At 44.1% G+C, this 1,144,198-nt stretch overlaps 1 protein-coding gene and 2 pseudogenes across 3 annotated transcripts; 2 read left to right on the forward strand and 1 right to left on the reverse strand.

The window, feature by feature from the left end:
* The first annotated feature begins 136,489 nt into the window (after positions 1-136,489).
* Positions 136,490-136,607, forward strand: LOC126293773 (5S ribosomal RNA; annotated as a pseudogene).
* Positions 136,608-162,634: 26,027 nt separating this feature from the next.
* LOC126293524 (acetylcholine receptor subunit alpha-like) lies at positions 162,635-760,534 on the reverse strand. Of its 3 annotated transcripts, none has more exons than XM_049986782.1 (12): positions 760,284-760,534; positions 522,083-522,127; positions 439,529-439,638; positions 361,791-361,971; positions 247,268-247,383; positions 233,125-233,293; positions 221,902-222,038; positions 208,931-209,077; positions 197,981-198,226; positions 175,496-175,784; positions 167,853-168,023; positions 162,635-164,933 (listed from the first exon to the last, which is right to left on the reverse strand). In XM_049986782.1, the coding sequence occupies exons 1-12, from the start codon at positions 760,515-760,517 to the stop codon at positions 164,901-164,903; spliced, it is 1,878 nt and encodes a 625-aa protein (XP_049842739.1). In that variant the 5' UTR covers positions 760,518-760,534; the 3' UTR covers positions 162,635-164,900. The 3 variants fall into 3 exon arrangements, with proteins under 3 accessions (XP_049842739.1, XP_049842740.1, XP_049842741.1); XM_049986783.1 differs by lacking the exon at positions 361,791-361,971 and adding an exon at positions 384,763-384,943; XM_049986784.1 differs by lacking the exons at positions 197,981-198,226; positions 361,791-361,971 and adding an exon at positions 384,763-384,943.
* Positions 505,918-506,035, forward strand: LOC126293882 (5S ribosomal RNA; annotated as a pseudogene).
* Positions 760,535-1,144,198: the final 383,664 nt, after the last annotated feature.

Below are 1,144,198 nucleotides of genomic sequence, written 5' to 3' on the forward strand. Positions count from 1 at the left end.
CATTTGTCTATAGCACCACATCTCAAATGCTTTGATTCTCTTCTGTTCTGGTTTTCCTACAGTCCATGTTTCACTACCATACAATGCTGTACTCCAGACGTACATCCTCAGAAATTTCTTCCTCAAATTAAGGCCGGTATTTGACATTAGTAGACTTCTCTTGGCCAGAAATGCCTTTTTTGCCATAGCGAGTCTGCTTTTGATGTCCTCATTGCTCCGTCCGTCATTGGTTATTTTACTGCCTAGGTAGCAGAATTCCTTAACTTCATTGACTTCATGACCATCAATCCTGATGTTAAGTTTCTCGCTGTTCTCATTTCTACTACTTCTCATTACCTTCATCTTTCTCCAATTTACTCTCAAACCATACTGTGTACTCATTAGACTGTTCATTCCGTTCAGCAGATCATTTAATTCTTCTTCACTTTCACTCAGGATAGCAATGTCATCAGCGAATCGTATCATTGATATCCTTTCACCTTGTATTTTAATTCCACTCCTGAACCATTCTTTTATTTCCATCATCGCTTCCTCGATGTACAGATTGAAGAGTAGGGGCGAAAGTCTACAGCCTTGTCTTACACCCTTCTAAATACGAGCACTTTGTTCTTGATTGTCCACTCTTATTATTCCCTATTGGTTGTTGTACATATTGTATATGACCCGTCTCTCCCTATAGCTTAACCCTACTTTTTTCAGAATCTCGAAAAGCTTGCACCATTTTATATTGTTGAACGCTTTTTCCAGGTCAACAAATCCTATGAAAGTGTCTTGATTTTTCTTTAGCCTTGCTTCCATTATTAGCCGTAACGTCAGAATTGCCTCTCTCGTCCCTTTACTTTTCCTAAAGCCAAACTGATTGTCACCTAGCGCATTCTCAATTTTCTTTTCCATTCTTCTGTTTATTATTCTTGCAAGCAGCTTTGATGCATGAGGTGTTAAGCTGATTATGCGATAATTCTCGCACTTGTCAGCTCTTGCCGTCTTCGGAATTGTGTGGATGATGCTTTTCCGAAAGTCAGATGGTATGTCGCCAGACTCATATATTCTACACACCAACATGAATAGTCATTTTGTTGCCACTTCCCCTAATGATTTTAGAAATTCTGATGGAATGTTATCCAACCCTTCTGCCTTATTTGACCGTAAGTCCTCCAAAGCTCTTTTAAATTCCGATTCTAATACTGTATCCCCTATCTCTTCTACATCAACTCCTGTTTCTTCTTCTATCACATCAGACAAATCTTCACCCTCATAGAGGCTTTCAATATATTCCTTCCACCTATCTGCTCTCTCCTCTGCATTTAACGGTGGAATTCCTGTTGCACTCTTAATGTTACCACCGTTGCTTTTAATGTCACCAAAGGTTGTTTTGACTTTCCTGTATGCTGTGTCTGTCCTTCTAACAATCATATCTTTTTCGATGTCTTCACTATTTTCGTGCCGCCATTTCATCTTAGCTTCCCTGCACTTCCTATTTATTTCATTCCTCAGCGACTTGTATTTCTGTATTCCTGATTTTCCTGGAACATGTTTGTACTTCCTCCTTTCATCAATCAACTGAAGTATTTCTTCTGTTACCCATGGTTTCTTCGCAGCTACCTTCTTTGTACCTATGTTTTCCTTCCCAACTTCTGTGATGGACATTTTTAGAGATGTCCGTTCCTCTTCAACTGCACTGCCTACTGCGCTATTCCATATTGCTGTATCTATAGCGTTAGAGAACTTCAAATGTATCTCGTCATTCCTTAGAACTTCCGTATCCCACTTCTTTGCGTATTGATTCTTCCTGACTAATGTCTTGAACTTCAACCTACTCTTCATCACTACTATATTGTGATCTGAGTCTATATCTGCTCCTGGGTATGCCTTACAATCCAGTATCCAATTTCGGAATCTCTGTCTGACCATGATGTAACCTAATTGAAATCTTCCCGTATCTCCCAGCCTTATCCAAGTATACCTCCTCCTCTTGTGATTCTTGAACAGGGTATTCGCTATTACTGGTTGAAACTTGTTACAGAACTCAATTAGTCTTTCTCCTCTTTCATTCCTTGTCCCAAGCCCATATTCTCCTATAACCTTTTCTTCTACTCCTTCCCCTACAACTGCATTCCAGTCGCCCATGACTATTAGATTTTTGTCCTCCTTTACATACTGCATTACCCGTTCAGTATCCTCATACACTTTCTCTATCTGTTCATCTTCAGCTTGCGACGTCGGCATATATACCTGAACTATTGTTGTCGGTGTTGGTCTGCTGTCGATTCTAATTAGAACAACCCGGTCACTGAACTGTTCACAGTAACACACCCTCTGCCCTACCTTTCTATTCATAATGAATCCTACACCTATTACACCATTTTCTGCTGCTGTTGATATTATCCGATACTCATCTGACCAGAAATCCTTGTCTTCCTTCCACTTCACTTCACTGACCCCTACTATGTCTAGATTGAGCCTTTGCATTTCCCTTTTCAGATTTTCTAGTTTCCCTATCACATTCAAGCTTCTGACATTCCATGCCCCAACTCTTAGAACGTTATCCTTTTGTTGATTATTCAATCGTCTTCACATGGTAACCTCCCTCTTGGCAGTCCCATCCCAGAGATCAGAATGGGGGACTATTCCGGAATCTTTTGCCAATGGAGAGATCATCATGACACTTCTTCAGTTACAGGTCACATGTCCTGTGGATACACCTTACATGTCTTTAATGCAGTGGTTTCCATTGCCTTCTGCATCCTCATGTTGTTGATCATTGCTGATTCTTCCGCCTTTAGGGGCAATTTCCGACCCCTAGGACAAGAGATTGCCCTGAACCTCTATCCGCTCCTCTGCCCTCTTTGACAAGGCCATTGGCAGAATGATGCTGACTTCTTATGCCGGAAGTCTTTGGCCGTCAATGCTGATTACCACTTAATAAAGAACAATAAAAATAGGAACCAAAGTAAATTTGAAATACAGTAAATATAAATAAAAACAAAATACAAATAATGAAATAAGATGCAAAACCCAAATCCCCCAACTTTTCTTCACTATTTGTTCAAAATATCTTGAACTATGTGTCCCTTGTTCTGGATAAGCTGAAATCTGTAAATGTTTGTCCACTTTATACTAAATCTCTTTTATATCCATCTGGCCACCCAAAATTGGCGCTCGAATGCCATGCCAAAGCAAATGCACAGACTTTGTGAGGAAGCACAAACGTTCCTCCTGAAGATCCATTCTCCAGCCACTGTCAACATATTGGGTTTCAGTGAGTGGAACAGAAAGATGATCAAAATGCTGTGAAACAAAGCAAATCCAGCTTACATAATAGTGCAACCATCTGCACTACATTAAAAAAAATAAGATTGCTAACATTCATTTCGTGCATAACAAGTGTCACAGAAGTTTTGTAACAAAGATAATAGATTAACATCACCTCACTCCACACACTAGACTGACCTCCACAAATTGTCACAGTGACATCTTCACATATCACCATCGAATGACGGCTTTGAAAAAATTTTGGTAGGTGCATATTGTTCCCACAGATACAACATTTACAGGATTCCCCAGTTACACTACACATCAACAATAGTTTTACAGTTGACTTGAGCCTTTATCTCTTGCCATAGTAAGAGAAGGAGTATGGTACAGAAGCACATTCAAGGTTAACAATTACACGTCTATGAGACAAATTCGAAATTAACGGAACAGTGTGTTATGTGCATAAAGGTTGATCAGGGCAACCTCGTACAGTTACAAGTGACGATTCCACAACTGCTGTCTTGGAACTGTTTCAGCGCTTGCGTCACAAATCTTCGAGGCAAGCGGCATGTGAGAGTAATGTAAGTGCTAGTAGTGTGCTACGCATTCTGAAGCAAGTCAAGTTTCATGTGTACATTCCAAGGCTGGTGCAACAGCTGAGTGACGATGATCCAGATCAAAGGTTAGAATTTTGTGAATGGGTTCAGGAGATGGTGACATGTGAACCGGGTTCTATGCGTAGCATAAGTTGGTCGGATGAATCCCAATTCAAATTCCATGGAACTGTCAATACACACAATTGTGTGAATTGGGCTGAAGATAATCCTCACATTACAGTTGCAAAGGCTGTGAATTTGCCAGGTGTAAATGTGTGGTGTGGTTTGTCTGCAAGGAGACTCATTGGGCCTTTTCACATTGCACGTACTGTTTCTGGAGTAACATACCTAACAATGCTTGCTGACTCCATATTCCCTGACATTCCTACATTATACGGTAATGATGTGTTTTATTTCCAACAAGATGGTGCCCTGTCGCACTATCATAGGGACGTACGAACATACCTGGATCATAATGTGCCAGGCTACTGGATAGGATGCAGAGGATCAATCGAGTTTCCTGCATGCTCTCCAGACCTCACACCACTGGATTTCTTCTTATGAGGCACAGTAAAAGATGAGGTGTACAAACGTAAACCACATAACCTGGACACACTTTGGCATGAGATTCAGGCAATGTGCACAGAAATCTCATTGGACACTTTGGTGCAATGTACAGAATCAGTGGTGACTCGTACTCAGAAATGTACTGATGCTGAAGGCCACCAGTTCGAACATCAATCACATTTGCAAAGTACATTTATTTTTCCAATTGGACTTTAAGCTTTCCATTTCCAGAAATTTAACATTGTAGAATGGGAAACAAATTTTCTACGATGCTTCAAAGTGTGTATACAATTTTTTGATGCACCCTGTATCTCTCGCATGTATAAAATCATTGCCACAAGTTCCCAAAGTGAAATTCCATGATGTCCAGAGAGAGCTTCAGTATTTTTCCCTATCAAATTTTGAGGACTGAGGGATAAGTAAACAGATACATTGACAAAAAAATGTAGGGACTTTATGAATGTGTTGATGACTCTCATTATGGATGAACAGCAAATTGTTGTCTCCTTTACAGGATTTATTATCTGAAAGGTACATAAACCAGTAAGGTGTGTAAATAAAAGGTATTTTTAGTTAAAGGATTTCTGTGTTTATTAATGAGTTAACTCAAACTTCAAATTAGCAGCAAGTTTTTGCCCCTCCCTCACACAGGATTAATGAACTTTCTAGGTGAGATAATATGTCAGACTGGAATAGACACACAAAAGGAATATTTTGTATAACATAACGTTACAAATCCAAAAATAAAAGGATGACACTGGAATACATATAATGACATGCCAAACAATACTAAGTATTTGCCAAACAATAAGGAGTCCAATAAACAATTAAAACCAATAAATGAAAACTCATTAGTGAAAGAAGCAATCTCTTCATCAATTCCACTCAGTTCAGTGGCCTTCTTGACCAGTATCCATGACTTTTTGGTCTTCCATTCGTTAAGTTGCTGAGCCATGGACCTTTGTTAAGCCCTCTTGGTTTCTTCATCACCTTCACATTGCGACTGCTTTAAAGCCTCACCATATCGAACTCGAGTGTTACGATAGTCAAGAATCAGTCTTTAAAATCTTTAACATGGTGGCACTCAGCAACTGTAGAATTATGGATACAATGGGAATCATACAGGTAACTAGTTGTGAGTCAAAAGTTTATTCAAATTGTTACCTAGGTTTCGACAGGTGTACACCTATTTTTCTCAGAAGAAGGTAATATGAGTCATATATTGTGTAGAAAGAGAACTAAGTCATAAGGATTCATCAACAATGAAATGATCGATATAAATGTTATGGCATGACAATAAGGCTTAGTCACCAGTAAAAATGATCCATGTAAAATCAAAGGCAGACATGCAGCATACACACAAATTTACCTATTTGTATTATTACTTCTTCCAAAGACAGTCGAAAACAAGGTAAAAGTTTGAATAAACTTTTGATATACAGCTGGTCAGCTCTACCATAAAAAGAGTATGATCCTGGATAGAATGGGAATCAATTTTGAAGACACTGCATTGACAGACCTGGCCTGCGGACAGATCAGGGAAACTACATCTCATGGTCGGGGCCGACACCTTAGTGAGAAACAACAAGCCTCAGACCATCGAGCCCAGTCACCAGAGATAACTACAGGACTGGGAAACAGTTCAGGCCTGTTGTGGAAATCCACAAATGTGTGGCCAGCTATTCATGCCCACTGTCATGAGTCACCCAGTGTGTTGATGAAATGAGACTGTGCACATCAGTCCATCCATCAGATAACTTTGAAAATACTATTGAGATCCAAAACTAATCCTCACACCTCCATGCCACTCTGACAAAAGCTGCCAAGTGGTAGGAAGGATGGAATAGGGATGGGGTTCATTGCATCCACCAGCTACTCAGCTGAATTCAGCCAGCGAGGATGCATGGAGTCTCCACAAGCAAACCAGTTCATCAGTGGAGCCAAAAATCAGATTTTTCACCATTTCCTGACACATTTGATATTCCCTGAGTTCCAGGAATTTGTGGCAGGTCTGATTTTCAGACTGGGAAAGCAAATTTTGTAATTTTGTGTCTGCTTCAAGTGCCAAAATTGCTCCTATTTTACTGAAAGCTTTAGGCAAAATACAAATGTGGCTTTTACGTTGTGTGTCCATGATTTCTTCTATTATATCACTATGGTCTATGTCCACGTAAAGAAGAAAATGTCTGGTCTGTAGCAAAAGTCTGTGTCAGGGCTACTGGCCTGCCTGCCACAGCACTAGGATGGGGTGGGTGGCTGGTTCATTGTCCTAGCCACCTTTTAGAAAGGAAATGCCAGTACTCATTTAATATCAGGCTGAGTGAGTCTGGACCCACATTGGAGGGATTGGAATAAGGAAGAACTCTTAATCTTATCTGTGGACCTTTTTGGCCAGAAACGAGCACCCTACTAGCTACTGCATCACAGCCATTTATGTCCCTGTATAAAATGAAACCAGTATTTTTTTATTTTGTTGTTTTATTTTTTAGTAGTTGTACCCAGCCACATGTTGACATGGCATAGTCTGGTTAAATGAAGAAATTGCTAGATATTTATGGGAATTGGATATACATCCTAATCTCTCCCTGTCCCCCCTCAGAGTTCATCTCCTCTCCCCCTCTCTCTGTCTATCTCATCCTGCTACCCCCCACCCCCCTCTTTCCGTTCGTCTCCTCCTGTCCTCCCCCTCTGCCCATCTCCTCAGCCCCCTCTTTCTGCCTATCTCCTCCTGCCCCCCCCCCCCCATTCATTTCCTCCTTTCCATTCCCTAGGTCCATTACCTCCCACCCCTCTGTCCATCTCCCCTCCCCCACCTCTCACTACTTTCTCTCTGACAGAGCCTTGTTTTTGTTACTGCAAATTCATGTTCTGCAGTAGTAGTCTAATCATATACCAATAAGCCATAAATACAGATTTCCTGTATGCTAACAATATTTCACTATTACATATCTGAACTCATGGGTTCAGCAGTAGAGGGTAGGAGGAGTCGGGGTAGACCAAGGAGAAGGTACCTGGATTCGGTTAAGAATGATTTTGAAGTAATAGGTTTAACATCAGAAGAGGCACCAATGTTAGCACTGAATAGGGGATCATGGAGGAATTTTATAAGGGGGACTATGCTCCAGACTCAACGCTGAAAGGCATAATAAGTCTTAAATGTTGATGATGATATCTGAAATACATAATGTAAGTGTGTCTAAATAGTTATTACAGTAACATGTAAAAATATGACATTTCTGGTAACAATGTTCCCCCTTTATATATTACATCAAAACATTTGCATATTATAAAGGTATATAATAAAGAATATATAGTGCATGTCCATGTGAATGTTCAAAATTTTTTAGTAAATCTGTCAAGAATATATGTATATACACAACATATATTCAAATGTGTTGCATCAAAACTTCAAATTCATCGACCAACTTTTTTTTTAGTTTTGCAGGCATGAAAGTACACACGCTGAATTTCTATGAATGAATGTTTTTAAACATCTGGTTTCGTAGGATGATATTCAGGAGCAGATCTCCATGATCTTGGAACAAGTCAGTACATAAAATTAACATCAGAAAAGCTAATAGCAAATAAAATAAAATGTACTCATATCCTATGCAGACAACCTGCTAAATATATGCTAGCAGAATAAACAATGTGACACAGGAATTTCATTTATTTTTTTTCCTGGAACTCCCCAACAGAGTAGAACTCATGAGCCATGAGGAAAGTTTTCAGGTTACACATGATTACTGGTAACATATAGCCCACTGAAAGTGTGTGCAGCAGAATATGCCTTTCTGCATGAGAGTTAAGGAGGTATGATCCAAATGAGAACCAGTTCTCTGGCTACTTTTAACTGTGGAAAAGCTGCTAAATTTATTCATTTATTGCAGATACTTTTCTAATGGTAAATATAGTGTCATTCAATTTTTGAACATGATCTTTCTATAACAGTTCATCATCTACCTCACCACCCAGGAATTTTAATTTTTCGGTCACACTAATTGTATACTCATTCTATACAATCTAAATGTCTGTTTTATTGAACTGTGTGGTAGAAACTGTAAAACTAAGGTTTATTGTGATTTAGCATCAATTTATTTTATAAAGGCCATTAACTGCTAAATTTGATGCACTGCCTAAGGTGCACTCACCTCCTTCAATATCAAGCTAGTGTCAACAGCAAACAGAAATATTTTACAGTCATCTGTCATATTAGAAGGCATATCATTTTTGTGCCAGCACTGACCTCAGGCACCATCCTCCCCACCCCCTATCAATCATACCCCCAATTAGACTGTTCCACATCATATCCATCCTCATGATGGTGAAGAAATACTTTTCCTGTCTGTTCACAAAGTATGAGATGAACCACTTGTGCACTACTCCTGTTATTCCATAGTAGTCAACTTCTGCAGTAATATTTTGTGACCACCAGCATGAAATGCCTTAGATAAGTTAAAGGAGACACACAGCATATGTAATTTTTTGTTTAAATCATCCAGAGCCTAAAAAATGAAAGACAATACAGCTTACTGAGGACAAATGCCAATGAAACAGTGAACCATATCCTATTAATCCTGTCTGTATCTACGTACAAGCTCTGCATCCCAACATGTGGTGTGTTGAGAGGGTACCTTTTACCACAACAAGTCCTTTCTTTTCCTGTTCTACTGGCAAACAGAGCAAAAGGGAAAATGACTATCTACATGTCTCTGTACAGGCCCGAAGCTTACTAATCCTCATCTTCATAGTGCTTACACAACATGTACAGTGGCAGCAGTAGAATTGCTTTGCAATCACAGCCTCAATTTCTGGTTTTCTAACTTTCTCAACAGCACAGCTCGAAAAGAATGTCACCTTCCATTTGAGTCCCTGAAGCATCTCCATAATACAGTACCTGCATACTGTCTGAACCCAATGGTAATAAATCTAGCAGACCACCCTTGAACTGTTTCAATGTCTTCCTTTAATCCACCCTGGTGCAGATCACAAACACTCTAACAGTACTCAACAGTGGATCACACTAGTGTCCTATGTGCACTTTCCTTTACAGATGAACCACACTTCCCTTAAATTATCCCAATAAACGAATGTTGACTACATACTTCATTGACGTGATTGTGCCAAGCAGCATAGTAGTAATGCTATAGTCGAACATATTGGTTTTGTTTTTCCTACTGACCTGCATTAACTTACAGTATTATACAGGGTGAAAAGTATTTAAACTGACAAACTCTGGGAGGTTGTAGGGGACATCAAAACAAATATTTTTTCCTAATGTCAATTTTTCCTATGAGGATTATTTAAACTGGTGGAGGCCGTATTACGGTCTTCAGTTGTTAGAGGCCGTATTATGATCTTCAATTGTTAGAGGGCATACTATGTTCTTCAGTTGTAGGCAGATGCTGTCCACCAGTGTAGTAGTACAGAGTACACTGATATGGTTGGTGCATACTACGTAGCACACCACAATGCATGAGCTGCATAGCGGGTTTATCAACAAAAATATCCTAATCGCCGTATCCCGCATCATACGACCTTTGCTGCTGTGTACCGTCTGTGTGGGACTGGGAAATTTAGCAGATTACCTGGACAGGGACGCTGTCACACGGTAAGAATGCTGCAATTTGAGGAAGCTGTCTTGCAGCATGTGGAGTGGGATCCTTCAATCAAAACTCGTGCAATTGTATGTAACATGGGGACGAATCAGATGAATGTAAGAACAGTCCTTCGAGAGCAGTTGTTACGTCCATTTCACTTACAGCGTGTCTACAACCTGGAACCAGTTGATTATCAACCGAGAGCACAGTTTTCGCAGTGGTACCTGCAACAGTGTGAAAAACATCCTACATTTCCATCCTCTGTGTTGTTTACTGATGAAGCAACATTCAGGCGTGATGTAGTCTTCAACATGCACAATTAACATGTTTGGAGTGAGGATAACTCACATACCACAGTTACTAGCACTCATCAAGTGTGGTTCTTTGTTAATGTGTGGGTCGGTATTGTTGGGGACTGTTTACTTGGGCCGTATCTGCTACCTAGGCAATTAAATGGCAGGCACTATTACAATATTCTCGCCAGAGCACTGCCAGAAATGCTGGATGACGTCCCACTCCCTACAATACCACACATGTGGTTCCAACATGACGGGGCGCCGGCACGTTTCAGTCATCGTGCGCATCAATTCCTGGAGCACAGTTCCCAGGAACGTGAATTGGCAGAGGTGGTCCTGTCCCGTGGCCTGCTCGATCCCCAGATATGTCCCCTCTGGACTTTGTGTGGGGAGAGATGCACAACCTTGTTTACACAACTTCTTTTGCATCAGAAGAGGATCTGGTTGCCTGGATAGTAGCAGCAACAGGAACAATTCACGATACTCCTGGGGTTTCTTGCCCGTGTCAGACAGAACATGATCTGATGGTGTAAACTTTGTTTACATGTCAATGGAGGCATTTTTGAAAATCTACTGTAATTGAAATTGGGTTGTTACTCCTCATACTCCTCATAGGAAAAAATGACATTAGGGAAAAATATTTGTTTTGATGCCCCCCACAACCTCCCAGAGTTTGTCAGTTTAAATACTTTTCACCCCGTACATTTAGAGCTAGGTGCCATTCATCACACCAACTATAAATTTTGTCTGAGTCATCTTTTATTGTCCTACAATCATTCAACAACAACAGCTACACATACACCACAGCATCATGAGCAAGTAATTGCAGACTGCTACTTATTCTGCCTGCCAGATCACTTATGTATATAGAAAATAGCAGCAGCCCTATCACACTTCCTTGGGGCACTCTTGACGATACCTTTGTCACTGACAAATACTCTCTCTCTCTCTCTAACTACTACAATTGAGTCAGTGTAAGACGATCCCAGACAGCTGCAGTGGGCTCAGTGTGCCTGCTTTGCATGTCTGTCTCAGCCAATCATGTAATGGACTTTGTATACATCTCTGTGGGAATGCCTCGGTGCTACTGAGCTCTACTACAGTCTTCTACTGTTTTCACATGCAGCTATCTGTGCTTCACAGATGAAAGCTGGAAACAGTGCAGCTGTCTCTTCATCCAATGACTCCACTATGAATCACATTTCTCTTGTCGCAAAGTATGTATCATGTTACTGATTGAAAACTATGGAAATCAAAGTGTGCACACCACACCGTTCACAACTACATACTCATAAACTGACAAGAGAAGCTTGGAGTAGGCAGAATGTGGGAGGAAATCCACTGAATACTGGACATGACACATTGCAAAGCAAACCATTCAATTCAGATACAAACCCAACAATTAAGGCCTACAAGAGACAGCAGAAATCAAGATCTATTAATTCAATGGCACAACCTGTGACTGTACACAAAGGTGACAACTATATTTGACATGATAAGGTTATATATAAAAAAAAACAAAGATGCTGTAACTTACCAAACGAGAAAGCATTGGTATGTTGATAGACAATAAAAAACACACAAATACACACACAAATTTCAAGCTTTCACAACCCAAGGTTGCTTCATCAGGAAAGAGGGAAGGAGAGGAAAAGACGAAAGGATGAGAGTTTTAAGGGAGAGGGTAAGGAGTCATTCCAATCCCGGGAGTGGAATGACTTACCTTAGGGGCAAATCACTCGCGCGCACACACACACACATATATATCCATCCGCACATATAAAGCCACAGGCAGACATATGTAAATGCAAAGAGGTTGGACAGAGATGTCAAAAGTTGGAGAGGAACCTCAACTCCTTTGGTTCCATCAGATTCACCTGCTCCTACTGCAAATCCCATGCTACTTTCCTTGGCGTTGACCTCCATCTGTCCAATGGCCAGCTTCACACATCCATCCACATCAAACCCACCAACAAGCAACATTACCTCCATTATGACTGCTGCCACCCATTCCATATCAAATGATCCCTTCACTACAACTTAGGTCTTTGTGTTAAACGAATCTGCTCCAGTCCTGAATCCCTGAACCATTACACCAATAACCTGAAAACAGATTTCACATCCTGCAACTACCCTCCTGACCTGGTACAGAAGCAAACAACCAGAGCCACTTCCTCATCCCCTCGAACCCAGAACCTCCCGCAGAAGAACTCCAAAAGTGCCCCACTTGTGACAGGATACTTTCCGGGACTGGATCAGACTCTGAATGTGGCTCTCCAGCAGGGATACAACTTTCTCAAATTCTGCCCTGAAATGAGATCCAGCCTTCATGAAATCCTCCCCACTCCACCAATAGTGTCTTTTCACCATCCACCTCACCTTCGTAACCTCTTGGTTCATCCCTATGAAATCGCCAAACCATCTTCCCTACCCTTTGGCTCCTACCCCTGTAACTGCCACTGGTGTAAAACCTGTCCCATGCACCCTCCCACCACCACCTATTACAGTCCTGTAACCCGGAAGGTGTACATGATCAAAGGCAGAGCCACGTGTGAAAGCACCCACGTAATTTACCAACTGACCTGCCTACACTGTGAAGCTTTCTATGTGGGAATGACCAGCACCAAACTGTCCATTCGCATGAACGAACACAGGCAGACAGTGCTTGTTGGTAATGAGGGTCACCCTGTGGCTAAACATGCCTTGGTGCACGGACAGCACATCTTGGCACAGTGTTACACTGTCCGGGTTATCTGGATACTTCCCACTGACGCCAACCTATCAGAACTCACGAGATGGGAACTTGCTCTTCAATATATTCTCTCTTCCCATTACCCACTAGGCCTCAAACTCCTCTAATTTCAAGTTGCCGCCCCTTGTACCTCACCTGCCATTCAACATCTTTGCCTCTGTACTTCCACCTCGACTGACATCTCTGACCAATGTCTTTGCATTTACATGTGTGTGCCTGTGTCTGTATATGTGCAGATGGATGTGTGTGTGTGTGTGTGTGTGTGTGTGTGTGTGTGTGTGTGTGTGTGTGTGTGTGTGTGTGTGTGTGTGTGTGTGTGTGTGTGCCGTTGTATGCCTGTCCTTTTTTTAACCCTAAGGCAAGTCCTTCTGCTCCCGGGATTGGAATTACTCCTTACCCTCTCCCTTAAAACCGTCATCCTTTCGTCTTTCCCTCTCCTTCCCTCTTTCCTGATGAAGCAACCTTGGGTTGTGAAAGCTCGAAATTTGTGTGTGTATTTGTGTGTTTTTTATTGTGTCTATCACAATACCAATGCTTTCTTGTTTGGTAAGTTACAGCATCATTGTTTTTTATATACATTTTTCCCACGGTGAATGTTTCCCTCTGTTATATACAGAATATAGTTATTTGCTCAATGAGCAAGTTAACAGTAGAAAGCAAACCTCTTTTTGAACATACTGATTGGATAATACCAGATTTAGTGAATCAGTGATAAATATTAGTTGCCAAGGTTAGCTAGGAAGAAACAGAAAAAGTTATCAAAGAACTAAAGAATACATATTGAGCAAGATATTACAGCTTGTGACAAGGGTGTACAATCAACCCCCACACCTATGAAGAAAATCTTCGCAAACTGAACACATGTCATGGCCCAGCAGACAGGCAGAGGCATCACTTTGAAGAAAGCAACATAAAATGGATATTAATTAGTAACAATGGTTTTGCCATGAAAGGGATTAATTGACTATCTTGATTGCCCCAAAACAGCAAGGCAGATTTTGTAGCTACTTCCACTTGTTCTTTCAATGTCCACTGACTTCTACTCTCTCCTAACCACTTTGAAAACCTCATTTCAAGTGCCATAGTTTAATATAGGAGAAAGGAAGGAGCAACACGGAAATAAATAAGTGGGGGTGATGAGGAAAAGCACTGCAGCAGAATGTTAGAATACTGTTACGGACGAAGATGTCCCTTGAAACAGCACAAGTCTGATGTCTGATGTTCAAGATCTTATCATATGCCTGAAGAACACAGTAATGAAGGGATGATGATGATGATGATGATGATGATGATGAGGTTCCATACTCAGAGGAGCATAGGGGACGATGCGAGAGACCCGCACCGCCGTACTAGGCAAGGTCCTAATGGAGGTGATTTGCCATTGCCTTCCTCCGACCGTAATGGGAATGATTGATGATGATGATGCAGACAACACTACACCCAGTCATCTCGAGGCAGGAAAAATCCCTGACCCCATTGGGAATCAAACTCGGGACCCTGTGCGCAGGAAATGAGAATGCTACCGCAAGACCATGAGCTGCGGATGTAATGAAAGGAAGAGAGAAGAAAAATACAAGACAGGGGGAAGAAATTGCTGAGAAATAGTATTGGAATGAAGAAGATAAAACGGTTAATTAGGGAATTAGTGAAGGCGAATGATTACCAGACAGGACAGAAGAATTGAGACTTAAATGGTATGAACATAACAAGCAAATGGAGAGGAGGATCCCCTGGAAGATAAATGAAATGAAATGCAAGGGAAGAAAGACCAAGAGACATGTGGCAGAAAGTTGTGATGGGCTGTATGTGAAATAATGGCGAAACTGGATCTGAGTGAAGACAGAGAGGTGGAAAGACAGAAGTTGATGGAGAGTGCTGTGTTCCAGACAGACACAACCAGTGGCTGGAAACTAAAAGAAGATGATGATTTCAGCTTCCATCAGACACTTCTTACATTTTAGACGAATCTCGGCAGGAAGTGGACTCGTCAAGATTGTGAAAACATTTTTATCACCTTTTACACAAGTCTCTCCATTACATCTTTCACCAACTCATAAAAGCTGTAAATTGTGAATGGATTGTTCATGACCCCTCTTATAGTTTGCTGTAAGTGCCCATTAAAATTGATATAATTCCGTTCATGTATGATTCAAATAAATCAAGGTGTCTTCTCGATCTTAAAATACACTAATAAACATAATAAGTGATACATATAATAAGAAAGTGATACATATAATAAGAAAAAGTTAAGAGAAACTTTCCTCTGGAATAGTGAGAGGACATAATTTTTTGTGATTTCTTTTCTTGCTTTAAAATCTTCGAAACTCCTCATTCAAATATAATATTTTTATCTTAAAGTTACTTCTGGGAATTTGGCATGGTTTTTCGTATACGCTGTTTTTGAAAGCAGGTTGGGTTGCGATGCAATATACACACAGAACTCTTCCCTACTTTTGGTAGAATCTGATATTTTTATGATGGGCAGAGGTTTCCCTTCAGCTAATTAATGGAATTTCATTTTGTTCTAGGGTACGGAATTGAGTGTGGGTGTAAAAAGCCATCAGGAGTAATGGAATTAAGGGGAAGTCCCTGTGATGGTTACCATCTTTTGTCGAGTACAGTTCCATACATCTTTAATACTGGTGCACACAAAAAACGATATTATTATTCATCTATTAACTTCAAATGGTTCAAATAGCTCTCAGCACTATGGGACTTAACTTTTGAGGTCATCAGTCTCCTAGAACTAAGAACTACTTAAACCTAACTAACCTAAGGACATCACACACATCCATGCCCGAGGCAGGACTCGAACCTGCGACCATAGCGGTCGCGCGGTTCCAGACTGTGGCGCCTTGAACCGCTCGGCCACTACGGCCGGCTGATACGGTAACTCTGATACGTCTAGATATGACTGACAGGTAACACATATATAAACATCCTGTCTGATCACCTGTATCCATTCATGTCCAGCGTGAGTTTCAACGGACTTGCGCGATTTCAACACGACAATGCGACACCCTACACGTCCAGAATTAATTCAGGAATATTCTTCCGATTTCAAACACTTCTGCTGGCAACCAAACTTCCGCATATTAAACTGGCAAACTGTAGTGGAAAACCTTACAGCACGCATCATGCTTTTAAGATACTAGTCATTAACTCTGTCGAATGGCTTTGCAAAATCGATTGTGGTTTAGTATCACTTGATCTTACAAGCATCTGCAGTGGCAATGACATCTCTGTCCTGAAAGAAGTTGTGAATGACGTTTCTGGCAATAGCGACGCTTGTTTAGCACCGACCGATTACTGTATGCTATAGCGTTTAAGGTCTGTGGCGAATGACTCGTGCCATTATTTTATAGTCATTGTTCAGTAACGTAAGAGGTCTAAAATCATCAATAAAACTGCTTGCTGGGAATTTTAATCCCTGAACAGCGGTACCTGCGATGAGCTCTCGAGGCACATTAAAATTCTGTTGCAGTAATTCACTATACGTAGGCTTACATAGTAACTTGGGCTTCAGTTGATCTTGAGAGACATAATAAAATTCTGCAGCGAGGTCGTCGGGTCCTGGTGATTTCTTTTTGGGGCTTAGTGATAAAGCACATTCAGGGTACTCTTCATCGATTCCCTGCAAGAGGTCTTCGACTTCAGCAGCGCTTGACTTTCTGCGGCTGCTTTGCAGCAACTCTTGCTGTGTTCCGTCTTCGGTATGTTTCAGCGCCAGCAGTTCTTCTAGATGTTGATGGATGGCGATTTTGATTTCGTTTTGCTGCAAGAGCGTGGTGCCATCACTTAGCTTGATGTGCGTCATAATTTTCCTCTTCCTCTCTTATATTCACGGATTACGTGGAACGTAATTGATTCTTCTTGCCAATAATAAGCAGATTTCACTCAGTTAATACTCGGCAAACATCAAACCTGCATCTGAATCGGACTTCCTTAACTCTTGTGCAGAAAGTAGGCTGTATATTGCTGCATCCACTTTCAGTAAATTACCACTTGAATTCAAAAATCTTAGCAGTAATCCACGCGCTTTCAAATCGAAACTGAAGAGTTTCCTAATGGGTCACTCCTATTCTGTCGAGGAGTTCCTTGAAAAAGTAAGCTGATTCCTGTATTGTTGATTGCGTTTACGTATGGCTTGACTTTTTTCGGGTTCATAAACATTTTATTTTTATCTGTTACCACTTTTATGTTGTAGTTTCATGTACTGATGCGTTCCATGATCTTGGAGATTTATTCCTCAATTTGGGCCTACAGAACTTGACGTGTAAATAATATAAATAAATAATAATAAATGTCGCAGTAAATTCGGATCTCCGGGCGGGGACTACTCAAGAGGATGTCGTTATCAGGAGAAAGAAAACTGGCATTCTACGGGTCGGAGCGTGGAATGTCAGATCCCTTAAACGGGCAGGTAGGTTAGAAAATTTAAAAAGGGAAATGGATAGGTTAAAGTTAGATATAGTGGGAATTAGTGAAGTTCGGTGGCAGGAGGAACAAGACTTCTGGTCAGGTGAATGCAGGGTTATAAATACAAAATCAAATAGGGGTAATGCAGGAGTAGGTTTAATAAGCAATAAAATAATAGGAATGCGGGTAAGCTACTACAAACAGCATAGTGAACGGATTATTGTGGCCAAGATAGATACGAAGCCCACACCTACTACAGTAGTACAAGTTTATTTGCCAACTAGCTCTGCAGATGACGAAGAGATTGATGAAATGTGTGATGAGATAAAAGAAAATATTCAGATAGTGAAGGGTGATGAAAATTTAAGAGTCATGGGTGACTGGAATTCGGCAGTAGGAAAAGGCAGAGAAGGAAACATAGTAGGTGATTATGGATTGGGGCTAAGAAATGAAAGAGGAATCCGCCTGGTAGAATTTTGCACAGAGCACAACTTAATCATAGCTAATACTTGGTTTACGAATAATGAAAGAAGGTTATATACATGGAAGAACCTTGGAGATACTGAAATGTATCAGATAGATTATATAATGGTAAGACAGAGATTTAGGAACCAGGTTTTAAATTGTAAGACGTTTCCAGGGGCAGATGTGGACTCTGACCACAATCTATTGGTTATGACCTGTAGATTAAAACTGAAGAAATTGCAAAAATGTGGGAAATTAAGGAGATGGAACCTGGATAAACTGAAAGAACCAGAGATTGTACAGAGTTTCAGGGAGAGCATAAGGGAACAATTGACAGGAATAGGGGAAAGAAATACAGTAGAAGAAGAATGGGTAGCTCTGAGGGATGAAGTAGTGAAGGCAGCAGAGGATAAAGTAGGTAAAAAGACGAGGGCTGCTAGAAATCCTTGGGTAACAGAAGAAATATTGAATTTAATTGATGAAAGGAGAAAATATAAAAATGCAGTAAATGAAGCAGGCAAAAAGGAATACAAACGTCTCAAAAATGAGATCGACAGGAAGTGCAAAATGGCTAAGCAGGGATGGCTAGAGGACAAATGTAAGGATGTAGAAGCTTATCTCACTAGGGGTAAGATAGATACTGCCTACAGGAAAATTAAAGAGACCTTTGGAGAGAAGAGCACCACGTGTATGAATATCAAGAGCTCAGATGGCAACCCAGTTCTCAGCAAAGAAGGGAAGGCAGAAAGGTGGAAGGAGTATATAGAAGGTTTATACAAGAGCGATGTACTTGAGAACAATATTATGGAAATGGAAGAGGATGTAGATGAAGACGAAATGGGAGATTCGATACGGCGTGAAGAGTTTGACAGAGCACTGAAAGACCTGAGTCGAAACAAGGCCCCCGGAGTAGACAACATTCCATTAGAACTACTGACGGCCTTGGGAGAGCCAGTAATGACAAAACTCTACCACCTCGTGAGCAAGATGTATGAGACAGGCGAAATACCCTCAGACTTCGAGAAGAATATAATAATTCCAATCCCAAAGAAAGCAGGTGCTAACAGATGTGAAAATTACCGAACTATCAGTTTAATAAGTCACAGCTGCAAAATACTAACGCGAATTCTTTACAGACGAATGGAAAAACTGGTAGATGCGGACCTCGGGGAGGATCAGTTTGGATTCCGTAGAAATGTTGGAACACGTGAGGCAATACTGACCTTACGACTAATCTTAGAAGAAAGATTAAGAATAGGCAAATCTACGTTTCTAGCATTTGTAGAATTGGAAAAGCTTTCTGGAATACTCTCTTTCAAATTCTAAAGGTGGCAGGGGTAAAATACAGGGAGCGGAAGCTATTTACAATTTGTACAGAAACCAGATGGCAGTCATAAGAGTCGAGGGGCATGAAAGGGAAGCAGTGGTTGGGAAAGGAGTGAGACAGGGTTGTAGCCTCTCCCCGATGTTATTCAATCTATATATTGAGCAAGCAGTAAAGAAAACAAAAGAAAAATTTGGAGTAGGTATTAAAATTCATGGAGAAGAAGTAAAAACTTTGAGGTTCGCCGATGACATTGTAATTCTTTCAGAGACGGCAGAGGACTTGGAAGAGCAGTTGAACGGAATGGACAGTGTCTTGAAAGGAGAATATAAGATGAACATCAACAAAAGCAAAACGAGGATAATGGAATGTAGTCAAATTAAATCCGGTGATGCTGAGGGAATTAGATTAGGAAATGAGACACTTAAAGTAGTAAAGGAATTTTGCTATTTAGGAAGTAAAATAACTGATGATGGTCGAAGTAGAGAGGATATAAAATGTAGACTGGCAATGGCAAGGAAAGCGTTTCTGAAGAAGAGAAATTTGTTAACATCGAATATAGATTTATGTATCAGGAAGTCGTTTCTGAAAGTATTTGTTTGGAGTGTAGCCATGTATGGAAGTGAAACATGGACGATAACTAGTTTGGACAAGAAGAGAATAGAAGCTTTCGAAATGTGGTGCTACAGAAGAATGCTGGAGATTAGATGGGTAGATCGCATAACTAATGAGGAAGTGTTGAATAGGACTGGGGAGAAGAGAAGTTTGTGGCACAACTTGACTAGAAGAAGGGATCTGTTGGTAGGACATGTTGTGAGGCATCAAGGGATCACAAATTTAGCATTGGAGGGCAGTGTGGAAGGTAAAAATCGTAAAGGGAGACCGAGAGATGAGTACACTAAGCAGATTCAGAAGGATGTAGGTTGCAGTAGGTACTGGGAGATGAAGAAGCTTGCACAGGATAGAGTAGCATGGAGAGCTGCATCAAACCAGTCTCAGGACTGAGGACAACAACAACAATTATTACTATTAACGAAATGGTGGGCACTTCATTATGACATGTAAGCTGTAAGTAAAGCAAATATATATATATATATATATATATATATATATATATATATATATATATATATATATATATTTACCGAATAGTTTCTGTAAAATCGTTTGAGAAAGATTGCAGGGCTTGCACCTCGGTTCCGTCATCATTGACAGGCCGATGGGTGGAACACACTTGTCATCTCCCCTTCCGAACAAACGAATGAACTCAGCCAGCGCTTTGGACAGAAACTGATCTGTGCGCATCAGCCACCGTATACTGCGTGGACTCTATCAGGAATTTTCCTTGGTGTGAGGGCCGGGTTGGGTTGGGTTGGGTTGTTTGTGGGAAGAGACCAAACAGCGAGGTCATCGGTCTCATCGGATTAGGAAGGAAGTCGGCCGTGCCCTTTCAAAAGAACCATCCCGGCTTTTACCTGAAGCGATTTAGGGAAATTCACGGAAAACCTAAATCAGGACGGGGATTGAATCGGCGTCCTCCCGAATGCGATTCCAGGGAGGGCTGGTACGAGCTGCATTCAGCCCCCGGGAGGGCAAATGAGGAGCTGCTGGACCGATGAGTTGCGGTTCCGACGCGAAGAAACCCGACAATGGACGGGAGAGTGCGGTGTGCTAACCAAAAGCATTCCGTACTCATCGAATTACGTCATTGGCTTATAGTGACACGGCGATCTGTCGGAGTTTCCGGAACTTTACCTGTGACAATAAGGTAATGAGACTGATGTGTAAAAAACTGTTGCTTACCATTTTAGTCAAGTTTAGTGTTGTCTCCTTCAAAGTAATTCCCTTCTGATTGCACACACTTCTTCCAGCGCTTCTTCCACTGATGGTTAGATTTCTGGAACTCATCTTCTGGAATTTCACTGACTTCCTTAAAGCGTTTGACTCGGTGCCCTACTGCAGACTCATAACTAAGGTACGAGCACCTGAGATTCGTTCCCAAATATATGAATGGCTCGAAGACTTCTTAAGTAATAGAACCCAGTACGTTGTCCTCGATAGTGATTGTTCATCGGAGGTGAGGATATCATTTGGAGTGCCCCAGCGAAGTGTGATAGGTCCGCTGTAGTTTTCTATCATCATAAATGATCTTTTGGGTACGGTGGCTAACAATGTGCGACTGTTTGCTGATGATACTGTGGTGTACGGGAAGGTGTCGGTTTTGAGTGACTGTAGGAGGATACAAGGTGACTTGGACAGGATTTGTGATTGGTGTAAAGAATGGCAGCTAAGTTAATGCAGATACATAGGAAAAAGAATCCTGTAATGTTTGAATACTCCATTAGTAGTGTAGCGCTTGACACAGTCGCGTCGATTAAATATTTGGGCGTAACATTGCAGGGTGATATGAAGTGGGAAAAGCATGTAATGGCAGTTGTGGGAAAGGCGGATAGTCGTCTTCGGTTCATTGGTAGAATTTTGGGAAGATGTGGTTCATCTGTAAAGGAGACCGCTTATAGAACACTAATACGACCTATTCTAGAGTACTGATCGAGCGTTTGGGATCCCTATCAGGTCGAATTGAGGGAGGACACAGAAGCAATTCAGAGGCGGGCTGCTAGATTTGTTATTGGTAGGTTTGATCATCACGCGAGTGTTACGGAAATGCTTCAGGAACTCGGGTGGGAGTCTCTGGAGGAAAGGAGGCGTTCTTTTCGTGAATCGCTACCGAGGAAATTTAGAGAACCAGCACTTGAGGCTGACTGCAGTACAATTTTACTGCCGCCAACTTACATTTCGCGGAAAGACTACAAAGATAAGATAAGAGAGATTAGGGCTCGTACAGAGGCATATAGACAGTCATTTTCCCCTCGTTCTGTCTAGGAGTGGAACAGGGAGAGAAGATGCTAGTTGTGGTACGAGGTACCCTCCGCCACGCACCGCATGCTGGATTGCGGAGTATGTATGTAGATGTAGATGTAAATATCCTCCAAGACCCTCCTCACAGCTCTTTAGACATCTTGTGTTGTTTGAAAATGGTGTCCCTCGACCCCATTTTGACTCTTGGAAATAGAAAAAAATCGCACAGAGCGATATCTGGTGCATAAGGTAGCTGCGGTAGTACTAAAATTTGTTTTGAGATTAAAAATTGCTGTACTAACAGAGCAGTATGGGGTGGCGCATTATCGTGATGCAGAATACAAATATCAATAATGTTGGGAAGGACACTAATAACTCTTTCACCAAGTCTTTCTAAAATATTTTTGTAGTAATATTGGCTAACTGTTTGTCCAGGAGGCACCCACTCTTATGAATAATTCCCTAGGAATCAAAGAAGCACAGAAGCATGCATTTCACTGAGCTTTTTTTTTGGTCTGGGTGACCCTTCTAAGCACCATTGCGAACTCTGGCGTTTTGTTTCTGGATTGTACTGAAAAAGCAACTTTCATCACCAGTGATAACACGGCTCAACAATTCTCGATTGATTTCCGTTTGCTCTAACAGATCGGCTGCCACATTTTTCCGTGTTTCTCGCTGTTGTGGTGTGAGATTATTGGGGACCATTTTTGCACAAATCTTCCTCATACCAAGATCTTTAGTTATTATTAGACAAACCGTTGCTGGATTGATCTTCAGTTCTTCTGCAATCATTTCCATGGATAATCGTCTATCAGATCGTACGAGTTCACGCACCCTGGCCAAGTTGACATCTGTCAGTGAGGTTGATGGTCGTCCACTGCGGTCTTCATTTTCAACATTCGTTCTGCCTTCACTAAACATTTTATGCGAACAAAAAACTAGAGATCTTGACATAACCTCCTCTCCAAAGCCTTCTGAAGCTTACTGTATGTTGTCGTCGCGTTTTAACCCAATTTAATGCAAAAAGAAATGGCATACTGTTGCACTATATGATGCGGTTTCATTTCCGAGACGAGAGACACAAACACGTGTTAACTTATTACAGCACAACTGACGACTGAGCAGTTGCATCGATGTGCCGCTTGGACTAGAAGCAGCTTATAGACCAAGGTCAAAGATATTGTGCCTACACAAGCCTGTATGGTTTCCACATCTTGCAAAGAATATCAGTCTCATTACTTTACTGTCGCACCTCGTACACCTCCTGAAGAGTAGATTATGACAACATTTAAAGTTTTTAAAATTTGATAAATAATTATAAAAGGCTTTGAAAATATTTTTTTTTTTTGTAGTTTCTGGAAACCGTTAGATTGTTAACCTCCAACTGGGACCATGCACCATGCACTGGGTTAACCGTTTGGTACTGTAGATGTTCCATGTTGCACATCTGCAGAAAGCCATAGCTTTTGTTTTCTCGATGTTTGTGTCCATTCTTATATCTCGGATATAGTGTGCGTAAGTAGCCTGTATATACCCTCCTGGAAATGGAAAAAAGAACACATTGACACCGGTGTGTCAGACCCACCATACTTGCTCCGGACACTGCGAGAGGGCTGTACAAGCAATGATCACACGCACGGCACAGCGGACACACCAGGAACCGCGGTGTTGGCCGTCGAATGGCGCTAGCTGCGCAGCATTTGTGCACCGCCGCCGTCAGTGTCAGCCAGTTTGCCGTGGCATACGGAGCTCCATCGCAGTCTTCAACACTGGTAGCATGCCGCGACAGCGTGGACTTGAACCGTATGTGCAGTTGACGGACTTTGAGCGAGGGCGTATAGTGGGCACGCGGGAGGCCGGGTGGACGTACCGCCGAATTGCTAAACACGTGGGGCGTGAGGTCTCCACAGTACATCGATGTTGTCGCCAGTGGTCGGCGGAAGGTGCACGTGCCCGTCGACCTGGGACCGGACCGCAGCGACGCACGTATGCACGCCAAGACCGTAGGATCCTACGTAGTGCCGTAGGGGACTGCACCGCCACTTCCCAGCAAATTAGGGACACTGTTGCTCCTGGGGTATCGGCGAGGACCATTGGCAACCGTCTCCATGAAGCTGGGCTACGGTCCCGCACACCGGTAGGCCGTCTTCCGCTCACGCCCCAACATCGTGCAGCCCGCCTCCAGTGGTGTCTCGACAGGCGTGGATGGAGGGACGAATGGAGACGTGTCGTCTTCAGCGATGAGAGTCGCTTCTGCCTTGGTGCCAATGATGGTCGTATGCGTGTTTGGCGCCGTGCAGGTGAGCGCCACAATCAGGACTGCATACGACCGAGGCACACAGGGTCAACACCCGGCATCATGGTGTGGGGAGCGATCTCCTACACTGGCCGTACACCTCTGGTGATCGTCGAGGGGACACTGAATAGTGCACGGTACATCCAAACCGTCATCGAACCCATCGTTCTACCATTCCTAGACCGGCAAGGGAACTTGCTGTTCCAACAGGACAATGCACGTCCGCATGTATCCCGTGCCACCCAACGTGCTCTAGAAGATGCAAGTCAGCTACCCTGGCCAGCAAGATCTCCGGATCTGTCCCCCATTGAGCATGTTTGGGACTGGATGAAGCGTCGTCTCACGCGGTCTGCACGTCCAGCACGATCGCTGGTCCAACTGAGGCGCCAGGTGGAAATGGCATGGCAAGCCGTTCCACAGGACTACATCCAGCATCTCTACGATCGTCTCCATGGGAGACGAAAGGTGGATATACACTGTACTAGTGCCGACATTGTGCATGCTCTGTTGCCTGTGTCTATGTGCCTGTGGTTCTGTCAGTGTGATCATGTGATGTATCTGACCCCAGGAATGTATCAATAAAGTTTCCCCTTCCTGGGACAATGAATTCACGGTGTTCTTATTTCAATTTCCAGGAGTATATTTTGAAGGCTCTCATGATAACCGTGGAGAGTTGCATCATACAAGTCTTCAAGCTGGCGACCACAACAACAACTACTGACTGCTCTAAATAAAACGAAGAAAAAATATTTCATGAAGTTGTGTGGCTACGAAACCTCGCTGCAACACGAAGGAATTAAACAGTAGCAGAGGTCATATGTAAAGGAATCGCATAAAATACACATGGACAATTGAAATTTTTTGTCGGCGTTACTATTGTTCCTTCGTTATGTTTCCGAAAACCGATGCGTGTTTCATGTAAATGAACGTTTGTGGGATGAAGAATTGAAATGCTAATTCGTTATTCGTGCGGCAAGAAAAAATGTAAAATGTGGGAGGGTAAAAGTGACGTATATATAGAGAGACGGCTTTTCATGCGAGGAATAATTACGAGCGACAACGCACTGATTTAAAAATGGAAATAACACGACAACGAAGCTGGCCGGATTATTTACATTAGATGCAACGCGCAAGAAAATGCTTGCGTACCAGACAGGAACACGGCTGGCGCTAACAGGAGATTTACATGTTGGGAAATCTATTACATCATAAACTTGAGCCTGGATTTAATTTTATTGAATTTGAAACGTCCCCTTTGGAAAATTAATGAATTACTGTGGTGATAAACATCTTACGTTATTTAATTTTCAAATAGCTGAGCAGAACTGAACGTACTCAGACATTTCTCTCTTCACTTATTCTGATCAACACTAAATTGACACACAATATTTTTAGCGCAACGCAATCTGACTTTCAATAATCCTTACAAAAGAATGGCGCTGACTAACATTAACCTATACCTTTCACGAATCACTTACCTCACAAAAATCTTCGTTAATCGAAGTACTGCAATATAGCGAGCGCCACTACTGCCAGCTAAATAAAAGATTCTAACTACTAAAGGCACTAACTAATGATAGGCATAGTTACCAAATGAAAGATTTTGATAGAGAACAAACAATATATTTACCTTAATAGTGTTCAAAAGTCATTATATATGTTCATGATATCCAGTATTACAAATTTACTCTTTCTGGCGGACACACGTCCAAATCATCCACTCTCAAAACCCCGCTATCTCTCTCCCCATATCCACCACTGCTGGCGGCTCACCTCCAACTGCGCAACGCTACATGCTGTTCACATCCAACTGCCCAATACTACAGTAGCGAATATTACAACAATGCCAACCAACCACAGACTTCACACAGCACAGTCAGTTATTTTCACATAGAGCCCTACGTGGCGTTATCAACATAAAAACCTAAACAGTCTACTTTCTCCGCACTTTTTGTGAATCAGAGTTCGATTGAGAGGGCGCGATCAATAGCAAACCGATTGCTTCAAAACCGAAGCACATTATTAATCACAACCAACTTTTTTGTTGTTGTAAAAGTCGATTTTGGAGTAACATTTGACCACTGTAGTGTACGAAGTTGCGTCAAACTAAACGTCTCTTTCCAAATATATCTTTTTTCATACGTTTATCAACTTTATTCGTAGGATTCAAGTTTTCATATTTGGTTTCTGTTTAAAAAATATCCGCAGCATTACTGGCATTTATTGCAAGTCAGCCATTGACGGATCCACAACCATGCTCTTGCACTTCCTCATGACTGAAATCGACGTCATCGCATACCTTTCTTCAGGCCTCCAAAGATACAAACACCAAATGGTCAAAGACCTTGGCTGTATGGAAGATGCTGCAACGTTTCCCAACCAAATCGCCAAAGTGTAGCCTTCGTCCAACTGGCAGTGTGGGATGATTCCATCAGACAGCATTCCTGGAAGTTTTGTTTTTATGGAAGGTCGCAGTTTCTGCAAAGTGTTTTGGCAGTATTGGACATTGGTTGTGGTTCAATGCTCCAGGAACTCCGAAGAGCAGAGGTCCACTGCAGTCGAAAAAGGTCAACATGACCTTACCGGAACTTGGGTGAAGAGCTTTGTATTCCTTTGGCAAGAGATATGTGAGATGTTTCCCCTGTTGGCTTTGCCGTTTGATCTCAGGTGGGTGGAATGCTGTTAGACTGAATCACCCAGTTGCACGATAACGCACGCTCCAGCACTGCTAATTGGATGAAGGCTATGCCTCAGCGATTTGATTGGGAAACGTTGCCTGGAATGGGAAGGTGGACAGGTCACACCAATATTGAAGAAAGGTAGTAGGAGTAATCCACTAAACTACAGGCCCATATCGTTAACGTCAATATGCGGCAGGATTTTGGAACATATATTGTGTTCGAACGTAATGAATTACCTCGAAGAAAACGGTCTATTGACACACAGCCAACATGGGTTTAGAAAACATCGTTCTTGTGAAACACAACTAGCTCTTTATTCACATGAAGTGCTGAGTGCTATTGACAAGGAATTTCAGATCGATTCCGTATTTCTGGATTTCCGGAAGGCTTTTGAAACTGTACCTCACAAGCGGCTCGTAGTGAAATTGCGTGCTTATGGAATTTCGTCTCAGTTATGTGACTGAATCTGTGATTTCCTGTCAGAGAGGTCACAGTTCGTTGTAATTGACGGAAAGTCATCGAGTAAAACCGAAGTGATTTCTGGCGTTCCCCAAGGTAGTGTTAAAGGCCCTTTGCTGTTCCTTATGTATATAAACGATTTGGGAGACAACCTGAGCAGCCGTCTTTCGTTGTTTACAGATGACGCTGTCGTTTATCGACTAATAAAGTCATCAGAAGATCAAAACAAACTGCAAAACGATTTAGAAGAAATATCTAAATGGTGAGAAAAGTGGCTGTTGACCTTAAATAACGAAAAGCGTGAGGTCATCAACATGAGTACTAGAAGGAACGCGTTAAATTTCGGTTACACGATAAATCAGTCTAATCAAAAAGCCGTAAATTCATCTAAATACCAAGAAATTACAATTACGAACGAAGTAAATTGGAAGGAACACATAGAAACTGCTGTGGGGAGGGCTAACCAAAGACTGTGTTTCATTGGCAGGACACGTAGAAAATGTAACAGACCTACTAAGGAGACTGCGTACACTACGCTTGTCTGTCCTCTTTCAGAATACTGTTGCTCGGTGTGGGATACTTACGGTATAGGACTGAGTACATCGAAAAAGTTCAAAGAAAGGCAGCACGTTTTGTATCATCGCGAAATATGGGAGAGAGTGTCACAGAAACGATGCAGGATTTGGGATGGACGTCATTAAAAGAAAGGCGTTTTCCGTTGCAACGGAATCTTCTCACGAAATTCCAGTCACCAAATTTCTCCTCCGAATGCGAAAATATTTTGTTGACTCCGACTTACATAGGGAGGAACGATCACAAAGATAAAATAAGCGAAATCAGAGCTCGTACGGAAGATATAGGTATTCATTCTTCCCGCGCACTGTCCGAGACTGGAATAATAGAGAATTGTGAAGGTGGTACGATGAACCCTCTGACAGGCACTTAAATGTGATTTGCAGAGTATCTATGCAGATAAAGATGTAGATGTAGAACGTACAGATCTTCCAGTGTGTGATTTTCACATCTTTCGTGATCCGAAGAAAGACAGGCGTTAATGTTGGTTTCAACCAGGAGAGGAAGTGAGGTTGTGAAGGTGTCAGTGGGTGACTGCATTCTGCGAAACATGAATTGATCTTGTCTCCCAGGGAGATAATTGGCTCAACGTGTGTGGTGATTACTTTTGAATGGAACCATTCCACGGCGCTGTTGTGGCTGCTGTCCATTTCTCATTTGACTGCCCTTCATAAACAACTAAACTACGTACCCTGCAGTAAAGAAAATGCGTAACGTTCAGTTCACCCTAGGAGAGGCGAGTGCTGTTGTTTTGACCATCGTGTTCGCCTCACATGTTCTGAACCAAACAATCACGAAAGTTGATAGATACCGCTTGCCATCTTTGATACATGTGACGTCAAAATGGTGTCATGGTTACCTCAAGTGCTGTGAACTGTGGCCTATGTGAAATATGGGCCCCGTAAGGAACTTGTGGCGTCACACTAATTGCCATGCCCGAGGTACATTGCGAACACACTACTCCTGTTGGAGCCAAGAGGGAAATTAGTATATGAATTAAAAGATACCCACTAATGTGCTTAACTTTTTCATTTGCTATCGCGAGCTTGTCTGTATTTAAACAAGTGGCTACAAAATTTTAAATTGTTGTGAAACAGTAACTTGTTCCCCTGAAGAAATAGGCACCACAGCTCGTAAGACCTGTTGTGTCACGTGCTATGACACACGCCACTTGGCTTGTATATCTCGTTCGCCCCATTGTTAACCTGGCTCAGACTGTCGCCACACGGGACGAGATAGTGAATGCTGAAGTGCACACAGACGGATTTCGAGCTACAGGACACACTGCAATGTCGGCACACAGCATGAGCTGGTTAACGTGATTTTGCGCTCTCAGCGCTCTCCAGTGGCAGTTGTCTGCTCGATTTGCCTCCCAAACCACACAGTTCATTCACAGAAACCAACACTCAAAGATTTCCTGTGCTGGCTCTGTTAAAGCACACATTTCCTGTCTTGACCATATGCTAGTCATGTTGTGCTGCCCGTGGTATAAACGCACTCCGTCTTCAGGCCACGAGTGGCCTACTGGCACCATCCGACCGTCGTGTCATCCTCAGTGGAAGATACGGATAGGACGGGTGTGGGATCATCACACCACTCTCCCGGCCGTTATGGCGATATTCTTGATCGAAGCCGCTACTATTCGGTCCAGTAGCTCCTCAATTGGTATCACGAGGCTGAGTGCACACCAAAAAATGGCAACAGCGCATGGCGGCCTGGATGGTTTCCCCATCCAAGTGCCGACCACGTCCGACAGGGCTTAACTTCGGTGATCTCACGGGGGACCCTTTGTAGCCACTGCGGCAACGCCGTTGCCCGCCTGTGGTATGCATAAACAAAATTAAATATAAGTGAAAGTGTAATAAGACAAAAATGAAAGGAACATATACACTATGCACGGGCATGAGCTTATAAAAGTTCAGCAGATCAAGCAAACTCTTTTCTGACAGAGTACACACTTATATTTACGTAACATCAAATATTACAGAAATTATTTCTATTAATTTTATAGACAACTCCTACAATATATTGGAAAACGCGAAGTTGGAAAAATAGCTTTACAACAACATGCAAACTTTCGACCCTCTGACCCTCAGTTCTGCAAAGCCTCAACGAACTATGCTGTGCTGAAGCTGAGCTAACAATCTCATGTTGTATACAGTCTTCTAAAGACTTTAATCGCAGAATGTTATAGACATTTATTCATAAAAAATCCTAATAAGAAAGACACGCTTTCATGAATCTTCAATGAGTCGTTGCCTTAAACGGCCTACTCTCATAACACGTGAAGTAACGCGAAAATAACAAAATGCAAAAATTCTTTAACCACGAGTATGACGTTACGTCATTTTATTACAACAGATCCTACCGACAGCGATTCGTTCTTCTCAAGACATTCAATATGCTGGTGCTTAGAAACAGTTTATATTCATAGGGTGTAACATATAACATAAAACTTACTAAATACAGAATGGCGCCTTGTTTCCTGCTTGTGTCGCAGGGAGTGTTCCCGCTGCCTTTTGGTTCTACTTTACGTTAGGGATGGCAGTTCTCGCTGAAAGAATATGTTTTCGGTTGCATCTTTTTCTTCTACACCATTTTAACCCGAGTGTTAAAACTGCTCGCAATGAACAGTTCCCGAAATATCTGACTTCCGACTTTTTAAAGTCCTACTGTTCACTGTAATAAACGTAGAAATGGACCAAAAATTTAATAAACGTAGAAATCGAACAAAAATTGAAAAATTTTAACTCACCTCCAAGACAAATAGAATCAAAATATTAAATTAAGTAGGTGAAAAAAGCTTAGTCCATCCACCATTTGCTGTTTTTCTGGAAGAGTGGTAAGTCGTTGAATACTACAAAAAAATCACCACTATTCTAATGTTGATTAAAATCTTTCGAAACTGCTCAAATATCACTTTGTAATCGGGGATCGTACCACTATTTGGACACTGCTAAAGAGTGAAAGCTGAGGTTAAAGACTATTTTTTTTTAGCCAATTTGTACGTTTTCATGGACCACAAGGAGATAAAGACATGTTATGCAGACACAGGAAGCAGATCAGTTACTATCTATTATACAGTACACTAAAACTGTTCGAAATAAGCGGTTTCTGAAATAACCGATTTACAGTTTTTGTTATGTTTATAACGTCTCACTGTTACCATCGTTTCAAATGGCTCAAATGGCTCTGAGCACTATGGGACTTAACATCTGTGGTCATCAGTCCCCTAGAACTTAGAACTACTTAAACCTAACTAACCTAAGGACATCTCACAACACCCAGTCATAACGAGGCAGAGAAAATCGCTGATCCCGCAGGGAATCGAACCCGGAAACCCGGTCTACCATAGTTTCCTTCCTCATTTTTATTTCATAGAAATGACAGTCCAGCTCTCCACCCCCCTCCTCCCTCCCCCTCCCCCCTCCCCCCTCCCCTCTCCCCCCTCCCCCCTCCCCCCCTGTCCTGCACCGTTGGTGGGGAGGCTTGGGTGCCTCAGCGATACAGATAGCTGTACCGTAGGTGCAACCACAACGGAGGGGTATCTGCTGAGAGGCCAGACAAACGTGTCGTCCCAGAAGAGGGGCAGCGGCCTTTTCCGTAGTTGCTGGGGCAACAGGCTGGATGACTGACTGATCTGGTCTTGTAAGACTAACCAAAACGGCCTTGCTGTTGTGCTACTGCGAACGGCTGAAAGCAAGGGGAAACTACAACAGTAATTTTTCCCGAGGTAATGCAGCTTTACTGTATGGTTAAATGATGGTGGCGTCCTCTTGGGTAAAATATTCCGGAGGTAAAATAGTCCCCCATTCGGATTTCTGGGGGGGACTACTCAAGAGGACGTCGTTATAAGGAGAAAGAAAACTGGCGTTCTAGGGATAGGAGCGTGGAATGTCAGATCCCTTAATCGGGCATGTAGATTAGAAAAATTACAAGGGAAATTTATAGGTTAAAGTTATAAGTAGTGGGAATTAGTGAAGTTCGGTGGCAGGAGGAAAAAGACTTCATAAGAACATAATAATTACAATCTCAATGAAAGCAGGTGTTGACAGATGTCAAAATTACAGAACTATCAGTTTAATAAGCCACGGCTGCAAAATTCTAACACGAATTCCATACAGACGAATGGAAAAACTGGTAGAAGCCGACCTCGGCGAAGATCAGTTTGCATTCCGTAGAAAAGGTGGAGCACAAGAAACTGTACTGTCCCTACGACGTATCTTGGAAAATAGGTTAAGGAAAGGTAAACCTTTGTTTATAGGATTGGTAGAGGCAATGTGGACTGGAATACTCTCTTTCAAATTCTAAAGGTGGCAGGGGTAAAACAAAGGGAGGGAAAGGCTGTTTACAATTTGTACAGAAACCAGATGGCAGTTATAAGAGTCGAGGGGCATTAAAGGGAAGCAGTGGTTGAGAAGGAAGTGAGACAGGATTGTAGCCTACCCCGACGTTATGGCAGGTACATTAAGCAAGCAGTAAAGGAAACAAAACAAAAATTTGGAGGGGGAGTTAAAATCCACAGAGAAGAAATAAATGAGGTTTGCCGACGACATTGTAATTCTTTCAGAGACAGCAAAGGACCTGGAAGAGCAGTTGAACAGAATGGACAGTGTCTTAAAAGGAGCATATAAGATGAACATCACCAAAAGCAAAACCAGGATAATGGAATGTAGTCGAATTGCATCAGGTGATGCTGAGGGAATTAGATTAGGAAATGAGACATTGAAGTAGTAGTTGAGTTTTGCTTTTTGGGGAGCAAAATAACTGGTGGTGGTCGAAGTAGAGAGGATATAAAATGTAGACTGGCTATGGAAAAGAAAGTGTTTCTGAAGACGTTTGTTAACATCGAGTATAGATCTAATTGTGAGGAAGTCTCTTCTGAAACTTTTTGAATGGAGTGAAGCCATGTATGGAAGTGAAACGTGGACGATAAATAGTTTAGGCAATAGAAACTTATGAAACGTGGTGCTACCGAAGAATGCCGAAGATTAGATTGGTAGTTCACGTATGTAAAGAAGTAGTACTGAATAGAATTGGGGAGAAGAGGAATTTGTGGCACAGCTTGACTAGAAGAAGGGATCGGTTGGTAGGACATGTTCTGAGGCATCAAGGGATCACCAGTTTAGTATCTGGAGGAAGCATGGAGGGTAAATATCGTGGAGGGAGACCAAGAGATGAATACACCAAGCAGATTCAGAAGGATGCAGCTTGCAGTAGGTACTGGGAGAAGAAGAAGCTTGCATTAGATAGAGTAGCATGGAGAGCTGCACCAAACCAGTCTCTGGACTGAAGACCACAACAACAAAAACGATTCACCTCCAGACATTCAAGGTATTGATGCTTAGAAGCAAAACCCATCGAGCATGGGTTTCTGTTGAACACGACAAATACAGTTTAACATCTTAGCTTTTGCTTGTGACGTCGGGAGCGTTTTTACATTCTATTGGTTGTACTTTACGTGGGACGTTGCAAAAATATCGCAGAATTTGCTTCAGCTGCCAGAGGCTGTTATCATGTGTGTGAGTTGCGTTTGCTTCAGCGTGTGTGTCTGTCGTCTATTTTTGAAGAAGGCCGAATATTTTGTGTCAGTCTTTTTGTTGTGCTTATCATCGACTCAGCATCTCCGCTATATGGTGTGTAGCTACTATACTATGCACAATATTGTTACATTCCAGCCTGGATTTTCCATTCTTTGAATTTGCAGAGCCCATTTTGTGTTTCACGTGACGAAATGGCTGCTCAAAGAGAAATAGCAGGAAGTGACGTCACAAAACTCGAGCGCCTCTACATCTTTAGCTAACAATTCCCGTGTGCAGACCATGGAGGTAAAAATAAGAGGAGTTGTCATGATGTCACAAACTTGAAGCCGGCCCAAGTGAAGATCCGCCATGTTAGCTACCCCAAAACATTCGTTTCTGGTGTTTTGATTCCGTGTAGTCGTGAAGTGTTTTGATAAAAAAATGCCGGCTTGCTTCGCTTATGTGTGCACTAATTGTTCTGATTGTAGTCTAAAGTTTAAACAAGTCACATTTCATTCGTAAGTGGACTTATTTAAGCGCTATTTTCTAATATATACTTGAAATTTTGATGCACTGTGAAGTTTTACAGTATGGTTTTTGTGGTGGGCGTACTGTAAGACATTCGGTACACACACCATCAGATTATTTGACTTGTCGCTCTAACGAAGTAGGTGAGTGTCAGCAATATGTCTCGTGGTCTTATCGTGGCGTGTTTATCTTCTGCTGTTAGGTCAGGCGATAGAAATGCCACTTGCACCCTTAGAGTAGCAGATTGACGGTGACCAACTTTAAACAGAACCTGATTAATTTTCACAAACATTTATTAAAATAATAAAAATCCTAGATATCACGTAACGGATTCTGGATGCTGTTTACATTTGACAATCTGACGTTCTTTTGGTCTTGGGACGTTAATCTTATACTCACATATCTCTGTTACTTCACAAAGTGTCTATACATTTCTCTTCATGGCTATGTACAGGAATATGATAATCTTATTAGGTGCAGACTGAATGTAGACTATAGACTGGTACAGACTAATGCAGACTGGTACAGAGTGGTGCAGACAAATGCAGACTGACTAATCGGAGTTCTGTACACTCGTTATAATACCTCGCGCGTTCAGGTATCACTGCGCGAGTGTGATCCGCGAGGAGAAAAGGTTCTACATTAGCAGCAATCTCATTGGCTGCATTACATATTAATACGCGGATTGGCGGAAGCAGAATTTGGTCCGTCTCTATGGCAGCGCCATCTCATAGTGCGGAGATGGACGAGCGCTGCACCTGCGCTGTTGTGCTTAGCAGGGTGCGCTCTAGTGGGAAAGTTGTGTACGCACTGACTACAAGGAACTATGTACACAACAGTTTTGTTTCTGTGATTTGACTTTAGATTTCCTATCAATGCGAAGAGCTCTCTGGAGGTGAGCAATACTCTTGGTTTTCACTGTTTGTAACTGAAAAGTTCTGGTAAGAAATATCCTGGAAATGGAGACTAATGTTTTAAAATGCTATAATGTAATATAGAAGTAATGTAACTGCATGTTGTAAACTAAATCTTCAGTAAAATTTGTGGAACACCTGTTATAGTGGTTAAATTATAAGTACTTAAAGGGTTAAATATTTGTTAAAACAAAGTTACCTAAGTCCACACTATTTAGATCATTACATTAATTACTGTGTTGTCGTGTTACCCTGTAAATTGCTGTTATTTGCCACACTGAATGTTTATTGGTAGGTACGATTTAAAAACAAAGCAGATGTGTAAACTACAATGGGCCTGACAATCTTAAATTCAGTTCTTTTCCTTCGTAATTTAACGAATCTTTCACTTTGTTGACATAACCGCTGGCTTGTTTATATCATCCCTGCATACATCTATGGGACACCAAAGGAAATAAGGTAAGTTTCTTGCAGACTTGAACATTTAAAATTTGCATTTCACTTGAGAATGCCACAAATACAAATCGGTGCCTCTAAACTATCAATCATTGCTTTTGGAGTTGTGACTTTATCAATTATCGACACAAATACAATGAAAGTGATAATTGATTACGAAAGCACGCTTTTCATAGCACATACTTCTCGGTTATTCGAAGTGTATAAACAGAAAGGAATTACAGTACTGATGCAAGAAGCGTCATATATTCGTGTCGTATTACTGTATCGAATACGCGTTTAAGATCAGAAAAACGTTTGAAGATGTCTTCCTTTTGCTGTGTTGTTCACCAAAACATTTACTATATTAAAATTTACTATATAAAAGAAATATCGCGTGCAACGACAGAAATATTTTGTGTGCAGACATGATGACCTTTCTAGACTCTGAGAAGCTCATCTTGAACCAGCATGGTTTTAGGAAACAGCGGTCATGCGAGACACAGCCGGCCCTCTTTGTGCATCATTTACAACAGGCTCTAGATACCGGCTCCCAGGTTGATGCCATATTTCTCGACTTTCCGAAGGCGTTCGACTCAGTTCCGCGCTGTCGCTTGCTTCAAAAAGTGCGCTCTGAAGATCTATCCAATGACATATGCGCTTGGATAGAAAGTTTTCTAACAGACGTGCAGCAGTATGTCGTCCTGAACGGGGTGATTCAAATGAAACAAGCGTAATTTCAGGTGTGTCCCAGGGCAGTGTAATAGGTCCTCTGCTTTTTAGGATTTACATAAATGATCTGATTGATGGTGTTGACAACGGCCTTATACTGTTTGCCGATGATGCTGTAGTCTGTAGGAAAGTAGTATCACACAGTTGTGAACAAATCAACGAGGATTTGCAGAAAATAAATGTGTGGTGTAATGACTGGCAGTTATCTCTCAATATCAGTAAGTGTAACCTAATGCATATACCATGGCGAAAATCCCCATTAATGTACGAGTACAAATTAAATGATCAGTCTTCGGAAACGGTAACGTCCCTCAAGTACCTGGCTGCGACTATTCGAAATGATCTCAAATGGAATGATCAAGTTACATAAGTAACAGGTAAGGCGAACTCTAGATTACGGTTTATTGGTAGAATTCTGAAGTGATGCAGTCCTTTAACAAAGGAAATATCTTACAATATGTTAGTTCGTACAGTCTTATTGTTCGTCTGTATGGGACCCTTACCAGTAGGGTCTGATTCAAGAAATTGAGGAGGTCCACAGAAGAGCGGCAAGATTCGTGACTGTTACATTTAGACATCGCGAGAGAGTTACAAATCTCATATAAAGTTTGAAGTGGGACACACTTGCAGATAGACGACGCGCTAAACAGAATGGGCTGCTCAATAAATTCCGAAATCCAATCTTCACTGAGGATGTAGAGCATATATTATTACCACCAACAAAATAACTGATAATGGTCGAAGTAGAGAGGATATAACATGTAGACTGGCAATGGCAAGGAAAGAGTTTCTGAAGAAGAGAAATTTGTTAACATCGAGTATAGATTTAAGTGTCAGGAAGTCATTTCTGAAAGTATTTGTATGGAGTGTAGTCATGTATGGAAGTGAAACATGGACGATAAATAGTTTGGACAAGAAGAGAATAGAAGTTTTCGAAATGTGGTGCTACAGAAGAATGCTAAAGATTAGATGGGTAGATCATGTAACTAATGAGGAGGTAGTGAATAGGATTGGGGAGGAGTTTGTGGCACAACTTGACTAGAAGAATGGATCGGTTGATAGGACATGTTCTGAGGCATCAAGGGATCACCAATTTAGTATTGGAGGGCAGCGTGGAGGGTAAAAATCGTAGAGGCAGACCAAGAGATGAATACACTAAGCAGATTCAAAAGGATGTAGGCTGCAGTAGGTACTGGGAGATGAAGTGATATCAGGTGTTCCCCAGGGAAGCGTCCTGGGACCTCTGCTGTTCCTGATCTATATAAATGACCTGGGTGACAATCTGAGCAGTTCTCTTAGATTGTTCGCAGATGATGCTGTAATTTACCGTCTAGTAAGGTCATCCGAAGACCAGTATCAGTTGCAAAGCGATTTAGAAAAGATTGCTGTATGGTGTGTCAGGTGGCAGTTGACGCTAAATAACGAAAAGTGTGAGATGATCCACATGAGTTCCAAAAGAAATCCGTTGGAATTCGATTACTCGATAAATAGTACAATTCTCAAGGCTGTCAATTCAACTAAGTACCTGGGTGTTAAAATTACGAACAACTTCAGTTGGAAGGACCACATAGATAATATTGTCGGGAAGGCGAGCCAAAGGTAGCGTTTCATTGGCAGGATACTTAGAAGATGCAACAAGTCCACTAAAGAGACAGCTTACACTACACTCGTTCGTCCTCTGTTAGAATATTGCTGCGCGGTGTGGGATCCTTACCAGGTGGGAATGACGGAGGACATCGAAAGGGTGCAAGAAAGGGCACTTCGTTTTGTATCATCACGTAATATGTGAGAGAGTGTGGCAGATACACGAGTTGGGATGGAAGTCATTACAGCATAGATGTTTTTCGTCGCGGCGAGACCTTTTTACTAAATTTCAGTCACCAACTTTCTCTTCCGAATGCGAAAATATTTTGTTGAGCCCAACCTACATAGGTAGGAATGATCATCAAAATAAAATAAGAGAAATCAGAGCTCGAACAGAAAGGTTTAGGTGTTCGTTTTTCCCGCTCGCTGTTCGGGAGTGGAATAGTAGAGAGATAGTATGATTGTGGTTCGATGAACCCTCTGCCAAGCACTTAAATGTGAATTGCAGAGTAGTCATGTAGATGTAGATGTAGATGAAGAAGCTTGCACAGGATAGAGTAGCATGGAGAGCTGCAACAACAACAACAACAACAACTGAGGAGTACAGACAGTCGTTTTTCCCCTCTCGCTATCCTTGAGTGGAGCAGATGACTTTGACGCGAAATGTGCCCTCCTCCACACACCGCTTGGTGGCTAGCGGAGTATATAGTAGATGTAGAAATAACGAAGAAGAAGCAATTGTAAACACGGGTCTGCTAATGTTTTGGGAGGATCCAAGATGGCGGCATGCGCCGCCCACTTGCTGGAAAACAACGTACAGCGTCTGTCTGTAGCGCCATCTCACCTTTTTCTACCTCCATGGTGCAGACGGCACTGCCCGCAGCCGTCACTGCGAACAGCTGAGCGCCGAACAAGACAGGTGACGGTGCGATGCGACGCCCGCGCCCCTGGCGGCCGCCGGCGAAAGCGCATCGGCGCGCGCTCCGCATGGCAGGCTGTGTAGCGAGCCAGCGCTGGTGCTGCTGGGAACAGCTGCTGCTGCCGCTGCTGCGACAGGACGCAGCCTCGCTCCCCTCTGCTCGACTATCGATCCAGGGCGACGCCGCAGCATCCGCCGGTCCCTGACCCACATACAGAGGCTCGCCACACTGTGCCAGTACGCGGCATTACTCTCCCTTCACTGCCTGTCTCACTGGGCTCCCAAACTCCTCGGCATACCGTCCGTGGAGATTAATTATTCTACACTGCTGGCTATTAAAATTGACGTGCTACAGACGCGAAATTTAACCGACTGGACGAAGAAGCTGTGATATGTAAATGATTAGCTTTTCAGGGCATTCACACAAGGTTAGCGCCGGTGGTGACACCTACAACGTGATGGCATGAGGAAAGTTTCGAACAGATTTCTCATACACAAACAGCAGTTGACCGGCGTTGCCTGGTGAAACGTTGTTGTGATGTCTCGTGTAAGGAGGAGAAATGCGTACCATCAGGTTTCCGACTTCGTTAAAGGTCGGATTGTAGCCTATCGCGATTGCGGTTTCTCGCGTTGGTCGAGATCCAATGTTAGCACAATATGGAATCGGTGGGTTCAGGAGGGTAATACGGAACGCCGTGCTGGATCCCAACGGCCTCGTATCACTAGCAGTCGAGATGACAGGCATCTTATCCGCATGGCTGTAACGGATCGTGCAGCCACGTCTCGATCCCTGAGAGTCAGAAGATGGGGACGTTTGCAAGACGACAACCATCTGCACGAACAGTTCAATGACCCTTGCAGCAGTATGGACTATCAGCTCGGAGACCATGGCTGCGGTTACCCTTGACGCTGCATCACAGACAGGAGCGCCTACGACGGTGTACTCAATGTCGAACCTGGGTGCAAGAATGCAAAACGTCATTTTTTCGGATGAATCCACGTTCTGTTTACAGCATCATGATGGTCGCATCCGTGGTTGGCGATATCGCGGTGAACGCACATTGGAAGCGTGTATTCGTCACCGCCATACTGGCGTATCACCCGACGTGATGGTATGTGGTGCCATTGGTTACACGACTCGGTCACCTCTTGTTCGTACTGACGGCACTTTGAACAGTGGACGTTACATTTAAGAAGTGGCTCTAACCTTCATTCGATCTCTGCGAAACCCTACATTTCAGCAGGATAATGCATGAGCTCATGTTGCAGGTCCTGTACGGGCCTTTCTGGATACAGAAAAAGTTCGACTGCTGCCCTGGCCAGCACATTCTCCAGATCTCTCACCAACTGAAAACGTCTGGTCAGTAGTGGCCAAGCAAGTGGCTCGTCACAATACGCCAGTCACTACTCTTGATGAACTGTGGTATCGTGTTGAAGCTGCATGGGCAGCTGTACCTGGACACGCCATCCAAGCTCTGTTTGACTCAGTGCCCAGGCGTATCAAGACCGTTATTACGACCAGAGTTGGTTGTTCTGGGTACTGATTTCTCAGGGTGTACGCACCCAAATTGCGTGAAAATGTAATCACATGCCAGTTCTAGTGTAATATATTTGTCCAATGGATACCGGTTTATCATCTGCATTTCTTCTTGGCGTAGCAATTTTAATGGTCACTAGTGTAGGTTTACCTAAGCAAAGAAGAAGCACTCAAGAATTACTGCAACAACTGTGAAAAGAACGTGTTTTGGAGACTGAAGAAAGGGGGTATTTAAGAGGAAGATCGAATCGATAAAATGATGAGATGCATGAAACGCAAAATGCTGATTCAAGAAAAGTTTGCAAGTGTGGAGAAAGGAGCGAAGAAACTACGTTGTGATTCCTGCAAGAACTAAGATACGGAATATTTCCTGAACTTAGAGTAATACGAATCTCTAAGTTCAAGGAATTAGTTCATAGCTGTGGTACAAATTGTGCACCCATTGGTACAATACAGGCAAGCAGATTCCTAATTTTTACCACTTGCAGTATATCACACTTCTCCTGGGTGCAACGAACGAATATATCTTTCCGACTATTTTTGCGATTTTATGTAAAATTTTGGTCTCCATTGTTCTCCGCTAGTACCCTTCATTATCCATTAGATGTACAGGAGTATTATCTCTGCCGCAGTCTCATTTCCATCTGTCCTGAAATAAATAAAAACACTGAGAGGCAAATGCTATTTGCCTCCTCCTGGGAGTTGTAAAGCTAATGGACCCAAAGAGAGGCGCGATATCGCGTTTGTAATAGATATGCTAAAATAAAAGGTGAGTCGTATTTATGTTCAAGAAGGAGGGACAAACAGGCCGTATTCAACAGAGCAAGGAAAAGATTTCTTCCGCCTGTCTCAGTCGCAAGTACTATAAGAGGCAGTCAAATGAAAACGAGACAGATGGTAAAGAAGTACATAAACTGTTATTTCAAAACTAATCGCCGTAACAGTTAATATATTTATCCCTCTGTGAGATTAGACGGTCAGTGCCTCCAAGAAGAAATGTTTGCGGTTGTTTACTTAATCATGACTGTAGGCAGCTGTGTGAAACGCCCGCTAAACCTGCTGGACAGAACAGGTGATTAGGATTGTGGAAAGGGCCAAATAAGGTTGGGGTCAGTTTAACCTTAAAATGATAATTTATTGAAATTTAATAACACATTTGCAACCAAAGCGGCACCTAGCCGAACTTTTACAACTAAGAGTTTCAAGCTCCAAATCTTTCATGGCTGAAAGCCTGCAAACAAGAAATCTTAAAAATCAACAAGGTAAATTTCAAGTGACTGAAGACGGGAAGTTACAATTACAAATAAAATAATATATCACAGCTAGGGTGAAAGTTTCAAGGCAAGTCTGGATAGACAAACATAAACAAGATGTAATAGAAACGGCTGAAGACCCACAGTAAAATTTTCAAGATTTACCATAACCTTTCAAAGGCAGAAGGCTGCAGTGTTTAAGCTTGAAAGGTAATTTTAAGAATGAGATGCCAAGGCTGAAAGCCGACAATTAATTTTCCAAAATAAAAAAAAATAACCATAAGCCATAAGTTTTAAGCAGGTAAATCTGGACTAAAAGAAAAGACAAAAACAGCAACAACCTTTCAGCAGATATCCATTTGCAGCAATTCGAATTTACTTACATAAAACACAATAAAACCAAGAAATTTTTTATCATTGGCTATGATAGATTATAAACAGACAATTTTTTAAAAAAATTGCTCTAATCACTATGGGACTTAATATATGAGGTCTTCAGTCCCCTAGAACTTAGAACCACTTGAACCTAACTAACCTAAGGACATCACACACATCCATGCCCGAGGCAGGAATCGAACCTGCGACCGTAGCGGTCGCGCGGTTCCACACCGAAGCGCCTAGAACCGCTCGGCCACACCGGCCGGCAGCCAATTAAACACCGGCGAGAAAGACAACAGGCACTCAGAAGCCTCCAGAGCGGGGGGGGGGGGGGGGGGGGGCGGTGTCTGTCTCGTTCACTTAGGCGAGACAGGTGGTGAACCCAACTATAATTGGTCCATTGGAACCCAACCAGGGGGCAGCCACGGACCGACCGACAAACGACTTGCTTGCCACCAATCGGTACAGGAGAATTCAAACACAATATGTTACAGGCGTGATCAGATATGTATATGTATTAAGCTGTCAAAACTACACACCATGTTGGACAGCGACAACAGGTGAGGAAAGGACACTGCCTGAAATTACGTTAGTGGCCAGGGCAGGTAACCGGAACACTAACGGCCACTAGGCAGAAAATTCCGCTGGTGCACTCGTAGTCAACCAATATAAATTCCGCCGCATGGCGGCTAAATTTCAGCAATGCTCGGTGTTGCTCACAGGAAAAGCTCCCCAACAGCGAACCACAGAAACGAACCCCACAACATGAACGGACGTGGCTTGGGTACTTAACACACCACTCATCTGTGACGTCCTGGGTCGGTGAGCCACGAAGCTCGTAGCGATCGGACAGCTCCACACACGCTCCGTCACAGCGCAGCGACAGCCAGCGGACCCAGCCGACTGCACCGCGCGAAGATAACTTCCCTGGTTCGCAGCAACCGACCGATCACCTCGGAACGCCGAGAACCTCTAAAATAGTCGTCAGTGGAAATAACGTCAACTGCACACACAACCTGACAAACACTTGCACGAAGCTCCTGAATGATACCCAACAGTAACTAAGCACACACGAATGCAAATCGGGAGTCGACGCGCGCGCGCGCGCGCGCGCGCCCACACACACACACACACACACACACACACACACACAGTCGACTCATGAGCGATCGGCGAGCCAAAACGCGTCGTCCGGCAGGACAACCGACCGACGATCCACCAAGACCGTGGCCTGGCTCAAGTGAAGCGTGGCGGCAATGGTGGGGCGAGCCATGTCGGTGCAGACCTCACTGCTGCTCCAACCCGACTGCACTGGTGCCGCATTGCAACTCCCCGACTGGCAGGTCCAGACTGCGCTCCAGATGAGTTCCAACTGGCTGGCAAACCCGACTCGCAACCCGAACTGGCTTGGCAAATGGTTCAAATGGGTCTGAGCACTACGGGACTCAACTGCTGTGGTCATCAGTCCCCTAGAACTTAGAACTACTTAAACCTAACTAACCTAAGGACACCACACACATCCATGCCCGAGGCAGGATTCGAAAATGCGACCGTAGCAGTCGCGCGGTTCCGGACTGCGCGCCTAGAACCGCGAGACCACCGCGGCCGGTCCGAACTGGCTTACGACAGACAACGACCGGGGAGACTCAAAGGTTCATAACGGGTGGCAGGGACAAAGAATCCAGTGAAATATTTTTAAGTGCTTTATCTGGAAACTACCTTTAGCAGTTAAATAGAGAACCGACGCGTGGCGATAACATAAAAGACCTTCTGGTGACAAACAGACTCGAACTATTTGAATCAGTTAATGCAGAACAGGGAATCAGCGATCATAAAGCGGTTACTGCATCAATGATTTCAGCCGTAAATAGAAATATTAAAAAAGGGTAGGAAGATTTTTCTGTTTAGCAAAAGTGACAAAAAGTAGATTTCAGAGTACTTGACGGATCAACACAAAAGTTTTGTCTCAAGTACAGATAGTGTTGAGGATCAGTGGACAAAGTTCAAAACCATCGTACAATATGCGTTAGTTGAGTATGTGCCAAGCAAGATCGTAAGAGATGGAAAAGAGCCACCGTGGTACAACAACCGAGTTAGAAAACTGCTGCGGAAGCAAGGAGGAGGGCTATGCGAGAGGCTTCCAATGAATTCGAAAGTAAAGTTCTATGTGCTGACTTGGCAGAAAATCCTAAGAAATTTTGGTCCTATGTCAAAGCGGTAGGTGGATCAAAACAAAATGTCCATACACTCTGTGACCAAAATGGTACTGAAACAGAGGATGACAGACTGAAGGCCGAAATACTAAATGTCTTCTTCCAAAGCTGTTTCACAGAGGAAGACTGCACTGTGCATCCTTCTCTAGATTGTCGCACAGTTGACAAAATGGTAGATATCGAAATAGACGACAGAGGGATAGAGAAACAATTAAAATCGCTCACAAGAGGAAAGGCCGCTGGTCCTGATGGGATACCAGTTCGATTTTACACAGAGTACGCGAAGGAACTTGCCCCCCTTCTTGGAGCGGTGTACCGTAGGTCTCTAGAAGAGCGAAGCGTTCCAAAAGATTGGAAAAGGGCACAGGTCATCCCCGTTTTCAAGAAGGGACGTCGAACAGATGTGCAGAACTATAGACCTATATCTCTAACGTCGATCAGTTGCAGAATTTTGGAACATGTATTATGTTCGAGTATAATGTCTTTTCTGGAGGCTAGAAATCTACTCTGTAGGAATCAGCATGGGTTTCGAAAAAGACGGTCGTGTGAAACCCAGCTCGCGCTATTCGTCCACGAGACTCAGAGGGTCTTAGACACGGGTTCACAGGTAGATGCCGTGTTTCTTGACTTCCGCAAGGCGTTTGAAACAGTTCCCCACAGTCGTTTAATGAACAAAGTAAGAGCATACGGACTATCAGATCAATTGTGTGATTGGATTGAGGAGTTCCTAGATAACAGAACGCAGCATGTTATTCTCAATGGAGAGAAGTCTTCCGAAGTAAGAGTGATTTCAGGTGTGCCGCAGGGGAGTGTCGTAGGACCTTTGCTATTCACAATATACATAAATGACCTGGTGGATGACATCGGAAGTTCACTGAGGCTTTTTGCAGATGATGCTGTTGTGTATCGAGAGGTTGCAACAATGGAAAATTGTCCTGAAACGCAGGAGGATCTGCAGCGAATTGACGCATGGTGCGGGGAATGGCAATTGAATCTCAATGTAGACAAGTGTAATGTGATGCGAATTCATAGAAAGATAGGCCCTTTATCATTTAGCTACAAAATAGCATGTGAGCAACTGGAAGCAGTTAATTCCACAGATTATCTGGGAGTACGCATTAGGAGTGATTTAAAATGGAATGATCATATAAAGTTGATCGTCGGTAAAGCAGATGCCAGACTGAGATTCATTGGAAGAATCCTAAGGAAATGCAATCCGACAACAAAGGAAGTAGGTTACAGTACGCTTGTTCGCCCACTGCTTGAATACTGCTCAGCAGTGTGGGATCCGCACCAGATAGGGTTGATAGAAGAGATAGAGAAGATCCAACGGAGAGCAGCGCGCTTCGTTACAGGATCATTTAGTAATCGCGAAAGCGTTACGGAGATGATAGATAAACTCCAGTGGAAGACTCTGCAGGAGAGACGCTCAGTAGCTCGGTACGGGTTTTTGTTAAAGCTCCGAGAACATACCTTCACCGAAGAGTCAAGCAGTATATTGCTCCCTCCTACGTATATCTCGCGAAGAGACCATGAGGATAAAATTAGAGATATTAGAGCCCACACAGAAGCATACCGACAATCCTTCTTTCTACGTACAATACGAGACTGGAATAGAAGGGAGAACCGATAGAGGTACCCTCTGCCACACACCGTCAGGTGGCTTGCGGAGTATGGATGTAGATGTAGAAGTAATAGCAATCGAGCAAAGATACTACGAGAGGGGATATATCGATACACGCTGATAACGGCGTTCACGGTCAGGCAAAGAAGCAACTCAGTGACAGTTTAAAGTAACGTAGTGAGGTGAAAGTACGTTAAAAACAGGGTGTAAAATACATGGTGGCGGGAACACGAGCCACTCACGGCTGAGCGTGCCTCTCTTCTTCCGAAGCAAATCGACGGCCACGAATGTCTTTCTCCAGAGCTCCAAAAATATGGAAAAGGCATGGGGAGAGATCGGGACTGTATGGAGGATGTGTTAAGGGGTTCTGCAGAGTAGGCGAAACCACCATAGTGACATGTTGGCGGGCATTTCAATATACCCGAATGGTGCCCCCGTCAACATTCCCGGGCGTTAGGATTTGATGGCGCGCTTCAGTTTTTCCGAAGTGTCCCCGAGCCGCTGTGCGTTAGTCGTGGCGTCGTGTTCCAGTATATCAACCAGCAGCGAGTTTCGCCAGTTAAAGTGAAAGGCCATAATGACTTATCCGGAGCTGGCGTGTCTACCGTCTCGACTACGCTGCAGCAGATTGCATCCTCCTTACCGTGCCGATTTCTGCCCATGCGGTTTCCATATTTTTGGAGCCCTGACGAAAGACATTCGGTGCCGTCGATTTGCTTCTGACTAAGAGGTGCTCGCTTGGGTACAATAACGGTTTCGTAGTCAGCCGAAAAGTTTTTCCACGATTACACTGAGCGTCTTGTCTCACTGAGGGATAAATATATTAACAATTATGGTGTTTACTTTTGAAATGACCTGTTTATTTTCTTTATCCCCATCTGTCTTGTTTTCATTTGACTGCCCCTAATGCAGAATGTGTGTTACAGCTTGAGACAACTAAATGTCTGGTAAACAACGCATTGTACGAAAAACAAAGTAAATAAATAAATGTGTAGGTAAAAAGTTAATATTAATAAGAGGCACATCTGTATGTGCTACAATTGGTCACCTCCTAACTACCGCTCTTGCATGGGCGGAGTCAACTTTGTGTTTCCAAATGTGAATGCCACATTTTCTCTATAATGCCGCCCTGAAGAAGGGGATAAGAAACTCAAACTTTCTGAAAAGGGGAACGATCTTCTATTTATCAGTCCAGATACTGGCCTACGCGTATGACATAGATGTAATAGCAAGACCGAAAAGGCAATAGAAGAGACATTAGCAGCTCTCGAACAGGCTAGTAGTGAAACGTCCCCTTAGAAAAATTATACACGACTGTGCTTAAACTGACACACAAAATCTTTAGCGCAACGCAATCTGACTTCCAAAAATCCCTACGAAAGAATGGCCCTGACTAGCATTAACCTATACCTTTCACAAATCACTTACCTCACAAAAATCTTCGTAACTCAAGCTACTGCAATACAGCGAGCGCCACTACTGCCAGCTAAGTAAAATATTCAAACTACTGAAGGCACTAACTACTGATAGGCATAGTTAGCAAATGAAAGATTTTAATAGAGAACAAACAATGTATTTACCTCACTAGTCATAATATATATAGCAGTTCATGACACCAATTCTTACAAATTTCAAAACTCCGCCATCTCTCTCCCCACGTTCACCACTGCTGGCGGCTCACCTCCAACTGCGCAACGCTACGCGCTGTTAGCATCCAGCTGCCGCTGCCCAACACTACAATGGCAGACAACAATGCAAACTAGCCACAGACTGCGCACAGCACAGCCAGTAATTTTTCATACAGAGCGCTATGTGGCGTTACCAATAAGAAAACCTAAACAGCCTACTTACAGTAGGAACATGGGATTAATTTTTAAGGAACAAATACAAAGTATATGGCAGCTAGAAAAGCACATAGAGAAAATGTGCCAAATGCAATAACAATGGGCAATTATACGTTTGAGAGAGTCTAACATTTCAAGTACCTGGGCTCGACAGTTATGTATCTAAATGTACCTCCTATGAAATCAAGCAGAGATTAATACTAGCCAATAGAGCCTATTTTACCCTAACAAGACTTCTATCCTCAAGGTTCATGACTCGTACAACTAAATCAACTCACTATAAAAAATCTTATACGACCAGCGCTTACATATGCCTCTGAAGCCTGGACATTAACAGCTAAAGATATTGAAACACTGGATGCATTTGAAAGAAAGGTACCTAGACGAATTATCGGCCCAACTGTGAAAGAGGAAGATGGCGGAGGAGATACAATCATGAGTTGTACATCATATACAAAGACCAACCCATCAGAAGGATAGTGAAATCAAACAGACTGAGGTGGGCAGGACATGTGGCTGGCATGAATGATAGAGAAGTACCAAAAAATAATAGTACAAGGAAAGCCAGGAGGGCAGAGAGGACGTAGTCGACCAAGAGCCGGATGGGAAGATGGAGTAATCGAAGATCTTAGAGAAGATGGGCTATAGAACCTGGAGAGTATGGGAAAAGGACAGAGAGAGATGGAAAGAAATTGTAGAAGAGGCCAAGGCTCATATTGAGCTGTAGAGCCAAGAAAGAAGAAGAATGTGAATGCCACATTTTTGTTGCATATTCGGATTCTGCACCAAAAAATATGTACGCTGTACTCGAAAGAATGTTCTCTATTCCTGGTACAGGGCGCTGTAATCGAGAGTTATTAAGAGTGCCTGTTTTTGCAGTTTGATTCTACACTTCATTTACAATATAAATGTAAAAATTATCTTCTTACTGTTGATATTTATGTTCGAAATATGCTTTAGCGCTGCAAATTTTATTGTACAGTACAATATCTTTAGAAATTTCAATGTTTAGCTTGACCTAGGAAGTACAACGTAATTTTAATAGTTTTCTGTTCCCATCGTGATGTCTGATTTTGGTGAGTCCCCTTACCTCTCGCTCTGGGTGTGCTTGATTTTGGCGAGTCCTTGCCTCCCGCTCTTGGTGTGCTTGATTTTGACGAGTCGCCTTCCCTCTCACGAGTGATGTGCTTGATTTCAGTGAGTCCCCTTGCTCTCACCGTTTGTGTGCTTGATGTCGGTGAGTCCCCTTCCTCTTACCGTTTGTGTGCTTGATGTCAGTGATTCCCCTTGCTCTCACCGTCTGTGTGCTTGATGTCGGTGAGTCCCCTTGCTCTCACCGTCTGTGTGCTTGATGTCGGTGAGTCCCCTTGCTCTCACCGTCTGTGTGCTTGATGTCGGTGAGTCCCCTTGCTCTCACCGTCTGTGTGCTTGATGTCGGTGAGTCCCCTTGCTCTCACCGTCTGTGTGCTTGATGTCGGTGAGTCCCCTTGCTCTCACCGTCTGTGTGCTTGATGTCGGTGAGTCCCCTTGCTCTCACCGTCTGTGTGCTTGATGTCGGTGAGTCCCCTTGCTCTCACCGTCTGTGTGCTTGATGTCGGTGAGTCCCCTTGCTCTCACCGTCTGTGTGCTTGATGTCGGTGAGTCCCCTTGCTCTCACCGTCTGTGTGCTTGATGTCAGTGATTCCCCTTGCTCTCACCGTCTGTGTGCTTGATGTCGGTGAGTCCCCTTGCTCTCACCGTCTGTGTGCTAGATGTCAGTGAGTCCCCTTGCTCTCACCGTTTGTGTGCTTGATGTCGGTGATTCCCCTTGCTCTCACCGTCTGTGTGCTTGATGTCCGTGAGTCCCCTTGCTCTCACCGTTTGTGTGCTTGATGTCGGTGATTCCCCTTGCTCTCACCGTTTTTGTGCTTGATGTCGGTGATTCCCCTTGCTCTCACCATTTGTGTGCTTGATGTCGGTGATTCCCCTTGCTCTCACCGTCTGTGTGCTTGATGTCCGTGATTCCTCTTGCTCTCACCGTCTGTGTGCTTGATGTCGGTGAGTTCCCTTGCTCTCACCCTTTGTGTGCTTGATGTCGGTGAGTCCCCTTGCTCTCACCGTTTTTGTGCTTTATGTCGGTGAGTCCCCTTGCTCTCACCGTTTGTGTGCTTGATGTCGGTGAGTCCCCTTGCTCTCACCACTGTATGCCATGGGTGTGGTTGATTTTGTTAAGTCCCTTGTCGACTCAACACTAATGTGCTTCATTTTGGTGGTTATTCATGGCAGTTACACCTGTCACGCCTTGGACATTTTACCTTATTACAATCGTCGTGATTTGTATTACACCAGTACCCACGCAGCGGCCAGGGCAAGTTGGATTGAGAAACACACCGAATTGAGTCACCCAGTTGGCGGGGTTCGAGGGTGGCCACTGAAATCAAGCATTCTGCTGGTTTGGGGACTCACCACTATCAAACCCACAGGTAACAGTCAACTACATTACCACACAACGAGTTTATTTGCCAGAAATATCGGTAGTCTGGCCATATTGTGTGCACTGTACAATATCATTTCCGACACTCAAGTAACATTGAAACATTAGTGTCCACCGTAACAACACAAAGATTTTCATTCCATCATAAATGAAATGTAGAATCAAATGAATCGTGTCTTAACTGCAGAAACAGGGACACTTGGTATTTGTCAATAACAAAACTATCTGCAGGAAAATGCTGGAGCTGCGATGGGGAGATCGAGTAAGTAATCAGGAGATACTGATTTAATCTGGGGAAAAAAATATGGGAAACATGATTACAATAAAACTTCCTGGCAGATTAAAACTGTGTGCCGGACCGAGACTCGAACTCGGGACCTTTGCCATTCTGGATGATTACAATAAGTGATCGGTTGACAGAAGAATCGTCTATTTGGTAATGAAAGGAAGAATGTGGGGGGGGGGGGGGGGGTAGATTAAAATTGTAGAAGAGACAAGGGATGAATATAGTAAGCTGGTTCATATGGATGTGGGTTGCAGTAGCTATGCAGATATGAAGTGGTTTGCACAGGACAGACTACCGTTGACAGCTACAGCAAAGCAGGCTTACCACTGTAGACCGTAACAGCAACATCTCGTTACATAAACAGAAGTGCATGGTAGTTACTATGGTATGTCATGTGAAGCTTTTTTCCCGTTCCATCTGTGTACAGATCGCAGGAAGAATGATTCCTTGAAGGCCCCTGTGAGTGTTCTAATTAGACCAATACTTTCTTTGTGACCGCTACATGAGTGATACATAAGACGTTCAGTAACCCTTTTAAATTCTACTTTTTTCACAGCATAACTGGCGTCTACCATTAGGTGTCTCCTGCTGTGGCTGTTCGGATTTTTCAACATTTGCCTGACCTTCTCCTGCAATCCAAACCACCCTGTTTGTGCCGTCGTTCTTTGTATACGTTCCTTACGCGCCGTTAATTGATACGTGACACACACTGTGTGATAAGCTAATATGAGACGCCCAACTGATTTGCAGTCAGCTTCCTTTGTAGGCATCTGGCATTTTACCAGTATCCAACAAATGAACCAAAGTCTATCACATGCATTACCTACGTCTGAACCTATGTACGGTAATCATTCCGTTTGATATACCCCACAAATTATTACACCTACGTGTTTATATTCGTTGTCTGATTCCAGTGGCGACTCATCGATGCTGCAGTAATAAAAAGTAATGGGGCAATGTAGTAGTGGCCGAGCGGTTCTAGGCGCTTCAGTCTGGAACCGCGCGACCGCTACAGTCGCAGGTTAGAATCCTGCCTCGGGCATGGATGTGTGTGATGTCCTTAGGTTTGTTAGGTTTAAGTAGTTCTCAGTTCTAGGGGACTGATGACCTCAGAAGTTGAGTCCCATAGTTCTCAGATTCATTTGAGCAATGTAGTATGAGTGCAGTTAGAGGTCAAGATCTAAGATCAGATGAGATTCAAATGGCTCTGAGCACTATGGGACTTAAAATCTGAGGTCATCAGTCTCCTAGAACTTAGAACTACTTAGACCTAAATAACCTAAGGACGTCACATACAGCCATGCCCCAGGCAGGATTCGAAACTGCGACCGCAGCAGTCGCGCAGTTCTGGACTGAAGCGCCTAGAACCGCTCGGCCACCGCGGTCGGCTGATCAGCAGGGGTCAGCATCTGGAGGCCATTGTCCTCTTTCAAGGTCACAGGTGAATGTCCTCCTCGGTCAAACATGTGGGACGGTTGTCCTTATCTTCAAGATCATGGACCAATGTCCTCTGTGAGAAAAGAGCTCTATTGTTCTCCACAAGCCAGTCACCTGGCTCAGCTTCTTTCTCATATAAAAATTCACTGATAGAAAAAAAATCACAACACTAAAAAAAATAATGTAGAGTAATGAAATTGTGGGAGGACAATTGTGTAGCTAATAGATTTACGTGATTAACATTGCAAGATCGCAGGTGAATGTGAGAGATAAGACATTACAAATGTGAAATGCTGGTACATTAATAAACTGTGTAACTGCCAAAACATTCAATGAAAACGTTCAAATGTGCATCCATTGTGTTTTACAAATGCTGGATGTCAGCTTGTGGGATGGAGTTCCATCCTTACTGGACGTGGTCGGTCAACACATGACGTCCCTATGTGCTCGGTTGGGGAGTGATCTAGTGATCGAGCAGGTAAAGGCAACATGTCATCATTCCGTAGAGCGTGTTGACTTATAACAGCGGCATGTGGGCGTGCGTTATTTTGTTGAAAAACACCCCCTTGAATGCTGTTTATGATTGGCAGCACAACATATCGGATAGTAAATCGAAGTACAGATTTGCAGTCAGTGTGTCTGGGATACCGACGAGACTGATCCTGCTGTCACACGAAATCGAAACGCAGGTGTATGTCCTGCGCGTGTAGCAAGCAGGCAGGCTGGTTGCAAGCTCACAACTGGCTTGCTCCCTACACACACTGTTACTTGGGGCCACTCTTATGAAGGGCGCGAATTTTGAAGACATTATTTTTCAGATGCAAAAACAAGTCTACCAATTTTCATGTAAGTCGGACGACTCGTTCTTGGTGTTACGACTTTTTTTCCGTCAGTTTCTATCAGTTAGAATTATTTATTACCAACCACTCTTATCATAGTTATTTACGTGTTAATGAATGACCTGTCATTATTTGTTGTTGTTGTTGTTGTTGTTGTTGTTATGGTCTTCAGTCCAGAGACTGGTTTGAAGCAGCTCTCCATGCTACTCTATCCTGTGCAAGCTTCTTTATCTCCCAGTACCCACAGCATCATTCTGAATCTGTTTAGTGTATTCATCTCATGCTCTCCCTCTACGATTTTTACCCCCACGCTGCCCTCCAATACTAAATTGGTGATCTCTTGATGCCTCTGAATATGTCCTACCAGCCGATCCCTTCTTCTAGTCAAGTTGTGCCGCAAATTTCTCTTCTCCCTAATTCTATTCAATATCTTTTCATTAGTTATGTGATCTACCCATCTATTGTCCAGCATTCTTCTGTAGCACCACATTTCGAAAGCTTCTATTCTCTTCTTGTCTAAGCTATTTATCGTCCATGTTTCACTTCCATACATGGCTACACTCCGTACAAATACTTTCAGTAACGACTTCCCGACACTTAAATCTATACTCGATGTTAAAAATTTCTCTTCTTCAGAAACGCTTTCCTTGCCATTGCCAGTCAACATTTTCATATTCTCTCTACTTCGACCTGCAGCAGGTATTTTGCTCCCCAAATAGGAAAACTCCTTTACTACTTTAAGTGTCTCATTTCCTAATCTAATTCCCTCAGCATCACCCGACTTAATTCGACTACATTCCATTATCCTCGTTTTGCTTTTGTTGATGTTCATCTTATATCCTCCTTTCAAGACACTGTCCACTCCGTTCAGCTGTTCTTCCAGGTCCTTTGCTGTCTCTGACAGAATTAGAATGTCATCGGCGAACCTCAACGTTTTTATTTCTTCTTCATGGATTTTAATTCCAACTCCGAATTTTTCCTTTTGTTTCCAGTAGTTCCTGCTCAATATACAGATTGAACAACATCGAGGATAAGTTACAACCCTGACTCATTCCCTTCCCAACCACTGCTTCCCTCTCATGCCCTTCGACTCGTATGACTGCCATCTGCTTTCTGTACAAATTGTAGATAGCCTTTCGCTCCCTGTATTTTACCCCTGCCACATTCAGATTTGAATGACTATTCCAGTCAACATTGTCAAAAGCTTTCTCTAAGTCTACAAATGCTAGAAACGTAGGTTTGCCTTTCCTTAATCTACTTTCTAAGATAAGTCGTAGGGTCAGTATTGCCACACGTGTTCTAACATTTCTACGGAATCTAAACTGATCTTCCCCGTGGTCGGCTGGTATCAGTTTTTCCATTCGTCTGTAAAGAATTCGTGTTAGTATTTTGCAGCCGTGGCTTAATAAACTGATATTTCGGTAATTTTCACATCTCTCTACACCTGCTTTCTTTGGGATTCGAATAATTATATTCTTCTTGAAGTCTGAGGGTATTTCGCCTGTCTCATACATCTTACTCACCAGATGGTAGAGTCTTGTTAGGCCTGGCTCTCCCAAGGCTGTCAGTAGTTCTAATGGATTGTTGTCTACTCCCGGGGTCTTGTTTCGACTCAGGTCTTTCAGTGCTCTGTCAAATTCTTCACGTAGTATCATATCTTCCATTTCATCTTCATCTACATTCTCTTCCATTTCCATAATATTGTGCTCAAGAACACTCCCTATAGTCTATATGCTCCTTCCACCTTCCTGCTTTCCCTTCTTTGCTTAGAACTGGGTTTCCATCATTATTTATAAACCAATTATATAGATTTATTACTCAAAAGAACAATTTATCCCAGTCACTCCAATCATGAAGGTGGCTCTTCACGTATGTTCAGTACACCACAATCTCGCTAGGGGTTCTGGATATGTGCACACCTGACATGTGTCTCAACCTTTTATTCTCTTTTCTTGCGAATTTGCGCGTCAGAGTGATGGGAAATTCAAAGCCACTGTCCTATTGTTTGGGGAAATGAGTACAGATTACAGATCTTAGTATTTATCGCATCCTTTCTACAAATTATATTCCAATTACAATGATTTATATCTCAGAAACGACAGCAGTCCAGAAGAGTTACTACCACCAACTCAGTTCAGACGTAATAGTCAAGTGATGGTTCAAATGGCTCTGAGCACTATGGGACTCAACTGCTGTGGTCATTAGTCCCCTAGCACTTAGAACTACTTAAACGTAACTAACCTAAGGACATCACACACATCCATGCCTGAGGCAGGATTCGAACCTGCGACCGTAGCAGTCGCACTGTTCCGGACTGCGCGCCTAGAACCGCGAGACCGTCGCGGCCGGCAATAGTCAAGTGACTTTCGTGCTGTGTGCACCATAGACTGTACACCATACGGAGACAGTCTCTTGAAGCACCATCGGCAGATATCTATCCTCGACACAGGCAATATAAAAAGAAACTAGCTGAATCTAAGTATTATTAGTCCTTACCAATCGCTCATTATTATTGTTATTATTCTATATGTTTTAACAAATACTTAACGGTTATTGTTTCCATAGACCACAGTGTCTGGTATGTTCCCTTTACTATCACTCCTCAAGCTACAGTGCGTGGTTGGAATACTTGGTATTCTGAGGAGGAGACGCAATTGCTTCCACCAGAATAAGAAAGAACTGACATGCAGGTGTCGCTAACTCATTCCTCTTGTAGGTGGGCTGCTTCTGTGTTGACAGTACTGTGTAGCTCTTTGCATTGGATCTCTGACTGCGCTTTCTTTGTAAGAGACTCTGTGGCCGGTCGGACTCGTTGATGGAAGTTAATCGCCAGTAGTGTTGGGCAGTTGTATGTTAGTCGCCAGCAGTGATGGATGCTAGATGTGAGAAGTTAGCACTGATGGAGGGTAGAGGTCTGAAGTGTTAGCGTAAGCTAACTATCTGTACATGCTCGACTTGGAGATTGAATATTATTCATGATTATATACCTTTGTACTAGATGTCAATGACTATTTATATTCGTGTTTGAAATGGATGTCACATAATTAAGGTCATAAATACATTATCTGGTTTGCAACAAAATCTTCTCTAACCACATGCCTATCAGTAGTTAGTGGCTTTAGTAGTTCGAATCATTTATTTAATTGGCAGTATTGACGCTCGCTGTATTGTAGTAGCTTGCGTAATTAAGATTTTTGTGAGGTAAGTGCTTAATGATATGTATAGGTTTAGTCGGGGTATTCTTTTGAATTAATTATTTGAAGTTAGGTTGTAATTTTTTTGAGCAGTCAGATTGCGTTGCGTTAGAATATTGTAGGTCAGTGTTGACATGATAAGAAAAAGTAAAGGGAAAGTAGACTCAGTACGTTCAGTGTTACTCAGCTGTTTCAGAATCAAATAATGTAGAAGTTTCATCTTCTCAGTCATTCAGCAAATTTAATTACAGACAGACTTATTTAAATAAAGGAGTTCCAATCTCTCACAATGACTGTAAGAGGTCCATGACTAAGGAACTTATTGCTAGCGCACTCGAAAAGATGTAATTTCGATGGATTGCTCACACACTGCCTGCGATATATAAGCTATAAGAGAATCTCAGACCAGAGAGTAGTGTTGACTGCAGTAGGAACTGTGTGGCTGTAGGAGTTAGTAGTAGCTAGCAGTCTGGTGTATCGAGTTGGATGGGCCTGTCGTGGGGAGCGATGGCGGTGCATGAGCGATGTAATATAAGGTAAAAGCAGCCTCGCGCATATGTACTATTGTTATATAAAGTCCCATGTAAAATGTTTTAAGAAAATCTCTTAATAATAATCTTTCTTACAAAAAACTAACTTTTGACAATCATTCATCTCAATTTAAAGAATTTACTAATTCTCCAATCCATAGTCATCCCGATTATTGTAAAGAAAAATCAGTTGTTTCCTTTTATACATGAAAAATCTATCGGCCAGCATTGCACTGGGCTGTGCTACAAAAATTTCTTATAGGAGCAGATATATATGCGTTATCCGGCGACCTTATTGAGGTAAAAATTTTCAATTTATTCAGTATGATCTTTCAGGGCCATGACGCAGAACTGCTGACTTCCAAATTTATCAGCTTAGATTCACAGTCAGTTAATTATTGAAAGGTTATATATGAGTCACATTTTTTATTAGGAGGTTAGTCACGTTGTGTTATTGGTATGATACGGAATTTATCTGTTGGTAGGTTACGCTAAATATATATTAGGTCAGTGTTGACATGATAAGAAAAAGTAAATAATTTACTGTTGGGAGGTTACACTTGGCAACAACCGGCCAGGATCGTATATTTTGTGAATTTCTGGGTAGTCAGTTATATATCTGCTCTTATTTACCAAATGTTAAATGTTGTTTTCGTCTGGCGCAACGCGTTTACTAATTTGTCACTCTTTCTTTCACAGATCATCGGCAATTCATTACTCTTTGTTGTTATTGTATTTGCTCCGTTTTGCTTTGTCTTTGATTTTGTGCCTGATTTTGAGTTGTGAAAATTGCTGCGAAAAACTGCTAACAGTAAGTACATCGCGATGCGCAATGAGTGAAAAAGCCGACTCGAGTAAGTTGACCGATAATACTAGCGACACTGAAGTGTCCTAATGATAATCCTCTAATTATAGAAAATCAGTGCGTGCCGACCACCAGTAATGATTTTATTTCAAATGACGAATAAACAAATTCGATTATGTCCACACTACAATAACAACAATTGATGACGCGGTCCATTCCGATACAATGAACGCTGCTCAGTTTGACACACCTGGCTTGCAAAATTTGCACAGTGAACAGATAAATGTTTCTCACGAAGATGAACAATGTACTCAAAACACGTCAGATTTATTTGATTCCGGTGTAGTAACCAACAGTGCACATGTCATTGGCAAACCTTTTTGTGAAGCAGACAATGACCAAATGGTTACACAAAACGTGACACATGCACATACACCATCATACAGCACGGAAAACAGAGTCGCTAATTTTGGCATGGATTAAGTTATGGCAGTATTGCTACAACTTAATGAAAATTTCGAACAACTTAGTGAATCGTACAAACAACTTAGTGAATCGTACAAACAACTTAGTGAATCGAACAAACAACTTATTGAATCGAACAAACAACTTAGTGAATCGAACAAACAACTTAATTAATCGAACAAACAACTTAATCAAAGTTTCAAACAGTCGAATGAAAAACACGACAATCTTAATGAACAGAACAAAAAACTTAGTGAACAGATTACAGCCGTTGCCATGCAACGTCATGATACTAAAGAACAATTACGTGATGAAATTAAGGCTTGTGCTAGGAACAGTAGTGAAGGAATTAGATCTGTTGCACAAGAATTAAGTAATACACATGAAGCCACAACGAAATTACTTAGAGATGAAATTAGTGCAGTCACTAAACAATGTTCTGAAAACGTAACACAATTACGCGACGAGTTTAAATTAATGTCAGCAGAACTTTCACGCACTCTGGATGCGAAAGTCGATAAGAAATTTGAACAACAGAACAGCCGAATTGACGAACGTTTTAAAGTGACAGAAATAAAAAATGTTTCAGCCTTTAACTCATCACAGCATACGCGACTTTCCGAACATTTCTCACACTCACATAGCCAGTATGATCTAAGTAATTTACAGAGAGTACGTGACTTGGATTCCGAACAGTCACAGACAAACGGATTATCATACAATCCTGAATCTGCTCAGACATACAGAGAGGATAATTTTGATTATAAATACTTGCTATCGCTGAGAAAATTTAAGGTATTTAAGTATGACAGAACACAGATACACTCTTTGGACTGCATACAACAATTTGCTTTTGAATTTTCACCGGCATCGCCTGTAATGCAGAAACTAAAATTTATTTGCAGCGCGTGAGAGACCTCAGGGGATTCACTACACTTCGCTTGATATGTGCCGTAGCGTGCACAGGGCCCCGAGCCGTAGTAGTGCTATTTCGTCTTTAGTTTTCTGCACTGCTGCCTACTATTTTACTATCCTTTACCTCTATCAAAACAGCTCTTCAGCTATCGATCTATCTAGGATTAAGAATGAGTAAAGAAACCTGATATGACGAGTTTTACCTGAAAGTGACAGTTTTCATTAGAAACTCCCGAAATGATAAGAACTACCACCATAATTTTAATAACAGACAAAATTTTCCATCAGCAATATCCTCATAATTATCAGCAATCGCAGACACATTTAGGCAACAATAGAGGCTTTCCGCACTAGAGCAACAAAACCAGCCGGTTCGCATACGTAACCAACAATGTAATGTACAAGGTCAACCAAGCTTTAATGTTTCGCCGCCTACACGTATAGCGTCGGCCCCACCAAATAGTAACGCACAGAAACAAGGAAATCACTACGTACAGAAAACACATCATTTCAACTCATATCGCAATGCGCCGTATAGCAATGATTATTATGACAGACGCAAAAGTAATGAGCACAGTTTTCAGCGTACATTTAATAACAGTACGTCTTAACAGCAGCAAACTCAACCACAACAGATTTTTATGAATGAACCAAACAGTCGGTATCATCCCGAACCTAATGCGTCAGGAAGAAATAACAGAGCAGTACAAATAGTCGAAATGCCAATGCATCCTCCCACAAACAACAGCACGTCAGAAAAAAATTGACTATATACAGCACAGGTTGCATGCTCCGGCAGTGTAAGCAATACTTGTGATACACAGAATCTTGTTCACGAAAATATTATTACTTTTGACGACATCAGAGACACACGTTTACATGAAAAACCAGTTATACAAAGAAACAATTTCCCACCCTGTCATTGAAGTAAAGATTGGATCATACACATTTTCAGCAATAATCGATTTTGGATCACCTATGTCAGTTATAAATGAAGAAACCTTCAACGAATGTAACCCTACGTTACCATTAGGCAAAACTAAAGTAAAAGGAGCAGTTTCTGGTAAAGGAGTAGATGTAAAATTACAGACACACTTATTTTGTATCGCAGGTCATACGTTCCACTCAAATTTTTGGATTGTTCCATTATTGACAACACACGTTATTTTAGGTACGAGTTTTCTGGTACAACATGACGTAATTATTGACTTTTAAAACTAATTTTGAATTTTCAAAGGATGAAAAAGTATAACTGGCATTAGAATTTCAGCACGCTTTATCTGCAGATGAACAGGCAATTAATCGGACAGAGGTCATTTCCACATCGCTTAACACGGACTGTCATTCCACATTGTTCACAGATACGCACGTACACAACTACAATACACCAGACGAATCAGACTATGACGTTATGCAAATGATTTCTGATAAAGTAAAACATAGCAGTGCAAATACAGACGACCAACGTACAGAGCTACGCAAAATTCTTTTACAGCAAGCTCCAGTTTTTGACATCATTCCTGGAACTACGTCCGATTTTATATATGAATTTCAAATTAAACAGCACGACATAATTTAATTTTACAGTTGTTTACTTTCACGGTACACAAAATATTGTAGCAGACACACAATCCCGTTCTCTCAGGAACAATCAGCAAGACATCGCAACGAACTTCTGCCAAGTAAATTCTAGCCTCATGTATATTCAACAAGTTGCATTTGAAAATTTCATTTCATCGTCATTACGAGACATAGCATAAGAGCAGAGCAAAGACAACGTATGGAATGAAATTAAACAGCTTTGGCAAGATAGGAATAACGTTACCATTAGAAACCATTATATTGTACGCAAGAACATTCTGTTTCGGCGCTCTCACCCTGACAGCAACAACTGGTTATTATGTATTCCTGACAAACTTGTTAACAAATTAATTTGGTATACTCATTTAAGTTACGCACATTATGGATTCTGAAAATGTTTTCTTATACTGAGACAGAACTGTTATTTTGCGAACATGGAGAAACGTATTCGACGAGTTTTAGCGTTATGTAAAATCTGCCAGGAAGCCAAATCAGACAAGACTTCATATATTCCTCCATTACATCCCATTGTACCAGTTAAATTGAGACACACGGCTGCTGTAGACATTTTTGGTCCGACTCCCAGGTCTAATAGAAGTTTTTGTTACATCTTCGTCGCTGTTGAACTCACTTCGAAATTTGTTACCTTCACTCCGTTACGCAAAGCTACTGCTAAATCTATTTCGAATGCATTTGTAAAACATTTTTTATTTCATGTAGGGTATGTATTGAAAGTAATTTCCAACAATGGGCCACAATTTCGATCTGCGATATGGACACGTATGTTACGAGGTAGAAACATTTCTCCGAGCTATATATCCAAGTATCACGCTTCCTCGAACCCTTCTGAACTACTCATGAAAGAAATTGGTAAACTATGTAGAATATACTGCCATAAAAAACATATTGATTGGGATATACACGTACTCTCATTCCACGATGTAATTAATTCCTACCAAATAAATCTACTATCGATCTCCGAATGTTACATTGAAAAATGTTGAACAACCTAACAAAATTAAGGAATTAGTGTCCTTTCCTACATCTCGTCGACTATGCCACCATGAAATAACTTACATTGCGCTCACCAACATCAAACGTGCCGTAGAGCGCCGGAGAAGACAGCAAAAACAGGTTTGTACACGCCGTGACTTTCACATAGAACACAAGATATTAGTACGCACACATTATTTATCCAACAGAGGAAAAGTAGATGCAGTAAATTTGAGCTCCTATACGCAGGTCCATGATGAATTCGATTCGTATCATTCCTCACTCCGATGTAGTACACATCGAAACTTTGAGAACCAGAAAAAGCAAGTGCAATCGCCGTATTTCCAATATTAAACCCTTTATTGAATGAACATACTTTATGATTCATCACACTGTAATGCCATTTCCAGATATTTATATGAACACTTACTGATGATGATTATATTTTTACTTGGCAAGTGCCCGGTAAGGTAAGGTAAGGTTAGCAGCTTTTCTTGTCGTTACACATCAGACTGTGCACATTTTTCATTTTTTTTTGGTGTACGTATGATAGTTTTCCTATCGAAAGTAGAATTTTTCTCTGTATGCACTATTAAATCTTAAAGATGTAACAAACATCAGTTCACTTTAACATTTTTGCCTTATGATATCTCAATATCTTGACTGTTCTACATTTTTTTGCTACTACATTATGATATTGTGTGTACACTTTTTGCACTCTAAAACTGTCTATGGTTTTGACTTAATACCTTTTCTGTCATGCTATGTTGTATGCTTAGTCATATCACTAGAAACAAGTTTTATTTAATGGGTATATGATTTAAATGCAAGATATTAATCCTTATTCATCATTTTCAGAAAGAAATACTGTGTAAAGAAAATAAATTACACAACCACAGTGGTTTGCTATGAAAGAAAATGCAATACTTTGTCATGTAGAGTAAATGGATCAGAATTAACAAGCATTAACAAGAATATACTATACACACTGTATAATAACAGTCTTGACTAATTATTTTTCTTTCAGAATACGAGGCGATTGATGTTAATTTTAGTGATCAAATATGCTAGAAGTAAGAAACTCTATAATATTTGAAGTAATGAATGATAATGAATAGTTGTATGAGGAGAATGGTAATATGAATATGAATAATGAAGTGTCTATTTTTTGCAGATCATAATGAATGATGAATAGTTATATGAAGAATATGGTAATATGAATAATGAAATTTTTCTTTGCTGATGATGTATGATGAAGTTTATATATTTTCTGTTATTTAAGAAATGCTATGTAGTTATTTAAGTATTTGTTGCAGTTCCTTTTGACAGTAGGTCTTATGTCGCATAGTATAATGACTTAATGTTTTGGGAAAGACGGCTAGAGTGCATACATATTAAGTACACGTTTCATTACCTGCTAATTCGAAGTTTACTACTTTTCAGCATAATATACATTCTTTCTTTCAGGCCAATAATCCATTTTGTATTTTTTCCAGGAGAAGCTTTTCATGACAGTAAAATGATTTCTGAAATATGTCGTTATGTTGTGTGCTGCAAACGCTTAGTTATTAAATCTGTTCTAGTACTTGCATTTATTTTTTACCCAGTTGTCTATCATTCATGAATGTGATCACATGCACTACTTGTTTCATTACCTTACTACAGCTGACTCATGACGAATGACGTTATTAATCCTTATATCCAGCAATAAGTGAAAAGCAAATATTTTCATGCCCCAACAATTGACTATAGATCCAAATGCAATGCATTGCCAGCACAAAAAATTATTATTACCAGTCCCAACTATTACCAGTATACAACTAAATACTGCTACCAGTTTAAGATATATTTATAGTCCTAAATATAATGCAAATTTTTCTGAAGTATTGATTCCATTACGTTTATGTATTATTGGGCTAAACACCTTGAACACTAGTTCCAATGTCTTACATTTTAAATGTGTGTTATGTCACTTGCATGATATATATAAACACTAGCACCTTGATGCTACATTCAGTAACTCCTTTTTTGAATGAAGACGTCTGAATAATGCATAATAAATGCCTTGTAACTGGACAATGAATGCCAATGATTACTGTAACGAGATGACTTTTGCATAAATGCTATGCCAATGATTACTGTAATGAGATGACTTTTGAATGATGTTTTGTAATACTCCATACATACTACATAAATGTTTAGAAACCAGCCAAAGAGTGCCAATAGTTATTCAAATCGATTGATACACTAGTCTAACTCTGAATGATGACTAGCTTAAGACTTAATGTCCTTCACCTTCTGACCTAATTACCAGCAATTACTGCAATATCCGTATGTCCTGTCCATCCTCATGATCATGGAGCACTATGTTTGGTTTCTGCACTAATACTACGTTGATGTAGGAGTATGGATTCTACAAGAATGTGGTGTTGACATATCAAGCTGTCCACTACTCTGACCGATGGAAATGTCATTATGGACCTACTGTTTGGAGTACCTAATGTAGTACCAAAATAATAACATATAATATTAATACAACATTTCAGTGTCTTGGCTACACTGATAAATACTTCAGAGAAGAGACCTTAACATTGTCTCACTTGGTGTTGTGCTTCTGTAGAAAGATATCGACTTTCAGTGCAGCTACGTGCAACCCACTATGCTGCAACCATGATGCTATCCTTCCCATTCCTTTCATAATTCATGTAAAAATGCTAAAGACTTATACAGTGCATATGCACTTTATTTCATCTCTTAACGTGATCAGTTCATGTAAAAAATGTTAAAGACTTATACAGTGCGTGTGCACTCTATTTCATTTCTTAATATGTTCTATACATATACACTCCTGGAAATGGAAAAAAGAACACATTGACACCGGTGTGTCCGACCCACCATACTTGCTCCGGACACTGCCAGAGGGCTGCACAAGCAATGATCACACGCACGGCACAGCGGACACACCAGGAACCGTGGTGTTGGCCGTCGAATGGCGCTAGCTGCGCAGCATTTGTGCACCGCCGCCGTCAGTGTCAGCCAGTTTGCCGTGGCATACGGAGCTCCATCGCAGTCTTTAACACTGGTAGCATGCCGCGACAGCATGGACGTGAACCGTATGTGCAGCTGACGGACTTTGAGCGAGGGCGTATAGTGGGCATGCGGGAGGCCGGGTGGACGTACCGCCGAATTGCTCAACACGTGGGGCGTGAGGTCTCCACAGTACATCGATGTTGTCGCCAGTGGTCGGCGGAAGGTGCACGTGCCCGTCGACCTGGGACCGGACCGCAGCGACGCACGGATGCACGCCAAGACCGTAGGATCCTACGCAGTGCTGTAGGGGACCGCACCGCCACTTCCCAGCAAATCAGGGACACTGTTGCTCCTGGGGTATCGGCGAGGACCATTATCAATCGTCTCCGTGAAGCTGGGCTACGGTCCCGCACACCGTTAGGCCGTCTTCCGCTCACGCCCCGACATCGTGCAGCCTGCCTCCAGTGGTGTCGCGACAGGCGTGAATGGAGGGACGAATGGAGACGTGTCGTCTTCAGCGATGAGAGTCGCTTCTGCCTTGGTGCCAATGATGGTCGTATGCGTGTTTGGCGCCGTGCAGGTGAGCGCCACAATCAGGACTGCATACGACCGAGGCACACAGGGCCAACACCCGGCATCATGGTGTGGGGAGCGATCTCCTACACTGGCCGTACACCTCTGGTGATCGTCGAGGGGACACTGAATAGTGCACGGTACATCCAAACCGTCATCGAAGCCATCGTTCTACCATTCCTAGACCGGCAAGGGAACTTGCTGTTCCAACAGGACAATGCACGTCCGCATGTATCCCGTGCCACCCAAACGTGCTCTAGAAGGTGTAAGTCAACTACCCTGGCCAGCAAGATCTTCGGATCTGTCCCCCATTGAGCATGTTTGGGACTGGATGAAGCGTCGTCTCACACGGTCTGCACGTCCAGCACGAACGCTGGTCCAACTGAGGCGCCAGGTGGAAATGGCATGGCAAGCCGTTCCACAGGACTACATCCAGCATCTCTACGATCGTCTCCATGGGAGAATAGCAGCCTGCATTGCTGCGAAAGGTGGATATACACTGTACTAGTGCCGACATTGTGCATGCTCTGTTGCCTGTGTCTATGTGCCTGTGGTTCTGTCAGTGTGATCATGTGATGTATCTGACCCCAGGAATGTGTCAATAAAGTTTCCCCTTCCTGGGACAGTGAATTCACGGTGTTCTTATTTCAATTTCCAGGAGTGTATTATTTATCAATAATGTGACAGTGGACTTAGTAAACTAAATAGATGACAGAAAGATTACGTAAGAGGTCCATGACTAAGAAATTTATTGCTAGTGCACTCAAGCAGATGTAATTTCGATGGGTTGCTCACACACTGCCTGCGATATGTAAGCTTTAAGAGAATCTCAGACCAGAGAGCAGTGTTGACTGCAGTAGGAACTGTGTGGCAGTAGGAGTTAGTAGTAGCTCGCAGTCTGCTGTATCGAGTTGGATGGGCCTGTCGTGGGGAGCGACTGCGGTGCCTGAGCGATGTAATATATGGTAAAAGCAACCTCGCGCATATGTACTATTGTTATATCAAGTTCCATGTAAAATGTTTTAAGAAAATCTCTTAATAATAATCTTTCTTACAAAAAACTAACTTTTGACAATCATTCATCTCAATTTAAAGAATTTACTAATTCTCCAATCAATGGTCATCCCGATTATTGTAAAGAAAAATCAGTTGTTTCTTTTTATAAATGACAAATCTATCGACCAGAATTGTACTGGGCTGTGCCAGGAATAATTCTTATAGGAGCAGATATATATATGCGTTATCTGGCGACCTTATTGAGGTAAGAATTTTCAATTTATTCAGCAGGAATTTTCAGGGCTATGACGCAGCACTGCTGATGTGCAAAATTTACCAGTTTAAATTCACAGTCAATTATTGAGAGGTTATAAGTGAGCCACAATTTTACTGAGAGGTTAGTCACATTTTATTATTGATAGGTTACGAAGTTTCTCTGTTAGGAGGTTACACTAAATGTGAATGCAATATATATATTTCTTTTTTATCTGTGGGTAGGTTGCATGACCGTTACTATTATTTATGTTTTTGCAGATATATTTGATCTTGATTTTCAACAGCCATTCTTGGAATAGCATGGCAGGACATGAAATTGTTCCAGTTTGCACTAACTTCAAATGCCAACCCACAATGGGCGGATGGACTGTCTGATATTTCTGAGCAGGAGACGCTATTGTTTCGGAAGAGGTATACCATCACTCTCCCGCACTCCATCCCCCAGACAAAACGAAAGAGGAAAACTGAAATATGGGTATTAACCTCCCCCCCCCTCTCTCTCTCTATCTGGTGTGTGTGTGTGTGTGTGTGTTTGTGTGTGTGTGTGTGTGTGTGTGTGTGTGTATCTATCTGTCTTCCTCTCTCTGCCCCTCTCTGTGCCCCTCTCTCTGCCTCTCTCCATCATTAGTTATTATGTATGTTTCTGTGTGTGTAATTTCGCAAATAATTCTGATATTCCTTTTCAACAACACAACAGCCCTCTGATGTGGTTCTGACTAATATGCTCACTGCACCATCACTCGTTGAACAGCGGCGTCATGCGCGTCCTTCAGCGCAGGACACACACAACTTGCCGGTACGCAAATAGGTGGTTCTAATGTACTATGTGGAATTTGACCACCACCAGATTCGAACCTGCAAACATACATACAGAAGCAGACAGTGACCATGTAGTAATGGCAATTCAGAATGTGGAACATGGATTTGAAGTGAATTTTATGGACATGGAGTGGGATGAGGGCAATGGCCTTGCCGCAGTGGATACACCGGTTCCCATCAGATCACTAAAGTTAAGTGCTGTCGGGTGTGGCCAGCACTTGGATGGGTGACCATCCGGGCCGCCATGTGCTGTTGGTATTTTTCGGGGTGCATTCAGCCTCGTGGTGCCAATTGAGGAGCTACTCGACCGAACAGTAGCGGCTCCAGTCACAGAAACCCGTCATAACGACCGGGAGACCGGTGTGCTGACCATGCGCCCCTCCTATCCGCATCGTGAGCTGAGGATGACATGGCGGTCGGATGGTCCCGATGAGGCACTTGTGGCCTGAAGACGGAGTAACAGTGAGTGCGTGGGATGAGCTATGTCATGTAATGTCTCACATCGATGCTCATACTGTGTGATAAGTCATGGTATATTGATGTGCACAAATACAGATGGTGTTAATATCGGGTATACGTGGTGTAAAAGGGCAGTGCATTGACGGAGCTGCCATTTGTACTTAGGTGACTCATGTGAAACGGTTTCCTGCGTGATTATGGGCCCAAGTCGGGACTTTATAGACTTTGAATGCAGTGTGGTAGTTGGAGCTAGACACATGGGCCATTCCATATCGCAGATCGTTAAGGAATGAAATATTCAGAGATTCAAAGTAGCACCACTCTGTCGAGAATTCCAAATTTCAGGCGTTACCTCTCACTTAACGACAGAGAACAGGGGTGTTGCGTAGATTTGTCAGTGATGACAAACAAGCAAAACGGCATGAAATAACCGCCCAACTCAATGTCTGGCGTACGACCAACCCATACGACAGTGCGGCAAAATTTGCCGCCATGGCAGCAGACGATCAACGCGAGTGGCTTTGCTAGAAGTACGATATCGGCTGCAGCGCCTCTCCTGGGCTCTTGACCATATTGGTTGGGCTCTAGGTGATTGGCTAAAGGTCTTGCCGCAGTGGTAATACCGGTCTCCGTCCGATCACCGAAGTTAAGGGCTGTCGGGCTGGGCTAGCACTTGGATGGGTGACCATCCGGTCTGCCGAGCGCTTTTGGCAAGCGGGGTGCACTCAGCCCTTGTGAGGCAACCTGAGGAGCTGCTTGACTGAGAAGTGGCGGCTCAGGTCTCGGAAACTGACATACGGTCTGGAGAGCGGTGTGCTGACCACGTGCCCCTCCATATCCAGTGACGCCTGTGGGCTGAGGATGACACGGTGGCCGCCGGTGCCTTTGAGCCTTCATGACCTGTGCAGGAGAAGTTCTACATGACTGGAGAACTCAGGCTTTGTCAGATGAGTCCCGATATCATGTGGTAACAGGATTCGAGTGTGGTGCAGACTCCACGAAACCGTGGGCGCCAGTTGTCAAAAAGGCACTGTGCAACCTCGTGGTGGCTGCATTGTGGTGTGGGCTGTGCTTACATGGAATGGACTGGGTCCTTTGATCCAACTGAACTGATCATTGACTGGAAATGGTTATGTTCGGCCAATTGGAGACTATTTGCAGCTAGTCAGGGACATCGTGTTTCCAAACAACGATGCGCTGTCACTGGGCCACAATTATTCGCGATTCGTTTGAAGAACACACTGTACAACTGGAGCGAATTATTTGGCTGGTCGTCGTATGTTTATGAGTCCAATCGAGAGGTGCGTTCGTGCACAACAACCTGGAGGACACTTCCGTTATTATGGCTGCTACAGAGGCATTACACTGCTTAGGGTTTTAATTTTTTATGCCATTTGTAGTTCGAATTTCAAGGAAAAAATTTGGGATAGTAATCTCAATTACATTTACTATCAAATAAGCAAATAAAAATAATTTTTAAATTTTTCATTATTTTTTCCACCATCTCCCCTTATGCCTTGTCACGTCACTGTGGATGAAACATAGACACATTACTATACTCCTGAGACCAAACAACAATCTAAACAATGGGTTGCCATGGGAGAATGTACACTAAAAAAGGCAAAGACCATTACTTCGGCCGGAAAGGTTATGGCGACTGTCTTTTGGGATTCTCAAGGGATAATCCCCATCGACTATCTGGAAAAGGGTAAAACTATTACAGGTGCATAGTATTCTTCGTTATTGGACCGTTTGAAAACCGAGCTGCAAGAAAAATGCCTGCCAGTGGACAGCAAAAATGTCCTTTTCCATCACGACAATGCACCAGCCAACACCTTAGCAGTTTTGGTCACAAAATTAATGGAAATAAGATTGCCACTCGCTTCTCATCTCCCCTATTCTCCAGACTTGGCTCCCTCGGACTACTGATGGCTTCCCCAATTTGCAGAAATGGCTGACGAGACAAAGATTTCATTCAGCTAATAGCTATTTTGCAGACTTTGACAATTCCTACTATTCGGAAGGGACCAACAAATTAGAACAGCTTTCGACGAAGTGTCTAAGTCCAGAAGGGGACTATGTGGAAAAATAAAAAAAAGGTTTACCCCAAACACGTAAGTAGTTTTTATTTTTGCACGAACCTTTCAGACGCCCCTCGTACGTAGTCTATGCAATGCATTATGGACTGCGACAGACAGAGTGAATCGGTAGCGGCTGTATGTGAAAGCTGTCTACATGGACGTGTATTGTTCGTGTGAGCGTAATGTAATTGTAAATGGTTTTGTTGTGGTAGTGTTTGCTAGCGGCGGTTGCTGGTAACTGGTTGGAAGTGGTCCATTGATCTGTTAGTGGTTCCAGTCCAGTGGTATGAGCTCAGAATGTTCCTTGAAAGTACTGCGATGCGGCAGTCACATTTTGCTAAGCGACATGTTTTTTTTTCTTATTTGTTGGCTGAGTGGAGTTCAGGGCTCGATAGTGGGAAGAAGAGGTCAAATTATCTTGTTAAGAAACTAGCAGGCCCAGCTGTTCCTCTTCTGGTCTGGCTGGACCACAGGAGGTCAGTCGCAGAGGCTCTATAGAAGGGTCTCTAGGACACTCCAGCTCACTGAAGTGGTTGCAGTAAGTCCCCGATCCACACTTTGGCGGAAGACGCCATTTTCTCCTTCCATGGCAGCTGCGGCCGTGCCACTTCAAGCCCCTAGAGCAAGTCTGGCCAAACAGCACTCTGAGAGCGCTGCGACCGCGCTCCTGCCTAGCACTCTGAATGCAGTGGCGAATGGCTTTGAGGGGTGAGGAGGAAGAGGGAAGCGAAGGCCGCACCCGGACGCCGTTAGAACGAAGCATTCATCTTGTCAGACGTCAAGCATTTCCCTGGCAGTACTGCTTGCGTTAAATTCGATTTTCGTTCCGCATTAGGACTACCTCGATGTCTACGTTTCTGACAAGAAAAGAAAAAATGTACAAGAAACATCGTTCAATGCCAAACGAATATTACCTCATTTTTTCCTATCATTTAAAGGCCATGCAAAGTGCTTAATAAGCCATCGCACTATTGTTGTTGTTGTTGTTGTTGTTGTTGTCGTCTTCAATCCTGAGACTGGTTTAATGCAGCTTTCCATGCTACTCTATCCTGTGCAACCTTCTTCCTCTCCCAATACCTACTGCAACCTACATCCTTCTGAATCTGCTTAGTGTATTCATCACTTGGTCTCTCTCTACGATTTTTACCCTCCACGCTGCCCTCCAGTACTAAATTGGTGATCCCTTGATGCCTCAGAACATGTCCTACCAAGCGATCCTTTCTTCTTGTCAAGTTGTGTCACAGACTCCTCTTCTCCTCAATTCTGTTCAATACCTCCTCATTAGTTATGTGATCTACCCTTCTAATCTTCAGCATTCTTCAGGTTAAAGTTCATGATGTGGAACATTTCCCGTAATCATTTGAGGACGAAACAAGTTTTAGGAATTGAAATATTTCATCACGAGTTCTTAAGGTGAGGTTTACTATCTTTTGGTTAAAAAAATCGGTTTTTTAAATTGCACTTTTGGATCCATAAAAGTGTTTAGAATCCACCCCTGAAACTGTTTTTCCGAATACGAAACGGAAATGTTTGTTATTCGGGGTTGAACAAAAAAATGCATCTGCCTGAAATCGGCCTTTCTGACGCACCAGTTTTTTACGGGGATTTCCACTTTGTAGAGGCGAAAAATTATTCTATGTGCTTGCCCATGATTAAACCTGATAAAGTGATCAAGGAGCTTACGACGTACTACGGCTTGGCAATCCGACGGCATTCCAATTCGGTGGAACAGATGAAGAAGGCAATTTAAGCAACGTATTTCCAGTGGTGTTCGACGGATGACCACCCACAACACCAAAATTGTCCGGCTGCGGAAACTAGCTGGCGCGAGTGGCGCGATGCAGAGGCTACCGGACGTCTGGACGAATATCAACACGACCAGCCGCTCTCCAAATAAATTCAAACAGTGATTCATCCGATCTACGGGTCCCTTTCGGAGGACGCGTTATTGTACCGGTGCTTCGGAGGGAATACACAAAATTAAAAACGAGAGTTTGGACGCGCGTGTTTGGAAGTTAGCCCACAAACATTTACATTCTGGTATGAAGACTGTTGAGATTGCGACTTTCCTGGCAGTGAGCAGCTTCAACGAAGGGTATTCAGCAGTTCTGAAGACCATAACGATGGACGTCACCCTGGGACTCTATTCGACGCAGTTCGCCAAGCATTCGGACGACCACCGGATTCAAGCGGCCGAAAACCGCTTGTCACAGGATGTACGAGCGGCTCTGGAGCAGCGCAGGATGGCCCAGATGGAGCAGAACGCCCTCTGTGAGGAAGAGGAAAGGCTAGTTTATGGACCCGGAATAGCAGATTGAACGTACGTTGCATAATATTGCATTTATATGTGGTCAAAACTTCAAACGCGTTTATCTCGAAATTACTTTTTTATCGCGCGGTATGGTAACTACAAATCTACTGAACCGCTTGGCATGATTCTTTGTTTCCGACGAAGCTAATTAAACTGTCTAGGAGTTGTACCGCTTTTATTCCGATCCATCAACTATAAATATTTTTACTTAAAAATCGATGAAAAAATCCTATTTTTTCCAATGGCCGCCATTTTGTTTCCTATGGTCCAAATAACTTAAGCGAGGTACAACGCCTAAAGAATCTTGTATACTTCAGTAGCGTCAACTCAATTTTTATTTCAGACTAGCCGGCTGACCTGTGACATACCGCGTGTGGAGGTCTACATCGAAAGTTTGTTTCGTTCCGACGGCACTTCCGCCTTTGCTCTTCGACATTTCCGGTCGAAAAAATTCCAGTTTGTAGAGGAAATATCAATAAACATTTTGACCAAATTTGAGATTGATATCTACAACATGTCACGAGAAAAAAATTCTAAAAAAACATGTTTTTTTCGGGCCAAAGATAGGAAACCTCCCCTTAAAGAGATTCCAGGACTTTGGTTGAATGAAGAGAGATTTCGATTTAGCCATCAGACTGTTCTCGCTTTTGATTGTTAATACACCTCACTAACTCCCACTTGAGCTGATAGATATATCCAGCCCAGCGACCTCCAATCCAAAGACTTACAAGAATTTAGTGAAATGTTACCCCAAGAGCTCAGACAAGACGCTAAGGTTGTTTCAGAATTTTGCTCGATACGTGTGTGAATGTCCTGTCCTTCTGTTATGAAAATGTCTCATCAGTGTTCAAGTTTAACGGATTTTAATCTACATAAATCCATGTGTTTGTGTCACAAACCATATGGCCAGATATATAAAGTATTTTCAAAATCTAAATACACTCCTGGAAATGGAAAAAAGAACACATTGGCACCGGTGTGTCAGACCCACCATACTTGCTCCGGACACTGCGAGAGGGCGGTACAAGCAATGATCACACGCACGGCACAGCGGACACACCAGGAACCGCGGTGTTGGCCGTTGAATGGCGCTAACTGCGCATCATTTGTGCACCGCCGCCGTCAGTGTCAGCCAGTTTGCCGTGGCATACGGAGCTCCATCGCAGTCTAACAATGGTAGCATGCCGCGACAGCGTGGGCGTGAACCGTATGTGCAGTTGACGGACTTTGAGCGAGGGCGTATAGTGGGCATGCGGGAGGCCGGGTGGACGTACCGCCGAATTGCTCAACACGTGGGGCGTGAGGTCTCCACAGTACATCGATGTTGTCGCCAGTGGTCGGCGGAAGGTGCACGTGCCCGTCGACCTGGGACCGGACCGCAGCGACGCACGGATGCACGCCAAGACCGTAGGATCGTACGCAGTGCCGTAGGGGACCGCACCGCCACTTCCCAGCAAATTAGGGACACTGTTGCTCCTGGGGTATCGGCGAGGACCATTCGCAACCGTCTCCATGAAGCTGGGCTACGGTCCCGCACACCGTTAGGCCGTCTTCCGCTCACGCCCCAACATCGTGCAGCACGCCTCCAGTGGTGTCGCGACAGGCGTGAATGGAGGGACGAATGGAGACGTGTCGTCTTCAGCGATGAGAGTCGCTTCTGCCTTGGTGCCAGTGATGGTCGTATGCGTGTTTGGCGCCGTGCAGGTGAGCGCCACAATCAGGACTGCATACGACCGAGGCACACAGGGCCAACACCCGGCATCATGGTGTGGGGAGCGATCTCCTACACTGGCCGTACACCTCTGGTGATCGTTGAGGGGACACTGAATAGTGCACGGTACATCCAAACCGTCATCGAACCCATCGTTCTACGATTCCTAGACCGGCAAGGGAACTTGCTGTTCCAACAGGACAATGCACGTCCGCATGTATCCCGTGCCACCCAACGTGCTCTAGAAGGTGTAAGTCAACTACCCTGGCCAGCAAGATCTCCGGATCTGTCCCCCATTGAGCATGTTTGGGACTGGATGAAGCGTCGTCTCACGCGGTCTGCACGTCCAGCACGAACGCTGGTCCAACTGAGACGCCAGGTGGAAATGGCATGGCAAGCCGTTTTACAGGACTGCATCCAGCATCTCTACGATCGTCTCCATGGGAGAATAGCAGCCTGCATTGCTGCGAAAGGTGGATATACACTGTAATAGTGCCGACATTGTGCATGCTCTGTTGCCTGTGTGTATGTGCCTGTGGTTCTGTCAGTGTGATCATGTGATGTATCTGACCCCAGGAATGTGTCAATAAAGTTTCCCCTTCCTGGGACAATGAATTCACGGTGTTCTTATTTCAATTTCCAGGAGTGTATGTGTGAATGTATGAACATCACAAATGACTGTTGAATGCGTTTATTGTAGTTCTGCTCACTGTATTAGCACCGTCTAATATACCTCTTTACTAAAGTAATAAAAGCTATAGCATTGGCAAAAAATGAGTGGTTAAAAAGTTATTGTATACCAGTGAGGTTCCTCTCAGAGTACGCTGATAAAATAGCTCCATTTTTAGCACTTATATACAACTACTCACTCACAGAAAGATCCGTACCTAAAGACTGGAAAAAAAGGGAAGTAGGAGTAATCCGCTGAATTACAGGCCTGTATCACTAACGTCGATTTGCAGTAGGGTTTTGGAACATATACTGTATTCGAGCATTATGAAGTTCCTCGAAGAAAACGATTTATTGACACATTGTCAGCATGGTTTCAGAACATATCGTTCTTGTGAAACACAACTAGCTCTTTATACTCATGAAGTAATAAGTGGTATCGACAGAGGATGTCAAATTGATTCCATATTTTTAGATTTCCAGAAGGCTTTCGACACCGTTCCTCACAAGCGTCTTCTAACCAAACTGCGTGCCTACGGAGTATCGCCTCAGTTGTGCGACTGGATTCGTGATTTACTATCAGAAAGGTCACAGTTCGTAGTAATAGACGGAAAGTCTTCGAGTAAAACAGAAGTAATATCCGGCGTCTCCCAAGGAAGTGTTGTAGGCCCTCTATTGTTCCTGATCTATATTAACGACATAGGAGACAACCTCAATAGCCGTCTTAGATTCTTTGCAGATGATGCTGTGATTTACCGTCTTGTAAAGTCATCAGATGACTAAAACGAATTGCAAAATGATTAAGATATCTGTATGTGCGTGAAGTAGCAATTGACCCTGAATAAAGGAAAATGTGAAGTTACTCACATGAGTACTAAAAGAAATCCACTAATTTTCGATTACACAAATCTGAAGGCTGTAAAATCAACTTAATACTTAAGGATTACAATTACAAATAACCTAATTTGGAACGATCACATAGATAATATTGTGGGTAGAGCGAACCAAAGACTGCGATTCATTGGCGGAACACTTAGAAGGTGCAACAGGTCTACTAAAGAGACTGCTTACACAACGCTTGTCCGTCCTATTCTGGAGTACTGTTGTGCGGTGTGGGATCCGCATCAGGTGGGACTGACGGATGACATTGAAAAAGTACAAAGGAGGGCAGCTCGTTTTGAATTATCTCGAAATAGGGGAGATAGTGTCACAGACATGATACGTGGGGTTGCAATCATTAAAACAAAGGCGTTTTTCGTTGCGACAGGATGTTGTTACGAAATTTCGATCACCAGTTTTCTCCGTCGATTGCGAGAACGTTCTTCTGGCACCCACCCACATAGGGAGAAATGATCATCACGGTAAAATAAGAGAAATCAGGGGTCGCAAAGAAAAAATTATGTGCTCGTTTTTCCCGCGTGCCGTTCGAGAGTGGAACGGTAGAGAGACAGCTTGAAGATGGTTCATTGAACCCTCTGTCAGGCCCTTTATTGTGAATAGCACAGTAATCAAGTAGATGTAGAACACCTATGATAAAAGCCTGCAATTATCGCCTCTTAGAAGTAGTTGCACTCTGCTGCAAACACGTCTTCCTGTGTTTCCTGGCCGGCCGGTGTGGCCGAGCGGTTTTAGGCGCTACAGTCTGGAACCGCGCGACCACTGTGGTTGCAGGTTCGAATCTTGCCTCGGGCATGGATGTGTGTGATGTACTTAGGTTAGTTAGGTTTAAGTAGTTCTAAGTTCTAGAGGACTGATGACTTCAGAAGTTGAGTCCCATAGTGTTCAGAGCCATTTGAAACCATTTTTGTGTTTCCTGCACGTATAGTCTTTGGCATTAGTCGTCTCACTTACACACTTGCTTATAATAGTGTAATGGTGGGGGAAGCCAGAGGCTAAGTAGAGTCGACAGTGCTTGCAGAGAGTGCTCCAGGAATGCAAATCTTTACCGGCCTGCGCTAGTGTTTACGTGTGTGTGACGAATCCACCTCCCTCTTTGCAGATCTAAGAACGAGCCAAAGAGTGCTGCTTGGCCACGGTGAGGAAATTAGTCACATGACCCCTCCTCCCCGATATTGTTATGCAGACAAATGATTCTTACTGCTACCTTACTTAGGCAGGGAGGGCGCGACCAGTAATTGGGACATTGATGGCAGCTGATAGCTGATACCAAGGCCTTGCACATTAATGTGTGTTCTGTAACCCACAATTATGAAACATTTGAGCTGGGCTCCTCTGTATTCATGTAATGTTCTGGCAATGGATGAGTGTCATCGCTTCCATGCAGAGTTTGGTAACAGTGGGAAGATAGGTTCAATGAAATACAATTGCTGTCCTGCAGTAGTGACAGAGAGACTTCTTATCTAAACTGAAGGTGGATGGGGAGAAAGGAAAGAAAAGGGCCAGATCTGAAAGGACAGACACCATGCAGTCACACAATTTATTCACTTCGCAACTGCCTAGTTAGCAGGAGATACCGGCTTCGAGTCCCTGTTCACCCCACATTTTGACTCTTTGTTACTGATTCCGCGTGAAGTCCCGATGCCGCGGATATAATTAACTCCTTTCCTTTCTCCCCCTCCAGCTTCAATTTGCATAAATCTAATCACATCTGCGGATTTCGCGTGGTGTCTGTTTTTATCGGACATGTTCACATAAAAGAGAAACTTCTGGTTCCTGACACGGATCGGGGGCGCACCTTTGATGAGTAAGTTTCGCGTTTCACCTTACTGCACTTTCTGAGAAGCTCAGTTTTCGGGATTTGCGACGCAACTCGTGTTGCCTGGTAAATTGTTTCGTGGGTCTTGGACTCTTTTACTTTGCATTTGCGAGCTGTAGAGATTAGGAAAGCTGGTAACGTTTCCCAGGCAGTCTTCCATGTAATTGAGACACTTCTCCCAGCGCCAGCGTGGCATTCACGATTAAACTGAGTTCTAGAGAGCTTTCGTGGTTCAGTGTTCTATGTGACTCTGCTCTCATTGTGTTGGAGCGGCTCTTCAGCCAGTATTACGAGACTTTATGTTAATTTCATTCGAAACTTATTCTACGTCATTTCAACGTGATACGTGTCGAGATCTTAGAGTAAATAGTCTTACTAATCTCGCACTTGATCTGAATCTCAAACCCAACCATTGTCCTACAATTGATCCTGGCTAGCCGAACCTCTAAAAACAAATAAAACCCCTGCATTTCTATTTGTTTGTCTCACTTTGATGGCGTTCTACTGCAAACCAGGAGCTGACCCTTTCTGTATAAGTATTACACATAAGAGTATTTTGATCCGTGGTAATGACTTATGATTGACAAGCATTGTACTAACCTTGTCACAGATTTGGCAAAGACAGGTTAGAGAGACCAAGTACGATACCTCCTTCCGTGTTTAGGACATCATGGTTTAATGCAAATGCTCTACTACTAAATGAGCAAAAGACGCAGAATATGTGGTTCGGTCTATCAACGACTACAAAAATAGAAAAACGAAAGGCAAAGTTTTTAGGCATCATACTTGACAACAGACTAACATGGAACTCTCATGTTGATCACATAGTGGTTAGGTTGTCAAGAGTTATATATTTGCTGAAGAGACTGATGTGAGGTGTGGCATTTGAGTGCGTAAGGACAGCGTACTTTGCCTTTTTCAATCTGTTTTAAGGAATGTGTTAATACTCTGGGGAAACGGCAGAAAAAATGAAATTATGGTGATCCAGAAGAAAACAATCAGAGTAATGGCTAAGGTAGATAATAGGAAACATTGTACACCATTGTTCATTAAATATAGAATTTTAACAGTTATTAATTTATATATATTTGACAGCGTTAACTACATACTTGCTGAGCTACCCAGTTTAAGTGTAACAAATTAAAGGCATGACTACTATACAAGAACCTGTACTTCTCTGCTGTCGCTACAAAATAAATTAGCTAAAAAGAACAATTATCATAAGTATATGACAATTAAAATGTATAACAAATTGTCTAATAATGCGTCAATCAAGCCTGACAAATTATTTAAAGAAAATGTACATAACTTCTTGTTAACTAATCCATTCTATTCATTAGAAGAATTTTTAGAAATGTCCAATATCAACTTAAGTATGTAAAAATTTATTTTGTAAAATTAATAGGTTAAAAGAAGTGACGAAGTCTATTGCATGCAATAATGCTGAATGACCAATAAAGAATCAGTATCTGAAAACCATCCCTAAAGTTAAAGACGGGCAATTCACTCAAAATTGACGACTTTAACTGAGCATTTTTCATCATCATGTATGGATTCGACAAACGCATACTTTCTTAGAAACCGAAGAAAGCAACAGTAACAACAAGAGGGTCAATAAGCTAAGTAAATCAATAAGGAATAATAATAAGGTAGGCAAATAAATTTCTCAAACGACTTGGATTAGAAAAAGAATTAAAAGTTTGATCCTCATTGCATGGAAATAATCCCAGGTAGAGTGCTGGGAAAGATAGCACTCGGTGTACAGTAGCGCATGACAAACAAAAACGAACCTTTATCAAATCTGGTTGTATACATAAAATAATGCACTCGTATACGGCGAGCTGTTTAATCACAGCGCATGGATAATCGTTGCCTAAAGTTTTCCCGTGATTGCAAAAAACTAATGTTTAATTTGGCCATGGGATATAGAAGAGACCAATCGCTTAACCGCCTCGTTAAGAAATGTTCACATCCCTTGCTCCAAGCCTGGTAAATCGATAAACTTACGAAACATACGAGGGTGAGTCAAATGAAAACCTTAAATTTGTAATAACAAATCGAAATTTCGCGCCGTTATCCTGTAAGTTGGTAAGCGTGCTTCAAACAGCGTGCAGAATGGCCTGTAGGTGGCAGCATAGTGCAGATGCACACATACCGTCGCAGTATCAGTATAAAGATGGCCGCCCCACTTGCGTTTTGCACCAGGGAAGAACAGCTTTCTGTTATTCGGATTTTGCGTAGTGAATGCGTGAAACCTATTGAAATTCATCGACGAATGAAGTTTCAGTACGGTGATGCATGTTTGCCACAGCAGCAAGTCTACGACTGGAGTAGGAAGTTCGGAAATGGTGTGACTTCAGTAGAAGATGCTCCTCGTCCAGGCCAGGCACAACGAGCCATGACTCCACAGAACATTGCGGCAGTTGAAGCCATAGTGAAGGAAAACCGCCGAGTGCCACAGAATGACATTGCAGCATGTTTACGGATTAGTCATGGGTCAGCACACCACATTGTGCATGATGTGCTCCAGTTCCACAAAGTGTCTGTAAGATGGGTGCCTCGTCAGCTGACTCCTGAAATGAAAGAACGACGTGTTGACTCGTGTGAAGAACTTTTTCGACCCTTTGAACGAGAAGGTGATGGCTTCCTTGCAAGAATCGTTACTGGGGACGAAACTTGGGTTTACTTCCACCAACCTGAAACAAAGAGAGCGAGCAAGGAATGGTGCTTTTCCTCATCACCTAAACCAAAGAAGTTTCGAACAGAACCATCAGAGGGGAAGGTAATGCCGACTCTCTTTTGGGACGAAAAAGGCGTCATTTTGGAGCATTAGGTGCCTAGAGGGACCACTGTCACCAGTGCATCATACAGAGATCTCCTAAAAAATCATCTGCGGCCTGCAATCAAATGAAAGCGACGTGGATTGCTGTCAGCAGGTGTCCTTTTGCAACATAACAATGCAAGGCCCCACACTGCCCGTACAACAGTTGCAACAATCACAGACCTGCATTTTGAGTGTCTTCGTCATCCACCATACTAACCAGACCTTGCCCCAAGTGATGTCCGTATGTCCGGACCACTCACAGACGCAATGGGAGGAAAGAAGTTCCGCTATGATGAAGAGGTACGCTACGCGGTGCATGAGTGGTTGTGCGGACTACCAAAAAAAATTTTTAATGATTGAATGTATGCACTTTTCTACGCGCTGGAGTACTTGCATTGAGGATGGGGCAGATTATGTTGAAAAGTCATACAGCTTTGTACCACTTCTGTACAATAATTTTTTAAAAAAATATTTCAGGTTTTCATTTGACTCACCCTCGTATCTTGAGAACGTTTTAAAAACATATTTCGCTGATACTGGTTTTCTGGCATGGAAGAACTAATACCATCATGTATTATACCATGTTTACAGATGATGGAGGTCAACCGAGTTGCATGGTAGAAGTAATATCGCCGGATTGTACACCTGTGTGCCAGCCATATGATGTTTATTTTGATCGCCACGTTAAAAACTTGAAATCAAGTCTTCGAAATTGCAATCTGTTTCTGGATATTCCGGGGGTGATCGGAAAGTGAGCGGCTGCAATAACGATTCACAGCATAATTCATGATCTTCTTTAAGCATCGGTTTTCCAGACAATGTTATCGTTTGCTTGGTATGCATCACAATTAATTCTTGAAAAAAAAATTTTTTTTCAATGTAAACCAAGTGTACTTACCCCCAAATCTTCGAAAGCAACGATATAACTGCGAAGATGGCATTAATTAGGTGATCTGTGTGCTGCGAGTGTATTTGAATCGAATGTTTATATGGAAAGTACCACATGTCAGTCGTTCTCAAGAAATGGAGGACAGGTAGCAGAACGTGTGAAAGAGCCACTGTAAAGCAATCAGGATTACATTTTTATTTCTTTATTAATCAAAGTAATTTGAGAAATATATCTTTTTATTATTCCTTTTTCATTTACTTACCATATTAACCCTCGTATTCCTACCAGTCTCGAAATCGATAAAATGCAAATTAAAAAATGCATTTCGGAATTGAACACAGGTTCTGTCCTCCCTAGCTAGACCCTAGGTCGCTATGGCAGCGGCGTTTTCGTTGCACAGCGTTTAGTTCATGGGTACATAATATGCAATCAAAATTTCTGTCCTCGCTTTATAGAAAAACTAGCTTAGCACCCCGTGCTTCACTCGCGTGGGCTGTACAGCCTGCAGAGATATTTTTGCTTTTTTTAATAGGATTTTCATGTTGTTCACAAACTGCGACACATTCTAAACTTTTCACGCTAACAAAGCCCATACAAGCATGGTTTTTGCCGAACGCACTTCTGATAAAGAAGCGATTCTGGTAGCCGGAGCCCAAGGTTTTTGTTAATCATGGCTTTTGCGTTCTTGTGGTGATGTCTCCATAGAAAATTGTATCCCCGGACATATTTTTTCGTTTCTAACCCAGAAGTAAGACATAAAGTTTCATAGATTTATCTTTAAAATTTTTTTCAGTGTAGTCAAATATTTTCTGAAAAATTTTCCATACCCTTTTTCAGTCTGTTAGGTGTTGAACTTGGAATAAGAGTGAAAACCGTATTTTTTATTTCTAAGAGAGAAATCAAAGCATAGGTTTAGCTTTGTAAATGATTTCATAATGAAATAATTTTATAAAACTTTTCATTCCCTATTTAATTCCGTTAGGAGTGAAATTATCCTCGTTTTGCTTTTGTCGATGTTCATCTTATATCCTCCTTTCAAGACACTGTCAATTCCGTTCAACTGCTCTTCCAAGTCCTTTGGCGTCTCTGACAGAATTACAATGTCATCGGCGAACCTCAAAGTTTTTACTTCTTCTCCATGAATTTTAATACTTACTCCAAATTTTTCTTTTGTTTCCTTTACTGCTTGCTCAATATACAGATTGAATAACATCGGGGAGAGGCTACAACCCTGTCTCACTCCTTTCCCAACCACTGCTTCCCTTTCACGCCCCTCGACTCTTATGAGTGCCATCTGGTTTCTGTACAAATTGTAAATAGCCTTTCGCTCCCTGTATTTTACCCCTGCCACCTTCAGAATTTGAAAGAGAGTATTCCAGTCAACATTGTCAAAAGCTTTCTCTAAGTCTACAAATGCTAGAAGCGTAGGTTTGCCTTTTCTTAATCTTTCTTCTAAGATAAGTCGTAAGGTCAGTATCGCCTCACGTGTTCCAAAATTTCTACGGAATCCAAACTGATCCTCCCCGAGGTCCGCATCTACCAGTTTTTCCATTCGTCTGTAAAGAATTCGCGTTAGTATTTTGCAGCTGTGACTTATTAAACTGATAGTTCGGTGCTTTCTTTGGGATTTGAATTATTATATTCTTCTTGAAGTCTGAGGGTATTTCGCCTGTCTCATACATCTTGCTCACCAGCTGGTAGAGTGGATAGATCACGTAACTAATGAGGAGGTATTGAATAGGATTGGGGAGAAGAGAAGTTTGTGGCACAACTTGACTAGAAGTAGGCATCGGTTGGTAGGGCATATTCTGAGGCATCAAGGGATCACCAATCTAGTATTGGAGTTCAGCGTGGAGGGTAAAAATCGTAGAGGGAGACCAAGAGATGAATACACTAAGCAGATTCGGAAGGATGTAGGTTGCAGTAGGTACTGGGAGATGAAGAAGCTTACACAGGATTGAGTAGCATGGACAGCTGCATCAAACCAGTCTCAGGACTGAAGACCACAACAACAACAACAACAACAACAACAACAGGAGTGAAATTTCGAACAATCCCTTCTGAAGGTGCCTACATAATATGATCGACTCCCTCTCCAATTTTTTAAGTTTTTATCCTTGGCTGAGCAATGATGAGTCCTGAATCATTTCGGCCCTATTTCATTTGAAATTCCAAAAACTGTAAAGCACGTTTTTTTTCGCAGCTGAGAATACAAATACTAGTATTCATAGATTTGGCTTTAAAAGTGCTTTCACACTGAAATACCTTCATAAAATATTTCACCACCATTTTACCACCTTAGGACTGAATGTCGTAATACAATGCAATGTGTATTTTTATTACTTCTAACAGAGAAGCCAAACTTAAATTTTCGTATATTTAGGTTTAAAAATGATTCCATACTGAAATACTTAAATGGTTTCGTCCGCTATTTCACTCACTTATGGGCAGACTTCCGGAAAAACACAGGAACACGTATTATTTTGGTTGTAACCGAGAAGTGAAATACCACTTTTCATGCATGTAGCTTTAAAAGTACATTAATAGTTTTTTAAATATTGATTCGGAAAAAGCTTTCACCCACTGTTTCACCCCCCGAAGGGGTAATATGTCCAAAAATGCTGAAATTGCATATTCCTGACCGAGAATACCAATTTCCTAGCTTCGAAACTGCCTTAATGGCGACCTACTTTCAAAAAGCCTTTCATCCCCTATTTCATCCCTAAGGGTGAGGTTTCGATTAGTTGCTTCTTAAACGATGTCTGCAGTGTAAGTATGACGCACTCTCCAAATTTTAAGTTTCTTTTTTACCGAACTGCCTAGGTTATCGGTCCCTAGACTTACACACTACTGAAACTAATCTGTTCTGAGAGCAACCCCCCCTCCACACACACACACACACACACACACACACACACACACACACACACACACAGACACACACACACACACAGACCCATGCCCGAGGGGGGACTCGAACTTCCGGCGGGAAGGACCGCGCAGTCCGTGACATGACGCCTCAAACTGCGCGGCCAATCTGCGCGGATTCAAGTTTCTATCCTTAGCGTTTTTGACTGGATGAGTCAGAACATTGCCGCCTATATACATAAACCTATGGGTTTGCGCACCCCATACACGTTATCAAATGGTCTTCTATCGATCCTGTCAAACCTAATTCGATGAATTTTAGAGAAGGTTTCCTCAAAAACGGAAGAATGTTGAGCTGAAGTACTTTCCACTTTACCCTTGACGCTGCATCACAGACAGGAGCACCTGCGATGGTGTACTCAACGACGAACCTGGCTGCACGAATGGCAAAACGTCATTTTTTCGGATGAATCCAGGTTCTGTTTACAGCATCATGAAGGTCCCATCCGTGTTTGGCGACATCGCGGTGATCGCACACTGGAAGCCTGTATTCGTCATCGCCATACTGGCATATCTCCCGGCCTGATGATATGGGGTGCCATTGGTTACACGTCTCGGTGACCTCTTGTTCCCATGGACGACACTTTGAACAGTGGACGTTACATTTCAGTCGTGTTACGACCCGGGGCTCTACCCTTCATTCGATCCCTGCGAAACGCTACATTTTAGCAGGATAATGCATTACCCCATGTTGCAGGTCCTGTACGGGCCATTCTAGGTACAGAAAACGTTCGATTGCTGCCCTGGCCAGCATATTCTCCATATCTCTCACCAATTGAAAACGTTGGTCAATGGTGGCCGAGCAACTGGCTCGCCACAATACGCCATAATTCCAATTGGCGGTTACAATCACGTCGGAAACCTTTTCACATGAATCACCTGTGTACAAATGACAACCCCGGGGTACCACCACCATCTGTACGTGGGTATATTGGTATCCGATGTCTCTTGCCGCCTCAGTGTACAGCATCTTTGTCCGAATTGTCAGTTAAAGTTTTATTAATTGAGCGACTTCTACCTCATATTGAGAAGGAGAGGCCACTACTTTGGGATCACAAATTGATTTCAAACTTTGCACACATTCAGTAGGCCATTAAAACAACGTAATGTGCAAGTAGTGAGGTGTACTACTCTGGCAGTCCCAAGAAAATCGCAAGAGACGTTTTACGCGTCTATTGCTTAATCGCTGCGTAGGAGCCGGACGTTAAAGGTTAGCTGTGGTCAAGTTGTTAGCATCGAGATACGCAAGAGAAACGGTAAGAGGCGAACGTTCGGCTCCCGCTCAAACCTTCAGTTTTGTACTACAAGTGTAAATTCTGTAACATTCCAAAAAAATTGCACTTATACTATTCGTTCTTGCTTCACACAGGTTGACTGCCAAATGGGGCCTGCTGATGAGTCTGCAACGTGAAGCTTCGATGTGCAAAGTAGTTCCGGATACCTTACCAGACTGCATGTACAAGGGATTTCACAAATCACGACAGCAACATATTTTCAGGAAAGCTCTATGCGTTTCTTCATTTACTTGTCCTCCATCATCATCATCATCATCAGCATCATCATCATCAGCATCATCATCATCGTTCCGCCAAAAAGGCAGGTTTTCACATGGTAGTTAGTCAGGCTGTCCTGTCTTCTGCCATCCTCTTCAGGTCTGCATAATCTCCTCTTCCCTTTATGTCGTCTATCGTCTTGTATCTCCTCCTTCCCCTCAGTCTTCTCCCACAAACCGATCCTTCCAAAGCATCTGCTAGCAAGCAGTCCCTTCTCAGTGAACGTTCCAACCAGTTCTTTTTCCTTTCTGTTAAACCTTCAGCAGATATCTTCTCTCACCAACCCCTTCCAGTACTCTTTCATTAGTCACTCTTTCCATCCAGCTTATTCTCTCCATTCTCCTCCACATCCACATCTCAAATGCTTCTAACCTTTTTTCATCCTTTCGTCTCAGTGTCCATGTTTCTGAGCCATATAGTGCCACACTGCAGACAAAACATTTGCCAAGCCTTTTCCTTAGACCTCTATCTAATTTGCCACATAAGAGTCTCCTCTTCTGTTGAATTCCTCCTTCGCTATTGAAATTCGAGTTCTCACCTCCTGGTGACATTTCAAGTCTTGAGTTATTGTGCTTCTAGGATATTTAAATGCACTTACTTGGTTAATGGTAGAGTTTCCTATGTTAATACTGGACAGTCTCCGTCTTGTACTGATGACCATACTCTTTGTTTTTGCTGTGTTTATTTGCATCCCATACTCCACACAAGCTTCATTCAGATCTTTGAGCATGTTATTCACTGTCCGCTCACTTTCTGCCACTAATACCATGTCATCAGGAAATCTTATACATTCTATTCTCTTTCCACCAATACATATTCCTCTTTTCCCATATAAGCCTTTCGCAATAATCTCTTCAAGGTATACGTTAAACAACAGTGGGGGAAGGCAACAACCTTGACTAACACCTTGTCCAATGCTGCTTCCTTCTGACATTTCATTTCCTCTCCTTATCTCTCTGGTGTAAATATAGATTCTGTATCAGTCGTCTCTCTTTCCAATTTACTCCCTTCAAAATATCCACCAGCTTGTTCCATTGAACTCTGTCAAAAGCCTTTTCTAAATCTACAAAAACAGCAAAGATTACTCTACCTATTTCCATATATCTTTCCCCTATAGTTCTTAAGAGGCGAATAGCATCTCTTGTTCCTTTTCCTCTTCTAAATCCGAACTGCTCCTCTGCAATCCCTCTATCCAGCTTGCCATATAGCCTTCTACTTAACACTCTCAGCAAGACTTTAGCTGGTTGAGAAATTAGTCATAGTCCGGTGCTCTTCACATTTTTAATGTGTCTCTTTCTCTCTATTTCTCTGTTGGTATCATAACTGCTGCAAGGAAGTCCTCAGGCCATTACCCTTTGTCGTATATCTCGTTACAGAGGCAGACTATTTCTTTTCTTGCCTTGTTTCCCAGAATCTTCAACAGTTCTGCTGCCATATCATCAATATGTGCCGGAAGATGGAAAGGGATTCACCATCTTTGAAGCAGAAGTAGAAGTAGAAAAGGCGCTGAAGGAGATGAAGAATAGGAAGATATGTGGAATTGATGATACTTGTCGGTAGTTACAAAAATGTTTGATCTAAGAATTAAATTTAATTAAAAACAGTAAGTAGTGAATTAACAATAATTCACGAACACTTTGTGGAAATACGAATGATTTTTTAATTCTATTACCTGTCAAGTGTCATCTAAATTAAATAATATGACCAGCGATGAAAAACATACAGATTGGAACTTAATTTTTAGCACGTGTCGAACCGTCGCCTCATACATATTCGTTTTACGCAGCTCGAACGCTAACCACTCTTTTTTTTCCATTTTGTACGTTATTGTTTCGTTGTATTTGTTCGGAGCCGACGTACCATGACGCTTGCTCAAGTTGATCGTTGATCCAGTCACTCAGTTTTTTTGTTAGAGAGGGCAGCTAACCCTCTGACTGAACACGCAGAGCTATCGTGCCGGCAACCGCTTCAGCACTGTGAATTCTAAACGTCCGGCAGCTACACACAGATACACCTGTTACATAACACACGCGTAAAACTTCGCAGTTTTCTCAGAATTGCCAGAGTAAATTACAATGAAATGAATACCCTTAGCTGTATACAGGCGTTGACTTATATCAACGGGGACAGTTGAAAACGTATGCCCCGACCGGGACTCGAACCCGACATCTCCTGCTCACATGGCAGACGCTCTATCCATCTGAACCACCGAGGACACACAGGATGGTACGGCTGCAGCGACGTACCTCTCGCACGCCTCCCGTGAGACCCACATTCGCAACTTATTGTCCCGCACTATATTCGTACTGCCCCTGCCCATCATACTTTACCGCCGACTCCCGTAAGAGTTCGGGCACCGTTTGTGCATCCGCACAGAAGAAGATGGTCAATTAATATACAGGGTGTTACAAAAAGGTACGGCCAAACTATCAGGAAACGTTCCTCACACACACATGAAAGAAAATATGTTATGAGGACATGTGTCCGGAAACGCTTACTTTCCATGTTAGAGCTCAATTTATTACTTCTCTACAAATCACTTTAATCATGGAATGGAAATACACAGCAATAGAACGTACCAGCGTGACTTCAAACAGTTTGTTACAAGAAATGTTCAAAATGTCCTCCGTTAGCGAGGATACATGCATCCATCCTCCGTCGCATGGAATCCCTCATGCGCTGATGCAGCCCTGGAGAATGTCGTATTGTATCAAAGCCGTCCACAATACGAGCACGAAGAGTCTCTACATTTGGTATCGGGGTTGCGTAGACAAGAGCTTTCAAATGCCCCCATAAACGAAAGTGAAGAGGGTTGAGGTCAGGAGAGCATGGAGGCCTACCTCTACCAATCCATCCGTCACCGAATCTGTTGTTGAGAAGCGTACGAACACTTCGACTGAAATGTGCAGGAGCTCCATCGTGCATGAACCACATGTTGTGCCGTACTTGTAAAGGCACATATTCTAGCAGCACACGTAGAGTATCCCGTATGAAATCACGACAACGTGCTCCATCGAGCGTAGGTGGAAAAACATGGGGCTCAATCAAGACATCACCAATAATGCCTGCCCAAACGTTCACAGAAAATCTGTGTTGATGACGCGATTGCACAATTGCGTGCGGATTCTCGTCAGCCCACACATGTTGATTGTGAAAATTTACAATTTGATCACGTTGGAATGAAGCCTCATCCGTAAAGAGAACATTTGCACTGAAATGAGGATTGACACATTGTTGGATGAACCATTCGCGGAAGTGTACCAGTGGAGGCCAATCAGCTGCTGATAGTGCCTGCACACGCTGCACATGGTACGGAAACAACTGGTTATGCCGTAGCACTCTCCATACAGTGACGTGGTCAACGTTACCTTGTACAGCAGCAACTTCTCTGACGCTGACATTAGGGTTATCGTCAACTGCACGAAGAATTGCTTCGTCCATTGCAGGTGTCCTCGTCGTTCTAGGTCTTCCCCAGTCGCGAGTCATAGGCTGGAATGTTGCGTGCTCCCTAAGACGCCGATCAATTGCCTCGAACTTCTTCCTGTCGGGACACCTTCGTTCTGGAAATCTGTCTCATTACAAACGTACCGCGCCACGGCTATTGCCCCGTGCTAATCCATACATCAAATGGGCATCTGCCAACTCCGCATTTGTAAACATTGCACTGACTGCAAAACCACTTTCGTGATGAACACTAACCTGTTGATGCTACGTCATAATGTGCTTGATGCTAGTACTGTAGAGCAATGAGTCGCATGTCAACATGAACTTCCTTCAATTGGGCCAACTGGCGGTGAATCGAGGAAGTACAGTACATACTGACGAAACTAAAATGAGCTCTAACATGGAAATTAAGCGTTTCCGGACACATGTCCACATAACATCTTTTCTTTATTTGTGAGTGAGGAATGTTTCCTGAAAATTTGGCCGTACCTTTTTGTACATATATATATATATATAATATAAATATATAATATAAATATATAATTGCCAGAGCAGTGCACCTTACTTCTTGACCTTATGTTGTTTTGATGGCCTGCCCGTCAGTTGTTTTCTTCGGCACATTCTTCACTGAAGCGCCAAAGAGTTGGTATAGGCACACATATTCAAATACAGAGATATGTAAAGATGCAGAATAAGGCGCTACGGTCGGCAATGCCAATGTACGGCAACAGGTCTCTGGCGCAGTTGGTAGATCGCTTACTGCTGTTACAATGGCAGGTTATCAAGATTTCAGTTTGAATGTCGTGTTATAGTCGGCGCACAGTGAAACCTAACAATAGTAAGCAATGGATAACTAAAGGCACAAAAATTTCCAGTTAGAGAAACAGATTTCTGCAGTACTGCTGTAAGAAATATAGAGTAACCCAAGAATTCGCAGATTGTTCAAAAGCCTACAAAAAGTCTATGGTAGAGTGGTCAAAGAGGCAAAAATTATGTGGAATGACAATTTGATAAGAAACTCATGTAACAAAATGTGATCCACATGGAGAGTTATAAAGAAATAAACTTGTGGTTCAGTGTCGAAGGAAAAGAACGTACCATTAACACTAGAAGGCTCAAAAGTCACAGATCCAAATTCAGTTGTGGAAAAATTCAATGAATACTTCACCTCACTAGCTGAAGACCTCATTGAAGTACACTGTCAAGAACTAGTCCCAAGTTTCTCCAGCAAGTCGGTGATCTCGACTGCTTCTGTGTATGTTTATAAAACAAACCACAATGAAATTACAAGTAAAATTAAATCATTAAGCAATAAAATATGAAGTGGTCTTGATGAAGTGCCTGATTTCATATTAAAAGCATGCGCTCACCACATAGCAAACGAGTTGGCAAAAATTTTCAACCTCTCTTTAAAAACTGGTGTATTTCCAGATATTTTTAAAATAGCAAATGTTTCACCACTGCTAAAAAAAGGTTCTGAAAAAAAATATCAAACTACCGACCCATGTCAGAATTAAGCTCCTTCTCAAAAATTCAAGAAAAACTCTTCTATGACAGGCTTTTAAGTTTCATAAATAAATACGCACCTCTTACAGTACAATAACATAGTTTTAGAAAGTCTAAATCTACACATACAGCAATTTCCGAATTCTTATACTGCATTTTAAAATCCCTTGATCAACATGAATTTTCTAGATCTATCAAAAGCCTTTGATGTCCTCGACCATAACATTCTGCTCGAAAAATTAGAAAGACGAGGAGTAAGAGGTGAAGCAACTAACTGGTTGCATTCATACCTAAAAAACCGCAGGCAGAAAGTATCACTTCAGTATGAATTCAACAAAATGAATAAAACAAGAAACAACTACGTTCTAGCGAATTACCAATAAAATATGGTATACCACAGGGCTCAACCGTAGGTGCACTACTCTTCTTGATTTATGTGGACGACTTAGTTGAATATATGAGTCCCACAAAAATATCCTGTTTGCTGATGACACCAGCATATTGCTCACTGGATCCAAGCCAGAAGCTTTGCAGCCCACAGTAGAAAGTACTATGAAAAGACTTCCTGAATGGTTCACAAAAAGCAAACACATTATAAATACTGAAAAAACTGCGTGTTTATTTTCATTTAATTCTTCCAACTAATCGAATGTCTATTCAAGTACAATTTAAAAAAAAAATCCCCTAGAAAATGCGTCACAAAATTTTTGGGTCTATGGGTTCAGCAACACTTAAAGTGGGAAACACATATACATAACTTGTCTACAAACTATCGTCTGTGTGATATGGCCTAAGAATTTCGAAGGCTACAACAAGCAAAACAACAGTACTGCAGGCATGCTATGCACAGTTCCACTAACTAGTCCGGTATGGGATCGTTTTCTGAGGATACTCAACTCACAGCGTAAAGGTTTCTAGAATGCAAAAAAGGGCTCTAAGAATAATTTGTGGCCGTAAAAAGATGGAGTCATGTAAATCCTATTTTACTGAGCTTGGTGCTCTAAATGTTCCTCTTTTATTCATTTATGACACTATCTTGTTCACTTGGGACTACCTCCTGAAAACAGGCAAACTACTACAGAACAAAAATGTATACAACTGTAGTACCGGAGGGAAATCAAATATACATCAATAATATTACAGAACAACACCTATCAGAGGAGCATAATTCACACTGGTGTAATACTACACAATATGATATCATAGGAAATAAAAAATGCTACTCATCCAGTATTTAAAGCTAAACAAAAGGCATTTCTAATAAAGCACTGTTTCTATTCTGCCAGAGAATTTCCGAATACGTAACAAAATTAATTGTAATAGGTACCTATTTTTAATTTGCCTACTATTTTGATAATACTGTGTATTTCTGTAACTTATCTTTGACCTGTCAAATATCAATTGCACAATTTGTGCTGTATGATAAAACTGGATTAATAAAAAAAATCAAATCAAAACGATGGGACACGGCACCTCCGAGGTAGCGATGAAATGGGGATCACAGCAAATCTCCGACATCGCTGCTGTCGGAGAAAATATCCTCCAAGAACAACGCCGACTGCAGAGAATCGATCAACGTGACAGAAGTGCAACCCTTCGTTCAATGGAACATCATGGATATGTGCTTTCGTAGCCGAAGGCCCAGTCGTTTACCCTTGATGACTGCACGGCACAAAGCTTTATACTTCGCCTGGGCCCGTCAACACCGACAATGAACTGTTAATGTCTGGAAACATGTTGCCTGGTCGGTCGATTCTCGTTTCCAATTGGATCGAGCAGATGGACATGTACGGGTATGGAGACAACCTCATGAATCCATGGATCGTACATGTCAGCAGGTGACTGTTGAAGCTGGTGGAGCATCTGTAATGGTGTGGGGAGTGTGCAGTTGGTGTCTAGATACGACTCTGAAAGGTGATTCAATATGTGATCAAAAGTATCCGGACACGATAAAAAAACACACGTTTTATATATTGCGTGCATTATGCTCCCACCTTCTGCCAGGTACTCCATATCAGAGACCTCAGTAGTCATTAGACATCGTGGGGGAGCGGGATGGGGCGGTCTGCGGAACTCACGGACTTCGAACGTTGCCAGGTGACTTGTTGTGTCATACATCTGTACGCGAGATTTCCACACTCCTAAACATCCCTAGGTACAGTGTTTCCGATGTGATAGTGAAGTGGAAATGTGAAGGTACACGTACAGCACAAAAACGTACAGGCCGACCTCGTCTGTTGACTGACAGTGACGGCCGACAGTTTAAGAGCTTCGCACTGTGGAACAGACTGATATCTGTCTAGACCATCAGACAGGAATTCAAAACTGCATGAGGATTCACTGCAAGTACTGTGACAGTTAGGCGGGAGGTGAGAACAGTTGGATATCATGGTCGAGCGGCTGCTCATAAGTCACATGTCACGCCCGTAAATGCCAAACGACGTCTCGCTTGGTGCAAGGAGCGTAAACATTGGACGATTGAACAGTGGAGAAACGTTGTGTGGAGTGACGAATCACGGTACACAATGTGGCGACTCGATGGCAGGGTGTGGGTATGGCGAATGCCCGGTGAACGTCATCTGGTAGCGTGTGTGGTGCCAACAGTAACATTCGGATGTGGTGGTGTTTTGGTGTGGTTTGTTTTTTCACGGAAAGGGCTTGCACCCCTTGTTTGCGTGGCACTATCATAGCACAGGCCTACATTTATATTTTATGCACCTTCTTCCTCCCCACTGTTGAAGACTTCAATGCGATATGCTTACAATAGTTTCCACAACGAAACTTGGTCTCGAAACCTGGCAGAAAATCCAAATAGATTCTGGTCGTATGTGAAGTACGTTAACAGCAAGAAGCAACCAACACTTCCTCTGCGTTATAGCAATGGAGATGCTATCGAAGACAGTGCTGCCAAAGCAGAGTTACTAAACATACCGTTCCGGATTGCCTTCAGAAAAGAAGACGATATAAATATTCCATAATTCGAATCACGAACAGCCGCCAACACGAGTAACGTAGAAGTAAATGCGTCGGAGTACTGAAGCAACTTAAATCACTTAATAAAAGCAAGTCTTCTGGTCCAGACTGTATACCGATTAGATTCCTTTCAGAGTATGCTGATGCTGATGCATACTTAACACTCATATACAACCGTTTGCTCAACGAAAGATCCTTACACAAAGACTGGAAAGTTGCACAGGTCACACCGATATTCAAGAAAAGCAGTTGGAGTAACTGACTAAATTACAGGACTAAATCATTAACGTCGATATGCAGCAGAATTTTGGAACATACATTGTGTTCCAACATTATGAATTACCTCCAAGAAAACGGTCTATTGACATACAGACAACATCGATTTAGGGAACGTTGTTCTTGTGAAACACAACTAGCTTTTCTTTCGCGTGAAGTGTTCAGTGCTACTGACAAGGGATTTCAGATGGAGTCTGCAATTCCGGAAGGCTTTTGACTCTGTGCCACACAAGCAGCTCGTAGTGAAATTGCGTGCTCATGGAGTACCGTCTCAGTTCTGTGACTGGATTTGTGGTTTCCTGTCAGAGAGGTCACAGTTCGTAGTAATTGACGGAAAGTCATCGAGTAAAACCGAAGTGATTTCTGGCGTTCCCCAAGGTAGTGTCAGCCGTGCGGTCTAGGGTGCCTTGTCACGGTTCGCGCGGCTCTCCCCGCCCCCCCCCCGCCCACCCCCCCCCCCCCCCCGGAGGTTCGAGTCCTCCCTCGGCGATGGGTGTGTGTTGTCCTTAGCGTAAGTTACATTAATTAGTGTGTAAGCCTAGGGACCGATGACCTCAGCAGTTTGGTCCCATAGTCCTTACCACAAATTTCCAATTTGCAAGGTAAGGTTATAGGCCCTTTCCTGTTCCGTATCTGTTGTTGTGGTCTTTAGTCCTGAGACTGGTTTGATGCACCTCTCCATGCTGCTCTATCCTGTGCAAGCTGCTTTATCTCCCAATACGTACTGCAGCCTACACCCTTCTGAATCTGCTTAGTGTATTCATCTCTAGCGCAGTACAGTGTTCAATGTACATAGCAAATTTCTCTCAAACACGCACTATGTTTGACAAACTCGTCAAACAGCGCCGTACATTCTCAAATGTACGTAGCAAGTCTGTCGCCTTCGCAGACGGCAGAAATCCCTTTCCCCCACCCGTCCCCTCTCGACGCTCTCTTCGCTCGTCAGCTGTTCCGCGGTGTCAGCAGACGTTTCCGCCAGCACTTCCCCCGCTACACATCCGCCGGCCACAGGCGGAATGGATAGGCAACTGGGTCAGCGCCCCGGGATATTCTCACCCCCCCCCCCCCCCGCCAGCGGCCTTCGCTCCTCACCCCCCCCCCCCTCCCGCCGCTCTCCCACCCCCACCCCGTTCAGAGTCGCACGTCTCCAGGGATCGATCCCAGAGCCTCAGACCGCCGCCCACAGACGATGTCTGCCCCCATCGAAAGTAATGTGGTGCCCGCTCGACACCCAGCTACACGGCTCTCGTCTCTCCTATCCAACACAGTGATCAATTATTTTTGGAAAAAAACACAGCTCTTCAGGAGATTCTTCTTTGTACACTTAATATATTCATTGACGCAGTGGCTAAGATAGTCTTTTTGCAATCGTCTGACCCATGACATATGACACCTCTGGGCCGTAGTAAAGTTAGCTTTGAAAAGCGCGCCGCAGCGCGTAGCGTGAAGCAGTCGCCCTCCGTTTTCTGGCGGTGGCGCCGTTGTCGCAATTGAAGTAGAGAGCCTGTAAACAGACAGAGTGGCCATAGGTGAAGTTGCCCGTGATTGGTTGATTACCGGTAGCTTTGGCAGAAAAATGGCGCCAAACGTCTCTCGCGCTTCCTATGTTCGCCGAGCTTTTGAGTTGAACTGAAGTTCAGAGGTCTTTTGGAAACGATTAAAACGTATTTGAATTACTGAGATTTTTTATGCCTTACGCATGCATGTTAGATTTAGCTGTATATCGTTTTTAGTACGTAATTAGCGTTTGTTGATCTTAAATACGAGTTGAAAAAATGAAGCGTTTTGTGATGAAAGTAGGTAGCCCTACATGTCTAAGTGAACACGTTAGTAATTGTACAGTATTGTTTTTTACATCTGTAATTCGTTCTGCCGACGTTCGTAAACGATGCCAGGTTGTGCTGCATTTGGTTGTTCCAATAGAGGCGAAGGTGGATTTCGAATGTTAGCATATCCACGCAATGAAGAAAGACGAAAGCAGTGGGCCGTCGCAGTCAACGGGCTGACATAAATCAAACAGGAGCCTTGTGGAAAACAACCAAGTACTCTTACCTAATGCGAAGTAAGTCATTTTTGCTTTTTACTACATATAAAACAACTTGCAATATAGATACTTAAATTTTAAAACAGACCTGTAAATTGGCTGTGTGAAAATTATTATAACACATTATTCTTATAAACAAAGCCATTTAACGAATGATTTCACAATATTGTATTATTCATTCGGAGAGTGTGTACTCCTCTATGTTGTTGTTGTTGTTGTTGTTGTGGTCTTCAGTCCTGAGACTGGTTTGATGCAGCTCTCCATGCTACTCTATCCTGTGCAAGCTTCTTCATCTCCCAGTATCTACTGCAACCTACATCCTTCTGAATCTGCTTGGTGTACTCATCTCTTCGTCTCCCTCTACGTTTTTTACCCTCCACGCTGCCCTCCAATACTAAATTGGTGATCCCTTGCTGTCTCAGAACATGTCCTACCAACCGATCCCTTCTTCTGGTCAAGTTGTGCCACGAACTTCTCTTTTCTCCAATTCTATTCAATACCTCTTCATTAGTTATGTGATGTACCCATCTAATCTTCAGCATTCTTCTGTAGCACCACATTTCGAAAGCTTTAATTCTCTTCTTGTCTAAATTTTTTATCGTCCATGTTTCACTTCCATACATGCCTACACTCCATACAAATACTTTCAGAAACGACTTCATGACACTTAAATCTATACTCGATGTTAACAAATTTCTCCTCTTCAGAAACACTTTCCTCGCCATTGCCAGTCTATATTTTATACCCTCTCTTCTTCGGCCATCATCAGTTATTTTGCTCCCCAAATAACAAAACTCCTTTACTACTTTAAGTGTCTCATTTCCTCATCTAATTCCCTCAGCATCACCCGACTTAGTTCGACTACATTCCATTATCCTCGTTTTGCTTTTGTTGATGTTCATCTTATATACTCCTTTCAAGACACTATCCATTCCGTTCAACTGCTCTTCCAATTCCTTTGCTGTCTCTGACAGAATTACGATGTCATCAACGAACCTCAAAGTTTTTATTTCTTCTCCATGGATTTTAATACCTACTTCGAATTTTTCTTTTGTTTCCTTCACTGCTTGCTCGATATACAGATTGAATAACATCGGGGAGAGGCTACAACCCTGTCTCACTCCCTTCCCAACCACTGCTTCACTTTCATGTCCCTCGACCCTTATAACAGCCATCTGGTTTCTGTACATATTGTAAATAGCTTTTCGCTCCCTGTATTTTACCCCTGCCACTTTTCGAATTTGAAAGAGCGTATTCCAGTCAACATTGTCAAAAGCTTTCTCTAAGTCTACAAATGCTAGATACGTAGGTTTGCCTTTCCTTAATCTATTTTCTAAGATAAGTCGTAGGGTCAGTATTGCTCACGTGTTCAAACAGTTCCAACTGATCTTCCCCGAGGTCGGCTTCTACCAGTTTTTCCATTCGTCCGTAAAGAATCTGCGGTAGTATTTTGCAGCAGTGACTTATTAAACTGATAGTTCAGTAATTTTCACATCTGTCAACACCTGCTTTCTTTGGGATTGGAATTATTATATTCTGCTTGAAGTCTGAGGGTATTTCGCCTGTCCCATATATCTTGCTCACCAGATGGTAGAGTTTTGTCAGGACTGGCTCTTCAAAGGCCGTCAGTAGCTCTAATGGAATGTTGTCTACACCCAGGGCCTTGTTTCGACTCAGGTCTTTCAGTGCTCTGTTAAACTCTTGACGCAGTATCATATCTCCCATTTTATCTTCATCTACATCCTCTTCCATTTCCATGATATTGTCCTCAAGTACATCGCCCTTGTGTAGAACCTCTATATACTCCTTCCATCTTTCTGCTTTCCAATCTTTGCTTAGAACTGGGTTTCCATCTGAGCTCTTGATATTCATACTCATACCCCAGTCATACTCCACTACTGCCCATTCAAGAGTCCCACCCGCAGTTTGGGAGAAAATGTGGCCGCCGTATCGTCCAGTTGGCCACTCTCTCTCTATGCAGGCTTCGGTGTCTCTCTAGCGGGAAAGGGGAAAAGTGGGCTGTTCACGTGGGTTTAAGAAGTTGCTGTATGGGCTCTCGGGGAGAGCCGGCAGTCGGGGCATCAAGAAGCAACCTCTCTGCCGGTGCTAGAGGGACAGCACGCAGACCACGGCCTCAGCGTAAGCGACGCGAGCAGCGGCTCGGTGATATGGGGCGTTAACTGCTCGTCGCGAAAGGAATCTTCCTGAGCGTGGGTCCGCGAGGGGCCTAATCTGCAGTTCGGCCGTATGCTGTCGATGGATGTTCTGAAAATCGGCGCGCCTTCCTGCGTCCGCTGAAACGGCTGGCAGCGGCCGGCTCGGCAGAGCATTTGCAGGTGCTGCGTTGGTTCAGGCCTGGGAGTCGAAACGCACCAGAAGTTCAGTCTTGATTGTTAACAGATTTTATGAAGTTTAACTGAACTCAATTTACTTATTCTTGTTAATTATACGAGCCGCATATTATGGAGGTTTCCCGCCATTCATTCTCGTCTGCTCACCTGCGGGAAGGTGGTAATATTAGAAAGGGTGGTCCGTTTGTCCCCTTTTGAGGACGAAAGGGGGCGAGTCAGAGTAAATCTGTGGTTCGGACTGCTTCTTTCCCTTCCCAGCTTACCTTTGGGGTTTATTCGCCTGTTGGCCTCTGCCATGTCTGTGAAAGTCTAAGGCACCAATGGCTGTGCTGTTTAAATCTCTCGCCTGCTGTAACTCGTGTTACTAGACTCACGTGTAAAAGGTACTCTAAGAAAGAAGAAAAAATCCTTTTGCCTCGTGGTAAGAACTAGTCAATTGCATAACGAATTCCTGCTCATCTGGAAGCTGTAACTTACGTAAGTTTGTGTTTATGTATATTTGGCTATAATGAAGCAAGGTTGTTAATGTACGCCGTAGTGGATTTTTTAAATATTGTTTCTAATATATACGCCGTCCGCGGATGGCAAAACTTCAGAGTGTGAGTTATAGGGTTTTATTTAAACTAAAATCTCTCTTCGAAAGTTACAAAACAATATTCATGAGGTAGGACTGATCCTCCAATCCTACCAATAACTAAATCAGAGATTCTTCCAAACGTAAACTGTCTGTAGTAACCATACAACTTCACCAAACCAAGCCCTGGGTGTCTCGTGAGGAGCGGCGCGGAGTCCACGTTGCCGTCACCTGAGTCCGAGTACAAGCCCTGCGAGGAATGCTCCGGTACGCTGGCGGCGGTGGACGCGGCGACTACGATAACACCACTGGGCTCGCTCGGCGTGAACTGCCTCTCCAGGCTCCTGCGCCAGCCTAAATACTGCTCGGCGCATGGATATGGCTGGCTCTGTTTGCAGTCACGTGTCGAGCGGAAGGAAAGAGGTCAGCGGCTGTAGCGACCACTTGCGGCGCCGTGGACGCCTCCTGGTGGTTTCTGGGAAGAGTCTGTGTTCCCGGGGCGACCAACCAGGCTGACCCCTACTGTGTCCGGCGCTCGCTGTACCGTCCTGCTTCGCGGGAAGCGAGTGTTGCAGGCGCTTAGTCTCGATACAGTAGTTTCTAGTCAGCAAAACTGTTGTGTGTTTTTCCAATTGAATACCTGTTAATGCGATTACTCAACGTGCTTATGTGCTTTATACAGGTAGTTGGATATTACTGTGTTTTCTTGCCATGCAAAAGTTTGCCATTTCATTACTGGTAGAAACTGTTGCCTTGAAAGGAGAATGTTGTAAAACTTCGCAAGTCCGAAATTGCGAGCGTGTGTGTTTGCCGTAAGTTAACTGACAGAAATTTGTAAAATTTGTTTTTTATATATTTTGGAAATGTTTATGTTATTAACTGTCCCCCCCCCCCGTGTACATGACTCAGTGCTTTTTTGGGTTTTATATTTTGAGAACCTTTGTAAACAGGATTGTCTTTATATGTTGCAGACAAGTTAGATTCTGCGCTGTTTAATGAATGGAGTGAGGCTGTTGTGGACGGCCGTAGCTACGGCTGTTGTAAGCAAATGGGAAATGTGTCTGCCCAAAAGTGAAGTCATCTATTCAAATTGTATTCATTTATTAACGGAATAAAATTCACCTGTAATTTAGCTGAGCTTCAAATATAATACAGCGTCGCGCTGTGTACGTTAAATTGCTTGCGTGTACTTGCCTTTTACTGGCGTGAAATTTTTTTATAATAATTTAATAATTTAAAAGTCCTTTCGTATCGTAAATTATGATTTATTTGTTAAATGATTCTTTTTTTGAAATTTGAATAAGGAGTGTTACTGCAAATTGTGTGTAATTTCACCAGTTATTCCTTGGTACCTACTTGCACTTTACATTTTGTGTATTAATTGTGATTAATAACCTTTGAGGAACAAGTAATAATTTTACGGTTCAACCTGTGCCACTTATAACGCACCAGAAGTATGGGATTCATATGTCAAATATAATTTGTGATGTCAGTTTAATAAAAACTACAGTACAATCTTCTTGGTTTACAAGCCGCATCACTTCAAACAAAACACGTGAGCTTTCGATAGGTGTCTTTCCCTCTGTCATCAAGAGTTAAAATCACCGATTCTCGCCGCTGGGGCTGTGTTGACCTTGTATACTTGTAGATGCTACTGCAGTGTCTGGAACCTTCCAGAGAGGATTGGGATGATGCATGGGTAAATAATACACTCAATCTTTCGATAAAGCTGTCTCTGCCATCATCATTGAAACGCCTGCTAAATCACACAGGGCTAACAGGTAATTAATATTGTGGAAAGGGCCAAGGGAGTTGCCGTCTGATTCATTTCACAATTGTAATTTATCATCATTTAGTTCATAAATACACTTTTGAAAGAATTAAATTTGCTTTGCAGCTGAAGGCCTCCAAACACATGCTTTAGAATAAGTTCAATTTTGTAAATTATGAATAAGATAAATCGTATACATGTATGAGATCAGCATGCAGAGCAGCTGAAGGCCACCGTATTAAATGTTCAAAATTTAAATAAGTGTTGTGTACATAGTTCCGTGTAGTCAGTGCGTACACAACTTTCCCACTAGAGCGCACCCTGCTAAGCACAACAGCGCAGGCGCAGCGCTCGTCCGTCTCCGCACTACGAGATGGCGCTGCCTCAGAGACGGACCAAATTCTGCTTCCGGCGATCCGCGTATTAATATGTAACGAAGCCAATGAGATTGCTGCTAATGTAGAACCTTTTCTCCTCGCGGATTACACTCGTGCAGTGATACCTGAATGCACGAGGTATTATAACGAGTGTACAGACCTCCGATGAGTCTGTCTGCATTAGTCTATAGTCAAGTTTCAGTCTGCACCTTAGAAGATTATCATATTCCTGTACATAGCCATGAAGATAAACGTATAGACACTTTGTCAAGTATCAGAGATATGTGAGAATAAGATTAATGTACTGAGACCAAAGGAACTTCAGATTGTCAATTGTAAACAGCATCCAGAATCAAGTTACGTAATGTCCATGCTTTTTATTATTTTAATAAACGTGTGTGAAAATTAATCAAGTCCTGTTTAAAGTTGGTCCCCGTCAATCTGCTACTCTAAGCGTGCAAGTGGCATTTCTATCGCCTGACCAAACGGCAGAAGATAAACACGTCACGATAAGACAATAAGACATATTGCTAACACTCGCCTACTACGTTAGAGTGACAAGTCAAATAATCTGATAGTGTGTGTAACGAAGGTCTTACAGTACGCACAGCACACTATGATGATTACTGAAGACAGAAGGCCACAATGTTTTAAGATGCTAACAGGGCTGATGGCCCACAAGGTGCACAGAAAGAGATAAAGAAATGCAGTAAGATGTCTGAAGGCCGCAAAGTTAAATTCTGAAAATTAAGGAAATATATATTGTAACAATCGGTAAAACAATACATTAAGTGTAAATATTTCCTTTTGCAACACCAACGGCGGAACGCCCACAATAACTTGTAAAATCTTTCAGAGGAAATTACAGTTACCTTTCAGGAGCAGAAGACGATAATGTTTCGACTTGAAGGGAACTCTGAGAACATGTTTCCACAGCTGGAGGCCCACAACTAACCTTGCCAAATTAAAAATATAAAATACAGTTACATTACAACAATATTAAGACTGCCAAAAGGAAATTAAGAGAACGGGACTCAGGAGTCTCCATTGGATCGGTCTGCCGTCGTTCACTTAGGCGAGACAGGTGGCGAGTCCAGCTACACTTAATTCGTGCAGAGCCAATCAGCGGACAGTCACGGACCGACCTACCAACCGCTTGCTTGCCACGACGGAGAACACGAGAATTCAAGGCATCCCAAAAAAATTACAAGTATCACTATCCCCAAACAAACGCGTATGTGAACTGAGCTATCAAACCTACACACCAAGCTGGACAGCAGCAACAGGTGAGGAAAAGACGCTGCCTAAGAACTACGTTAGCGGCCAGGGCAGGTAACCAGAACACTAACGGCCATAAGGCAGAGAATTCGGCTGGTGCACTTGACTTTTTTTTTTTTTTTTTTTTTTTTTTTTGGGTCATCAGTCTACGGACTGGTTTGATGCGGCCCGCCACGAATTCCTTTCCTGTGCTAACCTCTTCATCGCAGAGTTTCACTTGCAACCTACGTCCTCAATTATTTGCTTGATGTATTCCAATCTCTGTCTTCCTCTACAGCTCCCTCTAGTACCATGGAAGTCATTCCCTCATGTCTTAGCAGATGTCCTGTCATCCTGTCCCTTCTCCTTATCAGTGTTTTCCACATATTCCTTTCCTCTCCGATACTGCGTAGAACCTCCTCATTCCTTACCTTATCAGTCCACCTAATTTTCAACATTCGTCTATAGCACCACATCTCAAATGCTTCGATTCTCTTCTGTTCCGGTTTTCCCATAGTTTCACTACCATGTACTCCAGACGTACATCCTTAGAAATTTCTTCCTCAAATTAAGGCCGGTATTTGATATCAGTAGACTTCTCATGGCCAGAAATGCCTTTTTTGCCATAGCGAGTCTGCTTTTGATGCCCTCCTTGCTCCGTCCGTCATTGGTTATTTTACTGCCTAGGTAGCAGAATTCCTTAACTTCATTGACTTCATGACCATCAATCCTGAGGTTAAGTTTCTCGCTGTTCTCATTTCTACTACTTCTCATTACCTTCGTCTTTCTCCGATTTACTCTCAAACCATACTGTGTACTCATTAGACTGTGCATTCCGTTCAGCAGATCATTTAATTCTTCTTCACTTTCACTCAGGATAGCAATGTCATCAGCGAATCGTATCATTGATATCCTTTCACCTTGTATTTTAATTCCACTCCTGAACCTTTCTTTTATTTCCATCATTGCTTCCTCGATGTACAGATTGAAGAGTAGGGGCGAAAGGCAACAGCCTTGTCTTACACCCTTCTTAGTACGAGCACTTCATTCTTGATCGTCCACTCTTATTATTCCCTCTTGGTTGTTGTACATATTGTATATGACCCGTCTCTCCCTTTAGCTTACCCCTACTTTTTTCAGAATCTCGAACAGCTTGCACCATTTTATATTGTCGAACGCTTTTTCCAGGTCGACAAATCCTATGAACGTGTCTTGATTTTTCTGTAGCCTTGCTTCCATTATTAGCCGTAACGTCAGAATTACCTCTCTCGTGCCTTTAGTTTTCCTAAAGCCAAACTGATCGTCACCTAGCGCATTCTGAATTTTCTATTCCATTCTTCTGTATATTATTCTTGTAAGCAGCTTCGATGCATGAGGTGTTAAGCTGATTGTGCGATAATTCTCGCACTTGTCAGCTTTTGCCGTCTTTGGAGTTGTGTGGATGATGCTTTTCCGAAAGTCAGATGGTATGTCGCCAGACTCATATATTCTACACACCAACGTGAATAGTCGTTTTGTTGCCACTTCCCCTAATGATTTTAGAAATTCTGATGGAATGTTATCTATCCCTTCTGCCTTATTTGACCGTAAGTCCTCCAAAGCTCTTTTAAATTCCGATTCTAATACTGGATCCTCTATCTCTTCTAAATCGACTCCTGTTTCTTCTTCTTTCACATCAGACAAATCTTCACCCTCATAGAGGCTTTCAATGTATTCTTTCCACCAATCTGCTCTCTCCTCTGCATTTAACAGTGGAATTCCCGTTGCACTCTTAATGTTACCACCGTTGCTTTTAATGTCATCAAAGTTTGTTTTGACTTTCCTGTATGCTGAGTCTGTCCTTCCGACAATCATATCCTTTTCGTTGTCTTCACATTTTTCCTGCAGCCATTTCGTCTTAGCTTCCCTGCACTTCCTATTTATTTCATTCCTCAGGGACTTGTATTTCTGTATTCCTGATTTTCCCGGAACATGTTTGCACTTCCTCCTTTCATCAATCAACTGAAGTATTTCTTCTGTTACCCACGGTTTCTTCGCAGCTACCTTCTTTTTACCTATGTTTTCTTTCCCAACTTCTGTGATGGCCCTTTTTAGAGATGTCCATTCCTCTTCAACTGTACTGCCTACTGCGCTATTCCATATTGCTGTATCTATAGCGTTAGAGAACTTCCATTCCTCTTCAACTGTGTTGCCTACTGCGCTATTCCTTATTGCTGTATCTATAGCGTTAGAGAACTTCAAACATATCTCGTCATTCCTTAGAACTTCCGTATCCCACTTCTTTTCGTATTGATTCTTCCTGACTAATGTCTTGAACTTCAGCCTACTCTTCATCACTACTATATTGTGATCTGAGTCTATATCTGCTCCTGGGTATGCCTTACAATCCAGTATCTGATTTCGGAATCTCTGTCTGACCATAATGTAATCTAATTGAAATCTTCCCGCATCTCCCGGCCTTTTCTAAGTATACCTCCTACTCTTGTGATTCTTGAATAGGGTATTCGCTATTACTAGTTGAAACTTGTTACAGAACTCAATTAGTCTTTCTCCTCTTTCATTCCTTGTCCCAAGCTCATATTTTCCTGTAACCTTTTCTTCTGCTCCTTCCCCTACAACTGCATTCCAGTCGCCCATGACTATTAGATTTTCGTCCCCCTTTACATACTGCATTACCCTTTCAATATCCTCATACACTTTCTCTGTCTGTTCATCTCCAGCTTGCGACGTCGGCATGTATACCTGAACTACCGTTGTCGGTGTTGGTCTGCTGTCGATTCTGATTAGAACAACACGGTCACTGAACTGTTCACAGTAACACATCCTCTGCCCTACCTTCCTATTCATAACGAAACCTACACCTGTTATACCATTTTCTGCTGCTGTTGATATTACCCCATACTCATCTGACCAGAAATCCTTGTCTTCCTTCCACTTCACTTCACTGACCCCTACTATATCTAGATTGAGCCTTTGCTTTTCCCTTTTCAGATTTTCTAGTTTCGCTACCACGTTCAAGCTTCTGACATTCCACGACCCGACTCGTTGATTATTCAATCTTTTTCTCATGGTAACCTCCCCCTTGGCAGTCCCCTCCCGGAGATCCGAATGGGGGACTATTCCGGAATCTCTTGCCAATGGAGAGATCATCATGACACTTCTTCAACTACAGGCCACATGTCCTGTGGATACACGTTACGTGTCTTTAATGCAGTGGTTTCCATTGCCTTCTGCATCCTCATGTCGTTGATAATTGCTGATTCTTCCGCCTTTAGGGGCAATTTCCCACCCCTAGGAGAAGAGAGTGCCCTGACCCTCTATCCGCTCCTCCGCCCTCTTTGACAAGGCCTTTGGCTGAATGAGGCTGACTTCTTACGCCGGAAGCCTTCAACCGCCAGTGCTGATTATTTATCAAAATTTAGGCAGTGGCGGGGATCGAACCCGTGACTGAAGGCGTTTTGATTATGAATCAAAGACGCTACCCCCCCTTTTTTTTGCTGATCTCATTTTGTTCGTAATTGTTTGTTGGATATGTTCGGGATGGACGTCCCATGACGCTTGTTAAAGTTCATCGTTGATCCGTTAGCTCAGTTCTTTATTACAGAGGGCAGCTAACCCTCTGACCAAACACGCTGAGCTACCGCGCCGGCACCCCTAGACCACGGGGTGATTATGGGAAAATTAATTTGAATTTCGAATTTCACTCCTTGTTGCTCACAGGAAAACCACCACAACAGTAACGCCGCAACCGACAACGTAATGCTCAAAACAACACAACTTTCACGCCCTGGGTCGGCGAGTGACGATGCTCGTACCGATTGTACAGCTCCAGAGAGACTCCGACACTGCGGCAGAGACCGTCAGCGGCCCAGTCGACAACGCCGCACGGAGATGTCCTTGGACCAACCGACCGACCAACAACCCAACCAAGGTCAGGCCCGGCTTACGTGATGTGTGGCGGCAACTGTCGGGTGGGCGATGTCCACGCAGGGCTCACTGCTGCTGCGAGCCGAGACTGGCTGGCCCGGGCTGAACTCCAGACGCGTTGCAACTGACTGCCAGGGCCCAACTCACCACCCCAACTGCAGCCCTCAACTCTCCTCCTCGCACGTTCGGACTCAGTCCACGACAGATGACAACGGGGAAGTAACAGCAGCGGAGCAAAGGGCCTGTCAGAGGGGATATATCAATACGCTCTACTAGCGCCGGTGACGGCCAGGAAAAACAGCAACTCATTAACGCTAGAAAGAACTGATAACACAGCTCTTCAACAAAATGATACATGGAGAGCCAATACCCAACGAGATGAAGCTAGGTTACATTAATACAATACTTAAGAAAGGGAATCGCAAAATTTGTTCAAACTATCGAGGAATTTGTGTTACAAACACATTAATGAGAATTTATGCGAAAGTAATTAAAAAGAAACTGGAAAAAATTTTAGAACCCAAGAAGAACAATGTGGATTCACGGCTGGGGGATCATGTGTAGACCATATTTTCACATTACGACAGATTTTGGAGAAACATAGGGAAAAATAATAAAAATATAGGATTAATTTTCATAGATCTAGAAAAAGCGTATGATACTGTTCCAAGAAAATTACTTTGGAGAGCACTACATATGGCAAACATAAACCCATCCTTGATTAAAATAATACAACCGATGTATAAAGATAAAATTTGCCAAGTGAAAGTTGGTAACAAACTTTCACAGAAATTTAGAACAAGCAAAGGCCACTTACAGGGCTGTCCCATGTTACCATCATTATTTAAAATCTATATAGATATATTAGCCTTAGAACATGGTCTCGTAAATGTAACAGTATGGGATTAGAAATAAGAGATGGAGTTTACCTACATCATTTATTGTTTGCTGATGATCAAGTAGTCGTAGCACAAGATGAGGAGGATGCTAACTATATGTGCAATCAACTAGCAATCGCATACAAAACTTGGAGTTTGAAGATTAATTACCAAAAAACAGAATACTTGACTAATGATTCAGATGAGCTATACATTGAAGGAATGAAAAACAAAAAGATAAACATTTTCTGTTATTTGGGATACATTTTAGAAATCATAGTCATAAATCAATAAAAGAATTAGTAGCGGATGGAGGGTCATGGGATGCTTAACGCAGTCTTATGGAGCAGGAATGTAATGAGCAGAACTAAAAAATTAATATACAGATCCATATTAGAGAGCAGTTGAACGGAATGGACAGTGTCTTGAAAGGAGGATATAAGATGAACATCAACAAAAGCAAAACGAGGATAATGGAATCTAGTCGAATTAAGTCGGGTGATGCTGAGGGAATTAGATTAGGAAGTGAGACACTTAAAGTAGTAAAGGAGTTTTGCTATTTGGGGAGCAAAATAACTGATGATGGCCGAAGAAGAGAGGGTATAAAATATAGACTGGCAATGGCGAGGAAAGTGTTTCTGAAGAGGAGAAATTTGTTAACATCGAGTATAGATTTAAGTGTCATGAAGTCGTTTCTGAAAGTATTTGTATGGAGTGTAGCCATGTATGGGAGTGAAACATGGACGATAAATAGTTTGGACAAGAAGAGAATAGAAGCTTTCGCAATGTGGTGCTACAGAAGAATGCTGAAGATTAGATGGGTAGATCACATAACTAATGAGGAAGTATTGAATAGGATTGTGGAGAAGAGAAGTTTGTGGCACAACCTGACCAGAAGAAGGGATCGGTTGGTAGGACATGTTCTGAGGCATCGAAGGATCACCAATTTAGTACTGGAGGGCAGCTTGGAGGGTAAAAATCGTAGTGGGAGACCAAGAGATGAATACACTAAGCAGGTTCAGAAGGATGTAGGTTGCAGTAGGTACTGGGAGATGAAGAAGCTTGCACAGGATTGAGTAGCACGGAGAGCTGCATCAAACCAGTCTCATGACTGAAGACAACGACAACAACATTAGAGAGTGTGGTTCTGTATGGATCGGAGACCTGGACAATTAACATGAAGCACATTAAAAAATTATAAGCTCTAGTGATGGACTTTTGGAGAAGATCGGCAAGAATCTCCAGGATAGAAAAGATAAGGAACACCGAAGTAATAAGGAGAATGGAAATAAAAGAAAGAAGATATGACGTAAGGGATAGGAAGAAATTACAGTGGTACGGGCATGTACGACGAATGGAGAAAACCAGAATACCAAAATTGATACTGGAGTGGGAACCGGAGGGGAGAAGAAGAAGAGGACGCCCTATGACCACCTGGATCCAAAATGTACAGCACACAATGAGGAGAATGGGTGCAGAGAAAGAAGACACACAGGATCGAAACATCTGGAGAAATATTTTGAGAATATAGTTTAAGAACGGTTATTGTTTGTATTGTAATTTCCAAGTAAATTATTATGTTGGAGATAAGCCTCTGTAATAAGGAAAAGCTCAAAATAATAATAATAGTAACGCCAGTAATTTAAATCAACGTGGTGAGATGGAACAAGGTGTAAAATACCAAATGGTGGGACGGCGAAACACGCACGGCTCAATCATCAGGAGATAAAATCACTCACATCCTTGGGTGACAGTGTTCTGATTATTAAGATGCAGTGGCAATGTCTGGAATCTGTTAGAGAGGGCTGGGATGCTGCATGTGCATAAGTTGGGCAGTTTCTAGCAGCTTCGTTTCACAGTGGGACTGGGTACTGCAGCTGTTACGAGTAACAGCAGCCGTCTCTGACAGGGAACAAGTAACTATTTCAAACGAGTTAAATAATTCTTAACTTCACATTTAAATACATGTACACTGACGACAACACACGACAAGAGCTCGCCAGAGTGGCCGAGCGGTTCTAAGCGCCACAGTCTGGAACCGTGCGACCGCTATGTTTGCACGTTCGAATCCTGCCTCGGGCATGGATGTGTGTGATGTCCTTAGGTTCGTTAGGTTTAAGTAGTTCTACGTTCTAGGGGACTGATGACCTCAGCTCTTAAGTACAATAGTGCTTAGAGCCATTTGAACCATTTGAAAAGCCTACTTTATGACAAAAAGGTACGGCCAAACTTTCAGGGAACATTCCTCACACACAAAGAAAGAAAAATATGTTATGTAGACATGTGACCGGAAACGCGTACTTTCCATGTTAGAGCTCAATTTATTATTTCTCTACAAATCACATTAATCATGGAATGGAAACACACAGCAACAGAACGTACCAGCGTGACTTCAAACATTTTGTTACAGGAAATGTTCAAAATGTCCTCCGTTAGCGAGGATACATGTATCCACCCTCCGTCGCATGGAATCCCTGATGTGCTGATGCAGCCCTGGAGAATGGCGTATTGTATCACAGCCGTCCACAATACGAGCACGAAGAGTCTCTACATTTGGTACCGGGGTTGCGTAGACAAGAGCTTTCAAATGCCCCCATAAATGAAAGTCAAGAGGGTTGAGGTCAGAAGAGCGTGGAGGCCATGGAATTGGTTCGCCTCTACCAATCCATCGGTCACCGAATCTGTTGTTGAGAAGCGTACGAACACTTTGACTGAAATGTGCAGGAGCTCCATCGTGCATGAACCACATGTTGTGTTGTACTTATAAAGGCACAGGTTGAGTATCCTGTATGAAATCATGATAACGTTATCCATTGAGCGTAGGTGGAAGAACATGGGGCCCAATCAAGACATCACCAACAATGCCTGTTCAAACGTTCACAGAAAATCTGTGTTGTATACGTGATTGCACAATTGCGTGCGGATTCTCGTCAGCCCACACATGTTGATTGTGAAAATTTAGAATTTGATCACGTTGGAATGAGGAAGTACAGTACATATTGACGAAACTAAAATGAGCTCTAACATGGAAATTAAGCGTTTCCGGACAGTTGTCCACATGACATCTTTTCTTTATTTGTGTGTGAGGAGTGTTTCCTGAATGTTTGGCCGTACCTCTTTGTAACACCCTGTATATTAAAATATCTAGCTATGTCAAAGATAACGTCATACTCGGTATCTCAACTAGTGTTTAGAAGTCGTCGAGGCACTAAAAGCTTCCTCACTAGTTCTTTTTGTCTTTCGTCCGTCTTACTGTAATGACGCATTTCTTTGTTAATTTTAACTTTAGTAACAGTAATGGTAATATGTAAGTTTTGTTATGGTTTTATTTGGTACACATTTGGTTAAAATTCCGTTACTGATGACGTATTCATAATCTGTTTCAGCTATTTAATTACGCTGGGCCGTGATTGGTTTGGCCACGTGTCGATTTGGCGCCATCGTATGCATATTTGTGTTCCCTATTGTTCGGAACTTGTAATCTAATTTTATCATTATGAACTCCGGTCACTGTTCTGTGTGACACAAACCATTGTGTGTATTATATTCCTGAACCGATATTGAGTACAGAATAAAAAATTCGGAGGCATTACGTTTAAGCGTGTTCTCGCATTTTTACATTAATAATTCAAAGTAAATTGTACAAATGTTACGTTCCTAACCGTGAAGTGATCCATTTATAGGTGCATAAATGGTTATTTTCTGATATACCGAGTTGTGAAGGCGAGAAATAGTCGACTGCACCAGCTAAGAGCTATGGGAAAAGTCAAATGGCTGGATAGAAAGAAGTATATTATATGGGCTGGGGTAACTAATACGTACAGGGATAGAGGCAGACATACTTGATTTACTATTGCTCAACAGAAATTAGGAAAAGAATTTCAATGGCAAAATTGAGGATTCAAGAGGAAACAGAAATTACTTTATGGGCCACTAAAGAAAGATCTGAGGAAAAGACTGGCCAAATGTTACATCTGGAGCGTTGCACTATATGGTGCGGAGACCTGGACATTGAAGACGGAAGATGAAAGAAGACTGGAACCACTTGAGGTGTGGATATGGAGAAGAATGGGGAAAGTGAAATGGGATGGAACGAAGAAGTATTAAGAAGAGTTAGAGAGGGAGGAAACATCCCGAAGGTTATGAGAAAGAGAAAACGGGACTGGATATTGTTTGGTGAGGGACTTTTTATTGAAGGAAGGAATAGAAAGAATGGTGGAGGGAAAAAGGGGAAGAGGAAAAAAGAAGATATCGAATGCTTGAAAATATAAAAGGAGACAAATACTCAGAAATGAAAAGACTGGCTATGGACATACAAAAGTGGAAGAGGCGTAACCCATGACAGGACCTGTCGTAAGGCAGAATACCATACTGCTACTACTAGATAAGGTAGCTGTAGCTGTTATTTAGTTTGATGTTATGAAAAATGTCTTTCCAGACACGTGTTTCTGCTAATGGAAAGGAATTACAGAAGGCGGCTGAAGATGGCGTGAGAAAGAAAGATTTTTATTCATATAAGCAAGAGAGTATCTGTTTTGTTGTTCAGACGAGGACGTTAGAGTCGAGGAGACATATGTTTGTTGATAAGACGGAGGAGGTGGAGTTTTGACAGAATATCTGCGCTTGTAGACGGGATACTGAGCATAAGGCGGTGGGAGAATGTGATCCAAAAGTTGAACCTGGCAAGTACACCGACGAACCTACGCACCGTGACCACATTTAGAACGCAATTCATCAGTGGAGTCGGTCGACAAGTTTGCGGTAGTTTTCCGGGGATATTTGGCGCCAGAAGTCAACACATGCGGCACACCATACCCGTAAATTAAGGGCCAGTGGACTGTGAGTGCAGAAGTGATGTACGTCAGTGAAACCCAGTGGTCAAGGGAAGGAAGGATTCGGTTACGATTGTCGACGGGCCGTAATCAGTTACTATTGCTTGCCTTTTACAGTTACACACAATTTATTTTAAACAAGTAATTCCACACTCAACAATAAATTAAAAATACCACACGTTATTGGTTCAAATGGCTCTGAGCACTATGGGACTTAACCTCTGAGGACATCAGTCCCCTAGAACTTAGAACTACTTAAACCTAACTAACCTAAGGACATCACACACATCCATGCCCGAGGCAGGACTCGAACCTGCGACCGTAGCGGTCTCGCGGCTCCAGAATGTAGCGCCTAGAACCGCTCGGCTACCCCAGCCGGCCCACATTAATGAAGGAATAAACAACTGTGCAAATAATAGTGTTTTCAGTGAGTTACAATTCAGCAAATCACTGTTAAATACCAGCAAAACAGATAATGTTTTAAAAACAAGCCACTCTGACCTTACACGCCAGGAATGGCAATAATTAAGAATTGTTTAAGAACTCGCTGCAGTTTACAACTTACAGCAGAAGGCATCTGTCCCCAGGAATGGCAGTAAATGAGGTTTTACGGCTTACGGATAAAATACAAATACCAAACTTGAATTTTAAGGTAAATGACCACAATCACGGCTGAAGGCCATACACACCAGGAACGGCAATAATATAAAATTTTTTTTGAAACCTGCTCTAAAACAACCAGTCATGGACTGTGCGGCTGGTCCCGGCGGATGTTTGAGTCCTCCCTCGGGCACGGGTGTGTGTGTTTGTCCTTAGGATAATTTAGGTTAAGTAGTGTGTAAGCTTAAGGACTGATGACCCTAGCAGTTAAGTCCCATAAGATTTCACACACATTTGAACATTTTTGTAAAACAGCAAACACAATAGCAAAAGTGAATTAAAGAAAAAAAACAGACGGTGCTCCAGGAATCGACCTCTGAGAAGGTCCACCAACAAACACTTCCGCGAGCGACGAGATATGCAGCCGAGAGTTGCATTCACTTCACAAGATGGTAACTCAGACTAGTGGCAGTCTAATGAATGACTATTGATAATATTGCCGAAGCTACCTGAAGTACGATAAACCAAATGCAACGATAGGAAAATACGCCAAAGCCGGAACCGGCGGTCTGCACTGCGTCCCCAGAATACTGTGTTTAGAGCGCCCGAGAAAGGAACCACCAGCAGATTTCCGTCCGATTGCACAAACCCAAAAATCTGAACAAATAAGTCAAAGTTCAGAACACCAGACGAACTAACAGTAACTAAAACCCCACTCGACTTGCGTGCGAGGGAAAGCCGAAATGTAACCAAAAAGAATCAGTAACCACACGTCACTGCGGAAACAATCGCAAAGCGATCAAAAACCAAGTACCAAATGAGTGACATCAAATTGATTAGGCACACAAACGCACACTCAACTCACTGTGACAACTCTGACGACAGTTGGCAGAAGGAACCAAATCTCTTCACTGCTTTATTAATTCACAGTTGAGTAACCACAACGTCTTGTCACTGAGCCAAGTGACACAGTAGGGTCTTCAAGTACTAAGCGGCAAGCAGACCCACCAAAAAGCACGTGGCGGCACGACATTAATCTGTCACAACATCACTTACGTACTACAGAGCCCACACGGGCGACTGATTCCACCCTACTTGGACAGAAATGCACTCATCTTCAAGCTTGCTGGATCCGGTTTACGACGAGGCCGTGCACCCTCGTGACCACAGGCCTTCCATCCAGCAGTCCATGAGTGCCGCCAGCGGTCCCGGCGCGTTCTGGCACTCAATGGACCTGGCTCCTCCTGAGTCCCCAACCGAACTGCTCCACTCATGCGACATGGAAAAACAACGACGTCGCCCCAAAAATATTATTGTTGTTGTTGAGACTGGTTTGATGCAGCTCTCCATGCTACTCTACCCTGAGCTAGCTTCTTCATCTCCCAGCACCTACTGCAACCTACATCCTTCTGAACCAGCTTAGTGTATTCATCTCTTGGTCTCCCTCTACGATTTTTACTCTCCATGCTGCCTCCAGTGCTAAATTTGTGATCCCTTGTATGAATATCAAGAGCTCAGATGGAAACCAAGCTCTAACCAAAGAAGGGAAGCAGAGGATAAAGCAGGTAAAAAGACGAGGGCTGCTAGAAATCCGTGGGTAACAGAAGAAATCTTGAATTTAATTGATGAAAGGAGAAAATATAAAAATGGAGTAAATGACGGAGGTAAAAAGGAATGCAAGCGTCTCAAAAATGAGATCGACAGGAAGTGCAAAATGGCTAAGCAGGGATGGCTAGAGGGCAAATGTAAGGATGTAGAGGCTTATCTCACTAGGGGTAAGATAGATACTGCCTACAGGAAAATTAAAGAGACCTTTGGAGAAAAGAGAACCACTTGTATGAATATCAAGAGCTCAGATGGAAACCCAGTTCTAAGCAAATAAGGTAAGGCAGAAAGGTGGAAGGAGTATATAGAGGGTCTACACAAGGGCGATGTACTTGAGGACAATATTATAGAGATGGAAGAGAATGTAGATGAAGATGAAATGGGAGATACGATACTGCGTGAGAATTTTGACAGAGCACTGAAAGACCTGAGCCGAAACAAGGCCCCCGGAGTAGACAACATTCCATTGGAACTACTGAAACCCAGTTCTAAGCAAATAAGGTAAGGCAGAAAGGTGGAAGGAGTATATAGAGGGTCTACACAAGGGCGATGTACTTGAGGACAATATTATAGAGATGGAAGAGAATGTAGATGAAGATGAAATGGGAGATACGATACTGCGTGAGAATTTTGACAGAGCACTGAAAGACCTGAGCCGAAACAAGGCCCCCGGAGTAGACAACATTCCATTGGAACTACTGACAGCCTTGGGAGAGCCAGTCCTGACAAAACTCTACCATATGGTGAGGAAGATGTATGAGACAGGTGAAGTACCCTCAGACTTCAAGAAGAATATAATAAATCCAATCTCAAAGAAAGCAGGTGTTGACAGATGTAAAATTACCGAACTATCAGTTTAATAAGTCAGAGCTCCAAAATACGCGAATTATTTACAGACGAATGGAAAAACTGGTAGAAGCCGACCTGGGGGAAGATCAGTTTGGATTCCGTAGAAATATTGGAACACGTGAGGCAATACTGACCTTACGACTTAACTTAGAAGAAAGATCAAGGAAAGGCAAAGCTACGTTTCTAGCATTTGTAGACTTACAGAAAGCTTTTGACAATGTTGACTGGAATACTCTCTTCCAAATTCTAAAGGTGACAGGGGTAAAATACAGGGAGCGAAAGGCTATTTACAATTTGTACAGGAACCAGATGGCAGTTATAAAGAGTCGAGGGACATGAAAGGGAAGCAGTGGTTGGGAAGGGAGTGAGACAGGGTTGTAGCCTCTCCCCGATGCTATTCAATCTGTATATTGAGCAAGCAGTAAAGGAAACAAAAGAAAAATTCGGAGTAGGTATTAAAATACATGGAGAAGAAATAAAAATTTTGAGGTTTACCGACGACATTGTAATTGTGTCAGAGACAGCAAATGACTTGGAAGAGCAGTTGAATGGAATGGACAGTGTCTTGAAAAGAGGGTGTAAGATGAACATCAACAAAAGCAAAACGAGGATAACGGAATTTAGTCGAATTAAATCGGGTGATGGTGCGGGAATTAGATTAGGAAATGAGACGCTTAAAGTAGTAAAGGAGTTTTGCTATCTAGGGAGCAAAATAACTGACGATGGTGGAAGTAGAGGATATAAAATGTAGACTGGCAATGGCAAGGAAAGCGTTTCTGAAGAAGATAAATTTGTTAACATCAGGTATAGATCTAAGTGTCAGGAAGTCGTTTCTGAAAGTATTTGTATGCAGTGTAGCCACGTATGGAAGTGAAATATGGAAGATATGTAGTCTGGACAAGGAGAGAATAGAAACTTTCGAAATGTGGTGCTACAGAAGAATGCTGAAGATTAGATGGGTAGATCACATAACTAATGAGGAGGTATTGAATAGAATTGGAGAGAAGAGAATTTTGTGGATCAAATTGAGTAGAAGTAGGGATCGATTGGTAGGACATATTCTCAGGCATCAAGGGACCACCAATTTAGTATTGAAGGGCCGCGTGGATGGTAAAAATCGTAGAGGGAGACCAAAAGATGAATACACCAAACAGATTCAGTAGGATGTAGGTTGCAGTAAGTACTGGGAGACGAAGAATCTTGCGCAGGATGTCATGGAGAGCTGCATTATACCAGCCCCTGGACTGAAGGCCACAACAGCATGCGTGTTGAACCCTTTGAATTTTGTCGTCTACATGTTGGTCGTATTCTGCTTGATTTTTGCTCTCATCCGTAATATTGGATGCCGTAAATTGTTCCATATTTGTTTCTGTTTCGTATGAAATAAGATCTGCATCCTTTGGTATTATGTGGACTGCTGTCTGTTATCTCTACCCTTAGCGCCTGCATCTTCGGTCACCCGCGAAGCAGGCCTGTAAGGCGGGTCCCGGACCAAGTAGGGGCTAACTTTTCCGGTCCCCCCGGTCTACGCAAACTCTCGTCGGCGGCCCCTAGGCGGACATGCGCCGCCAGAGGTCGCAGTATCTACGGTTCTACTTTCTTCTGCACACGACGTGACGAGACACAGTCAGCAATGTATCCTGGAGCCGGCACCGAGGCAGGAGAAGTGTTCACATCGAGTGATCTGCTCCTGGTAGCAGCCGAGCCGCTGTCCACGGCCTGCCGATTGCCGACGCGTCGACCTCTGGAAGTCTTCACATCACCGGTTATCCCAGACGGTTACGTGGTTAATTTTTACGGCAACGTCTTGCACAGTGATAATGTGTTTGAACTTCTAACAATCCAACCACAACAAAGGTCAGCATTTTGTAAAGATTGTGGTGTTGCTCACGCTGCTAAATACTGCATTTTCGGGCAACAACAGTCATATTATGTGGTAGGTGTCATTAGAGCACAGATAATAAAGTCATTTCACGTAATACTCAAAAAACTAGGCACTAATCTTTTTGTGTTTCCCACGCTGGTCTCGTCGTAAAATCATGGCTCAATCGTTGAAAATCTAGGTGGTTATGATTCCAGGCACGGATGCAAAGACGCCTAGGTTTTATCCTGCTATATTCAAAAGTTTTGTAGATGCGTTTCACAAATCGTTCTTGAAGATTACACTTTTGCAGGACAATGGTGATGCGAAAAAAGCAATCAGCACTCTGAATTTAAGTTACACTTCCTTTTAATTGCATTTATTGCAATATCACATAAACATAAAACATCACTTCACAATACAAAACATACCTGAAAACATCTCTCTCACAGTCACTGTTAAAGTTCACATTTTATTAGCAGACTACGTTATGCGTCTTTCCAACATGACGTCCAAGACTTGACTTTTTCAAGGTCAGACTCTATAACAAATTAACAACTAGCTTACGCGCCCAAAACTCAGAGTTACAAGTACGCCAAAGATCATGGTGACAAAAGAAATAATACACATAAGAATAATATCATTGCAATATAAACATACCGATGTATCACAAATGAAATCAGATCTGAATGTTGTCTCAGAAATATGTCAACTACTTTGCAGAAACACAGTAGAATATTACTGGTATTGAGAGGTTCAGGTGAGGTAACGTAATGGTTGTGTAATTCAAGTACCATTACAAACTGGAACAATTTTCTGATTGAAATTCTTTATTGTGGGCCACATAATTGGCACCAGAATGGTTACTTTCTGTCTTTGAAGAATCTTTTTAATATTAAGTTATAATAAAATCCTTAAAAGTGGCTTGGAACGTTGTTTTTCTGCGGTGTCACCGCGAGACACCACACTTGCTAGGTGGTAGCCTTTAAATCGGCCGCGGTCCGTTAGTATACGTCGGACCCGCGTGTCGCCACTACCAGTGATTGCAGACCGAGCGCCGCCACACGGCAGGTCTAGTCTAGAGAGACTCCTTAGCACTCGCCCCAGTTGTACAGCCGACTTTGCTAGCGATGGTTCACTGTCTACATACGCTCTCATTTGGCGAGACGACAGTTTAGCATAGCCTCCAGCTACGTCATTTGCTGCGGCCTAGTAAGGCCCCATATTCAGTTACTATAATATTGTGAATCATGTACCGTCAAGAGCGACGTTCATCATTAATGGATTAAAGTTAAGAATCAAACTACACTCCTGGAAATGGAAAAAAGAACACATTGACACCGGTGTGTCAGACCCACCATACTTGCTCCGGACACTGCGAGAGGGCTGTACAAGCAATGATCACACGCACGGCACAGCGGACACACCAGGAACCGCGGTGTTGGCCGTCGAATGGCGCTAGCTGCGCAGCATTTGTGCACCACCGCCGTCAGTGTCAGCCAGTTTGCCGTGGCATACGGAGCTCCATCGCAGTCTTTAACAATGGTAGCATGCCGCGACAGCGTGGGCGTGAACCGTATGTGCAGTTGACTGACTTTGAGCGAGGGCGTATAGTGGGCATGCGGGAGGCCGGGTGGACGTACCGCTGAATTGCTCAACACGTGGGGCGTGAGGTCTCCACAGTACATCGATGTTGTCGCCAGTGGTCGGCGGAAGGTGCACGTGCCCGTCGACCTGGGACCGGACCGCAGCGACGCACGGATGCACGCCAAGACCGTAGGATCCTACGCAGTGCCGTAGGGGACCGCACCGCCACTTCCCAGCAAATTAGGGACACTGTTGCTCCTGGGGTATCGGCGAGGACCATTCGCAACCGTCTCCATGAAGCTGGGCTACGGTCCCGCACACCGTTAGGCCGTCTTCCGCTCACGCCCCAACATCGTGCAGCCCGCCTCCAGTGGTGTCGCGACAGGCGTGAATGGAGGGACGAATGGAGACGTGTCGTCTTCAGCGATGAGAGTCGCTTCTGCCTTGGTGCCAAAGATGGTCGTATGCGTGTTTGGCGCCGTGCAGGTGAGCGCCACAATCAGGACTGCATACGACCGAGGCACACAGGGCCAACACCCGGCATCATGGTGTGGGGAGCGATCTCCTACACTGGCCGTACACCTCTGGTGATCGTCGAGGGGACACTGATTAGTGCACGGTACATCCAAACCGTCATCGAACCCATCGTTCTACCATTCCTAGACCGGCAAGGGAACTTGCTGTTCCAACAGGACAATGCACGTCCGCATGTATCCCGTGCCACCCAACGTGCTCTAGAAGGTGTAAGTCAACTACCCTGGCCAGCAAGATCTTCGGATCTGTCCCCCATTGAGCATGTTTGGGACTGGATGAAGCGTCGTCTCACGCGGTCTGCACGTCCAGCACGAACGCTGGTCCAACTGAGGCGCCAGGTGGAAATGGCATGGCAAGCCGTTCCACAGGACTACATCCAGCATGTCTACGATCGTCTCCATGGGAGAATAGCAGCCTGCATTGCTGCGAAAGGTGGATATACACTGTACTAGTGCCGACATTGTGCATGCTCTGTTGCCTGTGTCTATGTGCCTGTGGTTCTGTCAGTGTGATCATGTGATGTATCTGACCCCAGGAATGTGTCAATAAAGTTTCCCCTTCCTGGGACAATGAATTCACGGTGTTCTTATTTCAATTTCCAGGAGTGTAATTACATCCGCTTTCTGAATTCTCATTCCTTGTCTTGTTCCAGACCTCACGTCAGTATAGTTCTTCCCTCCTCACGCCAGCCTGCGTGAGCTAAAGCGCGTGCATTTCGGCCTCCTCTAGTAACACGGTGTTGGCTCTTCTGCCATCACATTTTCTGTCCATAGCCAGTGGACATAGCACTGTATGTTTCTTAGTGCTTACAAATCCATGTGTGAACTGCTCGATTTAAGTGACCTTTAAGTATATTGCTCTTATTCTTCACTATTTTTGTGAACACCCATGTAAAGGGTGAGCCAGTTGGTAGGAAAATTTTAATTTATTTTATTAGCTCCCAGAGGTAACTTCATGTTTCCATTACGGCCAAGCCACGGCCGGCAGTGTTGGCTGCCTGTAAATTCTTTCGTCCCACGATCTAGCAACAAGAAGTCAGCAACGAGGAAGCGAACATTGACCATGCGCTTCCCTCTTGTGCTGACAAGGGTATGCTATGCGGAGGTGTTACTGAGCAGGCGACGCCTGGAAAATCCCATCTACCCATCCTGTACATCCGTTTTCATACTCTCGCATTTAACGCAGGTCTCCGAAATTTTCATTGACTTCTGCTAAGATGTACTGTTTGTAGTTTCTGTTAATAATGTGCAGATACATTTGGGTAACTGCTGTCGCATTTTTACCATCTGCAACAAAGAATGCTCAAGTCATGAAGATCATAGTGATAGGGCCTACCGATCTACATCCATACTCTGCAAGACCCTGTGAAATGCATGGCACTCAGTGGAAGTAAGCAATACCATTCAAAGCAGATGGTTCAAATGGCATTAAGCACTATGGGACAAAATATCTGAGGTCATCAGTCCCCTAGACTTGGAACTAAGTAAATCTAACTAACCTAAGGACATCACACACATCCATGTCCGAGGCAGGACTGAAGCGCCTAGAGCCGATCGGCCACCGCGGCCGGCTAGTGGCTCACAGCTGTGACTCCTGCAGTGTATTAACGTGCGGACACTCATCGAAGGTGGGTGGCGGATCGCAATCAAAAACCTCACTGCACAATTAGACTCATCTGTTGGTAGTGCTGATACACTCATCCACCATCTGGAGTACCCTAAGGCGATTACCCGCTGTGTCCCTCACCCCCTAAGAAAGGACCATAAAGAGCAGCAAAAGACCGTGAGGATTTACTTTGGGACCACGAGGCTCACAGTGACAGTATTTTGTTGTACATTGTCACAGGGGATGAAACATGGGTTCGTCACTTCTATGTGCAAACAAAACAGGAGTCAAAGGAGTGATGCCACACCAGCTCTCCTTCAAAGCCGGTAAAGTCATGGCGACGATCTTCTGAGAATCTGAAGGAGTTATTTTTGATGTCCTCCTTCACGGTGCAACGATGAACTCTGAGGCTTGTTGTGCTATCCTCAGGAATCTGACGAAACGACTTCAGCGACTTCGTTACCACAAAAATGCGAACGTAAGGGATCACACAAGCCCACTCTGAGCCGTGCGTGGCTCATGTTCCCACCAAGATCTATTTTACACCCTGTTTCTAACGTTCTTCCACCTCTCCACGTTAAAAAATTTTTTATTGTGTTTTATGAAAATCAATTTAAGTAAATCAATTGTGGGCCTTCAGCAGCTTAAAGCCTTATTCTGAAAATTTCTTCTATGTTTGTTCTATCCGCTTTTGCCTTGAGGCTTTCCGCATAGCTTCGATTATATATATATGTATACTCCTGGAAATTGAAATAATAACACCGTGAATTCATTGTCCCAGGAAGGGGAAACTTTATTGACACATTCCTGGGGTCAGATACATCACATGATCACACTGACAGAACCACAGGCACATAGACACAGGCAACAGAGCATGCGCAATGTCGGCACTAGTACAGTGTATATCCACCTTTCGCAGCAATGCAGGCTGCTATTCTCCCATGGAGACGATCGTAGACATGCTGGATGTAGTCCTGTGGAACGGCTTGCCATGCCATTTCCACCTGGCGCCTCAGTTGGACCAGCGTTCGTGCTGGACGTGCAGACCGCGTGAGACGACGCTTCATCCAGTCCCAAACATGCTCAATGGGGAACAGATCCGGAGATCTTGCTGGCCAGAGTAGTTGACTTAAACCTACTAGAGCACGTTGGGTGGCACGGGTTACAAGCGGACGTGCATTGTCCTGTTCGAAAAGCAAGTTCCCTTGCCGGTCTAGGAATGGTAGAACGATGGGTTCGATGACGGTTTGGATGTACCGTGCACTATTCAGTGTCCCCTCGACGATCACCAGAGGTGTACGGCCAGTGTAGGAGATCGCTCCCCACACAATGATGCCGGGTGTTGGCCCTGTGTGCCTCGGTCATATGCAGTCCTGATTGTGGCGCTCACCTGCACGGCGCCAAACACGCATACGACCATCATTGGCACCAAGGCAGAAGCGACTCTCATCGCTGAAGACGACACGTCTCCATTCGTCCCTCCATTCACGCCTGTCGCGACACCACTGGAGGCGGGATGCACGATGTTGGGGCATGAGCGGAAGACGGCCTAACGGTGTGCTGGACCGTAGCCCAGCTTCATGGAGACGGTTGCGAATGGTCCTTGCCGATACCCCAGGAGCAACAGTGTCCCTAATTTGCTGGGAAGTGGCGGTGCGGTCCCCTACGGCACTGCGTAGGATCCTACGGTCTTGGCGTGCATCCGTGCGTCGCTGCGGTCCGGTCCCAGGTCGACGGGCACGTGCACCTTCCGCCGACCACTGGCGACAACATCGATGTACTGTGGAGACCTCACGCCCCACGTGTTGAGCAATTCGGCGGTACGTCCACCCGGCCTCCCGCATGCCCACTATACGCCCTCGCTCAAAGTCCGTCAACTGCACATACGGTTCACGTCCACGCTGTCGCGGCATGCTACCAGTGTTAAAGACTGCGATGGAGCTCCGTATGCCACGGCAAACTGGCTGACACTGACGGCGGCGGTGCACAAATGCTGCGCAGCTAGCGCCATTCGACGGCCAACACCGCGGTTCCTGATGTGTCCGCTGTGCCGTGCGTGTGATCATTGCTTGTACAGCCCTCTCGCAGAGTCCGGAGCAAGTATGGTGGGTCTGACACACCGGTGTCAATGTGTTCTTTTTTCCATTTCCAGGAGTAATGCAGTTTTAACTGCATATCTTCAACCACTTGAAATTTATCTTGTTGCTTATTAAGATTTCTTGTTTGGAGGCCTTCAGCCATGAAAGAATTGGATTTTAAAACTCGTAGTTGTAAAGGGTTGGCTATGTGCCGTTTTGGTTTACAGGTGTTATTAAATTACAATAAATTAAAATTTTAAAGTGAAACTGACCGACACCTTATTTGGCCCCTTCCACAAACCTAATTACCTGTTTTGCCCAGCGGGTTTGGCGGGCGTTTCACACTCTGCAGCCCGGATGTCGCACATTCCGACTTCCATCAGTGTGGCTCAACGAAGCATGCACTCTGTTGGAAGTGGTATGTGGATGATGGGCAGGTTATCGATGCAGCGAGATGTTAGCTCCAACAGCGGCCAGTAGAGTGGTACCATGTGGGACTACAGGCCCTGCCAGTAATGTGGCTTAAGTCCGTCCTGTTGACTGGAGATTATGTTGAATCATAGGGAAAATAATATGGTGTGTCGGAAACCTGAAAAAAACCTGCTTTCAGAAAAAAAATATTGCATTACTCATAGAACGCGCCTCATATTCTAAACGAAAGTATTGATTCTCATTCCAGCAGCATACTTATGGCTCAATTTTGTATATATTCAAAAATCACCAAGCTCTGCAAGGAAAGTTCACAAGCCAGATGATCCACAAATAGATAATCAGAATCTTGCTGTGTCTTGTTTCTAACATGACAAATGCATTTCCCACATTAATATAGTGATAGCTTCATAATTGAGCATCTAATTCTTTTTTCCACCCCTGTAGTCGAGTGGTGAGTGCGTCTGGCTACAATGTGGGGGAAATGGGTTCGATTCCCGGTTCTGCCATGAATTTTTCCTCTGCACTCAGTTTCATGGTGCCAATTGAGGAGGTACTCGACAGGCTGTAGTAGTCGATTGTTCAAGAAACCTGACAATTACTGGGAGAGGGGTATGCTGACAATATGCCCTCCATACCACATCCGACGAAACTGTTGACAAGTTGGTAGTGGTCCATTGGTCAAGATACCCGACAATGACTGGGAGAGCAGTATGCTGACCACATGACCTCCATACCACATCCGATGAAACTACTAATAGGTTGGTAGCACTCCATCGGTCAAGATACCTGACAAAAACTGGGAGAACAGTATGCTGACCACATGTCCTCCCTACCACATCTAATGAAACTATTGACATATGATGACAGATGTTGCGCCCAGATTGGCTCATCTGGGGTCAGAATGCGGAACTTCTTTTCAAGAACTCGTTTACAGTTGAGGAGAAGTTGCCAAGAAGAAACAACATAATTCAACTTTGAAGATGGAAATCACTGCAATACTGCTCAGAGTAGCAGCATCTTTAGAGTATGACGTAACCATATTCGGAAAGGCGGCTGTTCACGTCTGTATCTGGACATCCAGATTTAGGGATTCTGTGATTTCCTTGAATAGCTCCAGGCAAATGATGGGTTGGTATTGAAAGAGCCATTCCTTCTCCTTCCTTTAAACAGTCCAAGCTGGTGGTCTGTTTCTAATGACATTAACTCCAATCTTCCTCCCTTCTTCGTTTGGAATATCATAGAATGTAGAGAGGCAGGTAATGTTATTGCACTCAACTCTTGTAGCAGCCGATACATTGAAACAAAGCTTCGTTTCAATGGAATGGAAGCTGTAAGACAGACAAGTACACTGGTGTAACTCTTCTTAATGTTAACTTTGAACACATCCGAGAAACGAGCTAAAATCGACAGCGGTGGCGGTCAGAACAGGATGTTCTGGTGTAAACAAGGCTAAGTAGGGCTCTTATGCAACTCACAATATTCTCCCAGATAAGCAGATTTTAGAGGATTGATGATATAAACAACCAATCGATAACATCAGAGCTAGTCAAAGGAATGCAGGAAGTTGTAAATAATTCAACAAATGTAGCTCGGGGACAGTATGGGATTCCTCAAGGCTCAATCTTAGGTCTGCTATTGTTCCTCATATATGTAAACGATCTTCCGTCTATTGTACAACAAACAGAATCCATTCTTTTTACGTATGACACTACTACTGTAATCAACTCAGTCACACATACAGCAACTTAAGAAATAGCTAAGAATGATCTTAAAAGTGTAACTGACTGGTCCCAACATTCCGCAAACATTTCTGGGAAACTGGAGTAAGTACGTGTCGGATGTGGATTTTTACTAGCCAATGTACCATGGCACTTACCGGCTCATTCTAAAATCTGTATTTAACGACGCCAAGAAGATATTTTATTGAGCATGTTGCATCAAGAGCCATGACTGCATAACACGACTTTACACTAACGCGTTAGAAGATCGCCACTGTTGCCACCCTCGGGCACAGTAATAATTAATTTTGTAATGCATGGATGAACGAGTGTTTGCTGAAGTTTTCAAATAAGAAATGCTTAAGACTAACATTGTATTATGAAGCCTATTTTGTCCTGCGATCGCAAATAAGTGTGCTACATCATATCAATTTTCTCGAGACTGGTGACAGCACTACCAAAGTCTGAAGGAAAATGCAATCTGCGAGCTAAATTTCATATGCAGCAACATACTAAGTAACATGCACCAAACCCAAAATCATACTGACCTCTATTTCCGAATTTCGGGCAGTGTCTTACTTTCACGTGAATATCGCAATAATTACGACCATTAACGAAATCATGGGAACATTATCATGAACCTGACATATAAATGTATAAGTAAAGCAAAAATTAATTTTGTACCGAATAGTTTCTGTAAAATTGATTGAAAAAGATTGTGGAGTGCGCGCCCCGATTCTGTCATAGCTGACTGGCCGAAAGGTGGGAACACGTATCGGCCTCCCTTCCGAACGAACTAATGAACTCGCTCAGCGCTTTGGACGAAAACTGCTCACTGCGCATTGGCGACCGTATCTTGCGCGACTATGCTTTCCGAACTTCAAGGAATGACCTCAATATTAGTAAGTGTTTTGTCACAATGCTTGGGCAACGGCCTTGCCGCAGTGAATACACCGGTTCCCGTCAGATAACTGTAGTTAAGCGCTGTCGGGCGTGGTTGGCTCTTGGATGGGTGACCATTAGCTGTCGGCATTTTTCGGGGTGCACTCAGTCTCGTGAAGACAATTGAGGAGCTACTCGACCGAATAGTAGCGGCTCCAGTCAAAGAAAACCACCGTAACGTCCGGGAGAGCGTTATGCTGACCCCACGCCCCTCCTATCGCATCCTCCATGAGGATGACACGGCGGTCGGATGGTCCCGATAGGCCACTCGTGGCCTGAAGACGGAGTGCTTTTTTTACCACAACACTTGTCATATCAAGAGCTTTACACTGGACTCGCATTCGGGAGGACGACGGTTCGATCCCGTTTCTGGCCATCCTTATTTAGGTTTTCCTTGATTTCCCTAAATCGCTCCAGGTAAATGCCGGAATGGCTCCTTTGAAAGGGCACAACTGACGTCCTTCCCCAATTCGATGAGACCGATGACCTCGCTGTCTGGTCTCCTCCCCCAAACAACCGAAACTCCAACCCAAACCGCTCTCAACGTCGATATGCAGTAGGATTTTGGAACATATATTGTATTCGAACATTAAAAATCACCTCGACGAAAACTGCCTATTGACACACAGGCAACATGGGTTTAGAAAACATCGTTCCTGTGAAACACAACTAGTTTTTCATATACACGAAATGCTGAGTGCTATTGACAAGGGATTTCAGATCGGTTCCAGATTTCTGGATTTCCGGAAGGCTTTTGACACTGTACCACACAAGCGGCTCGTAGTGAAATTGCGTGCTAATGGAATATCGTCTCAGTTATGTGACTGGATTTGCGATTTCCTGTCAGAGAGTCACAGGTCGTAGTAACTGACGGAAAGTCTTCGAGTGAAACAGAAGTGATTTCTGGCATTCCCCAAGGTAGTGTTATAGGCCATTTGCTGTTACTTATCTATACAAACGATTTAGGAGACAATATGAGCAGCCGTCATCGGTTGTTTGCAGATGAAACAATCCTTTATCGACTAATGAAGCTGTGCGGTTGGTCCCGGTGGACGTTCGAGTTCTCCCTCTGGCATGGGTGTGTGTGTTTGTCCTGAGGATAATTTAGGTCAAGTAGTGTGTAAGCTTTGGGATTAATGACTTTAGCAGTTAAGTCCAACAGGATTTCATACACATTTGAGCATTTTTTGACTAATACAGTCATCAGAAGATCAAATCAACTGAAAAACGATTTAGGCAAATATCTGAATGGTACGAAAAGTGGGAGTAGACCCTAAATAACGAAAAGTGTGAGGTCATCCACATGAGTGCTAAAAGGATCTCGTTAAACTGCGGTTACACGATAAATGTCTAATCTAAAAGCCGTAAATTCAACTGAATGCCTAGGTATTACAATAACGAACAACTAAAATTGGAAGGAATATATTGAAAATGTTGTGGGGAAGGCTAACCAAAGACTGCGATTTATGGACAGGACACTTAGAAGATGTAACAGACCTACTAAGGAGACTGCCTACATTACGCTTGTCCGTCCTCTTTTAAAATACTGCTGCGCTGTGTGGGATCCTTACCAGATAGAACTGAAGGAGTATATCGAAAAAGTTCAAAGAAAGGCAGCACGTTTCGTATTATCGCGAAATGTGGGAGAGAGTGTCGCAGAAATGATACAGAATTTGGGCTGGAAATCATTAAAAGAAAGGCGTTTTTCGTTGCGACGGAATCTTCTCACGAAATTCCAATCACTAACTTGTTCCTCCGAATGCGAAAACATTTTGTTGACACCGATCTACATAGGGAGAAACGATCACCACGATAAAATAAGGGAAATCAGAGCTCGTGAGGAAAGATATAGGTGTTCATTCTTTCCGCGCGCTATACGAGATTGGAATAACAGAGAATTGTGAAGGTGGTTATATGAACCCTCTGCCAGGCACTTAAATCTGATTTGCGGAGTATCCATGTAGGTGTAGAAGAGCTTTAACACTATGTTATTTCATTCCTTTAAGAAACACACTTCCTTCAATATTTCGGTTTATACGAGCGGTAGATGGATTAAACATGTTACAAAATTACCTGCCGCCACCGAAAACTTCGTTTCTGTTCCACGAAATGAAAGGGATGTAACTCTTACATGGTCTTTCCTGTGTAGCCCACGAGTTGCGTGTGTCTTGTCCGGCAGGGGATATGAAGACGTAAGCAAAGCCTGTACCGGAGTGAATATGCAAATAAACTCGACATATGGTGCGAAAAAGAGAAGCGCTCAGAGTCCGAAATTAAAGTCCCTCAAAGTAGAGGGGAAGCAGCGTATGAATATTTTGAGAGAACCGCACTCTATCAAAGCGGGGAACATCGGGAGTTGTGTGCTGTGGTGGGCACTCTTTGACCGTCAATGGCATCAAACGGCCAAAGTAATTAACACTCGAGTTTTGCCTTACAGGGAAACGCTGAAGAGGCACTGGTGTGGGGAGCGTTAGATGGGCAGTGTCCGCGATGTTATTCTGTCTGTATACTGAACAAATAGCAAAGGCAACCAAGGACAAATTTAGAAAGGGAGTTGAAGTTATGAGAGAAGAAATTAAAAAAAAGAGAGAGACAGAGAGAGAGAGAGAGAGAGAGAGAGAGAGAGAGAGAGAGAGAGAGAGAGATATAGAAGTTTGTAGCTGTCTCAATTCTATCACAGATGGTCTCTGAGGTTCAGCTAAACGGAATGGATGGTGATTTGGAAACACGTGTGTCCTCGGAATATTTCGCAGCGAGATATTTGAATCTGTATATTGAGGAAGCAGTAGAGGAAACAAAAGAAAAATTATATTATCCGCAATACTCTTCTATGGTGATTGTGCACCGGCGCAGTCGCAACGGATGGTTGCTAGCAATCACTACAAGTACAACAGTGGGACTGCACCTCTGGTGGCCCACTAATACCGTAATCTCTACCAGGACTACAGTAGGTCTGCTCTGTGATGAACTACTATCAATATTCTTCAAAACTTCGACTCACTCTGCTGTGGGTTTGCCTGTCTGCATGTCTTTCTGTTGGAAGGACAACACTACTTCTCCAAGACTGCGTGGAAATCCACTACTTCCGTGTCCATTTTCTTTTACTACATCTACATCTACATGACTACTCTGCAATTCACATTTAAGTGCTTGGCAGAGGGTTCATCGAACCACAATCATACTATCTCTCTACTATTCCACTCCCGAACAGCGAGCGGGAAAAACGAACACCTAAACCTTTCTGTTCGAGCTCTGATTTCTCTTATTTTATTTTGATGATCATTCCTACCTATGTAGGTTGGGCTCAACAAAATATTTTCGCATTCGGAAGAGAAAGTTGGTGACTGAAATTTCGTAAAAAGCTCTCGCCGCGACGAAAAACGTCTATGCTGTAATGACTTCCATCCCAACTCGTGTATCATATCTGCCACACTCTCTCCCCTATAACGCGATAATACAAAACGAGCTGCCCTTCTTTGCACCCTCTCGATGTCCTCCGTCAATACCACCTGGTAAGGATCCCACACCGCGCAGCAATATTCTAACAGAGGCCGAACGAGTGTAGTGTAAGCTATCTCTTTAGTGGACTTGTTGCATCTTCTAAGTGTCCTGCCAATGAAACGCAAACCTTTGGCTCGCCTTTCCACAATATTGAGAATTGTACTATTTATCGAGTAATCGAATTCCAACGGATTTCTTTTGGAACTCATGTGGATCACCTCACACTTTTCGTTATTTAGCGTCAACTGCCACCTGACACACCATACAGCAATCTTTTCTAAATCGACTGCTCAGACTTTGTGCATAAAATTGTAATTAATACTGTGATGAATGATCAGGACTGTCTTCATGGACTGTAAGAAAATTTTAGCTTTTGACCAACATTATAGCCGGCCGCGGTGGTCTCGCGGTTCTAGGCGCGCAGTCCGGAACCGTGCGACTGCTACGGTCGCAGGTTCGAATCCTGCCTCGGGCATGGATGTGTGTGATGTCCTTAGGTTAGTTAGGTTTAAGTAGTTCTAAGTTCTAGGGGACTGATGACCTCAGCAGTTGAGTCCCATAGTGCTCAGAGCCATTTGAACCATTTTTGATCCAACATTATATCGATAAGTGCCGCATTTGATATATTTGTTAGTGTTAATATAAAAAAAATTAACAAATATGTCTTGGCCACTGCCCAAAACAATTTGTAAAATCTTTGTGGGAAGCATGGGAGCTATTTAAGTCGGCTGTTTAGGTCTTTATGTTGGTAACGTCACGTAGCGCTCTGTATGAAAATGACTGTGCTGTGTGCAGTCTGTCGCATAGCGTTGCGCAGTTGGAGGTGAGCCGCCAGCAGTGGTGGATGTGGGGAGAGAGATGGCGGAGTTTTGAGACCGGATGATCTGGACGTGTGTCCATTAGCGAGAGTAAATTTGTAAGACAGGATGTCATGAACTGATATATACATTATGACTTTTGAACAATATTAAGGTAAAAACATTGTTTCTTCTCTATCAAAATCTTTCATTTGCTAACTATTCCTGTCAGAAGTTAATGCCTTCAGTAGTTTGAATTTTTTATTTAGCTGGCAGTAGTGGCGCTCGCTGTATTGCAGTAGTTCGAGTAACGAAGATTTTTGTGAGGTAAGTGATTCATGAAAGGTATAGGTTATTGTTAATCAGGGCCATTCTTTTGTAGTGATTTTTGAAAGTGAGATTGCGTTGCGCTAAAAATATTGTGTGTCAGTTTAGTGTTGATCAGAATAAGTAAAGAGAGAAATGTTTGAGTACGCTCAGTTTTGCTCAGCTGCTTGAAAATCAAATAACGTAGAGGTTTATCAGCAGAGTCATTCATTAATTTTTCTAAGGGGACGTTTCAGTATTAAAGTCTATGGAGAAGACATAAAAATTTTGAGGTTCGCCGATGACATTGTAATTCTGTCAGAGACTTAGAAAGAGCAGTTGAACTGAATCGACAGTGTCTTGAAAGGAGGATATAAGATGAACATCAACAAAAGCAAAACGAGGATAATGGAATGTAGTCGGATTAAGTCGGGTGATTAGATTAGGAAATGAGACACTTAAAGTAGCAGATGAGTTTTGATATTTGGGGAGCAAAATAACTGATGATGGTTGAAGTAAAGTGGATGGCAAGGAAAGGGTTTCTGAAGAAGGGAAGTTTGTTAACATCGAGTATAGATTTAAGGGTCAGGAAGTCGTTTCTGAAGTATTTGTATGAAGTGTAGCCATGTATGGAAGTGAAACACTGACGATAAGTAGATTGGACAAGAAGAGAATAGAGGCTTTCGAAGTGTGGTGCTACAGAAGAATGCTGAAGATTAGAGGGGTAGATCAAATAACTAATGAGGAGGTATTGAACAGAATTGGGAAGAAGAGAAATTTGTGGCACAACTTGACTAGAAGAAGGGATCGGTTGGAAGGACATGTTGTAAGGCATGAAGAGATTAACAATTTAGTATAGGAGGGCAGCATGTAGGATAAAAATCGTAGAGGGAGAGCAAGATGTGAATACACCAAGCAGATTCAGAAGGATGTAGGTTGCAGTAGGTAGTGGGAGATGAAGAAGCTTGCGCAGGATAGAGTAGCATGGAGAGCTCCATCAAACCAATCTCTGGACTGAAGACCACAACAACAACATGTATGAATAAATGTTTATACTGTAGGGCAGCGAGCAGCAAGTTAGGACGTGTGCTGCAGAAACATGGATTGAGATCAGCGCTCCGGACCGCCACCAAGATCGGAGATATGCTGCGCCCTGTTAAAGACGACATAGCTCTCCGTGCACCCAGCGTGCATGGTGTCCCTTGCATCTGTATGGGCCATACAATTCGCACAGTTGCAGAGCGTTGATAGAGCACAAGAGACATATTAAACAAATGGAGCCCGACAAATCGGCCGTAGTCTGAGAACACGAGAGTCTTGCTTGGCTCATGCGTCAACATATTGGGACTCTGTTATAAAAGAGGTGGCTGAGATTAGAATAAACAGCAACGATTTTTTCAGAGACCAGAGCTACACACTGCGTAGGCCGTGAGGGCGGGATTTGGATCGCGAAAGGAAGCAATGGCGGATCCTTGATGCGTGTAAGGAGGCGGAAGCGGCAGTTTCAAACATGGCGCCGGACCCTTGCGCCACCTGACGTCATTCGGTCCCGCGACGGGCCGGAGCTACTGAGTCGCCAAACTCACGGGCACCCGTCGTTTCGGCCCTCTCTGATTAGTGCTGCGGCCGTAATCGTGGGTATATAGCGTGGTCCACTGATAGTGACCGAGCCAAATATCTCACAAAATAAGCATCAAACGAAAAATCTACTAAGAACGAAACTTGTCTTGCTTGCAGGGGGAAACCAGATGGCGCTATTGCTGGCACGCTAGATGGCGCTTCCATAGGTCAAACGGATATCAACTGCGTTTTTTTTTTTAAATAGGAACCCACATTTTTCATTACATATTCGTGTAGTATGTAAAGAAATATGAATGTTTTAGTTGGACCACATTTTTCGCTTTGTGATAGATGACGCTGTAATAGTCACAAACATATGGCTCACAATTTTAGACGGACAGTTGGTAACAGGTACGTTTTTTTTTAAATTAAAACACAGAACGTAGATACGCTTCAACTTTTCATTTCGGTTGTTCCAAAAACTGATACATGTAACTTTGTGAACTTATCATTTCGGAGAAAGCATGCTGTTACAGCGTGATTGCCTGTAAATACCACATTAATGCAATAAATCCTCAAAATGATGTCCGTCAACCTCAACGCATTTGGCAATACGTGAACCGACATTCCTCTCAACAGCGAGTAGTTCGCCTTCCGTAATGATCGCATATGCATTGACAATGCGCTGTCGCATGTTGTCAGGCGTTGTCGGTGGATCACGGTAGCAAATATCGCTCAACTTTCCCTGCAGAAAGAAATCGGGGGACGTCAGATCCGGTGAACGTGCGGGCCACGGTATGGTGATTCGATGACCAATCCACCTGTCATGAAATATGCTATTCAATACAACTTCAATCGCATGCGAGCGATGTGCCGGTCATCCATCATGTTGGAAGTACATCGCCATTCTGTCATGCAGTGAAACATCTTGTAGTGACATCGACAGAACATTACGTAGGAAATCAGCCTACACTGCACCATTTAGATTGTCATCGATAAAATGGGGGCCAATTATCCTTCCTCCCATAATGCCGCACCATACTTTAACCCGCCAAGTTCGCTAACGTTCCACTTGTCGCAGCCATCTTGGATTTTCCCTTGCCCAATAGTGGATATTATGCCGGTTTACGTTACCGCTGTTGGTGAATGATGCTTCGTCGCTAAATAGAACGCGTGCAAAAAACCTGTCATCGTCCCGTAATTTCTCTTGTGCCCAGTGGCAGAACTGTACACGACGTTCAAAGTCGTCGCCATGCAGTTCCTGGTTTATAGAAATATGGTACGGCTACAACCGATGTTGATGTAGCATTCTAAACACCAACGTATTTGAGATTACCTACTCTTGCGCAATTTGTCTGCTACTAGATAACAGAACGCAGAATGTCATTCTAAATGGAGAGAAGTCTTCCGAAAAAAAGAGTGATTTCAGGTGTGCCGCAGGGGAGTGTCATAGGACCGCTGCTATTCACAATATACATAAATGACCTTGTGGATGACATCGGAAGTTCACTGAGGCTTTTTGCAGATGATGCTATGGTGTATCGAGAGGTTGCAACGATGGAAAATTGTATTGAAATGTTGGAGGATCTGCAGCGAATTGACGCATGGTGCACGGAATGGCAATTGAATCTCAATGTAGACAAGTGTAATGTGATGCGAATTCATAGAAAGATAGATCCCTTATCATTTAGCTACAAAATAGCAGGTCAGCAACTGGAAGCAGTTAATTCCATAAATTATCTGGGAGTACGCATTAGGAGTGATTTAAAATGGAATGATCATATAAAGTTGATCGTCGGTAAAGCAGATGCCAGACTGAGATTCATTGGAAGAATCCTAAGGAAATGCAATTCGAAAACAAAGGAAATAGGTTACAGTGCGCTTGTTCGCCCATTGCTCGAATACTGCTCAGCAGTGTGGGATCCGAACCAGATAGGGTTGATAGAAGAGATAGAGAAGATCCAACGGAGAGCAGCGCGCTTCCTTACAGGATCATTTAGTAATCGCGAAAGCGTTGTGGAGATGATAGATAAACTCCAGTGGAAGACTCTGCAGGAGAGACGCTCAGGAGCTCGGTACGGGCTTTTGTTAAAGTTTCGAGAACATACCTTCACCGAAGAGTCAAGCTGTATATTGCTCCCTCCTACGTATATCTCGCGAAGAGACCCCTTCAAGCTAGATGAGTTTCGTTCTTTGTAGTTTTTTCGTTTGATGCTTATTTCCTGAGATATTTGGCACGGTCACTATCAATGGACCACCGTGTATAGTTCTGGCAACACCGGCCATGACCTCCTCCCCCTATGCGGATGCACACATATTACCCGAACTCCTACGGAACTTGCTAAGAATGTCTTCCACAAGTAATGAGTGTGTTGGGGTGGGAGACTACGAATGTAGTGTGTGGACTTTTTTTTGGTCATCAGTCTACTGACTGGTTTGATGCGGTCCGCCACGAATTCCTTTCCTGTGCTAACCTCTTGCAACCTACGTCCTCAATTATTTGCTGGACGTATTCAAATATCTGTCTTCCTCTACAGTTTTTGCCCTCTACAGCTCCCTCTAGTACCATGGAAGTCATTCCCTCATGTCTTAGCAGATGTCCTATCATCTTGTCCCTTCTCCTTATCAGTATTTTCCACATATTCCTTTCCTCTCCGATTCTGCGTAGAATCTCCTCATTCCATACCTTATCAGTCCACCTAATTTTCAACATTCGTCTAAAGCACCACATCTCAAATGCTTCGATTCTCTTCTGTTCCGGTTTTCCCACAGTCCATGTTTCACTACCATACAATGCTGTACTCCAGACGTACATCCTCAGAAATTTCTTTCTCAAATTAAGGCCGGTATTTGATATTACTAGACTTCTCTTGGCCAAAAATGCCTTTTTTGCCATAGCGAGTCTGCTTTTGATGTCCTCCTTGCTCCGTCCGTCATTGGTTATTTTACTGCCTAGGTAGCAGAATTCCTTAACTTCACTGACTTCGTGACCATCAATCCTGGTGTTAAGTTTCTCGCTGTTGTCATTTCTACTACTTCTCATTACCTTCGTCTTTCTCCGATTTACTATTAAACCATACTGTGTACCCATTAGACTGTTCATTCCGTTCAGCAGATCATTTAATTCTTCTTCACTTTCACTCAGGATAGCAATGTCATCAGCGTATCGTATCATTGATATCCTTTCACCTTGTATTTTAATTCCACTCCTGAACCTTTCTTCTATTTCCATCATTGCTTCCTCGATGTACAGATTGAAGAGTAGGGGCGAAAGGCTACAGCCTGGTCTTACTCCCTTCTTAATACGAGCACTTCGTTCTTGATCGTCCACTCTTATTATTCCCTCTTGGTTGTTGTACATATTGTATATGACCCGTCTCTCCCTATAGCTTACCCCTATTTTTTTCAGAATCTTGAACAGCTTGCACATTTTTATATTGTCGAACGCTTTTTCGAGGTCGACAAATCCTATGAACGTGTCTTGATTTTTCTTTAGCTTTGCTTCCATTATTAGCCGTAACGTCAGAATTGCCTCTCTCGTGCCTTTACTTTTCCTAAAGCCAAATTGATCGTCACCTAGCGCATTCTCAATTTTCTTTTCCATTATTCTGTATATTATTCTTGTAAGCAGCTTCAATGTATGAGCCGTCAAGCTGATTGTGCGATAATTCTCACACTTGTCAGCTCTTGCCGTCTTCGGAAATGTGTGGATGATGCTTTTCCGAAAGTCAGATGGTAAGTCGCCAGACTCGTATATTCTACACCCCAACGTGAATATCCGTTTTGTTGCCACTTCATACACGGTGAGAATGTGGACCTCGCGGGAGGTGTGCGCGAGATAGTCCCTGCAGTCGCGCTATTCTGTGCCCTCGGTGGCTCGGATGGATAAACCGTCTGCCACGTAAGCAGGAGATCGGGGGTTCGAGTCCCGGTTGTGGGCACACATTTTCACCTGTCCCCACTGACATATATCAACGCCCATTAGCAGCCGAAGGTATTAATATAATTCTAATTTCGGATAAAGAACTGCTCTTCCATCGACATGCAGAATACTGCAGAAGCTGATAAAAGCGTTGTACCCAGTGCTCAACACCTGGGAACTGAACCTGGAAACCAAGATCCGACTACCCTCCCATATGGCTCCACTGCGTGAGTTACGATTAGTGCCTCCTGGATGCAGACCCTCCAGCGCATCCAGAATAAGATGCTTCTGTGGAGCCTGTATGCCCTTCCCATCACGAGGGCAGTTACCTTCCACGAGGAAACAAACACGGTAACTCTGAAAACGTCCATTCGACAGAAGGCAAGGCGTCTCTGTGACAAAGTGGATGCCCTGCACGACACTATGATATGGCACCACGACCCCCCGGCACTGGATCCGCCACCCTGTACCTCTCACCATCCTCGAGGAATCAGATTCAGAACATGGCTAACGATAGCCCTGTTACGACCACTAATGAAGTGTCAGTTTTGATACGACCACTCGATATGTGTCGCCCACCAAGACCAGTATGGTGTACTTGTGTTACCTATTGCCTGCCATCTTGAACGTCCACTGTCGGAGGGTGGTATGGGACTTCAAGTCCCACCGCCACACCTTCGACATGCGCTCCAATGATGTCATTGGAATGACGTCATTGCCCGCATCTCGTGGTCGTGCGGTAGCGTTCTCGCTTCCCACGCCCCGGTTCCTGGGTCAGGGATTTTCTCTGCCTCGTGATGGCTGGGTGTTGTGTGATGTCCTTAGGTTAGTTAGGTTTAAGTAGTTCTAAGTTCTAGGGGACTGATGACCATAGATGTTAAGTCCCATAGTGTTTAGAGCCATTTGAACCAATGACGTCATTGTAGGATAGAACACTTTTTCCCTGAACACCAAAACAGTAAGCCCGAGATCCACCAGTGATGCTCTACTTCAACCTACCACAAAAAAAAAAGACCCAGCAATCAGTAGTTTTACTCTTCACAACGATGGCGGAGATAGCTGTCGAAAGCTTGCTAATTTTATTCGAATTGGCCCTGCTTGAAAACCGAGAAGATTTCATTCAGTTTTGGAAAGATATTATAAGATGCAAGTAAAATGAGGACATTTAGAATTAAATTATGCGAGGCTGAGTGAAACAGACTAGGAAATGTGACACGAAGTCGTATGTGAATTTTGTCACGCGATCGTTAAAATAAGTGGCGGTGGCTGGAGTAGATGAGATAAAACGTGCAGACTGATCAGAGGAAAAACGCATCTGCGGAAAGATATTGTTAACATAGAATAAAAATTTGTATCTTGGGAAGTATTCTCTGAAGGTATTTGTCTAGTGTAGCATTATAGGAGGGCAACGGCCCTGCCGAAGTGGATACACCGGTTCCCGTGAGATCACCGAAGTTAAGCGCTGTCGGGCGTGGTTGGCACTTGGATGGGTGACCATCCAGGCTTCCATGCGCTGCTGCCATTTTTCGGGGTGCACTCAGCCTCGTGATGCCAATTGAGGAGCTACCCGACCAAATAGTATCGGCTTCGGTGAAGAATACCATCTTAGGACCGGAGAGCGGTGTGCTGACCCCACGCCCCCCCTGTCCGCATCCTCCACTGAGGATGACACGGCGGTCGGATGGTCCCGGTAGGCCACTCGTGGTCTGAAGACGGAGTAGCATTATAGGGAAATGAAAGGTGAACAACACGTGGTTCAGACAAGCAAAGAACAGAAGCTTTGAAATGTTGTGCCATAAAAGAATGCTCAAGATTCGAGGGGTAGATCAAATAACTGATGAAGAGATACGGAATTTAATTAGAGAGAAGGATTTTGTCACATATCTCAACTAAAAGTGAATTGAGGCATTGTAAATGTGGTAATGCGGAGAAGTGTGGAAGGTAACAATATTGTAGAGGGAGATAAATGCCTGACTGCTGCAAGCAGGTTCTCATGGATGTTGGCTGCAGAAGCTGTGCAGACATGAAGAGGCTTTCAGAGAGTAGATGAGTTTGGAGAGTTGCACCAGAGCTCACTTCGGACTGATAACAACAACAGCAGCAGCAGGAACAGCTGTGCATAGCGTTGCAGAGCTATGTGAAAGGGAACGATCATGTGAGGATTGTGGTACGGGAGGCGAATGGTTGATTTCGATTTATTTTGGGAAAGAGTGATTCATCTGTAAAGGAGGCCGCTCATACCACTGTAGTACGATCTATTCTTGAGTACTGCTCGTGAGTTTGCGGTCCAGGTCGGATTAAGGGAGGACATCGAAGCTGAGGCGTGGCTGGCTCATGTGATGCGCAGGATTAAACCTTCATTGCAATTCTGTCTTTAGTCGTGATTACGCTGTTATCCTCTCCTTCCGCGGGTGGCAGCAGCGGTGTATATAGATATTCGCACCTTGGACTATCTTCGACCTGGCTCATATAGTTTCCGGCTGGGCGGTGTGCGAAGGGTCTGAGCACCGAGGAATTCTCGGCGGGGCGTAGTTTGACCGGGCCCGCTGGCGGTGTCTATGCGGTGTCGGAGGGTGTGGCGCTGTTCCCATTGCTACGAGGTCCGTGGCTCACCGACCCTGGACACGAAACTTGAGTTTTGACTTAATCTGACTGTACACATTGTGTCATTTGGAATTCGTTATTGGTTGTTGGGACATTCCCACGAGCAACAAAGTGGTTTTCAAGTTGGAAAATTCTAGCCACCCTCTGGTGGAGTTACACTGTATTTGGTTATTTGAATTGGAGTGCACCAGCGGAATCATCTGCCTTGTGGCCGTTAACTTTCCAGTTACCTGCTCTGGGCGTGGACGTAAATTTCAGGCAATGTAGTTTCCTTATTGTGTTGTTGCTGTCCAGCACAGTGTGTACTTTGACAGCTCCGTGTATGATCGGTTGTGGGCGCCAATATCTTCTACGTTGTTCGGTTGAACTCCCTGTTGTGGCGCGGACGGGTGAAGTGGAAGTTATCTTGTCGGTGGGTCCGTTTACTGTCGGTCGGGTAAGTTGTGGTCGGATCGTGAATGGCTGGCCCGACTGCCTGTCTCATCTAAGCGAGCGCTAGTGTTTGGTTTCCAGGCCGACCATCGAACATCTGGGCGCCCTTGTGTGTACTGCCTTATTTTTGTTAATTTGTTCTTGTTGTTGGTTCTTGTATGGCTTCTAGCCGGTTTTGTGTTTTAAATTAGAGTTGTTTTACTCTTAAGGCCTTCAGCCTAGTCTAAAATACTGTTTCACTTAAGCCCTTTGCCATTTAAAATTTTTTCTTCGGTCCTCAGCCGATTGGAATTTATCGTGTTTACTTCAGCCTAACTAAAGCACTGTTGTAAGATAAGGCTTGCCTTTTAAATTTCTGATTATGCTTGCGTTTTAAGTTATTGGCTTCAGCCGTTTTTAAATTAAAGTGGCTTTCAGTCGGCAACTAAGCCCCAAAGATTAAAGCTGTGTGTTTAAAAATTTTTTTTGGGCGCTTGCAATGTTTGACAGCCCCTTATTTTGGCCCCTTTCTACCATTTATTCTATCTGTCCTGTCCTGCGGGTTAAGCAGGGCATTTCAGAAGCAATTCTGAGGAGGGCTGCTATATTTATTACCTGTAGGTTCGAACGAGACGCAAGTGTTACGGAAATTCTTCGCGAACTCAAATGAGAATCCGTGGAGGGAAGGCGGCGTTTGTTTCGAGGAACACCATTGAGAAAATTTATAGAACCGGCATTTGAAGCTGGCTGCACAGCGATCCAAGTGCTGTTGATATACATTTCACTGATATAGGAATGGAATGTTTGTTTCTTCCAGGTACTACGACAGAACACTAACCAAAGAAGAACGAATCACTGTTGTTTCTGCTCGTCTTCGTGGAATGACGTATGAACAGGAGCGTACCGACTTTGCCCGTCGATTCCAGAAAACAGGCCCCACCAGGCTTGGTATCAAGACCCTCGTCAACAAATTACTGCCTACTGTTAGTGTTGCAGATGAAGAACGTCCAGAGAGGCCGGCCGTAACGCCAGACACAGTGCAAAGTGTGCAGGATGCAATCACACGTAGCCCTTCCGCATCTACCAGGGGACTTAGTAGGGAACTCGGTATTCCTCAAACCACTGTGTGGAGAGTTCTTCGTTACAAGCTGCACGAACTTGTGTACCATATCCAAGTCGTATATAAGCTTGAAGCGGAGGACTACGCAGCCAGACAAGCTATGTGTCATGACCTGCTACAAGCTGTGGAAACTGATAATTTGGTGCAAAGTGTCTTGTTCAGTGATGAAGCTACATTTCCTACCTGTGGACATGTGAACAGACACAACTGCAGGATCTGGGCAGACGAACAACCAAGTGTGCTGCAGGAGTGGCAAAGGGACGCAGCAAAAGTGAACGTTTGGTTAGGGATGACGAGATCAACAGTGTAGGGGCCCTTCGTCTTCGCAGAAGAACCACATACCTAGATATGTTGGAACAGTTTTTGGAGCCCCAGTTGATATCTGATAGGATTATGGATACAGTGTTTTTTTCTTCAACAGGATGGTGCACCACCCCATTTTGCCCTCGTTGTTTGGGATTATCTGAACCAAGCGTTTCCCGGCAGATGGCTTGGTCGTGCCTCTCCACGGATGTGGGCACCCCACTCTCCTCACTTTACACCCTTAGACTTTTTTGCGTGGGGGTTTATCAAATGGTTCAAATGGCTCTAAGCAGTATGGGACTTAACATCTGAGGCCATCAGTCCTCTAGAAATGGTTCAAATGGCTCTGAGCACTATGGGACTTAACATCTGAGGTCGTCAGTCCCCTAGAAATGGTTCAAATGGCTCTGAGCACTATGGGACTTAACATCTGAGGTCATCAGTCCCCTAGAAATGGTTCAAATGGCTCTGAGCAGTATGGGACTTAACATCTGAGGCCATCAGTCCCCTAGAAATGGTCCAAATGGCTCTGAGCACTATGGGACTTAACATCTGAGGTCATCAGTCCCCTAGAAATGGTTCAAATGGCTCTGAGCAGTATGAGAACATCTGAGGTCATCAGTCCCCTAGAAATGGTTCAAATGGCTCTGAGCAGTATGAGACTTAACATCTGAGGTCATCAGTCCCCTAGAAATGGTTCAAATGGCTCTGAGCAGTATGAGACTTAACATCTGAGGTCATCAGTCCCCTAGAAATGGTTCAAATGGCTCTGAGCAGCATGGGACAACATCTGAGGTCATCAGTTCCCTAGAACTTAGAACTGCTTAAACCTAACTAACCGAAGGACATCACACACATCCATTCCCGACGCAGGATTCGAACCTGCGATCGTAGCGGTCGCGCTGTTCCAGACTGAACCACCTAGAACCGCTCGGCCACATCGGCCGGCGGGGTTTATCAAGTCTAAGGTATAGTAGGTGAAGATCTGCAACACTGAACACTTACAACGGATTCGAGCCGCAGCTGCTGAGATTACACCAGATATGCTTGGGCAGGTTTTTCGGTCCACAGTGGAGGGCTGGGGAGTGTGCCTAGACATGCAAGTTGGTCACATTCAAATGTGCTGAAATTATGTCCTATTTTAACCTACGTTGCAGTGCCATTAGATACTGGTTAATAAAATTTGTTTAAGTTACAAAATGTATAGTGACTTTAGAATCACCCTGTACATTTAGCGTAAGGACCACGAAAATAAGATACTACAAATTAGGTCACACGAGGAGCCTTATAGACAGTCTTTTTCTGCGACTGCAACAGAAAGGAAACTAAAAACAGTGGTCATCACTTAACATTTCCGGGCTGAGATGCCGTGGTCCATACATAAGACTCTCCCCTGACGTTTCGCCTTCGACTGCGGAAGGCATCCTCCGAGGACAATCGGCCAACTGCAACGAGAGCACGAGTGAGCGCCGTATGTATAAGCCATCCAGAGGGCGCCGCTGTCAATCACGTGACGCCGGCTGAGCTATGATCTCTGACATTGCCAACTTTCTCAGTTGGAATTAATCGATTGTCAAGCTGTTGCTGCAATGTTGACATCCATATCTTATCCAGCTCAATGCCTTCATCTTTTCTATTAAAATTATTGCAGTGTTTGGCAGTCTCAATGGCCTCTCTGTACATTCGTGTATAATAATGCGACGTCTTTGCTATAGCGGTCGTCTCACTAAACTATTTCATGATCACCTTCCTGAAACACATGTTCCGCTGCAGCCGGTTTATCAATACGCCCGAGGCGGCAGTTACTTTTATGTTCACCCAGACAGGTGTTGTCGCTTCTTTTTGTTGTGCCTATATAGACCTTTCCACAACTGCACGCAATTTTATAGACACCTGGTGTAGCTAGAGGATGTCGTTTATCTTTTGCGGATTTTTAACATTCTTTTATTTTCGTGGTGGGTCTGAAAACAGTTTCCACATCGTACTTGCTTAAATTTTTTCCAGTGCGATCAGTGACCTCACTGATGAATGGCAAGAACACTTTCCCCTTGGGTTGGTGCCGATCCTGGTCCGTCCTTGTTGTCAGTCTAGGACGGTATTTCCTGCCAGTCGCGTAATGGTGCTAACAGCGCTACTAAGAGAATGCAAATCAGGTTTGCTTTAAATACACGCTGCAACGGTCATAAGGTTAGTTACTTTCGAGACTAGAAATTACTGAGTTGATGCTATTCAAGAACGTCTGTAAGGCTACAAAGATGCCATTAGTCAACACCTTGCACAGTTCGAACGACGGCGTTTAATAGGGCTACGAAAAGCTGTATGTCTCTTATGGCAGAAATGCAGCCTCTGTGTGTGGTTACTGGTAGCGGTGCTCACGAGAATGTGAGGTGGCTAGAAGACCAGGCTCCTGACGTCACGTTGGTTTTGGTTTGCTTTCGGGGGGGAGGGGGAGGGGGGGTGGCTGGGGGGTGTCGGGGGGGGGGGGGGGGCGGCGGGACGGGCAAAAGCAACTGGGGTCATACGCGCCCAGGTCAAAACTATACAACACGAAGACAGAGAGGAGTTAAAGTGTTACTATACGTGTCCCAACTGACATAATACACTCATGCTCATAAATTAAGGATAATGCTGATACACGGTGAAGCAACACTCTGGTGGACGGTTTGCGGTTTCAAATCACCTCGGGGTATGACCATGCGGTGCATCTGACTTGAGGTCGTCGCACGGTGGCGCTGGCAGCAGTCCATATACACAGAGGTGTGCATGTCAGAGTACGGTGCAGCGAGTAAGTGTGCAGACGTTTTCGGACGTGCTAATGGTGACTGTGTGTTGAAAATGGCTCAAAGAACACATATTGATGACTTTATCAGGGGTAGAATACTAGGGCGACTGGAGGTTGGTCAAACACAGCAGGTCGTAGCACGGATCCGTGTGTTACAACGTGTGATCTCAAGATTGTGGCAACGATTCTAGCAGGCAGGCAACGTGTCCAGGCGCCACAGTACGGTACGTCCACAGAGTACAACACCACAAGAAGATCGATATCTCACCATCAGTGACCGCAGACTCCCACGGAGTACTGCAGGTAGCCTTGCTCGGGACCTTACCGCAGCCACTCGAACAGTTGTCTCCAGAAACACAGACTACAGACGACTGAACAGAGATAGTTTATTCGCCCGGAGACCTGCAAGGTGCATTCCACAGACCCCTGGTCACAGGAGAGCCCGTAAAGTCTGGTGTCAAGAACACAGTACATGGTCATTGGAACAATGGTACCAGGTTATGTTGACGGATAAGTCCATTTATAGTCTGAACAGTGATTGTCGCCGGTTTTTCATCTGGCGTGAACCAGGAACCAGGTACCAACCCCTTAATGTCCTTCAAAGGGACCTGTATGGTGGTTGTGGTTTGATGGTGTGGGGTGGGATTATGATTTGTGCATGTACACCCATGCATGTCTTTGACAGAGGAACTGTAACAGGTCAGGTGTATCGGGACGTCATTTTGCGCCAGTATGTCCGCCTTTTCAGGGGTGCAGTGGGTCCCACCTTCCTCTTCATGGATGCTAACGCACGGCCCCAACGAGCTGGGATCGTGGAGGAGTACCTTGAAATAGAAGATATCAGGCGAATGGAAAGGCCTCCCTGTTCTCTCAATCGAGACGGTCTGGGATGCTCTCGATCGACGTGTCGCTGCACGTCTTCAAACTCCTAGGACACTTCAGGAGCTCCGACAGGCACTGGTGCAAGAATGGGGTCTGTACCCCAGCAGCTGCTCGACCACCTGATCCAGAGTAGGTCAACCAGCTGTGCGGCCTGTGTAAGTGTGCATGATGATCATATGCCATACTGACGTCGGGGTACGTGTGCAGGAAACAGTGGTGTTCTGTGGCACATGTGTTTCGGGACAGTTTTCTCAACTTATCACTATACTGTGGACTTACAGAGCTGTGTCGTGTGTGTTACCTATGCGCCTATGCGGCAGCTGCAATTACCCGTAATTTATGAGCATGAGTGTAGAAGACAGCTAAAAACAGGCATGTGGAGAAAGGGCTAAAAAGGGCAATACAAAAACGGAGATCGAAAATTAAAATTAAATGGCCTTCGCCATATTGCTTTGGCGGATAAAAGGCAAGACGCTGTCGACAGCCCGCGCGTCATTTGCTAAAACGGCCGGTAACTCAGACGGCAAACGCAAGCGGCAACGGTAAACGTTAAAAAATCGACATTCAATCAGGAAGTGGCGCACAGTTAACACTTGAGTGCAATGTGGACAACGTGGTGGGGTAGCGTCACTTAGGAAATGACGATGGCTAAAAAGGGCAGTGCTCAATACGCAGTCGAGTTAAAATAACCTCCTCCCGGTAGGAGGGCCGAGAGGAGGTCGTCCAAGCCCCTGGGAGAGGCCTAATAAGCCGGAACGTATTCCCTCGAAGGGAGGACCATTGGCGTTGCCAAAGGACACCTTCTTGACAGACGCAACACAGAAATCATCGAAGGAAATGTAGGTACTCGCGGGCTGAGGGAGGACTGCAGCTTTGGCAGCAGCGTCAGCAGCCTCGTTTCCTTGCAGACCGACTTGACCAGGGACCCACAGAAACATCACACTGTCTCCACCAACAGTGAGGAGTTGACAGTTTCCCTGAACCCATTGCACTAAGAGATGGGCGGTATACAGCGCATGTAGACTTTGAAGGGCACTGAGTGAGTCTGAAAATGGTTCAAATGGCTCTGAGCACTATGGGACTCAACTGCTGTGGTCATCAGTCCCCTAGAACTTAGAACTAATTAAACCTAACTAACCTAAGGACATCACACACATCCATGCCCGAGGCAGGATTCGAAACTGCGACCGTAGCAGTCGCGCGGTTCCGGACTGAGCGCCTGAACCGCTAGACCACTGCGGCCGGCGAGTGAGTCTGAGCAGAGGACACAATTGAAAGGGCTGTGTCGCCGGATGTACTCCGTGGCCTGATACAAGGCGAAGAGGTCGGCTCTAAGTAGGAGTGTGCTGGAAGCCGATATCAAAAGACATGGGTGCCAATGACAGAGGCAGAGCCGACCCCACGGTCAGTCCGAGAGCCTTGAGTGTATAGAAAAGTACTATCCAGAAGTCCCATGCGAAGGTAATGAAGGGATAGACCGAGGCTGGAGCAGTGTCCTTAGCAAGAGGGCTGTTGTAAAAGGCGCCGGTGGCCAAACGGATGCCACGATGGTGAATAGTGTTGAGACGGCGTAAGACGGATGGGCGTGCAGAAGCATAGACAAAGCACCCATATGCAGGTCTGCAAAGCACCCGTAGTCGAGTTTGGAACGCACAATGGACTGGTACAAACAAAGGACGGTGGCACCTCAGGAAGTACGATTGAGGATACGTAGGACATTGAGGAACCGCAACAACGAACTGTAAGGTAAGATACATGGGAGGACCAAGAGAGTGTCCTATCGAGCATGAGCTCAAGGAATTTCGTAGGTGTAACGAAGGGAAGGGCAACAGGCCCAAGATGTTAAGATGGTGTGAGAAACCACTTGCATGGCCAGAAATTCATACACACGGTTTTGTCACTGGAAAACCGAAAGCCAATGTCGATGCTCCAGGACTAAGAGGATCAAGACACCACTCAGTGAGACTGGTCCGTGGAGAACTGCAATAGATGGCAAGTCGTCAACAGAAAGGGAGCCAGAGATCCCCAGTGGGAGACAGGGCATGATACTGTTAATGGCGCTAGCAAAGAAGACGACACTCAGTACGGAACCCTGACGCACACCGTTTTCCTGGATAAAGGTGTTCGAAAAGGCAGAACCTGCACGCACCTTCAATACTCCATCTTGTAAAAACGCCTGAAGGGAACAGAGCAGGGGGCCACGGAAGCCCAACGTGTAAAGAGTACAGACGATACCAGTTCACCAGCAGGTGTCGTAGGCCTTCTCCAAACTGAGAAAAACGGCCACAGTCTGGATTTCCGCAGAAAACCATTCATGACATGGGTGGACAAAGTAACGAGATGGTCAACTGTAGAACGCCTTGCTCTAAATCCACACCGTGCATTCGTCAGTAAATTGGAAACTCGAGCTACCATACCAGCAAGGCATGAATCATACGTTCCATCAGCTTGCAGATGCAACTGGTAAGAGAGATGGGGCGGTAGCTAGAAGGAAGGTTTTTGTCCTTACCATGCTTAGGTATGGATATGACAGTAGTTTCACGTCAGCATCCCTGTGCCCTATGCCCAGAGGCGGTTGTATGTGTTAAGCAGAACGTGCTTGCCCGCAAGAGAAGGGTGCTGCAGCATTTGAATGTGGATGGCGCCCTAGGGTGGAGGCGTTCGATACAGTTCCGCACTGTCGCCTGATAAACAGAGTAAGAGCCTACGGAATATCAGACCAGCTGTGTGGCTGGATTGAAGAGTTTTTAGCAAACAGAACACAGCATGTTGTTCTCAAAGGAGAGACGTCTACAGACGTTAAAGTAACATCTGGCGTGCCACAGGGGAGTGTTACGGGACCATTGCTTTTCACAATATATATAAATGACCTAGTAGACAGTGTCGGAAGTTCCATGTGGGTTTTCGCGGATGATGCTGTAGTATACAGAGAAGTTGCAGCATTAGAAAATTGCAGCGAAATGCAGGAAGATCTGCAGCGGGTAGGCACTTGGTGGATGGAGTGGCAACTGAACCTTAACATAGACAAATGTAATGTATTGCGAATACATAGAAAGAAGGATCCTTTATTGTGTGATTATATGATAGCGGAACAAACACTGGTAGCAGTAACTTCTGTAAAATATCTGGGAGTATGCGTACGGAACGATTTGAAGTGGAATGATCACATAAAATTAATTGTTGGTAAGTGGGTGCCAGGTCGAGATTCATTGGGAGAGTCCTTAGAAAATGTAGTCCATCAACAAAGGAGGTGGCTTACAAAACACTCTTTCCTCCTATACTTGAGTATTGCTGATCAGTGTGTGATCCGTACCAGATTGGGTTGACAGAGGAGAGGGAGAAGATCCAAAGAAGAGCTGTGCGTTTCGTCACAGGGTTATTTGGAAACCGTGATAGCGTTACGGAGATGTTTAGCAAACTCAAGTGGCAGACTCTGCAAGAGAGGCGCTCTGCATCGCGGTGTAGCTTGCTCGCCAGGTTTTGAGAGGGTGCGTTTCTGGATGAGGTATCGAATATACTGCTTCCCCCTACTTATACCTCCCGTGGAGATCACGAATGTAAAATTAGAGAGATTCGAGCGCGCACGGAGGCTTTCAGACAGTCGTTCTTCCCGAGAACCATACGCGACGGGAACAGGAAAGGGAGGTAATGAAAGTGGCACGTAAAGTGCCCTCCGACACAAACCGTTGGGTGGCATGCGGAGTATAAATGTAGATGTAGATGTGGATCGGGATGAACTGAGAGCATGATCGAGCTCCCTCGTAGTGAAGGCGCCATTGTGGCACTCACGATTCGGAGAAGAGTTGGGTATCACCCAAGCTTCCTCCATTCTTTTCCGATGGAGGAAGGCAGGGTGATAGTGGGAAGAGCTTGAAAATGGTGGCCCAAGCTGTTGGAGATAGCAATAGGGTCTATTATAACATCGTCTGCTGCTATGAGTCCGAAAATGTGGGAATGGATCTTCGTCCCAGAGAGCCGTCGGAAGTTGGCCCACACGACAAAGGAAGTGGTGCGACTGGTAAAAAAAAACTACTGAATGAAATCTAGCTATCTCGTTTGCTATCCCGAAGAATGCGACGACACTTTGCACGCATCTGTTTATAATGAATGCAGTTTGCCGTTGTACTATGACGGTTATAAACGTGGAGAGTATGTCCTCCGTGTGCGAAATGCATCGCGGTATGTCTCAGTCCACCAAGGGACTGCGATGCGATGTGGTAAAGAGGAAGTGCGAGGAATGGAACGTTCTGCAGCAGCAAGGGTAACGCTGGTGGGATAGTCCATCTGGTCATCACAATGGGAAATCTCGTTCTTTGAAGGTCGCCAGGGAGGAGTAACGCTGCCGTTAAGTCTTAGTGAGTTGTCATTTTGGCCTCCACATGGATGGGGTACGAGTCAGCAAAGGGACAGAACATGGGAAATGGTTCCTCGAGTAGCTGTCAGAAAGAACGGACCCCTCACGACGATGGGATAGCTGGGCAGTGGAAAGGGATAGGTCCTAATGGGAATAGGTGGATTATCCTGCTCCATGGGATCCACAGAAGCATCGGCTTGCTTGTGCGGTCAGTCCGTGGAGTCCAACGGTTGGTGGTGCACACAGGCGAGACAGAGGCCAGCCGGGCTAAGGTACCACGTGGAGACAGCATGGAACAGGATCTTCGAGTTGGCGAAGGAGAAGACCACTTGCCTTTGGTGGACTTCTTTGAGCGTTTCCGGTTAGAGGAAGACCAGAGTGTTGTTTGGCTGGAGGGATGGAGTCCAAATGGTTCAAATGGCTCTGAGCACTATGGGACTTAACATCTATGGTCATCAGTCCCCTAGAACGTAGACCTGCTGAAACCTAACTAACCTAAGGACAGCACACAACACGCAGTCATCACGACCAGGATGGCCGGACGTGGATTTGAACCGTCGTCCTGCCAAAAGAGAGTCCAGTGTGCCAACGACTGCGCTACCTCCCCCTGTTCGGTTTTTAGGATTCCCATTTCCGATATGTAATGGAAGTAAATCTTAAAAACCGAAATACACGAAATCAATAGAAGGCGTTTATTCACAAATCTTACTTGCTTCACTGTTACAAGTTTTAAAACAAAAGTCCAACCTATATCCAAGCTTTCTGCTGTGAAGAGAAAAGCGTGGACTTTGTTTTCTTTTTACAGCTCTAACAGGCTATGAATGCTTTATTTCATATATATCTGTTGTATTTACTAGATGATGAGCATCATAATTTGTAGTCCTCCTTCTTCTCATTTGAAATGAGTTTCTTAAATTTACAGAGCCATCTATTATGCTGCGTACATAAAAAAGTTAATAAGGTGTTCATGAACATCTTTTGTTTCATTTATTTTGATTTCCTACGACGTATTTCCTCAGACAACTGTAAATTTTTACACTTCGTAAATTTGTGGTAAGTTCCTGTTGGACCAAACTGCTGAGATCATCGGTTTCTAAGCTTAGACAGTACTTAATCTAACTTAAACTAACCTACGGTCAGGACGACACACACACATCCATGCCGGAGGGAGGACTCGAACCTCCGACGGGGGGAGCCGCGCGAACCGTGGCAAGATGCCTAAGACCGCACGGCTACCCCGCGCGGCGGCAACTGTAAATCACGTTGCAAATATCAGGAATCATTTTAATTAATTGTTGAGATACAACAGCACTGATTTTCAGGTCCTCCTAACTTCTGCCAGTGGTTGCAAACCGTAAAGATTCTAACAACCTCTTCTCGCAGCTTACAGTCCCTCTCATGACTGCATTGTTTTTCGTTAAGAACGTTTTGATGATGCTCAGCAGTTCCGAAAAGCGCGTTTCATCTGTTATTAGATTATTAAGCAAATCATCGGCTCCCGGCTACTTCGGTAAGAGAATATGCACGAATTTCTTTCCTCGTTTTTTTTTTTGTGTCATCAGTCTACTGACTGGTTTGATGCGGCCCGCCACGAATTCCTTTCCTGTGCTAAACTCTTCATCTCAGAGTAGCCCTTGCAGCCTGCGTCCTCAATTATTTGCTTGACGTATTCCAATCTCTGTCTTCCTCTACAGTTTTTGCCCTCTACAGCTCCCTCTAGTACCATGGAAGTCAATTCCTCGTATTGCCCACAGCTTACTCTCAGCTTTTATTGGCCTTGTTACCTCTAAAACAGCCAAAGCAAATACGTAAGAATTTTTGTTTCTGTGTAAAATCAAAGGGGATTTCCTACAACGTAAACACATCATCATCATCATCCTCATCATCATCATTTAAGACTGATTATGCCTTTCAGCGTTCAGTCTGGAGCTGAGACCCCTTATAAAATTCCTCCATGATCCCCTATTCAGTGCTAACATTGGTGCCTCTTCTGATGTTAAACTTATTACTTCAAAATCATTCTTAACCGAATCCAGGTACCTTCTCCTTGGTCTACCCCGACTCCTCCTACCCTCTACTGCCGAACCCATGAGTCTCTTGGGTAACCTTGCTTCTCCCATGCGTGTAACATGACCCCACCATCTAAGTTAGTCCTGACTGCTACATGTATAGAGTTCATTCCGAGTGTTTCCTTGATTTCCTCATTGTGGACACCCTCCTGCCATTGTTCCCATCTACTAGTTCCTGCAATCATCCTAGCTACTTTCATATCCGTAACCTCAACCGTGTTGATAAGGTAACCTGAATCCACCCAGCTTTCACTCCCATACAACAAATGTGGTCGAAAGATTGAAAGGTCCACAGATAACTCAGTCTTGGTGCTGACTTCCTTCTTGCAGAAGAGAGTAGATCGTAGTTCAGCGCTCACTGCATTAGCTTTGCTACATCTCGCTTCCAGTTCTTTCACTATGTTGCCATCCTGTGAGAATATGCATCCTAAGTACTTGAAACCGTCCACCTATTCTAACTTTGTTCCTCCTATTTGGCACTCAATCCGTTTATATCTCTTTCCCACTGACATTACTTTCGTTTTGGAGATGGTAATCTTCATACCATAGTCTTTACAGTTTTGATCGAGCTCTGAAATATTACTTTGCAAACTTTCAATCGAATCTGCCATCACAACTAAGTCATCTGCATATGCGAGACTGATTATTTTGCTTTCACATATCTTAATCTCACCCAGCCAGTCTATTGTTTTCAACATATGATCCATAAATAATATGAACAACAGTGGAGACAGGCTGTAACCTTGTCTTAGCCCTCAAACAACTCTGAACCATGAACTCAATTTACCGTTAACTCTAACTGCTGCCTAACTATCCATGTAAAGACCTTTAATTGCTTGCAAAAGTTTGCCTCCTATTCCATTATCTCGTAAAACAGACAATTACTTCCTCATAGGAACCCGGTCATATGCCTTTTCTAGATCTATAAAGCATAGATACAATTCCGTGTTCCACTCGTAACACTTCTCCATTATTTGCCGTAAGCTAAAGATCTGGTCCTGACTACCTCTAAGAGGCCTGGCAACAATCAAGTAAACATAATGAATTTAAAATAAACAAGTAACAACAACAACAGGGTGGAGCTGTAATCAGAGAGTGTTGACACGAAAATAGTCGGTCGATCGGTCGGTAAACTAATACATCTGTAGCGGCTTTAACTGAACTTACGTAGGAAGTAGAGAGGTGATCGAACATCCATCCTCTAATGTCAGAGTATGGAATTAATACAAGACTCACAACGAAACATCGTCCTATCGCCATTAGGAGAATAAAAGTATAAGGCACCTGAAACTCGGTATAAAGTACCAGGGTGTAACTACGGTACCTAGTGGAAAGACAAACTATGGAAAACCAAGAAAAAATATTTAATAGCTTACATAAGACAGAGCCAACCGCCAGCCGGCGTACACAGCATAAAGCGTTGCGTGCAGCGGACGAATGTAATGCGGTCGAGAACACGAGATCAGACCTCGCAGCCGGCCACACAAACATAGAGGCGTAGAGACAAGGTCATACAACCGTAATAACAGACATCAAGGGTAGATGGCGTTGCTTAACCAGCTAACATAAGAAAAGCGTTTTCACGGCTAAATTATATATGAGGAAAAAATAAATTAGGTAAACAGTAAAATTATTAAAATTAAATTAGTGCAGCTTGTGTCTTGGCACTTATTTTATCACTGTATCTGCACTAATTTAATTTTAATAATTTGAATGTTTACCTAACATGTTTTCCCCATATGTAATTTAACTGTGTAACCGTTTTTCTTAAGTGCTCATGCCTCTCAATGTTATTTTACAACCCTAGCTTAATATGAAGATGCCCCACAATGGTGAAACGCGACATTGCCGAAATACAGACAACACAATTTGCAACCGAGGCCGTTATAACGCCGCTTATTTTGGACGCTAAATTGAAAATATAAAATAGTACCCGAAACCCAATGAAAGTCCAGAACCCAAGATCCAAATTTCAAGTCCCACTGGAATAGCATCACTTGAATAGTAGCAAGTACATAGAAAAGAAATCCACTATAAACTGACTTAATGTGTTGAAAAGGGAAAGAAATGAAGTAGAATCCATTAGTTTCAAATTAAAATAATAGTAGATCGCAAAGTAGTGTACTTATAGATCACGGAATAGAACGAGTGAACTCAAACAATACTCTTTGTGAGTACTGTTTGATGACACAGCGTAATACAGAAGAAAAAAAATCATACATTGTTAATGTGCTGCCAGCGGTTGCTGGATCAGTTCGTATCTCAACGTATGCTCTTGTACGTAGGCGCGACGAGATTGTTTTTGTGCATTTTTGGAAATTTTGCGATCTGTAGCAATCTTGAAGTAGGTAGATCAGCAACCTTGAGTATATCACTACGTAAAGCCAAGAGAGGAAAAGATCCGGACTTGTCTTAAATTGATTATCATACAGGGAAGACTGAACTTTACCCCAGAGTAATAGACTGTTAGCAATTTACGGACATAGGAAGTGAACACTCGTATTGAATTCTGAGAAAGTACTGAAGTTTCGTTAAAGTAGCAAATGGAATCTGGATCTTCTTACTTACTCTTTGACGGAAAAGTTACTAATTCCACCCAGCTTAGGGAAAAGTTACTTCCTTAATACAATAACAGAACGGGAATAGTATAGAATAAACCAGCATGAAGTGGATTTACTGTGTGACCTTTCTTTGAACCCATTTTAATATCGTGGGTTTATGAAATATTTAATTGTGCGACGACATAGATTAATATCAGAGCGCAGCATGTATAAATATTCTTTGCCGCGTCAGACAGTTATTGTACCTATTCGAACTATTAAGCTTAAGTAAACTGAAAACTTTAGGGGAGAAACTATTGCCGTATACGGACTTTAGCCATAATTAGTACAAGGATAGCCATTGGTGTGCAACTACGTGTAGTTGTGCTCGTACACGTAGGAGAGCATATAATTATTTGAACTGGTCGGTATCATTGATACGCACTCGGCGTGAATACAGTGCTGCAGGACGATTTTTTTGTGTAATGTTCCTCATAAGACAATATTACCGCTATTTAGTCGGAGCACCAATTTCACCTATCAACATTTCCAATATAGCTTAAGAGGAGCAGTAACACCGCCTTATTTAAAGACATTCATAACCGTTTACTGTACCAGGCGTCCAGCCTGAAACTGAACCATTTTTATTCATTTATTTGTTTCTGATTGTAAACTTTACCTCGATGACTGTAATAGTGTCTTGAAGCAGGGACCTCAGATCAGCACAACACTCCAATATTTTACTAGAAGACGCCTTAATTACCACTGTATATCCTTCATCCGCATAAACTACGACTTTCACAATCTCTCATGTGGATGTTCCCCAGCAAAGGTAAAAGAAACGATACTATTCCAGAAATACACTCTAAGGGGGAAAAAAGACGCACCGCGAACGAAATTATCCGACTGGGACGGAAATCAGTAGATGTGTTATACACGTACAGACGAGCTAACAATTACAATTTCATGTTAACATAATCTTACGTCGGTTCTTGATAGAACATTATAATAATAAAGATACAATAAAGTAGATAGACACAATAAAATAATAAAGATACAATAAAACTGATTGCCACAGCCAATGGCTACAATCCAGTTCCTATTGACCACATCTTGCACAGGAAACAAAAACGGAAAATTATATCCCTCCTCTATGCCCCACCCGCTTTCCCATCCTCCGCCTGCAAGAAATGGTGTACACTACCATTTATAGGTGAGGTATCACAGATTGTAGCCAAAGCACTGAAATCCTGCAAGTACAGGCTTTTCTACTATGTCAGCAACACGACAGCACAGTGTGTTTTTAATAGCGAAGATAAGATCCAGTTGTTAGCCAACAGTGGGATATACAAAATCACCTGTTCTGATGGTGACAAATTTTACATTGGTCAGTCAGGCAGAGACATATCAACTAGGTTGGCTGAACATGAACGCAGCTGGAGGTAGCAGAATTCAGACTCTGCATTTGCTGAGCATGTACTGAGTGAGGGCCACAACTACCAGCCAGTGTCCCGTGTACTTCACTTAGCAAACAGGCCATAAACTCGCCCTGCTGGAAGCCCTGGAAATTAACAAACATCTAGCTCACAGTCCAGATCTAATCCTAAATGAGCAAACACTACTCAACACTTCCCCTCTCCTAAACTTCATACAATAATCTCTGTTGTTCTTTACTTCCCACACTATCTGTCCATATATATTCCCATTTTCCTATATTCATTAAGTTCTTTCGTTTGTTGAAGTTGTCTTTGTATCCCATATAGACTGTAGTTTCAATAGTTAAGGCTTTCTTTTAACTGGTACTTGTATTACTGTCCAGGTTTAACACCCCTTTGTAGTTGTCTCATCAAATACTGTTCATATTTTACTTTGTTCATTTATTTAATGCGAATTGTTACAGTGGCACTGTTTCGATTATAATGTTAATGTTAACATGCAGTACCACCTCACTGTCAAAGATCACATTTACTGTACGTTCTCCCAAACGCCTCCATTTTCCTGCATTTATTTATTCCTGTTTATGTTACTGATATTGCTTAAGTTCCTTGTGTGTTCTGTAGCTACATTGATAATTGTCTCTTCTTTTAATTGGTTTGTGTATCACTCTCCATGTTTCATACCTCCTGATGTGGCCTTGTATAGTACTAATTTTATTTTATTTTATTAGTTTTGTTTATGAATAGAAACTGTTATGCAAGCGAGCTATTCCTATTTTGTGTCAAAGGTTTTCATGTCTACTACATTGTTATTGATGTACTGTTCAATTTTTACTTTTTCATTGCATTGCCACCACAATGTCAAAGATGTTACTTTATGTATGTTTCTACGTCAATCTAGATGTGTTACTTCTCTTCTAATGTTGTTTGCAAACATTGTAACTTCTTTGGTGATAATACGCAGTAGATATAATTGCGTGGGCTCAATAGATGTCAGAAGATGCCCTTGTAAGCCGAAAACCGGTTAACAATAAAAGTAATATCGTAGAACAAAAGCAAACTGATGCTTTCAATTTATAATTACAATTGCAGAAAAACTGGTGATGTATTCAAGTGAAGGTGCTTAACAAATTGAGCAAGTAAATAACGTGTTGGTCGACATTTGGATCTTGTGTAATCAGCTATTCGGCTTGTCACCGGTTGATGGAGTTGTTGGATGTCCTTGTGAGGGATACTTCGCCAAATTCTGTCCAACTGGCGCTTTGGGTCGTCAAAATCCCTAACGGGTTGGAGGGCCATGTCCTTAATGCTCCAAACGTTCCCTAGCGGTGTGAGAACTGGCGACCTTCCTGGACAAGGTAGGGTCTGCTAAGCACGAGGACAAGCAATAGAAACTCTCGCTGTGCGCGAGCGGACATTATCTTGCTGAAATGTAAGGCCAGGATGACTTGCTATAAAGGGTAGCTAAACGGGGCGATGTGTTGAGCAGCTCCTATTAGATGGAGGGGGTCCGACAGCCGATCAGTTCCAGTCATTACACCAGGAGGGAGGTAAACGGCTCGTGTTGTCTGTAGTTCAACCATGCCTAGACGGTCAATACCGCGGTTCGATCGCGTCCACATTATTACTTTGTGACACGAAGGACTCTCAACAAAGGAAGTGTCCAGGCGTCTCGGAGTGAACCAAAGTGATATTTTTTGGACATGGAGGAATACAGAGAGACAGGAGCTGTCGATGACATGCCTCGCTCAGGCTACCCAGGGGCTACTACTGCAGTGGACGACCGCTACCTACGGATTATGGCTCGGAGGAACCCTGACAGCAACGCCACCATCTTGAATAATGCATTTTGTGCATCCACAGGACGTCGTGTTACGACTCAAAGTGTGCGCAATATGCTGCATGGTGCGCAACTTCACTCCTGATGTCCATGGCGAGGTCTATTTTTGAACCACGACACCATGCAGCGCAGTACAGATGGGCCCAACAAGATGCCAAATGGACCACTCAGAATTGGCATCAAATTCTCCTCACTGATGAGTGTCACATATGCCTTCAACGCCGGCTTGTGTGGCCGTGCGGTTCTAGGCACTTCAGTCTGGAACTGCGTGACCGCTGCGGTCGCAGGTTCGTATCCTGCCTCAGGCATGGGTGTGTGTGATGTCCTTAGGTTAGTTAGGTTTAAGTAGTTCTAAATTCTAGGGGACTGATGACCACAGATGTTAAGTCCCATAGTGCTCATAGCCATTTTTCTATGCCTTCAACCAGACAATCGTCAGAGACGTGTTTGAGTGCAACCCACTCAGACTGAACGCCTTAGACACACTGTCCAGCGAGCGCAGCAAAGTGGAGGTTCACTGCTGCTTTGGGGTGGCTTTATATGGGGCCGATGTACGCCACTGGTGGCCATGGAAGGTGCCGTAATGGTTCTACGATACGTGAATGCCATACTCTGGCTGATTGTAAGAGTGCCGTGGATGGCAGCTACAGGAGCACTGCTGTAAAAAGACGTGGCACCCACGGCACCCCAGACCATCACAACTGGTTGTCGGAACATATGGCAGGTGACAGTGAGCTTGCTGTCCCACTACTCTCTGGAGAGTCTCAAGACAAGTCTTCGCTGATCGTCAGGGTGGAAATCAAGGGGGGCTCATCACTGAAGACAATTCTACTCCCATCAACGAGATTTCAGGCCGAATGAGCGTGTAAGGGGTTGCGTGAACCCCTATCTGTGAGCCGACTATTAATGATCCACGTGGTCGCTGAAGCATACGATGCACGTCGGGTTGATAACAATGACAAACCGAGGGCTTCTAGTGCCTCTCTGACGATTGCTCGGTTCTCATGTTCTGTCACCTCTCTAGGTCGGCCGTTTCCATCTCGACACTGTCTTCGGCCATGTTCCACCCATTGCTGCCAGCACCGTCAAATGCTTCGATCGCTCCTACTCGAATGTCGAGCGATTCGCCGGTTACTCCAACCGGCTTCTTTGAGCCCAACTACACGTCCTCTCTCAAATGCTCACATCTGCATATATTGTTCATGCGGCAGTTGGCATGGCAAAGCTGCTGTCGAACTGAATACACCGAATGAACTTCACGAAGACTTTATGCACAGGTATGGACACGTCCACTATTTACAGTCCTCGCCAGCTGCCCGATGAAACTGCGCTGCAGTGTCACACATTCATCTATCGCCTATCAAAGTTTGCATGCTTGCATTCAAATTCTGGAGTTTACAACTGCTTTTCATGTACCAGTACTTCACATCTGCAATTATTCATGACATACTTACAAAAACTAGTGATCTTGCAATGTTTATCACATCAGTATGTTACTTAGACAAATGTATTCCAGAAATTTGATTACTATACTTTACTTCTTTTTGTTGATTTTCTCCGTCAGTATATATATATGATGGATGTCCGGCACATAGCTCACGTGAGGTTGAAGCGGTATTGAATAGCATATTTCATGACAGCTGGATTGGTCGTCGAAGCACCATACCATAGCCCGCACATTCACCATATCTGACGTCCACGGATTTCTTTCTGTGGGGAAAGTTGAAGGATATTTCCCATCGTGATCCACCGACAACCCCTGAAAACATGCGTCAGCGCATTGTCAATGCAGGTGCGAACATTACGGAAAGCGAACTACTCGTTGTTCAGAGGAATGTCGTTACACGTATTGCCAAATGCATTGAGGATGACAGACATAAATTTGAGCTTTTATTGCATTAATGTGGTATTTACAGGTAATCACGATGTAACAACATACGTTCTCAGAAATGATAAGTTCACAAAGGTACATGTATCACATTCGAACAACCGAAATAAAATGTTCAAACGTATATACGTTCTGTATTTTAATTTAAAAACCTGCCTGTTACCAACTGTTCGTCTAAAATTGTGAGCCATATGTTTGTGACTATTACAGCGCCATCTATCACAAAGCGAAAAAAGTGGTCCAACTAAAACATTCATATTTATGTACGTACTACACGAACATATAATAAAAAGTGGGGGTTCCTATTTAAAAAAAAAACGCAGTTGATATCCGTTTGACCTACAGCAGCGCCATCTACCGGGCCAACCATAACGCCATCTGGTTTCCCCATTCACGCTAGACGAGTTTCGTTCTTTGTAGTTTTTTCATCTGACGCTTATTTTGTGAGATATTTGGCCCGCTCAGGATCAATGGACCACCCTGTATATATATACTCGTCTAGCTCATCTAGCTGGAAGGGGGAAACCAGATGGCAGAAGTAAAGCTGCTGGGACCGGGCGCGAGTCGCGCTTCGGTAGCTCAGATGGTAGAGCACTTGCCCGCGAAAGGCAAAGGTCCTGAGTTCGAGTCTCGGTCGGGCACACAGTTTTAATCTGCCAGGAAGTGTCATATCAGCGCACACTCCGCTGCAGAGTGAAAATCTCATTGTGGATCCTTCAACTTTCCCCACAGAAAGAAATCCGTGAACGTCAGATACGGTGAACGTGCGGGCCATGGTATGGTGCTTCGACGACCAATCCACCTGTCGTGAAATATGCTATTCAATACCGCTTCAACCGCACGCCAGCTATGTGCCGAACATCCATCATCTTGGAAGTGCATCGCCATTATGTCTTGCAGTGAAACATCTTCTAGTAAGAACGGTAGAACATTACGTAGGAAATTGCCATTTAGATTGCCATCGATAAAATGGTGGCCAATTATCCTTCCTCCCATAATGCCGCACCATACATTAAGTCGCAAAGGTCGCTGATGTTCCACTTGTCGCAGCCATCGTGCATTTTCCGTTCCTCAATAGTGCATATTATGCCGGTTAACGTTACCGCTGTTGGTGAATAACGCTTCGTCGCTAAATAGAACGCGTGCAAAAAATCTATCATCCCGTAATTTCTCTTGTGCCCAGTGGATGAACTGTACACGACGGTCAAAGTCGCCACCATGCAATTCCTGGTGCATAGAAATATGGTAAGGGTGCAATCGATGTTGATGTAGCATTCTCAACACCGACGTTTTTGAGATTCCCGATTCTCGCGCAATTTGTCTGCTACTGATGTGCGGATTAGCCGCGACAGCAGCTAAAACACCTACCTGTGCACCATCATTTGTTGCAGGTCGTGGTTGACGTTTGACATGCGGCTGAACACTTACTGTTTCCTTAAATAACGTAACCAACCGGCGAACGGTCCGGACACTTGGATGATGTCGTCCAGGATACCGAGCAGCATACATAGCACAAGCCCGTTGGGCATTTTGACCACAATAACCATACATCAACACGATATCGACCTTTTCCACAATTGGTAAACGGTCCGTTTTAACACGGGTAATGTATCATGAAGCAAATACCGTGCGCACTGGCGGAATGTTACGTGATACCACGTACTTATACGTTTGTGACTATTACAGCGCCATCTACCACAAAGCGAAAGAAGTGGTCCAACTAAAACATTCATATTTCTTTAGGTACTACACGAATATGTAATAAAAATGAGGGTTCCTATTTACAAAACCGCAGTTGATATCCGTTTGACCTATGGCATCGCCATCTAGCTGGTCACCCATAGCACCATCTGGTTTCCTCCTTCAAGTTAGACGTGTTTCGTTCTTTGTAGTTTTTTCGATTGACGCTTATTTCGTGAGATATTTGGCCTGGTCACTATCAATATAGGTGTGTGTGTGTGTGTGTGTGTGTGTGTGTGTGTGTGTGTGTGTGTGTGTGTGTGTGTGTGTGTGTGTATGATGTATATCGCTAATCAGCTAACATGAGACGTGCTCCTACGAGCTGAAATTTATTGTAGAACTCAATCTTTCTAGTATCAAGCCCATACTCTCCCGTAATCCTTTCTTACAGTCCTTCTCACTCATTCGCACTACAGTCCCCCTTGACTGTTAGATTGTTCTCATTTTACACACTGAATTACCCTTTCAGTATCGTCATATAATTCCTCTATCCCTTCATGTTCGGCTTATGACGTCGGCATCTATATTTGAACTACCGCTGTAGGTGTTGCTTTGCTGTGGATTTTGATGAGACCAATCATATCACTGTACTGTTCACAGTAACTCTCTCTCTGCTTTACCTTCATATTCATAACCAATCCTACTCCTGTTATACTATTTTTTGGTGCTGTTGATATTATCCTGTACTCATCTGACCAGAAATCCTTATCTTTTTTTCCATTTCACTTCACTGACTCCTAATTTATCTAGGCTGAGCCTCAGCATTTCCCCATTCAGTTTTCTAACTTACCTATCCCAGTCAAACTTCTGACATGCCACGCACCGACTCATAGAACGTTAATCTTTCGTTGAGTATTCAATCTTTTTCTCATGGTCACCTCCCACTTGGCAGTGTCCTCACAGGGATATGAATGGGTATAGTCCAGAGTCTTTTGCCAGTGGATAGATCATCGTAACACATTTTTCATTTGCAGGCCACTTGAGGATGAACATTACAATGTCTTTAATGAAGTGATTTCCATTGTCTTCTGCATACACACCGTTGATCATCACTGATTCTTCAGCCTTTGGGGTCAGTTTCCCACTACAAGGGCAAAGAGTGCCCTAAACCTCTTTCCACTCATCCGCTCTCTTTGACAAGGCTGTTTGGTGAATGAGGGTGACTACGCCGGAAGTCTTTGCCCATCACTGCTGATGATTCTTATTCAAAATTTAAGCAGTGGTGGGGTTCGAACCAAGGACTGAGGACGTTTTGGTTACTAATGAAAGGGCTGCTCCTAGACCATAGGTGCAAGCGAAATAATGAACTTAAATTTCCACAAAGCTCTAGACAAGAGTGGTATAATAATAATAATAATAATAATAATAATAATAATAATAATAATAATAATCGACCAGTGCACAAGAACTTTCTTCATTCCAACAAGAAACTATGGGAAGTTGATCTGCCCCATAGGACATGGATTACATGAGACAGGATTCAGTGACCTGTTATACAGTTGGGCTTTTCAAGGCAGGCACATTGTGGAAGACTGCCCCAAAATTATTACTCTGGAAACTCCTCAGACTTCATGGATACTACAGCAGATGTGATAAATTACACATATAAAAAAAAGTTTTGCATCATCTCCGTTCCGAGAGTTCCGGAACCTCTACAGAAAATTGGAATAGAGAGCAACATAAACAACATTTCCGCCCATTTAATTGCTCATAAGAACCACATTGCATGTTGTACCACCATACAGCGAGATCAAGCTCCACGTCCCCCTGCATTGATGCACGCCTGTATTCGTCGTGGCATACCATCCAAAAGTTCATCAAGGTACTGTTGGTCCAGATAGTAGATCCCTCAGATTGGTTGGAGGGTCACGTCATTCATTAACAGACCTTTTCAGTCTATACCAAGCATGTTCGTTAGGGTTCAAACCTGGAGAACATGCTGGCCACTCTAGTCGAGCGGTATCGCTTGTCTTGACGGATATCATCCACAAGATGTGCACGGTGGGCGCGCGAATTGAATTGTCGTCCTTGGAGACAAGTGACTCGCCAGTATACTGCCGATATGATTGCCCTATCAGCTAGAATATGGCATTCACGTATTGTACAGCAATTACGGCATCTTCCACGGCCACCAGTGGTGTACATCGGTCCCACATAATGCCACCCTACAGCAGCAGGGAACCTGCACATTGCTGCACTCGCTGGACAGTGTATCTAAGGCGTTCTGTCTGACCGGGTTGCCCTCAAACACGTCTCTGGCGATTGTCCTGGACACTTCCATTGTTGAGAGCCCTTCCTGTCACAAAGTAACAATGTGTACGCGATCGAATCGCGGTATTGACCGTCTAGGCATGGTTGAACTACAGATAACACGAGCCATGTACCTCCTTCCTAGTGGAATGACTGGAACTGATCGGCTGTCAGCCCCCCGTCCATCTAAGAGGCGCTGCTCATGCATGGTTGTTTGCATCTTAGCGACATCTCTGAATAGTCAAAAGGACTGTGTCTGTGATACAATATCCACAGTCAAAGTCTATCTTCAGTAGTTCTGGGAACTGGGGCGATGCAAAACATTTGTTGTATGTATATAAATAATATGTGTGAAAATTTGTAAATTATGTATGTATTCTATTTGTATTTCTAAAGTGATGTGTTATCGTCATACAATTCGTAATAATGTGGCACCCAACATGTGGTGCACTGTTGGTATTAATCAACGTATGTTTCAGAAATTGTGGTCTGTGCAACAGAATATGACTTCATAATCTTCATGTGCCATCTTTTATTGTAGTGAATGCTATCTAGATGAAAGGAGTATAGCACAATCCTGCTGTCATATTTAGAGTGAGGTGAAACATTTTTGCATTATTTTCTGGACTCTTCACAGATCAGTTCGCACTAACCTATAATATAGTACAGTATTATAATGAGATTGTACTTTCTACTCAGTTTCAAAACTAAGATGACTAAGAACGATGAATTTAGTCGCAACTGTTTTACTGTAGATGTTTTGTTTTCATTGTTTATTCATTTTGTTTGTCCACTGTTAGTACTACCAAAAGGCTCCACGAGCACATCTGAAAAATATTTCGTCACTTGACTGGTTGGTAACAGTGGAAATATCATGTAATGTGGACCACTGTCATATGTGAGAAATTAACAATAAAAGGTAGTAAGTATGAAGTATGAAAATAATTTCCTAGTAACACTTTGATAAAAACAGGAAACAGAAAGAAATGAGTCATCATTAAAATTTTTTGAACATTGTTTGCTTAAAATAGTGACCTTCTCATACCTAGCAGATGTCAAAAGCCACATAACCTGTTGTCAGATTGAATCTACCTTATGGAACGCTATGGTAGAAAGAATGCTGTTTTAATTGTATATGTTGAAAGGTAAACATATCAGGATAAGAATAAGTTTCAACACCTCCCTCTGATGTATCACCAGACTAGATCTTCATGCTTGACACAAAGCAACAGACTGAATAATTTTACACAGCCTTTGTTACAGTATAAATTAGGTATTTAAATAATTTAGTTTATTTTACAGAAATGGTATGATTTAAACAAAATTTAAGTATATTTAATCATAATTTTATTGTGAATTATTTATTTGCATGTTTATACTTCTACATTCTAATACAAGCCACACAGACACCAATAGAGTTAACCATAATTATTTTTCAACATTTTATTACTGAAATGTAATATTATAAAATCAAGCAACAATAACAATTACATCTATCACTTCGCCTGCTTCATAAAATCCTTAACAAATATTATTGTGAACTATTATTTGAACAAAATTCAGTTTTTTGTTCTATGAGTAAATACATCTTGCTTAAAATTATTTTGTTCCACTCTAAATGTTCTCTTACTTCAAAATAACGAATTTCTGTTTTATGAAGTGAATGTTATGTTGAGGTTGCACTTCAAAATAAATGTAATGAAAGACCATACCAATAACAAAATTTAAAATGATAAATTTTCTGTAATGTAATTTTGGAAAACACTAGCTTAATTAATGAAACACTATTTAATCAGTAACAAATTGCATTCATTACTATAAAATGTAGTTCAAATTACACTGAATGTGTTTATGGGAAAATAACAGCTGCACACATGAAGCAAGATTTATTTATTCAGTAAACTTTAATGTCAGTAATTATGTTATTTTCTTTAGTGTGCTACTAATTTTAACTAAATACTATCTCATAGACTATACAATCATGATTCCAAATGAAACAACATATTATATCATACAAAGTTTTCTTTTATCTTGACATGTAAACAAGTTGGAATTCTATATTACTTGTATAAATATCTGTTTGCTCCCTAGACATTTGTATGTACAAATATATAAACAATATAATTTGTATCTGACTCTGTCTTCATACCAGTAACATATATAAAGTAGTAAACAAATCTTATTTTTGTGCTTGAACTGTGCTATTCTTAGAAGTATATGTTTAAAAAATGCTTTCTTGGTTGGAATAAAATGGCAGATGTCTGTTACTCTATTCACACATAACAGATACTGAATTCCTGTGCTTCAGTGTCATTTCTTTGCTGATTTTGTGTATTTAACTCATTGAATAGAAACTCAACATGAGAAATAATTTTAAGTGAACCTGCTCACAGCTAAAATTTACACGAAATCTACGAAAGATGTACTTATTCATAAACGAGATAACATGTTCATTTTATCATGTAACATAAATAGTTCGCACTAACATTCATGAGTCTTTATAAAACTATAGTTAGTTGACATCAAAAATGAAAGAATACAAATTTTTGATTAACAAAATTCCATTCACAAGTCATTCACCTTCCTAGTTTTGTTTATAAGTTTATGACAGTTTTATCACAGTATGAATCTACTACAAATTCCTCATTACATATGTTCATTTTCTTTGTAATTTCATACTTAATGACTTTAACCAGTGTGATGTTGCATTTTCCAGTGTTCGATTTTAGGACTCTGTTATTTCAGAGCAAATGGAGGTCTGTTTTTTGTAAACAAAATTTGTTCATTGGATTATCATATCCAGTACAAAAGTAATGGTCCTGAATTACTAACCACTATGGAATTAGACTCAGTTCAAATAACAAAAACTTAATCGAAAATACGCTAGTTATTCCTGTATTTTATTGCATATTTTCAAAATGAAACTGCTTTTGTAGGGAAATGGCATATGGGGAAATATTTAAAGTTTAACACCCATAAGATAAATGTCACACAGAAATTTACAGAATGTTTTGAGATGTAGAAAATTCTGACAGAAGCGAATTTTTTAAACTCATCACCATTGTTAATTTTAGATGCCATTGTGTATTACTAAGCCAGTTGGAAAAAAAGAAAGAAAATCTAAACACTAAATGAATTTTTAACAGTTATAAGCATGAGTACATTACACATGCTTCACAATGTGTGTAAAACTATAAGGAATTTATTTCTGTTACTTCTAAACATTTAAACGTTTCGTCACATGCACAATGGGCATCTGCTGGTCTACCATTCACACTTAACTGAAGCTGAGCAAACTGAGAGGTCAGAACTTTGATGCTGGATCCAGGAATTTACTAGCTGCAAAGATCCATTCTCCATCAGAGGAAACGCTATCCAATTCTCGGTAGATATTAGGCCATTATTGAGAAATTTTCTTCTTTTCCTCTAAATCATTTGCCAAATACAAGCCTCAGAGGAACAACTACGCCAGAAGAAAGAAGTCAGTTTTGAAGACTGTGTTCACTCATCTGTTGCAGGGATAGAGATCTCACAGTCATACTCGTTAATATCCTTAGCTGTACCATGAAATGTGTGCAATTTCACCAATAGTGCCTTTAGTTAAGGTATTCCATAACAGACACTTTCCCCTGCAAGAAAATATCGTATTTTAGTTCAGCATCATTCAATTCATTCCATAACATGCACATTTTTCTATGCACTGTTTTCCTTTGTTGCCTTTCAATTTTGCATGCCAAATTCGTTATTTTAGTGCTACGCATTGCTGACTAGGTCATGCAATGGCTCAGCAAAATGTCCTGTTGCTTGTTCTTTTCCAGCACACTACATGCTCAGCTATAGTCATAGAAAGCACAGTGCAAAATATTAATAAGCTCAAGAATGAAAATAATGATACAGCCAATGACAATCACATACCAATATTAATATTCTTTTAATGACTGTTATTATTAAGTACATAAAACCAATTTGGTAAATACTTTTGGGAGTTAGAAAAATTTTTTAGTGCTAACCAAACTGATTAGTAATACATTTTATTTTGTTCACTTACTCATTGTTGTCATTTTAAACCCATTTTGTTGCTGAATTGAGTTTAGTAGCTACATCTGTTCATGCATATTAAAATTTTACATCACCAGTAACTGGGGTGGTATTTTGGTAACAGATTTCCACAAATCAGCATTTCGTATTTTGCTTTGTTTTATGTATGATGCTTCAAAAGTCATGTCTTTAGTTGTATTTATTTAATTAGTTTTTATGTCATAATTTATTCACATATTTGGTATACATTCTATTTCTTTTACTTCTTTCTGGTTTTACAGTGGAATCAGAAATTATTCATAAAATAATCACATAGAATTTTACGTGCACAAACTGACTACATTAACATAATATTTAATTTATGTTGTCTATATGTTGTTATTTAATGGAAATTATTAGACAAATTGTATGACGTCTAAACCAGAAGACAATGTTCATTTTAGTACATAATTATTGCTTGAATAGTTAAAATATTTGTATTTCTCTCTAATTATGCATTTTTATATTATTGCTTTAAGAGTAACACACAAATCATACTAAAATATAGGCTTAGTTGCCCAATGGAAGACACATGCTCAAAAAATTGGAAGTAAATATCTGTATATGATAACAATAGAACAACTGTACAACTAATATTACATAATTGACTAGAACACTAATGAATGTATAATTTCTGATGACTGACATTGTTGAATGTTAGTGGTTTCTATGAATATAATGTTCTTATATTTCTCATGTCATTTCACCTGATCACATGTAACATACCCTGAACCAGTGTGAATTAATATTTTAATCCTACTTTAGAGTGTCAGGTAACAAGCAAGAAATTTTAGAACGCATTACTTCAAACTTGTGTTCATTTCTTATGCAGATAGCTGTGTTACATACATGAAGAATGGTGTAAAAGCTTGCAGCTATCAAATATTTGGAAATAAAGGCACATTTTAAATATATCTTGTAATGCTAACCAAACGGAGACGTGGGTAAATTTAACAGGCGCTAGTAATTGCTATAAACTGAATATGATCTTGTTGAAGTTGGCATCAAAATAAGAAATCTTATGGTAATGAGGATTCCTGTACCTCTTTTCTATGTAAAATTCACCAATGATTGTTTGCAAATACTTGTGATTATTTCTGAATGTAGTCTGCATAAATGTCTAATTAGTTTGAATTATGCTATGTAAAAAGGAAATTTTTGGTTTTAATATTTGTAACTTAATCGTGCATACATTCCTCCACTGTCACTGTTACTAAACAGCTCTATTACTACAAATCTAAATACCATGGCTAAGGATGATTATTACATAGATCACAGATTCACTAAAACAGCACATCACTTTCAACAATGCTCACTACATAAAACTAAGACACACAATAATTTGCCTACTTATCAACCCAGATAGCCAATAAATTATCTAGTATTTTGAGACTTGTCACTGAAATAACCTTGTATATTTTTTTGTAACTTTGATTTGACCCTGAGTTACAAGCGATATTTTCTTATTAAATGTGTCTTTATGTTAAGTAGCTGATGCAAGTTAAAGAAGCTGCAGAACAGTATGGTATTTTGAATTTTATGTGTGATTAAAGAGTGCAACACAACGGGAATTGATAAAGGGCATGGATACATGCCCTTTTTGTGTGTGAGCGCTCTGACTGATACTGTACACAAATAAGCTTTGACAGGTATGTGGAGTAAGTCAGAAAAAAAATGTCAGGTAAAGATCATATATTTGGATACTGAATATAAAATATATGAAAATATATGTAAGATATTGTGTTAGTGAGAGGAAAATTAACTAAAGATTTAATTTTCAGAAAAATAAAAGGTAATATATTTAGCAGAGTATTTTAATCAGTTTCTTGCAATCTAGAAAAATTTTGTTCCAGAAATATATAGCATGAAATAGTTAAGTGTTGTCGACTGTGTTGTTCATAATGGAATGAAAGCAGGGTATGAATTTGTAAAAAAGAGGTGAATGAGGGGAAATATTGGAAGAATATTGGACTGGTTGACGGTATTTAAGGTGGAGTATTGTGTCATTTTCTTAAAATATCTGAGTACTGACAGTATACATATTTTTGTGTCAGCACCCATGACTTTCTGATGAGCCTGCCAGTTGTGAATTTGGAGGAAGGTATGACATTTAAAGCATAGTGACCCACATCCCAGAAACTTGTCTTCAGTTGGAGGTTCTAATAAACTGTTAAACTTATAGGAATATGGAGGCTGCTTTCAGACCCCTAACGAGCTGTAGTCTTTGAATAAACCTAATAGCCGATAACAATGCCGATAAAGGACACGGGGGCGTTAGTGATGCTACTAAAAACTCGTCTGCAGAGTCAAGTAGACCGTTGGAGCTCTGTGCGTTGCACCTGTATGTCGAGAGCAGGGATCGGGTACAATGCACGAGCCCAGCTGGCACAGCGTTCCGTGGCCATCATGGACGGGAGTATCGCAGGGAGAGGTAGGAGGGAGGCGGCCACCTACTGAGGAGGGCAGCGTACCACGGTGGTCGTGGCGAACTCGCTGAACTTCTTGTCGATGGGCACTCGGTCGTCGTAGAGTGTGGGAGCCTGCAGGATGATGCCCGCCGTGCCGACCAGCACGGCCAGTGTGAAGATCCACAGGAACAGCCGGTCGAGCACCATCGCCACGTACTTCCAGTCCTCCTTCACCTGTAACCAGTGGTAAACCACATGCTCCTTAGCTGGAAGTTAATGACACGGCCATTAAGGGGGGGGTTGGACGTGAAACGGGTCGACTTGGAGCAGGAGAGGCACCGCAGGACGTTTTAATTTGCACTGTCTAGGTTCAAAATGGCTGTGAGCACTATGGAACTTAACATCTATGGTCATCAATCCCCCAGAACTTAGAACTACTTAAACCTAACTAACCTCAGGACTGCACACAACACCTAGTCATCACGAGGCAGAGAAAATCCCTGACTCCCACCGGGAATCGAGCCCGGGAACCCGGGCACGGGGCACTGTCTAGCATGACCAGGAAGGATTCAGGATTCACACTCATAGCAGAGGACGTTCAAAAACATAACAGAACAATTTTTTTTACCTGTGAAATTTCATAATTTTCTCACTTGGTATTGGCTGCACTTGTTGCTGTAGGTACACTTTTCTTCATAAGTAAGAGAGACTCTTTGATGAATTTTGCACAGCATACTAACAACACTTACAGGTATACGAAACTCTAGAATCTCCCAAATCTGTTAAAAACTGTGGTAAAAATTGAGATGATTAACTATAAAATTCGAGTTTTCTCTAAACACAAAGTTTAAAACGTAACAGCCCATTCATTTTTACAGAGGTTAAATAAATTCTAGAGTTTCATACACCTGTAAGTATGGTTTGTAAGCTGTGCAAAATTCATCGAATAATCACTCTTACTTATGATGAAAAGTGTACCTCTAGCAACAAATGCACCCAACGCTAAGCGAAAAAAAATCATGAAATTTAACATTTAAAAAATATTATTTTTTCGTGTTTTTGAACTTCCATTGGTATGAGTGTGAATCCTGAATGCTTCCTGGTCATGCTGACAAAGTTTTATGAATTTGTTTGTAGAAGTATAGACAGTGCAAATTAAAATGTCCTGTGGTGCCTCTCCTTTCTCGAAGTCGGCCCGTTTGACGTCCTACCCCCCTTAGCGTGGCAAGGATGAAAACACATAGAAACTATCACTCCTGTACCACTGTCACTCACTTCCAATCCTCCATCACCTGCAACCCCCAGCAGGCCACATTTAGCTGCCTAAGTGAGAGTTCATTGGCAAGAACAGATGGAGGCAAAGAAAATGACCATCAATGTGAAAGGAATGAAGACTACCACAACTACTACTACTACTACTACTACTACTACTACTACGTGATCAGGCCCAGTGGACCACTAATCTACAAGTTTCCTCCTCCACTGTATTCTGTCCATTGCTGCTATCCGCCATTCGTCCTCGTCTATTGACACTTTGTTTAAATCTTCATGGAGTCCATCCCTCCAACGCTTCTTAGGTCTACATCGCGGTCTCTTTCCTGTAGGTGTGAAATCCAGGAGCTTCCGAGGCCATCTGTGATCCTCCATCCGGGCCACATGGGCGGCCCACTACATTCGTTTGGCTTTGACAGCTCCTGCTATTATGGGCTGCTGGTATAGTTCCTCAAGCTCTTGGTTGTGTCTGATCCTCCATTCCCCTGTATCTGCATCCAAAATCGGACCGAAGATCTTCTGAAGCACTTTTCTCTCAAAAACAAGGAGCTTATGGAAGTCCTGTTTCCGGATACTCCATGTTTCACAGCCATATAGAAGAACAGGCTGGATCGGGGTTTTGTACAGTCGAATCTTGAACTGTCTGGAGAGATATTTGGACTGAAGCAGTTGTGCTAGGCTGTGGTAAGATCGGTTTCCTGCTTGTATTCTGGCATTGATCTCTGCTTCACATGACGAGTTCTCAGTGAAAAGTGCCCTTAGTATTTCAGTTCTTGCACACTCTTGTAGGAATGGTCCCCAACCTGCAATGATTGTAGATGATCAGCAGTCTGACAATGACCACGTGTCATAACGAGGTACTCTGTCTTGGCTTCGTTTATATTTGAAATGGATCTGAGCACTATGGTACTTGACATCTGAGGTCATCAGTCGCCTAGAACTTAAAACTACTTAAACCTAACTAACCTAAGGACATCACACACGTCCATGCCTTCCAAATCATACTACTTTTGTGGGCAGCCTACATCTCAAGGGCAAGAAATAGTTTATTGGGCTCTAACATGTAGGCTGCTTGCATACAAGTGTGTTATGCTAGAGTAGTATTGATCTTCTTTAACGGTCTGCTTTGCATGGCACCCTATATATCAGGGGTAAATAAATGAGTTTCAAGCCCATGATGTGTGGCATTATATGTATGTTGTGGGATTAGTATCAGCATCAGCTTGCTTCACTGGACTGCCTTGCATGGCCTACATGTGGAGATGGGCATGTCTATGGAGGAGAGAGGTGGAGATGGATAGATAAGGAGATGAACAGAGTGAGGAGGGAAGTGGACAGAGAGAGGAGAAGAGGGGGAGGTGTGTGTGGCAGATGTCGGGTGTAGAGGGGTAGTGGGCAGGTGGATAAGAAAGAGGACGAGGCGGAGATGGAAAGAGAGAAGGGGAGGAGGATATGGTCAGAGGGGGGGGGGGGCTAGACAGACATGGAAAAAGATTATTTTTCGATTTCTTCAGATTTTTTAATCCAGCCATTTCGTCTAGTTTCCCTGCACTTCCTATTTATTTCATTCCTGAGTGACTAATATTTCAGTATTATTGAATTTCCCTGAACATTTTTGTACTTCCTTCTTTCATCGATCAACTTTAGTATTTCTTCTGTTACAGCTGGTTTGTTTGCATTTACCTTCTCTATACCTATATCTTTTTTCCAACTTCTACGACTGTCCTCTTTAGAGATCACTGAGGCTTTAGGAAAACTGAAGGCACTGGGGAAGCAGTTATGACGTTCTAGTTGATAATGGAAGCAAGATCAAAGAAAAATCAAAACATGTTCATCGGATTTGTCGACCTGGTAAAAGCGTTCGACTGTTTAAAGTGGTACAAGATGTTCTGAGAAAGGTGGGGGTAAGCTATGGGGAAATACGAATAATATGCAATATTTACAAGAACAGAGAGGGCATAATAAGAGTGGAAGACCAAGTTCGAAGTTCTTGGATTAAAAATGGTGTGAAACAGGGATGTAGTCTTTCACTCCTACTGTTGAATTTATACATCGAGTAAGCAATAGAAATAAAAGAAATATTCAAGAGTGGAATCAAAATTCAAGATGAAATGGTATCAATGATAAAATTCGTTGATGACATTGCTATCCTCAGTGAAAGTGAAGAAGAATTACAGACTATGCTGAATGGAATCAACAGTCTAATGAGTACATAATATGGAGTGAGAGTAAATCGAAGAAAGACGAAGGCAGTGAGAAGTAGGAGACATGAGAACAGCGAGAAACATAACATAAAAGCTGGCGATCGCGAAGTAGATGAAGTTAATGAATAGAGCAATGATGGACGGAGCAAGGAGGGCATAAAAAGGACACTATCACTGGCAAAAAGGGCGTTCCTGGCCAAGAGAAGTCTACTACTATCGAAAATAGCCATATATTTCAGGAAGAAATTTCTGAGAAAGTATGTTTCAAGCACAGCATTGTACGGTAGTGGAACATGGACTGTGGGGAAACCGGAACAGAAGGGAATCAAAGAATTTGAGAAGTGGTGCTGCAGAAGGATGCCGACTTGCAAAGTAGGGAATAAGGAGGATATCCGTATAATCGGCGAAGAAATTTATATTATGGAAAATATTGACAAGAAGAATGGACAGGATGGTAGATCATGTGTTACAACATCAGGAAAAAATCTCCATGCTACTAGATGGAGCTGTAGAGGGCAAAAACTGTATAGAAAGACTGAGATTGGAAGATATCCAGCAAATAACTGAAGACGTAGGTTGCGAGAGCTACTGTGAGATGATGAGGTTGGTATGGGAGAAAACTTCGTGGCAGGCTGCGTCATCTCAGCCAGAAGAGTGACATCAGAAAAAGCTGTACATTGCTCATATACAATATTTAATGTTTTTAAAAAAGTGGGCAGGCTCCATGCAGTGTGTACCTTCCGTTCAAATGGTTCAAATGGCTCTGAGCACTATGGGACTGAACATCTGAGGTCACCAGTCCTCTAGAACTTAGAGCTACTTAAACCTAATTAACCTAAGGACACCACACTCATCCATGCCAGAGGCAAGATTCGTACCTGCGACCGTAGCAGTCGCGCAGTTCCGGACTGAAGCGCCTAGAACCGGTTGGCCATCACGGCCGGCGTACCTTCCGTGTCAGAACTTACGTTAGCACATGATTTGGACCTTTTACAGGCTGTTTGTCTCCTGATTCCTTTTCCATCTTCTTCCACATCTCTTCCATCAATTTGCACACAAAATACCTCATTACTCCTGCATTACACATAAATACTGAACTTTGGTGGACATACACTTTTCTGAACTCGAATGTTATGAAGTATCTCGAAATGCAGAAATTGCTCCACACCAACCAAAATGAATTCTGCATACAGTGTCCAATTCGAGCATCTCTCAAATGGCGCATTGAAGGCGTCGGCAGTCAGTTGGACGCAATATTTCTTGACTCCCGAAAAGCATTTGCGTCGGCAACACATCCACTTCTACTAACGAAAGTACAGTCATATCGGTTAACAGAAGAAATTTGTGACTAAACTGAGGACGTCTTCGTAGCGAGCATGCTGCGTGTTATCTCTGCTAGAGAGTCATCTACAGATGTAGAAATAACTGTAGCAGTGATTCAGGAAAGTGTGTCAGGCCCTCGCTGTTCCTGCTGTATATTAATAATCTAGCAGACACTATTAATGATAAATTCAGGATGATGCTTTAATCTATAAAGAATTACTCTCTGAAAACAGCTGGAGGTTTGTCCACTTAGATCTTGATGAAACCACAGGAATTAATTTAAAAAATCATCTTTATATGCATTCTAACTGCTGGAAAGAATGATAACTTTCTATAAATATACAAGAATGTAAAATTATGCTCCACTCAAAGTACACTCCTGGAAATGGAAAAAAGAACACATTGACACCGGTGTGTCAGACCCACCATACTTGCTCCGGACACTGCGAGAGGGCTGTACAAGCAATGATCACACGCACGGCACAGCGGACACACCAGGAACCGCGGTGTTGGCCGTCGAATGGCGCTAGCTGCGCAGCATTTGTGCACCGCCGCCGTCAGTGTCAGCCAGTTTGCCATGGCATACGGAGCTCCATCGCTGTCCTTAACACTGGTAGCATGCCGCGACAGCGTGGACGTGAACCGTATGTGCAGTTGACGGACTTTGAGCGAGGGCGTATAGTGGGCATACGGGAGGCCGGGTGGACGTACCGCCGAATTGCTCAACACGTGGGGCGTGAGGTCTCCACAGTACATCGATGTTGTCGCCAGTGGTCGGCGGAAGGTGCACGTGCCCGTCGACCTGGGACCGGACCGCAGCGACGCACGGATGCACGCCAAGACCGTAGGATCCTACGCAGTGCCGTAGGGGACCGCACCGCCACTTCCCAGCAAATTAGGGACACTGTTGCTCCTGGGGTATCGGCGAGGACCATTCGCAACCGTCTCCATGAAGCTAGGCTACGGTCCCGCACACCGTTAGGCCGTCTTCCGCTCACGCCCCAACATCGTGCAGCCCGCCTCCAGTGGTGTCGCGACAGGCTTGAATGGAGGGACGAATGGAGACCTGTCGTCTTCAGCGATGAGAGTCGCTTCTGCCTTGGTGCCAATGATGGTCGTATGCGTGTTTGGCGCCGTGCAGGTGAGAGCCACAATCAGGACTGCATACGACCGAGGCACACAGGGCCAACACCCGGCATCATGGTGTGGGGAACGATCTCCTACACTGGCCGTACACCTCTGGTGATCGTCGAGGGGACACTGAATAGTGCGCGGTACATCCAAACTGTCATCGAACCCATCGTTCTACCATTCCTAGACCGGCAAGGGAACTTGCTGTTCCAACAGGACAATGCACGTCCGCATGTATCCCGTGCCACCCAACGTGCTCTAGAAGGTGTAAGTCAACTATCCTCGCCAGCAGGATCTCCGGATCTGTCCCCCATTGAGCATGTTTGGGACTGGATGAAGCGTCGTCTCATGCGGTCTGCACGTCCAGCACTAACGCTGGTCCAACTGAGGCGCCAGGTGGAAATGGCATGGCAAGCCGTTCCACAGGACTACATCCAGCATCTCTACGATCGTCTCCATGGGAGAATAGCAGCGTGCATTGCTGCGAAAGGTGGATATACACTGTACTAGTGCCGACATTGTGCATGCTCTGTTGCCTGTGTCTATGTGCCTGTGGTTCTGTCAGTGTGATAATGTGATGTATCTGACCCCAGGAATGTGTCAATAAAGTTTCCCCTTCCTGGGATAATGAATTCCCGGTGTTCTTATTTCAATTTCCAGGAGTGTAGTTAGAAACAGTTATTGTGACTACAATATCCATGGTATGAAAGTGAGGTCATCCACCACATAGAAATATCTGGGTGGAACAGGTAAGGTAAAGCAAGTGGTAGACTTCCGCTTAGTGGTACAATACAACACAAATACTCTAAGTCTGCAAAGGAAATTGCTTTAAGCACTAGTATGTTGCACAAATGTTGGGGGACCGACACCAAATATAACTAGCAGGAGATATCCAGATATCCACCAAGTATTAAGAAGGCAAGCACAATTGGTCATAGGTTTGAAACTTACTGGCAGATTAAAATTGTGTGCCGGACCGAGACTCGAACTCGAGACCTTTGCCTTTCGTGGGCAAGTGCTCTACCAACTGAGCTACCCAAGTACGACTCACGCCCCGTCCTCGGAGCTTTATTTCTGCCAGTACCTCGTCTCCTACCTTCCAAACTAAGGTAGGAGACGAGGTACTGGTAGAAATGAAGATGTGACGACGGGGCGTGAGTCGTGCTTGGGTAGCTCAGTTGATAGAGCACTTGGCCGCCAAAGGCAAAGGTCCCGAGTTCGAGTTTCGGTCCGGCACACAGTTTTAATCTGCCAGGAAGTTTCATATCAGCGTACACTCCGCTGCAGAGTGAAAATCTCATTTTGGGTCATAGGTTTGTTTGACTCACTGGAGAGCATCAGCGAGAACCTCAAAATCCTGTTCCGGCAGATATCATGTGGAAACCTACATGTAAGCTTTAAAGGACCAGTATTAATTGAAGGATCTAGCAGTACTTGAACTTGCTATGTATTGGTCTCATAGGACTGTAAATACAAAATTAGATTAACTGTTGCAAATACATAAGATCACCAGTCGCCAGAAAACCACTGAGGGTAATGTAGCATAGAATTTACTGAAAGGCTGCTGACAATGATGTGGTCATAGAGTGTTTACTGACATTGGCAGAGTCTTCAAGTATGTGCATGTACTCGGCGATGAAGAGTGTGCTGTAAGGTTAATAAATTATCTAATTTATTAACCTTACTGTAGGTCTGCTGTAGACGATGTAACAGAGGCAGACAGTAACTATACTGGAGTGCTACTATTATTGCGGTTATCAAAGACTGGTGGCTCACCTTGGTGGAGTCCTCGAGCATGCGAGTGTGCTCAGCGATGAAGCGCACACAGAAGCAGGAGCGGTGCACCTCCGGGGGACAGCGAGAGTGGGGGAAGGCTGGGGGGCTCCTCAGCGCCCCCTGGGGGTGTGGGGGCGCCGCCAGCCCCAGGCCCAGTGGAGGCAGTGGTGGCAGCGGAGGCGGGCTCTTGCACGCCTCCTCTGCGTCGGATAGTCTCTCTGCCTCCAGCGCCGCTCCCAGGGGGCCGTGCACCTGGCAGCTGCCGCCCAGCAGCCCGCCGTCCAGCAGGCTGTGCAACACACCAGCACACTCACCACACTCCGCATATTCTCCATTTCTACACCACACATCAACACATTCATCACACTCCAAATCTCTTACAGCACTACAGCACACACCAACATAATCACCACACTCCACATCTCCTCCATTCCTACACATACAGCAACATACTCACCACATTCCATATCTTCTCCATTTCCACACAGCATAGCGACACACTCACCACAGTTCGAATTTACATACCCACTTCACACACCAACACATGCACCGCCATCCACATCATAATCAACATACTCCACATCTCCTCCATTCCCACACATACAGAAACATACTCACCATAGTCCACATCTTTTCCATTTCCACACAGCATAGCAACACACCACAATCCAAATCTACATATCCACTTCACACACCAACACATGCATCACCCTCCAAACCATCTTCATCTTCACACTATACACCAACAGGTTCGTCACATGTCACATATCCTGCATTTCCATACCACACACCAAGACACCACAGTCCAGGTCTCCTCCATTCCCACACAACACATCAACACATTCATCACACTCCAAATCTCTAACAGCGCTAAAGCACACACCAACATAATCACCGTACTCCACATCTCCTCCATTCCCACACAACACACCATCATACCACATTACACATCTTCTCCATTTCCACACAGCATAGCAAAACACTCACCACAAATCGATTGTACATATCCACATATCAAGACATGCACCACCCTCCACATCATCTTTGTCTTCACACTACACACCAACAGGTTCGTCACATGTCACATATCCTACATCTCTATACCACACACCAAGACACCACACTCCAGGTCTCCTTCATTTCCACACAACTCATCAATAAATTCACCACACTCAACATCTATTCCAATCCTACACCTCATGTACAAACCCTGATCACACTCCACATTTCACCACACGCCAATACACTCACCAAACTCCACAGCCCATCCACTTCTACACGACAGAGCACCACAGACACCAGACTGGATACCTTCTCCACCCACACATCACTGACCAACACACTCAACACACTGAGAATGGCTATAGTTATCAAGCCGTTTGAATTAAAAATAATATAATCATACCATCATCATTTGAAGTCTGGGTAAACAGTAACTAATGCCATGAGATGCATCATAGAAACAAATGAAACAGTATGTTTCCCACATTACACACAGAATGTGGAGCAATGTTTTGTACTTGTGAGTTTTCTCCCCAACTGGTTCTATTGGGAAACAGGCATCGTTAACATTACATGAGAACTCTTCCCATAATCACAGTGGCAAAACATATAATTTATGTAACAAACTCCACTGGCACATAGTGCATGTACCAGGGGCACAGTAACTCGTCCACCTGCCGAAGCGATAGTTTCTCAGTAAACAAATGGACACATAGGGACAATGCATGTCAGTGAGTCAGTCAATGGTCTTCAGCCGGCAGCGGTGGTTTCGCGGTTCTAGGCGCTCAGTCTGGAACCGCGCGACTGCTACGGTTGCAGGTTCGAATCCTGCCTTGGGCATGGACGTGTGTGATGTCCTTAGGTTAGTTAGGTTTAAGTAGTTCTAAGTTCTAGGGGACTGATGACCACAGATATTAAGTCCCATAGTGCTCAGAGCCATTTGAACCAATGGTCTTCAGTTGAAGATGGTGTGGGTGGAGTGCACATCACTGAAGAGAAAGTAAAAATTCTACTTATCTATGAAGAATGTAAGCTAAAAGAGCAGTAATTGCAATAATGTTTCCTTCTCTTCAACAGAGGTACATACAATGCAGTACTGTAATGCATTTAAACGCTATGTGATGTACATTAAAGGCAGCCCTTGATTAAAAACTGCATCATCATATGATACACAGGCGGACGGTGAACTCTACTGAGAGTGGTATCCTCACCAGTGTGGCATTTTCTTATGTTTCCATTTTTGTTTACTGTCAGCTTCAGTGAGGTGAACGAATTGCATTTATGCGAGCAACTGAATTGTGTGCTAGTACAGAGAGCGAAATTCAGTTTTGTCTCACATTCTTAGCAGCGTCATGTTTACGTGAATGGTACACCGTGATAGGTTTTTAAATAGGTCTTGGAGACGAAGTGGATTGCGAATAAAAAATATAGGGTTTTTCCTTTTAATATATTTTTTTAAATAAGGTACTTTCGTTTATATTTTCGGAACGAACAATGTTACAAGAAAGACAACTATGCAAGTTAACGCTCCACTGGTACCTAAACAAAATGTGCTTGATATGTTGTTTATCTTGCTTCTGGTCAAAAAGTTGTTTGGCGTGGGCAAGATAAACTGAACATACACCCTTATGTTACTGTCCGTTTTAGTTTCATCTGCTGTCATAGTCGATGATATCAGAAACGTTTTCATTAGCTGAAAACTTGTCTGTTAAGTGCATTGCAAATGACTGTTAACCAGTTGGCAAAGTCTTTTTCGAAAAGAGTTGACATTCATTGACAACGCCAGATACGCTGCTGCTGTTGTTGTGGTCTTCAGCCCAGATACTGGTTTGAAGCAGCTCTCCACGCTACTCTATCCAGCGCAAGCTTCTTCATCTCCCAGTACCTACTGCAACCTACATCCTTCTGAATCTGCTTAGTGTATTCATCTCTTAGTCTCCCTCTACGATATTTACCCTCCACGCTGGCCTCCAGTACTAAATTGGTGATCCCTTGATGCTGATGGCAGGCCCGATAAGTCAATCATCCAGACTGTTGCCCCTGAAAAGGCTGCTCCCTCCCTTCAGGAACCATACTTTGTCTGTCTTCTCAACAGATATACCTCTATTGTGGTTGCACCTACAGTGTGGCTATCTGTATCTCTGAGGCACGCAAGCCCCCCCCCCCCCCCACCAACGGCAAGGTCCATGGTTCATGGGGGGGGGGGGGGGGGATATGCTCACGGAGAGCATTGCAACACCAAGCAGGAGTTGTGTACCATTAACGAAAGTTGGTAGACGTATTTCTTCATTTGAAAGATGACGTCCGAGGAGTGTTTGAAAAGTCCATGTAAAAATAAAAACTACTTAGGTATTTGGGGTAAACCTTTTTTATTTTTGGACATAGTTTCCTTTTAGACTTACACACTTCGTCCAACGCGGTTCTAATTTGTTGACCCCTTCCCAGTAACAGGAACTGTCCAAGTCTGCAAAATAGGTATTAGTTGCTGCAATCACCTACTCGTTTGAATAAAATCTTTGTCCCGCCATCCATTTCTTCAAACTTGGGAAGAAATGGTATTCCGAGGGAGCCAAGTGTAGAGAATAGGGGGGATGTGAAACGAGATGGAATCCTAATTCGAATAATTTTGCGACCACAACTGCTGAGGTGTGCGCTAATGCATTGTCGCGATGGGAAAGGACTTTTTTGCGGTCAAACCGCCGGCGTTTTTTTTGCAGCTCGGTTTTCAAACGGTCCAATAACGATGAATAATATGCACCTGTAATAGTTTTACCCTTTTACAGATAGTAGATGAGGATTATCCTTTTGTGAATTTCAAAAGACAGTCGACATAACCTTTCTTAGCAAAGGAATGGTCTTTGCCTTTTTTGGTGCAGTTTTCCTTTGGTAACCCACTGTTTCGATTCTTGTTATGTATCCACGTTTCATCCACAGTGACGAAACAACGCTTGAAGTACTGTGGATTCTCCCTGAACAGCTGCAAACAATCGTCGCAACACTTCACACGATTCCGTTTTTGGTCAAGCGTGAGCAATCGCGGAACCCATCTTGCAGATAGCTCTCTCATGTCCAAATGTTTATGCAAAATATTATGTACCCGTTCATTCGGGATGCCCACAGCACTAGCAATCTCACGCAACTTAACTCTTCTGTCATCCATCACCATATCATGGATTTTATCAATGATTTCCGGAGTCGTAACCTCCACAGGGCGTCGAGAACATTCAGCATTACTTATGCCCATATGGCCACTCCCAATCGAAGGCTCAGAGTCACCGTAATATTTATCAAGCTTCTCTTTAGTCTCCTGAGGTGTTTTGCCTTTCATAAAGTAATGTTTAATCACCACACGAAATTCTTTTTCGCCAATTTTTTGACCATCAGTCGACTTCCTTGATTCACGCGAATACCAAACACATAGAAATAGACCAATATGGCTGAAACTTGGTGTGCGTTCTTTCGAAAGATGCTACCAACTAAATATGACCTAGATACGCGCCGGTAGTGCCATATCTCTGCACGGACTTTTCAAACGCCCCTCGTATATTCACATTTCGTGCCAGTCACGTAAGAGTGGGAACATTAGTGTCACTATGAGGATGAAAATCAAGTTTAGTTTAAATACACGCTGTAACGGTCGAGAGACTGGACTGGAAGTTTTGAGTTGGTCAAGAATGTCTTTAAGGCGATATTAGTGCCTCACTGAGTTCGATCAAGCTCGTGTGATAGGGCTGCGAGAAGTTGGATATTCCTTCTGCGAAAGTGGAGAAAGACTTGGCAGGAATGTAGCCACTGTGCATGATTGTTGCCAGCAGTGGTCACGAGAATGCATGGTAGCAAGAAGAATGGACCCTGGACGGCTACGGGGCACTACCTAGAGGGAAGACTATCGAGTCGGGCATACAGCTCTGGCGTATCGTACGGCATCTGCTGCAGCAATACGAGCACCAGTTAGTACCACAGCGCCACAACGAATTATTACTTCAAGCCAGATGCTCCGCAAGCGTGCATTCCACTGACCCCAAACCACCGCCATTTTCGAGATCTGTTATGTTTTCTGATGAAATCTGGATCTGGATCGGTGTCCGTGATGACCGCGTACTGGTTAGGAGGAGGGAAACTGAGGGCGTGCAACCAACCTGTCTGCGTGCCAGACACACGGACCTACATATGTCCTTACGGTCTACATCTACATCTACATGACTACTCTGCAATTCACATTTAAGTGCTTGGCAGAGAGTTCATCGAACCACAATCATACTATCTCTCTACTATTCCACTCCCGAACAGCGAGCGGGAAAAACGAACACCTAAACCTTTCTGTTCGAGCTCTGATTTCTCTTATTTTATTTTGATGATCATTTTCGCATTCGGAAGAGAAAGTTGGTGACTGAAATTTCGTAAAAAGGTCTCGCCGCGACGAAAAACGTCGATGCTGTAATGACTTCCATCCCAACTCGTGTATCATATCTGCCACTCTCTCTCCCCTATAACGCGATAATACAAAACGAGCTGCCCTTTTTTGCACCCTTTCGATGTCCTCCGTCAATCCAACCTGGTAAGGATCCCACACCGCGCGGCAATATTCTAACAGAGGACGAACGAGTGTAGTGTAAGCTGTCTCTTTAGTGGACTTGTTGCATCTTCTAAGTGTCCTGCCAATGAAACGCAACCTTTGGCTCGCCTTCCCGACAATATTATCTATGTGGTCCTTCCACCTGAAGTTGTTCGTAATTTTAACACCCAGGTACTTAGTTGAATTGACAGCCTTGAGAATTGTACTATTTTTCGAGTAATCGAATTCCAACGGATTTCTTTTGGAACTCATGTGGATCATCTCACACTTTTCGTTATTTAGCGTCAACTGCCACCTGACACACCATACAGCAATCTTTTCTAAATCGCTTTGCAGCTGATACTGGTCTTCGGATGACCTTACTAGACGGTAAATTACAGCATCATCTGCGAACAGTCTAAGAGAACTGCTCAGATTGTCACCCAGGTCATTTATATAGATCAGGAACAGTAGAGGTCCCAGGTCGCTTCCCTGGGGAACACCTGATATCACTTCAGTTTTACTCGATGATTTGCCGTCTATTACCACGAACTGCGACCTTCCTGACAGGAAATCACAAATCCAGTCGCACAACTGAGACGATACCCCATAGCTCCGCAGCTTGATTAGAAGTCGCTTGTGAGGAACGGTGTCAAAAGCTTTCCGGAAATCTAGAAATACGGAATCAACTTGAGATCCCCTATCGATAGCGGCCATTACTTCGTGTGAATAAAGAGCTAGCTGCGTTGCACAAGAGCGATGTTTTCTGAAGCCATGCTGATTACGTGTCAATAGATCGTTCCCTTCGAGGTGATTCATAATGTTTGAATACAGTATATGCTCCAAAACCCTACTGTAAACCGACGTCAATGATATAGGTCTGTAGTTAAATGGATTACTCCTACTACCCTTCTTGAACACTGGTGCGACCTGCGCAATTTTCCAATCTGTAGGTACAGATCTATAGGTGAGCGAGCGGTTGTATATGAGTTCTAAGTAGGGAGCTATAGTATCAGCGTAATCTGAAAGGAACCTAATCGGTATACAATCTGGACCTGAAGACTTGCCCGTATCAAGCGATTTGAGTTGCTTCGCAACCCCTAAGGTATCTACTTCTAAGAAACTCATGCTAGCAGATGTTCGTGTTTCAAATTCTGGAATGTTCCATTCGTCTTCCCTGGTGAAGGAATTTCGGAAAACTGCGTTCAATAACTCCGCTTTAGCGGCACAGTCGTCGATAACAGTACCATCGGCACTGCGCAGCGAAGGTATTGACTGCGTCTTGCCGCTTGTGTACTTTACATACGACCAGAATTTCTTCGGATTTTCTATCAAATTTCGAGACAATGTTTCGTTGTGGAACCTATTAAAGGCATCTCGCATCGAAGTACGTGCCAAATTTCGCGCGTCTGTAAATTTTAGCCCATCTTCGGGATTTCGCGTTCTTCTGAACTTCGCATGCTTTTTCCGTTGCCTCTGCAACAGCGTTCGGACCTTTTTTGTGTAACACGGGGGATCCGTTCCATCTCTTACCAATTTATGAGGTATGAATCTCTCAATTGCTGTTGCTACTATATCTTTGAATTTGAGCCACATCTCGTCTACATTCGCATAGTCAGTTCGGAAGGAATGGAAATTGTCTTTTAGGAAGGCTTCTAGTGGCACTTTATCCGCTTTTTTAAATAAAATTATTTTGCGTTTGTTTCTGATGGATTTGGAAGAAATGGTATTGAGCCTAGCTACAATGACCTTGTGATCACTAATCCCTGTATCAGTCATGATGCTCTCTATCAGCTCTGGATTGTTTGTGGCCAAGAGGTCAAGTGTGTTTTCGCAACCATTTACAATTCGCGTGGGTTCGTGGACTAACTGCTCGAAATAATTTTCGGAGAATGCATTTAGGACAATCTCGGAAGACGTTTTCTGCCTACCACCGGTTTTGAACAAGTATTTTTGCCAACATACCGAGGGTAGGTTGAAGTCCCCACCAACTATAACCGTATGAGTGGGGTATTTATTTGTTACGAGACTCAAACTTTCTCTGAACTGTTCCGCAACTGTATCATCGGAGTCTGGGGGTCGGTAGAAGGAGCCAATTATTAACTTAATTCGGCTGTTAAGTATAACCTCCACCCACACCAATTCGCACAGAGTATCTACTTCGACTTCACTACAAGATAAATCACTACTGACAGACACAAACACTCCACCACCAATTCTGCCTAATCTATCTTTCCTGAACACCGTCTGAGACTTCGTAAAAATGTCTGCAGAACTTATTTCAGGCTTTAGCCAGCTTTCTGTACCTATAACGATATCAGATTCTGTGCTTTCTATTAGCGCTTGAAGCTCAGGGACTTTTCCAGCGCAACTACAACAATTTACAACTATAATTCCGACTGTTCCTTGATCCAAGCACGTCCTGTAAGTGCCAAGCACCCTTTGACATTGCAGCCCATCCCGCACTTTCCCGAGGCCTTCTAACCTAAAAAACCGCCCAGTCCACGCCACACAGCCTCCGCTACCCGTGTAGCCGCCAGCTGAGTGTAGTGAACTCCTGACCTATTCAGCGGAACCCGAAACCCCACCACCCTATGGCGCAAGTCAAGGAATCTGCACCCAATACGGTCGCAAAACCGTCTGAGCCTCTGATTCAGACCCTCCACCCGGCTCTGCACCAAAGGTCCGCAGTCGGTTCTGTCAACGATGCTGCAGATGGTGAGCTCTGCCTTCATCTCGTAAGCAAGACCGGCAGCCTTCACCAAATCAGATAGCCGCTGGAATCCAGAGAGAATTTCCTCAGATCCAAAGCGACACACGTCATTAGTGCCGACGTGTGCCACCACCTGCAGCTGGCTGCACCCTGTGCTCTTCATGGCATCCGGAAGGACCCTTTCCACATCAGGAACGACTCCTCCCGGAATGCACACGGAGTGCACACTGGATTTCTTCCCCTCCTTAGCCGCCGTTTCCCAAAGGGGCCCCATTACGCGCCTAACATTGGAGCTCCCAACTACCAGTAAGCCCACCCTCTGCGATTGCCCGGACCTTGAATGCTGAGAGTGATCCTCTGAAACAGGACAGGCAGCTGCATCTGGCTCAGCCAGAGACAGTGCCTGAAACCGGTTTGCAGACGCACCGGGGAGGCTTTCTGGTCAGCCTCAGGGGACGCCTTTCGCTGCCTGCCACGCCTTGGAACGACCTCCCAATCAACCACAGGCGAGGGCTCAGCCCCACTGCGGGCAGCAACCGGGGCAACCACAGCGGCAGACCGATCTGGGGACAGACGGGACGAGGTTGACATCCCCGTGATACCCGAGTCCGGCTCCCCACAGTGGTGCCCATTGGCAACAGCCTCAAGCTGCGCGACCGAAGTCAGCGCCGATTGCAGCTGAGAGCGAAGGGATGCCAAGTCAGCCCTCATCCGAACACAGCAATCGCAGTCCCTGTCCATTCTAATCGATGTTTAACAACAGTTACCGAAACACGAGTCCGTGCCTAGATAACGCAAGCGGAACACGAAAAGAATGTATCAACTAACCTGTACAAATGCCTAACGACTGCGCTACAATCTGCTGAATTTACGATTACAGTAACTAAAACTCGAAATTGCACCTCCTATACGAAACTCACACGCAATTTAAATAAGAATCTACGAAGTAAACACTAAAGCGCGATGCTAGAACTGTCTGGGGTGGATTTTCCGATGACACTCTAATGGTTACCCTACGCACCCTGACTGCAGATCTGTAAGTCCATCTGGTCATGTCACTAGGGCCTCCCATCGGAGCCGGCCTGTACGGCCGAGCGGTTCTAGGCGCTACAGTCTGAAACCGCACGACCGCTACGCCCGCGGGTTCGAATCCTGCCTCGGAGATGGATGTGTGTGATGTCCTTAGGTTAGTTAGGTTTAAGTAGTTCTAAGTTCTAGGGGACTGATGACCTCAGGTGTTAAGTCCCATAGTGCTCAGAGCCATTTGAACCTCCCGTCAGGTAGACCGTTCGCCAGGTGCAAGTCTTTCGATCTGACGCCACTTCCGCGATTTGCGCGTCGGTGGGGACGAAATGATGATTAGGACAACACAATACCCAGTCCCTGAACGGATAAAATCTCCTACCCAGCTGGGAATCGAACCCGGGCCCTTAGGATTGATATATTGCCGCGCTGACCACTCAGCTACCGGGGGCGGCAGTCCATCCGGTGATTCGATGTGTTGTGCTGCCATTCATGAACAGCGTTGTTTCCAAACATGATAACTCTCGCCCACACGCCGATGTTGCAGCACAGTACGTTTTACAGAGCGTCGACATATTGCGTTAGCCTGTTAGATCGCCAGATCTGTTTCTAATCGACCACCTCTGGGACCTCATAGGACAACAACTCTAACATCACCCACAAGCATCATTAACTATCCCCCCCCCCCCCCCCCCCGTATTGTTTGACCAAAACCAAAGGCATGGAAATCCGTTCCACCAACTGACGTCTGTCACCTGTGCAACGCAAAGTATACACGTTCGCATGCTTACATTCAGCATTCTGACCGTCACACCTGTTATTAATGTACCAGCATTTCACATTTGCAGTAGCTTATCTCGCTCTTAACAATCATATACAACCGTTCGCTCGACGAAAGATCCGTACCCAAAGACTGGAAATTTGCACCAACATTCAAGAAAGGCTGAGCATGTTTTTCGAGATGGGAACCACGAAATTAAATTTAGTGAGACAAGCGTTCTAGCACGAACATCCCATTATCATGCTCGCATGTATATAGAAACAATAAAGATTTACAAACACGATAATAACTTTAGTAAAAATGAGGAAGTTATAAAGTTGGACAAAATATGGATGTACATGTTGCGTCAGCAGAATGACAATTGATTACTCTTAATCGAGAATTTTATAGATCGAACACGGCCACTTATCCCGGAAGTTTCCACTGAAGACAACACCGGCCGTGAAAGCCTACAATGTATGATACTCTTAATTTATTAATGAACGCTAGGAAAACTTTTCCAGTAGGTAACCGTTGTTGCTCTTGACTTCTGGCTTCTTTTCTTCTCTGATGGAGGGCGCGATCAATTTCCATGCCGGTATATCCGTTTTTCATGAAGGCTGACCGTAAGTGATTTAATTCATCTTGCAAGTAAGCATGCTCGCAGATTTTATTGGCTGTGATCTTTAAGAAAGTTCACAAGGTTTGTGTAAACGTCGTTCTTAACATTGTCAAAACCTCCAAGATACCGTTCCCGTCAAAATATTGGTTTCAGGTGTTGTTCTCCATATTTGATCCATTTCGTTTCAGATTCATTATCAGCACCCCCTTGAGCTGACTTCCGTTCATAACAACAGAGGTTTTGATTGTTTACCATGTTTCCTGAATTTTGGCTCATTGTGTGCGGGGTCATGCGAGACGGATGGGGGGGGGGGGGGGGAAAGGGACAAATGGCTGCAGTTTTTCTCATGCACAGCGTTCACGTTCACCTACACTTCCTCCGCGCAGTTCCAGACAGCCCCGTGCACGTTAGGCAGTCTCTGTGGAGCCTGTTGTATTGCCCGCCACCTTCCCTCCCTCCCTCTTTCTCTCCCTCTCGCCGCGCTCGGTACCGAAAATTGATGGTGAGTGCAGAGAGAGACAGGGAGAGAGAGAGGAACTCACCCTCCCTCTCTCCCTCTCTCCCTTTCACCCTCTCTTCCCCCTCTCTCCCCCTCCCCCCACCCCCTCTCTCCCTCTCTTACTGTCCCTCTCTCTCTCTGTCCCTCTCTCTCTCTCTGTCCCTCTCTCTCTCTCTCTGTCCCCCTCTCTCTCTCTGTCCCTCTCTCTCTCTCTGTCCCTCTCTGCACTCACCATCAGTCTACACTCCTGGAAATGGAAAAAAGAACACATTGACACCGGTGTGTCAGACCCACCATACTTGCTCCGGACACTGCGAGAGGGCTGTACAAGCAATGATCACACGCACGGCACAGCGGACACACCAGGAACCGCAGTGTTGGCCGTCGAATGGCGCTAGCTGCGCAGCATTTGTGCACCGCCGCCGTCAGAGTCAGCCAGTTTGCCGTGGCATACGGAGCTCCATCGCAGTCTTTAACATTGGTAGCATGCCGCGACAGCGTGGACGTGAACCTTATGTGCAGTTGACGGACTTTGAGCGAGGGGGTATAGTGGGCATGTGGGAGGCCGGGCGGACGTACCGCCGAATTGCTCAACACGTGGGGCGTGAGGTCTCCACAGTACATCGACGTTGTCGCCAGTGGTCGGCGGAAGGTGCATGTGCCCGTCGACCTGGGACCGGACCGCAGCGACGCACGGATGCACGCCAAGACCGTAGGATCCTACGCAGTGCCGTAGGGGACCGCACCGCCACTTCCCAGCAAATTAGGGACACTGTTGCTCCTGGAGTATCGGCGAGGACCATTCGCAACCGTCTCCATGAAGCTGGGCTACGGTCCCGCACACCGTTAGGCCGTCTTCCGCTCACGCCCCAACATCGTGCAGCCCGCCTCCAGTGGTGTCGCGACAGGCGTGAATGGAGGGACGAATGGAGACGTGTCGTCTTCAGCGATGAGAGTCGCTTCTGCCTTGGTGCCAATGATGGTCGTATGCGTGTTTGGCGCCGTGCAGGTGAGCGCCACAATCAGGACTGCATACGACCGAGGCACATAGGGCCAACACCCGGCATCCTGGTGTGGGGAGCGATCTCCTACACTGGCCGTACACCTCTGGTGATCGTCGAGGGGACCCTGAATAGTGCATGGTACATCCAAACCGTCATCGAACCCATCGTTCTACCATTTCTAGACCGGCAAGGGAACTTGCTGTTCCAACAGGACAATGCACGTCCGCATGTATCCCGTGCCACGCAACGTGCTCTAGAAGGTGTAAGTCAACTACCCTGGCCAGCAAGATCTCCGGATCTGTCCCCCATTGAGAATGTTTGGGACTGGATGAAGCGTCGTCTCACGCGGTCTGCACGTCCACCACGAACGCTGGTCCAACTGAGGCGCCAGGTGGAAATGGCATGGTAAGCCGTTCCACAGGACTACATCCAGCATCTCTACGATCGTCTCCATGGGAGAATAGCAGCCTGCATTGCTGCGAAAGGTGGATATACACTGTACTAGTGCCGACATTGTGCATGCTCTGTTGCCTGTGTCTATGTGCCTGTGGTTCTGTCAGTGTGATCATGTGATGTATCTGAACCCAGGAATGTGTCAATAAAGTTTCCCCTTCCTGGGACAATGAATTCACGGTGTTCTTATTTCAATTTCCAGGAGTGTATTTTCGGTACCGAGCGCGGCGATCCACTGGCCAGGACACTGGACTCGCGTTCGGGAGGACGACGGTCCATATCCACGTCCCACCATCCTGGATAGGGGTTCCATTATTTCCCTAAAGCACTCCAGGCGAATGTGGGAATGGTTCCTTTGACGTCGATGCTACGTTAAGCCCTAATATTCCTTTCTTCCATTTTCGATAACAGGCGGCATATTATAGTGCAGTAAATAACTCGCAACTCTGGATGTGTATCGTGGCGTCTTACATACTTACACAAAGGCCCTCACATTGTAGTTTACTGTTACTGACCTGGTTGCATGTACGAACGGTTCTCCTCCTCTGCATGTTAGCAATGGAAGCCAGCTCTCTTTCCAAATCTTACGAGGGGCGTTTGACTAGTCCGTGCGAAGCCCGAGAGATGGCACCACTGGCGCGTATCTGTGTCATGTTTAGTTAGTAGCACACCAAGTTTCAGCATTTTGGTCTTAAACATTACTTTATGAAAGGCTAAACGCCTTAAGAGACCAAAGAGAAGCTTAATAAACTTTTCGGTGGCTCTGCACCCTCGATTAGAACAGTTTAAAAGTGGTTTCAAAGTTTTCAGAGTGGCCATATGGGCACAAGTGATGCTGAACTGTCTGGACTCCCTGCGGAGGTTACGATTCCAGTAATCATTCATGAAATTCATGATATTGTGATGGATGACAGAATAGTTAAGGGGCGTGAAATTGCTACTGCTGTGGGCATCTCGAATGAACGGGTACATAATATTTTGCACAAACATTTGGACATGAGAAAGCTATCCGCAAGATGGGTTGCGCGATTGCTCACGCTTGACGAAAAACGGAATCATGTGAATTGTTGCAAGGATGGTTTGCAGCTGTTCAGGAAGAAAGCGCAGGACTATAAGCGTCGTTTCGTCACTGTGGATGAAACATGACTATTCTCCTGAGACCGAAAAAACAATCTAAACAATGGGTCACCAAGGGAGAATCTGCACCAAAAAAGGCGAAGACCAGTCCTTCGGCCGTAAATGTTATGGGGACTGTCTTTTGGGATTCGCAAGGGATAATCCTCATCCACTATGTGCAAAAGGGTAAAACTATTACAGGTGCATATTAGTCATCGTTATTGGACCGTTTGAAAAAAAAGCCGAGGTGCAAGAAAAACGCCGGCGATTGGAGCGCAAAAGAGTCCTTTTCCATCACAATTCACCAGCACACACCTCAGTAGTCGTGGTCGGAAAACTAATGGAAATAGGATTCCAACTCGTTACACATCCTCCATTTTCTCCAGACTTGGCTCCCTCGGACTACAATTTGTTCTCCAATTTGAAGAAATGGCTGGCGGGACATAGATTTTATTCAAACAAGGTGGTGATTGCAGCAACTAATAGCTACTTTGCAGACTTGGACAATTCCTATTATTCGGAAGAGATCAACAAATTAGAACACCGTTGGACGAAGTGTACAAGTCTAAAAGGAGAGTTTGTCGAAAAATAAAAAATGGCTTACCCCGAAACACGTAGTAGTTTTCATTTTTGCACGGACTTTTCAAACGGCCCTCGTACTTACCATCCCCCATACAAATTTTGTATCTCTTCAGAAACTTGCAAAACATTCACACCTCCTATTTATCCCACAAATTAGACACCATACACGCAATCGCTTCAGCACTTATCTCTAATTACAATAATTTGCCAACTTGTAGCAACACGTCTTCCAAACCTCACAACTAAATACATTCCACATCTTATTCAAATTAAGCATTAATTACCCCAAGCCCCCTCAGAAACATTCATCCCCTACGTCAACAGAAAACTGCTTTGCCTTTCCATTTAAGACATCTCTTATTTACATCTACATCTACACCCATACTCCGCAAGCCACCTGACGGTGTGTGGTGGAGGGTACCCTGAGTACCTCTATCGGTTCTGCCTTCTATTCCAGTCTCACATTGTTTGTGGAAAGAAGGATTGTCGGTATGCTTCTGTGTGGGCTCTAATCTATCTGATTTTATTCTCGTGGTCTCTTCGCGAGATATACGTAGGAGGGAGCAATATACTGCTTAACTCTTCGGTGAAGGTATGTTCTCTAAACCTTAACAAAGGCCCGTATCGAGCTACGGAGCGTCTCTCCTGCAGAGTCTTCCACTGGAGTTTATCTATTATCTCCGTAACGCTTTCGCGATTACTAAATCATCCTGTAACGAAGCGCGCTGCTCTCCGTTGGATCTTCTCTATCTCTTCTATCAACCCTATCTGGTACGGATCCCACACTGTTGAGCAGTATTCAAGCAGTGGGCGAACTAGCGTACTGTAACCTACTTCCTTGGTTATCGAATTGCATTTCCTTAGGAGTCTTCCAATGAATCTCAGTCTGGCATCTGCTTTACCGACGATAAACTTTATATGATCATTCCATTTTAAATCACTCCTAATGCGTATTCCCAGATAATTTATGGAATTAACTGCTTCCAGTTGCTGACTTCCTATATTGTAGTTAAATGCTAAAGGATCTTTCTTTCTATGTATTCGCACCACATTACACTTGTCTACATTGAGATTCAATTCCCATTCCCTGCACCATGCGTCAATTCGCTGCAGATCCTCCTGCAATTCAGTACAATTTTTCATTGTTGCAACCTCTCGATACACCACAGCATCATCTGCAAAAAGCCTCAGTGAACTTCCGATGTCATCCACCCGGTCATTTATATATATTGTGAATAGCAACGGTCCTATGACACTACCCTGTGGCACACCTGAAATCACTCTTACTTCGGAAGACGTTTCTCCATTGAGAATGACATGCTGCGTTCTGTTATCTAGGAACTCCTCAATCCAATCACACAATTTGTCTGATAGTCCATATGCTCTTACTTTGTTCATTAAACGACTGTGAGGAACTGTATCGAACGCCTTGCGGAAGACAAGTAACACGGCATCTACCTGGGAACCCATGTCTATGGCCCTCTGAGTGTCGTGGACGAATAGCGCGAAACCCATGCTGATTCCTACAGAGTTGATTTCTAGTCTCCAGAAAAGTCATTATACTCTAACATAATACGTGTTCCAAAATTCTACAACTGATTGACGTTAGAGATATAGGTCTATAGTTCTGCACATCTGTTCGACGTGCCTTGTTGAAAAGGGGGATGACCTGTGCCCTTTTCCAATCCTTTGGAACGCTACGCTCTTCTAGAGACCTACGGTACACCGGTGCAAGAAGGGGGGCAAGTTCCTTCGCGTTCTCTGTGTAAAATCGAACTGTTATCCCATCAGGTCCCAGCGAATTTTAGTGAATTAGCAGTCTAGTTAAAGTTGATTAACTCTCTTCAGTAAATTGATTCCTTAGTATGGATTGGATGTGTGACTGCTGTGTACGGACGCAGGAGGAGCTGTCCACTGTTCGCGAACAGCTGAGCGTGTTGATGGCCGCGGTCAGCCGTCTTCAGGCTGCTGCCTCGGAGTGTAGCGGCAGTGGGGAGTCTGGTGCGTCGCAAGGTACACCCAAGGTGTTACATGCTTCACCCACTGTCCCTGCAGTCGAGACATCTTCGCGGGTACCGGGCGCGGTTGGGCCACCCTCTCCCCAAGGGGAGTGGCGGGTTCAGCAGCGTTCGCGGCTCACGAGGCGGAGGGTCAATGTGGAGGCTGGCCGTGTGGCATCGCCCGCTCTGCCTGTGAGTGGACATGTGGCCGCTCCTTCAGCAAGGTCCGAGCAGGCACACGGGGGGGAGGGGTTTATTAGTTATTGGGAGCTCCAACGTTAGGCGGGTGATGGAGCCCCTTAGGGAAATAGCGGAAAGATCGGGGAATGACATGGGCATGCAAAAACTGCCACAGCGTGTACAAAAATGCATCGACAGAAATGGAGATTATGTCGAAAACTAGCCAAATATTGAAGCTGTAAATTGATGTAAACCACTGTAGAAATAAACAGGTCTATGTACGTATATAAAAGTAGGAGACCTTACTTTTGGGATTAACCTCGTGATAGTAAGATGAATAATGTAACAAAAGAATTAATGCTAACAGATTTACAGAGCGAGCTTAAGAAAATGCTCTCTAAATGAATTGGCTTCACAAATTGTGGCCCGACTTACTGCACATTACAGCGTCTGTAAGTTGGCTAGTGAGAGTGTTGAAAGGTGATGTTTAAGAAGTTATCATACACGACAGTGAACGGACATCTCTGTTTCGGCCATCACTATTAGAAGTCAGCAGTTTAATTTTATCTTATGATGCACCTACCAGTAGCCTGGACCATGGCTCACTTTCATTTATTGGATAACTACCACTTTAAGTAAAAATTACGCGTTATTGGATGCTTGGATTACTTCTGTGTCCATCCTTTGCTCAGTTACTGTGCTTCAAAAAAGCGTTTGAAATTGTCAACAACTGATTTGTCTCTCAGATTTAATTCAATCTGTTATAGTCACACAAATCCCAATGAAAGGAAAAGGGATAGATCCGCTGAATTACAGAGCCATATCACAAATACCTGCAGCGCCGTCCGATGTCGTTTCTGAACACTGATTCCTATATTCCATTTCTTCCTCGAGACACCCTCTACAACTTCTCAGAGTTTGTCACAATATTTCTGGGGCACCTGACATACACCTTCCACATTATGTACCAATATTTGCTCGAGTATTGACAAGCACTTGCATGTGTCAGAGAATGCACAGCTACTCTTCCATCTACTAGAGTAGCTTTGTCTTTAGCTGAGAACATAGAGCATAGCCTACTGCGCGTGTTCTCACATCAAACAGGGAAACGTGGAAGTGCGATGTCGCTGCCTGTCTACAATTTGTGGCAACACTATAACTTTAATTACACGTATTCAGCTGTTTTTACATACGTTTGAACACGTTTTAGTAGTAATAACAGCCATAGTGCAGTTTTGTTGTTGCTACGGATGTGAAGAGAAGTACGTGAAAGCAGGGCCAGTTACTTTTAAGTGGTACGTACAAGAAGTCTCTAATGGTGAATATCATATTGACGTGAGGCGCTTTATGTTTCAAAATATCGAGACGCGGTATTATAATGTATTGTATGGTAGAGCAAGTTTCAGCGATTTTTTTTTTTTTTTTGCTCATGTGTTTATGAGAGAAATGCGAGATAAATTTGCAAGTGTGTATAAGCTGCCTACATATTCGTGCTATGTCCGTCTGCAGATAAAATTTATACGAGTCAGTGTGATTAATTTCCTCCAGTTTATTCAGGTGAATAGGTGGAATAGAAAACCTAAAAAATATGGTTGGCTGTCAAACAAAGCAGGTGGTGTTAATTGCTTATTTACAGCAAGAATTTCATTGCTACAAATGCGTTTTCCCCCTCCTTCCTGTGATGCACCTTGTCGCTGTGACGTAATTAATTAGAATAGAGATTCGACAACACGAATAAGTGCAATACAAAACCTAAAAAGGTATTCTTGGCTGTCACTTCTTTTCTCGCATCCGAAAAAAACGTAAGTAAAATGTAACTGAGCTATGATACTGTGGCGAAAAATAACAATACCCTTGTCCCTCACAGCTTTAAAACTATTTCAGTTGCAGGTATAAAATCGTTGAGATGTCTATAAAATGCATATACAAAGCTGCAGGATGCTATCTGTCTGTTCTGGCGAAGTACAAGGTGCATTCAAGTTCTAAGGCCTCCGAATTTTTTTCTCCGCACTGGAAAGAGATAGAAACATGCGCATTGTTTTAAAATGAGGCTGCGTTCATTGTCAATACGTCCCAGAGATGGCACCACCGTACGGCAGATGGAATATTACCGCCAGCGGCGAGAAAGAGAACTGTTTTAAATACTTAAAATGGCGACGTTTTCCTTACTTGAACAACGTGCAATCATTCGTTTTCTGATTTTGTGTGGTGTGAAACCAACTGAAATTCATCGACAGTTGAAGGAGACGTGTGGTGATGGAGTTATGGATGCGTTGAAAGTGCATTCGTGGGTGCGACAGTTTAATGAAGGCAGAACATCGTGTGACAACAAACCGAAACAACCTCGGGCTCGCAGCAGCCGGTCTGACGACATGATCGAGAAAGTGGAGAGAATTGTTTTGGGGGATCGCCGAATGACTGTTGAACAGATCGCCTCCAGAGTTGGCATTTCTGTGGATTCTGTGCACACAATCCTGCATGACGACCTGAAAATGCGAGAAGTGTCATCCAGGTGGGTGCCACGAATGCTGACGGACGACCACATGGCTGCCCGTGTGGCATGTTGCCAAGCAATGTTGACGCGCAACGACAGCATTAATGGGACTTTCTTTTCGTCGGTTGTGACAGTGGATGAGAGGTGGATGCCATTTTTCAATCCAGAAACAAAGCGCCAGTCAGCTCAATGTAAGCACACAGATTCACCGCCACCAAAAAAATTTCGGGTGCTGAAAAAATGATGGTGTCCATGTTCTGGGACAGCAAGGGCGTAATCCTTACCCATTGCGTTCCAAAGGGCACTACGGTAACAGGTGCATCCTACGAAAATGTTTTGAAGAACAAATTCCTTCCTTCACTGCAACAAAAACGTCCGGGAAGGGCTGTGCGTGTGCTATATCACCAAGACAACGCACCCGCACATCGGGCTAACGTTACGCAACAGTTTCTTCGTGATAACAACTTTGATGTGATTCCTCATGCTCCCTACTCACCTGACCTGGCTCCTAGTCACTTTTGACTTTTTCCAACAATGAAAGACACTCTCCGTGGCCGCACATTCATCAGCCGTGCTGCCATTGGCCCAGCGATTTTCCAGAGGTCAAAACAGACTCCTAAAGAAGCCTTTGCCGCTGCCATGGAATCATGGCGTCAGCGTTGTGAAAAATGTGTACGTCTGTAGGACGATTACGTCGAGACGTAACGCCAGTTTCATCGAGTTCGGGTGAGTAGTTAATTAGAAAAAAAATCGGAGGCCTTAGAACTTGAATGCACCTCGTAATAACATTCAAAATAAGCCAAACTCTATAAGGAATAACATCGCCGTCCCAATAACACGTGACTTGAGCAGCAGAAGAGGTTTCGGATAGCTTTCTTGTTCTGCGCATCCGAATGTTCAATCCGTATTTATACGCTATGGATAAGAACCACAAAAACACGTCTTGAGCAGGTCGCTCTAACAGATTATCCAGCCAATTGTATAGCATGACACGGAGGGTCAGTCAGAAAAGGTCCATGGCTTTTGGACAAAGACACGCCTGTTCTCTTCCCTGTTTCGAGGTGCCAGACTCAATAGTACGAACGCTTTGCCCTGTGATACTGAAGTGGGCACACTGAACTGGCGTCGTCCAGTACTAGGGTGGCATGGTTACTTACTTCAGCAGTCTTCGCTTAATTATATGGTGAGTGGTTTTTCAGATTTATTCACGCGAGGTACTTTGAAATCGCAACCTATGTGAGGATGGTAGTTCTTTGCCTGGTTTCACAATTTAGTTGTTGTTGTCTTCAGTCCTGAGACTGGTTTGATGCATCCCCTCCATGCTACTCTATCCTGTGCAAGCTTCTTCATCTCCCAGTACCTACTGCAACCTACATCCCTCTGAATCTGCTTGGTGTATTCATCTCTTGGTCTCCCTCTGCGATTTTTACCCCCCACGCTGCCCTCCAATACTAAATTGGTGATCCCTTGATGCCTCAGAACACGTCCTACCAACCGATCCCTTCTAGTCAAGTTGTGTCACAAACGTCTCCCCCAATCCTATTCAATACTTCCTCATTAGTTATGTGATCTACCCATCTAATCTTAAGCATTCTTCTGTAGCACCACATTTCGAAAGATTCTATTTTCTTCTTGTCCAAACTATTTATTGTCCATGTTTCACTTCATTAAATGGCTACACTCCATTAAAATACTTTCAGAAGCGAGTTCCTGACACTTAAATATATACTCGAAGTTAACAAATTTCTCTTCTTCAGAAACGTTTTCCTTGCCATTGCCAGTCTACATTTTATATCCTCTCTACCTCGACCATCATCAGTTATTTTGCTCCCCAAATAGCAAAACTCCTTTACTACTTTAAGTGTCTCATTTCCTAATCTAATTCCCTCAGCATCACCCGACTTAATCCGACTACATTCCATTATCCTTGTTTTGCTTTCGTTGATGTTCATCTTATACCCTCCTTTCAAGACACTGTCCCTTCCGTTCAACTGCTCTTCCAAGCCCTTTGCTGTCTCTGACAGAATTACGATGTCATCGGCGAACCTCAAAGTTTTTATTTCTTCTCCATGGATTTTAATTTTTAATTTAGTTTTAACTCATGGGAATCAATATCCATTTTCTGTTCAGTCATACGGGTCTGTAAGTTGTTTATCCAGTTGTTTTTCCTCTTATTAAATAATTTTACTGCCATTACAATAAATATAGCGTTATTTTTCTGCCCTTTTGTAAATATGGGGTAATGTAAGGTCACGAGTTCATTGAAGGGCAATTTTCCCAAAGGTAACATTTATTCACGCACGGTAGTTTGAATATGCAATCTATGTGAGGATGCTAGGTCTTTGCCTGGTTTCACAACTTAGTTGGAACTCATGGGAATCAATATCCATTTTCTGTTCAGTCATACAGGTCTGCAAGTTGTTTATCCAGTTGTTTTTCCTCTAATTTTACTGGCGATACAATAAATATAGTGTTAAAATGGTTCAAATGGCTCTGAGCACTATGGGACTTAACATCTTAGGTCATCAGTCCTCTAGAAGTTAGAACTACTTAAACCTAACTAACCTAAGGACATCACACACATCCATACCCGAGGCAGGGTTCGAACCTGCGACCGTAGCGGTCGCGCGGTTCCAGACTGAAGCTCCTAGAACCGCTCGGCCACAACGGCCGGCTCCCAGTACTTACTGCAACCTTCTGAATCTACTTTGTGTATTCTTCTCTTGGTCTCCATTTCGATTTTTACCCTCCACGCTGCCCTCCAATGCTAAATTTGTGATCCCTTGATGCCTCAGAACATGCCCTACCAACCGGTCCCTTCTTCTTGTCAAGTTGTGCCAAAAACTCCTCTTCTCCCCTTTTCTATTCAATACCTCCTCATTGTTACGTGATCTTACTACCTAATCTGCAGCATTCTTCTGTAGCACCTCTCTACATTATTTCGTGATTTATTCAGTTTTCTAATTTATACTCACTTTTTGATCACCCGGTATATTAATTTTTAATATCCACAAACTTGGCACACTGTATACTATTCTTTACCACGTAGGTTGCACCTGATGATGATGTCATCGAAACCGGTTGTGCACCAACGAAACGAGAATTTTACCAGCTGTCAGTGGAATTTTTGTTAACATCATGCACGGCTTCTCGTCCTGACCGAGCGAGGTGGCGCAGTGTTTAGCACACTGGACTCGCATTCGGGAGGACGACGGTTCAATCCCGTCTCCGGCCATCCTGATTTACATTTTCCGTGATTTCCCTAAATCGCTTCAGGCAAATTCCGGGATGGTTCCTTTGAAAGGGTACGGCCGATTTCCTTCCCAATCCTTCCCCAACCCGAGCTTGCGCTCCGTCTCTATTGACCTCGTTGTCGACGGTACGTTAAACATTAACCACCACGACCACCATCGTCTTCCTGAATATCTCGTACGCTGCAGCGCCGCCGCCCACCCCTGTGCTGGTGGGAGCCGCTCACTGACCTGCCGGGGGAGAGGTCGTCCTTGGAGGTGGGCGTGCGCAGGCTGTCGCTGGAGGAGGCGCGCAGACGCGCCAGCCCGCCCACGCCTACGCCCACGCCGCCCCCGGCGCCGCCCCCGCCGCCCCCGCCGGGGTCGTCGCCGCAGGGCGCGCGCTCCTGGTAGGGGTAGAAGCAGGCGTGCGCCTGGCCCACCCCCTCCTTCCGCAGCGCCCCTATCGGCCGCACCAGCACGCGACCGCACGCGAATCTGCAACACGACAAAGCGCCGGTCACCACACCGCCTTCACGTCACACCTCGCTGGCAGACACCACCACTACGTTGCTTGCCACTTGCTGAGGAAGACTGCAGCCGAACACCCGACCAGTGATGCACTACTGGCCATTAAAATTGCTATATCAAGAAGAAATGCAGATGATAAACCGGTATTCATTGGACAAATATAACATACTAGCACTGACATACGATTACGTTTTCACGCAATTTGGGTGCATAGATCCTGAGAAATCAGTACCCAGAACAACCACCTCTGGCCGCAATGACGGCCTTGATACGCCTGGGCATTGAGTCAGAGATTGGATGGCGTGTACACGTACAGCTGCCCATGCAGCTTCAACACGATAGCACAGTTCAGCAAGAGTGGTGACTGGCGTATTGTGACGAGCCAGTTGCTCGGCCACCGATGACCAGACGTTTTCAGTTGGTGAGAGATCTGGAGAATGTGCTGGCCAGGGCAGCAGTCGAAGATTTTCTGTATCCAGAAAGGCCCTTACAGGACCTGCAACATGCTGTAGTGCATTATCCTGCTGAAATGTAGGGATCGAATGAAGGGTAGTGCCAAGGTCGTAACACATCTGAAATGTAACGTAAACTGTTAAAAGTGCCATCAATGGGAACAAGAGGTGACCGAGACGTGTAACCAGTGGCACCCCATACGATCGCGCCGGGTGATACGCCAGTATGGCGGTGATGAATGCACGCTTCCAATGTGCGTTCACCGCGATGTCGCCAAACACGGATGCGACCATCATGTGCTGTAAACAGAACATGGATTCATCCGAAAAATGATGTTTCGCCATTCGTGCCATCAATGGGAACAAGAGGTGACCGAGACGTGTAACCAGTGGCACCCCATACGATCGCGCCGGGTGATACGCCAGTATGGCGGTGATGAATGCACGCTTCCAATGTGCGTTCACCGCGATGTCGCCAAACACGGATGCGACCATCATGTGCTGTAAACAGAACATGGATTCATCCGAAAAATGATGTTTCGCCATTCGTGCACCTAGTTTCGTCATCGAGTACACCATCGCAGGTGCTCCTGTCTGTGATGCAGTGTCAAGGGTAACGGCAGCCATGGTATCCGATATGCAAACATCGTCGAACTGTTCGTCTAGATGGTTGTTCTCTTGCAAACGCCCCCATCTGTTGACTCAGGGATCGAGACGTGGCTGCACGATCCGTTACAGCCATGCGGATAAGATGTCTGTCATCTGGACTGCTAGTGATACGAGGCTCTTAGGTTTCACCACGGCGTTCTGTATTACCCTCTGAACCCACCGATTCCACATTCTGCTAACAGTCATTGGATCTCGACCAACGCGAGCAGCAATCTCGCGATACGATAAACCTCAATCGCGATAGGCTACAATCCGACGTTTATCAAAGTCGGAAACGTGATGGTAAGCGTTTCTCCTCCTTACGCGAGACCTCACAACAACGTTTCACCAGGCAACGCCGGTCAACAGCTGTTTGTGTATGAGAAATCGGTTGGAAACTTTTCTCATGACAGCACGTTGTAGGTGTCGCCACCGGCGCCAACCTTGTGTGAATGCTCTGAAAAGCTAATCATTTGCATATCACAGCATCTTCTTCCTGTCGGCACCGTAACCTTATGAGGTTGTTTCGAACGAGACGGGTCTGTATTATTAAATGTGTAGCGATACTGCTATCGCGGTTCCTTGACAATAAATTGCCTGAAAAAATGGAACTCCCTTGACGTCAACATCATTTTACAAGATACTGCAGTGAATGCCTTTCGAAGGAATAGGCACTGCTGCGATTACAGTTGTTATGAAATGCATGAAACGTATTTGCACTTGCCGATATGGACAACCTTCATCTGCATAATGGAATGAGGACATTGATATTTTATGTAGATCATTTTACAGACAAGCGATGTGACAGGTAATCCATCATTGTAGGCGTATAGCATAACAAATTCAGTCGTGTTGCGGTAAAGCCTGTCCAAACAGACGCATTAATACGCAGCACCCCTCCCTGTGGCGGCAACACACGCGTGTGTTCTCTCATTCAAACGATCACAAAAGTGTGATTCTTGTAGTTTTGCCGGCGTACTGAATATTCTATGAGGTTTCGGAATCGCAGACTATTCATGTTGACTTCTTGCTTCAATGTTTCGGCTGGTAGCCGTCCAGCCATCTTCAGGTGAGTCTCCGTCACCGTAGACTAGCAGTCTACTGTGGCGGACACTCGCCTGAACTGTTGTCACTGAGTCGCGGAGAAGCCTACGCAACACAGGAGCCCTACCACCTCGGCTGTATGGGTGATTACCTACGATCCATAACAACAACACTCCACTAAGATCGATTGTTAGCGCCCCTGGCTCAGCAACGTATGACAAAACACTTGGCCCCTTTGCTCCAACCACAAGACGGGAAGAACGACACATACATAAAGGGCTCAGGACACTTCATTGGGAAGCTGAAGAAACTAAAACTTACACCACACGACATCCTGGTCAGCTTTGATGTTGTGTCTTTGTTTACGAAAGTGCCACTCCGTGACGCTCTGGAGCACATCGGTTCCATTTTCCAGCAAGACATCACGAAGCTCTTCCATGCTTGCCTCACCACGAGTTATTTCACGTGGAATGGCAATTTCTACGAAAAGCCGGACGGCGTTGCCATGGGTAGTCCTCTTAGTCCAGTGGTGGCCAACTTCTTCATGGAAAATTTCGAAGAACAGGCACTGGACTCAGCGACTTGTAAACCTGAGGAGTGGTACAGGTACGTCGATGATACTTTCGTTGTGTGGAGCCACACATCTCGGTCTCTTCCTAACACACTTCAACAGCTACAAGACCAACATAGAATTTACCATAGAAGCGGGAGGGTGAGTCAAATGAAAACCTTAAATTTGTAATAACAAATTTAAAATTTCGCGCCGTTATCCTCTAAGTTGGTAAGCGTGCTACAAACAGCGTGCAGAATGGCCTGTAGGTGGCAGCATAGTGCAGATGCACACATACCGTCGCAGTATCAGTATAAAGATGGCCGCCGTACTTGCGACTTGCACCAGGAAAGAACAGCGATCTGTTATTCGGTTTCTGCGTAGTGAAGGTGTGAAACCTACTGAAATTAATCGATAAATGAGGGTTCAGTATGGTAATGCATGTCTGTCACAGCATCAAGTCTACGAATGGAGCAAGAAGTTCGCAAAAGGTGTGACTTCAAGGGAAGATGCTCCTCGTCCAGTTGTGACTCTACCGAACATTGCAGCAGTTGAAGTCATAGTGAAGGAAAATCGGTGAGTGACACTGAATGACATTGCAGCATGTTTACAGATTAGTCATGGGTCAGCACACCACATTGTTCATGATGTGCTCCAGTTTCACAAAGTGTGTGCAAGATGGGTGCCACGGCAGCTAACTCCTGAAATGAGAGAACGACGTGTTGATGGTTGTGAAGAACTTCTTCGGCACTTTGAACGAGAAGGTGATGGCTTCCATGCAAGAATAGTTACTGGGGACGAAACCTGGGTTCACTTCAACCAACCGGAAACGAAGAAAGCGAGCAAGGAATGGCGCCATTCCTCATCACCAAAACCAAAGAAGTTTCGAACACAACCATCAGCAGGGAAGGTTATACTGACTCTTTTGGGACGAAAAAGGCGTCATTTTGGAGCATTATATGCCTAGAGGGACCACTGTCACCAGTGCATCATACACAGATCTCCTAAAAAATCATCTGCGGCCTGCAATCAAATGAAAGCGACGTGGATTGCTGTCAGCAGGTGTCCTTTTGCAACATGACAATGCAAGGCCCCACACTGCCCGTACAACAATTGAAACAATCACAGACCTGCATTTTGAGTGTCTTCCTTATCCACCATACTCAGCAGGCGTTGCCCCAAGTGATTTCCATATGTTTGGACCACTCAAAGAGGCAATGGGAGGAAAGAAGTTCCGTTCTGATGAAGAGGTACGCCACGCGGTGCATGAGTGGTTGCTCGGACTACCAAAAGAATTTTTTTCGAAAGGAATTTATGCACTTTGTAAGCGCTGGATGACTTGCATTGACTGTGGGGGAGATTATGTTGAAAAGTGATACACCTTTGTACCACTTCTGTACAATAAATAATATTTAAAAAAAGTATTTAACGTTTTCATTTGACTCACCCTCATAGAAAAGGACAAAAAAAACTACCATTTCTAGATCTGCTGGTTACAAGGGACGGCGAAAATTTGGTATATAGCGAAAACCGACACACACGGACCGATACCTGCACAAACTATCAAACAACCACCCGAGCCATCAAAGAGGCACCATGAATACGCTCGTAACGCGAGCAGGAAGAAAATGTGAGCCGCAGCACCTCAAACGCGAAATATAACAAATGGAAAGTCTTCTGACGACGAATGGGTACTCCAAAAATTATATTTGAAGCCTAACAGAGCCAAACACTCGGCAAAGTAAGGGATCAGGAAAAGAAATGCAATTTTGTCATATGTTGACATAATGGAGACCGTGGCTGTTGTTTGAAGACAAATGTTGATGGTGTTAGGACAGCAACCAGCCACAAGTTTATTTTCAGTTCCTTTGAATAAAGGATACCGATACCGGTTTCGAATCGTTGCGATTCATCCTCAGACGGTTTACACGCTTTCTTTATGACATGTGGTGTGTTTTTACAGATTAATTGTCCTAAAATATAAATAATATATAATTATAAACACGCTACACACAGATGGCTGCGTTACAGATTTTCGTTGCACGTGACTTACGTGAAACGTCGGTTTCGAGTGTTTGTTTTCATAACATTCGTCCAACAGATGTAAACGCATTCCCACTGCATCCTCGTTCTTGCAGCGACAAATCTAAAGTGTTCAGTGAGAACTATTTACGTGTGTAACAACGAGGATGCAGTGGGAATGCATTTACATCTGTTGGACGAATGTTATGAAAACAAACACTCGAAACCGACGTTTCACGTAAGTCACATGCAACGAAAATCTGTAACGCAGCCATCTGTGTGTGGCGTGTTTATAATTATGTATTATTTATATTTTAGGACAATTAATCTGTAAAAACACACCAGATGTCAAAAAGAAAGCGTGTAAACCGTCTGAGGATGAATCGCAAAGATTCGAAACCTGTAACGGTATCCTTTGAATAAAGGAACTGAAAATAAATTTGTGGCTGGTTGCTGTCCTAATACCATCAAGAAAAAGAAATGTCGGGTACTGCCTTTCTGCCATACGTTCCCAGAGAGTCTGACAGAATCGGCCGTATATTGCGTAAAGAACATTTGCAAACCGACAAGGAAGATCAAAGTGTCTTAGATTGGCAAAGGATAAAAGGGACGCACTTGCAATGTCGGGAATATACCGTATACCATGCACATTTGGAAAAGTTTACGTCGGAATGACTGGGCGATCAATCAACACCAGCATCAAAGAAAATAAGCGACATTCAGATTGGGACAGGTGGAGAAATCGGCCGTGGCAGAGCACGCACTGAGTGAGACCGACCACGTAATAAAATTCGCCGACACGGAAGTCCTGGCTGTAGAAAAGCAATATCACACGCGATTGTTGAGCGAAGCTGTGGAAATACACTCCTGGAAATTGAAATAAGAACACCGTGAATTCATTGTCCCAGGAAGGGGAAACTTTATTGACACATTCCTGGGGTCAGATACATCACATGATCACACTGACAGAACCACAGGCACATAGACACAGGCAACAGAGCATGCACAATGTCGGCACTAGTACAGTGTATATCCACCTTTCGCAGCAATGCAGGTTGCTATTCTCCCATGGAGACGATCGTATTGATGCTGGATGTACTCCTGTGGAACGGCTTGCCATGCCATTTTCCACCTGGCGCCTCAGTTGGACCAGCGTTCGTGCTGGACGTGCAGACCGCGTGAGACGACGCTTCATCCAGTCCCAAACATGCTCAATGGGGGACAGATCCGGAGATCTTGCTGGCCAGGGTAGTTGACTTACACCTTCTAGAGCACGTTGGGTGGCACGGGATACATGCGGACGTGCATTGTCCTGTTGGAACAGCAAGTTCCCTTGCCGGTCTAGGAATGGTAGAACGATGGGTTCGATGACGGTTTGTATGTACCGTGCACTATTCAGTGTCCTCTCGACGATCACCAGAGGTGTACGGCCAGTGTAGGAGATCGCTCCCCACACCATGATGCCGGGTGTTGGCCCTGTGTGCCTCGGTCGTATGCAGTCCTGATTGTGGCGCTCACCTGCACGGCGCCAAACACGCATACGACCATCATTGGCACCAAGGCAGAAGCGACTCTCATCGCTGAAGACGACACGTCTCCATTCGTCCCTCCATTCACGCCTGTCGCGACACCACTGGAGGTGGGCTGCACGATGTTGGGGCGTGAGCGGAAGACGGCCTAACGGTGTGCGGGACCGTAGCCCAGCTTCATGGAGATGGTTGCGAATGGTCCTCGCCGATAGCCCAGGAGCAACAGTGTCCCTAATTTGCTGGGAAGTGGCGGTGCGGTCCCCTACGGCACTGCGTAGGATCCTACGGTCTTGGCGTGCATCCGTGCGTCGCTGCGGTCCGGTCCCAGGTCGACGGGCACGTGCACCTTCCGCCGACCACTGGCGACAACATCGATGTACTGTGCAGACCTCACGCCCCACGTGTTGAGCAATTCGGCGGTACGTCCACCCGGCCTCCCGCATGCCCACTATACGCCCTCGCTCAAAGTCCGTCAACTGCACATACGGTTCACGTCCACGCTGTCGCGGCATGCTACCAGTGTTAAAGACTGCGATGGAGCTCCGTATGCCACGGCAAACTGGCTGATACTGACGGTGGCGGTGCACAAATGCTGCGCATCTAGCGCCATTGGACGGCCAACACCGCGGTTCCTGGTGTGTCCGCTGTGCCGTGCGTGTGATCATTGCTTGTACAGCCCTCTCGCAGTGTCCGGAGCAAGTATGGTGGGTCTGACACACCGGTGTCAATGTGTTCTTTTTTCCATTTCCAGGAGTGTACAAAACCACGGGAACAGATTCAGTAAGAAAGAGGAAAGCCTTAAGGTAAACGGATCCTGGCTTCCCGTACTGCAGCCAACGACCGTCGCAGGTAGCAAGAGGAGAACGGCACCGGAAATGACCGCGGAGAAGCCCTCGGACGTTGTCGCGCCAGGTACATACAGTCTGCGGCCGCGAGCTCGGCTCCAGTTCACCACCGGCAATGGAGGGTGGAGCTTTGACAATGCCAGCCACTCGTGCTGGCGAAACGTCAGTAAAATCATCAGACAAACGTCGGCCAAAGAACCAGAGACGGAAACAAATCTACATCTACATCTACATACATGCTCCGCAATCCACCATACGGTGTGAGGCGGAGGGTACCTCGTACCACAACTAGCATCTTCTCTCCCTGTTCCACTCCCAAACAGAACGAGGGAAAAATGACTGCCTATATGCCTCTGTACGAGCCTTAATCTCTCTTATCTTTGTGGTCTTTCCGCGAAATGTAAGTTGGCGGCAGTAAAATTGTACTGCAGTCAGCCTCAAATGCTGGTTCTCTAAATTTCCTCAGTAGCGATTCACGAAAAGAACGCCTCCTTTCCTCCAGAGACTCCCACCCGAGTTCCTGTTGCATTTCCGTAACACTCGCGTGATGATCAAACCTACCAGTAACAAATCTAGCAGCCCGCCTCTGAATTGCTTCTATGTTCTCCCTCAATACGACCTGAAACGGATCCCAAACGCTCGAGCAGTACTCAAGAATAGGTCGTATTAGTGTTTTATAAGCGGTCTCCTTTACAGATGAACCACATCTTCCCAAAATTCTACCAATGAACCGAAGACGACTATCCACCTTCCCCACAACTGCCATTACATGCTTGTCCCACTTCATATCGCTCTGCAATGTTACGCCCAAATATTTAATCGACGTGACTGTGTCAACCGTTACACTACTAATGGAATATTCAAACATTACGGGATTATTTTTCCTATTCATCTGCATTAATTTACGTTTATCTATATTTAGAGTTAGCTGCCATTCTATACACCAATCACAAATCCTGTCCAAGTCATCTTGTATCCTCCTACAGTCACTCAGCGACGACACCTTCCCGTACACCACAGCATCATCAGGAAACAGTCGCACATTGGTAGCCACCCTATACAAAAGATCATTCATGTAGACAGAAAACAACAGCGGATCTACGACACTTCCCTGGGGCACTCCATGTGATACCCTCACCTCCGATGAACACTCACCATCGAGGACGACGTACTGGGTTCTATTACTTAAGAAGTCTTCGAACCATTCAAACATTTGGGAAGCAATCCCATATGCTCGTACCTTAGTTAGGAGTCTGGAAATAAGCAAAACTATAAAACTGTATCTTGTATCAGGCGGAATTGGTCTCCAAGAAAACTTTTGTTTATTGTCTGGTGTTGAGATGAAAAAACGAAGTGGGGGGGGGGGGGGGGGGAGGAAAAGGTTGACGACAGTATTGTAGGTCATGAGAACCCAGGAGGAAAATGGCTTGGACGGTATTAATATAGAACTGATTAAACTTGGTGCACAAGTTGAACACAAACCTCTGTTACACTTTTAAAGTATACAGGGTGGTGCATTGACCGTGATCGGGCCAAATATCTCACGAAATAAGCGTCAAACGAAAAAACTACAAAGAACGAAACTTGTCTAGCTTGAAGTAGGAAGCCAGATGGCGCTATGGTTGGCCGGCTAGATGACGCTGCCATAGGTCAAGCGGTTATCAAATGCATTTTTACAAAATAGGAACCCACATTTTTATCACAAACTCGTGTAGTACGTAAAGAAATATGAATGTTTTAGTTGGACCACGTTTTTCGCTTTGTGATAGATTGCGCTATAATAGTCACAAACATATGGCTCACAAGTTTAGACGAACAATTGGTAACAGATAGGTCTTTTAAATTAAAATACAAAACGTAGGTACGTTCGAACATTTTATTTCGGTTGTTCCAATGTGATACATGTACCTTTGCGAACTTACCATTTCTCACAGCGTGATTACCTGTAAATACCACAGTAATCCAATAAATGCTCAAAATTATGTTCGTCAACCTCAATGCATTTGAAATACGTGTAACAACATTCCTCTCAACAGCGTGTAATTCCCTTCCGCAATGTTCGCACATTCAATGGCAATGCACTGACGCATGTTGTCAGGCGTTGTCGGTGGATCACGATATCAAATATCCTTCACCTTTTCCTACAGAAAGAAATCCGGGCACGTCAGATCCTGTGAACATGCGTGCTATTCAGTACGGCTACAACCGCACGCGAGCTATGTGCCGGACATCCATCATGCTGGAAGTACATCGCCATTCTCTCATGCAGTGAAAGATCTTGTAGTAACATCGGTAGAACATTACGTAGGAAATTGGCATACATTGCACCCTTTAGATTGCCATCGATAAACTGTCGGCCAATTATCCTTCTTCCCATAATGCTGCACCATACATTAACCCGCCAAGGTCGCCGATGTTCCACTTGTCGCAGCCATCATGGATTTTCCGTTACCCAATAGTGCACATTACGCCGGTTTACGTTACCGCTGTTGGTGAATGACGCTTCGTCGCTAAGTAGAACGCGTGCAAAAAATCTGTCATCGTCACGTAATTTCTTTTGTGTCCAGTGGCAGAACTGTACACGACGTTCAAAGTCGTCACCATGCAATTCCTGGTCTATAGAAATATGGTATGTGTGCAATCGACGTTTTTGAGATTCCCGATTCTCGCGCAATTTGCCTGCTACTGATGACCGGATTAGCCGCGACAGCAGATAAAACACCTACTTGGGCATCGTCGTCTGTTGCAGGTCGTGGTTGACGTTTGACATGCGGCTGAACACTTCCTGTTTCCTTAAATAACGTAACTATCCGGCGAGCGCTCCGGACACTTGGATGATGTCGTCGAGGATACCGAGCAGCGTACATAGCACACGCCGGTTGGGCATTTTGATCACAATAGCCATGCATCAACACGATATCGACCTTTTCCGCAATTGGTAAACGGTCCATTTAGCAAAACAAATACCGTCCGCACTGGAAGAATGTTACGTGATACCACGTACTTATTCGTTTGTGTCTATCACAGCGCCATCTATCACAAAGCGAAAAAAGTGGTCCAACCAAAAACATTCATATTTCCTTACGTACTACACGAATATCTAATAAGAACCGGGGGTTCCTATTTTAAGAAACACAACTGATACCCGTTTGACCTATGGTACCGCCATCTAGCGGGCCAACCACAGCGCCATGTGATTCCCCTCTTAAAGCTAGACGAGTTTCATTCTTTGTAATTTTTTCGTTCGATGCTTATTTCGTGAGATATTTGGCCCAGTCACTAACAATGGAGCTCCCTGTATGCTTGGAACTGAACAGGGTGCACAGCACTTGTCTTTCATAGAGTACCTCAGCAATGGAGGGACCAGTGGCCACCTGGTCCCACACTGTATGCTATCTACAGCTATCCACGGCGTCCAATGACCTCACTTAAGACGCTAACCAATATTTCGTAAATTTAGACCGGAAACACCGTGAAGGAAGCAGTGGGACAGGTGTTGGAGTGTGGGAACTGTGGCTCATGGGAGTATAGTGTAGGGTAAGACAGAAGGATGGCTGGAATGGCCAGCGGCGCTCGCTCACCTGGTGGCCTCGAACTGGTACTGCGGCCGGCGCATCACCAGCAGGCGGGGCAGGATGTGGATGAAGACGCGCTTCACCCAGGGCGCCATCTTGTGCGTCTGCGGCGACCGGAAGTGCACGTTGAGCACCACCACCGTCACGCAGATGCTGCGGCACACACACAGGCACGGGAGGCCGCCATTAGTCGCCGGTCCTGCAACGCAGTCTCACTTCGGGAGTAATGAGTTAGGGGAAACACACCTTCCAATGGCAGTAGTCACCAACTGGCCTGATGTCAGTCACTCAACAAAATGTCCAGAATCTACACCATCTGACCAGAACTATCAATGGACATTAATATGGGGTATGTCCATTCTTCACCTTTATGGTGGCTTAAATTGTCTGAGTGTCTGGACGGATGGCAGCACATTTCTCCTCAAGAGCCGAAAACAGATAATGTTGGACGCTAGGGCCTCATGTCAGTCACTGAACGAAATGCCCAGAATCTACACCATCTGACCAGAAGTATCAATGGACATTAAGATGGGGTATGTCCCTTCTGGTATGTCCCTTCTTCACCTTTATAGTGGCTTGAATTGTCTGAATGTCTGGACGGATAGCAGCCCATTTCTCCTCAAGAGCCGAAAACAGATAATGTTGGGCGCTGGGGCCTGATGTCAGTCACTGAACGAAATGCCCAGAATTTACACTATCTGCCCAGAAGTATCAATGGACATTAAGAGGGGGTATGTCCATTATTCACCTTAATGGTGGCTTAAATTGTCTGAATGTCTGGATGGATGGCAGCCCATTTTCCTCAAGGGCTGAAAACAGATAATGTAGACGCTGGGGCCTGATGTCAGTCACTGAACGAAATGCCCAGAATCTACACTATCTGACCAGAAGTATCAATGGACATTAATATGGGGTATGTCCATTCTTCACGTTTATGGTGACTTAAATTGTCTGAATGTCTGGATGGATGGCAGCCCATTTTCCTCAAGAGCCAAAAACAGATAATGTTGGACGCTGTGGTCTGGAGTGGTCGAGATTTTAACTCATCATGAAGGTCTTCCATTGGGATCAGGTCGGCACTCTGGACAGGTCAGTCCATTTGAGGAATGTTACTGTCCACGAACCATTACCCCACACATGCTGCTCTATGACAGGGTCCTGATACAGTCATCATCTCTGAGGTGTTCCCCTACAGCACTCAGTACATAACCCTGCAAAATGTATTTATACTTTTATATGAGTGGGAGTTCAAAATAAGTGTGGGCAGAGTTATGTGATATGAACGAAAGACGACACGGCAGAGGAACGCGCACTTGCAAGACACCGGTACACCATTGAAACAGGTCAACCGCAATCAAGCAGATGGCACTGTCGCAGAGCCTGCGCACAAAGTGGAGGCCAGCCGCTTGGTCTTTACCTGGAGCTATGGAGAAAAGGTTGTTTTTGGAATCGTGGTCAAAGGCGGAAGTGGGAGGTGTTATCCGCTACGAATGATGGTTCAAATGGCTCTGAGCACTACGAGACTCAATATCTGAGGTCACCAGTCGCCTAGAACTTGGGGAACTACTTAAATCTAACTAACCTAAGGACATCACACACATCCATGCCCGAGGCAGGATCCGAACCTGTGACCGTAGCGGTCGCGCGGTTCCAGACTGAAGCGCCTAGAACCGCTCGGCCACAACGGCCGGCTCCGCTATGAATGGGCACATGGAGTATCAGGCACAGTAATTCGTAACAGCCTTGTTGGTGTAGAGGTCAGGTGTGACGTCGAGGCAGATGGTGTGGAGATGGTGCCAGCAATTCAGTGATGGACGTCAGCAAGTGCAGGGCATACCGATACCTGGACGGACGAGCACAGCCACTGCAGATGCAAATTTCAGGAAGGTGGATGATATGATTAAACCGAACCGGCGTATCACCATCGATGGAGTAGCGACAGAACTTGGAATCGGACATGAGCGAACGCACAAGATCATACACTACGTTCTTCGATACAGGAAGGTGTCAGCATGATCTGTGCCCCACCAGCTGACCCCGACACACATGGAACAACGCATGGAGTCCAGCCTGGAACAGCTCGTGCGTTACCACGAATCTGGCAATGACCTTCTGTTTCGGATTGTGATGGGCGATGAAACGAATCGAAGGCCGCATCCACGGAGTAGAAAGAAGTTCAAAAGCACTCTGTCTGCAAGTAAAGTGCTACTCGCCGTTTTCTGGGACGCCAAAGGAGTTTTGCTACTGGACTTTCTGGAGGATGCAACCATCAATGCTGCTTTGTACTGTGCCACTCTGTCGAAATTGAAAGAGGTGATTCGGAAAAAGCGGCCTGGCCTTCACAGGACTGGCGTTCTGCTGTTGGACGACAATGCGAGACCAGACACGGCGACGGCAACGCCAAACCATATTGCAACTCTTAGTTGGGAGCGGCTATACCATCAGTCCGGATCACGCACCAAGTGACTTCAAATGGTTCATATGGCTCTGAGCACTATGGGACTTAACTTCTGAGGTTATCAGTCCCCTAGAACTTAGAACTACTTAAACCTAACTAACCCAATGACATAACACACATTCATGCCCGCGTCACGATTCGAACCTGCGACCGTAGCGATGGCGCGGTTCCGGTCTGTAGCGCCTAGAACCGCTCGGCCAATCCGGCCGGCCAAGTGACTTCCATCTGTTTCCTGCTTTAAAGAAGAGTTTCGCTGGAAGGCGCTTTGACAGCTATTCTGACGTCAAACAAGCCGTTCAACGCTTCTTACGTATGCAACGCCCTGATCTTTTCCTGGAAGGTTTTCTGAAGCTTATAAAGCGGTATCACAAATGTCTCAATGTACTTGGAAATGATGTAGAAAAATGAAGATATATCTTACCTTTAATGTCTGATTCTCTTTTTTTACCTTTCACACACAACTCTGACCACAGTCGACACGAGAAACGTATTTTCCAACTCCCCCACGTACTTTATGCTTTCCTTAAGCACAGTAAGACGAAGACATCCTAACCGAGAAAACTGGACCCCAATACCGACCCTACCTCCCTCAAATTTCACTGTTGGCACTAGACATGATGGTAGGTACTATTCTCCAAGCATTAGCCAATCTAAACCTTGTCATCGGATTTTCACAGCCTATAGCGTGATTCATCACTCCAAACCACTCCTTTCCAGTAATCCACTGTCCAGTGATGTAGCTCTTTACATCACCTTATCGGCACTTACCACTGAGTACAGAAACGTATAGCCTATGACCTCGACCATTGTACACATCTCATTTTGGCTCCCTAGTCACAGTCACTGTGCAACCTGCACTGGTGCCACAACTTTCGAACTCACGAATGATTCCTTCACACGATTTAATACGATTTTTTTACAACCATCCTCCACAATTCTAAACGGTGCCTGTCCATCGTATTGGTTTAGCCGAAGCTACAGGAGCTACAGGAGCTTCTTCGATTCGCAATCAAATCACTAACTGTCGACTTAGGCAGCTGTAGAAGGGTAGAAATGTGCCAGATGGATTTGCTTCTGAGATGACATCTGGTCAGTGAGCTCTGTTGACTTATTCCTATGTTACAGCTTGTCTACTGACAACGTTGGGTCTGCCTCTCATGGCATCAGATTGCATTGCCATGGAGGTGTCCAGACACTTTTGGTCAGATAATGTAGATCTAAACCCATATTCTGCAAGCCTCTGTCATCTACTTGGCACTGTATGATGTCAACCGCCGTTCGCGGATGGATTACAAGAAAGCTGATCGCCTGTTTGTGGTGGAGTGAGTCCAGCTTTGTCTTTGTTGTATCTACAGGAGCCGTATGTAGGGGACGCCAAAATGTTCCTTCATGCCTCATTCAATATCGCTGTTTCAAACTTTGTAAGTAGGAATGGGATTTTCACTTTGCAGCGGAGTGTGCGCTGATATGAAACTTCCTAACAGATCAAAACTGTGTGCCGGACCGAGACCCGAACTCGGGATCTTTGCCTTTCGAGAGAAAGTGCTCTACCAACTGAGCTACCCAAGCACGGCCCACGCCCCGGCCTCACAGCTTTACTTCAGCCAGTATCTCGTCTCCTACCTTCCAAACTTTACAGAAGCTCTCCTGCGAAACTTGCTGACCTAGCACTCCTGATGGAAAGGATATTGCGGAGACATGGCTTAGCCACAGCCTGGGGGATGTTTCCAGAACGAGATTTTCACTCTGCAGCGGAGTGTGCTCTTTTGATCTGGTCAGGAAGTTTCATACCAGTAGTCGCACGGGCAACAGTCTGGATGATTGATTGATCTGGCCTTGTAACACTAACCAAAACGTCCTTGCTGTGGTGGTACTGCGAACGGCTGAAAGCAAGGGGAAACTACAACCATAATTTTTCCCGAGGGCATGCAGCTTTACTGTATGATTACATGATGATGGCGTCCTCTTGGGTAAAATATTCCGGAGGTAAAATAGTCCACCATTCGGATCTCCGGGCGGGGACTACTCAAGAGGACGTTGTTATCAGGAGAAAGAAAACTGGCGTTATACGGATCGGAGCGTGAAATGTCAGATCACTTAATGGGGCAGGTAGGTTAGAAAATTTAAAAAGGAAAATCGATAGGTTACACTTAGATATAGTGGGAATTAGTGAAGTTCGGTGGCAGTAGGAACAAGACTTCTGGTCAGGTGATTACAGGGCTATAAATACAAAATCAAACAGAGGTAATGCAGGAGTAGGTTTAATAATGAATAGGAAAATAGGAATACGGGTAAGCTACTACAAACAGCATAGTTACGCATTATTGTGGCCAAGATAGATATGAAACCCACGCCTACCACAGTAGTACAAGTTTATATGCCAGCTAGCTCCGCAGATGACGAAGAGTTTAATGAAATGTATGATGAAATAAAAGAAATTATTCAGATACTGAAGGCAGACGAAAATTTAATGGTCATGGGTGACTTGAACTCGATAGTAGGAAAAGGAAGAGAAGGAAACGTAGTAGGTGAATATGGAATGAGAGTAAGGAATGAAAGAGGAAGCCACCTGCTAGAATTTTCCACAGAGCATAACTTAATCATAGCTAATACTTGATCCAAGAATCATGAGAGAAGGTTGTATACATGAAAGAAGCCTGGAGATACCGGAAGGTCTCAGATAGATTATATAATGGTAAGACAGAGATAATGGAACGAGGTTTTAATTTCCAGAAACAGATGTGGGCTCTGACCACAATCTATTGGTTATGAACTGTAGATTAAAACTGAAGAAAATTGCAAAAAGGTAGGACGTAGATAGACTGAAAGAATCAGAGGTTGCAGAGAGCTTCAGGGAGAGCATTAGGGAACTATTGACAAGAATGGGGGAAAGAAATACAGTAGAAGAAGAATGGGTAGCTTTGAGAGATGAAATAGTGAAGACAGCAGAGGATCAAGTAGGCAAAAATATGAGGGCTAATAGAAATCTTTGGGTAACAGAAGAGATATCGAATTTAATTGATAAAATGAGAAAATACAAAAATGCAGTAAAAGAAGAAGTCAAAAAGAAATAAAAACGTCTCAGAAATGAGATCGACAGGAAGTGCAAAATGGCTAGAAAACAAATATAAGGATGTAGAGGCTTATCTTACTAGGGGTAAGATAGATACTGCCTCCAGGAAAATTAAAGAGACCTTTGGAGAAAACAGAACTACCTGAACGAATATCAAGAGCTGAGATGGAAAACCAGATCTAAGCAAAGAAGGGAAAGGAGAAAGGTGGAAGGAGTATATAGAGGGTCTATCAAAGGGCAATGTTCTGGAGGACAATATTATAGAAATGGAACAGAATGTAGATGAAGATGAAATAGGAGATATGATACTGCGTGAAGAGTTTCGCAGAGCACTGAAAGACCTGAGTCGAAACAAGGCCCCGGGAGTAGACAACATTTCATTAGAACTACTGATGGCCTTGGGAGACCCAGTCCTGACAAAACTCTACCATCTGGTGAGCTATATTTATGAGGCGAAATACTCTCAGACTTCAAGAAGAATATAATAATTCCAATCTCAAAGAAAGCAGGTGTTGACAGATGTGAAAATTACCGAACTATCAGTTTAATAAGCAATGGCTGCAAAATATTAACACGAATTCTTTACAGACAAATGGAAAAACTGGTAGAAGCCGACCTTGGGGAAGATCAGTTTGGATTCAGTAGAAATGTTGGAACACATGAGGCAAAACTGACCCTACGACTTATCTTAGAAGCCAGATTAAGGAAAGGCAAACCTACGTTTTCTAGCATTTGTAGACTTGGAGATAGCTTTTGACAATGTTGACTGGAATACTCTCTTTCAAATTCTGAAGGTGGCAGGGGTAAAATACAGGGAGCGAAAGGCTATTTACAATTTGTACAGAAACCAGATGGCAGTCACAAGAGTCGAGGGGCATGAAAGGGAAGCGGTGGTTGGGAAGGGAGTGAGACAGGGTTGTAGCCTATCCCCGATCTGTACAATTAGCAAGCAGTAAAGGAAACAAAAGAAAAATTCGGAGCAGGAATTAAAATCCATGGAGAAGAAATAAAAATGTTGAGGTTCGCCGATGACATTGTAATTCTGTCAGAGACAGCAAAGGGCTTGGAAGAGCAGTTGAACGGAATGGACAGTGTATTGAAAGGAGGATATAAGATTAACATCAACAAAAGCAAAACGAGGATAATGGAATGTAGTCGAATTAAATAGGGTGATGCTGTGGGAATTAGATTAGGAAATGAGACACTTAAAGTAGTAAATGAGTTTTGCTGTTTGGGGAGCAAAATATCTGATGATGGTTGAAGTAGAGAGGATATGAAATATATACTGGCAATGGCAAGGAAAACGTTTCTGAAGAAGGGAAAGTTGTTACCATCGAGTATATAAGTGTCAGGAAGTCGTTTCTGAAAGCATTTGTATGGAGTGTCGCAATGTATGGAAGTGGAACGTGAACGATAAATAGTTTAGAGAATAGAAGCTTTCGAAATGTGGTGCTACAGAAGAATGCTGAGGATTAGATGGGTCGATCACGTAACTAATGAGGAGGTATTGAATAGAACTGGAGAGAAGAGATATTTGTGGCACTATTTGACTAGAAGAAGTGATCAGTTGGTAGGACATGTTCTGCGGCATAAAGGGATCTCCAATATAGTATTGGACGGCAGCGTGGAGGAAAAGAAAATCGTAGAGGAAGACCAAGAGATGAATAGACCAAACAGATTCAGAAGGATGTAGGTTGCAGTAGGTACTGGGAGATGAAGAAGCTTGCACAAGATAGAGTAGCATGGAGAGCTGCATCAAACCAGTCTCTGGACTGAAGACCACAACAACAACTACAACAACAACATATTTATTGAACAAGCATATTTTGGCTCATGAATGCGGTCGTCGAGGGACACCGAAGGCAAGATATTCACAGGTACTTTAACCATTTTTAACTACTTACTAACCGGTGGGACGTTACACTGTGCTTTCACTCGATATTGCTTATTGTTTCTTGTTTAAAGATATCTCAGATGAAGCAAGTTTTACCACATGCAGCGAAAGTTTTACAATGAATCATTGATTTTTTCCAGATCCACGAAATTTGTCGTAATTACAGAATATTCGGCGTCATTGTAAAACATCACAATGCTGATTCCAAAACATTTTCGGGCTTTTTAGGCATTTCCGGGATATCCGAGGGCATTTGGAAACAGTTCTATAAATAGTAGAATATCCGAAAACGTACAATAAACATTCTTGAACATTCAAAATCGATTCTACATTTTAGATAACATTACCGAACAACATCAGACCATTTCGGTATAATGTGTTTCGGTTAATACATTCTCACAGTTCAATTTTGTATGAGTTAAAGACTACGCTGTGATTTCGGATGGTTATCAATGCCATAGCTACAAAACGCACCACAGTCAGACGTGGGATATAAGATCTCGCACTGCGGGCATACACAGGTGTTTTTCGGCGTTTGTTAAGATATCCGAGTACACAGGGTTGTAGACCTTTATTTTTGTTTATATGTAGACTTTAATCACTCTGTCAGGGCGGTGGGGGGGGGGGGGGGGGGAAGGGAAGGGGAGGGGAGGGGAAAAATGGCTCTGAGCACTATGGGAGGTCACCAGTCCCCTAGAACTTAGAACTACTTAAACTTGACTAACCTAAGGACATCAAACACATCCATGCCCGAGGCACGATTCGAACCTGCGACCGTATCGGTCGGGAGAGGAGAGTGGCGGGCGGGGGTGGGGGAGGGGAGAAGAACTGGCACCAACCCTATTGTTGTTTTTTGGCATAATACAATCTTACATTTATACAATTAATATAACGAAAAAGACAAATATGTAAAATATATGTAGAGCTTCAAATATAAAATTTAAAATCATACTTGTAAATAAAATAATTATGCGTATAAAAATACAAAATATAACAAATATAAATATAAAAACTCCATACCCGAAAACATAAACAACGTAATGTAATATAATATACGTTGCCATCCGGAAACAATGAAGCACCGAGAAACCATCTGCGACTGCTACAGGTACGTGTCATTCGCGGATATGTGAGTGTTAAGAACTGCAATTCTCTGTGACTGATCGAATGTCCAGCACAGATAATGATATCTCTGTACGTCCAACCTTGTAATGGTTTCAAGGACTTCGGCAGTTCAATATTAAATGACAAAACACCTGCAGCCGTCCTGTTGTATTTAACTTTTTTTTTTACGCAATCCGTTTGGGACGGTGGGATGATAGGGATAACGTCATGTAAACCAGAGATATACGGACTAGTTATGTAATATGGCTCCTGTCCTGACTGCACACCAGACTGGGTTCCTCCCAGTTTACGTTGGTCAATGATATGCAAGATTGTGTAGTGGAACATCGAAACGGGATGTGTAAACAAATTAAACGCAAAAGTGACGGCTGGAAGTATTTGATTTTCATTTCAGAGTTCATTAGTGTTCCCCGGACGGGTAGGATACATAAGGGGTATGAACAGCGTTCAGTGATTGCTATGGAGGATACGGAAATGTCACGTACTCGTACGAGACAGTCTTATCAGCACATCAAAATTTTAAGTGACCTACCTTATACTGGGTCTCCATTTCTCCGACTGATGGAATCGTGAAATATTTGCATCATGGGGCATTCGAATTGCGCAGTGGCCCGATTTTGGACGTAACTGATACGTGAGAGTATGCCTAAGATTTTGGTCTGACCAACAGAATGGAGGATGGCCATATTGTGCCCACAAGCTGACCCCTTCACATTTGAGCCTGCCACCCGAGGACAAGTAATGGACTCCTTAATCTAGTCTGCATCGTTCCATACAACTGGAGACTAGCAGCATATGGACCGGGGAATTCCCATCCAGCGCTTGAGTGATACTGGGACAGAAAAGCACGGAGTACTGATGAATAGCGTTCCATCGTAGTTCAAACCTTGTGGGTTATTAGGCAGCGTCATGTTTCTTCTAAATTGATCGACGACCCCTCTGCTGGGATCATCCTCAGGAAGCAGTAGTGGCCACCAGAAGATCCTGAGGAAGATCCCAGCAGAAGGGTCGAAACGTCGATCATTCTAGAAGACACATGACGCTGCCTAATAACCCAGAAGATTTTAACTTCAGTGACAACGGCCACGGAAGCCTGCACACTTACAGCTTTGCATCGTGTTCAGCGATGAATCGAAGCTGTGCACTACCCCGGATGACAATCATTGCGGCTACCTGGGGACAGATCCCATCCTACTAACAATACTTTGAAGAGGCGCAGTGATGTTACTCCTGGGATCACGGTGGAAATTGACATCAGCTATGACTTCAGATAATATGTTGTAGTATTAGAGGGAATTCTGGCAGCACAGTGTAGCGTCACGGACAAACTATGTCCTAGCGTGTCACCTCTCATGCTACACTATTCTGGTGCCAGTTTTCAACATGACAACTCTCGCCACAAATATCATATATCTCTATGAATTAACGGCGTGATCATCAGGTACTCTTACGGCCAGCATAGTCTCCGACGTTACATGTGCACTCCAGAGCTGACGTCAACTCCGTCTTAGAGTCAGTAGCCTGAATATCAAGGAAGAGTTAAAACAATAGTGTAACGATTTAGCTCAGGAGAAGATACGATGGCTTTATGGCTGAAATACATTCATGTTCAGAAAAAAACAGAACACTTTGAATGATTAGAGATAATACATTCATGTTCACAGGACGAGTACATTAGTATGTTCTGAAGAAATAATTACCATTTCTGTTTGCTTGAAAATAATGGCCGCATTTCGGTTCGGCACAAACAGTAGCAACTTGAGGCCTTATGGTATGACGTGATATTGTGCACAACCGCAAATCACGGCTGCTGCGTGTGCAGGGCACTGAAACCTGAATGATCTACATGTAAGACATCCTGCGATCTGTAGCCGTACCCTTTCCCAGCCGCCACTTTCCAGCATGACAATGCACGACCACTTCTTGTTGCACGAATACGTGCCTTATTGGTATCACCACATGGCAGCCTTTTGCGCTGGCCAGCCAGATCAGCAGACCACTACCAGTCACTACGGATGAACTTTGGAACCACGTGACTGCAGCATGGATGACTATACCACAGGACGGCGTTCACACCTTATACGCGTCGTGCCATCACGCATCGAGCAGCTTATCAGGGTTGATGGCAGAAGTTGCGTCTACTAGGCAAGAGAACACATGTGGAACCAAGGTGACTGAAATGCTACTTATTTCTGAAGAACATAGCAAAGTACATGTCTTGTGAATACGAACGTCCTATGTCATTCAAGGTGTTTAGTGCTTTCTGTGCATGAGTGTGGTATGTCATATCTCTCCACCTGAGAAGTATTCTGGAACCTCGCGATCGCTATGGTCGCAGGTTCGAATCCTGACTCGGGAATGGATGTGTGTTATGTCCTTAGGTTAGTTAGGTTTAAGTAGTTCTAAGTTCTAGGGGACTGATGACCTCATAAGTTAAGTCCTAGAGTACGTCGAGCAATTATTTTGTGAAGTTTAACTTTGTTCCCTCCTTCTTTTCTGGGTGCCTCACTTTTTCCGCCAGGCAGTGTAAAAATAACATATAGAAAATATTTGTATTGAAGACGTTTCTATACGGAATACAGCTGAGAAGTGTTGAGATGGAGGTGATGGGTTCAAATGGCTCTGAGCACTATGGGACTTAACATCTGAGGTCATCAGTCCCATAGAACTTAGAACTGCTTAAACCTAACTAACCTAAGGACATCACACACATCAATGCCCGAGGCAGGATTCGAACCTGTGACCATAGCAGTCTACCGGTTCCAGACTGAAGCGCCTACAACCGCTCGGCCACACCACTCAGCTGGAGGTGATGATTTTTCTTCTGGCTGATACGAAGTGGACATGGTTCTGCATGAAGGTCAGCTCAGTGAACTGTGGCAGGGGTGGGAACAGAGGTTGGATAGATTTGGACCAATGCGGATGTGTCAATACACGGGGTGCGTCAGGATGCCGATGGGTGTTGAGTAGAAAGAACGTGAGGATCATACACCAGATGGCAGAAAGAACAAGGCGGTGCAGTGGTTGGCTGTGCTCAGCGAAACGTCTCAAGGGCTGTGCTTTGTGGCGCACCATCAACATGAAGAGAGAGTTGCTGTCAGCAACTCAGTTACTATGGTCACTCCATAAGAAATGCACACTATTTTTTTTTAAATCCATCTCTTATTCTACATGTTTGAAAGTTTTACAGTGTGTAGATATGCCCTTTAGGAACAGTATTTTCATTCCTCCACATAATTTCCATCCCTCTCAACTGCCTTACTCCTGTATACCCAAACGGTAGTATTCTGAACCAACCTGTTGGAGCCACTGTTTGGCAGCGTGCACAAGGGAGTCATCATCTTCAAATCTTGTTCCACGAAGAGAGTCTTTCAGGTTCCCAAAGAGATGATACTCACATGGAGCCAGGTCAGGACTGTAAAGCGGGTGTTTCAGTGTTGTCCATCCGAGTTTTGTGATCGCTTCCATGGTTTTCTGACTGACATGTGGCCGTGCATTATCGTGCAACAGCAAAACACCCTGCTGAAGTTTCTTTAGCGTCGTCACATATGCATAAGAATTTATGGTGGTTCCACTTGGCATGATGTCCACAAGCAAGAGTCCTTCAGAATCTAAAAACACTGTAGCCATAACTTTTACTGCAGAAGGTGTGGTTTTGAATTATTTTCTTGGGTGAATTTGCATGATGCCATTCCATTGTTTCTGGTGAAAAGTGATGGAGCCATGTTTCATAATCTGTCACAATTCTTCGAAGAAATTCAACTCCACCATTCTCATACTGTTCCAAAAGTTCGCTGCATACTGTTGTTCTTGTTTCTTTGTGAGCCACTGTCAATATCCTGGGAAACCACCTGGCACATACCTTTTTTAACGCCAACACTTTGAGTCTTCTACAAACTCTTCCTTCCCCTATCCCAACGTTGCGTGACAATTCGTTCACAGCGGTCACCAGTTCGTTAACTCTCTGCACATTGTCTGGAGTGTATGCAGTATGAGGCCTGCCGATGCGAGGATATTCCTCAATACTGCCGTCCCCTCTTTCATCACGTAACCTGCTTGCCCACCGACTAACTACTGCGATCGACAGCAGCGTCTCCATACACCTTTTTCAACCTCTTGTGGATGTTCCCCACTGTCTCGTTTTCACAGGACAGTAATTCTAGGACAGCACGGTGACGCTGACGAACGTCAAGTGTAGCAGCCATCTTGAAGACATGCTGTGACGGCGCCACTCACGGGAACAGGTTGAACTAAGTTTGAAAACAAGCGGGAAGGATGTATCTACACACTGTAAAATTGTCACACATGCAGAATGAAAACTGTATTTTTTAAAAATAGTGTGCATTTCTTTTGGAGTGACCCTCGTACGTGGGGCAGGTGCGCCCAAACCGTGGGACAAAGAAAGCAAGCGCGCGCGGCGTACCCACCTGATGGAGACGAGGATCATGGCGAAGATGAGGTACTTGCCGAGTAGCGGCACCACCAGCGACGTGGGCGGGATGATCTCGACCACCAGCAGGAAGAACACGTGCAGGCTAATCAGGATCGAGATGGACAGCGTCACCTGCGGCACGTGACCACACTTGTCAACTTCCCAGCGAGACGTGGGAAGGGACTGTTCTTAGCCAAAGCTATTTGGCTCCAGAACAGACACCATGTGCAGAATTAGGATCAATATTCAGATCACAAAACGTAATGTTTTGCAAACAAGGCGTGTATGAAAATCCAATGTTTGACAACGTAACCAGAAAACCGACAATGTAAAACATTAACTTTTACAGTTCAGGTATGTTGCCTTATGGACAGACAGTGACCATTTCGTAAAAAATACACTCCTGGAAATGGAAAAAAGAACACATTGACACCGGTGTGTCAGACCCACCATACTTGCTCCGGACACTGCGAGAGGGCTGTACAAGCAATGATCACAAGCACGGCACAGCGGACACACCAGGAACCGCGGTGTTGGCCGTCGAATGGCGCTAGCTGCGCAGCATTTGTGCACCGCCGCCGTCAGTGTCAGCCAGTTTGCCGTGGCATACGGAGCTCAATCGCAGTCTTTAACACTGGTAGCATGCCGCGACAGCGTGGACGTGAACCGTATGTGCAGTTGACGGACTTTGAGCGAGGGCGTATAGTGGGCATGCGGGAGGCCGGGTGGACGTACCGCCGAATTGCTCAACACGTGGGGCGTGAGGTCTCCACAGTACATTGATGTTGTCGCCAGAGGTCGCGGAAGGTGCACGTGCCCGTCGACCTGGGACCGGACCGCAGCGACGCACGGATGCACGCCAAGACCGTAGGATCCTAAGCAGTGCCGTAGGGGACAGCACCGCCACTTCCCAGCAAATTAGGGACACTGTTGCTCCTGGGGTATCGGCGAGGACCATTCGTAACCGTCTCCATGAAGCTGGGCTACGGTCCCGCACAGCGTTAGGCCGTCTTCCGCTCACGCCCCAACATCGTGCAGCCCGCCTCCAGTGGTGTCGCGACAGGCGTGAATGGAGGGACGAATGGAGACGTGTCGTCTTCAGCGATGAGAGTCGCTTCTGCCTTGGTGCCAATGATGGTCGTATGCGTGTTTGGCGCCGTGCAGGTGAGTGACACAATCAGGACTGCATACGACCGAGGCACGCAGGGCCAACACCCGGCATCATGGTGTGGGGAGCGATCTCCTACACTGGCCGTACACCTCTGGTGATCGTCGAGGGGACACTGAATAGTGCACGGTACATCCAAACCGTCATCGAACCCATCGTTCTACCATTCCTAGACTGGCAAGGAACTTGCTGTTCTAACAGGACAATGCACGTCCGATTGTATCCCGTGCCACCCAACGTGCTCTAGAAGGTGTAAGTCAACTACCCTAGCCAGCAAGATCTCCGGATCTGTCCCCCATTGAGCATGTTTGGGACTGGATGAAGTGTCGTCTCACGCGGTCTGCACGTCCAGCACGAACGCTGGTCCAACTGAGGCGCCAGGTGGAAATGGCATGGCAAGCCGTTCCACAGGACTACATCCAGCATCTCTACCATCGTCTCCATGGGAGAACAGCAGCCTGCATTGCTGCGAAAGGTGGATATACACTGTACTAGTGCCGACATTGTGCATGCTCTGTTTCCTGTGTCTATGTGCCTGTGGTTCTGTCAGTGTGATCATGTGATGTATCTGACCCCAGGAATGTGTGAATAAAGTTTCCCCTTCCTGGGACAATGAATTCACGGTGTTCTTATTTCAATTTCCAGGAACGTATTTATGTCCAGTGTGAGCCCAAATTTTTTTTCTTTCTAACAAAAATTTGTGTTTAAAGAACTATGCTGCAACCATGCATGCAGCTTGTTGCAAATGGTGGCTTAACTGATGAACTTTCTACGTGGACATTTCGTAACCACGTTGCACATCAGTAAGAGTAACTTCAAGCATGGGTAGTGGTTCTAACAAGTTGCTGTATGCACCATCACATAGGGGTTTACTTGTTTATAAATTCTTGAATAGAGCTTTTCTGGACACATGGATAGCTAAAGACCTCTTGGATTCTCGTTCATCCATCATAAGCTGTCTTGACCTTGTTTTACTGAGTTGCTCGGTTCATCAGTTGCAGGCTACATTACACAGCAACTCGCCAACTGACGACCGAACATCCTGATACTATTTAGCTCATAAACCATTGGTGAAACTGAATATGTGCAGGTTGATCTGGAGGGTTAACCTGGTGTATCAGGATGAAGCTACAGGCCTTTTTTCATATCTTTTAATGACTAACTGCACAGTAATTGTAATTCTATCTATCTGTCTATCTATCTATATCCAAATCCCGCTCCAGCTACTGCCAGGTCTGGGTGCTGACGGGTCCTCTCCATTTGGCTCGGTCCTCCCACCCCTTTTCTTCCTCTCCTTTCCACAGATATTCTCACTCCCATTTTCCACCGAGTTCTTGTGCGTCCTCTAGGTCTTTTTCCATCCATCTTTAGTTCTTCCATAATTTTGGGGAGTCTCTGCCAATGCTTCCTCTTAACATGCCCATACCATCTTAATCTCTTTTTTCAACTTCGTCTCTCAGACTTTCTTCTTTAAACTCCTTTTACTAGTCCCTAACCAGAAGCGAATTTTATAATACCATCTGTGTGCCTCAATAGTTTACTTTCTTGATTCTGCATCTTAATTAAATATCTAATAGTCACAGTTCTCACATTTTCGTTTGCCTCAGAAAGTAAACCGATTTTGTGACATATTAAAAGTTCCTAAGCAGGGGCGAATTATCTAGTTTCACCTGAATTCTTCTGTAGTAAGGTTTTTAAATTTCTGTACATTAATCTAGTTTATTAGACACAGCTGCTGCGTTATTATCAGTGTCTACAGTAAAGTTCCACAGCACTTGGCGATAGTCCATTTATTTGGATAGTTTATTATCCACCCTCTGTAGTATGGGCAGGGACTGTGGTTATTGTGTGCAGATGATGACGCTTCACTCTCAGCTCCAGGCTGTGATGGCTTCGGTTACATAGCTTGAAGCTGCAGTGGAAGGGGCACCACTGTTGTGGGCCTGCCATAGGGATCCAACAGACGTCCAGTACATCCGAGCTCTCCAATAAGTTCTCCCCAGTGGCCAGCCCAGTTACTGCTCATACTGAGTTTGACCCCTTACCTATGGTCGAGTGGGTGGTCGCCCCGGGCCATGGCAGGTGGCGAAAGACTTTCCAGGTAGCCACATGTGAGGCCTCCCTGGTTAGTGTGACAAACAGGTTCCGGATGTTCCAGGTGCTGTCTGTGGCTGACACTGTTGCTGAGCCAGATGCTGTCGCCTGTCCTGTTTAGAGGAAACATCTCAGCCTGTAAGATCCGGACAGTCACAGAGGGTGGGATTGTTGAAAGTTGGGAGCTCCTATGTTAGGCGCATTATAGGGCTCCTTAGGGACATGGCTATCAAGAAAGGAAAGAAAAGTAGTGTACACTCTGTGTGCATACCGGGAGGTGTAGTTCAAGATGTGACGGGTCCTCACGGATGCCATGAAGAGCATAGGTGCTGCCAAATGCAGGTTGTGGCTCACGTCGGTACCAATGATGTGTCTCACTTTGGATCGGAAGAGATTTTCTCTGGTTTCGAGGGGCTAACAGAAGTGGTAAAGGCTGCTAGTCTTCCTTAACAGATGGAAGCAGAGATGACCAATTGTAGCATAGTCGACAGGTCCGATTGCGGACCTCTGGTACAGAGCCGAATGGAAGACATTCCAGGCGGTTCTGCGACCGCGTAGGCTGCTGATTCCTCGACTTGCGCCAAAAGTTGGTTGGGTTTTGGGTTCTGCTGAATAGGTCAGATGTCCACTATACGCAGGAGGCGGCTACACGGGTAGCAGGGGCTGTGTGGTATGGACTGGGCGGGGTTTTTAGGTTCGAGGATCTTGGGAAAACACAAAGGGTGCAGGCCGAACACAAGAAGAAAGTAGATATAGAGACCATCGGTATAACAGTTGTAAACTGTCGTAGCTGTGTTGGGAAAGTACCAGAGCTCTAAGCGCTAATAGAAAGCACTGATGCTCAAATCGTTATAGGCACTGAAAACTGGCTAAAGCCGGATATAAGCTTAGCCGAAATTTTACGAAGAACCTAACGGTGTTCCGAAAGGATAGACTAAACACGGGTGGCGGTGTTTGTTGCTGTTACAAATAGTTTAGCTTGTCACGAAATTGAAGTAGATACTTCCTGTCAGTTAGTATGGGCAGAGGTCACTGTTGGCAACCGAAAGAAAATAATAATTGGATCCTGTTACCAACCTCCCAATCAGATGATACAATTTCTGAAAGGTTCAAAGAAAACTTGAGTTTGATTTCAAACACATACCTGACTCATACGATTATAGTTGGTGGTGACTTTAATTTACCCTCGATATGTTGGCGAAAATACATGTTTAATTAAGGAGGTACACATAAAACATCATCCGAAATTGTTTTAAACGCATTCTCTGAAATTATTTCGAGCAGTTAGTTCACGAGCCCACGCGAATAGTAAACGGTTGTGAAAACACATTTGACCTCTTATCAACAAATAATCCTGAGTTAAAAACAAGCGTCAAAACCAATTCAGTGGTTAGTGAACACAGGGCTGTCGTAGCGAGAATGAATATTGTAACCCAAATATCCTCCAGAAATAAAGGAAAAACATACCTATTCAAAAAATCAGATAACAATTCACTTGACACCTTTCTGAGAAACCATCTCCACTTCTTCCAAATGAACAATATAAGTGTAGACCAGATGTGCCTTGAATTCAAAGTAGTAGTATCGGCAGCAATTGAGAGGTTTATACCAAATAAATGAACAGACGACGGAGCTGATTCTCCTTGGTACACAAAACGGGTCGGAACACTGTTGCAGAAACAACGAAACAAACAGGCCAAATTTAAACAGACGCAAAATCCCCAAGACTAGTGATGTTTAACAGAAACTTGAAATTTGGCACGGACTTCAATGCGAGATGCTTATAAGAGTTTCCACAACGAAACTTTGTCTCCAAACCTTGCAGAAAATTCAAAGAGATTCTGGTCGTATGTGAAGTATGCTAGCGGCAAGACACAATCAATGCCTTCTCTGCGCGATAGCAATGGGGATACTATCGAAAACAGTGCTGCCAAAGTAGAGTTACTGAAGTCTTCCGAAATGCCTTCACAAAAGAAGGCGAAGTAAATATTCCAGAATTCGAATCAAGAACAGCTGCCAACATGAGTAATGTAGAAGTAAATGTCCTCGGAGTAGTGAAGCAACATAAATCACTTAATAAAGCAAGTTTTCAGGCCCAGACTGTATACCATTTAGGTTCCTTTCAGAGTATGCTGATGCAATAGCTCCATAAGTAAGAACCATTTACAACCGTTCTCCCGATGAAAGATCCGTATCCAAAGAAAGGAAAGTTGCACAGGTCACACCAATATTCAAGAAAGGTAGTAGGAGTAAATTACAGGCTTATATAATTGATGTCGATATGCAGAAGGATTTTGGAACAGATACTGTGCGAACATTATGAATTGCTGCCAAAAAAACGGTGTATTGACACACAGTCAACACGGATTTAGAAAAAATAGTTCTTGTGAAACACATCTAGCTCTTTACTCGCATGAAGTGTTGAGTGCTACTGACGGGGGATTTCAGATTGATTCCGTATTTCTGGATTTCCGGACACTGTACCACACAAGCGGCTTGTAGTGAAATTGCGTGCTTATGGAATATTGTCGCAGGTATGTGACTGGATTCGTGGTTTCCTGTCAGAGAGGTCACAGTTCGTAGTAACTGACGAAAAGTCATCGAGTAAGAGAGAAGTGCTTTCTGGCGTTCCCCAAGGTAATGCTACAGGCCCTTTGCTGTTCGTTATCTATATAAACGATTTGGGAGACAATCTGAGCAGCCGTCTTAGGTTGTTTGCAGATGACGCTGTCATTTATCGACTAACAAAGTCATCAGAACAGCAAAAAATTGGAAAACCATTTAGAAAAGATATCCGTATGGTGAAAATTTGGCAGTTGACCCTAAATAACGAAAAGTGTGAGGTCATCCACATGAGTGCTAAAAGGAATCCGTTAAACTTCGGTTACGCGAAAAATCAGTGTGTTCTAAAGGCCGTAAATTCAACTCAATACCTAGGAATTACAATTACGAAAAACTTAAATTGGAATGAACACATAAAAAATGTTGTGGGAAAGGCTAACCAAAGAGTGCGTTTCGTTGGCAGGACACTTAGAGAATGTAACAGACCTACTAAGGAGACTGCCTACACTACGCTTGTCCGTCATCTTTTAGAATACTGCTGCGCGGTGTGGGATCCTTACCAGATATGATTGACGGAGTACATCGAAAAAGTTCAAAGAAGGGTAGCATGTTTTGTATTATCGTGAAATAGGGGAGAGCATGTCACTGAAATGATACAGGATTTGAGGTGGACAAAGGCTTTTTTTATTGCGGCGGAATCTTCTCACGAAATTCCAATCACGAACTTTGTCGTCCGAATGCGATAACATTTTGTAGACACCGACCGACATAGGGAGAAATGATTACCATGACAAAATAAGGCAAATCAGAGCTCATACGAAAAGATACAGGTGTTCGTTTTTTACGCTCGCTACACGAGACTGACATAATAGAGAATTCTGAAGATGGTTCGATGAACACTCTCCTAGGCACTTAAATGTGATTTGCAGAGTATCCATGTAGATGTAGATGTGTACTTGAATTAATGCGTTAGAGAACCATAATTTTGTGTGTTCCTTGTTCTGTAGTTGTGTAGTTTTCAAATATTGGTATTGAGTTATTGCACCTTAGTAAGCACGGCCTGAGGATAGCGGTAATGTGTCGTCGAAACTAGTTGTGTGATATAGTAAAGGCATTCACAAGATACAGCTGTAACGATACTTTCTCTCGTATATATCATCAGCTGAAGTCCCTTGTCCATTCAAGAAGAAAGACAGCTAGAAGTTGGAATTATGGTTGAACTGTTCTGGACGCTATCTCGTTGCAGGTAGATTTCGAATGATATACCTGTATTTTTCATAATAATCACTTTTGTAATGACGTACAGGAAATATTCGTCTGGCCATTCGACATAAAAAATTTTGAGAATCGTAGAGCGTCATATTGTAAAAAACTATGCTGGGCAAACCAACGTTTCGGCGACGCTGTAGGCGTTGTCAAAACGTTGGTTTGTCCAGTACAGTATTTTACATTATGACGCGGTCCAATATTCAAACTTTTATGTCTACATAATCTGGCTGCGGAAGCCTATATAAATTATACCTCTTTGGCCAGTTTTATTTTGGAGATCGCTTGGAATACCTATTCCAGCAGCACAAGTTGGGATTCGCATCACCAGTTTTCAAAACTCATGCTGCTCTCCATGACCAAGACAACATCTTTTTCGGGTGGGTCGTTATTTTTACTCTCCTTGTATAGCTACGATTTTGATTCTCCTCGAAAAGCACGAAGTTGCATGACGACTTTCATACAGCACCCAACTGACGAATCGTTGCCGGAAGTGTCTTATACAGGGTGGTCCATTGATCGTCACCAGGACAAATATCTCACGAAATAAGCGTCAAACGAAAAACCTACAAAGAACGACACTTATCTAGATTGAAGGGGTAGATGGCGCTATAGTTGGTCCGCTAGATGGCGCTGCCATAGGCCAAACGGATATCAACTGCGTTTTTAAAAATAGGAACCCCCATTTTTATTACATATTCGTGTAGTACCTAAAGGAACATGAATGTATTATTTGGACCATTTTTTTCGCTTTGTGAGTGATGGCACTGTAATAGTCACAAACATATGGCTCACAATTTTACACGAACAATTGGTAACAGGCAGGTTTTTTAAATTAAAATACAGAACGTAGGTACGTTTGAACATTTTATTTCGGTTGTGCCAATGTGATACATGTACCTTTGTGAACTTATCATTTCTAAGAACGCATGCTGTTACGGCGTGATTACCTCTAAATACCACATTAATGCAATAAATGCTCAAAATGATGTCCGTCAACCTCACTGCATTTGGCAATACGTGTAACGACATTCCACTCAACAGCGAGTGGTTCGCCTTCCGCAATGTTCGCACATGCAGTGGCAATGCGCTGACTCATGTTGTCAGGCGTTGTCGGTGGATCACGATAGCAAATTTCCTTCAAATATCCCTACAGAAAGAAATCCGGGGACGTCGGATCCGGTGAACGTGCGAGCCATCCATCATGTTGGAAGTACATCGCCATTCTGTCATGGAGTGAAACATCTCGTAGTAAGATTGATAGAACATTACGTAGGAAATCAGCACACATTGCACGATTTAGATTGCCATAGGTAAAATGGTGGCCAAGTATCTTTCCTCAGCAGCATACATAGTAAACGTGCGTTGGGCATTTTGATCACAATAGCTATACACCAACACGATATCGACCCTTTTCCGCAATTGGTAAACGGTCCATTTTAACGCGGGTAATGTATCACGAAGCAAATATCATCCGCATTGAAGGAATGTTACGTGATACCACGTACTTATACGTTTGTGACTATTAATTGCCAACTATCACAAAGCGAAAAAGTCGTCCAACTAAAACATTCATATTTCTTTACGTACTACACGAATATGTAATAAAAACTGGGGGTTCCTATTTTTAAAAATCGCAGTTGATATGCATTTGACCTATGGGAGCGCCATCTAGCGGGCCAACCATAGCGCCATCAAGTTTACCCCTGCAAGCTAGACGAGTTTCGTTCTTTGTAGGTTTTTCGTTTGACGCTTATTTCGTGAGATATTTGGCCCGGTCACGATCAGTGGACCACCCTGTATACGGCCAATTTCAATTTGGAGCTGCGGCTGGACCTGAACTCAGGTCCTCCTGCCATGACAGCCAAGCGCACCAACCACTCAGTTACGAAGACGGTGAGGTTTAGTATCTGAGACAGTTTCTGCGCTGTAAAGCAACTCTCCTCCCTCGACTTGCCGAATTTGTTTAACTACGGGGATTTAAATCAATTACCCCGCAGTAACACTGCACTGTTTCATCCCGATCTGACGACCTTAAACACCTACACGGTCGCCTATCTGTATATAGAGCAATTTCCTTTCCTTTCCGAAAGAGAAAGCAAATCACATGACGCTCTAAGGAATGCATATAGGTCATTTATATTCATGGAACCTATCTCAAAGCAATTTGCAGCTAAATCTCACCCCACGATGGGAACGTCATAAAGCAAACTAAAAGTCTCCAGACCCACCCTATACGAACAGTACAATTTTGTGTTTTAGAAGTGCTGGCATGGGATAAGGTGGAAACGTGATTGGATTTTGTGTAACTTTTAAAGAAACGTTAAAAGGATCGCTGGTGGTGCTACATACACTACAGGCCATTAAAATCGCTACACCACGAAGATCTAGTGACGCAAAATTTAACCGACAGGAAGAAGATGCTGTGATATGCAAATGATTAGCTTTTCAGAGCATTCACACAAGGTTGGCGCCGGTGGCGACACCTACGACGTGCTGATATTAGGAATGTTTCCAAGCCATTTCTCATAAACGAACAGCAGCTGACCGGCGTTGCCTGGTGAAACGTTATTGTGATGCCTCGTGTAAGGAGGAGAAATGCGTTTCCGAGTTTGATAAAGGTCGGATTGTAGCCTATCGCGATTGCGGTTTATCGAATCGTGACACTGCTGCTCGCGTTGGTCGAGATCCAATGACTGTTAGCAGAATATGGAATCGGTGGGTTCAGGAGGGTAATACGGAACGTTTGCAAGATAACAACCATCTGCACGAACAGTTCGACGACGTTTGCAGCAACACGGACTATCAGCTCGGAGACCACGGCTGCGGTCACCCTTGACGCTGCATCACAGACAGGAGCGCCTGCGATGGTGCACTCAACGACGAACCTGGGTGCACGAATGGCAAAACGTCATTTTTTTAGGACCGATCCAGGTTCTGTTTACAGCATCATGATGGTCGCATCCGTGTTAGGCGACGTCGCGGTGAACGCACATTGGAAGCGTGTATTCGTCATCGCCATACTGGCGTATCACCCAAAGTGATGGTATGGGGTGCAATTGGTTACACGTCTCGGTCGCCTCTTGTTCGCACTGACGGCACTTTGAACAGCGGATGTTACATTTCAGATGTGTTACGAGCTGTGGCTCTACGCTTCATTCGATCCCTGCGTAACCCTACATTTCAGGAGGATAATGCACGACCGCATGTTGCAGGTCCGTATACGGGCCCTTCTGGATACAGAAAATGTTCGAGTGCTGCCCTGGCCAGCACATTCTCCAGATCTATCATCAATTCAAAACGTATCGTCAGTGGTGGACGAGCAACTGGCTCGGTACAATAAGCCAGTCACTACTCTTCATGAACTGTGGTATCGTGTTGAAGCTGCATGGGCAGCTGTATCTGTACACGCCTACCAAGCTCTGTTCGACTCAATGCCGAGACATTTCAAGGCCGTTATTACGGCCAGAGGTGGTTTTTCTGGGTACTTAATTCTCAGGATCTATGCACCCAAATTGCGTGAAAATTTAATATATGTCAGTTCTAGTATAATATATTTGCCCAATGGATACCCGTTTATCATCTGCATTTCTTCTTGGTGAAGCAATTTTAATGGCCAGTGCACGTGAGTGGTGCCTATTCGCTCGGACATGTCGGAAAGAATAAGACACCACTCCGATAGCTGTGCCGGATGCCGGATGTTGTGTGACGTCACAGCAGTAGCTGTCTGGGCACCCTGCATCGCTTTGCAACACCGGACTATGCTCGCCCTTCCTCCTCTAGGGGGACGAATCCATTTTGCTACGGTGCTGACGTCCACCGTAACGTCTCCAAACACCTTCTTCAGCCTTTCGAGAAAAAGATCGACCGTTTCACCTTCTGAAGTAAGAAATTCTTTTGCTGAACGCTGTTTTATACATACATCAATGTTGGCTATTTTTTAAACATAAACAGTGCTGTCATCTGTTGATGTAGGCTGCTGTTACAAGAGCGGATTGTGGAAGAAAGTTTCCGGAAGTGCGCCAAATTCATTAATCCTGGATTACCATGACGGAGAGAAAGGGTAGGGGGAATTACTTTCTGACTAGCGCTGGCTGCTGCTGTTACTTTTTTTTTTTTAACACTTACCTTCTCCCCGCTGTCGGAGGGCAGGTAGAATGTGAGCACGGTGAGGAACGAGATGCCCATGCAGGGGATGATGATGTTCACCGTGTAGAAGAGCGTCTTGCGGCGCATCGTGATGTTGAACGTGATGTCGAGGTACGGTTCGTCGCAGCACGTGTAGAACTTCTCGTTCCTGGAAGCGAACAGTCGATGTCACGATCAGCAGTGAACGGGACGCAGCAGTTGGGAGGTGCCCATTTCGTGGCGCTGAAACTACTGCTAATATTCGCAACAAATCTTAGTTGTGGGATGGCCGAGAATGACTGCACAGAGTAAATGGGACAAGATGTTGCATGCGCATCATAATATGACGACTGGAACGTTACTTGTGGCAACACTGCCATACAAAATGGTTCAAATGGCTGTGAGCCCTATGGGACTTAACTTATGAGGTCGTCAGTCCCCTAGAACTTAGAACTACTTAAACCTAACTAACCTAAGGACATCACACACATCCGTGCCCCAGACAGGATTCGAACCTGCGACCGTGGCGGTCGCGCGTTTCCAGACTGTAGCGCCTAGAACCGCTCGGCCAACCACCGGCTGGCTGCACTGCCATACAGACGTAAGGCAAATGTCGCTTACATTATAAATTAATTTCATGTCCCTACCTTATCTCTGTGCAAATGGGTCTTCGCACATCAGCCGCGCGGAGTGGCCGAGCGGTCTATGGCGCCATGTAACGGTTTGCGTGGCCCCTCCCGCCAGAGGTTCGAGTCCTTCCTCGGGCATGGGCGTGTGTATTGTTGTTAGCATAAGTTACTTTAAGTAGTGTGTGAGTCTAGGGACCAATGACTTCAGCAGTTGGTACCTTAGGAATTCACACATATATCGTCCCACATTAGGCTCGTGTGAAGTTATGACTTTATTTTACTATACTGGTGTACAAAGTGAAAGCAGCGAACCGAAATTTTGCAAGGTTGGGTTTATTTTGCCACAAAACAGGTGATAGTAACGTAGAAATAATGTGAAGAATACAGAACGTAAGCAACTGCAACATGCATAACGGTAGACAAAACTGTTCTTCGCTTTTTCCCGGATTAAAGGGTTTACATACACATTTCGGCAACTGGTTAAAGTTCTTAGTATGGGGTGTGACCACCTCTGACAGAAGTACAGCCGGCCGCGGTGATCTCGCGGTTAAGGCGCTCAGTCCGGAACCGCGCGACTGCTACGGTCGCAGGTTCGAATCCTGCCTCGGGCATGGATGTGTGTGATGTCCTTAGGTTAGTTAGCTTTACGTAGTTCTAAGTTCTAGGGGACTGATGACCACAGATGTTAAGTCCCATAGTACTCAGAGCCATTTGAACCATTTGAACAGAAGTACAGGCCTCTATCGACGGGGGATGCTATGAACGGTATCATCACTCTCACATTGAGCAGATAGCGCCCATTCTTCCTACAGAACTGCTTGCAGTTCTTGAAGTGTGATTGGTGGATGTCGACGTGATGCAACCCCTCTCACTAGTGCATACCAGACATACTTGATGGTATCCAAATCGAGAGAGCGAGCAGGCCACGCCATGCGTGCAATATCTTTCGTGTCCAGGAAAACATCATCCAACCGTCCTCTCTGAGGTCGAACATCATCGTCCAGCAATACGAAGTCTGGGCGCAGAGCACCTAGAACTAACCTCACACGAGGTCCCAAGGTCTCCTCACGATACCTGACAGCAGATAAACCTTGCCGATTTAACCGTACAGCCTCATGAAGAGGTGTTCATGTGATCAACATAATCCTTGCCCGCACCATTAGGGATCATCCACGACATCAGACTCCTTCCACAACGCTAGGTCCCGAAATCGTATTGTACGTTCCCTACAGATGCAAGTTCGTCGAGAATCACTGTCGAGACCAAATTGGGGTTCAAATCGCTCTGAGCACTATGGGACTTAACATCAGAGGTCATCAGTCCGTTAGAACTTTTTTTTTTGTCATCAGACTACTGACTGGTTTGATGCGGCCCGCCACGAATTCCTTTCCTGTGCTAACCTCTTGCAACCTACGTCCTCAATTATTTGCTTGACGTATTCCAATCTCTGTCTTCCTCTACAGTTTTTGCCCTCTACAGCTCCCTCTAGTACCATGGAAGTCATTCCCTCATGTCTTAGCAGATGTCCTATCATCCTGTCCCTTCTCCTTATCAGTGTTTTCCACTTATTCATTTCCTCTCCGATTCTGCGTAGAACCTCCTCATGCCTTACCTTATCAGTCCACCTAATTTTCAACATTCGTCTATAGCACCACATCTCAAATGCTTCGATTCTCTTCTGTTCCGGTTTTCCCACTACCATACAATGCTGTACTCCAGACGTACATCCTCAGCAATTTCTTCCTCCAATTAAGGCCGGTATTTGATATTAGTAGACTTTTCTTGGCCAGAAATGCCTTTTTTGGCATAGCGAGTCTGCTTTTGATGTCCTCCTTGCTCCGTTCGTCATTGGTTATTTACTGCCTAGGTAGCAGAATTCCTTAACTTCATTGACTTCGTGACCATCAATCCTGATGTTAAGTTTGTCGCTGTTCTCATTTCTACTATTTCTCATTACCTTCGTCTTTCTCCGATTTACTCTCAAACCATTCTGTGTACTCATTAGCCTGTTCATTCCCTTCAGCAGATCATTTAATTCTTGTTCACTTTCACTCAGGATAGCAATGTCATCAGCGAATCGTATCATTGATATCCTTTCACCTTGTATTTTAATTCCACTCCTGAACCTTTGTTTTATTTCCATCATTGCTTCCTCGATGTACAGATTGAAGAGTGGGGGCGAAAGGATACAGCCTTGTCTTACTCCCTTCTTAATACGAGCACTTCGTTCTTGATCGTCCACTCTTATTATTAGAACTTAGAACTACTTAAACCTAACTAACCTAAGGACATCACAAACATCCATGCCCGAGACAGCATTCGAACCTGCGACCGGTTAGCGCCTACAACCGCTCGGCCACAGCGGCCGGCCCAAATCGGGGCTCATCTGTGAAAAGGACATTGGCCCTCTGTTCGACTGTCCATGTGGCATGTAGACGGAGCCAGTCTAGACTTTCCCTTCTGGCAAGAGCCGTCAGAGGTACACACGCAGCAGGCCTCTGACAATAAAGGCCACTTTCCCGAAGCCTTCTGTATACTACTTGGTAGGCCCCGACTTGGTATTCGGGACACAGTTTCCACCTCCATCAGCTGTCACCACATCCGAAAAACAACAGAATGACTCACATTAAGCCATCGGGCCACACCATTTTCCTACTGTCCTGCTTCCATTCTTCCGACGGCCTGCCACCGCAGAAAGCCTGGCAGGCGTGCCATACTGCACCGCCTGTGACTGTGTACAAAGCGATTGTGGTTGTGGGACTACCCAACAAACACCATCCCGTAGTCATACTTGGCGTCGTTGTCCATGGACCAGAATGCCATCTTCCTTGCAGGACGCAATCGTACGGACATCTGTTGACAGTTTATACGATTGTATCTTCCAGGAAACAGGACATGACAGGGAAACAGAGGTTTGTTGCTTCAACTTTGGACACCAGTATGTGTAGTCCATACGGGGATCTGTCCGGTGGCCAAATGACGGAACGTTTGTACGATCCTCCTGTGTGTACGTTTTCTTGAACATGAAATATAAAACTTTGGGATTCGCTTTGCTATCTTCAACTACACACCAGACTGGTCGACAAGGAACTAGATGGAAGCCTTAGGCCCGCTTGGCGATTTTACGCAGGCCCAGAGTTCCTATGGAATGGTCACGCGCAACAATGTCACACATGAATTGTCTGAATAATTTGGTTTGATTAGAAGCTGAAAGTATTACGTTGGATCATACGACAAAAGTGCTTTATGATTTGGTTTATTTGTGAAAAGGCGCTTGGGATTACTTAACAAATATGTGGACAAAACAGTATCATATTTGTTAATCAGCAATGTCCGTGGCGAAACATATTATTGTAAGTACATAATTGACAAAGGCTTCTGTGATCAGTGATTACCTGTTAAATTTATGTGCAAATGGATTACAGCAATAGTTTGTTCAGTATGAATGTGAAATGTGCCCGACTGTTAACACAAGAGTTTGTGAATTAATTTCGTAGAGAATCGGGTTTACTCTGTGCACCTTCAATATTCGACAGCGGTAGTCGAAAAATAACCGAGATAACGAAGAAAGATCCTTACATCAGAATTATATTAGTACCTTCAGCTGCTGACGGGCGTTGATATATATCAACGGGGAGAGGTGAAAATATGTGCCCCGAACGGGAGTCGAACCCGGGATCTCCTGCTTACAGGGCAGACGCTCCATCCAGCCTTTTTTTTTTAAAAATCTCATTATGTTCGCTTTTAATCGTTTCATCTGGTCATGGCGGACGTCGTAAGACACCCTTTTAAGTTCGATGTTGATCGATGAACTGAGTTTATTTTATTACAGAGGGCAGCTAACCCTCTGACCGAACACGCTGAACTACCGTGCCGGCGTCCAGCTGATTCACCGAGGGCACAGAGGATAGCGCGTCTGTAGGGACTATCACGCGCACGGCTCCCGAGAGACGCACATTCTCACCTTGTATGTCCACACACTACATTCTTAGTGTCCCACCCCAACACACTCATTATTCGTGGAAGACATTCTTACCGAGTCCCGTAAGAGTTCGTGTAATGTATGTGCATCCGCACACAAGAAGGAGGTCACGATCGGTATTGCCAGAAATATATACTTACATGGATATGGTGACTGTTCTTTCGGAACAGCTGCTGACGGTCGGGGCACACATTTTCACCTGTCCTCGTTGACATATATCAACGCCAGTCAGCAGGTGAAGGTATTAATATAGTTCTAATTTCGTTCTAGATGGCAGGATGTCATTAATGGCGTCTCTTCTTTCGGACATGTCTGAAAGAACAGACACCATATCCACATAAGTATATAGGTCTTTACATAGTTCAATGTGCCATTGCAGATGACCTTTGAATGGTACGTAAGAGAAAAATACACTTTTGAGTGACTTTTATAGCACAATTGGCCAGTCTCAGTGACGTTTGGTGCATCTATCGAGGCTCACGAGGAAGTCAGGCCGTGTGACGTACGTCACAGAACTTGGCTTCACGGGTCTTACCAATGCCAGCAGCCGTCTCTTCCTGGGAGGGAGTAACTATTTCAGACGAATTTATTAATTCTTGACTGCGTGTTCAAATGCTTTCCCAAGCACCCGACAAACCTGGCCTCCGGTTATATCCAGCCACTGACTTCACACGACTTTGCATTTATGACATAGAATGACAAGCCCTTGGTCGCTGCAGCCGTGGGGAGGTCTACATCTGTATCTACTTATACATGAGTACTTTGAAATTCACTCACACTGGCAGAGGGTTCTTCGAATCTGCATCACAGTATTTCTCTACTATTACGCCGCGCGGGGTAGCCGAGCGGTGTGAGGCGTCTTATCACGGCCTACGCGGCTTCCTCCGGCGGAGGTTCGAGTCCTCCCTCAGCCATAGGTGTGTGTGTGTGTGTGTGTGTGTGTGTGTGTCTGTCTGTCCTATGTGTGTGTGTGTGTGTGTGTGTGTGTGTGTGTGTGTTTGTGTGTGTGTGTGTGTGTCGTCCTTAGCGTAAGATAGTTTAAGTTAGATTAAGTAGTGTGTAAGCTGAGAGACCGATGACCTCGGCAGTTTTGGTCCCATAGGACCTTACCACAAATTTCCAATTTTGTACTATTCCGCTCTCGAACAGCGCGAGCGAGAAATGAACCATTAAATCTTTCTGTAAGAGCTATAATTTTTCTTATTTTACTATGATTATGATTTCCACCTATGTAGGTTGGTGACATTAAAACATTTTCACATTTATAGCAGAAAGTTAGGTGATTAAATTTTTCGTGAGCTCACTGCAGCGAAAAACGTCTTTGTTTTAATGATTGCCATCCCATGCCGTGTAGTGTATCAATAGCACTCTCTCCGCTATTTCGCGGTAATAGAAAACGGGCTGCCATACTTCGAACTCTTTCGATGCCCGGCGCCAGTCCAATCTGGTAAGGATCCCGAACAGCACAGCTGTACTCCAGCAGAGGACGGACAAGCGTAATGTGGGCTGTCTCTAACTTCCGCCTCATCAAAACTGAGATCATTACCTTCGATTCCCCGTGGCGACTGTCTAATGGAAAGTCTGATTTCGCTCATAGACTCCACTGGAAGCTCTAGCAGCTTCCTGTCCTCGTCAGTCAGTTATTGAGCTGAAAACGGACGGAATTAAGCTAGAAACAGGGAATTGGAAGTTGTAACAACTGGTTGGACTTCAGACAGATGTATCGAGCAAAACAGCTCTATTTCAATATAGAGACACTTTGATGCAGAGCCATGTTTTATATGTAAGTATCAAGTCGATTTTGTTGAAGGGGAGTTAGAACGAAAAAATTATTCTTTTACGCTTCTGATTTTTATCTCATAATAAAAGTTGGAATTTTCCGAATGAAATGGTAAATATATCACTTCTTAACTCCTACGGGAAGTGTTTTATTTCATTTTTTTAAATACAGTCTACACCGGTTGAAAATGTTAGCCGGCCGTTGTGGCCGAGCGGTTCTAGGCTCTTCAACCAGGTATCGGGCGACCGCTACGGTCGCAGGTTCGAATCCTGCCTCGGGCATGTATGCGTACGGTGTCCTTAGGTTCTCCAGTGCGGATGCACTCACATTGCCCGAACTCTTATGGGAATCGGTAGATTGACTGCCGTGAGTAATAAGTATTGTGGGCAGGAGCACTACAAATGTAGTGTGTGGACAGAAAGTTGGAAAGTGTGGGTCTCACGGGGAGCGTGAAAAAGATAAGTCCCTTTCAGTCTCACTATCCTCTGCGCTCTCGGTGGCTCTGGTGTGTAGAACGTCTGCCATGTAAACAGGAGATGTCGGGCTCGAGTCCCGGTCGGGGCACACATTTTCAACTGTCCCTGTTGATATTTGTCAACGCCTGTAAGCAGTTAAAGGTGTGGATTTCATTACAACTTCATTCTTCGAGAGCTGCAACATCATCAGTCTTCATACAGAATCTTAGGAATTTGATAGTTTGATGAAAATATTGCATTAACATAATAATTACAAACTGTACTGGGAGGTGGAACCAGGAAGAGTGGCAGGAAGATAATAATGCTGTTTTACTGACACATATGCAGACCGGACAATAAGACAGAGGAGAACGAATTAGAATGTAAAAAAAATGACAGAAAATCCTAAGTGGTCGATGCAGTCATCTATAGGAATGTGCAACGCTACAAAACTGTAGCGAATTGCAGGATGACCTGCGGGGGATAGACGGTTGGTGCAGTAATTCCCGGTTGACCCTAAACGTAAAGAAATGTAGCATACGAGGTGCATTCAAGTTCTAAGGCATCCGATTTTTTTTCTCCGCACTGGAAAGAGATAGAAACATGCGCATTGTTTTAAAATGAGGCCGCGTTCATTGTCAATACGTCCCAGAGATGGCAGCACCGTACGGCAGATGGAATTTTACCGCCAGCGGCGAGAAAGAGAACTGTTTTAAATACTTAAAATGGCGACGTTTTCCTTACTTGAACAACGTGCAATCATTCGTTTTCTGATTTTGTGTGGTGTGAAACCAATCGAAATTCATCGACAGTTGAAGGAGACGTGTGGTGATGGAGTTATGGATGCGTCGAAAGTGCATTCGTGGGTGCGACAGTTTAATGAAGGCAGAACATTGTGTGACAACAAACCGAAACAACCTCGGGCTCGCAAAAGCCAGTCTGACAACATGATCGAGAAAGTGGAGAGAATTGTTTTGCGGGCTAGCCGAATGACTGTTGAACAGATCGCCTCCAGAGTTGGCATTTCTGTAGGTTCTGTGCACACAACCCTGCATGACGACCTGAAAATGCGAAAAGTGTCATTCAGGTGGGTGCCACGAAAGCTGACGGACGACCACATGGCTGCCCGTGTGGCATGTTGCCAAGCAATGTTGACGCTCAACGACAGCAGGAATGGGACTTTCTTTTCGTCGGTTGTGACAGTGGATGAGACGTGGATGCCATTTTTCAATCCAGAAACAAAGCGCCAGTCAGCTCAATGGAAGCACACAGATTCACTGCTACCAAAAGATTTCGGGTAACCGCCAGTGCTGAAAAAATGATGGTGTCCATGTTCTGGGACAGCGAGGGCGTAATCCTTACCCATTGCGTTCCAAAGGGCACTACGGTAACAGGTGCATCCTACGAAAATGTTTTGAAGAACAAATTCCTTCGTGCACTGCAACAAAAACGTTCGGGAAGGGCTGCGCGTGTGCTGTTTCACCAAGACAACGCACCCGCACATCGAGCTAAAGTTACGCAACAGTTTCTTCGTGATAACAACTTTGAAGTGATTCCTCATGCTCCCTACTCACCTGACCTGGCTCCTAGTGACTTTTGGCTTTTTCCAAGAATGAAAGACACTCTCTGTGGCCGCACATTCACCAGCAGTGCTGCTATTGTCTCGGCGATTTTCCAGTGGTCAAAACAGACTCCTAAAGAATCCTTCGGCGCTGCCATGGAATCATGGCGTCAGCGTTGTAAAAAATGTGTACGTCTGCAGGGCGATTACGTCGAGAAGTAACGCCAGTTTCATCGATTTCGGGTGAGTAGTTAATTAGAAAAAAAAATCGGAGGCCTTAGAACTTGAATGCACCTCGTATTGTGTCTAAATAGGTGAAAATACCGAGTGCTATTCGATTACTAAAAACCGTCCGAACAGGCCTTGGATGGCCCAATAGTACCGACGGACCGCCGGGTCGTTCACAGCATATTTGCGTCACTGGACGTGGATGTGGAAGGGAATGTAATCAGCACACTGATCTCCCTGCCGTATGTCAGTTTACGACACCGGAGCCGCTACTTCTCAATCGAGTAGTTCCTCAATTTGCCCCACAAGGGCTGAGTGCACCCCGTTTCTCTGTCGATAGTCAAGCTTAGAAGTTGCGCTGTAATGTTTGGACAACTAAATAAAGTGTTATGTTTGGAGTGTAACTGACACCCGTTCATTCTGGTCCCCTTGCACAATTCCTAGTACCTGTTCTGCCCTGCGGGCTTAGCAGGGCGTTTCATAGCCGGACACTGTACTATCACAACCGCCTAAACTAAACAGAGTGGCCACAACTGAGATCTTTTCTTCGTAAATGACAGCTTGAAATCACGGCCTCCGCTCATATTAACTTGCAGCAAGTTTGTTGATCCACCAATAGTCTTCTACAGCCGAGCGGTTCTAGGCGCTACAGCATGGAACCGTGCAACCGCTACGGTCGCAGGTTCGAATCCTGCCTCGGGCATGGATGTGTGTGTTGTCCTTAGGTTAGTTAGGTTTAGGTACTTCTAAGTTCTAGGGTACTGACAACCTCAGATGTTAAGTCCCATAGTGCTCAGAGCCATTTTTTTTACTCTTTTACACAAGCGTTTCCTCTCTCCTAACAGTGATACTTCAGTGCCGATAAATTTTAAGATATATGACGTTAGTGATCTATAGACACAGTTAAAAATGCAACATACTGAAGCACCAATCCTCACCTACATTATCTATACCCCCAAGAAGGTTGCTGCAACAGGGCGAAACATTGGTCTATTGTGGTGTTTTAAGTAGTCTGAGTGCTTTGTAAGATGATGTGATTGTACGTAAGGAAGGCTTTAAATTACACTGACACCGCCAACGGAAGCATGCGTATTTATAATCTCCCCCACATCGATTTTTTATACTTTCTTTTTTTTTCTTTTATGAAATCGGGGAGTAAGAAACGGCGGAGAGGCTTCGTCTCGCCGTAGCACTCAGTGGTTCACAATCCCACAACAGGCCACAGAAGTCCCCTCACCCTACCCCACGCCAAACCCAGGGTTGTTGTGCGGCAGTGGAAAGAAGATAACTTTGCTGTTCTCTGGTAAAACTAGCAACTGCAGCTGGATGCTGTACAGGCGATACTATGAACTACAATTAGTGATCGATGCATTTACAAACAAAATGCGCCAGATTGTTTATCAGATATACGGGGTGTTACAAAAAGGTACGGCCAAACTTTCAGGAAACATTCCTCACATACAAAGAAAGAAAGTATGTTATGTGGACATGTGTCCGGAAACGCTTACTTTCCATGTTAGAGCTAATTTTATTACTTCTTTTCAAATCACATTAATTATGGAATGGAAACACTCAGCAACAGAACGTACCAGCGTGACTTCAAACACTTTGTTACAGGAAATGTTCAAAATGTCCTCCGTTGGCGAGGATACATGCATCCACCCTCCGTCGCATGGAATCCCTGATGCGCTGATGCAGTCCTGGAGAATGGCGTATTGTATCACAGCCGTCCACAATACGAACACGAAGAGTCTCTACGTTTGGTACCGGGGTTGCGTAGACAAGAGCTTTCAAATGCCCCCATAAATGAAAGTCAAGAGGGTTGAGGTCAGGAGAGCGTGGAGGCCATGGAATTGGTACGCCTCTACCAATCCATCGGTCACTGAATCTGGTGTTGAGAAGCGTACGAACACTTCGACTGAAATGTGCAGGAGCTCCATCGTGCATGAACCACATGTTGTGTTGTACTTGTAAAGGCACATGTTCTAGCAGCACAGGTAGAGTACCCCGCATGAAATCATGATAACGTGCTCGGGCATGGATGTGTGTGGTGTCCTTATGTTAGTTAGGTTTAAGCACTTCTACGTTCTAGGGGACTGATGACCACAGATGTTAAGTCCCATAGTGCTCAGAGCCATTTGAACCATTTGATTCTCCTCGGCCCACACATGTTGATTGTGAAAATTTACAATGTGATCACGTTGGAATGAAGCCTCATCCGTAAAGAGAGCATTTGCACTGAAATTAGGATTGACACATTGTTGGATGAACCATTCGCAGAAGTGTACCCATAAAGGCCAATCAGCTGCTGATAGTGCCTGCACACGCTGTACATGGTACGGAAACAACTGGTTCTCCCGTAGCAATCTCCATACATTGACGTGGTCAACGTTACCTTGTACAGCAGCAACTTCTATGACGCTGACATTAGGGTTATCGTCAACTGCACGAAGAATTGCCTCGTCCATTGCAGGTGTCCTCGTCGTTCTAGGTCTTCCCCAGTCGCGAGTCTTAGGCTGGAATGTTCCGTGCTCCCTAAGACGCCGATGAATTGCTTCGAACGTCTTCCTGTCGGGACACCTTCGTTCTGGAAATGTGTCTCGATACAAACGTACCGCGCCACGGCTATTGCCCCGTGCTAATCTGTACATCAAATGGGCATCTTTCAACTCCGCATTTGTAAACATTGCACTGACTGCAAAACCACGTTCGTGATGAGCATTAACCTGTTGATGCTACGTACTGATGTGCTTGATGCTAGTACTGTAGAGCAATGAGTCGCATGTCAACACAAGCACCGAAGTCAACATTACCTTCCTTCAACTGGGGCAACTGGCGGTGAATCGAGGAATTAAAGTACATGCTGACGAAACTGAAATGAGCTCTAACATGGAAATTAAGCGTTTCCGGACACATTTCCACATAACATCTTTTCTTTATTTGTGTGTGAGTAATGTTTCCTGAAAGTTCGGCCTTACCTTTTTGTAACACCCTGTGTAGGGGGCCCAAATAACTCGCAGGGTCCCACGATATCAGGGTCACATATCACAAATATGTGTTCTTCGTTTTAATTGTAACTGAAGTTACACTTTTTCTCCGAATTGGCCACATTTTCGTGAACCGGAAAGCTGCCAATGGCGACTAATTCAAAGCAGGAGCATGAAGGAGGACGGATACCCATAAAATTTTAATTATTATCTTGAGAAGATAGCTATGCCAGATTGAATTTTTCTTGTCTTGTTGGTAGGTGTCTCCAGCCCTCTTAAACACTGAAATCCTCCCGCCGCAGTACCTCACCATGCCGCTGAGTGTGCAAAACACAACGGGGCAGCCCATTGGTAAAATGGAGTTGAAATGAAAGGTCTGTGAAATATTGTGGGACTTGACTGCTAAGGTCATCAGTCCCTAAGCTTACACACGACTTAACCTAAATTATCCTAAGGACACACACACACCCATGCCCGAGGGAGGGCTTGAACCTCCGCCGGGACCGTAAAATGGAGTACCACGCAGTACAACGTTTTGTTAGTTTGAAAGACAGCAACGCTGCAGCGATCTGTGGTGAGCTGGTCAAAGTCTACAGCAATAATGCACTGTGAAATGAAACATTGTTGAGGTGCTGCAGTAGCTAAGGGCCAACTCGGGTTTGCGCCAAACCGGGTTCAACTCAGCTGAGACGAAACATCTGAGAGAACATTCAACGTCGTTCTCTCTCTCTGGCCGCGTGAGATTAGCCGAGCGGTCTTAGGCGCTGCAGGTATGGACTATGCTGCTGGTCCCGGCGGAGGTTCGAGTCTTCCCTCGGGCATGGGTGCGTGTGTGTTTGTCCTTAGGATAATTTAGGTTAACTGGTGTGTAAGCTTAGGGACTGATGACCTTAGCAGCTAAGTCTCATAAGATTTCACACACATTTGAACATTTTTTTTCTCTCTGTCTCTCGCTCAGCTTACGATTCAGTTCAGTTATCCAACTCGAACTTCGCGGTTCCCCAATCGGTGATTGCTTATACAGAGACGCGCGTGAGGGGTACTACGTAAGGAGCAGTTTTTGGCTTTTTGGTTTGAATTTCTGAAGATAGACTTGTGAAAAATCTGAAATATGCAATATAGATTTTGAATGCTGTCAGGCGATCGTAAAATAGCCTGAGTTGTTCTCGATTATGACTGAATACTGCAATACAGGCCGCGGTATCGGGCCTTTCGGCTTGAAACTTTGAAAATATAGTTATGATTAGGCGAAATGCAAAGTATAAATTTTGGCATCAAGTGGTCCATCGTAGTCTACCCGCAAATTTAGCCAAGAGCGCTAAAGTGCTGCATCCTGGACTCGGGTTGGCGCGCCAGCCCCAGATCGAATCCACCCGTCGGATTAATGACGAGGGTCCGTGACACGGTCAGTCTGGATGTGGTATTTAGGCGGTTTTCCTCATTACACTAATTGAATACCGGGCTAGTCCCCATGTCCCACCTCAGTTACACGCCTCGCAGATATTTGAAACACCTTCTCCCTATTTCATGATTTACACTAGACGCAGACAGTTGGGATACACTGATTCCATGAGGGGGGGGGGAGGGGGGGTGTTCGGTGTGGCGGCAGGAAGAGTATCCGGCGTCCCATTCCAATCAACCTTGCCAAATTCGATTGTAATCACGCCGACCCTGCGAAAACTGCGCGACAAAGGCGTAATCAAAAGAAAGATTGGTCATTGTAAGGTAGCCAAAGCACGATCACGAGCATGATTGCATACCTTGCCACAGGCCGCAAACATGGGTCTTTTCTTTTGAAATTTTCAAAGTAGACTTGTTAACTATCCGAAGGTTGCTGTATAGATTTTTGACAGCTATCAGGCGATCGTGAGGTGGCAAAATTTCTGTTCAGGAGTATGACTGCACCTCACGGAACAGACCACAGTGTTAGATCTTTCACCTTGGAATTTTGAAAACATCCAAAGTTTACAATCCTGCCTTTACTGAGAAAAATAATGCTACAAAAATCATACTCAGCCACCCGGCAGTCACAACCAATGATGTCATCGACTCGCCAAATGTCGTGTGCAGTCACAGGTCTGCCGCTCCATATTTCGTCAGCCAACGATGTTCGTCCTTCAGCTTCGTTACATCAACGAACCCATCTCCTAACAGTGCTGATATCATTGCTGCAACTTACACATGTTTCAGTATTTCACGTACAAGGCATTTCACCTTCTGCTTTCAAGAATTCTATCACATATCGCTGTCCAGTACGAATACTGATGTAGGCCATCTGGACGTGACAGTGGTACTGGAATTTGTTGATGCAGAAGGTTACCACTGCAGTGGTCTGGAGAAAAAAATTTGCCCAATAACGTCAAATTGAAATTTTTCACTTTTTCAATTAAGGAGAAAAAACTAGAGGCCTCGCTTTTTGACTGACCCTCATACTACCCCTCCTAAGTTGTGGTAAAAGAATGAATGTGCAGCAGAGCAGAGTAATGTGTGCGGAACGACTGTAATGCAGCAACTTACTGACCTGACCGCAGGCACCTCCAGGATGTCCCACTCGACGGACATGTAGAACTCGGAGAGGTCGACGCCCACTTCCACGACGTTGGAGCCCGCCTGCTCGTCCATGTGCCGCAGATCCACCTGCGGAAGGGAAGGAGTCAGGCCGTCAGCACAATGGTCGCTACTCACACTGGTGCAGACGCCGCGCGGGCTGGCGCAGCCGCCCGGGACCCTGGGATGCCCAGCTGGTGCACAGCAGACCTCTCGCTGGTTTCACTGGAACGCGTCTGTGGAAATCTCCAAGCCTCGTGGAGAGGTGGTAGGTGGAACCTCCAATACTGTACTCTGGTTGGGGTTGGGTTGTTTGGGGGAAAAGACCAAACGGCGAGGTCATCGGTCTCATCGGATTAGGGAAGGATGGGGAAGGAAGTCGGCCGTGCCCTTTCAAAGGAACCATCCCGGCATTTACCTGGAGCGATTTAGGGAAGTCAAGGAAATCCTGTATATTGAGCAAGCAGTAAAGGAAACGAAAGAAAAGTTCGGGGTAGGTATTAAAATCCATGGAGAAGAAATAAAAACTTTGAGGTTCGCTGACGACATTGTAATTCTGTCAGCAAAGGACTTGGAACAGCAGTTGAACAGAATGGACAGTGTCTTGAAACGAGGGTATAAGATGAACATTAACAAAAGCAAAACGAGGATAATGGAATGTATTCGAATTAAGTCGGGTGATGCTTCGGGATTTAGATTGGGAAATTAGACACATAAAGTAGTAAAGGAGTTTTGCTATTTGGGGAGAAAAATAACTGATGATGGTCGAAGTAGAGAGGATATAAAATGTAGACTGGCAATGGCAAGGAAAGCGTTTCTGAAGAAGAGAAATTTGTTAACATCGAATATAGATTTATGTATCAGGAAGTCATTTCTGAAGGTATTTGTATTGAAGTGAAACATGGACAATAAATAGTTTAGACAAAAAGAGAATAGAAGCTTTCGAAATGTGGTGCTACAGAAGAATGCGGAAGATTAGATGGGTAGATCACATAACTAATGAGGAGGTATTGAATAGAATTGGGGAGAAGAGGAGTTTGTGACACAACTTGACTAGAGGAAGGGATCGATTGGGAGGACATGTTCTGAGGCATCAAGAGATCACCAATTTAGTTTTGGAGGGCAGCATGGAAGGTAAAAATCGAAGTGGGAGACCAAGAGATGAATACACTAAGCAGATTGAGAAGGATGTAGGTTATAGTAGGGGAGATGATGAGGCTTGCACAGGATAGAGTAGCATGGAGAGCTGCATCAAGCCTGTCTCAGGACTAAAGACCACAACAACAACAAGAACAACAACAACGGAAAACCTAAATCAGGATGGGCAGACGCGGGATTGAACTATCGGAATCCCGAATGCGAGTCCAGTGTGCTAACCACTGCGCCATCTCGGTCGGTCGCTGCGCTCTGATCGAGGCCTACTTCACACAGACCCAATATTGCCAAACTACGACTTCTGATGCGCTTTCGACTAGCTTGCAGCAACCTAATCGAAGACACATTGTTTACAACTCGTTGGTATCCCAGCAAATATTTGCAATTTTCTTTTGTACTGTGAAACTTCCTGGCAGATTAAAAATGTGTGCCTGATCGAGAATCGAACTCGGGACCTTTGCCTTTCGCAGGCAAGTGCTCTACCAACTGATCTACCCAAGCACGACTCACGCCCCGTCCTCACAGCTTTACTTCTGCCAGTACCTCGTCTCCTACATTTCCAAACTTTACAGAAGCTCTCCTGCGAACCTTGCAGAACTAGCACCTCTGAAAGATAGGATAGTGTGGAGACATGGCTTAGCCTCAGACTGGAGGATGTTTCCAGAATGAGATTTTCACTCTGCAGCGGAGTGTGCGCTGATATGAAACTTCCTGGCAGATTTAAACTGCGTGGCGGACCGAGACTCGAACTCGGGACCTTTGTCTTTCGCTGGAAAGTACTCTACCAAGGAGGAGCTTCTGTAACGTTTGGAAAGTAGGAGAAGAGATACTGGCAGAAGTAAAGCTGTGAGGACGGGGCGTGAGTCCTGCTTGGGTAGCTCGGGTGGTAAAGCACTTACCCACGAAAGGCAAAGGTCCCGAGTTCGAGTCTGGGTCCGCCACACAGTTTTAATCTTCCAGGAAGTTTCATATGAGCGCACACTCCGCTGAAGAGTGAAAATCTCATTCTGGAATCATTTGAACTGTATTAGCCTTTTTCAGGTGTACAAATAAATGAAAGTGTAAAATCTCTGAAATTGCTATCATGTCCTCAATTTTATTCTTGGTCAGTGTCTCACTGCCAGATAAAAGAAGTGCATCACCATGAAGAAGCAGTCAAGTGATAATGTCAGTACACAAACTCATCTTTGGTGGCAATGTAAATGATTAAACCTGCAAATCTCTGCAACAGGTAGAAGGGCCACTGGAGTGCATTCGTGATCACTCTGAAGGACTTGGATTTGCCGCATAATTCTATGAGATAGAGTTATCAACACTTGACAGCATCTGAAATGGGCATCATTGTTGCTCTCAATTATGCTCCCTACTCAAATCGTGGAATATCCAGATCGGACTGCATGAGAACGTGAGCGCAGCCATACTTGTTGTCAACGTTCCAGCCAACCACTTCTGTGCACCACAAGGGAGGGTCATCATATTGTACCATAAGCACGTCATAACCCCTTCACGTCCAAGAACAAGTAATGAACTGCATACCACATTCTGTCTCATCCTGCACCATTGTTCAAATACTATCTGCAGCCAATTACTGTCCTATGTCCAGCCTGCCGTTGACACCACAAAACAGATGGCTGTGTTTGGAGTGAGTGTTTAGTGACGAATCGCGGTTTTCACCACCCAAGATGACCATCGGTGACGAGTCTAGTCTTGTTCCGACCTTGGGAGAGGTAATGGTGTTACTCCTGGCGACGTGTGGGGAGCCATTGGGTATTAACTCACATTACAGGTGGTGATTTTTTAACAGGACAATGCTCGTCCACACATAGGTCTTGTGTCTATGAACTCTCTGCATGATATTGAGGTACTCTGGTGTTCCCATTAGAAGACGTGTGGTACCACCTCTGACATGGTCAGTACTGGCACTGGAGATGGGTTGACGTCTAACACAGTTACAACACCAGTGGGCCACCTTGCCTCAGGAGAGGAAACAATGGCGTTATGACAGCCTACCCAACCAGTCAATGCCTGCATCCAGAGGAGAGGGGGTGCAACTCCATGCTGATGAGTGGGTCCACACTGCCTTATTCTTTGTAAATTTGACCCACCTTTGAAAACACTGAAATAACATCATACAGCCATATAATACATGACATTTCAATTCGTTTTCTCCTCCCCTGGTGCTACACATGTTTTGAAAGGCAGTGTATATCTCTGCACAGCCGTTTTCTTCCATACGTTATGGTCGCGTTTTGTCTTGGTATGGTAGCGTCTTCATTATACAGATAAACTCCTGAGAATGGCTGTATAAATCTGAGCTAGTTGCATAGCTAAGAGTAGTTCAAATAATTCCACCAGGAAGGAGGTACAAGGCTCATGTTGTTTAAACATGTGGTTTAAACATGCCTAGATGTTCAATACAGCGGTTCTATCGCGTCCGCATTGTTACTTTGTTTCAGGAAGGGCTCTCAATGAGGGAAGTGTCCAGGCACATCGGAGTGAACCAGAGCTATGTTGTTGGGAGATGGAGGAGATACAGAGATACAGGAACTGTCGATGACGTGCCTCTCTCAGGCCACTCAAGGGCTACTACTGCGGTGGATGACCGCTACCTACGGATTATGGCTCGGAGGAACTCTGACAGCAACGCCGCCCTGTGGAATAATGTTTTTTGTGCAGCCATAGGACGTCGTGATACAACTGAAATGTGTGCAATGGGCTGCATGACGCGCAACTTCACTCCCGACGTCCATGGAGAGGTCCATCTTTGCAACCACAACACCATGCGGTGTGGTACAGATGGGCCCAACAACATGCCGGATGGACCGCTCAGTACTGACATCACGTTCTCTTCACCGATGAGTGTCGCATATGTCTTCAACCAGACAATCGTCGGAGACGTGTTTGGAGGCAGCGCAGTCACGCTGTATGTCTTAGACACAGTGTGCAGCGAGTGCAGCAAGGTGGAGGTTCTCTGTTGTTTTTGGGTGGCTTTATGTGGGCTGCTGTACGCTGGTGGTGGTTGTGGAACGCGCTGTAATGGCTGTACGATACTTGAATGCAATCCTCCGACAGATAGTGCAATCATTTCGGGAGCATATTGTCGTGGCATTCGTCTTCGTGGACGACAATTCGCGCTCAGATAGTCCACATCTTGTGAATGACTTCCTTCAGGATAATAACATCTCTCGACTGGAGTGGCCAGTATGTTCTCCAGACATGAACCCTATCGAACATGCCTGGGATAGACTGAAAAGGGCTGTTTATGGACGACGTGACCCACCAAACACTCTGAGGGATCTACGCCGAAATCACCATTGAGGAATGGGACCATTTGGATCCACAGTGCCTTGATGAACTTGCGGATAGTATGCCATGACGAATACAGGCGTGCGTGAATACAAGAGGACGTACTACTTGGTATTAGAGGTACTGGTGTGTACAGCAGTCTGGACCACCACCTCTGAAGGTCTCGCAGTAAGGTGGTACAACATGCAGTGCGTGGATTTCATAAGCGGTAAACTCTCGGAACCGAGGTGATGAAAAACTTTTTTGTGTGTGTAATCGAAATGGAAAAATGTTTTCCGTTTCCAAAATATTTAATTCTGCTGCAGTTTCTTGTCAATTTTTAAAAGTTTGTTTGTGGAGATATATTATGCCACTTAATTAATGTAAGAATAAAGTTTGTGTGATTTCGTATCAGTTATTTTACGTAGAATTATCGTTCTATCCAACGGACAGCTTTCTACGAGAAGTCGTCACCAGAAATCAGGTAGTAAGGACTGGCAGTCATCGAATGGAAGCAAACGCATTTCCAAAACTGGTTAAAAATGCACCCAACGACATTCAACATTATGGCTTCGCATGCTGGCCACACTGGTCCATGGTGATACACTCAAAATCGCCCATACAATGTGGGGAGTACACCTCAGAAGCGACTGCATCCCACTTCCTAGGTTTCGCCACTACCGACTTGCTCTATATAAAAGAGAGACAGCGTAGGTCAATACAAACACAGACGCTTCTAATGTCAAAAATTCTGAACTCATGTCCTTGATTATTTTATGCGCTTATCAACTTCAGCTGAACCCAAAGGAATTCAGTTTTTGTTTCAGGGTGTGACCATTAATGACCAGTACTTGTGCTAGCAGGTCAGTTTGCCTAGTTCAGAACTACATAATCTGAGTTTTTGTGAAATAAGCTGTGCTTGGACCCTTCACTCTTATGCTTGTGCCATATTCAGTATTTACAGGTTAAAAATGAGAATGGACCCAGTACTGATCCCTGTGGGACCTCACATGCCGCATTCCCCTATTCTGAGGTCAATTAACGCCAGGAGACCCTCAGATTACTGTTCCGAAAGAGGGATGGCACCAATGTTGTAATATTTTAGTTTCCCATAAAGAATTTGAGTCATACTATCAAGAGTTTGACATGGTCACAAAATACACAAACAGGATAATTTCTCTTGCTTACTCTTCCATAGCTTCGTTTTTAAGGTCTTATATTGATTTTTTTGAAGATAATGCTTTACGAAAAAGGAACGAAGAGGCAGCTACCAATTTTTGCTTAATTAAATGCCTTAATTATGAAGGTTTATGAGAATTATACTGACAAATTTTCAAACAATGGTGAAGGTACTTTTGTAAATATTTCACTGTTGACAACTCTTGGTGTCCGACCATCCATTCAAGAAGAAGTGGTTGTTGGAAGCCACAAAAAGGAACGATCAGGTACTCCCCATCACTTTTCTAGTGCGTGACCCTGTGACATGATTATCCACATAACTTGTGATAATGAGAATGAATGTCTGGAACTCCACGATCTGAATTTGAACAGAAGTAAGGCAAGGGGAATTTCGTTGCACAAGCCCATGAATGGGCTATTAGTGTTACTATAGATGGAGCACAGCCTTTTGTCACCACCTCACTAGGATATGGATGGTGGCGGGTCTTCTGCCCATGGGAAATGTCCCTACTACCCATGTGATAGTAGGCTGAATGCACGTGGGGTGATTGGGAAGTGCCTGGAACGAGGAAAAGTCTTTATCCGATATTGACCCCAGGACCACCAGCGCTCCCGGTCTAATGCCCTGCCTGCTGGACCACCATGGCCACCGAATCTAAATATATAGGTGTGTGCATCCCATCATGACTCAGCAACTGATAATAAAATTTGTTTCGCATATCGGCTAATACCAGCAAAACATCACAATAGGGTGAGACACACTTAGCACCTTTTTGGTGGGAACATTGGTGGGAAATTGTTGACACATTAGCGTATGGCTGGTAAGTTATAACGTACTATCTGAGGAAAGAATCTTAGAGGGTTTCTGGAGCATGATTGAGGTGGATGCGTAAATAATTGAACATGGACCATATTAGGATCGAATCCACTGTTTGCAGGGGTTACTGGTTTGATTGGTGACAGTCACGAAGACATTTTACTCTAAGAGATGGGTTGGGGTTGGATTGGGTTGAACTAAACCACAGATGGGAGATGTGCTGGTTAAATGGATACCTCGAGTTAGCCGCAGGGAGAAGGAGTGTGGCCACATGTAGATGGCGGAGCAAAGAGTGTAAGCAGCGTAGGAAATGTATTTTTAGGCTGAAGCCGAGAAAAGAAGCTGAATAACCGATGAAGATCAAGCTTTATTGTCTTACAAGCGATTTTCTGTCTTTCAAAACTGAGAAATAGGCTAGAGAAGATTGGTGTCTTTCAGCTACTCTATTTAATACTGACATAATTTAGTTCAAAATTTCTTCCAACGTAAGAGTGGTACGACAGTAGGATTAAGGACAATAAAATGTATAAGGCTTGCTGATGACATGGTATGACGCTGCGAGGAATCTGGAAGGATGGTAAATATTAAAAACCTATGATTTTTTCAAGGCAGTCAAGGAAGATAAGGGAAAATTTGTGATTGGTTAGTGGGGCAGTGCAAAATAATCATCAATATTACATTAAATCAAGAAACAGTGTCGAAAAAATATTGTTTTACAGAGAGCATGTCATTTTCAATGGTTTATTAAATAAAAAATTGAAGAGGAGACTGGTGTTTAGCATGGGGTGTGGATCCGAAGAAGAATAGAAGACCAAAGGGGCACACAAAACAAGGAGTGAGGTTTGGTTGTACAAGATGAACGAAAAAAGACAAATACTGGAAGCAGTTAAGGCAGAGGAAAAGAAATTGGTTAAGAAACTGATTGAGAAGAGACTGCATAATGAAGACGCACAAGAAGGAATCGTGACTGACTAGAGGACTACAGGAGAAACCATGATTTTGGATTTAGGTTTACACGTTAAACTCTCTGTATTTTTTAAATCTCTTTGACGGCATGGTTGTAGAGCATTCTACCATTTAGTTAGCTTAAATAGATCGCACACTGATGTCACTAATATTAGATTTTGATTTGTTGTAGGAAACTCGATAAAAGATGCTCCCCACCCGAAACTGATCGGTGTGCACAAGAGACTATGTAGAAGATATTACAATCTGCCTAACTGCTGTTGTTCGGTATCTAATATCATTATGAAAGTAATCTAAGTGAAAACTTGCTGCCTAGATTGTGGCAACACTTAATATATAACAACCAACTCCGACCTCTATCCACGTGACAGTGATCCCGTCAACTGAGCGAAAGACGTTTCTCGATGGACACTGAGAAGGCGCCACGGACTGATCTGTTCAAAAGTTCACTCGAAATCCTATGAAACGTCTTTCAGTTGTTCTGCGGCCAGCATCTTTTAACACCCAGAAAATGGGCATTATCCATACACAATGCATCTGGTACAGCGGAAACAGCATTCATAGAGAAACTGTTCCCCAACGAAGTCTGCCGATGAAGGATCTTTTTTTCTAGCTATCAGCCTTATGACTGGTTTGATGCTACCCCATGAATTAGTCACCAATGCCAACTTTTTCGTCTCAGAATTGCGCTTGCAACCTACGTCCGCAATTAGTGGCTGGATGTATTCCAATCTCTCTCTGCCACTACCGTTTTCGACCTCTACAACTCCCTCTAGTACCATGGAAGTGATTCTGTGATGTTTTAGGAGATGTCGCATCACCCTGTCCTTTTTTCTTGTTATTGGTGTTTTGCATACATTCCTTTCCTCGCATAGTTCTGCGGAGAACATCTTCATCCTCATCCTTTCTCAGTTTACCTAATTTTCAACATTCTCCTGTAGTACAGGAGAATGTTGCGAGAGCTGTTCTGCTCTTTACGTCCTCCTTGCTCTATCCATTGCCGGTTAGTTTGCTGCCTAGGTAGCAGAGTTCTATTTCGTGTTCATCGATTCTGACAAGTTTCTCGCTATTATGATCTCTACTACTTTTCATTATCTTCGTCTTTCTTCGATTTACTCACAAAACATATTCTTCATCCAATAGACTGTCCATTCCATTCAACAGATGCTGTAATTCTTCTTCACTTTTGCCGGCCGCGGTGGTCTCGCGGTTCTATGCGCGCAGTCCGGAACCGTGGGACTGCAACGGTCGCAGGTTCGAATCCTGCCTCGGGCATGGATGTGTGTGATGTCCTTAGGTTAGTTAGGTTTAAGTAGTTCTAAGTTCTAGGGGACTAATGACCACAGCAGTTGAGTCCCATAGTGCTCAGAGCCATTTGAACCATCTTCTTCACTTTCATTGAGGATAAAAATGTTATCAGCAAATCTTATCATTCATATTCTTTCACCTTGAATTTTATTTCCACTCTTAAACCTTTCTTTTATTTCCGTCGTTGCTTCTTCGATGTATAGGCTGAGCACTTCATTCCTGGTCTTCAAGTCTTATTGTTCCGTCTTGGTTCACGTATGTATTGTGTATTACCCGTCTTTCCCTATAGGTTATCTGCTCTAGACAGCCGCGGCAACCGAGCGGTTGTAGGCGCAGCAGTCCGGAACCGAGTGATTGCTACGGTCGCAGGTTCGAATCCTGCGTCGGGAATGGATGTGTGTGATGTCCTTAGGTTAGTTAGGTTTAGGTAGTTAAGTTCTAGGGGACTGATGACCTCAGATGTTAAGTCCCATAGTGCTCAGAGCCATTTGAACCGTTTTTGTAATTGTCTCAGGATTTCGAGCATCTTGCACCGTTTTACATTGTCAAATATTTCTTCCACGTCGACAAATGTTATGAAGATGTCTTGATTTTTCTTCAGTGTCGCTTCCACCATAAACCGCAACGTAAGAGCTACCTCTCTGGTGCCTTTACCTTTCATAAAGCCAAATCGACTGTCGTACAGTAATTCTCAATTTTATTTTCCATTCTTCTCCACACCGATCAGCCAGAACATTATGACCACCGACGTACTATCGATATAAAGCCACGCGATAGCAGCGTCATCTGGTGAGGAATGACTGCTAGCCAGAAACAACGGTGCATATAGTACCACTGAGCGTGCTGTCCGTGTGTAGAATGGGGAAGGCACGCGCTCTATCTGAGTTTGATCGAGGGCAGATTCTAATGGCACGGGGGCTCGACAAGAGCATTTCGGAAATTTCGCGATCTGTCGGGTGCTGTGACGACTATCTTCAGCGTGGCGAAACCAATGTGGAACGATTCCCAGGCGTAGTTGAGTTGGACGGCCGCCCTTCATTACAGATGTAGGACGTCGTAGGCTGGGCAGACTGATAAAACTGGACAGGAGGCAAATTGTGGCGGAGTTAACATCAAAATTTAATGTTGGATAGAGTACAAGTGTGTCTGAATACACAGTGCAACGAACACTCATAACGTTGGGAGTCCCCAGCCTAAAATCCATGCATGCGTCAATGTTCACAGGACGTCACAGGTAACTGCTAAGACTGAAATACATTGACGTCCGGAAAGCGTTTGACTCGGTGCCCCACTGCAGACTCCTAACTAAGGTACGAACATATGGAATTGCTTCCCAAATATGTGAATGGTTCGAAGACTTCTTAAGTAATAGAACCCAGTACGTCGTCCTCGATGGTGAGTGTTCACCGGAGGTGAGGGTATCACATGGAGTGCCCCAGGGAAGTGTGGTAGGTCCGCTGTAGTTTTCTATCTACATAGATGATCTTTTGGATAGGGTGGATAGCAATGTGCGGCTGTTTGCTGATGATGCTGTGGTGTACGGGAAGGTGTCGTCGTTGAGTGACTGTAGGAGGATGCAAGATGACCTGGACAGGATTTTTGATTGGTGCAAAGAATGCCAGCTAACTCTAAGTATAGATAAATGTAAGTTAATGCAGATGAATAGGAGAAAGAATCCCGTTATGTTTGAATACTCCATTAGCAATGTAGCGCTTGACACAGTCACATCGATTAAATATTTGGGCGTAACACTGCAGAGCGATATGAAGTGGGACAAGCATGTAATGGCAGTTGTGAGGAAGGCGGATAGTCGTCTTCGGTTCATTGGTCGAATTTTGGGAAGATGTGGTTCATCTGTAAAGGAGACCGCTTATAAAACACTAATACGACCTACTCCTGAGTACTGCTCGAGCGTTTGGGATTCGTATCAGGTCGGATTGAGGGAGGAAGCAATTGAGAGCCGGGCTGCTCGATTTGTTACCGGTAGGTTTGATCATCACGCGAGTGTTACGGAAATGCTTCAGGAACTCGGGTGGGAGTCTCTGGAGGAAAGGAGGCATTCTTTTCGTGAATCGCTACTGAGGAAATGTAGAGAACCGGCATTTGAGGCTGACTGCACTACAATTTTACTGCCGCCAACTTATATTTCGCGGAAAGACCACAAAGATAAGATAAGAGAGATTAGGGCTCACACAGAGGCAGTCATTTTACCCTCGTTCTGTTTGGGAGTGGAACAGGGAGAGGAGATGCTAGTTGCGGTACGAGGTACCCTCCGCCACGCACCGTATGGTGGATTGCGGAGTATGTATGTAGATGTAGATGAAATGAGAACGTGACTTCGCACAGGACGTTGGTGCAGTGTCAGAGCATTGCAAGGTCTGTTGAATACCGATACCTTCTTCATCACGCCAATGAGAGGGTGCGAATCAATTTTCTTTCAGGGGAACAGCTGCTTTTCATGTGTGCTGCGAGATGGAGGCAGCTGGCGGCTGCTCTGTTATGCTCCGGGGAACATTCATGTGGGCATCCATGGTCTCAGTGGAGCCCATGCAAGGCACATGTCGGCCAAGAAGACTCGTACACTGGTTGTAGACCACGCATATCGTTTCATGAGTGTCGCCTTTCCCGACGGCAGTTGCATTTTTCAACAAGATAATGCACCGTGTCACAAGGCCAGGAGTGTGATGGAGTGGTTCGAAGAACACAGTGGCGAGTTCCATATGATGTGCTGGCCACCCAGCTCGGCAGATCTGAACACGATCGAAAACATCTGGAATGAGACTGAACTTAGCGTTAGATCTCATGGACCCCCTACCCATAATTTACGGGAATTAGGCGAGTCATGTGTGTAGGAGTGGTGCCAATTCCCTCCAGCGACGTAACAGCGCTTTATTGCTTACATGGCATGATTCGTTGCTCTTGTTATCCGTGCCGAAGATAGACATACCGGTTATTAGGTGGATGGTCATAATATTCTGGCTGACCAGTGTATATTATTCTTGTCAGCATATTACATGCATGAGCTGTTAAGCTGATAGCACGATATTTGTCGCGACTTGTCGGCTCTTGCAATCTTCGAAATTGTGTGGATGATGGCTGCCTGTTAAGTGTTAATTATCACTTCCGAAAAATACAGTTCGGGAATAATTTTTTGTTTGAAACTTCCTGGCAGATTAAATCAGTGTGCCTGACCGAGACTCGAACTCGGGACCTTTACCTTTCGCGGGCAAGTGCTCTAGGAGACTGGGTACTGGCAGAAGTAAAGCTGTGAGGAGGGGGCGTGAGTCGTGTTTGGGTAGCTCTGTTGGTAGAGCACTTGCCCGCGAAAGGCAAAGGTCCCGAGTTCGAGTCTCGGTCCGGCATACAGTTTTAATCTGCCAGGAAGTTTCAAATCAGCGCACATTCCGCTCAAGATGAAAATCTCATTCTTGAAAGAATTTTTTGTTTGCTTGGAGGTACATGCCTGTAATCCCGTTACAAATCGAATTCCGCACGCTAAAGTACCTCAGTACGCCGCTAGAAGAGCCAAATCAAAGTGGTACAACACGTTATACCTTCTGGTATTTCGTCTCGTGCATTTGGACGAGAACAACGCAGCAATAATCCGTCCCGAGTGAGTGCGAGTGTACGCTGACGGTGCACCACTAAGTGACATAGTGGTTAGGGTGCATAGAGGCTTCCAGGGTGGCCAGACAGATTTACAAAGAACGACGTGGCAAACCTTGTCTCTTCCGAATGACGAGGTATCTTAAGAGCAGTGGAGGTAGTGCTGCTCCATGCCTGGCGAATGACAATCGAGGCGGTAGTAGAGAAATTGGAGAAGTTTCACAGTATTTTGAATGTGACCGCCTACTGTGTTCTGCAGCAACGCACATCTCTTTAGTTAGCCTGCCGGACTAAGACTGCAATGGAAATAGTGTCGCTATATTAGCTTAATCCAGATGACCTCTTTAGTCGCCTCACAACAGACGAGTATTGAGTGGATGACTACAACCCCGAGACAGAGGAGCGAAGCAAGCTGTTCAGTCAGACGAATTCACCACTACAGCCACCCTCTGGCCATATGATGGTGAGCATTTTTTGAGTCTGCTGCGGTTTGGGGTGCGATATTACAAGTTTACGCTCATAAGAGGAAAACAGTCACAGGATCATACTACCAAAATCTCTTGATGAAGTTACGTGAAACTGTAGAGACTAAGCTTCCCGGAAGCTGTCTGGTAGTGTGTTTTTGATCCACGAAACTGATCCAGCCTATTGTGCACTGGGTAGAGTCACACAGGGTGCTTCTTTAGGCTGTGAAATTTTGACTCAACCCTGTATTTTTCTGACATTGCACCCATTTGCAAAAGATTGGAAAAGGGAGCAGATCATCCCCTTTTTCAAGAAGGGACGTCGAACAGATGTGCAGAATTATAGACTAGGTCTATACGTCGATCTATTGTACAATTTTGGAACCTGTATTATGTTCGAGTATAATGAGTTTTCTGGAGACTAGAAATCTACTCTGTAGGAGTCAGAATAGGTTTCGAAAAAGACGATCATGTGGAACCCAGATCGCACTATTTGTCCACGAGACTCAGAGGGCCATAGACCAGAGTTCCCAGATAGATGTCGTGTTTCTTGACTTCCGCAAGGCGTTTGATACAGTTCCCCACAGCCGTTTAATGAACAAAGTAAGAACATATGGACTATCAGACTAATTGTGTGATTGGATTGAAGAGTTCCTAGATAACAGAACGCAGCATGTCATTCTTAATTTCGAAGTAAGAGTGATTTTAGGTGTGCTGCAGGGGAATGTCGTAGGACCGTTCCTATTCAAAAAATATATAACTGACCTTGTGGATAACATCGGAAGTTCACTAAGGCTTTTCGCGGATGATACTGAAGTATATCGAGAGGTTGTAACAATGGAACATTGTACTGAAATGCAGGAGTATCTGCAACGAATTGCCGCATGATGCAGTGAATGGCAATTGAATCTCAATGTAGACAAGTGTAATGTGCTGCGAATACACAGAAAGAAAGATCCTTTATCACTTAGCTACAATATAGCAGGTCAGCAACAGGAGGCAGTTAATTCCATAAATTATCTGGGAGTAGGCATTAGGGGTGATCTAAAATGGAATGACCATCTAAAATTAATCGTCGGTAAAGCAGATGCCACAGATTCGTTGGAATAATCGTAAGGAAATGCAATCCGGAAACAAAGGAAGTAGGTCACAGTACACTTGTTCGCCCACTGCTTGAATAGTGCTCAACGGTGTGGGATCCGTACCAGATAGGGTTGATAGAACAGATAGAGAAGATCCAACGGAGAGCAGCGGCCTTCGTTACAGGATCATTCAGTGATCGTGAAAGTGTTACTGAGATGATAGATGAACTCCAGTGGAAGACTCCGCAGGAGAGACGCTCAGTAGCTCGGTTTGGGCTTTTGTTGAAGTTCCGAGAACAAACCTTCACCGAGGAGTCAAGCAGTATATTGCTCCACCCTACGCATACCTCGCGAAGACAGCATGAGGATACAATCAGAGTGATTAGAGCCCACACAGAGGCACACCGACAATCTTTCTTCCCATGAATAATGCGAGTCTGGAATAGAAGGGAGAACCGATAGGGGTACTCAAGGTACCCTCCGCCACACACCGTCAGGTGGCTTGCGGAATATGGCTGTAGATGTAGATGTAGTTGCTTCTTTCTCTTTCGTTTTTGCATTTCCAGAATGACTAAACGGTGGTCTTAGGGGTGGGATGTGTTGTCAACAGCCAAAATGCAGAATTCCACAATCAAGTTCTCTGCGTAGTCATCCATAATTAGGAAAGACGTGGCGGCTTCAAGAGTGAAAACGACGGGAGTGACAAACACCATGACCAAGTTTGACAATTGCAGCTTGACTTTTTAGACGTGAATAATTAATACAAGGGGCAGTCAAATGAAAACCGAAAGCCCACCACAATGGGATCATGGAATACTTCCAGACAAAAGTATCCCAGCGGGACAAGAGGCTGTAAGTTCCTGATTCGTAGAACAGTTGATGTGTCCACAACCACTCCCTCACATGTTTTTCCTCATCCGACCGAAACCGACTTACAGGCACCTCTTTCTTCGGGTCACCAAAAGTGTGAAAATCACTCATTAAAAGATCCAGGCTGTATGGAGGATGCTGCAGTGTTTCACAACCAAATTACTGCCGCGAACTCTTCGTGTGAGTGGCAGCTTTGCGGCGGGCGTTATCGTGCAAGAAAATGATTCCGTCCAAAAGCATTCCTACGAGCTTTAAGTTCATGGCGCGCAATACTTTCTGCAAAGTGTCTTCATGGTGTTGCGCATTGATTGTGGACCCACACTCGACGAACTCGACGAGCAAAGGGCCCCTGCACCTAAGGGAGGTCATTGTGACCTTATCGGTACCTGTGTGAACAGCTTTGGATTTCTTTGGCAATGGAGATGTGGGACGGTTCCACTGTTGGGTTTGACATCTTCGCTCGGCTGTCAGAGGGAATGAGCCTGTGGCACGATAACGTCTGCACGCCCCCACATTGCCAACCAGACAAATGCTACCCTGGATGGATTTGGTTCACAATCACTGCAACATCCTCCATACAGCCTGGATTTCACACTGTGTGACTTTCACACTGTTGGCCACCTGAAGGAAGACGTGCATGGATGTCAGTTTCATCTGGATGAGGAAGCGCAATAGTGAGTGCGGTTGTGGATCCGTCAGTGACTGACAGAGTTCGACGAAACAGGAACTGATCGCCTTCTTTTCCAGTGGGATACCTGTCTTAATGTGTTTAGTGATTAATTTTGATTGGAACCATTCAATGATCCAGTTGTGGCGAGTGTTTTGTTTTCATGCGACTGCCCTTCGTACTATAGAACTACACCCATCATAATGGCAGGAGAAGACGTCCTGTATGCTACTAGTTACATGTTTGATGTCCATGGAATGAACGTAAGTTGGTATCTGAACATAAATGAATTCGAAGTGTTTATCTGGCGATTACAATGCGTTAGTTCTGTAAAGATGTCGCTGTGCTCCAGCCGGTGCGAGGTAGGGTCCCGGACAGCTGAGCGCATTTTGGAGACATACGGTACTTACCAGCAAGTGCATCCAGAACATGAGTCAGATAGTAGCTGCTGGGTGTTCTTCCTTGAGCAGGATGAGTCCTCGCCACCTTACCATATATGTCGCAGACGACGAGTTGGCGTGACATTCACCACATGAGCTAAATTAAGCCTTGAATACAATTTCTGTCATTCACAGAACATGACATAGAACGCCACATAGACGTTCAGTTTAACCGCACACACGCACGCGCATACACACACAAACACACACACACACACTCGCGCGCATACACACACACACACACACACACACACACACACACACACACACACACACACACACACACACACTCACACACCCACCCACACATACACCTTCGAGTCTTCAGGGAATCATATCATTTTCGTAAAACCGATCTTTATCGCACTTGTAGATTACTTTAATTATTTAAAATGAACGGTTTCGGTTCAGCATGTAACATCCTCGGATTCCTAGATATAAGTAAAGTAATTAATCAAGAGATAATCTAAGAAATTCATTCTTGCTATTACACAACACCATCAAATATCAAATACAACAGAACAGCCAGCCGGTGTGGCCGTGCGGTTCTATGCGCTTCAGTCTGGAACCGCGTGACTGCTACGGTCGCAGGTTCGAATCCTGCCTCAGGAATGGATGTGTGTGATGTCCTTAGGTTAGTTAGGCGACTGATGACCTCAGAAGTTAAGTCGCATAGTGCTCAGAGCCATTTGAACAACAGAACATAGCTCATTGCAAGGATTACATCAGTAATCTACCAAACTTACTGGTCGGAAATTTTACATTCTACATCATAGTGAAAATAGTAAGTGAAGTAATCCACAACGTTGATATAGCCCACTATCCATATGCCAACAGGTCCATGTCGTACATGTGTCACATACAAATGAAAAACATATGCCCAACAGGAATTAATAATAATTTTTCTTTGTTTGTTGAGAATGAATTTTGGAACACTTGACTAAAATTTGTGGTTTGTTAGGGCTAAAAAATATGAATGGTAGAGTTCGCCTGTACAGGACAGAATTCTCTACGAACTAGCAAAGATTATTATTAATTCAGTTTGGACACATATTTTTCATCCATATGTGACAAATATACGAGACGTCATCTGTTGGAAATTACCTTGTGGGCTGCATGAACAATGGGGAATTTACCAAATCACTATTTTAGCCTGTGACATAGCATGCAAATTTTTCTGATAAACTGGACGGATTACTGTTGTAACCAATACTATAAGGTACGTTCTGGTTCATTTGATGTTCGCTGGTAATAACAACGTCGTAATTCATGTTGAATAGTTATTTTACTTTTATCTGTGGATTCGACACTTGATACTGAACCGAATCGGAGCATTTTTATAATTAAAGTAATCAAAAACGACAATAAAAAAATGTGTTTTACAACAAGTGACAGCGGATCATCTGCGAGAACATTATGCCAAGTTTTGGAAAATCCTTTTCGCTTCAGCGTTCGCTGTCGGCAACCCACCTTCCTCCAGCAACTCCGTCGATTTCTTCGCATCTCTTGGAATCCAGCAGAACAATTTCCTGCAACTCAATAACCTCACTCCGTTAGCCACCCATATGCATTACATTTCCGTTGAAGTCGTAACTACTTCTTCCACTGTAGCCGGTTCCCAGCTCTGCATGTTTATTCTTCTCTCTTACCCAGTAGTTCCCACCGTACATCACTCCATTTCTCGGGGTCTAACCATTAGTACATCAGATGTTCATCTTTGACCGTCGTAAGTTACACTCCTGGAAATGGAAAAAAGAACACATTGACACCGGTGTGTCAGACCCACCATACTTGCTCCGGACACTGCGAGATGGCTGTACAACCAATGATCACACGCACGGCACAGCGGACACACCAGGAACCGCGGTGTTGGCCGTCGAATAGCGCTAGCTGCGCAGCATTTGTGCATCGCCGCCGTCATGTCAGCCAGTTTGCCGTGGCATACGGAGCTTCATCGCAGTCTTTAACACTGGTAGCATGCCGCGACAGCGTGGACGTGAACCGTATGTGCAGTTGACGGACTTTGAGCGAGGGCGTATAGTGGGCATGCGGGAGGCCGGGTGGACGTACCACCGAATTGCTCAACACGTGGGGCGTGAGGTCTCCACAGTACATCGATGTTGTCGCCAGTGGTCGGCGGAAGGTGCACGTGCCCGTCGACCTGGGACCGGACCGCAGCGAGGCACGGATGCACGCCAAGACCGTAGGATCCTACGCACTGCCGTAGGGGACCGCACCGCCACTTCCCAGCAAATTAGGGACACTGTTGCTCCTGGGGTATCGGCGAGGACCATTCGCAACCGTCTCCATGAAGCTGGGCTACGGTCCTGCACACCGTTAGGCCGTCTTCCGCTCACGCCCCAACATCGTGCAGCCCGCCTCCAGTGGTGTCGCGACAGGTGTGAATGGAGGGACGAATGGAGATGTGTCGTCTTCAGCGATGAGAGTCGCTTCAGCCTTGGTGCCAATGATGGTCGTATGCGTGTTTGGCGCCGTGCAGGTGAGCGCCACAATCAGGACTGCATACGACCGAGGCACACAGGGCCAACACCCGGCATTATGGTGTGGGAGCGATCTCCTACACTGGCCGTACACCTCTGGCGATCGTCGAGGGGACACTGAATAGTGCATGGTACATCCAAACCGTCATCGAACCCATCGTTCTACCATTCCTAGACCGGCAAGGGAACTTGCTGTTCCAACAGGACAATGCACGTCCGCATGTATCCCGTGCCACCCAACGTGCTCTAGAAGGTGTAAGTCAACTACCCTGGCCAGCAAGATCTCCGGATCTGTCCCCCATTGAGCATGTTTGGGACAGGATGAAGCGTTGTCTCACGCGGTCTGCACGTCCAGCACGAACGCTGGTCCAACTGAGGCGCTAGGTGGAAATGGCATGGCAAGCCGTTTCACAGGACTACAACCAGCATCTCTACGATCGTCTCCATGGGAGAATAGCAGCCTGCATTGCTGCGAAAGGTGGATATACACTGTACTAGTGCCGACATTGTGCATGCTCTGTTGCCTGTGTCTATGTGCCTGTGATTCTGTCAGTGTGATCATGTGATGTATCTGACCCCAGGAATGTGTGAATAAAGTTTCCCCTTCCTGGGACAATGAATTCACGGTGTTCTTATTTCAATTTCCAGGAGTGTAGATGCACAAGCGTTGGCGACGATACTCCACCTTTTTCGGAACAAGACAGTCACACAAGCCGCTTCTTCTGGCTACCGAATTTTGAATGTTATGAACCGCACTGGCTGAAATATACATTCGATTAAAAGTCACGACCACTTTCGTGTCAGCTGCAGACACTTCCTCAGTAATGTATAACATTAGTAAAGAAAAATTTCTTTTACCATAATCCTCAACAATCCCCCGAAGAATAAAGGGATACGGAAAAGTAATATAATATAGAAGTACTTGAAGAGTACTCACAGCGATTGTTTTTAATAAATCAAAGCGGCAAAGTAACTGCTTTAGAACCGTTACTCATCATTCACGTCACCTGAGGATACGTTTTCAGTTGACGCGAAACCGGTCGTGATTTTAATGAGAAGGAATTTACAGCCAGCGCGGTTCACATCTCTCGAAATGTGGAAATTTGGCTGCTGTTGCCCTCAACTTAAAACAACATTTCTGATTTTGCCTCAGCGCCTGTATGCTTCTGATACGGCGCCCAGCGACTTCTTCCTCTTTCCTCAGATGAAGAAACTGTTGGGTGCTAAGCATTCCCGAATGAAAACGACGTATTTTAGGGGGGGACGTAATCTCAACAGCAAAAATGCGGACTTCTGCAGTCGAGGTTTTTGCCACGTCGCTCGCCGTTGGACCAATGAAACTCATTGAAGGGTGAAGATGTACAGAATAACTAACGGCATCACTAAATTTCAAGATCACAGGTTGATCCTTTTCGAGGTGACAGTTCAAATTTTAGGTCTACCCTACGTAAAATTTTCTTTGCGGTATATTGATTGTGTATTCGGTTTACTCTTATTCTAATTTTCAAGTTCCGAGATTTAAAAAAAAGAGTGTTGGACGAAAGAGGCAAGCATTTCTCTGGCGTTGCGAGGAGACCCAAAATCCTAGCAGTCAGGTTGCCAACATGGCAACATTTGACCACATCAAGGTAGGATCGCCATACGGTGCAACGAGCACATCGTAGTACCTGCCTATCTGCAACTGCCATTCAGGAACAAGTAAGGGACTCCATAAAACGGTCTGTGTCAACTCACATCATTGGTTGGACACCAACAGCAACGCGACTAGGGAATTACCATCTCACGCACAGGCTGCCATTAACACAAAACAGATGCTGTGCCATGACTGGGAATCATGGACTGCTGTTGAATGTCATCGTACTGTTTTTGATGCTAACTTGTAGTTCTGTTCTATCTTGGATGATCATCGTTGGCGAGTATGATGGCGATCTATGGACTCGTTTCATCCTTACATTGTATTAAACGGCACGGACTTTTTACTTCTTCGTCATGATGTGGGAAACCATCGGGTATGACTCCAACCAGCGTCGGAAGCCACTGAGTATGACTTCAGACCACAACAACTAGTGACAGAGATCTCAGACGGTACATCACATGGATACTGCGTCCTCGTGCTTTACCCCCATACGAAAGTGACACAATACCATTTTTCAAGCTGCATGATGTTAAGATGACCAGCAAGATTCCCACATTTGTTGGCAGTAGAGCATATGTGAGACTAGCTCGCGCATCTTCTCTGTGTGAATGCCGTTATCCAGGATGTCTCGGACCTGTTACATCAGTTGTGGACCAGGTTGCCTCAGGAAAAGATATGACGACTCTCTGACGTCCTTCTGAATAGAACCAGTTCTTGCAGAGGGAGTGCAACACTGTACCAATAAGTAGTCTCCTACAGCCAAGTTCATGGTACATTTGCCTGATTTTTGTAATCACTGAAATAACATCGCGTATCCTCTCAATGTGTGAAGTTCCATTTCCTTTCCGCCCCCTCCCCCCATTCTAGCTGCTTCAGTCTCCTGCTCAGGCAGTGTAATTTCATAATTTCATGGCATACCGTCATTATTTATTAAATTTACGTTGACTGCATTCGTTTCACTTGAGAGAATTTAATAAATTTAGTGAAAAGGTGGTTTCACTAGCAGCTTCCTTTCAGCTAAGAGACTATGTACCTGACCAAGACTTGAACCCAGTACCTTTGCCTTTCCTGGATTGTGCCCGTACAGACTGAGCTATCCAGGCAGGTCTCACACTCCACTCGCACAGCCCTACTTCCCCTGTACATCGTCGCCCAGCATCCAAAACTTACTGGATTAGCATTCTTGGAAGAAAGAGTATGGTGGACAAACCATTTGCAGAATTAATCTTTCACCATGTAGTGAAGTCGTGCATATTACTGATGAGCTAAAAAATTATAAATAGTGTGTTGATGCTTCTTTTGAACATAAGACAGCAAAGATTCTGCGTGGCATAGATTGGATAAGTCATTGTATGTTATGAGAGACATATACGTGTATGACAACGGATGTCTACAGACTGGATAAGTCATGTGTATGTTATCAGAGAGAAATACGTGTATTGAACTGGATGTCTACAGATTGGATAAGTCATGTGTATGTTATGAGAGAGACAAACGTGTATGGCACTGGATAAGAAATGTGTATGTTATGAGAGAGACATATGTGTATGGCACTGGATGCTTGTACATTGGATAAGTCATGTTTATGTTATGAGAGAGAAATATGTGTATTGCACCTGATGTCTACAGACAGGTCACAGTATTCCCGTACATTCAGACCTGGTACTTAGTTGTTGGAAAGGTGGTGACTGATAACATAAAAATGCCCAACATTAGGCCAATCTGGTGGCCAAGACATGAACGTGAGTTTTCTTGTATGCTTCTACAAACATGTTTAGCGCGATCATTGCCCAATGACACAGTTATCCTGATGGAAGATGTCACTCCGCTGCATAAAGCATGAACAGATGTAAATGGTTCAAAAAATGGTTCAAATGGCTCTGAGCACTATGGGACTTAACTTCTAAGGTCATCAGTCCCCTAGAACTTAGAACTACTTAAACCTAACTAACCTAAGGACATCACACACATCCATGCCCGAGCCAGGATTCGAACCTGCGACCGTAGCGGTCGCGCGTTTCCAGACTGTAGCGCCTAGAACCGGTCGGCCACTTCGGCAGGCTGCAAGTGGTTCCCTGAATTTCGCTTTAGTGCCCAGCTGTCGTGGTGTCTTCGACTACTACAACAAGTCCAATGGAAGCTATGGTGACTGTCGAACGTAGCATAATGGTGCCTCCATCGGCATGCGTGACGATGAAAGTTTCAAACAGCCATTTGCCTGGACAACGGCATATTCAGACACGATCATCGATCTGGTGCAACAAGAGACACGATTCATCCATCCAGGCGACATGCTCCCATTGATCAGACCTCGATAACCCTGTACCCACTGGAATCATAATTTACGATATCACTAGGTCAGCATGGGAACGCTTAACAGTCGTCTGCTGTGGAGACCCTTATTCTGTGATGCGCGCTGAAGGACGTGGTCTGAAACATTTCTGCCTGCAACAGCGCTGAACATTGTCATCAGATTTGCTACAAATCGCCGCCTAATTACTAGGGTCCTCCAAAAGAAATGCACACTATTTTTGTAAAAATACAGTTTTCATTCTGCATGTGTGAAAGTTTAGCAGTGTGTAGATACATCCTTCCCGCTTGTTTTCAAACTTAGTTCAACCTGTTCCCGTGAGTGGGCCCGTCACAGTATGTCTTCGAGATGGCTCCTACACTTGACGTTCGTCAGAAGCAACGTGCTGTCATAGAATTCCTGTGCTGTGAAAACGAAACAGTGTGTAACATCCACAAGAGATTGAAAAAGGTGTATGGAGATGGTGCTGTCGATTGCAGTACAGTTATTCGGTGGGTAAGCAGGTTACGTGATGAAAGCGGGCACGGCAATATTGAGGATTGTCCTCGCAGCGGCACGCCTCGTACTGCACACACTCCAGACAATGTGCAGAGAGTTAACGAATTGGTGACTGCTGACAGACGCATCACAGTGAACTAATTGTCATGCTACGTTGGGATAGGGGAAGGAAATGTATGCAGAATACTGAAAGTGTTGGCGTTAAAAAAGGTTTGTGGCAGGTGGGTTCCCAGGATGTTGACAGTGGCTCACAAAGAAGCAAGAAAAACGGTATGCAGCGAACTTTTGGAACAGTACAAGAATGGTGGAGATGAATGTTTTGGAAGAACTGTGACAGGCCGGCCGCGGTGGTCTCGCGGTTCTAGGCGCTCAATCCGGAACCGCGTGACTGCTACGGTCGCAGGTTCGAATCCTGCCTCGGGCATGGATGTGTGTGATGTCCTTAGGCTAGTTAGGTTTAATTAGTTCTAAGTTCTAGGCGACTGATGACCACAGATGTCAAGTCGCATAGTGCTCAGAGCCATTTGAATTGTGACAGGTGGTGAAACATAGCCCCATCATTTTTCACCAGAGACGAAGAGGCAATCAATGGAGTGGCACCATGCAAATTCACCCAAGAAAAAAAAAATTCAAAACCACACCTTCTGTTGGAAAAGTTATGGCTACGATGTTTTTCCATTCCGAAGGACTCTTGCTTGTGGACACCGTGCCAAGTGGAACAACCATAAATTCTGATGCATATATGACGACACTAAAGAAACTTCAAACTCGACTGAGTCGTGTTTGACCACATCGGCAAAAGCAGGATGTTTTACTGTTGCACGACAATGCATGGCCATATTTTAGTCTAAAAACCATGGAAGAGATCACAAAACTCGGATGGAGAACATTGAAACACCTGCCTTACAGTCCTGACCTGGCTCCACGTGACTATCATCTCTCTGCGAAACTGAAAGACTCGCTTCGTGGAACAAGGTTTGAAGACAATTACTCCCTTGTGCACGCCAAACAGTGGCTCCAAGAGGTTGGTCCAGAATTTTACTGTGGGGGTATAAACGCGCTGGCTCCAAGATGGCGTAATGCAGTTGAGAGGAATGGAAATGATGTGGAGAATTGAAAATATTGTTCCTAAAGGATGTATCTACGCCCTGTAAAACTTTCAAACATATAGAATAAAAGATGGATTAAAAAAATAGTGCGCATTTCTTTTAGAGTGACCCTTGTAGGTTACAGACAGAACAAGCTTCTGGCCTTCAAGTTGCGTAATGAGGACTGGACCCCCAACTCCCTGTCGGCTGTTCTTTGTTTCACCATGTTTGAACCACTTTATGTAGATCCTAAACGCAGTGGCACACAAACAGCCGAACAGGTCGCCGCTTCCGAAGTGTTGTATTCCAGGCGCCCTATCGTCGCTGAAATAGTCTTCCTCTTTGGTGCACTCATATGTTTCCTGTACCTTGCCACGTGTCTGTAACGTAACCAGGCGGTATTCAGTATTGTGGTGGGCAGTGGCCATTGTGTGTACTCTGCAGTTGGTTTTCTGTTTCGTTCCATTTGTGGTACCTTTCAACCCTTCAGAGACGCCTTGATGTTTGTCATCTAGTGGTTTGGGGGATTCTTCATGCCTGTTGATACTTTGTTCTGCAGCAGATAATGTTGCTTTTTCCACAGTGGCAAGGGATTTTCTAGACGTAAGATGTACTTTGACAGGTAGCTAGAAGCTTACTAACTTTTCGTCGCATCTGGAAAGGCATTAAGGTTTTACATAAATTCCCTAGTGACAGGCTCTTAAAACGAAAAGACAGCAAGTCCAATAGTTCGCAACTCATTGACGACACGAATCTTCTGCAGTGAGAATCAAAGGAACATCGCCAACACTTGGCTGTTGCACAAGGTGCGGTTTTATTTACACTACTGGCCAATAAAATTGCTACACCAAGACGAAATGCACATGATACACGGGTATTCATTGGACAAATATATTATACTAGAACTGTCATGTGATTACATTTTCACGCAATTTGGGTGCATACATCGTGAGAAATCAGTACCCAGAACAACCACCTCTGACCGTAATAACGGCCTTGATACGCCTGGGCATTGAGCCAAACAGAGCTTGGATGGCGAGTACAGGTACAGCGGCCCATGCAGCTTCAACACGGTACCACAGTTCTTCAAGAGTAGAACTGACATATTGTGACGAGCCAGTTGCTCGACCACCATTGACCAGACGTTTTCAGTTGGTGAGAGATCTGGAGAATGTGCTAGCCAGGGCAGCAGTCTAAAATTTTCTGTATCCAGAAAGGCCCGTACAGGACATGCAACATGCGGTCGTGCATTATCCTGCTGAAATGTAGGGTTTCGCAGCGATCGAATGAAGGGTAGAGCCACGTGTCGTAACACATCTGAAATGTAACATCACTGCGAACAAGAGGTGACCGAGACGTATAACCATTGGCACCCCATACCATGACCTTAGGTAATACGCCAGTATGGCGATGACGAATACACGCTTCAAATGTGTGTCCACCGCGCTGTCGCCAAACACGGATGCAACCATCATGATGTTGTAAACAGAACCTGGATTCATAGGAAAAAAAATGACGTTTTGCCATTCTTGCACCCAGGTTCGTCGTGGAGTACACCATCACAGGAGCTCCTGTCTGTCATATAGCGTCAAGGGTAACCGCAGACAGTGTCTCCGAGCTGATAATCCATGCTGCTGCAAACGTCGTCGAACTGTTCGTACAGATGGTTGTTGTCTTGCAAACGTTCCCATCTGTTGACTCAGGGATCGAGACGTGACTGCACGATCCGTTACAGCCATGCGGATAAGATGCCTGTCATCTCTACTGCTAGTGATACGAGGCTGTTGGGATCCAGCACGGCGTTCCCTATTACCCTCCTGAACCCACTGATTCCATATTCTGCTAAAGTCATTGGATCTCGACCAATAGGAGCAGCATTATCATGATACGATAAATCGCAATCGTGATAGGCTACAATCCGACCTTTATCAAAGCGGAAACGTGAAGGTACGCATTTCTCCTCCTTCACGAGGCATCACAACAACGTTTCACCAGGCAACGCCGGTCAGCTGCTGTATGTGTATGAGAAATCGATTGGAAACTTTCCTCATGTCAGCACCTTGCAGGTGTCGCCACCGGCGCCAACCTTGTGTGAATGCTCTGAAAATGTTGATCCGTGATGACAGCATGAAAGCGGCTTTCTTTTCATCGATTGTGAGAATGGATGAGACATGGGTGCCACGTTTTCAATCCTGAAACGAAGCAACAGACAGCTCACCATTGGTATAGCAATTTTAATGGCCAGTAGTGTAGTTCCTCTACCCTGTAGAAAAGCTTGCAAGACTGTTCTGAATATACCCCACAGACAGTACTTTTAAGGCATGACGGGTCTACCACACTATCAGCATAATTGTACGCCATATCTCAAGCTTCTGCCGCTGCTCGCCAAGCAGCACATTGCTGCCCAGACTACAAGGAGCCAAAGTAAACCACGAATTCCTTTAACAAAAACAGAAAATATCTCTGTCCAGGCTCAAACTTTGTTAGTGGAGAGAACCAAGCATTGTTACTTGGCTGTCATGTCATCCTGTGCCACGTAGTGTCATTCAGACGCAGCGTGAAAGCGCATATCGTCATCTGCTCTTTCCATCGCCGTCGTTTTTCAAGAGACTGGACCCTCTACTCCATATTGCAGTACCTCTTCAGAATTAGAATCACTAAATTTACTGCTTCCGAAAAAAGGGGAACCCCCAGAAGAGGAGCAGTAAACGACACGAAACTTTCTCAGGCTGAGACAATATGTGATGATGATTTAGGGATTACAAATCCAGTCAAATTTACAGAGAACTTTCAGTCCCTCTGGCCTGCATACATGCTTTCACCAGCTGACAAGGGTATCGTAAGGTCATTGTATCCGCCGTGGTGCTAAACAGGCCCGCAGCTGTTGTTAATGGCCCTTTCTGCCCTGGATAAAGACACTGCAATGGAGTCGACATCCGAGCTGGTCTCACAGATGTCTTATCAGGGACTGATCTGAGCATGTCGCAGGCCCATAGAGTACCTCAAACTCACTCAGACTGTTCATAGTCATGCTTGCCACGTGTGGACGAGTATTGTTCTGTTGAAAAATGGCACTACGATGCTGTCACATGAGACATGACTTGTAAGACACAGGCTGTCAATGATGGACCGTTAAGGGGGATAGGACGTCAAACGGGCCGACTTGGAGCAGGAAAGGGATCACAGGACATTTTAATTTCCACTGTCTATACTTTTACAAATAAATTCATAAAACGTTGTCAGCATGACCAGGAAGGATTCAGAATTTACATTCACAGCAGTAGAAGTTCGAAAACATAACAAAATAATTTTTTTTTTTTGCATGTGAAATTTCATCAGTTTTTTCACTTACTACTGGCAGCATTTGTTGCTATAGATACACTTTTGTTCACAAGTAAGAGAGATTCTTCGATGAATTTTGCACAGCATACAAACCATACTGAAAGGTGTATGAAACTCCAGAATTTTACAAATCTATTAAAAACAGTGGTAAAACATGAGGTAATTAACTGGAAAATGTGTGTTTTTTCTAAACATGAAGTTTAAAATATAACAGCTCATTCGTTTTTTCATAAATTAAATACGCTGTGCAAAATTCATCGAAGAATCTCTCTAACTTATGAAGGAAAGTGTACCTACAGCAACAAACGCAGCCACTAGTAAGTGAAAAAATGATGAAATTTCTCAAGTAAAAAAAATTTGTTATGTTTTCGAACTTCCACTGCAATAGGTGTGAATCCTGAATCCTTCCTGGTGATGCTGACAAAGTTTTATGAATTTATTTGTAAAAGTATAGACACTGGAAATTAAAATGTCCTGAGATGCCACTCCTGCTCCAAGTCGGCCTGTTTGACGTCCTACCCCCCCCCCCCCCCCCCCCTAAGCCACCTGAGTTCCGTAAAACAGTCAGCACCGGGTCATAAGTCATAACTGACGGCTGTACAACACAGGACAAGAGGAATAACACAGCTGCACCTCTCTAGAACACTGGAGAATGAAATATCTTTCCAGATTTCCACCATACTCGTAACGATGGTCATCCAGAGTTGTGAAGAAGTGTGATCGATTACTGAACGTAATGCAACACCTTTCACCAGCAGCCCATTCAACCTTGTCACGGTTCCATTCCAAATGCAGCTGTTTGTGTTATGATGTTAAAATCATCCTGTGCATGGGACGGTAATTCCCTGGTTCCATTGCTGCTAGTATTCAACCAATGGTGTGGGCTGACACAGAATATTGAAGGGTGCCTGGTACTTGTTCTCAAATGGCAAGCATCGATACGAAATGTTTACAGTGTTTGGTGCCATATATTGTGATCTTTGTGGTTATCAGACATAATCGACAAGAACCTTGACGAGGAGTATCCCTGCCCCCACACTGTCACATCCGAATGACACACAGATGTGGATATCACGTGATTAAATCAGGTGGCCAATAGAAGACCCAGAATAAGATCCCTTTCAAGCTCTGTCAGGTGTTGGTAATACTGTCTCACACGAGTTCATCATAGCATCTAAGTGTCTGCCACAGTGATCAGTCAACATCTGAAGCTCTTCACGCCCTGTTCATACCTTTCCAGATCTGGAAACGACATTAAACATGAACAACACAAATGCACTCTGGTGGTCTGGTGGATAATTGTAATGCTAATCATTTACATCGCTGTGTACATGTACAAGGATACATTGACATCCAAACATATCTTCTAGGTGCTTCAATTTTTTTGCCAAATAGAACAGGCGAAGCAATTCTGCAACCTCGGAAAGCAGAAGAAGAAGACTACCATGAGCAAAGAGCCAATTCCTCGCAAGAAGAAGTTTACTGCTATCTAACGTAGTTTTGAATTTGGAAAAGAATTTTCTGAGTTAGAGTTGTGTGGTTGTGATTCATAGATTATAGGAAAATCAGAAAAGAAGAGATGTGGCGATACAGAAGGATTGTAAAAATTAGGTGGACTGATAAGAAATGAAGAGGAAATCCACAGAATTAGCGAGAGCAGAAACATGTGGGAAACACTGACAACAAAGACGGTCAAGTGATAGGACATGTATTAAGGCTTCAGTGAATAACTGCCATGGTACTGGAGGGAGCCATATACAGCAAATCTGTAGGGGAACTCAGAGATTGGGATGACGATGATGACGAGGTCCCACACTCCTAGAAGCGTAGGGGACTATGCGGGAGACCTGCACTGCCGATTAGGCAAGGTCGTAGAGGAGGTGGTTTGCCATTGCCTTAGATTGGGATAGATCCAACAAATAATTGAGGATGCTGGATATTTATGCTACTGCAAGATGAGTAGCAAATCGTGGCAGATCGCATGGAACCAGTCAGATGATGATGGAGAGGGTTGTATGGGTGCACGACGGCAAGGTCTTCAGCGCCCACTCAGTAACAGATTGATATGGGTGTCAAGAAAATACACAGAACAGTAAGATAAAACAGAAGGTAAAACACAGGTAACAGCAGGTACAGCAGTAAAACACGGACAACACAAGAAGAAAGTGGTAGAGGGAGCTAAAACAATATAGCTGATGGAAGTGGCTGGCTGACCCCAAGGAAAAAGGGAGGTGCCAGCCACTGTGCAATACACTAAAACCTCCAGCCTAAAAGTTTAGACCAGAGTTCAGACACAGTTACTTGTCTTGTAAATCAGTTACGAAAGACTGCATGGTACAAGGGGGAAAACTTAAAACCTCCACGTCCCAGTTACATGACGATATAAGCCATAAAGTAGTGGAATGTTGACTTACATTTTCAGTTGCTCATATTTTTATGAAATTAACAGCATACACACTGACTTGTGCACCAAGGTCAAACGTCTTCATCTTGCAGAAGTGATTTCTGATTGTACAGATCCAAAGTCCTCAATACATCTTTCCGTTTACGTCGTGATTCTACACTAATGGGTGTAGTTCAGCGCCAAGCAAGCACGATCTTGTAAACAGCTTATATAGTTAGTTTACTTTACCTGCACTCTCACTCGCTAGCTCCCTCTTTTGTAAATAAGAGCTACTTTTTAGAGCATCTGTCTGCTAACTGGTTTGTTACTGCCAGCCAGGACTTTCCTGTGCTGCTCTTTCACCTCAGAGTAGCAATTGCAACCAACAACCTCAGTTATCTACTGAATATATTTGAAACTCTATGGAAAAATCTTCTTGGTTTGACAGACGAATCAATGCGTTATTCTCCAGCAACGTTTCAGCAAGTTTCTTTCTTGCCATCTTCAGGCGAAGTGTATCCTTGATGTCTCAACACACATCCTATCATTATGTCCCTCTTTCTTCTAAGTGATTCCCGCATAATATTTTCCTCAACAATTCTGTGCGGACCTAACTTTCAACATCCTTCTACAGAAATACAACTCAAGCACTACCATTCTCTTCTTCACTGGATCACTTAAAGTCAATTATTCACTAAACCATGCAATGCTGTGCCCAAAACCTACATTCTGGGAAATTTATAATTTATTTCTTGAATTAAAGCCTATACTTGGTAGCAGTAGACTTCTGTTGAACAGGGATTCCCTCTCTGCCTGTACTAGATTCCTTTCTATATCCTCTTGGCGTCAACTTTCATGCATAATTTTGATTCCAAGGTTGCAAAGCGCCTTCAATTTGTGTACATGGTAGGTCCCAGTTGTTTTGTTAAGTTTATTTCTAATCTCATTTCTGCTCCTCCTCACTACTTTCGTCTCCTTTCGGTTTATTCTCAATCTGTAGGGCGTGTTCATTAGACTGTCCTTTAACTCTTCCTCACTTTCGCCGAGGACAGCAAATTTTACCACTGATGTCACTTCACCCTGAATCTGAATCTCCCTGCTGAACCTTTCTGTCATTTCCATCTTTGATTCTTTAATGTATAGATTGAACAGTGGGGGCGAAAGGCTGTATTGCTGCCTTAAACCTTTCTCTATCCGAACACTTCGTTCGTTCTTATTTCAGTCTTATTTTCACCTTTTGGATCTCATGCATGCATGCATGTTACACGAATTTCCCTATAGCTCACACGTATATTTCTCATAATGTCGAAGACTCTCCATCATTTTAATTTGTCTAAGAATTTTCTAGGCGATAAATTCTCTGAACGTTTCTCGACGAAGCGCATGGTCAGAATTGACTCCCAAGTGCCTTTAACTTCGTAAAGCGAAACTGATCGTCATATAACACGTCATCGATTTACAAATATCCACAGAATAATTAAATAAAACGTGTCAGATTCAAATGTGTTTGCTATCATTTCCAATAATCGTCATGAGACTGTCGCAGTGTTCTGGATATTTGAGAACGTACATGTATGTAAACTGTGGCTAAGATAGAAGCTGTTCTTTGGTCGTTATAACACAGTACCGAGACAGGCACATAAGTAATTTCGGGTATGCATCTGTAAACGAAACACAAAAAATCGCATTATGGCCAGTGTTCTTTGCATGAGTGGGTGCAACATTTCAATGCACACTATTAGTCTTGATGAATGGAACTTTGTCGACAGGTGAACTAAAAAGTAACTGAATTCATAGTATCTGCTGATGAAGCTATTTTAAAGCTCAGTCTCATCAAGAACAATAATTGCTCATGTTGGTGATGTGACAGAGAGCACTGTGAGATGCTATATTTTAAGTGTAACTTATCCACAGATGCGATCGACTGCCTCCCACAAATTATAAAACCGTCATCATAACAAAACGGCAATGTGAAGTACTTTATTAATTTTTGTCAAGCCTTTGCTTACCCCCTAAAGTTTAGTATTTAGCTCGCTCCCAGTACACTTCAAACAAGGTGCAAATTTCTCTCGCTGATTTCTGCATCAGATAGATGGCTGGTTGTCCATGTCATGGTCATTATTAAATACACTGCAGCTTCACCTGCATATGCATTTGTTGCATATATTGTACACATCTCCTCCTCCCACTCACTACGACTACCTCTTCCTCCCTTTGTCTGTCCACCTCATCCTTCCACCTCTATTTGTCTCTTCATCTCGCATCACATCCTCTAACCTCTATCTGTCGGTCTACCTCATCCTCCAACCTCTATCTGTCTTTTCACCTCATCTGTCGTCCTCTATCTGCTATCTGCTTCCTCTACACTCTCTGTCTCTCCTCCTCCTCCTCTTCCTCTTCCTTCTCCTCCTCTCTGTCCATGTTCTCTGCTCCCTGTCTCATCACATCTTGTTTCCCCTCTCTCTGACCATATTGTCCTCTCCCTTTCCCTTTCCTTCTCTATCTCCCCTCTCCTTTATCCATATGCCCACTACCTCTCCACACTTGCCTCATGCATCTCCCATTTCTCCCCACTTTTATATCCATTACCTCCTCACTTTTCCTCTGTGAACCCCTCCTCAATCCATTTCAGGCGACTCCCAATCATGCTCACTGCCACATATAGCATCTGCAATACAGTTCAATAAATCAAGCTGATACTACTCCTACAACACACCTGTCATCCCAGCAAACTTTCTTGCACCTGACATGGAGGCTGCCCTGCAAAACAGGTTTAGTTGGCCGTTTGATTCTGTTCCTGCACAACATTGTTGTTACGCAAGATAGCCTATGCAGCAGGGGTCGGAAAAACACGTTTTGCCTGCATCTCTACTCCTCTTCAAGCTAGGAGACTGTAAACACCACAGTGCTGTTAATCTCGAGGCCTGCTGTTTTTCTGACATATTTGGTTAAAATCAGTTTGGGAGGTAATCGTGAACACTGCTTTATACATATGTATTTCTCTCTCTCTCTCTCTCTCTCTCTCTCTCTCTCTCTCTCTCTCTCTGTGTGTGTGTGTGTGTGTGTGTGTGTGTGTGTGTGTGTGTGTGTGTGTGTGTGTGTGTGTGTGGTGACGAAAATACAGACAGCACTATGTGATATTACATTTTTAGTGCAGCGTATCCATAGATACACGATATGATGTGATCAACACTCACAAAAAAATGTCATCACACTGGAACTGCACTGTGAAGTATTCTATTACGTTTGTCAAGTCTCTCGTAACCTCTCTCCAATTATGTATGTAGCCCAATGCCTGTACACTGCAGACAAGTTGGAGATATTGGAATTTTCCTACATGGAGACAAAGTGCAGGAAAAGATTCTTGAGGAAGAAATAGCAAAGGAAGTGATATGGCCATTTGGATCAAAATGTACCCAAGGGAGGTACAAACACTTCACGATGGAGATAAAATATATTTGAGCGTGACTCCAATATCAGCACCAAGCAGGTGGCCCACTAGCAAGGAGTAAGCCACTGGCCACTTGGAACATTCTCCATGACAACTGGTGCTATCCGTGTCATTTAAACATGTACAGGTCTTACTACTAGCGACTTGCTGCTACAATGACAGTTTTGTCGATGGTTCGTCGAAAACGTCACTATAGCACTGGCAGTTCTGCCATGTATCCTATTCACAGATGATGCTACCTTTATGAGGGGTGGCATCATGACAATTCACAATACTGACGCGTGGGCTATGGAGAATCCCCATTCAATTGTGACAGAACCTGTCCAGCCTCTGTGTGGATGGGGATTATTAGCAACTGCCTCGTGGGATCAGTCATCCTTCAATACATCTCTCAGGTGAGGACTATCTGCACTTTTTATGGGTGAACCCTCCTTCCCTGCTGGAAGACGTGCCTTTGATGGTACAAAGGTCAATGTGGATGCTGCATGATGCTGCTCCAGTTCACTTGCCACTCGAATGTGGAACTAAAACATGTACAAAAGAGACAATCCCACTTGTCTGGAATTTTCTCACATGTGCTTTCAATCACTGAAGCCTGCATTGTCAATTTTATCTCCTCCTTCAAGTGGGTGTACTTCGCTTGGAAAGCCTTTCTGGGCATATGCCCATATGATATTTTTTACTCTTTATACTCTGAGCGATGGTTTCCTGGTGTTTGTTCCAACTTAGCAAAATCACCATATATACACTCCTGGAAATTAAAATACGAACACCGTGAATTCATTGTCCCAGGAAGGGGAAACTTTATTGACACATTCCTGGGGTCAGATACATCACATGATCACACTGACAGAACCACAGGCACATAGACACAGGCAACACAGCATGCACAATGTCGGCACTAGTACAGTGTATATCCACCTTTCGCAGCAATGCAGGTTGCTATTCTCCCATGGAGACGATCGTATTGATGCTGGATGTACTCCTGTGGAACGGCTTGCCATGCCATTTCCACCTGGCGCCTCAGTTGGACCAGCGTTCGTGCTGGACGTGCAGACCGAGTGAGACGACGCTTCATCCAGTCGCAAACATGCTCAATGGGGGACAGATCCGGAGATCTTGCTGGCCAGGGTAGTTGACTTACACCTTCTAGAGCACGTTGGGTGGCACGGGATACATGCGGACGTGCATTGTCCTGTTGGAACAGCAAGTTCCCTTGCCGGTCTAGGAATGGTAGAACGATGGGTTCGATGACGGTTTGGATGTACCGTGCACTATTCAGTGTCCCCTCGACGATCACCAGAGGTGTACAGCCAGTGTAGGAGATCGCTCCCCACACCATGATGCCTGGTGTTGGCCCTGTGTGCCTCGGTCGTATGCAGTCCTGTTTGTGGCGCTCACCTGCACGGCGACAAACACGCATACGACCATCTTTGGCACCAAGGCAGAAGCTACTCTCATCGCTGAAGACGACACGTCTCAATTCGTCCCTCCATTCACGCCTGTCGCGACACCACTGGAGGCGGGCTGCACGATGTTGGGGCGTGAGCGGTAGATGGCCTAACGGTGTGCGGGACCGTAGCCCAGCTTCATGGAGACGGTTGCGAATGGTCCTCGCCGATACCCCAGGAGCAACAGTGTCCCTAATTCGCTGGGAAGTGGCGGTGTGGTCCCCTACGGCACTGTTTTGGATCCTACGGTCTTGGCGTGCATCCGTGCGTCGCTGCGGTCCGGTCCCAGGTCGACGGGCACGTGCACCATCCGCCGACCACTGGCGACAACATCGATGTACTGTGGAGACCTCACGCCCCACGTGTTGAGCAATTCGGCGGTACGTCCATCCGGCCTCCCGCATGCCCACTATATGCCCTCGCTCAAAGTCCGTCAACTACACATACGGTTCACGTCCACGCTGTCGCGGCATGCTACCAGTGTTAAAGAATGCGATGGAGCTCCGTATGCCACGGCAAACTGGCTGACACTGACGGTGGCGGTGCACAAATGCTGCGCAGCTAGCGCCATTCGACGGCCAACACCGCGGTTCCTGGTGTGTCCGCTGTGCCGTGCGTGTGATCATTGCTTGTACAGCCCTCTCGCAGTGTCCAGAGCAAGTATGGTGGGTCTGACACACCGGTGTCAATGTGTTCTTTTTTCCATTTCCAGGAGTGTATATATATATATCAGGGTGTAAAATACCTATGTATACATAATCTTAAATTGCTCTGAGCAGATAAAAACAAACTTTTCTGATGTGACAAAAATGTCACAGGTGCTGCGTTTCACCACTAGAGGAAAATGGACGTTTTGATGGTAATGATGTTCAGTTACAGTGTTCAAACAGCTGTGTGATGAATATTGTTTCAGAGATGTTGCTGAAAATAACTGTCATCTGTGAGCTAATGATTGTCTAACCTACACAAAAGAGCCAGGTGTTTTATGAATAAGGTGGCAGTTTCAGTCGGAAAGCAGTTCTTCTAGAGTATCTGTTAGCGTCACATACATCAAACACTTCATCTCCCCAACCCTCCACCCACAGAAACCAATCCATAGGAGTGGGACTGGAAGAAACCCGTGGCCACACTTCTGACTCACCCCTCCATTGCATCTTTTGGGGAAAACATTGCCTAAATGTCCTCTTACATCAATGGCAATTTGTGGTGGGTCCCAACCACGCTGGAACCATATTCATTGCCTGACTACTAGAGAGACATTCTCCAAGATCTCCAGTAGTTCATTGCTGTAAGGTTAATTCCTTCAAGAAGAGTGTTGGGCAGGAGATATAGTCCAGTCAGGTGGTGGTGAACTATATCCATCCACACATTATGATAAATGGTGTAACACGCGAGTTTTCTTAGGATTTTCAACCTCTCAGAAATGGTTATTGTGGCTGTGGAATATTTCTTCTCATTGTCAAGACAGCCTTGTCGTTGAACAAAGCACACGAAACACACTTTTGGAAATCAGATATGTTTATAATTCCGTGTAGATACCATTGGCTGTACACTATGTGTTGGAAAAAGCCATCAGATGATAAGTCTTATGCCTTTTGATACCTGAGTGGATGCATGCCCATCTTTTGTTGGAGGACATTCGACACATTGGCACTGGAGGGTTGTGGGCTGATGCTGGATTTGTTCTCAATTTGTTGTGACATACGTTTCTCAAACTGAACAGTTCACACTCTGTGTGGTCTACCAGCTACCCACTGGTGTGGTCTAAGGGATCGTGTTTCACAGCTATGGTCACCAACTCTTTCGATACGACATGATGTGGTAACCTCCACTGTGGAAATCGTTTTGCGTACAGATGCCTCGCTGCTCGACTAATCAGCCATCAAAAACCTGCGAACATTAGTAGAAACTGTGATGTAAAGACAACATAACATGAACAATAATAATGTCAATGTTTATCCATGGACGTGAAGAGTGCTAGCAGTGATGAAAACTTACCCTTCCAAGCAGTATGATGTAAATGAATGGCAAATCACATTCCAGTGTCAAAAGTGTTGCACACGAAGCAGTCGAAATAACAGTGAACTTCGCCTAAAGGAAGTTCAGACTCAAAGCCTTGAAGAACTCGTATCAAAGAAATCCTGCACCTGAGACATTTGTGTCGCATAACAAAAGAGTTTCTTTTATTATGACCTACAAAAACACATTTTTGTACACCTAGCTTTTTATACCCTGTACAAAGAGGTGTATAATAATGAATACAAAAAAATGATATATGCGAAAATATAGGATAACAGAAGAAAATACATTCAAGTAAACAAGTGTTGACAACAGAAACTTTTGTCAGATAACTGCGTTTGTTTGGTTATGAACGCCACTGACTTCAGTATGAAATGTTGCCCTAGCAAGTGTATTTGAAATGGAAATTTTCGATTAAGACCTCGTATCTTCAGGCTCAGATTTCAGCCATGACCTACCTTATCTTCGACATGTTACACTGTTATGAGTTACCGTACATTTTTATTTGTTAGGAGGTGTCCTCCCGTTTAAATGCAATACTTACAAATTCTTTCAGACAGCTCCAGATCACCTTATATAGCTTGACAATGCTCTACAATTCGCTGCTTTGGTTGATCAATCATATCAACACAAGTTTTTCTGCTTCACATTTGATATCTACTCTGTCAGTAAAATACAGAGAACTGAGGTCAGGTGACCCTGTAAGCTGTGGTACAGGCCCTGCTTGACCTGTCCATGATGGACTCCCAAATTACATATTAATTTACATCAGCAACAAAATGTGCGAATGCCCCATCATCAGTCATGCATCTATCACATTCTGCGACCGTGAGTTAAGTGCAAAATTTGAATGCAGTTAGACGAGAACTTGACCCAGCCAGATGTGGCATGGAAACAGCAGACTTCACGAGTATCAGCACTGCATTCTATAACCTCCAATAAGAGCAGAGATACAGGCAAAAACGTGTTTTTTTTTCATCCCCTGGTATATAGTCTGCCCTGCATAACTGGTGGATTGTATGGGAATAGTTTCAGCCTACCTTATCGACCTGATTTGCATGGCAGCCTGTATGTTAGGAGGAAAAAGCTGTTTTCAAACCCCTGAAGTGTATGCTGCTCTGTGCAACAAGTGTATTGTAATGGTGTAGTATTGGCCAACTTTATCGACCAGTTTTTCAGGAGCTACATGTATGGATGGGTATGGCTAGGTAAATGCTGAGATGGCGAAATGAGGGATGGACAGAGAAAGGGTTGGGGAAGGGATGGACAGAGAGAGAGAGAGAGAGAGAGAGAGAGAGAGAGAGAGAGAGAGAGAGAGAGAGAGAGAGAGAGAGATAGAGGAGGAGAAGATGCAAAGAGAAAGGTGGAGATGTACAAGAGTGGTAGGAGATGGAGATGCAGGATGAAGGTGTAGGCGGTCAGTGGGCATGTAGGAAAAGGGCCAGGAGATGAACAGAGAGAGGGAAGGGGGAGGAAGTTATGGTGATTTCTGTTATGCGTGTCATGCACACAAAGCAGACAAAAATATGAAAACTGCACAAACGCAACGCTTCACAAAGCTTAACATGGTATAGGGAAACCACTGGCATTCAAACAGCTTCCAGTCATCTCAGAATGGATGAATACAGGCCCTCCACGGTTTTGAAGGGAATCTTAAATCGTTATTCCTCCAAAATAATGGCTAGTTCAGGTTACACTGAAGGAGGTGGGTAGCAATGGCGTACACTTCTCTCGATAGTAGGTCAGGAAGGTTCAATGATGTTGAGATCTGGTGACTATGCAGGCAAGGGGAGATGCGACAATACATCCCTGCGCTCACAAATCCAGTGAGACCCGTGAACAGAGGTTCTGCCGTCTCGGAACACAGCATCAACATTGGGGAACAAACACTGTAGTGCAAGAAGGACCTACCCAGCCAAAATTGTTACATAATCGTTGCCAGTAATGTGGCCTCACAGGCTAACCATGGCACCAAACTTCCTTATGTGACGTAAACCTGGCCAGAAGTTGGAAAAAATGTGCAGCGAGAGTAATCCTATCAAATTAATTCCTCACATGCCTGCAAAGTCCAGGTTTTGTGTCGTCAGCACCAGGTATTCCAGTTACAGGCGTTTGCATCACTGATGACATGTTTAGGATATCGATTTCGCCCTGTAATTAACAGCATATGAAGCTCCCTTCGTCTTGCTTTGGTGCTGATAGTTTTCTCGTGTGAGACATTCAGTTGTGCAGTTACTTGTGCTTTCGTCGCGTTATGTTTCGTCCAAACCCTCTTCAATGACTGTCCACTACGACCACACACATCCGTCCGCGTTACGACATAACCGATGGTGTTCTCCCGATTTCCCAGTATGCGGTATAAATCTTCGATAAGGTGTCTCTCGAAACACCAAAAACTACGACTACCTTGTTACAGAAGCACTCACCATACGAGTACCACCAATTTACCTATGTTCGAAGACACTTGGCTCCCACATACTGCACTCGCAAATACACTACTTCCCATTAAAATTGTTACATCACGGAGATGACGTGCTACAAACGCGAAATTTAACCGACAGGAAGAAGATGCTGTGATATGCAAATGAAGCATTTACACAAGTCTGGCGCCAGAGGCGACACCTACAACGTGCTGACATGAGGGAAGTTTCCAACGCATTTCTCATACACACACAGCAGATGACCGGCGTTGTCTGGTGAAACGTTGTTGTGATGCCTCGTGCAAGGAGGAGAAATGTGTACCATCACGTTTCCGACTTTGATAAAGGTCGGATTGTAGCCTATCGCGATTGCGGTTTATCGTATCGCGACATTGCTGCTCGCGTTAGTCGAAATCCAATGACTGTTAGCAGAATATGGAATCGGTAGGTTCAGGAGGGTAATACGGACCGCCGAGCTGGATCCCAATGGCCTCGTATCACTAGCAGTCGAGATGACAGGTATCTTATCCTCATGGCTGTAACGGATCGTGCAGCCATATCTCGATCCCTGACTCAACAGATTGGGACGTTTGCAAGACGACAACCATCTGCACGAACAGTTCGACGACGTTTACAGCAGCATGGACTATCAGCTCGAAGACCATGGCTGTGGTTACCGTTGACGATGCATCACAGAAAGGAGCGCCTGGGATTGTGTACTCGACGACGAACCTGGGTGCACGAATGGCAAAACGTCATTCTTTCGGATGAATCCAGGTTCTGTTTATAGCATCATGGCGGTCGCATCCGTGTTTGGCGACATCGCGGTGAACGCACATTGGAAGCGCGTATTCGTCATCGCCATACTGGCATGTCACCCGGCGTGATGGTATGGGGTGTCATTGGTTACCTATTGTTCGCATCGACGGCACTTTGAACAGTGGACGTTACATTTCAGATGTATTACGACCCGTGGCTCTACCCTTCATTCGATCCCTGCGAATCAACACATTTCAGCACGATAATGCTCGACCGTATGTTGCAGGCCATGTACGGGCCTTCTTGGATACAGAAAATGTTCGACTGCTGCCCTGGCCAGCACATTCTCCATATCTCTCACCAATTAAAAACGTCTGGTCAATGGTGGCCAAGAAACTGGCTCGTCACAATACGCCAATCACTACTCTCGATGAACTGTGGTATCGTGTTGAAGCTGCATGGGCAGCTGTACCTGTACACGCCATCCAAGCTCTGTTTGACAATGCCCAGGTGTATCAAGGCCGTTACTATGGCCAGAGGTGGTTGTTCTGGGTACTGATTTCTCAGGATCTATGCACCCAAATTGCGCGAAAATGTAATCACATGTGAGTTCTAGTATAATATATGTGTCCAATGAATACCCGTTTATCATTTTTTCTTGGTGTAGCAATTTTAATGGCTAGTAGTGTACATAGCACACTGCTCTGGCCATGACTTAGTCTTACAACGTGTTTATGGCATTTCATACATGGCGTCTGTGGTCGAATAAAGCAGCGCAACCAGCAGCCGTGGCTATCATCTGCATCTATATTCACGCATGCAGTTCCTGTGGGGTGGCCAGATTTTTGTCCAACTCCTGCAGACGGCAGGATCGATGCATCCGCTGATAATTGGACGCCTGTTTACACAAACTTTTATCCACATTACCACCTCCTGAAATACTTACCAGTCCTTACCAAAACACAGTGTGTATTATGGCTTCGAAGTTTCTCCACAGCGGCATCGATGCACAAATTTTTCTCCATTGTTCAAGTCACATCATATTTTAATTAAAACTAGCTCTCAATGGTATCTATCGTCTCCTTCGTCAGGAGGCCGACTGGCAAAATGTTGGGACCAATGTGTGTGTCTCTCATGTGGTAGAGGTCCAGCCTAGTAATGATGGAGAGTTTGTAATCTCTTTTTTCACCTAGACGAAGAATGATTTGGGATTCTGTAGACCATAGTATTTTCTTTAGCTCATTATCAAACTGCAGGCATCAATTATGCTTTAAATAGAATAGCAGAACTGAATAGAAAATATTAGTGACGAAACTTCCTGGCAGATTGAAAGTGTGTGCTGGACTGAGACATGAAATCAGGACCTTTGTCTTTCTCAGTTGGGTGCTATACCAACTGGAGGACAACAAAACGAGCTATAGAATACCGTCGACGAATCGCTGTGGTGTAAGAGTTCCATGGGTGACAACCAAAGTGGTCCTGCTACGAAGTGAAATGGCAACCCAGGCCAACATTCTTGGTTGTCAGGTTGTATGGCAGGGTCATGTCGAAATCCCACTGCTGTCCCGACATGTCCATGCTGGTCATCTGGCCCCAGTTCGAAGCAGGTTTCATCAGTGATGACGATTCTATTCCAGTCTATGCGATTCCATTCAATGATGACTGGTGAAGTAGACACATGGTTCGTTGACGATATTCAACCCTCATTTTCTTGCCCTTCATGGTGATCCACCCTGGGCTGATATTTCAGCAATATAATGCCAACCCGCAAACGGCGAGAGTTTCTGATGCTTGTCCATGCTTGGCCAACGAGGTAGCAAGATTTCTGGCCAACTGAGAACGCTTTGAGCATTATGGGCAGGACCCTCCAACATGCTCGGGATTTTCATGATCTAACTCTCCAATTGGACATAATTTGAAACGATATCGCTCAGGAGGACGTCAATAACTCCATCCATGAATGCCAAGCCGTATAGCTACTTGTGTATTGGGCAGAGGCGAACCCACGCGCTATTGACTTGCTGAACTTGAGAAGCTGTGTCTCTTGGTCTCTTGGAGTCTCTCTTTCTTTTGCTACTGCCTTGATCCCGCATTGTGCACAGGGTTGACAGGGTTAAGTACGAAATTGGCGTGGTTAATTTTAAGGGGTGGCTGGATACCCTTCTTGCCACCACCACATACCCTCTGGGAAGGAAGCAGTGTACCTCAGCTGTCTGTGTCTAGTGTAAATTGTGAAGTAGTGTGAATGTGTCGCAAATCTCTGCGAGTCGTGTAACTGAGGCGGGAAGTGGGGACCAGCTGGGTATTCACCTAGTAGGATGCGGAACACCGCCTAAAACCACATCCAGGCTGGCTGGCACACCGGACATCATCGTTAATCCACCGGGTTGATTCGAATCCGGAGCTGGCGCGTATACCCGAGTACAGGAAGCAGCGCATTAGTGCTCTCGGCTATCTTGGTGGGTAAACTGTTTCTCTTGGATAAATCATCCAATTTTTCTGAAACAGTTATCATTTATTTATCTGTAAATCTACAGATTCCTGACCCTGTCAGGTAATTCCTCCGTGGTGTGCTTTTTCCTTGGAGTGTGATTTAACTTGTCAAAAGTTACATGAAGTGAAAAAGCTAGGCACATCGTCATGTACAATCGCTTCACCAACACCAGTCTTCTACTATACGAGGGACACACATCCATCCTGGAAGGCAGTCAGTGTCTAGACGAAGAAGAAGGAGAATATCCTGGATAGTTCGAATATTAAACATGATGTGGCTTGGAGATAGAGATTATATTACACACATTGTGCGCTGCTGATGGGAAAAGGAGCCAATGGTGGGTCAGCTAGGCTGCCACTGTCGAGCACCAGTGAGGCAGCACTTCAGCCTACAACACTTTGCAAAATCGTATGAAAAACGAAGGAAAAAAAAGCTGCAGTTTCTCACAAGCTGCCCAATCTAGTCGTCCCTGGAACTTGAATCAATGAATAAGGTAAGTTTTAAAAATTGGAAATCAGGGTGAAATGATTACCCAAATCCGAGGCAGCACCTGTAATCTGGAGCAGTGGTACGTTCTTCGGCGCTGCAGTGTGTGGAGTACAGGGAGGAACACGTCTCCAGAGACTTTTCCAGGGTGGTACCTGTAGCTATGTGGTCGCAGCGAGAAGGTCCCTGTGGGGCAGCTACTCAACTGACCGTGGCATCTCCACATAACAACACCACAACACGTCAACAGCGACCGCACGGTCTCGCATCGTGCTCGATACACCTTCGCGAGAAGTAATGACGGCAGAGTGTGGAGAACAAGTCAAAAATCACCGGGGGGGCGCAAGAACGTCTGGGAATAGCCTCGTCTCTAGACACGAGAGACTTTTTTTTATATCTTCTGCCAAAAGCTGCTGTTAAACACAACTTCATTTTTCTGCGATTAATTTCGACTATGTTTGATCATCTAGCAAACTTTACAACTTAAGCTGGTAAAATCCAGAAGTTCCGGTTTGCATTGAGTTTAACTCAGTTATATAATCGCTACTGTGGACGCAAATGGGCCGGGTGTATAGCATGACATCGTCCAACATCCAAAGATATGTCAACTGAGGCTCAATGCTCAGATTACTAAGATCTTGGACAGATTATGAAGAACTGCCAATGTACATATCATGGAGCATTGTAGTTCATAGGCTGAACATTAAACATATGTCGTTGTTTATATTACTACGAAATCTTAGTATGGCACAATATATCAGAACAGAAATTAGAGTGTCATAAAACATCATATAATTTATGCTGTTAAATAAAACGAACCATACTAATAGTTGCTCATAAAGTCTTGAATGTCACACTATAAAACCTACCAGCTACATGTTTTCTTATGAGAACCTTCTTCAGAAAAAGCTGGACACAACAACTAGTTTGTGGTAACGCAAACACAAAATTACATGACGTAACAAGCATGATATTTTCGTCTGTCCAGTCTTATCGCACATGGCCAGCGTTAATGTTATCATAAGGACTTGCAGACAATAATTAACAGTGCAAGGTATTATGATAATGCCAACACCAGACATGTATTGTAGTGGCGACCTTATCAAGATAAAATGCTTCTTACCTAATATGGTATCACATTTTGACACAGTCTACTAATACACAGTTGGATAAAGTAATTATAGGTTTTATAGCAGCATATTTTAAATTCCATGCCAAACTGCTTTTAAACGCATGTTTTATTTAAAATCATAAATATTACAAGAAGACAGGTGGCTAAAAGGTTTTACAACGTGATATTTCAAATTATATGTCAAACTGTTTTTACTGTAATTATTTTGAAATCATTCATTGTATCATATAATAGAGCAGTCTAATCTCCATTCTGAAATATTACACAGTGAAACTATGCTGATATGAACAACGAAATATGTTTAGTATTGAGCATGTGACCTTCAGTGGTGCATGTAGTACACACCAGTAGTTCTATATAATCTGTCCCAGACATAAATAGGCGGAACATCGAGCCCCAATTCACTTTTATTTTGTTGGTGCATGATATGGTGCCATACACCACGCCAACTTGCTTCTACTGTGATAATTCTATAACTGAGGCACATTGTAATCATGCACACATTGTCGGCACCATTTTGATCTGTGAAGTCTGCCAGATGATCACGATAACTCGAAACGGGTCGGAGGAGGACACTGCTTCAATTAACAGCAGCTTTTGAAGGCATGTATGAAGAAATTCTTTCGTACAACATATCAAATTATATATTTAAGATAGTATGCTATCCTTATCGGAGACAAATCTTGAGATATAAAAGTAACTCCAGGATTACATAAAGGGAGTCTTACAGGAGCATTGATGTTCACAAAATGGAAGGTTTCCCATTTACCTTGACCTCTCCAAAAACCATTTTACCCAAAGCAAAATAAAAAAAATGTATCAACTAATTGTTGTTTAGCTACCACGGGAACATTAACTAGTTTGACTGCCATTCCTGTCACATTGTTTCATTACGAATATACGAACACCGGTAAGCCTTCTGAAACATCACCCTATATTTTTTTACTCTGTAATCCACTTCCGCTCCTGAAGACCTGTTCAAAAACGAATCACAGTGTAGCATCGAGGAAATCATGACATTGTTAGTAACGTAACGCAGAACTGATTTTCACTTTCTTGTACACAAGGCAGGCAGCCGGTGTAAAGTAACTTGTCCACATGCTGAAGCTGACAGTAAACAAATGAAAACACAAGAGAAGACCACAACGGTCATTCAGTCAACTTCATGATCGCGTGAAATAGAGTATATTCACTGTACCTTTACGAAATTTCAACAAGTTCTTAGTAATAGGGACTGCAACATGATTCTGAGTCCGATTCATAAAATGGTCCTTCGTTCCGTATAGAATGGGAGGTTGAAAGTTAACATGCGGTGTCAGCAAAAATATGCGGGTATTTCAAAAGTGCAGCTATTGTCTTTCCCTCAAGATCGTATGGACAGAGCTGCTGGCGAGAGAAGAATATAAAAACAACCAGTCTTGGTTGCGGGGATGTATTTACTATTTATTTACCAACGACGCGTTTCGCCTGATTCAGGCATCTTCGTGGTTTTAGGTACATGTGATACAGAGCATAGAGATTGTCCCATATGCATAACACCATCTAATATTCAGCCAATATGAAGATGCCTGAATCAGGCGAAAAGCGTCATCGGTAAGTAAATAATAAACACATCCCTACAACCAAGACTGTCTGTTTGTTTCTTCATCGTATTATTGTACCATCCCTACCATGTGCCGGAAAATATTTTACAGATGAAGAATTTCTGTGCCACCTACACAAAACTCTGAATAGTCAATTGCATTCAGAATGAGAAAAATTACTCTTTGGTTCATCTACTGACAAATTCGAAGTATCAACGACTGCATCTGATCGTTGAAGGGACAATAAAATAAAAATCCTGAAGAAACAAAAGAAAAAAAAAGTTGTGTCCTAAGACATAAGGCAATGGAGAGGGTGTTTGCTACTGTCAAGCAATGGATAGGCATCAAAAAGGAAGAAGAAGAAGAAGAAGAAGAAGAAGAAGAAGAAGAAGAAGAAGTAGGAGAAGGAGAAGAAATTGAAACTTGTAGCTGAAGTATAAAAGAAATGAGCTAAAATTCAAAAGTAAGGCAACAGGAATTTGCTGTTTCATCTATATCTACGCAATTTAACTCACCTTACGGTGTGTGGTGGAGGGTATTTCGAGTAACGCTACATTTTTTCCCCCGCCTTTTCTTTTCCGGTCGCGAGTAAGTCGCTGGGAGGAGGATTGCCGGCAAGACCCGTAGTGGGCTCGAATCTCTCTGATTTTATCTTCACTGTCTTCTCGTGAGCTATAGGTACGAGGAAGCAATATACAGGGTGTTACAAAAAGGTACGGCCAAACTTTCAGGAAACATTCCCCACACACAAATAAAGAAAATATGTTACGTGGACAAGTGTCCGGAAACGCTTAATTTCCATGTTAGAGCTCATTTTAGTTTCGTCAGTATGTACTGTACTTCCTCGATTCACCGCCAGTTGGCCCAATTGAAGGAAGGTAATGTTGACTTCGGTGCTTGTGTTGCTCTACAGAACTAGCATCAAGCACATTAGTACGTAGCATCAACAGGTTAGTGTTCATCACGAACGTGGTTTTACAGTCAGTGCAGTGTTTACAAATGCGGAGTTGGCAGATGCCCATTTGATGTATGGATTAGCAAGGGGCAATAGCCGTGGCGCGGTACGTTTGTATCGAGACAGATTTCCAGAACGAAGGTGTCCCGACAGGAAGACGTTCGAAGCAATTGATCGGCGTCTTAGGGAGCACGGAACATTCCAGCCTATGACTCGCGACTGGGGAAGACCTAGAACGACGGGGACACCTGCAATGGACGAGGCGATTCTTCGTGCAGTTGACGATAATCCTGAAGTCAGTGTCAGAGAGACTGCTGCTGTACAAGCTAACATTGACAACGTCACTGTATGGAGAGTGCTACGGGAGAACTAGTTGTTTCCGTACCATGTACAGCATGTTCAGGCACTATCAGCAGCTGATTGGCCTCCACGGGTACACTTCTGCGAATGGTTCATCCAACAATGTGTCAATCTTCGTTTCAGTGCAAGTGCTCTTTACGGATGAGGCTTCATTCCAATGTGATCAAATTGTAAATTTTCACAATTAACATGTGTGGGTTGACGAGAATCCGCATGCAATTGTGCAATCACGTAATCAACACAGATTTTCTGTGAACGTTTGGGCAGGCATTGTTGGTGATGTCTTGATTGTGCCCCATGTTCTTCCACCTACGCTCAATGGAGCACGTTATCATGATTTCATACTGGATACTCAACCTGTGCTGCTAGAATATGTGCCTTTACAAGTACAAAGCAACATGTGGTTCATGCACGATGGAGCTCCTGCACATTTCAGTCGAAGTGTCCGTACGCTTCTCAACAACAGATTCGGTGACCGATGGCCTCCACGCTCTCCTGAACTCAACACTCTTGACTTCCATTTATGAGGGCATTTGAAAGCTCTTGTCTACGCAACCCCGATACCAAATGTAGAGACTCTTCGTGCTCGTATTGTGGACGGCTGTGATACAATACGCCATTCTCCAGGGCTGCATCAGCGCATCAGGAATTCCATGCGACTGAGGGTGGGTGCACGTATCCTCGCTAACGGAGGACATTTTGAACATTTCCTGTAACAAAGTGTTTGAAGTCAAGCTGGTACGTTCTGTTTCTGTGTGTTTCCATTCCATGATTAATGTGATTTGAAGAGACGTAATAAAATGAGCTCTAACACGGAAAGTAAGCGTTTCCGGACAGATGTCCACATAACATATTTTCTTTCTTTGTGTGTGTGTGTGAGGAATGCTTCCTGAAAGTTTGACCGTACCTTTTTGTAACACCCTCTATTGATTTACGGTTCTCCAAATATATGCTTTCACAATGTTTATTGTAAATCAGGCTCTTTCGCAGCGTCTGACACTGAACTTCGCTAAGCACCTCCTTTCGCTTGCGTTCTTCCTAAGCAGACCTGTAAAGAAATGAGCTGCTCTTCTTTGGATCTCTTCTATTTCCTCTATCAGTTGTATCTGTTAAGGATCCCAGATTGACGACCAATACTCACGAACTGCTCGAACGAGTGTTTTGGAAGCTGCCTTCTCTGCGGATCGTCTGCGTTTTATGAAGATCTTCCAGTGGATCTCAGCGCGCAATGTATCTTGCTGTGATTAGCTCTGTGTGGTCGTTCCACTGTAACTCGCTCTGCACACGTATGTTAGATATTTTTATGAATGTGACTGCTCCCAGTGATTGTTCTGAAATCGACTAAACTGTCTCCTCCCACTCATGGCCTTGAAGGCCCAAAGGTACCGACCGGCCGCCGTGTCATCCTCAGCCCACAGGCGCCACTGGATGTGGACACGAAGGGGCATATGGTCAGCACACCGCTCTCCCGGTCGTATGTCAGTTTCCGAGACCGGAGCCGCTGCTTCTCAATCAAGTAGCTCCTCAGTTTGCCTCACAAGGAATGAGTGTACCCCGCTTGCCAACAGCGTTCGGCAGACCGGATGGTCACCCATCCAAGTGCTAGCCCCAACCCGACAGCGCTTAACTTCGGTGATCTGACGGGAACCGGTGTTACCACAGCGCCAAGGCCGTTGGCTGAAATCGAGTAATCATACAATAATTAGTCTTCCTGCTTATTTATGCACAACATATTGATTTCTTTACGCTGAAGATCAACTGCCAATCATCGCAACAGGCGTCGATCCGGTGCAGGTCTACGCTGCACTTTGCTACAATTCTCTATCCTTGTGACTTCTCTGCTTATAACAACAGCATCAACGAAAATCTTCATCGAAATGGCGACGTTAACCACTAGATCATTTAAGAGGGGTAGGACGTTGGAGCAAGAGAGACACCACAGAACATTTTAATTTCTACTGTCTATACTATTGCGAATAAATTCATACAACTTTGTGAGCATGACCAAGAAGGGTTCAGGATTCACAATCATAGAGGTGGAAGTTTAGAAACATAACAAAATAAATTGTTTTTACATGTGAAAGTTCATCATTTTTTCCATTTCTATTGGCTGCGTTTTTTGCTATAGGTACACGTATCTTCATAAGTAAGAGAGATTCTTCGATGAATTTTGCACAGCATACAAACCATACTTACAGGTGTACGAAACTGTAGAAATTATTTAATTTACGAAAAAAATGAATGTGCTGTTATATTTTAAACTTCATGTTTAGAAAAAACTCAAATTTAATAGTTAATTATCTCAATTTTTACCACAGTTTTTAATAGATTTGGAAAATTCTAGAGTTTCATACACCTGTAAGTATGGTTTGTATGCTGTGCAAAATTCGTCGAAGAATCTCTCTTACTTATGAAGAAAAGTGTACCTATAGTAACAAAAGCTGCCAATGGTAAGTGAAAAAAAGGGTGATATACACATGTAAAAAAATAAATTATTTTCTTATATTTTTGAACTTCCACCACTATAAGTGTAAATCCTGAATCCTTTCTGGTCATTCTGACAAAGTTTTATGAATTTATTTTTAAAAATGTAGAGAGTGGAAATTAAAATCCCCTTTGATGTCTCTCCTGCTCCAAGATGGCCCGTTTGACGTCCTACCCCCCTTAAATACATCATGGAAAGTAATGACCCTCTAACACTGTTTTGGGGTACACCCAAAGATAATTTTGCGTCTGAAGACTGCGCTCTGTTAAAAATGAGATGACGGGTTCTTTCTGCTGGAAACTCTCCAGCTGAATCACACAGTTTCTATAATATTCCGTGCGCTCGTATTCTGATCATTAAGCCGAAGTGCGGAACCTTATAGAACGCAACTGGAATTCAAGCAACACAACATTAACTTGCAAAAAGCGCTTTTGGAGGTCTCATGCTGGTATTCGTCGTTCTTATGCGGCGTACCTCAAGTATAAGGGCGTTCATGCACGTTAAATAATTTTTAGCGATCCCCATCCGATATGGTACACGTTAATATACAGGGTGTGGGGGATATAAATACAGATGTTTCCATTGGTGTACTAAACAACATTATATCAGTTCAAAAGGGTTCAAATAGCTCTGAGCACTATGGGACTCAACTGCTGAGGTCATCAGTCCCCTAGAACCTAGAACTACTTAAACCTAACTAACCTAAGGACATCACACACATCCATGCCCGAGGCAGGATTCGAACCTGCGACCGTAGCGGTCTCGCGGTTCCAGACTGCAGCGCCTAGAACCGCACGGCCACTTCGGCCGGGATTATATCAGTATTTACGTCATTTGCGCAGCTATTACAAGTCACGTGGTCAGAATGACGTCAAACTGCAACGGAATATTATCGGAGAAGGGGGAAAACGCATTGCGGAATAAAAATAAATAGTGTAAGAATTGATTAATAGATGGAGATGTGTCAAACATTGGGGTTACACTCGTCTGGTGTGAGACGTTCCCTGGCGCGCGGGGGAGGTGGGGGGGGGGGGGGAGGGTGGGAGGGGGGTGGTTCACAGGGAGCCCGGGCCCAAACCTTACAATAAACCTGGGTGTCCGAGCGGTTCTAGGCGCTACAGTCTGGAACCGCGCGACCGCTACGGTCTCAGTTTTGAATCCTGCCTCGGGCATGGATGTGTGTGATGTCCTTAGGTTAGTTAGGTTTAAGTAGTTCTAAGTTCTAGGCGTACCCATGAGCAGATATAGACTCAGATCACAATATAGTAGTGATGAAGAGTAGGCTGAAGTTCAAGACATTAGTCAGGAAGAATCAGAACGCAAAGAAGGGGGACACGGAAGTTCTAAGGAACGACAATATACGTTTGAAGTTCTCTAACGCTAAAGATACAGCAATAAGGAATAAAGCGGTAGGCAGCACAGTTGAAGAGGAATGGACATCTCTAAAAAGGGCCATCGCAGAAGTTGGGAAGGAAAACATAGGTACAAAGAAGATAGCTGCAAAGAAACCATGGGTAACAGAAGAAATACTTCAGTTGATTGATGAAAGGAGGAAGTACAAACATGTTCCGGGAAAATCAGGAATACAGAAATACAAGTCGCTGAGGAATGAAATAAATAGGAAGTGCAGGGAAGCTAAGACGAAATGGCTGCAGGAAAAATGTTAAGACATCGAAAAAGATATGACTGTCGGAAGGACAGACTCAGCATACAGGAAAGTCAAAACAACATTTGGTGACATTAAAAAAAGCAACGGTGGTAACATTAAGAGTGCAACGGGAATTGCACTGTTAAATGCAGAGGAGAGAGCACATAGGTGGAAAGAATACATTGAAAGCCTCTACGAGGGTGAAGATTTATCTGATGTGATAGAAGAAGAAACAGGAGTCGATTTAGAAGAGATAGGGGATCCAGTATTAGAATCGGAATTTAAAAGAGCTTTGGAGGACTTACGATCAAATAAGGCAGAAGGGATGGATAACTATCCATCAGAATTTCTAGAGTCATTAGGGGAAGTGGCAACAAAACGACTATTCACGTTGCTGTGTAGAATATATGAGTCTGGCGACATACCATCTGACTTTCGGAAAAGCATCATCCACACAATTCCGAAGGCGGCAAGAGCTGACAAGTCAGATAATTATGGCACAATCAGCTTAACAGCTCATGCATCGAAGCTGCTTACAAGAATAATATACAGAAGAATGGAAAAGAAAATTGACAATGTGCTGGGTGACGATCAGTTCGGCTTTAGGAAAAGTAAAGGCACGAGAGAGGCAATTCTGACGTTACGGCTAATAATGGAAGCAAGGCTAAAGAAAAATCAAGACACGTTCATAGGATGTCGACCTGGAAAATGCGTTAGACAATATAAAATGTTGCAAGCAGTTCGAGATTCTGAAAAAAGTAGGGGTAAGCTTTAGGGAGAGACGGGTCATAGACAATATGTACAACAACCAAGAGGGAATAATAAGAGTGGACGATCAAGAACGAAGTGCTCGTATTAAGAAAGGTGTATGACAAGGCTGTAGCCTTTCGCCCCTACCCTTCAAGCTGTACATCGAGGAAGCAATGATGGAAATAAAAGAAAGGTTCAGGAGTGGAATTAAAATACAAGGTGAAAGGATATCATTGATACGATTCGCTGATGACATTGCTATCTTGAGTGAAAGTGAAGAAGAATTAAATGATCTGCTGAACGGAATGAACAGTCTAATGAGTACACAGTATGGTTTGAGAGTAAATCGGGGAAAGACGAAGGTAATGAGAAGTAGTAGAAATGAGAACAACGAGAAACTTAATATCAGTATTGATGGTCACGAAGTCAATGAAGTTAAGGGATTCTGCTACCTAGGCAGTAAAATAACTAATGACGGACGGAGCAAGGAGGACATCAAAAGCAGAATCGCTATGGCAAAAAAAGCATTTCTAGCCAAGAGAAATCTACTAATATCAAATACCGGCCTTAATTTGAGGAAGAAATTTCTGAGGATGTACGTCTGGAGTACAGCATTGTATGGTAGTTGTTAGGAGAAGAAGCAGCTTGCGCAGAATAGACTAGGATGAAGAGGTGCCTCAAACCAGTCTTCAGACTGAAGTCAACAACAACAACAACAACAAGTTTACATTTATCTACGCTTGGGGGTCAAATGTCAGTCCCTGTAGTAATTGTCGAATCTCTATTTTTCAGATTCTTTCTTTAATGCGCTAACTATTCTCACAGGCATTGGAAGTATATGTGAGTTATCCTCATAAATATCCTTTTAACGTGCTCACCGACCTGTGCTGACGTTAGATTTCACAAGTACAATCCCTTGTCCATTTATTAAATGTTCACTTGGTTATCTCGGTGAGAATTCATTTGTTTATGCTTTATTGTAATAAACCTGATTGTTACAGTGACCACTTGTTTTTGGTATAGATGGATGATCTCTCCTCTTATTAATAAATCCATATTTTCTTGCTTGATTGGGCCACTCCTATCAGTTATCACTCAATAATACATTTCCATTTATGCGAAAATATTACTTCCTTAAAATTTCTATGATCTTATGGGGAGTTTCCCTGTAGGTCACCAGAGATTGGAGTCAAAGCATCCTAGCGGTATGCTAAACAGCTCAATCAGCACGCCAAAATAACGAGCAATTGTTGCATTATGCGAACATGTGTTCTCAGGTTAACATACACGGAAATAATTATCCCATTATCTTATTAGATTAGTACCTATCGACTTAGTATTTTCTGGATCAGAGCCCGGTATCTGTAGGATCTCCCTTCTCCAGATATCCTTGATTGGGTTGTTTGGGGGAAGAGACCAAACTGCGACGTCATCGGTCTCATCGGATTAGGGAAGGACAGGGAAGGAAGCCGGCCGTGCCCTTTCAAAGAAACCATCCAGACATTTGCTTGTAGTGATTTAGGGAAATCACGGAAAACCTCAATAAGTATGGCCGGACTCGGCATTGAACCGTCGTCCTCCCGAATGCGAGTCCAGTGTGCTAACCACTGCGCCACCGCGCCCGGTCCAGATCTCCTGAAACTGTGTGATCTTCACAGAAAGGCACTGGATAAGTATATTGATGCGCAAAGAAAAAGAAAAACCTAAAGCACAGGGGAGAACGTGAAGCTGTGTACAACTCGTTGTACTACTCCCACAAAGCAAAAATGTCTGGCAATACTAGGAACGGAACCTAGGTACTCCATATGATGATGGGCAGGCAGTCTGGTTGCTCAGCTACAGAGGGCCTGAATTAATGAATGTACGGATTTTACTATCAGACTGAGTGTTGTGCACGTGGTCTCTCGATCCCCCTTACCCAAAGCTGAAACAACCTCCAGTGCCGTCCACTGTCTAGTTCGCTACCATCTCCGTATTGTACACTAGTAGCGAGTTCTCTCACGTCGAGACATGGTTTTAAACTACGCAAACCTGTATTATGTGCGGGGATGCCTCTGTTTGGTGGAAGTGTGCCCTTCCATTAGTGTCTACCACACTGATCATCACAGATCTACACTCCTGGAAATGGAAAAAAGAACACATTGACACCGTTGTGTCATACCCACCATACTTGCTCCGGACACTGCGAGAGGGCTGTACAAGCAATGATCACACGCACGGCACAGCGGACACATCAGGAACCGCGGTGTTGGCCGTCGAATGGCGATAGCTGCGCAGTATTTGTGCACCACCCCCGTCAGTGTCAGCCAGTTTGCCGTGGCATACGGAGCTCCATCGCAGTCTTTAACACTGGTAGCATGCCGCGACAGCGTGGACGTGAACCGTATGTGCAGTTCACGGACTTTGAGCGAGGGCGTATAGTGGGCATGCGGGAAGCCGGGTGGACGTACCGCCGAATTGCTCAACACGTGGGGCGTGAGGTCTCCACAGTACATCGATGTTGTCGCCAGTGGTCGGCGGAAGGTGCACGTGCCCGTCGACCTGGGACCGGACCGCAGGGTGGCACGGATGCACGCCAAGACCGTAGGATCCTACGCAGTGCCGTAGGGGACCGCACCGCCACTTCCCAGCAAATTACGGACACTGTTGTTCCTGGGGTATCGGCGAGGACCATTCGCAACCGTCTCCATGAAGCTGGGCTACGGTCCCGCACACCGTTAGGCCGTCTTCCGCTCACGCCCCAACATCGTGCAGCCTGCCTCCAGTGGTGTCGCGACAGGCGTGAATGGAGGGACGAATGGAGACGTGTCGTCTTCAGCGATGAGAGTCGCTTCTGCCTTGGTGCCAGTGATGGTCGTATGCGTGTTTAGCGCCGTGCAGGTGAGCGCCACAATCAGGACTGCATACGACCGAGGCACACAGGGCCAACACCCGGCATCATGGTGTGGGGAGCGATCTGCTACACTGGCCGTACACCTCTGGTGATCGTCGAGGGGACACTGAATAGTGCATGGTACATCCAAACCGTCATCGAACCCATCGTTCTACCATTCCTAGACCGGCAAGGGAACTTGCTGTTCCAACAGGACAATGCACGTCCGCATGTATCTCGTGCCACCCAACGTGCTCTAGAAGGTGTAAGTCAACTACCCTGGCCAGCAAGATCTCCGGATCTGTCCCCCATTGAGCATGTTCGGGACTGGATGAAGCGTCGTCTCACGCGGTCTGCACGTTCAGCACGAACGCTGGTCCAACTGAGGCGCCAGGTGGAAATGGCATGGCAAGCCGTTCCACAGGACTACATCCAGCATCTCTACGATCGTCTCCATGGGAGAATAGCACCCTGCATTGCTGCGAAAGGTGGATATACACTGTACTAGTGCTGACATGGTGCATGCTCTGTTGCCTGTGTCTATGAGCCGGTGGTTCTGTCAGTGTGATCATGTGATGTATCTGACCCCAGGAATGTGTCAATAAAGTTTCCCCTTCCTGGGACAATGAATTCACGGTGTTCTTATTTCAATTTCCAGGAGTGTATATAGCTGTTGGAAACCGACATTTTACAGTTCACCCGTCATCTCAATGAAGAACACAACAGAAGCATCTCTTTCTTCCAAAATGAACAATGACTGCGACAGCGATCAATTCTGTTGAGGAATACTGAGGAACGATCACACTGAACTTGCCCGCGAAGTACGTTGAACTGAAGGCATTAAATTATCACTAGACCTGTCTCAGAACGGTACTGAATGCTAGAGACAGTATGTAAGTATCATATCGAATAATTGTGACTTGCTGTGACAAGAGCACCTGTATGTTTATGAACACATTATGCCACCAAGTTATACAGACCTTAACGTAGTGATTTCGAGGCGTTAAAAATCTTTGTGGAGTTGCATGTGGCAGACTGACAAGTTCGGAGTTCTTGTCTACCTAAACACGTACAGGGTTTGGCACAATTATATGAACACCTATCCTGATAGGATGAAAAACTTTCCCATTTACCTAACAAACCGATTTCATTAACTTATCAACGCATGAAAGTCCTGAATAATCCTCAATAGAATATTATGACCATGATATATGATCACCTATCATTCATGGTATTCACTCCGTACATTCAGCATTCAGGAAAGTAAGCTAAGGAGAAATTCGGGAAGGTAATTACAGTTCGTCGAGTAGAAGTAAAAATATTTTAAGGTTTGTCGATGAGATAGTAATTCTGTCATCGACAATGGCAAAGGACTTTTAAGAAACTTGAACGGAATCAAGCATCATCTGCAGAAACCAGCACGATTTTAGGAAACAGCGGTCATGCGAGACACAGCTGGCCCTCCTTGTGCATGATATACAAGAGGCTCTAGATACCGACTCCCAGGTTGATGACATATTTCTCGACTTTCGAAAGGACTTCGACTCAGTTCCGCACTGTTGCTTGCTACAAGAAGTGCGCGCTTACGGTCTATCCGATGACATATGCGTTTGGAAAGAAAGTTTTCTAACAGACAGGGAGCAGTATGTGACGTCATGAACGGAGTGACTTCAACAGAAACAAGCGTAACTTCAGGTGTGCCCCAGGGCAGCGTAATAGGTTCTCCGCTTTTTACTATTTACATAAACGATTGCACCCGTGGTCTAGGGGAAGCGTCTTTGATTAATAATCAAAACGTCTTCGGTCCCGGGTTCGATCCCCGCCACTGCCTAAATTTTGATAAATAATCAGCATTGGCGGCCGAAGACTTCCGGCATAAGAAGTCAGCCTCATTCTGCCAACGGCCTTGTCAAAGAGGGCGGAGGAGCGGATAGAGGTTCAGTGCACTCTCTTGTCCTAGGGGTGGGAAAATTGCCCCTAAAGGCGGAAGAATCAGCAATGATCAACGACATGAGGATGCACAAGGCAATGGAAACCACTGAATTAAAGACACGTAACGTGTATCCACAGGACATGTGGCCTGTAGTTGAAGAAGTGTCATGATGATCTCTCCATTGGCAAAAGATTCCGGAATACTACCCCATTCGGATCTCCAGGAGGGGACTGCCAAGGGGGAGGTTACCATGAGAAGAAGATTCAATAATCAAAGAAAGGATAATGTTCTACGAGTCGGGGCGTCGAAGGTCAGAAGCTTGAACGTGGTAGGGAAACTAGAAAATCTGAAAAGGGAAATGCAAAGGCACAATCTAGATATAGTAGGGGTCAATGAAGTGAAGTGGAAGGAAGACAAGGATTTCCGGTCAGATGAGTATCGGATAATATCAAAAGCAGCAGAAAATGGTATAACAGGTGTAGGATTCGTTATGAATAGGAAGGTAGGGCAGAGGGTCTGTTACTGTGAACAGTTCAGTGACCGGGTTGTTCTAATCAGAATCGACAGCAGACCAACACCGACAACGATAGTTCAGGTATACATGCCGACGTCGCAAGCTGAAGATGAACAGATAGAGAAAGTCTATGAGGATATTGAAAGGGTAATGCAGTATGTGAAGGGGGACGAAAATCTAATAGTCATGGGCGACAGGAATGCTGTTGTAGGGGAAGGAGTAGAGGAAAAGGTTACAGGAGAATATGGGCTTGGGGCAAGGAATAAAAGAGGAGAAAGACTAATTGAGTTCTGTAACAAGTTTTAGTTAGTAATAGCGAATACCCTGTTCAAGAGTCACAAGAGGGAGGTATACTTGGAAAAGGCCAGGAGATACGGGAAGATTTCAATTAGATTACATCATGGTCCGAAATAAGATACTGGATTGTAAGCCGTACCCAGGAGCAGATATTGACTCAGATCACAATATAGTAGTGATGAAGAGTAGGCTGAAGTTCAAGACATTATTCAGGAAGAATCAATACGCTAAGAAGTGGGATACGGAAGTACTGAGGAATGACGAGATACGTTTGAAGTTCTCTAACGCTATAGATGCAGCAATAAGGAATAGCGCAGTAGGAAACACAGTTGAAGAGGAATGGACGTCTCTAAAAAGGGCCATCACAGAAGTTGGGAAGGAAAACATAGATACAAAGAAGGTAGCTGCGAAGAAACCATGGGTAACAGAAGAAAAACTTCAGTTGATTGATGAAAGGAGGAACTACAAACATGTTCCGGGAAAATCAGGAATACAGAAATGCAAGTGGCTGAGGAATGAAATAAAGAGGAAGTGCAGGGAAGCTAAGACGAAATGGCTGCAGGAAAAATGACATCGAAAAAGATATGATTGTAGGAAGGACAGACTCAGCATACAGGAAAGTAAAAACAACCTTTGGTGACATTAAAAGCAACGTTGGTAACATTAAGAGTGCAACGGGAATTCCACTATTAAATGCAGAGGAGAGAGCAGATAGGTGGAAAGAATACATTGAAAGCCTCTATGAGGGTGAAGATTTGTCTGATGTGATAGAAGAAGAAACAGGAGTCGATTTAGGAGAGATAGGGGATCCAGTATTAGAATCGGAATTTAAAAGAGCTTTGGAGGACTTACGGTCAAATAAGGCAGAAGGGATAGATAACATCCAATTAGAATTTCTAAAATCATTAGGGGAAGTGGCAACAAAACGACTATTCACGTTGGTGTGTTGAATATATGAGTCTGGCGACATACCATCTGACTTTCGGAAAAGCATTATCCACACAATTCCGAAGACGGCAAGAGCTGACAAGTGCGAGAATTATCGCACAATCAGCTTGACAGCTCATGCATCGAAGCTGCTTACAAGAATAATATACAGAAGAATGGAAAAGAAAAGTGAGAATGCGCTAGGTGACGATCCGTTTGGCTTTAGGAAAAGTAAAGGCACGAGAGAGGCAATTCTGATGTTACGGCTAATAACGGAAGCAAGGCTAAAGAAAAATCAAGACAAGTTCATAGAATTTGTCGACCTGGAAAAAGCGTTCGACAATATAAAATGGTGCAAGCTGTTCGAGATACTGAAAAAGTAGGGGTAAGCTATAGGGAGAGACGGGTCACATTCAATATGTACAACAACCAAGAGGGAATAATAAGAGTGGACGATCAAGAACGAAGTGCTCGTGTTAAGAAGGGAGTAAGACAAGGCTGTAGCCTTTCGCACCTACTCTTCAATCTGTGCATCGAGGAAGCAATGATGGAAATAAAAGAAAGGTTCAGGAGTGGAATTAAAATACAAGGTGAAAGGATATCAATGATACGATTTGCTAATGACATTGCTATCCTGAGTGAAAGTGAAGAAGAATTAAATGATCTGCTGAACGGAATGAACAGTCTAATGAGTACACAGTATGGTTTGAGAGTAAATCGGAGAAAGACGAAGGTAATGAGAAGTAGCAGAAATGAGAACAGCGAGAAACTTAACATCAGGATTGATGGTCACGAAGTCAGTGAAGTTAAGGAATTCTGCTACCTAGGCAGTAAAATAACCAATGACGGACGGAGCAAGGAGGACATCAAAAGCAGACTCGCTAAGACAAAAAAGGCATTTCTGGCCAAGAGAAGTCTACTAATATCAAATACCGGCCTTAATTTGCGGAAGAAATTTCTGAGGCTGTACGTCTGGAGTACAGCATTCTATGGTAGTGAAACATGGAGATGCCACAGATGACCATCTGTCCTACTTCACAGAGCAGACAATCCTCCGAACCCCAAGTTCTGTGAAGAGTCGTGGACGACCAACCATTTAGCGCCTAGTGCTAGTTTCACTGTCCTACCTCTTTCCGGAGATGCCCACGACAGTAGCAAGAGGATATTCCACCATGTTCGCCATTTTCGAAATATTCGCTCGCAAGCTCTGTGCAATAATAATCTGCCCTTTGCCAAAGTCGCTCATTTCAATGAATTGTCCCATTTGCAGTCCGTATCTTCGCTAGGGTGGTCCCCCGTCTGTGACTGGACCGCTTACATACTTTTGTTACCGCGTCACGTGCGCGAAAGGCCACCAGGCGACAAGCAACATCGCTGTGGGCAGTGGTCATAATGTTTACGCTTATCAATGTACATTCAATGAAGAACTTTGTGCTAGTGGTTTACGCCCTGTGTAATTAAGAAAAATATGTGTTATGTGTACTGACCCTACGACTTATCTTAGAAAATAGATTAAGGAAAGGCAAACCTACGTTTCTAGCATTTGTAGACTTAGAGAAAGCTTTTGACGATGTTGACTGGAATATTCTCTTTCATATTCTGAAGGTGGCACGGGTAAACAGAGGGAGGGAAAGGCTATTTATAATTTGTACAGAAACCAGATGGCAGTTACAAGAGTTGAGGGGCATGAAAGGGAAGCAGTGGTTGGAAGGGAGTGAGACAGAGTTGTAGCCTCTACCCGATGTTATTCGATCTGTATATTGAGCATCTGAAGTCATCAGTCGCCTAGAACTTGGAATTACTTAAACCTAACTAACCTAAGCACATCACACACATCCATGCCCGAGGCAGGATCCGAACCTGCGACCGTAGCGGTCGCGCGGTTCCAGACCGAAGCGCCTAGAACCGCTCGGCCACACCGGTCGTCGGAACTGAGATGATAATGTTCTGGAAGGTAGCGATGGAAATGTGGAGTCATGCTTACATCCCTGCTACGGCCAGCTGTGCATTTCCGCAGCGGGCCGTGTGATATGCTGTGGTGTCCTTTTGGTAGACACCGTCATACCCAGGAAAAACTAACGGAATGTAGCGGTGTTGACAAATGAACACTTCTGTACATCCACTGTGCCTTCCAGAATGACGAAAGCACCCATAGAGTGCCACGAAAACATTCCCCAGACGTATTGCTCCCTTCTCCAGCCTGGATCCTTCCACCGATTGTTGTGGGATGTGTACTTGCAGACGTTTAATGATCTGCGCATCAATGGTTATCATTTTTTTTTGTTATAAGCAGATTCAGAAGGATGTAGGTTGCAGCAAGTACTGGGAGATGAAGAAGCTTGCACAGGATAGAGTGGCATGGAGAGCTGCATCAAACCAGTCTCATGACTGAAGACCACAACAACAACAACAACAACATGGCTTTAGGGCGCAAAACTGCTACGGTCATTAGCGTCCGGTCTGTGACTTAGGAAAAGGTAAAAAAACGAAACTGGAAACCATCAGCAATGGGAGAGAAACTCAAAAAAGTGGGGAAACCAAAAACAGAAGGAAAGCTTAAAAAACCACTATAGAAGGGGGGTTGTTTGTCCCCAAAAAGAGCATAAAAAACTGACGTCATCTCACTGGCACTAATGGATTCGAGAACACGATCGGCTGATCGCGTGTCATCTGCTAAAATGGAAGATATATCAGGAGACAGCTGTAGACGGGCGCGTAGCGGAGTAAAATAGGGGCACTCAAGTAAAAGGTGTCTTACCGCCCACAGCTGAGAGCAGTGGGGACAGAGTGGGGGAGGATCGCCACTTAAAAGGTGTCGATGCTAAAAAGACAGTGCCCTATCCGGGGTCTAGTTAAAATTACCTCCTCCCGACGACGAGTTCAGGAGGAAGAAGTCCAAGGACAGGGAAGAGCTTTCACGTACCACAATTTATTATTGGGAAGTGTCAACCAATGTGCGTGACATAAAAGAGCAACACGACGACACAAAACACTCCACAGATCGGCGAAGGGAATCATGCGAATAGCAGGCTGAAGAAGGGAGACTGCAGCCTTGACCGCTATGTCGGCCGCCCCATTTCCACAGATACCAACATCCAGAATGAGATATTGACTCTGCAGCGGAGTGTGCGCTGATATCAAACTACCTGGTAGATTAAAACTGTGTGCCGGACCGAGACTCGAACTCGGGACCTTTGCCTTTCGCGGGGAAGTGCTCTACCAGCTAAGCTACTCAAGCACGACTCGCGCCCCCTCCTCACAGCTTTACTTCTGCCAGTACCTCGTATCCTACCTTCCAAACTTTACAGAAGCTCTCCTGCGAACCTTGCAGAACTACAATCCTGAAAGAAAGGATATTGCGGAGACATGGCTTAGCCACAGCCTGGGGGATGTTTCCAGAATGAGAGCTGCTGTAAAGTTTAGAAGGTAGGAGACGAGGTACTGACAGAAGTCAAGCTGTGAGGACGGGGCGTGAGCCGTGCTTGGGTAGCTCAGCTGGTAGAGCACTTGCCCGCGAAAGGCAAAGGTCCCGAGTTCGAGTCTCGGTCCGGAACACACTTCTAATCTGCCATGAAGTTTCAGATACCAACATGTCCTGGTATCAGAGGAACGCCACAGAACGCCCTCCAAGTGGAGCAAGTGGAGGCAGTCCTGAATCCGGTGGACCAGAGGGTGGACAGGGTAGAGAGCTTGGAAACTGAGGAGAGAGCTGAGAGAATCTAAGCAGATAACATGCTGCATCCGCTGATGGCGACGGATGGATTGGATAGCCTGGAGAACAGCGTAAAGCTCCGCAGTATAAACCGAGCACTGATCGGGAAGCCGAAATCCATTTGGGTTATCGCCAACGATAGAGGCACTCCCAAAACTAAACAACGTTTTTGACCCATCAGTGTAAATAAATGTGGCTTCCTTCATTTTTGCGCATAGAGCAGCAAATGCCCGACAAGAGAAGGGGTACCACCCTTAGGAAACTGACAAAGGTCACGGAGCAGGCAGGTCCGGGGATGGAGCCAAGGCGGTGCTGTACCTCAAGTTGTCAAGAAGGTTTTAGGAAAGCGGAAGGAAAGAGAATGGAGCAGTCGACGGAAGCGGACTCCCGGTGTTAGTAGGGAGGAAGGGAGGCCTGCGTACCCTAAGTCCAAGCAGGCGTCGAAAAAAATGTCATGGGTCGGAATAGCAGGCATGGAAGACTGATGGCTAGCGTAACGACTCAGAAGGACAGCTCGCCGATTGCACAGCGGAGGTTCAGCAGTCTCAGCATAAAGGCTATACACAGAGGGATCATAAAACGTGATTCATCTGAAAAGGCCACCCGTCACCACCACTCAGTGGATGTTCAATTGTGGTATCTGGCATGCGAAGTCCAGCCTTCATCGCAGAGGAACAGCAGTCAGCACTGGTGTAAGAACCAGACGCCCGCTGCAGAGGGCCATACAAGCAACGTGTGCTGAACGATCATTCAATAGGCACTGTAGCCCATCGGTTCATCTGCGTGCTCAGTTGCTCAACTGTAGCAAATCGCTACTCCACGAAGATGACGCGCTACAGACGCTAAATTTAACCGACAGCAAGAAGATGCTGTGATATGCAAATGATAAGTTTTTCACAGCATTCACACAAGGTTAGCGCTGGTGGCGACACCTACAACGTGCTGACATGAGGAAAGTGCCTGGTGAAACGTTATTGTGATGCCTCGTGTAAGGAGGAGAAATGCGTACCATCACGTTTCCGACTTTGATAAAGGTCAGATTGTAGCCTATCGTGATTCCGGTTTATTGTGTCGTGACATTGCTGCTCGCGTTGGTCGAGATCCAATGACTGTTAGCAGAATATGGAATCGGTGGGCTCAGTAGGGTAATACGGAACGCCGTGCTGGATCCCAATGGCCTCGTATCACTAGCAGTCGAGATGACAGGCATCTTATCCGCATGGCTGTAACGGATCATGCAGCCGCGTCTCGATCCCTGAGTCAACAGATGGGGACGTTTGCAAGACGACAACCATCTGCACGAACAGTTCGACGATGCAGCAGCATGGACTATCAGCTCGGATACCATGGCTGTGGTTACCCTTGACGCTGCATCACAGACAGGAGCGCCTGCGATGGTGTACTCGACGACGAACCTGGGTGCACGAATGGCAAAACGTCACTTTTTCGGATGAATCCAGGTTCTGTTTACAGCATCATCATGGTCGCATCCGTGTTTGGCGACATCGCGGTGAACGCACATTGGAAGCGTGTATTAGTCATCGCCATACTGGCGTTTCACGCAGCATGATGGTATGGGGTGCCATTGGTTACACGTCTCGGGCACGTCTTGTTCGCATTGACGCAACTTTGAACAGTGGACGTTACATTTCAGATGTGTTACGACCCGTGGCTTTACCCTTCATTCGATCCCTGCGAAACCCTACATTTCAGAAGGATAATGCACAACCGTATGATACAGGTACTGTACCGGCCTTTCTGGATACAGAAAATGTTCGACTGCTACCCTCGCAGCACATTCTCCAGATCTCTCCCCAACTGAAAACGTCTGGTCAATGGTGGCCGAGCAACTGGCTCGGCACAATCCTCCAGTCACTACTCTTGATGAACTGTGGTATCGTGTTGAAACTGAATTGGCAGCTGTACCTGTACACGCCGTCCAAGCTCTGTTTGACCCAATGCCCAGGCGTATCAAGGCCGTTATTACGGCCAGAGGTGGTTATTCTGGATACTGATTTCTCGGGATCTATGCACCCAAATTGCGTGAAAGTGTAATCATATGTCATTTCTAGTGTAATATATTTGTCCAATGAATACCTATTTATCATCTGCATTTCTTCTTGGTGTAGTAATTCTAATGGCCGGTACTGTACTTTTGGATCTTTCATTACGTAGATCAGATAGTTGTGAAGTCTCACGGATGAAGGAGTGAGTGGTTATGCCTTGACTGCAGCAGGGTTCATGGAAATGTACTGTAGATACATCACACATGCCATTGTTGAAGTGGTGCTCAAGTGATTGTTGAGTAGTGGCTCTCTTCAAAAATGTGTGAACGAAAGACACGGCCATAACAAAAAGAAAGGAAGAAGTGAGAAGTTACAAGAACAGTGGTAAGATTTTGGAGTCCTGCGTATTGTTTAAGTATTACACCTAACAAGTGACATGAAGTGGGAGGAAAGCATAAGGTCAGCAATAGAGCGAATAGAGGATTGTTGGAGGGTTCTAGTAAAGTGCAGTGAATTTGTAAAAGAGATCGCACAGAAGGCGTGTGGTCATGTCACGAGTTTAGGTCTTCCATCATCCACGAATCGCGTAAGAATCCTTTTGACAGGACAGGGCGATTTCCGTCTCTGGTCTTTCACTGTTTTGACTCTAACGACTTCCTCGTCGACAAGACGCTAAACTCTTGACCTCCCTTTGTTTGGAATAGGTCGCCCACTCTGCGATGTGAAACACCTTACTTGTAGCTTTACTAACGGAACCTTTGTGACAAAATGTACAACTCTTCTTTGGATTTTCTCTAGCTTCCCCATCTGTCCTGCTTATTGGGGATTGCAGACTGACGAGAAATATGAATTACATTTACGTATGAATTGCATTTCCTTAATCTTTTTCCGAGCAATGCCTTCATTACAACTAGTTATGAGGTGCGACAATAAAGTAATGAGACTGATTTTCTTTGCAAGATGTGAAAACCCTGCAGGCACGATGTCTTTGACCTTGGTCTATGAGCTGCTTCTAGTCCAAGCGGCACATCGGTGCAACTGCTCAGTCGTGAGTTGTGCTGTAATAAGTTAACACGTGTTTGTCTCTCGTCACGGAAATGGAACGGCATAATATTGCACAACGGTATGCCATTTGTTTTTACGTTAAATTGGCTGAAAACGTGACTACAACTTACAGTAAGCTTCAGAAGGCGTTTGGTGAGGAGATTATGTCAAGAGCTCAAGTTTTTCGTTGGCATAAAATGTTTAGTGAAGGCAGAACGAATGTTGAAGATGAAGACTGCAGTGGACGACCATCAACCTCACGGACAGATGTCAACTTCGCCAGCGTGTGTGAACCAGTACGATGTGATCGAAGACTATTGCAGAAGAACTGAACATCAATCGAGAAACGGTTTGTCTAATAATAACTGAAGATCTTGGTACGAGGAAGATTTGTGCAGAAATGGTCCCCAAAAATCTTACATAACAACAGCGAGAAATACGGGAAAATGTGGCAGCCGATCTGTTAGAGCAAACGGAAATCAATCCAGAATTGTTGAGCCGTGTTATTCTGGTGATGAAAGTTGGTTTTTTCAGTACAATCCAGAGACAAAACGCCAAAGTGCGCAATGGTGCTCAAAGGGATCACACAGAACAAAGAAAAGCTCATTGAAATGCATGCTTGCGTGCTTCTTTGATTCCAAGGGAATTGTTCATAAAGAGTGGGTGCCTCCAGGACAAACCAGTTAACCAATATTACTACAAAGAAATTTTAGAAAGACTTCGTAAAAGAGTTCTTCGTGTCGGTGTCAACATTGCTGATAATTGGATTCTGCATCACGATAATGCGCCATCCCATACTGCTCTGTCAGTACAGCATTTTTTTAACCTGAAAACAAATTTCAGTACTGGAATGAGATTTTCACTCTGCAGCGGAGTGTGTGCTGATATGAAACTTCCTGGCGGATTAAAACTGTGTGCCCGACCGAGACTCCAACTCGGGGCCTATGCCTTTCGCGGGCAAATAAAACTGTGAGTACCGGGCGTGAGTCGTGCTTCGGTAGCTCAGTTGGTAGAGCACTTGCCCGCGAAAGGCATAGGTCCCGAGTTCGAGTCTTGGTCTGGCACACAATTTTAATCCGCCAGGAAGTTTCAAATTTCAGTACTACGACTGCTACCTTATTTACCAGATATAGCTCCGTGCGACTTTTTTCTGTTTCCAAGAGTCAAAACGGCGGTCAACGGACACCATTTTCAAACAACACAAGATGTCCAAAAAGCTATGACGAGGGTCTTGGAGGATATTACAGAAGGTATCTTCCAGAAACGTTGCCATCAATGGCAGATGCGCTTGAAAAAGTGTGTGCAATCAGAAAGAAACTACTTGGAAGGAAGCAACACTAAACGTGAGTAAAACGTTAAGCAACAATTTTTTTCACATCAGTCTCATTACTTTATTGTCTCACCTCGTATATGTACTTGTATTTTAGATACCTCTGGACACATGATTGTTTCTAGCGGAAGAGTACCAGTTGCTAAAAATAGTAACAACGGAATTTTTCGCCCTTTTGTGTGTGCAATGTACTGCATTGGTTTATGGTTAGAATGTACTTTCAGCCCGAAGTGTGGTCATCTTGCACTACGCTACAGTTCTCTGCCATTGAAACTGCCCTATACACGGTAGAGTCATCAGTCAACAGCTCCACGTAGATAATTTTTATACTTTGCCTACCTGGGGGTATTACCGAAGCCGCTTTTACATTTGACAGTTTCGCGCCATTAAGGGGTTTACTATCTTTTGCTTCAAAAAATCGATTTTTTAAAATTGCATTTTTGGATCCATTAAAGTGTTTAGAATCCACCCCTGAAACGGTTTTTCCGAATACGAAACTCAAATGTTTGTTATTCAGTGTTGAACATAAAAATGCACCAGCCTTCAATTGACCTTTTTCACGCACCAGTTTTTTTCTTTTTTTTGGGGGGGGGGGGGAATTTCGACTTTGTAGCCGCGAAAAATTATTCTGTGTGCTTGCCCAAGGATCAAGTGATGAAGGAGCTTACGACGTACTACGGCTTGGCACTCCGACGGAATTCTAATTCGGTGGAACAGATGAAGAAGGCTATTTGGGCAACGTATTTCCACAAGTGTTCGACGGATGACCACCCACAACACCAAAATTGTCTGGTTGGGGAAACTAGTTGGTGTAAGTGGCGCATTGCAGACGCTACCGTACATCTGGACGAATATCAACACGTCCAGCCGCACTCCAAAGAAGTTCAAAAAGTGATTCCTCCGATCTACGAGGACCTTTCATGTGACGAGTTATTGTACCGGTGCTTGGGAGGAAACACACAAAATTCAAATGAAAGTTCGAACGCGTGTGTTTGGAAGTTAGCCCCCAAAGCATTTGCATTCTGGTGCGAAGACTGTTGAGATTGCGACTTTCCTGGCAGTGAGCAGCTTCTACGAAGGGTATTCAGCAATTCTGAAGACCATGACAACGATGGACGTCACCCTGGGACTCTATTCGACGCAGTTCGCCAAGCATTCGGACGACCACCGGATTCAAGCGGCCGAAAACCGCTTCTCACCGGCCGTACGAGCGGCTCTGGAGCAGCGCAGGATGGCCCAGATCGAGCAGAACGCCCTCTGTGAGGAAGAGGAAGGACTAGTTTATGGACCCGAAATAGCAGATGATCGCAAGTTGCGTATGTAGTCAAATCTTCAAACGCGTTTTTCTCGAAATGACTTTTATTTATCGCGCTGTTTGGTAACTTCAAATCTACTGAACCGATTAGCATGATTCTTTGTTTCGACGAAGGTAACTAAATGTATAGGAGTTTCACCACTAATTCCGATCCATCAACTATAAATATTTTTACCTGGCCGACGAAGTCGAAAAATCGATGAAAAAACCCTATTTTCTTTCAAATGGCCGCTATTTTGTTTCCTATGGTCCAAATAACTTATACGAGGTGCATCTCCTAAGGAATCCTATATACTTCGCTAAGGTCAACTCAATTTTTATTTCAGACGTGCCAGCTGACCTGTGACATACCGAGCGTGGTCTAAATCGAAATTTTGTTTCGTTCCGAAGGCACTTTCGTCTTTGTTCTTCGACATTTCCGGTCGCAAAAATTCCAGTTTGTAGAGAAAATATCAATAAACGTTTTGACCAAATCTGACACTGGTATCCCTAACACATCCCGAGAACAAAATTCTCAAAGAACATGCTTTTTTCGGGCCAAACATAGTAAACCTCCCCTTAAGAACAATTCGCTGTGTTCTACCTCCAAAGTATTCCTGAAGCTAGTCACAAAACTGGTTCCATATGTTTCGTTAACTGAGTTTGTGAAATGACTGGCTTCCTGTTCCCCCGACATAAATCCCATTGAGGGCATGTGGGTATATTAGCGAGACTTATTGCAGCTCGTTCACATACACCAGCAAGAGCAGTTGTAAACCGCGCGGGTGCATGAATGAAGCGCCCTACCACAACAGTCCATTAACAACCATGTGGTCGGTATGGAAGCATGCTGCAGACCACGCATTTAGGTCCGTAGTGATCACACACCCCATTAAGAACCATTTCCTGCCTTTTGTGATGTCCAGGGACCATCACGAATCTCGGTGGTGCTCGGTAAAATAATGTCTTTGAATAAACCTGTAATTTCTGTTAGCCTAATGGCGTTATTGTTTCATTTATCTTCTGTACTATATAGGAGCAGTTCTTTCTGCATACAGCTCACGTTTCTTGGCAGTGATGCAAAAGTTAATTTATGTCATTAAGTTTTTCACACCAATGTAGATTTCTTTTACTTACTGTTAACCACACGCAGTCATAGCCTACACAAAATCGAATGTAAAACCTTTGTGCTGAGTTGCAACAGAATATCAGATTTGCATACTACAAGGGTAGAAGAAGCCTGTAGTCAGTATCACATATCACACTGATTGTAAACTTGTCACTGCTCCACGTTGGAAATGTGGTACTGCTTGCTCAGTGGATTTCCTCTGAACCCACCAGTGCTAAGCCCCTGTTAACTGCTGTCCAAGGGCCAATCAGAGTACATTCCTCTCATTAAGAAGGGTAGTAGGAGTAATCCATCGAACTACGGACCAATATCATTGATGTCGGTTTGCAGTAGGGTTTTGGAGCGTACACTGTATTCAAATATAATGAATCACCTCTAAGGGGACGATCTATTGATACGTAATCAGCATGGTTTCAGAAAACATCACTCTTGTGCAATGCAGCTAGCTCTTTATTCGCACGAAGTAATGGCCGCTATCCACAGGGGATCTCAAGTTTCCGTATTTCTGGATTTCCGGAAAGCTTTTGACACCGTTTCTCACAAGCGACTTGAAATCAAGCTGCGGGCCTATGGGGTATCGTCTCAGTTGTGCGACTGGATTCGTGATTTCCTGTCAGGAAGGTCGCAGTTCGTAGTAACAGACGGCAAATCATCGAGGAAAACTGAAGTGATATCAGGTGTTCCCCAGGTAAGCGTCCTGGGACCTCTGCTGTTCATGATCTATATAAATGAGGTGGGTGACAATGTGAGCAGTTCTCTTAGGTTGTTCGCAGATGATGCTGTAATTTACCGTCTTGTAAGGTCATCTGAAGACCAGTATCAGTTGCAAAGCGATTTAGAAAAGATTTCTGTATGGTGTGGCAGGTGGCAGTTGATGCTAAATAACGAAAAGTGTGAGGCGATCCACATGAGTTCCAAAAAAATCCGTTGGCATTCAATTACTCGATAAATAGTACAATTCTCAAGGCTGTCAATTCAACTAAGTACCTGGGTGTTAAAATTACGAACTACTTCAGTTGAAAAGACTACATAGATGATATTGTGGGGAAGGCGGGCTAAAGGTTGCGATTCATTGGCAGGACAATTAGAAGATGCAACAAGTCCACTAAAGACACAGCTTACACTACACTCGTTCGTCCTCTGTTAGAATACTGCTGCGCGGTGTGGGATCCTTACCAGGTGGGATTGACGGAGGACATCGAAAGGGTGCAAAAAAGGGCAGCTCGTTTTGTATTATCACGTAATAGGGGAAGAGTGTGGCAGATACGATACGCGAGCTGGGATGGAAGTCATTACAGCAAAGACGTTTTCCGTCGCGGCGAGATCTATTTACAAAATTTCAGTCACCAACTTTCTCTTCCGAATGCGAAAATATTTTGTTGAGCCCAACCTACATAGGAAGGAATGATCATCAAAATAAAATGAGAGAAATCAGAGCTCGAAAAGAAAGGTATAGGTGTTCGTTTTTCCCTCGCGCTGTTCGGGAGTGGAATGATAGAGAGATAGTAAGATTGTGGTTCGCTGAACCCTCTGCCAAGCACTTAAATGTGAATTGCAGAGTAATCATGTAGATTTAGATGTAGATAGACACGTTACTGTCTGATTACACCGAGTTCCGGCTGCAGCACAGAACATCTGCCATGCAATATTCTGAATGAACAAAGATGTCGCAGGTGTGCGAGTAAAATCCTTACCATACATGGAGCTTTCTGTGGCTAGATTAGGCAACTAGACAAAACACTGGCTATCTATTACAGTGTTTCGATGTTATGGTGATTTTTTTTTCAAGCCACTGGAATTGTAACTGCAAGAAGAAAGGCACTAAAAAAATCTCAACAGGTCCATTACTGATACACAAAAAGAAGGTGAGGGAGAAACTCTTATTTCTGTAAGGGAGTCCTGCCCTAATAAAAATTTAGTTTGATACAGCATCGGACATATTATTTGTATAGTAGGCACAATGCAATAATGTCTTGTATCAATACGAGGGTAATCCCAAAAGTAAAGTCTCCTATTTTTTTTGTTAGTACATAGACCCGTTTATTTCTACAATTGTTTACATCAGTTTACAGCTTGAACATTTACCTATTTTCCAACATAAGCAGCATTTCTGTCGATGCATTTTTGTAGACTCTGTGGCAATTTTTGTATGCCCATGTCATACCAGCTCTCCGCCAAGCTGTTTAGAAAGTTATGAACCTTTTCTTTCACCTCTTCGTCGGAGCTAAATCCCTGGAACCACAATTAACGCTGACAGATGCTGTGAGACTCTAAAAAAACTCAAACGGGCAATTCAGAACCGGAGAAGAGGAATGTTGAGCAAGGGCGTACACATTCTCCATGACAACGCTCGCCCACACATCACTCGGCAAACCGTTGCTCTCCTGCAACAGTTTCAGTCGAACATAATCACCCACCCACCCTATAGTCCTAACTTGGCGCCCAGTGACTATCACTTGTCCCCTAGGTTAAAAGAACATTTGGCCGGAAAGCGATTCAGCTCCGACGACGATGTGAAAGAAGAGGTTCATAACTTTCTGAACAGCATGGTTGCGAGCTGGTATGAGCATACAAAAACTGCCACAGCGTCTACCAAAATGCTTCGACAGAAATGGTGATTCTATCGAAAAAAAGCTAAACGTTCAAGCTGTGAACTGATGTAGACTATTGTAGAAATAAACAGGTCTACGTATTTATTAAAAAAATGAGGCCTTACTTTTGGGATTACCCTCATAGTTAGTTGAAGTAGTGCTCAACCATAAACTGAATATTGTTTTCTCTTTCCATGGAGTCCCAGTGACAACTGCTGTTGGATGGAAACCACTTTGATCACATGCAGAACTAACGTTGAGATGCTTTTTTATATTTTGTGAATCATTTATTGATCCGGATCTGAGTTAACAGACACTGTACGGCCTTAAAATCGTGATATTCTTCTTCTAAAACACACATTTCGGCACAAGGTAGGAATATTATTGTGTATACAGTGTCTAGGACACGAGAAGATCCGTGACAGGTGGACTGAGACTGGCACGGCTCCTTCACATGCCTGCCACTTAACTGCAGTTTGTTTACGTTTCGACGCACTTATGTGGCCTTGAGCCAATGCCTGCAGCAACCGTTTGCTCTCTAAGACTGAAATCTGGCAACAGCGCTGGTAGCTGCCACGGACCTTCTTTAGCCCCGCAGAGAATAGATTCTTTAGAGAAGGCTTTTACCAGCCTTGCGCCCAGTGAATGTTGACAGTTCTTTTCCACTCTGCTCTGCTAAAGGAGGCAACACTACGTGAGACTGTACCTCGGCATGGTGAGAGAAACATCTAGGGTAAGCTTGGATGGGCAGCAGGTCATCAGAGGGCAAGCGACTTTTTCAGCAGCACCAGGGAATCGGTTTCCACCAGATACCACACTGCGCTCATCTAAAGTAATCATGACAAACGACACGCTAGGAGTAAAATGTGGTGCACCAAAGTCAAAAGTAATAAACAGCTTAGTTATTAAAAGAGATATTTCAACAAATTACTATAAAATGGATGTGAATATATATACATATGGTTTTATAAGCTTCTCATCAAACAAGCTCTACAGAGGTCAGTCACTGTCTTTCCACAATGTGCTTTACAGTCATTCGACAACAACAATGAGGCCTTACTTCAATCATATTCTTTGTTGACAGCGTGGGACTGCTGAAAATCAACACAAACGTTACCTGACTTAATTTTATAGTGTGAATATCTATTGTGAAACCCCTGAACATTCATCTCGGGAAGTTATGCAAAGCATATTAGTTAATTTATAATATGAATTCTAATGAAAATTACTGAAGGTGGGGGTCTGGATCTGCATCTAGCCTCAGTGCTTGTCAGGAAGCAGCTGGAATAAATCTTTAAGTTTGTCTCGCGAAAAGATGTAATATCTGCAATCCCGAGCTTCAAAGGATCTTCCACCTGTGAACCTGAAAGGTCCTCGTACCTTAGTGACAACCAATGTGCCTCTAGAAACGTTCTCAGGTATTCACCTAGGTGGTGCAATATTTGGGCAAAGTGACTGTTACCATCACATTTCTCTTCTGCAGAGTGCCGTCTTATATATCGCCTCTCTCCCATTGTTGAGATCTGGTTGGTCTGCGGTTTGTGTCATCAGCTGCACTGTCAAGGTGGAGGGGGAAGTTTGCTGTCAGGATACGAGTTGCAGTCCTCAACCTCCATGCCACCACCGTGGGGGTTGGAAGCCCTCAAGCGTGGAGGAGGTGCGCGAACATGGTGTGGTCTTAACTATTTGGTACCATGAACATAGCTCGCTGCTGTTGTCCTTTGAGCATGTTGAAGGTTGGGTCCCAAAGCTTACTTAATTGGAAAGCGCTGGCGTTATTTATCAACACATCATGTATCTGGATCTTTACTAGCGTGCTCAAAGCACAATGTCAGTCTGTGGTAAGATCCATTAACTGCACGGCAGATGTAGAGCCCATCAGGGCTCCTCGTCAGCTGGCTATCTTTGATTCTGTTTCCACTTGTAGGGTTTGAAGTTCAATGTCCCGACATGAGTTTCGTAAACAAGCACAACAAATTACTTAAAAACTCGAAAAATTCTCCTTTTAAAATTTTCAAACACTGACAAGTAGGTTTGCCATTTAGTATCATAAAGAAATGCGTAGCAAAATTGTGTTGTAATTATGAAGTTGCTGGTTTGAATCTTGCGAGGAGCATTTTTTTAAAATTCTGTATTTATTAAGGAATGAAAATGTTAATTAATCAATATTATACCATATTTTTCAATACAGATAATGTGTTTTAATTTTGAATTACTGCTTGTATGAAAATAAACTAGTATTTGATATAACATGCTAAATAATATTTTTGTTACATGAAAAAATATTAAATACATTGCTTATACTGTCCAATCCCTAGAAATCTCTAAAAAAAATTGATTTTCTATTTGATGTTTTGCATTTTTCAAAGAAATATCAATTTCCTGCAGATTCTCAAATTTGCATGCAAAAATAGTAATTAAAAATAAAAAATTTACTTTTATTGATAGTTATCATACTGTATTTTTTAATTAACATTACTTATTGCTTGAAATGATGCTATTAGCAAGATTAGAACCAGTAACATTATAATTACAAATGTCACATTCTTTTGCACTGTCTTGTATTGCAATAGGAAACTGACATTCGTGCACTGATCTGTAAATGCTACGACATTGAAAAAAGTCGAATATGTAATGTTCCATTCTAAGTCAGTTGGGATACAGTGTACATATCTCCTGACACACTTTTTTTGAGCTTTGACTATGATGGAAAGAATCTGTAGATATCTGCCTACGTGAGGAGACGATGAGCTGGTAAATAAGGACAACAGCTTCCAACTAATTTGGGAACCAGTCTTAAGCACCCTCAAAGCATTACAGGCGCCTGTTGGGACATCAGTTCATGGTCCACCAACTGAAGAGCTGAGATCGCACACACAGGTGCGCTCGCTCCACATAGGCGGAGTCCCGACTGCCACAGTCGCAGTACAGAAGCTGAGGACTGTGAGTCATGTCTCAGCAGCACAGTACCGTTCCCCATCCACCTCACCAGTGGAGTTGTCTCCTGGGACCCGCAGACCAACCAGAGCCTGGCAGTGGGGGGGAGAAGTTATATAAGACGGCGCTCAGTAGGAGACAAATCAGTCACCAGGAGCGCCTGATGATAACAACAATTCAGTTTGCAGAAATATTGCACCATTTGGACATTATCAGTCTCAATACCCGAGGACATTCCAAAGCCCTTACATGGGGAAGAAGTGTGAAATCAGGTTGTTGACACACACAATTTACCTATAACTGAAAAAAAGCTAATGGTAGATTCCCCACTTAATAGCAAAGTGAATTGGACCGCATGTCTAGGCTCCAAAAAGACACCTGAGTGATACAGAGATCAATTGTGAGAGAAGCAAAGATGCATTTTATCTCTACAAATTGATAAGTTAGTACGTATTGTAAAGAGTGATTGCGGACTGGACACACATTCCTATTTTTCAAACACAATGTCCATTATGGACTATGCTGTGATGAGTGCGACTGCTAACAGACAGGGCGACCATACGTTAGATGAGCTGATAGAGGAGTCGAAACACAACTTTTTCAGTAAGAATGAATCGTCTTGGAAGTAATACGGAGCCAATGGAAGCTTGAGAATGTTAGGAACGAAAAGGACAATCAATGGACGTGCACCTTAAGTTCAGTAAAGATAATGTACTATTGTAGAGGCACATCAAAAACCTTGAGTATGTGATGACAGTTAAAAGGAAAACTTGTAGCCAGGATACTTCAAGCATCTGATGAGGTTCATGCTACATCTGGTGCACTTGTTTGATTGCTCCAAAATTCTCTACAAAGATGGTATGCCTTTATTGAATGTTGTGGTCGTCATTTTGATCACCTTCTGTCATTCACAGTATTGTTGAGAAAACGGTAGAGCATCTTTTCTGATCTTGAGGCGCCTTTGCATACATTGCTCTTGTTGTTCTTGCCATTCCAAAGCACTCACTGGCTGAAGATCATTTACAAGACCATAACTTTCTCTTCCAAAGTTGTTGCACTTAGATTTGTCTATCAGCTCCAATCTGTGAGCTTTGTTTTGGAGGACCCTACATAATTAAAAAAAAACAATTATTCATCGTTAATCACGAAGTTTTATTTTATTAGGTAATAGATTAAATGATTAATCATCATCATCATCGTTAATTGGAAGACATATTTGCATAGCTGTTCTTTTTGTAAGCTGTATAAGAGGTGGCCTTTTGAACTCTGAATGATTTAATGCAAACCAAATAGCTTATACAGGAGGGACACAATAAAACTGACCTTTTAGAGATATCATACAGATTTAGATAGGAAACCCATCTTACTTCGTCTGTCCTGGGTGTGAATGATGTAGGGAACCCAACTCACTTCATCTGACCTAGATACACATGCTATAGGGAGCCCAACTTACTTCATCTGTCCCTGGTATGGATGATACAGGAAGCCCAACTCACTTCATTTGCCCTGGATACAGATGCTTTAGGGAATTATTTCATCTGTCCTATATATGGAAGATATAGAGAGCTTAACTTACATACTTAATCTGCTCTGTGTATGGAGGGTATAGAGAACCTAACTTACTTCATCTGCCCTGTATATGGAGGGTATAGGTAGCCCAATTTACTTCAGCTGTCCAGTATATGGAGGATATACAGAGCTCAACTTATGTACTTCATCTGCCCTGTATATGGACGAGATATCTCTAAAAGGTCAGTTTTATTGTGTCCCTCCTGTATAAGCTATTTGGTTTGCATTAAATCATTCAGAGTTCAAAAGGCCACCTCCTATACAGCTTACAAAAAGAACAGCTATGCAAATATGTCTTCCAATTAACGATGATGATGATGATTAATCATTTAATCTATTACCTAATAAAATAAAACTTCGTGATTAACGATGAATAATTGTTTTTTTTTTTTAATTATGTAGGGTCCTCCAAAACAAAGCTCACAGATTGGAGCTGATAGACAAATCTAAGTGCAACAACTTTGGAAGAGAAAGTTATGGTCTTGTAAATGATCTTCAGCCAGTGAGTGCTTTGGAATGGCAAGAACAACAAGAGCAATGTATGCAAAGGCGCCTCAAGATCAGCAAAGATGCTCTACCGTTTTCTCAACAATACTGTGAATGACAGAAGGTGATCAAAATGACGACCACAACATTCAATAAAGGCATACCATCTTTGTAGAGAATTTTGGAGCAATCAAACAAGTGCACCAGATGTAGCATGAACCTCATCAGATGCTTGAAGTATCCTGGCTACAAGTTTTCCTTTTAACTGTCATCACATACTCAAGGTTTTTGATGTGCCTCTACAATAGTACATTATCTTTACTGAACTTAAGGTGCACGTCCATTGATTGAGATAGAGAGCCCAACTTACTTCATCTGCCCTTACATGGAGGGTACAGAGAGCCCAGTTTACATTCTTCATCTGCCCTTACATGGAGGGTACAGAGAGCTCAGTTTACATTCTTCATCTGCCCTGTATATAGAGGGTATAGGGAACACAATTTACTTCATCTGCCCTGTATATGGAGGATATAGAGAGTCCTACTTACATACTTCATCTGCCCTGTATATGGACGATATAGAGAGCCCAACTTACTTCATCTGCCCTACATATGGAGGATATAGAGAACCCAACATACTTCATCTGCCCTATGTATGGAGGATATAGAGAACCCAACTAACTTCATCTGTCCTCAGTTTGGACAATGTTAAATTGGGCTACCTGTCATAAGATGCATGAAATGTTTTCTGAGCCAATATTATTTTGACTGCATTATAGGTGTGACTTAGCTGATGGTTTAAAGATACAAAAGATACTAAGAGTGCAAGAACATGTGATAAAAATATTCCATTACTGGAATCATAATAAACCACACACTTCTCCTTCGACTGAAAGCACTTTTTTTATCTTAAAACTGTCTACTACATCACCTCTACAAGTTAAGTGACAAAGTCACCTAATTATTAACAATGCAAGACAGAACATAGCCTTTCAGCCACTCATGTGCTGTTGATGCACGGAGTCACCTCTTCTTAACACTAAGAGCATCTCTGTAAATATGTATTCCACACCACAATGATGGTTAACCTTCAAATTGCCTATTGGAGGCAATAGTACCTCATGCCTGAGGCAGCGTTATAGTACTTCTGTATTTTCGTTAAAATGAGATTCTGCAGTTATAATTAAGATTCCTGGCATCAGTTAGTATATACACACTACTCTGTCTTGTTTGATGTAATGGCTACTACATATGTAAAGTCTTCCCCCCCCCCCCCCCCCCAACATTTTATAGCCTTTGCAGTGATTGCATCCATGCCCTTTTACAGTATTTGATTTGGATGTCTGGTCTCCTTCAAACCAGAACACATAACAATTAATTTTTTTCTTTTTAATGTGGTACATTATGTCCTGCAGACATCGTATTGACATCACGGAACATTCTGAACTTTGTTTTGATATTTTTAAGATTCTCTCTGTTTCGCTGGAGCCATTCCCAAAGTAACCAAGACACATTGTGGAAAGCCTTCCTCTCTTCATTTCATACAGAAATAAATAAACCTGAAATGAATGTCATCAATGTACAGTTGCTTTAATAGGTAATAACAATGGTTCAAGTTGACAGCTTAATATGGTACAGGAATAAGCGATTTATGATACTGGTGTAGGGCTGAGAATTCTGTAGACACGGCGATTGCTTGCATAGCAGGAGCAAAGTTTGAACGGATTATCGTACACAGAAAACCTGTGTTACACACAGAATTGCTGAGACGCGATGGAGAGACAGACGGTACAGAATGCTCAGCCAAAGCTAAGTCTATAAAGCTCTGGAGAAATTATACATGGTGAACACAAGTACTTATATAACGGTACAAGTTCGCAGCGCGTTGCAAAAAAAGACAATTGGATTTTACTGGAACAAGAAGTGGGTCTTATGAACCTCTCTGGTTTATGTGGAATCAAGAAGCATTTAATTACTTTGCTCAAAACTAGAGATGGTCTTTGGAGTGGATGTTTGTTGAACAATTTGTACACTGTTTTTTATTTGCATTCACTGCACATATTTTGTAATAGCATGGTTATGAGATTTAGTATTTTCGCTCTCAGAGCATTGTAGATGAAACCCAGTTGTCATTTTTTGCATATAGTGCATTAGAAAAGATTCGCCATTCCACATGTTATGTTATTGAACGAAAAGTGGTCAAGTATACATATCTACATTGAAAAATGCATTACAAAGTAAGAGAGACTCGAAAGAGTACACAGGAAAGACACATACGAGCGTGCAGTCCAAAACACTCAGATGTATGCAATCGCAGGCAATAGAAGGCAGGGAGGCCATTAACAAGGGTTCGGATGTGACGTCATGCGCAGGCGAACAGACGGCGCATGCGCGAAGGTGACTGAGCAGCCGCTAGTGGTACACTGAGCTACTCTACACTACACTACACTACACTACACTAAGCTACAGTACTTACTCTTGCAAGCCACACAGCAGGAATTGCTTCCACCAAAATCGAACCGCACTAAAATTTGCAGCTCAGGTTGGCAACAATAGAACCATAAACAATAGTTAGTTGCACTAGCTGATTAGAAGAACAGGCATAAAAAAAAGAAAGGAAAGAGATAGAGAGAGATTTTTTTTCATACTGATTTAGAGAAAAAAATTTTTTAGTAACCTCTCGACGGTTTATATTTATATTTTTAATTCTGTTGACGTATTGTAGTGTTGTATGCACATCGCTTTAGAGATGCCAGATTTATCTCCGTTATAATTGGTTATTCATTTAAATCATTTACAAAATGTATTGGCTTAGAATGTGAGAGTCATCAACAGACGGATTAATCGGCGTCCAGGAAGGCTCCACACTTTGTCTAACTTTGGGCTAGTACATCACTTTTTTTCCCCTCCAAAAACAATTCCTGCCTTTTTCCACTAGTCTAGAAATCTAAGCACCTAACACAGTCGACAGTATCTCCTAGCTCGGCTAAAGTAGAAACTGAGCTAGATGATTGTACTCGCAGCGTTTGACAGCTGGAGTGGCGAATCTAGGCTAGTTTTGAGCGACGTCTCCTGAGCGCTCATAACCGCACGGAAAGCCACTGGCACTGCACCCACGCACATGGTTCAACGTCCGAGAAACATAAACAACTACAACTATCAACTCTACAGACTGTCTCCCACTAAGAGGCGTTTGTATCAGTGGTGTGGTTTTAGTGTGAATGTTACTGCTCCCAGCATTAAAGGACTGTGGTCGAAGGTCCAAATGACACGTGGGAAGGTCTCGTGTGGTTTTTCTTTTTCCATTTACTGTCCGTTTAGTTTGTGTTGCTGTTTATGGGGAGAATAAACTGATCTACGCTCTCCACAGCTTTCGAACACCTAAGCCACACTGTCACAACGCCCCAACATCGCAACACTGCTCACAGCCGACTACTTTCACTGCACCTGCAACAAAAGTGGAGTCGAATCCTCATTATTTCCAATGAAAGCATCTTATTAATTCTACAACTAATTTTCTGAACAATGTCTTGCGACATATCCATCTTTAACCGCTCCTTACTGGGAAAATTTGTTGCTGCGAATTTCATCTCCGCAAATATTTGTGAAGATTCCCTCCTGCTTGCTACACCCACGCTTCAATAGTCAATTTCTTCTTAGGTCTGTTTATGTTATGAAGAAGACTGTTAATGGCTTCATCTGTTCCGTTTTGAACGGACGATTTTCTTAATGGAACTCTACTCATCTTGGTTCTATGAGTGCGCTCATATAAAATATCTCTGAGTTCACAGCGACAAGTTTCCAAAAATTAGGCGAGGCATGGTCTATATGCGATTCCTATAAAAAAATTAGATCACGTCTATCGTGCTCAATAATTTAACAAGCTACAACAGTTTTTGAGCACGTGCGTCACAAAGATTCCTTTTATTTTCTACGGCCAGTTTGGTTTCGCTTCGAAAAACCATCGTCAGATCTGCAGTAGAAAAAGTACCGTAAATCATTCGGAAAATTTTACATAATTTAATGCTTCACCGTGCATAATATACATTAAAATATGCCTATTACGTATTTGTACCATGGTATTACCGCTAACTCTTTTAATTCGAACTAAAATTATACTTAATGACTTCCCGCGCACGGGGTCCCGGGTTCGATTCCCGGGGCGGTCAGGGATTTCCCCTGCCTCGAGATGATTGGGTGTTGTTGTGTCGTCTTCATCATCATCGTTCATCCCCATTACGGTCGGAGGAAGATAATGGCAAACCACCTCCGCTAGGATCTTGCCTAGTACAATGGTGCGTCCCCTACGCTCCTCGGAGTATGGGACATCATCATCATCATCATCATCATCATCATCATCATCATCATAATATGTAGTACATTTTCGGGCATGGTCAGTTACTGTAACTTTTAAATTCGCCAACTTTCGGTAAAAAACAATCCAGTGTATTCGTATTTTATGGACAAAATTTGAAATGACATTATGATCCTCCCTAATGTCATGCTACTGTTCCATGTAATGACTAAAGTGTAACTGAAGGGTGCCATAAAGCTTGTCGACAATAAAATTTATTACTTACGTTTGACTGGACACTACTCGCGTCAGCTGAATGAATGTTGCACCGTTTGCTATAGACGTATTTTAATGTATATTGTAATTGATGACACATTTGAGTTACGTAAAATTTTCTGAACGATTATAGTATTTTACCTGCTGCAGATATGATGATGGTTAGCGAAGAGCACCGAAATCGGTCATAATAAATAAAAGGAACCTTTGTGATCCATAGATTGAAAAAACTGTTATCAATTAAGAAGACTGCAGATCTTAAAAGCACTAAACAGGTCGTAAGGTTTCTCGATACAGTCAAACGTGCCACTTTTGCGTTTTTATCGTTTCTTTCGAAACTTGTTTCTGTACCTGGGCCATTCCTGTCATATTAGTAGCGTCAAAGCTATGTGCTTACGTTTCCTTTATTTTCGCAGAGAAATTACTCAGAAAATTTGGACTGTCAACAAGGGTGAAAATAGTAGTTAAATAATCAGAGAACATAGTTGCAAAAACGTCGTCTCTAGACTGTAGACTGTTCGGTAGTTTTCGAAAGAGTAATAATTCGTTTGATCATATCACTGAAATAATTGTAGTATTTAAAAATCTTTTCTCAATGCACAACAGCGTTCAAAATACAATGACTAAAGTATCAAAAGACTAAGTGATTTTTCTTTCTTCCATACAACGTTCCCGTCTTGTATTTCACCTACCCTCGAGGGATGTAAATTTCTGCCAGATAAATGAGCAGCCAAATATATATTTATAAACAGTTGCAGTGGAAATCGATTGTTTCTTTCCATATTTTTTCTCAATCTCCAACGAGCTACACCTATGCTTCTGTTGGTGGAGTACAAAGTGATGCGCATGTACTAACAATGACGACAGCTTACTATTTTCTGAAAATATCAAATTCATCGTAAAAATTTTGATAATAATTTTGTAAATATGTTACAAATCTTTACGAGATTGTGTTTAGTTTAGATTTTGTATAGCAGTAAGTGTCTAAAAAAACGATATTTTCTTTGTATGTCAATTTAAAAAAATGGCCAAGTAGTGAAAAGTAAGTTAACAGCGACAAGGTTTGATTCGCAGTTCAACAAGAGTGATATGGGCTGCCGCAATGCCTTGTTCGTTCAGCTTTGTTTTAATTTCTACAACAAAATTAGGAGTACTTACCATTCCAACTCCACGTTTCTGTGGTAATATACCGGAAACTGTAATTCATCTTCCAAATTTTTTTTAGGAAGGAGGGAACCGTAGCACAAATATTTGGGCGATGAATACTCGTTTTATTGAAATTGCTAAATGTCTTGTTAATAAAAATAAATTACGTATTCCCTCGACTCTTCTCACAAAGAATATAAGTGAAATTTACTTGCAGCTCTGGGTAAAGATACAACTATTGAAGTGTTCTGATAGATACTTTCGAATTTGAGTTTCCATCAAAATTTTCACCTTTTATTCTGTAGAAGTGACGGCAGATCACCACGCCAATATTCGTAACACTTGCTTAAAGGTTGGGTTAGAATTTATACTTTGAAATTTACTGAATATTTTAAGTAGGTTAAAATTGTGTTGCGCATTGAAGTTAGATGTAAGTTTTGCCGAATTACTTCGGAAGACAGTGTTTTTAAATAAACGGCTAGTTAAAATTGTTGTTTATTGATGTCTTTGACAGTTTCACTGTGAAAATGTTGGTAGCAATTAAACAGAGATAAAATTTTACAGTCATAGGTAACCATAAATAATGAGCACTTATTTAGTTCCTTGAAGAGACCATTTGTTTTCCTCGCCTAGTGCTGAAATGATTGCAGAAGATACGTGGTCCGATGACGATGAACTCATTCTGGGTTATTCGTTTCTTAGTACGGTGGATTATTCACAGGTATGAGTTGATATTGTTTTGTGTGGGAGTATGGAAACTTTCGTGAAGACAATTTTAGGTAACACTGCAGTATGATTCACAATTGTTTCTACAATTTAGGTTATTATAGTAACGATCAAATATTTTTGATGTGGAATGTGGATATTTAATTTTTGAGATAATTTTGGTTTTGATGTGTGTCGTGGGGTGTGGTGAGGTGGCAAAGAATTTCGACGTTAGAAAACTGCGAATTCCCGTCATTTGGTAAAGGTGCAATAATTTTATACGGATTTAGACGTAAATAAAAAGGGCAGGAATTTATTGTAATGACGGCACAGTTTAACTTTTAATGGTTAGTGTTGAAGGAGAGAGTCTTTTTAATTGGAAAGGATTTACTATTAGGATTGAGATATCGATTTGCTGTCAGCATTTAAGAGGAAGAGAAACGTTTGAGGATTGAAAGCTCACAGAACGCATCGGCGGGGAAATTTTGTTTTCCTGGCGCCGATGAGAAAGGAACATAAAGAACACAAAAAAAGAACACTCATGATAAAACAGTCGACAGTCAGGTGAGCTTATGGAGAAAGCTGTGGCCAACACCAACAGGCAGGGCGATCCAGGGAGTCGGGTGTGGGAGGGTGAGACACACAGAACAGCCGGAAATCTACGACATCGACAACCCAGGCGCTCGGCAAACCTCGTCAGCAAATTGTGGCGCCAACAAAAAAACACAACACACACGTTCACGAAAATTACTGGTCAGTAACGACTACAAAAAAAGCGCAATCTGCTCGAGACGTGTGAAGCTGTTTCATGTGGTGCCGTGTGGAGGCGTATCATCTGGAGTCCAAGCTGTGTGTTCTGTGTGGACGTCTGGTGTTGGGATGCTGCAATACAGTCCCCGTGTCTGTCCAGTTATTCACAAGAACGAGTTGACCAGAGGGACTAAATCAAAAATACTTGACAGAACCACTTTTCGCACTTGTTTCTATGTATGAGCAAGGAATCTATATGTGTGCTGGTAGTGTTTTTGAACCCGCCTCTATATAATCACGTAATCACTTTGATGCAGGAATGGGTAATGTTGTCCTTTTGTTTCCAGCTGCTGACCACAAAACTTTAACAGGTAATTAATTTTGATCAGTAATCTCCATCTTCAGGACGGAAATAAAACAAAAGACCCTTGTTTATAGAATACTTGTCGCTGTGGCCAGGTATGGAGGTGTCTCGCTTGCGTATAATAATGACTTCACATGTTATGTTTTGTAATCTGGTGTACAATATACACGCTTCTGTTCTTTTCCCAGAAACCTCTGTTCTATTTTAGGTCTGAAGATGGCTATTAGAGAACGAAATTAATTGCCTCATTAAATTTTCGTGATCAATGGCTGATAATCAAAAGAAAAATACAATTTATGTCCTTCCATTCACACTCTGCTTCAGTCTGTTTTAAAGTATGTCCAGTGATCTGAAATATAAACACATTTACATATAGCGTGTTCTGCCTATGGGATGATTAAAAAAAACACGTTTTTTCTAGCTGTAAACAGTTCTCTAGCTTTCTAGCTTCATAAGTACTTTTAACTTTACCAGGACTCACGTATGGTTAGGTCTGACAATTTGTACACTTGTCAAAGCATTAAACAAATTTATTTACTTTTATAGACTGTGTTATAGTGTTCTGCTTGTGACAAAAATTCGTCCCCCTGCCTTACTAAAGGTCCGCCACTGATGTCGCCTAAAAATATCACAGTTTAATCTTGACCCTATCCCACTATGAAAGTGCGTGAGCCAGCAATCTCATGGTTTCAAATTAGTTGATCAAGTTGCAACAATTTGAACCGCTGTCAGACCCACACACTCACCAGGGAAGCGAAGCACTCCAACTCAAACGCTTCTAATCGAATACAAATGATTTTAGAGTACGGAGCTGTGTCTTTTCTACCAGTCATAAAGGTCATTTATCTGGAAAACTTTGCACTCGTGAATAAGCGATATTTGAAAGTTAATAAGAGTGTGATCCAAAAGTAGTTGAAGTAAGAGTATTTATACGTGAGAGACTATTTGGCGAAAAGCTGAACATCAAACAAAGTAAACACTTGCAGTACTTCTACAGTCACTTTTCCCCAAGTAGAAATAGCTGTGTTGTATTTCTTTCCTTATTCGCCATCGACGTACAAAAGAAGTGATCAGAAAAAGCAGTAGCTAATGGCACAATATGTACACGTTGCTAGGGCACTATATGAAAGTGCTATGTAATTTCTGGTGCTTCAGTACTGCAGTAGGCCAATATCAAAAGCCACAGTTATCACATTGTCCAAATCTTTGCCACGAGCTGATCGATTCCACTGTCTATATATCACTGCAGTGTAGCTACATATTTACAGGTGGATGACGAATACGGGAGTAACGCAGAACAGTTCAGCAACATGTATGTTAGAAAATACGATTCTGTGTGTATTGCGTACGTTAACATATGTTGTTCAAAGGATTAAATGGCGTCGATCATATATGGGCTTTCAGATATATCTATAGTATCAATTTGTGCCGGTTTGGGACTCTAACCCCATCTGTCTGCATCGAGAGTGAATTTCATGTTCAAGTGCGAAACTGTTTCCCGAATGTTTGTACAGAGTGTATCTGATGTGGTTCAAAGGGCTCTGAGCACTATGGGACTTAACTGCTTAGGTCATCAGTCCCTTTGAACTTAGAAATATTTAAACCTAACTAACCTAAGGACAACACACACACATCCATTTCCGAGGCAGTATTCGAACCTGCGACCGCAGCGGTCGCGCGGTTCCAGACTGTAGCGCCTAGAACCGCTCGGCCACTCCGGCCGGCATCTGATGTGGGATGTGGCCAGTATTTACATAGTGGGCGTGTGGGAAGTCGCCTAAAAACTACATCTAGTCTTAACAGCTCATCAGCATTCGTCACTAATCTGTGAGATGGATTGGATTCGAGGCTGTTTCGCCTCCCTAAATACTGCTAAATGTTTGGCTATCCGTGTGTTTTGCCTTTGTGCCAAGTAACTCCTCTTTTATGACTCCGTGGGTTCGATGGTATTGTTTCTTAAGCGGCTTGTGCTATGTCGTGTTCACATTCGTTAACTTTCAAACATCGATTGTCCACAGATGGAGAGCTTCACAGGTAACTGACCCTGAAGAGGTCAAGAACAGCAATATTTAAGTGTTTTAAAATATTTTTCTTTTAGTACTTCCATTGCTAGTTAGGTTTTAGGCTCTACATGGAAACAGGATGCGTGGCGGTTATAGGGAGCAGCAGTCTGAAATATGTCGCCAGCCCATCCCACAATGGCGAACCTGAGTTACCGGAAGCCTTTCTCCCTTCCCACGCATGAGTCACTTCGGCCGGTGTAAACACCAGTCAACAGTTTCAATCCTGAAGACGACGGCAATGCAGCTGCCGAAAGCTTTCGAATGTTATTCGAAGTAGCTCTGCTTTTTATGGAGCAAGCGATCTTCCTTCACTATACATATACATAACAGTAGTGACCTCACAATTTAATTACTCAAAAAGTATGTACTATCAATATGTAACGAATTTTGACTATTTTTTATCTGTTACGCTCCACTACGCGCTTTTCATCATGTGGTGTACCAAAATGAAAAATGACGAAATTAAGATGAAGCTTGCCCGAAATGTTTACAGCCAAAGAAAATCTGGTTAAAACATGTCAATATGCCTATAAATCAGGTCACTGGAGGCATCTCACACAAACTGACGCAATGGTGACAGACGACAATTTGCACTTATTCAGTTGCACATAGAGGTATTCCAAAATTAACGCTGACAAAATGCCGCATAGAGTAAACAGAGACCTACATACTCTAAACAAAAATAGCCGTCCGAAAAACAGGGTGGGTCAGGAAAGACGACACACGGGTTCGGATAAAAGGGGTACAAGGTGGATGGCCACATTATGGTCTAAGTACTGGCCTTATAAGCCATGGATGGTGGAGATGAAGTTCTTCTGTGGTTTCGAAGGTCCCTGACCTGTCCTCTCCTCATATAATACTGACAGTGCTGGGAATTTGATACAGGGCCGCTGTGTGAAAGTCACGCAAACTTAAACATCAGTTGGAAGATGGACAACCTAAATGTAAAGAAATGGTGTATCCCTCAAATCAGTGCAATCATTTGACTACCACATATTTAATATCTGGAAAGAATAGGGATTACTCAGTGTGTGGTCGGACAATGGTCTACCGCAACGCAGTAGGAGTTGTGGAGACAGCCAACAAACAAACAACCCAATGATTTCACTTTCTTATCTGTAGATGCACGTTCAAGCTATAACACTGGTCTATGAGAGGACATGTGAGCTTATTTCGTGTGCTTGGAATGTAGCACAGGTAGAAAGTGGACAAGTGAAATTTTTTCACTGATTGAAATTTCTGATCTATGAAACTGCGCTAATGGAGTTAAATGAGAAATACGAGTGAGTGAAGGTGATGCAAGATGTCTGTCTGGGTGTTAGTCTTGATGAAATCCGATGCTACTGGTAGACTGAACGAAAGCACATTGACATGTGCGCTTGTGTTTTTCTAATGTTTTTTGTTAGGAGTGCTAGTATTAAAAAGCATTAGATACTGTTGTTGTCACATACTGCACACCAGAAAAGGACAGCCATTCGAGTACTCTGAGGATCTAAAATATCTGATGAATTTTAAATTTGAAGTGTAAGCTCATGAACAAGGACGAGAGCATCTGAAGTGTTTAAGAAGACTATAGAATTGTGTTTGACTGGAAAAATACTCTGTCACATGGGATCTATTTTCAACTATTACCGAGTTGTAGTTACTTCGAACTTGCAGCGTTCACAGACACCATCACACGAGGTGTGTTCAGAATGCAATGGTAATTTTTCTTTTTTGGAAGAAAGTTTATTTATTTGTCTACATCAATCATATTCCATTTAGACAGCATCAGTTAGATTCTACATAATTATGTGAGCTCTTGCACTAATCCCCGAAACAGATTTCGAACTGTCTTTGGGAAAGCTTTTAACCCCCTCTGAGATGCGCTTTTAGCTTCATCAGTGCTTGTGAAACGATGGCCCTTTAATGTTTACCTTATCTTTGGGAAAAGAGAGAAGTCATGTGAGACCATATCTGTCGACTATGGAGGCTGAGGTGACATTACAGTGGTGCTTTCGCCAAAAATTCACGTAACAGAAATGAAGTGTGAGCACGTGGATTTTCGCACTGCAAAAGCCAGGAATTGTTTCTCCACAAACCCAGGCGTCTTATTTTTTGAGATTCTTTCACGCAAACGGTGGTGAACTGACTACGAAGGCATTCCCGGCGTAATAATTCATAATATTCTTCTCGGGTATGCAGCCTGATCGTAACGTCTTCAAGACACAATATTTCCGCGGTCCAACTGTCCGCCATCTTCAGGTGAGAGTGCTGGTGCACGATCTCGCCAGAACTGACTTCCCAGCGCAAGCGGCGGCCTCTATATAGGCCGCAGAAGACCCACAACGCGTGCGCTAGAAGGTACCGTAACCGCCCTCTAGCGCAGTAGACATACCCCGCCGCCAGTGATGGAAAGAGGCGAAATCGAGATATCGCTGTCAGAAATTAAAAAAAATAAAATAAAAATAAAGTAAAATGTTATTCCGACGATAGAACCACAGACCGCTGTTTTTTAATGTCAGACAACACTGGGTCCCAAGTCTTACTTAAAAGAAAACCCTTGTCTCTATTAATAAGATTGTCAGATAACCGAATCTCTATGGATTCTTTTAAAATACAGTCCCAATAGCGAGATGCAGGGGCAACCATTTGTGTCTCGTCATATAGTATTCTGTGTCCCTCGGTGAGACAGTGTTCCGCCACTGCAGACTTCTCAGGTTGAAGCAGCCTTGTGTGCCGCTGATGCTCAACACATCGCTCCTGAATGGTCCGGATTGTCTGACCAATATAAGTCTTTCCACAGTGGTAAGGGATCTTGTAAACACCGGGCTTCCTCAAACCCAAGTCATCCTTAACAGAGCCAAGGAGCGCTCTAATCTTGGCTGGTGGACGAAAAATACTTTTGATGTGATATCTTTTCAGAATCCTTCCTATCTTCGAGGAAATGCTCCCAGCAAAAGGCAGAAAAGCTACCGATTTGCAGGTATCTTCTGGTGGTTCAGGCGAAGGTCCAAACTGGAAAGCACGACGGATCTGTTTATCTGTATAGCCATTCTGCTTGAACACAATCTTAAGATGGTCCAATTCTTGTGTCAAGCTTTCTCCATCTGAAATGGCATATTGCATAAGCTCTTCTCGCCAACGTCCGCAGGACCCCCGTACGCTGGAACGATGGATGACAGCTAGAAGCATGTAAGTAACGGTCCGTGTGCGTAGGCTTTCGATAAACGCTGTGTCCCAGTGTCCCATCATCCTTTCTGTACACCAGAACATCCAGAAACGGAAGCTTTCCATCATTTTCCACCTCCATGGTAAATTTGATGCTAGGATGCAGGGAACTGAAATGATCTAGGAGGCGGTCCAGAGCTTCTCTCCCGTGAGGCCACACCATAAACGTATCGTCAACGTACCTCCAGAAACAGGTTGGTTTTAAGGACGCCGTCTTCAGCGCCATGTCCTCAAAATCTTCCATAAAAAGATTGGCGACTATTGGGGACAAAGGGCTCCCCATAGCCACTTCGTCAGTCTGTTCAAAATATTTGTCATTGAATAAAAAGTACGTCGACGTTAACACGTGGCGACAAAGCCTGGTTGTTTCCTCATCCAGTTTCTCACCAATTAATTGCAAGGATTCTTCCAGAGGAACCCGGGTAAAAAGCGACACGACATCAAAGCTCACAAGCAAATCCCAGGGACTAAGAGACAAGGACTTCAATCTCTGAATAAACACCATAGAATTGGAACTGTGATGTTCGCATTTACCGACGTGAGGGCCAAGAACAGATGCTAAATACTTGGCTAGATTGTAGGTAGGAGCACCCAAATTACTCACGATCGGACGAAGCGGGACCCCTTTCTTATGAATCTTGGGTAGACCGTATAATCTCGGTGGCACGGCAGCACCAGGACGAAGTTTTTTGAGAACGTCGTCAGGTAAAGAACTCTTCTTCAACAGTCAAAGCGTCTTCCGTTTTATCCGTTCAGTTGGGTCGCCCTGCAATGTTCTGTATGCTGAGTCTTCAAGTAAGAGGTCCATCTTTCCCAGATAGTCATCACGTGACAGAAGAACAGTTGCGTTGCCTTTGTCCGCTGGTAGAACTATCAGATCTTCGTCTTCTCTAATGGACCGGACGGCTGCCCTTTCGAGAGAGGAGATGTTACTCCGTGGAGGCGGCGCCCGCCGCAATGTATGTGAGACCTCTTGCCTAATCTCTTCAGCTTGATCCTGCGAAAAGCTGGACACTGCTTGTTCGGTGAACTCTTTAGGAACTCGCAGTGCACTAGTGAGTTAAAATCTAACGCACATTTCACGTCACTTGTTGAGCTTCTTTCGCTATTGGCAACTCAGAGTACTTCCATTGTACGTACTGAGCTTCATTTTCGACGTAATTCCCGTAAATAAATGTTCATTAATTGTTATGACGTGTTTCAGTGGTCCCGTATCGTCGCTGAGTTCATCAATTTCGCTGCTGTTTCTGCTCTAAATTCAGAAATTTGGAAATCTGTATCTAATTCGGCATTAGGTCATAACCATTTGTTGCACTTTTCCCATCCGCGAATTCAACCGTTGATGAAATACTAGGATGTCGAGGGCACTCATCACTTTCAACCTCTTCAGGGTCTGCATCAAAACATTTAAACCACTGATAAACTCCTGTTTTACACATAGAAGGCTCTCCAAAAGCGATGTTTAATATTTCTGAAGCACTGATGCACTTTTTCATGTTTTTTTTTTTTTTTTTTTTTTTTTTGACTTATCAGTCTTGTGACTGGTATGATATGGCCCCCTGCGAATTCTTCTAGAGTACCAACATCATCTCGTAGTAGCACGTGAATTGTACTCCCTCAGTTATACGGGATGGTCCATTGATCGTGACCGCGCCAAATATGTCACGAAATAAGCGTCAAACGAAAAAAACTACAAACAACGAAACTTGTCTAGCTTGAAGGGGGAAACCAGATGGCACTATGGTTGGCCCGCTAGATGGCGCTGCCATACGTCAACCGGATATCAACTGCGTTTTTTTAAAAATAGGAACCCCTCTTTTTTATTACATATTCGTTTAGTACGTAAAGAAAAAGAATGTTTTAGTTGGACCACTTTTTTTGGTTTGTGATAGATGGTGCTGTAATAGTCAAAAACATAAGGCTCATTATTTTAGACGAACAGTTGGTAACAGGTAGGTTTTTTAAATTAAAATACGGAAGGTATGTACGTTTGAACATATTATTTCGGTTGTTCCAATGTGATGCATGTACTTTTGTGAACTTATCATTTCTGAGAACGCATGCTGTTACAGCGTGATTACCTGTAAATACCATATTAATGCAATAAATGCTAAAAATGATGTCCGTCAACCTCAATGCATGTGGCAGTACGTGTAACGACATTCCTCTCAACAGCAAGTAGTTCGGCTTCCGTAATGGTCGCACATGCATTGACAATGCTCTGACGCATGTTGTCCGGCGTTGTCTGTGGATCACGATAGCAAATATCCTGCAACTTTCCCCACAGAAAGAAATCCGGGGTCGTAAGTTCCGGTGAACGTGCGGGCCATGGTATTGTACTTCGACGACCAATCCACCTGTCATGAAATATGCTATTCAATACCGCATCAACCGCACGCGAGCTATGTGCCGGACATCCATAATGTTGGAAGTACATCGCCATTCTGTCATGCAGTGAAACATATTGTAGTAAAATCGGTAGAACATTACGTAGGAAATCAGCATACATTGCACCATTTTGGTTGCCATAGATAAAATAGGGGCCAATTATCCTTCCTCCCATAATGCCGCACCATACATTAACCAGTCAAGGTCGCTGATGTTCCACTTATCGCAGCCATCGTGGATTGTCCGTTGCCCAATATTGCATATTATGGCGGTTTACGTTACCGCTGTTGGTGAATGACACTTCGTCGCTAAATAGAATGTGTGCAAAAAATCTGTCATCGTCCCGTAATTTCTGTTGTGCTCAGTGACAGAACTGTACACGACGTTCAAAGTTGTCGCCATGCAATTCCTGGTGCATAGAAATCTGGTACGGGTGCAATCGATGTTGATGTAGCATTCTCAACACGTAAGGTTTCGAGATTCTCGCGCAATTTGTCTGCTACTGATGTGTGGGTTAGCCGCGACAGCAGCTAAAACACCTACTTGGGCATCATCATTTGTTGCAGGTCGTGACTGACGTTTCACATGTGTCTGAACACTTCCTGTTTCCTTAAATAACGTAACTATCCGGCGAACGGTCCGGACACTCGGATGACGTCGTCCAGGATACCGATCAGCATACATAGCAAACGCCCGCTGGGCATTTTGATCACAATAGTCATACATCAACACGATATCCACCTTTTCCGCAATTGGTAAACGGTCCACTTTTAAACGGGTAATGTATCACGAAGCAAATTCCGTCCGCACTGGCGGAATGTCACGCTATATCACGTACTTATACGTTTGTGAGTATTACAGCGCGATCTATCACAAAGCGAAAAAAGTTGTCCAACTAAAACATTCATATTTCTTTACGTACTACCAGAATATGTAATAAAAATGGGGGTTCCTATTTTCAAAAACGCAGTAGAAATCCGTTTGACCTATGACAGTGCCACCTAGGCGACCAGCCATAGTGCCATTTGGTTTCCCCCTTCAAGGTAGACAAGTTTCGTCCTTTGTAGTTTTTTCGTTTGAGGCTTATTTCGTCGGATGTTTCGCCCGGTCACGATCAATGAACACCCTGTATACTGGATGTATTCGAGTCTCTGTCAGCCTCTACAGTTTTTACTCTCTACAGCTGCCTCTAGTAGCAACGAAGTTATTCATTGATGTCTTAATAATTTTACATTACCCTGTTTCTTCTTGTCACTGCTTTCCACATATTCGTTTCTTCCCCGATTCTGCAGCGAAACTCTTCATTTATTATCTCATTAATTCAACAACTATTTAACGTCATTCTGTAGAAGCACATCCCAAACCCTTCGACTCCCTTCTTTGCCGACTGCTTCATTACCAAACTACGCTGAGCTCCAATATACATTCTCAGAAATTGCTTCCTCAGATTAAGGCCGTTGTTCGACACTAATAGACTACGCCTGGCTGTTCTAATAGCAAATTCTATGTTACATTTTTACAAAAAAATTAATAATCGCCGATACTATCAAATCAGACGTAACTTTTTTTGACAGATGACAAAATGCTAACACAATAAAGTTTATTTTTTCAGACGTATTTACCAGAGCAATAACGAAAACATCCTGCAAGTCGGATTAATATAACACATTAAATTACAACATTCCCGCTGCTATTTAAAAGCATCTTGTACACTACTGGTCATTAAAATTATTACACCACAAAGATGACGTGCTACAGACGCGAAAGTAAACCGACAGGAAGAGGATGCTGTGATATGCAAATGATTAGCTTTTCAAACCATTCACACAACGTAGGCGCCGGTGACGACACCTACAACGTGCTGACATGAGGAAAGTTTCCAACCGATTTGTCATAAATAGCAGTTGACCGGCGTTGCCTGGTGAAACGTTGATGTGATGCGTCGTATAATGAGGAGAAATGGGTATCATCACGTTTCCGACTTTGATAAAGGTCGGAATGGAGCCTGTCGCGACTGTTGTTTATCGTATCGCGACATTGCTGCTCGCATTGGTCGAGATCCAATGACTGTTAGCAGAATATGGAATGGGTGGGTTCCAGAGGGTAATACGGAACGCCGTGCTGAATCCCAAAGGCTTCGTATCACTAGCAGTTGAGGTGACAGGCATCTTATCCGCATGGCTGTAACGGATCGTGCACCAACGTCTCGATACCTGAGTCAACAGATGGGTCGTTTGCAACACAACAACGATCTGCACCAACAGTTCGACGACGACTGCAGCAGCATGGACTATCAGCTCGGAGACCGTGGCTGCGGTCACCCTTGACGCTGCATCACAGACAGGAGCGCCTGCGATGCTGTACTCAACGGCGAACTTGGGCGCACGAATGGCAAAACGTCATTTTTTCGGATGAATCCAGGTTCTGTTTACAGCATCATGATGGTCGCATCCGTGTTTGGTGACATCGCGTTGGACGCACATTGGAAGCATGTATTCGTCGTCGCCATACTGTCGTATCAACCGGCGTGATGGTATGGGATGCCATTGGTTACACGTCTCGGTCACCTCTTTTTCGCATTGGCGGCACTTTGGACAGTGGACGTTACATTTCAGATGTGTTACGACCCGTGGCTCTACCCTTCATTCGATCCCTGCGAAACCGTACATTTCAGCAGGATAATGCACGACCGCATGATGCAGGTCCTGTATGGGTCTTTCTGGATACAGAAAATGTTCGACTGCTACCCTGGCCAGCACATTCTCCAGATCTCTCACCAATTGCAAATGTCTGGTCAATGGTGGCCGAGCAACTGGCTGGTCACAATACGCCAGTCACTACTCTCGATGAACTGTGGTATCGTGTTGAAGCTGCGTGGGCAGCTGTACTTGTACACTCCATCCAAGCTGTGTTTGACTCAATGCCCAGGCGTATCAAGGCCGTTATTACGGCCAGAGGTGGTAGTTCTGGGTACTGATTTCTTAGGATCTATGCACCCAAATTACGTGAAAATGTGACCACATGTCAGTTCTAGTATAATATATTTGTCCAATGAATACCCGTTTATCATCTGCATTTCTTCTTGGTGTAGCAATTTTAATAGCCAGTAGTGTATAATGTGCCTACCACTTTAGTACGCAGGCTGTAACAAAATCACTCCGACAGACTTAGAGGGTTCGCAGAGGAGTTCTTGAGGAACATGTTCCGGAAGCGTTACTCAACGATTCTACAGAAGTTATAGGCCCAGGGAACAGGGCGCTATCAGCGTACAAACACACAGCTACTGCTGAAGGTGTGAGCTAGCAGCAGCCATTAACATTTCTAATTCCGATGATGTGTAGTATCATTGGATTACATTTCTGAACATAGGTTCGTAGACTTATTATGTTGGTCAAAAGGCACGTTCCACATCTCGTCGAAGTTTCTCAGCATCGAGCTGTTGTTTCACAGCCCCCAGTAAAAGGGTCATATGAAGGGGTGAACCTAAAGAACAAAGAATTCCTCCCCTAGGGGCTCCAAGGTCTGGGAAGGGTGGCGTGCTGACTCCATAGCCGTCCTTACCGCATCTAGATGACGGCACATGGCAGAGGATTACATGGCGGTTGGTCGACTTTGCGTTGGACTCAGTGCATGACTATGGAATTACCTCTCAGCATCGCCGACGTCTGGGATGATCGGTGTCCTGACGCCGTGTCCCTCCACAAGGTATTTAAATGACGCCATGAGCCACACGACGGTCGGTCGGAATCATGATAACCTCATTGCCTGATTTTAGAATTTCCTCCCAGCGGCTCTAGGGCCTGGAGAGTGCTGTGTTATGACCCCATACCCCTCCATAATGCATCCAAACATTGCAGACGTTGACACAATGACTGGTCGGTGTGGGAACCCGCGATCACCCGGATTAAGAAGAAAAAGGATATTTCCCAGGGTGTACCGACTTCGGGGAAGGAGGGAAGAATAACGAGAGCGGTGCCGGCAGACCCTCCTGAACGAGAAGACCTAGGACGCAGCGCCCAGACGGCGGGAGAACGGACGTTGCACCTGGACCGCACCGACTCAGAAGCGCCTGAGGGAGGAGAGGGAGGGAGATTGTCCTATATATACCTGTCGCCAGCCCACCGCCGGTCAGTACATCAGCGCACCTGATGATTGCAACGTGGTCGATTGCCGAAATATTGCGTCCTATGCACACTCATACCAGGCTGTTCACCCGACATTTATTTCGTCATAAAATGCGCCTGGAGAAATAGAAGAATTTTTTATGATTGGAATGCCACCTACTGCAAAAATGTTTACGTAATGCGTACCAAGACAACTCTGAAATTCACACTTAAGTGCTTGGCAGATGGTTCATAGAACCATTTGCAGACTATTTTTGCACCATTCCGCTCCCAAATAGCATGTGGGAAAAATGAACAACTATATCATTCCGTAGCGTTCTGAATACTCTCGTTTCAACATGATGGCATTTCTCCCTATGTAGGTGGGAGGCAACATAATATTTTCACACTCGGAGCAGAATGTTTGTGACAGAAATTTTGTGGAAAGATGTCGCCGCAACGAAAATCGTCTTCATTTGAGCAACTGGCAGCACGATTCCCATATCAGATCTGTGACACACTCTTGCCTGTTTCGCTATAATACGAACCGAGCTGCAATCATTTGAAATTCTTCGATGTCCTCCATCAAGCCTGTCTGCTAAGGAGCCCATATCGCCCTACAGTACTCAAGAAGAAGACGGAAAAAGGTACTGTAGGCAGTTTCTTTGGTAGATATGTTTCACGTTCTAAGTGTTCTGACAATGTCTCTCAGTCTTTGGTTCGCCTTCCCTACAACATTATCAACATTATTGTTCCAGTTGAAGTTACTCGTAACTGCAATCGCTAAGTATTTAGTTGAATTCAAAACCTTTATATTTGTCTGATTTATCGTATAACAGAGGATCTCACGTTTTTACTGTTTAGGTCAACTGCCTGTTCCTGCACGATAGTTATCGTGTCTAAACCATTCTTCAAATCCTGTTTCATATTCTGGTGACTTTACCAGATGGTAAGCAACAGTATCATATGAGTAAAATGTAAGAGGGGTGCTCAGATTGTTTCCTAAATCGTTTATGTAATTTACGAATACCCAATGGCCTGTAATACATCCCTATCACTTTGTTTCTCTCAGTACCTTTCCATCGACTATTACGAACTGTGACCTTGCTGACAGGAAATCGTAAATCCAGTACCACGACTGAAACAATACTCCATAGGAACACAATTTACGAGGATAATCCCAAAAGTAAGGTCCCCTATCTTTTTATAAGTACAGAATTCTGTTTGTGTGGCAGTTGGTCACGCGGTTATGAAGAGTGCCTCACGCGCTGTGTGTAAACATGCGCACGCCGCGCTGAGGCGCTCAGTCTTGGCAGCCGTTGAGAATGGAGCTCCCGTTGGATGTTACCACCGAGTGCGAATTGCGCGCAGTTATTCGGTTTTTGAACGCAAAGGGCACTGCGCTGATTGAAGTCCATTGCCAATTGACGGAAGTGTATGGTGAGTCGCGCACGGGTGTCAAAAATGTTCCTAAGTGGTGTTGAGAATTTGCAGCTGGTCGGACCGAAATTCACAACGAACAAAGGAGCGGGAGATCGTCAATTTTTGATGAGACAGTGTTGAAGGTTGAGCAAAGCACGCGTGAAGATAGGCGGATCACCCTGGATGATCTCTGCACGTCGGTTCCTGAGGTTACCCGAAGCAGCGCTCACAGAATTTTAACGGAAACATGGAACTACCGGAAGGTGTGCGCAAGATGGGTGCCACTCATGCTGACTGAGGACCACATGTGGCAACGATATGATGCTCCCAGCGCATTTCTTCACCGCCTTTCAGCCGAACAGGACAACTCTCTGGACACAATTGTCACGGATGACGAAACCTGGGCATACCACCTTACACCTGAGACCGAGCAACACTCACGCCAGTTGATAACTTTCTGAACAGCATGGCGGCGAGCTGGTATAACATGGGCATACAAAAACTGCCACAGCATCTACAAAAATGCATCGACAGACATGGTGATTATGTTTAAAAATAGCTTAATGTTCAAGCTGTAAACTGATGTAAACCATTGTAGAAATAAACAGGTCTATGTACTTATAAAAAAAAAAAAAAACGAGACCTCCCTTTTGGGATTACCCTCGTAATTGGACGCTCCTTGTGTGTAACGGTGTCAAAAGACTTCTCGCAATCTAGGAATATCGAATCATTTTGGCATTTCGAGTCGATAGTAAGCAATACTTCGGGCGAATGAAAAGCTGTTTGTGCTTCAAAAGAACGATATTTCCTGAATCTGTGCTGGTTATGTTTCAGTGGAACGTTTACATGGAGGCATTTCGTAATGTATGAATACGATAAGTGTTTGCAAAATCATACTGCTAATCGCTGTCAGTGATATGCGTCTACAGTTTCTTAGATTACTTCTATTTCCTTTCTTCTGTGCGCTAGTGGTGTCACTGGACTCGCATTCGGGAGGACGACGGTTCAATCCCGCGTCCGGCCATGCTGATTTAGGTTTTCTGTGAATTCCCTCCAGACAAATGCAGGGATGGTTCCTCTGAAAGGGCACGGCCGACTTCCCTCCCCATCCTTCCCTAATCAGATGAGACCGATGACCTCGCTCTTTGGTCTCTTCCCCCGGACAACCCAACCCGCTGCTAGGGTGACCCATCTAACTTTCCAGCCTTTGGGCACGGATACTTCCTCAGGTGAGCGGTGGTGTATTTGCTACAAAAATGACTGCACTGCTCATTTATGACGCGGCACCACATGACTGTTGATTTTATTGTCTCAGAGCATCAGTTCAGGATCGTAACAAAAAAAACTCTGCTTACTGGTTCAGGGGACCAGGCAGAAGCAGTTCCTCGATTGGCGCTGTGGAACTGAGTACGCCCTGCTCCTTTCTCTGGCATGCCTCGAACTGATCCCGATTCCTCTGGATGGTAGTGATACGCAAAGAATGCTCAGCTATGGGCAGCCCATCTACACTCATGCTCATAAATTAAGGATAATTGCAGAATGTAGCGCAACAAAACGTGGCACAACACAAAACTGGCGCTAATAGCATGGGCACATACGGAATACACACGATATAGAACTGTATGTCCACGGTATTGGTGATAAGTTGAGAAAACCGTCCCGAAACACACGTACTACAAAACGCCAGTGTTTCCTGCTCATGTACCCCGACATCAATATGGGCTATGATCAACATGCACACGTACACAGGCCGCACAACGGGTTGGCATACTCTGGATCAGGTGGTCGAGCAGCTGCTAGGGTACAGCCTCCTATTCTTGCACCAGTGCCTGTAGGAGCTCCCGAAGTGTTCTAGGGGTTTGAAGACTTGCAGAGATACGTCGACCGACAGCATCCCAGTCGTGCTTCATGGGATTTATGATTGGAGAACAGGCAGGCCACTCCATTCGCCTGATATCTTCTGCTTCAAGGTACTCCTCGCCGATGGCATCTCAGTGGGACCGTGCGCTGTCATCCATCAGGAGGGAGGTGGGACCCACTGCACCCCTGAAAAGGCGGACATACTGGTGCAAAATGACGTCCCGGTACACCTGACCTGTTACAGTTCCTCTGTCAAAGACATGTAAGGGTGTACGTGCACCAATCATAATCCCACCACACACCATGAAACCACGACCTCCGTACACGTCCCTTTGAAGAACATTAAGGGGTAGGTATTTGGTTCCTGGTACACGCCAGATGAAAACCCGGCGAGAATCACTGTTCAGACTATTCCTGGACTCGTCCGTGAACATGACCTGGGACCACTGTTCCAATGACCATGTAATGTGTTCTTTACACCAGGCTTTACGGGCTCTCCTGTGACCAGGGGCCAGTGGAATACACCTTGCAAGTCTCCGGGCGAATAAACCATGTGTCTGTTCAGTCGTCTGTAGACTGCGTGTCTGGAGACAACTGTTCCAGTGGCTGCGGTAAGATCCAGGGTGATGGTGAGCTATCGGTCTTCTTGTGGTGTTGTACACTGTGGACGTCCCGTACTGTAGCGCCTGGACACGTTTTCTGTCTGCTGGAATCGTTGCCATAATCTCTAGATGACACTTTGTGGCACACGAATGCCCGTGCTACGACCTGCTGTGTATGACCAGCCTCCAGTCGCCCTAGTATACTACCCCTCATAACATCAATATGAGTTCTTTGAGCCATTTTCAACACAGTCACCATTAGCACGTCTGAAAACGTCTACATACTTACCTGCTGCACCGTACTCTGACATGCATCAACACACCTCTGCTTATGTGGACTGCTGCTAGCGCCACGGTGCGAAAACCACAGGTCAAATGCACCACATGGTCATACCCCGAGGTGATTTAAACCCGTAAACCGCCCGCCAGAGCTTTGTTTCACCATGTATCAGCATTATCCTTAATTTATGAGCTTGGGTGTAGTGTCATCTAATGGCTCCACGATGTTGAACCTGAAGTTGCCTTTATGTTTGTTTCATCCAGAAACCCCTCTACTGTTCAGCAACATTTGTATGGTTCCACTAATTGCAGCTGGGTCATAGGAAGGTCTGTAGCCACTGCCGTTTCAGAACTTGCGCTGTCGTAATCCTCAGGTGTGGTTCGTTGGAATCACCGTGACTGGTATCGAGAGGGGAAAGCTCCCTTAGGTGGTCCGCTGACTAATATACTGGTCTCATGTTCCAGAAGAGGAGATGCCGAGCCTCGCCTCATCCATCGATATTTTGATAAGTTCAGATTTCTCCAGTCTGCGGGAGGTACGTATTGGGTCACTTTCTTCAAATAGAACTCTGACTAAAGTATTGTTGTTGTTGTGGTCTTCAGTCCTGAGACTGGTTTGATGCAGCTCTCCGTGCTACTCTGTCCTGTGCAAGCTTCTTCATCTCCCAGTACCTACTGCAGCCTACATCCTTCTGAATCTGTTTAGTGTATTCATCTCTTGGTCTCCCTCTACGATTTTTGCCCTCCACGCTGCCCTCCAGTACCAAACTGGTGATCCCTTGATGCCTCAGAACATGTCCTACCAACCGATCCCTTCTTCTGGTCAAGTTGTGCCACAAACTCCTCTTCTCACCAATCCTATTCAATACTTCCTCATTAGTTATGTGATTTACCCACCTAACCTTCAGCATTCTTCTGTAGCACCCCATTTAGAAAGCTTCCGAACTATTTGTCGTCCATGTTTCACTTCCTTACATGGCTACACACCATACAAATATTTTCAGAAACGACTTCCTGACACTTAAATCTATACTCGATGTTAACAAATTTCTCATCTTCAGAAACGCATTGCTTGCCATTGCCAGTCTACATTTTATATCCTATCTACTTCGACCATCATCAGTTATTTTGCTCCCCAAATACCAAAACTCATTTACTACATTAAGTGTCTCACTTACTAATCTATTTCCCTCAGCATCACCTGGCTTAATTGGATTACATTCCATTATCGTAGTTTTGCTTTTCTTGATGTTCATCTTATATCCTACTTTCAAGACACTGTCCATTCCGTTCAGATGCTCTTCCAACTCCTTTGCTGTCTCTGACAGAATTACAATGTCATCGGCGAACCTCAAATCTTTTATTTCTTCTCCATGGATTTTAATACCTACTCCAAATTTCTCTTTTGTTTCCTTCACTGCTTGCTCAATATACAGATTGAATAACATCGGGGAGAGACTACAACCCTGTCTCAGTCCCTTCCCAACCACTGCTTCCCTTTCATGCCCCTCGACTCTTATAACTGCCATCTGAATCTGTACAAATTGTAAATAGCCCTTCGCTCCCTGTATTTTACCCCTGCCCCCTTCAGTGTTTGAAAGAGAGTATTCCAGTCAACATTGTCCAAAGCTTTCTCTAAATCTACAAATGCTAGAAACGTAGGTTTGCCTATCCTTAATCTATTTTCTAAGATAAGTCGTAGGGTCAGTATTGCCTGACGTGTTCCAGTATTTCTACGGAATCCAAACTGAGCTTCCCCGAGGTCGGCTTCTACTAGTTCTTCCATTCGACTGTAATGAATTCGCGTTACTAAATTATTAGTAATTAAATAATTAGTAAATTATCGAAGTCATGCTACGTTTTCTGCTACTTGCTGAACACGCGTATGCATTGGTTTGCACATGCCGCTACAAAAGTACGGTGATACAGGGCCTTGGTCGAATTTACATCAGCTTTCATTAATCTCCCTTGGGATAGTGACAGGTTTATAAATATAAAAGTAAAGTCAGTAAAGGCATTTCGTTCGTGAAGAACTATTCTAAGTAGTTCCAGGGGACGTTTATAGGTCGTTACACTGGAAAAAACGAGGAAGAAGTAAACTGAGGTGACAAAAGTCATGGGTATCTCATAATATTATGTCAGGCAGCTCGATGTGGTATGGACTCAAGACAACCGTTGTAAGTTCCCAGCAGAAATACTGAGTCATGTTGCGTCTATAGCCGTCTATAAAGGAGAAAATGTTGCCGGTGCACGATTTTGCGCACGAACAGACCGCTCGATTATGACCTGTAAACGATCGACGGGATTCATGTCGGGCGATATTGGTGGCTACATTATTCGCTCGAATTATCCACAATATTCTTCGAAGCAATCGTGAACAACTGTGGCCCAGTGACATGACATCGTTGTTTGGGGGCATGAAGTCCATGAACGGTTGAAAATCGTCTCCTAGCAGCCGAATATAACCATTTCAAGTCAATGATCGGTTCAATTGGACCAGAGGACACAGTCCATTCCATGTACACACAGCCCACTCCGTTACAGAGCTATCACTAGCTTGCCCAGTGGCCGCGTGGTTTGAGGCTCCATGTCACGGACTGCGCTTTCCCTCGGGCACGTGTGTGTGTGTGTGTGTGTGTGTGTGTGTGTGTGTGTGTGTGTGTGTGTGTGTGTGTGTTGTTGTTGTTCTTAGCAAAACTAAGTTTAAGTAGTGTGTCCGTTTAGAGACCGATGACGTCAGCAGTTTGGTCCCTTAGAAACTGACACACAGTTGAATATTTTGACAGGCTGGGTCCATGGGTCCATGGGGCGTGCACAGTACTAGAACCCCACCATAAGCTCTTGGCGACTGAAATCTGGACTCATCTGATGAGGTCACGGTTTTCCAGTCATCTAGGGTCCAGCCAAAAGAGTCAGGAGACCAGGAGAGGCGTTGCACGGGATGTCAAGCTGTTAGCAAAGGGACTCGCGTTGGTCGTCTGCTGCCATAGCACTTTAACGCCAATTTCGCCGCGCTGTCCTAACGGATACGTTCGTCGTACGTCCGTTAGTTAGTTCAAGCAGTGTTGCTTGTCTGTTAGAACTGACAACGCTATTCAAACGCTGCTGCTCTCGGTCGTTACGCGAAGGCCGTCGGCCATTGTGTTGTGCGTGCTGAGAGGTAATGCCTGAATTCTGAGCACACTCTCCGCACTGTAGACCTCTGCATATTGAATTCACTAACGATTTCCTAAGTGGAGCGTCCAATGCCTCATCTCCAATTACAGGGTGACACACGAAATGTTTCACCATTTTGTTTTTGAATATAAACTTTATTGTCAGTACAATATGAAAGGAACATATACTACAATGAAGAGACGTCCATGGAGTTTTGTTCTAACTCAGTACATGCTCAATATGTCCACCATTTCGTTTCCTAACTTCCTTCGAACTAACACTGAAGTTAGTGATTAGCCTACGGCACATGTCTTCCGTTATTTCACTGCAAGCTTGAAGAAGTAGTCTTCTGAGCTCCATTAAATCACGTGGACGTTTCGGGAAATTTTTTTTTCCTTTATGTACCCCCAAAGAAAAGAGTCACATGGATTGAGGTCTGGACTACTGGGTGGCCAATTTTGTCAGTCATGGAAGCGACCTGGAAACCTGAGTTAATGATACGCATGTCGAAATGCTCGTGTAAAAACTCCAACACAGTGTTTGCAACATGTGGCCTTTCTCCATCTTGCATGAACCACTACGTGTTCAAGGGCAAGGCAGTAGCAAGAAGCTGTTGCGAAGCATGCTCAAATAACGCTCGCTATTCACAGTTTCTTCAAAGAAAAAGGGTCAATAAGTCCGTGACTGGAAATTGCTGCCCCCGCTGTAATCCTGGGAGCATAATGTTGTCGTTCATGAAGCACTTGTGGGTTCTCAGTGGCCCAAAAGCGTACATTCAGTTTGTTAACAACACCGTCTAAACGAAAATGCGCCTCGTCTGAAAACCACACGTTGTTGATACTTTCTTCCCTATCCTCCACCCACTAAGCAAACAGTAATCTCTGCTGCTTGTGTTCTTCAGTGAGCTTCTGTGCACAGGTCATCTTGTATGGGTACATATGGAGGTCACTTTTAAGAATGCGTTGAACGGAGCGTCTGGATATTCCCAGTTGCACTGCTGCCTTTCTACATGATTTCCCTGGACTTCTCTGTACAGCAACTCGTACCGCTTCAATATTCTCCGGCGAACAAACAGGCTTAGGCCGAGGTCGCTTCGCTTCCTTCCGGTACAAATTTATCGTACAACCTGTGGATGGTCTTCTTGCAAGGGACCCATCGTGTGTTAAACTGTTGTCGAAAACGCCTCTGAGTCACAATAAGGCTTTTCGTTTCAGGAAAAAGTAACACAATGCCGATCGTTGCGACGTCGTCTGTGTTCCATTGTCAGCCATTGCTGCTTACTCGTCTCCTAGCGGCAGTACCGTGAATTGCACGTCATTTCGTAACTCATTTGTTTTTTCCAAGCTCTGCTCTGCTGAGTCGTAAATTGTGAAAAAAAAAAAAAAAACCAACTGGTACCACAATTCGTGCCCCACCCTGTACCTTTCCGCATTCAAAGTCTCCTTATATCAGTTTGGAAACCTTTTCACATGAATAACCTGAGCACAATTGACAGTTCCGCCAATGTACTGCCCTTTTTTGTGTACGCAGTTCTACCGCCATTTTTTTTATGAGCGTGTCGCTATCCCATGACTTATGTCGGCTCAGTGTATGTCTTAGCAGAACATTCTGAACCTCTTTTGCTTGCTGATAGCATTGTACTGTGTTCTCTAAAAGAAACGTAGCTCCGCCATTATGTGCAGATGACCAAATAATTCCAATAGCCTGCTGTGTCATTCTCAGTCATAGGGCGTCATTCGGATGTACCTTGGAGTGAAATGGAGTCAGCACACCGTCTTCCCCTCCGTTGTCAGCTTCTCAGACGGTGGAAGCCGCTACTTCTCAATCAAGCTGTTCCTAAGCTGGCATCACGAGGCAGAGTGCATCCAACTGCAGTCCTTCGACCGGCAAAATACACTACTGGCCATTAAAATTGCTACACCAAAAAGAAATGCAGATGATAAACGAGTATTCATTGGACAAATATATTATACTGGAAGTGACACGTGGTTACATTTTTACCCAATTTGGGCGCATAGATCCTGAGAAATCAGTAAACAGAACAACCACTTCTGGCCGTAATAACGGTCTTGAAACGCCTGGGCATTGAATGAAACACAGCTTGGATGGCGTGTACAGGTACAGCTGTCCATGCAGCTTCAACTCGATACCACAGTTCATCAAGAGTAGAACTGGCGTATTGTGACGAGCCAGTTGCTCGACCAGACGTTTTCAATATGCTGGACAGGACAGGAATCGAACATTATCTGTATCCAGAAAGGCCCGTACAGGACCTGCAACGTGCGGTCGTGCATTATCTTGCTGAAATGTACGGTTTCGCAGGGATCGAATGAAGGGTAAAGCCACGGGTCGTAACACATCTGAAATGTAACGTCCACTGTTCAAAGTGCCGTCAGTGCGAACAAGAGGTGATCGAGACGTGTAACCAATGGCACCCCATACCATCACGCGGGGTGATATGCCAATATGGCGATGACGAATACACGCTTCTAATGTGCGTTCACCGCAATGTCACCAAAAACGGATGCGACCATCAAGATACTGTAAACAGAACCTCGATTCATCCGAAAAAATGACGTTTTGCCATTAGTGCACCCAGGTTCGTCGCTGAGTACACCATCGCAGACGCTCCTGTCTGTGATGCAGCGTGAAGGGTAACCGCAGTCACCGTCTCCGAGCTGATAGTCCATGCTGCTGCAAACGTTGTCGAACTGTTCGTGCAGATGGCTGTCTTGCAAACGTAACCATCTGTTGGCTCAGAGATCGAGACGTGGCTGCACGATACGTTACAAGCCATGCGGATAAGATGCCTATCGTCTCGACTGCTAGTGATACGAGGTAGTTGGGATCCAGCACGGCGTTGCGTATTACCCTCCTGGACCCACCGATTCCATATTCTGCTAACAGTCATTGGATCTCGACCAACGCGAGCAGAAATGTCGCGATACGATAAACCTCAATCGCGATAGGCTACAATCCGACCTTTATCAAAGTCGGAAACGTGATGGTACACATTCCTCCTCCTTACACGAGGCATCCCAACAACGTTTCACCAGGCAACGCCCGTGAAGTGTTGTCTGTGTATGAGAAATCCGTTGGAAACTTTCCTGATGTCAGCACGTTGTAGGCGTCGCCACCGGCGCCAACCTTGTTTGAATGCTCTGAAAAGCTAATTATTTCCATATCACAGCATCTTCTTCCTGTTGGTTAAATTTCGTGTCTGTAGCATGTGATCTTCGTGGTGTAGCAATTTTAAGGGCCAGGTAGTGTGTTTATGACAGCAATGAAAATGAAACTAAAGTGGTACTTCCAACATTGGAGCTGAATCAGCAACCGTGATAATCTAATATATAAGAAATTAGCAGCCTCGATTGTGGTAATGAAACCAACCTTTACCTAAGTTTCAGCCCAAATAATTGAGCCTACTTCGGAAGATATACCTGAATCTATTTGTCTAAGAGAGCATGGTCTAGAAATAAAACTAAAACAGCCTGAATAGGTATAGTTACGTTTTCAAAATGCGGTATATAAGTTAAGTCTTGGTGTTGACTTTGTACTTATGTACCGCATTTTGAAAACGTAACTATGCCTATTTAGGCCATGCCCTCTTAGAAAAATTATAGGTTCAGGTATATCTTCTGAAGAAGGCTCAATTATTTGGGCTGAAACCTAGGTAATGGTTGGTTTCATTACAGCAATCGAGGCTGGTAGTTTCTTATACATTAAACTAAAGTGGATCTTACATGTATATACTCAAATGGATGGCGAACAGATAACGAAAGTTCTTTGGTGTAGTCCGAGAGATAAAGAAAGAAGAAAACGACTAGCTAATGGAAGGTGGGTAGCTGCCAGAGTGAGGTGGCTGTGTAGAGCCGAGGATCACAATGCCTGAAGAAGTCTACACTAGGCCATTATACAGCTTTGGGTGTTAAATACTGTAGCTAATGATGATTTTATGTTGGGTGTAGGACTTTATCATATTGAGGAGGACGTTTCTCTTAGTTTGTCTACCCTTGCAAAAGTCTGTTTGGATCAGAACTCCGAAACTGTCAGTTACACGCTTCCTTCCAGATAGTACGCATCGCCCCAAATATCCTTCAAACTAGTTCTCTTTACTCAGGCATTGCCGGGATAATTTTCTAGGATACAGTATCGGCAATGTCCCTATGGTTCTGCAGCAGGAATGAACACATGTTGCATCTATTTCTCACTTATCGACCCTAGCACTCAGTTCCCCGTCGGGACCGTTCCAGAGGTCTTTGGTGGTATCTCTTTTTGGGAACCAGCGCACAAATCCTGTGTGTTATTTCTCAGTGGAATAAAGTGTTGTAGTCTTTACCACCTACGGGGTCTCAGCACGCTAGTTCGACGTGTTTTCGACCCTAGATTACTTTCCTCAAGCTGTTATAGGCAAAGTCACTGTCAACTGTTGGAAGAGAGGTCTGATGACGGACTGGTCCTCACTGAGATGATGGGATACCGAAAAACGTTGACGTTCAACAGCTATGTGTAGTTGTTGTAATTCAATATACTGTACTCAACACTTTTACTAAGACATCCCCAGAACTTTAAACAGGTTCTTGTTTAGCTCACACAGTGTCTCGTCGTGAAAGACTGTTTTATCATTATTCATTACAGAGATGTTACGAATTGCCTGCTCCTGACTTGTAGCACGTAGTGTTGGAGTTAAGTCAGCTTCTGGAATGGGGAATGATGATGAACTAGTGCTTAATAATTAAACTGAGGGTGATGGCATATACACTCCTGGAAATTGAAATAAGAACACCGTGAATTCATTGTCCCACGAAGGGGAAACTTTATTGACACATTCCTGGGGTCAGATACATCACATGATCACACTGACAGAACCACAGGCACATAGGCACAGGCAACAGAGCATGCACAATGTCGGCACTAGTACAGTGTATATCCACCTTTCGCAGCAATGCAGGCTGCTATTCTCCCATGGAGACGATCGTAGAGATGCTGGATGTACTCCTGTGGAACGGCTTGCCATGCCATTTCCACCTGGCGCCTCAGTTGGACCAGCGTTCGTGCTGGACGTGCAGACCGCGTGAGACGACGCTTCATCCAGTCCCAAACATGCTCAATGGGGGACAGATCCGGAGATCTTGCTGGCCAGGGTAGTTGACTTACACCTTCTAGAGCACGTTGGGTGGCACGGGATACATGCGGACGTGCATTGTCCTGTTGGAACAGCAAGTTCCCTTGCCGGTCTAGGAATGGTACAACGATGGGTTCGATGACGGTTTGGATGTACCGTGCACTATTCAGTGTCTCCTCGACCATCACCAGAGGTGTACAGCCAGTGTAGGAGATCGCTCCCCACACCATGATGCCGGGTGTTGGCCCTGTGTGCCTCGGTCGTATGCAGTCCTGATTGTGGCGCTCACCTGCACGGCGCCAAACACGCATACGACCATCATTGGCACCAAGGCAGAAGCGACTCTCATCGCTGAAGACGACACGTCTCCATTCGTCCCTCCATTCACGCCTGTCGCGACACCACTGGAGGCGGGCTGCACGATGTTGGGGCGTGAGCAGAAGACGGCCAAACGGTGTGCGGGACCGTAGCCCAGCTTCATGGAGACGGTTGCGAATGGTCCTCGCCGATACCCCAGGAGCAACAGTGTCCCTAATTTGCTGGCAAGTGGCGGTGCGGTCCCCTACGGCACTGAGTAGGATCCTACGGTATTGGCGTGCATCCGTGCGTCGCTGCGGTCCGGTCCCAGGTCGACGGGCACGTGCACCTTCCGCCGACCACTCGCGACAACATCGATTTACTGTGGAGACCTCACGCCCCACGTGTTGAGCAATTCGGCGGTACGTCCACCCGGCCTCCCGCATGCCCACTATACGCCCTCGCTCAAAGTCCGTCAACTGCACATACGATTCACGTCCACGCTGTCGCGGCATGCTACCAGTGTTAAAGACTGCGATGGAGCTCCGTATGCCACGGCAAACTGGCTGACACTGACGGCGGCGGTGCACAAATGCTGCGCAGCTAGCGCCATTCGACGGCCAACACCGCGGTTCCTGGTGTGTCCGCTGTGCCGTGCGTGTGATCATTGCTTGTACAGCCCTCTCGCAGTGTCCGGAGCAAGTATGGTGGGTGTGACACAGCGGTGTCAATGTGTTCTTTTTTCCATTTCCAGGAGTGTATTAATCCAAGTTCAGGGTGTATCACGTACGACGACTGGGGAAGCCTATAGCTCACATTGCAGGCTTACCGATGTTTTCCCCCTGCATCTGCTGCAAAATGGTTGCACGCACTTCCAAAAACGAGGAGAACAAGACAAGTGCCATAACTCGATTTCCCGAAAACTTCACTCAGTGGGACTCAAAATAAGTGACCACTTGTCTCGGCTTACCTGTCGATGCTGGACCGTTTCTGAGAAAACGGCCTTCGAAGTCTTTGACGTTCTTCAGACATCTTTTAGCGCATGCGAAGCTTGGCCCTGCTGGCGGACAATGTATTCGCACTTTCGCGTCCTGTGTTCGAAACCTGACTACTGTTTTTACTTTTTTTCATTTAACTGCCAATGTCTGTAGAGGTTATTACTTGAATATTTTTTGTCAAGTTGGGGGATATATTGACGGTACATTAATTGTACAATTACAACTGGATTTCGCTATACATGTCATAGATTTATAATTTTCAAGGTTTACAATGTTTCTGAATTCTGGAATTCTTACGTCTTATTCTTATATCGATCTCAGTTCATGTATATTATTCTTGTAAGTATTCTCTAGTAAGCCTTGCTAGATTCTCTTCGATGATACCAACTGCAAAAACATTTGAAACATAGAAATTCCAAGTAACATGATCAACACGCAAAGGCGAGTTTGTCACGGCGACATTTCTTCGTATCAGTCTCTTTAAGGGAAGAAACATCGTTAACATTGCTGACGATTTCGCGGCAATCCAAGCATTAAAGACAACTTTTCAGAATGAGATTTCCACTCTGCAGCGGAGTGTGCGCTGATATGAAACTTCCTGGCAGATTAAAACTGTGTGCCCGACCGAGACTCGAACTCGGGACCTTTGCCTTTCGCGGGCAAGTGCTCTACTAACTGAGTTACCGAAGCACGACTCACGCCCGGTACTCACAGCTTTACTTCTGCCAGTATCCGTCTCCTACGTTCCAAACTTTACAGAAGCTCTTCTGCGAACCTTGCAGAACTAGCACTCCTGAAAGAAAGGATATAGCGGAGACATGGCTTAGCCACAGCCTGCACACTACGCTGCAGAGTGAAAATCTCATTCTGGAAACATCCCCCAGGTTGTGGCTAAGTCACGTCTATGCAGTATCCTTTCTTTCAAAAAAAAAAAATGGTTCAAATGGCTCTGGGCACTATGGGACTTAATATCTGACGTCATCAGTCCCCTAGAACTTAGAACTACTTAAACCTAACTAACCTAAGGACATCACACACATCCATGCCCGAGACAGCATTCGAACCTGCGACCGCAGCAGTCGCGCGGTTCCAGACTGAAGTGCCTAGAACCGCTGGGTCACCGCGGCCGACCCTTTCTTTCAGGAGTGCTAGTTCTGCAAGGTTCGCAGAAGAGCTTCTGTTAAGTTTGGAAGGTAGGAGACGGATACTGGCAGAAGTAAAGCTGTGAGTACCGGGCGTGAGTCGTGCTTCGGTAGCTCAGTTGGTAGAGCACTTGCCCGCGAAAGGCAAAGGTTCCGAGTTCGAGTCTCGGTCGGGCACACAGTTTTAGTCTGTCAGGAAGTTTCAACTTTTCAGAAGTCTGGGGCTTCCAGCTGACCAAGAATCGAAAAACACCACAGGAATTTCATCGAACACAGTTTCAAATTTTTTCCTATTCATTATTATTTTTAATTAATTAAGAAAAGCACTCCGTGTTGAGGCCGTAAGTGGCCTATCGGTACCATCCGACCGCCGTGTCATCCTCAGTAGAGGATGTGGATAGGAGGGGCGTGTGATCAGCACACCGCTCTCCCGGTCGTTATGATGGTTTTCTGTGACCGGAGCCGCTACTATACGGTCAAGTAGCTCCTCAATTAGCATCGCGAGGCTGAGTGCACCCCGGAAAATGCCAACAGCGCATGGCGGCCTGGATGGTCACCCATCAAAGCGCCGGCCACGCCCGACAGCGCTTAACTTCGGTGACCTCACGGGAACCCTTGTATCCAATGCGGCAAGGCCGTTGCAAATACATTAACCATACATAGAATTAGTAAACGAATAAGGCCGACGTTATTTCAGTATATACTGGAAAGCATTCGTGTAGTAATCTGCTAAGGGCATGGGAAGATAAATGAAAAACAGAAAAATCGGGTTTCGAACACAGGACGCAGAAGTTTGAAGCCGCCTAGCTAGCCACTGTGTCACCATTTAGGATGAGCTGTTTACGCAGTTAAAACCACATAAAGTACCTTGAGAATTCTCATTGTCGAGTTATCAGTAGCAGTGGGGTATCTAAGGCTAAGCCGAGACATGTTCGCGATTTTTGACCCTTAGTCCCTTGAATAAAGTTTCTGGGAAATCGGGTTATGACACTTGTCGTGTGCTCCTCGTGAATGGTACACGTACGATGCCTGCACGGAGTCTGGACATACGTCACTGGGCCCGATCCTCGGACAAACACTGTGAGTGTGAATCCTATACTGCGCGATTGAGTGGACAAGTGTTTTGAGTTTTCTGGTATATACGAAGGATCAACGAGAGTTCCTAGTGTTGACCTAAGCAAAAACAGAATCGTATGTGAAATGCCAGCATGAATTCAAACGAAAATTTCTTGGTGTCTGCGTTCCCAGTTATTGGACGATACGTAGATTAGTGAAGGAATTTTTACGACTATGACGGGTGGTGCCTGAAGATGGCATCAATGTAATGCCGAAACTGCTAGCACATCAGAAGTTCATAAAATAAATTTCTACAATACATACGGCTGTTGGTAAATTACTGCCTCGAGAAATTTTTAAGGATAGTTTAGACTGTTGGTGTAGAATCCCTTCTGAGTGTTAACAGTCGTGACAAAAATGCTGACGCTTATGCGAGTCGTATCATAATGTACGAATCAGATTTTTTCTTATGGTGCTCATCATTATAAAAGGTAACTTTGACAGTTGGTGTAGAGCCCTGATGGGGCGTAAATGATCGTGGCGGAATATGAAGTGCATTGCTGTACCAGATGGTATCGTTGAAACATTCCTATGGAGCAGTCACTCATCATCATAATCATAATCATCATCATCAATGATTGTTTTGGTTGTTGATGTAGGACCCCGGTAGAGCATTAATGGCCATTGTAAAATACACAGTTTATTGCTGGAGTATATGCTGATTGCATCAGATGGAAATGCTGAAACGTTTCTACAGAGCAGTTGATCATCATCATCATTATGATCATCATCATCATCATCATCATCACAATCATGAAGGATGGTTTTCACTGTTGGATTAGGATCCCCATAGGCAACGGCATAACACAGAGCACGACCCTGAAGTCTAGGCACGTGGACGAGATGGTACCAGCAAAACGTAGCTGTGGAGCACTTGTTTATCGTCATCGTCAGGAATAGTTTTGGCTGCTGGTGTAGGATCCCTGTAAGATGTTAATGGTGAAATACAACGTAGCACTGACAGTATACATCATTACCTAAAGATGACGATGCTGTGACATTTATTAGAACAGATGTACCAAAATAGCTAATTATAGTAACTAAATTTTATTCGTGACTTTTGTCACCATTGTCAAGTAGGTCTAGACTGAAGTGACGTCCATATTACGTAGTTGTATTGTATGTTTACTGGGACCTAGAAACGACGGAGAGGCTCCATCCCCACCGCAGCCGCAGTGGTCCACAACCCCACGACGACTACCGCAGTCCACTTCACCCCTCCGCCACCCCACACAGAACCCAGGGTTACTGTGTGGTTTGGCCCCCGGTGGTTGCCCCCCCCCCCCCCTGGACATTCCAGCTCCCCCCCTCCCCCCCCGCCCCCAGGGAACGTTTCACACCAGACAAGTGTAACTCCTATATTTGCGTGGTAATGGTGGGGTACATGTTTGTGCAGCAATCTCCGACATAGTCTAACTGAGGCAGAGTAAGGGGAACCAGACCGCATTCCCCGAGGCAGATGGAAAACCGCCTAAAAACCATCCACAGACTGGCCGGCTCAGCGGACCTCGACACAAATCTGCCGGGCGGATTAGTGCCGGGGACCAGGCACTCCTTCCCACTCCGGATAGCTGTGCGTTAGACCGCTCGGCTATCCGGGTGGGCATATTATGTAGTTAGTGGACTGTCTTATAACTAGCCCACTAAGGACGCAATATGGACGCCACATCAAAGTAGATTGTATTTGACAATGGTGATAAATGCTGATAAAGTCTGCAGTGAATAAAGATTAGTTATTATAAGCAGCTATTTTGTGCATCTATTGTAATGATTATTTGGTTATCGGGTATATATAGGGTGATAAAAAGTCAGCATAGATTTGAAAACTGAATAAATCACGGAATAATGTAGATAGAGAGGTACAAATTGACACACATGCTTGGAATGACATGGGGTTTTATTAGAACCAAAACAATACAAAAGTTCAAACAATGTCTGACAGTTGGCGCTTCATGTGATCAGAGTAGCAATAATTAGCGTAACAAAGTAAGATAAAGCGAAGATGATGTTCTTTACAGGAAATGCTCTATAACTCCACCATCATACCTCAACAATAGCTGTAGTCGAGGAAAAATGTTGTGAACAGCACTGTAAAGCATGTCCGGAGTTATGGTGAGGCATTGGCGTCGGATGTCGGTCGATCACGATACACTTGCGACTTCAGGTAACCCCAAAGCCAATAATCGCACGGACTGAGGTCTGGGGATCCGGGAGGCCCAAGCATGACGAAAGTGGCGGCTGAGCACTCGATCATCACCACACGACGCGCGCAAGAGATCTTTCACGCGTGTAGCAATATGGGGTGGAGCGCCATCCTGCATAAACATCGTACGTTCCAGCACGTGTTTATCAGCCAGGCTGGGGACGATGCGATTCTGTAAAATATCGGCGTACCTCTCACCCGTCACCGTAGCAACACTGACGTTTTGCTGTCCAGCGCCATCTGTGTGACATTTTGTGAATTTTGTTTTTTTGGGGGGGGCCCGGGGGGGGGGTTAATAAATCCCCACGTCATTCCTAACATGTGTGTCAATTTTTACTTCTCTATCTACATTATTCCGTGGTTTATTAAGTTTTGAAATTTATACTGAATTTTTGATCACCCGGTATTATGCTGCTGGACCTAAAGGAGAGCATTTTCTGTGACGGCGTTAGATTTTGCCAACGATATTCAGAACCTCAGGAACATGGTTTAGTATACCTGGGAAAGCTTTAGATGCAGATGCATTTCGACCATAATTCTCATTTGAACACGGGTTCTTTCGAGAAGTAATGAGAGTGGGGGTGAGCCTACCTCTGTTGAAGAAAAGTACGGCTGCTGGAGAGCGGAAGTGTTGCGAGTGGTGTAGCGAGAGGTGTAGGTGTCAGTGTGAATGTGTGTGTGTGTGTGTGTGTGTGTGTGTGTGTGTGTGTGTGTGTGTGTGTGTGTGTGTGTGTGGCGAGCAGCAGGCGGTGAGGAAGAGGCGTCACCTTGAAACCGTCATAGGTCCAACTGCCTAGCTTCAAGACACACGTCTGCACGTCGTAGGGAAAGAACTCAACATCGATAGAGCAGGAGGACTTGTAGACCGCCGGCGGCTGCCACATGACCAGTCCCGTGTAGTAGACGGTCGCCTTGGTCTTGATGGTCACCTCGTAGCTCCCGTCGGCGCTGCAACCGACAAAGCGGTCCCGTACCGCAGGGTCAGTCTCCGAGCGTTCCCCCGGGCTCCAGGAGGCGGCGGGGGTGGCGACTGCACGGGACAGCTGGAGGCTCCGGTCTGGCGGCCTGGACTCCTGCGGGCAGCGCAGCAGCGGCCGCACGCACACCCACACCCACATCCACATCCACACCCACACACCCACACCCACACACGCTCACCCACCCACCCATACATACACACACACACACACACACACACACACACACACACACACACACACACACCCATACACACACACACACACACACACACACACACACACACACACACACACACACACATACACACGTCGCAGCAACGCCAGCGCTATAAAGTCCACATACATGTCTACGCGATGCCTCGGACGAGTTGTCATCCGAGGCTCGTGCCGTACAGCACTGACACTGGTCACATCTGCCGTGCATTGACCAGATCAATGAGCACCACCACTTACCACACTCACGATGGACATGTAAAATTTTTACGCAGGAAGAATATAATAAATCCCGAACCAACGTGCCTCTCCCTCCTGCCATACACCACATTTTAAAACTGTCCCAGTGAAGCCAAAATAAGCACACTGCTCAACCAGCACCAAACATATGAATTGGTGAAGTCAACACCACAATATACAACACTGAATGATAACACTACATTACTTACTCCAATAAGCTTGCACAAAAATACAATTGTTTTTTCGCTACTTAAAATAAAAAGAGAGAATGAGAGGTAGACAGAATGAGAGAGACAGAGAGATATAATAGAAATTAAATTTTATTTTTAAGTTACTGCTCAGCTGTGTTTAACGTGTTAACTGGCAGCAGAGCCAACTTTTAATGCTGCCTGAAGCATGCAGATGGTTACAAGACAATACCAGGTAATGGTTGGGATGACATATTGGTAGGATAGGAATGGGGTTCAGAATGCACCAGCCCACAGCATCCGTTGCGACAGGGTTGCCAACAAGACATGCACTTGCTCTCATTGGACTTCACAACTACATATTGCTACTTTTCACAAGTCACTACATTGTGGAACGGTACTAATTCTGCTGAACACTGATTTTGACCTGTCGAAACTCTAACGCTAATGCTGAGTAAGTGATAAAGACGACAAAACAGCGAAGGTCATTAGTCTGCTCTCCATCCCTCAGGACAGAAACAGAGTGCCTAGTCTAGCCCCATGTATTGTAACTTGTGTGTGCTAGTGCGAGGAAGTGTTCAAAGTGTTAGCGTAGCGAGTATCCGAGGCGAAACGTGCGAACAAACTCAGTATTCACCAAGTGAGATGTGTGAACCGCCTAAAAACAACATCCAGGCACACCGATCCCTCGTTTTTAATCCACAGGGTGGATTCTATCCTGCGCCAATGTGCCTTCCCGTCCCAGAAACGGTCATATAACACACGCGCCTCTCCAGTTGGGTATAGCATCCCTACCATCACACACAGAGAGGCTCTGCTATAAAGGCGAAGCAGACTACTGCCTAAGTCGCAGAAGATTTGCAGGTGCCACATTTTCGGACAAAAGCTGTGAAAGCGTGCAGCCCAGTGAGAGATTTTTCATAAATTTTGTTTCAAAAAAATGTTCAAATGTCTGAAATCTTATTGGGCTTAACTGCTGAAGTCATCAGCCCCTAAGCTTACACACTAGTTAACCTAAATTATCCTAAGGACAAACAAACACACCCATGACCGAGGGAGGACTCGAACCTCCGCCGGGACCAGCCGCACAGTCCATGACTGCAGCGCCACAGACCGCTCGGCTAATCCCGCGCGGCAAATTTTGTTGACACATGGCAGTATGAGATTGCGTGGTTAGTAGTTCGGAGGTGGCAGGAGTGAATATTTTGAGTTAAAGCCACATAATTGTTTTACCACATTTATTCAATTAAATATCTCTTATCTCAAACCGAGCGAGGTGGTGCAGTGGCTAGCACACTGGACTCGCATTCGGGAAGACGACGGTTCAACCCCGCGTCCGGCCATCCTGATTTAGATTTTCCGCGATTTCCCTAAATCGCTCCAGGCAAATTCTGGGATGGTTCCTTTCAAACGGCACGCTGACTTCCTTCCCCGTAACAACCAACCAATCAAACTCAATGCTGATTCTTGTACTCCAGTCAGATGCAACTGCACAGTAATACAATACTCATAGATAAGGAAACAGCCAATACTAGTGTAAAATCCATATTTTTAGGTATCGCTATGCTGATGACTTTTAACGCCTGCATTACTCGACAAAGTGGATCGTAGGCCGGATTTGGGGAGAAGTAACTTGCTGACATGACTAGGTACAGCAAAACTGCAGCTAGAAGTTCTACGTGTTGCTGCCCAGCAGGCGAAGCACTGAAAGTGATTTCGGAAATGGCTCTCGACGATGACAAAGAAAAGGGAGTGAATGTACCGTCGAAAAGACGACAGAGCATATAAGCAATATACACTGCCTTGAGAAGTACTCAAAAGAGGATATGGGAACGAAATGAAACTTCACTGGTTGACAGAGTAAGTGGGTGTTATTTCAGATGTTACATATGAGGTCATCAGTCGCCTAGAACTTGGAACTACTTAAACGTTACTAACCTAAGGACATCACACACATCCATGCCCGTGGCAAGATTCGAATCTGGGACGATAGCGGTCATGCGGTTCCAGACTGAAGCACCTAGAACCGCTCGGCCACAGCGGCCGGCACTTAACCGTATAAACCCACTTATGAGTGCGATGTTGCACCCTGTCTGGTATGAGTACATGCACTTATTGGAAAGTGTTCCACAAAACCGCTTATCTTCTCCTGAGACAAGATTGCGCAGAACTGTTTCAAACATTCCTTCAAAAACTGGCACTTGAACGGAGTTGGCGCCTGAGATAGTCCACACGAGTTCCGTCGGGGACAGGTCTGCGTATTTTCCTGCCCATGGGAGTATCTTAACATCACACACACGGAGATAAACGTGCAATGTTTGGACGAGTGTGGTCCTGCTAAAAAATGCACATGAGAGGTAATGAAAGAGTACGCAGGACGCCCGTGAGGTGTTGTTGTGCCTGCTGTAACTCTCGTAACTGGGAACTGCAACTGTGATCATTTAGACCAAGTCTTGTCATTGCCTCACTTTTTTTTCAAAAGCAGTATAAGTCTGTCATGTGCAAAATTACAGAAGGAAGGTCTCAATGCTGAGATGCGTGAGCCTCAAGTGTGTAGAAGCAAAACACAGGCAATAAATATCCCATTGAAGTTAAGGATAAATGCGTCGTTAGGTATCAATTTTTGCGATTTTTGAGTAGTGCGATGGAATACCAGCTCTGAAAAAACTTTTGTTACACAGAAGTGCACTTCAAGTGGAGTAACGTACGAGGCGTGTTTTTTAAGTAAGTACCGCTTTGAAATTTAAAAAAGACGTGCTAAGATATCTCAATAATTTTATTTTCACATGAAAGCCTGTACCTTATTCTATGCCCTGACGCCATTACAGTCTGATTATTCCTTGTTTAGTTGTGTACTGAATGTTTACGATGCCTCCGATAATCGTTGAGTCCCGCCGACTGTGAAGTACGGGCTGTTATAAGATTTCTTAGTGCTAAAGGCCTAAAAGCGATTGATATTCGTCGTGAGATCTGTGCAGTTTACGGAGAAAACATTATGAGTGAGGGAATGGTAAGAAAGTGGGTGAGAGCATTTAAAGATGGCCGCACAAACGTGCGTGATGAACAACGGGGTGGACTTCCTTCAGTGGTTAATGCAAGTTCGGTGCAGGAAGGGGACAATAAGGTGAGAGAAAACAGACGCTTTAAGATATCCTCCTTGCGGGATGACTTTCCTAACGTTTCTCGTAGTGGTTTGTATGGCACTGTGACCGAGCACTTGAATTACCGAAAATTGTGCGCACGCGTGGTACGAAAAATGTTGACGGATGTGCACAAAACCAAACTTGTAGACAGTGCAGTTACTTTCATTGAGCTGTACCACAACGACGGTGATGATTTCTTAAGCCAAATTGTTGCGGGCGATGAAACATGGGTGGCCTACGTCACACTAGAATCAAAGCAACAGTCCACAGAAGTTGAGCAAGGGCTTCGTTTTGCTGCAAGACAATGCTCGTTCGCATGTGGCGAATCAGACCAAAGATCTCATCACATCTTTCCGATGGGAAACTCAAGATCATCCTCCGTACAGCCCCGATCTTTCGCCCAGTGACTACCGTCTGTTCCTGCACTTGGAGAAACACCTGGGTGGTCAGCGTCTTCAAGACGATGACGAAGTCAAAACAGTGGCGATGCAGTGGTTAACAAGTCAGGCGGCAGACTTCTATGAGGAGGGTATTCAAAAACTGGTTCAACGTTATGACAAGTGCCTCAATAGTGACGGAAATTATGTACAAAAATAGATTAAGGTACAGGATTTCATGTAAAAATAAAATTATTGAGAAATCTTAACAGGTCTTTTTTAAATTTCAAAACGGTACTTACTTAAAAAACACGCCTCGTATAACTGAGAACGTTTACTTTGTCTAGTTTCAAAAGGTACTAAAATAAACGAGTTGTAATATACACTGACGAGACAGCATAAGTTAAGAAATCATGTTGAAATGATTCATTAGAGTTTAGTTGTTCAGTGGTTCATTTATTCGAAAAGTGGATTCAGACACATTACTTAGTAAATGAACGTTGTCAAAGTATGCGGACAGTACTGTTAAACAAAGTCGTACACAGGTCGTACACATTTAGCGTTTAACGAGATTCCAACTCCCTTCCGTATCCTTCGGGCATTAAAAATTATGGTGCTGTCTCTATGGACAGGTTTTCTGTTCGCTTTGTGAGGCCGTAAATTTAGATCCGTATAAATAATATAAATTAACCCTACAGGCCAAAATCATTTCTTTTACAGTCACATTCCATGTTCTTCTACAGTGACTGTTAAAATTTATAAACAGGTTTCTGAGAGACAGCTAACAGTTACATATTATTATTATTATTATTATTATTTTATTATTATTAAACTGCAACAAATGTTTTTAAAATACATCATTTCAGAATCATAACTGGTTTCGTGCTGGCAGGACCAATTTCAGACAGCTAACTTGCCCTTGTAGATCCTGCAATTCTCTGTGTTAAAGTGTCCTTCGTCCATGAAACTTGTCTCTTGCAGTGCATTGATTTTCAGGTTAAATTTTCCCATTGTGTTGGTGAGTTGTTTTAATTTGCCTGTTTTAGTGAGGGTGTTTCCATTAATGGTGTCAATAAAATTTTGACGTTTTGAGTGTGTGAGACGTCTATAAGAAGCTAGGGTGTTACAAAAAGGTACGGCCAAAGTTCCAGGAAACATTCCTCACACACAAAGAAAGAAAATATGTTATGTGAACATGTGTCCGGAAACGCTTACTCTCCATGTTACAGCTCATTTTATTACTTCTCTTCAAATCACATTAATCATGGAATGGAAACACACAGCAACAGAACGTACCAGCGTGGCTTCAAACACTTTGTTACAGGAAATGTTCAAAATGTGCTCCGTTAGCGAGGATACATGCATCCACCCTCCGTCACATGGAATCCCTGATGCGCTGATGCAGCCCTGGAGAATGGCGTATTGTATCACAGCCGTCCACATTACGAGCACGAAGAGTCTCTAAATTTGATACCGGGGTTGCGTAGACAAGAGCTTTCAAATGCCCCCATAAATGGAAGTCAAGAGGGTTGAGGTCAGGAGAGCGTGGAGGCCATGGAATTGGTCCCCCTCTACCAATCCATCGGTCACCAAATTTGTTGTTGAGAATCGTACGAACACTTCGACTGAAATGTGCAGGAGTTCCATCGTGCATGAACCACATGTTGTGTCGTACTTGTACAGGCATATGTTGTAGCAGCACAGGTTGAGTATCCCGTATGAAATCATGATAACGTGCTCCATTGAGCGTAGGTGGAAGAACATGGGGCCCAATCAAGACATCACCAACAATGCTTGCCCAAACGTTCACATAAAAGCTGTGTTGATGACGTGATTGCACAATTGCGTACAGATTCGCGTCAGCACACACATGTTGATTGTGAATATTTACAATTTCATCACGTTGGAATGAAGTCTCATCCGTAAAGAGAACGTTTGCACTGAAATGAGGATTGACACATTGTTGGATGAACCATTCGCAGAAGTGTACCCGTGGAGGCCAATCAGCTGCTGATAGTGCCTGCACACGCTGTACATGGTACGGAAACAACTGGTTCTCCCGTAGCACTCTCCATACAGTGACGTGGTCAACGTTACCTTGTACAGCAGCAACTTCTCTGACGCTGACATTAGGGTTATCGTCAACTGCACGAAGAATCGCCTCGTCCATTGCAGGTGTCCTCGTCGTTCTAGGTCTTCCCCAGTCGCGAGTCATAGGCTGGAATATTCCGTGCTCTCTCAGACGCAGATGAATTGCTTCGAACGTCTTCCTGTCGGGACACCTTCGTTCTGGAAATCTGTCTCGATACAAACATACAGCGCCACGGCTATTGCCCCTTGCTAATCCATACATCAAATGGGCATCTGCCAACTCCGCATTTGTAAACATTGCACTGACTGTAAAACCACGTTCGTGATGAACACTAACCTGTTGATGCTACGTACTGATGTGCTTGATGCTGGTACTGTAGAGCAATGAGTCGCATGTCAACATAAGCACCGAAGTCAACATTACATTCCTTCAATCGGTGGTGAATCGAAGAAGTACAGCACATACTTGCGATACTAAAATGAGCTCTATTATGGAAATTAAGCGTTTCCGGACACATGTCAACATAACATCTTTTCTTTATTTGTGTGTGAGGAATGTTTCCTTAAAGTTTAGCCGTACCTTTTTGTAACACCCTGTATATAAAGTTATGAAAATTAGTTATTCCCGCATACGTGCTACTTTAACAGATGAAACGCGCCTATGGTTCCATCAAGCTTTGTGTGTGTCTTTTCGTTTGCCGAGAAGCTATATGATAGGAAACGGGTCTGCCTTCTCCACGTCTTGTGCCAACAGGAGAAGGAAAACATGCCCCGGATAGCTGGCAGGAGGTAGAGGGGGGGGAGGGGGGGGAGTGTTATTGGATGTGGAATGCGCTGACTGTCGCGGGGGGGGGGGGGGGGGGGGGTGGATGGCAATGGGTAGAGATCGGGTGTGGACAGCGAGCGCAGATTCCGCTGTGAACTAAACTGCCCGATAGGCGGCGGGATTACGTCTCTGTGTGTGTGTGTGTGTGTGTGTGTGTGTGTGTGTGTGTGTGTGTCAGCGCGGGGGAACGTGGGGGAGGAGGGGGCAGAAATCCCCGCTTACTGGCAAGCGGCCGGATTTGACGGAGCAGGAATTCGGGACCCTGTGTTGAGGGCTGTGATTGCCGATGCGGCGATAACACGGACGTTGTCAGCTGTGAACCACAACGAGGCAGGCACGTTGGCAGCACTGGCGACGAGGCGAGTTAAACCTCTGTACATGCTTGTTGTTGTTCTTTTCGTTACAAAGAGAGTTCTCTATGACTGGGGCTGACTTTTTGAAACCATCTATGCGGTTGTGTAGATTAGGGTGCAAGGTATCACACCCTGTAGCCATTCCGACTCATGCACCCACATTTGCAAGTAATTGATAAAAAGAATAGTTAACTTCGCATGATGCTCTAAAGCAGTGACAGTGAACCTGGTTTCTATCGCCCATTTCTAGGCATTCATGCTTTAGTGCTGCGTGGCAGGTGGTATGGATTTCAAAATCATTTTCATTAGTTTTCATAAAATTTTGTCATGAAACTTTTCGTAAGTACTTATTATTACACCGGCTAATCAAAAAGTCAGTATAAATTTGAAAACTGAGTAAATCACGGAATAGTGGAGACAGAGAGGTACCAATTGACACACATGCTTGGAATGACATGGGGCTTTATTAGAACAAAAAAAAAAAAAAAAAAATACAAAAGTTCAAGAAATGTCCGACAGGTGACGCTTCATCTGATTAGAATAGCAATAATTAGCATAACAAAGTAAGACAAAGCAAAGATAATGTTCTTTACAGGAAATGCTCAATATGTCCACCATCATTCCTCAACAGTAGTTGTAGTCGAGGACTAATGTTATGAACAGCACTGTAAACCATGTCCGGAGTTATGGTGAGGCATTGGTGTCGGATGTTGGCTTTCATTGGCTTTCAGCATCCCTAGAGATGCCGGTCGATCACGATACACTTGCGACTTCAGGTAACCCAAAAGCCAATAATATGGGGGACCTGGGAGGCCAAGCATGATGAAAGTGGCGGCTGAGCACACGATCATCACAAACGACGCGCGCAAGAGATCTTTCATGCGTCTAGCAATATATATATATATATATATATATATATATATATATATATATATATATGTGTGTGTGTGTGTGTGTGTGTGTGTGTGTGTGTGTTCTAACAAAACCCCATGTCATTCCGAGCATGTGTGTCAATTTTACCTCTCTACTTACATTATTCCGTGGTTTCTTAAGTTTTCAAATTTATACATACTTTTTGATCACCCAGTATGTTTGCGATTCTGCGTTAAAATTTTGTGAAGTTGCTTCCTTACTTCATAAATCGTCATTATAGTGGGACCGGCAGGAGTTTAGAAAATTTTACTACTGACACAGATACAAAAGTGGACGGTAGCTAAAATAGAATGATTACTCCTGCTCTACAGCTCTGAAAATGGTGGGTCTACACAGAATGTAATGGTTAATGTGAATTCTCCATATACAGATGGTTGTGTGCTGGAATTTCTGGAAGTGTTTTGAAGTTTGTATTCCTTACCCGAATGATTTTGAAAATTATTTTTCAAATTTGTTCAAATGGCTCTGAGCAGTATGGGACTTAACATCTGAGGTCATGAGTCCCTTAGAATTCAGAACTATTTAAACCTAGCTAACCTAAGGACGTCACACACATTCATGTCCTAGGTCGGATTCGAACCTGTGCCGGCCGGGGTGGCCGAGCGGTTCTAGGCGCTACAGTCTGGAATCGCGCGACCGCCACGGTCGCAGGTTCGAATCCTGCCTCGGGTATGGATGTGAGTGGTGTCCTTAGGTTAGTTAGGTTTAATTAGTTCTAAGTTATAGGGGATTGATGAACACAGAAGTTAAGTCCCATAGTGCTCAGAGCCATTGCACCATTTTTTTTTTTTTCGAATGGAAGTGAAACATGAACGATAAATAGTTGGGACACGAAGAGGATAGAAGATTTCGAAATGTGGTGCTACAGAAGAATGATGAAGGTTAGATGGATAGATCACATAACTAATTAGGGGGTACAGACCAGAATGAGGGAGAAGAGGAGTTTGTGGCACAACTTGACTAGAAGAAGGCATCGGTTGGTAGGACATGTTCTGAGGCATCAAGGCATCACCAATTTAGTATTGGAGGGCAGCGTGGTGGGTAAAAATCGTAGAGGGAGACCATGAGATGAATACACTAAACAGATTCAGAAGGATGTAGGTTGCAGTAGGTACTGGGAGTTGAAGCAGCTTGCACAGGATAGAGTAGCATGGAGAGCTGCATCAAACCAGCCTCTGGACTGAAGACCACAACAGCAACAGCATTACCAAATGTGTCGAAACAGGACCAACGTGCTGTTATTCCTTTCTTGGCTACCGAAGAAGAAAGACAGGTAGGCACCCATCGGCGAATGGAGAATGTGTATGGGATAGCACTGTTGTGGAATGGTGCGCAAAGTTCCGTGCGAGAGGGGGTGCTGCCATTTTATGGTAACACTGGTTCCCATATTGCAGATGTCGTGAAGGAAAAGTTGCGCTAAACGCACGTAGGAGACACTTGAACACCAGCCCTGTAGTCCTTATCGCTCCCCATACGGTTAACATACCTTTAGTCACGCATAAAAGGTCTCGAAGGGTTGACGACTCCTGTCGGACAAGTAGCAGGCAGCTAAGGACGTGGGGTTTTACGAAACTAGTATCGTCAACCTGGACTATCGATGGGATGGCTCATTCAGTGCTCCGGGTTATTCTGACTGATCAGCATACCGATTCTGGACTGTACGATCTTTGAAGGGAAACTTTTTGATCACTTCGACGACGTCAACTAATAACCTAATAGGCTGGAAGCAAAATTACAAGATTTTTCAGTTGAGAAATACACCACTGGCCATTAAAATTGTTACACCAAGAAGAAATGCAGATGATAACATGGTTTTCATTGGAAAAGTGTATTACATTCGAACTGACATGTAATTACATTTTCACGCAATTTGGGCGCATAGATCCTGAGAAATCGGTACCCAGAACGACAACCTCTGGCCGTAATAACGGCCTTGATACGCCTGTGCATTGAGTCAAACAGAGCTTGGATGACGTGTACAGGTACACCTGCCCATGCAGCTTCAACACGATACCACAGTTCATCAAGAGTAGTGACTGGCGTATTGTGATGAGCCAGTTGCTCGGCCACCGTTGACCAGACGTTTGCAATTGGTGAGAGATCTGGAGAATGTGGTGCCCAGGGCAGCAGTGGAACATTTTCTGTATCCAGAAAGGCCCGTGCAGGACCCGCAACATACGGTCGAGCATTATACTGCTGATATGTAGGAATTCGCAGGGATGGAATGAAGGGTAGAGCCACTGGTCGTAACACATCTGAAATGTAACGTCAATGCGAACAAGAGGTGACCGAGACGTGTGACCAATGGCTCCCCATACCATCACGCCGGATGATATTCCAGTATGGCGATGACGATTACACGCTTCCAATGTACGTTCACCGCGACGTCGCCAAACACGGATGCGACTATCATTGTGCTGTAAACAGATCCTGGAATCATCGGAAGAAATGACGTTTTGCCATTCGTGCACCAAGGTTTGTCGTTGAGTACACTAACGCAGGCGCTCTTGTTTGTGATGCAGCGTCAAGGGTAACCGCAGCCACGGTCTCCGAGCTGATAGTCCATGCTGCCGCAAACGTCGTCGAACTCTTCGTACAGTGGTTGTTGTTTTGTCTGTTTACTCAGGGATCCAGGCGTGGCTGCACGATCCGTTACAGCCATGCGGATAAGGTGCCTGTCATCTGGACTGCTAGTGATACGAGGCCGTTGGGATCCAACATGGCGTTCCGTATTACCCTCCTGAACCCACCGATTCCATATTCTGCTAACAGTAATTGGATCTCGACCAACGCGAGCAGCAATGTCGCGATACGATAAACCGCTTTCGCGATAGGCTACAGTCCGACGGAAACCTGATGGTACGCATTTTTCCTCCTTACACGAGGCATCACAACAACGTTTCACCAGGCAACGCCGGTCAACTGCTGTTTGTTTATGAGAGATCGGTTGGAAACTTTCCTCATGTCAGCACGTTGTAGGTGTCGCCACCGGCGCCACCCTTCTGTGAATGCTCTGAAAAGCTAATCATTTGCATATCACAGCATCTTCTTCCTGTCGGTGATATTTCGCGTCTGTAGCACGTCGTTTCGGGGGGTAGCAATTTTAATAGCCAGTAGTGAATGATTTGATAGAAAAAGAGAGTGTTTAAAATTTGATATCCGTTTACTGTCTTGGTAAATGCTTTCTGACCTACTGTAAATATGGAATAACTTTTACATTAGCAAGAATTAAAACTTGTTTCCTTTACATTTCGTCATTAGAAAAGGGTTATCGTGCAGTAAAGCATGTAGACAGTCACACTGCAATGTACTGTCTGCACTATAGCTTAACAAATTAATGTCGTTGTGGTACTTTTAGCGTAATTAATACTCAAGCTTTACCCAGTAAACATCGCGAAAAATTCGCGTCTAATATAACAGGCCATGGAAACGTGTTTAAAAGTTTGCAAAACGATATTCATCCCCCGATATAAAGTCGTCAATTCTTAAATCTTCTTTAGACCTAATAGCAAATAAGAACTATTATTGGTCAGTCATACTGATTAGTGCTGCTACCGTGACTCCACGAAATAAAACTAATTAAAAGAACGAAAATGCAGATATATTTTTCAAAAACGTGGCCTTACTCTGTTCCTCGTTTATTATCCGCTTATTTGTCTTCGTTGGATAAAAAATAAAGGACTGATTGAATCGATGTTAAGACCGCTTAAAAACATTGATAAGAGAACAAGTTCATACATAAATTTATATTTAATTACAACCAGAATTAACTAAATGGGTCGGAAGACCCTTAGACAATGTGTCTAATAGTGTATTTAAAATACGACAGTATGCCATCTTAGGCACTATATGACATTAGAACACTTTAAAGCCGAAATCTTGATCGTGTAAATGTAACACTGCAAATAAAAAACAGTATAATGAAGAGATATTTACTACTTGTTAATTCTTTCATTATATGTTCAAATTTTTTTAATGACACTTACATCGAAAAATTATGACAGTGAGAACCAAGTTATGTACTCCACGACATTTAATTACATTTCGTATTGTACAATAAAGGATGTAGTATTTCCTTCGTGAAACACCTGTAAAACTTGACTAGTAGTTGTTTTGGTAAAAGGCAATACTAGTAATACCAAGTGCAATATGTTGCTGTTTGGGCATTTAAAGAAAGTCGATTAAAAAGTGTACGATTTAGGCCTTATTTATACAAGCAGGGCATTAATCGGTATCCGCATTATAATCATGCAAACACGAAAATTCTTTTCAACATATTTTGTTTTGTACAAATATTAAATAGAGTAAATGAATGACGAGAGACTTAGATATCAAATATTTATAAACGTGAAATATAGTATAACTATACGGAATAAAAACTAAACATAAATATTAATTTCTGGATTCCCATACTGTCACAGTCACGGTGACAAAGACATATTATTGTGTTGCTGCAAAGTCGCCTTTCAAGTAAACTGTTAGCGAAAATGTCCTACACAGTAAAGAAATAGACAATGGAAATCAGTACAAGCATGTTTAGTAAGCTGAATGCCAAATTTTGGGTGATGGTATCAATGTTTCAATTTTGAAGTTGTTTGAAGAGGGGCAGAATTATGAAGTATCCATTCTTGTTATTGCGAAAATGGGAAGGAGCTCATCAGTTTCATCTCAAAATGAAACTGAAGTATGAACTGCGAGGTTATAATCCTCATTGTATTACAATTCACCTAAACCATCAGACACAGTTCAATCAGATGCTTCAGAGGCTGTAAAAGGCGTTCTATCCTTCAGTCTATTTAAAACAAAGCTTAAATTCAGCATTTTCAGCTAAATCTGACGAAAATGAAGATTACTCTTTATTTTTGATATTTGACTATCAAATGATCGGTAAAACATGTGACAAATTTCCTCATTTAAAGAATTTAGCTGCTATTATCCAAACTTTTACAGAGTTTATACAAAATTCATTATTAGTGTGAGGAAAAATCCCAAGATGTAATTTGCATAAAAATATTTATGTTTCTTACAGATTTTGTCTGCCACATTAGAACCATCAGTCTGATTTGGGTTCTTTATCAGTGCAATCAAAAATGCCATTATAATGGTTTCTGTCAACACTGACAGAGATCTTTAACTCTTGATATGGTTTAAAAATTGCAACGCCATGTAATCATGTGGATACTAAATAAAATAGAATTAATTTTGAAACTATTTCATTATCAAAACTCTCACTTGTCGAACAGAGCCTTTTATTCTGAAAGTTAAGTTGAGGAGTGTGAGCAGTGTCATTACGGAACTCTGGTTGCTCATATCATTGTCCATGATGTGAACCGTGTGGTCCGTAAAAGAAGGCACTTGTGGACTGAGGTAAACACGAAGCGAGTCTCGCAATAACGGCGATGGGATGTGGAAGCCAGTCCGCTCTCAGGACATTGTACATAAAACGTATGGACGCAGCGGGCTGAGCTTTAAAAATGGGAATAAAAGCCGTGAATAGAACCGCGGGAGATGGCGCCGTGGTTTTTGTTCCGGGGCTCGCCTTCATAAGAGGCGCCATATCGCGCGCCATTGTGCTTCCGGAGCAGCGACGCGCGCGCCCCTAGCGGCCGCCGCGGCAACTGGCGCTGCTGCAGTCGGCTGTGCAACAGTCCGCCATTAAGGGGGGATTTCACAGCCACTGCCGGCAATAACCGGTAAATGAAGGCTGGGCGTCATGGCTTTAATTCTGACTCCCTTTCAAAGCATCAGCGGTACGCGTTAACTGAGGATCGCTTCTCGACATCTTATTTTAAATATTGCGCTTCTACTGTAATGCGCATGGCTCACGTTCCCAGCATCCTTTGCGGCAAATGTAGAAGCCATTTGCAGTACTACCGATGGTTTTCTTGCTGTCTAGTGGACTAACAGAATATTTGGTAAACTGGAGCACTGTGCTTTTTTTTGAGACTGTTACAGCGTACATCTCTACTCAATTCTGCTTACCACTGTCTTCTTCTGCACAGTTTACTCCCCTGTACCTTCCTCTGTCCCAAAACTGACGATTCTTTGATGCTCTAGAACATGTCCTTTCAACCCATTACTTCTTTCAGCGACATTGTGTGAACAATTCATCTCCTTCCCTGCTCAATGTGCTACCTTTTCTTTAGTTATCCAATTTACCCACGCTGATTTCAACATTTTTCTGTAGCATCACATTTCGAAAGCTTCTGTTCTCTTTGACTGCACTGTTCCTCAGCCCCATTTTACTTCCATATAAGGCTACACTCGAAATACGCCCAGAAGACTTCCCAAAAGAAAAATAACATATTTGATTGCCAGTCTACATTTTTTATATCCACTCTGCTTTGCCAGTCATCAGTTACTCGTATTTATCTGCCCGTATGGTAAAATTCATCAACCACTTTAGTGAGTTTGTTTCTTACATAATTCTCTCAACATTAATCTGATTTGGCGAGACAATAATATTTATTGAAGTATTTTGTAGTTTAATTCCTAAACTACTTTGGTACCAGCATCAACTGTTTTTACCCTCGAAGCTGCTCTCCAATGCTAGATTTGTGATCCCTTGATCCCTCAGAACATCTCCTACCAACCGGTCCCTTCTTCTAGTCAAGTTGTGCCACAAATTCCTCTTCTCCCCAATTCTGTTCAATACCTCCTCATTAGTTATGTGATCTACCAATCTAATCTTCAGCATTCTTCTGTAGCACCACATTTCGAAAGCTTCTATTCTCTTCTTGCCCAAACTATTTATCGTCCATGTTTCATTTCCATCCATACAAATACTTTCAGAAACGACTTCATGACACTTAAATCTATACTCGATGTTTACAAATTTCTCTTCTTCAGAAACGCTTTCCTTGCCATTGCCAGTCTACATTTTATACCCCCTCTACTTCGATCATCATCAGTTATCTTGCTCTCCAAATAACACAACTCCTTTACTACTTTAAGTGTGTCATTTCCTAATGTAATTCCCTCAGCATCACCCGACTTAATTTGACTACATTCCATTATCCTCGTTTTGCTTTTGATGGTGTTCATCTTATATCCTCCTTTCAAGACACTATCCATTCTGTTCAACTGCCCTTCGAAGTCCTTTGCTGTCTCTGACAAAATTACAATGTCATCAGCGAACCTCAAAGTTTTTATTTCTTCTCCCTGGATTTTAATACCTACTCCAAATTTTTCTTTTGTTTCCTTTACTGCTTGCTCAATATACAGATTGAATAGCATTGGGGACAGGCTACAACCCTGTCTCACTCCCTTCCCAACCGCTGCTTCCGTTTCATGTCCCTCTACTCTTATAACTGCCATTTGGTTCCTGTACAAATTGTAGCCTTTCGCTCCCTGTATTTTACCCCTGCCACCTTTAGAATTTGAAAGAGAGTATTCCAGTCAACATTGTCAAAAGCTTCAAGTCTACAAATGCTAGAAACGTAGGTTTGCCTTTCCCTAATCTTTCTTCTAAGATAAGTTGTAAGGTCAGTATTGTGTTACGTGTTCCAATATTTCTACGGAATCCAAACTGATCTTCCATGAGTTCGGCTTCTACTGTAGAGAAGGTGTAATATCTCTTTACACCATTCTGGCACAGTTTTTCTGTTCATAAATCAGAAAGGTCAGTCACATTAATGTGTCCACATCCTGTGTTCGACCTCAACGTGCCATAATCACCCACAGATGGCAGGTGGCCGCACTAGTTCTGGAAATTATATTAATATGGAATACTTTTTTTTAACAGCTTGTACACTGCATGGCAGAGGGTAGTGTGTGCTGGTATTAGCGGCATTCTGTCCTGTTCCATTCGAGTATGTTCCAGTACCCTCCCTCATATCTCTCATCTTACTGGGGCAGCGCCAGTAGAAATGCCTCAGAGTCGTCATGGAACATAATTTCATTAAATTTTAATGAAATCGACATTGCGAAATTATACATTTTTTCAAACACTCATTTTTAAACTGACTAAATTTTTTGTTACTCTTTCACACGGGCTATACATTCCTGTAATTAAACTAGCAATACTTCCCCGAGTCTATTCGTCTTTGGAAAGTACGTGTTATGTCATGCTTACAGATGTACCACACTTTTCTAGATGTGATACCAAATAATGAAATCTTCAATAGCGATATATTATGAAGTGAACGATACCGGTGTGTGCCTGATTCAATCATTTATTAGCTTGTTTTGAGATGAAAAGATGTAATTTATATTCCATAACATTAATTACGAATCAGGAGATCAGAAAATATATTTTTTGTAGCTAGTAATGTCTCGCTAACCGTCTATAGATCACTTCTTAAAAGCCAAAATCGATGAGCACAGACAATGGAAAGGTTGTATGGGTCACACAATTTAATTACCTGAAGTGATCAAGACTGGACTAGAACAGGAAATAATCAATGACTGGGCCTAAAAGTCACGCTGAGTCTACCTTCGCCGGCCGAAGTGACCGTGCGGTTCTAGGCGCTGCAGTCTGGAACCGCGAGACCGCTACGGTCGTGTGTTTGAATCCTGCCTCGGGCATGGATGTGTGTGATGTCTTTAGGTTAGTTAGGTTTAACTAGTTCTAAGTTCTAGGTGACTAATGACCTCAGAAGTTGAGTCCAATAGTACTCAGAGCTATTTGAATTCTACCTTCTGACAAATAAAATTTTTACTTTAATAAGGGACTTAGCTCTTCGGCAAGTTTACACATTCTTTCTTGATAATGAAACCAGAAAAATTATGTGTATTGGAGACTTTAACTATGAGTAGTAATCGACCAGTCATCTAGTTAATAATTTTGGCAACAGATGACTCGATGGACAGACAGATTTACGACTTAACGAAGCACATGAGAACAAAGAAATCACCAGTAATAAAAACAAGACTCCTGTTCTGTGGCCATATGTAGATCTAAAGATTGGACCCTGATTGGTTAACCGAGAGATTCTGGAATTTATGGTTCAAAATAAGAGAAAACGATCTGCAACATGTTCGTATCCCAGAAACATGAGGAGGTCCGGAGATAGATGGTGACAGACTGCATGCAGCTAGCAGGAATACTCAGTACAGTTAGCACCCAGCGAAGCTGGATGGACGGTGCTGTAGAAAACTTACCAAGGGGCTCAGAATTGATTGTTAATGCAAATGCAAAAAAGGTAAAACACTAATTATCAGGTGCACGAGTATAAGGCACCAGAGCAGCGAGTTATATCATATTACAGGGTGTATCTTTCGAGCAAATGGGGCTTCCTGCAAGTAATCAAGCAGGTATAGGGTGAATCAGCTGTTCCTCCCGATGTCGTTGCATGCAATCCACAATTCTGTATCTAGCGTTCAAAAACCACCACGTGCAAAATTTTCATATTCTCTCGCACACTATGCGCGCACGGTTTGCACCAGAGAAAAATTAACGGGATCTTTTTTGAACGAAATTTAATGTACATTAATTCTATACTGGGATATATTTTTGCTAGAGGCCATAGTTTCGAGTTATTCAATGAAAAAGTTCAAAAGATATCTCCACATGCACCCTCACTCCCAAACTTGGCCCTAACCAGTCTGCATTTATAGTATGTTGTTCGTGGCACTCCCTCTCACCAGTGTACAAAAATTTGCGACTACGCGAATTATTTCCCACATTCGACCTTTTTTTGGTATTCGCTGTCTGACCTTATTACACCATTGGCTTCGTCGATCACTTATACATTGTAAAATTGAGATTTGTGTATATGTTACCTAACAATTTTGTGATTTTTAACAGCATGAAATAAATATTTCGTTGTATTCGGCAAGCTTTCTGACTACGAACCTACTGTGCTTGATATGCTTAAGTTTGGATCGAATTATCAACGTAATTAGTTTCAGCGTAACGCTCACAAGTCCTTTATCTTTCATTACCCTTATGTGCACGTTTAGACTGAAAATGTTAACGAAATAGCCCACTGTGCTGATGGCGTAATAGTCCAATCAACAGAGATCAAAGAGATCGAATGTTGGGAATAACTCGTGTAGTCGGAAATTTTTGTTTAGTCGAAGGAGGGAGTGCCACGAACAACATATTGAAAATTCTGACTGATGAAGGATGTGTGTGAGGGTGGAAGCATATTTAGCGGTCACTTTTGTACGTTTTTCTTGAATAAATCGAAAACCATGGCCTCCGGCTGAAATGTATCACAACAAAATATTTAACTACATTAAATTTCTTACAAAAAGATCCCGTTAATTTCTTCTATGGTGCTAATAGTTCGCGTTTAGCGAGCTAGAGACTATAAAAGCATGTAACACGTCAGCCTCGGTTGCAAATAGAAACCTAACTTTACCCAGGTTTCAGCCAAAATAATTTGGTCTTCTTTAGTAGTTTAGTGTCACTCGCTTCTGAAGAAGGCCAAATTATTTTGGCTGAAACCTTGGTAAAGTTTGGTTTCTATTTGCAACTGAGGCTGACGTGTTACATGTTCAGTTGCTGACAGGGCTGCACATTGTTAAAAATTCTCAGACTATAAAAACCTCACGTATGGTTTTGGAAGACGACATAGGCCCTACAATACTGAGGGTTGCATAAAACGACATTTGTAGGGGCAGCTGAATCAAGCAGTATATACATTTATTTTTAGTTCAGGAAGTTCTCGAATTTCAAGCGTTGTTGCAGTGTTGGAAACAATTAAGGTTTGACAAGTGTCACACACGTCATCATCTGGTGAAGTATGGTGTAATATTTTTTGTTTTTAAAATATACTGCTCAACAGCGATGAAGTCCTACCAGTACCTAAACTATTTACCTAAACTGTTACCTTACGTTTATGCGAAACTGTTCAATAATATCTCAGTATATTTTAGAAAAGTGAACTGACAAAGCTAGCTTGAGATTTACTTCAATTGTGAACAAATTAACAAGGTAAAAGGAACATATTGTCTGGCTTCTTACTGTTTTCATAGCTCCCAGTGTCATGCGGTGGCCAATTGCTGGGATCCTACCCGTATATGGACACTGAAACAGCAAACGAAGATTCTACAGAGACGGGAATGGAAAAAAAATGGGAGTGGAAAATAGTGACATCATGGGGGAAGGTACCTTTACAGACATTGTCAGTGAAGTGTTGTGAGCTGTGAAGGTGAGATATACTTTATACCTTATTTATGTTCTCGTTGTTACAGTACTTCACTCAGTTGTGCAAACATATGTAGCATTTGACAGTGCTCTATTTGTGTGTGGGAGTGTACACCGATACTGTCTCGCGACGCCACCACCTCCCGACCTCCGTTCTCAAGTATAAAAGTGATATTGCTGCCAGCCTGGCTAGGAAAGCAGTTTGCCTTGCCAAATAATCTACGCGGTAAGTTAGCTGCCCGTACCGATCTCGTTGTATGCAACCCGCAATGTTATAGGACCTATCTAGCCTTCATCAACCACACACGAGGTTTTCATATTTTCTCACTCACTACGCTGAAACTCTTAGTGCTACAGAAAAAAATGAGCAGGCCTAGGTAATTTTAGTACTGTGATACGTTTCCGTTTCCGTTTTGAGTTATTCAGGAAAGTAGGTACAAGAGGTACCATCAAATGCACCTCCATCCCTCACACTCATTCCTCATCAGTTAAGAATTTTTGTGTGTTTGCATATCACTCCCTCCTTACACTGTACAAAAATTTTTACCTTCTTCGGACTCCATTGACTGGACTATTACGCTACCAGTGAGGTCGGCTACTTCGTTAACATTATTAATATAAATGTGCCCATGAGGCCAATGAAAAAATAATGGCTTTTGTGAATGTTATGCTAAAACTAAGTACGTTGAAAATTCTATCGAAACTGAACCCTTGCAAGTGATATATGTTGGCCCACCCGTTTGGCCGTGCGGTCTAACGCACGCTTTCCGGGTGGGAAGGAGCGCCTGGTCCCTGGCACGAATCTGCCCGGCGGATTTGTGTCGAGGTCCAGTGAGCTGGTCGGTCTGTGGATGGTTTTTAGGCGGTTTTCCATCTGCCTCGGCGAATGCGGGCTGGTTCCCGTTATTCTGCCTCGGCGATTGGTGCGCAACCAAGTTCTCGACGTACGTGTACACCACCATTAATCCACCGCGGAAACATAGGGGTTACACTCGTCTGGTGTGAGACGTTCCCTGGGGGTCCACCGGGGGCCGAACCGCACAATAACCCTTGGTTCGGTGTGGGGCGGCGGAGGGGTGAAGTGAACTGCGGTAGTCGTCGTGGGGTTGTGGACCCTTGTGGTCGCGGCGGGGACGGAGCCTCTCTGTCGTTTCTAGATCCCCGGTTAACATACAATACAAACTTTGTTCGTAGGCAGAATGCCTGCCAAATACATCGAGATACTTGTTTATTTTATGCTGTTAAAATTCGCAAAACTGTTGGGTAAAATTTACACAAATGTCAGTTTTACAATCTGTAAGTGCTCGACTAAGCTGGTGGTAAGGCCAGTCAGTGAAGACCAAAACAGGTCAAACGTGGAAAATAATGCGTGTAGTCGCAAATTTTTGTTCAATGGTAGGAGGGAGGTCTGTCTAAGAACAGTATACAGGAAGTCCTGTGTGATGGGAGCTGAGTGTGAAAGTGGGGATTGCACATGGCGGTCACTTTCTTAAGATTTTCTTCAACTACTTGAAACTACAGACTCTAGTGAATACGTATCCCAGTCCAAAATTAAACTACATTAAATTTCTTACAAAAAGGTGCTTTTAATTTTTATTTAGGGCTGATAGTTTTCGTGTAGGGAGTGAGAGACTATGAAAATCGGGCACATGGTTTATGACTGTAATGTTGTGGGTTGCATGAAACGGCATCAGTAGGGGAAGTTGGATCTCCGTGTATACAGGCACGAAAATAAATACATTCCGCTGTGGTGAATCGTTTAATGCTGCCAAGATGTTACCGACTCGCAAGAAAGACCAGGTGCACTCTCTAAGGTGTTTAATATTTACGTCATTATCTAGCATATTGATACTTTTGTCGTGTTCTTCTTTTTATTGCTTTTTATTACTGTACTGATTATTATACTTTATAAGCTTATTGCAGACTTCAATTATTGTTCCGCCTTTATTTTTGCTGTTTAAGTTAATTATTGAAAACTAGTGTATGCAGACTTTAGTACGGCAGCTTGTTTTAAACAGTAGTGCTATTGACAACATGACTCGTGCATGTGATGTTATTTACATGTATTTGACGATGCTGGTGCTGATTCCGTATTTAACATTTGACGATGCCACTATGGCTGCAGTGCATTAGGACTTTATTTTTATGAAACAGGTATCCCTCTTCATATTTAAAGCGCACAAATGTGAATTTCGTCATTACCACTTTTCATTGTGGTCTGTGTGTTGTTCTTAAGCTGTGTACAGTTTGCGAGTGTATTTGTGTTTTTCCCATTTTTGCTGCAGATCTGATGATGGTCAGTAAAGACCGAAACCGGTAACCTGTTAACAAAAAGTTTGTGACTGGTGTGCGTACTGTAAGACCTTCAGTACACACACCATCAGATTATTTGACTTCTCACTCTAACGAAGTAGGCGAGAGTCATCAGTATGTCTCGTGATCTTATCGTGACGTGTTTATCTTCTGCCGTTAGGTCAGACGATAGAAGTGCCACTTGCACGCTTAGCGTAGCCGATTGACGGTGACCAAAATTGACAATCTGAAGTTCCTTTGGTATTGGTACGTTAATCTTATTCTCACATATATCTCTGATACTCGACGAAAGTGTCTATACATTTACCCTCATGGCTATGTACAGGAATATGGTAATTTTATTAGGTGCAGACTGAAACTTGGCTATAGACTGGCACAGACAAATGTTGAACTCGTACCGACTGATATAGACTAATTCAGAAACTTGTACTGAATGGTACAGAGTAGTTGGAGGTCTGTACACTCGTTATAATAACTCACGCATTCATGTATCACTACACAAGTGTGATCCATGAGGAGAAAAGGTTCTACGTTAGTAGCAATCTCATTGGCTGCGTTACATATTAATAAGCAGATCGGCAGAAGCAGAATTTGGTCTGTCTCTATGGCAGCGCCATTTCGTAGTGCGGAGACACGAGCGCTGCGCCTGCACCTGCGCTGTTGTGCTTAGCGGGGTGCGCTCTAGTGGGAAAGTCGTGTACGCGCTGACTACGCGGAACTATGTACACAACAGTGACCATAGATGTAAATTAAAGGAAACTTATCTCAAGAAAGAGCTTTGTCTGCAAAAGACGCTGTGGAGCTGGGGGTGACCTGTGTGTAGCACAAATGGAAGTTTACAAAATTAGGCTGTTTTAAATACGGGGAAACTGGCAACTGTACCACTGGCGAGCACAGCCCAGTCACCTGAAAAGAAAACTGAGGGGTGGGGGAGGTAGGAGGGGAGGGAGATCGACCAGAGGAAGGAGAGTGGGAGAGTGAGCTTACCTTAAACCCGTCATAGGTCCAACTACCGAATTTGAGCACGCACGTCTGCTCGTCAAACGGGAAATACTCGACGTCGATCTCGCAGGAGGACTTGTAGATGGCGGGCGGCTTCCACTCGACGAGGCCCTGGTGGTAGATGGTCGCCTTGGTCGCCAGCGTCACCTCGAAGTTGCCGTCGGCGCTGAAAGCGGCACGCCTGCAGCCTGCGTTCCGCGCCGCGCAACACGTAGCAGCACGCACTGCCCACGCACCACCCACGCACCGCCCACGCCGAGTGTCGGTCGGTGCGACCCAGCCTGCGCCGCAGTTCAGCTGTTGACCGCCGGAGGGCGCGCGCGTAGCGGACAGTGACCATGTGGGGCGCGACTGCACCATGTGCATGTGCTCAAGCAAACACCGACAGGGGGGGGGGGGGGGCAGCTGCCGACATTGGGTTATAAGGGGTTGGTGCTGTCAGACACCACACTCTGGATCAGTGTTAAGGATTCCAGTATTTTTTCTATTCTGCACTGTTACTGTCCTGACTGTGATGCGGCCGACTACGACATCCACTCCAGTGACGACCTCCTCACATCAGTTTCACTCTTACATCCAATATCCTCAATCACATCTTGACTGCATGTAAAACTGGCTGTCAAATGTAAACAAAAGACCCGTCACAACGTGACCAGAGAATGGTTCCAATCAAAAATAATCACCACACACTTTAAGCTGTTTATCTCGCTCGGAGACAAGACAAACAATTGAAACTTCCTGGCAGATTAAAACTGTGTGCCCTACCGAGACTCGAACTCCAGACCTTTTTGTCTTTCGCGGGCAAGTGCTCTACCATCTGAGCTTGAGCTACTGAAGCGTTACTCACACCCGGTCCTCACAGCTTTACTTCTGCCAGTACCTCGTCTCCTATCTTCCCAACTTTACAGAAGCTCTCGAGTGAAGCTTGCAGAGCTAGCACTCCTGAAAGAAAGGGTCGGCCGCGGTGGCAGAGCGGTTCTAGGCACTTCAGTTTGGAACCGCGCGACTGCTGCAGTCGCAGGTTCGAATCCTGCCTCGGGCATGGATGTGTGTGATGTCCTTAGGTTAGTTAGGTTTAAGTAGTTCTAAGTTCTAGGGGACTGATGACGTCAGATATTAAGTCCCATACTGCCCAGAGCCATTTGAACCATTTTTTTGAAAGAAAAGATACTGCATAGACGTGGCTTAGCCACAACCTGGGGGATGTTTCCAGAATGAGATTTTCACTCTGCAGCGGAGTGTGCGCTGATATGACACTTCCTGGCAGATTAAAACTGTGTGCCCGACCGAGACTCGAACTCGGGACCTTTGCCTTTCGCGGGAAAGTGCTCTACCATCTGAGTTACCGAAGCACGACTCTCACATGGTCCTCACAGCTTAAAGGTAGAGCACTTGCCCGTGAAAGGCAAAGGTCCCGAGTTCTTGTCTCGGTCGGGTGCACAGTTTTAATCAGCCCGGAAGTTTCATATCATCGCACACTCCGCTGCAGAGCGAAAATCTCATTCAAGACAAACAATTGCTAACTTTGATTTTAATAACCAACAGCCTCGCTTGCACCGTTTTACGAGAATTTACCTAGGTTTCAGCTGGGATAACCCAACCTTCTTCAGAATAACAGTGACTGCCGTCGTTCCATAGTGTACATCGTCAGGCGAAAACTACAAATCCATAAATTATCGTTAGACTGTAAAAACTTATCTGAAACTGCCACGGCCCCACTACGCCACGAGTGCGTAGACTACTGGAATTGACTGTAGCGTCATGAGGCTCGCCTAGGCGCACATAATACCTTGCGCCTGCGTATAAACTGTGTGATGCGTTCTTGTTGGGACAAGACGCAAACTTAGCTCCTGATCTTGAATTTACTGGTAAAGGGAAACAAAAGGTATACCCAAGGAAACGGGGTATATGTTATCCTTTGCAGAACGTACTTAGATCGACTGTCTTAACATTTATGAAGCATTCGTTGGTCATGATATGAGGAAGACATCATGTGCTTACAAGGTACGGCCTATCTAGGAAATTTTTTTTGCTTAAGCACGAAGTTTAATTAGCTAAAAAGTACTTGGGAGTGGGAAGGATAATAGAAAGCCAACATCGTCATTATTACAACTGTGTGTAGAAATTTTTTTTAAAGATGTATTTGTTAAGCACTTGCTTAGCTGTGGTTACAATGCATGAACATCCTATTGACATAGCATACAAATGGTCATGATTGAACTTATGAACAAGTCTGTATCTAATCTGTAACATCCAGCAGTTCGGACTATATTAATTAGATGGTCATTATTCAAAATTAGTGTATTTGACCTGAAATGGTCTAGAATCAAGTCAAACAATAATGCATGTGCGTGATTGAGCTTCTTGGAGAAGGTATGGTTATTAGTTGCAGAAAACACTATAGTAGTCAAATATACTAATCTTGAATAATGACCATCTAATTTATATGGCTCATATTGCCGGATGTTACAGATTAGACATAGACTAGGTCACAAGTTCAATCATGAACATTTGTGTGCTAAGTCAATAGGATGTTCATGCGTTGTAACCATAGCTAAGCAAGTGCTTAACAAATAAGTCTTAAAAATTTTTAAAGACCCAGTCTTAATAATGACGATGTTGGCTTTATATTATCCTTCCCACTCCCAAGTTCTTTTTAGGTGATTAAACTTCGTGTTTAAGCACAAAAATTTTCCTACCTTGTAAGCACATGATGTCTTCCTCATATCATGACCAATGAATACTTCATAAATGATAAAACAGTCGATCTAAGTACGTTCTGCACAGGGTGACATATACACCCTTTTCGTCAGCTATACCTTTTTTTCACTTTACTAGTAAATTCAAGGTCAGGAGTTACGGTCGCGTCTTGTCCCAACAAGTAACTATCATACAGTTTATGCGCAGGTGCAAGGTACTGTGTCCGCCTAGGCGGGCCTCACGACGCTACGGTCAGTTCCAGTACAGCAATCGTGGCTGCCGCATCGCGGTCGAGAAGTGGAGCCGAGGCAGTTCCAGATACATTTTTACGGTCTGACGATAATTTGTGGATTTGTAGTTTTAGCCTGACGATGTCCACTATAGACAAACGGTAGTTACTGTTATTCTGAAAAGGGTTGGGTTATCCCAACTGAAACTGAGGCTGTTGATTATTAAAATTAAAATTAATATTTATAGAGTTGCTGACAAGACCACGAAATGTTGAAGATACAAACAATTTCTTTTACGCGGAACGTGGTCGGCCACTGACCAGTCCACAATCATACTCACTCTAGCACTTCCTCATCTGACTGGAGCACATCTTTCTTCAGGTCGCCAAAGAATCGAAAATCCGACAGTGAAAAATACAAGCTGTAGTAAGGATGCTGCAGTGTTTCCCAAACAAATCACTGCAGCGTTGCCTTCCTCTGGTTGACAATAACATTACTGTGCAACAGTATGATTCTGCCCAACAGCATTCCTGGATGTTCCAACTTCATGGTACAACAGTTCCTACACAGCACTGCACGTTTGTTGTGGTTCCACGCTCGAGGAACTCAATGAGCAGAGCGCCTTCGGAGTCCTCACGACCTTACCACAGCTTGTACGAACAGCTTCGGATGGCTTGGATTTCTATGGCAAGGGAGGTGTGGGATACATCCACTGTTGGCAATGTTGTTTCCCCTCCAGCAGTCAGACAGAACATCCTGCTGCCTGATAACGTGCGTCCCCACACTGCCAGTTACACGAAGGCTACTGGTCAGGGAATTCGTTGAGAAACACTGCAACATCCTTAGTAGAGCCTGCAGCTTTCACTGTTGGGTTTTCATGTATATGTTTACCTGAAGAAAGATACGATGGACGTCTGTTCCAGTCGCACTAGGAAGTGCAGGAGTGGATGCATTTGTGGATCCATCAGCTGACGACCACCTTCTACGAAACAGGACCCGATCATCTCGTCTCCCAATGGGATAAATGTCTTAAAACCCATGACGATTTCTTTTGATGGAACCATTACATGGTCCCATTGTAACAGGTGTTCGGTTTACATTTCACTTCCCTTGATATGACAGTCTTTGTTTTTTCCTACAGTTTCTACAGCTCCCTCTAGTACCATGAAAGCTGTTCCCTAGTCCTTTATTAGCCAATTCTGCACCTGTCCATCTGACTTTCTACATCCTTCTCCAGCACCACACGCCAAACCCTTCGATTCTCTTCCTTCCCATTTTCCACTAACGCATGATTCACTATCATAGAGTGCTGTGCTCCAAACGTACATTCTCGTCAGTCTCTTCTTCAAATTAAAGCCACTGTTACATACTACTAGACTTATTCTGACCAGCAATGCCTTCTTTGCCTGTGAAAGTCTGCTTTCTATGTATTCCTTGCTTCTCCTGTCACGCAGTATTCTCCTTCCAAGGTATCAGAAGCCCGTAGCATCGTGTACTCCTTGAACACCAGTTTTTATTTTAACTTCATCACTATCATCGTCTCTGTTACTCCTCATTTCTTTCGTCTTCCTTCAGCTTACTGTCGATCTATACTCTGTACTCATTGGGCCATTCAACCCATTCAACAGATGTTATGAATCTCCTTCTCTTCCATTGAAGACAGTAACGTCATCACCGAGTCTTATCGCTGATATCCTTCACCATGACTTTCAGTCCCACTCCAGAACCCCTCCTTTACTTCCATCGTTGATTTTTCGATGTTTATATTGAGTAGTAGGGGGTAAATGTTACATTCCTATCTTACACCCTTTTTAATACAGGCACTTCAGTGTAGCTCTTTCATTCTCAATGGTTCTCGTATGTATCGTATATTATGTGTCTCTTCCTATAAATATACCTTTGAATATGTTACACCACTATCGAAGGCTTTTTCTACTCCGAAAACTCGTATGAAGCTCTAGTCCTGTCATTTTAAAAAGAAACACCTTAGTCTCTGCCTCAAGCTACTTAGGGAAACCACAGGTAACCTACACCTGGACAGATCGGTTGGGTGTGAAACGCTGTACTTCTCATTGTGGGTGCCAGTGTCATCCTAGTTGGCATCTCTACCTAACTAGTTCCCTTTGACTTCCCTGGGTACAAAAAACTATCAACTGCTTCTATTGTAAATGTGTACACATTTTATGTGCTGTTTATATATTATTTTAGACATATTATTGTTGATTTTTAAGTATACTCTAAAAAGTAGTAATGTTAAGTTTATCCAATGGTTATCAAAGGTAATCTTGACTATTAGCAATCAGTGAAGGTTAACTACTGAGGTCAATGTTTTTAATTTATCGGTAATTTTGATTTGTAGTTCCATTTTTTCAACCAGTTTCAAACACTTCTGCAGTCCAGGAATCATGAACGAGATTACGTACTTCACTCCAAGAGTATGAAAGTGGCAGAAATGACTGTCAAAGTTAGGAATAAATATAGTTTTTTTTCAGAACATTCAGTGTACTGTATTGACCTCTCCAAATAAATTAAATCAGCTGAGGACAAAGAAGTAGCAAAGTTAATCTATAAATACTCAGTAGAAAGTAAAACATGGTCGAAGTAAATCACCTGGCATTAGCACTTGATCAAACAATTTATTACTAGAATGAGATTTTCACTCTGCAGCGGAGTGTGCGCTGATATGAGACTTCCTGGCATATTAAAACTGTGTGCCCGACCGAGACTCGAACTCGGGACCTTTGCCTTTCGCGGGCAAGTGCTCTACCATCTGAGCTACCGAATCACGACTGACGCCCGGTACTCACAGCTTTACTTCTGCCAGTATCTCGTCTCCTACCTTCCAAACTTTACAGAAGCTCTCCTGAAAATCTTGCAGAACTAGCACTCCTGAAAGAAATGTTCGCAGAAGAGATTCTGTAAAGTTTGGAAGGTAGGGGGACGAGATACTGGCAGAAGTAAAGCTGCGAGTACCGGGCGTCAGTAGTGCTTCTGTAGCTCAGATGGTAGAGCACTTGCCCGCGAAAGGCAAAGGTCCCGAGTTCGAGTCTCGGTCGGGCACATAGTTTTAATCTGCCAGGAAGTTTCAATTTATTACTATTTACTAAACTTCAAGGAGCAGAGCTACAAAAGACAAAACTACTAAACCGCTATACAAAAAAGCCAATGACTGACTTTCTGCATAAGGCGATTAAAGCCTGTCTCCTCAAGGACACATACAAGACTAACCACCATGAATGCAAAAGAACCAAAGTTTTACACTCCTACAGTGTTTCATTTCTTTGAGCCCTGAATGTCAGGTACGCTATCATTCTGTCGGTATCCACCTTACATCTCTCACTCAGATAGTCTGTCATCGCATAAAGATGTCGCACTTCGTCAGTTACCTAGAATATCTTCATCTGCCAACATTTCCAGTTACCTTCAATGCCAATTACATGTTGTAGATCCGTCACTAGAGGCACACAGCAGTTTTGGTTTGACGTGTGCGGCTGCGCACATTGGGGGAGTCACTGTAGACCAAAATATGGCCTGTCATCAGAAAACACATGACCCCTATCCTAGAGATGTGGATTACACGGTCATGGTGTATCGACAGCAGAGTACGTCATTATCGTCTGCTAGAATAATCTTGCTCATTTAAATACTCCAGTGCAAGCACCTGGTGTTCCATGCAGATGAAAACCTGACGTAACCTATGTTCTATAGCAGGTATATCAGCCCAACTTGGGCAATCAATCCATTCTCATCGTCCAGATTTGAGTGGATAAGTGTGGGAAGCTGAGTAGTGGGTTCACTCTCACTGCATGGAACTGAGAACCTGGGGTAACATGTGCTCAGTAGGGGGTAGCATTGGCCAACGCAGGAGATGGGTCCACTCTCTCCACATTCCGAGAACCCTGGAGGATCTTGGCTCAGGTGGGCTGGTCTGGTTAACTCAGGAAATGAGTCCACTCCAGATTCTGAGAAGCTGCGGTAACCTTTGATCAACAGTACATAAGTCTGGCCACCTCATGCTGTGGACCCTCTCTCACAGTCTAAATTGTGAGAACCTCAAATGAAACAGTCTGATCAGTAGGTACATCAACTTGGGCAATACGTCCACTGCCTTTTTAGGGAGGCTGACAGTCTGGCAATACCTGGGCTTCACATAGGTGTGGCCTTGTGCTGCAGTGAGTCTGCTCTCATTGTATGGATGCTGAAAAAGTGTGGTCAACAGAAGTTAATGTCTTTGTTGGTGACATAGGTAATGTATAAGGCAACAGACATATCTGTATACGGTAGATGCTACAACACAAACCAAATGAATGTTTTGGTATTGAGGACGTTTTTTTAATCTAGATGTTTTTATCTAGTTTCTGGTCAGTTTCTATCTATGGTTACTAATTTCTTCGACTTGGTATGGTGCTTCTTGTAATCCTTAGCTGTTCAGTGAAACCCTACAATAATACATTCATTCGCAATTATGGACACTCCATGTTGCGGCACTATTCATTGAATGCATGTTTGTAGGGTCCAGTAACGAGTAAGGTTCAGTGCTGGACAACCACAAAAGGCACCCATAGCCGCCGTCTCTAACGCAACTCTGAATGCTGGTGCTCGGCTCTGACATAGCTGGGTGGAATCCTGATGGTGGAAAAAAGCTCACCGCCAGTACATACCCAACAGAGGGAGGAGAGGAGAGGAGGTGGCGTGGAGTTTCAGATCAACAGTCTTTGCGCCAGTGTACTGGACTACATTCCAAAGCTCTCTGCAGTGTGTTATGAAATTAGGGCCTGAGACACTCTTGAAGGTGATCTGCCTATTGGTTGGGAACATTAAGCTTGGCGGCCTCTTTGGTGCCATTTGGTAAGGGAAAGCTATGTGCTGCCCACTCCATCACCAGCACTAGCTTGATACCAGTCTTGACATGTACCCATTACAGTCACCTACATGCAGTGGATACACTTAAGATACAACTCTCAAAATACCCTTAGGGGAGAGGCCATTATGGAAACAGGTAGGAAACACTTTCGATCAGGCCACTGAATTTACTCTTTTGGGTCACCCTGTGGACAAAGCCATGTGAGTTTTCTTTTCCAACAACCAGTCAGGACCTGTCAATGACAGCAAACTCCATTTTGGACACATCAGAAACGACTGCTTAGTACTTTCCGAAGAAGCTTCACCAGTGTCGAGGTGGCAAGATGGATGTTTGCAATTCATATGTAAGCCACCTACTGGGAAGTGACTCACACCTGCTGCCCTTTCCAGATGAGAAATATTCATTTCTGCCAGTTCCAGAGCTCAAATTACTCACTTTATGATCCTCTATCGCTTTTCTGTTGAAGGGTGCCTGTTATGTGGCTACATTCGAATATTTGTCACGCTCTTTCTTTATTTGCAAATACTTTGTAACGAAGTTTCTGCAACCATAATGGACTACAGACAATCGTAATCTTTGGGATTTCTCTCTCTGTGTCTCTGTGTCGCTCTCTCTCTCCTCTCTCCCCTCTCTCTCCTCTCTCTCTCTCTCTCTCTCTCTCTCTCTCTCTCTCTCTCTCTCTCTCTCTCTCTCTCTCTCTCTCTCTCTCTGATGTTTGGAAAGATTTGGGCACTCGTTTGCGGGAAACTGACCAATCAGTGGTTAAGCTGTTTGGAAGTTCACTGCTTTCAAAGATAATGGGGCCAGGGGCTTCGTCGAGACTGACTACAAGAAGTTGCTCATTACAGTACTTCAGCTGCAGTTGACATAATTGCCTTTAGAGATATGGCAACTGTTTGGATAATTAAGGTAATTCTCATTTATTGTTCCATCTCAGTTGCAGCTGACAGAACAATAAATGGGAATTATCCTGACAGTTCAATTGTTATTAGGGTCTTGTGACTGATGTTTCTAGCTCAAAACTACTCAGTTCCTTATGCTATGCATAGTACGAGGGTCTCTCAAAAGGAAATGCACACTATTTTTGTAAAAATACAGTTTTCACTCAGCATGTGTGAAAGTTTTACAGTGTGTAGATACATCCTTCCCGCTTGCTTTCAAATTTAGTTCAACCTGTTCCCGTGAGTGGCGCCGTCAAAGCACGTTTTCAAGATGACAACTACACTTGACGTTCGTCAGAAGCAACGTGCCCTCATAGAATTCCTGTTTTGTGAAAACGAGACAATTGGAAACATCCACAAGAGGTTGAAAAAGGTGTATGGAGATGCTCCTGTCGATCGCAGTACAATTAGTCGGTGGGCAAGCAGGTTACGTGATGAAAGCGGGCACGGCAATATTGAGGATTGTCCTATCAGCGGCAGGCCTCGTACTGCACACACTCCAGACAATGTGCAGAGAGTTAACGAACTGGTGACTGCTAAAGACGCGTCACAGTGAACGAATTGTCACACTACGCTGGGGTAGGGGAAGGAAGTGTTTACAGAATACTGAAAGTGTTGGCGTCAGAAAAAGGTTTGTGCGAGGTGGGTTCCCAGGATGTTGACAGTGGCTCACAAAGAAACAAGAAAAACGGTATGCAGCGAACTTTTGGATCAGTACGAGAATGGTGGAGATGAATTTCTTGGAAGAACTGTGACAGGTGATGAAACATGGTTGCATCAGTTTTCACCAGAGACGAAGAGGCTATGAATGGAGTGGCAACATGCAAATTCACCCCAGAAAAAAATTTCAAAACCACACCTTCTGCTGGAAAAGTTATGGCTACGGTGTTTTTCGATTCCGAAGGACTCTTGCTTGTGGACATCGTGCCAAATGGAACCACCATAAATTCTGATGCATATGTGACGACACTGGAGAAACTTCAAGTTCGACTGAGTCGTGTTCGACCACATCGGCAAAAGCGGGATGTTTTACTGTTGCACGGCAATGCATGGCCACATGTCAGTGAAAAAACCACGGAAGCGATCACAAAACTCGGATGGACAACACCCGCCTTACAGTTCTGACCTGGCTCCATGTGACTATCATCTCTTTGGGAAACTGAAAGACTCTCTTCGGGGAACAAGGTTTTAAGATGTTGACTCCCTTGTGCACGCTGCTAAACAGTGGTTCCAATAGGTTGGTCCAGAATCGTACCGTGCGTGTATAGAGGCGCTGGTTCCAAGATGGCGTGAAGCAGTTGATAGGGATGGAAATTATGTGGAGAAATGAAAATATTGTCCCTAAAGGATGTATCTACACACTGCAAATTTTCAAACATGTAGAATATAAGATAGACTTTTTTTAAAAATACAGTGAGCATTTCTTTTGGAGTGTCCCTCGTATTTTCCCATAGCGGCATTAGACGTATGCTGCTCATGTTGTTTTCTTTTCACATACTGAAGTCAGATTGAGTTAATAAATATGTTATTTGAGTCGTTATTGGGTTGTTATAGGGCATAGACTTTAAAACTTCGGTGAAGTTTACCTGAAGAGAGCATGCCCCTTAAAACTTTCATTTGTAAAAGTTTCGGACATTCTGTAGAGACATTTCGAGACATACAGAGAGAAGGCGAATGGTCGTAACATTCTGCTCTCCGCATATGAAGGAATGTCAAGCAATGCTGACAGGTGTGGATGCACTACGCTCATAAGGGCTCCCGCTCATCTCAGTTTTCCACCTCCTACGTTCTCCTTACAATCTACCAACTCACAGACACTACGCAGCGTCGAATAGTGCCATTGCTCTTATTCAAAAGCATGTCGACATGGCGTACCGGACAGTGGTAACGCACTAAGACAAATCGATTATCAGGTAAATACGAGGGTGAGTCAAATGAAAACCTTAAATTTCACGCTGTTATCCTGTAAGTTGGTAAGCGTGCTACAAACAATGTGCAGAATGTCCTGTAGGTGGCAGCATTGTGCAGATGAACACATACCGTCGCAGTATCAGTATGAAGATGGCCACCCTACTTGCGACTTGCACCAGGAAAGAACAGCGTTTTTTATTCGGTTTTTGCGTAGTGAAGGCTCGAAACCTTTTGAAATTACAGAATAATGAAGGTTCAGTATGGCGATGCAGGTTTTTCACAGCAGCAAATCTATGAATGGAATAGGAAGTTCGCAAATGGTGTGACTTCAGTGGAAGATGCTCCTTGTCCAGGTCAGGCACAACGAGTCGTGGCTCCACAGAACATTGCAGCAGTTGAAGCCATAGTGAAGGAAAACCGCCCAGTGACACTGAATGACATTTCAGCATGTTTACAGCACACACATGGGTCAGCACACCACATTGTGCATGGTGTGACCCAGTCTCACAAAGCGTGTGCAAGATGGGTGCCACGGCAGGTGACTCCTGAAATGAGAGAACGATGTGTTGATGCTTGTGAAAAACTTCTTCGGCGCTTTGAACGAGAAGGTGACGGCTTCCTTGCAAGAATCTTTACTGGGGACGAAACCTGGGTCCACTTCCACCAACCGGAAACGAAGAGAGCGAGCAAGGAATGGCGCTATTCTTCATCACCAAAACCAAAGAAGATTCGAACAGAACCATCAGCAGGGAAGGTTATGCTGACTCTCTTCTGGAACGAAAAAGTCGTCGTTTTGGAGCACTACATGCCTAGAGGGACCACTGTCACCAGTGCATCATACACAGACCTCCTAAAAAATCATCTGCGGCCTGAAATCAAATCAAAGCGACGTGGATTGCTGTCAGCAGGTGTCCTTTTGCAACACGACAATGCGAGGCCTCACACTGCCCGTACAACAGTTGCAACAGACACAGACCTGCATTTTAAGTGTCTTCCTCATCCATCATACTCCACAGATCTTGTCGCAAAGTGTTTTCCATATTTTTGGACCACTCAAAGACGCAATGGGAGGAAAGAAGTTCCGTTCTGATGAAGAGCTACGCCACGCGGTGCATAAGTGGTTGCGCGGACTAGCAAAATAATTTTTTTCTAAAGGAATTTATGCACTATGTAAGCGCTGGATGACTTCAGTTGAGCGTGAGGGAGATTATGTTGAGAAGTGGTAAAGCTTTGTACCACTTCTGCACAATAAATAATATTTAAAAAATATTTAAGGTTTTCATTTGACTCACCCTCCTATAATGTAATGACTGGTGTGAGAGAGACAGGATACACAACAAGTAGTGAGGATCCTACATTCTCCCACGTCCGGATATTTGATGCACACCCTAAGAATGAAGAGAAACCGATGGATCACGACGTAGTTATGCAGATTGGTCTTAAGCTGATAATCATACAGGTATTGACGGAAAGCGCGAAACTGTAAAGTTTGGCGGCTGGTGGATGAATGTATGACGCTGCAGCGCAGTTTCACTGCGCGTTTGGCAAGGATGGTAGGGGGGACATGTCGATGCCGAGGTATGAGATCTTTGCGAATTGCTTTCTACTCAGTTGGACAGTAAGTATGCCTGGAAAACGGGGGCATCAACAATATACGCAGATGAAACGTACTGTCAGATTAAAACTTTTTCTGGACGGAGACTCGAACGCAGGACCTTTGCCTTTCGCGGGCAAATGCTCTTCCATCTGAGCTACCCAACCACGACTTACGCCCCGTCCTCACAGCTTTACTTCTGCCAGTACCTCGTCTCCTACATTGCCCGTGAAAGGCAAAGGTCCTGAGTTCGAGTCTCGGTCTGGCACACAGTTTTAATCTGCCAGAAAGATTCATATCCGCGCACAGTCCGCTGCAGAGTGAAAATCTCATTATAAATACGCAGCGTTTGAGGGAGGACGTTTAGTTCAGCTCAAAGAAGCTGGTTGGAATAATCGGCTAATCGCCTGACATTGGAACAAGAGCGATACCAGTTTTCGACGAATTTGGCAGGAATGGATAAGCCGCGGGCGAACACAGTATTAAGAAGTAAGCGGTCGACCTAGAGAGGCGACACAACGTGAGGACGGAGAAACTGTCAGATTCATCAGTATTGTCGATCCGACTGTTGCTTCAGGTTCATTAATATGAAGCTCCCAGAAAGGGGGATGCATTCATTGCGCCCTCTTGCGTCGACTCCCTGCTAGAATCTCATTGTCTGGAGTGGAACTGTCTTCAGTGAGGAGCTCCGCCTCGAACTTAGCCCATATGACCAGCGTGACTGGACATCGGTGGGATACCGGAATGACTCTCGCTCGCCATACTGCCCGACAACCAAGACTGATGGTCTTGTAGGCTATTTAATTTCATAGCGGCACCCTTATAGCACACGACACGTCGACAATATTCTACGCCTCGTTTCGTTGTCCATCATGGCTTACCCGTGAGCAAGTTGACGTCCGCCCACACACGGCCAGAGTTGCTACTGCTTGTCTCCATGTTTACCAAACATTACCTCGGCCATACAATGAAGGCTTTCACGACCGGATGTTGCAGCTGCTGAGAATTTTTCCGAGCTGTATGACCGTGGTCCATGGCACTATTCAGTCTCTGACATTTCGTCCAAGGCTACGTTGGACATTCTCGGAGGTGCTCCTGGTTGTGGTGAGTCTTGCCGACTGACGAGTCGGACGTCAAAGAGCAGCCTAAATACCGTGGAAAGTGGGCGTGGCATGGATTTCACGTGACAGCAGAGATAAACATTACCAAAGATAAAAGTTTTCAGTTATCGATTATAGTACGTCAAAGATAAAAACTTCTCACCGATTCTATAGCGCAACAGCCCATATATCACTGAAGTTGTTGTTCACATAGCGGATATTTTCCCAGCGGATTTGACTGCTCTCTTCAGACACTGCCTTACCTCTAGTCAGTTCCAGTGGGAAGATGAAATTTATGAGCACGTTGATGGCGTGGCCACGGATAACCCATTGAGTTCTACGATTGCTAATTTTTACATGGAAAAATTCGAACAATTACTATGGAAAAAGCGAGTAAGAAACCATGTCGATGGTATCGATATGTGGATTTGGTCACATGGCAAAAAATCCTTAGATGAATTCTTTTGTTATTTAAATAGTATAAATAAAAAAATACAGTTTACCATGGAAATGGAGAAAGACAATGCAATATCCTTCTTGGATGTCTTCGTCATGAGACAGACTGATGGCAGTTTGAAACATAGTCTTTCTGAAGGTCACACATACTGACAGACACTTGCATAAGGATTCCAACCACCATCCACAACAGAAACGAGGTGTAATTAAAAGTCTAGTGGACAGAACTAGAAGGAGTTGTTGGCCAGAACACCTGGACGCCGAGTTAAAGCATGTAAAGCAGGCTTCTGAGAAGAATGGGTACTCTTGTATGGAAATAAATAGAGTTTTGCGACTGAATAACAGGAGGCTTAAGGACAACGAAAGGACACAGCGATGGAAGAACACTGTTTCTCTACCCTTCAACAAAAAAGGTAACGGATCAAATAGGCAAGATTCTAAGGAAACATGACGTTCGACCGATTTTCAGCTCAACTAAGAAATAGGCCAAGCACTTCGTTAAGGATAAACGTCCCCTCTATCTGCAAGTGGCGTGTATATAAGATTCCGTGTACATGTGATAAGGTCTACACTGGAACTACAAAGAAAAGTGTGAATACATGGTTGAAGGAACATAAAAGTCTTTGGCGACTAGAGGAAAACATACAAATCAGCCGTGGGTGATCACGCTGTGACATTTTCGGAAACTGAAGTTTCATGTACTATGACGAACTATTATTCACGGCTATATAGAGAAGGCATAGAAATATATAAACACGGGAACAATTTTAACAGAAAAGAAGAAGCCATGAAACTCAGTGATATATGGACTCTGGCGCTACAGAATCGATGAGAAGTTTTTATCTTTGACGTAATATGATCGATAGTTATATTTACTCTTTGACAAGGTTTATCTCTGCTATCACGTGAAATTCAGACCACTCCTACTTTCCACAGTATTTAGGCCGCTCTTCAACATCCGACTTGTTAGTCGGCAAGACTTACTATAACTAGGAGCACCCCAGAAGATGTCCAACGTAGCTTTGGACGAAACGCCAGGAATAAAATAGTTCCATGGACCACGGCCATACAACCCGGAAAAATTACTTCCGCCGACAAGATTGCCAGATCTCACCCCAACTGCAAACGTTTGGAGCATAATGGGCAGGGCCCTTCCACTATCTCGGGATTTTGACGATCTAACGCATAAGTTGGACAGAAGTTGGCACGATATCCCTCATGAGGACACCCAAGAATACTGTCAATGAATGCCAAACCGAATAACTGCTTGCATGAGGCACAGAAGTGGAGCTACGCATTACTGATTTTCTCAGTTTGTGTAGCCCCGTCTCGTGAATAAATCACCCAGCTTTTCTGAAATTGTTAACATTTGTTTGTCTGTACATATACATCACATCTACAGACTTCCGTCTCATTCGGATAGTTCCTTCGTTGTGCGTCGTTTCTGTTTTCTGAGAGTGTAGCTAAACCGGCCACTTTGCGCCGCACTAAAACTGATGGAAAATTAACAATATTATACTATGCGTTCCACATTCGTCTCGTCTTCAGATCATGTAGAGCGCCGGTGTTTACTTGAATTTTCTGTTACTCTCTCGTAAGAATATGGAACGAGAGGCGTTTGAAAAGTTCGTGCCAAGTCCGAGAGATGGCACCACCTGCGCATCTCGAGGTCATGTTTAGTTAGTAGCATCTTTCGAAAGAAAGCACACCAAGTTTCAGCCATATTGGTCAATATCTTTCTGTTTGGCATTCGTGTGAATCAAGGAAGTTGAGTGATTGTGAAAGAATGGGCGAAAAAGAATTTCGTGTGGTGATTAAACATTACGTTATGAAAGTCAAAAGGCCTCAGGAGACTAAATAGAAGCTTGATAAACATTACGGTGACTCTGCACCTTCGGTTAGAACAGTATATAAGTGGTTTCAAAATTTTCAGAGTGGCCGTATGTGCACAAGCGATGTTGAACGTTCTGGCCGCATTGTGGAGGTTACGACTCCAGAAATCATTGATAAAATCCATGATATGGTGACGGATGACAGAAGAGTTAAGGTGTTTCAGGTTGCTAGTGCTGTGGGCATCTCGAATGAATGGGTACATAATACTTTGCATAAACATTTGGACATGAGAAAGCTGTCCGCAAGATGGGCTCCGCGATTGCTCGTGCTTGACCAAAAACTGAATCGTGCGAAGTGTTGCAAGAATGGTTTGCAGCTGTTCAGGAACAATCTGCAGAACTTTAATTGTCGTTTCGTCACTGAGGATGAAACATGGCTACATTACTATACTCCTGAGACCAATCTAAACAATGGGTTACCAAGGGAGATTATGCACAAAAAAAGGCGAAGAACATTTCTTCAGCTGGAAAGGTTATGGCGCCTGTCTTTTGGGATTCTCAAGGGATAATATTTATCGACTATCTGGAAGAGGGTAAAACTATTACAGGTGCGTATTATTCATCGTTATTGGACCGTTTGGAAACCAAGCTGCAAGAAAAACGCTGGCGATTGGCCGACAAAAACTTCCTTTTCCATCACGACAATGCACCAGCACACACGTCACCAGTTGTGGTCACAAAATTAATGGAGATAGGATTCCAACTCATTTCACATCCCCCCTCCCCCCTCCGCATATTCTCCAGACTTGATCCCTCGGACTACTATTTGTTCCCCAATTTGAAGAAATGGCTGTCAGGACAAAGACTATTCAAACAAGGAGGTGATTGCAGCAACTAATAGCTATTTTTCAGACTAGCACAATTCCTATTATCTGGAAAGGATCAAGAAATTAAAACAACATTGGATGAAGTGTGTAAGTATAAAAGGAGACTATATCCAAAAATAAAAAAAAGGTTTACCCCAAACATGTAAGCAGTTTTTTTTTTTTTTTTTTTTTTTTTTTTTTTTTTTTTTTGCACTGACTTTTCAAGCGCTCCTCGTATTCAGTTAAAAGGTGGTGTATCAAGCTGCACACTCCACGAGCCCTGCAAAATGGTGGGTCCCCTCTCCAGAGGACGACTGACACTTCATTCCGCCTCCATGACTGGAAGGAGCAACGCCACAGCCAGACAGCTGGTTTCACAGAGAGCAGCTCATTTGCCACTACTTCCAGCTACTCTGTCCCAACAGCTTACGACTTTCTGGATCAGTTGTGAGGAAACGGTTAGCATTGTGTCATCACTTATTTTGCTGTGTGTCCCTGGCCACCTTCGTCCAGCTTCCCTGTTATTTTTGTACTGTGTCCAGACTAGGCGCCTGCAACTCTCGCTTTCCGCGAAGCAGGCCGGTACAGCGGGCCCCGGACCGAGTAGGGGTCAGCCTGCCCGGTCGTTCCGGAAACACAGGCGCTTCCCAGAGACCACCAGGAGGCGTCCACGCCGCCGCAAGAGGTCGCTACAGCCGCGGGCCTCTTTCCTTCCGCTCGACACGTGACTGCAAATAGAGCCATATCCGTGCGCCGAGCAGTATTTAGCCTGGCGCAGGAGCCTGGAGAGGCCACCCCCACTCTCGTGCCCTCTCCTCTTGGCACCCTCCCTCCCTTCTCTTTCCTTTTCCCCCATTCCCCTTCCTCCACCCACTCTTCCCCCGGGCTCCTCCCTTTTTTCCTCCCCTCCCCCTGTCTCCCTTGCCCATGGCATCTGCCCTCCCCTCTCCCTGTCCCACTCCCCTTCCTCCTCCCCCTCCCTTGGCAGGTCCCCGGACTCGCACACACTCAGTGAACATTCGCGCTCCGGAGATCATCGCCATCAGTGTCTCGTGTGAGTGCCTTCGTCTTGTGTTTAGTGTTCTTTCGCCATCACGCCACCACTGTTCACGTGTGCCGTCGCAGTCATCCGTGTTATGTGCGCTGTGTCAACAAGTTAGTGTTTTCTCTCGTCCAGAGTGAACGGCTTCATGTTTATTGTTTTTTGTATCTACATTTTTTGCCCGCCGTTTTTATTGTATTGTCTGTGCCACCTATATGTTATATTATTGTACCACTCAAGGCTGAAGAGGAGCGTAATATGCTGCTGCCAGCCCGCCTTGTATGAGGTGATTAAAATTACAAGAAAAGAAAAAAAAAACCTGGAGAGGCGGTTCACGCCGAGTGAGCCCACTGGTATCATCGTAGCCGCCGCGTCATCCTCCACCGCGGCCAGCGTACCGGAGTCATCCCGCAGGGCCTGTACATGCCATTGGACTCAGGTGATGGCAACGTGGACTCCGCGGCGCTGTTCACGAGATGCCCGGGGCTGGGTTTGGTGAAGTTGCATGGTTACTACAGAGAGTTTCTGTTTGGAAGAATCTCTGATTTAGTTATTGGTAGGCTTGGTGGATCAGTCCTACCTCACGAATATTGTTTAGTAAACTTTGAAGAAAGACTTAAGTTTAAATAAAAACGCTATAACTCATACTCTGAGATTTTCCTATCCGCGGACGGCGGATATATTATTTTGTTTCCGACGTGCCCTGGTGCCCGCATGATGGCACCTTTGTTTCCCTGGCCATGCAGATTCGTTAGGGTGTCCTCACGCGGCTGAACCATCTCCTAAGCTGATAATAGAGACACTCAGGAAGTCGGTGCAGATGAGAAAATTCTTTCCGTATCCCACTAGTGCCACCGATGCAACCATACAAATGCGTAACAGCGAAACGCCTTTGAAACACCTCTCTGTTTCACGGCACACGCAAAATCTCCCTCTGGACCGGTTCTTCTTACCTGTCCCACTGTAAACCAGCACTAGGGTCGGTCTCCAATCTGTCCCTCCACTATATGCACGCCAACAAGCCAGATGGCGCATCGGTAAGGACACTGAACTTTCATTCGAGAGCACAGAACTTCAAATTGTCACCCATTAAGCTAGGTATAGTTTTTCTGTGGTTTACCTAAATCAGTTAAGTCAGTTTCGAGGATGGTCCTATCTGGTGCGAAGAACCTGTACCCACATCATCTTATATGCCCTACATGGGGTGCTGTTGGTCAGAGTTATCACTATGCCTACTAAAAGAGCTTGAGGTCAGCTCTTCTGACACATCTGTTTTGTTCTTTTGAATTACAATAAATGGAAGAAAACTTCCTCTGGCTCTTATTCTCATCCGTTCTCTTCACAAGAGCACATCATCCTCATTTTTCTCCCCCCCCCCCCCCCCCCGTCTACTCCTGTAGCAGATTCTAAATGAAGAACACCGTCTAGCTCCATATGGTCCTTTCGTTTATTAGAATAACTGACATCATGCCTCCTAGACATGGTCTCAGTTATCAGGATTTTGAATTACGTTTAAGTTTTTTTTATCAAGTCCTAAGATATTCTGTTAAGGTACTTTTCTTTAAATAACCTCTACTATAGAGAACTTAAACGTACACTGTGCAGCAGAATTAAAAGCCATTATTTTCGAAACCATGTAACTGTTTGCAATTTGGCTCAAAGGTGCCTTGCTCCATATCAGCGTGGTGTCGACACATCTGAAAGAAAAGGCGAGAGCTCTGAAGCCCATGTGACGTAAAGGTGGGTTAGTGTTATCACATGGGCACCAAATTTCAACACAATTCCTCCCAGTACCACTATGGACGTATCACAGGATGGGAAGTTCCTGACGCCCCCTTCTATGCACATTTAATTCTTCTTTTGACGTCCCTGCTTCAGAGGTCAGAACCATGACGTCCACCACTGACATCGTGTGGTTTCCTTATGGGTAGCCGAGGGAAACATTTCAGTCACACCACCATTCAGAACTGACGATAGAAGGCCTCAGGCTGTGGCATGAAGTGCGTTAATGAAACCAACCCTTTCCTTGGGTCGTTGGTTTCCACACATTTCATGGTCAAAAACGACAGTTCCCATTGCCATGAGCAGCAGAAAGACATTCTTCATAACCTTTGATAATGGTGATACCCCTGAACATTTCAACCCTTCACTGAGGGCAGTGCAGGGTCACATCCCCACTCAACGTGGTCGCATCCACTTAATATGCAGTGTGACAGTAATTTTTGTTCTTGTGTGCAAGTTGGAACACTAGGGACTGTTCAAAACCATTCGACGAAATTTGAACGTGATCCAGAGCAGAAAAGGTTGCTGATGCATTTTCAACTGTCCAGCGCCCTCCTGTGGCATGATCACAGGGCTGGTGCATCACTGATGTATGAGTTAATACAATGGCAAAGGGTCACTCTAAGACCCCCAGTTTGGCAACACCCTTGCTGGCACACAGACGCATTTACTGAGAGTTTTAAAAATGGGCCTTTGCAGAGAAGTGGTCCTCAGCTGCTGCAGGCAGGCTACCACCTGACATCAGTAGGAGGACAAAGGGGGCATCAGCGCTCATTGCGTGTTGCCTATGTCAGGGCAAAGTATACATTAAGGGGCAAACCTATTGTTGATTGACAGGCCCTTAACCAATAGTTCTGCTAACAGGATTAAGAACCCCTGAGGATAATCCTCTTAGCAGAACGACAAGTTAAGGACCTGTCAATCAAAAGAGAACAATAGGTTTGCCCCTGAATGTATACTTGCTCCTGATGCAGGAAACCGGCAATGTGTGCTGATGCACAATTTTGGTCTACTTTGACAACCCTCTGATACCAGTTTCCTGACTGCAGGTAATTATGGCTACTTTACAGGTTGTATTTTTAAAGGCACATTTTTAAAATTCGCAGTAAATGTGGGTGTATGTCATCGAGAGTATTTCCGAAATGCAGGGCCTTAGAGGGACCCATCACCATTAGTTTGGTAAAGTTGCCACCTGAGTTGCCAGAAATATATATTATTCCAGAGTTCTTCACAGGTATGCCATGGTTCTAGAGTTTTGTGTGCAAAATTTAAAGAGTTCTTCAGAAATTGGCAAAGAAAAGAATAATAACTGGAAAAATTTCATTTAATCTTGTAGTAAAATTAATTGCTAAATTTGTGAAAAAAAATCACTATTCTGAATGTGTCTCGCTAAATGTTGGAATGTCCCGGTATGCACCGAACTGTGAAGTAGCAGATGTTCCTGAAGACACGTTATAGAGAGACCTATCTTGAAATCTGGTGCTTAGTTGTAAGAAAGAATATCAAGTTCAACTAAACTTGTTGTAATACAACTACAGATACATTGCTGGGGTTGTCAGCCATTGGATACATTCGACAAGGTGTGTACTGACTTGTACCCACATCCATTTACCACAACTACGGCAGTGAAACTCAGCCTTCAACGAAAAGCTATATGCTAGTGAAGTGGATCTCACATTATTGCAATTGTAAACGATTACCCTCACAAGAAATCGCATTACGTTTTTCGATAAAACTCTTGGGGTGCTACCCAGAACTGTGATCATAACTGTCATAAGAACTCTAGTGCGATTTCACGTATTTTCTTTAGTGAAAATGGGTTCCTCATTATTGTAGTTATGTCATAACTTATTATTTGCACAAAATGTCATTAGGCTCTTGGGGAGCTATTTAGAATTGTGATCAAAATTTTATCTTCGCAAACTGGCATATAATTTTATTTGACATTACAATTGTTCCGATTACTAGTGTTTTCTTCTCCGAATTCTGCAAAAATATTCAAATTTAGTACAGAGCACTCTAGAACTATACTAGACCAACCAAGTGCTCTGAAAAAAAAGTATGATTCTTGAAATTCGGGTGCCAGTTTTACATGACTGTGGCAATGGGTAGCTCATTATTGCAGTTATCTCAGACTGTTAACAGCACAAAAAAATGTCACTAGAGTTTTCCATGTAACTCTTGCGGAGGTATTCTGAACAGTGATTATTACATTTTCTTTCGTAAATCTGGTAATTAATTTCTTTACAAGACTGAAATTTTCCGAAGTATTATTGTTTCCTTTGCGAAATTCTGCAGAACAATTTAAATGCTATACAGAAAAATCTACGACTATAGTATACCTACGAAAAAATATATATTTCTTGAAAGTTGGGTGTCAGCTTCACATGACTTTTGCCCTGGTATTCGCGTATGTGTCAACCATGCATACCTCTGTAATCAAGCAGCAGGAGGGTGGCAATCCAGGAGGGCTGAAAAAGCATCAGCACCTCTTCCTGCTTCAGATCGCTTTTAAATTTCTTGGAATAGTTTTGGCCATCACTACTGGTTCCAACCTGTACACGAGATCAAAAATGGCGGTCATGCTTAATTCCAAAGGGGAGCGATCACGTTCTATGGGGATGCACAACTATAATGTCCTTAGAGCGGAGGTTGGAACGATTTGTACCACTCTGAGACCTGTCTGTCGGGCTGGGCTCGCATTAGGATGGGTGACCACTCGGTCTGCCGAGCGCTGTTGGCAAGCGAGGTGCACTCAGCCCTTGTGAGGCAAACCGAGGAGCTACTTGACTGAGAAGTAGCGTCTCCAGTCTCGGAAACTGACAACGGCTGGGAGAGCGGTGGGCTGACCACATGCCCCTCCATATCCACATCCATTGATGTCTGTGGGGTGAGGATGACACAGCGGCCGGTCACTACCTTTGGGTCTTCATGGCATGTTCGGGAGGCGGAGGAGTCTGAGGCCTTTCTGTGTCGATTCTGAGCGGCGGTGTAGCTGAAACACCTCCCTATGCCACCCATAAGAAATGCTTGTGATTTCAAGTCTGGATGTCCTCATTCTGACCTCCCTCGCAGAGGCGTCAAAAGAAGGGGGTGGAATGTTTGACTACCTTCCCATTGTGTGACTCGCCCACAGAGGCAGTGGGCAGAATTGTGTTGAAATATGGTGTCAGAGTGACATCATTAACCCTCCTTACAAGTCACATGAACTTTCAGCTCTGGCCTTGTTTTCCAAAGCACTGACGACTTAATGTTTGAAACGTTGTCGAGCCCGAGGGTGGCATTAAAGGTCGTCATAGTTTTTCACCTTTACAGCCTATTTTCAAACTTCTGCGTCGCAGCAGCAGCCAATTATGGGGTTTCCAAAGTGTGACCCTTTATTCTGTTGTGCAGTGTAATTTATAGCCGGCCATAATCATGACATCACAAATCAGTCACAGAGCACTGTGGTATTCAATTGACGGCGAAACTTTCAATGCAGTATTCCTAATAGGTACTTTAACTCTCTGTCTCGTGTAGTATCCAGTCTTCACACAACCATCAGTGTTCCATGTCGACAGTTAAATATGCTGGTTGATTCAGTAAGAGTGACTGGCCTGTTTGCCCTGGACAGATGCACGTTACTGAGACGTCTTTTTGGGTATTGCGGAGTGGTATCTGAAGGGTTCGTATCTGAGGGGTTCGTATCTGAAGGCGTCATTCAACTGCCGCCACCTCAGTACGCTTTCTTATTTGTACCTGTTGTTTGACCAAGTGTGGAATTTATCAGTGTAAACTCTTATGTCCGTGCTATAAAGGCGGTCTCCAGAGATATAATGGGAGCTGGCTTCAGAGTGATTGATCTGTCACCCTTACCTGCTTTTTTACAATTTAAAACTTCCCTCTGCCTCTGAGGGAGACTTTCTCCCTTACTTTCTTCCTCGTCCTATCGTGGTAGCGTAGGCTGATTCATTCTCTGTATGTGTCTTTCTATCTTTTTATTTTACTTTCACTCATCCCATACAATCCTCTCTTTGTTGCAATTGGTCTCTTACAGCCTATGTTTCTGTGTTTGCTATTCTTCCTTAATCCCCCTGATCTATCTATCTATCTATCTATCTCTCTATCTCCCTATCACACACACACACACACACACACACACACACACACACACACACACACACACACACACACACACACACACACACACACACCTCTCCCTCCCTCTCCTATTTTCATTCGCTCTTATTCATTTCTACCACTCTTCTTTTTCTGATCTCGTTACTTTACTTTACCACTGTCACTTTGTGATTTTTCAGAGTAATGTTTTCATTTTTTCTCTTTCTTCTCTGCTCTGCCTCTACTTTTTATGGTTGTGATTTCCTAGCCATGAAAATAAGATGAGTATTTGTTAAAATTTTTAGTTGAATTTAAAAAGATTGGTTCCTTATCCCTCAGTTTTACGCGCTGCCTTTATATTAAAATTAGATGAAACACATAAAATATGGATCAACAGAATATTAAGAAGATTAGTAAATGGTGTTGTGGTCTTCAATATGAAGGTCGGTTTGATAGAGTTCTCCATACCTGCGTCTCCTGTTCAAGTCTCTTAGTATCTGCTTAACTAACAACAATCTTCATCCTTACTGGAGTCAAGGCGTGGCCTCCTTCCACAGTTTTTATTCCCCACACATCTCATTATTATCAAATGAACTATTGCCTGACCCCTCAGGAAGTGTCACATCAGTCTGTCTCCTCTTTTGCTCAAGAAATACCAAAAGCTTTTTTTCTCAGTTTGATTCAGTATCTCACCATTAGTTATCCTGTCTCCTCATCTTATTTGCACCGAACTCCTACAGCCCAACTTTCATAATTGTTATTTGCTGCTTGTGTGTACTTTCTACGGTCCAAGTTTCACTTCCAGATAAGGCTACACTGCATACAAATAGTTTGAAAAAACACTTCTCAACACTTAAATTTAGACTTCATGTTAAGACAGTCATCTTTTTCAGAAAAAGTGTTGCCAGTCTATATTTCGTATCCCCTGTCTTCTGCTACCCAAGTATCAGAACTGATGCTTCTACTTTTATCATCTGATATTGTCATCTAATTCCCTTAGCACGTCCTAAACTAACACAAAGCCTACAGCGGTGCAGAGAGTGGTGTGTTCTCGTCACGAGGCTTGCCGCCTTATCTACACAAGAACAGAGAGAGGAATCTCGCTGGAACGTAATAGAATAAAGGATCAGAGGAGCCACCCAGATGCGCTGGAGTGCTTTCTGTCAGCCGCTGGAGGCCGTGTCTGGCTTCACAAGGACAAAGAGCAAAGTGGGGCCTCGAAGGCCACTGGAGGCGCCCGCTTTCTCGCGGTACGGCAGAAGGCGTCCAGTTGGTCACTGTCCGCTCCTAAGGGATCGCCTGTCTCTGATATTGTCCTCTACGAACTGGGCGCTCAAAGGTGCACGGTGATTCATCCGGGGAAATCTGGCCTGCAAGGAGTCACAAAGCGAGGAGCGGATGAGGGAATCGCCTTTCTGAGCAGCTCCCCCACACTGTGGACAGTGTCAGCAGATCAGATATAAACGCTCCAACTGGCCCTCTGAAACATTAAAGAGAAGGCTGGAACCTTGCCGGTGGAAACATTAGAGGGGCGGTGCGACGCCAGCAGCTGTTGGCAGACTGCAATCCTCAGCTGGTGAATCGCCGCTCTCCGACTGTGGAAATAAATGACCACCTGATTTCACTTTATTGCGTTCCAAAAGTCCTTCATACTTGTATATACTCCCAGAACTATGTGGCACCCTCACACATTAACGTGATGTAGGCAAGCGTTCTGCAACAGGATAATTAGTAGACACATATAACATTCAGAACTGTACCATGTAGGTCACCCTTATGTGTTTAAGGGAAGTATGTGGCGCGCTACCTTTATGATCCCTCACTCCTCAGACGAACATCCTGCCCCTCTACACAACTCTATTTGCAAATAGTATTTAGTCGTGCTTCACCATAAGTCTGAATTTGCTTGTTGTTATAGAATGGTCACATCATGAGATGGTCACGGGAGGAATTTGGCCATAGCATTTACAGGAATGAGTCCACACACAGGGTGAGGCAGGTAAGACATTGTTGTTGTGGTCTTCAGTCCAGAGACTGGTTTGATGCAGCTCTCCATGCCACTCTATCCTGTGCAAGCTGCTTCAACTCCCAGTACCTAATGCAACCTACATCCTTCTGAATCTGCTTAGTGTGTTCATCTCTTAGTCTCCCTCTACGATTTTTCCCCTCCACGCTGCCCTCCAATCCAAAATTGGTGATACTTTGATGTCTCAGAACATGTCCTACCAACCGATCCCTTCTTCTGGTAAAGTTGTGCCAAAAACTTCTCTTCTCCCCAATCCTATTTAATACTTCCTCATTAGTTACGTGATCTACCCATCTAATCTTCAGTATTCTTCTGTAGCACCACATTTCGAAAGCTTCTATTCTCTTCTTGTCCAAACTATTTATCGTTCATGTTCCGCTTCCATACATGGCTACACTCCATACAAATACTTTCAGAAACGACTTCCTGACACTTAAATCTATACTCGATGTTAACAAATTTCTCTTCTTCAGAAACGCTTTCCTTGCAATTGCCAGTCTACATTTTATATCCTCTCTACTTCGACCATCATCAGTTATTTTACTTCCTAAATAGCAAAAGTCCTTTACTTCTTTAAGTGTCTCATTTCCTAATGTAATTCCCTCAGCATCACCCGACTTAATTTGACTACATTCCATTATCCTCGTTTTGCTTTTGTTGATGTTGATCTTATACCCTCCTTTCAAGACACTGTCCATTCTGTTCAACTGCTCTTCCAAGTCCTTTGCTGTCTCTGACAGAATTACAATGTCATCGGCAAACCTCAAAGTTTTTATTTCTTCTCCATGGATTTTAATACCTACTCTGAATTTTTCTTTTGTTTCCTTCACTGCTTGCTCAATATACAGATTGAATAACATCGGGGAGAAGCTAAAACCCTGTCTCACTCCCTTCCCAACCACTGCTTCCCTTTCATGTCCCTCGACTCTTATAACTGCCATCTGGTTTCTGTAAAAATTGTAAATAGCCTTTCGCTCCCTGTGTTTTTCCTCTGCCACCTTTAGAATTTGAAAGAGAGTATTCCAGTCAACGTTGTCAAAAGCTTTCTCTAAGTCTACAAATGCTAGAAACGTAGGTTTGCCCTTCCTTAATGTAGCTTCTATGATAAGTCGTAGGGTCAGTATTGCCTCACATGTTCCAACATTTCTACGGAATCCAAACTGATCTTCATCTCGCAGTACCTCCTGCAACCTACATCCTTTTGAATCTGTTTAGTGTATTTATCTCTTGGTCTCCCTCTACGATTTTTACCCTCCATGCTGCCCTCCATTGCTAAATTGGTGATCCCTTGATGCCTCAGAATACGCCCTACCAACCGATCCCTTTTTCTACTCAAGTTGTGCCACAAATTTCTCTTCTCTCCAAATCTGTTCAATACCTCCTCATTAGTTATGTGATCTACCCATCTAATCAGGTAAGACATGGCACGAGAAATACATCCAGAACAAGCAATCACGATTGGGCGCGGTTGTTGCTAAGTGAACAATGTGGTGAATATTTGAAATATACACGTGTACGATTTTGCATTCGAAATACGACGAACTTTTATTTGTAAACCGAACTATACCACGGCCCCTTCCAAGCTTCGCACAGGTAGCACAAACTATCTGCAGCTGGCCTGGCATATTGTTAACGAATATACACAGTGTTTCAAAGACTTCGCATTAAACGTTTAGGGATGGTAGTTCACGTCACAGGGAACTGTTTTATTAACTTCTGTGGCCCTGGGACTACGAGATTTTACTGAACTACACACTACATACGCCAGTACATTGACAGAGTGATTTACAACAAGAAAACCTTAAGAATGAGTGTCTCTAATTGAAGAAAGATATTTTAGAAGCTCCGTCTATCCCTTTTCATGCAGAACAGATAATTGGATCATAGATAACCCACACTGCAAATGAGGAATACCGCAGGCTGCCTACGCTCTGCTATATCTCACGGGCATAAATAATTATAAAAGACGCCTAACCTCGTCTGGAAACAAACTAACATTTTGCTGCTATCATAAATTATTCCTCATGATGTGTTTTATCAACCATAACGATTAATGCAAAGGCTTTGAACCACCCAGAATACACAAACCTTCCAAATAAATCAGTTCGCCTACGAGTGACAACCGTATCAAAACACCTACAGTAGGTCAGTTTTCGCATGCAGACAGTTTGAGCGCGTGAGTGGAGTCAGGCAAAAGAATGATCTGCAAATAGTACATTTCAACACACTTCATCCTTTAAACATTTCACTCCAGCAGCTTCAAAATTGGTCACAGTCCCCTTACTAGTGTCTATAGAAACTGTGAAGTGATGGGAAGATTCTGACATACTCTTCACAGATGAAGCACGAAACAGTGAAGCCATGGACAAATGGCGCTTCGGAAAACGCATTAATGGGCAGCGGAAAATCCCGATCTGGCGGTCACAAGTGGATGAACAACGATCTTAGTCTGTCATCGAGAATCGTGGGCTTTTCAAGGACCTCCTCATTGGCCCTTGGTTTCATTGATGGGACTAAATAGTGTCTCACATGTACATTTCCAAAGAGATACGCTACTGAACTTGATGGAAATGCGTATCACTATACATATGGCACGCACTGAGTTATGAAAATTACATATGTCCTGCCAATTCCACATATTCAAATAAAAACCACCTTAACAGGACGTTTGAGACCACTGAATCGGTCGTTCGGAAAACAAAAAATGGGTTGCATATCGAGCAGACTTAACATATCTGGGCCAAGAAAGTTAGAACAAATGGTTTTAAAGAAAACAACAATGACTCCTGAACGCATGAACTTTGTATAACACGGACCTGAACTACCATTAACTCCTCCCGAACAGGCTGTGTAGGCCCCAAGGTACCGACCGGCCGCCGTGTCATCCTCAGCCCACAGGCGTCACTGGATGTGGAGGGGCATGTGGTCACCATACCACTCTCCTGGCCGTATGTCTGTTTCCAAGACCAGAGGCGCTACCTCTCAGTCAAGTAGCTCCTCAGTTTGCCTCACTAGGGCTGAGTGCACCCCGCTTGCCAAGAGTGCTCGGCAGACCGGATGGTCACCCATCCAAGTGCTAGCCCAGCCCGACAGCTTAACTTCGGTGATCTGATGGGGACTGGTGTTACCACTGAGGCAAGGCCGTTGGCTGGACTACCATTAGCCCGGAAGAAATTCAACGTACAATCTAGTCTATCCAGAGTCAAATTATGTATCAATGTTCAAAATTCTGAATCGGTATTAGTTATAATAATAACACATGAACCATATCTGAGTCACGTGTATACCTCTCATTTGGGACAATAAGGTAGGAATTCGTGAAACACTATCTTCTCAGTGGGACACTGATTTACAGCATTGTTATCCTGTTACTGTTTGATCGTGTTCCACACGCATTGCACTGCAGGAGACGTCTCCAAAGCGTCTTTCCAGAGTCAAAGCAAAAATATGTACACTCGTGAAGCAAAAAATTATGACCACTGCCTGCCACAGTACTGAATGTCAACTAGTGCCGTTGCAGGTTAGTGACACAGATGTGGACGTATACATGCTGTAATAGGCATAAGAGCATATATTGTTATATGTGGTACCTGAGCCGCTCTCACTCGCAACTATGCATTATCGTGAACTTCGCTGCCTATATGTGTTTGGTTTCCCGCCCTTGTCGCGGTTACGTCGTGGTTCTTCCTCCTTCTACATATGGCACCGGTGATGTGTATCGATATTTGCACCGTGTACCATTTTTGGTTTTGTGCGAATAGTTTCCGGCTAGGGGGTCTGCGGACCAGGAAAGTTATCTCCGCGCGTTGCAGTCGGCTGGGTCCGCTGGCAGCCCCTGCGCAGTGTCTGAGCGTGTGTGGAGCTGTCGGATCGCTAGAAGCTTCGTGGCTCACCGACCCCGGACCTCAAAGTTGAATAGTGGTTTCAAGTACCCAAGCCACGTCCACTCATGGTGTGTGGTTCGTTTCGGCGGTTCGCTGGAGGCTTCCGAGTGCTATTTTCTCTACTATCTTTCTCACCGGTGTTTGTTTACAATCTATAAGAGCCAATGATAAAAGAAATTATTCTTGGTTTTACTGTGTTTTATGTAAGTAAGTTTGAATTCCGGCATGTGGATATTTGCTGAAAGGTTATTGCCGTTGTGTTGTCTTTTCTTGTAGTCCAGTTTCATCTACTACAAACTTAAGGTTTATGGTTTTATTTTTTTTAAAATTTTGGAAAATTAATTGTGAGCCTTCAGCCTTGGAACCTTATTCTAAAAATTATCTTTCAAGCTTAAAAATTGCAGCCTTCTGCCTTTGAAAGGTTATGGTAATTTACTTTAAAATCTTGAAGATTTTACTGTGAGTCTTCAGCCATTTGTATTGAATCTTGTTTATGTTTATATATCCACTCTTGCCTTGAGCCTTTCAGTCTAGCTGTGATTATGTATATAATTTTATTTCTAATTGTAAGTGCCTGTTTTCAGTCACTTGAAATATACCTTGTTGATTTTTAAGATTTCTTGCTTGGAGACCTTCAGCTGTGAAAGATGTGGAGTTTCAAACTCGTAGTTGCAAAACTTCGGCTATGTGCCGCTTTCGTTGTAAATGTGCTATTAAGTTATAATAAATTACTATTTTAAGGTGAAACTGATCCCAAACTTATTTAGCCCTTCCCATAATCCTAATCACTTGTTCTGCCCAGTGGGTTTAGCGGGTGTTTCAGTACCTTAATATGTACCCACACCAGGGTGTTGTTTGATTTCTCTGCATCTAACAGCCTTTGCATAAACACGTCGCAAAATTTACAACCTGATCTTGTGCCTGGCGTAAAGTGTCGCCAGCACACCAGTTGGCAAAGACGCAGATCACGAGAGAGGCCAGAGACACACCGACAAGCAACACGCCGCCAACGCCCTCTCGACAGCACGTATTTAGGCCGCCGCCGCCACTGAACGGAGAGCCACACTGATTCATTCTTCAAGTTTGGCATCTGACAGTTAGCTGCAGTGCGGGTTTAGTTCACGTCTCAGGCTACGGCAGTGCATTGTGATCAGATTAGTAATCATAGCATGATTACCGACTTTGTCTGCACTAGGACTATTACTGATGAGTTTGCACCATGCCATATGAATCTTATTATAAATAAAGAAGTGTATTAATTCACATGTGCATGGCATTATAGAGTGAGGATACTGGCCTCCTATCTCGATTGCGGTTTATCTTATCACGACATTGTTGCTCGCATTAGTCGAGATCCAATGACAGCAGAGTATGAAGGAGGGTAATACGGAACGCCGTGCTGGATCCCAACGGACTCGTATCACTAGCAGTCGAGATGACAGGCATCTTATCCGCATGGCTGTAACGGATCGTGCAGCCGCGTCTCGATCCATGAGTCAACAGATGGGAACGTTTGCAAGACAACAACCATCTGCACGAACAGTTCGACGACGTTTGCAGCAGCATGGACTATCAGCTCGGAGACCATGGCTGCAGTTACCATTGACGCTGCATCACAAACAGGAGCGCCTGCGATGGTATACTCAACGACGAAACTGAGTGCACGAATGGCAAAACGTCATTTTTTCGGATGAATCCAGGTTCTGTTTACATCATCATGGTGGTCGCATCCGTGTTTGTCGACATCCCGGTGAACGCACATTGGAAGCGTGTTTTCGTCATCGCCATACTGGCGTATCAACCGGCGTGATAGTATGGGGTGCCATAGGATACACGTCTGATCACCTCTTGTTCGCATTGACGGCACTTCGAAGAGTGGACATTACATTTCAGATGTGTTACGACCCGTGGCTTTACCCTTCATTCGATCCCTGAGAAACCCTTCATTTCAGCAGGATAATGCTCGACCGCATGATGCAGGTCCTGTACGGGCCTTTCTGGATACAGAAAATGTTCGACTGCTGCCCTGGTCAGCACATTCTCCGGATCTCTCACCAATTGAAAACGTCTGGTCAATGGTGGGCGAGCAACTGGCTCGTCACAATACGCCAGTCACTACCCCTGATGAACTGTGGTATCGTCTTGAAGCTGCATGGGCAGGTGTACCTGTACACGACATCCAAACACTGTTTTTCACAAATCGTGTAACCCTTTTATATATTGCATTGATCTCACTTGTTAGGAAAACCGTACTGAAGTCTAATGTTGCTGGTTGTTTCAGTGTTTCCTATGAGACTCTCATAGGGTCTGAATTACAGATTGTTAAGATTTTTGTAATTTATGTACCCTTCGCGTTCGTATTCCCCACGATTTAATTTACTACATACTGAATGTACCTAAATTCGCTTTGGATGGTCAGTTGTACGTAATTGCTTGTTATAATAGGTAGCAGCCATGAGTCAACTAGGTAGTACATGGAAACTTCAGAAACACTTAGAAACACAAAAATTGACTATTACAGTGCGACTGCGCGTGAAGAGGTTAACAAGAATTGCCAATCTTAATAAACTTCAGTATCAACTGTTTTTTGTGTCGAATCCCAGGAATTATGGATCATGCACACCAATTACGTACTTGTAATTTATTATTTATGATAACGTTTCTATTTCGTTCTTCCTAAAACTTTTCCAGTATATCACTCTACTGTTTCCTATTATTCATTTGTTCCTTTTTTCTTTCTCTGGAAAACTCTGTGTTCCTCATTTTGATTCTGAGCATTTCTCTGTCGTCTTCCAACGAAACATTAATTTAGTAGAGGTATTTCTGAGTATGAATTATTCATTTCTTTTTTTTGTTAAAGTAAGGGTACTTTTGTTTATTTTGTCTGTTTTGAGTCATTTTTTAAACGTCCCAGATATAATTTACTTACGTATAAATGACTCTATAAAATTAATTTTGTTATTTTATGAAAAGGAAGAAAATTTTGAAAAATATACACTCCTGGAAATTGAAATAAGAACACAGTGAATTCATTGTCCCAGGAAGGGGAAACTTTATTGACACATTCCTGGGGTCAGATACATCACATGATCACACTGACAGAACCACAGGCACATAGACACAGGCAACAGAGCATGCACAATGTCGGCACTAGTACAGTGTATATCCACCTTTCGCAGCAACGCAGGCTGCTATTCTCCCATGGAGACGATCGTAGAGATGCTGGATGTTGTCCTGTGGAACGGCTTGCCATGCCATTTCCACCTGGCGCCTCAGTTGGACCAGCGTTCGTGCTGGACGTGCAGACCGCGTGAGACGACGCTTCATCCAGTCCCAAACATGCTCAATGGGGGACAGATCCGGAGATCTTGCTACCAGGGTAGTTGACTTACACCTTCTAGAGCACGTTGGGTGGCACGGGATACATGCGGACGTGCATTGTCCTGTTGGAACAGCAAGTTCCCTTGCCGGTCTAGGAATGGTACAACGATGGGTTCGATGACGGTTTGGATGTACCGTGCACTATTCAGTGTCCCCTCGACGATCACCAGAGGTGTACGGCCAGTGTAGGAGATCGCTCCCCACACCATGATGCCGGGTGTTGGCCCTGTGTGCCTCGGTCGTATGCAGTCCTGATTGTGGCGCTCACCTGCACGGCGCCAAACACGCATAGAACCATCATTGGCACCAAGGCAGAAGCGACTCTCATCGCTGAAGACGACACGTCTCCATTCGCCCCTCCATTCACGCCTGTCGCGACACCACTGGAGGCGGGCTGCACGATGTTGGGGCGTGAGCGGAAGACGGCCTAACGGTGTGCGGGACCGTAGCCCAGCTTCATGGAGACGGTTGCGAATGGTCCTCGCCGATACCCCAGGAGCAACAGTGTCCCTAATTTGCTGGGAAGTGGCGGTGCGGTCCCCTACGGCACTGCGTAGGATCCTACGTTCTTGGCGTGCATCCGTGCGTCGCTGCGGTCCGGTCCCAGGTCGACGGGCACGTGCACCTTCCGCCGACCACTGGCGACAACATCGATGTACTGTGGAGACCTCACGCCCCACGTGTTGAGCAATTCGGCGGTACGTCCACCCGGCCTCCCGCATGCCCACTATACGCCCTCGCTCAAAGTCCGTCAACTGCACATACGGTTCACGTCCACGCTGTCGCGGAATGCTACCAGTGTTAAAGACTGCGATGGAGCTCCGTATGCCACGGCAAACTGGCTGACACTGACGGCGGCGGTGCACAAATGCTGCGCAGCTAGTGCCATTCGACGGCCAACACCGCGGTTCCTGGTGTGTCCGCTGTGCCGTGCGTGTGATCATTGCTTGTACAGCCCTCTCGCAGTGTCCGGAGTAAGTATGGTGGGTCTGACACACCGATGTCATTGTGTTCTTTTTTCCATTTCCAGGAGTGTATATTTCCTTTGTTCATGTGTTCAGTACGCAGTTTGTCCTTTCCGAGCCTTATTTCTTAGCGTGGTACGTATTTGGGGCTTGAGCGTTTCACTAACGAATTTTGGTGTGTCTGTACCAGCAAAAGACTTGGGGGGGGGGGGGGCGGGGGTGAGTAGCGTGTGAAACTTTTGTTCCACGCTTGCTGTTATGCGTTCCTATGAGCAGCTTTAAAGTCTCTTAAGTGATACAACTGTGCTTTGCCGACTGGGGTGGACGAGCGGTTCTAGGTGCTACATTCCGCAACCGCGTGGCCGCTACGGCCGCAGGTTCGAATCCTGCCTCGGGCATGGATGTTGTGTGATGTCCTTAGGTTAGTTAGGTTTAAGTAGTTCTAAGTTCTAGGGGACTGATGACCTTAGAAATTAAATCCCATAGTGCTCAGAGCCATTTGAACTGTGCTTTATCATGTGTCAAAATCCAAACATCATCTGACATGTACGGATGTAGTCGTCATATCCATATGTCGGCTCTTACAATGATGTTAAGATCTTTAACACTAGTCGTGTATACTGTCTACATGACAACTGCTGAAAATCACCAAAATATTGAACCATGTATTCTTCCTAACATACTGCATTCGACCAATAATTTTTATATCCTGTCATTCCTGGCATTTTAACGCAGTTCTGTGATGTCCTACGGGTCATGTGGTCAGTCACTACAGAATATACATTGATGAATATTTGATCATCGAATGTTGAATGTTTTCACTGTATTACTACTTAGATGGAGCTGTAAATACCTTGTTCGTGGGTTGTATCCTATGTTTATTTATTTTGATATTTTATTGGCTATGGGCAAGACCAGTAACATCAATATTTGTGTGTGTGTGTGTGTGTGTGTGTGTGTGTGTGTGTGTGTGTGTGTGTGTGTGTGTGTGTGTGTGTGTGTGTGAGAGAGAGAGAGAGAGAGAGAGAGAGAGAGAGAGAGAGAGAGTGAGTGAGTGTTACGGCCATCAAGAATTAGCACGACAGGATTTTCTTTTGTAGATTGGTCGTCATAATTTAGATTCGAAAGCAGTCTGTAAATAGATTTTCTTGATCCCACCCCGTGGAGCCCCTCTCATTAAAATGTCTAGCAGCTTTCTCCTCGTGAAAATCATTAGTGGTGGGACAAAAGTTCCTCCCGGACTCATTGAACACTCAGCAGTAATGCAGTAATGATAAGACCTGCTTCCCCTCTACTCCCTCTTTCACCCCACTCGATGGTATCTGAAGCAGCAACGCGGCGTTTGCCTCTGAGAACGGCAGTCAATCGAGGGACCTTGCTTCATACGATAGACAATCCTGATCCATGCTACCTAATTATAACATTCGCCGGATTGGAAAGTTCATCGAGCTCACCCTTCGGGAAACTAAATTCCTTCCCAAAGCATGAGCGCAATAAAGCGGAAGTTGTTGAGACAAAACATTTCTGTGGCGGCATATGAGATTGTGCACTTAACACTTTCTTTGACGCAGTCACAGGAAATGCTTTATGTCGTTTTAGGTTACACTGACAAAGAATTACTTGGTGACCAACAGGGACTGCTTTCAATACGTATATAGGTTCCATGATAAAATGTTATTTTCCGTGTAAGTTTCATGAAATCGCCGAATCTGATCCTGTAATTTTACCAATGAATGCATGTGAGATTCCATTTCTCTCACATGACTGCCATAACGAACACTGCAGATGAACTCATCTGAGCTAATAGCACATCTTTAGCGTCACACACTTGATAAGTTTCAAGTTTCTCTTCCTTATCATTAAATAGAATCGACTACTTTCAGATTCCTGTACTAACTTGATCGTTCGAAAGGGAAGTTCAGACTAAGAAGCGTTGGTATAGTGGTTCTAGTAGCATAAAGCATTAATAATGACATTTTTATTCCAAATCTTCCTTTTTAGTATCTGGGAGTTAAGTCATTACGAGGCATACACAAGTCCGTTCAGAAGATCCGTAGGGATTGCAATGTGTGGTGTTTCCCATTAGAGGCACACACTGCAATCCTGAAATTTCTCATCATCGAACTCTAAAAACACAGCGCAAAATTAATACTGGACCATAATACTTGATAAGGATATGACGATGAAGTTCCATACTCCGTAACAAAGTGTAGAGGACGATGCGGGAGACCCACACCGCCGTACGAGGCAAGGACCTAGCGGAGGTGGTTTGCCATTACCTTCCTCCGACCGTAATGGGGATGAATGAGGATTATGAAGACGACACAACAACACCCAGTCATCTTAAGGCAGGTGAAAACCCCTGACCCCGCCGGGAATCGAACCCGGAATCCCGTGCTCCAGAAGCGAGAACGCTACCGCGAGACCACGAACTGCGAGAGATGAGAATATAATATAAGAATAACATCATGTTCAGTACCTTCAAATACATAAACACACTTCTGGCCATTAAAATTTTTACACCGCAAAGATGACGTCCTACAGCAAGTCTCGTTAACGCACCCCACACGTGCTCGGTTGGATTTGAGTGGAGGAACGGCCAAGCCAGTCCATTCACCGGATATCATATCATCACAAGAGCTCATCCACCTGTATAGTGTTTGGTTTGGGCATTATCATCTGTAAAAAGAAGTCAGGGCGCAATGAACTCTGAAAACAGGAGGTGCATTCAAGTTCTAAGGCCTCCGATTTTTTTTCTACTTAACTACTCACCAAAAATCGATGAAACTGGCGTTACTTCTCGATGTAATCGCCCTGCAGAGGTACACATTTTTCACAACGCTGACGCCATGATTCCATGGCAGTGGTGGAGGCTTCTTTAGGAGTCTGTTTTGACCACTGGAAAATCGCTGAGGCAATAGCAGCACAGCTGGTGAATGTGCGGCCACGGAGAGTGTCTTTCATTGTTGGAAAAAGCCAAAAGTCACTAGGAGTCAGGTCACTTGAGTAGGGAGCATGAGGAATCACTTCACGTCCATCCATTGTCACAACCGACGAAAAGAAAGTCCCATTCATGCTGTCGTTCCGCGTCAACATCGCTTGGCAACATGCTACACTGGCAGCCATGTGGTCGTCCGTCAGCATTCGTGGCACCCACCTGGATGACACTTTTCCCATTTTCAGGTCACCATGCAGGATTGTGTGCACAGAACCAACAGAAATGCCAACTCTGGAGGCGATCTGTTCAACAGTCATTCGGCGAGCCCCCAAAATAATTCTCTCCACTTTCTCGATCATGTCGTCAGACCGGCTTCTGCGAATCCGAGGTTGTTTCGGTTTGTTGTGACGCAATGTTCTGCCTTCATTAAACTGTCGCACCCATAGACGCTCTTTCGACACATCCGTAACTCCATCACCACATGTCTCCTTCAACTGTCGATGAATTTCAATTGGTTTCACACCACGCAGATTCGGAAAACGAATGATTGCACGCTGTTAAAGTAAGGAAAACGTAGCCATTTTAAGTATTTAAAACAGTTCTCATTCTCGCCGCTGGCGGTAAAAATCCATCTGCCGTACGGTGCTGCCATCTCTGGGACGTATTGACAATGAACGCAGCCTCATTTTAAAACAATGCGCATGTTTCTATCTCTTTCCATTCCGGAGAAAAAAAATCGGAGGCCTTAGAACTTGAATGCACCTTGTAGTACAGTGTCACAATAACGTCGACCAGTTAGTGTGCTGTGTTCAAAGATTTGGAGGTCAAAAGCTCCTGATCGATAGAGTGACACCTTAATCACCGAAACAATCACGTTCGACACTACTCGTGACTCATTATGTCGACCTCTGGCACATATGAGGGTACACCAAGAATCATGATGATCGTTCTGGAGGTCCAGATGCTGGGAGGCATCATGTTGCATTTGTGTACTGATGTGCAAAACCTTTGAGCATGGCATGATCTCTGGTCAGTGTTATTGTACCACTGTACACTTACTCCATGTGGAACTTTTTAGGACTCCATGTGGCACTGACTTCGTTTTTATCGATCGGTAATGCACGACCGCAACGACAGAGGCGCTGGAAGAGTTCCTGGAATGAGATCATATTTTGTGTTGTTGAAGCATGTTCGTTCCCTGTTATTTGGGCGTCAGTCACAGTTCTTTGAATACTACTCTACTCAGTAGTGTTCAAAGAACTGTCCATTTCTTCTACTACCTCCCTGTCTCTATCCATTTCCTCTTCGTTATCTCTGTCTTTGTTCATGGCCTCTCCCTACCGCATGTCTCTGTCAACTTCCTCCCTCCTGTCTGTCTCTGTCTATTTTTTCTTCCTACTCTCTACATCTATCCATTTCCTCTTCCTCTGTCCTACCTCTGTGCATTTCCACTTCCTCCAACCTGTCTCTATCCATTTTCTCTTCCTACTCCCTCTTTCTGTCCATTTCCTCTACCCCTACTTTTCTCAGTCCATTTCCTTTTCCTCCACTCTGTCTTTGTTCATTTCCCTTTCATCATCCCATCTCTGTTCATTCCTCTTCCTCCTCTGTGTCTCTGTCTATTGCCTCTACATTCTCTGTGACTCTGCCTCTTCCTTCTCTGTGACTCCGTCCACTGCCTCTTCCTTCTCCCTCCCTCCATCATCTCCCTCTCTCCTTAACTCTCGCCCTCACACCTGCTTCCTACTCACCCCATCGATCGCCATCTATATTTGTCTGCCCCTGTGCCTCTCCCTGTGTCCATGCTCTCCTTCTTCCTCTCTATATCCATTTGCTTCCCTCCCTTCCCTTTGCATCTCCTCCTCCCAGCTATCTGTCTATCTGTTACCCTGAGCCTTGTTTGTCCTTATTTAAAAGAAAATCTTGTTTGGGAATTCAAGTTTCTTAAAATGTTTGTGTAAATCGGTTGAGGTCATTGGTGTACATAGTATGAGAGACACCTCTCCAGGTGCTGTTTTTGTGACGACCGTACCTTCAATGACAGCATTTCGCCAGATTTATCCTCCAAAGGGATGCCATTACAAAGCAATGGACGATTTTGAAAACGCAGTAGTATTCTAATTATAGGCCAGTAATCCATAAATACAACTTTCCTTTTTTCTGTTAAAACCTAGAATCGTATATAAGGAGAAAGAATAGTACATGACAGAAGTTTTCGAGATACATATTTGTCTCTGTTGTTCGGGCATCAGTTACAGTTATTTGAATACTACTGTATACTGTATACAGTAGTATTCAGACAACTCTGACTGACGCCCGAATAACAAGGAACGAACATGCATCGACATAAGAAAACAGTGCATTGATAATGGCTAGTCAGTAGCCGAAATCTACCGGCCGCGGTGGTCTCGCAGTTCTAGGCGCGCAGTCCGGAACCGTGCGACTGCTACGGTCGCAGGTTCGAATCCTGCTTCGGGCATGGCTGTGTCTGATGTCCTTAGGTTAGTTAGGTTTAAGTAGCTCTAAGTTCTAGGGGACTGATGACCACAGCTGTTAAGTCCCATAGTGCGCAGAGCCATTTTTTGAGTAGCCGAAATCTTGATCTGCGTAACAAAACCTGCAAAAATAAAGATTGATTGCTGCACTCTGTAATTTATAACTCCAGGAACACCTACAATACACTGATAAGCCAGAACATAATGACTACCTACACTATGTGCAGGAGACTGGAATAGAAGGGAGAACCGATAGAGGTACTCAGGGCACCCTCCGCCACACACCGTCAGGTGGCTTGCGGAGTATGGATGTAGATGTAGATGTATGTGATCAAAAGTATCCGGACACCCGGCTGAAAATGACTTACAAGTTCTTGGCGGCCTACATCGGTAATGCTGGAATTCAGTATGGTGTTGGCCCACCCTTAGCCTTCATGACAGCTTCCACTCTCGCAGCCATACGTTCAATCCGGTTCTGAAAGGTTTTTTGGGGAATGGCAGCGCATTCTTCACGGAGTGCTGGTCTGAGGAGAGGTATCGATGCTGGTCGGTGAGGCCTAGCACGAAGTCAGCGTTCCAAAACATCCCAAAGGTCTTCTGTAGGATTCAGGTCAGGACTCCGTGCAGGCCAGCCCATTTCAGGGATGTTATTGTAGTGTAACAACTCTTCCACAGGTCGTGCATTATGAACAGGTGCTCGATCGTGTTGAAAGATGCAATCGTGAGGAGGGAATTGCTCTACAACAGTGGGAAGCAAGAAGGTGCTTAAAACATCAATGCGGGCCTGTGCTGTGATAGTGCCATGCAGAACAACAGTTGGTGCAAGCCCCCTCCATTCGAAACAAGACCACACCGTAACACCACGGCCTCCGAATTTTACTGTTGGCACTACACACGCTGACAGATGACGTTCACCGGTCCCAAGCCCTGCCATGTGATCGCCACATTGTGTATCGTGATTCGTCACTCCACACCTTTTCCACAGTTCAATCGTCCAATATTTAAGTTCCTTACACCAAGCGATGCGTCATTTGTCATTTACCGGCGTGATGTGTGGCTCATGAGCAGCCGCAGGACGATGAAGTTCTAGTTTTCTCACCTCCTGCCTAACCGTCTTAGTACTTGCAGTGGATCCTGATGCAGTTTGGAATTCCTGTGTGATGATCTGGATAGACGTATACCTATTACACACTACGACCCTCCTCAACGGCAGTATCTGTTAGTCAACAGACGAGGTCGGCTTGAACGCTTTTGTACGGTACGTGTCTCTTCACGTTTGTGCTTCACTATCACATCGGAAACAATGGACAGCTTTAAGAGCGTGGAAATTTCGCGTATTGACGTATGACACAAGTGACACCCAATCACCTAACGACGTTCGAAGTCCATGAGTTCCGCAGAGCACCCCATTCTGCTCTCACGATGTCTAATGACCATTGAGGTCGCTCATATGAAGTACCTGGCAATAGGTGGCAGTACAATGCACCTAATATGAAAAAAGTATGATTTTGGGGGTATCGGTATACTTCTGATCACATAGTGTACCTAATAACCGCAATGTCCACTTTGGCACAGACAACATGGCTGCACGTAGTGAAATCAAAGCAATGAAGCCTTGGTAGGTTATTGGAGGGATTTGTCACATCACATCTGCATCTGCAAGTCACCTAATTGCCGTAAATGCCGAGAGGGGAGCCGGTGAGCTCTGACGCCACGTTCAATCACATCCCAGATGTCTTCGATCGGTTTCAGATATGGCGAGCTGGGGGGCCAGCACATCAACAGGAACTCGCCACTTTGTTTATCGAACCACCCCATCTCACCTCTGGCCCAGTGGCATGGCGCATTATCTTGCTGAAAAATGCCATTGCTGTCAGCAAACATGAGGGGTGTGCGTGGTCTTCAAAGATGGTTCAAATGGCTCTAACCACTATGAGACTTAACAGCTGAGGTCATCATCAGTTCCCTAGACTTAGAACTACTTAAACCTAACTAACCTAGGATATCACACACATACATGCCCAGGGAAGGATTCAAATCTGCGAGCGTAGCAGCAGCGCGGCTCTGGACTGAAGATCCTACAACCGATAGGCCATAAGGGCCGGCTGCACATGATCTGTACGACATCCTTGGCCGTCATTGTGCCTTGCACAGGCTCCATTGGATCCAAGGGTGCCCACATGAATGTTCCCCGGAACATAATTGAGCCTGCCTCTAGCTTGTCTCTGCCCTGTAGCAGAAGTGTTAACGAAAGTTGCCCTGTAAGACGACTGATCCGCACCTTCCCATCGGCATGATGAAGTATTCATTATCCCATCAGACGCTCTGCCACTCTACTAACGTCCAGCGCCGATAGTCACGTGCCTGTTTTACTAGTGTGGCCAGCGTACCACCTATGACTACTGCAATGAGGGATGGCCATTCAATTGCACGACCTCTGGACGTGGTTTCACCTTGGTTTCGCCACATATGAGGACACTCATTACAGCACTTCTCGAAAACCTGACAAGTCGTGCAATTTTCCGAAATGCATGTGCGAAGTCACTGGGCCATTGCAGTTTGCGCTTGGTCAAACTGACACATTGAGCACCTTCCCCGTTCTACGCTCAGACAGCATGCTCAGTGATACTACATGCCATGCTCGTACATGTTTCTGTCTAGCAGTAGTTTCTTGCCAGGTGGTACTTCTGTCGTATGGGCAGGTTTAAAAAATGGTGCAAATGGCTCTGAGCACTATGGGACTTGACAGCGGAGGTCATCAGTCCCATAGACTTAGAACTACTTGAACCTAACTAACCTAAGGAGACCACACACATCAATACCCGAGGCAGGATTCGAACCTGTTACCGTATCGGTAGCGCGGTTCCAGACTAGTGCCTAGAACCGCTCGGCCACTCCGGCCGGCAAGGGCAGGTTTATCTCGATAGTAGGTCGTGGTCATAATGTTCTGGCTGACCAGTGGACTACACTCATGCTCATAAATTAAGGATAAATGCACAATGTGGTGCTACACAACGTGGCACTACACAAAACTGGCGCTAATAGCACAGGCACATAGGGAACACACGCGACACAGATCTGTAAATCCATGGTATTGGTGGTAACTTGAGAAAACCGTCCCGCAACACATGTGCTACAAAACGCCACTGTTTCCTGCGTATGTGCCCCTACATCAATATGGGATATGATCACCGTGCACACGTACAAAGGCCGCACAATGGGTTGGCATACTCTCATTAGGTCGTCGAGCAGCTGCTAGGGTATAGCCTCCCATTTTTGCACCAGTGCCTGTCGAAGCTCCTGAAGTGTCGCAGGGGTTTGAAGAAGTGCAGCGATACATCGACCCAGAGTATACCAGACAATGGGGTTTAGGTCTGGCGAACAGGCAGGCTTCTCCATTTTCCCGATGCTTTCTGTTTCAAGGTAATCCTCCTCGATGACAGCTCCGTGGGTCGGTGAGTTATCATCCATCAGGAGGAAGGTGGGACCAACAGCACTCCTGAAAAGGCAGACATACTGGTTCAAAATTACGCCCCGATACACCTGACCTGTTAAGGTTCCTCTGTCAAAGAGATGCAGGGGTGTACATGCACCAATCATAATCCCATCCGACACCATGACCTCCATACAGGCACCCTTCAAGGACATTAAGGGGTTGGTATCTGGTTCCTGGTTCATGCCAGATGAAAACCCGGCGAGAATCACTGTTCACACTATACCTGGACTGGTCCGTGAACTTAACCTGGGACCACTGTTCCAATGACGATGAACTGTGTTCTTGACACCAGGCTTTACGGGCTCTCCTGTGATCAGCAGTCAGTGGAATGCACCTTTCAGGTCTCTGGGCTAATAAACCATGTCTTTTCAGTCGTTTGTAGACTGTGTGTCTGGAGACAACTGTTCCAGTGGCTGCGGCAAGGTCCCAAGCAAGGCTACCTGCAGTAATCCGTGGTCGTCTGCGGGCACTGATGGTGAGACATTGGTCTTCTTGTGGTGCTGTACTCTGTGGACGTCCCCTATTGTAGTGCCTGAACACGTTTCCTGTCTGCTGGAATCGTTGCCATAATATTGAGATCACACTTTGTGGCACACGGAGGGCCCGTGCTGCGACCTGCTATGTTTGACCAGCGTCCAGTTTTCCTAGTATTCTATCCATCGTAACCGAGCGACGACCGCAGGTCAAATACACCGTATAGTCATACCCTGAGGTGATTTAAACCTGCAAATCGCCCACCACAGCGTTGTTTCACCATGTATCAGCATTGTCCTTAATGTATGAGCATGAGTGTAGTTGGGTCTAGTGGTCTAGTGCTAAAGCGAGTACCAGTAAACCGAATCCTCGTCGAAAAACAGGGTTTCCAGTCTGTGTTTTAACGTGGCAATAACCAGTCAATGACGTGACGAGTTTGCATAAACTACCTATAGTTCGCGTTCGATGTTAAACTGTACGTCCCCTTTTATCGATTGGATAATTGGGGTAGGTTAGAGACACTGATGTCGCTTAAGTGGCGCCCAATAGACAGACTTACTCTCGGCCAATCAGGCCGCGAAATGATTATTTCGTAGAGCTTGATAAGAGATAACATTTCTCTGCTTCAGCGCTTGAACCGTATCGACGGGAGAGATGTACGATTCATATGTAAGATGGTCTTAGACAGAAAAACCGAGAGGATCGAGATGGGGTGAACTTTGGAGCCAAGTTACAGGTTCTGCTCGACTTGGTCCGTGCTGTGGCGTATCGTCGGCTTAGATGTCAGCCCACGGCAGTGGCAATGTGCGCCCGTGTGCCACCTTGCATGTACCACATTCCTGGACCATGGGCCATGGGTGAACATGAAGCCCACTAGGTGAGTATTTAACAGAAACGTGCACTGAATTAAACTTCTTATAAGTAGGAAAATATTTTATTACTAGGTCTACAACCTTGCTTACGCCGTTTTTCTCGAAGTTCGGGGCTTTATCGAGAAAAAAAAATGGTTCAAATGGCTCTGAGCACTGTGGGTCTTATCATCTATGGTCATCAGTCCCTTAGAACTACTTAAACCATACTAACCTAAGGACATAACACAACACCCAGTCATCACGAGGCAGAGAAAATCCCTGACACCGCCGGGAATCGAACCCGGGAAACCCGGCGTGGGAAGCGAGAACGCTACCGCACGACCACGAGCTGCGGACTTTATAGTGAAAAACGTACCAAAAAAAATTGATTCATGGTATTGCCCATCGCTGGACACCACATTCTGCCATCTTTCGGATAGCATACGAATCCCGTAGCGGAAGAACTGGGCGTCTTTTGTGGGCATCCATGAGTCGATTCAATTTTGTACTTGTTCATATGATCGAAAGTGCTAGTCAGCCAGACTGTTTGCCACTGACCAAATAAGTCAGAGAGAGCTACGAGTGGAGAATACGGTGGGAGGGACAAGACTTCTCATTTCAACGTTTCCATGAATATTTTGACGGGTTTTGCGACATGCGGTCGAGCACCGACCTGCTGCAAAACTACCTTTACTTGCCTATCGCTGTATTGTGGCCGTTTGTGTTTCACTGCTGGGCTCGAACGCATGCATTGCTTTCGATAATGATGTCCTGTGACTGTCTTCGTCTGTTTCAGGTACAAAAACGTTCTGTCTCCCACCGCCATGCCGGTCTTCGACATCATAATCACCGTTCTTAAGGCGTTGAAAACATACTCTGCACGTTCTTCCACTAATTGTTTCCTCACCACTGGCCTTACCCAACATTTTAAGAGCCACAGCCGCAGATTTCTTCATGTTAAAACAGAAAATTAAAACTTCCCGCAAATGCCGAGAAATGGGTACGTAAGTTGACGTACTTAATCGAGAATATCCTTATGATGCAGTCACTAATCCACTAATATTTTTATGGCATTATGTTTACATATGCCTGAGCTTATTGTATTACACCCATGACCAATCACCTGAACCCAACTTCACGATACTGTAAAACGGCGGAAGCAAATTTATAGACCTAATACATTTGCACCAACCAAGAAAATATTTGATACTGAAGTCAGCGACGGTTTGAAAACACATATTGGTAGTTATCTCGCAAACATCTCGTTTACATTCTTTGTTCCGTTATAGTATCGTTTTCAATAATGTTTTTGGTACACCACCCGCAGCCTGGTGAGACTCCTATTCCATCTTGGTGTACTGTGGCACTGAACCTCACCTCGATTGTTATGAAGAGTTTGTTTCGTATCTCATTACTGTTTCATTTTATTTTGTTTGACACAATTATAGTTTACGCTGAAACCCATAATATTGTGAACTGTGTTGAACGTAGCTCGCTGAAGACTGGTAAATACAAATAAAGTGCTCCACTAAATCGTTGGTCACCCTGTTCTTTCAAACCTAACCGTCTAGTAATTCAGTAACATAATTCGCAACAAATATTGCAAAAAGCTTAGACCTAAATTTTTGCCGTTTACCATCCTGAAACAGCTAGCACAGTCACAGAAATGAAAAGTGTTAAAATACGGGCACCTTCATATAAAGCTAGCACACTGATATTTGCACGCCTGTGTTATATTTTGATTGCAAATACCTTATTCTGTGAGCCTGTTTTCAATTCAGAAAAAAATCATTCCAACTTATGAAGAACGTGGTGCGTTGCACATCAGTTCGCTTTGAGCTCTTGCCAACTAAACACTGGTGCATCACCCTCTGTTTGCATTAGTGAGGAACACAACACTGTTGTCCGCTTTTTTGTGGCCTGAGGATGTACTGGGGGCTGAAATTCGTACTGTTTCAAATGATTCAGACGTCTCTAAGCACTATAGGACTTAACATCTGAGCCGGCCGGAGTGGCCGAGCGGTTCTACGCGCTACAGTCTGCAACCGCGCGACCACTACGGTCGCAGGCTCGAATCCTGTCTCGGGCTTGGACGTGTGTGATGTCCTTAGGTTAGTTAGGTGTAAATAATTCTAAGTTCTAGGGGACTGATGACCTCAGATGTTAAAGTCCCATAGTGCTCAGAGCCATTTGAACCATTTTTGAACTTAACATCTGAGCTCATCAGTCCCCTACGAACTACTTGAACCGAACTAACCTAAGGACGTCACACACATGCATGCCCGAGGCACGATTCGTACCTGCGACCGAAGAAACCGCGTGACTCCGGACTGAAGCGCCTAGAACCACTCGACCACAACGGCCGACCAAATTCGTTTGGGACTTTCAGAACAATACAGGGGTACTATCTCACCACAGTAAGGTGTTTAGCAGTGGACTGTGCAAAGCAAAAGCGACTGAACAATCGGGGAGGCACAGGAAAGAGCAAGAGGTGCACCACATACGCTACTGATGCCCCATTGAGCGAGGCCTGAGTGCAGTTCTGAATAACTGACATGCGACTGTCGATGATGTAACACAGATCATTCACGGTTCTGCATGTGGCAACACCGATAACAGATTCAGTTTTTGTAAGGACCGTGCAAGATGGAACACAATACAACTCTATGAAGAGAACAAGTGCAATCATGTGAGAATCCGTCACGAGCTACTGGGCCGTCGTGCTAATGAAGGCCAGAATTAATCACCACCGGAAACGTGTGTTAATTTCAAACTAAGAGCAAACGCCAGATATTGAAAATAGAAACACTCTAAACCTCCTAGCGAAGGTGTAATTGCACAGTTTTTGGCGGCGCCCAAAGGCCAAATCTGGAGCATTAACTGTAAAAGCAGTCAACAGTAAACAGTCAAAACTACAGTCATATTCTTGCAGTTACAAACGAATGCCAAGACCGTTCGTCGCACACACTCTTTTCTTTTTTTTTTGCTCGAGATCTTGCGTCCACTAATCGTCACCCACAGCGATCAAACTTTTCCGAATATGCATTTCGAAGTGTTGAGGCATCTTGCATAAAGTGCCCCTCTAGTCCTGTCAAACATCAACTTTTTTGGTCCACTTACACTGAGGTGATAAAACTCATGGGAAAGCGACATGCACGTATAGAGACGGCGATACTATCGCGTACACGAAGTATAAAAGGACAGAGCGTTGACGGAGCTGTCATTTGTACTCAGCTGATTCACTTCAAAACGTTCCGCCGCGATTATGGACACACGACAGACATAAAAAGACTTTGAAAGAGGATTGGTAGTTGGAGCTAGACGCATAGAACACTATTTCGGTAATCGTTAAGTACACTACTACCAATTAAAATTGCTACACAACGAAGATGACGTGCTACAGACGCGACACTTAAACGACACGAAGAAGATGCTGTGATATGCAAATGATTCGCTTTTCAGAGCATTCTCACAAGGTTGGCGACACCTACAACGTGCTGACATGAGGAAAGTTTCCAACCGATTTCTCATACACAAACAGCAGTTGACCGGCGTTGCTTGGTGAAACGATGTTGTGATGCCTCGTGTAAGGAGGAGAAATGCGTACCATCACGTTTCCGACTTTGATGAAGGTCGAATTGTAGCTTCTCACGACTGCAGTTTATCGTATCGCGACGTAGCAGCTCGTGTTGGTCGAATTCCAATGAATGTTAGCGGAATATGGAATCGGTGAGTTCGGGAGGGTAATGCGGAACGCCGCGTATCACCAGCAGTCGAGATGACAGGCATCTTATCCACATGGCTGTAACGGATCGTGCAGCCACGTCTCGATCCCTGAGTCAACAGATGGAGACGTTTGCAAGACAACAACCATCTGCACGAACAGTTCGACGACGTTTGCAGCAGCATGGATTATCAGCTTGGAGACCGTGGCTGCGGTTACCCTTGACGCTGCATAATAGAGAGGTGCGCCTGCGATGATGTACTAAACGACGAACCTGGGTGCACGAATGGCTAAACGTCATTTTTTTCGGATAAATCCAGGTTGTGTTTACAGCATCATGATGGTCGCATCCGTGTTTGGCGTCATCGCGGTGAACGCACATTGGAAGCGTGTATTCGTCATCGCCATACTGGTGTATCACCCGGCGGGATGGTATGGAGTACCATTGGTTATACGTCTCGGTCACCTCTTGTTCGCATTGACGGCACTTTGAACAGTGGACGTTACATTTCAGTTGGGTTACGACCCGTGGCTCTACCCTTCATTCGGTCCCTGTGGAACCCTACATTTCAGCAGGATAATGCACGACCGCATTTGCAGATCGTGTACGGGGCTTTCTGGATACAGAAAATGTTCGACTGCTGCTCTGGCCAGCACATTCTCCAGATCTTTCACCAATTGAAAACGTCTGGTCAATGGCGGCCGAGCAACTGGCTTCACACAATACGCCAGTCACAACTCTTGATGAACTGTGGTTGAAAAATGGTTGAAATGGCTTTGAGAACTATGGGACTTAACGTCTAAAGTTATCACTCACCTAAAACTTAGAACTACTGAAACCTAACTAAGCTAAGGACATCACACACATCCACGTTCGAGGCAGGATTCGAACCTGCGACCGTAGCGGTCACGCGGTTCCAGACTGAAGCGCGTAGAGCCGCTCGGCCACTCTGGCCGGCGATGAACTGTGGTATCGTGTTGAAGCTGTACACGCTATCCAAGCTCTGTTTTAGTCAATGCCCAGGCGTATCGAGGCCGTTATTATGGCCAAACGTGGTTGTTCTTGGTACTGATTTCTCAGGACCTAAGCACCCAAATTGCGTGAAAATGTAGTCACATGTCACTTCTAGTATAATATCTTTGTCCAATGAATACCCGTTTATCACCTGTATTTCTATTTGGTGTAGCATTTTTAATGGCCAGTAGTGTATGAGCGAAAAATAAATTGGAGAGAGGAGGGGGGCAGGGGGGAGGGGGGAGGGGGGACGGCGGAGGGGGGGGGGGGGAACTCAGCTTAGGTAGTGCGTGCAGCAACGTTGACCATCGTACTGTAGTGGTGTAATGGTTAGCATTTCTGTCCAGCAAGCAAGAAGACCCGAATTCGAGTCCCGAATGCAGCACAAATTTTCGTTCATTTCGTCTGCTTCGATCATTATCATGGAAATATTTATGTTCTGCTGCTTGGAGACTAGCTGCAGCCATTCATAGAGTTCGTGTTCCCAAACAACGATGAATATTTATTGGTGGCAATGTGCCATGTCAGAACATTCTGGTCAATGCGAGCGAATGATTTGGCCACCCACACCGTCCTACATGAGTCCTATCGAACATTCATGGGACAATCGAGAGGGCAGTTCGTGCATAAAATCCTGCACCGGCAACTCTTTCGCAATTCTGAGTGGTTGTCGAGGCAACATGGCTCGCTATTTCCACAGCGGATTTCCAACAGCTTGTTGAGTCCATGCCATGTCAAGTTGGACCAAACCGGGGAAAATAATGTCCGACACGATATTAAATGTTATCACATGACTTTAGACAGCTAGCGAACTGAGCAGATTGTGCAGCTACGGACCAAGTGAGTTCAAAAGTAGGGTGAATACGTCGTTGTAAATTTTGTTCTCTTGTAGTAATAAATTAGGAAAGTGCTCTGCAGATTCATTTTTATTTACTTCTACAGTTCATGAACAATGCATCTGTGGACCTAGATGCGTCAGTCGCAAAAAAGAAACGCCATTTTCAGGGCAAGAGGAGAGAGGAAAATGGAAAGGTATAGGATTCGAAAGATGCCTTCTTCAGAATTTTTGGACCTTCTCGAACTACATGGGGTGCAAAACAGCGGAACATGCAATCTTAAAACTTACGATACTGCATTCTGGTTTAAGAGCCGATTCTGCTGTCCAATTTGAGGCGAGGTTTGGTGATTTTCTCACATATTCCACTTTACCCAATGAACCCAATAATGACACTTTCTTAAGACACTTTGTTCAACTTTTATTATGCCAGCCGACATTAAAAAATAGAAGGCATGAATGTAACGAAATCAGTCCATTTATATGACAAGTTTTGTAGGCGAACAAGTGTTATAGATAGCGTCACAGCTGAATAAGCACTTTTATTAGGTTTGTTTGACGTTTCTCCACTTAGACGTATGTAAATCAGTTGTATTTTTTTTGCTTGTTATTTTTATTGATATCCAAATATTTGTGATTTTTAGTCCTCATTAAGAATCTGACAATATTGTTTACGAATAAAAATAACTTTTGTGAAGATTATCTAGCTGTATTTCCTAATGTGTTGTATAGCTTCGATATAATGATATGGGGATGTAATTTCAGATCACGAGGAAGTAGCGACATTCATACTAATGGCATCAGAAGACGTACTTCCTGTTAGTGGAGCACATTTAGCCTGTAAAAATGTTGAAGGTAGGGTTATCTAATCAAGGGACTGAAGTCATACACGACTCCCTGTACAAAAAACCTAGCAATACCGTGGACCGCTGCATACATGAAACTGGCTGCTTAAGCAAAAAATAGTGATGTAATAAACACAGCCCTTCAGGGGCCATCGTTGGGAAGAGACTAAAGAGGAGTTTAGGAAGACACCATAAAAGAAAATCTGTACAAGAAAAGAACAGAACTATTATGTTGTAAGGAAATGAATTTAAGAGATTCAGTACTGGCTAGGACCCATCGCAAATCTAAGTAAATCGATGTTGTAATTTCTAAACTTTTTGAATTATTTCAAGGACTATTTGAAGTTGTATATAAAAATGCTTGCTATCGAGTGTACCCCAAGTCTAAACAAGGATATGATCTAAAAAAGTCATAGACATAAACCCATATAGAAACAGGGAACACATGCCCAAAAAGAAAAATGAATGAATATACCAAAGGAAAACAGAGTGTCCAATCGAAGATACAACAAAAAAACAAAACAGTACGACGATTGAACTAAAGGAGTCTAAAGAAGTGGCAGATCATAAGAAGTGAATTGTAAATTGTATAAATTTTAATTAATATTTTGTAGAACCACAATGAATTTTTTTATGATGTAAGGCATCTGTCACACAATATACTTTCCATATATGCTTACTTTTTACCGATCAGTTTAATATACCTTCAAAAATACAAAATAAAAGTTTGGTGTTCTTCGGGTCAGATTAAGATCTTAAGGCACGCCACATTCTCAGTACTCGCCGAATAAGTCATATCAAAACAACAGCTTTAGAATTAACTCTCTCTTTCATAAATTTCTGTGGGCGTCCTTGTGTGTAGTTCACTGGCTCATTGGCGGGGTGTCAGATAGAGCTGCTACCTAATAGAAGTACCTGTAGTTACCGTCATCTGCAATTCAGAGACTGGTTTGATGCACCTCTATATACTAGTCTACCCTCCGCAAGTTTCCTCGAATGTAACTAGTTTAACCTACATCCATCTGACTCTGCTTACTGTATTCATATCTTGGTCTCCCCTACAATTTTTACCTTCCTCTCTCCCCTCCATTACCAAATTGATGATTCATTGATGTCTCAGTATGTATCTGGCCGACCGATCCCTTCTTGAGTTAAGTTGTGCCACTAAGTTCTTTTCTTCCCAATTCTATTCAGTACCTCCCCATTAGTTACTCGATGTACCCATCTAATCTTCACAACTCTTCTGCACCACACATTTTAAAACCTAGTCTCTTCACTTTCTAACATGGCTATTCTCCATATTAGTATGTCCAGAAAAGACGTCGTAACACATTTGTATAAGATGTTAAGAAATTCCACTTTTTGATAAATGTATTCCTTGCTCTTGCCAGTCCACATTTTACACTCTCTCCATTTCGACCGCTAGTTATTTTTTCCCCACAAATAACATAACTCATCTACTATTTCCAGTATCAGCTTTTACTTCTGTCTCGGCAACGCCCAATTTAATTCGACTACATTACATTCTCCTTGTTTTACCTTCGTCGGTGTTCATTTTATAACCTCTAGCTTAGACACTGTCTATTCTGCTGAACTGGCTCTTCCAAATTCTTTATCGACACTTACAGAATTACTTAAACTACGTCACTATCAAACGTAAATCATTTTATCATCTCCCCCCCCCCCCCCGCCCGTGTATTTTACTACAATTCATAAATTTTCTCCTTGGTTTTATTCACTGCTTGCTCAGTCTACATAATAACGAACGTCGGGGATGATCTACAAACCTTTCCCGCTCCTCAACTACTGTTCCTCGTTCACGCCTTCGACTCACAACTGCAGTGTAGTTTCTGTAGAAGTTGTGGAAACTTTCATTTCTGCTACCTACAGAGTTTCGAAGAGTGCATTCCAGTAAATTTTGTTCTAAATATAGAAATACAATAAATGTAGGTCTGAGTTTTTTCAGCCTGCCTTCTACAAAAAGTAATACAGTCAGTATTGTCTCTCGTGTTCCTACATTTCTTCAGAACCCAAACTCGGCTTCCACAGCGTTTTCCATTCTGCTGTAAATAATTCGTATTAGTGCAGCAGCAGTACCAGCATCGAAGGAAACAAACACAGCATGACAACATGGCCGAAAAAAAAAGATTTAAAAAAAAGTAGCAAAAGATGCGTGGCGCCTGGAACAGGATTTACTTTCCTCCTACTGTTCACCTCCAAAGATACCTAGAAGAATCATGAACAGTGTTGAGAAAAGTTGTACACAGTTGCAGCAGACCGCTGTCCATGATCTGCACCTGCGAAAGCGGACAGAAACAGTGTGTCACATGCAGTGCACAGAGTTACAATTCCAATGTAGTTTCCACCAAGTTCTGAAATGGTCGAAATTTCGAAGTGCCGCAAACAACAATGCGAAATGCAGTGAAAAGTGGTGAACTACTCTACGCAATGGCTGCTGCAACAATTTACACACTTCACTTCACACGCTGACGCAACAGTCAGACCTCATGCAACAGTCATAACAGTAACAGCGGTACATTAGCGTTTGTAATGTATGCGTCTGCTCGTTGATAGCGCGGTGCTGCGACAGTCTACCCTTCCGCAATCGTAAGCTACAGCGTCTTTGCTTACCCTGAATAGGCCCTAGTGGGATTACCGACCTTTTTTTGTGTTCTCTTCTGGGTAGTGAAGTGCTCGAACATGAAGCTATATTAATAACGACTTACTCTGAAAAAAATTGAAATTTGCAGTATGAATAGTGGAGATGGCTCTGAGCACTATGGGAGGTCATCAGTCCCCTAGAACTTAGTACTGCTCAAACCTAACTAACCTAAGGACATCACACACATCGATGCCCGAGGCAGGATTCGAACCTGTGACCGTAGCAGTCGCGCGGTTCCAGACTGTAGCGCCAAGAACCGCTCGGTCACCCCGGCTGGCAATAGTGGAGATAAAAGCCGTTTTATTCGGCATTTACGATCGATAAGAGAGAGGTAATGCTATTTGCAGCGCATTATGTCATCCAAGGTGTCTTGATGGAGATAATGGATGGAAGGATATTTGGCTCGCTCTACCGCTAACATCGCCAAATCCAATAATCAACATGCCGATTCCATAGAGATAAGGGATAAAGGCCAGGAGAAGAAAGAAGAAGAAGAAGACGTGGCAAGTGTTTGGTTGATATTGGACAGACATGCATGTGAGGAATGTGGAGTATGATTTGACATATTTTGTGTCAAGATTTCATTCGATTTATGCGAAACCCCAACCGGGATTGCCGAGCGGTTCTAGGCGCTACAGTCTGAAACGGCGCGACCGCAACGTTCGCAGGTTAAAAAAATGGCTCTGACCACTATGGGGCTTAACATTTGTCATCAGGCCTTTAGAACTTTAAACCTAACTAACCTAAGGACATCACACACATCCATGCCCGAGGCTGGATTCGAACCTGCGACCGTTCGGCCGGAGTGGCCGAGTGGTTCTAGGCACTACAGTCCTGAACCGCGCGACATCTGCGGTCGCAGGTTCGAATCCTGCCTCGGGCATGGATTTGTGTGATATCCTTAGATACGTTTAAATAGTTCTAAATTCTAGCGGAGTGATGACCTCAGATGTTAAGACCCATAGTGCTCAGAGCCATTCTTTTTAACCTGCGACCGTAGCGGTAGCACAATTCGAGACTGTAGCGCCTAGAACCGCTCGGCCACCCCGGCCGGCCCAGGTTTGGGTTTCGTATAAATAGAGTGAAGCTTTTATCGCTATCAAACGAATGCCAAGTATTCCGTTGCAATGTCTGTAGGTCGTAAGTACGGCATGAATGATAATGAGTCATCTTTGGGGGATCTGGAGAGTAAATTCGAGAGAATGAAGTGCATGTTGTTGTATTTTGCTGTGTGTCGATTAAGAAGTAGCTGCAAGGGTATTGGTTACTTTTGGAACAGAGAGAGTTGATTCTTGAGTTGGGGTATCGTATAAATCAATTGAATCCTTTTACGTACGAGATTGGATTGGATTTTTTGGGGGAAGAGACCAAACAGCGATGTCACCTGTCTCATCGGATTAGGGAAGGACGGGGAAGGAAGTCGGCCTTGCCCTTTCAAAGGAACCATCCCGGCATTTAGGCAAATCAAGGAAAACCTAAATGAGGATGACCGGATGCGGGACTGAACAAGTCGTCCTCCCGAAGGCGAGTCCAGTGTGCTAACCACCGCGCCACCTCGCTCGGTGAATGCTTTTATGGGCACCTACCGAACGCCAAGTATTGCATTTCAGGGCCTGTAGATCGTAAACAGACCCCATTCTCGTGTAACGTACGCTTGCGGAAGGGTACTCGAGGTAGCTCGCAATGCGTGGCGCCGCAGACAGGCACGGCCGCTGGCTTGGTGTGTGGTTGGCGAACTACTCACTTGTTGTAGAGGACGATGTCGGGCCGCCAGATGTGGTCGGAGGGGACGTGCAGCATGTGGACGCCGCCGTACTCCTTGGGCTCCCAGCGCAGCTTGTAGTCGTACCACGACTGCCAACACACAGAACAGTCGAGACAGGTGCGTCACAACTCTGAGGGTGGAGAGGGCGGGGCGCTAGGGGTGGAGGGTGGGGGAAATCGTTACTGTGGCTGGGGAGGAAGGTGGGGAGTACTGAAAATAAGGAAAGCAGTACAACGCACTTCCCGAAACCACCTCACAAAATCGACCTCAAAGACTTGACAATGGAGGCGTGTGGAGTGTCCAAAGCAAAGGGTGGTCCATTGATAACTCTGAGCCTGGAGAGGGCAGGGTGCTGGGGGTGGAGGGTGGGGGAAATTGCTGCTGTGGCTGGAGAGGGAGAGGCGGGGAGTACAGAAAATAAGGAAAGCAGAAACCACCACACAAAATCGACTTCAAAGACTTGACAATGGAGGCGTGTGGAGTGTCCAGAGTACAGGGTGATCCATTGATAACTTTGAGGCTGGAGAGGGCGGGGTGCTAGAGGGAGGAGAGTGGGGGAAATTGCTACTGTGGCTGGGGACGCAGAGGCAGGGAGTACAGAAAATAAGGAAAGCAGTACAACGCACTTCCCGAAACCACCTCACAAAATCGACCTCAAAGACTTGACAATGGAGGCATGTGGAATGTCCAAAGTACAGGGTGGTCCATTGATTTCTGAGGCTGGAGAGGTTGGGGTGCTGGGTGTGGAGGGTGGGGGAAATCGCTACTGTATCTGGGGAGGGAGGTGGGGAGTACAGAAAATAAGGAAAGCAGTACAACGCACTTCCCGAAACCACCTCACAAAATCGACCTCAAAGACTTGACAATGGAGGCGTGTGGAGTGTCCAAAGCAAAGGGTGGTCCATTGATAACTCTGAGCCTGGAGAGGGCAGGGTGCTGGGGGTGGAGGGTGGGGGAAGTTGCTGCTGTGGCTGGAGAGGGAGAGGTGGGGAGTACAGAAAATAAGGAAAGCAGAAACCACCACACAAAATCGACGTCAAAGACTTGACAATGGAGGCGTGTGGAGTGTCCAGAGTACAGGGTGATCCATTGATAACTTTGAGGCTGGAGAGGGCGGGGTGCTAGAGGGAGGAGAGTGGGGGAAATTGCTACTGTGGCTGGGGACGCAGAGGCAGGGAGTACAGAAAATAAGGAAAGCAGTACAACGCACTTCCCGAAACCACCTCACAAAATCGACCTCAAAGACTTGACAATGGAGGCATGTGGAATGTCCAAAGTACAGGGTGGTCCATTGATTTCTGAGGCTGGAGAGGTTGGGGTGCTGGGTGTGGAGGGTGGGGGAAATCGCTACTGTAGCTGGGGAGGGAGAGGTAGGAAGTACAGAAAATAAGGAAAGCAGTGTAAAGCACTTCCCAAAACCACCTCACAAAATCGACCTCAAAGACTTGACAATGGGAGGCGTATGGAGTGTCCAACACACAGGATGGTCCATTGATAGTGACCAGGCCAAATATCTCATTAAATAAGCGTCAAACGAAAAAACTACAAAGAACGAAACTCATCTAGCTTGAAGGGGGGAAACCAGATGTCGCTATGGTTGGCCCGCTAGATGGCGCTGCCATAGGTCAAACGGATATCAATTGCGTTTTTTTTAAAATAGGAGCCCACATTTTTTAATTACATATTCGTGTAGTAAGTAAAGAAATATGAATGTTTCAGTTGGACCACTTTTTTCGCTTTGTGATAGATGGCGCTGTAATAGTCACAAACGTGTAAGTACGTGGTTTCACGTAACATTCCGCCAGTGCGGGCGGTATTTGCTTCGTGGTACATTACCCGTCTTAAAATGGACCGTTTACCAATTGCGGAAAAGGTCGATATCGTGTTGATGTACGGCTATTGCGATCAAAAAATTGTTCAAATGGCTCTGAGCACTATGGGACTTTATTTCGGAGGTCATCAGTCCCCTAGATCTTAGAACTACTTAAACCTAACTAACCTAAGGGCATCACACACATCCATGCCTGAGGCAGGATTCGAACCTGCGACCGTAGCAGTCCCGCGGTTCCGGACTGCAGCGCCTAGAACCGCATGGCCACCACGGCAGGCTATTGTGATCAACATTCCCAACGGGCGTGTGCTATGTATGCTGCTCGGTATCCTGGACGACAGTATCCAAGTGTCCGAACCGTTCGCCGGATAGTTACGTTACTTGAGGAAACAGGAAGCGTTCAGCCACATGTGAAACGTCAACTACGACGTGCAACAAATGATGATGCCCAAGTAGGTGTTTCAGCTGCCGTCGCACATCAGTAGCAGACAATCCGCGCGAGAATCTCAAAAACGTCTGTGTTGAGAATGCTCCATCAACATCGATTACACCCGTACTGTATTTCTATGCACCAGGAATTGCATGGAGACTACTTTGAACGTCGTGTACAGTTCTGCCACAGGGCACGAGAGAAATTATTGGACGATAACAGATTTTTTACACGCCTTCTATTTACCGACGAAGAGTCATTCACCAATAGCGGTAACCTAAACCGCCATAATATTCACTATTGGGTAATGGAAAATCCACGATGGCTGCGACAAGTGGAACATCAGCGACCTTTTCGGGTTAATGTATGGTGCGGCATTATGGGAGGAAGGATAATTGGCTCCCATTTTATCGATGGCAATCTAAATGGTGCGGTGTATGCTGACTTCCTGCGTAATGTTCTACCGATGTTACTACAAGATGTTTCACTGCATGACAGAATGACGATGTACTTCCAACATGATGGATGTCCGGCAGATAGCTCGCGTGCGGTTGAAGCGGAATTGAGTAGTAAATTTCACGACAGGTGGATTGGTCGTCGAAGCACCATACCGTGGCCCGCACGTTCACCGGGTCTGACGTCCCCGGATTTCTTTCTGTGGGGAAAGTTGAAGGATATTTGCTATCGTGTTCCACCGACAACGCCTGACAACATGCGTCAGCGCATTGTCAGTGCATGTGCGAACATTGCGGAAGGCGAACTACTCGTTGTTGAGAGGAATCCGTTAGACATATTGCCAAATGCATTGAGGTTGATAGACATAATTTTGAGCATTTGTTGCATGAATGTGGCATTTAGAGGTAATCACAGTGTAACAGCATGCGTTATCACAACTGATAAGTTCATAAAGATGCATGTATTACATTGGAACAACCGAAATAAAATGTACAAACGTACCTATGTTCTGTATTTCAATTTGAAAAACCTACCTGTTACCAACTGTTCGTCTACAATTGGCGATATGTTTGTGACTATTACAGCGCCATCTATCACAAAGCGAAAAAGTGATCCAATTAAAACATTCATATTTTTTTACGTACTACACGATGATGTATTAAAAATGGGGGTTCCTATTTAAAAAACAACAACAACAAAAAAACGCAGTTGATATCCGTTTGACCTATGGCAGCATCATCTAGCGGGCCAACCAAAGCGCCACCTGGTAGACAAGTTTCGTTCTTTGTAGTTTTTTTTCGTTTGACGCTTATTTCGTGAGATATTTGGCCCCGTCACGATCAATGGACCACCCTGTGGAGACGTTGGTAGTAAAAATCTAGGAGTTCTTCACGACTTACTTCAAATTTTTACACGGTACACTAGTCTTGCCTAATCTTTACTACTGCGATGTAGTTCAACACTGCACAAATAGTGAAAATTCTAGATGCCTCGAGCTAGTGATGAATGCTTGCGTTAGATACGTATGCAATATTCGGTTGTATGATCATATCAGTCCTTCATACTCCCAGCTAGGTTGGATACGCCCACATAAGGCACGCGATCTCCACACGATGTGCTTACTTCATCGATTTCTTAGCCACTGGTGCCCCCAATACTTATCTTCTCACATTAAACACCTATCATCATTCCACAGCCACAATACCAGATCGGATACGTCTATCATCTTGGCTGTACCTTTACATAACACAAAATCTTTCTCCGTGTCATTCTCCATCTCATCCATACGACTATGGAACGCACTCCCCTGTGATCTGCGTCTTATCCAGAACTAGTCAACATTCAAGAGGGAACTCAAAACTTACATATTAGGGACGGTATAGCCACCATTGTTGTGCCCCTCCCATCTCTTTCTTTCTCCTCTCCATCACAGCTTCGAATTTTACCATTCTTTTTCTCTTCCTCTAACCTATCTACCTCTTATATATCTCTTTCACCCTATTCTATCGCCTTATGTCTCTGCTCCATGAGAATAACTCACAAGCTGCAGAATATAATGAGAAAATTCCCAACTAACAATGGGACTGACATTCACAAAAGAAAAGTATGTTTACCTTCATATACATAGTGACTATCATTATTATTATTATTATCATTATTATTCTTGATTGTTATAATTATTTTTATTGTTATCATTGTACTACTGTTATAATCTCAATTTTTTTGTTTAACATCAATACTGCATAATACGTTAAATGTCCTTAATGTTATTTAGAAACTGTAACTCGTTCAATCTGAGTATGCCTGGTTAGGTGTAAGAGAGGGCCTGAAGGCCCTAATCTTGCCAGGTAAAATAAATGCATAAATAAATAAATAAATAAATAAATAAACATTTGTACAGACATAGGCTAATTATTTCAAATACATAAAATACCGTAATATATAGATACACACATGTGAAATGTAAAGGGTCGTAGATGTCGAAAAATTCTTGACTGCTTAATTCAAAGTTTTCACGATCAGCAACATCATCATGATTATTAACAGCCTTTTTTTCACGAAACACAAATATTCTATGAGGTTTCGGGACTGCAACTGTATCATGTTGACTCCTTGCAGCAATATTTTGGCTGGCAACCGTTAAGCCATTTCCAAGTAAGTGTGTGCCACTGGAGAATGTTAAATGATGGTGTCGGCTTTATAGCAAAAATTGGCGCAGAGACGCTTGCGCATTGGCTGTCGTGGCAGGAGCATCCTCTATCGAAATCCGCGCCCTTTGCAAACGTTGTACCATGTGTGGCGCGCAGACGCATGCGGAAAGATGAAACTGCGAATCCGCCCTCTGTCGGAACAGGCGCTCGCTGCGCTAGAAACAAAAAAATATGTCGCCAGACGTGTCATTATGAATAAAATATATTATCTCAAACGAAATTAAAGAGATCACCGGATGCCAAGCCTTGACCAGCAGAAAGCTGCCATCATTATTTATATCTGTGCTAGCCGTATGTCCACAGATTCTTTAATTAATGAATCCAAAACAGGATCTCGCCAGCGCCAAGATTTTTGTGGCAGAATAATACATAGTGTCCTGTGGTAATACAAGGCTCAGCTAAGGTCGACCTACTAGACCACGAAAAGAGAGTGTGCCGCTCATGTTTAACGGATCTGCCATGTACTGTGCGTATCGTTTAACCTATTTAAGCTTTGCCCCTCTGGCTAAGAATTTTGTAAATTCCGGCCTTCCAGAGTCCCAGATCTTCCTTTACCGAACCAGCAACAGCAGTAATATTCGCCGGTGGCCGGAAGATTGCTTTAATTTTATGTTTCCTTAGCATCCTGCCTACATTGGACGAGAACCTGCAGGTGTATGGAATATAAATAAATGTACGGACATTGGCTACAAAGTTATATATATATATATATATATATATATATATATATATATATATATATATATATATATATATAAAGGGGAATCGTTGTTTGGAAGAATCTCCAGAAGTTCTTAATCAATTTACTTCACATGATACTCTAATGAACATTTGGACAGACACATGATATAACACTGACGTAACTTCATTCTTTAGAAATAATATATGCTTTAAGCATTTATCCATCCACATGAGTTACGCATATTAAATGAACATACTGGAAAGACGTATTGTCCCGGACCTAAGAATCAATGAAAGAAATACGGAACGAGACTGCGAAAACAGCAACAAGTGAATTAGATGATCACTAATCTTCATTAAAACGAATAGCTGTCAGACTCTCACATATTCTGGTCGTCCGACTGTTGGGCCTATCCTATATTGTATGGTGCAAGGGTAAACGAGCAAATCGACAAACGACTTTAAGGCGACCTTTGTTAACATTGTGAAACAAATAACCTCTGTCTCAATATTCATCGCAGCAGAAGTCCACAGAACTACATTAGAACCGAGGACGTAAATGACCGGACAAATGCGAAGAGGAATCGCACACCGAGGGTCCCGTACATAATTATATATATAATAATAAATTCATACCGCGAGCCGGCCGGTGTGGCCGAACGGTTCTAGGCACTTCAGTCTGAAACCGCGCGACCGCTACGGCTACAGGTTCGAATCCTGCCTCGGGCATGGATGTGTGTGATGTCCTTAGGTTTAAGTAGTTCTAAGTTCTAGGGGACTGATGACCTCAGACGTTAAGTCCCATAGTGCTCAGAGCCATTTGAACCAATACTACACATGCAGGACGTGTCGTAAGAGTGGACTGTCGGGGAACGTTTGTAAGGAGAATGAGCCGCCGTTGCGCCTTGCGCCTGCCATCGCTAGATGGCAAAGACATTGCTTTTGCAGCGAAGGAGAAGTTCACTCCATCGTCGCATGAAATGTGTGTTAATTATGCACATAGAGCTACCTCGTGAATCACAGGACCTATTACTGAAACCGAGATCAAACTCCTTACAGTAGTTTCTGAGATTTCTAACAGATTACGAATACAAGGCCTGTTTCTTTTCACGAAAAAATATTTTTGATATCATTACAGATGAACGATATTCCGAGTTTTTCCTTTATTTGTACTGTATGAAACCTTACTTCTTGCCGAATTTCATGCTTCTAGCTGACTAGGAGGTACCTTACAGGTTTTGATGAGCGAGTTTGTGAGAATGAGAAAACGGACGTATGTTTTCATTGCGTTGCCGTAGAGGGTTAAGTTTTCAGACTGCCGGGAGACCGTAGGTCTTATTATGTGACATAAATTTCAACTTGATAGCGCCACCCTTTCCTAAGAAAAAAGGGGTCTTAACAGTCGGACAGATACGAAGACGGACAACAATGTGATCTTGTGAAGGGTTCCGTTTTTACCGGCTAGTATACGGAACCATAAAAATTATGTCGAATGTATTCCTGAAATACTGGAAGTTATCCACAATTTTATATCAATGATCTATTGTTTCCAGTCCTTGAAAAACCGCTCAGTCGTGAAAACATATTCGTAAGCAGTGTTTTTATTTTAAAATAACCACTGCGCCACCTCCTTACTGACCCTAGTATGGAAACGAGCGAGTCTAAAATGGTTCTGATACTTCTTGGCAGTGGAATACATGTAGTGGTAATATTGTTGATGAAACTGTAGGGTAGACAACTTTCATCAGTCGTGATATAGACCAAAACAATGCTCTGCAGTCATAGACTGTGCGGCTGGTCCCGGCGGAGGTTCGAGTCCTCCCTTGGGCATGGGTGTGTGTGTTTGTCCTTAGGATGATTTAGGTTTAGACGTGTGTAAGCTTAGGGCCTGATGACCTTAGCAGTTACGTCCCATAAGATTTCATACACATTTGAACATTTGAACGAAAACAAGAAAAAAAGGTTATTAAACATGAGCTCTAAAACGCATATCTCAAGAGCTACGAGCAATTGTTCCTTAAAAGTGTTGTATAGCACAGTAGAGAAAATAAATAAGTGATCATAGCTCTAACATTCGACTCTGTCGCTTTTGAGTCAGGGTCCCTTACCTCAATCATTTCTGAAAGACTGTAATTTGATTATCGTTTAAAACTCACAAACGACGTAGAGAAAAATTTGGAAATTTGTGGTAAGGTCTTATGGGACTAAACTAGTTAGGTCATCAGTCCCTAAGCCTACTGTTGTGTACATAGTTCTGCGTAGTCAGCGCGTACACAACGTTCCCACTAGAGCACGGCCCGCTAAGCACAACAGCGCAGGCGCAGCGCTCGTCCATCTCCGCACTACGAGATGGCGCTGCCATAGAGACGGACCAAATTCTGCTTCCGCCGATCTGCGTATTAATATGTAACGCAGCCAATGACATTGCTGCTAACGTAGAACCTTTTCTCCTCGCGGATCACACTTGCACAGTGATACCTGAACGCGCGAGGTATTATAACAAGTGTACAGACTTCCGAGTAGTCAGTCTGCATTAGTCTGTAGTCAAGGTTCAGTCTGCGCCTAATAAGATTATCATGTTCCTGTACATAGCCATGAAGATAAATGTATAGACACTTTCGTCAAGTATCAGAGATATGCGAGAATAAGATTAGCGTACCAAGAGCAAAGGAACGTCAGAGTGTCAATTGTAAATAGCATCCAGAACCAAGTTAAGTAGTTTTTAGGCTTGATATTATTTTAATAAATGTGTGTGAAAATTAATCAAGTTCTGTTTAAAGTTGGTCACCGTCAATCTGCTACTCTAAGGGTTCCAGTGGCATTTCTATCGTCTGACCTAACGGCAGAAGATAAACAAGCCACGATAAGACCACGAGGCATATTGCTGTCACTCGCCTACTTCGTTAGAGCGACAAGTCAAATTATCTGATTGTGTGTGTACCGAAGGTCTTACAGTACACATACCACATCTACACATTACTTAACCTAACTTAAACAACCTTACGCTATGGACAACACACACACCCATGGGCGAGGGAGGTCTTGAAACTCCTACGGGGAGAAGTTTTTATTTTAAATTCAGAACTCCTATGGGCTCATTTCTACATGGAACACTAGGCTTTGGGGTGTGTGTCCAACCAAAGCGCGGACATAAGATGGGGCATATGGTTAAACGATCTCGTGTAACAAGAAGAAAAATCTACAAGCACCTGTCGGAAGTCGACAACTGCAGGACCGTGGCCTGTAATCACTGTCGTTCTGAGGCTGCTGCTTGTACTCGTCGAGATCCGAGTATTTGAGACGGGAATAGGGTATCAAAGAGTTCAGGAGGGCCGCCACACTGAACGCTGTATGGGGCCTTTGCGACCCACGCGACTAGCGCCTGAGGGGACTGACATGTTGTTCAGTCTGCCGTGCAGGATCGTACAGCCACATCATGTACAGTGAGGAAAGGGGCTTGTCTCCAGTAAGAGGAGTATCCACACAGACAGAGGGTCAACTTCTGTCTCACTGCCAGTACGGCAACCATCGGTGCGGCTTCGCTTCAAGCGGCAGCAAGAAAAGGTGTGTGGACAGTGGCGACAAGTCTTTGCGTACATTTCTGTGATCGTATCGACATGTGGAGAGTCGGAGCAAACCAATGCTGCCAGATATCATACAGGATCAGTGATGGAATGGTGTACCACTGGGTACTGTTTATGCATCAAGAAAGTAAGGGAACAGCACAGTGAAATTTTCTAGGATCCGACAGAACGGCGTTGGTGAAGCACAAGCAAGTATCGACACAAGGCAACCGCTATCGTAAACATTTCGATAAATGACCTTGTGGATGACATCGGAAGTTCACTGAGGCTTTTTGCGGATAAGGCTGTAGTATATCGAGAGGTTGTAACAATGGAAAATTGTACTGAAATGCAGGAGAATCTGCAGCGAATTGACGCATGGTGCAGGGAATGGCAACTGAATCTAAATGTAGACAAGTGTAATGTGCTTCGAATACACAGAAAGAAAGAACTCTTATCATTTAGCTACAATATAACAGCTCAACAACTGGAAGCAGTTAATTCCATAAATTATCTGGGAATACGCATTAGGAGTGATTTAAAATGGAATGATCATATAAAGTTGATCGTCGGTGAAGCAGATGCCGGGGTGAGATTCATTGGAAGAATCCTAAGGAAATGCAGTCAGAAAACAAAGGAAGTAGGTTACAGTACACTTGTTCGCCCACTGCTTGAATATTGCTCAGCAGTGTGGGATCCGTACCAGAAATGGTAGATAGAAGAGAAAGAGAAGTTCCAACGGAGAAAAGCGTGCTACGTTACAGGATCATACAGTAATCGCGAAAGCGTTACGGAGATGACAGATCAACTGCAGTGGAAGACTCTGCAGGAGAGACACTCCGTAGCTACGTGCGGGCATTTGTTGAAGTTTCGAGAACATATCTTCACCGAGGAGTCAAGCAGTATATTGCTTCCTCCTACGTATATCTCGCGAAGAGACCATGAGGATAAAATCAGAGAGATTAGAGCCCACACAGAGGCATACCGACAATCTTTCTTTCCACGAACAGATGGGAATAGAAGGAAGAACCGATAGAGGTACTCAAAGTACCCTCCGCCACACACCGTCAGGTGGCTTGCAGAGTATGGATGTAGATGTAGATACTGTTAGTCGTTCACAAGACTGCGACACCATCACTTCTGTGTATGAGTGTAAGCAATCTGAGCGGAAAAGGGTTAGACGAGTGCAGACCAACCTGCCGCCATTACTGTCCTAACATTGTGTAAGAAATGCTAAGGAGGAAGCGGCAACCTATATCAGGGGTTTGACGAACCAGATAGGACATTGAAACAAATTTGCTAAAATCTTTCTAAAGGCAGGATCGCATAAAGGTATCTTTATTTAAAACAACCGCTTTCGACAGACTTTAGTTGTAATCGTCAGGTCTTAAAAAAAAAACCTTTTTCTTATGAAACGTCTTCATTTTAAGCTGGACCTCACGCCAAGTTGTCATGTGAATTAAAAACAGTTTAGTATAAAAGGTTGGGCTACAAATTTCCTACTAGAAAAGACAGTACATGGAAAACAAACCTGTAGAAAATCTCCCCATTACTGCTCAATACGGGAAAGTGACAGAAGCTGCCCACTTCAGATATCTGGGAGAGATAATTCAGCCTTCAGGACTGAACTCAATAGCGAATAAAGATAGAATCTCCACACTACAAAAAGTATATAAGCTTACTTGGAATCACTATAATAAGAAATCTATTTCTGACAATGCGAAACTAAGGAATTACAACACAATAGTCCTACCAGAAGCACTTTATGCTGCAGAAACTACAGTGATTCATGGTCATACTAAGATCAGAGAGATTGAAAAGCAGGAAATAAAAATTCTGAGGAAAATATATGGACCAGTGTTTCGGGAAGGAATTTGGATGAAGAGGCCAACTAGAGAGATTTCCAAAGACATAGCAACAATTACAGAAACCATTAGCAAGAGAAGGAAGAAATTTTATGGACGTATCAGCAGGATGAATAAAAGCAGGCTCACAAGACAAATCTTTGAGATAGTAAACAAGAGCAAAAACAAGGCAAAGTGGATCACTGAAGCAGAAGAAGACATTAAAGAACTGGGGATCGCACAAGACAACATGAACAATGGAGAACAGTTAAGAAACATCATACAGAAACACGCACTTACACCAGAACATACGGAGAATAGAACGGGAAAAAGATCGGCGGAAGAACTCAAGAGAGTACGCAGTGAACGTTTGAAGAGAATTGGGGAAGAAAGAAGAAGAAATCATGACCAGTCAAGTTCAATCGCTCTCTCAAAAGGGAATAACCGAAAATAATAATAATAAAAGATGTCATAAGTAAAATTTAAAACGAATACGTTTCGTAAGGGAAAGGTTGTTTAATACCTGAAAACAATGGCAAGATCTATCGAAATCGGTTGTTTTAAATAAAGAAATATTTGTGCGATCTTGGCTCTAGAAAGTTTTTATCAAGTAGAACAGATGTTATTCAATCTGTATACCGAGAAATCAGTAAAGGAAACAAAAGAAATATTCGGAGTAGGTATTAAAATCCATGGAGAAGAAATAAAAACTTTGAGGTTCACAGACGACATTGTAATTCTGTCAGAGACAGCAAAGGACTTGGAAGAGCAGTTGAATGGAATGGACAGTGTCTTGAGAGGAGTATATAAGATGAACATCAACGAAATCACAACGAGGATAATGGAATGTTCTCGAATTAAGTCGGGTGATGCTGAGGGAATTAGATTAGGAAATGAGACACTTAAAGTAGTAAAGGAGTTTTGCTATTTGGGGGGGCAAAATAAGTGATGACGGTTGAAGTAGAGAGGATACAAAATGTAGACTGACATTAGATCGAGCATAGATATAAGTGTCAGGGTTTGTGAAAGTATTTGTATGAAGTGTAGCCCTGTATGGAAGTGAAGAACGGACGATAAATAGTTTGGAGAAGAAGAGAAGCTTTTGAAATGTGGTGCTACAGAAGAATGCTGAAGATTAGATGGGTAGATCACATAACTAATGAGGAAGTATTGAATAGGATTGGGGAGAAGTTTGTGGCACAACTTGACCAGAAGAAGGGATCGGTTGGTAGGACATGTTCTGAGGCATCAATGGATCACCAATTTAGCATTGGAGGGCAGCGTGGAGGGTAAAAATCGTAGAGGGAGACCAAGAGATGAATACTCTAAGCATATTCAGAAGCATGTAGGTTGCAGTAAGTACTGGGAGAAGAAGCAGCTTACACAGGATACAGTAGCATGGAGAGCTGCATCAAACCAGTCTCAGGACTGAAGACCACAACAACACAACACAGAACAGATCGCTTCTTCTGTCTTCTCAAAGTGAGAAAATTTAACTGAAACAAAGTAGGATTATACAGGCAGCCGATTGGTCATAACTGGTAGGTAGATTGAGGTAGGTTTCGACACATACTAGGGGTGTCTTCATCACAATGAACCGGCCGGCTAGTTCGTAAAATTACATTGCTAAAAAGCAATGGTCAGAAGTTAGAGTAGCTATGTTCATGATACAAAACAGTTAAGCAAATAGAGCAGAACAAAAGGCCCCTAGCAACTCATAAAGAGCAGGACTGATTTGGCCATGACATCTGACCTCAAAAGTCTCTACTCAGCGCCATAAAAATTCCACACCGGCAGGCTAGCACTATAGAACGTAATATCTGAGGTCATCAGTCACCTAGACTTAAAACTACACTGCTAGCCATTAAAATTTGCTAAACCACGAAGATAACGTGCTACAGACGTGAAATTTAACCGACGAGAAGATGCTGTGATATGCAAATGAGCAGCTTTTCAGAGCATTCACACACGGACCCCTGTGACGACACCAACAACGTGCTGATATGAGGAAAGTTTCCAACCGATTTCTCATACACAAACAGCAGTTGACAGGCGCTGGCTGGGGAAACGTTGCTGTGATGCCTCGTGTAAGGAGGAGAAATGCGTACCATCACGTTTCCGACTTTGGTAAAGGTCTGATTGTAGCCTATCGCGATTGTGGTTTATCGTATCGCTAGACTGCTGCTCGTGTTGGTTGAGATCCAGTGACTGTTAGCAGAATATGGAATCGGTGGGTTCAGGAGGGTAATACGGAACGCCGTGCTGGATCCCGTATCACTAGCAGTCGATATGACAGGCACCTTATCCCCATGGCTGTAACGGATCGTGCAGCCACGTCTCGATCCCGGAGTCAACAGACAGGGACATTTGCAAGACAACACCCATCTGCACAAACAGTTCGACGATGTTTGCACCAGCATGGACTATCATCTCGGAGACCATGGCTGCCGTTACCCTACGATGGTGTACTCAACGACGAATCTCGGTGCACGAATAGCAAAACGTCATTTTTTCTGTTGAATCCAGGTTCTGTTTACAACATCATGATGGTCGCATCCGTGTTTGGCGACATCGCGGTGTACGCACATTGGAAGAGTGTATTCGTCATCGCCATACTGGCGTATCACCCGGCGTGATGCTAAGGGGTGCCATTGCTTACACGTCTCGGCTAACTCTTGTTCGCATTGACGGCACTTTGAACAGTGGACGATACATTTCCGATGTGTTACGACCCGTAGCTCTACTCCTCATGTTGCAGGTCCTGTACGGGCCTTTCTGGATACAGAAAGTGTTCGACTGCTGTCCTGGCCAGCACATTCTCCGTATCTCTCACCAATTGAAAACGTCTGGTCAAAGGTGGCCGAGCAACTGGCTCGTCACCATACGCCAGTCACTACTCTCTATGAACTGTGGTATCGTGCTGAAGCTGCATCGGCAGCTGTACCTGTACACGCCAACCAATCTCGGTTTGACTCAATGCCCAGACGTATCAAGGCCGTTATTACGACCAGAGGTTATTCTGGGTTCTGATTTCTCAGGATCTAAGCACCCAAATCGCGTGAAAATGTTATCACATGTCAGTTCTAGTATAATACATTCGTCCAATGAATATCCGTTTATCATCTGCATTTCTTCTTGGTGTTGCAATTTTAATGACGAGTAGTGTACTTAAACATAACTAACCTAAGGAGATAACACACATCCATGCCCGAGGCAGGATTCGAACCTGCGACCGTAGCAGCCGCGTGGTTCTGGACTGAAGCACCTAGAACCGCTCGGCCACAGCGGCCGGCAACACCGACCTATGCCTCTGTCCGCCCCGATAGCTGAATGGTCAGCGTGACAGACTGCCGTCCTAAGGGGCCCGGGTTCGATTCCCGGCTGGTTCGGGGATTTTCTCCGCTCAGGGACTGCGTATCGTGTTGTAATCGTCATCATTTCATCCTAATCCGGCTCGCATGTCACCCAATGTATAAAACCTGCACCAAGGCGGCCGGACTGTCCCGTAAGATCCTCCCGGCCAATGACACCAAACGCTCAGTTCCAATTTACCCTATGGCTCTAGCTGCTCTCAACTCCAGAGTGGTTTGGGACAGAGAGCCTACCAATCCGGATGCCAGAATCAGCACCCAAACCGACTTCAGGGTATCCAACATCGCGGTCCATCCAGTGGGATAAAACGGGCAATGACCTGGCAGGGTTAGACTACTCCCATAACGGCGTGTGACACACAACACACACGCGCCATTTCCGAGCAGAGCTTCCGGATGGAAGCGGCTTCCACACCACGGGCGGCAACGTCTCTTACTTTGAGTCACCGGCCTGAGCAGAGGGCTGACGCAGCGAGATACGGCAGCGTCTGGCTTCAGCGGATTACTCGCCGGCTTGCTAAGCCACCGGCCGTCGTCAAAGATGCGACAACGAGTTGTATACAGAGACATATATAAAGCAATATTTAACTATGTTTTACTGTGTCTAGCGAAGCCGCGCATCTTCCTCTGCCTCCAGCCTGGCAAAACAGCACGGGTTTCCTGGCTAGGGGTGGACGCCCTTTACACTATACAACGTGATCACCTCTGATTCACAAAGCTGGTAACTTTGACAATAATTGTTGCATTTGTGACATATCAACCTTAGGTGATTATGCCTTACCTTCAACATGTGACATGAATTGACAACGCAATACTCGATGTCGCTTTGTAACACCACAACTCCAATGCTCTATTGATTTATTTTGCCTTTTGTCTACAGACGTTAAAGTAACCTCTGGCGTTCCACAGGGGAGTGTTATGGGACCATTGATTTTCACAATACATATAAATGACCTAGTAGATAGTGTCAGAAGTTCCATGTGGGTTTTCGCGAATGATGCTGTAGTATAGAGAGAAGTTGTAGCATTATAAAATTGCAGCGAAATGCAGGAAGATCTTCAGCGGATAGGCACTTGGTACAGGGAGTGGCAACTGACCCTTAACATAGACAAATGTAATGTAATGCCAATACATAGAAAGAAGGATCCTTTATTGTATGATTATATGATAGCGGAACAAACACTGGTAGCAGTTACTTCTGTTAAATGTCTGGGAGTATGCATGCGGAACGATCTGAAGTGGAATGATCATATAAAATTAATTGTTGGTAAGGCGGGTACCAGATTGAGATTCATTGGGAGAGTCCTTAGAAGTAATAGTCCATCAACAAAGGAGGTGGCTTACAAAACACTCGTTCGACCTATACTTGAGTATTGCTCATCAGTGTGGGATCCGTACCAGGTCAGGTTGACAGAAGAGATAGAGAAGATCCAAAGAAGAGCGGCGCGTTTCGTCACAGGATTATTTGGTAAACGTGATAGCGTCACGGAGATGTTTAGCAAACTCAAGTGGCAGACTCTGCAAGAGAGCGCTCTGCATCGCGGCGTAGCTTGCTGGCCAGGTTTCGAGAGGGTGCGTTTCTGGATGAGGTATCGAATATATTGCATCCCCCTACTTATACCTCCCGTGGAGATCACGAATGTTATAATAGAGAGATTAGAGCGCGCACGGAGGCTTTCAGACAGTCTTTTTTCCCGCGTACCATACGAGACTGGAACAGGTAAGGGAGGTAATGACAGTGGCACGTAAAGTGCTCTCCGCCACACACCGTTGGGTGGCTTGCGGAGTATAAATGTAGATGTAGACTTAATGTTACATCGTTGAGCTTCCGTAAATGTGTTTGTTTGAATCGATAACACAAAACTGTATACTCCTTTAATTTTTAAAAACTTTGATGTCTTTTAGAGTGGAGGATGTGTAATCTCTGTAATATGTACAATATGAGCAAATTATATGTTTTGTCTCTGTAATATAATGTCTTTGGTTATCTTTAAAATTAGATGATTTTATTTAAATCATTTTGTGTATTACGTCCAATATATGCAAATGTTCTGTTTTATTTATAATGTTTGCTGACCTTCACTTAGGGTTCTTAGTTATTTTGTATGTAAACGGTGTTGTGGTTCCCCTCGGGAACGGAATTGTGTAGCGTGCGCAGAATGTCGTTGGCGTGGATAGAAGGGTGCAAGAAAGAGTCAGTCGGGGACGAACTACGGAACTGTTAACTACTCATGTAAAAGTTGTATATTGTGCTGGCGCCGAGAGAGGCTTTCCGTGCCGTTTTGCAATGCCTTGGATGGATGGATAAAGAGCTGGAGCTATTCTGGAATTGATATCTATCATCGCCACCATGACAGAGCCCAGCAATTCTACCTGCTAATACACCTACCTACATGCAATCGCCACCACATGGCGCAGTCACTGAAAAGGACGAAGGAGTAGTAGAAATGTTTGGTGAAGGATCAGCTCATTGGATGTTTCAGTGTGCGCAAATGTAAGGTAGCTTATACTCGAACTCTTATACTTACCTTAATTTTTCATCCCAAGTCACACAACCACTTAGGGCCCTTCCGATGTCAAAACTGCTTACCGAGTGTCCATATTGTGAAAATAGGAAAGCGCAGTGTTTACTAATTAATGCCACTTGCACATAGTAAAAAGAAAGTTAAAGTTTATGTATCGGGACTGATGCTTGTTGAAAATAATTTTTGTATTAAAACTACGTATTAATATTTGTTGCCAACTTCTAAAGTGAATGTTCTCAAAACTGTGGCTTATAAAGTTTTGTTTAGTTATTGATCACAGTGCTGCCTGTTGTAAATTACAAAAGGTCAGTCAGCCTTACAGATATGTCAATATTGTGCCTCACTGCAGTAAAAGCCGTGAACTGCATTTGTGGAAAGTTATATACTCATGTTTGTTAAGTGCTTGCCTTTCTTGTGTATTGGAAGTGCATATTAATTGTGTAACAGGATCCACAGTCTGTCTATTGTTCTTATGCTAGGTAACAAGCAACAGAAAAACCACTATCTATGAAAACAGTAACTTCTTTATTAAAAAGACAATGAGAAGTAATTTGTTAGTGAACCCCATTTAATTTTCATTCGAAATGGAAAGGTGTTTGGTAGTGAGACAATTAATCTATGCGCAATAACTAAATTTGCAGTGAACCAAATCCATATTTCATATAAGACATAATACTAAACCTATGTCCAGTTTACGGTTCTGCATCTCCATCTACATCTATACTCCGAAAGCCACCTGACGGTGTGTGGCGGAGGGTACCCTGAGTACCTCTATCGGTTCTCCCTTCTATTCCAGTCTCGTATTGTTCGTGGAAAGAAGGATTGTCGGTATGCTTCTGTGTGGGCTCTAATCTCTCTGATTTTATCCTCACGGTCTCTTCGCGAGATATACGTAGGAGGGAGCAATATACTGTTGGACTCGTCGGTGAAGGTATTTTCTCGAAACTTTAACAAAAGCCCGCACCGAGCTACTGAGCGTCTCTCCCGCAGAGCCTTCCACTGGAGTTTATCCATCATCTCCGTAACGCTTTCGAACCTGTAACGGAGCTAGCTGCTCTCCGTTGGATCTTCTCTATCTCTTCTATCAACCATATCTGGTACGGATCCCACACTGCTAAGCAGTATTCAAGCAGTGGGCGAACAAGCGTACTGTAACCTACTTCCTTTGTTTTCGGATTGCATTTCCTTAGGATTCTTCCAATGAATCTCAGTCTGGCATCTGCTTTACCGACGATCAACTTTACATGATCATTCCATTTTAAATCAGCACTAATGCGTACTCCCAGATAATTTGTGGAATTCACTGCTTCCAGTGAATATTAATGGTGACGTTATTGAGACCATTCAGTTTGACTAAGTCCTCAATGTAAGAGTGTGTTTCGTTAGCTGTTATATTTATGCAAATAGTTTCTTCTGATCGGTTATTTCCAATTTTAACGTGAACATACTGTATTCAGGTGCCAGAATTCATCGCACTCGCGTGTGACAAAGTATAGGCTGTGATTGCCCACTGAAGTTACTTATTTTCAGTTCCTTGAATAAGAATGTTACTCATTCTTACGCCTTATTAGGCTGGCGACCGTTGTTATCATTTGGACACTGTGGATAGGCAAATCATTGTTTGTTACTGTTTAAATATTTACGTAATTCTGACTCACTTCCTATAAGCTACCTCCGTTAGGTACAACACGATCAACATAACGAAATTCCTATCAGAGTGTAACACTGCTCTGTTGCTTTATACCATAATTGCTTCAATAAAAATAATTTCATTGTATGAACTGCCTCCAACTTTAAGGTTATCGTATAGCAGACGGAAGCGTTATAGCCGGTGTTCTGCAGATCCACCCTGAAACAGAAGGTGTTCGAATGATGCCCTGACCAGCACGTTCTCCACATTTCTCATCCACTGAAAACATCTGGTCGTGGGATACTGAGAGAATGCCAAGGGACCACTAGCCAGCTAATTAACTTTGCCACAAAGTTGAACTATTATAGGATTACATACCCATATCTATCACGAATGCTTATTTGAACCCGATGCCTAGCAGGCTTACAGACATTGCCGCTGTCAAAGTTGGCATCTCACTGTACTACAATTCACGCTATGTACACCCCCAACTCACCTAGAAGTTTAACGAGACGTTCTTCCTACTATACTGTGTACACAAATTCGTTGTGTCGTTTCAATTCAAATGGCATGCACCGTACTGACAGGCAAATAAACAAATGGTTCAGGAAACATACTAAGGTGTAAGATTCAGTTATGACGGTATGACAAAAATGAAAATGATATACACTACTGGCCATTAAAACTGCTACACCAAGAACAAATGTAGATGATAAACAGGTATTCATTGGACAAATATATTATACTAGAACTGACATGCGATTACATGGGGTGCATAGATGCAGAGAAATCAGTACCCAGAACAACCAACTCTGACCTTAGACGTTAAGTCCCATAGTCCTCAGAGCCATTTCAACCATTTTTGAACCACACTTCATCAAGAGTAGTGACTGGCGTATTGTGACGAGCTAGGTGCTCGGCCGCCATAAACCAGACGTTTTCAATTGGAGAGAGATCTGGAGAATGTGCTGGCCAGAGCAGCAGTCGAACATTTTCTGTATCCAGAAAGGCTCGTACAGGACCTGCAACATGCGGTCGTGCATTATCCTACCGAAATGTAGGGTTTCGGAGGGATCGAATGAAGGTTAGAGCCATGGGTCGTAACACATCTCAAATATAACATCCACTGTTCAAAGTGCCGTCAATGCGAACAAGAGATGACCGAGACGTGTAACCAATGGCACCCCATACAATCAAGCCGGGTGATACGCCAATATGGCGATGACGAATACACGCATCCAATGTGCGTTCACCGCAATGTCGCCAAATAGGGGTGCGACCATCACGATGCTGTAAACAGAACCTGGATTCATCCGAAAAAATAACATTTTGCCATTCGTGCACCCAGATTCGTCGGTGAGTAAACCATCATAGGCGCTCCTGTCTATGATGCAGCGTCAAGGGTAACCACAGCCACGCTCTCCGAGCTGATAGCCCGTGCTGCTGCAAACGTCGTCGAATAGTTCGTGCAGATGGTTGTTGTGTTGCAGACGTCCCCATCTGTTCACTCAGGGATCGAGACGTGGCTGCACGATCCGTTACGGCCATGCGGGTAAGAAGCCTGTCATCTCGACTGCTAGTGATACGAGGCCGTTGAGATCCAGCTCGGCGTTCCGTATTACCCTCCCGAACTCGCTGATTCCATATTCTGCTAACAGTCATTGGATATCGACCAACGCGAGCAGCAGTGTCGCGATACGATAAACTGCAGTCGTGAGAAGCTACAATTCGACCTTTATCAAAGTCGGAAACGCGATGGTAACCGTTTCTCCTCCTTACACGAGGCATCACAACAATGTTTCACCAGGCAACGCCGGTCAACTGCTGTTCGTGTATGAGAAATCGGTTGAAAACTTTCCTCATGTCAGCACGTTGTAGGTGTCGCCACAGGTGCCAAGCTTGTGTGAGTGCTCTGAAAATTTAATCATTTGCATATCACAGCATCTTCTTCCTGTCGGTTAAATTTCGCGTCTGTAGCACGTCATATTCGTGGTGTAGCAATTTTAATGGCCAGTAGTGTACATGTTGGCGCGGGATGTAGCCAAGCAAATGCGTTGCTGCTAATATAAGGAATTTCCCAGCTCGAATCCATGTTGTACGAAAAGAGCAAAGGTGAGTGGCGGTGGGAGAATCCAACTTGTTCGGTAACCCACGGCCACTTCCTGATGCGTTGACTGTTCGTACTCATCCCAGCATCTTGGGCCGACGATTATTTTGTGGTTTTCCTATTCGCCAACTCGGAGTGGCTGGCATTTTAAGAGATTCACCCCAAAACATTTTTAAGATTCCCTACCTCAATCTGTGCCAACGGCCTTATAGCAGTGGTAACGCCGGTTCCAGTCAGATCTCCGAAGTTAAGCGCTGCCGGGCTGGGCTAGCACATGGATGGGTGACCGTTCTGGCGAGCGCTGTTGACAAGCGGGGTGCACTCAGCCTTTGTGAGGCAAACTGAAGAGCTACTTGACTGAGAAGTTGCCGCTCTTGTCTCGTAAACTGACATTCGGGCGGTGTGCCGACCACATGCCCCTCCATATCCGCTTCCAGTGACGCTGAAGGATGACACGGTGGTCGGTCAGTACCGCTGCGCCTTCCGAGGAACGTTCGGACGGAGTATCTTTTTCCTTTTTTTTTCGTAGGTGGTTCATTCCCTAATAAACATGCTGCCGCAGTTAATGGCAGATATTCCTCTGTACAAAAGGCAAGCTATATGATACCAACATCACTGAGTTCCCACCCGTTCTGCACACATAATTGCATACCCTCTTCACACAAGACGCCTTCATGGTCTGTTCGGACTGGCCTTAGTTCTTTTTACATACTTTGTTGTCCATCAATCTGTCTGGCAGTCTATTCGATTGTTAATAACCATTTTTCTCAGTAACGGACACATGTATCAAGTTGAAATTTGTGTCACATACTAACGTCTACGGCCAATGATGCTGTAAAAAAATAAAGCTAAGCCAATGCAACCGAAATATGCGACCATTTACATCACTCGTCAAAACAGTTGGCCTAGATTTGTGAAATTTGGAAGAAGCAAGGTACACAGTACACGTAAATGATGTTATCCGACACTCTCTCCGTGCGTCCTACTGTGAAGACGCCTTTTCCTTTTGAATTGGTAAACGTATCAAATTTAAAAATTTATGTCTACATCTACATGGTTACTCTGCAATTCATAATTAAGTGCCTGACAGAGGGTTCATCGAACCATTGTCATACTACTTCTCTACCATTCTACTCTCGAATGGCGCGTGGGAAAAAGGAACACCTAAATCTTTCCATTAGAGCTCTGATTTCTATTGTTTTATTATGATGATCATTTCTCCCTACGTTTGTGGGTCTCAACAAAATATTTACGCATTCTGAAGAGAAAGTTGGTGAACGAAATTTCGTAAATAGATCCCGCAGCAAAGAAAACCGCCTTTGTTTCAGTGACTGCCACCCCAACTCGCGTATCATTCATATCAGTGACACTGTCACCCCAATTGCACGATAACACGAAACGAGCTTCTTTGCACTTTTTATGTCCTTCGTCAATCCTAGCTGGTAAGGATCCCACACCTCGCACCAATATTCCAGCGGAGGACGGAAAAGCGTAATGTAGGCTGTCTCTTTAGTTGGTTTATCGCATCTTGTAAGTGTTCTGGCAACAAAGCGCAAGATAATTTTGTAATTGGAACTGATCGTCTGATGATTTTACTAGACGGTAAATTACAGCGTTATCTGCAAAGAATGTAAGGGGGCTGCTCAGATTATCACCTACATCATTTACGTAAATCGGGAACAGCAGTGGGACTATGACACTACCTTGCGGAACGCCAGATATCACTTCCGTTCTACTCGATGATTTACCGTCTATCACTACGAATTGCGACATCTCTGAGAGGAAATCACTAATGCAGTCACACAATTGAGACGATACTCCATTTTCACGCAATTTGATTAATAATTGCTCGGGAGGAACGGTATCAAAAGCCTCCCGGAAATCTAGGAATATGGAATCGATCTGAGTTCCCTTGTGGACAGCACTCATTACTTGATGGGAATAAAGAGCTATCTGTTATGCACAAGAACGATATTTTCTGAATCCGTGTTGGTTATGTATCAATACGTCATTTTCTTGAGGGTGATTCTTAATGGTGGAGTACAGTATATGCTCCAAAATCCTATTGCAAATTGAGGTCAGTCAAATGGGTCTGTAATTCAATGAGTTATTCCTATTTCCTTTCTTGAATATTGGTGTGACCTGTGCTACTTTCCAGTCTTTAGTAACAGACCTTTCGTCAAGTGAGTGGTTGTATATTATTGCTAAGTTGGGCGCTATTGTGTCTGCATGCTCTGAGAGGAACCTGACTGGTATACCGTCTGGACCGGAAGCCTTGCCTTTCTTAAGCGATTTGAGTTGTTTCGCAACGGCTAAGATATCTACTTTTATGTCACTCGTGCTAACAGCTGTTCTGGTTTCGAACAACTGTCACAGGATAGGGCTTATTGTCCTTTGCTGATGTAAAAAGTTAAAGTTCTTCGGCACTGCAGTCAAGAGATACTCCCATTTACGTCACGTATTTTGACACACTTTGATTAAAACTTAGAATCGCGAAATTTGGCACGAAACAAGGTTTCACAGTAGAAGTAAACGTAAAAAAAATCAGAAAATTGTTTATTTGTAATTATGTCACAAGAAAAAGGTATTTCTTTTGTCACGTGTTGTCCGCTTCTAGACCAATGGCGGATACAGAAAAATCTCAAGGCGGGGGCACTAAGGATATCTTGAGCTACCTTACTTTTACCATAATAAAAATGTAGTCAAGTCACATGCAAAGTTTAGGAAAGTTTTATTTAAACTGATTATACACATATACAAGACAATGGCATGTTATGATCTATTTCCGTCGGGCAGGCCGTTCGCCGGTTGCCGGTGTTTCAATTTGACGCCACTTTGGCAACCTGCAGTCGATGAGGATGATAGGATGATGATGAGCACAGCAGAACACCCAGTGCCTGTTCAGAGGAAATTCCCCTACCCAGTAGGGAATCGAACCCGGGCCCCTTAGGATATCAGTCCGTCACGCTGACCATTCAGCTACTGGGGGCGGACCATGTTATGATAAAAAAAAGTTACAATTCCGTCGGTTTTTGGTAGAACAACTACTTACAATTGTGTCTCTCTTCTTGGGAAATTGGTTAATTACATCGTCGATAGGGCAATCAATGTCACGTTGTGTGTTCAACAGAGCTAAGCCATTAAGTCGATCCCTACGTGGCAGACAGAAACGTACAAAATACGATGACGCGGACACTACATAGGAAAGTAAAACTACTGGATAGCTCTATTCAGTCGAGTTGAGTGACGAAAGAAACGAGCGAATACCGTCCGGGGTGATTGGCGGGGGTGGCGTGGGTGGCAATTTGAACGGCCCCGCAAGGGGGGAATTTCTCCAAAGTCTCGGTATTCCTTGTACCGATATCTTGCCGCTGTCGACGTCGATAACAGACAAAGTTCGTCGAAATTCTCGATTCACGCGATGGATGAACTGTCTGTACACATACTTAATATTGTACGGAACCCTCAGTGCGCGAGTCCTACTCCAGCACTACACTGCCACACGTGTGACATATTGTTGTTGTAGTCTTCAGTCACAAAACTGGTTTGAAGCATTGCTCCACGATAGTGTAGTCTATTCTATGCAAACTATTCCTTTATTTCTTTCACTGATGCCATGTCCCGCGCCGCCGCAGGGTAGGATGTGTTAGGAACGGGTTTGGTAAGGTTAGTGTAAATGGGTGGCCGGACGCCCTTCCTGCCGCCACCCCGTACCTCCCAGGACGGAATTAGTGTACCCCAGCTGTCTGCGACTAGTCTAATTCACGGAATAGTGCGAACGTATTCAGATGTCTGCGAGTGGTGTAAATGAGGCGGAACGTGGGGACCAGCACGGTATTCACCTAGCGGGATGTGGAAAACCGCCTAAAAACCACATACAGGCTCGCCGGCACACCGACCGACGTCTGTAGTCCGCCGGGCCGATTCCAACCGGGGCCAGCGCTCCTACCAGAGTCCAGGAAGCAGCGCATTAGCGCTTTCGGCTAACCTGGTGGGTCTGTGCAAACTATTCCATTTCTGCATAACTGCCGCAGCCATCAGCCATTTGAACTGGCTTTTGCCTTGTTCTCCCTGTGCTGTTAATATCTTTCCCCCGCCGTCTCCACACGTCCAAGTATTATCAAACTAAGTCAAGATGCGTCTTATAACCGATTACACCTTCTATTCAAATTGTACCACATTCTTATTTTTTTGTCACTTCCGTTCGGTATCTCTTCATAAGATAGTAGCTACACCGATGTAATATCCAGCATTATTCTGTAGCATAACACTTCAAAAGCTTTTATTCCGTTCAAATATGAACTGCTTACCAACCACATTTATCTTCTGTACATGGCTACAGTCCAGACGAATACAATTAGAAAACTTTTCTTGTAACTTAAATTTATGTTAGATGTTAACCAAACGGTTCAATTGGCTCTGAGCACCATGGGACTTAACTTCTGAGGACATCAGTCCTCTAGAAATTAGAACTACTTAAACCTAACTAACCTAAGGACATCACACACATCCATGCCCGGGGCAGGATTCGAACCTGCCACCGTAGTGGTCGCGCGGTTCCAGACTGTAGCGTCCTAGAACCGCTCGGCCACCACGGCCGGCAGATATTAACAAATTCCTCTCTTTCATGAATACTGTTCTTCCTATACCCTGCATAGTTTTGCTCTCTACTTCTCAGGTCGTCAGTTTTGCAGTCCGAGCTGCAAGCATCATTTACTTCTTTTAGTGTCTCACTTCCTAATCTAATCCTTCACTTTCACTTGATAAAACTCCACATTTCACCACATTTGGTGTACATTTGGTGATGTTCATCTTATAACCTCTGTTCACGATATTATCTGTAACATTAAATTGCCCTACCAAGTCATTTGCTGCGTTTCAACCACTACCTCCCTCTTATGTCCGACTTTTGTACCTGGACTTTAGTTGTATGTATGCATCTATTGAACTGGTTACCAAGAAACGATGGGGTGGCTTTGTCCCGCCATAGCCCTCAGTGGTTCATAACGTTACAACAGGCCACAGCAGTCCACCCACCCCACCGCCGCCTGACACCGCATCAAGGGTGATTGTGCGGTTCGCCCCCCCCCCTCCCCCCTCCACGGGAACGGCGTACGTGGAGACAGTGTTTGTGCAGAAATCGTCGAAATAGTGTAACTGAGCCGGAATAAGGGGAACCAGCCCGCATTCGCCAAGGTAGATGGAAAACCACATGAAAACAATCCACAGGATGGCCGGCACAGCGGACCTCGACACTAATCCGCCGGGTGGATTCGTGCCGGGGTCTGGCATGCCTTCCCGCTCAGGCAGCAGGGCGTTAGACCGCGTGGCTAGCCGGGCAGGCTTTGGACTGTGGTTTCTCTATAGTTTGTAAATAACCTTCTGCTTCTTGTATTTTATGCTTGCTACCTTCAGAACTACAAAGACTGTCGTGCAGTCAACATTACGGAAACTTTCTCTACCAGCTGTAGAAGTATGAAACCAGAATTTCACTATAGATGGTGCTAACCGCCAGTGTAGGGGCCGTGAGACCGTGTCTGCAGCGCCATCTGCTTCCTGTAACGGCTGACAACGAATGTCAACACACAGTAACCCAAGTACCGTACATCGGTACCTGTTTCAAACTCTTAAACATGTCGAGTTTTCTGCCTACAGCATCGATCTTCTTTTGTCATTTGAAGAAAACTGCTGAAGTTTCGCATCGAAGTCTTGTCGAAGCTATCGGCGATCATGCTCTTGGGAAAAGTGTTTCGAGTGGACCAAAAAATTCAAAAGTGGTGATTTTGAGGTGAGAAACGACGAGCGCTGGAAACCACCGAAAATGTTCGAAAACAAAAAATTGCAGGCCGTAGTCAAACTTAACAGGAACTCCAGGAAAAGTTGAATGTGACGCAGAAAGCCGTATCTGTTCGAATGAAAGCTATAGGAAAGGTACAGAAACTGGGAAAATGGGTTACGGATAAACTGAATGAAAGACAGCAAGAAAATCGAAGGACCACTTGTGAAATGCTGCTTGCCAGATACAAAAGAAAGTCGTCTCTCCATAGAATAGTGACAGGTGATGAAAAATGGGAAAAATTTGAAAGTCCTCAGCGTCGAAAATCGTGTGTTAATCCAGGAAAACTATTGGTATCTCCTACCCAAAAACTTTGGAAAGAAGGCAATGCTCTGTGTTTGGTGGGATCAGAAGTGTGTCATGTACTGGGTGATAAAGTCAGTATAAATCTGAAAACTGAATAAATCACGGAATAATGTAGATACAGAGGTACAAATTGACACATATGCTTGGAATGACATAGGGTTTTATTAGAACAAAAATAGGAAAGCATTGCTAGACTCGTGAAAGATCTCTTGCGCGCGTCGTTTGGTGGCGATCGTGTGCTCAGCAGCCACTTTCGTCGTGCTTGGCCTCCCAGGTCCCCAGCCCTCATTCTGTCCGATTATTGGCTTTGGTGTCGCAAGTGTATCGTGATCGACCGACATCTCTAGGGATGCTGAAAGACAACATCCGACGCCAATGCCTCACCATAACTCCGGACATGCTTTATAGTGCTGATCACAACATTATTCCTCGACTACAGCTATTGTTGAGGAATGGTGGTGGACATATTGAGAATTTCCTGTAAAGAACATCATCTTTGCTTTGTCATACTTTGCTATGCTAATTATTGCTATTCTGATCACATGAAGTGCCAGCTGTCGGACATTTCTTGAACGTTTGTATCTTTTGGGTTCTAATAAAACCCCATGTCATTCCAAGTATGTGTGTCAATTTGTACCTCTGTATCTACATTATTCCGTGATTTATTCAGTTTTCAATTTTATACTGACTTTTTGATCACCCGGTATTCTGAGTTTGGTAAAACCTGGTGAAACTGTGAACACTGATCTCTACCAACAGCAAATGATCGATTTATATCCAACGTTACGTTTAAATGACCGAAATATGTAAAACGGCAACACAAAGTCATACTGATCCATGATAACGCCCCATAACACAGCAAAACGGGTCAGGGAAACGATCGAGGCGTTCAGTTTGGAAATACTATGGAGTGCGGCTTATTCTCCAGACTTGGGTCCGTCCGATTATCATCGGTTTGCATCATGGGGGGACATGTTATCGCTGAACAACGCTTCAACTCGTATCAAAATATACGAAAATGACTCGCTGACTGGTTCGCTTCAAAAGAAGAGCTGTTTTCTGGTGTGGCATTCATAGCCTGCCGTAGATGGTTCAAATGGGTCTAACCACTATGGGACTTAACACCTGAGTCAGTCAGTCAGCCTACTTATAGGTAAGCTAAGGACATCACCCACACCCATGGCCGAGGCAGGATTCGAACCTACGACAGTAGAACCGCTCGGCCACAAGGGCCGGCTCCTGCCGGAGAGGCGGAAAAAAGGTATAAATAGTAATGGAGGTTATTTTGAATACAATACTGTATGTCAGTTATAGACAACAGGCGTGTAATTTTTATTGCAGCCAAATTCCAGTTTCATACTTCTACACCTGGTAAATCTACCAAGGCCATAACAGCAAATTTCACTTTCTTGAAGCTGTATTCTATAGGGTCAGACTAGACTCCCATGTCCCTAGATTTCTCCGGAACCCAAACACATCCACCCTAAGGTCGGCTTCTAACATTACTTCCATTCCTTTGCAGCTAATTCGTTTTTTGTGTTTTACAACTAAGACTTACTAAATTCGTAATTTGGTAATGTTCACACACTTCAGCACCTGTGTTATTTGTAATTGGAAGTATTATATTCGTCTTTAAGTTTGAAGGCATTTCGTCTGTCTCCTGTATCTTGCACACCAGATGTAATTTTTTAATCGCTGATTCTCCCAAGGATATCAATAATTCAATGTAAAATGTACAAATATGCTGATTAAAATGTTCTTTAAGCGTATTCACATGACTTGTACAGTTAATTTGTATCGTTTGCAAATATAAGCGACGATCAAATTCTGTTCGAAGGCCGCACAGTCGAGAATCGGTTTGCCAACCATTAAAAATCGCCGATGAGGCAATCATTACATCGACGCACCAGTTTGAAGATACCCGTTTGGTAAAACGCCGTCTGCTTCTGCGTGAAGAAGGCCGTAACTGTCTGCTGTACATTTTCATCTGTCAGTAGTCGTCGAATCGTTGACTCTTCATGGCCTTTTCAAATGGAGCAATGAAGTGATAATGATATGGGAAGAGATGAAGATTATGGGGCGGGTGCATTTACCACATGTCGGTGCTCGTATACCCGCATAGATATCGCGCTACTTGCATATAGTCTGCGGCAACGCCAAAAACGAAAATTTTTTGGCCGCCCGTTATGATTTAAAAAGATGCCGCCCCTGATTCATAGACTACCCTTCACTCACGGTAGGTAACCGAGTCTGCATAAACGTCAGGCGCAACTAGTAAGCCAGTGTTCTATCGGCCCTTAGTAGAGGTCGGAAAAGGCGGAGGTCAACGTTGCACGTCACCCTTCACGTGCAGTCTACAGGACGGAGCCGTAGTATTCACTCCGCGTTATCATGTAAGACGCGCCGGAAGACGTAGCCGGCAGAGAGTGTGCGTAATCCACCGGAGAATTATCCAGTAGTGAAAGTCTTCGGTGCAGCAACCGCTACTGCTCCAGCCACAAAGCGCATCAGATCGAGCAGGAACTCTTTCTCTTGGACAGTGTTTATATGAAGACAGAGACTGCGTTGTGTATTGGACTTAATCGCTAGCAGCACTGATACGAAATAGTTCAAATGGCCCTGAGCACTATGGGACTTCACAGCTGACGTCATCAGTCCCCTAGAATTTAGAACTACTTAAACCCAACTATCCTAAGGGCATCACATATATCCATGCCCGAGGCAGGATTCGAACCTGCGACCATAGTGGTTGCGTGGTTCCGGACTGAAGCGCCTAGAGTCGCTCGGCCACACCGGCCGGCCAGCACTAATACGGACTTTGCAATGTGGGAAGGATATTCAACCAAGAATGATCACAATCTTTTTATGATCATATCGGGCAGGTAGGTTAGAAAATTTAAGAAGGGAAATGGATAGATTAAAGTTAGATATAGTGGGAATTAGTGAAGTTCTGTTGGCAGGAGGAACGAGACTTCTGGTAGGGTGACTACAGGGTTTTAAACACAAAATCAAATAGGGGTAATGCAGGAGTAGGTTTAATAATGAATAGGAAAATAGGAATAGTGAACGCATTATTGTGGCCAAGGTAGATACGAAGCCCACACTTACTACAGTAGTACAAGTTTATATGTCAACTAGCTCTGCAGACGACGAAGAAATTGAAGAAATGTATGACGAAATAAAACAAAATTATTCAGATAGTGAAGGGTGACGAAAATTTAATAGTCATGGGTGACTGGAATTCGGTAGTAGGAAAGGGAGAGAAGGAAACGTAGTAGGTGAATATGGATTGGGGGAGAGAAATGAAAGAGGAAGCCGCCTGGTAGACTTTAGCACAGAGTACAACTTAATCGTAGCTAACACTTGGTTTAAGAATCATGAAAGAAAGTTGTATACATGGAAGATCCCTGGATATACTAAAAGGTATCAGATAGATTATATAATGGTAAGAGGAATTTAAAACCTGGTTCCTAAATCTCTAAGACATTTCCAGGGGCAGATGTGGACTCTGACCACAATCTGTTGGTTATGACCTGTAGATTAAAACTAAAGAAACTGTAAAAAGGTGGGAATTTAAGGAGATGGGACCTGGATAAACTGATAGAACCAGACGTTGTACAGAGTTTCAGAGAGAGCATAAGGGAACAATTGTCCGGTATGGGGGAAAGAAATACAGTAGAAGAAGAATGGGTAGCATTGAGGAATGAAGTAGTGAAGCCAGCAGAGGATCAAGTAGGTAAAAAGACGAGGTCTAGTAGGAATCCTTGGGTAACAGAAGAAATATTGAATTTAATTGAGTTTGACAGAGCACTGAAAGACCTGAGTCGAAACAAGGCCCCTGGAGTAGACAAGATTCCACTGGAACTACTGACGGCCTTGGGAGAGCCAGTTCTGACAAAACTCTACCATCTGGTGAGTAAGATGTATGAAACAGGCGAAATACCCTCAGACTTCAAGAAGAATATAATAATTCCAATCCCAAAGAAAGCAGGTGTTGACAGATGTGAAAATTACCGAACAATCAGTCTAATAAGCCACAGCTGCAAAACACTAACACGAATTCTTTGCAGACGAATGGAAAAACTGGTACAAGCCGACCTCGGGGAAGATCAGTTTGGATTCCGTAGAAATGTTGGAACACGTGAGGCAATACTGACCTTACGACTTATCTTGGAAGAAAGATTAAGGAAAGGCAAACCTACATTTCTAGCATTTGTAGACTTAGAGAAAGCTTTTGACAATGTTGACTGGAATACTCTCTTTCAAATTCTAAAGGTGGCAGGGGTAAAATACAGGGAGCGAAAGGCTGTTTACAATTTCTACAGAAACCAGATGGCAGTTATAATAGTCGAGGGATATGAAAGGGAAGCAGTGGTTGCGAAGGGAGTGAGACAGGGTTGTAGCCTATCCCCGATGTTATTCAATCTGTATATTGAGCAAGCAGTAAAGGAAACAAAAGAAAAATTCAGAGTAGGTATTAAAATCCAGGGAGAAGAAATAAAAACTTTGAGGTTCCCCGATGACATTGTAATTCTGTCAGAGCCGGCAAAGGACTTGGAAGAGCAGCTGAACGGAATGGACAGTGTCTTGAAAGGAGGGTATTAGATGAACATCAACAAAAGCAAAACGAGGATAATGGAATGTATTCAAATTAAGTCGGGTGATGGTGAGGGAATTAGATTAGGAAATGAGACACTTAAAGTAGTAAAGGAGTTTTGCTATTTGGGGAGCAAAATAACTGATGATGGTCGAATTAGAGAGGATATAAAATGTAGACGGGCAATGGCAAGGAAAGCGTTTCTGAAGGAGAGAAATTTGTTAACATCGAGTATAGATTTAAGTGTCAGGAAGTCATTTCTGAAAGTATTTGTATGGAGTGTAGCCATGTATTGAAGTGAAACATGGACAATAAATAGTTTAGACAAGAAGAGAATAGAAGCTTTCGAAATGTGGTGCTACAGAACAATGCTGAAGATTAGATGGGTAGATCACATAACTAATGAGGAGGTATTGAATAGAATTGGGGAGAAGAGGACTTTGTGGCACAACGTGACGAGAAGAACGGATCGGTTGGTAGGACATGTTCTGAGGCATCAAGCGATCACCAGTTTGGTATTGGAGGGCAGCGTGGAGGGTAAAAATCGTAGAGGGAGACCAAGAGATGAATACACTAAGCAGATTCAGAATGATGTAGGTTGCAGTAGGTACTGGAAATGAAGAGGCTTGCACAGGATAGAGTGGCATGGAGAGCTGCATCAAACCAGTCTTAGGACTAAAGACCACAACAACAATTTATCGCTCTAGCATTTAATCTTCTGATAGATTTATGTATAACAAACACTCCCTACAAGTGTAATTTCATTGTTAGCACTGCTGGATCCTATATCTTTGAGATACGGGCAAGCTAAGACATGTTCAGTACCGCCTATCGCAAAAAAGAATACGACACGCGATGAACAATATGAGGCTTTGAAATTCTGCTGTCGTCTCGCCTCATCTTCAGTTTAGGCTTGTGGTATGTTACAGGAGACCTATGGAGGGTATGTTCTTCGCTAAAGCACAGTTAGAATATCGTCTAGATTGTTTTATGAGGGGAGAGAGTCGTATCCGGTGCTGCAGTTACCGCGCTCAGGGGAGAAAACATAGATGCCGTGTTTGGCGACATCGCGGTGAATCCACATTGGAAGCGAGTATTCGTCATCGCCACACTGGCGTATCACCCGGCGTGATGGTATGGGGTGCCATTGGTTACACGTATCGGTCACCTCTTGTTCTAATTTGAACACTGGACGGTACCTTTCAGATGTGTTACTACCCGTGGCCCTACCCTTTATTCTATCCTTGCGAAACCCTACATTTCAGCAAGATAATTTCCGCCCGCACACGGTGAGCGTTTCTACCGCTTGTCCTCGTTCTTGCCAAACCGTACATTGGGCAGCACGGTAACATAAACAGATCTGTTCCCAAATGAGCACGTTTGGTGCATTGTGGGCAGGGCGCTCCAACCATCTCGGGATTTTGACGATCTAACGATCCAGTTGGACACAATTTTGCATGATTTTCATCAGGATGGTTCAAAATGGTTGAAATGGCTCTGAGCACTACGCGACTTAACACCTGAGGTCATCAGGCCCCTTTAGAACTACTTAAACCTAACTAACCTAAGGACTTCACACACATCCATGCCCGAGCCGGGATTCGAACCTGCGACCGTAGCAGTCGCGCGATTCCAGACTGAAGCTCCTAGAACCACTCGGCCACCGCGGCCGGCCATCAGGATGGTATCCAACAACTATTAATCAATGCCAACGCGAAGTGAACTGCTCGCATAAGGGCCAGAGGTGGACCAATTGTTCAATTTGTGTAGCTCTTTCTCTTGGACAAATCAACCAATGTTTCTGAACTTGTTATCATTTGGTTGTTTGTAGATCACATCTGCCTGTTTTCGTCCCATTCGGATAACTCCTCATTTGTTTTTGTCTAAGCTTGTATGTATTACTTCTGATCAGTGAGGCTGTATGTCGGTTCTCATACTGAAAGTTATTTCATGACAACTAATTATGCGACAGACGAAAAATGCGTATTTAGCTGAAACGGGGCATTAGGCATTGGAATAAGCTGTATTCTTGTCATCAAATTTCACAATTTTTCCCGTGTCAGAGAGCTATAACAGCAATCTAGAGTTAATTCTCTTCTCTTGGAGCCAGCCAGTAAGTCCTTCAGCGTTTTGCATCTCGTATCTATTTTCTCCTTTATGTAGAACAGACTTCATGGTCTAAGTGTAGTGTCTTTGAGTACTAATCAAGACACCCTGGGTCCCTCGCCACATCTTAAATTTTGAATAAAAATCATCCGCTATGACGGCCGAAGGCTTCCGAGGTAAGCAGTCAACCTCGTACTGCCAATGATCTCATCAAACAGGGTTGAGGAACGGACAAAAGTTCAGGGCACTCTCTACTATTGGTGTGGGAAACTGGCCCTAAAAGACAAGGGAATTAGCAATAGTGAACGGCATGAAGATGCAGAAGGCACAGGGATTTAGGACTATAATTGAAAAAAAGTCATGATGATCTCCCCATTCAGACCTCTGGGAGGGGACAACCAGTCCGAGGTTACCAAGAGAAAAAGATTAAATAACCAACGAAATCTTAAGGGTATACGAGTCGGAGTGTGGAATGTTAGGTGGTTTGATCGTGATAGGGAAACTGGACAGTCAGAAAAGAGAAACGCTAAGGCCCAATCTAGATATAGCGGGTATCAATGAAGCGAAATGAAAAGAAGACGAGGATTTCTCGTTGGTCGAGTGTAGGTTAATATCAACAGCAGTAGAAAATAGTATAACTGAAATAAGACTCTTTATGAGTGGGAGGGTAGGGCAGAGGATTAGTTACTGTGTACGGTTCAATGAAAAGGTTGCTGTCATCCGAATTAACAGGAAACTAACAGTGCACATATATATACCGACTTTGCAAGAGCGAGGAGATAGAGATAGTACATGAGAATAATGAAGGAGTAACTCAGCACTTACACGGAGATGAAAATCTAATAGTCATAGAAGACTAGAATGCGGTTGTAGGGGAAGGAGTAGAAGAAAGGATTACGGGAGAATATGTGCTCGTTAGTAGGAATGACAACGGAGAAAGACTACTTGGTTTCTGCAATAAATTCCAGCTAGTAATATCGAATGGTCTGTCTAGGAATTACAAGAGGAGGAGATATACTGCGGAAAGGTTGACAGATACAGGAAGATTCCAGTTGGCTTGAGCCATGGTCAGGCACTGATTCCATCATCAGATAGTGGATTATAATGAGTACCCACGAGCGGACATAGACTCAGGTCACAGTTTAGCAAAGATGAGATTAGTGAAGAAGGATCAATGAACAAAGAAGTCGAATACGGAAGTACGAAGAAATGATGAGGTACGCTTGAAGTTCTCTGATGCTGAGACACTGCGATGGTGAATAACTCAGCAGGCAGTTCAACTGAAGACGAATGGATATCTCTGAAAACGGCTGTCACAGGTCTTGGAAAGAAAAACGTAGGTACATGGAAAGTAACTGCGAAGAAACTATGGACAACAAATGCAATACTTCAATTTATTGACGAAAGAAGGAAATACACAGGGAAATTCGAGTAGAAACACAAATTTCTTAGGAATAAAATTAATAGGAAGTGCAGCGAAGTTAAGGCGAAATGGCAACATTTTTGAAGAAATCGAAAAATAAAATGATTGTTGGAAGGACCAACTCAGCTTACGAAAAAGTCAAAACAACGTTCGGTGAAATTAAGCAAGGGCGATAGCGTTAAGAGTACAACGGGAATTCCACTGTTAAATGCAGATGAGAGAGCGGATAGGTGAAAGGAGTACATTGAAGGTATTTAATTGGGAAACAACTTACCTAATGATGTGACGGAAGAAGAAACGGGAGTCAACAGGGATGAGATAGGGGATCAGAATTTAAAAGTGGTCTGGACGTCTTATAATCAAATAAAGCAGAATGATGTAACACTGCATAGGAATTTATAAAATCATTGGGGCAAGCGGAAAGGAAACAACTCTTCGCATGGTGTGTAGGAAATCTAAAAACACCATCAAAATAATTCCGAGGATAGAAATAGCCGACAAGTGCGAGAATTATCGCACAATCACCTTAACAGCTTCTGCAACCTAGCTGATCCAAGTTGCTGAATTGAATAGGATGCAGAAATACGGAAAAGGAATCCGAGGATATGTTAGATGGCGATCAGCGAGGCTTTAGGAAAAGTAAAGTTATGAGAGAGGCAGTTCTGAAGTTGCGTTTGATAATGGAGGCAACACCGAAGAAAAATCAAGACATGTTCATAGAGTCTGTCGACCCGGAAAAAGCTTTTGACAGTGTCAAATGGTGCAAGATTATTTGAATTCTGAGAAAACAAATGGGGTAAAGTGCATTCAAAGGCGACTAATATATGATATGTGCAAGAACTAAGGAACTGAAAGAAAAAGAATGAAGTGCTCGGATTAAAGAGTGTGTCAGAGAGGAATGCAGTCTTTCTCCTCTACTATTCAGCTCTCACGTCGAAGAAGCAATGACGGAAATAAAATAAAGGTTCAAGGCTGAGATGAAAATTCTGGGTGAGCGGATGTCAATGGTAAGATCTGCTGATGACATTTTTCTCCTGAGTCAATGTGAAGAAGAATTATGGCATGTGTTGAATGGAATGAACAGTCCAAGGAGTACACAATCGAAGAAAGTAGTGAGAAGTAGCAGAAATGAGAACAGCGCGAAACATAAGGATCCATGATCACGAAGGAGATGGAGTTAAGGATTTCTGATACCTAAGCAGCAAAATGAACCATGACGGATGGAGCGAGGAAGACTTGAAAAGCAGATTGGTACTAGCAAGGAGGGCATTGCTGGCCAAGAGAAGTTTAATAGTATCAAACTGAGCTGGGGAAGACAGTAAATCGAAGCATTTGAGTTGTGGTGCTACAGTCGAATATTGAAAATTAGGTGGACTGATAAGGGAAGAAATGAGGAGCTTCTGCGCAGAATCGGCGAGGAACAGAATATACGGAAAACACTGAAAAGAAGAAGAGACAGACTGATGGGGTATCTGTTAAGACATCAGGGAATAACTTCCATGGCACTAGAGGAGGTTGTAGAGAGTAAAAACTGCAGAGGAAGACAGAGATTGGAATATGGAATACATCCAACAAGTAATTGACGATATGGGTTGCAGTTTGTTCTCCGAGATGAAGAGGTTGGTACAGAAGAAAAATTTGTGGCGGACCACATCAAACCAGTCAGAAGACTAACGAGGGCAAAAAAATGCATCGAGGATTCAACAGCGATTGAGGGAGATTCTTAGTGAACTTGCAACGTTCGTCTGCATTATTTATTCGTTGATAGTCCTCGGTATCGATGTACTGCGTTGTTATACTTGCTGAAAAATGGGGGGGGGGGGGGGGGGGGAGTTTAACACTGAGTACTGCAACACCGTTATATGGCCAGTTAACTAAAGGTAAATGTTGATAAGCCTCATTGATATTTTCCAGGCATTCATCAGTATACTGCTACAATAGTTTGCAGTTGAACATATATGAGCAGTAAAAACCTAACCACACATTTCACAGTCTTTCAGATAAATTGAACAGACACTGTCAATGTTTTAACACACGGCATATTGGTTTAACACGTATTTCACGGTTAAGCTGATGCGTTGTTGTTCTCCTAACCGGAACGGGTTTCTCGTCTGAAAATCGGCCATGGACTGTGTGACCCAGCGTAAGAATTGAGCCTCTCTCTAACCTCACAATAATAGGTACTGAAAGTATACATTGTTCGATGTTTAATTTACAGAAATTACAATTGAAACATACTTCATTCAATTAACTGATTATGTAGGAAAACTTCACCTTTTTAACAGTTTCTTCTACTATGAGGGTTAACCTGTATTATTTGTTTAAATCATGAAATTAACTGATATAGTTACACAAACAATACTTTAGACAAAACTGGTAAATACTTTGACTTTGCTAACAGGTTTTGCGAATAGAGACATAGATACATACATTAAACCTTGTTCCGTAGATCACGAATACGACATTTCGTAATGATGTGGAACGTGTCACTTTACACAAAATAATTAATTAATTTTGTTTTTTTACAATTACTACTTAATATATAAGAATTCATCTATTGAGTAGAAGGAGTTGTCATTCAGAAATTATTTTAATTTGTTTTTAAGTGTTGGTTGGCTGTCTGTCAGACTTTTAATACTGTTTGGCAAATGACTAAAGATTTTTATGGCAGCATAATTCACCCCTTTCTGTGCCAAAGTGAGATTCAATCCAGAATCGTGGATATCATCCTTTCTTGTAGTGTTGTGTCTCTGCACTTCGCTGTTATTTTTGAATTGGGATGGGTTATTAACGACAAATTTCATAAGCGGATATATGTATTGTGAAGGTACTGTCAATATCCAGAGTTCTGTCTGCAAGGTGATCTTGGGTGGGCTCCAGCTATTATTCTGATTACACGCTTTTGTGCAATGAATACTTTCTTTCTCAATGACGAATTGCAACAAAATATGACGCTATATGAAAGCAGTGAAAGAAAATACGCATAGTAGGCTAATTTACTGATATGTTTATCATGAAAATTTGCAATAACCCTAAAAGCGTAAGTAGCTGAACCTAACTGTTTCAGCAGATCATCGATGTGTTTCTTCCAATTCAATTTCTCATCGATGCACACACCCATAAAATTGGAGTATTCTGCCTTATCAACAGACATCCGTTCATAGTCTATATTTATCAATGGTATTACGCCACTTATTGTACAGAATTGTATAAACTGTATTTCTCAATATTAAGTGAGAGTCCATTTGCGGTATGATTACTATACTTGCATCGTAAGCAAAAAGAACTAACTTTGCATCTTCATGAATATGGAATGTCAAGTCGTTAATATAGGTATATTAAGAACAATAAGGGACCCAAGACTGAACACTGCAGGACACCATTCTTGGTAACTCAACAGTTAGAGGACTCTGTTGGTTTTTGCAGATTATGTGTACTGTTCATTTCAACCTTCTGCATTCTTCCAGGTAAGTATGAATTAAACCATTTGTGGTGCGCGGGATTAGCCGAGCGGTCTAGGGCGCTACAGTCATGGACTGTGCGGCTGGTCCCGGCGGAGGTTAGAGTCCTCCCAAGGGCATGTGTGTGTGTGTTTGTCCTTAGGATAACTTAGGTTAAGTAGTGTGTAAGCTTAGAGACTGATGACCTTAACAGTTAACTCCCATAGAATTTCACACACATTTTGAAACCATTTGTGCACTGTCCTGCTCACACCACAATACTTAAGCTTATCTAGAAGAATTTCATGATTTGCACAATCAAAAGCCTTTGAGAGATCATGAAATATCCAAATGGGCGATGATCGGTTATTCAATGCATTTTATATTTGATCAGTGAAAGCATATATAACATTTTTTGTTGAATAGCCTTTCTGAAAACCAAATTGGCGTTTTGTTAGTTCTTCATTTTTACAAATCTGTCGAACACATTACTTTTTCTAGAGTTTTGGATAAAGCTGCCAGAAGTGAGATTGGTCAGTAGTTGTTAGCATCAGATCCATCCCCTTTTTTGTGCAATGGTTTAACAATAAAGTATTTTCAGTCTATCTGGGAAAATAACCTGTTTCAGTAAGCTGCTACATATGTGGCAGAGAAACCTACTTATTTGTCGGGAACAAGCTTTTAGTACCTTGTTGGAAATGCCATCAATTCCATGTGATCTTTTACTTTTGAGTGAATTTCGTATTTTCCTAATTTCAGTAGAAGAGGTAGGTTGAATTTCCATTTTATCAAAATACATAGGTACTGCCTCTTCCATATACTGCCTTGCATTTTCTAATCAATTACTGGATCCTATTTTTTCTACAAGACTTAAAAAATGATTATTTAAAATGTTTTCTACTTCTACCTTACTGTTAACAAAAATTTTATTGTGTTTGATAGAAATACAGTCTTCTTTTACTCTCGGGTGCCCTGTTTCCCTTTTCACAATATTCCAAATTGTTTTAATTTTATTATCAAATGTGCTGATCTCAGACATAATGCACATGCGTCTGGACTTTTTAATAACATTCCGTAATATAGTGCAGTAGTTTTTAAAAGTGTCAGTGTTTTGGGATCATTACTCTTCCTAACTATAAGATACATTTCGATTTTCTATTTACAAGATATTTTTATCCATTTACTACGCCATGGCTTTTTACATGATTTCTTACAATTATATTTCACTGTTTTCTTAGGAAAACTGTTTTCAAATACACTCACAAAGGTATCATGAAATAGGTTAAATTTTAAATTAGCATCTTTTTTCCTGCACACCTCATCCGGGTTTAAATATTGCAAGCTTTCCCTAAAATTTTGAATTGTTAAATCATTAATAAAACGCACTATTTTTGCGGACTGTTTTGCTTTACTGTATGGAGCTATATCATATACTATAACTAGCTGTGGATCATGATCAGACGACCATTCTTAACAGGTAAAATTTTTATTTGATTAAATTTATCTTGGTCTATGAAAAAGTTATCTATCGGTGTGGCAAATAGATTATTTAAGAATACTATTAGTTGTTCCCTTAAATGTTTACAATTAGTACAGAATTTTTTTTATATGTCAACAATAGAATTTAATTTGCGAAACAATTATTGATTTCACCCTACAACAAAAGTATTAACTAGGAATAGAGGAAATAAATTAGAAACTCAATTACACACACGAAACTAGGTCTGGTGTTATGTTCTTTAAGACTGAGGTCCAACCTTTCGCTTTTATGAAAATGCATATTACACTTATGTTAACGGTAATTAGTTAAGAAGCAGAAAAGAATTTTAAGGAGGCAGACGGCAAAACAACAGGGGAGGTAAAAATATCCCAGATTGCTTTATCACAAACTGCCGCAGCAACTTTCTCTCTCTCTCTCTCTCTCTCTCTCTCTCTCTCTCTCTCTCTATAAAACCGACAAACTGCAAAGACGGATTCCTGAGCGGAAAAGGAGGACGAAAGGCTCAATAAACCTGTGCCCGCAAATGCATCTTTGCCACGGTAGATAGCGCCAACGAAAGAAAGTTTCCAGTCCCTTCAGTTTTGCAGTTTCATGAATCTTCGCGCTGTGAATAGGGAGAGCATAGAATGGGGATATGGGGATTGATGGCGTCGAAAAGAAGCTGGAACAGAGGAAAACAAAGTAAGTCGTCAAGTCCAGGTGCAATCTCAACTACGGCATTGGTCTCGCTTGCATTTATCGCGAATCTCTCGCCGAAGGCGAACTCTCAAGGAGTATCTAAGAAGCGTGAAAGAACGGATCCCTGAAATTACAGAGAAATATCCCTAACATCGCTTTGCTGTAGAATTTTTGAACATATTTTGAGGACTATAATAAATTTCCCTGAGACAGAAAAGCTTCTGTCCACAACTTCAGTACTGATTTAGAAAGCATCGAATCGCTCGTGAGAAATTCAGGTTTGCCTTTTCTCGCACTATATCCTGCGAACCAAGGACAAAGGGCAAGAGGTACGTTCCACGTTCCTAAGTTTCCAGAAAGCGTTTGATGCTTCTCTACCTCAATGCAAATTGTTAACGAACGTACGACGGAATAGCTTCTCATATACGTGAGTTGTTCTAAGACTTCTCGAGTAATTGTCCTCGAAGGCGAGTGAATCGTCTGAAGTGATCCCGCGACGTGTTGTAGGGCCGCCCTTGTTCCCAATACACACAGACTATCTGATGGATTGTGCGAGCAGCAGTCGGCGACTGTTTGCTGATGACAATGTAGTGTAGAAGATAATGCCTTTGCGTGACTGTAGGAAGATACGGGATGACTTACACAAAATTTCTAGTTGTTATGGTACAATAAAAGTTAATGAAGATGAGTGGGAAAACAATCCCGTAATGACATATCTAGGTGTAAGATTGCAGAGCGACACGAAACCGAATGAACATGTATTGACGGTTGTAGGGTAAGCGAATGGTAGCATCGGTGTATTAGGAGAATGTTTAGGAAAGTGTGGTTCATTTGTGAAGATGGCCGGGTACAGACCGTAAGGGCGACCCATTCTCGAGTACTGCTCGAGTGTTTGGGATCCTCGCCAGGTCGCATTAAAGATAAGTATCAAAGCAATTCAGAGGCATGCTGCCTGATTTGTTATAGTACGTTCAATCAACAGGCGAGTATTACGGAAATGCTCCGCCAAATGAAATAGTATTTTCTCATGGGAAGGAGACGCTCTTATCGTTAAATCCTGTTGGGAAATTTAAGAGAGCCGGCATTTGCGACAGACTGCACCGCCAAGACAACAAGAGAAATTAGGCCTCGTACGGGAGGAGGTAGATCTCTTTATCCTTCTACATTTGAGACTGTACAATGTAGCGAATGGTTATTGCTGGTACACGATACCATGCATGATAAATCTATGATGGTTTGCAGAGCAGCTACGTTTATGTAGAGCTACTTTCATCGTATTTAACGCATCCAATCGTTTTCACTTTGTACTCAAATTAAGACTAGTGGAGTGCGTGGGTATCTCTATGAGTCTGTATAATTCACTAACACCTGTCTACTTGCGTTTGTTACGCTGCATTTTGAATAACTATATGCTGTTGAAAACAAAATTTGTGAGTGAACTGAGGAGTTTTTAGTAGGAAATACTCAGCACGTTATCTCATCGACAGATGTAGAAATATATATGCGGTGTTTTCTTTCTAACATGTCCAAAAGGAGAGACAAATGGTTCAAATGGTTCTGAGCACTATGGGACTTAACATCTGAGATCATCAGTCCCCTAGAACTTAGAACTACTTAAACCCAACTAACCTAAGGGCATCACACACATCCATGCCCAAGGCAGGATTCGAACCTGCGACCTGTAGCGCCTACAGCTTCTCGGCCACCCCGGCCGGCAAGGACAGACACCACATATATATAATTAAGGCGGTAACAGAAATGATCCCTTTAGTGCACAACCTAACACTACTGGAATCGGTGAGATGCTGAGGGTGATGAGGCAGGGACACTACATCAGCAATGGGTGGTATAAGTTGACACAAAGGAATTAAAGACAGTGGGCATTTATTTATGTCAATGGGGTATGTTGAAAATTTGTGCCAGACTGGGACTCGAACCTGGGCCTCCTGCGGCTCACGTTGTGGATTATTTATGATCTTGCAGACATCATTAATGGTAACCTCAGACTTCTTGCAAGAGTGGTGTTATTTATAACGAGAAAAAGCTTAGCAAATGCACTGCACAACAATAATGTGGAGAAAGAGTAAAACAATGTGGGGAAAGAGTAAATGAAATTAAACTTCACTGGTGGAGACATTTGCAGAAATTAAAGAGTCGAGTCAGATTTACAAGCAAGATGACATTTTGAGCCCTCTTGCCACTGTGACGTTGCACCCTCTCTGGCTTGAACGCATCCACTGATTCGGCTGGGAAGGGTCTCATAATACCGTCTGTCTTCTCGGCATGATGGCCCACTACTGTTGCAAATGGTACTCGACCTGATCGAAAATGGCACATGTGTGGTCCCACACATGTTCTGTCGCAGAAAGACCTACGGATCATACGACCATGGGAGTACTTGAACATCACGCAGACAATTCACAGAGACACGTGGGATGTGTCGAAGAGCATTGTCATGTTGAAAAATGGCACCACCGTACCGTAATGTGAGAGGTAACAATGAGGACACAGACTGTCCTTGATGTACCGTTGCGACGTCACGGTTCAATCAATCACTATCACTTATGTCCTGAGCTCATGTGCAATGGCTCCATACACTATAACGGTAGGAGTAACAAAGATGTGATCCGCGTGGGGTAGTCGTGCGGTCTAAGGGCGCCTTATCATGGTTCGCGCGGTTCTCTCCCCCCCCCCCCCCTCCCCCACCCCGTCGGAGGTTCGAGTTCTCCCTTGGGCATGAGTGTGTGTGTTGTCCTTGCGTAAATTATTATAAGTTAGTGTGCAAGACTAGAGACCGATGATCTTAACAATTTGGTCCCGTAGGAACTTGCCACAAGAAACAAAGCTGTGGATCTCCAAAACACTGGAATAATGGGACCTCTCTGCAAGTTGCCACTACGTATGCTGATGATCGACATGTATGTTAGTTCAGAACCAATAGTTAGTCGCTAAATACTGCGTGGGGCCATTCATTATCAGTCCATGCTTCCAGGCCACGCCAACAATCCAAACGCAACAGTTTGTGTTGTAGTGTTAATGGCAACCGACACAGGGTACGGTAACTTCATAGCCAGACTCCTGACAGTTTTGACCAATGATGCGAGACGACACAGAATATCGTAGCTAGCCGGCCAGGGTGGCTAAGCGGTTCTAGGCGCTTCAGTCCGGAACCGCGCTGCTGCTACGGTCGCAGGTTCGAATCCTGCATCGAGCATGGATGTGTGTGATGTCCATAGGTTAGTTACGTTTACGTAGTTCTACGTCTAGGGGACTGATGACCTCAGATGTTAAGTCCCATAGTGCTCAGAGCCATTTGAACCATTTATCGTAGCTAGCCCATTACTTGATCCCTGGAAGGCGCAGATGTGACAGAAAATGTGCATGGTGCACAGTACGATAATCCTCCCTTGTGTTGGTCGCACGTGGTCAACCGGAACTTTGATGAAGAGTGTGCCTGCCAACACATTCCCATGCACTCCAAAATTGGACCACTGTTACATTCAAATGCACTACAAATTTGCGCTGTTCACGATTGTACCAACTGGCCAAACAGACCCACAATGAAGCATTTTCAAACTCTATCAGCTGCTCATAAGGCTATACCACACTAGCATGTCCGCCCCGATAGCTGAATGGTCAGCGTGACGGACTGCATTCCTCAGGGGGCCGGGTTCGATTCCCGGCTGGGTCGGAGATTTTCTCCGCCCAGGGACTGGGTGTTGTGTTGTCTTCATCATCAATTCATCCCCATCCGGCGCCCTTGTCGTCCAATGTGACGTCGAATGTTAAGCCCTGCACCAAGGCGGCCGGACCTGCCCCGTAAGTGGCCTCCCGGCCAAAGACGCCAAACGCTTATTTCCATTTCCTCACATTACCACGTGACGCTTTCTTGTCTTTCACTCAGTGATCACTCAGCATCTGACGCTATGCACGCCCCTTTCATACCATAACACGCCAGGTACCAACACTAAACACGAACAACACCAGTACACTCTGCTGGCCGTTATACCTGTCACAGAGAATTCCAATCGTTTACATCTACAGTGCACTCCGCAAGCCACCATACGGTGCGTGGCGGAGGGTGGCTTCTACCACTACTAGTCATTTCCTTTCCTGTTCCACTCGCAAAGAGAGCGAGGGAAAAATGACAGTCTATACGCCACGATATGATCCCCGATGTATCGAATCTGATCTTGGTGGTCCTTACGTGCACCGCACGTTGCCGGCAGTAGAATCGTTGGGCAGTCAGCTTCACATGTCGTTTCTCTACATTTTGTCAGTAGCGTTTCTCGAAAAGAACGTCGCCTCCCTCTGGGGATTCCCATTTGCATTCCCGAAGCATCTCTGTAACACGTGTTGTTTGAACCTACCAATAATTAATCTAGCAGCCAGCCTCTGAAATGCTTGGATTTCTTCCTTAAATCTTACCTGGTTGTTGTTGTTGTCTTCAGTCCTGAGACTGGTTTGATGCAGCTCTCCATGCTACTCTATCCTGTGCAACCTGCTTCATCTCCCAGTACCTACTGCAACCTACATCCTTCTGAATCTGCTTAGTGTACTCATCTCTCGGTCTCCCTCTACGATTTTTACCCTCCACGCTGCCCTCCAATGCTAAATTTGTGATCCCTTGATGCCTCAAAACATGTCCTACCAACCGATCCCTTCTTCTAGTCAAGTTGTGCCACAAACTTCTCTTCTCCCCAATCCTATTCAATACCTCCTCATTAGTTACGTCATCTATCCACCTTATCTTCAGTATTCTTCTGTAGCACCACATTTCGAAAGCTTCTATTCTCTTCCTGTCCAAACTAGTAATCGTCCACGTTTCACTTCCATACATGGCTACACTCCAAACAAATACCTTCAGAAATGACTTCCTGATACATAAATCTATATTCGATGTTAACAAATTTCTCTTCTTCAGAAACGCTTTCCTTGCCATTGCCAGTCTACATTTTATATCCTCTCTACTTCGACCATCATCAGTTATTTTACTTCCTAAATAGCAAAACTCCTTTACTACTTTAAGTGTCTCATTTCCTAATCTAATTCCCTCAGCATCACCCGATTTAATTTGACTACATTCCATTATCCTCGTTTTGCTTTTGTTAGTGTTCATCTTATATCCTCCTTTCAAGACACTGTCCATTCCGTTCAACTGCTCTCCCAAGTCCTTTGCCGTCTCTGACAGAATTACAATGTCATCGGCGAACCTCAAAGTTTTTACTTCGTCTCCATGAATTTTAATACCTACTCCAAATTTTTCTTTTGTTTCCTTTACTGCTTGCTCAATATACAGATTGAATAACATCGGGGAGAGGCTACAACCCTGTCTCACTCCTTTCCCCACCACTGCTTCCCCTTCATGCCCCTCGACTCTTATGACTGCCATCTGGTTTCTGTACAAATTGTAAATAGCCTTTCGCTCCCTGTATTTTACCCCTGCCACCTTTAGAATTTGAAAAAGAGTATTCCAGTCAACATTGTCAAAAGCTTTCTCTAAGTCTACAAATGCTAGAAACGTAGGTTTGCCTTTTCTTAATCTTTCTTCTAAGATAAGTCGTAAGGTCAGTATTGCCTCACGTGTTCCAACATTTCGACGGAATCCAAATTGATCCTCCCCGAGGTCTGCATCTACCAGTTTTTCCATTCGTCTGTAAAGAATTCGCGTTAGTATTTTGCAGCCGTGGCTTATTAAACTGATAGTTCGGTAATTTTCACATCTGTCAGCACCTGCTTTCTTTGGGATTGGAATTATTATATTATTCTTGAAGTCTGAGGGTATTTCGCCTGTCTCATACATCTTGCTCACCAGCTGGTAGAGTTTTGTCATGACTGGCTCTCCCAAGGCCGTCTGTAGTTCTAATGGAATGTTGTCTACTCCGGGGGCCTTGTTTCGACTCAGGTCTTTCAGTGCTCTTACCTGGTAAGGATCCCAAATACTCGAACAGTAGAGTAGGTTGCACCAGTATTCCATATGCGAACTCCTTTGCAATTTAAGCATCTCTGTAACACTTACGTGTTGTTCGAGCCTACCGATAATGAAATAATAAATCTAGCGGCCAGCCTCTGAAATGCTTGGATGTCTTCCTTAAATCTGACGTGGTACGAATCCCAAACACTCAAGCAGTACCCTAGAATAGGTCGCACCAGTAACCCACATGCAATCTTCATTACAATTGAACCACTCATCCCTACAATTCTCCCAATAAACCGACCATTCGCCTTCGCTACCACAAATAATCGTTCCATTTCATGTCAATTTGCAACGTTACGCCCAAATATTTAAAAGACTTGACTGTGTCAAAAAGGACAGTAGTAATACTGTACCGAACCACTGCAGGTTTGTTCTTCCTACCACCCTCATTAACGTACATTTTCCTACATTTAGAACAAGCTGGCGTTCATCACACCAAATAGAAATTTTGTCTAAGTCTCCTTGTATCCTCCTACAGCGATTCAACTTTGACACCTTACCATACACCACGGCATCATCCGCAGACAACCACAAACTGCTGCCCATGCTGTCAGTCAAATCATTTATGTATATGGAGAAGAATAGGGGTCCTACCACACTTCCCTGGGGCACTTCTGACGATACCCTTGTCTCAGATGAAAACTCGCCGTCGACGACAACGCACTGGGTTCTATTACTTGAGAAGTCTTCGAGCCACTTGCTTATCTATGAAAATATTCCATATGATGGTACCTTCATTACCAACCAGCAATGGGGCACGGTGTCAAATTATTTCCAGAAATCTAGAAATAATCTTGCTGTTGCCCCTCATAGATAGTTTGCAGTGTGAGAGAATGGCAAGCTGAGGTTCGTACGAGCGATGCTTTCTACAGTCAAGTCGTTTCGTTGACATAAGATTCTTAGTCGGAAGAAAGTTTACTGTATTCGAATTGAGAATATGTTCAGGAATTCTACATGAAACCAAAATCAGGGTCATTGGTCTGTAATTTTGAGAGTCGTTCTTTTACCGTTCTCATATACTGGAATCACCGGCGCTTTTTTCCAGTCTCTTGGGACTTGTCCTGGGCGAGAAATTCACGATTAGTGGAAACTAGGTACGGGGCCAATGCCGTAGCCATACCATCTGGACCTGAAGATTTATTTGTTTTCAAATCTTTCAGTTGTTTCTCTATCCCAGGGACGCTTATTACTATCTCGTCGCCGGCCGGTGTGGCCGTGCGGTTCTAGGTGGAACCGCGGGACCGCTACAGACGCAGGTTCGAATCCTGCCTCGGGCAGGGATGTGTGTGATGTCCTCAGGTTAGTTAGGTTTAAGTAGTTCGAAGTTATAGGGGGCTGATGACATCAGATGTGAAGTCCCGTCGTGCTCAGAGCCATTTGAACCATTTGAACTGTGTCGTCTTTACGGGAGTCTCTCCGACAGTCAAATGACGGTACTTTTGTACGATTTTCCTGTGTCAACGGTTTCTTCAACGTGAAATTTAAAACTCGGGCTCTCGTTTTGCTGTCTTCAGCTGCCACACCAGACTGGTAAACAAGGGATTGTGTGTAAACCTCAGAACCGCTTAGCGATTTTACACAGGATCCATGGACAGTGTGTACTTGTACGCAGTCACGTTGACATCCGGCCATGTCTTTGGGTATTATTTCTGCTCTGGTGGAAGTGTAGACCAGATGTGGCTTAAATTCAAAGAAGTAAAATCGAAAGCATTTGAGAGATTTATACCAAATAATTTAATAAACGACGGAGCTGCTGCTCCTCGGCACACAAAACGGGTTAGACCACTGTTGCAGAAACAACGAAACAAACATGCCCAACTGAAACAGACGCAAAATCCCCAAGACTGACGACCTTTAACAGAAGCTCGAAATTTAGAGCGGACTTCAATTCGAGATGCTTATAACTGTTTCCACAACGAAACTTCGTCTCGAAACTTAGCATAAAATCCAAAGAGATTCTGGTAGTATGTGAAGTATGTTATCGGCAAGAAACAATCAATGCCTTCTCTGCACGATAGCACTGGAGATACTATCGAAGACAGTGCTGCCAAAGCTGAGTCACTAAACACAGCCTTCCGAAACGCCTTCACAAAAGAAGACAAAGTAATATTCCAGAATTCGAATGGAGTACAGCTGCCATGAGTAACGTAGAAGTAAATATCCTCGGAAAGTGCAGAAACTTAAATCACTTAATAAAAGCAAGTCTTTTGGTCCAGACTGTATACGAATTAAGTTCCTTTCGGTGTATGCTGATGCATTAGCTCCATACGTAACAGTCATATACAACCGTTCACTCGACGAATGATCAGCACCCAAAGACTGGAAAGCTGCACAGGTCAGACCAATATTCAAGAAAGGTAGTAGGAGTAATCCACTAAATTACAGACCCATATCGTTAACGTCGATATGCAGCATGATTTGGAACATATATTGTCTTCGAACATTATGAATTACCTCGAACAAAACGGTCTATTGACACACAGTCAACATTGGTTTAGAAAACATCGTTCCTATGAAACACAACTATCTCTTTATTCACATGAAGCGTTGAGTGCTATTGACAAGGTATTTCAGATCGATTCCGTACATCTGGATTTCCGGAAGGCTTTTGACACTGTACAACACAAGCGGCTCGTAGTGAATTTGCGTGCTTATGGAATATCGTCTCAGTTATGTGACTGGATCTGTGATTTCCTGTCCGAGAGGTCACAGTTCGTAGTAACTGACGGAAAGTCATCGAGTAAAACAGAAGTGACTTCTGCCGTTCCCTAAGGTCGTGTTATAGGCCCTTTGCTGTTCCTCATCTATATAAACGATTTGGGAGAATCTGAGGATCCGTCTTCGGTTGTTTGCAGATGGCGCTGTCGTTTATCGACTAGTAAAGTGATCAGAAGGTCAAAACAAACTGCAAAACGATTTAGAAAATACATCTGAATGGTACGAAAAGTGGCAGTTGTTTCATGCTAAATTACGAAAAGTGTGAGGTCATCCACATGAGTGCTAAAAGGATCTCAAACTTCGGTTACACGATAAATCAGTCTAATCTAAATGCCGTAAATTCAACTAAATACCTTGGTATTACAATTACGAAGAACTTAAATTGGAAGGAACATATAGAAAATGTTGTGGGGAAGGCTAACTAAAGACTGCGTTTTATTGGCAGGACACTTAGAAAATGTAACAGATCTACTAAGGCGACTGCATACGCTACGCTTGTCCGTCCTCTTTTAGAATACTGCTGCTTGGTAAGGGATCCTTACCAGATAGGACTAACGGAGTACATCGTAAAAGTTCAAAGAAGGGTAGCACGTTTTGTATTATCGCGAAATATGGGAGAGAATGTCAGAGAAATGATACAGGATTTGGGCTGGACAAGATTAAAAGAAAGGCGTTTTTCGTTCCTACGGAATCTTCCAATCACCAACTTTGTCCTCCAAATGCGAATATATTTTGTTGGGACCGACCTACATAGTGAGGAACGATCACAACGATAAAATAAGAGAAATCACAGCTCGTACGGAAAGATATAGGTGTTTATTCTTTCAGCGCGCTATACCAGATTGGAATAATAGAGAAATGTAGAGGTGGTTCGACGAACCCTCTGCCAGGCACTTTAATGTGATTTGCGGAGTATCCATGTAGAGTTAGACGTAGAAATGGAGAGACGGACTAAAAGTGTTGATAAACATAGCCCAAGCCGATGCTTTCCACAGCAGAATATACGTGCTCGGTGTGGTCCATAACCGTATATGCCAAAAAGGTCAACTTACACTTGAATGGAACATGCCAACTAATAAATGATTGCATGAAACACTCTACAAACTTACCAACAGGCTGGTCATGACCGCACTGAGAAGGTCAAGCATAATTTCGAAGAACGACAGTCCTTATTCGTAGATACCTGTGAACCTAGAAGTCTCATACCCTGAAAAAGATTCTCCAAACGACTGAGCTTGAATACAGGAGATGTCCAGCGGCGAGAAGCTGATACGGAAGATTTGGAGGAGCCTGAATTGCGTCAGAACATGCGTAACACCAGCGAGTGCGAACGTGAAAAGTGGGACCTCCTGGGAGAATACGACAGACGGCTGATGTGATGTCAGCGAATAACAGGATATGGAACAGCTCCTGGTCTGTCCTAGCTCACCTTGTAATACACCCTCGAATAATTATGAGAGGGTAGCAAGGAGACATTAGAAGTAGGCCAGTTCTGCGCTGAGAAACTTTGACCTCCGGAAAAAAGAAGAAGTAAAGAAAGATAGGATCTCGGGGACGGCTCCCCTTCTGGAGCGTTCGGTGGCAGCCGCACTTGAAGATTATCGACGTTTGTGTCAATAGGGCGGAAGGGAGAACTGCTGAGCGAGCAGCGAACTACCGATGGAGCAGCCAAGTGTCTCAAGAGATTGGGGAAAGGGGCCAGTCGTTACAGCTTTCATGAGGACTCGACGCGCTCACGCACACAGCTGTAGTCAGATGTAGCTGACGTTAGAACACGTTGCGACATGCCTCGTCGTAAACCAATTTGTAGTTCTTCTGTGGCACCGATTACAGCGAAAAACTCGTTATAAATATGGGTGGGTGTAGCACTATCTACACTCATGCTCATAAATTAAGGATAATTGCAGAATGTGGTGCTACACAACGTGGAACTATACAAAACTGGCGCTAATAGCGTAGGCACATAGGGAACACACAAGACATAGATCTGTAAGGCCACGGTATTGCTGATAAGTTGATAAAACCGTGCCGAAACACATGTGCAACAGAAAGCCACTGTTTCCTGCGCAACATCAGTATGGGATATGATCACCACGCACACGTACACAGGCCGCACAACGGGTTGGCATACTCTGGATCAGGTGGTCGAGCAGCTGCTGGGGTATAGCCTCCCATTCTTGAACCAGTGCCTGTCGGAGCTCCTGAAGTGTCCTAGGGGTTTGAAGACGTGGACTGATACGTCGACCGAGAGCTTCCCAGACGTGTTCGGTGGGGTTTAGGTCTGGAGAACAGGCAGGCCACTCCATCAGCCTGATATCTTACGTTTCAAGGCAGTCCTCCACGATGACACCTCGGCGAGGCCGTGCGTCATGATCCATGAGGAGGAAGGTGGGACCCACTACACCCCCTGAAAATGCGGACATGCTGGTGCAAAATGACATCCCGATACACCTGACATGTTACAGTTCCTCTGTCAAAGACATGCATGGGTGCACGTGCACCAATCATAATCCCACCCCACACCATCAAACCACAACCTCCACGCAGGTCCCTTTAAAACACATTAGGGGGTTGTTATCTGGTCCCTGGTTCACGCCAGATGAAAACCCGGCGAGAATCACTGTTCAGACTATACCTGCACTCATCCGTGAACATAACCTGGGACCACTGTTCCAATGACCATGTGCTGTGTTCTTGACACAAGGCTTTACGGGCTCTCCTGTGACCAGGGGTCAGTGGAATGCACCTTGCAGGTCTATGGGCGAATAAACCATATCTGTTCAGTCATCTGCAGACTGTGTGTCTGGAGACAACTGTTCCAGTGGGTGCGGTAAGATCCCGAGCAAGGCTACCTGCAGCACTCCGTGGCCGTTTGCGGGCACTGATGGTGAGATATCGACTTCTTGTGGTGTTGTACACTGTGGACGTCCCGTGCTGTAGCGCCTGGACACGTTTCCTGTCTGCTGGAATCGGTGTCATTACCTCGAGATCACACTTTGTGGCACACGGAGGGCCCGTGTTACAACCTGCTGTGTTTGACCAGGTTCCGGTCGCCCTAGTATTCTACCCCTCATAACGTCATCGATGTATGTTCTTTGAGCCAATTTCGATACACAGTCACCATTAGCACGTCTGAAAACGTCTGCACACTTACGCGCTGAACCGTACTCTTAAATACACCAACACACCTCTGCGTATGTGGACTGCTGCCAGCGCCACCGTGCGACAACCGCAGGTCAAATGCACCGTGTGGTCATACCCCGAGGAGATTCAAACCCGCAAACCGCCAAACAGAGCGTTGTTTCACCATCACCATTATCCTTAATTTATGAGCATGAATGTACATCCAATAACGTGGTCGACACACACATTCGGTTTACAAGTTTTTACTTCCTAAAACGCCAGCCCCCCTACTCAGTGAATTAGTTATGACCAGTCCGTGTCTTAATTACGTAGTTAAGTCTCATTTTTCAGACATGCACACGTTGTACATTGTAATTGTACAATAGCAGCCAGTGTTCAGTAGAACCTAACCAACCAACAAGTTTCCTCGCATGCAAAATACGTGTGGCATTTTTGTATTAAAGTTAGTCAGCAATCGTTCTTAACTGTCCTGTTTCACCTTCCTTCTTCGTATTCGCAACAACGCATTATTACTCCATTACATTATTACGGTTCTGACTGACACGGATCCCACTCTAAAAATCTCGAGACAGACTGACTGTAAAATGGCTCCGTGCCCAATGCTTATATAGCTTCGCAAAAATGGCTACTAAAAATTCACGGTGCTGAATACATAATTTAGATCATTTACAATTATAATTGTACATCTGATTTTAATTGAATACTGCAGCAAAACTGATTTTGGTCTGATCTCTGTTACAATAAGAGTTGCAGATGAAAGAAGCCTTCTTGATAACGAAACCCCCAAAAAAGGTAAATAAAGAATACCATAGATACAAGTGTTAAATACCCCAAACTAATTAAGTGCTGATGTTTGTACCATGTTTTTGAAACTAGCTACAAGAATATTTTAAGGGTTTCTATGGGTTACTTCATCAGTAATATAGTAGTTACATCCATTTATATGTCAACAATGTGACTGAAATAGGGAATAACTACTGTTAGTTAATTGAACTGAGCTTCAGCAAAATTAGTTACTTGAAATGCTTTAGAATAATTACAAATTATTCGGACTAATGTGATTTAGGAAACTTGGGCCTGGTCTTATACTCGGAATTACTTCAAAATGGGTCTAAGCACTATGGTATTTAACGTCTGCTGTCATCAGCCCCCTAGATTTACAACTACTTAAACCTAATTAACCTAAGGACATCACACACATCCATACCCGAGGCAGGATTCGAACCTGCGACCATAGCAGCAGCGCGGTTCAAGACTGAAGAGCCTAGGACCACTCGGCCACAGCGGCCGGATCGGAATTACTGAATGACAGCTTTACCTTATCGCACATCTCTCACTAACACTAAGATAATTAAGAAATTATACACAGACACACTTTTCTCTGCCTCGTGATGACTGGGTGTTGTGTGATGTCCTTAGGTTAGTGAGGTTTACGCAGTTCTATGTTCTAGCGGACTGATGACCATAGATGTCAAGTCCCACAGTGCTCAGAGCCATTTGAACCACAGACGCACACTGACGCTCCAAAGGAACTAATGTAGGCATGCGTGTTCATTTACAGAGATACGTAAACAGGCAACGAGTGTCTGGCGCAGTTGTTAGATCGGTTACTGCTGCTAAAATGGCAGGTTATCAAGATTTAGTTTGAACGTGGTGTTATAGTTGGCGCACGAACGATGGGACGCAGCATCTATGAGGTAGCGATGAAGTGGGGATTTTCCCGTACGACCATTTCAATAATGTACCTTGAATATCAGGAATACAGTATAACATCAAATGTCAGATGTCGCTGCGGCCGGAAAAAATCCTGCAAGAACGGGACGAGCGACGACTGAAGAGAGTCGTTCACCGTGACAGAAGTGCAACCCCTCCGCAAACTGCTGCAGATCTCAACGCTGAGCCATCAACAAGTGTCAGCCTGCGAACCATTCAACGATACATCATCGATATGGGCTTTCGGAGTAGTGTACCCTTTATGACTGCACAACACAAAGCTTTACGCCTCGCCTGGGCCCGTCAACATCGATATTGAACTGTTGACGACTGGAAACATATTACCCGGTCCGACGAGTCTCGTTTCAAATTGTATCGATAGGATGGATGCGTAAGTGTATGGAGACAACCTCATGAATCAATAGACGCTGCATGTTGGGTGGGGGCTGTAGACGTTGGTAAGTGTATGGAGACAACCTCATGAATCAATAGACGCTGCATGTCGGGTGGGGACTGTTGACGTTAGTGGAGGCTCTGTAATGCTGTGCAGTTTGAGTGGTATGGGATCTCTGATAAGTGTAGATACGACTCTGACAGGTGACACGTACGTACGCATCTTGTTTGCTCACCTGTATCCATTAATGTCCATTGCTCAATTCGCAGAACTTGGGCAATTCCAGCAGGATAAGGCGACACTCCACGCATCCAGAATTGCTAGAGAGTGGCACCATGAACATTCTTCCGAGTTAAAAAATTTCGACTGGCCACCAAACTATCCAGACATGTATATTATTGAGCATATCTGGGATGCCATGCAATTTGCTGTTCAGAAGAGAACTCCACCCCTCGTACTCTCTATGGATTTATGGACAGCCCTACAGGATTCATGGTGTCAGAAACCCCTCCAGCACTATTTCAGACATTAATCGAGTCCATGCCACGTCGTGTTGGGGCACTTCTGCGTGCTGGCGCAGGCCCTACACGATATTTGTCACGTATACCAGTTTCTTTGGCTCTTCAGTGTGTATATCAGTTAATGAGGCAAATAACAAAACAAAATAGAAATGGGTCCCAGCTTGCTTTGGTACAGTGTTTTATGCTCTTCTATGATGACATTTCTGGATACCAGAAACCACGTGCAAAAGAATTAAAATATGATTCCACCAACAACGGGGCTGTGAAGCCCAGCTCCCTCTGTTGTCAACGAGACGCGGGAGGCAATAGACGCAGTTTTCCTCGATTTCTATAAGGAGTTCAAAACAGTCCTGCACTGTCGTCTAGCGAACAAAATACTTGCATACGAAATATTATACCAGTGTCGTGATTAAATTGTATATTGACTTGTAAATAGAATACAGCATCACATGCTTAATGGAAAAGAGCTATCCAGAGCTGAGAGAAACATCGAACATATCCCAAGGGAGTGTTATAAGACTATTCATATGCGAAGTGTGTGAGAAAAGTAGGGACTGACAACACTGTAACAGATCTGGCAACGCTGTGTTGCTCTGCTTGTGTAGACCTGTGTGTTCATCCCGTCCACACACACTGTCCGAGTTTCAACCCCATACAGATATCACGTGATTTTTGATAGCACCATTAGTGTAATTGTGTTTTTGTTGTGTGTTACGAAAACGGGATTGTAAAATTTAGAGCAAACATCATTCTATCAAGTTTTGTGCTAAACTTTTGGGGAATGCGTGAGTGTAACCTTTGAAAAGTTGCAACGGGCCTATGGGGAACATTCCTTATCGAGCGCACATGGTTTTCGCTTCCACAAATCAATTTTGGAAGGCCGAGAACGCTTTGAAGATGAACCTCGCTCAGGGAGACCTTCATCCTCGGAGACCGTCGAAAATGTCGAACGTGTACTTACTAGTTGAGAAACCCTGCTAAACCCGCAGGACAGGATAAGTTGTAGGAATTGTGGAAGGGAGGCCAGAACGAGCGGCTGTCAGTTACACTCCAGCATAACACTTTATTTAGTTGTCCAAACATTATAGCGCAACTCCTAAGCTTGACTATCGACAGAACAGATCTTTATTTCTAAAACGACGGAAGGCCCATGAATGAAATACAACTGCTACAATAATAATAATAATAATAATAATAATAATAATTATAATTATAATTATTATTATTATTATTATTATTATTATTATTATTAGAGACAGAAGGCTCTAGTCTTTATCCTTAAATAGTATTTAAGGTCAAGTGATGTAAGACTTGACTAGTCAGATGGATTAAGTTTTTAAAAGCAGCTGAAGGCCCATAAAGTTAAAACAACATAACTACAATATCCTTTCAATAGGCAGAAGGGCCAAGCTTTATGACCAATAAGAAACATTACTTCAATCAGCTGAAGGCCTTTGTTTAAAAAAACTGCAACCAATTTTCCAAGGCAAAAGGTCCAAAGCTTTGGACTTTAAATAGTATTTAAGCCCAAGTGATGCAAAACTTGATACGTAAGAATCAAAATTTTAAGGCGGCTGAAGGCCCGTCATTTTAAGAACACCACACCTACAGTAAATTTTCAACAGGCAGAAGGTCCACAGCTTTACCTTGAAAGAATGTAATAGTTGATAAATAGCAACCTTAAAACTCAAGGCGGCTGAAGGGCGATGCTTTTAAAAACAATACAATAGTTTTTCAACAGGCAGATAGCCCACAGCTTTATCTTCCAAATCGTAATACTTGATAAGCAGGATCCTTAAATCTTAAAGTGGCTGAAGGCACTTGTTTTTAAAAACACAATTACAAGCATACAGCCGGCTGGAGTGGACGAGCGGTTCTAGGCGCTACAGTCTGTATCCGCGCGACCGCTACGGTCGCAGGTTCGAATCCTGCCTCGGGCATGGACGTGTGTGATGTCCTCAGGTTAGTTAGGTTTAAGGAGTTCTGAGTTCTAGAGGACTGATTATCTCAGATGTTAAGTTCCATAGTGCTCAGAGCCATTTGAACCATTTTGAACAAGCATACATATTCTAACCATCACCTATGAGCTATTAAAAATACACAGTTAAACGCTAATAAGAAGGCAGTATAGGGCAATGGCGCTCATAAGTTTCCAGGGGGCTCGGTATCCCCTTGAGAGCTTAACGTTCGCCTAGCTGAGACAAGAGGTCGGCTCAACTAAACTCGATCTGCCAGCAACACAACCAAGAGACAGTCAGGGACCCACCGACAAGACGACTTGATAACTACCGACCAGTATACGAGAATTCCAAAGTCAAAACGTCACAGACATTGCCGCCCACAACCAAAAATACACTGAGCTGTCACCGAGCGAGGTGGCGCAGTGGTAAGGCACTGGACTCGCATTCGGGAGGACGACGGTTCAATCCCGCGTCCGGCCATTCTGATTTAGGTTTTCCGTGATTTCCCTAAATCACTGCAGGCAAATGCCGGGATGGTTCCTCTGAAAGGGCACGGCTGACTTCCTTCCCCATCCTTCCCTAATCCGATGAGACCGATGACCACGCTGTCTGGTCTCCTTCCCCAAACAACCAACCAACCAACATTGAGCTGTCAAAAACTACACACCATGTTGGACAGCGACAACAGGTAACGGAAGGACACTGCCTGAATTTACGTCAGCGACCACGGTACGTAACCGGAACACTAACGGCCACAAGGCAGAAATTTCAGCTGGTGAGAGAACGCTACCGCACGACCACGAGCTGTGGACGCCAAACTGAGATTCGTTGGAAGAATTCTTGGTATCTGTAGTTCATCCACGTTGGAGATAGCTTACAAAACCCTCACTTTCTCCTACACATGAATCTTGCTCGCAGTCTAGGAACGAGATTAGTCTGATACAGGAAACAGAGAAGAGCCAAAGAGAGGCAGCGCTTTTCGTCACAAGGTTCGCTTAGGAAGCGCGGAAGCGTCATGCAGACCCTCAGACAACGCTAATGGCAGTCGCTGAACTAAAGTATAGATGAATTGCTTATTTCACAAACCACATAAGTGCGCTTTTCCAGGATGTTGGGAAATAAAAAAAAACAACTTTGTAGCCTTGGAAGTTGATGTCTCATCTCCTCCTAATATATTTGGACGAAGCTTTAAGGTGTACGAAACACGAAATAATTTTAAATAAATTTACTATTCTATAAACATTTTTTTTAAAAAAATTCACGTAGGTTGTTTCTGAAGTAAACCAAGTTTCCTGTTAATTTCTGTAGCAATAATATAGAAATAGACAGGTAAATTGATTAACCTTTGCATGGTTTAAGGTGAAAGATAAAGTAAATAACACCGTTCTATTTATAAAAATGTAACAGACATATATTAGTGAACCACAAAATACAAATTTGTGCAGTAAACGCCTTTCTGGCTTTATTCAGCCTCTGGCATGTCCTCGACAGTTGCTATCTCAGTTGTTGGCCGTTGAATGACGCTGTCATAAAATTCTCCATAACCAACAGCGTAGTCCATTAATTCTATCAGGTCATCAACTTTCTTTTTGTCGATTGGAATCTAAAACCAAAAATTACGTTGTGCAAAACCCAGTAAGTGTTTGTAATGCTTTTTCACTTGCTCACTAATTTGATGGCCGACTAATAACATTACACTAATAAATGCTGCTTTTCAGAAGGATAAGCCTTGTCAGAAGGTAATTCAGGTCTGCTGTCAATTTTAAATAGAGTGGAACGTAGACGGAAATCCTCCAATAAACACATTTGCCACAACTTTTCCTTGAGTATCTTTAGAGTACAGGAACTCACTAATATCAGAAACTGAGTCCGTCTTGATGCAAAACAACTTACACTTTTCTTTCTTTACTCTCCCAAACTAATTTCGGTGACAAATATCACAATCATCAGTGTTTTTTAATGTCTTTTATTGAATGTTACAGCATGTTTTAAGCAATTATTGACGCTGTTTGCAACATATTTTCTCTGCGCTTTTTTCTGTTTGCGTTTTTTACTTAGCGAACATCATGTCATGTTCGTTGTATGGTACGTAGCTGTATTTATAAACAGAAAAACAAAACTGTCGCACTTGGTTTACACTGAGAAAGAGAAACAAGTTTAGGAGAATAAAGAAATAAACGTGTAACTAGGTGTTTTGCATCAAGGCGGGCTCATTTTCCGATATTACTGTTTTTCTATCCAAACATGGACCAAATGGAAGAGTTCCAAGATAAAATTATTGTTAGTACAGGCACTGTTTGTAACTAGATACCTTGAATGAGTCCTTACGTTCTATTGGTTACATGCCTGCCTTATGTTTCATCAGAGTTTGTAGTTTTCTTGTACGACGTAGGCCACCGACGTTTAAAACTTAAAACATCGTCCGAGGTGAGATGATAAACAGCGAAACGTCCGGACGCACTTACCTTAACCATGAAAAATGGTTCAAGTGGCTCTGAGCACTATGGGACTTAACATCTGAGGTCATCAATCACCTAGAACTTAGAACTACTTAAAACTAACTAACCTAAGGACGTCACACACATTCATGCTCGAGGCAGGATTCGAACCTGCGAGCGTAGCGGTCGCGAGGTTCCAGACTGAAGCGCCTAGAACCGATCGGTCTCACCGGCCGGCCCTTAAACGTGACCTCAGAATACTGATATGGATTATAAATTCTGTCTACCTTCCTCAAGAGCCGTTTAATGCTTCGAAAATCCCTGTCACATGGCGAAAAAGAGTGTCCAAGGATTGGCAATTTATGCGTAATCGTCTCAAACCGACCTCTGTCACACAAATTCAATAAGAACCGTACGACTGTGTGATTCTTATTTTGTTCAGTTGGCCCATCACAAAACAATATTTAGTGCTTGACATTGGATGGAATTTCTCTGTCGAGCATAGAACAGACTTCATCTGGACCTTTGTGCGCTTCTCCCTCATGGTACACATACAGTTTCGAACGATTAGTTTTTAAGTCATGTAGTGAAAAAAAAATTAACTAGAGCTGTCTGACATGAACCACCACCTGTACTGGTATATGAGCCAAAGGCAGGCTTTGAATGAAGCCAAATGTCAGTGCCACAGTGTCATCGTCTTTTTTCTGAGACGCTTCTTTCATAGCTAAATAACATTTTTTGGATCTTCTGTTATGCAAAAACATTTCAGCTGCTACATTCCGCTTAGCGTTTTCACTCAGAGCTTTGTCTTTCAGTTTAACAGGTAATCTTTCACAGTTCAGCGAACGTCAATTTGTGGCAGACCAAACCAATATGAGAAGTGCTCTTTGAATTATCTGTAGTAGAAACTATACTTAACTCTGTCCTGTAGATCAGGGTTACTTAGAATGAACGTATTGTACATTTTTACAACATCAAGGTATTTTTTGGGTTTGCCTCCATAATTGGTTACTTTCACATGAAACATCTCAATTTCTTTCTGAATGCGTTCACAAATTTCACCTGGGACACAGTTCCATTTTCTCGACTTCCCCCTCCTGTCCACTGGGCTTTTATTAAGGACAGAACATTTATTGATTCTCTTAGTTCTGTTCTCTGAAATACCAAAAACTTGCAAGAAAATATTTCTACATACTGGAGTATGTAGTTTCAAATTTTATTTACATGAGTGTGATTTTTTTGTCGTTACATAATTCATCAATAGGCATGCCACAGTTTACTTGAATGTCATCTTGACCTTGTTCCTCAATGTTAGGGTTTTTACGCATTCGCCGGCCGTTGTGGACTTGCTGTTTTAGGCGCTTCACTCAGGAACCCCGCTGCTGGTACGGTCGCATGTTCGAATCTTGCCTCGGGCACGGATGTGTGTGATGTCCTTAGGTTTAAGTAGTTCTAAATCTAGGGGACTGATGACCTCAGACGTTGTCGAATAGTGCTCAGAGCCATTTGAACTCCGCGTTTATTACCATACCAACAACAGACTCAGTAAAAACAAAATAAGGGTCACGAGAGACGTAATCCTAACTGGGCCACAAACCTTTATAGTTCAGGAATGAATTTACCGCAGAAAGGACCTAAGTGGCGGTGCTTGGGTTCCTTCTGAAATAAACACGTTATTTACACAGCTGCCTAATAGCAGTCCTAATGTGGAACACAGGCTTTTTCTGTAATAAAGGATGAATTTATCTCAAAATAGTAACATCCCATCAAAATCTCAATTTTGTTAAAAGTGTCACTTAGGTGGTCTAAGAGTCAACCAACAAATTGCTTCCCCCCTACGTAAAAGACCAAGAAGGTAAAACCAGAGAGACTGCAGCTCACACGGAGGCTTAACAAAAATTGTTCTTCCCACCATCCATAGACGACAAACAGGAAATGAGTGAAGTGAAACTGGTACAAAAAGTACCCTCCACCATTCATAATAAGGTGGCGGGTGGAGAATAGCTGAGATGTACAGGAGGTGGCAGGTTGGTCGAGGTGTCATCTAGCTTTCTTGATTGTTGTCCGCTACGATACGAAATAGCTGACTGCGACGTATCCTGAGATGGCACATGCCTCCTCAGCGTCCATGCGAGGCACTTTTTATACCGTTCTCGTGAAATGGACATACAAGAAAGGAATAACTACAGCAGCACTAACTTTAACAGTTCATTACTTGTGAACAACACATTTCGTCTCCCAGACGTCTCTTTTAAATGTTATTGGCAGATCTAGATTTCAGCTAGAAACTAGCCACTCTCAATCCACTATCGTTTATGATGAATGCATGTAATGCCTGTTGGTCGGGCTTCATCCACAGTTCATTGAATTCAATACGCTGAATCAACTGGGTCCTCTGGTCCAACTGGACAGACTGTAGATTGGAAATGGTTGTCCGACTATTCGGAGATTATTTGCACCCATTCCTGGACTTTATGTTCCCAAACAACGACGTTATTTTTTCGCATGATAATACGCCATATCGGAACATTCTGGACTGTTCGAGTGGACCGTTTGGCCACCCACATGGCCCGACATTAATAAAATCGAAGATTTATGGGACATAGACGAGAGGTCAGATCGTGAACAAAATCCTGCAACGGCAACACTTCCGCAATTATGGACGGCTACAGCGGTAGCATGGCTCAAAATTTCTGCGGAGACATCCAACATCTTGTTGAGTCTATCCCACATCGAGTTGCTCCAGTAGGGCAAAAGTAGATCCGACACGATATTAAGAGGGATCACATGACCTCTCTAATCTAGTATCTAAGTTGAAATACCTGGTAGGAATCATTTGCACAAAATACACTGCCTGAGAAATACTCAAAATGGTAGGAGAGCTGTGTGATATTTTATATTAGAAAATCGATTCAAATTTGCAAAAAAAAAACTTGGCTGTGAGATTAGAATGATCAGCATGACGTTACACTCCCCTCTGGCTTGGACACATGCACTGGTTAGATTCGGATGGGTATATTAAACTGTTGTACTATGCTTTGTCAAGAACGCACGGGTTACGTTCGCCCTTACTAGTGGTGAGCATCCTACACGATAACTTAATAATAACACCTGGCGGTTACTATAAATATACGTGTACGCTGTATTAACAAAAAAAAATGTTGTAGATGAGCCGCGAACGTCGACGAAAAAACAGGTGGCGAGCGCGCGCAACTTCAGCGAAGCAACAACTCGCCTTCGCTGGGTCCCGAAATGCTTCCTGAACGACGCGCAGTAACCGGCCGCTCTCTACATCTACAGCCATACTCCGCAAGCCACCTGACGGTGTGTGGCGGAGGGTACCCTGAGTACCTCTATCGGTTCTCCCTTCTATTCCAGTCTCGTATTGTTCGTGGAAAGAAGGATTGTCGGTATGCTTCTGTGTGGGCTCTAATCTCTCTGATTTTATCCTCATGATCTCTTCGCGAGATGTACGTAGGAGGGCGCAATATACTGCTGGACTCTTCGGTGAAGGTATGTTCTCGAAACTTTAACAAAAGCCCGTACCGAGCTACTGAGCGTCTCTCCTGCAGAGTCTTCCACTGGAGTTTATCTATCATCTCCGTAACGCTTTCGCGGTTACTAAATGACCCTGCAACGAAGCGCGCTGCTCTCCGTTGGATCTTCTCTATCTCTTCCATCAACCCTATCTGGTACGGTTCCCACACTGCTGAGCGGTATTCAAGCAGTGGGCGAACAAGCGTACTGTAACCTACTTCCTTTGTTTTCGGATTGCATTTCCTTAGGATTCTTCCAATGAATCTCAGTCTGGCATCTGCTTTACCGACGATCGACTTCCATTTTAAATCACTCCTAATGCGTACTCCCAGATAATTTATGGAATTAACTGCTTCCAGTTGCTGACCTGCTATTTTGTAGCTAAATGATAAGGTATCTTTCTTTCTATGTATTCGCAGCACATTACACTTGTCTAAATTGAGATTCAATTGCCATTCCCTGCACCATGCGTCAATTCGCTGCAGATCCTCCTGCATTTCAGTACAATTTTCCATTGTTGCAACCTCTCGATACACCACAGCATCGTCTGCAAAAAGCCTCAGTGAACTTCCGATGTCATCCACCGGGTGATTTGTGTATATTGTGAATAGCAACGGTCCTATGACACACCTGAAATCACTCTTACTTCGGAAGACTTCTCTCCATTGAGAATGACATGCTGCGTTCTGTTATCTAGGAACTCTTCAATCCAATCACACAATTGGTCTGATATGCTCTTACTTTGTTCATTAAACGACTGTGGGGAACTGTATCGAACGCCTTGCGGAAGTTAAGGAACACGGCATCTACCTGTGAACCCTTGTCTATGGCCCTCTGAGTCTCGTGGACGAATAGCGCGAGCTGAGTTTCACACCACCGTCTTTTTCGAAACCCATGCTGATTCCTACAGAGTAGATTTCTAGTCTCCAGAAAAGTCATTATACTCGAACATAATACGTGTTCCAAAATTCTACAACTGATCGACGTTAGAGATATAGGTCTATAGTTCTGCATATCTGTTCGACGTCCCTTCTTGAAAACGGGGATGACCTGTGCCCTTTTCCAATCCTTTGGAACGCTTCGCTATTCTAGAGACCTACGGTACACCGCTGCAAGAAGGTGGTAGGTTCATCCGCGTACTCTGTGTAATATCGAACTGGTATCCCATCAGGTCCAGCGGCCTTTCCTCTTTTCAGCCATTTTAATTGTTTCTCTATCCCTCTGTCGTCTATTTCGATATCTACCATTTTGCCATCTGTGCGACAATCTAGATAAGTAACTACAGTGCAGTCTTCCTCTGTGAAACAGCTTTGGAAGAAGACATTTAGTATTTCGGCCTTTAGTCTGTCATTCTCTGTTTCAGTACCATTTTGGTCACAAGAGTGTCTGGACATTTTGTTTTGATCCACCTACCGCTTTGACATAGGACCAAAATTTCTTATGATTTTCTGCCAAGTCAGTACATAGAACTTTACTTTCGAATTCATTGAACGCCTCTCGCAGAGCCCTCCTCACACTACATTTCGCTTCGCGTAATTTTTGTTTGTCTGCAAGGCTTTGGCTTTGTTTATGTTTGCTGTGAAGTTTCCTTTGCTTCCGCAGCAGTTTTCTAACTCCGCTGTTGTACCACGGTGGCTCTTTTCCATCTCTTACGATCTTGCTTGGCACATACTGATCTAATAACGCATATTGTACGATGGTTTTGAACTTTGTCCACTGACACTCAACACTATCTGTACTTGAGACAAAACTTTTGTGTTGAGCCGTCAGGTGCTCTGTAATCTGCTTTTTGTCACTTTTGCTAAACAGTCGTAGAGAACCGTGGCGCTGCGTGTTTGTTCGTTTCAAATGGTTCCTATGGTATGAGTTAGTTGGTTCTCATGTAGACCTCTCAGCAAGTAGATATATCGATGTGCATCCAGGTCTGATAGTAGAGCGACCCACTGCGTGGTGTACTGAAGTCACCGCAGCTGGCGGTTAAGGCTTGGGAGAGGGAAAGGAGTTTTGATTGGTAGTGCCGGTATTTTAATTTGGGTACACTTCGCGGCGGCAGGTGGCTATTTAGTCTGTTAGGCCCCTACTCATATATGTGGCTGTGACGGTTGTTTCCTCCCGAAGCTCATCAACGGAATATACAGAGATTCTGTGCGACTTTCTGAATTGTTGGTGCTACACTAGTTTTGGCTAACTTGGGTGCACGAGCTATCAATTGATTGTCATCTCGTGGGCAGTTTCAGTCGTAAAGTTTGCTGTGGTAAATCCACCGTGAGCCTGGTTAGAGAGAGAAGTAGATTTGTAGGTGCCGAGTTTGTGGGAATCGGTGGAGCCGATATCCTGTCCGTGCTGTACGATTAGTGTTCGCGGCTCACCCAGAGGTAATTGGGTTGTTAGCCGTTTTGTTGAAGTGGTTTGGTAGTGGTTGGTGTGTGGGTAGAGAAGGGAAAGCCTCTAACACATGTTCGTAGTTGTTGTTTAAATACCACAAACTTGCAGTGGACTGAGAATTGGTTCGAATAAATACGAACAGTTTCACTATATTGTGATAGAGTGCGCCAGCAGTTGAATGGATAAGCGACGAGAAAATAAAGGAACCATTTTACAAGCATCACGCAGCTAAACAAAAACTTCATTATCGAAAGTGACGAGTGGCCGAAATCAAGTAGGGAACTTAGCGGGTCGCGTATTTTCAACGCCTAAAGAGGTTCAGATTGTTTTAAATTGTCACTTATGGTTAGATTTAAAGTGGCGGTGGCACGTAGGTGTTTTATTTTATTTATTTATTTTTTTAATTTCTGAACTTCCGTATTGTGGGGTGTACTCTTTGATGGCACTCGCTCACTTATGGGAATGAAATTGTATTGAAATACCTAGAAAAAATAAATTCCAGTTTTCATGGGTTAACATAAACCCTACGTGTATTTAATTGGTATGCGCTGTGTATAAACATTTTAGGAGAAAAACAACGGGTGAAATTCAGAGATCTTCATACCGCTTTGCAGGACACAAGTATACGGTGGTATTTAATAGGTTACCCGATCAAAAGTTCATTTACTGAGTCGATTCACGATAAATATGTAGAAGGTAGATATTCTAAATAGTTAAAGCGGTTGCATATATGGAAAAAGTGTCCTCATTAAATACAAGCAGAACTGAAGTCGCAATTTATTACGGTACAGCCAACGATTATACCTATAACAAAGATTGGTAAATCGGTGGAGTACGTGACGCTGGGTTAAGCAGGAAGAGTTTTAGTGGTAGCATGAACTATTTTAATCCATATAGATATCGGTACAAGCGTTTTAATACAAACTGGTCATAACAGGACGATATATGGAATAGGAATTTTGTAAGTACTTGAAAAGTTACGAGTCTTTTCCAGAGATAATGTACTGCTTTGTGAGAATTTCGTTGTGTGGGAAAACAATTGCATGGCAACGGCCTTGCCGCAGTGGATGCACCGGTTCCCGTGAGATCACCGAAGTTAAGCGCTGTCGGGCGTGGTTAGCACTTGGATGGGTGACCATGGAGGCCGCCATGCGCTGTTGCCATTTTTCGGGGTGCACTCAGCCTCGTGATGCCAATTGAGGAGCTACTCGACCGAATAGTAGCTGCTTCGGTCAAGAGTGCCATCATAACGACCGGGAGAGCAGTCTGCTGACCCCACGCCCCTCCTATCCGCATCCTTAACTGAGGATGACACGGCGGTCGGATGGTCCCGATGTACCACTTGTGGCCTATAGAAGGAGTGGTGGGATAACATTTGCAAGCTGGATGTGACGTTTACCTCGACATAATATAAATAGTACTGTATTTAAAGAGATTTGTTGCTTTGATTCGACCAGTAGGTTAGATAACGAGAGTTGTTATCTAAATCGGTGTATCTCGTAATTACTGCTTGATGTTTGTGATCATTGTCATTAGAATGTTTGGATGTGTCTATTCGAAGTGCAATCGTGTCATTGTTCGATCTCGACGTTGTGTAGAGTAAGGGTGCTGTCTTTCATTATTCGATATTCGAGCCGGCTGCATAGTCAGTGGTTCAGGTTGCCGCGGTAGTAATTATACAAAGGGTGATCAGTCTTGAATTTGTTCCTTGAGAGTGCGATTACGGTACGAGCTAGACTTCGAGCTGTCGCCAGGCTCTCCACTACGACTGGAATCTTCTAAAATCAGATAGCGACTCGCAGTCATAACATAGACTCTGAAATTAAAGACTGTACCTAATTAAAGCTATAGTGCTCGATTGGTTCGGCCAAGTATCTTGCGCGGCAGGAAGCCAGCCATATACACTCCTGGAAATTGAAATAAGAACACCGTGAATTCATTGTCCCAGGAAGGGGAAACTTTATTGACACATTCCTGGGGTCAGATACATCACATGATCACACTGACACAACCACAGGCACATAGACACAGGCAACAGAGCATGCACAATGTCGGCACTAGTACAGTGTATATCCACCTTTCGCAGCAATGCAGGCTGCTATTCTCCCATGGAGACGATCGTAGAGATGCTGGATGTATTCCTGTGGAACGGCTTGCCATGTCATTTCCACCTGGCGCCTCAGTTGGACCAGCGTTCGTGCTGGACGTGCAGACCGCGTGAGACGACGCTTCATCCAGTCCCAAACATGCTCAATGGGGGACAGATCCGGAGATCTTGCTGGCCAGGGTAGTTGACTTACACCTTCTAGAGCACGTTGGGTGGCACGGGATACATGCGGACGTGCATTGTCCTGTTGGAACAGCAAGTTCCCTTGCCGGTCTAGGAATGGTAGAACGATGGGTTCGATGGCGGTTTGGATGTACCGTGCACTATTCAGTGTCCCCTCGACGATCACCAGAGGTGTACGGCCAGTGTAGGAGATCGCTCCCCACACCATGATGCCGGGTGTTGGCCCTGTGTGCCTCGGTCGTATGCAGTCCTGATTGTGGCGCTCACCTGCACGGCGCCAAACACGCATACGACCATCATTGGCACCAAGGCAGAAGCGACTCTCATCGCTGAAGACGACACGTCTCCATTCGGCCCTCCATTCACGCCTTTCGCGACACCACTGGAGGCGGGCTGCACTATGTTGGGGCGTGAGCGGAAGACGGCCTAACGGTGTGCGGGACGGTAGCCCAGCTTCATGGAGACGGTTGCGAATGGTCCTCGCCGATACCCCAGGAGCAACAGTGTCCCTAATTTGCTGGGAAGTGGCGGTGCGGTCCCCTACGGCACTCCGTAGGATCCTACGGTCTTGGCGTGCATCCGTGCGTCGCTGCGGTCCGGTCCTAGGTCGACGGGCACGTGCACCTTCCGCCGACCACTGGCGACAACATCGATGTACTGTGGAGGCCTCACGCCCCACGTGTTGAGCAATTCGGCGGTACGTCCACCCGGCCTCCCGCATGTCCACTATACGCCCTCGCTCAAAGTCCGTCAACTGCACATACGGTTCACGTCCACGCTGTCGCGGCATGCTACCAGTGCTAAAGACTGCGATGGAGCTCCGTATGCCACGGCAAACTGGCTGACACTGACGGCGGCGATGCACAAATGTTGCGCAGCTAGCGTCATTCGACGGCCAACACCGCGGTTCCTGGTGTGTCCGCTGTGCCGTGCTTGTGATCATTGCTTGTACAGCCCTCTAGCAGTGTCCGGAGCAAGTATGGTGGGTCTGACACACCGGTGTCAATGTGTTCTTTTTTCCATTTCCAGGAGTGTAGATACGTGTTTCGAAGTTTTACTGACCTTCAGAGTAGTCATCAGCGTTGTGTATAACACGTTGCCAGCGATGTGGAAGTCGTAGGATAGTCTTAGCAGTGCCAGTTGTGTTGACAGTTCGAGCGGCGCGGTCTATTGCTCGACGAATATGTAGCAGGTCTGAAGCGAATGCCGTGAAGTGTATTCTACAGTTTAGAAATCGAGTTGAACTCACGAGAGCATAAGTCAGGGGAGTGCAGTAGGTGCTATATCACTTAGTAGCCCCATCAGTCAAAGAAAACAATAACATCTTGCACTGTACGTGCTTAAGCATTATCCTGCAAATGATGGTCAGGTCCTGCAGAAAGTGTCATCTATGCTGTTCATTTTTAGAGTACAACCTACGACCAGCTTAGAAGTGATAACACTTTCTTCAGGACTTAAACATCATTTTGCCGGACAGTGTTCAAGCACGTACAGTGCAAGCTGTTGGTGATTTGTTTGACTGATGGGGGTGCTAAGTGCTATACCACCTACTGCGCTCCTCTGACTTAAGCCCTCGTGGGTTCAACTCGATTTCTAAACTGAAGGAAACACTTCACGGCATTCGCTTCAGAACTGCTACAAATTCGTCGGGCAATAGACCGATCCGCTCGAACTGTCAACACAACTGGCACTGCTAACAGTATCCTACGACGTCCACATCGCTGCAACGTGTTATACACAATGCTGATGACTACTTTGAAGGTCAGTAAAACTTTGAAACACGTATCTATTTTGTACGAGCTGTAAATAAATAGTTGCCAGTATTAAAGCTTTAATCCTCGTATATAACCGCTGATAGCGTGAGCGTGTAAGTATTGTCACCGACATCCGATCCTATGTTCTAGCCAGTTCACCTTTTTTTGTTCAGCAGTGTAACGGAGCTAAGAAGAAGAAGAAGAATGATCTAAATTATACTATCTGAAAAGGGTATTTAAAACATTCAGAATCCGAGATTTAATACGATGGAATTATAGCCCAATAATTAAGACAAACTTTAGGCAGATCGTAAATGGTGATTATTAGAATGTTAACTGGAGTCTAAACAATTCGAATTATTCTAGCATTGTGTTAAAGTCTCCACCTTTGGCAGGAAGAAGCTGTTGAAATTTTATGAGCACGTAATAAGCGTGAAGAATTTCAGATTAACGACATTGCTCTGAGCACTATGGGACTTAACTTCTGAGGTCATCAGTCCCCTAACCTAAGGACATCACACACATCCATGCCCGAGGCAGGATTCGAACCTGCGACCGTAGCTGTCACGCGGTCCCAAACTGTAGCGCCTACAACCGCTCGGCCACCTCGGCCGGCTTCAGATTAACGTCTGCTTAAAACTGGAAGAGGCTCTCAGGAAATACAGATCAAAAACGACATTACATACATAGGCACAAAATTAAAAAATTCACGATAACAAAGCTAAGAAAAGCAAAAACAGCAGGTTTATCAAAAAGAGAATAAACTTGAACACTTTAGCGAAAACGATTTTTTGAGGTGAACAATACATAATAGCTTTTTTAAGCACTGTACCCAGTGGTTAACTCTATTCAGGAGGTATCATTTTCAAGACGCTTATAGAATAACTCGAAAACACACAGTGGTAAACTGCAAGTACACACGTCCAAGTTGAAAGGTTTCCTTGTGGCACAGTCCGTAAGTTAGTTTTCCGTATTTTATTAACACTTTAATTCTTTCCATTATAAACTTTTGTAATGAGCATTCTGTAAACAAAATTAAGCTCTTCCGCGCCCTCAGTTCGGCTTAATGGTGCAAACAGGAGTAAACTAAAACCTAGAAACTTGACTCTTCGCTCTTATTCCCGAGATTTCAAATTCTTACTCGCTTCCCTCACTTTGTCTTATTAACCCGTTCCTAAGCTACAAGCAGCAAATGTTTTCTTCTTTAGATGAAGTAGCAAACTTACTCTGGTTCTGACGCAATCTGTGAATTATTATCTCTGGGAAGCGTTCCGCACAGTTGGAATTTATCTCCGGCTAACGTATTATCAGAGCGGAGGTTAAGTATCTCGCTGAACTTACGTCTCACCCGATCGATTCTCTAATTAACTGAGTAGCGAATCTTGAGGACTGCCTTTCCTGTAACTGGCCACGGACTTCTGGGGCCCTAGTTAACCAGGGTTCCGCACTGGAAATACACTCTACAGATGACAACAATATTTCTGTCGCTAATAGCACAGGAAAACGGAAAACCAACACAAAACTCACATGACAGATGGTGACGAAAAGTGTTCGAGTGCCCACAAGGACATCACCGCCGGCACAGATTAGACATTTTCCGCCAACTTTTTTTTAAACAGCGACCAATATGCTGCTTTCCTCAGATTAGATTACAAAGAAACTCTTTTAGTTGAACATAGTGCCACTTTTTTATTTTCTAGTTAGTTATAACATCTGTACCTGACATATATTGAAGATAACAGGTGTTTCCTTTTAGATGACAAAATAATTTCATTTCATGGACCATGCAACACTGGGGGATTAGGTAGACAGCTCTGGTTCATTTAATATCTGGGAAGTAGAAAGCAGAAGGCTGTTCTATAGCGTCAACAAGGATGGGGAGTTTTCAACGTTGGTGCACTTCAGCAACTGCGCGTCCAAGACCTTCAAAGGAATATAAATAACAGCCAACCAGTTGCCAAATACAGTTTTATTAAATCTTCACCATGGTTTTAAAATCGTCTCCTGTGTAGGACGTAAAATCACATTGTCTATATTCACTGTGGGAGTCGATGATTCTGTCTAGTACATCTCATCCACTCAATCAACATTTAAAATACATTATACAAAAGTAGTAACAGTCCACTGTAGGGCATTGTCTTATAACTTCAGAATTTTTCTTAAAATGTGTCACGTCTTGGACGCTGGATAGAACAAAATATACACCCACCAAAAAAAATTTTTGCATCATCCCAGTTCCCAGAACTCCTGAAGATAGACGTTGACTGTGGATATTGTATCACAGACACTGTCCCTTTTACTGTTCAGAGATGTCACTAAACCCGCCGAAAGATGTAAACAACCATGCAGGGGCAGCGCCTATCAGACAGAGGGTTCATACAGCCTATCAGTTCCAGTCATTCCACCAGGAAGGAGGTACATGGCTTGTGTTGTCTGTAGGTCAACCATGCCTAGACGGTAAATACCGTGGTTCGATCACGTCCGCATTGTTTTTTTGTGACAGGAAGTCTCTGTGAACCGAAGTGTCCTGGCGTCTCGGAGTGAACGAAAGCGATGTTGTTCGGAGATGAAGGAGACATAGGAACTGTCGATGACATGCCTCGCACAGGCCGCCCAAGTGGACGTCCGCTAACCTATGGATTATGGCTCGGAGAATCCCTGACAGCAGCGCCTTTTTGTGCACCCACAGGACGTCGTGTTACGGCTCAAACTGTGTGCAGTAGGCTGCATAAAGCGCAACATAACTCCCGACGTCCATAGCGGGGTCAATAATTGCAACAACGACATCATACGGCGCGGTACAGATGGGCCCAACAACATGCCGAACTGACCTCTCAGGATTGGCATCACGTTCTCTTCACCGATGAGTGTCGCAATGTGTTTGGAGGCAACCCGGTCAGGCTGAACGCCTTAGGCACACTGTCCAGCGAGTGCAGCACGGTGGAGGTTCCCTGCTGTTTTGGGGTGGCATTATGTGGGGCCGAAGTACGCCGCTAGTGGTCATGGAAGGCGCCGTAACGGCTGTACGATAGGTGAATGCCATCCTCCGACCGATAGTGCAACCATATCGACAGCATATTGTCGAGGCATTGGCCTTCATGGACGACATTTCGTGCCCCCATCTTGCGCTTCTTGTGAATGACTTCCTTCAGGATAACGTCATCGCTCGACTAGGGTGGCCAGCATTTTCTCCAGACATGAACCCCATCCACCATTATTGGTATAGATTGAAAAGGGTTGCTTATGGACAACGTGACCCATCAACCACTCTGAGGGATCTACGCCGAATCGCCGTTGAGGAGTGGGGAAATCCGGACCCACAGTGCCTTGATGCACTTGTGGGTAGTATGCCACGACGAATACAGGCATCCGTCAGTGCAAGAGGACATGCTACTGGGTATTAGACGTATCGGTATGTACGGCTATCTGGACAACCACCTCTGAAGGTCTCGCTGTATTGTGGTACAGCATGCAATGTGTGGTTTTCATGAGCAATTAAAAAGGGCGGAAAGGAAGTTTACGTTGATCTCTATTCCAATTTTCTGTACAGGTTCTGGAACTCTCGGAACCGAGGTGATGCAAAACTTTTTTTATGTGTGTAGTACGCCACTTGAAAGATTTGTATAAAACTGATATTTAATTATAAGACGTAGCATCAGAGCCCATAGGGTGTAAATATGTCACGTTCGGAGTTAGTGACAGTGAAGTCGGCAAACTGAGTTTCGCACAAGCGATGCTTTTTAAGTCGGTGCTGATTTGTGAGCAGGAGCTTTTCAGTATCAGGGACATTTATTGTGCCCGAATACGGGATATGTTCAAGAATTCTGCGGCAGAGCGATGTTAAGGATGTTGGTCTGTAATTTTGCGGGAACTTTTTTTTTAGTCCTTCTCATATACAGGAGTCACCTATTCTTTTTTCCAAGCCGCTGGGTATTTTGAGCTTGGCGAGGGATGGATATGTATCAGTGGCCTGACTCTAAACATGACAAAGGACAGAAGAAATTCTCCTTTGAAAATGATAAAAGTTATTGTAAAAGACGTGGAACGTAACATAAATGATGTAGCTAATAGGATAGCTGATAATCTAAGCAGTTGGCTTTCAGACAATTAATTAATGCTTAGTTGCAACAAAAAGTAATGCAGATTTATAATTTCTGATAGAAGGCTCTTGTAAAAGTAAAATATTACTGTCCCAAGGTGGTCTAAAAGTCGACCATATTAATTTCTTTTGACTGAGTGCAGATGGAAGACTACTGGAAGTAACGCGTTCTAGATTTTGTACAGCAACTGAACGCTGCAAACTTGGTTTACTTCCACTTTCTTGCCTCTTACGGTGTTGTTTTTTGAGCCAACTCTGCTCACTCTGCAAGATTGTCCTGAGCAACGAGAAAACAATTGTAACTCTGAACAGTTTAAGTAGAGTTTCCTTTCGAACGTTAAACTTTCATGTTCGTCGCATTGTACCAGAAAAATGCTTAAACCTTTAAAGTGTATTTCAACATCGTCTGTTTAGTGCTGAGTCAATGCCGCAGATATTTAAATCCACTTCTTGCTTCAACTATTGTTTTCTTTTACTGTGATGTTTGCTCTGATTAGGTCTAATCCTCAAAATGCCGTCAATTTAGTTCTCAGTTCTGATTCCATGTGCAACAGCAGCCCGGCTGAACTACAAAACTGCTGTATGTGATCAGTTTTCGGCACTGTCTGTTACGACCTGGGCTTCAGTATACAGTATGGTTGTCATACTTACGTATTTAACAACAGAATTGCAGTTACGGTGCGAAGCGCATATCTTACGATTATTACGGTGGGTGGATGAACATCCTTGTGCGACTCCTCGATCATTGACTCATGATACTGTTTCACGTCTCAGACGATAAACCTTATTGTTATCATTTGGGTGTAGAGACTGGACGTGACGAAACATTTCCCAGAATGTTGGACCGATCATGTGATTCATCAGCATTACCACACCTGACAACTGGTTACGTGGAGTCACTGATGAGCATGTATCTGCACATCGCTTTGCTACAAACGAAGAACTGCGCAACGCTTTTGAGGACTCACCCAGATAGGCTCAAAAATAAGTCAAGAAGAACACCGATTGTGTTTGCAGCATGATGGAGAACATATAAATACACTCCTGGAAATGGAAAAAAGAACACATTGACACCGGTGTGTCAGACCCACCATCTTGCTCCGGACACTGCGAGAGGGCTGTACAAGCAATGATCACACGCACGGCACAGCGGACACACCAGGAACCGCGGTGTTGGCCGTCGAATGGCGCTAGCTGCGCAGCATTTGTGCACCGCCGCTGTCAGTGTCAGCCAGTTTGCCGTGGCATACGGAGCTCCATCGAAGTCTTTAACACTGGTAGCATGCCGCGACAGCGTGGACGTGAACCGTATGTGCAGTTGACGGACTTTGAGCGAGGGCGTATAGTGGGCATGCGGGAGGCCGGGTGGACGTACCGCCGAATTGCTCAACACGTGGGGCGTGAGGTCTCCACAGTACATCGATGTTGTCGCCAGTGGTCGGCGGAAGGTGCACGTGCCCGTCGACCTAGGACCGGACCGCAGCGACGCACGGATGCACGCCAAGACCGTAGGATCCTACGGAGTGCCGTAGGGGACCGCACCGCCACTTCCCAGCAAATTAGGGACACTGTTGCTCCTGGGGTATCGGCGAGGACCATTCGCAACCGTCTCCATGAAGCTGGGCTACGGTCCCGCACACCGTTAGGCCGTCTTCCGCTCACGCCCCAACATAGTGCAGCCCGCCTCCAGTGGTGTCGCGACAGGCGTGAATGGAGGGACGAATGGAGACGTGTCGTCTTCAGCGATGAGAGTCGCTTCTGCCTTGGTGCCAATGATGGTCGTATGCGTGTTTGGCGCCGTGCAGGTGAGCGCCACAATCAGGACTGCATACGACCGAGGCACACAGGGCCAACACCCGGCATCATGGTGTGGGGAGCGATCTCCTACACTGGCCGTACACTTCTGGTGATCGTCGAGGGGACACTGAATAGTGCACGGTACATCCAAACCGTCATAGAACCCTTCGTTCTACCATTCCTAGACCGGCAAAGAAACTTGCTGTTCCAACAGGACAATGCACGTCCGCATGTATCCCGTGCCACCCAACGTGCTCTATAAGGTGTAAGTCAACTACCCTGGCCAGCAAGTTCTCCGGATCTGTCTCCAATTGAGCATGTTTGGGACTGGATGAAGCGTCGTCTCACGCGGTCTGCACGTCCAGCACGAACGCTGGTCCAACAGTGGCGCCAGGTGGAAATGGCATGGCAAGCCGTTCCACAGGACTACATCCAGCATCTCTAGGATCGTCTCCATGGGAGAATAGCAGCCTGCATTGCTGCGAAAGGTGGATATACACTGTACTAGTGCCGACATTGTGCATGCTCTGTTGCCTGTGTCTATGTGCCTGTGGTTGTGTCAGTGTGATCATGTGATGTATCTGACCCCAGGAATGTGTCAATAAAGTTTCCCCTTCCTGGGACAATGAATTCACGGTGTTCTTATTTCAATTTCCAGGAGTGTGTATTGGACACTTAATACATAATTAAGTGCATGCATTAAAACAAATCAAATCAATCAGTATTCGATATTAGGTGTACGGGGATTTATCGCCCAAGCTGTACACATTGGTTTATGAATTTTTTTACACAGGCGATACGCAGGGTCCAGCAATGTGCACGCGCCATCCGAACTCGTGTATCCAGAACGTGTAAACGCACTGGTGAGTGACCACTACATGTCTGCCTGCTTATTGGTGTGCTGGTCTGCCTTTGGAACGCAGTACAACGTGGATTCGACAAGTCCTTGATAGGTTTCTGGAGGTACATGCCACCAGATGCCTACGCCTGTAAGTCTAGAAAACTGGTTTTCGGGTTTAGAGCTGACACCAATTATTGTCAAGCATGCGTTCCATCGGGAGCGGATCAGGTGATCTTTATGGCCAAGACATCCACTGTAGCGCGATTCTGGATTTACGATACGGGGAGCTATCGTGATGGAAGGTGTCGCCGGCATCAGGGAAGACATCAAGCCTGTGGTTACGCAGATAGATCGTAACAACGTCCAGGCAGCTTGAAGAAGACACGATGGTTTTGATTGCTTCCAAGCACCCAGGGGTTCCCAGGTGAACGCTTCCCACAGCATAATACGGGACAATAAACTTGCGTATGTGACACTCTGCAAATTTCGGGCAGCTGCTCGCTGGATGACATGACCATCGAAATTGTCTGAAAAAATACCGTGTGACTATACACTTCTGGCCATTAAAATTGCTACACCAAGAAGAAATGCAGATGATAAAGGGGTATTCATTGGACAAATATATTAAAATAGAACTGACATCTGATTACATTTTCACGCAGTTTGGGTGCATAGATCCTAAGAAATCAGTACCCAGAACAACGACCTCTGGCCGTAATAACGGCCTTGATACGCCTGGACATTTGTGACAAACAGTGTTTGGATGGCGTGTACAGGTACAGTTGCCCATGCAGCTTCAACACGATACTACAGTTCATCAAGAGTAGTGACTGGCGTATTGTGACGAGCCAATTGCTCAGCCACTATTGACCAGATGTTTTCAATTGATGAGAGATCTGGAGAATGAGCTGGCCAGGCCAGCAGTCGAATTTTCTGTATCCAGAAAGGCCCATACAGGACCTGCAGCATGCATGATCCTGCTGAAATGCAGGGTTTCGGAGGGGTCGATTGAAGGGTAGAGCCACGGGTCGTAACACATCTGAAATGTAACGTCCACTGTTCAAAGTGCCGTCAATGCGAAGAAGAGGTCACCGAGACGTGTAACCAATGGCACCCCACATCATCACGCCGGGTCATACGCCAGTATGGCGATGACGAATACACGCTTCTAATGTGCGTTCACCGCCGTGTCGCCAAACACGGATGCGACCATCATGATGCTGTAAACGAAACCTGGATTTATCCGGAAAAAAAAATGACGTTTAGCCATTCGTGCACCCAGGTTCGTCGTTCAGTACATCATCGCAGGTGCACCTCTCTATTATGCAGCGTCAAGGGTAACCGCAGCCATGCTCTCCGAGCTGATAGTCCATGCTGCTGCAAACGTCGTCGAACTGTTCGTGCAGATGGTTGTTGTCTTACAAACGTCCCCATTGTTGACTCAGGGATCGAGACGTGGCTTCACGATCCGTTACAGCCGTGCGGATAAGATGCCTCTCATCTCGACTGCTAGTGATACGAGGCCGTTGGGATCCAGCACGGTGTTCCGTATTACCCTCCTGAACCTACCGATTCCATATTCTGCTAACAGTCATTGGATCTCAACCAACGCGAGCAGCAATGTCGCGATACGATAAACTGCAATCGCGATAGCCTGCAATTCGATCTTTATAATAGTCGGAAACGTTATGGTATGCATTTATTCTCCTTAGACGAGGCATCACAACAACGTTTCACCAGGCAACGCCGGTCAACTGCTGTTTGCGTATGAGAGATCAGTTGGAAACTTTCCTCATGTCAGCACGTTGTAGCGACTGTAAAAACCAAGTGTAGCTACATACTGTGTTTATTTATGTACATAGCGTAATAATGCACATTATAAGAAGCAATTTGAGGTGAATATCTCAAGACAGTGCACTGTAAGTACCTAAAACATAAAAAAACATTCGGATTTGTAAAGAATCTTCTGAAGATGAACCTGCAGTGGCTTGAAAACATGTTCATGTTTTAATGAACGGTAAAAAAGCGACTGGTTGCATATTTATTACCAAATAAACGCCAGTTTTATTTGATATTTTGTCTTTTCAGCAATCAGCTTATCTTGCCCGATACGCAGGGACTTTCGGCAAGTAATCAAGTTTCTTTTAGTGAGTCTCCTCGGTCATCTTATTGTGATGTGTTACGTTGGTGCATGGTGCAAGAATGGCATCAGACGCTGATAACATGCTCAATGAGCTTCTCCAAATACTCAAGGTCTTCAGTAACAACGTTCATCAAATAGATGAAGTGCTTTCAAGCGAGAATCACAATAATACCGCCGACTGGGGGATTCTTCTATCTGCCATCCACAGAAGATGAACCAAGCTTTAGTCTTAATTAAGAAACATCTTTCTGCAAGCTGTGTAGACCTCTTCTTCTCAGCACTTTCTCATTTGAAATGTGGACGCGAATGACTTCCAGAGTTCGCACAGTAGGTGAAAAACGCTGAGCCTGATATGCGAATATGGTCATCGGTAGCATGACAGAGGAGTACAGTCTTCTCGAATCTTACAGAGCATAATTGCCATATGGAATGTATTCATTGGAAGGGTGCAGAAATGGTTCAAATGGCTCTGAGCACTATGGGACTTAACATCTGAGGTCATCGGTCACCAAGAACTTAGAACTACTAAAACCTAAATAACCTACGGACATCACATACATCCATACTGGAGGCAGGAATCGAATCTGCGACTGAAGCGTCTAGAGCCGCTCTGCCACTGCGGCCGGCGGATGGCTGCAGAAGTTTAACTTATGCTGGTCATACAGGAACAACTTTAGCAAGTTGATCAAGCAACATTGTCAGTAGTAAGTAAATTTCAAATGAAGTAGAGCAGCTGGGAGGAAACGCGATCAACTTTTTAGACCTTGCCATTGGCAACAAAAACCAAAAATATGTTATTTATGTGACCTGTCATTTCTCTCTCTGCGATAGATTATTAGTTTACCGGAATGAAAAATGCTCGTACCGTAGCACAAAAAAGGGCGAATATGTCCTGGAGAGAGTTCGGGATGTAAAAGAAGGGAACTAGCTTTTCGACTTACCTGGTGGCTTCGAAGACATTTCAGTCAGAGCATCTCGACATATTCTCGCACTTTTACCTTTGGTATAATTATCCATGTCATGCAGTATAATACATCATGTCTAGTAAAGTAACGTGATACATGGCGTCATGTCGTATAACATGACACATGGCATCATGTCATCTAACATGGCATTTGCTTTGTTGTGCAGTATGACACGCCGCTTCATTGAAGTTTAGGATGCATGCATCCCCACTCTGTTTTAGGTGTCGCCATCTGCGCCAGCCTTGTATGAATGCTCTGAAAAGCTAATCGTTTGCAGATCGCAGCATCTTCTTCCTGTCGGTTAAATTTCGCGTCTGTAGCATGTCATCTTCGTGCTGTAGCAATTTTAATGGCGAGTATTGTACATACCTCAGGGGATGTGACATCATAAACACAAGGTGCGTCTGTTGCTTAAAACGGGTGGCAAATTACCAAAATTATTGTGAACCATCGTTTCTTAAGGAGACCACTTCGCGACTTCCAACTAATTTGAACATAATTTCAAATCCTTTCTTAACTCTCTCTCTCTCTTACATTAACTCATTTTTAAAGTAATCAGAAGTTTGCAGCAGTTTTATACAAGGGAGCTCGATTCTTTAAGGGGAGGTTTATTATCTTTTGGTTCAAAAAATCATTTTTTTTAAATTACTTTTTTGGATCCACAAAAGTGTTTAGAATCCATCCCTGAAACGGTTTTTCCGAATATGAAAGGAAAATGTTTGTTATTCGCGGTTGACCACAAAAATGCACCTGCCTCAAATCGGCCTTTTTCACGCACCAGCTTTTCCCTTCAGAGGCCGAGTTATTGTACCGGTGCTTGGGAGGAAACACACAAAATTCAAATGAAAGTTTGAACGCGTATGTTTGGAAGTTATCCCTCAAGCATTTGCATTCTGGTGCGAAGACTGTGGAGATTGAGACTTTCCTGGCAGTGAGCAGCTTCAACGAAGGGTATTCAGCAGTTCTGAAGACCATGACAATGATGGACGTCACCCTGGGACTCTATTCGACGCAGTTCGCCAAGCACTCGGGCGACCACCGGATTGAAGAGGTCGAAAACCGCTTGTCACCGGCCGTACGAGAGGCTCTGGAGCAGCGCAAGATGGCCCAGATCGAGCAGAACGCCCTCTGTGAGGAAAAGGAAGGACTAGTTTATGGACCCGGAACAGCAGATTGAACGTACGTTGCACAATATTGCATTTACATATTGTAAAATCTTCAAACGCGTTTTTCTCGAAATGACTTTTTATCGCGCTGTATGGTAACTTCAAATCTACTGAACCGATTGGCATGATTCTTGTTTCTACGAAGCTAACTAAATTGTCTAGGATTCGTATCACTTTTATTCCTATACATCAACTATAACTGTTTTTACTTGGCCGACGAAGTCGAAAAATCGATGAAAAAAACCGTATTTTTTCAAATGGCCGCCATTTTGTTTCCTATGATCCAAATAACTTAAGCGAGGTACAACTCCTAAGGAATCTTATATACTTCGCTAACGTCAACTCAATTTTGATTTCAGACGAGCCGGTTGACCTGTGACATACCGCTCGTAGAGGTCTACACCGAAATTTTGTTTAGTTCCGAAGCACTTCTGCCTTTGGTATTCGACATTTCCGGTAGAAAAAATTCCAGTTTGCAGAGGAAATATCAATAAACATTTTGACCAAATTTGCCATTGATATCTGTAACACATCCCGAGAAAACAAATCTCAATGAACATGCTTTTTTCGGACCAAAGATAGTAAACCTCCCCTTAAAGAATCGGGTTTAGTCGTACAAATAGGTTCACGAATAAGTACTGCAAACGGTCTTCGCGCTGGAGGGAAAATGCACGCGCAACCAAGGATGCATAAGTTATGTTCACCATTTTCATTTCTGTCGCTATCTATTCAATTTTCTCATTAACTTTTGCAGAACGAAATTAAGGAAGCGTGAAATATTGAAATGTGAGAGCAGAAGATTGCTCATCAGCGAAACATAAATGGAAAGTCTAATAGGGAACATGTTACTGTTGCTCTGCTGCTGTTATGTTCGTAATTCTGAATTATTAGTTTGATGCAAGCCTCTACGGTAATCAAATCTGTGCATCCTCCCCTGATCTATGTGTAGCTACCGCAACCTGCAAAAATTTGACCCTGTGAATTGTAGTCCCTCTACAACTTTTACCTGCCATACTTCCATCTATTACTAAACAAATAGTTCTGTGATTCCTCAGGGTGTATTCTTTCATCCTGTCCGTTTTATAAGGCAGGTTGTGCCACAAATATCTTTTCACTACAGCTTCATATTACGTATTCGATCTGACCACCTAATTTTCAGTTTTATTCTGTAGTATGACATTTTCATCTTCCACGTTTCAGTTCCGTACAAAGCTACATTTCAAACAAATACGTTCAGAAAATAGTTTCTGATACTTAAATTTACGTTATGTGTTAGCAAAATTTCCTTTTTCAGAAACGCATTGCCTGCTGTTTCGATTCGTGGTTTCGTACCTTGCCAACTATCAATTATTCTGATGCCTTAATAGTTAAATTCATCTTTTAGTGTCTTGTTTCCTAATATAATTCCCTCACCATCACCTCATTTGATTCGACTATACTATGAACTCTGTTTGTGTTTGTTGACGCTGGTCTCTTGTCAGAATAGTATGCATTCAGTTTTACAGTTCTCCCAAGTCCTTCGCCGACTCTGGCACCATTATAGTGCCCTAGGTAAACATCAGATTTCTTATTTCTTCTCCCTTAAAATTAAATTAGCTTTCTTAATTTCTTCTTGGTTTTCTTTACTACTTTACTGAATATCAGCGTAGTATGTCTCATTCCTTCCCCAATACACTGCTTCCTTATCGTAGGCCGGCCGCGGTGGTCTCGCGGTTCTAGGCGTGCAGTCCGGAACCGTGCGACTGCTACGGTCGCAGGTTCGAATCCTGCCTCGGGCATGGATGTGTGTGATGTCCTTAGGTTGGTTAGGTTTAAGTAGTTCTAAGTTCTAGGGGACTGATGACCACAGCAGTTGAGTCCCATAGTGCTCAGAGCCTTATCGTATCTCTATAGTCTCGTAACTGCAGTCTGGTTTCTACAGAATTTGAACATAACTTTTCGCTCCCCGTATTTTTTTTTCCTTGTCGTCTTCATGATTTTACAGACTGTGTTCCAATCAACACTGTCAGTAGCATGATAAATGGTTACCATAGGCACAGGAACTGACAAAAAAAGCATGGTATTTTTAAGATGTTTACGCAGAAATAGCATTGTTCGTAAACGTAGTGTGACAAACTAAGGTATGATAGAGGAAAAGAGTAAGGTTTACACTCACCTGCTCCACCCACAAGTTCGTCGTCATTATCTGGTTCTTCAGATTCTGCAACAAACAAAACAGCAGCGTTAGAAGGAAGCACACCCTGGCAGGAAAGTAAAAAAAGTCATGTGCAGTGTTTCGACAAAGTGATACGAGTCCCTACGAAAAATAGTCCGATACCAGATTTTGGTCTCTAAGTTATCTGTGAAGTACTGCTGCAAAACATCTTCCGAAGCATTGTAGGTAACAGGTTCGTCTGGGAACTTCGTGATGGAGGCAGTAGGATAGTTGTCGTGGCCGTACTAGTGTAGTTCTATTTTCCCATGGATCGCAAGGACATTGGACATGCCGTGATTTTACAGTATAAGAATCTTATATCAATATATTATAAGTGCGAAAGTAACTCTGCGTGTTCTACCTTCTTGACTAAACCACCTACCGAGCGAGGTGATGCAGTGGTTAGCACACACTGGACTCGCATTCGGGAGGACGACGGTTCAATCAGGCGTCCGGCCATCCTGATTTAGGTTTACCGTGATTTCCCTAAATCTCTCCAGGCAAATGTCGGGATGGTTCCTTTGAAAGGGCACGGCCGACGTCCTTCCTCATCCTTTCCGAGACCGATGACCTCGCTGTTTGGTCTCTTCCCCTACACAACGCCGGCCGCGGTGGTCTCGCGGTTGTAGGCGCGCAGTCCGGAACTGTGCGACTGCTACGGTCGCAGGTTCGAATCCTGCCTCGGGCATGGATGTGTGTGATGTCCTTAGGTTAGTTAGGTTTGAGTATTTCTCCGTTCTAGGGGTCTGATGACCACAGCAGTTGAGTCCCATAGTGCTCAGAGCTATTTGAACCATTTGAACCCTACACAACCCCAACCCCCCACTAAACCACCTGAACCAATTTTAATGAAATTCAGTATGGGGATAGCTTGAATGCCGAGCAAGAACATAGGCTACTTCAGAAAGTGTATGGCAGAACATATGTGATGATTTCAAGAATATAAAGGAAAATAAGGAACAATAATTCTTTTTTCGAGAAAGCTACACTCCTGGAAATTGAAATAAGAACACCGTGAATTCATTGTCCCAGGAAGGGGAAACTTTATTGACACATTCCTGAGGTCAGATACATCACATGATCACACTGACAGAACCACAGGCACATAGGCACAGGCAACAGAGCATGCACAATGTCGGCACTAGTACAGTGTATATCCACCTTTCGCAGCAATGCAGGCTGCTATTCTCCCATGGAGACGATCGTAGAGATGCTGGATGTAGTCCTGTGGAACGGCTTGCCATGCCATTTCCACCTGGCGCCTCAGTTGGACCAGCGTTCGTGCTGGACGTGCAGACCGCGTGAGACGACGCTTCATCCAGTCCCAAACATGCTCAATGGGGGACAGATCCGGAGATCTTGCTGGCCAGGGTAGTTGACTTACACCTTCTAGAGCACGTTAGGTGGCACGGGATACATGCGGACGTGCATTGTCCTGTTGGAACAGCAAGTTCCCTTGCCGGTCTAGGAATGGTAGAACGATGGGTTCGATGACGATTTGGATGTGCCGTGCACTATTCAGTGTCCCCTCGACGATCACCAGAGATGTACGGCCAGTGTAGAAGATCGCTCCCCACACCATGATGCCGGGTGTTGGCCCTGTGTGCCTCGGTCGTATGGAGTCCTGATTGTGGCGCTCACCTGTACGGCGCCAAACACGCATACCACCATCATTGGCACCAAGGCAGAAGCAACTCTCATCGCTGAAGACGACACGTCTCCATTCGTCCCTCCATTCACGCCTGCCGCGACACCACTGGAGGCGAGCTGCACGATGTTGGGGCGTGAGCGAAAGACGGCCTAACGGTGTGCGGGACCGTAGCCCAGCTTCATGGAGACGGTTGCGAATGGTCCTCGCCGATACCCCAGGAGCAACAGTGTCCCTAATTTGCTGGGAAGTGGCGGTGCGGTCCCCTACGGCACTGCGTAGGATCCTACGGTCTTGGCGTGCATCCGTGCGTCGCTGCGGTCCGGTCCCAGGTCGACGGGCACATGCACCTTCCGCCGACCACTGGCGACAACATCGATGTACTGTGGAGACCTCACGCCCCACGTGTTGAGCAATTCGGCGGTACGTCCACCCGGCCTCCCACATGCCCACTATACGCCCTCGCTCAAAGTCCGTCAACTGCACATACGGTTCACGTCCACGCTGTCGCGGCATGCTACCAGTGTTAAAGACTGCGATGGAGCTTCGTATGCCACGGCAAACTGGCTGACACTGACGGCGGCGGTGCACAAATGCTGCGCAGCTAGCGCCATTCGACGGCCAACGCCGCGGTTCCTGGTGTGTCCGCTGTGCCGTGCGTGTGATCATTGCTTGTACAGCCCTCTCGCAGTGTCCGGAGCAAGTATGGTGGGTCTGACACACCGGTGTCAATGTGTTCTTTTTTCCATTTCCAGGAGTGTATTTCCTTTTTGACTTTAGACTTTTATTATGTTTGTGAAAATCCTGTTATTGTTTGATATGTCCTACGCATTACGATTCAGTGTAATTAATTCAGTGTTTATATGGGGGTGAGTCAAATGAAAACCTTAAATTTGTAGTAACAAATATAAATTTCGCGCCTTTATCCTGAAAGTTGGTAAGCGTGCTACAAACAGCGTGCAAATTGGCCTGTAGGTGGCAGCACAGTGCAGATGCACAACCATCGCAGTATAAAGATGGCCGCCCCACTTGCGATTTGCACTAGTGAAGAACAGCGGTCTGTTATTCGGTTTTTGCGTAGTGAAGGTGTGAAACCTATTTAAATTCATCGACGAATGAAGGTTCAGTACGGCGATGCATGTTTGTCACAGCAGAAAGTCTACGAATGGAGTAGGAAGTTGGCAAATGGGGTGACTTCAGTGGGAGATGCTCCTCGTCCAGGTCAGGCAAACGAGCTGTGACTCCACAGAACATAGCAGCAGTCGAAGCCATAGCGAATGAAAACCACCGAGTTACACTGAATGACATTGCAGCATGTTTACAGATTAGTCATGGGTAGCTCACCACAGTGTACATGATGTGCTCCAGTTTCACAAACTGTCTGCAAGATGGGTGCCAAGGCAGCTGACTCCTGAATTGGGAGAACCACGTGTTGATGCTTGTGAAGAATTTCTTCGGCGCTTTGAACGAGAAGGTGATGGCTTCCTTGCAAGAATCGTTACTGGGGACGAAACCTGGGTTCACTTCCACCAACCGGAAATGCCATTCCTCATCACCAAAACCAAAGATGTTTCGAACAGAACCATCAGCAGGGAAGGTTATACTGACTCTCTTTTGGGACGAAAAAGGCGTCATTTTGGAGCATTACATGCCTAGAGTGACCACTGTCACCAGTGCATCATACACAGATCTCCTAAAAAATCATCTGCGGCCTGCAATCAAATCAGAGCGACGTGGATTGCTGTCAGCAGGTGTCCTTTTGCACCATGCAAAGCAAGGCTCCACACTGCCTGTACAACAGTTGCAACAATCTCAGACATGGATTTTGAGTGCCTTCCTCATCCACTATACTCACCAGACCTTGCCCCAAGTGATTTACATATATCTGGACGACTCAAAGACGCACTGGGGAGAAAGAAGTTCCGTTCTGATGAAGAGGAACGCCACGCGGTGCACGAGTGGTTGCGCGGACTACCAACAGAATTTATTTCTAAAGGGATTTATGCATTTTTAAGCGCTAGAGGACTTGCATTGTGCGTAGGGGAGATTATGTTGAAAAGTGATACAGCTTTGTACCGCTTCTGCACAATAAATAATATTTAACACAATATTTAAGATTTTCATTTGACTCAACCTCGTACAATCCTTAAAGTGTTTATCCATATCTCATTCACGCCCGATGCGTGTTAGGCCCTGAGCGTCATGCGGACCTTACAGCTGCTGAAACTCTTGAAGGTTCGCAACGATGGTGTCATTAAAATGGTGTACTGCAGAATGGCGTCATGGATTTACATGCAGAAAGAGGTAGGCTTTTAGAGAGGCTGAACGACACGATATGTGAGCGTATTCGCTGGTGACGGGAAAACACCTGAGGGCAGATGATGACGTAGCACGTACAAATATCATTAGAGCTGTGGTACACCGAGCTAGAAATTGCTTGTTTTCTTTCTTCATCGTGTTAGTATGTTTGTTACTCCCTCACGGTGAAGCGGTTGTACAGATTTGGATGAACTTTGGAATGAAGACAAATGGGTCAAATGGCTCTCAGCACTATGGGACTAAACATCTGAGGTCATCAGTCCCCTAGAGCTTAGAACTACTTAAAACCTAACTAACCTAAAGACTTCACACACATCCATGCAAGAGGCAGGGCTCGAACCTGCGACCGTAGCAGCGGCGCGGTTCCAGACTGAAGCGCCTAGAACCGCTCGGTCACCGCGGCCGGCGGAATGAAGACAGTCTATAGCCTGAATTACCACATAGACTGCCTTTTATTTCGAAGAAAATCATGTTTCCGTGGGATGATCAACGTGACTACTGCTGCCGTGGTATCTGTAACGCGACTAAGGAGTCATTCATGTTCATTAAAAGAATGAATTAAGTTTACAGTTGAAATTAGTTCTTAACTGTTTTGACAATTAGAAAAGTACGTATATAAATGTAGATGGGTAGAAAGATTCCTGCAGGGTAAAATCATCACTAGACGCCATAACAATGTAACATGTGCACACGAAAAATATTCCGCAGGCGTAGAGTATTTGGGATGTGTACTGGATGGTGATACTATAGGGATTTTTATGAGAAGACGTTCACTTCTTAAAAGGGGCACCAAATCCAGAATTCTGAAGATAGAGCAATGAAATTTTGTACCCTGCTTTACATGAAACTAACGCATATGCCATTAAGTTCCTTGGATTATGAGTATTTACCTTTTTTACACGGAATTCAAAAAAATTATTTAAAAAACGTGTGTACGTTTTCTCTGAAAGTATTCAAGAGATGTCTACAAAAGTTTCTCTGTTTGATCCCTTAGCTTACAGCAAGGTTTTCTCATGAAGTTTTTTTGAATATACCGAATTGGAGATTTTAATATATTATTTTAATTATAATTCTTTAACATAAAATTCATGCAAAATTCCACGCATTTTGCCCAATATCTCAATTTAAACTCAGAGTTTCTACTCTTGAGAAAACATTAATTGGTTTTATAGAAGTAAGTGTACAAAATTCCATAATTGTAGACTTCGGAAAAGGTAAATACACTTTAAGAAAAAATATTGTTCATGAAATGAAATTTAAAATTCAACTCTAGTTTTTTATTATATTTCTCTCCAGAAGGCCAAAGATTTGTACTCGAGCTTCTCTTTGCCTTCCAGGCTTCTCTTCTGGTTTCTTGTTTTCTGCCTTCTTCTCTTTACCAGGTCTTCACCTGACGTTTCAGCTGCAGAGAGGCTCTGTAAATCAGTTTTTTTCTGAAGATTTCTTGAGCGAAATTTCCTATTTTACAGTCTATTTTCTCTGATACCTTTATCCTCCTTACGTACCCATCATTAAATGCAAGAACTGCATTGTAAATTGGAACTGTGACAGCTGGAGCAGATGAAATTCGGTAGCAGAATGCAATACAGGAGTAGCTTCTTCATAAACCAGGATAGACTGATGGAGTACGTCGAAAACGTTCAAAGGAGGGCAGCACGTTTTGTATTATCGCGAAATATGGGAGAGAGTGTCACAGAAATGATACAGGACTTTGGCTGGACATCATTAAAATGAAGGAGTTTTCCTTGCGACTGGATCTTCTCTCGAAATTCCCATCACCAGCTTTCTCCTTCGAATGCGCAAATATTTTTTTGACACCGACCTACATAGGGAGAAACGATCACCATGATACAATAAGAGAAATCAGAGCTCGTACGGAAAGATATGGGTGTTCATTCTTTCCGCGCGCTATACGAGATGGGAATAATAAAGAATTGTGAAGGTGGTTCGATGAACCCTCTGCCAGCCACTTAAATGTGATTTGCAGAGTATCGTTGTAGATGTAGATAAACGAAGCAGGTAGTTTGTTACTATTTCTAAGATACAGAAGAGAGCCACAGGTGATCTATAAAATGAAAGAATATGTATCACAGTTTTCTATATGCGTACCATGAACGTTTGCTTGAAAGTAATCCAAGAAATCGTTGTTCATGGAGTTAGTATTGAAGCGTAGCTTCCAAAAATGGGCTTGGCAGGAAGGTCATGTCACACACAATTATTTTTCAGGCACTTTGATTGTACTCCCATCATTGAAACTTTGCGAACTTATTGCCCCTGAGTTCTACTAATATATAAAATACAAACAGAAAATTAACATTTTCGGTCAATGTTAAGAACGGCGCCCCTTAAACTCTGACTTCGAATTTTTTTATGTTGATTTCGTCTGCTTCTGGTGTCTCGATAGTTCAGAAGAATTAACGTTGAAATTGAGTTGTTAGGGACAAGAATACTGTCAGATTCTCCCATCGTCTCAAAATCTGATTTTTTTTTTTTTCGATGTTGCATGGTTCGCTGGGTCGCAACTATCTCGCACCTCGGCAACACCAGGAGAAAACTTTTCTGATGGCGCAAACGCGGGGGTTGTGAGCTTTGGCAATAATATGTCTTTGTAAATAACAGTTTATGAGCGAGTAAGACCGTGGGGTGCAGCTAGCAAAATAAAATAAAAATAAACGTGGTCCGTCTACGGCGATTTTCAATGTACACTACTGGACGTTAAAATTACTTCACCACGAAAATGACGTCCTACAGACGCGAAATATAACTGTCAGGAAGAAGAAGAAGTGATATACAAATGATTAGCTTCTCAGAGCATTCACACATGTTTGGCGCCGGTGGCGACACCTGCAACGTGCTGACATGAGCAAAGTTTCGAACCGATTTCTCATACAATAACAGCTGTTGACCGGCGTTGCCTGGTGAAACGTTGTTGTGATGCCTCGTGTAAGGAGGAGAAATTAGTACCATCACGTTTCCGACTTTGATAAAGGTCAGATTGTAGCCTATCGCGATTGCGGTTAAAAGTATCGCTACATTGCTGCTCGCGTTGATCGGGATCCAATGACTGTTAGCAGAATATGGAATCGGTGTGTTCAGGAGGGTAATACGGAACGCCGTGCTGGATCCCAACGTCTTCGTATCACTAGCAGTCGAGATGACAGGGATCTTATCCGCATGGCTGTAACGGATCGTGCAGCCACGTCTCTATCCCTGAGTCAAACAGGGGGACGTTTGCAAGACAACAACCATCTACACGAACAGTTCGGCGACGTTTGCAGCGGCATGGACTATCAGCTCGGAGAACATGGTTCCGGTTACCCTTGACGCTGCATCACAGACAGGAGCGCCTGCGATGGTGTACTCAACGACGAACCTTGGTGCAAGAATGGCGAAACCTCATTTTTTTTCGGATGAATCCACTTTGAACAGTGGACGTTACATTTCAGATGTGTTACGACCCATGTCTCTACCCTTCATTTGATCCCTGCGAAACCCTATATTCCAGCCGGATAATGCACGACCGCATGTTCCAGGTCCTATACAGGCCTTTCTGGATTCAGAAAAAGTTCGACTGCTGCCCTGGGCAGCATATTCTCCAGATCTCTCACCAATTGAAAACGTATGGTCGATGGTGGCCGAGCAACTGGCTCGTCACAATACGCCAGTCACTACTTTTTATGAACTGTGGCATCGTGTTGGAGCTACCGATACTATTTATTTCAACTCAAGCCACATGTGGTCTACACCTATAATAGTAATTTCGAAGGATTGGAGATCGTCTCTCAGGAAGGCGTCAAGTGAATTTTTATCTGCTATTTTGAATAGATATATTTCTCGATTATTTTTGGAGGATTAGGGGATTAAAATACTCAATTTCGCTGTGACAATCCGGTGGCCACTAATCCGTGTATAGCTTTTGATGGTCGTTATTGACTCAGGATTATTTGTTACTAAGAAGTGACGTGCCTTTACTATAGACTACGGGCCATTAAAATTGCTACAGCAAGAAGAACTGCACATGATAAACGGGTATTCATTGGACAAATATATTATTCTAGAACTGACATTAGATTACATTTGCACGCAATTTGGGTGCATAGATCCTGAGAAATCAGTACCCACAACAACCACCTCTGGCCTTAATAACGGCCTTGATACGCCTGGGCATTTAGTGGGCGTGTACAGCCATAGCTGCCCATGCAGCTTCAACACGATACCCTAGTTCATCAAGAGTAGTGACTGGTGTATTGTGACGAGCCAGTTGCTCGGCCACCATTGATCAGACTTTTTCAGTTGGTGAGAGGTCTGGAGAATGTGCTGGCCAGAGAACCAGTCGAACGTTTTCTATGTCCAGAAAGGCCCGTACAGGACCTGCAACGTGCGGTCGTGCTTTGTCCTGCTGAAATGTAGGGTTTCGCAGGGATCGAATGAAGGCTAGAGCCACGGGTCGTAACACATCTGAAATGTAACGTCCACTGTTCAAGGTGCCGTCAGTGCGAACAAGAGGTGACCGAGACGTGTAAGAAATGGCACTCCATGCCATCACGCCTGGTGATACGCCAGTATGGCGATGACGAATACAGGTTTCCAATGTGCGTTCACCACGATGTCGCCAATCACGGATGCGACCATCACGATGCTGTAAACAGATCCTGGATTGGTCGGAAAAAATGACGTTTTGTCATTCGTGCACCCAGGTTCGTCGTTGAGTACACCATCGCAGGCGCTCCTGTCTGTGATGCAGCGTCAAGGGTAACCGGAACCATGTTCTCCGAGCTGATAGTCCATGGTGCTGCAAACGTCGTCGAACTGTTCGTGCAGGTGGTTGTTGTCTTGCAAACGTCCCCATCTGTTGACTCAGAGATCGAGACGTGGCTGCACGATCCGTTACAACCATGCGGATAAGATGCCTATCATCTCGACTGCTAGTGATACGAGGCCGTTGGTATCCAGCACGGCGTTCCGTATTACCCTCCTGAGCCCCCCCGATTCCATATTCTGCTAACAGTCATTGGATCTCGAGCAACGGGTGCACCAATGTCGCGATACGATAAACCGCAATCGCGATAGCCTACAATCCGACCTTCATCAATGTCGGAAACGTGATGGTACTCCATATCAGCGACCTCAGTAGTCATTAGACATCGTGAGAGAGCTCAATGGTGCCCTCGGCGGAAGTCACGGACTTCGAACGTGGCCAGGTGATTGGGTGTCACTTGTGTCATACGTCTGCACGCGAGATTTCCATTCTCCTAAACATCCTTAGGTCCACTGTTTCCGATGTGACAGTGAAGCGGAAACGTGAAGGGACACTTACAGCACAAAATCGTACATGTCGAACTCCTCTGTTGACTGACAGACACTGCTGACAGTTAAAGAGGGTCGTAATGCTTTAATAGGCAGACATCTATCCAGACCATCAAAATGGAATTCCCAGCTGCATCAGAATCCACTGCAAGTATTATGAAAGTTAGGCGGGAGGTGAGAAAACTTGGATTTCGTGGTCGAGCGGCTGCTCATAAGCCACACATCACGTCGGTAAATGGCAAACGACGCCTCGCTTAGTGTAACGAGCGTAAACATTGGACGATTGAACAGTGGAAATCCTTTGTGTGTAGTGACGACTCACGGTGCACAATGTGGCGATCGGATGGCAGGGAGTAGGCAAGGCCAATGCCCGGTGAACGTCATCTGCCAGCGTGTGTAATGCCAACAGTATAATCCGGAGGCGGTGGTGTTATGTTGTGGTCGTGTTTCTCATGGAGGGTGTAAGTAGACAGTTTAGGTTTTTATGTTGGTAACGCCACGTAGTGTTCTGTATGAAAATCGCTGACTGCGCTGTGTGCTTACTGTGACTGGTTGGACTCATTGTTGGAATATTTGCTAGTGTAGGGTTTCTTTCATTAAATACACATTTTTAAAGTTGTGGTATTCTTTTTGAATCACCCTGTATATATATACAGGGTGATACAACTTTAAAAATGTGTATTTAATGAAAGAAACATAATATAACCTTCTGTTATACATCGTTACGAAGAGTATTTAAAAAGCTTTTTTTCACTCAAAAACAAGTTCAGAGATGTTCAATATGGCCCCCTCCAGACACTCGAGCAATATCAACCCGATACTCCAACTCGTTCCACACTCTCTGTAGCATATCAGGCGTAACAGTTTGGATAGCTGCTGTTATTTCTCGTTTCAAATCATCAATGGTGGCTGGGAGAGGTGGCCGAAACACCATATCCTTAACATACCCCCATAAGAAAAAATCGCAGGGGGTAAGATCAGGGCTTCTTGGAGGCGAGTGATGAAGTGCTCTGTCACGGGCTGCCTGGCGGCCGATCCATCGCCTCGGGTAGTTGACGTTCAGGTAGTTATGGACAGATAAGTGCCAATGTGGTGGCGCTCCATCTTGCTGAAATAGGAATGGTTGTGCTTCTTGTTCGAGCTGAGGGAACAGCCAATTCTCTAACATTTCCAGATACTGTAGTCCAGTTACAGTAGCACCATCGAAGAAAAAGGGACCAAAAACTTTATTGGCTGAAATGGCACAGAAAACGTTCACCTTAGGCGAGTCACGTTCATACTGAGTTGTTTCCCGCGGATTCTCAGTGCCCCATATACAGACATTGTGACGGTTGACTTTCCTGTTAGTGTGGAAAGTTGCTTCATCACTAAACACAATCTTTGAAACGAAAGATTCATCTGTTTCCATTTGTGCAAGGATAAAATCACAGAAATCGATTCTTTTAATCTTATCAGCTGCAGACAGTGCTTGGACCAATTTCAGACGATAAGGTTTCATAACTAACCTTTTTCGTAGGACTCTCCATACAGTTGATTGTGGAAATTGCAGCTCTCTGCTAGCTCTGCGAGTCGATTTTCCTGGGCTGCGAACAAATGCTTGCTGGATGCGTGCTACATTTTCATCACTCGTTCTCGGCCGTCCAGAACTTTTCCCACCTATCAAGAGGCTTAACACCATACTTCGTTCGAAATGCACGCTGAACAACTGCCGTCAATTCACTTCTGCCGTACTCAATAACACAAAAAGCTTTCTGTTGAGCGGTCGCCATCTTAGCATCAACTGACGCTGGCGCCTAGTCAACAGCGCCTCAAACGAACAAATGTACAACTAAGTGAAACTTTATAGCTCCCTTATTTCGCCGACTGATAGTGCTTAGCTCTGCCTTTTGTCATTGCAGAGTTTTAAATTCGTAAAGTTGTGGTATTCTTTTTGAATCACACTATATATATATATATATACACTATATATATATATATATATATACGTACGTAAAGAATGACAGTGCTGGGAAAACTATTACGTGATTTGATTTTCAGACAACTGAGCAAAACTGACCGTACTCAGACAGTTCCCTCTTAACGTATTGTGATCATCATTAAACTGACACACACAATATTTTTAGTGCAACGCAACCTAACTTTCAATAATCCCTACAAAAGAATGCCCCCTGACTAAGAATAACCTATACCTTTCATGAATGGCTTACCTCACAAAAATCTTCGTTACTCAAATTACTGCAATACAGCGAGCGTCAGTGCTGGCAGCTAAATAAAAAACTACTGAAGGCACTAATTACTGATAGGCATAGTCAGCAAATGAAAGATTTTGATAGAGAACGAACAATGTATTTACCTTAATAATATTCAAAACTCATATATATATATATATATATATATATATATATATATATATATATATATATATGAGTTTTGAATATTATTAAGGTAAATACATTGTTCGTTCTCTATCAAAATCTTTCATTTGCTGACTATGCCTATCAGTAATTAGTGCCTTCAGTAGTTTTTTATTTAGCTGCCAGCACTGACGCTCGCTGTATTGCAGTAATTTGAGTAACGAAGATTTTTGTGAGGTAAGCCATTCATGAAAGGTATAGGTTATTCTTAGTCAGGGGGCATTCTTTTGTAGGGATTATTGAAAGTTAGGTTGCGTTGCACTAAAAATATTGTGTGTGTCAGTTTAATGATGATCACAATACGTTAAGAGGGAACTGTCTGAGTACGGTCAGTTTTGCTCAGTTGTCTGAAAATCAAATCACGTAATAGTTTTCCCAGCACTGTCATTCTTTACGTACAAAGGGGAAGTTTCAAGAGGACTTGCAGCCCTTGTTGTTTTGCGTTGCACCATCACAGCACAGGCCTACATTGATGTTTTGAGCACTTTCTTGCTTCCCACAGAAAAATTCGGGGATGGCGATTGCATCTTTGAACACGATCGAGCACCTTTTCATAATGCACGGCGTGTGGTGAAGTGGTTACACGACAACAACATCCCTGTAATGGACTGGCCTGCACAGAGTTCTTACCTTAAATCCTACAGTAAACCTTTGGGAAGTTATGGAATGCCGTCTACGTGCCAGGGTTCACCAACCGACATCGATACCTCTCCACAGGGCAGCACACCGTGAAGAACGGGCTATCATTCCCCGAGAAACCTTCCAGCACCTGATTGAAAGTATGCCTGCGAGAGTGGAAACTGTCATCAAGGCTAAGGGTGGTCCAACACCATACTGAATTCCAGCATTACCGATGGAGGGCGCCACGAAGTTTTAAGTCACTTTCAGCGAGGTGTCCGGATACTTTTGATTACATGGTGCAGCTGTTCACTTCATAGTAGCAAAATATGGGAGATAAATTAATCCGGTTTTAATTTTGGAAGTATGGATATCTTACAGGAATCGTAAGATGCAGTTTCTGAGCCATTGTATGTTACCTACTTAATCTTCTCAATGGAGAAAAGTCTTCCGAAGTAAGAATGATTTCAGGTGTGCCGCAGGGGAGTGGCGTAGGACCGTTTCTGTTCACACTATATATAAATGACCTTGTGGATAACATCGGAAGTTCACTGAGGCTTTTTGCGGATGATACTGTAGTATATCGACAGGTTGTAAGAATGGAAAAATGTATTGAAATGCAGGCGGACCTGCAACGAATTGACGTATGACGCAGCGAATTGCAATTGAATCTCGATGTAGACAAGTGTAATGTGCTGCGAATACATAGAAAGAAAGATCCTTTATCATTTAGCTACATTATAGTAGGTCAGTAACTGAAAGCAGTTAATTCCATAAATTATCGGGGAGTACGCATTAGGAGTGATTTAAAATGGAATGATCGTATAAAATTAATCGTCGGTAAAGCAGATGCCAGACAGATTCATTGGAAGAATCTTAAAGGAATGCACTCCGAAAACAAAGGAAGTAGTTTACAGTACACTTGTCCGCCCACTGCTTGAATACTGCTCAGCAGTGTGGGATCCGTACCAGACAGGGTTGATAGAAGAGAGAGAGAAGATCCAACGGAAAGCAGCGCGCTTCGTTACAGGATCATTCAGTAATAGCGAAAGTGTTACGGAGATGATGGATAAACTCCAGTGGAAGACTCTGCAGGAGAGACGCTCAGTAGCTCGGTACGGGCTTTTGTTAAAGTTTCGAGAACATACCTTCACCGAGGAGTCAAGCAGTATATTGATCCCTCCTTCGTATATCTCGCGAAGACACCATGAGGATAAAATCAGAGAGATTAGAGCCCACACAGAAGCGTACCGACAATCCTTCTTTCCACGAACAATACGAGATTGGAATAGAAGGGAGAAATGATAGAAGGAGTCAGGGTACTCTCCACCACACACCGTCAGGTGGCTTGCGGAGTGTAGATGTAGATGTCATGATCACTGGATTATCTTGTGTATAAGAAACAATGTAATTCACTTGATATTAATTTAGGATTAAGACTAAAGGGTTTGTTGGTAGGTGTCGCGATCGACTTTGCATCGATGATCGATGATCTTTCATGAAATTATGCGATCCATGCGTTTCGAAGGCAGTGTGACATACCTTTTGCATTTCTTTTATGTTTTCGTCTTCTTTAACGGCAAAGAGAAAAGTTGAAATGGTAGCCCATCATAGAACCTATGCCTATCGTCAGGTATTTTTGATTTTCAGTTGTTAAAAAAGAGAAGAGATTTTCTTGTACCAGTATGAGAAAGGGAGGATTCGCGCTCAGCTAGTGAAAGAGTGTGAAGCACGCCATTTTAATCGAGTAATTGTGGACCGCCATTTTGGGGTCTCTATGAATAAGTGAGGAGTTTGTATTTCATTTGTGCACCGTTTAGAAAAATACAGTATTGTTTTATTAACAGAAAGGTAGTGTGAGTTTATTTCAAATAGTATGATAATTACAACTGAAGACCACCTGTGTACTTTGGAAAATTACGAAGATCCGATAAGCTCGATGGGAACACGGTCAAGACTTCAAAGGTGAACACGGCGACCAAACGTAGCATTATAAAGAAGTTTTTGTTGTTGTTGTTGTTGTTGTTGTTGTTGTGGTCTTCAGTCCTGAGACTGGTTTGATGCAGCTCTCCATGCTACCCTATCCTGTGCAAGTTTCTTCATCTCGCAGTACCTTCTGCAACCTACATCCTTCTGAATCTGCTTAATGTAGGATAAGCAAAAATCGACAGCGGAGAAAGAAATTACTTCGCCCTGCAAAATAATATGAACTAATACGAACTTCATAATCAAAATATCCACGGGTGTACTGCCGGTCTATAGTGTCCAACGGGCACAATATTTCGGCGATCAAACATGTCGCCATCATCAGGTGAACTGACGGACTGAGCTCCTGTGAACGTGCCGGCACGGAGATCCGTACGCTATGGCTGCTCAGGGGGAACTGGGTTCGGTCGCGGCGGCGGCCGATTTAAATACCCTCCGCCCGCGGCGCGCTCCCTGCGCCGTCCGCGCCCCGCGCCACGGTAGCGCGGTGGAACAGATTGCGGCGGCGCCTGTGATGACGTCGGTGTGATGGCTCTGTCCGCCGTGGTCGTCAAAACTATGCGTTTGCTCGATTTACTCTTGATTAACCCAATCGCTGGTTCCCAAGCCTTGCTAAGATTATAGCCACAGTCACGGTTTATGAGGTCGTCATTGGTGCGAATTTCGATAGCCTCTCTAACAACGCTGTCCCAGTATCTCGACGTCTGTACCAGAATCCTCGTGCGGTCATACTCCATAGCGTGATTTTCCGACAAACAATGTTCAGCGACCGCCGACTTGCTCGGATACATCAGTCGAGTGTGCCTCTGGTGTTCACGGCATCGATCCTCGACGGTACGCATCGTCTGACCAATATACGACTTGCCACATTGACACGGAATCTGGTACACGCCTGCCTTCCTCAAACCGAGGTCATCTTTGGCGCTCCCCACCAGTGCACGAGTTTTATTCGGAGGACAAAACACAGTTCCGACCCGGTGTTTCTTCAGAATGCGGGCGATTTTCCCCGAGAGTGCGCCTGTGTATGGAATAAATGCAGTGCCTACCTCCTCCCTCGTGACTTCATCCATCTCAACAGGTTGTGCTGCAGTGGTTGGGCGGAGAGCACGTTGGATCTGCCATTCTTTCGAAACACAGTTCTCAGATGTTCCAATTCCTGGGGTAGACTCACTGTGTCAGAGATAGCGCGCGCCCTATGTACTAGAGTTTTAAGTACCCCATTCCTCTGTGAAGGGTGGTGGCAGCTGTCTGCGTGCAAATACAGATCAGTGTCTGTTGTCTTTCGATACACCCCTTGACCTAGGGTGCCGTCAGCCCTTCTCCTGACCAAGACGTCAAGGAAAGGTAATTTACCCTCCGTTTCAGTCTCCATAGTGAATTTAATGTTGGGGTGTATGGAGTTTAGATGTGTAAGGAAGTCAAGGAGTTTGTCCATACCATGTGGCCAGATGACGAACGTGTCGTCCACGTAACGGAAAAAGCAAGTAGGTTTCCATTCGGATGACGACAGGGCTTCCTCCTCAAAGTTCTCCATGTACAAATTCGCTACCACCGGTGACAGTGAGCTACCCATGGCGACTCCCTCCGTTTGTTCGTAGTATTCTCCATTAAAAAGAAAATACGTGGAAGTCAAGACATGCCTAAAAAGTTCAGTGGTATTCTCGTCAAACCTCTGACCAATCAACTCTAGCGACTCTCGGAGGGGTACCCTCGTAAACAAGGAAACGACGTCAAAACTCACCATGATATCTGACTCATCCAACCTGAAGCTATCATGGCGTTTAACAAAATCCACGGAATTACGGATGTGATGAGGGCATTTACCCACATAAGGACTTAATATTCCCGTCAGGTATTTGGCCAACAAATATGTAGGTGCCCTGATGTTGCTGACAATGGGGCGTAATGGTACCCCCTCTTTGTGAACCTTCGGGAGTCCATATAGTCTAAGCGGTACCGGACCTTGGGGTAACAATTTCTTAGCGTCACCCTCCGGTAAATCTGCGTCCTTGAGAAGAACCCTCGTCTTGTTCTCCACCTTCTTTGTAGGGTCAACGCTGATCTTCCGGTAGTAATCGTCATTTAGCAGGCTCTGCATCTTATCAGTGTAGTCCTTACGGGAGACAACAACTGTAGCATTGCCTTTGTCAGCCGGTAAGACAACAATTTCAGAGCGTTCCCTCAGATCACGAATGGCCGCCCTCTCTTTACTGCTGATATTTGACTTCATCGGCTTGGATTTCGTCAACGCACGACAAGTTTCACGACGTATTTCCTCGGCTGATTCTGGCGGAAGTCGAGCTGCAACCTGTTCAACAGCACTAACAATTTCTGCGACCGGAGTGAACTTGGGGGTGGGAGCGAAGTTGAGACCTTTCTGCAAAACTGAGACCGCATCATCACTCAACACCATGCCACTCAAATTGATGACAGTCTTGCACCGAACCTGCAGAGATGGTTTGTCAAGGAGACGTGAGAACTTAGCTGCTTGACGTCCCGTGGCCTTCTTATGGGCGGAATCAGCTGACACCCAGGTGACACCATAAATCCAATCCCAGGAAAAAGAAGTGAACTTAGTAGCCAGTTGCAAATGTAATTTGAGTAATTCCTATGAGATAAACTCAAGGCTCCGGCGGGTGAATTGCACTCTCTCACGTATCAATGCGAGGCTGGCTCGTTTCTTGATTCTCCTAGCTGCTGCAGAATCGATGTGATGGATAACCTTAGCAAAAATTTTGGAACAACATTCTCGGAACGACATCTCTTTAGAAAGGCAAGAGTATTTAGCAAACGACATCTACGGTGGCGCAACTTTTCAAATTTCTTCATGCTGCGATACATCTCCTCCCCGTAAAGGTGTATGATGTGATTCTTGAGTTTCTCCCCCTGAGCAGCCACAGCGTACGGATCTCCGTGCCGGCACGTTCACAGGAGCTCAGTCCGTCATTTCACCTGATGATGGCGACATGTTTGATCGCCGAAATATTGTGCCCGTTGGACACTATAGACCGGCAGTACATCCGTGGACATTTTGATTATCAAATACGCCGGGAGAAACTCAAGAATCACATAATACGAACTTATTTCCAGGCATAGCTCAGCTTATTGTGCTTGTTATTCATGACAAAAAATTAATCTCATTAATTCAATACATTTTAAAAAGCCACGCATTTCAACATTTTATTATCATATATTTCATTATTTTACTATAGCAGGAAATTCCAACATGTGTTAATATCCTAAGTATCCTCTGCCGTGCACTTCGCAGTTGTGTGAAAGGTTTGGTCGTAGATATAGATACTCGGCTGCTGTTTGGCCGATCATTTTAAAAGCGAGCAGCACGTATTCAGTTTCCCTCGATTCACGCGAAAGGGGATGGAGGTGGAAGCAATGCTCCTGCCTGAGCGTCAAGGTATCCGGCCATGCGCACACAGACTTTCACGGCATCGCCTTACGGCTGGGCGAAGCTTTCAGCCGGCGAGCACCTCTGATGCCGGGATCACGTGTCTGCCGATACGATCCCGGGTCGCACATCTCCTTGAGTGAAGACGCAGCGACGCCACAGCTATTAAATAACCGCCTTCATCTCGTCTCAGGTCGGGTATCAGATCTACGGCCGTGTATAGAAGGAGGCGAGAAATCTTCAGACATAAAATGTGCTTTGGGTGTACCTCACAGGAATGTTGTCGACCATAACTTTTGACAAAATACGGTGTGTTAACTAACGTATGGAAGATCTCCGGTGAATGGATAGAGGACTTAGAAGAAGAAAAGAAATTCAGATATACATATGGTCAATTTTTTATTTATTTTCCTACTTACAGGCACTTTTTCGTTGTTACATACACCACTGGCCATTAAAATTGCTACACCAAGAAGAAATGCAGATGATAACCGGGTAATCAGTGGACAAATATATTATACTAGAACTGACACGTGATTACATTTTCACGCAATTTGGGTGCATAATTCCTGAGAAATCAGTACCCAGAACATCTGGCCGTAATATCGGCCTTGATACGACTGGACATTGAGTCAAACAGAGATTGGATGGCATGTACAGGTTCAGGTGCACATGCAGCTTCAACACGATACCAGAGTTCATTAAGAGTAGTGGCTGGCGTATTGTGACGAGCCACCATTGACCATACGTTTTCAATTGAGAATGTGCTGGCCAGGGCAGCAGTCGAATATTTTCTGTATCCAGAAAGGCCAGTACAGGACTTGCAACATGCGGTTGTGCATTATCCTGCTGAAATGTAGGGTTTCGCAGGGATCCAATAAAGGGTGGAGCCACGGGTCGTAACACATTTGAAATGTAACGTCCACTGATCAAAGTGCCGTCAGTGCGAACAAGAGGTGACCGATACGTGTAACCAATGGCACCCCATACCATCACGCCGGGTGATACGCCAGTATGGCGACGGTGAATACACGTTTCCAATGTGCGTTCACCGCGATGTCGCCAAACACGGATGGGACCATCATGATGCTGTAAACAGAACCTTGATTTATCCGAAAAAATGACGTTTCGTCATTCGCGCACGCAGGTTCGTCGTTGAGTACACCTCCGCAGGCGCTCCTGTCTGTGATGCAGAATCAAGGGTAAACGCAGCCACGGTCTCCGAGCTGATAGTCTATGCTGCTGCATGCGTCGTCGAACTGTTCGTGCAGATGGTTGTTGTCTTCAAACGTCCCCATCTGCTGACTCAAGGATCGATACATGGCTGCACGGTCCGTTACAGCCGTGCGGATAAGATGCCTGTCATCTCTCGTGCTAGTGATACGAGGCCGTTGGGATCCAGCACGGCGTTCCGTATTACCCTCCTGAACCCACCGATTCCATATTCTGCTAACAGTCATTGGATCTTGGCCAACGCGATCACCAATGTCGCGATACGATAAACCTCAATCGCGATAGGCCACAATCCGACCTTTATCAAAGTCGGAAACGTGATAGTATGCATTTCCCCTCCTTACACGAGGCATCACAACAACGTTTCACCAGGCAACGCCGGTCAACTGCTATTTGCCTATGAGAAATCGGTTGGAAACTTTCCTCATGTCAGCACGTTGTCGGTGTCGCCACCGGCGCCAACCTTGTGGAAATACTCTGTATAGCTAAACATTTGCACATCACAGCATCTTCTTCCTGTCGGTTAATTTTCGCGTCTGTAGCACGTCATCTTCGTGGTGTAGCAATTTTAATGGCTAGTAGTGTATTTAGTTCATTTCTGCCTTTTTGCTTTCGAATTTACAGCTTGGTTCCATAGGTATGTTTCTTTCCGAATCTTTTCTCCCAATGACTAAATGAATAGCTCAAAATGTTTACCATTATGTCGAAGAGAATCTGCTGAACGTCGCATCACGGCTTAATTGCTCTCACACTACGAGTGTCTACTTTATCTGCTGAAATCCTTGTTGATCACTCTGGCGAAGAATGTCAACAGGTCTTAAATACACAATGTCTCTAATGTCACCAGAAGTAAAAATCAATGTATTGAGCTCAGGATATCGTGCAGGCCAAGTTTTTCTGCCCCATGACATATCCTTTTTATGTGGGAAACACAGACTAAACTTGGTCTTGCTTGCGCAGCACGGTGAGATGGTGTCCCATAGTGTATGAAGGACATGTTCTGACTTATGGGTGGTGGGACGTCTTCCAGCAGCTGTGTAACATGCTTCCACTACACACTGTGTTCATTTATTAGCACCGTGGCAACCCAGGTAAAGATAAGAGTGCTTTGATTTGCCACTTACCGATACAAGCATCGTGCGAAAAGAAATTTTTTAAATGCAAAACTTTTTAATAAACACGTTTCTCACACGCCCTAGAAAGCCTAAAGTAATTCCTCTTAGCTCCTTGCAAACTGATAAGGTAAACAGACATTCGTGAAAATTTGTGCTTGTGCATTTGTAATTGCTATGTTAATAGTTGGGAAATTCAAAACGAAATACGGAGGGGCCCATGCAATAGATATCTGACACATGAGCAGTTCATCTAAGGCGCTACCAACTGTATTGCATAGCAGATGATAACGACCATTATAAGATTTTTCTCTTACGGATGTCTACTCCCTATACTCCTTCCTATCATTTACTGCATTCTCACCACAGTTTTCGTCTCAAATATGACAAGTATTGTCACAGCAGTTAAAAATTCATAAGCTTTTCAGGAGTATCTGTATGGGATTAGGAATCTGTATGATATTTTTCTTTGACCGGAGCAGCTACTATTCCGTCGAGTAGCTTCCCAAATTGCATTATGAGGCTGAGTGCACCCCGAAAAATGACAACAACACGTGGCTGCCCGAACGGTCACCCATGGAAGTAGCAGCCACGCCCGACAGGGCTTAACTTCAGTGATCAGCCGGGAACCGATGTACCCACTGCTGCAAAGCCGTTGCCCCACCTTTGTAAGCAGCTGCACTTTAAATATAATCACACAGTAATATAATCACAGTAGAGTCATCTAGAAAATGATGTGTTCATTCTGCTGCGCTATATCCAGTCACACATCCTTGGTTATGTTGAATCACGACTTATATTGTACGTGAACGATACACATCGACAAGCGAGAACATTATGACCATAGCTCACAGCAAGATTAAATGGTGGCTGGTGACGTATCGGGCACGTGACGTGGTAAGGATGGTACGTAACAGGGGCAGGAACGAATGGGACTCATTCTAGCGATGATACAGGCCGCAAATGGGGAAATCCACTCACATGAAAGACTTCGACAAAGGGCAAACTGCGGACGAGCATTTCGTAAACGGCAAAGCTGGTCGACTCTTAGAGTACTATGGAATGTGGTTGAAGAACGGTGAGACCACGAGTAGGTGACAAGCTATTGGACGTCAGCACCTTATCACAGAAGATGCAGGTCGGCCATCTCTGGGATATCTGACGGCAGAGTGCGGTGCTGGTGTACATAGAAGTGTTGCGGTACGCACTATTCAGCGCTCATTACCGTACACAGGGCTCCCCGGCAGCCGACCCACGTGTTCCCAAATTTAGCCGACTATATTTGTGATTGCAGTGGGCACAAGACCATCAAGACTGGAATGTGGATCAGTGGGAACGTGTCGCCTGGTCGCATGAGTCACGTTTCTTGCTACTCCATGTCGATGGTCTTCACCTGGCTGCTCGAAACTTGTACCGTGCACTGTTGCTGGGACAGTATTAAGCTACGGGGGCATTCATCTGAGCTCAAAAAGAACTTGATATACTATGACAGTTGTGGACTGGGCGAATATGATTGTGGACCATGTGCATGTTCCCTGATTGGGGAGGAGAAGTGCCAGAAAGATAATTGTCCGCGTACAAAGGTCACAATCATGTTTTAGTGATGCCAACAAAATCATGCTGAACTCACGTTGTAACGTCAGCCACGGACTTTACCTGGTCTGAACCAGGTGGGAGGCATGTGCGACCCTATCGGGCGCCAGCTTTGCGTCCACCAACTACCGCTACGTGAATCGCTTGACCCATGCGCCGAACTCTTTTGCCACAAACCCCCCGCAAACTTACAGAGGACTTGTCGAATCCACGCGATGCAGAATCTGTGTTGTATTGGGTTCCAAACGAGGATCAACAGTTAAACAGGCGGTGATAATCTCTTCTTCCAGCTGCGACACTATCGCGAATATAAACAATGATCCAGGTACTGTCAAACGTTCTGTTTTTTTTTTTTTTATTCCAGTCTTTGATCACCTTATAAATTCCTTTGATGATGACCGGTTTCAGTCAGCAATGACTATCTTCAGGTCTATATATATATATATATATATATATATATATATATATATATATATATATATATATATATATATATATATATATCTACTAGGCAGTCTATCTTTGAAGACAATACAGCATTCCATGTCACGATATACTCTCACACAACCTGGGAGATGTACAGATAAAATAAGGTAAAGCATACCTGTTCTACGCCATGTCCTAATGTGATAAAGCCATAGTGGCATCGTCGAAACATATAAATACACTCAGCAACGCATCGTCAGATAGAACTAAAGCATGGTGTAAACTAGGCCACATCTTCCACACAGTCATTTTGCAACAGGCATTACTGTACAAAACCTACAGAAATGCTGTAGCTACCAGAAATACATTTGCTACATGCTGCTGGCGGCTTAAATGTATTCCTCATTTACGTAACATTCGTAATCTGATACAAACACATTAGGTAAAATACTTGTAGCAGACTTTTAAACTTTGATAACTATTACATTTTTTTCTTTATTGAGTTTCGATTGTCCATTATAATTATCCGGGCTGTTATGCCGCGGTCGGTTGATGAATTCTGTGTTAATTCCCAAAGTTTCGTCCCCGTCTGCGAAGGACATCTTCAAGGGCGTCTGTAGCTCGATGGAAGGTCCAACACACCCACTGGCTCTCCTTTTGCTGTCTTCTATTGCCACGAAGACGAGTGACTGGAGAGAAGCCCTCGACCGGCTTAGCGATTTTGTAGGACAGGAATTTTGTCAGGTCGTTGGCAAGATATAACGGAGGAAATTATTTTATACTCCGCGCAACGATATTTTATATAAACGTATGAGTTTCTACTAAATTTGGCCTGTCGACATTTCTGCGCTTTTGTTCAAGCTAGATCATTCTCTTTTTTAAACCACGACGCGTCATCGATATCCTTAATCCGCTTATTCGGAACATACGTCACCAGACTGAGATTTACTATTAGTTTTACTTTCCCCATAATTGCCCATAATTGCTGTAAGTCCGTCATATTGGAACATTTCATCTCACAGTCAACAGTATATAGTTGATAGCTTCTAAACAGCGTCAACTTGGTACACTGGTGTCAAAATTGAGTCAGTTCAATTCATCTTTTGGTTATGCTGTTCCTGCATTTGCAGTTTTGTTGATAAAATTACTGGGTATAATTTCAACTGTTAAGCTAAATACCCTGTTGTTCACGTAGACCCAAATATGTTTCAGCACCTTTGTGTCATCGTCAGTCGGTTTCCTTTATTAAAAAATGTAAAATGTGGACTTTTCAAGTGGTTTGTTGTCATCAATACCTTGATATTCTGCAGTTGTATATGCTGTTGTGCTACCCATAACACCGACCTCAATTTGCAGTAGGATTTTGGAGCATATACTGTATTCGAACATTATGAATCACCTTGAAGAAAATGACTTATTGATACATAAGCAACACGGATTCAGAAAAAAACCGTTCTTGTGCAACACAGCGAGCTCTTTATGCCCATGAAGTAATGAGTGCTGTCGACAAGGGATCTCAGATCGATGCCATATTCCTAGATTTCCAGAACGCTTTTGATACTGTTCCTCACAAGCGTGCATATGGAGTATCGTCTCAGTTGCCTTACTGGATTCGTGATTTCCTCTCAGAGGTCACAGTTCTTAGTGATAGACAGTAAATCATCGAGTAGAACAGAAGTGATATCGGGCGTTCCGGAAGGTAGTGTCATAGGCCCTCTTCTGATCCTGATTTATATAAATGATATAGGTGTTTGCAGATGACGCTGTGATTTACCGTCTAGTAAAATCATCACACGATGAATTCCAATTACAAAATGATATAGAGAGAATTTCTGTACGGTGCGATATGTGGCAATTAGTACTAAACAAAGAAAAGTGCGAGATCATCCACATGGCTACTAAAAGAAATCCGATACATTTTGGGTATACGGTAAAACGCACAACTCTAAGGGCTGTCAATTCGACTAATAATCTAGGAATTACAGTTACGAGCAACTTAAATTGGAAAGACCACATAGATAATATTGTGGGGAAGGCGAAACATAGACTGCGGTTTGTTGGTACAACGGTTAGAAGATGCGACAAACCCATTAAACAGACAGCCTACATTACACTTGTCCCTCCTCTGCTGGAATATTGCTGAGCGGTATGGGGTCCTTACCAGGTAGGATTGACGTAGGACACCGATAAAGTGCAAAGAAGGGCAGCTCGTTTCGTGTCATCGAGCAGTAGGGGTGAGAGTGTCACTGATATGATACGCGAGCTAGGGTGGCAGTCACTGAAACAAAAACGGTTTTCTTTGCGGCGAGATCTATTTACGAAATTTCAATCACCAACTCTCTCTTCCGAATGCGTGAATATTTTGTTGACACCCACCTACGTAGGGAGAAATGATCATCATAATAAAATAAGAGAAATTAGAGCTCGAACGGAAAGATTTAGTTGTTCCTTTCTCCCACGCGCCATTCGATAGTGGAATGGTAGATTAGTAGTATGACAATGGTTCGATGAACCCTCTGCCAGACACTTAAGTGTGAATTGCAGAGTAACCATGTAGATGCACATGTACTTGTGCAAGTCAACTACGATTCATCAGCCATTTGTGCAAGCTGCGTGCCACACCCACGAATTTAACATACAAAACATCAAACAACCTATTCTATACTCAGAGCCCAATGCAGTCGTACACCTGTTAAGTTGATATTTATTCACACTGCTATGTACTAATGCAGCTGAATTTCATTATCAACGAAACAAGAATTTCATTAAATTTATATAATAAAAAGTGGCTAAGCTAACTATCAAGATTAAAAAAGACAATATATTTCTCGAAATGGCATTTGTATGACATTCGAAACACATTCACAGTGACACTGAAAATTTTTTATTGGGATTGCCTCGTCACAATGATGCGTGAGAAAAGTTATTTTCATATAACAGTTTATTTGGTCTCAATGACTAAGATTTAAATAGAGGTTCTACTGATTCACCATTACTTCCGTCAAAAACGCATACAGCAATATGCTAAGCATTTGTAGGTTTCTCTGGATCACCAACAAGATAATATTCAAATGAGTGCAAATTGCATCTGTGGAGTCGGCATCTCAGTGCTCCAGATTGACATGCAAACCATATTCTGAAGTTTAGCAAACTGACAAAATTCACATACAGATCCCAGTATGATAAATAAATAACGATAAAACGCAGTCACCCGTTGCGAAAGAGGCTCGCAAATTGCGAGTTATGCGATGCAAAGACAAATGCAAACGCTAAGCGTGACACTTACTCGAAAAATCGTGACACGTTCTGTAAAACCTATGGAGGTGCGCCAGACCGTGGCCATGTACCAAACAGTAGCTCTCCATTGAGCGAGACACGCGCAGCCACTTCGCGTTCCCTAGAAGCAAACACCTGCCCAATCCAAGCGAACCCTGTCTAGGCTTTGTCCCTCACACTTCTCAGAATTACGGAGGGGACGAAATTCCAAGGTTTTCCATAGTGACAACTGAAAATCTCCATCTGTCTTCCTGTGTACACGGAAAGCCAGCACAATTTTCTCAGCCAACATTTGGTGTATTCTCTGTCAACAAACTGAAGTTAGCAGAATGCCGGCCCTCTCTTCGTGACTGGAGGAAAGCGGTAAGGGCGCATAAAAGCAGCTCGTTTCACAAGCTGTTAATCTGAATCTAGTGGTGGCCGTGGTTTCCTGCTTCCGTCTTCTGCAGGAAATGGCTCTGAGCACTATGGGACTCAACACCTGAGGTCATCAGTCACCTAGAACTACATAAACATAACTAACCTAAGGACAACACACACATCCATGCCCGAGGCAGGATTGGAACCTGCGACCGTAGCAGTAGCGCGGTTCCGGACTGAAGCACCTAGAACCGCTCGGTCACACCGGCTGGCGTCTTCTGCACCACCTATTGGCTTTATTCATCTCACTCAGAACCTCTTGTGGCTAGCAAGTGTTTGAAAGGCACTTTCGTGTGCCTTAAGAGACACTCAAAGCGGATCACCCGCGTGACTGCTGCCCGTGAGAACATCTGTTGAGAAACCTCACGGAATTTCACTATCGTCAACCCACTGCCGAAGATTTGCAGGTGCCACGCCCCACAAGCTTCCACAAAGTGAGAAAAATACGAGCTAATGTGTCAGAACTTCATTCGTAAAGTGTATGAGAATACTACATAATATGATTATATGTCTATACACACTGAAGAGCCAAAGAAACCGGTACACCCGCCTAATATCATGTAGGGCCCCCGCGAGCACGCAGAAGTGCCGCAACACGACGTGGTATGGACTCGACTAATGTTTGAAGTAGTTCTGGAGCGAACTGACACCATGAATCCTACAGGATCTCCAAAAATCCGCAAGAGTACAATGGGGTGAAGATCTTTTCTTAACAGCACGTTGCAAAGCATGTAACAAGTGGCCACGAAAGCCTTAACAATTTTGCATCCCAGATATGCTCAATAATGTTAGTGTCTATGGAGTTTGGTGGCCAGTAGGAGTTTTTAAGCGCAGAAGAGTGTTCTTGGAGCCGCTCTGTAGCAATTCTGGACGTGTGGGATGTCGCATTGTCTTGGTGGAATTCCCCAACTCCGTCGGGATACATAATGGAAATGAATGGATGCAGGTGATCAGACAGACTGCTTACGCACGTGTATGTGTCAGAGTTGTATCTAGACGTATCAGGGGTCCCATATCATTTCTACTGCACATGTCCCACACCATTACAGAGCCTCCACAGGCTTGAACAGTCCCTGGGTCCATGCATTCATGAGGTTGTCTCCAGAATTGTACACGCCATCCGCTCAATACAATTTGAAACGAGACTCGTCCGACCAGGTAACATTTTTCCAGTCATCAACAGTCCAATGTCGGTGTTGACAGGCGAGGCTTAAAGTTTTGTGTCGTGCAGTCATCAAGGGTACAAGAGTGGGCCATCGGCTCCGAAAGCCGATATCGATGACGTTTCGTTCAATGGTTCGCACACTGACACCTGTTGATGGCCCAGCATTGAAATCTGCAGCAATTTGCACTTCCGTCACGTTGAAGGATTCTCTTCAGTGGGCGTCGGTCCCGTTCTTGCAGGATCTTCTTCTGGCCGCAGCGATGACGAAGATTTGAGGTTTTACTGGATTCCTGATACTCACAGTACACTCGTGAAATGGTCGTTCGGGAAAATCCCCACTTCGTTGCCACCACGGAGATGCTGTGTCCCATCGCTCATGCATCGACTATAACACCACGTTCATAATCACTTAAATCTTGACAACCTTCCATTGTAGCAGCAGTAACCGATCTAACAACTGCGCCAGACACATGTTGTCTTACAGAGGCGTTGCCGATAGCAACGCCATTCCTCTATATTCGAATATGCATGTCTATACCAGTTTCTTGGGGCTTATATATATATAGTATGTGTGTGTGTGTGTGTGTGTGTGTGTGTGTGTGTGTGTGTGTGTGTGTGTGTGTGTATGTGTGCATGTGTGCATGCGCGCGAGTGAATACCTGTCCTTTTCCCCCCTAAGTCTTTCCGCTCCCAGGATTCGAATGACTCCTTACCCTCTCCTTTAAAACCCTCATCCTTTCGTCTTACCCTCTCCTTCCCTCTTTCCTGATAAAGCAACCGTTGGTTGTGAAAGCTTGAATTGTGTGTGTCTATCAATATGCCAATGCATTCGTTTGGTAAGTTACATCACACACACACACACACACACACACACACACACATATATATATATATATATATATATATATATATATCACCATGGCCTTAATTTTAGATTATAGGGTTATGTTACTGGGTACTGTTAGCTTGCCATCTGGAAGTGAATGACTTTAATGCGAACTATTGGGGAAGTTAATACAGTTTTATGTCTAAATATGGTGTCGTTGAGCACAAATATTTCCCCACTGTATTGGTTCTTACTTACATTCAGTTTTCGCAAATCCTTTTTCATCAGCTTTCCCAAGAGTTGTTGACAAGCTTACATAAAAACTATACATATTTTGCAGCATTTCGTTTGTAAATAACGCTTTTTAACTTTGCTAAATCACATTGTAAGTGCTGCTGTTGTGTGTCCAGTTCCAGTTGGCGTTCACTTGTTCTCAAACAGGTTTGGCACCAAATTTGAATTTTGTTTACCTGTCTCTCTCTCTCTCTCTCTCTCTCTCTCTCTCTCTCTCTCTCTCTCTCTATGTGTCTCTTCCACTTTTTATGTTTGTATGTGAGTTTATCAATTTGTGTCGTCTTTCCTCAGCAGTTCCTTTAATGTGTTGAATACTGTCTTATTGGATTTGGTTGTAGAATTTACTGCATAATCCTTTAGCGTAATATTAAGGTAATGACAACCATAAACAGCAACTGTTTTATGCCTAATCATCATTTAAAACACATTGATATTTTATAGATTTGAATAGAGAAAATCCACTGACGATGGCACAAAGGTGCCGAAGTGTGTTTGGATGTGTATGAAGAGACAGTGTTTGGCCTAACAGGTGGACTTTACTTCCAGTAACTGAGTTAGTTCTTTGCATCAGAGAGGAGAGGAGAGGAGAGGAGAGGAGAGGAGAGGAGAGGAGAGAGGAAAGAAGAGGAGAGGAGACGTCATTTACGGGGACGGCGCTGAGTGCCGCCGTGTAGAGCTGCCGTGGGGCGCCTCTGCGCTAATAACCGTCCTGGCAGGGTCGCCAATAATTCAACAGCTAAACGGCAGCTGCTCGGGTTTTAATGGCGCCCGGGGGCCGAGGTGTGGGCCACCATAGGCCTGACAATGGCGTGCTTTGGGGACCACTGCGCTCCTAACAGCACAGTGTAGTGTAGTGTAGTGTAGTGGGGTGTGGCGTGACACACGCTGTTGCAGTCACCTCTTGTCCTTCCCCGTCGTCATTGGACACCTCACAGCTACTCAGTGCCTGCCGACCTGAAGATTCACAGCCCCCAGCTAATGTCAATGTTTACACAGCCTTCCACTCACCACTGAGAACAGATGTGAAAATCTGTTACACATCACAACCTGACAAGAAGAGTGACAAGACAAAAAACGACAATTTTGGAGTTTTTGTCTATGAAATTTTTTTGTGTTAAGTGCCTCAACGTGCACGGAACACTTCACATATCTCTATCGCAGTTTCCCCACTTCAGGACAGTTGTATCAGTTTTGTTGTTGGCTACTTCATGATGGGTTACAGCAAGAACAGTGTCATTTCAGCGTTGCTATTGACAGACATTCACAACTCGTTGAAGAAGTGCGGCACACTGAGTTGTGAAACTTTTCATGTATAAGATAAGTTGAACATAATTTTTAATATAATTGATCATTATAATGCCTGTGTTTATACAGTGTCTGCATCTTACATTACAATGTCCTTCAGATATGCATGCATTCATGTCTGAAGAAACAGACACTGATTTGACGATGACACGTATCCTAAATATTACAAAATTGTGTGTGTTGCAGAGTATAAGAAGAAATCATTGGAATTGAATTGCTGCTATGAAGAACGCTCATATTGAATTGCTTTTCTCAGTGAAAATTATTCCTGCTTCATTTAAGCCCATTCATAATTTTGTGTTTTCATAAACTTTTTCCTTAAATTGTACCTAATTGATTCTCATTATTAACTTGTATTCAGTTTCATAAATTATAATTTTGTATTTTTTATTTTTCTAATACAATAATTTCAACTTTTTTCATTTTAACTGAAGTACCAGTTTTTCCTGATGGAGTTTTGACTGTCGTATTACATGACAACACGGAAAAAAGTATTTTATTTGCAGTTCAGTAGTTGAAAAAGCTTTAATGAGGGCATAAAGAAAACAAAAAAAGTTTTTAGGAGATCAATAAAGGTTACACAACTCCAAGAATTAATTAATAACTGATAACACCTCACATTCGGCGGTTACAGAACTATATGTCCATATTACCACTGTACAGACTATAATAAGATTTATTGCCAAAATTACTCACTTGAAATTTAAAGGACATACTTTTTGGTTGAAATGGCTCTGTTCACTATGGGAACTAACATCTGAGGTCATAATTCCCTTAGACTTAGAACTATTTAAACTTAACTAACCTAAGGACATCACACACATCGATGCCCAAGACAGGATTCGATCATGCGACCGTAGCAGCAGTGCAGTTCCGGACTGAAGCGCCTAGAACCGCTCGGCCACAACGGCCTGCAGATACTATTTCAGTGTAAGTTTTGTCCAATTCTTAATTCGATTTTCACAAATATAGTAATGTTGAGTTGTGTCAGTGTTGTTGCCGAGATGCGATATTTAGTTCGTAGGACAAATTTTCGTCTTAGTCATAAAACGACTCAGTGTATAAAATTACACCAGAAAATTTAACAACGAAGAAAATGAATCGCACACGAATTCTACGCAAGTGACAAGCTGCTCAGTGTATTCTAGCATAATGAACAATATGACACAGGAACTAACTTAAATTTTCTCCAGGAACTCGCCAACGGAATAGAAGAACTCAGCCACGAGTAAACTTCTCTGTTTACATTTGAAATTGCGATGAATACTAATTGGAATTTTTAATTATTGAGGTAACTAACCGAAAATCGATGATGCAGAATGCTGTACGCCTTTCTGCTGAAGAGTCAAAGACGTGCGAGCCACGGAGATTGGATTTCTATCGAGCATTATTCGAGTGAAATCTGTTAACTCATGGGAATCATGTTCACAAAAAATTGCTAGACATGCCCGTTTCTGAGCCAAAAATACCCTTTGTGACTGGGAAGAGCTACCCCAGAATATAATCCCGTATGTCGCAAGCGAGTGAAAATAAGTAAAGTAGGCTAACTTGCGGTGTTGAACTTCCACTTGCAGCAGATACTGTCATAATAATTAATATAGCAGCATTCTGTTTTTGAAGAAGATCCTGACCATGGGCTTTCCATAACAGCTGGACTCCTAGAAATTCAGACGACACCTCACAACCGTTCTCAATGCTTTGAAGAATCACCTTTTGTTGTCTGTTCTTGAAGTATGAAGTGATCACCCAAACATCTTTTAGTGAACAATCGAGAGTATACCAGGGGGAAATGGGCTAAACATGTACAAATAAATGACCAATCTGTAGTACACTGACACAAAACAAAATCGCAATGCCAAGAGCATAAACGAAAGTATGTAGGCATGTTTCTGCAGCTAAAAAATGATATCTATTCAAATTTCGCACCATTCGTGTAAGAGTGGCGCAACTAGGAGCATACAAATCTCGTTTGCTTTATATACACGCTGAACGGTCGTGAGCGTTATTTACGTTGAGATTGTAGGTAGTGAGATGATGTTAATCAACAGTCCCTTTAAGGAGAGGTTTACTATCTTTGGTTTGGCCCGAGAAAAGCATTTCCTGTGAGAATTTTTTTTCTTGGTATATGTTATAGATATCAATGTCAGATTTGGTCAAAATTTTTATTGATATTTCCTCTACAAACTGAAAGTTTTCCGACCGGAAATGTCGAAGGGCAAAGGCGGAAGTGCCGTCGGAACGAAACAAAATTTCGATGTAGACCTCCACCCGCGGTATGTTACTGATCAGCTGACTCGTCAAAATTGAGTTGACGGTAACGAAGTATATGATTCTTTACGAGTTGTAGCCCTCTTAAGTAATTTGGACCATAGGAAACATTTGAAAAAAATAGGGTTTTTTCATCGATTTTCGTCGACCAAGTAAAAATATTTATAGCTGATGGATAGGAATAAAACTGGTACAGCTCCTAGACAATTTAGTTAGCTTCGTCGGAAACGAAGAATCATGCCAATAGGTTCAGTAGATTTGAAGTTACCATACCTCGCGATAAAAAAACGTCTTTTCGAGAAAAATGTGTTTGGAGTTTTGACTACATATAAATACAATATTAATCAACGTACGTACAATATGTTATTCCGTGTCCATAAACTACTACATCCTCTTCGTCACAGAGGGCGTTCTGCTCGATCTGGGCCATCCTGCGCTGCTCCAGAGCCGCTCGTTCGGCCGGTGACAAGCGGTTTTCGGTGGTCGTCCGAATGCTTGGCGAACTGTGTCGAATAGAGTCCCAGGGCCACGTCATCGTCATGGTCTTCAGAATTGCTGAATACCCTTCGTTGAAGCTGTTCACTGCCAGGAAAGTCGCAATCTCCACATTCTTCGCACTAGAATGCAACTGCTTCGGGGGGAACTTCCAAATACACGCGTTTAAACTTCCATTTGAATTGTGTGTGTACTCGAACGTTATGGATCTCCTTGAAGAAAATGACTTATTGATACATAGCCAACACGGATTCAGAAAATATCGTTCTTATGCAACACAGTTAGCCCTTTATTCCCATGAGGTAATGAGTGCTGCCGACAAGGGATCTCATATCGATTCCATATCCCTAGATTTCCAGAAGGCTTTTGATGCCGTGCCTCACAAGCGACTATTAATCAAATTGCTTGCATATGGAGTATCGTCTCAGTTGTGTGACTAGGTTCGTGATTTCCTCTCAAATAGCTCACAGTTCGTAGTGACAGACGCTAAATCATCGAGTAGAACGGAAGTGATATCTGGCGTTCCGCAAGGTAGTGTCATAGGCCTTCTGCTGCTCCTGATTTACATAAATGATCTAGCTGATAATCTGAGCAGCCCCGTTAGATTGTTTGCAGATGACGCTGTAATTTACCGCCCAGTAAAATCATCAGACGATGAATTCCAATTACAAAATGATCTAGAGATTATTTCTGTATGGTGTGAAAAGTGGCAATTGGCACTAAACAAATAGAAGTGCGAGTTCATCCACATGGGTACTAAAAGAAATCCGATAAAGTTTGGTATACAATCAATCGCACAAATCTAAGGGCTGTCAGTTCCACTAAATACCTAGGAATTACAATTACTAGCAGCTTAAATTGGAAATACTACATAGATAATATTGTGGGGAAGGCGAAACAGAAACTGCGCTTTGTTGGCAGAACACAGAAGATGCGACAAACCCGCAGAACACTTTGAAGATGCGACAGACCCACTAAAAAGACAGCCTACATTACACTTGTGCGTCCTCTGCACGAATATTGCTGCGCGGTATGGGATCCTTACCAGGTAAGATTGATGGAGGATACCGAAAAAGTGCAAAGAAGGGCAGCTCGTTTCGTGTTATCGCGCAATAGGGGTGAGAGTGTCACTGATATGATACGCGAGTTGGTTTGGCAGTCACTGAAACAAAGGTAGTTTTGTTTGCGGCGAGATCTGTTTACGAAATTTGAATCACCAACTTTCTCTTCCGAAAGCGTAAATATTTTGTTGACACCCACCTACGTAGGGAGAAATGATCATCATAATAAAATAAGAGAAATCAGTGCTCGAACGGAAAGATTTGGGTGTTTCTTTTCCCATGCGCCATTCGAGAGTGGAATGGTAGAGAAGTAATATGAAAATGGTTCGATGAACCCTCTGCCAGGCACTAAAGTGTGAATTGCAGAGTAACCATGTAGATGTAGACCCGAAGCCATCAACTTCAATCGACAGCTGATTGGAGGGCAGTGTGGAAGTTTGTACCATTTTATGATGAAAACTTGATCCTCCTCTGTGCCAGTGGTGGTCATGTGTCGGGTAGGTGGAGAACAGCTGAGGGCTTGCAAACAACCTATCTGTGTGCTAGACACAATGGGCCTACATCTGGAGTTACGATCTAACTCATGCTCATAAATTAAGGATAATTGCAGAATGTGGTGCCACACAACGTGGACTAAACAAAAAATGTCGCCAACAGCATAGTCACATAGGGAATACTCACGACACAGATCTGTAAGTCCACGGTATTGGTGATGAGTTGAAAAAACACATGTGCTACAAAGCGCCATTGTTTCCGACGCATGTACCCCGACATCAGTATGGGATATGATCACCATGCACACGTACACAGGCCACACAACGGGTTGGCATACTCTGGATCAGGTGGTCGAGCAGCTGCTGGGGTATAGCCTCCCATTCTTGCACCAGTGCCTGTCGGAGCTCCTGAAGTGTCGTAGGCGTTTGAAGGCGTGCAGCGATACTTCGACCGAGACCATCCCAGACGTGCTCGATGGGGTTTAGGTCTGGAGAACAGGCAGGCCACTCCATCACCTGATATCTTCTGTTTCAAGGATCTCCTCCACGATGGCGGCTGGGTGGGGCCATGGGTTATCATCCATTAGAATGTTCAAAAATGGTTCAAATGGCTCTACGCACTATGGGACTGAAAATCTGAGGTCATCAGTCTCCTAAACTTAGAACTACTTACACCTAACTAAACTAAAGATATCACACACATCCATGCCCGAGGTAGGATTCGAATCTGCGACCATAGCAGGCACGTGGTGCGAGATTGAAACACCTAGTCCAGCCCGGCTATAGCGGCCGGTATTAGGAGGAAGGTGGGACCCACTGGACCCCTGAAAATACACCTGACGTGTTACAGTTACTCTGTCAAAGACATGCGGGGGTGTACGTGTACCAATCATAATCACACCCAACACCATCAAACCATGACCTCCATACAGGTTCATCTCAAGGACATTAAGGGGTTGGTGTCTGGTTCCTGGTTAACGAAAAGCGCCCTGCTCAATACTTCAGCTCTGGAATTCTTTTGTTTCCACACGCTTGTGTCTGGTCAGACATCAATTCTCCCCATGAGAGTCACTATTCAGACTACACCTGGAGTCGTCCATGAACATCCACTGGGACCGTTGTTCCAATGACCACGTACTGTGTTCTTGACACCAGGTTCTACGGGCTCTCCTATGACCAGGGTCAGTGGAATGCACATTGCAGGTCTCCAGGCGAATAAACCATGACTGTTCAGTGGTCAGTAGATTAGGTGTCTGCAGACAACTGTTCCAGTGGCTGCGGTAAGGTCCTGAGCAAGGCTACCTGCAGTACTCCGTGGCCGTCTGCGGGCACTGATGGTGAGATATCCGTCTCCTTGTGGTGTTGTACACTGTGGACGTTCCGTACTGTACCGCCTGGACACGTTTCCTGTCTGCTGGAATCGTTGCCAAAATCTCTAGATCACACTTTTTGGCACACGGAGGGCCCGTGCTACGACCGGCTGTGTCTGACCAGCCTCCAGTCGCCTTAGTATTCTACCCCTCATAACGTCATCAGTATGTGTTCTCTGAGCCATTTATAACACACAGTCACCATTAGCACGTCTGAAAACGTCTGCACACTTACTCGCTGCACCGTACTCTGACATGCAGCAACACACCTCTGCCTATGTGGACTGCTGCCAGCGCCGCCGTGTGACGACCGCAGGTCAAATGCACCGCATGGTCATTCGACGAAGTGATTTAAAACCGCAAACCGCCCGCCAGAGAGTTGTTTCACCATGTATCAGCATTATCCTTAATTTATGAGCTTGAGTGTAGATTGTGATTTCGTATGAGAATAAGAGCACTGCCGTTTCCATATCACGGCTGCTGACTGCAAATTTGTACGTCAATCTGGTGTTAGACCTGTTGTGCTGACACTTTCATCACTCATTAGCACTGAAAAAATCAAATGTTTGATAAAATAGTAAAACCAAAGCAATACAAAACAAGATATTGGTACAGATATGTAGGCGATATAATCTGCCTAATTGATGAACCGCAGTCTCTTATAGAAGAACTTCATGAGGACATGAACACCATCCACCCATCAATACAGTTCACCGTTGAAACACAAGCAGATGTACGACGGTCGTTTGAAAAGTCTCTGTAAAAATAAAAACTACTTATGTAAATCTTTTCTATTTTTTGATGTAGTCTCCATTTAGACTTATACACCTCGTCCAACGCTATTCTAATTTTTTGATGTGTTACGAATAATAGGAACTGTCCAAGTCTGCAAAATAGCCATTAGTTTCTGCCATCACTACCTTGTTTGAATAAAATCTTTGCCCCGCCAGCCATTCTGTCAAATTGGGGAACAAATAGTAGTCCGAGGGAGCCAAGTCTGGAGAAGAGGGAGGATGTGAAACGAGTTGGAATCCTATTTCAATTAATTTTGCGACCACAACTGCTGATGTGTGTGCTGGTGCATTGTCGTGATGGAAAAGAACTTTTTTGCAATCCAATCGCGGGCGTTTTTCTTGCAGCTCGGTTTTCAAACGGTTCAACATCGATGAATAATATGCACCAATAATAGCTTTACCCTTTTCCAGATAGTCGATGCGGATTATCCCTTGCGAATCTCAAAAGACAGTCGCCATAAACTTTCCGGCCGAAGGAACAGTCTTCACCGTTTTTGGTGAAGATTATCCCTTGGTAACCCATTCTTTAGATTGTTGTTTGGTCTCAGGAGTAATGTAATGCATCCATGTTTCATCCACAGTGACGAAACGACGCTTAAAGTCCTGCGGATTCTTCCTGAACAGCTGCAAACCATCCTTGCACTTCACACGATTCCGTTTTTGGTCAAGCGTCAGCAATCGCGAAACCCATCTTGCGGATAGCTTTCTCATGTCCAAATGTTAATGCAAATGTACCCATTCATTCGAGATGCCCACAGCACTATCAATCTCACGCACGTTAACTCTTGTGTCATCTATCACCATAACATGGATTTTATCAATGATTTCTGGGGTCGTAACCTCCACAGGGCGTCCAGAACGCTCAGCATCACTTGTGTCCATATGGCCACTCCGAAAATTTTGAAACCACTTATAAACTGTTGTAATCGTAGGTGCAGAGTCACGGTAATTTTTATCAAGCTCCTCTTTAGTTTCTTAAGGCGTTTTGCCTTTCATAAAGTAATGTTAAATCACCACAACAAATTCTTTTTCGTCCATTTTTTGACAATCACTGCACTTCCTTGATTTACACGAATGCCAAACACAAAGAAATAGACCAATATGGCTGAAACGTGGTGTGCGTTCTATCCCAATATGCTACTAACTAAACATGACCTCGATACGCGCCGGTGGTGCCATCTCTCGGACTTTGCACCGGCTTTTCAAACACCCCTCGTAAAACTCAATTTCCTAGATCTCACCAAACACCAGAGGAAAGAACATGAGCTCACAGTTTATAGAAAATCTATAATCAAAACGGTTCAAATGGCTTTGAGCACTATGGGACTTAACATCTGAGGTCATCAGTCTCCTAGAATTTAGAACTACTTAACTAACCTAAGGACATCACACACATCCATGCCCGAGGCAGGATTCTAACCTGCGACCGTAGCGGTCGCGCGGTTCCAGACTGTAGCGCTTAGAACCGCTCAGTCACTCCGGCCGGCAAAACTTAAATCACCAACACCCTTATTCATAACTAACCTATAAGTTATAAAGAAGCGAGCTTCCGACATTTACTGCACTAACTGAACAAGACACACATGAACAAACATGATTATACAGAACAAATGAAGACACTAAAACGAAGTGCACAAGAGAATGGGTATGACACAAAGACTGTAGATAAATAAAAACAAAATATGAAAAGAGGCAACACGTAATCATGAAGAACGCGCACACACACAACAAATTATAAGACATTAAGCAACAAATGGCATGTGATCACTCACAACAACAAAGTGACAGAGAGTATGGCGAATATACGAAAGAGACGAGGGCTCAACATAGCATACAGAACCAACAACGCAGTATGGAATAGACTTGGATGAAACACCACCGACACTGTCAAATACAGCTAGTCTGGAATGTATCAACTGACTGCTGTCAGTCTGTATATATGGGTCAAACACGCAGAACAGCTTACAGCATTGAAAAACAATACCTCACAATCAAAATTTGCAGATCAACTACAAAATGCACTGTATCACCACCCAACCAACATAGAAACCGAATTGGAAATCCTTAAAATTACCTCTATACTCAAATTAACAATAGAATAACACTATCACAGCCGAAAATCAATAGCTCAGGAAAAGAAAGTAATAAACGAACACACATCAGTGGTCCCTAAACGTCCGTCAACTTCTAGATGAAAAGTTTCCGGATAGGTGGGTTAACTGAGATGATCCAATTCGATGGCCGCTACGATCCCTTGACCTCACATCACTAGAAGTCTTCCTGTGGGGTTTTGTGAAGGATCTGCTGTACCGAACCATGGTTAGACACTGCAAGAGTCAAGGCACACATTTTCAGTGCATATGAATACGTCACCATGGAATAGGGTGACCAACTTTTCTAAACGAAAATGAGGGAGTTTCTTACGTCCATGACAAAAAATTAGGGAGATTAATAGCACGGCAAAATTTCGCCGAAAATCAAAGCAGTATTTGTAAAAGTAGACTATTTTTTGACACATCACAATTACTTATACATATTTTACTTCGGTAGTTTTATATCATTTTTAGCAAATTCAAAGAATTAACTACTCAAATAAGAAAAATTCAAGGGAACTTGTAGTTCAGATTTGATTAAGTTTGTGCTACTTCTGTTCCTTACGTCGGTCCACTCATTATTCATAAGAGAAAATACTATCGCAGTGTGAGCATTACTTCCTGATATGCTCATAACGAAACGAACCAGCTTACCCAAGTTTTCAAAATTAACATTATTTGATTTCAAAGTTGCAAAAACTGTATCCATTTCTGGCTAACATTACCATCTAAAGAGACATCACAATTAATTGCATCAGCAGAACTACAAAACTCCTCATATAATTCATCTTCATTAATACAATCCAGCTTAAGATATTCTACAACTTCATGAATGTCATTGCCCTTTTTAGACATAGTGGGATTAAACTCTTTTAACTATTATCAAATTATTGCCTAAGTAAGAATATAAACAATCATAGAATTCAATGAAATTGTTCTCACTACTAGATTTCAAATTTAAATCAAGAACAGAGGTTAATAATTTATGAGTACCACTATCAAAGAACCTATCTTCTTTTCCCTGTCTAAAATATTTTTACATACCGGTACGTGATAAGAAAAGTTAAAACGGGAGATAAACGGCCACTGAGCCTGAAAATACGGGAGCCGGGAGATTATGAAAAAAATTCTCTAAATACGGGAGATTCTGGGAAATACGGGTGAGTTGGTCACCCTAACCTGGAGATCTTTAATCGTTCATGAAGAGAAATAGAATTTAGACTATCCACTGACCACGCTACTAAGGATACATACATTGACGCGCATGATTGAGGAAAATAAACTTTATGAGTTACTTCACCAGATGTTGAAAACCAATTTGTTAATATCTAGTACTGTATTGAACGTATTAATGTGTTAAGTTGTAAAAATAATTTATGTACACCTTGTACAACACGAACAGCGAGGAAATCGACGTATTTTGTAACACCTTCGTTTTTATCCTGATCTGATCGACCAGCAGCCCAATATTTATTATTAACATGACCGTGAACCTAATGGGGCTGGTAATCGGAATTGACTGCTGCGGAAGCTCTTACTTTCCATTTCGTCCTGTTCAATACTGTAATACTGAACGTATGGTAATAAGGAACACCAACACAGTTTTACTAATTACGAACTTATATTCTTCTCAAAACACAAAAAGGAGACAGCCACTGCCTGCGTCATACATATCTAATCTAATCTCAGCACAGGCTTTCTTCATTTGCCATTATCGTCACACGCCAATCCACCACTGCATCCAACACTGCGATGCAATGTTAGGCCGGCGCGGTAGACGCGAAACTGAATATCGGCACTAGTAATGTCGCTGATCACATTTATAAAGATACTTCATCACTTTCCCGGTATTTATTTATTATTTAGAGGTGTAATCACGGCATTGGTGGCACCCTTCTCGGTTAAAACCCCGTATTCCAATAATGGCCTCCACACACACACACACACACACACACACACACACACACACACACACACACCATTCCCGCCAACCACTATGGGGCATCTCGACACGTCACAATCGATTGTTCGCCCTATCGATCTGCGCCGAGTGCAAAGTTATGGTAAGGGCCTATGGACCCCTTACCGTTTTCCTGGGGAACGCCAGATATTACTTCTACGTCTGTCGATAACACACTATCGCTTATATGATCTTGCTTCCTCCTTACCAAGAAATCCGCACTAAAGCTACAAAATGGGCTCGATACGCACTCTCGATAAAAGGCGAACATGTGATGCCGAGCCTCGTGTGGCGTTCTCGCACAGCAGAGCCGCAGGGAGCCACAAAACCCGATCCGGGCCCGTCTCGAGGCTGCACAAAGCACGGCACACAGCGCTGGGTAAAGCTGCTGAAATATTTCGCTCTGGCAGCCGCACTCAATCCATAATACAAGGAAAACGAGCGTGGGAAGAAATACAGGTTGCGGTCTGTACAGAGCAAGCGAAGATCTCCGTGAAGACGGGACTGCAGAATGCCTAAAACCACAGTCACCACGATGCCACACACCACTCTCCTTTCTACACTACTGGCCGTTAAAATTGCTACACCAAGAGGAAATCCAGATGATAAACGGGTATTCATTCGACAAATATATTGTACTAGAACTGACATGTGATTACATTTTCACGCAATTTGGGTGCATAGATCCTGAGAATTCAGTACCCAGAACAACCACCTCTGGCCGTAATATCGGCCTTGATACGCCTGGGCATGGAGTGAGAGCTTGGATGGTGTGTACAGGTACAGCTGCCCATGCAGCTTCAACACGATACCGCAGTTCATCAAGAGTAGTGACTGGCGTATTGTGGCGAGCCAGTTGCTCGGCCACCATTGACCAGACGTTTCCAATTGGCGAGAGATCTGGACAATGTGCTCGCCAGGACGGCAGTCGAGCGTTTTCTGTATCCAGGGAGGCCCGTACAAGACCTGCAACATGCGGTCTTGCATTATCCTGCTGAAATGTAGGATTTTGCAGGGATCGAATGAAGGGTAGAGCGACGTGTCTTAACACATCTGAAATGTAACGTCCACTGTTCAAAGTGTCGTCAATGCGAACAAGAGGTGACCGAGACATGTAACCAATGGCACCCCATACCATCACGCAGGGTGACACGCCAGTATGGCGATGACGAATACACGCTTCCAATATGCGTTCACTGCGATGTCGCCAAACATGGATGCGACTATAATGATGCTGTAAACAGAATCTGGATTCATCCGAAAAAAATGACGGTTTGCCATTCGTGCATCCAGGTTCGTCGTCGAGTACACCATCGCAGGCGCTCCTGTCTGTGATGCAGTGTCAAGGGTAACCGCAGCCATGGCCTCCGAGCTGATAGTCCATTATGCTGCAAACGTCGTCGAACTGTTCGTGCAGATGGTTGTTGTATTGCAAACGTCCCCATGTGGACTCAGGGATCGAGACGTGGCTGCACAGCCACGCGGATAAGATGCGTGTCATCTCGACTGCTAGTGATACGAGGCACTTGGGATCCAGCATGGCGTTCCGTATTACCCTCCTGAACCCACCGATTCCATATTCTGCTAACAGTCATTGGATCTCGATCAACGCGAGCAGCAATGTCGCGATACGATAAACCGCAGTCGCGATGGGCTGCAATCCGACATTTATCAAAGTCGGAAACGTGATGGTACGCATTTCTGCTCCTTACTGGAGGCATCACAACAACGTTTCACCAGGTAACGCCGGTCAACTGCTGTTTGTGTATGAGATATCGGTTGGAAACTTCCCTCACATCAGCACGTTGTAGGTGTCGCCACCGGCGCCAGCCTTGTGTGGATGCTCTGAAAAGTTAATAATTTGCATATCACAGCATCTTCTTCCTGTCTGTTAAATTTCGCGTCTGCAGCACGTAATCTTCGTGGTGTAGCAATTTTAATGGCCAGCAGTGACGAAAAGCGCGCTTCTCAGTACTACAGCTCTGCGATTCTTCCGTTTCCACACGCTCGTGTCACATAAAATATCAGTTTTTCTGCAGAACTACATTTTCAAACAACAAGATTCATAAATAACACAATGTGTTAGCGAAAGAACTCAGTCCTCCAAAATTGGAACAATATCGTAATTTATGTGACTTCCAAAATTTTCCCGGCCTAATTCTTCTTCTAATAATTTACGGGTATGCAGCCGGATCCCGTTGACATTATGCCACGATATTTCGGCCCAGAGACGTCGGGCCATCATGACGTGAGTACACAATTACTGAAGAGCCCAGGTGCAGTCGCGGTATTTATGCCGAATCCCGCGCATCCGAAATGTACTGGCGTCCTGCAGCGCATGTAAACACCTGACGCATGAGCTGTGTCGAACATCAGAAATATCGCTTGTGACTATTAATCAACAGGTGAGGTAGCATTAATTCTGTCCCTCTGTTTTTGATGAGAGATAAGGCCGGATTCCAAGCAGCATTTAAATAAAATCCACCATCTCTGTTTGTAAGGTTGCTTGATATTCTGATTTCAACCGCTACCTATCCCAATAGCTGGATATGCAAGCCAGAATCTCCCTGTTGTTGTATTCCATACGATGACCGGTGTCAGGGCAATGTTCTGCAATAGCGGATGTGCTCGGCTGTTGTAAGCGTGTGTGACGCTTATGTTCAATACACAGATGCTCCACAATCCTGATTGTCTGACCAATGACATGCCACAACTGCAAGGGATACAGTAGATACGAGCCTTATGCAAACCAAGATCATCTTTTACGGGCGCCAACTGGGCCTTAATCTTAGAAGGTGGTCGAGAAACGCATTTCACATCATATTTCCGCAAAATACGGCCAATCCTGTTGGAAATGCTTAATGTGTAAGGCAAAAAAGCCGTAGACTTAGGTGCCACTTGGTTGCTATCGTCACTCACCCATTGCACAGAAGGCTGATGACGCAACGCACATTTGATCTGCCTCTCACTGTAACCATTCTGACCAAAGGTGACTTCGAGATATCATACTGCCAAACTTTCAGGGTATTTTTGTTTAAATGCTGCTTGGAATCCGGCTCTGTCTCTCATCAAAAAACAGAGGGACAGAATTAGTGCTACCTCACCTGTTGACTGTTAGTCGCTATCGCTATTTGAGATGTTGGTTGTCTTTGGTTGTGTGTTGATTCTGTGGTTACTTGTCTTGGTGTGTGGTATCTTCCGCTGGCAGCGGTGGCCGTGCGGTTCTAGGCACTTCAGTCCGGAACCGCGAGACTGTTACGGTCGCACGTTCGAATACTGCCTCGGGCATGGATGTCTGTGATGTCCTTACGTTAGTTATATGTAAGTAGTTCTGAGTGCTAGGGGACTGATGACCTCAGATGTTAAGTCCCACAGTGCTCAGAGGAATTTGTACTTTTTTTTTTGTATCTTCCTTGTTTCTCCTTGGTGGACCGAGGAATTAAATCCCCTTGCACATTGCTTCCTCCTTGCAGTTGTGCCTTGAGAATGGCAGGGTGTGCTCCAGTCGTAACATCGGCGGTTGTCGACGACGTCACCTGGCAGCAAACCCGTAGCTTATTTGAACATTTAATTCGCCGGGAAAAGATCTCACAATGTTGACATTAATGGGCATGTTTTTCGTCATGCACTTTAACAGCTATTTGTTGAAAATGAAAATTTAATGGTTATCCTGTCACGCTTGATTGATGGAGGTGATGAGTTATTTGTGCCATTTTAAAGCTCTTTGTATTCCGTGTCCCACCCCCTGCACTCACGGGAAAGTAGGCCAGAGTTTCGCCAGCAGCTCGCTCGTTCACGAGTCCTCGGCCCCCGCTGGGAAGGCAAGGCGGATGGAGGCAGGCGCAGGCGGCAGAGATTTTTTCCTCGCCCGCCGAGGCGGGGCTTCCCCCCAGCGCGTCGCCGCCGTGTCGGGGGAAGCCCCCGCAGCGCTGCCAACCCCTCCCCCTGCCGCTAATCTCGCGCGCTGCGTTCCTCAGGGAGCGGCCTTAACCTCAGCCGGCCTGGCTGTGAGTTTCAACAGGACTGCAGGCGGCGCGCGGAAGGCAGAGATGACTTCACTTTGCACTCTGCTCTGTTCTGCGCCCCCACTGTTATTTCAGCCCAGCGGTGGGGTTGGGTTGGGTGGACCAAGCTGTTAATTCTTCTACCCTGCCAGAGCAGCCCGCCTCGTGTACACTTGGCGTAATTAGCAGAATCCACCTCTGTTTGGCCAGCAAATAAGAAGTAAACCGAACCAGAGACCAGTTCTTATTTCTGTTTACTTTTCTTTTAGACGGTTGTCTGGCTATGTCTATGAGCTGAAAATTAGTTTGTTACACGTTGCGTAGACCATTTGAACTATTCTTTTATCGAAATGATTTTGACAGGCTCAGTATACAGAGTATGTTTACTTGATTGGCTGTACAATTAATAAACATACACTGCTGACCATTAAAATTGCTACACCATGAAGATGACGTGCTACAGAAGCGAAATTTAGCCGACAGGAAGAAGACGCTTGTGGTATGCAAATGATTAGCTTCTCAGAGCATTCACATAAGCTTCGCACCGGTGGTGACACCCTCAACATGCTGACGTGAGGAAAGTTTCCAACAGATTCCTCATACACAAACAGCAGTTTACTGGCCTTGCCTGGTGAAATGTTGTTGTCATGCCTCATGTAAGGAGGAGAAATGCGTACCATCACTTTTCCGACTTTGATAAAGGTCGGATTGTAGCCTATCGGGATTGCGGTTTATCGTATCGCAACATTGCTGGTCGCGTTGGTCGACATCCAATGATCTATATGGAATCGGACGGTTCAGGAGTGTAATACGGAACGCCATGCTGGATCCCAACGTCCTCGTATCACTATCAGTCGAGATGACAGACATCTTATCCGCATAGCTGTAATGGATCGTGCAGCCACGTCTCGATCCCTGAGTCAACAGATGGAGACGTTTGCAAGACAACAACCATCTGCACGAACAGTTCGACGACGTTTGCAGCAGTATGGACTATCAGCTGGCAGACCGTGGCTTCGGTTACCCTTGACGCTGCATCACAGACAGGAGCGCCTGCGATGGTGTGCTCAACGACAAACCTGGGTGCACGAATCGCACAACGTCATTTTTTGGATGAATCCAGGTTCTGTTTACAGCATCATGATGGTCGCATCCGTGTTCATCGACATCACAGTGAACGAACATTGGAAGCGTGTATTCGTCATCGCCATATTGGCATATCATCCGGCGTGATGGTACGGGGGGCCATTGGTTACACGTCTCGGTCACCTCTTGTTCGCACTGACGGCACCTTGAACAGTGGACGTTACATTTCAGATGTGATACGACCCGTGGCTGTACCCTCCATTCGATCCCTGCGAAACCCCGTATTTCTGCAGGATAATGCACGAACGCATGTTGCAGGTTCTGTACGGGCATTTCTGATACAAAAAGTGTTCGACTACTGTCCTGGCCAGCACATTCTACAGGTCTCTCACCAATTGAAAACGTTGGGTGGATGGTGGCAGAGCAACTGGTTCGTCACAATACGCCAGTGGTGGTATCGTGTTGAAGCTGGATGGGCAGCTGTACCTGTACACGCCATCCGAGCCCTGTTTGATTCAAGGCCGTTATTACGGCCATTGGTGGTTTTTCTGGGTACTGATTTCTCAGTATCTATGCACCCAAATTGCCTGAAAATGTAGTCATATGTCAGTTCTAGTATAATATATTTGTCCAATTAAATCCCGTTTATCATCTACATTTTTTGTTGGTGTAACAATTTTAGTGGCTACTTTTAAGGCAGTTTACTTTTTACCAAACGCGTTTCGCTTCTTCAGTGAGAGAGAGAGAGAGAGAGAGAGAGAGAGAGAGAGAGAGAGAGAGAGAGAGAGAGAGAGAGAGAGAGAGAGAGGGAGGGAGGGAGGGAGGGAGGGAGGAGAGAGGGAGGGAGGGAGAGAGAGAGAGAGAGAGAGGGAGGGAGAGAGAGAGAGAGGGAGGGAGGGAGAGAGAGAGAGAGAGAGAGAGAGAGAGGGAGGGAGGGAGAGAGAGAGAGAGAGGGAGGGAGAGAGAGAGAGAGAGAGAGGGAGGGAGAGAGAGAGAGGGAGGGAGAGAGAGAGAGAGAGAGAGAGAGGGAGGGAGAGAGAGAGTGGGAGAGAGAGAGAGAGAGGGAGAGAGAGAGGGAGGGAGGGAGGGAGAGAGAGGGAGGGAGAGAGAGAGAGCGGGGGGAGAGAGAGAGAGAGTTTCTTTCTGTATACGGTATTTAACATTTAAATCATTGCTTTCTAATCATTTTCTTCTATACACCATGAGTAGGGACAAGTAACATTGTTGATCACCACTGAAGATGCTTCATAAACAAAAGAACCGAAACATGGATGACAAAAACCAAACTGCCTTTCATTTAGTTGCAAAATCAGAATATGCCTCGACGAATAGTGATGGAACCGAGGAACGACGGAATGCGGAAAAATGATAGCCATGATGTTTTAGACTTTTTTGTGCAACTCCGTTTAATAAGGAGACTTTGTACAGCCTACCAGTTACGAAACAAGAATCTGTCTGTGCTATAGCAGGAGTTTTCTGCAGGAAATGATTTTTTGATCACATTTAAAACTTGCTTTGGTACATGTCAGACTTTTATGTCGTTGGGCAAATGATCGAAAATTTCTGTTTCTGCACATTAACTCCCTGCTGAGCCAGTGGCAGTTGGATTGATGGGTAATGAGGTCTTATTTGCCTCTAGTGTTGTAGGCACAGTCTTCTCTATTCTTCTCAAATTGTGATGGATTTGTTGTGACGAATCCCATTAGCGAATAAACTTGGTGTTTCACAATTTGCTATTACAGGGGTCATGGAATTGTAAGAGGGGACTTACGAAGTCATGTCCGAAAATGTAGCGTTTGGATGTAAGATAGGTTTCAGGATTTGATCACTTTCAAATCTGCCACTTCACTTCACGGTATGCACACAACGGCATCGATGAGCCTTGAACCGTGTGTCCGACATCAGCCCGTGCCACGGGCAGTATTTCGCGGTACTCGTCGCTTTATTGCCTTCAAAGTTGAGACTGCGGAGCGTCCGTGGTGCACCGCAGTTAGCCCTCCTAGCTCCGAACGTACCAGATTCTCGTAGCCGCTGTTACAGCCGGTCGACAATGTCGTAATTACAACAGGAACTGACGATGGCACCATCTTCTCAGATTGTGTGCGTACCGTGAAGTGGGCCATGCGAAAGTGACCCGACCTCCAAAATTACTTTATGTTCAAACGGTACATTTCTGGACATGGTGTTCAGTTTCCTAAGTCTTCTCTACAACCCCTAGAATCCTCCAATAGTTGAATTTACTAACTCTTGAAGAGGTACCCAGATGTTGTCCAATGATAAAGACGTGTGTTATTCTCACTCATCGCTTTTGCTAAATGAGTTCAAAATGGTTCAAATGGCTCTGAGCACTATGGGACCACTTCTGAGGTCATCAGTCCCCTAGAACTTAGAACTACTTAAACCTAACACACCTAAGGACATCACACACATTCATGCCTGAGGCAGGATTGAGACCTGTGACCGTAGCGGTAGCACGTTCCCAGACTGTAGTACCCAGAACCGCTCGGTCACTCCGGCAGGCGCTAAATCAGTACTTTCTTTCTAATATATGAACTATACCTGGCAAATTATTACAAAATATGGTAGGATGTATATTCATTTGTTCGCAAGACTAGCAATTATGAGACGAGCAAAAGTAGCTGAACTATAGACCTGTATCATTAACGTCGATGAGTTGTAGAATTTTCGAACACGTATTAGGTTCGAGTATAATGGCTTTTATGGAGACTAGAAACCTATTCTGTATCGAAAAAGACGATCGTGTGAAACCCTGCTCGCGCTATTCGTCCACGAGACTCAGAGGGCCATGTCACAGGTTCCCAGGTAGATGCCGTGTTTCTTGACTTCCGCAAGGCGTTCGATACAGTTCCCCACAGTCGTTTAATTAACAAAGCATATGGAATATCAGACCAATTGTGCGATTGGACTGCAGAGTTGCTAGATAACAGAACGCAGGATGTCATTCTCAATGGAGAGAAGTCTTCCGAAATGAGAATGCTTTCAGGTGTGCCGCAGGGGAGTGTTGTAGGACCGTTGCTATTCACTATATATATATATAAAACCTTGTGGATAACATCGGAAGTTCACTGAGACTTCTTGTGGATTATGCTATCGTATATCGAGAGGTTGTAACAACGGAAAATTGTACTGAAATGCAGGAGGAATTGCAAGGAATTGATGCATGGTGCAGGGAATGGCAAGTGAATCTCAATGTAGACAAGTACAGTGTTCTGCAAATACATAGAAAGAAAGATCCTTTATCATTTAGCTACAAAATAGCAGGTCAGCAGGGAGCAGGCATTAGGAGTGATATAAAATGGAATGGCCATACAAAATTAATCGTCGCTGAAGCAGATGCCAGACTGACATTCATTGGAAGAACCCAAAGGAATGCAGTCCGAAAACAAAGGAAGTAGGTTACAGTACACTTGTTCGCCATCTTCTTGGATACTGCTGATCGGTGTGGGATCCGCACCAAACAAGGTTGATAATATATATATATATATATCCAACGGACAGCAGCGCGCGTCATTATAGGGTCATTTAGTAATCGCGAAAGCGTTACGCAGATGGTTAACTCCAGTGAAACCCAGAGGCATACCGAGAATCTTTTTTTCCACGAACAATTCGACACTGGAATAGAAGGGAGGACCGATTGAGGTATCCAAAGTACCTTCCGCCACACACCGTCAGATGCCTTGCGGAGTATGGATGTAGACATAGATGTAGAACTTAACAGTTTGAACATCTCAGTAATATGTTTCTTCCAGCTCAAGTTCTGATCAGCACGTAAATCCAAAAATGTTGAGCGCTCGCACCTGCTTACTGACTTCTCTTCATGTGCTACATGAATTGCTTATATGACTAATTGTTTTCATAACTGAATTTGGCATATTCGCTGAAAATTAAGAGAGAGTCCATTTTCAGAGAACCACTTCATTTATCGATCTTCCCCATTACGTCCAACGCTGGGTGCCTCTCCAATGCCGGAGATCCCTGGCAATAGTCACAACTTAGGGGGGAAATAAGCTGAAGGTATGAACTGAAGTTTGTGTTGGGAGGGCACTCGACTTAGGTAGTTCGTGCAGAAGTGCTGTGGGAGTGTAACAGCATTTCTACCGAATCAGCAAAAAGACCCAGGTTCGAGTTCTAGCCATGGCACAAATTTTAATTCATTTCTTCACCTTCCAGCATTTCGGTAGACTTAATTCATTCTTCGGAAACATTAACAATCTCTTCTGTTGCTTGCTGCGTAGTGAGATTTATTATTTATAACACTAGTGTGTTACTCAATCTGTATATTGAGCAAGCAGTAAAGAAAACAAAAGAAAAATTCGGAGTAGGTATTAAAATCCATGGAGAAGAAATAAAAACCTCGAGGATCGCTAATGACATTGTAATTCTGTCACAGACAGGAAAGGATTTGGAAGAGCAGTTGACCTGAATGGACAAAGTCTTGAAAGGAGGAGATGAGATGAATGAACATCAGCAAAAGCAAAACGAGGATAAGAGAATGTAGTCGAATTAAGTCGGGTGATGCTCTTCTGATTAAGAGAAATTTGTTAAAATCGAGTATAGTTTTAATATCAGGAAGTCGTTTCTGAAAATATTTGTATGGAGTGTAGCCATGTATGGAAGTGAAACATGGACGATAAATAGTTCGGACAAGAAGAGAATAGAAGCTTTTGAAATGTGGTGCTACAGAAGAATGCTGAAGGTTAGATGGGTAGATCACATAACTAATAAGGATGTACTGAATAGAATTGGGGAGGAGTTTGTGGCACAACTTGACTAGAAGAATGGATCGGTTGTTATGACATGTTCTGAGGCATCAGAGGATCACCCATTTAGTACTTGAAGTCAGCGTGGAGGGTAAAAATCGTAGAGGGAGACCAAGAGATAAATACACTAAACAGATTCAGAAGGATATAGGCTGCAGTACGTACTGGGAAATGAAGAAGCTTGCACAGGACGGAGTAGCATGGAGAGCTGCATCAAACCAGTCTCTGGACCGAAGACGACGACAACAACAACAACAACACCAACACTAGCGTTGTCTGTACAAGATACCAATTCTGATTTAATGAAACTGAAGTGATGAGGCTTTATGATATCTTAATAATTGGCAATCAATGCTGTACAACCACAAGAAAGTTATGAGACAGCCAATTGAATCTCATTAGAATATGTTACGCGTATCGAGATTACATCGATCTTCAGACATCACAAACTTCAACTCTTCCCTAACCAACCAGGCGTACAGCCTTGCCAACGCTGCTTCAAGACTGCTGTGTCGCAGTCGTATGTTATTCGACACTTTCTTTGAGTTGTCAAGGCTGTACGCCTGGTTGGTTAGGAAGGAGTTGAAGTTTGAGATCTTCGAAGATGGGCGTAACATGTTCTAATAAAAGAGTCAATTGAACATCTCATGACTTTATTGCGATTGTACAGCATTGGTTGCGAATTATGAACATAAAAATGATCGCAGGCCTCAGATGGGATTTTATGTCCTGTATATCACAAAAGCACTCCGTCTTCAGGCCTCTAGTGGCCTGCCGGGACCATCCGACCGCCGTGTCATCCTCAGTGGAGGATGCAGATAGGAGGGGCGTCGGGTCAGCACACCGCTCTCCCGGTCGTTATGATGGTATTCTTGACCGAAGCCACTACTGTTCGGTCGAGTAGCTCCTCAATTGGCATCACGAGGCTGAGTGCACCCCGAAAAAATGGCAAAAGCGCATGGCGGCCTGAATGGCCTCCCATCTAATTGCCGACCACGCCCGACAGCGCTTAACTTCCGTGATCTCACGGGAACCGGTGTATCCACTACGGCAAGGCCGTTGCCCCTGTATGTCATACTTTATGATATGTACTACATTTGTGTGACAGAATAGACCGGAAGTCCTACAGATTATTGAAAACACAGAATGTCTGGAAATTAGTGAGTATATGGATTGATGTGAAATGGCATGAACACATACGTTCTATTTACACGCATCGAATTATAATGCTATTTTTTCCACACTGGATCACGTTGAAGTCCGCAGCCGATAAGGCAGGGGACCGATGACCGTAGCAGTCTGGTTCCTTCAATCCTATAAACCAACCAACCGACGTTAAGGCAGGCGCTTTTACTGCAGTAGTTCGTCCCAATTAACTCCGCCGCGCGTTCCAAATAAACCAGCATCTTCCCCAACTACGTTCTGCCCCTGTATGTATCATAATGTCTTTGGACATCGAAACCAATTTCTCTATTCGGTACGCAGAGTGCGTCAGTAGATCCACAATTGGGTGGTTTTTCTTCCAACTTTACGCAACTGAAGCCTCAACGTCAGATTCGAGCAATGTTTTTACATGTAAATCTATGGACCGTATCCGACCTTATGGTGTGTGGCGGAGAGTTATTTGTGTTACAGCCTCATTTCCCCACTCCCTCTTTGAGTCGCGAATGGTTCGCAGAAAGAACGATTGCTGGTTAATCCCCTGTGTGAGCTCAGACTTCTCTAGTTTTGTCCTCATAGCATTTTCGCGAGTTATACGTAGGACGAAGCAACATATTGGTAGATTCTACAGGTGTACGCTCTCGACAATGCGATGCAGAGCGCCTCTCTCACAGTGCTTGCCACGGGAGTTGGCTGAATATTCCCTTGATGTTTTCGCGCTCCCTAAACGAAGCTTTAACGATACGCGCTGCTCATCTTTGAATCTTCTCTACTTCCTCCATCAGTCCTATCTGGTACGGATCCCATACTGACGAGCAATATTCGAGAATTGGTCGAAAGACTGTTTTGTGAGCCCCCTCATATGTTGATGGTCTATATCTCATGAGGATTCGTCCGCAGCTCGTGGTCTTGCGGTCACGTTCTCGCTTCCCGAGCACGGGGCCCCGGGTTCGATTCCCGGCGGGGATCAGGGATTTTCACCCGCCTCGAAATGACTGGGGGTTTGTGCTGTCCTCATCATTTGATCTTCATTCATCAAAGTGGCGAGATTGGACTGAGCAAAGGTTGGGAATTTGTACGGGCGCTGATAACCACACAGTTGAACGTCCCACAAACCAAACATCATCATCATCATCTTGAGGATTTTCCAGTGACTCTTGCTATTTCTTTTATGATGTCGTTCCACGTTAAATCTCTTGGTACTCATACGCCAGATATTTAACGGGAGTGACTGTTTCAGTTGATTGTTCTATACTCGTGTAATCATGCGACGATAATGGGTCTTTCTTGGTATTCATGCACAATACGTTGCATTTGTTTGTGTTGAGGCTCAACTGCCAGTCACCGCTCAAACATCGAGCCTCTTGAAGTCTTTCTGCAGTTCGGTATACTTTTCTAGCGTCGGCGACTCCTCTGTATACAACAGTATCATCCTATATATCAAAAGTAATCGTCGCGTAACATTCCCTTGGATACGCTCGAAGCTAATTTTACGCCTGAAGATTAAGCTATGTTGAAGAATGACATGGAGAACTGGCAAGTGCTCTACCACTCTTTTCTTCCAGGAGTGCTAGTTCTGCAAGGTTTGCGGGAGAGCTTCTGTGAAGTTTGGAAAGTTGGAGACGAGCTACTGACAGTATTAAAGCTGTGAGGATGGGCCATGACTGGTACTTGGGTAGCCCAGATGGTAGCCGGCACGGTAGCTCAGCGTGTGCGGTCGGAGGGTTAGCTGCCCTCTGCAATAAAAAAAACTGAGTTCATCGATCAACAACGAACTCAAACGGCCGTCTTGCGACGTCCGCCACGAGCAGAAGCAACGAACCAACACGAACAAAAATGAGATTAAAAAAAAAAGAAGGAAAAAAAGAAAGATGGTAGAGCACTTGCCCGCGAAAGGCAAAGGTCCCGAGTTCGAGCCTCGCTCCGGCACATAGTTTTAATGTGCCAGGGAGTACTATGGTGAAGTTGTTATAACTAAACTTTTGGTTTGAAATTAGCGTTTGTTTTTGCAGAAGACATAATCGCAGGTTAAGGTGTATTCACTCGTCACACTCCCTTGACACCCAGTGATTCAAATATGCCCTTCCATATGAAGTGAGTGCGGTTTCCCATGAGGCTTGTATTCGCTGTAAGTATCGGCGAGGGACAGGCTCAATCACGTTATGCAGCAGATATTAAAAAAAACCCACCAATTTTGACTTCGACTGAAGATGACAAAATGTAATATGGCGTTTGAGAACGTCCGCTTGTGACGTAGAGCGCCACCTTGCGTCTCACTGGTCACGTTCCTGTGCACGAAGCAAAATTATGATTTGTCATTTCCAATACTTCGCGCCACGGAATGCTGTCGAACGTAAAAGTCCGCTGTGAGACGTCACAACAGGCGACCAGCTCCTCGCCGGCGAACGCTTTCACGTTCCGTGTGAGGAGGACGGCTTAGCCGACGGGAACCATAGCCGGGTGTGATGCCTTGTGATTGCAGTCGGTCTCCGAATCGACACGAACTGGCGCTGTCTGTGAATGCATGTCCCCCTCGACCAGTTTCCGACCGGAGATTGCGAAGGGAACTGCTTATAGTGAACGCGTGGAGTCGGGTACCGCGCAGAAGGCCATTTCGCACAGCAGAGCTGCGTCTTCAGTGCGGAAAGGAACACTGAACCTCGACAGCAGCCGCCTGTAGGCGTGTTGGAACAACATTTTGTCTTAGTTGATTCATTATGTATCGTGGGACGACGTCTGGCATGAAGCTTCTTGATGCAATAATTAGGTGTCGCCTGGCCACCAAGAGCTGTTGCAGGACGATTGATTCACGGATCCAGTTATATGGCTCCTTCCGTATACAGCGATTTTACGAGTATGACGAGTGGGGCCTGAAGATGGCATCAATGTAATGCCGAAACCTCTACAAATAATACGGCTGTTGGTAAATCATTGCATCAAGAACAACATTTTGTGTCTTCTGAAATGATACAAGTCGCCGAGTGCAGCGACAGCTCAGTAAGATATATGGATGTGGTGTCTGTTTTTTTGGACACGTCCGAGAAAACAGACACTATTGATGACCTGCATTCGTCTATAACGAAATTAGAATTATATTAATAGCTTCAGCTGCTGACGGGCGTTGATATACACTCCTGGAAATGGAAAAAAGAACACATTGACACCGGTGTGTCAGACCCACCATACTTGCTCCGGACACTGCGAGAGGGCTGTACAAGCAATGATCACACGCACGGCACAGCGGACACACCAGGAACCGTGGTGTTGGCCGTCGAATAGCGCTAGCTGCGCACCATTTGTGCACCGCCGCCGTCAGTGTCAGCCAGTTTGCCGTGGCATACGGAGCTCCATCGCAGTCTTTAACACTGGTAGCATGCCGCGACAGCGTAGACGTGAACCGTATGTGCAGTTGACGGACTCTGAGCGAGGGCGTATAGTGGGCATGCGGGAGGCCGGGTGGACGTACCGCCGAATTGCTCAACACGTGGGGCGTGAGGTCTCCACAGTACATCGATGTTGTCGCCAGTGGTCGGCGGAAGTTGCACGTGCCCGTCGACCTGGGACCGGACCGCAGCGACGCACGGATGCACGCCAAGACCGTAGGATCCTACGCAGTGCCGTAGGGGACCGCACCGCCACTTCCCACCAAATTAGGGACACTGTTGCTCCTGGGGTATCGGCGAGGACCATTCGCAACCGTCTCCATGAAGCTGGGCTACGGTCCCACACACCGTTAGGCCGTCTTCCGCTCACGCCCCAACATCGTGCAGCCCGCCTACAGTGGTGTCGCGACAGGCGTGAATGGAGGGACGAATGGAGACGTGTCGTCTTCAGCGATGAGAGTCGCTTCTGCCTTGGTGCCAATGATGGTCGTATGCGTGTTTGGCGCCGTGCAGGTGAGCGCCACAATCAGGACTGCATACGACCGAGGCACACAGGGCCAACACGCGGCATCATGGTGCGGGGAGCGATCTCCTACACTGGCCGTACACCTCTGGTGATCGTCGAGGGGACACTGAATAGTGCACGGTATATCCAAACCGTCATCGAACCCATCGTTCTACCATTCCTAGACCGGCAAGGGAACTTGCTCTTCCAACAGGACAATGCACGTCCGCATGTATCCCGTGTCACCCAACGTGCTCTAGAAGGTGTAAGTCAACTACCCTGGCTCCGGATGTGTCCCCCATTGAGCATGTTTGGGACTGGATGAAGCGTCGTCTCACGCGGTCTGCACGTCCAGCACGAACGCTGGTCCACCTGAGGCGCCAGGTGGAAATGGCATGGCAAGCCGTTCCACAGGACTACATCCAGCATCTCTACGATCGTCTCCATGGGAGAATAGCAGCCTGCATTGCTGCGAAAGGTGGATATACACTGTACTAGGGCCGACATTGTGCATGCTCTGTTGCCTGTGTCTATGTGCATGTGGTTCTGTCAGTGTGATCATGTGATGTATCTGACCCCAGGAATGTGTCAATAAAGTTTCCCCTTCTTGGGACAATGAATTTACGTTGTTCTTATTTCAATTTCCAGGAGTGTATATCAACGGGGACAGGCGAAAATGTGTGCCCCGACCGGGACTCGAGCCCGGAATCTTCTGCTTGTATGGCAGAAGCTCTGTCCATCTGAGCTACCGAGGGCACAGAGGATAGCGCGACTGCAGGGACTATCTCGGACACTCCCCCGCGCTAGACCCACATTCTCACCTTGTATGTCCACCCACTACATTCGTAGTGTCCCACCCCAACACACTCATTACTCGTGGAGGACATTCTGACCAAGTCCCGTAAGAGATCGGGGAGTATGTGTCCATCCGCACAGAAGGAAGTCATGCCAGAACTATATACTTATATGGATATGGTGTGTGTTCTTTCGGGCATATCCGAAAGAACAGACACCACTGATGACCTGCAGCCATCTAGAATTGAATTGGAGTTAAATATTAATACCTTTTGGCCATTTTCGAAAGAACAGACACCATATCCACATGAGTATATAGTTCTGGCAATACCGGCTGTGACTTCCTTCTGTGCGGATGCACACATATTCCCCGAACTCTTACGGGACTTGGTACGAATGTCTTCCACGAGTAATGAGTGTGTTTGGGTGGGACACTACGAATGTAGTGTGTGGATGTACAACGTGAGAATGTGGGTCTCGCGGGAGGCGTGCGCGAGACAGTCCCTGCAGTCACACAATCCTCTGTGCCCTCGGTGGCTCAGATGGATGCCGGCACGGTAGCTCAGCGTGTTCGGTCAGAGAGCTGGTGGGGCTCTGTAATAAGAAAACTGAGTGAAAGGATCAACAACGAACTTAAACGGATGTCGTGTGACATCCGCGACGACCAAATACAACGATCAACAACGAACAAAATGCAAAAAATAAAATAAAATAAATAAAATAAAGTGATACAGCGTGTGCCATGTGACCAGGAGATCCCGGATTCGAGTCTCCGACGGGGCACACATTTTCACCTGTCCCCGTTGATATATATCAATGCACATCAGCAGCTGTAGGTATTAATATAATTCTAATTTCGCTCAGTACGATGTTTAACCCACGGTGTATGGAGAATGTGGTGCAGGCTGTAGGTGGTACTCTGATGTTTTGGGTCTGTTTTTCGTACCACGACTTGGTCGTGATCTAACAGGTCACTGCCAGAGCAAACTGCGATGTTTATCGCAACATTCTCGGTCACCAAGTGTTGCATTATGAGTATCCTGTAGACACACGTATTTCAACAGCGCTACACTCGTATGCTCCCAGAACGACGAACATTCGGGAACCATATCGCATTCCGTTTGTTCCGCTAAACCAACTGTTCTTAATCCCACAGAAAATGTGTTGAAGTATTAGGAAAAGTGGGTTTGGTTTCAGTCTACGAAAGCGTCCTGAAAAGTAAAGCCTCTCAATTTTTTTGTGTGAAAACTCTTACATCCTTTAAAATAAAACATACCCCATTAGCAATCTGCATCTTTATTCCTCAATTCTACACATCGATTTCTCAGCATAATCACCTTGGTAACGACCACAGTTCTCCCAGGCCGTGCTGCAGCGTACCATTACCAACCATTTCGATAAACTCTAATGTTCGATTCCACTCGGTGGCTTTGGGCAATGACGTCATGTCAAAGTCAAGGACGCTACATTGACCCAATCTTTGAAAGCAGCAGAGGGTATTCGTAAACAAAACAATCTGGCATACAATAAAATCACAGTCACAATTCACGCGATTTTTTACATAGCGACAAATTATATCGAAAAGAACTGAAGATTGAAGATAAAAAAGAGAGAGAAATATATGTCTGAAATAAATTACTGTTGTAATTTATGTGAATAAGGAAAGGACAGAGGACCTGAAAATTCCATTGTAGTACTTCGATTGGTGGAGTCTAAATATTATAAAATAGCGGTAATTTTTATAATTATCGAATCGTAGGGGATTACCGCGGAAAGGTTGAGGTTTTGTTAGTGGAGAAACTGAAATGCAACACAATAGTGGTAAATAACAACATGTATGAAACAACTGAAAGAAAACAGCCCTCGGTCACTATTTTTAACGAATTAACCGGGTTTTAACACTGCTAGGAGAGCCTTCCTCAGAATTTAAATCAAACAATAGTCTATAACATGGTCACAGAATTATGACTAAAAACGTATGATACTGAGTATAAGTACGACATCATCGTGAAAGACTGGCAGTACTTATATCTTACTTATAAAATAATACATATGCCAAAAGGGCATTAGTCACGAAGATATTTAAGATAAAAACCTGTGATGGCGAGCCACTAAGGGCTGCTCGTTACTTGCGCGGTGCAGATTGCGAACGGACTGAGGTCTTTCACGATAATTCCCTACTTATACTCTGTATCATACGTTTTTAGTCATAATTCTGTGACCATGATATAGACCATTCTTTGATTTAAATTCTGAGGAAGACACTTCTAGCAGTGTTGAAACCCGTGTAATTCCTTAAAATTAGTGACCGAGGGCCGTTTTCTTTAAATCTTAACTATTCACGGTCTCTCAACGCTCAGTCACGTACAAAATTTTGCGACATATATGAAATGCTAACATGAAATCTCGGAAAACGTAAACAGAAATCCTAAAAAATGTCAGTACCACAAGTAACGAAAATTCACGAAATGTAACAAATGTTCAATCGGTAACTAGAATTAAGCTATACATTTCAGTTATAGACACATATTTCAATTTTAGCAGCAGTTTCGCAGTAGTTCAGAGATTAGTTACAAGAGCAGAAATCCCATTACATTTCAGTGCACAAACGTGCTGCACAGGCGATCTAAATGATGAACAATGTAATGGCTGGAATCGGTAACTGGTATTGACCTATATAGGTGGTCAGTCCTTGTTACCGATTGCAACCATTCCGTGATTAATAATTTTGAACATGTTTGTGGTATGTGTGTGAACTGTGCTTTTATAGAATTTCTGGTGTTCCTATTTATTTGTGAGCTACTGCGAAAAGCTGGCAAATACTGCAGGTATGGATTCCAAGCGTTTTTCATACTAGTGATGAGAGTAAATCCAAATGTAGGAATCGTGTAACACTGTAAGGCACGCAAGTGTTACAAAGACGGTCTAAACAGTTAACTATGCGATGCCTGGAATCGCTAACTAGAATTAACTTATATAGCTTAATTCTCGTTACCGATTCCAATATTTGTTACTTTTTATGAAATTTCGTTACTTGTGTTCTGGCGTTTCTTTAAGGTTTCTGTGTCGGGTTTTTCACATTTCACTCTAATGTTTCATACATGTTTTTATTCATTTCATTTTCCCGCTGTTCTGTTACGTTTTAATTTCTCCTGCTTAAAATCTCAACTTGCTCCGGTAGTCCTGTAAGGTTCAATAATTATTATTAACAACTAACGCTATTTTATAATATTACGACTTCACCATGCGCAGTACTGTAACGGAATTTTCAGGTTCTCTTTCCTTTTCTTAATCGCATAAATTACGAGAATAATCTGTTTCAGACGTGCGTATTTTCCCGATTAAAACTTTGTGCTGGACCGAGACGCTAACTCAGGACCTTTGTCCCGCGTCAGATTTTCGGTCAGACGCACACTTTTAATCTGCCAAGAATTTTCATGTACATTCCTCTTTTACTGTTCTTATTTTTTTATTGCCTTCATTTCTTTCCGATATAATTGGTGGGTAAGTAATTAATCACATGATCTGTGATCGTAACTTTATCGTATGCTACACTCGTTCGTTTATAAATATTATCAGTTGCTTTCAAAGCGGGGCCAACGATAAATACAGGGCTAAGCTTACGTCTGCGTGACGTCAGAAATGTAGTGTTAACTGTTGGCCGACGAAAACGCTTGGTTTTTCAAATATTTCGTCGAACTTTTTTGACCAAACTACTTGACTGGAGCTATTACACGAGCGTAAAACTTTTCTTCGTAGGTGCTTGGGAATGATTGCCGAGCAGGTAACAAAAGCATGCGTTCGTATCAAGTGCCCTGCTTGAAAAGAAAGAGAAATGGAAACGATAGTTGGTGAAACCGTGGACAGCGAAAGGAGACGCTCGAAGTGTTCGCCAGAATTAGCTACTTGAGCTACAGTGCGAAGACGTGAAGAACATAGAAAATTATTTGAGAATGGACGAACAAACATTTCAGTTTGTACTCATGAAAGTAGCCCCTCATACTTGCATATACAACACTCCTTTAAGAAATGCCATTCTTAAATTCATTCATCATAACCGGTTTCTGGAAGGCCTCCAACTGCGTGATTCTTGATGTAAATAGTGAAATACTGCACTAGTTACGTGTTTTTCATGCACGTTATGACGCTTTTCGAAAATTTATTCTCATTATCAAATGGGAATATTTACATTGATATTTTACGTGGTGATAATGTGTGTCTTGTTCTGCCCCTGTTGCCCTACAATTGTGTTTATGGTTTACTGCAGTCAGAAAGACTTCTTTTGCCCGATTTTCCAAAATACAAAAAAAAAAAAAAAAAAATACCTTTGTAAATATTTGTACTTGATCATGAGAATAAGTTCTAGTAAAACATTGTGCAAAAATACGTAATTTATTGGTACAATGTTTCATTACTTGAATCATGAATGTTATTTCCGCTAAGGATTGTCTCATGACTAAGTTAAGATTTTTAGCAAAAGGCGAAGACTATTCCGGATTACAATATAGTTCTCGAATCTCCTAGCACCATTTAACGTAATATTCCAGAAACATGTGAACCAATATTTAAGTCACCTAATGAGGAATTAATGAAGGTTAAATTAGGTTATTTATAGTACAAATAAATACATTTATTTCACTTATGTACATTCTGAACACACTTGGCCTTACACATCTTGATCTCCATCCACAACCATTCTTTTTATATGTAACCTTCAACATCGAATGCAGCTGATTGCTGCAACGATTTCCTTGTAAGATTCGAACCGCTTGTTACCTTTTCTGTAATCAGCTTGCATTGTGCTATAAAGAATTTCGTGTTCTTGTCACTTTGCAATGATCAGCGTGATGGTAGCTACGCATCGAATATACTTTTATAGCTTAAATGCACTAAACCAAGCGACTTGACATGTAAACAACAGTCCTCGCTCTAGTGTTTATCAAAACTAAACTAAAACTTTGTGTTCTGCCTTCCGTCGGATATTGTCATGGGGAAAAGCTTCGTCAGAGAGGTCCACCGCATGAGCGTCTAGGGAAGTGACTCCAGTGGTGGTTTCCCGTTGCCATCCATTGATAATAAAGAAATGATAATAAGGACAAAATACACAGTCCCTGAGCGGAGAAAATCTCCGACCCAGCCGGGAATCGGACCCAGGCCCCTTGGCGTGACAGCCCGCCGGGCTGACCACTCAGCGATCGGAGCTGACAGTGTTTATCAATCATCTTTGCTTAAGGCTTCCCTACTGTACTGTCAGACGTTTGGCCAACGAGCTTTGCTAAATATTTATCATTGTCCAAGAACACTACATTGCTGACGTCACAGCGACGTCTGCTTAAGTCTGTATTTATCGTTGCCCACGCTTTCAAAGGTTGCCTCTATGTAACATCTTTGCCTTAGCTGTGGCGTCATTGTTCAAAGCCGACGGGTCGAATCGCAAAATAGCATTGACCCAAATATTTTATTACCCTTTGCATTCTACATGCACGTCTATACTCCGCAAACTACCTTATGGTGTGTGGCGGAGGGTATTTCGTGCACCCATGTCATTTTCCCCTCTTTCCTGTTCCTGTGGCGATTTGTTCATGTATAGAATGACTGTCGGTAAGCCACCGTGCTGCCTCGAATCTCTGTAATTTTATCTTCATCGTCTTTTCGTGAGACAACACGGCTCCTTTTACCTTCCTCCCAACTCAGGTGATACAAATCCTGAAAGGTTTAAAGGAAACTTTTCATTTCAAACACACATACGCGACTCATACAATTATATTTGGTGGTGACTATAATTTACCCTTGATATGTTCACGAAAACACATAACGGAGGTACACATGAAACATCGTCCGAAATTGTGGTCAACGCATTCTCTGAAAATTATTTCGAGCAGTTACTTCATGAACCGACGCGAATAGTAAACGGCTTTAAAAACACACTTGCCGTCTTAGCAACAAATAACTCTGAATTAATAACGAGCATCAAAACAGATACAGGAATTAGTGAACACAAAGTTGTCGTATCGAGATAGAAGAATTAAGTCCCCAAATCCTACAGAAATGAACGAAAAATATACCTATTCAAAATAGCAGATAAACATTCGCTTGATACCTTCCTGAGAGATAATCTCCACTCTTTTCAAATGGTTCAAATGGCTCTGAGCACTATGGGACTTCTGAGGTCATCAGTCCCCTAAAACTTAGAACTACTTAAACTTAACTAACCTAAGGACATCACACACATCCATGCCCGAGGCAGGATTCGAGCCTGCGACCGTAGCGGTCGCACGGTTCCAGACTGTAGCGCCTACAACCGCTCGGCCAGACCAGATGTGACTTGAATTCAGTGCAATAGTATCGACAACAACTAAGAGGTTTACACCAAATAAAATAACAAACGACGGAGCTGGTCCTCCTTGGTACACAAAACGGGTCAGAACAGTGTTGCAGAAACAGCGAAACAAACATGCCATATTTAAATAAACGCAAAATCCCCAAAGCTAGCGATCTTTTACGGAAGCTCGAAATTTAGTGCGGACTTCAATGCGAGATGGTTATAATGGTTTCCACAACGATAGTTTGTCCAGAAAGCTTGCAGAAAATCCAAAGAGAATCAAAGTGCCGCCAAAGCAGAGTTACTAAACACAGCCTTGCGAAATGCCTTCACAAATGAAAACTAACTATATATTCCATAATTATAATCAAGAACAGCTGCCAACCTGAGCAACGTAGAAATAGATATCTTCGGAGTAGTGAAGCAATTTAAATCACTTAATAGAGGAAAGGCTTCTGGTCCAGACTGTATACCATTTAGGCTCCTTACTTAACAATGATATGCAACTGTTCGCTCAACGATCTATCCGTACCCAAAGACTGGAAAGTTGGACAGGTCATACCAATATTCAAGAAAGGTAGTAGGAGGAATCCAGTAAATTACAGACCCATATCATTAACGTTGATATGGAGCAGGGTTTTGCAACATATATTGTGTTCAAACATTATGAATTACCTCGGAGGAAACAGTGTACTGACACGGAGTCAACAGGGATTTAGAAAATATCACTCTTCTGAAACGCAACTAGCTCATTATTCACACTAAGTGTTGAGTGCTATTGACAAGAGATTTAAGATTGATTCCGTATTTCTAGATTTCCGGAAGACTTGACACTTCACCACACAAACAGCTTGTGGTAAAATTGCATGCTTCTGGAAATCGTCTCAGTTATGTGACTGGATTTGTGATTTCCTGTCAGAGAGGTCACAGTTCGTAGCACTTGACAGAAAGTCATCAAGTAAAACAGAAGTGATTTCTGGCGTTCCCCAAGGTAGTGTTTATAGGCCCTTTGCTGTTCCTTATCTATATAAACGATTTAGGAGACAATCTGAGCATCCGTCTTGGGTTGTTTGCAGATGACGCTGTCGTTTATCGAGTAGTGAAGTCACCAGAAGATCAGAACAAATTCCAAAACGATTTATAAAAGGTATCTGTATGGTGCAAAAATTGGCAATTGACCCTAAATAACGAAAAGTGTGAGGTCATCCACACGAGTGTTAAAAGGAAACCGTAAAACTTCGATTACACGATAAACTCGGTATCGGATGCTTACCAGATAGGACTGACAGAGTACATCGAAAATATCAAAGGAGGGCAGCACGTTTTGTATTATCGCGAAATATGGGAGAGAGTGTCACTGAAATGATACAGGATTTGGGATAGACATAATTAAAACACAGGCGTTTTTCATTGCGGAGGAATCTTCTCATTAAATTGCAATTACCAATTTTCTCCTCCAAATGCGAAAATATTTTGTTGACGCCGACCTACGTAGGTAGAAACAATCACCATGATAAAATAAGGGAATCAGACGTCGTACGGAATGATATAGGTGACACACATGCTTGGAATAACATGGGGTTTTATTAGAACTAACCATTTTGGTACCCGCGTGAAAGATCTCTTCCGCGCGTCGTTTGGTGATGATCGTGTGCTCAGCCGCCACTTTCGTCATGCTTGGCCTCCCAGGTCCCCAGACCTCAGTCCGTGCGATTATTGGCTTTGGGGTTAACTGAAGTCGCAAGTGTATCGTGATCGACCGATACCTCTGGGGACTCTGAAAGACAACATCCGATGGCAATGCCTCACCATAACTCCGGACATGCTTTACAGTGCTGTTCACAACATTATTCCTGGACTAGAGATATTGTTGAGGAATTATGTTGGACATATTGAGCATTTCCTGGAAAGAACATTATCTTTGCTTTGTCTTTCTTAGTTACGCTAATTATTGCTATTCTGATCAAATGAAGCGCCAACTGTCTGACATTTTTTTGATCTTTTGTATTTTTTTTTGGTTCTAATAAAAGCCCAAGTCATTCCAAGCATGTGTGTCAATTTGTACCTCTCTATCCACATTATTCCGTGATTTATTCAGTTTTCAAAATTATACTGACTTTTTGATCACCCTGTATATTAACGCGAGTCAAAGAGAGTGCTCTTATCGAATTTTTAACTGCTGGAAAACTGACTTCCAGTGATATTCGTCGTCGTTTATACGCTATTTATGGTGACGCCGAAGTTGATAACTCTACTGTAAATCGATGAGCAGTAAAATTTCGTGGTTGCGAGCCTGGAAAAGCCATAACTGTCGATGAAACACACAGCGCACTGATCACTGCCACAGACGATAAACATCAATTTGGTTCAAAATGACCGGCGAACCACTCGAAACCGTACATCAAACCACGTTGGAATATCCGAGAAACGTGTCGGCTTCATTACTGAACAGAGTACCGTAATATCCGTGTGCGATGCGTAGCACGCCCTCTCAAGGACGAGAACAAACATCGTCGACTGGAAGGCTCCCAGCAACTTTTGTTGCGCTATCGTCACGAAGGAGCCGACTTCCTTCTGAATACTGTGACCGGGGACGATTCGTAGATCATCATTACCATTCAGAAGAGAAAATGACAGCGTGGTGGTATCGACATTCGTCTTCTCCTCAGGCGAGTAAGTCCTCAACACCACCAACCGAAAAAGAAAGAAAAGATTCTCCTCACTGTGTTTTCGGATGTTCACCGAGTTGATCATCCCGCACGAGGACCAACGGTGTATTCCTCTCACTTCGCTGAAGATTTGCAGAAAATAAATGCGTGGTGTAATAACTGGCAGTTATCTCTTAATATTAGTAAGTGTAGCCTACTGCATATAGCAAGACGAAAATCCCCATTAATATATGAGTACAAAATAAATGCCCAGTCTTTGGAAGCGGTAACATCCGTGAAGTATCTCGGTGCGACTATTCGAAATGATCTGAAGTGGAATGATCAGATTACACAAGTAACGGTTAAGGCGATCTCTAGATTGAGGTTTATTGGTAGAATCCTGAAGCCATGCAGTTCTTCAACAAAGGGAATTGCTTACAATACGTTAGTTCGTCCGGTCTCATATTGCATTGTTCGTCCGAATGGGACCCTTACCAGTTGGGTCTAACAGATTGACAAGGTACAAAGAGGAGAGGCAAGATTCGTGACCGGTACATCTAGCCATCGCGAGAGCGTTACAAATCTCATAGAAAGTTTGAAGTGGGGCACACTTGCAGATAGACGACGAGCTAAACGGAAGGGGCTGCTCACTAAATTCCGAAATCCGATCTTCGGCGAGGATGTAGAGCATATATTATTAGCACCAACTTTCAAATCGCGAAATGATTATCATTCAAATATAAGGGAAATAAGAGTTCGTACTGAGGCGTTCAGACAGTCGTTTTTCCCTCCCGCGATCCGCGTGTGGAACAGAGAGGGGGGGAATATAACTTTGCCGCGAATTGTGCCCTCCGCCACACACCGCTTAGTTGCTAGCGGAGTATGTATGTAGTTGTAGATTTAGATGTGTCTAAAACACCTCCGACGGTGCGTTTGTCGTGCTAGAGGCAGCCTGACGCCAATGATCTTCCAACATGACAACGCTCGTCCACACACGTCGCCCGCAACTGAAGACGCCCTGCGAAGCCTGAAGTTTGGACCGATTCCAGACCCTCCGTACTCCCCAGATATTGGGCCTTGAGATTTTTATTATTTTTTCCTCTACTCAATACACCTCAGAGGTTATCACTACACCTGGGACGATGAGATGAAGGCAGCTGATAATTCCTGAAATCGACAAAAGTCGAAATAATTTCCAAGTGCCGAAATGAAAGCACTTGTTACACTACGAAAGAAATGTCATTTAGAACCTTGCGAATTTTACTTTAACATACTTTTTGATCGATCTTCCTAGTTTTTTTTTCTTCCATCTCTACAAGCATGTGTGCATTTTCAACTTACCCTTGTATACTGTGAACGGTAATGATCTTATGACACTCCTTTGGGGTACCTCCCGAGTTATTTTTACGTCTCAATATTTCTCTCCCTTGCGCGCCTTGTTCTGTTTGCTAGAAACTATTCAGTCCACTTACACTTGGCACTAAAACGAAAGTGCGAGGTGATCCACATGGGTACTAAAAGATATCCGATAAATTTTGGGTATACGATAAATCGCACAAATTTAAGGGTTGTCAATTCGACTAAATACCTAGGAATTACAATTACGAGCAACTTAAATTGGAAAGACCGCATAGATAATATGGTGGAGAAGGCGAACCCAAGACAGCGTTTTGTTGGCAGAACACTTAGAAGATACGATGAACCCACTAAAGAGACAGCTAACATTACGCTTGTCCGTCCTCTGCTGGAATATTGCTGTGCGGTATGGGATCCTTACCAGGTAGAATTGACGGAGAACATCGAAAAAGTGCAAAGAAGGGCAGTTCGTTTCGTGTTATCGCGCAGTAGGTGTGAGTGTGTCACTGATACGATACGCGAGTTGGGGTGGCAGTCACTGAAACAAAGGGGTCTTCTTTGCGGCGAGATCTATTTACGAAATTTCGATCACCAACTTTCTCTTCCGAATGCGAAAATATTTTGTTGACACCCACCTACGTAGGGAGAAATGATCATCATAATAAAATAAGAGAAATCAGAGTTCAAACAGAAATATTTAGGTGTTCCCTTTTCCCTTTCTAGACTGGAATGGTAGAGAAGTAGTTTGAAAATGGTTCGATGAACCCTCTGCCAGGCACTCAAGTGTGAATTGCAGAGTAACAATGTAGATGTAGATGTAAACACAGTTGACCTGATATTCCGTACATTAGGTGACAGTGTGGAGTTGTACTGAACGTCTTGCGGAAGCTGAAGAACGCGGCATCAATCTGGGCGGCTGTATTTAATTCTTTCTGTGTCTCGTGGATGAATGGAGCGAGCTGAATTTCAACGACCGTGTTCTTCGAAACCCTTGTTTACTACAGATGAAATCTTCGAACTCCAAGAAAGACATAATAAGCGAGCATAAACCATGTTCCAAAAGCCTACAACAGACCGACGTCAGACAAAGGTTCTGTGCATCTGTTCGATGACCATTCCTGTAAACTGGAATGACATACGCTTTTTCTCCAATCATTACGAAGGCTTCGCTCCTCCATTGACCTATGTTACAGTGCTGTTACAAGTGGAGCAATTTCTTTGATACCCTCTATGTGTTGGAGTATGAGTTTTGGGAAAGTTGCTGTTATAAGCCTCTGTTCGCGTCCCAAACTCTCGTACCTCACTCTTATAGTCGCTACTTAAGGCATGCGGTGATGGATGCATAATGTTTGCACAGTCTTCAAAATCTACATCTACATCCATACCCCGCAACCCACCTGACGGTGTGTGGCGGAGAGTACCTTGAGTACCTCTATCGGTTCTCCCTTTTTTTCCAGTCCTCTATTGTTCGTGGAAGGAAGGACTGTCGGTATGCCTCTGTGACAGCTGTAATCTCTCTGATTTTATCCTCATGGTCTCTTCGCGAGATATACTTAGGAGAGAGCAATATACTGCTTGACTCCTCGGTGAAGTCCCGTACCGAGCTACTGAGCGTCTCTCCTGCAGAGTCTTCCACTGGAGTTTATCTCTCATCTCCGTAACGCCTAATCGATTACTAAATGATCCTGTAACGAAGCGAACTGCTCACCGTTGGATCTTCTCTCTCTCTTCTATCAACCGTATCTGGTACGGATCACACACTGCTGAGCAGTATTCAAGCATTGGGCGAACAAGCGTACTGTAACCTACTTCCTTTGTTTTCGGATTGCATTTCCTTAGGATTCTTCCAGTGAATCTCAGTCTGACATCTGCTTTACCGACGATCAACTTTGAATGATCATTCCATTTTAAATCAATCCTAATGCGTACTTCCAGATAATTTATGGAATTAACTGCTTCCAGTTATTGACCTGCTGTATTGTAGCTAAATGATATGTGATCTTTCTTTCTATGTATTCGCAGCACATTACGCTTGTCTACATTGAGATTCAATTGAAGTATTGCTTAGTTAGATCAACCGAAGAGGGTTTTGGGGGCAGTTAACTTCGCTCTCTTCAGTGGATTGCGATTTATGATTCACAAACATCACTGACATTTTCATATGCACAGTATCGATGTATTACGACCCTCCGAATTTTCTCGTGCCTACTGCAATGCCTACAAACACTGGAAGAATACTCATGAAACACTGCGACTGGCAGTGTTGTATGAGCTTCCCTTTACAGATGCACCCAACTTTCCGTCAACACTTCCAAGAAATCCTAGTCATACGTTCGACCCCCCTCATACTGCTTTTACGTGTTGATACCCCTAAATAAGCACAATGGACAGTAATTAGTCGCCCTTAGTAGCTTTGACATTAATTCCGCATGATAATGGCCTCAGTTCGGTGCGGAAGTGAATCAGAGTTGCTTCAGGATAGCCATATGCAGCTGAATCCAGAGGAGGCGTAGCGCCGTATACCGATCCTGCCTTGGAGGAGGATAGGTGGGAGATGTTTCTCAGAGCTGGATACTGGCAGATGGTGACGCGAGACTGGATGCGCACGTAGTTTATGTATCAGCCGATAGAGGACAGTATTGGATAGGGGACTGATTTAGTTTCGATTGTGCCCGGTAGAGTGCACTAAAGTAATAGAATGGTTTTCATAAGCTGTTCTAGTGTTTTCATAAAGTGTTGTTATGTCTTTTTGTGTATGTTATAAATGTGTTTTAGCAGTATGAATGACGTGTGAGTGTGGTTTACGGTTAATATGAAGATAATTGTTTAACGAGTTGTGTAGTAGGATTTAGTGGGGGAGGATTTCGAAGAAGTATGGATATGGACAAAGGGGATTTTGGTAGAATAGATTTGTGAAGTAAGTTTATGGTAAGGGGAAAGTTAATTCAGGTATAAACAACAATAGTAAATAACTTTATGCATTAGCAAAACTTCAGCATATTAGATAATTACGTCGATAAAAAGTGCAGTCGTTAGGTTTACTATTTTGCGATTGGTTATTGATGAAACGCGCGGACTGGCGCTGGAGACTTGTTTTTGTTTTGTTTTGCTATTGGCTGTTGACTAAACTGACCAGTGGTAAAGCAATATTCTTCGCACGCCTTTCTCTGCTGGTAGAGAAGACTTAGAGTATTCTAGAGGGGAGTCGGAGCCTAGCCATGGAACAGATCGGACGTGTGTAGTAGTAGTTCCGATGGAAATGATAAGTTGCCGGATCTAGCAGTGTTTCATACATCAAAAGTGTTGGAAAGTGAAGGCATAATTATTCCGATGTGTGTGTGTGTGTGTGTGTAGAAATATCGGAATTTTTAAGTGAATTTTGTGACGAGAAAAGATATATATTCCGCTTTGGGTATTGAGCAGGTCGGTGGCTAAAAACTGTGACTGCATTTGGTACCGACAGACTTAATATTTGGCGAGCATTATCAATCAAAAAAAAATCATTACGTTTGTAGCTATTACGTTTTCGGGAAATGCAACACCATAAACTTGCTAACGTGAGTGAAAGGGATAGTGAGTGACTGCATTAAGACTAGCACGGGCTTGGCAGTGATACTTGTTCACCTAAGTTTCAGAATATACACTCCTGGAAACACCGTGAATTCATTGTCCCAGGAAGGGGAAACTTTATTGACACATTCCTGGGGTCAGATACATCACATGATCACACTGACAGAACCACAGGCACATAGACAGAGGCAACAGAGCATACACAATGTCGGCACTAGTACAGTGTATATCCACCTTTCGCAGCAATGCAGGCTGCTATTCTCCCATGGAGACGATCGTAGAGATGCTGGATGTAGTCCTGTGGAACGGCTTGCCATGCCATTTCCACCTGGAACCTCAGTTGGACCAGCGTTCGTGCTGGACGTGCAGACCGCGTGCGACGACGCCTCATCCAGTCCCAAACATGCTCAATGGGGTACAGATCCGGAGATCTAGCTGGCCAGGGTAGTTGACTTACACCTTCTAGAGCACGTTGGGTGGCACGGGATACATGCGGACGTGCATTCTCCTGTTGGAACAGTAAGTTCCCTAGCCGGTCTAGGAATGGTAGAACGATGGGTTCGATGACGGTTTGCATGTACCGTGCACTATTCAGTGTCCCCTCGACGATCACCAGAGGTGTACGGCCAGTGTAGGAGATCGCTCCCCACACCATGATGCCGGGTGTTGGCCCTGTGTGCCTCGGTCGTATGCAGTCCTGATTGTGGCGCTCACCTGCACGGCGCCAAACACGCATATGACCATCATTGGCACCGAGGCAGAAGCGACTCTCATCGCTGAAGACGACACGTCTCCATTCGTCCCTCCATTCACGCCTGTCGCGACACCACTGGAGGCGGGCTGCACGATGTTGGGGCGTGAGCGGAAGACGGCCTAACGGTGTGTGTGACCGTAGCCCAGCTTCATGGAGACGGTTGCGAATGGTCCTCGCCGATACCCCAGGAGCAACAGTGTCCCTAATTTGCTGGGAAGTGGCGGTGCGGTCCCCTACGGCACTGCGTAGGATCCTACGGTCTTTGCGTGCATCCGTGCGTCGCTGCGGTCCGGTCCCAGGTCGACGGGCACGTGCACCTTCCGCCGACCACTGGCGACAACATCGATGTACTGTGGAGACCTCACGCCGCACGTGTTGAGCAATTCGGTGGTACGTCCACCCGGCCTCCCGCATGCCCACTATACGCCCTCGCTCAAAGTCCGTCAACTGCACATACGGTTCACGTCCACGCTGTCGTGGCATGCTACCAGTGTTAAAGACTGCGATGGAGCTCCGTATGCCACGGCAAACTGGCTGACACTGACGGCGGCGGTGCACAAATGCTGCGCAGCTAGCGCCATTCGACAGCCAACACCGCGGTTCCTGATGTGTCCGCTGTGCCGTGCGTGTGATCATTGCTTGTACAGCCCTCTCGCAGTGTCCGGAGCAAGTATGGTGGGTCTCACACACCGGTGTCAATGTGTTCTTTTTTCCATTTCCAGGAGTGTATTAATTGAGGAAGAAATTTCTAACCTTTCATTTCGTGTTTCTCCCGAAACGTAGATTAGTGACTTTAATTGCAGCCTGGTTCCCGTCGAAGTACAGTAGGTTTTTCCTACTGATGGTCTCACAGGTAGGTGCAGGTCCGTCGTAAAAGGGAAGGGAAGAACAGCGCCGCCGCACAGTCATTGGTGATTCCATACCGCAGAGCTAGGAAAAAGTAGGGGTGTTCACTAAAATATTTCACACGCTGTTCTAAATAGCCCAAGACATTTTCTACACAATTCATATCGTGTGATTTACGTAGTCAGAGAAGGTGCGACTGGGTACAAACCAGCAGCGCTGTGAAGATAACTGTTATCTTCTAGAACCAGGCTTGAACATTTGGGTCAAAGGAAAACAGCTGATCATCGAGAATGTTGAAAAAACATCCTGGTCCATGTTAACGGTGAACTAAGTGACTGGACCCGGTGCGAAACTCACCCCCAAAGCGTCACAGTACGAGAGCCCACGGACAAAACCCTGTCTCATCGTTTCACGGCCAAAACGGTATAAAATCGTCACAGTACATCTTCCTAAAACCGACTAGTTTGGCAGTAACTGTCAAAAACACAGTTCCACGGGGGTCAATTTCCACTATGTAAAACACATTTTGCTCGTAACATTCGGCCTGAGTGCTTTTTCAAAAATTTCGACGAGGTTTACTGGACTTTACCATAGTGACTCGGTTACCTTTATTTTAAAAAATTGAATGGTTACAACGATCAGACAAATACTGTTCTGAGGCACTTTCGACGTCAGTTACACTTCCAAAAATGAAAAGAACGTTCCAGTGTTTGTTACCCTTCCATGTTAAGAAATGATATTTACAGGGTTATACTCTTATTCCTCGATACACATATCACGAACGCAGAAATTCAGAGCTTCGCATTTCGCGAAAGAATTGAGAAATATAAAATGTAATTAAATTTGAATTAATAATTGGTCCCAATAGGACATGGCGAAAAAACCCACGTATTAACATATTAATCATGACATGTGCTATGAATATTGTGGCGGAATATTGTCGTGCTAATCAAACAATTAATGCTGATCTAACTTGTCGAAAACACAAGAAAACAGATACTAAGATTGTTTACTATGTTTGTAACATTATTTACGAGGTCGAGTTACTATTCAGTATTCTATACAGGCATTCCAATTATGAGCTTGGGAATAAGAATATTTGAAAAAGTTCCAGAAAGGTTTGGGTGAATGTTTGTGTTAGTAATTCCCTTCGTCACCTTGGTGTTCGGCGTCTAGATGAAACAATCGGATTGCTGTAACGAAATCTTTTAGCTGCTTTTTATGCTATTATCGGCTGTTATTACAGTCCCCATTCTACCGCAAGGGGAAAAGGCTATTGACAATCTTGGAAAATTTCTACACGACACCGAAAGGCTTTCACAGATTCAGGCAAATATACATCTGACACTGAAAATGTATTGAAAGTCGTAGAAAAATTCACGTGGATATTGCATAAAGTAAAATATTGATGACACCGAGTAGGTTAAGTTAAACATGTTTACACAAAGATATAAAATGAAAAGTGAACTTACTTTTACAGATATAAATCTGGATTCATCTCGACACCTGCTGTCTGCTACCGTGTAAAACAGGAATGAATAGCCTTTGTTGAGAACAAAATATGTTTCACAAATACGGAGCAACGCTCGTACGAAAAATGTAGCAGGTCTAAATCCCACAAATTTCTGATGGTATGGCAGCGATGGTATTACTTTTAAAGTTGGACAAAATATGGATGTCGACGTTGCGCCAGCAGAATGACAATCGATTACTCTAAATCGAGAACGATGACGCCTTCCAAAGCTAGGCATACCGTTGGCATGACGTGACGAATGATGGTGCCCTCTATGTGCTCTATAAATGCGAGAGTACCTGGAGCCTCGGTGGCAGTAGCCGGACGATCTCAGAAGATGTCTCCTGCAGATGGAGACGAAACGTCAGGTGGAAATTGTATACATCGACCACGGCCTCCCAGCCCGGAAGTTTCAACTGAGAACAAAACCGGCCGTCAAAGACTACGTTGTATGACATAAGTAGTTTTTATTTTTGCACGGACTTTTCAGTCGCCCCTCGTAAGTTGATGTAGGTGGTCCGTTGTCCGCCGGCAGCACGTGTGCGGAGCCAGCGCCGCGGTTCCGCATTCTGCAGCGGAGGGGCCGTTCCGGGCCGTCGGCGCCGCCTCGCCACCTCATGAATGTATTCATCCGCGCCGCAGTCTATCGCGCCCAGATTCCCCGCCAGCCGGCGGCGGGCGCCAAACAAAGTTAGTCCGCCAGTTCATGGGGCCGCGACACAGGCGCGGGGTAGCTGGCGCCAGTCTTCGATGCAGCACTCTTTCTGCTGGGACACGACGCGGCCCTCACTCCGAAGACTGGCTTTATGCTGCTCTCTACGATGTCCTGTGCAAGCTATATAATCTCTGCATATCTGCTACAGGCTACACCCATTCACTTTTTTTTTCCTTTATTGTATTTCAATTCCCCATCGAGACGGGCTGGCAGCAGCATATGCGCTGCTCTTCAGCCAAAAGGCATAGAACAAACAATAGTAGACATTTAAAAATATACAGAGGAGAAAATATGGTGAATATATATATATATATATATATATATATATATATATATATATATATATATATATGAGGGAACATCATGGAAGGCAATAGACAAGAAAAGGGGCGACTGTAAAATGGAGATAAAAAACTGTAAAAAAGGAGCACACACTGCCACAATTAAAAGGACACATGGCACAGTGTGAACGGAGCGTAAAAAGTATCGACGGTTGGCGTAGCACATAGCAAACGGCGAACCTCAAGGCAGTACACAAGTAAGATCACACCTCTTGACGCACAGGAGAAACAGCACTGAACACAACACTCACATGGCACACTTACGATGATCAAAACGGAGGATCTGCCAGGCGCAAGGAGATGAGGGAGACCGGAAGAAGAGAGGGAGGGGTAGAGAGGGATGAGATGGGCGAGGGGCGCTCTGAAGAGGGCCAGGGAGGGAGGGATGTGAGAAGGAAAGAGACAAGGATGGAATGCAGGGTCTTGGGGGGAGGGGGGGAGGAGGAAAATCCGCTCTGGGAGAAGGAGGGGAGAGGAAAAAGGAGCCCTGGGGAGGGGGAGACAAGGCCAGGTCATAGTTGGAAGGAAGGGTGATGTCACGGCGAAGTTCATCATCCGGGAGGAGGCGGCGCTGGAAATTGCCCTGATGAGGGCAATGGCGTGGAGGTGGAGAGAGGGAGGAATACAGCGATAGAGGAAGGAGGAAACGAGAGGGGTGGGGGATCAAGCTTGCAGACAATGTAAAGGATGTGGAGATGTTGGAGGAACAGGAGGTGGTGCGGGAAGGGGATCAGTTCTTACAAGAGCCTTGTGTGGTAAAGGAAGGCAGATACGGAAGGCAAGGCGGAGCACATGGCGTTCAAGGATTTGGAGGGCCTTGTAAAAGCGGGTAGGGGCGGAGATCCAGGAAATGCTGGCATAAGAGAGGATAGGACGGACGAGGGATTTGTAGGTGTGGAGGATGGTAGAAGGATGCAATCCCATGTCCTGCCAGACAGGAGTTTCAGAAGGCAGAGGCGGGAATTAGCTTACTGCTGGATGGTCTGGAGGTGAGGGGTCCAGGTGAAGTGTCAGTCTAGGGTGAGGCCAAGGTATATCAGGGTATGGGTGATCTGGATGGGACGACTATAAAGTATAAAGCGTGAGGTAGAAATCATGGAGATGAAAGGAGCAGGTGGTGCAGCCTATGCTGATTGCCTGTACACCATTCACACCTACTAGCTATATTTAAACTTTTCTTTCACTCAACGAATGTTACCCCAGCAACAACCCTACTATATTCTTTCATCTCGCATCAATTTAATGCACCTGCTTTCACACGTGTGATTATACAGGGTAGACCATTGGTCGTGACCGAGCCAAATATCTCACGAAATAAGCGTCAAACGAAAAAACTACAAAGAACGAAACTTGTCTAGCTTCAAGGGGCAAACCAGATGGCACTATGGTTGGCACGCTAGATGGCGCTGCCATAGGTCGAACGGATATCAATTGCCTTTTTTTTATAAGTAGGAACCCCCATTTCTTACTACATATTCGTGTAGCACGTCAATAAATATGAATGTTTTAGTTGGACCACTTTTTTCGCTTTTTCATGGATGGCGCTGTAATAGTCACAAACATATGGCTCAAAATTTTAGACGAAAAGTTGGTAATAGGTGGGTTTTTAAATTAAAATGCAGAACGTAGGTACGTTTGGCCCTTTTTATTTCGGTTGTTCCAATGTGATCCATGTACCTTTGTGAACTCATCATTTCTGAGAACGCATGCTGTTACAGCGTGAACCTGTAAATACCACTTTAATGCAATAAATGCTCAAAATGATGTCCGTCAACTTCAATGCATTTGGCAAAACGTGTGACATTCCTCTCAACAGCGAGTATTTCCCCTTCCGTAATGTTCGCACATGCATTGACAATGCGGTGACGCATGTTGTCAGGCGTTGTCGCTGGATCACGATGACAAATATCCTTCAACTTTCCCCACAGAAAGAAATCCGGGGACGTCAGATCCGGTGAACGTGCGGGCCATGGTATGTTGTTTCCACGACCACTCCACCTGCCATTAAATGTGCTATTCTATACCGCTTCAACCGCACGCGAGCTATGTGCCGGACATCCATCGTGTTGGAAGTACATCGCCATTCTGTCATGCAGTGAAACATCTCGTAGTAACATCGGTAGAACATTACGCAGGAAATCAGCATAAATTGCACCATTTAGATTGCCATCGAAAAAATAGGGGCCAAATATCCTTCCTCCCATAATGCCGCACTATGCATTAAACCGCCAAGGTCGTTGACGTTCCACTTGTCGCAGCCATCGTGGATTTTTCGTTGACCAGTAGTGCATATTATGCCGGTTTACGTTACCGCTGTGGGTGAATGACGCTTCATCGCTAAATAGAACGCGTGCACAAAAACTGTCATCGTCCCGTAATTTATCTTGTGCAAAGTGGCAGAACCGTACACGACGTTCAATGTCGTCGCCATGCAATACCTGGTGCAGAGAAATATGGCATGGGTGCAGTCGATGTTGGTGTAGCATTCTAAGCACCGACGTTTTTGGAATTCACGATTCTCGCGCAATTTGTCTGCTACTGATGTGCGGATTACCCGCGACAGCAGTTAAAACACCTCGTTGGGCGGCATCATTTTTTGCAGGTCATGGTTGACATTTCACATGTGGCTGAACACTTCCTGTTTCCTTAAATAACGTAACTATCCGGCGAACCGTCCGGACCCTTGGATGATGTCGTCCAGGATACCGAGCAGCATACATAGGAGACGCTTGTTGCGCATTTTGATGACAATAGCCATACATCTAACGATATCGATCCTTTCCGCAAATGGTAAACGGTCCATTTTGACACGGGTAATGTATCACGAAGCTAATAGCGTCCGCACTGGCGGAATGTTACGTGATACCACGTACTTATACGTTTGTGACCAATACAGCGCCGTCTATCAGAAAGTGAAAAAAGTTTTCCAACCAAAACATTCATATTTCTGTACGTACTACACGAATATGTAATAAAAAATTGGGTTCCTATTTTAAAAAACACAGTTGATATCCGTTTGACATATGGAAGCGCCATCTAGCGGGCCAACCATAGCGCCATGTGGTTTATCTTCAAGCTAGACAAGTTTCGTTCTTTGTAGTTTTTTCATTTGATGCTTACTTTGTGAGATATTTGGCCTGGTCGATATCCATGGTCCACCCTGTATATGTATGCTTCGCATCAAAGTAAGAGCAATCTTTTTGAATTTAAATGATCTGAGTTTGGTAGTAGAGCATTTTATCTCCGGAATATTTTACCCAAGAGGATACCATCGCCCCCAAGCCATACAATATGGCTTCATGCCCTCGAGAAACGCAAGGGCTGTTTGCTGTAAGGCCACGTTGGCTAACGTTTCAAAGGCCAGATCAGTCAATCATCGAGACGTCTCTTCCTGCACCTACTGGAAAGGCTACTTCCTCTCTCCAGGACGAGTAGTTCAGTCTGTCCTATGGGTCTACTACTTAATTGTGCTGCACCAACAGTACGTTTGTCTCTGACCCCGAGGTGTGGCTCTAGAGTAGCTAAAACCAGACCTTCTTCACGAGTGATTCAGCTTGCCTAGTACATCTACATCTACATTTATACTCCGCAAGCCACCCAACGGTTTGTAGCGGAGGGTACTTTACGTGCCACTGTCATTACCTCCCTTTCCTGTTCCAGTCGCGTATGGTTCACGGGAAGAACGACTGCCGGAACGCCTCCGTGCGCGCTCGAATCTCTCTAATTTTACATTCGTGATGTCCTCGGGAGGTGTAAGTAGGGGGAAGCAATATATTCGATACCTCATCCAGAAACACTGTATTTTGGTGTGGGTAACCCGTGGTCTCCTGTGGCTCCTTACGAACTAATTTCTGTTTGTTTCGCTTCTTTTTCCCAAATTCATCTTTGTATATCACTATCTGTCTCCCAAGGGTACCATCAGATTGGATTTTGATGAGTCTGAGGTATTTTGTAGACGGACCTGCTCCAGTATCTGTCCAGCGACTTTTCATGCGACGGCCCCTAGATTCCGAGAAAATCGGTTTTGATGTTTTGTGCGCACCTCCTGCAGTTGTAAGGGTAGCCACGTTTCGACAAAGTGAAAGCAGCGCAGAGGCTAAGGTTCACGACTATCAAGAGGAAGGTAAAGATTAAATTACTACTTGTGTGCTTTCTTTCACTTCCATTGTACAGAATGCCATTAAAGAGTATATGTACTGCATAACTACTCAGATATAGTTACAAGGAAACCCTAGTGGGGACTGTTGAAATGATGGAGAAAAGTGGCACAATTTTAGTGTTGAAACAACATTTACTTTTTCTAACAAAAAAGACATAAATTATGCTAAAGAAGCTACTGACTGAATACCGTAAACAACTAAGAGCTGGTTTAAGTCTACACTGGACAAGGCTCCTGGGATGGCAAAGACGGTTTAACTCTGGTCCTAAAAATATGAATAACGCAATCTGAATTGATCTGCCGCTGGGCAAACTGTGACTGATTAAATCTACTGAAGTTTCTCTATACAGATGCAGCTGAGAGCAAGTGGCGATTGAAATCTGTACGTCCGAACAATTCCGGAGTGGAGGTACGTTACCCTGTTTGCTTCGTGCGGATATGTAAATTGCAGCTGGCGAGGTATGTGCGGTGACGGTGAGACGTGGAGGCGGCACCTGTGAATCTATCGTGGCCACAAAAGAAATGCAAAAATCTAATGGTCTAGGGATCAGGCAGATGGATCGCAATTTACTCTCTACCAGAGCCATGAAATCAGGGTAGGTTTCTGTGTGTGACACACCCGTTCACTTGCCGTACCAAGGACCAATTTGGCTCACTTACACGACAGAGCGCAGAAGGATACCAAACGTGAAGACTCGTAAACCAAAAACGAATAAGTGTGTCCTCGACAAACGAGTAGTCCGGGAGACACTGTTGGTGCAGTAAGAACTTCACAACAGGCTCCCCAGTCTAAACTTCTTGCAAAAGAATTTAGTCTCGGGACAGTCCCCAAGTACCAATCACACATGCCAGAGGCACGACTAGAAGTGCTTATAGACCAAAATCCCAGCACTCGAGATGCTTCGCACCTTTCCAGAAAAAAATTCCGTTTTCATGCAAAGTGCATGAATGACATTGCCTTCCCCCATTTTCAGCCAATCACAGGGCTCTTGAGGTGCTAAATCTACCCTCCGAAACGACTGCACACACTCATGTCGAACCAGGGGAAGAGTTAAGAAAGCTGTTCCTCTGAAAAAATAAAAAGAAACCGCCAATTACCAGCTTTTTCAAGTTTTCGCAGAGGGAGAAGAGCTGATTTTCTCCAAAGTCATGTTGTTTCCACTGGGAAGAATGGAAGAGATACAGTCAAAGATATTTATCTAAATTGCCCGTGCCTTGCAGCTTATTAGTCCTAGCTATGAGGTGTAATAAAGAGTGTATCTTTAAATGTTTCTCAGATGCAGGATTTTTCTTATACAATCGAGGCAGCCAGGAAAGTGGATCGCTAGCCTATTTGCACTTTCAGTGAACATGAAAACTTGTGACTTTTTTTTATTACACATAGCTCTGCACACGGTGCCTTATTTACGACTCCACTGTGTAGTCGCATTCCTCCAGACAGTCGCCACCAGCCCAGGCTGCAACTGGCGCTGTGGCAGGTATCACGGCATTGTTCTGCTGGAGACCTGTCTCGACGAGGGGCTGCCCTGTATGGCTGTGGTCCTGTCCAGCTATATTTACTGAGGGATGGGCTCGCCTCCAATTGCTTTCAACTCACAACATACCATTGCTATCAGTTAAGAACCATAAAAATACCTCATGCTCTTAGCGCCCTACCAGGCTCTATCAACATCTGCTCAGGCTGTTAACTTTCTAGAGTCACGCTCAAGGTGTGTCAATTTGTAACAAAATCGTTAATAATCTTCCTTATACAAAAAAACAGGTGAGAAAGTAACAGGAGTCTGACTGCACCCCGAAAAATGGCAACAGCGCATGGTGGGCCGGATGGTCACCCATCCAAGTGCCGACCACGCCCGACAGCGCTTAACCTCGGTGAGCTCAAGGAAACCGGTGTATCCACTGCAGCAAGGCCGTTGCCCCATAAGCAAATAAATATATGCTTTAATCTTGCATCAATTTTATGCGCCTGGTTTCATACGAGTAATTATATACGCTTAGTTTGCATCAAAGTAAGAGCAATCTTTTTGAATTTAAATGATCTGAGTTTCCCAGGAGCGTTTCAGTAAAATCTGTGGGTACAAGGGAGTAGCTTTAATTAAATATGCGTGGTGTCCTACGAGTTTGTGATTCGGTTGCCTCTACGATAAATACCATCTGGAATACTCGTCTAGCATATCAAGTCGTGCAAGCGATCGTGAGCAAGGCGATTCTGTAATCTATTCCATAACAAGCAGAATACACTTTTGAAGAAAGTTTGCTGTAACGCTTGATTTATTAATGGGATCACTACAGCGAAGATGAATACTACTGAATAATTTAGGACGACAATTACAATTTAATGATTTTATGAGTGAAGAGGTTTAAGGGAAAGGAAAAGTACATGGGCAGAATCTGAACCTCTACCACTAGCGTGACAACGGCGAAATTCAGCCGATGCGCTACTTTGGCTTATCGAAACTTGACGAACGCTGCAGGTCCAGAGGGTTCCAATGAAATTTCAGCATCGATTTTCTCGGAAACCGGATGCTGTCATGTGAAAAGCTGCTAACCGGGAATTGAACACAGATCTCTCTACAACGTTCCTAAGGCTCATGACGTTCCATGTTTAACAGGTCTGATTGTCCCCTTGTCAGTAGTGTTAAAATTTGGGTTGATGATGACTAGTTAGTATTAGCTCATTTTCGAAACTTTACCTACGTTAAATGTACATGATTATTCAAATTGTTGAAACTGACTAGTGAAATACGTAACTGTTTTCTTACACTTCTCCCAGGTTGTTGCTAAGCTATCAAAAAATGTTTTGCACAATCTCGGTTCCGAGAGTTACGAAACCTGTACAGAAAATTGGAATAGAGATCAACATAATCATCATTTCCGCGCTTGCTATTGCTTATGAAAACCACGCATTACATCCTGTACAACCCTACAGCGAGACCTTCAGAGGTGGTACCTCTAATACCCAGTAACATGTCCTCTTGCATTGATGCACGCCTGTATTCGACGTGGCAAACTATCTACAAGTTCATCAAGGTACTGTGGGACCAGATTGTCCAACTCCTCAACGGCAATTCGGCGTAGATCCCTCAGAGTAGTTGGTGGGTCATATAGTCCATTATCAACCCTTTTCAATCTATCCCAGGCATGTTCCAGACGGTTCATGTCTGGAGAACATGCTGGCCACTCTAGTCGATCGATGTCGTTATCCTGAAGGAAGCCATTCACAATGTGTCCACGATGGGGCTGCGAATTGTCGCCCATGAATGCGAATGCCTCACCAATATACTGCCGATATGGTTGCACTATCGGTCGGTGGATGGCATTCACGTATCGTATAGCCGTTACGGCACCTTTCTGACCACCATCAGCATACGTCGGCCCCATATAATGACACTCCAAAACAGCTGGGAATCTCCTCATTGCTGCGCTCTCTGGGCAGTGAGTCTAAGGCGTTCAGCCTGACCGGGTTGCCTCCAAACAAGTCTCCGACGATTTTCTGGTTGAAAGCTCATGCGACACTCATCAGTGAGGAGAACGTGATGCCAATCGTGCGTGGTCCACTCGGCATGTTGTTTGGCCCATCTGTACTGCATGGTGTCGCGGTTGCAAGAATGAACCTCGTCATGGACGTCGGGAGTGAAGCTGAGCATCATGCAGCCTATTGTGCAGTTTGAGTCGTAACACTACGTCCTGTGGCTGCACGAAATGCATTCTTCAACATGGTGGCATTGCTGTCAGTGTTTCTCCGAGCCATGATCCGTAGGTAGCGGTCATCCACTGCAGTAGTAGCCCTTGGGCGGCCTGAGCGAGGCATGTCATTGACAGTTCCTGTCTCTTTGTGTCTCCTCCACGTCCAAACAACATCGCTTTTTTTCACTCCGTGACGCCTGGAGACTTCCCTTATTGAGAGCGCTTCCTGGAACGAAGTAACAATGCGGACGCGATCGAACTAGGCATGGTTGAACTACAGACAACACGAGCCGTGTACCTCCTTCCTGGTGGAATAACTGGAACTGATCGGCCATCGGCCCCCCAATAATAGCCGCTGCTCATACATGGTTGTTTACATCTTTGGGCGGGTTTAGTGACACAAATAGACTGTCTGTGATACAATATCCACAGCTCTGGGAACCGGGGTGATGAGAAACTTTTTGTGTGTGTGTACTTCCGGTCAGGAGTGCTAGTCCTGAAAGGTGTGGAACGCTATTTCTGTGAAGTCTGGAAGGCAGCAGACGACACATTGGCACCTGCCTGCTAAAGTCAAAGGTCATACGTTTGAGTCCCGGTGTGGCCCACAGTTTTGAACTGCCAGCAGGTTTCAAATCAGCCATCAGTCCACTGCAGAGCAAAAATCCATTCTGGAAACTTTTTCTCTTCACTCACAATATTTGGTTCAAAAAATAGTTCAAATGGCTCTGAGCACTATGGGGATTATCATCTGAGGTCGTAAGTCCCTAGAACTTATGTCTACTTACACATAACTAACCTAAGAACATAACACATCCATGCCCGAGGCAGGATTCGAACCTGCGACGGTAGCGGTCGCGCGGTTCCAGACTGAAGCGCTTAGAACCGCTCGGCCACATCGGCCGACTACAGTGTTTGGTGACAACATTAATTATGACTTCACTCTTCGCCCTCCAAACCTATGTTCAAGAATGGTCGGATCTGTCTCTGATACACAGCAGTACAGATAAAATTGCTGCTGAAGAGTTGGACGTTATGCATGTCATATACGGATTCACTGAATGGAATGGAAGGGCCACACAACGCCGTTATCTTCCCGCAAACGACGGTAACCGTGCTTTTGCACCCGTAAGTGGGTTGTTGCATAACTCTGTATGCTGTGTCGTACTTTTTGGTGATTGCATTTTATAAGAATTAAAGATTTAGGTATTTTCATAGAAATGGAAATAGCTGGAGTTGCAAACCTAATAAATCGTAAAATTATTACTCCGTAACGAGCCGCCGGTGACCTGAGATCCCTAGTACCAGATTACTCTTAAAATATTACAAAAAAATAATTACTTTATCCTACAGTCGCACCTTTGTTTTGTCTGCTGACTTGGTACCAGTTTCGATACCGAGTACCATCACCGGGCCATCCTACGAAAAGTACACATTCATTCGTCCCTACAATATATCTCGTCAATGTGAATATTTTTTTCAGTTTTAAGTGCTATATGGCAGAGAATGCATACCTGTAGAAGATTTATGATCGGATCAGTGTTTTATAGTGGTATGAACGGTATACAAATGGGGGATGGAAAGTTATTCTGCTTTTTATGTTTTATTACAGCAGCTGTTTCATTCGTACTTATTGTTATTCATCCGTTTTCCATATTTTAAGTTAATTTTATGTTTAGAAGTCTTTTACACTGTGGCTCTTTTTTAACCCTTTGAGCCTCAGGGGCTTCTGTCTGAAACCAATACATTATTTGATCAAGTACCAGTACCTTTTGGATGAAACCACAGATGCTATTGCAGGACACAGTCTTCTAGTCATACACTGAGATACTCTTACGAATGCAGTGCTTTTCAGGATACACTGAAATGCGGTTCTTTTCTATAGCACCCACATCAAGGAGATAACTGGCAGAGAAAGTAAGGGTTTCTAAAATTATTGTAATGTAAATGAGAGTATGTACCACTGCTTGCGTGAGTATTAACGATATGAAGCCTCTGGGACAGCCGGCCGCTCTGGCCGAGCGATTCTAGGCACTTCAGCCCGGAACCGCGTGACCACTGCGGTCGCGGGTTCGAATCCTGTCTCAGGCATGGATGTGTGTGATGTCTTGAAGTTACTTAGACTGAGTAGTGATACGTTCTAGGGGACTGATGAAATCAGATGATAAGTCCCATAGTGCTCAGAACCATTTGAACCTCTAGGGCAGTATATAGTCCTCATACAAAATGTATTAAATATTTGGACCACTTTTTCTTCTCATTTATGAATATAATTTGTTTCAAGATGTGGGATTTTCTATAGGGAAAAATGCGAATTTGCCTTTAAATGTAACAGATGAAATGATGGGTGGTTGGAAACTGGATGCCCCAGTGGTTCCTAAGCGAAACGAAAGCATCTACTTAAAAAGACTGATTGTTTACTTACCGCCATTTTCTTCTTGAATTCGTTGCTTAGTAAAAACTAATTTTGGTATAAATCTTAGATTTGCATTACAAAGTGCAACCACATCCATAAATTGTCAAAAAGTAAATAATCAATTTTTTTCTTGTATTCGGTGCTTACCGTGAATAACAAACCTTTAATTTTGTGAAAAATTTTAAAATTCTATTTTCTTCTTATTTTTGGTATTCAAAGCGTTAAGAGGGAAGAAAACTTTATTCACAAGGAGCAACTCATGTCGCTTGGCAGCCATTTGTGTCTATTTAAAGCTGAATATTAACCTATCCTATTTGGCATACGTATTTAGGTAAGCAAGCATGATGGCTGAGTGCCAGGGGTAAGTGGCTGCCTAGACTGAATGTTTCACAAATCTGTTACTGACTGCTGTATGTTGTAGGCGGGACTTAGTAATTTACGTTTTGATTAGGAACCCACGTCCTTACTTTTACCGCTCAACAACCCCTAGAGACCTGTGCCAGGAACTGTGAAACCCCTAAATTTTAACGTTGTACTTTATACAACAGTCTACGAATTACAGAGGGAAAAAAAGTATTAGGAAATGTATCTTAAGTAGTATTTAAAGTATGTACCGGGTGATCAAAAAGTCAGTATAAATTTGATAACTTAATAAATCACGGAATAATGTAGATAGAGGGGTAAAAATAGACGCACATGCTTGAAATGACATGGGGTTTTATTAGAACAAAAAGAAAAACATCAAAAAAATGTCGGACAGATGGCGCTGGACAGGAAAAACGTCAGTGAGTGCGCATGACAATCGTGTATAAAAGGAGCTGTAATGAGAGAGAGAATCAGATGCGCCAGCAGTCGCAGCATGTTGACGTTACCTGAAAAGTCGCTTTTAGTGAAGCTATATTATCATGGGGACTGTGCTAGGTCAGCGTTACGATCCTATCTCCATTGGAAGGGGATTCGAACGGGTAAAGGTCCGTTGAGAAATGCAGCTGTGGCGAGAATGATTTCCAAGTTCGAAGCCACGGGTTGCTTCGACGATAGACCCCGTAGTGGCCGACCGAGCACAAGGCGTAATGCTGCTGAGACAGTTCAGGAAGAAATGGAGGCGGTAACGGGTTCATCTGTGCACGGGGAAGTCAGCTCTCGTGCAGGCACACGTCACACCGGCATTCCATACACTACAGTTTGGTTGGTACTTAGGCGTACCCTCCGATGCTATCCGTACAAAATCAATCGGCATCATGAACTGTTACCTGGCGATTTAGTGAAGAGGAGGGCATATGTGGTGTGGGCGTTTCAAAAGTTGGCGGAAGATGACGATTGGTTGAGTAACGTGTTGTGGACCGACGAAGTTCATTTCACGTTCCGAGGGTCTGTCAACGCCCACAACTGCAGGATTTGGGCTACCTAATATGCTAGAACTGTCGTGGAAACTCCACGGCGGGAGGAGAAAGTCACGGTATGGGTTGGATTTACCACATCTACTGTTATCGGGCCTTTTTTTCTTCGAGGAAATGCGTGATTCTGGTTTTGTAAATGCTACCGTGACTGGTGAGAGGTACGCCGATATGTTACAGAATCGCTTCATCCCCAGCTTGGCTGATAAACACCTGCTGGAACGTACGATGTTTATGCAGGATGGTGCTCCACCCCATATTGCTAGACGCGTGAAAGATCTCTTGCGCGCATCGTTTGGTGATGATCGTGTGCTCAGCCGTCACTTTCGTCATGCTTGGCTTCCCAGGCCCCCAGACCTCAGTCCGTGCGATTATAGGCTTTGGGGTTACCTGACGTCGCAAGGATATCGTGATCGACCGACGTCTCTAGGGATGCTGAAAGACAACATCTGACGCCAATGTCTCACCATAACTCCGGACGTGCTTTACAGTGGTGTTCACAACATTATTCCTCTACTACAGCTATTTTTGAGGAATCATGGTGGACATATTGAGCATTTATTGTAAAGATCATCATCTTTGCTTTGTCTTTCTTAGTTAATGCTAATTATTGCTATTCTGATCAAATGAAGCACTGTCTGACATTTTTTGATCTTTGTCTTACTTTTTTTTTGCTATTTTGATCAGATGAAGCGCCATCTGTCGGAAATTTTTTGAGCTTTTGTAGTTTTTACGGTTCTAATAAACCCCTATGTCATTCCAAGCATGTGTGTCAATTTGTATCTCTCTGTCTACATTTTTCCGTGATTTATTCAGTTTTCAAGTTTATACTGGCTTTTTTGATCGTAGAATGATCTGAATATACGACTGTAGACTAAAGCCAGTAATTATTTTTCTGGTTGTGTTTGTCACGTTCTCAAACGACAGTATGCTATCAATATGGAAATACTCCTGGAAAGTCTCCGAACTTTTTTCAGTAAAGTTCGTGCTCACCGCGAATAACGTGCCGATAGTAAGGCGGCGAATGTGATTTTTGTGTTCGACTCGATTCAAGAATCTCAGCAGAAATTGGAAGATGTAAGGCGGAACGCGACACAATGCGCCACCCACCGAACAGGGAGTCGCCGTGTAATAAGGGAGGATCGCGGTCGCTCGGAAACGAGCAACGTCCGCGGCGCTTGGCTGCAGTGGCTGAAGCTCAGCCGTTGCGGGGGCGGATGTCCCGGCGGCGGCGGAGGCGGCGGCGCGGTCGATAGCGCCGCAGCCACAGCGCCACTGACGCACACGTCGGCTGCGCCCAGCCCCCACCGCTGTCTGCCGGGCCGCAGCTCGACGCCCCTGCCGTATAGGCAACCCATCCGCGGGATCAGTCAGGCGGCATGCATATATAACAGGCGCTATAAAAATTTCGTTGTACTTATTTTTTGTAGTGTCACAAAGTTATTTGCGGCGGTCATTTTTCGCAGTAGCTGGTCATATGTATGTTCCCTACATTTTAAAGATGTTTATTACGTTTTTAATTAATTAGATAATTTATGTGTATTATGTAAATACAAAACTGTGTTTTGTTTTCACGTAACGCCTGATCACCGGGACAACGCGAGACGTTTCTGACGACGGAGCCATGCCTAGCAAGCAGCTGCAGTGCGTCGGAGGCCATCACTCCTCACAGAAGGGGTCGCTTATTTTCTCTGCAATCAGGAATCACTGTTGAAGCATTAGAGCCTTTACTAACAAAAACGAATATTGTTTCTGCTTAAATAAATTTTATCGCTAATTATGGGTATAATCCTTTATTTACATAAACTTTCATATTCAATCATCCCAAATACTTGCTTAGTTACCAGATGCATTTAAAAAATAGAAGATTCTTAGATAACTTGCCTATTTTATGTGCGTATGACACAAAGTAACATGGCAGGAGGATCCATTACCCTCTCCCATCTGATGTAGGTTTATTACTCTAACATTCTGTACAGAAACATATGCACTCTGATTTTAAAATATGCATGGTGCTTGCGAAGGTTTTATTTGATGACATGTAAGAATCTTATGCGCCACCACTTTCTACTTCCATCTTTATTTATTTTTAGAATATCGTAAGTGGTACATTAGGTCTACAACTTTACTTCCACCGTTTTGCAATGGACGGCAGTAGCGGCAAGTAGGTTTCGGGTGGTTTCTCATAGGTGTAATACAATAAGCTTAGGCATCTGTAAACATAACGCCGGCCGGAGTGGCCGTGCGGTTCTAGGCGCTACAGTGTGGAACTGAGCGACCGCTACGGTCACAGGTTCGAATCCTGCCTCGGGCTTGGATGTGTGTGATGTCCTTACGTTAGTTAGGTTTCAGTAATTCTAAGTTCTAGGCAACTGATGACCTCAGAAGTTAAATCAAATAGTGCTCAGAGCCATTTTAACCATTTTTTTAAACATAACACCATAAAAATGGTGGTGAATTTGTGATTGCATCAGAAGCTCAATTTCGATTAAATACCTTAACTTACGTACCCATTTCTCGCCATTTGCGCCAAGTTTTATTTTTCTACTTTAACATGAAGAAATCTGCGTCTGTGGCTCTTAAAATGATGGGTAAGACCAATGGTGACGGAACTATTAGTGGAAGAACGTGCAGAGAATGTTTTCATCACCTTAAGAACGGTGATTTTGATGTCGAAGACTGGCATGGAGGTGGAAGACAGAACGTTTTTCTACCTGAAACAGACGAAGACAGTCACAGGACATCATTATCGAAAGCAATTGATGCGTTCGAGCCCAGCACTGAAACACAAACGGCCACAATACAGCGATAGACACTTAAAGGCAGTTTTAATCTGCCACAAAGTTTCATATCAGCGCACACTACGCTGCAGAGTGAAAATCTTAATCCGGTAACATCCCCCAGGCTGTGGCTAGGCCACGTCTCCGGTATATCCTTTCTTCCCGGAGTGCTAGTTCTGCAAGGTTCTCAGGAGAGCTTCTGTGAAGTTTGGAATGTAGGAGACGAAGTATTGGCGGAAGTGAAGCTGTGAGGACGGGGCGTGAGTCGTGCTTGGGTAGCTCAGACAGTAGAGCACTTGTCTGCGGAAGGCAAAGGTCCCGAGTTCGAGTCTCGGTCCGGCACACAGTTTTAATCTGCCAGAATGTTTCACGTAATTTTGTAGCAGGTCAGTGCTCGATCCCACGTCGCAAAACCCGTAAACATATGCATGGAAACGTTGAAATAGGAAGTCCTGTCCCTCCCGCCGTATTTTCCATACGTTGCTCTCTCTGACCACCACCTTTTTCGAATAGTGGCATACAGTCTGGCTGACCAGCACTTCCGATCATATGAAAAAGGGCAAAATTGAATCGACTCATGGATCCTCACAAAATACGCTCAGCTCTTCCGCCACGGGATTCGTGTGCTATCCGAAAGATGGGAGAATGTAGTGGCCAGCGATGGACAATACAATGAATCATAATTTTTTTGTAATGCTCCGAACTTCGAGAAAAAACTGCGGAAGTTAAGTTGTAGACCTAGTATTTTACCAGTTCCTCATGCATGCTGTGTAAGAGGTTTTATAAGTACTCCCGATGTTCTGTTGTATCGAAATCTTTGTACAAGGTAACGGCAGCGAATCAAGAGCGCTCCCATCTATTTATTTCTGTATTTCGTATTATTTTGTATGTTTCATTTAATTTTTAGAGTGTATATCTTGTCTTATTTAATGTATTTCATCAGTGTATCGTAATAATGTGTCATTAGTTTCTACATTTTTCTCGTTACACGTGCATACGCTTCTATGTAATAACATTATACTCCCCATATTAGAGCTTATTAAGCAGACATATCCTATATTTCCGGCGTAGCATCTCACCATGTATTCTCACAATTTGTTTTGATGCAGTATTGGCAGTTTCATGAACGAGTGTTTTGTATCTTCTGGGTTTTTCATCAGTTGCAACGTGTACGTAAACGAAGCGAACTGTAAGATCTCTTTGACAGCTAATGTATGTATTTTTACATCAATCTGGTATAAATAGATTTTTGCATTGTGTCCCCTTGTAGCTTGTAACTGACGTAATACAGAGGGGTCCAAAAAATGCATCCACTCTTTAAAAGTCCATAAGAGGCAAACCAATTGGCGGAGTTGTCTCATCTTTGGTAGTGTAACAGTTTGTAGTTACGGCAATCGCCACACAAGCGTTGTATTGCGTTGTTTTGTTTTATCAGATGACAGTCGCCAGGTAGTCAGTGTTTTGTTCTTAGTTGCACCTCGTTACTCGAGTAAACATGGCTGGCGCAAGGCTTACATTCGATGAAAAGTAGCCAGTTCTGAAGTGGTATTTTATGTACGAAAACATTAATGAGGTTCAACGGCAATGGCGAAATGAGTATCAAATAGAGCCATCGACACGTTTAACGATTCGTCGCATTCGAGACAAATTTGAAGCCGAAGGCTGCTTTAAAGATGTATACAAACAACGATTTGGATGACCTGTAACAGTAACAAGTCCAGCAAGCTCCCGTCGAGTGTTACAACAATTCACTCGTCCACCACAGAAGTCTGTGAGACAGTGTGCCCGTTAAACTGAAGTGAGTCGCTCAAGTGTTCGGCGAATTTTGAAGACCGCAAAGTGGAAGTGCTTCGTCCCGCTATTGGTACATGCAATGAACAAGGACGATCGTAGAATGGAGTACTGCGAGTGGTTTACTAACATGGTGCGCAAGGATGAAGAGTTTGCAGAGATGATTGTGTGGTCTGATGAGCCACAGTTCAAACTCAATGGTACAGTAAATCGTCACAATTGTATCTACTGGGCCGCCGAAAATCCGAACATCCATGTAGACAAAGCCGTGAATTTGCCATGAGTAAATGTGTGGTGTGGGTTGTCGTACCGGGGCTTGATTGGGTCATTCTTCTTTGACGGCACAGTTACCTGTGAGGTGTAGCGTCAAAGGCTTCAGACATCCATTTTACCTGCCATCCGAGACTTGTATGGAGACGGAAGAGTTTACTTTCAACAAGATGGCGCCCCAGCCCACTACCAAAATCGTGTAGGGCGTATCTCGACGTAAATCTACCAGGAAGATGGATAGGCCGTAGAGGTGCTGTGGAGAATACACCACGTTCCCCAGACCTAACTCCTTTGGACTTTTACCTGTGGGGAACACAAAAGAACGTCTTTTATCGACCAAAGCCATGTACATTGGATGAACTTCGAGAATTCATCGTACATTCATGTGCAAATATCCAACTGAACACGTTGCAGTCAGTAGTTCGTGCTAAAGTTCGGCGGCATCGTTTGTGTGTAGATGTTAATGGTGACCATTTCGAACACTTACAGTGATATCTTTAAATTGGACTTCAAGCTGCACTTTCACCAAAAATGAGAACTCCGTCAATTAGTTTCCAAGTTATGGACTTTTAAACAGTGGATACATTTTTTTGGACCCATCTGTATATATATATTTATATCCTTAAATAGACAGCTTTATGTTGTCAACATCTTTAAAATGTTGGTTCAAATGGCACTGAGCACTATAGGACTTAACATGTGAGGTCATCAGTCCCCTAGAAATTAAAACTACTTAAACCTGACTAACCTAAGGACCTCACACACATCCATGCCCGAGGTAGGATTCGAACCTGCGGCCGTAGCGGTCGCGCGATTGCAGACTGAAGCGCCTAGAATCGCTTGGTCACACCGACCAGCGTAAAATGATGTTCTGATATGAAATTCACAGCTGTTATCGCTGGAATGTACTACCTCTGATTATTCCTCAGAGAATATGACTTTTGAATATATTTTTTCCCCAGTTAACTTGCAAAAGTCTATTACAACATTGATTCATTGCTATTTGTATCAAGGATATTAATATAGGTAACAGGTCACGAAATTTACATCATTACTATGCAAAGAGGTTCGCGCTCATTCGACGTTACTTTATTCTTAACAGTGAAAAGGCATAGTTTTGACGATGGCTTTCTTAGGTCTACATGTCGGAGGATTTTAAAGTCTGGCATGTGCTCAAGCCAAATATAAGTGACGAGTTATTTTCGAGATTTTTGCAATGAGCTACTGCCTATACAGTTATACAAACTGTGCGTCATTTTTGTATATCTTTTTTTTAGCTTTTATAGTACCACTTGATAACAGCCCAAAAGTCGACATTGCAGTTGTGACAGAAATAAACAATTTCTACAGTCAACGACGAAAATTATGTCCTTTAACTCCTCATGATCGGAATCCACAGTCACGTAAGATTTTTAAATATTAATGAGGTGGTGATGAAGTGTGATTAGAGTTAGGTCGATATACTGTAAACAATATTTTATGGTGAACGCAAGATTTTGATGCTCCTTTATGAGAAGCCAAATGGTTCTGAGCGTAGTGGACTCATTTATAGATATTGCAAGGATATTTTCATCGAAAGATTTATTTTTACAACAGGTTACGAACAAAGGTAAAGTCCTTGTGAAATACTGTAAATAGAAAGTGCTAGTTGTTAGTGAAGAGTTTGAATACTTCTAGGTCAGGAAAACCTTTTATTTGTTCCAATTTTTTAGAACGTTATATGCGACAAATAACTGACTTGTTTGACAACAATTCAAACTGATTAATAGCTGTAGTCATTATTGCTATTTTCCTACCAAATTTTCTCTCTGCCATTGGTAAAAATAGACCTGCAAAAATATTTATTTGAATTTTGTTTTGATATATTGACGAGAATTAAGCTTGGGGAGAAACAGGAAATACGTACAAATAAACTTTTCCGCATATTTGTCAAGTAAGACGTATTAATGTGAGTTACGAAAAGATGCAGTTCACATTCAACAAATGCTTATAAATAAACATCGGCTCCACAGTCCTTATCTTCAAGAGCAATGTATAGTTCATATTATAAAGAAAATTAGTGTTGAACTGTGTCCTATGAATTGTCGAAATACGGTATAGACCTCGGCGCCCAAATCTACGGCGCTATGGATGTCGTGGAGGAACAGAGCGAGCCGAGTTTCGCAAGATCCCTGTTTGCGGGATACATGTTAAGGAACAGCGACAAGAAGAAAGTCTTGGTTCGTTCTTAGGTGTCGAGAGTCGACTCCATCGTGCAATGTGAGAATTCGTGTACCGTAAGATGTTTCCCACATTCGCCCAGTTCAATCCCGTCCCAATATTATACTTTATCCAAACTACTCCAAAAAACTTCCGGAGCTCGTTTTGTTAACTTTTTATAACATCAGTCAACATTTAATAATATAAGGCATGAAAATAACGCAATAAATCCGTTAACATACGTGCGAAGTTTGAAAGTAAAAAAGCGTTATTTAAAAGAGCCGGTCATGACAAAACGGTTCCACCTAGCACGCAAGATACAGTATATGGCACAGGCAAAATAATCCTCAGGCTTCAAATAATAAAAAAAATGTAATAATTCCAGTTCCAAACAAAGGTAACTGTTGACACTTGTGAATGTTACCGAATATGAGTTTAGCGAGTCACCTCGTAAAATACTTACACGAATCCATGATTATTATATAAGCGTATGTATGTATGTATGTATGTATGTTTCGCAGATCTTGGCACACACATCACGTACGTAAGTGTATGTTCATATGAAAGGCTTATTTCAATAGTGGTGTAAATCCATTTTTGTTCATTTTGAGATTCAGAGCCCAAAAGTTAAATGAGCGCTGAAAAATCTGCAGTTGAGAAACCAGAAATATTCAAGCATGTGACTTCTTGCTAGAGATGATCCTTTCTTTTTGTTTGTTTGAATCATTAATTTCGGAAGCATAATAGACAGAAAAGTGGAGGTAATGGACTTGAACCACTATTGAAATAAGCCTTTCATATGTTCGTCATCTCCTGCTAAAATACTGGATCATTTTCCAAATATTGGTACACATATACCATACTGCCAGACAGAACCAACTTCATCTCAAAGGGGTGGGGGTAGGCGTGAACAAGGAGTGTAGCTCACAACTCACGAATAGACTAAACTAATCCAGTATCTGAGGACGAGAGAATTTAGTGACTGGGAACTAACTTAACACGTAATTTCAAACCTTTACGCGATACTTTATCTCGTTTACGACTCCCCCCCCCCCCCCCCCCCCCACACACACACACATCGAAAATGATAAAAGGGTAAAAATTTGTAGCTTACTAATTATCACTGTTCATGCAATATAACTGTCGCATCAGTCGTGGGTTGCAATTCTATTCGCAACACATTTCGCAGACAGTATCCACATATACCGCTGGAAATAGCCGCAAAATTATGATGCGTGAAAAATTGGCACATCATGCTGGCCGTTTTAAGATATTACTTCTTTACTGGGAACTCTATTCGCAACACATTTCGTAAAGAGTATCCACATCGCTGGATGTACCTGCAAAATTATACCATCTTACAACACATACTTCTGGAGACATGTCACGAGAATTGTTCTGTATGAAAACGTAATGCAGGGCGTAATTCTGAAGAGATACATATGAAATGTGTGTACAAATATCTGTAACATATGTTAAATGTATGTGAAATGTCCATATGTGGACAAAGCTGCATGTGAAAAGCTCCTTAACTTAACCCGTGGATCATTTCAACCAAAGTTGGAACATGTACTACATACACTCCTGGAAATTGAAATAAGAACACCATGAATTCATTGACTAGCACGGGCTTGGCAGTGATACTTGTTCACCTAAGTTTCAGAATATACACTCCTGGAAACACCGTGAATTCATTGCCCCAGGAAGGGGAAACTTTATTGACACATTCCTGGGGTCAGATACATCACATGATCACACTGACAGAACCACAGGCACATAGACACAGGCAACAGAGCATGCACAATGTCAGCACTAGTATAGTGTATATCCACCTTTCGCGGCAATGCGAGACGATCGTAGAGATGCTGGATGTAGTCCTGTGGAACGGCTTGCCATGCCATTTCCACCTGGCGCCTCAGTTGGACCAGCGTCCGTGCTGGACGTGCAGACTGCGTGAGACGACGCTTCATCCAGTCCCAAACATGCTCAATGGGGGACAGATCCGGAGATCTTGCTGGCCAGGGTAGTTGACTTACACCTTCTAGAGCACGTTGGGTGTCACGGGATACATGCGGACGAGCATTGTCCTTTTGGAGCAACAAGTTCCCTTGCCGCTCTAGGAATGGTAGAACGATGGGTTCGATGACGGTTTGGATGTACCGTGCACTATTCAGTGTCCCCTCGACGATCACCAGAGGTGTACGGCCAGTGTAGGAGATCGCTCCCCACACCATGATGCCGAGTGTTGGCCCTGTGTGCCTCGGTCGCATGCAGTCCTGATTGTGGCGCTCACCTGCACGGCGCCAAACACGCATACGACCATCATTGGCACCAAGGCAGAAGCGACTCTCATCACTGAAGACGACACGTCTCCATTCGTCCCTCCATTCACGCCTGTCGCGACACCACTGGAGGCGGGCTGCGCGATGTTGGGGCGTGAGCGGAAGACGGCCTAACGGTGTGCGGGACCGTAGCCCAGCTTCATGGAGACGGTTGCGAATGGTCCTCGCCGATACCCCAGGAGCAACAGTGTCCCTAATTTGCTGGGAAGTGGCGGTGCGGTCCCCTACGGCACTGCGTAGGATCCTACGGTCTTGGCGTGCATCCGTGCGTCGCTGCGGTCCGGTCCCAGGTCGACGGGCACGTGCACCTTCCGCCGACCACTGGCGACAACATCGATGTACTGTGGAGACCTCACGCCCCAGGTGTTGAGCAATTAGGCGGTACGTCCACCCAGCCTCCCGCATGCCCACTATACGCCCTCGCTCAAAGTCCGTCAACTGCACATACGGTTCACGTCCACGCTGTCGCGGCATGCTACCAGTGTTAAAGACTGCGATGGAGCTCCGTATGCCACGGCAAACTGGCTGACACTGACGGCGGCGGTGCACAAATGCTGCGCAGCTAGCGCCATTCGACGGCCAACACCGCGGTTCCTGGTGTGTCAGCTGTGCCGTGCGTGTGATCATTGCTTGTACAGCCCTCTCGCAGTGTCCGGAGCAAGTATGGTGGGCCTGACACACCGGTGTCAATGTGTTCTTTTTTCCATTTCCAGGAGTGTACAATCTGGAAAGAAATACTGTGGGGATAAGAACCAGCAACCCCCTATTGGGGTGGAGGTGATAAAGTGGATAGAGAAGGGAGGAAGAGAAAATGGACAGATAGGTTGAAGTAAGCCATGGACAAAGGGGGACGAGGAAATGGACTTAAAAAAAATGGTTCAAATAGGTCTGAACACTATGGGAGGTCGTCAGTACCCTAGAACTTAGAACTACTTAAACCTTACTATCCTAAGGACGTCCCACACATCCATGCCCGGGGTAGGATTTGAATCTACGACCGTAGCAGTCGTAGCTCCTAGAACCGCTCGACCACTGCAGAGGGCGGACATAGAAAAAAGGGGAGGAGATGGACAGAGAGAGAGGAGTAAGGAAGAAATAGACAGGGAGGGGAGAGGATAGGAGCTGGACATTGACGGGAGTAGGAGGAGGAGGAGGACATTGATGGAGATAGGAGAGAGGAGGCGATAGACAGAGAGAGGTGACAGACACGGATGCATAGAGAGTGGGTTGAGGAGGTGGACGCAGAGAGGCGGGGAAGAAGAGATGGACAGAGGAAAGGGAAGTGAAGAGAGGAACTAATAGAAGATTGGAATAAACACACGCCCGCACAACGATGGGAACTCAGCCATGTATTTATAGACGAATGGAAAAACAGGTGACTCAACAAAAGCTGTCCTATGTTCACAGAATTCTGTAGATTTAGAGAAAGCGTCTGTCAGCGTTGATTGGACTGCACCTTTAAAACCACGTAAGTAACAGGTATAGAACGCAGAGAGCGAAAAGTTATACGCAGTTTCCCCAGAAACCAGGAATTATTTATAAAAATTGAAGGACATGAAAGAGACGGAGTGGCTGAGAAAGCAGTGGGACAGATCTGTAGCCTCGATGTTGGTGTATCTGAGCACTGTGTAAACACTAAAGGAAACCAAGGAAAAATGTCGAAAGGGAGTTAGAGTTTACGCACCAGAAATGAAAACTTTGAGGCTGGCCAATGCGACAAAGGACTTTAAAGTGTTGAACGGAAGGGATGGTTTCTTGAACAGAGGTTATCACACGAATATCAACAAAAGCAAAACAAAGATAATGGAATGTGATCGAACAAAATCAGTCGATGCTGAAGCAATTATAATAGGAAATGGGTCACTAAAACTAGAAGAATTTTTGTATTCTATGAATTTTTCTATTTGGGCACGAAAATCTGACGAAGGCCGAAGACGAAAGGGTATAAAGTACTGATCGGCAATAGCAAGAAAAGCACTTCTGAAGGTATCTGTATAGAATGTAGCCTTGTACGGAAGCGGAAGACTGAAGATGGCATGCCGGCCGGAGTGGCCGAGCGGTTCTAGGTGCTGCAGTCTGGAACCGCGCCACCGCTACGGTCGTAGGTTCGAATCCTTCCTCGGGCATGGATGTGTGTGATGTCCTTAGGTTAGTTAAGTTTAAGTAGTTCTAAATTCTGGAGGACTGATGACCTCAGACGTTAAGACCCATAGTGCTCAGAGCCTTTTGAGCCATTTTGAAGACCACAACCTCAACAACAACAACAACAACAACAACAACAACAACAACAACAACGCTGATTCACAACGCCTCTGTTGTAGCATCTGGCACTGGAGTTTGTTGAGTACCTCTGCAATGCTCTCTCTCTCGCTCTCTCTCTGTCCTACCTGGTACGGGTCCCACATCTATGAACAATACTCAAGAATCGGTCAAGCTATAGCCTTGCAACACACTTCTTTAGTGAATGAATATCATTTACTGAAGATTATTCATATGGATCTCAGTCTGCCTTCTGCTTTTCCTACTATTCATTGTATACTGTCATTCCACTTACGGACACTCTTCATAGTATGTACTGACAAGGCAGAAAAATCCTAAGAAATTTTGGTCCTATGTCAAAGCGGTAGGTGGATCAAAACAAACTGTCGAGACACTATGTGATAATAATGGTACTGAATCAGATGATGACAGACTAAAGGTCAAAATACTAAATGTCTTTTTCCAAAGCTTTTTCACAGAGGAAGAATGCACTGTAGTTCCTTTTGTAGATTGTCGCACAGATGAGAAAATGGTAGATATCGAAATATACGACAGAGGTATAGAGAAACAATTAAAATCGCTCAAAAGAGGAAAGACCGCTGGACCTTATGGGATACAAGTTTGATTTTACACAGAGTACGCGAAGGAACTTGCCCCCCTCTTGGAACGGTGTACCGTAGGTCTCTAGAAGAGCGTAGGGTTCCAAACGATTGGAAAAGGGCACATGTCATCACCGTTTTCAAGAAGGGACGTCGAACAGATGTGTAGAACTATAGACCAATATCTCTAACGTCGATCAGTTGTAGAATTTTTATGTTCGAGTATAATGACTTTTCTGCAGACTAGAAATCTGCTCTGTTGCAATCAGCATGGGTTTCGATAAAGACGATCGTGTGAAACCCAGCTCCCGCTATTCGTCCACGAGACTCAGAGGGCCATAGACACGGGTACACAGGTAATTGCCGTGTTTCTTAACTTCCGCAAGGCGTTCGATACAGTTCCCCATAGTCGTTTAATGAACAAAGTAAGAGCATATGGACTAGCAGACCAATTGTGTAATTGGATTGAGGAGTTCCTAGATAACAGAACGCAGCATGTCATTCTCAATGGAGAGAAGTCTTCCAAAGTAAGAGTGATTTCAGGTGTGCCGCATGGGAGTGTCGTAGGACCGTTACTATTCACATTATACATAAATCACCTTGTGGATAACATCGGAATTTCACTGAGGCTTTTTTCGGATGTTGATGTAGTATATCGAGAGGTTGTAACAATGGAAAATTGTGCTAAAATGCAGGAGGATCTGCAACGAATTGACGCATGGTGCAGGGAATAGCAATTGAATCTCAATGTAGACAAGTGTAATGTGCTACGAATACACAGAAAGAAAGATCCTTTATCATTTAACTACAATATAGCAGGTCAGCAGCTGGAAGCAGTTAATTCCATAAATTATCTGGGAGTAGGAATTAGGAGTGATTTAAAATGGAATGACCATATAAAATTAATCGTCGGTAAAGCAGATGCCAGACAGATTCATAGGAAGAATCCTAAGGAAATGCAGTCAGAAAACAAAGGAAGTAGGTTACAGTACGCTTGTTCACCTACTGCTTGAATACTGCTCACCGTTGTGGGATTCGTACCCTATAGGATTGATAGAAGAGTTGGAAGATCCAATGGAGAGCAGCGCGCTTCGTTACAGTATCATTTAGTAATCGCGACAGCGTTACGGAGATGATAGATAAACTCCAGTGGAAGACTCTGCAGGAGAGACGCTCAGTAGCTCGGTACGGGCTTTTGTTGAAGTTTCGAGAACATACCTTCACCGAGGAGTCAAGCAGTATATTGCTCCCTCCTACGTATATCTCGCGAAGAGACCATGAGGATAAAATCGGAGAGATTAGAGCTCACACAGAGACATACCAACTATCTTTCTTTCCACGAACAATACAGTAGAGAGAGAAGCGGGAATTGATAGAAGTACTCAAGGTACCCTCCTCCACACACCGTCAGGTGGCTTGCGGAGTATGGATGTAGATTTACATGTAGATAGTTAGTTACAGATGTTTTGAGGCGGTAAACTAAAGACATCACACACATCCATGCCCGAGGCAGGACTCGAACCTGCGACCGTAGCAGCAGCGCGGTTCCGGACTGGAGCGCCTAGAACCACTCGGGCACAGTGGCCGGTTTTGTTGAAATCATTTTGATTTTTATAGAGCACATTTTATTTCTCTTAAAATGCCATAAAACGCTAGCATAAAGCTTGTTCCCTAATACCAGAAGGAATCGTCGTCAATGACGTACACCTATAATTACGTTCGTCTATCCTGCGACACTAATTGAAAACGGGAGTTACTTGCGCTTTTTTCCAGTCGTTCGATGGCCTTCCTTGTCTCAGCAGTATACAATAAACTGCCTCTAGGACGGGAGCAAGTTCTTTGCATAATCTCTGTAAAATCTTACAGGTATCTCATCTGTTTCTGACGTCTCGCCACTGTAATGAAATAGGAGTTGTTTTTAATCATCGAGTAAACGTTAAACCTTTTAACTTTCTTCATCTAAAATGTAGACTGGCAATGGCGAGGTATGCGTTTCTGAATAAGAGATATTTGTTAACATCGAATATAGATTTAAGTGTCAAAGTCGTTTCTGAAAGTACTTGTACGGAGTGTAGCCATGTATGGAAGTGAAACATGGACGATATATAGTTTGGACAAGAAGAGAATAGAAGCTTCCGAAATGTGATGCTATAGAAGAATGATAAAGATTAGATGGGTAGATCACATAACCAATGAGGAGGTATTAAATAGAATTGGGGAGAAGAGGAATCTGAGCACAACTTGACTAGAAGAAGGGATCGGTTGGTAGGGCATATTCTGAGGCATCAAGGGATCATCAATTTAGTATTGGAGGGCAGCGTGAAGGGTAAAAAGCGTAGAGGGAGACCAAGAGATGAATACACTATGCAGATTCAAAAAGATGTAGGTTGCAGTAAGTACTGGGAGATGAAGCTTGCACAGGATAGAGTAGCATGGAGAGCTGCATCAAACCAGTCTCAGGACTGTGGACCACAACAACAACAACAACTTGCACGTTATGTCTTGACTCGGTACACTGTATTGCGCGGAGCTCATTTTGTACTATCGCGAAATGTGAGAGCCGGTTCCACAGATATAGTAAGAGCGTTTGGTTGGCAGTAAACAAAACGAGGCTGTTATACATTGTGGCGAAATCTTCTCGCGAAATTGCCGTCAGCAGCTCTCTCCTCCGAATGCCAAAGACGTTTATTGACTTTCACCTACTTAGGAAGAAATAATCACGGTGATGAAATAACAGAAATCAGAGTAAGCAGGGAAAGTCTTAGGTGTTCATTTGCCTCACGTCCTTTTCGAGAGTGGAATGGCAGGAAAATTGTCTGAAAGGGATTATACACTACAGGCCATTAAAATTGCTACAACACGAAGATAACGTGCAACAGATGCGAAATTTAACCGACGGGAAGAATATGCTGTTACATGCAAATGATTAGCTTTTCAGAGCATTCACACAACGTAGGCGCCGGAGACGACACCTGCAACGTGCTGACATGAGGAAAGTTTCCAACCGATTTCTCATACACAAACAGCAGTTGACCGGCGTTGCCTGGTGAAACGTTGTTGTGATGGCTCGTCTAAGGAGGAGAAATGCGTACCATCACGTTTCCGACTTTGATAAAGGACGCATTGTAGCCTATCGCGATTGCGGTTTATCGTATCGCGACATCGCTGCTCACGTTGGTCAGGATCCAATGTCTTTTAGCAGAGTATGGAATCGGTGGTTTCAGGAGGGTAATACGGAACGCCATGCTGGATCACAACGGCCTCGTATCACTAGCAGTCGAGATGACAGGCATCTTACCCGCATGGCTGTAACGTCTCGATCCCCGAATCAACAGATGGGGACGTTTGCAAGACGACAACCATCTGCATGAACAGTTAGACGACGTTTGCAGCGGCATGGACTATCAGCTCGGAGACCACGGCTGCGGTTACCCTTGACGGTGCATCACAGACAGGAGCGCCTGCGAAGGCGTACTAGACGACGAATCTGGGTGCACGAATGGCAAAACGTCATTTTTTCGGATGAATCCAGGTTCTGTTTACAGAATCATGATGGTCGCGTCCGTGTTTGGCGACATCGCGGTGAACGCACATTGGAAGCGTGTATTCGTTAACGCCATACTGGAGTATCACCCGGCATGATGGTATGGGGTGCCATTGGTTACACGTCTCGGTCACCTCTTGTTCGCATTGACGGCACTTTGAACAGTGGGCTTTACATTTCAGTTGTGTTACAACCCGTGGCTCTACCCTTCATTTGATCCCTGCGAAAACCTACATTTCAGCAGGATAATACACGACCGCATGTTGCAGGTCCTGTACGGGCCTTTCTGGATACAGAACATGTTCGACTGCTGCCCTGGCCAGCACATTCTCCAGATCTCTCACAAATTGTAAACGTGTGGTCAATGGTGGTCGAGCAACTGGCTCGTCACAATACACCAGTCACTAATCTTGATGAACTGTGGTATCGTGATGAAACTGCATGGGCAGCTGTACCTGTACGCACCATCCCAGCTCTGTTTGACTCAATGCCCAGGCGAATCAAGGTCGTTATTACGGCCATAGGTTGTTGTTCTGGGTACTGATTTCTCAGGATCTATGCACCCAAATTGCGTGAAAATGTACTCACATGTCGGTTCTAGTATGATAAATTTGTCCAATTAATACCTGTTTATCATCTGCATTTCTTCTTGGTGTAGCAATTTTAATGGCCAGTAGTTTATGAACCCTCCGCCAAAGACGTGCAAACTGCAAGATAGTCTTGGAGATACAGATGTAAATGTAAATGTTACGGTTTCTGTCTGGTCTGTGGAAAACCCAAATTCCCTCCCCCCTCCCCCACCTCCACCACCTTGATAAAGTAAAATCACGAATGTCTCTACCGCACCTTATTTTAGAACTCTTTATTATGTGGCTTTCTTGTGTTTCTTCAGTGCAGATTTTGCAAACGATTTTAAATTTATTTCCTGATGAGCCACAGACTTTAAACTGGCAACTATAGCTGCGAAATGGATGACAGTGCAATATTAACACGCTTTCTTGTCTGGTGTGTGGCGAAGGGTACTTTGTGTACCACTGTTTTCTCGTTTTCCTGTTCCACCTGCAAATTTTTCGCGGTAAGTACAACAATGTATTGCTTTACTCTGGTGAAGAGAGAGCTATTTAGTCCTCAAATTCACCAAATGTCTCTCTTATAATCTCATCGAAGTCTTTGAAAAATTTGAGACACCGAAGACTAAAAAACAGAAAATGGTTATTTAAATAAAAATCTGTACCATAACGCGTTTCTAAAACGGATTAGCTAGAGTAGAATAATTTTTCCTAGCATTATACAGGTTCCTAGCCGATACAAATAGTCCTGAGGATTTATGTATGTGAGTTTTTACTAACTATGAATATAGTTGTAGAACTTAAAACGGAAAACGAGGGGTGGATGCATTACATAACTGATGCATGAGCAGTACACCTGCTTTCTACACTACACGCTATTAAAATTGCTACACCAAAAAGAAATACAGATGATAAAAAATAAATATATTCTACTCGATCAGACATGTGATTACATTTTCACGCAATTTGGGTGCATAGATCCTGAGAAATCAGTACCCAGAACAACCACCTCTTGCCGTAATGACGATACGTCTGGACAATGAGTCAGAAAGAGATTGGATGGCGTGTACAGGTACAGCCGCCCATGCAGCTTCAACACGATACCACATTTCAACAGGAATAGTGACTGGCGTATTGTGACGAGCCAGCTGCTAGGCCACCATTGACCTGACGTCGCCATCTGTTGACTCAGGGGTCGAGACGTGGCTGCACGATCCGTTACAGCCATGCGGATAAGATGCCTGTCATCTCGACTGCTAGTGATACGAGGCCGTTGCGATGCATCACGGCCTTCCGTATTACCCTCCAGAATCTACCGATTCCATACTCTGCTAACAGTCATTGTATCTCGACCAACGCGAGCATCAACGTCAGGATACGATAAACCGCAATCGCGATAGAATACAATCCGACCTTTATCAACCTCGGAAAGGTGAGGGTACGCATTTCTCCTCCTTAGACGAGGTATCACAACAACGTTTCACCAGGCAACGCCGGTCAACTGCTGTTTGTGCATGAGAAATCGGTTCGGCACTTTCCTCATGTCAGCACGTTGTAGGTGTCGCCACCGGTGCCAACTTTGAATGCTCTGAAAAGCTTATTATTTTCCTATCACAGCATCATCTTCCTGTCGGTTAAATTTCGCGTCTGTAGCACGTCATCGTCGTGGTGTATCAATTTTAATGGCCAGTAAATTAAATCCGTTTCATACGTCTCACGTTGTTCGTTTTAAATTCTACTAATATTTTCACAGCTATAAAAAAATTCACAAGCACAAATTTTCAGGTCTGTCTGTATGGGTTTAGAAGTCTGCACAAGGCTAAGAGAAATAATTTTATACTTGTCAGTTTTAAAAACGTGTTATACAAAAAAGTTTTTTATTTAGCTAATTATTATCTCGTTATTTCGTTGATATGTCACACTACACCAGCAGTTACCGACTACGATATTGGTACAGCGAGCTGGAGCCCAACTATTCTTTTTTTGGTAATAGCAGTTATAGTAATAATTATTTTTCGATACCAGTTATTTATAACGGCTATAAGTAACTGGCAATTATCTGTGCTGTAATTGGCTGTTGCTGAACAGAGCGAGCAGTCTCCATACGGATTTTACAATTTCGAGGTTGGTGTTTTTTTTGTTTTTGTTTCCTTTGTATTTTTTTTCTTTTTTGTATTGCAGCCTAGGCGCTTCAATGAAATGTTTTCAGTCGCCGACACGTTCTCGCCATGGTAGAATCTATGGGTCATGGTAAGTTACCATTTATTATAACGACACACATTTCTTGGCTCCCATAGCCTTATCTTCTAACTTACTGAGGACAAAATATACTGAAGTGCCAAAGGAACTGCTATAGGCATGCTTATGCAAATGCGGAGATATGTAAACAGACTGAATACGGCGCTGCGGTCGGCAACGCTTGTGTAAGACAGAAAGTGTCTGGTGCAGTTGTTAGATCGGTTACTGCTGCTACAATGGCCGGTCATCAAGGTTTCAGTGACTTTGAAAATGGTATTATAGTCGGCGCACGAGCGATGGGACATAAAGTCTCCAAACGCAGCAATGAAGTGGGGATTTTCCCGTACGACCATTTCACGAGTGTACCGTGAGTATCAGGAATCCGGTAAAACATCAAAAATAAAACGGGCCAACGACGACAGAGCAGAATCGTTCAACGTGACAGAAGTTACCTTCCGCAGTTGCTGCAGATTTCAGTTCTGGGCCATCAACAAGCGTCAGCGTGCGGCTCATTCAACGAAACGTCGTCGATATAGGCTTTCGGAGTCGAAGGCCGCTGTTATTTTCTATATGGTTAAATGGTTCAAATGGCTCTGAGCACTATGGGACTCAACTGCTGTGGTCATTAGTCTCCTAGAACTTAGAACTACTTAAACCTAACTAACCTAAGGACATCACACACATCTATGCCCAAGGCAGGATTCGAACCTGCGACCGTAGCAGTCGCACGGTTCCGGACTACGCGCCTAGAACCGCGAGACCACCGCGGCCGGCTTCTATATGGTTCAAATGGCTCTTAGCATTAGGGGACTTAACATCTGAGGTCATCAGTCCCCTAGAACTCTGAGCTACTTAAACCTAACTAACCTAAGGACATCACATACATCCATGTGCGAAGCAGGATTCGAACCAGCGACCGTAGCGGTCGCGCGGTTCCAGAGTGTAGCGCCTAGAACCGCTCGGCCACCCCGGCCGGCCTATTTTCTATATGCATAAATGATATGGCGGACAGAGCAAGCCGTAGTCAGTCTGCATCTGTTCGCTAATGGTGCTGTGGTGTTTGAGAAGTTGTTGGCGTTGAGTTATTGTAGGAGGATACCAGATGACTTAGAGAAAGTTTCTAGTTGGTGTGACGAATGGCACCTAGCACTAAATGTAGAAAAACCGTAATTTAAACCAGATGAGTAGGAAAAACAAACCCATAATTTTCAAGTACAACATTAGTAGTCACGTAGTTTAAGTATCTCGGCATAACGTTGCCGAGTGATATGAAATGCACCGCACATGTGAGGATTCTTACAGTGAAGGCGAATGGTTGACTTTTTACTGGTTCGAGGGCCACTACAAAAGAAATGCACACTATTTTTTTTTAATCCATCTTTTATTCTACATGTTTTACAGAGTGTATATACATACTTTAGGAACAATATTTTCATTTCTCCACATAATTTCCATCCCTCTCAACTGCCTTACGCCATCTTTGAATCAGCGCCTGTATACCCGCACGGTAAAATTCTGGACCAACTTGTTAGAACCACCGTTTGGTAGCATGCACAAGGGAGTCATCATCTTCAAACCTTGTTCCAAGAAGAGTGTCTTTCAGTTTCCCAAAGAGATGATAGTCACATGGAGCCAGGTCAGGGCTGTAAGGCGCGTGTTTCAGTTTTGTCCATCCGAGTTTTCTGACTGACATGTTTCCGTGCATTGTCGTGCAACAGCAAAACATCCTGCTTTTGTCGATGTGGTCGAACACGACTCAGTCGAGCTTGAAGTTTCTTCAGTGTCGTCACATATGCATCAGAATTTATGGTGGTTCCACTTGGCATGATGTCCACAAGCAATAGTCCTTCAGACTCGAATAACACTGTAGTTATAACTTTCCCAGCAGAAGGTGTGGTTTTGAATTTGTTTGTCTTGGGTGAATTTGCAAGATGCCACTCCATTTATTGCCTCTTAGTCTCTGGTGAAAATGATGGAGCCATGTTTCATCACCTGCACAATTCTTACAAGAAATTCATCTCCGCCATTCTTGTACTGTTCCAAAAGTTCGCTGCATACCGTTTTCCTTGTTTCTTTGTGAGCCACTGTCAACATCCTGGGAACCAACCTGGCACAAACCTTTTTTAATGCCAACACTTTCAGTATTCTGCAGACACTTCCTTCCCCTATCCCAACCTAGCCTGACAATTCGTTCACTGTGATGCGTCTGTCAGCAACCACCAATTCGTTAACTGTCTGCACTTTGTCTGGAGTGTGTGCAGTACGAGGCCTGCCGCTGCGAGGACAATTCTCAATATACACGTTTTTTAACCTCTTGTGTATGTTTCCCATTGTTTCGTTTACACAGCACAGGAATTTTATGACAGCACGTTGCTTCTGACGAACGCCAAGTGTATCAGCCTTCTTGAAGACATGCTGTTTGAAAACAAGCAGGAAGGATGTATCTCCACACTGTAAAACATTCACACATGCAGAATCAAAACTATTTTTACAAAAATACTGTGCATTTCTTTTGGAGTGACCAATTTTAGGAAAGAGTGGTACATCTGTAAAAGAGACTGTGTAGAGGACACAAATGCGACATATTGTTTACTGCTGTTGGAATGTTTGGATCCACACTAGGCAGGATTGGAGGAAGACATCGAAGCAATGGGCTACTGGATTTGGTAGCAAAAGGTTCGAATAACACGCCGAGTATTACGGAGATGCTTCGGGAACTCAAATGAGAATCACTGTAGGGAAGGCGACGTTCTTTTCGCGAAGCACTACTGACAAAATTCAGAGAATCACCATTTGACTGCAGAGGGAGTCTACTGCCGCCAATCTACATCACGCGTAAGGACCACGGAGCCAAGATCAGAGAGAGATTAGGGTGTGTACGGATGCTTGCATAGTAGTCTTTCCATCGCTCTATTGGCGAGTGGAACAGGAAACGAAATGAGTGGTAGTGTTAAGAGGTACCCTCCGCCACGCACCGTATGGTGGCTTGCAGAGTGCTGTGTCGTCCGAACGAGACACAGCCAGGGAAAAAAGACCACAGGCGCAAAAATACCAGGTGTTGCCAGTTCGATAGATACTCGCCATTTGCGCGAGTTCCACAAGCACCACGAGCTGCGCTGAGGATGGAGATATCGACTGTCGGCCAATTGCCGGCAGAGTACAATCCGCCAATGACCGGACGACAACAGACAGAAGTCTACTCGGAAACAGAAGAGCAGCTCTCACCCACCTGCTTACAGATCATCGTCCGTTGTTTAGTGAACTCTTAGAAGTGAACGAACAGTGGTTATAGATTGCATTTGCTGTGTACTTTCAAGTCTACCTACAATTATTTGCATTTAGCTGTTAAGGGTCATTTTTATGTTATATTACAAGTAGCGTTGCAGGCATCTTATTCGTCAAGACACAAATATAAGTAAAACTTTCAACTCATTTGTGTGACTTTCTTACTCGGAGTATTGAAGCAACTTAAATCGCTTAATAAAAGCAAGTCTTCTGGTCCGGACTGTATACCAATTAGGTTCCTTTCGGAGTATGTTGATGCATTAGCTCCATACTACTGTTCGCTCGACGAAAGATACGTACCCAAATAGTGGAAACTTGCTTAGGTCATGCCAATATTCAAAAAAGGTAGTAGAAGTAATCCACTAAACTACAGGCCCATATCGTTCACGTCGATATGCAGCCGGATTTTAGAACATATATTGTGTTCGAACTTTATGAATTACCTCGAAAAAAACTTTCTATTGACACACAGTCAACATGGGCTTAGAAAACATCGTTCCTGCGAAACAACTACTCTTTATTCACATGAATTGCTGAATGCTATTGACAAGGGATTTCAGATCGATTACGCATTTCTGGGTTTCAGGAAGGATTTTGACACTGTACCACACAAGCGGCTCGTAGTGAAATTGCTAACTTATAGAATATCGTCTCAGTTATGTGACTGGATTTGTGATTTCCTGTCAGAGAGGTCACAGTTCGTAGTAATTGACGGAAAGTCATCGAGTAAAACAGAACTGATTTCTGGCGTGTCCCAAGATAGTGTAGCAGGTCCTTTGCTGTTCCTTATCTACATAAACGATTTTGGAGACCATCTGAGCAGCCGTCTTCGGTTGTTTGCAGGTAACGCTGTCGTTTACCGACTAATAAGGTCATCAGAAGATCAAAAACAAACTGCAAAACGATTTAGAAAAGGTATCTGAATGGTGCGAAAAGTGGCAGTTGACCCTAAAATAACGAAAATTGTGAGGTCATCTACATGAGCGCTATTATGAACTCAAACTTCGGTTACACGATAATCATTCTAATCTAAAAGCCGTAAATTCAATTAGATACCGAGGTGTTATAATTACGTACAACAATTGGAAGGAACACACAGAAAATGTTGTGGGGAAGGCTTACCAAAGACTGATTTTTATTGGCAGGACAGTTATAAAATGTAACAGACCTACTAAGGAGACTGCCTACACTACGCTTGGCCGTCCTCTTTCAGAATACTGGTGCGTGGTATGGGATCCTTACGAAATAGGACGGAGTACATCGAAAAAATTCAAAGAAAGGCAGCAAGTTTTGTATTATCGCGAAATATGGTAGAGAGTGTCACAAAAATGATACAGGATTTGGGCTGGAAATCATTAAAAGAAAGGCGTTTTTCGATGCGACGGAATCTTCTCAGGAAATTCCAATCACCAATTTTCTCCTCCGAATGAGAAAATATTTTGTTGACACCGACCTACATAGGGGAGAACGATCACCACGATAAAATAAGGGAAATCAGAGCTCGTACGGAAAGATATAGGTGTTCATTCTTTCCGCGCGATAAACGACATTGGAATAATAGTGAACTGTGAAGGTGGTTCGATGAACCCTCTGCCAAGCACTAGAATATGATTTGCAGAGTATCCATGAATATGTAGATGCTGGAGTGTTGTAGAGCCTTCGTTCTCCTATCCTGTTACCTGACCCTGGGGCATAGCTGTGTAATAGTGGCAGGGAGAAATTTTCTTAGCGGTGTACTGCAACAGAAGCCGTTTCACCAACTCACAAATCGACCTTCCGTAACAGTGACAACTCGGCATCCACAGTAGTAGTGACAAGACCTTTACCAAATCAGGCGATGAGGGTTTACAGAATAAGGTATGCATGTAGATGCAAAAGTTTGGAAGGGCGCATGCGACTCGTGCACGCGGCTGGTAACTTAATCAACGTGGTACACGTAGCTTGAGAACAAAGCAATTCGCCAATGATGTCACGATCAAAAGTCCGATTCGAAATCAGTAAGAGAGCAAATTAAAAAAGCGGGAATTCAAGCACTGAGAATAATATAAACTTGCGTGGGGCAGATTTAATGAAGGAAAGGTGGCATACGAAACACTTGATCGACAGATTATTGAGTACTGTTTATTTGTCTGGGGCCCTGAGTTGAATTAACGGAAGAGATGGAAAGACCATTCGGAGAGTGGCGCTTTCCGTCACGGGAAGTTTCTCAAGAAACTCCAGTGGCAGGTCCTACGAGGGTTGCACTGCACATCATGGAGAAGTTTACTGTTGAAACACAGGGAAAGTGAGTACCAGATATTACTTATTCCCACATACGTCACGTGAGAAGACGATAACCAGAAAATAAGAGAAATTATAGCTCATACGAAAGTTTTTCGACAGTTGTTCTTCGAATACATCTTCAAATATTATGGCCGGCTGTTGTGGCCGAGCGCTTCTAGGCGATTCAGTTAGGAACCGTGCTGCTGCTAAGGTCGCAGGTTCGAATGCTACCTCGGGCATGGATGTGTGTGATGTCCTTAGGTTAGTTAGGTTTAAGTAGTTGTAAGTCTAGGGGACTGATGACCTCAGATGTCAAGTCCCATAGTGCTCAGAGCCATTTGAACCCCCCACCCCAACCCGGTTATGCATATGGATGTAGATGTAAATGAATATTCCCGTCTGGCTATCCAGTTTAGTTTCTTCATGATAGCCCTAAATCGTTTAAGGCAGATGATAGGATGGTTCCCACGTAATTGCAATCCGTCGTCCTTCTCCAAACTTTACCATCGCGAGCTTGTGGTCCAGCTCTAATGAGCTCATAGTAGACAGGACATTATACGCTAATCCTGCTCTTTCTCGGTCTGTGTAAGCTAGAGAAGAGTCCAACCGCCTCGCGCAGCTGTTTGGAGAGGCAAATGTCACTTAGCTTGAACCCCTCCCCATCTACATCTCCACTCCCATCTACAATTATTCCAGAGCCTTGCGTATACAGTCGCGACATTCTCTGCTCTGAAGGTCGTTACCCTCTGACATTTGAAACGATCTGACTGCTCTAGCGGCGACAAAGTCAGCCACAAGTTTGATGTTTGTTTTTAATTGTTTTTTTACTTAATTTCTGAAATAGCTATTACCAGTAATCTCCCCACACTCGGTTCTTTAATGAATCGAGCTCCGATGCATAAAACTGCTACAAACATTTGATTACTTTACAAACTAATTAATACGTTAAATACTCGAGGTTGAGAACGTAAATCCTATGTAAATTCAAAGCCCTTATTATGTTGCTTTTATTAGTTTGGGGTTACTCAGCCAGGAAAAACGGAACTTGCACGTAATTTCCAAAAAACAGGTTTTTTTACCCATCCCAATGTGATGACGTCAAACAGGGCGACAGTTACTGAACAATATGAAACAAAACAGTATCTACGGGGTGCACACGGTTTATTCAACATGTAAACGTCACTACAGATATTCGGATTTAGGTTATGACATGTTAGATATGCCTGCCATCCTTGGCGATGATGTGGCGCAGACGAATAGCGAAATGCTACACGACCTGCTGATGTACCGGAACATCGATGTAGTCAGTAACCTCCTGAATGGCTGTTTTCAGCTCAGCAATGGTTTTGTCGATACTTCTGTGCACCTTGCCTTTAATACAGCCACCACAGAATGGAGTCGCATGTATTCAGATCCGGAGAATATGGCGGCCATTCCAAGACCATGCCAGTGACCTCTGCGTACCCCACAGCCAGTATGCGGTCCCCAAATTGCTCTTCCAAGACCTCAAACGCTCTGTTGTTTCGATGGGGGTCGAACTCCGTCTTGAACCATACATTGTCGAAATCAGGGTCACTTTGGATAACTGTCACCGTGCCATCATGGAATGTCGCACCGACATTGCACATCACACAGAAAGTCGTTGAGGATGAAGAGATTTCTCGATCGCGAAATGAGGATTTTCAGTCCTCCAAATGCACCAATTTGGATTATTCGTGGACCAAAAAAAAAATGGTTCAAATGGCTCTCAGCACTATGGTACTTAACATCTGAGGTTATCAGTTCCCAAGAACTTAGAACTACTTAAACCTAACTAAGCTAAGGACATCACGAACAACCATGCCCGAGGCAGGATTCGAACCTGCGACCGTAGCGCCACCCCGACCGGCTATTGGCGAACCCGAAAGTGGGCTTCGTCGCTTATCAAACCACGCATGTGAGTACTAATTCCCATAATGGCCCGCAGCCAAGCGTGCAGTTTGAACGTCCTATTACAATTTCGTAAACACGTTCACTAATATATACACAAATGCGAAATGTGTTGTGAATAGAGTTAATAGTAAAGAAGTGCATCTACATATATACTCCGCTGGGCACCAAGCAGTATGTGGCGGAGGGTGTTATTCGTGCCAAAGTCACATTTCTCCCCCTCTGTTCCACTCGCGGATCGCGCGAGGTATAAACGACTGTCCGAACGCCTCAGTACGTGCTCTAATTTCCCTCCTTATCTTTGAATGGTGATCATTGCACGATTTGCGGAGTGGCCGTGCGGTTTGAGGCGCCATGTCATGAACTGCGCGACCCCTCCCGCCGGAAGTTCGAGTCGTCCCTCGGGTATGGGTGTGTGCGATGACCTAAGCAGTTTTGTCCCTTAGGAATTCACACACATTTGAACATTGCGCGATTTGAAATTTGGTGGTAATAATATATGCACTACATCCTCGATGAGGATCGGATTTCGGAATTTAGTGAGCAGCTCCTTCCGTTTAGCTCGTTGTCTATCTGCAAGTGTGTCCCACTTCAAACTTTCTATGAGATTTGTAACGCTCTCTCGATGGCTGAATGTACCAGTCACGAATCTTGCCGCTCTTCTTTGGACCTTCTCAATCTCTTGAACCAGACCCAACTGGTAAGGGGACCCATACAGACGAACAATAACACTGGACGAACTAAAGTATTGTAAGCAGTTTCCTTTGTTGAAGGACTGCATCCCTTCAGGATTCTACGAATAAACTGCAATCTAGAGTTCGCCTTGCCTGTTACTTGTGTAATCTGATCATTCCATTTGAGATCATTTCGAATAGTCACACCCAGATACCTGACGGACGTTACCGCTTCCAAAGACTGGGCATTTATTTTGTACTCTTACATTAATGGGGATTTTCGCCTTGTTATAAGCAGTAGGTTACACTTACTAATATTGAGAGATAACTGCCAGTCATTACACCACGCATTTATTTTCTGCAAATCCTCATTGATTTGTTCACAACTTTTGTGTGATGCTACTTCCCTGTAGACTACAGCATCATCGGCAAACAGTCGAATGCCGCTGTCAATACCATCAACCAGATCGTTTAGGTGAATCGTAGAAAGCAGCCAACCTATTACGCTGTCCTGAGGCGCACCTGATGTTACGCTTGTCTCTGTTGAAGTCTCCCCATTCAGAGCGACATACTGCTCTCTGTCTCTTAGAAAACGTTCTATACAACCGCCTATGTTATCGGATATACCGTTAGTGCGCTCTTTTTGGAGCAAGCGACAGTGCGGAACTGAGTCTTGCCAGATGCAGGAGTTTTACTGTACGACAGCGAAAATGAAGTAGGACTAACTGATAAACTTCCTTAACATTTACAGACTTAGTTACTACAAACGGCATCGTATGTTGCAAGGCGGAGGGTACTTCGTACCAACACCAGTAATTTCCTTTCCTGTTCCATTTGCAATTGGAACGAGGGAAAAACGACCCTTTATATGCCTGTTTTTGTGTTTCATTATTTTGTTGGGGGTGTTCACTAGAAAAAGTTTTACAAAAGTTTGAAATTACATGTAGTTTTTTTGGAAGTCGCAAAGTTTGCTCAATTTCAAATACTGTATGTAATTAATTTGGGGCCGGCCGCGGTGGTCTAGCGGTTAAGGCGCTCAGTCCGGAACCGCGCGACTGCTACGGTCGCAGGTTCGAATCCTGCCTCGGGCATGGACGTGTGTGATACTTTGATTTAATTCAGCATCAGCGATGAACGTCTATCTTGACTTCGTACAATAATATTTACAAGTGCAGTTATAGACTGAACTGCTAATACTTCTTTACAATTCTGGTTGCTTCACACATATCGATCAATTCTCAATGCATAAACTGTATGTGGCGCCTGGCTAAGTCGTAGCTACTGTCTTAGCTGAAGGCTGTGCAAATGAGATCTCTGAAGCTATAACGAGTGAACCATTGCTGTTAAAGTCGGCTGTAGAACTGGCCAGTGTGCTAGCTCGTATCGTAAGACCATCCGAGTGGCGGCGCTCGGTCTGCTAGCGTCGACAGAGGCGACTCGCGGGTCCGAGGTTTACTGACGGACCGCGGCCGATTTGAAGCCTACAACCTAGCCAATGTGGTGCCTTGCGGTGACACCATATTATCTTTTTGAAAAGGGAAACTTGTCGACTGCAATATAACGTTTTCATCAAGCTCGACCGCTTGACAGCTTACGGAAGCTGTTTCTTTACTTCCTAAGGACCCTGGTTATTTTGGTCTACTTTGAAACTAATTGTCAGGGGCATTAAAGTGGCGGAAAAAATTCTGCCGTGTTTTGATCTTTGACGCGACATGCAATAGCGCTGCAACCAGTCGGGAAGTGAAACGATGTACGGACAGTACAGCAGAAAACTTGTTTATTGCTCTGTATTGCAATCCATTCAAGTGAGCAGCCATAACTGCAGCTCCATCGTAATTCTGGGCATATTCGTGTATTCTAAAAATCTTTCACCGATCTGACTAACAGTTGTGATGTAGCAATATACCAATATTGTCTACAAAATATTGCATACTGTACGTCAGTTACTTCATGCACAGTAATTGAGGAAAAATTAGATTTAATTATTTACACCGGGTGATCACAAAGTAGGTATAAATTTGAAAACTGAATAAATCACGGAATAATGTAGATAGAGTGGTACAAATTGACACACATGCTTGCAATGACGTGGGATTTTATTAGGACCAAAAATATACATAAGTTCAAAAAATGTCCGACAGATGGCGCTTCATCTGATCAGAATAGCAATTATTAGCGTAACAACGAAAGACATAGCAAAGATCATGTTCTTTACAGAAACGGCTCAATATGTCCACCATCATTCCTCAAAAATAGCTGTAGTCGATGAATGATGTGAACAGCACTGTAAAGCGTGTCCGGAGTTACGGTGAGACATTGCCGTTGGATGTTGTCTTTCAGCATCCCTAGAGATGTCGGTCGATCACGATACACTTGCGACTTCAGGTAACCCCAAAGCCAATAACTGCACGGACTGTCTGGGGACCTGGGAGGCCAAGCATGACGAAAGTGGCAGCTGAGCACACGACCATCACCAAACGACGCGCGCAAGGGATCTTTCACGCGTCTAGCATTATGGGGTGGAGCGCCTTGTTTTAATAAAACCTCATGTCATTCCAAGCTTGTGTATAAATTTTTGCCCCTCTATCTACATTATTCCGTAGTTTATTACGTTTTCAAATTTATAGCGACTTTTTGATCACCCAGTATATATCATTTAATGCGTATCCGTATTTGAGACGGCAGCAGTCAAAAAGTTTTGTAAACATGGAAGAATTTTCTAAATGATAAATTTGTTTACGCGGCCATCACTCTCAGGAAGCGCAGAAATATTCGTTTTGTGAATGAAAACCGTCTTTGTAATGCTGCAATGCACTTTGTTACAGACGCGTTTCACCTTTTACTTCAAGGTATCTTTAGTGAAATAGTTGCCTCACTTTTTGGATGGCATATACATTTCCTCTCTTCTGGTCGCATGCCGGAAGTCGCACTGTGATTTCACATACGAAACATAAGCACATTTTCACGTTACGGACTTTTTTTCATCGCAATTTTCATATTCTTTGCGCTGATTGCTGTGGAGCACTGTTATTCTTCTGTTACTAAAAATTAAACTCCTCCCGAATAGGCCGTTAAGGCCAAACGGTACCGACCGGCCGCCGTGTTGTCCTCAGCTCGTAGTTGTCACTGGATTCGGATACGGAGGGGCATGTGGCCACCACACCACTCTGCCGGCCGTATGAAAGTTTACAAGACTTCAAACTACACTGAAAGGCCAAAGAAACTGGTACAGCTGCCAAGTATGGTGTAGGGCTCCCGCGAGCACCAGAAGTGGCGTGAACTCCACCAATGTCCGAAGTAGTACTGGAGGGAATTGACACCATGAGCCCTGCAGCGCTGTCTATACATCCGTAAGAGTACGACAGGGTGGAGATTTCTCCTGACCATCACATTGCAAGCCATCCCAGACATGCTCAGTAATGTTAATGTCTGGGGAGTTTGGTGGCCACTGGAAGCATTTAACGTCTGAAGAGTGTTGCTGGAGTCACTCTTTAGCAACTCTGCACGTGTGGGGTGTCGTACTGTCCTGCTGGAATTGCCCAAGTCTGTCAGAATGCACAATGGACATGAATGGATGCTTACGTAAATGTCACCTGTCAGAGTCATGTCTAGACGTATCAGAGGTGACATATAGCTTTAATTGCACACGTCCCACACCACCACAGTCTCTCCATCAGTTTGAAAAGTCCCCTGCTGACATGCAGTGTCCACGAATTCATGAGGCTATCTCCATACCCGTACACGTCCATCCGCTCGATAAATTTGAAACCAGACTCGTCCGACAAGACAACATGTTGCCAGTCACCAACAGTCCAATATATTTGCTAATGGGCCCGGGCGAGGCGTAATTTTTTTTTTTTTTTTTTTTTTTGTCGTGTAGTCATCAAGGGTACACGAGTGGGCCTTCGGCTCCGATAGCCCATATCGATGATGTTTCGTTGAATGATTCGTACGCTGCCACTAGTTGATAGCCCAGCACTTAAATCTGCTGCAATTTGTGGAAGGGATGCACTTCTCTCACGCTGAACGATATTCTACAATCGTCGATAGTCCCGTTCCTGCTTTTTAATTTTTTTTTTTTCGGCCGTGCGATGTCGGAGATTTGATGTTTTATCGGATTCCTGACATTCTCGGCACACTCGTGAAATGGTCGTACTGGAAAATCCCCACTTCATCGCTACCTCGCAGATGCTGTGTACCATGTCTCGTGCGCCGACTATAACACTACGTTAAAACACCGAAATCTTCATAACCTGCCATTGTAGCAGCAGTAGCCGATCTAACAACTGCGCCAGACGCTTATTGTCATATATAGGTGTTTCCGACGGCAGCGCCGTATTCTGCCTGTTTACGTATCTCCGTATTTGTATACGCATGCCTATACCAGTATCTCTGTTGCTTCACTTTTTAATCAACTGTAATCGTATGGAGTAACTTAATCGTAAATGGCTGAAGAAATCTTTGTGTGTATTATAAATAGATACACTGGCAACGTGAAAGATCAAGCATGTTGTAAAAGAAGACATGTACTGGCATCTGAGTGTGGGGTACAAGACTGCAGAGAAGAAATTCTCAAGTTAACTATGATAAAGCTGCTCCCCAACTATAAGCGCAAGCAAAGCAATGTGATTGTCGGCCGCATGGTGGCAATGTCTAGCAAGGCTTGGTGGAAAAAGACGCACATGGGGAGAGCGTACAGTACTACAGTAACGTTGACTGTTGAGTATACCCTGTTCAAAGATTGAGAAGTCAGTAAACCAATCCGTAATTATTCCTCTCCACACCACAAGAGCTGGACCATAAAAACGAACATGTTCGAGAATGTGTTTCTGCCGCTCGCCACACGAGGACACGTCCTGAATCACTACTCAGGTTGAAACTGGTCTCATAGGAGAAGAACACGTGACACATCTTCCCACTGGTCCAGTACCTGCGCTCTTGGCAAAGTTTCAAACGTTGCCGCCGATGTGCGGGCGTTTACGAAACACAAAGTACTGGTCATCGGACTGAGAGACCACCCCATTCAGTCGCTGTACCATTGTGAAGCGAGAGATTCCGTACCTTGGAGTGCTACGAAGGGGACCACAGGGTGATTCAGCTAGAAAAAAATCGATTTTCTGTTTTCATCACATTTCGATAGATTTTATTTAATGACGCTGAAAAGGATTTTGCTGAAATTTTTTTTTTTCGAGCATTTAAAGAGCATTTTCCTACCACGCGTATTTATGTGCCACGCCCACTTTTCTGTCACCCACTTTTCTGTCACCCGCTTTTCGGCATATATTTTAGATGTTTATATCTCCTACATTGCACGTTAGGGATTTTTCTTTACTCCCGAGTGTGTTGGATATCCTGTAAGGTGTCAGGCAAATCCAACACCTTCGTGAAAACCCTGACGTGATAAGCAAATCCAGTAGTATGTCACATAGCTCGGAATAAATCGTGACATTATATTAACCAAAGTAATACGAGTAACGAGTGAGCAAATGGAATACCACAGACTAACACAAGAATGCCTAAATGCATGTCGTACCTTCCCACCGTGAGACCGACACACTTCCGAGGGGAGAAACGAGAACAGAAGCCGAGAGCAGAACCGTGTTAAGCTAGAAGGCCCTATGATAAGGGACGGACTGGACACCCACGTCGGCAGCCTACCGCTAAGACTACCACCCGCACGTTTTAGCGTGAGACTTTTTCACATCTCTGTTATGTCAAGGACCACCCCCCAGCCCATGTTAAAAGATAGAGCCCTCCAGAAAAACAGTTTAGATCTTACGATAACGCTAAAAGGACCACACCAGCTGCAGGTTTTAGCGTGAGACTTTTTCGCGTCTCTGATACGTTGCAAACTTTAAAAACATTACCCCACCACGAAAAGTATAACGTTTGTCATTGGATGGACAGAATTTTTGTAGGTGGAGTTTAAGGTTAACATTGAGACCCTGATTGGTCAGATGAAAACACAGCCAGATAGTTTTTTTTTAAACCAACTTCGGTAAATTGTAGTAAGGAGAAGTTAGAAAGAGTTGCTTCCGACATGGCGAGGTGAGCGGAGCTGTGCTGCCCGCCGCTGCCCTGACGCTGCTTAAACACCGACAAGGTAATGAACGCACGCGATGCCGCATTTCTGAGCGCATAAGGCTTCACTCAGAACTGCAGAAGTCTCATCTGTTACACTCCCTTTTTGCGTAATACTAGTGGTAATCGTTAATTAAAACTCATGGTGTTCACATTTGCCACTTGAAGAACAGATGTGAAACGCGATGATTTTTCTTTTATATAGTTATTGAGAAGCCACATCAGCCACTGTAATTTACGACAAGTTAGATAAGTAATTAACGATAATTGAGGGTCACTGTAGAACATTTTGATAGTTTTCTCATTTGTGAAACTTAAATTAAACCTAGATTGTAGATGTGATATTGCATAGGTCATCCTTCGAACGATTGTAAAACTTGGAAACCCATTCAGGGAATATTCGTTCACATTTTTGTTGAATGCAGTTGGTTTTTACCATCCTGTATTAAAACATTTCCTTTTATCAATAGTTCAATTTATAAACGATGTTTTGTGAGTAGAATAAAATTTCCAATGGTAAACTTAACTGCTTTTTCGACGTTATTTTACCAGCTAACTAAAAATAGGAAAGCCTTGAACCCCTTCCACTACATTTAGTTAGTATTAAGATTCTTTTACAGGGAGTGCAGTGGAGCTGACGCTGAGATCATTTAGTATTTGGTTATATCATCGCTAGTCTCACTGAACTCTTCTGAATTCTACATGTCATGTAAGGTCTGGGATCTCCTTACCAGCAACAGGTCCCAGGTTCAAACTAGTCAATTCCCTAAAAAACATGCTCAGAGCGTCGTTGCGCGAAAGTGGCAGGGAGACACGATATAGAACAGACAGACACCAGCATGAGTGTTTAGAATCCTTGGAATGCAACGGTCGGTATTCTTTTGTTTCTGCTGATTGTAAACAACACGTTTTCAAACACGTGGACAGTTTTGTTCAAGTGTGATTGCGAGTAGTTGCTATACTTACATTTGCAGTGCTTGTTTATAAACGTACTCACCTCTTTCACAGCTATTTGTATAGAAGCTCCTGCAAGTTAAGCCTCTACTTAACGTCGTCTCCTGATAAGCCATCTAATGGATTGTGTCCATCAGGAGAAAATTCGTGGTCCAAATACAATAGGGCTCAGGCAACTGGAGAATCTTATTCTCACCAGCATACTCTTCCTGCTGCTGTTATTACAGCAATTATACTTATTTTCAGACATCTGGCTCATCCTGACCTTCTAGAGAAATGTCTGCATGGGCAGACACAGAACCGAAATGAATGTTTCAGCAGCATAATTTGGAACGGCCTTCCTAAAACTGTATTTGTAGGCATGCATACGATGAAACTAGGAGTTCATGATGCTGTTATTACATTTACTTTCGGTAATATTGGAAAGTGTTGGGTACTGAAAAAGCTGGGGTTTACTTCTGGTGAAAATATGACTACTGGCCTGCAACATTGCTATAAAATGAGGATAGCCGATGCAGACAGGTCTGCATCTAATATGGCCGAGAAAGCAAGACGAACATCCAGGAAGGTGAAAAAGAAGCTGGAAGACCTGCTGGAGGCCAAATAACGGCGATCAGATGCAACAGGACAGTTTTAATTAAGTCTTTTCTTTAAAGTCAATTTCCCTCAAACTAAAATTTTCAGTACATATGCTCCATTATATCAGAAACTTCAGGCTGCAGTGCCTGTGGTTCTGAACGCTTCCCATGCCTGTGAAACAACGCTGTGAACAATACCAAACCTCTGGGCTACATTCGTCACATGGTGTACTTTTTCCATTTTCCCGACGAATTTTCTGCGCGTAAAGTCGTCCAGATGTCTTTGTGCCATACTGTAATGAAGAATACCACGACACTGCATCGAGATCGCTGACTGATACGCACTGTCTTTTTTCCGTTTCTTCAACCACCTCGTCTCGTGATACCATGCTCATCTGGCACCCTAGTCTTGCTGACCTCGGACCATGTGAAGCCCAGCACGACTGGGAGATCTGTGGTAGCGTGCTCCCGCACTTCTATTCATTTACACTGAGTCGTCAACATATTATGTTACTTTACCTACCTAGTTCTTAAGTTTTTCGCAGTAGCGTACTCTGAAGTGGCAAAAGACATGGGATACTTCCTAATACCGTGTCGAACCTTCTTTCTCTCGGCGCAGTGCAGCAAATAGGCATGGCATGGACTCAGCAAGTCGTCGGAGGTCTCCTGCAGAAATACTGAGCAATGCTATCTCTACAGACATCCATAGTTGCGAAAGTGTTGTCAGTACTGATTTTGTAAAGGAACTGACATCTCGATTACGTCCCATAAATGTTCGATGGGATTCACGTCAGGCGATGCGAGTGGCTAAATCATTCGCTCGATCTGTCCAGAATGTTCTTCAAACCAATCGTGAACATTTATGACCCTATGACATGACACATTGTCATCCATAAAAATACATCTACACCTACATCTACTTACATACATCGCAATCCACCATACGGTGCGTGGCGGAGGGTACCTCGTACCACAACTAGCATCTTCTCTCCCTGTTCCACTCCCATACAGAGCGAGCCCTAATCTCTCTTATCTTTCCGCGAGATGTAAGTTAGCGGCAGTAAAACTGTACTGCAGTCAGCCTCAAATTCTGGTTCTCTAAATTTCCTCAGTAGCGATTCACGAAAAGAACGCCTCCTTTCCTCCAGAGACTCCCACCCGTGTTCCTGAAGCACTTCCGTAACACTCGCGTGTTGATCAAACCTACCAGTAACAAATCTAGCAGTCGGCCTCTGAATTACTTGTACGTCCTCTCTCAATCTGACCTGATAGGGATCCAAAACGCTCGAGCACTACTGAAGAATCGAGCGTATTAGTGTTTTATAAGCGGTCTCCTTTAGAGATGAATCACATCTTCCCAAAATTCTACCAATGAACCGAAGACGACATCCGCCTTCCTCACAACTGCAATTACATGGTTGTCCCACTTCATGTCACTCTGCAAGGTTACGCCCAAATATTTAATCGCCGCTGCTTTTGGTCGTTAAGTGTATTGTCTGTGGTGCGAGGTTATGTCTGAAATGTGCTATTGTCGCCACACTCTTGGCACAGTGGATTTTGGAATATTGAATTCCCTAACGATTTCCGAAATGCAACGCTTCTGGTTCCAACTTGCACTCCCCATTCAAAGCCTTACTTCTCGTCGTGCAGCGATAATCATCTCGGAAACCTTTTTGTGTGAATTGCCAGAGTAGAAATGACAGCTGCGCTAATAAACCGCCCTTTTATACCTTGTGTACGTGATATTACCTCCATCTGTGTACGTGCACATCCCTACCCCATAACTTTCGTCGCTTCAGTGTATAAAATTACTTTTATCATAAAAATATGAATATTTATATATGTGTTCGGGGAGGAGGAGGGGAGGGGAGAGAGAGGTATATATATATATATATATATATATATATATATATATATATATATATATATATATATATTATTTTTGTTTGCTGCCTGTTTTAATGATCAGCTTCTGCACCAGTTGGTGACGTATTACAATTTGGAGGAAGTTATTGTTCTTTAAGATTTAAAATACGACTCAGTTACTTGCATTATTGCGGATAACCTTGAGCCTAAGTTTTCGTAGCTTTTTATACTTAAGGGATAACTGTTGTAAGTAAATAAGATCAAACAGCAATCTGATTTTCGTGACAAAAATTGGTCAGTGGAGTTCAGCACCATACTATTGTACAAGAACATAATCCAGTTACTGTAATTAAGAAACTGTAAGAAGTTGTTAGTTATTGAACGAAAACTATAGAGAATGCATTTCTTTTCCTGTATTAAGGTGAACTTTGTACACTTACAATTCTGTCCATTGATAGACGGCGACGACAATGAAGTTCGCCTTTTCCAAAAACAAGATATTTCTATTCTCCACTTCCAGAAAATTTGTATACATAAATGTTTGGCAACTCTTACACATACTTTACTCGGTTTTATCACAAAAATATCAGTTTTCATTAAATGTAACAATACGTTCTGAGTGACAGCCTAACAACACGTCCTCTTTCCACAAGATACAGATCAATAGTCCTCTTTTTTCTAATAAATCAATTGTCTTTTTTTAGTCCCCATACTCAAACATTCACAACTACTACCGTTGCGGGGATTGCGTGCTAAAGAGTTTCTTGCTGTCCAGTTGCGCTTCACTTCAAGTACTTTTTGAATCAAATTTACATTTATGGTAATTACATACATAACTGAGTTTCTCAGAATAAATCAGGCACAAATAAGCTTTAAAAAAAGCAGTGAGGCACACATAACGTTACAACTGTTTCTTGTCCAAAAATGACAATGGCATGTCTTTTACTGTTATTTACTAAGATCATCCAGTCTTACTGTAGGGAAAGTTGGTGGTGGGGCGGTACATTCCGGCAAAAAAAAAAAAAAAAAAAAAAAAAAAAAAAAAAAAAAAAAAAAACCACTTAGCGAAGGCTCTTTTTGCCAGAGGTGGATAAAATTTTAATATGCTTTGGTCACATGGTGTTCTTCCCACAATTGTTTCCTTGAAGCTTCATTAATTACACTACATGTCCGCCCCCAGTAGCAGAATGGTCAGTGTGACGGGTTGTCAATCCTCTGGGCCCGGGTTCGATTCCTGGCTGGGTCGGGGAATTTTCTCCACCTAGGGACTGGGTGTTGTGCTGTCATCATTAACCTATCATCCTCATCGACTGCAGGTGGCCGAAGTGGCGTCAAATTGAAAAACTGGCACCCCGCGAACGGTCTGCCCGACGGGGGACCCAAGCCATGCGATTAAATAAAAAATTACACTGATTCTAGTGTGGTCCAAAAATGGCAGTGACAATTAATTTTAAATAATTAAAAAAATTTGTAGAGTGGTAATCGACTAACCGGATTTTGTGGTAGCTTGCACATTTAACTAAGCTCCAGCACACATAGTGATCATTGTCGCCAATGTACGTATCACTAATTGTTAGATAGCTTCCAAATTAATGTAATGCAATCAGGATTAAAACTGTTGGAGGACGTGTTATCCCATTGTATAATTAAATTTTCTCTGGATTGTATCTACATGATTAGTAACAAGTTCCACTAACTGTCATAAATCAATACTTGTAATTAAACAAGTTTTTATGTTATCATTATTGGCGCATCTTATTCATATGTCGTACTAGATGTACACTTGCCCACATGTTTCGATTTATATTCTTAGAAACTGATCCCGTTTCCTGTAGCTGGGTACATTTAATCAGGGCTAATAGCAAGCGTACTGAAGAATGAACGACGGTTACAATTTTATTCGTGGATGAGTTATAAGGGCTAGCCAAATGAAAACGACACTAATTGAGAAACAAGTAAACTGTTTGTTTTCTCAAAAGTAATCGCCAGAACTGTTAATACATTTATCATACCATGGGAGAAGCCAGTCAGTGCTTTCACGAAAAAATGTTTGCGATTTGCTGTGGAGCCATGATTGTAACCTGGCGTACACCTGTAGATATAGAGCAAATCTACAGCCACAGATCTCTCTTTTCGGGCTCCAAAAATACGGAAATCGCATGGGGAGATATTTGGACTGTAGTCGAAGCAACCTTGGCAACATGTAGGTGGGCATTATCCAACAACAGAATGATGCCGTCCATTAAAATTGCTGGGCGTTTGGACTTGGTGGCACGCTTCCATTTTTACAGTGCGCTCACGTACTGTTGTGCGTTAATTGCGGCGTTGTATTCCATAAAGTCAATGAGCACTGGGCCCTTGGGGGTAAAGAAAAAGGTCATCGTGACTTTCCCCCCAGTTGCTTTCCCTGTTGTTCTGGGTACTACAGAAGTTTCACTGGGTAGCCCTTGCACATCCTCAGACCAACACCCTACATGTATTATTTCCATGGTTTTGGCGCCCACATTCGTGGCCATGGATTTGCATCAGACACTTTGGTGCACACTTGGGTGGAATAATGGTTCCGTAATCAATTGGGTGCTTTATCAACATGATTTGCATGGTTGACTGTATGTTAGAGTCAAATGAATGATTTTCAAGCCCCTGATGTGTAGACTGCCCTGCACGACACGTGTGCTGCAAGAGCAGTATTGGCCTTCTACCTTGAACCGTATTGCAGGGGCTACATGTGCTGATCAGCGAGGTTGGGCTAAGACTGATAGAGGAAGGGATGCATGAAATGGGGGGGGGGGGGAGGAAGGTGAGAGCCTTGAGGCTTGTGGAGGGTATAGAGTGGTATGGGAAGGGGCGCACGTGGAAAAGGAAGGAAGGAGGAAGTGGAAGACAGATGAGGATGATATGGTCGGTCATGTGGAGAAGGAGATACGGTCAGAGAAAGGAGGGTGGTGTAAATGGACAAAGAGAGGAGGAGGGGGAGATGAACAGAGACATATCGGAGAAAAGGAGATAGACGGAGGTGGGAGGATGCGGTCGATGGAGAGGGGGAGGAAGACACTGCAGTGTTGGCAGAAGAGCCAACAGCGTGTTACTAGAGGAGGCCGAAATGCACGCGGTTTAGTTGACTTAGGCTGGCGTGAGGTGGGAAGAACTATACTGACGTGAGGTCTGGAACATGACAAGGAATTAGAATTCAGAAAGCGGACGTAAGTAGTTTGATGCTTAACTTTAATCCATTAATGATGAACGTCGCTCTTGACGGTAAATGATTCATAATATCAATATCAATAGTAACTGAATATGGCGCCTTTTGAGGTCGTAGCTGAAGGCTATGCTAAACTGTCGTCTCTGCAAATGAGAGAGTCTGTAGTCAGTGAACCATCGCTAGCAAAGTCGGCTGTACAACTGGGCGAGTGCAAGGGGTCTAACTAGACCTGCCGTGTGGCGGGGCTCGGTCTGCAATCACTGACAGTGGCGACACGCGGGTCCAACGTATACTACCGGGCCGCGGCCGATTTAAAGGCTACCAGCTAGCAAGTGTGGTGTCCGGCGGTGACACCACAAACAGGAACAGAGAGAGGGGGAGGAGGAAATGTGTTGAATATTTGTGTCATTCTCATAAGCAGGATCATCTACAGGGAAAATACTAGCACCAAAGCAGCCCTCTCAGACGGTACGCAAATGATGCTGACATTAACGTCTTGTAATGCCATCAAATGATCAAAACCAATTGCAAAATGATGTAGTCAAGGTATTTTTGTGATGAGAAAAGTTGTAATTGACACTAAATAAAAGTTTGAAGCCAACCACACGAGTATTAAAAGGAATTGTTCAAATGGTTCAAATGGCTCTGAGCACTATGGGACTGAACATCTGAGGTCACCAGTCCTCTAGAACTTAGAGCTACTTAAACCTAACTAACCTAACGACATCACACACATCCATGCCCGAGGCAGGATTCGAACCTGCGACCGTAACGGTCTCTTGGTTCCAGACTGAAGCGCCTAGAAACGCTCGGCCACACCGGCCGGCATTAAGAGGAATCCGCTAAATCACACGATAAATCACACAAATCTACAGGCAGTGAATTCCACTAAATACACAGGGATTACAGTTACGAAGAATGTAAACTGAAACGATCACATAGATGAAGGCCTGGGGAAAGTGAACCAATGAGTACTACGTATTGCCAGAACACTGAGAAGATGCAACACTGCGCTTGTGCATTCTCTGTTTTAGTATTGCTCCGCATTGTGGGATCCCCATCAGGTGCAACTGAGAGAGGACATAGGAAATGTTCAAAGAAGGGCGCCTCATTTTGCATTATCGCGAAATAAGGGGTAGACTGTCGTGCATATCATACGCTAGCTGCGGTGGCAATCACAACAACAAAGGTGTTTTTCGTTGCAGCGATATCTTTTCACGTAAAGTAAGTAACCAATGTTTTCTTGCCGCCCAACGACACAGGGGGAAATGATCATTGTAATAAAATAAGAAAAAGTTGAGCTTACACAGAAATATTTAAGGATTCGTTTCCCCAGTACGCTATTGAAGAGTGGAGAAATAGCTTGAAGGTGATTTGATATTTTATAAACCCTCTGCCAACCACTTCATTGTGAATTTTAGAGACTTCACGTAGATGTGCATATAGACGGTATGAGGTGGAGGCTGTAAAGGTGCTGTCGATGGTAGTCACTGCTGAATTTGGCCTTGACGATAACAATCTATAGGGTTGTTTGCGGCCTATTGCACCATACCACGGGGTCTTCGGTAAATACGGATGAATTCGGCTCTACTATATGCCCTTGAACGCACTTTGAAGCGAAAAGAGAAACAATTCGCGGCTTCACACATTTGTTTCGATTTGCAAAGTTCCAGGCTTCAACGAGTTGCCAAGCATACCACAGTGGCATTGTTGTTTGCTTTTGGCCCTTTTCCAAGTAATATTCCAAAATTTACACCTGTTCACTTCCAATGAACTTTTGCTACAGAGGGCTGGCTCATGAATCTCTTTTTCTCTGGTGATCCAGTGTAATTCCATTTCGCTCTCTAGAATTTGCACTCTGGTTCAGACTGATGAATCCATGTCTCATCTCCAGAGGTGATTCATTCCACAAAGGTTTCGACTCCATAGCGTGACAAATCAGTTCCTTCTGGTAGCTTCTCATGCAATTGCGCTTTCTTCATTAAGACGTTTTGGGCACATCTTACGAAACATGAGCCTGATATGGTTCAAATGGCTCTGAGCACTATGGGACTTAACATCTGAGGTCATCAGTCCCCTAGAACTTAGACCTACTTAAACCTAACTAAAGGTATCACACACGTCCATGCCCGAGGCAGATTTCGAACCAGCAACCGTAGCGGTCTCGCGGTTCCAGACTGAAGCGCCTAGAACCGCTCGGTCACACCGGCCGGCTGAACCTGTTATGGATGACGTAATATATTCACTGAAGAATCAAGGAAACTGGTGCACCTGCCTAATATCGTATAGAGCCCCCTCGAGCAAGCAGAAGTGCCGCAACACGACGTGGTATGGACTCGGCTAATCTGAAATGTGCTCAATATTGTTCAGGTATGGGGAATTTGGGGGCCAGTGGAAGTGTTTGAACTCACAAGAGTGTTTCTGGAGCCACTCTGTAGCAATTCTGTATGTGCGGCGTGTCGCACTGTCCTCCTGGAATTGCCCAAGTCGTCAGAATGCACAGTGGACATGAATGCATGATTACGTACGTGTCACCTGTGAGAGTCGTATCAGACTTATCAGGGGTTCCATATCACTCCTGTTGCATACACCCCACATCATTAGAGAGCCTCCACCAGCATGAACAGTCCCCTGCTAACATTCAGGGTCCATGAATTCATGAGGTTTTCTCCTCACCCGTACACGTCCATCTGCCCGATACAATCTGAGACGAGATTCGTCAGAGCAGGCGACATGTTTCCAGTCATCAACAGTCCAATGTCGGTGATGACGGGTTCAGGCGAGGCGTAAAGCTCTGTGTACTCCACTCATCAAGGGTACACGAGCGGACCTTCGGGACCGAAGGCGCATATCGATGGCGTTTCGTTCAATGATTCGCACGCTACACTTGTTGATGGCCCAGATTGAAATCTGCAGCAATATGTGGAAGGGTTGCACTTCTGTCACGTTGAAATATTCTCTTCAGTCGTCATTGGTCCTGTTCTCTCATCGGAGATTTGCTGTTTTACCGGATTTCTGATATTCGCGGTACACTCGTGAAACGGACGTACGGGAAAATTCCCACTTCATCGCTGCCTTGGAGGTGCTGTGACAAATCGCTCGCGCGGCTACTATAACAGCGCGTTCAAACCCACTTAAATCTTGATAACCTGCTAGTGTAGCAGCAGTAACCGATCTAACAACTGCACCAGGCACTTATCCTGTTGCCGACCACAGTGCTTGTTTACATATCTCTGTTATTGAATACGCTTGCCTATACCAGTTTCTTTGGCGTTTAAGTGTATAAACACGTATGTGGTTTGCCACTTCACTGACAATCACTCGTCAGTTATTCAAAGCATGCCGGGGTGGCCGAGCGGTTATAGGCGCTTCAGTCTGGAACCGCAGGTGTGAATCCTGCCTGTGGCATGGATGTGTGTGATATCCTTAGGTTAGTTAGGTTGACATAGTTCTAAGTTCTAGGGGACTGATGACCTCAGATGTTAAGTCCCACAGCGCTCAGACCCATTAGAACCATTTAGTTATTCACAAATCGGATCACGAACTTGCTGAGTGTTGGCTTCAGTAATGTGAGGGGACGACTTTTTTCCAACTTGCATTATGACTAACAGGGTCGCCATCTTATTACTTTATGAGGTCGTAGTGCTCCACAGTAAGCATGGACCCTGCTGCGCAGAAAAACTTCTAATGCAGCTGAGGCACTGCTGCCGATGCAGCACCACTTAGAGGAGGTGTATTTGGAAGTTGTAAATTGATGTTACGTTTTGGGAGAGAACAAAAAGAAGAGTCTCACCATCACCACCACCACCACCACCACCACCACCACCACCACCACCCAGAAAAGGCCACTTGGTATTGAACTTCAGGTTCGGCGTCCCCGTGTGGTGCTGTACTTGTTAATGTTACATGCATGAGCGTCATGTTTGTAAAAATTCGACTTCTGCAGTCCATGCGGATCTAAACTATTTTGGTATCCTTTGTTGCTGTGCTGCGCGTGTTAATGTTAGGTTACATGTTGTGCGAAATCTATTACTCTACCGTTTCACTATGGAATAGCATGCAGAAAAACCGAATAGTTGCATCTTTCTGTCCGACGTCTGCTTTCTCGTATTTTATTACAATTGTCATTTCCTCCTACATCAATGGGCGCCAACAAAATATTGTCGCATTCAGGTGAGAAAGTTTCTCACTGAAATTTAGTACGAAGATCAGATGTGTGTGTGTGTGTGTGTGTGTGTGTGTGTGTTAGATTACGAATTACCTACTATTACTGCTACTAGGTTAGTAGATAAACAAATCTTGCGTGTCTTTAGAATATTATCCTGCAGCCATCTACTGTAACTTTGGTGAATTTAGAAAAAATAACAGCTACATACTAACCTAATTATCCCTCTATCAATACATACTTGTGTAACAAAACTAGGTTCATACAGTATTTGTTAATCTGTATATTATTAATATACATGATATGCTAATATTGTATAGTTTCAGTGTTTGAATTACTATTTAAATTTTGAAAGCTATTTTGTATAAATATTTCATTTACAGTGATGTGGACATTCTGATTACTTTGCGATGATGTGTACAGGGAAAACTTAGAGTCTCGAACAATATGTATCCACGGACTATGATGAGTCCTACTTTTAATTACATGCATATACACACACCAAAAAAGTTTTGTACCACCTGGGTTCCGAGAGTTCCGCAACCTGTACAGAAAATTGGAAGAGAGATCAACATAAAAATCATTTGCGCTGTTTTTATTGCTCATGAAAACCACACATTGCAGGTTGTACCACCATACGGCGAGACCTTCAGAGATGGTGGTCCAGATTGTTGTACACACCGGTACCTCTAATACCCAGTAGCACGTCCTCTTGCATTGATGGATGCCTGTATTCGTTGTAGCATACTATCCAGAAGTTCATCAAGGCACTGTTGGTCCAGATTGTCCCACCCCTGAACGGCGATTAGGCGTAGATCCCTCAGTTTTCAATCTATGTTCGATAGGGCTTATGTCCGGAGAACATGCTGGCCACTCTCGTCGGGCGACGTTATCCTGAAGGAAGTCTTTCACAAGAAGTGCGCGATGGGCGCTCGAATTGTCGTCCATGAAGTCGAATTCTCGCCAGTATCCTGCTGATATGGTTGCACTATCGGTCGGAGGATGGCATTCACCTATCGTACGGCCGCTACAGCGCCTTCCATGACCACCAGCGGCGTCGTCGACCGCACATAATGCCACCCCAAAACAGGGAACCTCCATCTTGCTACACTCGCTGGACAGTGTGACTCAGGCGTTCATCCTGACCGGGTTGCCTCCAAACACGTCTCCGACGATTGTCTGGTTGAAGGCATATGCGACACTCATCGCTGAAGAGAACGGGATGCGAATCCTTATCAGTCCATTCGGCGTGCTGTTGGGGCCATCTATACAGCTCTGCATGATGTTTTGGTTTCAAAGATGGACCTCGCCATGGACGTCGGGATTGAAGCTGCGCATCGTACAGTCTATTGCGTACAGTTTCAGTCGTAACACTTCTGTGGTTGCATGAAAAACATTATTCAACACGATGACGCTGCTGTCATGGTTTCTTCGAGCCATAACCCGTAGGTAGCGGTCATCCATTGCAGTAGTAGCCCTCGGGCGGCATGAGCGAGGCGTGTCATCGGCAGTTCCTGTCTCTCTGTATCTCCTCCACGTCCGAACAACATCGCTTTGGTTCACTCTGAGACGCCTGGACACTTCCCTTGTTGAGAGCCTTTTCTGGCACAAATAACAATACTAAGGCGATCGAATCGGGGTATTGACCGTTTACGCGTGGTTGAACTACAAACAACACGAGCCGTGTACCTCCTTCCTGGTGAAATGACCAACTGATCGGCTGTTCGACCCCCTCCGTCTAATAGACGCTACTCTTGCATGGTCGTTAACATCTGTGGACGGGTTTAGTGACATCTCTGAACAGAGAAAGGGACATTGTCTGCGACACAATATCCACAGTCAACGTCTGTCTTCAGGAGTTCTGGGAACCGGGGTGATGCAAAACATTTTTTTCATATGTGTATATTGAGTAATAAATTATGATCGTTGGTTAATGTCTATGTTAATTGTTGTTCATGTTTTGTGTGTTTTTTGGGGACTGTGTTATGTCAATGTTGTCACTGTCATTACGTCGTCTCATCGTTGTCTTCAGCGCCTTCTCTGTTGACTGGTTAGTTTATTACTGTCCTGTTCCAGTTTTCAAATGTTATTAGTGATTGTCTTCAATTCTGTCCACGTATCAGGGTTCCGCAGTGCATCTGTATTGTACTGATATGCTTTCTACGCAGTTACACAAGTGTCTGTATCTCATGCATTCCTAAAGGAAATGTTACGATCTCATTTATTAATAAGGGAATTGTTCCGGGAAACAAGTTTCCCCTCTACTGTGCGTACTGCTATTTCCTAGTCTTTCACACTTGGTCAGCTACTTTTGAACTATCCAGTCCACTGTTAAACACTTTGCCTTGGTCAAACGTTGCCCTCGTATTGTGCTGGAAGCCCCTTACTGATCACAGCTATTGGAACACGTTCAAAGCACAATAGCCGGATTACGGGACTCTGTTCGTTACAGGTGCAAACGAAGAGTGGCTCAGCCATGTTTACTTGGTAAGAACCGGAAGCGAACTCGTGGGACAATGCTGAAACCTGCTGCAAGGGAAGAGAAGGCCCACAGCTAGCGGGTGGCGAGCACACTAAGCCGTACTGCCAACCTAAAAATAATCAGAACAAAAGCCAAGCAACTTGTTTGAGCTTGTAGCAACATTACGCGTGTCCATTTAAATAAGCAGAGTGTGTAGTTTAAGCTTCAGATGTAGACAACTGCAGCCGTAAGCAATGCGTTCACAAATCACGTTGAAGTGCACTTTAACGTTCCATGTGGTATACCATTTCGCTTCTGAGTGTGCACCAACCACGTTGCAAAACAGTGCTGAAGAGCTTCACGTTCAGAAACGCGTCTCCTGTGGTGCTGAATTTACGTTGTCTACGCCCCCTACAAATACTTTCAGAAACGACTTCTTGACATTTAAATCTCTACTCGATGTTAACAAATTTTTCTTCTTCAGAAACGATTTCCTTGCCATTGCCAGTCTACATTTTATCTTCTCTCTACTTCGACCAAAATCAGTTATTTTGCTCCCCAAATAGCAAAACTCCTTTACTACTTTAAGGGTCTCATTTCCTAATCTAATTCCCTCAGCTTTACCCGACTTAGACTACATTCCATTATCCTTGTTTTGCTTTTGTTGATGTTCATCTTATACCCTCCTTTCCAAACAATGTCCATTCCGTTCAACTGCTCTTCCAAGTCCTTCGCTGTCTCTGACGGAATTACAATGTCATCGGCGAGAAACATGGATGAGAAATAGTTTAGACAAGAAGAGAATAGAAGCTTTCGCAATGTGGTCCTACAGAAGAATGCTGAAGATTAGATGGGTAGATCACGTAACTAATGAGGAGGTATTGAATAGAATTGGGGAGAAGAGGAGTTTGTGGCACAACTTGACTAGCAGAAGGGATCGGTTGGTACGACATGTTCTGAGACACCGAGGGATCACCAATTTAGTATTGGAGGGTAAAAATTATAGAGGGAGACCAAGAGATGAATACACTAAGCAGATTCAGAGGGATGTGGGCTACAGTAGGTACTGGGAGATGAAAAAGCTTGCACAGGATAGAGTAGCATGCAGAGCTGCATAAAACCAGTCTCAGGACTGAAGACCACAACAACAACAGCAAAATAAAAATTATGAGAAAGTAGTCATTGAGTGACTGTGGGAGGATACAACATGACTTCGATAGAATCCTGTTTGGTTTCATGAATGGCAACTTGTTCTAATGTGTGAGAATGTAACTAGAGAAAACTTTCCTGCGCTTTTCAATACTGCTTGGCACAGCCATATTATTTAATATCTAGCCACAGCGTTACAAAAAAAAGTGACATGGAAGGGGAGCATATAGACAGTTGTGCGAAAAGCGAATGGTCGGTAGACGTCGGTTTATTTGTTTTAGGAAAGTTTAGCTCATCTATAAAGGGACTACGTATATATAACACTTGTGCGACTCGCTGTTTAATACTGCTGCACTCTAGAATAAATTTTCACTCTGTCGCCGCGTGTGCGCTGATATGAAATTTCCTGGCATATTATAAGTGTGTGCCGGATCGAGAATCGAACTGGGGACCGTTGCCTTTAGCGGGCAAGTGCCCTATTGGCTGAGGTAGGGAATCACACCGCTGTAGAGGGAAATTTCATTTTGGAAACATCCCCTAGGCTGTGGCTAAGCCATGTCTCCGCAATATCCTTTCTTCCAGAAGTGTTAGTTCTGTAAGTTTCGCGGGAGAGCTCCTGTGAAGTTTGGAAGGTAGAAGACGAGAAACTGGCGGGAGTAAAGCTCCCAGGAGGGGTCATAAGTCGTGGTTGTGTAGCTCACTCGTGAAGGGCAAAGGTACGGAGGCCGAGTCTCGGTCTGGAACACAATTTTAATATGGCAGGAAGTTTCATATTTGTACAGTGTTTCGAATCTCCACCAGATTAGATTAAAGAACGACAACGAAGTAGTTCAGAGGCGTCTACTACGTTTTTCACCGACAAACACTCGAGTATTACGGAAATTCTCTGTGCACTCAAATGTAAATCCAAGAAAGGAAGTAGATGTTCTCCTAGTGAAATACAATATATACAGAACCGACACACTGCAGAAGGATTTTGCTGCTACCAACGTATTACTCGGGTAACGATCGCGAAGAGAAAGAAGAGATCGTAACGGGGCATATAGACTGTCGTTGTTCCACTGCTCCATTAGCGAGTGCAACAGCAAAGGAAATGAGTAGTAATTGTACAGGGTATCCTCTGCCATGCAACGAACGGTGGTATGCTGTGTATAGATATAAATGTAGATGTAGGACACACACACACACACACACACCAAAAATAAACGCGCGCGCTTGCTTATATGATGTACAGAAAATTTCATAGTAATATTGCAGCAAATGAATGATTTTTTGACTGTCCTCTAGAGAGGCTGCCTTGTCGCAATAGCAGATTCTGCACTTCGTTTCAAGTCTCTTGTAGACAAAGACATGTTACACAAAATTTTGCTACTGAATAGAAGCAATGAGCTAACAGGATTGACCTCAGGGTTTTACTAAAAAGTAAGAATGATAAAGTAATTTTTTATCTTATGTGGAAGTCTACTGTAAATTCGTATCGCAAGCATGGTAGTAGAAGTTTCAGAAGCTGATGGCCTTACTGACAGGACTAAAAACTTTTCTTCTTGCCTTGTCTCATGTTCATAGATACGGAAGTTATCATTTACATATACTAAAAACGAAATAAGATAGCTACCATTTGGATGAGAGAGCTAATGTGTGTTTCAATAGAACTTACGTAGCAACAGTAAAAGCGGCCATTTTCGCTACAGAAGGAAATTGTCAGTTAAGTGTGTGTTGCGCAGCAAAGATAATCTGTCCATTATATCGGAAACTATAAAAATCCTAATCCTTCGCCCGCCTGTGCATTTACTAAATTATAATATTCCGTGTAAGAAGACAAGAAATATTTTAGGATCGTCATTCTGGCCACACTTATAACAAGAGAAACAAGGAGAATTTTTTTATTCCCACACACAAACCATATGTACAGCTTTTAGACCATCGTACAATATGCGTTAGATGAGTATGTGCCAAGCAAGACCGTAAGAGATGGAAAAGAGCCACCGTAGTACAACAACCGAGTTAGGAAACTGCTGCGGAAGCAAAGGGTACTTCACAGCAAACATAAACATAGCCAAAGCCTTGCACACAAACAAAAATTACGCGAAGCGAAATGTAGTGTGACGAGGGCTATGCGAGAGGCGTTCAATGAATTCGAATGTAAAGTTCTATGTACTGACTTGGCAGAAAATCCTAAGAAATTTTGGTCCTATGTCAAAGCGGTAGGTGGATAAAAACAAAATGTCCAGACACTCTGTGACCAAAATGGTACTGAAACAGAGGATGACAGACTAAAGGCCGAAATACTAAATGTATTCTTCCAAAGCTGTTTCACAGCACTGTAGTTCCTTCTCTAGATTGTCGCACACATGACAAAATGGTAGATATCGAAATAGACGACAGAGGGATAGAGAAACAATTAAAATCGCTCAAAAGCGGAAAGGCCACTGGACCTGATGGGATACCAGTTCGATTTTACACAGAGTACGCGAAGGAACTTGCCCCCCTTCTTGCAGCGGTGTACCGTAGGTCTCTAGAAGAGCGTAGCGTTCCAAAGGATTGGAAAAGGGCACAGGTCATCCCCGTTTTCAAGAAGGGACATCGAACTATAGACCTATATCTCTGATGTCGATCAGTTGTAGAATTTTGGAACACGTATTATGTTCGAGTATAATGACTTTTCTGGAGAGTAGAAATCTACTCTGTAGGAATCAGCATGGGTTTCGAAAGAGACGGTCGTGTGAAACCCAGCTCACGCTATTCGGCCACGAGACTCGGAGGGCAATGGCTATAGACACGGGTTCCCAGGTAGACGCCGTGTTTCTTGACTTTCGCAAGGCGTTTGACACAGTTCCCCACAGTCGTTTAATGAACAAAGTAAGAGCATACGGACTATCAGACCAATTGTGTGATTGGATTGAGGAGTTCCTAGATAACAGAACGCAGCATGTCATTCTCAATGGAGAGAAGTCTTCCGAAGTAAGCGTGATTTCAGGTGTGCCGCAGGGGAGTGTCATAGGACCGTTGCTATTCACAATATACATAAATGACTTGGTGGATGACATCGGAAGTTCACTGAGGATTTTTGCAGATGATGCTGTGGTGTATCGAGAGGTTGCAACAATGAAAAATTGTACTGAAATGCAGGAGGATCTGCAGCGAATTGACGCATGGTGAGGGAATGGCAATTGAATCTCAATGTAGACAAGTGTTATGTGCTGCGAATACATAGAAAGATAGATCCCTTATCATTTAGCTACAAAATAGCAGGTCAGCAACTGGAAGCAGTTAATTCCATAAATTATCTGGGAGTACGCATTCGGAGTGATTTAAAATGGAATGATCATGTAAAGTTGATCGTCGGTAAAGCAGATGCCAGACTGAAATTCATTGGAAGAATCCTAAGGAAATGCAATCCGAAAACAAAGGAAGTAGGTTACAGTACGCTTGTTCGCCTACTGCTTGAATACTGCGTGCAGTGTGGCATCCGTACCAGATAGGGTTGATAGAAGAGAGAGAGAAGGTCCAACGGAGAGCAGCGCGCTTCGTTACAGGATCATTTAGTAATCGCGAAAGCGTTACGGAGATGATAGATAAACTCCAGTGGAAGACTCTGCAGGAGAGACGCTCAGTAGCTCGGTACGGGCTTCTGTTAAAGTTTCGAGAACATACCTTCACCGAAGAGTCAAGCAGTATATTGCTCCCTCCTACGTATATCTCGCGAAGAGACCATGAGGATAAAATCAGAGAGATTAGAGCCCACACAGAAGCATACCGACAATCCTCCTTTCCACGAACAATACGAGACTGGAATAGGAGAACCGATAGAGGTACTCAGGGTACCCTACGCCACACACCGTCAGGCGGCTTGCGGAGTATGGATGTGGATGTAGATGTAGAGTATGGAAATGAAAATAAATAATAAAAATAAATAACAAAAACTTGCTTCATGTAAGTCTCCCATTTAAAAATAAGCCTATACAACACTCCGTCAGAGAATCAAATTTACTTTCTATGACAAAATTCGATTTTATTGCAATATGATATTGTCAACAACAGCATTAGTTATCTATTTGTGGTAAAATTTTACTTCAATTATTTGAGGGAAGGCAGAAAGGTGGAAGGAATATATAGAGGGTCTGTACAAGGGCGATGTACTTGAGGACAATATTATGGAAATTGAAGAGGATGTAGATGAAGATGAAATGGGATATACGATACTGCATGAAGAATTTGACAGAGCACTGAAAGACCTGAGTCGAAACAAGGCCCCTGGGGTAGACAAGCTTCCATTGGAACTACTGACGGCCTTGGGAGAGCCAGTCCTGACAAAACTCTACCATCTGGTGAGAAAGGTGTATGAAACAGGCGAAATACCCTTAGACTTCAAGAAGAATATAATAATTCCAATCCCAAAGAAAGCAGGTTTTGACAGATGTGAAAATTACCGAACAATCAGTCTAATAAGCCACAGCTGCAAAATACTAACACGAATTCTTTACAGACGAATGGAAAAACTAATAAAAGCCGACTTCGGGGAAGATCAGTTTGGATTCTGTAGAAATACTGGAACACGTGAGGCAATACTGACCTTACGACTGAAGCTTAGAAGAAAGATTAAGGAAAGGCAAACCTACGTTTCTAGAATTTGTAGACTTAGAAAAAGCTTTTGACAATGTTGACTGGAATACTCTTTCAAATTCTGAAGGTGGCAGGGGTAAAATACAGGGAGCGAAAGGCTATTTACAATTTGTACAGAAACCAGATGGCAGTTATAAGAGTCGAGGGCCACGAAAGGGAAGCAGTGGTTGGGAAGGGATTGAGACAGGGTTGTAGCCTATCCCCGATGTTATTTAATCTGTATATTGAGCAAGCAGTGAAGGAAACAAAAGAAAAATTCGGAGTAGGTATTTAAAGCCAGGGAGAAGAAATAAAAATGTTGAGGTCCACCGATGACATTGTAATTCTGCCAGAGACAGCAAAGGACTTGGAAGAGCAGTTGAACGGAATGGACAGTGTCTTGAAAGGAGGGTATAAGATGAACATTAACAAAAGCAAAACGACGATAATGGAATGTAGTCGAATTAAGTCGGGTGATGCTGAGGGAATTAGGTTAGGAAATGAGACACTTAAAGTAGTAAAGGAGTTTTGCTATTTGGGGAGCAAGATAACTGATTATGGTCGAAGTAGAGAGGATATAAAATGTAGAGTGGCAATGGCAAGGAAAGCGTTTCTGAAGAAGAGAAATTTGTTAACATCGAGTATAGATTTAAGTGTCAGGAAGTCATTTCTGAAAGTATTTGTATGGAGTGTAGCCATGTATGGAAGTGAAACATGGACAATAAATAGTTTGGACAAGAAGAGAATAGAAGCTTTCGAAATGTGGTGCTACAGAAGAATGCTGAAGACTAGATAGGTAGATCACTTAACTAACGAGGAGGTATTGAATAGGATTGGGGAGAAGAGAAGTTTGTGGCACAACTTGACAAGAAGAAGGGATCGTTTGGTAGGACATGTTCTGAGGCATCAAGGGATCACCAATTTAGTACTGGAGGGCAGCGTGGAGGGTAAAAATCGTAGGCGGAGACCAAGAGATGAATACACTAAGCAGATTCAGAAGGATGTAGGATGCAGTAGGTACTGGGAGATGAAGAAGCATGCACAGGATAGAGTAGCATGGAGAGCTGCATCAAACCAGTCTCAGGACTGAAGACCACAACAACAACAACTGTGTGGTAATATAATAACGCAGGTAGTAGATGTTTACAGCACTTGCAGATTTAGAGGCAGCACTTGACAATGCTGCTTGGACTATATTTTTCGAAATACTGAATACGGAATAGCGTTGTAGCCTATAGCCAGAAATTGGACAAGGGAATTCTAACATCAGGGAGAAGAGATAACAACTTGCAGGATTGCCGCCGGCATCGTAATTCGGTAATAGACGGAAAAGGTCTTGGAAGATGAGTTGAACAGAATGGATTGTGCCTTGGTTGAAAAATTAATATCAAGAAAATAAGGATAATGGCTTATAGTTGAATTGAATCAGGCGATGCTGATGTATTATGAAATGAAACAAAAAGGAAGTAGTACAGATTTTCTATTTGGGCAGAAAAATAACTGATGATGTCCTAAGTACAGAGAATGCAAAATGTAAACTGGTATTAACAGGAAAGCCGTTTCTTAAGAAGAGAATTTTCTGTCCATTACAATTACTACACCACGAAAGTGACGTGCGGCAGGCGCGAAATGCAAATGATTAGCTTTTCAAAGCATTCACACAAGGTTGGAGACGGTGGAGACACCTACAACGTGCTGACGTGAGGAAAGTTTCCAACCGATTTCTCATGCACAAACAGTAGTTGACCGGCGTTGCTTGGGGAAACGTTGCTGTGATGCCTCGTATGACGAGGAGAAAGGCGTTTCCGACTTTGATAACGGTCTGATTCTAGCCTATTGCGGTTTATCGTATCGCGACATTGCTACTCGCGTTCGTCAAGATCCAATGACTGTTAGCAGAATATGGAATCGGTGGGTTCAGGAAGGTAATACTGAAACGCCGTGCTGGATCCCAACGGCCTCGTATCACTAGCAGTCGAGATGACAGGCATCTTATCCGCACGGCTGTAACGGATCGTGCAGCCACGTCTTGATCCATGAGTCAACAGATGTGGACGTTTGCAAGACAACAACCATCTGCACTAACAGTTTGACGACGTTTGCAGCAGCATGGACTATCAGCTCGGAGACTATGGCTGCGGTTACCCTTGACGCTGCGTCATAGATAGGAGCGCCTGCGATGGTGTACTCAACGACGAACCTGGGTGCACGAATAGCAAAACATTTTTTCGGATTAATCCAAGTTCCGGCCGGGGTGGCCGAGCGGTTCTAGGCGCTTCAGTCTGGACCGCTACGGTCGAAGTTTCCAATCCTGCATCGGGCATTTATGTGTGTTAGGTTAGTTAGGTTTAAGCAGTTCTAAGTTCTGGGGGACTGATGACCTCAGGAGTTAAGTCCAATAGTGCTCGGAGCCATTTGAACCATTTGAACCCAACTAACGTAAGGACATCACACACATCCATGTCCGATGCAGGATTCGAACCTGCGACCGTAGCAGCAGCGCGGTGCTGGACTGAAGTGCCTAGAACCGCTCGGCTACAGCGGCCGGCACGTCTGCACCCAGTGACTTCTACCTGTGCAGCAGAGAACTCCCCGAACGAAATCTGACCCTTGTTTCCAGTTAGGGCACCTCAAGTGTGCACACGTGTAAAGCAATCAGTTCAGTTCAGAGAGACCGTTTTGACTAATGGGCACTATTCTCTGTGCTCAGGATTAATTACATAAAACAAAATGTTATCTTTTATAATGATGTATATTCTCTAAATTAAAAAACTGACGTGATATTTTAATTGTCTCTCCAGTATCCTCCGTTAATGAGATTAGGTGAGTTCTTGCCCGACCCCTTCCCCCGCACCTCGACCCCCAATTTCAGTTCTCTTAATTTATGAACATCCCATAAACAAAAGATTTTTTTACAGTTCTTACTTCTACCCTGTTATCCGTTGGTAACTCCTAGAAGGGTTTGTGAACGGTATGGTAACTCGAAAGGTTCACAAGTTTGGTGACCTTTGCTTTATTTTTCACGGAAAGATGCAAGTTCCATTACACTGCAGTATTTTCTTTATTGCGCAACCTAGATTTCAGCCTTAGACCATTTTCAAGTATTACAAAAGTGAAAAATCAGCCATAGTTAAAATCTTTCGCCCTTTTTTGTCATTTCAATCCCCTCGTCCCTTATGGAGGGTGGGGTGCCTTTGGATACAAGTCGCCACTCTTCAGAGCCATATGAGAGTAAAAAAATTAAGTCCTGTTACAGAACTGGACATGGCGGTTGACAAAATGAGTGTTTGGCGTAATAAAAATACATCGATTCAGTTACATAATTTAAAATATTGTTGATTAAGACCCACGTGGATTAAATGGGAAATCGATGTTTCACGAAAGATAGAAACAGGGGGTCAGTAGCATAAGTTAAAAAAGTGAAAATTCGATGTATTGACTGATTAAGAAAGAGACGTAGATGAATGGAGAGATGTGTTGGTCTAGGCTTCCAGGATGAGACGTATCAGGGGAATGTGGGAGTTAGGGTATTGCATAAGAGGGTGTGTATGTGGGCGGATGTTTTAGGGAGGAATTCAGGAGAGTAAAGAGGGGTGCTGTTTCAAGCCAAGCCTTAGGATGTCGGTGGACAGAATTGGAGAGGAAGGGAGGCCTGACTAGGAGAGATGGGGTGAATTCTGTTTCGATCTGGTAGAATGGCTATGTATCAGAGCGAATTTCAAGGTCAGATACGGGAAGGCGCTTAAAATTTAGCTGGGTGAGTATGTGGAGAGTGTGGTAGTGTAGTGTTGAGGGAATGTCATGTTGGTGGCATGGCAGAGTACCAGCATCATCAGTGAGTAGGGGATACACCACAGAGTAGGTGGTGTAGGGTTTTACAGGTAACAAAGGGTATTCGGAGGTTTCGAGATGGAAGAGTATGGTGGGGAATTTCATTAGTTGGTAGAGGACGCAGGTGGGGCTGATCCGAAAGGCTAGGTAGAGTGCATGGTATTCGAGGATCTGTAGGGAGTGATAAAAGGGGAGAGGAGGGGAAGTCCATGCCACATTGGCACAGCAGAGGATGGGTCAGATCAGGTGTGGGAGACTGTGGAATAGTGAAATCCCCATGTTCGGCCCGGTAGTAGTTTTAGTAGGTTCAGTCCGTAGTGCGCTTTCTGTTTAGTTGGGGGATGGAGCTTCAAAGTTAGTTGGTGATCAAGTATTGCTCTCAGATATTTCAGTGTTCTAATTAACTGGATGGGAATGTTGCAAATGAAAAGGTAATTGGCCAGTAATTAATGCCTGGATTTTGCAGGGTCCATTTTGAGGACCCACAGAATGCCCCAGGAGGTTGTCATTGTTAACCTTTTTTCCTTATTGTATTTCGATTATGCCCCAGAGGGGTGTCAGGTTGGCAGCAGCGTAAAACGCAGCTCTACAGCCTGCAGATAAAAAAGATAATGAGGAGATGTAACAATAAAACAGGTGACAAAATGATGACTGCTTAAAACGAACATGGTGAAAAGTTGCAAAAAAATATAAAAAACAAAGGGTGGGTGATAGTAATTAGACAGGCACAATTAAAAAAACTTAAAAAGGGGGACGCACAGCTCTAAACACTCACGGACAACACTGCACTATAAAGAGTAGAAATGCAGATTTGGGATGGGGGGGGAGAGGATACGGACAGAGGAGGGGGAAAAAGGGGGAGGAGAGGAAAAGCAAAAAGGGGGAGACAATGGAGGGAAACACACAGAAAGGGGGGGAGGGCAGATGCGAGAAGGAGTGGGGAAGGCAGTGGAGGGGAAAGCAAAAGTACTTAGGGGAGAGAAAAAAATTCTTTTGGTAGTCCACGCAACCACTCGTGCACCGCGTGGCGTGCCTCTTCATCAGAACGGAACTTCTTTCCTCCCACTGCGCCTTTGAGTGGTCCAAACATATGCAAATCACCTGGGGCAAGGTCTGGTGAGTATGGTGGATGAGGAAGACACTCAAAATGCAGGTCTGTAATTGTTGCAACTGTTGTACGGGCAGTGTGGGCCCTCGCATTGTCATGCTGGAAAAGGACACCTGCTGACAGCAATCCACATTGCTTTGATTTGATTGCAGGCCGCAGATGATTTTTTAGGAGGTCTGTGTATGATGTACTGGTGACAGTGGTCCCTCTAGGCATGTAATGCTCCAGAATGACGCCTTTTTCGTCCCAAAAGAGAGCCAGCATAAGCTTCCCTGCTGATGGTTCTGTTCGAAAATTCTTTGGTTTTGGTGATGAGGAATGACGCCATTCCTTGCTCGCTCTCTTCTTTTCCGGTCGGTGGAAGTGAACCAAGGTTTCGTCCCCAGTAAGGATTCTTGCAAGGAAGCCATCGCCTTCTCGTTCAAAGCGCCGAAGTAGTTCTTCACTAGCATCAGCACGTGGTTCTCTCATTTCACGAGTCAGCTGCCGTGGCACCCATCTTGCAGACACTTTGTGAAACTGGAGCACATCATGCACAATGTGGTGTGCTGACCCATGGCTAATCTGTAAACATGATGCAGTGTCACTCAGTGTCACTCGGCGGTTTTCCTTCACTATGGCTTCAACTGCTGCAATGTTCTGTGGAGTCACAACTCGTGCCTGGCCTGGACGAGGAGCATCTTCCACTGAAGTCACACCATTTGTGACTTCCTACTCCACTCGTAGACTTGCTGCTGTGGCAAACATGCATCACCGTACTGAACTATCATTCGTCGACGAATTTCAAAAGGTTTCACACCTCACTGCGCAAAAACCGAATATCGGAACGCTGTTCTTCCCTGGTGCAAGTCACAAGTGAGGCGGGCATCTTTATACTGATACTCTGATGGTATGTGTGCATCTGCACTGTGCTGCCACCTACAGGCCATTCGGCACGCTGTTTGTAGCACGCTTACCAACTTACAGGATAACGGCGAGAAATTTCGATTTGTTATTACAAATTTACGGTTTTCATTTGACTCACTCTCGCACGACTGTGGTTCCATATGAAGGAAAAATCGCCGACCGCTTTCACGAGGAAAGCCGGCGTAGCGCTCCCCGCGATGGACCAGATCGCTGCCGGAGCGCGCGGCAGGCCCGCTGCAAACCACGTCGAGAAACGCGGCCCGTGTGAGGAACGCCCCGCGGCGCAGGCTCGCAGAGGAGCCTCGTCAGCCAGCGGGGGCCCGGCCGGCCGTGTCTGAGAGGAGAGGAGCGGAGAGCGCCGACCGCCATTGTGCCGCCCCCGCCGCCCCCGCCGCCCCCGGCAGTCAGCACTTTGCGGCGCTTTGTGTCCGCCCGGGCCAGCCCTTTCAGCCGCGCCCGCGGGCGGCGGCCGGAGGCAGCGCCTCCTCCACGCTGACAAAGAGGCGCCGCGCCGCTAACCAGCCGTCGGGTCACCGCTAACAGTCAGCAACTGCCCGGGCGCGGGGGAGGAGCCGAGCAACACAATGGCCGGCCAGCGGGCACTGCACGCCGGCTCCCAAAAAGTGAGCCGCAGTTCCGGCAGCAATGTGGGCTTCCAGACGCATCGGCACCTGCTCGTAAATAAATCTCCTCTACCCAACCTGGCAATTCTCCGTAGTTGATATATACACTACTGGCCACTAAAATTGCTACACCACGAAGATAACGTGCTACAGACGCCAAATTTAACCAACAGGAAGAAGATGCTGTGATATGCAAAGGATTAGCTATTCAGAGCATTCACGCAAGATTGACGCCGGTGGCGACACCTACAGTGTGCTGATAGGAGGAAAGTTTCCAACCGATTTCTCAAACACAAACAGCAGTTGACCACCGTTGCCTGGAGAAACGTTGTTGTGGTGCCTCGTGTAAAGAGGAGAAATGCGTACCATCACGTTTCCGACTTTCATAAAGGTACGGCTTGTAGCCTATCGCGATTGCGGTGTAGCGTATCGCGACATTGCTGCTCGCGTTGGTCGAGATCAAATGACTGTTAGCAGAATATGGGATCGGTAGGTTCAGGAGGGTAATACCGAACGCCGTGCTGGATCCCAACGGCCTCGTATCACTAGCAGTCCAGATGACAGGCATCTTATCCGCGTGGCTCTAACGGATCGTGGGGACGTTTGCAAGACGACAACCATCTGTACGAACAGTTCGACGAGGTTTGCAGCAACATGGGCTATCAGCTCTGAAACCGTGGCTGTGGTTATCCTTGACGCTGCATCAAAGACAGGAGCGCCTGCGATGCTGTACTCGATGACGAACCTGGGTGCACGAATGGCAAAACGTCATTTCTTCGGATGAATCCAGGTTCTGTTTACAGTATCATCCCTGTTTGGCTTCATCACTGTGAACTCACATTGGAAGCGTGTATTCGTCAACGCCATACTGGCGTGTCACCCGGCGTGATGGTATGGGGTGTCATTGGTTACGTCTTATTCCCACTGACGGTACTTTGAACATTTCAGATGTGTTACGACCCGTGGCTCCAGCCTTCATTCGATCCGTGGGAAACGCTACATTTCAGCAGGATAATGCATGACCGCATGTTCCAGGTCCTGTACGGGCCTTTCTGGATACAGAAAATGTTCGACTGCTGCACTGGCCAGAATATGTTCCACATCTCTCACCAGTTGAAAATTTCTGGTCAACGGTGGCTGAGCAACTGGCGCGTCCCAATACGCCAGCTTGATGAACTGTGGTGTCGTGTTGAAGTTGCATGGGCAGCTGTACCTGTACACGCCATCCAAGCTCTGTTTGACTCAATGCCCAGGCGTATCAAGGCCGTTATTACGGCCAGAGGTGGTTGTTCTGGGTACTGATTTCTCAGGATGTATGCACCCACACTGCGTGAAAATGTAATCACACGTTAGTTATAGTATAATATATTTGTCCAATGAATACCCGTTTATCATATGCATTTCTTCTTGGTGTATGAATTTTAATGGCCAGTAGCGTATTACCGAATTCGAATGCGTATACATTGAAGAGTTATTTCCCAAAATATTGTGCATGAACTCCAAAAAGTAACGATTCTGTGAGCGTTTGAAGCCGAGCGTGCACGACACGTGTGTTCAAACGTGTGTGAAGTCCTAAGCGACCAAAACTGCTGAGGGAAAATGTTCCTAGACTTACACACTACTTAAACTAACTTATGCTACCATCAACACACACACCCATGCCCAAGGAAGAACTTGAACCACCGACGTGACGGGCCGCGCAATCCGTAACATGGCGCCTCAAACCAATGGGCCACTCCGCACGGCACCCTCCGCACATAGAAAACCGGTTCCCACAAGTCGTTATCGACGCCATCATCCGTGATTATATCACTCTGAGTAATGCTGATTTGCTGGAGCGTTGTATCGGCGGTTTTACTCGACATGTGAATGGAGGTTTCAATAGTCTCATTTGGGGGTACGCTCCAAAAATAATATCCCAGCCGAAGCGAAATTGTCAACATTGCTTCAGATTAGGCCGTTATGTCTATTCAATGTAGGCCATACTGCATTAAAGAACGTGGCATATGCCCTTTAAATCAAAAGCGGTGATGAAATGCGCCCATTACGTGAAAGAGACGCCAGCTGCGATGCGCTCAGCAACTAAAACGCTTTGAGGACGAAAATGGTGGCTTATCAGGTGAAAGTAGCAAAAAGCAGCCATTCACTAACAGGAGCGATAGTTATTATGGACCAGGAATCGACGATATCCCGCAAGTTTGAAGCTTTGTCCCTTCTTTTTATATGATAAATTTTTTTCAAACTTTAAAGCATTTTTCTCAAAATCATGTTTTTCGCTATGTTTGTCGTCGCCCACGTTACAATATTCGTCCGATTTTAATTATTTTCAGTCACCTTGGAGCAAACTGAATTCTCTTCAGTTCATCGTAGCCGATATTTTTATATTGATATTTCATATTTTTCTGCCCAAAAAGAGGGGTCCAAAATGGTCATTCTTTTTAAATGTCTATAATTTTGGTAAGATTTTTTTTCATATTCCCACGATGATCTAAAATTGCATCTGTAAGGATCAGGGTGATACGTTAATTGTATGTTTCACATAATGCCAAACGGAGTTACAGTGACAACCATCGATCTACCTCCTTTCGGAACTGACTCGGTCGAACCCCAGTAACACAGTGAAGATATTAATGTTTTTCAATTAAAAATACCAAAAAACAACTCAACGTATGCTTTATTCATTTCAAAAACCCTATTTGTCTACTACATTCCAGTACGGAGGAAAAAAATTGTGAATTTGAGCAAAATTGTCGTCCGGTGCCGTGTCGTTCCCCCATTAAACATTTTTGTGAATCTGTATATAATATAGAACTGTTTTTGGCAAAAAAAGATCTCAGTCCAAGGAACACTGTTTCAAAGAACGTAGAAGAAAATTCAGCCAGACCATCAGTGGTAGATACCAGTCCGACATATACCGCTCCCTCGACAACTCCAGATACCTGTGCTATTCCTGAAGAAAGTGATTCCAGACAAACTGCATACAATTCTTAGTGACAATTTTGATTAATCGGTTTGTTCTTTATCTTTTCAAATCAATTGTGGATGTACTACTTCGTATCTGATGTGAAAAAGGATTATTTACGTATAAAACATCCTCGGTATTCTTCCCGCGTCAGTTCTGGATAAAATCTTGAGCTTTCGACGATCACCTCCATCGTCATCGTCAGCTCCTGACGATGACGATGGATGTAATCGACGAAAGCTTGAGGTTTTATCCAGAACTGACGCGGCAAGAATACCGAGGATGTTTTATACATAAGTGCCGCCGCAAAAAACTTCGTTCCCAGAATTATTTACGTTTGTTAAACTTCTGAGGCACGCAACCCTCCCCACCAACGACAAGGTAGAAGCCGACCTCGGGGAAGATCAGTTTAGATTCCGTAGAAATGTTGGAACACGTGAGGCAATACTGAACCTACGACTTATCTTGGAAAATACATTAAGGAAAGGCAAACCTACGTTTCTAGCATTTGTAGACTTAGAGAAAGCTTTTGACAATGTTGAATGGAATACTCTCTTTCAAATTGTAAAGGTGGCAGGGGTAAAATACACGGAGCGAAAGGCTATTCAGAATTTGTTTAGAAACCAGATGGCAGTTATAAGAGTCGAGGGGCATGAAAGGGAAGCAGTGGTTGGGAAGGGATTGAGACAGGGTTGTAGCCAATCTCCGATGTTATTCAATCTGTATATTGAGCAAGCAGTAAAGGAAACCAAAGAAAAATTCGGAGTAGATATTAAAATCCATGGAGAAGAGCCGGCCGTAGTGGCCGAGCGGTTCTACCCGCTATAGAGTGCAACCGCGCGACCGTTACGATCGCAGATTCGAATACTGCCTCGGGCATGGATGTGTGTGCTGTCCTTAGGTTAGTTAGGTTTAAGTAGTTCTAAGCTCTAGGAGACTCATGACCTCAGATGTTAAGTCCCACAGCGCTCAGAGCCATTTGAACCATTTAAACCGTGGAAAGGAAATAGAAACTTTGAGGTTCGCCGATGACTGTGTAATTCTGTCAGAGACAGCAAAGGACCTAGAAGAGCAGCTGAACGGAATGAACAGTATCTTGAAAGGAGGATATAAGATGAACAACAACAAAAGCAAAATGAGGATAAAGGATGTAGTCGAATTAAATCGTGTATTACTGTGGGAATTAGATTAGGAATTGAGACGCTTATAGTAGTAAATGCGTTTTGCTACTTGGGGAGCAAAATAACTGATGATGGTCGAAGTAGAGAGGATATAAAATGTAGACTGGCAATGGCAAAGAAAGGAAAGCGTTTCTGAAGAAGATAAATTTGTTAACATCGAGTATAGATTTAAGTGTCAGGAAGTCGTTTCTGAAAGTATTTGTATGGAGTTTAGCCATGTATGGAAGTGAAAAGTGGACGATAAATAGTTTAGACAATGTGGTGCTACAGAAGAATGCTGAAAATTATATAGGTAGATCACATAACTAGTGAGGAGGAAAAGGTATTTGGGGGCAGCGTGGAGGGTAAAAATCGTAGAGGGAGACCAAGAGATAAATACACTAAACAGATTCAGAAGGATGTAGGTTGCAGTAGGTACTGGGAGATGATGAAGCTTGCACAGGATAGAGTACAATGGAGAGCTGCATCAAACCAGTCTCTGGACTGAAGACCACAACTACAAAAACAACAAAAAAGAAATTCTGAGCCTTAAACCAATGTAATGGAGTAGTGTGGTATTCAATTTTCCTCATGGGTTTTACTGGAAACTAATAGAACTATACAGTTAATTTTTACAGCTCCATGCCTTAATCAGTAAAAACGGAACCCTTAAGGCTATGAAATCGCTCTGTTGTCCATCGTCTGCCTGTCCGTTGGTCAGACTGTAGAGACATTGAGTCAGAGGTTGGATGGCGTGTACAGGTACAGCTGCCCATGCACCTTCAACACGATACCACAGTTCATCGAGAGTAGTGACTGGCGTATTGTGACGAGCCAGTTACTCGTCCACCATTGACCAGACTTTTTCAATTGGTGAGAGGTCTGGAGATTGTGCTGGCCAGGGCAGCAGTCGATATTTTCTGTATCCAGGAAGGCCTGCACAGGACCTGCAACATGGGGTTGTGTTTAATCTTGCTGCAATGTATGGGTTCGGACGGACTGAATGGAGGGTAGAGCCACGGGTCTTAACACATCTGAAATGTAACGTCCACTGTTCAAAGTGCTGTCAATGCGAACAAGATGTGACCGAGACGTGTAACCAATACCATAATGTCAGGTGATACGCCAGTATGGCGACGACGAATACACGCTTCCAATGTGCGTTCACCGCGATGTCGCCTAACATGTATGCGACCATCATGATGCTATAAACAGAACCTGGATTCGTCCTAAAAATTGACTTTTGCCATTCGTGGAACCAAGTTCGTCGTAGAGTTCACCATCGCAGGCGCTCCTGTCTGTGATGCAGCGTCAAGGGTAACCGCAGCCATGGTCTCCGAGCTGATAGTCCATTATGCTGCAAACGTCGTCGATCTGTTCGTGCAGATGGCTGTTGTCTTGCAAACGTCCCCATCTGTTGACTCAGGGATCGAGACGTGGCTGCACGATCCGTTACAGCCACGCGGATAAGATGCCTGTCATCTCCACTGCTAGTGATAGGAGGCCGTTGGGATCCAGCATGGCTTTCTGTATTACCCTGCTGAACCCACATCCTTACACTAGGCATCTCAACAACGTTTCACCAGGTAACGCCGGTCAACTGCTGTTTGTGGATGTGAAATCGGTTTGAAATTTTGCTAATGTCAGCCGTGACGGCATTGGCGCCAACCTCTGTAAATGCTCTGGTAAGCTAATCATTTGCATAACACAACATCATCTTCCTGTCGGTTAAATTTCGCGTCTGTAGCACTTCGTCTTCGTGGTGTAGGAATTTTAATGCCAGTAGTGTACTTACTTGCAGGCCGAATTAATGGAACTGAGCCGTGCGTTGCTCGTGTTCCCGCCATCATGTATTTTAAACCCTGTTTTTAACGTACTACCACCACACTACGTTGATGTAAATTACTACTGCCACTGTGTTGTTAGTTTGCCTGACCGTGCGCGTATCGATATATCGCCTCTCGTAGTATCTTTGCCTAACTGCTGCTACGGTTGTCGTCTGTCGTGCAGCCAGTTGGAACGTGCAAGGAGTGCTGTTCGGACCTACCAGTCAGGGAGTTGTAATCCGACACTAGTGTAGTCGGGTTGGAGCAGTGAGGTCTGCGTCGAGATGGCTCGCCAGACCATTGCTGCTATTCATCGCTTGAGCCGAGCCACAGTCTTGGTGAATCGTCGGTCAGTCGCCCTACCAGACGACGCGTTTTGGCTCGCCCATCATTCATGAGGCGGCTGTGTGTGTGTGTGTGTGTGTGTGTGTGTGTGTGTGTGTGTGTGTGTGTGTGGGCGCGCGCGCGATCTCGCTTCGACTCCAGATTTGTCTTCCTGTGTGCTTAGTGTTGGGTATCGTTCAAGTCTTCGCGCAGTGCTGTCACGTGTGTGTAGTTGTTGTTATTTCTATTGAGGACTATTGTAGATGATGTCGGCATTCTGAAAGGAGTCGATCGGTTGCGGCGGATCAAGGAAGTTATGTCCGCGCGGCGCAGTCATCTGGGTCCGCTGGAGGTCCCTGCGCAGTGTCGGAGCGTGTGTGCAGCTGCCCGAGCCGGCCGGAGTGGCGCTTCAGTCTGGAACCGTGCGACCTCTACGGTCGCAGGTTCGGATCCTCTCTCAGGCTTCGATGTGTGTGATGTCCTTAGGTTAGTTAGGTTTAAGTAGTTCTAAGTTCTAGGTGACTGATGATCTTAGAATTTAAGTCCCATAGCGCTCAGAGCCATTTGAGCCATTTAGCTGTCCGATCGCTACGAGCTTCGTGGCTCACCGACCCAGGACGGCAAAGTTGAGTAGTGGTTTCAGCTACCCCAGCCACGTCCATTCATGTTGTGGTGGTTCGTTTCGGTGGTTCGCTGTTGGGGAGGTTTTCCCGAGAGCAACACCGAGTGTTTCTATTGCTGAAATTTATCCGCCATGCAGTGCAATTAACTATATTGTCTGACTAGAAGTCAAGTGCGGAATTTTCTGCCTTGTGGCCGTTAGTGTTCTGGTTACCTGCCCTTTCAGCTAACGTAGTTTTTAGGCAGTGTTTTTTCCTCACTTCTTGTTGCTGCCTAACATGGTGTGTAGTTTTGGCAGCTCAGTTCACAGACGCGTTTGTTTGGGGATAGTGATACGTGTAATTTTTTGGGGGATCTTTAACTGTACTCCGTCGAGGCAAGCAAGTGGTTGGTCAGACGGTCTGTGACTGTCCCTTGGTTGGGTTCGCACGAATTAAGTGTAGTTGGACTCACCACCTGTCTCGCCTCGTGAACAAGGGCAGACCGATCCACTGGAGACTCCTGAGTGCCGTTCACTTAATTATCCTTTAGGCAGTGTTAATGTTATTGTAAGTTAACTGTATTTTGTATTTTTAATTTGGCAAGGTTTGTTCTGGGCCTTTAGCCCTGAAAACATGTCAGAGATTCCTTCAGGTCGAAACATTACCGCCCTCTCCTCTGGAAAGGTTATTGTAAATTCCTCTGAAAGATTTTACAAGTTATCATGTGCCTTCCGCCACTGGTGTTGCAAAAGCAAATTTTTAAACTTAATGTATTATTTTACCGACTATTGCAATATATATTTCCTCAATTTGCAGAATTAAACTTTGCGGTCTTCAGCCATCTTACTGCGTTTGTTTATCTCTTTCTGTGCACCTTGTGGGCCATCAGCCCTGTTAGCATCTTAAAACATTGTAGCCGTCTGCCTTCAGTAATCATCATAGTATATTTGGAATTTCGAACATTTAATCCGGCGGCCTTCGTTCACTCCTCATGCTGATCTCATATGTGTATACGATTTATCTTATTCGTAAATATAACTGTGTGTCACGTCTTTTCACAATTGAGCTTATTCTAAAGCATCTGTTTGGAAGCCTACAGCCACGAAGCAAATTTAATTCTTTCAAAAGCGTATTTGTGAACTAAACGATTGTAAATTACAACTGTGAAATTCGACCGCAACTCCCTTGGCCCTTTCCACAATCCTAATTACCTGTTAGCCCTGCGTGATTTAGCGGTCGTTTCAGAAACATTACTGTGAAACCTCTCAAAAATACAAACTGAAAAACTCCACATCTTTTAAGTTTATGATACTAAGATTTTCTTTACCAATTTCTGCAATAGTAAAGTATACCAATCTCAAAATTCAAGCTAGTGATGAGCGCAATATTAAATTAATTTCATGGTCGCTGCACTATATCAAGTATACAATGTGAAGGATGGCCCTCAAAGTCCCTAGCATCACACTGTCACGTAGATGCACGTAAACTACGGTCAGCGACTTAGTTTAACATTGTGTACTTGATAAACTAACCATTCCCATTAACCTGATTAGCAACAACTTCTGAATCTCATTGGCTTTCGGACACATCTTCAGTAGTCGCTGTTGTCGACGTCATCCTCACTTTAATTCAAATCGCCTCCGAAAATCTTTTTCCAGCCACGTGTCGCTATTACTGAAAGCCACGTGTCTGGCACTCCCGCTGTTACATCGACAGGTCCTGATGGGTCGCCATTAAGGGGAGGATTATTAGCTTTTGGTTCAAAAAATCGATTTTCTTTTAAATTGCATTTTTGAATCCATGAAAGTGTTTAGAATCCAGCCCTGAAACGGTTTTTCCGGATACGGAAAATAAATGTTTGTTATTCGGAGTTGAACAAAAAAAATAGACCTGCCTGAAATCGGCATTTTTCAAATAGTCCAAATGGCTGTGAGCACTATGGGACTTAACGTCTGTGGTCATCAGTCCCCTAGAACTTAGAACTACTTAAACCTAACTAACCTAAGGACATCACACACACCCATGCCCGCGGCAGCATTCGAACCTGCAACCGTAGCAGTCCCGCGGTTCCGGACTGAGCGCCTAGAACTGCTACACCACCGCGGCCGGCTCTGCCTTTTTCACGCACCAGTTTTTTTGTTTTGTTTTCGGGAATTTCGACTTTGTAGCTGCGAAAAGTTATTCTATGTGCTTGCCCAAGGATAAGGGATCAAATAATCAAGGAGCTTACGACGTACTAAGGCTTGGCAATCCGACGGCAATCCAGTTCGGTGGAAGAGATAAAGAAGACAATTTGGGCAACGTATTTCCACAGGTGTTCGATGTATGACCACCCACAACAGCAAAATTGTCCGGCTGGGGAAACTAGTTGGCGGACATCTGGGCGAATATTGACACGACCAGCCGCTCTCCAAAGAAGTTCAAAAAGTGATTCATCCGATCTACGAGGCCCTTTCGGAGGACGAGTTATTGTACCGGTGCTTGGGAGGAAGACACACAAAATTCAAATGAAAGTTTGAACGCGTGTATTTGGAAGTTAGCCCCCAAGCATTTCCATTCTGGTGCGAAGACTGTGGATTTTGCAACTTTCCTGGCAGTGAGCAGCTTCAGCGAAGGGTATTCAGCAATTATGAAAACCATGACAATGATGGACGTCACCCTGGGACTCTATTCGACGCAGTTCGCCAAGCATTCGGGCGACCACCGGATTGAAGCGGTCGAAAATCGCTTCTTACCGGCCGTACGAGCGGCTCTGGAGCAGCGCAAGATGGCCCAGATCGAGCAGAAGGCCCTCTATGACGAAGATGAAGGACTAGTTTATGGACCCGGAATAGCATATTGAATGTACGTTGTATAATATTGCATTTATATGTAGTCAAAACGCCAAACGCGTTTTTCTCGAAATGACTTTATCGCGCGGTATGGTAACTTCAAATCTACCGAACCGATTGGCATGATTCTTTGTTTCCGACGAAGCTAACTAAACTGTCTAGGAGTTTTAACACTTTTATTCCGACCCATTAACTATAAATATTTTTTCTTGGCCGATGGACGAGAAAAATCTATGAAAAAAAAACTATTTTTTCCAAATGGCTGCCATTTTGTTCCTATGGTCCAAATATCGTAAGCGAGGTACAGCTCCTAAAGAATGTCACACCCTCGCTAACGTCAACTCAATTTTGATTTCAGACTAGCCGACTGACCTGCGACATACCGTGCGTGGAGGTCTACAACTAAATTTTGTTTTGTTCCGATGGCACTTCCGCCTTTGCTGTTCGACATTTCCGGTGAAAAAAAATCCAGTTTTTAGAGGAAATATGAATAAACATTTTGACCAAATTTGACAATCATATCTATAACACATCCAAAGAAAAAATTCTCAAAGAACATGCTTTCTTTGGCCCGAAGATAGTCAAACTCCCCTTAATGAGAATCTGGAATTAGAGAAGTAGTTGCCATTTCTCAGTTTAACGTGGAGGTTTCAAGTAATATGAATCAACCACATTACATACCTTCTTTTATTTGTTGTAGGACAGTTTCTCAGGGACTGTCTCTGAACACTGCTTACACCAGAGGTTGTCAGTATGTAAGCTACTGTCATCGCTGAGATCGATAGTAACATTAGCGTATAAAGTTTCGCTTTTGCTTGGCTCACATTTGTTAACGGATGGCGCCAAGGAGAACAAACAGTAAGTGTTAGTTGCCTGGATCACGCGATGGAACCACTTAAGAATCTGGACGCGAGAAGGAGTTACAACTATGGCGGAAGTGTAATTAAAGATGTGCTTGCGCATGTGCACAGACAGTAACGGAAAAGGTGGCTCGCGGAATTAATAAGCTCGAGTAGAATTGCGATAAATGTGAGGTAATGCCCATATGCATCTCTCGTGAAGGATGAAAGGAACCATTGCACCAGTCAGATTGGTACGAGCATTGCTTTGGTGAACTGCAGTCATTGGAAGTGGGGTTGGGTTGTTTGGGGGAAGAGACCAAACAGCGAGGTAATAGGTCTCATCGGATTAGGGAAGGACAGGGAAGAAAGTCGGCCATGCCCTTTCAAAGGAACCATTCCGGCGTTTGCCTGGAGCGATTTAGGGAGATCATGGAAAACCTAAATCAGGATGGCCGGACGCTGGATTGAGCCGTCGTCCTCCCGAATGCCAGTCCAGTGTCGCATTGGAAGTGAATAGGACTCAAAGGAATACTATGTTCTAATGTGTGAATATTGTAGCCCTACGAAGGACAAAAGCAATTATTAAATCAAGTTCCATCTCACTCATGTTACGTCCCCTCTGCACTTACCTGATTACTGTAGCAACCTTCCAGCTTCGTTGCAGATATTGCAGGGAAAGAAGCGAAAGGTAACTTGACAATGCAGATGAGTGGGACAGGCACGCGGTCGTTAATCAAGTTCACCCTCCTCTCATCCCGCTGTCCCTTTTCAGTTCGCTCATAACATCGTTAACATCCCACCACAGTCATGCAGACTGGAAAACCAGAGACCCATGAACTAGGACAATGAGGAAATGAAGGTAGCCCACACACCTCCAGTTCAGTGGACAGACAACTGCACAGCAGAAGCCCCTGATAGTGCGTTTCAAAGCGTACTGGCCACTCTGTTACGTGGCGTTTCTTTCCTCGTGTTTACCACTGCGCTTCTGACGGACTCATTTAGCAGTCTGAAGAGCGCACCTCTCCAGGCAGATAGCTGGACAAAGCCCGGGCATACCACCGGTGGACAGGTGGAAAGATTAGCCCGCGTCCAACTGAAGGGGTTGAGGGGGGAGAGAGGGGGGGGGGGGGCTTCTGGATGAAAGAGGGTCAGAGCAAGCCTCGGCTGCAAATGGCGGCATTCCGACAAAGCGCAGACACAACGGGGAAAGTAGGGGAGGGGTGGAGAGGGGTGGGGGCGGCAGAGGGTTCATTACGCGGCTGGACGGTCTACCTGCTGGAGCCTGAAGTGGCTCTGACCTCGCTGCTGCTTTGAAGACTCAGGATGGCCGGTGCAGCCCAAAACCGTCTGCCGCCCAACTTTAGTACATAGCTCGATACATCACTTAAGAACACAACCTATTATAGCCATACAAACATTTTTTTTTTTAATTTTACATGTCCAGTTCCGCAGGACCAAATTGATGAGAAAATCTCCATAGTCCTGGAAGGAATCAGTAGATGGCATTAACAAAATAAAATATAGACGAATTCTATGCAGAAGCCAAGCTACTAGTAGATACCCTCTAAGATAAGGAAGTAATACATCATGAAGGAATTATCTGAATGGGTCGGAAATATGTACATGAACTGAGAAACAAATGATTACAGCTTCAGAAAAATTGGATCACTTGCTCAAGAGAACGAGTTGCACAAATTGAGCCAAGACAATAACGCGTTGGTCCACCTCCGGATCTTATGCAAGCTGTTATTCCGCTTTGTATTGATTGACAGATTTGTTCCACGTCCTCCTGTGGGATACCGTACCAAATTATGCCCAACTGGCACACTAGATCTTCAGAATCCCGATCCGATTGGAACACCCCATCCATAATCCTCTAAATATTCTCAAATGGGGAGAGGTCGGCGACTTGTTGCTAAGGCTGTGTTTGGCAAGCCTGAGGACAAACAACACAAACTCTGACTCCCACCGAATGTGAGCAAGCTTTGTCATGCTGTAATGTAAGCCCAGGAGGGCTTGCCACAATGGTAAGGGTGCCACGGATGAAAGCCATAGGGTTCCTGCTATGAAAAGAGATGGAACTCCACACCATCACTTCCAGTTGTCGAGGAGTATGGCGGTCGACAGTCAAATTGGTATCCCACGACTTTCTGAGGTCTCTCGAGATATCTCGCTCGTCATCAGGGCTCAGTTCGAAGTGGGACCCATCACTAAAGACAGTTCACTCCATTCAATGAGATCCCAGGCCTAATGTTCCCGACATCACTGCAAACGGGCTCTTCTGTGTTCACAGGTCAGTGGCAGTCTGCGTGCCCTCACTGTGAGCTCAGCCCCCTTACTGTTAATGGTCATTTGGCCAACGAAACACCAGCTCCACGTCGGAACGATGATGTTGAACTGTGGAATGAATGCTTCACTGTCAATTGCTCGGTCCTTTTTCTTAAGAGTTGGAGACCCTTCACGCCCACACCAGCATTCTGGCCAACTCAAAAGGTCTGCTGCCATCTCTGCAAAAAGATTAGTTTTTACTACAGTGAGGTGTCACAGGGCCGGCCGCTTCAGTCTGGAACCACGTGACCCCTCGGTCGCAGGTTCGAATCCTGCCTTGGGCATGGATGTGTGTGATGTCCTTAGGCTTGTTAGGTTTAAGTAGTTTTCTAGGGGACTGATGACCTCAGATGTCAAGTCCCATAGTGCTCAGAGCTATTCGAACTATTTTGAGGTGTCGCTGGATGTTGGTACTGTGATGTTTGTGTACATCTGGTTAACCTTAACTATTTATATCTACTCATCTGGAGATAGATTGGGTCGAAAGTCGAACAAAGAGTAGCAGTGTAAGGGCAGAGGGGAAAAAAGAGTCAAGGCAAGCGCCAAGAGGAAAAAAAATTGTGCAATAGTAATTTCAGGTAGATAGAGTAGTAGCAGATGTCTTGCTGACTGTGACAGGACATGCCAGGATGGGCTAAGCTGGAAGTGGGTATCATGCATGCAGATACCGTGTGAAGCCATATGTTCATTATAAGAGATCAGTCTGTGAGTGTGCCGCAGTGTGTTGTAGTTTAGGCTGTGAGAGCCCCCTGTAAGTGGTGACTTGGTACAGGGGGAAGGCCGCGGTCGCCCATCGGTGTCTGGTGGGCGAGCGTCGAAACCAAGCGCTCCGATATTTGCGGTCGTGTAGCGGAACCTACTCTCTCTCGTTCGCTGCGCTGACAGGCTCAATGAGGGCTGCAGTTGAGTCATTCCATGTAGCGGATGACGTAGCCCTAGCCCTTTGTAAGTAGGCTGTTTAGGTTTTTTTATTGGTAACGCCGCCGCCACGTAGCGCTCTGTATGAAAATCACTGGCTGTGCTGTGTGCAGTCTGTGGCTGGTTTGCATTGTTGTCTGCCATTGTAGTGTTGGGCAGCGGCAGCTGGATGCTAACAGCGCGTAGCGTTGCGCAGTTGGAGGTGAGCCGCCAGCAGTGGTGGACGTGGGGAGAGAGATGACGGAGTTTTGTAATTTGTAAGACTGGATGTCATGAACTATCATATATATTATATTATGACTATTAAGGTAAATACATTGTCTGTTCTGTATTAAAATCTTTCATTTGCTAACTATACCTATCATTAGTTAGTGCCTTCAGTAGTCTGAATCTTTTATTTAGCTGGCAGTAGTGGTGCTCGCTGTATTGCAGTAGCTTGAGTAACGAAGATTTTTGTGAGGTAAGTGATTTGTGAAACGTATAGGTTAATGTTAGTCAGGGCTATTCGTTCATAGGGATTTTTGAAAGTCAGATTGCGTTGCGCTAAAAACTATTGCGTGTCAGTTTAAGCACAGTCTTGTATAATTGTTCTAAGGGGACGTTTCACAGGGAAAAAAATTCTGCAATAGTAGTGTCAGGTAGATAGAGTAGTAGCAGATGTCTTGCTGACTGTGACAGGACATGCCAGGATGGGCTAAGCTGGAAGTGGGTATCATGCATGCAGATACTGTGTGAAGCCGTATCTTCGTCATAAGAGATCAGTCTGAGTGTGCCGCAGTGTGTTGTAGTTTAGGCTGTGAGAGCACCCTGTAAGTGGTGACTTGGTACAGGGGGAAGGCCGCGGTCGCCCATTGGTGTCTGGTGGGTGAGCGTCGAAACCAAGCGCTCCGATATTTGCGGTCGTGTAGCGGAACCTACTCTCTCTCGTTCGCTGCGCTGACCGGCTCAATGAGGGCTGCGGTTCAGTCATTCCATGTAGCGGACGATGTAGCCCTAGCCCTTGATCGTCCTCATCGCTCTGGTAGCCCACTCTTCGGAGCAGAGCTGCGCGGAACTGGATGGGCTTCGATGTTCCTCCTGCGGCACCCGTGTTCTTCTTCGGCGTGTCCATCGCGCTGTGGTTTTCGGCCGGCTGCTCCATAAGGGGAGCGCCGGCAGGTGTCTTCGCCTGTGGCGTCCGCATAGACATCGTGCGCCAGCTGCGAGAGCAATTGCCACAGTCGGCTGCATGCCTCCTGCATCCCTGCAGACAGGGTGACCTTAAAAGCTGCTCTGCGTCCGTGGCGGCTCTAGAGGCCGCAATCGCCGCCTCCGCAGCGGCAACCAGCATGGCGTGCATGTCCTGCATTTGCGGCGCCTGCTGCGCAACCGCTGGCGGCCGGTCCCTCGCCTCACTGACACTGGCTCAGTATTCCGGCCGCCTGCAGATAGTGGGAGCTGTCTTCTCGCCCTCGGTTGGGTCTTCGTTCGGCGGCGTTTTCGGCGGCGTCGTCGTCGTGTCTTCTCGGTTTGCAACTTGTCTCCATCGCAGCTGTCGCTGGCGACAGCCGGGCAGCCACGACAGTTTGCCACGTGTGGCCTGCCACAGCGAGCCAAAGTAGTCGCCTCTTCTCGTCGTCTGCCACAGGCGCCGGTGTCGTGCACGCCAGAACACTACACGCACCACGACGAATTGTAACAGTATTTAGCGACGTGCCCTTCAGCTTGGCACCTGAAGCACTGTGGTTTAGGGTCCATGTCTAGGGGGAGAGCTTCGACGGTCACAGGAAAAATGGTTCAAATGGCTCTGAGCACTATGGGACTTAACTTCTGAGGTCATCAGTCCCCTAGAACTTAGAACTACTTAAATCTAAAAAACGTAAGTACATATCACACATCCATGCTCAAGGCAGGATTCAAACCTGCGACCATAGCAGTCGCTCGGTTCCAGACTGTAGCACCTAGAACCGCTCGGCCACCCTGGCCGTCGGTCACAGGAAAGCCTAAGAGCTTCCCCATCCTGAAGACGTCGCTGCCATCTGTTGCAGTTTCCACTATGATCATGTACAGAGGCGGCCTCTTCTTGTTCGACTGGTAGTGCAGCTTACTGCACTGCTGGCCTTTAAAATTGCTACACCACGAAGATGACGTGCTACAGACGCGAAATTTAACCGACAGGAAGAAGATGCCATGGTATGCAAATGATTGGCTTTTCAGAGTATTCACACAAGGTTGGCGCCGGTGGCGACACCTACAACGTGCTGACATGAGCAAAGTTTCCATCCAATTTCTCATAGACAAACAGCAGTTGACCGTCGTTGCCTGGTGAAACGTTGTTGTGATGCCTCGTGTGAGGAGGAGAAATTTGTACCATCTCATGTCCGACTTTGATAACGGTGGGGATTGTAGCCTATCGCGACTGCGGTTTATTGTACGGCAACATTGCTGTTCGCGTTGGTCGAGATCCAATTACTTCTAGCAGAATATGGAATCGGTGGGTTCCGGAGGGTAATACGGAACGCCGTGCTGCACCCCAGCGGCCTCATATGACTAGCAGTCGAGATGAATGCATGGCTGTAACGGATCATGCAGCCACGTCTCGATCCCTGAGTCAACAGATGGGGACGTTTGCAAGGCAACAACCATATGCACGAACAGTTCGACGACGTTTGCAGCAGCATGGACTATAACCTCGGAGGACATGGCTGCATTTACCCATGACGCTGTATCACAGACAGGAGCGCCTGCGATGGTGTACTCAACGACGAACCTGTGTTTGGAGAAATCACGATGAATCCTCACTGAAAGAGTCTATTCGTCATCACCATACTGGCGTATCAGCCGGCGTGATGGTATGGGCTGCGATTGGTTACACGTCTCGGTCACCTCTTGTTCGCACTGACGGCACTTTGAACAGTGGACGTTACATTTCAGATGTGTTACGACCCGTGGCTGTACCCTTCATTCGATCCCTGCGAAACCCTACATTTCAGCAGGATAATGCACGACTGCATCTCGCAGGTCCTGTACGGGCCTTTCTGGATACAGAAAATGTTCAGCTGCAGCTCTGGCCAGGACATTCTTCCGATCTCTCACCAACTAAAAACCTCTAGTCAATAGTGGCCGAGCAACTGGCTCGTCACAATACGCCAGTCACTACTCTTGATGAACTGTGGTATCGTGTTGAAGCTGCATGGGCAGCTGTACCTGTACACGCCATCCACGCTCTGTTTGACTCAATTCCCAGGCGTATCGAGGCCGTTATTACGGCCAGAGGTTGTGGTTCTGGGTACTGATGTCTCAGGATCTATGCACCCAAATTACGTGGAAATGTAATAACACGTCAGTTCTAGTATAACACATTTGTCCAATGAATACTCGTTTATTATCTGCATTTCTTCTTGGTGTAGCTGTTTTCATAGCCCAGTAGTGTAGTTGCTTCCCGGAATCCGGCACGTCACAGCCCAGAGGATTACTTCTTTCTCCACAAGAGCCGAGCGGGTGTCGTCCAAATGAAGATTGGATTTTTGTCAAGTATTAAGTGAGTAAAAGCTAATAATGCGTGGGAATAAGTTCATATTTTTATCACAAAAACGACATTAAAGAAAACAAATATTGAGAGGCGAATGCTAAAATTCCCAGACTCTTGAGCAAGAGTCAACAAGAGGCTCGCAAAATGACAACACGTATTGGTCGAACTGCCAGTTTTTGAACCAAAAATACCCTTTGTGAATTGGAAGAGTTACCCCAGAATCAAATGGCGTATATCACAAAGAAATGAAAAGCCACGCCGATTCATTTTTGGGTTGGGCGCTCACTGACTGTAGATACTTTTCTAATTGTAAATATGGCAACATTCAGTCTATGAGCAAGACGCTGAACATATGCCTTCCATGACAATTTACTACCAATCTGAACACCTGGGACTCTGGATTGTTAAGACTCACTGACCATAAGGTCAGTTATATGTTAACTGTGTTTTAGAAAATGTAAACAATGAACTTTACTGTGAGTTTGCACTAATTTATTCTGCATAAGTCATTAACTTGTTTCCTGAACTGTATTTTTAATACATTGCCTACGTAGACCTCATTATCCTTCAATATCATAGGCAACGTCGAAATTCAGGGTAGTTACATCTAAAGTGCAACTACTCACACATTCTACGTTTGGCTGTAATTATCGTATGGCAGCGCTACTTGGTACATTTCTACCACTAATGCGGAACCGATTTACACTGGAAAAGAATTAGTTCAGATTTCGGCCATCAGGTGCCAATCATCTTCTGTGAATGCTAGGAAGAGGTATAGAAACGTTTCCCTATGTAATGGACAAGGAATTGGACGTGGACAGAAAAGGTCGAATATGTAAGAAAGACAATGTCTAATTTATAATTCACTGCTGCACCGGAGACGTCGAAGATATGCACATCTCGCAGCAGTTTCGGTGGAATCTGAACAACATGTATCTGTATACTTACGTCATGATGAGGTAGTGACCGAAAACACGTTTTTTAGATATCCTCAGAGCCAAAAGTAACATGGATTCAGATCAGGTGAGCCGGTCGTTGTGGCCGAGCCGTTCTAGCCTCTTCAGTTCGGAACCCCGCTGCTGCTAAGGTCGCAGGATCGAACCCTGCCTCGGGCATGGATGTGTGTGATGTCCTTAGGTTAGTTAGGTTTCAGTAGTTCTAAATCTTTGGGACTGATGACTTCTGATGTCAAGTCCCGTAGTACTCAGAGCCATTTAAAGCATTCAAATCAGGTGATCTTTCAAGCTATGCATGTGGAAAAACCTGTGGAGATAATACATTCGTCGGAGGTTGCATTACGCAGATCTTTCAATGGGCGAAAACACTAACATTGGTTTCCACACAGTTGCGTTCTTCCAGAGGAGGAATCACATACTGTACAAGGTGGTCTCGATAACGTGCACACGTCATAGTACGTGTGACACGTCCTCTGGATGTCTTCTTTTCAAAGAACGGGCCGAAAATAAAGGTGCTCGTGAATCCACACCACACAATCACATACAGTAGGCAGATCAACCGTCTCCAAAATTCTGCAGTTGTATGTATTCACTGCCACCTGTAAACTATACCTCGTCAATCCATAGAATATTGCTCGGCCACATGTCGTCAACTTCGATCCGTGTGCCAGAAACTGAAGAGCAAATGCGTAACGTTACTGCAGACCATGAGATTTCACTTGCTACACTGACTGGATCTTGTACGGGTACCAGCGTAAATAAAATCGCCAAAATTTCAGCACTGTTGGCGATCGCACGGACGATTCACGTGACACTGCACGAGAACTAATGCTGCTCGGGGCATGTGCTGTAAAGTCATCTACGGCAACAGAAACCTCGTCAATAACTTCCTCCAGGACAGGACGCCTTCCTCTTCTAGGAGCTACACTAATCTCACCCGAAATTCAAAAAGTTCGTATCTTCACCTTCTTTAAGGGGAGGTTTACTATCTCTTGGTTCGAAAAATCGATTTTTTTTTTAATTTCATTTTTGGATCCATAAAAGTGTTTAGAATCCTCCCCTGAAACGGTTTTTCCGAATACGGAACGGAAATGTGTTATTTGCGGTTGAACAAAAATATACACCTGCCTGAAATCGGCCTTTTTCAAGCACTATTTTTTTTCTTTCGGAGGACGAATTACTGTACCTGTGCTTCAGAGAAAACAAACAAAATTCAAATGAAAGTTTGAACGCGTGTATTTGGAAGTTAGCCCCCAAGCATTTGCATTCTGGTCCGAAGACTGTGGAGATAGCGACATTCCTGGCAGTGAGCAGCTTCAGCGAAAGGTATTCATCAATTCTGAAGACCGTGAGAACGATGGACGTTACCCTGGGACTCTATTCGACGCAGTTCGCCAAGCATTCGGACGACCACCGGATTCGAGCGGTCGAAAACCGCTTGTCACCGGCCGTACGAGCGGCTCTGGAGCACCGCAGGGTGGTCCAGATGGAGCAGAACGCCCTCTATGATGAAGAGTAAGGACCAGTTTACGGACCCGGAATAGCAGATTGAACGTACGTTGCATAATATTGAATTTATATGTAGCAATACTTCAAACGCGTTTTTCTCGAAATGACTTTTTTTATCGCGCTGTATGCTAACTTCAAATCTGCTGAACCGATTGGCATGATTCTGTGTTTTCGAAGGAGCTAACTAAATTGTCTAGAAGTTGTACCACTTTTATTCCGGTTCATCAACTATAAGTATTTTTAATTGCCCGTCGAAGTCGAAAAATGGATGAAAAATCCCTATTTTTTTGCATGGCCTCCATTTTGTTTCCTATGGGCCAAATAACTAAGACGAGGTACAACTCCTAAAGAATCTTATATGCTTCGCTAACTTCCACTCAAATATGATTTCAGACCTGTGACATGCGGCACGTGGAGATCTACATCGAAATTTTGTTTCGTTCCGACGGCACTTCCGCTTTTGCTCTTCGACATTTCCGATCGAAGAAATTCCAATTTGTAGAGAAAATACAAATGAACGTTTTGACCAAATTTTACAATTCCATCTATAACACACCCCGAGAAAAAAATTCTCAAATAACATGACTTTTTCGGGCCAAATGTAGTTAACTTAACCTCAACTTAAACCATTGAATGGCATCGGACCTATCAGACGTCGAAACTCTTCTTAATGCAGCACTGTGATTGCTGCCGTCCACATAAAACAGTTTCACTAACAGCGCACAGTCTTTCCTCTCGATAGCGATTCTGTTGGGTTGGGGTGAGTTGGGGAAAGATACCAAGCAGCAAGGTCATCGGTCTCATCGGATTAGGGAGGGACAGGGAAGGAAGTCGGCCGCGCTCTTTCGAGGGAACCATCCCGGCATTTGCCTTGAGCGATTTAGGGAAATCACGGAAAACCTAAATCATGATGGTAGGACGCGGGCCTGAACCGTCATCCTTCCGAATGCGAGTCCAGTGTGCTAACCACTGGGCCACCTCGCTCGGTATACATACTGCTCACTCATTTAATAGTTTGCCAAATGACAGCGTCGATATCGTACCGTCATAACGTGCGCAGCGCCCAATTACTACCTGGCAGCCACAGTTCGAATTAATGTGGTTTTCAGCGTAAATCGGTACCGCACTAACGCATTAGCGTGTCTACGAACTTCCGCTGCCATACGACAATTACAGCTCAGCCTGGACCTTCATCAGTAGCTGCACCTTAATTATAGCCACCCGGTAATTACAAACTTTGAATAACAAAGGGTTAGTTTCGGTAATAACTAGATCGGCCAAAACTCATTACAAATGTAAAATTTCGTGTGTATAAAAATTCAAATTAGGGAATAGCTACATTATTAATAAAAAGAGTAAATGTTTGATATAAACTGTATTAAGGAGTATGTTTAAGCGCGAGTCACTCAACAAATCATTACTAATTATTAATATTCTCTTCGTGCAACCGGTGATGCGCATTTTGGGGTTCCTTACCTTATTCGGTATAAACGGAACTCTTATCTGATTACTGTATTGTCTATATTTAAGTCTGTCCGTTCGCCTGTGAAGACCTTTTTCTCTGGAACGGGTAGCCGAATCAAATTTAAATTTATGTCACATGTTACGCTCTACGGTCCGTCGGTGCTATAAAAAATTAAGTTTGTAAGTCAGTACAATCTAAAGAGATGGTCATTTATGCCACGTCTTTTGATACTGGCAAGCTGACTCATCAAAACTTAGAGTATCTCTCGTTTATCTGGAATCGTGAACTTGGAAAGAAACAAGGTTCCACAAAAGAAGTAATAGAAAAAGTTGAAAGTGTTAATTCGTAATTATAGCCCACGATTTTTTTTCATTTGTTATTCGACTGTTTGCCTGTCCGTTTGTTGAGACACCTTTCTTTTCTCAGCAATCTGAAAACGAAAAGCGAAAATACACAAAATATTTTAACTTAAAACGTTCTGGAAAGTCTTGGAATTGCCAAGACTAAAAGCTTGCCATTATCGATAACGATAACAGGTAAAAATCGTAGAAATTCTTGACACTTGGGACGGATGATCTGTCTATATACGTCATAAAGTTTGTTCGGAACGCCCGGAGTTGGCCTGTGTTTTGTCGTATGTGTTCAAAATGGTTCAAATGGCTCTGAGCACTATGGGACTTAACATCTGAGGTCATCAGTCCCCTAGAACTTAGAACTACTTAAACCTTACTAACCTAAGGACATCACACACATCCATGCCCGAGATTCGAACCTGCGACCGTAGCAGTCGAGCGGTTCCGGACTGAAGCGCCTACAACCGCTCGGCCACCGCGGGCGGCCGTATATGTTCGTTCAGAGGCATGGGTAAGGATTTGCACTGATTTGCACTTACGATATGGCGCATATTAAATTGTGGACATAATTGTAGAACTAAAGCCGTCAGAAACTATTTATTTAAACACATAAACTCGGAAGAACTGGATTCTTTCGGCGTAAATGATGGAACTTCATAACTGTACCGAATTTGACAACAACGTCCAATTAGGAAGTCAAGACGACAAAAGGAAAGCACAAGACCTATTATTATTTTATAATTTATCTGAGACTGGACGTTTCTAAAGTTAACAGCGTGAGCTATGCGCTCCTTGGAGCCACATTCTCAGTTGGGTATTGGCCAACAGAACGTCCGAAGACAGTGTTGATTTTATTCTAGTTTTCATCTAACATTTTGAGTCACTGGCGAAGACGATTATTGTTACATGGTAAATCGCAACATAATGTATTACTCATGAATGATGGATGAACATACATGAAATGACCATAGTTCACAGACAGTCATGAACACGTGTTCCTTGTTGCTCGTTTGCAGGAATTTTGCAAAGACAAATGGCGACGCCTCTAATATACCACTATAAGTTAATACACCATGACCGTATTTTTTTTTAAGTTGTCAGTCTTCTAACTGACCTGATTCGGCCCGCCAAGAATCTCTCTCGTGTGCCAAGCTCTTCATCTCAGAGCAGCACTTGTAACTTACGTCTGCAAATATTTGCTGGATGTATTTCAATCTCTATCTCCCTCTACGCCTTCACCCCCTACATCTCCCTCTACGCCTTCACCACCTACATCTCCCTCTACGCCTTCACCACCTACATCTCCCTCTACGCCTTCACCACCTACATCTCCCTCTACGCCTTCACCACCTGCATCTCCCTCTACGCCTTCACCACCTACATCTCCCTCTATTACCGTGGATGTTATTCAGTGATATGTTAACAGATGTGCCACAATGCTGTCCCTTTTCTTGTCGCTGTTTCCCTTATATTCCTTTCCCTGCCGATTCTGCGAAACCTTAGCACCCCTGTCCTTATCACTCCACCTAATTTTCAACCCTTTCCTGTAGCACCACGTCTCAAATGCCTAGATCCTCTTGTTTCCCGATTTTCTCACAGCCCATGTTTCATTATCACACAACGATGTGACCAACGTACATGCTCAGAAATTTCTTTCTCAAGTTAAGGACTATGTCTGACACCAGTAGACTTCTCTTGGCCATGAATGCCCTTTTTGCCAGTGGTAGTCTGCTTTTGATGTCCTCCGGCGTCATGGGGTGTTTAGCTGCACAGGTAACAGAATTCCTAAACTTTATCCTCTTTGTGATCACCATTCCTGATGTTGAGTTTGTCGGTGTCTTCATTTCTGCTACTTCTCATTACTTTCGTCTTTCTTTGATTTACTCTCAATCCGCATTCTGTACTCAGATGTTTACTACATGCAATGCATCCTGTAATTCTTCACTTTAAAATGTCATCAGCGAATCATCTCACTGATATTTTTTCAGTTTGAATTTTAATCCCACGATTGAAACAGTCTTTTATTTCAGTCGTTTCTTTGATGAATGGATTTAACGGGAGGGGTGAAAGACTACGTCGCTAGGTTATAGGAGGGGCGTTTGAAAAGTCCATGCAAAGTTGTGTGTTTGGGGTAATCCTTTTTTATTTTTCGACACAGTCTCCTTTTAGACTTACACACTTCGTCCAACGCTGTTCTGATTTGTTGATCCCTTCCGAATAATAGGAACTGTCCAAGACTGCAAAATAGCTATTAGTTGCTGCAATCACCTCCTCGTTTGAATAAAAACTTTTTTGGTATTGGTGTGACTTGAGTAATTTTCCAGTCTTCAGGTACGGATCTTTCTGTGAGCGAGTGGTTCTATATAATTGCTAAATATGGAGCTATTTTATCATCATACTCTGACAGGAACCTGACTGTTATACAATCTGGACCGGAAGCTTTGCCTTTCGTAAGTGATTTAAGCTGCTTTGTTACACCGATGATATCTACTTCCATGTGTCTCATCTTGACAGTTGTTCTTGATTGGAATTCACTCAGAACTGCTACGATCAACTGTTGGTCACGTCGTTTTACGGATGAGGCATCTCGTCAACGTCTCTGGTGCTCATATACAACACACTGTGATGATGATGATTGGTTTGTGGGGGCGCTCAACTGCGCGGTCATCAGCGTCCATACAAAGTCACAATCTTAACACAGTCCAGTTTTGCCACTGCCACGAATGATGGTGATGATGATGAAATGATTAGGAAAACACAAACACCCAGTCGCCAGGCAGAGAAAATCGCCAAACTGACCGGGAATCGCACCCGGGACCGCATGATCCAGAGGCAGCAACGCTAGCCACTAGACCACGAGCTGCCAACAGATCGCACTGTGTAAGTGGCAGTTAATAATCAAATCAACGTTATACGTTTCTCACTTCTTTTCGTCAACGTTCCCAATCCATTACATACGGAAACTTTTCTATTAACCTTTCTTGCATTTCGAGTGCCGGATATGCACCTGGTGGCCAAAATTGGAACCATTCTTTTTTAAGCGCCAATCGGTTCTGCATTAACACATTAGAGTACCCACCAAGTTTCTCTGCCATACGATAATCACAGCCCACAGTGGAACTCCGCATGTAGCTGCACTTTAATTATGACCTTCCAGTGTACTGTGCCGCCGAACTTTCTTGGCCATAAAGGACTCCATAGTGTGAACTCGAGTGAGTCGTAACCACCGATCCACATACCACATACAATTGAAGAAGAGGCTAGTCTGTGCACATCCATCCGTATCACAGTCTTAGGATGCTGAGCAACGCATGTAGCAACATGGCGGTACAACAATCTTCGATACGCCACGGTTCTTGCCACTGATAGACTTTTCTCCTTCTTAGACGACGATTAGCGCGGTCCTATCACAGACAACCAACATTCATCTGTGATTTATGAACGAGAAACCCGAAGTGTTATCATTCTGTATGTGCTGAATGGAAATGGTATTACTTTGTGCGGTTCTGCTGAAGTTCTAATCATTTGCACATCCTAATATATCCAGGGATTGGTTGGTTGATTAAGGGGAGGGGACCAAATACCGAGGTCATCTGTTCGATCGCATTGGGAAAGGATGGGGAAGGAAGTCGGCCGATCCATTTTAAAAGAACTAGTATACTGGAGCGAAGGTACCCCTGAGGGCCGGCAACCATGTAACACCACAGAGGACGATGTTGTCCAAACCCAAGGCGTACCCAAAAGCACCATGGTAAACACCAGGTATTTACACACAGGATAATGGAAACAGACATTCCGAGCAGTACTTCCTGCATGGGGAGCTCGGGCACGGTCTGCAGGAAGTATCACTACGCCAAAACCTGATTGGCTGGAGACAGCTACTTATGGGCTAGAACCAGGCCCAAAGTTCAGTTCACACTGGATGCCGACCTCGTGTACTGCGACCGTTGAAGATTGTGTCTTCGTGTCAGAATTGGAATGTTACTAGTGTACGTGGGTGAGAGTGGGTGTGGGTCTGGGTGGGTCTGAGTGGGTCTGAGTGGGTCTGAGTGGGTCTGAGTGGGTCTGAGTGGGTCTGAGTGGGTCTGAGTGGGTCTGAGTGGGTCTGAGTGGGTCTGAGTGGGTCTGAGTGGGTCTGAGTGGGTCTGAGTGGGTCTGAGTGGGTCTGAGTGGGTCTGAGTGGGTCTGAGTGGGTCTGAGTGGGTCTGAGTGTGAGTGAGTGTGAGAGTGAGTGAGTGTGAGAGGGTGTGAGTGTGAGAGGGTGTGAGTGTGAGAGTGAGTGAGTGTGAGAGTGAGTGAGTGTGAGAGTGAGTGAGTGTGAGAGTGAGTGAGTGTGAGAGTGAGTGAGTGTGAGAGTGAGTGAGTGTGAGAGTGAGTGTGAGAGTGAGTGAGTGTGAGAGTGAGTGAGTGTGAGAGTGAGTGAGTGTGAGAGTGAGTGTGAGAGTGAGTGAGTGTGAGAGTGAGTGAGTGTGAGAGTGAGTGAGTGTGAGAGTGAGTGAGTGTGAGAGTGAGTGAGTGTGAGAGTGAGTGAGTGTGAGCGTGAGAGTGTGAGCGTGAGAGTGTGAGCGTGAGAGTGTGAGCGTGAGAGTGTGAGCGTGAGAGTGTGAGCGTGAGAGTGTGAGCGTGAGAGTGTGAGCGTGAGAGTGTGAGCGTGAGAGTGTGAGCGTGAGAGTGTGAGCGTGAGAGTGTGAGCGTGAGAGTGTGAGCGTGAGAGTGTGAGCGTGTGTTACCACGAACCTTTGTGGAAAATTAGAAGTGAACTTTTGTTTGCCTCAATTACGAGACTTTTTTCGTTATTGCTACCTTTTGTTTGTTTGTTCAGTCATCAGCCTTGTAAACGTACATCAATAAAAGTTGTGTTTTTGAAAAATTGCAAATTTTCAGTCACAACAGGAACCATCCCTGCATTTACCTGAAGCGATTTAAAGAAATCACGGAAAACCGAAATCAGGTTGGCCAACGCGCGTTTGAACCGTCCTCCCGAATGCGAGTCGAGTGTGCTAACCACTACAAACCGAAAAATGTACTGATGTATTTCAAACACTATACCTCGACTTAGTCGCCTTCGTTCTAAATGCACATTGTGAGTCGAGGGATTAGCTTTCTGACAATTTTGTCATACAGGTTTGTCACCGCCTGTTTGGCTCATTGTTTGACGGCATTCGGACATTGGTGGCAGAGCAGCTTTTCCAACCCTTAAACAACATCAGAGAGGTGTAAAAAGTAGTATCTCAAGGTACCAGATCAGAGCCGACTTGTGGGATGGTTGGTGACGTCCCAACAGAATGAATCCGAGAGTTGCTCTTGGCGTTGGCTGTGTGGGGACGCGTCTTCTCAAGCAACGAGCACACTCCCTTAGTCAACATCCTCATACTTTCGTTCTGTACCTCTCTCTCTCTCTCTCTCTCTCTCTCTCTCTCTCTCTCTCTCTCTCTTATGGTTTTCTTTCAGGGTTTCTCAGTGCCGCACAGCATTAATTCATTCCATAGGGTAAAAACGCAATGACGAGAACTCGTTTACGGTGCCAGAAGATAGAAGCCGTCATTTTTCCGGCAGAAAACACGGTTCTGAGTTTTCTTCCCGGCCGTGAGGAGGTATGTCGCCACTGCCCCAATTGTCTTTTCGTCTCATGGATGGAGTGTGTTTCGCCGCGTCACCGCAAAGACAAGGAATTCCCGTGATGTTGGGATTCTGTTCGTTTTGCGTTGACCTGTGAACTATGTTGGTTCCTGGCTCGTACACTGTTTTCAACAAGTGTTCCCATAAAGATCTGATGCAGAAGACATCTGTAGATTTCCTGATAGACTGTTCATCTCGTCCAAAGTCGGTATACGGTCGCCACGTATCGATTCTGTTCGCCACCTGATTTTCCACGTACAGCCCCTCGTTCATCATGAACTCCATGTGCCAGCTTTAAACTCACGACACCACTTGTACCTGTTAGATCGACTCACTACACCATCCCCGTAAGCAGTTTATATCATTAAAAATCTGTAACGGTGCGTTTTCCTTTGCGAGAAAAACTGGATCACGGTCATCACCTCCCAGCTAGAGTGATTCCGAACTGAGACACTAATTTGTTGCTCGTATGAAAAGTACTCCAGTAGTAAGACAATCCATACCTTCACAGCAATACGGCGTTGCTAACGTTACTCATGACAGTGCCGCTACAGCGGAGTTGCTATATACCGTTTTCCGAAATTCCTTAACCAAAGACGACGAAGTAATCATTCCAGAATTGAAATCGAGAACTCCTGCCAACAACAATACCTTACAAGCGGATATTCTCGGTGCAGTGAAGTAACACGGATCACTTATTACACTATTGGCCATTAAAACTATTACACGAAGAAGAAATGCAGATGATAAACTGGTATTCATTGGAGAAATATATTATACTAGAACTGACGTGTGATTACATTTTCACTCTATTTGGGAGCATAGATCCTGGGAAATCAGTGCCCAGAACAACCACCTATGGCCGTAATAACGGCCTTGATACCCCTGGGCACTGAGTCAAATAGAGCTTGGATGGCGTGTACAGGTACAGCTGCATGCAGCTTCAACACGATACCACAGTTCATCAAGAGTAATGACTGGTGTATTGTGACGAGCCAGTTGCTCGGCCACCATTGACCAGACGTTTTCAATTGGTGAGATATCTGGAGAATGTGCTGGCCAGGGCAGCAGTCGAACATTTTCTGTATCCAGAAAGGCCCGTACAGGACCTGCAACATGCGGTCGTGCATTATCCTGCTGACATGTAGGGTTACGCAGGGATCGAATGAAGGCTGGAGCCACGGGTCGTAACACATCTGGAATGTAACGTCCACTGTTCGAAGTGCCGAGACGTGTAACCAATAGACCCCATACCATCACGCCGGGTGATACGCCAGTATGGCGATGACGAATACACGCTTCCAATGTGCATTCACCGCGATGTCGCCAAACACGGACTCGACCATCATGATGCTGTAAACAGAACCTGAATTCATCCGAAAAAACGGCGTTTTTACTGTTCGTGCATCCAGGTTCGTCGTTGAGTACACAATCGCAGGCGCTACTGTGTGATGCAGCCTCGAGGGTAACCGCAGTTGTCTTGCAAACGACCCTATCTGTTGACTCAGGGATCGAGACGTGGCTGCAAGATCCGTTACAGCCAATCGGATAAGATGCCTGTCATCTCGACTGCTAGTGATACGAGGCTGTTGGGATACAGCAGGGCGTTCCGTATTACCCTTTTGAACCCACCGGTTCTGTATTCTGTTAACAGTCATTGGCTCTCGACCAACGCGAGGAGCAATGTCGCGATACGCTACACCGCAATCGCGATAGGCTACAAGCCGAACATTTATCAAAGTCGGAAACGTGACGGTACCCATTTATCCTCCTTACACGAGGCATCACAACAACGTTTCTCCAGCCAACGCCTGTCAACTGCTGTTTGTGTATGAGAAATCGGTTGGAGACTTTCCTCATGTCAGCACGTTGTAGGTGCCGCCACCGGCGCCAACCTTGTGTGAATGCTCTGAAAAGCTGATCATTTGCATACGACAGCATCTTCTTCCTGTCGGTTAAATTTCACGCCTGTAGCGCGTCATCCTCGTGGTGTAGAAATTTTAATGACCAGTAGTGTATTTCAGCAAGTCTTCCTGTTCAGATTGTATACCGGCTGGATTCCTTTCAAACTATGCTGATATAATAGCTCCGTATAATCATATGTAACCATTCGTTGAAGGAAAGATCCGTACCTAAGGACTAGAAAGTTGCACAGATCACACCAACACTCAAGAAAGGAAATCGCCAAAATCTGCTGAAACACCGACCCATATAACTGACGTCCATTTCCTGTAGGATTTTAGGACATATACTGTGTTTGAAGATTATGAATTTCCTCCAAGATAACGGTGTATTGACACATATTCAACACGGATTGAGAAAAATATCGTTCCTGTGAAACACAACTAGCTCTTTATTCACACAGGAAGTAATGAATGCTATAGTCACGGGGTCTCAAACTGATTCCATATTTTTAGATTTCCAGCAGACTTTTGACAAAGTTCTTCGCAAGCGACTGATAACCAGACTGCGTGCCTATGGAGTATCATCTCGATTGTGCGACTGGATTAGTGATTTCCAGTCAGAGAGGTCACAGTTCGTAGCACTTGACAGAAAGTCATCAGTAAAACATAAGTAATATTTGACTTACCCTAAGGTTGTGTTATAGGTTCTGTAGGAGACAATCTGAGTAGTCCTCTCACACTGTTTGCAAGTGATGCTGTCATTTACCATCTAGTTAAGTCACTGGAAGATCAAAACCAATTCCAAAATGGTTTAGACATGACATATGTATGGTGTGAAAAGTAGCAACTAATGTTAAATAATGGATAGTGCGGTGTCGTCCACACCTCTGCTAAAAGGAATCCGCTAAATTTCGGTTACACGATGAAACACACAAATCTATAGGATATTAATTAAAGTACTATGTTTTGTTGGCAGACCGTTCAGAAGGTGCAACAAATGCACTAAAGACACTGGCTATACTACTCTTGTTCGTCGTCTGTTAGAATACTGGTGTGCCGTAAGATTGACAGAGGACATCGAAAAAGATCATACAAGGGCAGTATTATCACTAAATAAGGGAGAGAGTCACTAATATGATATTCGAGTTGGGGTGGCAATCATTAAAACAAATGCGTATTTCGTTGAGGCCAGAAATTTTCACGAACTTCCTCCTCGGAATGAAAAAATATTTCGTGGACAGCCACCTACACTGGGAGAACTTTTCACTGTAATAAAATAAGAGAATCAGAGTAGGCACGGAAAGATTTAAGTGCTCGCTTTTTCCGCGCGCTGTGCGGGAGAGGAGCGGTAGAGAAACTCCCTGAGAGGCACAGAAGTGTGAATTGCAAAAGTAGTCCTGTAGGTCCGGATGTAGATTGGGCACGGCGCTAGAACAAGTGCTTTCAGCCGACTGAGGCAAAGGAGCGTTGTGTTCCACTGCCAACGCCTCGTCTTTGAACGCGGTGCTACCAACTCCGAGCATCATTGGCTACGTACTCTTTCTGGATACGCCTCGTGTCGAAGCGTGTACTACACTCCATGCTAATATGACTTTTGTTGCACGCAGCTTCTTGGCACTAATTTCTGTTGGCCAGCAGTGTAGAAGAAGTCGCTTGTCCCACGTAATTCTTATTTTAATTTCCACGTGTTTACTTTTCCGTCTAGATTAGAGGTTTAGCGGTGTGGCTTATTCCAGCGGTTGCTGTGCTAGTAATCGCCACTTCTGGGGTCATTTTATTAAAACATCGGTTTTGGTGACACCAAATAGCAATATTTTCCGACCTTTAAAGTTTTAAAAGCGGGAGCAGCTTTATTTCCCGTTTACAAGATCGGTACTCTTCTTAATCTATTAAAGCCAATATTTTTCATTATGACTTCTTTATTACTTTATTTGGGCAGTGTTTACGAGGGCTATCGAAAAGATAAACAGTTAATAATGTTCTATCATTTTTCAGGAGTGCATCTTGCACCGATATTTCGACTAACAAACTTTCAGCCACTCTCAAGGTAAGTCGCTTGCAAGGTTTTTAAGTGCATCGAAAATAGCACTACTGGAAACGAGCACAAAACATCGTCAGTCTTAGATAAAATTTTACGCTGCTAGGAGTAAATCGAAACAAGTTTGGAATCAGCAAATGCACAATTTTTAGGAAGTAGTAGTAGTTGTTGTTGTCGTCTTCAGTCCTGAGCCTGGTTTGATGCAGCTCTCCATGCTACTCTATCCTGTGCAAGCTGCTTCATCTCCCAGTACTTACTGCAACCTATATCCTTCTGAATCTGCTAAGTGTATTCATCTCTTGGTCTCCCTCTACGATTGTTACCCTCCACGCTGCCCTCCAATGCTAAATTTGTGATGCCTTGATGCTTCAGAACATGTCCTACCAACCGGTCCCTTCTTCTTGTCAAGTTGTGCCACAAACTCCTCTTCACCCCAATTCTATTCAATACCTCCTCATTAGTTACGTGATCTACCCATCCAATCTTCAGCATTCTTCTGTAGCACCACATTTCGAAACCATTAGGAAGTATTTATTTATTATGAATGGCTTATGTTGGAACGCCAGGCAGTGAAGAATTAGTACAAAATTTCTTTTAAGAACGCAGACATGAAATGGGGAGCTGCCATGATTTAGCAAGCTGGAAACCCTCGTCTCGTTTGAGAAGGTTGTCTCCTAATCGTATTTTCGTAGCTTCCTTGACCACTGAGTCCCAGTAGGATGAAGCTGCAGTCAGTAACTTCACTTTCCCGTAATCCATGAATGGACCACACAGTAGAAATGCCAGTGGAGAAAGGATTCAGATTCTCAGAATAGATTTTGTTTTGCCAGCATACATTGTCATCGTCATCACTCGATCTCTCAACAGCGTAGGTTTCTCGAAATGCATCGTGTAATTTCTGAATCTCATATCACTTGTACAGATGGAGACCTTTCGTGAATTTGATACCTGGTATAAAGCGGGCTCTTAGCTTTAAAGAGCAAAACTTAAGGGCATCACGTCACGGTACCGTCACGTCAGTGGTCATTTACACTGTTCGTCAGGTCATGTCACATCAGTTCGCTTATCCCATTACCGTTAAGTTCCGCTGTGAGGCACCATCCGTGATACTAAAAGTCATAGTATCAGAATTGAGGAACTACAAAGCTTATTGATGGCCAAATGAAACTTCTCAACGTGTGTTCTTGATCAATTTTGTTTGGTAAAATTGTGCGAAATGAAACAATATTCCGAAACAACGAAATTTATTTGCTAGAGAAAAAAATAAGTATACATAAAAAGACATCGAACAATTACTGTAAAGGAATAAATGGGCCTGTTTACCTTACCCATTTTTTTCCTTAGAAGATACAAACCTCACAAACAACTGTCATTTTCTTCTTCATTAAAGCTGACTCTTCGCTTAAAATGTAATAAAATGGAAGTTACTTCGTGAACTTATGTTCTTATTTACATGCATTGCGGGCGTCAGCTATGTTATGTTATCGAAAACCCCATACATTTTATTTATTTATTGTTCCGTGGGACCAAATTAAGGAGAAGTCTCCATGGTCATGGAACGAGTCAATACATGAAATTGTAACACGATATTAGAAACAGATAAAATGAAATATAAAAAACATATTCAGGTGAGAAGTCGTAAAATTAAATAAAGAAAATCAACAATGTAACACTGGAATTTGCTTAATTTTTCAGCTCTCCCAGGAGCTCCTGGACAGAATAGAAGGAGTGAGCCATGAGGAAACTCTTCAGTTTAGACTTACGAGAGTTTGGGCTACTGCTAAGGTTTTTGAGTTCTTGTGGTAGCTTATTGAAAATTGATGCAGCAGAATACTGCACTCCTTTCTGCACAAGAGTCAAGGAAGTGCATTCCACATGAAAATTGGATTTCTGCCTAGTATTAACTGAGTGAAAGCTGCTAACTCTTGGGAATAGGCTAATATTGCTAACAACAAACCACATTAAAGAAAATATATACTGTGAGGGTAATGTCAAATTCCCAGACTATTGAATAGGGGTCGACAAGAGGTTCTCGAACTTACACCACATACAGCTCGAACAGCCCGTTTTTGAGCCAAAAATACCCTTTTTGAATCAGAAGAATTACCCCAAAAAATAATACCATATGACATAAGCGTATTGAAAATATGCTAAGTAGACTACTTTTCGTGTTGAAGTGTCACTTATTTCAGATACTGTTCTAATTGTAAATAAAGCAGCAATTGGTTTCTGAACAAGATCCTGGACGTGGGCTTTCCACAACATACAATTTTTCGCATTCATATCTGATCCCGCTTGTGTAAGAACACTTAGTGGATAAAAATTGAAGTCCTTATGGAACAATTTGCCGCGAGAACAGAGTAAAATAAAGATTACTACGTCACAAAAGCACGAAATCAACTATATTAACAGATTAAGCGTGGCGATAATATAACAGCTTTTGATGTTGGATGACGATACTGTCAAAACATTCTTCCCGGGAAACATTGTTGTGATGTGACGTGACGGTCTGTTGACTACATGTGTAAATGCCACCATTTGAAATGGGTTGTGGAATGTTTTGATGTGGCTTGACGGCCAATGTGAATTGGCCTTAAATAAAGAACGTCGTCCTTACACCCCGTGACAAAACCAACATAATGTTGACAACTTGCACAGATCGCAATGCTCACTACAGAGATATTACTACTCTATGGAATGACCAGGCGACTGTGTCGCAGTGTGTATTGAGATCTATTGAGCTTAGAATATGTTATTCTCTCTTTAATTACGGTAATTCTAATTCTTCTTCTTCTTCTTCTTCTTCTTCTTCTTCTTCTTCCCAGTGGGGGTCAACCAAGTACTGCGTGCCAGTTTCAGTTCCTTATTCGGTGTTCATTTCTTTTCTTTCTGTTCAGTATTATTTTCTCTTCCCGTCTTCTGACCACACAAGTTTCTTTTCACGTTTCTACCTTGTAATCCATCCATAGTCAATTTTACGCTGAAACATCTTTCAGTTGTTTCTTTAGCTTTTATCTTCTTTTTCGGTACCCGTTTCTACCCCAAGGATCCAATAACTTGTTGATTTTTTTATCCCAAAATATTCGCAATTTCTTCTAGGTTATCTACTGTTCTGTTTTCTATATAAATATCCCAAAAGTTCAGCCAGCCTTCTTTTCCTCATTACTATTTATAAGTTTTCTACGTTCACATAAATTTCGTCGCTCATACTTTCCCCATCTTCCATAGCTATTCGTTCGCTTAGTATTTTTGTAACGACTTGCCTTCATATATTTTCTTATTTTTTAAATTATAGTTTAAAGCTAAGCATTCGATTGCATATAGGCACTGTGACTTCACTTCTGTATCGTAATAACTTATTTTTGCATTTTTACACACGATCTTTTCATTGTAAAGGCTTTAGTTATAGCAAGTGCCTTTCCTATTTCGTGTATCCTTTCTTCTGTTTGTACAAACTATTTTCTTCGCTTATCTCCCCAAAATATTTGAATTTTTTAACCTCTTCTGTTTGACCAATATAATTCTGCAGACATTTCGGTTCCTTGTACTCTTTCTTGAAAATTTGTTATTGTTCTGTAGAAATTCTCAAGCCGTTTCTACTGGCTATATCATCAAAAAAAATAATTCGTGTTACAGCAGTTGTCATATTTCTCGGAAGTACAGCAAAGACATGTGCGTATGTGACACAGTTTATTCCAGTACTTTTCTTTCCACTTTCAATTCTCACTAGTGACAGTGCTTTAGGTCTTTCCATTTGGTTTCTGTAATTCTCTCTCATAATCATTATATTTTAATATTATTGTTTTTCTTACGTTAACAGATTTATTGATAACTATTTTCTTGAACTCTCTTCGTTTACTAAACTATAATTTATGATTGGCTCATTCTTTGATGTTTGAGTATTCAGTTTTTGGAGTTGTTCTTTAATAATTACTGCCAAAGGTTCACCCATTTATCCTTTTTTTTGTTTTGGTTTTAATTTTAGCGATTACTATGTGTTGCTAATTTGCTAGATTCAGTTTAATATCTCTCAATAGTTTTTTAAGGTGACACTAGTTTCCAGATTACTTTTAGCTTTTCGTTTATCAACACGAGTGTCTCCAGTCCGATGTATATATAATTTTTTACACTTCAGTTGTTTGCTTACCTTTAGGCCATTGATCACACGGAAGTACTTCATGTTCACGTTTTTCTAATACTGTAGTTGTTGGATTCAGGATCATCTTTTACTAACAACTTATGGGAATTCAGCCAGGTAGTATGTACAGCGACCGCCGATATTTCGGTGGGAGGACATCCCGCCATTTTCAAGGCACGAATATCAGCGGTCGCTGTAAATATTACCTTGCTGAATGCCCCTAGTTGTTTGAAAATAGTATGCGTCAGGAGAAACTTAGGTCTCACAGGATCTTCTTATATAATACTCTATACGTTTGTAATTTTAACTCTTTACTTACTATTTCAATACTTTTATTTCATCTTTGACTATCTGAGGCTCACATGCTCCGGATAGAATAACTAATGCTGGTGTTCGATTAATGCTAGGCGGTTATCGTATTTTTCATGTAATAAGTGATATTTCTTGCCTGGGATTAAGGTTTAATTGTTTTCGGTTATCTTTGAGTTGATCAGGATGTGTTATGGTAAGATTTATTTGTTTTCCTCCGGTTGATTTAAAGACATTAATTGCTTATTATCTTGCCTAGCGTATGGGAATGGTTATTGGTGAGTTAATAACTATAAATTGTTGAGGTCGTGTGGGTTCAGTATCTTTAATGATCGGTCCCGTTTTATGCTCGCTACGCTGCTTCTGCTGCTACATGCACTGTTCCGCTCGCCCGCGGGAACTGGTTCGCCTGTCGATGCTGCAACCCGGCGCGCAGCCGTGCATTGTGGGAGGCCGGCAGAGAGGCGCACTGGCTATCGGAATCCGATCGCGAGGATTGTCCTCGTAATGACATCGCCGCCACGCCGCGCCTCAACTCGTTCGCGCTTCCTCCCTCCCCTCCCTTCCGATCCCACCGCCCCCGTTGCAGACTGCCGGCAGCCAGACTGCCCGCTAACACCGTGCCCTGGCACCGACCCCCAAAATAACCCTCCAGCTGGCAGCATTAGCCGGAGGTCGAAGGGGCACAGTCATTGTACTACAAGTACTGGGTGTTCCCAAAAGGACTTGACAACTTTAAAAATTCATATAAATTTGTTTAAACAAGGTATAGAGCTGGGTTTAGTGTTATTTTGTTGGGAAAAACATCAGGTTTTTTGCCTTAAACTAAAGATGTTGAATGTGATTTCCGTTGGTTATCCTACACACATACCTCGAAAGTCAATTTCTTCCCCAACTCGCTGTAGCTTTGCAGGTGTAACTTGCTCAGTGGCGGCGTAAATTCTTGCTCTGAGTTCAGGTAGACAAGCTGGCATAGGAGGTACAAACCCGATATCGTCCCATAAGAAAAAATCGAGTTGTGTCACGGCTGGAAAACGTGGGGGCCACGCAATTGACGCATCACGGCCTATCCATTGACCTGGAAAGCGGTCACTGAGAAAATTCTGTACGTCATCCAGGGAGTGGAATGGTGCACCACCTTGAATGAAGTATACATTCGTTCCTGGTCGTCCTCAATCTGTGATATCAAAAATTGTTGTAACATATCTAGGCAAATTACCACGTTGATGGTTCTCTCACGGAATAATAGAGACCATACACTTTGTTCTTGATCAGTGCACAAAAACGTTCAGTTAAGGACTATCACGAACATGTTGCAATGTTTGATGTGGATTTTACTGCCCCAAATTCTGCGATTGTGTGTGTGAACCTTGCCACTTAATTGATAAGTCGACTCGTCAGAAAAGATGATTTTGTCCAAGAAATGTTCATCCTCATGTAATCAATTTAACATATGAGCACAGTAGTTCTTGCGAGCAATTTTATCAGTGTCTTTTATTGGTTGTACCATGGTCAATCTGAACAGTTTAAGATGCAAACGGTTTCTCAACACACGCCAAAGAGTCGGTTGTGGGAGTTGCAGTTCGCGACGCCGGGTCGATTTCGTAGGGCTGTTGACAAAACGTTGTCCCACTCGCTCAACAATGTCGTCAGATATGGTTGGACGACCTGATGACGTAACTCGAGGCATTTCCTAAAAAATGAAACTGCATTCACCTGTGTAGGTACTATGAATTAATTTATATGAATTGTAAAGTTGTAAAGTCCTTTTTTAAACACCCGCTATATATGCTCAGAAATTAAAGATAAGGCTGATACAAGGGGAAACAACGCTCTGGTGGGCCGTTTGCGGGTTTAAATCACCTCGCGGTATGACCATGCGGTGCATTTGACCTGCGGCCGTCTCACGGTGGCGCTGGCAGCAGTCCACATACACAGAGGTGTGTTGGTGCATGTCAGAGTACGGTGCAGCGAGTAAGTGTGCAGTCGTTTCCAGAGGTACTAATGGTGACTGTCTTGAAAAATGGCTCAAAGAACACATACTGATGACGTTATGAGGGGTAGAATACCAGGGCGACTGGAGGCTGGCCAAAAACAGCAGGTCGTAGCACGGGCCTTCCGTGTACCAAGAAGTGTGATCAAGATTATGGCAACGATCCCAGAAAACAGAAAATGTGTTCAGCGCTAAAGTACGGGACGTTCACAGTGTACAACACCACAAGAAGACCGATATCTCTCCATCAGTGCCCGCAGACGGCCACGGAGTCTGCAGGCAGCCTTGCTCGGGACCTTACCGCAGCCACTGGAACAGTTGTCTCCAGACACACAATCTACAGACGACTTAACAGACACGGTTTATTCGCCCGGAGACCTGCAAGGTGCATTCCACTGACCCCTGGTGACAGGAGAGCCCGTAAAGCCTGGTGTGAAGAACACAGTACATGTTCATTGGAACAGTGGTCCCAGGTTATGTTCACGGATGAGTCCAGGTATAGTCTGAACAATGATTCTCGCCGGGGTTTCATCTGGCGTGAACCAGGAACCAGATGTCCTTGAAAGGGACCTGTATGGAGGTCGTGGTTTGATGGTGTGTGGTGGGATCATGATTGGTGCATGTACACGCCTGCATGTCTTTGACATAAAAATTGTAACAGGTCAGGTATATCGGAACGTCATTTGGCACCAGTATGTCCGCCTTTTCAGGGTGCAGTGGGTCCCACACATTTTCACCAGACATCGGGGTGCAGATATCTTCAGGCAGAAACGAATGAAAGTCATACTCCCATAAGCATGGTTTGGCACTTGTTGCTTTAAATGATTAACTTTCAGATACCTAACCAACCCATGAAAGCGGAAAAAATGTGTACATCGTAAAACACAAAATACGAATGAGACCTACGACCACCTTAAATGGATGCACTGTCCAAAAACAGTATATGTGCCAGCAAATATTGTGAAGATACTTGTCTAGTGCTTTTCGTGGGAATGTATCTAGTATTAAGTGCCTGCAGAGATTAGGCATCCATTCAGGTGCATTCAGACTGAAAATACTCTGAAGCATCGATGAAGCACGCCCCGACAGAGCTCAGGCAGCAAAAGAAAAAATGCAAAAGTTGGATAAGCAAATGAAGCAGAGAGAGATATTAGACCAGTAAGACAAGGAACAGAAGGGAGATTATGAGATATGGACGCAAATAGTGACTGGAGATTTGACAGTATACTTAAAAATTGAAGTAAGAACTTTAAATGAGAATTGCCATACAGTGATTTTTGAGGTATAATGCACGTGTTCTCAGGAATTAGAAAGGATAGAATCCTGAAATTTGACAATTCTCGAAAATTACTTACTGAATAATCCTATGCAGCAAGATTTCTTTGTCTTGAGTCTGGGGAAAAGTTCACATATACTGTATAAGGAAAACAGAGCTGTCTCTATTAACATAAAACTGAAAAATTAATTTGAAAGTAACGGTGAGCTGACAAAAGCCTGTTGCACACGATTTACCAGCCCTTTATGCGCAAATTTAAGCTGTAAAGTGTTACCTTTTATGCTTCATTGGTTTATGAGGCAAGGTACACTATATGTACAATGATAATTAACAATTCAGATCCTTATAAATTGAACATCGATGAACATTATCAAACAAAAACTGCACAATCTCTTGTGCACTATGTTCTACATAAAATTCTCAGATTACAACATTTTGACGGTACAATTATAGGAGATATCATTGTTTAAATTTCAGTATTTGTGGTGTCACCGCCAGACACCACACTTGCTAGGTGGTAGCCTTCAAATCGGCCGCGGTCCGTTAATATACGTCGGACCCGCGTGTCGCCACTATCAGTGATTGCAGACCGAGCGCCGCCACACGGTAGGTCTAGTCTAGAGAGACTTCCCCTAGTTGTACAGCCGACTTTGCTAGCGATGGTTCACTGACAAAATACGCTCTCATTTGCAGAGACGACAGTTTAGCATAGCCTTCAGCTACGTCATTTGCTACGACCTAGCAAGGCGCCATATTCAGTTACTATTGATATTGATGTGAATCATGTATCGTAAAGAGCGACGTTTATCATTAATGGAATTAAGTATGAAATTCATTCAAGGAATTTGAATTCCTTGTCATGTTCCAGACCTAACGTCAGTATAGTCCTTCCCTCCTCACGCCAGCCTGCTTGAGCTAAAACGAGTGCATTTCGGCCTCCTGTAGTAATACAGTGTTGGCTCTTCTGCCAACTACAACAGTATTCATTTTCTCTAAGTCTGCCGTTAAGAAAAGGCTCGTCAGTGTTGTTATGAATACCCATCAGCTCCCCTCTAGGCGAACAACCAGTCAAATACACAACTTGGGCGCACAGTCATCTCAATTTCATACTTCGTTTATTATCAAAACGGAGATGTGATTGAATATTCAAAACAAAATTCCTGTTTTAAGCACAAATCAATGATCAAAACTTTTTACAGGTGGTGTACATACTACACTGAAGATCGAAAGAAACTGGTACACCTGCACAATATCGTGTAGGTCTCCCGTGAGCACTCAGAAGTGCCGCAGCACGACGTGGCATGGACTCGAGTAACGTCTGAAGTAGTACTGGAGGGAATTGAGACCATAAATTCTGCAGGGCTTCCCGTAAATCCTTAAGAGGTACGAGAGGGTGGAGATTTCTTCTGGACGGCACGTTGCAAGGCGTCAAAGAAATGCTCCATAATGTTCATGTTTGGGGAGTTCGGTGGCCAGCGGGATTATTTACACTCAGAAGAGTGTTCCTGTAGACACTCTGTATCAGTTCTGGACGTTGTAACGGAACATATTAAAGGCTTTACTTTACCGAAGTATGCGATACCCTCCAAATTCAACCAGTTTAACGAGTATTTATGATTATAGAAAAGTTATTGTGTATGTTAACAATGATTGCGTAACATGTATCCATAAACAGTCAACCCATTAAATTATACTGAATAACTGACCCACACAAAATTTGATATCACTTGATCACTGATGCAGCAAATGTCATCATGCAAAAACACTGAGTTCATCTTAAATAATTAGTATGAAGTACGAAAAATAGTGGCCAACTTAAGTATTTTGGCTCTCCTCAAAATAAAAATTACCCAGTGAAACCTATTTGTTCACTAGGAGCGTTTTCACTCAGTATTCACGTAATCAATCCTATTTTAGACGAAAACCAATGTAATTCTTAATAATTCATGTTATTTACTTATTTATACAAATTAGAGAAGTCAATTGACAAACTTCTGCAAAACGGCGTTTTTGGAACAAAAAATTATTCTGTCAAGTCAACAAATCTGTCTGTCATTTTAATAACATGTTAAATTATGTCACTCTATGAAAATTAATAACTTCTCTGCACAAGTTACGATAAGAGATGTACATGTGACTTATAAACTACATCTATTTTTAGTATTTCTTTGTTGTTGTTATTGTGGTCTTCAGTCCTGAGACTGGTTTGATGCAGCTCTCCATGCTACTCTATCCTGTGCAAGATTCTTCATTTCCCAGTACCTACTGCAACCTACATCCTTCTGAATCTGCTTAGTGTATTCATCTCTTGGTCTCCCTCTACGATTTTTACCCTCCACGCTGCCCTCCAATACTAAATTGGTGATCCCTTGATGCCTCAGAACATGTCCTACCAACCGATCCCATCTTCTTCTCATGTTGTGCCACAAACTTCTCTTCTCCACAATCCTATTCAAGACTTCCTCATTAGTTATGTGATCTACCCATCTAATCTTCAGCATTCTTCTGTAGCACCAAATTCTTCTATTCTCTTCCTGTCCAAACTATTTATCGTCCATGTTTCACTTCCATACATGGCTACACTCCATACAAATACTTTAAGAAACGACTTCCTGACACTTAAATCTATACTCAATGTTAAATTTCTCTTCTTCAGAAACTCTTTCCTTGCCATTACCAGTCTACTTTTTATATCCTCTCTACTTCGATCATCATTAGTTATTTTGTTCCCCAAATAGCAAAACTCCTTTACTACTTTAAGTGTCTCATTTCCTAATCTAATTCCCTCAGCATTACCTGACTTAATTCGACTACATTCCATTATCCTCGTTTTGCTTTTGTTGATGTTCATTTTATATCCTCCTTACAAGACACTGCCCATTCCATTCAACTGCTCTTCCAACACTTTTGCTGTCTGTGACAGAATTACAATGCCATCGGCGAACCTCAGAGTTTTTATTTCTTCTCCATGGATTTTAATACCTACTCCGAATTTTTCTTTTGTTTCCTTTACTGCTTGCTCAATATACAGATTAAATAACATCGGTGAGAGGCTACAACCCTGTCTCAGTCCCTTCCCAACCACTGCTTCCCTTTCATGTCCCTCGACTCTTATTACTGCCATCTGGTTTCTGTACAAATTGTAAATAGCCTTTCGCTCCCTGTATTTTACCACTGCCACCTTCAGAATTTGAAAGAGAGTATTCCATTCCACATTGTCAAAAGCTTTCTCTAAGTCTACAAATTCTAGAAACGTAGGTTTGCCTTTCCTTAATCTTTTTTCTAAGGTAAGTCGTAAGGTCAGTATTGACTCACGTGTTCCAACATTTCTACGGAATCCAAACTGATCTTCTCCGAGGTCGGCTTCTACTAGTTTTTCCATTCGTCTGTAAAGAATTCGCGTTAGTATTTTGCAACTGTGACTTATTAAACTGATAGTTCGGTAATTTTCACATCTGTCGGCACCTGCTTTCTTTGGGATTGGAATTATTATATTCTTCTTGAAGTCTGAGGGAATTTCGCCTGTCTCATACATCTTGCTCACCAGACGGTAGAGTTTTGTCAGGACTGGCTCTCCCAAGGCCGTCAGTAGTTCCAATGGAATGTTGTCTACTCCCGGGGCCTTGTTTCGAATCAGATCTTTCAGTGCTCTGTCACACTCTTCACGCAGTATTGTATCTCCCATTTCATCTTCATCTACATCCTCTTCCATTTCCATAATATTGTCCTCAAGTACATCGCCCTTATATAAACCCTCTATATACTCCTTCCACCTTTCTGCTTTCCCTTCTTTGCTTGGAATGGGGTTTCCATCTGAGCTCTTGATATTCATGCAAGTGGTTCTCTTTTCTCCAAAGGTCTCTAATTTTTCTGTACGCAGTATCTATCTTACCCCCTAGTGAGATAAGCCTCTACATCCTTACATTTGTCCTCTAGCTATCCCTGCTTAGCCAGTTTGCACTTCCTGTCGATCTCATTTTTGAGACGTTTATATTCCTTTTTGCCTGCTTCATTTACTGTATTTTTATATTTTCTCCTTTCATCAATTAAATTCAATATTTCTTCTGTTACCCAAGGATTTCTACTAGCACTCGTCTTTTTACCTACTTGATCCTATGCTGCCTTCACTACTTCATCCCTCAAAGCTACCCATTCTTCTTCTACTGTATTTCTGTCCCCCATTCCTGTCAATTGTTCCCTTATGCTCTCCCTGAAACTCTGAACAACCTCTGGTTCTTTCAGTTTATCCAAGTCCCATCTCCTTAAATTCCCACCTTTTCTTTGAAATGTTATAAATACAAGCAGCAAGAAGGGTCGGGGGCGCAATCGGAATGTCACTTTGGTAAAGTGTGTAATATGTGTGTTATTGTTTGAGGTGGATAAACAATGCAAAGAACATGTAAAGGAAGTACTACGTTGTGTTGTGTCATTGTCTTTGGTGGACAGTGAAGTTAAGAAAGCCACCAGAGTAATAAATGTCTGAAGTTTAAATATTTGTTGGTTTCGCTCATTATTAATCATCAAAGGCACATAAAAAACACGGATCCTAATATTTTTAACCCTGGACAACCATATTTAGAGCCAGCATCAACATCGAGACACAGCAGCGATCCAGCAAGCAGAAGCGATTACCACAATGCATTTTAATGGCGCCAATCTAACATCAAGTGCTAACAAGCTCCGTAAATGGGAGTGAAATAGTGCGATTATAGCAGTTAGCAATATCTACGAAAGGGTGACCATTACAACGTGTAGGGTGGCGCATTGTCCTGCTGGAATTGCAGTAATCAGTCTGAATGCAAAATGGATGCAGGTGATCAGGCCGGATGCTTAGGTACGTGTCACCTGTCAGAGTCGTATCTGGGCGTATCAGGGGTTCCGTATCACTCAAACCGTACACGCCCCACACCATTTAGAAGCACCGACAAGCTTGAACACTCCCCTGCTGACATGCAGGGTCCTTGGATTCATGAGGTTATCTCCATACCCGTACACATCCATACGCTCTGCACAATTTGAAGAGAGACTCGTCCGACCAGGCAACATGTTTCCAGTCATTAACAGTCCTATGTCGGTGTTGACGGGCTCAGTCGTCAAGAGTACGCAAGTGGGCCTTCGGCTCCCTATATCTATAATGTTCCGTTGAATGATTCGCACGCTAACATTAGTTTCCGGTGCAGCATTGAAATCTGCAGCAATTTGCTGAAGGGTTGCACTTCTGTCACGCTGAACGATTCTCTTCAGTCGTCGTTGGTCCCGTTAACGTTGGCGTTCTATCGGACTCCTGATATTCGCGGCATATTCGTGAAGATGTCGTACGGAAAAACCCCACTTCATCGCTAATTCGGAGATGGTTCTCCCATCGCTCATGCGCCGACTCAGTTAAATCTTGATTACCTGTCATTGTAGCAGCAGTGACCAATCTAACAGCTGCGACAGACACCTGTTGTCTTACATAGGCGTTACCGACCGCAGCACAGTATTCTAGCTGCTTACACTACATGATCAAAAGTATTCGGACACCCCCAGAAACATACTTTTTCATATTAGGTGTATTGTGCTGCCACGTACTGGCAGATACTCCATATCAGCTACCTCAGTGGTCATTACATATCCTGAGAAAGCAGAATGGGGCGCTCCGAGGAACTCACGGACTTCGAATGTGGTCAGGCGATTGGGTATCACTTGTGTCATACGTTTGTGAGCGAGATTTCCACACTCCTGAACATCCCTAGCTCCACTGCTTCCGATGTGATAGTGAAGTGGAAACGTGAAGGGACACGTACAGCACAAAAGCGTACAGGCCGACTTTGCCTGTTGTCTGACAAAGGTCGCCGACAGTTGAAGAGGGACGTAATGCGTAATAGGCAGACATCTATCCAGACCATCACACAGGAATTCTAAACTGCATCAGGATCCACTTCAAATTCAATGACAGTTAGGCGGGAGGTGAGGGAAGTTGGATATCATGGTCGAGTGGCTATCGTAAGCCACACATCACGCCGGTAAATGCAAAACGACGCCTCGGTTGGAGTAAGGAGCGTAAGCATTGGACGACTGAACAATGGAAAAACGTTTTGTGGAGTGACGAATCACGGTACACAATGTGGCGAACCGATGGCAGGGTGTGGGTGTGGCAAGTGCGCGGTGAGCTTCATCTGCCAGCGTTTGTAGTGCCAACAGTAAAATTCGGAGGCGGTGGTGTTATGGTGTGGTCGTGTTTTTCATGGAGGGGGCTTGCACATCTTGTTTTACGTGGCACTATCACAGAACAGGCCTACATTGATGGTTTAATCACCTTCTTGCTTCCCACTGTTGAAGAGCAATTCGGGGAAGTCAATTGCATCTTTCAACACGATTTAGCTTCTGTTCATAATGCACGAATTGTGGTGGAGTGGCTACACGACAATAACATCCCTGTAATGGACTGGCCTACACGGAGTTCTGACCTGAATCCTTTGGGATGTTCTGTAATGCCGACATCGTGGCAGGCCTGACAGACAGACATCGATACCTCTACCCAGAGCAGCACTCCGTGAAAAAAAAGGGCTGCCTTTCCCCAAGAAACCTTCCAGCCCCTGAATGAACGTATGCCTGCGAGAGTGGAAGTTGTCATCAAGGCTCGGGGTGGGCCAACACCATATTAAATTCCACCAATACCGATGGAGGGCGTTACGAAATTTTAAGTCATTTTCAGCCAGGTGACCGGATACTTTCGATCACATAGTGTATCTCTGTATTTGAAAACGCAGGCCTATACCATTTTCTTTGGCGCTTCAGTGTATATCGAGTCTTTGTGAATAAGTGTGTGGGCAAGCACACAATGAGAAGGTCATGCCAGTGCTGCGACCACTACGAAGTCAACGCAGAATCGGAACATTTCGCTGCTGTGACGTAACAGTCCGGACACTCAGCCATGTGGTAATGGTCACACACCCGTCCACTTCGATCTCGAAGACCCCGCTGGTCGGACCAGTAGGCATTCCAATATGACGAACACGTCACAACACTTCCCACTTTCACCAAGCCAAGATACACAACAGCTAATAGGCACCACAACCATTTCATCTCTTACATGACGAGCGAAATGAACATCAGTTTCTCGGACCCGACTCCACCAACTGCGTGTTATTAACAAAAATCTTTTTAAAACAATACTCTACCACTTTTGCAGCTATTGTACATCAGTAACGAGTTTTCTGAATCTCAGTGCAGTCCTGACTATTCGGAAAGTAAGGAACGATGGGTCGCGAAATGGAAACTTCAGTGAAAATAAACATTTTTTTATTTGTAACAGTTAGCTACTCCTTCCATCTACTTCTCTACACAGTCGCCGCTCAGACTTAGACATCTGTCGTGACGTTGTACCAACATTTCAATTTCCTCGTTCTAGAAGACAGCAGCCAGTTGTCTGTGTCAAAAAATTGCCAGAGGTTCATTCGAGCAGAGATGAACCTCAGGGGTAGCCAATTACTGTATTGCAGGTGATCCAACACTTCCCATCGAAAACGCTACAGAAGCATCTTCATTGGCCCTACAGAGTGCGGCCAAGAATTGTGTAGAGCGAACCGCATGACAGTTATGTTGTGTGGATTGCATAACTTCAGGCGAAATCTTTCGCCAAGCCCTCAAACTTGTTGGGAGACGCTAATTTCTAGCCATCTTTACGTTATCACTGTGATCTCTGAACTGAAAAGGGCAACATTACGTGATCGACGAGCGTACTAGACACAGTCCCCAACGCATCTGTGCAAAGCTTCATTACATTTTTACTGTATTTTCAAGTTTGCGATCCATCATGCCTTACGTTCCGAGTAACCTTCATGTATGCTAATGCACCAGATAAGTCCAGTCAAGATATGGCAACCGTCTATTTTCGACATCATCATTTAATGACCACACGCGCATGACCGTTGCCGAAGGGTGGAACCACTTCCGAAACGTCTAAGTCTAAACAGTTCGTGTGTGCCGGCCGGGCTGGCCGAGCGGTTCTAGGCGCTTCAGTCTGGAACCGCGCAGATTCGAGTCCTACCTCGGGCATGGATGTGTGTGATGTCCTTAGGTTAGTTAGGTGTAAGTAGTTCTAAGTCTAGGGGACTGATGACCTCAGATGTTAAGTCCCATAGTACTCAGAGCCATTTGAACCATTTTTGAGTTCACGTGTCGCCATGGTTAAACCACACTAATGGCCATTAAAATTGCTACACCGCGAAGATGACGTGCTACAGACGCGAAATTTAACCGACAGGAAGAATCCTTACCTTTTCAGACCATTCACGCAAGGTTGGCGCCGGTGGCGACACCTACAACGTGCTGACATGAGGAAAGTTTCCAACCGATTTCTCATACACAAACAGCAGTTGACCGGCGTTGCCTGATGAAACATTGTTGTGATGCCTCGTGTAAGGAGGAGAAATGGGTACCGTCACGTTTCCGACTTTGATAAACATCGGATTGTAGACTATCGCGATTGCGGTTTATCGTATCGCGACATTGCTGCTCGCGTTGGTCGAAATCCAGAATATGGAATTCACGAGGGTAGTACGGAACGCCGTGCTGGATCCCAACGGCCTCGCTAATACTAGCAGTCGAGATGACTGACATCTTATCTGCATAGCTGAAATGGATCGTGCAGCCACGTCTCGATCCCTGAGTCAACAGATGGGGACGTTTGCATGACAACAACCACATGCACGAACAGTTGGACGACGTTTGCAGCAGCATGGACAATCAGCTCGGAGACCATGGCTGCGGTTACCCTTGACGCTGCATCACAGACAGGAGCGCCTGCGATGGTGAACTCTACGACGAACTTGGTTCCACGAATGGCAAAACGTCATTCTTTCGGATGACCCAGGTTCTGTTTACAGCATCATGATGGTCGCATCCGTGTTTGGTGACATCGCGATGAATGGACATAGGAAGCATGTATTTGTCATAGCCATACTTGCGTATCACTCGGCGTGATGCTATGGGGTGCCATTGGTTACACGTCTATGTCACCTCTTGCTCACATTGACGGCTACACCGTTCATTCGATCCCTGCAGAACCCTACATTTCAGCAGGATAATTCGCGACCAAATGTTGCAGGTCCTGTACGGGCCTTTCTAGATACACCAGCTGAAAACGTCTAGTCAATGGTGGCCGAGCAACTGGCTCGCCACAATACGCCAGTCACTACTCTTGATGAACTGTGGTATCGTGTTGAAGCTGCATGGGCAGCTGTACCTGTACACGCCATCCAAGCTGTGTTTGACTCAATGCCCAGGCGTATGAAGGCGGTTGTTACGGTCAGCGGTAGTTGTTCTGGGTACCGATTACCCAAATTGCGTGAAAATGTAATCACATGTCAGTTCTAATATGATATATTTGTTCAATGAATAACATTTTATCATCTGCATTTCTTCTTGGTGTACCAGTTTTAATGGCCAGTAGTGTATATCGCGCTTCCAAAACGGCGCCAATGAAACTGTGAAGCTCCAGGGGTCACTGATGACAGGTGTGAGCGACGGCTGTACTTAAGCGAATAAACGTGCATGAGCCAAGGGATTATCAACAGTGTCTCCTCAAAGGCCATGCAGTGAACGTTGCTGTTGAATATCCTCCGCAGCAGGTCCCTGCTTCATGCAAACACGCTGACTGCTGCTCATCAGCAATGAAGGCTGGTGTTTACACGGCTTTACCGAAACTTTATGTCCATTGAGTAGCGACAGGTGGCCTTTTAATATGAATATCGCTTTACGTTGCACGGGACAGATGGCGGTTAGAGTTGACGGCATTAAACGTCTAAAACCATAGAGAGGGGAGCGTTATGGTGCTCTTAGAACCACGAACGTACACTGCGAGTTGTGTTACAGTATTGTCCTGTCGGTGGACGCCATAACGCGGAAGAAAAACAATGTGTGGGTAGACACAGTCTCCTCGGATACGTGCATACTTGTGTTGATTGGTTGTGCCTTCCAGAATGACGAGATCGTCCAGGAAATGCTACAAAGCTGAAGGAAACACTTCACGGCATTCGCTTCAGTACTTCTACAAATTCGTCAGGCAACAGACTGCGCCGCTCGAACTGCTGAGAGCATCCCACGACTTCCACATCGCTGGCAACGGGTTATACACAATGCTGGTGACTACTCTGAAGGTCAGTAGAACATTGAAACACGTATGTACACTCCTGGAAATGGAAAAAAGAACACATTGACACCGGTGTGTCAGACCCACCATACTTGCTCCGGACACTGCGAGAGGGCTGTACAAGCAATGATCACACGCACGGCACAGCGGACACACCAGGAAGCGCGCTGTTGGCCGTCGAATGGCGCTAGCTGCGCAGCATTTGTGCACCGCCGCCGTCAGTGTCAGCCAGTTTGCCGTGGCATACGGAGCTCCATCGTAGTCTTTAACACTGGTAGCATGCCGCGACAGCGTCGACGTAAACCGTATGTGCAGTTGACGGACTTTGAGCGAGGGCGTATATTGGGCATGCGGGAGGCCGGGTGGACGTACCGCCGAATTGCTCAACACGTGGGGCGTGAGGTCTCCACAGTACATCGATGTTGTCGCCAGTGGTCGGCGGAAGGTGCACGTGCCCGTCGATCTGGGACCGGACCGCAGCGACGCACAGATGCACGCCAAGACCGTAGGATCCTACGCAGTGCCGTAGGGGACCGCACCGCCACTTCCCAGCAAATTAGTGACACTGTTGCTCCTGGGATATCGGCGAGGACCATTCGCAACCGTCTCCATGAAGCTGGGCTACGATCCCGCACACCGTTAGGCCGTCTTCCGCTCACGCCCCGACATCGTGCAGCCCGCCTCCAGTGGTGTCGCGACAGGCGTGAATGGAGGGACGAATGGAGACGTGTCGTCTTCAGCGATGAGAGTCGCTTCTGCCTTGGTGCCAATGATGGTCGTATGCGTGTTTGGCGCCGTGCAGGTGAGCGCCACAATCAGGACTGCATACGACCGAGGCACACAGGGCCAACACCCGGCATCATGGTGTGGGGAGCAATCTCCTACACTGGCCGTACACCTGTGGTGATCGTCGAGGGGACACTGAAAAGTGCACGGTACATCCAAACCGTCATCGAACCCATCGTTCTACCATTCCTAGACCGGCAAGGGAACTTGCTGTTCCAACAGGACAATGCACGTCCGCATGTATCCCGTGCCACCTAACGTGCTCTAGAAGGTGTAAGTCAACTACCCTGGCCAGCAAGATCTCTGGATCTGTCCCCCATTGAGCATGTTGTGGACTGGATGAAGCGTCGTCTCACGCGGTCTGCACGTCCAGCACGAACGCTGGTCCAACTGAGGCGCCAGGTGGAAATGGCATGGCAAGCCGTTCCACAGGACTACATCCAGCATCTCTACGATCGTCTCCATGGGAGAACAGCAGCCTGCATTGCTGCGAAAGGTGGATATACACTGTACTAGTGCCGACATTGTGCATGCTCTGTTGCCTGTGTATGTGCCTGTGGTTCTGTCAGTGTGATCATGTGATGTATCTGGCCCCAGGAATGTGTCAAAAAAAGTTTCCCCTTCCTGGGACAATGAATTCAGGGTGTTCTTATTTCAATTTCCAGGAGTGTATTCTGTACTAGCTGTAAATAAATAGTTCCCACTATTACAGTTCCAACCCTCGTTTGTACTATCAGGTGACAAAAGTCGGATCTCCTTTAGCTCCCTGTATTTGACCCTTGCCGTCTTCAGAATTTGAAAGGGAGCATTCTAGTCAATATTGTGAAAAGCTCTCTCTTAGTCTACAAATGCTAGAAACGTGGGTTTGCCTTTCCTTAACCTATTTTCTAAGGTAAGTCGTAGGGTTAGTGTTGCCTCACTTGTTCCAAAATTTCTATGGAATCCGATCCTCCCCGAGGTCGGCTTCTACCAGTTTTTCCATTCGTCTGTAAAGAATTCGTGTAAGTATTTTGTAGCTGTGACTTATTAAGCTGATAGTATAGTAATTTTCACACCTCTCAAACATTATGATACGAGAGACAAAGTAGCGAGGTAGCTTTGTTACTTGGGCAAGTAAAGAAGTAACAATTGTTAATTTACACAGGACATACAATGCATACAAGCAATAGCAGGAAACGCTATCCTGATAAGAAGAGATGTGATAATATATGAATTCAAATGATATGCAGTCTTTTCTGAATGAGTTTACCTGGAGTGTACTCTTGCATAAAAGTGATATGTGGGTAATAAGGAGTTCAACAGGAAGAGCTGAAACAGAAGAATGCTGAAGATTAGATAGGTTGATTCACTGTTGAGAGGGTGCTGTGTCAGCTTTTCGACAAAAGAATTTTGTGACAATGGGACTAAATGAGGGGAGGGGTTGTAGATTCATCCGGAGATATTATGGAACAAATTTGGCAATGGAAGCAAGTTTTGAGGGTGGAGGTAAAAATTTGCAAGGCAGACCAAGGTTTGACTCAGAAAAAAGGAAAATGTGAATGAAGATTGAAGTAGGTGTGCATAGATTAGGAGTATTGTGGAAGATAAAGTGGAGTGGAGCATCGAACCCATGATTGATGATATTTCTCATAAGAGAATGTCATTTTGGTCAAGAACTATGCAGTTATGTGTAAGGTGCAGAAGGAGATTTTTTCGCAGAGTGAAGATACGGAGATCGCTGACGTCATCGGTATGGAGGCAGCCATGGGAGCTGGGACCCGCTCCTTGGCTCGGCTCAGGGGAACAGCAGAAGAGCGGCTTGCAACACTAGCGCTGCCACGCGGCGGCGACGGCTGCGCGGTCGATGCTGCCCGCTTTAAAGTCGATAGCAGCGTCGACCGCCGCGCCAGAGACATCTGCCGGCGGTCCGGACAGAGCCAGCGGACTCATCGCTGCTGTGAAGTCCGGTACTTCCAACGATATTACCTACTAGCGAATCCGGCAATGCTTCGCAATTGCTACACATGCATGGGAATTGGATATACGTCGTTATCTCCTCCTCTTCACCCCTCTCTCTGATCATGATCCTTGTTTATCTTTATTGCACACGAAACCTTGATTGGGAACTGAAGTGCCTTCAAATGAGTGGCAGCATTACGAAGTTTCGGCCTATTCACACAACGTACTAGTATTCTACTCATAGGTCGGTAAGTCATAAACACAAGTTTGCACGTTTTCTGTAAAGCTACCGGCGAAACATAGAAACAACATATTTTATTGGAAATTACGAAGAAGGAATATTCTATCAAAGACACAATTTGTCTAATGGTTTCACTGTCCTCCTGCCGTCGTTAAAACTGACTGCGAGAAAGGAAACGAAAACGCTATTTTTAACAGAACAGCACAGAATTTTCTTTCTCACAGTAGGTTTTATCAGTAAACCTGTAAATCTTATAGTTAAAAAATATACAGTCTGTGTCTGTGCGAATGCTTAGTAAGGATCGCCTAACAATTAGAACTAAATGAGCCAAGAACGTTTAGATGTTTTCGCTAATTACGTTCCCGTTTAATAATTTGTAGTAAATCGGTCAACATCTTTCGGAGATTTTTGGTAACATCGTTACCCCATTATATATTGTACACAATGTAAATCAAAATCCGTGTAGCGTAAGACCAATAGGGCGACCAAAATTTCTTCGACAGCTTTCAAAAATGCGTACCTTATAACTGCGAGCGCTTGTGCATCTTCGCTACTCTCGAACACATCTCTTAGCTCTTGAGGTATTTATTTCATAGCTCATGTTCACTACGCATTTATTGATTGTTTTAGTCCACACTAGCACCTCTGAAAATTGCGGTTGCAGTTATGGTCAGAGTGTTCGTCCTGTGGACATGACATTTGAACCGTGCTGTATGTATGTTATATATATGAATAAATAAATAGCATACGTGCCTTCGAGTGTTTATTGGAGTATCGTGTAAAAATGTGAATGAAATCGGTCAAGAACTTCCCAAAACTTTTGATGACAATGTTCTCTACATCTACGTATTTACTCTGCTATTCACAATTAAGTGAATGGCAGAGGGTTCAATGAACCACGTCCAAGTTGTCTAACGTTCCACTCTCGAACGGCACGCAGGAGAAACGAACACTTAAATTTTTCTGTGTGAGCCCTGATTTCTCTTATTTTATCGTGATGATCATTTCTCCCTGTGTAGGTGGGTGCCAACAAAAAGTTTTCGCAATCGGAGGAGAAAACTGGTGATTGAAATTTCATGAGGAGATCCCGTCGCAACGAAAAACCAGTTTGTTTTAATGATTGACACTCCAATTCACGTATCATGACTGTGACACTATCTCCCCTATTTCGCGATAATACGAAACGAGCTGCCCTTCTTTGTACTTTTTCGACGTCATCCGTTAATCCCACCTGATGCGGATCCCACACCGCACAGCAATACTCCAGAACAGGGCGGACAAGCGTGGTGTAAGCAATCTCTTTAGTAGACCTGTTCTGCCAATGAAGACTGTCTCATAAAAAGGCGTTAAGAGAACTTTTATCAGCTTTTTTAAATATAAATAGATATACATTGCGTTTCATTTTGATGGTTGTAGGTGTTACGGTATTCAGCTTAGCAGCAACTGCCTTGTTGTGGCTAATCCCTGTATTGGTCACAATACTCACTATTTGTCCAGGATTATTTGTTGCTAGAAGGTCAAATATGAGTTCGCAACCATTTACGATTCGAGTGGGCTCATGAACTAATTGTTCAAAATAATTTTCTGAGAAAGCAGTCAGTACAATTTCGGATGACGTTTTACGACTGCCGACTTTAAACGTATAATATTTCCGGCATATCGAGGGTAGATAAAGTCACCACCGACTATAATTGTTTGAGCTGGGTACTTATTTGAAATGAGACTCAAGTCTGCTTGTAACTATTCAGCAACTACATCTTCTGAGTTAGGGGATCGGTAAAACGATCCAATTAATAATTTAGTCCTGTTGGCAGATATAACAGTAGCGGTCGCTCGGTTCCAGACTGTAACGCCTAGAACCGCTCGGCCACCCCGGCCGGCTCACACGAACTATCTATTTCAATTTCGCTAAAAGACAAACTACCTCTGACAGCAATAAATACTCCAACACCAACAGTATTTAATCTATCCTTTCTGAACACTGTTAGATCGTTTGAAAAAATTTCGGCTGAACTTATTTCCTGCTTTAGCCAGATCTCTGTACCTACAACTAGTTGAGCTTCAGTGTTTTCTATTAGGGGTTAGAGCTCTGGTTCTTTCCCAACACATCTACGATAATTTGTAACTACAATACCAATCGTTTCTACAACTACCTTACTGTGTTTTACCTGCCCACTTTTAGACGGACGTCCCTTCTGTGGTTCCCTGAGACCCTGTTAAACAGAGTCTTGTCTTTTATATAGTAGCATAGAAGTACATATTAAGACTGGATCCCACTGCATTAAAGTTTCGAGCACGGGAAGAGAGACGGCTTAAAAGCCTCTGATCACTAGCAAATATCTGATCTCGTTTCCGCTGCTCGTAAAGGGGCGCAGTATATTCATGGATTCTTCGCTTGACACGATTTCTTGTAACTGTAGGCAGGCGCTCTCGGGACAGATTGGGTCCCCCATGCGTCGAAAAAACCTGTGATAATTCGTGCTGCTCTTCTTTGTATGTATCCAATATCCACCGTCAGTCCTAATTGGTATGGCTCACACACATTTGAGCAACATTGTACGGTGTGTTGCACTACAGTTCTGAAGCCTGCTTCCTTTGTAAACTGATTACACATCCCAGTACCCTACTATCGAAGCGAATCTGAGACGTGATTTATCGACAGTTGAGTCTGATTACACCATTTCATACTCCACACAAACTGATGCATACAAGTCTTTGTACGAGTCAACTAATCTCAGCTGTGACTCAAAGTCCTCCTCTTGTGTTACGGTTTTGCTCATTGAAAGCAAGTTGTCAGTACCTCCACCACTTTTCAATATTATCAGGACCTGTCTGGATGTTAGCCCACCCTTTTTCAGACAGTACTGCAACATAGGTAATGGCATGGTTTACATTTAGACTGGTTTTATTGTTAACACTGTTTGCCATGACATTAATATACGATATGAACAGCAAAGATCCCAACACACTTCCCTGGGATACACCCTAAGTTATTCCACATTTGTCGATAACACTATATCCAGAAAACATGTTGAGTCCTACCAACGCAAAAATCCTCAGTCCAGTCACAGATCTCGCTTGATACCTCATACGATCGTACTTTCGATAATAAGCATTCATGTGGTACTGAGTCAAATGCATTTCGGAAATCATGAAATACCTGCCTGTGTTGATCCATGGCGTTCGGGATGTCACGTGAGAAAAGTGCGATTTGGTTCTCTCATGATCGCCATGTTCAGAATCTATGCTCGTTGGCACGGATAAGCTCATTCTGTTTGAGATATCTCAACCGTCGACCTCAGAAATTGTTCTAGCTTCCTACAACGCTTGCAGTGATGGACTGTCGTTTTCTGGGTCACTTTTGTACCTTTCTCGAGAACATCCATGGAGTGTGCTTTATACTACTACTGAGAAAAATCCTTGTCTATCGTTTACCTGCACCCCACTACAGCGTATGGCGAAGTGCAGTATGTGTCAATTTTATTCCGCGTGTTTTCGTAGAGATTTTTTACACTGGAAACTCCGTAGGTGTCCATCTAGACATGAATGGTTGAGTCAGATTGTGATACAATTCTTTTCAACTCGCAGTGCTTTTCGTAAGTCCGATACCGATTATGACCAATGGATACATTCCAAATCGGTCGTTTTAGATTAAAATTGCTTTCAGAATGAAATCTTCCCTCTGCAGCGAGTGTGCGCAGATATAAACTTACTGGCAGATTAAAACTGTGTGCCGGACCGAGACTCGAACTCGGGACCATTGCCTTTCGCGGACAAGTGCTCTATCACCTGAGCTACCCAAGCACGACTCACGACCCGTCCTCACAGCTTTAATTCCGCTATTTCCTCATCTCCTACCATCCAAACTTTACAGACGCTCTCCTGCGAACCTTGCAGAACTAGCACTCCTGAAAGAAAGGATATTACGGAGACATGGCTTAGCCACAGCCTGTGGAAGTTCCCAGAATGAAATTTTCACTCTGCACCGGTGTACGCGCCGATATGAAACTTCAATTTCAAAATCCTTTCTTCCAGGAGTGCTAGTTCTGCAAGGTATGCAGGAGAGCTTCTGTGCAGTCTGGAAGGTAGGAGACGAGGCACTGACGGAATTAAAGCTGTGAGGACGGGTCGTGAGTCGTGATTGGGTAGCTCAGTTGGTAGAGCACTTGCCCGCGAAAGGCAAAGGTCCCGATTTCGAGGCCGGCCAGGGTGGCCGAGCGGTTCTAGGCGCTACAGTCTGGAACCGCGCGACCGCTACGGTCGCAGGTTCGAATCCTGCCTCGGGCATAGTTGTGTGTGATGTCCTTAGGTTAGTTAGGTTTAAGTAGTTCTACGTTCTAGGGGACTGATGACCACAGATGTTGTGCCCCATAGTGCTCAGAGCCATTTTTGAACCGAGTTAGAGTCACGTCCCGGCACACAGTTTTAATCTGCCAGTAAGTTTCGAAAATAGCTTTGTTCGCCATAACTTAAATTCTGCATAAAAAGGAGTTGGTTCTAATGTAACATAACAGATACTTTCGACAACTAGATAAAACTGAGTGAAATTATACAAGCATTTCCATATTCTTCTTTGAACTATTTTTTTTTATTTTACAGCATTATTCTAAGTAATGGACCCATTTTCAACACTTTGTATTCATTGAAGAACTAAGCCAAAATGAACTAGTTTCATACCAATGAAAAGAGGAAGTTTCAAAGGTTTTTTCCACACTGTTTGCGATCAATTTAATAAATTTAATAATTTGCAATAATTTCTAATTAACAAGTTTTTAATACTTATTTAATAATTTGAAGTGAAATACATGTTATAAATGTTCAATGCCGCCACCGTTGGCTCCACGGTAAAAATCGACAATCGACACGGTATCCAAACTCGTCCCACACACTCGAAAGCGTATCTGCTGTCACTGGGTGCACGGCAGCAGTGATCCGGTTCCGCAGATCGTTCATAATGGTTGGTAGAAGAAGGACGTAAACAGTTTCTTTCCCATAACTGGCCGCTTCTGAAACCATCAATGCCCGCCCGCCACCGACTGCGAAAAATTTGAAACTTCCTCTTTTCATTGGCATAAAGCTTGCTAATTTTGCATTTGTACTTTAATACATACGAATTTTTGAAAATGGGTGCATAATTTAGAATAACCCTGTACCTGCTTTGCTTGTATTGTTCAGATTTAAATATTTTGTTTATCTTTTAGAAACTATGCCAACTAGTAACACGTAATGGAAGCGACACCCACCTCGTACTCAGTATGACTCAAAAGGTTTTGTGGGATGTGGATTCCATCATATACATCTGCTAAGCGTGATAAGACAACTTTGCACATCTTAATTTGGGCACCTTATTAGTAAACCAATTGGAAGCAATTTATGTAGGACGGAAAAATACCTCGATTCTAATAACCAGTTTCGCTTAAAAGATGATTTAATTACTAACAGTTTATAATAAAAAACAATACGTCGATAGCTTCCCCTAATATACTACCTATTCAAAATCCAATTTCGTCAAGTATTCGTCTGATCGAAAGATTCGTTTAGTAACATCACAATGGTATTCTGTTTGATTTTTATTTTGCTATTTTTCTAGTGATGCTTTTTTTTTTATACGATGCTCATTTGGTCGGACGTTATCTACGTATTTTTAATGTACAGGTTGATCCTTATTAACATTTAAGAAAAACTAGAAACGACGTAGATGATGCTGAAACAAGTCTACATCTAAATGCTTACTGTGCTATTCACAATAAAGTGCCTGGCAGAGGGTTCAATTAACTATCTTCAAGCTGTCTCTCTACCGTTGCACTCTCGAACGGCACGCGGGAAAAACGAGCACTGAAATTTTTCTGTGCGAGCCCTGATTTCTTATTTTATCGTGATGATCATTTCTCCCTGTGTAGGTGGGTGCCAACAGAATGTTTTCGCAATCGGAGGAGATAACTCGTGATTGAAATTTCACGAGAAGATTCCGTCGCAACGAAAAACGCCTTTGTTTTAATGATAGCTACTCCAATTCACGTATCATGCCTGTGACACTCTCTGCCCTATTTCGCGATAATATAAAACGAGCCGCCCTTCTTTGTACTTTTCGGACGTCATCCGTCAGTCCCACCTGATGCGGATCCCGCACCGCACAGCAGTACTCCAGAATAGGGCGGACAAGCGTGGTGTAAGCAGTCTCTTTAGTAGACCTGTTGTACATTCTAAGTGTTCTCCCAATCAATCGCAGTCTTTGGTTTGCTCTAGCCACAATATTATCTATGTGATCGTTGCAATTTAGGTTATTCGTAATTGTAATCCCTAAGTATTTCGTTGAATTTAAAGCCTTCAGATTTGTGTGACTTGTCGCGTAATCGAAATTTGACTGATTTCTTTTAGTACTCATACGAATAACTTCACACTTTTCCTTATTCAGGATCAGATTCCACTTTTCACTAGTAGATATCTGGTCCGGCTCAAATTTTCAACTTTCACCATTGATTTAAATCAATGCCAACAAGTAGCCAAGGTCTGTAATTCCTTTGTGTCTTAATTCACGGTAGCTGCTGGATGAAAACTGTGTGTTGTTTCGGACATGTCCTAAACGACAGACGCCACATACAGATCGACGATTTTTGCCTGTTAGCAACATTCGCAGGATACTGGTCTCAGGGATTAAAAGTCTTTCGAGAATGTTTTAATTTCAAGTCTCAAGTCGGATAACAAGTGACGAAAGGAATATTTTTGTGTGATATTAGAAATCAACAATATTCAGATTTTTTTCCTTTGGTTGTACTGTAAGTCCTTGCGTCTCGCAAAATTTCATGATTCTAGACCAACGGTAAGTACCCTATAGGTTCTGATGAGAGACTCTGCAAGTATCAAAATATGTGATACGAGTGAAAGTCAATTATTAGCAGCAATTTAGTTACGTTTTTATTTATTTTGGTAATACTGTCGTTTTACGTTGATGACGCATGCTTTGTTTACTTGTTATATCTTTGCAATTTTCGAGCTGCTAGGTTAGTTTCGTTATCGCTGTCGTGCTGTTAATCTTGGCTCCTCCGCTGTCTATTTGCACGTAAGAAGAGCAACGTTCAATGATCAGTTTCTTGTGGTCGGAAGGCGTATCAGGGGCCGAGATTCATCGAAGACTTTCGGCACAGTACGGGAACGGTGTTTTGCCACAACGGAGTGTTCACGAAAGGATTGAAAAATTCCGGAATGGTCGCACAAGTGTTACGATCGATGAAGGAGCCGGATGGCCGTTCACCGCCACAAATGAAGAAACGATTGAGCGTTCACGTGAAATGATTCTCTTAGACAGACGATTAACTGTTGACGAATTGGAACATCGTCTGCAAATTAGTCACGTTTCTGCCTACGAAATCATTCACAACGGATTTCGTTAAGTTTGTGCAAGATGGGTCTCAAAACATCTCGTACAGTTGCATAAACAAACGCGCTTGGACATCCTCAAAAATGGATCTTTGTGATAACGAAGGGGCCAATCTTAGACAGGATCATTACTGGTGACGAAACATGGATCCATCATTACGAGCCGGAGAGTAAACGGTAGAGTATGGGATGGAAACATCCAAATTCGCAGTGCAAGGAAAAGTTCAAGACCCAACCGTCCGCAGGAAAACTGATGCTTAGGGTTTTTCGGGACGCACAATGTCCAGTACTGGAACATTATGGGGAAAGGGACACAACAATAAACACTAAGTTAGAGTCAGACGTTTAGTGTCAAGCTAAAGCCTGCAATTCGAAGCAATCGCCGAGGATTGCTGTCAAAAGGTGTTGCATTGTTGCACGACATTGCCCGTCCACACATTGCAGCCCACACTGCTGAAACGCTCTAGAAACTCAAATTTGAAGTACTGGATCATCCTCCATATAGTCGCGATCTTGTCCATTCTAACACCTGTTTGGTCCACTCAAGCAGGCATTGAAAGACCGTCGTTTTGCCTCTGACGAAGCAGTGAAAGAAGCGGTGCAGTCCTGGTTCGCAGCTCAACCGAGAATTTTTATGAGGGCATCGGGAAGCTTGTACATTGATGGAACAAGTGCGCTGAAACGCGAGGAGACTGTGGTGTCACTGCCAAACAACACAGGTCTAGTCTAGAGAGACTCCCTAGCACTCGCCCCAGTTGTACAGCCGACTTTGCTAGCGATGGTTCCCTGCCTACATACGCTCTCATTTGCAGAGACGACAGTTTAGCATCGTCATTTGCTACGACCTAGCAAGGCGCCATATTCAGTTACTATTGATATTGTGAATCATGTACCTTCAACAGCGACGTTCATCATTAATGGATTAAAGTTAAGTATCAAACTAATTACGTCCGCTTTCTGAATTCTAATTCCTTGTCATGTTCCAGACCTCACGTCAGTATAGTTCTTCCCTCTTGACGCCAGCCTGCATGAGCTAAAATGCGTGCAATTCGGCCTCCTCTAGTAACACTACAGAGACTATGTCGAAAAATCATGTTCTTGTAAGTTTCCTTTTTGATTACAATAAAATTTTGTAACTACTTTGCCAATAATAATTGACTTACCTTCGTATATATGGCCGTACGTTTTGATTGCGTTGACTTAGAAGCTAAGGTTTATTATAGCGCCAACGTACCATTGACCTTAGTATGTGACGAACTTCAATATCATACGTCTAACCGTCCCTGATAAAAAGGGTTTTTAACAATCGGACAGACAACAAAGTGATGCTATAAGGGTTCCGTCTCTACCGACTGGGGTACGGGACCCTCCAAATAGATAATTTTTATGCACAGTCTATACTTAGATGTTGGAGTTTATTCTCCTCAAAGTCGCCACCAAAAGTGAAAGTTTTTCGAACCGCGACTCCAGCTTCTGTATCCTTTGACCACAGTATGACAGCGCTCCCTGCTCCAGCCAGCTGTGGTAGTGACTTTGAGCTCACCGTCAGTCGTGAGGTACAGAGTAGCCAACCCGGCCTTCATTTTGGGAAAGAGGCGAAAGGCACTTGGTGCCTAACGAGACCATGGGGAGGATCTTGAAAAATCATCCAGTGAAAGAGTGAGGTTTTCCTTCGTAGCTGCGCGGTCTGAGACGTCTTGTCACGGTCCGCGCGGCTGCCCTCCCTAGGGCATGTGTGTGTTGTCCTTAGCATAAGTTAGTTTACGTTAGATAAAGTAGTGCATAAGCCTAGGGAACGATGACCTCAGCAGTTTGGTCCTATAAGCCCTTACCACAAATTCCCAATGTCCTTCGTTCGAGTCGGAGTATGTGAACACGAAACGTCGTGAAGTAGACTGATTTCTTCGGTAATCGTTCCACACCGTCTTTTTTCTTTTTTTGTATTGTCCTTTGATGTTTTACAAGAGTGAATCTGCGATGTCACAGTATTCCCAAGTATTAGTCTCAAGATACCTGTTGTTAAGATTCCTTTGTGTTCCCAAAAACATAGTGCAGTTTGTCAGAGAGTGCTTATTTTGGCTTTTATGGGGTTTTTGGGAGAATAAATGTAGATTGAGCTATGCTCTACTCGGACTGTTCCTTAGTATCAGAGTTCACTTATTGCACCCGTGTCTCATCCCCAGTCACGATTCTGTTGAACATTCTCCCACTCTTCATACTAGAACTGAAGGAATGTCAAGGTCGCATTCTTTCAGTTTTGCGAACATCTATTATAGATTTTGATACCCACGTGCGATAATCCAACCGACATCTGTGACAGTGTTAGACAGCTGTCCTTGAAATATGAGACACTTCTACAGAAATTTGGAAAACTGTGTACTTGCGTTTCGAGGGCACAGTTTTGTCAACATGTTACTCAGGGTTATAAGTCATATCTGATTGTCGTCGTCTAGCGCTTTCATCATATACATGTGTGAGGCCAGCCTCGAACTTTCTGTACCACTGCCTCACAGCACCAGCGCTCATGACCGCCTCTCCACACACAGTTGACGGTGATCGCGACGGCACTGATTCTCCCTGCTGGCAGGGACCGAAGGACAGAAAGAATCTCCTAACTGGCGGAAACCTCAATTATGCCGTCCATTTTAGTCACTTTCTGCTTATGAAACTGCCTGGCAGATTAAAACTGTGTGCCAGACCGAGACTCGAGCTCGGGACCTTTGCCTTTCGCGGGCGAGTCCTCTACCAAGTGAGCTACCCATGCACGACTCTCACCCCGTCCTCACAGCCTTACATCTGCCAGTCCCTTGGCTCCTACCTTCCAAACGTTACAGAAGCTCTCCTGCGAATCTTGCAGAACTAGCACTCCTGAAAGAGCAATGACAGAGAATTAGTATGAAACTGCCAGGCAGTTGAGTGTGAATTGCAGAGTAACTCTGTGAATGTAGTCGTAGAAACCACAGCTGGTGCGTGTCCAGTGCGTTGTGACCAGTGTGACCTGCGTGAATGACGTCCTGCGGCCTGTAGCTGTAGTCTTTCTGCAGAACACCTCAGGCGCTATTTTTCAGCAAGACAATGCACGACTACATATTGCTGCAAGAATAAGTGCCTTCTTGGTGTCACGGGATTTCAATCTTTTGCCGTGGTCCACCAGATCACTAGACTCGTTGCCAATCGATGTGGGATATGATGATCGGACGAGTGCAACACTGTGACCCAATGCCATCCACCACAGATGAACTCTGGACCTAGCAGCATGGATACCTATACCACAGGACGCCATTCTCGCCTTATACGTGTCGATGCCATCACGCGTGGAGTAAGTCATCAGGACACATGACGGACCCCGTGCCCATTACGCAGCAGGACACATGCTGAACCGAGGTGACTGAAATGCTGAACATTTCTGCAGAACATACAGGTACTATTGCGCATGTCCTGAACATGAGTATTATTATTTTAATATTCTCGCACTTATTGCCATTCTCCTTGCTTCAATGTCGATAACTCTGAATTACAAACACTTCATTTAGTGCACTCCCTTAAATGTTTTTCGTTCATTCTCCAAGCAATCTTGTGGCACAGAGATGTTAGGATGGAGATCTTATACATATGGGCGGCCAAAACGTCTTGAACAGTACTCAAGTGGAATATGGCTGTTGCTTTTCTTGGACCACCAGGTACTACCGTATCATCATGAGGCTGTTCCACATATTTCCCTCACATGAAGTTTTATTGTGTCATTTTAATTCTTATGTAAATGTATTGTTAATAACGCGTTTCACTGCAAAATACGATATGATAGTTCGTCCAGTCTTAAGTTCTGTGCCCTTTTCGACTAGTAAATCTGCCTCTTCATCACCAACGAAGCCACAGTGAGATGGTATCTAAAGAAATGCGAATGTCTTGTTCTGTTTTAGTCATTTAATTACTTCTTGGGGTATTTTAATTTCAACAATTTTTAAATCTTGTTTGTTGATAACTGCATATATTGCTGCTCTGGAATCACAATCTATAAATACTTTGACGAATATCGGTAAATAGTTTAGCTGACTTGTTGCAATTCTGATGATATCAATTTCATCTTCAAAATTTGAGTGGTGTGGTCCTAAAGTTTGATAGAAAGAGAAAATTCTGCTGTATATTTCTATGCCAACAAAAAATGGCTCTGAGCACTATGGGACTTCTGAGGTCATCAGTCCCTTAGAACTTAGAGCTACTTAAACCTAACCAACCTAAGGACATCATACACATCCATGCCAGAGGCAGGTTTCGAACCTGCAACCATAGCGGTCGCGCGGTTCCAGACTGTAGCGCCTAGAACCGCTCGGCCACTCAGGCCGTTCTAAGCCAACATTTTCTTCGTTTTTCCATTAATGAATCATCTGCGTTGGACTGACATGTATCTTGAACATCTATAGTCCATTATGCGTTATCTAAGGTGCATCTGCTGACTAAACCAGATGGAGGCGGTCTACATTAATGTTCTCCAGGAACTAAAGCTGATAAACCCGCAAAACATACTGTCTCTCAAACGACTTAGAGAGAGATTATTTTTATATCTAAACGATAAGCATGTTTCATCAGCATGTGCAATGTACAAATTTTTATATTGTTAATATGAATATCATAACCTACTTTTTGATTCATCGTTCTGGAATTATGTCCTCAAGTCTGTAACTAGATTATCCAACGAGTCATGTTCAAAGAAATGATTTTATTAGTGTTGTTCCTACCAAACAGAACGCAGTTTGTGATTCTTGATGAAGAGAAATCATCAGATATGAAAATTACTTCAAATGTACACCAAGCGAGTGTAATACGGCCATTATTGTTAGAAGATACCGGGTTTTCAAAATAAATATCAGCTTTCTCAGGCTTTGTAGCATTTAATCCATTCAACTTCTTGTTTTAGTTGTAGTCTTCAGTCCTGAGACTGGTTTGATGCAGCTCTCCATGCAACCTATATCCTTCTGAATCTGTTTAGTGTATTCATCTTTGTCTCCCTCCTCGATTGCTACCCTCTACGCTGCCCTCTAATACTAAATTGGTGATCCCTTGATGCCGTAGAACATGTCCGACCAACCGGTCCCTTCTTCTCGTCAAGCTGTGCCACAAACTCCTCTTCTCCCCAATTCTATTCAATACCTAATCATTAGTTATGTGATCTACCCATCTAATCTTCAGCATTCTTCTGTAGCGCCACATTTCGAAAGCTTCTATTCTCTTCTTGTTCAAACTATTTATCGTCCACGTTTCACTTCCATACATGGCTACACTCCATACAAATACTTTCAGAAACGACTTCCTGACACTTAAATCTATACTCGATATTAACAAATTTCTCTTCTTCAGAAACGCTTTCCTTGCCATTGCCAATCTACATTTTATATCCTCTCTACTTCGACCATCATCAGTTGTTTTGCTCCCCAAATAGCAAAACTCTTTTACTACTTTAAGTGTCTCATTTCCTAATCTAATTCCCTCAGCATCACCCGACTTAATTCGACTACATTCCATTATCCTCGTTTTGCTTTTGTTGATGTTCAACTTATATCCTCCTTTCAATACACTGTCCATTCCGTTCAGCTGCTCTTCCAGGTGCTTTGCTGTCTCTGACAGAATTACAATGACATCGGTCAACATCAAAGTTTTTATTTCTACTCCATGGGTTTTAATTCCTACTCGAATTTTTCTTTTGTTTGCTTTACTGCTTGCTCAATATACAGATTGAATAACATCAGGGATAGTCTACAACCCTGTCTCACTCCTTTCCCAACCACTGCTTCCCTTTCATGCCTCTCGACTCTTGTAACTGTCATGTGGTTTCTGTACAAATTGTAAATAGCCTTTCGCTCCCTGTATTTCACCCTTGCCACCCTCAGAATCTGACAGAGTATTCCAGTCAACATTATCAAAAGCGTTAGGTCGAACTTCAAATTACATTCCCAGAAAATTATGTTTCTTGAAGTTAATGTACATGTTTCTCAAAATATATTAGGGCTAGAATTACGATATTTTATTCACCTATTTCTATAACCCCAATAAATGTTGTCTGAAGAGTAAATTTTGATATTCTTGGTGTAAGCTGAGAGATGGTGCAAAGTGCTTGAAATTTTGCATTAATTTTATATTATACTTACAGAATTACAATTTAAAAAATTATTAAATCGTGGTAGAAGCTCAGTACATACAGAGAAGTCTAACATAGAAAATTTTGTAGCAATACTTGAATAGTGTCTGAGAAAAAGGTGTATATATATTTTTTTAAATTAAAATTTTTTGAATTCCTTTAAGTTAAATAACATAATCAAAGGAATTTGACATGGGTTTGCCAGTTTCGTGTAAAGCATGGTACAAAATTTCATTGTTGTATCTTCAAAATTGTGGATATGGAACATCTTTTGAATAGTGCATCTTTTTCATGAACACCCTCCCTTAATCTGTTATCACTTCAGATTTTCTCTGATATCATGCAGACATGATCGAATCATGACTACAGTATGAACTGAACTCTGTGCCTTAGGACAGAGGGGGTGAGGGGCAGAAGAGTGTAGTGAGTGCGTTTCCAAGACACACAGCTGCTACACAGTCCACTGTTTTACAACAGGACTCCTTCGCTGGGAAACAAGATTGTCTCTTTTGTCCCAATATTCTCCTGATACGACACGCGGTGACGTCTTGCTATTTCCTCAGATGAGGAAACCATTGCTCGTCAGACATTCAGGAACCCGCCGGGTGAAATATATGAACAGCGAAAATGCCGACTTCTGCAGCTAAGGTATCTGCCAAGCCATCCATCGTTGAGAACAATCTGTCGCATTGAATAGCTAGAGAAGGACTAACACTATTACCAAGTTCTATTCTTGCAGCTCCATATTTCTGAAGTGATAAATAATATTTTATTCTTTTCTACGTGATTATAAATATGATGCTGATATAATGTGTGTGTGTGTGTGTGTGTGTGTGTGTGTGTGTGTGTGTGTGTGTGTGTGTGTGTGTGTGTGTGTGTGAGAGAGAGAGAGAGAGAGAGAGAGAGAGAGAGAGAGAGAGAGAGAGAGAGAGAGAGAGATAGATTTAGATTTATAATTTAGTCACTTTCACTTGGATCATAAATGATTTTCAAATGGGAACTAAAGACATGACTTGGATGTGCCCAAGAAAAATCGTTATCTTCATATTAACTGATTCTTCCATCGGCTCGCGGAAGAACAGCAGCTTAGTAAATGAAAAACGTTACATTGCTTATATTCTACAGTATTAATTTAATGAGTTAACCGGTTTTCGGGTTACACAGACGTCATTAGATTAACTGACTACCGTCGCAAAGAACTTGCAATATTTGTAAATAACACTGCAAAAGATGTTACAGACATTATAGATTGAGGCAAAAACACAGAGTAAATGTCATCTTTGACGTTTATATTTATTTATTGTTCAACATTTTATCTTTCAAATTATGTTACCACCACACCCTTGCGAGACGTCATTTACTGAAACTTCCTGGCAGATTAAAACTGTGTGCCGGATCGAGAGTCGAGCTTGCTACCTTTGCCTCTCGCAGGCAACAGTTCTACTGACTGATCTAGCAAAGCAGGACGTACGACCTGTCTTCACAGCTGTACTTCTGCCATTAACTCACTTCCTACATTATCAGCAAAAGGCAAAAGTCCCGTGTTCGAGTCTCGGCGTGGCACAAAGTTCTAGTCTGCCACGAAGTTTCATGTCAACGCACACCAAAGATCCTAGCAGTTGTGGCTAAGCTATGTCTCCGCAATATCCTCTCCCAGGAGCGCTAGACTTGTAAGTTTCGCAGCCGAGTTTCTGTAAGTTTGTTTGTGACTGTCTATATGTTAACATATTTTCCACTGTTGCTTACAGACGTCGTAATTTCTTTGGCGATGGTAGTCACTTAAAGTCTGATGACGGCCTTCTAATCCAAAAACTCGTTAACAAATGGCACTATGGGACTTAACATCTGAAGTCGTCAGTACCCTAGAACGTAGAACTACTTAAACCTAACTAACATAAGGACATGACACACAGCCATGCCCGAGGCAGGATTCGAACCTGCGACCGTAGCGGTCGCCCGGTTCCAGACTGAAGGGCCTAGAACAGCTCGGCCACACCGGCCGGCAGTTAACTCAAATTAATCCTGTAGAACATAAGCAATATAGTGTTTTTCTTTTTTCCTCGCGAGAAAATTTGCTGCCTGAGAAAGTTTCCGAATAAACCCGTGATTATCGGAACATGTACCAAAACATCGCAGGCAACAATATTCTGCCTAGATAGTAGAGAACAGATGTGAAACAAGCTTTCCCTATAGAGCTTGTTATGTAGGGGCTCTGCACATTCCCGCACAAGAGGAGTGCATCACGGGTGGCCTACACCGCCAGCTGCAGGGGACATATCAGCGAGCACCAGCACTGAAACTCGGATCGTACGCCTCGCCTGCAGCTGACAGCAGGCTCGCCACAAGAGGGCACTATCCCCGCGGACCTGCTTGCTTCCTCAGGTTCACGTACTCTCAAATAGGTGTGGTCGTGTCCTGGCGCCTTCCTCGTATTTAGGCCGGCAATCAGCGGTACCAGACCAGTTGCTCTGAACGAGTAATCTGCGCTAAGCACCTGGGTAGTCATTTCACAGACTACCCTGTAACAGCTGGCAACGCACGAGCATATCTTAGCGATGGGCCACCCATGCTTCCGACGCATTGTGGAACAGCTGCAGTTCCCGAATGCTCGCCAGTGGAGACACGACGAACTACACTACTGGCCATTAATACACCAAGAAGAAATGCAGATGATAACCGGGTATTCTTTGGACAATAATATTATAGTAGAACTGACATATGATTATGTTTACATGAGTTTGGGTGAACAGATCCTGAGAAATCAATACCCTGAGTAACCACCTCTGGCCTTGATACGCCTGGGCATTGAGTCAAACAGAGCTTGGATGGCGTGTACAGGTACAGCTGCCCATACAGCTTCAACGCAATACCGCAGTTCATGAAGAGTAGTGACTGGCGTATTGTGACGAGCCAGTTGCTCGGCCACCGTTGACCAGACGTTTTCGATGGGTGAGAGATCTGGAGAGTGTGCTGGCCAGGGCAGCAGTCGAACATTTTCTGTATCCAGAAAGGCCCGTACAGGACCTGCTACATGTGGTCGTGCATTATCCTGCTGAAATGTAGTTTAGCACGGACCGAATGAGGGGTAGTGCCACGGATTGTAACACATCTGAAATGTAACGTTCACTGTTGAAAGTGCCGTCAATGCGAACGAGAGGTGACCGAGACGTGTAACCAATGGTACACCAGACCATTTAGCCGGGTGATACGGCAGTATGGCGATGACGAACACATGATTCCAATGTGCGTTCACCGCGATGTCACAAACCACGGATGCCACCATCATGATGCTGTAAACAGAACCTGGATTCATCCCAAATAATGGCGTTTTGCCATTCGTGCACCTAGGTTCGTTGCAGCCATGGTCACAGTCCGTGCTACTGCAAACCTCGTCGAACTGTTCGTACAGAGATGGATGGCTTGCAAACGTCCCCATCTGTTGACTCAGGGATCGAGACGTGGACGCACGATTCTTTACAGCCATGCGGATAAGATGCCTGTCATCTCGCCTGCTAGTGAAACGAGAACGTTGGGATCCAGCACGGCGTTCCGTAAGACCCTCTTAAACACCGCCGCTTCCATATTCTGCTAGCAGACATTGGATCTCGACCAACGCGAGCAGCAATGTCGCGATACGATAAACCGCAATCGCGATAGGCTACAATCCGACCTTTTACAAAGTCTGGAACGTGATGGTACGCAATTCTCCTCCTTACACGAGGCATCACAATAACGTTTCACCAGGCAACGCCGGTGAACTGCTGTTTGTGCATGATAAATCGGTTGGAAACGTTGCTCATGTCAGCGCGTTGTAGGTGTTGCCACCGGCGCCAACCTTGAGTGAATGTTCTGAATAGCTAATCATTTGCATATCACATTATCTTCTTCCTGTGGGTTAAATTTCGCGTCTGTAGCACGTCATCTTCGTGGTGTAGCAATTTTAATGGCCAGTAGTGTAGACGCTAAGCTCAGTGTGCTCGTTCAGAAGAGCTGGTCTGGCACCGCCAGAGGCCGGCCTAAATAAGGAGGAGGCCCCGGGAAACAGCCCGACCTGTCTGAGAGCATGCGTCCCTGCGCAAGCAAGTAGGTCCATCTTTCAGGCCATCACCTGGAGTAACTGGTGATGTTATCCCAATAGCCGGTCACAGACATGGGAACACTCATTTACGAAGTCCGTGGTTTTTTTTGTGTTTTCTATGTGATGGCTAGTTGATTGAAGTATGGCGAAGGGGTCGACCAATGACTGCATTGAAAAACACGTACAGTTGTGCTGTGACAAACCTTGTTTGTGGAAAATGAACATTACACGAACAGAGCGTATGAAGAGACGGTGTCAACATCTGACGACGATATTGAACTGTTCACCAAGATGTAATAAAAATTGAGCCACAAAATTTGAGCTCAAGGTTCAGAAACGATGTCGGAAACGGAGATGTCTCTGAAAGAAGCGGAAAAAGTGAAGTATGAATTATATAAAACCCGTATTACGTTCACAATAGTGTCAGGTATTACCATGTTACGTTCATTACTTTGCCAGTAGGCTATTACGAAACTTCCTGGCAGATTAAAACTGTGGGCCTGACGAAGCCTCGAACTCGGGTGCCTTGGGACGAGTCATGAGACGCGCTTGGCTAGCTCAGTGGTAGAGCACATGCCCGCGAAAGGCATAGGTCCCGAGTTCGAGTCTCGGTCTGGCACGCAGTTTTTACCTGCCAGGAGTATCATATCGGCGCTTATTCCCCGGTGCAGAGCGAAAATTCATTCAGGAGGCTACTATGAATTTTTTTTCCAGATGACCCTGAAAAGGAACTAAAAAATGTTGTAATTTAATCTCAAAGATACAAGAAGAAAATTTGTTCGACTGTCATACCAGAGGAATACTCTGAAAAAACTGTTTTATCCTTGATAGACAAAGGACTAATTTAGAGATTCTTTCATTACTTCTAGTATTAACTACTTTTTGTTCTGATGTGCTGGCGTAAAGACGTACTGTATAATTTCATGTCTATGTATGTGTTAAATGAAGGTGTTAAATGATGAAAAGTTCTAGGCGCGCAGTCCGGAACCGTGCGACTGCTACGGTCACAGGTTCGAATCCTGCCTCGGGCATGGATATGTGTGATGTCCTTAGGTTAGTTAAGTTTAGGTAGTTCTAAGTTCTAGGGGACTAGTGACCACAGCAGTTGAGTCCCATAGTGCTCAGAGCCATTTGAACCATTTTGAATGATAAAAAAGTGTTTTATAATTTGTCAAGATCGAGCCTAAAATCCCATACCAATGGAGTACAAATTATTCTTTTAATTCGAGAAGGCGAATTTTAGATGGAGGCGACGATCTTTACGACGGCGCTGCTCAATAATAGAGGTACGTGATTGTGCTCACTACTTTCCTTTGGTGGCCGCTAACATTAATTCCGATGTGTTTTCGCTGAGACATTGAGAACCTGCAATCTTCCTTTTCCGAAAAAAAATATTCATAAATGTAAATAATTGCAATTCTCTTACCCAGGCCACGGGGAATGATAGAACGTACGTGCCTCTACCCTGATTGTACGCTCGCAATCTCCGAGTGTGTTACTACGTAATTATTTTACGAAAAAGAAATTGAGATAGATTTTTCTCATCAGATCGCAACCACTCGCATACAAATGTACCGTACGTACCCTCTGAATGTGTCTAGTCTGTCGTGCGCATTGCTCTAAAGCTTTCCTGTTAATATTCAGTGGATTGCATCTCCGCAATTAATTATTGTTTATGCCGCAAATCGCACTTCACGCGAAGTATTTATTACGCATTACGCAAGTTTCAAGCTCTATTTAATGTCAAAAATTCCGAAATACGGCTGACTAAGCAAACCGCTACAGTAATTTCAAATCTCTACAACTACAATAACATAAAAAAACAATAACATAACAGAGAGTGTACGTTATAACCCACAAAAGCCTCTTTGTGACGAGCGAAAAAGTATTACATCTGGCATTATGGGAAGTACCCTCTTCCACGCACCTGAGAGTGGTTTGCAGAGAATGGATGTAGACTGAGATGTAGATCTACGGTACGAGGGAAACACCATAAACGATGATCGGTTCTCTAAATAACGGCACTTTCGGTTCGACTTTCAAGCAGCCAATCACGGCTGAAGTTTCAGGAACGCCTCCGATGGTGGCTCCTTGAAACACAAACACGCTTGAAATCCTCGGCTGGCGAGGATCGTTGAGAGCAGACATGGTGCAAGCAGAATGCACCGCTAAGACTCGGTGGGCCTGTACCGTCGCCCTGTACCGTCGCCGCCGGGCCTTGCAGGCAACGTGCGAACACCGAGGCTGCAACATAAACACGCCCTGCGGCCGTCCTCAAACAGGACAAGAAAGCGTTCGTGGACGACGAGCTGGTTGAGTATTGCAACGTCACAGTGTGGAGTTCGAAGTTTCACAGCATGCCCTGGTGCCAGAGACTGAGTAATACAGGTGAGATTTTGCGTCTTGGAGAGAAACATGGCGAATTAGATCCATGTCCGCATTCTACGCCGCAAGCAGATCTGAGGAGATGTCACACTCAATTTCGTCTTTTTCAGTGGAAGCCCATATTTCGTGTGTTTTATATTCTTCCGTCCTAGAAATAAGCCAGCCGCTATGACCGAGCGGTTCTAGGCCTTTGAGTCCGGAAGCGCGCTGCTGCTACGGTCGCAGGTTCGAATCCTGCCTCGGGCATGGATGTGTGTGATGTCCTTAGGTTAGTTAGGTTTAAGTAGTTCTAAGTCTAGGGGACCGATGACCTCAGATGTTAACTCCAATAGTGTTTAGAGCCATTTCAACAATTCTAGAAATATACGCTGTTTGAAAATGTCAACACGTTGACGATCACTCGAATACGCGCCGTTCTCGATTAGGTCTGGGAAACGTTACATTTTGTTGGTTGAAGAATATTCGTATTTGGTTGCTTTGAATTACAACTTTATTTCATAGCTTTTTATCTACACCTCCCGCCCCCCCCCCCCTCCCCCGCACGCTGCCCCCTTCCCCCCCTCTCCCATCCCCCACCCCTCTTACACATTCACCGTCTCCTCCGCCCTCCTCTCCCCCTGAACAGTGTTCAGAAAGAACAGACTAAATACAGCTGGTGGTGGCGTGTTTGTTGCTGTTAGAAGTAGTTTCTGCTGTAGCAAAACTGAACTAGACAGTATCTGTGGGTTAATATGGGTAGAGGTCATTCTTGGCAATCGGAATAATACAATACTTGCATCCATTTACCGATTTCCTAACTCAGATACACTATTGCTAACAGGTTCAAAGAAAACTTGAGTCTAATTTCAAACGCATACCCGACTCATACAGTAATAATCGGTGGTGACTTCAATTTACCCACGAAATGTTGCAGAAAATAAATGTGCTAAACGCATTCTCTGAACATTATTTCGAGTAATTAGTTCATAAGCCCACAGGAATAGTGAACGGGTGTGAAAACACACTTTATCTCTTAGCAACAAATAATCCAGAGCTAATAAAGAGCATGAAAACGGACACAGGGATTACTGATCACAGGATTGTAGTAGCGAGACTAAAAACCGTAACCACTAAATACTCCAAAAACAAACGAAAAATATACCCATTTAAAACAAGCGGATAAAAATTTGCTTGACGCCTTCCTCAGAGACAATATCCACTCCTTACAAATTAAAAATATATAAGTAGACCAGAATTGAATTCAAAGAAATAGTATCGACAGCAGTTGAGTGATTTATACCGAACAAATTGAGAAACGACGGAAATGATACGCAAAAAAAGGGTCAGAACTCTGTTGCAGAAACAACGAAAAAAATTAATTGACCGCAAAATCCCCAAGATAGGCTACCTTTTGCAGAAGCTGAAAATGCAGCAAGGAGGTCATGCGAGATGCTTGTAATGGTTTTCACAACGAAACTGTCACGAAACACGGCAGAAATTTGGCAGATATTTTGGTCGTGTGTCAATTATGCTAACGGCAAGACACAGTGTCTTCTCTGCGCGATGGCAATAGAAATACCATCGGTGCCAATGCTGCTAAAGTAGAGTTCGTAAACACAGCCTTCTGAAATTCCGTCACCAAAGAAGACTAAGTTCTTTCAGAGTATGCTGACACCATAGCACCATACTTAATCATACACAACAGCTCTCTGGACAAAATAACAGTGCCCAAAGACTGGAAAGCTGCACAACTCACATCAGTATTCGAGAAAGGGTGTTCGTTCTTTCAGCGCGCTATACGAGATTGGAATAATAAAGAATTGTGAAGGTGGTTCGATGAACCTTCTGCCAGGCACTTGAATGTGATATGCAAAGTATCCATATAGCTGTAGATGTAAAAAGGCAATGGGAATAATCAACTAAATTACTGGTCCATATCATTAACGTCGATATGCAACAGGATTTTCGAACATATGTTGTGTTCGAACATTACAAATTACTTCGAAGAGAACGCAATATTAACACACAGCCAACACGGATTTAGGAAACAGTTATTGTGAAGCAAAACTAGTTCTTTACACACACGAAGTGCTGAATGCCATTGACATGGGATTTCAAACTGATTCCGTATTTATAAATTTCCAGAAGGCATTTGACACTGTACTTCACAAGCGGTTTAATCAAATCGCGTGCTTATGAAATATCGTTCCAGTTATGCAAATGTCTTCGTGATTTGCTGTTACAGAGATCATAGTTTGTAGTAATTGACGAAGAGTCATGGAGTGAAACTTATTTCTGGCGTTACCTAAGATAGAGTTATAGGCCTTTTCCTGTACCTTATCTATATAAACGATTTTGGAAAAAATATGAGCGGCGGTCTTAGTTGTTTGCGGACTATGCTGTTGTTTAAAGTCTAGAAAAATTATCAAAAGATCAAAATCAATTCAAAAACGATTTTCGTAGGTAATATATCTGTACGGTGCGAAAATTAGCAGTTGACCCTAAATAATGAAAAGTGTGAGCTCATCTCCATGAGTACTAAAAGAAATCATGATAAATCAATCTAATTTTAAGGCGCAAATTCAACTAAATACTTAAGAATTACAACCATGAACACCTTAAATTGGAAAGAACATGTACAAAATGCTGTGGGGAAGGCTAACCAAAGACTGCGTTTTATTAGCAGGACACTTGAAAGATGCAACAGAGTTACTAAAGAGCCTGCCTACACTACGCTTGTCCGTCTTCTTTTGGAGCACTACTGCGTGGTGTGGGATCCTTACCAGATAGAACTAACGGAGAACATCGAGAAAGTCCAAAGAAGAGCAGCATGCTTTGTAGGGAAGATTGTGTCACTGGTATGATACAGGATTTGGAATGGGCATCATTGAAACAAAGGCGTTTTTCACTGTGGCGGGTTCTTCTCATGGAATTTCAATCAGCAACTTTCTCCTCCGAATGCAAGAATATTTTGTTGGCGCCGACCTACATAGGGAGAAACGATCGTCATAATAAGGGAAACCAGAGCCTGCTTGGAAACATATTTGTTCTAGAGTGGAATAACAGAATTATTGTGAAGGCTGTTCGGTGAACCGTCTAACAGTCACTTAAAAGTGGTTGGCAGAGTGTCCATGTAGATCTACATGTAGATGAAATGTAGTAAGGAATATTGCGTTTAATGCTGTGGCCTTCTCCACCAGACATCATGGCGCCTAGAGTATCACCAACCAAACTGACAGCCTGCAGCCGCGGGTTGCCCGCCTCGCAGGCACACCGAAGCATTAAACAACCGACAGGCAATATTGATGAACGGTCACAATAACAACAACACAGCAAAGACAGCAGCGGCCACTTCGGGCCACTACCGGCCCACATAAACATAAGGAAGAGGTTGCTGCAAACCCCGGAACTATTTTCGCAAGTCAAACCATGTGATAGAAAATAGTTCCGAGGTACTCATCCGCCGAAGCGCTATAAAGGCCGGCGCTCGGCCGCACATCGGCAGTTCATCGACCGCCAGAAGATGTGGATAGCTGCCGACCCAGCAGCCCAGTTTGTATCTTCTCGCTGCTCTGTGGATTAGGCTCGATATATCGGAAAAGTGTCTGGCTTAGAGTAGTAGGAAATTATTTCAGTTGTTTTCTATATTATTCTTGTATGTGTTTGTGATTCCAAGACGGATCACTGTTTTGTGCTGGTTAATGGAACAATCCAATAAATTGTTTTCGGACTTTTATCGTTAGTTTCTTCTGCTTACGCATACATAGCATTTAATACTTAAATTCGTGATTTCGAAGTAATATTTCATCTTGTTTGGCCACTAGTAGCGAAGGAAAGTACGGATTCCTGAGACGGTATACCAGTGGTGACAAGGGTAGCACTGATACTTGAATTCATCACTATCGAGGCAGTTAGTTAAGCGGGAAGTTCCATTTCAAGACGTCTACAGCATCGAAATGTATCATCGTCCCACCGTTTTTCAGTCTGTGATCAAATTCCCGGAAAACTACATTAACCTAAGTTGATGACCACTTTACGTTTGTTTCTCTGGAAAAAGAAAAAAATTTTTTCACACTTCACGTTTACAGCCAATAGCCCAAAAATATGCAATTATTTGTTTCTTTTTGGATTTGAAACACTGTGGAGGGGTATTCTATAAGTAGTGCAACAATATTTTTTGTCTTCACTAATTTTTGCTGGAAAAAATGCGAAATTTGTTGTGACACGTCATGAAATGAAGCTTCCTGGCAGATTAAAACTGTGTGCTGGACCGAGACTCGAACTCGGGACCTTTGCCTTTCGCGGGCAAGTGCTCTACCAAGTGAGCTACCCAAGCACGACTCACGCCCCGTCCTCACAGCTTTACTTCTGCCAGTACCTAATTTCCAACCTTGCCCGCGAAAGGCAAAGGTCCCGAGTTAGAGTCTCGATCGACCACACAGTTTTAATCTGCCAGGAAGTATCATATCAGCGCACACTCCGCTGTAGAGTGAAAATCTCATTCTGGAATTGTCGTGAAATATTCCCAGTGCAGCCTGTATAGTTGCGATAGATAGCGGTGCTCTAGGTAGCCTTCAAAATGGCGTCTGTAATGGAGACGCGTTCCAAGTAGAGGGCTATCGCTGTTTCTTTTGGCGGGAAACCAGAGCATCGCAGGTATTCATAGGCGCTTGCAGAATTTCTACAAGACCAGGCAATAAGCAAAATCTCGGTATGTCGTTGGGCGAGGTGTCTGTCATCGTTGCAATAAGATCGCATCAACCTGTCGGTTCTCCCGCGTGCCAGCCGACCATACCAAGTGACTCCACTATTGGAACGTGCGGACACACTCATTCGAGGTGATCAAGAGATCATAATGAAACCCCTCTGTGCTCTACTGGATGTGTGTGTTGGTAGTGCTGACACATTCCTCAATGGCGTCTGCCAGCTGGTTCCTCGCCAGGATCTCGCACCTTCCGATTTCCGTCTGTTTGGCCCAATGAAGGTTGAAGCCCAGGGGAAGCAGTACTGAATGATGGGGATGTTTTTGATGTTTTGATGCTGCAAGACCGCTGGCTCCGAAGTATACCAGTACAGTGGTAGCAGCTCCCCACACCATGATGCCGGGTGTTGGCCCTGTATGCCTCAGTCGTATGCAGTCCTGATTGTGGCGCTCACCTGCACGGCGCCAAACACGCATACGACCATCATTGGCACCAAGGCAGAAGCGACTCTCATCGCTGAAGACGACACGTCTCCATTCGTCCCTCCATTCACGCCTGTCGCGACACCACTGGAGGCGGGCTGCACGATGTTGGGGCGTGAGCGGAAGACGGCCTAACGGTGTGTGGGACCGTAGCCCAGCTTCATGGAGACGGTTGCGAATGGTCCTCGCCGATACCCCAGGAGCAACAGTGTCCCTAATTTGCTGGGAAGTGGCGGTGCGGTCCCCTACTGCACTGCGTAGGATCCTATGGTCTTGGCGTGCATCCGTGCGTCGCTGCGGTCCGGTCCCAGGTCGACGGGCACGTGCACCTTCCGCCGACCACTGGCGACAACATCGATGTACTGTGGAGACCTCACGCCCCACGTGTTGAGCAATTCGGCGGTACGTCCACCCGGCCTCCCGCATGCCCACTATACGCCCTCGCTCAAAGTCCGTCAACTGTACATACGGTTCACGTCCACGCTGTCGCGGCATGCTACTAGTGTTAAAGACTGCGATGGAGCTCCGTATGCCACGGCAAACTGGCTGACACTGACGGCGGCGGTGCACAAATGCTGCGCAGCTAGCGCCATTCGACGGCCAACACCGCGGTTCCTGGTGTGTCCGCTGTGCCGTGCGTGTGATCATTGCTTGTACAGCCCTCTCGCAGTGTCCGGAGCAAGTATGGTGGTTCTGACACACCGGTGTCAATGTGTTCTTTTTTCCATTTCCAGGAGTGTATATTCGTCGAAAATATGAACGAGAGGTTTGTATTTTGTTAAGATTTATTTTGTCGTTTCGTGTTTGTTCTTATTTGTAAGTAAATGCAGAAAATCAGTTCAGTAATCCTGTCTTTATAATTCGCGTTACTACGGAGCCACAGAAGAGTAAATTCCATCTACTTTTCGTTGTACTCTTCGCGCAATCTGCTAACGCAACGGCAAATTTGAATGCGTGTGAAAATTTAATTTTAACAGTGACAAGTAATAGCACTAAGTTGCACGTCTATTCGCCCAGACACATCCCTGTCATCTACGGTCAGTGGTGCAACCAAATTGCCTCGGCACTGGTTTTGGATAGCGTCATATCACCTTATGTGGTATACTTCAACCACAGGCCCGAAAACCTATGATCATACCCTTTCATATGTTAGATAAGCTGACAAGTGCGAGAATTATCACACAATCAACTTAACAGCTCATGCATCGAAGCTGCTTACAAGAATAATGTACAGAAGAATGGAAAATAAAATTGAGAATGCGCTAGGTGACGATCAGTTTGGCTTTAGGAAAAGTAAAGGCACGAGAGAGGCAATTCTGACGTTACGGCTAGTAATGGAAGCAAGGCTAAAGAAATATCAAGACACGTTCATGGGATTTGTCGACCTGGAAAAAGTGTTCGACAAAATAAAATGGTGCAAGCTGTTCGAGATACTGAAAAAAGTAGGGGTAACCTATAGGGAGAGACGGGTCATATATAACATGTACAACAACCAAGAGGGAATAATAAGAGTGGACGATCAAGAACGAAGTGCTCGTATTAAGAAGGGTGTAAGACAAGGCTGTAGCCTTTCCCCCCTACTCTTCAATCTGTACATCGAGGAAGCAATGATGGAAGTAAAAGAAAGGTTCAGGAGTGGAATTAAAATACAAGGTGAAAGGATATCAATGATACGATTCGTTGATGACATTGCTATCGTGAGTGAAAGTGAAGAAGAATTAAATGATCTGCTGAACGGAATGAACATTCTAATGAGTACACAGTATGGTTTAACAGTAAATCGGAGAAAGACGAAGGTAATGAGAAGTAGCAGAAATGAGAACAGCGAGAAACTTAACATCAGGATTGATGGTCACGAAGTCAATGAAGTTAAGGAATTCTGCTACTTAGGCAGTAAAATAAACAATTACGGACGGAGCAAGGACGACATAAAAAGCAGACTCGCTATGGCAAAAAAGGCATTTCTGGCCAAGAGAAGTCTACTAATATCAAATACCGGCCTTAATTTGAGGAACAAATTTCTGAGGATGTACGTCTGGAGTACAGCATTGTATGGTAGTGAAACATGGACTGTGGGAAAACCGGAACAAAAGAGAATCGAAGCATTTGAGATGTGGTGCTATAGACGAATGTTGAAAATTTAGTGCACTGATAAGGTAAGGAATGAGGAGATTCTACGCGGAATCGGAGAGGAAAGGAATATGTGGAAAACACTGATAAGGAGAAGGGACAGGATGATAGGACATCTGATAAGGCATGAGGGAATGACTTCCATGGTACTAGCAAATAATTGAGGACGTAGGTTGCAAATGCTACTCTGAGATGAATAGGTTAGCACAGGAAAGGAATTCGTGGCGGGCCGCATCAAACCAATCAGTAAACTGATGACAAAAAAAAGTTAGATAAATCGCTTTCCACATTACGACTGTGACTGCACAGTTTCACGTGTCCCCCGACACAGTTTATACACCCTCCACCTCTAGTTTTGTACCTGCCGTCTGTATGCAGCTACTGCACGCTGACTGCAGACATACGTATTAAAGTGACTGCACTGTGAATATGACTCCTATTCAGTCGGTCATATAGCGACACCTGCACGACTGGCCATTAAAATTGCTACGTCAAGAAGAAATGCAGATAATTAACAGGTATTCATTGAACAAATATATTTTACTAGAACTGAAATGTCATTACATTTTCACGCAATTTGGGTGCATGGATCCTGAGAATTCAGTACCTCTGACCGCAATAACGGCCTTGATACGCCTGGGCATTGAGTCACAGAGCTTGGATGGCGTGTACAGGCACAGCTGCCCATTCAGCTTCAACACGACACCACAGTTCATCAAGAGTAGTGACTGGAGTATTGTGACGAGTCAGTTGCTCGGCCACCGTTGACCAGACGTTTTCAATTGGTGAGGGATGCGGAGAATGTGCTGGCCAGGCCTGTACAGGATCTGCAACATGCGGTATTGCATTATCCTGCTGAAATGTACGGTTTCGCAGGGATTGAATGAAGGGTAGAGCAACGGGTTGTAAAACATCTGAAATGTAACGTCCAATGCGTCAATGCGTACAAGAAGTGACTTCGCGATAATACAAAACGAGCTACTCTTCTTTGTACTTTTTCGATGTCATCCGTCAGTCCCACCTGATGCGGATCCCACACCGCACAGCAATACTCCAGAATAGGGCGGACAAGCATGGTGTAAGCAGTCTCTTAGTAGACCTGTTGCATCTTCTAAGTGTTCTGCCAATGAATCGCAGCCTTTGGTTTACTCTACCCACAATATTATCTAAGTGATCGTTCCAATTTAGGTTATTTGTAATTGTAATCCCCAAGTATTTAGCTGAATTTACAGCCCTCAGATCTGTGTGATTTATCGCGTAATCGTAATTTAGCTGATTGCTTTTAGTACTCATGCGAATAACTTCACACTTTTCCTTATTCAGGGCCAATTTCCACTTTTCGCACCATGTTGTTGTTGTCTTCGGTCCTGAGACTGGTTTGATGCATCTCTCCATGCTACTATATCCTGTGCAAGCTTCATCTGCCAGTACCTACTGCAAACTACATCCTTCTGAATCTGCTTAGTGTATTCATCTTTTGGTTTCCCTCCAATACTAAATTGGTGTTCCCTTGATGCCTCAGAACATGTCCTACCAACGGATCCCTTCTTCTGGTCAAGTTGTGCCACAAACTTCTCTTCTCCCCAATCCTATTCAATACTTCCTTATTAGTTATATGATCTACCCATCTAATCTTTATACCATACAGGTATCTTATCTAAATCGTTTTGCAAGTCGTTTTGATCATCTGATGACTTTACAATAAGGTAAATGACAGCACCATCTGCAACCAATCTAAGACGGATACTCAGGATGTTTCCTATGTCGTTAATATAGATCACGAACAATAGAGGGCCTATAACACTTCCTTGGGGAACGCCGGATATTACTTCTGTTTCACTCGACGACTTTCCGTCTATTACTACGAACTCTGACCTTTCTGACAAGAAATCACGAATCCAGGGGCCCAACTGAGGCGATAATCCGTAGGCACGCAGTGTGTATATATTACCAAATGATTGAATTTAGACAGAATATCGGAATTCTTCGTATTTGTAGAAAAGCATAAATTTCACTTTAGCATCAAGAGACCAGTGATTCCAGAAGGAGAAGCCAACTTTAATTTTATCACTGGAGGACTATAAAGTAAACAACAGGAAATTCTATATCTATACCGATTCTGCGAGAATCACCGAACGGTGCGTGGCGGAGGGTATCCTGTACCACTACTACTACTCCTTTTATTTCCTGTTCGACTCGTAAAGAGGGCGAGGAAAATGCGACTGTCTATATGCCTCTGTATGAACCGTAATTTGTCGTATCTTATCTCCGTGGTCCTTACGCGCAATACTGTTGGCTTCAGTGGAATAGCTCGACAGTCCCTTTCAAACGCAGATTCTCCAAATTTTTTCAATTGTGTCTCTCGTGAAGAACTTCTCCTTCCTTTCAGGTATTGCCGTTTGCATTCCCAAAGCATCTCCCTAACACCTACGTGTTGTTCGAACCTACCAGTAATAAATCTAGCAGCCCGCTTGTGAATAGCTTCGATTTCTTCCTTCAATCCGACCTGGTACGGATCCCAAACACTCGAGCAGTACTCAAGAACAGGTCGCATCAGCGTCTTATATGGTGTCCCCTTTACAGGTGAAACCACTCTTTCCTAAAATTCTCCCAATAAACTGAAGTCGTCAATTCGCCTACCCTACCACAGTTTTCACATGCTCGTTCCACCTCATACCGTTTTGCAACGTTACGCCCACATATTTATACGATTTGTCTGTGTCAAAGAGGACACTAGTAATGCTGTATTTTTTCTTAATCATCCTTATTAACTTACGTTTTTCCTCATTTCGGGCTACCTACAATTCATCGAACCAGCTGGAAAATTTTGTCTTAAGTCGTCTTGTTTCTTCCTACTGTGACTCAACTTCGATACTATATCAGCATCATCAGCAAACAACCGCAGATCGTTGCCCTCCCTGTCAGCCCAATCATTTATATATACATATAACAACAGCGGTCCTATCACACTTCCCCAGAGCACTCTTGACGAAACCCTCTGTCTCTGAACACTCGCCGCCGAGGATAAATGCTGGGTTCTGTAATTTAGGAAGTCTTCGGGCCACTCACACATCTGTGAACTTATTCCACACGCTAGTACCTTCGTTAACAGCCAGAAATGGAACACCGAGTCAAATGCTTTCCGGAAATCTTGAAATATGGAATCTGCCTGTTGCCCTTCATCCATATTTCTTAGTATGTCATGTGAGAAGAGGGCAAGCTGAGTTTCGCACCCGCGATGCTTTCTAAAACCATGAAGATTCGTACACACAAACTTCTCGGCTTTAATGAAGTTTATTATTTTCGAACTCATGTGTTCAAGGACTCTGCAGCAATAGAAGTTAGGGATATTGGTCTGTAATTTTGTGGGTCCGTTCTTTTACCAGTCTTATTATTATTATCGGTTTCACAAAAAGAAAAGTCCTTTTCATTTATTTTTCAGTTAAATAGATTTTTGATATGAATGAATAATTAAAAAATTCTAGTTATTGTAAAAAAATTGTTATATCTAAAATTCTTACGCAAGTGAAATTTTTCCATCATCTAGAAGAATTATTATGGTTTAAAAAACAAGATAAGAGGAGGAAGTCTTGTCAGCTAATTAAGTGAACAAAAAGCCAAAAGATAATAAAAAGATATCAAAAAGAAAAAAGGAAAGAACCGATGAGAAACTCCAAGTCGCTGGTGAAAGAAAAAGACGTGATCAAGTGTGCACGTTTTTCATATTAACTGAAACCCATCTGAACACGTGGCAAATGAAAGTTTGCGCGGCGGTCGGTGTGGCCGAGCGCTTCAGCGCTTCAGTCTCGAACTGCGCGACCGCTACGGTCGCACCTTCGAATCCTGCCTCGGGCGTGGATGTGTGTGATGTCCTTAGGTTAGTTAGTTTTAAGTATTTCTAAGTTCTAGAGGAGTGATGACCTCAGCAGTTAAGTCCCATAGTGATCAGAGGCAAAGTTTGCGTCAGACCGGAATTCGAACCCAGATAAGACGCTTAGCTCAAGTGTTTGTCTCAAGTAGTAGGCAGTATGCTACAAGCATGTTAAATTACAGTGTTAAGTTGGTACATAATACAAGTGATTAATACTGTTTCTCGTTTCTCGCCAAACGTCACGACCAAAGATTCTGCTTATGTTGAAAGTATCTTTCTTCTTGATGTCTGGTTTCGTACACACTTCTGTCGGTTTGGAGCAAAAACAAATGTTAGTAGAACAGAAATGAGGTTTGTTTATTTTTCAACGTTAAATGTGTTGCTTTTTATTGCCACTCACGACTTATTTTAGGAAATAATGACGTCTGCCCGTATCTTATGCATTCTAGTGAAGCCGTCTTTCATAAGTGAAAGAATTTTGCGAGTCGTACTATGAAGGAAACCTTTTAAACTGAAATCGTGTCGAATGTTGAGTGTACTTAGGATACTCTTAATTTATTCATCTCGCACAAAAATCAGGTACATATATTACATAATTCATGGAATATTTTGTGTTCTTATATACAAAATACAATTTTGCCTGTTCGCTTTTATACTTTCAGAACATGAACACTTAAGATCCTTTTTCTTTATTGTAAAACATACATGAAGATTCCCGCGTATATGACAGGCGTAGAAATGTTGGCTACTTCGTACAGCGCCTGGTAATGAGAAGAAAGAGGACGCGTCACATTTTTCTGGTAAAATGCTTTTGGGTAAACTGTGATGGTCGAAGATAATAGTTAATTCCGCATTCCTGGAACGTAGCAACTTGAAGTGCGGAGTCAGTGAAACCTTTTTTCTCCTTTTTGTCATGTAGGTTATTAGGCCGAATCGATTCTACCATCCAAAAATCCTCCTCAACGAGGGCGTTTAATAAATACAAGGATATAGAACTTAGTAAATAAATCTGTCCGCACTCTGAAGTAAGCCAGCTGACACAATAAGGCTAAGGTTAGTCAGTTCCACAGTAGGAGGACGCTCTCACGTACAAGCAAGCCTTGTTTCAAGATTTTAAACATGGCTGAAACAGCAGCTGTTTAAATTCTTCATGGTAAATGATAACAGCCAAACAGTTCCAGAATAAAAATTTATTAAAATCCTTGATCATGGTTGCGGTATATCTAAATATACCTTCATCAGAAGTGAAATACACCTGAACAGGAAGACACTTTAATTAGCAAAAACTTAGCATAGGAAGTGAGAAAGAAAAAACACTATAGCTTTAGAAACTGTAAAATGACCAGAGTATTACAAGCGCAAAACTTTTAGTCACTTACTAAAATCACATCCTGTAGTTGAGATACATATAACAATTGTGCCAAAGGCGTCGTCAGTAGTTAAAACATCTCCATTTATACAACATAATTATGGACAGATGGTGGATGCGAACATGGCGTATCATCAGTACTTAGCCTGTGAACTAGCGCGAAGAGTGTGTGGACAGACAGGTAGACCTATTAAAGCAAGGTATAAAGAACACATGCTAGGTAAGAATGGGGAAAATGTATATAATTACACGTTTGTTGAACATCTTCGGCTCTTACAGCATACGCCACGTAAACTGGATGACGTAGAATTGCTTCACGAAGCGAGTACAGGTTACAAACTCGACTTTCTCGAAGAATTAGAGATTTTCAAACATCTGTCTCAAAAAGATGGTTTTATTCTTAATGAACAGGTGCAGCTTAGAAACAAAAAAAATTTGAATAGTTTCAAACCCCTCCTTACTCTAATGTAATATAGTCTGGCTGACTAGAAGTTAGTTGTCTTGCCTGTTGACGCTGGTGAGATGCGCTTTTTCTGTCTTGTTGGGATTTTACGCAATTTTGATGTTTGCTACTTGTGGCTTTCGATGTGTATGTGTGGTCAAATAACTCTTATGTTTTTATTCACAACGACAGATGGTTTCGTTTTACTTTAACATTTTCGTTGCTTTCGCTAGTATGTATTTTACCTTTTAAGTTAGCCGAGATACTCGCGCATAAAAATAGTGCCCTCTCTCGTTAGATGTGTTCCGTAGCGCAAGCTTCATCTGCTTCACACTAGGACACAGGTAAATTGGTTTCATATTTTCTATTTTGCGTTGATGTTTTTAAATTGTTCAGATATGTTTTATTTATTAAGAAAGAAGGTTTGAATTAGTACAACATTTAATAATTTTGATGTGTGTATGTATGTATCCATAGGTTTTAATGTGCGCGAGTGTCTCGCGCACACCACAAGTGCCCTCTCTCGGTGAAACTACCTGCCCTAGTTCTGCCACACCCTCTTCACGCTAGTTCACAGTCGGGATAATGATGCTATGCTGTGTTCGCATCCACCCTCTGTCCATAATTGTGTTGTATAAACGGAGATGATTTCACTACTGACGACGTTTTATGTATCTCAACTGCAGGATATGATTTTAGGAAGTGACAAAGTTTTTGTGCTTGTAATAGTCTGGTAATTTTACAGTTTCTTAATCAGAGTGGTATCTCCTTTCCTGCCCACCTTCTCCTTTTCCTTGAACACATCTGCACACTATATATTGTCCGCCACCTTGATCCGCCTCACCCCCTGGTTTCTCCCATCCTCTCCGCCCCCAACCAGTTGCCGCGCCTTTACCGTTGTGTCACACCCTCCCTCCATCTCCACACCCTCCATCTCCTTTCTCAACACAACTTCACCGTCTACCACTCCTGGATGATGAGCTTCGCCCGGACATCTACCCTTCCTACCAACTCTAACCCCTTCTTCCTGCCTCCTCCTGTGGGCTCCCTTTCCCCCCCTCTCTCCTTCTGAGCAACTTCCCCCTCCTACTTTCCCTCCATCTCTTATGCCTCCTTCCAGTGTCTCTGCGCTCCCTCCTGCCCTGTCTTCCCTCTCCCTCTGCCGCCCCACGTGTCTCCTGCCTCTTCGTGAACCCACCGATGCCCCATGCTCTCCCCTCCTTTTCCATACTCTCTGACCTTTTGCCTCAGCAGGTCCCACCTGGCAGTTATATTCTTCGTCATGTGTGCTCCAAGTGGGTTTTAAGTATGTTGTTCTGGAGTGTTTTTACTACTGTGGCCGACTTTTAACCTGTGCCTGTGCCTGTGACTTCAGTGTCTTCTGTGTTTTACGGATGGCCATCTGTGTTTTTTAACTTTCCAGTGACTCTTTTTAACTGTTCCCCATGTACGTCTCCATGTCCATGTATATTTTACCTCCATTTTCTCCCCTTACTCTGTTTTATGTTCCCCTTTTTTATCTCCTTAGGTATGTATCATTTTATTCTTGTTTTAGTTGTCGTGTCACTTGGCTGAAGAGCGGCGGATTGTGCCGCTGACAGCCCTCTCCTTCTCATATGGGGCAGGGGAATGAAATCACAATAAAGAAAAAAAAATTATTTCCAGTTCAGACGCTAAGATTTTCCTAATTAAGGTGTATCCCTGTTCAGGTGTATTTTACTTTTGATGAAGGTATATTTAGATATACTGAGACCGTGGTCAAGGATTTTAATAATAAATCTTTAACCTGCAACTGTTTGGTTGTTATCACTTACTGAGAATAAGACTGTTATTGAAGCCAACAATTGCCGGCCACGGTGGTCTCGCTGTTCTAGGCGCTCAGTCTGGAACCGCGGGTCTGCTACGGTCGCAGGTTCGAATCCTGCCTCGGGCATGGATGTGTGTGATGTCCTTACGTTAGTTAGGTTTAATTAGTTCTATATTCTAGGGGACTGATGACCACAGATGTTAGATCTCATAGTGCTCAGAGCCATTTGAACCATTTTTTGAAGCCGACAATTAAGTATATGATCCCGTAAAAGATTTTGCTTAAAAATGGAATTTTCAGTTGTGCCAAGATAAAAGGTTTCTTACCCTTCCAATTTATTGAAATGTTTTGCCAAATTTAAAAGTACAGATGGTAACAATTTTTTGAAACATCTGTATGTAGTTACCAATTTTAATTGGAAATTTGCGCGAAAGAACTCGTGTCCGTTTTCAGAACGGTACATGCCTACACGATGTTAATTTGTAACTTAAAGATTTTTTTTCAGAGCATTCTTTTTGAATCTTAAGTCTTCTTACTGTCCCAACCGTTTCATCCCACAACAGCAGTTGCACACAGCGCCTTCAATTACACTGAGATGGCAGAACATTATGACCACTGCCCAGCGGGACGTTGGATGCCACCTGGTGACGTTGAGGGCACGTGACACGGTAACAAAAGTACACTATTGGCCAATAAAATTGCCACACCACGAAGATGACGTGCTACAGACGCGAAATTTAAACGACAGGAAGAAGATGCTGTGTAATGCAAATGGTTAGCTTTTCAGAGCATTCACACAAGGCTGGCGCCGGTGACGGCACCTACAATGTGCTGACATGAGGAAAGTTTCCAACAGATTTCTCATACACAAAAGGCAGTTGACTGGCGTTGCCTGGTGAAACGTTGTTGTGACGCCTTGTATAAGCAGGAGAAATGCGTACCATCAGGTTTCCGACTTTGATAAAGGTCGGATTGTAGCCTATCGCGATTGCAGTTTATTGTATCGCGACATTGCTGCTCGCGTTGTTCGAGATCCAATGACCGTTAGCAGAATATGGAATCGGTGGGTTCAGGAAGGTAATACGAAACGTCGTGCTGGATCCCAACGGCCTCGTATCACTAGCAGTCGAGAAGACTGGCATCTTATCCGCATGGCTGTAAAAGATCGTGCAGCCACGTCTCGATCCCTGAGTCAACAGATCGGGACGTTTGCAAGACAACAACCATCTCCACTAACAGTTCGACGACATTTGCAGCAGCATGGACTATCAGCTCGGAGACCGTGGCTGCGGTTACCCTTGACGCTGCATCACAGACAGGAGCGCCTGCGATGGTGTATTCGACGAAGAACCTGGATGCACGAATGGCAAAACGTCATTTTTTCGGATGACTACAGGTTCTGTTTACATCATCAAGATGGTCGCATCCGTGTTTGGCGACATCGCGGTGAACGCTCATTGTAAGCGTGTATTCGTCATCGCCATACTCGCTTTTCACCCGGCGTGATGGTATGGGGTGCCATTGGTTACACGTCTCGGTGACCTCTTGTTCGCTTTGACAGCAGATTACTTTGAACAGTGGACATTACATTTCAGATGTGTTACGACCCGTGGCTCTACCCATCATTCGATCCCTTCGAAACCCTACATTTCAGTAGGATAATGCACGGCCACATGTCCTGTACGGCCTTTCTGGATACAGACAATGTTCGACTCTGTCCTGGCCAGCACATTCTCCAGACCTCTCACCAATTGAAAACGTCTGGTCAGTAGTGACCGAGAAACTGGCTCGTCACAATAGGTCAGTCACTACTCTTGATGAACTGTGGAATCGTGTTGAAGCTGCATGGGCAGCTGTACCTGTACACGCCATCCAAGTATTGTTTGACGCAATGACCAGGTGTATCAAGGCCGTTATTACGGCCAGAGGTGGTTGTTCTGTATACTGATTTCTCGGGATCTACACACCCAAACTGGGTGAAAAATGTAATCACATGTCAGTTGTAGTATAGTATATTTGTCCAATGAATATCCGTTTGTCACCTGCATTTCTTCTTGGTGTAGCAATTGCAATGGCCAGTAGTGTATGCACGCGGAGCAGACACGGACGGGGGCCACCCTAGCGAAGATGTGGGCTGCAAATGGAGAAATCCATTGAGACAAGCGACTTTGAAAAAAAAAGGGTCAGACTTATTAGAGCCTGTGAATCAGTATCTGTGAAAAAAGCAGTGCTGGTCTAATGTTCATGTGCTATTGTCATGAGCATCTACGGAAGGAAATAGTTCAGTGAAACTACCAGTAGGCGCTAAATGGTTGGACGTCCAAGACTTTTTACAGAACGTGGTGTTCGGAGGCTTGTCTGCTCTGTAAAGTAGGACAGATGGGGATTCGTGACATCTCTGTCGAAAGAGGACAATGCTGGTGCACGCACAAGTGTTTCGGAGCACACCGCTCTTCGTGCATTGTCGAAAATGGAGCTCTGCAGCAGACCATCTATGTGTTTTCACATGTTGATCCAACGATATCGTCAATTACGACTGCAGTTGTACGGGACCATCGGAATTCGACCGTACCTGAAACGCGTCTGAGGGGACTGATGACCTCAGATGTTAAGTCCCATAGTGCTCAGAGCCATTTGAACCATTTTGAAACGTGTCTGTTTTTCCGGTGAGTCACAAAAAATGGTTCAAATGGCTCTGAGCACTATGGGACTTAACATCTGAAGTCATGAGTCCCCTAGAAGTTAGAACTAATTAAACCTAACTAACCTATCACACACACCCATTCCCGAGGCAGGATTCGAACCTGCGACCGTAGTGGTCGCGCCGCTCCAGACTGTAGCGCCTAGAACCGCTCGGCCACCCCGGCCGGCCGGTGAGTAACATTTTTGCTACATAACGTCAATGTTAGTCTCCATAAACACCGTCAGGGAGGTGAACGGCGACTCGGAAGGTACAGTGAGCCGTACATGCAGATTGGTGGGGGCAGCATTACGCAATGGGTGACATTCCCCTGCAGGCCCGCCGGTGTAGCAGAGGGCGCCAACGCGGACTCGTGCGCCGGCCCCGGATCGAATCCGCCCGGCGGATTAACGACGACGGCTGGTGTGCTGGTCAGCCTGGATGTGGTTTTTAGGCGGTTTTCCAAATCCCACTAGGTGAATACCGGGCTGGTTCCCACGCCCACCTCAGTTACACGACTCGCAGACATTTGACACACATTAACACTATTTCACGATTTACGCTAGACGAAGACCGCTGGGATACATTACTTCTGTCACGGGGGGTGGGGTGGGGGGGGGGAGGTGTGGCGGTAGCAAAAGAAGGGGGACGGTAGCAGAAGAAAGACATTCCCCTGCACTTGAATAGGGTCTGTGGTAGTAAACGAAGACATGCTAACATGCGAGACGCCTGCATTCTTTCAGTGTCTTCCTCGCCGGCGATGTCATTTTTCAGCAGTATAACTGTCTGTGTCTCTGAGCCTGAACCGTGCAGGGATAGAAGAGTATTACTATGAACTCAACTTGAAGTCTTGGCGACCAAATTCGCCTGATGTTAATCCTGGGGAACCCATCTGGGTCGGGATCTGGCACCATCACCACGTACGCAAATCAGGGGTGCGTTACTTACGCGAGTGAGATGAGCTGTGTGTAGACAGCTAATGCCACATACCTCCATAAACCTACCAACAATATGCCGGATCCCTGACACACAGTATCATTCATCTACGTCATTCCATAGACGGACAGACAAGCTATTAAGCAGGTGCTCACTATGTTCTGACTCAGCAGTATAGTTGCTGGATTTAGTCCAATCTCTGTTTTCCTCTGAAGTTTTTACCCTCCACAGGTCCCTTTCGTATCACGATAGGCTATAACCTGATGCGTTAACACATCTCCTATAATCCTCTCTCTCCTTCTTGCCAGTCTTTTCCAGACTTTCCTTTCTTCGCCTAATCTATGGAGAGTCCCCTAATTCCTCTCCGGCTTACATGGCAGACACACTATCCGCCTGAACCACCGAGGGCACAGAGAATAGCGCAACTGCAGGGACTATCTCGCGCACGCCTCCCGCGAGACCCACATTCTCACCTTGTATGTCCACAAACTACATTGCTCGTGGTAGACATTCTTACCAAGTCCCGTAAGAGGTCGGGAAACATGCGTGCATCCGCACAGAAGGTCACGGCCGGTATTGCCAGAACTATATACTTATATGGATGTCCGAAAGAACAGACACCATTGATGATCTGCAGCCATCTAGAATGAAATTAGAATTATATATTAATACCTTTCGGCCATTTTCGAAAGAACAGACACCATATCCGTATAACTATAGAGTTCTGGCAATACCGGCCATGACCTCCTCCTGTGCGGATGCACACATATTCCCCGAACTCTTACGGGCCTTGGAAAGAATGTCTTCCACGAGTAATGAGTGTGTTGGGGTGGGACACGACGAATGTAGTGTGTGGACATACAAGGAGAGATTGTGGGTCTCGCGGGAGGCTTGCGCGGGATAGTCTCTGCGGTCGCACTATCCTCTGTGCCCTCGGTGGCTCAGATAGATACAGCGTCTGCCATGTAAGCAGGAGAGCCCGGGTTCGAGTCCCGTTCGGGGCACACATTTTCGCCTGTCCCCGTTGATGTATATCAGCGCCCGTCAGCAGCTGAAGGTATTAATATAATTCTAATTTCGTTCTAGACGGCTGCAGGTCATTTCCGAAGGAACAGACACTATATGGTGTCCTAATAAGTCCACCCAGTTTAAAACATCCTTCATCAGCACCACATATCAAACGATTCTACCAGTATTCACTTTTCTAGTTTTCCCAAAGCTCACTGATAAAGTGGCATAAAACGAGTTTTCTTAAAATATGAAGTGTAATAAAAAAATTCCATTCTTGCTATAGCTGTACACAACCCACAAAATCAATTTGCTTCCTGACTCGTTGTAAAACATGACGAGAAAATTAATTTGTTGGCCTTTCAGAATCAGCACAAGGAATATAACTTTGCAGACGCAATATGCTGCGTTTGGAGAACACTGTTTACCCAAGTATGCAACATTTTCCGATCAGCTATGATGTAGCTGTTTTCTTTTTCTTCGGTTTCTAGAGAAAGTGACGTACAGGAATCGAAGTTAGTTCGGTTCAACGCGTGATATTCATATTCAACATATGAAATAGTCTGGGTTGTGGACCTTCGTGACAGATCCAAACTTCGTGGAGGAATGGGATTCGAACCAGAATTATTCCTACTTGCGAGCCGTCGCATTCCCGGCTGAACCACGCAGTCGAAAGTTACGACCCTGATATAAAGCTTTAACTTTCTAGAAACTACAGGAATATTCCTGCATATCTCGCTGGAATAGCACTCCCAGCGGATGTACTGCAGAAATTTCTGAGTCAAAGGGCACTGACTAGATTATAGTGTAACAGTGCTGTCGCCGTCCTTCCATCCCCGCTCCACAACTTTCTTAAAAATATTGGTTCTTTTGACACTGATCTGTAGCGTACTCAGATATCTAAGCGAGTTTGGAAAGTGAAATTTTGGTTGACTTGACGGAGCCAATGAATGTTAATACTAAATCAACGTTATGGTCACCGACCGACATGTAGCGTAGCTCATCGTCTACGTTCGCACTTCGTGTAACTCAGTTTTAGTTATAAATAGAACTCTAAAGTAAATTCAGCTATATAAATAACAGGAAAAGCTACAACGAGTGTTTGGTTTACATTATAAACACTAATTTCCTAAGTATAAAATATGCATGGAAATGCGGTAGGGGGTGGTGTACGTAACTCTTCCGCAGTGACAATCACACAGTGACCGTCTTGTAAAAAAAAAAAAGTTTTTTTCATACCAGGTGTGTCAACAACAAATTTATTAACAGAAAATTCCATTTTCCATTTCTGCTCTATTACGATTACAGTCTTTAGATTCACAGGATCAGCTGATCTCGGCGATGTGCCACTTTCAAAAACTAAGTCGCAACTTGTACGTCTGTTATTTAAATATATAATTAAGAAATACTACTGTCGTGTTGGTGTACGAATGTAGGCGTAAGAAGTGACAGTATACCAATAGAACATTCCTCTCCACGGGTAGATTTGACAATTTCAATTGACGAGCTACAATATAATGTACTCCGATCACAGGACGATGACTTGGTAATGAATCGAAGTCGGCAACGACGGACGCGATTTGTGTGACCCAAACCTGAAATACATAATAAACAAATTCTTACGTAAACACTGTTCCACAGATAAACACTGCGGGAGTCTTAGAGCAGAGCGCACTCCATTGTAGAGTGAAAAGTGTTTTCCGTAGTCTGGGCTGCAGTGTATTTAGAGTATATATTTTCCATTAGCATGCATCCAGAACACGGATGTGTGCGTTTTTAGGATTTGTTACCTTATCTGTACAGGGCGCATAAGGAAAGAGAAAATTCGATGAAGGAAGCAGGAAACAAGCGCTGTCAGATACATAATGGTATGTTGGTGTTGTAGTTTGATGCAACACTTCATGCTACTCTGTCACTTGCAAACATTTTTGAACCTTTTGCAACCGATATCCACTGGAATGTGCTTACTGTGTTCATCCCTTTGTGTCCCTCTACGATCGTTATCCTACGCCTTGCTCCATATCGAAACTAACGATTCCTCCATGCCTCAGGCCATCTCTTATCTCTTCTCATAAATTTCTTTTCTTCCCGGATTCGATTCAGCACCCCCCCCCCCCCCTCCCGTTAGTTACTCGATCTACCCATCTAATCTTAAGCATCATTATGCAGCACCACATTTCAAAAGATTCTTTTCTTCTCTTGTATGTACATTTTTCCGTCCGCGGTATGGATTGGTGTGGTGTAACGTAAATAATTACTGGTGGCTCGTAACACTCACGTAACTCTGTTTACTGACTGACTTATTATCAAAAAACAGATGAAAGATTGCTAAGCATCACCAGTAATTACTAATGCTATATATTAAAACTAAAATCATATCTCCTCATGGTAAATACCCTTTACGCTCAAAAATGATGATAAATAATGCACCAATTGAGCAGGTTTCCACTCAAAAAATTTTTAGGGTGCGACGTAAGCTACTACATGGCAAGGACATATAAAATAAAATCAACAAATATCAGTGAATATACACAATGACAAACAAAACAGTCCACAATAAAATACGGAAGGAAGCAAAACTACGATTTTATAAAACCATCGCTTGACTTGTATCGCTACATGGAAATGAGATATGAATAAAAAAAATAAAAAAGAAACCGTGATAAAACAAACTGTAAGCAGCAGAAATGAAAATATTTTAAATGAACTAGATACTTATGATATTGATGAAAAGACTGAACTAAAAAACATAGAAACAGAGAGAACTCCACGTCTGGCCATTGTGTGCCAGCCAAGAGGCAGAACAGACATAGGAAGACCCAGATTGAGGTGGCGGTGAAAAGGGGCGACGGAACAGGCACAAGTGCTTAAACCATGAAGAGCAAAAGCAGAAAATACCTTGCACAATACATATAAGAGAGTCACATTTTTGACAATGTACGTTCGTTACCTCCTAATTTTTTATTATGACTGACGGCACAACAATTTTAAGAACCTGATGATGGGGTCTTCATGTATAGCAGAAACATTTTATTTTATAAATTAAATAAATAGCACAGTTGGACAACTTGTATGTTGCAACGTCCGTACGGATGTAGTGGATTTTATAGTACGGTGAAAAGATTTACAGTGGAAGGCGATCGTGATGTCCTAAATATTCTCTGCGACTGTGAATCCCAGGCGCGAAAAGGAACGAATGGCCGAGATAAGGGAGTGTGGCGGATGGAGGACTCACCACGTCGATGAGCTGCGACAGCTTGAGCTTGATGCAGACGCGCAGCACGTCGGACGTGTTGACGACGGGCCGCACGAGCTTGTTGTAGGAGCTGAGCAGGTCGTCGTAGAGGCGCTTGGCGTCCGGATTGCCGGCGACGGCGCCGTGCACGACGAGCGCGGACAGCAGCCAGGCGCGCAGCGTCTCGCCGGCCGTCGGCGCCAGGCGCCGCGCCCACAGCGCCGCCGCGTGCATCGCGCCCGGCGGTCGCAGGCGCACTGGCCGCGGCGAGACAGCTGCCGCGCGGCGCGGCGCGGGCAACGCTCGCGTGCCGAGCCGAGCCGGAAACCGCCGAAGTACGGCGACGGCTGCCGACGGGGAACGGCGGTGGGCGAGTCCAGTCGAGGGCGCCGACTGGCCGAGCTTGGGATGGGAAAAAGGGATCGGCTACGGCCGATACCGGTATTTTACTGGGCGATCAAAAAATAAACCACGGAATAATGTAGATAGAGAGGTAAAAATTGACACACATGCTTGGAATGACATGGGGCTTTATTAGGGAAAAAAGAGTTCACAAAATGTCCGACAGATGGCGCTGAACAGCAAAACGTCAGTGACTGCACATGACAATCGTGTATAAAAGGAGCTGTAATGAGAGAGAGAGAATTAGTCTCTTCTTCCCTGGCCTTACCGTCACCTGCGCCACTATCTATGTCCGCCCTAACGTCACTATTCCCTTCGACTTCCTCTCCCACATTGACCATACCTTCTCCTCCTACGTGATCGCCGCCGACCTCAACATCCATACTTGTTCCACCGCCCAGTTACGGCAGTGGCATCGGTTCCTCTCCTCCCTTCAAGGGGACCTCATCCCCATCCCCCAGCACACTCGTCCCGAATCCAACTCCACTCCCGATGTTATCCTTTCCTCCCCTAACCTCCTTGGCTGCATAACGGTGGATGTCCTGGAACCTATTGGTAGCGACCATCTCCCTGTCCTCCTCACCAACGGTCGTCGCCCCCGCCCAACCTTCATAATGACCCTCCCCCAAAGTATATCCATGACTATTCCTGTGCCAACTGGTATGCCTACCGGGATACCCTCTCCACCCAGGTCGATAGCCACCCCTTCACCTACCGCCACCCTGACGATGTAACCCATGCCGCCTCCTTTCTCCAGCAGATCTTGTCTGAGGACGTGGAGGCCCACGTCCCTACTGTCGCCATCCACCACCACCATCCTACCTTACCCCCACAGGCCGTCCTCCTCCTTCGTGAATCTCGTCGTCTCTACCGTGCCTTCCACCACACGCGTGACCCGGACACACTACGACGCCACCGGCAACTCCAGCGACACATTCGTAATTTGCTCGTGGCCAAGAAACGCCGGGACTGGCGACAGACATGCACCCATTTGAATGCCACCCTACCTATCAACTCGTCCAAGTTCTGGTCAGCCTTCCGTCGCCTTACTGGAACTAAACCTTCCCCTTACTATCCTCTCCTCCATGATGATCACCCATTCCCTGACACCCTTAGTAAGGCCAATCACTTTGCCTCCTACTTCTCCAATGTCTTTTCCATCCCCGACGATCCCCAGTTCAATTACTCCCTCTTCCCAGATTTCCGCGATCGAACTGACACCTCTGTCCCTCCCCTAGCGCCTGGTTTCCAGTACTTGGACAACATTGCACACACAGAACTCAATGCCCCTATCACTCCACGGGATCTCATTGCTACACTCCGCACCAAACGCAACACCGCTCCTGGTCACGATCGTGTCACCTACCATCACCTTCGTGAAACTCCTGTCTCTTTCCTCTCCACCCTGGCAGGCTCTACAATGTAGTCTTGTCCATCGGTTACTACCCCGACCTGTGGAAAACCTCACGTATCCTGATGTTCCTTAAACCTGGTAAACCACCATCCGCCATCTCCTCCTACCGTCCAATCAGCCTTACTTCGGTCTTCAGCAAGGTCCTGGAATCTATCCTCACCTGCCGCATCCACCAGCATCTCCGCCAGCACCGCCTCCTTCCCATCACCCAGAGTGGCTTTCGACCATCCTTCTCTTCCGATGACCTTCTCCTTCACCTCACTCATCTCCTTTCTGAACAGCTTAATTCCCGTCGCTCTGCAATCTTCCTCTCCCTGGACTTCGAACGTGCTTATGACCGCATATGGCATTCCGGTCTCCTCTTCAAGCTCCAAACCTTCGCCCTTCCGATTAATTACGTCCATCTGATCGGCTCCTTTCCCTCCCGCCGTCCTTCCTACGTCACCATCCATAACACAGATTCCTACACCTTTTTTCCCTCCGCCTGTGTGCCCCAAGGCTCCGTCCTCTCCCCCATTCTGTACGGTGGACATGCCGCCGCTGTCACCCCCCGTCCACCTTCTCCAGTTTGCCGATGACACCGCCTTCCTTGTCCTTGCCCCCACCCTGCAGCGCTCCCAACACCTTCTCCAATCCCATCTTGACCGGTTCACAGCTTGGTGCAACCAGTGGTTGCGCAAGGTCAATCCCTCCAAAACACAGGCGATCATTGTAGGCAAAACCACCCCTTCCTTCCGCCTCCTTGATTTCTATCTCACCGTCTATGGGCGTCCTATCGCCCTCACCCCCACCCTCAAGTACCTTGGCGTCACCCTCGACCGTCGACTCTCCTGGGCCCCACATCTCCGGACAATCCAAGCCAAGGCACACTCCCGTCTCCATCTCCTCAAGCTCCTTTCCGATCGTACGTGGGGTCTAGACCCCTCCACCATACTCCACACCTATAAATCCCTCATCCGCCCTATCCTTTGTTACGCCCATCTGGCCTGGATCTCTGCCCCCGCTACCGTTTACAAACCACTCCAAATCCTTGAACGCCATGCTCTCCGCCTCGCCTATCGCATCCGTCTACCCTCCCCCACGCGGATCCTGTATGATCTCATTCCATTCTCCCACCTCCTCCTTTTCCTTAAGAGGCTACGGATCCAGTACACATCACGCAAACTCGATCCTCCTCACCCGCTTGTCTCGCCCGTCCTCTCCCGCCCCCGCCCGCTGCCGCGCCTGTATTCCCACATCCCACTCGGTCTCCATCTCTCTACCCTCCTTACCCTCTCCCAAGGTGGCTTCCGCCAACTCCCCCTCCCGGATGATGTCCTCCTTCCCTCCATATACCCCTCCTACCAACTTTGATCCTCCGTCCCTCTTCCTGTCTCTGTTCCGTTGGACATCCTCCCTCCCTCATCCCTTTCTCCCCACTCCTCCCCCGGGCTTCCCCTCCCCTGTACTTCTACTCCTCCTCCTATGTCCTCAGCCATTGGCGTCTTTGTTCTCCCCTCTCCACCCCCCCCCCCCCGCCCTTCTTCCCCTCTTGGCAGGTCTCCAGACTCGCACACGCTACGTGGACTTTCGCGCGTCGGAGATCATCGCCATCAGTGTCTCATGTGTGCCATCGTGTTTAGTGTTCAGTGTTCACCGTCGCAGTCCATCGTTCACCTGTGCCATCGCCATCTTCCGTGTTTGTTCGCCCTGTCACCAGTTTTAAGTGTGGACTACCATCAAGTGTGAACGGCTCCGTGTTTGCCTTTCTGTGTCAACTGTTTTCTTGCTCACCGTTCTGTAACCTATGTGTAATCTTTCTGTTTTTTCTCATCTTGTATCCTCTGGCTAAAGAGCAGCATGAAACGCTGCTGACAGCCTGCCTGTTGTACAGGTTTTAAAATTACAATAAAGAAAAAAGGAGAGAGAATCTCATTATAGGCAAAACCGCCCATTCCTTCCGCCTCCTTAATTTATATCTGACCGTCTATGGCCGTCCTATCGCCCTCACTCCCACCCTCAAGTACCTTGGCGTCACCCTCGACCGTCGCCTCTCCTGGACCCCAATCTCCGAACAATCCAAGCCAAGGCACACTCCTGACTCCGCCTCCTCAAGCTCCTTTCGGGCCGTCCATGGGGTCTGGACCCCTCCAGCATCCTCCACACCTATAAATCCCTCATCTGCCCTATCCTCTGCTATGCCCATCTGGATCTTTGGATCTCCGCCCCCTCTACCTTTTATAAATCCCTTCAAATCCTTGAACGCCATGCTATCTGCCTCGCCTATCGCATCCATCTCACTTCCCCCCATGCGGATCCTGTATGATCTCATTCCGATCCCCCACCTCCTTTTCCTTGAAAGGATACGGATCCTGTACACCTCCCACAAACTGGATCCTCCTCACCCCCTTGTCTCGGCCATCCTCTCCCGCCCCTGCCTGCTGCTGCGCCTGTATTCCCACATCCCACCCGGTCTCCATGTCTCCACCCTCCTTACCCTCTACCAAGGTGGCTTCCGCCAGCTCTCCCTCCCTGATCATGTCCTTCTCCCCTCAATATACCCCTCCTACCGACTTTGATCCTCCCTTCCTCTTCCTGTGTTTGTTCTTTTGGGCACCCTCCCTCCCTCATCCATTTCTCCCCACTCCTCCCTCGGGCTTCCTCTCCCCTGTCCCTCTACTCCTCCTCCCATCTCCTCCGCCATTGGCATCTTTGTTCTCCCCTCTCACCCCCCCCCCTCACCTTCTTCCCTCTTGGCAGGTCCCCGGACTCGCACATGCTACGTGGACTTTCGCGCGCCGGAGGTCATCGCCATCAGTGTGTCATGTGTGCCGTCGTGTTTAGTATTCAGTGTTCACCATCGCACTCCATCGTTCACCTGTGCCACCACCATCTTCAGTGTTTGTGCGTCGTGTCAACAGTGATGGGGAGGGCATTTGCGGTGTGGGCGTTTCAAAAGGTGGCGGAAGATGACGATTGTTTGAGTAACGTGTTGTGGGCCGACAAAGCACATTTCACGCTGTCAACACCCACACCTGCAGAATTTGGGCTACCGAAAATCCTGGAACTGTCGTGGAAACTCCATTGCACGACGAGAAAGTCGCGGTATGGGTTAGATTTACCATATCTACCGTTACTGGGCACTTTTTCTTCGAGGACATGTGTGATTCTGGTGTTGTAACTGCTACCGTGACGGGTGAGAGGTATGTTACAGAATTGCATCATCCCCAGCCTGGCTGATAAAGACCTGCTGGAACATACGATGTTTATGCAGGATGGCGCTCCACCCCATATTGCTAGATGCGTGAAAGATCTATTGCGAGCGTCGTTTGGTGATGATCGTGTGCTCAGCCGCTACTTTCGTCATGCTTGGCCTCCCAGGTCCACAGACCTCAGTCCGTGCGATTATTGGCTTTGGTGTTACCTGAAGTCGCAAGTGTATTGTGATGGACTGACATCGCTAGGGATGCTGAAAGACAATATCCGACGCCAATGCCTCGCCTTAACTCCGGACATGCTTTACAGTGCTGTTCACAACTTTATTCCTCGACTACAGCTATTGTTGAGGAAAGATGGTGGACATATTGATCATTTGTTGTAAAGAACATCATCTTTTGCTTTGTCTTATTTTGTTATGCTAATTATTGCTTCCAGAATGAGATTTTCACTCTGCAGCGGAGTGTGCGCTGATATGAAACTTCCTGGCAGATTAAAACTGTGTGCCCGACCGAGACTCGAACTCGGGACCTTTGCTTTTCGCGGGCAAGTGCTCTACCATCTGAGCTACCGAAGCACGACTCACGCCCGGTACTCACAGCTTTACTTCTGCCAGTATCCGTCTCCTACCTTCCAAACTTTACAGAAGCTCTCCTGCGAAACTTGCAGAACTAGCACTTCTGAAAGAAAGGATATTCCGGAGACATGGCTTAGCCACAGCCTGGGGGATATTTCCAGAATGAGATTTTCACTCTGTGGCGGAGTGTGCGCTGATATGAAACTTCCTGGCAGATTAAAACTGTGTGCCCGACCGAGAGTCGAACTCGGGACCTTTGCCTTTCGCGGGCAAGTGCTCTACCATCTGAGCTACCGAAGCACGACTCACGCCCGGTACTCACAGCTTATCTGCCAGGAAGTTTCATATCAGCGCACACTCCGCTGCAGAGTGAAAATCTCATTCTGGAAACATCCCCCAGGCTGTGGCTAAGCCATGTCTCCGCAATATCCTTTCTTTCAGAAGTGCTAGTTCTGCAAGTTTCGCAGGAGAGTTTCTGTAAAGTTTGGAAGGTAGGAGACGGATACTGGCAAAAGTAAAGCTTCGTTGTTGTTGTGGTCTTCACTCCAGAGACTGGTTTGATGCAGCTCTCCATGTTAATCTATCCTGTGCAAGCTTCTTCATCTCCCAATACCTACTGCAACCTACATCCTTCTGAATCTGTTCAGTGTATTCACCTCTTGGTCTTCCTCTACGATTTGTACCCTCCACGCAGCCCTCCAATACTAAATTGGTGATCCGTTAATACCTCAGAATATGCCCTACCAACCGATCCCTTCTTTTAGTCAGGTTGTGCCACAAATTTCTCTTCTCTCCAATTATATTCAATACTTCCTCATTAGTTATGTGATCTACCCATCTAATCTTCAGCATTCTTCAGTAGCTCCACATTTCGAAAGCTTCTACTCTCTTCTTCTCTAAACTATTTATCGTCCATGTTTCACTCCCATACATGGCTACTCTCCATACAAATACTTTCAGAAACGACTTCCTCACACTTAAACCTATATTCGATGTTACCAAATTCCTATTCCTCAGAAACGCTTTCCTTGCTATTGCGAGTCTACATTTTATATCCTCTCTGCTTCGTCCATCATCAGTTATTTTGCTCCACAAATAGCAGAACTCCTTTACTACTGTAAGTGTCTCATTTCATAATCTATTTCCAGCATCACCCGATTTAATTCGACTATATTCCATTATCGTCGTTTTGCTTTTGTTGATGTTCATCTTATATCCTACTTTCAAGACATGGTCCATTCCGTTCTGCTGCTCTTCCAGGTCCTTCGCTGTCTCTGACAGATTTACAATGTCATCGGCGACCCTCAAAGTTTTTATTTCTTCTCCATGGATTTTATTCGTAATTTTTTTTTAAATATTGGATTATCATAAAAATGGAAGTCAACAACCTTGACGTAATGGTAACACCAGTTCCCGTCAGACCACCGATGTTAACCACAGAGTGGTTACATAGTATGAAGTGCTGTGCCAACCAAAAATGACATTGTGTTATACAGGGTGTCAATAAGTAACTATGCAGTTCATAATTTGCCATATTAAAGTCGTGGAAGCTACAAGAGATCCCCTTGACACAGTCGCACACGTTTCTGCATGTTCTTGAAGACTCCGTACAGAACATCTTGAGTGACGTTCCAAATGTGACGTGTCAGTGGAGTTCTTGTGTGGTGAGCATTTTTCCTTCATAGTCCCTTCCCTTCTACGTACGCCATAGAGAGTGTGTAATATACTGATTATTCCTTGTTGCAGTAGTGTTATCTTGAAGCTGTGAGAAAGGAGGGCAGGCGCTCCCAGGCGTGTAAGCAGAGACGATGCTGAGGACAGACAGAACTAGGAGATATATTGTTACATGAAGTAAACAGTAAGGGGGGAGCCTTGCGAAAATGCAGACACCCCCCAGACGCGGTCCCAGGGCGATAGTTACTCTTCAAGGAATTAACATGTAACTTCTTATGTCTTCTAGACGCTGCGGTAGGTTGCCACCATAGAACTCTGTAACCAACAGGCACGTACTGGCATATAAAGCCAGCTTGATACCAGCCCTGAGAACAGAAACGTCAGCGGGCTCACAAGGGTTATGAAGAGAGCGACAACGCCAAAAAGCTCTTGACCCAGCAGTCCCTACTCTGGGGAGCCTGAGGGGCGGGGCTAAATGACGTATAACAATAATGTTGCAAGCCTTATATAGCAGAGTAGTTACGTTTAGCTTTCAGCTGAACAATGTTGATACCAAATACGGACTTAGTGCAGCTGCATTAACATCCACGGCTTAGGAGCTGTAGACGGGACCTAACTAAACCGTGATTGGCAGGCGCCTGCAAGAGACCTGTGAGATTGGCTGGGTGGCTTTAAGTGGGAGAAATAGTGCTCCCGCGCCATTCTTTAAAACCCCTAGGTTCCGCAGTTCTCAGTCACACGATCTGGGCGCCGAATCCGCGTCCGTCGACTCCAGCCTCGGTCCAGCTACGTGTAAGTCTGCTCTCTCACTTTGGAGTGCCTCAGTGAACAGCGTCACTTTCAGTATGTTTTGTTTTCCAACTAAGTTGTTGCCTTAAGATGCTGCCAGTGTTTGCTACTGTGGTTAGCATCCACTCCTGGGACTCCTGCACTGGCTTCTGTTGTATCAGTGTTATTCATGCTTTTTATAACCCTAGAACTAGCCTCCAGTGTATTAGTTAGTCCTGTCTGGAATAAACAACTATTTCAAAACCCGGTTTGTCCGAGAGTCACCACAATGAGTTCTCTACCAAGTCTCACCTCCTGCGTTCCTAGTTTAATGCCTGTACCAGTGTTGGCTGAGATAGAAGAAATCAATCAAATGCCTTCACTGTGAATTGTCCTTCTGCCTTTTGCTCTGTACAGCTCGGGAGCGCAGACTGACCAGTAACCCCTTTTTATCCTCTCCCACCTATGTCAGGACACAAGTAATCCAGTGGAGCCAAGTCGGGTCAACGCGGAGGCCAGACCCCTCAAGACATGATATGGTCACTGGAGAAGTCTAAAAGTTCATCACCTTGTGGGCGGTATGTACAGTCGCCCCATCCTGTTGGAATCAGGCATTTTCAGTTTCGTCCTCATTCAGTTCACCTAGGAAGGGCTCCAGAATTCAGGTGCAGTACCGTTCTGAAGTTATGGTATCCTTAGCACCAACCTTTTGATCATTCAGTGGGGACACCTTAAATTTGGATTCTCCTTAGTCCACACGCAACTATCCTGACTATTCACGTAACCATAGAGATGAAACCATGCCTCATCCGTGTAAAACGTTGTGTCAAGAATTTCCTAACCATTGTCCTGCAGGAAGGACCGAAACCAGCTGCAAAAGTTCACGTGCGTTGTGCGATCGGTGTCTCTCAGTTCATGCACCACCGACGTTTTGTACGGATACGTGGACAGTGCCGTCCGGAGAATCTTGTGAAAGGAACCCACGGACACATGGGCCTGCTGAGCTAGTCGTCTGATTTCTTTGGACTTTCCAGCATCATGTCTTGCACCTCCGCCACCTTCTCTTCGGATGTGGATGTGGATGGCCTGCCTGATTTTGGAGCATTATGAACGCTTCCTGTCTTTCGAAACTTGGCGGTGAGATACCTTACTGCATTGCCGTCAGGCATCTTCAATCCCGGTAACTTTATTGTAAATGCACCTTCTACTGTGAAGGTAAACTTGTCTCCATAAGAAACACTTATTGTACAATAGTCATCATGATGACCTGGATGACAATTATGTCTCTCCAATCAAACCGGACCTGCGAACAAATACATATATCTGATCAAATACGGTTCAAATATGTTAAATAATGGACAATGTTGTATTAATAATAGACAGTCATGTCAGTCATTAATTAGCACACCACAACACCACGCCGGCCGGGGTGGCCGAGAGGTTCTAGGCACATTTCTGCGGTAGTTCTGCGTGCTCACGGGAGGACTGGAGGGTATCAGGCAGGTGTATGGGTTTCTTGACTCTTCAGTGTCCACTTGTACATCACGCCTATTTCTTTGTACGACTGTTTCATAATTTCAAATTTGTTTTCTCGAATCCACGGAAATGAAATATTTTCGATACTTCACTATAGACACATTTCATTTTTCCGTTCAGTTTCTGATGGGAAATTGGTAAAATGAACACCCAGGCAATGCCGGCATTGTATGACAGTAATATCAATAAAAAACGGAAAATCAGTTATTTCAAAACTACACAGTTGGAGAGGTTTTGAATCCTCCCTCGGGCATGGATGTGTTTGATGTCCTTAGATTAGTTAGGTTTAAGTAGTTCTACGTTCTAGGGGACTGATGACCTCAGAAGTTAAGTCCCATAGTGCTCAGAGCCATTTTAACCATTTGAACCATTTGAAGAGGTTTTAAAAGTCATGTTTAATTGAGATAAAAAAACCGATATAACTGATAACTGGTTGATTAAGTAATAACCACCATCCCTAGCCACTACACTCAGATGTCGTTTGCATCTGCGACAGATACCTGAAAAGCGTTGTCAAGTGTGAGGCAGAGAGTACTTCCCTATTTATCACATTTTGAGTCTACTTCACATTAGAAAGGGGAACGAGCTATCTCTTTGATGTAAACTGCAAGAGAGCTCGAGCTAAAAAGATTCAATCCTATTAGGACTGCACTCGTAGCAAAGGTAGTTTATCCAAATTAAGTGTGTTCAAAAACTATCGACCATACTTCTTTCACGAGTAAACCAGAGAAGTGAGAAGAGCTTTCTTTGGTGGAGATGGTGTTTGGGCCATTCATTCACAGTTCGACATTTTTCTCTACAAGCATACTATGTTAGTTTACTTTTAGTGTCTGTAAAACTTCGTGTAAACCTTTTCAGCCCAATACTTTGGCAGATCGATCATAATAAAACATCCACCCATATTTCGCATCTGATTCAGTCTCTACGAAAGATTAGTACTCAAAGGCACTAAAGCTGCACAGTTCAAAACAATATGCAAGAAAGGCAATAATAGTAATCCACTAAATTACAGGCTCATGTGATGGACGTCGATATGCAGCAGTATTTTTACACACATATTGTGTTGGAACATTTTGCATTACCTCGAAGAGAACGGTCTATTGACACATAGTCAACACGGATTTAGGAAACATCGTTCTTGTGAAACAACTATTTACCGAGACCAAGTATTATGGACAAGGGATTACAAAAGGTTTCCGTATTTCTAGATTTCCAGAAGAATTTTTACATCGTACTTCACAAGCGGTTTGTAATAGAATTGCGTGCTTATGGAATATCGCCTCACTTATGCGACTGGATTCATGACTTCCTGTTAGAGTGGTAACTGACGATAAGTCCTTGGGTAAAACAGAAGTGATTTCTGGCATTCCTTATATAAACGATTTATGAGAGAATCTCAGCAGCCTCTTTATGTCGCATTTTGCTGTCGTTTATCGTCTAGATAAAAACAAATTACAAACCGATTTAGAAAAGATACCTGTATGGTGTCAAAATTGGCAGTTGACCATAAATAAAAAAAAGTGTGAGGTCATCCACATGAGTGCTAGAAAGAGTCTACTAAACGTCCATTACACGATCAATCAATCAAATCTAAAGGCCGTAAATTCATGTAAATACCTAGTAATTACAATTGTTGTTGTTGTTGTTGTTGTTGTTGTTGTTGTTGTTGTGGTTTTCAGTCCGGAGACTGGTTTGATGCAGCTCTCCATGCTACTCTATCCTGTGCAAGCTTCTTCATCTCTCAGTACCTACTGCAACTTACATCCTTCAGAATCTTTTTAGTATATTTATCTCTTGTTCTACCTCTACGATTTTTACCCTCCACGCTGCCCTCAAATACTGAATTGGTGATCCCTTGATGCCTCAGAATATGCCCTACCAACCGGTTCCTTCTTCTAGTCAAGTTGTGCCATAAATTTCTCTTCTCTCCTATTCAAAACCTCCTCATTAGTTATGTGATCTACCCATCTAATCTTCAGCATTTTTACCAAAGAGGACGCCATCATCATTTAGTCATACAGTAAAGCTGCATGCCCTCGGGAAAAGTTACGGTTGTAGTTTCCCCTTGCTTTCACCGTTCACAGTACCAGCACAGCAAGACCGTTTTGGTTAGTGTTACAAGGCCAGATCAGTCAATTATCCAGACTTTTGCCCCTGCAACTACTGAAAAGGCTGCTGCCCCTCTTCAGGAACCACACGTTTGTCTCCCCTCTCAACAGATACCCCTTCATTGTGGTTGCACCAACGGTATCTTTATCACTGAGGCACGCAAGCCTCCCCACCAACGGCAAGGTCCATGGTTCATGGGGGAAATTACAATTACGAATAAGTTAATTTGGGAGGAACACATAAAAATATTGTAGGGAAGTCGAAGCAAAGATTGCTATTTATTGGCAGAACACTTAGAATGTTACAGCGTAAAGTGAACAGCCGGCATGCCAGTCGGGAAAGACAGAGAAGAGAAGGCGGTGAGAAGAAGTCAGCCAATCGCACGCTGATCGGATCCCCCCCCCCCCCCCCCCTGCCATGGCAGCTGCTCCTACGAAAAGAGAACATAAGCGCAGCGACCTACTGTTGATGGCCTAGTTGAATAGCAGCTTCAATATTAGCCACTTGTATAGCAGCGTGAACGCTAATCACTTCGCTTGTACTCTCTCTGTAGCACAGACTTGGAATTGTCTATACTGAAGAAGACTGGTTATTCTTCCAATCCCATTCTTCTGTCGCGGAGCACAGTTACATTGTGGGCTCTCGTATAGTATTTTCCGCAGCTACCAATCTCCAGTTTATGTACATACACAATGAATCACCAAAAAAAGAACAACCTTCTGGCATCGGGGGTATGCTCGAGTGTAGCAATTGTAATGCAGGATATGTTGGACAGACAGGCAGAACCTTCAAAATTACATTACAGGAACATCTTCTTAATCGATGGGGACAGGCAGAACAGAGCTCTGCCTTTGCCCAACACCTTAGAGCCAGAGGCCATCTTAAGATTTTGCATTTTGTGCAAAAGGGTAAGATGTTAAACATCTTGGAAGAAACTGAAATTTTTAGGCATATGGAAGACAAAGACTTGTCTCTCCTTAACGGCCAAATATTTGGCACCAATCAGGCCTTTTTAGAAATTATGATATCGGTGTTATTAAAGTAATCCTGGAGCTCTCGTAATTCTGCCTAAATATGAGCCCTGTCCCTCTCTGGTCTTATGTCGTCTTCTTAGCCAAGACATTAGGGTTTTCTTTGACTCAAAGAAGATACTTCCGAGTTTGTCGCTTTAAATTATGACGCATTTTACACATTTCAATGTAGCTATAAAAAAGAGGGGGGGGGGGAGGTTACCCACATAACGTCTGTCTTCCACGTTAGTGTGTATTTTTTAAGCCTAATAATTTTACTTGCATTTTATAAAAAATGTTTTCTTGGTAGAAGTTCTAGCTCCGAATGACGCAGTATTGAATGTTATATGGGCGGCCTCTTTATCTGGAATTACGGTCCTGTGTTTTTGATGTCCTCGTTCTAGTGGTATATGATACGAAAAATATGTTTATGTACTGCATCTGTGTGTTGTATTATACACCTTGTTTTCTCATCTTAAATTTACCGCCTTCATTTATATGTTACTTCGTCGAAATTTTAGGATAGTTATTGCACAGGTGTTGCCCCCTAGTAATTCCATCTTATCAACGTGAATTACATTTATAAAGTTTTAGTGGGTATGTATGTCCAGTTTACGATTTCTCATTCTTATCACTCCTGCAGCGCAGCGCAGCGCCACCTATTGAGGTGATTCTGTATTATGCGTCAGACGCTGTTGTGCATTGTGTGTTACTACTAGAGCCCCCATCTTACTCTGTTACTCGCTCCTGTGAACGGGAGCAGATCTTGGTGCCTCTCGCGTCCATCTATAAAAGGTAATGATGTTACTATTTTATATTTCTAGTTTTTACTGAGTTTAACGAAAGCAATGTTGGGCTGATATATTCGACGATGCCCTTTGGCTACACTGACTAAAGGATTCTTCTAAGAAATACCAAATTAAGGTATTTGCTCTTTCAATATTTGATGTGTTTATAAATGCTTATAGGTTATCCAGGTCTGCACAACGCGATCGCGATTCTTAAATAGATGTATTTGTTCTGTGTTTTCTGTGTAGATAACCTGAAGATGCCTAAATAAGGCGAAATGCGTCGCTGAAAAATAAAAAGCTAAAATTGGAACCAAGACTGTTTTTAACTATGACTGGTTATTTTGTATGTCGCCCTTTGCTTGCGACACATCTGTGTAATTGCCAAAGTTAAGTATTGTATCTTTTTTTACTTTTGTAATAAAATTCGTTCATACGATTTGTTTGAATGTTTGTCTAGCGAACAGAGTACAGATGATTCCTAGACACCACATAGAAGATGCAACAGATCTACTAGAGGACTGCCTTCACTATGACTGTCCGACCTCTTTTGGACTACTGCTGTGTGGTATGGGATCCTTACCAGACAGGATTAACGGAGCACATCTAGAGAGTTCAGACAAGAACAGCACGTTTTGTATTGTCGAGAAATAGAGGAGAGAGTGTCACGGATTTGATACAGGGCTATGGGTGGACATCATTCAAACAAAGGCGTTTGTCGTTCCACCGGGAACTCTTCACGAAATTTCAATCATCAGCTGTCTCCTATGAATGCGTAAATATTTTGTCGATCCCGACCTATATTGGGAGAACCGATCACCATAATAATATAAAGGAAATCAGTGCTGGCACTGAAATATATAGGTTTTCGTTTTTGCCTCTGAATAATACACAGTTATTGTGGAGGTGTTTCGATGAACCCTCTGTCAGGCCCTTAGTTGTGATTTGCAGAGTAGTGATGTAGATGTAACTTTCTCGTCAGAAACAACATTGATGTGGTTAGTCAGGCTTCCTAATCCCCAGAAATGGCTCCATGCGACTATTCGCTGAATACCGAAGTGAAAATTCCTCTGAAAGGAACACTAGTTGAATCGAGAATAGACACCATGGGGAACGTGGCTGCCTGGTGGATAGCTGTTCCCAAAGTGTTTCCAAAAATGGCGAGAGTGGTGAGAAACTGGAAATTTGTGGTAAGTTCCGCCGGCTGGGGTGACCGAGCAGCTCTAGGCGCTACCACCACGAAACCACTACGGTCGCAGGTTCGAATCCTGCCTCGGGCATGCATGTGTATCAGTTCCTTAGATTAGTTAGATTTGAGTAGTTCTACGTTCTAGGGGATGGATGACCTCAGAAGCTAAGTCCCATAGTGCTCAGAGCCATTTTTTGGTAAGTTCCTATGAGACCACATGCTGATATGATCGGTCCTTAGGCTTAAACACTATTTCAACTAACTTAGCGCAGGACAACACACACACACATACACACACACACGCACACACACACACACACATGCCCGAGGGAGGACTCAAACCTCTGATGAGGGTGATGAGGGGAGGGGGGGGGGGGCGGGGCATTGTGGTGGGAGATTTGAGTGAATTACAGGGGAGATTACTTTCAAGGGGATTGTCGTTCTGTACATACCATGTTTTTGGCCTTGGGTTCGTCCACGTACATTGGTGTGTAAAACTGCCACAGTATAGTACTAGAAGCTGACTGAACAAATATGCATTGAGATGAACAGAAAGGACACTTTTATTGAAAGATTACACTGAAGTAACCACGATTCATGATGGTTACCTGGACATCATAAACGGCAGCACTTGTATGTTAACAAGGTGTGTAATCACCATTTTAGTGGCAGCTTCTGCCAGCGAATGTTTCAAGATGACCAAATGTAGCAGGAAGACACCCAATGTAGTGGATGGGTGCCAGGAGGTGCCGAATTAAAACTCAGCGAGAGTTTTCGAAACGATTTATTTGCTTCCACTACAGTGCTCCATTCACCTCGGTCTGCATCGCAGGGCCCTGCTTTGCTGAGGAAGCACCCTATCAGCCTGTGCAATGCAATGTTGTGTCGTGCCGGCCTTGGCCGGCCCACTAAATTCCAATGGTGTCAGGATGGCTGCGTCAGCAGCCGACTCTGCACTGCTTGGTGTGAGCCGCAGGTGGCCAGCTGTGTCCTTCTCCTCGCCTGCATGGCATGGCTGAGATCACGTCGATGAACAAGCGCCCAGTACCCGGCATCCGAACCTGTGGCCCTCACCTTGGGAAGTCTCTGGAATGTGTCAGGACTGCCGAGGTAGTGAGCTGAAGAGTGGCCCGCCACTGGATGGCTGCACACCCCACATCGGCCTCAGATTGTCGAACCAACGACCCACCGTGGACTGGGAAAATGGCACCTATTTGATACGTCGTGGTATGGGAAAACTTAACCAAAATGTAAGGTAAGCAGAGCTCAAAGGCTCCAGGGAGTGAAAGTGTAGACCCAAATGAGGTTACAGTTGCAAACACAATTTAATTGTACTTAACATTAAACAGCATTTGTTAACATATATATATATATATATATATATATATATATATATATATATATTGTTCGGTCTTCAACAGCATTTGTTAACACACACACACACATATATATATATATATATATTGTTCGGTCTTCAGTGCTCAGACCTGTTTGATGCAGCTCTCCGCGCATACAGTAAAGCTGCATGCCCTCGGAATATATATATATATATATATATATATACAATAAAATTTTCTAAACTCCAGGCCTGAAGGGCCACTGAACATTCACAACTGTAATGTCAGAATGACAATCTTAAGATTCAAGATAATCACGGTCTTAAGGGCCCAACACTTTTGATTAATTACTGACCAATACAATAAGTTACTGAAAGGAATGACTTTAATCATTCGGCTAGAAAGGCCAATCAAATATAACGACAAATGCTGTTTTGATAATGCCACAAGAATGCTAAACCAACAGTTAATTTACTTCGTCCAAAGGAGCAGTAAAGACCAAACGACAAATTCATATACCAAAGGCGTTTTTTTTATGAAACAAGCTAACAAAATAAAGTTAACAACCAAATGGGTAGTGACGTCGGCACTCGGCCCGAAGGGCCTGAATGTCAGTAGTAATAAATATTTGAGAATGGTTGCAGTTAGTGAGTTAGCACATAAAACCACCACTAGGAAAAATTTACAATCATCTGTGCTGGGACTGCCTGCTTTAGCAATATGGTGCAGACCACCAACGTGATGAATCGTCCACATAGGGCATGACAGCAACTCTCTATAACACATAAAATAAAAATTACTAAACATTAAAACACATGGTTCAAAATATAAAACCTATCTAGGCTGGAACTGTTAATGACACCCAAAGGTCTTCGTAAATCTTCGACTTAGTAAATGTGATGGCCAGTAGTAAATAATAATATCACTCAAATTGTAAAACACAAGATCGTTATTGCACTTGGGTCAGAATAAAATTTCGACCACAGATAATATTTTAGGTTCAGTTATTAAGGCACAGGGCGTTATCACTCTTTCATAGTGATAGTTACACTTGACAATATAACAGCAGATCATTGAACTGGAATTTCGGGCACACAGGAGCCTACTAAAATTGCGAAACACCATGGCGCACGACCTTGGAGAAAAACACACCCGATGACATGGACAGAAATTGAGTGAGACACATCAAGTCAAGAAATTCTCACCGTTAGTCCAGAAGGCAGACAATCATTCGCCGACAGGTTGCAACCAGCACCAACTCGAGTTACGTCAATCGCCCCAGTTCCGCCATAGCAACGCGGACACGCCTCGTCAACAGTTGCCACGCCGAGCTTCCTTATCACACAGCCCGTCCAGAGCGACTGCCGCCGTCCCGAGTACACACGCTCGTAGAAACCACGTGCGTTCACAGGAAGTCATACCACCTTTCCCGCAACATCGCGCTGCCACACAACGAGAAACTAAACTCGCCGTCTCAGTCCGGCAGCAGCACTCGATACTCTCGTTTTCAGCAGGTCTCTCCCTAGAACGCCACGGCCTCAGAAATTTAAAAGCAAACTGACCAATCGCGGCAGAGCAAAGCCAAGGCCCCGGAAGACGACACACCACACCTAGGCAAAGGTGAAGATAATACGGTTTACTATTTATACTCGGCTGTGCGCCTCTGTTTGGCCAAGTGCGCCGCTTCGTGTCACGTAGACGTAACACTTAGGTTCTGCCTGTGACTTGTGCTATGGAAACAGCTGTTCGCACCCTTTGCGCCCTCTCTGGCAGTTTCATGCCCCTGTGGCCTTTGTTTGCCTTTGCAACTGCTGGTATGCGTAACTTACTGCAATCGGCCGGCACCTGGCTGTAACTCGCGCTCAGAATATCGCGCAGAACTAAATTTCCCTATCCTAAACGATGGTGCCGCTATACCATGGACGGCAGTGCATGCTCTGCAGAATGTTCTCATGCTGGCCACAAGATGGGTGAGGAGGTGTCAGAGTGTTCCATTATTCCATCATCATGGTCAACAGCCACTGGATGGTTTTTGGTGCGTGTTGGCGTGTGTACGCCTAATATCTTTCGCCAGTGCATCCCACAGGTGCTCAGCGGGATATAAATCAAGTAAACAGGCTTGCAAGTCCATTAGCCTAACATTCTCTTGTCATAAGAGCCCCTCGACATGCACTGTTCGATATGGTCATACATGATCATCCACAAAAATGAATTCATGGCCAAATGCACTCCTGCAGAGATGCACATGAGGAAGGAGTACAGTGTCACATCAACGTTGACCAGTGAGTGTGTCGTGCTGAAAGATTTGGAAGCCAATACTCACATGAAACGTCATGCTTCCCCACATTATAAAACTGGACCACCAAAATGATCATGTTCGGCAGCGCTAGATGTATCTTCATATTGCGAGAGGTGGGAACACGTAATGCACCCAGCAGCTACCAATGGCAGGTGTGTGTGTGTGTGTGTGTGTGTGTGTGTGTGTGTGTGTGTGTGTGTGTGCGCTTGCATGTGTGTAAACATTCTGTGCGATTCGAGTCTGCTCATTATGTAGTAACTTAATTTTGTGTCTCATCGATTATTTGTACAATTTATCTCTACATCTACATCTACATCTACATGACTACTCTGCAATTCACGTTTAAGTGCTTGGCAGAGGGTTCATCGAACCACAATCATACTATCACTCTACTATTCCACTCCAGAACAGCGCGCGGGAAAAACGAACACCTAAACCTTTCCGTTCGAGCTCTGATTTCTCTTATTTTATTTTGATGATCATTCCTACCTATGTAGGTTGGGCTCAACAAAATATTTTCGCATTCGGAAGAGAAAGTTGGTGACTGAAATTTCTTAAAAAGGTCCCGCCGCGACGAAAATCGTCTTTGCTGTAATGACTTACATCCCAACTCGCGTATCATATCTGCCACACTCTCTCCCCTATTACGTGATAATACAAAACGAGCTGCCCTTTTTAGCACCCTTTCGATGTCGTCCGTCAATCCCAGCTGGAAAGGATCCGACACCGCGCAGCAATATTCTAACAGAGGACGAACGTGTGGATGTGGAAGGAGTTATATTACATTCATATTGCACAAGTGTTAAGCGCAGTAGGCCATCAAATGGGCCTACTTGGAGCAGGACAGGCACCACAGGACATTTTAATTTCCACTGTCTATACTTTTACAAATAAGGTCATAAAAAAATCACATTTAAGTACCTGGCAGAGGGTTAATCGAACCACCGTCACAATTATCTATTATTCGAATCTCGTATAGCGTGCGGAAAGAATGAACATATTTATCTTTCCTTAAGAGCTCTAATTTCCCTTATTTTATCTTGGTGATCGTTCCTCCCTATGTAGGTTGATGTCAACAAAATATTTTCGCATGCGGAGGAGAAAGTTGGTGATTGGAATTTCGTGAGAAGATTCCGTCTCAATGAAAAAGGCCTTTCTTTTAATGATTTCCAGCCCAAATTCTGTATCATTTCTATGACATTATCTCCCATAATACAAAACGTGCTGCCTTTCTTTGAACTTTTCCGATGTACTCTGTCAGTCCTATCTGGTAAGGATCCCACCCAGCGCATTCTAAAAGAGGACAGACAAGCATAGTGTAAGCAGTCTCCTTATTAGGTCCGTTAAATTTTCTAAGTGTCCTGCCAATAAAACACAGTCTTTGGTTAGCCTTCCCCACAACATTTTCTATGTGTTCCTTCTAATTTACATTATTCGTTATTGTAATACCTTGGTATTTAGGTGAATTTACAGCTTTTAGATTACACTGATTTATCGTGTAACCGAAGTTTAACGAGTTCCTTTTAGCACTCATGTGGATGATCTCACAATTTCGTTATTTAGGGTCAACTGCCACTTTTTGCACCATTCAGATATCATTTTTCTAAATCGTTATGCAGTTTGGTTTGGTCTTCTGATGACTATTAGTCGATAAACGACAGAGTCATCTGCCATCAACCGAAGACGGCTGCTCAGATTGTCTCCCAAATCGTTTACATAGATAAGGAACAGTAAAAGGCCTATAACACTACCTTGGAGAACGCCAGAAATCACTTCTGTTTTACTCGATGACTTTCCATCAATTACTACGAACTATGACCTCTCTGACAGGAAATCAAGAATCCAGTCACATAGCTGAGACGATATTCCATAAGCACCCAATTTCACTACGAGCCGCTTGTGTGGTACAGTGTCAAAGCCTTCCGGAAATCCAGAAATAAAGACTCGATCTTAAATACCCTCTCAGTAGCCCTCAACACTTCTCGTGAATAAATAGGTTGTTTTGTTCCACAGGAAAGATGTATTCTAAACCCATGTTGACTCTGTCTATAGACCGTTTTCTTCGAGTTAATTCATAATGTTAGAGCAAAATATATGTTCTAAAAACCCTACTGCAATCCACGTTAACGATATGGGCCTGTAATTTAGTGGATCTACTACCTTTCTTGAATATTGGTGTGACCTGTGCAACTTTCCAGTGTCTGGGTACGGATCTTTCGACGAGCGAACGGTTGCATACGATTGTTAAGTATGGATCTAATAGATCAGCATACTCCGAAAGAACCTCATTGGTATACAGCCTGGACCAGAAGGCTTGCTTTTATTAAGTGATTTAAGTTCGGCCGGTCCCAGTGAAGGTTCGAGTCCTCCCTCGGCCATGTGTATGTGTGTGTGTGTGTGTGTGTGTGTGTGTGTGTGTGTGTGTGTGTGTGTGTGTGTGTCTCCTTAGGATAATTTAGGTTAAGTAGTGTGTAAGCTAAGGGACTGATGACCTTAGCCGTTAAGTCCCATTAGTTTTCACACACACTTTTGATTTAAGATGCTTCACTACTCCGAGGTTATTTACTTCTACATTATTCATGTTGGCAGCTGTTCTCGATTCGAATGTTGGAATATTTACTTATTCTTCTTTTGTGAAGGCATTTCGGTAGGCTGTATTTAGTAACTCTGGTTTGGCACAGCACTATCTTCGAGTGTGAATCCTCAATCCTTCATGGTCATGCTGACAAAATTTTATGAATTTATTTGTAAAAGTATAGACAAATTAATATGTCCTGTAGTGCCTCTCTTGCTCCAAGTCGGCCCGTTTGACGTACTAGACCCCTTAATAAATAGAGGAACATGCTCAGCATTAACAATTTTTTGTTTAATGAAGTCAGTGATTTATACCCATTTTACATGTTGCATGAAAGGCAACTCTTCTACAGAACAGAAGAAATTCTCAAGCAGAATAATTTTAGTTTTCAGATTTAACTTTACTATCTGTGAGACTTTGTACGTCACTGGGGGGGGGTCATCAAAATTTTTGGTGATAGCATTGTGCACCGCCTTTTCGTGTTAAATGTCTTACTGTGGAATAATGAATATAATTTTTTCTTCCTGTGTTCTAATTATGTGCGACATCGTTCCTTTTGGACTTTAGCAGCGTGTTACAATAAACTTCATCAGGGAATAAAAACGCTGAGGACCAGTACTCAGAATGCCAAACTCCTTAGAAAGATGTCGACAAGGTGGTCACCACAGATTATTCATACAGCAATAAAGCATGATTTTGAACAGTGAAAATTTACCATCTAAAAGTTGAACAACCGCACAATGTTTTTCAGTGGAGTGTGTTAAGTTACTGACTAGTGTCTCCGGGAGATTTTCAATGTTTCGAAGTTCAAATGTCACTGTAGTGAGTTATTCCAGAATTTCAAAAAGGGGTTATCATCTTAAATTCTCTCAACAATGACACCTAAAATTTAGTAATTTCTAACTTAAAATATTTTTTTCTTCGCCATGTGTCACATTCAAAATTGGTGTAGCACCTTTAGATGTGTAATACTAGATAATCTATCGTTCTGAAATGGAGAGTGAGACCATTTGCAGAAAACCATTCACTACTGCTTTTAAGAACATTATCTGCTAGTTCTGTTGCTGTACGTATCTGTGGATTGATTACAATCCTAGTGTCATCTACAAAAAGAACTAACTTTGCTTCTTGCATGTTAGACAGAAAGTTGTTTACACACATAAGAGATACAATAATGGACCTAAAACTGAGCCTTGTGGAAGCCATTAAGTGACTTCTCCCCAGTTAGTAGAATCTCCCCAGAATACAGTGGTTGCATAATTAAGCAGAACTTTCCGCATTCTTGTAGTTATATATGACGTTACCCACTGGTTGTCTGTTTCATCAGTTCCATAACCCCTTAGGTTACATGAAATATATCGTGATTTAAAAGGCCACAGCCACAAGAAAAAGCAACCACTGCTATTTTGTTCTTTAATGCTTGTAAAATTTTGTGGATGAACATGTAAACGTCGTTCTCAATTGAGCAACTCTTTCGGAATCCAACGTGTCATTGACTACAGATATTACTGTTATTCATGCAGTATACTATTTTAGAATACATCATCTTGTCAGCGTTAGAATAAAGTCGAGCATTTCACCCCCATTCTAGCGCATTTCCCAGAAACAAGTTGCGATGTACGGCTGGGCAAGAAGCACGTCACAGAATGACTGTGCTGAGCACATCCCGTAAAACTTTTATGTCGCCGTTAATGTCAGAATCTCAAAAGTATTATGGCCTGTTTTATGGGTTTGCGTGTAAGAAGCATGGATCATACCCACGCGGAAATTCTCGTATAATGTTTATGTTGACAGGACTCAGTGTGTGTTTTTTGCAGGATATAAATCACACGTGGGCTTACGTTGCAGAGCACAGTGTTGTCAGTACGCAATAAAATGCATACTAATGACAGAAATTCGACAAAATTCATATTATAAAGAAAGGAGGCAATACAATATTTGGGAGCATGAACGTAAACAACAGTACACTCAGTAGTCCTAATAGAAGACTTCAGGTCGTCAAACTGCGAAACAAAAGAAAGAAAACGTGTATATTGAATATCCCACAACATTGAGTTTTTGGCCACTGCTACAGTTAAACTATAGTAGTTAGTGTAGCAAGTTCCAAAGTAGATCTAGAAGTCAGTTACAATACACTCAAGAGCTAAAGAAATTGGTGCACATGTTTAATATCGTGTATAGTCTGCCAAAGTACGCAGAAGTGCTGCAGTACGATGTGGCATGGACTCGACTAATGTCAAAGTGGCGCTGGAGGGAACTGACACCATGAATCCTGCAGGGCTGTCCATTAATCCGTCATAGAACGACGGGGGGAGAACTCTTCTGAACATCACGTTGCAAGGCATCCCAGATATGCTCAATAATGTTCATGTCTGGGGAGTTTGGTGGCCAGAGGAAGTGTTTAAACTCGTAAGTCTTCCTGGAGACACTCTCTAGCAATTCTGGACGTGTGGGGTGTTGCATTGTCCAGCTGGAATTGTCCAAGTCTGTCGGAATGCACAGTGGACATGAATGGATGCAGGTGATCAGAAAGGATGCTTACATACCTGTCACCTGTCAGAGTCGCATCTAGATGTATCAGGGGTCCCATATCACACCAACTACACACGCCTCACACCATTACAGAGCCTCCACCAGCTTGAACAATCCCCTGCTGCCTGCTGACACGCAGCTTTCATGGATTGCCGACACGATAGCTCAGCGTGTTCGGTTAGAGAACTGGTTGGCCTCTGTAATAAAAAGACTGAGTGCAAGGATCAAACGAACTTGAACGGAGGTCATGTGACATCCGTAACGACCAAACAACGATCAACAGCGAACAAATTGCAAAAAAAAAAAAAATTGGATTCATGAGGTTGCTTCCAAAGCGTACACGTCCATCCGCTCGATACAACTGAGACTCATCCGATCAGGCAACTTGCATTCGTGTAACTTCTGCGTTACGACATTTGTGATATGGGGATGTGCGTTATCACGAGGCAGCAACACTCTTTTTCTGAGGTTTTCCCGGACGTTTCACCTTAGGGGGACCACACCGTGGTTCAGGTCTAAAAAAATCGATTTTCGGTTTTCATCATATTTCGATAGACTACGGTTTTATTTAAGTCCTCTGAAAACGATTATCTTGAAAGAAAAATTTTTCGAGCATGTAAAGAGCAGTTTTCCTACCACTTGTGTTTATGTGCGACGCCCACTTTTCTGTCACCGACTGTCAACCCAACCACTGTGATTGAGCCATAATAACAGTAACGGTAATAACGGCTCCAGCAGAGAAGACCAATAAATGGAAAGGGTGAAAATGCTCGAGAAAAACTGAACAGCATGAGACATTTCATCTACATCTACACACGGACTCCACAACCCACCATATGGTGCGTGGCGGAGGGTACCTCTTACCACTTCTACTCATATGCTTTCCAGTTCCATTCGCAAATAGAGCGAGGGAGAAACGATTGTCTGTATGCTTCAGTCCCATTATCCCTTACCTTATCTGCGTGAAATGTACATTGGCGGCAGTAGAATCGTTCTGCCGCCAGCCTCAAATGCCGGATCCTTCAATGTTCTAAAAAAGTGTTCCTCGAAAATAACGTCGCCTTCCGTTGAGGCATTCCCATTTGCATTCCTGAAGCATCTCCTTAAGGGGGTCACACCGTGGTTCAGGTGGGAAAAAATCGATTTTCAGTTCTCATCATATTTCGATCGATTAAGGTTTTATTTAAATACTCTGAAAAGGATTTTGCTGGAAAAATTCTTTTTTTAGAGCATTTAAAGAGCATTTTTCTACCACTTCTGTTTATATGTCATGTCCACTTTTCTGTCACTCACTTTTCTACATACATTTTAGATCTTTATATCCCCTACATTGGACGTTAGCAGTGGAAGAAATGATGGATGTTCGGACTTTGCAGTTGGACTTGATGGATGTTGGTAGAAAAGAGGACATACTTCTCTGAATGGAGTAGTGACTGCCACGAGTGCAAACACCGGTGAAGTGTTAGATGTGGAGATAATGTCTAATTATTGCAAATGTTGTAAAGTCAATGAACATAAAGAACACAACTGGGTGGCTAATTTTAGAGGAAGTATGGAAGTTCATGGAGAACAACAAATATTTCATCGCTCCGTAGAAACAAGATGTGTACGCTACACCAAATATTCAGGTGATGGTGACAGTAAGGCATATAACAATGTGGTGAATTTTAATCCATATGGAGATGCCATTATTAGCAAAATAGGATGTGTAAGCCATGTTCAAAAACGTTCGGAAACAAGGCTGAGAAAGCTAACTGTTGCTATGAGAGGTAAAAAATTAGAATAAGCAAAATTGTTGACGGGACATGGTCGGTTAACTAAAACTGAAGTCGAAAACTTGCAGGTATACTATGGGCAGGCAATTAGGAGAAATAAAGAAAATCTGGAGGCAATGAAGAGAGATATTTGGGTCAGATTCTTCCATAAATCCTCCACTGATGATAAGCCACGTCATGAATTGTGTCCATCAAGAGAAAATTCGTGGTGCAAATAAAATAGGGCTCAGGCAACTGGAGAATTTTATTCTGTTCAGAATTCTCCTCCTGCTGCTGTTATTACACCAATTAAAGTTATTTTCAGAAACCTGGTTCATCCTGCATGGGCAGACGCAGAACCCAAATGAATGTTTCAACAGCATAATTTCGAACTGCCTTCCTAAAACTGTATTTGTAGGCATTCATACAATGAAACTAAGAGTTCATGATGCTGTTATTACATTCAGTTGCAGTAATATTGGGAAGTGTTGGGTCCTCAAAAATCTGGGAATGAGTCCTGGTGAAAATATGATAACTGGGCTGCAACATTGCTATAAAATGAGGATAGCCGATGCAGACAGGTCTCCATCTAATATGGCCAAGAAAGCAAGACAAACATCCAGTAAGGTTAATAAGAACCTGGAAGACCTGCTGGAGGCCATTCATATGCAGCAGCACAGTTTCAATTAACTGTAAGAAATAAATTTCAAAAGTCTTTTCTTTAAAGTTAATTTCCCACCAACTAAAATTTTCAGTACATATGCCCCATTATATCAGAAACTATCATAGATAAATGAATGAAATTTTCAGAGACTGTGTAACATAAAAATCCACCTTTGGTACTACATTCATTAATACTCCCATATAACGAAGTTCACAAAAAATGTTACTGTAGAAAAAACTTAATATTTTTTGTTAATAAATTTAAAAAAGTATTTCTTATAAACCATAAAATGTATAATGTAGATTTCAGTACAACCCACTCTATTAGCACCATATAACATACAGTAAAAATATTAAGGACCTGCATCAAATAGTTTTTTTTCAGAAATGGGTCAAATACTTGTGTAAATTAACATGAGTAAGATAGGCAGGGTGTGGTCCCCTTAACCACACGCCGTATCTTCTCCAGCGTTGTGCAGTACCGTCTCCCAGTGATAGAGACACTAGCTTCCCTTAAATCAATAAGCAATGAGCCCTTATAACCAAAGAACATGGTGAGCATCACCCTCCCAGCAGATGGCTGGCTCTTGCATTGTTGGGACGAGAAGAACGTGGATGATGCCACTTTGCCATCGACGATATCGACTCCAGCTCCCAGTGGTGGAGCCAGTTTTAGTGGACTGCAACTGCTCTCAAGGAATGTGTTGCCTTCAACACTGAAATGCATCATGTGCCTCAGGCAAACAGCCATTTTATTTGCTTCTTGTTTCGCATTCAACGTGAGTAGCATCCACTAGCTGCATATCTTACAGTAGCCAAACTCCCTTTGGATGATGTGTTGCACATTGCCGAAGTTGCTGTCTAGATCCTTAGCTAGGGCACGAATGGTTGTGCACCAAACCGCCTTAGCCGCATCATCAGCCACCTGCTTGTTGCCCATGATAGGTGGCCACCCAGATCGGCCGGCGTCTTTCATCGAATCGCGACCAGCATGTAACTTGGCGCACCATTCCACAACGATTTTTTTCGCCATACATGCTGCCCCATAAACATTCTTTGTTCTCTGACGGATGTCTGCCAGTGTCTGTCCTTCGACAGCCAAGAAAAGAATAGCAGCATGTTAGTACCGTTGAGACGCATTTGGTAGTAACGTCGCCATAGTTCACATTTTCACATCTACAATGCAAATGCCATACTAATCCTTGTCTATGTGTCAGTGCTTACATACCAGCATAGAAACCGAGAAACGGTGGCGCGGTGATTATCACACTGGACTCGCATTCTGAAGGACGATGGTTTAATCCCGCGTCTGGCCATCCTGGATTTAGGTTTTCCGTGATTTCCCTAAATCGTTCGAGGCAAATGCCTGGATGGTTCATTTCAAGGGCACAGCCGACTTCTTTCCTCATCATTCCCTAACCCGATGAGACCAATGACCTCACAGTTTGATCTCCACCCCAAATCACCCCAACCCAACCAGCACAGAAGTTGTGTTATGTTGCGTGTAGGCTGTAGCAATGTCCTGAAATAGAAACTTTTTGATCACCCTTTATAGTGTATTCCTGATTTTCTTTTGAGAAGTCTAAGTAACATTTTGTGAATTTAGATCGTTTTCCATTTCTATTGCTTTATCTCTGATACTACTGATATTTGAAGTAGCCTCTCTGAATTCACCTCCATTCCAAGTAGTTTGTTTCTCTTCTATATGAAGGTCCTCTTCAATCTATCCATCTGGCTTACTTCCTCCCAATGATTCTGTATAATCTTGTAATTCCCATGTTACAAGCCTGTAGCCAGGGCAAGTAGGTGATGGGGCTGTTACTTGTACATGAGTCTTCTGTTATCCACACTTAATGAAACATTGTACATGAAATTCTTTGAAATTTGACATTTTTTGTTTTCTAGTTTCCTGAACATTTTGATATATAATACATTAAAATCAGATAATTGTGAGACCTTCAAAAACTATTTTCAATGTTGAAATGTGACTGTCAAATTTCGTGGCTGCACATATACTGCCACAGCTGAGCAGTCATGTCTTGGGAACTACACAGTTTAGAAGTCTGTGAATTGGTTTGTTTAGTCCCTACTGCTACGTCTCAGAAGTTGGCATTATGAATAACCAAATCAGTCCTTTGTTTCTGATACTACTTTTGGTTGAAAAGTAGTCTGATTGTTGGCTATTTTTGTAGTGAGCTAACTTCTGTTGCTTTTTATATGTAAATGAAATGACTAATCGTAAAAGTAACTTCAAGAAACGCAAGATGAAAAGAGCTGTGTGGAACACTTTCTTTCATCGAATGTCAACCAATGAAAAGCCATGTCATGCTTTGTGTCCACCTCCACCAAATACTTGGTATAAATATAGGCAAGCTGAATTTTATGCCACACTGCATGAGTTTACACATATTCTCTTCCTTTGGCTGCAATGGAGACAATCAACCCTATTTACAGAGATTTGGCAAATAATGAGTTACTAAAGAAGTGTTTACATGGGAAGACCCAGAATGTGAATGTGTCCTTCAATAATGTTGGGTGCTGCTGTGTGCCTAAAAATGTACTTGATGGCCTTATGACTATAAAGTTTTCAGTGTCTCATGCTGTAACAACTTTTAATGGTGGGAACTATGAAAGAGCCGACCTGGGTGACTGAGCGGTGCTAGGCGCTACAGTCTGGAACCGCGCTACCGCTGCCTTGGGCATGGATGTTTGTGATGTCCTTAGGTTAGTTAGGTTTGAGTAGTTACGTTCTGAGTGACTGATGACCTCAGAAGTTAAGTCCCATAGTGCACAGAGCCAATTGAACCTAGGGAAGACTTAAGGTTCTGGAGAAGTTAGGGGTAAGATTTGGACAGAACACAGCTAAAGGACTGTGAGAACTGAATGAGCTTTGTGCATGTGAAACAGAGTTAGCTGCTCTGCAAATGAAAAAAGAAGCAAGAAACAAACGAAGGAGGCAAGTTGTGAGAGTGAAGAAGACGCAGACTATGGGCCAGGGCAATTCTAGTGCATAAAAGACGCAGAAATGTAAGTTTGTATGAGTATTTGTAATAAAAAAGTTTTAAACTTCATTATTTCTCTGAACTACAATTTTTGCAATAAATGATCCGTTTTGAAAAAAGTACTGATGGTAGAGACATGAAATTTTCACAGCATGCCAAGTGTGAGATTTAACACATATGGAATTAGATTCATTAAAATATCCTCAGTTGTTTTGCTTTTATGTTCATTTTACAAAATTTTGTCAAAGAATTGAGTGTTTGAAAAAAAGATAACATGTCACACAATACAATTTTAGTAATAATTATAGTTCAGTCTACCTAGAAAGGTGCATTCAATAATTATGGAAAATTGTACGTTGGTGTCTTAAAAAGTTTACAAGACAGTGGGTCACAAAATTCGATAATTTAACATTGGCGACATAGGACATACAATGTCCCCTTCAGTGGCTGATTGAGGGTTCATAGAACACCTTTCCAAGATAATAGAACACTTTCCAAGATAATAGAACACTTTCCAAGATAATGGGTCACAAAATTCGATAATTTAACATTGGCGGCATAGGACATACAATGTCTCCCTCAGTGCCTGGCTGAGTGTTCATCGAACAACTTCCACTCTGTTTCTGTAATGCTCCACACCCGAACAGCGAGTGGGGAAAACGAACACTTGCATGTTTTCGTGTGTGTTCTGATTTCTCTTATTACACTGATCATTTCCCTTATGTACGTGGGGTCAACAAATATTTATGTATTCCGAAGAAACGATGGGGACCGGCATTTAGTGAGAACGTCTCGCTGGAACGAGAAAAGACTTTGTTGTAAAGATTGCCACCCAAACTCGCGTGTGATATCCTTGACACTCTCACCTTCTGCGACAATACACAACGAGCTGCCCTTCTTTAGAACTTATTTTTTTGAGAAATTTCGTGTAGCCAAACATGCTGCAGCAATGACTTATGCCGCGATTATAGCAAGTCAGTAGAAATCTTGTTTTGTAACTAGATGGTGCTCCACGACATTTTCTTTCTGACGTTCATGATCACCCAGCGGCAAACTTTGTGGGTGTATATTGAACGTGTTTTCCATCAGGACTCTGCTCTTCTTCAGTGGTACATACCATCAACTGACATACATCAATAAGTAGAAACGCCATGGAATTATGTCAAGGATCGTTTGTTCCTGTCACCACTGTCGCTTAAGTTTCAAGACTTGCAAGGAAAGACAACTGCTTAAGGTCGCTGACATTTACTATGATGTTCAAACGTACATGGAAAGAGTTTGATTATCGTATTGATGTTTGCTACATCACAAATGGTGGCCATGTTGAGCTCCTCTAATGTGGGATAAAAACTTGGGGAAATGCTTTACCAACTGACATGTGTCTATTTTCTATATGTCTTACAGTCATCTTCTGAAACCATTGAGATACTGATGGAGAAACTTGTGTAAATATATTGATACAGATTAAAAAAGTGCCTCCTGTGTTACCATCACTGCAGAGTAGCTGTGGTATGAGTCAGAGCCTTATGCTGCCGAGTCCTTTAACGCGGCAGGCACCATGAGACTCAGAGGAATGCGGTAGACCCCAGCCACCTCGCTATCGCAGTTGGCACCGCTGTTGGGATTCGGCTCGAGCCAGTGGGAACAATGGTCCCGGGGAAACCCCGGCCTGGCGCGACGCAAGCATGACGGAGCGTGGGCCTGCGAGATTGCTTGCTGCCTTCCGCTCGGTCCCTGGGCGCGAATTACTGTGTTAGTCGATTGTCTGCTAATGCTCATTGTTAGGCAGTCCGAAATTACTCACAGGCGGCACATATTCATATGTGATCAGTCTGAGAACAGAGTAGCAGTCAACTGCCGGTGTCTGAACACTCATGTACAACATATAATTACATTACATCCTTTGCCATATCAACAATTTTTCTGCATTTTGATAATGTTCCACTGCAAACAATAAAAGAAAAATGCACATAAGAATTGAAACATATTAAAACTTGCTATTGTAGGTCTATATTAAAAGGCACTGCATTCTTTCAGTTCCTGACTTTAAGTAAAAGGTACTGTGAAAGTAATCCCTGGAATACAAGTACTTTCAGAAAACTCGTATCCATTGGTAGACTGCTCTTGTAATCAACATAAATTTTATCTATCTGCTTCAGAGTTAATGTCGTTTCTTGTTCTCATCCTGCGTAGTTTACAGTTCTCCCATCCCACTGTTATAGGCTCCTGGAGTCCATAGCTTCCTTGTCATCTGTCACACATTTTCCAGGATATCGACATTTTTTTTTACTCGTGGATACTCCTACATACCGCCTTTGCAACATCTGTTATCATCAATTAGTTATGAAGACCCATGCGATAGCTACCTCTTCATTTCAATATTTTCAATAAAGCTCCACTTTCATTTTTTCCAACAATTCCATAACATTCCACTTCCATTAATTTTTATAATCTCTTATTGCCAATGTTACCAAATCTTGAGAGAGTCCAGCACTTCATCTCCAGTAATCCACTACCACAGATGGCAGTTAAATTTTGTCTATCTTTATGATTTCCAAAACTTCTTATACACATACTTGCATGTTTTGTACTAATTGTTTCTAAACACTATTTTAGTTTATTTCATGTTATAACTCCAAAGCATTAACTTTAAGTGTGGAGTAAAACATTTCAACTACCTAGTCTTATTTTTAATATTTTCAAACAGCTCCCTCAGCAAATAGCTAGTTATCACTATCTTCAACCAGTATCTTCTTTTCATCCGTGAACTGGAAAGAGAGCAGTTTATCGTTATCCAGAGCCTGCAACCCTCGCCTCTCCTTTTCCCTACCTGCTTCCAATCCTCCAGTAATGTTGCAACATAACACAGAAAATCGCCAAGAAGCATTATAGTTTAGCTATGTACAGTGTATCTCTTTCCATCAGACTGACGCGGCCCACCATGGTTCCTATTCCTATAGCATGCATTCCCAGTTTCTTAATTCTACAATTCCCTCTGGCAGCATGGAAGTTATTTCAGGACATCTTAACAGATGCCGTGTAATCCTGTCCTTTTTATCAGTGTATCATACTTGTCCCTCTCCTAATCGATTCTGCACAGAAAATCCACATTGCACATTCTTTATAATATCAGTCCATCTGAATTTCAACATCTATCAATCATATCCATTTCAAATACTTCAGTTCTCTTCTTTCCATTATTGCCACAGTCCATCAGACAGTTCCATGCAGTGCTGTGTTTCAGATGCACTATTTGGTTATAATTAAAGTTACGGTGTTCTAAATGTTGCAGTGGACGCTATACACATCACAGTGCATTGAAACACCGCAAGTGTGTTCAATAATCGATTGTGCAGTGTAAGCAGTCCGAAGGAGGTGCGGGTACAAGAAAAGGAGGGAAACGAACGAACACATGAGAACGGTGGTTCTGGGATATTTATTACGATATGGCCATACTTTATAAAATCAGCAACATCCATAACGCTGCATGGTCGACAATTGCTCGTAGTATATCCAGTGTAATCAGAGTGATATATCCTTATTTGTATCCTTCAGATCAGGAAGACTTCAGATACATATGTGACAGACACGAACCTTTAGATATCACCAGAACCAGAAGTCACATGGATTAAAGATCGAGTATCTGGCAGGTCACACATCTTGAAGTTGCCAGATGATGTGGTCGTTACTGAAGGTTTCTCGAAATTTTTCACCTGGCAAGAGATATGTGGTGTAACCAAATCTTTCATGAAATAGTGGTATGGACACAGTTGCATTCTAGCAAAGTTGTAATCACATGTTTCACAAGCATATCCTAATAATATCATATCCTTGAAGAAAAATGGACTGGAAATGAGAGAGGTTGTGAAACCTCAGCACACAGTCATATAAGCTGCGTGCTATTCGTGCACAATATGTGATGGAGAAGAATCCCATACGCTACAGTTCTCTGCATTCATGACACTGTGCAGAGTGAAAAGTACGACGTCCATCGAAATATCCCGAGCCACATGTCATCCATTTCCACGCGTGTCAAAAAATGAAGAGCAGAGCCACTGGGTTTCAGCCTATCTTGTGGTTTATTAGATGGACATTCTGAATCTTGTAGGGATAATAGTGTAAAACGCGCCACAAAACCTTTTGAACTATTGACTAGTGGATAAGACAAATCCCGTGATACAGCTCGAGCAGTGACTGCAGCATTATGTGTTGCACGGTCGGCTGTAGCTACATCAACATCTCCCATGGGAGTGGGGCATATCCCTCTCCCTACAGCAGCACTTAATTTACCTGTTTCTTCAAACGTCTTGATCATATTCTTTAGCCCATTTATTTACGTGGGACACCTTGCATTCATTCTGTCGTTATTTTCGCAATGCAGCGCTCTTATTACTGCCATTTTGATACATTAAGCATACCAGCACTGCACAACTTTCCTTGGCCGTAGCCATTGCGTTTCTTATGGAAAAGTGTAACCTTATTAACCCTTTACAACTTCGCTTCAAGAAGAAATTAAGACACGTCGTCAAGTGACAAACAGCATACGTTAAATGAGGAACATTTCAAATTCTGACTGCTTACAGCGCCGTATTTTCACCTGGTGGCAGAAAGCAGAAATATTATCTTTTCCTGCATACTCTGTGAGCCACTTGTTACTGAATACACATATGATGTTTCAGTAACCCGCAGTGAATATGGCCCATAGTGCAGCATATAACAAGCTGAAAAAAGATTATATATATATACTACCTGTTGCCAACCGTTCGTCTAAAATTGCGAGCCATGTTTGTGACGATTACAGCGCCATCTATCACAAAGGGAAAATAGTGGTCCAACTAAAACATTCATATTTCTTTACGTACTACACGAATATGTAACCAAGAATGTGAGTTAATATTTAAAAAAACGCAGTTGATATCTGTTTGACCCATGGCAGCGCCATCTAGTGGGCCAAACATAGCGCCACCTGGTTTCCCCCTTCAAGCTAGACAAGTTTCGTTCGATCGTTTGACGCTTATATATATACAGGGTGGTCCATTGATCGTGGCCCGGACAAATATCTCACGAAATAAGCGTCAAACGAAGAAACTATAAGGAATGATGTCCGTCAACCTCAATACATTTGGCAATACGTGTAAACTTTCCTCTCAACAGCGAGTAGTTCGCCTTCCGTAATGTTCGCACATCCATTGACAATGTGCTGACGCATGTTGTCAAGCGTTGTCGGTGGATCACGATAGCAAATATCCTTCAACTTTCCCCACAGAAAGAAATCCGGGGACGTCAGATGCGGCGAACGTGCGGGCCATGGTATGGTGCTTCGACGACCAGTCCACCTGTAATGAAATATGCTATTCAATACAACTTCAATCGCATGCGAGCGATGTGCGAGTCATCCATCATGTTGGAAGTACATCGCCATTCTTTTATGCAGTGAAACATCTTGTAGTAACATCGGTAGAACATTACGTAGGAAATCAGCATACATTGCAACATTTAGATTGCCATCGATAAAATGGGGGCCAATTATCCTTCCTCCCATAATGCCGCACCATACATTAACCCGCCAACGTCGCTCATGTCCCACTTTTCGCAGCCATCGTGGATATTCCGTTGCCCAATAGTCCATATTATGCCGGTTTACGTTACCGCTGTTGCCGAATGACGCTTCGTCGCTAAATAAAACGCGTGCAAAAAATCTGTCATCGCCCCGTAATTTCTCTTCCACCCAGTGGCAGAACTGTACACGACGTTCAAAGTAGTCGCCATGCAATTCCTGGTGCATAGAAATTGGTAAGAGTGCAATTGATGTTGATGTAGCATTCTCAACATCGACGTTTTTGAGATTCCCGAATCTCGCTCAGTTTGTCTGCTACTGATGTGCGGATTAGCCGCGACAGCAGCTAAAACACCGACTTGGGCTTCATCATTTGTTGCAGGTCATGGTTGACGTTTCACATGTGGCTGAACACTTCCTGTTTCCTTAAATAACGTAACTAAACGGCGAACGGTCCGGACACTTGGATGTAGTCGTCCAGAATACCGAGCAGTATACATAGCACACGCCCGTTGGGCATTTGTTGATCACACTAGCCATACATCGACCTTTTCCGCAATTGGTAAACGGTCCATTTTAACGCGGGTAATGTATCACGAAGCAAATGCCGTCAGCACTGGCGGAATGTTACGTGATACCACGTACAAAGTTACAAGTATTACATTGGAACAACCAAAATAAAATATTCAAACGTACCTACGTCTTAATTTAAAAAACCCACCTGTCACCAACTGTTCGTCTAAACTTGTTAGCCATATGTTTGTGACGATTACAGCGCCATGTATCACAAAGCGAAATAAGTGTTTCAACTAAAACATTCATATTTTTTACGTACTACACGAATATGTAATAAAAATGGGGATTCCTTTGTATAAAAACGCAGTTGATATCCGTTTGGCCTATGGCAGCACCATCCAGCGGGCCAAACATAGCGCCATCTGGTTTCCCCCTTGAAGGTAGACGAGTTTCGTTCTTTGTAGTTTTCTCGTTTGATATTTATTTCGTGAGATATTTGGCCCGGTCACTATCATTGGAGCACCCTGTATATACATCATACACTTTCCCTCGGATATAGTTCTCCCCTTCACAACTTCTCCGTTACCACAGATGACGTGTCACTGATATCATTTGTACTGAGATTACAGTACACCTGAGGTGCCTAGTCGCTCCCACCGCCCTGAGTGGAATGCCTAAGTTCTAATAAATGTTTACCAACCTGCAGTCTTCTAAAGTTGTTGCTCCCTGCGCAGAAAACAGCACTTAGTCGTGAATCTGTTATCTTGAGACTGTAAAGAACCCTTAGCGGGGAACTGTTATTTTGGAAATATTTATATTCTCGTGTCTGCCAATAAAAAGTGAGTGGCATCCCATACAAACAATTACATTCCGCTATAGAGTCCCAAATAATTTCTATACTTCAACAAATTAATGAACTGCGTATTTCTGTAATTACAGCTCTCACATTTACAAACTAGAAATTGCAAGTTAAGTCTTAACTGATACCGAGGCTGACAACATGTCTGCTCAGAATGAGATTTGCACTCTGCAGCAGAGTGTGGGCTAATGTGAAACTTCCTGGCAGATTAAAACTGTGTGCTGGAGAGAGACTCGAACTCGGGACCTTTGCCTTTCGCGGGAAAGTGTTCTACCATCCGAGTTACCCAAGCACGACTCACGCATCGTCCTCACAGCTTTACTTTTGCCAATACCTCGTCTCCTACCATCCAAACTTTACAGAGGCTCTCCTGCAAAGGTCCGGAGTTCGAGGCGCGATCCGATGATCACGGGAGTGCTTCCTCTGCCTGTTCGTTGTATATTATTGTACTGGTTATTAATACCCGTGGAATAATGGAATGATAGCAAGCTATTGAGAGATTCTTTAATTTGAAGCCGGCCGGTGTGGCCGAGTGGTTCAGGAGCTTCAGTCTGGAACCGCGCAACCGCTACGGTCGCAGGTTCGAATCCTGCCTCGGGCATGGATGTGTGTGATGTCCTTAGGTTGGTTAGGTTTAAGTAGTTCTAAGTCTACGGGACTGATGACCTACCATCTGAATTACCCAAGCACGACTGACAGTCCTTAGAGCCATTTTTAATTTGAAATGCAAGTAAATACGGTGTTTGTCTAATGTCAATAACAAGATTATCACTTTGGCGCGCAACTTCCGAATGCAGCAGCCAATTGCGGTGGATGGCCTCAATGTAGGCGGTCTTTCTCACTGTACCCGAACCGAACAAACCATTTGTCATCGGTACCTTACGCCACATTACGTCATCTTGCCATTTCTCCCTCTCAGCTGCTCTAAGGATAACGTCTTGTACCTCAACATGACAACTGCAAAGCCAGAAATATGACAAGCACTCGGAACACTGTCAGTTTAATTATAACCACCCACTATATTCTCAGAAAACTCTTCCTTAGATTAAGGACTGTATTTGATGTCAGTGAACTTCCTCTGACCATAAATAATATCTTGGCCTGTGGTAGTCTGCTTTTCCTGTCCTCTTTATTTCAATTTGTCCGATTATTGGTTGCCAACTTAGATTTTAAGTTTCGTCATTGTCTCGTTTGCTGTCAACCTATATTCTATGCTGATTGCACAGTTCAATCCATTCACAATGTCCTGAAATTCTCCTCACTTTCACTGAGAATAGCAACTTAATCAGTGTATCTTATCACTGATAACCTATCATCCCGAATTTTAATCCCAAGCTTGAACATTTCTTTTACTTTTAATACGGTCATTGATTATTTGAGTGTACATTATATCTTTTCCTTTTTTTCTTGGAATTTCGAATTTCTTACGCCATTTTACATTTTCAAGAACTTTTTATAAGCCGGCAAATTCTACACTGAAGCGTCATAGAAACTGGAATAGCCATGCATATTCAAATACGAGGGTGAGTCAAATGGAAACGTTAAATTTGTAATAACAAATCGAAATTTCGCGCCGTTATCCTGTAAGTTGATAAGTTTGCTACAAACAGCGTGCAGAATGGCCAGTAAGTGGCAGCATAGTCCAGATCCACACGTACCGTCACAGTATCAGTATAAAAGTGGCCGCCCCATTTGCGACTTGCACCAGGGAAGAACAGCGTTCTGTTATACGGTTTTTGCGTAGTGAAGGAGTGAAACCTATTGAAATTTATCGACGAATGAAGGTTCAGTACGGTGATGCATGTTTACCACAGCAGCAAGTCTATGGAGTAGGAAGTTCGCGAGTGGTGTGACTTCTGTGGAAGATGCTCCTCATCCAGGTCAGGCACAACGAGTTGTGACTCCACAGAACATTGCAGCAGTTTAAGCCATAGTGAAGGAAAACCGCCGAGTGACACTGAATGACATTGCAGCATGTTTACAGATTAGTCATGGGTCAGCACACCACATTGTGCACGATGTGCTCCAGTTTCACAAAGTGTCTGCAAGATGGGTGCCACGGCACCTGACTCCTGAAATGACAGAACGACGTGTCGATGTCTGTGAAGAACTTCTTCGACGTTTTGAACGAGAAGGTGATGGCTTCCTTGTAAGAATCGTTACTAGGGGCGAAACCTGGGTTCATTTCCACCAACCGGAAACGAAGAGAGCGAGCAAGGAATGGCGCCATTCCTCATCACCAAAACCACAGAAGTTTCGAACAGATCTCTCAGCAGGGAAGGTTATTCTGACACTCTTTTGGGGCGAAAAAGACGTCCTTTTGAGCATTACAAGCCTGGAGGGACCACAGTCACCAGTGCATCATACACAGATCTAAACAACCATCTGCGGCCTGCAATCAAATCAAAGCGACACGGATTGCTGTCAGCAGGTGTCCTTTTGCAACATGACAATGCAAGGCCCCACACTGCCCTTACAACAGTTGCAACAATCACAGACCTTCATTTTGAGTGTCTTCCTCATCCACCATACTCACCATATCTTGCCCCAAGTGTTTCTCACATGATTGGACCACGCAAAGACGCAATGGGAGGAAAGAAGTTCCGTTCTGATGAAGAGGTACGCCACGCGGTGCACGAGTGGTTGCGCGGACTACCAACAGAATTTTTGTCTAAAGGAATTTATGCACTTTGTAAGCTCTGGAGGACTTGCATTGAGCGTGAGGGAGATTATGTTGAAAAGTGATACAGCTTTGTGTCCTCGTGAAGTCTTTCGCGACGGCATACATGATTAAATATTCTCGGTTTTTCAGCCACGTCAATTCGAATAAAATGCTCGAGCTTTCAATGGCCATCTCCGCCATCGAAAGCTCGAGCTTTTTTTTTTCGAACTGACGCAGCTGAAAAACAAAGAACGTTTTATTCATGATACAGATTTGTACCACTTCTGCACAATAAATAATATTTAAAAAATACATAACGTTTTCATTGACTCACCCTCGTACATAGATATTTACGGCGCTGCGGTCGGCAACGCCTCTAAAAGACAAGTGTCTGGCGCAGTTGTTAGATCGTTTACTGCTGCTACAATTACAGGTTATCAAGATTTAAATGAGTTTGAACGTGGTGTTATAGCCGTCGTACGAGCGATGGGACACAGCACCTACGATGTAGCGATTTTCCTATACGACCATTTCACGAGTGTACCGTGATTATCAGGAATCCTGTGAAACATCAAATCTCTGAGATCACTGTGGTCGGAAGACGATCCAGCAAGAACGGGACCAACGACAACTGAAGAGAATCGTTCAGTTAGAGAGAAGTGCAGCTATTCTGCAAATTCCAATGCTGGGCCATCAGCAAGTGTTAGCGTACAATACAGTCATCGAAACAGTCATCGATATGGGCTTTCGGAGTCGAAAGCCCACTCGTGTACCCTTGATGACTGGATGACATAAAGCTTTACTGCTCGCCTGGGCTCGTCAACACCGACACTGGACTGTTGATGATCGGAAACAAGTTGCCTGGTCGGACGAGTCTCGCTTCAGACTGTATCGAGTGGATGGACGTGTACGGGTAAGGAGACAACCTCATGAATCCATAGACACAGCATGTCAGCAGGGGACTGTTTAAGCTCGTGGAGAGTCTTTAAGAGTGTGGGGCATGTGCAGTTGGAGTGACCTGATACGTCTAGAAAGGTCTCTAACAAGTGAAACGTACGTAAGCATCCTATCCGACCACTGGCGTCCATTCAGTGTGCACTCCGACGGACTTGGACAATTTCAGCAGGACAACACGCCGCCCCACACGTCGAGAAATGCTACAGGGTGACTCCAGGAACACTCTTCAGAATTTCAACACTGCCGGTGGCCACGAAATTCCCCAGTCATGAACATCATTGAACATATCTGGGATGCTTTGCAACTTGCTGTTCAAAAGAGATCTCCACCTCCTCCTACGTTTGCGGATTTATGGACAGCCCTGCAGGATTCACAGCCTCAGTTCTCTCTAGCATTACTTCAGACGTAAGTCTAGTCCATGCCACGTCGTGTTGCGGCACTTCTGCGTACTCGCGGGAGCCCTACACGGTACTAGGCAGGTGTACTAGTTTCCTTGCCTCTTCAGTGTATTTACGTGTCGTGATTTTTCCCAAGTCTCGCCGTCATTACGAAACTCAACGTCCTAGTTGCGTCTCCGGCGCTTTTCCCTTTCATAAAGCCAAAATGGTGGCCATCTAAAGTTCGTTGCAATACCCCTGCTGTGAAGGCAATTATACAGAGGGGTCCAAAAAATGTGTCCACTGTTTAAAAGTCCATAACGGAGTTGTCTCATTTTTGGTGAAAGTGTAGCTTAAAGTCCAACTTAAAGATATCACTGTAGCTGTTCGAAATGGTCACCATTAACATCCACACACAAACGATGCCGCCGAACTGCAGCACGAATTACTGGCGGCAACGTGTTCAGTTGGATATTTGCACATGAATGCTATGATCGATTCTCGAAGCTCATCCAATGTGCGTGGCTTTTGTCGATAAACGACGTTCTTTAGTGTTCCCCACAGGTAAAAGTCCAGGGGAGTTAGGTCTGGGGAACGTGGTGGATACTCCACAGCACCTCTACGGCCTATCTATCTAATTGGTAGATTTTCGTCGAGATACGACCTACCACGATTTTGGTAGTGGGCTGGGGCACCATCTTGTTGAAAGTAAACTCTTCCGCCCCCATACAAGTCTCGTATGGCAGGTAAAATGGATATCTGAAGCTTCTGAAGGTACACCTCACCGGTAGCTGTGCCTTCAAGGAAGAATGACCCGATCGAGCCCCAGTAAGACAACCCACACCACACATTTACTCCTGGCAAATTCACGGATTTGTCTACTTGGACGTTCGGATTTTCGGCGGCCCAGTAGATGCAATAGTGGCGATTTACTGTACCATTGAGTTTGAACTGTGCCTCATCAGACCACACAATCATCTATGCAAACTCATCATCGTTGCGCTCCATGTTACTAAACCACTCGCCGTACTCCATTCTACGATCTGGGTCGTCCCCTTTCATTGCGTGTAGCAATCGTGGGATGTAGCACTTCCACTTTGCTGTCTTCAAAATTCGCCGAATACTTGAGCGACTTACTCCAGTTTCACGGGCACACTGTCTCACAGACTTCTGTGGTGAGCGAGTGAATTGTTGTAACACACGACGGGAGTTAGCTGGACTTGTTACTGTTACAGGTCATCCAGATCGTTGTTTGTGTACATCTTTAACACAGCCTTCGGCTTCAAATTTGCCTCCAATGCGACGAATCGTTGAACGTGTCGATGGCGCTGTCTGATACTCATTTCGCCATTGCCGTTGAACCTCAATGTTTTCGTACTTAAAATACCACTTCAAAACTGACTTCCTTTCATCGAATGTAAGCCTTGCGTCAGCTATGTTTACTCGAGTAACTAGGTGCAACTAAATTTACATCTACATCTACATGACTACTCTGCAATTCACATTTAACTGCTTGGCAGAGGGTTTATCGAACCACAATCATACTATCTCTGTACCATTCCACTCTCGAACAGCGCACGGGAAAAACGAAAACCTAAACCTTTCTGTTCGAGCTCTGATTTCTCTTATTTTATTTTTATGATCATTCCTACCTATGCAGGTTGGGCTCAACAAAATATTTTTCGCATTCGGAAGAGGAAGTTGGTGACTGAAACTTGTTAAATACACTCCTGGAAATGGAAAAAAGAACACATTGACACCGGTGTGTCAGACCCACCATACTTGCTCCGGACACTGCGAGAGGGCTGTACAAGCAATGATCACATGCACGGCGCAGCGGACACACCAGAAACCGCGGTGTTGGCCGTCGAATGGCGCTAGCTGCGCAGCATTTGTGCACCGCCGCCGTCAGTGTCAGCCAGTTTACCGTGGCATACGGAGCTCCATCGCAGTCTTTAACACTGGTAGCATGCCGCGACAGCGTGGACGTGAACCGTATGTGCAGTTGACGGACTTTGAGCGAGGGCGTATAGTGGGCATGCGGGAGGCCGGGTGGACGTACCGCCGAATTGCTCAACACGTGGGGCGTGAGGTCTCCACAGTACATTGACGTTGTCGCCAGTGGTCGGCGGAAGGTGCACGTGCCCGTCGACCTGGGACCGGACCACAGCGACGCACGGATGCACGCCAAGACCGTAGGATCCTACGCAGTGCCGTAGGGGACCGCACCGCAACCGTCTCCATGAAGCTGGGCTACGGTCCCGTACACCGTTAGGCCGTCTTCCGCTCACGCCCCAACATCGTGCAGCCCGCCTCAAGTGGTGTCGCGACAGGCGTGAATGGAGGGACGAATGGAGACGTGTCGTCTTCAGCGATGAGAGTCGCTTCTGCCTTGGTGCCAATGATGGTCGTATGCGTGTTTGGCGCCGTGCAGGTGAGCGCCACAATCAGGACTGCATACGACCGAGGCACACAGGGCCAACACCCGGCATCATGGTGTGGGGAGCGATCTCCTACACTGGCCGTACACCTCTGGTGATCGTCGAGGGGACACTGAATAGTGCATGGTACATCCAAACCGTAATTGAACCCATCGTTCTACCATTCCTAGACCGGCAAGGGAACTTGCTGTTCCAACAGGACAATGCACGTCCGCATGTATCCCGTGCCACCCAACGTGCTCTAGAAGGTGTAAGTCAACTACCCTGGCCAGCAAGATCTCCGAATCTGTCCCCCATTGAGCATGTTTGGGACTGGATGAAGCGTCGTCTCACGCGGTCTGCACGTCCAGCACGAACGCTGGTCCAACTGAGGCGCCAGGTGGAAATGGCATGGCAAGCCGTTCCACAGGACTACATCCAGCATCTCTACGATCATCTCCATGGGAGAATAGCAGCCTGCATTGCTCCGAAAGGTGGATATACACTGTACTAGTGCCGACATTGTGCATGCTCTGTTGCCTGTGTGTATGTGCCTGTGGTTCTGTCAGTGTGATCATGTGATGTATCTGACCCCAGGAATGTGTCAATAAAGTTTCCCCTTCCTGGGACAATGAATTCACGGTGTTCTTATTTCAATTTCCAGGAGTGTAGATCTCACCGCGACGAAAAACGTCTTTGCTTTAATGACTTCCATCCCAACTCGCGTATCACATCTGCCACACTCTCTCCCCTGTTACGTGATAATAGAAAACAAGCTGCCCTTTTCTGCACCCTTTCGATGTCCTCTGTCAATCCCACCTGGTAAGGATCCCACACCGCGCAGCAATATTCTAACAGAGGACGAACGAGTGTAGTGTGAGCTGTCTCTTTAGTGGACTTGTTGCATCTTCTAAGTGTCCTGCCAATGAAACGCAACCTTTGGCCTTCCCCACAATATTATCTATGTGGTTTTTCCTTCTGAAGTTGTTCGTAATTTTAACACCCAGGTACTTAGTTGAATTGACAGCCCTGAGAATTGTACTATTTATCGAGTAATCGAATTGCAACGGATTTCTTTTGCAACTCATGTGGATCACCTCACACCTTTCGTTATTTAGTGTTTGTTAACTGCCACCTGCCACACCATACAGCAATCTTTTCTAAATCGGTTTGCAACTGATACTGATCTTAGAATGACCTTACTAGACGGTAAATTACAGCATCATCTACTAATAACCTAACTGCTCAGATTGTCACCCAGGACATTTATATAGATCAGGAACAGCAGAGGTCCCAGGACGTTTCCCTGGGGAACACCTGATATCACTTCAGTTTTACTAAGAACAAAACACTGACTGTGTGGCGACTGTCATCTGACAAAACAAAACAGCGCAATACAACGCTTGTGTGGCGATTGGCGAACTACAAACTGTTACACTACCAAAGATGAGACAACTTCATCTATTGGTTTGCCAGTTATGTACTTTTAAACAGTGGATACTTTTTTTCGACACCTCTGTATTTTCAGACACAGGTGAGGAATGAAAAACATAGTCTCCGTAATAGTGCTGGGATGATGGTCATTATTTATCATGCTGTAAGTGAATTAGCCCTGGTGAAGTAGCGCATTGGCAACGCAAGGTGAAAAGGAGATGGCGGTGGGAGATCTTATATACTGCACTCCACTCTGCTCCAAGGCGGGTGACGTGTCCCCGGAGGCGTCGGTGCTGCCATCTGCGCCTCCCCTGGGGAACACTACTGAGTGCAGCCACAGACACCTCACGAAGTGAGCGACGTCCCTCCCCCCCCCCCCCCCCCCACCCCCCTTCCACGCTCCTCCAGCCATCATGGCGGAAGCTTCAGGTGCGACTGTCTGACGAGATAGCTGCAGCGACCCTAACACATATGGCTGCGACACTCGCTGCTGTGAATGTCATTACCATCTGGTAATTGTCGGCACACTAGCGCCCCTGGCGGCAAAAAGCCATTCTTCATTTAACGTCATATGTACCACAAGTCTAATGTTTGTTTTTAATTCGTTATCTGCTTAATTTACGAAATAGATATATGGTTTTGCTTCTCAACTGTTAGTAAAAATATCAAGAGACCTGACTAAATGTAAAATAAATATTATCAAACCCAAGACCTAGTTATCGTGAAAAAATACACTCCTGGAAATTGAAATAAGAACACCGTGAATTCATTGTCCCTGGAAGGGGAATCTTTATGGACACATTCCTGGGGTCAGATACATCACATGATCACACTGACAGAACCACAGGCACATAGACACAGGCAACAGAGCATGCACAATGTCGGCACTAGTACAGTGTATATCCACCTTTCGCAGAATGCAGGCTACTATTCTCCCATGGAGACGATTGTAGACATGCTGGATGTAGTCCTGTGGAACGGCTCGCCATGCCATTTCCACCTGGCGCCTCAGTTGGACCAGCGTTCGTGCTGGACGTGCAGACCACGAGAGACGACGCTTCATCCAGTCCCAAACATGCTCAATGCGGGACAGATCCGGAGATCTTGCTGGCCAGGGTAGTTGACTTACACCTTCTAGAGCACGATGGGTGGCACGGGATACATGCAGACATGCATTGTCCTGTTGGAACAGCAAGTTCCCTTGCCAGTCTAGGAATGGTAGAACGATGGGTTCGATGACGGTTTGGATGTACCGTTCACTATTCAGTTTCCCCTCGACGATCACCAGAGGTGTACGGCCAGTGTAGGACATCGCTCCCCACACCATGATGCCGTGTGTTGGCCCTGTGTGCCTCGGTCGTATGCAGTCCTGATTGTGGCGCTCACCTGCACGGCGCCAAACACGCATACGACCATCATTGGCACCAAGGCAGAAGTGACTCTCATCTCTGAAGACGACACGTCTCCATTCATCCCTCCATTCACGCCTGTCGCGACAACACTGGAGGCGGGCTGCACGATGTTGGGGCGTGAGCGGAAGACGGCGTAACTGTGTGCGGGACCGTAGCCCAGCTTCATGGAGACGGTTGCGAATGGTCCTCCCCGATACCCCAGGAGCAACAGTGTCCCTAATTTGCTGGGAAGTGGCGGTGCAGTACTCTACGGCACTGCGTAGGATCCTACGGTCTTGGCGTGCATCCGTGCGTCGCTGCGGTCCGGTCCCAGGTCGACGGGCACGTGCACCTTCCACCGACCAATGGCGACAACATCGATGTACTGTGGAGACCTCACGCCCCACGTGTTGAGCAATTCGGCGGTACGTCCACCCGGCCTCCCGCATGCCCACTATACGCCCTCGCTCAAAGTCCGTCAACTGCACATACGGTTCACGTCCACGCTGTCGCGGCATGCTACCAGTGTTAAAGACTGCGATGGAGCTCCGTATGCTGCGCAGCTAGCGCCATTCGACGGCCAACACCGCGGTTCCTGGTGTGTCCGCTGAGCCGTGCGTGTGATCATTGCTTGTACAGCCCTCTCGCAGTGTCCGGAGCAAGTATGGTGGGTCTGACACACCGGTGTCATTGTGTTCTTTTTTCCAATTCCAGGAGTGTATTCTCAAAACAGCATTGAACTGCAACATATCCAACTAAAAGCAAGTGAATATAAAGAGTCTGCCTGCCCTGCCCCTCTCCCCCTTATGAGTGCTCTCACTCCTTTGCTCGCTCCCCCCCCTTAGTTTTTTCCTCTCCTCCCTCCTTGTTTTCCCCCTCCTCCAGGTCCGTCCCCCCAATCTGCCCTTGGCTAGGGACTGTCCTCTTTGTGCCGACATTTTCGTGCAGTGTTTTACAGTGAGTGTTTCGTGTTGTGTGTCTTTTGGCAACTGTTGCGAACGACCATCATACTGTCTCTGGGTGTGATTTTTTTATCTCTTGCGAGCAGGAACCAGACTGTCGCCATGTTTTTTAATTGTGTGTCTACTACGTTGCCTGTCTCATTCCTGTGTATTTTATTAACATTGCCAACCCTTTTGCTTTCTGATTTAACTTTCCGCAATTTTCCGCCATTTTACACTTTAAGTCTCCATTTTATCGCCTGTTTTTCTTGTTTGTTCTTCCGTTTTTAAAAACGTCTGTAGGCTCTAGAGCAGCGTACTAAGCTGATGCCCCCCTTTGGGGGGAATTGAAATTCAATAAAGGAAGAAAATAATATATAAAGAGTGTATTTCATACAGAAGAAGTAAATATTTCTGTTGATGCCTGTCCTTCTACATCTACATTTATACTCCGCAAGCCAACCATCGCTGTGTGGTGGAGGGCACTTAATGTGCCACTGTCATTACCTCCCTATCCTGTTACAGTCGCATATGGTTCCCAGGAAGAACGACTGCCGGAAAGCCTCCGTGCGCTCTCGAATCTCTGTAATTTTACATTCGTGAGCTCCTTGGGAGGTATATGTAGGGGGAAGCAATATATTCGATACCTCATCCAGAAACTGACTCTCTCGAAACTTGGACAGCCAGCTACACCGTGATGCAGACCGCCTCTCTTGCAGAGTCTGCCACTTGAGTTCGCTCAACATCTCCGTAAAGCTATCACGCTTACCAAATAGCCCTGCGACGAAACGCGCCAGTCTTCTTTGGATCTTCTCTGTCAACCCGACCTGGTACGGATCCCACACTGAAGAGCAGTACTCAAGTATAGGTCGAACGAGTGTTTTGTAAGCCACCTGCTTTGTTGATGGACTACATTTTCTAAGGACTCTCCCAATGAATCTCAACCTGGCACCCGCCTTACCAACAATTAATTTTATATCATGATTCCACTTCACATCGTTCCGTACGCATACTGCCAGATATTTTACGGAAGTAACTCCTACCAGTGTTTATTCCGCTAAATAATCTTATAACTGAAACTTTTTTCGAATCTCGACGATTATGCACAAAGTCTAAATATTTGCTCAGTGCTGCACTGCAACGGACAAACATTTGTGTAGCGTAACTACTTCTACCTCAGACTACCACTGCGTGGCAAAATTTTAATGTGTGTGACTCTGATGTAGCAACAATTGCGAAATTGATTACTTTTGAGTTGGGTAAGAATTTTGCTGTTTTTTCCGTTCATTATCAAGCTTGTGCGGTGGTATTCTTTTCAGCTACAGTTGTAGTGCCTTATCTAGTATGTTAAATAATCTATGTGCTGCATTCCATACCATTTCGTATTTTCATCATTCAAAAACTCTTTTGTTTCGAAGTGAAGCTGTAGCATGCATTAATATTTTAGATGTGAGTATACGTAATTTTTGCTCAGTAATCTGTCTATTGAACAAGCAGTGAAGGAAACGAAAGAAAAATTCGAAGTAGGAATTAAAATCCATGGAGAAGAAACAAAAACTGTTTGCCGATGACATCGTAATTCTGTCAGACAGCAAAGAACCTGGAAGAGCAGTTGAACGGAACAGACAGTGTCTTATAAGGATAATGTAAGATGAACATCAACAATTGCGAAATGAAGATAACAGAATGTACGAGGGTAATACCAAAAGTGAGGTCTTTGTGTTACAGTTGGTCACACTGTACTGAAGAGTGCTTCATGCGCTGTGTGTGAACATACGTACGCCGCGCTGAGGCGCTCAGTCTTGGCTTGGCAGCCGTTGAGAATGGAGCTCCCGTTCGATGTTACCGCCAAGTGCGATTTACGCGCCAGTTATTCGGTTTTTGAACGCAAAGGGCACTGCGCCGATTGATATCCGTCGCCAATTGACGGAAGTGTATGGTGAGTTGTGCATAGATATCAAAAATGTTCGTTAAGTGGTGTAGAGAGTTTGCAGCTGGTCGGACGAACAAAGGACAATTTCTAAAGGGGACAATGTTGAAGGTTGAGCAAAGCATGCGTGAAGATCGGCGGATCAGCGTGGGTGATCTCTGCACGTTGGTTCCTGAGGTTTCCCGAAGCACCGCTCACAGAATTTTAACGGAAACATTGAACTACCGCAAGGCGAGCGCAAGATGGGTGCCACGCATGCTGACTGAGGAACACATGCGGCAACGAGTTGATGCTTCCAGTGCATTTCTTCACCGCCTTGCACCCGAACAGGACAACTTTCTGGACTCAATTGTCACGGTGACGAAACCTGAGCATGCCTCTATCTACCTGAGAAAGAAGAGGTTCATAACTTTCTGAACAGCATGGTGGCGAGCTATTATGGCATGGGCATACAAAAACTGCCACAGGGACTACAAAAATGCTGATTATGTTGAAAAATAGCTAAATGTTCAAGCTGTGAACAAATGTAAACCATTGTAGAAATAAACAGGTCTATGTACTTATAAAAAATAGGAAACCTTACTTTTGGGATTACCCTCGTAGTCGAATTAAATTGAGTGATGCTGAGGGAAAGAGATTAGGAAATGAGACAATAACAGTAGTAGATGGGTTTTGCTATTTGGGGATCAAAGTGACTGATGATGGTCGAAGTAGAGAGGAAATAAAATGTAGACTGGCAATGGCAAGGAAACCGTATCTGAAGAAGAGACATTTTTTAATATCGGGTATAGATTTAAGTGTGAGGAAGTCGTTTCTGAAAGTATTTGTGTGGAGTGTAGCCACGTATGGAAGTGAAACGTTGACGATAAATAGTTTGGACAAGAAGAGAATAGAGGCTTTCGAAATGTGGTGCTACAGAAGAATGCTGAAGATTAGATGGGTAGATCACACAACTAATGAGGAGGTATTGAATAGAACTGGGGAGAAGAGAAGTTTGTGGCACAACTTGACTAGAGGAAGGGATCGGTTGGTAGGACATGTCCTGAGGCATCAAGGGATCACAAATTTAGCATTGGGGGGCAGCTGGAGGGTAAAACTCTTAGAGGGAGACCAAGAGATGAATACACTAAGCAGATTCAGAAGGATGTAGGTAGCAGTAGGTACTGGGAGATGAAGAAGTTTGCATAGGATAGATTAGCATGGAGAGCTGCATCAAACCAGTCTCAGGACTGAAGACCACAACAACAACAATTGATACCTGACGATCCAAAGCAAATATAACTATTGCACTGTCAACTCACATTAATGCGTCCACCTGGCAGGAACCTGAATAAGCGTGTTTTGTAGCGCCAGTCGCTACGAGGAAGAAGAGTGTCAGTGAGGTTCTCGAAGGTACCAACAGCAATGTGGAGCTGTGCCGACTCCAGTGCCGTGCGCAGCTGAGCTAGGATACATGGAGCGAACAGCCCGATTAAAATGGCCCCACAGACTCTTGACTGTGTTTATGCCCACGAAATTTGGCGGTCAGAGACGAACGGTAAATTAATCCTGGTGCTCCTCGAACAGCATATGTACGCTGTGAGCTGTATGACATCTTGTATTCTCCTGACGGTAGATGCCATAGTGCCGAGGAAAAATAAACTGCATGTAGGGATGAACATGGTCCCCAATGATGCGTTGATCCATTTAGACTTCCAGAATGCCGAGATCATGCAGGCAGTTGGGTTGTTTGGGGAAGGAGACCAGACATCGAGCTCATCGGTCTCGTCGGATTAGGGAACTAAGGGGAAGGAAGTCGGCCGTGTCCTTTGAAAGGAACCATCCCGGTATTCGCCTGGAGCGAATTAGGGAAATCACGGAAAACTTAAATCAGGATGGCCGGACGCGTGATTGAACTGTCCTCCTCCCGAATGAGAGTCCATTGTCTAACCACTGCACTACCTCGCTCGGTGAGATCATGCAATGCTATGAAAACATTCCCCAGACTTCTACGTCTGCTACTCTGGCATGAACCCATCAAACGATCGCTGCAGGGCCGTACACCCTAACAGCCATCTGCTCGATGGAGCATAAAATTTAATTCACCGTAAAAGGCCACCGATTGGAAGTCCAGTTGCGATACTGACGTGAAGATTTCAGAATTCGCTGCTGATTAACAGCACTCATCATGGGCCCATGAATCAGGCACCTGTTGTGGAGGGACTATAGGCAGCAACTTTCGTTGAACGGTCGTTCAGGAGATGCTGTCGGTAGGCTCTTGGTTCATCTGGGCAGTCACTTGCTCAACAGTTGCACGTCTCTCCGCCCGTAACCTTCTCCGAAGCCGTCATTCACTGCTGTCATCTATGGCCCTTGGTCAACACAGTTGTCTTGTCGTCGGTTTTGGACAGTGCCGTTTTGCCACGCACGGTTTACTTTACCCACAGCACCACGCTAACAGTTCACAAACTTACCTTGAGCAGTGTGTGGCCATATGTCACTTGACATCCTGTCTTTACTGTACTACCACCAGTCATAGCTGCAAAATACTAACGCGGATTCTGGAAAAACTGGTAGAAGCCGACCTCAGGGAATATCAGTTTGAATTCGGAAGAAATGTTGGAACACGTGAGGCAATATTGACCCTACGACTTATCTTACAACAAAGATTAAGGAAAGGCAAACCTAGGTTTCCAGCATTTGTAGACTTAGACAAAGCTTTTGACAATGTTAAGTGGAATACTCTCTTTCAGGGGTAAAATACAGGGAGCGAAAAGCTATTTACAATTTGTACAGAAAGCAGATGGCAGTTATAAGAGCGAAAGGGAAGCAGTGGTTCGGAAAGGAGTGAGACAGGATTGTAGCCTCTCCCCAATGTTTTTCTATCTATATATTGAGCAAGCAGTAAAAGAAACAAAAGAAAAATTCGGAGTAGGTATTAAAATCCATGAAGAAGAAATAAAAACTCTGAGGTTCGCCGATGACATAGTAGTTCTATCAGAGACAGCAAAGGACTTGGAAGAGGAGCTGAACGGAATGGACAGTGTCTTTTATGGAGAATATAAGATGAACATCGACAAAAGCAAAACGAGGATAATGGAATGTAGTCGAATTAAATCGAGTGATGCTGAGGGTATCAGATTAGGAAATGAGACACTTAAAGTAGTAAAGGAGTTTTGCTATTTGGGGAGCCATATAACTGGTGATGGTCGAAGTAGAGAGGATACTGGCAATGCCAAGGAAAGCGTTTCTGAAGAAGAGAAATTTATTAACATCGAGTATTGATTTAAGTGTCAGGAAGTTGTTTTTGAAAGTATTTTTATGGACTGTAGCCATGTACAGAAGTGAAACATGGACGATAAATAGGTTAGAGAAGAAGAGAATTGAAGCTTTTAAATGTGGTGCTACAGAAGAATGCTGAAGATTAGACGAGTAGATCGCATACCTGATGAAGAGGTACTGAATAGAATTGGGGAGAAGATGAGTTTGTGGCACAACTTGACCAGAAGAAGGGATCTGTTGTTAGGGCATATTCTGAGGTATCAAGGGATCACAAATTTACTACTGGAGGGCAGCGTGGACGGTAAAAATTGTAGAGGGAGACCAAGAGGTGAATATACTAAGCAGATTCAGAAGGATGTAGGCTGCAGTAGGTACCGGGAGATGAAGAAGCTTGCACGGGATAGAGTAGCATGGAGAGCTGCATCAAACCAGTCTCAGGACTGAAGACCACAACAACAACAACCACCTCGTTATGTTAATTTGAATTACTGGTGTCACCCAGTTGCCACCTTGCCTGCCCGTGAGTGGCAGCAGCGGCGCTTATCGATAAGCCGTGGCGTATTATCTTTACTGACTGCTATTACTTACCAGTTCTCGTGTGTTCAGAGTTAGTTCAGATCTGCTAATGAGTTGGGAGGCACCTCCAGTTTAGTTCGGACCTGGCACTGTTTGGCATAGGGACGGCTGCAGTGAGGTCCGGACAGCCATGATTCGCCCGATGGTTGCACTTGAGTGCGGACAACCTTGGCTGGTCATCGGTCGGTCGCCTTGTCACACGACGTGTAGGTTGGCCGGTGTTGGCTTACGGGTTGCCTGCGTGTGCCGACTGGTGATTCGTCCTTGTTATTGCACAGTCGCTGCCTGCAATCCCGTGCTGATGTGTGGCTGTCGGTCGGCTGGCGTGCAGCAGCGACGAAGTCCCAACGGGGCGTGGTTTGGCCGGGCCCGCTGGCGGTCTCTACGCAGTGCCGGAGTGTGTGGCGCACTTCCCACTGCTCCGAGGTCCGTGGCTCACCGATCCTGGACACGAAAGTTGAGTTCGGATCTAATTCACCAGCAAATCAAGACTGTTCACATTGTCCCATTTGGTTCTCATTGTTGGCTGTTGGGACATTCCCGCGAGCAACAACTTGTGTGTTCGAGATGGCGAAGGTTTAGCCACCGTCCGGTGGAGTCTAACTGTATTTGGTTATTTGCAATTGAAGTGCACCAGCGGAATTTTCTGCCTTGTGGCCATTAACGTTCCGGTTACCTGCCCTGGCCGCTGACGTAAATTTAGGCAGTGTACTTTCCTCACCGTGTTGTCGCTGTCTAGCACAGTGTGTAGTTCGACGGCTTAAAGTATGCTTGGTTGTGGGCGTCCGTGCATTTTGCGTTTGCATTGAACATCCAGTTGTGTGCTGGTCGAGTGGAGAGCAAGTTACCTTGTCGCTGGGTGCGCTGAATGCCTGTTGGGTGGTTATCGTCGGATCGAGAATGGTTGGCCCAACTGCCTATTTCACCTAAGTGAACGTTAGTATTTCAAGTGGTGGCTACCCCCAAAACTTCTGAGCGCCGTTAGCTGCAAAACCTTTTCTTATTTTCTGTTGTGTGTATTTGTATGGCTCATAGCCGATGGTTTTGAATTAAAGTTGAATTGTTTTTAGTGGTGTTTTAAGTCATAGGCCTTCAGCCTCTTTAAAATTAAAGTTCTTTGCTTTTCAAGTCTTAGATTGTTGGAGCTTTCTGCCAGATAAAAATTATTTTCGTCGTGTTGTAAGCCATGGGCTTTCAGCCATTTTAAAATTAAAATTACTTTCTAGTCAAGTATTAGATTGTTTGGGGTCTTCTGCCTAATTTAAATTGACGCTTTGTTGATTAAATTTATTTTACATTGAGTTTTAAGTCATCGGGCCTTCAGCCGTTTCAAAATTGAGGATCTTTGTATTTCGAGCATCAGACTGTTTGGGGCCTTCAGCAAAATTGAAAATAATGCCTTCTGCCTTGTTTTTTTTTCTTTTTTTTTTACTTAATTTTATCTTGACCATTAAATCATCGGCTGTCAACCGTCTTTAAATTAAGGTTGTTGCTTTTCAGCCGGCCGGAGTGGCCCTGCGGTTCTGGGCGCTACATTCTGCAACCGAGCGACCGCTACGGTCGCAGGTTCGAATCCTGCCATGGGCATGGATGTGTGTGATGTCCTTAGGTTAGTTAGGTTTAAGTAGTTCTAAGTTCTAGGCGACTGATGAGCTCAGAAGTTAAGTCGCATAGTGCTAAGAGCCATTTGAACCATTTTTTGTTGCATTCAACTGTTAGATTTTTGGACCTTCAGTCAAATTGTGGAACTTACTTAACGTAAGGCCTTGTGCCTTCTAAATATTCTTTTTGGCGTCTGAATTAATGGCTTTTAGCCGTTTCTTAAGTGGTTGTGCCCTTAAGGCACAAGATAGTGTGGCGTATTCAGCCGATATCTAAGTTCAAGAATTTGTACTGCAATGTTTGGTCAAACAAATAAAGTTATATGTGTTCGAGTGTAACTGACAGCCGCTCATTTTGGCCCTTTCCACAATTCCAACTATCTGTTGTGTCCTGCGGGTTTAGCAGGGCGTTTCATAGCTGCTTCGGAAATGCTTCCACCTATGGCCCGAAAGCCGATGATCGTGCGCTTCTGGGCGTCAAATGAATCGGTCCGTTTCGGCATTACGGCAACGACGGCACTGTTGGCGCCGGCCGGAGTGGCCGAGCGGTTCTAGGCGCTACAGTCTGGAGCCGGGCGACCGCTACGGTCGCAGGTTCGAATCCTGCCTCGAGCATGGATGTGGGTGATGTCCTTAGGTCAGTTAAGTTTAAGTTGTTCTAAGTTCAGAGGGACTGATGACCTCAGAAGTTAAGTCCCATAGTGCTCAGAGCCATTTAAACCATTTTTCACTGTTGACAGCGTCCCAATGTGCGTCGCTGCTGCATTGCCACACCACGGCCGCGTATTCCAGAACCGGCCGTACCGAGGCCAAGCACACGGAGAGGCAGTGGCTTGGAGGTAGTTCGGACGAGGGGTTGAGCAGCGGGTACGGCGCACGTAGTCTCCCCACTGCTCGCCCTCTGACGTCGCGGGCGTGGGGCAGCCACGTCAGCTGCCTGTCCAGTGTGACCCCGAGGTATTTGGCGGTCCGCAACCGCGGGATGGGGACCCCCCATGATCGTGACCGGTGGCTGGTCCGCTGCTGGAGACGACAGCTGGCTCTTCGCAGCGTTGTACGAGGTGCATTCAAGTTCTAAGGCCTCCGATTTTTTTTTCTCCGGACTGGAAAGAGATAGAAACATGCGCATTGTTTTAAAATGAGGCCGCGTTCATTGTCAATACGTCCCAGAGATGGCAGCACCGTACGGCAGATGGAATTTTACCGCCAGCGGCGAGAATGAGAACTGTTTTAAATACTTAAAATGGCGACGTTTTCCTTACTTGAACAGCGTGCACTCATTCGTTTTCTGAATTTGCGTGGTGTGAAACCAATTGAAATTCATCGACAGTTGGAGGAGACACGTGGTGATGGAGCTATGGATGTGTCGAAAGTGCGTTCGTCGGTGCGACAGTTTAATGAAGGCAGAACATCGTGTGACAACAAATCGAAACAACCTCAGGCTCGCACAAGCCGGTCTGACAACATGATCGAGAAAGTGGAGAGAACTGTTTTGGGGGATCGCCGAATGACTGTTGAACAGATCGCCTCCAGAGATGGCATTTCTGTGGGTTCTGTGCACACAATCCTGCATGACGACCTGAAAATGCGAAAAGTGTCATCCAGGTGGGTGCCACGAATGCTGACGGACGACAACACGGCTGTCCGTGTGGCATGTTGCCAAGCAATGCTGACGCGCAATGACAGCATGAATGGGACTTTCTATTCGTCGGTTGTGACAATGGATTAGACGTGGATGCCATTTTTGAATCCAGAAACAAAGATCCAGTCAGCCTAATGGAAGCACACAGATTCACCGCCGCCAAAAAAATTTCGGGTGGTGAGAAAATGATGGTGTCCATGTTCTGGGACAGCGAGGGCGTAAGCCTTACCCATTGCGTTCCAAAGGGCACTACTGTAACAGGTGCATCCTACGAAAATGTTTTGAAGAACAAAGTCCTTCCTGCAGTGCAACAAAAAACGTCCGGGAAGGGCTGCGCTTGTGCTGTTTCACCAAGACAACGCACCCGCACATCGAGCTAACGTTACGCAACAGTTTCTTCGTGATAACAACTTTGAAGTGATTCCTCATGCTCCCTTCTCACCTGACCTGGCTCCTAGTGACTTTTGGCTTTTTCCAACAATGAAAGAGACTCTCCGTTGCCGCACATTCACCAGCCGTGCTGCTATTGCCTCAGCGATTTTCCAGTGGTCAAAACAGACTCCTAAAGAAGCCTTCGCCGCTGCCATGGAATCATGGCGTCAGCGTTGTGAAAAATGTGTACGTCTGCAGGGAGAATACGTCGAGAAGTAACGCCAGTTTCATCGATTTCGGGTGAGTGGTTAATTAGAAAAAAAAATCGGAGGCCATAGAACTTGAATGCACCTCGTACGTTAGGCGCCACTTCGTGGACCTGGTGCCCAGGACGTCACATCAGAGCTGGAGGCGGCGGCGCATCTCAGCCGCATTCGTGCTGCGCGTGAAGAACGCAGAGTCGTCAGCACAAAGCGCTAATTCCATGCGTGCCACCCGCGGTGTACAGGGAGTACAGCAGGGGGCCGAGAACCGACCCCTGCGGGACTGCCGCTCGGTGGAGATGCCACCGTCTGCTCGGACGCGGAATGTGCGGCCCGAGAGATACGAGCGTAGTAGGACCACTTGCGACGTCGGTACCCCGTGTAGAGACAGTTTGTAGAAGAGGCCGTCGTGCCACACGGAGTCGAAGGCCTTGGAGGAGCATCGGCACTAGGTACTCCCACGTCTCCAGCGCTCGCATCGCCTGCTCCACGAGGCGCAACAGCTGCTGGGTGATAGAGTGGCCTCTCCGGAACCCCAACTGTTCCTCGGTGATGAGCTGCTGCTCCGTCACGTGGCGTAGCAGTCGCTCCCCGTACCTCTCAAAGACCTTTGAGAGGGTCGGGAGCAGGCTGATAGGCAAGTTCGCTGACTCACGTGGGTGCTTGCCGCTCTTGGGGAGGGCAACCAGTTCCGCTTGTTTCCACGCGGAAGGGAAGGTCCCGGAGCGGAGGATATTGTTGAAGATGTCCGCCAGAGACTGCTGTACCTCCGGCGGTAACAATCTCGACAGGCAGTTGGTGACACATCCGTGCCACCCGCCTTGAGGCGACGGAGCTGCAGACAGATTTCTGCAGCCGTGATTTCCTCTATCGTGTAGTCGTTCTCGCGCGCAGTGAGGAAAACAGGGAGGCGGTCCTCCACGAGGCCTCGAACGCGCCATCGGCGGGCTGGAAATTTTCCTCCGAAGGTTGAATGTTTACCGTCTTACCTCCTTGCCTAGGGACACCAGATGAAACTTGATGTCGTCAAGCCCTGAATGAAAATTGCGCAGCGGATAACTGGGGAGGGCAGGTTGAGAGCGTGCCCTTTCTGTACGATACTTGGCAAGGGGCTGGAGGGCTCACACGCTCATGTGTGGGTCCCTTCATTCTATATCTTTTATTTTAAATGAATTCCTTTAACTTGTGATTTTTAAGATACGTTAAAGATTGATGACAGTTGATTACCTGTTTATTTTGACATTATCACTCGACTTTACAGCGATAGCAGCAATTGTTTCAGTTTACAGATATCACAATTTTACAACTTACAGCTCGGGCATATTATATACTAATCTCTACGCACATTTCTACGGGTAAGACGGAATTGCGTTGGCCAAATGTATACCACCAAAGTCTCCCAAAATTTACATAGGAGCAGGATAACGGCCAAACTGGGGACCAGTTACATTAACACAGGGGGTCAAATTTCCTAAATTAACGAGCACATTCATTCCCTTACACAGTCCGAAGCTGGAAATAAAAGAATCAGTACAAATATTCAAATACCTCTCTTCCATGCTTGAACATTGAGACAGACGCACTGAGGGCACTTCTGCTCATTTACCCGTCTTCTGTAACACCTCTGGAATATGGCGGGCATCCGGAGGTCTTCCTGGGCCCCGGTGGAGGGGGTGGTCGAACCACTTGGCCGTGACCAACCTCTCCACCCCAAATCTTGTGACACTGGAATGTCTTTGACTTTTACCTGCCTGTGCTGTCTCTCTGACCCCCTAGCCAGGAGTAAGGTTGGCACTACTATACTACAGAACTACTTCCCAGCAAAGATTTGGTCACGCATTACGGGAAGGTGTGGGGAGGATTAGGAAAGGTCTTGTGCAGATTCACATCCACGTACAAGAAATGCATAATACACGACACATATAAATGCGTATTATGAAGCCTGACACATTTCATTCCAACCGTCCACATGGGTTCTGTTGCACCCGCGGCCGGCCGCGTCGTGTAATAAAATTGGCTGCGGAGCCGCCTCTGTTTCTATTTCCCGGTGCGAGCGAGCAGCGAAACTTGCTGCTTATAGAGCGGAAACTACTGTACCGTTTCAATGAGTCCGTGAGGATGTTGCTTTTCTATGCGGCTCGCAGACAACGTTCGCACCCACACGGAGGAGCGGGACTCGCTTGTGATGCAAGTACAGTAATAACATCCAAAAACCAAGAACTAAGTGTTGTAATTGTAAATGATGTTTTTCACAAAGTTATTCAGTTGTTCTCAGCAAACGGATTCTCTTTAAATTTTGATAAAACACTGTATATACAGTTCCGTACAGTAAATGGCACAACTCCAGTAATAAATATAGACTTTGAACAGAAGTCTGCAGCTAAGGTAGAATCTTCAAAATTTTTAGGTGTGTCCATTGATGAGAGGTTAAACTGGAAGCAACACATTGATGGTCTGCTGAAACGTCTGAGTTCAGCTGCGTATGCTATTAGGGTTATTGCAAATTTTGGTGACAAGAATCTCGGTAAATTAGCTTACTATGCCTACTTTCATTCACTGCTTTCGTATGGCATCATATTCTGGGGTAATTCATCGTTGAGTAGTAAAGTATTCATTGCTCAAAAACGTGTAATCAGAATTATTGCTGGAGCACACCCACGGTCATCCTGCAGACATCTATTTAAGGATCTAGGGATCCTCACAGTAACCTGACAATATATATATTCACTTATGAAATTTTTTGTTAATAATCCAGCCCAGTTCAAAAGTAATAGCAGTGTGCATAGCTATAACACCAGGGGAAAGGATGATCTTCACTATGCAGGGTTAAATTTGACTTTGGCACAGAAAGGGGTAAATTATGCTGCCACAATAGTCTTTGGTCACCTACCAAACAGCATCAAAGGCCTGACAGATAGCCAACTAACATTTAAAAATAAATTAAAAGAATTTCTAGACGACAACTCCTTCTACTCATTGGCTGAATTTTTACATATAAATTAAGGAAAAAAAAATCTTAAACATTAGTGTCATGCAATATTTTGTGTAATGTAATATCTTGTACAGACATCTTTTATTAACCTGACAAGTTCCGCATCATTACGAAGTGTCGTATTCATGATCTATGGAACAAGTTCAAATGGTTCAAATGGCTCTGAGCACTATGGGACTCAACTGCTGTGGTCATTAGTCCCCTAGAACTTAGAACTAGTTAAACCTAACTAACCTAAGGACATCACACACATCCATGCCCGAGGCAGGATTCGAACCTGCGACCGTAGCAGTCGCACGGTTCCAGACTGCGCGCCTAGAACCGCGAGACCACCGCGGCCGACTGGAACAAGTATTAATCTAATCTCTAATCTAATCTAATCTAACGGCGGAGGAAGCGCCTGGACGTCCGCCAAGCACTGCCATCCGTCGTCGTTAGAGTGGCCACAAGGCCCGTCCAGTCACGATGCAGGTGATCAGCTATGGCAGCCCGTATCTCTCGCCGCGCCCTGTTTAGGTGGCTCTTCGTCTCGGCCTGCCGCGTGAGCTGCTGCTCTCGAAAGACGCGATTTTTGTGGGAGATCGCCGCCGCCCCGGCCGCCTGCGCCTTGCTGCGCCGAGTGAAGAAGGCCAGTGCTGCGATGGCACCTTGTACAGTGTGTTAACTGTAAGACTGCAGAGTTGTGAGGGGGGGGGGGGGGGTGCGGAGAGGGGGAGGGAGCAAGCATTGGCTGGCGAGGGAGAGGAGATGTTGCGGGGGGGGGGGGGGGGGGGGGGGAGAGAAGGCACGTCCTACCAGTAAGGCAAGGCGCAAACTCAGACGCGTATGGCGTGTGGCGCGTTTTTGTAACATCACAGGTTGAAATGGGACCGCGCATGTTGCGACGCGACGCGACTGGGACGCGACACGCGCCTGCGCCAGGTCGCGCGGCATTGTGGTTGAGGCACAGTTTCTCGCGCCGCGCGTCGCGCTTGCCTAGCTAGCACCGTGGGAAATTTGAGGCGGGGAGCGGAAAAGTAGCCCGGCCATGTGCTCACATCGGAACGGCGCGTATCAGCAGTGGTAGTATTGCCCATACGATAAATTTTGCCTTACTGTGTACTGAACTTTATTGCCTTTGGGTAGTGTTTCGCTTTTCGCCATTTAAACGCTCCAGCTTTCTTCGTTAGCACGTTATACCTTTCTGTTATTTATATCTGCATAGTTTTGTTTTGTTTCTCTTTTGTCAAGAAAAATGTATACTTCAGTAACTGATGAGCCATTGGCCGCTGGAATTGCACCATATGCCTCCGTGATGTTTTCAGATCGCAAGAAGGGACAGAGGGTAGTGAATAAAGAAGCAAGGAATATTATAAAATCATGTGATTAATAATCAAGGCAGGAAAGTAAAGCAAGGTTATACTCTCGCTGCCTAGTAAGCCAGCATATCTGTACGATCTGTTACAAAAATTTGGAAAGGGATAATCCCCACAGGTGTGATCCCTTTGTGCTTGTGGTAAAAAGCGTCGAAGATCTGAAGTATAGAAGTTTCACTGTGATTACTCTGATATGGATGTAATAATGTAATACGACACACTGTACTACACGCCTATGAACAACATATTTCCACTGCAAGCTAGAAACAGTCGAAAAGCAGTCACAAATAACAATGTTTTAATTGCATCGCCGTGATGAGAAAAAGAATTTCAATTGTTGCATGGACATTATCAGCATTAATAAACTAATTATACAACAACAGGCTACACAAATGAAGAAAATGGTCGGTATTATTACAAAAGTAGGAATATCGTAAAAGAGTGTTATGGTTAGATATATTTAATTTGTTGAAATGTGCTGCTGACAAAGGGAGATCTACTTTCATGACAATGTTTTTCGAACTCCATCTCACAAGGCACACATGGCTGGCTTGTGCATTCCTGTCGCGTGCATTATCCTTCGCTGCTGACAATACACTGACCATTGTGTTGTGAGACAGATCAATTGTTTATTTTTCTCAATAACATTTTATTCGCGATCACGCATTGTCAGTTTGGCAAGCTCTAGGTGAGTAAACAGTATCTGGCATGTGCCTATCATCCCGCCTGAAGTAACGCTCGTAATTATTTTAATACTGCTCAGATCAAGAGAAGGAATAAAATCCTTCGGTAAGTTTCCATTCCAGTCGCTCAGTGTTAAAAATACGATGGGTTACAGGGATTCCACCAAAATTCCAACAGAATTGCCAATCTGTTTTTGTATGAGTTGTTAACCTTTTCTCATTCGAAGTAGCATCACCATTTATGAGTAAAGACCACATTTCTCTTGGTGACTGGTTTAATTGCACTTCCTTTGTCACAATGTAATTTGCCAAACTCATCTCACAGCAGCTATTGAGACAGAATTCCGAAACGGAGGGCCTCATTAAACAAGTAATTGGCAATCACAGAGCTAAATACATTACGAAAAACCTCATAGTATCGGTTTGCAGTAACATAAAAGAAGAAATTTCATGTTTATTTTCATACTAGGAAGCTCTTGTTTCGCTAGCTCTCGATAACTCTTAAACAATTACAGTTATTGGAGTGAAATAAATAAAAAAAGAAGTATAAGTAGTGATATATCACCATAGATAAGAAAGTTCCGTGTGTTTAATAATTGGAAAAACACTCTCCTCCTTGTGTGCTATCATTCGCCAAACTTTCGTTTCGATGTCTAGAGCGGTGTAGGAGGTACGAGAGATTTTGCGAGTATTTCATTCTCGCGGGCGTGAGATCGGAAGTGAGCGCGTTACATGGGATCCATTTTCTCGAGATCGGAGGCAGATAGATATCTCCTCCCAAGCCTAAACAAAAATTCTGTATGTTAGCTAAATTTCATACGCAGCAACATATGGTGTAATACGCACCAAACGCAAAATCATAACGACCCCTAATTTTCGTTGCAAACTTTTTGAGTTTTGCTTTGTGTCTTACTAAAATGTGTACATCACAATAAGAATGGTCATTAGCGACGTGATCAGCACTTCGTCACGAAGCTGACGTACAACGCTACAAGTACGGCAAAAATCATATATTTTTAGAGAATAGTTTCTGTAAAATCGTTTGAGAAAGATAAGAGGTTGCGCGCGCTTCGGTTCAGTCAGCGCAGAGCGTCGCCAGTAGGCGCGTGCGAAGTATGGTGTAGTGTAGCAATATACGCTGCACCCGTGTGACCCGTGCGGCACGTGCGTGTCGCGCTGTAGTGTCGTGTCACGTCACACGTGCTATACGCGTCTCAATTTGCGCCTAGCCTACAGTGCTGGCACTAGAAATTGCGCGTCATGCTTACACAAAAGCAGACGAAAGGCTTGGAAGTAAACCTTGCTTTAAATGTTGTTCGTAAACGAAACTGAAATCGTCATGTACGTTAAAATCTATGTATACAGGATGAGTCACCTAACGTTACCACTGGATCTATTTCGGAAACCAAATCAAATACTGACGAATCGATTCCACAGATCGAACGTGAGGAGAGGGGCTAGTGTAATTGTTTAATACAAACCATACAAAAATGCACGGAAGTATGTTTTTTTAACACAAACCTACGATTTTTTCCAATGGAACCACGTTAGTTTTGTTAGCACATATGAACATATAAACAAATACGTAATCAGTGTCGTTTGTTGCATTGTAAAATGTTAATTACATCCGGAGATATTGTAACCTGAAGTTGACCCTTGAAACCTCCGACGTTCAGTTGTGTGTTGTAACAAACACGGGCCACGATCGGCGAACAGCATCGGCAGGGAGATGTTTACGATGACGACCGTGTTTACGAGTGTGGCTGTAGTGCATTGTTGTGGTTTGGTCTAGCTGTCGCTATTGTTATTCTGCATTCGTCTCCGCACGCAGACCAACTGTAGTACATCATGTTACCAGACGTCTGTGACAGTGTAGTGTTGTAGGAACTGTGACCATGGTGTATTCGAACTCTGAAAAGGCGGAGATGATACTCATCTATGGCGAGTGTCGACGAAATGCAGCTGAAGCCTGCAGGGTGTATGCTGAACGGTACCCGGACAGAGAGCATCCAACGTGCGGCACATTGCAAAACACCTACCGCCAACTGTATGCAACAGGTATGGTCGCAGCACGCAAACAGGTCCGTAACAGGCCCGTCACAGGAGAAGTGGGTGCAGTTGGTGTGTTAGCTGCTGTTGCCATGAACCCACACATGAGTACACGGGACATTGCGAGAGCCAGTGGACTGAGTCAAAGTAGTGTCATGCGCATACTGCATCGTCACCGCTTTCACCGGTTTCATGTGTCGCTACATCAGCAATTACATGGTGATGACTTTAATCATCGAGTGCAATTCTGTCAATGGGCATTAACAGAGAATGCGTTGCAGTCCTACCTCTTTACCGATGAAACGGGTTTCACAAACTACGGGGCAGTAGATCTACGGAACATGCATTACTGGTCCGTGGACAATCCTCGCTGGCTCAAACAGCGACCGTGAACTGTAAATGTATGGTGCGGTATCATTGGCGACCACCTCATTGGTCCTCACTTCATTGCAGGGGCCCAAGCAGCTGCAACATACATCGCGTTTCTACAGAATGAACTGCCAACGTTGCTCGAATATGTCCCACTGGAAACGCGTCGACGTATGTGGTATCAGCATGATGGTGCACCTGCACATTCCGCAATTAACACTAGGCTGACCTTCGAGAGGATGTTCGACGGGCGTTTCATAGGAAGTGGAGGAAGCATAAATTGGCCAGCCCGTTCTCCTGATCTTACACCTCTGGACTTCTTTCTGTGGTGAACGTTAAAGGAGAATGTGTACTGTGATGTGCCTACAACCCTAGAGGATATGAAACAACGTATTGTGGCAGCATTCGGCGACATTACACCAGATGTACTGCGGCGTGTACGACATTCATTACGCCAGAGATTGCAATTGTGTACAGCAAATCATGGCCACCACATTGAACATCTATTGGCCTGACATGTCGGGACACACTCTATTCCACTCCGTAATTGAAAACGGAAACCACGTGTGTACGTGTACCTCACCCCTCACGGTAATGCACATGTGCGTCAGAGAAAAAGACCAACAAAAAGGTGTTAGCATGTGGACGTAATATGCTGTTCCAGTCTCCTCTGTACCTAAGTTCCATCACCGTTCCCTTTGGATCCCTACGTAATTCGGTGCTCTCCGATACACACGATCGAACAGCGGAGGAGTGGTACTCGAGCGTCAACTTTAGGTTACAATATCTCCGGATGTAATTAACATTTTACAATGCAACAAACGGCACTGATTACGTATTTGTTTATATGTTCAGATGTGCTAACAAAACTAACGGGGTTCCATTTTTAAAAAACGTAGGTTTGTGTTAAAAAACATACTTCCCTGCGTTTTTTATGGTTTGTATTACCAATTACGCTAGTTCCTCTCCTCACGTTCGGTCTGTGGCATCGATTCGTCAGTATTTGATGTGGTTTACGAAATATATCCAGCGGTAACGGTAGGTGACTCACTTTGTATAGTTCGCAAACTTACGTTTAGGGGGGAGCACGCAGTTTATGAAGTAAAGCTAACACAGCCGCATTAACCGTTTTGCTGCTACAGAGACATGCTCCCCGCATTCCGCGATGTGAGCGATTTTGTCATCACTGCACTGCTCGCCTGTGCAAACACATGGTGTTTCGACTGCCTTGACACACTTTACCATTCGATTTCACAAAAACTATTTGGGCCAAAAATTTGATTTTTTACTCATCTTCTTGACTGATACCTACCCCTCATAAATGAGTTAATTTTGTTTCGATGTTCAACGCAGTTATTGTGCAGCAATAGATCTACATCTACCATCTACATTTATACTCCGCAAGTCACCTAATGGTGTGTGGCGGAGGGCACTTTACGTGCCACTGTCATTACCTGCCTTTTCTGTTCCAGTCGCGTATGGTTCGCGGGAAGAGCGACTGTCTGAAATCCTCCGTGCGCGCTCGAATCTCTCTAATTTTACATTCGTGATCTCCTCGGGAGGTATAAGTAGGTGGAAGTCCATAGCGTATACTTTCCGTATGGTCGAGTTTAGTTGCCACTAGAAATTTCAAAAAATTACATTTAAACGAATAAAATTCATGAAGTAATGCTCTTTGATATTGTTTTTAAAATAAAGAAAATATGAAGCACTGATCAAGATTTGCACTCAGAACCTTTCACTTAGCAGCCAAACACTTTAACCATTACGCTAACGCAGCTCGTCATTACATGTTTCTCCCGGAGGACTTTAAAATATCATGCAAAATACTGACAAACACTGTTGGTATGATTGTGAATTAGTACAATAGGAAATAAACAATGACCGCTGTTCTTTATTGCGAAAAAGCGGTTAGTGAGAATGATACAAACGTCTCTCCTTGCTATCGCCTGAATTATGAGGCTTATTGCTTGTTTAGTTTAATTAATTAATACGAGGGCTCTCCAGAAAGTAAGTTACGATTGATCGCGAAATGAAAATCACAGTGAAAATCAGAAATGTTTCATTTGTAACAGTTAGCTACACCTTTCAGCTACTTCTCTACGTAGTCGCCGTTCTGACTCAGACATTCGTCGTAGCGTTGTACCAACTTTCCAATACCCTCATCTTAGAAGGCAGCTGCTGCCAGTGCTTTCCGCCAAGTCTTTACGCTGGCCTAAAGCTCTTTGTCTGTGCCAAAATGTTGTCTACATAGCCAGCGGTTCGTTTGAGCAGAGATGAAAGTCAGTGGGAGACAATTACGGGCTGTATTGTGGGTAACCAAACATTTCCAATTGAAACGATGCAGGAACATCTTCATTGCCCCTGCAGAATGAGGCTGAGAATTGTCTTGGAGAAGAAACCGCACGACAGTTATGTAATGTTGGTTGCATAGCTTCAGGGGAAAATTCTCACCAGGCCCTCGTACTTGGCGGGAGACACTATTTTCTATAACATACTCTCCTGGAAATGGAAAAAAGAACACATTGATACCGGTGTGTCAGACCCACCATACTTGCTCCGGACACTGCGAGAGGGCTGTACAAGCAATGATCACACGCACGGCACAGCGGACACACCAGGAACCGCGTTGGCCGTCGAATGGCGCTAGCTGCGCAGCATTTGTGCACCGCCGCCGTCAGTGTCAGCCAGTTTGCCGTGGCATACGGAGCTCCATCGCAGTCTTTAACACTGGTAGCATGCCGCGACAGCGTGGACGTGAACCGTATGTGCAGTTGACGGACTTTGAGCGAGGGCGTATAGTGGGCATGCGGGAGGCCGGGTGGACGTACCGCCGAATTGCTCAACACGTGGGGCGTGAGCTCTCCACAGTACATCGATGTTGTCGCCAGTGGTCGGCGGAAGGTGCACGTGCCCGTCGACCTGGGACCGGACGGCAGCGACGCACGGATGCATGCCAAAACCGTAGGATCCTACGCAGTGCAGTAGGGGACCGCACCGCCACTTCCCAGCAAATTTGGGACACTGTTGCTCCTGGGGTATCGGCGAGGACCATTCGCAACTGTCTCCATGAAGCTGGGCTACGGTCCCGCACACCGTTAGGCCGTCTTCCGCTCACGCCCCAACATCGTGCAGCCCACCTCCAGTGGTGTCGCGACAGGCGTGAATGGAGGGACGAATGGAGACGTGTCGTCTTCAGCGATGAGAGTCGCTTCTGCCTTGGTGCCAATGATGGTCGTATGCGTGTTTGGCGCCGTGCAGGTGAGCGCCACAATCAGGACTGCATACGACCGAGGCACACAGGGGCAACACCCGACATCATGGTGTGGGGAGCGATCTCCTACACTGGCCGTACATCTCTGGTGATCATCGAGGGGACACTGAATAGTGCACGGTACTTCCAAACCGTCATCGAACCCATCGTTCTACCATTCCTAGACCGGCAAGGGAAGTTTCTGTTCCAACAGGACAATGCACGTCCGCATGTATCCCGTGCCACCCAACGTGCTCTAGAAGGTGTAAGTCAACTACCCTGGCCAGCAAGATCTCCGGATCTGTCCCCCATTGAGCATGTTTGGGACTGGATGAGGCGTCGTCTCACGCGGTCTGCACGTCCAGCACGAACGCTGGTCCAACTGAGGCGCCAGGTGGAAATGGCATGGCAAGCCGTTCCACAGGACTACATCCAGCATCTCTACGATCGTCTCCATGGGAAAATAGCAGCCTGCATTGCTGCGAAAGGTGGATATACACTGTACTAGTGCCGACATTGTGCATGCTCTGTTGCCTGTGTGTATGTGCCTGTGGCTCTGTCAGTGTGATCATGTGATGTATCTGACCCCAGGAATGTGTCAATAAAGTTTCCCCTTGCTGGGACAATGAATTCACGGTGTTCTTATTTCAATTTCCAGGAGTGTATTTACGCGTTCACTAAGAGCTCAGGAATGAAACGAGCGACGTAATTCTACCTAGACTCATACTAGAGACACTGCCCAACACATCTTTGCCAAGCTATATCGGATTTTCATATTCGTTTCCATTTCGCGACCGATCGTAACTTACTTTCTGGACAGCCCTCGTAGAATATGAAGCAATTCGTATAAAGAATGCTTTTTTCCAAACTTTTCTATAAAAGAAATCTTTATTTCTAACAATATGTTTTTTTTATACAATAAAACCCACCACCTTATGAATTAGTGGGTCATGATATAATACATTAGTTTGGTACAGCATATACATTTCTAGTTCTAATCTACAGACCGTATTGTTAGCTGAATGGGCAGACCTACTAATTAACAAATCTACTACTACCTGATATTACTGCTTACACTAGTCTCTACTGCCTGCAGCGGTACAAACATGCCAGTAAATATACAAACCTACTTGTGTGCCTTGCTCACCGAGCTAACCCCGGTGAACGCGCCCTGGCACAGGGCAGGCCAATACTTTTATTCGCTGCAGGTTTCTATCTTAATTCCTATTCTAATTTCCTAACCTAATGAACTATTCTAAGTCAAAATCAGTGCGTTGTCAAGTCCGGTATAATCGCCCCTCTCCCCCTATCCTGCACGTGGCGGATTCCAACTTTACCAGTCGACCAGTCCACGCACAGGCGGTACGGGATTGGGGTATTGACTTAGTATGTGATTTCTTTAAGTCTCATAGCTCTCTCAGATATTGTGTTAGGACCTTTCGTGATACCTCATTTGCCAACTGATTTAGCAGTCGAAAGGTCTCGTCTTGTCTTAATAACATATAAGTTTCATGGTTGGGTAGTTGTTGTCTAAGTGTAGCTGCTACATCATCGAAAAGGGGGCACTCGTAGACCACATGGTCGGGAGTTCCCTCCGATGCACCACAGTCACACGTAGGCGTTGCCCTTATCCCAAACCGACATAGATACGTCGGGTAAGGCCCATGTCCAGTGAGAAAGTGGAACAAGCCCCTAGTTGGTTCAAAATAACCCATGCTCATTCTTTCCCTCACATTCGGCAGGAAGCTGAAAGTTCTTCTGCCGGATTCCTCTGCCTCCCAAACTTCTTGCCATAGCTCTTCACCCCTCTTCCGTATCTCGCCCTTATCCCTAACCCTTACTCCCAAGATTTCTTCTACTTTCTCTATGTCCCCTTTCTTTTCCCAATACCAAGCACCCTGTTCCCTGATTTTGATGTCCAGAGGACAAAGCCCCATTATTACTAATAGCCCCCCCCCTCCCCCCCGGAGATGTTCTGTATGCCCCCACAGATCTTAATATCATGTTCCTTTGAACCCTTCTCACCGACATGGCGGGCACAACCCTCGTGAGCCTGTGTGCCCAGACTCCCGCGCCGTAACCCACTATTGATTTTAATATGCTATTGTGACACAATTTGATGAGGTGAGGGGGGAAATGAAATCTTTTATGACCTATGGTGATGAGGTTATTGAGGATTTGCAGAGCTCTTTGTGTCACGGTTTCAATGTGCTTTCCGAAGTTCCACCTTTCATCGATGACGATCCCTAAGTAACGTCCCTCTCGTCGTCGGAGTACTGGTGTGCCCTCAATTCTTACAGTCGGGTTTCTTATTAGCTGTCCCTTTAGTAATAGATAGGTTGATTTGGTCGGTGAGATGGTCATCTTGGTGTTACGGCACCATGATAGTAGTTGTGTCATGGCTCTGTCTATTTTAGGTTCAATATCCTCGCGACTTCGGCCGCCAACCAGTAGAAGGAGGTCATCAGCGTAGGCTATCACCTCTAGCACATCTTCATTCTGTTGTAATGTATTTAAAAGTGGCTCCATGTTGATATCCCAAAATAGGGGACCTAAGACAGAACCCTGGGGACATCCCTTTGTTATGGGTTTTCCAATCCTCCCGCTAGGGGATGATAGCCAGACCTCCCGATCTACACAATAGCTCCTAAGGCAACCGTATAGCGGCCCTGGGCACTCTTTCTCCCGCAAGCAGGAGAAGAGCGAATGCCACCACAGGTTGTCAAAGGCGCCACTAATGTCCACCATGATGCCGACGATGTACTTGCACGGGGCCGAACCACAGACCTCGGCCGCCAGGGCGATCGCATCAGATGCGGAACGCCCAGGCCTGAAGCAAAACTGTCTGTCGCTCATCCCGTGCAGCACTCGGTGGGCAGTCAGCCTATCAGCAAGCAGCTTTTCAAGGATTTTCCCGAACACATCCAGAAGGCAGATGGGTCTGTAAGACTTTGCCTCAGCTGGATCTTTATCAGGGCCTTTGATTACAACGTTTGCTGCTTTCCAGGTCCTCGGGAATTTACCTTGCCGAAGGCACTCGTTGTACAGCTGGGTTAATGGAGCGACCAGTTGTGGGGCCAAGAACTGCACCACCTCCGCCACAATGCCGTCTGGCCCGGGGGCTTTCCCTCTCTTTATTGTCTTTATGAGGGCAGCGACCTCCTCCTCCGAGAAAGGGAGGACTGCCTCATCATTTGTATAGTCGTCCAAATCTAAATCCCGCAACCGTCGCTGTTCCTCAGTATCCTCTGTTCTGTCGTCGTCAGGCAACAGGGATCGGAGTAGGACCTCAGCAGTCTCCTGCCATGAGTCCGTCATCCCATCCCCATGCCTGACTGTGGACAGCATCATCGGGGAGCGGATCTTTTCTCTTGCTAGTTTGTACGGAATCCCCCACGGATCCAAGGCCAGCTGATTGGTCACGAAAGTCTCCCAACTTCTGACTCGGACCGCTTTTAGTTCTTTCTGAAATCTTTCCTTTACCTCCCGGTATAGCAGTAACCATCTCTGCTTCTCCCACCAGACGACACTGCGCTGGTAGTGCCTCCGCAGCCTCCTCACAGACTGACGCAGCTCCTGCAGCTCAGCAGACCATGGTGTCGGCGAGGCCGCCATGGCCCTCCTCCTAGTTGGCACGGCCGCCTTCATCGCTCTAGTCACTGCACACACCAGTTCCTCAGCTCTGTTGTCAATTTCAATTTGTCTGTCACCACCCAGTAATGGAGGAATGTCACACTCTCTGGCTAAGCGTTCCCAGTTGGCTTTTCTGAAGTTTAACTGCACTTCCCACCCCATGGCCCAGTGGCACTCCCTGCTCCCTAAGGTAAAAGTGATAAGGTTATGATCGCTCGTGGTGGCACTGTCTATCACCTTCCAGTTCTGTATTTGGTTTGCCGCATTTGGCGTGACCAAGGTCACGTCGATGTTCGTGCCTTGCCCCCCTCCCGCCGCATAGGTGGGAGAGTTTCCCGGTTTGTTTGCCACCACAAGCTGCAACGACATAATCACTTCTTCCACCTTTCCACCATTTTCGTCCCTTGTGCCACTGTACCATAGGGGGGACTTCGCATTTATGTCCGCAGTTATGACAACTCTCCGTCCCTGCAACGCCATAGCTACTCTTGTTAGATGGTCTAAATGTATGTCAATATCATCTCCATATTGGAAATACATGTTGATGAGTATTATAGTGCCTGCTGGAGATTGCAGTTCTATGACGTTGCAGTGACTGTTTGAGTACTGCGAAAGTAAGGTTGCCTGTAGTTTTTTATTGGTGATTACCACAGCTGCTTTGGGGGCATCCCCACAGCTGATGACTTGCCATGTGGTGGCCACAAAAGCAATTTTGCCAGCCAGAGAGTAAGGCTCCTGCAAACACAGTACATCCAGTCTCCTCTCCTCCACTTCCCTACGGAGTTCCTGCATCACAAGTCGACTGTTGTGCGTATTTAGTTGGACAACAGATGTCCTAGTCGTCATGGGTAATATGTGTGTACTCGGTCATATGGCCAGGTCTTGTTCGGATCGAAAGTTATTCTTCCATTTGCCAACACTGATTGCACGTAAATATCCTCTAAGTCAAATTTCTCTCCTCGTCTTTCAAACAGTTTCTTTAGCAGGTCACGCAGGGCTCCGAAGTCCGTGGGGAGATTCACCGACTTTAGCTGTATTCTATCTACAGCCTCCATCACCGAGAAGGTTACCTTTCTACCGTTCTCATGTCCAATTCGGACCACATGTCTCAAGGCAGTGGTCAGGGTTGCCGGCTGCTCCAGTCTTGCCAGTTGCATCGTAAATTCGAGGTTTGGGTACACCCTCACCGGATCAACAGGCGGAAGCCTGACAATTGATGTATCAGTGGTGCAACTTACACACGAACTTGTGACTACATTTTCTTGTATAGGTGGTTTTTCAGTTTTCTCCTTGGGGGTTGCCACTACCACAGGATGCCCTTGCCGTGGATGGTCTGTTTTCGGCTCAGATCCCCGGCTTCGAGGGGAGGGAGCCATGAGTGGCATGGGAAATTCAGTTTGCTGCCCTTTGTCTACCATGTATGCCTCTGTCTGGACAGCAGTGTCTGCTGTTTCGACTTCTGAGCTCGAAAGCGATCTCAAAAATTCCCTGAACTTGTGAGCCCTCATAGCATCCCTCCTTCTCTTGCTCGGGGATTTTCGCTTTGGCATCCTGTAGGTTGTGTCAGACTCAGCCATAATCAATTCTAGATATTAGGCGTTGTTCTAACATCCTGTATGTAGGGCAACTCCGTCCTGTAGCTCCACATGGTTTTTTCCCTCTACTCTTACAGGGAATACAAACACTGGGAGCCTTGCAGTCCTTTCGTACGTGTCCGTTGTCACCGCACTTGGAGCACGCCGACCCCCTGGTGCAGTGCCTGAGAATGTGGTCCAAGTCCCCACAATTGTGGCAACGAGGTACCACGATGTAATCTCTTACATTAATTGCATGAAACCCGACATATAGTCTGCCCATTCCAGTGATTTGCTTCCACATTTGTGGATTTACCTCGGCCACGTGATGGACAACGTCCCGATCACGGGGTCCTGTTTTGAATTTGAGTTTAAATTTATTATTGAATTCGTCAGCATTCATACTTTCAAAATTTTGTCCCCTTATTGTCTCGCTTAACTCGTCGTTAGTCATGATAGTTGGCACATCGTACAATATCACCAAAGGATTCCTTTTCCGTGGAGGTTCACATTTCATTACTGCATTCAGTTTTTGGTTTTTTAGTAGTTTTTCTTTATCTTCCTCTGAGGCTACTTCTACTATTACAGAGTTCTTGCTGGGTTTAACTTTCTTGATTCTTATTTTATCCTTTACAGGATCTATTGTGGTAGTTAAAAGTTCTTGTAACTTTTTTACACTTGTGTCCTGTCCTGGCAGCGTCCGAAGAAAAACTGCCGTGTCTTGTCTCTTGGCTACCCTGTCGATTGTATCTTTTGTGGTAGTTGGCTTGATGGGCGCTTGCGCAGCCACTGCCGCCCAGGATTTGGCTGGTTGTTTTCGCAGCCTGCTGTTTTTTTTTCTCTAATTCTTCTAAACAGCCTTCTAATTTTGCATGGGCAATAGCCCAGGCCGAGAGTTCATTCTTAATAATGGTCAAGGCCGCCTGACTGATCTTACCATTTTTTACATTCTGATCAATCAGCAGGGCGATTCTATTATGCCTCTGTGCGACGGTTTCAATATCAACATCTGCCTGTCCCACCTCGTCTTGTGGAGAGGGATCAGGCACAGCGGAAGCCCTCGAAGGCGCACTCGAATCACTCGTTATAGTTGTCGCCATGATTAACGAGTGATATAAAAAAAAAAGAAAGTCTGCTATCAAGACATTGCTTTTGTTCAATTTATTTTTGGACGTTTCTAAAACTGAATAAACTCGTCCGTGCTCTGCACTGCAGTCGAGCTCTGGCAATGTTGTTCTCTGTTCATTGGCTGACTGTGTTTTGTGACGTCAGATGCGCAGAACGAACGTCGTAAATGACGCGCACTTTAGTTGCAGTGGCGGCGTAGCTGCGGCAGAGTGTCGGCGGCATACCGTTGCGCAGCGGCAACGGTGGCCCGGCCGGAGCGCCGGTGACGCCTGCGAGGAGCGGCATCCCGCCCAGCAGGCGTGTGTGCGGCGGTAGCCACCCTCCCGGGCGAAGCCGTGAACGGCGCAGGCGGCTGCTGCCACTCGCCAGCGGCCTGCTCCGATCGCTGGGTGGAGCAGGAAGACGGTCCGCCCTCGGCGGCGGCAGCAAAGCTGGTGGACGGGTGCACTTTACGAGAAGGAGCAGCCCTGTCCCCGTTGCTAGTTTCGGCCCCGTTTGAAGGCCGAACAGCCTCTGTAACTGGCAACGTGCGGCCCGCCGCAGGTGCAGCACGTCTGTTTTTGTTCTCGGGTGAGCCCGCAGGATTTACTCTCGTGCTGTCACGCGCACTTTACGCAGCGGGGCAGCACGGAGCAGTAGAGGTAGACGTGGTCCAGCCTCTGGCACGATAAGCAGTGGGTCCTCTTACCTTTGACCCTAAGCGGTTCCACCTCGACCTTGACACGGCCGACCCGCTGCACCTGGAAAATCTTCCGCTTTCCCAGGTTTTCAACCAGGACAACCTGGTACAGCGGCATGTCTCGGTGAGTTCGAGGGGACATCATCAGGCCGGGATGCCAAAGCCCATGTCCTCGATCTCCTCTCGGAGGGGAAGGTCGTGGAAGACAACCTTCAGAAGTCTGAGCGGCTCGGAAGGGAGCATGTAGCACGGGAGGCCATCCGTGCAGATGGTGTCCATCACCGCGCGGTGCTCTTCATTGGACGTCACTGCGACCTTGCAGAAGTCACGGCCAGTGGCCTTGACAGTAGTGGACGTGGCCATCCTGTCAAGTTTCTGCTGGAAATCCTTTGAGACCCCGTCCCATTGGACGACGATAGGCGGTAGCTTCTTCTGGGGGCAGCGCCAGAGGCCCGTCGCCGTCCTCCGTCGCGTCTACACTGGCGCCCGCAAACATGTTGGCGGTCGGCAGGGGCTGCGTTTGCTGCAGCGCAGCCACCCTGGCGGTGTTCCGCCTGGGTGGGGCAGCAAAGTTGTCCGCATCAGGCTGCCGGAGGCAGCAGGCGAACGAGAGGGTCGCTGCGTCTTCGTTGGCGGTGCTCCGGGAGGAGCCCGCGACCGTCTTCACAGCGTCTGTGGTGGAGCCGCGGGAGGCCCTAGATGCCTTCTTCCGCGGCCTCGCGCTGTCAGAGGTCCGGGAGGAGTTGTCGGAATCGTCGAGCGTCAAAGTCCGGCGCCTTCTGGGCGAGCGGGCATCGTCAGGGTCGACGTCGCGACGCTCTGTGTCGGCAGTCGCCTCAGGTTTGCTTCCGGCAGTTCGATGGCGTCCACCTCGGTGACCTCCGCAGCTGACTGTGACCCCGTACAGTCCCTAGCGCAGGACGGGGCATCAACTAGCGCAGCCACGGGCTCTTTCTGTGTCTTTGGGGCCAGAAGGACAACCGGGGGCACATCGACCTCTTGAATGGTAGAGTCCAGCAGCGCAACAGCTGCTGTGCGACCGGCAAGGCTCTCGGTGAGACACCTGATTCTTGCTGCCTCGTTACGATAGTGCAGCAGCCTTCCTAATATTACAGAAGGCCGAGCCGCTGCACCTGGAAAATGTTCCGCTTTTCCAGGTTTTCAACCAGGACAATCTGGTACAGCGGCATGTCTCGGTGAGTTCGAGGGGACTTCATCGTCTGCTCGTCCAAGGCAGGAGTCCCCGTGAGCGAGCTTGTTCATAAGAATGAACGCTCGGTCACGAGAGTGCAAGTCAGAAGTAAAAGAGTCATCCTGGTCATAGACAGTAGTCGGTGACTGGTGAGTCATAGTGGGGGCCTGATGGGGCCGCCACCGGGATCAGCTCAGTCGCCTGAGTTGGCCCCGATAGACGACGATCCGCCACAACCTTCGCATCGAGTGGCACCTCTCATCCACATCTCGAGCAGCACTGCGCGTGTTGGCAGCGTCCCATCCAGGCACGCTTTATATGCCTTTCACTGCCACTGCTGCCGCCTGCCGTCTGTGAGTGGTTACTTTGCGCTAGGCGTCGAACATAGAAGGTGGTCACAATAACGTGACTGGACCGTGTAACAACGACATTTAGAAAGTGTTCCCACACTTTGCACAAACTTTTAGCTCTGTGTTCTTTTAATACGACGGCTCTTCCGAAATACGTATCTTCTATTTATGTGAAGCGCCAATATATAACATACACCTTAAAAGCAACAGCTGTCGATTATTTTTGTAAATTATTTTCTCCACTTGTCACATCGTAGAAAACGTTTTTCATAGCGTTCTGCTGCCTCTGACCTAAGGACTGCTTTGACACTCACTTTTAACTCGTCGTCATCTCAGACGGCTGCTACCTTACATAAAGTCACTTTCTCTTATATTATGGACAATGGGTGACGGTGCAGTTAAATGGTTTTCTTGCTAACAAAAATGGTTTACAATTGCCCATTTCTGAGTTAAACTACACGGTATTTCAAAATTACATTGACAAACTTCGAAGAGATGTAGAAGGTGCCTTGAGAAAACAGAAAAACAAAAAAAGAAGTGGAATAGGAATCCGTGTCTGTAATTATCGTAATTATAAGCACATGCACCTGTATCTTGTACGAGGAGGAGTTGAAAAGCCGGCCAAAGTGACCGAGCGGCTCTAGGCGCTACAGTCTGGAAGTGCGCGACCGCTACGGTCGCAGATTCGAATCCTGCCTCGGGCATGGATGTAGGTGTCGTCCTTAGGTTAGTTAGGTTTAAGTAGTTCTAAGTTCTAGGGGACTGATGGCCTCAGATGTTAAGTCCCATAGTGCTCACAGCCATTTTTTGAACCACTATGGGACCTGACATCTGTGGTCATCACTCCCCTAGAACTTAGAACTACTTAAACCTAACTAACCTAAGGACGACACCTACATCCATGCCCGAGGCAGGATTCGAATCTGCGGCCGTAGTGGTCACGCGGTTCCAGACTGTAGCGCATAGAACCGCACGGCCACACCGGCCGGCTAAACCATGTTGCAACTCTTGGTTGAGAGCGCCTACACCAACCCCCTTACAGTCCGGATCTCGCACCATTGACTTCCTGCTTTGAAAAAGACTCTCGGCGGAAGGCGCTTTGGCAGCAATGCTGACGTCAAACAAGCCGTTCAACCCTTCTTCCGTATGGAACGCCCTGATTTTTTCCTAGAAGGCATTTTGGAGCTTATAAAGCGGTCTTACAAATGTATCAATGTACTTGGAAGTTATGTAGAAAAATAAAGATATGTCGTATCTTTAATGTCTGATCACAGTCGACAGGGGAAACTTATTTTCCATCTCCCACACGTATATGTACACACGGTGATTCCTGATGACGTTACAAACTTTCAGGCTTGATGGAGAAGGCTGAATGTATTGATCTGAGATATACGATCTTGGTCCGGAAACGAACGGTACGAAAATAACAAGCGAAAATCGTTTTGATACCTCTGGCAGTGGAACACATGTACCACTACTGATACTAGGCTAGCTATGGCAGAAAAAGCATTCCTGGTCAAGAGAAGTCTACTAATATCAAATATCGGCCTTAATTTGAGGAAGAAATTTCTGCATGGTAGCGAAACATGGATTGTGGGACAACTGGAAAACAAGAGAATCGAAGTATCTGGGAGGTGGTGCTACAGACGAATGTTGAAAATTAGGTGGACTTATGAGGTAAAGAATAAGGAGGTTCTAAGCAGAATCGGAGAGGAAAGGAATATATGGGAAACACTGATAAGGAGAAGGGACAGAATGATAGGACATCTGTGGAAACATGAGGGAATGATTTCCAAGCTACTAGAGGCAGCCTTAGAGGGCAAGAACTGTAGAGGAAGACAGAGATTGGAATACATCCAGCAAATAACTGGACGTAGGTTGGAAGTGCTACTCTGAGATGAAGAGGTTGGCACAGGAGAGGAATTCGTGACGGGCCACATCAAACCAGTCAGAAGACTGATGAAAAAAAAAGAGCTAGTTGTGTTTCCCAAGAACGATATTTTCTAAATCCGCGTTGATTACGGCTCAATACATCCTTGTGTTCGAGGTAATTCATAATGTTCGAACACAATGTTGCGAAATCCTGCTGCATACCGACGTTAATGATACTGGTCTGTAATTTAATCGATTACTCCTACTGCCTTACGTGAATATTAGTGTGACGTTTGCGACTTACCAGTCCCTGGGCACGGATCTTTCGTCAAACGACCGATTGTGTATAATTGTCAAGTATGTAGCTATTCCCCCTTCATGAACCATGGACCTTGCCGTTGGAGGGGAGGCTTGCGTGTCTCAACGATACAGATAGCCGTACCGTAAGTGCAACCACAACGGAGGGGTATCTGTTGAGAGGCCAGACAAACGTGTGGTTCCTGAAGAGGGGCAGCAGCCTTTTTAGTAGTTGCAGGGGCAACAGTCTGGATGATTGACTGATCTGGCCCTGTAACACTAACCAAAACGACCTTGATGTTTCGGTACTGCGAACGGCTGAAAGCAAGGGGAAACTACAGCCGTAATTTTTACCGAGGGTATGCAGCTTTACTGTATGATTGAATGATGGTGGCGTCCTCTTGGGTAAAATATTCCGGAGGTAAAATAGTCCCCCATTCGGATATCCGGGGACTACTCAAGAGGACATCGTTGTCAGGAGAAGGGAAACTGGGGTTCTGCGGATCGGGGCGTGGAATGTCAGATCCCTTACTCGGGCAGGTAGGTTAGAAAATTTAAAAAGGGAAATGGATAGGTTAAAGTTAGATATAGTGGGAATTAGTGAAGTTCGGTAGCAGGAGGAACAAGACTTTTGGTCAGGTGAATACAGGGTTATAAATACAAAATCAAATAGGGGTAATGCAGGAGTAGGTTTAATAATGAATAAAAAAAATAGGAGTGCGGGGTAAGCTACTACAAACAGCGTAGTGAACGCATTATTGTGGCCAACATAGAAACGAAGACCACAGCTACTACAGTAGTACAAATTTATATGCCAACCAGCTCTGCAGATGATGATGAAATTCATGAAATGTATGATGATATTAAAGAAATTATTCAGGGAGTGAAGGGAGATGAAAATTTAATAGTCACAGGTGACTGGAATTCGACAGTAGGGAAAGGAAAAGAAGGAAACGTAGTAAGTGAATATGGATTGGGGCTAAGAAATGAAAGAGGAAGCCTCCTGGTAGAATTTAGCACAGAGCATAACTTAATCATAGCTAACACTTGGTTCTAGAATCGTGAAAGAAGGTTATATACATTGAAGAACCCTGGAGATACTAAAAGGTTTCAGATAGATTATATAATGGTAAGACAGAGGTTTAGGAACCAGATTTTAAATTGTAAGACATTTCCAGGGGCAGATGTGGACTCTGACCGCAATCTATTGGTTATGAACTGTAGATTAAAACTTATGAAACTGCAAAAAGGTGGGAATTTAAGGAGATGGGACCTGGATAAACTGAAAGAATGAGTGGTTGTACAGAGTTTCAGGGAGAGCATAAGGGAACAATTGACAGGAATGGGAGAAAGAAATACAGTACAAAAAGAATGGGTAGCTTTGAGGAATGAAATTGTGAAGGCGGTAGAGGATCCAGTAGGTAAAAAGACGAGGGCTAGTTGAAATCCTTGGGTAACAGAAGAGATACTGAATTTAATTGATGAAAGGTGAAAATACAAAAATGCAGCAGGTGAAGCAGGCAAAAAGGAAAACAAACGTCTCAAAAATGAGATCGACAGGAAGTGCAAATTGGCCAAGCAGGGATGGCTAGAGGACAAATGTAAGGATGTAGAGGCTTATCTCATGAGGGGTAGGATAGATACTGCCTATAGGAAAATTAAAGAACCCTTTGGAGAAAAGAGAACCACTTGCATGAATATCAAGGGCTCAGATGGAAACCCAGACTTCAAGAAGAATATAATAATTCCAATCCCAAAGAAAGCAGGTGTTGACAGATATGAAAATTACCGAACTATCAGTTTAATAGATCACAGCTGCAAAATACTAACGCGAATTCTTTACAGACGGATGGAAAAACTGGTAGAAGCCAACCTCAGGGATCTTCAGTTTGGATTCCGTAGAAATGTTGGAACACGTGAGGCAATACTGACCCTAGGATTTATCTTAGAAGGTAGATTAAGGAAAGGCAAGCCTACGTTCCTATCATTTGTAGACTTAGAGAAAGCTTTTGACAGTGTTAACTGGAATACTCTCTTTCAAATTCTGAAGGTGGCAGGGGTAAAATACAGGGAGCGAAAGGCTACTTACAATTTGTACAGAAACCAGATGGCAGTTATAAGAGTCGAGGGACACGAAAGGGAAGCAGTGGTTGGGAAGGGAGTGAGACAAGGTTGTATCCTATCCCCGATGTTATTCAATCTGTATATTGAGCAAGCAGTGAAGGAAACAAAAGAAAGATTCGGAGTAGGTATAAAAATTCATGGAGAAGAAATAGAAACTTTGCGGTTCGCCGATGGCATTGTAATTCTGTCAGAGACAGCAAAGGACTTGGAAGAGCAGTTGAACGGAATGGACAGTGTGTTGAAAGGAGGATATAAGATGAACATCAACAAAAGCAAAACGAGGATAATGGAATGTAGTCAAATTAAGTCGGGTGATGCTGAGGCAATTAGATTAGGAAATGAGACAAAATAACTGATGGTGGTCGAAGTAGAGAGGATATAAAATGTAGACTGGCAATGGCAAGGAAAGCGTTTCTGAAGAACTGAAATTTGTTAACATCCAGTATTGATTTAAGTGTCAGGAAGTCGTTTCTGAAAGTATTTGTATGAAGTGTAGCCGTGTAAGGAAGTGAAACATGGACGATAAATAGTTTAGACAAGAAGAGAGTAGAAGCTTTCGAAATGTGGTGTTACAGAAGAATGCTGAATATTAGAAGAGTCGATCACATAACTAATGAGGAGGTATTGAATAGAATTGGGGAGAAGAGGAGTTTGTGGCACAACTTGACAAGAAGAAGGGATCGTTTGGTAGGACATGTTCTGAGGCATCAAGGGATCACCAGTTTAGTATTTTAGGGCAGTGTGGAGGGTAAAAATCGCAGAGGGAGACCAAGAGATGAATACACTAAGCAGATTCAGAAGGATGTAGGCTGCAGTAGGTATTGGGAGATTTAGAGGCACAGGGTAGAGTAGCTTGGAGAGCTGCATCAAACCAGTCTCAGGACTGAAGACTACAACAACAACAACTTGTAGCTATTATATAAGCATATCTGAAAGGAACGTAACTGGTATACAACCTGGACCTTAAGACTTGGTTTTATGAAGTAATTTAAGGTGCTTCACTTCTCCGAAGATGTCTACTACTCAGTTGGCAGATGTTCTTGATTGACTTCTATAAAATAGTCCAAGGTAAACAATTTCATCCTGGCCATCAGATTTATAATGTGGAGGAATCCATTGAGAGTTCTGTTCAAAAACCACAAGGAGTTGGCACTAAAACGGAGACGGTATGGCGGTGACGTTAGTATAGTCGAAAGAGGTTGTTGTCCACTCAAGAGTGTGTAGGTAAACTGCGGCCGCTTTTACTCCGTTCGACTGGCGAAAGTGACCGCTACATCAGGTTTAAGAAAAAATGTATACAGCTTCTATTCGTTACATGCATTTTAGTTTTAAATATTTAAGGTGACACCTTGTAATATGCAGTTTCAAAATGTGTAAGCAACAAGCTTCTATCAGCAACCACAGCCGCGTGGAATGGCAGCGTGGTTAGAGGTGCCCTGTCACGGATTGCGTGGCCCCTCCCGCAGGGTGTTCGACCCCTACCTTGTTCATGTGCGTTTGTGTTGTTCTTAGCGTAAGTTAGTTTAAGTAGTCTGTACGTCTAGGGACCGATGACCTCAGCAGCTTGGGCCCTTAGAAATTCGCACACATTTGAACATCAATAACCGTAGTTTGGTAGAAACTGAATTTGTCTCAGAATTGACCCTTTGTCCCTTTACCACATTAAAGAAAACAATGTAGTTGGTTAATTAACTGGCCAGTTAGTGGGTGCATAAATAAATTTAAACAATAAAACCAGAGAAATTAGTGCTTCAAACATATACAGTCATTCGTTCTTCCAACGTGCAATGCGTAACTGGAACAGAAAAGGAGCACAACGCGCCCTCCGCCGCTCACCCAGGATGAGCGCTGCTTTACTGATTAAGGACGTAGATGTCAATCTTTTTACCTGAAGCACAACTTCTGTGAAACAATGACAACACTAGAGAGGATCTAGTCAGTAGGCCGTCAGATTTTTTTGTAAATATAAAATTGCATTTCTGCATTTCTCCTTGGTGTTGCAATTTTAATGGACGGTAGTGTACATTGCACCTAGTGCAGTGCGGAAATTGTTCGCATTAAGTGCAATCGCATCACAGAAATTTGGTTTGTTGGCATTACCTTTCGATGAGCAGATGAAAGGCTTCCTGATACTAATGGAATGATGCATTATTGGGTCCGCTACACACCACACACTTTTCATAACGGACAGCAGGCGAAACAAGCACTGTCGATTACGAAAACAAGTCGAAGCAATCTAATTTCAGCTCTTATGCTGATATCTACAATAACAGTATCCCTAAAATTATCGTTGTGCGGAAACCACAAACGAGAGACGAAACGGAAATCGCGAATTGCAGCCACGAAACTATGAATACGAATTATGAATCCGTTACGTGGCCACGACGCAACACACAATTTAAACGGTCGCTGGTCGGAACAAGTGAGGTGCGATTCGCGAGGGGTGACGTAACAGGGCCATCTCGTAAACGTCAAATGGGGTTCGAACGCGATGCTCAGTTATTTCGCGCGTGACACGACATAGCGACGTGGTAGAGGGGAGGTGGGGGGGGGGGGGGGTTACCTGGCGTTAGGCACGCTTTGAAGCGTGGCTGAGAAGAACTATACGCAGCGGATTACAGCAGCAAAGTGCTATCAATTAAATAAAAAGTTACTGATAGTAATGGCAAAGACTATAAGGAAATATTGGCAATCAACTAATCGGCTGCTCTCCGTGTCACCATCGCTCTCCGTGATATAGTGTATTTCGCACGTAGCCAGACAGTAAACTACATTAAATATTTTCTCTATCCATCAAAGAAAAATACTCGAAAAATAATAAAAAATCTAAACCACCATCTGTTTTTCACTTATAAACTAGAAATTAGGCAAAATACCGCATGCAAAGCCTCTTAGGATATTTTCTTTCTAGAAACAATGTTTTATTAAACCGTATCAAACGATTCGTGTTAATGCCTGCTTACGAACTGTACAGATTATTCCATCAACAAGAAATCGAGCGATTCTGGTAGATTATCGATTGATGAAGCAAGAGAGGTAACGCCAGCTTGCTACAGAACGTAGAAGTAGAAAGTGGAAAGAAGAGTGTGTTAAATATAACTCGAGATGTACGAATTCGAGAAACCTGTTCAAAAATAGCTATAAGCACTAAGGGCCTTAACATCTGATGTCATCAGTCCCCTAGCATGCAACTACTTAAACCTAACTAACCTAACGACATCTCACACATCCATGCCCGAGGCAGGATTCTAACCTGCGACCGTGGCAGCAACGTGATTCCGGACTGAAGCGCCTAGGACTGCTCGGCCACAGTGACCGGCGAGAAACTTGTCAGCATACAAAATAATTATGTGGCATTTATTATAGACAGAGCTGTAAAACTACCATAGGCTGCCGAAGACAATCACAAGTAAGCGTAGAGTGAGGTAGTTTTCCTAGTATCTTTGATCAGCAAAGATCGTAATCGCGCATCGTTAACGTTAGGTGTATTGCATACCAACCAGGCGTTACCTATTTTTCGATCGCATTGTTTACGTATGCTATCAGCGTCTTATTACGTTCCTTTAGAAACGGGAAGCGTTGGACAGTCTATGAAGTTAGTAAAAATACATAAAGTCCAGGTAGCCTACGAACATTTTTGTTCTGCGTGGTTAACCTCCCGCCTGTTACTTAAAAATTAAGTTTCTGTAGCAAAATTGAAATAACCAATATTTACTTCAGAATTTAGTAGGCAACTGCTAGTTTGTAACGAGAAACATAGGAGTGTTGTAGTACAAACAAAAAATAATGCAGATTTATCATACAGCGCATTACAACTCAATTTCCTAAACAAAACGGTAAAACTGAAAAAAACCGCAAAATAAAAATATACCATTCATTTCTGCAATACTTCGTCGAACTTATATTTTTTTATTTATAAAAAAAAACATTCGCGGTTATCAATAATAACAGTAAATTCCTGCCTGTGACCATGATGGAGAACTTCGTGTTGGGTATAAAAAACAATAACAATATAGAATTTTTTGTATATAAATTGAAGGTGGAGAGGGTAAGAAAGGAAAGTGAAGGGAAGGTATCACTGTTGTCAACAGCATCGTGACATTACGTCGAATCAGCGGCGACGAGTGAAAATGTGTACCGGACCGGTACTCGAACCCCGAATCTCGTAGTTAGTGTTCTGGCGCGTTGACCATTTTTTTTTTTTTTCGTTGTTGATCGCTGGGTTTGGTCGTTGCGGACGTCACGTGACATCCTGTTCAACTTCGGTGGTTGATCCTTCCACCCAGTTTTTTTTATTACAGAGGCCAACAGGCTCTCTGACCGAACACGCTGAGCTACCGTGCCGGCTAACCACTGATCCATCTAGCACTCAGCGTTATTGCTAGTGTGCCAACTATCTCAACACGTCTAACGGCCGTTCTACATTCCCACCGAGCGCCATCTCTTTACACTCCCTGTACATGTGCTCCGTACTCGCTATTCTGAGATTCCCGCGGAAAGTCGGGCGTATTTGTGCATCCATTGCCCAGATAGACCAATCAAATTATGTGACTGTGTGGTGTCTGTTCTTTCAGACATGCCCGATATCATCTAATTTTTGCTACTTACAAAATGCAATTTATATTTCGTAAGGTTTTAGAAAACGCAGTAGACTAACACCGAACGATGTGCGGTTCTAATTAAGCACAAAACAAACAAAAAATTTAAAAAAATAGTCGATTCCCAATTTCTCTCTCACACATTCATTAATGATTCTTTCCCAACCAGTGCTACCAATACTAACTGTAATCCGACCATTTACATCATATTTGTACTGTACCAAAACTACTGAAGCATAGTTTTGATGGAAGGCAACTCCAGTTATAGCTATTACTACCTGATACCCACGGCTGCGGTCGCATCTCAGTAGTTTTGCTATGACGAGCAATAGTGAATCAGTAAGCTAGCAATTTATAAATGTCTTTGTATATAATGGTGTAAGGACAAGTGTTTCAAAAATATGCCGGTATGAAGGTGGGAAACGAATCTATTATACAGAGTGTTACAAAAAGGTACGGCCAAACTTTCAGGAAACATTCCTCACACACAAAGAAAGAAAATATGATATGTGGACATGTGTCCGGAAACGCTTACTTTCCATGTTAGAGCTCATTTTATTACTTCTCTTCAAATCACATTAATCATGGAATGGAAACACACACCAACAGCGTTACTTCAAACACTTTGTTACACGAAATGTTCAAAATGTCCTCCGTTAGCGAGGATACATGCATCCACCCGCCGTCGCATGGAATCCCTGATGCGCTGATGCAGCCCTGGAGAATGGCGTATTGAATCACAGCCGTCCACAATACGAGCACGAAGTCTCTACATTTGGTGCTGGGGTCGCGTAGACAAGAGCTTTCAAATGCCCCCATAAATGAAAGTCAAGAGGGTTCAGGTCAGGAGAGCGTGGAGGCCATGGAATTGGTCCGCCTCTACCAATCCATCGGTCACCGAATCTGTTGTTGAGAAGCGTACTGTCGCGTCCCGAGCGTGGGTTTTGCGAGGGATTGAGCGACACGGTTCGTAAACGGGAATTAGCCGGTTGACCTAATTGAGAGGGAGACTTTTGATCTGGCTAAGATGTTAAATTCCCTGGTGTGAAGGTACAAGGCTAGGATGTTGGTAGAAGTAAACTCGTATGGACGTTATAAAAGTTCTAATTTATTCATAAAGAATACAGATCACCCTAACTGCGTAGTGATTGTACCTACAGAATAGCCAAGCCCATTACAGAGACGGTGACTGACTTCCACCGTTCTGGCTGCCTGATAGAACTTTCCAGCGCTTTGCTGCCCACACTAGCACCCTACGTCAGAGTCCCGCGATCGCTGCCTAAACGCTCATCGGCGACTATCTCCAACTGTCTGCCTGCAGCCCGCCCTCAGCCCAAGTCGGCTGCTACTCACGCTGACTACCGTCGCTGCCTAAACCCGAGAGAGAGAGAGAGATTCCCGGAGCGGCGTGCCTCCGAGTTTTGTTAGCTCTTCCCCTTCGACCCCGCCAGCGCTTGGCATGACGTGGCGTCGAGTGCAACTTTTCCTTATTAGGGATTGTTTTAGTATTAACTTCAGTACTTTTCTTCAGAAGCTGGGTGGAGGGGTATATGGTCACGCACTGCGTCCTGAGCCCTTCATTGGCTCCTCATGACGTAGTGCGGTCCCCACCTAGGGCCCTCTTTCTTTCTCTCTCCGCTCCCAGACTTCTCCCTCTAGCCAAGAGTGTTGATACTGTAAGTTATTGCTTATTAAGGGACCTGCCCAGAGCGCCCTTTTTATCTTAATAGCTGAGTCTGCTTCCTTGCTTATCACGCGCAGCTGCCTGGCCGCTTGGACCGCCGCCTCGGCTATCTGGCTGCGTCGTTATCTTTTGTGACCCCTCTGACACGCCTGGCGTCCCCTGTTAACTCTATCTCCCCGTATGATTTCTGGTGTATCGTCTGAGAACAACTGCATTTAGACTTGGCTTTTCTGCGGTTACAACAGCTCCCCCGCCAGGGAAATTGGCGTTACTCCTCAGAGTAGCGTCAATTGTGACTCTTTTTTTTCCATTACATGCTTTACAGATTTGTTTATTACATTAGCATCTGATATGTTATATTTTTCATTTTCATTTAGTAAAGTCAAATTCATTAAACACACAATAATACAATTACATTATACATGCCTAACATTCAGTTATCTCAAAAGCATTTGCATTAAAATCAAAAGACACTTTCATTGATACATACATTCACATTTCAATTAGAATTACATTTCAAATACAGTTACATTTCTATTACACATTTCAAATACAGTTACATTTCAATTACACATTTCAAATACAGTTATTTAACGTCTGTTTCTGAAAGCGACCGTATCGCCTTGGTCTTTTCCACATCTTTCATAAATTACTATCTCTTCAGTTTTTTTATTACTGTGTCTTATAGCTGAACTAGTCTCTGGGTATTGGTTCACTATGGTATTTCTTATACATACTTTTCCACAACAATCACTGTCTTCAAAATATTTCCATATACTTTTAAAACAGTCTTTACAACATTTACAGTTTTTACAACAGCATGTTGTTATGATTAGAATAACTATTGATATGGCTACATACGTAGTTATGGAGTAATGTGTGAAGTACCTGGAGTACTTCATTTCCTCCTCTTGTCTCTCTACCATCTTCTGGACATCATCCAGTCTTTTTCCTGCGACTTTCAAGTCGTCTAACTGTGTTATTACCTGGTCCAATGGCAAATCTAATGCTAACGTTGAGACATTCCTTTTTTTCTTGTTTACCACGCAACAATCGAATTCTAGATTGATCTGCGGAACTATGTCTTTCTTCGTCACATTACTCTCAATCACTCTATCTGTTTGTATGAACACTCTAGTGCCATACCCCTCACATTTACTGTAAAAACTAATTTTTCCTACCCCTTTTATTACTAGGTCCTTTGGTGGTTCCCTTCCACACAGTACTGTTAAGCCTTCTTCCTTCGGTGCTACATATAGCCATTCGTTACTGTTTAGATGAGTCCAAAGGCTCTGATTCAGTGCGACTATTTTTCGCACACAATCTTCCGGAATTTCTCTTACCGGTTGCAACAATTTGGCTTCGCACTCTTCGTGGTTGAATGTTGACAGCAAGGCGAATGCTTGTTTGCACAGTCTCCTATTTTTACTTAGCTCCTTGCATTTTAGTTCCTCCGCAGAAAGTTTCGCGTACTGCCTTTTGGATTCATCTATTAGTAAGAATTCTTTCTCTGGCTGTATGTACACATATTTACCTTTCATGTTTGGAATTTCTTTTGGTAGTGGGAGTACTCTATACAAATTGAAATTGTTATTATTTATTAATGGAATATTAATTACATATCCAAGTATGCTACCCGAGATGAAAACATCTAAATCAATTATTCTTCACAATAGATAACCTGAGGACTCCGTAAGAGGAACAGGAAACTTTACATCTTTTAGTTCTTCCCGTATTAAACTTAGGTATTTTACAATTTGGACTGGATTAATTATATGAGGCTGTAGTATTCCCTTCTGAGCATTTACAATGGCATTTATCATTTGTTCGTATTCCTCTTCGATCTGACCAAACACTGCCGATAGTTGTAATACTTGCTCTGTTACTGTGGCGAAGGACGCTACACGTTAAAACCCTATATCGGTTTCCTTCACGTATTCCTTCATGAATCGTTCTAGTCTTTGCATACCTGTCTTCAGAACGTGCTCATTTGACTCTAGTGTATATACCGTCCTGTTTACTCCCGCCAATGTGGCTCTTACCACTGCCACCTGTTCCTTTGTTAGCCTCAACAACCCTTCTGAGTTTTTCTCCATAGCGTCTATTCTTTCCTTATAGTATGCTGCATCTGCTTCGTCCAACGTCCCGAACAGTATTTTACTTACCTGCCCGACGAAGTTGAATACTCCTCTCTTCCTTCTGGTCTCGTGTTTCGTTAGCTGCTGTACTAAAAGTTGCAATCCTGTGATTTTTTCCACATGATGGGTTACTTGTTGGTCTAGTACCCTGCATTCTATTAATCCTACATTTAATTGTGTTAGTGTTTCTCGGCACCTTTGTACCGCTGCCCTACCATACCTCTCTGCATTCTGAAACCTTTCTGTTATTATATCTAGATTTACGTATGTGACTATTCTCCATGTGGTACTGTATATTTCTACCTGTCCTCTATTATCGTAATATAGTCCTGATGAACTCGGAAATTGCGTCACTTGGTACTCATTTGTTGCATGCTCTGATGCAGTGATGTAGTATGCTGTTATCACTATGACGAATTTCACGACCTGCCACTTGAGTGCCATACCTGAAATTTAAAAGAATTGTTTCAGCCTGTTGGCATGTACTTTTGTTTCCTTATTTCTTTTAACTTTTATTACTACGTTAGGACCTTCCACTTTTACTACTTCAAATGGACCTCTCCATTGTGAATCTAATTTCCGAGATCTACCCCGTCTCACCGACTCATCGTGCAGTAATACTTTATCTCCTACCTTGAAGTTTTTTGGATTTTGTTTCATGTCATACTGTTCCTTACTGATTTTCTTACTTCTTATAATCGAGTCTCTGGCCACTCTGTGGGCTTCCTGCATTCTCGCTCTTAGTTTATTTACATACATTTCATAATTGTAACTTACCTGCTGTGTTTCTTGCTGCAGTACTCCTGGTATGTTAACCTTTCTTCCGTATAGTAATTCAAATGGTGTGTATCCTGTGCTGCTGTGTGGTGTAGTGTTGAACACAAAAATTGCATACGGTACCCATTTGTCCCAAGAACTTTGATCTCCTGTTACAAAGTGTCTGAGATACTCTACAATAGTTCTATGACTTCTTTCTAGTGCACCATTTGATTCAGGGTGGTACGCTGTAGTATTTATACGCTTTACCTTCAACAATTTACATACACTTTTAAATACATCACTCAGAAAGTTAGACCCTTGATCTGTTAATAATACTGATGGAATTCCATACCTTAATACTACGTTTTCCACAAATGCCTCAGCTACTGTTTCGGCATCTTGTTTGTCAATTGGGATTGCTAAGGTAAATTTACTCAGATCGTCTTGGAATGTTAACATGTACCTTTTTCCTGTATTAGATACATCTAGTGGACCCACTATATCCATCGCACACTTTCCGAATACTGTTTCTGCTGTGTCTGTAATTTCTAAGGGCATCCTAGTTTTCATTTGCGTGTTTTTATTCTTTTGACACGATGGGCATTTCCTAATGTAATTTTCAATGTCACGCTTCATTCCGCGCCACTGCTTGTATGCCTTAATTCTTTCGAGTGTCCTGTGCATTCCTTGGTGACCTCCCAAGGGATTGTCATGCATTTCCTTTAGTATATTTTCTTTTTCTTCGGGACTAATTTCCTCACCACTATCCGTTTCCTGTTCTATTTCACTCGACACTTGTGCTTGCCGCACGTTTACGGAACTTTCTTCCCCATTTGCTTTTGCTGCCGAGATCTCTGTCTCCACCTTCTGCTTCGCATCTATCTCTTCCTTCCCTTCATGCCTTATTCTACTCAGCGCATCCGCATTACTATTTAACTTTCCTGGCTTGTATATTACTTCATAATCATACTCCTCGAGTTTCAGTCTCCACTTCAGGAGTCTCGAACTCGGATCTTTGACACTAAATATCCACGTTAGTGGCTTATGGTCTGTCACTACAGTGAACTTTCTGCCATATACATATGGTCTGAACTGTTTTACTGCGTAAACTATAGCCAACAACTCTTTTTTCGTTGTGCTATAATTTAGTTCGGCTTTGTTCAATGCTCTGGATGCATATGCGATGGGCAAGTCTTCGCCAATCTTCTTACCTTGCGATAACACTGCACCCAAGGCTGCGTTACTCGCATCCGTTGTAATGATGAACGGTTTCGTAAAGTCAGGGTACTGAAGTAACGGAGGGTTTATTAATTTCTCTTTTAGTTCTTCGAACGCATTGTTCTGACGTTCGCTCCATCGGTACTCCACTCCCTTTTTTAAGAGCTCATGGAGAGGTTTCGCAATCTTGCTGAAGTTAGCAATGAAACGGCGGTAGTAACCTATCAATCCGAGAAACCCTTTTAGTTCCTTAGTTGTCTTTTGCTGTGGGAAGAACTTCACCTTCTCCACCTTCGCCATATCTGGTGATATTCCTTTGTCAGTGATGCAATGACCTAGGAAGATTACTTCCTTCCTCAGGAATTCACACTTGTCTGGTTGCAGCTTCAAATTGTGCTCTCGCAACCTGTCAAATATTTCCCGGAGCTTTTCGTTATGCTCCTGCAGGTTTTTCCCATAGCATACTATGTCGTCTAGATATACAAAGCATTTCACTCCTTGTAAACCTGCCAAGACTGTATTCATCAGTCTCTGAAAACATCCTGGGGCTCCCTTCAGTCCCATCGGCATTCGTTTGTATTCGTAATGCTGATAGTTTGAGCTAAATGCCGTTTTCTCTCTGTCCTTCTCGTCCGTCAATATTTGATGGTACCCGCTTGCGAGGTCAAGCGTCGAGAAGTACTTAGCTTGCCCTAACTGATCCAGTATCTCGGAGATATTCGGTAGTGGAAATGCATCGCCTACAGTGATATCATTTAATCGTCTGTAGTCCACTACGATTCTCCATTTCTGTTTGCCACTAGCGTCTAGCTTCTTTGGAACTAACAGTAACGGTGCGTTCCAAGCGCTCTTACTCTCGACAATTATGTCATCTCTTAGCATCTAATCTATTTGCTCCCTTAGCACTTCCTTTTGCGCTTCCGGGATCCTGTACGGTCTAGCGTTTACTACCTTTCCCGCGTGTTCCGGTGCAATCGGTATTCTGTGCTTCACTGCGGAAGTATAGGACAGGTTGTCCCCTGGTAGATGAAATACATCTCCGTATTCCGCGCAAAACCTCTGCTAGAGCGCTTTTCTCTTCAGCGTTCAAATGATCCATTCTTAATTGCCTTCGCAACACACTAGTACGACTTTCTGTCTTTCCTATGACATTAGTACAACATTTTACTTCGCGTATTTTCCCTACTTTTTCTAATTCTTCCGTCATTAACCTGACGTTTCCTAACTGCACTCTGTCTTCGGACAAGTTTAATGCACTTACTATGCATTTCCCATTTCGCACTTTTACTAACGCTTCAGGTACATGTACCCCTTGTGCATTCTCCTGCCTAGGAATAATCATTTCCTTTTCGATTCCCCTTTTTACATTTTCTTCCACCTTTAATAACATTATTTTTTCCTCTCGGGGTTCTATTTCCCCGCCTACTTCTGAATCTTGTTCGTTCTCATGTCCCTTTGGCTCTTCCTCTACTACTAAGGGTATATCTCGCCCTTTTAGTCTCACTATTTTACCTGCATAGTCTAACTTAACTCTATGCTCTGTCAAGAAATTTCTGCCTATCAGTCCGTCGTACGGAATATCTAATCCTCTCCCGTACACGTGAAATTTTTGCCCTACTTGCTCAGAACCGTCCACACGTAAGTGTACCTGTACCGTACCTATTGTGCTGACGGCCTCACTGGTTACACCTTTTAACCGAAGCCTTTCCGCTTCATTAATTGCAAGTGTACTATTTATCGGAATACTCGTTCTCTTGATCAGACACAACTGTGCTCCAGTGTCTATTAGCAACTTCAAATATCTTTTTAATTCTATGCAGTATAAAACCAAAACGTCATTTTCTGTTGCACAGTCGATTACCCTAACTGAGGGTTTACCTATCGCAACAAGGCCCGACTGTGCGGCCTTGCCGCCTCTTAGTTTCCCTGCACCACTTTACCGGTTTTGCTCGATACTGGCACCCTGCCTTTTCTCCATGCGTGCCAGGGCCCTGCGTGACAATCTTTCGCGTAATGTCCCGGCCGCTTAAACTTGAAACAAGCAACGTCTTTTACCCTCGTACACGGAACTCCACAGTTCCCTGGTAGATTACATTGTGGGCACCTCCACTCTCGTAACCCTCCATCAGCTTCCCTATGATTTCCTCTAAAGTCTCTTGTATCTATCGGCAGAATTTTTCTTAATCTTACCCGGCATTCCGCGTCTGTATGTCCTGGCTTGTCGCACCCGTAACAAAAATTCGTAAACTCTTTGCCCGTCATTATCCGTACTCTTCCCTCTGGCCTATTCTTTCTACACTTGCTTGCCATGTGCCCTCTCAATCCACAATTGAAACATTTCAAATCTCTAATATCTCTGGTATTCTTCACCGTTTCCTTTCCCCGGTTGAAAGTTACTCTTGGGGCTAGTCCCCGCTCTTTCATTGACAGTATTGCACTTTCTTCTTGCAATGCTAGTTCCACGGCCGCTGCTAGCGTGATTTCATCGCCTCTACTTCTTACTATCGTCTGTATTCTATCATTGCTTAACCCTTGTATAAAGCATGCTCTTCCTAGTGAATCAACCAGTTCTATTGCGCCCTTTAAGTTCTCCCTAGCCGTAACTCTGCTTACTGCTTCCCTGAAATCCCTTTGCATTTCATCTATTCGGCTTGCCCATGTCGCAATTGGCTCTCCTTGTCCCTGTCTCGATTGAAATATCTTGCACGCGTAGTAGTCAATGGTACGCTTACTCGCATAATTTTCCTCTAGAACATGTTTTACTTCCTGCCATGTCCCCGTGCGTTCCCTTACGTGCAGCCTCGATCTGGCCTCTCCGGTTCTTTTGGCTTTAACAAACTTCAGTAACGTTTCGTGTTCCTCCGGTTTCACAAGTTCAAATGGAGCGTCTACATTTTCAATAAACTCCCTAAGATCTCTCTTATTTCCTTCGAACACTTTTGGAACTATACACAAGGCTTCTTTCACTGGTATCTTACCGCTACTGGAGGATGACGGAACTTCGTTAGTTTGGACCATCTTACCAACTTAACTATGTTAGCACTTTACAATACAAGATACAAAATTCTTAATATAATTTTATATGTACCGCTTCTCTTGTGGTGCGCCGTCTGTTCCGCTGATCCGCGTTGTCCCGCGTTGTGCCGCGCTGCTCCGCGCTGTCTCTGTGCTCTCTATGCCCGCGCTGTTCCGCGCTGCCGCGATGCGTCGGCCGCCGCTCTGCTGGGCTGTGCCGACCCCGTCGCTCGCCTCGGCTGCCGCTGCTACGGCTGCTGCCGCTGCTCGGCCGGGACCCCCGGTCTCGAACGCTGGCTGCTTAGGCACCTCTGTGCCTCGTCGCTCCGCGTCGTGCTGCCGCTATCCTGCGTTGCCCTGCACCCGCGAGGACTACTTCTCTGGACTCTGTCGTAGTCGGGCTACTAATGCTGAAAGTTGCGAGTCGCCACAACTTCCTGCTAATTGCCACAGTCGCTGTAGCAAAATCTACTGGCTCCTATCTCCTTTTTGCCTATATGCCTTTGTGGTACCCCACACCTGGCACCAAAACTTTTATTTATGTCGCGTCCCAAGCGTGGGTTTTGCGAGGGATTGAGCGACACGGTTCGTAAACGGGAATTAGCCGGTTGACCTAATTGAGAGGGAGACTTTTGATCTGGCTAAGATGTTAAATTCCCTGGTGTGAAGGTACAAGGCTAGGATGTTGGTAGAAGTAAACTCGTATGGACGTTATAAAAGTTCTAATTTATTCATAAAGAATACAGATCACCCTAACTGCGTAGTGATTGTACCTACAGAATAGCCAAGCCCATTACAGAGACGGTGACTGACTTCCACCGTTCTGGCTGCCTGATAGAACTTTCCAGCGCTTTGCTGCCCACACTAGCACCCTACGTCAGAGTCCCGCGGTCGCTGCCTAAACGCTCATCGGCGACTATCTCCAACTGTCTGCCTGCAGCCCGCCCTCAGCCCAAGTCGGCTGCTACTCACGCTGACTACCGTCGCTGCCTAAACCCGAGAGAGAGAGAGAGATTCCCGGAGCGGCGTGCCTCCGAGTTTTGTTAGCTCTTCCCCTTCGACCCCGCCAGCGCTTGGCATGACGTAGCGTCGAGTTCAACTTTTCCTTATTAGGGATTGTTTTAGTATTAACTTCAGTACTTTTCTTCAGAAGCTGGGTGGAGGGGTAGAGGGGCCTCTGCCTATATGGTCACGCACTGCGTCCTGAGCCCTTCATTGGCTCCTCATGAAGTAGTGCGGTCCCCACCTAGGGCCCTCTTTCTTTCTCTCTCCGCTCCCAGACTTCTCCCTCTAGCCAAGAGTGTTGATACTGTAAGTTATTGCTTATTAAGGGACCTGCCCAGAGCGCCCTTTTTATCTTAATAGCTGAGTCTGCTTCCTTGCTTATCACGCGCAGCTGCCTGGCCGCTTGGACCGCCGCCTCGGCTATCTGGCTGCGTCGTTATCTTTTGTGACCCCTCTGACACGCCTGGCGTCCCCTGTTAACTCTATCTCCCCGTATGATTTCTGGTGTATCGTCTGAGAACAACTGCATTTAGACTTGGCTTTTCTGCGGTTACAACAGTACGAACACTTCAACTGAAATGTACATGAACCACATGTTGTGTCGTACTTGTAATGGAGCATGTTCTAGCAGCACAGGGAGAGTATCCCGTATCAAATCATGATAACGTGCTCCATTGAGTGTAAGTGGAAGAACATGGGGCCCAATCAAGACGTCACCATCAATGCCTGCCCAAACGTTCACAGAAAATCTGTGTAGATGACGTGATTGCACAATTGCGTGCGGATTCTCGTCAGCCCACACATGCTGATTGTGAAAATTTACAATTTGATCACGTTGGAATGAAGCCTCATCCGTAAATAGAACATTTGCACTGAAATGAGGATTGACACATAGTTGGATGAATCATTCGCAGAAGTGTACCCGTGGAGGCCAATCAGCTGCTGATAGTGCCTGCACACGCTGTACGTGGTACAGAAACAACTGGTTCTCCCGTAGCACTCTCCATACAGTGACGTGGTCAACGTTACCTTGTACAGCAGCAACTTCTCTGACGCTGACATTAGGGTTATCGTCAACTGCACGAAGAAGTGCCTCGTCCATTGCAGGTGTCCTCGTCGTTCTAGGTCTTCCCCAGTCGCGAGTCATAGGCTGGAATGTTCCGTGCTCCCTAAGACGCCGATGAATTGCTTCGAACGTCTTCCTGTCGGGACACCTCAGTTCTGGAAATCTGTCTCGATACTAACGTACCGCGCCATGGCTATTACCCCGTGCTAATCCATACATCAAATGGGCATCTGCCAACTCCGCATTTGTAAACATTGCACTGACTGCAAAACCACGTTCGTGACGAACACTAACCTGTTGATGCTACGTACTGATGTGCTTGATGCTGGTACTGTAGAGTAATGAGTCGCATGTCAACACAAGCTCCCAAGTCAACATTACCTTCCTTCAATTGGGCCAACTGGCGGTGAATCGAGGAAGTACAGTACATACTGACGAAACTAAAATGAGCTCTAACATGGAAATTAAGCGTTTCGGGACACATGTCCACATAACATATTTTCTTTACTTGTGTGTGAGGAATGTTTCCTGAAAGTTTGGCCATACCATTTTGTAACACCCTGTATACAGGGTGAGTATTAAATGAGGAAAAATATGTCGTGCAAATTGTCACACGCTGAGCTACAAACATTAAATCGTTTTCCGCATGTTTCTATGTTAATAAATGACAATGCAATTGAATGGTAAAAATTCGGAAATATAAAGTGGACTATTGGACTCTGCGCAGTCATTGGCCAAGGGACAGTTCGGCAACAGGGCACGACATGGAAGTGTTGCAGATAGTCTAGCCGTTCACGAGAAGGCGAGGCATACGGCGTCAAGGGGCGGTCTGCGTGACATTGCGAGCAATGACAGCGCCCACACCTATCTCGTACCGGTTACGCTGACCGGTATTATGCATCGTGGCTACTTGGCTTATGGAGAGGAACGTGAGGAGAGGCTGCACTACTGTACATGCATGTTTTATAATTTGGTTATTGTGTCCCAGACTTAGTTTTAAGAAACGAAAACACAGGTACAGAATGCAAAATACTACACAGGTATATGGCAGTTAATACAAACGAATACAATACAGCTGTACAAATCGAAAATAACGTAGAAACACACGACCATCCGTACAGAAATACAGCTTTCAGGCGTTCCTTTGTTTCAAGTAGTATTGCAAGTAAGACTTTGCAACACATTTCAAACGTTTCTTTCTTACATTTCAATTAATTACAGTACCTATATTTTGGATCTCTTCTGCTAAGATCACTAATTTATGATTAACGCAGTTAATGTCCATAAAGTAAGTAACTATTTCGTGTTTTCGGTAACTTACGAATGTGTTTTTATTACTGGTTGATCACTGAGCAGCATGTTAACGATTCCCGAACGTATTGCCTTTGTCACATGACACCTACAGGGTGTTCTTTACGATGAGGTGCGAAGACGGTTTCAACGTAAATTTTCGAAGGATCGACCAAAGGAAAAAAGCATATTGAAACTGTTGAAGTTTCAACGAACAGGCACTGTTGATGATGAGTCTAGACCAGTTCGGCCTTCTGCAAGCGCAGCAGACAGTGGTGCCATACGAGAGTCAACTGAAAGGAGTTCTAAATCTGTGCACTGTATTGCACGTGATTTGCAAATTCCAAAATCTAAAGTGTTCAAAGTGCCGAAATTCACCTTCAAGAAGCGTGCATATCATTTGGAGTTGTTACACCAAATTCATGACGAGGACTTTGCGAAACGCATGGCGATGTGCCTAGATTTGTTGGCCGGCCGCTGTGGCCGACCGCTTCTACGCACTTCAGTCTAGAACCGCGCCACCACTACGGTCGCAGGTTCGAATCCTGCCTCGGGCAGGGTTGTATGTGATGTCCTTAAGTTAGTTAGGTTAAAGTAGTTCCAAGTTCTTGGGAAAGTGAAAACAACCTCTCCACATTTAGTATGCACCTTCGAGAACTTCACAAGTCTACTGTAGACTGTCGATTCTTCATAGAACCGAAAAGGGGAGCTACAAAAGCATTGTAATGCTACACGAAGGGTGTGTGTGCCCTGTCTCTTCGCAATTTCTCGTCAGGTATAAGCTCTACCTGTAATGCCATGTAAAACGTATCCTGGCTTAGTGCTTTTATGTGCAAAGTCCGGTGTTATAAAAAGACTGAGTTAATGCTTTATCACTTTGTAAAGTATGTTCTGCGGCGGGGCGCGCTGTTCTCTCACTATCCTTTAAACAATCAATCCACCTACCTGAATAGGTTTATGACTACCAGCCCCGTACTTATGCGATGTTAGATATTAGTTTAGCCGATAAAATTAGCGTTGACGAAAATTCCACTAAGTACCTACTACGCAAAGGCCACAAACTCCAGTCCGTGAGCAGTACCTGAAAGTTAGTTAAACTATCGAGCGTTCGGGATTCTGCATGACTCGTTTGAAAAAATGTCCAAAATTTCCTGTAAGTTCGTGTATTGTCTTCAAGACACGGAACATGGCTATCAATTCCGTATTTACTATAACGACGTCACTTATGTAATGTTACTGACTGTCTCTGTTACAAGTTCACACCCGAAAGCAGCCAGAATATATTTAGTCCGACCAGTTATTTGGAATAAATAGCCACTGAGCAACGAATACTTACGAATTAACACATTCAGTCGTTCAGTAGGCTTCTCGTAAATAAGTTCACACCATAATCTTAACAAAACACGCCAGACGGATTTTGTGTACGATATGAAAGCAGGTGTTGAGAGATGTGAAAATTACCGAACTATCAGTTTAATCAGTCGCGGCTGCAAAATACTAATACGAATTCTTTACAGACGAATGGAAAAATTGGTAGAATCCGACCTCGGGGAAGATCAGTTCGGATTCCGTAGAAACGTTGGAACACGTGAACCAATACTGAGCCTACGACTTATCTTAGAAAATACGTTAAGGAAAGGCAAACCTACGCTTCTAACATTTGTTGATTTAGAGAAAGCTTTTGACAATGTTGACTGGAATACTCTCTTACAAATTCTGACAGTGGCAGGGGTAAAATACAGGGAGCGAAAGGCTATTTACAATTTTTACAGAAACCAGCAGTTATAAGAGTCGAGGGGGTATGAAAGGGAAGCAGGGGTTGGGAAGGGAGTGAGACAGGGTTGTAGCCTCTCCCCGATGTTATTCAATCTGTATACTGAGCAAGCAGTAAAGGAAACGAAAGAAAAATTCGGAGTAGGAATTAAAATCCATGGAGAAGAAATAAGAACTATGAGGTTCGCCGATGATATTGTAATTCTGTCAGCGACAGTAAAGGACCTGCAAGAGCAGTTGAACGGAATGGACAGTGTCTTGAAAGGAGGATATAAGATGAACAACAACAAAAACAAAACGAGGATAATGGAATGTAGTCGAATTAAATCAAGTGATGCTGAGGGTATCAGATTAGAAAATGAGACACTTCAAGTCGTAAATGAGTTTACCTATTTGGGGATCAAAATAACAAATGATGGTCGATGTAGAGAGGACATAAAATGTACACTGGCATTGGCAAGGAAGGCGTTTCTGAAAGAAGAGAAATTTGTTAACATCGAGTGTAGATTTAAGTGTCAGGAAGTCATTTATGAAAGTATTTGTATGGAGTGTAGCCATGTATGGGAATGAAACATGGATGATGAATAGTTTGGACAAGAAGAGAATAGAAGCTTTCGAAATGTGGTGCTACAAAAGAATGCTGAAGATTAGATGGGTAGATCACATAACTAAGGAGGAGGTATTGAATAGAATTGGGGAGAAGAGGGGTTTGTGGCACAACTTGACAAGAAGAAGGGATCGTTTGGTAGGACATGTTCTGAGGCATCAAGGGATCACCAGTTTAGTATTTTAGGACAGTGTGGCGAGTAAAAATCGCAGAGGGAGACCAAGAGATGAATACACTAAGCAGATTCAGAAGGATGTAGGCTGCAGTAGGTATTGGGAGACTTAGAGGCACATGGTAGAGTAGCATGGAGAGGTGCATCAAACCAGTCTCAGGACTGAAGACCACAACAACAACAACAACAACAACGAAATGTTGTCACGATAATATCACTTTGAATAAAACACTCACATAGGTAAAACTTTCGCAGAATACTCAGTACTGTAGTATATTTTCATGAGAGACATGAAAACCAATCAAACGCACCAATTTCTTCTTTTTGATACAAATTCGATCAGCACGGTTTAACACATTGTTTACTAGAGCACTGCTCCCTAGCGACTGTATCGACTCGCAGAGCTGAGACACAAAGCCCTACTCAAACGCGAGGGAAGGGATGAATTCCTATTGGCTAGTATGTTAAGTACCGAAACAGATCATTTCGAGCACTTCTATACTCGCGGTATGAGCCAGTCAGATTACCAAAAGTAATTTAGACTAGACATCTCGTAATTCCGAAACTAAATAAAATTTAATGGAAACAAAATACTATTCCTTTCCACAAAATAAATTACTAATAAATTTGATACTCAACGCCCCTTCTGGCTGCCTTTTACAGAATCAAGCTCACTCGGGCACAAATCCCCCTATTGCACAACGACTTTCCCAAGGATGCATTTACATCACCGCGCGGAGTGACCGCGAGGTTTAAGGCGTCATGTCACGGATTGTGAGGCCCCTCCCGCCGGAGGTTAGCGTGCTCCCTCGGGCATGGGTGTAAGTGTTGTCCTTAGCGTAAGTCAGTTTAACTAGTGTGTAAGTCTGGGAACCGATGACCTCAGTAGCTTGGTCCCTTAGGAATTCACACATTCGAACATTTGATTTCAACATTTACATCTTTTTAAGTAAAATATCACATTCTCACTTTATCTATTTCCTCCATTCACTCTCTCAATCTCTCCAAACCACTCACATAACCAAAACACAATGAAATAGTAATTCTCCAAAGCACAGAAATCTGTGATAAGGAAACTAAAGAAAATTACAAAAAATTATACTACACAACTACCCATTAAAATTGTACACCACGAAGATGACGTGTTACAGAAGCGAATATTAACCGACAGGAAGAAGATGATGTGATATGCAAATGTTTAGTTTTTCAGAGTATTCACACAAGGTTGCCGCCGATGGTGACACCTGCAACGTGCTGACATGAGGAAAGTTTCCAACCGATTTCTCATCCACAAACAGCAGTTGACCGGCGTTGCTTCGTGTAAGGAGTAGAAACCATCACGTATCCGACTTTGATAAAGGTCGGACTGTAGTCTATCGCGATTGCGGTTTATCGTATCGCGTCATTGCTGCTCGCATTGGTCGAGATCCGATGATTGTTAGCAGAATATGGACTCGGTGGGTTCAGGAGGGTAAACGGAACGCCGTGCTGGATACCAACGGCCTCGTATCACTAGCAGTCGAGATGACAGGTATCTTATCCGCATGGCTGTAACGGATCGTGCAGTCACGTCTCGATCCCTGAGTCAACAGATTAACAGATGGGGACGTTTGCAAGACAACAACCATCTGCACGAACAGTGTCTAATTTTGAATGTACAGTGGCCTAGTTGTTTCTGCGGCTACTAGATGGCGCTCATAGCAACGCCATGTTTACTTGCCCACACTTTCTAACGTGGGCACCTCAGTCTTGTTGCAGCCCTTGTTCACAGTACGAACAGCCCTTACCGGCTCGCCGTCTCACAACTATTCATGACGTCGCCTTTCCGGCTTAGATCTTTTTCAATATGTGACTTGTAAGTACTGCATCTTTTTCAGTCAGTACAAACTTAAATTTATTAATGTATTATAAACGTAATATGTCTTAGAACAGTTAGTCTAATTCTGAAGACAGCGCTCATAGTAACGTCGAACCTGGTCAATTTTGACTTAATATTTGTGATCGAGGGCTTATTCGACCTAATATATTTACACTAGACAATACATCGTATACAGACAGTTTCATGTGCTAAGTAAGCGAAAAAATTCATTACAAGGACTGCGTTGTAGCATCACAAAGGGAACTACATTCAAGGAGGCAATATTGTTGTATGAAAAAAAAATAGAAACTTTGGTAGATAAAAAATCAGTATCATTTCTTTTGTCGTCGACCTCGTATGAACACCACCCACAGTGAGACCGAATGCTGCTTGGTGGACAATGGGGAAAGCTTTTAAGCAGTGCTCTAGCGACTGGGGATGCATTTTTTCGACGACACGGGCCTCAAATGGGAAAATCCACCCAGCGCTAGTGCTTGGGAAAGAGGCATCTCAGAAACGCTGAATTGGTCAGCTATTCATGTGCTATGGTAGTGAGATCTGTGGAAAACGGTCGGAGGACGACGAAAAAAACCATGAGTATGCGACAAGGTGTTGGGCGTTCACACATCTCAGAACGTTGAGGTTGGAGGTTTTCCAACTCCGTAAAGCAGGGCAGTTGGCGATCGGTGGCAGATCTCACTACAGAGTACAGTGCTGGTGGATGCACAAGTGTTGCGGAGCACACTGTCCAGCTCACGTTGTCTAGGTCCACAGCAGCCCTACACGTTCCTATGTTGACCTAACAGCATGTAAATTTCCATTGCAGAGGGCACGTGATCCTGAACATCAATTGCAACATGTCACTTGGTCAGATGAATCAGCTGACAGTCACGCCCAGATATGCAGTCATCCAGGTGAATTGTGTTACACCCTGCTAAACTCGCAGGACAGGACAGGTAGCTGGAATTGTGGAAAGGGGCCAAAAAGAGCGGCTGTCAGTTACAGTCGAACACATATAACTTTATTTATTTGACCAAACATTACACTACAAATTCTTGAACTTAGCTATCTGCTCAATACCACACTTATGCCTTAAGGGCACAAACACTCTAATTAAAAAAAACGGCTGAAAGCCATTAACTCTAAATTTAGACAACAAAAGGAATATTTAGAAGGCAGGTCTCACATTATGTAAGTTATGTAATTTGTCTGAAGGCCCCAAAATCTAACACTTGAAAAGCATCAACCTTAATTTAAGGCCGATGATTTAAGACTCAAGATATAATTAAATAAAAGTACAATGCAGAAGACCTTATATTCCATTAGGCTGAAGGCCCTAAACTGTCCAATGCTCGAAAGACAAAGATCCTTAATTTAAAAGCGGCTGAAGGCCCCATGAGTTAAAACTCAAGGCAAAACAAAGTTAAACAACTAAGTCTTATCTTAAACCAGGCTGAAGGCCCCAAAAAATCTAACACTAGAAAATCAAGGAACTTTGTTTTACAACGGCTGAAGGCCCATGACTTAAAACACCACTAAAGGCAATTCAAAACCATCGGCCATGAGCCATAAAAAATACACACAATAGAAAATAAGAAAAGGCAGTGAAGCTAACGGCGCTCAGAAGAGACAGGCAGTCAGCCCAACCATCCTCCATCCAATGACAACCCAACCGACAGACAGTCAACGGACCCACAGACAAGGTAACTTGCGCTCCACTCGACCAGCACACAACCGTGAGTACAGTGCAAAACGTAAAAGGCATGGACGACCACAACCAAGAATACATTAAGCTGTGTGGAAGGCGAGAACGAATGTGATCATATGTCAGTGAAAAAAGTGGTAGTGCGACCTCCATACCAGATATGAGGAAACGCAGATCATTAAATAATAAGCAAATGCTTTTTTACAAAAAAAAATCGCGAAGTGGACTGTTTAATAATCTAAAACAAACATAACTGTATCGTTATAGATACCACTGATGATGCCTTAGAACAGGAGAAGGCGAAACGCGTATGGGATAAATAAAGTAACTAGCAGCAGGAAAAGGCAGTTTTATTTACAATAAGTATTTAATATTAACTCTGTTTATTATAGTACGCCAAGGAGTATATTTGTCTGTTTCTCAAGATTCTTAACGCAGATTTACATTCACAGTCAGGAATTGGTACCACTTCTTTCGAATAACCCATTTGGAGGGTACGATGAATCAACTTTGGCTAATCTTCATTGTATTAGATTTCCTCAGTTTCCAAATTTCCTTCATCCTTTTACAGTGTTGTTCCCTTTCTTCTTGAGTCCACTTTCGTCTAGTTATTTTCTTTCTCTCCTGAAATTCTGCCTTTTGAACTGCCTTTCTGAAATGTGTTCTGTTTTCTATTGTAACTCCAGCATTTTCAATGTCATTTTCAGTCTCTGTGAACCATGTGGCTTGGATTCGTAGCTATTGAGTAATGTGAATATCCGCTTGGTTGGTCTGTTGTTATCCATTCTGAATATATGTCCAAAAAACTTTAGTCTCCTCTTCCTCATTACATCAGTTTCTCCGTTTTCAGATGTAGCTCTCTGTTTGGTCTTAACCTGTATTCAGCATTATCGTTTCTTTTAGCTCCCAGTATTTTCCTTAAAATTCTTCTTTCGACCTTCTCTAGTTCCTCAAGATCTCCATTTCTTGTTAGTTTAAGTGTTTCTGCCGCATAGAGAGCTTCAGGTCTGGCCACTGTTTGGTAGTGTCTTAATTTCGTGTTCCAGGACAAGGATTTTTTATTATAAACGTTTTTGGTCATATGAAACACTCTTTCCATTTTGTGGACTCTAGTTTCTATAGCTATCTTTTCTTTGGCATTGTATGTAATCCACTCTCCTAGGTATTTAAAGGAATGTGTTTTGTGTATTGTGTTGTTGTCAACTGCAATATTTTGAGGAGCATCACAGATGTTTGTCATAAACTTTGTTTTTTCATAGGATATTTGTAGTCCTACTTTGGCTACTTGTTTTTGTAGTTCTCTTATTTGTTCTTGGGCATTGTCAAGTGACTCTGTAATCAATGCCATGTCATCTGCGAAGGCTAAACAGTCGACAGTGATCTTGTTTGGATTTCTCCCTCGTTGAATCCCTTTAGTATTGATAGCCTTCCTCCATTCTCCAAGACACAATTGAAAAGCAGAGGTGACAGACCATCTCCCTGTCAAACACCTGACTTTATTTCAAACGATTTTGAGCGGTCTCCCCTAAATTTTACTTTCTGTTTTGTATTTGTCAAAGTACCTTTAATTATTGCAGTTGTTTTAGCATCGAGTCACAATTCTTTTAAGATATCAAGCAGTGTATTTCTGTCAATTGAATCATAGGCTTTCTTTAAATCCACAAAAGTAATTACATATTTTAAGTTCCTGATTTTCCTCATTTCTATTATGTTCTTTAAATTTAGTATTTGTTCTGCACAGTACCACTATTAATATAAACCATTTTCTACTGCTGTTATTTATGGATGCAATACAAGAACTGACGTGGATTAGTAAATGATAAACAGTAAATTCTTTTAAAGAGAAGATAGCTTTGTTCCCAAGTTATCTCAACGAAAATAAACTTGTATATATTCGATGACCTACTGTAGTCGAAGTTATGTAGCGGTATAGTTCAACAGAAGAACATTAAAATGCGAGTAAACGATATTTATTGGGTGAACTGTTTCACAATCAATTATGTGACATACGCTGACTTCGTAAGATGGTCACGTGGAACTGGTTATAGCTATCGTTTGAGCAGGTGATGTTTTAACTGTCAACAGACTATTCAAACACAAGAGAAAGATCACAATAATTTATCTATAAAACAGAATTTGGACTACTGAATAGAATACCGTTTCTGATGCGTTACTATGAGGTTGTTGGTGCGAGCGTCGAACCGTGCTCCGTACTGGTAAGAAGGAACTGTAACATAGCTAATTATTGCAAGTTGCTATCTTGCACTGAAAGCATAGCTTGCCGTGGAGCCGGCAGGGGGGCAGATATTGCTTTTCATGGTCAGAAGGCTGACGAGCGAGCCCTGTACTTGGCTAACGCTGCGTACAATACATACTCTCTATGAATCTGAACAAGTAGTATTAAATGTTAAAAGACGTTTGTCAAACTTAGTATATTAGATTCAATAGATAAAGCTACCATGCTGTTAAAATTTCAAATCAATAACTTCAGTACTTTCAGAGATGTACATTTTCACCTAAAACACACAATAACAGCGCTGGCATTGTGAAACTGAGTTAGGGACTGTAATATATTCATATTAGTAGCAACTGAAACTGCAACAATGAGGATAGGTTCATATACACTACTGGCCATTAAAATTGCTACACCAAGAAGAAATGCAGATGATAAACGGGTATTCATTGGACAAATATATTATACTAGAACTGACATGTGATTACGTTTTCACGCAATTTCGGTGCATAGATCCTGAGAAATCAGTACCCAGAACAACCACCTCTGGCCGTAATAACGTCCTTGATACGCCTGGGCATTGAGTCAAACAAAGCTTGGATGGCGCGTACAGGTACAGCTGCCCATGCAGCTTCAACATGATACCACAGTTCATCAAGAGTAGTCACTGGCGTATTGTGACGAGCCAGTTGCTCGGCAACCATTGACCAGACGTTTTCAACTGGTGAGAGACCTGGATAATGTGCTGGCCAGGGTAGCAGTCGAACATTTCCTGTATCCAGAAAGACCCGTACAGGACCTGCAACATGCGGTCGTGCATTATCCTGCTGAAATGTAGGATTTCGCAGGGATCGAATGAAGTGCAGAGCCACTGCTCGTAACACATTTGAAATGTAACGTCCACTGTTCAAAGTGCCGTCAATGCAAACAAGAGGTGACCGAGGCGTGTAATCAATGGCACCCCATACCATCAAGCTGGGTAATACGCCAGTATGGCGATGACGAATACACGCTTCCAACGGGGGTTCACCGCGATGTCCCCAAATACGGATGCGACCATCACGATGCTGTAAAGAGAACCTGGATTCATCCGAAAAAAATGACGTTTTGCCATTCGTACACCCAGGTTCGCCTTGAGTACACCATTGCAGGCGCTCCTGTCAGTGATGCAGCGTCGAGGGTAACCGCAGCCATGGTCTCCGAGCTGATAATCCATGCTGCTGCACGCTACTGTTCATTCAAACTTAGACACATGAAATTGTGATGCAGCTGATTCAGGCATAACGTAATCACTTATAATAATAGGATGACGTTACATATTTAACTGCTATAAATAGAGACACATTTTGTAACGTAAAAAACGTTAGTTATGACATACAAGAAAACAGCAAAGATGTGACAGGAGAACAACATTTCGGTAAACTGTATGAGTAAATCTGAATCAAAGATCAAGTAATGGCTTTATACAGTCGAAAAAGTTTTTATTTCGCAGCTGCAGCTGTTCGTTGAGGACGAGGCCTTCATTACGAGACAGATGTTTGAAAATTTTCAATTCCTCTAACACATCTAACCTACGCACCTTCTTTTCGGTATGCAGAATATGGCTTTAGGCCCAGGTCCAGTAATTAAGAGATGATCGGCAAAGGATGAATTTAAGGGACTGGTGCCGTTCTTTCTCAAAAGATGTTCTTTATATGTGATGGTGAAAGCACGTCCAGTTTGCCCTATATAATAGGAGGAGCAGGTATCACAGATGATCTTATAAACGCCAGAACTTTCTGTAGGGGAGCGAATGGATTTAAAATTATGAGTGAAGTTTCTCTGTAGATTATTATTAGTAGAGAAGGCAACATTGCAGTTGAATTTGTTGCGAAGCATGCGCTGAATCTGATAGGAAATGGGTCCTATGAAAGAAATAGAAAAACTTTTTTTTTGGTTAATTTCAGTGCATGTGGTATTGAGCGTGGTAGTTCTTGCAGTTTTCTTTTTTAGGATATCGTCCACTATGTTAGGCGTATGTTCATTATTGACTGCTATGGTTTTAAGTAAATTAATCTCCTCATTAAACTTTTCTGTTGAAAGTGGTATGGAGCTGGCTCGGTGGACGGCAGAGTGAAAAAAGGCCATTTTTTGAGACTGGATGAAAAGAGAAAGCAGGCACGATTTGGTCAGTATACGTTTCTTTTCGAAAAATATTGAAAGTGATGTTATTGTCTTCTATTGTAAGCGTCAAGTCTAAATAATGTAATTGGAGGTTTTCGAGTTCAATAGTGGTCGTTAAAAGGTTTAAATATATGATCAATTCTATCGGCGGGTCTGTTATAGATGACTAGAATATCATCAACGTATCTTGTGTAAGAAAGGATACCTAGTGAAGCGGTTGAGACACGGTTAAACAGCTATTTTTTCCAAGGAACTGATAAAGATGTCGGCAAGGATGCCGGCTAAAGGGTTGCCCATAGCGAGCCCATCAGACTGCTGGTACAGTTGTCCGTTGAATTCAAAGTAGTTGTACTTGACAACGACATTAATGAGAGTCATAAAATCGGCAATCTGTTCATCTGATAGATCTTTTTTAAATTGACGTAAATTTTCTTCCACGATGATGAGCGTGTCATGTACCGGGACATAGGTATAAAGATTTTTAATATCTAAGGAAAAGAGCTTGGTGTCTGAACTACATACTATGTTTAAATTACGAATATTTTTGTGAGGTAAGTGATTCATGAAACGTATAGGTTCTTTTGTAGGGATTGTTGAAAGTCATATTGCGTTGCTCTTAAAAAAAATATTGTGTTTCAGTTTAGTGTTGAACAGAATAAGTAAAGAGAGAAATGTCTGAGTACGTTCAGTTTTGCTCAGCTGTTTGAAAATCAAATACGTAGAGGTTCTCCAGCACTGTCATTTATAAATTTTTCTAAGGGAATGTTTCAACTTGTATTCTTGATAAGGAATGCTCCTCGTAGATCTGTTTCAGTCCTTGAAAGGTCACACTCGTTGATTTCTCAAGTTTAGCACAAAACTTGATCGCATAACGTTGCTCTTAATTCCACTACTCCATTTTCGTAACACGCTACAAAAACACAGCTTCACGGATGGTGCTCTAAAAATCACGTGTGGCCGTACAGAGGTGAAGTCAGACTGAGCATACTGAAAGTGTGCACACACCAATCTACATAAACAGACCAACACACCATTCCCAGATCGCTAGCCATGTTGTGTAGTCCCCTGTGGCCAGACGTGCGCTTCTGAACCAGCCTCTTCATGCTGGTCAGGTTGATGCCCTATAAATAACCAACAGCCGTAACTGTTGTCCACACCCCCTCAAACCGTCAATAGGCTCAGCCGGTCACGCGCAGAGACAATGGACGGCATAGTCGCTGCACCATAGTCAATGTGCGAGCAACCCCCTCCCTGGGGGACAGGATTCTCGACACAATGGCCTGCAACCATTCTCTCCGCTGAGGTGCCTCCCAGTCGGGGAGATGGCTATTAGGCTTCAAACTCCACTCAGCTTACAGCAAGCAAATGTTCGAAATTCTCAGGTAAATTTGTGACAGCTTTAAAAGAGATGGATAATATACAATATGTACAAGAGGCAAGAGCACATAGTAAGGATAGAGGGCCAGTAACAAAATGCTTGGATTGAAAGGGATGTAATGGATGCAGTCTTTCGTTCATATTGTTGAATTTATACAGTGAAGAAGCAGTGACAGAAATAAAGGTTCTCGAAAAGGACAAGGTGAAAGTATATCAACAGTAAGGTTCACTGATGATACAGCTGTCCTTAGGGAAAGTGAAGAAGAATTACAGGGTCAGCTGAATGGAATGAACAGTCTAATGAGTACAGAATATGGATTGTGAGTAAAATGGAGAAATGAAATTAGCGAAAAAAATATATACGGAATTCGTGGACCTAAAAGTATAGAAGATGTAGGAATTCTGCAAGCAAGGTAACATACACCGAATGCAGCAAGGATGACAAATAAGGAGGTTAGGACACGCAAAGAGGGAGTTCCTGGCCAAAAGTAGTCTACTAGCACCATACGACAGCATCCATTTAAGGACGCCATTTTTGACTGTACGTGTTGAGCACAGCATTGTATGGTGGTGAAACATGGACTGTGGGAAAACAGGGGAAGAGAAGAATTGAAGAATTTCAGATGTGGTGCTGCAGTAAAGTTTTGAAAATTATGCGGACTGATAAGATAAGAGCCGGCCGCTGTGACCGAGCGGTTATAGGCGCTTCAGTCCGGAACCGCGCTGCTGCTGCAGTTGCAGGTTCGAATCCTGCCTCGGGTATGGATGTGTGTGGTGTCCTTAGGTTAGTTAGGTTTAAGTAGTTCTAGGTCTAGGGGACTGATGACCTCAGATGTTAAGTCCCATAGTGCTCAGAGCCATTTGAACCATTTTGATAAGGTAACAAATGAGAAAGCTTTCGCAGAATCTGTAAGGAAAAGAATATTTGGAAAACACTGCCAAGAAGAAAGGAAAAGGTGCTTAGACATGACTTAACATTGAAAGAATTCCATAATACCAGAGGGGGCTACAGAGGGGTAAAAACTGTGTGGAAAGACAGATACTTGAACATATCCCACAAGTAATGGAAGATGTTGGACTCCAGTGCAACTCTGAGATGTAGAGGATAGCACAAGAATTGTATTTGTAATGTGTTGCATGAAAACTTTAACAAGTCTGACGACCACAAAGAAAAAAAGATTTGATACAATCGTTTTCTTTTATACTGTGTTCACTTGACACAAGGGCCATGAAACAAAACAATACAGTCATCTACAGGGGCTGTGGTAGCTGTTACAAGTATGTCCAGTTTTCATGATGTTTAAGCGTACAGCTTCAGTTCAAGAAAGGTGTGCACCTGTCACTATTATTATAGTTTCGAACATGACAAATTCAATTAATAGATAGAGTTTGCTTAACTGATAAGCTATGTAATACTTGTAAAAGTTCGAAACTAGATTTCTCATCTTCATCATACCCAGTGGAAGGTAACTGCCAAATTGCTAGTAATGAAGCAGAATGTTTTTATATCTACAAATCTACAGAACATGTAAAGGCAATTCTTGATTCACTGACTGGCTGACGGATCCATGATCTCCCAACCCCAACTGCTAAGGACAAAAATTCTAAATTTGCGGAAAATATGTATCTTATCCTGCAGGCGTTTAAGAAGGATTTTTTTCGAAATCCCAACCCTTACGGGGTGAAATAAGGGATGAAGCGTTTTTTATAAAAACGTCGTTATTAAGGCAATTTTGAAGCTACACCCACGAACTGAAATGAAGAAATACGTTTTTTAGCATTTTCTGAAAGTTAACCGTATGGGGGGGGGGGGGGAGGGGAGGGGAGGGGTGAAATAGTGGTTCAAAGCTTTTTTAAAAAAATATATCATTGGAACTTAAATAGTGGCAACTATTTTTTCATAACCGATACAAAATAGGTACATGTTTGCACCTGTTACTGTCCTTCAAAGTAGTCACCAGTGTTATGTAGAACGCGTTGCCAGCGACGTAGAAAGCGTAGTATACAGTTAGCAGAGCCTGTTCTGTTGATGTGCGAATGGAGTGGTCTAAAGTTGTGGACATTGTCATGTACGACTGTGATGGTGTTATCCTAACGCACTACGTTCCTCCACTGCAGATCGTCAGTGCACAGTATTACCGTTCGTTTTCGGAGCATCACCTGCGACCAGATTTGCGAAAGAGGCGATGACACTTTCTGCGGAACCCACCCATAATTTTGCACGACAATGCGCGGGCGCATACAGCACAAGCTGTGGCTGCTCTGTTCGGTCGAAGGGACTGGGAGGTACTGTACCACCCACCATACTCCCTGGACTTAAGTGGTTGTGACTTTGATTTGATTCCGAAAATGAAGGAACCACTTCGTGGCATTCGCTTCAGAACTGTTCGAGAGATTCGACAGGCAGTAGACCGCTCCATTCACACCATCAACAGAACAGGCTCTGCTAACGGTATACTATGCCTTCCATATCGCTGGCAACGGGTTCTACACAACGCTGGTGACTACTTTGAAGGACAGTAACAGGTGCAAACATGTAACTCTTTTGTATCCCTTGTAAATAAATAGTTGCCACTATTTAACTTCCAATCCTCGTATTTTAAAGCTGCATCTATGAACATCGGCCATTGACTTCTTGCTTGCAAATAAAAAATACGCGTTTCAGTGTTTCTGGAAATTGAACTCTTCTATGAAAATATTTTATTATGAAAGTATTTTTCACTGTTTTTGGAAATTCAACCTCTTTAAGCGGCTGAAATATGGTCAGACTGAACTGACTCACAATCGTCCAGCCCAGACCGTTAAGGATAAAGTTTGGATATGGTGTGGAGTTTACCCTTTAGATATTGTTTAAGAGGAGATTGTCCGAAATTTCACTCGTAAGGGACTGGAATTGTGGATGGAAGTCTTTTTGAGAGTATGTCGCTATTAAGTAATTTTGAAGGTAGAGCTATGGAAACTTATTTGGTTTCTCATCCAAAAAATAAAAAAAAATGTGTTCCATCATTTTCGTAAATTTAACAGTATGGGGGTGAAATAGAGGGAGAAAGTTCCTTTGAAAATAAAGAATTACCAAAGAACTGCTAAAACATTTTGATGCTACATCTATGACCATTGGTATCGGGTTTCTCTGTTCGCAATAAAAAAAATACATGTTACTCTTTTTTCGGAAATTTAATCATTAAGGGGTAAAATAGACGATGAAAATTTTTGAGCAAATATTTCATTACATTAAAATATTTTTTGAGGCTACTTTTACGAAAACTAGTTAAATCACTTCTCAGTTAGTTAGGGGATAAAAGTTGCTATGCAAATATATAAAAAAAACGCAAAGGGCATTATATACAACAACTTTGGACTCCAGCTACCAGAATCGCTTTTTGGCCAGAAACACGTTCAGGAAAGACCATGCTTATAAGGCCTTTATTAGCGTGAAAAGCTTAGAAGTTTCAATTTTTGATCATCGCAAAAATTAGATTTAATGAAAACAAAAAAAATCTCAAAAAATCTGAATGTTCCTTTGTTCAAAACCTTAAATCTCCGAAAGTAGTTCACCGATTGGTCTGAAATTTTGACATACCGCTGTATTCGAATGCATGCTGGTTTTTATATCCCAAATTTAATGTATGAAGGGGAAAACGTTATTACTAAACATCTCGAAAAATATTCAGATTTTTACACATCACTCTAATAAACGTTTGATAGGACATTGGCTGCCCATTTTTAATTTGCAAAGTATATGAATGTTTATATTTAAGGAAGCATTGTTAGTAAATATCTCGAAAAGTTATTGGCCAAGTTACTTCAAATTTTTACGAGCCACTCTAATAAACACACAACAGTATGCTGTCTCGTTTGCTTCCTCACACTTGGTTTTCACAGAAAACAGAAAAGTGGTATTTATGGCTTACCAGTGTACGATTACAACGTTATCGGAGTCTTCAGGGTCAAGACATTCTGATGCAGTTCCGCATTACTTTATCCTATGCAAGCGTCTTCGTCTCCGAGTAATTACTGCATTCTACAAATTTCTCAGTCCGTTTGCTGAATACATTCCTGGCCTCCCTCTAGTTTTTACCCCCCACACTTCCCTCCAGTAGTAAGTTGGTGACCTGCTGATGTCCTACCAACCAACCAATCCTTTCTTCTACTCAGTTTGCGCCACAAACTTCATTTCTCCCCTGTCCAATACCTCCTCAACAGTTACTTGATCTACCCATCTAACCTCAGTATTCTTCTGTAGCAAAACATTTCTAAGGGTAATATTGTCTTTTTGTATAAACTGTTTATCGTCCCTGTTTCACTTCTATACATGGCTACACTCTATACAAATGCTTTCAGAAAAGAGTTCATAACACAAAAATCTGTGTTCGAAGTTAACAAATTTCTCTTCTTCAAAAACGCTTTTCCTGCCATTTACATTTATGTTTTATATCCTCTCTATTTTGGCCACCATCAGTTATTTTGCTGCCCAAACAGCAAAACTCATTTCCTGCTTTAAGTGTCTCATTTCGTAAACTACTCCCTTCAGCATCACCTGATTTAAATCGGCTACATACCATTATCCTTCTTTTGATTTTGTTGATGTGTATTTTATATCCCCTTTTCAAGACACTGTCCACTCTGTTCAACTGTTCTTCCATGTTCTTTGCTGTCTCTGACAGAAATGCAATATATGGCATATATTTTCTCCTAATGTTATACTATCCATCTCAGTCCTTAATTTTGTCCTCTATTCCTGCTCAGGCATTTTGAACTTCTTGGCAATCTCATTTTCATATGTTTCTATTCCCTTTCAGCTGCTTTATTTACAGACTGTTTATATTTTCTCCTTTCATCAATTAAATTCAATTTCTATTGTGTTATCCATGGATTTCTACTAAACCTTGTCTTTTTTTTACCTATTTGATACTCTGATACCTTCACCATCTTTATCACTGAGAGCTACCAATTGTCTTTTACTGTATTTATTTCCCCCATTCTAATTAACCATTGCGTAATGATCCCCGTGAAATTCTCAACAACCTGCGTTTCTTTAATTCTATCCAGGTCTCATCTTCTTTATTTCCTACCTTCTTGTAGGAATATACAGTCCATAACCAATAGAGTTTTATCTGAGCACTCATCTGTCCTTGGAAACATATTACAATTTAAAATCTGGTTCCGAAATCTGTCTTACCACGCCATAACCAATCTGAAACTCCGATATCTCTAGGTCTCTGCCACGTATAAAAACTTATTTCATGACAACCAAGTTTATTAGGATATTACAATGTAACGTGAATTTGCTACAACAATAAAGAACACTCCGTAAAGAGAGAGGAGTAGATGGATGGTGAAGGGAGGGAGGAAATGGACATCATCCAAGAGAGGGATAGGAGGAGAGAGACTGAGAAGAAGGTGGGCAGTGGGAGGGGGGGATGTTAACAAAATTGACAAAGAGAGAGGGAGGAGGAGATAGACAAAGAAGAAAGAGGATAGGAAATGACGTTCAATGTGAATTAATGCTGAGATACCAATAACAAATAGATGACAATAATATTGGAATCAGTATCTACATCTGTAATATGCAACACATCTTGCAGTTTGTGGTAGAGGGTACTTCTCGCATATTATTGCCTGCCTCCCTCGTCATATTAACAAATATAAATGGGAATAACAACTGTCAAAGTCCGTGTGAGCTCTAAATTCACTTGTGTTGAGTGAAAGAGCGGTAGAAGGCATCTTGGCAGCCGGAACTGCACAGCGGGGGTTGTAGTTCCATTCGACCAGCAGGCCTCAGCCCCATTAGACCGCGTGCTGTTGTGCATTACCTCCCCCACCTCCCCTCCTCTAACAGGTGTGCATACCGCTCACTGCTTTGATCCATTACTCTCGCTCCACTGTGCTCCAGGGGCCAGGTGAAGACCACATAATCAGAGCGAGCAGGCACTACTAATTCCCTCCTTGCCATCGAGTCTGTCTGTCTCTTAAAGGACTCCCTCAGTCTGTGGCCAGTGAGTGCTTAGTTGCATGGCTACCATCTGACTGATACAACTCACCTCCAAATTAACCAGCTGGGTGAGTGGAGGGGGAAGGGAAAGAGAGGCCCCAAATATCAGAATTATTAAAACCGCAGCCACAGTTTAATTATCTGGTATAGCTGTGTCCTCACCTGTAAAACTACCAAATTGCGTATTCTTGTACATATATTGTAGTAAATCGTACACGGCTGGCCATTAAAATTGATACACCACGAAGATGACGTGCTAAAGACGCGAAAATTAATCGACAGGAAGAAGATATGCAAATGAGTAGCTTTTCACAGCATTCACACAAGGTTGGCGACGGTGGCGACACCTACAACGTACCGACATGAGGAAAGTTTCCAACCAATTTCTCATACACAAACAGCAGTTGACCGGCGTTACCTGTTGAAACGTTGTTGTGATGCATCGTGTAAGGAGGGGAAATACGTATCATCACGTTTCCGACTTTGATAAAGGTCGGATTGTAGCCTGTCGCGATTGCGGTTTATCGTATCGCGACATTTCTGCTCGCGTTGGTCGAGATATAATGACTTTTAGCAGAATATGGAATCGGTGGGTTCAGGAGGGTAATACGGAACGCCGTTCTGGATCCCAACGGCCTCGTATCACAAGCAGTCGAGATGACAAGTATCCTATCCACATGGCTGTAACGGATCGTGCAGCCACGTCTCGATCCCTGAGTCAACAGATGGGGACGTTTGCAAGACAACCATCTGCACGAACAGTTCGACGACGTTTGCAGCAGCATGGACTATCAGCTCGGAGACCATGGCTGCAATTACCCTTGATCCTGCATCACAGGAGCGCCTGCAATGGTGTACTCAACGACGAATCTGGTTGCACGAATGGCAAAACGTCATGTTTTTCTGATAAATCCAAGTTCTGTTTACAGCATCGTGATGGTCGCATCCGTGTTTGGCGACCTCCCGGTGAAAGCACGTTTGAAGCGTGTATTTGTCATTGCCATACTGGCGTGTCACCTGGCGTGATGGTATGGGGTGCCATTGGTTACTCGTCTCGGTCACCTCTTGTTCGCAATGACGGCACTTCAACAGTGGACGTTACATTCCAGATGTGTTACGACCCGTAGCTCTACCCTTCATTTGATCCCTGCGAAACCCTACATTTCTGCAGGATAATGAACGACGGCTTGTTGCAGGTCCTGTACAGGCCTTTCTGGATACAGAAAATATTCGACTGCTGCCCTGCCCAGCACATTCTCCAGATCTCTCACCAATTGAAAACGTCTGATCAATGGAGGCCCAGCAACAGGCTCGTCACAATACGCCGGTCACTACTCTTGGTGAACTTGCGGTATCGTGTTGAAGCTGCATGGACAGCTGTACCTGTACACGCCATCCAAGCTCTGTTTGACTCAATGCCCAGGCGTATCAAGGCCGTTATTACGGCCAAAGGTGGTTGTTCTGGGTAGTGTTTCTCAGGATTTATGCAACCAATTTGCGTGAAAATGTAATCACATGTGAGTTCTAGTATAATATATTTTTCCAATCAATGAATACCCGTTTATCATCTGAATTTCTTCTTGGTGTAGCAATTTTAATGGCCAGTAGTGTATAACACCGGAAGTAAGTGTAATAAAATTGAAACATTATTGAAAATATATTACTTAAGCGATCTATATTGATGAAAAATATTGCACACAGCAAATTAAATGTATCACTGCAGTAAATGTCTACACAAACCGAAGGAAAAGTAAAATGTACATGTTGTTGCTCATGGCAGCTATGCAGGACATTGTTCCACACGGGTTAGCTTGGCAGCCCAACAAAATAGACTGTCCGGTGACTCTTGATACAAGAACTAAATGATATTTTATACAATATTTAAGTAGTTCCATGGCTGTAAAGAGATATTTTATAGATAACTATTTTTATGCTATTATTGTACTTTTTCTTTTTACGTTTTGACGATTATGTGAACTTGTTTTACACGGATTGGTTGACGTGAGGTAGAGGGAGAAGAGGTAGGCACGAGAAGACGTCACAGCAGCTGAGAAGAGTGCTCCACCTACCATCTTCGAAGGATGGCATGGGTATAACAAGTCTTATTGGATTTTATACTTATAAGCATTTTGTCATATTTTATTGTCAATCTAGTAAGGTCTCTGTTACCTTCCAAATTAATTTACAGGTCTGATGATGGTTATGTGATGTGGCCGAAATCGGTCACCTATGTTCTTGTAACATACGTGGAGCGATCAAGACTGAATTTTAAAAAGAGACTTTTTAATTTTTTGATCGTTGTTGCAAAAATGTTTATTAAAACTTATTCAAGCAGTTATTCAGATTGGCAGTGCTGGGTAGAGTTGTCGGATTCCCTTCCTGAGGAAAATCGTGCCACATTTTGTCCAACTGGTACGACAGATGGTCGAAAGTCCGAGTTGGTTGGAGGGCCCTGCCCATAATGCTCCAAACTTCCTCAACTAGGGAGATATCCAGCGACTTTACTGACCAAGATATGGTTTGACAAGCACGAAGAAATGTAGAAGAAAATCTCGCCGTATACGGTTGGGCATTATCTTCCTCAAATGTAAGTTCAGCAACCTTGCGAGGAAGGACAACCAAACGAAACGTAGAAGATATCCAGCGACCCTGCTGGCCAAGATATGGTTTGACAGGAATGAAGAAAAGTAGAAGAAAATCTCGCCGTATGTGGTCGGGCATTATATTCCTGAAATGTAAGTCGAGCAAACTTGCCATGAAGGGCAACCAAACGGGACGTAGAACATCGTCGAAATGTTGCTCTGCTGTAAGGGCGCGGCGGATTACAACCAAAGAGGCTCTGCCATGAAATGAAATGGCAAGCAAGAACATCATTCATGGTTGTCGTCGCACTCTGAGGTGCAATAGTCACTTTTGTATACCATGGGACTGTCAGGTTGGTATAAGGCTGTTGGACAGGGAGTTTCCAGACATGTCTTCTTTGCCAGTCATAGGAGCTCCGTTCGAAGTGGAACTCGTCACTGAAGACCATTCATTCAATGAGAACGTGCCTCGCAGTGCTTGTTGGTACGCAGAGGCCAATGGCAGTCAGTGCATGGGATGCCGTGAGCCCAGCAACCTTCTTGTGAGCAGCCTATCACTGGTCCTTGTAGAGCCGTGGTAAAAATTGCTGTTTTGAAGATCGCGCCGCAGTGCGCAGTGTGAAGCAATCACCCTCCGTTTCTGGCAGTGGCGCCGATGTGGCAACCGCAGCTTTGGTGTCTACCTCTGGTGGGACAGGGGACATATTGCCTGTTCACGTGCATTTAAGAGGCTATGAGCTCGACAGTCCGTCAGTCTGGGTCTGTCTCTCGTCCGCATTTGTTAGGCACTCAGTATGTCTGTCATTCGGATCAAGCCGGCAAAATTAGTGTCTTTCCACTCTGCCAGTAAGAAAACTCAGCGAGTGGTCGCGCGGTCGCGGCTTAGTTCCTGCATCTGAGTCTGCGCGTTAAGCCGCAAGTCTGCTCGAATTTGCTCAGGCAATGGTCGTTGGCGGTTGGATCGATCGGTAGGTCGGTCGCGCACTGAGACACAAGATGACTTGTCCGTCTTGAGCGTCGGCGCATGTGAGGTCGCCACGTGAGTCCAGTGGGCCGCGGCGTATAGCGAGGGGTAGTGGCTTCGTAGTCCACAAGAGAGCAACAGGAGTGAAACCACGACATCAGTCTGGCCGGTGCGAGCTGCGACGGCGTGAGACGGGAGATCGGCGCGCCTTCCTGCGTCCGTTGAAGCGGCTGGCAGCGGACGGTTCGGGAGAGCGATTTGGGGGTGCTGCGCCAGGTCTCCCCGAGAAATCGCAGTTTATTAGAAGTTTAGTGATTGTTGATATCTTGTTTGATTTACTCTTGTTAAATTCTACTTGTTTTCTTGGTGAGATCACCAGCCGTTTTCCTTTGCGGTCATCCCACCATTCTTCTCCGTTTGTCCACCCGTGGTAAGGCGGTTGTTTATAAATTGGGTGGTCCGTTTTTCCCTTGTCGAGTAGGGGCCGATTAAAGCAACCTGCGGATCGGGTGTTCAGCAATCTCACTATCAATCTACCGTAAGTTAGTAGCTGCCTTTGTGATGTTTATAGGATTTAGTGTGTTAGCGAATTTATTGCTTGGAGTGTAACGGCCTAATACCTGAAATATGTTTTGATCTTTGGAAACCGATATTATTGCCTATGATCTTGAGAGGCGGTATCTGTGTACTGTAGAGCACCTTAACTATTGTTTGCCCAACCTTGTTGAGTTTTATGTAAGATTGCATTTTAAGGCCTTTTATTTGAATGATCATTTTAGTATATGAAGTTGCTACCCTTTCATCGTAAGGCTTTTCTTAGAAGTTAAAAATCAACTAGCACCTTCGGTGGCAAGGTTAATATTTTAATTATTAGTGCTGTGTACCATTTCCATCCCTCCTATTGGAGGATGCATAATTTGTGTGCTTGTGTAAATGGTTAAAACTCTTAGTTTAAAGTAACCTGGTGTGTTGAATTTTGCACCAGTGGAGTCTTTCAAAGGATGTTGTGAGCGGTCGGAACTACGGCCATGATAAAAAGGAGCGGCATGGTTCTCTGCCCGAAAGTTCATAAACTCAAAACTTGTTTCTTTCTGCCTCTGAATAAATTGTAAGTTGATATTTAGAGGGTGCTTTCTGATTATAGTTTTAAATGTTTCTTTTAAAAAATGCTTTTAGGCACTATTAAAGTGAATAAAATTCCCATTTGTTAAAAGGAATTTGGTTATGATTTCATCAGTGACTCCCTGACAACTACTTCCATGCTCACATAGTGTGATTAAATGTGTTAATGTTCTTGTTGAATCGTTAGTAAAAAAAAAAAAAAATTCTTAAGAATATTCTTTGAAAATCAATCACCGTTTACTTGTGATGACTGAAGCAGAAATAATAAAGATGAATCTGGAGGTTTGAGTGCCTGTCTGACAATTGCTCGGTCCTCACGTTCTGTCACCTGTTTAGGTCGAATCCTTCCTTCTTGACACTGTGTTCGGGTATGGCTCATCCACTGCTGCAAACATCAATGAAAAGTGGCATTGCTCTTATTTAAATGTCGAGTGATTCGCCGATTACTCCAACCGGCTTCTATGAGCCCAGCTACACGTTCTCTCTAAAATGCTGACATCCGACAATATTAAAAGTTTTGGCTTGTTTCATTGTCTACGTGGTGGGACATGTACACTACTGGCCATTAACATTGCTACACCACCACGATGATGACGTGCTACAGATGCGAAACGTAACAGACACGAAGAAGAAACTGTGATATGCAAATGATTAGCTTTTCAATGCATTCACACAAGGTTGGTGCCGGTGGCGACACCTGCAACTTGCTGACATGAGGAACGTTTCCAACCGATTTCTCATACACAAACAGCAGTTGACCGGCGTTGCCTGGTGAAACGTTGTTGTGATGCCTCGTATAAGGAGGAGAAATGCGTACCATCACGTTTTCGACTTTGATAAAGGTAGGATTGTAGCCTATCGCGATTGCGGTTTATCGTATCGCGACATTGCTGCTCGCGTTGTTCGAGATCCAATGACTGTTAGCAGAATATGGAATCAGTGGGTTCAGGAGGGTAGTAGGAACGCCGTGCTGGATCCCAACGGCCTCGTATCACTAGCAGTCGAGATGACAGGCATCTTATCCGCATGGCTGTAACGGATGGTGAAGCCACGTCTCGATCCCTGAGTCAACAGATGGGGACGTTTGCAAGACAACAACCACCTGCACGAATAGTTCGACGACGTTTGCAGCAGCATGGACCATCAGCTCGGAGACCGTGGCTGCGGTTACCCTTGACGCTGCATCACAGACAGGAGAGCCTTCGATGGTGTACTCAATGACGAACCTTGGTGCACGAATGGCAAAACGCCATTTTTTCGGATGAATCCATGTTTTGTGTACAGCATCATGATGGTCGCATCCGTGTTTGGCGACATCGCGGTGAACGCACATTGGAAGCGTGTATTCGTCATCGCCATACTGGCGTATGACCCGGCGTGATGGTATGGGGTGCCATTGGTTACATGTCTCGGCCACGTTAACATTGACAGCACTTCGAACAGCGGACGTTACATTTTATATGTTTTACATCCGTGATCCTACCCTTCATTCGATCCCTGCGAAACCCTAGATTTCAGCAGGATAACGCACGACCGCATGTTGTAGGTCCTGTACGGACCTTTCTGGATACAGAAAATGTTCTACTACTGCCTCGCCAGCACATTCTCCAGACCTCTCACCAAGTGGCAACTGTACCTGTACACGCCATCCAAGCTGTGTTTGACTCAATGCCCAGGCGTATCGAGGCCGTTATTACGGCCAGAAGTGGTTGTTTTGGGTAGTGATTTCTCAGGATCTACGCACCAAAATAGCGTGAAAATGTAATCACATGTCAGTTCTAGTATAATGTTTTTGTCCAATGAATACCCGTTTAGCCTTTGTATTTCTTCTTGGTGTTGCAATTTTAATGGCCAGTAATGTAATTCGAAGAACTGTATAGTGAGGTCATGATTTTTCTTTCGGAAATCATAATTCGTGACTGAAAGGGTTAAAAGACACCTAATAACAATTTAACATTTTTATGTAGCGACAACAACTGATATTGTTTATATAAGAATATACAGCCTTCAGTTGCAGGTTAACTTTATCGTTTACCTAGGTTTCAACGTTAGTAATAACGTCTTCTTCAGAATCTGCGACTAATATATCCGCCGTCCGCGGATAGGAAAATCTCAGAGTATAGTTACAGCATTTTATTTAAACTAAAGTCTTTCTTCAGAAGTTACAAAACAATATTCGTGAGATAGTACTGATCCTCCAAGCCTACCAATAACTAAATCAGAGATTCGTCCAAACATAAACTGCCTGTAGCAACCATACCACTTCACCAACCCAAGCCCTGGGTGTCTCGTGAGGAGCGGCGCGGAGTCCACGTTGCCGTCACCTGAGTCCGATTAGAGGCCCTGCGAGGATGGCTCCGGTACGGTGGCGGCGGTAGACGATGACGCGGCAGCTACAATGACACTCGCTCGGAGTGAACTGCCTCTCCAGGCTCCTGCGCCAGCCTAAATACTGCTCGGAGCATGGATATGGCTAGCACTATTTGCAGCCACGTGTCGAGCGGAAGGAAAAAGGTCCGCGTCTGTGGCGACCTCTTGCGGCGCCGTGGACGCCTCCTGGTGGTCTCTGGTAAGCATCTGTGTTTCCTGGACGACCGGCCAGGCTGTCCCCTACACGGTTCGGGGCCCGCTGTACCGGCCTGGTTCGCGGGAAGCGGCTGTAGCAGGCGCTTAGTGTGGACACAGTAGCAAGTTAATGTTATACATACTTATTAGCTGCTTTCTGGGCACGAAGTTCATAATTTTTAACATTTTTTATGTAGCGATAGCAACTGATATTGCAGGTTCTGAAGAAGACGTTATTACTAACGTTGAAACCTAGGTAAATGATAAAGTTAACCTGCAACTGTAGGCTGTATATTCTTACATACACCTAATAATAGAGCTGCATTAATGCTCGAATGTTGCACCACCAGCGAATACGTGCTGAAGTCTGAAATACTTTCTCAGAGATCGCTATATAACAGAAAAAAGTTTTTTCATGAGGAGTGATAAATTATTGTTGCAAATGATAACAAAGCTTAGGCTCTGAGCACTATGGGACTTAACATCTATGGTCATCAGTCCCCTAGAACTTAGAACTACTTAAATCTAACTAACCTAAGGACATCACACAACACCCAGCCATCACGAGGCAGAGAAAATCCCTGACCACGCCGGGTGTCGAACCCGGGAACCCGGGCGTGGGAAGCGAGAACGCTACCGCACGACCACGAGATGCGGGCGATAACAATTAAATAAATACTTAGTTGAATCGCTGTCAATGTAGCGCATTCAATTCGTAAGAATTACAAACAGCGCGGTTTTGCCCAGCAAAGACTTACACTGAAGACCCAAAGAAAATGGTAAACATGTCTAATATCGTATACGACCCTCGCGAGCACGCGGAAGTGCAAGACGTGGTATTGACTCGACTGATATCTGAGGTATTGCTGGAGGGAACTGACACTATGAATCCTGCAGAGCTGTTCAGACATGCGGAAGAGTACGAGGTGGTGGAGACCTCTTGTGAACAGAACGTTGAGAGGCATCCCAGATATGCTTAATAATGTTAATGTCTGGGGAGTTTGGTGGCCAGCGGAAGCGTTCAAACACGTAAGAGTGTTCCTGAGGCCACTCTGTAGCAATTCTGGATGTGTGGGGTGTTGCATTGTCCTGCTGGAATTGCCCATCGAAATGCACAATGGACATGAATGTATGTAGGTGATTAAACGTGTCACTGTCAACTACACACGTCCCACACCGTTGCAGCTTGAACAGTCCCCAGCTAACATGCAGGGTCCATGGATTCATGAGGTTGTCTCCGAACGAGACCCGTTCGACCAGGCAACATGCTTCCAGTCATCATCAGTCCAATGTTAACGGGCCCAGGTGAGTCGTAAAGCTTTGTGTCATGCAATAATCAAGGGTTCATGAGTCTGGACCTTCGGCTCCGACAGCCCACATCGATGATGTTTCGTTGAATAGTTCGCACGCTTTTTGATGGTGCAGCATTGAAATCTGCATCAATTTGCGGAATGGTTCCACCTTTATCACGTTGAACGATTCTCTTCAGCCGTCGTTGTTCCCATTCTTGCTGGGTCTTTTTCCGGCCTCAGCGATGTCGGAGATTTGATGTTTTACCGGCTTCCTAATATTCACAGTACACCCGTGAAATGGTCGTACGGGAAGACCTCTACATCATTGCTACCTCGGCGGTGCTGTGTCCCATTGCTCGTGCGCCGACTAAAACACCACATTCAAACTCACTTAAATCTTGATAACCTGCCATTGTAGCAGCAATAACCGACCTAACAATTGCGCCAGGCTCCTCTTGTCTTATATAGACTGCATGGGGGCTTAATTAAATAAAATGGTAATAATTTTAATTTTAGTCGTAATTAATTAAGTCCCCAGCAACTATAAAAGCTACGAAACAACAAAGTACAAAAGTAACTGTTCTGTGTGTGGAAGTGTGATTCAACGTACACATCTGGCACGGTTCTACCCCAATAAGACAAGATATTTTAAACACGATTGACACTGAAGAAATTAAAAGAAACTAGAAATACTATAATTGCATATAGAAACCAGAATTACAGTCTAACACAAGAACACGAGCCAGATGTTTTGTTGACTGAACCTGTAACCAAGAGGCATTTTTTAGGACGTCTAAAATGAAAAATTTTCTTTCTCTTCATATATATTGACGAAAAATACACTATGATCATTACAAAATCACCAATCGAATAACATATGGTGTCTTGCCCAACAGAACAACTAGTACCCTATCGACGTCTCAGCAAGCACAGATCACGCCCACCTCAGAACTACTACTGCACTCAGCAACTTCTCAGCGGCAACTGCCAGTGGAGGCGGCTGAATAATACTCTTTGGCGCAATCTCTGGCGCTGTGACTAAGTGCAGCCACCTTTCAAGACGTTGCTGACGACAGCGCTGTATTCTGCCTATTTATGTATCTCTGTAATACGCATTGCTGTACCAGTTTATTTGGCTCTTCAGTTTATAGGAATTAATATTAGCTCAAAATAAGGAAAGGAAGTGGAAGAATGGCTCTGAGCACTGTGGGGTGGTTCAAATGGCTCTGATCACTGTGGGACTTAGCTGCTGAGGTCATCAGTCCCCTAGACTTAGAACTACTTAAACCTAACTAACCTAAGGATATCACACACATCCATAGCGAGGCAGGATTCGAACCTACGGCCGTAGCGGTCACGCGGTTCCAGACTGAAGTGTTTAGAACCGCACGACCACACCGGCCGGTCGACGGAAGTGGAAGAATGCAGCACGTTTATAGATACAAATGTTTCATATAATATGGGCGTAGGTATATTGCGTCACTGACAGAAGTGTGAGAAATTAGATAAGATGCTGATTTTTAATACTAATATAACACATCATGAGACAGTTTTTGCACAGATCTGTTAGTGTTCAGCGGCAGGGCAGTAAAGAAGATTCCAGCCATTAACGCCATAAGACTTCATTTCACTTACTAGAATCGCTGAGACGGTTTGCCCACTAGGTGCACTACGGGCCAGCTCGTCAGAACATGCGGACAAACCATCCTCTCAGTACTGCAGCATCGACTTCGTTCGGACCTTTACATAGGCGACACAATGAACTTATTTCGAAAGCAGGCTGTTCTCGCACTATCCTGGGCAATTCGTCTCGGCGACTATAGTAAGTGAAATAACGTCGTATGACACTGATGGCTGGAATCTTCATTACTACCCTACCTCTGAACACTAGCAGATCTGTGCAAATTACGTTTTCGGTATGTGTTTTTCATTAACCTGAAACGCATGCCACTATCTGTAAACTGGATTAAAAATAAAGAGTCGTTCGCAAGAATACTCGGTATGAATATCATGAAACTATCACGCATAAGTGACTAACGTATTATAAACGTGCCCTTTTAGGAGAACACATCTTTTGAATTTATTCCAAATATGAAATTTTTTCCTAAAATCCCAAATATGAAAATTTTTCCTAAAATTCTCTCACGAAGTTTTCTTTTAGGTCCTACAATAGTTTCTTACCTAGCAACAGATAACAATGACTAGAAAGAATGATATTTACGTTAGAGTGTTATTACTTATGTATCAGAGATGAGCACTCGTTTATTTCTTCCTTGAATACAACTTTTACTATCGAGTTGTAATACGTAATATTCGGAGTTCCCCTCTTCTTTATAAGAGCAAGAACAAAATCGGAGTCATTTACATTAAACAACAGAGGTAATAAAAATTAGAGATAATACAACGATAATGTTTGCTTTTCTTATGCAAGGTGTAACGTCTTTGGTTCCTACACAGAGCACAGCGTCTGACACTTATTTCCGTGATAAAATATGATATTAAAACACAAAATTATCTCGCGCCCTCTGGCGGACTACTCAGCTGCAGCTGCTAGCCTCTCGTCTGAGCTCCGCTCGATAATACAACCTCTGGTAGCCAATGTTACTCACGTATTTAGGCACGCAAAGATGCTCGTAGTGGCGAAGATTCCGAAGAGTTGTGATTTTTCTGGATATTTTCATTTTTAACAATCATCGCAAGCTTTCTATGTAAATTATCTGTATATTAAATACTGGATATTCTTTTTCACAAACTGTCTCCTCGTGTTTTGTGTTCTTAAGCAGTAGTATTCAACTGCTGAGCAGTACTGACAGTTTGTTGGTTCTGTATTGCGCTTGTGAACAGTGTCTTTAAATAATAGTTTAATCTCAGTGAAACGCTGAATTTCAAACAATAAAAATGGATCTGATTAAACCTTAAAAGAAACTAATTCTGTACTCAGAGAAAACTGTACAACTGAAACTCAGTACTGAAGTACGTTATGAAAGTTACGTAACATGAAGTTCAATGCCTGGCTTGAAATATCCTCAAAATAAAATACTGCCCAACTCGGAAGAAAATAATTTTAAGATTGCCTTCACTGTTCACTGTAAATTAACCTGCTTACTTAGCAAAACACCTGAAAATTCTGACTCCGTATTGTTTGCTCACAAGAATGCAAAGTGAGATTTGCCCTGAAAGAAAAGTAACTTACGTGTTGCTCAGCATCCCGTTTTGTATCTGGTGTACTGACGCTCTCGAAAGCAAACTGATATGAGCGAATGCAGCACCTAAGGAATAATAATGTACGCAGTACAGTTTTTTTTTCGGAACCAAGCTGTGGCTGCATGTGGCGTAAGTTGCAATGTACATACGACGAAATATTTAGAACTTTTCTGCGAATTATGGAGAAAGGTTTTACTTTAAAGAAAATCGTTCTTTAAAAGTTAATGTCTGATTATTGTCAAAAAGAATGTACAATATAAGAAGACTAGCAATGATGAAGTTCATTCGTTACAAAAATTACAGAGATTTAAACATGTTGCGTTATTTGTGATATAACGAAAAGAAAGATATCAGACCATGGCTAACCATGAATATTATTACATATCTAGGAGACAAAGATTTCCTTCAATTAATAGTTCTAATGAACAAACATTTCTATCTTGTGCATGCAATGATAGCACTGAAATATTTCTCCAACAATTTCGTCCATCCATATACTCAAGAAAATATCTTTACAAACAAGGTTTCTTTTTAAAAAAAAATGGCTCTGAGCACTATGGGACTTAACTTCTGAGCTCATAAGTCCCCTAGAGCTTAGAACTACTTAAACCTAACTAACCTAAGGACATCTAACACATCTGTGCCTGAGGTAGGATTCAAACCCGCGACCGTAGCGGTCGAGCGGTTCCACACTGCAGCGCCTAGAACCGCTCGGCCAATCCGGCCGGCCAAGTTTTCATCCCCATATCAAAATGTAAACCGCGTAAAGACAAACGCCGGCACGCCAACCAGGAACAATAGAGAAGTGTAGAGGACAAGGGATTATTTTTAGGAAATATGGGGCAAAATAATGATTTAGTGTGTTTCAGTGTGCGATACACCAGCCTCACGGCAGACGGTGGACGAAGGCTGGCCGGAATCTTATGCAGGTAACAGAGTTTTGCAACGAGCGTCGGCATGTGTGTACGCGTGTGGCAGCCATCAACAGCCAGAACGTAGCATTAGCAGAATTTCACAGGCGCGGGACGTTCTAATAAACATGGCGCCGCGTAACCGAGATATTCAGCAGCGGTCTGCACTATTTAAGGGCATCAGAGGTGTGCATCGGCATCGGTTCGACCGACTGAGCGTTCGGTCGCTGTTACGTCGTCGTCATCAGTGACGCTGCCCCGAGGACCGGCCGGCGGAGGGCGCTGCCTGCTGCTGCACCGGCGACTCCCGGCATGGTCTTGAGCCGCAGCATCTGCAGGAGGCGAGCCCGGCCGGGCCTCGTGCTGCTAACCTCCTACCGGCGGTGCAGCCGCTGGCCGAGCACGGCGTCGCTTTCCCCGGGCTGCTCGCATCAGCACGTCCCCACCACAACATGAGCAGTGGGGCTGAGCTACCGGAAATTGTATTGGAAGAACCAACAATAAAGAGGAAGATTGCTATAAACAGCCACCTGCTTCTATCCAGCTACGCCCTACAACCCCGACCACGTCACTCGCTCCGGTCATCCTATTACAGAAGAGATGGCGGTGAGAAGATGTCAGCTAATCGCATGCTGACCGACCCACCTTCATGACGACATTGTGACAGCATCGGCATCTATGTGAAGAGGACGTAAGCGCCGCAACCGACTGGCGACGCCCCAGTTCAATATCAGCTTTAAGACTAGTCACTTCACTTGCACTCTCTATTGTTTACACTGAAGAAGATTCTTTATTTCGTATGTCGCCCTTTGCTTGCCACACATCTGTATAGCTGAAAAAGTTAAGTATCGTCTTTTTTTCATTTTGTGATAAAACTCAATAGTACGATTTGTTTTGAATGTGGCCTAGCGACCCGAGAAATCAGGTTTCCTAGACACCCCATATTTGACGACGAGTCTGGAGATATAACACGAAATATTTCAGATAATTTCTCCCATATTCACAAATACACTCCTGGAAATTGAAATAAGAACACCGTGAATTCATTGTCCCAGGAAGGGGAAACTTTATTGACGCATTCCTGGGGTCAGATACATCACATGATCACACTGACAGAACCACAGGCACATAGACACAGGCAACAGAGCATGCACAATGTCGGCACTAGTACAGTGTATATCCACCTTTCGCAGCAATGCAGGCTGCTATTCTCCCATGGAGACGATCGTACAGATGCTCGATTTAGTCCTGTGGAACGGCTTGCCATGCCATTTCCACCTGGCGCCTCAGTTGGACCAGCGTTCGTGCTGGACGTGCAGACCGCGTGAGACGACGCTTCATCCAGTCCCAAACATGCTCAATGGGGGACAGATCCGGAGATCTTGCTGGCCAGGGTAGTTGACTTACACCTTCTTGAGCATGTTGGGTGGCACGGGATACATGCGGACGTGCATTGTCCTGTTGGAACAGCAAGTTCCCTTGCCGGTCTAGGAATGGTAGAACGATGGGTTCGATGACGGTTTGAATGTACCGTGCACTATTCAGTGTCCCCTCGACGATCACCAGAGGTGTACGGCCAGTGTAGGAGATCGCTCCCCACACCATGATGCCGGGTGTTGGCCCTGCGAGCCTCGGTCGTATGCAGTCCTGATTGTGGCGCTCACCTGCACGGCGCCAAACACGCATACGACCATCATTGGCACCAAGGCAGAAGCGACTCTCATCGCTGAAGACGACACGTCTCCATTCGCCCCTCCATTCACGCCTGTCGCGACACCACTGGAGGCGGGCTGCACGATGTTGGGGCGTGAGCGGAAGACGGCGTAACGGTGTGCGGGACCGTAGCCCAGCTTCATGGAGACGGTTGCGAATGGTCCTCGCCGATACCCCAGGAGCAACAGTGTCCCTAATTTGCTGGGAAGTGGCGGTGCGGTCCCTTACGGCACTGGGTAGGATCCTACGGTGTTGGCGTGCGTCACTGCGGTCCGGTCCCAGGTCGACGGGCACGTGCACCTTCCGCCGACCACTGGCGACAACATCGATGTACTGTGGAGACCTCACGCCCCACGTGTTGAGCAATTCGGCGGTACGTCCACCCGGCCTCCCGCATGCCCACTACACGCCCTCGCTCAAAGCCCGTCAACTACACATACGGTTCACGTCCACGCTGTCGCGGCATGCTACCACTGTTAAAGACTGCGATGGAGCTCCGTATGCCACGGCAAACTGGCTGACACTGACGACGGCGGTGCACAAATGCTGCGCAGCTAGCGCCATTCGACGGCCAACACCGCGGTTCCTGGTGTGTCCGCTGTGCCGTGCGTGTGATCATCGCTTGTACAGCCCTCTCGCAGTGTCTGGAGCAAGTATGGTGGGTCTGACACACCGGTGTCAATGTGTTCTTTTTTCCATTTCCAGGAGTGTATCTTAGTTCCTTCCGTAAAAGTCAGCTGCCCTGCCTCTAGTAACTATGCTCTAGCGACTGTACAACTGTCTGGAGACCAAGGGCACCACAAATTGCGTTAAACTCAGTGATCTGTGCGTGGCTCCTGTTCTCGCCATCACCTATGTTACACCCTGTTTCTAACGCACTTCCAACTCACCACGTTAATTTAAATTACTACTGTCACTGAGTTACTGCTTTGCCTGACCGTGAGCGGCGCTATCACCACGTATCGATATATCCTCTCTAGTAGTATTGAACGTCCCCTTAGAAAAGCACACTGGACTCGCATTCGGGAGGACGACGGTTTTCCGTCGCTTCGGGCAAATGCCGGGATGGTTCCTTTGAAAGGCACGGCCGATTTCCTTCCCCATCCTTCCCTCACCCGAGCTTGCGTCCGTCTCTAATGACCTCGTTGTCCACGGGACGTTAAACACTAAGCTCCTTTTCCTCCTCCCTCCTTAGAAAAATTAATGAATTACTGTTCTGGTAAACCCCTAACGTTATTTGATTTTCAAATAGCTCAGCAAAACTGAACGTACTCAGACATTTCCCTCTTTACTTATTGCGATCTTCACTAAACTGACACACTATATTATTAGCGCAACGCAATCTGACTCAATAATCCGTATAAAAGAATGGCCGTAACTAACAACAACCTATATCTTTCATGAATCACTTACCTCACAAAAATCTTCGTTGCTCGAATTACTGCAGTACACCGAGCGCCAATGCTGCCAGCTAAATAAAAGATTCTAACTACTGAAGGCACTAACGACTGATAGGTATACTTAGCAAATGAAAGAGTTTGATACAGAAGAAACAATATATTTACCTTAATAGTGTCCATAAGTCATCATTATATATATATATATATATATGATGACTTTTGAGCATTATTACCTTTACCTTAATAGTGTCCATAAGTCATTTTATATATATATATATATATATATATATATATATATATGATGACGTTTGAACACTATTAAGGTAAATACATTGTTTCTTTCTCTCTCTATCTCTGTCTATATATATATATATATATATATATATATATATATATATATATATATATATATAATGACTTTTGAACCCTATCAAGGTAAATACATTGTTTCTTCTCTATCAAACTCTTTCATTTGCTAACTATACCTATCAGTGGTTAGGGCCTTCAGTAGTTAGAATATATATATATATATATATATATATATATATATATATATAGTTAGCAAATATATATATATATATATATATATATCAGTTCATGACATCCAGTCTTACAAATTTACTCTCTCTGATGGACACACGTCCAGATCATGCGCTCTCAAAACTCCGCCATCTCTCTCCCCACATCCACCACTGCTGGCGGCTCACCTCCAACTGCGCAACGCTACGCGCTGTTAACACTACAATAACGACTATTCCAACAATGCCAACCATCCACAGACTGCACATAGCACAGCCAGTGATTTTCATACAGTGCGCTACGTGATGTTGCCAATAAGAAAACCTAAACAGCCTACTTTGCTTGATTGCTATTACTTTCCGGTCGTTGTCTGTCATAACAGAGTTCGCATCTCGAGTTCGGGCCGCGAGTTTGGGTCTTCGAGTCGGTTGGAACGCGTCTGGACGGCAGTCCAAACCTGACAAACTGGGAGTTGCAATGCGCCACTGGTGCAGTCGGGTTGGAGCAGTGAGGTCTGCGTCGACATGGCTCGCCCCACCATTGCCGCCACGCCCCACTTGAGCCGGGCCACGGTCTTGGTGGACCGTCGGTCGGTCGTCCTACCGGACGACGCATTTTGGCTCGCCGATCGTTCATGAGTCGTCTGTGTGCGTGTGTGTGTGTGTGCATCGACTCCCGATTTGTCTTCGTGGGTGTTTAGTGACTTTTGGGTATCGTTCAGGTCTTCGTGCAAGTGTTTGTCAGGTTGTGTGTGTAGTTGGCGTTATTTCCACTGACGACTATTTTAGGTGTTGTCGGCATTCTGAGGGCAGTGCTCCGTCTCATCGGCGACGTGTAACTGGTTCTCCGAACGCTTCTGGACCCCTTCAGTTACCATCTTGTGGAACTTGGGTCAGTCCTTTCCTGGTGAAGGGCTGTCGTTAGGCACAGGACATGTTTCCTCTGCATGGTTGGGTCCGAGCCAGTATTTCCATCGTCGTGTGTCTGGAAGTGAGTGGGAGACGCACCAGCAGTGCAGTCGCGATGGAGCAGCAGTCATGGATGGACCAGCAGGCAGTCGGTCGGTTGCTGCAGACCAGGGAATATACGAAACTTCCTGGCAGATTAAAACTGTGTGCCGGGCCGAGACTCGAACTCGGGACCTTTGCCTTTCGCGGGCAAGTGGCTCGAAGGAGAGGTTCTGTTAAGGTTGGAAGGTAGGAGACCACGTACTGGCAGAAGTAGATCTGTGACGACGGGGCGTGAGTCGTGCTTGGATAGCTCAGTTGGTAGAGCACTTGCCCGCGAAAGGCAAAGGTCCCAAGTTCCAGTCTCGGTCGGGCACACAGTTTTAATCTGCCAGAAAGTTTCATATAAGCGCACACTCTGCTCCAGAATTAAAATCTCATTCTGGCAGGGAAGATATCTCCACGCAGTGCAGTCGGCTGGGTCCGCTGGCAGTCCCTGCGCAGTCTCGGAGCGTGTGTGGAGCTGTACGATCGCTACGAGCTTCGTGGTTCACCGAACCAGGACGTCAAAGTTGAGAGGTGTTTTAAGAACCCAGGCCTCGTTCATTCATGTTGTGGTTCGTTTCGGTGGTTCGCTGTTGGGGTGTTTTTCCTGTGAGAGTGTTTTTACAGATTTGATTGTGGATAATTACGTCCGTAACATTTTGTGTTTGAGTTCTCATGTACCGATTGGTGGCAAGCAAGCCGTTGTGTCGGTCGGTACGTGTCTGTCCCTTGGTTAGGTTCCGACGGATCAATTGTAGCTGGGCTCACCACCTGTCTCGCCTAAGTGAACGAGGGCAGACCGACCTCCCTCGAGGCTTCTGAGTGACACTTCATTTATTGTCCTTCTCACCGCTCTTCAGTTGTCTGTTTATAATCTATCATAGCCATGGTTTTACTAAGCTTTAAATTACCTTTCAAGCTAAAAAATTGAAGCCTTCTGCCCTTGAAATGTTACGCAAATTTATTTTATTGTGGGCCTTCAGCCGTTTGTATTGCATCTGTTTTATGTTTGTCTATCCACTTTTGCCGTGAGACTTTCAGCCTAGCTGTAATAAAAATATATTTTAATTTTTTTATTTTCTATTTTAACTGCATTTTTATCTTGTTGATTTTTAAGATTTATTGTTTGGAGGCCTTCAGCCGTTAAATATTTGCATTTGGTAAGCGTTCGGCTATGTGCCGCTTTGGTTGTAAAGGTGTTATTAAATTACAATAAATTACAATTAGAAGGTGAAACTGACCCCAACCTTATTTGGCCTTTTCCACAATCCTAGTTACCTGTTTGGCCCGGCGGGAACAGCGGGCATATCACTCATAGTCAATGATCTTATCCACTACGTGTGCAGCGCGCACATGGCTTCTTAGTCCCAGTCCTGTGTAGGTGAAATATTTACAATGGCAGGAAAATATGAAAACCTCACATCATTTCTCACAAATCGTACACCTTTCAGGGTGAAACCCGGGGTGGCAGAGTGGTTCTAGGCGCTACAGTCTGGAACCGCGCGACCGCTACGGTCACAGGTTCGAATCCTACCTCGGGCATGGATGTGTGTGTTGTCCTTAGGTTAGTTAGGTTTAAGTAGTTCAAAGTTCTAAGGGACTGATGACCTAAGAAGTTAAGTCCCATAGTGCTCAGAGCCATTTGAACCAACGGCCTGGCTGAGCAGAAACTGCCTCTCCGGCGAACGGATCGCTAACAACAGTGTCACGTGCTCTCACTTCATGAGACACTGTGGGTGTGGGGGTTGGAATCTAGCCCAGGACATTGGCGCAAAGACTGGCGATCAGAAATTTTATGACGCCACCTCTGCTCCCCTTACTGGCTAAATCTACATCTACATCTACATCTACGTCCATACTCCGCAAGCCACCTGACGGTGTGTGGCAGAGGATACCTCTATCGGTTCTCCCTTCTATTCCAGTCTCGTATTGTTCGTGGAAATAAAGATTGTCGGTATGCCTCTGTGTGGGCTCTAATCTCTCTGATTTTATCCTCATGGTCTCTTCGCGAGATAGAAGGGAGCAATATACTGCTTGACTACTCGGTGAAGGTACGTTCTCCAAACTTCAACAAAAGCCCGTACCGAGCTACTGAGCGTCTCTCCTGTAGAGTCTTCCACTGTAGTTTATTTACCATTCCGTAGCGCTTTCGCGATTACTAAATGATCGTGTAATGAAGCGCGCTGCTCTCCGTTGGATCTTCTCTATGTCTTCTAGCAACCCTATCTGGTACTTAACTCACACTGGTGAGCAATATTCAAGCAGTGGGCGAACAAGTGTAGTGTAACCTACTTTCTTTGTTTCCGGATTGCATTTCCTTAGAGTTCTTCCAATGAATTTCAGGCTGGCATCTGCTTTACCGACGATCAACTTTATATGATCATTCCATTTTAAATCACTCCTAATGCGTACTCCCAGATAATTTATGGAATTAACTGTTTCCAGTTGCTGACCTGCTATATTGTAGCTAAATGATAAGGGATCTATCTTTCTATGTATTCGCAGCACATTACAATTGTCTACATTGAGATTCAATTGCCATTCCCTGCACCATGCGGCAATTCGTTGTAGATACTCCTGCATTTCAGTACAATTTTCCTTTGTTACAAGCTCTCGATATACTACAGCATCATCCGAAAAAAGCCCCAGAGAACTTCCAATGTTATCCTCAACGTCATTTATGTATATTGGGAATAGCAACGGTCCTACGACACCCCCCTGCGGCACACTTGAAATCACTCTTATTTCGGAAGACTTCTCTCCATTGAGAATGACATGCTGCGTTCTGTTATCTAGGAACCCTTCAATCAAATCACACAATTGGTCTGGTGGTCCATATGCTCTCACTCTGTTCATTAAACGACTGTGGGGAACTGTATCGAACGCCTTGCGGAAGTCAAGAAAGACGGTATCTACCTGTGAACCCGTATCTATGGTCCTCTGAGTCTCGTGGACGAATAGCGCGAGCTGGAAGTGGAATGAGGAGTAGATTAGTGTTTAACGTCCCTCCGACAACGAGGTCATTGGAGATGGGACAAAAGCTCGGATTAGGGAAGGACGGAAGAGGAAAGCTGCAGCTCACTTTCAGAGGAATCATCCTGGCATTAGTCTTCAGTGATTTAGGAAAATCACGGAAACGTAAATCAGGATGGCCGGAGGCATATTTGAACCGCCGTCCTCCAGAATGAGAGTCCAGAGTGCTAACCACTGCCCTACCCTGCGCGTTGGCAGTGAAAATTTCAGCCACCAGCAGGATTCGATCCGGCTTACCTCTGAATCGAGCGCTTCTGCACAGACGAGGATTAGCGAACTCGGCTACGGAGGTAGGTAGGGATTTCAATGAACTGCAATCGTGTGTTGACAGTCGAGTCGTCTCAAACAGTGTCCATATTGAATACCGTGATTTAAAAACTTTGAGAAATCTTCTATCGACTGAGACAGTAGTGCTATACAATTTTGTAGAGATAATACACAGACCAAAAAAACATTTTGCGTCATCTCGGTTCCGAGAGTTCCCGAACCTGTACAGAAAATTGCAATAGAGATCAACATATACATCATTTTTATTTCTCATGAAAACCACACAGTTCATGTTGTACCACCATACAGCGAAACCTTCAAATCGCTGTACACACCATTACCTCTAATACCCAGTAGCACGTCCTCTTGCATTGATACATGCCTGTATACGTAGTGGCATACTATCCACAAATTCGTCAAGGCACTTTTGGTCCAGATTACCCCACTCCTCAATGGCGATTCGGCATAGATCCCTCAGAGTGGTTGGTGGGTCATGTCGTCCATAAATAGCCCATTACCAATCTGTCTCAGGCATGTTCAAGAGGATTCATGTCTGGAGAACATACTGCCTATTCTGGTCGAGGGGTGTCGTTATCCTGAAGAAAGTCATTCACAAGATGTGCGAATTGTCGTCCATGAAGACAATGCCTCGCCAATATACTGCCTAAATGGTTGCACTATCGGACGGAGGATGGCATTCACGTATCATACAGCCGTTAAGGTACCTTCCATGGCCACCAGCGATGTACGTCGGCCCCACATAATGCCACCCCAAAACAGCAGGGAACCTCCACCTTGCTGCACTTGCTGGACAGTGCGTCTAAGGCGTTCAGCCTGACCGGGTTGCCTCCAAACACGTCGCCCTCCGACGATTGTCTGGTTGAAGGCATATCGCCGGCCGCTGTGGTCTCGCGGTTCTAGGCGCGCAGTCCGGAACCGTGCGACTGCTACGGTCGCAGGCTCGAATCCTGCCTCGGGCATGGATGTGTGTGATGTCCTTAGTTAGGTTTAAGTAGTTCTGAGTTCTAGGGGACCAATGACCACAGCAGTTGAGTCCCATAGTGCTCAGAGACATTTGAACCATTTTTGAAGGCATATGCGCCACTCATTGGTGAAGAGAACATGATGCCACTCCTGAGCGGTCCATTTTGGATGTTGTTAGGCCCATCTGTACCACGCTGCATGGTATCGTGGTTGCAAAGAAGGACCGCGCCATGGGCGTCGGAAGTGAAGTTGCGCATCCTGCAGCCTACTGTACACAGTTTAAGCTGTGGCTGCACGAAAAACATTATTCAACATGGTGGCGTTGCTGTCAGGGTTTCTCAGAGCTATAATCCGTAGATAGGGCTCATCCATTGCAATAGTAGCCCTTGGCTGGCACGAACGAGGAATGTCATCGACAGTTCCTGTCTCTCCGTATTTGCTCCATGTTCGAATAACATAGCTTTGGTTCACTCCGAGATGCCTGGACTCTTCCCTTGTTGAGAGCCATTCCTGGCACGAAGTAACAATGCGGACGTGATCGAACCGCGATATTGAAAGGGGCATGGTTGAACTACAGACAACACGAGCCATGAATCTCCAGCCTGGTGGAATGACTGAAACTGATTTTCTGTCGTACCTCCTCCGTTTAATAGGCGCTATTCATGCATGGTTGTTTACATCACTGGGCAGATTTAGTGATCTTCCGGAGCTCTGGGAACCGGGGTATGCAATTTTTTTTTTTTTTTTTTGATGTGCGTAAATTTGGAAAACAAATTTAAGTGAAAGAACTTAATTACTAAATACTAATAATGTATACTTTATTTTCTTATACATATTACAGATTTATAATATTGGCATCAATAATCAAACAGAAAAGAACAAGTTACATAGTTTCAGAAATATTTTGTTGAAACCAAACAGAAGAAAACGATAGCGAAATCTTAAACCATGATATTATTGGCTTAATAGCCCGCCTGCTTAGCTGGCTGGTAACCTGCTTGCCTCCGATGCACTGGGCCCGGGTTCCATTCCCGACCGGGTTGGAGATTTTCTCCTCTCGGGGACTGGGTGTTGTGTTAACATCATCGGTCGCTAGTCGCCCATTGTGGCGCCGAATAAAATAAGACTTGCGCATGGCGACGGAACCACCATGGTTACACGTCCATTGGTTACACATCTCGCTCACCTCTTGTTCGCATTGACGGCACTTTGAACAATGGAAGTTATATTTCAGATATGTTACGACTCGTCGCTCTACCCTCCATTCGATCTCTGCGAAACCCTACATTTCAGCAGGATATTGCACGACCGCATGTTGCAGGTCCTGTACGGGCCTTTCTGGATACAGAAAATGTTCGACTGCTGCCCTGGCCAGCACACTTTCCAGATCTCTCACCAATTGAAAACTTCTGGTCAATGGTGGCCGAGCAACTGGCTTGTCACAATACACCAGTCACTACTCTTGATGAACTGTGGTATCGTGTTGAAGCTGCATGCAGCTGTACCTGTACACGCCATCCAAGCTCTATTTGACTCAGTGCCCAGGGGTATCAAGGCCGTTATTACCGCCAGAGGTGGTAGTTCTGGGTACTGACTTCTCAGGATCTGTGCACCCAAATTGCGTGAAAATGTAATCAGATGTCAGTTCTAGTATAATATATATGTCCAATAAATACCCTTTTATCATGTGCATTTCTTCTTCGTTTAGCCATTTTAATGGCCAATAGTACCACTTTACTTGAAGCAGGGCATGCATGTTATCAAACTTCACGGCTTGTTGAGTAGAATACTTTTCTATATTTAAAACACTATGCAATCATTCATACGTGTCTGACACGAACTCGATACTAACAAGAATTCCCTACTTTGCATGTCAATAGTCACGTATTATCGCAATCACTTTGAATTGAAGTGGACGCCGGGAATTCCTAGCCGTCGAGAGAAGTACAACATGGGACGCATTTCGAGACGTGACAAAAAAAAAAAGCCCACCATTCGCAGCGGGCTGGCAGACGACGTTAGTGCAGCCCGAAGCTGGTCATTTATGACAGCGCACAGCTGACAATAGGCCATTAAGCGAACTTCTCCGACACCACTTGCGTGGAACAGAAAGAAACAGCATAACAGGGGCCCACGGGGACACTCTTACGGGACCAATACACGGAATTTGCGCCTACAGTAGAACCCCTCTAATCCGTCACCTTCGCAACCGGGACTATGGACGGGACGAGAAAAAGGTCGGATTATCCGAAAAATCTAATATTCATCGCAAAAAATATAAAAAGACGTGTAGTGCAAAAAATTAAACGATTTAAGAACTAAAAGATGTCTACAGTAATATAAAAAGATGTTTTTTGCACATTTTTAAAAGGTATATTAACTAAAAAATGTCTACACACACACTATAATATGTACTGGTTTTAAAAGGAAATCAAGGACAATCAAATTACAGTACTGTACTGTACATAATAACGTATAAACGATATATACTATAAATTAAAAAATGTTTATAGGACGGTATATAAAAAAGTAATTTTTTTACAAAGAAATAAACTACTGTATGTTTAAACTAATAAATGATTATACTGTATGCATTGTTTTTACAGTAAAAACGAAAACAAATTACTTGGAAAAAGTCGGGGATACGTTTTTGACGAGTTTTCCAAGGATCAATCCAGCCTTCACTGGCAGCAAATGTATGGGCGGAATCTGAGGGGTATGAGCGAAACATGAATGCTATAGGCGAGAAGTTTCCATCACTTCTGAAGCCTCATTGGGCCAAGAAAAGAGAAGTCGTACCACAATCAGCATTGGCCGCTACGACTTGTGGCAGGGGATGAACACAAGATACAGTGGGGGGAACGAAAAAAATACACAGGACGGCCTCATATGACAGAAGGGAGAGAGGTGTATCACAGGCCAGATATCTCTGGTAACGCCATTTAGCGCTCTGCATGAAAATAAATGACTGTGCTGTGTGCAGTCTGTGCCTGGTTGGACTCATTGTTGGAATATACGCTTGTGTAGTGTTGAGCAGTTGGATGTGAACAGCGCATAGCGTTGGCAGTTGGAGGTAAGCGGCCAGCAGTGGTGGATGTGAAGAGAGAGATGCCAGCGTCTTGAGAGGTTATTATAAGCGGACGATCTAAACATCAGAAAAAGGAAATTTATAAAGATGGCTGTCATAAATTGATAGATATATATGATGACTTTTGAACATTATTAAGGTAAGTAAGTTGTTTGTTCTCTATCAAAATCTTTCATTTGTTAACTATGCCTATCAGTAGCTAGTGCCTTCAGTAGTTAGAATCTTTTATTTAGCTGGCAGTATTGGCGCTCTCTGTATTGCAGTAGTTCAAGCAACGAAGCTTTTTGTGAGGTAAGTGATTCATGAAAGGTATAGGTTATTGTTAGTCAGGGCCATTCTTTTGTTGGGATTATTGAAAGTCAGGTTGCGTTGCGCTAAAAATATTGTGTGTCAGTTTAGTGATGATCAGAATAAGTAAAGAGAGAAATATATATACTAAGATGGTAACTGTTGTTACGGACATGTCCAAAAGAACAGATACTATCGGTGACCAAGCAGCTCGTTAGAATGAAATGAAAACCCTTAGCTGCTTACAGGCGTTGACATACGTCAACTGGGACAGATGAAAATGTGTGCCCCGACCGGTACTCGAACCCGGAATCTCCTCCAGGAGTCCTGGTGGGGGCACACATTTTCATCTGTCCCAGTTGACGTATGTCAACGCCTGTAAGCAGCTAAGGTTTCCCTTTTCATTGTAAAAGAGAAATGTCTGAGTACGTTCAGTTTTGCTCAGCTGTTTGAAAATCAAATAACGTAGAGGTTTACCAGCACAGTAAATCATATCTTTTCTAAGGGGATGTTTCAACCTGCACTCAGTAAACAACGCATGTAACTGCGGTGAGACCAAGTAGTCTGAACAACCAGTTTGTTCTAGTTCTAGATATGAACAAACAGGACCCACAGCTTACTACTTCAATTACAAAATACTTTTGAGCGACACTGTATGTGTCTATTTTCGGCACGTCTTGTAATTTTCTTGCTCCCCTTCTCAAATCCTGGATAACATTCCTAAATGAAGATGTTCGGGAACCTAATAGACAAGGAGGAACATTCCAGTTTCAACAATGCTTGGGCTCTGGAATTCAGTTTATTAATATTTCGCTGTCCATCACATCCACCACAACTGGAGGCTGTGAAAAACAGAAAAGCATCAAAGAGCTTTGTAGGTATCGAGATTCGAACTCACAGTCCGCTATAGACAGCGGCGAGAGACCAACAGTGGGTCACTGTCTCGTTGGAGTCCAGGCAAGAAGTACAGCAGGCCTCGCAGCATCGCAGGAAAATGGCTGGCCGTCGAGTCAGTCGATGAAATGTTGTGAGTATAGTGGCAAGAAGAAATCAGCTGGATACCTGCATTTTGGTTTGATACGGCCAGCCGCGAATTCCTTTCCTGTGCTAACCTCTTCATCTCAGAGTAGCACCTGCAACCTACCTCCACAATTATTTGCTTGAAGTATTCCAATCTCTGTCTTCCTCTACAGTTTTTGCCCTCTACAGCTCCCTCTTGTACCATGGAAGTCATTCCCTCATGTCTTAGCAGATGTCCTCTTATCCTGTCCCTTCTCCTTATCAGTGTTTTCCACATATTCCTTTCCTCTCCGATTCTGCGTAGAACCTCCTCATTCCTTACCTTATCAGTCCACCTAATTTTCAACATTCGTCTATAGCACCACATCTCAAATGCTTCGATTCTCTTCTGTTCCGGTTTTCCCACAGTCCATGTTTCACTACCATACAATGCTGTACTCCAGACGTACATCCTCAGAAATTTCTTCCGTTAATTAACCAGATTAAAAATGCTCCTGCTGAAGCACAAAAGTGGCGAACACGCTCCTCTTTAAAAGGCTCTGACAGAAAAGTAGAGTTCCAGCTGTCTCGAACCTCATTCCGCCTTCGTCACCAAAAATTTTGGCATGAAAAAATGTCTGCACTCCTTTTACTAAGAACATGTACCCAGACTGTCTTCGTGATTTAATCTTCATACTCATTCCCCCCTCTACATACCCCTCTCCCTCACTGTCTCCTTTTTCTCCCATGGGTTTAGAATGTACCCCCTCTGGCACAGCATCCTCACTCACTTACACTGTCTTCTTTTGTCTTTCCTTCCTACTGCCACTGTCTCCATATGTGGGGATCTCAATAATTCTGGGGAGCCAGCTTATATTTTCCCTTACAGCCACCTGTTTAAAGTCCCAGTCCAAAACGTGTCCACCCCCTCCTAAAAACCTACCCTGGCACTGCATCTTCTCTCACTCACACTGTCTTCTTTTGTCTTTCCTTCCTACTGCCACTATCTCAACCACATGTCTGGATCTCATAAAGTCTCGGAATCCAGATTATATTTTCCCCTACAGCAACCTGTTAAAAGCCCTGGTCCCAAATGTGCCCATCCCCCTAAACTTACGTGTTGAAGTTTGCCGGTCTGTGTTGTACTTTTCATTTCCACTGTCTCCTCTCTCGTTTCCTCCCACTGTTTCTGTCACCGTCCATTTCTGTTTCTGTTTTACGGCCACTCTCTCCCACTGAACAGTTTCTCCACTCTCTTTCACCCACGCTGCTGTTGTTTGTTCCATCCCCCTTTCTGTCTTACTGCTTTTTTCTCACTCCTACCATCATTGTCTCCTCTGTCTATCTCTTCCACTGCCACTGCCACTGTTTCCTTTCTCCTACACCGTCACCGTCTTCCTGCTGCTCTCTCTCAGCGCAAAAAAGCGCTAATATCTTCACAAGCTAAAATTTTTGGCGAGGAAGGCAGAACGAGGAATGAGACAGCTGATTCCTCATATTTCTGTAAGAAAAAAGTATTCGCATTTTTTGTGTTGCAACCACAGCATTTTTAGCTGCTTCCTTTCTTCCTTCTGCTATAGCAGTGTCTACTGCCTACATAAAATGAATTCTATAGGTCAGTTAAGTTTCCGCACTTTTTTATATTCTTTCACAGACGTATATACCGTGACACCTATCGACAACAAATAAGTCCGCATAAAATAAGGTTAACACAACATCATTTGAGTTAAATTTTCTATGGATAGTTCATTCATCGATCGAACTTCATCGAGAAAGCTCATTTATGATCTTTATCTCAAAATAGTAAAAATATTGTGAGAAATATTTTACGGAATTTGCAGTCTTTCCAGCTCTACACCGTGTTTGGCAGCCATTTTAAATTCTTTTCACGCACCTTAAGGCTCTTTCTGGCTCATTTCTTGTCACTGCAAAAACAACTTCAATTCTGACAGTACCTCCTCTTCTATCTTCAAAACTTCTCAGAAGTTCTTCGTGAGTAGTGCCTGGGTAGCTCAGTTGGTAGAGCACTTGCCCACGAAAGGGAAAGGTCCCGATTTCGAGTCTCGGTCCGGCACACAGTTTTAATCTGCCAGGAAGTTTCATATCAGCGCACACTCCGCTGAAGAGTAAAAATCTCATTATAGAAACATACCCAGGCTGTGGCTAAGCCATGACTCTGCAGTATCCTTCCTTCCAGGAGTGCACGTTCTGCAAGGTTCACAGAAGAGCTTCTGTGAAGTTTGGAAGGTAGGAGACGAGCTGTGGGGACGGGTCGTGAGTCGAGCTTGGGTATCTCAGATTGCAGAGCACCTGCCCACGAAAAGCAAAGGTCCCGAGTTCGAGTTTCGGTAAGGCACACAGTGTTAATCTTCCAGAAAGTTTCATGTCAGTGCACACTCCGCTGCAGAGTGAAAATGTCGTTCTGGATTGATGTCCCTGTTGCCGTGTGTCATGGATACGTGAAGTGCACAAGACTTGTTCCCACCGGGTCTATACCGTAGTTTCTCTCTGCCGTCGTCGGACATTCGTTCTGTTGCACAATAGCACCAACATTAGTTTGGAGATATTTTTACGAAGTGACGTAGCAGTGAAGTACAATGCGTCATTTGCTTCAAAAGATTAAAGATTTGTCTGCCATGTGCATGAAATAATAGAAGTGAAGGCAGTTATAGTAACAGTAATAATTTAAAAATTTCACATTTCATTCAAAATGTACAGTAAAATTGGAAGTAGCTGATTTGCTACCTGTATCTACGTAACAGGCCCTTATCTGCTTGTGGTGCTTGAATACGGACGAATTAACACTAAAGACAGACTTCTTCAGCTTCAGTTTTCATTCTTTAGCACTGACTATTTGTAATTCCCAAACAGTGGTATGATCCCCTATTACAACATCGTTTTTGAGCAAAGTATCAAAATATTAGAATCAGTAGGAGAATACTGGTAATTTTTTGTAGTATTCAACAGATTTTTACGAGAAAAACAGCAGACGATGAACGGTTAAAGTTTCCTTTTATTTAGCTATTTAATTTAATATTTTGCTTCTATGTTTCTCGAAACTGTGAGGGTCAAAATTTTTCAGTATTTGTTCTATTTTTACGTTTATTGTAGGAAGTAGTAGGAGTAAAAAACAGAAAATATTTCACAGACAGGTCATTTTGAGCGGGTTTAACAGCGAAGTTAAACTGGAGAGGGAAAAAACCGAAAACCGGGTGTTTCAGCGATAACCGCCATCGCTGACGTCACGCACTGACCGATGATGCCGAGAAAGTCTCAGGAATTTTAGAAGTTTGAAGTTTAAAGGTATATACACAGTGCAAAATTTTGTAAGAAAATTTTATATTGAACCAGAGATGGTCAAATGTAGTATCGATTGTGTATTGGTGTCGCTGCTCAACAGCGATCTCTGGTCTAAGATGTTATGGGTAATGTGTTAGAGTAAGTTTAGATAGAGAGATGTATGGAGGACTCTCAAGTGTAAAGGCGTGTTGTCTGATGTGTGCGCTGGATATACACTTACTCGCTATGGGCAGTAATGATTTTTATTTGCAAGATACCATACTGGAAATAATTAAAGTAAAAAAAAGGTTGTTTTGTTACCAATGGAATGTGTGTATTCACATCCAATGATTTTGTAAAGCTAATTGTTAATGTTTATTCATCTGATTTGATCCATTATAAATGGTTTTTCAAAGCCTGTGACTATAGAACTAATAGGTTTGTTTATAGATAAATAAATCTTCTGCTACCAGGCAGGATTTTTCTTTTTACTTTTCGTACGACGTGTTTCGAAAAATAATTCCCTTTTCCAAGTGACAACTTGTAAGAAGATCTCTGTAACTGCTTTGTTTATATAAGATATTTTCGATGTGTAAAGTGTACAACAAGTTGGGTGTGATGTTTAGTGTGTGTGAGACTCTGCACAAATGGACCATTAGAAAACTGTAAGTACAAATTCTTCTAAATTTCGCCACTAACTTCACAAAAAGAATTGATACTCAACTAAAAAATCGCGTGTTTCTTATGTATTGCATTAAAAGTCAAAGAAAGGAAACAGACTCACACACACACTGACAACAACAAAAGAAATGGCTTAATGCACACAAAAACGCATTTCAAAATGGGAAGTATTTCTCGAAACGCGTCGTGCGAAAAGTAAAATAAAGAAAAAACGTGACTGGTAGCAGAAGATTTATTTATTTATAAACAAACCTAATGTATATTCAGTTTATTGTGTGTGTTAATTACAGGGTGTTTCAAAAATGAGCGGTATATTTGAAACGGCAATACAAACTAAGCGAGCAGCGATAGAAATACACCGTTTGTTGCAATATGCTTGGGACAACAGTACATTTTCAGGCAGACAAACTTTCGAAATTACAGTAGTTACAACTGTCAGCAACAGATGGCACTGCGGTATGGGAAACTCTATAGTACGATATTTTCCACATATCCATCATGCGTAGCAATAATATGGCGTAGTCTCTGAATGAAATTACCCGAAACCTTTGACAACGTGTCTGGCGGAATGGCTTCACATGCAGATGAGATGTACTGCTTCAGCTGTTCAATTGTTTCTGGATTCTGGCGGTACACCTGGTCTTTCAAGTGTCCCCACAGAAAGAAGTCACAGGAGTTCATGTCTGGCGAATAGGGAGGCCAATCCACGCCGCCTCCTGTATGTTTCGGATAGCCCAAAACAATCACACGATCATCGAAATATTCATTCAGGAAATTAAAGACGTCGGCCGTGCGATGTGGCCTGGCACCATCTTGCATAAACCACGAGGTGTTCGCAGTGTCGTCTAAGGCAGTTTGTGCCGCCACAAATTCACGAAGAATGTCCAGATAGCGTGATGCAGTAATCGTTTCGGATCTGAAAAATGGGCCAATGATTCCTTTGGAAGAAATGGCGGCCCAGACCAGTACTTTTTGAGGATGCAGGGACAATGGGACTGCAACATGGGGCTTTTCGGTTCCCCATATGCGCCAGTTCTGTTTATTGACGAAGCCGTCCAGGTAAAAATAAGCTTCGTCAGTAAACCAAATGCTGCCCACATGCATATCGCCGTCATCAATCCTGTGCACTATATCGTTAACGAATGTCTCTCGTGCAGCAATGGTAGTGGCGCTGAGGGGTTGCCGCGTTTGAATTTTGTATGGATAGAGGTGTAAACTCTGGCGCATGAGACGATACGTGGACGTTGGCGTCATTTGGACCGCAGCTGCAACACGGCGAACGGAAACCCGAGGCCGCTGTTGGATCACCTGCTGCACTAGCTGCGCGTTGCCCTCTGTGGTTGCCGTACACAGTCGCCCTACCTTTCCAGCACGTTCATCCGTCACGTTCCCAGTCCGTTGAAATTTTTCAAACAGATCCTTTATTGTATCGCTTTTCGGTCCTTTGGTTACATTAAACCTCCGTTGAAAACTTCGTCTTGTTGCAACAACACTGTGTTCTAGGCGGTGGAATTCCAACACCAGAAAAATCCTCTGTTCTAAGGAATAAACCATGTTGTCCACAGCACACTTGCACGTTGTGAACAGCACACGCTTACAGCAGAAAGACGACGTACAGAATGGCGCACCCACAGACTGCGTTGTCTTCTATATCTTTCACATCACTTGCAGCGCCATCTGTTGTTGAAAATTGTAACTACTGTAATTTCGAAAGTTTGTCCGCCTGAAAATGTACTGTTGTCCCAAGCATATTGCAACAAACGGTGTATTTCTATCGCTGCTCGTTTAGTTTTTATTGCCGTTTCAAATATACCGGTCATTTTTGAAACACCCTGTATGAGCATTATTAATTTTCAAAGAGTCAAGATACAAGTTTTAAAATCTGCGCCACTAGTTAACACAAATCAGTACCATGTCGTTTTTCATAAACTAATGGTATTGTCTCAGTCATATTCGATTTCATTAAAGTATATGCTAAGGAACAGCCTTACACAACACCTGTAAGCCAACTATACAATTTAAAGTACTAACAGACAGCAGATCGAAGAGGGCCACCAGTGCGCGGATAAAGGTAAGGCATTTTATTATTTCAGGAATAGCATTCATTAAGCACAGGGACCATTCTTTTCAAATCGATCAAGTTTTGTTTTATTATCAGGGTCAATTTTATATGAATAGTGTTGAATCTGATTCAGGTTTTGTGTTTCGTAAATTCATGCTGTTTTGGTTTGGTTTAAAGTTATTGACAGTTTACATTCCCGCAGTCAGAAAATTTCAGTACAGGGCAAAGCGCATAAGCGAAGAGAAAAAAATACAGCGTTCGCATGCCATTCCCATTCTAACAGATGTGCTGCATGCTACTGTCAGTTAAGTTACTACAAACGCAGATGTTTCAAAGTTAGTTACGTTTCACGAAAATTTCCGTCCATACCGCATACCAGGACCCATAAAACGCTCCATTTCCTGTCGCCAGACACGGATTATCGAGCTCTTACAGCTGCGGAAAGCAATTTTCAGATAACTTCGTCACCGATAACTCGGCTCGGCGGTGATATTTCCAGAACGCACCGAGCGAGTGGGTGACTAAATGTAAGTTGGAGAGACTTTTCACGCAGCGTGACGAGTGGCGAGCGGGGCAGTGAGAAACACGCGTGGGAGGTGGCAGGCAGCTTATTTCTGCTCCCAGTGGAAAACCACCCCGCGGCGGTCGCGCGGACTTTTCATCTCTGCCGTAATTTCCGCGAGGCGCCAGGAAATTTGTTTCCTCCGGTTCGGAATGACGTGAGGAGCCAGAAGCGGGCCAGCAGGTTAGTGGGGGAGGGGAGATGTGTAATCACGAGCAGGAGGAGGTGGGGTGGGGGTGGTAGCGGCGGCATGCGGGTGGGGGGTGGGGGTGGAATGGACTTAAGCGAGTAATTTGCTTATCTGCTGTCTCAGGATCAATTTTTTCATCAGTTCACCATCCTCGTCCCATAAGGATGAACACAGCCAGAGGGATTTAATTTTTTTTTAAAGTGGTTTAAAAAACTTTAATTGATTTTAGATTGCTACGGCGTAAAATCAAGCATCGGTGTTCCGAAAGGACACATCTAAACACGGTTGGCGGAGCCGAGTTTGTTGCTGCCAAAAGTAGTTTAACATGTCGCGAAATTGAAGTAGATACTTCCTGTGAGTTAGTATGGGCAGAGGTCATTGTTGGAAACCGCAATAAAATAATAATTGGATCCTTTTACCGACCTCCCAATTCAGATGATACAGTTGCTGAAAGGTTCAAAGAAACCTTGAATTTGATTTCAAACACGTACCCTCGATATGTTCGCGAAAATACATGTTTAATTCCGGAGGTACGCGCAAAATAACATCCGAAATTGTGCTAAACGCATTCTCTGAAAATTATGCCAGCCGGGATGGCCAAGCGGTTCTAAGCGCTACAGTCTGGAACCGAGCGACCGCTGCGGTCGCAGGTTCGAATCCTGCCTCGGGCATGGATGTGTGTGAGGTCTTTAGGTTAGCTAGGTTTAAGTAGTTCTAAGTTCTAGGGGACGGATGACCTCAGACGTTAAGCCCCACAGTGCTCAGAGCCATTGAAAACTATCTCGAGCTATTATTTCATGAGCCCACGCGAATAGTATACGGTTGTTAAAACACACTTGACCTCTTAGCAACAAATAATCCTGAGTTAATAACGAGCATCAAATCAAATTCAGGGACTAGTGAAAACAAGGCTGTCGTAGCAAGATTGAATATTGTAGACCCCCAAATCCTCGAAAAATAAGCGAAAAATATACCTATTTAAAAAAGCTGATAAAAATTCACTGTACGGCTTCCTAAGAGACAATCTTCACCCATTCCAAATTAATAGTGTAAGTGTAGACTAAATGTGGCTTAAATTCTAAGAAATACACTCCTGGAAATGGAAAAAAGAACACATTGACACCGGTGTGTCAGACCCACCATACTTGCTCCGGACACTGCGAGAGGGCTGTACAAGCAATGATCACACGCACGGCACAGCGGACACAGCAGGAACCGTGGTGTTGGCCGTCGAATGGCGCTAGCTGCGCAGCATTTGTGCACCGCCGCCGTCGGTGTCAGCCAGTTTGCCGTGGCATACGAAGCTCCATCGCAGTCTTTAACACTGGTAGCATGCCGTGACAGCATGGACGTGAGCCGTATGTGCAGTTGACGGATTTTGAGCGAGGGCGTATAGTGGGCATGCGAGAGGCCGGGTGGACGTACCGCCGAATTGCTCAACACGTGGGGCGTGAGGTCTCCACAGTACATCGATGTTGTCGCCAGTGGTCGGCGGAAGGTGCACGTGCCCGTCGACCTGGGACCGGACCGCAGCGACGCACGGATGCACGCCAAGACCGTAGGATCCTACGCACCGCCACTTCCCAGCAAATTAGTGAAACTGTTGCTCCTGGGGTATCGGCGAGGACCATTCGCAACCGTCTCCATGAAGCTGGGCTACGTTCCCGCACACCGTTCGGCCGTCTTCCGCTCACGCCCCAACATCGTGCAGCCCGCCTCCAGTGGTGTCGCGACAGGCGTGAATGGAGGGACGAATGGAGACATGTCGTCTTCAGCGATGAGAGTCGCTTCTGCCTTGGTGCCAATGATGGTCGTATGCGTGTTTGGCGCCGTGCAGGTGAGCGCCACAATCAGGACTGCATACGACCGAGGCACACAGGGCCAACACCCGGCATCATGGTGTGGGGAGCAATCTCCTACACTGGCCGTACACCTCTGGTGATCGTCGAGGGGACACTGAATAGTGCACGGTACATCCAAACCGTCATCGAACCCGTCGTTCTACCATTCCTAGACCGGCAAGGGAACTTGCTGTTCCAACAGGACAATGCACGTCCGCATGTATCCCGTTCCACCCAACGTGCTCTAGAAAGTGTAAGTCAACTACCCTGGCCGGCAAGATCTTCGGATCTGTCCCCCATTGAGCATGTTTGGGACTGGATGAAGCGTCGTCTCACGCGGTCTACACGTCCAGCACGAACGCTGGTCCAACTGAGGCGCCAGGTGGAAATGGCATGGCAAGCCGTTCCACAGGACTACATCCAGCATCTCTACGATCGTCTCCATGGGAGAATAGCAGCCTGCATTGCTGCGAAAGGTGGATATACACTGTACTAGTGCCGACATTGTGCATGCTCTGTTGCCTGTGTCTATGTGCCTGTGGTTCTGTCAGTGTGATCATATGATGTATCTGACCCCAGGAATGTGTCAATTAAGTTTCCCCTTCCTGGGACAATGAATTCACGGTGTTCTTATTTCAATTTCCAGGAGTGTAGAATCAGCAGAAGTTGAGAGATTTATACCAAGTAAATTAACAAACGACTGAGCTGATCCTCCTTGGTACACAAAATGTGTTAGAACACTGTTGCAGAAACGTCGAAACAAACATGCCAAATTTAAACAGACGCAAAATCGCCAAGATTGGCGGTCTTTTACAGAAGATCGAAATTTAACGCGGACTTCAATGCGAGATGCTTATAACAGTTCCCACAACGAAACTTCGTCTCGAAACCTGGCAGAAAATCCAAAGCGATTCTGGTCGTACGTGAAATATGTTACCGGCAAGAAACAATCAATGCCTTCTCTGCGCGATTGCAGTGGAGATACTACCGAAGACAGTGCTGCTAAAGCAGAGTTACTAAACACAGCCTTCCGAAATGCCTTTACAAAAGAAGACAAAGTAAATATTCCAGAATTCGAATCGAGAACAGCTGCCAACAAAAGTAAAGTAGAAAAAATATCCTCAGAGTAGTGAAGCAACTTAAATCACTTAATAAAAGCAAGTCTTCTGGTCCAGACTGTATACCAATTAGGTTCCTTTCGGAGTATGCTGATGCCTTAGCTCCATACTTAACAATCATATACAACCGTTCGCTCGACGAAAGATCCGTACCCAAAGAATTGCACAGGTTACACCAATATTCAAGAAAGGTAGTAGGAGTAATCCACTAAATTACAGGCCCGTATCGTTAATGACGATATGCTGCAGGATTTTGGAACATATATTGTGTTCGAACAATTACCACGAAGAAAACAGTCTATTGACACACAGTCAACATGTGATTAGAAAACATCGTTCCTGCGAAACGCAACTAGCTCTTTATTCACATGAAGTGCTGAGTGCTATTAACAAGGGATTTCAGATCGATTCCGTACTTCTGGATTCCCAGAAGGCTTTTGACACTGTACCATACAAGGGCTCGTAGTGAAATTGCGTGCTTATGGAATACCGTCTCAGTTATGTGACTGGATCTGTGGTTTCCTGTTAGAGAGGCCACAGTTCGTTGTAATTGCGGAAAGTCATCAAGTAAAACAGAAGTGATTTCTGGCGTTCCCCAAGGTAGTGTTATAGGCCCTTTGCTGTTACTTTTCTATATAAACGATCTGGGTGACAATCTGAGCAGCCGTCTTCGGTTGTTTGCAGATGACACAATCGTTTATCGACTAATAAACTCATCAGAAGAGCAAAAACTGCAAAACGATTTAGAAGAAATATCGGAATGGTGCGAAAAGTGGCAGTTGACCCTAAATAACGAAAAGTGTGAGGTCATCCACATGAGTGCTAACAGGAACGCGTTAAACTTCGGTTACACTATAAATCTGTCTAATCTAAAAGCCATAAATTCGACTAAATACCTAGGTATTATAATTACGAACAATTTTAATTGGAAGGAACACACAGAAAATGTTGGGGCGAAGGCTAACCAAAGACTGCGTTTTATTGGCAGGACACTTAGAAAATGTAACAGACCCACTAAGGAGACTGCCTACACTACGCTTGTCCGTCCACTTTTAGAAAACTGTTGCGCATGTGGGATCCTTACCAGATAGGACTGACTGAGTACGTCGAAAAAGTTCAAAGAAAGGCAGCACGTTTTGTATTATCGCGAAATATGGGAAAGAGTGTCACAGAAATGATACAGGATTTGGGATGGACATCATTAAAAGAAAGGAATCTTCTCACGAAATTCCAATCACCAACGTTCTCCTCGGAATGCGAAAATATTTTGTTGACACCGACTTACATAGGGAGAAACAATCACCAAGATAAAATAAGGGAAATCAGAGCTCGTACAGAAGATATAGGTGTTCATTCTTCCCACGCGCTATACGAGCTTGCAATAATATAGAATTGTGAAGGTGCAGCATTTCTCCGCTGATTCTCATACATACTATAATACTATCCCTTCTTCTTGTCAGTGTTTTCCATATATTCCCTTCCTCGACGATTCTACGGAGAACCTCCTTATTCGTTATCAGGCTACCTAATTTCCAACATTCTTCTACAGTACCACATGTCGAGCATTTCGATTCTGTTTTCGTTTTCCCAAAGTCAATTTTTCACAATCAAACAATGCTGTACTCCAGACGTACATTTCCAGAAATTTCTTCCTCAGAGTCAGTGTTTGATACTAGTAGACTTCTCTCGGTCAGGAATGTCCTCTTTGTCTTTAGTAGTCTGCTTTATATGTTCCTCTTTATTTCGATCGTCATATGTTATTTTCCGTCGAATGCAGCAGAATTCCTTCACGTCATCAAGTTCATCTCCCTCACTTTTATGCTAAGTTTGTCGGTACTCGTATATCTGATATTCCTGTTTGGTTGTGTTTTCCTTCGGTTTATTCACAATTGTAAACAACACACCAATCAACTAGAATTCGCGCACAGTTTGATTTCACAAATGGTTTCATCCGCCACACGCTTGCATCATCAGATCTTTAGAAATTATAATATTTAGCAACGTCAGGGTAAGTTAAGTGGAAGTTTGCTAAATATGTGCGACGAGTAATCGTGCGTATTCAATATCGGAAGCTCGCGATAAACATGACGACATCGAACTACCGCTGCCCTCTTCTGATTCCTGTAAGTAACAAACAGGAACGAGAAGACAGCCGACATTGGAGCTGTGGAACGCATGACTGAGAGCCAAATAAAACACGCAAATTTCTTGTTGTTTTCAGGACACAGAAAAATCAGAAGGTAAGCTTATAGTTATTACTGGTTTACTTTTATCCCAATGTGTTATTAAAAGCTATAATTCACTATATCAGAATAGTTCAAATGGCTCTAAGCACTATGGGACTTAACATCTGAGATCATCAGTCCCCTAGACTTAGAACTACGTAAACCTAACTAACCTAAGGACATCACACACATCCATACCAGAGGCAGGATTCGAACCTGCGACCGTAGCAGAAGAGCGGTTCCGGACTGAAGCGCCTAGAACCGCTCGGCCACAGCAGCCGGCTTCACTGTATCTTTCCGTGGAGCTACTTTCTGAGTACAACATTTTAAGGTAGAGAATCTTATAGCGTTGTATGTTATGGTAGACTGGTAAAATGGTGGGCCGATACAGAAGAAATTTCCACCCTCGCGAAAAATAGGTTGGAAGGAATTTGTTGGTTGGTTCATTTGGAGCGGGCACCAAATAGCTGGGTCATCGAGCCCATCGGATTAGGGAAGGAGGGGGAAGGAAGTCTGCCGTGTCCTTTCAAAGGAACCATCCCGGCATTTGCCTGATGCGATTTAGCGATATCGCGGAAATCCTAAATCAGGATGGGCAGACGCGGATTGAACCGTTATCCTCCCGAATGGCAATCCAGTGTGCTAATCACTGTGCCACTACTGCGATGGGAGCAGTAGGAATGAAAAATAAGTAAGGAATGAAAAGAAACAGTAGACCGGTTAAAGAACAAGAATCAGGAAGGCTACGTTGATGCTTTACTGAGCAGCCAGAGAAGAAGCTAAAGGAAAAATGAAGTAGGGAGGAAATGCCAGAGTCATCGGAAGTACAGCATGTTTCCGGCGTTTGTGATGCTAATCATGACGATGATTACGTAAACGAGTTTTCTGGCAATTGAAATCACTGCCTGCGCATAGTAAAAAGCGTAATTAATCACGTTCCATACGTGGCGAAGTAAGCAAAGACAAACACTTGTCGTACAAGTGTGTTGGGTGCCCTGCTAGCTATCATGCTGCATGTACTGCAGTAAACATCTTAATACTATGTTTGTGATGGCTTCTTATCCGCGAAATACATTCTAAAAACTGTTGAGATGTGATAATTAGAGTAATTACACATTACAAATTAATTTCCTAACATTGAATGCCAAATCATTCAAGCAGGAAGTATTACACACATACGTATTTAATAGAAGCTTATCTTCCCAAACCGCCTGTGGATACTTACTGTAATAGTAATGTTTAGTGAGCAAGCGTATATTCATCATATCTGCAGTTCTGTAGTTTTCCTTAATTATACTGGTTCTTTTCGTTTTATTTTTTATTTTTATTTTTATTTTTATTTTTATTTATTTATTTATTTATTTATTTATTTTTTGCATTTGAAATGATCTATCCCAGTAAAAGTAGAAATACGGCAGTAATGTTACATACCGTTGGTTTTGGGTTACCTATCATGAAATGTAGAAATGTTGGAACACGTGAGGCAATACTGACCCTACGACTTATCTTACAAAAGGCAAACGTAGATTTCTAGCATTTGTACGCTTAGAGAAAGCTTTTGACAATGTTGACTGGAATACTCTCTTTCAAATTCTGAAGGTGGCACGGGTAAAATACAGGAAGCGAAAGGCTATTGACAATTTGTACAGAAACCAGAATGCAGTTCCAAGAGTCGAGGGGCATGAAAGGGAAGCATTGGTTGGCAAGGGAGTTATTCAATATGTATATTGAGCAAGCAGTAAAAGAAAACAAAAGAAAAATTCGGAGTAGGAATTAAAATTAGAAGAAATAAAAACTTTGAGGTTCGCCGATGACATTGTAATTCTGTCAGAGGCAGCAAAGGACCTGGAAGAGCAGTTGATGGAATGGACAGTGTCTTGAAAGGAGGATATAAGACGGACATCAACAAATGCAAAACGACGATAACGAAATGTAGTCCAATTAAATCGGGTGATGCTGCGGGAATTAGATTAGTAAATGAGACGTTTAAAGTAGTAAATGAGTTTTACTATTTGGGGAGCAAAATAACTGATGACGGTCGAAGTAGGATAAAAAATGTAGACTAGCAATGGCAAGGAAAGCGATTCTGAGAAGAGAAATTTGTTAACATCGTTTGTAGATTTAAGTGTCAGGAAGTCGTTTCTGAAAGTATTTGTATGGAGTGTAGCCAAGTATGGAAGTCAAACGTGGACGATAAATAGTTTAGACAGGAAGAGAATAGAAGCTTTCGAAATGTGGTGCTACTGAAGAATGCTGAAGATTAGATGGGTAGATCACATAAGTAATGAGGAGGTACTGAATAGAATTGTAGAGAAGAAAAATTTGTTGCACAACTTGACTAGAAGAAGGGGTCGGTTAGTAGGGCATATTCTGAGGCATCAAGGGATCACCAGTTTAGTATTGGAGGGCAGTGTGGAGGGTAAAAATCGTAGAAGGACACCAAGAGATGAATTCACTAAACAGATTCAGAAAGATGTAAGTACTGGGAGCTGAAGAAGCTTGCACAGGATAGAGTAGCATGAAGAGCTGCGTCAAACCAGTCTCTGTTTTGAAGACCACAACAACAACAACATCATGAAACTCTACATCTGTATATACTCCTCAAACTACACTTATGCTCATAAATTAAGGATAATTGCAGTATGTGACGCCACACAACGTGGCACTACATAAAACTGGCGCTAATAGCAGAGGCACATAGGGAACACACCCGACACAGATCTTTAAGTCCACGGCACTGGTGGTAAGTTGAGAAACCGTCCCGAAACACATGTGATACAAAACGCCACTCTTTCCTGCTCATGTACCCCAACATCAGTATAGGATATGATCACCATGCACAGGTACATAGACCGCACAACGGGTTCGCATACTCTGGATCAGGTGGCTGAGCAGCTGCTGGGGTATAGCCTCCCATTCTTGCACCAGTGCCTGTCGGAGCTCCTGAAGTCGCGTAGAGGTTTGAAGACTTGCAGCGGAACATTGACAGAGAGCATCCCAGACGTACTCGATGGGGTTTTGGTCTGGAGAACAGGCAGGCCACTGAATTCGCCTGATATCTTCTGTGTCAAGATACTCCTCCACGATGGCAGCTCGGTGAGACTGTGCATTACCATCAATCACGAGGAAGGTAGGACCCACTGCACCCCTGAAAACGCGGACATCCTGGTACAAAATAACTTCCCAATACAACTGACCTGTTACAGTTCCTCTGTCGAAGACATGCACTGGCGTATGTGCACCAATAATAATCCCACCCCACACCAGTAAACCATGATCTCCGTACTGGTCTCTTTCAACGACACGCCAGATGAAAACCCGGTGAGAATCACTGTTCAGACTATACCTGGACTCGTCCGTTAACATAACCCGGGACCACTGTTCCAATGACCATGTACTGTGTTCTTGACACCAGGCTTTACGGGCTCTCCTGTGACCAGGGGTCAGTGGAATGCACCTTGCAGGTCTCTGGGCGAATAAACCATGTGTGCTCAGTCGTCTGTAGACTGTGTGTCTGAACAAGGCTACCCGCAGTACTCCGTGGCCATCTACAGGCACTGATGGTAAGACATCGGTCTTCTTTTGGTGTTTTACAGTGTGGACGTCCCGTACTGTAGCGACTGGACACATTTTCTGTCTGCTGTAATCGTTGCCATAAGCTTGAGATCGCACTTCGTGGCACACGGAGGGCCTGTGCTACGACCTGCTGTGTTTGGCCAGCCTCCAGTCGCCCTAGTATTCTACCCCTCATAACGCCATCAATACGTGTTATTTAAGCCATTTTCAACACACAGTCACCATTAGCACGTCTGAAAACGTCTGCACACTTACTCGCTGCACCGTACTCTGACTTGCACCGCCGGCCGCGGTGGTCGTGCGGTTCTAGCGCTGCAATCCGGAACCGCGGGACTGCTACGGTCGCAGGTTCGAATCCTGCCTCGGGCATGGATGTGTGTGATGTCCTTAGGTTAGTTAGGTTCAAGTAGTTCTAAGTTGTAGGGGACTGATGACCTAAGATGTTAAGTCCCATAGTGCTCAGAGCCATTTGAACCATGCCTTTTGACTTGCACCAACACACCTCTGCGTATGTGGACTGCTGCGAGCGCCACCGCACCGCATGGTCATCCCTCGAGATGATTTAAACCCGCATACCACCCAGCAGAGCGTTGTTTCACCATGTATCAACATTATCCTTAATTTATGAGCTTGAGTGTACCTTGCGATTACTTCGTGTGCTGCTGTCATTTCCCCCCTTTCCAGTTTCGAAGCGTGTGCGGGAAGAAATTCCTGCTAAGCCTCTGTGTGAGATCGAAACCCGAAAATTTCATCTTCTTGATCCCTTCGCGAGATACGCAAGTAGAAAAGAAAACATTGGTTGGCTCTTACAGCAGCTTACGCTCTCGCAACGTGAGCAGTAAACCTTGTTGCGATGCAAAACGCCTCTCTTGCAGCGTCTGTAACGAAACGCGCTGCTCTTCTTTGGATCCTCGCTGGTATGTCAACCCTGTCTTGTACGGATCCCAGACTGACGATCAGTATTCAAGTATTGATCGAACGCTTGATGCCCAAGAAAACCTGTTCATGAACCCCCAACCGCAGATGACTTAAAAACTAGGCATCGGGGAAGCTTGTAGCTCCGTGACACCGGCCACGTTACACCTCGTCTGCAGTTTATTTAGAAGTCGCATTGTATTGTATATTCAGCAACATGGACAGATATTTGAACATCTCACTTTCATCAACGTTCCTCTATCGCAACGTCCAGCTTTACACAGCCAAGTATTGTGTTCAGGATGTTGTCTCCATCCTTAGCGCTTAGAAGCATTTAGCTCCAGAACTAATCTTGACAGAAATGTGATTTAAACCGATATGTACAGAGCTGGTTTAAATATGTCAGCTACGAGATAGAAAAGATTAATGTTCCATTTAAATAACTGCACGTCATTGCTAAATTGTGCCTATAATCCCGCAGAAAGCGTAACATTTCTTATGTGGACTTATCTCAATAAATAATCGTGTTATTTTGTAAGTTACAGAGGCGTACACTTTATCTGAAACACCGTGCCTGCAAATAATGGCCTTTGATGCTCCATTGTGGTACAGATTTATACCTACATTTGCATGATAACTCTACAGTTCGCACTTAAATGCCTGGTAGAGGGTTCGTCGAACCACCTTCAGACTGCTTCTCTACCGTTCCACACTCGGACAGCTCGTTGGAATAACGAACACTACAATTCTTCCGTGTGACTTGTGATTTCTGTTACTTTATTGCGTTGACTACTTCACTCTATCACGGTGGAGGACAATAAAGTAATGTCGCATTCGGGGGAAAAAGTTAGAGATTGATATTTCGTAATGGCCGTGCAAGCTCCTCTCCCAGCATGCCGCCCTCTTCTGCGGATCCCTCATTCGCTGAACCCTTGGTATCACCAGAGCAAATAATGCCATTTCTGAAAGTTCTAATAAAACGGAAACGTCAGAGAGCTTAACTTCAAGCACTCGTAAGGGTAGACGTAGCAGAAAGAAATTAAATGGTTCAGATGGCTCTGAGCGCTATGCGACTTAACTTGTAAGGTCATCAGTCCCTTAGAACTTAGAACTACTTGAATCTAACTACCCTAAGGACATCACACACATCCATGCCCGAGGCAGGATTCGAACCTGCGACCGTAGCGGCCGCGAGGTTCCAGACTAAAGCGCCTAGAGCTGCTCGGCCACATCGGCCGGCAGAAAGAAGTAAGTCGAGATTTTATGCTGATATAAAATCTACAAAGGTACGAACTCTTCCGTCGTCTTCGTCGGAATGACACAGATGTCTCTGCGTAACAGTAGCTCTGATCTGGACGTGGATTTTTCAACTGATTATGTTTGCTTTGGGGGGCGCTCAACTGCGCTGTTATCAGCACCCGTTTCTGAAAGTATTTGTATGGAGTGTAGCCATGTATGGAAGTGAAGTTTACACAAGAAGAGAATCTGAACACAGCCCACTCTCGCCACGTTCAAGAATGAAGATGAAAGGATGACAACAACACAAGACACCCAGTCCCCGGATGGAGAACATCCCCAACCCTGCCGGAAATCGAAACGGCGACCCCGTGACCCCGAGGCAGCAACTCTAGCCACTAGACCACGACCTGTGTACGGATTTTCAGAGGCCGAGGCTGATGTAAGAGATTGTTGTGTTACAATGACAGCAGAATTCGCAGTCGCAGAAGTCCACGAAAAAACTAAAATTCTTTGCGCTTTTATCTATTGGAAGTGGTTCATTGCTTTACTCATGGGTGATCTTGGATAACCATACCTGCCACATTAGCCAGGAGCCTATTTCGTTTGCCCAAGATACGAGATTCCAGTAAGCAGGAAAATTTGTGGGAAGGTCTTATGGAACCAGACTACTGAGGTCATCGGTCCCTAAGCTTACATACTACTTAATCTAAGTTAAACTAACTTACGCTAAGGGCGACACACACACGAATGCCCGAGGGAGGACTCGAACCTCCGACGGGGTGAGCCACGCGGACCGTGAGAAGACGCCCTAGACTGCACGGCTACCACGAGCGTCTCAGTAAACAGGCGAGGTAAGTTACGTCGAATATAAAGACGTTTGTAAAAAAACTGCCAAGATTTAAATGCTCTGTTTAAAGGTACAATTGCAGTCTGGGCATGGTTATATTGCAAAAACGCAGATATAGGTTCAGAGTATCAAAAAAGAAATACTTAAGATATTAATTAATACACTCTTGGAAATTGAAATAAGAACACCGTGAATTCATTGTCCCAGGAAGGGGAAACTTTATTGACACATTCCTGGGGTCAGATACATCACATGATCACACTGACAGAACCACAGGCACATAGACACAGGCAACAGAGCATGCACAATGTCGGCACTAGTACAGTGTATATCCACCTTTCGCAGCAATGCAGGCTGCTATTCTCCCATGGAGACGATCGTAGAGATGCTGGATGTAGTCCTGTGGAACGGCTTGCCATGCCATTTCCACCTGGCGCTTCAGTTGGACCAGCGTTCGTGCTGGACGTGCAGACCGCGTGAGACGACGCTTCATCCAGTCCCAAACATGCTCAATGGGGGACAGATCCGGAGATCTTGCTGGCCAGGGTAGTTGACTTACACCTTCTAGAGCACGTTGGGTGGCACGGGATACATGCGGACGTGCATTGTCCTGTTGGAACAGCAAGTTCCCTTGCCGGTCTAGGAATGGTAGAACGATGGGTTCGATGACGGTTTGGATGTACCGTGCACTATTCAGTGTCCCCTCGACGATCACCAGAGGTGTACGGCCAGTGTAGGAGATCGCTCCCCACACCATGATGCCGGCTGTTGGCCCTGTGTGCCTCGGTCGTATGCAGTCCTGATTGTGGCGCTCACCTGCACGGCGCCAAACACGCATACGACCATCGTTGGCACCAAGGCAGAAGCGACTCTCATCGCTGAAGACGACACGTCTCCATTCGTCCCTCCATTCACGCCTGTCGCGACACCACTGGAGGCAGGCTGCACGATGTTGGGGCGTGAGCGGAAGACGGCCTAACTGTGTGCGGGACCGTAGCCCAGCTTCATGGAACGGTTGCGAATGGTCCTCGCCGATACCCCAGGAGCAACAGTGTCCCTAATTTGCTGGGAAGCGGCGGTGCGGTCCCCTACGGCACTGCGTAGGATCCTACGGTCTTGGCGTGCATCCGTGCGTCGCTGCGGTCCGGTTCCAGGTCGACGGGCACGTGCACCTTCCGCCGACCACTGGCGACAACATCGATGTACTGTGGAGACCTCACGCCCCACGTGTTGAGCAATTCGGCGGTACGTCCACCCCGCCTCCCGCATGCCCACTATACGCCCTCGCTCAAAGTCCGTCAACTGCACATACGGTTCACGTCCACGCTGTCGCGGCATGCTACCACTATTAAAGACTGCGATGGAGCTCCGTATGCCACGGCAAACTGGCTGACACTGACGGCGGCGGTGCACAAATGCTGCGCAGCTAGCGCCATTCGACGGCCAACACCGCGGTTCCTGGTGTGCCTGCTGTGCCGTGCGTGTGATCATTGCTTGTACAGCCCTCTCGCAGTGTCCGGAGCAAGTATGGTGGGTCTGACACATCGGTGTCAATGTGTTATTTTTTTCCATTTCCAGGAGTGTATAAGCGGCTGCATCGATTGTGGCGTACAACCACTGAAACATTAGAATAATAACGCAGTTCATTTGTCTTGCCGAGAAGACGGCACCTTTTTTGGTTTTGGTAGCTGTCCAGATAGGACGCATATCTCCCATCGTTCCCGATAATTATGTGGCACACACCCATTTTATTGAGACACAATTTCGCTAGGCGTACTCATAGTTGCACAGAGCAACAGAATTAATGCAAGTGACTACGTACTTCAATTTAGTATAGTATTTTGTGAATACAGTCATATTATTTAATCCTGTGTTTCATTTATGTTGCAAGCTGTTGTTCCAATTAAACGACGTCTTGGCGTGGCTTAAGGTTCCGTATTACAAATACGGGGTTTTCAAAAAGTCTCTCCGCAGTGCCGTATGATTCTTAGCCACGCGTGTCGTATGCCGCAGTGAATATACCGAAATGAAACTCATTAAAATACAAGAAAAACAATTTATTGAATACTCATTTTTACTTAGAAATGTTCACATTAAATGTTCAAAGTGTCTCCCCTGTCGTTGAATACGCAATTCAATACGTCTAATCGTGTTTCCAAACACAAGTTGTACATTTCTTCTGTAACAGAAGCAGTGAAAGTGGATATTGCAGTTTTCAATTCATCGATGGATTTTGGACGTTTTTATAGACAGTTGCTTTCATTGCACCCTAGAAGAAAAAGTCAGGTGGTGTTAGGTCAGGCAATCGTGGAGGACAAAGTCCCTGTGAAATTAAGCGATCACCAAAAACATCAGCAAGCAATGACATTGAAACACGAGCTGTATGCGCGGTTGCACCATCTTTTTGAAAATAACCGTTCAGTATTTCACTTAACGCAAGTTTTCTTATGAATTGGTACAGAATATCATTGCAGTATCGTTGTGCGTTTATTGTTTCTTTGAAACATATGGGACCCACAAACCGACGTCTAGAAATTGCAACCCAAACTCCTATTTTCACAAAATGAAATGGTTCCTCATGAATACACAATGGATTTGCAGTACTCTACATCCGAGAATTTTGCGACTTCATGTACCCAGATAAATGAAACCACGCCTTATCAGGGAAACACGATTTAAGAATATCCCTTCCATTTTGTCCAACGAAATTTTTTAACCATTGGCAATAATGCAGTCTCTTGTCATGATCAGTATTTTTAAATTCTTGCACGACTGTCACTTTGCTGTGTGGGGCGTTCCGACAGTAACAACGATTTCCTGGGGGAGTTTTCTTACTGACTTGTTCGGACTCATGTACATTTATCGGAAATATCGAGTAGTTTATCCTCAGACAAAACGCTAGGACGGCCGCTTCTCGGTGCATCTGTCACTGAACCCGAACTTCGAAATTTATTAAGCGAATCTCGCACAGTATCGCGATGAAGGAGTGTTGTCTCCGGGAAAACTGAATTAAATGTTTGTCGAACTGAAACTGTGTATTTCCCGAGAGCTTTTAACACTTGTTTGACTAAAAACAAACGTTGTTCAATGGTTAGCATTTAGACAGTGACAAAAACGAAACAAGCGAACAAAGGAACTAAACTTAAACTTTCACGTCAACACGTAACGACACACACCAACGATAATACTGAGGCTGGCTGAGATAAACGAAACAGTGGAATGTTGGGAGAGTCCACTTGAAGGGGAGTAACCTAGACCCAGGCAGGCGAACAATCATACGGCACGCACGGCTAACAATCATACGGCAGTGCGGAAAGACTTTTTCAACACCCTGTATTATTAAAGGCCCAGTCCGAACCGACGGTTTGGAGTTATTCAGTCTACGAAGTCCGACAAATAAATCTTTTCAGAAAAATCACTCACGGTCAAACCTACAATGAACGGACTTTACGCAAAAAGCCATTGTCAAGCGCCCAATGTTCGACTACTCTGCTCCCATACTACTCTCAGCACCTATTGTTCTTTGTCTATTCTTCGATATTCTCATACCAGACACGAAAAGCCACGATAAATCAAATCTCTTAAGTCTGCGAATACAGCCAGCTCTACCCACGACCTGTCCAGCTTACCAGTTTACTGAATTAGTCGTTCAGATGCAAGTTTGAACAGCCAACCTCTAATCTTTTCACTTTCCTCATCTGTATTTCAACATGTTAAACCATCTTAATTTCAAAATGGTTCTTTTATGTTACTCTCCGTTGTTCTACTAGAGGAATATGTATTTTGTTTCATTGTCTGTTTTACTTATCTCAGTATTCAAAATTAGGCGCAGTAACCCTTGCTAATCAACTAGTTTCAGTTTGTGGAATTGCTGTGCATAAAAGGCTATTCCTAATTACAATGTAAATACGTTCATGAGACTTTTTTTTAAAAAAAGACTAAACAGGCCACTTTTTTATCTTTTGCTGTTGGGGTAAGAAGTTCATTGAACACTCTTGCCCTAGACCAGTGCAGTTTTTCCGCTCAGCATGAGGTAATAGTACGCAAAATTAATTTTTAGGAAAACATTTATTATTCCTCTGTGGATGGTTCTGAAACTTTTACACAATGTTACCAAGAAGTCTGACTAGGTGATCCATGAGTAATTACTGTAACACTGTCGCAAATTTCTCTTAAATATTTAGTAAAACTAAAACTGCATACATTTACACCTACCTACCCTAAGCCTTCAGAAAATGCATGTAGTGACTATTTACTATACTACTGGCCATTAAAATTGCCCACCACGAAGATGACGTGCTACAGACGCGAAATTTAACCGACAGGAAGAAGATGTTGTGATATGCAAAACATTACTTTTTCAGAGCATACACACAAGGTTGGCGCCGGTGGCGACACCAACAACGTGCTGACATGATGAAAGTTTCCAACCGATTTCTCATACACAAACAGCAGTTGACCGGCGTTGCCTGCAGAAACGTTGCCTCGTGTAAGGAGGAGAAATGCGTACCATCACGTTTCCGGCTTTGATAAAGGTCGGATTGTAGCCTACCACGATTGCGGTTTATCGTATCGCGACATTGCTGCTCGCGTTGGTGGAGATCCAAAGACTGTTAGCAGAATATGGAATCGTTGGGTTCAGGAGGGAAATACGTAACCCCGTGCTGGATCCCAATGGCCTCGTATCACTAGCAATCGAGATGACAGGCATCTTATCCACATGGCTGTAACGGATCGTACAGCCACGTCTCGATCCCTGAGTCAACAGATGGGGACGTTTGGAAGACAACAACCATCTGCACGAACAGTTCGACGACGTTTGCAGCAGCATGGACTGTCAGCTAGGAGACCACGGCTGCGGTTACCCTTGACGCTGCATCCCAGACAGGAGCATTGCGAAGGTGTACTCAACGACGAAGCTGGGTGCACGAATGGCAAATCGTCATTTTTTCGGACGAATTCAGGCTCTGTTTATAGCATCATGATGGTCGCGTCCATGTTTGGCGGTGAATGCACATTGGAAGCATGTATTCGTCATCGCCATACTGGCGTATGGCCAGGCGCGATGGTATAGGGTGCCATTGGTTACACGTCTTGTTCGCATTGACTGCACTTTGAACAGTGGACTTTACACTTCAGATGTGTTACGACCCGTGGCTCTACCCTTAATTCGATCCCTGCGAAGCCCTACATTTCAGCTGGATAATACACGACCGCATGTTGCAGATCCTGTACGGGCCTTTCTGGTTACAGAAAATGTTCGACTGCTGCTCTGGCCAACACATTCTCCAGATCTCTCACCAATTGAAAACGTCTGGCCAATAGTGGCCGAGCAATTGGCTCGTCACAATACGCTAGTCACTACCCTTGATGAACTGTGATATCGTGTTGAAGCTGCACGAGCAGCTGTACCTGTACACTCCATCCAAGTTCTGTTTGACTCAATTCCCAGTCGTATCAAGGCCGTTATTACGGTCAGAGGTGGTTCTTCTGGGTCTGATTTATCACGATCTATGCACCCAATTTGTGTGAAAATGTAATCAAATGTCAGTTCTAGTATAACTTGTTTGTCCAATGAATACCGGCTTATCATCTGCTTTTCTTGTTGGTGTAGGAATTTTAATGGCAGGTAGTGTATGTACTTTAAAAACACTTGGTGAGATACCTTATAATATGCAAATTCCATATTTGTAAGTGGGGAGCTTGTGTCAGTAACGAAGGTTTGGCGAAAATGCAGTTTGCCTTGGAGTGTGCACTTGACCCCACCCTCCGGCACGTCCTGCAGGATGCTGAGGTGCGATAGGAGCGGGTCTGGATTTACCTGGAGTGGCGGTCTGGAGCGTGCTGCGCCCTGAGGAGATGGCCAGGAGTCCCACGGGAAGGCAGAGACACGACACGACACGTGACGTCACGGGACGGGAAGAGAAGCGAAGAGAGAAGAGAGGCGGGGCGTGGCGATCGATAGCGGGCCGCGAACCTGTCTGCATGCATACGGAGCGGAGCGGCTGGCCTCTCCCCAGGAAACTGATAACAGCAACGGCTCCAACAGAGAAGACCAAAAAATGGAAAGGGTGAGAGAAACTGAACAGCATGAGCAGTTTCATCCACATCTACACACGTAATCGGCAACCAACCATATGGTACGTGGTGGAGGGTACCTCTTACCACTTCCGCACATTTGCTTTCCTGTTCCACTCGCAAATAGAGCGACGGAGAGACGATTGTGTGTATGCTTCAATAGGAGCCCCAATGTCCCTTACCTTATCTCCGTGGTCCTTTCGCGAAATGTACGATGGACGAGGTAGGATCGTTCTGCAGTCAGCCTCAAGTGCCAGATCTCTAAATTTTACTCGAAAATAGCGTCGCCTTCCGTTCAGGCATTCCCATCTGCATTCTCGAAGCATCTCCTTAAGGGGCCCACACTGTGGTTCAGGTCGAAAAAAATCGATTTTCGGTTTTCATCATATTTCGATAGATTACGGTTTTATTTAAGTATCCTGAAAACGATTTTGCTGAAAAAAAATTTTTCTAGCATTTAAAGAGCATTTTCATACCAAGTTTGTTTATGTGTCATCCCCACTTTTCAGTCACCCACTTTTCTGCATAAATTTTAGATCTTTAGATCCCCTATGTCGGACGTTAGCAGTGGAAGAAGTGATGGATGTTCAGATATTGCAGTTGCACTTGATGGATGTTGGCAGAAAAGAGGACATACTTCTCTGAATGGAGTAGTGACTGCCACGAGTGTAGACACCGGTAAGGTGATGGATGTGGAGATAATGTCTAAATACTGCAAATGTTGTAAAGTCAAGGAACATAAAGAACACAACTGGGTGGCTAATTTTAGAGGAACAATTGGTGGTATGGAAGTTCATGGAGTACAACAAATATCGCATCGCTCCATAGAAACAAGAGGCTTACGGTACACCATATATTTGGGGATGGTGACAGTAAGGCATACAAAATGTGGTGAACTCTAAGCCATATAGAGATGCCATATTAGCAAAACAGAACGTGTAGGCCATGTTCAAAAACGTTTGGGAATGAGGCTGAGAAGACTGTTGATATGAGAGGAAAAAAATTAGAAGATGGATAACTGATGACAGGATTGGGTAACTAAAACTGAAATAGAAAACTTGCACGTATACTATGGGCAGGCAATTAAGAGAAATAAACAAAATCTGGAAGCAATGAAGAGAGATGTTTGGGCCATATTGTTCCATACGTCCTCTACTGACGACAAGCCATGTCATGGATTGTGTCCATCAGGAGAAAATTTGTGGTGCATATACAATAGGGCTCAGGCGACTGGAGAATCTTATTCTTACCAGCATTCTCTACTTGCTGCTGTTATTACAGCAATTAAACCTATTTTCAGAGGTTCGGCTGATCCTGACCCAAGGAAATGTCTGCATGGGCAGACACAGAACCCAAATGAATGTTTCAACAGCATAATTTGGAATCCCCTTCCTAAAACTGTATTTGTAGGCATGCATACAATGAAAGTAGGAGTTCAGTTGTAGTAATATTGGAAAGTGTTGGGTACTCAAAAAGCTGGGAATTAATCCTGGTGAAAATATGATCACTGGGCTGCAACATTGCGATAAAATGAGGATAGCCGATGCAGACAGGTCTGCATCTAATATGGTCAAGAAAGCAAGACAAACATCCAGGAAGGTGAAAAAGAAGCTGGAAGATCTCCTAGAGGCCAAAGAAGGGCCATCATATGCAGCAGGACAGTTTTAATTAACTGTAAGTAACAAATTTCAAAAGTCTTTTCTTTAAAGTCAATTTCGCGCAAACTAAAATTTTCAGTACATATGCCCCATTATAACAGAAATTATCACAGATAAATAAATGAAATTTTCAGGGACTCTGCTTAACATAAAAAGCCACCTCTGGTACTACATTCATTAATATTCCACTATTATGAAGTCCACAAAAAAATATTTTCTGCAGAAAAAAACTTAATATTTTTGTTAATATATTTAAAAAAGTATTTCTTAAAAACCATGAAATGGATAAAGTAGATTTTAGTACAGTTGACTCTGTTAGCATCAAGTAACATACAGTAAAAATATTAAGGTCATGCATCAATTAGTTTTTTTCAGAAATGGGTCAAATACTTGCCTAAGTCAACATGGGTTAGATATGGAGGGTGTGGTCCCCTTAATACTTGCGTGTTGTTCGAACCTATTGGTTATGAATCTACCGGCCTGCTTCAGAATGCTTCGATGTCTTCTTTTACCCTAATCTGCTGCTGATCCCAAACACTCCAACAATACTCAAGAATAGGTCACACTAGTGTCCTATATGCAGTCCGCTTTACAGATGAATCATACTTCCCTAAATTTCTCCCAATAAATTGAAACCGACCTCTCGCCTTCCCTGCTCCAATTCCTACGTTCTCATTCCATTTCACGTCGTTTTGCAACTTGACGCCTCGATATTTAACCGACGCACCTATGTCAAGCACCACACCACTAAAGCTATATCTGGACATTATGCATTTCTTTCTCCTACTCCTCCACATTAATTTATATTTTTGTACATTTAGAGCCAGCTGCCATTCATCACACAAACTACAAATTTTGTCTAAGCCATCTTGTCTCCTCCTACAGCCACTCAATGACAACACCTGCCCATACACCAAAACATCATCAGCAAACCGCAGCTGACTCATGCTTATCCTGTCCGCAAAATCATACATCTGTTTAGAAAATAAGAACAGTCCTTTCAGGCTTCGCTGGGGCACTCCTGACAATACCCTTGTCTCAAATGAACATTTGAGCACAACATACTGGGTTCTCATACCTAATAAGTCCTTAAGCCACTGACATACATGGCAAACAACAAGGAAAGAAAACAGCAAGGATAATTAGAACTAAAAAAGAAAAATAGGGGATTTGTAGATATAGAGGAAAACTTTTGAAAAACAATATCCGTCACTTTTATGAGACATTTAATGGGATAGTGAAGGGATACTACACTCATGCTCATAAATTAAGGAATGTGATACCACACAAAGTGGCACTACACAAAACTGGCGCCAATAACATAGCAACATAGGGAACACACACGACGCAGCTCTGTAAGTCCACGGTATTGGTGATAAGTTGAGAAAACCTTCCCGAAACATATGTGCTACAAAACGCCACTATTTCCTGCGCATGTACCCCGACATCACCATGGGATATGATCACCATGCATACACAGACCGGACAACAGGTTGGCAGACTCTGGATCAGTTGGTCGAGCAGCTGCTGGGGTATAGCCTCCCATTCTTGCACCACTGCCTGTCGGAGCTCCTGACGTGTCGTAGGGGTTTGAAGACGTGCAGTGATACGTCGACCGAGAGCATCCCAGACATGCTCGATGGGGTTTAGGTCTGGAGAACAGGCAGCCCACTCCATTCGCTGATATCTTCGTTTCAAAGTACTCCTCCACGACGGCAGCTCGGTGGGGTCGTGTATTGTCATCCATCAGGAGGATGTTGGGACCCACTGCACCCATGAAAAGGCTGACACACTGGTGCAAAATGACGTCCCGATAGACTTGACCTGCTACAGTTCCTCTGTCAAAGACATGCAAAGGTGTACGTGCACCAATCATAATCCCACCCCACACCATCAAACCACGACCTCCATACAGGTCCCAATCATGGACATTAAGGGATTGATATCTGGTTCCTGGTTCACGCTAGATGAAAACCTGTCGAGAATCACTGTTCAGACTACGTGTTCCAATGATCATGTACTGTGTTCTTGACACGAGGCTTTACGGGCCCTCCTGTGACCAGGGTTCAGTGGAATGCACCTTGCAGTTCTCCGGGCGAATAAACCATGTCTGTTCAGTCGTCTGTAGACTGCGTGTCTGGAGACAACTATTCCAGTGGCTGCGGTAAGGTGCCGAGCAAGGTTACCTGTAGTACTCCTTGGCCGTCTGCGGCAGTGATGGTGAGATATCGGTCTTCTTGTGGTGTTTTTGGTGTTTTACGCTGTGGACATCCCGTACTGTAGCGCCTGGACACGTTTCCTGTATGCTGGAATCGTTGCCATAATCTTGACATCATACTTTGTGGCCCACGGAGGGCCCGTGCCACAACCTGTTGTTTTGACCAGCCTCCAGTTTCCCTAGTATTCTACTCCTCATAACGTCATCAGTATGTGTTCTTTGAGCCATTTTCAACACACAGTCACCATTAGCATGTCTGAAAACGTCCGCACACTTACTCGCTGCACCGTACTCTGACATGCACCACACACCTCTGCGTATGTGGACTGCTGCCAGCGCCACCGTGCGACGATCGCAGGTCAAATGCACCGCATGGTCATACCCCGAGGTGATTTAAACCCGCAAACCGCCCACCAGAGCGTTGTTTCACCATGTAACAACATTATCCTTAATTTCTAAACATGAGTGTAGATCGCAAGTGTGTGTTTCATTAATGAAAATGAGAAACTTGTCTTATTTAACGCTGAACACTGCTAAATACTTGAAAATGTTTTGATTAGCTTCTTCATTGTAAATAACCAATTCATAAACTGAATTCTCAAACCGTCATGAAAATCTGGAAAAAGTTTTACCTTCGGCTACCAGTGAAATTGAAGAAGTAGTTAAAACCTTAAGAAAATGGCTCTGAGCACTATGGGACTCAACTACTGAGGTCATCAGTCCCCTAGAACTTAGAACTACTTAAACTTAACTAACTTAAGGACATCACACACATCCATGCCCGAGGCAGGATTCGAACCTGCGACTGTAACGCCGAGAACCGCTCGGCCAACCCGGCCGGCTAAAACCTTAAAAAACAATTAAGCTAGTAGAGAAGACTCTGTTACAGTAGAATGTTTGAAATGAGCTAAAATTAATATTTCAGGAAATCTAAAGAACAGAAAATTCGCATGAGCGGCTAAGGTAACTTCGATACTACCACTGCATAAGAAAGGAAATAAATAAAACATTAACAACTACATAGGAACTTCTTTGCTACCAGTTGCACATGAAATATTTTACAAGATTTTACTAAACAGAACACACACAACATTGGTCAGTCATTTAAGTGAATATCAAGACAGTTCTGGGATGAGAAGATCATGTTCTGAACAAATAATTAACTGAAATCAGACATTCGCTACAGATTACTGAATACAAAAGATACTGGAGTGATGTTAGTCGAACACAAAAGGACATTTGATTGTGTCAAACGATGAACTCTATCTAAAACAATTCTAGTATTTTGTGCATGGTCTACATTAGCTAATCTGATTCATGAAACGCTTACAGACACCGTATCTAAAATGAAGTTTATGAAAAAATATCGAAATAAACATAGTACTGCAATGCAGTGGCCTGTCTCCATATCTTTTTAATTGTGCTCTAGAAGAAACAGAGAGACTTTGAAATGGAAAACTAAAGTCAATGTAGCATTTCATCAACAATGATGGCAAATAAAATGTCTCACAATTGCCGACAATTCTGCTAAACTTTCAGATAATGTTACATCTGCTGTAAAACAGGTTAATCTCTTAGAATGAATAGCCACTACCACCGGCTTAAGAATTTCTGCAGAAAAAACCAACGTTTTTACTAACATTCAAAATGAACCGAAATTTCTGTAAACAGGTACTGGGAAAATGGAAAAAGGTCAAACAACTTAAATATCTTGTTGAGACAATCCAAGAAAACTGTTTGGAAAAATCTGCTAAAAAGAAAGGATGCATAAACAAACAACAAAAAATGAGTGTACAAATACAAAAATGACAGAATACAGTACAGAATGTCTATACAAGCCAATGTCTAGCATTAAACTATCCTTGAGATAAATTAGAAAAGCTAGTGAGACGAACCATAAGGAAATATTAAGCACATGAAAAGCTATTCTATCGAACGTTGGAAACTGCAAAGTAACGATGTAACTTATCTAAACGTATCAAAAGTAATGAGATAATGAAGACTGATATTTTTTGGACATTTATATCAAATGCAAAACCGTAGATTAACCAAAAAGATCTCAAAATATTTGTGGAATAAGAAGAACAGGAAGTTGAATCCACGAAACAAAAAAGGATTTAGAGGAAAATAATGTAAAAGATGAAGAAACAGTTCACCGAGAAGCATTTAGGGAAAAAGAATATGGAAATAATACAAAGAACGAAACTGAAAAAAAGCTTATGTGAAGTGGTCAGAAGACAGGAAGAAATTTCATTCTGAAGGGATGAAAAAGACAGGAAGTACAGAAGAGAACAACCAGTCATCATCATAAACTAAAGGCTATGCCTTGTCGATTTAGCCACGTCACTCCCTCCATTGCCATCCATTTCAATTCTTCATACGATTTTATCCCCATATCTTCTTTGATGTTATTACAGTTCGTTGCTCTTGGCCTGCCTCTTGGTATTTTCCGTAAAACGTTTCCTTCAAATACATTCCTTAGGAAATAGTGGTGTCTCATTATGTGCCCTATCATTTTTTTAATTTTCTTCTTCCCATATAATTTAGCAGCGCTCTGTTCTCATTCACTTCTCTTAAGACCTGTTCATTACTTTTTCTATCTACCCAGCTTGGTTTCGCCATTCTTCGCCGTATCCACATTTCCGTTGCTTCCAGTCTTCACATCTGTATGTTAAGACACTCCAGACAAAAGTTTTGGCAAACTTTTTTCTCCTTTCTAGGCTTATATGATTGTCTGTTAGTAAATTCCTTTTATTTTGGAAAGCTTGCTTTGCCAAGGCTATTGTTCTCTTTATATCTGTGACACATTTATTGTCGTCAGTTATTGTACTCCCCAAATAAAAGAAGTTCTCAACCTGCTCTAAAACACCATCTTCTAGTTTAATATTAACTTTACCATTTTCTTTTGTCTTCCCTACTACCATGATTTTTGTTTTCTTTTTATTTATTTTTAGATTAAATTCTCTTAGGATTTCGGCAAATTTTAGAAACACAAAGTCCACTTCCTTTACTGAGTCAACAGGTAGTACTATATCATCTGCAAAACGGATACAGTGTATTCGTTCCCCATTAATTTTAATTCCTTTGGTTATTCATTTCAATTCTTCACTGGTTTTTTCAATAAATACGTTGAACAAATATGGTGCTAATGGGTATCCTTGCCTTACTCTCCTCCTTATCTTTGCTTACTTCTTCACACGATTCACTTCTATGTCTGATTCCTCCAGTAAGGAACTGAAATTGCACGTTGTCCACATTTACCCCATCCGAGAAAAAAGAATACTTTTGAAAAAGTGCAAAACTTGTAAAGCGGCTGTACTATGGTCGTAATTCAATCACTACATAATACAGGGGACAGAATAGTCGTTAACAACTACCATGGCGTCTCACACCTGCTAACAACTTATTAAGTCCTCACAATGTCTCTACAGAATAGGGTGAAACAACAAATGTACCGCTGGGAGAATATGAAGAGGGTTTCAGGAAGGGATGATAATGTGCTGAGCTCTCCATCACCACATACTGCTTCCCATGGAGTGTATTTTTCAGTGGGCCAAACACACCGAAGTCGGAAGGAGATACACTCATGCTCATAAATTAAGGATAATTGCAGAACGTGGTGCCACACAACGTGGCACTACACGAAACTGGTGCTAATAACATGGGCATATAGGGAACACACACGACACTGATCTGTAAGTCCACGATATTGGTGGTAAGTTAAGAAAACCGTCCCGAAACATATGTGCTACAAAACGCCACTGTTTCCTGTGCATGTACCTCGATATCAATATGGGATAAGATCACCATGCACACGTACACAGGCCGCACAACGGGTTGGCATACTCTGAATCAGGCGGTCGAGCAGCTGCTGGGGTATAGCCTCCCATTCTTGCACCAGTGCCTGTCAGAGCTCCTGTAGTGTCGTAGGGGTTTGAAGACGTGCAGTGATACGTCGACCGAGAGCATCCCAGACGTGCTCGATGCTGTTTAGGTCCAGAGAATATGCAGGCCACTCCATTCGCCCGATATCTTCTGTTTCAAGGTACTCCTCCCCGATGGCAGCTCGGTGGGGCTGTGCATTATCATTCATCATGAGGAAGGTGGGACCCACTGCATCCCTGAAAAGGCGGACATACTGGTGCAAAATGACGTCCCGATACACCTGACCTGTTACAGTTCCTCTGTTAAAGACATTCAGGGGTGTACGTGCACCAATCATAATCCCACCCCACACCATCAATCCACGACCCCATACAGGTCCCTTTCAAGGAAATTAAGGGGTTGGTATCTGGTTCCTGGTTCACGCCATAAAATTATCAAATACGCAGCAACCAGTCCCAAAATCATGTTTTATTTATTAACTTTTGCAAATCGATTTCGACTTACTAACAGTCATCACCGGTGCTTTCAACCAATATGTGCGTTGAGTAGTAATACTGTGTTAATCAGAGGTCAAACACGTCCCTTGTTGGGTGGGTGCAGATGGCAAATTAGATCTGTGTGAAGAGGGTTTATGGAGGGTGGGGGAGGGTGGGGTTAGAGAGAGTGACATGTGCTGACACATGGAGCAGGTGAAGGTGATGATGGTGGTAATGGTGGCGGTAGTGGTGATGATCGGTCCCCACTCACGGTGCCCCTGGACTTGCAGCTGCATAACTTAGCCACGCCACAGAAGGAGAATTGCCCTTCCTCCCGTGATCTGCCAATGAGATAGAAGCACCTCCTCAGCTTTTTCTCTTCTTGTGAGACGCTGCTGGAACTCGCTCCGACTCTCAGCCTCCATCCGCCCCCTGCCCCCCACCCTGACACCGGCAGCGCCTGAAAGCAATAAAGGGGCTGCCTCTCTCCAGTGGCGCTGGCAGCTGGAAACTTCGGAATATTGCGGCCGCAGCTGCCGGCGGCGACAACGACAGGCGCTGCAGGTGCCAGGCAAGGCAGCCGACACGAGACCAGCTGCAGGGCAGAGAGGAGCAGGCGGAGGGGAGGGGGGGATAACTTCAAACAGGGTGCCAGTCTCCCTACACACACAAGTAACACGGGCACACAAAATTTTATATACATCAACTGGCGGCTACTCGGTGGACACAGTGAAGCAACTCAGCTACCCTGAAAGTAAAATGATGTACCGGGTGATCAAAAGGTCAGTATAAATTTGATGTTGTGTACATAGTTCCACATAGTCAGCGCGTACACAACTTTCCCACTAGAGTGCGCCCCACTAAGCACAACAACGCAGGCACAGTGCCCGCCCATCTCCGCACTACGAGATGGCGCTGCCTTAGAGACGGACCAAATTCTGCTTCCGCCGATCCGCGTATTAATATGTAACGCAGCTACTGAGATTGATGCTAACTTAGAACCTTTTCTCTACATCTACATCTACATCTACATTTATACTCCGCAAGCCACCCAACGGTGTGCGGTGGAGAGCACTTTACGTGCCACTGTCATTACCTCCCTTTCCTGTTCCAGTCGCGTATGGTGTGCGGGAAGAACGACTGTCTAAAAGCCTCTGTACGCTCTCGAATCTCTCTAATTTTACTTTCATGATCTCCTCGGGAGGTATAAGTAGGGGGAAGCAATATATTCGATACCTCATCCAGAAACGCACCCTCTCGAAACCTGGCGGGCAAGCTACACCGCGATCAAGAGCGCCTCTCTTCCAGAGTCTGCCATTTGAGTTTGCTAAACATCTCCGTAACGCTATCACGGTTACCAAATAACCCTGTGATGAAACGCGCTGCTCTTCTTTGGATCTTCTCTATCTCCTCCGTCAGCCCGATTTGGTATGAATCCCACACTGATGAGCAATATTCAAGTATAGGTAGAACGAGTGTTTTGTAAGCCACCTCCTTTGTTGATGGACTACATTTTCTAAGGACTCTCCCAATGAATCTCAAACTGGTACCCACCTTACCAACAATTAATTTTATATGATCATTCCACTTCAAATCGTTCCGCACGCATACTCCCAGATATTTTACAGAAGGAACTGCTACCAGTGTTTGTTTCACTATCATATTATCATACAATAAAGGATCCTTCTTTCTATGTGTTCGCAATACATTACATTTGTCTATGTTAAGGGTCAGTTGCCACTCCCTGCACCAAGTGCCTATCCGCTGCAGATCTGCCTGCATTTTGCTACAATTTTCTAATGCTGCAACTTCTCTATATACTACAGCAACATCCACGAAAAGCAGCATGGAACTTCCGACACTATCTATTAGGTCATTTATATATATTGTGGAAAGCAATGGTCCCATAACACTCCCCTGTGGCACGCCAGAGGTTACTTTAACGTCTGTAGACATCTCTCCATTGATAACAACATGCTGTGTTCTGTTTGCTAAAAACTCTTCAATCCAGCAACACAGCTGGTCTGATATTCCGTAGGCTCTTACTTTGTTTATCAAGCGACAGTGCGGAACTGTATCGAACGCCTTCCGGAAGTCAAGGAAAATAGCATGTACCTGGGAGCCTGTATCTAATATTTTATGGGTCTCATGAACAAATAAAGCGAGTTGGGTCTCACACGATCGCTGTTTCCGGAATCCATGTTGATTCCTACAGAGTAGATTCTGGGTTTCCAAAAACGACAAGGTACTCGAGCAAAAAACAGTTCTAAAATTCTACAACAGATCGACGTCAGAGATATAGGTCTGTAGTTTTGCACATCTGCTGGACAACCCTTCTTGAAGACTGGGACTACCTGTGCTAATTTCCAATCATTTGGAACCTTACGTTCCTCTAGAGACTTGCGGTACACGGCTGTTAGTAGGGGCGGAGGGGCGGCAGTTTCTTTCGCGTACTCTGTCTAGAATCGAATTGGAATCCCGTCAGGTCCAGTGAACTGTCCTCTGTTGAGTGATTCCAGTTGCTTTTCTATTCCTTGGACACTTATTTCGATGTCAGCCATTTTTTCGTTTGTGCGAGGATTTAGAGAAGGAACTGCACTGCTGTCTTCCTCTGTGAAACAGCTTTGGAAAAAGGTGTTTAGTATTTCAGCTTTACGCGTGTCATCCTCTGTTTCAATGCCATCATCTTCCCGGAGTGTAACCACGCAGATCACACTCGCGCAGTGATACATGAACGTGCGAGGTATTATAACAAGTGTACCGACCTCCGATTAGTCAGTCTGCATTAGTCTGCATTTGTGTGCACTAGTCTGTACCAGTCTTCATTTGGCTGTACCAGTCTATAGTCAAGTTTCAGTCTGCGCCTAATAAACCATCTTCCTGTACATAGCAATGAAGATAAATTATAGACACTTTGTCAAGTATCAGAGATATGTGAGAATAAGATTAACGTAAAAAGACCAAAGGAATTCCAGATTTTCAATTGTAAATAGCATCCAGAATCAAGTTAAGTAATTTTATGCTTTTTATTATTTTAATAAATGTGTGTGAAAATTAATCAAGATCTGTTTCAAGTTGGTCACCGTCAATCTGCTACTCTAAGCGTGCAAGTGACATTTCTATCGTCTGACCTAACGGCAGAAGATAAACACGCCACGATAAGACCAAGAGACATATAGCTGACACTCATCTACTTCGTTAGAGCGACAAGTCAAATAATCTGATGGTGTGTGTACCGGAGGTCTTACAGTACGCACAAATGCTTGGAATGACATGGGGTTTTATTAGCACCAAAAACAAAACGAAGTTCACAAAATGTCCGACAGATCGCGTCAGTGACGGTGCATGAGAATCGTGTATAAAAGGAGCTGTGATGAGAGAGAGAGTCAGCCAGCCCGTCCCGATGGTGAATTAAAATACAATAAAAAAATAAGAGAGAGAGAGTGAGAGAATCAGATGCGTCAGCAGTCACAGCATGTTGATGTTACCCGAAAAGGCGCTTTTAGTGAAGCTGTATTACCAGAAAAGGAGAATATGCTAGTTCAGCGTTACGATCCTATCGCCATAGGAAGGGGATTCGAACGGGTAAAGGTCCGTTGACAAATGCAGCTGTGGCGAGAATGATTTCGAAGTTTGAAGCCACAGGTTGTTTAGACGATAGACCCCATAGTGGCCGACCGAGCACAAGGCGTAATGCTGCTGAGACAGTTCCGGAAGAAATGGAGACTGTAGTGGGTTCGTCTGAGCACGGGGAAATCAGCGCTTGTGCAGTCGCACGTCGCACCGGCATTCCATACACTACTGTTTGGTAGGCACTGAGGCGTACGCTCCGATGCTATCCGCACAAAATCCACCGGCATCATGAACTGTTACCTGGCAATTAAGTAAAGCGGAGGGCATTTGCGGTGTGGGCGTTTCAAAAGATGGCGGAAGATGACAATTCGTTGTGGACCGATCAAGCTCATTTCACGCTCCGAGGGTCTGTCAACGCCCACAGCTGCAGAATTTGAGCTACCGAAAAGCCTAGAACTGTCGTGGAAACTCCATTGCATGACGATAAAGTAACGTTATGGGTTGGATTTACCACATCTACCATTATAGGGCCTTTTTTCTTCGAGGAAATGCGTGATTCTGGTTTTGTAACTGCTACCGTGACGGGTGAGAGGTATGCCGATATGTTGCAGAATCGCATCATCCCCATCCTGGCCGATAAACACCTGCTGGAACGTACGATGTTTATGCGGGATGGTGCTCCACCCCATATTGTTAGACGCGTGAAAGATCTCTTGCGCGCGTCGTTTGGTGATGGTCGTGTGCTCAGGCACCACTTTCGTCGTGCTTGACCTCCCAGGTCCCCAGACCTCAGTCCGTGCGGTTATTGGTTTTGGGGTTACCTGAAGTCGCTAGTGTATCGTAATCGACCGACATCTCTAGGGATGCTGAAAGACAACATCCGACGCCAATGCCTCACCATAACTCCGGACATGCTTTACAGTGCTGTTCCCAACGTTATTCCTCTACTACAGCTATTGTTGAGGAATGATGGTGGACATATTGAGCATTTCCTGTAAAGAACATCATCTTTGCTTTGTCTCTCTTTGTTATGCTAATTATTGCTATTCTGACCAGATGAAGCGCCATCTGTCGGACATTTATTGAACTTTTGTATTTGTTTGGTTCTAATAAAACCCCATGCCATTCCAAGCATGTGTGTCAATTTGTACCTCTCTTTCTACATTATTCTGTGATTTATTCAGTTTTCTAATTTATACTGACTTTCTGATCACCCGGTATACCTTCACCATTTCGCGGCGCTGTCAGCAACTGTACAGATATTAATATTAATTTTAATAATGAAACGCCTCAGTTGCACCGTTTACCTGGAATTTACCTAGGTTTCAATTGGGATAACCCAACCTTCTTCAGAATAACAGTATCTATCTTTTGTCCGTAGTGGACATCGTCAAAGTAAAACTACAAATCCATAAATTATCGTCAAAGTGTAAAAACTTATTTGGCACTGCCTCGGCCCCACTTTGCCACGAGTGCTGTGCTGGAGCTGACCGTAGCGTCATGAGGCCCGCCTAGGCGGACACAATACCTTGCGCCTGTGTATAAACTGTATGATAGTTACTTGTTGGGACAAGACGCGAACTTAACTCCTGACCTTGAATTTATTAGTAAAGTGAAATAAAAGAAAGGTGCAGCTGAGGAAAATGGCGTATATGTTATCCTGTGTGGGACGTACTTAGATCGACTGTCTTAACATTTATGAAGTATTCATTAGTCATGATATGAGGAAGACATCACGTGCTTACAAGGTATGGCCTACCTAGGAAAATTTTCGTGCATAAGCACGAAGTTTAATCACCTACAAAGAACTTGGGAGGGGGGAGGATAATATAAATCCAACATCGTCATTATTACAACTAGGTCTAGAAAAAAATTTTAAGTCATATTTGTTAAGCACTTGCTTCACAATAAGTACGTATTATTAGACTCGCAAACAGCGCGCGTAAAAAACGAACGCCTACATATTTCCTCGCTAGCTTTGATTTACCTTATTTTATTACGATGCTCATTTCTTCCTATGTAGGTCGGCGACGAAACAAAATATTTTCGCATTCGGAAGAGAAAGCTGGTTATTCAAATTTCGAGAGATGATCCCGCCGCAACGAGAAACGCCTTTATTTTAATGATGTCCACAGGTATTGACGTGTACCATGCCCATGACACTCTCTTCCCTGTTTCTCGAGAATACAAAAAAAGGGCTGCTCTTCTTTAAACCTGCTCGATGCTCTCCGTTAATCCTGTCTTGTAAGACTCCCAAACCGTGCTGCTGTAGCAGAAGCGGAAGGACAGGTGTACTGTAGGCAATCTCTTTAGTACGTGTGTTGCATCTTCTAGGTATCGTGCCAATAAAACGCAGTCTTTGGTTCACCTTCCCCAAAGCATTTTCTGTGAGTTCCTTCCAATTTCAGTTGCTAGTAATTCTAATTCCTAGGTATTTAATTGAATTTACGGCCTTTAGATTTTACTGATTTATCGTGTAACTGAAGTTTAACGGATTCCTTTTAGCACTCATGTGTATGACCCCACAATTTTCATTGTTTAGTGTCAAGTGCCAATTTTCGCAGTATTCAGATATCTTTTCTAAATCGTTTTGCAATTTGTTTTGATCTTCTCATGACTTTACTACAGATAAACGACAGCATCATCTGCAAACAACCTAAGACGGCTTCTCAGATTGTCACCTAAATCGTTTATGTAGATTAGGAACAGCAATGGGACTATAACACTGCCTTGGTGAACGCCAGAAATCACTTCTGCTTAACTCGAAGACTTTTCATCAGTTACTACGAACTGTCACCTCTATGATAGGAAATCATGAATCCAGTCACATAACTGAGACGATATTCCACAAGCACGTAATTTGATTACAAGTCACTTGTGAGGTACAGTGTCGAAAGCCTTCTGAAAATCTAGAAATGCGGAATTAATTTGAAATCTCTTGTCAATAGCGCTCAGCACTTCGTGTAAGTAAAGAGCTAGATGTGTTTCACAAGAACGATGTTATCTATATCCGAGATGACTCTGTGTCAATACGTCGTTCTCTCCGAGGTAATTCATAATTCTCGAATGTAAATATTTTCAAAAATTTTGCTAGATATCGACGTTAATTACATGGGCCTGTAATTTAGCGGGCTGCTCGTATTGAGTATTGGTGCGACCTGTGCAATTTTCCAGTCTTTGGGTCCGGATCTTTCGTCGAGAAGGCGGTTGCATATGATTGTTAAATACAGAGCTATTGCTTCAGCATACTTTAAATGGAATCTAATTGTTATACAGTCTGGACCGGAACACTTGCTTTCATTAAGTGCTTAAGGTACCTTCACTGCTCCGAGGATATCTACTTCTAAGCTACTCATGTTGGCTACTATTCTTGATTCGAATTCTGAAATACTTACTTCGTTTCTTTGGTGATGGAATTTCGGAAGGCTTTGTAACCGTGCTTTATAAGCACTGTCATCGATATTATTTTTATTACTGTCACGCAGAGAGGGCATTAAACTTTCTGGCAGATCAAAACTGTGTGCCGGACCGAGACTCGAACTCGGGATCTTTGCCTTTCGCTGGCAAGTGCTCTACCAACTGAGCTACCCAAGCACGACTGACACCCCGTCCTCACAGCTTCACTTCTGCCAGTACCTCGTCTCCTACCTTCCAAAATTCACAGAAGCTCTCCTGAGAAACTTGCAGAACTAGCACTCCTGGAAGAAAGGATATTGCGGAGACATGGCTTAGACACAGCCTGGGAGATGTTTCTAGAATTAAATTTTCACTCTACAGCGGAGTGTGCGTTGATATGAAACTTCCTGGCAGATTAAAACTGTGTGCCGGACCGAGACTCGAACTCGGAACCTTTGCGTTTCATGGGCAAGTGCTCCACCAACTGAGCTACCCAAGCACGACTCTCGCCCCGTCCTCACAGCTTTAATTCCGCCAGTACTTCGTCTCCTACCTTCCAGGAGTGCTAGTTCTGCAAGGTTCGCAGGAGAGCTTCTGTGAAGTTTGGAAGGTAGTAGACGAGGTACTGGCGGAATTAAAGTTGTGAGGACGGGGCGTGAGTCGTGCTTGGGTAGCTCAGTTGGTAGAACACTTCTCCACGATAGTCAAAGGTCCCGAGTTCGAGTCTTGGTCCTGCACACAGTTTTAATCTGCCAGGAAGTTTCATATCAGCGCCCACTCCGCTGTAGAGTGAAAATTTCATTCTAGAGAGGACATTGACTATGTCTTGCCGCTAGCATACTTTACATACCACGAGAATTTCTTTGGATTTTCTGCCAGGTTTCGAGAAAACTTTCGTTGTGGAAACTGCTACAGGGATTTAAGTCCGCGCTAAATTTCGAGCATCTGTAAGAGATCGCCGATCTTGGGGATTTTGCGTCCTTTTAAATTTGACATGCTTTTGTCGTCGTTCCTGAAAACAGCGCTCTGATCCATTTTGTGGTCCAAGATCGATGAGCTGCGTCGTTTGTTGATTTATGTGGTATAAGTCTTCCAACTGCTGTCGATACTGTTTCTTTGAATTCAAGCAACATCTGGTCTACATTTACTTCCTTAATTTGGAAGCAGTGGCGACTGTCTCGCAGGAAGGCGTTACACGAGATTTGATCTGCTTTTTTGAATAGGTATTTTTTAGTTCATTTTTGGAGGATTTCGCAATTATGGTATTGAATCTCGCTATGACTACTCCCCGTATACGTTTTGATGCTTGTTATTAGCTTCGCACCGAGTCCGTAGTTCAGACGGCCGCTAGATATCGCCTTATTCCCCTGTACTTTATTACGCGTTTAAATGGCATAATATTGGAATTCTTTATACTATTTCGAAAAAAAAGCGTAACAGCTAAGGTCTTCATAGTACAGATCGTTACTTAGATTAGTTTAATGTTAAATACAAGCATAGACAATTACTTTTGTTCTAAGAATTTTTAACATCGTGCAGCTTCGTCAACAACTGTGATAATTAAACGTATAACGTAGCAGTCCCTACTGCGCGTACGAGTCCACCCCCTCTCCCCCCGAGTCCTTTGTATTCCCCTCCTCTGCCTTCCCCACTCCCTGTCGCATCTGCCCAGCACTCCACACCCCTCTTATGGGTTCTCATCCTCCATCGGCTCCTTTCCCCCCTCCCCCCCTTCGTTTATCCTCTCCATCCACCCTTTTTATTTCCCCATCGTATGTCCAGTCCTGTCCCTCCCCCCCCCCCCCCCCAATCACCTGCTCTCGGCTGTGGTATGTCATATTTGCCTACTTTTTAGTGCAGTGTTCAAGTGAATGTTCAGTGTTGTTCGTTTTCCAAAGTGTTGCGAACAGAAACTATGCTGAAACCTCCTGGCAGATTAAAACTGTGTGCCCGACCGAGACTCGAACTCGGGACCTTTGCCTTTCGCGGGCAAGTGCTCTACCAACTGAGCTACCGAAGCACGACTCACGTCCGGTACTCACAGCTTTACTTCTGCCAGTATCCGTCTCCTACCTTCCAAACTTTACAGAACTATGCTGTCGCTGGGTGTGAAATTGATGTCTTTTGCGAACAGATACCAGACTATCGCCGTGTTTTTTTTAACTGTCTGTCTATTATTTTACCTGTCTGCTTCATATGTATTCTATTGGCATCATCATCCCTTTGTTCTATGTTTTAAGCTGCACGATCTTTTTTCGCCACGTTACTCTTTTAAGTCTCCGATTTTATCGCCTGTTTTTATTATTTACTATCTTCATCTTTTTAAAACAAAGTCTGTAGGCTGAAGAGCGGCATACTAAGCTGCCACTAGCCCGCCCCCTTCGGTGGGGGGGGGGGAATTCGAAACTCAATAAAGAAAAAAAATTAAAATAGAAAAACGTGGACGAGCTCAGAACTATTAGTTCCGGCGCAGCTCTCGCAGCCTACCGACTTCGTCCGGGCAGTGGGGCCTCCTGCTTCTGTTCAGATACGTAATGCAGATCTGTGACTGGGTACTACGGTGCTATAGTTTTATGCTTGACATGGCCTAACTTTCGCATGCAACAGTTTAGTTGGTTTTGGCTGAAACCAAGGTAAACATTGGTTTCTGTTTGCAACTGAGGCTCACGTATTATATGTTTACTTTTGTTCTATGTTTTAGTACTTAGTGAGAACAAGTTTCACAGTACTTGGCTTTACAATATGTTCGTAGCAATTGACAGTGATAAGCAGCAAATCGTATATGTTCGTAAGCGAAATACGAGTACGGAACAGTAGTCAACTCTAAAGCAAATTGCCTTTCTCAGTCCTTTTTGTACCAAAATTTTCTCCAATGAAGTTAGAGTGCAGCAAGGGATACTGCACGGGTCCCTAAATTACTGTACCTACGAGTTTAGCAGGTAACTGACCAGCAAATGCAAAATTTACCAAAAATAAGCCCTCTAGACTGAAATATTTCACCGTACTAGATAAGATTGATAGATGAAACAGAAGATCCAAAGGAGAGCATCTTGTTACGTCACAGGTTTGTTTAGTAATCGAGGAAGTGAACGGACACAGTAGTCTTGCTCCAGTGGTAGAAGCCAGCAAGTAGGCACTGTGGATCACTTTCTCATTGAGTGTTTAAATTTCGAGAGCTTACGTTCCTTGAAGAGTCAGCCAATACCTAGATTCGTCGTAATCATATCTCGCTGAAAGGCAGTGAAGAGGAAATTAGAGAGATTCGAAATCACACAGAGACTTAGCTGCACTAGCCGCGACTGGAACAGGAAAAAGAGGAAGAGATCACTGGACACCTCCACTCACCATAAGAGGGAGAGCGTTCCTCCGTGCACGTTTTGTTGTGAAGGTGCTGCTTTTCATTTATAAGACTTGTTGAAGGGTTCTGTTATAGCTATACAAGGTGTAACAACAAGGTACGGCTAAACTTTCAGGAAACATTCCCCACACACAAAGAAAGAAAAGATGTTATGTGGACATGTGTCCGGAAACGCTTACTTTCCATGTTAGCGCTCATTTTATTACTTCTCTTCAAATCGCATTAATCATGAAATGGAAACACACAGCAACAGAACATACCAACGTGACTTCAAACACTTTGTTACAGGAAATGTTCAAAGTGTCCACCGTTAGCGGGGTTACATGCATCCACCCTCTGTCACATGGAATCCCTGATGGGCTGATGCAGCCCTGCAGAATGGCGTATTGTAACACAGCCGTCCACAATACAAGCACGAAGAGTTTCTACATTTGGTACCGGGGTTGCGTAGACACAAGCTTTCAAATGCCCCCACAAACGAAACTCAAAAGTGTTGAGGTCAGGAGAGCGTGGAGGCCATGGAATTGGCCCCCTCTACAAATCCATCGGTCACCGAACCTGTTGTTGAGAAGCGTACGAACACTTCGGCTGAAATGTGCAGGAGCTCCATCTTGCATGAACCACATGTTGTGTCGTAAAGGCACATGTTCCAGCAGCACAGGTAGAGTATCCGGTATGAAATCATGATAACGTGCTCCATTGAGCGTAGGTGGGAGAACATGGAGCCCAATCGAGACATCACCAACAATGCCTGCCCAAACGTTCACAGAAAATCCGTGTTGATTACGTGATTGTAGAATTACGTGCGGGTCCTCGTCAGCCCACACATGTTGATTGTGAAAATTTACAAATTGATCACGTTCGAATGAAGCCTCATCCGTAAAGAGAACTTTTGCACTGAAATGAGGACTGACACATTGTTGGATGAATCATTCGCAGAAGTGTACCGTGGAGGCCAATCAGCTGCTGACAGTGCCTGCACACGCTGTACATGGTACAGAAACAACTGGTTCTCCCGTAGCACTCTCCATACAGTGACGTGGTCAACGTTACCTTGTACAGCAGCAACTTCTCTGACGCTGACATTAGGGTTATCGTCAACTGCACTAAGAATTGGCTCGTCCATTGCAGGTGTCCTCGTCGTTCTAGGTCTTCCCCAGTCGCGAGTCATAGGCTGGAATGTTCCGTGCTCCCTAAGACGCCGATCAATTGCTTCGAACGTCTTCCTGTCGGGACACCTTCGTTCTGAAAATCTGTCTCGATACAAACGTACCGCGCCACGGCTACTGCCCCGTGCTAATCCATACATCAATTGGGCATCTGCCAACTCCGCATTTGTAAACATTGCACTGACTGCAAAACCACGTTCGTGATGAACACTAACCTGTTGATGCTACGTACTGATGTGCTTGATGCTAGTTCTGTAGAGCAATGAGTCGCATGTCAACACAAGCACCGAAGTCAACATTACTTTCTCTCAATTGGGCCAACTGGCAGTGAATCGAGGAAGTACAGTACATACTGACGAAACTAAAATGAGCTCTAACATGAAAATTAAGCGTTTCGGGTCACATGTCCACATAACATCTTTTCTTTATTTGTGTGTGAGGAATGTTTCCTGTAAGTTTGGCCATACCTTTTTGTAAGACCCTGTAAATTAAAAATTCTAGTTTTGTAATTTCGTTATATTTTATGGAATATTTGAGGTTTTCAGTTTAGTCTTATTTTGTGCTGGAGATTCCTGTTAATGACAGTATAACTGCGTAGCAGTTTTAGGATTATAAACTGCTTTTGTGTTGTGCCACATGCTCTTGACAGTTACTGGTACTCTCCTAGCTTTGCTCATTCTTCATTAAAAAAATTTAAATTTTTTTAACAGACGCATCCGTTTATGTACCTTAGATTTTAACCTTGCATTTTATAAAACTTTTTACTTCATCTTCTTATTGTTCCTCACCTTTCCTGATCTGTTTATTGTATTAAGCACCTATGCCGCATTTCTTCTTCCTGTTTCTATATCTTTTCTATTTTACTGTAATACGTTGGCATACTTGAACTCCCATTCCTCTCGTATTGTACAGCATACTTTGATACTACTTTTTACATTTTATTTCCTATTCAACGTGTTTGTAGTTCGCTTATGACAATTTCTTTCTCTCTACTACAATACACTGGCGCCACCTACAGACAGTCATCTTTACTAGCGCTACCAGTCGGTTATAATTCTGTCAGTACTGTTTTTACACTGTGTGAGCGCGGATCGACCATCAGAAATTTGTTCCTGAGCCATGTTTACCGTTAACGAACGTGATCTTACTCTGCAATTTTATGACCGATGCCTCACACTGCACGAGGTAAACCAACAGTTACAATTATTAAGTATTAATCTTAGGTTTATTATTCGCAGTTTTTATTCGATCTATTACGTCGTTTTTCAAGTTCGTATACTGTAGTGTTTGACGGAAGTTTTTGGCAGAAATTATAACATATTACATCCTTCCCATTCTTTTACGTTCTAAACATTCATTGTGGTGTCTGATTGTTCTATATCATGTCTTCCTACCACTTTCGCGCAACGACGCTCTGAGCGTGTTTTTTAGGGAATTAACTAGTTTGAACGTGGGACCTGTTGATGGTAAGGAGACGCCAGACCACACATGACTTGTAGAATTCAGAAGAGTTCAGTGAGACTAGCGATGATATAACCAAATACTAAATGATCTCAGCGTCAGCTCCACTGCACTCCCTGTAAAAGAATCTTAATACTAACTAAATTTAGTGGAAGGGGTACAAGGCTTTCCTATTTTTAGTTAGCTGATAAAATAACGTCGAAAAAGCAGTTAAGTTTACCATTTGAAATTTTATTCTACTCACAAAACATTGTTTATAAATTGCACTATTGATAAAAGGAAATGTTTTAATACAGGATGGTAAAAACCAACTGCGTTCAACAAAAATGTGAACGAATATTCCCTGAGTGGGTTTCCAAGTTCTACAATCGATCGAAGGATGACCTATGCCACATCACATCTACAATCTAGGTATAATTTAAGTTTCACAAAAGAGAAAACTATCAAAATGGTCTACAGTGACCCTCAATTATCTTTAATTACTTATCTAACTTGTCGTAAATTACAGTCGCTGATGTGGCTTCTCAATAACTATATAAAAGAAAAATCATCGCGTTTCAGATCTGTTCTTCAAGTGGCAAATGTGAACACCATGAGTTTTAATTAACGATCGACACTAGTATTACGCAAAAAGGGGGTGTAACAGATGAGACTTCTGCAGTTCTGAGTGAAGCCTTATGCGCTCAAACATGCGGCATCGCGTGCGTTCATTACCTTGTCGGTGTTTAGGCAGCGTCAGGGCGACAGCGGCCGGCGCAGCAGCCATCCAGCTGGCCGTCTCGGAACTAACTCTCCCCTAACTTCTCCTTACTACAATTTACCGAAGTTAGTTTAAAAAAACTATCTGGCTGTGTTTTAATCTGACAAATCAGGGTCTCAATGTTAACCTTAAGCTCCGCCTACAAAAATTCTGTCTATCCAATGAGAAACGTTATACTTTTCGTGGTGGGGCAATGTTTTTAAAGTTTGCAACGTAACAGAGACGCTAAAAGTCTCACGCTAAAACCTGCAGCTGGTGTGGTCCTTTTAGCGCTAACGTAAGATCTATACTGTTCTTCTGGAGGGCTCTATCTTTTAACATGGGCTGGGGGTGGTCCTTAACGTACCTGAGACGCGAAAAAGTCTCACGCTAAAACGCGTGGGTGTCCAGACCGTCCCTTATCGTAGGGCCTTCTAGCTTAACACGGTTCTGCTCTCGGCTTCTGTTCTCGTTTCTCCCCTCGGAACTGCGTCGGTCTCTCGGTGGGAAGGTACGACATGCATTTAGGCATTCTTGTGTTAGTCTATGGTATTCCATTTGCTCACTCGTTACTCGTATTACTTTGGTTAATTTAATGTCACGATTTATTCGGAGCTATGTGACATACTACTGGATTTGCTTATCATGTCAGGGTTTTCATGGAAGGTGTTGGATTTGCCTGACACCTTACAATGTCTTACAAATTTATTTATTTATTTTTTGTTGAGTACAGAAGCTCAGGGCAGGACAACGCCCGTTTATTTATTATGTCTATTTTTAACTGTTCATTCAGACAACTTGATTATGAGCTTCCCGGGTGAAACACGTCGTGTTTAAGCCAATAAAGAGGTTTATGCAACGTAGGATTAATATTAATCATGTTATAAGTTTTCTGTACCGCCGAGCCACAATGGATTAGAATAAACTTTATGACGTTACTTAACGTTGTCAGCAAAACTCTTCAAATGTTCCTTATTTATATGCTTGAAATTTTTGCACCCTATAGATACAGTTAAAAAAAAACAATATGCAGGTTTTCTGTTAAAACTGACTGCGAGAAAAAAAATACTGTGGTATACTGTGCTGTGAAAATGGATGGTTTCATTTCTCGAAGTCAGTTTTAAATACGATAGCGGGGTGTTTAAATCATTAAACAAATACTTTCTTCCATTTTTATTCTTTCTCCTTACAAACAATGCAACAAAAATTGTATACACTACTATTTGTTATTTTCTTTTCTTCGTGCCAGTCGGTTTCAACAGGAAAAAGTAAAGTTGTATTTACGGTAATCAGACTATGTTTGGTATGCTATTATAGTATCTGAACTATCCGGAACTTTGTAATCCTATCCATGCGAAATACTGTCACTGAAGTTCCCCTGATTAGCTGTGTGGTAACGTGCTCGCGTCCCATGCAGGCAGGCCCGGATTCGATTCCCGGCCGGGCTATAGATTTTTCTTCGCTCGGGGACTGGGTGTTGTGTTGTCCTCTTCACCATTTCATCCTCATCACCAGCGCGCAAGTCGCCCAGTGTGGCGTCGACTGAAATAAGACTTGGCGGCCGAAATTTCACGAATAGGGGCCTCCCGGCCAACGATCCATACGCTCATTTCATTCACACTTGTCACTGCAGCTCACTTGTGGTGTCACCTCCAGACACCACACTTGCTAGGTGGTAGCCTTTAAATCGGCCGCGGTCCGTTAGTATACGTCGGACCCACGTTCGCCACTATCAATGATTGCAGACCGAGCGCCGCTAAACGGCAGGTCTAGTCTAGAGAGACTCCCTAGCACTCGCCCCAGTTGTACAGCCGACTTTGCTAGCGATGGTTCACTACATACGCTCTCATTTGCAGAGACGACAGTTTAGCGTATCTTTCAGCTACGTCATTTGCTACGACCAGCAAGGTGCAATATTCAGTTGCTATGACTTCTGAACAGATAATATTATGATTCATGTACCGTCAAGAGCGACGTTCATCATTACTGGATTAAAGTTAAGTATCAAACTAATTACGTCCGCTTCCTGAATTCTAATTCCTTGTTATGTTCCAGACCTCATGTCAGTATAGTTCTTCCCTCCTCACGCCAGCCTGCGTGAGCTAAAACGCGTGCATTTCGGCCTCCTCTAGTAACACGGTGTTTGCTCTTCTGCCAACACAATACTACTATCCTCACACAGCCAGCAGCTGGAGACGTCTCTCTCACACTCCGTATACCAAAGACGCCAAACAATTTACCCTTTCACTTTAAGCTAACTCAGTCACACTCGTTTTGGTGGTGGGTGTCAGTAACAAGGTTCAAGGTTCAATCAATTTCAGAAAGATACGGGTGGAGGTGGAGATCAGGAGATAGAGGGGATGAGAAAATGACCCTAGAGAGTTGGAAGGGGAAGATGGACAGGGAGTGGGACGAGTAGGAGATGAACAGAGAGATAGAGAAGGAGTTGATAGACAAAGAGAGGGGGGAAGAGGATATAGAGGAGGGGAAAAAGAGATAAGGACGTGAATCCAATTCACAACACATTTAGGAACTGTATAGCGCTGTCGTGTTCGCTAGTTATACACTGTTCAGCCAGCACATTATGACCACCAGTCTGCTATCGATATAAATCCGTCGAGGCGATAGCAGCGTCACCTGGCGAGGATTCGCTGTTAGTCAGATACACGCTCGGTGGGTGTACACTACTGGCCATTAAAGTTGTTACACCAAGAAGACGATAAACGGATATTCATTGGACAAATATATTATACTAGAACTGACATTTTCGCGCAGTTTGGGTGCATAGATCCTGAGAAATCAGTACCCAGAAAAACCACCTCTGGCACTAATAACGGCCTTGATACGACTGGGAATTGAGTGAAACAGAGCGTGGATCTCGGGTACAGGTACAGCTGCCCGTGCAGCTTCAACACGATACCACAGTTCATCAAGAGAAGTGACGGACGTATTGCGACGAGCCAGTTTCTCGGCCAGCGTTGACCGGACGTTTTCAGTTGGTAAGGGGAAATGGAGAATGTGCTGCCAAGGGCAGCAGTTGAACATTATCTGTATCTATAAATGCCCGTACAGGACCTGCAACATGCGGTCGTGCATTATCCTGCTGAAATGTAGGGTTTCGCAGGGATCGAATAAGGGGTAGGGCCACGGGTTGTAACACATCTGAAATGTAACGTCCACTGTTCAAAGTGCCTTCAATGTGAGCAAGAGGTGACACAGACGTGTAACCAATGGCACCCCATACCATCACGCCGGGTGGTACACCAGTATGGCGATGTCTACACACTTCCAATGTGCGTTCACCGCGACGTCGCCAAACACATATGCGACCATCATGATGCTGTAAACGGAACCTGGATTCATCCGAAAAAATTACGTTTTCCCATTCGTGCACCCAGGATCGTCGTTGAGTACACCATCGCATGCGCTCCTGTCTATGATGCAGCGCCAAGGGTAACCGCAGCCACGGTCTCGGAGCTGATAGTCCATGCTGCTGCGAACGTCGTCGAACTGTTCGTGCATAAGGTTGTCTTGCATACGTTCCCATCTGTTTACTCAGGGATGGAGACGTGGCTGCTCGATCCGTTACAGCCATGCGGATAAGATAGCTGTCATCTCGACTGCTAGTGATACGAGGCCGTCTAGATCCAGCACGGCGTTCCGTATTACCCTCCTGAACCCACCGATTCCATGTTCTGCTAACAGTCATTGGATCTCGACCGACGCGAGCAGCAATGTCGCGATACGATAAACCGCAGTCGCGATAGGCTACAATCCGACCTTTATCAAAGTCGGAAACGTGATGGTACGCATTTCGTCTCGTTTCACGAGGCATCACAACATCGTTTCACTAGACAACGCTGGTCAACTGCTGTTTGTGTATGAGAAATCGGTTGGAAACGTTCCTCATGTCAGCACGTTCTAGGTGTCGCCACCAGCGCCAACCTTGTGTGAATGCTCTGAAAAGCTAATCATTTGCATATCACAGTTTCTTATTCGTGTCGGTTACGTTTCGCATCTGTAGCACGTCATCTTCGTGATGTAGCAGTTTTAATGGCCAGTTTTGTACATACATACTCCGCAAGGCACCGTACAGTGAATGGCCGGGGGTACCCTGAACCACTGCTAGGAAAAATTACTATGTATACGAAGCCTGTTTTCCCAAATATTACCTTCGTGGTCCCTACGCGAAATGTACGTTGGCGGCAGTAGATTCTTTCTGCGTCAGTCTCAATTGCCAGTTCACTAAAGTTTGTCAATAGTGCACCTCGAAAAGCTCGTTGTCTTTCCTCTGGTGATTCCGCTTTGAGTGCCCGAAGCACCTCCGTAATACTAGCTTGTTGTTCGAACCTAGCATTAACAGGTCTGGCAGCCCACCTCTGATGTCTTCCTTCAAGTCGACCTGGTGTAGATCCCAAACAAACTTCCAGTACTCAAGAATGGGTCACACTAGTGAGCTTTATGTGCTCTCCTGTAAAGATGAGCCACATTTTACTAAAATTCTCCCAATAAATCTAAATTTCGCCTTCCCTGCTACAATCCCTTTATGTTTATTCGATTTCATATTGCTTTGCAGCGTTACAGCTCTGTATTAAATCGACGTGGCTCTGTGAAGGAATACACTGCTGACGCTGTACTCGAACATTATGGGTTTCTTGTTCCCACTCATCTGCATTACAGTTATTACGACATATATATATATATATATATATATATATATATATATATATATATATATATATATATACTCATGCTGATGAATTAAGGATACTGCTGATACATGGTGAAACAACGCTTTGGTGGGCGGTTTGTAGGTTTAAATGACCTCGGGGTATAACCATGCGGTGCATTTGACCTGCGGTCGTCGCACGGTGGCGCTGGCAGCAGTCCACACACGCAGAGGTGTGTTGGTGCATGTCAGAGTACGGTGCAGCGAGTAAGTGTGCAGACGTTTTCAGACGTGCTAATGGTGGCTGTGTGTTGAAAATGGCTCAAAGAACACATATTGATGACGTTATGAGGGGTAGAATACTAGGGCGACTCGAGGCTGGTCAAACACAGCAGGTCGTAGCATAGGCCCTCCGTGTGCCACAAAGTGTGATCTCAAGATTATGGCAACGACTCCAGCAGACAGGAAACGTGTCCAGGCGCTACAGTACGGGACTTCTACAGTGCACAACACCACAAGAAGGCCGATATCTCACAGTCAGTGCCCACAGACAGCGATGGAGTACTGCAGGTAGCCTTGCTCGTAACCTTACAGCAACCACTGGAACAGTTGTCTCCAGACACAAAGTCTACATACGACTGAACAGACATTGTTTATTCACCTGGAGACTTGCAAGGTGCATTCCACTGACCCCTGGTCACAGTAGAGCCCATAAAGCCTGGTGTCAAGAACGCAGCACATAGTAATTGGAACAGTGGTCCCAGGTTATGTTCACGGACGAGTCCTGATATATTTTGAACAGTGATCCTCATCGGGGTTTCATCTGGCGTGAACCAGGGACCAGATACCAACGCCTTAATGTCCTTGAAAGGGACCTGTATGGAGGCCATCGTTTCATGGTGTAGGGTGGGATTATGATTGGTGCACATATTTTATTTTTATTTATTTAACCTGATCAGATTAGGGCCATATGGCCCTCTCTTACATCGGACCAGTGTTCCACACATGCAGCATTTCACACATCAGAGTTACATCATGACCATAGTTTAAATGAGAATATTAGGTTACTCTAGTGACAATATAAATAAAGAATAGTGACTAAGACCTAATAAAGTAAATGCTGGCAGTATTTTTACAACAGGTGCTATACATACAGATTATGACAAAAGCAATAATAATAACAGTCAAAAAATGTAATGACAAACATGACTAAGACTTAATAAATTAAATGCTGGCAGTATTTTTACAGCAGATGCTACACATACAGATTATGATAAAAGCAATAATAAGCAATAATAATAACAGTAAAAAAAAATCAAATAATAATGACAAACATGAGAAGGATTGGCAATAGTAGTGAAGGTTTGTGCAGATGTGTGTAAAGTAGATGTTTACTAGTTTAGAGTGTTTTGGGGAATGGAGATTTAAGGAGGGGGAAAGAGGGAAGTAATGAGGTGAAGTGCATTCATGTACAGAGGAAGGCATTACTGTTGCTTAAGTAGATACGTCATTAACTGTTTTTTGAAGCTGGACATGCTTTTAAGTACTCTAACATAACGAGGGAGGTTATTCCAGAGCCGGGTTCCCGCTACTGTAAAGGACTTGGAGAAGGTGACTGAGCGATGCAGTAGAACGGAAAGGATTTTATTATAATGGGAACGTGTGTTTCTGTCATGTTGTTCCGACATGAGCGTTAGGGACGAGGAGAGATATGAGGGACAGTTTACATTTATAAGGCAGTAGATGAGACAGAGTGTATGGAAATCTCTGCGTTTGTCTGCACGCCGCCAGGACAATTTTGCATATGCTGGTGAAATGTGATCAAAAAGCCGAACGTCACAGACATATCGGACGCAGGCATTCATGACCAGTTCTAGACGTCGGGAATTTTCCTGAGAGAGGCCTTGTAGGATAATATCGCTGTAGTCAATGATTGGGAGTATAAGCGTTTGTACTAATTTATTTTTCAGATCGAAAGGGAAGAGTTTTTTTATATTTTTGTAGGACATGGAGGGATGCTGATGCTTTTTTGCAGACTGCAGTTACGTGCTCTGTCCAATTTAGATCTATTATTACTCCCAAACTCTTTGCTGAGGGAGAGATGTTAATGTTTGTTCCATTTAGGATAAGATGTGGTACGGATTCCCGATGTTTTGGGCTAATGAGCTAATGACCAACAAGTACCGCTTGGGATTTAGATGGGTTTAGTTTTATACCTATGTCCTGTGCCCATTTTGACAGTGCATCGAGGTCAGTATTGAAATTTTCAATAGCTTTCTTGAGATTGCTTGGTTTCGCACTTAGATACAACTGAAGGTCATCAGCATACATATGGTATTTGCAATGGGTCAGAACCGATGACAGATCATTGACATAAAGAGAGAAGAGTATAGGACCTAATACTGAGCCTTGGGGTACGCCTGACACTACCTGCCGCCATTGTGATTTTATATTCCCAGATAGGACGCGTTGCTGACGAGACGTCATGTATGAGCGAAACCATTGCACTGCACTTGATGAGAAATTTAGACCGCTAAGTTTGGCCAGAAAGATGTCGAAGTCGACAGTATCAAAAGCTTTGCTGAAATCTAAGAAGCAAATGATAGTCGCTTCTTGTCTGTCCATGGCAAGTTTCAGGTCATCTGTCACCTTTATCAGAGCAGATGTTGTGCTTCGATGTTTACGGATACCTGATTGGTATTCGTCTAGTAGGTTGTTAGTAGTGAGGTAGATGGTGAGCTGGTCATGAACTGTATATTCTAAGGCCTTTGATAGTGCAGGAAGAAGGCAGATGGGGCGGTAGTCAGAGGGTGCTGTGGCTATGTCCTTTTTAGGCAGTGACTTAATTTGTCCCAGTTTCCAGGCCTCAGGGAAAACACTTGTGATTAATGAATCGTTGAAAATGTCTGTTAGAGAGGGAAGTAGTTGGTCAATAATAAGTTTTACCACCTGGATAGTGATACTATCATGTCCAGTAGATGCTGATCTAATCCTCATTATGGCTTTCTTAACAGTACTGCAAGTGACGTGCTGTAGATATAATGCATGTCTTTGACAGAGGAACTGTAACAGGTCAGGTGTATCGGGACGTCATTCTGCACCAGTATGTCCGCCTTTTCAGGGGTGCAATGGGTCCCACCTTCCTCCTGATGGATGATAACATATGGCACCACCGAGCTGCCATCGTGGAGTATCTTGAAACAGAAAATATAAGGCGAATGGAGTGGCCTGCCTGTTTTCCAGCCATAAACCTCATCGATGACGTCTGGGATGCTCTCGGCCGGCGTATCGCTGCTCGTCTTCATACCCCTACGACACTTCAGGAGATACGACAGGCACTGATGCAAGAATGGGAGGCTATACCCCAGCAGCTGCTCGACCACCTGACCCAGAGTATGCCAACCCGTTGAGCGGCCTGTGTACGTGTGCACGGTGATCATATCCCATATTGATTTCGGGGTACATGCGCAGGAAACAGCGGCGCTTTGTAGCACATGTGATTCGGGACGTTTTTCTCAACTTATCACCAATACAGTGGACTTACAGATCTGAGTCATGTGTGTTCCCTATGGGCCAATACTATTAGCGCCAGTCCTGTGTAGTGCCACGTTGTGTGGCACCGCATTCTGCAGTTGTCCTTAATTTATGAGTATGAGTGTATAAATGAGAGAGAATAGTAGCAGTCCTATCACACTTCTCTCGGGCGCTCCTAACGATAACCTTATCTGTGATGAACACTCTCCGTCGAGTGGATTCTGTTATTTAAGAAGTCTTCAAGAGAGTCACACAACTGTGAACCTATTCAATATGCCTGTACATTCGTTAGGAGTCGGGAGTGTCGCACGGTGTCAAAAGCTTTACCTAATCTAGGAATATGAAATCCAGGCTTCATCCATAGTTCGCAGTATATCATGTCAGGAGAGGGAAAACTGAGTTCCGCACGAGTGATGCCTTCTAAAATCGTGCTGATCTGCCAACAGAAGGCTTCAAATTCAAATGGCTCTGAGCACTATTAGACTGAACTGCTGAGGTTATCAGTCCCCTAGACTTAGAAATACTTACACCTAACTAACCTAAGGTCATCACACACATCCATGCCCGAGGCAGGATTCGAACCTGCGACCGTAGCAGCAACGCGGTTCTGGACTGAAGTGCCTAGAACCGCTCGGCCACAGCGGCTGGCCAGAAGGTTTCACCTTAAGAAAATTTATTATACTGCAACTGCGAATATGTTCAAAGTTTATGCAGCTAACCGATGTTAAGGATTGTCGTAGTTGGTCTTCAGTCCTCAGACTGGTTTGATGCAGCTCTCCATGCTACCCTATCCTGTGCAACCTTCTTCATCTCCCAGTACTTACTGCAACTCACATCCTTCTGAATCTGCTTAGTGTATTCATCTCTTGGCAGCCCTCTACGATTTTTACCCTCCACGCTGCCCTCCAATGCTAAATTAGTGATCCCTTGCTGCCTCAGAACATGTCCTACCAACCGGTCACTTCTTTTTATCAAGTTGTGCCACATACTCCTCTTCTCCCAAATTCTATTCAGTACCTCCTCACTAGTTATGTGATCCACCCATCTAATCTTCAGCATTCTTCTGTAGCACCACATTTCGAAAGCTTCTATTCTCTTCTTGTCTAAACTATGTATCGTCCATGTTTCACTTCCATACATGGCTACACTCCATACAAATACTTTCAGAAACGACTTCCTGACACTTAAATCTATACTCGATGTTAACAAATTTCTCTTCTTCAGAAACGCTTCCCTTCCCATTGCCAGTCTACATTTTATATCCTCTCTACTTCGACCATCATCAGTTATTTTCTCCCCAAATAGCAAAACTCCTTTACTACTTTAAGTGTCTCATTTCCTCATCTAATTCCCTCAGCTTCACCCGACTTAGGTCGAATACATTCCATTATCCTCGTTTTGCTTTTGTTGATGTTCATCTTATATCCTCCTTTCAAGACACTGGCCATTCCGTTCAACTGCTCTTCCAAGTCCTTTGCTGTGTCTCATATAATTACAATGTCATCGGCGAACCTCAAAGTTTTTATTTTTTCTCCATGGATTTTAATACCTACTCTGAATATTTCTTTTGTTTCCTTTACTGCTTGCTCAATATACAGATTGGATAACATGGGGGAGAGGCTACAACACTGTTTCACTCCCTTCCCAGCCACTGCTTCCCTTTCATGTCCCTCGACTCTTATAGCTGCCATCTGGTTTCCCTACAAATTGTAAATAGCCTTTCGCTCCGTGTATTTTACCCCTGCCACCTTTATAATTTGAAAGAGAATATTCCAGTCAACATTGTCAAAAGCTTTCTCAAAGTCTACAAATGCTAGAAACGTAGTTTTGCCTTTCCTTAAATTTTCTTCTAAGATAAGTCGTAAGGTCAGTATTGCCTCACGTGTTCCAATATTTCTACGGAATCCAAAGTGACCTTCCCTGAGGTCGGCTTCTACCAGTTTTTCCATTCGTCTGTAAGGAATTTGCGTTAGTACTGTGCAGCTGTGACTTATTAAACTGATAGTTCGGTAATTTTCACATCTGTCAACACCTGCTTTCTTTGCGATTGGAATTATTATATTCTTCTTGAAGTCTGAGAGTATTTCGCCTGTCTCCTAAATCTTGCTCACCAGATGGTAGAGTTTTGTCAGGACTGGCTCTCCCAAGGCCATCAGTAGTTCTAATGGAATGTTTCGACTCAGGTCTTTCAGTGCTCTGTCAAACTCTTCACGCAGTATCATATCTCCCATTTCATCTTCATCTACATCCTCTTCCATTTCCATAATATTGTCCTCAAGTACATCGCCCTTGTATAGACCCTCTATATACTCTTTCCAGGATAAAGGTCTGTAATTTTGAGGGTCTGTTCTTTTACCCTTCTTACATACAGGACTTACCTACGCTTTCTTCCAGTCGCTTAGAACCCAGTACAGGGCGAGAGACTCGCTATAAACGCAAGCTAAGTAAGGTGTCAGTGCTGTACTCTTTGTAAACCCGAAATGTGATTGCAACAGGACCTCGCGACTTACTTGCTTTATGCTCTTTCTTCCATTATCGCTAGCAGACGTGCTTCTATTTTGCAGAAGAACAGTATAACATTCCCTCTGAAACTATACATAGACAGTATTCAGCCGTTCCGTCACAAGTGTACGTTTTGAATGCCGATGCGTTTCCTATACCGTATTAGGCAGGGTAATGTGGTATGGTGTTTCCGTGTTTCTGTCTCCCGCCCCCCCCCTCCCCCCGCCCTGCAGGTACAAAGTCACGTTCTCCTTTCTATAAGTAGGTCGACCATTCCGACGTACTGAGCTCTCGATTGCCACCTGCTACAGACAAAGGCAAAAGTGCCCGCCGGAGAGACAGCTCGGTGCCCCGCGTAAACAGAGCCGCAGCCGCCGCGTTGCGCCTTTGTGTCCGGCCTTTTGTGCCCAGAAAGCAATCCTGCGGCCAATCAGCGGGCCGGCGCCACTCATTAGGCCAGCCTGTTTGCCCCGCCCACCTGGAGCTGGAACTGGAGCCATAGCGCTCCACAGAGGGCGCGGCCAGACCGAAACACAGCCCTAGGCTTGCCGCCCGTCTCTTGCCAAATAGTGACCGCCGTTCCAGTGCTGGATTTTGTTCCAGCACCTAACACTCCAGGTCTCTCTGTTCTCCATAAGTCAATTTACATACGAGGGCTATCCACAAAGTACATTACGTTTTGGAATTAAAAATAAATAAAGCATTGGAATTTTTTTTAAATTATGCACAGATAAAAGCCACACTTAAATACTACTTTTCTACATAGTTGCCATTTAAATTAAGGCACTTATCGTAGCGATGGACGAGCTTGGAAATTCCTTCGTCGTAAAATTCGGCCGCCTGCGCCTTCAACCACGTGGTTACCTCTTCTTGAAGCTGTGCGTCGTCATCAAAACGCTGCATAGTCAACCACATCTTCATTGCTGGGAATAAGTGGAAGTCGCTCGGTGCCAGGTCGGGACTGTACGGCGGATGAGGAAACAACTCCCACTTAAAAGATTCGAGAACTTCACGAGTGATATTTGCCATGTGGGCCCGTGCGTTGTCGTGAATCAGCAAGATCTTTGAGCCCAACTTTCCCCTGCGCTTGTTTTGTATTGCTCTTCTGAGGTTGTGCGGAGTTTGGCAATACCTTTGAGAGTTTATTGTAGTGCCTCTTTCCATGAAGTCCACAAAAATCACACTTTTTCTGTCCCAAAATACAGTCATTACGTGGTTGAAGGCGCAGGCGGTCGAATTTTACGACGAAGGAGTTTCCAAGCTCGTTCATCGCTACGATAAGTGCCTTAATTTAAATCGCAACTATGTAGAAAAGTAGTATTTAAGTGTGGCTTGCATCTGTATATAATACAAAAAATTCCAATACTTTATTTATTTTTAATTCCAAAACGTAATGTACTTTATGGATAGCCCTCGTACAATTTCACTAAAATTGCAGGTTACCCAAAATAATAACTGTGTTGCAATGTTCAGATTTATTAATAACTACGTGAATGTTCCCTACTATATACCACTTTCAACATTTTATGTATTATAGCCGAAACAGTGAGATATAGATTTATTCAAACAACGACATCCTCAGCTGTAAGATGTTATTCTTAGCAACTAATTTAAATAACTAAATTCTGAAAAAATGTAAACACACTAAACTTAATTTTCTAAACATCTGTAAGTGGTAGAGGTAGGGGTGTAAATGTGGAAACCCAGTTTGTTTTTGCTGTATAAAAGAAATGTTTACTTCTCTTGCAGCTTCAAAAATTAGCCGAAGCTAATTCATAATGTTTCAGCAACGAATGAAATATGTTAAAAATTAAAGAACTTTTCTGCTTGCACAACAACTCACTAATTTTTCGAGAAGTACGGGTAATGTGGAAACGCCTTAAAATTGTGGGAAACTGACTACTTCAAACGAAAAGTATTGAACATGTTAGAAACTATTTTATTTTATATCAAATTTAAATTATACAAAAATATTTTTAAACGCAACTGTATTAGAAAAAGCTTCATAAGCGAAGTTCACTTGCAAAACTGGAGTATGTAATTATCTCCTTCATTTCCGGCACACAAAGAGTGACTCCACTCCTCACACACTACACACTTAATCCACAATTCTCCCAGAAAGTCTTTGGAAAATGCGCCTTCACAAAAAATACAAATTGCATCTTCTTCAGTAGGTTTTTCTTCCCCAGCTGCGAGATCGAAATGTTACTCGCCTGAAGAGACAGTTGGTGCATTGGGCTCTTTATCTGAATCCTCAGATAAGCTATTTTTTTCACGCTTTTCTAGGAGGAGCTTCACATTTTCTCTTGCTTTTGGCAGGTGCCTTAGGAAGCTTCTGTTTATCCTTCAGTACGGAGTCTTCAATGTGTGTTCTATAAGGCGAATATGTCAAAACAGCTGATGAACCTGGCTTACGACCTCTGTTGGAAACCGTCCTCTTTAGAGGAGGGACTGGCATGATATGTTATGGAGACACACACGTATTTGATGAGGTATTTGACAACGATGTTGACCTTCTGTTGTATCCATTTCAATGAAATACTGCACCAACTATTTCTCAATAGCATCAGGTAGTACAAGCTTACGACCAAGTCTCAAAGAAACACATTCTTCAGGTGACATATCACTATGCACAAACCTTTGAAGTGTCGTCTGAGGTATACTGAAAGCTTTTACTGCTCTTCTTAACGCCACATGCTTTCCCTTGAGGCTGTTATAACCTTAATCATCTTTTCAGCATCCCATTTCTTCACAATAGCTCTTGGTTTCCGATCAGTTAGCTTTCGTGGCATCTAGAAACAGACGCAAAACGTATTAGTAGTAGTGTATTTGATGTTGGTATTGTGGAAACGTTTCCACAATGCCATCGTATCTATGCTTCCACATTACCTACACAATAGCCGTTTTACATTTCGGTAGATTACATTAAGCAAGTATCCATTTAAGGTTGACAAAGGACTACTAAAACCTTGTATGCACCTCCATTTATAAGATATCAGACGTAAAGAAAGATAACTACAAAGTATACAGATAAATATAATAGCACAACTTACCTCGAAAAAAGTTTAGAAAATGCGCAAAAGTAAGTTGCTTCAGTGTCACGGCGTCTGTTGCTCAACTGACTTCTAACCCTCTACCGTGACAAATAGGAACTATTGCAACAATTTCTGGCTGCTTCACTACAGTGCAGCAGTCTGCAGGCCAGATACTACATGTTTCCACATTACCCACACGCTTCCTCATTTACACCCCTACAAGCTAGGAATCTCGTTTCCTAACATGTATCAAAGAGGGCATAAACTGTACCATCGACATAAACTCTGAGCTTGAAGATATTTACTACTCGTAATTTAAGGAAATGTTCCAAAATTCTGTTCCTAGATCACTATTTGCAGGCACTGAAATAAAACTTCTTCGCTTCTTCCTCTATCCAACCCACTTTCCATGAATCCGAATTTTGCATGTGATCATTTTTACGGTTCCGTGCCTCAGTCTGTGAAAACGGAACCCTTATACGCTGAAGAGCCAAAGAAACTGGTACACCTGCCTAGCATCGAATAGGGACCCTCCAGTTCGCAGAAGTGCCGCAACACGACGCGGCATGGACTCTACATCTACATCTACATAACTACTCTGCAATTCACATTTAAGTGCTTGGCAGAGGGTTCATCGAACCACAATCATACTATCTCTCTACCATTCCACTCCCGAACAGCGAGCGGGAAAAACGAACACCTAAACCTTTCTGTTCGAGCTCTGATTTCTCTTATTTTATTTTGATGATCATTCCTACCTATGTAGGTTGGGCTCAACAAAATATTTTCGCATTCGGAGGAGAAAGTTGGTGACTGAAATTTCGTAAATAGGTCTCGCCGCGACGAAAAAGTCTATGCTGTAATGACTTCCATCCCAACTCGTGTATCATATCTGCCACACTCTCTCCCCTATAACGTGATAATACAAAACGAGCTGCCCTTTTTTGCACCCTTTCGATGTCCTCCGTCAATCCCACCTGGTAAGGATCCCACACCGCGCAGCAATATTCTAACGAACGAGTGTAGTGTAAGCTGTCTCTTTAGTGGACTTGTTGCATCTTCTAAGTGTCCTGCCAATGAAACGCAACCTTTGGCTCGCCTTCCCGACAATATTATCTATGTGGTCCTTCCAACTGAAGTTGTTCGTAATTTTAACACCCAGGTACTTAGTTGAGCTGACAGCCTTGAGAATTGTACTATTTATCGAGTAATCGAATTCCAACGAATTTCTTTTGGAACTCATGTGGATCATCTCACACTTTTCGTTATTTAGCGTCAACTGCCTCCTGACACACCATACAGCAATCTTTTCTAAATCGCTTTGCAACTGATACTGGTCTTCGGATGACCTTACTAGACGGTAAATTACAGCGTCATCTGCGAACAATCTAAGAGAACTGCTCAGATAGTCACCCAGGTCATTTATATAGATCAGGAACAGCAGAGGTCCCAGGACGCTTCCCTGGGGAACACCTGATATCAATTCAGTTTTACTCGATGATTTGCCGTCTATTACTACGAACTGCGACCTTCCTGACAGGAAATCACGAATCCAGTCGCACAACTGAGACGGTACCCCATAGCTCCGCAGCTTGATTAGAGGTCGCTTGTGAGGAACGGTGTCAAAAGCTTTCCGGAAATCTAGAAATACGGAATCAACTTGAGATCCCCTGTCGATAGCGGCCATTACTCTAATAATGTCTGAAGTAGTGCTGGAGAGAACTAACACCATGAACCCTGCACCGCTGTCCATAAATCCTTAAGAGTACGAGGGATGGAGATCTCTTCTGGGTAGCTAGTTGTAAGGCATTCGAGATGTGCTCAATAATGTTTATGTCTGGGGAGTTTGGTGGCCTGCGGAAGCGTTTAAACTCAGAAGGATGTTCCTGGAGACACTCTGTAGCAATTCTGGACGCCTGGCGTATCGGATTGTCATGTTGTAATTGCTAGAGTCCGTCGGAATGCACAACGGACTTGTGGACTTGAATGGATGCAGGTGATCAGACAGGATACTTGAGTACGTGTCAGCTGTCAGAGTTACGTCTAGCTATATCAGCGGTCCCATATCAAGTGGTGCAAATGGCTCTGAGCACTATGGGACTCAACATCTTAGGTCATCAATCCCCTAGAAGTTAGAACTACTTAAACGTAACTAACCTAAGGACAGTACACACATCCATGCCCGAGGCAGGATTCGAACCTGCGACAGTAGTAGCCGCGTGGTTCCGGACTAAAGCGCCTAGAACCGCTCGGCCACTCCGGCCGGCCGGTCCCATATCACTCCAACTTCACATGACCCACACCATTGCAGAGCCTCCATCAGCTTGAGCAGTCCCCTGCTAACATGCAGGGTATACGGATTCATGAGGCTGTCTCCATACTCGTACACGTCCATCCACTCGACATAATTTGAAGCGAGGCTCGTCCGACCAGGCACCAACTGTCCAATGTCGGTGTTGACAGGCCGAGGCTAGGCGTAAAGCTATGTTTCGTGCAATCATCAAGGGTACACGAGTGTCCCGTCGGCTCCGAAAGCCCATATCGATCATGTTTCGTTGAATGGTTCGTACACTGACACTTGTAAATGACCCAGCATTGAAATCTGCAGCAATTTGCTGAAAGGTTGCACTTCCGTCACGTTGAACGATTCTCTTCAGTCGTCGTTGATCCAGTTCCTGCAGGATCTTTTTCCGGACGCAGTACGTCGGAGATTTGATGTTTTACCAGATTCCTTATATTCACGGTACACTCGTAAAATCGGTCGTGCCCGAAAATCGCCATTTAATCGCTGCCTCGGAGATGCTGACTATAACATCACGATCAAATTCACGTAAATCTCGATAACCTACCATTGTAGCAGCAGTAACCGATGTAACAAGTGCGCCAGACACTTGCTGTCTTGCCAACAGCAATGCCGTATTCCGCCTGTTTCTATATCTCTGTATTTGAATGCGCATGCCTACACCAGTTTCTTTGGGGCTTCAGTGTAGGATAGCTTTATTGCCTATCTGTCTGTCTCTCCAGTAGTCAAGAAGCCTTTTTTCTCAAGAACGAGAAGACGTATCTTTTGAAATTTATGTCACATATTAATGGCTATTGTCGCTTGGTGGTGTAAAATTTTTAAGCTTCTAAGTGAATTCAGGCAAAAAATACGGCCATTTACGTCGCACGTTTAGGTATTCAAAAAATCACTCTCTTCTGGTTGACAACAAGCAAGGTCTCATAGCAAAAGCAAAGAAAAATTCTGAAAATTCTTAATTTATAACAACATTACATGAAAAAATCTTTTTCTTCATTTTTTATCTGCCTGTCTCCTTCTCCGTCCGTCTGTTGAGTCTCCTTTTCCTCTCAGGAATGGATAGACGTATCAAGTTGAAATTGATGTCACTTACTAAGGTGATGTAACAAATGTAGGCTTCTAATTCAACTCAATCAATGGATACGGCCATTTGGTCACTCATCAAAAACTATAGAGTACTCACCGTTGACCTACAATAATGAAAATTAGCGAAGAAGTAAAGGGATCCATCGGAAGTTGGAGATTTGTTTTTATATTTCGGGCAAAAAAAAATTTTTTTGTCATTTGTTATCCGACTTTGAACTTGAAATTGAAACATTCTCAAACGTCTTGGAATCGCTGGGACAGATATCTGGCCAGTTTGAAGGTGGATAACTCGCAAAAATAATCAACATCTTCGATTCCTGGAATGGATGAAGTGTCTCTGTACACGATTAAATTTGTATGGAACGCTCAGTGAACGAGCGCCTGGCAAATTTTTCCCCCCATTTCATCTTAGTCGTACAACTTACACTATGATTTCTCTCTTTTGCGAGAGAGTTTCTGTGGGCTCTCCCGCAGAGTTTCCAAAACATTTCCTTTTCACAGGTGAAGCTGTAGTTCTAGATTTTCACGCCTTTCTTTAGGGTACTTTTGCACAGGATATTCGTCAACTCACAGACTCCTTGTCCATCCCTTGAAAGTTTCGCTTCGATCTTCCATCGTTGTCCTCGGAATAAGTGAAATTCCTTGAACGGATATCTTTAACCCAGATGTGTCTGCCATTTCCTGTTCTGCACTGAAATTATGAGGCAATGCGTTGCTTGCTGCAATGTAGCAATGTCGAAACCAAGTTTTCTTTCGTCCGACGCCTCTTGAAATGTAAGGATTGAATCTCTCAATTCATTTTTAACTTCATTGCGAAACATTTTTTTTCTCCGCCCAGAAGTTTTATATACCAATTTGTATTTTCAATTTCGTTTTCAGATTGCCTGTTAATGGTTGGCTTACATTTTATATACGTGCACATTGAGTTAATACATGATTCCCATTTAGATACATTGTCGAAGAGAAATGGTATTCATCTGTGCTCCACTTTCTCTTACGTTTTCGGTTGATGTGCAGTAATACACAAATTATTTAATTAATAACTTAACATAATAAACCCATTACAAAATTTAGCACATCCTTTCTAAAAATTACATTGAAATAATAATTCAAGCGTTTTTAAAAGCCGACGTGTAGTTATCTGAAATTGTACTAATTCATAAAGAGAAAATGGCGATATTGTGTATAATGTGTAAGTTGCCAGATTGTACTATACAATACTGGAACCTTTCACATTAAACTCAATATCGCCATTTTCTCTCTATGAATTTTCCTCAAATCAATCACAATGGATACAGATTCGTGACTGTCTGAAAGGTAACATTATTTCACGTATGTTGTTGTAGTTGTCATTGGGCAAAAAAGTGACTGATGACGGCCGAAGTAGAGACGATATAAAATGTAGAGTGACAATGGCAAGGAAAGCGTTTCTGTAAAAGGGACGTTTGTTAACATCTGATGCAGCTCTCCACGGTACTCTACTCTGTACGAGCCTCTTCATGCCCGAATGACTACGGCATCCTACATCCTTTTGGATCTGCCTATTCATCTCTTGCTCTCCCTCTAAGACTTTTACACCCTACATTTCCCTCCAATACTGAACAGGTGATCCCTTGATTTCTCAAAATGTGTCCTACCAACCGATCCCGTCTTCTAGTCAAGTTATGCCACAAATTTTGTGACTCCCCAATTCTATACAGTACCTCCTCGTTAATTACGAGATCTACGCATGTAATCTTCAACACTCTTCTGTAGCACCACATTACGAAAACTTCTATTCTCTTTTTGTCTAAACTGTTTATCGTCCATGTTTCACTTCTATACATGTCTACAATCAAGACAAATACCTGAAGAAAAGACATCCTAACATTAAATCTATACTCGATGATAACAAATTTCCCTTGTACAGAAACGCTTTCCTTGCCATTGCCAGTTTACATTTTATATCCTCTCTACTTCGACCATCATCATTAATTTTTTTGCCCAAATGGCAAAACTCATCTACTACTTTAAGTGCCTCGTTTCCTAATTTAATTCCCTCAGCATCATGTGATTTAATCCGACTACATTCCATTATTCTTCTTTCGCGTTTTTTATGTTCATCTTGTATGCTCCTTTGAAGAACTTTCCAATCCGTTCAACTGCTCTTTAAAGTTCAAAATGGCTTTGAGTACCATGGGACTTAACATCTATGGTCATCAGTCCCCTAGAACTTAGAACTACTTAAACCTAACTAACCTAAGAACATCACACAACACCCAGTCATCACGAGGCAGAAAAAATCTCTGACCCCGCCGGGAATCGAACTCGGGCACGGGAAGCGAGAACGCTACCGCACAACCACGAGCTGCGGACTCTTCCAAGTCATTTGCCTTCTCTGACAAAATTGCGTCATGGCAAACCTCAAAGTTTTTATTTCTACTCCCTGGATCTGAATTCCTATTTCAAATTTTTCTTTTGTTTCCTTTACTGCTTTCTCAATGGACAGGTCACAACCTTGTCTCACTCCCTTCTCAACCGCTGCTTCCCTTTTGTCCACTCGACTTTTATTACTGCCGTCTGGTTTCAGTAAAGGTGTTATACAGCCTTTCACTTGCATATTTTATCCACGCTTCCTTCATAAGTTCAAAGAATGTGCTCCAGTCTACATTGTCAAAAGCTTTCCTTAACCTATCTTCTGTGTTAAGTCGTGGGCTCAGTATTCCCACATTCCTCCGGAATCCAAACTGATCTTCCTCGAAGTCAACTTCTACCACTTTTTCCATTCTTCTGCAAGGAATGATACTATTTCATGATTCTTAAGATCATTGCCCAGCGGGTCGATGGGGGTCCTTCCATGCACCAAGATATACAGTAACAGGTGGTGAATGTGTAGTAGGATTACTGTCTCGCTTGGTCACATGGCTTTGCATCCCAATGCACTGCACCCTTCTTTTCCTTACGATGTTCGTCACTCCACTTGGGAATAAATGCTGTAGAAACGCTAAACTCATTGGCATTTTTAGCTTTCTGCTGCTTACAATTTATCTGGGCTCCAAGCAGGAACAGTTTTGTCAATTCGCATGGAAGATCGTCGTGGATAATTGACATTAGAAACAACATTCATTGGTTAGGTATGCAAAGAAAATTTCCAGAGACACAGTTAGAGTGGCCTACTTATGTTAAACGTACTATATTGTGTAGTAACTTTAGTATTTCGGAATCATGACTTATTAAATGATAGTTCGGTAATTTTCACAACTATCAGTAACTTTTCTTTGGAACTGGTGTTCATTTTATTGAAATTAAAACAATCTCGAATACATCGAAATGCCTGGGACCAATATATTGACAATATCAATTCTGATTTCATGTACACTGAACAGCCAGAGAAACTGGTACACCTGCCTAATATCGTGTAGAGCTCTCGCGAGCGCGCAGAATTGCGGCAACACGACTTTGCATGGGCTCTACCAATGCCTGAAGTAGTGCTGGAGGGAACAGATGCCATAAACCATGCAGGGCTGTCCATAAATACATATGAGTGCGAAGGGATGGAGATCTCCTCTGAACAGCACATTTCAAGGCATCCCAGATATGCTCCATGATGTGCATGTCTGGAGAGTTTGGTGGCCAGCGGAAATGTTTAAACTCAGAATAACGTTCCTGGAGCAATTCTGTACATGTGGGTTGTCGCATTGTCCTGCTGGAATTGCCCAAGTCCGTCGATGCACAATGATCAGACAGGATGCTTACGTACGTCTCACCTGTGGGAGTCGTATCTAGACGTATCAGGGGTCCCATCACTCCAGCTGCACACGCCCCACACCATTACGGAGTCGCCGCCAGCTTGAACACTTCCCTGCTGACATGCAGGGTCCTTGGATTGATGAGGCTGTCTCCATACCGACACACGTCCATCCGCTCGATACAATTTGAAACGACATTCGTCCGACCAGGCAACATGTTTCCAGTCATCACCAGTCCAATGTCGGTGTTGACGAGGACAGGCCAGGCGTAAAGCTTTGTGCCCCGCAGTCATCCTGGATACACGAGTTGGCCTTCGGCTCTGACAGCGCATATCGATGATGTTTCGTTGAACGGTTCGCACGCTGACACTTGTTGATGGCCCAGCATTGAAATCTGCAGCAGTTTGATTAAAATTTGCACTTCTGTCACGTTGAACGATTCTCTTCAGTCGTGGCTAGTCCCTTTCTTGCAGGATCTTTTTCCGGTCGCAGCGATGTTTTACCAGGATCCTGATATTCACGGTACACTCATGAAATGGTCGTACGGGAAAATCCCCACTTCATCTTTACCTCAGAGATGCTGTGTCCCATCGCTTGTGCGCCGACTATAACACCAAGTTTAAATTCAATTAAATCTTGAAACGCGGTGACAGTGCGGTTCTAGACGGTTCACTCAGAAACCGCGTGACTGCTACGGTCGCAGGTTCGAATCCTACCTCGGGCATGGATGTGTGTAATGACCTTAGGTTAGTTAGGTTTAAGTAGTCCTAAGTCTAGGGGACTGATGACTTCAGATGTCTCATAGTGCTGAGAGCCATTTGAACCAAGTCCAGCGCGACACTTACCTTTCCTCCGTTGTTGACCGTAAAACACAACCATCCAATTACTATCACTCTTCACATTATTTTGTCTATCCCCTGTACATCGCCCCTCCAGAATGCGGCCGAGAATTGTCAAGAGGTTGTCAAAAGAAAGGAACCGTACGTTACGAGGAGCGTTTGTAAGGTCCGTGCAAATACCGAGAGATGGCACCACCGACGCGAATTGTCATGATTAGTTAGTAGCATCTTTGGAAAGAACGCACACCAAGTTTCAGCCATATTGGTCTATTTCTCTGTGTTTGGCATTCGTGAGAATCAAGAAAGTCGAGTGATTGTCAAAAAATAGACGAAGAAGAATTTCGTGCAGTGATTAAACGTTACTTTGTGAAAGGCAATACGCCTCAGGAAACAAAAGAAAAGCTTGATAAACATTACGGTGACTGTCCACCTTCTATTAGAACAGTTTATAAGTGGTTTCAAAATTTTCGGAGTGTCCATATGGGCACAAGTCATGATGAAGGTCTGGACGCCCTGTGGAGGTTACGACTCCAGAAATCATTGATAAAATCCATGATATGGTGATGGATGACAGAAGCGTTAAGGTGCGTGAGATTTCTACAGCTGTGGGCATCTCGAATGAACGGGCACATAATATTTTGTGTAAACATTTGGACATCAAAAAGCTATCCGCAAGATGGATTCCGCGACTGCTCACGCTTGACCAAACACGGAATCGTGTGTGTTGCAAGCATGTTTTGCAGCTGTTCAGGAAGAATCAGCAGAACTTTAAGCGTCGTTTCGTCACTGTGGATGAAACATGGACAGATTACTATAATCCTGAGACCAAACAACAATCTAGATAATGCACCAGCATTAACTCACCTGAGGATGGCGGCCAGCTGGTCCGCCGAAATATTGTGTCTGGAGGACGAAATGATCCGGCTGCAAACCCGTGAAGAATATCAGCAGTTATTACGCCGGGAAAGTCTACGAAATCAAATCTAGATAATGAGTTTCCAAGGGAGAAACTGCAGCAAAAAAGACGAAGACCATTCCCTCGGCAGGAAAGGTTATGGCGACTGTCTTTTGGGATTCGCAATGGATAATCCTCATCGACTATATGGAAAAGGGTAAAACTATTACAGGTGCATATTATTCATTGGTATTGGAACGTTTGAAAACCGAGCTGCAAGAAAAACGCTGGCGATTGGACCGCAAAAAGTCCTTTTCCATTACGACAATGCACCAGCACACACCTCAGCAGTTGTGGTCGCAAAATCAATGGAAATAGGATTCCAGTTCGTCTCACATCCCCCCTATTCTCCAGACTTTGCTCCCTCGGACTACTATTTGTTCGCTAATTTGAAGAAATGGCGGACGTGGCAAAGATTTTATTCAAACGAGGAGGTGATCGCAGCCACTAATAGCTATTTTGCAGACTTGGACAATTGCTATTATTCGGAAGGGATCAACAAATTAGAACAGCGTTGGACGAAATGTATAAGTCTAAGAGGAGACTATGTCGATAAATAAAAAAAGGTTTACCCCAAACACGTATAGTTTTTATTTTTGCACGGACTTTCCAAACGCCCTTCGCATGTGGACTACATGACGTCACGCGAAATCTCTCACCAGGCCCTCGTATTTGGCGGGAGACACAATTTCCTCGTCGTTTTTGCGTGTTCAATGGGCGTTCAAAACTGAAATGACGCAATCGACGGGCATACTAGAGACACTGCCCAACACATCTGCTCAAAGCTTTATCGGATTTTCACAGTGGTTTCCATTTCCTGGCCGGTCGGTACTTTCCGAATACCCCTCGTAGCCAAAGGAAACCCAATTAATGTAACGATGGCAATCAACAAGCGTCTGGAGCGTGAGCGCCACAAAGTAGCTCAGCGCGCTTTGTAAATGTGTTAATTGGGTTGCCGATTTGCAGGCGCGAACTCATACGGGGCCATCCTGCGGAAAGCGGGCTATTTGACACGATTGTGAAATGCTGCCTCTGCGGCATATGAGAAATCGAAACTTGGAGAGAGGCTCTGTCTGCTCATATGGAATACGATTTTTATGACGTGAGAAACAACAACAATTTTAGTTACTTTCGTATAATCATTACAGTAATCCGAGTTTATAGAATTTAATTTTGTAAAGTTACGATGATGAATGAAATGAAAACCTCAAATTTGTAATAACAAATCGAAATTTCGCTCCGTTATCCTGTAAGTTGGTAAGCGTGCTACAAACAGCGTGCAGAATGGCCTGTAGGTGGCAGCAAAGTGCAGATGCACACATACCGTCGCAGTATCAGTATAAAGATGGCCGCCCCATTTGCGACTCGCACCGAATAAAAAAAATTGTTCAAATGGATCTGAGCACTATGGGACTTAACATCAGAGGTCATCAGTCCCCTAGAACTTAGAACTACTTAAACCTAACTAACCTAAGGACATCACACACATTCATGCCCGAGGCAGGATTCGAACCTGCGACCGTAGCAGTCGCGCAGTTAAGGACTGTAGCGCCTAGAACCGCTCGGCTACTCTGGCCTGCACCGAATATTTCGGTTTTGTTATTCGGTTAGTAGTAACAAATGAAAGATACCTATTATAACCTGAGACCAAACAAAAACCGAAAAATACCGCTTATTCAGGATTAAAATTTCCGTATCGGTTTTAACTGCCTGATTTTGTCCCATCCCAAATTCTTATGTGATGTGTTTGTTGTTCACTTCTGTCGGAAATGTAATTAATACAGCACAAATCGGTTTTCTCATTTTCTAAAATAAAGCAATATTTCAAACCAATGCAAATTTTATGAATATAAATTACTCCTATTTTAAAGGAAAAGGATTATTTAAAAACAAAAAAAAATTTGTTTCTCTGCTGTCGCTAAATGATATTTCGGTTTTTTTTACTCAGTCGTTAGTAAAAATAAAAAACACTTGTTACAAACCAAGACCAAAAAAACCAAAAATACCGGTTATTTATTACTTTTGAAAACATCGTGGGAGCAGACAGTGATAAATGTTATTACTAATAGTTACTATTAAAATCAGTCGTGATGACAAATTTATATAGTGTAGTAACCGGTTTCGACCATACCTGTGCTCATCTTCAGTTCAAAATTCTGTATGAGCAGGAGCCTCCTCCTGGTGGAAAATCACTCCTCAGCAGTGACTGATTTTAATAGTAAGTCATTCAAAATTAAAATACCGGTAACGGTTTTAATTGGTATGTTTTTCGCATCCCTAATGTGGCTGGCGTTGCTGCCTCTGGATCACAGGGTTCGGGTTCGATTCCAGGCCGTATTGGGGATTTTCTCTGCCTGGGGACTGAGTGTTTGTGTTGTCCTCATCATTCCATCATCATCATCATCATTTGTGATAGTGGCGCGATTCGATTTTGAAAAACTTGGACGGCGTAACAATTGGGACTTTGTATGGGCACTGATGATTATGGAGTTGAGTGCCCGACAAATCAAACATCAACATCGTCATCACATCTCTTATTCTTGTGCCATGTGACTGTTGGTCATTTATGTCGCCATTGTTGTTAATATTGCACTGATCGCTCTTCCCATTTTATGCACCATTTCAATGGAATGGAAATTTTCAAATAAAAATTACTCCTCTTTTTTACTAAAATAATGGTTAATTTAAAACCGAAAAAAATTAGTTCTGCTGATATAGCTAAAAGATATATCGGGTTTCGTAATCGGTTATTACTAAAAAGAGATGCGTTATAAACCGAGGCTAAACAAAAACCGAAAAATACTGGTTATTCAGAACTAAAATTTCCATATTGGTTTTAACTGGTCAGTTTTTCCCGTCCATAATTCTTATGCCATGTTAATTTTAATTTTAATAATGAACAGCCTCAGTTGCACCGTTTACCTAGAATTTACCTAGGTTTCAGTCGGGATAACCCAACCTTCTTCAGAATAAGAGTGTCTACTGTTTGTCCATAGTGGACATCGTTCCAGCACAGCACTCGTGGCTGCCGCATCGCAGTCGGGAAGTGGGTCCGAGGCAGTGCCAGACAAGTTTTTTACGGTCTGGCGATAATTTACGGACTTGTGGTTTTAGCTTGACAATGTCCACTATGGACAAAAAGTAGATACTGTTATTCTGAAGAAGGTTGGGTTATCCCAACTGAAACCTAGGTAAATTCTAGGCGAACGGTGCAAACGGGGCTGTTCATTATTAAAATTAAAATTAATATCTACGCAGTTGCTGACAGGGCCTCGAAATGTTGAAGATACTTCTGCCATTATTGTTTGTTCAAATGGTTCAGATGGCTCTGAGCAGTATGGGACTTAATGTCTGAGGTCATCCGTCCCCTAGAACATAGAACTACTTAAGCCTAACTGACCTAAGGACATCACACACATCCATGTCCGAGGCAGGATTCGAACAGCTGCAACCGTACCAGTCGCGCGGTTCCAGAGTGAAGCGCCTAGAACCGCTCGGTCACACCGGCTGGCTTGTTGTTTGTTCCTCTCAGCATTGTAATTGATACATCACCGATCAGTTTTCCCATTTTCTAAAATGAAGCAATATTGGAAACCAACGCAAATTTTACGAATATAAATTACTCCTGTTTTAAAGAAAAAGGTTGCTTTAAGAACGTATATATTTTAGCTTTGCTGCTACGACTAATTGACATTTCTTTTTTTTACCCAGTTTTTAGTAAAATTAAGAAGCACCTCTTATAATTGAGAAGAAAAAATATTGAAAAATACCGGTTATTGACAAGTAAAATATCGGTTTTGACCAGACTGTTTTTCCCATTCCAGCTGACAGTTTTGCGAAATGGGCCCTTTGTTTGTAGTCTGCCACCTCACCCCGTCCTGGCCCCAGACTGCAGGTACGTATGTTCGCCCCCCCCCCTCCCCCCACCCCCCCCGCCAACCGCCCCTATAAACCCACCAGGACTGGGGCGGCCGGCCAATGACGTGTCTGCTCCTAGCCTGTGGCCACCTCGGCTCCCCTGAAGTCAGGCTACCCCCAAGCACGAGTCGGCGCCCAGTTCAGCTCGCCTCTCGTTGGGCCTAACTGGCCCCGGGGCGGCCCTGTCGCCGGGATCTTAACTCACCTCGTGCAATATTGAGCGCCGGGCGCTCAGCAATGTGCGCACAAACATTGCAGCACTGCTACACTCTGGACCTGCCCTCTAGGGGCTGTTTGCCTACCCGAGGCGAGACCCCGCTGGCGAACTTCCGCGAAACTCTGACCAAAACACACACACACACACACACACACACAAACACACCGTGAAAGCAATCTTACACGACAGCAAAGTCCACATCTCACACACACCCTCACACACACGTACACTGCCGTCAAATTGCGATACTGAAAATTACAGCAAGTTAAGAATTTTAATTAATAGTAAGACCACATTAGCAGGTGACATGATGTTATACTGTCAGCAAAGGCCGGCCGCGGTGGTCTCGCGGTTCTAGGCGCGCAGTCCGGAACCGTGCGACTGCTACGGTCGCAGGTTCGAATCCTGCCTCGGGCATGGATGTGTGTGATGTCCTTAGGTTAGTTAGGTTTAAGTAGTTCTACGTTCTAGGGGACTGATGACCACAGCAGTTGAGTCCCATAGTGCTCAGAGCCATTTGAACCAGCCATTTGTCAGCAAAGTTCAGAAGTTCAGTACAGGGAATTGTAACCTTTGGCAGCCACAACAGTACTATAATACACTACTGGCCATTAAAATTGCTTCCTCATCAAGATGTGCTACAGACGCGAAATTTAACCGACAGGAAGAAGATGCTGTGATATGCAAATGATTAGCTTTTCAGAGCATTCACACAAGGTTGGCGACGGTGACACCTACAACGTGCTGACATGATGAAAGTTTCCAATCGATTTCTCATACACAAACAGCAGTTGACCGGAGTTTCCTGGTGAAACGTTGTCGTGATGCCTCGTGCAAGGAGGAGAAATGCGTACCATCACGTTTCCGACTTTCATAAAAGTCGGATTGTAGCCTATCGCGATTGCGGTTTATCGTAACGCGACACTGCTGCTCGCGTTGGTCGACATCCAGTGACTGTTAGCAGAATATGGAATCGGTGGGTGCAGGAGGGTAATACGGAACGCCGTACTGGATCCCCACGGCCTCGTATCACTAGTAGTCGAGATGACAGGCGTCTTATCCGCATGGCTGTAACGGATCGTGCAGCCACGTCTCGATCACTGAGTCAACAGATGGGGACGTTTGCAAGGCAACAACCATGTGCACGAACAGTTCGACGACGTTTGCAGCAGCATGGACAATCAGCTCGGAGACCACCGCTGCCGTTACCCTTGACCCTGCATCACAGACAGGAGCGCCTGCGATGGTGTACTCCACGACGAACCTGGGTGCACGAATGGCAAAACTTCATTTTTTCGGATGAATACAGGTTCTGTTTACAGCATCATTATAGTCGCATCCGTGTTTGGCGACATTGCTGTGAACGTACATTGGAAGCGTGTACTCGTCAACGCCATACCGTCGTATCACCCGGCGTGATGGTATGGGGTGCCATTGGTTACACGTCTCGGTCACCTCTCCTTCGCATTGACGGCACTTTGAACAGTGGACGTTACATTTCAGATGTGTTACGACCCGTAGCTCTATCCTTCATTCGATCCCTGCGAAACCCTACATTTGAGCAGGACAATGCACGACCACATGTTGCAGGTCCTGTACGGGCCTTTCTGGATACAGAAAATGTTCGACTGCTCCCCTGGCCAGCACATTCTCCAGGTCTCTCACCAATTGAAAACGTCTGGTCAATGGTGGCCGAGCAACTGGCTCGTCCCAATACGCCAGTCACTAGTCTTGATGAACTGCGGCATCGTGTTGAAGCTACATGGGCAGCTGTACCTCTACAGGCCATCCAAGCTCTGACTGACTCAATGCCCAGGCGTATCAAGGCCGTTATTACGGCCAGAGGTGATTGTTCTGGGTACTGATTTCTCAGGATTTATGCACCCAAATTGCGTGAAAATGCAATCACATGTCAGTTCTAGTATAATATATTTGTCCAATGAATACCCGTTCATCATCTGCATTTATTCTTGGTGTAGCAATTTTAGAGGCCAGTACTGTACTTAGTAAACTTGTTGAACTTACAAGTACATCATACAATAGTGTAAATGACTATGAAGGCAGGGTTCCACGAAAGCAATAGTACAACGTCTGAAACATACATGTATCAAATTTACTATCGAAGTAGCAGTTACATACGGGGTGATTCCGTAAGAGCGTGAAAAAATTTAACAGGACATAGAGGATGCTCCACAGAACAAATTGAGGCAGGGAACCTGGGTCGGAGATGCCAGCTTGGGGAGATAACAGGAATAAAATCACATTACTGTCTATTCTTTTATTTATATTAGTTAACAGCAAATACCACCAGTGACGCAATCAGTGTACCATTTGTACAGTATCTCACAAAATGTTCTGAAACTGACGGTCCTTAAGCTCAATGCAAACATGACATTGGGGAGCAAGATTCTGATCCACCCCAACATACATCCCTGGTGTGTTGCGAGTCACATCACAGGCAGCTACAATTCTGGCTATTCCATCTCCGTATCCACTGGGGTCCGTTACACAAGTGACTTTAGATATCGGCGAAGGAAATAATCATGGGGATTCAGATTAGGTGACCTCGCAGGCCATAGAATACGATCTCCCCGTCCAATCCAGCAACCAGGAATACTGTACTGCGACAGCTCCTTTGTAACTTACCTGTTTCTACGGGTTATTACGTTAAGATTAGGGTCGTCACCGACTCTAACTATACAACTAATCAAAGGTTTGACCTAGTCGGAAAATAAATTAATTTGATCACAGACCAAAAACTCATAGAAATGCATACGTTGTGATGTCGTTCATAGGGGATGCGATGTAATTAATAGTATTGCCCGTGCACTCTTCACTAGAATCAAACATTTAAAATAAAATACAAAATGCATGAACACTATGCATAAGATCAGCTCCCACAACACACCTGAAAATTTAGACTTAATCTAAAGCATTTGTTTTAAAATAAAATGGAAACCAATCACTGGACCTGTGCGTAAGGAAGCGTGTTGGAACTGCTAACAGGAAAGCTACGAGGTGAATGGCTTAGGTGCAAAAACGTAAACTCGGAATACAAGAGAAAATTGTGGATAAAATCATTTATTCCTAAGATATGGATGTGAAGCATGTACACAATTCCTGATAATATTAATTCCTCAAACATTCACCGTTATAATCTACACCTAAAATCATTGGTGTGAATCATTCACACAACTGCTGTTGCCTGATAACTGATCGCAATAACTCGTGAAACAGTTCACGTTTCGCAGTACACCCTCGTGCCCACGTGGTTTGTGGAGACGTAATTTCTAGGTATCGTGGCCAAGTTGCAACAAAATCACATCACACAACGATGAACAGTTAACATTCTTTAAAACAAACACGAGATCGGACAGTTAGTGATCACGGTAGCCCAACAAACTCTAATGTTCAACCACGTGGTTGGTTCCCCACGGCCGAAAGATACATAAAGCAAGGAAAATTTACGAGAAGTCAAAGCTATAAATTTCTAGAAAAATGATGCTAGACAAAGCGGTAGACAAGTTTACGTTCATATTTCCTTAAGTTGGCGTCTCCGACACCAGGTTCCCTACCTCAAATTGTTGAGTGGAGCATTCTCTGTGTACTGCTACATTTTTTCACCCGGTATAAGACATAAATAATCATGACGGAATTGCGTACTTTCTTTCATAACAGATGTAACAAAATAAGACGTCTCCGTTTACTGAGTTGTAAGTCACAGGCTGTCCTGTCGTGTTATTGCACTGTTAGTACCTCGTAAAAACTCCGTTATTCCTAATCACGTCAAAAATTGCCTACATCTACATTTACATAGTTAATGTGCAATTCACACATAAGTGCCTGGCAGAGGGTTCATCGTACCATCTTCGTACTACTTCTCTACCAGTCCACTCTCGAATGGCGCGTGGGAAAAAGGAACACCTAAAATCTTTCTGTTCGAACTCTGGTCTCCCTTATTTTATTATGATGATCATTTCTCCCTACGTAGGTTGGTGTCAACAAAATATTTACGCATTCGGAAGAGAAAGTTCTTGACTCAAATTTCGTAAATAGACCTCGCGGCAAAGAAGACCGCTTTTGTTTCAGTGACTGCCAACCCCAACTCGCGTATCATATCAGTGACACTCTCACCGCTATTGCGCGATAACACGAAAAGAGCTGCCCTTCTTTGCACTTTTTCAATGTCCTCCGTCAGTCCTACCTGGTAAGGATCCCACACCGCGCGGCTATATTCCAGCAGAGGACGGACAAGTGTAATGTAGACCTCCTCTTTAGTAGGTTTGTCGCATCTTCTAACTGTTCTGCCAACAAAGCGCAGTTTTTGTTTCGCCTTCCCCACAGTATTATCTATATGATCTTTCCAATTTAAGTTGCTCTTAATTGTAATTCGTAGGTAATTAGTCTAATTGACAGCCCTTAGATTTGTGTGATTTATCGTGTACCCAACATTTATCGGATTTCTTTTAGTATCTATGTGGATGAGCTCGCACTTTTCTTTATTTAGTGCCAATTGTCACTTTTCGCACCATACAGAAATTTTCTTTAAATAATGTTGTAATTGGAATTGATCTTCTGATGATTTTACTAGCCGGTAAATTACAGCGCCATCTGCAAACTATCTAAGGGGGCTCCTCAGATTATCACCTACATCGTTTATGTAAATCAGGAACAGCACAGGGTCTATGACACTGCTTTACGGAAGGCCAGATATCAATTCTGTTCTACTCGTGACCTCTCCTAGAGGAAATCACGAATCCAGTCACACAACTGAGTCGATACTCCGCATGCACGCAATTTGATTAATAGTCGCTTGTCAGGAACTGTATCAAAAGCCTTCTGGAAGTCTAGGAATATGGAATCGATCTGAGTCCCTTGTCGACAGCACTCATTACTTCATGGGAATAAAGAGCTAACTGTGTTGCACATGAGATGGAGATTGCACGTATACAGATGGCGGTGGTATCGCATACGCAAAATATAAAAGGACAATGCATTTAGGGATATGTCATTTGCACTCAGGTGATTCGTGTGGAAAGGTTCCCTGCATGATTATGGGCGCACGACGGGAATTAACAGACTTTGAACGTGAATTGTTGTTGGAACTAGACCTGTGGGACATTCCACTTGCCAATTCGTTAGGCAATTCAGTACTCCGAGACTCACAGTGTGAAAGGCGTGCCGAGAATACAATATCTCAGGCATTACCTCCAACCACGGACAACGCACTGGCCGACGGCTCTCGCCAAACGACGGAGAGCAGCAGCGTTGGAACACAGTTGTCAGTGCTAACAGACAAGCAATACTGGGTGACATAGCCACAAAAATCAACGTAGGATGTACGACGAATGTATCGTTAGGACGGTGTATCAACGCTTGGCATTAATGGGCTATGGTACCAGAGGACCGAAGCGAGTGCTTTTGCGGAGAGCGCTTAAACGGCTGCAGCGGCTCGTCTGGGTTCATGCCCATATCCATTGGAACCTAGACGACTGGAAAATCGTGCTGTAATCAGCTGAGCTGGCAAGAGCTGATTCTGGGGCTCTACTGTGGTGCAGACTCCACCCGCCACGGACCCAAGTTGTCAGCAAGCCACTGCGCAAGCTGGTGGCGGTTTCATAATGGTACGGGCTCTGTTTAGATGGAACGGGCTGGTCCAACTGAAAACCGAACATTGACCGTAAATAGCTTTGTTCGCCTACTTGGACACCAGTTGCTGCAATTCATAGATTTTATGCTCCCAAGGAACGACTGAATTTTTATGGATGACTATATGCTGTGTCACCGGTCCACAGTTGTTTGCGAATGGTTTGAAGTACACTATGGCCAGTTCAGGGGGAAGGGGAAATTTTGAGATCGGATTTTATTTCAGAAAATGTAAAAAGAAAAGAATCGCTCTAACAGAACGTTCCACCCTTGTTACAAAGCCTACGGAGCAGTCAAAAACAATAAAAAGGGGCTAAGTAAACCAGTGGCATTTACGGAAGAAACGGACGTGCATTCACATTATACCATGTGAAAAACTGACAACATGAAGATCCGCGTGTAACGACTAACAGCACTTTGGGATAAAGAGTTACCTGTAGTCCTCGTTGGAGATGCAATGGATTGCATGGATGAAGCAGAATTACTTTATGATTCGAATTCTAAATCCGAAGGTTATCTCGATGACATTCCCATGTATGGTGCCGGAGCGTCACAGAAGGCAGCGCGGCTATATATGGACGGCAGCAGCAACCAGAAGACAGTCACCACTTGATAATGGCCGAGGAGAACTCGGCCGAAAGCTCGAGGATTTTATAGCACTTGACACGGATAGTCCCGAGAAAGCTTTATTGAAACAGGTTTGATTTTCACTGTGGTTTTTTCATTTTGCGACAGATCGGACCTTACTTTCCGATAGCCCCGGCACGTTTTGAAAGACATTATGAAAGATGAAGAAATTGGACATAAACTTCAAACTTTTAGAAATAAATTGCGTTTTAGAACTGTGTTGAAGAGTTCCTAGATAACAGAACGCAGCATGTCATTCTCAATGGAGAGAAGTCTTCCGAAGTAAGAGTGATTTCAGGTCTGCCGCAGGGGAGTGTCGTAGGACCGTTGCTATTCATAATATACATAAATGACCTTGTGGATTACATCGGAAGTTCAAAGAGGCATTTTGCGGATGATGCTGTAGTATATCGAGAGGTTGTAACATTGGAAAATTGTACTGAAATCCAGGAGGATCTGCAACGAATTGACGCATGGTGAAGGGAATGGCAACTGAATGTCAGTGTAGACAAGTGTAATGTGCTGCGAATTCATAGAAAGAAAGATCTTTTATCATTTAGCTACAATATAGCAGGTCAGCAAATGGAAGCAGTTACTTCCATAATTATCTGGAAGTAGGCATTCGGAGTGATTTAAAATGGAATGACCATATAAAATTAAACGTCGGTAACGCAGATGCCAGACTGAGATTCGTTGGAAGAGTCCTAAGGAAATGCAATCCGAAAACAAAGAAAGTAGGTTACAGCACACTTGTTCGTCCACTGCTTGAATACTGCTCAGCAGTGTGGGATCCGCACCAGATAGGGTTGATACAAGAGATAGATAAGATCCAACGGAGAGCAGCGCGCTTCGTTACAGGATCATTTAGTAATCGCGAAAGCGTTACGGAGATGATAGATAAACTCCAGTGGAAGACTCTGCAGGAGAGACACTCAGTAGCTCGGTACCGGCTTTTGTTGAAGTTTCGAGAACATACCTTCACCGAGGAGTCAAGCAGTATATTGCTCCCTCCTACGTATATCTCACGAAGGGACCTTGAGGATAAAATCAGAGGGATTAGAGCCCACACAGAGGCACACCCACAATCTTTCTTTCCACGAACAATACGAGACTGGAATAGAAGGAAGAACCGATAGAGGTACTCAAGGTACAATTTTGTTAAACGTTTTTGGAATTTGCTATGAAAACTACAGTTAAAGTAAGACGATTCGGCAACATGCAACAAAGATGCACGCGACTCGGTATAATCGATACCACTACTCGAAGGACTTTCACATTTTTGATGTAACTGACACTGTAATAGTATTAAGGTTTCCCATAGGGGGCACAACTATTACGCATCGTAGTTTACCGTTTTTATCTAAAATATAAATAAGCTGTACACATACCATCTGTTAATCAGCATTTCTAACGAATCAGTTTTATGTTATTTGTGTATTTCCTATTTTTATACTCTGACGATGGCGTCATATTATGAACGCTGATTGGCAGTTGTGAAGTAGTGTGACAGGAAGTAGGCGGAGCCTCTGCATATTTAAGCTCATTCTCAGCACTCATAACCGTCAGTTGACTCCGTAGCAGCTGAGGAGAGCTCCGCTTACCATCCTAAGGAAGCCATGGGTATAATTAATTTTATTTTATCTTGTTAAAAAAAATTGACGTCGTTAGACACTTTCGTTTTATTTAAAGATTGGTTTCTATTATTTGCTAAAATTAATCCACAGGTCTGATGATGGTTATGTAAAAATAACCGAAACCGGTTACCTATGTCATTGAGACATAAATGGTGTGATCAAGACTGAACTTAAGTAAAAAAAAAAAAAAAAAGTACTCAAGGTACCCTCCGCCACTCACCGTCAGGTTGCTTGCGGAGTATAGATGTAGATGTAGATGTAGATGCCTGCTCATAAACATAAACAGTAACAAACCTCTCTATAATATTCGCTTCATCCATAAATACACTCCTGGAAATTGAAATAAAAACACCGTGAATTCATTGTCCCAGGAGGGGGAAACTTTATTGACACATTCCTGGGGTCAGATACATCACGTGATCACACTGACAGAACCACAGGCACATAGGCACAGGCAACAGAGCATGCACAATGTCGGCACTAGTACAGTGTATATCCACCTTTCGCAGCAATGCAGGCTGCTATTCTCCCATGGAGACGATCGTAGAGATGCTGGATGTAGTCCTGTGGAACGGCTTGCCATGCCATTTCCACCTGGCGCCTCAGTTGGACCAGCGTTCGTGCTGGACGTGCAGACCGCGTGAGACGACGCTTCATCCAGTCCCAAACATGCTCAATGGGGGACAGATCCGGAGATCTTGCTGGCCAGGGTAGTTGATTTACACCTTCTAGAGCACGTTGGGTGGCACGGGATACATGCGGACGTGCATTGTCCTGTTGGAACAGCAAGTTCCCTTGCCGGTCTAGGAATGGTAGAATGATGGGTTCGATGACGGTTTGGATGTACCGTGCACTATTCAGTGTCCCCTCGACGATCACCAGAGGTGTACGGCCAGTGTAGGAGATCGCTCCTCACACCATGATGCCGGGTGTTGGCCCTGTGTGCCTCGGTCGTATGCAGTCCTGATTGTGGCGCTCACCTGCACGGCGCCAAACACGCATACGATCATCATTGGCACCAAGGCAGAAGCGACTCTCATCGCTGAAGACGACACGTCTCCATTCGTCCCTCCATTCACGCTTGTCGCCACACCACTGGAGGCGGGCTGCTCGATGTTGGGGCGTGAGCGGAAGACGGCCTAACGGTGTGCGGGACCGTAGCCCAGCTTCATGGAGACGGTTGCGAATGGTCCTCGCCGATACCCCAGGAGCAACAGTGTCCCTAATTTGCTGGGAAGTGGCGGTGCGGTCCCCTACGGCACTGCGTAGGATCCTACGGTCTTGGCGTGCATCCGTGCGTCGCTGCGGTCCGGTCCCAGGTCGACGGGCACGTGCACTTTCCGCCGACCACTGGCGACAACATCGATGTACTGTGGAGACCTCACGCCCCACGTGTTGAGCAATTCGGCGGTACGTCCACCCGGCCTCCCGCATTCCCACTATACGCCCTCGCTCAAAGTCCGTCAACTGCACATACGGTTCACGTCCACCCTGTCGCGGCATGCTAGCAGTGTTAAAAACTGCGATGGAGATCCGTAAGCCACGGCAAACTGGCTGACACTGACGGCGGCGGTGCACAAATGCTGCGCAGCTAGCGCCATTCGACGGCCAACACCGCGGTTCCTGGTGTATCCGCTGTGCCGTGCGTGTGATCATTGCTTGTACAGCCCTCTCGCAGTGTCCGGAGCAAGTATGGTGGGTCTGACACACCGGTGTCAATGTGTTCTTTTTTCCATTTCCAGGAGTGTATAAAAGTGCAGCTAGTCACTTACGTTGTTTAAAGTACATTTTAGTAGGTAAATATAAAGCTTTGTTCGTGAAATTAACACATGGCCAACTCTAAGTTGTGTAATTTTGCCTCAATTCAGATTTAATACAATACAGTGCAATTACTTATTCTACTCACTCATCAATTAAAGGCTAGACGTCAGAAGTTCACGTCAGCTATGGTGTTACACTGGCAGCGAATTTCATCACAGCTGGACCCAGTCCCGCCGCCCGCGTGTGACGAGATGGGAAGGTCGTCACAATCCCTCTGGACAACATTTCACCCCCTACTGTTGACGTTTCTGTGATGAGCTCAGAACCGCTACACGCAAGAGTTCAAATCACGCGGTTTTCTTATAGGTGGCCGAGGAAAACATTTCAAACACACCGCCATTTAGAACTGACACCAAAAGGCCTCATTGGTAGCATAAAAGGTGCCAATGAAACCATTCCTTTACCATACGCGTGGATTCCTACACATTTCGCGATTGAGAACGATAATTCGCAATCCGAGAACAACAGGGAGATATTCTTCACAATCTTTGACATACTGACACCCTCGGACGTTTCCACACGCCTCTCAGGATATTGTGTAGCTCCATCCCCATTGAAAGGAATCGCAATTTTGGCTCTTGTGTCCAGGTTGGAACCACTAGGGACCGTTCAAAACCATTCAACGAAATTTGAACGTAATCCGAAGCAGCAAAGTGTACTTACACTTTTTCAGCCCTCATTTCCAGCGTAATTGACGTGAACGCGGGGGATTGAAACTTTAACACATGGGTGAATAAAACAGCAAACAGACCCTCGAAGACTCCCCAGTCTGTCAACACTCTCGGTACACTCAACGCAACTTCGTTGAGTACGTTACGACTGTACTTGTCAGAAACTGCGACACCAAATGAGCCTAATTAGAATTATATATTAATACCTTCAGCTGCTGGCGGGCGTTGATATATATCAACGGAGAGAGGTGAAAATTTGTGCCCCGACCGGGACTCGAACCCGGTATCTCCTGCTTTCATGTCAGAAGCTCCATCCAACTGAGCCACCGAGGGCACAGAGGATAGTGCGACTGCAGGAACTATCTCGCGCACGCCTCCCGCGAGACCCACATTGTCACCATGTATGTCCACACACTACATTCGTTGTGTCCCCACCCTACATACTCACTACTCGTGGAACACATCCTTACCAAGTCCCTCGAGCTCTTACCAAGTTCCTCTTCTGTGCAGATGCACACATATTACCCGAAGCCCTCGGTGGCTCAGATGGATAGAGCGTCTTCCATGTAAGCAAGAGGTCCCGGGTTCGAGTCCCGCTCGGGGCACACATTTCACCTCTCCCCGTTGATATACAGGGTGAGTCACCTAACGTTACCGCTGCATATATTTCGTAAAACACATCAAATACTGACGAATCGATTCCACAGACCAAACGTGAGGCGAGGGACTAGTGTAACTGGTTAATACCAACCATAAAAAAAATGCACGGAAGTATGTTTTTTAACACAAACCTACGTTTTTTTAAATGGAACCACGTTAGTTTTGTTAGCACATCTGAACATATAAACAAATACGTAATCAGTGCTCTTGTTGTATCGTAAAATGTTAATTACATCCGGAGATATTGTAATCTAAAGTTGGCGCTTGAGTACCACTCCTCCGCTGTTCGATCGTGTGTATCGGAGAGCACCGAATTACGTAGAGATCCAAAGAGAACGGTGATGGACCTTAGGTACAGAAGGTACTGGAACAGCACATTACGTCCACATGCTAACACCTTTTTATTGGTCTTTTTCACTGACGCACATGTACATTACTATGAGGGGTGAGGTAAACGTACACACGTGGTTTCCGTCTTCAATTACGGAGTGGAATAGAGTGTGTCCCGACATGTCAGACCAATAGATGTTCAATGTGGTGGCCATCATTTGCAATCTCTGGCGTAATGAATGTCGTACACGCCGCAGTACATCTGGTGTAATGTCGCCGCAGGCTGCCACAATCGTTGTTTCATATCCTCTGGGGTTGTAGGCACATCACGGCACACATTCTCCTTTAACGTACCCCACAGAAAGAAGTCCAGAGGTGTAAGACCAGGAGAACGGGCTGGCCAATTTATGCGTGCTCCACGTTCTATGAAACGCCCGTCGAACATCCTGCCAAGGGTCAGCCTATTGATCATTGCGGAATGTGCAAATGCACCATCATGCTGATACCGCATACGGCGACGCGTTTCCTGTTGGACACTCTATTCGACTTCGTAATTGAAAACGGAAACCACGTGTGTACGTTTACCTCACCCCTCATAGTAATGTACATGTGCTTCAGTGAAAAAGACCAATAAAAAGGTGTTAGCATGTGGACGTAATGTGCTGTTCCAGTACCTTCTGTACCTAAGGTCCATCACCGTTTCCTTTGGATCTCTACGTAATTCGGTGCTCTCCGATACACACGATCGAACAGCGGAGGAGTGGTACTCAAGCGTCAACTTCAGGTTACAATATCTCCGGATGTAATTAACATTTTACAATGCAACAAACGCCACTGATTACGTGTTTGTTTATATGTTCAGATGTGCTAACAAAACTAACGGGGTTCCATTTAAAAAAACGTAGATTTGTGTTAAAAAAAACATACTTCCGTGCATTTTTTTTATGGTTGGTATTAACCAATTACACTATCCCCTCTCCTCACGTTTGGTCTGTGGAATCGATTCGTCAGTATTTGATGTGGTTTACGAAATATATGCAGCGGTAAAGTTAGGTGACTCACCCTGAATATCAACGCCCGTCAACAGCGGAAGGAATTAATATATAATTCTAATTTCATTCTAGACGGCTGCAGGTCATCAATGGTGTCTGTTCTTTCGGACATGTCCTGGCGGTTACTTTAACATGTGAGATTTAGGCAACGACTTCGGCACGCCTTGTATGGGGTTTGCCTGCCTTCAGGCGCTGGAGCAGCCGTCAGGCTGACCTGTTGTCGAAATTTCTGACAGGTACATTTGTAACGTTCTAAGAAGTTGCGTGGGTGTCAGGGTGTTACCAAACTGGTGAGATTTGAGTGCGCTTTTGCCATTTTATTCCAGTACATGTTAGCGTTGCATGCACGTCGCATGAGAGTGGAAAACAGGAGGGCTGAAAAAGTGTAAGTAGCTTTTGCTGCTTCAGATCACATTCAAATTTTCTTGAATCGTTTTAAACGGTCCCTCATAGTTCAAACCTGTACGTGCAAGAGACAAAATTGGAATCACCTTGAAAGGACACAACGACCTTAGAGGAGGGGGGAAACCCCTAGCATGTGAAACGTTCCCTTCGAAAAATTTAAAAAGACAGTGCTGGAAAACCTCTTACGTTATATGATTTTCAAACAGCTGAGCAAAACAGGACGTACTCAAATAGTTTTCTCTTTACTTATTCTGATCATCACTAAACAGACACACAATACTTTTTAGCGCAACGCAATCTGACTTTAATAGTCCCTACAAAACTATGGCCCTGACTAAGAATAACCTATGGCTTTCATGAATCACTTACTCCACAAAAATCTTCGTTACTCGAACTACTGCAATACAGCGAGCGCGAATACTGCCAGCTAAATAAAAGATTCAAACTACTGAAAGCACTAACTACTGATGGGCATAGTTGGCAAATGTAAATTTTGATACAGAACAAACAATGTATTTACCTTAATAATGTTCAAAAATCATCATATATATTTATCAGTTTCCGGCCAGGGTGGCCAAGCGGTTAAGGGCGCTACAGTCTGGAACCGCGCGACCGCTATGGTCGCAGGTTCGAATCCTGCCTCGGGCGTGGATGTGTGTGATGTCCTTAGGTTAGTTAGGTTTAGGTAGTTCTAAGTTCTAGGGGATTGATGACCTTAGAAGTTAAGTCCCATAGTGCCCAAGCCATTTGAACCATTTATCAGTTCATGACATCCATTCTTACAAATTTCCTTTTTCTGACGGACACACGTCTAGAGCGTTAGCTCATAATAACCTCTCAAAACTCTGGCATCTCTCTCTCCACATCCACCACAGCTGGCGGTTCACATCCAACTGCATAACGCTACACGCTGTTCACATCCAACTGCCCAACACTACACAAGCGAATGTTCCAACAATGAGTCCAACCAGCCACATACTGCATACAGCACAGTCAGCGATTTTCATGCAGAGCGCTACGTGGCGTTACCAACATAAAAACCTAAATGTGGTGTCACCGCCAGGCACCAAACTTGTTAGGTGGTAGTCTTTAAATCGGTCGCGGTCCGTTAGTATTCGTCGGACCCGCGTGTCGCCACTATCAGTGATTGCAGACCGAGCGCCGCCACACCGCAGGTCTAGTCTAGGGGACTCCCTAGCATTCGCCCCAGTTGTACAGACTACTTTGCTAGCGATGGTTCACTACATACGCTCTCATTTGCAGAGACGACAGTTTAGCATAGCCTTCAGCTACGTCATTTGCTACGACCTAGCTAGGCGCCATATTCAGTTCTATGTATTGTGAACAGATAATGTTGTGAATCATGTACCGTCAAGACCGACGTTCAACATTAATGGATTAAAGTTAAGAATCTGTGGTGTGCGTACTGTATGACCTTCGGTACACACACCATCAGATGATTTGACTTGCCGCTCTAGCGAAGTAGGTGAGTGTCAGCAATATGTCTCGTGGTCTTATCGTGGCGTGTTTATCTTCTGCCGTTCGGTCAGATGATAGAAATGCCACTTGCACGCTTAGAGTAGCAGATTGACGGTGACCAACTTTAAACAGAACTTGATTAATTTTCACACACATTTATTAAAATAATAACAACCATATATCTTACTTAACTTGATTCTGGATGCTATTTACAATTCACAATCTGAAGTTCCTTTGCTCTTGGTACGTTAATCTTATTCTTACATATCTCTGACACTTGACAAAGTGTGTATACATTTATCTTCATGGCTATGTACAGGAATATGATAATCTACTTAGGTGCAGACTGAAACAGGACTATAGGCTGGTACAGACTAATGCGGACTGACTGATTGGAGGTCTGTACACTCATTATAATACCTCGAGTGTTCAAGTATCACTGCGCGAGTGTGATCTGCAAAGAGAAAAGGTTCTACGTTAGCAGCAATCTCATTGGCTGCGTTACATATTAATACGTGGATCGGCAGAAGCAGAATTTGGTCCGTCTCTAAGGCAGCGCCATCTCGTAGTGCGGAGACGGACGAGCGCTGCGCCTGCGCAGTTGTGCTTAGCGGGGTGCGCTCTATTGGGAAAGTTGTGTATGCGCTGACTACGCGGAACTATGTACACAACAGTATCAAACTAATTACGTCCGCTTTCTGAATTCACATTCCTTGTCATGTTCCAGACCTCACGTTAGTATAGTTCTTCCCTCCTCACGCCTGCCTGCGTGAGCTAAAACGCATGCATTTCGGCCTCCACTCGTAAACGGTGTTGCCTCTTCTATTAACGCAAAACTAAACAGCCTGCTTACACTTGTCATCAGTGTCAAAGATTGTAATGAACATTTTTCCTATTGCTCTCTCACTGCGAATTGCCGGTTTCAACCGCCGTGTGTGTGGGGATCAACGCGTCGTAAAGTAATGGTTTCATTGGCACCTTTTATGTTACCACCTGGCGGTTTTTCGTGGCGATTCTGAGTGGCGGTGTGTCTGGAAAAATAATGGAAACTTGTGGTAAGGACTGTGGGACCATACTGCTGAGGTGATCGCTTCCTAGACTTACACATTGCTTAATCTAACTTAATCAACACACACACCCATACCAAGGGAGGACTTGAACCTTCGACAGGGGGAGCCTCGCAAACCGTGACAAGGCGTTTCTAGACTGCACCGCTACCCCGCGCGGCGGTGTGTCTGAAATGTTTTCCTTGGCGACCTATAAGAAAACCGTTGGGAATCGCTGTTCCGAGCTCATCATAGTAGGGGTAAAATGTGAGTCAGAGGGACGGTGATGGCCTTGTCATCGTATTACACGCGGACGGTGGCGTTTACCAGTATTGTGGTGAAATTTGATTCCAATGTGACGTCATTAACCCACCTTGGAACCCACACGAACATCAGAGCTGTGGCCATCCTTTTGTATGTGTCGATGCCTTGATGTTTGAAGCGTCGTCGACCCCGAGGGTGACTTCGGAGGCCTCCAGGCTTTAGCAGATTTACAGAGGAAGGTTGTAAGCACCTTTGAGACAAATTTCAAACTTACGCCTCATAATTTGAGGCAATTATGGGGTTTAGTAAAAGCGATCCTTTACTTTTGCAGTTAAGTGTAGGTAATTGCGTTGTATGCTAAAATCTGTGAGGTTACAATTAACGTTGTCTGCCACCTCATTAATATAGAACATGAACAGCAGTGGATCCAATATACATCTCCAGGGCAAACCCAAAGCTACATCTATCGATGCCTCCCCAGCTAACTTAAACCCCTGATGATTCCAGTGCCGTGGCGAGCTGCGCTACTTTTCTGGGTTGAAGGTCCATGGGGCGAACTGCCCGATAGAGATGGTCCCACATATCCTGGATTCGGTTTAAATCCGGGGCTTCCAGGGGACAATGCGAAACTCTTCTTTCTGCTCTTCGAACTACACACCTTTACTGTGAGCTGTGTGACATGTTGCATTGTACTGCTCGTAGATACCATTGTGCCGAAGAATAACACTGTGTAGGTGTGAACATGGTCCCCAAGATTAGATGCATACTTGATCCGCTGTGCTTTCCAGAACGACGAGATCACCAGCGAATGCCATGAAAACATTCCACAGACCGTAACGCTCCATGCTCTGGACAAATCGCTCTGAGCACTATGGGACTTATCATCTATGGTCATCAGTCCCTTAGAACTTAGAACTACTTAAACCTAACTAACCTAAGCACACCCAGTCATCACGAGGCAGAGAAAATCCCTGACTCCGCCGGGAATCGAACTCGGGAACCTGGACGCGGGAAGCGGGAACGCTACTGCACGACCACGAGCTGCGGACCATCCTTTGGACACTTCCGACGATTGTTGCAGGGACGTAGGCGCCAAAGTCCAAATGTCCAATGGAGCATAAAACGTGATTCATCTGAAAAGGCCACTTGTCGCCGCTCAGTGGACGTACGGTTGTGGGATCTGGCGTAAAGCTTCCAGCGTTTGTCGACTACGAACACCTGTCAGCAAAGGTGCGTGTGTACCAGGCAGCTGCTGCGGAGGGTCATTCGCTGAACAGTCGTTGAGGAGACGTTCTTGCTTCATCTGGTCGGTCACTTTCTCAGCAATCACCCATACACATCGCCTGACCGTCGTTCACCTCTCTCATCTACAACCAGGTGTTGGTAACAAGCCAGCGGCTGTGGCCGAGCGGTTCTAGGCGCTGCAGTGTGGAACTGCGCTGCTGCTACGGTCGCAGGTTCGAATGCTGCCTCGGGCATGGATGTGTGTGTTGTCCTTAGGTTAGTTACCTTTAAGTATCTTCAGAATGGGGTACCACCACATGTGGAGTGCCGCAGGGCTCAGTTCTGGGCCTCCTTATTTTTATTATAGTTATAAACGATCTTCCTCTCTCTACGGAAAGTTGTAGATTCACCATTTTCGCGGATGACACTACACTACTTATTGATAATTCAGTAGATAAGCTTGAGGTAACGGCAAATAAGGTTTTAAATGAAACGGTGAACTGGTTCAACATTAATGGTCTTATTTTAAATTATTGTAAAACAAACTACATTCTGTTCCATTAAACATCCAAAGATGAGGAAATATTTGTAAAGGTAGGTGAGCAGACAATAACCAGGGTAGATTCCTTAAAATACCTAGGCTTGCATATTGATAGCAAACTGAATTGGTCAAACCACATCCTGGATCTGTCCAAAAGACTAAGTTCAGCAACAAACGCATTGCGCATTGTTTCTTCTTACAGAAATATGGAAACCATGAAGTCAGGGTATTATGATTACTTTCATGCAATTATGGCATTTGCAATTATATTTTGAGGAAATCAGCCACTGGCTAAAAAAGTACTGTGTGTACAAAAAAGAGCCATAAGGATCATGTGTGGAGTCCATCCTAGAGTCACATGCAGGAATATTTTTAAGAACCTAGAAATACTTACATCCACTGCACAATATATATTCTCGTTGATGTGCTTCATAAGAAAAGAAAAATCCATCTTTAAGCTGAATAGTGCAAATCACAGTCACAATACTAGAAGGAAACATGATATCCACTATGAACAGCCAAATTTAAGTATGGTGCAGAAATGAGTCCATTCCAGTGGCTGTAAGATTTTTAATGCCCTCCCTTCAAGAATTAAGTGTTTAGTAGATGATGAGCTCTTGTTTAAAAAAACCTTAAGGCAGTTCCTATTGCAAGGATCATTTTATACATTAAAAGAGTTCCTGAACTACAGTGTTTAACATCTCTTGTATTATAAATTGCAAATGTATGCCCAAATTTGTATTTGTAATACCGAATATTTTGATTGTAAACATATATTTTGCAATATTTACTTCTCTGTAACACTTATTATTTTGTAATCTTTATCTCTCTCTAAAATGTAGTTTTGTAGTGGGACATAAGGAACTGTTTACTGTTTTTTTTTGTGTAAAATCTATCTATATCCAAAATGTATTTTTTGTAGTGGGACCTAAGTTACTGTTTGCCGTTTTTGTTTTGTTTAGTTTTATGTATTACCATAAATTCTGGACAAAAACTTGTAAAATTGACACGTTCCATATCCTATGATAGTGTCACAACATTGATCATCGGAACAAGAGATAAATAAATAAATTAATTAATTAAAATAAATAAATAAGTCTAGAGGACTGATGACCTCAGATGTTAAGCCCCATAATGCTCAGAACTGTTTGAACCATTTTTGTTCGTAACAGTTGCCTAAGCGCCGGTTTTAGATAGCGCTACTTCGCCACTCAGTGTATACTTTAAGCACGGCGGCTCGTGAAAACTTTGTTATCTTAGCTGTTTCGGAAATACTTCCACCGTTGGTCTGAAACTCAATGATTACGTCCTTTCGGACAACATATAAATCCCACAGTTTTCCGTTTACGACGACTTCTGCTCTGTTCTCCGTGTCCCCCGACACGCTTTATATTCCTTCCTCTGCTAATGCTGCCACGTGAAAGCTGTCTGTAGCTACTGCACATTAACGTCCAACATAGGTGGGAATCAAATTAACCCTTCGGTGGGCGCAGCTTTCATACTTCCATGTGTGGGCGCGTTGCGGCTTTTGCACTGTAATTACTTTTACATTTCTAACCTAAGGAAAAATAACCAATCCATCAGTAATAAGTAGGTAAAATGCATCAATTTCTTTTTCCGTAATTTCAGCACTTGCTTTTGGACCTGGCAAACCTTTTATGATGTTCTTGGTCCTGCTTTTAGGAGAAGAAGGAAGCGGTTCACTTATCCAAATAGTTTCTTTATCTTTTCCTACGTGAAATCGGCAATCCTATGTTTCTTCTGTTGATTGTTCGGAGTCACTGCTGTGGTTTTCTTCTTCAATAACTCTTCTGGCTCAGATTCACATGAATCTGACAATTCTCGCAGTACTTCCTCATAGTCTTCAGGACGTACAATTTAGACGGTGCCTGTCAAATGCCTTCTTTTTCTCCATTTCGATGCTTTTATAAGACCTAACGAAAAAGATGTGTTTGTAATAGTAATATATTGTAGAACATCAGTATCCGAGACCGTAAAAACTAATGAAATTGAATATGGGAACTTTGATTCGATTCGAATATTCAATATATACTACACTACTGGCCATTAAAATTGCTACACCACGAATATGACGTGCTACAGACGAGAAATTTAACCAACAGGAAGAAGATGCCGTGATATGCAAATGATTAGCTTTTCAGAGCATGCACACAAGGTTAGCGCCGGTGGCGACACCTACAACGTGCTGACATGAGGAAAGTTTCCAACCGATTTCTCATACACAAACAGCAGTTGACCGGCATTGCTTGGTGAAACGTCGTTGTGATGCCTCGTGTAAGGAGGAGAAATACAAAGGTCAGATTGCAGTCTATCGCGATTGCGGTTTATCGTATCACAACATTGCTGCTCGCGTTGGTCGATATCTAATGACAGTTAGCAGAATATGGAATAGGTGGGTTTAGGAGGGTAATACGCAACGCCGTGCTGGATCCCAGCGGCCTCGTATCACTAGCAGTCGAAATGACAGGCATCTTATCTGCATGGCTGTAACGGATCATGCAGCCACGTCTCGATCCCTGAGTCAACAGATGGGGACGTCTGCAAGACAACAACCATCTGCACCAACAGTTCCACGACGTTTGCAGCAGCATGGACTATCAGCTTGGAGACCGTGGCTACGGTTACCATTGATGCTGCATCACAGACAGGACTGCATGCGATGGTGTACTTAACGACGAACCTGGATGCACGAATGACAAAACGTCATTTTTTGGGATGAATCCAGGTTCTGTTTACAGCATCATGATGGTCGCATCCTTGTTTGGCGACATCGCAGTGAACACACATTGGAAGCGTATATTCGTCATCGCCATACTGGCGTATCAACCGACGTGATGGTATGGGGTGCCCTTGGTTACACGTCTCGGTTACCTCTCCTTCGCATTGACGGCACTTTGAACAGTGGATGTTGCATTTCAGATGTGTTACAACCCGGGCTCTACCCTTCATTCGATCCCTGCGAGACGCTACATTTCAGCAGGATAATGCACGATCGCACGTTGCAGGTCCTGTACGGGCCTTTCTGGATACAGAAAATGTTCGACTGCTGCCCTGGCCAGCTCATTCTTCAGATCTCTCACCAACTGAAAACGTCTGTTCAATGGTGGCCGAGCAACTGGCTCGTCACAATACACCAGTCACTACTCTTGATGAAGTGTGGTGTCGTGTTGAAGCTGCATGGGCAGCTGTACCTGTACACGCCATCCAAGCTCTGTTTGACTCAGTGCCCAGGCCAGAGGTGGTTGTTCTGGGTACTGAATTCTCAGGATCTATTGCACACAAATTGCGCGAAAATTTAATCACATATCAGTTCTAGTATAATATATTTGTCCAATGAATATCCGTTTATCATCTGCGTTTCTTCTTGGTGTAGCACTTTTAATGGCCAGTTGTGTAATGTAAAAGAAAGATTGCCTTGAGACGAAAGAAAATCACAAGTATAGAAAATACTTACTGCACAAGGCGCGTAGCGGCCAACACACTGCAAACGCAACACTCACAATTCAAACAACAATACCGACCAAACTGCTGAAAGCATGAATAGCACAAATGTAGTGAGTGCTGACGTCAGTTGAGAACAAGAAATGCGTATCTGTGCGTGGACGCTACTGTAACGCTATCTGTGATAGTAACAGAAAACTAAATATTGGGGCTACCCGCCGCAGGCGCGCCTACCGAAAGGTTAATGTGACTGATCCGTGTACTACAGCCAGATACCTCTGCGATGTGTCATATTATTCTACTGTGCACATGTCCGCCCCCGGTAGCTGAGTGGTTAGCGCGACAGACTGTCATTCCAAAGGGCACGGGTTCGATTCCCAGCTGGGTCGGAGATATTCTCCACTCAGGGACTGGGTGTTGTGATGTCCTAATCATCATCATTTCATCCAAATCGACGCGCAAGTCGCCGAAGTGGCGTCAAATTGAAAGACTTGTACCAGGCGAACGGTCTACCCGCGGGAGGCCCTCGTCACACGACATTTCATTTACTGTGCACCTCATGAAAATAATTTTTAATTTTACTTTTCTCGAAGTCCAAAGCATGGCAATAACTTACACATGTATGCCCTCTACTGTGCGATCTCCACCTGAACACTTCGAGTAACATCAGACACACGCAGCAGTTAACTTCTACTCACACCATTCTTCACCTGCAATTTTTTTTTTATTATATTTAAAGTACTGTGGACAAGATGGCATGAGAATTAAATTCTAACCATCTATTCGGACATAGAAGGAAATATTGGAGTATCACTTTGGTAGGGCTCGGTCCAGATCTTCATGGTGTAACGCTTCCCTCTTGCGAACGAACTTCTCGAAACTTGTACAGTTTCCAGTAAATGATTTTTCTTTTTTGTGAGTTGCGAGCGGTAGCATAAAACGTGGGTAAAATAACAGCTGTACTCCAGGCAGTAGATCGTAGTCTTAGCTGCTCAAAATGGTTCAAATGGCTCTGAGCACTGTGGGACTTAACATCTGTGGTCATCAGAACTACTTAAACAAAATTAACCTAAAGACATCACACACTTTCATGCCCGCGGCAGGATTTGAACCTGCGACCGCAGCAGCAGCACTGTTCCGGACTGAAGCGCCTAGAACCGCTCGGCAAAGGCGGCCGGCTGTGGATCTCCGCCGAATCGCCTTCTGATGACCTCAGCCTCCGTGCCCAGCTACTAACTGTACTTCTGTCGACAGCAGATGCTCCGCAGACTTGGTAACAAGCGTTTGTGAGTTTTCCGCATAGTTTTCTTCACTGCCGGAAATTTTTCTCGAAACCGGGCAGAAAATCGAAAGAGATTCTCGTCGTGTATAAAATATGCTAGGGGAAAGACAAAATCAATGCCTTCTCTGCGTGCCCATACTAAATATCGATGGGAAAAAAGGGTTAAAATGGCTTTGAGCACTGTGGGACTTAAACATCTGATGTCATCAGTCCCCTAGAACGTAGAACTACTTAAACCTAATTAACCTAAGGACATTTACACTTCTTCTCACTGACCTAGGCGATATTTTTACGCAGGACACGACCTTCGATGGTCGGAATTTCGTCGCCGGGTAATCGGTAATCGTCCATTAATTGCGTTCATACCACCAGCTAATGGAACCATTTTCACGTGCGATGTCACCAAGTACATTATTTACGTATGAAGCAGGCCATATCGCTTAATGACTTGTTATTTATCCTTTCATTTAATTAAACATTTCGGCTTTCCCGTCATGGGACCCTTGCAATTACCAACAAAAGTAATTAGTTTGCAGAATGAATTTTTCACCCTCTGCCGGGAAGTGGGCTGATTTCATACTTGCTAGCAGATTAAAAATGTGTGCCGGACCGGGAAGCTTAGAAGCTAGAAGATTAGGTCGTGTGTTGTGATTAGATGCCTCACTGATACAGAACATGACCGCAATAGGCAGAGGTCTCAGGTTCAAATCACGATACAGATCATTTTAGCGTAATAGAGAGCTTCAATAGTACTGAAGATGAGAAGTATTAGGCACACATCACAATCCAGTAATTGCAAAAACTCACCTGACAAAGTTAGAAATATTCAAACAGAAAACTTTTTTTATTAACAATAAATAAATAAAAGACATGATGGGGAACCGACGGCAAACATATCTGATGATGCCCATGGTGGTGGCCGAGCGGTTCTAGGCGCTTCAGTCCGGAACCGCGCTGCTGCTACGGTCGCAGGTTCCAATCCTGCCTCTGGCATGGATGTGTGTGATGTCATTAGGTTAGTTAGGTTTAAGTAGTTCTAAGTCTAGGGGACTGATGACCTCAGATGTAAGTCCCATAGTGCTTAGAGCCATTTGAACCATTTTGAAATAGGATGATCAACGGACATATTGGAAGAACATTTAAGTTAGAATTTCCCCAAGTAGGACCAAATAAAATTTTAACTTGATGGTTCGTGTCATAGACGTGGTTTATGACTAATTGTTGTTTGTGGAAATTAATATCGTTCTGTATGCTAGTGTGCTCCCATTTAGTGTTGAGTAATGATTTTCTGTCACTTCTGACTTTCATAAGGCATATAGAAAATGAAAAAAATATATGTTTACTACGTAGTGTTTACCATATTCTGTAATCGAAGTGTTTTAGTAAGAAAGGTTAAAACTAGTGATTCACGAATGCTCTAGGCAGAGAGCTGTACGACGTAAAAGAAAAAAAAACTGTAAGAGACATACTTTATGCTTCAGAAGACTGTGTTCATTGGCAAAGAGTATAATTGTGGCTATTGAGGCGTTGTAGGGATAGTGATTTACACTGAGGAGCCAAAGAAACTAGTATGCCTGCCTAATATCGTTAAGCGCCCCCCGCGAGCACGCAGAAATGCCGCAACACGACGTGGCATGTAGTGATGGAGAGAACTGACATCATGAATCCTGCAGAGCCATCCATAAATCCGTAAGAATACGAGGAGTGGAGATCTGAATATCACGTTGAAAGGCATCGTAGATAGGCTCAGTAAAGTTCCTGTCTGGGGAGTTTGGTGGCCATCGGACGTGTTCAAACTCAGAAGAGTTCCCCTGGAGCCACTCTGTAGGAATTCTGGACGTGTGGGGCGTCGCATTGTTCTGCTGGAATTGCCCAAGTCCGTCGGAATGCACAATGATCAGACACAATGCTTACTTGCGTGTCACCTGCCAGACGCGCAGCTAGACGTATCAGGGGTTCCATTTCACTCCAACTGCACACGCCCCACATCATTACAGAGCCTCCACCGGCTTGAACAGTCCCCCGCTGACATGCAGGGTCCATAGATTCATGAAGTTGGCGCCATACTCGTACAGGTCAATCCACTCGACACAATTTGAAACAAGACTCGTGCGACCAGGAAACATGTTTCGAGTCATCAACAGTCCAGTGTCGGTGTTGACGGGCCTAGGCGAGGCGTAAAACTTTGTGTCGTGCAGCCATCAAGGTCACACGAGTGGGCCTTCGGCTCCGAAAGCCCATATCGATGATGTTTCGTTGAATGGTTCGCACGCTGACACTTGTTGATGGTCCAGCAATGAAATTTGCATCAGTTTGCGAAGGGTTGCACTTATGTCACGTTGAACTAGTCTGTTCAATCGTCGTTGGTCCCGTTCTTGCAGGACAGCGGCGTTGTCACAGATTTGACGGTTTACCGGAATCCCCACATCATCGCTACCTCGGAGATGCTGCGTCCCTTCGGTCGTGGGCTGACTATAGCATCACTTTCAGATTCACTGAAATCTTGATAACCCCATTGTAGCTGCAGTAACCGATCTAACAACTGCGCCAGACACTTGTTGTCTAATACAGTCGTTGCCGACCGCATGACCGTATCCTCCCTGTTTTTTTTTTTGCTTTTTTTTTTTTTTAAAAAATTCTTTATTTCAAACCAATATTATGATACAGAATAACCCACCACCTGAAGCATTAGTGGGTCTTTGCTTACATACAATAATACAGTTACTACAGCATTCATTACGTAATATTATTACCTACTTTTTAGTGTTAGTTTTTATTTTCCCTATGGGCATTTCTACTTCTAATATTAACCTACTTAACCTAACTGCAACGTTACACACGTGCCAGCGTAAGTATAAACCTACTGTTTGTGGCTGGGCCCACTGAGCTGAGTCCAGTGGGCTTGCCCCTGGCACCGGGCTGGCCCAAGACGTTTGAACCGCTGCAGTTTATACTAAGGTATTATCCTAACTTATCCTACTTCTTAACCTATTCCTATGCTACTATCAATTTCAGTGTGTTTGTCAAATCCGGTAGAAATGTGCACCCTCCTCCTGGTCCAGGAGCGTGGCTGGCCAGTTCCACGTCCGGCGGAAAGGGACGGGTGCACTTAGGTCTGGTCAGGTGTTTGTCAATTTCGGGTTAATTTTGGTTGTTCCTGAGAAAGTCCTCTAATATTTTGCCCGAGATCTCATTCGCAAGATTATTTAGAATTTGAAAGCGATCCTCGCGCCTGAGTAAGTGGTACGTGTCTTGATTTGGTAGTTGCAGTCTGAGTTGTGATGCTACTTCGTCGAAGAGATGGCACTCATACACCACATGGTCTGGGGTGCCCTGTGGGGCCCCACAGTCGCACGCTGGTGTAGCCCGTTTCCCGAATCTGCATAAGTATGCTGGATAGGGTCCATGTCCAGTGAGGAAGTGCAGAAGTCCTCTAGATGGCTTGAAGTATCTGAGCCGTAAGCGCTCCTTGATATTTGGCAGCAGCTCATGCGTTCTCCGACCTGTGTCGTCCGCATCCCATTGCTCTTGCCAAAGTTCTTCCCCCCTATTTCTAATTTCCGATTTAGAGCCCGTGTAGATCCCCATTATTTCTATCATTTTATCCCTTTTGCCTTTCTTGGCCCAGTACCATGCCGCCTGTTCTCTTATTTTAAGGTCCAGAGGACACAGCCCCATGAGTACTAATAGCGCCCCCCCCTGGTGTTGTTCTATATGCTCCTACAGAGCGCAGGAGCATATTCCGCTGCACTCTCCTCACGGCCATGGCAGGCATGACACTCGTGAGCCTGTGAGCCCAGACTCCTGACGCGTATCCCACAATGGAGGTCAGTATGCTGTTGTGATCCTCCCTGTTTACATATATCTGTATTTGAATACGCATGCCTATACCAGTTTCTTTGGCGCTTCAGTGTATTTGTGACGGTCATCGTCGATCAGATGGCGGTCAGGAGGTACGTGAGTGAATCCTGCTTTTTCACTCGGCAGGCAGTAACTGGGCTGAGTTCAGAGGTGAATAGCGTTTTGCAACATTTATTCTTGGGTTCTGGCATCATTTCAGACGAATAACAGCTTCAGTCACATGGACAGGGTTGCACTGTGCGCCTGCGAGAAGCTGGCTGGACGTATCTCTAGATTGCTACACATATTGTGCACAGTGTATCGATGTTGGTCGTTGCATCGGCAGTCGTCAGTGAGACATCCGTAGCGTCCCTTTTGAAATATTCAAGCCGATATATTTGAAGTAAATAATAAAAGGACTCTGAATAATATTATATGAACATAAACGACAAATTAATTTTGAAAATTTATTTAATTAGCTTCAAAGAAAGTGTATGTCGTTTGCAATGTAATAAAAAGACATTATTTATATTAGATGAGATCGTACTGCATAACGTTCTCGAAACTAACATTATTATCTTTGTCATTATATATTAGAGAAAAAAGATATTTAAAATCGCTTCGAGTCAGATCATGTCTTCTGCTGTATGTAAGGCACGCTTCCTATTGTGAAGCGGTAGCTTTTGTTCTATTTGTTCTTGTACGTAGCGAATAATTCAAGTGTGTATTCTGTGCTTCGTGGAAATATATTTACAGAAATTTAGTGCATTGTGTTACTGAAAGAACCCATACAAACAATTCTTCCTGAATTAATAATTCCAAGAAGTTATTTAGCATTTTTTCAGTCTCTGCGAAGCGAGCAGAGGTGATCTTTGACTGGCAACAATTGCCCGCCATTACGCGCCGTATTTAAATTTACTTTTTTGTGTAACGTATCACCACAGCCGCAGCCGATAGAATCAGTTCAAGTTATTCAATTAACTGAAGTGCAAAGCGTCACTAAGTTTATTTCGTCTAAAATGCATACTTTCAAAGATACTATTTATTCCAGGTCAGTGAACGTAGCCTGCTTTACATTTCGCCGAAAGCATTTGAAATAATTTGTAGGGAGCCTGGTGCTCATTTGAAACATAATTTTATATTTATCTTTGGCCAACTACAAATCTATATATATATATATATATATATATATATACAGGGTGTTTCAAAAATGACCGGTATATTTGAAACGGCAATACAAACTAAACGAGCAGCGATAGAAATACACCGTTTGTTGCAATATGCTTGGGACAACAGAACATTTTCAGGCAGACAAACTTTCGAAATTACAGTAGTTACAATTGTCAACAACAGATGGCGCTGCGGTCTGGGAAACTCTATAGTACGATATTTTCCACATATCCACCATGCGTAGCAATAATATGGCGTAGTCTCTGAATGAAATTACCCGAAACCTTTGACAACGTGTCTGGCGGAATGGCTTCACATGCAGATGAGATGTACTGCTTCAGCTGTTCAATTGTTTCTGGATTCTGGCGGTACACCTGGTCTTTCAAGTGTCCCCACAGAAAGAAGTCACAGGGGTCCATGTCTGGCGAATAGGGAGGCCAATCCAGGTCAACTCCTGTATGTTTCGGATAGCCCAAAGCAATCACACGATCATCGAAATATTCATTCAGGAAATTAAAGACGTCGGCCGTGCGATGTGGCCTGGCACCATCTTGCATAAACCACGAGGTGTTCGCAGTGTCGTCTAAGGCAGTTTGTACCGCCACAAATTCACGAAGAATGTCCAGATAGCGTGATGCAGTAATCGTTTCGGATCTGAAAAAGGGGCCAATGATTCCATTGGAAGAAATGGCGGCCCATACAAGTAGTTTTTGAGGATGCAAGGACAATGGGACTGCAACATGGGGCTTTTCGGTTCCCCATATGCGCCAGTTCTGTTTATTGACAAAGCCGTCCAGGTAAAAATAAGCTTCGTCAGTAAACCAAATGATGCCCACATGCATATCGCCGTCATCAATCCTGTGCACTAAATCGTTAGCGAATGTCTCTCGTGGAGCAATGGTAGCGGCGCTGAGGGGTTGCCGTGTTTGAATTTTGTATGGATAGAGGTGTAAACTCTGCCGCATGAGACGATACGTGGACGTTGGCGTCATTTGGACCGCAGCTGCAACACGGCAAACGGAAACCCGAGGCCGCTGTTGGATCACCTGCTGCACTAGCTGTGCGTTGCCCTCTGTGGTTGCCGTACGCAGTCGCCCTACCTTTCCAGCACGTTCATCCGTCACGTTCCCAGTCCGTTGATATTTTTCAAACAGATCCTTTATTGTATCGCTTTTCGGTCCTTTGGTTACATTAAACCTCCGTTGAAAACTTCGGCTTGTTGCAACAACACTGTGTTCTAGGCGGTGGAATTCCAACACCAGAAAAATCCTCTGTTCTAAGGAATAAACCATGTTGTCCACAGCACACTTGCACGTTGTGAACAGCACACGCTTAGAGCAGAAAGACGACGTACAGAATGGCGGACCCACAGACTGCGTTGTCTTCTATATCTTTCACATCACTTGCAGCGCCATCTGTTGTTGAAAATTATAACTACTGTAATTTCGAAAGTTTTTCCGCCTGAAAATGTACTGTTGTCCCAAGCATATTGCAACAAACGGTGTATTTCTATCGCTGCTCGTTTAGTTTTATTGCCGTTTCAAATATACCGGTAATTTTTGAAACACCATATATATATATATATATATATATATATATATATATATATATATATATATATATATAATCGCATTCTTGCGTTTCACTTAATAATAATCATCGTCCGCGTAGTATGAACGCACGTGAGATTCGGGGCAATGTGCGAGCAGCGATCGCCGACAGAATGTCATCCAGGAACGAAATTAGGGGACACATGTTGCATTATCTGTGCCATCAATGGTGTACAACAACTGCCCTGGGCAGCAAGGTCATCAGGTCCCTTGCCAATTCAACACGTATGGGACACGGTGAAGCGGAAAATTTCTCCAGTACCTGCAATATTCTCGAGTTACAGCTGAGACAGTCTATTGCTATATTTGGCGCATTTATAATCGTTTTCCTGCGTTGGTCACAAAGAGGGATGCAAAATGTATTGATCCAACTGTTTGGCACCGTTTACTGCGGCACGTGTGTTTCATTTGATCTGAATTTCTTATCCCATTGTATTGTATGTTAACGGGGGACCTAGAAACGACGGAGAGGCTCCGTCCCCGCCGCAGCCGCAGAGGTCCACAACCCCACGACGACTACCGCAGTCCACTTCACCCCTCCGCCGCCCCACACCGAACCCAGGGTTGTTGTGCGATTCGGCCCCTGCTGGATCTCCCAGGGAACGTCTCACACCAGAGTGAAACTCCTATGTTTGCGTGGTAGAGTAATGGTGGTGTATGCGTACGTGGAGAACTTGTTTGGGCAGTGAACCGTGGTAAAAAATGCTGTTTTGAAGAGCGCGCCGCAGCGCGTAGTGTGAAGCAGTCGCCTTCCGTTTCTGCCGGTGGCGCCGCTGTGGCAATCGCAGCTTTGGTGTCTCCCTCTGGTTGGAAAGGGGAAAGGTTGCCTGTTCACGTACATTTAAGGGGCGCTATGAGCTCGCCAGTGGGTCAGTCGGAATGAGTCTGGGCCAGTCACTCGTCATCAGTTGCTGGCCTGTCTCTCGTCCCCATTTGTTCGGCAGTTAGTGTCTGTCTGTCGTCCGGAGTGCTAGTATGTGTTAGGCCGCCAGTCTGCTCGAGTTTGTTCAGGCAATAGATCGATTGGTTGGTCAGTCGCGCACTGGGACACAGGATGACTTGTCCCTCTTGAGCGTCGGCGAATGTGAGGTCCCCACATGAGTCCAGTGGGCCGTGCGGTATAGCGAGGTGTAGTGGCTTCGCGGCCGACACGAGAGCAACAGGAGTCAACCCACGACATCGGTCTGGACGGTACGAGCTGCGACGCCGTGAGACAGGAGATCGGCGCGCCTTCCTGCGTCTGTTGAAGCGGCCGGCCGCGGACGGTTCGGGAGAGCGATGTGGGGGTGCTGCGCCAGGTCTTCGCCAGATATCGCAGTTTATTAGAAGTGATTGGAGATATGTTGTTTCATTTACTTGTTAAATTCTACTTGTTTTCTTGGTGAGGTCACCAGCAGCTTTGTTTTGGGGTCGTCCCACCGTTCTTCTCCGTTTGCCCATCAGCGGGAAGGTGGTTATTTACGAATTGGGTGGTCCGTTCTTCTCTTGCGGGTTAGAGCAATCTGCGGTTCTGGTTGTTCAGGAATCTCCCTGTCAATCTGCCCTACGTTAATAGCTGCCTCTGTCATGTTTGTCGTCCGCAGCTCGTGGCCGTGCGGTAGCGTTCTCACTTCCCACGGCCGGGTTCCCGGGTTCGATTCCAGGTGAGGTCAGGGATTTTCTCTGCCTCGTGATGACTGGGTGTTGTGTGATGTCCTTAGGTTAGTTAGGTTTAAGTAGTTCTAAGTTGTAGGAGAGTGATGACCTCAGAAGTTAAGTCCCATAGTGCTCAGAGCCATTTGAACCATTTGTCATGTTTGTCGGATTCGATGTTAACGAATTTATTTCTTGAAGTGTAACGGCGGAATTCCTTAAATATGTTTTTATCTTGCCTATCATCTTGAGAGGCGGTATATGTATAATATAGAGCATGTTTGGCCAACCTTGTATATTTTATGTAGGACTGCATTTAATGGGTTTTTATTTAAGTAGTCATTTTAGTATATAAAGTTGCCACCCTTCCACCGTAAGCCCCCTTTTTTTTAAAATTAAGTTGTACCTTCAGTGGCAAGTTAATCTTTTAATTTTAGTGTTTTGTACCATTTCCATCCCTCCTACAGGCTGCATAGTTTATGTGCTTGAGTGAGTTGTTAAAATTTTTAGTTTAAAGTAATCTGGTGTGTTGCAGATTTGCTCCAGTGTAGTCTTTCAGAGGTTGTTGTGAGCGCTCGTGACTGTGGCTGTGTCAAAAGGGAGCGGCAAGGTTCTCAGCCCGAAAGCTCATACAGTCAAAAATTGTTCTTTCTGCTTCTGAATAAATTGTACCTTGATATTTAGAGGGTGCTTTCCGATTATAATTTTTAAATCTGTTTAAAAAAAAGGCTTTAGGTATAAAATTTCAATTTTTTGAAATAAATTTGTTTTGTTTTCATCAGTTGGCAGCTACTTCCACGCTCACATAGTGCGATTAAATGTGTTAATGTTCTTGATGAATCGTTAGTAAATAAAGTAAATTCTTAAGAAAAGGTTTTGAAAGTAAATTCATGGTTCAGGCAGCAATTGCCGACATCGTGTAGCTGAGGCGGAATCAGGGGAACCAGCCCGCATTCGCCGAGACGGATGGAAAACCGCCTAAAAACCATCGACAGACTGGCTGGCTCACCGCACCTCGACACGAGTCCGGCAGGCACTGCCAACTGGGCGGCCTTCCTATCACATACTCCTACAACGATGTAGTAACTGCTACCTCGTTTGTCAATAAAACGACGTTGTCCCAGGGGGCTCTGCATTTATTTTCCTCCTGTCTAGCTCTCATGAGGTCCCCATCGATGCTACGACGACACTCATGCAGACGCTGGAACGGACGCGAGAGCAACCGAAGTAGAGAATTCTAAAGATGCAGCACTAGCTGAGATCGATACGAGAAGAGGCTGCCATAGAAATTACGAATAGGAAGAGGACCTTTGTCTGTGCTAGCCTCGGGAGACGTACTTAAAAAAAAATCCATAGATGCGTCAAAAGGAGCAGATAATGACCGACACGTTGACAGACGCTGATGAACTCCTGAGAGATTCTCTCGATGAAATTCGACCACGTGTAAGGACGAAATGCAAATCACTTTTAATGAGAGCGTATTATAAGAATACGAGGTGACGTAATAAGCGAGAAGCTGAACCACATCGAGGAACGTATGTGCAACCAGTAGCCGTCCGATTTTTTTTTTCTCTCTGTTATCGGTATGGGGAAGGGTTGGAGGAGGATGCCGTTTTTCAAATGTGGCTTTCACCTCGCCTTGCGTAAACGCCACCGTAATGAATGGCAAGCGCCCTGGTACGAGGCTGTAGGAATTTGAACTCTGTTAATAATTCGTATTGAAAAGTAGACAGTGAAATACAACTAGACTTTTTCTGTCACGATATCTGTTCCGGCGTAACGTCTGTGAGACGACGTCAGGCAGTATTTCGCTGACGGACCCCCCTCTGTACTCCTGTATTTCCCGGAATATTCTTTTACTTCCTACCTTTCATTGATCAATTCAAGTATTTCTTCTGTTAACCCGTCTCTTCGCACTTACCTTCTTTATACCTATGTTTTCCTTCCCAACTTCTGTGATGGCCCTTTTTAGAGATGTAAATTTCTCTTCAACTGTACTGCCTACTGAGCTATTCCTTATTGCTGTATCTATAGCGTTAGAGAACTTCAAGTATATCTCGTCATTCCTTAGTACTTCAGTATCCCACTTCTTTGCGTATTGATTCTTCCTGACTAACGTCTTAAGCTTCAGCCTACTCTTCATCACTTCTGAATTGTGATCTGAGTCAATGTCTGCTCCTGGCTACGCCTTACAATCCAGTATCTGATCTCGGAATCTCTGTCTGAACATGATGTAATCTAACTGGTATCTTCCCGCATCATCATCGTCATCAGTTATCTGCTATATTAGCAGGTCCTTTGCCTCTCCATTTTCTGTGATCCATTGCTTCCTTCTTAAGGCTGCTGTATGTTGTACCGTCCATCATGTCATCCAGTATCTGGAATCTCTTCCTTCCTCGCTTCCTTTTCCCTTCTACATAACCTTCCAAAAATTGTTTTTATCAGTCCTTCATTCTTTCTTAATATATGCCCAATCCAATTTATTTTTCTTCTCTTTATTACACCTAGTAACTGTCTTTTCTCTCCCACGCTTCTCAGTACCTCTTCGTTTTTTACTCTGTCCATCCAACTTATTCTTTCCATCTTCCGCCATGTCCGGCTCTCAAAAGCCTCCTGACCTTTACTAAGTATACCTCTTCCTCTTGTGATTCTTGAACAGAGTATTCGCTATTACTACCTGAAACTTGATACAGAACTCAGTCTTTCTCCTCTCTCATTCCTTGCCCCAGGCCCATATTCTCCTGTAACCTTTTCCTCCTTCCCCTACAACTGCATCCCAGTCCCCCAAGCCTATTAGATTTTCATCCCCCCTTACATACTGTATTAGCCTTTCAATATCCTCATACTCTTTCTCCGTCTCCTCTCTTCAGCTTCCGTCGTCGGCATGTATACCTGAACTATCGTTGTTGGTCTTGGTTTGCTGTCAATTCTGACAATAACAACCCTATCACTGGACTATTCACAGTAACACACTCTCTGCCCTACCTTCCTATTCATTTTATGTGAAAAACACTGTTCGATAGCTGGCCGGTGTGGCCGTGCGGTTCTAAGCGCTTCAGTTTGGACCCGCGTGACCGCTACGGTCGCAGGTTCGAATCCTGCCTCGGGCATGGGTGTGTGTGATGTCCTTAGGTTAGTTAGGTTTAAGTAGTTCTAAGTTCTAGGGGACTGACGACCGCAGATGTAAGTCACATACTGCTCAGAGCCATTTGAACCACTGTTCGATACTTTTTGCCAAATGGCAAAGACAGCTCTCTAGCTTTGGAAGAGAGCAGAGTATATAAAATTACTTGTACCTGTGGAAAAGACATTGTAGGTCAGTCAGGCAGGGCAATATATACCCGCTTGAAGCAACACTAAAGAAGTTGAAACTTAGGAGACTCTACTATTGCAGACCACCATCTTAAATAAAATGGCTTTGAGCACTATGGGAGTCAACATCTATGGGCATCAGTCCCCTAGAACTTAGAACTACTTAAACCTAGCTAACCTAAGGACATCACACAACACCCAGTCATCACGAGGCAGAGAAAATCCCTGACCCCGCCGGGAATCGAACCCGGGCGTGGGAAGCGAGAACGCTACCGCACGACCACGAGCTGCGGACCACCAGTTTAAGGAAGGCCATAGTTAGGAGGTAAAACGTGCAGTGTTACATCACGTTCAAAAGGGTAAAAAGACGAACTGTCTTGAAATTATGCATATGAAATAACACATGTCCATCAACCCAAGCTTGGTACTGAATCACCCGAGACAGTTCCCTTATTGTAAATGCTACCCATTTTCTTTACTTCAATTACTATAATTTCTCAAGTTACATTAAAAAATTATTTTGTATAATCACAACTGCTTCTCTCACCTGATTAATATCACTATTACATGTTGTGTGTTTGTGATTTTTGTTCTATTAAAGGCAAGGTCATTTTGTTCTGCCACATCTTTGGAATGTGTACCAAAGCTTCTTGTTCCGTTATGTTCTTCTACACACAACTGTTGTAATTTTTCTATAGTTCATTAGTTAATGTGCCACATATATTATCTTCATTAAGTAATAGTACTTAGCATTTACACTGAAAAATCACTTGTCTTATTCCTGTTAGAAAATTAACATTTTCATCTCTGGAAATGATACTCTGTACATGCACTAGTTTAAAATCTTTGACCCAACAAAATTTCACTTCACCACATACTTATCTTTGTTCCTGATTATGGCATAACAGCCGAAAACCGGTTCGTGTAACAAATAATAAATATTGTAGAGTATTACACCAGTGTTTAGTGTTTTTCGTACGTAATGTACAAAGTATTCTACATAACTGACGGAACAGTCAGTCAAAGCTCGAGCTGAATTGTTAGCAAAGAGTGCACGCAGGAAATTCTTTTTCGTTCTTCTTTTGATTTATTCGGGAGGACGACGGTCCAATCCCGTCTCCGGCCATCCTGATTTAGGTTTTCCGTGATTTCCCTAAATCGCTTCAGGCAAATGCCGGGATGGTTCCTTTGAAAGGGCACGGCCGACTTCCTTCCTCGTCCTTCCCTCACCCGAGCTTGCGCTCCGTCTCTAATGACCTCGTTGTCGACGGGACGTTAAACGCTAATCTCCTTCTCCCTTCTTTTGATTTAGCTCTTTGTCAAAAAGAATAGGTTGTATGGCCAAGCCAAACTTAGAAAGTAGCTTCGGCTTGTGTGGTTACGCTTCAAAAACATATTTACTGAAAATTAGTCTACATGGCGTGGCCTAATGAGAGCATCAAACTTCCAAGTAAAAAAACTGTGCAGGTACTGATAAACAGCAGATACAAGAAAATGGATCCTACGCAGTGCCGTAGGTGACCGCACCGCCACTTCCCAGCAAATTAGGGACACTGTTGCTCCTGGGGTATCGGCGAGGACGATTCGCAACCGTCTCCATGAAGCTGGGCTACGGTCCCGCACACCGTTAGGCCGTCTTCCGCTCACGCCCCAACATCGTGCAGCCCGCCTCCAGTGGTGTCGCGACAGGCGTGAATGGAGGGACGAATGGAGACGTGTCGTCTTCAGCGATGAGAGTCGCTTCTGCCTTGGTGCCAATGATGGTCGTATGCGTGTTTGGCGCCGTGCAAGTGAGCGCCACAATCAGGACTGCATACGACCGAGGCACACAGGGCTAACAACCGGCATCATGGTGTGGGGAGCGATCTCCTACACTGGCCGTACACCTCTGGTGATCGTCGAGAGGACACTGAATAGTGCACGGTACATCCAAACCGTCATCGAACCCATCTTTATACCATTCCTAGACTGGCAAGGGAACTTGCTGTTCCAACAGGACAATGCACGTCCGCATGTATCCCGTGCCACCCAACGTGCTCTAGAAGGTGTAAGTCAACTACCCTGGCCAGCAAGATCTACGGATCTGTCCCCCATTGAGCATGTTTGGGACTGGATGAGGCGTCGTCTCACGCGGTCTGCACGTCCAGCACGAACGCTGGTCCAACTGAGGTGTCAGGTGGAAATGGCATGGCAAGCCGTTCCACAGGACTACATCCAGCGTCTCTACGATCGTCTCCATGGGAGAATAGCAGCCTGCATTGCTGCGAAAGGTGGATATACACTGTACTAGTGCCGACATTGTGTATGCTCTGTTGCCTGTGTCTATGTGCCTGTGATTCTGTCAGTGTGATCATGTGATGTATCTGACCCCAGGAATGTGTCAATAAAGTTTCCCCTTCCTGGGACAATGAATACACGGTGTTCTTATTTCAATTTCCAGGAGTGTACATCCATTTTCACTACAGACAGGTAAAATTACCTTAAGGGGAGGTTCACTATTTTTGGGCAGAAAAAATCATGTTTTTTGAGAAATTTGTTTCTCGCGATGCGTTATAGATATAAATGTCAAATTTAGTCAAAATGTTTATTGATATTTTCTCTACTAAATGGAATTTTTTCGATCGAAAATGTCGAAAAGCAAAGGCGGGAGTGCCGTCGGAACGAAACAAAATTTTGATGTAGACCTCCATGCGCGGTATGTCACAGGTGAGCCGGTCTGAAATCAAAATTGAGTTGACGTTAGTGAAGTATATATGATTCTTAAGAAGTTGTCCCGCGGTTGTTTGGACCATAGGGAACAAAATGGCCTCCATTTGAACAAAAAGGATTTTTTTCACACACACATATATATACACAAAGAATCATGCCAACCGGTTCAGTAGATTCGAAGTTACCATACCGCGTGATAAAAAGTTGCCATTTCGAGAAAAACGCGTTTGAAGTTTTGACTACATATAAATGCAATATTATGCAACTCACTTTCAATCTGCTATTCCGGGTCCATAAACTAGTTCTTCCCTTTCCTCATAAAGGGCGTTCTGCTCCATCTGGGCCATCCTGCGCTGCTCCAGAGCCGCTCGTACATCCGGTGACAAGTGGTTTTCGGCCGCTTGAATCCGGTGGTCGTCCGAATGCTTGGCGAACTGCGTCGAATAGAGTCCCAGGGTGACGTCCATCTTCCCCATGATCTTCAGAATTGCTGCATACCCTTCGCTGAAGCTGCTCACTGCCAGGAAAGTCGCAATCTCCACAGTCTTCGCACTAGAATGCAAATGCTTGGGGGCTAACTTCCAAACACATGCGTTCAAACTTTCATTTAAATTTTGCGTGTTTCCTGCCAAGCACAGGTAATTCGTCCTCCGAAAGGGCCTCGTAGATCGGATGAATCACTTTTGAACTTCTTTGGAGAGCGGCTGGTCGTGTTGGTATTTATCCAGATGTCCGGTAGCCTCTGCAATGCGCCACTTGCAACAACTACTTTCCCCAGCCGGACAATTTTGGTGTTGTGTGGGTGGTCATCCGTCGAACACTTGTGGAAATACGTTGCCCAAATTGCCTTCTTAATCTGTTCCACCGAATTGTAATGCCGTCGGATTGCCAAGCCGTAGTACCACTACGTCGTAAGCTCCCTGATCACTTGATCCTTGGGCAAGTACGTAGAATCATTTTTCGCGGCTACATAGTCGAAATTCCCGAAAAACACTGGTGCGTGAAAAAGGCTATTTCAGGCAGGTGCATTTTTTAGTCCAACCGCGAATAACAAACATTTCCGTTCCGTATCCGGAAAAACCGTTCAGGGGTGGATTCTAAGCACTTTTATGGATCCAAAAATGCAATTTGGAAAAAAATCGATGTCTTGAACCAAAAGATAGTAAACCTCCCCTTAAGAAATGGAAACTCTCACTTGAAATACTAAGTGGTTCATAAACAGGAGCCACAGAATGTAGTCTGGTTATTTGCGAGTAGTGACCTAATCTTATTGTCAGTACAGAGATATCGGACATACACACAGGCATCATTTGGAATAATTTTATGAAGACATGTTATGGAGACGTGACTGCGTATCTGCTACGTCGGTGACAATGGCACCAGATGCTATTTAGTTGGGCTGGACGAAACAGCAGGAGTTGTGCTGCGTTGTAGAGCAATGGGATGCTCGCAGAAGCATTAACGTTGGAGTAGCAGAATGCTGGCCTCTCATTAGCTCAAAACTTGGAGAGGCACTGTACCATCAAACTGCCTAGTTGGAATTTTGCTGTAATTCGTATCCATATAATGTCAGGCAGAAATACGAGGGTAGCCCAGAAAGTAATGCACTGCGTTTTTTTCTCTAACGAAACCAATGTTACGAATGTGAAACGTTGTTGTTGTTGTGGTCTTCGGTGCAGAGACTGGTTTGCTGCAGGTCTCCATGCTACTCTATCCTGTGCAAGCTCCTTCATCTCCCAGTACCTACTGCAACCTACATCCTTCTGAATCTGTTTAGTGTATTCATCTCTTGGTCTCCATCTACGATTTTTACCCTCCACGCTGCCCTCCAGTACCAAATTGGTTTTATGCAGAACATTTGAAATGTTTTTCGAGTATCAAAACTGCGACATAAATGGCCGTATATTTTGGTTGCACTAGCGTAGATACTCCAAATTTTTACACCGCCAAGGGACGTTGACCTTAATGTTGTTGTTATGGTTTTCAGTCCTGAGACTGGTTTGATGCAGCTCTCCATGCTACTCTATCGCGTGCAAGCTTCTTCATCTCCCAGTACCTGCTGCAACCTACAACCTTCTGAATCTGCTTAGTGTATTCATCTCTTGGTCTGCCTCTACGATTTTTACCCTCCACGCTGCCCTCCAATGCTAAATTTGTGATCCCCTGATGCCTCAGGATATCCCCTACCAACCGATCCCTTATTTTTGTCAAGTTGTGCCACAAACTCCTTTTCTCCCCAATTCTATTCAATACCTCCTCATTAGTTATGTGATCTATCCACCTTATCTTCAGCATTCTTCTGTAGCACCACATTTCGAAAGCTTCTATTCTGTTCTTGTGTAAACTATTTATCGTCCACGTTTCACTTCCACAGATGGCTACACTCCATACAAATACTTTCACAAACGACTTCCTGACACTTAAATCTATACTCGATGTTAACAAACTTCTCTTCTTCAGAAATGCTTTCTTTGCCATTGCCAGTCTACATTTTATATCCTCTCTACTTAGACCATCATTGGTTATTTTGCTTCCCAAATAGGAAAACTCATTTACTGCTTTAAGCGTCTCGTTTCCTAATCTAATACCCTTAACATCACCCTATTTCATTCGACTACATTCCATTATCCTAGATTCGCTTTTGTTGATGTTCATCTTATATCTTCCATTCAACTGCTCTTCCAGGTCTGTCTCTGACAGAATTACAATGTCATCGGCAGACCTTAAAGTTTTAATTTGTCCTGCATGGATTTTAATTCCTACTCCGAATTTTACTTTTGTTTCCTTTATAGATTAAATAACATCAGGGATAGGCTACAACCCTGTCTCACTCCCTTCCCAACCACTGCTTCCCTTTGATGCCCCTTGACTCTTATAACTGCCATCCGGTTTCTGTACAAATTGTAAATAGCCTTTCGCTCCCTGTATTTTACCCCTGCCACCTTCAGAATTTGAACAAAGTATGACAGTCAACATTGTAAAAAGCTTTCTCTAAGTCTACAAATGCTAGAAACATGGGTTTGCCTTTTCTTAATCTATTTTCTAAGATAAGTCGTAGGGTCAGTATTGCCTCAGGTGTTCCAACACTTCTATGGAATCCAAACTGATCTTTCCCGAAGTCGACTTCTACCAGTTTTTCCATTCGTCTGTAAAGGATTTGTGTTAGTATTTTGCAGCCGTGGCTTATTAAACTGTTTAATGCGTACGTATTATTTAAAGTCTCCTGAGTGAGTGCGCCAAGTTTCCGTCACTTCCGATAGATAGCGTAGCTACAGGACAATTTCAAAATGGCGTCTGTAGGTGATGTACGTTACAAGCAGCGTGCCGTCATTGAAATTGTCACAGCAGAGGAAGAAACTGTAGGGGATATTCACAAACACTGGTGCAAAATCTATGGAGCATCTGCTGTCGACATAATTACAAAAATGGTTCTAATGGCTCTGAGCACTTTGGGACTTAATTTTTAAGGTGATCAGTCCCCTAGAACTTGGAACTACTTAAACCTAACTAACCTAAGCACATCACACACATCCATGCCCGAGGCCGGATTCGAACCTGCGACCGTAGCGGTCGCGCGGTTCCAGACTGTAGCGCCTAGAACCGCTCGGCCACCCCGTCCGGCGACAGAATTGTAGATAGTCGCTGGGCACGGAGGGTGAGGTCATCAGGAGGCGGTTCGGCAGGGCTCCACAAATTGCAGCGGTCGAGGAGAACATCCACAGCTGTCACACCTGACATCCCTGACCTAGCCCCTCGGACTTCGACTTTTTTGGGCCATTAATGGATGTCATTCGTGGAAGACTTTTTGATGACGCTGAGGAGGTGATTCACACAGTGAAGCACTCGCTCCGCCACCAGGGACTGCTACTGACAGGGCAAACACGCCCTTTTTTCTCGCTGGAGGAAGGCCCTAGAACGGGATGGAGATTACATGGAAAAATAGCGTCTGAGTACAAAACACCATTCTTTCGTGTATGTAATTCTCATTATGGTCAATAACGAATTGTGGAAGAAAAAAACGCAGGGGATTATTTTCTGGGCAACCCTCATACTTCGGGGTTTTCATGACATACTACATCTACATATATACTCCGCTAGCCTACAAGCGGTGTGTGGCGGAGGGCACCATTCGCGGCAAAGTCATATTTCCCCCCTCTGTTCCACTCGCGGATCGCGGAAGGAAAAAACGACTGTCTGAACGCCTCAGTACGAGCTCTTATTTCCCTTATATTTGAATGACAATCATTTCGCGATTTGAAACTTGGTGGTGATAATATATGCTCTACATCCTCGGTGAAGATCGGATTTTGGAATTTAGTGAGCAGCCCCTTTCAAACTTTCTATGAGATTTGTAACGCTTTCGCGATGGCTAAATGTACCAGTCACGAATCTTGTCGCTCTTCTTTGGACCTTCTCAATCTCTTGAATCAGACCCAACTGGCAAGGTTTCCATACAGACGAACAATACTCTAAAAAAAATTTCAAATGTATGTGAAATCTTATGGGACTTAACTGCTAAGGTCATGAGTCCCTAAGCTTACACACTACTTAACCTAAATTATCCTAAGGACAAACACACACACACATGCCCGAGGGAGGACTCGAACCTCCGCCGGGACCAGCCGCACAGTCCATGACTGCAGCGACCTAGACCGCTCGGCTAATCCCGCGCTGCGAACAATACTCTAAGACTGGACAAACTAACGTATTGTAAGTAATTTCCTTTGTTAAAGGACTGCATCGCTTCAGGATTGTACCAATAAACCGCGATCTATAGTTCGTCTTACCCGTTACTTGTGTAACCGGATCATTCCCATTTGAGATCATTTCGAATAGTCACACCCACATACTTGACTGATGTTACCGCTTCCAAACACTGATCATTTATTTTGTACTCATACATTAATAGGAATTTTCACCTTATTATACGCAGTAGCTTACACTTACTAATATTGAGAGATAACTGCCAGTCGTTGCACCACGCATTTATTTTCTGCAAATCCTCATCGATTTGTTCACAAAACTTTCGTGTGATACTACTTTCCTGTAGACTACAGCATCATCGGCAAACAGTCTAATGTCGCTGTCAATACCATCAACCAGACAGTTTATGTAAATCGCAAAAAGCAGAGGACCTATTACGCTGCCCTGGGGCACACCTGAAGTTACTCTTGTTTCTGTTGAATTTACCCCGTTCAGGACGACTTACTGTTCCCAGTCTGTTAGAAAACTTACTATCCAACCGCATATGTCATCGGATAGACCGTAAGCGCGCACGTTTTGTTTCAAGCGACAGTGCACCACTGAGTGGAACGCCTATAGAACGTCGAGAAATATGGCATCAACCTGGGAGCCGGTATCTACAGCCTGTTGTATATCACACATAAAAAGGGCCACCTGTGTCTCGTATGACCGCTGTTTCTTAAAACCGTGCTGGTTTCTGCAGATGAGCTTCTCACAGTCTAGAAAGGTCATTTTGTTCCATGATTTTACAACAAATCGATGTCAGTGAAACTGGCCGGTAACTATGTGCATCCCATTTTCTACAACAGATATTAGAAGACATATGGAAAAATTGGACAAATGCAAGTAGGGCTCGCACTCTGAGAGTTCCATACATTGACAGTTCATCCGCCCCAGAAATCGAGAATCTCGAAGACCTCTGCTGTTATCGATACCGACACTGTCGAGATATAGGTCCTGGGAATTCCCAGATTTTCGAGAATGTTTCAATTTAAGTTTAAATTTTTTGTATAATTTCTCATTACCTATTGTAATTCGTGATAAATATGGGTCATAACAGATGGACAGATGCCGGCTGCGGTGGCCGAGCGGTTCTAGGCGCTACAGTCTGGAACCGCGTGACCACTACGGTCACAGTTTCGAATCCTGCCTCGGGCATGGATGTGTGTGATGTCCTTAGGTTAGTTAGGTTTAAGTAGTTCTAAGTTCTAGGGGACTGATGACCTTAGAATTTAAGTCCCATAGTGCTCAGAACCATTTGAACCATTTTTGATGGACAGATATACACATAGCAAATGGCCAATAAATATTGTTTTCATGTTAAGTAATAACAAATTAATAATTATCGGATTTTTTCCTTACTTTCACCGTGAAACCCTGGTTGTTGCGAAAGTCATGGTTCTAGGTCAATAGGAAGTCCCCTCTAGGTTTTGATGAATGAGTTTGCGATTGTCAAACTACTTCACATAACTGGACGCATTCTTTTATCCTATTGACATAGAAGCGTCAATGTTTTACACCACCAACGGTTTGTAGACATTAGTGTTGTAAGCGTATTGTCATATCGCTGGCTCAGTTGTGGAGTATCTTTGCAGGCAACCACGTCTGCAGAGCCAAATGGCTCTGAGCACTACTTCTGTGTTCATCAGTCCTCTAGAACTTAGAACTACTTAAACCTAACTAACCTAAGGACAGCACACGCATCCATGCCCGAGGCAGGATTCGAACCTGCGACCGTAGCGGTCGTGCGGCTCTGTTATGTTGTGTTGTGGGTAGTTCTGCATGTGAGAGAATTATTAGTATGGAAATTGAAGTGTTACTACAAGTGCTATTACTTGCACTCTCGTTGCGTGTCGTACCGTACGGTATCAATCATCCGCGCTGTGTTCGGTCTCCCAGAATGAACTAATGCGAATCAGCAAAAGTTAGTTACCATAAATAAAATGGTTCAAATGGCTCTTAGAACTATGGGACTTACCATCTGAGGTCATCAGTCCCCTAGAACTTAGAACTACTTAAACCTAACTAACCTAAGGACATCACACACATCAATGCCCGAGGCAGGATTCGAACCTGCGACCGTAGCGGTAGCGCGGTTCCCGACTGAAGAGCCTAGAACCGCTTGGCCATAGCGGCTGGCAGTTACCATTAAAGAGTGCAAACAAGTGAGGACGTGCGTTCGATCATTGCGTTTCCGCATTATCAACAATCAGCCGCATCGTGTCGGTTACGCGTACGCTCGACGAGTGATATTGTGGGCTGTTAATCATCCACTAATTGGGATAAACACTTATGAATTAGAATGTAAACAGTGCAACCTGCGATTTCCTTTTATGGTCTCAGAATATAGTCGTTCATACGAGACGTCGAACAGTGTTGTGTTTTAATGCTGAGTGGCTCCCCTAAAGCCTCTCGCGTATTTCGATAGATAATTTCAGGCAAGCCAGCAGCAGTGTGGAGCAGAACAAGACGACCGCCGCGGGATTATCAGGTACAATCGTGGACAAAACGAGCGAGACCCCTCGCCTTTTCGTTATGCTGACCCGCACAGCTTTAAAGTCTGCTACACAGCCTAACAGGCAAGGCGACGAAGTGCTACCAACATACTGTGCAAGTTCGCTCAGCTGATGTGCTGAGATAGCAATGGAGGAACTCGCACTTCGAAGACGCCACAGCATCGTCTGCCACCACTTCGTTGGAAACGAAATGCCTCAAGTATGAGCCAATGTGTTGTATTCGCATGTCTGTGACTATGACTTGGATCTAAAGTGTGGTTATGGATAGTATGTATGCTCAGATTGCGAATCTAACATCATGAGTTAGGCGTCCTTCCTCTTCTGTAACATCAAATATATTTTACTTATTCTTTCTTAAATGTACTGCGCAGAACATCATTCACCAGAAGTGAATAACTTTTTAGTAACACCACATGGTATTAACAGCTTGCTGGCGCGGATTAGTCGTGCGCTCAATGACGTCATATGGCGGACCGCGTGGCTCCTTGCGCCGTCAGTTCGAATCCTTCTCCGGGCATGGATGTGTATTAGGTTATGTAGGTTGAAGTAGCTCTAGATCTAGGGGACTGATGACCTAAGCAGTTTGTTGGCATAGTTCTTATAGACATTTTTTGACCTTTCGCGTAAATTTTCTTTACGTAAACGGCCGTATCTTTAGATTGCGTTGAGATAGCTCACTTGTTTACACCACCAAGGGACCGTATACGTGCGATACATTTCCGCTTATTATGTCCACCCATACTCGAGGTAAACGGGTTTTAAGGGTTGGGTAGGCAGATAGGCTGACATGAAAGTGAGACTAGTAGCGTTCCATTTTTACCGATTTACATGACGAAATCCTAACAACGAAAATACACTCCTGGAAATTGAAATAAGAACACCGTGAATTCATTGTCCCAGGAAGGGGAAACTTTATTGACACATTCCTGGGGTCAGATACATCACATGATCACACTGACAGAACCAACGGCACATAGACACAGGCAACAGAGCATGCACAATGTCGGCACTAGTACAGTGTATATCGACATTTCGCAGCAATGCAGGGTGGTATTCTCCCATGGAGACGATCGTAGAGATGCTGGATGCAGTCCTGTGGAACGGCTTGCCATGCCATTTCCACCTGGCACCTCAGTTGGACCAGCGTTCGTGCTGGACGTGCAGACCGCGTGAGACGACGCTTCATCCAGTCCCAAACATGCTCAATGGGGGACAGATCCGGAGATCTTGCTGGCCAGGGTAGTTGACTTACACCTTCTAGAGCACGTTGGGTGGCACGGGATACATGCAGACGTGCATTGTCCTGGTGGAACAGCAAGTTCCCTTGCTGGTCTGGGAATGGTAGAACGATGGGTTCGATGACGGTTTGGATGTACCGTTCACTATTCAGTGTCCCCTTGACGATCACCAGAGGTGTACGGCCAGTGTAGGAGAATGCTCCCCACACCATGATGCCGGGTGTTGGCCCTGTGTGCCTCGGTCGTATGCAGTCCTGATTGTGGCGGTCACCTGCACGGCGCCAAACACGCATACGACCATCATTGGCACCAAAGCAGAAGCGACTCTCATCGCTGAAGACGACACGTCTCCATTCGTCCCTCCATTCACGCCTGTCGCGACACCACTGGAGGCGGGCTGCACGATGTTGGGGCGTGAGCGGAAGACGGCCTAACGGTGTGCGGGACCGTAGCCCAGCTTCATGGAGACGGTTGCGAATGGTCCTCGCCGATACCCCAGGAGCAACAGTGTCCCTAATTTGCTGGGAAGTGGCGGTGCGGTCCCCTACGGCACTGCGTAGGATCCTACGGTCTTGGCGTGCATCCGTGCGTCGCTGCGGTCCGGTCCCAGGTCGACGGGCACGTGCACCTTCCGCCGACCACTGGCGACAACATCGATGTACTGTGGAGACCTCAGCCCCACGTGTTGAGCAATTCGGCGGTACGTCCACCCGGCCTCCCGCATGCCCACTATACGCCCTCGCTCAAAGTCCGTCAACTGCACATACGGTTCACGTCCACGCTGTCGCGGCATGCTACCAGTGTTAAAGACTGCGATGGAGCTCCGTATGCCACGGCAAACTGGCTGACACTGACGGCGGCGGTGCTCAAATGCTGCGCAGCTAGCGCCATTCGACGGCCAACACCGCGGTTCCTGGTGTGTCCGCTGTGCCGTGCGTGTGATCATTGCTTGTACAGCCGTCTCGCAGTGTCCGGAGCAAGTATGGTGGGTCTGACACACCGGTGTCAATGTGTTCTTTTTTCCATTTCCAGGAGTGTAGCTACCACTGTTAATGAAGATGAGGGCCCCATAATAATTTTCCCTTCTCTTTATTCGAAATGTTCCAGTTGCAGTCGATACATCAGCATATTAATCATAGCTATGTTTTCGATCCAAATCACGTTTATAGGAATGCAAATAAAATCCATTTGCCTATACACATGGTAATTCAGATCCCGCTATTAGTGCCACAGCGTTTTAGATGGGCGAGCATTTCCATTGATAGCTACCTTAAGGAACACTTCGGCTAATGGACGTTTTCTGTCTGTGGCATGTCTAATGGAGAATTCGAAACATTGTAGAATACGTTTGGCAGCTACGTCGCCGTTTATATCCTGGGGTGGTGCAGAATTATCCTACTAAATTTACTCGCTAATAACAATTTTTTGTTATTCCGATAAACATCCCGAATGATTGTCACAAAAAAATGGCTCTGAGCACTATGGGACTCAACTGCTGTGGTCATCAGTCCCCTAGAACTTAGAACTACTTAAACCTAACTAACCTAAGAACATCACACACACCGATGCCCGAGGCAGGATTCGAACCTGCGACCGTAGCAGCAGCGCGGCTCCGGACTGGAGCGCCTAGAACCGCACGACCACCACGGCCGGCGATTGTCACATAAGCGGTGACATAAAGGTAAACAATTCATGTTTCTGAGTACAGAGAGCTCTATGCAACAGAAACTGCAGATCATTTTGCCATTTTCGTTGCGAAATTGCCGGCTTATTCATGTCTGGGGTAAGAATAGAGGGCTGTTTGCCTGGGTTGTGTACTAGCTTAGTGAAAGGCATTTGCTACTGCAAGGGAGGTCTAGTTTGTTTTCGGTTCTAATCTCGATGGAGGCAGACACATTATTAGTAAATGAATTTCAAGAATTTCTCACGCCCTCAGTACGTTTTACTGCTACCTTTATTCTGTACCAGCGGCCTGTGGATGTCGATATGAAACTCTTGTAGAATTTCATGCTTGTTACTGCCTACTTTCTCCACTTCTGTCAATAATTGAATTGACTTAAGTGTGGCACTGAATGACTTAACTGCATTGCTAAATTTGCACACTTTGATGGTAGGTCAGCAACGGTAATCCAGTGTGACTGGTCTGAACGTTGACACAGACCATTTCACGGCCAAATGCTCATAATATTTTGCTCATTCGATCTGGGGTACTTTGTCTTACTAAAACAGTTATGTTATCTCGATAAGCTGAAATTCGTTTTTATTAGTACAGGTCATACTAATTAGGGTTTCTTCTTTCATTTATATCTTATATTTAGGTGTTGTAGTTAACACAATAATCAGCATTAATATAGTCTTACACATGATCGAAAACAGTCTGACAAATTTCGGAAAGTTTTTCAATTTCACACCTGTGCATAGTATGTTGGTAGCACTTCGTCGCCTAGCCTGTTATGCTATGTAGCAGACTTTTAAGCTGTGCAGATCAGCATAACGAAAAGGCGGGGGTCTCGTTCGTTTTGTCCACCACTGTACGTGGTGCAGGATAGGGCGCACGGGTGGAAACAACAAACAGTTAAAGGTAACACCACCCATTCGTACCCCCAGGCGTGTTACAGTGTGTGGCATAATTTTCAACATAAGTGTAAACGTTGCTGATACAAAGGTCTCTTAACAGTCAGACAAACTGACAGATGGACAAAAAAAGAACCTGTAAGGGTTCCCTTTTTACCTACTGAGACACAGAACTCTAAAACAGACCCGTATCGGTGGATAGAGAATCTCTCCTAGTTTTGATTCGTCATACGCACGGTGACGCAGTTACAAACTGCACCAGTAGCAGATATGCAGACAAATGATCCGCTCCATATTGTCGCATCAGTTTAGTTAACTCCTACAGATAGGCAAGCAATTCAACATATTTCCAAAACCGACTGCTGTCGTAGCGCCCTCCCAGAAAGTAGCAGCAATGACATCGACGACTTGCACGAATGTATTGACGTTCGCCACGTCGAAAATGCTGCCCCTATGGAATGAGAGTTAAGAACTTGGAGAGTTTCTCTGTCCAACGATACCTGTCATTTCTCTGTTTCTCTTGTAGTTTTCGCGCAACTTTGTCCTGAAAGCCCAGAGGTACTTAGGAACAGAGGTGTGTAAAGAAAACCACCACAGCATAAATGGCTAGCAGAAAGACGCTTAAGGAAAGGTATACTGCAGTATTTTTTTTAATAAGTTACGGGACGGCACCGTACAAAAGGCATTCCAAAAGTCACGGAACTCAGCCGCAACCTGAGTGGAGAGCGGGAGGAGAAAAGTTGCTGGGAGGAGTTGGGGGGGGGGGGGGGGGGGGGAAGTCGGCCATAGCCACAACCGAGGCGTCGCTAAGTACTGGGCCGTGGCCCCTGACTCCCTGGGGAGAACCAACGGCCGCATTGTTGGCTCAAAGGAAAGAAAGAATTCTCCTCCTCCTGGCGGCCCACCTTTTTGTGCGGCTTTCACGTCTCCCGAGAGATATTTGTTTGCCTTTCAACGTTGCGGAAATTTTCTGCAAAGCGGAACGAAACGTCTTTAAGCGGCCTCGCGAAATGCTGTTATTTTAACGACGTTTGCCCGGCGCAGCAGGGCTCTGCCCCCTGCCAAGGAGGCTACCTTTCCTGCACTGCAGAAAAGCGGGTGGTCTACCGGAAGGGAATAAGGGGCTGCCCACGCCTGCGTATAGGCGTCGAGCGCCACGGAGAAGCTGCCAGATTCTATTTTGCGCCCTCCGTCTCTTTTCACCTTGCGGCATAGGTACAAGCACTGCGGTGGAAAGCAAAAGCTAAGAACAATTACAAACTAAACAGATCTCAAGACCAAGAGTTTATAAAATTCAGGGGTATTGTGCAGACATAAAGAGCGTTTTCGATCAAACAGAAGAAGCTTTCACACTGAGATGATAAAAGACATGGGATAGCGATATGCAAATATCTAGATGGCAGTAGTATGCCGTAAACAAGGTATAAAGGGTGTCCAACGTGATAATATCTGCACGCTATTCGTCCACGAGACTCAGACGGCCATAGACACGGGTTCCCAGGTAGATGCCGTGTTTCTTGACTTCCGTAAGGCGTTTAATACAGTTCCCCTCACTCGTTTAATGAACAAAGAAGAGCATATGGACTATCAGACCAATTGTGTGATTGGATTGAAGAGGTCCTAGATAGCAAAACGCAGCATGTCATTCTCAGTGGAGACAAGTCTTCCGAAGAAAGAGTGATTTCAGATGTGCCGCAGGGGAATGTCGTAGGACCGTTGCTATTCACAGTGTATATATAAATGACCTTGTGGATGACATCGGAAGATCACTGAGGCTTTTTGCGGATGATGCTGCAATATATCGAGAGGTTGTAACAATGGAAAATTGTACTGAAATGCAACAGAATCTGCAATGAACTGACGCATGGTGCAGGGAAAGGCAATTGAATCTCAATGTAGACGAGTGTAACGTGCTATGAATACATAGAAAGAAAGTTCCTTTATCATTTAGCTACAATATAGCAGGTCACCAAATGGAAGCACTTAATTCCATAAATTATCTGGGAGTAGGCATTAGGAGTGATTTAAAATGGAATGACTATATAAAATTAATCGTCGGTAAAGCAGATGCCAGACTGAGATTCATTGGAAGAATCTTAAGGAAATGCAGTCCGAAAACAAAGGAAGTGAGTTACAGAACACTTGTTCGCCCACTGCTTGAATACTGCTCACCAGTGTGGGATCCATACCAGATAGGGTTGATAGAACAGATAGAGAAGACCCAACGGAGAGCGGCGCGCTTCGTTACAGGATCATTTAGTAATCGCGAAAGCGTTACGGAGATGATAGATAAACTCCAGTGGAAGACTCTGCAGGAGAGACGCTCAGTAGCTCGGTACGGGCTTTTGTTAAAGTTTCGAGAACATACCTTCACCGAGGAGGCAAGCAGTATATTGCTCCCTCCTACGTATATCTCGCGAAGAGACCATGAGGATAAATCAGAGAGATTAGAGTCCACACAAAGGCGTACCGCCAATCTTTCTTCCCACGAACAATAGGAGACTGGAATAGAAGGGAGAACCGATAGAGGTACACCGTCAGGTGGCTTGCGGAGCATGGATGTAGATGTAGACGGTGATGGTAACTGGAGCTTCCCTAAAGATTTCCATTTCGGAAATCGTTAGGGAGTTCTATATTAAGGCATCTACAGCGTTAAGAGTGTGTCGAAAATTCAAAATTTTAGGCATCACCTGTCACCACTACCAAAACAGTGACTGAAGGCCTTCACTTAACGACCGAGAGCAGCTTCGTTTGCGTAGAACCGTCCGTACTAAAAGACAAGCCACACTGCGCTAAATAAAGGCAGAAATAAGTGTGGGACTTACGATGTACCAATTAGCACAGTCTGGCGAAAGTTACGTTACAGGGATATGGTAGCAGATGACCGACGCATGTGCTTTTTTTATGTATGAAAATGCGCCACAGTTGTACGCCATTGGTTTGAAGAAGATTCTGAACTACTGGAGGGAATGATTTCGTTAACAAGGTAGAACGACATGAATCCTTTCTGTATCGGTAGCTACAATGCCACAGCGTAGGTGCAAGTTCTTAAGTTGGCATTACGACAGACACCGCCGACAGCGCCCTCTAGCTGGCACTGTGTAGCTTTACGAGCTCCGCTCCAGGTTCAGCCCATTTGATCAAGAACAGGCAGCCGGGACACTTCTCTCCATATAGAGACTTTGATCTACTTACGACGGATATAAGGCTTCGCACTTAAGTACAAAGTTATGTATGCCTCTGTATATATTCATGCAGCGGTAAACCACTTTTACTTACTTGCAGTACCGACGTGTTTTATCGCACCTGCTCCTAATCGCTTCCTAATTCGGCCAAACTTTTGTTTCCACGCGCCGCCTTCCAGGCGGGATACAAAAAATTGGACTCCCAACCTCTTCGCCAGAGGCATACACAACTTTTTACGTAGGTGCGACGCCTTGGACCCGTCGTAAGTAGAGCAAAGTCTCTATATGAAGCGAAGCTGAAGCGCCCGGCCGTCTGCTCTTGATTAAATTGGGAGAATCTGGAGCGGAGCTCGTAGAGCTCCACAGCGCCGGCTAGAGGGCGCTGTCGTCGGTGACTGTCGTAGTGCCAACTTAAGAACTTGCATCTACGCCGTGGCATCGTAGCTATCGATACCACAAATCCCACTGAACATTTATGGGATATGTTCGAAATGTCAGTTCGTTCACGAAATCCTGCACAGGCAACACCTTTGCAATTACGAACAGCTATAGAGGCAGCATCGTTCAATATTTGTGCAGAGTACTTGTTGTGTGTAGATTAAAACTGAAGAAACTGCAAAAAGGTGGGAATTTAAGGAGATGGGACCTGGATAAACTGAAAGAACCAGAGGTTGTACAGAGTTTCAGGGAGAGCATAAGGGAACAATTGAAAGGAATAGGGAAAAGAAACACAGTAGAAGAAGAATGGGTAGCTTTGAGGGATGAAATAGTGAAGGCAGCAGAGGATCAAATAGGTAAAAAGACGAGAGCTAGTAGAAACCCTTGGCTAACAGAAGAAATATTGAATTTAACTGATGAAAGGGGAAAATATAAAAATGCAGTAAATGAAGCAGACAAAAAAGAACACAAACGTCTCAAAAATTATATCGACAGGCAGTGCAAAATGGCTAAGAAGGGATGGCTAGAGGACAAATATATGTATGTAGAGGCTTCTCTCACTACGGCTCAGATACATACAGGAAAATTAAAGAGACCTTTGGAGAAAGGAGAACCATTTGCATAAATATCAAGAGTTCTGATGGAAACCCAGTTCTAAGCAAAGAGGGGAAAGCAGAAAGATGGAAGGAGTGTATAGAGGGTCTATACAAGGGCGATGTACTTGAGCACAATATTATGGAAATGGAAGAGGATGTAGACGAAGATGAAATAGGAGATATGATACTAAAAATTGGCTCTGAGCACTATGGGACTCAACATCTTAGGTCATAAGTCCCCTAGAACTTAGAACTACTTAAACCTAACTAACCTAAGGACATCACACACACCCATGCACGAGGCAGGATTCGAACCTGCGACCGTAGCAGTCCCGCGGTTCCGGACTGCAGCGCCAGAACCGCACGGCCACCGCGGCCGGCGAGATATGATATAATAATTCCAATCCCAAAGAAAGCAGGTGTTGACAGATGTGATAATTACCGAACTATCAGTTTAATAAGTCACAGCTGCAAAATACTAACGCAAATTTTTTACAGACGAATGGAAAAACTGATAGAAGCCGCCCTCGGGGAAGATCAGATTGGATTCCGTACAAATGTTGGAGCACGTGAGGTAATACTTTCCCTACGACTCATCTTAGAAAACAGATTAAAGGAAGGCAAACCTACGTTTCTAGCATTTGTAGACTTAGATAAAGCTTTTGACAATGTTGACTGAAATACTCTCTTTCAAATTCTGAAAGTGGCAGGGGTAAAATACGGGGACAGAAAGGCTATTTACAATTTGTACAGAAACCAGCAGTTATAAGAGTAGTGGTTGGGAAGGGAGTGAGGAAACAAAAGAAAAATTCGGAGTAGGAATAAAATCCACAGAGAAGAAATAACAACTTTGAGGTTCGCCTATGACATTGTAATTCTGTCAGAGACAGCGAGAGACCTGGAAGATCAACTGAACGGAATGGACAGTGTCTTGAAAGGAGGATATAAGATGGATATTAACAAAAGCAAAACGAGGATAATGGAATGTAGTCGAATTAAATCGGGTGATGCTGAGGGAATTAGATTACGAAATGAGACACATAAAGTAGTAAAGGAGTTTTGCTATTTAGGAAGTAAAATAACTGATGATGGTCGAAGTAGAGAGGATATAAAATGTAGACTGGCAATGGCAAGGAAAGCGCTTCTGAAGAAATGAAGTTTGTTAACGTCGAGTATAGATTTAGTGTCAGGAAGTCGTTTCTGAAAGTATTTGTATGGAGTGTAGCCATGTATGCAAGTGAAACGTGGACGACAGATAGTTTAGACAAGAAGAGAACAGGAAGCTTTCGAAATGTGGTGCTACAGAAGAATGCCGAAGATTAGATGGTAGATCACATAACTAATGAGGAGGTATTGAACAGAATTGGGGAGAAGGGAAGTTTGTGGCACTACTTGACTAGAAGAAGGGATCGGTTGGAGGGGCATATTCTGAGGCATCAAGGGATCACCAATTTAGTATTGGAGGGCAGCGTGGAGGGTAAAAACCGTATAGGGGGACCAAGAAATGAATACACTAAACAGATTCAGAAGGATGTTGGTTGCAGTAGGTACTGGGCGATGAAGAAGCTTGCACAGGATAGAGTAGCATGGAGAGCTTCATCAAGCCAGTCTCTTGACTGAAGACCACAACGACGTTCAAGCTGTAATGTCATGGACGTGTCGGTACACAGATGCCAGAAGACCTCTGCAACCTCGCCAGTTTGGCGTTGTTGGAACCCACAACGGGTTAGCAGGACGCAGTTTGAAATGGGACGGCTACTGACAAATATCGACGATTTTAATATGAGATGAGCACCCACACTCCAGTGCATTTTTATTCTATTTTATGAGAGCAAGTAAGGCTTCAGCTTATTTTTCGTATTCAAGAATATGTTTGCAAGCTGTTATTTTCATTCGATGTGTCGTGCTCCACATCCGTATACTCGGTAGTTTTCAAACAGAGGTTTCCAGCATTCTGTATGTTACGCCACAAACGTTCTGAATGCTAGTAATGTAATTTTTGCTGGTAGTATTATCGTAGCTGTTAGCATTCAGAGAGAAGATACAGTAGTTGGTGAGTCGTGTGCTGAACATGCTACTGAGCGGTGTAGGAACAGCTTTTAGAGCACAGAGATAAAGGTACGGAGAATGTGGAATTTTGAAAATACGATTTCGTAAAGAATAAGTTGAGAGGTGAAGATATCCAGGTAACCTTGTTGCTGCACTGCTTGTCTGCCTATAATTAATTATGTGTTTTAAAAAGCAAAGTTTTTGTAGGATTTTCTCCATTCGCTTGCGTTAGTTAGTGTCATTGTTCAGATGTGATAAAGAAAAGTTTTAAGTTCATATGGCCTGCACTCATAAGTATAGATTCATCACTCCTTTACCATTTCAATAAATCATTTCACAGGAGACACTCATTTCTTATAACGGATAGTTTTTACAAAAAAATTGCTAATGGCAGTGAGATTCATTATTCACAATACAGTTGGAACTTCTTGTCAGATTGAAACTGTATGCCGGACCGAGACTCGAACTTGGGCCGTCTCGAGTTCGAATCTCCGTCCGGCACCCAGTTTCATATCAGCACACATTCCGCTGCAGAAGTGAAAATTTCGTGATGGAAACATCCCCAGGCTGTGGCTATGCCATGTCACCGCAACATCCTTTCTTGCAGGAATGGTAGGCTCGCAAGTTTCGCAGGAGAACTGCTATGAAATTTGGAACGTAGGAGAGGAGGTACTGGCGCAAGCGAAGCTGTGAGGACGGGTCGTGTGTCGTGCATCGGTAGCTCAGTCGATAGAGCAATTGCTAGCTAAAGGCATAAGAGTTCAGAGTTCTTGTCTCGGAGCAGTAGACATATTAAATCTGCCAAGTTTCATACCAGCGCAGACTCCGCTGCAGAGTGAAATCATTCTGGCAGAACATAGTTCTTGAAAAAAAAAGGTTGGTTTCTTTCCAGTCATTCAACAACTTTTAACTGTGCAGATGTCTCAACATGAAAATTTATTTTCTGGTTATGTATGTCGCCGCACTATACTGAGGAGAATCCAGTGGTCAAAAATGAAACAACGTCAGCTTTTCTAGAAAAGTGATAAGTGGTTGAATACTCCAAAAAAAAATCCAGTATTCTCCTGCTGATTCTAATATTATGAACCTCTGCCCAAAATAATATTGTAGTCGATGATCATGCCGCTACCCAGGCGTTACGAATATTCAGGTCTAAAGGGTGAAAACTGAGGCTGAAGAACGATTTTTCGTATCAATTATTCCGATTTCAAAAGCTACAAGCAGATAAAGGCGTATTACACTGAAGCATGAATGAAAGTGGTGTAGCCACGCATATTCAAATATAGAGATATGTAAACGGGGAGAATAAGCCGCTGCGGTCGGCAACGCCTATATAAGACAACAAGTGTCTGGCGCAGTTGTTAGATCGATTACTGCTGCTACAATGACAGGTGATCAAGATTTAAGTGAGTCTGAATATAGCGTTATAATCGGCGCACCAGCGATGCGTCCCAGCATCTCCGAGCTAGCGATGAAGTGGGGATTTTCCAGTACGAAGATTACGCGAGTATACCGTGAATATCAGGAATCCTGTAAAACATCAAATCTCTGACATCGCTGCGCCCAGAAAAAGATCCTGCAAGAACGGGACCAACGACGACTGAAGAGAATCGTTCAACGAGACAGAAGTGCAACCCCTCTGCGAACTGCTGCAGATTTCAATGCTGGGCCATCAACAAGTAACAGCGTTGGAACCATCTTCGAAACATAATCGATATGGGCTTTCCGAGCCGAAGGCCCACTCGTGTACCTTTGATGACTGTACGACACAAAGATTTCCGCGTCGCCTGGGCCGGGAAACGCCGACATTGGACTTTTGATGACTGGAAAAATGTTGCCTGGCCGGACGAGTCTCGTTTCTAATTGTATCGAGTAGATTGACCTTCAAGAGTATGAAGACAACTTCATGAATCCATGGACCCTACATGTCAGCAGGGGACTGTTCAAGCTAGTGGAAGTTCTGTAATGGTGTGGGCCGTGTGCAGTCGGAGTGATATGGGACCCCTGACATGTCTAGATACGACTCTCACAGGTGACACGTACGTAGGCATGCTGTCTGATCACCTGCATCCATTCATATTCATTGTGCATTTCGACGGATTTGGGCAATTCCAGCAGGACAATACGACACCCCGCACGTACTGAATTACTACAGGGTGGCTCCAGGAACACTCTTCTGAGTTTAAACATTTGCGCTGGCCACCAAACTCCCCTGACATGAGCATTATTGATCGAATTGTAGCTGCCTTGCAAAGTGCTGTGCAGAAAAAATATTCACCCCCTCGTACTCTTACGGGTTTATGGACTGCCCTGTAGGATTCATGGTGTCAATTCCCTCCAGCGATTCTTCAGACATTAGTCGAGTCCATGGCATGTCGTGTTGCGCCACTTCTGCGTGCTCGCGGAGGTCCTACACGATATTAAGTGTAGCAGTTTAATTGGGTCTTCAGTGTATGTATATACAGGCAACAAATCAACTACTTCCTATTGTTATTGTCAATTATGAATGAAGTTTTAAATGTCATAGTTTTCTCCTTACATGATGTCGGAGTTTTGTTGTGGCTCCTCCCGTTCTTAATCTTTTAAAGGAAATGGACTATTTTAATTCACTGAAACGGCACTTCGTAAAATACACTCCTTGAGATGGAAAAAAAGAACAGACCCACCATACTTGCTCCGGACACTGCGAGAGGGCTGTACAAGCAATGATCACACGCACGCCACAGCGGACACACCAGGAACCGCGGTGTTGGCCGTCGAATGGCGCTAGCTGCGCAGCATTTGTGCACCGCCGCCGTCAGTGTCAGCCAGTTTGCCGTGGCATACGGAGCTCCATCGCAGTCTTTAACACTGGTAGCATGCCGCGACAGCGTGGACGTGAACCGTATGTGCAGTTGATGGACTTTGAGCGAGGGCGTATAGTGGGCATGCGGGAGGCCAGGTGAACGAACCGCCGAATTGCTCAACACGTGGGGCGTGAGGTCTCCACAGTACATCGATGTTGTCGCCAGTGGTCGGCGGAAGGTGCACGTGCCCGTCGACCTGGCACCGGACCGCAGCGACGCACGGATGCACGCCAAGACCGTAGGATCCTACGCAGTGCCGTAGGGGACCGCACCGCCACTTCCCAGCAAATTAGGGACACTGTTGCTCCTCGGGTATCGGCGAGGACCATTCGCAACCGTCTCCATGAAGCTGGGCTACGGTCCCGCACACCGTTAGGCCGTCTTCCGCTCACGCCCCAACATCGTGCAGCCCGCCTCCAGTGGTGTCGCGACAGGCGTGAATGGAGGGATGAATGGAGACGTGTCGTCTTCAGCGATGAGAGTCGCTTCTGCCTTGGTGCCAATGATGGTCGTATGCGTGTTTGGCACCGTGCAGGTGAGCGCCACAATCAGGACTGCATACGACCGAGGCACACAGGGCCAACACCCGGCATCATGGTGTGGGGAGCGATCTCCTACACTGGCCGTACACCTCTGGTGATCGTCGAGGGGACACTGAATAGTGCACGGTACATCCAAACCGTCATCGAACCCATCCTTCTACCATTCCTAGACCGGCAAGGGAACTTGCTGTTTCAACAGGACAATGCACGTCCGCATGTCTCCCGTGCCACCCAACGTGCTCTAGAAGGTGTAAGTCAACTACCCTGGCCAGCAAGATCTCCGGATCTGTCCCCCATTGAGCATGTTTGGGACTGGATGAAGCGTCGTCTCACGCGGTCTGCACGTCCAGCACGAACGCTGGTCCAACTGAGGCGCCAGGTGGAAATGGCATGGCAAGCCGTTCTACAGGACTACATCCAACATCTCTACGATCGTCTCCATGGGAGAATAGCAGCGTGCATTACTGCGAAAGGTGGATATACACTGTACTAGTGCCGACATTGTGCATGCTCTGTTGCCTGTGTCTATGTGTCTGTGGTTCTGTCAGTGTGATCATGTGATGTATCTTACACCAGGAATGTGTCAATAAAGTTTCCCCTTCCTGGGACAATGAATTCACGTTCTTATTTCAATTTCCAGGAGTGTAGTTCCAGACAAGGTATGGTGCCTTTCCGCAATACAGTGGATGTCCGGCAATGTCAGCGAGAAGCTGTCGTACAGAACTGGTGGGGGCAAGTCCTGCATTTTGCATGTACACGCGTACCATCTAATGGGCTACTTCACGTAGTAACAGGTTCATTATTGTCTGAGCAAAGCCGGCCGGGGTGGCCGAGCGGTTCTAGGCGCTACAGTCTGGAACCGCAAGACCGCTATGGTCGCAGGTTCGAATCCTGCTTCGGGCATGGATGTGTGTGATGTCCTTAGGTTAGTTAGGTTTAAGTAGTTCTAAGTTGTAGGGGACTGATGACTTCAGAAGTTAAGTCCTATAGTGCCCAGAGCCATTTGAACCATTTTATTGTCTGAGCAATGCTGTACCAACTCTTACGCCACCTGTTTGTTACTCGTTTTTTTCGGTATTATTGTTAAAGTAGCACTGATGGTTTTTCCTATTATCCAGAGTAACGTAATATTTCAAAGCAACGCGAATTTTACTATTAAAAATTACTCGTTTTTGTAAAAGACGTTTACATAAAAACCAAAAATTTTACCCTTGATGCTATGGCTAACTGATATTTCGTTTTTTGACACGGTTATTAGCACAAAATAAAAAAAAACACCTGATATAATCGAGACCAAATAAATGCCGAAGAAAACTGTTATTTGGAACTAAAATACCGATTCGGTTTAATCCAGACTTTTTTTTCCCGCCCTAAGTCCGAGTATGAATGATGGTCATCGCCGAAATAACCTATTTGCAATCATACCGGTTTCTTCATATACAGATTAACATGTCTCTTAAAACCGATTCAAATAACCAGTTTCCGAAATAACCGCTTTCCGGTTCTTTATTGCTGTTATTTCCATTGATAAACACAGACATAGAACAAACATTGAAAAATTCTAATATTCTTTCAGACTTTGGCATTATACATTTCAATATGCCTAGAATAAAAATATCAAACAAGATAGGTAAATACAAGAAAACGTATTGCGTATACTTTCCTCGAAAAGTAATGAGGCAGAATACCACAAAATATCATCTCTGTTCTCCTTCTGATTCTAATTTTTTGAAACTCTGCTCAGAAACGTGTTTCAATAGAGGATCACACAAGTAGTTGGGCATTACGAATAGTCAATGCTAAAATGCGAAAACTAAGTTCGACAACTCTTTTTTTCGTCTTATAATGTACGTTTCCAAGGGCTGGAGATAGACAAAGCCATATTATGTAGACAAAGACAGCAGATCAACTTTTTTTTTTTTTTGTAAACGGGGAACTAATTGTGAAGTTTTCTCTTTTATTATTTCATAGAAATGCCAGACAAATAATAAACTGTTGTGTTACGTTGGTAGCGTATTTGCTTTTCTTCATTTATTGCGAAAGGAAAAAACATTTTGTAGTCAAAAATATTTATTTACTTTTTAACCGGAATTTTAATACAATCGCTTTTTTGTGACAAAACTAATAATGCTCTTTCAAAACATTGACATGAACAATTTAACCGTTTATATGGTAGGCAAAATAGAACATTTACCAAGAACAGTTCTGTAGACTTGTTCTGTAGTGTGTTGTTCTATAAAGTCGACTCGTGTCATTAGAAACAATTTCGTTGAAATACGATACCTTTCATTCGGAAGCAACAGAATATCATACTAACGATAAATATTTTTGAGGTACAAAAGCTTGGCATACACGATCTACTCTGCTCCAAAAACATCAGAGGATCACTGTTACTCGGTGGATAAGGACAATAGGCCCATTACCGTCTCACCAATGCTCTAACCATGTCAAGTGCTTAGCGTTGTTACTGAAATAGGTGTGATCGCTTTTCCCATACTCTATAGTAACCCAACAGTTCAAAGGAATGGAAATTTTACCGATAAACTTTACTCGTTATTAAAAAAGATGGATTTCGTGACCAAAAATTTTAGCACTGCTGCTACGACAAACTAATATACAACTTTTCCCATATTCCACAACAACCTCTCCGTTGTCTCGGTTCACAAACACGGACCTTCTTCCTCCACAAATACTACTATTTTTCCTCTTGTAGAATGAGAGTTCACAAGTGTGGGCCTACTGGTTCTTAGTTTTAGCTCTAGAAAGCAGCATCTTCGAGTGTGAGTTTAGAGTTGGTCGTATACTGATAATGAGTGCTTCTACAGCCCCGAAAGACTAATAAATAATTGTTGTTGTTGTTGTTCATGGAGTGTGTGGCTGGTTCCGGCGGAGGTTCGAGTCCTCCCTCGGGCATGGATTTGTGCGTTTGTCCTCAGCATAATTTTGGTTATGTAGTGTGTAAGCTTAGGGAATGATAACCGTAGCAGTTAAGTCCCATAGAATTTCACACACATTTTTTTTGTTGTTGTTGTGGTCTTCAATCCAACGACTGGTTTGATGCAGTTCTTCATGCTACTCTATCCCGTGCAAGCCTCTTCATCCCAGAGTAAATGTTGACCTCTACGATTTTTACCCCCCCCCCCCCCCATACTTCCCTCCAGTAGCAAATCGGTGATCCCTTGATGCCTCAGCATATGCCCTACCAACCGATCCCTTCTTCTAATCAAGTTGTGCCACAAATATCTCTTCTCTCCAATTCTCTTCAATACCTCCTCATTAGTTATGTGATCTACCCATCTAACCTTCAGCATTCTTCTGTAGCACCACATTTCGAAAGCGTCTATTCTCTTCTTGTCCAAACTATTTATCGTCCACGTTTCACTTCCATACATGGCTACACTCCATACAAATACTTTCAGAAAGGACTTCCTGCCACCTAATTCTATACTCGGTGTTAACAAATCCCTCTTCTTCAGAAACGGTTTTCTTGCCATTGCCAGTCTACATTTTATACCATCATCAGTTAGTTTGCTTCCTAAACAGCAAAACTCCTCTTCTACTTTGTCTCATTTCCTAAACTAATTCCCTCAGCACCACCTGATTTAATTCGACTACATTCCATTATCCTCGTTTTGCTTTTTTTGGTGTTCACCTTACATACTCCTTTGAAGACACTGTCCATTCCCTTCAACTGCTGTTCCAAGTCCTTTCCTGAGTCTGATAAAATTAAAATGTCATCGGCAAAACTCAAAGTTTTCATTTCTTCTCCGCGCAATTTCCTACTCGATTTTTTTTCGTTTGTTTCCTTTACTGCTTGTTCAATATATAGATTGAATAACATTATAAATAATTATTATGCCTAAACGTTAGACTGAGAATCGGTTTTTATGTGAAGTTCGTTAACTATAATTATTCGTTGTCATTTCCATAAATTCAGTTCATTATTATGAAAAAAAAAACACTTTTCGAGCGTCCTCGTACGTGAAACTCGAGTCATAATGCAGTTACAAGAAAAAGAAGTTACATATTCGATAACCAGTGGTAGTGACACTATATGATGAAAACATCCGAGATGCTGATCTTTGTGACAGATTTTTGTCATATTAGAGATGTTACATTTACACAGAAAAATGGCCAGCATAGATTTTTAATCATTTTATAGGTCATGTGATTGGCTTTTGTGGGTTATGTGCCATAAATGGTGTCCAGTCACTAAAGAAAAGACTGTTAATGATCGACTACAAAATACCTGTTGGCGAAGTTATAAATAATTACAGATATTTCATGCTAGTTGCTAGGGGGAGATGACGTAGGAAATCTGAATAAACGACCAAGAATATATCCGTTGCAACCAGTTTCTGAAGTAAGACAGCATTGAGCACCTACCAGAATTTCTTGAGACGAATAACGTTTCAAATTATAGGAAACCTAATTGCAGTTCCAAGACAAGATTCACGTGCAACAAAAATTTTTTACTGCCAGTAACAAAGAACTACTTGAAAAAAATTATTCCATTATTCTTATTTCCTCGCATTTGCGAAACTATTTTAGCGCCACAAGAAAAACCTGTGCTGAAAATCATATATTGAGAAAATGATGGTATTAAGAAACAGATTTTCTGTGTACCTTAGCATGCGCAGTTGACTGGCTGAAATAAAATAAATATTTTACTGTAAAGGGAAAAGAAATTACGAAGCAAAGGCTAGTACGTTTTCACAATAATTGGACTTCCATATATACACCAGTGAATCGTTAAACATATATTTCTTCTGCTTTGGTGTCATGTTTGTGAATTCTGTTGGAAAATATCAAAAGAAAAATTTCCTATGATATTTTTAAATTTTAAATTTCAGGAGCGAACATTATGGAGATGGTATCGGTAAATTCACTAAAACGTTCTAATTCATCTTTACAATCTGTTCAAACTGTCCAGACAATATTTCAACAGATAACATTTTTAGATTCGCTATAAGTTCTATAGACAAGAAATAGAGCATAGATTTTACAGTTTATCGAAAATTATCTACTATGTAGTCCTACAACCAAATTTGCAACCTCACAATTATCAACAAAATATAATTTTTTGGAACAGACAAAATGCATATTACATGTAAGCAAACATCTGAGCACTGATATAATAGAAATAGCCACGTTAGTTTCAATAACTAACCAAAAGACGAAAACTACACATTGTGCTATATTGTTAAATTATCAATTAATTCATCTTCCGGTACTTTATGTCTCATCCGATAACGTAGGTCACGGAGACACTAAAATGCTCTTCCATTCGAAATAGCAAACAGCTAAACCTGAAACATGGAAATTGCCTCGTAATTGTGAATTAAAAAGCATCATTGACACACAAAGCTGTTCACACTAAAATTACTTTTATTATTTGCAAATTCTGGTATGGAACAAAGAACTGATATAACGCATTTGCAGAATAACACAAAATTGCAAAACACCTGTTTGCCAATCAGAGTGGAAAACGTGGCAAAGTAAAATTAAGTAGAATCTCAAACATGGAAATTGCGTCGTAATTTTGAATTAAAAACATCATTGACACACAAAGCTGTTCACACTAAAATTACTTTTATTATTTGCAAATTCTGGTATGGAACAAAGAACTGATATAACGCATTTGCAGAAAAACACAAAATTGCAAAACACCTGTTTGCCAATCGGAGTGGAAAACGTGGCAAAGTCAAATTAAATATATCATTTTCAACAGAATGTAAGCATCTTATTCTCGTAAAGAATTACCAGTAGCTGCTCTAAGCATTATTCTCAACCTGTAATTTCCAAATTTTTCTAGATTTTGTAACAGTATTAACCTGTGTCAAAAACTTGCAAACAAAATGAAAAATAGCAGCTTCAGCCTGAACCTGGAGGTTTTACGAAATGTTTCACATCTCGAGGCAGACGACGCACTTGGTTCTCAGGGATAGTAAAAAGTTGACCTGTTTTGAGGGTCGCTCTAAAAACTGTATCATCAGTACGTGTGAATATTGTAACCAGTAGTGAAAGTGTAATCAGAATTTGGAAGTAAATGGTGTGGTGGAAAAAATCACATGATGGCCAAGACTCTTTATTTAAAAAAAAGTCAAACACCCTGGGAGACATCGCCCAAAACGTCAACACCAAAAGGCTAAGTAGAAATTCTTTCAGCTACGCCGTCTACACTTTCTCCAAATTTTAATACTGTAGTTTAGAAACAGGGTAGGAGCACTGGAATCTCGTCATACCCTAAATGTATTAGGATAGGTGGCTGAAGCAACGTTATTTCAAAGCAATGTAAATTTTCCGAATAAAAAATACTCGTTATAAAAAACGTTTATTGTATGTTCCATTCTATATAAACGATTTGGGAGACAATCTGAGCAGCCGTCTTCGGTTGTTTGCAGATGACGCTGTCGTTTATCGACTAATAAAGTTATCAGAAGATCAAAACCAACTGACAAACGATTTAGATAAGACATCTGAATAGTGCAAAAAGTGGCAGTTGACAGTAAATAACTAAAATTGTGGGGTCATCCACAAGAGGAACTCGTTAAACTTCGGTTACACGATAAATCAGTCTAATCTAAAAGTCGTAAATTCAACTAAATACCTAGGTATTACAATTACGAACAACTTAAATTGGAAGGAACGCATAGAAAATGTTGTGGGGAAGGCTAACCAAAGACTGTGTTTTATTGGCAGGACACTTAGAAAATGTAACATACTTACTAAGCAGACTGCCTATACTACGCTTGTCCGTCCTCTTTCAGAATGCTGTTGCGCTGTGTGGTGTTCTTACCAGGTAGGACCGACTGAGTACATTGAAAAAGTTCAAAGAAACGCAGCACGTTTTGTATTATCTCGAAGTATGGGAGAGAGTGTCACAGAAATGATACAGGATTTGGGATGGAAATCATTAAAAGAAAGGCGGTTTTCGTTGCGACGGAATTTTCTCACAAAATTCCAGTCACCAGCTTTTTCCTCCGAATGCGAAAATATTTTTTGACACCTACCTACATAGGGAGGAACGATCACCATGATAACATAAGGGAAATCAGAGCTCGTACGGAAAGATATAGGTGTTCATTGTTTCCGCGAGCTATACGAGATTGGAATAATAGAGAATTGTGAAGGTGGTTCGATGAACTCTCTGCCAGGCACTTAAATGTGATATGATGAGTATCCATACAGACGTAGAACAAAACTCTTAGCAACAGTGCTGTGAAAAAATGACAAATCACACAAACCGGTTATTAGTAAAATGTAAAAAGACCTGTTTTAACGGAGTCCCAACAAGTACTGATTATTCGGAAATGAAACACCGGTTTCCACTTCTCGGTTTTTCCCATCCCTATTTCGCAGATCGTGCTCCGTCACATCAAGGGAAACTCTGCATCGAACTTCCATTCCTGCGAGCTCGACGTCAAACGCCAAAGTTTCTCATCTGGGGAGGTGGTAACGTCAGGGATTTACGTCCAGCGTCGGTGGAGTGCTGAGAAGAGCTCCGATGATTTGCAGTCAGATTGTGCGCAATAATATTTTGACGGCCGCGTTGCAGAGCGCGATGTGAACTCGGCTACGGATGTTTGCAGCGCTGGAGACGGCGCCGTGACTGAGTTCGTAGTAACGTGAGCTGTTACACACAGTTGGGTAACGGCAGCATCAGATTACGTCTGTTTGAAATCAAACCGGGGCTCAGGCGGAGCAGTAAAAGGCAGACGGGCCTTTTATCGCTAATAAAGACGATACTGAGCGCCGTGTAGTCTGTGACGTGATACTGCAATGCCAGAGATACAAGCCTCTACTGGCCGCTTCTGTCCGGTTCTCCCATTATCCACTGCACGAGGCGGCGGAATTTGATTGACCAGATTACATGCAGAGCGCAAGTCAAAAAGAATGTTGCGACTGCAAACGACTGTGATTGTTAAATAGGTAGCGATACGTAGATAAGAATTACAAAGAATATCTACGTCTGTGTGTACACTCTAAGGCGAAAAATAAAGGAACGACACACCATGAAAGACTTATCCGAATGCGGCGGAAATCGGTAAATGTGATGTACACGTACGCATAGACAAATGACTACAAAATCGAAAAAATTAAATGCTTTATACAGTAGAAAGACCTTCACAAATTGAGCAAGTCATCAACGCGTTGGTTCACCTATTGCCCTTATGCAAGTACCCTGTTGGCCATTAAAATTGCTACACCAAGAAAGTGACGTGCTACAGACGCGAAATTTAACCGACAGGAAGAAGACGCTGTGATACGCAAATGATTAGCTCTTCAGAGCATTCACACAGGTTGGCGCCGGTGGCGACACCTACAACGTGCTGACATGAGGAAAGTTTCCAACCGATTTCTCATACAGACAGTAGTTGACAAGCGTTGCCTGGTGAAACGTTGTTGTGATGTCTGGTATAAGGAGGAGAAATGCGTACCATCACGTTTCCGAATTTGATAAAGGTCGGATTGTAACCTATCGCGATTGCGGTTTATCGTATTGCGACATTGCTGCTCGCGTTGTTCGAGATCCGATGACTGTTAGCAGAATATGGAACCGGTGGGTTCAGGAGGGTAATACGGAACGCCATACTACCTCCCAACGGCCTCGTATTACTAGCAGTCGAGATGACAAGCACGTTATCCGCATGGCTGTAAGGGATCGTGCAGCCACGTCTCGATCTCTGAGTCAACAGATGGGGACGATTGCAGGACAACATCCATCTGCACGAACAGTTCGATGACGCTTGCAGCAGCATGGACTATCAGCTTGGAGACCACGGCTGCGGTTACACTTGACGCTGCATCACAGACAGGAACGCCTGCGATGATGTGTACTCGACGACGAACCTGGGTGCACGAATGGCAAAACGTCATTTTTTCGGATGAATCTAGGATCTGTTTACAGCATCACGATGGTCGCATCCGTGTTTGGCGACATCGCGCTGAACGCACATTGGAAACATGTAATCGTCATCGACATACTGGGGTCTCAACCGGCGTGATGGTATGGGGTGCCATTGGTTACACGTCTCGGTCACCTCTTCTTCGCATTGACGGCACTCTTAACAGTGGACGTTACATTTCAGATGTGTTACGAACCGTGGCTCTACCCATCATTCGATCCCTGCAAAACCCTACATTTCAGCTGGATAATGCACGGCCACATGTCCTGTACGGGCCTTTCTGGATACAGACAATGTTCGACTGCTGCCCTGGCCAGCACATTCTCCAGATCTCTCACCAATTGAAAACGTCTGGTCAGTGGTGGCCGAGCAAGTGGCTTGTCACAATATGGCAGTCACTACTCTTGATGAACTGTGGTATCGTGTTGAAGCTTCATGGGCAGCTGTACATGTAAACGCCATCCAAGCTCTGTTTGACTCATTTCCCAGGCGTATCAAGGCCGTTATTACGGGCAGAGGTGGATGTTCTGGGTACTGGTTTCTCAGGATCTATGCACCCAAATTTCGTGAAAATCTAATCATATGACAGTTCAAGTATAATATATATGTCCAATGAATACCCGTATTCATCTGCATTTCTTCTTGGTGTAGCAATTTTAATGGCCAGTAGTGTTCGGCTGGTCTCGACGGAGGTTCGAGTCCTCCCTCGGGCATGGGTGTGTGTGTCTGTTCTTAGGCTACTTTAGGTTAAGTAGTGTGTAAGATTAGGCTCTGATGATCTTAGCAGTTAAGTCCCATAAGATTTCAGGCTATTCGGCTTGGAAATGATTCAGTTGTTGGACGTGATCTTGAGGGATATCGTGCCAAATTATATCCAACTGGCTCTTTAGATCGCTAAAATCACGAGTTGGTTGCATGTCCCTGCCAACAATGCTCCGCACGTTCTCATTTTGGGGAGCGATCCAGGGACCGTGCTGCCCAAGGTAGGAATTGGCAAGCACCAAGATAAGGGCTGAAACTCTCGCCGTGTTGCGGGCGGGCATTATCTTGCTGAAATGTAAGCCCAGGATGGCTTTGCATGCAGGGCAACAAAACAGGGCGAACGTGTTGTAAAATTTTACTGTGAGAATGCGGCTGCCTGACAAAAAATTTAATTTAAACTCATCTTTACCTAATGTTACCCTCGTAATAATTGGTAAATGCAAAACAAAACTTATTTTCATGACTTTGGTGTAAAACGGGTATTAATAAATTCTCATGGCTTACCTGCTGCAACGGAAACTTGGTACTGCTCGAAAGTGATGAACATAATAATACAGCGACGTATCAAGCCTGCTAAATAGAAGAAAATAAAGCCTTGTGCAGCGCAGTACAATGACGTGGAACTGTGCTGAGCAGACCTGAGATAACCCTGCCTAATATCGTGTAGGGCCCACGCGAGCACGTAGAAGTAGCGCAACACGACGTGGCATTGACTGAACTATTGTTTGAAGTAGTGCTGGAGGGAAGTGACACCATAAATCCGTAAGTGTACGTGGGATTGGCGATCTCTTCTGAACAGCACGTTGCAAGGCATCCAAGATATGAACAATAATGTTCATTTCTGGTGGCAAGTGGAAGTGTTTAAACTCAGAACAGTGTTCCTGGAGCCTCTCGGTAGAAATTCTGAACGTGTGGGGTGCCGCATTATCCTACTGGAATTGGCCAAGTCCTTCGGACAGCAGAGTGGACATGAAAGAATGCAGGTGATCAGACAGGAGGTTTACCTTACAAGTCACCTGTCAGGGTCATATTTCGATGTATCATTAGTCCCATATCACTCCAACTGCACACGCCCAGCAACATTACAGAGTCTCTACCAACTTGAACAGTCCGCTGCTGACATGCAGGGTCCATGGATTCATGAGGTTGTCTCCATACCCGTACAGGTCCATCCATTCGATACAATTCGAAACGAGACTCGTCCGACCAGGCAACATGTTTCCAGCCATCGACAGTCCAATGTCGGTGTTGACGGGCCTGGGCGAGGCATAAACGTTTTTGTCGTGCAGTCATCAAGGGTACACGACGCGACCTTCGGCTCCGATAGCTCACATCGGTGATATTTCGTTGAATGGTTCGCACGCTGACAATTGTTGATGCCCCAGAATTGAAATCTGCAGCAATTTGCGGAAGGGTAGCAGTCCTGTCACATTGAACGATTCTTTTCAGTCGTCCCGTTCTTGCAGAATCTTTTTCCGGCCACAGCGATGTCGGAGATTTGATGTTTTACCGGAGTCCTGATGTTCATGGTACGCTCGTGAAATGGTCGTACGGGAAAATCCCCACTTCATCTCGTCCTTGGAGATGCTGTGTCTCGTCGCTCGTGCGAACTTCGGTCACGTTGAATGATTATCTTCAATCGTCGTTGGTGCTGTTGTTGCAGGATATTTTTCCGGGCACAGCAATGTCGGAGATTTGATGTTTTACCGGAATCCTGATATTCACGGTGCACTCGTGAAATGGTCGTACACGAAAATCGTCACTTGTTTGCGGACTACAACACCAAGTTCAAACTCAATTAAATCTTGGTAACCTACCACTGAAGCAGCACTAACCGATTTAACAACTGCGCCAGACACTTGTTGTCTTATGTAGGCGTTGCCGACCGCAGCGCCGTAATCTGCCCGTTTACATATCCCTGTATTTGAATATTCATGCCTGTATCAGTTTCTTTGGCGCTTGAGTGTAGTTTCCATGTTGCGGACGAGAGAATAGGAAAATCTCGCACGTAGCGTTTCAAAGGATTGTGGACTACATACAACCGAGCGGTAGGCATAGCTGAATCACACTACATGTGTTAGAACACGCATCTACAGAGTGTCATAGAATCCATCTATCTGGGTCAATTTGTAAATATAAAAGATGACTTGAAACCGGAAATATTTTCACTTATTAAACTGGTCTGGCAAGGTCGTGGAAGAAACTCTTCAGTTTTTCTAATCAGAGATGTCCTCTGGTATAAAAATTTTTTTGACTTGCAAATACTATGTCTCATTCAGAGACATGGACATTAACTAGGTGAATTGTCATAAACCTCATAGTAGCACAAAGAGAATGGAAATATCAGTGTAGTGATGTACAAAGAAAGACAGAAAGAAAGCAGAAGGTATCAGGTGTACAACAAAGGTCATCGACATAATGGACATTGTAAATACCTTGAAATGGCAATAGGGTGGTCATGTCGCTCGAAGAAAGGATGGCAGACGCTCAAAACAAATAATAAATTCGAGCCAAATGTATAAAAAAAGGACTTGGGGAAGATTACCGGATTCATGGGACAGACACTTTTAGATGGATTCAGTTGGCAACGGGAAGCTTAAGATCAACAGAAACGTAAAAACCTCCTGAAAGGCTATGTTGCACGGCGACACAAATAGCCAGCATTAATTAAGCTCAAGTAATGTGGTATGAATGGGACAGTGCTCAAATGGTTTAAATCATACCTAACTGGAAGACTGCAGAAAGTTAAAATAAGCAGTTCACATAATATGCAAAAAACTGGTGATTTCTCAAACTGGGGAACAATCAAGACTGGGGTCCTGCAAGGTTCGATCTTGGGTCCTCTGCTGTTCTTAACATATATTAATGACTTGCCATTCTATATTCAAGAAGATGCAAAGCTGGTACTTTTTGCCGGTGATACAAGTATAGCTATAATACCCAACTGACAAGAATTAACTGGTGAAATTGTAAACGATGTTTTTTCAGAAAATCATTAAGTGGTTCTCTGCAAATGGGCTCTCATTAAACATTGACAAAACGCAGTATGTACAGATCTACACAGTAAATGGAATGACACCATTAATAAATATAGACTTCGATAAGAAATCGGTAGCTCAGGTAGAATATTCAAAAATTTTAGGTGTGTGCATTGATGAGGGGTTTAACTGGAAAAACCACACTGAGGATCTGCTGCTGAAACGTTTGAATTCGGCTACTTATGCTATTAGGGTCATTGTAAATTTTGGCGATATACATCTGAGTAAATTATCTTACCACGCCTATTTTAATTCTCTGCTTTCGTATGGCATCATGTTCTGGGGTAACTTATCATTGAGTAAAAGGGTGTTCATTGCACAAAAATGTGTAATCAGAATAATTGCTGGAGATCATCCAAGATCATCCTGCAGACACTTCTTTAAAGAGCTAGAGATCTTCACTGCAGCATCACAATATATATATTCACTGATGAAATTTGTTATTAACAATTCGAACCAATTCAAAAGTAATAGCAGTGTACATGACTACAACACTAGGAGAAAGGCTGATCTTCACTACTCAAGGTTAAATCTAACTTTGGCTCATAAGGGGTAAATTATATTGCCAGAAAAGCCTTTCGTCACTTACCTAATAGCATCAAAAGTCTGACAGATAGTCATATAGCATTTAAAAGGAAATTAAAATAATTTCTTAATGGCAGCTCCTTTTACTCATTAGAAGAATTTTTGGATATAGTAAGTGCGTAATTTCCCTAACCCCCACAAAAAATTAAGTGTCATGTAATATTTTGTGTAATGTAATATCTTGTATAGACACCTTTTATTAACCTGACACGTTCCACATCATTACGAAGTGTCGTATTCATGATCTGTGGAGTAAGTACTAAATTAATCTAATCTAATCTTACGGTTCTTGATTCTAAGTTGGAATGAGGTAATTGGGTCTTACATATGCCAATTAAACATCGTCCAAAACAATGAATTAGGAATAAAATGACTATTAAATTAAACAAGAATCATAAATAATTCGGTATATTCCGTTAAAGAAAACATTTGACAAGTATTGACAATATTATTATATTAAAACATTGGTACACCTGACTTAAGGAGTCTTGGATACGATTCTGATAAATGCGTAAGTGAAACAATTACAGTCGCGAAGTTGTATTGTGTTTGTCATGATATTAGTAGAAAATACAGATGGCACTAAAGGGAGTTCGTTGTATCTGTGGTTGGAGTTGAAAGCAAGCTGGTCATTGGATTCAAAGTGAACCTTGAATTTATGAAATTCTATAAAATTGCTATGCATCATCTCTCAGTCGCCGCCAGATCGGACCACAGTAATTTTAATAGAAGTCTGAAGTGGCTACAGAAACAATTTTCGGTGACATACCAGAAGCCTCGATAATTTCTAAGTGCAGATCATGCCGAAATCTCGCTCGATACATTTGCATTCGTGGCGTCGAAACGTGGAAGAGGTGAAGTTCACTGTCGGCTACTCTCAACGCAGAAGATGAAACGATTATGGCTCTCTACAATGAAGTAGTCTCGAAGGCTCTCTCCAAAGAAGTAATTTTGTCCCGATTACTTAATATGTCATGGCTGTAAATACTATCACGAATTCTTTACGGAAGAATGGAGAAATGGTAAAAGCCGACTTCGGGGAAGGTCAGATCGGATTTTGAAGAAATGTAGAAACACACGAGGCAGTTCTGAGTTCACGACTTCTTTTATAATACAGGTAAAGTGAAGGCAAGCCTACGTTTGTAGCGTAGAGAAAGTTTTCGAGTGATCACTGAAACATTCTCTTCGAAATTCTGAATGTAGCAAAGATATAATACAGCGAGAGAAAGGCAGTTTACAACGTTTACAAAAACCAGACGATAGTGACGAGACGAGGGGCATGAAAGGGAAGCAGTGGTTGGGAAGGGAGTGAGACAGGGTTTTAGCCTCTCCCCGGTGTTATTCAATCTGTATATTGAGCAGGCAGTGAAGAAAACCAAATAAAATCTCGGTGTAAGAATTAAAGTCTACGCAGAAGAATTAAGAACTTTAACGTTTGCTGATGGCATTGTAATTCTGTCAAAGGCAGCAAAGAATAGGGAAGAGCAATTGAACGTAACGTAAATTGTCTTAAAAGAAGTTATAAGATGAACATCAACAAGCGCAAAACAAGAATAATGGAATGTAGTCGAATTAAGCTAGGCGATGCCGACGGAAGCATATTAGGGATCGAGACACGTAAATTAGTAGATGCGTTTTCCTACTTGGGAAGCAAGGTAACTGATGATAGCCGGAGTAGAGAGGGAATGACAGGAAAAGCGTTTCTGAAGAACAGAAATTTGTTGACATCGAAAAGAAGTATTTGCATGGAGTGTAGCCGAGTATGGAAATTAAATGTGGACGATAAATAGTTTACATAAGAATAGAGTAGAAGAGTTTGAAATATGGTGCTACAGAAGAATACTGAAGATTAGGTTCAAATGGCACTGAGCACTATGGGACTTAACATCTGAAGTCATCAGTCCCCTAGAACTTAGAACTACTTAAACCTAACTAACCTAAGGACATCACACAACACCCAGCCATCACGAGGCAGAGAAAATCCCCGACCCCGCCGGGAATCGAACCCGGGAACCCGGGCGTGGGAAGCGAGAACGCTACCGCACAACCACGAGATGCGGGCGTTACACTTTACAGTAATTGCTCAGAGATGAAGAGATATGCACAGGATAGAATAGCATGGAGAGCTGCGTCGAACCGGTCTTTTGCACGAAGACAACAACAACATCATTTGGATTGGCTGGGCAACAGAGCATGCACAATGTAGGCACTAGTACAGTGTATATCCACCTTTCGCAGCAATGCACGCTGCTATTCTCCCATGGAGACGATCGTAGAGATGCTGGATGTAGTCCTGTGGAACGACTTGCCATGCCATTTCCACCTGGCGCCTCAGTTGGACCAGCGTTCGTGCTGGACGTGCAGACAGCGTGAGACGACGCTTCATCCAGTCCCAAACATGCTCAATGGGGGACAGATCCGGAGATCTTGCTGGCCAGGGTAGTTGACTTACACCTTCTACAGCACGTTGGGTGGCACGGGATACATGCGGACGTGCATTGTCCTGTTGGAACAGCAAATTCCCTTGCCGGTCTAGGAATGGTAGAACGATGGGTTCGATAACGGTTTGGATGTACCGTGCACTATTCAGTGTCCCCTCGACGATCACCAGAGGTGTACGGCCAGTGTAGGAGATCGCTCCCCACACCATGATGCCGGGTGTTGGCCCTGTGTGCCTCGGTCGTATGCAGTCCTGATTGTGGCGCTCACCTGCACGGCGCCAAACACGCATACGACCATCATTGGTGCCAAGGCAGAAGCGACTCTCATTGCTGAAGACGACACGTCTCCATTCGTCCCTCCATTCACGCCTGTCGCTACACCACTGGAGGCGGGCTGCACGATGTTGAGGCGTGAGCGGAAGACGGCCTAACGGTGTGCGGGACCATAGCCCAGCTTCATGGAGACGGTTGCGAATGGTCCTCGCCGATACCCGAGGAGCAACAGTGTCCCTAATTTGCTGGGAAGTGGCGGTGCGGTCCCCTACGGCACTGCGTAGGATCCTACGGTCTTGGCATGCATCCCTGCGTCGCTGCCGTCCGGTCCCAGGTCGACGGGCACGTGCACCTTCCGCCGACCACTGGTGACAACATCGATGTACTGTGGAGACCACACGCCCCACGTGTTGAGCAATTCGGCGGTACGTCCACCCGGCCTCCCGCATGCCCACTATACGCCCTCGCTCAAAGTCCGTCAACTGCACATACGGTTCACCTCCACGCTGTCGCGGCATGCTACCAGTGTTAAAGACTGCGATGGAGCTCCGTATGCCACGGCAAACTGGCTGACACTGACGGCGGCGGTGCACAAATGCTGCGCAGCTAGCGCCATTCGACGGCCAACACCGCGGTTCCTGGTGTGTCCGCTGTGCCGTGCGTGTGATCATTGCTTGTACAGCCCTCTCGTAGTGTCCGGAGCAAGTATGGTGGGTCTGACACACCGGTGTCAATGTGTTCTTTTTTCCATTTCCAGGAGTGTATATGCGACAGTTTATAACTCAGCAGAAAACAAATAACGCAGTTGCTAGGTTTAGGATAAAAAGTTCTCTGACAGGATTAGCGAACAAGTAACGCTAGGTGCCTTCATTTTGCCACGAAACGCTCATCACCTGCATTAGCGAAAAATTTCATTTCCACTTACACTACAAAGTACACTGCTAGGCATTAAGATAGCAACACCATGAAGTGGCATGCCACAAATTTCAATTAATGTGTACTACATTCTCGAACACGCATTTAATCCCAAGTTGCTCAAGGTAAGTAGGAGTTAAACCATGTATTTTTTGTATATAAAGGAAGATTATGCAACATTTAACTGTCATGAATCTGAAGGTTAAGAAATTATCCGCAAATTCCGATTACGGCTCCACATCAGCTGTAGAATATTTCAGAACAAATGAAAATCTGCCCCAGACCTGAACTCGAACCAGGATTTCCACACAGGCCACGTTCGGTTGCCTCAACTGCTTCAGCTGTCTCGGCACGCTTCCAGGAGAAGCCCAGATCTCCATTTGTCCACTCCATAGTGCTCCTACTATGCTACCATGACTCCCGTACAGCTTGACAATGTTTTTCACACTACGTGAAATACTGTACTGTTGTGCAGTGGCTGTGTTGTACCGTACAGGGTGATATTCACGAAGGTGTGTTATTCTACAAGTTAACTAAAGAAAAACGTTCATATAATCATAGGTCCGCAAATGTTTAGTTACGTCTAGTAAAATATTTTAACTGGCTTATATGAAGCCATCGCAAAACTGTACGAGGTTAAAGTAACGCACGATTTCCATTTATTTTGTTGTTATTGACCTTTTGAGTCTAATGAAGCATATCCCAGACGTGTATCTGCTCTACTTTTCCAAAACATCCAGAGAAGCAAAGACTAATATCGTAAAATTTTTAATTTATTAACTGCTTGACCCAATTTGTTTTTTAAATTCCAGACAATTGCACAAACAGAAGTTGTAGAGAATTTAATTTTGGTAAAAGATGGGAACAACATTAACTGAAACTGTATGAATGTGTCAGATAATCTGCTTTTATTAATACCATAGCACACTTGAATTCATGTTAAACCTGAAAAACAAAGCTCAGTGTTAAGGTAGTTGTTCAGTGTATATTCTAGTGCGATAAAAAAATAAATATTGATATATTTCATTTTCTTGAGTTTTCATCTAATACTTCTTTAGGTCTTGTATTTCATACTAGAATGTCGTGTTCCCAGTTATCACAGCTTTGCCACGAGAAACACGAAAGAGGCCGAAGACGTCCGTCTTCTGGTCGGCTCCTGATCGTTGTCAGAAGGAGGCTAGTTTTTGATTACGCAAAGACTTCTATTTTTTGGAAAGCTCAACCCGGATTCCTTTACGTAATTTTATAATTACCTAAGAGACCTTTAACAGTGAACAACAAAAACTGCATTTGCAAATGAAATCATTAATAAATGGGGAGGCTATAAATTGTATAGAGACCAAAGAATGGCCTTCTGTCTACGACCAAGATGCCGCAATATTCTCTGCTGTAGTAAGGGCTGATTGACATTTATAAAAATAATATGACATTGAGGTAAAAAAAAGGAAAAAACTAGAATAAGAATTCTGGTAAACACTAAATATATTCAAATAATTCTCACAAGCAATTAGAGCTTATTTATAAACAGTATAAGTTGCATAAGTGATTTTCTGACTATGTTCGTGCGATAACATTTCAGCTTGTCCTGTGATCGCATCTTGGTTCACGTCTATATCACAAATTACACTCGTTATCTTTCTCTTTCTTTCGATGCAATTCTTTCACTGTTTAACACTTTTATAACAATAACTTGCCGATTTACAGTATCGAACACAAATTACATGAATTTTACCAATTAATAACTGTTGTCTGCACGCTGGCAAGACCTCTCATTTTTATGGCTCGCAATCGACCTTTTTTGCCCTTTGACATTACAAGAAGAAGCGCGGTAAAATCTGAAGACCTACCAAAGTTTTTACCGACATATTTTTTGTTTGGATCGAAACGGAGCGCTCAGTTCAGCTTCTGTTAAAATGTTACTCTGACTGCGCAGTCGATGTATTATCGTTTGCGCTAGATGCGCTAGTTATGTAAATTATATAAACCAAATGTCTTTCAAAGAATAGGTCTCGTCTTGTAAGTTAATCATTTAATACGTAGCTTGCTGAATGCCTTTCCAAAGGTACTTATAGTTTTCATACGACGGAAAGCCCAATAATATTACAATACACAATTTCACAATACAGCCACAATAAATGTTCGTTGCTCGTTTCAGTTTCACATGGTTGTTCTTAATTTCGTCTATTGCATTCTTAATGCGAGCAAGTAAGGCCTCACGTGTATTGACTTTGTCTTCATAAACTACGTCTTTCTTCCACCCCCATACACAAAAATCCATTGGTGTTATGTCGGTCGATCTGGGTCGCCACAGACGTGCAGCACCACGACCAATCTATTTCTGAGGAAAATGTTCATTGTAATGTGTAGTAATGGCGTTGGTGAAATGTGGAGGCGCGCCGTGGTGTTGCAAATACATTTGCAAATCGTGTAACAAGCGGAGCGTTTATTCTTGAAGGAATTGTTAGTACGGCTCGCCAGTTAGACGTCCTGGCAAAATGAACGGTCCAAAAAAGTTGTAAGGGGTTCATTAGAGGTTCACTGCTATTCGCTAGTGCACTTGAGCAGATGTAATTTCGATGGATTGCTCACGCGCTGCCTGTGGTTTGGAATATCTGTGCTACGATAGACCTTTCTGTTCGAGCTCTAATTTCTCGTATTTTATTTTGATGGTCATTCCTACCTATGTAGGTTGGGCTCAACAAAATATTTTCGCATTCGGAAGAGAAAGTTGGTGACTGAAATTTCGTAAAAGGATCTCGCCGCGACGAAAAACGTCTTCGCTGTAATGACTTCCATCCCAATTCGCGTATCATATCTGCCACACTCTCTCCCCTATTACGTGATAATACAAAACGAGCTGCCCTTTTTTGCACCCTTTCGATGTCCTCCGTCAATCCCACCTGGTAAGGATCCCACACCGCGCAGCAATATTCTAACAGAGGACGAACGAGTGTAGTGTAAGCTGTCTCTTTAGTGGACTTGTTGCATCTTCTAAGTGTCCTGCCAATGAAACGCAACCTTTCGCTCGCCTTCCCCACAATATTATCTATGTGGTCTTTCCAACTGAAGTTGTTCGTAATTTTAACACCCAGGTACTCAGTTGAATTGACAGCCTTGAGAATTGTACTATTTATCGAGTAATTGAATCCCAACGGATTTCTTTTGCAACTCATGTGGATCACCTCACACTTTTCGTTATTTAGCGTCAACTGCCACCTGCCACACCGCACAGCAATCTTTTCTAAACCGCTTTGCAACTGATACTGGTCTTCGGATGACCTTACTAGACGGTAAATTGCAGCATCATCTGCGAATAACCTAAGAGAACTGCTCAGATTGTCACCGAGGTCATTTATATAGATCAGGAACAGCAGAGGTCCCAGGACGCTTTCCTGGGAAACACCTGATATCACTTCAGTCAGGCCAGAGCAGTGTTGGCAGTAAGTCGAGTTTAGTAGCTCTCAGAGAGCAGTCGTGTTATGTATCTCGCACAAAGCTCTTGAGTTATAGAGTTCAGACAGGCCAGTGCAGCGGTTGACTTGTATTAGGCCGTCCGTGCAGATCGATGTGGTATAAGGTTAATTGTCACAACTGATTTAACCACAATTGTAATGTTAAATTCCCATGTAATTCCTTGCAGAAATGATTCAATAATAACTTTTGTTCTGAAGAAAACTTTTGCCAGTCATTTATCTGCGTTTCAAGTTTTTACGAATTTTCCTGTGCATACTCATGTTGATTAAGCAAAAGAAAATCAGTTTTTTTCCTACAAATGAAAATCTAGTGCCCAGCATTGAACTGGGCTGCGCCAAAAATTTCTTATAGGAGCAGATATAGATAACGTTATCCGGCGACATCACTGTGAGGTAAGAATTTTTCATTTTATTCAGGATGATTTCACAGGGCCATGACGCACCGCTGCTGACGTCAAAACTTACTAATCTCGATATGCGGTCAGTCTTTAATTGAAGGTCACATTAAAACTTGAAATTTTATTATTGGAAAGAAATTTTTCTATTAGGAATTTAATCGAGATTTTTCTGTTGGTAGGTTACAAAGCGTGTGTTGATTATACCACACCACACATTTATGCTAAGTCGCTGCTGGAAATTGCGTTGCACTGTTGCATGTGGGTTTGCTACAGACCATACATTCTGGTTTTCTGAATTGTTTATACCATCTCATCAGTAAATAAAATGCATTTGCGTAAGCGCAGATTAGTATTTAACCAGTTGCCCAACTCCAACCGAAACGCAGGATCTTCCGGAATGTAAATGATGCACTTTTTGTTTATGGTAAGGATACAGATTATTGTACTTCAGTGTACGCCATACCTTAGATTGTAAAAAGCCTAATCGTTGAGAGCTACGTAGTGTACTGGTACCCGAGCTACGTTGAAGAGCATCCATAATACTCTCATAATCGTTTTCATGTATCGAGCGCTCGTACTCATTATGAATGCAGGGTAGAGAATCTGTCTCTCGTAACGTTCGAAATACTCCGATAATGGTTCGTGAATTCGGAATCCTCCGACCTGGATAACATACCCGATATTCGTTAACTGGAACCATAGCATTACCATTACATTTGTCATAAATAAACACCATATCGGTGGATTCGTCTGTCGTAAATTTGAAAGGCATCCCTATTTCATAAATAATCTACAAACTACAACAGTTACTATGTGGTTTCACTTAAATACACAGTTATTATTGTGGTATTTCACTGACCATTATAGAAGACTGACTCGTTTTTGAGTTTAGGAAACAACTGAAACAACTCACTAACAGTTGCCAACAATGGCATAAACGTTTATACATTCTGAATGGAAAGTAAACAAATTTACTTGTTTGATAATCTTTGCTTCTCTGGATGTTCTGCAAAACTACTGCAGATACTCGCCTGGGATATGTTTTATTAGATTCAGCAGGCTAATAACAACAAAATAAATGGAAATCGTGCTTTGCTTTACCCTCGTACAGTTTTGCCAAATTGCTAAATTTCAGGCAAAATCTTCTATTAGCCGTAACTCCGTAACTAAACTTTTTTCTCAAGTTTTACTCATGGAATAACATATTAAAATAATTGCAAATCTTCGTGAATCACCCTGTGTAGTCCGAAGTAATGTTTCTTTGGACGTACATGCATGTCCGTTGGAACATTGCTTTGTGGTGTATAGTGCAATATAGAAAATGCACTACAGTACAGTAATCTGGAGACTGATTTTAACACCACAGTGCTGTACTAGGAATAATCCATCTGGATTGGTTTCCTCCAACTTTTGCACCGCCTCATATAGTGGGTTATTGAGGGATCTATAGCTTAATGTGAAGTTAGAATATTTCTCCCAACTAAGTCATTGCTACAGGTGTTAGAAGTATGGTATCTGCTGATTAAGCCATCGAACATCGAACATATTACTAAAAACCTCAGTTTCATAGCACCTTAGGAAAGTGTTACCTATCAGATGTAATGAGTTATATTAGTTGTATTGTAATTTTAAATGTTTGGATAAAAATAACATATTAAATACTGTGAAACTGATGTATACATAAGACTTTTATTACAATTTACACTTCCAGTTCATTACCAGAATAATACACAGCTGCACCAGTCCTTAATTTTCTTACGAATAACACTATTACTGAAACAAAAATGTTTTTTTCCAAAAATCACAACCCAGAAGTGAGAGTTGAGCACCCCTATGACCCAGAACGACGAGTAGACGGTGGCGTATATACAGGAGATCAGCCCCACTGATCGCCGAGTACATACAGGAGATTAGCACCAATGGTGGCCGTGTACATACAGGAGACCAGCACCACTGATAACTGTGTACATACAGAAGATCAGCACCACTGATCGCCGTGTACATACAGGAGATCATCACCACTGGATACTGTGTACATACAGGAGATCAGCGCCGGCTGCACGCAAGCACTGGAGTCTGGCTAGGCGCTAGGCCACCCCACAGGTCTTCCTCCAGAGGGGAGGCGACGGCCTGGGGGAGGGGCTGTCCGAGGGCATGAAGGTGAGCCTCGCCGAGCCCCAGAGCTCGCCATTGGTGCCGTCCAAGTCGGAGTCTTGCAGCTCAGACAGCATCGCCACACTGGGGGTGCTTCCAGGCAGCTGCAACAGGGAACATACAACATTGGCGCACTGTAATAGGGGAGGTGGTGTGCGGTGTGCAACTAGCCGCTGTACACCACGAAAGTGGCATGCAGTAAATGTACAACTGGCATGAAACCATGTGGATTGAAGAAAGAGAAGTAGCCCACAGGGAGAGAATGACAGGCATATGGAAGATCAAGTAATGAATCCTAGAGCGTTATGTGATAGGATGCATGCACAAAAAATAATAATAATATTTATAACAATAACAGTAACAACACAAACGTTGCTCCCCTTCCGCTGGGTTTATTAAAACGCACATCTGCTCCCTTATCCATATGATATAAAAGCCATGCTGTTCTGTACATAATATACACCGAGCTGAACTGTGAGAGAAACAGCCAGTAGCGCAGACAGCATTGGCTTATTGTTCCCTGACATGTTCCCAAAATCTAACAAACTCACTCCTGAACGGAGACCTCTCTTAGTTCCATTAACACTTAATATTCCAGAATATACTTCCATTAAATAAGAAAAGTGGTTCTGATCAATTAGCAGGAGGTGAAATATATTTTTGCAAATTGTGGGTATCAGTTGACTTTCATTGGCTAAAAATGTATTGGGTAATTGGTTTATTTAGTTAGGTATGATTAAGATAACGCTCCAGAGCAAACACAGGAAAGGAACTATAATTAAATTCTATAATACTGCGACTATATCTTTACTGCTTTTTAAATTCGAAGTACAAACACTAACGACCAAATAGTAATGGAAAACTAGCTTAGCGCCCATGCTTCGCTTACGTAGGCTTTATGGTCTGCACGGGATTTTTTTTCTTTAATAGAATCTTTATGTTTTTCATAAATTGAAAAAGACCTTCTAAAGTTTTCCCTCTAATTAAGACCATGATTGTCCTTTTCAGAATTTACTTCTGAACAAAGCGCAGTTCTGGTAACAGGGGTCAGAGGTCTTTTGTAATCCTGCCTTTTGAGTTCTTTTGTGCAATTCCCATAGAAACTTTCATCCCCAACCACATATTTCTGTACAAGCCAAACACCAATTTTAATACGTTTAGCTTTAAAAAAAGTTTCAATATGACATAATATTTTGATAAAAATGTTCATCCCATATCTCTCTACCTTAGGTGTTCAACGCTCAAAAATCACTCAAACACGTATTTTAAATTTCTGGCCGAGGAGTGAAATACCAATTTTCATGGATGTAGCGTTAAAATGCTTTAATAGTTCTTGAATAATGATTTATTTTCAGATAAAGACTTTCATCTACTATTTCATCCCCATAGGGATTAAATTTCCAAAAATGCTGAAACCTGTATTTTTTATATCTGATCGAGAAACCAAGTATTAATTTTCACAGTTCTACAAATTGCCTTAATGGCTACATATATTCAAAAATCTTTTATCGCCAATTCCATACCCATAGGTCCCGTGTTTCTAAAAATCGTTTCTTAAACGACGCGTACAGCATGAGATCAACACACCCACCAAATTTCAAGTTTCTGTCATTATCAGTTTGGGCTGGGCATGCAGTTTATTGTTCCGCAGCGCGATGACATTCAGTAGTAAAGCAATTCAAAGTGTCACACAGTTCGTAATGTACGAGCGTGGTTTGTAGAACACCAGAGAGTTTGGTGGACTGGGGAGTACGGTAAACTCCCTGGATTTAAACCCAATCGACATTGTGTAGAACCATTTCGATCAGGCTATTCCTACAACGGATCCTCCACCAAGAAATCTAATGCAGCTGGCCATTGTACTTGAGTTGGCATCGTTCCACATCCCTGTCGTACTTTCCAGAACCTCACTGACTTTCTTCCTGCACATCTCACAGCCGTCTTCGCTACAAAAGATGGCTAATCAGGATTGTTGAGAGAGGATCACATTAATGTGTTGAACAGTGTAACAGAAGTCTTCCCGCTGGATGTCCAACAAAAATATGTATCCAGGAATTTGAAGCCATTTTGACTATTTTTCGACCGTGACTGTCTCAAGAAATATGTGAAGGTTTTTTTTTTAAATTACCGCTGCCAGTCACAAACTTTATGAGCTATTGTATTACTTATTTATTTAGCGACACGTTTCGAGGGAAACCTCATCTTCAGGATAAATGGCATTACAAAAACAATTTTAAAATAAGTCTATACTGATGTTACATAGTCTTTTCGTAAATACTCTGGTCATCCTGTGGAAGAAGATAAAACTAGTAAGAGGTGTGGTCACTTTGGAAGCTGGACTGATGTTTGCACGAAAATGTTTTGTATCAGTGACTCACTTTTTTTTTATTTTTCTGGCATGGCAGTCTCGTAGTGATGGCTGAGTTGCCTATATCTCCGTGCCTCTCCTGGTGATTGTTCACAAATTATCACTAACATAGCAGTAACTTGGAAACACGATCACAAACAGTTCTGTAGTGCAGTGCACAAGATGGCGGTCGAAATATAGCTGGTTGCTGTTTGTCAATCGATTTGTTGATCTATGTGGTGTCAGATGTTTACCTGTCTTCTGCACGTCTTGTTATCGTATTACAGATGTAGGTTGACGAAATACATAACAAATTGAGTATCTGTTACAATATTTTTCATCATAATTTTACCATATTTAGGTGTCATATCAGACAAATAGCCAAGCCATTCAAAAAAACAGACATCAGGATCACCTTTACCAACAACTACTTAAAAAAGAAACTGATACATGACATATTATATCCCACAGAGAAACTTAACAAAGCTGGAATTTATAAAATTACATGCAGTCATTGCAACAAATATTACATTGGCCAAACGGGAAAAAATTTTAAAACCCGCTTTAGAGAACACATTGACTGTTTTAGACTTGGCAAACCGAATAAATCAGCTATAGCGAAACATATAAAAGAAACAGGACGCAGTGTTACAATAGACAACGATCTCAAAGTACTACATAAGTTAGAAAAGAGCTGGAAAATGGGCATCTTGGAAGAAATGGAAACAGTTATCCATGGACACATGAGAAATAACGAGACCCTGAATGAAATGACGGACTTCAAAAACTCACATTTCTTTTCCAATTTCACTACAGTGCTCCTAGAATAAAAGATACGTAACATGACAGTTGTTTGACTCCAGCCCCAGAAATAGCTTAGAAATACGTAAAATAAATAGTTTATATCGTGATGTGTTCAATAATATTGTAACAGATGGTCAACTTTTAATGTATTTCGTCAATCTACATTTTTAATACAATAACAACACGTGCAGACGACATGTAAACATCTGCCACCACATAGATCGACAAATCGATAGTAAAATCGCAACCAACTGTATTTCGACCGCCATCTTGTCCACTGCACTACAGAAATGTTTGTGATCGTGTTTCCACGTCACTGCTATATTAGTGGCAATTTGTGAACAGTGACCAAGTGAGCAACGGAAAAGGATACACCGCAACACGAGGCTGCCACGCCAGAGGAACAAAGTGAGTGGCCAGAGCACAACATTTTCGTGCAAACATCATTCCAGCTTCCAAAGTGACATAGCCTCTAACTAAGTTTTCTCTTCTTCCACAGGATGACCACAGCATTTACGAAAAGACTGTGAACATATAGCCTTATTTTAAAGTTGTTTTTAAAATGCCATTTAGCCTGAAGATGAGGTTTACCTCAAAACATATCACTAAATAAATAAGTAACACAATAGTTGATAAAGATTGTGACTGGTAGCGGTAATTTAAAAAAACTTTAAATATGTTTAAATATTTATACCCACAGAAGGCTGTGGATTCATTGCCACTTGAGGAAAATCAGTTATGTGAATGGGTGGTGTCTTTTCTTTTGGACGTCAAATGTAAATGTGCAACTACATTAAACATTGATTCATTCCCCATTGAGGCGAATCATTCATATGAATGCTTGGTGTTCGTTCTTAGACGCATGTGCGAAAGAAACAGACACCACACGTTCATATACTTGACTCTCCTCGAGGGTCAATTAATCTTCAACCTTCAGTGTGGATACACATTTATTTATTTATTTATTTATGCATTTATTTTACCTGGCAAGATTAGGGCATTCAGGCCCTCTCTTACAACTAACCAGGCATACTCAGATTGAACGAGTTACAGTTTCTACATAACATTAAGGACATATAACGTTTATGCAGTATTGATGTTAAAGAAAAAAATAGAGATTATAAAAGTAGTACAATGATAATTATAACAATAAAAAAATAATTATAACAATAAAAAATAATTATAACAATCAAGAATAATAATGATAATAATAGTAATAATAATAATAATAATAATAATAGTGACTATGTATATGAAAGTAAACATACTTTTCTTTTGTGAATGTCAGTTCCATTGTTAGTTGGGAATTTTCTCGTTATATTCTTGCAGCTTGTGAGTTATTCTCATCGAGCAGAGACATAAGACGATAGAATGGGGTGAAAGAGATATATAAGAGGTAGATAGGTTAGAGGAAGAGAAATAGAATGGTAAAATTCGAAGCTGTGATGGGGAGGAGAAAGAAAGAGATGGGAGGGGCACAACAATGGTGGCTATACCGTCCCTAATATGTAAGTTTTGAGTTCCCTCTTGAATGTTGAGTAGTTGTGGATAAGACGCAGATCACAGGGGAGTGCGTTCCATAGTCGTATGGCTGAGATGGAGAATGACACGGAGAAAGATTTTGTGTTATGTAAAGGTACAGCCAAGATGATAGACGTATCCGATCTGGTATTGCGATTGTGGAATGATGATAGGTCTTTAATGTGAGAAGATAAATATTGGGGGCACCAGTGGCTAAGAAATTGATGAAGAAAGCACATCGTGTGGACATCGCGTGCCTTATTGGGCGTATCCAACCTAGCTGGGAGTATGAAGGACTGATATGATCATACAACCGAATATTGCACACCTATCTAACGCAAGCGTTCATCACTAGCTCGAGGCATCTAGAATTTTCACCATTTGTGCCGTGTTGAACTACATCGCAGTAGTAAAGATTAGGCAAGACTAGTGTTCGGACTAATTTTTGTTTAACATGGGTTGGAAATATTTTTCTAAATTTTTGAATTGCATGTAGGGAGGAGAGCGATTTTCGGCTAGCTGTGACTGTTTGTTCTTCCCAGTTTAGGTGCTCATCCAAGATTATTCCAAGGTCTTTTACTGTTTTGGGGTATGGTAGTTGGGTACCATTGAGGAGTATTTGAGGGACTGTTTCGCGAAAGTACCGGCTGATTAACTTTGGATGAGATATAAGTATGACCTGGGATTTCTTGGGGTTTAGTTTCAGACCTAGGTTCTGTGCCCATCGAGAAACAGAGCAAAGATCTGCGTTCATACTCGCTACTGCGCCAGCAATGTTTTTGGGGCTAGCACTTATGTACAGTTGGATGTCGCCGGCATATAGATGGTAGGTGCAGGAGTGAATCACTTCTACCACCAGCGGGAATCTAAAAACTAGCGAGCATAGAGGACACGGGCGGGGGCTGCAGATATGTGGCAGTAGGTGGGAATGTTGGTCGGTCAGAAAGCGCGCTGAGATAGTCCGCGCATTTGCGTTAAAGATTTTCCATGTGGCACAGTAGTTAATGCAACAGTCCAATAGGCAGGAGATCGCGATTTCAAGTCCCTGTCAGACACATATTTTCATTCATCGCCACTGATTCTACAGAAAGTTCCGGTGCAGCTAGGGTGACCAGACTTCTGGATTAATACGGACATGCCCACCTTTTTAGCTCCGGGCGGATTTTTACAGTGTCCGGCTTTTTCGCAAAGTTGAGCGTAGTTCAGTTAAATTTACACTTCGTCCCGTTCTATTGCTCTTTTCGTAAATTCTTTAACAATTGGCACAGCGCCGGTTGGAGTGGCCGAGCGGCTCTAGGCACTACAGTCTGGAACCGCGCGACCGCTACAGTCGCAGGTTCGAATCCTGTCTCGGGCATGGATGTGTGTGACGTCCTTAGGTTAGTTAGGTTTAAGTAGTTCTACGTTCTAGGGGACTGATGACCTCAGCAGTTAAGTCCCATAGTGCTCAGAGCCATTTGAACATGTTTTTTTTTTTTTTTTTTTTTTTTTTTGTTTAACTGGTATAGGCTTCGTGATAACAATTAACGACTAATTTTACCGGTAATTCCTGGCAGTCACGTGACTTGTCCAAAGCTGAAGGGTGGTATCCTAAACTGCAGTTGACCCATTTGATGTGTCCTAATTTTTCTTCCTTTGTCCTCCTTTTTAAACACTTCCATCTGGTCACCCTAGGTGCAGCTGATATTAGTTATTTCCCTTTCCTTTCCTATCTCCCACCTCCCCCTTCAATTTACATTAAGTACACAACGATAACATCACGCTGACATCGAACATAAGCAATGGTAACATTAATATAACTGGACGGTGTAGTAATTCAATAAGTAACTGCGATGGGACAAAGTGAAGTCAAAGATGAGGGTGGGATGTACCGGGTGATCAAATGACAGTAAACCATGGATTAATGTAGATAGAGAGGTAAAAAATTGACACACGTGATTGGAATGACATGGGGTTTTATTATTTAAAAAAAAAGTTCACAAAATGTCCGGCAGATGGCGCTGGGCAGCAAAACTGCTACCGTGACGGGTGAGAGGTACGACGATATGTTACAGAATCACATCATCCCCAGCCTGGCTGATAAACACCTGCTGGAACGTACGATGTTTATGCAGGATAGCGCTCCACCCCATATTGCTAGACGCGTGAAAGATCTCTTGCGTGCGTCGTTTGGTGATGATCGTGTGCTCAGCCGCCACTTTCGTCATGCTTGGCCTCCCAGGTCCCCAGACCTCAGTCCGTGCGATTATTGGCTTTGGGCTTACTGAAGTCGTAAGTGTATCGTGATCGACTGGCATCTCTTGGGATGCTGAAAGACAACATCCGACGCCAATACCTCACCATAACTCCGGACATGCTTTACAGTGCTGTTCACAACATTATTCCTTGACTACAGCTATTGTTGAGGAATGATGGTGGACATATTGAGCATTTCCTGTAAAGAAAATCATCTTTGCTTTGTCTTGCTTTGTTATGCTAATTATTGCTATTTTGATCAGATGAAGTGCCATCTGCTGGACATTTTTTGAACTTTTGTATTTTTTTGGGTCTAACAAAATCCCATGTCATTCCAAGCATGTGTGTCAATTTGTACCTCTCTATCTACATTATTCCGTGATTTTTTCAGTTTTCAAATTTATACTGACTTTTTGATCACCCAGTATCTCTCTGCCTGCCTTCTTACATTTTCCTATTTATAGAAGTAGATGATACGTATCCATTTTTGGGAGAGAGATTCGGTTCTATCATTAAGTAGAAACGAATGTCAATAGTGTATAGTTGCCATTAAGCTATATTAATTATTATAGCTTCTGTAGATATAAAACATTAAACACTGCATATCTGCAAGTCTTGAAAATTGTACATGTCATGAAAAGAGAATAAACTAAAATGGTATATAAAACACCGTATTATATTTTGCGAACGATGTTAATCCCATTTTAGAATGTGTCGCCAGATCCTGTCTCTACTCAGCACACCAAATTATTTATTCTAAGTTATGCTGCATATTTAATTTCTTTTCCTGCAGCCCACGAGTAGTACACTAGAAAATAAGTGACGTATCTTATAACATCTAGATTTGCAAATTAATTTTCATTTATTGTCCAGTCTCAACTGCATATATTTTTAGTAACATGACATGTTTCGATCATTCTGGATAATCTTTAACTAAATATCTACTGTCTAATATAGAATAATAAGTAAAGATCTTTATGGGTCGTAGTATTTAGACATCCATTGTTCGAGGATGGTACTTTTAATATTTTAACGAGAATTTTCATACAGTTTTAGTTTTATATTTTCAAAGTAATACATTATGGTTTTATACTTTCAAAGCTCCACACTTTTAATATTTTAAGACACTATTTCAGTTTTAGCTACTTTAATTCCACTTTTATAATCTATTATTTTATTCCCTTTTTACAGTTTTACGCATCGAATGGCCTGCGCTTTCAGTATATTTTTTTTACATAATTCAGTTTTTGTAATTTTAGAATAAGTCCCTCTCTTGTTAAACTCATAACAACGCTGCCATTTCCTCTCCTTCCTCTCTCTCTCATCTTCTCTGCTCGCTCTCAATCCTGCTCGATACATTTTTAATGTTATATTTTAGGCATTTTACACTTTACCCACTATTAAAAATTGAACAAGAATTTTGAAGTAATTACACTTCCTATAATTTTAGCAAGACCCTCTCTTGTTCAACCTATGACATCCCCACCACCAGTCCTCCTAGATCTCTCTCTCTCCCCTCCTCCTCAATCACTCTCACTCCATTTTCTCTCCGCCCCCCCACCTTCTTTTTCCCCTTTACCCTCCTCTCTCTCCTATCTCCACCAGATACTACACTCCTGGAAATGGAAAAAAGAACACATTGACACCGGTGTGTCAGACCCACCATACTTGCTCCGGACACTGCGAGAGGGCTGTACAAGCAATGATCACACGCACGGCACAGCGGACACATCAGCAACCGCAGTGTTGGCCGTCGAATGGCGCTAGCTGCGCAGCATTTGTGCACCCCCGCCGTCAGTGTCAGCCAGTTTGCCGTGGCATACGGAGCTCCATCGCAGTCTTTAACACTGGTAGCATGCCGCGACAGCGTGGACGTGAACCGTATGTGCAGTTGACGGACTTTGAGCGAGGGCGTATAGTGGGCATGCGGGAGGCCGGGTGGACGTACCGCCGAATTGCTCAACACGTGGGGCGTGAGGTCTCCACAGTACATCGATGTTGTCGCCAGTGGTCGGCGGAAGGTGCACGCGCCCGTCGACCTGGGACCGGACCGCAGCGACGTACGGATGCGCGCCAAGACCGTAGGATCCTACGCAGTGCCGTAGGGGACCGCACCGCCACTTCCCAGCAAATTACGGACACTGTTGCTCCTGGGGTATCGGCGAGGACTATTCGCAACCGTCTCCATGAAGCTGGGCTACGGTCCCGCACACCGTTAGGCCGTCTTCCGCTTACGCCCCAACATCGTGCAGCCCACCTCCAGTGGTGTCGCGACAGGCGTGAATGGAGGGACGAATGGAGACGTGTCGTCTTCAGCGATGAGAGTCGCTTCTGCCTTGGTGCCAATGATGGTCGTATGCGTGTTTGGCGCCGTGCAGGTGAGCGCCACAATCAGGACTGCATACAACCGAGGCACACAGGGCCAACACCCGGCATCATGGTGTGGGGAGGGATCTCCTATACTGGCCGTACACCTCTGGTGATCGTCGAGGGGACACTGAATAGTGCACGGTACATCCAAACCGTCATCGAACCCATCGTTCTACCATTCCTAGACCGGCAAGGGAACTTGCTGTTCCAACAGGACAATGCACGTCCGCATGTATCCCGTGCCACCCAACGTGCTCTAGAAGGTGTAAGTCAACTACCCTGGCCAGCAAGATCTCCGGATCTGTCCCCCATTGAGCATGTTTGGGACTGGATGAAGCGTCGTCTCACGCGGTCTGCACGTCCAGCACGAACGCTGGTCCAACTGAGGCGCCAGGTGGAAATGGCATGGCAAGCCGTTCCACAGGACTACACCCAGCATCTCTACGATCGTCTCCATGGGAGAATAGCAGCGTGCATTGCTGCGAAAGGTGGATATACACTGTACTAGTGCCGACATTGTGCATGCTCTGTTGCCTGTGTCTATGTGCCTGTAGTTCTGTCAGTGTGATCATGTGATGTATCTGACCCCAGGAATGTGTCAATAAAGTTTCCCCTTCGTGGGACAATGAATTCACGGTGTTCTTATTTCAATTTCCAGGAGTGTAATTTAAAACATTGACGACAGTTGCAGAACATGTCACTCTGATACGAGGTTCTGAACAGACGATACGGGTTGCTGACGCAACCACACAGGTAAGTTCTACATTTATGTAAAATATTAGGCGCACACATTTAGTTTTAATTTGTTTTAGATCTGTAGGTGTGAAAATGCCATTTGATTAAAAACTGTGCAACTGAGACTGAACAGTAAATGAGAACTAGCCATATAAATAAATATGTAAATGTTCGTATCTTCAAAATCGGTATCTCCGAAATTTCTCCATCGACTGCTTGCAAATTTTACCACAACTTTGCATTCGAATACAAGTGTGTTTCTGAATTCCTGCTAGAGCGCCATATATATATATATATATATATATATATACTAGAAAAAACCTCATTTTCTTTTGTTCGAAACCGATTCTTTGAAAATTTGACAAAACTTTTCTTCGGACATGCACATGTTTTTATACACTTATTTTAAAGACATATAAAAGAGAATCATCATTACCAAAAGTCTTGACAGATTTAGTTCAAATGTTTGCACAGACTCCGATAAACATACTGATGGATATATATATATATATATATATATATATATATATATATATATATATATATATATATATATATGAAGGGGAAAGGCTCAAAAAATAATAGACCGAATTATTTCAAATTTTTGTAGGGTACAGTAATAAACGTTTAGACTCATATATAGTGAAATACTGTTAGCATACAGTTAAGTTGTATTTCTGGGTTATAGGCTTAAGTTTAGAACTACCATAGAATCTGAATTTTCCGTAATAATAAATAAGACTCAATATCAGAGACAGACGGGAAGAGGAGATGGACATAGCAAAGCGGAAGGAGGAGGTGGACAGAGACAGGGGAGAGAAGGACATTAGACGAATATCCAGTTCCCATACGTATTAGAAGCGTGGAATTTCTCTTTTCTTTCTTTTCCAGTAACAAGACTGAGCCAAGCGACGTGTAGCCGCGAGCAGCTAGCTAGTTTTAAATGTTAATACAGTTCCTGCTTGTTTAGTCACTCGTACGCCATCGCAAGTGCTCCATATTTATAGTATCCCTTGTTTCTCTAGTTCGCTACAGGAAAAAGCTGGGACAGATCCTTTGAAACGGCTCGATCGACTTCTTTCCCCAATCCTAGATTGTATTCCGTCTCCACTGACTGCGTCGTCATCTGGACGTTCAACCCCAATCTTCCTTCCTTTCTGCCTTTCAAATAATTTAAATTTTTCATTCGTTTACCCTGGTCCCAGTTTTATGCGATGAAGCTAATCACTGGACAAAAAGTCACTTGGACAGCACTTGCACATCAGGGGATTGTTTCTACAGCTGCGCTCTACCAAAACTACAGCTTCGTAGTTTTTGTGCACTACATAAGTGACGTAGTAAATGGTAGGATTATTGGAAGTACTGGTAGCATTGTAGGAAAGAAATATAAATGAATATTTAAGAGAAAAAATACGAGTTAACAACTTTTTTATTTTGTATTTATTTTTTGCACATAATTAGAACCGCATTCATTCAATGTCAGTCCATTGCATGTTTAATAACACTTCAGAGTATAACTTAAGTTTTATAAGAAATAAAAATGCGTTGATCGCTTACCTTCTGCGCTTTTATGTAACCAATGCAATTGCTTTTGATGCAAGTACAGTTAACGCGCACAAACGTTAAAAGTATATATAATTATTGTTGTTATTCAGTTCTTGATAAAACGTTCTTCATCGCGAGGAAAGGCAGAAGTCTGTTATTATTACTGTTAAATATGGAAGTTGTTAACGAGTAATAGAAACGTGCTTCATTCAAGTTCAACAAAATATTGAAATGATGTTTGATATATTTTTGTTGTAGGGCTAAAAAGAATGGCTCTGAGCACTATGGGATTTAACATCTGAGGTCATGAGTCTCCTAGAACTTAGAACTACTTAAACCTAACTAACCTAAGGACAATACACACATCCATGCCCGAGGCAGGATTCGAACCTGCAGCCGTAGCAGCAGCGCGGTTCCGGACTGAAGCGCCTAGAACCGCTCGGCCACAGCGGCCGGCCGGAGGTAACTATTAAGAACAAAAATGTTCCGTAGATTACCCAGCTATTTATATATCCTCACTCTTGTTTTTAGACGTTCACCGTTTCCGGTTTGTAGGAGAATCTAGTAAGACGCTGACCGCAGAAGTAAAGAAACCGATTGTTATAAGGTAACACCCGTAGGTATGCAACACACCTAATGTTCAAATCACGCCTGTACGACCTTAACTAACCTAATCTGCTACAAAAACTACTGTAGTCTACGATTAGTTATTGTAGTCTACGGTAGCCTACGGTAGTTTTTCAGGTCTGATTGTGTCTGAATATACCTGCCGACGCTCTGCCTGTCAAGCGCCTAGAACCGCTCGGTCACAGCGGCCGGCCGGAGATAACTATGAAGAACAAAAATGTTCCGTATTACCCAGCTCTTTATATATCCTCACTCTTGTTTTTAGACGTTCACCGTTTCCGGTTTGTAGGTGAATCTAGTAAGACGCTGACCGCACAAGTAAAGAAACCGATTGTTATGAGGTAACACCCGTAGGTATGTAACACACCTAATGCTCAAATCACGCCTGTACGATCTTAACTAACCTAATCTGCTACAAAAACTACCGTAGTCTACGATTAGTTATTGTAGTCTACGGTAGCCTACGGTAGTTTTTCAGGTCTGATTGTGTCTGAATATACCTGCCGACGCTCTGCCTGTCAAGCGCAGCGTGCTGCTGGCAGTAAGTTTCCCCACACTTTGGTTCGCTAGCACAGCCCGGCGATATCAGATGAGTCCCGGTGACGCCGGGTCCAACGGGCTTGTGTGTTCGCTCTCGCCGCTTGACGCATTAGGGCCAAATATTTACGGACGACAAGTTGACAACACGAAAATACCGGCAATAAGGAGGCCGCACGGACTTCTCCTCAGCGACGTGATTCAAATTGGCAGTGTGAACGACGGGGACTTCAACAGTGATCAGCCAGACCATTATGACCATCGACTTCAATCGATACAAACAAGTCGAGGCGATAGCAGCGTCCCCTGGCGACGAATGAATGCTGCTCAGACACACGGACAATGCATATACACTATGTGATCAAAAGCATCCGGACACCTAGATGAAAATGACTTACAAGTTAGCGGCGCCCTCCATTGGCGACGCTAAGATTCAATATGGTGTTGGTCCATCCTTAGTCTTGATGACAGCTTCCACTCTCGCAGGCATACGTTCAATCAGGTGCTGGAAGGTTTCTTGGGGAATGGCAGCGCATTCTTAACGGAGTGCTGCACTGAGGAGAGGTATCGACGTCGGTCGGTGAGGCTTGGCACAATGTTGGCGTTCCAAAACATCCCAAAAGGTGCTCTACAGGATTCAGGTGAGTTTTCTGTGCAGGCCAGTCCATTACATGGATGTTATTGTCGTGTAACCACTCCGCCACAGGCCGTGCATCATTAACAGGTGCTCGATCTACATCTACATATATACCCCGCTAGCCACTGAGCAGTGTGTGGCGGAGGCCACAAGTCGCGCCAAAGTCATATTTGCCTTTCCCCCCCCCCCCCCCACCCCCCCCCCCACCCTCAACCCCCCTGAGTTCCACCCGCGGATCGCGCGAGAGAAAAACGACTGTCTGAACGCCTTAGTACGAGCGCTAATTTCCTTTATCTTTGAATGGTGATCACTGCGCGATTTGAAAGCTGGTGGTAATAACATATGCTCTAAATCCTCGGTGAAGATCGGATTTCGGACTTTGGTGAGCAGCCCCTTCCGCTTAGCGCGCCGTCTATCTGCAAGAGTGTCCCACTTGAAACTTTCTATGAGATTTGTAACGCTCTAGCGATGGCTAAACGTACCAGTCACGAATCTTATCGCTCTTCTTTGGACCTTTTCAATTTCAAATCAGACCCAACTGGTAAGGGACCCATACAGACGAACAATACTCCAAGACTGGACGAACTAACGTATTGTAAGCTATTTCCTTTGTTGAAGGACTGCATCGCCTCAGGATTCTACCAATAAACCGCAATCTAGAGTTCGCCTTACCCGTTACTTGTGTAATGTGATCATTCCATTTGAGAACATACTTGACGGACGTTACCACTTCCAATGACTGATCATTTATTTTGCACTCATACATTAATGGGGATCGTGTTGAAAGATGCAATCCCCATCTCTGAATTGCTCTTCAACAGTGGGAAGCAGGAAGGTGCTTAAAACATCAATGTAGGCGTGTGCTCTGATAGTGCCACGCGAAACTACAGGGGGTGCAAGCGCCCTCCATGAAAAACACGACCACACCATAACACCATCGTCTCTGAAGTTTACTGTCGGCACTACACACGCTGGCAGATGACGTTCACCGGGCATTCGCCATACCCACACCCTGCAATCGGATCGCCACATTGTGTGCCGTGATTCGTCACTCCACACAACGTGTTTCCTCCATTCAATCGTGCAATGTTTACGCTCCTTACACTAAGCGAGGCGTCGTTTGACAATTACCGGCGTAATGTGTGCCTATGAGCAGCCGATCGACCATGAAATCCAAGTTTTCTCACCTAACTGTCATAGTACTTACAGCGGATCCTGAAGCAGCTTGGAATTCCTGTGTGATGGTCTGGATAGATGTCCGCCTATAACACATTACGACCCTCTTCAACTGTCGACAGTCTCTGACAGTCACCATCCGAGGTAGACCTGAACGTTTTTGTGCTCTACGCGTCCCTTCACGTTTCCACTTCACTATCACATCGGAAGCAGTGGACCTAGGGATGTGTAGGAGTGTGTAAATTTCGCGTACAGGCATATGATACGAGTGACACCCAATCAAAGGATAATGTCTAAAGTCTGTGAGCTTCGTGGAGCACCCCATTCTGCTTTCTCACAATGTCTGATGACTACTGAGGTCGCTGATATGGAGTACCTGGCAGTAGGTAGCTGCACAATACACCTAATATGAGAAACGTATGTTTTTGGGGTTGTCCGAGTGCTTTTGATCACATAGTGTAGTTGGAGTGAGATGCTGTCGTGTGTAGAATTGGCGAAGGCGCACGAACTACCTGAGTTTGACCGAGGGCAGTTCGTGACAGATTGTGATGGTCCAGAGGCTCGGCACGAACATTTTGGGAACTGCACGACTTGTTAGGTGTTCGAGAAGTACTGTGGTAAGTGTCTTCAGCACGTGACGAACCCATGGCAAAACCACGTCCAGACTCTATGGGATCCGGCCGGTGTGGTCGAGCGGTTCTAAGCACTTCAGTCTGGAACCGCGCGACTGCTACCGTCACAGGTTCTAATCCTGCCTCGGGCACGGATGTGTGTGATGTCCTTAGGTTAGTTAGGTTGAAGTAGTTCTACGCTCTAGGGGACTGATGACCTCAGAAGTTAACTCCCATAGTGCTCAGAGCCATTTGATAGCGATATGCACGTACAGAGATGGCGATAGTACCGCGTACACGAGCTTGTATTGGCGGAGCTGTCATTTGTACGCAGGTGTGAAATGGTTTCAAAAGTGATTACAGCCGCACGAAGGGAAGTAACAGATTTTGAATGAGCATTGGGAGTTGGAGCTAGACGCATGGGACATTCCATTCTCGAAACCGTTAGGGAATTCAATATTCCAAAATCCACAGTGTCAATACTGTGCCGAAAATACCAAATATTCGACTATATGTGCCGAAAATACCAAATATTCGACTATACCTCTCACCGCAGACAATGCAGTGGCCGATGGTCTTCACTTACCGATCGAGAGCAATAGCATTTGAGTAGAGTTGTCAGTGCTAAGTAAAAGTAACCTGCGTGAAACAACAGCAGAAATCAATGTGGGACTTGGGACGAAGCTATCCGTTAGGACAGTTCGACTAAATTTGGCGTTAATGCAGGAGACGTCCAATGCGAGTGCCTTTACTGACGGAACGAAATCACGTGCAGAGCCTCTTCTGGGCTCGCGGCTGTATCAGCTGGATATCAAACGACCGGAAAACCGTGGCCTGGTCAGATGAATCCCAATTTCAGTCGGTAAGCGCCGATAGTAGGGTTTTAGTGTGGGGCAGAACATGAAGCCATGGACACCAGTTGTTAACAAGGCATTGTGCAAGCTGGTGGTGGCTTCATAGTGGCATGGACTGTGTTTACATGGAATGGAGTGCGTCCTCTGGTACAATTCAACCGATCATTGACTGCAAATCGTTATTTTCAGTTGCCTGGAGTCCATTTTCAGCCGTTCATTGACATCGCGTTATCAGACAAAGATGACATTTTATGGATGGCAATGCGCCATGTCAGCGGAAATTGTTCGCTTTTTTTGGGCAACATGGTTCTCGAGATGAAGCAGCGATTAGTATGATTAATCAATTTTTCAAAAACAGTCTTAATCGCATTTATTATTACACCGCCAACCGGTTTCAACCCGACGTAGGGGTCATCTTCTGGGCGTTTACACTGTGAAATTATAGATATCCGTCAGAAAGACTCCATTGTACAACAGCTACAGTTACGTATATTTAAAATATGTTACCCATTGGTCGACTGCTGGAAACTATCCGAGACTAACTCTTCGTATGGGGTTAAATAGCGTGCTGAGATCACGTGAATAGACGGCAGCACCCACAGCGGCGATCAACGGCATTTAATACAGTTTATTATATGTAATTATTAGTCAACTTGGTTTAAGATAATTTTTTTCTAAAAAGTTCAAATATGTGTGAAATCTTATGGGACTTAACTGCTAAGATCATCAGTCCCTAAGCTACACACTACTTAACCTAAATTATCCTAAGGACAAACACACACACCCATGCCCGAGGGAGGACTCGAACCTCCACCGGGACCAGCCGCACATCCATGACTGCAGCGCCACAGACCGCTCGGCTAACCCCGCGCGGCAAGATAAATTTAAGTGACAGTAAATAAAAGAAAAGGGAACTATTCCATTTAAAAAGTGTTACAATTGTGGTGTTAATTATAAAATAATAACAAATGCTCCGTAGTCAACTCTTAAAATTCGTAAAAGTATATTACATTATGTGCCACAATATAAAGTAAAACAATTTGTGACACACAAAAACTGGTGTCGTCTTGTATTATAATATATCTATTCGTATATTTACGTAGAAAACATTTGAGTCAATTTACTAAAAGGGCTAATATGGAAGGACTACAAACCCCTCTACTCCTTATGGTGGCCAGGGCAAAGATAACACCAAACGAACACACCAGCTGCTACCATGACGACGGCGGCCTCGCTACACAGACCAGAGGGCGCCTGATATACGCTTTATAATCCATATTAGCCGTTTTAGTAAATTGACCCAATGTTTTCTACGTAAATGTACGAATAGATTATAATACAAGACGACACCAGTTTTTCTATGGCACAAATTGTTTTACTTTTTTATTTGGCAGGTAATGTGATATACTTTTACCAGTTTTATGAGTTGACTACGTAACATTTGTTATTATTTTATAATTAACACTACAATTGGAACTTTTTTAAATGGAATAGTTCCCTTTTCTGTTAATTAGTGTCACTTAAACTTATCTTAAACCAAGGTAACTAGTAATTACATATAATACACTCTATTAAATGCCGTTGATCGCCGCTGGGGCTGTTGCAATCTATTCACGTGATCTCAGCACGCTATTTAAGCCCATACGAAGAGTTAGTCTCGCATAGTTTCCTGCCGTTATGTAGATAGGAGTGACACCAACAGCAGTCGACCAATGGGTAACATATTTGAAAATAACGTAATTTTGGATGTTGTATAATGCAGTGTTTCTGACGGATATCCATAACTTCACACTGTAAACGCCCAGAAGATGACCCCTACGTCGGGTTGAAACCGGTTGGCGTTATAATAATAATAAATGCCATTAAGACTGTTTTTGGAAAATTGACAAATTGTTCGCGACTGAAGAACGCACTGGACAACTGGACTGAATAATTTGACCACCAAGATTGCTCGATATGGCCCACACCGAACATTCATGGGACAATATACACGTCAGTTCGAGCACAAAACCCCTCAGCAGCAACAATTTCACTGTTATGGACGACTGTAGATGCAGCATGGCTCAATATTTCTACAGGGAACTTTTAACGACTTGTTGGTTCATGCCATTCTAGGTGCTGGACAAAGCCGAGAAAAAGGAGGTCGTACACGATGTCGCGAATGATAGAAAACAGGGTTAAAAATCAAGCAAGAGGTTGTTGTTGTTGTTGTTGTTGTTGTGGCCTTCAGTCCTGAGACTGGTTTGATGCAGCTCTCCAAGCTACTCTATCCTGTGCAAGCTACTTCATCTCCCAGTACTTACTGCAACGTACATCCTTCTGAATCTGCTTAGTGTATTCATCTCTTGGTCTCCCTCTACAATTTTTACCCTCCACACTCCCCTCCAATGCTAAACTGGTGATCCCTCGATGTCTCAGAATATGCCCTACTAACTGGTCCTTTCTCCTTGTCAAGTTGTACCACATGCTCCTTTTCTCCCCAATTCTATTCAATAACTCTCCATTAGTTATGTGATCTACCCATCTAATCTTCAGCATTCTTCTGTAGCACCACATTTCGAAAGCTTCTATTCTCTTCTTGTCCAAACTATTTATCGTCCATGTTTCACTTCCATACATGGCTACACTCCATACAAATACTTCCAGAAACAACTTCCTGATACATAAATCTATACTCGATGTTAACAAATTTCTCTTCTCCAGGAACGCTTTCCTTGCCATTGCCAGTCTACAATTTATATCCTCTCTACTTCGACCATCATCAGTTATTTTGGTCCCCAAATAGCAAAACTCCTTTACTACTTTAAGTGTCTCACTTTCTAATCTAATTCCCTCAGCATCATCATTCTTAATTCGACTACATTCCACTATCCTCGTTTTGCTTTTGTTGATGTTCATCTTATATCGTCCTTTCAAGACACTGTCCATTCCGTTCAACTGCTCTTCCAAATCCTTTGCTGTCTCTGACAGAATTACAATGTCATCGGCGAACCTCAAAGTTTTTATTTCTTCTCCATGGATTTTAATACCTACTCCGAATTTTTCTTTTGTTTCCTTTACTGCTTGTTCAATATACAGATTGAATAACATCGGGGAGAGGCTACAACCCTGTCTCACCCCCTTCCCAACCACTGCTTCCTATTCATGCCCCCCTACTTTTATAACTGCCATCTGGTTTCGGTACAAATTGTAAGTAGATTTTAGCTCCCTGTATTTTACCCCTGCCGCCTTTAGAATTTGAAAGAGAGTATTCCAGACTACATTGTCAAAAGCTTTCTCTAAATCTACAAATGCTAGAAACGTAGGTTTGCCTTTCCTTAAATTTTCTTCTAAGATAAGTCGTAAGGTCAGTATTGCCTCACGTGTTCCAATATTTCTACAGAATCCAAGGTGACCTTCCCCGACGTCGGCTTCTACCATTTTTTTCATTCGTCTGTAAAGAATTTGCGTTAGTATTTTGCATCTGTGACTTGTTAAACTGATAGTTCGCTAAGTTTTTACATCTGTCAACACCTGCTTTCTTTGGAATTGGAATTATTATATTCTTCTTGAAGTCTGAAGGTATTTCACCTGTCTCATAAATCTTGCTCACCAGATGGTTGAGTTTTGTCAGGACTGGCTCTCGCAAGGTCGCCATTAGTTCTAATGAAATGTTGTCTACTCCCGGGACCTTATTCGACTTAGGTCTTTCAGTGCTGCCAGAGAGGCGGACGTGACCGGACGAAGCTTATGTGTAATGTGATTCTTGAGTTTCTCCCGGCGTATTTGATAATCAAAATATCCACCGAGGTGGGGAGCGCCAAAGATGACATCGGTTTGACGAAGGCCTTCCTCAAACCCGGACGTGACCGGACGAAGCTTATGTGTAATGTGATTCTTGAGTTTCTCCCGGCGTATTTGATAATCAAAATATCCACCGAGGTGGGGAGCGCCAAAGATGACATCGGTTTGACGAAGGCCTTCCTCAAACCGAGGTGGGGAGCGCCAAAGATGACCTCGGTTTGAGGAAGGCCTTCGTCAAACCGATGTCATCTTTGGCGCTCCCCACCTCGGTTTGAGGAAGGCCTTCCCCAAACCGAGGTCATCTTTGGCGCTCCCCACCTCGGTCTGAGGAAGGCCGGCGTGTACCAGATTCCGTGTCAATGTGGCAAGTCGTATATCGGTCAGACGATGCGTACCGTTGAGGATCGATGCCGTGAACACCAGAGGCACACTCGACTGATGTATCCGAGCAAGTCGGCGGGCGCTGAACATTGTTTGTCGGAAAATCACGCTATGGAGTATGACTGCACGAGGATTCTGGTACAGACGTCGAGATACTGGGACAGCGTTGTTAGAGAGGCCATCGAAATTCGCACCAATGACGACCTCATAAACCGTGACTGTGGCTATAATCTTAGCAAGGCTTGGGAACCAGCGATTGGGTTAATCAAGAGTAAATCGAGCAAACGCATAGTTGTGACGACCACGGCGGACAGAGCCATCACACCGACGTCATCTCAGACGCCGTCGCAATCTGTTCCACCGCGCTACCGTGGCGTGGGGCGCGGACGGCGCAGGGAGCGCGCCGCAGGCGGAGGGTATTTAAATCGGCCGCCGCCGCGTCCGAACCCAGTTCCCCCTGAGCAGCCATAGCGTACGGATCTCCGTGCCGGCACGTTCACAGAAGCTCAGTCCGTCAGTTCACCTGATGATGGCGACATGATTGATCGCCGAAATATTGTGCCCGTTGGACACTACAGACCGGCAGTACACCCGTGCTTATGTGTAATGTTTATTCTGCTAAGAAGAGCGGACTATGACGAATCACGAGGCTCGAGAGCCGTTACAAGCCGAAACCCTCGGACACAGCGAACATAGCGGAGTACAGTCTGTTTGTCACGTAGGCATCACGTGCTGCCGCGTGAGACACCAGCAATGCTCGAGACTTCTGGAAGCACGTTGGAAGCGTATATTCGTCATCGCCATACTGGCGTACTACCCGTCGTGATGGTATGGGGTGCCTTCGTTACACGTCTCGGTCAATTCTTGTTCGCATTGATGGCACTTTGAACAGTGGACGTTAGATTTCAGATGTGTTACGACCCGTGGCTCTACCCTTCATTCGATCCCTGCGAAACCCTACATTTCAGCAGGATAATGCACGACCGCATATTGCAAGTCCTGTACGGGCTTTTCTGGATGCAGGAAATGTTCGACTGCTGCCCTGGCTCGTGCATTCTCCAGATCTCTCAACAATTGAAAACGTCTGGTCAACGGTGGTCGAGCAACTTGCTCGTCACCATACGCCATTCACTACTCTTGATGAACTGTGGTATCGTGTTGAAGCTGCCTGGGCAGCTGTACCTGTACACGCCATCCAAGCTCTGTCTGACTCAATACCCAGGCGTATCAAGGCCTTTATATCGGCGAGAGGGGGTTGTTCTGGGTACTGATTTCTCAAGATTTATGCACCTAAACTGCGTGAAATTCTAATCACATGTCAGTTCTAGTATAATATATTTGTTCAGTGAATACCCGTTTATCATCTGCATTCTTATTGGTGTAGCAATTTCAATGACCACTAGTGTATATTGGGACTTAGACGCAGGGAGCTATGAGAAGTTACACTACTAAGAAGGCAGTTATCAGACTTTTTATATAGAAGTGTTTATAAAACGGATGTGCCAGGGGTGCATCCAGTGTACATATCCTCGTGCAATGATTTATGATTGCATCCAGTGTGCCCTGAGATCCCTGTCGTGTTCCGTATCCTAACTCACCCTACAGCCCTCTTTGCAGTGGAGCAAGTGCACAGAAGGCAGCCCACGACCACGAGACATCCTGCCTAGAAGAGTCAGAGAAGATCCAACGGAGAGCAGCCCGCTTCATAATAGGATCATTTAGTTATCGAGAAAGCGTTACCGAGATGATATATAAACTCCAGTGGAAGACTCTGCTAGAGAGACGCTCAATAGCTCGGTATGGGCTTTTGTTGAAGTTCATACCTTCACCGAGGAGTCAAGCAGTATATTGCTCGCTCCTACGTATATCTCGCGAAGAGACCACGAGGATAACATCATAGAGATTAGAGCCCACACAGAGGCATTCCACAGTCTTTCTTTCCACGAACAATAGGAGACTGGAATAGAAGGGGGAACCGATAGAGGTAGTTAAGGTACCCTCCGCTACACACCGTCAGGTGACTTGTAGGTGCTGTGTTGTCCTCATCATCATTTCATCCTCGCCACCGGCGTGCAAGTCGCCCAATGTGGCGTCGAATGAAATAAGACTGGCACTAGGCGGCCGAACTTCCCCGGTAAGGGACCTCCAGGCCAACGATGCCATACGCTCATTCCCATCTGCATCTGTGAGATCACCTCGATCGGGCTGTTCGCACCATTGGATCCTCAACCGAAAAACTTACCGCTACTGGCCTCGACAATGGAGATGCCATGGCTCCACATCCATCTCAGTATCTTCCAGAAACCTACTCTCTCTTTTCATGCACGTCCCCCGCTGAAAAAGGCGGTATCCAGGCTTTTAAAACTGGCCATACAAATGTGACTGTACAGTGTGCTACGAAACTACTGATAACCTTACTTCATCGTCCAGGTGAAATCGGCAAGTTTATTTACAGACACCGTCACCATTCGGGTGAAACAGCGTATACTCGGGAAACAGATATTTGATCAGGCTAGCAAACTTGATTTAGGCCTAACGCATGCGGAGGACACCGAAAAAAGGGTTCCTTAAATTCAGTTTTCGTCTTCAGGAATTTGTGTCGCACGTATCGTGGGGCGAGAGGCTGAGATATCCGATTTGTTAAGATCGAATGTAAATGTGTTACGAATTCTTTTCTCGAGATGTTTGTGTGGAGTGTAAGGTGGTCGGCAAGCAAATCAGAGAAGAAGAGAATATAAACTTTCGAGACTAGGAGTTGCAAAAAAAAAACTGAATGTTACATGATCGAATAATTGACGAGGAGGTACAGAATCCCGTTTTCGGAAAAAGGAAATTTTTGGCACAGCTTGGGTAAGAGAAGCGTTTGGCTGATATGACGCTTCCTGAGGCATTACTAAATTGTCGAGTTGGTAATGGAGTGAAGAGCGCAGAGTAGAAATCGCAGAGGGAGGCCGGCCGGTGTGGCCGAGCGGTAGTAGGCGCCTCAGTCTGGAACCACGCGACAGCTGCGGTCGCAGGTTCCAATCCTGCCTCAGGCGTGGATGTGTGTGTTGTCCCTAGTTTAGTTAGGTTTAAGTAGTTCTAAGTTCTAGGGGACTGATGACCTGAGATGTCCCACAGTGCTCAGAGCCATTTGAAACATTTTTTGCAGAGGGAGGCCAGGTCGTGAATGAATACAGTAAGTTATTTCATATGGTATAGGATACAGCAGCCGGCCACTGTGGACGAGCGGTTCTAGGCGCTACAGTCTGGAATCGCGCGACAGCTACGGTCTCAGATTCGAATCCTGCCCCGGGCATGGATGTGTGTGATGTCCTTAGGTTAGTTAGGTTTAAGTAGTTCTGTTCTAGGGGACTGATGACCTCTGATGTCCCATAGTGCTCAGAGCCATTTGAACCATTTAGGATTCACTAGTTATTTGGAGATGATGAGGTTCGCACAGGTCAGTGTAGTCTGGAGAGGTGCATCACTCCAGTCCGGACTGAAGACTACAACAACAACAGACAACTGTAGTATCACGTCAATTTTCTCCTCAAAATTACTAAAAAATGCAAAAAATGATTAACACCGTGCAAAATAGTAATATTCCACAACCACCTTATACAGGGTGTTTCAAAAATGACCGGTATATTTGAAACGGCAATAAAAACTAAACGAGCAGCGATAGAAATACACCGTTTGTTGCAATATGCTTCGGACAACAGCACATTTTCAGGCGGACAAACTTTCGAAATTACAGTAGTTACAATTTTCAACAACAGATGGCGCTGCAAGTGATGTGAAAGATATAGAAGACAACGCAGTCTGTGGGTGCGCCATTCTGTACGTCGTCTTTCTGCTCTAAGCGTGTGCTGTTCACAACGTGCAAGTGTGCTGTGGACAACATGGTTTATTCCTTAGAACAGAGGATTTTTCTGGTGTTGGAATTCCACCGCCTAGAACACAGTGTTGTTGCAACAAGCCGAAGTTTTCAACGGAGGTTTAATGTAACCAAAGGACCGAAAAGCGATACAATAAAGGATCTGTTTGAAAAATATCAACGGACTGGGAACGTGACGGATGAACGTGCTGGAAAGGTAGGGCGACTGCGTACGGCAACCACAGAGGGCAACGCACAGCTAGTGCAGCAGGTGATCCAATAGCGGCCTCGGGTTTCCGTTTGCCGTGTTGTAGCTGCGGTTCAAATGACGCCAACGTCCACGTATCGTCTCATGCGCCAGAGTTTACACCTCTATCCATACAAAATTCAAACACGGCAACCCCTCAGCGCCGCTACCATTGCTCCACGAGAGACATTCGCTAACGATTTAGTGCACAGGATTGATGACGGCGATATGCATGTGGGCATCATTTGGTTTACTGACGAAGCTTATTTTTACCTGGACGGCTTTGTCAATAAACAGAACTGGCGCATATGGGGAACCGAAAAGCCCCATGTTGCAGTCCCATCGTCCCTACATCCTCAAAAAGTACTGGTCTGGGCCGCCATTTCTTCCAAAGGAATCATTGGCCCATTTTTCAGATCCGAAACGATTACTGCATCACGCTATCTCGACATTCTTCGTGAATTTGTGGCGATACAAACTGCCTTAGACGACACTGCGAACACCTCGTGGTTTATGCAAGATGGTGCCCGGCCACATCGCACGGCCGACGTCTTTAATTTCCTGAATGAATATTTCGATGATCGTGTGATTGCTTTGGGCTATCCGAAACATACAGGAGTTGACCTGGATTGGCCTCCCTATTCGCCAGACATGAACCCCTGTGACTTATTTCTGTGGGGACACTTGAAAGACCAGGTGTACCGCCAGAATCCAGAAACAATTGAACAGCTGAAGCAGTACATCTCATCTGCATGTGAAGCCATTCCGCCAGACACGTTGTCAAAGGTTTCGGGTAATTTCATTCAGAGACTACGCCATATTATTGCTACGCATGGTGGATATGTGGAAAATATCGTACCATAGAGTTTCCCAGACCGCAGCGCCATCTGTTGTTGACAATTGTAACTACTGTAACTTCGAAAGTTTGTCTGCCTGAAAATGTACTGTTGTCCCACGCATATTGCAACAAACGGTGTATTTCTATCGCTGCTCGTTTAGTTTGTATTGCCGTTTCAAATATACCGGTCATTTTTGAAACACCCTGTATTACTCTCAAGGGGAACTAAACATTAAAATGATGAGCATTTGTTGAGATACATCTAGGGCTTATGGAACTAAATATTGTGCAACTGATGCAATTCGCATGAAGTTCCACAGCACTTTCACCCAAGCTGTTAACGGCTAATATCTTAGGTCGCAAATTAGATATCTTAGTTACGCTTCACTCAGATTAACAACAAAAACACCTTCACTAAACAACCTACAGTACCTCGTTAAAGATATATTTATCGTAGAGTCGTCCGAACAACTTTGGTTTAGTATTTTTTACAACTGGAGCTGCACATATTTCTGCTGCTAGTATCGTAGATGATAAAAAGCCGAAATCATTGCATCGACGTTTCAATATCGGAAATCTAGTGATCAATTTCGGAGAAACTGTAGAATTAATAGCTCTGCATTTATCTGTTTTACTCATCAAATTGATTGCTGTTCTACGCGGAAGTTCGGGTTATTATACGAAACTGTCCTACCCGGATGATTGATCGTTCCAGCGTGATGTAGCTAACAACGAAAGTATCCCAGCTGTAGCGGCTAAAACCCAATAACAACGTTTTTAAATTACAGAGAGGCGTCTGCTCCATCACGCGCCAAGGCTATTCACCCGTAATGCTCTGCATTTGTGTACGATCAATGTTTGACGATTACCGAAGCTAAAGACTGCAGACAGAAGCACCAGTCGCTGACGTATCGCAGATAATATTACCGGATGGTCAGAATCTTAAATGAGGAATTATCTGGGGAAAAACTAAATATTTAGTTTAACATTATACGTCATCATACACTACTGTCCGTTAAAATTGCTACAGCACGAAGATGACGTGCTACAGAAGCGAAATTTAACTGACAGGAAGAAGATGCTGTGATATGCAAATGATTAGCTTTTCAAAGCATTCACACAAGTTTGGCGCCGGTGGCGACACCTAAAACGTGCTGACATGAGGAAAGTTTCCGACCGATGTCGCATACACAGTAATTGACCGGCGTTGCCTGGTGAAACGTTGTTGTGATGCCTCGTGTAAGGAGGATAAATGCGTACCATCACGTTTCCGACTTCGATATCGGTCGGATTGTGGCCGCCAATTGTGGCGGTTTATGGTATCGCGACATTGCTTCTCGCGTTGGTCGAGATCCAATGACAGTTAATAGAATATGGAATCGGACGGTTCAGGAGGGTAATACGGAACGCCGTGCTGGATCCCAACGGCCTCGTATCACTAGCAGTCGAGATGACACGCATCTTATCCGCATGGCTGTAACGGATCGTGCAGCCACGTCTCGATCCCTGAGTCAACAGAAAGGGACGTTTGGAATACTACAATCATTTGCACGAACAGTTCGACGACGTTTGCAGCAGCATGGACTGTCAGCTCGGAGACCATAGCTGCGGTTACCCTTTACACTGCATCACACAGGAGCGCCTGTGATAGTGTAATCGACGACGAACCTGGGTGCACGAATGACAAAAAGTCATTTTTTCCGAACAATCCAGGATCTGTTTACGTGTAATGATTGTCGTATCCGTGTTTGGCGACATCGCGGTGAACGCACATTGGAAGAGTGTATTCGTCATCGCCATACTGGCGTATCACCCGGCGTGATGGTATGGGGTGCCATTGGTTACACGTCTCGGTCACGTCTTGTTCGCATTGACAGCACTTTGAACAGTGGACGTTACATTTCAGATGTTTTACGACCCGTGGCTGAAATGGTTGAAATGGCTCTGGGCACTATGGGACTTAACATCTATGGTCATCAGTCCCCTAGAACTTAGAACTACTTAAACCTAACTAACCTAAGGACATCACACAACACCCAGCCATCACGAGGCAGAGAAAATCCTTGACCCCGCCGGGAATCGAACCCGGGAACCCGGGCGTGGGAAGCGAGAACGCTACCGCACGAAAACGAGATGCGGGCCGACCCGTGGCTCTACTCTTCATTTGATCCCTGCGAAACCCTACATTGCAGCAGGATAATGCACGACCGCATGTTGCAGGTCCTGTACGGGATACAGAAAATGTTCGACTGCTGCCCTGGCCAGCACTTTCTCCAGCTCTCGCACCAACTGAAAACGTCTGGTCAACGGTGACCGAGCAACTGGCTCGTCACAAAACGCCAGTCACTACTCTTGATGAACTGTGGTATCGTGTAGAAGCTGCATGGGCAGCTGTACCTGTACAAGCAATCTAAGCTCTGTTTGACTCAATGCCCAGGCGTATCAAGGCCGTTATTATGACCAGAGGTGGTTGTTCTGGGTACTGATTTCTCAGGATCTGTGCACCCAAATTGCGTTAAAATGTAATCACATGTCAGTTCCAGTATAATATATTTGTCCAATGAATATCCGTTTATCATCTGCATTTCTTCTTGGTGTAGCAATTTTAACGGCCAGTAGCGTATAATAATGACTCTTCATCTTTATTGATCTCCAGCAATATAAACATGTACATGAATGTATAAACACCCGAGGATGGGCGCAATCCCTAAACCGGTCGTGTGACAAATAAATAACCTTTTATTGTGACTGGTACCGGAAATTTTTCTACAGCCTGTAAAGGAACAAAACATGTGACGCCAAAGGTCAAATCACAGGTTACGCGATTCCCGTAAAGTACGGGCTGGTGGTTTGTATGTGTAGAGTAGGCGCACGACAGCATCCCAGCTTATTTCATTGTCGTTTATAAAATTATGCAAATATGGAAAGTATTCCGCTTTCCCTGTGTCGTTCCTTTTTCTCTTCGAAAGACGCAGCTTGTTTTTGAAGACTGAAACTTTGTCAGTAAGCTGAATGGAGTGAACTTCTCGTCCTTTGAGACTCACTCAGTTACTTTACTTTCTCAAATGAATCACTTAAGTGTGCGACCTTTAATAGAAAGTCAGTGTCTAGAAAGCACTCAGCACTGATATGATTTTCTTCCACATACGAACAGACCTGTCGCCTAAGTTCAAAAATGTACGATAGTTCATCTCTTGTGGAAAGCCAACGAGTGCTGCTATAAAACGCACTAAAGAGCCAAAGAAACTGGTACACTTCCTCGCACGGTGAAGTGCCGCAACACGAGGTGGCAAGCACTCGACTATTGCCTGAAGAAGTGTTGGAGGGAACTGACACCACGAATCCTGCAGGGCTGTCCATGAATCAATAAGAGTACGAAGGGGTGGAGATCTCTGAACAGCAAATTGCAAGGCATCCCAGATAAGCTCAATAATGTTCATGTCTGGGGAGCTTGGTGGTCAGTGGAAGTATTTAAACTCGGAAGACTATTCCTGGAGCCACTTTGTAGCAGTTCTGGATAAGTGAGGTGTGGCACTGTCCTGCTGGAATTCCTCAAGTCCATCTGAATGGACAATGGACGCGAATGGATGCATGTGATCAGACAGATCCCATCGCTCGTGCGCCGACTACAACACCTCGTTCAAACTCACTTAAAACTTGATAACCTGCCGTTGTAACAAAAATGGTTCAAATGGCTCTAGGCACTAAGGGACTTAACATCTGAGGTCACCAGTCCCCTAGACTTAAAACTATTCAAACCTAGCTAACCTAAGGACAGCACACACATCCATGCCCGAGGCAGGATTCGAACGTGCGACCGTAGCAGCAGCGCGGTTCCGGACTGGAGCGCCTAGAACGGCTCGGTCATAGCGACCGGCTGTCATTGTAGCAGCAGTAACCGATCTAACAACTGCGCCAGACTCTTGATGTCTTATATAGGCGTTGCTGACTGCAGAGCCTTATTATGCCTGTTAACATGTCTCAGTATTTGAATACGAATGCCTATACTACCAGTTTCGTCGGCTCTTCAGTGTAAGAGAGATGTATGTTCAGACCCCCCCCCTCTCCCACCCCCTCCCCCCACACACACATCGTAACACATTTGTCTAAAATATCTAGCTTTCTGAGGACAGGTTTAACAACTTCCACCACATTTATAACAGCAGTACTTGATTCATATCAACAGTCAAATGTTGCGAAGCAATAGCTTCTCCACGGATAATCCAATGGGTCCACATAATATCGGGATCTTTTTCCGTGGATAGGTGATTGTAGACCACTGTAACGGTCCGACATGGATCATGGATCATACACCATCAATACCTTCCTTCCCCCCCCCCCCCCCCTCTCCCCGGTAGCTGTGTGGTCAGCGCGCTAGAATGTCAATCCTAAAGGCCCGGGTTCGATTCCCGGTTGGGGCGGAGACTTTCTCCACTCAGGGACTGGGTGTTGCATTGTCCTAATCATAATCGTTTCATTCCCATCGACGCGCAAGTCGCCGAAGTGGCGTCAAATCGAAAGACTTGCACCTGGCGAACGGTCTATCCCACGAGAGGCCTTAGACACACGACATTTACATTTTAGTACACACACCAAGACAGTGAGCCCAGTTAATTTAGTTATCCCCTATTTCGAACTAATCTTTGCCTGTCCTACTTGCACCTATTTCCTTACAAAAAAGATCTTCCATCGTTTCCTCACGTTTTCTTCAACTGATCGCAAACAGCAAATTAAATTAGCATCCCTATTGCTATCAATGGCATCATCAAGCTGCAATCCAAAATCCCGCCCTCTAATTTTTCTGTAATTTATTAATTACGATCCTCTCTCAAATCTTGAATTCGACGACTAATTGTAGTGACAGACAAAGGAATGGGCGAAAGCTGTTTTGCCATGGACTATACATGGGTAATTGACACCATACCAATAGAATTAGTTCCCCTGCAAACGTATGGGCCTTCTCACATTTTGCTAATCGGTAAGCTAAATTAGAGGACGCTAGATGTTCATTTTTAGAGATTTTCGCTTGCTTAGATAATAATGATTTTTGTACTTCCACTTGACTCAGTTTTCTCGAAATCGTTCACTTGCTCTGACCGAGTCATGAACACTTTCTAAATGACACTTTAATTTGCTCGGTGTCATACATTCAACATAAAGCACTTCCGAAGACAAGACACGATCTGCACGCTCTGTACAAATTCAATATCGTCGTATTTTCTATACTTTCGTTTCTTATCTTCATTACCACTTTTTTTGCCCTCAGAAAGCTCTCGCTTTTCATTTTCAACATGGCAAATTTTTTTAAAAAATTCCATATTTTATAGCCTTTATCAGCTTTGTAAAAAAATCGCAATATAACAAAAACTGGTTGAAAATACAACCTCTACATCTACGTGGATGCTCTGCAAATAACACTTAAGCACCTGAGAGAGGGCACATCGAAATACCTTCACAATAATTCCCTATTATGCCAGTCTCGAACAGCTCGCGGAGAGAAACAAACACCTACACTACTGGTCATTAAAATCGTTACACCACGGCGATATTTTTTTTTGGGGGGGGGGGGGGGGTTAGGGCGCAAACTACAATGGTCATTAGCGCCCTGACTAATTTAGGAATGTACCGCGAGGCACAAGGTTAAAACAGCAACTAAAAGGGACAACACTATAAAAGACGTATTAACAGGCATAGGATCAAAAAACTACTGCATAATCAAACGTCCTTAGACAGGTGTGTCAAGTTGATAAAACGAAGAACGCGAGCAGCAGCTCCTGGGTCATCCGCTAAAATGGCATCCAGAGTACATGGCAAGCCAAGATCAAGACGCAGCGTAGTAAAATCCGGACAGGACGTTAAAATGTGGTGGACCGTCAGCAATGCCCTACATGGACAGAACGACGCCGGCGCTGCCGTCAGAAGATGGCGATGGCTGAACCGGCAGTGTCCAATTCGTAGCCGGGCCAAAACGACCTCCTCCCGCCGAGGAGGACTTCCAAGCTGCGGGAAGAGGTTTCAAGGCCCGAAACTTGTTGTCCCTAAGTGCAGACCAATCGGCATGCCACAGCGATAAAATGCACCGACAAATGATCGTGCTACAATCTGATGAAGGGACACAACAAGAAGCCGTCCGAGGCTGGAGGACTGCAGCCTTGGCCGCGGCATCTGCAGCTTCGTTCCCAGGGATACCGACATGGCGAGGAACCCACATAAAGCTAACTGGAGACCCGTCGTCCACCAGCTGCTGAAGAGAGCGTTGGATCCGGTGCACGAAAGGGTGAACCGGATACGGATCATTGAGGCTCTGGCGCTCAGAGAATCGAAGCAGATGACATAAGCAGAATGTCGGTGGCGGCAGACGTAAAGAACAGCCTGGTAGAGGGCAAAGAGCTCAGCTGTGAAGACTGAACAATGGCCATGTAGCCGGTATTTGAAACTTTGTGCCCCGACAATAAAAGAACACCCGACCCCGTCATTGGTCTTAGAGTCATCTGTACAAATGAAGGTCATATTAATGAACATCGAACGAAGTACGACAAAACGGGAGTGGTATACTGAACCGGGGGTAACCTCCTTTGGGAGCGAGCGGAGGTCAAGGTGAACGCGAACCTGAGCCTGGAGCCAAGGTGGCGTGTGGCTCTCGCCCACTCTAAAGGTTGCAGGGAGTGAAAAATCAAGGTGTCGAAATTTAACCGACAGGAAGAACATGCTGTGATATGCAAATGATTAGCTTTCCAGAGCATTCACACAAGGTTGGCGGCGGTGGCGACACTCACAACGTGAGAAAAGTTTCCAACAATTTTCTCATACACAAATGATGGCCGTGGTGGCCGAGAGGTTCTGGGCGCTTCAGTCCTGAACCGCGAGACTGCTACGGTCACAGGTTCGAATCCTGCCTCGGGCATGAATGTGTGTGATGTCCTTAGGTTAGTTGGATTTAGGTAGTTCTAAGTTCTAGGGTACCTCCGATGTTAAGTCCCATAGTTCTCAGAGCCATTTGAGCCATTTGAACCAACTGAATCATACACAAACAACAGTTGACCGGCGTTGCCTGGTCAAATGTTATTGTGATGCCTCGTGTAGGGAGGAGAAATGCGTACCATCACATTTCCGACTTTGATAAAGGTCGGAGTGTAGCCTATCGCGATTGCAGTTTATCGTATCGCGACATTGCTGCTCGCGTTGGTCGAGATCCAGTGACTGTTAGCAGAATACGGAAACGGTGGGTTCAGAAGGGTAATACGGAACGCCGTGTTGAATCGCAACAGCCTCGTATCACTAGCAGTCGAGATGGCAGGCATCTTATCAGCACGGCTGTAACGGATCGTGCAGCCACGTCTCGATCCCTGAGTCCACTGATGGGGACGTTTGTAAGACAACATCCATCTGCACGAACAGTTCGACGACGTTTGCAGCAGAACGGACTATCAGCTCGGTGACCAACGCTGCGGTTACCTTTGACGCTGCATCACAGACAGGAGCGCCTGCGATGCTGTACTCAACGACGAGCCTGGGTGCACGAATGGCAAAACGTCGGATGAATCCATGTTCTGTTTACAGCATCATGTGGCGACATCACGGTGAACGCACATTGGAAGCGTGTATTCGTCATCGCCATACGGGCGTATCACCCGGCGTGATGGTATGGGGTGCCATTAGTTACACGTCTCAGTCACCTCTTGTTCGCATTTGACGGCACTTTGAACAGTGGACGCTACATTTCAGATGTGTTATGACTCGTGGGTCTACCATTCATTCGACCCCTGCGAAACCCTACATTTCAGCAGGATAATGTAAGACCGCATGTTGCAGGTCCTGTACGGGCCTTTCTAGATACAGAAAATGTTCGACTGCTGCCCTGATCAGCACATTCTCCAGATCTCTCACCAATTGGAAACGTCTGGTCCATGGTGGATGAGCAACAGGCTTGTCACAATACGCCAGTCACTAGTCTTAATGAACTGTGGTTTCGTGTTGAAGCTGCATGGGCAGCTACACCTGTACACGCCATCCAAGCTCTGTTTGACTCAATGCCGAGGCGTATCAAGCCCGTTATTACGGCCATAGGTGATTGTTCTGGGTACTGATTTCTCAGGACCCAAACTGCGTGAAAAGGTAATCACATGTCATTTCTAGTATAATACACTCCTGGAAATGGAAAAAAGAACACATTGACACCGGTGTGTCAGACCCACCATACTTGCTTCGGACACTGCGAGAGGGCTGTACAAGCAATGATCACACGCACGCCACAGCGGACACACCAGGAACCGCGGTGTTGGCCGTCGAATGGCGCTAGCTGCGCAGCATTTGTGCACCGCCGCTGTCAGTGTCAGCCAGTTTGCCGTGGCATACGGAGCTCCATCGCAGTCTTTAACACTGGTAGCATGCCGCGACAGCGTGGACGTGAACCGTATGTGCAGTTGACGGACTTTGAGCGAGGGCGTATAGTGGGCATGCGGGAGGCCGGGTGGACGAACCGCCGAATTGCTCAACACGTGGGGCGTGAGGTCTCCACAGTACATCGATGTTGTCACCAGTAGTCGGCGGAAGGTGCACGTGCCCGTCGACCAGGGACCGGGCCGCAGCGACGCACGGATGCACGCCAAGGCCGGAGTATCCTACGCAGTGCCGTAGGGGACCGCACCGCCACTTCCCAGCAAATTAGGGACACTGTTGCTCCTGGGGTATCGGCGAGGACCATTCGCAACCGTCTCCATGAAGCTGGGCTACGGTCCCGCACACCGTTAGGCCGTCTTCCGCTCACGCTCCAACATCGTGCAGCCCGCCTCCAGTAGTGTCGCGACAGGCGTGAATGGAGGGACGAATGGAGACGTGTCGTCTTCAGCGATGAGAGTCGTTTCTGCCTTGGTGCCAATGATGGTCGTATGCGTGTTTGGCGCCGAGCAGGTGAGCGCCACAATCAGGACTGCATACGACCGAGGCACACAGGGCCAACACCCGGCATCATGGTGTGGGGAGCGATCTCCTACACTGGCCGTACACCTCTGGTGATCGTCGAGGGGACACTGAATAGTGCACGGTACATCCAAACCGTCATCGAACCCATCGTTCTACCATTCCTAGACCGGCAGGGTCCAACAGGACAATGCACGTCCGCATGTATCCCGTGCCGCCCAACGTACTCTAGAAGGTGTAAGTCAACTACCCTGGCCAGCAAGATCTCCGGATCTGTCCCCCATTGAGCATGTTTGGGACTGGATGATGCGTCGTCTCACGCGGTCTGCACGTCCAGCACGAACGCTGGTCCAACTGAGGCGCCAGGTGGAAATGGAATGGCAAGCCGTTCCAAGGACTACATCCAGCATCTCTACGATCGTCTCCACGGGAGAATAGCAGCCTGCATTGCTGCGAAAGGTGGATATACACTGTACTAGTGCCGACATTGTGCATGCTCTGTTGCCTATGTCTATGTGCCTGTGGTTCTGTCAGTGTGATCATGTGATGTATCTGACCCCAGGAATGTGTCAATAAAGTTTCCCCTTCCTGGGACAATGAATTTACGGTGTTCTTATTTCAATTTCCAGGAGTGTATATGTGTCCAATGAATACTCGTTTATCACCTGCATTTCTTCTTGGCGTAGCAATTTTAATGGCCAGTAGTGCATACTGTAGAACGATGATCTGCTGAAAACCAGCTAAAAACATTAAAGTAAAATTTCCAAAAACATCTATAGAAATTCTGTGAACGCAAAACTTAGAACTACTTAAACCTAAGTAACCTAAGGACATCACACACATCCATGCCCGAGGCAGGATTCGAACCTGCGACCGTAGCAGTCGCGCGGTTCAGGACTGAAGCGCCTAGAACCGGTTGGCGTCACCGCCTGGCGAACGCAAAATAATAAGATACTCGAAAATGAAGATGGGCATGTAGCCCGATAGCGATCCGGGCAAAGTGAACGAACAGCCTTGTATATACAGGGAGTTCGTATTAACTTGAGACATGGAAATATCACGAACGAGGCGCGTCGCACGAAAAAAAAAAGTGTTCCGGGTGTAAAGTTGATATTAGTAAAGCGAACATCTGTCTGTGTTACAACTGGCCACCTCCTAACCTCCTGCGTGTCGGGTCAACTTTGTATTTTCAAACGAGAATCCCGATTTTTATTCAGTATTCGGGTTCTATGAAAAAAAAAAACCTACGAAATGAGATTTTCACTCTGAAGCGGATTGTGCGCTGATATGAAACTTCGTGGCAGATTGAAACTGTGTGCCGGAACGAGACTCGAACTCGGGACCTTAGCCTTAGTTTCCGAGTTCGAGTCTCGGTCCGACACACAGTTTTAATCTGCCAGGAAGTTTCAAAACTCATACGGTTTACTCAAACCATTATTATCCATTCGTGGTAGATGGCGTCTACGGCATGTATCAAGAGTACCTTCTCTTGCAATTAAGACCCGACGTATCCAGAAACTTTCTAGAACCGACTTGCTTGATTCTACATTTTGTTTACGACGTAAATGTAAGTCTTTCTGTTGTAATAGGTGATATTCAAGTTCGAAATTTACATTATTGTTGCGAATTTGATTGTACAGCACAACATGGTTACCAGTTTCAACATCTAATTAGAAATTACGTTCAGTGCGATCCAGAAAGTTCGACAGCCGGCCAATGTGGCAGAGCGGTTCTAGGCGCTTCAGCGCAGAACCGCGTGACTGCTACGATCGCAAATTCGCATCCTGTCTCGGGCATGGATGTTTGTGATGTCCTTAGGTTAGTTAGGTTTACATAGTTCTAAGTCTAGGGGACTGATAACCTCCGATGCTAAGTCCCATAGTGCTCAGAGCCAGGAAGTACGACAGAGGTGTAGTAGTTTTCTGTTCCCATCGGGATGCATAATATTGGTGCGTAACTTGTCGCTCACCATCGGGTTGGTTGACTTTCGGTGAGTATCCATGACAGGTGCGCCTGTCACTACCACTTCATGGACGGTTGTGGTTTGTATTCCGCCGGGAGAAACGTATCTACCACCGCGAGAGCTATGGTGAAAATGGAGGGCAACACACATCGAAATCAGTCTACCCGATTGCCCGATGGCGGGGGTCGAGTACGGCAATCGGAATCAAGCATTCCGATGGTTCAGGGATCAAACCCGAACGGAACAGAAAACAACGTCACCGTAAAATAGCTTACTTGTCAGAAATGTCAATGTCTAGCCATATTATTTGTATGTACAATCTCTTTTGTAACACTCGAGTAACGTTTGAACATGAGTATCAACCATATCATTAAATCGGGTGATCTTGCAGGAATTAGATTATGAAATGAGTACATTACAGTAGTAAATGAGTTTTGCTATTTGGAGAGAAAATAACTGGTGATGGTCGAAGTAGAAAGGATATAAAATGTAGACTGGCAATGGCAAGGAAAACATTTCTGAAGACGAGAAATTTGTTAACATCGAGTATAGATTTAAGTGTCAGGAAGTGGTTTCTGAAAGTATATGTATGGAGTGTAGACATGTTTGGAAGTGAATCGTGGACGGTGAGTAGTTTAGACAATAGAAACTTATGAAACGTGGTGCTACAGAAGAATTCCGAAGGTTAGATGGGTAGATTACATAACTAATGAGGAGGTATTGAATAAATGGGAGAGAAGAGAAATTTGTGGCACAACTTGACTAGAAGAAGGGATCGATTGGTAGGGCATATTCTGAGGCATCGAGGGATCACCAATTTAGTACTGGAGGGCAGCGTGGAGGGTAAAAATCGTAGAGGGAGACCAAGACATGAATACATTAAACAGATTCTGAAGGATGTAGGTTGCAGTAGGTAAAAATGAAGTGTAGAATCAAATGCGTCGGTTCTCAGTTATAAAACCAGGCACACTTGAAATTTATCGATTACAGCATCGTCTACCACGAATGGGAAACAATGATTTGAGTTAGTCGTAGCCCTATAAATTGTCTGGCGTATAAAATTCGAGTATAAGATAAAAATGAGGGACCCCCATTTGAAATACGAAGTTGACTGCATCCACGGAGAGGGGTTTAACGAACATTATATGCATATACTAGCTTAGCGCCCGCTTCCTGGCTCGCATAGAATGTATGGCCAATTTTTAATCGAATTTTTATGTAGTTCACAAATTGCAAGACCTTCTAAGCTTTTCACGCTAATTAGGGCCATATAAGCACGGTCTTTCCGAAGTACTTCTAACCAAAAAGCGATTCTGGTAGCTGGAATCCTAAGTTTCAGTTAATCATGCCTTTTGCGTTCTTGTGGAGATATTTCCATAGCAACTTTCATCCCATAACAAATATTTCTTTATATCTAAACGAAAAGTGAAATACCAGTTTTCACAAATTCAACTTTAAAACTTTTTAATGTAAGGAACTAGTTTCTTAAAAATCTTCATCCCCTCCTGCGCTCCCTTATGCGTTGAATTTCCAAAAGCACTGAAAAAAACATTTTTTTTATAATTTCTAACCAAGAAGTCAAATATCTGTCACAGATGCAGTCTTAAAATGCTTTAGTAGTTCTTTAGGAACTATTTATTTTCAAAAAAAAGTTTCACCCACTATTTTATCCCATTAGTAGCTGAATTTCACAAGATGCTGAAACACACAGTGTTTATTTTCTGACAGAGAAAAAAAATACTAGTTTTCGCAGTTCTAGCTTCAAAAATCTCTTAATACAGACATACCTTCAACAATCGTTCCGTCCCCTGTTTCACCCCCTTAGGAGTGGGATTTGGGACACTCTCTTCTTAAATGATGCCTACAGTGTCAGTAAAGCGCACAGCCTCCCCAAGCTTCAAGGTACTCTGCTAACCGGTTTGGGCTGAGGTGTCAGTGAATGAGTCTGGCCCTATTCCTCACCCCTTAGGGGCTGAATTTCTAAAAACAATGACATGCGCACATTTTACTTCTAACACAGAAGCCAACTGCAAACTTTCAAAAATTTACCTTCCAAAATACACTCCTGGAAACTGAAATAAGAACACCGTGAATTCATTGTCCCAGGAAGGGGAAACTTTATTGACACATTCCTGGGGTCAGATACATCACATGATCACACTGACAGAACCACAGGCACATAGACACAGGCAACTGAACATGCACAATGTCGGAACTAGTACAGTGTATATCCACCTTTCGCAGCAATGCAGGCTGCTATTCTCCCATGGAGACGATCGTAGAGATGCTGGATGTAGTCCTGTGGAACGGCTTGCCATGCCATTTCCACCTGGCGCCTCAGTTGGACCAGCGTTCGTGCTGGACGTGCAAACCGCGTGAGACGACGCTTCATCCAGTCCTAAACATGCTCAATGGGGGACAGATCCGGAGATCTTGCTGGCCAGGGTAGTTGACTTACACCTTCTAGAGCCCGTTGGGTGGCACGGGATACATGCGGACGTGCATTGTCCTGTTGGAACAGCAAGTTCCCTTGCCAGTCTAGGAATGGTAGAACGACGGGTTGGATGACGGTTTGGATGTACCGTGCACTATTCAGTGTCCCCTCGACGATCACCAGAGGTGTACGGCCAGTGTAGGAGATCGCTCCCCACACCATGATGCCGGGTGTTGGCCCTGTATGCCTCGGTCGTATGCAGTCCTGATTGCACGGCGCCAAACACGCATACGACCATCATTGGCACCAAGGCAGAAGCGACTCTCATCGCTGAAGACGACACGTCTCCATTCGTCCCTCCATTCACGACTGTCGAGACACCACTGGAGGCGGGCTGCACGATGTTGGGGCGTGAGCGGAAGACGGCCTAACGGTGTGCGGACCGTAGCCCAGCTTCATGGAGACGGTTGCGAATGGTCCTCGCCGATACCCCAGGAGCAACAGTGTCCCTAATTTGCTGGGAAGTGGCGGTGCTGTCCCCTACGGCACTGCGTAGGATCCTACGGTCTTGGCGTGCATCCGTGTGTCGCTGCGGTCCGGTCCCTGGTCGACGGGCACGTGCACCTTCCGCCGACCACTGGCGACAACATCGATGTACTGTGGAGACCTCACACCCCACGTGTTGAGCAATTCGGCGGTACGTCCACCCGGCCTCCCGCATGCCCACTATACGCCCTCGCTCAAAGTCCGTCAACTGCACATACGGTTCACGTCCACGCTGTCGCGGCATGCTACCAGTGTTAAAGACTGCGATGGAGCTCCGTATGCCACGGCAAACTGGCTGACGCTGACGGCGGCGGTGCACAAATGCTGCGCAGCTAGCGCCATTCGACGGCCAACACCGCGGTTCCTGATGTGTCCGCTGTGCCGTGCGTGTGATCATTGCTTGTACAGCCCTCTCGCAGTGTCCGGAGCAAGTATGGTGGGTCTGACACACCGGTGTCAATATGTTCTTTTTTCCATTTCCTGGAGTGTACTTGGGCACAGTGAAATCGTAACAACTTTCATACCCCAATTTCACCCCCTTAGGGGCCAACATTCGAAAAACAGTAAAACACGTATCTTTTTTAAGATTTCTAAGCGAGAAGTCAAATACCAGTGTTCATAGATAAATCTTTAAAAATAATTTAGTACTGTTTCATAATGATATATTTTCGAAAAAAAAATTGCCACCCACTATTTCACCCCCCGGGGTTTAAATTCTCGAAAACGGCACGTATTTCTTTACTTCTGACCCAGAAACCAGATACTAGATTTCTTAGCTATAGCTTTAAAATTGCCTTAGTAGCGACATTTTTCAAAAAAACCTTTTATCCTCTATTTCAACCCCTGAAGACTGGAATTTCGAAAAATCTCTTCTTAAATGACGCCTTCAGTATAAGATCCACATCTTTTTCAAGTTTCTACCCTTAGCAGTTTGAGTTGGGCGACGATGTCAGCCAGTCAGGACATTGCCTTTTATATACAGAGATTGACACTGATGCCGCATTCCGTCATAAGCCGATCTGTTGACGGTATACCTCAATACCGCCATTTTCGCTTGTTTGTTTTTTTATTTATTCATTTACCTTTCGTTCCGTCCCATCCCGTTCCTTTCCGATAAGTGTGAATCGACACTTTCGCGTAATCACGTTTAGCAAGGAAAGTAAAGACTAAAGAATATTTTGTAACTCATTTTACGTCTCATCTCCATGGAACACGAGCGGTACAGGACGTAATCGCGACTCTTAAGCCCATTTTACACGGGGCGTGCGACACGAAAAAGAACGTCGTCATCTACTGAAGGGTTCCAAGCGACAGACTGTCCAACTACAAAAAAGCGTTTACAAGGTACATGACTGTCTAGTTGTCTGCTCTACATGTCTGCTGCCAGCCGCGATGGTCGAGCGGTTCTAGGCGCTCAGTCCGGAACCCCGCGGCTGCTACGGTCGCAGGTTCGAATCCTGCCTCGGACATGGATGTGTGTGATGTCCTTAGGTTAGTTAGGTTTAAGTAGTTCTAAGTTCTAGGGGACTGATGACCAAAGATGTTGAGTCCCACAGTGCTCAGAGCCATTTCAACCATTACGTGTCTGCTGTTCTTGTCAAATTCTAGCGAGTGAACCGACGGCTGAAATTCACTTTTCGTGACTATCAAGTATTACACGTTCCTTTGTAGTGAGTACGATGTTTAACACGGACACTGTGATGCTATATTTAGTTGTTTTCATGCAGTTTATGTGAACTCAATCACTTACATGTGCACACGACCTCACTATAAAAGCTGGAAATCGTGATCGAACCACTAGAAATGTTGCTTTTCTGTTACCAACGTAACTTACTATATTAACTCCGTTCGTGAGAAGACACATTATGGCTCATGTGCGAGTCAACAAGAACAATTTTTTAAGAGCAGATCCAGATTGAACCCGATCACTGGTTAAGATTCACTCCTGCATACATGCGCCTTATCGTTTAAATTCCAGTGAATCCTTATGGCAGACGTTCCACCCCTTAACTACAAACCTTGTTTTTTAAGTAAGTACCGTTTTGACATTAAAAAAATAGTGCTAAGGTATCTCAATAATTTTATTTTTACATGAAAGCTTGTCCTTTAATCTACACACTGACGGTATTACAGTCTGATTCTTCCTTGTTTGCGTTGTGTACTGAGTGTTTAAGAGGCCTCCGATAATCGTGAGTCCCGCCGACTGTGAAGTACGGGCTGTTATAAGATTTCTTGGTCCTAAACGCCTAAAAGCGATCGATATTCATCGTGAGATCCGTGCAGTTTACGGAGAAAACATTATGAGTGATGGAATGGTAAGAAATTGGGTGAGAGCATTTAAAGATGGCCGCACAAGTGTGCACGATGAACAACGGAGTAGGCGTCCTTCGGTCGTTAATGAAAGTTTGGTGCAGGTAGTGGACAATAAGATGACACAAAACAGACGCTTTACGATTTCCTCCTTGCCGGATGACTTTCCTAATGTAATGTTTTGTATGGCATTGTGACCGTGCACTTGAATTACCGAAAATTGATCGCACGTTGGGTACGGAAAATGTTGACGGATGTGCACAAAAGCAAACGTTTAGACATTGCATTGACTTTCCTTGAGCGGTACCACAACGACGGTGATGATTTCTTGAAACAAATTGTTATCGGCGATGAAACATGGGTGGCCTACGTCACACCAGAATCAAAGCAACAGTCCATGGAATGGCGGCATTCAGATTAACCCAGAAAAGTGAAGTTTAAACAAATAATTTCTGCCCGGAAAATCATGTGCACAGTTTTTTGCGACAGAATAGCAGTACTGATTGTGGAGTTTCTGCCTCGTAATGAGACAATCAATGCAGCAGCAATCTGCGCTGTTCAAATCAGAACAAAAGACGTGGCACGTTGAGAAAGTGCATCGTTTTGCTGCAAGACAATACCCGTCCGCATGTGGAGAATCAGACCAAAGATCTCATCACATCTTTTCGATGGGAAACTCTAGATCATCCTCCGTACAGCCCTGATCTTGTGCCCAGTGACTACCATCTGTTCCTGCACTTGAAGTAACATCTGGGCGGTCAGCGTCTTCAAGACGGTGACGAAGGCAAAACAGTGGTGATGCAGTGGTTAACAAGTCAGGCGGCAGACTTCTACGAAGAGGGTATTCAAAAACTGGTACAACGTCATGACAAGTGCCTCAATATTGACGCAAATTATGTAGAAAAGTAGATTAAGGTACAGGCTTTCATGTAAAAATAAAATTATTGAGGTATCTTTGCACGTCTTTTTTAAATTTCAAAACGGTACTTACTTAACCATTTCGTGAGCCGTGGGAAACATGCTTCCCACTACAATGAACTCGCTCCTAGTCTCGTGGATGTTGCTGCACTGAACAGTTTTATCGTGTGGAAAATAAGTAAAAGAGAAAGTGGACAGCATGATCAACTCACATACAGGATCCATCTAACCAGACAATTTATCGCTGGCTTCTCATCCCAAAAAAAGGCGTGGACAAAAACCTGTCTTTCTGGCAAAAAGGGGTAAAGTACCTGAAAATTTTCGTCATGTGGCTGTAGGGGAGCATCAACCCATTCTAGGAGAAACCTACTGGATGTGCCGTCATTGTAGTACCAAAGCTGCGGAAAAGAGCACTCGCTGTGTTTCTACATATTGTCATATATATGGCTCTGAGCACTATGGAACTTAACAGCTATGGGCATCAGTCCCGTAGAACTTAGAACTACTTAAACCTAACTAATCTAAGTACATCACACAACACCCAGTCATCACGAGGCAGAGAAAATCCCTGTCCCCGCCGGGAATCGAACCCGGGAACCCGGGCGCGGTAAGCGAGAACGCTACAGCACGACCACGAGCTGCTGACGTACATGTTGTGAAATACCTCTTTACATAGACCCATGTTTCAGAAAATTTCATGGAAAGTAATTGTGAACAATCATTGTAACAAGGGAAGTAAATTTATCAGTCAGAAATGACATATATTGAAAAAGTTGTTTTTGTCATTTAACTCCAAGGAAGGGCAGTGGCAAGAATACTTCCCACCTTGTTGTGTGACGTCACTTTCACAGTTGGAGCAAATTTGATGTTCTGTATGATAAATATACCTTTCTGTTAACTACTATCTGATCTCAATTTATTTAAAAAAACTTCTCAATAATTCTGCCCACGAAAGGGTTAAAAAACACGCCTCGTGTTTACGAGATTTCGCGCTCTTTGTCAGTTACGCTCCCCACGCACTTATGTGTTCATGCGCGAGGCACTTTCATACGCGTAAGAATAGGGTCCATCCTAATCCATCTAACATTGATCGTACGAGTGAATCTCTTGCAGGTGGCCCCGTCTACACGGCAGACGCTGGCGGAAGTGGTGCATCGTGGTTAATCTTGCAAACCTTCACGTCCCGTGTAGAACGGGGGCCGGCCAGAGTGACCGAGAGGTTCTAGGCGCTACAGTCTGGAACCGCGAGACCGCTACGCTGGCAGGTTCGAATCCTGCCTCGGGCATGGATGTGTGTGATGTCCTTAGGTTTAACTAGTTCTAAGTTCTAGGGGACTGATGACCTCAGAAGTTAAGTTCCATAGTGCTCAGAGCCATTTTATAGAACGGGGCCTTACGGCCTCACCACGGCGAGCTAAGCGGCGCAGCGTACGCACCTGTTGGCTGTCGATGGCTGCGTAGCGGGCGCGATCCCTGCCACAGCAGCGCAGCATAGATCCCAGCAGCGCTCGTATCCCGTCCATGTCGGACTCTGCTCTCAACCAGCGACGACAATCGGCCTTATGTGGACACCCCACCCCACCCCGAGCCGCTTCCTTATCTCCGCCAGCGACAACTCGGGACGCTCTGCCAGGGGTCACGCGTCAACCAGGGGCGGGCAAACTCGTGCCGACACGACGCTACGGTGCTGCAGGAGCGCCCGACGAGGCTATGGTTATTTTTGTTGCGTATTTAGTACCACGTGACTGTGCCCGTCTGCCTTCAGAATGCGCTTGGGGTTTACGGTCCGCAGCTCGTGGTCGTGCGGTAGCGTTCTCGCTTCCCACGCACTGGTTCCCGTGTTCGATTCCCGGCGCGGTCAGGGATTTTTCTCTGCCTCGTGATGACTGGGTGTTGTGTGATGTGCTTAGGCTGGTTAGGTTTAAGTAGTTCTAAGTTCTAGGGGACTGATGACCATAGATGTTAATTCCCATAGCACTCAGAGCCATTTGAACCCATTTTTGGGGGACTTTACGTAAAGTTGAGTTGGGTGCGTATATTCTGTCTGTGACTTTGGTGTTTTATGTATGTGTTATTGTTCCCTAAAGAGGTTGCTGTTGTTGTGGTCTTTACTCCAGAGACTGGTTTGATGCAGCTCTCCATGCTACTCCATCCTGTGCAAGCTTCTTCATCTCCCAATACCTACATTTGTGAATCTCCTGGTCTCCCTCTACGATATTTGCCCTCCACACCAAATTGGTGATCCCTTGATGCCTCAAAATATGTCCTACCAACCGATCCCTTCTTCTAGTCAATTTGCGCCACAAATTTCTCTTCTCTCCAATTCTATTCAATACATTCTCATTAGTTATGTGATCTACCCATCTAACCTTCAGCATTCTTCTGTAGCACCACATCTCGAAAGCTTCTATTTTCTTCTTGTCTAAACCATTTATCGTCCACGTTTCACTTCCATACATGGCTATACTCCATACAAACACTTTCAGAAATGACTGGGGTGCAATCTCTGGAGCACCGCTCGGGGTAGTACTTTTGAATCGGAAACAATTCCGATTTAAAGCATATGGATTAAAGGTACTCCCAACATTCTAGAACATTAAGTACTGGCGTTCAAAACTGTGCTACCACGAAATTACGTCTACAGAATGTACGTGGCCCGAAACTGAGCTAACATGAGTTAAAATTGTGCCAAATGATGGAGAATAAAATGAGATTCGTCCTTTTATTGCTTCGGCCCTGCAAGAGTACCGTAAGCAGTACTCCATCGAGCCCCGAGACCAACTCTACTGCCAAATAGCCGAGGTTGCAATCTTGTTTCTTTCTGCAGCTAAATCTGCTTTGTAAAGTTGGAAGACAGAAAAAGAAACAAGACCGAGCGGCTGCAGAGCGTTTACTTAAAAAACCTCGCGACATTTTGTTTTTTTAAATTTAAATCCGCCAGGAGATTATCCCACGCAACATTCACACCAGGAATGCTGTGGTGCACCCAAGAGCCACAACGCTTTTCAAATGAACTGTGCGCCCTATTTGTTAAGCTCGTAAATACTTGAAAATGAGATAATTAGACAGAAACCCATAAGATATTTCTCCAGTTCCTCTGCTGTACACTGATACGGCTAATCGAATTATATTTCTTTCAATTGCTTTGAAAATAGCGTATAAATCGTTTAAAATCATTAATTAAACACTTAGAAAAGTTTTCTAACAATGTTTTCGTTCCAGTCTATCTCTCGCTACAATTCGACTTTTTGTTGTTCTCTAAGGGGTACACTGAAGAACCAAAGAAACTCTTATAGACATGCATATTCAAATACACAGATATGTGAATTTGAAGAATACGGCACTGCTGACGGCAACGCCTATACAAGTATCTGGTGCACCTTTTAGATCAGTTACTGATGCTGCAATGGTAGGTTATCAAGATTTAAGTGAGTTTGAACCTGGTGGTATAGTCGGCGCACGAGGTATGGGACACAGCATCGGAGCTGAAGGCCCTAGTCGTCTGCTCTTGATGACATCACGACACAAAGCTTTACTCCTCGGCTAGGCCCGTCAACACCGACATTGGACTGTTGATGACTGGAAATATGTTGTCTGGTCGGACGAGTCTCGTTTGAGATTGTATCGTTTCAAAGTGTATCGAGCGGATGGACGTGTACGGATATGGAAACTACCTCATTAATCCAAGCACCCTGTATGTCAGTAGGGGTCTGTTCAAGCTGGTGGAGGCTCTGTAATGGTGTGGGGCGTGTGCAGTTGCAGTTATATGGGACCCCTGATACTTCTAGATACGACTCTAGACAGGTGACACGTACGTAAGCATCCTGTCTGATCACCTGCATCCACTCATGTCCATTGGGTATTCCGACTGACTTGGGCAATTCCTTCGCCACAATGCGACACTCTACACGTCCAGAATTGCTACAGATTGGCTCCAGGAACACTCTTCTGAGTTTAAACGCTTCCGCTGGCCACCAAACTCGCCGACATGAACATTATTGAGTTTATCTGGGATGCCTTCTTCAGAAGAGATCTCCACCCCGTCGTAATCTTATGGATTTATGGACAGCCTTGCACGATTCATGGTGTCAGTTCCCTCCAGCACTACTTCAGACATTAGTCGAGTCCATGCCACGTCGTGTTGCGGCACTCCTGCGTGCTCGCGGGGGACCTAAGCGATATTACGCAGGTCATATAAAAATGTATGTACGTGTGTAGGTATGTATACTCCACATCTCCTAAATCACCGAATCGATTTCAACTAAACTTGGTACTCGCATCAATTACTGGCTGGAAAGAATGACAGGGGAGGGGGGGGGGAGGAGGGCTAAGAAGCTCTTACCTGTCAAAGGGGTTGGGGTGGACATGACAAGTAAGTGGAGCCCACAACGGTTATATGGCTCTAAGCACTATGGGACTTAACATCTGAGGTCATCAGTCCCCTAGACTTAGAACTTCTTGAACCTAACTAACCTAAGAACATCACACACATCCATGCCCGAGGCAGGATTCGAACCTGCGACCGTAGCAGCAGCGTGGTTCCGGACTCAAGCGCCTAGAACCGCTCGGCCCCAAGCGGCCGGCAGAATTTATTCATCCACTGTTTGAGAATCAGAGTACTTACTGAACTGCATGGAACTTTACACGTAATGTTAATCCTTTGTAAAACTTTTTATCGGTGACGACCTCCACAAAAAGCATGTAAAGTGCCCTCCGCCACACACCGTTGGGTTGCTTGCAGAGTATAAATGTAGATGTAGATGTTAAGTCCAATAGTGCTCAGAGCCATTTGAACCAATATATGTGGTAAACAGCTGCGTGAAAACGAAAATGCAGGGTGAAATTTGGTGCAGATCCGGGTGAAATATGTGTGAAATACATCAGATGAATCTGAAATACATGTGAGAAGAGCGTATGTGGACAAAGCTACGGTTAAAAATCTCCTCCTAAACCTATGCATGTATTTGAACCAAAATTCGTACACACGCAATAGTTAAGTGTACTATCTGCAATAAATTTAAACATCAGGCACGATGCGGCAGTAAGGTGCACTACTCTGGTAATTCTGAGAAAATCGTAAGAGAAGTTTTACGCTTCTATTACGTAGCGGATGTATCCGTGCGTGGGTGCTGCCTGTAAAAATTCGTCGTGGTCAAGGGGTTAGCGATAGAGGTTTGTAAACAGAACGTGTATGAGGCTACGGTTCGTCGTCTTCCCATTTTTAATGTATATTCTTTTCATTACTGGTCATATTATTTTAGGGGTAATGAACTTAAAAAAAACACTTGTATTTGCATGAAGCTGCAGTGAAATTCATGATATTTGAGAACTTACCATTTTTCATTAAATTTAATTATTAGAACAAACATATTTGTAAGGATCGACAACTAAATATAGAAACGCATGGAGTTTTTCTATAAATGTATGCCTGTCGTGATTTGCGAAATCCCTTATACGAGTGGCGTTTGGAAAGTCCGTGCAAAAGTCCGAGAGATGGCACCACCGACGCGTACCGAGGTCATGTGTAGTTAGTAACACCTTTGGTAAACACGCACACCAAGTTTCAGCCATATTGGCCTATTTCTTTGTGTTTGGCTTTCGTGTGAATCAAGGAAGTCGATTGATTGTCAAAAAATGGACGACAAAGAATTTAGTGTGATGATTAAACACAACTTTATGAAAGGCAAAATGCCTCAGGAGACTAAAGAGAAGCTTGATAAACATTACGATGACTCTTCACGTTCGTTTAGAAAAGTTTATAAGTAGTTTCAAAATTTTCAGGGTGGCCATATGGACACAAGTGATGCTGAACGTTCTGAACGCCCTGTGGAGGTTGATAAAATCCACAGCTAGTGCTGTGGGCATCTCGAATCAACGGGTACATAATATTTTGCATAAACATATGGACATCAAAAAACTATCCGCCAGATGGTTTCTGCGATTGCTCATGCTTGACCAAAAACGGAATTGTGTGAAGTGTTGCAAGGATGGTTTGCAGGTGTTCAGGAAGAATCCGCAGGACTTTAAGCATCGTTTCGTCACTGTGGATGAAACATAGATACATTATGTACTCCTGAGACCAAACAACGATCTAAACAATGGGTTACCAAGGGAGAATCTGCACCAACAAAGGCAGAGACCATTCCTTTGGCCGGTTAGGTGATGGCGACTGTCTTTTAGGATTCGCAAGGGATAATCCTCATACACTATCTGGAAAGGGATAAAACTTTACAGATGCATATTATTCATCGATATTGGACCGTTTGAAAAGCGAGCTGCAAGAAAAACACCGGCAATTGCACCGTAAAAAAGTCCTTTCCCATCACGACAATGCACCAGCACACACCTCAGCAGTTGTGGTCGCAACATTAATGGAAATAGGATTCCACCTCGTTTGACATCCCCCCTATTCTCCAGACTTGGCTCCCTCGGACTACTATTTGTTCCCCAATTTGAAGAACTGGCTGGCGGGACAAAGAGTTTATTCAAACGAGGAGGCGATTGCAGCAACTAATAGCTATTTTGCAGACTTGGGCAATTACTATTATTCGGAAGGGATTAGAACTGCGCTAAAAGGACACTATGTCGAAAAATAAAAAAGGTTTACCCCAAACACGTAAGTAGTTTTTATTTTTGCACGGACTGTTTAAACGTACATGCAGTCTTGTAAGGTACCCAAACTACTTCACACGTCGACACTTCGAGATGCAGACACAGAGGCTGGCCCCATTTGGCAGTTAACCTGCGTAGCGGTGAGACGTTGATAACATAGTGTAGCTGCAAATTTTTTGAATATCACAGAGTTCACACTTGTAGTACAAAAATGAAGGTTTGAGCGGGAGCCGAATCATCGCTCCTACTCGTTCGTCTTACATAGTTCGAATGCTAACCAGTTGGCCACCATGAACTCTTAACGTCCGGCCCCTACACACAAGCATATCAATTACGCAATAGACGGAACAGCTTCTCCTGCGATGTTCTCGGAATTGTCGGAGCAGTGCACCGTACTAGTTGCATATTATGCTGTTTTAATGGTCTGCTAAAGGTGTACAATGTTTGAAGTATATCCGTGATCTCATCGTGGTGGCCTCCTCTTACCACTGTTTGACTATGTGTCGTACAGTGAAATATTCTTGCAACTACACTACCGGCCATTAAAATTGCTACACCAAGAAGAAATGCAGATGATAAACAGGTATTCAATGGACAAATATATTATACTAGAACTGACGGGTGACTACATTTTCACACAGTTTGGGTGCATAGAGCCTGAGAAATCAGTACCCAGAATAACCACCTCTTGTCGTAATGACAGCCTTGATACGGCTGGGCATTGAGTCAAAGATAGCTCGGATGGCGTGTACGGGTACAGCTGCCCATGCAGCTTCAACACGATACCACAGTTCATCGAGTGTAGTGACTGGCGTATTGTGACGAGCCAGTTGCTCGGCCACCATTGACCAGAAGTTTTCAATTGCTGAGAGATTGGAGAATGTCTGGCCAGGGCAGCAGTCGAACATTTTCTGTATCCAGAAAGGCCAGTACAGGACCTGCAACATGCGGTCGTGCATTATCCTGCTGAAATGTAGGGTTTCGCAGGGGTCGAATGAAGGGTAGACTCACGGGTCGTAACACATCTGAAATGTAACGTCCACTGTTCAAAGTGCCATCAATGCGAACAAGAGGTGACCGAGACCTGTAACCAGTGGCACCCCATATCATCACGCTGGGTGATACGCCAGTATGGCGATGACGAATAAACGCTTCCAATGTGCGTTCACTGTGATGTTGCCAGCACGGATGCGACCATCATGATGCTGTAAACAGAACCTGGATTCATCCGATAAAATGACGATTTGCCATTCGTGCACCCAGGTTCGTCGTTGAGTACACCATCGCAGATGTTCCTGTCTGTGATGCAGCGTCAAGGGTAACCGGAGCCATGGTTTCCGAGCTGATAGTCCGTGCTGCTGCAAACGTCGTCGAACTGTTCGTGCAGATGGTTGTCGTCTTGCAAACGTCCCCATCTGTTGACTCAGGGATCGAGACGTGGCTGCACGATCCGTTACATCCATGCGGATAAGATGCCTGTCATCTCTACTGCTAGTGATACGAGGCCGTTGGAATCCAGCAAGGCGTTCTGTATTACCCTCCTGAACCCACAGATTCGATATTCTGCTAACAGTCATTTGATCTCGACCAACGCGAGCAGCAATGTCGCGATACGATAAACTGCAATCGCGATGGGCTACAGTCCGACCATTATCAAAGTCGGAAACGTGATGGTACGCATTTTTCCTCCTTACACGAGGCATTACAACAACGTTTCACCAGGCAACGCCGGTCAGCTGCTGTTTGTGTATGTGAAATCGGTTGGAAACTTTGCTCATGTCAGCCCGTTGTAGGTGTAGCGATCGGCGCCAACCTTGTGTGAATGCTTTGAAAAGCTAATCATTTGTATATCACAGCAACTTCCTCGTGTCGGTTAAATTTCGCGTCTGTAGCACGTCATCGTCTTGGTGTAGCAATTTTAATGGCCAGTAGTGTATATATTAGTGACATGTGTGAATACTGTCTGCAAAATGTGTAGCATCCAGCAACTACCTAATGGGATGCGGGTGATAAAAGTGAAGAGAGAAAGGGGGAGGAAGAGATCGATAGACAGAGAGGGGGAAGAACGTGGGCACAGTTGTGGGGGAGGAGGGGATACAGTGAGGGTATCGCGGTCGCAATCTCGCTTCCCAGGCATGGGATCCCGGGTTCGATTCCCAGATGGGTCAGGGATTTTCACCTGCCTCGAGATGATTGGGTGTTTGTATTGTCCTCATCATCATTCATGAAAGTGGCAATATTGGACAAAGCAAAGGTTGTGAATTTGTACGGGAAATCGACAGAGAAAGGGGAGAGGAACCGATGGAAAAAGGGAGGGAGATGAAATGAGGAGAAAGAGGGGGGTGAGGAGGAGATACAGAACGTAGGAGATGGATTCAGACGAGGAAAGAGGAGATGCACACAGGGAGTAGGAGATGATGGAGAGAGGGGGACGATCTCATGGACAGAGAGAGTTGGGATGAACAGATGAAGATAGAGGAGGGGTGTAGCCGATGGATGGACAAGAGAGGTAGGAGGTTATGGACAGGGATGGGGGTGCAGGAGGGGGCAGAGAAAGGAGGAAAGGAGGTGGGACAGAGAAATAAAAGGGAGGAGGTGAAGAGAGATGAGGAAGAGATCAGACTGCAATGAGATTTTCACTCTGCAGTGGAGTGTGCACTGATATGAAACTTACTGGCAGATTAAAACTGCGTGGCGGACCAAAACTCTAACTCGGGACCTTTGCCTTTTGCGGGCAAGTGCTCTACCAACTGAGCTACCCAAGCACGACTCACGCAAGGTACTCACAGCTTTAATTCCGTCAGTACCTCGTCTCCTACCCTCCAAACTTCACAGAAGGTCTCCTGCATACCTTGCAGAACTAGCACTACTGGAAAAAAAGGATATTGCGGAGACATGGCTTAGCCACAGCCTGGGGGATGTTTCCAGAATGAGATTTTCACTCTGCAGCAGAGTGTGCGCTGATATGAAACTTCCTGGCAGATTTAAACTCTGTGCCGGACCGAGACTCGAACTCGGGACCTTTGCCTCTCACGGGCAAGTGCTCCACCAACTGAGCCACCTAAGCATGACTCACGCCCCGTCCTCACAGCTTCACTTCTGCCAGTACCTAGTCTCCTACCTTCCAGGAGTAGAGCACTTGCCCGCGAAAGGCAAAGGTCCCGAGTTCGAGTCTGGGTCCGGCACACAGTTTTAATCTGCCAGGAAGTTTCATATCAGTGCACACTCCGCTGCAAAGTGAAAATCTCATTCCGGAAACATCTCGTAGGCTGTGGCTAAGCCATGTCTCCTCAATAGTTCTGCAAGGTATGCAGGAGAGCTTCTGTGAAATTCAGAGGGTAGGAAACGAGGCACTGGCGGAATTAACAGCTGTGAGGACGGGTCGTGAGTCGTGCTTGGGTAGCTCAGTTGGTAGAGCACTTGCCCACAAAAGGGGCCAGTTCTCTGATAAATGGGGCTTCATTCTGCATCAGTTTTCAACTCACCTGTTTAGCCGGAGACGACACAGCTGGGCTGTGCAAAATACAGCTAGTGAATGGGCACTGAGCTGGCACAAATGTCGAGCAGCCCCACTGGCAGTGGGCACTCACCCGTTCAGCAGGGCCTGGCGTAGCAGGGCTTGGGGCAGCACGGCGGACAGCAGGGCAGGCACGGTGGGGGGCAGAGAGGCACGCAGCACTGCACGTAGTACGGGATCTGCGTGGGCAGCCCGAAGCACGGCGAACAGCACGGCAGGGTACAGCAGCTGCAACAGGTGGGGCCGCATTTAGGCGGAGCGACACAAGCCGGGCCCAAAGTGCCAAAGCTGACAAGAGGCCGGCGAAAAGTAGCTCTCCATGCTACTCTATCCTGTGCAAGCTTCTTCATCTCCCAGTACCTGCAGCCTACATCCTTCTGAATCTGCGCCACGTCTGGAATCTACGACATGCCTGGTACACATTAAGGCGATCATCTGTTGTGATGGTAAGACATACTCGACTCTAACATTGACACAAGTATGCGTGGCATCAGGTTCCCATGCAGACCAAATCGAAACACAGTCACGTTCGAATGCCACTCAAATCTGAATATTTCACGATTCGCCCAACTGGCCAAATGGAGACATAAAGTGGGCATCTTTACATTCTGTTTGATGATGGTAGTGCTGTCTCACATGAGTGCGTGTTATCCCCATGTTCTACATAGTGATCACTGAGCATCTGACGCCATTCACGCCCCTTATGTACGCTACCGTCCATGCTAACATCACTAAACACGAACAACACTAATGCACTCTGGTGCACATTCGATTTGTTACAGAGAATTGGAACTAATCATTTACATGTTTGGCGATACACTACGTTGTTGTTGTTGTTGTTGTTGTTGTTATCTTCACTCCAGAGACGGGTTTGATGCAGCTCTCCATACTACTCTATCCTGTGCAAGCTTCTTCATCTCCCAGTAATTACTGCAGCCTACATCCTTCTGAATCTGCTTAGTGTGTTCATCTCTTGGTCTCCCTCTACGAATTTACCCTCCACGCTGCCCTCCAATGCTAAATTTGTGATCCCTTGATGCCTCAGAACATGTCCTACCAACCGAACCCTTCTTCTAGTCAAGTTGTGCCACAAATTTCTCTTCTCCCCAATTCTATTCAGTTCCTTCGCATTAGCTATGTGATCTACCCATCTAATCTTCAGCATTCTTCTGAACCACGACATTTCGAAAGTTTCTATTCTCTTCTTGTCCAAACTATTTATCATCCACGTTTCACTTCCATGCATGGCTACACTCCATACAAATACTTTCAGAAACGACTCCCTGACACTTAAATTTATACTCGATGTTAACAAATTTCTCTTCTTCAGAAACGCTTTCCTTGCCACTGCCAGTGTACAAAAATGGTTCAAATGGCTCTGAGCACTATGGGACTTAACATCTGAGGTCATCACTCTCCTAGAACTTAGAACTACTTAAACCTAACTAACCTAAGGACATCACACACATCCATGCCAAAGGCAGGATTCGAACCTGCGACCGTAGCGGTGGCACGGTTCCAGATTGAAACGCCTAGAACCGCTTGGCGACAGCGGCCGGCGCCAGTCTACATTTTATATCCTCTCTACTTCGACCATGAGTTATTGTTCTCCGCAAATAGCAAAACTCCTTTACTACTTTAAGGATCTCATTTCCTAATCTAATACCCGCAACATCACCCAAGTTAACTCGGCTACATTCCATTATCCTCAATTTGCTTTCGTTGATTTTCATCTCATATGCTCCTTTCAAGACAATGTCCATTCCTTTCAGCTGCTCTTCCGGTTCCTTTCCTGTGTCTGACAGAAGTACAATGTCATCAGCGAATCTCAAAGTTTTTATTTCTTCTCCATGGATTTTAATTTCTACTCCGAATTTTTCTTTTGTTTCGTTCAGTGCTTGCTCAAGGGAGAAGGTCGCCAAATGATCGACTCAGTCCATCATGTAATACAAAGTACTGAAATGCAGGAGGATCTGCAGCGAATTGACGCATGGTGCAGGGAATGGCAATTGAATCTCAATGTAGACAACATCTACATCTACATCTACATCCATACTCCGCAAGCCACCTGACCGTGTATGGCGGAGGGTACCCTGAGTACCTCTATCGGTTCTCCCTTCTATTCCAGTCTCGTATTGTACGTGGAAAGAAGGATTGTCGGTATGTCTCTGTGTGGGCTCTAATCTCTCTGATTTTATCCTCATGGTCTCTTCGCGAGATATACGTAGGAGGGAGCAATATACTGCTTGACTCTTCGGTGAAGGTATGTTCTCGAAACTTTAACAAACGCCCGTACCGAGCTACAGAGCGTCTCTCCTGCAGTCTTCCACTGGAGTTTATCTATCATCTCCGTAACGCTTTCGCAATTACTAAATGATCCTGTAACGAAGCGCGCTGCTCTCCGTTGGATCTTCTCTATCTCTTCTATCAACCCTACCTGGTGCGGATCCCACACTGCTGAGCAGTATTCAAGCATTGGGCGAACAAGCGTACTGTAACCTACTTCCTTTGTTGTCGGATTGCATTTCCTTAGGATTCTTCCAATGAATCTCAGTCTGGTATCTGCTTTACCGACGATCACCTTTATATGATCATTCCATTTTAAATCACTCCTAATGCGTACTCCCAGATAATTTATGGAATTAACTGCTTCCAGTTGCTGACCTGCTATTTTATAGCTAAATGATAAGGGACCTATCTTTCTATGTATTCGCATCACATTACACTTGTCTACATTGAGATTCAATTGCCATTCCGTGCACCATGCGTCAATTCGCTGCAGATCCTCCTGCATTTCAGTACAATTTTCCATTGTTGCAACCTCTCGATACACCACAGCATCATCTGTAAAAAGCCTCAGTGAACTTCGGATGTCATCCACAAGGTCATTCATGTATATTGTGAATAGCAACGGTCCTATGACACTCCCCTGCGGCACACCTGAAATCACTCTTACTTCGGAAGACTTCTCTCCATTGACAATGACATGCTGCGTTCTGTTATCTAGGAACTCCTCAATCCAATCACACAATTGATCTGATAGTCCGTATGCTCTTACTTTGTTCATTAAACGACTGTGGGGAACTGTGTCAAACGCCTTGCGGATGTCAAGAAACACGGCATCTACCTGTGAACCCTTGTCTAAGGCTCTCTGAGTCTCGTGGACGAATAGCGCGAGCTGGGATTCACACGACCGTCTTTTTCGAAACCCATGCTGATTCCTACAGAGTAGATTTCTAGTCTCCAGAAAAGACATTATACTCGAACATAAGACGTGTTCCAAAATTCTACAACTGATCGACGTTAGAGATATAGATCTATAGTTCTCCACATCTGTTCGACGTCCCTTCTTGAAAACGGGGATGACCTGTGCCCTTTTCCAATCCTTTGGAATGCTTCGCTCTTCTAGAGACCTACGGAACACCGCTGCAAGAAGGGGGGCAAGTTCCTTCGCGTACTCTGTGTAAAATCGAACTGGTACCCCATCAGGACCAGCGGCCTTTCCTCTTTTGAGCGATTTTAATTGTTTCTCTATCCCTCTGTCGTCTACTTCGATATTTACCATTTTGTCAACTGTGCGACAATCTAGAGAAGGAAGCACAGTGCAGTCTTCCTCTGTGAAACAGCTTTGGAAGAAGACATTTAGTATTTCGGCCTTTAGTCTATCATCCTCTGTTTCAGTACTATTTTGGTCACAGAGTGTCTGGACATTTTGTTTTTATCCACCTACCGCTTTGACATAGGACCAAAATTTCTTAGGATTTTCTGCCAAGTCAGTACATAGAACTTTACTTTCGAATTCATTGAAAGCCTCTCGCATAGCCCTCCTCACACTACATTTCGCTTCGCATAATTTTTGTTTGTGTGCAAGGCTTTGGCTATGTTTATGTTTGCTGTGAAGTTCCCTTTGCTTCCGCAGCAGTTTTCTAACTCGGTTGTTGTACCACGGTGGCTCTTTCCCATCTCTTACGATCTTGCTTGGCACATACTCATCTAACGCATATTTTACCATGGTTCTGAACTTTGTCCACTGATCCTCAACACTATCTGCACTTGAGACAAAACTTTTGTGTTGAGCCGTCAGGTACTCTGTAATCTGCTTTTTGTCACTTTTGCTAAACAGAAAAATCTTCCTACCTTTTTTAATATTTCTATTTACGGCTGAAATCATCGATGCAGTAACCGCTTTATGATCGCTGATTCCCTGTTCTGCATTAACTGATTCAAATAGTTCCGGTCTGTTTGTCACCAGAAGGTCTAATATGTTATCGCCACGAGTCGGTTTTCTGTTTAACTGCTCAAGGTAGTTTTCAGATAAAGCACTTAAAAATATTTCACTGGATTCTTTGTCCCTACCACCCGTTATGAACGTTTGAGTCTCCCAGTCTATATCCGGCAAATTAAAATCTCCACCCAGAACTATAACATGGTGGGGAATTCTACTCGAAATATTTTCCAAATTATTCTTCAGCTGCTGAGCCACAACAGCTGCTGAGCCCGGGGGCCTATAGAGACATCCAATTACCATGTCTGAGCCTGCTTTAACCGTGACCTTCACCAAAATCATTTCACAATTCCAATCTCCGTCAATTTCCTTCGATACTATTGCACTTCTTATCGCTATAAACACGCCTCCCCCTTCACTGTCCAGCCTATCTCTGCGGTATACATTCCAATCAGAGTTTAGGATTTCATTACTGTTTACGTCTGGTTTCAGCCAACTTTCTGTTCCTAGTACTATATGGGCGTTGTGACCGTTTATTAATGAGAGCAGTTCTGGGACCTTTCTATAGACGCTCCTGCAGTTTACTATTAGCACATTAATATTGTTATTGCTTGTTGCATTTTGCCTACTCCTGCCTTGCCGCGTCTCAGGAGGCGTCTTGTCGGGCCTAGGGAGGGAATTCTCTAACCTAAAAAAACCCCATGTGCACTCCACACGTACTCCGCTACCCTCGTAGCCGCTTCCGGCGTGTAGTGCACGCCTGACCTATTCAGGGGGACCCTACATGTCTCCACCCGATAGCGGAGGTCGAGAAATTTGCACCCCAGCTCTCCGCAGAATCGTCTGAGCCTCTGGTTTAAGCCTTCCACTCGGCTCCAAACCAGAGGACCGCGATCGGTTCTGGGAACGATACTACAAATAGTTAGCTCTGATTCCACCCCGCGAGCGAGGCTTTCCGCCTTCACCAACTCCGCCAACCACCTGTACGAACTGAGGATGACCTCTGAACCCAGACGGCAGGAGTCATTGGTGCCGACATGAGCAACAATTTGCAGTCGGGTGCACCCAGTGCTCTCTATCTCCTCCACATCTCGGATGAGACCCCCCGGCAAGCAGACAGAGTGAACACTGGCCTTCTTCCTCGACCTTTCCGCTATAAGTGTAAGTGTAAGTGTAAGTGTAATGTGCTGCGAATACATAGATAGATCCCTTATCATTTAGCTACAAAATAGCAGGTCAGCAACTGAAAGCAGTTAATTCCATAAATTAATTGGGGGTACGCATTAGGAGTGATTTAAAATGGAATGATCATATAAAGTTAATCGTCGGTAAAGCAGATGCCAGACTGAGATTCATTGGAAGAATCCTAAGGAAATGCAATTCGATAACAAAGGAAGTAGGTTACATTACGCTTGTTCGCTCCCTTCTTGAATACTGCTCAGCAGTGTGGGATCCGTACCAGACAGGGTTGATAGAAGAGATAGAGAAGATTCAACGGAGAGCAGCGCGCTTCTTTACAGGATCAGTTAGTAATCGGGAAAGCGTTACGGAGATGATAGATAAACTCCAGTGGAAGACTGCAGGAGAGGCGCTCAGTAGCTTTGTGGACAAAGTTTCGGAATTTTTTGAACAGACTTTGAACTTCCCCTAATGTTGTACAATGTGAGATGGACCATGGGTAGAATTTACGGTTAGGTGGGGACTTAATCGAAACGTTTGCATTTTCATTCAAAATATATTTTTACTAATTAGGACAGTATTAATTTTGATACTGAAGTCAGTGACAGCACGTAGCCACAGATTCGCAATTACACCATACATGGCCCGTTTGCAGACCTATATTTACTGGATCGTTTTTCCTTGTGGTATTTTCCACATTCATACATGTCAGTTTCCTTTCTCAAATGTGATACACCATTAGACATGACAAAATATTTGTTATAATGTTTATAGATAAATAAATAACGATCCCATGTGGCTCACGGCTTGGTGCAAACACTTCGTTCCAATTGGCACCCTTCACAACCGGCGTGTCAGGTTAATTGGGGCTGTCACCACTAATGTAACCAACGATCCGTCACACCAAAAGAATATATCACAGTGTTTAGTTGTGGAGAGGGATCTTTTTTTCTCTGGCACGAATAAAATAAGTAAAATCCAAAGGAAATGCTAGTGAGGACAAGAGAGGGAGAGGGTGGGGGCGTCAAATCATTTGCGTCTTGTGCGGAAAAATGTTCTTGAACTGGTCATGGAGAGAGGGGCTGAAAGAGGCAGCAGGAAGACCACATAGCACTCGACATAGTGCAGGATGGTGTTCGGCAGGCAGAAGCATGACAAGGTGCAACGTCTGCAAAGAGGGCTGTTAGAAGGAGCAAGAAGGGTTTATAATATTACGACGCAGTACTCATACTTCATGCTTAGCACGTTATTTTTAGGCTTTCCTGGATCCTAACCTTCATTATTAATGTAGATATTTTCAATAAATTCGTATTCTTCCCATTTAATTGAAACATTATGAAATTCACTCTAAAACCAAAAGTCGCGGCATGAAGGAATTATTGCAACGGAGCGGGAATCTGTATATGAGATGTACACCTACAGACAAATGGTCACAATTTCAGAAAAATCGGATGATTTATTCAAGAGAAAACTTCACAAATCGTGCAAGTCAATAATGCTTTCGTCCAATTCCGGCCCATATGCAAGCAGTTTGGATCTGACTGTTAGAGAACATTATCCTGCTGAAATTTATGCCAAGAGTGGCTTGTCATGAAGGGCAACAAAACGGGGCGTAGAATATCATCGACGTACCGCTGTCCTGTAAGGGCCTCGCGGATGACAACCCAAGAAGTCTTGCTAAGAAAAGAAATTACACCCTAGACCATCACTCCAGGTTGTCAGACCGTAAGGCGGGTGACTTTCAGGCTTGTATCGTAGCGTTGTCCGGGTTGTCCCTACACAGGTCTTATCAGGTCATCGGGGCTCAGTTCGAAGTGGGACTCAATTCTATGACATTCGAGGTTGAAAAAGTGTCTGGAGACGCTCCAGATAGCTGTAGGATACCAACTTGACTGTCGATGGCCATAAGGCCTTTAAGTGTCCCCATAGCCAGAAATCCAGTGGATTCACGTACGATGCACGGGGAGGCCATGCTACTGGACCTTCTCGATCAGTCAGTGACGAAGCACTGTCCCACGATCTGTAGAAAATAGGGTCGACTATAAAACACAGTGATTGTCTCTCTACAGGGGTAACGTTGTCCAATAGCGCTGGTAATTCATCGCGGAGAAATCGGTGATGTATGGCTCCTATTAATCTACATGATAATTGAAACCCTCAGCTGCCAACAGGTGTTGTTGACATACCGCGATGGGGACATCTGAAAATGTGTGCCCCGATTAGGCCTCGAACCTGGGATCTCCTGCTTACATGGCAGACGCCCTATCCATCTGGGCCACCCAGGACACAGATAAATAGCGCGACTGCAGGGACTTATCTCTTGCACGCTTCTCGTGAGACTCACATTCCCAACTGCTCACAATCTATGTACGTAATGTACCTAATAGTAATTTGCCCATCCACTCAATACTCGGGCACACTAAGGTGACGATTCCCATAAGATTTCGGGCATTCTGTGCGCTATTCATCTGTGGCCTCGGTGGCACAGATGGATAGAGCGTCTGCCATGTAAGCAGGAGATCCCGGGTTCGAGTCCCGGTCGGGGAACACATTTTCAACTGTCCCCAATTAGGTATATCAACAACTCCTGTCAGCAGCTGAGGGTTTCAATTCATTATCATTTATTCTAGAGGACCTGCACAGTCCTCAATGGTATCTGTTCTTTCAAGAACAGTTACTATCTTTATACATACCTGTTAATCTATTTTATAACGTGTATGGCCCTAAAGAGACCGTCAACGCCAACTGAAGGGGTGGGCGGAAGATACACTCCTGGAAATGGAAAAAAGAACACATTGACACCGGTGTGTCAGACTCACCATACTTGCTCCGGACACTGCGAGAGGGCTGTACAAGCAATGATCACACGCACGGCACAGCGGACACACCAGGAACCGCGGTGTTGGCCGTCGAATGGCGCTACCTGCGCAGCATTTGTGCACCGCCGCCGTCAGTGTCAGCCAGTTTGCCGTGGCATACGGAGCTCCATCGCAGTCTTTAACACTAGTAGCATGCCGCGACAGCGTGGACGTGAACCGTATGTGCAGTTGGCGCACTTTGAGCGAGGGCGTATAGTGGGCATGCGGGAGGCCGGGTGGACGTACCGCCGAATTGCTCAACACGTGGGGCGTGAGGTCTCCACAGTACATCGATGTTGTCGCCAGTGGTCGGCGGAAGGTGCACGTGCCCGTCGACCTGGGACTGGACCGCAGCGACGCACGGATGCATGCCAAGACCGTAGGATCCTACGCAGTGCCGTAGGGGACCGCACCGCCACTTCCCAGCAAATTAGGGACACTGTTGCTCCTGGGGTATCGGTGAGGACCATTCGCAACCGTCTCCATGAAGCCGGGCTACGGTCCCGCACACCGTTAGGCCGTCTTCCGCTCACGCCCCAACATCGTGCAGCCCGCCTCCAGTGGTGTCGCGACAGGCGTGAATGGAGGGACGAATGGAGACGTGTCGTCTTCAGCGATGAGAGTCGCTTCTGCCTCGGTGCCAATGATGGTCGTATGCGTGTTTGGCGCCGTGCAGGTGAGCGCCACAATCAGGACTGCAACAGGACCAACACCCGGCATCATGGTGTGGTGATCGATCTCCTGCACTGGCCGTACACCTCTGGTGATCGTCGAGGGGACACTGAATAGTGCACGGTACATCCAAACCGTCATCGAACCCATCGTTCTACCATTCCAAGACCGGCAAGGGAACTTGCTGTTCCAACAGGACAATGCACGTCCGCATGTATCCCGTGCCACCCAACGTGCTCTAGAAGGTGTAAGTCAACTACCCTGGCCAGCAAGATCTCCGGATCTGTCCCCCACTGAGCATGTTTGGGACTGGATGAAGCGTCGTCTCACGCGGTCTGCACGTCCAGCACGAACGTTGGTCCAACTGAGGCGCCAGGTGGAAATGGCATGGCAAGCCGTTCCATAGGACTACATCCAGCATCTCTACGATCGTCTCCATGGGAGAACAGCAGCCTGCATTGCTGCGAAAGGTGGATATACACTGTACTAGTGCCGACATTGTGCATGCTCTGTTGCCTGTGTCTATGTGCCTGTGGTTCTGTCAGTGTGATCGTGTGATGTATCTGACTCCAGGAATGTGTCAATAAAGTTTCCACTTCCTGGGACAATGAATTCACGATGTTCTTATTTCAATTTCCAGGAGTGTAGTAATAACCTAGAAGACCAGAGTTTTGAGTTGTTGCGTGTTATGTGTTTGGTTAAACCTGAAATTGCAAATGACAGTGGGGTTATTCGTAACTTTTTCTACGAACTGTTCCACTATTTTTTTAGCTACATAATCTGCCACACGGGTAACAAAATTGTTAGTTTGTTAGTAAGTCCTACAAAATTGTTTGCGTGTAACACTGTCTCTACTACTATGGGTACGCACTCTCTTCATCAAAAAATACCTGGGAAAGTTTTGAGAGCAAATGTGTGACTTAATATCTTGCGTCAGAGGCTAGTATACTAGAAACGTTAAGCACTATCACGAAAAGAATCTGTTGCAGTGATATTCCCAAAGTAACTGTCAGATTTTCTGTAATGACCGAATTAGTACACCAAGTGTTTCCAAACTAACGTGTTCGTTTTCTCTAAAATTAGAAAAGAGAATAGAAAATCGAAACTTCTCCCATAACTAATCGACAATTTAATAGATGTAAGAAACAGGGGAAGAATGTATGTAACTTATTGTTAACTGTAGTCACAACACTAATCAAGCAATTCTGGATTTTCGATTCCCTCATTGTTCACGAGAAGACTTTCAAAATAGTAATGATTTATAGGAAATGTGTACCTATCAACATTTTTTTTTTTTTTTTTTGGTTGGCTGGATATGGTCCTTCATATTTACTTGATAACTCTAGAGTGGAACCAATTGCCTCTCTACCTTATCTTTCTAATGTTAACATTTAACGAAGTGTGCATTCACTTGTTTTACTTTCGTTGACATTGCTAGCTGCTTCCTATCTTATAGTTTGCGCTCCTTGCTAAAAATAAACATACAGACACGTGTGTAGAGAAATAAAGCGGTATGAAAATAGCGCCAGCCTACGATGATTAACTTTAGAGCCAACACGACGCTAATCCTCAGGTAAGTTTTAGGTTAGCTCTGTTATAAGGTAAAACAAACCAGTGACTGTTAGCAATCTTACAGACTTTCATCACATTAAATTTACATACTGCTAAGATCAAAGAATTCATCAAAATTTTAACAAATATCTAAGACTTTTGAGTTTAGCATTATAGTGCCAGACTTATGGTATTTACAACATCTGATGAATTCGTGGTGCATAACCATATGCATCATTGTCATAAAAATGGATCACTTTTGTCGTTAATATACTCGCCAAACATCCATTTCTTTACTCGATGACAAGATTCACATGTCATTGTCCCCTTGACACTGTGGCATGGCACTTTTTTCATCACTAGGCAAGAACATAAATATGGTAAGGCAAGACAATGTATACAGCCGTAAAATGCTTTCTAGCAGTTTAAATGGAAATACTTTTAGCTAACATCCAGTACAACTAAAACCACCACAGATAGTATGATGATATTAATTCTCACCAAATTGAAGGTTAGCACATTCATCCACTGATCCCTTCAATTCCAGCCCATACATGGATATTGACGCTTCACCGCCATGCTTGAGGATTTACATTTGCCCTCACGTGCGTATTGTCGTAATTTACTGTGACATCTCTTGTGAATCCCGCCTCGTCTGTACATAAATGCAGGCTGAGGTCTGCATATGATCACCGGCCCATTTCTCAACGGGAACTGAGTTTCAGACGTATCATTACGGGTATTTTTCTTCTGGTTTCCATCAGTGCTATCCATAGTAGGAAGATGCGGGAATTTAAACAACTTATACAGCTAAAAAGTATTTGTCATACTAGCTTCGATTATTTAACGGGTCATTTGTCAGTTCAACGCAGCACTCAAACGGACCCACTCAGATTTCTTTCAAATACCATGAATACAGTGATCCAGAAAAGAGATAGAGAACTACCTTATAGATATGAATTATAGATATACAAACACATATACCAAACAGATATACAATTATGAAAATTGCTATAGGTCTGAGAAGTTAGGAAATTCCATTAAGTTTATAGGCGTCTGTTTCAACATAAATGACTGTAATTCCGGTTCTACTCGCTGTGACAAAATCAACAGATGATTTCATTGAGGTGTTTACATCAAGTTTACAACAGAAACTTCCTGGAAGATCAAAACTGTTTGCCGGACCGAGACTCGAACTCGGAACCTTTGCCCTTCGGGAGCAAGTGCTCTACCATCTGAGCTACCCAAGTACGACTCACGCCCGGTCCTCACAGCTTCAGTGCTGCCAGTATCTCGTCTCCTATCTTCCAAACTTTACAGAAGTTCTCCTGTGAACTATGCAGAACTAGCACTCCTGAAAGAAAGGATTTTGCGGAGACATGGCTGAGCCACAGCCTGGGGTATGTTTCCAGAATGAGATTTTCACTCTGCAACGGAGTGTGCGCTGATGTAAAAGTTTCCTGGCAGATTAAAACTGTGTGCTGGACCGAGATTCGAACTTCGGACCTCTGCCTTTCTCGGGCAAGTGTTCTACCATCTGAGCCACCCAAGCACGACTCACGCCCCGTCCTCAAAGATTTACGACAGTGCTAAATCTGCATGGTTCGCAGGAGAGCTTCTGTAAAGTTTGGAAGGTAGGAGACGAGGTATTGGCAGAGGTCAAGCTGTGAGGACGGGGCGTGAGTCGTGCTTGGGTAGCTCAGATGGTAAAGCACTTGCCCGCGAAAGGCAAAGGTCCCGAGTTCGAGTCTAGGTTGGCACACAGTTTTGATCTGCCAGGAAGTTTCATATCTGCGCACACTCCGTTGCAGAGTGAAAATATCATTCTGGAAGTTTACAACAGAACCTAAAACACTTATCACCCAGCTGCAGTCACAGTTCTTTATAACGACTGTAGAAAAACTCAAAGTAAATGAATATTTTGTAATTTGCGATTTCGCAGAGAATTATTCCTTCACAATTCAGGATGAAGTACATTGCTTTCGCTGGAATAATCCACAGGTTGCATTGGTAGCTTACTATAGAAAAGCAAATACTTATGAAATACACAATGTCTCGTATGTGAAATATTTGATGGCCATCAAGCATCATGTAGTGTGTGTGCGCATTCTTTCCAGCAGGATTTCACGAATTTCTTAATATGTCACTTTCCTAATCCAAAGCATGTTTATTACTTCCCGGATGACTGTGCTGGCCTATATAAAAATAGAGACAATTTCATGAAACTGTCTTACGTTCAGAAAAATTTTGAACGGCATATTTGCTACAGGACGTGTCAAAGAACACAGTGATGATGTTACAGGGGCTGTAAAGAGATAAGCCACGCTCTCCAGCCTCAAAATGGTTCAAAGGCTCTGAGCACTATGGGACTTAACAACTGAGGTCATCAGTCCCCTAGAACTTAGAAGTACTTAAGCCTACCAAAATAAGGACATCACACACATCCATGCCCTAGGCAGGATTCGAAACTGCGACCGTAGCGGTACGAGGTTCCAGACTGAAGCGCTTAGAGCTGCTCCGCCACACCGGCCGGCTTTCCAGCCTCAGGTGACCTCATGAGATCCATATTTTGACACCACGACAGTTGCTGCATTGATATAAATAAGATATTCCTTCATGTTCCTTCACTTACACATCGGCTTCCTATCATTATTAAGACATTTCGCGCGGCTGCCCCCGTCGGAGGTTCGAGTCCTCCCTCGGGCATGGATGTTTGTGTTGTCCTTAGTGTAAGTTGGGCACACCGGTTTCCGTCAGATCGCCGAAGTTAAGCGCTGTCGGGCGTGGGTGGCACTTGGATGAGTGATCATCCGGGCCGCCAGGCGCTGTTGCCATTTTTCGGGGTGCACTCAGCCTCGTGATGCCAAATGAGGAGCTACTCGACCGAACAGTAGCGGCTCTGGTCATAGAAAACCAATATAACGACCGGGAAAGCGGTGTGCTGACCACACGCCCCTCCCATCCACACCCTCATTGAGGGTGACACGGCGGTCGGATGGTCCCGATGGGCAATTTGTGGCTTGAAGGCGGAGTGCTTAGCGTAAGTTAAGTTAGATTAAGTAGTGTGTAAGCCTAGGGGTCGATGACCTCAACAGTCTGGTCCCGTAAGACCTTACCACAAATTTATTCCCGATTTTGGAAACACTTCTGGAACTCATTTCTCGTTATGGTGTTCATCTCCTTCAGCGATTCTGTTGTTTATCCCATCAATAATGGCAAAACGATGTCTTTTAATGGTACTCTTCAGCCTCAGGAATAGAAAGAAGTCGTAGGGGGCATTTCCGGCGAACACAGTAGCTGAAGCGACGAAGCAGTTTCGTTCTTTGCCAAAAAAAAAAAAAAAAAAAAAAAAAAAAAATCACAAACAAGAATTGAGGTGTGAGAGGAGCATTATCGTGATACGATCTCCAGGAGTGGTTTTGCCACAGTTCTGGCCGTTGCCCTCGAACTGCTTCAGCAAACGGCTCGTAACTTGCAGGTGGTATTCCTTATTGACCGTACGACCATAAGGTCGGTATTACACTATCAAATTTCTTTGTCCAATCTCTTCGTCAGATATTTTTGGCAAAGAAATTTGATGGTGTATTAGGGAACTTCGTCAAATGTCGTCAAATATTTGTTCAAATCTAGGGCCTCGCTGTAGATTTGATCAAAGAAGTCGCTTTTCTTCTGTTCACTGTAATGTGACATGTTACGACATCAAGCACTAGTATCGTTGCAGCGTTCTGTCATCTGTAGTTTTTATAAACATTGTCGATAAATACAATTGGTGTGTACCGACAACTACAAAATAAATAGAGATGTATGAAGCTGATGAGGCGCCATACAACATGAGGCGCCCTGAATACACGGATAAAAATGACGACCACAAATAATTGATCACAACGCCCGCCACCAGAGTCACATAATCGACCTACAGACGCACTTTCGATATGTATTGTTTTGACGACGCGACTTCGTTTGGCAATCATTCTTGGAAATTACATAGGATTTTCGCTCTGCAGCAGAGTGTGCGCTAATTTGAAACTTCCTCTCACATTAAAACTGTGTGCCGGACCGAGGCTCGAACTCAGGATCTTTGCCGTTATGCGGGAAGGTGCTCTACCATCTGGGTTACCCAAGACGACTCACGCCCCGTCACACAGTATACTTACGGTAGTACCTCGCATCCCACCTTAACATATTGGAGTAATATACAATTTTTTTTCAAATTCTGAAGGTAGCAGGGGTAAAATACAGGGAGCGATAGGCTATTTGCAATTAATACAGAAACCAGATGGCAATTATAACGAGTCGAGGGGCAAGAAAAGGAAGCAATGGTTGCGAAGGGAGTGAGACAGGATTTTAGCCTATCCCTGATGTTATTCAATCGGTATATTGAGTAAGCAGTATAGGAAACAAAAGAAAAATTCGGAGTAGGAATTAAAGTCCATGGAGAAAAAATAAAAACTTTGAGGTTTGCCGATGACATTCTAATTCTGTCAGAGACAGCAAAGGACCTGGAAGAGCAGCTGAACGGAATGGACAACGCCTTGAAAGGCCAACATTAACAAAAGCAAAACGAGGATAATGGAATGTAGCCGAATTAAAGCGGGTGATGCTGAGGGTATTAGATTAGGAAATGAGACGCTTAAAGTAGTAAACGAGTTTTGCTGTTCGGAGAGCAAAATAACTGATGTTGGTTGAAGTAGAGAGGATATATAAATGTAGACTGGCAATGACAAGGAAAGCGTTTCTGAAGAAGAGAAATTTTGTAACATCGAGTACAGATTTCAGTGTCAGGAAGTTGTTTCTGAAAGTATTGGCATGGAGTGTAGCCATGTATGGAAGTGAATCATGGACGATTAATAGTATCGACAAGAAGAGAATAGAAGCTTTCGAAATGTGGTGCTACGGAAGAATTCCGAAGATTAGATGGATTGATCACATAACTAATGAAGAGGTATTGAATAGAATTGGGGAGAAGAGAAATTTGTGGCACACTAGGAGAAGGATTCGGTTGGTAGGACATGCTCTGAGGCATCAAGGGATAACCAATTTAGTATTGGAGGGCAGCGTGGAGGATAAAAATCGTAGAGGGAGACCAAGAGATGACTGCACTAAGCAGATTCAGAAGGATGTAGGTTGCAGTAGGTACTGAGAGATGGAGAAGCTTCCACCGGATAGAGTAGCAAGGAGAGCTGCATCAAACCAGTCTCTGGACTGAAGACCACAACAACAACAACAACAACAATACAATTTTTTTTAAAAAAAATTGAATCGCGTTTGGGATATTAAAGGGCAAAAGGCAATTGAATGTGAAAATGACTAGAAGGTCGACATGCTGCACGTCAAAGTAAAGCTCTACTCATTAAATGACACTAATTTCATTGATGTATCTAGATTATAGCCAGAATTAATTTATGTTGAGACAGATCCAAGTTAATTATACACACTTTCCAAACTTTCCAGACCTGTAGCTTTCTTCACAATTGTGACACATATCTGTAAATCGGCAGTTTTTCAACTCTTATCTGGATAATTGAATGCAACTAATTCGAAAGAAATCTGAGATGGTGAGGTTGAAAATATTACATTCCTTCGTTGAACTGACTTGAAAGTCACTGCTACGAGAAATATGTTTTCCATTTAGTATGTACACAGTGTCACGGTTTTCGTTCTACCTACAAAACTCGATTCCTTCTCTTTCTGATAAAACTTCATGACATTTCCTTTTGCGTTAATATTTTCCCGATGCCCTGTGATGAATAAAAGACAAGCAGTACATACATATCTATGATTGTACAATGTCGACAACAAACACATCCACAACGATAAATCATACCATTTGCCTACTGCACGCTGAGAGGTATATTTTAAGACAAATACGCTATATGCTGTAGGTAATGTCCAAGAATGATTGCCTATCGAAGTTGCGTGCCCAAACGATACATATCGAACGTCCATTCGTAAATAGATCATGCTACTCTGGTGGCGGGTGTTGTGATCAATTGTTTATGATCGTCGTTTTTATCCGTTTCCCGTCGTTCCCTTAGTTGCTGTAAATTACATACCTCCGCGATTTATTTGTGAGTTGCTAGGAAATCCCAGACCATTTATGTGGTTAGTGAGTGAGATGTCTGGTGTTCTTGACGTTTCTTCGGCGGTTTCTCACACATGGAAAAATCTAATTCCATGTTTCTCCAGCGTAGAAAATTTAGAAAATTGTTCTGCTTAATGTCATCAATATGGAGTACTACTGGACGAGGAAAGAGACTGTATAGAATGTGGCGGTGTGAAGTGAGTGAAACTTTGTAAGAACAGGTTCGATGCTGAAATACCGTCGACATTTTCATTGTGGACAGTGCGGAAAACGAACGGATATCAAGAACAATACATGGTTCGACTCTTCCAAATTATCCATCCAGACCACCGCAGTGGAGTTTCACATGATTCCATCAGCGACGACGAGTAAGGTAAGTCGTCTCCTTTGCAATTAAAACTATTTTTGTAACGCTCTTCTTTTGAGGTTGCTGTAGCGACCACCGTAAACTACTCATAACGCCCACCACCAGAGTCGCATGATCGATTTACGATCGCACGTTCGATATGTATCGTTTGGACCCCACCACTTCGAAAGGCAATCATTCTTGGAAACTACGATACAAATGTTTTTTTTTTTTAAAAATTGAAGCTGGCTTGGGATATTAAAGGTCAAAAGGCAACTGAATGTGAAAATGATTACAATCCCACCACGCTGATGCGTGTCAAAGTAGAGCTCTACTCATTAAATTATACAAATTTCGTTAATGTATCTAGATTAGAGCCAGAATTCATTTATGTTTAGACAGATGCATGTAAATGTCGCGCAATTTCCAAACTTTGCAGACCTGTAGCTTTCTACACAATTGTGATATAGGCTACATCTGTAAATTGGCAGTTTTTCATCTCTTATCTGGATAATTGAATGCAACTAATTCGAAAGAAATCTGAGATTGTGGTGTTGAAAATGTTACATTTCTTCGTTGAACTGACATGGAAGTCACTGATACGAAAAATATGTTTTCCATTTAGTAAGTACACAGTGTCACGGTTTCCGTTCTACCTACAAAACTTGATTCGTTCTCTTACTGATATATTTCATGACATTTCCTTTTGCGTTAAAATTCTGCCGAGGCCCAGTGATGAATAAAAGACTTGCAAATATACAAGCAGTACATACATATCTATGATTCTGCAATGTCGACAACAAGCACATCCACAACGATATATCATACAAATTGCCTACTGTATGCTGAGAGGTATATTTTAAGACAAATATGCCATATACTGTACAGCAGTTGACCAAGACAGAAGATGTTGACTAATTAAATAACAAACAATGATTGGATAGTGTGCCCTTACCTGAAGGAAATACGTGGCGGTACAATGGAAAAATAATATTTTTTTCCGCGATTCTTCTATCACGTACTGCAGATAGAATCGGTTCGCGTGTTAAAACTTGGCAAGGGGATTGGATGAATCGTCAGTCAGATGTCAACAGCTAATCACATTAATCATCTGTAAGTTAGTACTCTTTGTAAATGTAATTAGATGATATTTTGCGCTATTTCGTAGCAAATTAAGCAAAGCCTCGTAAATTGCGACAGTTTCGGAAGTTAAGACACAAGTAGGAGACTGCAATGGTGAATGTAGACCTCGGGCTACGCTGAACATGATGGGGTTTTGATGTTCACATTCGTTGGCTTTGCCAGTTCAATTTACCCGATTCCAACCTAACTGACTAATGCCCAGTATAACAATCAATTGTTAAGAATTTCAACAAATTAAAAATTATTAGTTTTATGTTTAATAACTTCTCACTTCCGAATACCAGCCCCCAGTGAGACAACAACATAACGTGAATAGACCAGATAGCTTCTAAATAATCCGCAAGAGGTGCTAGCACAGCTGCAAGCAAAAGCTGCCAACTTTCCTTCTGGCCACACTAATACATAGATTTAGCCGATATATCTCGTTATATTTCTTTTTTCAATAATCGTATCGTATTGCTTCCGATACATAAATATATCGTCACTTATTGAGTTTAACCCATGAAATCTTTGATTTTTTACCTATTATCGTCAATTTGACTATGCTGATCACATATTTTTCATCAGTCTTTGAACAGTAAAGCAACATATTGTCATTTAATCAAAATGTAACAATACAACAACATAATAACAAATTTACCATACGAAATTCTGTCAAATCATGGAAAATTCTAGTCATTACGAGTTAGTAGAAAAAAACGCACAGAACAAACACCGCACTAACAATTAACTGCCCTCTTACTGTTATTTGACATTAGCGTAAACTGAATGAGGCGACTTTATCCGAGTGCTTTGATGTTCTACGATGTAGCTTGAATGATGTTTGCAAATAAGGTATTCGTGGTCCGGCCAGAATAAGAGAGAAAAAATTTTTTTTTTTAATTTTTTTTCTCTCGATATATTAAAAAGTTTTCATCGGGGATGAAAATAAATAACATCTTTGTGATCAGCGTAGTCAAATTGACGATAATCGGTAAAAAATCTAAGATTTCATGGGTGTCCCACTAAACTCGATAAGTGCCAATATATCTATATCGCACTCTGTAACGAAGCTATATAGCCAATGTATATTTTACGATACTAGCTTCGATTATTTGAAGTAATTTGTATCGTGTTTTCCACTGCATCTAAGAGTTTGTTTTTTTTTTCAACATTGGTTTTGCTCTCAATCTGCAAACGAGATACATATCGTAATATCCGCATTTTCCTTTCATGCTTGGTGACCTTTCGGTATCGCACTGCCAGAATGGAATCTGTTCGCTATTCAAAACGTTGGAGAAACTTTCCTACAAAACAGTCTTTTGCTACAGATATTGCGTCAGATAATATTCTAAGTAGTAACTAGGAAGCACTGAAACTTACCCAGGCATGGTTATCGATTTCTGTGCGAGGAAATGACAGGAAGAATTACCACTAAAAATTTTGACGAGAAACGTAACTGTTGGTTAGCGATGTTACAGATGAAGTAACAGTCAAGGAGCGCCAGAGATTCACATTGAAACAAACGCATAACAAAGCAGATATTTTAATTTTTTAAACATTTAACACAGTGCCGATTATACAGTACCATATACTTTCACATTATTGTCATTATACATTTGTAGACGTATATAAACACAAACTTTCTGCATTCACAGAAAGTACTATACCTTTTTTTTTTCGAGTGCTGTCTAAATAGGTTATTACAAAAACAACGCAAGGAAAATACTTCGTTATACAAGTCGTATAAGGGATCCAAAATAATTCGTTTTACCGTATCTCAGAATATTGACCTCTAAATTTTATATATATTTTGCTTCCGTTCATACCGCTCGGGGAACATTCTTCCACTCTGATGTCGGTCGCTGTTAAACATGGTTTCGGAAGCATCCAGGAGCTTCTTGATGTGATTAAAGTTACTGTATATGTTTTTGTTTCACGTAAGGGAAGAAAAAGGAAGTCATTGGATGATCAATCAGGCGAATTCGATTGATTTCCAGAAGCGGTATATGGCGCAGACCATGCTCGGAATTTGCGGCGATTCAGTAGCCGAGAGAAGCAGATATAAAACTCTGACATATCAAATACTGAATTTGAATCTTTCAAATTTAATCCGGTGACTATAGGTAGTGAGAAAATTATTCCATTTTTTGTCCTGAAAAGTACTTAATTGAAATTCATCGATGACCTACGATAAACACGCATATTCAAGTGTTTTGCGCTAGTATTCCTGAGCGATTGAAGGATAAATTTGCGCAGCCACAAAGACTGTGCAAGTTGCTTGATGGAATTTATGCTAAGCAAGCTTGTACAATCATACTAACGGATGCGTGCTTGAGTATGTGTATTAACAATATGTACCAGCAATAGGAAGACTTGTGCAAGCGTACCTCAGTTGTAAGTTTCTGTAGCGATCATGGCGAGCGATCTGAAACTCTTCAAGGGTGACTTGGTGGAAGATTTTATTCGCGCTTATGTACGTCAAACTGTCCTCTGTGATATCAAATGAAAGGTGTGTCATGTAAAGGAAGAAGGTGCGCTGCATATGATCTCCAACCTGTTAGTCTGTCTGTTACTTACTTACTCTGCTATACAAAATTATAAGTACGTGAAATCAAATGAAGAATAATTGTTACCAAAACCAGTTATAAGTTAAATATATTCTGAAATAGAAATTTTTGTTAGTTTCCAATAATTTCTATTTTCAAGACAGGTGAAACGTTGACATTAAAGAAACTCAACTGATTTGTCACCCTATCACATATTTCATGGTAATAGATGTGCTGCTACCGCTGAAGTTCTCCTTAATAGTCCACATGTCATGTAACTACTTTTGAAAATACATATAAATTTACTCACTACAAAGTTGAGTAGCTAATATTCACAGCACTTTAATGTGCTTTAAAACTCGGAATTTTTATAAATGCTGCACAAAACACGACTTGGCATCTCACAGCAACAAAAACTGTAAAAAATGAAGGTAACTGCATCTGGCGGTCTTTAGCGTGCATTCCTTCATATGTACTACAATGTAAAGACAGTTTTCTGTTTAACGTTGTTACCAAAAATCTAGACAATTTGCTTCAAATTTTGACACGATGCTCTAATAAACTTTCGAGCGGACGTAGACAAAATATTTATAATATGCATTGTATTTGATATATATGTTTAACACGTAAATAAGAAACGATGTTAGCAAAAATGTCAACAAGTTTCTTGACCGATTTCTTTCATATTTTTACACGATACTCTGATGAAGGTTCGAACAGACGCAGGATACTTATGTTTCTAATATACATGTGATGTATAAATATTTATATAATATAGAAACGAGAAGCGTTGTATAAAAAATTTCGACAAGTTTTTTGTGGACTTGCTCCAAATTTTTCACGATATTCAGGTAAACATACTGCAACAAGCATTTGGATGGACACAGGCGTATATTTTAATATGTACAAAATTTTATAGTAACGAAATTGTTGCCTGACGTACTTCAAAATTTTATTCGACACTCTTCTAAAGGTCCGCAGCTCGTGGTCATGCGGTAGCGTTCCCGCTTCCAACGCCCGGGTTCGATTCCCGGCGGGGTCAGGGATTTTCTCTGTCTCGTGATGACTGGGTGTTGTGTGCTGTCCTTAGGTTAGTTAGGTTTAAGTAGTTATAACCCCCCCCCCCCCCATGAACCATGGACCTTGCCACTGGTGGGGAGGCTTGCGTGCCTCAGCGATACAGATGGCCGTACCGTAGGTACAACCACAACGGAGGGGTATCTGTTGAGAGGCCAGACAAACATGTGGTTCCTGAAGAGGGGCAGCAGCCTTTTTAGTAGTTGCAGGGGCAACAGTCTGGATGATTGACTGATCTGGCCTTGCAACATTAACCAAAACGGCCCTTCTGTGCTGGTACTGCGAACGGTTGAAAGCAAGGGGAAACTACAGCCGTAATTTTTCCCGAGGACATGCAGATTTACTGTATGATTAAATGATGATGGCGTCCTCTTGGGTAAAATATTCCGGAGGTAAAATAGTCTCCCATTCGGATCTCCGGGCGGGGACTACACAGGAGGACGTCGTTATCAGGAGAAAGAAAACTGGCGTTCTACGGATTGGAGCGTGGAATGTCAGATCCCTTAATCGGACAGGTAGGTTAAAAAATTTAAAAAGGGAAATGGATAGGTTAAAGTTATATATACATATAGGGAATTAGTGTAGTTCGGTGGCAGGAGGAACAAGACCTCTGGTCAGGTGAATACAGGGTTATAAATACAAAATCAAATAGGGGTAATGCAGGAGTAGGTTTAATAATGAATAAAAAAATAGGAGTGCGGGTAAGCTACTACAAACAGCATAGTGGACGCATTATTGTGGCCAAGATAGACACAAAGCCCATGCCTACTACAGTAGTACAAGTTATATGCCAACTAGCTCTGCAAATTATGAAGAAATTGATGAAATGTATGATGAGATAAAAGAAATTATTCAGGTAGTGAAGGGAAACGAAAATTTAATAGTCATGGATGACTAGAATTCGTCAGTAGGAAAAATGAGAGAAGGAAACATAGTAGGTGATTATGGATTGGAGCAAAGAAATGAGAGGAAGCCGTCTGGTAGAATTTTGCACAGAGCATACTTAATCATAGCTAACACTTGATTCAAGAATCATAAAAGAAGGCTGTATACATGGAAGACTCCTGGAGATACTAAAAGGTATCAGATAGATTATATAATAGTAAGGCTGGGATTTAGGAATCAGGTCTTAAATTGTACGACATTTCCAGGGGCAGAGGTGGACTCTGACCACAATCTATTGGTTATGACCTGTAGGTTAAAACTCAAAAAGGTGGGAATTTAAGGACATGGGACCTGGATAAGCTGAAAGAACCAGAGGTTGTACAGAGTTTCAAGGAGAGCATAAGGGAACAACTGACAGGAATGGGGGAAAGAAACACAGTAGAAGAAGAATGGGTAGCTTTGAGGGATGAAGTAGTGAAGGCAGCAGAGGATAAAGTAGGTAAAAAGACGAGGGCTGCTAGAAATCCTTGGGTAACAGAAGAAATATTGAATTTAACTGATGAAAGGAGAAAATATTAAAATGCAGTAAATGAAGCAGGCAAAAAGGAATACAAACGTCTCAAAAATGAGATCGACAGGAAGTGCGAAACGGCTAAGTAGGGATGGCTAGAGGACAAATGTAAGGATGTAGAAGCTTATTTCACTAGGGGTAAGATAGATACTGCCTACAGGAAAATTAAAGAGACCTTTGGAGAAAAGAGGATCACTTGTATGAATATTAAGAGCTCAGATGGAAACCCAGTTCTAACCAAAGAAGGGAAAGCAGAAAGGTGGAAGGAGTATATAGAGGGTCTATACAAGGGCGATGTACTTGAGGACAATATTATGGAAATGGAAGAGGATGTAGATGAAGATGAAATGGGAGATAAGATACTGCGTGAAGATTTTGACAGAGCACTGAAAGACCTGAGTCGAAACAAGGCCCCCGGAGTAGATAACATTCCATTAGAACTACTGACGGCCTTGGGAGAGCCAGTCATGACAAAACTCTACCAGCTGGTGAGCAAGATGTATGAGACAGGCGAAATACCCTCAGACTTCAAGAAGAATATAATAATTCCAATGCTAAAGAAAGCAGGTTCTGACAGATGTGAAAATTACCGAACTATCAGTTTAATAAGTCACAGCTGCAAAATACTAACTCGAATTCTTTACAGACGAATGGAAAAACTGGTAGATGCGGACCTCGGGGAGGATCAGTTTGGATTCCGTCGAAATGTTGGAACACGTGAGGCAATACTGACCTTACGACTTATCTTAGAAGAAAGATTAAAAAAAGGCAAACTTACGTTTCTAGCATTTGTAGACTTAGAGAAAGCTTTTGACAATGTTGACTGGAATACTCTCTTTCAAATTCTGAAGGTGGCAGGGGTAAAATATAGGTAGCGAAGGGCTATTTACAATTTCTACAGAATCCAGATGGCAGCCATAAGAGTCGAAGGGCATGAAAGGGAAGCAGTGGTTGGGAAAGGAGTGAGACAGGGTTGTAGCCTCTCCCCGATGTTATTCAATCTGTATATTGAGCAAGCAGTAAAGTAAACAAAAGAAAAATTTGGAGTAGGTATCAAAATCCATGGAAAAGAAGTAAAAATGTTGAGGTTCGCCGATGACATTGTAATTCTGTCAGAGACGGCAAAGGACTTGGAAGAGCAGTTGAACGGAATGGACAGTGTCTTGAAAGGAGTATATAACATGAACATCAACAAAAGCAAAACGAGGATAATGGAATGTAGTCAAATTAAATCGGGTGATGCTGAGGGAATTAGATTAGGAAATGAGACACTTAAAGTAGTAAAGGAGTTTTGTTATTTAGGAAGTAAAATAACTGATGATGGTCGAAGTAGAGAGGATATAAAATGTAGACTGGCTATGGCAAGGAAAGCGTTTATGAAGAAGAGAAATTTGTTAACATCGAGTATAGATTTATGTATCAGGAAGTCGTTTCTGGAAGTATTTGTATGGAGTGTAGCGATGTATGGAAGTGAAATATGGACGATAACTAGTTTGGACAAGAAGAGAATAGAAGTTTTTGAAATGTGGTGCTACAGAAGAATGTTGAAGATTAGGTGGGTAGATCATGTAACTAATGAGGAGGTATTGAATACGATGGGGGAGAAGTTTGTGGCACAACTTGACTAGAAGAAGGGTTTGGTTGGTAGGACATGTCCTGAGGCATCAAGGGATCACAAATTCAGCATTGGAGGGCAGTGTGGAGGGTAAAAATCGTAGAGGGAGACCAATAGATGAATACACAAAGCAGATTCAGAAGGATGTAAGTTGCAGTAGGTACTGGGAGATGAAGAAGCTTGCCCAGGATAGATTAGCATGGAGAGCTGCATCAAACCAGTCTCAGGACTGAAGACCACAACAACAACAACATGGCCACTTGAGGATTCTCTTCCCGTGACACACTCTAAAAACAAAAAAAAAAAAAAAACAAAAAAGAAAAACAGCAGAGACCGCGAGACTAATAAACTGATAAATCAGTAAATAGGTGTATACCCACAGCTGTCTACCGCAATTCAAAAAGGTACTGGGTGAGAGACGCAAGACTCCAATCCTGAGCTCGAGGCACGTAAGTCGCGCATGTAGGCACAGAGCTACACCGACGGGTATTCTTGGCTTGGGTTGGGGTGATCAGTTGCGACAGACAGGCTCAACGACCATACGTGCGGGAAAGTACTTCATATGGTGACGTCACATATTCAACATTTATCATCCACTTTTGGGGTATTCCCCGAAATTTAGGGTTGTTTATGTCTTGTATTAAATTACTTGTCTCAGCGTCATATACATCGCCTCGGAGATTGTTTAAAATAAGAAACACGATATAGTCTTTCTTCTTGCACGTAATTTTATACAAAAATTATACAGAGTGATTTTTCCCCCGTGTACAAACTCTATTGACTGATCGGTCAGAGGACGGGGAACAATACAAGTCTGATGAACTTGTACGCAACAAATTTAACCCACATATAGCTTTACACAAGTATTTTATTTCTACTACTCGGAAAACAAAAACTCACTGAACTAACAATAAAGAAGTAAATCTTAAGCCTAGTTTACACGACGACATCGGGTTGCGCTACTCGTTGGGTGGAATGAGTTGCAACTTCTCAATATACTACAGCATCATCCGCGAAAAGCCGCATGGAACTTCGGACACTATCTACTAGGTCATTTATATGTATTGTGAAAAGCAATGGTCCCATAACACTCCCCTGTGGCACGGCAGAGATTACTTTAACGTCTGTAGACGCCTCTCCATTGAGGCTCTTACTTTGTTTATCAGGCGACAGTGCGGGACTGTATCGAACGCCTTCCGGAAGTCAAGGAAAATAGCATCTACCTGGGAGACTGTATCTAATATTTTCTGGGTCTCATAAACAAATCAAGCGAGTTGGATCTCACACGATCGCTGTTTCCGGAACCCATGTTGACTCCTACAGAGTAGATTCTGGGTTTCCAGAAATGACATGATACGCGAGCAAAAAACATGTTCTAAAATTCCACAACAGATCGACGTCAGAGATATAGGCCTATAGTTTTGCGCATCTGCTCGACGTCCCTTCCCGAAAACTGGAACTACCTGTGTTCTTTTCCAGTCATTTGGAACCTTGGAACTTGCGGTACACGGCTGTTAGAAGGGGGGCAAGTTCTTTCGTTTACTCTGTGTATAATCGAATTCGTATTATGTTGCAAGAGCTTTTCTTACTTTTGCCAGCCGCTGAGACCGAGCGGCTCTAGGCGCTTCCGTAGGGAACAGCGCTGCTGCTACGGTCGCAGGTTCGAATCCTGCCTCGGGAATGGATGTGTGTGATGTCCTTAGGTTAGATAGGTTTAAGTAGTTCTAAGTCTAAGGGACTGATGAGCTTAGGGCCAATTGAACCATTTTGAACCATGTTATTTTCCTCGGGGTCACAAATTATGCAGACAACAAATTAAACTCACATACGGCTTTACACAAAATAATTTATTTCTACATCTCGGAAAACAAAAACTCATTGAACTAACAGCCATGGAGTAAACGATGCAAGCATCACCGGCTATTCCCACGTTACCACAAACTTATGTCAGGAAACGCATCGTTCTCATGCTAGAGACAATTTATTCAGTCATATATTCTTACAGAGACTGCAGTCTAATACGCGCTGTACCATGCAGCCACAGTTGCAGTATGCATGGTTTCGTCGTTGAAGGTGGGTACTGTTCCTCATACGTCGTGCCCTAGCGCCATCTCCTGTCATAGTAATTGGTAATGTTGTGTCGGATTCAGTTCTCTTGCTTCTTACCTTGTTCTAGGCGCGCAGTCCGGAACCGTGCGATTGCTACGGTCGCAGGTTCGAATCATGCCTCGGGCATGGATGTGTGTGATGTCCTTAGGTTAGTTAGGTTTAAGTAGTTCTGAGTTCTAGGGGACTAATAACCACAGCAGTTGAGTCCCATAGTGCTCAGAGCCATTTGAACCATTTTTTTTCTTACCTTGTAGTGGATGTGAAACAGCGTTGTTCACAGTGGTTCCGTACTGGAATCGAGAGCTTTCCGACATGGTGTTTACTTCCGGAAAGACAAAGGGCAACGGGCGGGGGGGGGGGGGGTGTCAGCAAAGCTGCATCAGGAGAGTTATCGCCGCTGACAACAACCATAAAATTCACTGCTTGCAACAGTGTTTGCCGTTTGCCTCAGACAGTGCATTTCAGTAAGCAGGAAATCATGAAGGACGTACCCGACATGTTCGGACACAAGTCTTGGAGGAAAATGTGATGAACTCTGTGGAAGGCCGTTGGTTTGCCAGCACAGGGTAATCCAGACGATTGTGTGGAACATTCTCCGTGACACTTGTTACTACCCTTATCACTTACAGCGTGTGCAGGGCTTAGTTGCGACAGACTTTTCACATCGGAATATAACCCAGTATCTTGTCCTAGACGGCGAATGTTCATCAGAGACAAGGGTATCGTCAGAAGTGTCCCAGGGAAGTATAATAGGACTACAGTTGTTCTCTATATACATAAATGATTTTGCTGACAGGGTGGGCAGCAATTTGCGGTTGTTTGCTGATGACGTCGTGGTGCATGGTGCGATGTCGACGTTGAGTGACTGTAGGACAATACAAGATGACTTAGACAAAATTTCCAGTCTGTGTGATGAATGGCAACTAGCACTAAATGTGGAAAATTGTTAAGTTAATAGGGATGAGTAAGAATACAAAATATGTAATGTTCGGATACAGTAATACTAGTGTCCTGCTTGACCCTGTCAAGTCGTTTAAATATCTGGGCATAATGTTGCACAGTAATGTGAGGTGAAACGAGCAAGTGGGAACTGTGGTAGGGAAGGCGAACGTTCGGTTTATTGAGAGAATTTTACGAAGGAGTGGTTCACCTGTAAAGGAGACCGCACATAGGACGCTGGTGTGATCTATTCTTCAGTACTGGTCGAGTGTTTGAGATCAGTACCAGGTCGGAGAGAAGGGAGACATCGAAGCGGTTAAGAGGTGGGCTTCTAGATTTGCTCCCGGTAGGTTCGAACAACATGTAAGTGTATGAAACATCCTGCCAGATTAAAACTGGTTGCCGGACCGATACTCGAACTCGCGACCTTTGCCTTTCGCGGGAAAATGCTCTACCATCTGAGCTTCCCAAGCACGACTCACGCCCGGTACTCACAGCTTTACTTCTGCCAGTATCCATCTCCTACCTTACAAACTTTACAGAAGCTCTCCTGCGAACCTTGCAGAACTAGCACTCCTGAAAGAAAGGATACTGCGGAGACATGGCTTAGCCACAGCCTGGGGGATGTTTCCAGAATGAGATTTTCACTCTGCAGCGGAGTGTGCGCTGATATGAAACTTCCTGGCAGATTAAAACTGTGTGCCGGACCGAGACTCGAACTCGGGACCTCTGCCGTTCGCAAGCAAAAAACCGTAAGCACACTCCGCTGCAGAGTGAAAATCTCATTCTGGAAGCATCCCCCAGGCTCTGGCTAAGCCGTGTATTCACAATTTCCTTTCTTCCAGGAGTGCTAGTTCTGCAATGTTCGCAGGAGAGCTTCTGTGAAGTTTGGAAGGTAGGAGACGAGATACTGGCAGAAGTGAAGCTATGAGGACGGGGCGTAAGTCGTGCTTGGGTAGCTCAGATGGTGTCGGCACGGTAGCTCAGCGTGTTCGGTCAGAGAGGTGGTTGGCCTCTGTAATAGAAAAACTGAATGGAAGGATCAACAAATGAAATTGAACGGATGTCATGTGGCGTCCGCAACGACCAAAACACAACGATAAAAAAAAATTTAAAAATCGGTGGTAGAGCACTTACCCGCGAAAGGCAAAGGCCCGAGTTCGAGTCTCGGTTCGGCACAGTTTTAATCTGCCAAGAAGTTTCATATCAGCGCACACTCCTCGGCAGAGTGAAAATCACATTCTAGAAACATGTAAGTATTACGGAGATGCTTCGGGAACTCAAAAGGGAATTCATCGAGGGAAGGCGGCGTCCTTTTTGAACAGCACTATAGAGAAAATTTAGAGAACCAGCATTTGAAGTTGACTGTCGAACGATTTTATTGGCGCCAAAATATATTTCTTGTAAGGACCCCGAAAATAAGATACGAGAATTAGGGCTTGTACAGAGACATATAGACAGTCGTTTTTCCCTCGCTCTATTTGCGAGTGGAAGAGGAGAGGAAATTAGTAGTACTGGTAGAGGCTAACCTCCATCACGGACCGTGCGTTGGCTTGCAGAGTATCTGTGTAGATGTAGATCTGGAGCAGTTCTGTCACTGATTTCTTCACCTGGCAACCGCTATTCCGGGATTTGTATGATCCTTCCTGATGAGACCACCTTTACCCGGAGTTGTATCTTCAACTTCCATAACGGTCATCTGTGACATAGTATGCAGAACCCTCCATGGTGTGGAGACAGCGAATCATCAGAATCGGTGCAGTCGTAATGTGTGGACCGGGATAATTGGCGACCGCGCTTTGGGACCAGACTTCCTTCTACACTGCCTAACAGGCCGTATATATCGGCGTTTCTTGCGGATGCCTCTCCTGCTGGAATAAGTGCCATTGATGCCAGTGATGGTTCAAAGGGTTATGTGGTTGACACACGATGGTGCTGCAGAGCACTAGCCTATCAACTTCCGCACACATCTCAATCGCGTCTTCCCTGGTCGATGGATCAGACGAGGGGGCCCAGTTGCATCGCCTGCTTGATGACCGGATCTCAACCCGTGCGATTTCTTTTTATGCATCCATCTCAAAAGTATCGTGTATGCAAAGCCCATACCAGATGCGGAGACACTGGAACCGCGTATTCATGCTACCTCTGACACTGTTCGGATGTAGCCTAGCCGATGTGAACGTGTGAGACAGAACAGGCTACGGCGCCAACACGCATGCGTTGAGGCACATGGAAACCATTTTAGCACATACTGTAACTGTGGCTGCATGGTTTGGGGCGTATTAGACGGCAGTCTCTATAACAATGTGTCATTCAATAAATGGTCTCTAGTACGGAAAGCCGGCCGCTGTGGCCGAGCGGTTCTAGGCGCTTCAGTCGGGAACCGCGCTGCTGCTACGGCCGCAGGTTAGAATCCTGCCTCCATTGATATGTGTGATGTCTCCTTAGGTTAGTTAGGTTTAAGTAGCTCTAAGTCTAGGGGACTGATGACCTCAGATGTTGAGTCCCATAGTGCTCAGAGCCATTTGAACCATGTGTCTCGTTTTCATTTGAGTGCGTCTTATATATTAATAATAATAAAAGCGAACTGAAACAAAAATGATTTGTAAAATGATTTGTCTAAAAGCAGGGAATAACTAGACTACAGTAACATTTGACACGCCTTTGAATGATGCTCTACATCAGGTACAATATATGAAGACCCAGTTAAGACCTTGAAGATCAGTGTTTAACTCTGAATGTTGGGGTTCTGGAGATGGCTGGTCGAAACCCGCTCATGAGGAGATCACGGAAATCGCCATAACACGATTTCCCAGAAACTTCACTCAGTAGAAAAGGGTTCAGAGTAAGCGAACACGTGTCTCGGGTAATCCGTAGGGCGTAGATACTCGACCGTTTCTGAAAAAACGACGATCAAAGTTTTCGAGGTACTTCGTGAGCCTGTTACTTCCCGATGTCCACAGACGAAATGGTGGCACAGTGTTAAGCGTTAAGGATTTCTACTTTTGCGTCCCCGTTCGTTACCCGGTTGTTTTTCTATTTTTTATTTCTTTTTTATTGTTTCTACCCATGTCCGTAGAAGGTTACTGCACGATTGTTTCTCAACAAATTAGGGGACACAAGGGCGTTAAACTGATTATAAAATTAGAACTCGATTTCACAATAAGGGTAACTACACTCCTGGAAATTGAAGAAAGAACACCGTGAATTCATTGTCCCAGGAAGGGGAAACTTTATTGACACATTCCTGGGGTCAGATGCATCACATGATCACACTGACAGAACCACAGGCACATAGACACAGGCAACAGAGCATGCACAATGTCGGAACTAGTACAGTGTATATCCACCTTTCGCAGCAATGCAGGCTGCTATTCTCCCATGGAGACGATCGTAGAGATGCTGGATGTAGTCCTGTGGAACGGCTTGCCATGCCATTTCCACCTGGCGCCTCAGTTGGACCAGCGTTCGTGCTGGACGTGCAAACCGCGTGAGACGACGCTTCATCCAGTCCCAAACATGCTCAATGGGGGACAGATCCGGAGATCCTGCAGGCCAGGGTAGTTGACTTACACCTTCTAGAGCACGTTGGGTGGCACGGGATACATGCGGACGTGCATTGTCCTGTTGGAACAGCAAGTTCCCTTGCCGGTCTAGGAATGGTAGAACGATGGGTTCGATGACGGTTGGATGTACCGTGCACTATTCAGTGTCCCCTCGACGATCACCAGAGGTGTACGGCCAGTGTAGGAGATCGCTCCCCACACCATGATGCCGGGTGTTGGCCCTGTGTGCCTCGGTCGTATGCAGTCCTGATTGTGGCGCTCACCTGCACGGCGCCAAACACGCATACGACCATCATTGGCACCATGGCAGAAGCGACTCTCGTCGCTGAAGACGACACGTCTCCATTCGTCCCTCCATTCACGCCTGTCGCGACACCACTGGAGGCGGGTTGCACGATGTTGGGGCGTGAGCGGAAGACGGCCTAACGGTGTGCGGGACCGTAGCCCAGCTTCATGGAGATAGTTGCGAATGGTCCTCGCCAATACCCCAGGAGCAACAGTGTCCCTAATTTGCTGGGAAGTGGCGGTGCGGTCCCCTACGGCACTGCGTAGGATCCTACGGTCTTGGCGTGCATCCGTGCGTCGCTGCGGTCCGGTCCCAGGTCGACGGGCACGTGCACCTTCCGCCGACCACTGGCGACAACATCGATGTACTGTGGAGACCTCACGCCCCACGTGTTGAGCAATGCGGCGGTACGTCCACCCGGCCTCCCGCATGCCCACTATACGCCCTCGCTCAAAGTCCGTCAACTGCACATACGGTTCACGTCCACGCCGTCGCAGCATGCTACCAGTGTTAAAGACTGCGATGGAGCTCCGTATGCCACGGCAAACGGGCTGACACTGTCGGCGGCGGTGCACAAGTGCTGCGCAGCTAGCGCCATTCGACGGCCAACACCGCGGTTCCTGGTGTGTCCGCTGTGCCGTGCGTGTGATCATTGCTTGTACAGCCCTCTCGCAGTGTCCGGAGCAAGTATGGTGGGTCTAACACACCGATGTCAATGTGTTCTTTTTTCCATTTCCAGGAGTGTATGTGTATGGTATGTTAAAGCCTTAGAATCTTTTTTAAATTCCCATATTCTGATATTTCATTCTCACATCAATTCTTATAACAATTCTTGTATTTTATTCATATGTTCATTGTTCAAGAATGATTTCGTGCATTCCCTTGAACTATACCAGACGTAGAAAAATTCGAAACACATATACTTCTTACACCACAAGCATCGCGCGAAGGCAGGTTCGCCACAGTGACATTTCTTCGTATGAATCTCACTCGAGAAAGAAATGTCTTCAACAACGTTGAAGATTTAACACGTTGCCAATAATTTCGCGGCAAACCACGCGTAACAGATCATTTTGCCGAAAACTGGCTTTTGTTACCGATTATGAATCAAGACACACCACACTACCAGAATTTCACCCAAAGAGCGGACGATCTGGACGTGTGACCGTAAGAAAAACGAAATTTGAAGGACTGGATGTCATGAACACACACACACTTACAAATTGCGTTTTTCTGACGGACGCGCGTCCAGATCGTCCGCCCTTTCGGCGAAATTCTGGTAGTGTGGTGTGTCTTGATTCATATATAGATGACTTTTGAACACTATTAAGGTAAACACATTGTTTGTTCTCTATCAAAAATCTTTCATTTGTTAACTATACCTATCAATAGTTAGTACCTTCAGTAGTTAGAATGTTTTATTCAGCTGGCAGTATTGGCGCTCGCTGTATTGCAGTATTTCGAGTAAAGAAGATTTTTGTGATATAAGTGATTCATGAAAGCTATAGGTTATTGTTAGTCAGGGCCATTCTTTTGTAGGGATTATTGAAAGTCAGAATGCGTTGAGCTAAAAATATTGTGTGTAAGTTTAGTGTTGATCAGAATAAGTAAAGAGAGAGATGTCTGAGTACGTTCACTTTCGCTCAGGTGTTTGAAAATCAAGTAACGTAAGAGTTCTTCAAGCACAGTCATTTATGATTTTCCAAAGGGGAAGTTTCAACAATTGGCAAAGCATTTTCTCATTCTCTTTTTTTTTTAATTCAGCTACTTACAAACAATTAGTTGACGAATTATGACAATGGTATATCAGTATACGCTGGAAAACATTCGTGTAGTGATCTCCTATTGTTGTCGTTGTGGTCTTCAGTCCTGAGACTGGTTTCGTGCAGCTCTCCATGCTACTCTATCCTGTGCAAACTTCTTCATCTCCCACTACCTACTGCAGCCTACATCCTTCTGAATCTACTTAGTATATTCATCTCTTGGTCTCTCTCTACGATATTTACCTCCACGCTGCCCTCCAGTATTAAACTGGTGATCCCTTGATGCCTTAGAACATGTCCTACCAACCGATCCCTTCTTCTAGTCAAGTTGTGCCACAAATTTCTCTCCTCCCAAATTCTATTTAATACCTCCTCATGTGATCTACCCATCTAATCTTCAGCATTCTTCTGTAACACAATTCGAAAGCTACTATTCTCTTCTTGTTCAAACTATTTATAGTCCACGTTTCACTTCCATACATGGCTACAATCAATACAAATACTTTCAGGAACGACTTCCTGACACTTAAATCAATACTCGATGTTAACAAATTTCTCTTCTTCAGAAGCGCTTTCCTTGCCATTGTCAGTCTTAATTTTACATCCTCTCTACTTCGACCATCGTCAGTTATTTTGCTCCCCAAATAACAAAACTCATTTACTACTTTAAGTGTCTCATTTTCTAATCTAATTCCCTAAGCATCACCCGACTTAATTCGACTACATTCCATTATCCTCGTTTTTCTTTTGTTGATGTTCATCTTATACCCTCCTTTCAAGACACTGTCCATTCCGTTCAACTGCTCTTCCAAGTCCATTTCTGTCTCTGACAGAATTATAATGTCATGAACCTCAAAGTTTTTATTTGTTCTCCATGGATTTTAATACCTACTCCGAACTTTCTTTTGTTTCCTTTACTGCTTGCTCAATACACAGGTTAAATACCATCGGGGAGAGGCTACAACCCAGTCTCACTCCCTTCTCAACCACTGCTTCCCTGGCATGCCCCTCGACTCTTATAACTGCCATCTGCTTTCTGTATTTTACCCCTGCCACCATCAGAATTTGAAAGAGATTATTCCAGTCAACATTGTCAAAAGCTTGCTCTAAGTCTACAAATGCTAGAAACGTAGGTTTGCCTTTCCTTAATCTTTCTTCTGAGGTAAGTCGTAAGGTCAGTATTGCCTCACGTGTTCCAACATTTCTACGGAATCCAGACTGATCTTCCCCGAGGTCGGCTTCTACCAGTTTTTCCATTCGTCTGTAAAGAATTCGCGCTCGTATTTTGCAGCTGTGACTTATTAAACTGATAGTTCGGTATAGACATGGGTATATAAATGAAAACCAAAAATAAAAGTCACAAACTATTTTATATTCTGGGCAACCGCAACTGTTAAGGGTGTTTAGAAGAATTTCGCTCAAAGCTGGATAAATTTTTGTTTAATGAAACACGACCAGTTTCGTTGTTTTAAGGCGCATCATCAGGTGAATAATGTTAAAAGATCATAGGCGCACCCATCGCTCTGAAAAGTAATATTGGACTAGGACCGATGGCTATGATCTTTTAACATTGTTCACCAGATGACGCGGCTTAAAGCTCCGAAAACGGTCGTGTTCTAATTAACAACAGTTTTGCCAGCTGTGAGCGGAATTCTTCCTAACCTTAAAAATAAAAGTAAAAACGAAATTAGAACACGGGGCGCGAACTCAACAAAGTGCAGTGCTAACCACTATCAAACCGTATCGTCTGAGGATATCCGCGGTAAAAGGCACATAAAGTACGCGGAAAATACCTGGAAAACTTCGACCGTCGTTCTTTTCTTTTACAGAAACGGTTGAGTTTTCTAATAGAACATTCTGGGAAATAGAATTGTGGCACTTGCCTGGTTCCCTTTGTCAGCCGTTGTTTATATATACAGTGGTCCATTGATCGTGACCGGGCCAAATATCTCACGAAATAAGCATCAAACGAAAAAGCTACAAAGAACGAAACTTGTCTAGCTTGCAGGGGGAAACCAGATGGCGCTATGGTTGGCCCGCTAGATGGCGCTGCCATAGCTCAGACGGATATCAACTGCGTTTTTTAAAAATACGAACCCCCATTTTTATTACATATTCGTGTATACGTAAAGAAATATGAATGTTTTAGTTGGGCCACTTTTTTCGCTTTGTGATAGATGGCGATGTAATAGTCACAAACATATGCCTCACAATTTTAGACGAACAGTAGGTAACAAGTAGGTTTTTTAAATTAAAATACAGAACTCAGGTACGTCTGAATATTTTATTTCGATTGTTCAAGTGTGATACATGTACCTTTGTGAACTTATCAGTTCTGAGAACGCATGCTGTTACAGCGTGATTACCTGTAAATACCACATTAATGCAATAAATGCTCAAAATGATGTCCGCCAAACTCAATGCATTTGGCAATACGTGTAACGACATTCCTCTCAACAGCGTGTAGTTCGCCTTCCGTAACGTTTGCACATTCGTTGACAATGCGCTGACGCATGTTGTCAGGCGTTGTCGGTGGATCACGATAGCAAATATCCTTCAACTTTCCCCACAGAAAGAAATCCGGGGACGTCAGATCCGGCGAACGTGCGGGCCATGCTATGGTGCTTCTTCCACCAATCCACCTGTCATGAAATAGGCTATTCAATACCGCTTCAACCACACGTGAGCTATGTGCCGGACATACCTCATGTTGGAAATACATCGCCATTCTGTCATGCAGTGAAACATCTTGTAGTAACATCAGTAGAACATTACGTAGGAAATCAGCATACATTGCATCATTTAGATTGCCATCGATAAAATGGGGGGGGGCAATTATACTTCCTCCCATAATGCCGCACCATACATTAACCCGCCAAGGTCGCTGATGTTCCACTTGTCGAAGCCATTATGGATTTTCCGTTGCCCAGTAGTGCATATTATGCCAGTTTACGTTACCGCTGTCGGTGAATGACGCTTCGTCTCTAAATAGAACTCGTGCAAAAAATCTGTCATCGTCTCGTAATTTCTCTTGTGCCTAGTGGCAGAACTGTACACGACGTTCAAAGTCGTCGCCATGCAATTCCTGGTGCATAGAATTATGCTACGGGTGCAATCGATGTCGATACAGCATTCTCAACACCGACGTTTTTGAGATTCCCTATTGTCGCGCAATTTGTTTGCTACTGATGTGCGGATTAGCCGCGACAGCAGCTAAAACACCTACTTGGGCATCATTGTTTCTTGCGTGGTTGTCGTTTCACATGTGGCTGAACACTTCCTGTTTCCTAAAATAACGTAACTATCCGGCGAGCTGTCCGGACACTTGGATGACGTCGTCCAGGATACCGAGCAGCATACATAGCACACGCCCGTTGGGCATTTTGATCACAATAGCCATACATCAACACGATATCGACCTCTTCCGCAATTGGTAAAAGGGCCATTCTAACACGGGTAATGTATCGCGGAGCAAATACCGTCCACATTGGCGGAATGTTACGTGATACCACGTACTTATACGTTTGTGACTATTACAGCGCCATCTATCGCAAAGCGGAAAAGTGGTCCAACTAAAACATTCATATTTCTTTACGTACTACACGAATATGTAATAAAAATGTGGTTCCTGTTTGAGCTATGGCAGCGCCATCTAGCGGGACAACCATAGCGCCATCTGGTTTCCTGCTTCAAGCTAGACAAGTTGCGTTCTTTGTAGATTTTCGTTTGATGCTTATTTCTTGACATATTTGGCCCAGTCACTATCGATGGACCACACTATATATGGTGTTACAAAAAGGTACGGCCAAACTACCAGGAAACATTCCTCACACACAAATAAAGAAATGATGTTATGTGGACACGTGTCAGGAAACGCTTAATTTCCATGTTAGAGCTCATTTTAGTTTCGTCAATATGTACTGTACTTCCTCGATTCACCGCCAGTTGGCCCAATTGAAGGAAGGTAATGTTGACTTCGGTGCTTGTGTTGACATGCGATTCATTGCTCTACAGTACTAGTATCAAGCACATCAGTACGTAGCATGAACAGGTTAGTGTTCATCACGAACGTGGTTTTGCAGACAGTACAATGTTTACAAATGCGGAGTTGGCAGATGCCCATTTGATGTATGGATTAGCACGGGACAATAGCCGTGGCGCGGTACGTTTGTATCGAGACAGATTTCCAGAACGAAGGTGTCCCGACAGGAAGACGTTCGAAGCAATTGATCGGCGTCTTAGGGAGCACGGAACATTCCAGCCTATGACTCGCGACTGGGGAAGACCTAGAACGACGAGGACACCTGCAATGGACGAGGCAATTCTTCGTGCAGTTGATGATAACCCCAATGTCGGCGTCAGAGAAGTTGCTGCTGTACAAGGTAACGTTGATCACGTCACTGTATGGAGAGTCCTACGGGAGAACTAGTTGTTTCCGGACCATATACAGCGTGTGCAGGCACTATCAGCAGCTGATTGGCCTCCACGGGTACACTCCTGCGAATGGTTCATCCAACAATGTGTCAATCCTCACTTCAGTGAAAATGTTCTCTTTACGGATGAGGCTTCATTCCAACGTGATCAAATTGCAAATTTGCACAATCAACATGTGTGGGCTGACGAGAATCCGCACGCAATTGTGTTATTACGTCATCAACAAAGGTTTTCTGTGAACGTTTGGGCAGGAATTGTTGGTGATGTCTTGATTGGGCCCCACGTTCTTCCACCTACGCTCAATGGAGCACGTTATCATGATTTCATACGGGATACTCTACCTGTGCTGCTAGAACATGCGCTGTTACAAGTACGACACAATATGTGGTTCATGCACATTTCAGTCGAAGTGTTCGTACGTTTCTCAACAACAGATTCGGTGACCGATGGATTGGTAGAGGCGGACCAATTCCATGGCCTCCACGCTCTCCTGACCTCAACCCTCTTAACTTTCATTTATGGGGGCATTTGAAAGCTCTTGTCTACGCAACCCCGGTACCAAATGTAGAGACTCTTCGTGCTCGTATTATGGCCGGCTGTGATACATTACGACATTCTCCAGGGCTGCATC

The sequence above is a fragment of the Schistocerca gregaria genome, chromosome 10 (genome assembly GCF_023897955.1).
Source record: "Schistocerca gregaria isolate iqSchGreg1 chromosome 10, iqSchGreg1.2, whole genome shotgun sequence".
In the NCBI taxonomy this organism is placed as follows: Eukaryota; Metazoa; Arthropoda; class Insecta; order Orthoptera; family Acrididae; genus Schistocerca; species Schistocerca gregaria.

Bases quoted from the DNA above. Each gene is read 5' to 3' on its own strand.
- LOC126293524 (XM_049986782.1), bottom strand. From the start codon at position 760,517: ATGCACGCGGCGGCGCTGTGGGCGCGGCGCCTGGCGCCGACGGCCGGC. The intron at 222,039-233,124 runs GTAAGTGTTAAA...CACGTGCCGCAG, and splicing joins CCTCCGACAGCGGGGAGAAG to GTGACGCTGTCCATCTCGAT. The intron at 164,934-167,852 runs GTACGCTGCCCT...ATTTTCTTGCAG, and splicing joins AGTTCGCCACGACCACCGTG to GGGAAAGTGTCTGTTATGGA.